This window comes from Pectinophora gossypiella, chromosome 14 (assembly GCF_024362695.1).
Source record: "Pectinophora gossypiella chromosome 14, ilPecGoss1.1, whole genome shotgun sequence".
NCBI classification, from domain to species: Eukaryota; Metazoa; Arthropoda; class Insecta; order Lepidoptera; family Gelechiidae; genus Pectinophora; species Pectinophora gossypiella.
The window spans coordinates 11,702,694-12,856,126 of NC_065417.1; the positions used below are offsets into that span (position 1 = coordinate 11,702,694).

At 37.9% G+C, this 1,153,433-nt stretch overlaps 17 protein-coding genes and 1 non-coding gene across 35 annotated transcripts; 8 read left to right on the plus strand and 10 right to left on the minus strand.

Annotated features, from left to right (window-relative positions):
- Positions 1-2,883: 2,883 nt before the first annotated feature.
- LOC126372717 (tyrosine-protein phosphatase Lar) lies at positions 2,884-587,175 on the minus strand. 4 transcript variants are annotated; one of them, XM_050018569.1, is made up of 26 exons: positions 586,982-587,175; positions 568,648-568,698; positions 422,915-422,965; positions 315,976-316,084; positions 153,426-153,557; positions 132,420-132,599; positions 73,733-73,927; positions 39,363-39,473; positions 28,668-28,793; positions 25,799-25,948; positions 23,552-23,685; positions 22,739-22,889; positions 21,805-21,828; positions 18,397-18,497; positions 17,088-17,150; positions 16,348-16,477; positions 15,582-15,732; positions 15,114-15,250; positions 13,773-14,069; positions 10,181-10,320; positions 9,579-9,781; positions 6,100-9,229; positions 5,910-6,020; positions 5,415-5,584; positions 4,451-4,586; positions 2,884-3,540 (listed from the first exon to the last, which is right to left on the minus strand). In XM_050018569.1, the coding sequence occupies exons 2-26, from the start codon at positions 568,666-568,668 to the stop codon at positions 3,472-3,474; spliced, it is 6,222 nt and encodes a 2,073-aa protein (XP_049874526.1). In that variant the 5' UTR covers positions 568,669-568,698; positions 586,982-587,175; the 3' UTR covers positions 2,884-3,471. The 4 variants fall into 4 exon arrangements, with proteins under 4 accessions (XP_049874526.1, XP_049874527.1, XP_049874528.1 ...); XM_050018570.1 differs by lacking the exon at positions 21,805-21,828; XM_050018571.1 differs by lacking the exon at positions 13,773-14,069.
- On the minus strand, positions 362,748-363,163 carry LOC126372825 (uncharacterized). Its single transcript, XM_050018735.1, has one exon. It carries the CDS (start codon positions 363,099-363,101, stop codon positions 362,769-362,771), a length of 333 nt encoding a protein of 110 aa, XP_049874692.1. The 5' UTR covers positions 363,102-363,163; the 3' UTR covers positions 362,748-362,768.
- A 14,535-nt stretch (positions 587,176-601,710) lies between the features above and the next one.
- LOC126372771 (opsin-3) lies at positions 601,711-634,130 on the plus strand. Of its 2 annotated transcripts, none has more exons than XM_050018649.1 (8): positions 601,711-601,809; positions 602,379-602,570; positions 608,088-608,303; positions 608,737-608,867; positions 613,224-613,363; positions 632,474-632,667; positions 633,200-633,301; positions 633,999-634,130. In XM_050018649.1, the coding sequence occupies exons 1-8, from the start codon at positions 601,754-601,756 to the stop codon at positions 634,111-634,113; spliced, it is 1,146 nt and encodes a 381-aa protein (XP_049874606.1). In that variant the 5' UTR covers positions 601,711-601,753; the 3' UTR covers positions 634,114-634,130. The 2 variants fall into 2 exon arrangements, with proteins under 2 accessions (XP_049874606.1, XP_049874607.1); XM_050018650.1 differs by lacking the exon at positions 601,711-601,809 and adding an exon at positions 602,203-602,262.
- Positions 634,131-643,179: 9,049 nt separating this feature from the next.
- Positions 643,180-648,293, minus strand: LOC126372824 (uncharacterized). Its single transcript, XM_050018733.1, has 3 exons — positions 647,960-648,293; positions 646,990-647,194; positions 643,180-645,739 (listed from the first exon to the last, which is right to left on the minus strand). Exons 1-3 carry the CDS (start codon positions 647,977-647,979, stop codon positions 645,584-645,586), a joined length of 381 nt encoding a protein of 126 aa, XP_049874690.1. The 5' UTR covers positions 647,980-648,293; the 3' UTR covers positions 643,180-645,583.
- On the plus strand, positions 647,725-658,915 carry LOC126372742 (THO complex subunit 1). 2 transcript variants are annotated; one of them, XM_050018613.1, is made up of 10 exons: positions 647,725-647,838; positions 649,164-649,841; positions 649,952-650,205; positions 650,682-650,854; positions 651,509-651,638; positions 651,908-651,993; positions 654,099-654,238; positions 655,583-655,675; positions 657,841-657,921; positions 658,526-658,915. In XM_050018613.1, exons 2-10 carry the CDS (start codon positions 649,254-649,256, stop codon positions 658,838-658,840), a joined length of 1,860 nt encoding a protein of 619 aa, XP_049874570.1. In that variant the 5' UTR covers positions 647,725-647,838; positions 649,164-649,253; the 3' UTR covers positions 658,841-658,915. The 2 variants fall into 2 exon arrangements, with proteins under 2 accessions (XP_049874570.1, XP_049874569.1); XM_050018612.1 differs by lacking the exon at positions 647,725-647,838 and adding an exon at positions 648,917-649,078.
- Positions 658,916-689,232: 30,317 nt separating this feature from the next.
- On the minus strand, positions 689,233-703,617 carry LOC126372743 (large subunit GTPase 1 homolog). Its single transcript, XM_050018614.1, has 10 exons — positions 703,409-703,617; positions 702,019-702,242; positions 701,059-701,280; positions 699,765-699,885; positions 698,865-699,434; positions 698,165-698,317; positions 697,117-697,252; positions 696,316-696,512; positions 695,879-695,967; positions 689,233-690,699 (listed from the first exon to the last, which is right to left on the minus strand). Exons 1-10 carry the CDS (start codon positions 703,502-703,504, stop codon positions 690,576-690,578), a joined length of 1,932 nt encoding a protein of 643 aa, XP_049874571.1. The 5' UTR covers positions 703,505-703,617; the 3' UTR covers positions 689,233-690,575.
- Positions 703,618-703,840: 223 nt separating this feature from the next.
- LOC126372729 (trimethylguanosine synthase) lies at positions 703,841-709,471 on the plus strand. Its single transcript, XM_050018594.1, has 10 exons — positions 703,841-703,894; positions 703,988-704,123; positions 704,505-704,658; positions 704,831-706,275; positions 706,343-706,547; positions 706,661-707,055; positions 707,188-707,348; positions 707,798-707,973; positions 708,244-708,366; positions 708,533-709,471. Exons 2-10 carry the CDS (start codon positions 703,990-703,992, stop codon positions 708,626-708,628), a joined length of 2,889 nt encoding a protein of 962 aa, XP_049874551.1. The 5' UTR covers positions 703,841-703,894; positions 703,988-703,989; the 3' UTR covers positions 708,629-709,471.
- Positions 709,472-709,898: 427 nt separating this feature from the next.
- On the minus strand, positions 709,899-710,818 carry LOC126372828 (small nuclear ribonucleoprotein F). Its single transcript, XM_050018738.1, has 3 exons — positions 710,724-710,818; positions 710,464-710,653; positions 709,899-710,221 (listed from the first exon to the last, which is right to left on the minus strand). The coding sequence occupies exons 2-3, from the start codon at positions 710,636-710,638 to the stop codon at positions 710,130-710,132; spliced, it is 267 nt and encodes an 88-aa protein (XP_049874695.1). The 5' UTR covers positions 710,639-710,653; positions 710,724-710,818; the 3' UTR covers positions 709,899-710,129.
- Positions 710,819-711,011: 193 nt separating this feature from the next.
- On the plus strand, positions 711,012-720,593 carry LOC126372728 (RAB6-interacting golgin). 3 transcript variants are annotated; one of them, XM_050018591.1, is made up of 5 exons: positions 711,012-711,267; positions 712,172-712,736; positions 713,425-713,565; positions 713,874-714,136; positions 720,219-720,593. In XM_050018591.1, exons 1-5 carry the CDS (start codon positions 711,192-711,194, stop codon positions 720,380-720,382), a joined length of 1,209 nt encoding a protein of 402 aa, XP_049874548.1. In that variant the 5' UTR covers positions 711,012-711,191; the 3' UTR covers positions 720,383-720,593. The 3 variants fall into 3 exon arrangements, with proteins under 3 accessions (XP_049874548.1, XP_049874550.1, XP_049874547.1); XM_050018593.1 differs by lacking the exon at positions 720,219-720,593 and adding an exon at positions 714,214-714,703; XM_050018590.1 differs by lacking the exons at positions 711,012-711,267; positions 712,172-712,736; positions 713,425-713,565; positions 713,874-714,136 and adding an exon at positions 716,662-719,593.
- An 86-nt stretch (positions 720,594-720,679) lies between these two features.
- On the minus strand, positions 720,680-752,530 carry LOC126372805 (protein FAM166B-like). Of its 2 annotated transcripts, XM_050018705.1 has the most exons (6): positions 752,292-752,530; positions 751,349-751,461; positions 724,758-724,859; positions 722,960-723,112; positions 721,893-722,089; positions 720,680-721,485 (listed from the first exon to the last, which is right to left on the minus strand). In XM_050018705.1, exons 2-6 carry the CDS (start codon positions 751,417-751,419, stop codon positions 721,253-721,255), a joined length of 756 nt encoding a protein of 251 aa, XP_049874662.1. In that variant the 5' UTR covers positions 751,420-751,461; positions 752,292-752,530; the 3' UTR covers positions 720,680-721,252. The 2 variants fall into 2 exon arrangements, with proteins under 2 accessions (XP_049874662.1, XP_049874661.1); XM_050018704.1 differs by lacking the exon at positions 751,349-751,461 and having other exon boundaries at positions 752,292-752,529.
- LOC126372826 (uncharacterized) lies at positions 726,989-728,216 on the minus strand. Its single transcript, XM_050018736.1, has 2 exons — positions 727,619-728,216; positions 726,989-727,258 (listed from the first exon to the last, which is right to left on the minus strand). The coding sequence occupies exons 1-2, from the start codon at positions 727,728-727,730 to the stop codon at positions 727,065-727,067; spliced, it is 306 nt and encodes a 101-aa protein (XP_049874693.1). The 5' UTR covers positions 727,731-728,216; the 3' UTR covers positions 726,989-727,064.
- A 1,148-nt stretch (positions 752,531-753,678) lies between the features above and the next one.
- On the plus strand, positions 753,679-769,518 carry LOC126372751 (drebrin-like protein B). Of its 9 annotated transcripts, XR_007567206.1 has the most exons (14): positions 753,679-753,880; positions 755,201-755,372; positions 756,666-756,903; positions 757,883-757,980; positions 758,350-758,429; positions 759,196-759,339; positions 760,174-760,787; positions 761,279-761,492; positions 761,566-761,772; positions 762,586-762,736; positions 762,901-762,960; positions 763,137-763,328; positions 763,550-763,609; positions 764,139-764,483. XR_007567206.1 is itself a non-coding variant. In XM_050018622.1 (9 exons), the coding sequence occupies exons 1-9, from the start codon at positions 753,798-753,800 to the stop codon at positions 769,212-769,214; spliced, it is 1,680 nt and encodes a 559-aa protein (XP_049874579.1). In that variant the 5' UTR covers positions 753,679-753,797; the 3' UTR covers positions 769,215-769,518. The 9 variants fall into 9 exon arrangements, 1 of the variants encoding a protein (XP_049874579.1); XR_007567205.1 differs by having other exon boundaries at positions 761,279-761,772; positions 762,898-762,960; positions 764,139-764,484; XR_007567204.1 differs by having other exon boundaries at positions 761,279-761,772; positions 763,547-763,609; positions 764,139-764,484.
- A 6,822-nt stretch (positions 769,519-776,340) lies between these two features.
- On the minus strand, positions 776,341-783,576 carry LOC126372834 (uncharacterized). The gene is made up of 7 exons (XM_050018743.1): positions 783,425-783,576; positions 783,041-783,288; positions 782,247-782,358; positions 778,951-781,948; positions 778,393-778,673; positions 777,489-777,693; positions 776,341-776,543 (listed from the first exon to the last, which is right to left on the minus strand). The coding sequence occupies exons 2-7, from the start codon at positions 783,270-783,272 to the stop codon at positions 776,475-776,477; spliced, it is 3,897 nt and encodes a 1,298-aa protein (XP_049874700.1). The 5' UTR covers positions 783,273-783,288; positions 783,425-783,576; the 3' UTR covers positions 776,341-776,474.
- Positions 783,577-787,509: 3,933 nt separating this feature from the next.
- LOC126372740 (peptide transporter family 1-like) lies at positions 787,510-806,346 on the plus strand. The gene is made up of 14 exons (XM_050018610.1): positions 787,510-787,590; positions 791,299-791,380; positions 792,160-792,301; positions 792,398-792,484; positions 792,719-792,993; positions 793,808-793,890; positions 796,265-796,438; positions 796,558-796,683; positions 797,722-797,844; positions 799,307-799,620; positions 803,726-803,936; positions 804,419-804,505; positions 804,909-805,058; positions 805,358-806,346. Exons 1-14 carry the CDS (start codon positions 787,543-787,545, stop codon positions 805,517-805,519), a joined length of 2,064 nt encoding a protein of 687 aa, XP_049874567.1. The 5' UTR covers positions 787,510-787,542; the 3' UTR covers positions 805,520-806,346.
- A 44,081-nt stretch (positions 806,347-850,427) lies between these two features.
- LOC126372765 (prolactin-releasing peptide receptor-like) lies at positions 850,428-852,269 on the plus strand. Its single transcript, XM_050018641.1, has 2 exons — positions 850,428-851,757; positions 852,152-852,269. Exon 1 carries the CDS (start codon positions 850,432-850,434, stop codon positions 851,740-851,742), a length of 1,311 nt encoding a protein of 436 aa, XP_049874598.1. The 5' UTR covers positions 850,428-850,431; the 3' UTR covers positions 851,743-851,757; positions 852,152-852,269.
- A 59,482-nt stretch (positions 852,270-911,751) lies between these two features.
- Positions 911,752-911,823, minus strand: Trnae-cuc (transfer RNA glutamic acid (anticodon CUC)). Its single transcript has one exon. It is a non-coding gene; the product is annotated as a tRNA-Glu (tRNA).
- Positions 911,824-1,017,431: 105,608 nt separating this feature from the next.
- On the minus strand, positions 1,017,432-1,151,200 carry LOC126372758 (prolactin-releasing peptide receptor-like). The gene is made up of 4 exons (XM_050018634.1): positions 1,150,847-1,151,200; positions 1,119,066-1,119,109; positions 1,019,599-1,021,041; positions 1,017,432-1,018,575 (listed from the first exon to the last, which is right to left on the minus strand). The coding sequence occupies exon 3, from the start codon at positions 1,020,987-1,020,989 to the stop codon at positions 1,019,601-1,019,603; it is 1,389 nt and encodes a 462-aa protein (XP_049874591.1). The 5' UTR covers positions 1,020,990-1,021,041; positions 1,119,066-1,119,109; positions 1,150,847-1,151,200; the 3' UTR covers positions 1,017,432-1,018,575; positions 1,019,599-1,019,600.
- On the plus strand, positions 1,028,875-1,030,334 carry LOC126372813 (uncharacterized). 2 transcript variants are annotated; one of them, XM_050018718.1, is made up of 3 exons: positions 1,028,875-1,029,355; positions 1,029,521-1,029,610; positions 1,029,890-1,030,334. In XM_050018718.1, coding segments are annotated over exons 1-3 (522 nt in total). In that variant the 5' UTR covers positions 1,028,875-1,029,353; the 3' UTR covers positions 1,030,320-1,030,334. The 2 variants fall into 2 exon arrangements, with proteins under 2 accessions (XP_049874675.1, XP_049874674.1); XM_050018717.1 differs by lacking the exon at positions 1,028,875-1,029,355 and having other exon boundaries at positions 1,029,451-1,029,610.
- Positions 1,151,201-1,153,433: the final 2,233 nt, after the last annotated feature.

Here is a 1,153,433-nt window from a genome sequence, read left to right on the forward strand (position 1 = left end):
GAAACTCTGTCTTTAATAATATTTATTTAAATGCATCTAAGTATACTTTCAACTGTTTATATGGACTTCAACATTAACTGTTCCAAATTTAGAGACAAAAATAGCACGAACAGCTGTTTAATTAGGTCTATCATAAGTACCTATGGGATAATAATATAACTAGTTATAATTATTACCCTTCCGCCTCACAATCATGGTATTTAGTGGTCACAATCGTAAATATACATCATAAGTAGCGTTCCTAGGCACTCATACATGTTTGCTTCGTATTATAAGTAACAACAATGAATGATCTATATGAGTACAGTACAGTCAGTCATTATCGCGAACTTCACTACGATAGGTTAATATAAGCGTTGCGTACACTGTAGAGGTTACTCTAACAGAGGAAGATAGGCGCGGAGACGAGCGTTGATAGACGATGAGGCATTAAGTGCTACTGCCATAAGACAAAAGCTTCCTTCTCTCTTTTATACTTCTATTTTGTTGCGCCCGAAAGGGTCTATGATGTGAAACTCATATGTAACTTACAAACTTGTACACCATCATAGTATGCAAATAAAGAATATTGAATATGAATGTTGACACCCGAGGTAAGACTGTGGTATTGACGTTGATGGTCAGCGTGTCTAAATGATGCAGACACGATCACAAGAAGTTAACACTTTCGGCTGAGCAACGTCATTATACGTCAAAATGAAAACACCCAAATTGACGCAACGTATATTCCCGTCAATGAAAAAATATATTTTATTCCCACTACGTGATAGAGCGCTGACAGCCGATACTAAATTCTATTAGCTACGTCATTGCGCCACAACACATTAGATTCCCAAATCTCTAGCGCCGCGCTGCATTCGTTTTTACCGTCATTTTATAGAGGTCACTCACACATACACATTTATTACGCATACAATCACAACGTTGTTGGACGTCATCCTGTAAGCTCCGCGCCATTGTAAATGTCTTATGTGTCAATTTTACGTGGTAGGAGCCGTACAACTTTACGTGATATCGTAATAAGCGGATTCTTCATCAACAGATGTATTGGGGGCTCGTCCTGGGTCCCCGCTGCGTGCAGAGATGGAAGTCTGCTCAGCGTCTCGCGTGTCACCGCCGCTTGCATATATCGAGGGTCCTTCATAAATGACTACGTTACCACTTTCACAGCAACAGACTTTTTGGCAACTGTTACATCACCTCTGTACCTGCTATATTGCTCGCGCCTACGGAGGGCCACTCGGTGCTTCCTGCATCGCCGCAGCTTGTAGATATTGTGGATAATTCTTAGTCATCGTCCTGCATCGCCACCACTTGTAGGCATAGAGAGTGACCGACATCTCTTGTATTGCCACTGTTTGCTGATATATAGAGGATAATTCAGCATCTCGTCAATCTCGAAGTTATTCAAGAGATGCTGAAGTGAATGAGAGGCGGCTGGCGGGACGCGGAACGGTGCCTCCAGTGGGAACGTTGCCCGTCTCGTGGCCGTTCTCGAGCCGTATAATCAAGTGAGAAACAACGACCAGGACGTCGAACATCGTCTTCAGTTACAGGTGCTCGGTAAGAAGTCTACAACGTGTGGGGGAAACATTTAATTGAATTTGAATACGTTATAACAGAAGTAGACGGACCAAATTCAAATTGAGCACCTGCAGAAACATTATCAAAATACAATGTTGGTACTATTATCTAATGTGGTTTTTCTCAATCACATGTAGCTTGAGGCGGTGTTTAGCGTCTTGGTACTCGTTGCCTGCTGGTTTGTATGTCGCGGGAGCGGCTTCGAAATGGGCGATGTTCTTATGAACTGTTTAGGTTCTTACTGAATATAATGTTCTGCGTTTTTCCGGGTGAGAGCCTTCAGCGCTCCCCATTTGTCCGGCCAAGTAGTTGATGCCATCTGCGGCAAATCTACAATATGTCACGTCAAAAAAAAGTGTTCTGCGTCTTGCTGGCTCCCTCTCGTTTACTTGAACACTCTTGAGAGCAATTATTGGTCAGCAAAAATTTAGCTTCGATCGCCATCGACTCGCAAAGAAGAAGAAGAGCTCTGGAATGACTACGAATTGTCGAGATGCTAGACTATTATCTATATCTGCAGATGTTGACGACGCAGAGGATCCTGGGTTGCCCTCTGTATCAGCAAGCGATGGTCAGGCAGGAGATGCTGAATTAGTCTCTATATCTGCAGGCAACGCAGAAGGTATTGGATAGTCCGCAGTGTCTGCAGGTTGCGGTGACGCGGCAGGTGTTGGGTGGTTTTCTGCAGGCGCCAACAATTCAGAAGGCAGAGGGTGGTCCACAGCAGGTTCAGGTAGTGTTAACTGCAGTAACGTGCCTATTTCTACCTTAGGAACCTTTCTATATCTGCAGGCGGCGGTGTCGCGCGAGATGTTAAGTGGACTCCCACTCCATCACTGTATGCAGCGGTGGACCGCGATGACCTTCTATTATATCTGTTGATGAAGTACCCACGGCGGCATCCTCACCTGGACTATGATTTGACGTGGTCTTTTGTCGTTTTGGACGGAAATCAGTAATTATGCTGATAGAGTTTCATTATATCTCTGAGAAGTAGAACCATCCAATACACGTATATTGAAAAAGTCGACTTGTTCTCTTGTTGCAAATAATATTTTTACTTACTCAGTGATCAAAATATAACTTTTTATACCGATTTTTATAATTAATATTCAGAAAAGCGTCTATTGACGGCGACGTTTATAAACGTTGTCAAAATAATAAATAATTATATTTGAGTATTGCGTGACAGAACGTATTCAAACGTCCTCGTCATTAGATGTTGTTAGTTAAACTGTAAACATTATGTTACCCACATGTGACGCAACTTCTATAAACGTTGACGTTGTTAGACGTTGTTCCTTTTACTGATGATCGTAGTATAACGGTTATGATAGAACGCTTATATACGACGACGTTTAGTAACGTTTGTGCCATATTTCACATTATTCTTGCTTATAACAAAATCAGAACGTCCTTCAGCGTCTCCTAATTTTATATGGAAAATTAATGTGTCATAATACATTTTTTTAAATAGCCGTCCGGTCAGCCGAAAGTGTTAACAGTAGGGTCGTTTTTGAAACGCAGAGGGAAATGTTTTAGAGGGATTGATTTCCATTTAGGATAATAGTGCAGTTTTCAACAACACAGGCTCGATTATAGACGGCGATACAGCTCCCCATTCACGTGGCTCGGGGAGGCGTGGGTACTTAGTTCATCTTGTGATGGATGTACCTCTGACCAACCAATTGAGTAGTCGTGAGCTTATAATAGTACTTGTGTAAGTGTAGTAGTTAATTGTTAGTTTAAGACAGGGAGTTCTATATAGTTATTTTTGCCCACAATTATCTATCAACACTATCGCCTCCGCTCTAGGAATCTATACGGTTAAGTATATACGTAGTGAGTCAAGCGTAAACAAGACGTTTAGACGAGCATGTCTCAGCGTCAGTTGGCGTAGTGGTCGAATGAGCCGAGGTACTCCAGAGCGGCGCGGTAGCAGAATTCGTACTGGTCCTATAACAAAAATATATGAACATTATTAAATCATAGAAACTAAATACATCGTGTTAGTGACATTTGAGTTTGCCGCTCTAGGATTGGCTTGCACAGCCATGAAAGAAAGTGCATTTCTTCGAGGCAATGACGTCATAAATCGAAACAGATGTATAAGGCCATTGATATTAAGACGAATTTTCCGTCGCAAATGTAGGTATGGAACTGAAAATATAAAGAAAACACTCTTCTAAGTTTTCACGAATTTTCCGGCAGGAAATTCCACTTGATATCAACTCAGAATCATGGTCTGAATCAACCACCTCAGTTTTGTTACGGTGTCACTAGCACCCATACGTACTCGTATAGCGTGTACGTGCTTGTATTGGGTGTAAGTGGGAGGGGGATGATTTAGCTCATTATTCTGAGTTAATATCAATTTTTACATCGCACTCGAACTTTCAGGATCATGAGCTGAATCATCCCCCTCAGTATTCGTTACGATGTCACATCCTGTATACAACGCGTGTATCTGTGCTAAATTAGGAGCGAATTTGAAATATAGTGTTAACATAACAGCATCTTGCCTATATTCCCAAAGGGGTAGGCAGAGGTGTGTACACGTCACTGGCTATGTTTCAGTCCCATGTAATAGGGGGGCGATTGTATTTATTAAATTACAATATAAAACGAGACGAATTGTCTGAAACGATTGATGAATGTGGATGAAGCAAGAGAAGTGTGTCGGGGTCGAAGCAAATGGAATTCCACATAGTATTTGCTTGTAACCCGGTGGGAAATAGGTGTGACTTTATGTATGTATGTAATTTACAATATTTTTCACTAATTAATCTCCTGAGGTCTAGATTTACAGCCGCAGTAGTTAAACTTTGGGGCTTGAGACCGTAATATAAAGGTCGTTATTATTCACCTCAGTTTGCACCATGGCGACGCGTTGCGTGCGAAGCGTGCGCACCGTCTGGAACACGTCGACGACTCCCTCGTACTGCATGCGCTCCAGCACCGTCGACAGTGTGATGAACACGCCCGTGCGGCCCACTCCCGCGCTGTGGGAATAACCAAAGGTAAAAAACATGTTTTTTTGTAATATTTGTATCTGTTACTGTAAAAGCCGATTCTAATTCCTCCCCTCCTCGTTGCGTCGTATTCCTCAGTGCTGAGGGTCGTGACCTCCCGTCTGCGCCACTAGTGGTTTCTAACTATTGGTATCACTTTTTGCCGCACAGTGTTGCTATATTCAAGCACAAAAATAAGGGTAAATCTTCAAGTGAGATGGTGGTATAAGCTCGTTAATTTCGACTTTTACCGACAGGCACCTAATGGTAAATGTTAGGAGATGTTCGATGAATGGTAAGTGTTAGGAGATGTTCTATTCCCGGTGGTGTGTGACAAAAAAAATAACACTTTCAAGAATGACGATTCGGGCTTTTACTACCATCACATGATTTATCAGAGATTTAACAGTAAATCTTTCGGGCATTTAGAGTAACATGTTGTTTTTTAAATTGTATTTTAGAGATTTCTATTTTGCTTCTTTAGGAGTTTCAATTTGCCTAAATTGCCTACCAACCTGTTCCATGTTTGACCATGGTTTAGAGATAACGTCATGACTTTCTATTCTTTTTTCAAATTCCGTTCTCATTTTGTTTAGTAAAAAAACTCATTAGACTAGGTTGTTGTGATGACTGCTAGATTACTGGGTCTATCAAAGTAAAAAGGCGGCGTCCCCTAGGTAGTCCGGTTACTGGGCCGACTAAAATAAGAAGGCTGCCTCCCCAAGGTACTCTTACGTTTTCCTGGGAGCTTTTTAGTGGAGACGGTATCCTCTGCTAGATGTGATATTTTATTGTAATAGCTACGAATCAAAAGCTCACCTGCAATGCACAGTGATCGGCCCATCCTGTCCAAATTGCTCCTTGGTCTTGTGCACCTGTCCTAGGAAGTCGATGAATCCTTCCCCACTTTTGGGAACTCCCTGCTCGGGCCAGTCCGTGAACTGGAACTGGCGGACCGTTCTGGATGCTCCGTCGCGGGCGTCTGTGACCTAGCAACAGAAATTAACATGCTTCAATGCAGGAACACTCACCACGGGCCTTCTACCTATTATAGGCTGTAGAACTCCAGGCTTAGCCAAGTTTTGCAAACGATTTCGATAAACTACTGTAAGTGCCATGTCAATAGTGACTGGTCACTTTTTGTAATCGTTTGCAAATTGGTCAAGGCCCCTGTTCCTGATCGTGTTAACACGGGCTTGTTAAGGTAGCCCTTTTTGTTCCTAGATAACTTCTATAAGCTATCATTATGTAGGCAGGAAGTAATAAAATAATATAAAATAGTAAATTTGTTAGATTATATTATGTGGCACTTACCTTGAATTCTCTCAAGATGTATTGAGGCATGTTATATTCTGCTATGGGATCGACCACGAAGCACGTGTAGCGCACAGAGCGGTCCGACGGCCAGTACTGGTGACATTTTTCCTAGAAGAACGAACACGATATTATTTCCTGGATAGGCATTTAAAATTATTTGAAGTAACTAAAGAAATTGAATCCTTACCCTGCCCATTTCTTTCAATTTGGTCAGCATCACAATGATGGTGGAGTTGTGCTCCCACAACATTCGCCAGAAGTCGTCAGTGGTGTCAGGCAGCGGACCTTGCGTCGCGATGTACGCCGCTCTGTATCTGTAGCCATCCACAAACGAAGCGTTGATGTAGTCGGAGCCGTCGCGGGGCGTCAAGCACACGCGCGTCGACTCATATGGCAAGATGTGAACCAATCTATTCTTATGCTTATTACAAGGCAAGCTGGCAGACACGAAGCGACTAGAATCAGCCTTCATGTTGGCAAGTTTCTTGAATTCTAATTCCATGCCAGTAATATTCTCAATAGCGTCAATACGCATTAGCTTCTGAATGTGTGCGTGCAGATTACGGGCCGGGACTTCGGTGTCTCCGCATACCACAGCCTCGAGCAAGGCGTCGTGGATGAAAATGTACTGGTCCTCAGTCTGCACCATGTAGTTGCGTTGAGCTCGCAGGCAGGTCACGTGCCCGTAGATGTCGACCGTGCGTTCATGTCTGGCCCTCTCGAGCATCGAGTCAATAACGATGAAGCAGCCAGTTCGGCCAACACCCGCTGAACAGTGTACGACTAGAGGTCCAGCATCAGGAGGATTCAAAGCACGGACGCGTCGCAAGAATTGTAAGAATGGAGCCGGGTGGTCAGGGACGCCGTGGTCAGGCCACGCTGTAAACTGCAGCTGCTTAATCTCTCGACGCTCAGCTCCTCCATTTCTAGTAACTTGGAAGGTTCGGATGCAATAAGTGGCAAGTTCTTGAACTTCCGCGATGGTTACCGTCATCATGCCATACGTTTCGCTTCCCCGGCTTGGCCAGTATTGGTCGCACTTGATCCTTGTTCGCTCCTCGAGTTTAGTCATCATCACGATTGTGCCTGTTCGCAGTTCCCAGCACATTCGCCAGAAATCGGTGAAGGTCTCTTGTAGTGGGCCTTGAGTTGCGACGTAGGCATTATGTTTTCGGTAGCCATCACAGTAGTTGGCGTTAATGTAGTCGCTTCCTAGTAAGCCGTCAATTGGTTGGAGGATTACTCTGCTGTGGTCGTAAGCGATTACATTGGCGTATCGGTTCTTAGGTTTATTCACCTCCATATTAGAGTGATCCCATGTGAATTGTTGTCCAGGTTCAATACTTTCGTACTCCTGAGAGAATTTAAGATTATCATTAGCCTTAAGTCTATCGATATGTTCTGCAAGTTCTGATATAGGAATAGGAGGGTGGGAGATCATAGCTGGAGTTTGGAAATTCAGTCTTCTCATTTCGACGGGATCAGATGGAGCGCCAAATCCAACATCAGCTGACATTAAAGGACGAGTTACTGCCGCTTGATCAGGAGTCTTGCATGGTTGCCTTCTTCTCTTCACAATGAACAACAACACTAAAAGTAAGGAAAGCATCAACGCCGCTATGCTTGGTCCAATTACCCAAACCATGCCGGCTTCTTTTCTGTTTTCCTCTATTCTTATTTCTGGGTTCTCGTTCATGTCCTTGGGGTCAGGTCTGCTTGGTTCTTCTCCAGGAGGCGCTTCACGCATATCCAAAGATAAGTACTCAGAAAACGGACTTGAAGTGTACAGATGTTTCTGAGGAGTATCTACAACAGCTCTTACAAATACTCTATATCTCTTCGTCGGGTTCAGTTTCCTATTCAGGAAACCTTCATACATTTCATCATTTCCTAAATGGAACGTGTATAAAATGTTTCGTTGCAAGAATTTAGCAGCAATGTATGGTGCATTTTCATCGTCCGTTCTCGCATTATTCTTTATCAAATCGTCGGTTAGGAACTGATCAGGATTCTTATGATTATGTGCCTTATCATCGGGAACTACAACTAGATAATAATGGGATATAGGGCCGTATTCTTCAGATGCTTGAGGTAGAATAACGAGTATTTCGTTTTCAACAACGCCGTAAAAATCGGGCTTCACCATGGGCTTAGGCGCTGCCATTTGTGTGGTAACTGTAATTTTAGTCGGAGGTCTGTACGAATCGTCATTCGGAATACAGCTCACGTTCACGTTGTAAGTCGTAAACGGAGACAGGTCATTTATTGAGTACGAAGTTCGATCGTGCTTTACAATTATTTCCCGCTTCGGAATTTCTTGTGTTTGCGTCATGCCAAGTGAATCCACGAATTCTTTAATAGCATTGTATGAAATCTTATAACTAATGGGGTTTAAGCGTAACGGAGGGGACCATGATAAAGTCATGGAGTGAGTTGATACGTCTTGAGCTCTGAGGTGTAAAGGCACTTCTTCAGGCCTTACTTTCACGGTAACCTTCTCGGATAACCTTCCTAAACCTTCGTTTGTCTTCGCAGCCACAGCAACAGCGTATTCTGCAAACTTTTCTAAATTTTCTATGTCTGCGGAATGCGTCATGTGAACAGTCTTTTGTTGCCATTCGTCTAAATCTTCAACTGGCGTCATAGTGTAGAAGATTACATAGCCAACAATTTTCCTTCTAGAGGGGACGGGTTCCCACCATACTTCTACACTCGATTCTGAAGTTGCAACGGCCTTCACTGCCATGGGAGCTCTACCTATGTCCCTTTCAGTGTGTGCCGTTATATCTTTACTGTACGGTCCTGGGCCTTGATCTGTGTACGCCCTTACTTTAAACACATAATGGGCATCTTCTTCTAAGCCCGTGAATACTGCTTTAGTTAATTCTGTAGTTTTCTCTATTTGAGACGACTGATCACCTCTCTTGTAAAACTGGACGTCATATTTCTTAATTTGGCCGCTTCGATCTGCTCTGATTGGTGGTTCCCAAGTAACACTAATAACGTCTGGCGTTTGGAAGTGATAAGAGACATTTGTTGGGGGTCCTTTAGGCGCTCCTTCAGGCGTTAACCAATACTTGATCGTCTCCTGTCCAATGCCAATATGATTTCTTCCAGCTACTCTGAATTCATATTGCACACCTCGTTCTAAATCATTTATCCTAAACGACGTAATTTTAGTTCCAGAGAAGTTTTCTTCGTCTAAAGGCTGATCTTTTATGCCGTATCTAAGACGATATCCCAGTAAATCACCATACGTTTGTGTAGGTTTCGTCCATTCTAATTCGATTGATACTATTGGTTCTCGTTCCAAGACCCTAGAACAAAAATATACATGTAAGTATTCAAAACATAGATATGATGAATAAATAAGAAAGTCACTATTACGAGTATATCAAGTTCTACTTTAAACAACAAACAGCATACATATAGTTCTGTGCACAGGCCAATTTTGTACTAGTCCTTGCGTGTCAGTAGTTATGTTAGGCGCAGTATGCCCAATTGCTAGTTTTCAAGTCGACTTCAAGGTGTGGTGTTAAAAATAACATAACATGTCACAGGCCTCTTCTCAATCAATTGTACTGTGTAAGGATCACATTTCGCCCCGCAGCTGTGATTCGGTGGAGGTAAAATTAAGATCATTGGGAAACCCGCAGTTCTACTCACTTGAGGTTGACGGTCGGCCGGTTTGGCACACCGCCGGGTGTCTTGACCGACTCCGGCGCACTGCGGTCGCCGTCCCCCTTCCTGGTGAGCGCGGCAACCTGCACACTGTACCGCGTGTCTGGCTGCAACCCTGAGATGTTCAGCTCCAGTGTCGTGTCGTCCATCACGTTGAAGCGCATTGGGTCGTTTAGGAGGCCCTTACCCTGAGAAGGATGGAGATTTTAGTGGAATGTTCTCCAAGTATGTTGGCCTATTTGAAACAAGGCGACTCTTCTGGTGATACATGTGACTCGTGCAAAAGCAAAAACGTATATGATCGTTGTTTTAGTCTATAAACAGCCCACTGATAGTGACATGATCCATAATTCTGAGTTGATATCAAGTGGAATTTTCCATCGCAAAAGTATGGCACTGAAATTAATTAAAAAAACATAAAAAAGTTCACGAATTTTCCGATAGGAAATTCCACTTGATATTAATTCAGAAACATGGTCTGGATCATCCCCCCGAGTATTCGTTACGATGTCGCTAACAACCTCTATAGATTTTTTTGAACCGCTTTAATGTTAATTATAATTAAAATTGAAAAATGTTGAACTTACCTCTTCTCTGACTTCTTGCACGTGCACATGGTAGCCGCGGATGATGCCGTTCTTCTCCTTCTCCTGAGGAGGCTTCCACGTCACGTGGATGGAAGTCGAGTTGATGGCCGTCACCTTCACGTCCTTCGGCTCTCCAGGCACTGTGAGCACACAAACACAGCATTACATACTGAACACGACCTCCTCTTCTCGACCTAAATGCCCTATCAGCATCTACGGGAGCGTGCTAGAACACTATCTAAAGCTTCTCAAAAATCAAGGGCCTATGTCGAAATGAAAGCATCCGCGTCAAAGGTACTTCTTAAAGCAAATTCGAAACTTCAAAGGTGGAAGTGTGGTCGGCAAACCCCGTCGCAATGCTGATAGAGCACTCCAGTCGCCGGCGAGTGTCTACACACGCCTCTCAGCATCTCGATCGGGCATTTGAATACCAACACACACTGAGACATTTACATTACGCCCTTTCACATCACCATAAACAATTAAAATAATTACCTTCCAATCCACATCGTTTAGAACTAAATTGTCAAGCTTTACAAAGAGTTCAACATTTAGTTAGTTATCTATTAGATCATTAAAAGCACAGCATTACTATTATCTAGACGTGTTGGTTTCACACACTGCAAGGGGTCATGCTTCGGGACGTCCGACTTGGGAGTACCACTCACTCGAATCAAGGGAACACCAAGTCTCAAATCAAACGATACGTCTACGAAGACATGCGTCGTAAGGTCACCACTTGCAGTTTGTTTCGTTAGACATATTATTGTGCTAGGAAGAACTACATGAAGCATAGGCACAAGCACAAACGCACATTGAAACAAGCACTATAGTAACTTATACTCACTCCTTACGGCTGTACGGGTTACCAGGCGGCCCATACAAAGTCAGTGACGAGAGAAAAAAGAGAAAAACGCATTCAAATACATTTAAGATAAATTGTGCGAACATTGCAGGGCGAACGGAACTACTAAGTGAGAGATTACGAGTAGAACGCTTGTCGGCAAAATAGGGGTACTCTTTATTTTACTTCCTCGTGTATTTTGAGCTCTTTAGGAGGCGCATTCGGGTTAAGCCGCTTGGGACGTCGGCGGGGCCTCGGTCTAGGTTCGCGTGCACTGCCTTTTTCTGTTCCCGGAACAAATGGGAATGGGGAAATTGTATTTTTCGAGTGAGGAGAGTGTCTCTAATGTAATGTATGAAGCTTTTACCTGTCATGCTGAATCGTCTTTCGCTTGCACAATTCAATTTAGTGGGACACTTCCGAAGTTTTTGGAAAGAAAAAGGCAAAGCACTTTAGGTGACCGACTCTGTCCTCGACGTATGCGCTAGGATCACTCACACGCACATGTATTGATTAATGCGACGGCGCCAGTCTTGTGTGTGTGCTTCTTTAGTCGTGTTTGGCTTGTGAAGTCGCGCCCGCTTTTCCCTTCTTTGCCTATGTATGTGTGTAATGCATCGTACCTTGTGTTGTAATCTTCTGTGATGTTTGTGACAGTGTCAGAGTGTCATTGTCCGTTTGCAGTGGTCCTCTATGGAACTGTTCTGTATAAAATCGCCGATGTACATTACAGGAGTGGATGCCGAATTATCTCGTTGCGTTCTTTGGGTTCCGCCTGTTCGTATGCATTAGCGAACTGCATAAATAGTATTTTGTATATGTCACAATATCTAGTGTGCATGCACGACGATAGTTGATAGAGAATACAGAAGAAGGAAGAAAGGCGAGAGAGAAACGCTACTGCAAGAAGTTGTAGCTTAGAGCGAGTGAGATAGATAGAGAGATAGAGATAGAGACAGAGGTAGCGCGTAGTCTAGACCGAGCTGAGCAATCGGGGTATACAGGCGCGGAGCCCGGGTCTGACCCCTCGGATCCTGGGGACCAATTATATTCAGGCAAATTTTGAAGGATCCTCGGGAGTCGAGGTTGTTTGGACCCGTAGTATTCCCGCTAATAGTAGAGAGTATAGTCAGAGAGTAGTGAGTAGAGAAGTTGTGAGTAGCATGCGCGCGTGTGGTGTGGGGAGGGTATTGGTATTCAAATGCGGCGCTCGGGCCGTGGTGCGTGTCGAGCGGAGGGCCGCGGGAAGCCACGCCCTCTGAGCTCCGATCCGCACTTCACTTGCAAGGTACGGATCACGGAGCTCAGAGACGAGCAGTGGCTCCTACGGCCAACCCATTTTGTGTTGTCACGCACTCGCTCTCTCACCTCGTGTCGTCGCTAGTGCTGAGTGCTTCCTAAAAGTGCCGTCTGTACTTTACGAAAACAACATTCAAAATAAAAGTGTGAAACTGTTTTCGTAAAGCAAGACTTGAACCTAACTGGTGCCCAGTGAAATCAACTGAACGAAAACGGTGCTGTGTCGGTAAAGAAATGCATGCAAAACTGTGTCCTTTGCTAAATACTGAACAACTGTGCGCCAAAATCAATATAATAACGGTGCCGTCGACACTATGTCGGGTGCAATATAAACTTTGCATTTCAGTGAGTGCCATCATTAGCTGATCAATGACGATTCGATAGAAACGTCAAGAAATCATTACATGTGACAGTGAGTGGAGATGGTCGCTTACGCGGCCTTACAACGAACTCAAATGATAACTGTGACATGATTATATAATACAAGGAAATTTATCGGCAAGCATAGTAATACTTTGTTACGAGAATTAACCTCCTTCATTAGAATCCTGCTATAATGCTCTCAAAAAAGGAAAAAAGAAAAGGAAAAATGACATTAGTAACGTTGGTAATATTATATCGAAAGTAGATTATTGTTATAATGACATGAATCGTTCCGTTACAGCATAAAACCATGATGATTGTCGTTATAAACCCACCACCAGCATTATTGAATAACATTTGCATATCCAGGATTAAAGTGAAAATGGAAGCAATTTGGACAACTGTTTTCACAATAATGACGCAAATGCTCGATAAAACTCGTGAAACTGATTATCTTTGCAAAGTGTTTCCATTTTGAATCCAATCCATTACGAGATAAAATCACCCATATCTATACAAAATGCGTCAAATGATATTTGGTTTCAATTGAATGAATCAGTAATCATTTCAAACTATGGATGATTTTACTCTTTTCACCTTTGTTATACCAACTTCCATACCAGTCCGGTTTTAATTAAGAATTCAATTAATTCATTAGATTTCTTAAATGTAAGTCATTTTAAATTGTTACAATATTAAAGAGGGCAACATCAGAGGATCTGAAGCGTATCAAACAATAAATCAAACATTTCAATTTAATCAAAAGGTATTCAAAGTATTCAGACAGCACTTCATTAACAAAAGTCCTCCGATATCACCGTGAAGCCAAAGACTTGTTAGTACGAATCCAATTTTCAATTTACTTTAATAATGTCTTCGGCTGAATCTCAATTTCGTAAAATTCAACGTATGTTCCATTTGTGCGTATCGACCATAATTGAATGAAGTATACTTAGTTTGAACGTTTAGACATTGTTTAGGGACATTTTAGTAATGAGATAAATTTTAGAAGACGTATGTTTACGAATTTGAGATTTTGGGAGTTAATAAATGAGTTTTAAGCGTATGAATGGGGGTGAAACGTACCGTCTTCGTGAGTGCGGACTGTGACGGGATAAGAGGCGGGGCCGTCGCCAACGCTGGTGCCGGCGAGCACCCAGATACGGTACTCGGTCCAGCGACGCAGCTCGTCCAGGACAAACGTGGTCTGGTTCAGCTTGACGACTGTCGCCTCAGAGTCGCCCCGCCCAGATTCCACGCAAAGCAGCTTGTAGTAAGCGATGCGGCCGTTGGCCCGCTCCGCCGGCGGCGGTTGCCACGACACACGGATTGCAGTAGGCGACACAGCAACAGCGGTCACATTCATCGGAGGCGCTCCCGGAACTAAACAAGCTCATTGGTAAGCACAGAAATGACCCATTTAACCACAGAGTCATTTCTGTGCATCATTCCTCTGACCTGCAACTGAAACGGACGCGCTGCGCGTGTCCAATTAAGGCCACAGAAACCGACCTAACCGATGCAATCACTGAATGCGATTGAAACAAAAATAAATCGGTGCCCAGAACATAAAATTGAAAGAGCGACCAAAGTCGCTAAATAAAAATCGAGCATGCACATTTTGTAGTGTGGTGTAAATGTAAGATCCGCTCGCCCTTACATCTCTAAGTCTCATCCGTCACACTTTCTTCTGTTGGAAAAGAAATCATTATTTTGTTCACGACACGAAAAACAATGAGCAACCCAAAAAATTGGCCCCAAATAACCGTTAATGAAAAAGCTTTCCCGTTTGATGATATAAAGTGACACCCATTATGAATATCATGGAATTGAATGCTCCAGAAATGTATTCGAGTTCTTCGTGTCGATTAATAATAAAAAATAAAACTCACACGAGGTGTTAACCTCAACTGACCTACGTACAACATAAAGCTACTACTCAGGTACCGTATACGCATTTAATTTAACAGAGTGCTTCTAGGTTTTACATTAGGGCCGCGGTTATTCATGTGCGTCGCGAGATGCGTACACGGTGCCGTTTCGACAAAATTACAATTACAAAACACATATCGTGATATATAAAACTTGGTGCTTGTGCTTGTATTACTGGCAGCGTGCCGGGCAGGTGCTTTTATGTGAAATATTACAGTAGGAGTTACCTGGAAAACCCACAATAGGCTTCATACTTTACTTTCACACGTTTTCTCTAAGCATTGACTGGTGTGGAGACTTGGTGACAGATAGACATTTCCATAACAACAAAAACCCCTCCCATTTATTAATATAATTTATCAATATCTTTCCCGTCCCCACCTTTCTCTATAGCTTCATTTCCACTGACTTTTTTACCATCTATGCATCACCAAGCCTCGTCCCCGCCAAGTGTCTCACATGACGTCACTCGCACTTCACCTCGCACCAACATACCGTATTGCTTGGTGCGCACTGCCACGGGCGGTGTGGTCGCGCCCTCGCCGCGTTGCGACCGCGCAGCTAACCAGATGTAGTACAACGTGTTGGGGTACAATCCGTTGAGCGTGTACGTCTCTGTTATGGGTATCCGTCTAGAAGAGAAACATTCATTAGTATTGCTTGCGGTATGCAAATCTTTTGAAGTCACTTTTTTATTTAATACCTATACTAATAAATATAATTTCACTTTTAGCGATTTTTTGTCGGCGTTTGAGACAATCATGCCGCAAACACGATGACAGGGGGCGGCGTCTATCCAAACTAATTCCCCAAATGGACTCCAGGTTTCACTCCCGCGCGCACCTTGCCCGTGCTGCTGTCATCATGTTCGCGGCCTTCAAAAAATTTACATTTGAACCAACCCCCTAAGGATGATGTGAGAGGATATTTTTTCGTTGGATTTCAACCATTTCCCCCACTTACTTCCTATGATGCTCCTTAGCGTAAGTGTCGTTCCAGTACAACTCGTAGGAGACGATGTTGTCTCCGGCATGAGCTGGTCTTCGCCAGGACAACGTCACCGATGTCTCCCCTGCTTCCACTGCTACCAGGTTTGACGGCTGAGATGGCACACCTGATGGGAGGATATTGTTAGTTGATCCATATTGTAAGAGATGTCTTAAAGCAGCGCTATGTAACGACTGCTAAAACAAGTTCCATTATGACGTTGGTGTCGTAGAACTTCCTAACAGTATGTAGTAGGGCTTGCGAGGTAGATACTCGACGACAAATGATAGAACTAAGTGCCACCAATGCCTAAATCATTTTAGTATTATATAACCGGATAGCTGACATATGAAATTGGCAGAAGTAGTAGTAATCTGGGAGAGGGGCTCCCAGAACAGCTGCATTTCTTTTGATGGAGTCCATTGTTCATGGATTCTGATCGATCATTACAATGGCGGAACGAACGTAAACCCGCCTTCTATTGAGACATTTAATAATTGGCGTAAAATGACAATCACATTTTTGTAAAGTTCCTATTAGAGTGAATACGATCTTCTTCTATCGTGTGGATTGTGAGGATTGCCAACCTCAACAGACCTGGTGTCAGGGTTATCTACTTACATCAGTAAGTAGTATCCGGGACTAACGACTTAACGTGCCTTCCTGTGAACCCGATTGTGAGTCTAAAGCTCAAACCACAGAGGCCGTTACGAATCCGGTAGGGAATAATAGCATTTCTCACCTTGCTGAGTTTTGACCTGCACGGGTGCTGATATAGGTCCAGGTCCGACTGACGTGAACGCTTGCACCCGTATTGTGTACACCGTGTGCGGGGTCAACTCGCTGATCGTTGTCAAGTGGCTGTTGTCCATCTGTGAGAAGAATTGTGTCAATTGGTTTCTTGGACAAGTGTTGAGTATTAATGTGGATGGATTGTGTGGGGAAGGATACGTGTGTATGTGAGTACTGAGTTGACGACTGACAGAACTGAGTGCAAGAAGACAACATGTAATGCTCAGTTAGATTGGGATAAGGGCAGGAGGATGATGTTTGGTTTCTTGGGAAATGTCATTCAGATTGGTACATAAAAGTAGTGCGGATGATAAAGGAATAACCTTAAGGTCAGCCATTCAACCGATATTTACGAGGGCACAAAGTGGTTTTAATTACAAGATTGGCTTGTTGGTGTATGATACATATCCAAACTATTCTGAAACCCAAAAATTAATAATGGTTGACAATATATAACTTTTATGCCAGGTGGGCTCGATCGCGGACATAGTAAGGTTATCTGCATCATATCGCACATCCGAGAAAAGAAAGTAGCAAAGTGACTTTGCTAGTTTTTTTTTCGTCTAGGCGTACGATATCGTGAAAGCTAAGATGGTGATATCTTTCATAGAAGATTTTTCTCTCGCAAAACATAGGAAATCTCGACTTTCTTCTAAACTCAGAAGTAAAACTTCCTAAAATTCCACTTACCATTTGCGAATGCCAGGACTGTAGCGGTTGAGACGGGTCTGTCGTGTAATAAATTTTGTACCCCTGTGGACAATCATTTCAAGGCCAGGTTACAATTGAGTTGGCTTTATTCAAGAATTCAAGAAGCGTTTCAATTTAGGTTTTCGTAAAGGGAATTTTGCGACAGTTGAAAACTTAGGAGCTTCGAGATTAAATCTCTTTTTGTACGTAGTTCCATTTTTAAAAGAGTACCTACCGAAAGTTAGAATTTATTTTTTTGGAAATATAATGGTTCATTAGTATTACAGTGGCCGCTAGAGGCTATACGTACAATTAAGAAAGAAATTCAAATGATTTCTTGAATTTAACAACATAACATAGCAATTAGCAGACGAAAACTCCTCGACACCTATGTTTGTATACATACAGACATACATAACACGCCTATTTCCCGTTTTGGTAGAAAGAAACCACGGAATTTCCACTTCTACGATCCTGACTCAACACTTTTGCCTAGCTTTGTTTGTCATAGGGCTAACATGTGCACCGTGATAAAATTTTGTCACGGTCATTTTATCGATTCTGATGATATAATTGTCGTTTTGTCGATTGGTGCTAAAATGTGAACCCAAATAAGTCATGTCGTTCTGTCAAAATACGAACAAAATCACGTGGTACGCATGTTAGGTAAAAAAAACAAAGTTATCGATTTCGACAAAACTGATTGAACCGATCGATAAAATTTTAATATGTTGCGCATATTAGCCCTGCTGGACACATTTTTTTTATACATAGCTAGAATAAATAGGTGGGCCAAGTACGTGCGGTCACGAGCATTAATATGTATACACTTTGGTACTATGTCACATTAACTTTTTTGACAAATTGAACTGTAAGTCTCACTAAATGTCAAATATGTTAGTGCGACAGAGTCCTAAAGTGGGTACATTATATTGCTCATGACTGTACATACAACACAGAAATGTTCTAAGCGGTAAGTGGCAAGATTGTAGCATAACATCACTTACTGCATCACGCATGTGTATCCCCAAAAGGTGGGTACTGACTGGTGTTACGAGGCGTTATGTAATGCGTTCACAGCGAGCGTTCGTGCTGTCAGTACAGGGAAATAAGGCGCTCGTAGCGAGCATCAACACTGATTTTAAGCACACGTAACATATCATGCTCGCTGCGAATGGTACAATACGCCTCGTAACACCGGTCAGTACCCACCTTAAGAGGTAGGCAGATCTGTATATACCTACACCCACTCCTCGCTATGTTGTTGAACATTAAAAAAAGATTTCCAGATGATAATGGTGTAACATACCGTGACTTGGCCGTTAGGAGTCTCAGGCTCATCCCACTGGATAACCATGGTGCTGGAGCTCAGAGGTCGCACTTGTACGTTCCTAGGCGCAGAGCCGGGTTCTGGGAAGAATATCGTTCATTTTACTAAATACATATTAGCAGATATAACATAAGCAGAGGCACAAATCGTTGCGCCTTTTGGTACAAAGTCATAATAAAAGATTCTACAGTTAAAAATCACGAGAAATGACAATTTTTTGACAGTTGTCAGACTCATAGCAAACGGAAGCCAGTGAAAATTAAACGTTGTAATTGTGAGGTTAAGAAAATGTCAAAAAGAAATTCTCCAGAATTATGACATTTCTCTCGTGATTTCTAGGACATTTTTGCGGGGACTCAAATGATATTGACTACCGGTGATTTGAAACTCATTCTAAGGGATACTGATGAACCGTATGATGACAGGTGCTTAGGGGGTTTAAAAAGGCGACATTGATGCAATTCATCTTAAAAAGCAATATTGCTATTTGACATTTGTTGACATTGCGCAAATGTCAAAAAGCAAATTGTGTTTTTGATGATTGTTTTAATGTGGCCTTTTTAACCCCCTAGCGCATCGTTCGTATGGTCCAACAGTAAGAAGTCTGTTGAATCTACACATGGATTGTTCACTATGTCGGCTTTTACGACATGCCCGGAAAGATAGCAGCTGATCGTGTTCGTTTTTATCCGTTCCCAGTCAAAAATAGAGTAACTTTCATTTTGTGGTTTGACAGTTCGAAAACTAGTTTTATCTCTGTCATGCACTTACTCATTTTTAGACAGAGTAAAATAAAATAAAGTTTCGACTGGCACAGAATCGGCACCCATTAATTAAGAAAGGCGTTTTTTTGCATAAAATGACCCAGGTTTTTCACGTAGTTTTCTACTACAGATACGCTTCTGAATTAATGTCATTATTCATTAACAATGCCAGGAAATTGTCATTAATGTAATGATGATGGATCATAATGAATCTTATTTCATAACATGTAAAATTCATTCGTGACCTTTGATAAGACTGTTTTAATGAAACTTTCAGTTTGTGATGAAAGTATAGGTTCCGGCAAACTTCTTGAGCATCGACTTTGACTGCGCACAACCGAATTTTAGATCTCTTTGGTGGTGCGGTACGGGGCGCGGGGGCGGGTGAGTCCCGCATCGACCGGCTATTGGTAGATCAGTCGATACTTCCCCCGCGCACTCTGTCTTCGTCCCTTTGACTCCCGAATACACTTGGTGCAGTGAAACTGTCACGTTTTTGTTATTGCTCTTTTGTTCGTTTTTTTTTGTTATTACTCATTTGTTTAAGTTTAAGAATTAGTTACTAGCGAGGTCTATGTCTACAGATCCAAAACCTAGCACTAGCTCTGGTATTGCTGGTTTCAACCTCATGGAAGGAACATCATACTTACGTGACGATTAGTTTTTTATTAAATATAATAATATAATATAAGTCTTAATAAACTATAATAATATAAGTTTAGTTTTATTTATAATAATTGTTTTTTTTAATGAAATTAAGAAAATAATCAAAAGTTCATTTTTTTGCACGGAAGTGTACGTGCGCGAACTTTCCCCCACTACGACACTCGATGCTCAAGAAGTTTGCCGGGAGTTATAATTCGAAAAACCTTTTACAAATGATGGACTTTCCAGCCTACAAAAAACATTATAGATGGCGCTGTCCGAATTTGCCTTCACTTCTAACTTCATGGCTAACAGACATATTATGCATCTTTAATCTTTGTTTTTGGGTATAAATGATGACCCTTTTTATTACATCCAGGCACAACACATCATCCACCCAATATTATTCTGATAAAGAGAAGCAATACGTATAGGTAGCAACATAATACTATTAAAATCTGATCCTTGATAGATCTTTGATCTGAAGCTTGCAAGCAATCAAGCAACAATTATTTCTATGTATGCCTCTGTCATTACAATATATTTTTTAATAATTATGTACCCGAGCAAAAAGAAAAAAGGTAATTATCACGTTAAATCTGGACAGTTCCAGCTATATTTTTTTGGGGAACTTGGAAAGACCCTTATTGCGAAGAGGTAGGTAGGTACCAATTGAGTTGAAAGCCCAATATAACATTTTTTATGGTTAGTTAAATAATAAAACTCTAGAAATAATATAAACTATAGTCTGCATACCGAGACGAAATGACGACCTTGCTCGTGATTGGTCGGTTACTCGTATATGACGCTTAGGTCGGTTTCACATTGCGTGTTTTTTAGTCTGTTCGTATTACTCGTGCTGGGTAGACGTCCCTACTCTACTGCGATCGATTTATTGATAAGATTTAATTAATTTCACAATAAAAACTGAAGTGTTCACTGAAGTAACCTTGTTGACAACCCCTTAAGGGTGTTCTGCCTTGTCGTTTTCTATGCCATTATTATTGTGTGATAGAGATGCTACAAGCGCTATAGCTGCTAGCTCGTCTCGATAAACAGACTACACAAAATTCAATACTTATAAATTACACTAACTTATGGTCTACATCACACGAAAAACCAGGAGTCCAAAAACGAGATATCATCGTAAAAGTTATAAAACACAAACAAAGCAATATCAAATTAAGAAGGGAGTTGCCTCATCTCAATTATGTACGAAATGAAAATAAAAACTCGACAATAAGCGTCGGGGGTACAATAGCACACTTAATAGGATTTGTAATCGTGGCCCTAACACGGAAAAGGGGCGTCACTCAATGAAAAATCTCTTTTCTGTTTATAATGCTTGGAAAGGACGAAACAATAAAAGTTTTTCGGGACTGTGCGATATTAAAATGCTATAATCTCATTTGGGAGCACAATTCGGGACGTCGGCGCGGGGCCAAACTTTTCCCTTTATTAGAAATGTAAAGAAAATAAAAATCTGTCAGCAATTTCGAAGCAACGTTTTCATTACCAACTCATTTGAGTTTTAGCTTTTTTATTTTGTTTCTTGACATCGTTCCGTGTAATTTGAGACGCTGTACTAAGGCGAGGATGCACGAGTCACGTTTAATATTTTGAGACCGTAAATTAGGTGCGATAGCGGCAATATGCAGGGGGAAATATGAGAAGGAAGAAATGAAATTCTAAATAGGCTTAAGAGCATTTGAGTGTAAGCCTTCCCGCCTCAATGGAAATAAACGAGATAAAATAAATAATATTGTTCGCTACCGTATTATTGGATTCGATTATTGAAGTTGAAATTAAACATTGAATGACATGCATTGGGGTTGAGGCAATAAGTATTAATTATGAAGGCACACCCGCGGTTTGACACAAAATACCATTCATGCTATGTATAATTAAATCCGTTGAAAACCCAAAATTAATAAGGAACGCCACTGTTAATCTCATAACATGACTTATATATACTTACTGGCACCTCCATATAGGGAATCCACTGGAAGCGAGCATGGGAAAAAAGATAATGTTAGTCAACAGAAAGACAGACATTAAATATAATGTAACACACAGTGCTGTAGCAGAAATAGGGAAATAGGTGATTGTAAAGTATCTAAATTCTCCTGTAGACCCTAACATTGATAATAAGAAAGAAATGGTGCATGGAATAACTGAAGTTGATTGCGCACTAGGTCTACTATCTATTGTAAATTAAAATACCAGTGCAAATGAAATAAACAAAATTGTACGAATCAAAGTTCTGTCATACTCAAAAGCGAACTTACATGAAGCAGCGGCGTCAGACGGCGTATTGCGCGTGGACATGAAAGACGACCAAAAGAACCTTAGACAACTGAATATTCAGCGCAAGAAAAAAACTAATAAATCAATGAAAAGAAAACGTTCGAAAGCGGTAAATGTAAATTATACAATCAAGCATATGGATGAATGCGTAGGAAATAATACGTCAAAATAAGTAGGTACTGGTATGAATACATAGAATGAACTGACAATCGATCGTCAGTTTAGTCGTCTCGCTGAAATGGTAATTAACATGACACAAAATTCCGCTACACTCCATTCAGTTTTAGGAGTAGAAGTCTAATTAGATTATGTAACAGAAATTAATTGCTCCAAGTTAAAGTTGTTTGTAATTAGTTCTATTTACAGTGCTATAAGAACCGTTTTGAGATTTAAGAGTTATACTTGGATAGAACGTGCCCTTTACCAGGAAATTGTTAGACACATTGATGAACACAGATAGTACACAAGAAGTGATAACCGTGACCAATGATCACGGGAAGTGACAGTTGTGATCAATGATCACGGGAAGTGACAGTTGTCATCACGTAAAGTGACAAAGGTGATCACGGAAAGTGACGAAAATGATCACGAAAAGTGATACGTACCGGTTTCTCCAGTGGTGATGACGGCAGGAGCGGACGGGGGTCCTCTTCCGATGTTGTTGACGGCTATGACGTACATCTCGTACTCTGTGTATGGTGACAGGTTGGTGACGGAGTAATACTGGGTGATGACGCCGGAGATTTCACTGAAGGCCTGTGATTGATAATGTTTCAGGGTAAGAAAAGGAAGGAAAGAGGCTGGAGCTTGTAGACATAAAAAATATATAAATAAAAATATTTATCAATATTACATTTTTTTCTTTCTTTTATAGTTTACAATCTACTATTACATTGATCTGGTAGTATAGAATTGAAGTCGCAAGCTGTCCTTTTTAACAGACTTCAAAAAAGGAAGAGATTCTCTTGTCTGTATGTATAATATTTTTTTTATGTATGTTCACCGTTTAGCAAAGGCCGGTCATGGGTGACCACAAAAGTTTTCATCTCGAGCTCCTCCGTGCTTCGGAAGGCATGTTAAGCCGTTGGTCCCGGCTGCATTAGCAGTCGTTAATAACCACCAATTCGCATTGGGCCCGGTGGTTTAAGTCCTGATCTCCCTATCCATCCATAGGGAAGGCCCGTGCCCCAGCAGTGGGGACGTTAATAGGCTGGTGATGGTAGGTATGTTCACCGATATTTCCGGCAATTATAGACGGATTTCAATTTTTTTTTTATTCCAAACCCCATTGTTAAACAATTGTGTCTGGAAATCTCGGCCTTAGGAGGTTAACCTTAAGGTTGCATGTATTGGCTCACACGTAACAAACAGTTCGATATTTTACTAGTTTATTTATTATTATTATGACTGTTACGTACCTGATTAGCATATTTGGGCTTGTATTGGATGACGTAGTATTGTGGTTCTTCTGGGCCGCTGTAGGTCCACGCCAAGCGGACGGTGGTGGCTGTGATCTCTGAAGCTCGCACCTCTGTCGGCGGTCCGGGCAACGCTGTAAATGAAATTGATGTCATCAAACAAAAGAAGTTTAAAACTAAAGTTTTATATAAACTTCATCACCCTTTTCTACCTCCTTAGGGATTGAATTTCGCAAAATTCCGTCTTTGTGAACACTTACATTCTAAATTTCCTAGCTCTTGTAGTTTCCGAAATTACGTGATACAAGATAGTAATTACAAAGTCGAAAAGGTCTCGAGCTGAGTTATTGGCAAGGTAGGAGGATTAAATGTGGACAACGGTATCAGAGCACGGGAAGGTGGTTCGGTAGATCACCTGTTCTTTTACTGGACCGTAGAGCGTTGCAAACCCAGGGAAAATAGGGAAACTGCAAGGCTAACATGCGAAACTACTAACAGGCTAAAATTTTGTCGAAATCGATAAGTTTGGTTTTTCCCCTAACATGCGTGGCACGTGATTTTTTGTTCGTATTCTGACAGAACGACATGACTTATTTAGGTTCACATATTAGCACCAATCGAAAAAACGACATAATTATATCGTCAGACTAGATAAAATGACCGTGACAAAATTTTATCACGTGGTGCATGCTAGCCCTGCAGATTGTTTTGTGACGTGAAACAGAAGCTGTGATGTGAGGTAAATCCGACAGCGGAGAGTTGCCGTTTACTATTTATTCCTTATTCTATGATAAAAGTGTCATTAGTTTGGTGTTGAATCCATGCAAGGGGTGTTTGTTATACTGAAAACGGAGCCGAAATTTATATTGATTAAGGTAGTTAGACGTAGTTAGAATTCGGTCAATTTGAAACACTTTCCAGGGCTACTACCCGCAAATAAGTTGCACTTCATCCTTTAATCTCGTCCGAATTAAATCGAGAAAACGGAGCACGAACAATAATTAATCATTAATCAACCTGACATCCGTTTGTCTCCCGGAGCGCACAACTTTGCAACCCTTTCAATTATGAATTATAACACTAATTCATAATGGATGTCGCAATTTATCAAATTGATTTTCCCAAATCCTTCCACCTCGACGAAGTTATTTCCATAAATTTGCAACAGTAAACTTATCTGAAGAAATTATGAGTGTAATTTGATTCAGTCAGTCAACTGGCCGGCAGCCGAAGTAGATGATGGATTAATTATGAAATACTGAACTCGTCGGGGGCTTAATTATTTGTGAAATAAAATATTAATGGTGACCATAATGACCAGAGGAACGATTCGTCGTTCGGTGATAGGGTGTAAGGGTGTTATTCCGGAATCCATCCCTCTTTTATCAATGTCAGTTTGCGATAACATCGTTGGCATATCAGTTAGTCTTCGAGAAAATTAAAGCTGTCACAATTTTGACGATTAATTACGATTTTGTGTGGTAAAATGCCTTGTCATGCACAAACATTTGTAGTAAATATTTTTGATCAACGAATTATGTCTATTTACAAGTAAAAAAGACGTTCAGACATCCAGAATGTTTCCATAACCATATACATATACTCGTATAGCAGAAAAACGATCACGATTGCATATTCCAAGGACATTCAGCCTTAAGACCAACTATTACAATATCTGTTAAAATTAAACGGGCTGTTCGCGAGCAGTTCCTAATATTTTTGGAGTTTCTGTTTTGTAATATAAGAATCCTGTCGTGTGATTGGTTGAAACTGTCAACCCATGCCAGTTTAGCCAATCACAGGATAGGAGGCTATTTGTCAGCGTATACTCTCAGTTTGAGTAACTGCTCGTGAGCATTCTAGATCTGTAGGTACCCAGAAAATTTTCAGGAATTCCCACTGGATAAAAATTTACTAGAACCAAACCAGAGACGAATCCAGGATTATAGTTTGGTGGTTGGTTTGTCGTCTGTAGCTCTACACGCTAGTTATGACTATGAAAAACTTTTATATGTTAATTTTAGTGGACTAAACAAAACCCACATAGACATATTATTATACGAATATTGTTCAACTTAAACAAAATTACATATGGTTCGAATTGATGACATTTATTGAAGTAAGTACCATTATTTTTAAGTTTTGTATTTGGAATGTGAATTTGTTTTTATTTTATTGACGTAATTTATTGTAGATTTGCCGCAAATGGGTGAAATTGAAATCAATGTAGAATAGAATAACACTTACATTGCACTTTCACCTCAGCAGTAGCCTCGATGACCCCGAGCACGCTGGCTGCCTCGCAGGTGTAGTTGGCAGACTCCCGGATGTCTTCCAGCTTCAACGTGTTCAAGCCCAGTGGCGGGTTGTCTTCAGGCGTCAGCCATTTTGTTAGACCTGGATGAATCGGGCAATTTAGTGATAGAAATAATAATCTTTATTGAACATAGACAAAGAGTTGAAGAAAAGAGAACCATATTGAAGACTATAGAGAACCGGTGAGGAAATATGATTGGCCACCTGATACGACACGATTCATTTATAACAAACATTATAGAAGGAAAAATTGAAGGGAAGAGAGGAAGGGGTAGACCTAGGATAACATTTATGAAACAAATAAAAGAGAAGGTGCAGGTCGTGTCGTATCGGGAGGTGAAGGTTTTGGCGGGAAGAAGAGAGGAATGGCGGTTACTCCACCGACAAGAGCGCAGCTCTTAAATAGAGAGAGAGAGAGAGAGATTGAACATAGACTTACAATTTTACATTAATAAAAATACAGACAACTATAATATGACCAATTACTCTAGATATGCGGCGGTCCCTGCACTAAGCTCAGCTTGTATCGCAGGGGCCAGAGTACGATTTCCTATGTTAGGATTTACAAAATGGACATACAGACATAATACTATGAACACTATGAAAAATTATAACTGCTTATAACAAAAGACACAATAATGAAACATAATAAAAATATTTAAAAGGATGTTAAAGGTTTGTTTCATCACTTATCATAAACGTTTCATTCCTGAACAGACCTCCCCTCAACCGGAGGAGTTACTTAGTATGGTACTCCGCCATGTAGCGCTGCTACGGGTTCATGGAGGTGTTTGGTAACCACACCTCCGTAATGAAGTTAAACTGAGAGGGAATGATGTGTGGGTGTATGTATGAGTTTAAATGAAGCTTGAGTACCTTATGTAACATACAGTCTGCTAGCGTGATTTCTAAAGGTCTAAATTCATCTTTGTTATAATTCTCTCATCATTAACAGCACAATCAACCGGAGGAGGTTTGGAGCATACTCCACCAAGCTGCCCCACTGCGGGTTCGTGGAGGTGTTTTTACGGCTAATAGCCGGGACCAACGGCTTAACGTGCCTTCTGAAGCGCGGAATTATCTTACTTTTTCGAACAATCAGGTGATTCAGACCTGCAAAGTCCTTACCAAACAAAGGACAGTCTCACAAAGTGAGTTCGTCAATGTCCCCATCGGGAATCTAACTAGATACCAGATACAGATCTTGAGGCTAACGCTAGAGCGTTAGAACCATTAAACCACCGAAGACAATTAATTTTCTATAAAACTCTAAAAGAATTAAGTGAATCATGAACGTAATCGTATAATTTGTTATTACAAATACATATCAAGAGTCAATGATCCGTTCATTAAACAAACAGTTTATAGATTCACGCAATCAGCCATTCTTTATTTGGGTAAAGCGTAAATGTGCTCTTTATTCACTCATTTGTGGTCATCAATTGGAGCCCGCATAGCATTTGTATTTACCAAGTCGACACTCGATGTGTTTCAATTTGAAACATGTTCCAAATCAAATGTATCAATAATGTTATTGAATTATTTGTTAACACTTTCACGGGCAGAGACCATGGGTTATTGATGGTTCATAATAAGTAATATACCACCTTGAAATCGGAACGTCATTAGACGTTCTGTTCTTGAAAGTGTTAACGAGTCCACGTTTGTGCCCACTTGGGCTTCAGGTAAGTTGTCCCAAATATTATTGTTGAGTGAGAGCCCTCAGACATGTTTGTACAGGTATCATAAGTTAGATATCATTCAGTAATAAAACATAACATAACATAAACAACTTATACGTCCCACTGCTGGGCACAGGCCTCCCCTCAATCAACCGGAGGGGGTGGTGGAGCATACTCCACCACGTTGCTCCAATGCGGGTTGGTGGAGGTGTTTTTTTACGGCTAATAGCCGGGACCAACGGCTTAACGTGCCCTCCGAAGCACGGAATCATCTTACTTTTTCGGACAATCAGGTGATTCAAGCCTGAAAAGTCCTTACCAAACGAAGGACAGTCTCACAAAGAACAATAAAAAAACAGAAGTAATAAAACATAGCACAGGTTTTTGAACCTGCTATTGTTTATCTATAGTAATACAAGTCAGGCAGTCAAATGTCAAATCTTCAGGTTAGGTAGTGTGAAAAACGCTGTGAAAAACGGGATAGCGCTAAGAAGATGATGACGATACGTTTGTCTGGAAGAAATTGCTTAACCGTGCATCCACACCGCAGTAACTTTTTGTAGATCAACGTTTTCAAATGTTACTCAGCAACAACCGACAGTAAAAAGTTATAGAAAAGTTACAGATAGTTACCTAATGTTACCGTGTTACCGTGGTGTATAGAGTTGGAGGAGGTCGGTGGCGCAGCGGTAAACGCGCTCAGTCTGCGATTGTTGAAGTTAAGCAACTTTCGCAAAGGCCGGTCATAGGATAGGTAACCACAAAAAAAAAGTTTTCATCTCGACATCCTCCGTGCTTCGGAAGGCACGTTAAGCCGTTGGTCCCGGCTGCATTAGCAGTCGTTAATAACCACCAATCCGCACTGGGCCCGCGTGGTGGTTTAAGGCCCGATCTCCCTATCCATCCATAGGGAAGGCACGGTAACATGCCCCAGCAGTGGGGACGTTAATGGGCTGGTGATGATGATGATGATGTTACCGTGTTGGATTGTGTTGTTCCACAAAAGTGGATGCACGGTAAGAGCGATAAGGCCGCCCAATTGTACTATATCCGTGTATTGTATAAGTCTATTTGGTAATGTTAATTGCAATGAAGTACTATTTGATATGATTGCTTACCTTTCCTCCATTTGACAGTAGGCATGGGCGATCCGAAGGCCACACACTTGAGGGTGAGGTTGCCGCCCAGCATCACCTCGGTCCGCGGCGGCGGCGGGATGGAGAACTGTGGAGATACGCGCCTCACTGTGGACAATATATTATGTTTAATATACAATGCAATAACCGTTTGAGGAGCTCGGTGGCGCAGCGGTAAACGCGCTCGGTCTGCGATTGTTGAAGTTAAGCAACTTTCGCAAAGGTCAGTCATAGGATGGGTGACCACAAAAAAAAAATCATCTCGAGCTCCTCCGTGCTTCGGAAGGCACGAGCCGTTGGTCCCGGCTGCATTAGCAGCCGTTAATAGCCACCAATCCGCACTGGGCCCGCGTGGTGGTTTAAGGCCCGATCTCCCTATCCATTCATAGGGAAGGCCCGTGCCCCAGCAGTGGGGACGTTAATGGGTTGGTGATGGATACAATAGCTTAACCACATCGTTACATCGTGAGGAAACCTACATTCCTGAGAAATGACCTGTATTGGTCTGGTTTTCCCTTCGCGGGTTGGGAGGTCAGACAGGCAGTCGCTTCTGTAAAACCGGACCTGTCAAATCTTCAGATTAGGTAAGCGGACCCTGTGAAAAACGGGATAATGCTAGGGGGATGATGATGATGATACAATACCTTATGATACCTTATGATACCTTATGATACCTTATGATACAATACCCTGTACCGCACACAAAAGAAACACATTACATAAACAGTAACAATTAAATATAGTAATTTAGGGTGGCTTGCGTAAGGGTCTTTAAACATGTTTAGTGGGCCACTAAACATGTTTAAAGACCCTTACGCAAGCCACCCTTAATATTCATGATTATAACATAAACGTATGGTCCTGTCGTTCACCGGTTTGCTTCTCAAACGGGGAGCGCCGGTTCGAGCACGCTTCCAGATTTGCACCAATGACTTATTAATTTATCTTAAACTGCATAGAACCAAAATTTAAAATAAAAAACGACAAATTAATAATGCACATAATTTAAATTACGCAAAGAAAATCCCTAGTAGTAGTAATCGATTTATTTTTTTCGTACCGGTGGTACTAACACAGGGTGTTAGGTATGCATGTAGGTACCTAGTTGTTCCAACAGTACGTTCGCTCTAGCCATACGCAACCATTTAATTACGAGTCTTATTACTTATTCCAAAGAACAGAGGCGGTAATTTCTTCAATAAACAAACGGTGGCCGGTCACAAATCTCATTAACATTTAATATTATTCTTAATGCGACGGGGGCGAAGTGCCTACTTTGTAACCGTCACAAAATGAGAGCTAGAAAAACATTAAATAGAGGTTCCATTATGTTAATTAATCTTGGGGACGAGCTTATTGTACTAGCACCTTTGTGCTTTAAAGGCTCTAAGCGTCTTCCGAAGGCAGTTTTCAATTTAAAAGTAATTTTGCTCGAGTTTAATTTGGCGGAGTTTAGAATTATAAAGTGACGATGACAGCGCGCGGTGCGACGCCGCGCGGCGTGGCTTGGCGTGGCGTGCAGTGGCGAGGCGTGGCGTGGCGTGGCGTTGATGTAGGAAGAGACGGTAGGTAGGTATGCATTATATTTTATTATGATGATTTATTTTATTTATTTATTTTATTTAAGTAGGTATTGTATTTTATTCTGTTAAATTATATTCTGATAGAGTGGTGTAATAAATGTCGTTCGACGTATACATAAAAGAAAATCGGAATGGAATTTCTGTATTGCAAAATATTGTTTTTGCAACAACTGTTCTGTACTTGGGACGTACGTTTATAATAATATAATATTTCATTTATTTAGTTATGAATTTCGGGATTTTGGTGGTGCTTTTATGTTTTTGTGTTTTTACCAGCTAGGTACAGGCGTATACAACACCTGCTTATTGTCTCAAGTATAAAAAAAAAACCCAGTTATGTTATTGTAAAAGTTTTGACATTATTGTGAAATACAGCGAATTTCTCTCGAAATTACATTTAAGTAATTGTAAAAAAGTAAAAACGTGTTCGCCCCGACTTGATAATTACGTGCACTCCGGACATTGTTTTTCTTTTATTCCGACTTTCCGGATCGCGTCCGGACGCTTTATTTTCCGGATTAATTAAAATATCTTGGAACCTGCCGGTCTTCTTGGAACAGTGCATTTTTTATACTGGTAAGTAATGGAAAACAACACAAACAAAACATGCTTATAGTTTTTAATCTTTCTTTCTGTGTCATTGTTTCCCGATACATATAATTTGTAAATGTTTGTCTCCTTTTGTTGGTTGCCTGGAAGAAATTGCTCTAGAGCAATAAGGCCGCCCAAATTGTACTGTATTCATGTGTTATGTCTGATTGTTGAAATTTTAGTTCTGTGCAATAAAGTAGGTATATTTGATTTGATTTGATTTGATAATTTGGGAATTTTCAAGGCAAGAGTGAATAGGCACTATATGAGTCCCGGTTTGTGTTTGAATTGGTCCCGGTTTATCATCATCATCAATTTAACAGCCACGCTCTTGTCGGTGCATCATTTTCCATGTTACTTTTTTAGGGAAAAATAGTGCAGTGGTTTCCCTCTTGCCTTCAGCTCCGCAGTACTCTGTCTGACGCAAGTGGGATGGCGCCCAGAGTAGTCTATTACAAAGCCATACTAGGACTCCTGTCCCCGGTCCCGGTTACTACTTACTAATGTAAATATGTAGTCGTTACATGAGTCAGGGGCCTTTGGCGGCTCAATAGTAACCCTGACACCAGGGTTGATGAGGTTGGTATTTCACCTCATAACCCACACGATAGAAGAAGACTATTTGAGTTTGCGTGCTCCACCTTTGACCACATCGCTGGATCGTAGTTCGTTTTGTTAAAAAAAAATACAACTATGCGTGTGTTTGTGTATATAATATATACGCATAATAAGACTGATATAATTCCATAAGATTCACTAACACAGAGGTAGGAAATAAAAAAAAATTAAGTATTAAAAGAAAATAATGGTACATCGTTTTCCTTGAACTAACTACCCAAGTATAACTATTTCTAAAAATAAAAGAAGCCATTTTAAAGGAAATCTTAATCAAAATGTCTTCTTGCTCATAATTAAACAGAAGACGAGAAAAAAGTATTAATTAATTATTCTTTAGATAAGTAAACTGTAATTTTATAGACGTGTAATGAACACGTCCGCTAACAGTATCTATATTAAAAGGAATATTTAGAAAGGAAAATAAAAAAAAAATGTTAGTGAAAATAAGAATTTGCCACTTTTGGAAATTCAGGCTCGTAATCCCTTATGAGGTGGGCAGAGGCATAGCAAAAATTTGTAAAAAAAATATTTGTCGTAGTTTACTTGCCTTGCCGCAGTCAATAACCTCTCAAGTTTAGCGCCTAAACCAAACAAACAAAGCCGAAATTAAAAGATAAACGTCTCTCCATGTGAAACGGAATGGAAATGAAATCTCGCGACACGCACACCTGCCCGCAAAAACAAGAATTCTGCGTGAAAAGGAGCGGAACGTTGTCCCACTCGTGACATTGACAGAGGTCCGAGTACGCCAATAATGTTAAACGAGTGGAAAAAAAAGAAAAAGGAAGAGTTTTTCACAAAGGTTTCCTACCCCTTTTACATGTAAAATTTTTGCGAGAGCTTACTATGCGGATTGGCTTTTAAATCACCAACTAACATGCGAGTTGACTACGGTTTCGACAGTCTGTAAGCTACAAGTACTTGTTACTGTCGTTTGGTAAAAAAAGTAACAGAAAAAAAAGCTTTGAATATTTTCATACTTTAAGCGATTAATAGGTGATCCTACGATAATAGGAGAAACGTGGTAAAAGTTTCATTCCGAATATTTTTCGTCAGCTTCGACTTGTTTTGTGAATACTTTTATTATAATTAAGTAATTATATTTATTCCTGCGCTGCCCGCATCCAACAGCTTCCCGCGACCTTCACCAGATCGTCGGTCCACCTTGTAGCGGGCCTACCCATTGAGCGTCGTCCGATCGTCGTGGAGATCCTTGGGGCAGGCCAATGCCCAACAGGGGGCGTCGTACGGCTGTTGATGATATTTATTCACCGAATAAGTACTACCGAACACCGAACACACATCACCACCGAACATAACACCGTACACGAAATACTCAGTTTTGGTGTCAAATATACCCAATGCCGAACACCAAGAAAATTCCAATTCAAAAATATGTATAAAGATTCAGTAGGTTAACATAGTTACACTTTGAATCTTATTTTTTTACATAATGAACGTTTCATCCGCCTAAAACTACAGTAGCTCCTCACAACCCGTATAGTCCGAGAAAAGAAGCTGCACGAAAAACCTCGGCACAGGGCCCTAGATGGTCTTTTTTAAAAACCCAATATTCGGCACATTTCTGTTAATAATAAACGTTATTGCCGAAGATTTTGCATAGAATTTTGTCAAATAGCAACATTAAAATCCATCGACTACTTTTGTGGCGCGGATTATTATTTATTTTATTTTGAGTTCTGTTTATTTGTTTTAGTTTTATTTTAATTTTATTTTTGTTTTGTTTCATATTTTTGTTCTGTAACTGTTTTGTTTATGGTGTAAATAAAGTTTTAAACCTTGTCTCCCTTTACTCATCGTTTTGTAATAACGTTAAGAGTCACTCGTGCCAAGTAGGTTCTCGATAATCTCCAACAATATCTGCCCAACATTACACTATTAAGTTGCACTTGAGTCAACTCGTTAGTCATTCGATTCCCGGCTTACATCCCTCCTTATCGGTCTGAACAGTTGCTAGAGTTAACCCTTTACTTAACCACATTACACTACCAACTGTCAAAGTGTATTCAAATTCAATAGTCATCAATAACAGGCCAAGTCTTGTATGTTAAATAGTTCAAGTTTCGTAATCTAATCAATCCAGAAGGATATCTTGTTGCGGGTTGTTACTTGAAGCTCTCTAGTTTTGTTGTGACAAGGTGCAATTGTAATAGGTAGGTGTTTTTGTTATAATGTTGTTTTAATTCGCTTCAACTAAGACAGGCAAAGTTCTAGGAACCATACAGCCTTGTCATTTTTACATACAGTGACATCGTATAAACTTTGAGGGATGATATAGATCATGATTCTGAGTTGATATCAAGTGGAATTTTCCGTCGAAAAGTGAAGTGTGAAGCGAAAAGGGGTGTAAGTGACATAGATAAACTCACGCCTATTTCCCACCGGGGAATAAAACTGGACCTGTCAAATCTTCAGGTTAAGTAACCGGCCCCATGACAGCGGGATAACGCTAGGGAGGTGACGGATGATTGTTTCCCGAAATAGAAGAATACTTCACACGCTTTTGTACAAAGTTTTGCGACAGCCTACGCGACAGCAAATATAATTTTCATCTTTAATAAAAAACAAATGTAAAAGAAACTTGGCCAAGAAGCAGGCGATATGTGACAAAGCCTAGTCTTTAATATAAAAACGGATGAAAGAAAAGAGTGGATACAACATTTTTTTTGGAAAACTCAAAGACGATTGGGAATTAATCGCGGTCGCTTTGTCGACTTGGCAACTAATTCAATAAGGCTAGATCTCGTACTTTCCATTCGATTTCTTTTATCGATATTCGATAGATAGGCAGTAAAAAGTGTTATGATTTATTAATACCTGTCGGAAAATTTACGAAAATTTTAGTGTTATATTAATTATTTTCAGTTCCATACTTTTGCGACGGAATATTCCACTAGATATTAACTCAAAATTATGGTCTGAATCATCCCCCTCACGTTACGATGTCACTAACACCCTGTATATTTCAATCAATCAATCAATAATACTTCATTGCACAACAACATATATATAAAAAAAATACTTTCGCATTGCGGAATCCTATGAAATTCTACTCTGAATCGGCGCGCGTGTATGAAACGATTCATGAATGTGGAGGAAGCAAGAGAAGTGTGTCAGGATCGAAGCAAATGGAATTCTATAGTCTCTACCTACCCCGGTGGGAAATAGGTGTGCGTTAATGTACGTATGTAATTATGTATCTAACGAAAAGTAATAATACTTTTTTGCCTATCACATTGTGGCGAACCCAACTAGTTGGCCAGCTAGTTCTGCCCACACGCAATAGATGGCGCCACATTCAAAAATGCAGTCTTCAACCGGTCGTGAAACGCGATATCGAAGTTTACACAGCAAGACGCATATATACAACTTCCAACATAACACCGTAGGATCGTCGATCCCTAGTCACACTACCAACTTGTGTCTAGCGGGGTACTATGCTCTGTTCGGTACCCCGAAAACATCCTTTGGCGGCAGCACACCCTCGCCGCTAAAACGTAAAATGTACATTGCCAGTAAAGTGGCTGTGGAATTTGAAAAGCAGTAGAGTTGTCTTAGTTATCTATTTGTAGGAGTAGTACAAGAGAGTGGCTTTGAACCACGGGTTTGAACCGACGACAGCGGTTCTCATAAAAAATGCGCGTTAGGGCCTTTCCATCCTCTTTCTTCTATTCTGTGGGTTTAACACAGTATCTTAAAAAAGAGAGAGAGAGACAAAATAGTACCTATGTAAAACAAGGTAAGACTATGCAATGTAGACACACAAACACTTTTCAAATAAGACACAGTCCCGCTGCCAAGACACTATCTAGAGCAAACATATTGAGAATATTATTCAGTTACACAGCGCATAATGTGCTCGTAGCGTCTGCACGTTCAATGTTTTCATGACTTTAAAGCAAATGCTATCAGAAGTGATATTTGTGTAGATATACTATACCATGGTGGCATGCTACGGTGGTGCTACGACGCTGCGCGAATACGCTACGAGCTGTTACGACGTAGGTTAGTTACTTGGAGTTTTTTGGAACTCCAATATAAAATAGATTATGAAAATCATCATCATCAGCCCATTAACGCCCCCACTGCTGGGGCACGGGGCTTCCCTATGGATGAATAGGGAGATCGGCCTTAAACCATCACGCGTGCCCAGTGCGGATTGATGGTTATTAATAACGACTGCTAATGCAGCCGGGACCAACGACTTAACGTGCCTTCCGAAGCACGGAGGAGCTCGAGATGAAAACTTTTTTTTTTGTTGTCACCCATCCTATGACCGGCCTTTGCGAAAGTTGCTTAATATCGACAATTGCACACCGAGCGCGTTAACCGCTGCGCCATCGATCTCCTCAATCGCTTATAAAATCAACACAAGAAAAAAACATAAGTTTTTAATCGTTCGGTATATTCTTAATGATTTAAATTTAAAAAATAAGACTGATAGTGATGGGATAATACCCTGAATTGGGAAAAGGGACACAAATAAATTGGAAAATGTAAAGGTAGGTAGATTGTAAAAGTCTAAATGTTCCTCATTCGAATGTAGTGGTAAAGAAACTTGATTTGCAAACAGTACACACATTAGTTGCAGCACAATACGAAGATCATTTGCGGCGCTCACGGGCTGGAGCGAATGCAACCACAACTTGAATGTAAGTATGCAACATAAATACTCACAAATTAATGTGAATCTTATAATAACGTCTTCACATTAAACAACAATGTTTCGTGGAAACTCAGCTCGGGCTAGACGTGATACCGCTATGGAGATGATGATAGAGTTAACTTTTTTCGCGCTTACGCTATAACATACATAAACATATAACATACGTAATCCCTAATGGGGTGGGCAGAGCCACAAGTAATCAAAGACAACTTGAAGCCATTGTTGATACGATGTCGTAAGCTGGATATGATAAACCTTATGGTAATAAGGGATCAAAGGGCGTAAAATCCGACAGAGGGATTGTGTCCTCTAACATGATGGACTAATGTTATGGGCGATAGGCTGATCCCTTATCACCATAAGGTTCATCATATCCATCTTTGGACTTCGTATCAACAGTGGCTGCAAGTTGTCTTTGATTACTTGTGGCTCTGCCCACCCCATTAGGGATTACGGGCGTGAGTTTATGTATGTATGTAATAAGGGATCAAACTATCGCCCATAACATTAGTCCATCATGTTAGAGGACACAATCCCTCTGTCGGATTTTACGACATTGCCGAGAAGACAAGCAGCTGAACGTGTTCTATGTTTTTTATTTGCACGCTGTTCCATCTATACTAATATTATAAACATGATAAGTTTTGGGCAGATACTATTTAGTTTGCCATCGACACGATAAGAAGATAAAGAAGAAAGATTTCTGTTTTTGTTTGTATTGAGTGTTCTGAATAACTACTGGACATATTTCAAAAATGCTACATTATCCCTGAGTAAAGTAGGCTACATTTATAATCAGAAAAAAGAAGAATCCCTACTAAAATTTACTCCAGCAGGGATAACATGCGCGTGATAAAATTATCCATCGATCTAATCAATTTTATGGACATGGTAAGTTTGGTTTTTTCCTTAACCCATTTTGATAGAAGAAGAGATGACTTATTTGGGTTCGCATATTAGCACCAATCGACAGAACGGCTAATCGATAAAATGATAGTGGCAAATTTTTTATCACGTTGCGCATTTTAGCCCTGTTAAACAATAAATGTCAATCCATGCGAAGCCGGAGCGGGCTGCTAATTTTAAATAAATTAGGTACGGTCACAAGCACTAGTATATACACTTTAAAACCATGTCATATTAACTTTTTTGACAAATGCTCATGACTGTAGATGCAAGGCATTCAAATATGTTTTTTGTTTTGTTATTCGAAAGCTGCTATATCCGGTAATAATTTTATATACGTAGTGCCCATATACGGATTAAGAGTGTTTATGAAATACGATTACGAACAGCCGTAATTCCCCAGCCAGGGTTGCCAGGTAATAGGCACGCCGACGCGGTCAATTTACTAGATCAGGCTCTCAAATTGCCTGAATTACGTTAGCCAATTTTTCAACGTTCCTCGTCTAATACTCCACAACTTTTTCTCAGTGAAAATGTTCACGCAACGTTCTTGTGAGGAAAGACTTCCACGCAATGATGGTTTATCTGTTTATCTCTTCTCACCTATACAGCGTGTTAGTGACATCGTAACGAAAACTTTGAAGGATGATTGAGACCATGATCCTGAGTTGACATCAATTGGAACACCGTAACGAATACTGAAGGGATCCCAAAAGTATAGAATTGAAAAAAAATAACAGAAAATATCACGCATTTTGCGACGGACAATGAATCATCCCCCCCGATTGCCTTATAGTGCAAAATCTTACGGACTTTGCTAACAAACCCTTGCAATTAGACACGCTACTTTCAATCCAGGTAATAATTTACCCAAAAAAATAATAGGTCCCATGTAGGTAGTAGGGGGCCAGCCTATTGCCATTTACCTGGCACAAGTCATAAACAGCACGTGGTAACAATCATCTATGTGAATTTAAAGTCGTAAAGTCGAATTCAGTGGTTTCGAGGCCGAACTAGGATTCCAATGACAATACGATTATAATGACACTATCTTCTCTGAACGGACAACGGAACGAAACGGATAACGGATTACAACAAATATAGTTATATAAATAGTCATGTATTCACTGTACAATAATTTGACTACCCTCACGCGTGATATTTAGTAATAATTCTGGTCTAAGTTTCGGAGGGAGGGTTATATCCTAAGGCTATATACAACAACGAACAAGTTAGGCGTCGGACTTACAACTCAGTGTTAAGCCCCCGATGATTAGAGCAGAAACTATGTAAAGGTATATTGGGTGGCCAACTTTTATGAAAAGGGATCACCCTTTAGTTAGGTTAGTTCTAGTAAGAAGTTTAAATTCTAGTATAGCTCAATTCTTCCGCATCGTACGCCATTTAAAACTGAAAATTCTGTTAGTGCGTTACGATGCAGAGAAAAATTGTTGTGCTTTAACTTTAGCGAGCATGATGCAGCACCGCTATTATAATTAGAAAGAAAATCATATTTTTTTTAATAATCTTTTTTTTTAATTCATGTTTGGGCTTCTTCTTCTATCGTGTGGGGTTGTGAGGTGGATTACCAACCTCATCAACCCTGGTGTCAGGGTTATTATTGAGCCGCCATCGGCCCCTGACATAACTCATGTAACGACTACGTACTTACATCACAGTAAGTAATAACCGGGACCAACGGATTAACGTGCCTTCCGAACCATGGATCATCTTACTTTTTAGACAATCAGGTGATCAGATCATGTAATGTCCTAACCAAACTAGGGATCACAAAGTTATTTTTGTGATTTGTCCCCACCGGGATTCGAACCCGGGACCTCCGGATCGTGAGCAACGCCCAACCATTGGACCACGGAGGCCGCATGTGTGGTATAAATAATTGATATCACGTATTAGAGAATATATGTTTTCAGAGTTATATGCCTAACTTGACCATCGGGTTCAAGGTCAGATGGTAGCCGCTAAGGAGAAAAATCAGACCTGTCAACGTCATCATGCAGACTTTGCTGGTTGGGTAAGTCACGGATAAACGCAAGGGAGATAGGAGATTTGTATATCATTTTATGTTGTACCCTCTTTTCCTTCCTTGGGCCAATTTCACCTCCACAGATCAAGTAATTCTCTTGACCATGACTTTCTGGACGTGGTGGCCTGGAGTTCTAAAACAGGGTATCCAGGCTTCAGCCTCTGCAAATACTACCTTGTATATTTTGATAGGAAATAAAGGTTTTACATACTTTAATTACTCTAACAAAAAAACTCAAGACTTACCTTTGACGTATAAGGAGGTGGGCTTGGAGAACTCAGTGCCGATGGAGTTTTCCGCGACACACTCGAACTTGCCCTGGTCCTCTTCCTCACTCTTCACTATTTGTAATGTACCTGAAAGAGACGGAACATTTCGTTACTTCAAGTAAAACAATATCTTGGAGCATCTGTGTGTGTTATATGAAATGACGTACGCGGATTGGCGTATTCATTCATCTGATTGCATTGCTTGGTTTACGGCGTTATGAAAAACCCGAAGCCTTCACCAACCTCCAGTGGACCAGGGTGGTGGAGTATTTTCCATACCCTTTCCTCTTGATCGAAGGGAGGCAAGGGAGGCCCAGCAGTGGGACGTATATAGGCTGTTTAAGTTATATTTATAGATAGATAGATACAATACTTCATTGAGCATAATGGACACAAAATACAGAGATAAGGACAACATATATACAGAGAAGCACAACAGGCGGTCTTATCGCTCATGCAGCAATTTCTTCCAGGCAACCTGTGGGTACAGGAAGTCAACCAACCTTTGGGTATTTATGTATGTTATTAAAGAATTAGAATCGTATTTGTAACGTAATTATCATGGATAAATTAACATTGAACTTGCTGTAGGTAAGTTTCACATTTTTGAATCTACAATAAACAAAGAAAAACGGACGGTAAGTGACGGTATTTTTACAGTAGGATTGCTACAAAGTGTTTCCGTCCAAATCTGAACCAGTAAGTTACCTTCTGAGACACAATAGTTAAATGATGGGGTTTGGAATTTAAAAGAACATTCGGGACTTTAAGGTGAGAAGGACCACAACAAGTGTAACGTTTTAAAAAAAACACAAGTATGTGTATGGATGGGTTACCAGCACACTTCAGTCCCAATCCCTCTAAAAATATTTATCAGACAACATTTAGGGCGGCAAACCTCAAACACAAAACCTCGACACTACACATTGACGTTATCGTACACGCGCATCTGTGTGTGTGACGTCTGACGCCCATACTATTGAAGACTAAAGTAAGACCGAGGGGGGTGAGGTTAACCTAGCTTAGCCGCTGGTGGGGAGCGGAGAGTTGCCGTTCTATACGTAGTATTATTCCTTATTCTATGATTAAGGTTAATGCAAGTTACTTCGTTCGAGGCTGTATATAAGCCGCTTAGCAGGTGTTCTTCACAAAATTTCGACTTGGACTTAATAACGTTAGAACCCCGTGGACTTAAGGTTCCGTAGAAGCGACGTTTGTTTCACTGCTAGCGATAAAGCAATATGATTTTCATACATTGGATTATTTGGTTCAGCGATGTGTGAAATTCTGCAATAATGCGCTTAGAATTAATATCAGGAATGATCTCGGACTGTCCTTCGGCCGTATTCAAGAATCTTATCTAATCATGGTTTTGGCTTACCTAAGTAACTGTAGATTACTTTTGACATTATATTATTATTTTGTAATATTTTGATAATATTATATCCTGCGCGGGACCTCGCGAGTGGCGGGTTCGGCGGCTGAGTTAGCGGCTAAGCTCAAGCATGCCAAGTACGCGGAACTGAAAACTGCATACATGTTTGTGCCCTTGGCTTTTGAGACTGCAGGTCCTTGGGGTAGCGAGGCGAGGGAATCGATCAGGGAGATCGGCCGGAGACTCAAAGTCAGAGGGGGTGACCCTAGGTCTGCGTATTACCTGGTCCAACGCCTGTCAGTGGCTGTGCAACGGGGCAATGCCGCTAGTGTAATGGGTTCGTTTCGACCAGGTCAGAATCAGAACACTTTTTAAACGCCTAGTTGGACGTGACGAAGTTACGTATGTTACTGATTATGTGACAAATTGTATTATTATAATAATATAATATTATATTTTGATATTAAATAACAATTAAAATATATACCAATACTTTGTCTGAAGATGATTGTTTGAAAATAGTTATACCTAAGTACTTAATGTTTATTTCTGAATATATTTTTAGCCCTACTAAAACAGCGCCCGGAGCGATGGCACCGTTCGCACCGCCCTAGGGCTGCCACTGATTATGAATGCAACGCAAATTATGTAGTGTAGTAAATAGTATTAAGTGTATCTTCATATCTGAGGTGATTACCTCAGATAGCTATCTATCAGTTATCTCTGGTAAGTAATTGAAACGGTCGTTAGTGATGACTTGTTTTGTGGCTCTGCCCATTTCGTTAGGAATTGCTAGAGTGACTTGTATTACGTATATGTGGGATTATTGTCTGTCGTTTACAAGCTTCTATTTGCATAGATTTTCATGTGCCTTGTGAGATTCGATTTTTATTTACAAATTCGTAAATTCGTAATTCCGGTCCGGGTTTTCGGTTATTCGTATTCGTAATTGGCAAATACGCTTCTCGCTGTCACTAAGCGGAACCCATAAGCTATGTAAGTCACTATAAGGCCACTTGTAGTACCCGGCATTTGGCCATCGTAATGGCTCTCGACGCCGTGTTATTAGCTCATAAATCTACTATATTTACTTCGCGAATAAAATGTTTCGCCGAAATTCGGACGACTTATTTCGAAGAAACCGTTTCGAGAAATGTTTAAACAGGCACGGTTCGTGTTTATTTTTTATAGTTTGAACCCACTCGAATTTTACTTCCGCGAGTTGTTATTTCACAGTGTGATGTGATTGCGACGCAATATAAAATTATCATATTTATACCTAAATCTAAATATATTTTCTATTTCACATCATATTTTGATCAGATTTTAATATAACAAAACGAAAACACAGTGGTGCCCGGCGTAGCTAAAGATTTTGGTGCCTCCTACGAGGAGGAGTGGCTCGTCAGAGGGCGCTGCCGTAGCGATAAAATTATAACGTCGTTAAAGTGCTGAAAAGAGTTGAAGAAAAGAGAACCATATCGAAGACTATAGAGAACCGGAGAAGAAATATGATTGGCCACCTGATACGACACGATTCATTTATAACAAACATTATAGAAGGAAAAATTGAAGGGAAGAGAGGAGGGGTAGACCTAGGATAACATTTATGAAACAAATAAAAGAGAAGGTGCAGGTCGTGTCGTATCGGGAGGTGAAGGTTTTGGCGGGAAGAAGAGAGGAATGGCGATTACTCCACCGACAAGAGCCCAGCTCTTAAATAGAGAGAGAGAGAGAGAAAAAATAATGCGATGACGTTCTTCTTCTATCGTGTGGGTGTGGTGTCAGGGTTACTATTGAGCCGCCAAAGGCCCCTGACATGGCTCATGTAACGACTACTTACTTACGTCAGTAAGTAGTAACCGGGACCAACGGCTTAACGTACAAATCATCTTACTTCTGAACAATCAGCTGATCACCAGGATTCGAACCCGGGACCTCCGGATCGTGAGCAGAACACTCAACCACTGGACCACGAAGGCCGTTTTGACGGCGAGGGTGTGCTGCCGCCAAAGGATGTTTACTAAGTTACATTATGTTAAGTCTTCTAACCTATCAAAATCGCTCTAAACACTTACATAAAAAGATCAAGTCTATATCCTAATGGGATGGTCAGAGTACATCCATCGCAAGATGAACTAAGTACCTACATCTCACCGAGCTTTCTGTTAGACCAAAGTGATAGGTGGTGAGCTGTATCGTCGTTTATAATGATCGAGCGAACTGTGTTAGTGAAACACGTCGCTTTATAAAACTACAAGAACTGAAGAAGCAACATGGTTCTGGCAACAATTTCTGTTCTACAACTTTTTGAACTCTCTGACAAGATGGCCGAAGGAATTTTTAATGTCCAGACAAGTTTCAAGTCCTACAGCGAACAAACTCTGGTGACTCGCGTAAACTGACTGAGAACCAAAGAGTGCTAAATGACTTTGAGGAAAAGAGGGATTTTATGTTGTGGAAAGTTCCGTATTAGATTTTATATTGTCGTAAGACCGAATGTCCTTTTAAAATCGAAACCCCATTGTTTTACTACAGTGTCTGGAAATTTTGGCCTTGGAGTCTTCTTATCCTATGGGTTGTGAGGTGGAATATCAACCTCATCACCCTGGTGTCAGGGTAATTATTGAGCCGCCAAGAGCCCCTGACATGGCTCATGTAACGATTACTCACTTACATCAGTAAGTAGTAACAGGGACCAACGGCTTAACGTGCCTTCCGAAGCACGGATCATCTTACTTTCAGACAATCAGGTGATCAGCTTGTAATGTCCTATCCTGTGTTACTGTGTAGGTACAATATACAAATGCTACATAACTTTTTATTATAATAGATATAGAGGTAGTTTATAATTAGAATCTACTGAGGAGGGTCGATAACAAATTGATGCAACTTGTTACGTTCCGTCTAGCCTCCGTGGTCTAGTGGTTAGAGCGTTAGGCTCACGATCTGGAGGTCCGGGTTCGATTCCCGATGGGGACATTGTCGAAATCACGTTGTGAGACTGTCCTTTGTTTGGTAAGGACTTTCAGGCTTGAATCACCTGATTGTCCGAAAAAGTAAGATGATTCCGTGCTTCGGAGGGCACTTTAAGCCGTTGGTCCCGGCTATTAGCCGTAAAAACACCTCCAGCAAACCCGCATTGGAGCAGTGTGGTGGAGTATGCTCCATACCCCCTCCAGTTGATTGAGGGGAGGCCTGTGCCCAGCAGTGGGACATATATAGGCTATTTTTGTTACGTTAAGAAACAAGAAACATTTATTGAGAAACTGTGTAGGTACATACGTTCGGTAGCTACATTTTATTTTTTTGTATTGACGATTCTTTTTTGTTTTTATCCCGGCGGCAGTTGTTGAAAACACAAACAACTTAAATTTTCGTGACTTTTGGCAACAATAATAAATCATAGCAAAATAAAACAGGTCACAAAAAGGAAACATGGAAGTCTGAAACGAGAACCTGTACTGGGGGGAATATAGCTAGTACTAAGCCTTGACTTTTTGTACAAGAAATTCTTCATCAAAAACGTAATTTCGTTTTTATTTCTCGTAGTTTTTGTCGCTGTGCGGAGATATTGCTGTCGAGATAGCGTAATTCGCAAAAAATATTCTGCAACATACAATATTAGTTATTGCCACGGTTCTAAAAACATCATAGAAGGAAAGAATGGAAGGGGAAGACCAAGAAGAGCTCACATGGAACAGATTAAAGGCGAACGTCGTGAACAAGAATGGAGAATGCTACACCGACAAGAACAAGGCTCTTAAATTCATGATGATGATCAGTATTCTGCTACACCGTTTTGGCTGTGTACTCTAAACCGGCGAGCATACTTGAAGTTCGGTACTTGGGTTCGAATCCCGGTGGGGACATATCACAAAAATAACTTTGTGATCCCCAGTTTGGTTAAGACATTACAGGCTGATCATCTGATTGTCCGAAAGTAAGACTGACACCAGGGTTGATGAGGTTAGTAACCCACCTCATAACTAGTGATGTTCCGAATATCCGTATCCGTATCCGCGGATATCCGAGATAAAAGAAAAATCCGTATCCGTATCCGTGTCCGTTACTTTTCACGCGGATCTTTTACGGATCTTTTTCAGGTGATTAAGTAGAATTATTAAATAAAAAACTATAAAATTCCACTCAGATTGTTTTTATTTCTTAAAATCAAATATTTGGCACCTTTATATTGCAAAAATTTAGATAGATAGATCTTTATAATGAAAGCAAGATAAAATATCACTTTTATAACAATGAAATAACTAAAATTTTAATCTTTTTTTTAAGAAAATAAAGATCCGTAACCGTATCCGCGGATCTTTACACTAAATATCCGTAATCAGATCCGTATCCGCGGATATACATTTTAAACGATCCGGCACATCACTACTCATAACCCACACGATAAGAAGAAGAAAAGACTTGAAGTCTTTGGTGAGAGTGGAGGAAGCTAAGGTGGTGTCAGGATCGTAGTAAGTGGAATTCCGTAGTCTTTTTGAGGAAAGTAGACTAGAAAGTCCCTCATTGTTTATTAAGCATATTTTTTTTTTAATTAATTTTGAGGAGCTCGTTGGCGCAGCGGTAAACGCGCTCGGTCTGCGATTGTTGAAGTTAAGCAACTTTCGCAAAGGCCGGTCATAGGATGGGTGACCACAAAAAACAAAGTTTTCATCTCGAGCTTCTCCGTGCTTCGGAAGGCACGTTAAGCCGTTGGTGCCGGCTGCATTAGCAGTCGTTAATAACCATCAATCCGCACTGGGCCCGCGTGATGGTTTAAGGTCCGATCTCCCTATCCATCCATAGGGAAGGCCCGTGCCCTAGCAGTGGGGACGTTAATGGGCTGATGATGATGATGGAAATTAATTTTCACTTTGTAATATATATCTCTCATATATACTACACATTAAAAGCAACGTACGGGTCGAATTATTTGGGGTACGAAGCCAAATTCGGAGCCAGTTTTCTAACGGCCCGAAGGTCTTTAACTAAGTTTCGGGACTATCGACATACGTCGAGATGTTAACGACACATAGTCGAGTAACGGATCAGGGGCTTTATTTTTGCTCAACTCGCGTGCGAAAATATATACCTATCTCATCTTGCAAATGACAAGTTCTGATGTGCTATGTGAAATGAGTATATATTTTCGAACGTGACTTGAAGGCGAGCGATTCAAAAATAAGGAACCAGTCCGTCTCCAACACGATGGATAATCTACATCTATGATTTATCATATTCACAAAACATAAACAATGCTGGGATCACGGGGGAATAAATTTAACTACTTGGCCGAACAAATGGGGACAGCTGAGGGCTCTCACCCGGTACTGGTAGGCACAGACCTACCCTCAATCAACTGGATGTGTGTAGAGGATATTTGTAGTTTTTCCCGCCTTCTATACAGGGTGTTAGTGACATCGTAACGAATACTGAGGGGGATGATTCCGAGTAATCGTTAAGTGGAGTATCAAGTGGAGTTTTCCGTCGCAAAACACCTGTATTTTTTAAGTTATATTCAATGCTATGCTTTTGCGATGAAAAATTCAACTTGATATTAACTCCGAATAATGAGCTGAATCACCCCTCTTAATACTCGTTACGATGTCACTAACACCCCGTACAAGTACATACAGGTAGCCATACAAGTAGGTATGTGTGTTAGTGACACCGTAACGAATATTGAGGGGGATGATTCAGACCATTATTCTGAGTCGATATAAAGTGGAATTTCCTGTCGGAAAATTGGTGATTTTTTTGTTTTTTTTTTTTTAATTATTTTCCGTTCAATACTTTTGCGAATCATGGCCTGAATCATCCCTCAAAGTTGTCGTTACGATGTCACTAATACACAGTCTGCCAAGATTACTATTCTCGTACACGAGATAGACGAGAGAAGACGTATCATCATAAGTATTCATAATACTGTTAAATCTGCAGCATTAGCATCTCTTAGCATCCCGCCCTTTATTCTTGAAGTTGCTTAGGTAATGGAGCCGGAATGTCTGCAATGAAAGCATCTTTGCCTGTAAACTTTTTTATCGTTATTCCAAAGCGGCACTAAACCTGTTTACTTGTAAAAGCATTTTTGTGTTGTTTTAAAGTCAAAGTAAGAGTCACCATCATATTATTTTTGCTATTTAAAAGATATGAGAAAAATCGGCGTGCAAATTTTTTTTGGATCTAAGTAGACTATTTTATATAGAAAGTTTCTACACGGTCGAATTATAGCGTTGACAGCGACTCCCCGAACGGCGATTCCCGCAACGGCGAGTGGTTAGACGTCGCGCGAATTTTTTTTATATAGTACAGTCATGGTAAAAACTGTTTCGATATCAACTTTTCATCAATTCGGAAATGTTTTTTGGGAATTATAACTGGGTTAAAAATGAAAAACTTACCGTCTCGTGCGTCTTACCAATAAGAGATAAACATAGTAATCGACAGCCAAGTAAAGTTTAGTCGAATTATTTATAATTGGATTCAATTTTGCTTGACTACAAAATATTCACTTGTTTAAAAGTGTGGCTAGAATGAAAGTAAGCATGACTAACTAATACGATGTTCAACAGTACCCACAACATTTTATAAAATAACCTTAACCATAGAACGATTTAGTAATAATATCAGATGCCTCTATCTTGCGCTCTACGAAATATAAAAATTGAAGTATAAATATTTATTTGAATTGAAATCTACAGTCATGAGCAATATAATGTACCCACTTTAGGACCCTGTCGCACTAACATATTTGACATTTAGTGAGACTTACAGTTCAGTTTGTTAAAAAAGTTAATGTGACATGGTAACAAAGTATATACACATTAATGCTCGTGACCGTACTTCATGCACACATATATAGCCTATATCGTCCCACTACTGGGCACAGGACTTCCTTGAATCAACCGAAGGCGGAGGGGGTATGGAGCACTGCACTATGTTCCTCCAGTGCGGTTTAGTGGAGGTATTTTGCGTTAGTAGCCCGGAAATCTACTAAAAATACTGTATTTTATTTAAACCTGAAGATATAAATCACAGGACCGCGCGGTCTATAAGCCTACCGAAACATTATATTATTATGAGTTATGACTATCAATATCTGGGCCAATATGATAGATTGGAAAATAATGCGCGAATTATACGCACTGTTTATGTACTGGAGGTGTCAGTTACAAAGCCTATGTGGTTTATGATATTTTGTAGTCTTATAAATACATTAACTTAAGAGCTATGCTCTTGTCGGTGTAGCATTCTCCTTTCTTGTCTACATAAACTGCCTATATACGTCCCACTGCTGGGCACAGGCCTCCCCTCAATCAACCGGAGGGGGTATGGAGCATACTCCACCACGCTGCTCCACTGCGGGTTGGTGGAGGTGTTTTTACGGCTAATAGCCGGGACCAACGGCTTAACGTGCCCTCTGAAGCACGGAATCATCTTACTTTTTCGGACAATCAGGTGATTCAAGCCTGAAAAGTCCTTACCAAACAAAGGACAGTCTCACAAATTGATTTCGACAATGTCCCCATCGGGAATCGAACCCGGACCTCCAGATCGTGAGCCTAACGCTCTAACCACTAGACCACGGAGGATGTCCTTTCTTGTCTATCAAAGGCCAATTCCTTGACTTCCTTATAAGACACGACGTTCATCTTCTCTTTCATTTGTTCCATATAAGCTCTTCTTGGTCTTCTCCTTCCTACCCACTACATTGTTACGATATACGTAAAGCTTGGTGAGGTGAGGGTACTCAGTTCATCATACAATGGATGTACTATTTGATTACCAAAATTCCTGAGCTTATGTTACGTTACATTAACGTCAACTGACGGCTGCAGAATCAACCAAGTGATAACGGTTACGTGTTGAGTTAGTAAATTATCCGTCATAAATTTTGATAGGACAAAGTTCTACATTTTAAATGCAGGAAAATAAATTAATTAAAAAAAAAAGACTAAAAGTAATACAAGAATTTCCCACTTCATAAAATGTTCTAGAAATATAACCACGAACGAAAAGGAAAACCGGCCAAAGTCATAGTTTCATAATCTCGTCGCCAATATGTCAGGCCCCATGCTGGGCGCCAAAAGTCTGCTCGACTCAAGCCCAAGGGATTTTTGGCGGTAATCAAATAAAACTAGCGGCTCTACGTGGTGGGACCGCGGCCCGACAGCCGACGATAGGTCAGTCGGAATGTGACGAAGGTTCGCCTTTGAATTTAAGACAATGGCATTTTAGTTCTCCGTGGACAATATTTTGTTAGATCAACCTCTTTGGGATGTAATCTTTGCCAGATCCAAATTTTGTAAAGAAATTAAAGATGATTCGGGTAATTGACTTTTGGTGACTCAAAAGTTCAAAAATAGAGCAGATAAGATTTTATTTAACAGTTATTTTGTTAATACATCTCAGGCGTTCTTTGAAGAAAAGTAAATGTCGACTAAGAAATAAATCAACTTATTGCGTTTATCTTTTCTTTTCTTTTTTCATAATATTCTTTATCCTGTAATGGCTGTGTGCTTATTTCTTCCGACAGGCATAATCTCCTACAGCCTATTTGCTCGTGTATTACGACAAATAGAAGGAATCAAACGTTATTTTCTGGTGAGCGATACTTTCTCGGGATGGAGGGGAATCCGTTTAAGGGTGTCGACTGGAACGCAATGAAATAAAAAAAGATCGAGCGTCCGACCACGGTGATCGGGTGATCCTTGGGCTTTCCGCCTTATAGCGTAGCGTCTGGTACAATTTATGAGAGTATTCTTACTTTTAACTTGCTGGAAACTGATTTGGGAATGGCTAATAAATACACCCCACCCCATAGGGATTACGGGCGTGAGTTTATGTATGTGTGTATGTATGTATGTATGTAATAAATACAAGTTTACAACTACTCGGGGTAATCTCCGATTAGGAATATAGTTTAAATAGACTATTATACTTTAAATAGACTAAAGTCTATTTATAAGTACACTAAAGCACGGAGCCGTGGTAGCCTAGTTGGTAGAACCGTACCATAGTAACCGGGACCAACGGCTTAACATGCCTAACGACAACGATTTGAATTACATATTTAAATTATTCTATTAAAAGGCTGTAAAACACAATAGTGGTGTACTAAAACGTTTTCCTATTTATAACCATAAAATACCCAAATTTAAATTCACAACAATTACAAAATGATTTACAATTATTAAGGTAATAATTTAAAATGAAATCCCTGGGTTTTATCCGTCATTATCGACTATAAGCCTTTACGAAATAGATTCAATTTAATTTAATCAAAACAGTGTACAATGAGGCATGCTTACCGATATTTCGCTAGGATTTAACCCGCTTGTAATTCCAGAGGGCGGTAGGTCAAATACACAGAGCACGGAATAAATTATGTTTAGTTGCTACTAGAGGGGATAAACAATAAATAAATAATAATAGTCTGTACGTCACTCGGAAACATGCTAACATGAGGGGGAAACCAAAACCAAAACTTTTTAAGGTGGATTTTTATTAAGTACATATGCATGCTTGTATATTATAATTTCAATAAAAAAAACATTTTTCAAATACAGGTATACCGGTATTGTTCTGGGGGCAATAATGAAAATACCGGGTTTTTAAAATTGGTCCGGAATTGCGATCCCCGATTGCCATCTCTACCGCTCGGATCCGAGCGGTAGGCGCCGCTACAATAGCCCCGCCCCACTCGGATCCGAGTGGGGAGCGAGAAATGTGTTAAAAAGCATACTCTACCACGCTGCTCCACTGCGGGTTAGTGGAGGCGTTTGGGTAAAGCCACCCAATTGCCAGAGCTTTCAAGCCACCCAAAGGCCTATTGTCGCCTAAAAGCATGAATATTAAGTTTATGTCAATTAATCTGAGATTGTCTGCACAACATATCTACGCAACATTTAACCAGTCGCTATTTTAATAAGAGATGTGCAGATAGAGCCGCCTCTAGTAGTGGGCGAGCGATATTTCATTCCGTGCTCTGTGGTCGGACCTTTTACCCTTCTCATGGTTGTTTTACTAATGTCTGTCTAGACAGAAACACGGGCTCAGGCGTTTTATTTATCATAAGCCTACAGCGGCCTTGCGTCTTTGTTTGAATGCAGGGGAGGTGCGAATATGAAAATCATATTGCTATTTAACCCAGTCAACTCAGTTTTTATTAGGTATTGAAGTTTTTAATAGGGGAGACGTATATTTCATAAGAATAAACGGTAAGAATTAACAGCCTCTGCGGTCAAGTGGTTGAGCGTTGGGCTCACGATCCGGAGGCCCTGGGTTCAAATCGCGGTGGGGACATATCACAAAAAATCGCTTTGTGATCCCTAGTTTGTTTACGACATAACAGGCTGATCACCTGATTGCCAGAAAGTAAGATGCTCCGTGCTTCGGGAGGCACGTTAAGCCGTTGGTCCCGGTTACTACTTGCTGATTTGTAACTCACAACCCACATGATAACAAGAGAAGATTTGGTATTGAGGTTTTTAATAGGGGACTCATAACTACGTTTATTTCATTAGAATAAACTAGTACCTGGTAAGGTAACGTATATAATCATTGGTTTAGGCCTGTACTGGATTCGAACCTGCGAGCTCAAATTGAGCGTTCCACCAACTGGGCTATCACGGCTCTCCTTAGTGGATTAAAAAGAATACATTGAATTAGTTTAGTGAAATAAATGGAACAATAAAAAGTGACAGTGATGTGTATACACGTGGAAGTGTCTTCCCCTTAAATATATATTAAACAAATTAAGTCGAAATACAATGTAATACATGTCAAAATAAACCCCCTTTAAATTAAGCTAAGATGGGTCAGTGGACAAACTCTTTGGAATAAATATTTTATATATAGTATAGTAATAGTATAGTATGTTCAGGTTAAAGACAAATTGCTTATTAGCTTGTAGGCTAGATTGTAATATTATGAAGCATATATTTAAATATTTTAATGCTTTATTTTAATTAAAAAAAAGAAATTATCGTCTTTCCCTTATCTCACTATAAGTGAGAGTGCTGGAGTGTAAGAGTGGGTGTTTTGAATAAATAAATATCTACTTAGTAAAGTCAAGTAGCACCCAAACAACAGGCGAAGGGAACAGAAGCATTTCAAATGAAAAATTCACATCAATTAAGGTCACTAATGAACCCAATTTCTTAAGAGTTGAACACTTTTCCCACCTTCCCGCGAGTGACGACAAAATGCGTCGGCGGACAGCAGGAGCGTAATTAAAAGAAAAATAAACGCTATTCATAAACGTCCAGCGAAATAGCAGGGACGTAGCGGCATTATATTACCAACCTAACGACCAGCACACCCTGAACCCTTCATCCCTCTGATATTAATACGACTGTCCCGCAGGAGTTGATTACGCTCCCGCAGCTCACCTTACGCTGGTCAAGGAAGCTTTATCGTGGAGCCCGTTTAATCTAGCCCTTAGGAAAGGGAGACATGGTCGGTTTATTTTACGCCCACAAAGGTTGATTAAGTGATATAAGATGATCTTATATTGCGCACACTTATACGCGGACGTTTAGTGTTGTCTTAATGAAAGTCTCATAAAGAATAACGGGGCGGCGATTTATCTTGATATAAGGGGGGTTAAAATGGCCACATCGAAGCAATTCATCTAAGAAAGCAATATTGCTATTTGACGTTTGTTTGCATTGCGCACTTACTTTTATATGCGCAAATGTCAAATTGCAATATTGCTTTCTTAGATGAATTGCTTCGATGTGGCCATTTTAACCCCCAAGGTATCTAGTGAAGTACCCTGAACGATAACAATGGTTGTCAATAGTCTAATTGAATACTTATAATTGATTGAACATTTTGTCGTTATACAATTTAGCGTTCAAGAAAGTCTCTGTGGTTCTGTGGTTCACCGGTTTGCTTGTCAAAAGGGGAGTGCCGGTTCGAACCCTGGTACCGGACTTTCACCAATGAGTTATTAATTTATCTTAACCCCTTACCGCATGCGAAGCCATTTATGGCCTCTAAACTTTATGATTTTTTTTCTATATAAAGTAAACATCGAAATAAAATAAAATAAACTTTATAATAATTAGTGTTCTATTGTGAAGCAAAACATATTTTTTTGTCTACGGTAAGTCATAAATGTTAAAAGTATTTGAAGTTATAATGCAAGGCGCCCGGCAAGTGAAATGCAACAAGTGCAGTGAAGTTTTGATCAATGAAAAATAATAGTTTATCGACGTTTCAGATCTTCAGTAAAAATAGTTATATGCTCATTGTATCTTCGACCATACCAACAGTAAGTTTTTTTGTATGTGCATTTATATTTATTTGATTTATGACCCTTTTTTTGTAAAATCCATATATGGCTTGGTATGCGTTCCCGCTAAATTGCTGTCTTGTCATATCTGGCTTTATATGCACTCAAAGGTATACAAATGCAAAAAAGCTTTTTATCATTTCTTCAGATATGGACTGTGCACGGTTTTATGATTCTTCAAAGGATGTAAATCCTATCCCTGGTGATGGTTTTTGAGTGAAGATGAGCTTATTTCCGATTCTGACCGGAGTACGAACTTACTACGTCACGTTCCCCAATAAAAAAAGCATGTTATGTAAACAGCGACAGTTACATGGCACTGTTTGATTTCAAGCTTGCAGTTTCAGAACATATGCGCAAGACAGGGACACCCAGCCAGCCTTCTTAGTACGCCGATAAAGTCAAGAGCCGGAACTCCATCTAGTCGAGCTGAAACTCCAAATAGCATGCCAATAAACCTCGAAAAGCACCAACCAGGTATCAAGATCTGCCATTGACTTCTGTACGCACTGATGGTGTCGATCATTTTTCTATTTGGGTAAAAAATCAACGTCAATTATATCAATTCTGCTCAAAGCTACGTGGATAATACAAAATGTGAAAAGTGCGTAGTTTTTTTATGCTACAATGACAAGCGCAATTGTTTTAGAGATTTCCACAAAATGAAAACGCTACGCATACGAAGCCATATATGGCCCATACGATTTTTGCTTAAACACATACGAAGCCAAATATGGCTCTTCAATTTATTTTTATAAATAATAACTATAAAAAATATTGTCTTGTATTTTTTTTCAAATAATAGATAAATAAACACATTTTCGCAAAAAAATATTTTTTTATTTACAATCTTCATAATTCATGCAATAAGGGGTTAAGTGTAGTTTTCTTTACACTGTTGGTTCGACGATTATAGACGGCGATACGGCTCACCACCTCAGTCAGTCTAACAGAAAGCTTGGTTAGGCGTGGTTACTCTCGGTGATTTCATCAATCAATCAATAATACTTTATTGCACAATAACATATACAAAGGGCATAAACGTACGAATAAAACATAAGCACAATAGGCGGCCTTGCAATGGATGTACCTCAGACTACCCCAATTGTGAGCTAGTTATGATCAAGAAAGCATTCTCCACTACCTACATTATGTACACTACGTACTCCGCCTATATGAATCCTACCAATCTACGAAACGATTCTGTATAGATTTACGAGTCCTTTTAACGCTCTCGCATAACGTTAAAGATTTGTATTGTGCATTTTAAATAAGTCCGTTTAACAAGGTATAGAAGATTGGAGAAGCAAGCGGTGGCACACAGGAGCACAGTTACTCGGTGTGATAAGCAGCTTAAAACATTTTAAGTTTATTTCCATCACAAATCACGAATGAAATATATACCATTTATTTTCATAGAACGTGTTCCTCCAAATCAAAATGCAAGAGAAATCATACCTGTAGCAGTATCCCGTTTTTCACAGGTTCTGCGTACCTAACCTGAAGATTTGACAGGTCCGGTTTTTTACAGAAGCGACTGCCTGTCTGACCTTTTAACCCGCGAAGAACAAACCAAAACAAAAAAAGAACAAAAAGAAAACCAACCTAATACAGGAAAAATGCAAGAGAAATGCTTCCTCTAAAAAGGCGATTCTATACTCAGAAGTAAGTTTTAACAATAAACTGAATTTTGAGCGCTGCTCCCGACAGTTGTATGTAAAACTGACACAAGTTGCCAACTAGAGAATTGAAGAGCTATGGAAATATCAACTTTAAAGGAAATAAATACAAATAATGAAATCGGTTGTTTTACAAATAAAATATATAAAGAGAAGACACAAGACTATGAAACGAATGAGAGAAGTACCTTTAATTAATATTATTATTCTTACAGGTTGGTTATTGATCACATAACCCACACAAAAGAAGGAAAAGAAGATGAAGGAATAGACCTTACTCTATTTCTTCATCTTCTTGTCTTTCTTTCCTTCTTTTAAACTGCCAAACTGTGTATACTTATACACACAGTTTATACACACATTTATACCCAAAAACAAGGATAAAAGATGCGTATGTTTCTTCCATGTAATTGGAAGGTTAAACGAAGGCAACTCTGTCACCGCCATCTATATTTATTTTGGAAACGTAGAGTGGAAAGTCTCTCATTCCTTATCATCTTTAAAGTGTCGTAAAAGTCGACTATAGGTTAAGATTTGGTATTTCTGTTGAACTGAGAGTAAATAAAAAAAACATTTCCGTTTATATACATACTGGTGCTAATTCCTGTAAATACCATCTAATTTTATTTTAAGTTATATCTGTCATTTTCTTATCCGCCGAAAAGGAAAGGGACGGGTAATTGACAAGCATAAAATTTATGGAACACACGTCAATTTTAAGCATAAATCTATACCAACCGTCTAAAAATTTTAGATCAGTCAATAACCCGACACATTCATTTACTCATTCTTCCTAAAATTAAGAGCTGTGAATCATCCGTCCCTTTCCTTTTCGACGGATATGAAAATGACGGATATAACTTAAAATAAAATTAGGCGGTGTTTGCAGGAATCGGGGCCACTGTCTGACCATATCACACAAGCAAAGAATTGTACTATATACATATTTTAAACTTAAAAAATGGCTTATTGAGCAGGCATTCTACAGTTTTGACGACCTGTAATTGATAATATATTTAATTGATATTGCAATTGATAATGTATTTGAATTCCGGAATAATATTTAATTTAACACTTTCAAGGACAGAACGTCTGCGGACGTTCCGATTCCATACTACCTATTATGAACCATCAATGACCCACGGTCTCTGTCCGTAAAAGGGTTAATTGAATTTTGTAATATCTGTGACGTGTAATTATTATCAATACACGACTATGACTATACTTACGTATGTACCTATATATGGCTATATGTATTGTGTCTATGATAAAGAGAACAAAGAAAAATTCAGCGAACTGCAAAACAAATGCGGCATCGGAACAACCGCGTAGAGTTTACAAGTCGCCTTTTTATGGGACGTAGTGTAAATCTGGAAGCTTAACTTTGAAATATACGTGCGTACCCGTCTCGTTAATCAAGGGCTGGCACGCCCACGGCTGTTATTGTTGTTCGAATTAAGTCCCGCTTTTTGCTAGAACAACAGTCAACCATAGCGTCCCATTCAAACTTGGAAGGTCCCGGCATTTGTATGTAAATGAATCGTAATCTGGCTCGGTAGGTCGCAATCACGGCGGTGTATCTCGTCCCTTAGGGTGTGGTGCGTGTTATAGCGGTAACACGTCGATGTAAATAGCTCGACAATTGGGCGTTTAAATAAGCTGTTTTGTGCAGAACGACATGACAGCAGATAGCATTTTGAAAATTTGTAAGGACAGAATCCCTCATTCGTCTTAATAAGACAGAGAGAGAGAGAGAGAGTTTGAGAATTGTTGTATGGGACTTGAACATATCTGGCGAGGAGGGCACCTGCCTACCTCTTTGAGGATACAAAGCGTAATGTTATGTTATGTTAGATATTGTCCGGATGACAAGCAGTTGAACGCATACTATGTAGGTATTTTCTTTAGTCGTGGTTAAGCAGAAAAGTGACAACGTAAATAGCTAGTAATTTGTAATTCGCGTATGTACGTACATTCATCATCATCATCAGCCCATTAACGTCCCCACTGCTGGGGCACGGGCCTTCCCTGTGGATGGGTAGGGAGATCGGGCCTTAAACCATCACGCGGGCCCAGTGCGGATTGATGGTTATTAACGACTGCTAATGCAGCCGGCTTAACGTGCCTTCCGAAGCACGGAGGAGCTCGAGATGAAAACTTTTTATTTTGTGGTCACCCATCCAATGACCGGCCTTTGCGAAAGTTGATTTACTTCAACAATCGCAGACTGAGCGCGTTAACCGCTGCGCCACCGAGCTCCTCACATTATTTGTATGTACATTATTTGGGTAGTTTTCAGCCTTTTTTACAAAATGGATATTACTCGTAAAAAAATACTACAAGTGAACATAACATAAGTTCACGCTCGATTAAGTATATTCCGATAAGGTAGTCAGTGGTACGTCCATCGCAAGATGAACTAAGTACCCACACCTCACTGATATTCACTATGATCTTGTGGTACACCAACTTGCTTCTCAATCCGAGTCGAACCCGCACTGGACTTGCAACAATGACTTACTAATTTACCTTAAGTGCAGTTTTCACTAATACAATTGGTCTGAACATTATAGACAGCGATACGGCTCACCACCTATCATGTTGGTCTAACATTATTATTGCGTATGGCAGACAAAAATAAAATATCCTGCGTGGATCATATATCCAGCTTAAGCTCCCCTAACCAAGTCTCTGCCGCATCCGTCACACATTGCAGCCCGGCTATGCCACCTGGGAACCGGTTCAGAGGGCACTCATTCACTATGTGAGATATGGTTTGATCCGGGTGACCACATTCACACTATGGCGACTTCTTTAAGCCCCATTTATGTAGGTGATGGTTTGACTTTCCATGGTTGGTCCTTTTCCGGTTTAGTCGGGTCCAGATTTTTCGTTTGGAGTCAAAGCCATGAACTCTCCGCGAGGGGTCCTGAATTAGGTCCCAATAAATCCAGATATATCCCGTTTATCTACCCGCTAGTACGCTACTATATGCTCCCCGCTAATCGCTACCAATCGCCCCATGACCTTAGGGTCTGGGTACACGGATGGTAATGATACTAGAATGGATATTAACCGCTTTACGTTTTACGTGTGCGTACGTTTTGCTTCGGTAATGATTAAGTCCTGTTTCGGTAAGGTAATGATGCATTAAAAGGTTTGGTTTTCTGCTAATTATTAAGTGCCTTTTCAATAATGTTATTTGATTATGTTATTGAACAAAATTAAGGCATAATAGAAGGACCAATGAAGAGGATTTTCATGTATAAATAAAGTGTTATTATATTAATATATTTTTTATTTAAAGAGTTGTATTAAAATAATTCGATGAATTTAGTTATCGTAAAGTAACACGAAAATAATAATGAATTTCTTTTAAATTTTAAAAACTTCGATGTAACATAACATTTTACTTAATGAAAGAAATCTCTTAAAAAATCTAAAGAAGTTTACCTAAGTAAATTATATTAAGAGATAAATAGTTTCATCGTATCATTCGCTCTCAGTTGATGCCACCTCGTGAAGACCGTAAAGCCTTTCCTGTTTCACAATAAAAATATATAACTCGTAAAAAAATAAGTGGTATAAACGCAGCATGGAGGTTTTAAGGTAAGTAGAAGCAAGAGATTTTAACGATGGTATTTAGGATTGCTAAGTATTACTTATCTACGGTAATGAATGAGAGAGAGAGAGAGAGAGAAGATAAAAAAGAAAAAATAAGATAATTATCTATACTAATATTATAAAAGGAATTTTTTATTTTTGTTTGAATTCAAACATTCTTTCACCATTATTTTTGAGTAACAAAGACTATTTATTACTAAAAAAATAGGGATCCCTACTAAAATTTACTGTTAAAAAATAATCGTCCACCCGTGCGAAGCCGGGACGGGCCGCTAGTAAATGATAATATTACGTGTTTAAACAATATCAGATATTGAGGCAAACTTCTCGAGTCTGTTGACCAAATATTGTTATTGCAGCGTAACTGCACGTTATCATTTAAAGTAACAAATTATTTAGTAATGGCCTCGATTCTAGAGAATTTTATGCCTGTCGATTACACGTCCCTTTCCTTTTCGGCGGACAAGAAAAAGACAGGTATAACTTGAAATAAAATTAGATGGTGTCTACAGGAATAAGCACCACTTTGTGTACCTATATATTACACTACTATATTTTAAAGTTAATATACATTCTATATAATCGGAGAAGGCCACGGAAAAGATGGCGCGACGAGTTAGACCGCTTCTCGAAACGGTGGCGCGAGCAAGCTGGGGACAGAGAAGAGTGGAAGGAGGGAAGAGAAGAGAGGCCTTTGCCCTGCAGTGGGACATTGAGGGCTATTAATAATAATAATACATTCTATAGAGTACAACCTTTATTAAGTCCCTCTAAGAGCCCTTTATTTATCCCAAACATAAGTAATGAACATAAACAAGTATTGATAATCCCGCAAAGATTTCCCACCACAATATTCTGAACAGAACAAAGGCTGGGACGAAAACGTGTACCAATCTGATCCTTGATTACCGTCCTTTGGGAACACCGTACATGCACTTCAAAATGAATATGTAAATGTGAATATTCAATCTGTATTCTGCGGTAGTGATGTACTCATTTTCACAATCGCGTTTCGAGTTCTTCGCGGTTAGGTATCTGCCTTTAATTGACGTAATCTTGAAATATATTTGCCGTATATTTTTCAACAATGAGGATATGATGCAGAAACGATAAAGACAGATAGTTGAATATGAGTATGATGTATTTTACCAACCCGCAGTGGAGCAGCGTGGTGGAGTATGCTACATACCCCCTCCGGTTGATTGAGGGGAGGCCTGTGGCCAGCAGTGGGACGTATATAGGCGGTTTATGTATGATGTATTTTATAACTTAATTTACCTATTCTACCTAAGCCACATAAACTATGATATATGTAATATGGATATAAAGGTATGTCAGAATCGAAGGAAGTGGAATTTCGTAGTCTCTGCCTACCCCGACGTAAAATAGGCGAGAGAGATTTACATATACGTACATATTGGTAATATGCGTCCCGATACTAGATAAAAAGATTTTTCTTTCCATAATACTTGCGTTTCTCGGTGAAAAAAAAAACAAAATGGCGGAAAAACAAGATGGCCGCCATACAAAGTTTCGAACAAATACAGGACACGCGAGCTGCTTTAGCAACCACGCGAAAGCTAATCTATTATATATCTAGTCAATGGCTCCGATTCTTGCAGACACCTCCTAATTTTATTTTAAGTTATACCCGTAATTTTCTTATCTACCGAAAAAGAAAGAGACGGATGACTGACAACTGTTAATTTTAAAATGATTGAATCACCCAAACAAATAAAACAGGCGTCTCGCAGGTATGTAACTATTATGACGTGTGCTGTCAAAATAATTCTGTCGGGTTATTGGCCAATGTAAATATTTGGGAGGGTTTTTAAAATTCCTGCCTAAAATTTATGACTGTCGATTATTCGTCCCTTTCCCTTTCGGTGGATAAGAAAATGATAGGTATAATTTACAATAAAATTACATGGTGTCTACAGGAATCATAATAATCAGTTATTGTAAGTCACAATTTTACATACAATCAGCTCCAATAGCTTACTAGTAGTATTGTACTGAACAGGTCGTTTCGTTTAATAGTAGTCAATATTTTATAACATAGACAAATAATTATCATACACACATCATCACCAGCCCATTAACGTCCCCACTACTGGGGCACGGGCCTCCCCTATGGATGGATGGATAGGGAAATCGAGCCTTAAACCACCACGCGGGGCTCAGTGCGTATTCGTGGTTATTAACGACTGCTAATGCAGCCGGGACCAACGGCTTAACGTGCCTTCCGAAGCACGGAGGAGCTCGAGATGAATCGACTTTTTTTTGTGGTCACCCATCCTATGACCGCGGTTAACGCGCTCGGTCTGCGATTGTTGAAGTTAAACAACTTTCGCAAAGGCCAAAGTTGCTTAACTTCAACAATCGCAGACCGAGCGCCTTAACCTCTGCGCCACCGAGCTCCTCATCATCCATACAATCATACATACAAATAACATAATATTCACAAAGATAAAGAGTTGCTTTAAAGGAGTAACATAAGCAGTATCTAAGGTACAAGATATTTTTTATTGCTCTACAGCAATTTCTTCAACAAGCAAAAAGTGGTAGAAGAAATGTAGTGAGAAGTCGTGCAAAAGCGAACAAAATCTATTTTAAGTTGCATGGACGAAATTGCACCTAGCAATGAGGCTGAAGATCGCGCTGTTCTTGTCGTTTCTTTGTACTTAATTGTTTTTATGTTGTCTACAATAAAGAGTTTTGTATTGTATTATATTGTATTGTACCGGCTTGCTCAGTAGTGAAGCGCCAATTTTAATTTCGCGTTCGATAATATTTGCATTTTTATCGGAATATTGGATATGGGTTTAAGCACCGAGGTGAAGCAATTCAATTAATATAGTGAATGTTGTCACTGGAAATATCGTATTTTATTTCAACGTGTAGTCTCTACTTATTTTACCTTTCAAAAGACTTCTGTTTGACTTTTGCTATGAAATCAAAATGAAATGATATATATATATTTTAAGCCTTTGTTAGCATCTGAATGTTAATCATAGAGTTAAATAAACAACAAAATGCAACATTCGAGAGGTTCGTGAGCTTACTACAAAGTCATCCCTCTAGCATTATCCCGTTTTTCACAGGGTCCGCTTACATAACTTGAAGATGTGACAGGTCTGGTTTTTTATAGAAGCGACTGCCTGTCTGACCTTCCAACCCGCGAAGGGAAAGCCAGCCCAATACAGGTTAGGTCATACCTCCGAAAATGCATTTCTCGGGAATGTGGGTTTCCTCACGATGTTTTCCTTCACCGCTGAGCACGTGATAATCATTTATGATCCATACTTGAATTAGAAAACGAATTCGAAAATCATTGGTTTAGGCCTGTGCTAGGTTCGAAATGCGACCTCAAAGTGAGAGGCAAGCGTTGTACCAACTGGGCTACCACGGCTCTTGCTGTGCTGTGAGTTTACTGCAAAGTCATAAAATAATTATAGAAATATAAGCTCACGCCTATATTTGCGATTCCCATTGGGGTAGTCAGAGGTACGGCATTGTATGACGAACTAAGTATGCGTCTTACTGTTGTTTTAGTCCTTTGTTACAGTAAATGGTGATAGAATGTGTGTTTGTGTATTTTTTCAATACAATCACATCACCCACTTTATAACATTCTTTACACGTTACCAAACGGTAACGGGTACTAATATAATATAACAATTACAGCGGCTATTAATTAATAGCGCCCGTTAATTACTTAATTATACATAACATAAGTTAACGACTATATCCTAATTGGGGTAGTACATGCATCGCAAGATGAACTAAGAAAGTACCCACACGTCACCGAGCTTTCGCCGTATCGCCGTCTATAAGTGCTTAATGGTCGAGCCAACCGTATTACTGAAAACTGCACTTAACTTGTTAGAACCGGCGCTCCTCGTTTGAGAAGCATTTGAGGAACCACAGGACAACAGTGGGTAATTAATTATAATTATTGTTTACATTAGAAAAGCAAGAATACAAATAAAACAATCGGCTCGATCGGTTTAAATCACGAATAGAAGAAAGAGGTTGGAAAGGTTCTAACGTTGTCGCCGATTCGCTTTTACTACTACTCCTGCAAACAATCAACTATGACAGCTCTACTGCTTCTCAAATTCCACGGTCACTCAACCGGATAATATTTTATGTGATAGGCATAGGCGTATTTTATTAATACTTTTCGTATGATCATTATTCATCATCATTTTCAGCCGTACGACGCCCACTGTTGGGCATAGGCCTCCCCCAAGGATCTCCACGACGATCGGTCCTGCGCTGCCCGCATCCAGCGGCTTCCCGTGACCTTCACCAGATCGTTGGTCCACCCTGTAGCGGGCCTACCCACTGAGCGTTGTCCGACACGTGGTCGCCATTCGAGAAACTTTCCGCCCCAGCGGCCATCGGTTCTCCTCGCTATGTGTCCTGCCCACTGCCACTTCAGCTTGGCAATTCTTCGAGCTATGTCGGTGATTTTAGTATTCTTAAGATACTTCATTCAAAAGATTTTTTTGATAAATAGTCGATCATACCTAATAAATTAGCTCGGTGGCGCAGCGGTAAACGCGCTTGGTCTGCGATTGTTGAAGTTAAGCAACTTTCGCAAAGGCCGGTCATAGGATGGGTGGCCACAAAAAACTCCTCCGTGCTTCGGATGGCACGTTAAGCCGTTGGTCCCGGCTGCATTAGCAGTCGTTAATAACCACCAATCCGCACTGGGCCCGCGTGGTGGTTTAAGGCCCGATCTCCGTATCCATCCATAGGGAAGGCCCGTGCCCCAGCAGTGGAGACGTTAATGGGTTGGTGATGAATGGATGAATGAATACCTAATAAGGATTTTAGCTTTCCTGTGATAAGCAGGAATCTCCTAGCAGATACTTGAATTTTTGCCCTGCAGGTAATAATGCACAAGACGACCTTGTAATGTACTGTCGCGGAACTCCGCGCGTGGTAAAGTTTGGGGAGGAGTCGACTGCAAAGTTGAAGTATGAACTATTGGTCATACTTGTCATACTCACTTGGCCCTTTCAAATTGCATGGATTAACTGGCACTGTTTGTGATTGTTATTGTTTCTGTTATTGACGCATGTTTGAAATTTATTTTATTATCTAACGTTCTTTTTATGTTCATTTAATTAGCCTACTTGATAGAGTAACTATATTGAAACCTATAGGTGGAGATTTGTAATTAGTATATAGATACTAGTGATTTTATTTACTGTACTATTCAGCCGTTAATCTTCCTAAAAGTAAATAAATAAAAATCTTACTTCTACCCGTGGTTTAACTAGCTTTTGAATATAACATACTGTTCTCGCAGGGCTAAGACGCGCAATGTGATAAAACTTTACCACGGTTATTTTATCGATTTTGACGACATAATTATGTCGTTTTGTCGATCGGTAATATATGAACTCAAATAATGGTGCGCAGAGTGCGGGCCAGCTCCAATGTCATCCTGCAGACGATCGGCGATAGGCTGGACTGTCCTTATCTCCGGCATTGCTGCGACAGACATGTGCCTGGATCGATGCCGGTGAGAAGGTATTATTAATATTCCGTGATCATTGTTGTTTTGTATTTTAATTGATTTTATTTGTTATATTTTTTTTTTATTTATTCATTACAAAAGATATTATAAAATTCTTACATTACGAAACTGAAACCCATAATGGGTTTAAGATGTGTCAAATTCACGTCAGGCAGTACAGGTATAAATTAACACTTAAATATCTAATTCTATTTTATTTTATTTATTATTTTAAGTTACTTGAATGTTTTATTATGTAAATTATGAATCATTGTTATCTGAAATAAAGATTTTTTTTTAAATAAGTCATGTCGTTCTCAGTACGAACAAAATCACGTGGAACGCATGTTAGGGAAAAACAAACTTATCGAAAGTTTATTGAATCGATCGATTCCGTTTATCATGTTACGCATCTGGTAACTAATAATTCGTGAGTATATTCGCAAATGATCGTCAGATATTGGGAGCAGTATCGAGATGTATCTAACGACATTATCGGATGCACTGCATCGATTTTACGGTTTAGCTTCGATACTGATTAGCTTGCAACCGTCACTGATCAGCTAATGTTCGTTACGAGTACCTAATGGTAGGGGGGAGATGTCTGTCAAAGAGAATCTAGTGACAGATTGGATACCAATACAACATAAGGAGAGCCATAAAGTAAGTAGGTAAGTAAATACGACTCTGCTACCACCGAACTAATAAAGTATCATTCAAATTTGGGCTTTAAGTCTAGAATACTGGGCTGAAAAAATCTGAATGCCATCGAAACGACAAGAAGAAGAAGTCTAGAATACAAAAAGGTGGTAAAATAATTTACATAACAGTGTTGTGAGGCGTACAACAAAAAAGCAAAAGTATGGAACGAAAAATATTTAAAAAAATCACTAAAATTTTCGTGAATTTTTCGACAGGAAATTCCACTTGATATCAACTCAGAATTATGGTCTGAATCATCCCCCTCAGTATTCGTTACGGTGACACTAACACCCATACCTATTTGTATGGCTACGGGGTGTAAGTGACAACATAACGAATACTGAAGGGGATTATTCAGCTGATTATTCCAAGTTAATATAAAATAATAGAGTTAATGTAAATTCCACTTGATATTAACTTAGAATCTTGGTCTGAATCCCCCTTAGTATTGTATACTATACACTTCAGCCTACCCCCTCGGGATACAGGCGTGATGCTGAATTTGGACATTTTAGCACGCAGCGACCAATCACCGTGGAAATGCCGAGCGAGAGGTTATTACCGTGATAGTAACAGGAAACAGGGGGGTTAACATGGCCACATCTAGTACTAAGTTCAAGATAAATTATGAAATTATGTTTATTAAATAAAGACAGATCTAAAACTAAGGAAAAACATTATATATTTTCTATTTAACTTATTTCTGAATTTTAATCAAGGGATTGCGTCCTCTAACATGATGGACTAATGTTATAGGCGATAGGCTGATCCCTTATCACCATAAGGTTCATCATATACATCTTAGGACTTCGTATCAACAGTGGCTGCCAGTTGTCTTTGATTACTTGTGGCTCTGCCCAACCCATTTGGGATTACGGGCGTGAGTTTATGTATGTATGATGTATGTTAATCAAGAAAAACATAATAAATTGTCCGTCATTTTATCACGTTTTTCTATGACGTCACAGTGTGCTTTTTCATACAAATTCCATAGTAATTTCGTGTTTTGACGTTTAATAAAAAGTAAATGATTTGACTAGTTGGAAACTAGCCTATTCATCCAAGTAAGTGCGCAATGGAAACAAATAAATATTGCTTTCTTAGATGCATTTAACTCCCCAATAAACAGTAAATTTTGTACTAAGTGATTTATCTGTTACCTAATCTGTGCTCGAACTCTAGACGATGGCTATAGGGTAGTTGGTGCGTACAAGATTCATCTACTGTTCTAAATAAAGATAAAAGTTTAAACACTAAAACCGGACTGCGGAGAAATCACGCTGTAAAAAGTATGAAACAAGAAAATAGGTAAAACACATAATAACGGGTTCTTACCGCGTTTAAATGGGGATATGAGACCCCCGATATTAATAACGGGTAAGAACCCGTTATTATGTGTTTTAATTATGATAATAACCGCGTAAACTTAAAACAATGTAAGAAAATAGGTGTATTTCTCTCAAATTTCTTCCAAATAGCGTGGTTGTATGCCAGTCTATCCTAAGAGTTTGCTTACACGGCATACGACCACGGGTATCCTGTAAACATCACTCGGAAAGGTATATTATCTGAAAGGTATATTTCAGAGAAATACCCTTATATTTAAATTTGGATATTTTCGCACGCAGCGATCACCGCAGAAATGCCGAGAGAGAGGTTATAATCATGGTAGGTACAGGAAATTTTGTACCGAGTGATTTATCTGAGGAGGTCGGTGGCGCAGCGGTAAACGCGCTCGGTCTGCGATTGTTGAGTTAACCAACTTTCGCAAAGGCCGGTCATAGGATGGGTGACCACAAAAAAAAAAAGTTTTCATCTCGAGCTCCTCCGTGCTTCGGAAGGCACGTTAAGCTGTTGGTCCCGGCTGCATTAGCAGTCGTTAATAACCACCAATCCGCACTGGGCCCGCGTGGTGGTTTAAGGCCCGATCTCCCTATCCATCCGTAGGGAAGGCCCGTGCCCCTGCAGTGGAGACGTTAATGGGCTGGTGATGATGATGATGATGATTTATGTGTTACTTAATCTGTGCTAAAACTCTGGACGATGGTGATAAGGTAGTTGGTGCGAACAAGATTTACCTACTGTTCTTGAACAAGGCACCTGTATCAACTACCATATTTGTTTGCAAACGCTCGCAAACTTTGCCAAACTTAGAACAGTGGGTATACGTGCATTGTGATTTTAGATAGTTTTCGGATAATTTCCACGAACACGGGTATCCTAATTTTAGGTAACTTGATATATTTTGGAGTTAGGAACTAAACTGATTGAGGTAATTATTTTAATTCCGTTATTATGAATGTTTCATTAATACTGAAAGCATTTACTGATTCTTCCGTCCCGACGACCCGATTACTCTAGCCATAGGGGCAGCCCATCAGCTCGCGACACCAAACACTTCAGGACCCCGATACCGACCCCGCCGGCGTGGTCGACGACTTCCCTCAATCAGCGCTTATCGCTATCGACCCACTAGGGTCGGTTAATTCTTTCAAATATTTTTCCTCTCTGACGACGCCGTGAGCTGAGGTTCGCGCTCAACTGGGCACCCTCAGGCCAGTTGTTTTAAACGCCTATATCGGGTGGGAGCCTTCAGCGCTCCCCATTTGTCCGGCCAAGTAGTTAATGCCATCTGCGGCAAATCTACAATAAGTCACGTCAAAAAAAAAACGGATTCTTCCGTTATCGTACGTGTTGTCAGCATTTTTAGGTTTGTGTAAAACATATAAGGTCAAATTTTGTATAGAATTTTCAGAAAAAGTCGTATTACACACAGGGTGTGTTTGGCTCGCCCTTATCTGTTCCGTAATACACGTTATAATTCCATACAGAACAAAAAGAGAGTGACTACTCCTCAACCTACATAAGCTACAACAACAATAACTTGAAAGCTTGGAACTATGCAAACTAACGTCTAAGGAGCTACGAAACAGTGTGCGACCAAGGAGAAATAATCCACAAGAATAAATTAAAATTAATGAGATTAAAACAGCCGACCGCGGGGTCTTACTCTAACTGAATTTAAATTACTTTCTCACCTCTTATGAAGTGCATAATGGCATTAAAATTGAAATTATTAACATTCCTCCGAGACAAACGCGCGACAATTTTGTGTTGGGGCGGAGTTTGTTTTATTAAGTGGGTTGCTTCTTTGAGCAACGTTCCTTATACAATAAAATATATTAGTCATATTTACTTAAAAATAATAAAACAAAAGTACCTAATAGGCATATTACTGCAATCAGTCGTGAGTGCCTCCATCTGGTAGTAGAGTGTGTGAATTGATTACCTACTATACATCGCCACAGATTATCACATAACAAATAAATAATAACAGCCTCCGTGGTCTAGTGGCTAGAGCGTTAGGCTCACGATCTGGCAGTCCGGGTTCGATTCCCGACGGGGACATTGTCGAAATCACTTTGTGAGACCGTCTTTTGTTTGGTAAGGACTTTTCAGGTTTGAATCACCTGATTGTCCAAAAAAGTACGATGATTCCGTGCATCGGAGGGCACGTTAAGCCGTTGGTCCCGGCTATTAGCCGTAAAACACACCTCCATCAACCCGCAGTGGAGCAGCTTGGTGGAGTATGCTCCATACCCCCTCCGGTTGATTGAGGGGAGGCCTGTGCCCAGCAGTGGGACGTATATAGGCTGTTTATGTATGTATGTAGATAAATAATAGACAACACACAGACAGACAGATAACGGGCCGCCGATTGTACTTCTTTTGTCACATTTGTAATTGTTTTTAGTGTTGTGTTTATATGTGCAATAAAGCGTTGTTGTATTGTATTGTATAAATCACTCAGTAAAAAAACATCCTGCCACTATAATAATAATAACCTACATCGTCTTGTCGATCCCATACCGGGTGAGAACCTTCAGCGCTCCCCATTTGTCCGGCCAAGTAGTTAATGCCATCTGCGGCAAATCTACAACAGGTCACGTCAAAAAAAAAATGTCGATCCCATCGGTGACCGCTGCGTGCAAAAATGTGTCCTAACCAAACTAGAAATCATAATGTTGTTTTTGTGATATATCCCCACCGAGATTCGACACCGGGACCTCTGGATTGTGAGCCCAACGCTCAACCACTGGATCACGGAGCCCGTTATACTTCGATGAACAAATGAAGTAGAATACCGAAAGCAGCGATAAGATGTCATCTGATAACAAAACTCTGCCTACCCCGCTATCGATTACAATCCTACATATAAGTAGTTGTAGATATAATCAATTTATTGTACTAAACATACCAGCGACTGCACAAAAGTCGGTAAAATCGCGCGACTAATCGTCGACCAATCGTAAAGTTGCCCGTCTGTTCGTGGTATCTGATAAAATTAACATTTCGTGGCCTCAGTCAGCTTATCAAGCCGCTCAAACTTGCCAAGCCGAACTCCCATTAAGATGTGCAAATTCATTCCACGGATTTCACCCAACGTTTTTACACGTTTCTTTAATTATCCTCCTTACCTTTACGTTAATTAATTGAAGGGAATTACTTTTTTAGGGAAGTAAGTAAAAGACTTAAAGACAACGAGGGACTTTCCAGCTCTGTATTAATGAGAAAAAGGTAATTTTTTATTACGTTTGTATGAAATATAATGGAGGGGGGTTGCGACAGTGGAAGAATTAGGAAAAAACTTACAGTTTGTCTAGCCAATGTTAAATCCAATATTGTTTTCACTTCACAAACACTCACAATCGTCGGGAATGCATTCCATGTAGGTTTTATTTAGGTTTTTGAGGTTTTCTTTAATATTTGATGCGAGGTACTTGCGTCGTCCGCGCGGCGATCGGAAGAAGTGGTTTCTTTTTAAATATGGCGGTTGTTCCGTCTGTCCTTGTCAAATGGCAAAGGGAAAGGGCGGGAATTTCAAATGCGTGGGAAATGTTTAAATAACGAACAACGTTTAAACTGAACAACGCCATCTATATTGTTTTTGGTGTACGTAGCCTGGAAAGTCCCTCCCCTCATTATTTAATTGATCGTTTATCAGAATTTGAATTTAGAACTAAGTAGTTACTTTATTCTTGTTGTGTTTTTTTTCCCGCGTGAACAAAACAACAATAAAGTTGGTTCTGAATTCAAATTATGACGCCTACACGATAAATCTAATAATTGATGAACATGGAAATTAGCATTCGTTTGAATTCGGAACAACGATGATTGCCGAGGGATATGAAAATAGAAGCATTTTAAACTTAGCAGGCTCAAAATATTAAAACAAAAATCTCGATGAAGTGTGAATTCTCTGAGGGGTTAAAATGGCCACATCGAAGCACTAAGAAAGCAATATTGCAATTTGACATTTGCGCATATAAAAGTAAGTGCGCAATTCAAACAGTTCATCTAAACTAGCCGAATTGGGAATATACATATAGTCATGAGGGTATGTTCCTTACGTTGTAAAATATTAATTGGTAATCTCTGCCGAAAGTGGATGCAATTATTTTAAGACAACTTGTGACTATGCACGCCAGAGGTAACGAACGTACGTGTATGTAGGCATGGTATAAGAAAACCAGGTCTGCTCAATCCTATGACAAGCCGCCTTTGCTAGCCCTTTGATGACGTCAAGTGTTACCACATTGTCACCATTAAATTGATATCTCCAACATTCCAAGGATATAAATATTATTGAAAATTAAGTGAATTACTGACTAATGTATTTAATTACTTGTCACGTATATACAATACATTAAAACTTTAAGTAACTCTTTTACTAAAAGTTAAAATAAAAATAAAAACATTGGATAATTTATTTTTTACGAAATGGCAACGCAGGGTTGTATGACATCTGCTGGACTAACCTTGAAATATTAGCTGTCACTTTTAAGCATACCAGCCGGGTCTGTATGACAACCGCGCTGCGCTCGGCGCGAATTATATTGAGCGCTTCGACCAATAAACGATAGGAATGCTATCTACATGGATATTCATCAAACGGCTATTGGTCGAAGGCCTCGATATAACTCGCGCCGCGCTCGGCGTGGTTGCCGTGCAGAGCCTACTGGTTTTCTTTTAAATGACAATATAATAAAAACAGTATAAAGTACAAATTGCGTGTGAATCCAACCATATTGTTTTTATTGTGGTAATTTATTAATTTAAGTTGTTTTCTTCAACAACATGTTATTTAGCGCGTGGAACACGATGATGACTATCGATATTCTAGTCATAGTTAAGTATGTACCATGTGTGAAAAAATACCTAGAAATAAATATAAGGAGATACGGCGATTCACTCACCACCTATCACGTTGGTTTAACAGTAAGCTTGTTGTAGGTACTTAGTTCATTTTGCGATGGATGTACCTTTGACTACCCCAATTGGGATTTAGTTGCTTATGTAAAATATATATAGCTTGAAAAGTACACGAAGTTTGTTTCTAGGTCCGGTCGCGAACATTAAAATATACACTTCGTACCTACGATGACACAAACTTTTTGACAAATTGAACTGTAAGTTTGTTTGTACAGCACATACGAGTACCCGTGCTTAGGGAAACTCACTAACAGAAAATATATAAGGCAGAATATATTTTTTCGATTAAAATTTTCTCTTTGCGAGTCACACTAAATGTCAAATATGTTAATGCGCCAGGGTTCTAAAGTAAGTACATATACATACATAAACTCATGCCTATTTCCCACCGGGGTAAGGTCACACTATGGAATTTTAATTTTTTAGACTATATTTAATTAGACTATGGAATTCCATTGCTTCGATCCTGACACACTTCCTTTGCTTCCTCCACAATCATCAATCGTTTCATACACACAGGCCGGTTCAGAGTAGATCGTACTGAACCTTTTCTAAGGACATCTCCAATTTGGTCTAAAAAAAAGTAAAGTAAGTATATGACCGTCACTGGCTTATACGTTATCCGTGTGTGCCAATTTTCATTCAATACAGCCTTGCACTTTGGTTGTGAGAAGTGACAGAGAGACGGATATACTTTCGCATTTATAACATTACTATGAAGTATAAGGAACATGTCGATTGCAAATTTGTCGTGAAAACTTCTCATAACAAGCTCATCTATCTTTTTAATGGCATTTATTTTAACACAGTCAAAAGCGATAATCCTTTATCGAACTTACATCCACACAAATCACTCACTGATTTCCTTCTAATCCTAATTAATTTATCAAAAGGCCACAATATAACCGATACAAGCGAGAATCTATTACTCTTTGAGCGAATACATCTTCCAAATACTCGCAAGTATACCTATGTATATATTTGTCTCGGCTTAAGATAAGCGTTGTTAGTGGGATCAGCTTAACAGATAGCTAAGTTGTACCTAAGTATGTTTAAGTACGACTAAGCACAACTAACACCGTAATTACGGTACCAAATCGAGTGCGAAGATTTTTATCGCGCTCGGTAATGTAGCGGAAAAATTACGGGACGCGACAACAGACAGTATTAGCTCGGGGATCGAAAAAAGGCTATACGGTACTCAAAATAATGTTTGTACCTATATCGATAATATTAACTGGCAAGTTGAAAAGCAAGATATCCATAATATCAATGTATTTTTATGCTAAAGGTAGATAGTACAGTGTAGTCCGTGTAGTACAACTTCGCATTTAACAACCGACCGTCTATAGCGACGTCAGTATAGGCAGCATTCGTTTGGTTTTGTTATGATCAACCATGGATTTACATCCGTTTATTGCGACTCCGCTTACGGCGACCGACCGTTTTCAACGACGGAATTTGACAAATTATTGTTCTGTTACAACGACGAGTGTTGACATGTGCACAAATAAATCATAGGTAAGAAGCCAACTTCGTCCCGCGCAATCCCCCCACAGCCCTGAATTGAATGCGTTATGTTATTGTTTATTTAACAGTGCTTAATTTGAGGGCATTTTTGAAAGCGCGTACAAAAATGGCTTCTACAAGGTATCCATAATATCAATGTATTTTTATGCTAAATGCTAAAAAAATTGTATGTATATATACTTCTTTATGACGACAATATAGCGATGTAATTTGTATAATGTTATGATTTTATTGTGATGTAATATTGTAAAGTAATTTATAGTTATAATGTGTACCTACTCATCGAAATATTTGTTGACGTGTAATGTTTATTATGAATAAAGAATTGAATTGAATTGAATTTGAGAGTAACAATAAGGGCGATACGAGTTGACAAAAGAGTAAGCAGGTATTCTATATTTCAGTACCGAATGATTTAGTCGTGCGATGCATTTTGAAAATCTGTAAAGGTTGTTATCCTTTCAGGCATACCCTAAGCAATAACTTCGCGCTCAACTGTGAAAGTCTAACTAGTAATCGAACTTCCCAATGCCGCGTTCGGATATTGCACGGACGTGCGATTTTAGGGTAAAGTGTTTAGTAATAACATACATGAAATTAAAAAACCCCCGACCAAAAAAAGTACTCAATCATTATGACAAAAGGTTAAAAATGCTAAACCCTATAAAAGCAAAAAACTTGTCCCACATAATATATGCTTGCAAGCAAACTGAGCTTGTAACATTCCTATCACACTTAACAAACGACCTGATGACCTTGAAGATCTGAACCGATTTCCACCAAACACAGCTAAAAACACTGTCTCTCGACTGATATACCTTTCAAACAAAAAAAAACCGCATTCAAATCGGATCATCCGTTTGGGAGCTACGTTGCCACAGACAGACACATACACATTTACACACAGACACGTCAAACTTATAACTGATTTGACTAGTTAGAAACTAGCCTATAATAGTTTGTCAATTTGTAAAAAAAATATCTAGGTTGTCAAATCGTCATTTGTTCGGATACTGTACGAATTAAATCGCGGCGTGAGGAAGCTTATTGTAGAGAAACACTGTCAGTAGGTATCACACTTTTTCCTTCAATCAGCGCTTATCGCTATCGACCCACTAGGGTCGATTAATTCTTTAATATATTTTTCATCTAAGACGAAGCCCTGAGCCGAGGTTCGCGCCCAAGTGGGCACCCTCAGGCGTTGTTTTAAATGTTGTACCGGGTGAGACCCTTCAGCGCTCCCCATTTGTCCGACCAAGTAGATAATGCCTGCGGCAAACCTACAATAAGTCACACCAAAAAAAGTAGTACAAAAAATCCACTTACCATGCATTTTGTCGTTAAGAAGCGCGTATCGCGGGTTGGCGGCGACATCCAGCGGCAGTGAGTTCCACAGCCACTTGATCCTGGGCGTAGGGTTGCCAGTAGCCTGGCACGGCAGTGTGGCAGTGTGGCCAACCTCCACCACCATCGTGGTAGGAGGCAGAGCGATGTTCGGGAAGCCTGGTGGTACTTTGTCCGCTGCGAAAGAAAAAAAAAGTTTAGTTTAGGTTTAAAAATGGTATAAGAGAGATCAGTGAGGCTTAGGTTCTCAGTTCATTTTGTGATGGATGTACCTCTGACTACCCCAATTGGGATACAGTCGTGAGCTTATATAAAACAAAATATTTAGAAACCAAATAAAATGATTCTAATGGTTATAAGATGTCTTAAATAGTCTATAATGGCCCGTGTCAGGGGCCTTTGGCCAATCATAACCCTGGCACCCGGGTTGCTAGGTCCTGGGTTCGATTCCCGGTGGGGACATATCACAAAAATTACTTTATGGTCCCTAGTTTGGTTAGGACATTACAGGCTGATCACCTGATTCTCCGAAAGTAAGACGATTCGTGCTTCGGAAGGCACGTTAAGCCGTTGGTCCCGGTAATGCTTATTGATGTAAGTGCATAGTCGTTACATGAGTCATGTTAGGGGCCTTTGGCGGCTCAATAGTCACCCTGACACCAGGGTTGATAAGGTTGGTACTACACCTCACAACCCACACGATAGAAGAAGAGAATAGGTATGTATATAGATTATAATGTAGACACAGCATAAGTCTTCTAGCTACCTACTTAAAGAGAGTTCACAATTACATCGCAATACTTGTTAGACGCGAAGAATAGATCGACTTGAAAAAAAAAAACAACTACCGTAATTTTTTCAAACATCACTTTCATAACACAATAAAACCTAAAAGTTTTAAAGACTACCTACTTTGCCAACAATTTCAAATACATATTATACAAGGACAAAATTTCAACCCTTTGTAGGCTAATTCGGCCTGATTCGCAGGAATATCTGCTGGAAATCTTAAAACGTAACGTTTAATGAAGATAGTGAATTAATTTCCTAAATGAAATTTCCTTCGTCTTACGATCCGACTGAACGAAATTTGATTAAGTAAAGACTGACGTTATAGCGATTCAAAGTTTTGACCAGCGTTTCTGAAAGTTTGCTCTGCGGAGCCCTAGGGCTGTGGTATTGCGGCACGATGGGTGGTGGAGTCCCGACGTGCGGGCAGAGTAGTGGGGTGATTGGTAATAACGACGACAAAATAACGTATTAAATTCAGCAGGAATATCCACTTCATTAACAACACTCCACAAACAAATTATAACGATGTTTAGATATGAGATCAAATCCAAAATTAGAGGGCACGGCCAGAGCTAAACAGTATAATATTTATGTTGTTCTTATGAAGGTCGGGGATGCAATGAGTCAGTGTAAAATGACGGTTAGAACGAAAGGCCAGTATGTGCAGAGTTTGTACTACAGTATCGTCCCGCCGACAGCCGTCATGAAATAACTGCTATCACATTGTTACCGATTCAAAATTCAAATTCAAAAAAATACCTTTATTCAGTAGGTAACATAGTTACACTTTGAATCGTCAATTTTTACATAACGAACGTCTCATCCGCCTAAAACTACTGCAGTTGCAATCATACAGTTACGATAAAAAAGTACTAACAAGAAATACCTACTCGTAGGATTTATTTATTTTATTATATCTCATTCATGTAAAACGACCTCCGCGGTCCAGTGGTTGAGCGTTCGGCTCACGATCCCAGAGGTCCCGGGTTCGAATCCCGGTGGTGACATATCACAAAAATTACTTTGTGGTCCCTAGTTTGGTTAGAACATTACTGGCTGATCACCAGAATGATCGAAAGAAAGAAGATCCGTGCTTCGGAAGGCACGTTAAGCCGTTGGTTCCGGTTACTACGTTACATGAGCCATGTCAGGGGCCATAGGCGGCTCAATAGTAACCCTGACACCAGGGGTGATGCGGTTGGTACTCCCAACCCACACGTCAGAAGAATGTAAAATGTGATATATAGATATATAATGTGATTATTATTAATAAATGATTAACATAAAATCCGGATTTGCCTATTTTACATTAGTTCCTTTACATTTTTAGAATCCTATCAGAAAGAAAAAAAATACTCGTTCGCGTTCTACCTACATTCGTTGTTACACTTATTTTGTATTTATTTAATCTTTTTTTAACAGCCTCCGTAGTCTAGTGGTTAGAGCGTTATGCTAGGTGCGGGTTCGATTTCCGATGGGGACATTGTCGAAATCATTTTGTGAGGCAAAAAAGTTTGAGACCCGCTGGCTTAGATGGTTCCAGTAATTTTCTGTAGAGATTTTAGAAACATTGGGATTACAAGTGTGTCCTGTTCTATAGTTGTTTCATATGTTGTTCTGTTTTATATTTAAGCTGGGAAAAAGTTTTAGAAGGATTTGAGTACGTACCTTATAAGTAGAAACACGTGTCGAAACAAAGCAGCCTTCACAGTTAGAACACGTGACAATTGTTAATATATAAAATTAGACTCCCTTATAAGAGAGTAATAACTATTAAATATTCACAAATTTTACAATAAATTATAATTTTCCGACGTTTTCGGACGTGTTGCAACGACTGTGGTCACGGTATAAATGACGCGGCGCGGCGAGTGCTCGCTACTATGAAGATTAAATTTCCGTGCGTAACTACCCTCACTTCACTTTGGCCGGTCACATACATTCGGAATTCCGTTTCGGAATTTCGATTCGAAATATCGATTCGTAATATCGAACGCATTAAATCCATACAACATCTATGAATCAACCACATACTTACAGTTTTTTTCCGTTCGAAATTTAATCTGATTGGGAATTCCGTATGATGGCCTATGCATGGCCCAGTAACGGCGACGTATTTTTTTTTCCTTGATAGGTATAGCAACAGTGCTATCGCGATAAGAAAATCGTCGTCCATAATGCCAAATGTCTGAACTCAAGTTCTAGCGTCGCTCAACTGAGCCTTGTTATTCCGAACGGAAATAAACGTATGTGTGTGATATATTAACGGAATCCCGAAACAGTATTTCGAATCGAAATTCCGAAACGGAATTCCGAATGTATGTGACCGGCCTTTTACTTGTCGGTGATAAATACGAAGTCATTATCAAAACTTACAAGTCTACACGTTCACAAGTTACAAGTACAGTCATAAGCAATATCATGTACCCACATTAGGACACTGTCGCACTATCATACATACATACATACATAAACTCACGCCCGTAATCCCTAATGGGGTGGGCAGAGTCACAAGTAATCAAAGACAACTTGCAGCCACTGCTGATACGATGTCGTAAGCTGGATAAATCTTATGGTGATAAGGGGTCAACCTATCGCCCATAACATTAGTTTATCATGTTGGAGGACACAATCCCTCTGTTGGTTTTTACAACATGCCCGGGAAGACAAGCAGCTGAACGTTTTCTATGTTTTTTGTTTTTTCGCACTATCATATTTGGTTTAATTTCTCAAAAATGTTAATGTGACATGGTTTCAAAGTGTATACATATTAGTACAAGTGACCGTACGTGTAAATTACGTTTATCAAAATAAGTAGAAGGATTGTAAAAAATACTTATGAAATAAATATTGTAACATGTTATATACAAATGTAGTATTGATTATTACAAGAATGTGTTTACATTAATGACAATTTTTACAACAACATTTCTTGTAATACAGGGCTTGTAAGTTTTGATAAACATGGCACCGATATTATAGAACTAATCGCCGATACTAGTTTTCTGTTGTTAAAGTACGGGTTTAAATAATGACACTGCTGGCTGCCCTTTTCTTTGAAGTCATATTCGATCAATTTTATGAGTTTAATGAAATGTACGTAGTTAGATCTGATAAGAAACTAAGTAATTGCCTGGACTAGTTTTGTATACTTATAGTACGTAATAAAATACATCACTGGGTAACGATTACGGTTGAAGCCAATTTTTAATAATAAACAAATGCAGTACAACTTATACAATGTATTTCGGCAGAGTTTTAGAACTAATAATTATGGTTATATACTGTTCGGCGCGTCCTTACCCCGGGGTGGGCGCTTCTTACTTCAGTAGGCCAGAGTGAGATGGTGGCTGAGTTCGGATAGGGAGCCGGACCTACGGGGTATAACGTAGTACCCTTGTTCAAGATACGGGTGAAGACTTCAACGGTTGCAGAGGCGGAGATGGGCGCCATCGGTACGGCAGTGCTGGTCAGGACAGACGAGTCACAGGGACCGTAACCTGGAACCTGACAGAGGGCAGCAGTAACTGTCAGTAATATTCAGCTTTGAACTAGACTACTTTGGGCGCCATCAGGCAGAGTACTGCGGGGCGGAAGGCAAGAAGGAAACCACTGCCCTATTTTTCCCTAAAAAAGTAGCATGGAGAATGTTACACCGACAAGAGCGTGGCTCTTAAGTTAGGTAGTGATGTTCAGGTACCTACAGCTACAAACATAACTAGACACACACGTATAACCGAGGCAAACCTCGGACACTACTCATTGCCGTTATCATACAAGCGCGTGACGGCTGACGCCCATACGATTGAAGACTAAAATAAGACCGAAGGGGTGAGGTAAACCTAGCTCAGCCGCTGGAGGGGAGCGGAGAGTTGCCGTTCTATACGTAGTGTTATTCCTTATTCTATGACAGGTCGAAATGTTATGTTGTCAGAGTTTACGTCTGCGGACCCCGATTCAAATAGACATTCATATTAATTACAGACTTACGACCGCTCGAATTATCTCTTAATGTATGTGTGCTGTCTACATTCTCGAGGGATTCCTAATTAAACATAATTTGGTATACTTGTGGAGTTAATAATACGTATGGTTTTGTTATTCAGATATATTGACGTTGTCGTAAATAATTTGTTCGTTTAAGCATCATCGCGTAAAAAAGCGTAGCCTGAGAAACGGATAACATAAAATGCATTCAGCTATAACAATGCTACTTATCCTTAAGATGAACGCGCCGCGGATCCCTACGCGCCGAAGTCATCGCATTTTGCGCCAAAATAAGGGTCATGCAGCGCGAATAGGTGTGCGATATTGCATAGGATTTCCTACAAAGATTTACAAAATGCGATTACTGGGGCGCGTGCGGTTCCTGCGGCGCGTTTAGGTGCGCGTTCAGCTTTGGAATATGGTACCAGTCAACCGAGAAAAAACTCCTACCGCCTCACTATAAAACGAAGACTGAAGATAATAAAAAGGTTTAAAATAGCTATAGCCCGAGCCACGAAAAATCTGCAACACGTCCCGCGGCCGCCATGCATCGCAGATTCTACATATAATTATTATGACTTGTTAATTAGTGGACTTTTCCTCATGCCACGCTAAGACCACGCTAGTCCGCACTAACATTTTAAATGCGAAAGTAACTCGTGTCTGTCTTTAACCTTTTCACGCATAAATGTAAGGTACGGAGATGGTTTGAGACATAGGGAAGAAACCAAAGAATGGGAAGGGTGGGAAAAACATGCCATTTGCGATAATCGCGGGCAGAGAGCTAGTAATGAATACGTATATTTCATATTCAAATTCAAAAATATCTTTATTCAGTAGATAGGTAACATAGTTATAGAATCGTCATTTTTTTACATAACGAACGTCTCATCCGCCTAAAACTACTGCAGCTTCTCACAACCTGTATAGACGGGGAAAAGAAGCTGCAAGAAATACCTCGGAACAGGGCCGTAGACGTTCTATTAAAAATAAATTTTGTAATTTGGCTGCCTAATATCAGTTTCCAGATATAATTGAATTGATTGGTTTCGGGAAGCCAGCAAGAAATGTCGCATGGTTACAGAAAACTGTATAAAGGTAGGGCACACATAGTCGAGTTTATGGTTCGAGCAATTCGATTATTGTAGATTGTTTTTGCTGTTGGTAGATCTTGTGAGATTCCTGCCCTTGTAAGACATAGACGTAAGCGGGATATGACAGGTATAAATAGAATTTTCTGCACCGAAAGAAAAAATACAGAAAATATAACATAACACTCGCTCACGACTACATCCCGAAGGACGTAATATACGATCCCAACGACCCGATTACTCTAGCCATAGAGGCAGCCAATCAGCTCGCGACTCCAAACACTTCAGGACCCGATACCGACCCTGCCGGCGTGGTCGACGATTTCCCTCATTCAGCGCTTATCGCTATCGACCCACTAGGGTCGATTAATTCTTTCAAATATTTTTCCTCTCAGACGACACCCTGAGCCGAGGTTCGCGCCCAACTGGGCACCCTCAGGCCTGTTGTCTTAAACGTTGTACCGGGTGAGAGCCTTCAGCGCTTCCCATTTGTCCGGCCAAGTAGTTAATGCCATCTGCGGCAAATCTACAATAAGTCACGTGAAAAAAAAGACTACATCCCGATTGGGGTAGTAAAAATTACATCCATCGCAAGAAGAACTAAGTACCGACATCTCACCGAGCTTTCTGTTAGACCAACGTGATAGGTGGTGAGCCGCATCGCCGTCTATATGGTCGATCGATAGCTTCAGTGCGCGTTACGAGTTACAACTGTCAAAGTACAAAAGCCAATCTTGTGACGTTCATTAGCATAGTTAGTCGAGATTAGGCTGTTCAATTCTATTATATTTAACAGTATGCATATAATAATAAACGTTGCTGGTGGAAAAAACAAGAACCTACCAACACTTCAGAACCTCGATACCGACCCCGCCGGCGTGAACGAGGATTTCCCTCATTCAGCGCTTATCGCTATCGACCCACTAGGGTCGATTAATTCTTTCAAATATTCTTCAACACAAACAAACAGATAAATAATCTAAAGATAGGATAGGAAACATAAGAAATTCAACGAAACATCTACAAAAGCCGAAACACAATCAGATTAAAAATAGCAAAAACAAAAAACAAAAACAGAAAGAGTTCATTCTCTCACCTCGAAGTTTTAAAATGCAATCTCAAAGCTGTTAATGTTGCTGTAATTCCGAACCTTATAACATTGGAGGAAGGTCGGGAATCGTGGGGAGCAGTGGCATTGCGTCATAAATTTATGGCAAACTTGATATTAATTACGTTCTGTGCAAGCTACCCGCAAATTGTAATATATGCCGTCGCTACGTGCATTCTAGATCGTTTGAACTCTGCTCCTATTCCTTTCTGGTAGTTTTGTGGTTTGCCTTTATAATGTCATTCTGTGTTTTATGAATCGTTGCCTTTTCTGTTTCCTTAGTTGTATTGAGATCCCGTAGATACACATACATGCACATAAACACACACGTACACACACACACACACACATACACAAACACATGCACACACACACACACAAACACACTCACGTAAGCAAACACACACAAACACACGCGCGCAGACACTCACACACACACATACATACACACACACACACAGACGCGCGCGCTCGTTCCCGTATTGATAGTAGGTATACCTACTTACATATAAAAATGGTTCTTAGCCAAATTACTGAAACCTTTAATAAAATGTAATAACGTGATATTGAATGATATGAAGAGGCTTTCATATGATGTTAAATAAAAGAGCTCGCTGACATGATAGGAATTAATTGAATAATCCTGTGTCGCCATCTCATTCGGTTTTTTTATGGAATGATTTAAAAAGCAAGTGAAAAGGAGTGTGATATATAATTGACGACTTTCGATTTGTGACTCGGTCCGGCCAAGTAGTTAATGCCATCTGCGGCAAATCTACAATAAGTCACGTCAAAAAAAAAAAAAAAAACGATTTGTGGCTTTTTAATAACATAACATAAGCTCACGACTATATACCAATTGGAGTATCAGAGGTGCTATAAGGTGCCTAAGTCCAATCAGTTTCTTGCAAAGCAATAAATTAACTGGTTGCACTTAAAACCTCCTGGTTACATGTCGTTTCTGTAATAGACCAAAAACACCTACAAAAATATAAATTTTATAATTATGACAACTAATGGTTCATAACTGCCTCCGTGGTCTAGTGGTTAGAGCGTTAGGCTCACGGTATGGAGGTCCGGGTTCGATTCCCGATGGGGACATTGTCGAAATCACTTTGTGAGACTGTCCTTTGTTTGGTAAGGACTTTTCAGGCTTGAATCACCTGATTGTCCGAAAAAGTAAGATGATTCCGTGCTTCGGAGGGCACGTTAAGCCGTTGGTCCCGGCTATTAGCCGTAAAAACACCTCCACCAACCCGCATTGGAGCAGCGTGGTGGAGTATGCTCCATACCCCCTCCGGTTGATTGAGAGGCCTGTGCCCAGCAGTGGGACGTATATAGGCAGTTTATGTTAATGGTTCATAATTTTACCACTGTTTACAAACATTTCGCCGGGCTCTGTGGCTGAACTTTTGCTCTTTGATTGTACACCCATCGCAAGGTGTACTAAGTAACCACGCCTCACCGAGCTTTCTGTTAGACCAATGTGATAGGAAGTGGTGGTGGCTTTTTAATGCTAGCAATGTTACATAGGCTAGAAAATTCCACTTGATATCAACTCAGAATCATGGTCTGAATCATCCCCTTCAGTATTCGTTACGATGTCACTAACGCCCTGTATATGTAACTGTCGATTGTCATAATCGTTTGTAATTTTAAGGCTCCTGGTAACCGCGCGAATTCGGACTAACTTATACAGAATTGTTCGCGCGCGTAGACACACACAACGCGCGTGTGTTTGTGTGTGTGTTTGCGTACGTGGGTGTATTTGTGGGTTCTCTATTTTTACGCATATTTTTTATGTAATAATTTACCATGGCATAATGTTACTTGTCCTATTGTTAGTTACGCGTAGTATTAATTTGTCATAACTTTTTAAGCATAATTTTGAAACTCATAACTACCATAATCATAATAATTAACGACAATAATGACATATAAGCATAAGTATTATAAGCATAAAAACTATACTCCGAATAAGAAAAGTTTTGGCTTAACTTTGAACATTTCCGAAACTTATTTTTCCTTGGTTGCATTTGGTTCATGATTGTGACTTTTTATATTTTTTGACTCTATTTCATGCTGTTAGTGATCATTCAGTATACTTTTCGTGTGTAAGATAAACATACTGGCGGCGTAGGGGTGGCCCAGGGGCCACCCCCGCCGCACCCTAACCTACTGTTATGCCTTGTAAAAAATATGACAAAACACTTTTATTCTAAAAAAGAATTATGGATACCTATTTATATGCGAATCAAATTTATACCTACAAATATTAGTCCAAAAATAAGTTATACCTAACAAACCAGTATTCTTAGATGTTATTATGGGAAAGTACTATTATGCTTAAAAACGGTATGCGAAAAGGATTATGATAATTAAAATTATGACAAAACCATTTATGCATTTTAAGAGAATCCCGTGTGTGTGTGTGTGAGTGTGTGTTAGTGTGTGTTAGTGTGTGTGTTTCTGTATGTATGTGTGTGTACGTGTGTGTATATGTGCGTGTGTGTGTATCTACGGGATCTCAATACAACTAAGGAAACAGAAAAGGCAACGATTCAGTGGTTTAGATTCCGAGTCGGGATTCGAACCCGTGACATTAAGACGTGAATGTCCTTTTTAAAATGGTGGACCATTATTATGGACAATTGGCTGGCCACCTGTCACCGTTATGTAATAAAGTTTATTTTACATACGTTTTGTGTCTTTTTACTGCCGGGAACGGACCCCGATACCGACCCCGCCGGCGTGTTATCTACGATTTCCCTCATTCAGCGCTTATCGCTATCGACCCACTAGGGTCGATTAATTCTTTCAAATATTTTTCCTCTCAGACGACGCCCTGAGCCGAGGTTCGCGCCCAACTGGGCACCCTCAGGCCTGTTGTCTTAAACGTTGTACCGGGTGAGAGCCATAGTTTATGCCATCTGCGGCAAATCTACAATAAGTCACGTCAAAAAAAAAAAAAAACTGCCGGGAACATTCCAAAAGTGGAAACATTTTCGGGAACGTCATATCACTGGTTGTGTTACAGTGAATTAAGAAGCTCACTCTTTGGAATAGCTACCCTATACAAACGTATATTTATATTGTGCGTTTCGGTTATAAGATAATTGCGTTTCGTTTCCCCAACAATAATATTATTGTTGATCTTTCCACAAAATGTACTTTATGTTGTTCTTGTGGATTATGTAAAGAGATTCTAATACTGAATATGCGAGGGTGGACTCCTTTTTTGTTGATAATACACATAATTTTTGATCCGTTTTGATTCATTGTAAAAACATTTGGTCGTATTGATAATCGCAAGATTTTGAAACACATTTTGATGTTTTATACTTTAATTTGTATAAATCTCAACAACCGCGATAGTAGACTGTTGAAATTATCACAAATTATGCATTTCTGTTGACGCTATACATAACAACAATACTAAAATCAAAATAAATACATATTTAAGGGGGGCTTCCATATAACAAACGCGACTGTTTTTGCCCTTTTTTGCTCAATATCAGTACATAGGTACTGTTATTTAATTAAGCAATGGTATAGAACCCTTCGTTCGAGTCCAATCCGACTTGGCCGGTTTTTATTTCACATTCAACTATTTGTTCAGCAACACCTTGTGGTAAGTAATATCATAATATTTCGTTTTCCCAACTGCATAATATTAAACCAGTTTGCGTTCGCAACCGCGCAGCTTACAAAGGCTCAGCTTTTATATGAGTCGAGAAAAAGTTATTGTTTTCCCAGTGCTTAGCTACAATAACATCCCGGATTTCCCTGGGACCGGCAATTATTTTCTCTTCGCTTCTTGCCGGGAGAAAAAGCGCAATAAGGACGCAAAACACTTCCATGCTATATTATAAATTCACACTAAAATAATAATTGCTCAGCACGCATCCACACTAATATTATACACTCACAATAAAATAATAATTCCTCAGCACGCTTCCACGCTAATATTATAGACTCACACTAATATTATAATTTTACACTAAAATAATAATTGCTCAGCACGCATCCACACTAATATTATAAATTTACACTAAAATAATAATTCCTCAGCACGCTTCCACGCTAATATTATAGACTCACACTAAAATAATAATTGCTCAGCACGCATCCACACTAATATTATAAATTCACACTAAAATAATAATTGCTCAGCACGCATCCACACTAATATTATAAATTCACACTAAAATAATAATTGCTCAGCATACATCCACACTAATATTACGTGAAAGCAACTATGGCTGAATAATTGAAACATAGGTATTCCATCATGTACTCCTCTATTTAGAAATGCAAGTACATACCTACAAAAAAATCTAATCCCTTATGGGGTGGGCAGCCACAATTAATCAGAAGACAAACTACAGCATCTTTTGAGAGTGAATGGGCAGCTACTAAGATTCTGGCTCTCAGCGCAGCCCATTTGTCCGGCCAACTAGTTAAAGCAATTTGCGGCAAATCTACAATAAGTCACGCCAACAATCTACAATTACTTACGCGCGCAAGTGTAAGCGCGTAAGCGTGTATCTTAGATCAGATCTTTACTCCCCATCAAGTTATATTGTGGCTATTAAAAATTAAAAAAAAATACGATTCAGGTCAGCCTTACAGAAATCCACTAGCTATATATCTTTGTATTTCATTTCAGCATTATTTCGACGTCTGCGGAATATTGTATGAAGAATTAATGATACCAGATTGCATAGCGAATGGATTGAAAATAAATGACAAAAAATCCAAGCAAAAATTGGACAACAATTGACATTGGCGCTTGTGCAAAAATCATGCGCTTTTGTGATTGATTTGTTAAAAATAGACTTTATATATCTAGCAAATAAAGTTTTTTTTTAAAATACGGTATTTTACTGAGTCTATTATATTTGAATTATAAAATGTAGAAATAAAAGTTATTTTTATTTATTTTCGAATTAAGTAACAATGAGTACGATGTTAATCGGTTTTATTTATGACGTCAGACGGAAAGTGTTTTCATAAGAAAACTATTTATACAAAAAAATATTTCATTTGGCTAAGTTGTAGAACTGTAAATTGTTTTTGCAATTGCAAATGCGCTCAACCATTTTGTGGTACGATCCTTGTTATTTAGTAGAGCACACTAGTTTCTTTATGATAGTAATCTCAAACGTCTAGCCAATCAGGAGCGTCGTCTATCACGGGTGATTACCCCACCGCTTACGCGATTAGCCAATCAGGAAGCAGATATTAGATATCAATATACATACATACATACATAAACTCACGCCTATTTTCCACCGGGGTAAGCAGAGACTATAGAATTCCATTTGCTTCGATACTGACACACTTCTCTTGCTTCCTCCACATTCATCAATCGCTTCATACACGCACGCCGGTTCAGAGTTGATCGTGTTGAACCTTTTCTAAGGACATCTCCAATTTGGTCATCGTAAGTCCTTCTCGGTCTTCCTCTGCCAGCCCTACCATCAACTTTCGCTTTATATACCGCTTTTGCAATTCTATTATCCTTCATCCGCTCTACGTGTCCAAACCAACCTAATATTCCCTTCTCAATCCTAGTCACTATATCGTCTTTTATACCACATCTCTGTCTTATCACACTGTTTCTCACTCTATCACTCAACTTCACACCACAGATGCTACGCAAAGAACTCATTTCTACGGCATTGATCAAACTTTCATGCTTCTTCTGCCATACCCAACATTCACTACCGTACTTCAGCTTTAGATATCAATATACTTCGTTAATAACCAATCACGTGCGCTCCTCATCACGTCATGATTTTCACCATTGGCTGGTAGTCTGAAGTTTTATAAAAGTTGCCATTGGTTGGTGAGAGGGTTAAGTATTTTTAACCCGACACCGAAAGAAAACGAAATCAAAAGCGTATTGTTAGGTCCATTAAGCAAGTTAATTAAACCAACGGAATTGAAAACCATTTTTGTACATAAATAATAACAGTATTGTTAACAATGGGAGTTGAAAATTTGCGCCAAGCAAAGAGCTTTTGGAAATTTTAATTAAAGACGAACGCACTCCTTTATAGGTGGAAGCAATTAAAACATGCTGTATAAATACCGAAGTTCAGCGTTTAAGCGTTCGGGCGAAAATTTAACTGACGGTATATATATACGAGAGTGGTGTAAACCGCGCCTTTCTGAATTAATTACCTTAAATTGAATTCCGCGTTCAATTCAATTTAGGGCTAGTATAAACTTTAAGTCTGTAAACAACTACTCAAACGGTTTTTTAAACTCACACTTTACGGACACGAATTTCTTACGCGCAGTTTATAAAACACTTTTTTGATATCTATATTGTCATTTAGATTAGTCAATTAGAGTGTCAAAAACGTTGGTACAACTTCCCCCATGCCACTCTTCCCGCAATAACAATACATACTTATTAAGTGGAAGTAGAATACATTTCAAGGAGGTACTTCTGTTGCGTTCAATAATCTTCCAGGAACCAAAATTTTGACAAGGAGCGGCACATTAATTTCATTTCATCGAATTCTCATATTACTTCGAATCCTTATATTGGCATACCCGAATCTAATACCGGAGTGGAAATTTTGGCAGAACATCGTGTAAGCCGTTGTCAGGATTCACATTGTCATAAACCTATTGCTGCGTGTCGAATATCGTTGTAAGAAGAGCAGTCCTTCAGAGGTAAGCAGACTCCTTTTGAAGACGAAAAGTCCTCCTTGGGATTCGGAAAACGTTAATCAGGTTTAGTAAGGGCGAACGGAGATCACATTTTGAATGGAAATAACACGAGAATGTAAGAAGAGATAGTCTGTATTTCTTAGCGAGAGGTTTGTGTATCTAATGACAAAGAAAAAAGATCAATTTATTTTCTTACGATATTTTTAAATTATCGTTTTTGTATTATTAATCAAGTTTACTAGTCTGTACAATGTGTGAGGCAATTTTGATGTTTGATATAGATTATATGTTTGATTTTGATGATAGATTAGAATTAGAAAACGTTATTCACTATTTATATAATGTATCCACTTAAGGACTCTATCACACTAACATATTTGACATTTAGTGAAACTTACGTAGTTCAATTTGTCAAAAAACATCATGTGACATGGTACCAAAAGTGTATGCATATTCATGCTCGTGACCATACTAGGTATACATAATATAATATAAATACTCTTTTGGTTTGTATTGATGCTTCATAGTTTTAGGTACATCATAAATACTAAATCTCCTATCGGGTGGGCTACTCGTATAAGGTAGATTACCAACTTCATCAACGCTGGTGTCAGGGTTATTATTGAGCCAAAGGCTGACATGACTCATGTAACAACTACGTACTGTATACGTACTTTAAGTAATCGATAAATACTAATAAGCATAGACATATCTAGGTAGATATCAAAGTATATTTTCAAATAAAATGTCCATATATTTGTATGCACAAATCATTGCATTGCGTACAAGTAATCATTTGTTAAGCATGAAAACTCACAGTTAGAAAGATAAATAAGAGTAAAATCAAAAGTCTAAAGACTACGTGTAACGGGACCCTAAAATAATGTAAGAGAAGTAGTTTCTTGAAATCCTCACATTCACAAATGGCCGACAATATAAAGGTGTCAAAAAGAGCAAAACTTGTTGGCATTTCAACAAAAGATTCACGAAGCGCCCATTAGAGTACGGTGAAGGATGTGTCCAAAATGTCTTGATACGTGTAATTTTGCTCAGAAATCCGAGCATTTTGCTGTCGTCTCACCTTACAGAGGCGCGTTTAGATGTTCAGTTTTACTAGCATAGTTTCAACGGGCTAGTAGTTTTATATTTGCAAGATAAGCTTCTGGAGACAGCTAGAAAGAAAGTTATCCTATCATGTCGGATCAAGGCGGGTTTATTGATTATTAAAATTTTCTCTAGAGGTTTCTCCAGAAGAAGAAGCTTGTCCGCTTTTTCAAGAACCCCCATAATATAGCGCAAAAGAAACACTTTAGGAGTACGCCCTTAATATTTTCATATTCGGAACTCCATTGCAAATCGACGTCGTGATTCACAATATCACTTTACGTTTTGACAGTTTTCGATGAAAAGTCAAAGAATGGCGCACATTGGATGAATTGCGTTATGTCAAACAAATATCGATTAGCCAAACTGCAAGTGAAAATTCCTTGGTCGACAGTAAATAGATAGACCGCCTATTGTACGGTCACGAGTCCTAATATGTATACACTTTGAAACCATGTCACAGTAAGTTTTTTGACAAATTAAAAAGTCTCATTAAATGTCAAATATGATAGTGCGACAGGGTTCTGAAGTGGGTACATGATATTGCTCATGACTGCACTCTTTCTATTTCTCTTTTTTTTATGTTCCCTGTGTGTGCCATAAAGTATTAGTTACGTTATGTACCTACAATCAAAGAGCAAAAGTTCACTCACTGAGCCCAGCGAATTACTTGTAAGTAGTGGTGAAATTATGAACCATTAGTTGTCATAATTACAAAATTTATGTTTTTTTGTAGGTGTTTTTGGTTTTATTACAGAAACGACATGTAAGCAGGAGGTCTTAAAATTTATTACTTTGTAAGAAACTGATTGGACTTTTGCACCTTATCGTACCTCTGAATACTCCAATTGGTGTATAGTTGTGAACTTATGTTATTAAAAAGCCACAAATCAAAAGTCGTTATTGTAGGTATATACGCCAACTTCTATTTTATTGTGCCCGAAGAGTCTGTGATGTGAAACTCATGTGTGACTTACAAATTTCTACACTATCATAGTATGCAAATGAAGAATATTGAACATGAATATTAAATGTAAACGCTCCTCCCAACGCACTGGGCACTGTCTCGTCCAAATCTCAACAATAACTGCCTCGCGTGTCACAAATTTGGACTCACTTCAGGATTACTTGACGTCACGTGGCATACATTTCAACGCGAGTCGTTATTTCATATCCTGACATTTTTCATCTGTGTCACAGGATTACGAGGTTGAAAGTGCTCTTGTAAGGAATAAACCTCCGGTTTGTTAGGCAGTTGCGGAGGAGGTTTATTATGTCTCTCCATCATATTTATTGTATGAGTACGGCATTACTTGGCTTGGCTTAGAGTTGGCTTCGCAAGAATTTATGGAGGTGATTAAATTATGTTGTTGAAAGGTACGTTTTTCTTTAAGGTTTTGTTAAATCTTTTTTTAGGCCCTGAAGTGCTCTTCATTTTTTACACACTTTATATTACACAAGCCCACGGCTATAATTCTAATTGGGTTAGTCAGTACTTAATTTTTTTGAGGGCATTTTGTTATTGTCATATTTTTGTTATCATCAAGACTAATTTGACCTGTGATCCTGGGTCCGGATTATAAAATCGTAAGTAAAAACATCGATGGTCGATACTAAGCACGTTCGCTGTAGTGACCTTTCGGTGCAAAGTGTTCGATTTTACGACCATCGATGTTTTTACTTACGATTTTATAATCCGGACCCGTGATTCCTTAAGTCTAAAAACAATAACAAGCTAAACAAACGACCAGCAGACTAGACGTACACATTAAGGCTGGTGAAATAGGTCATCGACCTCGATGTAAGAAGGACATTTTAAGAATACATAGAACAAAAAACATACTACATAACACCTCTAACTTGCAAAGTTAAAAGTCCTGCTTAGCATAATTAATTCGTATTACGATTGTGTTCAGAACATCTTCACTTTATGCACATTCATACATTCCTAGATTAAATACATACGGCAATATCCGGGCTTCTGGGAAAACCGAGCTTATTTCACGCATACGAAATGCATAATTAACTTTATATTAACATACAGAAGCGTATGGAAGTAGGGTTGTCTCGAAAAAAATCTCGAAAAAATCCAATTTTCTCTCCGCGAAAGAGATAAGGGACTTTTGATGACGACTTCGTTAAAGCCGGAACGTATTTTGAGCTTAATAGGAAATTTTTCGCAAATAAGAAAACTTAAGTTTATTTTATATTTTACTTTATATTTATAATATTATTTATATTTTGAATGGAACTGTATAAGTTGACTTAACAATGGTTAATGAATGAGTAGTGTTATTGGTAATGCCCGCAGGCTTTTAAGCTTCAATTTTACTTTTGTACAGATATAATACATAACTACGCCCCTAGTTTTTATAGGGGTGAGTAGAGACAGTATTAAAGGGCCAAGATGATCATGAAGTCGAATGGTAACAGGTTACCAGACCAGCATATGTATGTCTATGTAAAATTTGACTAGGTTTATTATTATTTTATTTTACTTTTTTGCGCGTTTCACTCCAGCCGTACAAGTGTACTATATCATCTACCGAAGATTGTCTGAAAGAGATCGCTCTTAGCGATAAGGCCCCCTTTGCACACCTTAGAATAAGTTTATCCTGTAAATGGTGCTAATTCCTGCAGACGCCATCTAAAATTATTTTAAGTTATACCTGTCGTTTTCTTATCCCCCGAAAAGGAAAGGGACGGGTAATCGACAGGCGTAAAATGTATGGAACATACGTCAATTTTAAGCAGAAATCTAAAACAACCATCTAAACATTTTACATCGGCCAATAACCCGACAGAATTATGTTAACAGCACACGTCAAACGGTTTGCATACCAGCGAGATACTTTTTGATTCGCCCGGGTTATTCATTCATTTACTCATTCTTCCTAAAATTTACGACTGTCAATCATCCGTCTCTTTCCTTTTCGGCGAATAAGAAGAGGACAGGTATAACTTAAAGTAAAATTAGGAGGTGTCTGCAGGAATCGGGCCATTGTCTTATTATTATTTTTATTTATTCCATGTTATAACTATCACTACAGGTTATATCTAATGCGACAGTGTATCATATATTATGTATAACGTAACGTGTAACGTAACGTATAACGTAACGTATAACGTAATATGATCTTAATATTATACTTTTAAAATCATAATTTATCTACACCAGCCCTAGGGTAAGGCTTAAGCGCATCGTGACACGACGTCTGCCGAGATTAGATGAGATTCCGTCGAGCTTTTTGTATATCGTCACATAACACTTCGCACCTTACATTGCTTAATAACACAGTCTACATAAAATACCCCGATACCGACCCCGCCGGCGTGGTCGACGATTTCTCTCAATCAGCGCTTATCGCTATCGACCCGCTAGGGTCGATTAATTCTTTGAAATATTTTTATTTTTCTCAGACGACGCCCTGAGCCGACGTTCGCGGCCAACTGGGAACCCTCAAGCCTGTTGTCTTAAACGTTGTACCGGGTGAGAGCCTTCAGCGCTCCCCATTTATCCGGCCGAGTAGTTAATGCCATCTGCGGCAAATCTACATACAATAAGTCACGCCAAAAAAAAAAAAAAATGCGGTTTTAACCATTAGTCGTAGCAACTTTTTCTGTCACATAGGTTGTTAAGTGGATGACCCGACCTAAGCGACCCAGGTGTCAGGGTTACTATTGAGCCACCGTAGGCCCATGACATGGTTCATGTAACGACTACGTACTTAGAATACTTGTATCAGTTACCGGGCCTTTCGAAGATCATCATCACTAAGAGACAAGCCCTTGTCGTTATAGCGTTCCTCATTTTTTACGAAAAAATAGGGCACTGGTTTTCCTCTTGCCTTCCACCCCGCAGTATTCTGTCTGACGCGAGTGGGATGGCGTCCAGAGTAGTCTATTTTAAAGTCGTACTAGGACTTCGATTTCGAAAATACTCGGTGTAAAAAATATCAAGCTTCACTCCCAATATCAAGCAGTTTCAGGCCAAATAGTTACTGCCATTTGCTGCCACCTGCAAATTTCGTTAACTAATTGGCGGGACAAATGAGGAGTACTGAGGGGTCTGACCCGGTACAAAATTTAAGATAACAGGCCCGAGGGTGCCCTGTTGGGCGCGAACCACGGCTCAAGGCGTCGTCTAAAAGCGGGTCGATAGCGACAAGTGCTGAATGAGAGAAATCGTCAACCACGCCGGCGGGGTCGGTGTCGGGGTTTTGAAGTATTTGTTGTCGCGAGCTGTTCGGCCGCCTCTATGGATAGAGTAATCGCCATAAGTCAAATCTACAATAAGTCACTTAAAAAAAGGTATACAGCAGAACAGGTATTGTGAATAGGTATTTGCTGGGTAAGCGTGATCCACCTTAGACCACATCGTCACTTACCATCGTGAGATTGTGGTCAAACGTGAGGCACTCAGCCAATAAGTCGTAAAAACCATTATGCCTTCTTAATTCTGTACCAACCCGCGTCTTGAAAACTTTACGACATTTTCCTGTACTTTGTAGTAAATAAGTTACCGTTAGCTTGCATAGTGTTAGGGTCAGCGCAGACCAAGAGCAGTGGTGAGACGATCAATGAAATCTCTGAACAAATAACTTCATTGCTATTTACATAAAGTACACTGTTGTTTGACGGTAAACCTCTTTCTACCAATATCTCTTTCTCGTGTCAGGTAGAAGAGGTTTCTAGAAGGAATAAGCTGAACCGAATAAGCTGGCGGCAAGCTTCTATCGGAGTATGAAACAGAGCATAGCACCCCGCTAGCCACAGGTTGGTTGTCTGACTAGGGATCGACGATCCACTTAAACTGACCAGCTAACTCCGCCCGCAATGGTATAAGTTCTTTACCGTGTACAATCCCTGTCTTTCTCTCTTCTTCGCACTTTTACTGTTGTGACGGACCCAACTAGTTGGCCAGCTAGTTGGATCCTCCACGTCACTTCATTAACAATTCTAAATATATTTGGGGTGCATCGGAAATCACCTTTCTTGGCTATCATGTCTCAGCAAATGGTACCAGACCGCTTCCGGAAAAGGTTCAGGCCATAAAAAATATACCTTACCTAAAAGAGCAAACGAACTCAAACGATTTGTGGGAATGCTGAACTATTCCAGAAGGTTTATTTCTGCCTCGCGTGGCGAGCATTCAGGTGACCTCTTAATGAAGCTTTAACTGGAAATTCCAAGGTATCTACTTCTATATCGTTCACTACGGTCTGAGGGGAGGAGTGATGTGGCGGATCCAACTAGTTGGCCAGCTAGTTGGGTCTGCCACACTGAGCACAATAGACTGTTATATAATATATAAATAAACAAATCAACAGCGCAAAGAACAGCATTATCAAAAACAAAAAAAAAATATTGGTAGACGATTGCATTTTATCCAAATAGCAATAAGTTATTTTTCCAGCGCTCACCTCGTTTAGCTCTTGGTCTCCATAGACCCTTATGTCACGGTTCGTGTAGCTTCGTATGACCTTCGGTAATGTGGTTTGAGAATCGCGGATTGACGGCAAACACATTTATTCGACTCTAAGATACCACAGAGGAAATTAATTTAGCAGACCACGCTTTCCTGGAAGATAGACGTAAAACAGAGTGGCTGGTTCATCATCACTAATTTAAGAGCCACGCTCTTGTCGATGTAGCATTCTCCATGCTACTTTTTTAGGGAAAAATAGGGTAGTGGAATTCCTCTTGCCTTCCGCCCCGCAGTACTCTTTCTGACCCCAGTGGGATGGCGCCCAGAGTAGTCTATTTTAAAGCGGTACTAGGAATCCTGTCCTCCGCCTCAGTGGCTGGTTAGTCAGATTAATTATAGACGGGAGATGTCTTTGGGCTAGCTTTATAGTACATTTTTTCTGCCACGGTTCGTAACAAGGTACGTAACTTCTTCTTCGTAATTATTCTTCTTCTTTGTGACTCTGCCCTCCCCAGTAGAGGGGCGTGAGTTTATGTTTGTATTTACTCTTCGACTTTCATAATTCATTTTTTTGAAGTATGGCTTCTGTCATCTTTGACAATTCTGCCAGTGACACCGACTTTTATAAAAGCGCTGCGGTTTCAATCTATCTTATTCTCAGTTTCTCACTCCTTGTCTGAGACAAGGAAATTCGTTTACAACACGATGTTTTCTCAAAACCCCAACTCGATTTGACGACATCAATAACCAGATCATGGCTTTGTACATTTGTGACGTAAATTTGATAATGTTGGCATTTTCCTGATGTTCTTGGTACGGCAAAGAGTATTATACGATACTATTATTGGTAACAAATGGGCGTAACTTGATATGTTGGGTACAATGAAATTATTTCGTCTGTGTGTGTCTCCCGTATTGTTTTTGTTTGTGAGAAGGCACTTGGTCCTTTGCTGGAATATGTTGCTTCTTTACACAGATATTTATTCATGTAAATATGTTTAAAGCTTCTTAGCTCAGTTATAGACTAAAGAATAATACTAGTTACGTACACTACACACACTAATTAGTTTTGGTGCTGAGCTAGATTTACGTCACTATATTTCACTATAGTCTGTCTCATTATAGTCTATGGTCATAAGGAATAAGGGAGCACCTGAAGACTGTCACTATACGGGACTATCTATTTCGTTCGCACTTACGCGTCAAATGTCACACACACACACACACACACACACACACACACACACACACACACAAATACACATGTTACATATAAATGAATATTTTTTTTTTCTTTGTAGATTTTTGTATCGAGTGTCCGAGCTGTATACTTTATCACCGTTGTCTGTCATCCGGAGTCTGTCCTGGAGTTTATAAAAGTGTACCTACTGTTTGTGCAAATTTTAATATTTCTAGTCTTAGGCTCGGGCTCCACCAAAACGGAGGAGAGAGGACTTGTTTTATATTAAGTAGAGTTTTTTATATTAGTAAAACACATCTCCTATCCCCTCCGTTCTGGTAGACCCTCGCCCTTAGTGATTTAAGCTGTGTGTCGTTAAGTTCTATTTGATAGGAGCTTTCTAAAAAGGTAAAATTTACTTTCAAAACTCAAATACAAAAATGATTTATACTCTACATTCTTAAATCGAGAAAATGGACATCGAGTTATTAATTCAATGTAAAAACACATCATTTAATATTTTAATAGCGACACACGTACTCGTCGAAAGTACAGGCGAAACCAACATACCGTTTTATAATACCAGTACAGTCACACATAGAAGTGAGTTGTCTAAAAGCGTTGGTGTGTATCCAAATAGGTTTAGCATTAGCCTACATTAGCCAGCGACGTGGAAAATACGCGTGAAATATTAATGTGTGAAAAATCGTACGTGAGTTTCAGAACGAACTCGTGAAAAAAAGAGGAAAATCGTTGGTATCCTGTATTACCCCTGTGTGACACTAGATGGCGTTCTATGGTTTTTAATGAAGTTGTAGTGTGGGTTGTACGGCCTGTGTGGTCCTGTGGTTGAGCGTTGGACACACGATCCGGAGGCCCCGGGTTCGAATCCCGTTGGGGACATATCACAAAAATCACATTGTGATCCCTAGTTTGGTTAGGACATTACTGGCTGATCACCTGATTGTCCGAAACTAAGATGATTCGTTCTTCGGAAGGCACGTTAAGCCGTTGGTCCCGGTTACTACTTACTGATGCAAGTATGTAGTCGTTACATGAGCCATGTCGGGGCCTTTGGCGGCTCAATAGTAATTCTGACAACAGGGTTGATGAGGTTCGTACTCCACCTCACAACCCACACGAAAGAAGAAGAAGTATTATTACAATTAACAGTGGCAAGTTTTCTATCGACTTCTATATCCTACTCATAAACTAAGGATATAAGTACTTCCGTGTAGGTATGTATTTATTAAGTGCCTTTATTAAGTATTATAATAGTTATGGCCATAAAACTTGTACCATGTGTCAGATAAACTTTATAGAGACATCAATTGCAATCGTTTATACGAAATACACCTTTATCTGAAGCAGTTTAGAATTTATGGACACACTTATGATTTTCTTGGAATTGACTATCTACGTGAAATTTTTTCCACATAATCCTTGCCCAAGGATACGGGTGAAGACCTCAACAGTTGCAGACGCGGAGGTGGGAGTCATCGGTACGGAAATGTAGGACGGAAGTGGCAAGTCACAGGGACTGTAACCTGGAACCTGACAGAGGGCAGCAGTACTATTCAGAGGCGGAGGATAGGAGTCCTAGTACGGCTTTCGCGTCAGACAGAGTACTGCGGGGCGGAATGCAAGAGGGAAACCACTGCCCTATTGTTCCCTATAAAGTAGCATGGACAATGATACGCAGACAAGAGCGTGGCTCTTAAATTAGTGATGTGAGGACATTTTTACCCCTTGTCATAGTTAATGCCATCTGCGACACATCTACAATATGTCACGTCAAAAAAAAGACCTCTTGTCGTACAAACAAACAAACTTGACCTACCTTTGCAGTAGGAGACACCATCGCATCGTTTATAGATAGCGATTTTTGTACTTTAAAAATGAACGAATGAAGTATCACTAAAATGTTTTTATGTTTAAAAAGTCTTTCTCCTAAATAAATGCCATGTCCAAAGTATATTGTATGCCATTGGTTCGCATCACATAGTATGATAATGCTCGTAATGAGTAATCGGTGAAAAGTACTTAAAACGAAAAGCTTATTATTACCAAAAATATTATAACCTACCTTTTAAAACCGTTTCAACGAATTTTAATTTCGGAATGAAACGATGGTTTTACCTTACAAATTTTTGAAGCCAAAGTAATTTTGGCAGCCCGAAGATTTCCCAAACGTATTTAATTTCCACTCTTTTCAGTGAACTAAAGCGGGAAGGTAATACAAGCTACAGAGGACACTTCTTTTCATTACCCAAGGGACTGACATTGCACTGTACCGGGATCGCCGGGCACAGAAGTTGTAAAGTGTTTCATTTGAAAAAGTGTTGCCGTATTTAAATTTTACTTACCTGTTCATTTGCTTTTTTGTCTCGCTTCGAAGGTTCGGAGATGTTTTGGGTGAAAGGTTTGTTACAACTGGAAAGATGTTTGTAATAGGCTAGCCAGAGGTACATCTATCGCAAGATGAACTAAGTAAACTAATCCACGATTCATCGAGTTTTCTGTTAGACCAACATGATAGGCGATGAGTCATATCGAATTGCCTGTGTTCGTGAACATACATATACATAAACTCACGCCTACTTCCCACCGGGGTAAGCAGAGACTAAAGAATTCCATTTGCTTCGATCCTGACACACTTCTCTTGCTTCCTGCACATTCATCAATCGCTTCATACACGCACGCCCTTTCAGAGTAGATCGTATTAAACCTTTTCTAAGGACATCTCCTATTTGGTCAATGTAAGTCCTTCTCGGTCTTCCTCTGCCAGCCCTACCATCAACTTTCGCTTTATATACCGCTTTTGCAATTCTATTTATTCTGTGTTCGTGAAAATTGCGCTTAACTGAAATTAGTAACTCATCGGTGCCTGTCCGGTACCGAGCATCGAATCGACGCCTCCTGTTTGAGAAACAAGCCAATGACACACGAGACAACAGTGATAATATGAAATAATTACTTATTACTTTGGCATAGAATAAACAATAATATATGGGAAAACAATAATGTTTGGATTACGCTAACTTATAAATATAAACATAATATTTATTAAAGCATTTTGTTTTTAATCTAGCCCGTGCTTAGGGAAATTCACAAAGGGAAAATGAAATCGAAAAAGTCAAACGGGTTGCATAACTTAGCAAGATGCCTATTTTATTCCCTCGGGTTATTCATTCATTCACTCATTCGTTTTAAAATGAACTGTAGTCAATCGTCCATCCCTTTGGATAAGAAAATGACGGGTATAACTTAAAATCAAATTAGGAGGTGTCTGCAAGAATCGCGGCCTAAATATTTTATTTAATGTAATTTTATTTAAAGGCACATACCATTTATTATTTTAAATATTTTTTATGTGTGGAATGATGAATGATAAGCTATGGAATTATGTAATGGCTATTATGGAATTCTGAAAAATATTTTTTTTTTTATTATTCATATGCAGTCATGGATGTTTCTTTAATAACCAGCACAATCTTAACCTCTCATATGCCGAGATACCAGACACAATAGATTTTACATTGTGTCTGGTCGAGATCCGCGTTCCGGCGTTCGAAAGATTAATGGTTGTTTATGTTTATGTTTTACTAAGGAGCGCAGGTATTTTAAAACCAGTCAGAAGTGATATAACATAAGCTAGGATTAATAGCTAGGACTAGCACTAATAGCATAGGATAGGACTAAAGGTACATCCATAATAAGATGATGATGAAGTGACATAATATGAATAACTTATTTCCCCGACTTAACAGCGATCGACCGTTAATTATTTTTCTTTCCAGTTTTGTAAAGGGTTAAGTAAATTTCTCGTTTTTCTTTTTAATTTATTTCCGAATTACGTTTGTGCGCGACTGTATCACTTGTCCGCGTGAGATAGTGTTAACTAGCGCCGTCGCCGGCAAACACTATTGAACCCGACTGTACCAGACGACAGCGAGGTTAATTTAGAACTGTTGTCTTACTGTTTTGCTCCTGTTTTCATTTAGAAAAGGTTCCAATCGTAATACTGTTTTGTATTTGATTCCAAAGTAGTATTTTGCTTGATTGAAATAACAATGGCTCTTGTTGTTGACTGACTGTGGATAGGAGGACAACTCAAATTAATGTTTGAATACGTTTTTGTATTACAAAGGTTCAAAACAAATTTTACAGAATGACAGTCGACAATCTAGTCTTCTTCTATCGTGTGGGTTGTGAGGTACCAACCAACCTCATCAACCCTGGTGTCAGGGTTACTGTTCCGCCAAACGCCCCTGACATGGCTCACGTAACGACTACTTACTTACATCACTATGTAGTAATCGGGACCAACGGCTTAACGTGCCTTCCGAAGCACGGATCATCTTACTTTCGGACAATCCGGTGATCAGCCAGTAATGTCCTAACCAAACTAGGGACCACACAGTAACTTGTGATACGTCCCCACAGGGAATCGAACCCGGGACCTCCGGATCTTGAGCCCAACGCTCAACCACTGGACCACGGAGACCGTTGGTCGACAATCTAGTGAAATGAAGATACTTTTTGATGAGGGAAACGTCGTCGTCGGATTTATATTGTTGATTTTAAGCTAGCTATTAGTTTTTTTTTGTTTTATCTTGCGATTAGTTTCATTGACTATAATTAAAGCACATAGTAACGGGTTCTTACCGCGTTTAAATGGAGATATGAGACTCCCGATATTTCGACACTGTTGCAAGTGCCATGATCACGGGATGACTGAACCCGTTACTGTGTGCTTTAATTATGATAATAACCGCGTAAACTTAAAACAATGTCACTGACTATAAGCAGATGAGTTGGATTTATATGGCATGGAGGACGCTACTCCCAGCCAAGTCAGTCCTTTCTTTGACGTAGTCATTCGTCCTAACTGTCCTTATCGATAATGTCTCGTTTCTCTTTTAGGTGACGTATGGTTTCGTCGTGTCTTATAGGGAAGTCAAGGAATTGGCCTTTGATAGACTGGAATGGAAAATGCTACACCGACAAGAGCGTGGCTCTTAAATTGATGATGATGATGGTTTCTGGAATGGTTAGTTGCCCCGCAAGCTGATAAAAAAAGGCCGCCTGTTGTGCTTTTCTGTATATGCTGTCCTTATCTCTGTATTTTGTGCCCATTGTGCTCAATAAAGTATTTTATCTATCTATCTGATTTGGGTGCATTTGTAATCTTTTTTGTACTGGGTTCCACAATTGCATATTTCTTCTTTGACCGCGCTATTAATTATTTTTAATATTTAATATTCACACACTACATGGTTGAGTGGAGGACTTTTATTGTGAAATGCAATACATTATTTAATTACATCTGTATTTACCACTACAGAACGAATAAATATATTTCATTTAATTTCAAAAGATTCATTACGGTGAATACAAATTATGACGTCATTAATAAACATAGTGAAACGACGTACTCATTGTTACGTTATCATCCCCACTGCTGGGGTACGGGCCTTCCCTATGGATAAGGAGACCGGGCCTTAAACCATCACGCGGGCCCAGTGCGAATTGGTGGTTATTAACGACTGCTAATGCAGCCGGGACCAACGGCTTAACGTGCCTTCCGAAGCACTGAGGAGCTCGAAATGAAAACTTTTTTTTGTGGTCACCCATCCTATGACCGGCCTTTGCGAAAGTTGCTACTTCAACAATCGCAGACCGAGCGCGTTTACCGCTGCGCCACCGAGCTCCTCGAGATTGGTTTCTAATCATCTTAAATCGACTTCTAGATTAGGATATTATAATTTATCTATTTAGTCATCAGAAATATATACATGTAGAAATCCAAAATGGCTTCACCCTTCACGTAGGTATTCACAAGCTAATCTTCTCCCTAAAAAGAAATAAGAAAGGTAAAAGTAATCAATATGAGGACCAAGACGACATCAAAGGGCTGTTAATAAAGAAAAATACATAGAAAGGCCCCTAATCAATAGGGGCCGTATTAAGGAAGCCTTTTTAAAGCCAATCTTGATTCGGCCCTGACCCAAATACGTTTTGAAGAAAACGAATCTAACTCACATAATGTTTAGGTGAGGTAGTGTTGCCAGGAATCGTATAAATAAAAACCACAAAATAAGAGTTTTGATTAGTAAAATTGCCAGGTATTTCAACGAGAGCTATGATTTTAGGGGGTGAGATGAGGGGGGCCGCACGCGCGTTTTGAACTTCGCGCGCTTTCTTTTGACGTCAGCGCTTTATACTCGTACGCCATAGTAAAAAAAGGGGCTATAGTTGAGTATGAAAATTAAATTACGAAAAGACGTAATTTTGGGATTTTTTTCTGTGAGTGAACTGTGAAATTTATGCTGTCGTGTAACTAAATATGACTTTGGCTAGAGTAGGTCCTTAACTAAAATATATCTTGTTTACAGAACCTAAGACATTATAATATTTTATGTCTTACATGGTTTTGAAAAAATCAAAAACGCGGCCTTGTGTTGCTGGAATACCTCGCGTTAATCAGACTATAGTTACCACGTTGTTTGTTTTTTGACGTGACCTACGTATTGTAGATTTGTCGCAATTGGCATAACTACTTGGCCGGAACACATTTATTGAAACCAACCCGTTAATATGTGTTTTTAGTGTAACAAAAATGGCATACTTTTGTGGAAAAGTGACTTTGACTGACTCGAACAGTGTCGTTGACCTTTGTAACCAAACTAGCGAAAGGGATTCGCATCATTCACGCTTAGCAATGACATTTTTTTTAATATATTAAAGATTTTTTTTGTTAAGAGATGGGAATGAAAAGAAAAGGGAAAAACTAGAGTTATCTACTTACTGCCCATGTGAGATATCGACAATACAATACAATACAAATACACTTTATTGCACCAAAATAAAAATAAATAATTACAAAAAGTCTCGACCAAAGAAAACATTAAAGAAAATTTGAGATCGAAACACTTTAGCATCCACGCTACACAAGATAGGTATCTAAAATTGACAGATCTCGCATAAATCGCAACACCTGGCAACACTGAGAGTTACAGGTAAAATGAAAGGGGGGACACCAACAGAAAATTGGCTTGCCACCTGATTTTTATACGGCTGATTCTTGACGTGCACCGAAATGGGATTCTATAGGAGTTCGTTTGCATTGGGCGACACAAATAAATAGCTTTCCAAAATTAAATTGGATATGTTTGCGAATACTTGATCCTTGTTAGCGGAGCTCATTCAATTTATGACGTGAAATTATTTTATCTTTCCGATGGTACTTTAACCCAAGAAACGGGCAAAACAATTTATTTCAGGTTGTTGTTTGGAGTTATTAGGACAGACAGGCAGTCGCTTCTGTAAAAAACCAGACGTGTCAAAATTTTCAAGTTAGGTAAGCGGATCCTGTGAAAAACGGGACAATGCTACTCTGCCGACTCTTTGTTACAGATAAGCTTGCCTATACATTTTTTTTTATGTAGGGACACATATAATCATAATTCTCTTGAATCGGGCGCATATCATTGACTTGAGTCGAAAATATATACATACATACATAAATCTTCTTCTTCTTCAAATACATAACCTTCCTTTTTGCCTCACCGCAATCGAGTAAAAAAAAATTGAAACCCACTTTCTTTTTATCATTTTTTTTTTTTTTACTTTTGTTTTCCTTTCACGTTTGATGGTAATATTGTGACCTAAAATTGTAAAATTACTTATGACTACTTATTCTGTGGCATTTTTATCTTATATTCTTTTAAATTTTTATTATGTTAAGTTCATTTATTTTTTGATTGCTTGTTAAACTTATTTTGTACCATTCTATTTCAGTATTTCGAACACAATTCTTGTAATTGTTATGCGAATAAATACTCATACTCATACTTATGTATAGGTCAAAGAGCCGTGAGTTTGTGTATGTATGTAAGTCAAAAAAAAATAGATAGATTGTTGATCATTCCTGTCTGAAGACAGGCTTTTGTTTTATGGTGAGCATTTTTGTAAACACTTTTTTTGCATGCGGTGCTCACATGTTAGTTACGCAATAGGCTACTTGACAACCTAGTCAAATGAGATACTTTTTACGAAACGTCAAAACGAAAGTTTTCTTTAGAGTATGGAAATACTGTAGAATATCGTACACATTGTTACATCCATAAATAAAATTCGAAAATAAATCGAAAAGTAAAATGATATTGATTTTTGATCATATTAGACTGGCTTCTATTTCTAGATTAGCAATTTATAACTTATCTTTCACCCAGTCAAATACTTTAATAGACTAAATCATTTAAATGTTGAAAGTGGGAAACGACTGCCGTATTTTTCTCTAAAAAAAGTAGCATGGAGAATGCTACACCGACAAGAGCGTGGCACTTAAATTAGTGATGATGGATGAATGAGTATATTGTAGGTCTGCCAAATAAATAAAAAAAAAAAACAAAATAGAAAATAAACCGGTGATCTAATTTCATTTCTGTGGCACGTCTCAAAAATTACCAAATCACCGCATAGACGGAGTGACGAGTGTTGAAGTCGCGACACCAGTGTCTCTCCAGTGGAGAGCTCTCCGACACCGGCACAGCTCTAATTCGGATCAAATGTGCTTGATTTTTTAATGAACGCGAGGGTCGTTGAGGGTTTATTCACGGGGCTCCGCCATTGCTACCGTCAGTGTCGTGCCTTTGACTGTACACTGATTACGACGGTTATAATGAGACGATTGACTCGAGCAGTTTCTGAGACAAGTATTTTTGGGGCTGGGTTTCGGGTGTCAAAGAAATATTATGTGTGCTGGGATTTACGTAAATTGAAATGTATAACGAATATAGCTACTCATACATAGTTCGATAGGTATTTGTATATATTAATACTAATACTATTACACTACTACACTACACTATTACTACACTACAATACTTATACTATCTTTCCCTAAAAAAGTAGCATGGAAAATGCTGCACCGACAAGAGCGTGGCTCTTAAATTGATGATGAATACTAATACTACTACTTCTTTATATATTTTTTTATATTTTATATGTTATTTAATGAATAATAAAGTGACAATATTTAATAAAAAATAAGAAAACTAGGCATCCGCCATTGGCTTCGTTATAATCGTATTTTTTTTTGTCCGATTAATGGCCTCGCCTTACATGGGAGTAAATATAGCAGGTGAGTATTGGGTGTATATACTATACACGACTGCCTAACCCGTCGGGTATACAGGCGTGGTACTATATTACATAGTAATAATATACACACTACATACAGATATCATATAATACAATACATATATTCTCCCTCAAGTTTAACCTTTAACATGAAATGTTGAAGTAACATATTTTAATAATAGATACTTTGGAGTATTTTATACTTAGTAAATGTTCAGACTATATTTTCTAAGAATTCACTAAGTTTTAAACATCGAACAGTATTAAATGAATATTCTACGAAACTTTAAAGTTTAAGGGAGTCTTTTATTTTGTGGGTTTTCGTTTAAGGGAGTCTGGAGAGGTTGTTTGTATGAGGTGGATTACCAACCTCATCAACCTTGGTGTCACGGTTACTAATGAGCCGCCAAAGGCCCCTGACATGGCTCATGTAACGACTACTAACTTACATCGGCAACCGGGACCAACGGTTTAACGTGACTTCGGAAGCACGGATCATCTTACTTTCAGACAATCAGGTGATCAGCCTGTAATGTCCTAACCAAACTGGGGATCACAGAGTGATTTTTGTGTATGTCCCCACCGGGATTTGAAACCGGGACCTCCAGATCGTAAGTCCAACGCTAAACCACTGGACCACGGAGGCCGGTTCATAAGATTTAATTATGGCTATAGCCTCCTAAGGCCCGGATTTCCAGACACAATAGTTAAACAATGGGATTAGTACTACTAGTAGGGCCGTGGGCCTTAGGAGGATAGAGAAAATTAAAAAAATAAAAAGAAAAAGTCTGTCTCGGATGGGATTTGAACCAATAGCTTTCGTCAAGCCGGGACGAGCGTTTCAACTATTACACCACTAGGGGTGTTAACATGGCCACATTGGAGCAATTCACCTAAAAAAGCAATATTGCTATTTGTCATTTGTTGACATTGTGCACTTACTTTATAATGCGCAAACTTCAAATTGCAGTATTGCTTTTTAGACGAATTGAACCGCCAGGTCATCCCTTCATCGCTTCTTATGCCTTCATTACTTTTTCAGCTACATAAGAGCAACTAGAAAACTCTGAATAAGACCATAAACATTAAAGACACAAACACAACATCTATTTCAGTACATTCCAATAACAACTCTATAACTAAGTACAGAAAGTGTGTCACGCCTCACAAAGCACGTTAAGGAATCAGCGGGCGAGTTAGAAGTGGATAAGTTAAATCAGAGACCGTCGGACAGTTGGAAACTTCGGTTGACCACTAAACTCTGAAGTACCCAACTGTACTGGAACATCCGAGTTTGGAGATAAAGATACGCAAAATGTACCAAAAGGAACGTTGTTGTGTTAGAGAATTTACAGTTGGACAGGACTTGTTGCGAGAGTTCTTATTTTAGGTATGCAAATACAAATATACTTCCATCACACCACTAATTTAAGAGCCACGCTCTTGTCGGTGTAGCATTTTCCACTCTTGTCTATCAAAGATCAATTCCGTCACCTCCTTATAAGACACGACGTTCGCCTTCTCTTTAATCTGTTCCATTTAAGCTCTTTTAAAAATAAACAAATATACTTTATTGCATCAAAATAAAAGGAAATATTTATGGTTGAAGAGGTTGGAAATCCACCTCACAACCCACACGATAGAAGAAGAAGAATCTTGTAATAATAACTAATGGTGTGAAAATGATTGTAGGAAATGTAAAAAAAGGAAATGTGTGAATATATATATATATATATATATATATATATATATATATATATATATATATATATATATATATGTGTGTGTGTGTGTGTGTGGAAGTATATATCACTTATATCGCCCACCACATTCAGCCATATCCATACTGATATATAGTCTATTGTATTAGATTTTTACTTCTACAATAAAGTATTAAATAGAACTCTCTATCTATATTTCAAGTGGGACAGTAGGTATCTGGCATTCGCGACGTGACAGACCGAGATTGACAAATACGCCACCCGGGAATCGAATGCAGGTCAATGCAATCGGAAGGACGTATCACACTCTTGAGAATACCGCGGCACTGTTGCTGCTACGTGGAGTAATACCATTGTGATTTCTGTAAGGTATATATATCTACATTAGATATATAGATAGATAAAATTCTTTATTGAGCACAATGGACACGAGATACAGAGATAAGGACACTTATACAGAAAAGCACAACGGGCGGCCTTATTGCTCATGCACCCTTTCTTCACACAATTTCTTCCAGGCACCCTTTGGGTACAGGAAAATTTTGTACAAAGATAATAGTAGCGGGCTAGTGCATTCTTCAACGGCCTCCGTGGTCCAGTGGTTTGGGCGTTCGGGTCACGATCCGAAGGTCCCGGGTTCAACTCCCGGTGGGGACATATCACGAAAATCACTTTGTGATCCCTAGTTTCGTAAGGACATAACAGGCTGATCACCTGATTGCCCGAAAGTAAGATGATCCGTGCTTCGCAGAGCACGTGAAACAGCCGGTCCCGGCTACTATTTACTTAAGTAAGTATGTAGTCGTTACATGAGCCATGTCTGGAGATTTTGGCGGATCAATAACCCTGACACCAGGGTTGATATAAAGTTACGTACATTTAGGTATTTTAAGAAAATGTATCTGCTACATAACATAAATAATAGTCACTTAACATAGTTATTTGTTTAAAGAAGGTGTTCACTAGTGGTACAATTACAAGTAACAATTACAGCTGTAATCATGGACAATTTCACAGAAGGAAGATGGCGCCGATTCGCAGTATTGTTAGGAGGATTTGTGATGTAAACTGTAAGCGGTTAGAATTAAGTCTACCTTTCGACGTTATCTGTTACAGATTCGCTTCGGATGACATTAACAATTTTGACAGATTTCAACAAATATTAGATTTATCGTGATCATTATTTGAATTCAGAATTATTTTGGCGGTGAACAAAATAATAAAGTACACAATTCTAAATTCAAATTCTGATCACAATAAATCTGATAATTGATGAACATGGAAATTAGGACTTATTATTTATTCGTAGGAAATTGGCATTCGATTTTGTTCGGAAATATGATTACGAGGGGCATTAAGAAAATAAAAACGTACAATGGATTAGAACGGATTACAATAGATTACAAGTATGCAAGGTATAAGAAATCCAGGTATGCTCAATCTTATGAAAAGCCGCCATTGCTAGCCGTTTGATGACGTAAGTGTTACCATTGGTATCTTCAACATACCAAGGACGTAAGTTTTATTATTGAAAATTAAGTGAATTACTGACTAATGTATTTAATTACTATTACTTGTCACATATTTAAAAAGACATTAAAACTGTAAGTAACTATTTTAGTAAAAGTTCAAAATTGTCTTGGAAAGTAAATTAAAAAATATGGTCGTGGGTAATTTATTTTTAACGAAATGGCAACACAGTCTTTTGACGTCAGCTGGACTAACCTTGAAATGTTAGCTGTCTAGCGGTTTTCTTAAACTATGCTTGTACCTATGTATCTCGAGATATACACATGTCATCAAATCACTAATTTAAGAGCCATGCTCTTGTTGGTGTAGCATTCTCCATTCTTGTCTATCAAAGACCAATTCCTTCACTTCCTTATAAGACACGACGTTCGCCTCTTTAATCTGTTCCATGTAAGCTCTTATTGGTCTTCCCCTTCCTCTCTTTCCTTGTAGCTTCCCTTCTATGATGCTTTTAATAAATTCGTCGTGTCTTATTGAGTGTCCAATCATCTTGCCTCTTCTGTCCTCAATAACTCTCTATATTTGCCTCTTTTCCCTTATTCTTACAAGCACTTCCTCATTAGTAACTCCTTCAGTCCAACTTATTCTTTCCATCCTCCTCCAACACCACATTTCAAAGGCCTCGAGTCTCTCTCTGTCTTACACATATGTAAGCACTATAAATTGTTTTGATCGAGCGATAGTTACTTAAGGACATCTATTTGGCCGGCCAAGTGTTGAATGCCATCAGAGGTGGTCTTTAAAAGGGACACGCTAACCTCTCGCCGCTCACTCCGCTTATTTCCCAAGACGGCTTATGAGCAAATGAAAGGATATTTAAGTGAAAACACAGATTGCGAGTCGCGATCTGGCGTCTGACGTCATTTGGGGAACAAACGCCGTGATGAGGTCACGTGGCGTCTTGTTAACGGGAATGTGGGTAGGTGGTAATATCTAATTACGAGAATGTTCTAGAACCGACTGCAGGATTCGCTGAACTAAACGTTCTTGGGAGTACGTATGGCAGGTAATAACACGGCCCGGACACTTCATACAAAAACACCTCGTTATACACAGACACTACACAAAGACGTCATGGAATAAGGAATAATACTACGACGACTTGAGGAGCTCGGTGGCGCAGCGGTAAAGGCGCTCGGTCTGCGATTGTTGAAGTTAAGCAAGTTTCGCAAAGGCCGGTCATAGGATGGGTGACCACAAAAAAAAAGTTTTCATCTCGAGCTCCTCCGTGCCGGAAAGCACGTTAAGCCGTTGGTCCCGGCTACATTAGCAGTCGTTAATAACCATCAATCCGCACTGGGCCCGCGTGATGGTTTCAGGCCCGATCTCCCTATCCATCCATAGGGAAGGCCCGTGTCCCAGCAATGGGGACGTGAAATGAAATGAAATGAAATTTATTCTGTGCATGGTATTTAGGTTACAAACAGCTGTTATTTTTCATTGAGTATCACCAAATACAGCTGCCTTTTCAGGCATACACACAGATTATTTAAAAACAATAACAAATAATAATATAAATTTTACAAATAATCTACACACTTAATACATGCTTTCAATTATACACATAAAACCTGTTATTTGTAATCTAAATATTCTTTTACGCTGTAAAAGCATCTATCCGCAAGCCGGAGTTTAACTGCTACGCGAAACTTATTGAGTTTGCAGTCTTTGAAAGTATCCGGTAATTTATTAAATATTTTTATTTAGGAGTTTACACTTAGCTCAGACGCTGTTGGGGAGCGGAGAGTTGCTGTTCTATACGTAGTATTATTCCTTATTCTATGGTAATATAGTAAATATATTTAAGCTAAACGGGTCGTGTTTTGTTTATTTTTAGTTAAATCGTATAAGTTTTCTCGTTTTAGCTGGGTAATAGTGTTGAGCTAGGTCAACGACCTCATCGGTGGAGGGGGAGGCGCTTGACGCGCTCCCATGGGCGCTGGGCCCTAAAGGGCATCCGCCGGCGGGGACGCGGTTGTGTGCAATTGCGTTCCCGTATCCCCGCCACAGGGCGGCAAGGAGGAACACCGTTGGGTTTTAGTGGGTATACCGGGTGGCGACACCCGGGGAGTCCCACATAACCACGTCGTCCCCCCGGGCGGCGTGGTATGCGTAACGCATTTCCCAACGTCAAAAAAAAAAAAAAGGTCAACGACCTCACAATCCACACGTGAGAAGAACAAGTAATGGGGTCGTACTAAGTTCAAGATTTTTTTTTGTAGTAGGTTTGCCGCTGATGGCTTTAACTACTTGGCCGGAGAAATGGGGAGCGCTGAAGGCTCTCACCCGGTACAACATTTAAGACAACACGCCTGAGGGTGCGCAGTTGGCCGCGAACCTCGGCTCGGGGCGTCGTCTGAGAGGAAAAATATTTTAAAGAATTAATCGACCCTAGCGGGTCGATAGCGATAAGCGTTTTTTGAGGGAAATCGTCAACCACGACGATGTAATGACTACGTACTTACATCAGTAAGTAGTAACCGGGACCAACAGGCCCCCGGGCTTTGTTATCCCTAGTGTGGTTAGCACATTACAGGCTGATCACCTGATTGTGCAAAAGTAAGATGATCTGTGCTTCAGAAGGCACGTTAAGCAACAGTAATAATAATAAAACACTTTATTGCACACAAATTTACAAAACATTTACAGAAACTTATTCTAAGGTGGGCAAAGGTAGCTTCGGCAATCATAGCAATAATAATAAAAAGACATACAATAATAATAATAATAAATAGGCCCGAGATATGAAAAAGACATAGTAATAATAAAAATACAATACAAAAACTCTTTATTGCACTTGAATCACATTAAAAATACATTAGTATTATAATTAAATTGGTAGTACAACAGGCGGCCTTATTGCTAAGGTAGCAATCTCTTCCAGGCAACCTAAAATAATACATGTATATCCTTTTTTTTTTTGACGTGACTTATTGTAGATTTATTGTGTTTGGTGTCGCGAGCTGATTGGCTGCCTCTATGGCTAGAGTAATAGGGTCGTCGGGATCGTATATTACGTCCTTCGCCATGTATATCCGTGAACAAACACTCTTTATAGGAATCGCAGGTTTATACCACCTGGTACTGACATCTTCATTGTACACACGGCGACACAGCTACGTCTATCAACAACCATCCGCCGGTATAGAATACGGATCCTGTAGAGCACACTGTGCTGTAGTGTGTACAAATGACAGTATACGCTGTTGGGTATGTTTGGGACACACACGGACTGGTGGAATAGAGAATACATTACATGAGAAATGGGGCGTGGCGGGGGTCTCGGTCATGTTCGCGGAAGCACGGATAGCTTGTTTTCACAGCACTATGCGAGTGCGTGCGGCGGCACTGGTACGGCGACTGCGTGCTAGCAACAACGCCGTCCTGGCGGTGATCGCGGACAGATTAGACTGTCCTTACATCATGCACTGCTGCGACAGGCATGAAAAAACTTATTTATTTTATTTCATTTTAATTTTATTTAAGTTTATTTTCATTGTATTTTATTTCATTTAATTGTCATTTCATTTTGTTTTTATTTTATTGTATGGTGTCAAAAGTATTGTATATGAGCCTTATGTTGCTTAAAATAAATTTATTTTATTTTTATTTTGTTTTATTATCCATTTCCATAAACACTGTAGGGTTGTCCATTTTGGTTCGAAACCCTAATAACATTAAACGTTGTGCTTGTCTTCTCGGACATGTCGTAAAATCCGACATAGGGATTATGTCCTTACTAACACGATGGATAATTATGGACGGTTTGCGGGGTGACATCGCGATGGATTCCTTCAACGCTGAGTACGTGATAATCATTAAGAGCCAAACATGAATTCGATAATCATTGGTTTAGGCCTGTGCTGGATTGAACCTGCGACCTCACAATGAGTTTTAAGTTTTTTTCCAACTAGGCTACCATTGCTCTCATTACAAAACCATAGATATAATAAATAATGCCTACAGTTTTTATCTTAAGAAAACTTTGATAGAAAAGTGTGGAGGGGACCGCTGAGGGCTTAAGAATCTAATTACAGCGAATCTTGTAATAAACAGAGTACTAAGAAGGAGATTTTTATTTATTAATAATGTTTTAAAGTTAATTTTAGTCTGTAATCTTATTAAGGCTTGACTTTCTATTTTATAATAAATGCTACTATATTTCTAGTTGTAAAGATCTGAAGACAGATATTAATAGAATAGATGTTCAATGAAGATAATGGATGAAGGATAACCTCTTGCAGTCGAGGCATATAAAAGTAAGTGCGGAATGTAAACAAATGTCAAATTGCAATATTGCTTTTTTTAGATGAATTGCTTCGTTGTGGGCTTTTTAACCCCCCAGGGCAATAATGGGGAATGGATTTATAAAAGGTCATTTGATCTTACGACTTTAAAGTACTTATGATAAATTATTTATGACGATGATTGTAGCCGTGTTCTGAAAATAACTAATCTGATCTATTAGATACCACTGCTGAGCAAAGGCCTCGCTTTCCTCTGTTCATTCTCAAAAAAAAAAAAACTCAAAAGACATGGCGTGACGACTTGGACGTTTACCGGAAGGACTGGCCTGAATGCGCACGAGACCGCGAATATTACAATTCGGTTTTTTTCATCTAATAGGTTAGGTTATCGAAAAGACTGGATAGAGCTCGCACAGAACCGGGATACTTAGAAAGATATGGGGGAGGCCTTTGCTCAGAAGTGGGATCATACAGGCTAATAATAATAATATAGGTTCGGATTGTAAACGAAACGTTCAACCACTGGTCCACGAAAGACGTGGGAATTTAAGCCCACTAGTGGGACGTAAATATCAATTTAAGTTTCACAAAGCCAACAACAGTGTGTAGTGTGTCGCGGAGCGTTTGCGGGGCTAGCTAAACACGGCAAGGTAAACAGACGTACAGTTTCTAGCGTTCTCCGTAAACTCGCAAATAAAGCGCGAATTTTGCGTTTTAATGACGTCACATAGTCAACAATTGTGAAATACAAATGTTCTTGTGCGAGTGTTCCTAATTCGATTGTTGGTTTAAGGTAAGTGCAAGGTAAGGACGACAAACGGGGAATTTATTTAAGTCGAACTTTTTTGCTGAATGATGTTCTATCTGCCAGGATAGCGGCCAGTAGTACGGTCACGAGTACTAATATGTATATACTTTGATACCATGTCACATTAACTTTTATGACAAGTTAAACCGTAAGTCTCATTAAATGTCAAATATATAGTACGACAGGGTTCTAACATAACATAACAAATACTTTATTGCACAAACAGGAAAAAACCAAAATACAATACAAAAGAGAAATAAAATGAGTACAATAGGCGGCCTTATTGCTAAGTAGCAAAAGTGTGTGTTCTAAAGTGGGTACATGATATTACTCGTGACTGTACAACATATCATAACCTCAATGGCCATCCATCGCAAGATGAACTAAGTACCCACACCTGACTGAGCTTGCTGTTAGACCAACGACAAAAAAAAAAACAAAAAGATTTTCAGTAGCAAAATGAAAATATATACCTACGTACGTAATCATAGGAACTAAGTAATCTTCAATCTCAATTACTCATTAAATTCTAGTCAATCAGTTAAATAAAAATTGCGCCTTGTTCTACAAAAAGTTTTTTAACCGATATCAAAGACAAAGTCGTCATAAGTTTAAGCTAGGTATTTGTTCATTGAATGTTATTTTATTGTACAAAAAAGAACTTTAAAAGCAGTAAGTACTATTCATTTTTCAAAGTAAAAGTACACAGTAAGAAGATTTGCGAATATAGTTGTAACCGCGCAATGCGTTTTAAACCCACATTTATTTTAAGAAATAGAGAGAAGTTCTCAGTGTATTTCATTTCCAAAGTCAAAGAAGATAATTTTAAAGACGTCTCTAGACTTTACGAACGAAATAAAGTAGAACTATGTACAATGCACATTCTTCAAGAGATAGAATTGTCATGCGCATTCCGTATTGTATTTTTAAAGCGACTTGTAAACTTATATCTTTTTATTGCATTGTATTGACTTGCAAATTTCGCTGTTGGTGGAATTTTGAAGACATATTTCACTAGCTGTTGCCTCGAAAATATCATTTGTTACTGAAATGTTCTACAATTTACGCTGTTCGAATGTAAAATACGTTTATCTATACTTATAATAAATCTGTAGAGAGGTCAATTCTGTACATTAAATATTTTTTCAAAATAACTATCAGGGGGTGATAAGTGATCGATACTGATGCCAAAAATGCAATCAGTAAAATTTTTGTCTGTCTGTCTGTCTGTCTGTCTGTCTGTCTGTCTGTCTGTATGTTCTTTATAGAAACAAAAACTACTGGACGGATTTTAATGAAACTTGGTACAATTATTCTTCACACTCCTGGACAGGTCATAGTATACTTTTCATCACGCTACAATCAATAGGAGCAGAGTAGTGAAGGGAAATCCTTTTGTATGAAAAATCTAAACCACTCAAGTTAGACGTTTGAAATTTGGCATGCAGGTACCTTAGATACCGTAGAGGTGCACTAAGAAAGGAATTCCCGAAATTCCTACGGGAACGGGAATTAGCGGGAAAATCCTTTTGTATGAAAAATCTAAACCACTCAAGTTAGACTTTTGAAATTTGGCATGCAGGTACCTTAGATAACGTAGAGGTGCACTAAGAAAGGAATTCCCGAAATTCCCACGGGAACGGGAATTAGCGGCAAATATTTTTGTATGAAAAATCTAAACCATTCAAGTTAGATGTTTGAAATTTGTCATGCAGGTACCTTAGATACCGTAGAGGTGTACTAAGAAAGGAATTCCCGAAATTCCCACGGGAACGGGAATTAGCGGGAAAATCCTTTTGTATGAAAAATCTAAACCACTCAAGTTAGACGTTTGAAATTTGGCATGCAGGTACCATAGGTACCGTAGAGGTGCACTAAGAAAGGAATTCCCAAAATTCTCACGGGAACGGGAATTAGCGGGAAATACCTTTTGTATGAAAAATCTAAACCACTCAAGTTAGACATTTGAAATTTAGCATGCAGATACCTTAGGTACCGTGGAGGTGCACTAAGAAAGGAATTCCCGAAATTCTCACGAGAACGGGAATTAGCGGGAAAATCCTTTTGTATGAAAAATCTAAACCATTCAAGTTAGACGTTCGAAATTTGTCATGCAGGTACCTTAGGTACCGTGGAGGTGCACTAAGAAAGGAATTCCCGAAATTCCCACGGGAACGGGAATTAACGGGAAAATCCTTTTGTATGAAAAATCTAAACCATTCAAGTAAGATGTTTAAAATTTGGCACGCAGGTACCTTAGACACCGTAGAGGTGTACTAAGAAAGGAATTCCCGAAATTCCCACGGGAACGGGAATTAGCGGGAAAATCCTTTTGTATGAAAAATCTAAACCACTCAAGTTAGACGTTTGAAATTTGGCATGCAGGTACTTTAGTAAACTTAAAGCTTAGTTGCAACAGGATATTACAAAATTCCCACGGGAACGGTAGTTAGCGGGAAAAAACATTTGTATGAAAAAATCAAATCTAAATAAAAGGAGAAACTGACTGACTCAGTGACTGACATATCAACGCATAGCCTGAACGGCTAAATGTAGGCATTTGAAATTTGGAAGGGACATAGCTTAGGTACCGTAGAGGTGCACTAAGAAAGGAATTCCCGGAATTCCCACGGGAACGGAAATTAGCGGGAAAATCCTTTTGTATGAAAAATCTAAACCGCTTAAGTTAGACGCTTGAAATTTGGCATGCAGGTACCTTAGTTAACTTAAACCTTAGTTGCAACAGGATATTGCAAAATTCCCACGGAAACGGGAGTTAGCGGGAAAAAAACATTTGTATGAAAAAATCGAAACCGCGTAAGATAGATGTTTTCAATTCGATTCAATTAAATTATTTATTGCATTCCATGTAGTACAATGGGGTGTTACATAGGCATAGGAACTAAAACATGGACCCTGTAGGGCACAGCAACGTTGAAGGGAAGAGAGGAAGTGTGTATTAAAATTAAAACTCAATGAACAATCAATTAAAAAAAAATCAATTCAATCAATTGATTCAATCTAGCATGCATGCATACCTTAGTAAATATAAAGTTTATTTTTGGCTGTATTTTGAAAAATGGGAGTTATTGGGAAAAAAATTGTATGAAAAAATCTAAACTGCATAAGTTAGATGCTTGAAATTTGATATGCACTCCCACACACACAAAGATCTCTCTCTTATATAACACGCCACGCGGACGAAGTCGCGGGCAAAAGCTAGTATTTCATATATTGTTAGTGAGTGGAATTCGATGCAATATCGTTTTACTGTTCGATATTCAATTTGGAGATGCTACGGAATTCCACGAATTTTAGTGTATTAATTAAAATAATGGGTTACCTACATTAGGTACCGACCTACTTCTAAGCTGGGTTGCGAGTAAAGAGTAGTTATGAATTGTCTTCACGTTGTTTTCTGATAAATTGTCTTTTTACCCATCAAGACAGGTGCATTAAATTCCAACTCACGCAAACAAATTAATGCAAAACTTATCAAAATTATTGCGCATCGTTCGCGCTGTCATATCATTGGCTTGTAACATACAAAATTATTGTATTATATGATTGTCCCGGTCTAATATAAAATCAAAATAGAGAAGGTACATTTTTGTTTTAATAATTTGAAAATTAAGGATTGGCCATCCATTAAAAACAACCTTATATATTATGTATGTGAGATTATAATTACATATAAAACTGAAAATTCAGACAAACCGTACGATGCTGGAGAATTTTGGTTTACTTTCAGCTTAAGACAGAACATTCTAGAACGTTCTAGAACCATCTCTTTTATTCCACAGAGTCTGTCAAGCAAACAACTCGGTCCGGCAAACTTAAGAATTGACGTAAATAAATATGAAACTGCGGTGAAGAAGTTCAGGAGTTGGTATATTTGTTAAAACAGATCGAGTAGGACCCTCTGCACAGTGCTCCGGTTTTTAGAAATACATAACATAGCATCACGCCTGTATCCCCGAAGGGGTAGGCAGAGATGTAAAGTATATACACACTCCTTGCCAGGTATGTTTACCTCCCATGTAATAGGGGACGAGTCTATTGCCATTAACCGGGAACGAATCATGGAAACCACGTGATATCAGTTGTCTTTGATCCAAACATGAATTCGAAAACAAATTCAAAAATCATTGGTTTAGGCTTGTTCTGGATTCGAACCTGTGACCTCAAAGTAAGAGGCAAGCGTTCTACCAACTGGAGTACCACGGCTCTCACTGTTCACCACTAGAAATCTAGGTGAAACGTGGGTTCATACTTAGTTCATCTTGCGATGGACGTACCTCTGACTACCCCAATTGGGATATAATCGTGACCTTACATTATGTTGTAAGTTGTATTCGAACCTGCGACCTCAAAGTGCGAGTGCCTGTCTGACCTTCAAAAGAAAACCAACCCAATACAGGTTAGGTCACATTACTCCGAAACGTATTTCTCGGGTATGTGGGATCGAAACATGAATCTAAACTCATAAAGTCAAATTCAATGGTTTAGAGCATGAGCAGGGATACCAACCAGAGACACTACTATTAAAATCACGCGTTTTCCAAACTGGGCTATCACGAATTACTTATAAATACATAATGGTGCTAATTCCTGTAAATACCATCTAAATTTATTTTAAGTTATATCTGTCATTTTCTTATCCGCCGAAAAGGAAAGGGACGGGTAATCGACAAGCATAAAATTTATGGAACACACGTCAATTTTAAGCACAAATCTAAAACAACCGTCTAAACATTTTACATCAGTCAATAACCCGACACAGTTAGTAGACAGCACGTCAAACGGATTGCATACCAGTGACGTATCTTTTTGATTCGCCCGGGTTATTCATTCATTTACTCATTCTTCCTAAAATTAAGAGCTGTGAATCATCCGTCCCTTTCCTTTTCGACGGATATGAAACTGACGGATATAACTTAAAATAAAATTAGGCGGTGTCTGCAGGAATCGGGGCCAATACTTACTTTATTGCTCATAAAATAAACAATTACACAAAGCATTATACTAGGTAAGTTAGAAGTAATGTATTTTGGGAAAAACAATAATAATACTTCACGTACTAACGAGAAAAAAAAAGATTTATGGCTGTACAGCATCATATTCTATTCGCCTAGTACTATAAAACAAAAAAAGTACACAAAAATACAATACACAACCAGAATAAATAACAAATACTGTTAACAATAACTGTCGAAATAACTTCAAATCCCCATACAGCTGGAGTGTACAAAAATATATTTTTAAATCGACAGACTAGCGGAAAAAGCGCTTCAGGATGTTATAGCTGTTACGAGTACACCGATCTATCCAATCATAAAGAAACATAAGCCAAACTATCAATATCATTCCATCTATATTCCATCCCATTCATAAACCAAACGGTAAGCCTAAGTGAAACCCTTTGTGGTATAAACCGGCCGAATAGTTAGATCGTTCCAGAACGTCCAAAGCCATGGTAAGCGGTGGTCTCCCGAATTTACTAGAATTACCCACAAAAGCTTGTGTAAAAAATATGGCGCCGTTTGAGCTCGCATTACAAGGGCTCACAAAGATATGGATAGCGGGAGTTGTGGGCAACAGCGGAGCGGAAAGCGGGAAATAATTAAATTATTACTCGATATAATGAGGAGCTCGGTGGCGCAGCTGTTAATGCGCTAGGTCTGCGATTGTTGAAGTTAAGCAACTTTCGCAAAGGCCGGTCATAGGATGGGTGACCACAAAAAAAGTTTTCATCTCGAGCTCCTCCATGTTTCGGAAGGCACGTTAAGCCGTTGGTGCCGGCTGCATTAGCAGTCGTTAATAACCATCAATCCGCACTGGGCCCGCGTGATGGTTTAAGGCCCGATCTCCCTATTCATCCATAGGAAAGGCCCGTGCCCCAGCAGCGGGGACGTTAATGGGCTGATGATGATGATAATAACGGCTAAAGTACTGTTAGATAGAACAGAATCGATCGGCCTAATCTCGACTGATACATAACTATGCTAATGAACGTCACAACACTGGCTTCTACTCGCCCGCATTGAATCTGTTTTACTCGTATAACATTATCGACCACAGAGTAATTTTTGTGATATGTCCCCACCGGGAATCGAACCCGGGACCTCCGGATCGTGAGCCCAGCGCTTAACCACTGGACCACGGAAGTCGTTCATGAACTTAGGTTCATGGTCACCACATACCCGCTTCATCCCCCTTCCGCTCGCAATTGGCACCATACCTCACGGCTTTGTTTCAAGTGGTCGCATTTATTCCGCCGGTGTCCGAGGCCCTTTAATTATGGATAATTTATATTCAGATTAAGCTGGCAGGTGGGCGGGGTGTCGCCGGATTGTACAAGCACGTGACTTCAGTGCAGCCCAGTTATCCGATTGTGAATTGGCTTATTGTAGTTCGAATACAGATACTTTAGTGTCTTAGTGTATTGGTGGTGTAATAGTTAGACAGTCTCCGTGGTCTAGTTGTTAGAGCTTTGGGCTCACAATCTGGAGGACCGGGTTCGATTCCCGATGCGGAAATTGTCAAAATCTCTCTGTGAGTTGGTAAGAACATTGCAGGCTTGAATCATCTGATTCTCTGAAAAAGTAAGATGATTCCGTGCTTCGCAGGGCAGGTTAAGCCGGAGCTGGCTACATTACATAAACCGCTAGGAGTAGCTAAAAAGCTGAAAAAACACGCATAATGGGCCATCTTAGAGTCTAAATGCGGAAAACAGAGCCCACTAACATAAACAAAGCTGAAATTATGAACAAAGATTTCATTTATAGGTACACATTTACGCGATCACTATGAAGGGCTCTTTGGAGAACCCCTAAAATACAGCTAGTACTTCGTATATCACGAAATTTGACTATATTTGTCCAATAAACTGCACTGTACAGTAAATAAAAACAAAACTGTGATGAAAATTCCAATAAACTTTGCTACTTCAGCAAAATAGAAAAGAAATTCAGGTAGGCATTTCCAATTCAAGCGAATAGTGTTATCGCGTAATAAAAATAGGCGAAATAATCGTGGCTTTAGCACGCTACCGGGGTACCTGGAAAATATGAAAGTAACAATTGTGTTCTGGGGCAAGTCAGCCTATAATTGGTGACAAGCGTGGCGAATTTGACAGCCGGACCGCGAGTTGCGAGTCGGCCACGAATTGTGGTTAGGTACAGTCATGAGCAATATAATGGACCCACTTTAGGACTCTGGCACACTAATATATTTTACATTTAGTGAGACTAACAGTTCAATTTGTCAAAGAAGGTAATGTGACATGGTACCAAAGTGTATACATATTAATGCTCGTGACCGTACTTATGTTAGGCACAATCAAAGAACAAAAGCGCAATCACTGAGCCCAGCGAATTATTTGTAAACAGTGGTGAAATTATAAACCTTTAGTTGTCATAATTATAAAATTTAACGGCCTCCGTGGTCCAGTGTTTGAGCGTTAAGCTCACGATTCGGAGGCCCCGGGTTCGAAATCCGGTGGGAACATATTACAAAAATCACTTTGTGATCCCTAGTTTGGTTAGGACAATACAGGCTGATCACCTGATTGTCCGAAAGTAAGATGATCCGTGCTTCAGAAGGCACGTTAACCCGTTGGTCCCGGTTACTGCTGACTGATGTAAGTATGAAGGAATGGTTCAGACCATGATTCTGAGTTGATATCAAGTGGATTTTCCTGTCGGAAAATTCATGAAAATTGTTGTTTTTTTTTAATTATTTTCAGTTCCATACTTTTGCGACGGAAAATTCCACTTGATATCTACTCAGAATCATGATCTGAATTATCCGAGTTTTCGTTACGATATCACTAACACCCTATATAAATAAAATTTACCAAATTTATCCTTAGTAATTACACCCCGTAACCGTAGCGAGAGTTTATTACTGTAGACCAATATTACTGTATGTTTGCTTCCGATGGAATTTACTAGTGGGGAAAAAATAAATTCGCAATACCTCGTAACTTCAATCGGATGCGGAACCAATACTAGGAACCCATAAACCCAATCCATCGACGGATACAATTGGGTCGAGCCGACTCGTACCAAATCCTCATCGCATGATCTATGACAGTCAATAAGGATTAGTTCGGAAGCCAAACCGCTAATGCCTATTGTTGTAACTCACCATTATGAATATCACTCCGGACTTAGAGATATGAATCTGATTTAGGGTTGAACCACATTTGGAGCACGGAATCGCACTTTCCTATACTTCTATCTTTTTTCTGTCCCTCAGAGCCATTTGCTATGTTACGAGTATGTTTTAGTAAAGTAGAAGATGCTATACCGACCAAAGCGTGGCTCTTAAGTTCTTAAGCAACAGAAGAAGAATTAATTCCCTACCAAAACATTTACGAACTTAAAGCATCTCAAATCGACTTTAGCCTATAGTGGGGTGTTCTTATAAGTCGGCCATTGGCGTGGCTGAGCCGATTGTCATTATAACTTGGCCTATAATCGGATTAAGCCGCCTTGCCGCGATCACACCCAATCAAAACTTGCGGTGCGCCCGTTAAAGGGAGGCAAGCTTATTGCATGCGTTCCCAAAATGGTAGCCTTATTTTGTAAGAACATAATGTAATCTCACGATTATATCCCAATTGGGGTAGTCAGAGGTACGTCTATCGCAAGATGAACTAAGTATGAACCCACGTTTCACCTAGATTTCTAGTGGTGAATAGTGAGAGCCGTGGTACTCCAGTTGGTAGAACGCTTGCCTCTTACTTTGAGGTCACAGGTTCGAATCCAGAACAGGCCTAAACCAATGATAGCCGAATTAGTTTTCGAATTCGTGTTTCGATCATAAATGGTTATCCCGTGCTCAGCGGTGAAGCTCACATTCCCGAAAAATGCATTTTCGGAGGTATCTGACCTAACCTGTATTGGGCTGGTTTTCCCTTCGCGGGTTTGGAAGGTTGGACGCCTGTCGCTTCTGTGAAAAATCGGACCTGTCAAATCTTCAGGTTAGGTAAGCGGACCCTGTGAAAAACGGGGCAATGCTAGGTGGTGAACCGTATCGCCGTCTATAACAGCCGAGCCAACTGTGTTAGATAAATTAATAATAATCACTCATTAAACGCAAACTAAGTTAGAATACCTCGACAGTAAAACACTCCGGACTTGGAACACCCGCTTTTGATTTGCATCGACACACCTAGTTATACAAGCTGAGACCACAACCACCAAAGTTAGAGAGTTAACAAGCACACAGCAGGTAAACAACGAAAGTATCGGCAATTCTGCGTCAGTTTTGTACTTGCTTCCCCGTTGATAATATAGTTTTACGCAGACAGGCTTTGTAATTATTCATAGGGAACTTGTTGAACATGGTCAGTGAACACGATGTCGACGGGCAGGTATGTACAGTCATGAGCAATATAATGTACCTACTTTAGGACTCTGTCGCACTAACATATTTGAGATTTAGTGAGACTTACAGTTCAATTTGTCAAAAAAGTTAATGTGACATGGTACCAAAATGTATACATATTAATGCTCGTGACCGTACCACCAGCATAGAATAAAGAATAAATAGTACGTAAAGAGCGGGAGGAGTGCGCTGTGGTAAACGCGCTCGGTCTGCGAATGTTGAAGTTAAGCAACTTCCGCAAAGGCCGGTAATAATAGGATGGGTGAGTACAAAAAAAAGTTTTCATCTCGGGCTCCTTCGTGCTTCGGAAGGCACGTTAATAACCATCAATCCGCACTGGGCTCGCGTGATGGTTTAAGGCCCGATCTCCCTATCCATCCATAGGGAAGGCCCGTGCCCCAGCAGTGGGGACGTTAATGGGCTGGTGATGATGATGATGATGAAAGAGCGGTAACTCTCCGCCCCGCACCAATTCGTATCTGGCGCTATCCTCGCGCCTTCTGAATCTTACTTTAGTCAAGTCCCGGACACTTCGTACAAAACATCTCGTTTTACACAGACACTACACATTGACGTTATCGTACACATATAACTGCTTGTGACGTCTGACGCCTCGATTGAAGCATACTAAAGTAAGACCGAAGAGGGGGTGAGGTAAACCTAGCTAAGCCGCTGGTGGGGAGCGGAGAGTTGCCTGCAGTTTTATAACGTACGTAGTAGTCTTAAATGTTCGTAATCTATTAAGCACGGATGGTCTGTCTCGCTCATACTTACGCGTTAAGCGAAAGTGTGAACGAGATTTTTGTATGGTGTGTCTGGACTGTGCCTGTAGGTAAGTATGTTATCATCATCATCAGCCGGAAAGCGTCCACTGCTGGACATAGGCCTCCCCGAAGACTCGCTACAACGACCGATCCCCTGCTGCGCGAATTTAGCGGTTTCCCGCGACCTTCAGGAGGTCAAATATGTAACAAAATCTTTTTAACATTTCGTATTTCATTAAAAGCTACGCATAAAAGCCTGTAAATTACTCCAGTGATGACTCAGACACTGGTTAAATACGTCTCATTTACCAAACTGAAAGCCCCATATATCATTTTTAAAACTTCAATTTAAATAAAACACCGATTTCAGACGAGCTCATAAACGTACGTAGGTATAATATCAACGACTGGTAGTACGTAGTACGTAAATTACGCCGAACGCCGATTTCGCGTACAATTTTAAATTCAACAATGTGATCTGTTGACAGAGTGATTGATGTAAATAAAAACGTTCAGAATTTACGGCGAGTGAAAATATCTCCATTCGTTGTGTGTCTTCATTTGTTTGAACTAATTTATTGCAATGGCCTAATGTGGGGGTGATGGATAGGTTGGCGGTGCATCGTTTGGTGCGAATGTTTGGAGGCTGTTGTGGTGGCTTGTATGGGAGTCCGTGCTGTGAAGTCCCGTTTACAATGACACATAGACGACAATACTCACGCACATTGTCCCCGTCGTAGTGGGAAGAGCCATAAGTTATCAGACGATGGATATGATGAAAACTCAGTCAAATTGTTAATAATAATATAATATACATTGAAAGAGGGTAAACAGATATGTTTGCCCCTAGAAAATTATGGATCTATCAGTCATCCCGTGATCATGGCACTTGCAACAGTGTTGAAATATCGGGGAGTCTCATATTCCTGATTTTAACGCGGTAAGAACACGGTGTTAAAAGTTATAACATGTTTAAAATAGAGTCCTGTGTGAAGAATGTGAAGCTAACTAAGCTTCACTGCAGTGATTTCACGTACTTTCCACTGCTTTTTATCATGCAGGAGTCAGTCATGTCATGCGGGATACCGAACAGAGCATAGTACCCCGCTAGCCACAAGTTGGTAGTGTGACTAGGGATCGACTATCCAATGGTGTCATGTTGGAAGTTGTAATATGCGTCGCGCTGTGTAAACTTTGCTTGCGCGTTTCAGGACTGCATTATTGAATGGTGGCGCCATCTGTTGTATGTGGGCGGAACTAGCTGGCCAACTAGTTGGGTCCGCTCCATTAGTAGGCGCGACAGACCTTTGTTATTAAAGCGCCAAAGGGTCTTATTATTGAGACGCTAAAGACCCTTCTTATTGAGGCGCGACATGCCTGTGACATGGCTAATGTAACAATAGCGTACTAACTTGAGTAAGCGCCAAGTTGTATCATAATTGTGTTTTTATTAGCAGAAACTAATACAACGGTGTATCACTGTATTCCATAAACACGAGTAACTCAGTTTACTAATTATAATCAATGAAGATCAGATAGCACGGCATTGGTTGCTATATAATTATTATTAATGCAGCCATTTGACTCTGCTTTAGCTTAATATAGGCACGATATAGGCCAAGTTATTAGCATAAGCCCGCATAATTTTGGCTACAGAGATACATCTAGAACAGAAGCAAAGTTATGGATACTAGGTCAGGACTAAAATATAGACGTTCTGTGAAAACGCCTGTGCAATTTCAGATAGCAGAAGTGGAACAGAGCGGTGAAATGGGATTGTTTCGAAGTAGTTATAAGTGTCTATGCTGCTCTGGAGCAGATAAAAATCACAAGACGTTCAGCTGATTAACCACGTAAGCGCCATTTTGTTACCATTTTGTTAAGAATTATACATTAATGCAGTATAAATAAACTCACGCCCGTAACTGCTAATGGGGTAGACAGAGCTACAAATAATTAGAAGACAACTTGCTGAAGGCGGTTAAAAGGAACGGTATGATGACCAACAATTGATTACTGCTTACTTGTAGCTCTGTCTACCCCATTAGGAGTTACGGGCGTGAGCTTCATTGATGTATAATAATTATGTTACTATAGTAATGATGTTGATGTAGTAATGATGTCTAGGAGCTCGGTGGCGTAGCGGTAAACGCGCTCGGTCTGCGATTATTGAAGTAAGCAAGCTTCGTAAGGGCCGGTCATCGGATGGGTGACCACAAAAAAAAGTTTTCATCTCGAGCTCCTCCGTGCTTCGGAAGGCACGTTAAGCCGTTGGTCCCGGCTGCATTAGCAGTCGTTAATAACCACCAATCCACACTGGGCCCGTGCGGTGGTTTAAGGCCCGATCTCCCTATCCATCCATAGGGAAGGCCCGTGCCCCTGCAGTGGGGACGTTAATGGGCTGGTGATGATGAGTAATGATGTTAGCTGATATTTTATGTATAAATAAAAATAACTTGTTATAATAAACGTTAAAAATCTTTCATAATAGGTAAGTTTCAAACTATACTTAGCTTCAGTGAAAACAAATAGGTGGGCTAAGGGCTCGTCGGTTTGTTTGTCTTGCTCAATAGTTTCAAACTGCCGTTACCTTAGTTTACTTTAACTTGTTCCCAACTCCTAAGGTAGGTTATTACACACCTAATGACGTCACTTTAAAAATAATACTGAGATTCTTTTCATATTTCCTTACGTGTTGCTTTTGTAGTAGCTTCTATGCTAGGTTAAGAATTAATGAAGTCTTCCTCTTTTCTTCTTCTATCATGTGGGTTGTGAGGTGAGTTACCAACCTCATCAACCCTGGTGTCAGGGTCATTATTGAGCCGCCAAAGGCTCCTGACATGGCTCATGTAACAACTACTTACTTACATCAGTAAAGTAGTAACCGGGACCAATGGCTTAACGTGCCTTCCGAAGCACGGGTAATCTTACTTTTTGGACAATCAGGTGATCTGCCTGTAATGTCCTAACCAAACTAGGGATCACAAAGTAATTTTTGTGATATGCCCCCACCGGGATTCGAACCCGGGACCTCCGGATCGTGAGCCCAACGCTCAACAACTGGACCACGGAGGCCGTTATATGTATCAATGAAGTAATAATAAATAACTTCATTCTTTTTTAAATAAAGAATATAGAACGCGCTACTTATCTTCCCCGGCGGGGTTGCCAGATACGAATCTTGGAATTTCCCAATTAGTTAAAAAAAAACGCAATGTTTCAGATTTCTTTCTTCAAAACTCTTTTGAGTAGTAAATATGATAGATATAAGTTTGTCATTTCAACTCACAATAACATAACATAAGCTCACGACCATATCTCCATTGGGGTAGTCAGAGGTACATACATCGCAAGATGAACTAAGTACCCACACCTCACCGAGCTTCACTTCATAATATTACACCACATACCTGGAATGTCATATGTCAAGGTGATTTAACGAATGTCCCCATCGGGAATCGAACCTGGAACTCCATATGAGCCCAACGCTCTAACTACTAGACCCAGGAGACTGAATAATAATAATGATTAATTAATTATACTCCTTTTCGTCTAGCATCCATCATCACGTCTCCTTTGCCCACACCAGTAGCGATGTTGCGTGACGATAGGAATATAGATGTACAAGTGTCTTCTCGTTAATCATTTTCTCTGGCTACCTCCAAAAAAATAAGTATTTGTTCATTGTTTTTCTCCATTACAGTGTCGGAAATGATATTAAATAACATAATATATTTTTCTAATTCGACTAGATGAACTAAATACCCTATACGCAACGCACGCTTCACCAATCTTTCTATTAGGCCAGGCGCGCACTACGAGTTATTCGCCGCGCGGCAGAAAAAAGCAGCGGCATAATGTCGCACTGTAATTCTGTACCAAACAGTTTTAAATTGTATTGCGCGCACTTGACGGCAGTGTTGGGCAAAAAGTAATTAGATTATTGATTGTTGATTACGACTACTTTTTGTAATCTGCAATCATGATTACAGATTACAAACGTAATAATCTGTAATCATAATTACAAAATAAGAAATTAAATCAAGAGTTTAATCTTGACATTGATTACAGATTAATAAATCTAAATTGTTATTTAGATTAATTGATTACATAATTTTACTTAGGTTTCAAATTAAAGAACATAATTATTTGATATCCATATTTTCTTAATCAAATTAATTGAACAAAAACACAGATCATACTTTAGCATTGATTATTATAATTAAAGAAAGACGCAAAAATAAAAAAATAATAATAAAATAATGAATTAAATAATTTGTGTGTAATAAAGTCAATTAATTAATAATTAATTATTAATGATGAAATTTATGTTTATATCCAATTATGTGTACCCTTGCACTGTGGCTGTATAAAAAAATCTTTTGACATTTTAGACTGTCACGCTATAGGTAAGAATTTTAATAAAAATATTACTTAATTGGCAAATAAATAATATTTATCAATATATTTTTAATATTTAATAAATCACGTAATCATTGATTAATAGGTCTCTGTTACAAGAAGTACATAAGTTCTGTTGAAGAAGCCATAGCCAAAAACCCCAAACAGTTTTGGTCTTACCTTAAAAGTAAGCGCAATAGTAGTTCGTATCCAGCCGCTATGATGTATGGTCCCATTACCAGTAACAATGGTGAAGGTATTAGTGAGCTGTTCTCTTCATACTTTTCTTCTACATTTCAATGTAACAGCCCACGCTTAGTGTCAGCCATAGCCGTGACCAATAACGATATTCCAGGCACTCCTTGTGACATCCACACAATTGAAGTTACCGAGTCACAAGTACATGGTCTTCTCAAGCGTCTGGACGTTAACAAGTCCGCAGGGCCTGATAATATCCCAGCTATTTTTCTTGCCCGCTGCGCCGAACCGCTGTCAGTGCCGATCTCCATTCTATTCGAGCGATCACTTAGGGAGGGAATTTTGCCTGCTGTTTGGAAGTCAGCTTTTATAACGCCTATTCACAAAAAAGGCGCCAAGAACCAGGTTCAAAATTATCGGCCTATATCGAAATTGTGTGCTATTGCCAAAGTGTTCGAACGTTTAGTCTATAATCAGCTCTATTGCAGCATCAAACACACATTTATAGCCCAACAGCACGGGTTTTTAAAGGGCAGGTCGACGGTCTCTAACCTTGTCGTGCTGAATGAGTACATCACGACCAATATGGAAAATGGAAACCAAATAGATGCAATATACACAGACTTTGCTAAAGCGTTTGACCGTATTGACCATGATGTACTCTTGCGTAAACTCAATGCATTAGGTATCAGAGGTGATCTGTTCAGATGGTTCACCTCCTACGTCACCAATAGAACGCAGGCTGTGGTACTGGGTGGTTATACATCGCATTGGGTTGACATACCTTCTGGGGTGCCACAAGGTTCTTTGCTCGGTCCCCTACTTTTCGTCATCTTTATTAACGACATTGGTTCATGTTTCCCTAATTCAAACTTTCTTTTATTTGCGGATGATGCGAAAATATTTAGGGTTGTGAACAATTCTGATGATGCAAAGCTTCTTCAGGAGGACTTGCTGAGACTAGACACCTATTGCGAAGCAAACAAGCTTGATTTGAATGTCTCAAAATGCTTTGTAGTAAGTTTTACGAGAAAGAAGAAGGTATTTAACCATACATTTTCTCTTAAGGGCCAGTGCTTGCTTGTATGTAACTCTGCCAAAGACTTGGGTGTCATTCTGGACAACAAACTTCAATTTGACCAGCATGTCGAAACCTGCGCGGATAAGGCTTACAGGGCTCTAGGGTTTGTCAAGCGTATCTCGGGTGACTTCAAGCGAATGAAAACTATAAAGACCATTTACTGTGCCTATGTTCGAAGTCACCTTGAGTATGCTTGCCAGATCTGGAATCCCTGTTATGATATCCACGTGAACAGAATTGAAGCTATCCAAAAGAAATTCATACAATTTTTATGTAAAAAGTTTATCCCGTCTTTATCTGGCTGTGGTTATGATCATTTATGCTCTAGGTTCCACCTTTTACCACTGCACTTTCGCAGAAAGATAGCTGATATCTGTTTTTTGGCTAAAATTGCTCAATCCAAATTAGATTGTCCGGATCTCCTCTACGCTATTAAGCTACAGGTTCCAATCAGACAATTGCGTCACAATCGTTTGCTTCATGTTCCTCGTTGCCGCACCAAATATAGAAGCAATAGTTATTTACCTCGTTCCCTTAAACAATTTAACGAGGTTAATGCCTCTCAATGTGATTTGTTTAGCAGTACTATTAATTCGCTGAAGAGTCAGCTTATTAGAGGTAATTGGTAATAGTTGTTAATTATTGTTAGTGTTTTAATGTGTATTCTTGCTATTATTTTTCATCCAATTTTTTTTTTCTTATATTTTTTCTATATCTCCGCTCTCTTGTCTTGTTGTATAACTCTTTTTCATTTATTTGTGGTAGCTTGTAATTGGCCTTTATTTACTACTAAGTGTAACATTGTGTGAATTAAGCTGTAAGCTCCCCAAACAAAATAAAATAAAATAAAATAAAAATAACTACTGTAATCATGATTAAATATTACATGTAATTAAGATTGATAGTAGTCAAAGATACAAAGTAATGACGATTGATGTAATTATGATTACATTAAATCAGATTACTAATCTGATTACAAAAGTAATCGATTACGCCCAACTCTGCTTGACGGCAGAGCCACCGCAGCGGCGCAGTATTACAGTGCGACGTTATGCCGCTGCTCTTTTCTGCCGCGCGGCGAAAAACTTGTAGTGCGCGCCTGGCATTAGACCAACGAGATGGGTGGTTAGTCATATCGCTGTCTATAATTGCGTAGTTTCCTAAGTCAAAGATAAATTATGAAATTCTGATTACAAAATAAAGCCAACCAAAAAACGTTTCCTTTTTCCCCTTTAACTTATTTATTAATTTTAATAAAGAAAAATGTAATAATAAGTGCGACATTTTCACTTTTTTCTATGACGTCACAGGTTACTTTTTCATACAAATTCCATAGTAATTTCGTGTTTTGACGTTTAGTGAAAAGTAGAGATGGGACGGTTACCCGGTTTGGATCCGGTAAGGATACGGAAAGGATGGCGTGAAAGAGAGGACGCTACAGACCGAGTAGATATTAAGATTTTATATTATACTTACAAAATAGTTTATTTAAGAAACGCAAACGGAACAAAATTATGAAAGACTTTGTGGCGCTTTCGAATACGAGTAACTGCAATATAACATAAGCTTTGAAATAGGATTTGTAATTCGAACAAGTTATACCACGCTTCCTTAAAACATAGTCCGACTTCAAAGGTCTAGTTTACAGAAAAATAATAAGACATTTACAACGTAATAAAATCCTTTGGCTGCTCGCCGCAGACATCTTATACTCTCGAACTTTCTAGAAACTTTCAGAAGCGTGTACAACAGTGGTGTTTGGAATTTTATTATAACTCTTTCTTGAAAATACGAGTACGTATTGAGAAAATAATGTATATTTTACGAAATCTTTTAAAGTTTGGAGACACTCTTTCTGTTCTCAAACTCTTTGAGAGTTGAGGGGAATCTTTATTACTGAACTTTATAATATATTATAGAAGTTTATATACGTACTTTTACATATAGGAAGAGCTACTTACATGGAAAATTAGAGGGCTTGCAATATTATCTATTTTTTATCCTTATTGTACAAAACGAACATACGTACGACAACAAAAAAACAATAAAAGGGATAGTTCAAAAAGCAGCCTTATTGCTAAGGTAGCAATTTCTATTGTGAATCTAAATATTATACTCTCTCAAAAGAAGTAGGTCATCATTATCACAAATGCGATGTTATATTTCACGCTCAACGTAAAGTACAAAGCAAAACCAACAATAAAATGATTACGAAATAATTTATTTAAGAAACGCAAATGGTACGAAATAATTAACATCTTAATTTCTTGTTGCGAGATCCTTCCGCAATGCTTTAATTCCCACAAATATATGCGAAGAAGCTAAACGTGTCTCGCGGGGAGTTGAAATATGACATAATTATCACGATTTAGTCGTCAATTACCAACGCTTGTACCCGTAAATCGAGACTTAAGCTATCACGATAATAATTCCGCTCATTTACAACAGAAATTGTGACGCAGGATCGAAACCAGATGGTGCTGAGGGGGTCGGAAGGGGGATATTGACACAAACACGACTCGGATTTAAACATCAAACAACAAATACACTAACCAAACGAGCATTATAGTAAGTAATCAGCCCTCGCGGCACGGCAGCCACCCGCGCGATTTGTATCGAGGGCTTTGACCAGTAGACGTAGCTAATTCTGATAGACGGTAGATTGACGTCGTACTGCTATTGGTCGAAGCCCTTGACTAGCGCCGCGTGCGGATTTTTTTAAGTTTACAAACTTATCTTCAGTCACTGTTTTTGCGTTATAGCTTTTTGCACACTATTAATATCGGAAAACTCGCACAATAATATCATTTATTTCATGACATTACATGCAGAAAACAGAAAATCGCATGCAGTTTACGCTAAACTACTCGTATAGTTTTATAGGCATCGTTGCGCGAAGCATTGCTGAGAGACATTTTCGACTGTAACTTCACAATACACTACCGAAGACTGTGGTTGGTCTGTGGGTGCCAAACCTCCTGGCTCCGTTTCTGCCCGCGTATTATTTCGCTGCTGGGACGTCGTTAGTCGCAATTTAGAGGCTCCTCGTTATCGGGCCACTGTCGGTTTTAATGCTTATTTATTGAAAGGCCACTGTCTTCGCTTGGCCGAGTTATTTTCTGGGATCACAGTGTCGCCGCCACTTGCTTTATTTCAGCTCGTTCCATTGAGCCGGACTTGCGAAAGGATTGCAGGGACCACTTCGCTGCGATAATTTCTAAGTAACCCCCCCTAATTTGCTGTTATATCTAAGTTATAATTTCTTGAAGACTTCGGAGTGTTTATAGGCGAGGTGTTTGGAAAGTAAGGTTTGCGCTCCGCAAATTATCGTTAATTTTAAGTTTAATGTTTGTTGTTGATGATTAATATATATATAAATTTAGCAGCTTGAGTCAAAAATATCTTAAAATTTGCGATCATTTCCAAGTTTCCGGGATAAAAGCTATCTTACGATCTTCCTTGGGTCTTGAGAAAGGCAGAAACTTTGTAAAAAGTTTATTTACGGTAAGTGATTATTTAGAAGATATAGATCTTATTGTCTGTAACCGATATTAGGCAGCCAAAATAAATAACTGAATTGTATTACAATATTAAATGATTATTTTAAGAAGGTCATGTGGCAAAGATTTTCCTGCAGCTACTTTTCCTCGGCTATACAGATTGTGAGAAACTGCAGTTTTCGGCGGACGAGACTTTCGTTACGAAATCATGGCGATTCAATGTGTAATTTAAGACAAAATTGTATAAATGACTCAATGAAAAAAAATATTATAAAAATTGAAGAATTTATAAGATAAAACTGTTCAAGATTATCCGTCCAATATTGCAGGCCTATTTTTATAAGCAAAACATGACGTACTTATTTACACTTGTTACCATGTTAAGCAAATAAATAATTATGATTAACTTTGTTACCAACTGAATAAAGATATTTTTAGATTTGAACTTGAAATATCTGCTACTGTTTTATTATTCTGTAAATAAATGATATAGGCTGACCTTCAAACACGGTGAGTGTAGCCACAGCAGTTACAGCATCACCAACTCCGTTCTCTGCAACACACTCGTACGTGGCGTCGTCTCGCTGGGCGCGGACCGGTTCTATACGCAGCACAGCACCGTTGGCGCCGAGTCCTGCTGCCGACTCCATGCCTGACACTTGGTACCGCGATTGCATGCCTGCGGGAGGAAACACCTGGTTAGTCGACGATCCTTTTAAAATTTAAATACACAAATGTTTAGTGCGATCTCTTTTCTGAGATAAGACTATTTTTGAAAGTGTTTATGTATATTTTTGGTGAGTCATCATCATCAATTTAAGAGCCACGCTCTTGTCGGTGCAGCATTTTCCAAGCTACTTTTTAGGGAAAAATAGGGCAGTGGTTTCCCTCTTGCCTTCCGCCCCGCAGTACTCTGTCTGATGCAAGTGGGATGGCGCCCAGAGTAGTCTATTACAAAGCCATATTAGGACTCCTGTCCTCCGCCTCTGAATAGTACTGACAGTTACTGCTGCCCTCTGTCAGGTTCCAGGTTACAGTCCCTGCGACTTGCCCCTTCCGTCCTGCATTGCCGTACCGATTTACCGTATTTTTGGTGAGTATGGTTGTAAATTGTCGTAGCAATCTATGTGTAGTGTAGGATCATCAGAGAGCACTTAAAATAGTGAAATCTATATAGGTTAGCCATATTAAATAATCTGCTGTTCTCAGTACTATTCTTTTCGCATCAGCCACGAATAGATGAGAAATTATCATTTTCTTAGGTTTTTATTGCGCATAACAAACAGAAATAAAGACAAAATATACTGAAAGATGGAACAGGCGTCCTTATTGCTCATGTAGCAGTTTCTTCCAGACAACCTTTGGGGAACTGTTGTAATTGTATGTTAATGTTTACTTTTCCTATCACAGAAGTAAAACTGTAAAGGTCATATCGACACAAAGAGCAACACGGGGTCTCCCCTTTACGAACCTATATAGTATATATCCCCAGGACAGGTTGTTCTATAAAAAAACTAGTTGCTGTCGGCCTGCGCACTAGACCGAATCTAGGTGCGTAGCTGAAACGACGTCCTTGAAAAATGGCTAATTGCTCGGTATTTAGTTACTAAAAGGGATCTGGCTAGTCAAATTTATATAAAAATAGCGTTGACTCCATATTTTAGTAATGTTATTGACAACCTAATGCCATGGCTACTCCCCTCCAATCCGCCAAGGACCGTGTTGCTCTAAGTCGGACTATTAAAAGATACTCAAAAACAAACAACAAGAATCAACAAGTAAATCAAAGTCTCTAAAACTCGATTATTCGCACGGCAGTAAAAGGCATTAGGATACTGAGGTCTTACCAAAGCTTATGTGAACTACGATAGTCGGATCCGATTAAAGTTAGCTAAAGATAAGGGTAACTGCGCATTGGAGTCACACAGACGTTCGAGAGTAGCTACTCTTTCAGCGTAAGTTAGTGCACAAGTTAGTCGCACTTGCTTTGGGGCTCACGTACAAACGTCGCCAAACGAGGGGGCAATTTAAAAATTTGAACACGACGATGAAAATGTAAGGTGGCTCGCGGAAACTTCTGACAAATAGAGCCATTTCTAGTCGGTCATTCTTGGAATAGGGTAGTTTCCAACTAGTCAAATCGGTTACTTTTTACTAAACGCCAAAACGCAAAATCAACATGAAAAAACAACCTGTGACGTCATAGAAAAAAGTGACAAAATGACGCACTTACTATTTCATTTTTCTTAATAATTAAGTTAGATATAGAAAAAAGAAAACGTTTATTGTCACCTTCAGATTTGTCCTGATTTAGTAATTAGAATTTCATAATTTATCTTCGACATATGAGACTGCCCAATTATTAAATCTTCATAATTAAATCACATAAGTAGTAAATTTTATTTATCACACTAAAATCTTGAAAAGTAGGATGACTATATTCAGAAGCTAAGAATACGACACGCAATAACAATATTCAATATCTGGAGGGTTAAAGACGCCACATCGAAGCGATTCATCTAAAAAAGCAATATTGCTATTTGACATTTGCACATATAAAAATAAGTGCGCAATGAACACAAATGTCAAATAGCAATATTGACAGCAGTATTTTAAACGAATTGCTGCGATGTGGCTTTTTAACCTCCCAGCTGTCTTTCTAGTTTTCACAGATGAAAACGGGAAAGTTCTTCCCAAACAACTTTCTATTATTTCCCAGAGAAAACTAAAACCATTCGGATTAATGTTCTACTTTTTGTGACGTATCTTGCAATTTGCATTTTACCCGTCCAAGATTGCAGCACAAAAGAACGACACGGAAAGTGCACCTCGCGTGATTCTTTACATCGAAGGAATAAAGTTTAAATTGCATTGCAGCAGCTGCATGTAGATGTCTGCAAAAGTTGTTTGGGTGCATAGAGCTCAGAAGAGACTTTCAGAGGAAGTGTTATTCCAATTTTTAAATATGAATGTCTGCGATGAGTGACATGGTATTTTAGTAACTTTTTATTTTACTGGTGAGGTCATTTTTACTCAGTTGAATTTTTTAACGTTGATTTCAGATTTACATTGAATTAGACGACGTGATTATCTCAATTATTTTGAACAACATAGAATTGTATCTCAAAGTTTTGGATTTTCTTTTCTCCGTCCATAGAAAACTTGCATGGTCAGGCGTATTGCCACTTTCAGTAACTTCTTCTGGAATATGGCATACAATAACAATCGCTGACTCCTCAGCGTCTGCGATTGCGTCGTCTACGCCCGAATGTGGCTTGGTGGAGAACGACAGAGCTAAATCGCCACTCGTGGTAAGTGCCAAGGAAATGTATTTCACAACAAGTGAGAATAATCGTTGTCTCTCCGACCACAGCTTTTAAAAAGATAATAGTTTTTGCCGGGTTTGCTCGTCGCTCGGTTTTGTCGTGCCTTTTTTAGTGCCGCCTTTACAACGGTGTAAAGCATCCTGAACTAAAATGGAAGTTAATGGGCACAGATATTTTTCCTCACTTTGCATGTGAGAAGGAATTTGCTTTCTTAAGGCCATGATATTGTTGAACGGCGTCACGAAGGGGTTAAATGCTTGTGTGACTTGACAAGGTATTAGGTAAGTATTCGAGTATATTCGTACAAACTTGCGGCCGTAATCCAGTAGACAGATTCATGTCATTTTTGATAGTAGTGACGAATAATAACAGCTGTGAATATAGTTATTTATAGATATTTATTGTAATCGGAAGATATTTTGGAGGAACTCGGTGGCGCAGCGGTAAACGTGCTCGGTCTGCGATTGTTAAACTTAAGCAACTTCGCAAAGGCCGGTCATAGGATGGGTGACCACAAAAAAAGTTTTCATCTCGAGCTCCTCCGTGCTTCGGAAGGCACGTTAAGCCGTTGGTCCCGGCTGCATTAGCAGTCGTTAATAACCATCAATCCGCACTGAGCCCGCGTGATGGTTTAAGGCCCGATTTCCCTATCCATCCATAGGGAAGGCCCGTGCCCCAGCAGTGGGGACGTTAATGGGCTGATGATGATGATTTATTGAAATAACAATACTTTGTAACATATATAAATGGAAATAAATAGAAATTAACACAACGACCGCCACGGGCGTACGCTTCCAATTCAATTGTGCAGAATATTTAGTACAAGCGCTGCATACCATTATTAAGACACTTTGCGGTTTCAAAACGATATTTATCTAAATAATACTCAACTTCACATGAAAAATAAATTTATTATTCGCAAAAAATATTACCGTGATATTGTATGTATTGTGTGTACGTATTTGTTATGTTATGTTAATGTACCCTGGTAGGTAATTATCATGGGCATTATTATTGGCCGTTATCTATTATTTTGTTTTGGTTTTCCCCGAAGGGTAAGGCAAAGGGAACTATGCCTATACAGCCATGTCTTATGTATTTTTTTTTTTGATTGTTAATGAAATGATGAAAGATGATGACGATGAATTATGAATTATGCGCCCACCATCGGAGCAGACTCCTACTCCGAACCCCAAACGAATTAACTCAAAAGTTCGCATAAACTTTCGAGTTATGAAGCGGCTTGTTGGCACGAAGCGAAGATAGATAGGTTCCCTTTGTTTATTGAATATTCCGATATAATAACACTGTCGCGAATGTTTTCCGACAAACTTAATGCGATCATTAACCACAAAACACCACTTCATATTAATTATTTAGGTTAGTCAATGAAAAAAGCAACCGTCCCGTTCCCGCCAAAAAGTCTATATAGCGACCATGTTACTATGTCCTACATTATGTCTGTCAGAAGTACATAAAACGATATGTAATCTTTTCATCTCTTGACCAATAACAACCAACGAAAGAGTCATTAGAAAAACATGGGTTTTTTCTGTTTTTGGTTAATAAAATAAGTATTTTTTTTAATATCTCCATGAGTTTGATTATTACGACCTCTATGTGAAACTATGTACCCCTTAGAAACTATTACTTACACTTATCATACCTCTTGATTTGTAAACACGACGTACTTAGTTTTACTTAATTACTGTAGCCTAGTTAAATAATAATGTAAATCTAGTTATAGAAGAGCGGAGTTTCCTATCACAAGCAAATCGTTGCTTAAATGGAGCCTCCGTGCACCTGATAATTTAAATATAAAGAAATAAACATTTTTTTTTTGATTCCTCAATGCCCTGCGCAAAGCACCGCGTTTCTATAAACGAAGTCTAAGTCTTAACCCATCAAATTGATCTGCCATTATGAATTCCCAGTGACACGTGTATCATTGGATATACAGGGTGTAAGTGACATCGTAACGAAAACTTTGAGGGATGATTCAGGCCATCGGAATTGTCCGTCGCAAAAGTATGGAACGGAAAATAATTTAAAAAAAAAACACCAAAATTTTTTCATGAATTTTCCGACAGGAAAATCCAATTGATATCAACACAGAATCATGGTCTGAATCGTCCCCTTCAGTATTTGTTACGATGTCACTAACACCCATACGTACTTGAATGGCTACCTGTATGTACTTGTATAGGGTGTAAGTAACATGGTAACAAATACTAAGAAGTTTGATTCAGACCATGATTATGAGTTAATATCAAGTGGAATTTTTCATCGCAAAACTATAGAAATGAAAATAATTTTAAAATAAACATTAATTTTCCAACGGAAAATTCATCTTGGTATCAACTCAGAATCATGTTTTGAATCATTCATGTATATATACCCTATTTACTGTCTTCAGCCAATATTTTCTCTTAATATAAACCCACAACGATGCTTCTTCCTATAATTTAATATTACGAGCCACAGACACAAATATTAAACCTGTTAAGTATACGTATCTTACATAATTTATTGCTACGGAATTCTCATATATCTGCAAAGATGAACGGTAATTTATGTTGTTTATTATTGTTGTAGAAAAACAGGTATTTCGTGGTATCCGCTCGTAAAATAAAACCTTATTATTACTGAGCGAGCTTTCAGTGTACGCGGAGGGATCCGGTGTGTTTCCATTCCGCTGCTTCAGTTGTTCTGATTATTATAAATATACATTGGCTCCGATTCCTGCAGATACATCCTAATTTTACTTTCAGTTACACCTGTCATTTTCTTATCCGCCGAAAAGGAAAGGGACAGGTGATCGACAGCACTTAATTTTAGAAAGAATGAGTAAATGAATGAATAACGCGGGCGAATCAAAAAGGTATCTCGCTGGTATGCAAACCTTTTAACGTGTGCTGTCAACTTAATTCTGTCGGGTTATTGGCCAATGCAATTTTTTTATAGGGTTAACGTGTGTTCCATAAATTTTATGCTTGTCGATTACCCGTCCCTTTCCTTTTTGACGGATAAGAAAATGACAGATATAACTTAAAATAAAATTAGATGGTGTTTACAGAAATTAGCACCATTAACTTTTTAGCGTTAACCTACTTCCTAGCGTTATGGCTTTTTTCGCGTATTGCTCTACCTTTTTTTTTGACGTGACTTATTGTGGATTTGCACCGATGGCATTAACTACGTGGCCGGAAAATTGCTCTATTGTAACAGCTCCTTGGTACTTCACATCCCTATTAAATAAGTTGAAATTAATTTGTAACATATTCCTTTTATAGTAATTGGGTCATGTACTAGGTTAAAGATAAATTATGAAATTCTGATTACTAAACAAAGACAGATCTAAAACTAACAAAAACATTTTCCTTTTTCTATATAATTTATTTATGATTTTTAATAAAGAAAATCGTAATAATAAGTCTGACATTTGATCAAGTTTTTCTATGACATCACAGTGTGTTTTTTCGTACAAATTCCATAGTAATTTCGTGTTTTGACATTAAGTAAAAAGTACCTAACTGATTTGACTGGTTGGAAAATAGCCTATTCCTTAAAACGAATTCTTATTACGAGGAAGGTGATGAGTATACTTGTGGGTGGCTATAGAGGTTGGGAACGACCCATGAAAGTGTGGACGGCTTGTGTGTAGAAGGATATGTGTGTGAATACTGAGATGACGCTTGACAGAGAATGGAAGATGAATACATGTTATGTCAGTCTTCTTCTATCGTGTGGGTTGTGAGGTGGAGTACCAACCTCATCAACCCTGGTGTCAGGGTTACTATTGAGCCGCCAAAGGTCTCTGACAAGGCTCATGGTAACGACTACTTATTTACATGAGTAAGTAGTAACCGGGACCAACGACTTAACATGCCTTCCGAAGCACGGATCATCTTACTTTCAGACAATCTGGTGATCAGCCAGTAATGTCCTAACCAAACCAGGACTCTAACCTAACTAGTATTTTTATGTCAGTAATTGCTTGAAACAGACAATTTTATTAGATGACGTATCGTAAAGTGTTATGGGCACACGCAATCGGACACCAAGTGGAACGATTGGCTTCAATCCTGTAATATAACGCAATCATATATTTTGTGCGTCGACGTAGTGGTTGACTTGTTATTTTGATCTATCAGTTGAAAAAATCTTATTTGCCCGAAAGCGTTTCATGGTAGACAACTATCAGAGAGATAAAGTTATGTAAATAGGTTCCTTTGATTTTAATGCGAAGAAATAACATGGTTTTGTGGCATTGGTATTTTGTACACAGGGTGTTAGTTATATAAGGAAAATTTTTCGAGATGAATTCTTCATGATTCCGAGTTAATATCAAGTGGAGTTGTCCATTGCAAAAGTATATAATTGAAAATACATACATACATAAACTCACGCCTATTTCCCAATGGGGTAAGCAGAGACTCCATTTGCTGCCGGCGTGCGCGTATGAAACGATTGATGAATATAGAGAAACCAAGAGAAGTGTGTCAGGATGGAAGCAAATGGAATTCCATAGTCTCTGCTTATCCCGGTGGGAAATAGGCGTATGTATGTATGTGTATTCATGACTTATTTTACCTCGAACAACATGAGCTTAGATACTCTAGGTCGTATCGAATAGCAAATTTTCCATTTTGAAAAATATCACGGAAGCAGCATAATGGTTGACACATATCATATCCAGGGCCCTCAATTTGTTGAAATTCAACTCCCGGTATCCCGGTGTGAGCAGCAAAGGATATCAGTGAGCTGTTATCAAAACTGCATGTGTGAAAACGGATTTTTTGTTTTATATCACTTACTCACTAGACTGAGGGCAGGATGACCGAGTGTAACAATGGTAGTTTGAATGAAACGTAACGCAAAGGTGTGTGAAAGAGAGAGCGACGAGTGAACAAGAGAGAAGAGAGGATTGCGGAATGACAGGGAAACTCACAGAGAAAATAAAATCGAAAAAGTTTTGAACCCAATGAATTGCGTCGTGTACTAGGTTCTAGATAAATTATGAAATTCTGATTACTAATTAAAGTCGATTCATTTATAACAAACATTATAACAAAAAATTGAAGGGAAGAGAGGAAGGGGTAGACGTAGGATAACATTTATGAAACAAATAAAAGAGAAGATGCAGGTCGTGTCGTATCGGGAGGTGAAGGTTTTGGCGGGAAGAAGAGAGGAATGGCGGTTACTCCACCGACAAGAGCGCAGCTCTCAAATAGAGAGAGAGAGAGAGAATTAAAGTCAGAACTAAAACTAACGAACGACATTTTATCTTTTCTATTACATTTTTTATGATTTTTAATCAAGCAAAACGTAATAATAAGTCCGACATTTTATCACGTTTTTCGATGACGTCACAGTGTGCTTTTTCACACAAATTCCAAAGTAATTTCGTTTTTTAAAAAGTAACTGATTTGACTAGTTGGAAACTACCCTATTGGGATTATCCAATAAATAATAATGATGTGGTAGGTATCACATAACAAACATAATATGATACTGTAAAAATATTTTTTAGTTCCGTCTACAGTCAAAATCAAAATTAAATGAAATTTATTGTACTAAATGTGGTATAAATTGTGTTGGAAGTATATTCTGACGTACAATAATAATTATTTTATCAGATAACTTACTCTAACTGATTATATTTAAATAATTCGAGGATGGCTGACGCTGAAGCGTAGAGTAAGGAATAGTACTACGGCTGAAGTACGGTAGTTAATGTTGGGTATGGCTGAAGAAGCGGAGAATCTATTGAAGAAGAAGTAGAGGAGTTCGGTGGCGCAGCGGTTAATGCGCTCGGTATGCGATTGTTGAAGTTAAGCAACTTTCGCAAAGGCCGGTCATAGGATGGGTGACCATAAAAAAAAAGTTTTTATCTCGTGCTCCTCCGTGCTTCAGAAGGCACGTTAAGCCGTTGGTCCCGGCTGCATTAGCAGTCGTTAATAACTATCAATCCGCACTGGGCCCGTGTGATGGTTTAAGGCCCGATTTCCCTATCCATCCATAGGGAAGGCCCGTGCCCCAGCAGTGGGGACGTTAATGGGTTGATGATGATGGCTGAAGAAGCATGTAAGGACAGGCGCGCACTACGAGTTTTTCGCCGCGCGGCAGAAAAAAAGCAGCGGCATAATGTCGCACTGTAATACTGTACCAAACAGTTTTAAATTGTATTGCGCGGACTTGACGGCAGAGCCACCGCAGCGGCGCAGTATTACAGTGCGACATTATGTCGCGGCTCTTATCTGCCGCGCGGCGAAAAACTCGTAGTGCGCGCCTAGCCTAAATAGGATTAATGCCTTTAATGTTGTTGCGTAGCATCTGCGGTATTAAATTGAGTGATAGAGTGAGAAACAGTATGATAAGATGTGGTGTAAAAGACTATATAGTGAAGAATATTGAGAAGGGAATGTTAAGATAGAAGAAGACTAATCCGTCGTTCACAAATGATGTTCAATACAAATACACTTTTTTGCTTAAAACAAAGAAACAATTACAATAAAGACTTTGGATATCTTGTTAGGGAGAATGTTATTACTAAAGTTTACGAGGTATCCGCTATAAAAAGTATCATACGTAGTGGGATTTTATACGTTTTGTCAAGATTTATTATTATAGATTAGTTGACATGCCGTGACTAATTAATAAATGAAGATTTGTCTTTAACGATCATCAATACACGCCATTTCCAATATAGCCGGATACAGACATTGCGAGGCACGTGCCCCGAACGGGATTCTCTTAAAATGCATAAATGTTTTTGTCATAATTTTAATTATCATAATCCTTTTTGGCATAACGTTTCTTAGCATAATAGTACTTTCCCATAATAATATCTAGGAATACTGATTTGTTAGTTATAACTTATTACGCCATACGCCGCACACCTCAATATGTATAGATACAATCAAGGAGCAAAAGTGCAGCCACTGAGCCCAGCGAATTATTTGTAAACAGTGGTGAAATTATGAACCATTAGTTGTCATACACACACACACACACACACACACAAGTGTAGTTGTTAGTGGAAGCTGCTGTCATGGCAGCTCCCGATCCCAAGACACTTCGCGTCGTAGGGCTAAAACACACACACACACACACACACACCATTAGCTATAATTTTAAAGAGTCTATTTCTATAACAATGCCTTGCCATGTACTATGAAAATAGGGAGGAAGAGAGCCTGGTGATCCGTAACACAGGCATTCCGTCTAGTATGGACACCAGTCTCTCTCACAATATAAACATGTTCACTGTGAGTAGTACTGAGTTAAGTTTTTACTGTAATTGTGCGTCAAAAATAAACTTATTACGAACATAATGATAAGCGTCGCTCGGGTACTGCCCATTGGAGTCATCGCAATGGCGACGTGAGTCTATACATTTTTTTGTGTTAAGCGCAACCAGTTACTTTATTACTTTGTAAGAAACTGATTGGACTTTTGCACCGTATCGTACATGTCCTGTGTTTGTTTTTGTGCATTAAAGAGTCATTGAATTGAAATGAAAAACAAAACACTGAAATTTTCATGCAATTTCCGCTGGAAATTTCACTTAATATCAGCTCAGAATCAAACCCCCAAGTTTTTGTTACGGTGTCGTCTGTAATTTGTAATATTACGTTTTTAATATATTATGTATACCTATCTTGTAGGTACATTATTTGTGAAGCGTATGAGAAACTTCCGGCGATCTCTTTACGTAGTTCAATGTTTATTTCTCATAGGACCCGGAAAGATTTCTCTCAACTGTCTACAACATCTTTGCAAATTGATTCTCTTTGTCCGCTCGCAGGGAACTTTAGTTTTGAGTCTCAACTTCAACTTGCCATTTTATTTGCAACTTAATATCGTAAATAAAACAGCTCCTGGTTTGATATAGAAGTTCGGTTTCAGTGCGATTGTAGCCTCTATTGAGACGATCCACAAAGTTAAGCAACCACGCGGCACTGTGAGTACCAGGGTGATGAGCTTAGAATCCACGAGAGAGAGAAAGTAGAAGACGATGCAGTAATGGACATGTTATCTACACAAAACTTAGCGATAAGGCCGCCATTTGCCATGTGCTTAGTTAAGAGTCTTTTTGTAATTATTTCTTTTTATTTTGTTGCAATAAAGTGTATTTGTATTGTATTGTATTGTATTGTAAAACTTAGTTAGGTATATTAAGTCAGATTTGTGATTATACCTGTCATTTTCTTATCCGTGGAAATGGAAAGGGATGGATAATCGACAGGCATATATTGAACACACGTCAATTTTAGTCAGAAATCTAAAACAACCCTCTAAAAATTTTACATTGACCTATATAAGGTCAATACTGTCAGGCTATTGTTGTTGCACACATCAAACGGGTTGCATACCAGCGAGATACCTATTTGATTCGTCCGTGTCATGTATTCATTCAATAACAAAACATTTTAAAATTAACAGCTGTCAGTCTTCCGTCCCTTTTCTTTTCGGCGGATAAGAAAGTGACAGGTGTAACTTAAAATAAAATAACATGGCACCATTATAAAGATAAACTTATTAAAAAAGGTACAACAACTACCTAATATTAACGCGAAAAATTGCATACTTTACTCTGCACTTTCGGGCTAAAATCTATACGTAGAAATGTTTATAAAGAAATTCTTAGATTGTTCTATGTACAAAATACGAGTAGGTCGGGGTTCCGGATCCGGTTTGTGACCCCTGGTACAGATTATAAAGGAGCAAATAGTACAGAGAAATTCCTAATCCTAGAGTAGCGAGGATCGTCAGGGATCATCCATCTTGTACAGTCGACGATTCAGCGTTCCTAACTGTCAATCTAGGTCTTACAACTCACGTTCCATGCTGAAAGTGTTAGCTACGCAGATTTAAAGAACTGCTTCGTAAGATAAAATGTATAATAAAGGGAGGATAAACAACATAAGCTCACGACTATAACCCAATTGAGGTAGACAGAAGTATCCATCGCAAGGTGAACTAAGTACCCAAACCACACCAAGTTTTATGTTAGACCAACGTGATAGGAACAACGTGAAAGGAGTTCATGTTATATTTGAACTCCTTTCACGTTGTGAGTATTTAAATATTAAAAATAAAATGAGGATAGCCCTTATACGTCCCTCTTCTGGGAACAGCCCTTCCTTTAATCAACCGGAGGGTGTATGGAGCATACTCTACCACGCTGCTCCAGTGCAGGTTGATGGAGGCGTTTGGGCTAGTAACCCGGGACCAACGGCTTAACGTGCATTTCGAAGTACGGAATCATCTTACTTTTTCGGACAATCAAGTGATTTATCGTGTTATGTCCTAGCCGAACAAAGTGTGTATAAAAATGTTATTTGATTTGATTTGACACTCTCACAAAGTGAGTTTGGATATTGTCCTCATCGGGAATCGAAACCGGACTTCTAGATCGTAAGCCCAACGCTCTAACAACCATACTATAATCAATAATAAGACTTAAAATCATTTGATATCCTTATGAAATATTGAGGAAAAGTTTCAAAATAATAATATATATAATAATAATAATAATAGACATTTATTTCAGACACAAGATCCATCGAGTTACAAATAAATAAATAATACAATACAATAATAAAAGATAAAGAATAATAAAGATAAATAACAAAATTGCTTTAAAATAAAATATAAATATTCTAAAATAAACAATCCTTTATAAATATAAATAAGTAAAACTTTAGGTCGCAACATTTATATAGGAGGTAAAGAAGTTAAAAGGACAAAGTGGGGACAATTTTCCTCGACGTCACGAGTATGACAGTGTCATTCATCTTCTGTAGACTCAGCAAGATTCCTGTCAATCTGAGCTTGTCGTCGGATTTAGTCTTCTATTTGCTGTTTTCTTCAAGATAAATGATAGTGTTTTCTTCAAGAAAAACGTGCTCTGTGGTCCAGTGGTTGAGCGTTGAGCTCACGATCCGGAGATCCCGGGTTCGAATCCCGGTGGGGACTTATCTAAAAAAATCATCTTTGTGATCCCTAGTTTGGTTAGGACATTACAGGCTGATCACCTGATTGTCTGAAAGTCAGGCGATCCGTGCTTCGGAAGGCACGTTAAGTCGGTGGTCCCGGTTACTACTTACTGATTTAAGTGAGTAATCGTTACATGAGCCATGTTAGGGGCCTTTGGCGGCTCAATAATAACCCTGACACCAGGGTTGATAAGGTTGTTAATTCACCTCACAACCCACACGATAGAAGAAGATAGTGTTTCCACCGCAAATAGCCTTTCCAAAATGATGAAACAAAAAAGTTTAACTAGGTACTAGGTAGATTTTGACGAAACTATTTCGTACATACATACATACATAAACTCACGTCCGTAATCCGTAATGGGGTGGGCAGAGCCACAAGTAATCAAAGACAACTTGCAGCCACTGTTGTTGTTGTATTTCGTAAGTTAAATGATAATTAATTCAATAAATAACGCTGCTTATTATAAAGATACAAAAGAAAAAATATATTCTAATATATTTTATATATATATATAAATTACATAATTCCTGAGTTGTGGTTTCAGTGGCTCGACCATTATAGACGCACAACCTATTACGCTGGTCTAACAGAAAGCTCGGTGAAGTCTGGGTACTTAGTTCATCTTGCGATGAATGTACCTCCGACAACCCCAATTAGGATATAATCGTCAGCTTATTGTGTGTTATATCGTTCAAAATGTGTAAATGTGGTTGCTGGGGGGTTAAAATGGCCACATCTAAGCAATTCATCTAAGAAAGCAATATTGCTGTTTTACAGTTGTTTGGATTGCGCACTTACTTTTATATGCGCAAATGTCAAATTGTAATATTGCTTTGTTAGATGAATTGCTTCGATGTGGCCATTTGAACTCAACTGTAAGCGTTCCATAAATAAACAAGTGAAGTTCGTCTCCGGATACGCAACTAAAATTTCATCTGCCGAAAACCGGCGAAGTTTCCTATCAATTTTTCAGAAGCAACTAACCAAAATCCTATATACCTACGTAACATAACATAAACAAACTACATACAGTGACATTGCAAAAGGATTTAGCGTCCATGTATTTCGCGTACAAAATACGGTGACGTGGCTCCATTTTACTTTTTTTTTCGCCTCCCGTTCTAATCTGGCTGACAAAAAGCGCGACGCCCGCGGTGGCTTTCTGAACTATCGCTGAATTTGGTTTACCAAGAATAGATGTTCCAGTTAAAACGAGGCTGTGCTCAATATTAAAACGCTTACATAGACCGCTTGTTCCATCCCAGGCGTTTATAATTGGAACAGTTTTGAAAATTTAATATCGGCACGACTACAATTACACATGAGACCGAAGAAGTACAATCGGCGCCATTATTGTAAAGTAGAAAATTCTTCCCAGTATCTAAATATTCCAAGTTAGCAGTCTAAACGAGACTTATATATATGCAAGTACCTAAGTAAGCATGAAAAAATAAGGAAAAGAAATAAAGTCAGTGTTTTAAGATTTTCCATTTAATTTTTGGTACCGTGAATGGATATGTACAGTTATGATCAATATAATGTACCCACTTTAGGACTCTGTCGCACTAACATATTTGACATTTAGTGAGACTTACAGTTCAATTTGTCAAAAAAGTTAATGTGACATGGTACCAAAGTGTATACATATTAATGCTCGTGACCGTACCTACGCATATGTATACATTCAGAGAAGTCGTGAAATGCGACAGAAAAGGATTATTCAACCATCTTTATCTAATTAGTCATCAGAGCGTGATGGATCACGTAACGAAGTTGATTGATATCATAACATTCTATGTATGACAATTATTGAACTAATCACAATTGGGTAATTTCCTAGGTCTTAAATAAGTTATGAAATTCTGTTTACAAAAGAAAGACAAATGTAAATAAAGGTGACAAAAATCGTTTCCTTTTTTCTATTTAACTTATTTATGAATTTGAAAAAAGAACAATGTAATAATAAGTGCAACATTTGTCTCGTTTTTCTATGACGTCACAGGTTGCTTTTACATACAAATTCCATAGGAGTTTCTTGTTTTGACGTTTAGTAAAAAGTAACTGATTTGACTAGTTGGAAGCTACCCTACTGAATATAGCCGCCAATGTAGAACAATTAAATGTACGGTTACAATTAAACACTGTGTATGTACTTGAGAATCATGTCACAACTTATAATTAACTTATTTCGCTAATTGAAATAAAGTTTTACTAAAACCATAGAATTAAGATATGTATAGAATGGTAATTCTCCGCCCCGTACTAATTCGTATATCGCAAGCACTCCCTACTCCTTAGCGTTGTACGGCCATTCAAAACTAAAAGTGCTTATTTCACCTACCCATCCGACAGGTTAAATGCGTTAAGGGCACGGTGGTTGCCATGGTTACTACCCACCAACTCCCGTTTCCCGATCAGATCGTGCTGTCTATTAGCAAATTCGCGGGGCGTAACCATGGAAACCTCGATCTGGAGCGAGTTGGTGGGGTGTAGTAACCATGGAAACCTCGATTTGGAGCGAGTTGGTGGGGAGAAGTAACCATGGTAACCACCCGTAACCTTGACGCATTTAACTTATCGGATGGGTCGGTGAAATAAGCACTTTTAGTTTTAAATGGCCGTAAGCCGTTAAGGAGTAGGGAGAGCTTGCGAAATACGAATTGGTGCGGGGCGAAGAGTTACCGTTCTATACGTGGTGTTATGCTTTATTCTATGACCGTATTCGTATAACTACTACAAACACAATCAAGATACAGCACGACTCTAAGCTAAAAGAAAACAATTCCAATTGAAAAAGATTCCATCTGCAGGAACTAAACAGACGTAACGAAATGGACTTGTCAACATATACTTCTCTTTGGAACGAATGCTCAGTCTTCGTAGTCCCATCTGCAGGAGAGACGTAAAAAGAAGTCTTATACTGCACTATCTGGGAATAAGTGTATCGTTTAGCCAGTTTACTATCTATAAAGCTAGATGAGACAGATACAAAACGGAGGTTTAATGTTATTCATCGAACTGTGCCCTCTCATAAATCATCTCCTCAATATCGTTGGACTCAGTTTCGGATTGTCAATATTATATCAAACAAAAGTTATAACACAAGTGATATAAATTCCGAGGCGACTGTCTAACAAACTCGGTTGCACGTGCTAACTGTCAAACTATCAAAAACAATAGGCGATAATTCAAAAAAGTCGCGTAAAAAGTTTAGGTGGGATTTTTTGCGAGACTCAAAGTTCGTTCATCGCGAATTTTTGATAGGCGGGAGATTGTATTTTTTATCGGATACGAGAGTGGATATAAGGAGGATCTTCACGGTAACGAAATAGGAAGCGAGGAACACTTTGGAAAATTAACCGTGTTTGTGTGATAAAGGGGGAAAATTCGCACACGCTAGAGGCAATTTTATTTTTAACATAATCTGAACAGGGAAGGCGCAGCAAAGGAAAACTCAGCGTACGGAACACGAAAGATACACTTAAGGAAATTGGGAACAAAGATTAAATTAATAGAAACAAAAACAGCGGAATTTAAATTATTACACATTGCTCAAAACACAAAAACAAACCAGGAGCAATAAAACCTAATAGAAGTGACTACAGCATTTGTTACTGCCCAACAATCTATCCCGAAAAAGAAAAATCCCCACGCACATTTACGAGTCAGGACGCAATTTGATGGATGGCCCACCGCGACGACATTCGGACAAATCGGGAATAAGGTTGATAAAGCAGACGGAATATGGAATGAGATCGGGAGGTGTGATGGTAGCCATTATTCTTTTATGGTCCACGCTCACTCGGATGATAGACGTGATTATATTTTTCATGGGACGCGATGAAACTATTTAGAGGGGGAGTTGGGTGGGATCAATTGAGTGAAGTCAGTGGGAAATGGAGAGCGGTGGGTAGGTGGTGACAAATATGACTTCTTATTTGGTGGTAAGGTGGAATAAATATTTTTACTTAATTAAGACGACATGAATTGTTTAGAATTAGTCTGTAAGTCTAACTTATAAATATTAAGAACAAATTAAGTAAAGAATTTACCTGAGTATGTACCATACTTATACTCTTCGTTTGATTGAGACGTGTGCCTGTAGTAGATATGTCTACTTCTGTTGTAGTAAGTAAAGTATAACACTTTAAAAATCTCTTACAATATTCAGAAAAACAATTTTCAATATTTAGAAAAAGATTACACGTATTAAGCTCTACACATTAATCAAATCCAGATTCCAAGTCGGCCAATCAAAGCGGTTGGCCATTCAGCTCGCTCCAATAAGTCCCTATCTAGCTGCACGTACGGGCGGTTTTCGCGTGCGTAGGCGATAACCGATACGTTTTTTAGCTCATTGCCCGGGGCTTATAGACGTCATTACCGGACCAGATATTTATGGCGAAAAACGAGGGTTTTACATTTCAATCACGGATGAAAATAGTTCCGTAATCGACGGACTGGTTTGCTCTTTCAAAAGAACATTTTCCGCGGTTTTTTTTGTTTTTATGTCGGGCGTGGAAGTGAACATGGTAGTTTTAACTTTTGGTGATCAAGAGTACGATACGACTTCTAATAATGTTTATCTACTTTTATTTTTTGGACGAACTGAGAACGCTTAAGGTGAGCAATACCTATTCGTCTTTAAAGGTAGCACTAGAATTACGCTTACCTAGAAATATGCAGACGCTAAAATCACTTCAGAATCTTAAAGTAGATTCAGAAACCGCAAATTGGGTACAATCAATTATCCCTTATTTGATTTCTCTATCTTATTCTATATAATTAAAACATTTAATACGGGGTTCTTACCGCGTTATTCTATTTTACCTACATTTTCCTCGACTCAGTAGTTTCGTCATAACTTATCTTACTCGTATCTTATCCAGCCCTTCATCCCACTGCTGGTCTGGCCATGCCCTTGATTTTTCCACTCAAAATAAAAAAAAAATTGAAAAATATTTATTACAAAGTTAGCGCTTTTTGAACGTCAAAAATTAAATTACATATTATGTAACTAGCTGTAAAACGCTGAGGAAAAAACGTGGCCAGAAAACCTCCCAGCAAATGGCCCTAGTCTTAATGTTTCATGTCTTCCTTTCTTTTAAAAAAAATCCAGTTTGTATTACATAATTTATAAACTTAAATACAATGGTATTCCAATTGCAGTCGGTGGAAGGAAAGTGAAAAATAAAGAGTTTATTATACTCCTCTCGACTTTAAGCGATCTCTAGCCTTTTACGCGGTTTGCCTCGACTTCTAAACCCGCCGTGAGGTGTCCAGTGGGTAACGACTCGTGCCCATCGCTCAGGATGCATCCGACACACGTATCCGGTCCAGTCATTTCAATTTATTTTAAACTGGGAGTTTAGAACACTGTCTATGAACACGCAAGCGGACCCGCGGGAAAGAGCAAGTAGTTTTACTACAGACATTCACCTCTTTCAATTAGAGTACATTTTGCTTTTACAACATTTGGATGCGTCGCGGTTCTACAGTGTTGCTTTAGTTTGTGGCTATAAAAATAGTTGTAAGCGGAAAGTGGGAGCGGGTGATACATGCAGCGGTTTTTTACAGAAGCAACTGCATGTCTGACCTTCCAACCCGCAAAGGGAAAGCCAGCCTAGTACGGGTTAGGTCACATATTTATCTCCGAAACTCATTTCAAGGGAATGTGGGTTGATGAAATATATAAATAATAGTATAGAGAGATAGTAGGAGTAACTAACTTGACTTGCATTGTGAAGACCCAGGTCCAAATCCAGATTTTCAAATTTGTTTACGAATTCATGTTTGGATCTAAAAATATTATCACATGCAACTGGGCTGGTTTTTCTCTTTAGGGTAAGATAAAGTAATTTAATTTGATCACAACATATCTATAAGTTGTCTAGAATAAGCCAAGAATTTTCTTTGCTAGGCAGCACAGAAATTTCTTGTCATCTGGTAAAGCTGAACGCAGATCAACATTCTTCCGCGCCGTTTGCGCTGGCATCTTAAGTCATAAGAAGTGTACATTCTATGACTTGATATAATAGGCATCAGCGATAGGATAGGGTCTTGTCATCATAAATAAATGAATAAACCATACGGTTCATCATAATCATTGTCTTTCTGGTGGCTTGCTCTCTGCTCACGACTATGTCTTTATAACGACAATGACAACTATCTTCCAGGTGGTGATGGTGCCGATACGGGCAACCACCAGCTTAATATTAACTTTATTTGAATTTTCATTTATTATTATTTATTTATTTATTAAAAATAAGTACAGTACTTAATACACTTTTTTACAATTGACGGTGCAACAAAAACCAACTTTGGTTTGTCCGTACACCGACATTCACCATCGTCGCTTCCAATTTGCAATATAATATCATGCTCGAACAAATAATAAAGAACATGTAGGTAGGAATCTATACACTTGCAAGCGAAGTACACAAAAACTAGTTCGCTGCATCAGCTTCACCCCGCGCGTCACACGCAACTACCGGACAGCGCGACACACAGGAGGTTTTTGCGGTTTCTCTAATATTTTTCCTGATTAAAGAAATGGTGCTTTAGTTATTTTAATTATTACTGACTAGTAAAGTGAAATTTTCTTAATTTGTCAGGACTAAATCTAGCTATATCTCTTTCTTGCACTTATTGTAAGTGAAGGACAACATTAGTTTAAGGGCTGTCAAATTTTAATATCGTTTTTGAAAGTGTGATGATGAGCTTGTATGAGGGAAAGGAGTCCTCACATTCCCCGCTTCCGCTCCCAATCCGCGACACTATACGCCGTTTGCAAAGCCACAGTATAAGTAGTGTCGTGCCGCTCCTCATTTCAAAAGTTGCCGTGTAAAAGCAGCTATCGACATGCGACGCTACTTTGAGGCTAGCGAAGCACTCACCTCTTCTGGTTTACTGTAAAATTTTATGCTATGTCGCCGGCGTAAGCTCGCTCATTTGAGTACTTAGAACTGAGCTAAAACTTGAGGCATGGCAAGATTCACGGAACATGTTACTACTAAGCATTAATTTACAGTAAGTTTACTGATATTTGCAATGGAGCAAAACGAGGGGGTTTTATTAATGGAGCAAGGTGCAGTTGTTTCTCGCAGCGACAATGCCGTTACAAAAAGATTCAAACAAAACCAAAAGGATTCAAATAAAACTTAATGAACAAGTTCTTATGACTTCTTTCACCCTAAGGTTGCCTGCAGGAAATTGCTGTTATGCAATAAACATGCGGATTGTACCTTTTCTGTCTGTTATGTATTTTTTGTCCTATTTATTACGTTTATCTTTGTTCAATAAAGTGTTTTTGATTTTGTGCAACTGTATAACAGCCTCCGTGGTCTAGTGATTAGAGCGTTAGGCTCACGATCCGGAGGTCCGGGTTCGATTCCCGATGGGGACATTGTCGAAATCACTTTGTGAGACTGTCCTTTGTTTGGTAAGGACTTTTCAGGCTTGAATCACCTGATTGTCCGAAAAGTTAAGATGATTCCGTGCTTCGGAGGGCACGTTAAGCTGTTGGTCCCGGCTATTAGCCGTAAAAACAACTCCACCAACCCGCAGTGGAGCAGCGTGGTGGAGTATGCTCCATACCCCCTCCGGTTGATTGGGGGGAGGCCTGTGCCCAGCAGTGGGACGTATATAGGCTGTTTATGTTATGTGTTATGTTATGTGTTATGTTATGTGTGTATGTATACCTATATGTTGAGCTAGCGAACAGTGATGTGCCGTGCCCAAAGTGGGAATATTCCCGTTACAAAAACGCTTTAATACTAAGGCCACTGGCTGTTTTGGCTTTTTTGTAGGACCATTTCAGATAAAAAAATCCATTTTAATATCATACATTACATATCATTATATATCATACATTACATAACATTACGTAACGGTTTTGTCAGTGCACCCCAAAATTGCTCGCAGATGGTACATTTTTTCTATTTAATTGACACTTATAGTCACATTTTTGACAATTCACACAATATCTTTATAAATTGTAGCCTATGTGTTATTCGGATGTATAAGTTATATTATTGTAAAGTTTCATTAAAATACATTCAGTAGTTTTTGCGTGAAAGAGTAACAAACATCCAAACATCCATACTCACAAACTTTCACATTTATTCGTATAATATTAGTAAGAAGTGACGTTTAGTGGATACAATACGTACTTGATACTCGTTTGCCGTTCTTGCGCCACTGTATGTTGGGGATAGGGTCTCCACGAGCCGCGCAGTAGAACGCTGCGATGCCGTTGGCTCGGACCTGCAGGTTACGCGGCCGAATTGTGATCTCCGGGGGATCTGCACACACAAACAAAACACACTAATTAGTATATTTAAACACAAAATTTATTTATACACAATATAAACAAAAAACATAAACTTCGCATCACCCAAATCCATAATTTCTCACCGTTTAAACATTCCCTGGACTACGACAAACATTTAAAAACCAAAGTCAGCCAAATCGGCCCAGCCGTTCTTGAGTTTTAGCGAAACAAACGAACATCAATTGATTTTTATACATATTGAAGAAAATAGAAGATTTATAACGCGACGTTGTCGATTGACCTATATAACGCGATGTTGTCAGAAATCATTATCCCAGTAACATCTTTAAAGGGTCTTTATGTTCTTTTAAACAGCATGCATTATAGAAGGTATGGGGCCCGACACAGAAGTAAAAGTTGCTTCTGGGGATGCTCAAAACTATTACAAAGAACTAGGATAATGTATTGGGTGCGATCACGGGAAGTTGAGACAAACTTAAGCTGTGGACCCATCTAACAAGTTTGTCTGTTAGGAAACTTTTGAGTTGTCGACTCCGTGGTAGCACAGAGTACACAGAAGTCGACACAGTAGAGTTCCTAATACGAAACCAAATAAACAATAAAACAGTTGAATTTGGGTAATAGCAATTTCAATGTAGTGCCATAGGTAGGCAATAAACAACCGTTATGGTAACTAGCCGGACGTTAGTACTGTTACTGACATTACCATATCATAACGACTCATAAACGTCATCCGGCACAGCAACAGTTAATTTAATAAAAAAACTTCCACTCTCTGAATATGCATATGTAAATGTTGGTGTCCCTTACCCGTATGTAACTAAGCCCGAACAGACGGACAAAGTTTCTGTTATGAATTATGTATACGAACCTCCATAGATGGACTTTTACGACCACTAGACCACTCGTTACTGCACGCTCCGTCCATTCCGATCCAATTTTCGACTATGAATAAATTAAGGACGTCTTGAGGCCGCTCCCAACTGAATTATCCCCGCGCACTCGACGAACCTAAGCCTACTACATTATGTAGAGACGAGTACCGCTCACAAGTGGATTTAATTTCTTACTTGAAAAGTCACATCGGGAAAGTTGCGGTAACTCGGGCGCAAGTTCCCGTGACGTAAAATTCGGTACCGGCATTACTTCCCACCGCCGTACATTTTCATTACGCTAGCGAGATTAATGGCATTATCTTGCGGAAAAATGCGCACTCAGGCACGAAACAATTATGTCTGCGGAGCGCGCAAGGAACGCGTTCCCGACGCGACTCCCGAACCCGCCAAACGAACCGGAACAAAAATAGGAACCTCTCAAAAAGAACATTGGACGCATGCCGCGGGGAGCGTTTGATTTCTGAACTAGAAAATGAAATCCCATTTAGTTCTTTATACGTACTGGGCCTCACTGGGCCTCCCGCGGTCGCGATCGATGCGACATTAATAAACGAACGCGAGTAACGTATTTTCGGAGACTGTCACACAGGAGTTAAAATATTCATGGAGCGGCCACCGCAGAGGTCGAGCCCAGATTAGAGATATCTGAAAAAAGGTGCGCCGCATCCATTGGAGCCGGCGAGCGTGAAACAATTCATATCGAGAGCCCCGGCGGACACTGGATTTGAACAAATTATAGCCGAGCGCTCCCCGACCGCGTATAAAAATGCCATCTAAATTCTCGTGCTATCGACCGCCGTAATGACCGCAGGTGCCCAATTACACCTCATTGCTGTCTGATCTTGCTAACTATCCGATTGTGGAGCGCATTTGCTTTAAACTCACGTCTGGCAAAAAAGCTGTGACGGATATGTTTATTCCTCAGCGGACGAGAATGTGAATGGTCACGTTTTATATGTGCGCGGGATTGAAACGGGCGTCAGGACGTGCTTTCGCACGCATTCAAATAAAAAGTAGCAATTTTTTTTCCCGTCGCCGGCTCAAACTGGCTGGATTAAATTAGGTACGGAAAGCCTAGACGCCGCGTATAACATTAAATTGCTAGATTGAAACGATTTCGGGGCTCGAAATTCGTCCTTTGCGTCTAAAAGAGGATTAGGTAATTTTGTGGATTTTGTGTTTATAAAGCGAAATATGAGACAAAGGGAGTAGTTGTACAATGGATTTGACTTTCAATTATCTGTTCGGCTTCGCAGATCTTGTTACCGAGTTGTTATAATTTCTTGTTGGCTACTGTCGCCGAGACCTTTGTTCGGGCGATTGAATAGGAGGAAGTTTGTTTGAATTTATTCGGACCTTTTAAGTATTTTTTTTTTAGTCTGGGTAGTGGCTCATTACAATACGGTTTCTCTTCTTTGTGCTACGATATCTCAATTTAATCTAATCCATCATAGCCTCAAAATCAATATTACAAAAAATATTCCAATTTAAAATAAAGTTGGTACCTTTATAAAAATATATTCACCGAATAAAAATCAGTAAAATCGCGACAAAAATATTCCAATCAATTATCGCACAGTATTCGTTATGCAGTGATGCGGAATCGTTGCGTTATCGACTCAGCTATTACCGATTCGGCTATAAAACAACCGGTCATGAAATAACCGATTTTAAGTACTGTATAGACCGGTTGATTCGGTATTTGCGGTTTTGTATTGTAAAATTGACTTTTGCCGAAAAACAAAGAGATTTCTGTTTATTAGATTCGGAATATGATATATTTTCAACAAAAAGACTTTGTTCAGCGGACATTATGCATTCCAAGTAGATTTTTGTATCAAATCATACGAAGCAATTTGTGTAACAAACCATAAATGGGATGAAAATATTTACATTTTGAATTTACCGATTTCCTTTTTTGACTCGATTACATAAAGATACGTTGAGACCGAATCTCCTCGTATACAATTTCAAACACGGTACCCTCATCGGAGCCAGCCTGTCCAGTGTGTCCAATCGTTTATAAAACAACAAGGTAGGTAAAAAACATCCAGGTAAATAGTGCTGAGTGGGCACAGAGCTTCCATTTCAGCAGTTCGCTTGTTTGGTGATAACTTAACGATTTTAATACGCCGGCTATTCAATTCAGGGTCTTTTATATTATTTAAACTCTCAACCGTAATACCTATTGACGTAGTACAGATAAACAGAAGGATAAGAATTAATATCTGGCCTGCGGGCCTAGCACCGTAAGCACGCGACTCTTTCTCGCCGCGAGAGAGATCATCTGTCTCTTTCTGTGCAGTACTGTGAGAGAGTGAAGGGTGACGTCTGTCGAGGTGAGAAAGAGTCTCGCGCTTACGGTGCTAAGGCCGCTGCGGGGGATTTAACGATTTTTTAGTTTTCTACTCGCCTGAATAGTCTTATGAGACTGGGCTACTTTACTTCAAATTATATTTTAGGACCACATTTATAATATGCCCGGGCAGGTAAGTATAACATAACAAAAAGCCGCGCCTATAGCCCAATTGGGGTAATTTAATTAAAAATAATATATCATTACCGTTTTGTCGTTAATAACCATCAATCCGCACTGGGCCCGCGTGATGGTTTAAGGCCCGATCTCCCTATCCATCCATAGGGAAGGCCCGTGCCCCAGCAGTGGGGACGTTAATGGGCTGATTGATGATGATGATGACCGTTTTGCAAAATTATTTTTAATTGTTTATCGTAAAACGTAATATAGGAATTCGTGTGTCTTATTAACATGAAAAGGAATAAGAATATTGCAAAAAGAGCCTATATTATAACATTAAAACGCTGTTTATGCGCAATTAACCGCTTTCACGCAATTAAATTCAGAACGCGAGCGAATTATTCCAAAATAGAACAACGTCCACACTAACCAATGATTGATTAGTTCGAATTTTAAATTTTAATGCCACCTGCGGATGCAATATGTAAATGGAATGCGCATTTAAACGGGCATACGATAAATTACGATTCGGTTAAATGGCAATACACTTCTATTCGACCCCTGAAACCGGTTTTGGGCGGATACTTCCAGATTATTGTCATAAATTGCGTATGCGGCTGTATCCGATTGGTAACGTATGGACGAATCGATTAACGGCTAGCCCGTAATCGAATGCGACCTGTGCAATAAAATTAATTCAGTCGTATCGACTTTTACTTAATCGGCAGTTGCACAGATAAGGGTTGGTTTATGGTCTAAAGGCTAGGGACACCATAAAATACATATGTTACCTACGTAAAATAATATTCAGTACTAGAATGCATTATTAAAATTTAGATTTTTATTGCCATTAGATATTCTTGATCTATTAGGGTACTACGTAGGTACTTTCGATATTCAACAACAAAAGAAATGGAAATCAAATACTATTAAAATGGAATGGAAATCAATTATGATTATTTCGATTTTAGTACCGGTATTTCAAAATAGAGTCGACGTTTCAAGAATCATCAGAAACATCTTTAAAAGAAACATTACACGACAGAATTCAAAACATCAAATCGTCGTTCCAACTCCTTTCATCACCAGGCTTCTGAAACACAAACGGTGTAATATAATGTCATCAAAAACCGATCCAACTTACGTGTGAGGTAACGTATAAATATGTTTCCAGTATCGTTGACCGGTATAACGGGTATTACCGGAACAATCGGTATTTCTGGCGGTCTTTCTTCGGTCACAAGTTCTGGCGTCACGGTTTCTTCAATCTCGTTTTCTTCAATTTCGTCTGTTTGACAGAGGTTAGGTTTTAGACGCGAGCGGTTGTCGTATTTTTGTGGGTTTTGGTTATTTTTCGGTATTTTATCGGTAATTTTTCGGTTATTTTAGGAATTTGTTGTGACATGTTTTTTATTTATTTACATAACGTTGTTTTACTGCTACAGTTTTAAACTTAGTATTACTATTCTAGAGTACTGTATTCCAATAGAACATATTCTAATCTAGTAATGGTACAATATACATAAGTATAAGTATACCTACGGAATAGAAGAAAGAGGTTGGAAAGGCCTTTTTTGACGTTACTTATTGTAGGTGTGCTGCAAATAGCATTCACTACTTGGCTGGAAATAGTTGGAAAAGCCCTAGCGCGCATTTCGTATGAGAACCGCTGTCGCCGATTCAACTCCACTCTCTTTTACTGCTACTCCTGCAAACAGGTAATCAACCACAATAGCTCTATTGCTTCACAAATTCCATAGCCACTTTGCCGGCAATGTATATTTTATGTGATAGGCTGCAATTTTATCATTACTTTTCGTAAGACACTGCATTCAAAAGTATTTTTTTGATAAATAGCTTTCCTGTTTTTAGCTTTCCAGCGATAAGAATGGATCTTCTTGGTTATAATGCACGAGACGACCTTTTAATACTGGTATACTATCGAGGAGTTCATAAAGTTTGCGGACGAGTGGAGAGCAAAGTTGAAGTGTGAACTATTCACATACTTGTATGGCGCGCGTTTCTCACTCACTTGGCCCTTTCAACCACTTTCTTCCATTCCGTTGGTGTACCAATACAGAGAGTTGATGATTTGACAATGTATGTGAAAAATTCTATAAGAATAGAGTACGGGTCCCATAGAATTAATTCTAATACAAATATTATTATTAATTACACTACATCCACAAATATTAAACAGAAATGAATCAATCGGTTAATAGTTGTGAATTTACAAACGTTGAAAATATCTTAATATATAAAACACGTAATAAAATAGTTATTATAAACGCGGTAAGAACCGGTTATTATATTTATTAATTATGATAATAACCGCGTAAACTTAAAACAATGTATCTTAATATTATTTGTAGGCACTTATTTCTATATTTCGAAGGCATTATGCTCTACCTAGTTATCGTTATAAGTTATAAACTCTCATTATGTCTTTCTCACACAAAATAAAGAGAAAAGAAACGCAACACTTAGACGAAAAGGGTAAGCAAGTATGAAGAAAGTAAATATTCATAAATAATGTTTAGTTCAATAGATCTGCGGGACGGTTCATCGTAGCTTACCTCTATAAATCAAATCATTGTTATGTTGAGAAAAAGCTGGCGAGATCTCGATACAACGGTGTCGGAAGGGTACGGATATGTGAGGAGAGTGAGCGTTGCACATGGAATACGTTCGGTTCTTTTATATGAATTATGGCGTTGTCACGGACAAGCGCCATCTAGCGCTCATTTTGTAAACCAGTTCGCTTATAATGTCAATGATATTTGAAATTGTAACGTAATAATCAAAAAACTCGACAGATGTCGCTAATAACCAAAGCCAACAATAAAAAAAATATGGTGCATAGGTATCTACCGGTGATACCTGCTTATATGTCGGCGCTTCATGCGTCAGTAATAAACCGGCTCGCAAATCACTCTGCTAACCTAACCTAACCTAACGTACATAACAGAATACCAAGATGGACTGAACGACACCACGGCTTTTATTTTTTGCTCCCGATTATTATACACAACAAACTAATTTCATTAGCTCCTTCTGCCTGTTTGACCTTCACAGTTAGGTCACATACCTCCAAAAATGCATTTCTCGGGAATGTGGGACTGAATCCCAACAAAATACCCTTTAAAATAAAAATATTCATACCAAAGCGCGATCCCCACACTACGCTCACCTCTCGCCTTTTCGATGCAATAAATAAACATCGGAGCAACATCGATTATTGAAAGATTTATATCTTAGTTGGCTGACGTGCAGTGTAGCTACACCATTATTCATATCCCAACTTCTTTTATTCGAGCGATATGAAGATAATGGGATCCCCTTTACGTTTCTGAAGATTTCTTTGTACGTATGGGATGAGTGAGTATTTGAAAGTGGAAGGGTAATGATATACGGATAAATAAGTTTTCAATAGAATGCATAACGGTCTGCGTAGGCCATTGGTTGAGTGTTGGGCTCACTAGCCGGAGGTCCCGGGTTCAAATCCCGGTGGGGACAAATGACTATGTGATCTTTTAGGACGTTTAAGATGAGTAAGATGATCTGTGCTTCGGGGCAGCCGGCCCCGGCGACTATCACGTAACAATTACATGCTTACTGAGGTAAATAGAGGAGCTCAGTGGCGCAGCGGTAAACGCGCTCGGTCTGCGATTGTTAAAGTTAAGCAACTTTCGCAAAGGCCGGTCATAGGATGGGTGACCATAAAAAAAAAAGTTTTCATCTCGAGCTCCTCCGTGCTTCGGATGGCACGTTAAGCCGTTGATCCCGGCTGCATTAGCAGTCGTTAATAACCACCAATCCGCACTGGGCCCGCGTGGTGGTTTAAGGCCCGATCTCCCTATCGTTGTCGTGTCCTATAGAGAAGGCCCGTGCCCCAGCATTGGGGACGTTAATGGGCTGGTGATGATGATGATGAGGTAAATAGTAGCCTTAGCTTAACGACGTCTGTGTCCTCGAAGGGGTAGTCAGACGTGCAAAGTAGATACACCCATTTCTCGTCAGCTAGGTTAAAGCAAATAGCAACAAAGTAAAATATAGTTCAACTGTAAATATGTTTCTACGTTATAATGTCGTACGATTTGATATTTCTAAGGCGTCTTCGTTGCTTATATCTTCCACTGAAGTCTATCGAACACTCAAACGTACCTCTGCGAGTGGAAAAGTGTAGTAACTTTCTTATTATGTAAAATGAGTTATAGAAACTTCGAGGCTTCTATGCGTTCAAACTGGGATACCGAGAAACTTGGCCTTTTTGGGTTTAATACGTTTATTGAATGGATTATTAGGGATGACTTTGGTGAAATTGATAAGTTAGTGAGAGAAATATGTAGCCGAAAAACGGTATATAAAAATATTGGGTCAACATACATACATAGATAAACTCACGCCTATTTTGTATAGGTATAGGTAGGAATATGTTGGTGGTAGGGGTGGCAGAGGAAGACCTAGAAGGACGTGCATTGACTGCCTACCCCAACAGGAAATAAGCGTGGTCTCATGTGTGTATATTTTTTATGTAACTGACTAAGGACCCTATCTCACTTGTATCTACTTTGTTAGTTGTATAAAATACAAGTTATATTTTTTATTGTTGTTGTGTACGACTATATTCTAATTAGGGTTGTGGTACATCCATTGCAAGATGGACTAAGTATCCACACCTCACCTTTCTGTTAGGCCAACGTGATAGATGGTGAGCCGTGCCATTTACAATGGTTGAGCCAACTGTGTTACTGAATATACAACTCACGAACTATACTTGGACAATATTTTGATCGATATATAGATCATCATCAAGCTTCATCGAACTTAGTGTTGTTTCTGTTATGGTTCTTCTAATCTAATCTAGCCTACAAGATCCCACTGCTGGGCAAAGGCCACCTCTTTCCATTTTTCGCGGTCCTGTGCGTACTCCGGCCAATCCCTCCAGCAAGCGTCCAAGTCGTCGCGCCATCTCTTTCAAGGTCTACCACGACGCAAACACACGCACGTTTAAAAATCTGGGTCAAAAAATCTGTCCACGTATTTCAGTCTGAACCCGGACAACATGTACACGAACACCAGAGTTGCCCGTAATTTGTACGGAGAGAGCCTTGGACCAAATTGGGAGAGATGGGGCATATCCTGAGAATTATAAGGGAAGGAGCCCACTGATTTTTCCACTTTGTCTTGTCAGTGTCTTTATTAAAGCTTGGGAAATTGGATGAACTACACTTTGTTGGGTTTGCGCTGGAAAATTGATATAAGTTACCGTGTTTTTTTGCCTTGAACACGTACTTATGTCTTGGTGAAACGTATATTATGTGCCTATCACTACATAGTATAAAATATATATCCCTATGTACGCTTAAATCTTTAAAACTACGTAACGGATTTGGATGCGGTTTTTTTTTAATAGATAGTAATTCAAGAGGAAGGTTTGTATATATAATAACAGTCATTAAATAGTGGAGAAATAATGTTATTTTTGAGGTTTATAACGTGATGTTGTAAATAGTTTTTTCCTCAGCATTGCACCCGGGGCGGGTTAATAAGGATTAACTAAAGACTTAAGTCGCCAGCGCAAACAGAAACAATGACTCGCGCCTGTAATTGATCTAACAGAAAGCTCATTGACGGGTACTTAGTTCATCTTACGATGGATGTACTGTTTACCATAACTGGGCATATACTTAGTCGTGAGCTTAGGTTCTGTTATGTGACATCGTCGAACACTATTTTCACTCCAACTTGTGGCTTTTGAGGTACTATGCACTTTTCGGGACCTTGAAACCACATTTGGCAGTACACCATTGCCGTCAAAACCTTATAACCCAAAAACCCAGTGCATCAAATACTATAGTTTATAGTCAGAATAATCAGGATAGCTCCCCACCAGCGGCAGGTTTACCTCACCCCCCCTCGAACATAGTTTACACTTGAATCGTATGGTGTCAGACGTCACACACACAGACGCGCTTGTACGATAATGTCAATGTGTGGTGTCTGTGTAAAATGAGGTTGTTTGTATGAAGTGTCCGGGGTGTGGTCATAGCAAGATTCCCTTGCAACATAATATCTAACCTCGTCTTCAGTCTGGGTATACCTCACCTGCATTTCAAGCCGGGTACCTTGCAACTTTGTATAGGTTGAAATCAATCTGAGGTTGTTTGTATGAAGTGTCCGGGGTGTGGTCATAGCAAGATTCCCTTGCAACATAATATCTAACCTCGTCTTCAGTCTCGGTATACCTCACCTGCATTTCAAGCCGGGTACTTTGCAACTTTGTATAGGTTGAAATCAATCTGAGGTTGTTTGTATGAAGTGTCCGGGGTGTGGTCATAGCAAGATTCCCTTGCAACATAATATCTAACCTCGTCTTCAGTCTCGGTATACCTCACCTGCATTTCAAGCCGGGTACCTTGCAACTTTGTATAGGTTGAAATCAATCTAAGTTTAGGATACGGTGGTATACAACGTTCTAAGTTCCGCAACGCTTTATGTCAAAACGTATTATGTTTGCTGACATAACATTTTTATTATACATGGATACATATATTGTGTAAACACACGCACACACACACACACACATACATATCGTCGCCTTATAGTAAAACAAGGTAAGCGCATTTTGATTGTGATTTGTGATTTTTATTATTAAAACCTCACGATGAGCTCATTGGCGCAGCGGTAAACGCGCTCGGTCTGCGATTGTTGAAGTTAAGCAACTTTCGCAAAGGCTGGTCATAGGATGGGTGACAACAAAAAAAATCATCTCGAGATCCTCCGTGCTTCGGAACGCACGTCAAGCCTTTGGTCCCGGCTGCATTAGCAGTAGTTAATAACCACTAATCCGCAATGGGCCCGCGTGATGGTTTAAGGCCCGATCTCCCTATCCATCCATAGGGAAGGCCCGTGCCCCAACAGTGGGGAAGTTAATGTGCTGATGATGACGAATAGACAGACACTAAGGTAGTAAATAAAAAAAGACAAATAGGGGGGGGGGGGGGGTTAGGGGGGGTAGGTGGTAAATTAATTGATGTAGTAAAAAACGGAACAAACAACAATAAGTCACGGACAAAAATACGAGTCAATCAGCTAATGAACTAACAGCATAACATAAACAGCCTATATACGTACCACTGCTCAGCACAGGCCTACCCTCAATCAAGCGGAGGCGGTATGGAGCATACTCCACCACGCTGCTCCACTGCGGGTTGGTAGAGGTGTTTTTTTACAGCTAATAGCCTTGACCAACGGCTTAACGTAACGTGAAGAACGGAACCATCTTACGTTTACGGACAATCAGATGATTCAAGCCAGCAATGTCCTTGTCAAACAAAGGATATTCTCACAAAGTGATTTCGAACCCGCACCCCTAGATTGTGAGCCCAACACTCTAACCACTATACCACAGAGGTTGTAATGAATTAACTAATGAAAGTAATCTTTCAAAAAAACAAAGCAAACACTCACTGCCATCCGGAACCCAGCATTCTAACCGTTTCAACCGTAACAAAAAGCCCGTCAAATTAAACCATCATTAACCTAATGCTAGCCTAACGTCTAACCACTTACAATTTCGTGAACACTTCACCACTAATGAATACTAGTCGTACTGTCAAACAAAAAGGTTAAAAAAAAAACACAAGCCAGGAACAATGGCTACAAAACAAAGCCGCGCTACCGTCAAAGGAAAAAAGAAAGGAAAAATCCTAACCGGTAGAAACCAACAATAACCGTTATAACGTTGTAACGTTACGGTTGTTTAACCGTTAGATGACAATGAGCCAGTCGGTTTTGTTTGCGAAATTCGTTACGTTTGAAGTACGAATGGATGTATTAGGAATATTTTAGCGAGTTTACCGAATTTTGAAGCTTAAAGCGTGATGTAAACAAGTGTTAGTGGCACCGTAATGAAAACTTTGAGGGATGATGCAGACCATGATTCCGAGTTGATTTCTAGTGAAATTCCATTGCAAAAGTGTGGGAATGATTAAAAAAACACTGAAACTTTCATGCATTTTCAATCATGATATATTGAATCATCCCCCTCAGAATTTGTTAGGCTGTCACTAACACCCGTATGTACTTGTCATTTTTTTTTTATTGCAAAGAAATTCATGAATATAATACCTTAAACGCTAAGAAGCATTGTTAAACCCGACATGGGTTTGTCTCAACGCAAAATATAATCTAAACATCAGTTATCAGTCATGGAATCGCGAAGGAAAATTCCACTTGATATTAACTCCGAATCATGGTCTGAATCATACCTCTCAGTATTCGTTACGGTGTCACTAACATCCCGTATAAAGTTTTATATTGGAAACTTAATCACTATTATTATATATAGAAGTAAGTAACCAGGTGGCGTAGTTTATTTGGGATAATGGTGCTAATTCCTGTAAATACCATCTAATTTTATTTTAAGTTATATCTGTCATTTTCTTATCCGCCGAAAAGGAAAAGGACGGGTAATCGACAAGCATAAAATTTATGGAACACACGTCAATTTTAAGCACAAATCTAAACCAACCTATCTAAGTAGACAGCACGTCAAACGGATTGCATACCAGCGACGTACCTTTTGATTCGCCCGGGTTATTCATTCATTTACTCATTTTTACTAAAATTAAGAGCTGTGAATCATCCGTCCCTTTCCTTTTCGACGGATATGAAAATGACGGATATAACTTAAAATAAAATTAGGCGGTGTCTGCAGGAATCGGGGCCATTGCAGGCTTGAATCACCTGATTGTCCGAAAAACTAAGATGATTCCGCGCTGCGGAAGACGCGGTTTGTCCCCGTTATTAGTCGTAAAAACACTTCCAACCCTCACTGGAGCAGCGTCGTGGAGTATACTCCATCCCCCCCTCCCCGCTCCTAGTTGATAGAGGCGAGGCCACCTAGCAGTTTATGTTTTTAATTTAATTTAGTTTAGACCACCGACCTTCGAAAATATTATCGGCTCATGGAATTTTCACAAAATATTTTCTTTCATCGTTAACCACGCGACATCAATCATCAGATAAAACAGTCCAAAGCCGGAATCAAAGATCACGTAAAAAAAGATTTCAACTCGAAAGTAGAACTCGAAGTAATATGCACGCGCGGGCTATGAATCAAAAATTCTTTACAATTTCGATCAGCTCAGGAAATTGGCTGAAGAAAGTCCATCGTTTGTGCTTAATGGCGCCTGAGGAAGGCTCTATTAGCTCTATCCGAAGCCTCTAGATTTATAGCCCAATCTCTCTTCCCTTGTACAGAACATTTTATGGCAACTTGTTGTTGGAAGATTTAACAAAGTATTGGAAATATTGTATGTAGGTCAAAACTGGGAAATTTCATGAGATTCTTTATTCAAAAATAAACGTACTTTTTTCGTCATACTATCGACTTTTGAGTTTGCATGTAAGTGAATTTTATAACGTAACATTATATAACAAATACTGTATTGCACACACAGGAAATACAAAAATACGTAACAAAATAGAAAGAGTGTAATTAGGTGGCCTTATTATTCTTATTCCCATTTAAATTAAACCATAAAATAATATTTATAAATATTGTATTTTTTAAACCTGGCCACACCCTGGACACTTCATATGAAACCTCTTTTTACACAAAAACAACACAATGACACATTATTATACTCACACATCTGTTGTGTGACCTTTGACGCAACACACAGATGCGTGGGGGTGAGGTAAACCTAGCTCAGCCGCTGGTGGGGAGCGGAGAGTTGCTGTTCTAAATGTAGTATTATTGCTTATTCTATAACCTGGGTTAAGAAAAATGCAAATAACCGTAAAGTCCCTTATTACGCGGTATAAAACTACAAAGTACTGGCATTTAACAGGATCGGTGTTATGAGCTGTTTCGCTGATAATGTTCTGGCTTTGTGGCTTATTACAGCGTTTTACTGCTGTAAATCTTTCAGGGAAGCTAGATTGTCTTGATGTACAGTTAAGTCAGTGGCCGTTTGCATGCGACCCATTGCTTGCTGTCGTGTGTGTCTACAAAATCGGCGATTACAAGCGAGCACGATCATGAAGACTCTATACTCGACTGTTTTCGATCGTGGTCTAAGAACGAATTTGATCGTATTTCGCATGGAATTGGACCCCGATACTAACCCCGCCGGCGTCGACGATTTCCCCTAATCAGCGCTTATCACTATCGACCCACTAGGGTCGATTAATTCAAATATTTTTCCTCTCAGACGACGCCCTGAGCCGAAGTTCGCGCCCTACTGGGCACCCTCAGGCCTGTTGTCTTAAACGTTGTACCGGGTGAGAGCTTTCAGCGCTCCCCATTTGTCCGGCCAAGTAGTTAATGCCATATGCGGCAAATCTACAATAAGTCACAATTATAGTCGCTATATCACAATAGGTCGATGTTTTATATGATGACGTCATCAAAATTCGGCGCGTATGAAATTATTCCAATTAACAAAAAAAAAAACGACCTTATCTGTTCTACAATAGAAACTGCAACAGGCACACACAAATGGTTATAGTATATACAGTGGGTTGTAGTATGTAAGCCGTTTCGTACAATCAAGTGCTGTTCAACAGTAATTAAATTACGCACCCTGTAACCCGGCAACTTGTTACTCTAATTTAACATAGCATAGCATCACGCGTGTATCCTCAAAGGGGTAGGCAGAGATGTATAGTATGCACCCACTCCTCACCATCTATGTCTAAGTTTCTTGTAATAAAGGGACAAGCCTATCGCCATTAACCGGACACAAAATCTGGAAACCACGTGATATCAATTATCTATCCAAACATGAATTCAAATTCATAAAGTCGAATTCAATGGTTTAGAGTCCAAACCCGAGTTCGAATCCCGGTGGGGACATATCACAAAAATAACTTTCTGATCCCTAGTTTGGTTAGGACATTACAGGCTGATCACCTGATTGTCCGAAAGTAAGATGATCCGTGTTTCGGAAGGCCCGTTAAGCCGTTGGTCCCGGTTAATATTTACTGATGTAAGTGAGTAATACAGTATAGTGAGTAGTAGTGTATATGATTGGCCACCTGATACGACACGATTCATTTATAACAAACATTATAGAAGGAAAAATTGAAGGGAAGAGAGGAAGGGGTAGACCTAGGATAACATTTATGAAACAAATAAAAGAGAAGGTGCAGGTCGTGTCGTATCGGGAGGTGAAGGTTTTGGCGGGAAGAAGAGAGGAATGGCGGTTACTTCACCGACAAGAGCGCAGCTCTTAAATAGAGAGAGAGAAGTGAGTAATCGTTACATGAGCCATGAGGGGCCTTGGTGGCTCAATCACTACTCGGACACCAGAGTTGATGAGGCTACCTCACAACCCACACGATAAGAAGAAGAAGAGTCCGAACCGGGATTCAAACCCGTGATACTACGATGCAAGTACGCGTTCTCCGAACTGGGCTATCACGGATTTTACGAAGAGGAACCTAATGAATCGTAATTCACAAACTCCCGCAAAGCAAAGCTTGCAATTTTGAATTGTTGCACTGTTGGTGTTCATATTAACATCAGCTATTAACCAAAACGTTGGATAAATCCCTCGGGCGATGGGGCGATTTGTTGATATCGACCCAGCAGTGATGCATCGCTCCAGCGTGCCCCTACCGTGGTTTATGTGCCGCCCATCATTCACCTTGTATGCATAAGGCACATGACTGATAGATAGCGTTTTTCTAAAATTATTACTGTGTTTTTTCGTACACGTTTTTGTTTATTGTGTAATCAAGTTTTAGAGCGACAGCTGGTATGGAAGCCATTTTGTTTTGTGGAATGTGTTGTTTTGACTTATTGATATGAAGCCTAGCCAATCGGTAGACTTAGATCAGAACCCCGATACCGACCCAGCTGGCGTGGTCGACGATTTCCCTCATTCAGCGCTTATCCCTATCGCTATCGATTATCTGGTATTTTATTGTAAAAACGTATACATAACCCCAAAAAAGATGAATTTAATTTACTTATTGAGGAGCTCGGTGGCGCAGCGGTAAACGCGCTCGGTCTGCGATTGTTGAAGTTAAGCAACTTTCGCAGAGGCCGGTCATAGGATGGGTGACCACAAAAAAAAAGTTTTCATCTCGAGCTCCTCCGTGCTTCGGAAGGCACGGTAAGCCCTTGGTCCCGGCTGCATTAGCAGTCGTTAATAACCATCAATCCGCACTGGGCCCGCGTGATGGTTTAAGGCCCGATCTCCCTATCCATCCATAGGGAAGGCCCGTGCCCCAGCAGTGTGGACGTTAATGGGCTGATGATGATGAGTTTACTTATTACTATGTTTACAATCAGGCATAGTTGAGCCAACATACTTAGCTCGTATAAAAAAAAAGATGTAATAGATTCTATACGACCATTTACGTTTTTGTTGTTGCGTGTTCATTTTATTCGTGGAAAAATAAATCTTACAATGATCTGGGGGGTAAAATGGCCACATCAAAGCAATTCATCTAAGAAAGCAATATTGCAATTTGACATTTACGCATATAAAATCAAGTGCGATTATTAGATGAATTCTTTGATGTGGCCATTTTAACCCTCCTGGCGAATTAATCAGAATATGGGATATACTATACATCTCTGCCTACCCCTTTGAGGACACAGGCGTGATGATATGTTATGATATGTTAAAATAAATCTACACAGAGAAACTACAAGTGAAGAAAGCATTCATACGAACGACCTCTAAGATTTGAATGCATTCAACAATGAACCTCAGTAGTTCAGTGCAACATATATGTGGAATGGCAGCAAGTTACATCTGAACTAAGATGGTGGAGTGTACAGTTTGTGATGCATAAACATGATGAGAACATGTGAGATTGCTTGTGTGGAGCAAATCTGCAGTGAAACATTGTTTCGTGACAGCTTTTGAAACTTTCTTGTCGAAATATAAAAAAAAAACATAAAAATCATCCTTGGGCCTTAGCCGAGTTGCAAACGATTGTGAAAAACGACAGTATGATTGAATAATCGATTGAATTGCGTAATCTCTGCTTACCCCAACAGGAAATAAGCGTGACCTCATATAAAGTAAAGTAAAGTTTATTAGAACCCACAAAAAGACAAATACAGTAACAATTAACTTATAGTTAAGAGTACAGCATCTCTTTGTGGAGGGCCGATGCCTATACTAGGTGGAAACCTGTATTATAGGTCCCATGTATAACATAACATAGCATAAATACTTTATTGTACACACAAGAAATAGAAAAATACAATACGAAAGAGAAATAGAAGGAATACAATAGGCGGTCTTATGCCTTACTATGTATGTTGTACTTTACGCCAATAGAAAAAAAAATCAGTTTCTATTTCCCATTTCCAATTTAATATGTTACTTATAGACAAAGAAAATTAATGATTAAACGAACTTACCTAAGTGAAGTTCTATCACGTGGTATACACTAGAATACTAAGCGCGTAAAACTTTAACGTTTTTACTTTTGAATTCGTCGTGTAAGTATTGTCGTGTGGTCGAGCACTAGAAAGCGAATGACGACCGCCTGACGCGACGATCGAGCCAGCGGCATGGAGAGAGAAATACCCTCAAACAAATTATAAAAATGTGGAAATGTAAACAACATTCCATTCCGAAAATTCCATCGTGCTAACGTTCTGTCATGCTGTCGTTTGTCGAGCTGATGTCATGTCGAAATCCTGATGGTCGATACACGATCGTTCTCGATAAACGCGCTTGGTATGCAAATGTTGAAGTTAAGCAACTTTCGCAAAGGCCGGTCAGAGGATGGGTGACCACAAAAAAAAAAGTTGTCAGCTCCTCCGTGCTTCGGAAGGCACGGTAAGCCGTTGGTCCCGGCTGCAGTAGCAATCGTTAATAACCATCAATCCGCACTGGGCCCGCGTGATGGTTTAAGGCCCGATCTCCCTATCCATCCATAGGGAAGGCCCGTGCCCCAGCAGTCGGGACGTTAATGGGCTGATGATGATGAATTCCGATGCCAGCTAGAATGTCCCATATCAGGTATGGGATACAGAGCCAGGATAGAGACCGGATACAAAAACACATTCAGATCTTGAACAGACGAACATCTGCTCTATAGGAACTGTATTCCCAGTGGATAATCTACCAGGGGATTTCCAACAACAGTCGCATGTACAGTTTCTTACTCCATCTGGTTGAAATGTTTCAAACCGAAGTACGATGCATGAGAATTCTGGTGCGTTTAAAAAAGGCAATATTGCTATTGATTTTATTTGTAATCAAGTCGATACAATATTCGAAAAAAATCCCTATGTCGATTTGTATGTCAATGCCCGGGAAGAACGAGTTAATATATATTTTCCATTCTCTCGAAACAGTTTTATAAAAATGGCGGAATGTTCCATACAAACTTCCACACCCCCATTCTAGAGAAATGGGGGGGGGGGGGGTTAGAAAGAGACAAAAAGTAGCCTATGTCACTCTCCATTCGTCCCAACTATCTCCACTTGAAAAATCACGTCAATTTGTTGCTCCGTTTTGCCGTGAACGACGGCCAAACAAACAGACACATACACTTTCACATATATTATATTAGTATAGATAACTTACATATCAATAGTACAGAAATAGTAGAAATGGTATAAATGGTAAGTTCATTAAGGAGGTATATACATTATTTGAATATATAAATTCATTAAAGTCATAAAATATGTTCCTGAATAACCACTCCTTTGTGAGCTATTTAACAGTTTGGGTGGACGCGGCATCCACTATTTCCAGTGTGGTAGGCATATACGCTCACTCTTTTTTTAATTTGTGTTGTGGTGTAAATCCTTAAAAATCCGTCCTGAGATAAACCTAACAAAGTTATTAGCAAGGTAAAGGCAAACATAAACCAAAGTGCACCAAGATGATGACGTATTAAAAATTTTACAACACGCCACAGCTTCATACAATATGTGGGTAGTTAAACATAAACATGGCCATCTCCGCGAGAACATTAGAGTACATTGAAAACTTATGCAGAGTTTATTATCGCGAAGATAAGTAGAGGAAGACATTAATTGATACAATGTCCTGAGATGGGTATACTGTCCGTTATTTGCCAGTTTAAAGTTATATATGTATAAACAAGTCAATAGTGCCGTGGTTGCCAGCAAGAAAAACTCACTGTGAGGTCGCAAATTCGAAACCCAGCACGAGCCTTTCGAATTCGTGTTCGGATCATAAACGAAGGAAAATGGTGAAGAAACCCACATTCCCGAGAGCGTTTCGGAGGTCTGTGATGTGATCTAACCAGTTTCGCGGATTGTAAGGTCAGACAGGCAGTCGCTTCTGTAAAAAACTGGACCTGTCAAATCTTCAGGTTACGTAAGCGGACCCTGTGAAAACTGACTGTATAGTGATGAATTCCAAGACTCGGCTGCTATAAGAAAAATCTGATAAGAAGAATTCGAAAAAATAATTCGGAAGATTCAGCTTCTATGGCACGAGTAGTGGACAAGCAGTATGGGACATCTATTAAAAAAAACACACGATGACGTAGACGTAGAACGTAAATACGTAGTACATAATTGCCTTCGAAATATTCATAACTTACATTTAAGTATTACAAATAAGCCTTAAAACTATTAAACAGACTGACGATGGAGGCGTACGTACCGAATTAAATCTACATTAATGTTTTTTCAAGTCCATACTTGATTAAGAAAAGTAAAAAAACTAAGCTCAAAACATTTTATTAATTAAAAATAAATCAAGAATATTTCATTTGTAATTTTCTATATTGCTTTTTCCTAACAATATCCGTTGAGAACCAATAATACCAGAGCTAAGCTCCTAAAGGCGCGCGCCATGTTTTTTTAAATTTCAATTCACATAGCTGCATAGGTATTCCGCATAATATCCTACCAATCCACATACAATGATTTCCTAGGAAAGCCAACTATAAGGCTTACGGCGATAATAAAAACAAAACATTCTCCTATGATGGTTCCGCAGGTAGACTCGAGACATACGGTCACGCAAACTATCGTGCAGTTCGTGCTCATATTATGTCATTTCAGATTACATGTATATTTTGTTTACAAAAACTTCTAATTCGCCCTTAAGGTGCTCTTAAAATGGTGGCGTTTCCACACTGGATTACCAGCGAAATATGCTGTACTAGGTACGATTAGGCCCGGGGTCACCCTAAAAATTGCAATTACAAACTTGCTTGATAAAATATAAATTAATGTTTCTCTATTATTTAATACTATAGGTATTATTACCGTTGGCGCTAAAACAACAAATGTTTTGTTGTCTGTTTTGTTTGAATTTAAGCTTATAGTAAATTAAATCAATATTAATAGATTTTTTAATTATTTCAGAAGTTCTAGAGATTTCCGTACATAACTGCAATAAATAAATGTGTTGACTAAATAATCAAGTGATATCTAAGACGGAAGTTTTTCTTTCTGAGGGGTTAGCCAAGTAGCCAGATATCAATCGATTTCGAAAAGCGATAGTGCAGCGATAAAAATGTACCTATGGGACTGACATTAAAGTGACAATCTCATATCTTTTTATCACTGTCACTCGCTAATTGAAATCGTTTGCAACTTGGCTAAGGTCACTGGTCATCTGGAAGAGCTATATTCTAAGAATAAGCTGAACCGTTTGTCTGTCTTGTGAATAATCTGCTCTGTGTACAAAGTAAACTGTTGTTACATTGCTGTCTGTCTTTCCAGACACTGTGTATCAAGTTAAGCTCTCCTAGCACGGTCTATGAATGTGTATTATGTCGTGGCGTACAGATACGTGTTGGTATGAAGTTGTGACAAGATTTTCTGCTTACCATAAACAATATTACTTTGAAGGCACGCTTGTGATGGTATACTTGTAAGAGAAAATGGTTTGTAGTTAGTCGTGTCAATGTTGTGTTGTGTAAACAGGTTTTGTCCTCTTAGCAAATATGTTGATATCGTCATAAGGGTTTAAATGGAACAGAATTTACAGTATATAGTATTTTTTTTATAAAGTTTAAAAAATAGCCGATTGGCCTAATCTCGACTGTTACATTAATATAATGTACGTCACATCAATGTTATTGTAAAATATTACCTATCTAAATTGCAATATATTAAATAATTAAAACACATAATAACGGGTTCTTACCGCGTTTAAAGCAGGGATATGAGACTCCCGATGTTTAACCGCGTAAACTTAAAACAATGTATATTAAATTAATGTACTGAACGAGTCGTTCTGTCTAATGTTAGGTATTCCTGTATGGTTAAACATACCTCATTACATATTTAATCGGTATATACGTATATGTACCTACTGGTATACAATATCATAATTAATAATACTTCGGGTTCAATCATGCAAAGAATGACGGATACAGTAATACACAGGTTGTTAGTGACATATCGTAACGAAATCTTTGAGGGATGATTCAGATCATGATTCTGAGTTAATATAAAGTGGAATTTTCCGTCGCAAAAGTATGGGACTGAATATAATTAAAAAAATATATATGAATTTTGCGACGGAAATTTTCACTTGATATCAACTCAGAATCATGGTCTGAATCATCCCTCAAAGTTTTCGTTACGATGTCACTAACACCCAGTATTCTTTCTTTCTAAAGATTTGATGACCAAAAAATGCCCCATGATTTTCGATCATCTAAAAGCAAACAACCGGAACAAAAAATCGGATACAGACCATTCTCGAGTCTGTTTTTAAATCAACTCACACGGCACACCGAAAGGGTTCTTTTTATTCTGGTGGCATTTTCCTGAAGTTATGGTGGGGTGGGGTGGCTTGATTCCCACCAATTACGGGGGTGGGGCGGGGGGAGGGGTACCGTGTGTCTTTGGGGGGGGCATTACCATGCATATTGCATGAGAGGCAATAAGGTGTCAAAGTTAGGCGCCACTGGAAAAATACGGAGTGGTATATTGACGGCGATTTCAAATACATAGTCGGCGGAGCGATTTGATGGGTCGGCGCGAATATTTAAATTGATCGCTTTATTTTTGTCATTTTCAACTGGAATTGGAATAATGTAGTAAATAAATCGTTACAGAAGAACGTATCTATACAGAAGCCTAGGTATAAATGAGTAGTTTCCTAGGTCAAAGAAAATGTAATTCTGATTTCCTCGCCTTATGGTTGTCTGAAAGAAATCGCTTTAAGCGATAAGGCCGCCATTTGCCATGTACCTAGTTAAGTCTCTTTTGTAATTATTCTGGTGCAAATATATTTTAATATATTTAACAGCCTCCGTGGTCTAGTGATTAGCGCGTTAGGCTCACGATCTGGAGGTCCGGGTTCGATTCCCTATGGGGACATTGTCGAAATCACTTTGTGAGACTGTCCTTTGTTTGGTAAGGACTTTTCAGGCTTGAATCACCTGATTGTCCGAAAAAGTAAGATGATTCCGTGCTTCGGAGGGCACGTGAAGCCGTTGGTCCCGGCTATTAGCCGTAAAAACACCTCCACCAATCTCCATTGGAGCAGCGTGGTGGAGTATGCTCCATAACCCCTCCAGTTGTATGAGGGGAGGCCTGTGCCCAGCAGTGGGACGTGTATGGGCTGTTTATGATGATATTTGTATTTGTAGATATTTTATAGTGATAGGAAATACTATATTTACTATGCTTTATATTCCGAAGTAGTTCATAGAATGCTATTTTTCTATACACGATATGAACACTAATTACTCACAATTTTCCTCAGCTAATTCTTTCCTTAAAAGAATAAAAATAATAGAAGATTCTTCATCTGGGCGGGAGTAAAATGATGAAAAATGATTTATGGTCCCCACACGTTCGGGAGGGTTCAAACTAGGGCTGTGCTTAGTGATGTTACTTTGTGAGCGAAAAACCGAAAATAAACCGAATTAATAAATATAATTAACGATTAAATTTTAATTTAGTCTTATTAAGAAGATGCTTATATTATTTCGAGTACTGTGGGCGTGAAGCCTTTAAAATAGGTATCTAAATTGAGTCCATTTTCAAATAAATAATCGCTTAAAATATAAAGAAAATGCTTTTAAGAAATTAATTTGAATAGCCGTAAAATATTCCTTGTATATTCCTAGCCGTAAAAATTATAGATGGCCATGTACAGATTTGCCTTCGTTTAAACCTTTAATTTCGTCTGTAAAGTCCCTCATTTTGAGCGCGCCTCAAAGTGATATATAGAAACATTGCTGCGAGTTAACTCACAAACGGAGTCAACTCACAAACCACATATTTTCCCATTTTTTCCCAGCCCTATAAAATATAATTAGATTTCCTCAGCGTCACGGCGGAAGAGTAAACACCTAGCAGGCATCAGGTGGCGATATAACCTCGCTACATTCTTAAGACAGCGCAAAATATAATGTAAAATAATACACCACATAGCCTCGGAGGATTTTTCGTCCTCCCATAATTTGAGGAAGTGACGTGTAGGTATCGCTCTAGGGAGCGACTCTGGCTTTTTAATCCCCTGTTTGTTATCAAAGGCCCGTAAAATGTTAATTTCGGAAATTAATTATGTTAAAAGCTTCCTACAATATCTGTACAAATGCGATTATTTATTTATACAAAAGTAAGGAAAGACAATATATTGAATTTATTGATTGGACGGCTGTGCGAATTTTGATAGGGAAGTTTTTTTAATTATTATGTTGGTTTAAATAATAATTCCTACGAAATAGACTATTCTGGGCGCCATCCTACTCGCGTCAGACAGAGTACTGCGGGGCGGAAGGCAAGAGGGAAACCACTGCCCTATTTTTCCCTAAAAAAGTAGCATGGAGTACTACACCCACAAGAGCTTGGCTCTGAAATTAGTGAGTGAAATTACAATTGCACTAAGACATATTATACAACACAAATATTTTACAATCATATTAGAGAACTCAAAAACATAAAACCAATAAAAATTACTTAAACTTAGTTGGTGAGGAGTTGGTGTATACACTATCTACCTCAGCCTATCCCTTTAGAGATATAGGTATGATGTTATGTACGTGTAAAAATAAAGATTTACAGTGTTCCTACAAAACACAAACTAAAAATAAACTAGGTTTGAAATAGTATTTCGCGGCACGAAAGAAGTCGGCGGATTTTAATGAAACTAACTTGACAAGTCATAATAATTCTATGCAGAATCTGCGACAGTAGCGCCGCGGCCTTCGGGACTTCTTTCGTCTACGGATTATATATTTTAAACAGTTTATCTTTTAGTCTTTGTTTTATAGTAACACTGTTAAGGTTTAACATACTTTAAAAATAATATATTTGATTCGGTTAATGAGAAACAATCACTTTCATATGAGTAGTTTTAAACAACATTGGAGTTGGACTAATTGAACTAAAAAAAGAAGTAGGTAGGTAGGTACTTAAATAACTTATTTTAATTTTATTTTATTTACTAATAATAAATTAAAAGAAACCTGCTTATTAGTTACACATCTCAATTTCGATACATTATTATTTAAGTATACTTCAGCCTGAGCAAACATGGAACACTTTACGTTGATTGGCATATAAGTAGGTAAGTGTTCTATATGCGTTGTGTTTTATTAAAGCGTTGAGTCCAAACCAAGCGAAACAAATATGCACACGATCCCACTTATGCTAAGTATGAAGTATAACCACTCGACCCATAACTCCCGAGTTATTATCAAGCCGTCTCTATTAAACTCTCATAAAGATACTCGTATATCAAAAATGTTGAACAAAGAGCCCCTATTGTTTCCCTTCCACAAAAAGGTGCAAGATTTATGTCCGAGAAGACATTTTAATATCACCTAGCTGGACCGGGAAAGGAGTATAATCAAATCAAACGGCGCTCCTTTCGGCGGGGCGGTAAATAAAAAATGTGCCAAGAATCAACTGGCGAGGCTTTAGGTTCCGAAGATATCTATTTTCAAAAGCCGCAGATAAAAAAAAGAAAGGAAATAATGAAACAGTAGGACTAGGGCCCTGTGCTGGGAGGTTTTCTGGCCACGTCTTTCCCTCAGCGTTACAGATTCCGATGTGGTAGTAGTTTTACAGCTAGTTACATAATATCGGCTAAATCCTTGCGCTGCAACAAAAGCTGAGCTCCAAACGGCTAAGTCCACCCTACAGCGAGTAAGTCGCCAGTGCGCAAATGACTTTTGGCTGAATCTGTGCGAGAACATCCAAAGCTGCGCAGCCGTTGGAAACTTGGCGGGTGTTTTTGCTGGCATAAAAAAAGCCATCGGACCTCTGCCGAAGAAAACAGCTCCTTTAAAAGAACTTGACGGTTCAATTATAACAGACGGCGACCGCCAATTGGACCGTTGGGTGGAGCATTATACTCACCTCTACTCGTGCCCAGTCAGTATCGAGCCCGAAGCTGTGGATGCTATCCCTGAACTGGAAACTTGGGACGAGTTAGATGAGCTTCCTACCCCGAGAGAGCTGCACAAAGCCGTCAAATTGCTGAAAAACGGTAAGAGTCCCGGTGATGACGGAATTTCTGCGGAACTACTTAAGATTGAGTGCCTGCATCCCATACTGCACAATTTCTTAGGAAAATGTTGGGAGCACGAACGTTTTCCACAGGACATGCGTGATGCAAATATTATCACGTTGTACAAGGGAAAAGGAGACCGCGGTGATTGCAATAACTACCGCGGCATTTCCCTTCTCAGCATCGTCGGCAAGTTGTTTGCGAGGGTCATACTGGCTAGACTCCAGCAACTTGCTGAGCGCGTGTACCCTGAGGCGCAGTGTGGATTCCGTTCCGGAAGATCTACGACGGATATGATATTTACTTTACGCCAGCTGCAGGAAAAGTCTCGTGAACAGAATAGCCCCCTGGTGATAGCTTTTGTAGATCTGAACAAAGCCTTTGATACTGTTAGTCGGGAGGGTCTTTACACGGTACTCAGTAAGATAGGATGTCCCCCGAAACTTTTGAATCTGATCAGGTCCTTTCACGATGGCATGCAAGGTGCCGTTGTTTACGACGGCAAGACATCTGCTTTGTTTGACATGCGGAGGGGTGTGCGGCAGGGTTGCGTTTTGGCACCGACACTTTTTGGTATCTTTTTCTCCCTGCTTCTGAAAGTAGCTTTTGGGGATTTAGTCCAGGGTGTACACCTACATACGAGAGCAGACGGGAAACTTTTTAACTCCTCCCTACTAAGGTCTCGTACTAAACGCGAAGACTTACATATCGACTCACTGCTCTTTGCCGACGATGCCGCTTTTATTGCCAAGACTCCGCAAGAATTGCAGGTTCTTATGGACAAATTCGCGCGTGCCTGTTCCCTCTTTTCCATGTCCATTAATGCCAAAAAGACAGTCGTTCTGGCACAGGGCTACAACCAGAAACCGACAATCCTGTTGGATGGTGCGCCTCTTGATGTAGTCGACCAATTTTGTTACCTCGGCTCGACTATATCAAGCAATCTGTCGCTGGATTTGGAAATTGGTAGTCGACTGGGAAGGGCGGCTACGACGTTCGGGAGGCTTAATGCACGAGTGTGGAGTAACAACCATCTTACAACGAGGACCAAGATATTAGTTTATCAAACTTGTGTCTTAAGCACACTCTTGTATGGAGCTGAAACCTGGACATCGTATGCAAAGCAGGAAAGACGGTTGAACGGTTTCCATATGCGCTGTCTTCGCAGCATATTAAACATCACTTGGCAAGACAGGGTTACGAACGAGAGAGTGTTGCAAATTGCACAGCTTCCCAGTATCACCGCGATGCTTAAACAGCGAAGATTGCGGTGGCTGGGGCATGTGCATCGAATGGACGCCACTCGCTTACCACGACGTACCCTGTTGAGCGAAGTTGCCTTTGCAAAAAGAAAGGTGGGAAGGCCGTTGTTGCGATTTAAAGACTGCACAAAGCGTGACATGCTTGCTTTTAAGATCAGCCCCGATAAATGGGAGGACCTGGCCAGTGACCGGAATAAGTGGAGGACGTCTTTGGCCGATGGGTGCAAAGCACACGATAAAACCTGGTTCCAGATTCTGGCCGACAAGCGCGAGAGGCGACACAGAAATGAAAGGGCTGATTTACCACCTGTGCCGTCTAATAACCCTCAACTACAATGCCAGTCGTGCGGCCGCTACTGTCGCTCTCGCATCGGACTTTACAGCCATTTTAAAAGCTGCCACAGAAACGCTGTTTGAATCATCTGATAAAGATGTAAAGGCCTGTGATGACATAATATGTAATTTAATTTTTGACGTTCAAAAAGCGCCAATCTTGAAATAAAATATTTTTGTTTTTTTTTTTTTGATAAAAAATAACTCATCTTCATCCTCCTGCCCTTATCTCACTCTAGGTGAAGTCACCATAATATGTTTTCCTCTTTCATTCACTTCTGTCAGTCGTCATATCGGTACTGACACCTGTCACACACATATCCAAAGTTTTTAAAATAACATGACGCCTATATCTCTAGGCGGAGATGTACACCTGCTCCTCGTCAGCTAAGTTTAAGCCCCGTTTAATAGGGGGCGAGCATATAGCCAGAAACAAATCTTGGAAATCACGTGATATCAATTATATCTATGTTCCAAACTTGAATTCAAACCTATAAAGTCAAATTTTGTGAAATACAGGCCGGCCTCACGCATCACGCGTTTTGCTGATAGGGATATAGCGATTTTTCCAGATGGTTGTCTAAGGGGAGAAGTTAAAATTATCTTAAAGATGACTACTTTTGTACAAGTATTTCCATTTCTTGGCTTCAACTTTCACTTGTTGTCAAATGTCCCATACTAGTAATTTTCCTTTGTTATACTTGTAGTGGAATTTATGATTATAAATGTTAATATTTAATTCATACGTGGTAAAGGTCAATTTATACCATCCGTTTCGACAGTCCCACTCACATTTAAAAAAACAAACATTATTTATTCATAAATACATACGATAACCCACACCGAGAAGGACTTACGATGACCAAATTGGAGATGTCCTTAGAAAAGGTTTTATAATCTACTCTGAACCGGCGCGCGTGTATGAACCGATTGATGAATGTGGAGGAAGCAAGAGAAGTGTGTCAGGATCGAAGTAAATTGAATTCTATAGTCTCTGCTTACCCCGGTGGGAAATAGGCGTGAGTTTATGTATGTATGTGCATACGATCACGCCCATTTCTTGTTGGGGTTTGCAGAGACCACGGAATCCATACTATAATTACAACACACCACTTTTTCTTCTTCCACTTTTATCATCTTCATGCATGCTCGCCCGTTTAGTTTACCTACACAAAACGCTGTAACAATATGTCTCGTATTGTTAAACATACATACATAAACAGCCTATATACGTCCCACAGCTGGGCACAGGCCTCCCCTCAATCAACCGGAGGGTGTATGGAGCATACTCCACCACGCTGTTCCAATGCGGGTTGGTGGAGGTTTTTTTACGGCTAATAGCCGGGACCAACGGCTTAACGTGCCCTCCGAAGCACGGAATCATCTTACTTTTTCGGACAATCAGGTGATTAAGCCTGAAAAGTCCTTACCAAACAAAGGACAGTCTCACAAAGTGATTTCGACAATGTCCCCATCGGGAATCGAACCCGGACGTCCACATCGTGAGCCTTATGCTCTAACCACTAGACCACGGAGGCTGTTGTTCGTATTGTTTATTAACCCTTTTATGAACGGGTCCCTAAAACAGACGATAAATAACTTTAAGCTGTGACTGAAAGTCTAATGAGTAAGCGGGGAGGGTAAAATTGAAAGCAGTTCCTTCAATACACCATTTGAATTCAAACGAGCAGCCGTCCAGCCGCATTTTAATTTACTTACTTGAATTAAAAGTGCGCGTGATGAGAATTCGATCCTTTTTACTTCAGACACTTTATTTTTATCGTTGATTGAAGATGCTGCTCGGTTATTATGGAGGTTTTAAGTATTTGTTACGTAGAGTTGAGATACCGAACTATATACTAGATAGTAAAAAGGAAAGTAACATAGCGACAGTCGATATGAGTTTCGTAGGGAACCTGCATAGACAGTAAAAGCAGTGAGGGTTTATAAACGTAAACCTACGTTTTAGATACTGATTATTGTAAATGTACGTATTTTTTTTTTAAACTTAATCTTTATTATTTATATTCTTGGTTTTCTGTTTTCATTGTGTATAATTTTAAGTTGTTGTTGCAGTGCCCTTCTTTACCTGAAGATGCAGGTGAAGATAAGACGTTTCGGAGGCCGTGACGTAACCTGTATTGGGCTGGCATTCCCTTCGCGGGTTGGAAGGTAAGACAGGCGGTCGCTTCTTAAAAAACCAGACCTGTCAAATATTCAGGTTAAGCGGACCCTGTGAAAAATGAGATAACGCTAGGAAGATGATGATGAGGCCAAATGGTGTCCAGGTTGGTGCCTACGACAGAAACGTCCCGCAATACATACATATATATGTAAACTCACCTCTTTTTCCCACCGGGGTAAGCAGAGACTATAGAATTCTATTTGCTTCTATCCTGACATACTTCTCTTGCTTCCTTTACTTTCATCAATCGTTTCGCACACGCACGCCGGTTCAGAGTAGATCGTACTAAACCTTTTCTAAGGACACCTCCTATTTAGTCAATATACGTCCTTCTAGGTCTTCCTATGCCAGCCTTAACAACCTTGGCTTTATATACCGCTTTCGTAATCCTATCTTTCATCCGAACTCGAGTCATGCAATAACTCTTTAAAACGAGACAAAATATGTCACTGAAGGAGCTAGTACAAACAGCTCTATTATACTACGTCACGACCCTACCACTTGGCATTCAATTGGCTCTCGAATGGTCCCGGCATATTTCCTGCGCCGTTCTAAGGCATATTTTATAAATTGACTGTAACTTTTCCATGATGGACGCTCAATTGTCTCAAATCGTTTGTTCTTTCAATTTACTTATTGAATGTTTGTCGTACAAATTCGGGTGCTCGATATAAGAGGGTCTTTTTAAAGTACTGTTGTTGATTTAAAGTTGAATTTTGAAGATTGAACGCAGATAGGGGCAAACGAGAGTATAGTTCTATAACGTTTGATAGTAAAACCCGTCATCTTCATACCCTTATCCCACTTTAAGCGGAGTCTACACGACGTGTATTCGAGAAATTTCTTCCTAAACCCCTTCTAGAAGTTACGAATCTTCAAAGACGTTATTAGAAGTAATTATGCCATTTAATATCCGTCATCAAAGTCCACGTTCATACTGTTTCGAAACGAATTAATTCTGCTAATTGGACAGCTGCCTTCGCAGTTAATAAAATTTACGGCAAAATCTTATGAGTATGACATCTTTGGCATACGAGTCGTAGATTTTAATGCAGTGGGGTTACTTATTTATAAATGAGAAAATAAACCCAAGAATTTCATCGCTATTACTAGGAAGTTCCCAAACTTTTTGGATTCCATTTCTACGTATTAGAAAATATAAGGAGGTATTTTTTTAATCAGCGCCGGTGTGAATGTGGGTTTCCTCACGATGTTTTCCTTCACCACTGAGCACGTGATAATCATTAATGATCCAAACATGAATTCGAAAACACACTCGACAATCATCGGTTTAGGCCTGTGCTGGATTCGAACCTGCGACCTCGAAGTGAGAGTCAAGCGTTATACCAACTGGGTTACCACGGCTTCAAAAATTCTAACTTACCTGTCAGAAAGAGACAGACCGTGAAGAAACTAGACCTAACCGGACCACGTTTCGCTGTGTACGTTAGTATTTGCACAACAATCGTGCACTGTGCTGAAAGCGTTTTGTTGTGGTAATTCTATTAGACGTGGTACCGGGTTCGTGAATATTAATTGCAAGTTTGCTTGCACTTTTGCTCTTAGTTGCATAGCTTTTTATTTCACCAGAACTGTAGGACGAGCGTATTGTTTTCTGAACCTGACAGGTGATACCAGTTTCTCATACATAGGATTAGATTTTCAAATACATCTGCCGGTTATATTCTTCATGGGTTAGTAGAAACATACAGAACGCTTTCAGTTGATGCAAACAAGTTTTTTTTTCTGAACTATACAAGGTGTTAGTGACATCGTTACGAATATTAAGAGGGATGATTGAGACCACGATTCTGAGTAAATATCTAGTGGAATTTTCCGTCGTATTGCGTATCGTATTAAGGTAAACAGTAGCGGAGACCGACTGCTTAGCCTTCCGAAGCACGGACCATCTTACTTTTAAACAATCGGGAGATATATAGAAAAAAAACTAAGTATATCATGGTCGGCCTGGCCTGCCTACCCTTATACACAGATAGCACGAGCCACGTGTGACCTCGGCAAGTTCGCTCACACCATTTGTTCTCCATTTTTTATGCAGCCCTGGCGGTTGTCAGCTAATTAGATCGATTTGATGCTGAAATTTTTTTCGTGTTTTGATTGATGATTCCAATTCTGCCCCGAACAGTCCGTGTAGTGCCGATGTTTATTGAAAGAACGCGCTTAATTCGTTCCAACAATGTTTTTTGTACTTTTGCCTTAGTATAAAAGTTTTTGTTCACGGTTTAGTATTGGGAGTTTAGAACTAATATACTTTCATTCAGCTTTACAGTGAAATACGACCAGGAAGACCCTATATACAGGTTGTTGTTTGTGTCTGGAAATCTGGGTCGCATAAGGATATAGGCAAAGGACACAACTCCCCAAAAACATGAAGGTTAAGCCTATTTGAAAGAATTCCATAGATTAAAATTTGAAAACATGTGAGCATCATGTGACGGGATCCCACTTTCAAAATTAGAATAACAGATAAAACAATTTTCAATTTAGAACAATGACACCATAGTTGTGGTTTTCGGTAAATAACCGTTATAATAATAATAACAGATTCGCTTAGTGCTAACGTTATCGTGCCATATATCACTCTAGTTTAAATTAACCGTTAGTTAGCTAATTATATTGCCGCCTCAATGCATATCGCTACATGCTATCACGTGACTACGCTCGTTAGAACGTGTATTTTTTTAAATACCTAATAAGTTTGTTTAATTTACAAAGGCACCTAGTACATTTTTTGTGTGTTTTTTAAGTTAAAATACATAGAGATTGGGGTCTTTTCTAACACTATATAGCGTTATTATAGGCGACGGGTAGGTCTAAAACGGCCATATTAAAGCATTTCCCCACATCGCTGCTTGAGACCATAAGACCAGGCGGAATCGTGGTCTAACGTACTCAAGTACATACATACATACATAAACTCACGTCTACTTCACATCGGGGTAAGCAGAGACTATGGAATTCCATTTGCTTCGATCCTTACACACTTTTTTTGCTTCCTTTATATACCGCTTTCGTAATCTTACTATCATTCATCCGCACTCAAGTCAAATCATTTAATAAAAAAAGAAACATTTTAAAAAACAAAGTCCTAATTTGACATATGCGAACTACTGTTGAATACCAATATTTTTTCAGATGATATGTTACAATGTACTTTTAGGCTTCAAAGGAAAGAGACGAATTTGCGCAGCCGCAGTTGCCCGCATCTCCAAATGTCATAATAATATGAATGTATCCATATTACTGGTACGTACGTATAATTGTTAATATAACCTTAATTGCCGTCGCTTTATCAATTACAGTAAAACTGCATTTTCCAGTAAAGAGAATTGAAATTCAATTCATGTACAAGGGAATTGAATTTCAAGCGTTCAATATTGCTTTGAAATGAAATTTAAATTCGGGCAATTAGATTGAAATTATACGTATGACGTAATAAATATGGGCTTCCAAATTACCAGGCAGTTTTCGTTGATCAAAGGTGGTTGTAATATGTTATAGTTTGATATAATTGCCAAATATGCCATTTGAAAAGGGCTTATTAAAATTGATGAATTAGGTAACTATAGGAGTATTTTTTCTTTCGTGCACTATTTGGTCGAACAAGCGAAATTATATAAATTAAATGTTGTATTAATTATTATTAGTACAGCTAAGAAAGTGCTACGTGCTACGATCAACTACGATTTGCTACTGCGTAACACTTGGCTACGACATGAACAATATTTAGTTTAGAGCCAATTTGCAAACATTATGACAAGTGTCAGTGACCGCGATAAAAGTACATGTCACCTTATGTCAATCCCATATATTTTTATCACTGTCATTTGATTATTGTTTGCAACTTGGCTAATTATCCTCTTGTTAATATAAATCATAGTAGCCATGTGTTACGCAGTAGAAAATCGTAGTTGATCGTAATTGAATTTCTTAATAATAATAATTAAAATGACTCTTTAATTTCGTAAATACAAATGATTTAAATTGACAACTCTTTCTTTGAAGTCTGCTAAAAATCAGTTTTGAAGTCTTAACATAATTATATTCGAGAACATATCACGTGGATTTAAGTGGATTCCCGATATATTTTTGAAATACGAATGTTATTCAATGCGACTGTAACACATGATGTCTCCTTTGAAGGCAGTTCTTTGACAGAACAAGAGTATAACGATTTCAGATGTTGAAACGAGTTTTTCACATACAAATACGTTTAGTGTAAAGTACGAAGATTATTAAATCGTTTTGATACTTGACGCTTTTGTTTAATGAAGACGTCAAACTGTCATGCGATTGTATCATTTTGATACTTTTGAACATACAATACTTTGTGTTCTAGGATTTTTATTGAAACGTAAATAATGTAAAAAATGAAAATGTATATAGGAATAACATAAAATAAAAAGTTAACAAAAGTATGTAACCACACATATATACAAAAACTCACGTTCGCAATACCTAATAGAGTGAGCAGATCCGCAGGTAATTAGAAGTAAAGAGAAATAATATCAGGCCATGTTTGATAGTGAGTGGTAGTTGTAAGATAGTGAACCTTACAGGAATCGCTCATTAAAATGCACAAAAAATCCTCTATTTGTGATTGCGATTGATTGGCTGTGATTCCTACTTCCTACATCGCATCCAACGAGATGGCCTAATTGTAAATAATGAGCGAGCATCTGTCATTATGACCACCAAGAAATCGGTGTCTAGAAATTCTGTGATTGTTGGGCTCTGCCCAAAGATTTTATACAAGTACAAAATTCGTCTCGATTCAATCACTTAAAATTCAAATCTTGTACAAAACGGTGCACAAATAACTCTTCATTTATTAAAAGCAGTCTTCTAAACATGGCGTTTTGTTACTCCAACTCCGGAGTTTCGTTTAATTTGTGTAATAGCTACAAGGGAAGGTCGCATGAATGGTTCTCCGATCAACCATTTATTCATTACTTGCTGTACCTCATTACCATTCATTAGTGCCGAGTAGTTCGACACACTGTCTGGAAGGACGAGAAGGGGAGCCGACAAGGATACTTTTGGCTTAAGGGTGTTCTTAATTTGAATTTCTTATTTTGACAGTTTATTACAACGGCCTCCGTGGTCCAGTGGTTGAACGTTGTGCTGACGATCTGGACCCGGGTTCGAATCCCGGTGGGGACAAATTACAAAAATCACTTTGTGATCCCTAGTTTGCTTAGGACATTACAGGCTGATCACCTGATTGTCCAAAAGTAAGATGATCCGTGCCTCGGAAGGCACGTTAAGCCGTTGGTCCCGGTTACTACTTACTGATGTAAGTACGTAGTCGTTACATGAGTCATGTCAGGGGCCTATGGCGGCGAAGTAATAACCCAGACACCAGGATTTATAGAGTTGGTAATCCACCTCACAACCCAACGATAGAAAGAACAGTTCATTACGAAAGGAAGTAATATGGGCGCACTTAAAGAGGATTTGCGTAATTTATATCAAGCAAATGTCAAAATAAATACTATTTTTAGATAAAATGCCCAAAAGTGGTGTTTCTCAATTGTCAGGCAGAGGACGTGCAAACAGTGCAACCATTGTCGCACCACCAACAAAATGCAGTTGTGTAAACTGTACCTCAACTTCAAAACTGCATTATTTTTTGGCCTTAGATGACATGCAGCTGAATACATTCTATAACTTCCATTCCAACAGGGAAAGTCACTGAAATACAAAATTATATTCAAATATTTGCTAAAAACTCATTATGGTACAAACTTGTCTCTACCCGCCTCCACGACCTACTTTTGAACGAATGCGTCCCGTCCTTTTTCACTTCGAAACTGGAACATATAAACCCTTTGGCTTCGACAACAATAATAAAAGTGTTTTACCTCTAACTTGTTCGCGTTTCGCTTTGTCCGTGAATCACCGCATTCTCGCAAAGGCGACCCGACAACCAGTTGTCAACATTTACTTGCCAACTTCCAAAGTAACTTTGAAGGGAACTTTTTCAACGAACTTCGGATGCCTCTAATTAATTCTCTCGTTCGTTAATCGCGAACTTTTAATCCGGGACCGTAGCCGGTTTTAACCAGCACAATCTGAATTTTAGTATTCAAAACCGCCTCACTTCTAGGCGGATCAGGTTTTTTGTTTTGCAGATTAATTATGAAAGTCTCAAGGGATAAGGATTAGAAGAGATAATGTAGTCGAGATTAAAATATACAAAATTTTAAGTGCTTACTCAAATTGCTTTTTCATTTATAAAACTAAGAGTTTTATGTAAACGTCTTCCGTTATGTGGGTTGCCAGGTCAACGTACGACCTCACCAACCCTGGTGTTAGATACAATTTTCTTTCAACTCGAGAAGATAAATAGCCTATAGGGGCAATAAAATACACAGTTACAAGAAAACCTACTTTATAAAGCACCGTCTCCACATCTACTATCATTACTGGAACAATTTATATTCTAGCAAATCTCCCTCCCCTAATTCTTTAACAAAGAGCAGAACTCATGGTTCGCCCATTCTTTTCAATTCAAAATCCCTTTTAATTTCCCTTTTATATTCCAAAATGGCGTTTTAAAAGTCTTAAATGAATTGTTCTGACTTTACTCACTCCATCCCCCGTTGACAATCCCTTGACGTGTTTTATGTTCTAGTTTAAATTGCTTTCGTCCCGGACACGGCTGTTACGCGGTCCTTAGGAAGGCCGCGAGATCCCGTTTTTCATTTGGAAACACCAAAATTGCCCGCTTTTTGGTGTAATTGCTTTCTTAGAGTTAATACGGTGTAAAGTGCCAAGGCTGGAGTGGGGACGTTGTGACGCTCAAAGGAAACAGGCCGCTTTTGTCTGTTGGCATTTAGTACCTTTTTAATTACTTAAGTAAAAATGTACGAATCTCAAGTGGACGGACATTAGGCTAGACGTGAGGATGGTCGGCGGACAAAGGCCGTCATAGAATGGTGGCCACGGGAAGGGAATCGCCAGCGCCGCTACCAGCGACCTGGTGCAGTGTTCAAGTGACATCGTTGCAACGGCGGGAAAGTCATAGCTGAGGTTAGCGGAGGACCGGAAAGAATGATGCAAATGGAGGGCGGTGATGCGGGCTGATTGATGATAATGATGAAATACACAATGTAAGCGTCGATCGGTAACCGTAGTTTCTTCTTATTATTATATATTATAAGGTTTGAACTTTGATCTATTTTCATACGTCAACCGACGAATTCTGACGTCAGTCTTCCAATATTTATGGATTTATTCCTGTTTGTTTGTTCAGGTAAGTTCATTCGAAACAGGCATAATGTTTGTTTGCGCCCGATTCCAATTCGATATAAGATCAATTCCATTTATTCTGCAATACGCGTTCTATTCTAGACGTCAACGTAAATAAAGTTTTACGTTCGCAATTCTTTGCTCAAGTGAAATTCCGTATATAGGAGCGTATATTCATCTTGCTCCACCAATATGCGGAATGACGGGGCTGGATCCTCGCTGCGGTTAAAATAAAAACAAACGCTAACGTCAAATTGTATTCTCTATCTTCGCTTTCGAAATTTGAATATCCGATATAGTGCAATGAATTGACAAATATTCGATTGGCCGTATTGGTTCACGAAATATACTTTGTATTTGAAAACTGCGCTAGGAAATTCAACATACCTCTTGGAAGTCTAACCAATTTGTACTAGGTTGTTTCGGTATTTCCCCGGCTGCAATTTCTAGCAGTTTGCTTGGCAGATAAATGGGCAAGCTAGAACCATTGTAGCAACACTAACAATGCTTGATTTTATTTTGTGCGGTTTGAGTTCCCACTCGTCAAGTCGGAACATTGAAGCTAAAATAGGAGTATAAATAACATATGTGCGGTAACAATGAGAATTCCAAAGAATAAAGCTGAACCAGTACAGTAATAATGAAAAGATTTAAACAGAGTTTTATCATAGTACATACACTTCATACTCATTACCCCAGGAACACTTATATAAAAGCGTAAAAACAAAATGATGATTACACACTTAGCAAAAAGGTTGTTTGGGAAAGTTTCCACTTACATACTTAAATTATCTATGTAGCTTATGCTTTACGTAGCTTGAAGTGTGTACAGTAAATCTACAAATAGATTTTGATTCCAAAACGATAGGGAGAATCTCGCCGTGTTAAAACGTATTTGAATAGACAGCCATTGAAATCCAGTCGAAATTGACTTGTGCATGACAAAACACATAAAAAATGGCACGTTTCCTTTCCCAAAAGCAGAAACATCTCCGAAAATATCACGGTACGAGATTCATAAGTGTGTATAGAGTAAAAACAGTTCCACACTCGAGCTGTAATGAAGTACTTTCTTTATTCACGCTTGGGCGGGTTTCTTTAGCGTTGCCTTTCCGCCCGTGTTTCTTACATTCTGTAAGGCTTTCAAAGGAGAATATTTGCAACGGATAAATAACCGATCCGTTCGTGGCAACGTCTCAGATGCGCCTTATGTCTTTTGAGCGTCGGATTTATGTTTGGGAATATAAAAATATAATGTTTTTCTGTTAGAAGCTGCGTAGTAGGTACGGTCGTGGTTTCAATTGAGCTGAGACGTGTTTGATATGGATAAGAAGTTTAAACGTTTAATACTTTTAGAGGCATATCGTCATCATCATCATCAACCCATTAACGTCCCCACTGCTGGGACACGGGCCTTCCCTATGGATGGATAGGGAGATCGGGCCTTAAACCATCACGCGGGTCCAGTGTGGATTGATGGTTATTAACGACTGCTAATGCAGCCGGGACCAACGGCTTAACGTGCCTTCCGAAGCACGGAGGAGCTCGAGATGAAAACTTTTTTTTTGTGGTCACCTGATCCTATGACCGGCCTTTGTGAAAGTTGCTTAACTTCAACAACCGCAGACCGAGCGCGTTAACCGCTGCATTAGTGGTACTTCTCATAATTATTACATATTACATGGCTCACAATGTCAGAGGTCTTCGGTTCAATGACACCAGAATTGGCGTGGCTGGTCATTGACCTACTAGAAAAAAGATGCTATTATTAAAACAAGACCGACGAACAAAAGAGGCGGGTACGTCAATAAAGCTTGTTTTCGTCTTGTATTTTTTACGCCCGAGGAAAAAAATTACATTGCTTTTAATTATTTCCATAAAGTAATCTCAAAGTAATTATTGGTATAATTGCATGTATTTAACAAGATTGTTACCATTGGCTGATTAGGGTGTCCAGGACAATTAGTATTATTTCAAACACGAATTACTGACAGTATAAGAAACTGACGGTACAATTATGACGAAATGATTTTGAAGAAATTAAAGAAGTTTTATGCTTTAAAATATCTTGTTGAACGACTTTTATTAATAAAATATCTGATATAAGCAGTAGGATAACCTATCTGTTGGATAAGTGTCTGAGAGCAGGACTACAAATAGCCAGTTAAATTCGTGGAGAAATTAGAGTGGGCAACACGCTACTGATCTTTCATACGGAATTATCAAGTAGAGTGACTAATTTGAAAGCGCTCTAAGAGTCTTAGCTGCAAATCGGGATGTCTCATTAATACGGGACGTTTGGTCAACCCAGTTGTCTGTGTCATTAAAGTCAAGGACGCCGATGTGGCCGGAGGCCGCTTCTGAATAATAATGCTTTCCTTGCCTTCGAGTGAGGCATTATTTAAGTTATGCCTTCGTTATAAGTTTTGTCGGTGCCTTTCTTTATGTTTTCTTTTTATTCCGCTTTAAAGACTCCGGAAATACGGGCTCCAGATGGCTTTCTTTTATTTTGACGGCAATTATTTTACTTTTAAAAACACCTTCTATGCTTCTTAGCTTCTACGCTATTCTGAGAATTCAGCACTCAGCTGCTTACTTGCCGGGGTATGTCGTAAAAACCGACTTAGGAATTGTGTGCTTTCTAATTGTTATGGGCCATAGGGTGATCCTTGTCACCATAAGGTCATCATATCCATCTTAAGTATCAACAGTAGCTGCAGGTTATCTTTCATTATTTATGGCTCTGCCCACTTTATTAGGGATTGCGGGCGTGTGTTTGTGTATGTTAAAACACCTCTACTTCGATTATAGTTACTTTAGGGTAGGTACTTCTCATCTTTACTATAATTGTGCGCGACGACTACAGCGAAATTGTCGAAAATATAGTCTTTAAAATACAAGTCGCGCCATCTCTTGGCGGGATGCGTAATTACGTTCCAGACGCGCCAATACAAATCCGCACCGCGCCATCTCTTGGCCAACATCGGAACTATTACGACGCCCACCAAACGTCATACTAGAACTTTCGCGCCTAGAACTCCGTTTCGATAGAACATACGAGGCTGTTCTAGATATGAGTGACAGAGACAAAACACCAAAGTGTGAATAAGACAGCGATACTCGCGCGGACTATATAAGCGCGCAATGTCCGCCGAACAAAAAGTTCTGTTTATACGAAAGAAAAGTTCGTTTATTTAATCGGTGCAAAGTAAGAAGAAGAAATACGGCTACAGTGAGTGAATATAGTGAAACAGTGTGATATAGTGAATCCGTGACAGTTATTTCGTTCGGTGGCAAATCGTGAGTACAGTCTATTTTTCCGTATCCGTAATATTATAGTGAGTGTTCCGTACAGTTCGTGAAGATTATTGCCGTAACAGGGCAGACAGTGTTTCGTATAGTTACAGTTCGTGAAGATTATTGCCATAACAGGGCAGACAGTTATAGTGTTCGTGAAGATTATTGCCATAACAGGGCAGACAGTGTATAGCGTTCGCAATATAGTGCCATAACAGGGCCGACAGAGACAGTTTATACAGAATACCGTGTTCGCAGTTTATAGTATCGGGAACAGTGAAATTTCGAGAAGTATTCGTATCGTGATAAGTGATAACAGTGACAGTGAAGTCTCGAGAACCGTGATAGTGTTGTACCACGTACAGTGTATCCGTAACCGTATCTTCGATCCGTAAGTAAGGAGACGGAGTAATATAGTTTGTAACAGTTATTTTAGTACAATAGTGTAGCGCAGGCGTAGTATCCGTAAGTAGCAGATATCCGTATTTTCCCGTAACAGTGTTAATAGTTAATTTTGTATACTGTAATAGTTCTGCATAATAGTGCTGTGCTCGTATAGTATTTAACAGTAACAGATATCTGATACTTACAATAACAGTTAATTCATATCGGCGGACAAATTATATAATTGTGACTCAGTATAGTTGTGTAAATAATTATGTTTTCTAATAGTGGTAGTGTTAAGTTCATAGTTGTGTATATAGTTTTATGTTCGTATAGTTTTAAGTTTGTATAAATGTTACTGTAAATAAATAGTCATAAGTAAACTGATTGCCTTATCACTGCTCACACGCGGAGCCACACAGTGTATGTGCCCAAGGGGCTTGTCAGATCGGTCCTACGACCATCCCGTGTCCCGCACATAATGGTCCTTCGAGCCGGATCTTCGTGTGAGCCTGTGATGAAGCATCTACAGTGTCCGCAACCGCCGATACCATCAGAACCTGCACAACAACCGAAGTGTGATATTCCGAAACCTCCGTCTCCGCGAAAATTATCTCGTGCTACGCGCCTCGCCAAAGCCTGGGAAGATGTGTTACGCGCCAAACATGAGTGGGATTTGGCGCGCCTCCGTGTTATAGAAGAACTGGGAGTTGAAAATGACTCGCGCACAGGATATTCCGTTGCACCGCCCGCCCGAGTCCCGCCGAAGCTGGAGCAACAGCAGAATATGAAACCGCAGGACTCTGTCACACCCTTCCGTATCTGCGACGCCCTTCCGTATCCGTATCCGTCCGTTGGCGCCGCGGCCATTTTCCGTAGTGTGACAGAACCGAAAGTCCTGCGGACCGTCACGTCCCCTCGCGACATCACACCGATAGAATGTACCGACGATGTCGCGAACACCTTCCGTAGCGTGACGGTACCGAACAGCTACCAGCACACCGCCGCACCCCACGACGTTCCTTCGACAGTCCACGAAGTCGTGCCGAATGACAGTGAAGCGGCGTCACCGAACTCCTCCCAGTCAACCACCGCACTCCGCAACGCACACCTCCGACAGCCAACAGTGCACACCGACAGCGTCGCGCCACCGATCGACAGTACCGCGGTGGTATCGTACAGTCTTCCTCCTACCACACCCCATGATGTCTCTCTCCGTCCGTGCCTCCGTCGAGACATCACGCCGTTGAACCGTAAAGTGGTAGAGTCTTCCCAGCAATCCGCCGACTCTCGCGACGATAAACATCGACAGTTATCGAGTGTCGTCACACTGATAGATAGTTACGCGGCGGAACCGTACCGGCGAGAACAAACAGTGCAGACCGAAAGTCTGAAAGATACCGAACAGAATGCAGCCGTATTTCAGCAGAACTCCGCCACGCTCCGCAACGTCTCATCCCGATACACCGTACTGACCGACAACGTTGCGGCGAATTATAGTGACGTGGCGTTACCGACCGAAGTGTCACAGACCACCACAGCTCACGACGCCTATCCGCTACCGACAATACTGACCGTTGGCGCCGTGTACATCGACAGTGAAGTGGTGGTACAGGAAGACGTTTCAGCGAATTATGGTAAAATAATGGTACAACGCACAGAACAGAAGAACGTCCTCCCTCCGAGAACGCTCCGCGATGCACATCTCCGTCCGTTCGCATCGAGCATCGCGGTGAGCAACAGTTATGTGGCTTCCGATAAGCACCGAATCCGACAGTTATCGACTGCAACCCCGCCGGATACAGTTTACAGTTCCGAAGTTGACAGCCAACAACAGAAGCATCGTCATCGTTCCGAAGATAGTTACCGAATAGCACCGTATCGTCCGTGGCGTCAACACCGGCGGGAGAATTCGTCGAAAGATGGCATGAAGAAGCCTACACCGATAATCGAATATCGTACAGCACCGCAACCGAGAAGAAATTCGCACCGTAAGACAGTACGACGCCGCAGTCAGCGTTGTGGTTCTACACCGGCGGGAGCCGAACAGTCGCAGGCTACAATTTCGCGTCTGAACCTGCATCAGCGACGACACGCTGCACGACCAATACTCCGTAATCATAACAGAAACAGAATCCGTGAGTCGTGCAGCAACATCGATAGAAGAAGGGCTTCCAGTAACTGTTCACACCTTACAGTGTTTCCGAAAGTGGACAGTACCACCGACACTTCCGTGCCCCTTCGCAGCCGCCCGAACAGATACCGTCGTCGCTGCACCGGAGTTTATGCGGCGCCGCGTCCGCCGCCGCACGGCGGGAGTATGTGCGCGACGACTACAGCGAAATTGTCGAAAATATAGTCTTTAAAATACAAGTCGCGCCATCTCTTGGCGGGATGCGTAATTACGTTCCAGACGCGCCAATACAAATCCGCACCGCGCCATCTCTTGGCCAACATCGGAACTATTACGACGCCCACCAAACGTCATACTAGAACTTTCGCGCCTAGAACTCCGTTTCGATAGAACATACGAGGCTGTTCTAGATATGAGTGACAGAGACAAAACACCAAAGTGTGAATAAGACAGCGATACTCGCGCGGACTATATAAGCGCGCAATGTCCGCCGAACAAAAAGTTCTGTTTATACGAAAGAAAAGTTCGTTTATTTAATCGGTGCAAAGTAAGAAGAAGAAATACGGCTACAGTGAGTGAATATAGTGAAACAGTGTGATATAGTGAATCCGTGACAGTTATTTCGTTCGGTGGCAAATCGTGAGTACAGTCTATTTTTCCGTATCCGTAATATTATAGTGAGTGTTCCGTACAGTTCGTGAAGATTATTGCCGTAACAGGGCAGACAGTGTTTCGTATAGTTACAGTTCGTGAAGATTATTGCCATAACAGGGCAGACAGTTATAGTGTTCGTGAAGATTATTGCCATAACAGGGCAGACAGTGTATAGCGTTCGCAATATAGTGCCATAACAGGGCCGACAGAGACAGTTTATACAGAATACCGTGTTCGCAGTTTATAGTATCGGGAACAGTGAAATTTCGAGAAGTATTCGTATCGTGATAAGTGATAACAGTGACAGTGAAGTCTCGAGAACCGTGATAGTGTTGTACCACGTACAGTGTATCCGTAACCGTATCTTCGATCCGTAAGTAAGGAGACGGAGTAATATAGTTTGTAACAGTTATTTTAGTACAATAGTGTAGCGCAGGCGTAGTATCCGTAAGTAGCAGATATCCGTATTTTCCCGTAACAGTGTTAATAGTTAATTTTGTATACTGTAATAGTTCTGCATAATAGTGCTGTGCTCGTATAGTATTTAACAGTAACAGATATCTGATACTTACAATAACAGTTAATTCATATCGGCGGACAAATTATATAATTGTGACTCAGTATAGTTGTGTAAATAATTATGTTTTCTAATAGTGGTAGTGTTAAGTTCATAGTTGTGTATATAGTTTTATGTTCGTATAGTTTTAAGTTTGTATAAATATTACTGTAAATAAATAGTCATAAGTAAACTGATTGCCTTATCACTGCTCACACGCGGAGCCACACAGTGTATGTGCCCAAGGGGCTTGTCAGATCGGTCCTACGACCATCCCGTGTCCCGCACAATAATCCTGTAGTCGTTACATGAATCATGTCAGGGGCCTTTGGCGGCTCAATAGTAACCCTGACGCCTCTCGATAGAATCCTGAATCACATCCTACAGGACAATAAGTGAAAACGTCCCCCTCTACCAAAAGATTCCAGACATATGCCATTCGAAGCTTCTTAAGAATTGATATTTTTATTCTATGGTGACTATTTCGAAATACGCGGGGTTTAGCCGCTTTTTTTTCGGGTTTTTAAGTACGATTTTGGGTACCTCCTGGTACATCATTGTTCCAACAAACAGATTCCAGACATTTCGTTCGAAGTTTCTTATTTAATAACATAATAAAATACCAGTGACCATTTAACAAGTTTGGCGAGAATCGACTTATATATATATATAATATATATATATATATAACGAAATAAGTCGATTTTCGCCAAACGTTTTATCTTCTAAACCCTTGGATTTTGAAGTTAAAACTCGTTGGTAATCTCTATACAGATAATATTAAAACCACTAGCACGTATAAAGTACCTGTTGGAAGGGGGGACGGGTCTCATTATCTCATATAGTTACGTTACGGTCATTGTCCTTTGGTCACTTTATTGAAACAACTAAGTCTTAACGCTTTTGTATGTTTGTCTAGGTTAGATATTACATACCTAATTCACCTATTGTTTCATCAAGGCAAGTTAAGCATTATTCTTAAGTTTCTGCTCTCCACAACTCTGAGATGGAGAACAATTCGTGAGTACATGAGTCCATACTCGCAATTGAATCCCTTGTACGTAAGTCCCTCGCAACTGAAAAGTACTGTCGGTATCAAAATGTTCATGTATATCATGACCAGGTTCCCAAGACACAAGGTCCTTAATTTGGGTTCCTTTTTATCCTTTTTTGATTGTACATTTGGGGCAGGAGGCAAGTGGGTGACTGCCTTATTTTTGCCTAAAATGTAGCATGGAGAGGAATGCTTCACCGACAAGAGCGTGGCTCTTAAATTAGTGATGGATGATGATTGTACATTTGCCGCATATGGCTTTAACTGCTTCCCGAGTTCCATACAGTTCCGATTAACCGAATCGGTGTTGATTGGTATTTGGTAGCTTAGTAAGATTAATAAGCTGAGCCTTTTGTTTGTTTTGTGTGTAATCAACTCGTTTGTATTTTTATGTTCAAATTTAGAACAAATAAATAAATATGTTTTCTTTACTTTTGTCTACAACAATATTTTTACATAATTATGTCAAAAAAACGCAATGTGTTTTCTACAGGATACAGCTGGATACGTCATTCCATAAATCGTGATGTTGGTAAAATCCAGAGACGCCGGTATCATATTTGTGTCTGTTCTACTGTACAGGTTATCATATGTGAAAATGTTTTATATTTACATAAAATTATTAAATAGCACGGAATAGATAACCAATTTATAAATAAATTGACTTGATTATAAATAAATTGGATACTTATCTATTCCATATTTAAAAAGTTTTCGTTTTACTTATAAAGTAATGAACCAATGAACTGGATGTGGAAGGAGGCGGAATGGAAAGAGGTCGCTCAGGAAACGAAACTCAAAAGGGAGACCTTTGCCCAGCAGCGTGATGTATAGTCATCTTTGGCGGTTTACATGTTCTAACCCCGACTGTACAATGTCAGTGGTTCATGAATATGTGATCAAATGTAGCAAAGTCGAAACTTGCTTGCCCTAATTACGGTGCCAGAGTAAGCACCACCAACAATTTAAGTTTTTGACTTCAATTACAGCTGTGCTTAAGTGGAGTTGTTCATTAGACTAATTGTGCTGGAGGCGGTACCGAATCAAGAACAACACAAATGTAAAGAAGTTTGTTTTGATTTGTTTTTTTAATTGAAAATGACAATTACATCCAGTGATGTGCCATTGCCGGGAATGTTCCCAAAGTGGAGAAATTCCCGGCTGTAAAAAGGCGTATCAGTTATATAAAAAGAGATTTTAGGCAAATAGGATCAGAGTACAAGAGTCAACAATTTGAAAAACAAAACAAAAAAAAAACAGCCAGACTCTTTACTATTATTAAACAGTTTTAACAAAAGGAACATTCCAACTTCGGGTACATTTCCGAGAACGGCGTATCACTAATTACATTTCATGGAATAGCATTATTTGTCGTGTACAATGAATGTATCAATGCCTAATGATTATTTGGAAACACCACCGATTTTATTGGAAATAGAAATGTTTTATTGCGACCATAAGTTCGTACAAAATGAGGTGTTATAAAATACAGTAGTAAGTATTACAGTATTAAATGGATCCGGTAAGGGCACAACGACTGGTAGAGACAACAATATACCGAATTATGTTAGTCAGTAATAAAATTTATATACGTATATCATTATTATATTTTAACAATATAATTGCACTTTTTGTATTGTTTTATAAGTTTATTACGTAATTTTAAAATATTATTAAAAATATTCATTTTAATTTATCATTTATATATTCATTAACTGTTAATAGCTTTTAGTGATGAGTAGTACATACATACATAAACTGACGCCCGTATTCTCCGAAGGGGTGGGCAGAACTACAAATAAGCGATGATGAGTGGGTGTGTGGGTGGGTGGGTGAGTGGTGGGTAATTTGACTCTAATTAATAGGTATGCCTTGAACTGATAAGTAAATACTTAACGTTTTGAATAGATGGCGCCGGCTTCGGAATTATGACTTTATAGATCGAAAAACTCTCATGGACAGTATGAGTATTCGCTTGTGTAATGGCTAACACGCTCGTTCCGCCTTGACAGTGTAGAGCTGCGCGTTCAAATCCAGTCCGAATCTAACACAATTCCATTTATCTCTTTGATCTTTTCTGTTCTATGGTCTCTGTGACGTAAGGCGATTCTCACACTGCCCCGCATGATGCAGCGTAGCGCGTGGATGCGTGTTCTTCCGTTGCTTGTAAGTATCTCGGTTTGTATAGAAAACACGCACGGTCTAACACAGTCTAACACATCCACGCGCGTTCATGCAGATCACGCGCATACAAGCGGAGAAACATGCACCGCTCGCGTAGTTGCTGGGCGAGACGCAAGGTATGGCACACCGAAATCCGCTTTGCCGCGCGTGATTTAGGAACGACTTTGAATGAAATGAGAGCCGCCGTGCGTTAATCTACAAAACGCCCCTAACGCGCGTGAGTGCGTAAAAAACCCGCACGATGATGCAGATCTGCACACTCGCAGGTACGCGCGTAGGTGCGTTGACACGCAAAATGCAGCATGATGCGGGGCAGTGTGAGAATCGCCTAACTCCCGTGAACAGAACGACAGTAACAGCATCACAATGTAAGGTCTAAGACATATTGTCGGAAGATGGTAATTCGTAAGAGAACGGGGACATGGCGACTGCTCCGTACATAATGTAACTTAGACAAAGGGCTACAACTATCCGATTTAATTAAACTTGGAACTGTACCACGCCGCAGATTTTAAAGTTTACTCCACTTGGTGCTAATGTGGGTTACAGTTTTAACTGATCTTTAAGAAGCGAATATATCCGCTCGCATAGCTTACATGGACGTACTTATTCAGATTAGCTTCGTATGAAAATGTCACACAAACAAAATAGGTACGTCATTAGGTAGTTTCCTCGAGATAAGTTACGAAATTCTAATCACTAAATAAATGTAGACCTAAAGGCGAAAAAAATCGTTTTATTTTTCTATTCAAATTATTTATGAATTTTAATAAAGAGAAATGTAATCATAAGTGCGACATTTTGTCACGTTTTTCGATGACGTAACAGGTTGCTGTTTCATACAAATTCTATAGTAATTTCGTGTTTTGACGTTTAGTATAAAGTGGAAAATGGAAAAAACGGAACCCTTATGGATTCGTCATGTCTGTCTGTCCGTCCGTTTGTTACAGCCACTTTTTTCTGAAACTATAAAAGCTATACTGTTCTATGAACCGCATTAATATTTTCGAAACAAAAATAGAAAAAAAAATAATAAATTTCGGGGGCTGCCCATACTTAGAACTGAAACTAAAAACAAAAACCATACGTGTGGGGTTTATGTGTTTATGGATAGCTCTTCAAAAATGATATTGAGATTTCTAATATCATATAAAGTCAGAATCATGGTCTGAATCATCCCTCTCAGAATTCGTTACGATGTCACTAACACCCTGTATTTGCCTTGGTAGTTCACTATTTGGCCTGGCTTAGTGGCTAGAGGTGTAATTGTGAGAAGCCGTGTGCTGTCATTCGTATGACTGTTTGCACGTGCATTTTAGGGTCAAAGCCTGTGATTGAACAATTTGGTAACTATTGGTCTTCCCAAGTTTGATTGCGGTTTCGCACCACCGTAACCGTCCGTTCGATTTTTAAAATTCTTGTCCATCTTCCGTTCGATTTTTAAAATTCTTGAGTTAAAAAGAAATAAAGACAGTCGTTTCTTATATAGCTGATTTTATTTCTCCACTTCGTTTACGATTTCTGTTGAATATTTTCAAATGAGGAACAACAGTCGAGTGCTCTGCGGCACCCATCAAATTCCGGAACCAACTCGGCATACCGTATTTACGACACCAACTAAAATTAGTCGCTTTTAATACCGCTGCAATTCAACTATTCATCATTTGCCGTAGAGGGATTTTTAAGATATTCCGTGTTTTTAGGGTTGTTGTAAAAAGGGGGATTTTGTCAATTCTAAAATAACGAACCGTATGGCCAGGTTATAAGTATTAATTAAGTACTTCGCGATTCATCATTATGCATCTTCGAAATAGGCGAGCAATTTTGCGAGTGTTAGTGGCTTTGCTAACTTGAATCTCGTGTGTGTGAGTTTACACGTGCATGTACGTATAAGGTGTTTTTGATATAATTACTTTGTCTACCTTGAAATAAGGGCTATATCTCACTGGGACACCAAAGTGGCACCACCACCGCCGCGCCATCAACAAAATGCGGTTACCATCATTCATTCACAGGCCTTTACATCTTTATCAGATGATTCAAACAGCGTTTCTGTGGCAGCTTTTAAAATGGCTGTAAAGTCCAATGCGAGAACGACAGTAGCGGCCGCACGACTGGCATTGCTAACAAATGTCAAATGTCATCGTGTCGGTTGCGCAACCAAGTGAGATAGCGTTTGTATATTTAATTGGTCGCGCCACCATGGTGTTGTAGTGAGATAGGGTCCTAATTCTATCAATCTGTCCTATTTGTCATTCTTACTTGCCTTTTAAAAAAGTTTTTTTTTATTGCATGGCTGCAATAACAACAAGCCTCGATAAAAAAAAAACATAACGTCTAAAAAAGTTTTATGTCAAAAAGTAGTGTTAAGAGTTCAACCATGACATTAGTACTAATTCCTGTACACACCATCTAATTTTACTCTAAATTATACCTATAATTTACTAATCTGCTGAAAAAGAAAGGGACGGGTAATCGACAGGCATAAAATTTAACGAACACGTCAATTTCAGGCAGAAATTTAAAACAACCCTCTAAATTTTTTACATCGGCCAAAAACCCGACAGAATTAAGTTGACAGCACGCGTCAAACGGGTTGCTTACCAGCGGGATACCTATTTGACTCGCCCGGGTTATACAATCATCCACTCATACATTTTAAAATTGACTGCCGTCAATCATCCGTCACTTTCCTTTTACGGCGGATAAGAAAATGTCTGGTATAACTTAAAATAAAATTAGAAGGTGTCTACAGGAATTAGCACCATTATTTATTGTGACGCTCTTAAGAATTACCGGATACGAATTTATTATAATTAAATTTATTCAATACACAATAAATTCAATGCAAGCTTACTCTCATATACATTCGACCATCTTGGAATTCATTCACAGATTTCTATACAGACGCCAAATTTAATTTGGCAAAGCGTTAGCGCTGTGTTGCTTTTATTTGTCGCGCATTGTCGACATCGTTTAGCCAAATTAAAGGTAAACTAATTCGCGAAATGGAGGCTTGAAAGGAGATCTGACAGTCCTTAGATAGACATTTAATTAATAAATTGACGCCTCTTCGTGGTGGATAGGTAAGTACGTAGCTAAGCTTTTTATTTTGCCGTTTTCTCTTACAAAAGTTTATTTAAAAAAAATAAGATAAGATAACGACCTCCTTGGTCCAGTGGTTGAGCGTTGAGCTCACGATCCGGAGGTCCCGGGTTCGATTCCCGATGGGGACATATCACAAAAATTACTTTGTGGTCCCTAGTTTGGTTAGGACATTACTGGCTGATCACCAGATTGTCCGTGTTAAGATGATCCGTGCTTCGGAAGGCACGTTAAGCCGTTGGTCCCCGTTACTACTTACTGATGTAAGTAAGTAGTCGTTACCAGGAGCCATGTCAGGGGCCTTTGGCGGCTCAATAATAACCCTGACACCAGGGGTGATGAGGTTGGTACTCCACCTCACAACCCACACGATAGAAGAAGATAAGATTACGTATAAACAAATATACCTACATTTATTAAATTTAAACAAATTTGATTCTTTAATAATAACGCACTAAAGTTTAAAAAGATCCATAGAAAAATCTCATTCTTACCATGTGCCGTGTAAGTGTGAGCGAGACAGATATTCCACGCGCGCTCTTTTAGTCATTAAAGGCTCAACGCCATTTGAGCTCAAGTGAGACTCAGGGGTGAGGTAAGTCCATCGCGGTATCGATACAAAATGGTAGGGGGGGACAGTTACCGTTTTAGAATAATAAATACTACGGTATTTATTATTCTTTTTTCTATGCTTTCTATCTTAATTTTGTCTTAATTTCGGCTGATCACCTGATCGAAATTCAAAAATATCTTTATTCTGTAGGTAACATAGTTACACTTTGAATCGTCAATTTTTACATAACGAACGTCTTATCCGCCTAAAACTACTGCAGCTTCTCACAACCTGTATAACCGGGGAAAAGAAGCTGCAAGAAAAACCTCGGCACAGTGCCCTAGACTTTTTTTTAAAAAAACCCTAAAATATTGTTATTCAATACGAAGAAGATAAGAAGAAGACACACGATAAGAAGAAAAATTATGAAGTTTAAAATGCATGAAAAAGAAAACGTGATAGAGGCAATTTTAATAACAAGAAGTACGTTGATAGGTTACATTTTTTTACGTCTTTCCCTTAGGCGATTACTACTCACCAGGCAAAAGGTTCTCAAACAAAAGTTTTAAAAGCAAAAAATACAAGTTTTGACTATACAGCACTTGATATCGAAATTCACGTGTCATCCAACGGACATAATATTCAGCCTATAATAATGTCAAAACAAATGAAACTTATACAACAAAGACCTATATTGAAAAGGGCCTAAAACTTTGCACGGATGCTATTTATTTCTTTCCTATTGTTCAATGAAAGTTTGTTACAATGGCACAAACAAAATAGAGAGTTATCTTCAGCACAATGGGGTCAAATATTTATTATTGACTGTAAAATAAATGTAACAGTGAAAGGGAAAATGAGTTTTTTGACGTCAGTTAACAGTAATGGAAATAATAAAAGAATGGTCAGACACTGATGCTCATACTGAAGTTGAAATAAAAGAAAAAAAAATATAACTCACGCCTATTTCCCACCGGGGTAAGCAGGGACTATAGTCCATTTGCTTCGATCCTGACATACTTTTCTTGCTTCTTGATGAAAATAAAAATATGTTGCGGAGTTTTATTTAAAAAAAAATAGTAAGTAGGTACATCATCTCGTAAAACATCATCTCCCTAGCGCTATCCCGTTTTTCACAGGGTCCTCTTACCTAACCTGAAGATTTGACCTCGTAAAACGATGCACGAAAAGTACATATTACTTATTAAAATCTGAGCATATTGTCTGTTATCAGAAAAACCAACTAAAATTTTAAGAAACGAACTTTACGGTCTCGAGTACTAATATGTAAACACTTTGAAACCATGTCGCACTAACTTTTTTGACAGATTAAACCGTAAGTCTCATTAAATGTCAAATATGAAAGTGCGACATGATAAAGTGGGTACATGATATTGTTCATGACTGTACGTGATAAATTTAATAATCTTAAAGTTATAATAAAATAATAAATAATAAATAATAAAAATATTTATTTGACCATAATAACAACAAACTTAGGACAATAGATTTAAAACTAAAAACATAAGCTTCAAAACTTGAACCCTGCTCCTTAAACTAGGTTAGCCTGTATCTTAAGGAGCAGTGATCGGTGCATGCGAGATGACAGTACAGTACCAGTGTTATAACAGCTTGTTCGGATTTAAAATACATACTTAATATAGTGTTCATATTTTGTTAGAGTGTATGTGTTTGTGTGTGTGAGTGTGAGTGTATGTGTTTGTGTGTGTGAGTGTGTGTGTTTGTGGGGTGTGTGGTGTGAGTGTGTATGGAAACATCAGGCAACAAACTTTATTAGGTCTTCCGTTTTTTCGTAGTCCATTTCCAATAGCCACTTTTGAATTTTAAACTTAAGCTCATACCGACAGCAGTTACTGATGTTTAAAATTTTATTAAGTTTTTTGTAAAGCAGTGAACTCAAGACGTAAAATTGGTGCTTGGAGAATACAGTCCTGTGTGTAACACCAGCGGGGTCATTTCTGCGACTGTCGGGTCTGGATGGTATTGTATCTCGGTGCTTTCTTAAGATCGAATTCAGCACATAGAGCTGTCTGACGGTAAGTACCTTGCACTCCTTATGTAGTTGAGCAGTCGGAAAAAGACGAGGTTTTTTATGTATTACCTTCAGTACCGCTCTCTGCGCTCTCTCAATCTTTATCATGTGGGTTTTAGCAGCTCCACCCCAGACAGGTACACAGTAGGACAAGATAGATTGACACAACGCAAGGTAGGTTAATTTTAAAACTTCAGAGAAAGCTGAGTATCGCAAAGACTTAAAGATACTTATAAGTCGAATGACCCTATTTGAAAGTTCATTAATGTGAGCAGACCAATTGAGTCTACAATCAATATTTATACCCAGATATTTAACTCTATCAACTTTAGCAATAACAGGGCAACTACAGTTGTAATCATCCATCTGTTTGCAAAGATGAGCTTTGATTGCAAAGTTACTTGTTGGTTGCGTACTGCTACGAATCGAAAATGGAACATGATACGTTTTTGCTAAATTGATAGTAAGCAGATTTTGATTAAGCCAATTTATAACTTTATGCATTGATTGCTCCGCCGTATTATAAACTGAATTCCAGTCCCTGCCGTAAACCAAAATTGCTGTGTCGTCAGCGTATGTGAAAACACTACAGTTAGGGAGTCGCAAAGTACAGAGATCATTAATGTAAACCTGAAACAGAGTTGGGCCAAGTATGCTTCCTTGCGGAACACCATAAGTTACATCCTCTGTTTCGCTTATGTATTCATCAATTTTCACTGCCTGCTTTCTCCCTGCGAGGTAGTCCTTGAAAATTTCCAGTCCAATGCCCCGAACACCGATTCCTTCCAATTTGTGAATTAGTAAAGGAACAGACACAGTATCAAACGCTTTGGCGAGGTCCAAAAATAGACCTAAGCATTTGGTTTTGACATCAAGATGTTTTGCTATGGTTTGAGTTAAGTCTATTACTGCGTCTTCTGTGGATATTCCAGAGCGAAAGCCATATTAGTTTGCTGCTATTAAGCCATTTTTGTCCAAAAATTTGCAAAGTCTTTTGTTAAGGGCCTTTTCTAGAATTTTGGACAAAACAGGAAGGACTGAGATTGGTCGATAGTTATTGACACTGTGCCTGCTCCCCCCCTTATGAATTGGATGAATAACGGCAAGCTTAAAGGCGCTAGGAAAAACGCCGGTGCTAATAGCGAGATTACAAATATGCGTAATAGCAGGAACGAGAACATGGCGGGATTCTTTAAGAAGGGTGGTTGGGATCCCATCCCACCCAGCAGCACAATCACTGCGAAGCTGTAAGATAATAGATTCAATTTCACAATCATCCACTTCTAAGACTACAAAAGAATTTGAAGGACTATTGTGGGTTTTTGTTTGAGATAGGGGGAATTGACCAGGGTTCGATGATAAACTAGGATTATTAATTTTTGAAGCTAATTTTTTTCCTATATTAGTGAAAAATCTGCAAACTTCGTTAATTGATTGTTTAGGGTTATTGCATATTTCTAACAACTCTGTAGGCTGGGTAGCTATTTTGTTAGTATTGGTAATGTTCTTAATGGTCTTCCACAGCATTTTTTGGTTCTTTCCTGCCCTTAAAAGTTCATTTTGATCATGTACTCTCTTTAATTGTCGAAGTATACGATTACAAAAATTGCGGTATCGCTTATAGGTTAAATTTAGAACTACGTTATCGGGTGAAGTTTTTGCTTTATAGTGTAATCTATCTCTATTTTTGATGCAGCGCAGCAAACCTGAAGTTATCCAAGGTTTGATTGTGCGAGCCCTTCTAGGAACTTTGGATACATTTGTGTGTTTATCAATAATGTTCTTCAGAATTGTTATAAAAATATTTGTCGCAGCATCAACGTCATTGGAAGATAATATTTCATTAAAATCAGTTTGTTCCAGTTCACGAACCACTGCAGGTTGATCTATTGTACTTAAGATTTTAGTATTTTTGCGATATGGGGCAACATTGTTAAATACTAACATTAATGGTGCGTGATCGGTAATTGATGACTGGATTACAAGAGAAGTATTTTTTAGTTTGCTTTTTACAAGGATGTGATCTAAACAATTATTTAGTCTAGTGGGATAAGTATGAGTAGGTAAGAGTCCATGAGAGGCATTTTGAATAAGATAGTCCATGCTATGTTCATCAATGGTATTTGGTTTTATATCAATATTGATGTCTCCCATTAGTGCAACACTGTTAAAAGATGACAAATTTGTATAGACGTCAGTTAAACTTTTTAAGAAGTTATCTAAGTGCTGTTTGGTGTTATAGGATGGAGATCTGTAAATGGCAACAAAAGCAATTTTATTTTCCACTGCACAAGTAAGACAACTACCATCCTGGAAACAAGGTTCAAGTATCTTACATTTTAGCCCCACCCTGGTATAAATCACTATTCCATCGTTCTGATTTTTGTTAACTTTAGTAAAAAATGAGCTATAACCATCCAAATAAGGAAGTCTCACGACTTTACTTAGCCAGCATTCAGTTAGAATTATGATATCAATTTTGACCTTAATTAATTCTAGAAGCAATCGTAATTGATCAAAATTTTTATTGATGCTGCGAATATTTATATGTAGTGCACTTATATTTTTATCTTTGACCGTAATGTGATCGATACATTTCTCAGGAAAACACACGAAAGAGTTTGTTAAGTTTAGGGAGTCTAAATCATTACAAATGTTATTTAAGTTAGCCATTGATTAATAAGAGAAAAAAGGAGACCAAAAGAAACACAGAAACGGTTAGAGACGCTACGCAGCTATAGAAAAAATAAAAATAAAGGGGGACTCTGATTATAAACACTAGTGTGCTGGAATAAATATTAGTTCTGTAAGTTAGTGTAAGTTTGTGAGTGTGACAGAAAGGGATGAGTGTGTTGAGTTTGAGTGTGATATAGGTGAAATAAGTAATTGAGTAACAAGTGAAAATGTAGGTTATAAGGCGTAATACAAAATTATAAAAGTTGTTACATTTATACTTAAAAAATAGTCATTTATCTTTAGAAAAATTTTGTAGGCATTTTTCAGAAGAGATCAGCACATGCCTGTCGCCTTCGTTCTTACGCAAGAAAATCTTTCCATTAGAAATCCAACAGAACTGGTATCCATTATCTTTAGCGAACATCTTTGCAGAATGAAACAGCTTCTTAAGACTGCCAGGCAGATGTTCCGAGATAAAGACAGGTTGCTTCTTGCCAGGGAGTCCAAACTGATGAGTATTCAACTTGTCTTCAGATGATTTACATCGTTTATTAAAATCGCGAACTGCCATCAGAAGCTGTTGTTTCTTCTGTACGTTAGAGAACTCTGCGACAAAGTTACATCCAAGAAACTATTTCAAATGGACTTCCTAAGCTAAGACTAAGAGAGTTAAATCAGGAATAAATCTAAAGGTCTACCCGAATCGTATGACGGCAATCGCCGGTCGAGACAAATGGACTAGAAGTGAACTTAGCACCCACACTACCATTCCGTCCACAAATTCAGGTAAAACTCTTACTTATTTTCCTATATACTCATGTATTTTGTTGACAAAAAGTAAATTAAAATATGTTTATTATAACAGCCTCCGCGGTCTAGTGGTTAGAGCGTTAGGCTCACAATCTGGAGGTCCGGGTTCGATTCCCGATGGGGACATACAGTAAAATACAGTGAATATTAACTCAGAATAATGAGCTAAAGCATCCCCCTCAGTATTCGTAACGATGTCACTTACACCCTGTCAGTTAGCCTTTCAAGTACATATGGGTGTTAGTGATACTGTAACGAATACTGAGGGAGATGATTCAGACCATTATTCTGAGTTGATAACGAGTGGAATTTCTTCTCGGAAAATTCATGAAAACTATTTTCAGTTCCATACTTTTGCTACGGAAAATTCCATGGTCTGATTTACCCATCAAAGTTTTCGTTACGATGTCACCAACACCTGTATAATATTTCATGTTAACATCTACATTTGCAGGTATTTGTGCTAATTCCTGCAGACGCCATCTAATTTTATTTTTTGAGTCATACCTTGAGGTAAATCTACAGGCATAAATTTATGGAATACACGTCAATTTTAAGCAGAAATCTAAAACAACCATTTAAAAAATTTACATCAGCCAATAACCCGACAGAGTTAAGTAGAGAGCACGTCAAACGGATTACAATACCAGCGATCTCGCCTATTTTATTCGCTCGGGTTATTCATTTCTTTCAAAATTAACTTGTTGACAATCATCCGTCCCTTTCCTTTTCGGCGGATAAGAAAATGATGGGTATAACTTAAAATAAAGTTAGGGGGTGTCTGCAGGAATCGGGGCCGCTATGTAACTATTTACCTTCCTTTAAGCGCTTTATATAAACTTAAAGAACAAGCGACCGTGTAGTTGTTAGTAACCTGGTCTATTCTATATGAAAGTTGCAACGTGTTATTGGATAAAGAGCAGAAACTGCTCACTAGTACCTGAAGAAAGTTCCAGTAAAAGTGTGAGTTAATGTTGTTACAGCAAAGTTCTACTGTACATATCGCTGGCGCAGAAAGGTTCTCCGCTTTCCTGAGATTCTACATAACATAACATCACTCCTATACGCCCGGGTAGGCAGAGATGTACGGTACACACCGAATCCTCGCCAGTTATGTTTAAAAAATAACACTCTTCTTCTATCGTGTGGGTTGTGAGGTGGAGTACCAACCTCATCAACCCTGACAGGGTTACTATTGACCCGCCAAAGTCATGACATGGCTCATGTAACGACTACTTACTTACATCCGTAAGTAGTAACCGGGACCAACGGCTTAACGTGCCTTCTGAAGCACGGATCATCGTACTTTCGGACAATCCGGTGATTAGCCTGTAATGTTCTAACCAAACTAGAGACCACAAAGTAATTATTGAGATATGTCCCTACCGGGAATTGAGCCCAGGATCTCCGGATTGTGAGCACAACGCTCAACCACTGGACCACAGAGTTCGTTTAAAATCCCTTTATTTTTTTAAATTTTGCCCTAAGTTCATTGAACGGCACATTATTGGATATTATAATGTATGTTTGTGTACTATTCCAATAACCTGTCAAAATTTCGGTACATTAAATAAATGACACACTCTTTCATAAGTTTCCCCGTGTATTTATTCCGCTTGATAGATTCTCATTCTCAGAAATAACTTATTTTTATTGCTCATAATAAGAAAAACAATTACATTTTTGTGCACCTTATCCAATAGAAGTTGAAATTATCAAAGGGATTTCCTTATAAAGTGAGAAATCGAAAATAAAACCGAAATGATTGCGATTCTTTTGCGTGTTTTGCTTATCGTCGTCGCGTGTATAAACGAAGATCTATTTATAGCAGAGTTTTTCCAAGCTTATGTCTTATCTGGCCCTAATACCCATAAGGCTTAAAATATCAATGTTCCTGAAAATCCGACCCAGTATCGATATTTTTAAAATTATTACAACCTTGCGTTAGACCCGTTTAATATGGATATCCCTACGGCAAAGACCTGGAGAAATCCAGAATAGAATGCATGTATTTGTCTATTATGTTTTACTTCTTTGTATTTTGTTTTATTTTTAGTTGTCATTATAATTTTACTTATGTCAGCCGCTCATTTCGTCCTTTCAAATTTTCCTTATTTTATTATTAGCTGTCGAAGGCTTAATCGCACCGCTTACAATTTTATAGGGATAAAAACATATAACGCTCCCTTTTGCTTCGCCGCAGTCGGACAAAAATATAACAACTTTTATGTCGCAAAAAAATTCATTCCGCGAGGAGGCAAAAGAATCACAACCGAAAACGCTCGGAACGCACATTAACCAGACTCTGAAAGACAAGCGGGAATTTCATTTCAATTACGAACTCGACTTAGGAATGAATTTAAATAGGGCACGGGTACGACGATGTACCCATTTGATGTAACCATTTCAAGTACCTATTCCCTTAATCCGCGTTTTCTTTCTTGAGAAAATCTCTTGGTAATCCGATTGGGAACGATCTCAGTATAACTCTGTGCGTACTTTGTTACGCAAACAGAACCGATCACCCTTAATGGCGGCCTCAATAATAAATACAGAATTTAAAAATCTAATGTTTCGTTCCATTTTGTTTTTAAAGTGTGCTAATGCTTTCAATGTTTTTGCCAATCGACAAAGGAATCGGGTTAAAAAGGACACATAGGGTACCTACATATGTCGTAGTATTTAAACAATAAATCCATATTGGAAAATAACGATATGGATTCGATACGATAAAAATGGTGAATTCTGACAGATGATTAACCCATCTCCTGTATAAAAGCAAATCAAGTAAGAAACGATATAATCTCTTAGTCGGTTTTTACGAGTTTTACGACAAAAATAAACAATACACGTGTATCCTATATCCATAAACGAGCTATGTACAAAACAAAACCATTGACTAAAGATTTGGGCGCGATTCCAAATCCAAACCAACGGCAAATATTGGTTCAAGAGTAACCAATTAAATTTAAATAACTTCGGATCCCGAAAATCTGCGAGTTAACCAATTTTCTGTTCGGCAGGATTATGGGTATGTCTTCACTACAAGCGAAATATTAGACTAGTGTGATTCGTCAGGACACTTTTATAATAAAAAAATAAAGTGGTGTGGGTATTCATGAGTAATTGAGATACAGTCGTGAGCTTAAATATATGTAAAAAAATACATACACATACAAACATAAACTCATGCCTATTTCCCACCGGGGTAAGCAGAGACTATATAATTCCATTTGCTTCAATCCTGACACACTTCTCTTGCTTCCTCCACATTCACCAATCGCTTAATACACGCACGCCGGTTCAGGGTAGATCGTAGTAAACCTTTTAAAAAATCTTCGTTCTATTATCATAAGTTTTGACAAATTAAAGCAGGACTTCACTAATTTGGGATTTTGCGAAATTCGACCCCTGAGGGGGTAAAAAAAGATACCGATACCGACCCCGCCGGAGTGGTCGACGATTTCCCTCATTCAGCGCTTATCGCTATCGACCCACTCGATTAATTCTTTCAAATATTTTTCCACTCAGACGACGCCCTGAGCCGAGGTTCGCGCCCAACTGGGCACCCTCAGGCCTGTTGTCTTAAACGTTGTAACGGGTGAGAGCCTTCAGCGCTCCCCATTCGTCCGGCCAAGTAGTTAATGCCATCTGCGGCAAATCTACAAAAAGTCACGTCAAAAAAAAAAAAAAAGAATGCCAAAGTTTGTATGAAAATTCTATAGTTTTAATAGTAGTCTCTGCAACTTACTAGAAAATACGCTAAATTAAAAAAAAAGTATAACAATAGAGACCACGGAATTCCACTTCTACGATCCTCACACCACTAATGTATGTATGAATAATAAAATCATCATCATTAGGTAATTATATACGTCCCAGCAGTGAGTACACATTACAGAATATAAAGATTAACCGCCTTATTCTTCTTCTATCCTGTGGGTTGGTAATAACTGACAAGTTGTGACTGCGATGTACATATAATATAAGGGTGTATTTCTGTGGCTGATAATAAACATAAAAACATAACATAAAACAGCCTATATACATCCCACGGCTGGGCACAGCCTCAATCAACAGGAGGGGGTATGGAGCATACTTCACCATGCTACTCCACTGCGTACTGTGTATGTGTTTATACATATATAAAAAAAAATGTTTCTTGGTTCTTCGCTAGCAGTGGGACGAGTACAACGGGAAGTAGGAAGTATTATTCGGTTTCCAGAACTACGAGAAAACGAGAATGGGCAAGTGGAGAGTTGGTATTGCAAGTGCTTGAAACGCTCATTAAGCATAGGGCTTATGTAAACGCCGGTCAGCCTGCAAATAAGTACCTACGGAATATGCTCTATATTATTATTTTTTTGTTTACTGACATTTAAATATTATTGTGTTGGGAGATATGCCTGTAATAATAATATTTTGGTCTGTGTAAATAAATAAATATATAAATTATTACAAATATAATATAACATAAGCTCACATAACACTACTCCTGTGATTATTTTGTAATTGTTTTGTATTATGTGTTTATGTGCAATAGAATGTATTGTATTGGAAAGCTTGTGTTTTGTTGAAGTGATCGTAGAAAATGTAGTTTTCCTTCTAATTTTTATACAAAGGAGGTACACAAAGTGCTTAGTTTTATTATTATAATGTCTTGGGAGCACAAGCAAAAGTGTAGGTACAGAGTTTCTTGCTTAACATTGGTGCTAATTCCTGTAAATACCATCTAATTTTATTTTAAGTTATATCTGTCCTTTTCTTATCCGCCGAAAAGGAAAGGGACGGGTAATCGACAAGCATAAAATTTATGGAACACACGTCAATTTTAAGCACAAATCTAAACCAACCGTCTAAAAATTTTACGTCAGTCAATAACCCGACACATTAATTTACTCATTCTTCCTAAAATTAAGAGCTGTGAATCATCCGTCCCTTTCCTTTTCGACGGATACGAAAATGACGGATATAACCTAAAATAAAATTAGGCGGTGTCTGCAGGAATCGGGGCCAATATTGTAATAAAATACATTATTTTATACCACGATTCTAATTGTATTAATAAGAAATATGACTACAGACAAGTAAGGCCATACAAAGTTACAAACAACTTAAATGAACGTCAAAGACCAAACACTTCAGAACTATATTTTTTAGACTTCCTTTGTCTTTCTAAGTTACTTCTTTAGCCGCTAGCTTAGCATACAAAAATATTACTTTAATGCTGCTACGCGACAGGGCATGTGCAAAAACTACGGAACAAAAGCTTCAGGAAAATTATCCCCGGCCAAGGCATAGGGGTGAATAAATAACTTATCTGCCCAAACACATTGCCCAATTAGCACGAGCCATTAGCAGTTTACAATTTTCTTTTGGCAGTACATTAGACCACTGTATATCTTCATTAAGGTGCGTCGCTTAATCTGGGAAACCTTTTACGATACGTCAAAGTGTGAAATGAATAATAAATAAATGGACTGGCAGGTTAGATTTAAGATCGTTATTTTGGTTTGAATTTCGAATGGGAGGAGACAGAATTAATGAATGGAAATAGTATGTAGTGTAACAATAAACTTCAGTAGATTAAAGTGGCAAGAATTTTTTTTATTGAATCGTTCTATTTTTGACTTACGAAAGAGGAAATCTAGGTTTATACCTATTGATAGGTGCATATACACATTCACATGTTTATTAAATTTAGTACTTAATTGTTTCCTTAAATATATTAAAAAAGTAACTACATAATTATATAAAATTCTCAGAATAAATATTGCGTAAAACATTTAAAAATCGAATCTCGAAATCCAAACTACTCGATTCGAAATCTTAATTCAAAAAGTCACAAGAAACAAAAACAATTCATAACCGAATATAGTATTTTAGACACAAATCGACTTATTCAATTCTAAAATTGAAAAACTCATAAAAATAATTAATAAAAAATAAATTAATAAATAACAGATACGATAACCACATACAAGATCCAAGGACGACGTTTTGAACTAGAAAATTCATTCCTGCGATATTTACGTTCGGCCGGGGCCTTCGGAAACTCCCGGTAGATTCCCAAGGGTTGGAGCTAACGAGTGCTGGGGCCAGGCGATTTGGGCCCAGTAATTACCGTAATAGAGGCCCCAACCGCCCAAACCTCAGGTATGATGGGTTGTGTGAATTTGATTCGCAATTTGTTTTGTTTGCCACCTACGTTTATGGTGATGATAAATTAAAGCGTTTGGGTACAAAATTGCTACTTTAATTTATTTTATGAGGATGCTACAGCGTGTTCTTGGTTTGCGTTTCTCTTCCTCAATTTGACAGTACATGAAGCTGTGTTTTGGTAGGATTACGTGGACTTAGAGGGCCAACTGACACAGTTTTCTTGGTTTGTTAGTGCAAGTCCAATACCGGGGATCGAACCAGCGCTCTCCGTTTGAGCAGTAAGTCGGCGACACACAGGTCTTCAGTGACTTAATACTATTTTTTCTTTATTATAGAAAGAATAAGTCGGAGTGAAAGAGTACTAATGAGGAAGTGCTAATCAGAGTAAGGGAAAAGAGGCAAATATTGATAGTTATTAAGGACAGAAGAGGCAGTACGATTGGACACTTAATAAGACACGACGAATTTATTAAAAACATCGTAGAAGGGAAGCTACAAGGAAAGAGAAGAAGGGAAAGACCAAGAAGAGCTTACATGGAACAGATTAAAGAGAAGGCGAACGTCGTGTCTTATAAGGAAGTGAAAGAAATGGTCTTTGATAGACAAGAATGGAGAATGCTACACCGACAAGAGCGTTGCTCTTAAATTAGTGATGGGTGATGAATACTAAGTGTTATAACACAAATTACGCAGGTCTATTAAGCCTATGCTCAAACGTCTAACAGCATTTTATGCGCCGAAGCATACACAGGTGAGTTTATCGCATTTCTCGCCTCGTTCTAACAAACAACGTTGCACTGAGGTGACATTTTGTTATAAAACACGTTTACAACTTGCGACATGTTCAGTATTCGAGGCAGTAGCTTCTCAGCTTGCTACTGTCATATTTCTTTTTACACCTGCACTGAAATTTGTGGCACTCAAAATGTAACTTGTTGGGATGTGGGAGAAATGTACTGGCGATTCTTGAAGTAACAATAAGATAATTAAAACTCATAATAACGGGTTCTTACCGCGTTTGAAATAGGGATATGAGACTCCCGATATTTTGACACTGTTGCAAGTGCCATGATAACGGGATGACTGATGAGATTGGAGTGGAGTAGGTAGTCATAATCAGCCCATTAACGTCCCCACTGCTGGGGCACGGGCCTTCCCTATGGATGGGTAGGGAGATCGGGCCTTAAACCACCACGCGGGCCCAGTGCGGATTGGTGGTTATTAACGACTGCTAATGCAGCCGGGACCAACAGCTTAACGTGCCTTCCGAAGCACGGAGGAGCTCAAGATGAAAACTTTTTTTGTGGTCACCCATCCTATGACCGGCCTTTGCGAAAGTTGCTTAACTTTAACAATCGCAGACCGAGCGCGTTTACCGCTGCGCCACCGAGCTCCTCGAGTAGGTAGATCCATAATTTAATATTGGGAGTCTTATATCCCTATTTCAAACGCGGTAAGAACCCGTTATAATGTATTTAAATTATGATAATAACCGCGTAAACTTAAAACAATGTATTAACAATAAGATGAATTTACATTTATAAAATAGCAATATAGCTCTTAGTCTGTAAGCCTGAGGGGTGTAAAGTATACACACCCACTCCTCACCAGCTATGTTTAAGTCCTATTTAATAGAGGACGTGCTTCTGCTTATTATCATTAACCGGGCTTGGAATATATTTACAACAAATATATTTTATGCAGGGCAGCAGTACTATTCAGAGGCAGAGGACAGGAGTTCTAATACGGCTTCGGAATTAACTACTCTGGGCGCCATTTCACTCGCGGCGAAAGGCAATAGGGATACCACTGCCCTATATTTCCTTAAAAAAGTAGCACGGAGAATGCTACACTGTCAAGAGCGTGGCTCTTAAATTAGTAATGATGACATTTTTTCGTAGAATATAGACAATCGTTAATGTTATAACTTCACATCTTGTGAAAAGTGATATGAACTACCTATTTATTTTCTCTCTTTCTCTATCTAAAAAGACTTTTTATTAAAGTACTACCATCAAAATCTTTGTGTATTTTAAATAGTATATATTATACACCTTTGCCTACCGCTTCGGGGATACGAGCATGTTCTATGTTTCTCGTATGTAGTAAATATAGAGTCAACATATCTCATTCCCTATCAGATTTCGACCGCCATTGTCCCTCGTAGCCGAGCGTCAAAAGTAAATAAACAATTAAATCGCCCACTTGTTAAGGGCCTAACAAATTAAAATGAATGAATACGTTAATGAGCACCAAAAAACAATTCGGCACAGAAATTCATTTTACAGTTGCGCGTAACGGAATCCCTTACTGGGGTCCGTTGAATTCATATTGGATTACCCCATTAATTTGGTGTAATCGCCGGCCTAATTAATATACCACTCCATACACACGGATTGAAATTTAATAGTTTACATTCAACATGCGTGTTCGACGAGGATTTAAATCGTGAAATGCGCCGGGCCTGATATGGTTTAGTGATCGAGAATTTTCGTCTTCGGAAAATGTATGAAGTGTGTAGGTATTTTTATTAATACCTTAATGGTTGGGCGGGTGTTAAAAAAAATATTAATGTGGTTACGATAAATTCGAAATTCAACTAGTATGTCACGCTGGGTGGACTAGTACAAACTGCTGCGGATATGGAACAAAATAAATACAGTTTGCAAGGGTAAGGAAAGGCACAGTACCTGGTGGCGGCGCGTCTGACCTCAGCCAGCGGGTTCATAAAACACTGATTGATGATGATACACTTCGATCAAGCACACAAACAACACAATGCGGCGAGGTAAACCTTATAACAGCGAATTTGTCGAATTAATCACCAGGACATGTCCTTTTACGCGAAATTTGAGTTTTATTTTTACCAGCGCGTGCGTGTTGACAAGAGATTTTTCGCCATCTTCTTTTTCTTGATTAGCGCCTCCAAGCGACGAAACGCGGAACTATCGCGTTATCTTCCTTCTCGTTCGCGCAGAGACGATAGGTATGTGCGGGAAAAGAATGGGAACAGGAAGTGGCGCGAACATACCAATCAAAAATCAAATTTCAAACATATAATAATTATGGCGCAACCACTTAATAAGTAGCAATAAGGCCGCAGGTAATTTTTATTTTTAATCTTTTATTTACTTAAGGGCTTTTTACAAAGTTTGTTATGCCAGCCCCATCGATCAAGACTGACTAACGGGACGGGACCTCCGGATCGTGAGCCCAACGCTCAACCACTGGACCACGCAGGGTTTGCGTCGGGAACTTTTACTACAAGCCTGGGTTGCCAACCAACTGAAATTCTTTTTTGACGTGACTTATTATTGAATTGCCGCATATACAAATGGGGAGCGGTTCTCACCTGGTTAGAAATTTAAGACAATAGGCCTGATGAAGGACAAAATCGTGAGGAAACTCACATTCCCAAGAAATGCATTTCCGGAGGTAGGTGACCAAATTTGTATTGGGCTGGTTTTCCCTTCGCGGGTTGGTCGCTTTTGTAAAAAACTGGACCTGTCAAATCTTCAGGTCCGGTTAGGTAGGCGGACGCTGTGAAAAACGGGATAATGCTAGGGAGATGATGATGATGAGGTCAGAGCGTGCCTAGTTGGGCAAGCAGCTGAACGCTTCTCTTAAAGTATTTACTCCAAGTTCTTTCTGGTATCAAGGAGTATCCATCACGTTAAGTCTTTGGAATTTTATATTACAGTCGAATCGTTCACGGGCTACGTATAATAGCCCTGTTATTAATCTGATATAATAATATGTAATATCTTCCTTTGTTTGCTTTCCACGTTTGTTTGATTTCCTTGTTGAAATAGGTATCGCGAGTCAGAACATAAATTAGTTCCGAATTTATATTAATGTTATGTATATAGAGATATTATGCGGCCAAATTACTTAATTGTATATTTTTTTTTTTTTTTTTGGAGAACGTCTAGTGTCCTATGCCGATGTTTTTCTTGCAGCTTCTTTTCCCCGGCTATACAAGTTTTGTGAAGCTGCAGTAGTTTTAGGCGGATGAGACGTTCGTTATGTAAAAAAATACGATTCAAAGTGTAAATTTTCGGAGTGACATCACAAACCAGTAAATGTAAAAAAAAAAACAAGATTAATCACACACCAGTCACGTCATAAAAAAAAGATTTACAATGAGACTAGTTTTAAAAAAATAATTTGTGTTTTTGTGTTTTTTTTTAAATTCTATTTCTCTTTTGTTTTGTATTTTGTTTTTTCCTGTTTGTACAATAAAGTATTTGTTATGTTATGTTATGTTGTGTTTGTTTTTACCATAAAATAAACGTTAACTTTATCGCATTTAAAGATCGTTTGAAAAGCAATTAAATAAATAAATAAAATCATTTTGTAAGTTTCTATACATCTTTTCAATAGACGAATACACCAAGTCGAGACTAAGCTATCCGGCCAAATAGTTAATGGCATCTGCGGCAAATCTACAATAAGTCACGTCAAAAATACCCAAAAATCTAAGCGTTGAAGTTAAGAAAATCTATTCCACTTTACCGCCGCTAAAAGAATCCATATACAAACTAAAATCGCGCCTTATTTTCGTATGCACTTTAGCTCGGAGACAATGTATGTGAATACGTCACTATGGTCTCAAAGTGCAAGACTCTGTGCTCAATATTCACAAGACTGCACTACACACGAAAATAGACTTTGTTTCACACAAGCTTTATACCATTTTTGAACAGCAAACATACCCAGTTCACTGCTAAATAGTTAAAGAATAGTGCACCGTTCCAGTTTTGAATGCTGAAACATGTCCCATGGATGTTTGGGAGATTTGAAAGCTTGATAACGTTATCTATTTTAAGAATATTGTCTTTTACACATAAAAATATGATTTAAGTATATAACTGTATAAAAATATCGATGTCTGGCCATTTGTCATTAACTTCGTCGTCATCAGTTATATACTATACAGTTATATAACATAACATAAACTGCTTATTTACGTCCCACTGCTGGGCACAGGCCTCCCCTCAATCAACCGGAGGGGGTATGGAGTATACTCCACCACGCTGCTCCACTGCGGGTTAGTGGAGGTGTTTTTACGGCTAATAGCACGGAATCATCTTACTTTTTCGGACAATCAGGTGATTCAAGCCTGAAAAGTCCTTACCAAACAAAGGACAGTCTCACAAAGTGATTTCGACAATGTCCCCATCGGGAATCGAACCCGGACCTCCAGATCGTGAGCCTAACGCTCTAACCACTAGACCACGGAGGCTGTTTAATATACTTACTTAGATGATAAAGCTAAAGAATGCAAATCACAATCGTTTCCGAGAAATCAATACTTAGAAAGTTCTTTCCATTTTTACAACAAACCAGACAATTGTTTTAACAAATTAACTCATTTACAAATGAACCTCTAACAGAAGAAAATAGATCGAAACGAGAGAGCTACCAAGCCACAACCAACAGGCGCCGCGGCGGTCGGTGCGAATTGAAACAAATCGCATCAAAGCAGGGGAAGTCGGGGTATTAATCTACCAACCGGGAAAGCGATGCCACACCGCTACGTCACTATTACCAACAGGAACGTTTTCATTTCAATCCTTTCCAAAGGTTTATTTAGGGAAATGCATGTTGATATCAAATATCTGTAGAATAGTACTTTGGCGGCGAGGGTGTGCTGCCGCCAAAGGATGTTTTCGGGGTACCGAACAGAGCATAGTACCCCGCTAGCCACAAGTTGGTAGTGTGACTAGGGATCGACGATCCAACAGTGTTGTGTTGGAAGTTGTATATATGCGTCTTGCTGTGTAAACTTCGATACCGCGTTTCACGACCGCTTGAAGACTGCATTATTGAATGTGGCGCCATCTGTTGCATGTGAGCGGAACTAGGTGGTCAACTAGTTGGGTCCGCTACAGTACTAGTAAAAATATGAGTACAGAAATTCTACGGCGAATTTCTGTATCGATTTCTACAGGCACTCTTTTTTCAATTCTGTAGAAACGGCCTACGGCCTCCGTAGTCCAGTGGTTTGAGCGTTGGGCTCACGATCCGGAGGTCCCGGGTTCAAATCCCGGTGGGGACATATCACAAAAATCACTGTGATCCCTAGTTTGGTTAGGACGTTACAGGCGAATCACCTGATTGTACGAAAGTAAGATGATCCGTGCTTCGGAAAGCACGTTAAGTCGTTGGTCTCGGTTACTACTTACTGATGTAAGTTAGTAGTCGTTACATGAGCCATGTCAGAGGCCTTTGGCGGCTCAATCGTAACCCTGACACCAGGGTTGATGGGGTTGGTAATCCACATGATACAAGAAGAATGTAAAATATCAATACATATAATGTTTAATAACATAACATGGCATTACCCCTGGACCATCATCATCATCATCATCATCAGCCGTACGACGCCCACTGCTGGGCATAGGCCTCCCCCAAGGATCTTCACGACGATCGGTCTTGCGCTGCCCGCATCCAGCGGCTTCCCGCGACCTTCACCAGATCGTCGGTCCACCTTGTAGCGGGCCTACCCACTGAGCGTCGTCCCACACGTGGTCGCCATTCCAGAACCCTTCCGCCCCAGCGGCCATCGGTTCTCCTCGCTATGTGTCCTGCCCACTGCCACTTCAGCTTTGCAATTTGCGATTAACAGGGCACAAATCATGGAAACCACGTGATATCAATTATGTACGATCCAAACATGAATTAAAACTTATAAAGTCGATTTAAGTTGTATAGAGCCACAACCAGGATTCGAACCCGTGAGATTACGATGTAACGGGTTTTATGTTAGTCATGCCATATATAACGATTATCAAGCTATCCAGTCCCGCCATGCAGGATGTTTGAAAAAGTGTAAAGTCTGACTAGAAGCAAGAGTTGGTAATAACGTCGACGGGTATATAGTGATAGGTGATCAAAATTATTGCTATTTGAAAAAGGTAATGCGGTTATCGGTAACGTCAACTCCACATTATGGACAACCGTCAAGTTTCAGTAGGTATGCCGCCGTATTTCCGACCTAAAGTTATAAATAAAAGATCAAATTATTATCATAGACCTCAAAGCTACATAAAATATTCAACACGAAACTTGTTAACTTCAATCTTTATTTAGGAACTGCCAATAACTTGGTAAACTCGTAAGATGAAAGGCCACATTAATTCATTATGTTATACCTATTTGGCACATTAATGCAGCTTACAGGTAAACTAAATAATTCAGACCCGAGACCAAAGGAGCCGAGTGGTAGTAGCAAATAAACATTATTTAGCTACGTATGTACCCACGCAAGACGATATCTAACTTCGAGACGCTGTTATGAATTATTTACTACTTCGCTACTATCTGATCTGTAGTTTCTCGATCGTAAATTAAAAAGTTTAACCCGCGCCGCATACCGCAACAAGAAATCACAAATTAGAATCATTTATTCAACGTAATTACTATGGATAAACTTGTAGAAGGTCAATGTAACATTCCAAACACGTTAAGCCGTTGGTCCTGGTTACTATTTACTGATGTAAGTGAGTAATCGTTACATGAGCCATGTCAGAGGCCTTTGGCGGCTCAATCATAATCTGACTCCAGGGTTGATGAGCCTGGTATTCCACCTCACAACCCACACGATAAGAAGAATGTAACATTTTTGAATCAACGTCATTTCGCAAGATGTTAATATGTTATGGCTGAGGAGAAGAAATGACAAGAAACTGCAACAGCAACACATCTTTTAAACCAATGAGAGTATACATTACAAGTTATTTAATAACTAGAGGAACACATTTAATACCAGAAATTTTAATCATTTAGGTAATCATTAATCTTATGATAAGGTTTTTTACATAAAGTAAGCTTCACATGAGCTTTAAATTTGTTTTCTGACAAATTTAAAATATTATCTGGTATTTTATTGTAAAAACGTATACATAACCGCAAAGAAGATGAATCTTATATATACTTAATCTAGAATTTTGAATAGCAATTTTATTTTATTCAAGTACAACGGTACAGCCCTATGGCTGTGCACGAAAACTTTTATTTCCAAAATTACACGACGCTAGATCAAATTTGTTTAATACAGATTAATTACCGCGACGCGCATCACCTCTCGAAATTAATTAATTATTCGGATTTGGTTAATGACCACGCGGTGTGATTCCGGCAAAATTATTAGGGCGCCTATCTCAATATCAATTAACGGTATCCGCAAACAATTTTAACGATTACGCATCAAATTCAACAAATAACAGTCTGGTAAATGCCGTTCAAATATTTACGCGCTCGGTTGCCTGTTGTGGGCCTGTGTAAATAAATACACAGCGAATGCTGAACCGGTGTAGGCCGTGAATAAAGGAGAAATCTGAAAAGTAGTATCCTTATTTATTCAGGAGATCATAAATCACATCGGCACGTGCATACGGCACGGATAGCGAGTGATGTGTGCGCTATAAAAATGACTCGGTATAAAAACAAACTTTTTATACTATTTACCCGGTTAGATATTACGCTTCCCGGGGTGCAAAGTTACGGTGCGGCTAAGAAATATGAGTCACAGCATAATATAAACTAGAGATGATATATCGCGGCTATATAAGTGGAGACAATTTTCTGTGTTATTTATAGGAGTGAGCGTGTATCGGCGAGAGCGGCGGCGCGGCGAGCGTCCCGCAGGGCGCGGTATCAATAACAGCGGCCGATGAGCAAGTTGCTCCGGTCAGTTCAAACTTTGTTACGGCCGGGTTTCGCACAGTTTGTCAATAAAAGTTCGCAAAGTAATTTTACCTTGGGACCATCTCGTGTCTTTTATAAACTTAAGAGGGATCAGAGTTTTATTGCCGGCTTTTCTACGCAAAATGAAAAATAATATTCCCATGTGAATGTGGTACTCGGTAATATGAGGGATCGATTGCCGAAGTAGTTTCGGATGGACCGAACGCAAAGTTGGTCAACTAACGATAACAAACGCCGACTAAATCCACTAAACGAAACTGCTGGAATTGTCTGAAAAATATGCTGCCGCGTAAGCTTGAACTCTGCAACAAAGTAAATCGAGAATTTAGCGGCGCCACAGCGGGATTAGTCGACGGAAAGTTTCGCGGACCCTGGTAAAGTTTTCATCTCTTGTTGATGTTGAAAAATAAAAAAATACGGAACTAGAATCCTGGGGCGTACCGCGTAAGGGATGGGGGATTAGCACAGAGCCGCGCGCGCCACAATGAATAATCGAGGTCGAGGCAAGACTATTAAAACTAATACTTTGTGAAGACAGCGATATATTGCTAGACGTAACGTCTAATAAAAGAATAAACGGAACGGAGCAGACGAGCTATATAATTTGCAGTATTCCCTATTGTGCCTGTCAAATATCAAGTGTACGAAACGCTCGGTTGGTACTGAGTGTTCGGCGTTCCAACTGCGTCTCAGGGGATGTAGATTTTATGAAAGTTTAAAAGAAAGTGCAATGTTTCAGTCAATACGAAATTTAAAGAAAGAAAGAAACATTTATTATTTAGGACACCACAGACACGGATTACATATATATACATTATAATGACATCACATCAGAAGTCAACGCACACACGAAATATTTACTATATAGAAAACGAATACAGAAACTTATACCTAAATTAAATGTGACGTCATGTCGGCTTACCCATGTGTAGTGGATGGTGTCCCGTATAAAAGGTCCTCACTCAGCTTATGCCGCGGCGTGAGCCACGACCCTGGTATTCTGTGAGACCTGAATAATCAGTGAAGTACGTATCGCGCCACCATACGTACATATACTTACTTACTATTATAGGATACTTAGATAATTATCATAATATAACTACAAATGGAAGATTGAAGAGAATTTTATACTCCTTGTTTCTATGACCTGTGAGTATCTCGACAACACAAAACGTATTACAATCGCGCATTGTAGCGTGACCATATAATGAACCCGGGCAACTGTTGGGCAATGTTTGTTAAGCAGTGTACTCGGACATTTTCAAAAACAATTCCAAACTACATGCTAATGTTGTCGTGTTGGTGCATGTGTAGGCGGTGGCGCAAGTTCAAAGTTCCAAACAAGTCCTGCTACAGAGAGAGAATCTTAAATCTGCTGCTAATCGTCCCGCGTGTATTGTCGTTTAGTTTTTTTTTCGTCTTTTAAGAAAACCTCGTACGCGCAGTCGAAGATCACATTTCGATGTGATCTACAAAATAAAACGTCAAACCTTAGAAAGACACACACTAGTTTGATTCCAAATAAAAAAATTGAATACAATTTTTTTCCTGGATCGAAAGGTGCGTGTTTATTGCGTGGTTGAAAAGAATCACTTAATATGTGGTTTAAAAAAAAATTGCGAGGAAAGTGCATGGCACAAAGGGAAAAAGAGAAAAGAGAGAGATCATATAGTCACGCCCGTATCCCTTTCAGGGTGAACAGAGCTACAAGTCATCTTCCAAGATGATGACTCTATCCGCTCATGTGGGTAGAGGTTGCCTTAACCAAATTGCATACGATGACGAAAAACGAGTGACATTGAGGTCTTTTAGGTATTACATCAACGTGATACTCGTAGGTGGTGAACTGCATCACTGTCTGTATGGTCGATAGCAATATGTTCAACTGCGTTTGTTTACACGTGTTTGTGTTAGCTGTTGCACTGTTGGTAAATATTCATAGTAGCAACAATAACTGGCGTAGTTTTGAAGATCAAACGATGCGAGTGCGCGCGTAATAGTGTTTGCCAACTAGCAAAGCTACAAGCAACCTAGTTGTCAACGAATAGAGGACATTAGTCATATGAGAAACGTTTTACGAAACGTCAACTTAGTCGGACATATACGTTTGAGGGATGGCGGAAATAAAACTTAGGTAGGTCGTAAATAATCGTCTTCTTCTATTTAAAAAAAAATATAATCTGACCCCGCACGCACATTCATCTTCAACCGCCATCACACTCCCTGTCCCTCTCGCACACACCTCTCTTTCTTACACGTTCCATTCATTTACGTTCCATTCCCACACGTATGTCAGACAAAGTAGTTAATAACATATTTATTTATTCATGGGATAACTCAAATTCAAAAATATCTTTATTCAGTTAGGTAACATAGATACTTTGATAACGAACGTCTCATCCGCCTAAAACTACTGCAATTATGCGCGATATTATGTTTACAATAGGTAAGATCAAGTTCAATTTTATTAACCACATTATTCACGTATAAATGACAATAATAAATCCAAGTAAAAAATATATATAAACATATATGACGTCATTATTAAACGTGACTTGGTCAAGCGTACTCTTAATTATGTAATTCTAAATTTAAATTTGGAAATTGGAGGCCTTCGACCAATAGCCGTTTGACGTCCATCTACGTAGATAGCAATCGTATCGTTTATTTGTCGAAGCGCTCAATATGATACACGCCGCGCGCGGCGCGGTTGTCATGCAGGCCCGGCTGGACATTTTAGTTTGGCTACCATTTCTAAATTGGTATTTTATAATTTATTTTTGTATTGAAGAATAATGATACGAAATTATAATGAAAAAAAAAAATGCGTCACTGAAATGACGTACAGAAAAAAAAAACAAACATAATAAAAATAATATTCATAGAATATAAGGTATTGAATGACAAGCGTCCTTTCCAATTTCGGTCAAATATTGGATGAGTTGATCCTTATATTCGTTTGACTCTTCAGTAACGGTAGCAATGCAAACAGAGCATAACAGGTTAAGGGTACTTGTCAAAATTGAAATTAAGCCGGGATAATCCGGGAAAGGTGAACGAGACGGCCAAATTCAAAAGTTGTTTCAACACTCTTATGACAGCAATATGAATACGAGTAACTGGTTGTGTTTTAAGAGACCCCCCACACTAGCGTCTTTCGAGGGTCGGCGTTGTGCCAGCGTCTGCGTGACGTCTACGCGACGTCGACGCCGCGGCGGCGCGACGCCAGCGCTGGCATGCTGCCGAACGCCGAGCGTTTTTAGAACCCATTTAATTATCAAATAACATAAGAGAAATTGCGATTCCGGTTCAAACCCGTAAGAAATACCTCTATCACAAGCATCATCATCACCAGCCCATTAACGTCCCCACTGCTGGGGCACGGGCCTTCCCTATGGATGGATAGGGAGATCGGGCCTTAAACCATCACGCGGGCCCAGTGCGAATTGATGGTTATTAACGTCTGCAAATGCAGCCGGGACCAACGGCTTAACGTGCCTTCCGAAGCACGGAGGAGCTCGAGATATATTTTTTTGTGGTCACCCATCCTATGACCGGCCTTTGCGAAAGTTGCTTAACTTCAACAATCGCAGACCGAGCGCGTTTACCGCTGCGCCACCGAGCTCCTAAGCTTTTGCTATCACAAGCAAAAGCAGCGAAATCACATTAAACTGACCGACCCCTTAAATTATTACTAATACGAAATACACAATCATAAACACATAAATGCAATTTCAACCTTATCTCACTATTTCACGGTCCCCTCCTCCATCTATGGTTTATGTCAGAGGTTCCTAAACTTTTAAGATAAAGGAACACCCACCAAATACATTGTATTTTATGGAATTCGAAATTAAATGATAACAAATTAAAGATAATTTATGAAACAAAAACTTAGTCTTAAAGAGAAACAAAAGATTTTTATTAGAAGTATATTAAAAATGAGAATTTTAATTGTTTACTTTAAATTGTTTCACTGTGTATCGATATTTTTCATACAGATCAGACACAGTTATACTTGAAAGTGAGATAAGTATGTAAAGACATAAGCAAATAGATTTCCATAGTCTCTGCTACTCCGGTCGGCTTATTTTCGAGTGATGATGATGATGATCTCTCCAAACGATTTCGCCCACTTCTACTCCTAGTCGGCCTTAACGTTATCGGAGTCGAGTAAACGGAAGCGGTCAGGTACGCAAGATATACTAAGGTGCGCAGACGTTCGAGCAAAACGCAGGCGCACCCCTCCTTGCTTCAGTGGAACGGAAAACGGATACGACTGAAGAATAATACACACATAACATAAGTAACATAAACAGCCTATAAACATCTTACTGGCACAGGCCTCCCTTAATTAGCTGGGTTGCATAATACGTAGACACATGTTATACTCGGAAAAAAAAAGATCTTATCGTGGCGCGGAACTTTGGTGACTTTTATACGAAACCTGTAGGTCTCGCGAATCCCAGTTTAGGAACCGCTGGTGTATGTCATGGGATTGTTTCATAAAGTTTGTTTTTCCGCTACGCACTTTCATATTGAAGCGTGTTTTCCTCAAGCTTTTATTTTGACTTTCCGCACGAAGATCCAAATCACGTAGCAACGTTGGGAAACATAATATCTGTAGTATACCTATAAGTATTATGCACAGAACCGGAGAAAATAAGGTCGATTTTGTTCTATAATCAAGTGTAGTCATTTGTTACGCGACCATGTTATTGACTTCTCAGCTAGTAATGAAAACACGTAGAAAATGACTAATGGATAAAGCGATTATGTCCATACGTGGCTGATGAAGTGGACGTTCGGTGAAAAGGTGATAAGTATCTGTCTACAAGGAACTTGGGACTAATGTCACAACATTCACAGCCCAGACGCATACATACATATATAACATAAATAGCCTATATACGTCCCACTGCTGGGCACAGGCCTCCCCTCAATCAACCGGAGGGGGTATGGAGCATACTCCACCACGCTGCTCCAATGCGGGTTGGTGGAGGTATTTTTACGGCTAATAGCCGGGACCCACGGCTTAACGTGCCCTCCGAAGCACGGAATCAATTTATTTTTTCAGACAATCAGGTGATTCAAGCCTGTAAAGTCCTTACCAAACAAAGGACAGTCTCACAAAGTGATTTCGACAATGTCCCCATCGGGAATCGAACCCGGACCTCCAGATCGTACGCCTAACGCTCTAATCACTAGACCACGGAGGCATATTGACCTAGAAATCCTACTCCAGTTTGTCACCATCTGGGACGTATTGGAGTAGGATTTAAGCGCGTTTATCGCTTGGAAATCCTACTCCAGTTCGTTTCGTCGGCGCGGACGTATTGAACTAGCATTTCTATGCAGCATGCAAACGAGATAGACAATTCGCGTGTGCTCTCTTACTGCAACAACTGTTTACGGCTTAAATAGACCTAATTAGAGTGGTCCAAAACCTAGCTTGCTCAAAGCTCGCAAGCAAGAGTGACCCTTCTGTACGTATTATTTATTCTATGAGCGCATATAGGACCGCTACAAGACACTTACTCTGATAGGTAGGTATTATCACCAAGCAGTGATAATACCCTAAATCAATAAAATATAAAAAATTAAACCGACTTCTTAATCTGTCAAGTACATATAGGGTCAAATTGCTAACCTCCATATTTTTTTAAGTCGATCAAAATTGAACATTAGATAAATACATACCTACAACACCCTACATACCTACCACATCCTCACACATACATAAACACATATACACATACACACGATAACATACGAACAAGCACAGAAACAGACATTCATGGTTTAATAAGTTAGGGTTTTAGACATTGGTTGGTAGTCTTGTTATTGGCTTTTAGACATTTTATAGTTATTTTAAATGATACCTTTTTCTTTTTGTTTTTTTTTTTTGTTTATTCTTTATTTATTTTTGCTTTGCATGTCAACTATTTAGTGTTAGCAACTAGGGTAAAAGCGAGATATCCCCAACTCAAGCATTAACCTTGCTTCCTGGGGTTGCTTCATAACTTTATGCTGCTTGAAAACAAGAAATAAACACTTTTTTATTTTATTTATTTTTATTTATAAATTCTGCGTATCTGGATTTCAAGTCAAAATTTATATGAAGGCGGAGTAGCTTCTGAGTGGAAATTTGATTCCGTAGCTGGCTGGGTGTCAACCGGCATTCTTCGCGGACCAAAAATATTGTGCAGTGAATTTAAAGTTTATAGAGTCTTCTTCCATGTATAAGGTTTTAAAATAAGCCATAAAATGCAATAGTACCGGATACCGAAAATCTAGTATAAACCTTTATCATTCCACGGATACATCATACGCATGAATATTTAAACAATTTCGTCACTTAATTCAGCGTAACAATGCTATTTAATCCATAATGGGATTTCGAACAATTCGAAAGTATTGAACGTTGTTCTGGACAATAACTTCAGTCGGCATAATCGACTTTGATGAGACAGTCGAATAAATATTTTACCTTTAACATCAGTTTATCGTTTATTTTCCGGAAATGTCTGATCGATTTACTCATTTATTAACTGAAAATTCCATTTGTGAACGGTAGGTATTTCCAAAAGTAAGTTTTTTTTTAAATACATGTGATATTCTCCATAAATATCCAGCACAGGACTAAACTAATGATTGCCGAATTTATTTTCGAATTCATGTTTGGATCATAAAAAAGATTATAGGTATCACGTGCTCAGCGGTCAAGGAAAACGTCGTGAGGAAACCTACATTCCCGAGAAATGCATTTTTCGGAGGTAGGTGTGTGACCTAACCTGTATTGGGCTGGTTTTCCCTTCGCGGGTTGGAAGGTCAGACAGGCAGTCGCATCTGTAAATAATCGGACCTGTCAAATCTTCAGGTTAGATAAGCGGGCCCAGTGAAAAACTGGATAATGCTAGGGAAATGATGACAAATGATAAATCTTGCCTCCTCAACTCGATTCCAAAATGTAGTAATCAAAATTGTATTAATGCATTCAACATCCAGCCTACGTAAAAATCTTTTCCAGTTTCTAAATTTAAATTAATTCTAGCCACAAACTAAAGGCACTCAAATGAATTTTAGCCACAGACTAGAGGTATTCCTTGAAAACCGCGAAGAGAATTGGGAGAAAGTAAATTAAAAAATGTGTTTTAATTTTCGAAGCACCGTTGTCTGCGGTGCGTTCGGACGAGATTGTTTCAGCAGCTAATTAGAAGTTATGGAACATCACGGGATTTACTTCTTACCGCTCTTTTGTTTTAAGAAACAAAATACAACAAAACGTAGCGGTTAACTGCAATTTTTGCTGGAAATTATTTGTAGTTGTATCATTATTATTATTATTTGTAAATCAAAAGGGCTCGAACTAATGCAACCCGAATGGCCACTGCGACCTAGTCAAATCTATTGTGGCCAAGTCCTTACATATATATTTAAAAGTCCTCCTTTAGACCGATCCGTTCGATTAGATCGAGCGTCTTTTTGGGAGGAAGCTCTATGACCTCCTGGGGATCCATTATGTGGCCCTCCAGGGTACGGCTTCTACTGTGTATGAGAGCCTCACAGCTGCTAGTTGTATCATACTCCGATACCAAAATCTCATTCGCGTACACATGTAAGTGCGAGCGAGAAGTTCCATGCGCTGTCCGTCTTACTCCTAAGCTGCTAACAGCTTTTAAGACTAAAGTAAGACCCAGAAGGGGTGAGGTCAGCGCCCGATACGAATTGACGCGGGGCGGAGAATTACCGTTCTATACGTAGAATTGGGTCATGTTAGTACATGTACCTAGTGGTACATCGAAATTTACAATATTTAGAAGATTAGGAAGTAATCGATTATTAATCGATATACAGACGATTATCGGGCAACACTATATGCGAGTATTCACAACAGCTTGGACATCTTATCTCCCCTTTGACCACTATGACCTCATTTCACAACAAGGGTAAAAAATGCGTGTTGTATCACCGCTTACTTTGCCATCAAAACACAAAACGCTTGCGTAAGAACTCGTGCAGACTCATGACTGCATATAAAACACTCATGACAGCGTCATGAGTAGCACCCAAGCAACAGCTAAAAGGACGAAGTATTAGACGATGTAAGATAAGATATTTATTGCATTCCTGATGTTTCTACAGAGGTCTTAAAAGTAGACGAAAGTACAAACAGGAAACCTGTAAGTGCACAACAACAACTTAAAATTATACACTATGAAAACAGAAAACCTAGAATAAAAATAATAAAGATTAAGTTAAAAAAAGTTCATTTACAATAATCAGTATCTAAAAGATTCGTTAAAAAAACTTCTGCAGCGAATGGAATGATTTTTCAATTACATTTTGAAAAGACGTATTCTGTCTATTTCAGTTATGAATTTAGGTAATTTTATTGTATATTCTAACAGACATAGAGTGAGGCCCGGAGTCTACAAATTTTAGATGGGAAGGGAGTTTGGCCAGTGCGTTGTAGTCTCTTCTTCTACAGTGAGGGTTATGAGGTGAATACCAACCTCATCAACTTTGGTGTCAGGGTCATTATTGAGCCGCCACAGGCAGACATGACTCAAGAAACGACTATATCCTAACATCAAAAGTCAAGCCGTTGGTCTCGGTTACTACTCACTGATTATTTATTTATCATAGATACAATTTATTGCTACATTTTAAATAGTACTGGGCCCGCGTGGTGGTAGTCATTGTATCTATGATAAATAATCAGTGAGTAGTAACCGAGACCAACGGCTTAACGTGCCTTCTATTATTTTTTGTACACAGGATAACACAGAATTACAGTGTGACAACAAAGACAAAAAAGAAGAGAGATAAAAGGCACAACTTATCACTAACAGGGAGGATAAAAAGGTGCTACGGTGTGGTAGCAATTCATTTAAAAATAGCAATATTGCTATTTGACATTTGTTTGCATTGCGCACTTACTTTATATGCGTTTAAGAGTGTATAAAAACCAGAAAATAAGGCAACAGTCGCTCCCAAAGCCCGTGTAACCAGCCCCATGTTTAGAAGGCATGAGCCGTACGTCGGAACGAGTTATGAATTCAAGAGTGCCGTGAAAAATAGAGCAAGAGGCGGTGGGCGCATTCGCGTTCTCCGACCGCCACGATAATAATGTGAACCCGTGATAACGCTACGCATTGAAAATTATTATCCCTTTACAATATACTTCAAAAAATAAGGAGATTGTCATTGCACATGCACAAATAATCAAGATGATAAACACATTATACACACACACATTGTATTTAGTATTTAGATTTACATATCATCATCATCAATTTAAGAGCCTCGCTCTCGTCGGTGCAGCATTTTCCATGCTACTTTTTAGGGAAAAATAGGGCAGTGGTTTCCCTCTTGCTTTCAGCCCCGCAGTACTCTGTCTGACGCAAGTGGGACGGCGCCCAGAGTAGTCTATTACAAAGCCACACTAGGACTCCTGTCCTCCGTCTAAATAAAAAATACATTAGATCTATATTATAATTAAGAAATAATACACGATACATACGAATTCTCACACCCACATAAGCACACCCACCCACACACATATACTAGAGGGTGTATACAGTGTGTATACACCCTCAGGCTGATACAGATACACACACACACACACCCTCTCTCACACCATCAACCATAAAGTTGCCATGCATTGGATGCCTTAGAGAATCACACTAATTTGTACCCGCAGCGACATAATTCTAGTAAATGACTTTTATAGTGTCTCCCAAGATATAGGTTTATTCCTAGTTTGGGAACCACAGCCTAGGTGGTATTCTATACGAACTAGTAATGTTACTGTCTGTACCTTCTAATATAATATAATAATATTGTTAGAATTGCACAACTTTCCTATATGTTACTATGTGGGTTTCTACATACATGTGACAAACACAGGTGTATGTTTGTATGTATGTTGAGCGACGCATTTCTCAGTAATTACAAATTTTATTGCAGTAAGTATTCTATTGAGAAAATGAAATCCACCCTAAATCTATTGACAAAAGTGTGCCGAGCCGCAAGTAACCGCATGCCAAGCTAGAAATTAGCTAGCTACATTAATAACTTTATTTTTTGTTCTAACCTTAAGTATTTATGTATACCTACATCTTTGCGATAATATTTGTTTATGTACACTATTTCTATTAAAGTAATTTGGTATTATATTATAATGTATTTACACCATTAACACATGTTTATGGAACGCGATGTTCGTCCGTCACCTAATAGGGTCCACATAATATCAGCGACGTGGTTCGCGCCGCGACTTGTGCTGAGTGAGGCCCTTTTATCTCAGGACGTCCACCACCACCTTATGATCATTTCGACTAACATCCTTCTTGCTTTTTTGTAATTGTTTTAGTGGAAATAAGATATGATATTGTTGTCTTTCTTTTTGTGTGTGGCGTCCTTTCATAATAAACTATTTCTATTCTATTCTATTCTAAATTGCATACATTTTATTGGTGGGGCCATCATGGTGTCCTAGTGAGATGCGGCCCTAATATAAAAAGAAACATAACATAAACAGCCTATATGCCTCCCACTGCTGATCACAGGTACCTAATATAGGTAAAAAAATCATTATCCCAGACATGTAACACAGAAAGGTATTAAAAACCAATAGGAACCGAACCGGACAAGTGCAGTTTTCACTAACACAGTTGACTCGACCATTATAGACGGCGGTACGGTGATGGTGTTGGTCTAACAGAAAACTCGGTGAGGTGTGGGTGCTTAGTTCATATCGCGATGGACGTATTATGTGACTACCCCAATGGGCTTATGTTAAAAATATATTAAAACGCTTAATGTATTGCTTCTTTTGTACCAATATAGACACTCGACGCGTTTTTGTCGGAAAAAACGTTTTTATATGTGCAATATTACGAACGACGTTTAGACAGACAAATAGCAATGGTCCCTTGGATCTTATATTGAAAAATTTCTTACAACTTTCCTATAGACAACTTCGATATCATTAATGTCCAAATGCGTTGAGTTCAAGTGACCAATATTTTATATATATTTTTTTCTTTCTTCAATGTTACGTCGGATACAAAGGAAAATAACAAAAGTTTTTCCTGCCATTTCGCCGTCTCTTATCGGAGATTCGACTTGGAATAAAATATTCCCAGCGTCTATATTTTATTCAGTTGCATTGGACTTGCGGGGAAGATTTTTTGATAATGTTAAGATAATCTCGTATTTACAGCAACAAACTTACATTACAGTTTCGATAACGGAAATTTAGGTATTTCAGTTTGTAGTTGAACTTTCTTATTTAACACCACCGTTGCTTCACGCCCGTAACCCCGCAGGAGTGTATAGAGTACTCACTAACTACTTACTACACTAACGGCCTCCGTGGTCCAGTGGTTGAGCGTTGGGCTCACGATCCGGAGGTCCTGGGTTCGAATCCCGGTGGAGACATATCACAAAAATCACTTTGTAATCCCTAGTTTGGTTAGGACATTATAGATAGATCATCCGTGCTTCGGAAAGCAAGTTAAGCCATTGGTCCCGGTTACAACTTAATGATGTAAGTAGTCGTTACATGAGCCATGCCAGGGGCCTTTGGCGGCTCAATAGTAACCCTGACACTAGGGTTGATGAGGTTGGTAGTTCACGTCACAACTAACACGATAGAAGAGTTGATATCAAATGGAATTTTCCGACGCAAAATCATAAAACTGAAATATTTTAATAAAACAGTAAAATTTTCTTAATTTTTCCAACAGAAAATTCCACTAAGTACGTACGTTATACATACGTTATTATATGGCTACCTAAGTGACATCGTAACGAATACTGAGAGGGATGATTTCAGACCATGATTCTGAGTTAATATCAAGTGGTATTTTCCATCGCAAAACTATAGACTTGAAAATAATTTAAAATAACTTAAAAAAAAATCATGAATTTTGCGACGGAAAATTCCACTTGATATTAACTCAGAATCATGGTCTGAATCATCTCTCTGAGTATTCGTTACGATGTCGCTAACACCCCGTATATTAGAAATCTCCCTCAAAATTAAAGAGCCCGGCGCGCAAACAAGGAAAAATACAACGAGATCACGGAAACATCTTAAATCACATCAAAAGGAGCAACAGACAACAATAAAGCAATATGAAACGATCATTTCACGGGAACGTCAAAAAGTTTATTCCAAAAACATTTTATATACTCGAAGCTTATGCAAAAGACCTATAAACGTTAAAAATATTACTTGAGAGCAAACGTTGGCAGCTAAACATTCCTAATGTATTCGGAAACTTATTTTATGAACCGCCTATAAAAATATAACTGCCTCTTAAACGTTGAAATTCGGGTGGTATCGATGTAAAGGCCGCATAAAGAGGGACGCCCCTCCATAGTTTAATTCGCGAAGCAATTTTTTGGCCCATTTACGAATACAAGTCCGAAATTTGAACGACTGCGCAACAGGGCAATGCGTCCGCTTACCCGCTTTTGTCCATCCCAACTTTTACTATTCAGAGTTTTTAATACACTGAAAACAGAGTTCCTTTTTTGCCAGTTTCTGTTTTTAAACAAACGTTTTTAGGGGTGAAGCAAAGCTCGTGTTTGTGTGTTTACAGTCGGTAGAACTTGTCAGCAGCGCAGTCGTAATCAAATTGACCCGGCCTTGTGTTATTGGAAATGGTTCCTCCACTGCAATAACATAACATAAATAGCCTATACAGGGTGTTAGTGGCATCGTAACGAAAACTTTGATGGATGATTCAGGTCATAATTCTGAGTTAATATCAAGTGGAATTTTTCGTCGCAAAAGTATGGAATGGAAATAATAAAAAAAAAAACACACTAAAAGTTTCATGTTATTTTCATTTTTTTGGAGTGAAAACCTGTCTCGACTCGAGCCTTACATCCCAACAGGGTATAAAAGGATTAGAAGAGAGAAAATTTTCATGAATTTTTCGACAGGAAACTCCACTCGATATCAACCTTGAATCTAGTCTAAAACCATCCCCCTCAGTATTTGTTACGGTGTCACTAACACCCATACCTACTTGTGTAGCAACCTGTATGTACTTGAACGGGGTGTTAGTAACATCGTAACGAACACTGAGAGGGACGATTCAGTTCATTCTACTGAGTTAATATCAAGTCGAATTTTCTATCGCAAAAATATAGAATAAAATAATTAAAAAAAAAATCATGAATTTTGCGACAGAAAATTCCACTTGATATTAATGAGCTGAATCATCAATCTCAGCATTCGTTACGATATCACTAACACCCTGTTTTTTAGTCTCGCTGCTGGGCAAACTTCCTTTAATCAACCGTATAAGGAGGTATGGAGTATACTCCGCTGTGGATTGGTGGAGACATTTGGGCCAGCCAGGGACAAGACATCATCTTAATTTTTGGGACAATTACACAAAGGTCAATATCACAAAATGATTTTCGACAGTGTCCCCATCGGGAATTATACTCGGACCTCCAGATCGTGAGTCCAATGCTCTAACTACTAGATCACAAAGGTTGTTTATACATTTTATACCACTGCAATACATTTTGTATTTATTCAATCTTCATTGTATAAGATGCAAACAGAAAATGTTGAAATTACCTATCTACCTACATAATGACGGAATATTAGCTTAACTGTACTGTCTGTTTTCATTGTATGTTTCTTATCTATGATTATATTGTATGATCTGTTGTGTAAAAATAAAATAACAAATTAAAATAAGAAGAACTTAACTAGTTGTATAAGAATATTGAAACATTAATTCATAAAAGTCAATAACTCAATTTATTTTTCCAGTTTAACAAATATAATCTACCAACTTAAACCAAAACAGTCGCTAAGAAAAAGATATTATATTACTTAGGCAATTTTTTAGGGCATAATCCTGCTGATTCTAATAACTTCAGCAATGTAGTTTGACTCTCACGGAAAATATCAAATTACCTAAATAATTATTTTATTCTTAGGTTAGGTTAGATTACAATAAAATTATCTGTTTTTTGCGGACGTATTGAAGAAGCGTTTTTCTGTGAATGTTGTTAGTTCATTATGCGATGAATGGACATATATACCTCTGCCAATTGGCACTATACACGTGAGCTCATGTTATATGCGTTATCTAATATAAAATAGATAAGAAAATGACAGATATAACTTAAAATAAAATTTGATGGAGTGTACAGAGATAGTGTGACCTTTCAAACATTATCATAAGAACCATTATAAAGGTGACGAGCGGATCACCTGCCTCCAAATGGTTTATTAAGGACTTCGAATTAAAAGTGGCGTCTAATTGTCTTCTCATTACTTGTAACTCACATTAAGGACTACAGACGTGACTTTATGTATGTATTATATGTAAAATCTAATAACACAAAACAATACGCAATGTGCAAAACACTTTATAGAGACTCCGTCCATTTCCCAAAGAGAAAATAAAACCGAAAATTTTATTGCAAGTCCAATAGTAGAAAAGATTTTTATGTCCGTCCATCGGTCGGGTAGGTCATAGATGAAAAACTTCATAACTTTTAAGAGTCCGCATAAGTATTTGAGTTTGTGGGCACTAAATAGGAAGCAATTATTGGCTCATAAATATTATCATCTCTTGGCGTCTATAGCCATAAACACACCGAGTGACCGGCCATCCTGATGTCAGGACCGCCGGTTACCTTTAAATGTCATTTTATTGCTAAAATACGTTGGAAGCAATTCTCTAGTGACAGGCACTATGCGGCAGAAATTATTGGGCAGCAATTATTGAGCACCATTTCAACTTAAAATACTGCGACAAAATACGAGTTGACCGGTGATTCTAACGGACACAAATGATGCCTTCCAAACTCATGTTTTTTCATGGCGTGACTAATTCTTTTGTATTTTAAAATCATACTTTTATGGATTATTACTTATTCAGACTGTTTATATTTCATGTATTTATTTACATAACGCATGAGTTCCGTCGTCTCTTTCTATATTGAGAGTGTGTGAATGGGGTTATAAATCAATTTTCCATTTTAAGTGCAACATTATTGATATTGTGATATGGTTCATAACTTAAGCACACATATTTTGTAATAAAATGGCGATATTGATGTAGTTTCGACCTGAATTGAACATTATACCAACATAAAATTTATTGAGAAATAATTCAAAAACATTAATAATATTACACGCTTAAAAAGTATATTTAATTAATTCTTATGTCGGTCGGTATAAAAAAAGAGAAAGCTTAAGAATAAAGAAACAGCAAAATTAAAATTAGTAATTGCTGTCGGCATCATTATTGAACTTACAAAGAAAAAATTAAATCGAATAAATATCTGAGTAATATTAGTAAGTACTCAATATTCTAGATAGATGGCTCCGGTGTCGACCTAATGACGATACATAGATATATATATATATATTTTTTGAGTTTTCTTAAGCACGAGTGAGTGCCATAAAAAAAAATATAATTTAACTTCCTACAAAATCTGCTATGCTTTCTCCTATAGCGTCTTTCCAAGTAAAAAGTGTAGAATGGCTTCAGCTAACAGTCGTAAATCCCTACATGCTCTGATCCGCAATTCAGTTTAATAAAAAAAGACGGAACACCACCGCCGCAGCCATTATTGCTGTTGGTTACAGTTTTATTTCAATATACAGACCCCTCATGACATCTTTGGAGGATAACATCGGTTTCTTCCTACGGGCGAAGGAGCTATGCACAAAGGTGGAAAACTGGCCTCACTTCCAAAGGGTGAAGTGATGATCAAATAGTAACTTATTTGGAATTTTAAAATCAGAACACTCGAACACTTATTTTAATAATACAACGACCTAAAAATAACTTATAAAAATATTGTTTTTCAATCAACATCATGACTCGTTGACGTCATCGTACGATCCAATCCGTAATTTAATTTTAATATGCTGCTATCCTTTTAGTCCATAACCCTTCCAAAAAAATATTAAAACCGAGCGTAAACGTTTTTGTCCAAAAACCATTCTCGAACTGAATTATCGCTAAATGAGCTCGCATAACGTCAATTCACGTCACATTGGGCTTTATAAAACAAAGATGCGAATTAATGGCTCTCATTCGGGAAGGTCTATTGTGAAAGCCCGTCCCCAGGGTGTACCCTTCCATTTCCGAGAATTGGACGTGTACAAATACCAATATAACCTGACCTGTCCCGGCAACCTAAACTGGTACTGACAGCACCTAATCAAACAGAAACGATGAAAGGTTTAGAGCTCCTGATTGAGTGGATGTGTTGCAACAAACGGAATGGATACGGACCCCGTTTATTAGATTCGTCGCTTTCTTTCTTTACCTTTGACTGAGAGGTTAGTATTGTCTTTGAGAAAGCGGCAGAGTTTGACGCCTACTATTTCCGGCCTGAAGATGTGATAATCGAAAATCTCATATTAGTTCCCAAATCGAAGGCAAGATCGAAATAAGCTTTTATCGCATGAAAGGAAAATCATGATGAGGGTAATAATCCGATATAGCTTATTCTAGCAGCGAAATACCATGAAAGACATTAATCTTTCACGTTTTCACCATTTTCAAAGGTAAAATATGTTTTCAGTTTAGTTACGTATCTTTTGAAACATAAATTGTGTAGGTAGTATAAAATATTTCCTACATATAAGTCTCGTAGACTTAAGTAAACGAGTGGATAAACTGCTATTGAATAGTTTCGGGAATTGCTTCATAAAACGTAGAAGCATAAAATAAGCAATAGTCGCAAGAAATGAGGTGAACACAAGAATACGGAACAGTGACAGGAACAGTTCTATAACATATTTCAGGAGTAGTTTTACGATAAAACGTGAAGCATAAATATTACAGCCAATCGTAAAACGTAAAATTTTGACCGAGATCGGGTACGATTTAGTTTGTTTCAGGGATTTGAATCGGTGTAGGTCGATCATAGAATACTAAACATGCAAAAACGAAATCGAGTACTTCATGTACTTACCTTACTATACATTTTTTCGTCGCCAATGAATTAATTGGCGCCCAAACTGGGACCACGAATTAGTCACACAAATGTGTACGCTCTTTGTTGACCTTTTCTGCTGCGTAGCGCGTTAGTTTTAGCAGAACTTAGCTTATTCTGTCCTCATACATGTTGATTGACATCAGTTATTTACGTGCCATTAATGTCAGAAGCTAATTATCTTTAAGCATCGTATGATGTTTGCGAAGTGAATATTATGTCCAGTCCAGTGTTTGGACGTACAAAGTAAACCGCTTCGCGACCACAATTCATTAAGATAATTGGCAATCGAACGCGAACATTAACTGGGCTCTCATGATGGGTGGCATAGGATACTGCTAGCGGTTTTGACAAAGGCATATACCTACAAATGTTCACCTTGTATAAGAGATCTGAGTTACATAATGTAAAAAAAGTTTATTATAATATTAATGATTACCTAAATGATAAAAATGTCTGGTATTGAATGAGTTCCTCTAGTTATTAAATAACTTGTAATGTACCCTCATTGATTTAAAAGATGTGTTGCTGTTGCAGTTTCTTGTTATTTCTTCTGAGGAGAAGAAATAACAAGAAACTTCGCAAGGTGTTATGACTGAGGAGTCATAACACCTTGCGAAATGACGTAAATTCAAAAATGTTACATTGACCTTCAACAAGTTTATCCATGATAATTACATTGAATAAATGATTCTGATTTCTGTATAGAGCGGCATAAAAATACTTAAGACTAGAATAATACATCCAACTGAATGTTCCCACAATTAACAAATAATTGTTTAATACAATGTAACAGTTTTAATTTCATAATCATGTTGCCTATATAACTATCGATAATATACGAGTAATGTTCAGGTATATTAACCATTGAACGGTCACGAAGAGGGTTGATAGGATTACGTATTGGTTGAATGGAAGAGTGACACATGAAAGGGATATTTGGAGGCAAGACCTTGGTATAAATAAAGTTACTATAAGAGGTTTATGTACCGTAATAGAAAGATTTCCTTAATATACTTACGTAATAGAGTTTTTGTTGCTTTCTGTAACTTCTTTATGAAAATATCAAATGTAAAATCATATGCATGCTTTGGGAATGTGAAATTAATCATAGATTACGTATAACTTAAAAAAATGTGGCTAATAACTTTTTGATTTGTGTAAAGCTCGGTGAGGTGTGGGTACTTAGTTCATCTTGCAATGGATGTAACTTTGACTACCTTATTTGGGATATAGTCGTGAGCTTAATGCTTATGTGTGTTACGTTATGTTATTTTTGGTATCCTAACCTATTGCGATAGGGCCTTTGCGCTGCAAGAACACAAATATACATGTGTTTTTTTTATATATCATCTATTTAAAAGTTTTGTTTAAATACCATAAAACAAGTCAATATAAATTTTATCTAAAGAATTTCCTTGTTCAATTTCTTTAGCCCTTTATCGTCTTCTTCAGATATATTACATGTAGCATTAAAGAGGCAAGTAATACTTTAATATTTCAAGTCAACTACACTAATGCGAGTGTTATTAAAAAAGGTTGGGCCGTTGGGATCGAGACCTTTCACCGATCCTTTTACGATGTAATAGATGATCTATCAAAAACAAAAAGGTACAATCAAATGGGTACCAAACTTAATAGTACATAAGAAGTATGGAGCACATAGAGGGAGATAGGGTCTCGTGGGCATCGCTCGTTTCTCGCAAATTGATATGGGGGCATTGACCGAGCATCTAATTCACCGGGAAGTTGTACGTTTTCAAGTTGTTACGTAATAAACATCAATCTTCGTTAGGAAAAAAAAACTGTTTTTTACCTTTACGTAATTCGTTTTTCAATAGAAGGAAAATGCGAATGCTTAAAAGTGAGTTTATGGAGTCGTAGAAGGTATCTTTGATGTTGTGATGTTGCTTTATTATTTACAATAAGTTCGCCTTTGACCGCAATCTCATTTGGTGGTACTGCCTAAGTACCCTAAGTAGTATCTGCTTAAGTCTAAGCTGGAACACGTTCAGGTAGTAAATGGCAAAATTACTCTAATTATATATTTATTCTTGTTTTGTGTATTTTTTGACAGTATCGAAGGAAATATAATTTCGTAGTCTCTCCCTACTCCAGTAGGTATTACGCGTGAGCGTATGTACCTAAGTATGAACTTAAATTTTAAAACAAAAACTCGAAAAAATGTCTGATAAAAAAGTAATCTGTGTATAACTCTCATTTTTGTGGCGCCGTTTAGCAATTTTCTGTATGACAGACAGTTAAATAGCAAGAAACTGTATGGAACAAAAAAAAAAGTTTTCATCTCGAGCTCCTTCGTGCTTTGGAAGGCACGTTAAGCCGTTGGTCCCGGCTGCATTAGCAGTCGTTAATAACCACCAATCCGCACTGGGCCCGCGTGGTGGTTTAAGGCCCGATCTCCCTATCCATCCATAGGGAAGGCCCGTGCCCCAGCAGTGGGGACGTTAATGGGCTGGTGATGATGTATGGAACCGCTCCATTGTACTATGCAATAAATATGGATTTGATTCATTAACCGAAAAAATAAAGCAAATTCATTCAGAGTTGAAAACGTGCTTTTACACCATGGCGGCTTCTGGAAAGAAACGGCAACAACTTCTACAATTCAAAGTAACAATTGTCAACATTGTAGACTTTTTTGTTGATAATCCAACAGGCAATTGTTTTTACAGGAACCCATTCTCGATAAGAGGACGTATAAAACTTTCCAAGAATGTGTGATTAAAATCGTGATAAAACCTAGCATGTTACGGTTACAATAAAAATGTTTGAAGTACTGATGTGAGTTATTCGACTTACTTCTTTTTTTCACTGCGTCATTTCTACTACTAGTCACTAGGTACAGTCATCAGCATATAATGTACCCACTTTAGGACTCTGTCGCACTAACATATTTGACATTTAGTGAGACTTACAGTTCAATTTGTCAAAAAAGTAAATGTGACATGGTACCAAAATGTATACATATTCATGCTCGTGACCGTACTTGTGTAAGTTGGCAGGAAAAGTTTTTTTTACATAACTTATTGTAGATTTGCCGCAAATGATAACTACTTGGCCAGACAAATGGGGAGTGCAGAGGGCCCTCACCCGGTAGATTTAGATAACAGACCTGAGGGGGCCCAGTTGCGCGCGAACCTCGGCTCAGGGCGTCGTCTGAGAAGATTTGAAAGAATTAATAAAGCGATAAGCGCTGAATGATGGAAATCGTCGACCACGCGTGTCTGAAGTGTTTGTTGTCGCGAGCTGATTGGCTGCCTCTATGGCTAGAGTAAAAAAGATTATCTTCGTAAATGGATAAAAGTTTTTTCAACAAATACCTAAATGGTTACCTACAGACAAGTACTGCAAAAGTTTACCCACCTTATTTCTGTAGTACTTTCAAAGCCCTAAAACCAATAAAAGTTTTTTTTCATGTGAAGAGATAAAGTGACTTATGTAGTCTCAGCGCAAGTCCTTGTCGGCGCCTGAGGTAGGTGAGCGAGAGGGGGGAGGGGTGATTGACTCTGATTGGCGGACTGAGTGTCAAACTGGCTCAATCTGCCAATCGGCGTTCGTCTACCTCTCCCCTCCTGCCGCTCACGTACCTCAGGCGGTGACAAGAACTTACAATACTCATAGAGTATAGTGACCGTAACGATTTTGTTCTACCAGTTTGATATATTAAAGAGTACTCTAAACCGGCGAGCATGCATAATCTTTAATGAGAGAGAAATAAGCGAGTGTGGCGTGTCAGGATCTAGTAATTAGAATTCCGTGGTCACTACCTTACCTATACAGGAAATAGGCGTCATCTGATGTATGTTAAACAAAAACAAAGGTAGCACTTTCAAAATAGGTTAAAATATGGTGAGTGACGAATCTTACTATTTAAATATACACTAAATATTTCTCGATTAAATATATAAAAAATACATTGTTTTAAGTTTACGCGGTTATTATCATAATTAAAACACATAATAACGGGTTCTATAATATCGGGAGCCTCATATCCCTACTTTAAACGCGGTTAGAACCCGTTATTATGTATTGTTTTAAGTTTACGCGGTTATTATCATAATTAAAACACATAATAACGGGTTCTTACCGCGTTTAAATGGGGATATGAGACTCCCATCCCCATTTGGAGTCTCATATCCCCATTTAAACGCGGTAAGAACCCGTTATTATCCGTTATTATGTGTTTTAATTAAAAAAATACAATTATAAACGATCAATGTGATCTCTTTCAAGCATGAAGTATCAAAGATAAAGGTTATGTAACTAAGAAAGCACACATTATTCTTGCTTCCTTACTCTTTCTCAAGACGCAAACAAGACAGCGACGAAACAAAAAAAAACTACTTAACCTAAACTACTAAGTATAAAACAAAATTTTCTAAGTTACACCGTTTCGTCGTGACATGTTGCAGTAAAAAGTGGAGGGACTTTTTTCCGACAAACGTCCAAGTGAGTTATGTTCGTATAACGCCATTCACGGGGCTTTGCCGACCATGTAAGCGTGCCACTCGAAAACTAATGGTGGTCTTAGTAAGTACTTATTCAAAAAGATTGGCGAAAATAGATGGTTCTTAATTTAACATGCCTTCTCCATTAAAATGGACTGGAGTTTATCCATATACAGATAGTAACCTAAAACTGTGTGGTTCATAACATCTATCTATAATTTCCATTCATTTCGAGCCAATTAATCATGTATATAAACTGAAAAATTATGATTGAAAGTATTTTTTTTTTTTTTCAGTTTTTATAACATTTACTCGTGCTTACGGAATTCACAAAGAGAAAATGGAATCGATAACTTATTAAAAAGGGACGAGTGTGTGGTTTTTAAGTTTATTCATTTTCTAAGATACTTAGAGCATAAATATTATTTATTGTCGTGTGTCGTGTTGTTGGGGACTCAATAATAACCCTGACACCGACTGAGCCGTCGAACCAACAACACACAATAATTAAAAAACCTACAGAAGATAAAAAAATAAAACGTAATTATAAATAAACACAGTAATAAAAACGCATTAAAACACCACGATAAGATTTATTGTATTCGACGATATTCCGCTTACTAAAACGAGCAAACACAATACACCCATTTGAATAAGCTCTCAAAACAAAGAGACCATACAAGCACAATGAAAAGAAAGCCAAATTAATTTCGCGTTTATTTACTGAAGTACAAAAGGTTATAAAATGCTGTGGGAGGTGGAGTAATACAGTGATGACAAGTTTGTTATTAAATAATAATAAAATATATAAAATAAATATATTAATATTATTATTATTAATAGCCCTCAATGTAGCCCTCAAATAAATATAAATAAATATATAAATAATAAGTAAAATAAGTTTATTTTGACGTTTATCCGCTCATCAAGTTTAATATTAATTTAAAATTATATTGATGGAGCGAATTGCTGTACTTTATTATGTCAAAACGGATAAAGCAATATGAGAGGACCTGGGGGGTTAAAATGGCCACGTCGAAGCAATTCATCTAAGAAAGCAATATTGCTATTTAACATTTGTTTGCATTGCGCACTTACTTTTATACGCCCTATTATTCTTTACACAGAATTTAAGTACTTGTTTGGACATTAAGTAAGATATTAGACATAATGAGGAATGTTAGGGTGATTTTTCAGAAGACATACTTTCTCATTTTTCTATCTAAGAAAAACGTGAATTTATTTCCTGCTCACATAACATAATATTAATATGCACCGGCCTAAACCAATGACTTTCAAATTTGTTTTCGAATTCATGTTTAGATCATAAATAATTATCACGTGCTCAGCGGTAAAGGAAAACATCGCGAAAACCCACATTACCAAGAAATGCATTTTCGGAGGTATGCGACCTAACCTGTATTGGGTTGGTTTTCCCTTCGCGGGTTGGAAGGTCAGACAGGCAGTCGCTTCTGTAAAAAAGTATATTTGATTTGATTAAAATTGTAGTTAAACGAACATGTGTGTTTTAGGTTTATCCTGTGTTCGCTTTTTGTTGTATGATGTGATATTATTGCAATGTGCCTTTCTGTATCTGTGGTGTCCTAAAGTTAAAAATGTATGTATCTTTATTTCTTTCTAATCTATACATATGTGTCATTATTATCAAAACCTTCGTTTTTTAAGTAATTTTATTCTTCAAATAGCAACCGTTTGTCGCCTCACCGCCATCAATCGGCCAAATACCTTAAGAATTTCCAAAAACAAACAGCACGCGATACAATATTTAGAGAATCAATTACGTCACGGTGGAGGTATAAAATTCGTATTTGCACGAAACTCCTCGCATCAAATTGATGGTGGTGTTTGATTGAAACGAAACAGTCGGTTGGGACGCACGCCGGGACTAAACACGTTATGATTTTCTCGAAAATGGTAACACTGTACATTTTGTTTAGAGAATGTGGTTTGATTTATAAATGGAACACCACAAAGTAATTATAATAAGCAAGTAAAATTATGAATTCTATGGATATTGGAAAAGTTTTTTTTTTAAAAAACGCCTTTATAATTTTGAACGCGTTCTGTTTTAAGGTATTTTTGATAGTGTATACAAAAAAAATTGCTTTGAAGATTTTTAGGTTAATGATAGTTTTGTGACATTTATATAACTATTATGGATGTTTCCAATTTTTAAATTGTAGTTTGGATATTTAATAAAACAAGATTGCTCATTTACTAAACTTTGTTTATTTTGAAATTCATAAAATAATCACCTAATTTAAGAGTACATCTTTTCTAAGAACAGAATAAAAACCTTTTGAATGTCAAAAAAAAACTGGAACTGGAATTCGTACTGAAAAAAATTAAGGAGCTTTAATGAAAATTTCTAAGCAACTGTACGTGCCAGACTTTTTTTTTATCTGACCGCTGGATAATAATAAATTTCCCTGATTTGCATTTCATTTTGGGCGTAATTTCTCGGTCGGCTACTGTACCCCAATAGGGTAATACCCTAATTTTCGACTCGTGTTCGCCTTCGCCTTTGCTCCCTACAGTCATAATGAGTTTGCAAAAATTCGTGTGCGATACTCGCTCGCGATATGAATACACTTTATTATTCTTGTTTATATAAGCTTGAAGTGAAGTTTATTTCACTTCGTATACAAATAAACAAGAGATTTCAGAACTTATTTTGTTTTGTTTTTTTCTTTGGGCTGATGTGTATTTTATCAATTTGTTTTAGAACGTTGATTAGATTCTACAGATCAAAATAATGATTATTATGATCGTGAGTTTACCAAATATACTTTATTGCACAGAACTAAATTTCAACAATCAGACATAACACATGAATACAGTACAAAGTCTGTCTGTAGTATACCTAATTGAACACATAATATTGGGTTCTTACCGCGTTTAAATATCAAAACAAAAAAAAAACAAAGTTCTTTACGGCCGTTTTCAAATCTATTTTTCCATGGGCTTCGCTTCTTTCGACACTTATTTTAATACACAATACGTGTGAAAATAAGTATGAAATGTTACTTTTGTAAGCAAAAGCCGTGGATAGTTAGATATAACTTCTGCTACGAGTGCATGTGTATGGTTCACCAAACACAACAAACAATCATGGAACAAATACCAATCTGCTTTCTCAACATTCCAAACCAACTGAAGATCGCAAGAGAAAGTAATACACTTTACACAACCGAGCAAAACGAATATTTCCGTCCGAGTTCAAGTGAAATTCTCTCAGAACTCTAATACGAAGGTATTAGGTAAGTATATTAGTGCATATAGCCGCAATAACATTTTTCTCTTCCGTTTGGAAACGTCTCAGTTCGGGCGATATAGATATAAGCGGATAGTGCAGTTTTAGAGAAATCTACTTTAACGAAGTTGGTTCTAAATTTAAACCAACAAAACCTGTATTTATTTCAATTAATTTTAATCCGGGTAAAAATTAGGACTTCGAATTTTTTACCAGGTTATAAATAGAATTTTTTACCGGGTTATAAAGTTGCTTTACTTCAACAATCGCAGACCGAGCGCGTTTACCGCTGCGCCACCGAGCTCCTCAACATCGTCGGTATACCGTGTGTGAATAGGCCGTATTGGCATTTTTATACCAGCGCAGGAACGGTGACAACATTTCTCGCTCCTCGCTTGCATTGAGACAGGTGGCCAGGACCACAGCAAGAACTGAGTGCTGATCTAACTTTTCTACAAGCCGAGAATTTACACCGATTACATTTGTTCACTGAAGAAATCGCAGCTTAGAGAAAAATAAGCCAAGGAACGGACGTAGAACCGGATCATTTGAGTAACAGTTATAAGGACGTTGGAACTATTAATACTAGTATTGAGTGACGACTTGTGAAAATGAGATTAGGTTTGTAGATATAATCTTCACTATATATATAATCTTCACTATATACCAGACTGCTCTTTATGCGTTCAACAATAGAGAGTTGTACAGTTGCAGAGGTGACAGACGAGAACACGATGCTCGGCACGCGTATAGGCTTCGGAGGAGCGCGAAAACTGTGCATGTCATGGCCCCGGGAGTGTACAACAAACTGCCTGACCATATCATACAAGCAAAGATTGTACTATATTTAAACTTAAACTTAAAAAAAAATGGCTTATTGAGCAGGCATTCTATAGTTTTGACGACCTGTAATTAATAATATATTTTAATGTAATTGAATTCCGTAATAATATTTAATTTCATTGAATTTTGTAATATCTGTGACGTGTAATTATTATTATCAATAAATGACTATGACTATATATCCGTGTTAGCATAACCACACAGCCCGTGCGCGGCGCGAATTATTTCAATGGCTTCGACCAATAGCCCTACGACATTTAACTGCGTAGATAGCATTCGATGTATCTATTATTAAAAGCCCTCGACATAATTCGCGCAGTGCGCGGTGGTAATAATGTCCATATAAAAGTGACAAATGATAGACCTTAACGTATGGTAATAGATTACCAGCTCATCCCCTCTATATTTAGCCCATCATGTTGAAAAGGACATCATGTTTAGTATTCTTTATGACATGCCCGGAATACAGCTGAAGGTATTCTATGTTTTTTTGTTTTTAAGGCTGAATATATTTGGCCAGGTACATAAAAATGCAATGTCTATCATTAAGGTAACAACTATATTCAGAACAAACAAAATACTATCTTATTTTACTCCTAGTCCAGAGGGAGCAAAATCGATCGATTTGAAACATCACAAATTTGAAGGCACTATAATGTCACATCACTAGTCTTCTCGTTTGACAATTGGGTCGTGTACTAGGTTCAAGATAAATTATGAAATTCTGATTACTAAATAAAGACACATCTAAAACTAACGAAAAACATTTTCTTTTTTCTATTAAACTTATTTATGAATTTTAATCAAGAAAAACGTAATAATAAGTCCGACATTTTGTCACGTTTTTCTATGACGTCACAGAGTGCTTTTTCATACAAATTCCATAGTAATTTCGTGTTTTGAAGTTTAGTAAAAAGTAACTGATTTGACTAGTTGGAAACTAGCCTATTCTAATTCGCGCCGTAAATTGACGTTTGAAAGTTAATCTGTATTGTGATACTTTTGGACGAACTTATATGGACATTCTCTATGGACAAATGTGGTTCCTGTACTTGACATTGGCAGTAATGGTTGTCTCTACTCTATGATGACCGGTTGCCATACAACCATAAAGTTGAAGTTGAAATTATAATCGTTTATTTATTTATTTATTTAATATTACACTTACATTTGCAACATTACAGATATATATCCATTGCGTTACAAACAATATTCATATCACAAGAACTTAAAACTACTACACATTAATATTTATATTATTATATATTATTGGACAGTACTAACAGGCATCAAAGGTTCAAATACTTTTACACATTCACTCAACAAACATACAATCGCACTTCCAAACAAGTCGCAATGTGGTGCGGACGCAAGAACAGAGTTGTTTATTGTGGCCAAACCGCGTTTTTTACCTTATAATAGTGAGTACTAATCAAATACTAGCCAACCAAATTTCCCATTCTCAATCCATCCCTAAAATCCCGTAATGCCGGTCAGCGGATCGATCTCATCAATCATTAGCCCCACTGATAGATGTAGCACGAGATTGCGCCTCCTTGACGTATCAATTTATAAGACAAAGAATGAACTGTCAATCCATGATCGGATTAGTCTAAGGCTGCGAATAAGGGACAGCGTGTTGCCGTCTCGACGCGTCATGGCAACGCTAAGATATAATAATAGTGCATACAGGGATAATCGCCGGTTGATATCACACAACATTTAGAGTAAATTGTCTTAAGAGGCCTCTACGTGCTGACTTCGGTCCCACGCAAGCCTTCCCAAAGTCCGGGACTCCATAGACCCGAGATATGGAAACGTTATATTAACAATAATATATTTATTTGCACCATATAAGCCTTAAATATATGACAATATTCGTTAACATTTATAAGTGTGTTAAACATTTTCAAGAACACAGATCACGGGTCATTGACCTTTTATTCATAATTGAGACATCGTCTGTATTTTTTTTCTTTTTCTCTTCTAAAAATGTTAATAATCGCTGCCGCTACCGTGTCGCTGCCCGCTGTCTTCTACTACGCGGCCTTAAACATTCGCAGCTCTAGCGATGACGTGGCAGATTCTGATTGGCTGATTTTGGTTAATGGAGTTAGTTGAGATCGATGTCTGGATGTCTAATCGATTGAGAAGTAATAAAACAAATGGTGCAATAGTTAATTTCTTACGAAAGGCGTAAATAACAATAACTACTTCATTAAAAAAGTTTTTAGCGAACAACAAACTAGCAATAAACGGCTCCGATTTTGTCCAAGCAAAGTATATTAAAAATGCGCCTATTATAATGTACTTACGTTATTATTTTCCCTATCTCTCTACCAACACCTCTTACGTAAGCCCATTAATCTCAAAAGACGTGTCATTTAAAACGAAACTCAAATCCTATCTCCCTGGAATCTAAATCTCATTAACAGAATAATTCAATGCTTTAAAACAATGCCGTAAGAAATGTGTCCAAATGTTCCCGAATCAGGACTGAGGTATGTCCTGCGTGGGCACCAAATTCCCGAAGGTGCGACGTCCCGACAAATTGCCAGATTCCGGGACATCCGGGACGTCTCACCGATTACGGGACCCATTGTTTACGAGACAATGAGAATGCGGCCGCGATATTAAAATGTATAAGTAATCATTACCCCATTGTTGAGGAACTAAAGGGTTGAATAACTTTGTTATTTTTAACTGCGCCTACTGTTGTCACAGGATTTAATGAAAAAGGCTTTTTCTTCCTACAATTTTAATTTGAATTGAATACATTTCAATTGAGAAAGCCAGCTATTAAGTCCATTTCGGTTTTTATTCCATCTTACGTTTTTAAATGTCTATTTAATGTGTTCTATTTTCAATGCTCAAATAAAACTACAACACACATACGTCATATAAACACACTTTAATAATATCTAATTGCGTGTGTGAGCCTAGAGATACAAATTACACTGATCAGTCAATTCGCAGCCACTTTTGATACAAAGTTCTAGTAATTATATGATTAAGGGTTGCCTTTATGTCTTGTTCTGTGTAAAATAGATAAATAAATAAATGATTAGCATAGTGATCAGCTGATGGGGATGGGTGATGACCCAGGTAATGGTTATCATCAGTGATCATTTAAGAAACCGCTTCCATACTTTCATAGCATTTATGATTTTTTGTGCCAAAAGCGGCCAAATATCCGACTGCTCGTTATCATAACAAGGTCTATTGAAACATTTAACACAACTAACGTAACAAAACAAGGCAACACGATAAATAAATCAAACCACTTGGTGGATAAACTAACTGCAAGGTCCGAGTTCCAGCAAATCTAGCATGAAATCGATGAGTGTGCACTCAAAATATGCTCGGTGCCCAATTTGGACCTTTGCCCGTTAGTGGGCCAATTAGAACAGTTTGGGTGGACGAGCTTACCGGGGTCTGAGATTATGAATCAACAGTTTTGCAGACGATGCATGGAATTTAAGATATAGACTGCTACTTTTTGCAATCAGATCCGTGACTTACATCGGAGAACGCGTGACTTACATCGGAGAACGCATGAGTTACACCGGAGAAACCGTGACTTACATCGGAGAACGCATGAGTTACACCGGAGAAACCGTGACTTACATCGGAGAACGCATGAGTTACACCGGAGAAACCGTGACTTACATCGGAGAACGCATGAGTTACACCGGAGAAACCGTGACTTACATCGGAGAACGCATGAGTTACACTGGAGAAACCATGACTTACACCGGAGAACGCATGAGTTACACCGGAGAAACCGTGACTTACATCGGAGAACGCATGAGTTACACCGGAGAAACCGTGACTTACATCGGAGAACGCACGGGTTTAATTCCGGCTGAGGCTCTAAACGACTAGATTCGACTTTATTAATTTTAATTCACGTTTAAATTGTATATAATATACCACGCGGTTTCCAGGGTCTGTGCCCGGTTAATAGCAATAAGCTCGCCCCCTATTACATAGGATTTAAACATAGTGGGGAGTGGGGGTATATACTATGCACCTGTCTATCCCTTCGGAGATACACGCCTGTTGCTAAATTAAGTAAAAAGCAACGTTTCACTTTTGAAATGCAAACGCGCATTAGACAGCTGCGCGACAACATCGCTACAATAGCAGCATCGAAGCTGGTTCGCGTTTGCATCGATGCAGACGCGCATAAGTATTGACGCAGACGCGGTGTTACTAAAATAGTGATAGACGAGTTCTTACCGCTTCCTCGTTCATATTATTTGAACTGAGTGTTAAGCTAGATTATGTTAAGATTTACATAAATCTAGACAATGTTTACCATAATATTGTAGTTAGAAACTGTTACAACACCGTTAACTAGTGTGTAACAATAACACAATTAATATCACAGCTGTCTTGTAATAATAGGGCTATCATATGCTAGACTTGACAGAAGACAAGCCAGCAAAGTGGAAACTTGTACCGTCTTAACATAAAGACATCTTTTAGCCACAATCAGTATTGAACTATTGACTCCTGAGATATGATGAATTACACAAAAGAATAATAATTAATGCCAGATTCCTATTATGAATTGAATTGGAAATCGACGTCATGATATATGACACGCATTCCTTAACTTAAATTCGTCGTAAATGAGAACTTTTGAAAAATACTCCTGACCAACCCGTACAAGAAACCTTCATTCCGACATTAAATACATAGAAAAATCATACTGGTCCAAAATTCACAGAGGTACCTGTAATTGGAGATTAAATATTCCATTTAACGTAAATATATATTATAATTAGTGCAACTATGGTACCGGGGATCGAAATACCACTCCACCACATTTGAAGTAGGCCAAAAAACCACAGAGACACTACATAACCTACTTATTTCCAATTATGACGACTTGTGTCTCTGCTTCAATGTTGCCTGTTTTATTTTCTTTTTATGTTATACATACTTACTGCTATACATAATTAAAGTTTTAATTTAAGATCAAAAATTAAGACTATCAATCAAAATAACTTACAAACAACAACAACAAATTGCAATAAAGATTGCACACACACTTTTTTATTACTTAATAATTACCCTTAAAAGCAGAATCCGCTTTATTTAACTTATAAGAATAGGAGGCAAAGTGTCTATTGGGTAGACGTTTAGCAACCCTCCCCTTCCTCAAAGCAGACATGTAAAACAGACTTTAAATTCTGAACCTGACCTCACCAGAGAATCCCACCAAACATCGCATCGGTCAAACTTCATCGACGTTAGTTTTAAATGTTGCTTGTTTGTGCAAACTATGCACAGGTAGTACCCGCGTTTATGAGTTGCTTGTTCCATAACTTAGTTTCTAGAAGCTTCGATAACGTTGGAAAACATTGCACAAACACTAATATCAGCCTCTAAAGTTTACGTACTGGTTTTAAGTTTTTGATTGGTGGATTGGAGGTTAGTATGTAGTTTATGTAAAATGTTTATGTGGTCCTGTGGTTTTTCACCTTTTTACCTAGAAAACGGACAAGTTGCGGTTCGATCCCCGGTACCGGACTTGCGCCAATTAATATAATAATAAATAAAAAAATAATAATAAAAAATAATAATGTAAATAATAATATTTAATATATTTACGTTAAGTGCAATATGTAATCTTCAACTACAAACAGAGTTCATTATCGACTATTACAGATTGTACCTCTGTGAATCTTGCATCACTGTGATCTTTCTGTGTACCTATTAAAACTTTTAAAGCTTTAAGATTTTGAACATAAATCCTTATGTTCTTTGTGCTCATTAGAGTATATTTTAACTTATAAATGTCACACTATCACACCCTCTAGCATTATCTCGTTTTCACAGGGTCCGCTTACCTAACCCGCAGAATTGACAGGTCCGGTTTTTCTTACAGAAGCGACTGCCTGTCTGACCTTTCAACCAGCGAAGGGAAAACCAGCCCAATACAGGTTAGGTCACATACCTGCGAAAATGTATTTCTCGGAACGTGGGTTCCCTCACGATATTTTCCTTCATCGCTGGGCACGTGATAATAATTTATGATCTAAACAAAATCGACAATTATTTGTTTAGGCCTGTGCTGCATTCGAACCTGCGACCTCAAAGTGAGAGGCAGGCGTTCTACCAACTGGGCTACCAGAGCTCCACTGAAAGATCTATTTATTAAGTACCTAACTACGAAAAGAAAAAAATGAAAAGAAGTTCTCCTAGGATGTATTTTTTAAATCTGCTTAAAAAATTAAATACTTTCTCATCATCTCGAAAAAGAAAACAAACAGAAAATGCTACGCGTTCCAATTATACGGAATTAGGGGTTCGTAAACAATGCAACTGCAAACAAGAAATTTAAAAAACAAAGCTGTATAAAAAATGAATATAGGGAAGAGAGGAATAATTGTTTTGTTGATTAATTCAGAGTGGAAGCGGGTCCCGACTCGCTTCTTTAAATGACTCTATAATTATGCATTTTGCTATTCGCCCTACGCTTCGTAATAAACAGTGAGAAACACAAAGTGATTGTCGAATCTGTATTTATTATAAACGTAGTTCTATATATATATATATATATATATATACGCAACGCACACACACAGCGCAATGCTGAAAAAGAAACATACACATACATATATGCATGTATCGCAAGGTGAACTAAGTACCCGTATTTCACCGAGCTTCATTAAAGCAACGTGTTAGGACATTACACAATATTAAGTATATTGGCATATTCGGACAAGTGATTACTAAAACTAGTTCTATTTAAAAAAATACGGGAGATTAGTACTGACATTTAGCGGATGCCATCTACGCCGAATTCTTTTAATGACGTCATCGGAATTCAAATGAACGATTAAAATCGATGTTATTGGTTGGGCGGGTGTAAAAACAAAATATTAATGGACTGTATATGCGGTTACGATAAATTCGAAATTCAACTGGTATGTCACGCTGGGTGGACTAGTGCAAACTGCTGCGGATATGGAACAAATGAAATACAGTTTGCAAGGGTAAGGAAAGGCACAGTACCTGGTGGCGGCGCGTCTGACCTCAGCCGGCGGGTTCATAAAACACTGATTGATGATGATACACTTCGATCAAGCACACAAACAACACAGTGCGGCGAGGTAAACCTTATAGCAGCGAATTTGTCGAATTAATCACCAGGACATGTCCTTTTACGCGAAATTTTAATTTTATTTTACCAGCGCGTGCGTGTTGACAAGGGATTTTTCGCCATCTTCTTTTTCTTGACTAGCGCCTCCAAGCGACGAAACGCGGAACTATCGCGTTATCTTCCTTCTCGTTCGCGCAGAGACGATAGGTATGTGCGGGAAAAGGATGGGAACAGGAAGTGGCGCGAACATACCAATCAAAATCAAATTACAAACATAATATAATAATTATGGCGCAACCATTTCCCCCCGGCTTGAAGGGTTCCCTTCAAAAAAAAAAAAAAATGAACCTAAACCAAATAAACTAAACTAACCTTAACCTAAACGCGAAACCGAAGCTATAACTACTGATTAGGTAAGGGGCAAAGACGTACCACTGGGCGTAAATACGAACCCGTAGCAGTCTTGACACGAACGATACGCGTTATATTGTCATTACCGGGAAATACCTCTTGAACAATACCAAGAGGCCAGTGAAGCGGAGGAGAATTCTCAGTGGTAAGTATCACGACGGTACCAACAGTAATCGGATTAACAGGAGTATTCCACTTTTCGCGGGACTGCAACGTATGCAGGTAATCCGTTCTCCAACGTTTCCAAAACGATTGAACGAGTTTATCTAACAACTTGTGGCGCGACAGAAGCTGAAGTCTATCTTCATCGATAGCGTTCGCGGGCAAGTATTTTAGAGGAGTAAGATTTAAAAAGTGGGCCGGAGTTAACGCGATCGGCTCTGAGGGGTCGCTAGAGAGCATTCGACATAGAGGACGCGTATTCATCACCGCCTCAACTTGCGTGAGAACAGTGGTTAACTCTTCGAAAGACAAAACCTGTTCACCGACGACACGGAACAAGTGCGTTTTGAGACTTTTTATATTAGCCTCCCAATTTCCCCCAAAATGGCTCGCTGCCGGAGTATTAAGCGACCAAGTAATACGATTTTCGGCCAAAACATGAGCGAATTCAGCGTTAAAAATTTTAGAACCTAATACTCCGTGAAGCTCCGAGATTATGCGTTTGGCACCCACATAATTAGTACCGTTATCAGAATACATTCGACTCACGGGTCCGCGACGAGATAAAAAGCGTTTGAAAGCTGACATAAAACTAGCGGTGCTCAAATCACCAGCCAGCTCGATGTGCACGGCACGAGTTGTCATGCACACGAAAAGGCACACGTAAGCCTTTGTGGATCGAATTCCACGTCCACGCGAAACAGTGACCTTGAAAGGACCTGCGTAGTCAGTACCCGTATGTACGAAAGGTTTAGCGGATTGAACGACACGACAAGATTTGTGATCGGACATTTCCGGGAAAGTAGGTTTAGGACGAAGTCGAAAACAAGGGATACATTTATGCACCCTGTTACGTATCAAATTACGTGCAGATAATATCCAATAGTTTTGGCGTAAAATCGACATAAGCAGATCTGGACCTGCGTGGCAATTCACCTTGTGATGATAGTCAACCAACAAATTAAGAATGTGATCCCTTTTCGGGAGAACAATCGGGTGTTTCTGATCAAAACTCAAATCTGAATATATCAGACGACCACCGACTCGAATCAAACCTTCGTGCAAGAACGGCTTGAGGCGTTGGAAAGTGCGAGAACAGGGTTTGCCAGCTCGCAGGTTGGCGATTTCGTTCGAGAAATGTAAAGCCTGTAGTTCACGAAGAACTAGATGTTCAGCAAAATTCAAATCTGCGGCGGACACGTATTCACGTGACGGTAATTTTTTCATGAATCTACACATGTAAACGACGCAACGCAGAAGCTTCGACCAAGACGAAACGCGATTAGCGAGAACGATAATAGGAGATTCCTCTGGCGGAGCTGATACTATCAAAGTATGTTTCTTCTCTTCCGGTGGCTGTGACACGGTCGACGGATTGAAAGCTACGACAGGCCAATCGGAAGGGCGTAAATTGGTCCAGGAAGGTCCATGGAACCAAAGCGGATGATCAATAATTTGCGACGGAGTAAGTCCCCGCGATAAACAGTCAGCAGGATTGCTTGAACCGGGAATATGATAAAAGTTTTGCGGTGACAACAAAGACTGAATTTTGGAAACTCTATTAGCCACGAATGTAGTCCACCTGTGGGGCGAAGAGTGAATCCAACAAAGAGCTACGGTTGAATCCGAGAATGCAAAAATATTGTCGATTGGATGACGGTTGTTGCAAGCATCGACAATGGTATCGATGAGAGTAGCTAGCACTAGGGCAGCGCAAAGCTCGAGCCTAGCCAAGGAAACGACCTTACTAGGTGACACCTTTGATTTGGCGCTAATGAGATTCACAGTGATATTATCACCGTTTTGAACGTGAAAATAGACAACTGCCCCGTAAGCCTTTTCGCTGGCATCAGCGAAACCAATAATGTTCACAACACTATCCCGTGTAATACCCACATGGCGCGGTATTTTAATCTGCTCAAGAATAGGCAGTTCCTCTCGGAATCGAATCCACAGTTTAACAATACTGTCAGGAGGGGTGTCATCCCAATCGCAATCACTAAGCCAAAGTTCCTTTATAAGAAGCTTGGCATACAAAACCACAGGAGCAACGAAGCCCATCAAATCCCATATTCTTGCTACGCAAGACAATATGGTGCGTTTGGTACATCTTTCTGCGGGAGTACAAATTTTAAGACTAAACACGTCAGTAGTAGGTGACCAACACAAACCGAGAATCTTATGTACGTCACTTTCATCGAATTCCTTAACGGAAGAAAGACGGTGCGATAGCGGAATGGAATCTAGAACTCTTTGCGAGTTACTAGTCCATTTGACGAGATCGAATTGGCCAGCCTTCATAAGTCCTATAACTTCTGAAGTGGTGTCTACGGCTTCATCTTCATTATCGACACAATAGACGAAGTCGTCCATATACAAGCCGGTCTCTACGGTTTCCTTCGCCTTGGGAAAGGAATCGCCGTCATCAGCTGCGAGCTGTTTGATAGTGTGTAAAGCATGAAAGGGGCTTGACTTCAAACCAAAACAAACACGATTAAACTGATAGATCTTAAGAGGTTCTTCAGGCGTGAAACGATACAAAATGCGCTGAAATCTGTGATCACAATCGCGAATGCCAATGCACAAAAACATTTGTCTGATATCAGCGGAGAGCGCTATAAGAAATAGCCGAAAATTTATTAAAATCTTGTACAAGTTCCCTTGCAAGTTTGTACCACCGTACAATATATCATTGAGGGACACAGACGTGCTAGTCTTAGCGCTAGCATCTAGCACGACGCGAAGTTTGGAAGTAACCTTATCTTCCCGAATGACCCCATGATGCGGAATAAAATAAGACGGTGCGTCATTACCGTTATCTGTTTCAGGCGGTGCTTCTGATATGTAACCCTTATCCAGGTATTCATAAATCACATCGTCGTAAGCTTTCCTTAACTTTGGTAGGGATTGCATCTTGCGCTCCAGGCACATAAAGCGCCTTTCAGCCATGAGACGCGAGTCACCGAGCGAAGAAACATCACCCTTGAAGGGGAGCGCGACAACATATCGACCGTCTTTCTCACGGACGGTGGTGCGAGTATAGATTTCTTCACATTCCCTATCGTCAGGACTGAGAATAGGGGGTACGTTGACCTCCTCCATTTCCCAGAATTTACGAACGACGGATTCCATCGAATCAGCGGCGCAACAGTACGAAACGGTAGCGTAATTTTCAATTAAAGCGGGTGCGAAACCAACGATGACATAACCGAGTACGGTTTCCAGGGCGCACGGGGTAGTATGACCGTGTTGACCTTGAACCTTGTTGGGCAACAAAAGATGCGGGAAAATTGAAGCCCCGATCAACATCTCAATCTCTCCAGGGACTGCGTAAGTATCATCAGCCAAAGGTAGGTTTCTTAAGTAAGAAAGTGCGGAAACATCAACTGCGACAGTAGGCAGGCGTTCAGTTACTTTATCCACCACCAAGGACTCCATAACGAAACTGACGTTTCGATCAAAGCGTGAAGAAAACGAAATATTCACGGAACCCTGGATCGACTTACTAGAGCCTCCAATTCCCTTTACAACGGAACATGCAGCTCGCTTAGCATCCAGTTGTAAGCGGTTACAACAATCACGCGTAATAAAATTACTTTGGGAAGCGCTATCCAATAAAACCCGAACATTATGTTCATTCCCATAAGCATCGACAACTATAACACGAGCGGTAGCAAGCAACACGGTAGTAGGTACACGCGCAGCACTGTTACCCGACAATGAGCAAAGCGCGACGTCTTCAGCGCGCGTATCCGCAGGTGCGGGAAAAGATACATCGACGGCGGCGGGGGCGCGAGCGGGCGCGGCGGGGGCGCAAGCGGGCGCATCGGGCGCGGACGCATGCGAGTTCCGCGACACGGCGGGAGGAACGATAACCGCGAGCGAAGAAGGTGCGCTCACCGTGGATGCGGCATTTCTATTTTCAAAATGAAGCATAGTATGATGCTTGCTATGACACTTGTGGCATTGCGTGGGCGAATTACATGCGGAAGCGTGATGATTTTTGCTAAGGCAGTTGATACAACAATTGATAGCTTTAACGAATTTAAAACGATCAAAAGGCGTTAATTTTTGAAAACCAGGACATTTAAATAAATGGTCGTGGTGCGTTTTGCATAAAGAGCACTCAGACTGCGTTTGCGGTTGTGAGGGAGCGGATGCGGTATTTACGTACGTATGTGTGGACTTAGCCTTCGATGGAACATCCATTCGACGATCGAAAGTTTTCTTATTAACTTCTTGTTTTACCGGTACGGTGCGTTGTAATATTTTAATATGATCGCGAACAAATGTCACTAAATCTTTAAACGATGGAATGTCGGAGCCACGATTGTCCAACTCGAAACTGCGTGCGGTTTCCGGGTCTAACTTCTTCAAAGCGATGTACAAAAACAAAAAATCGTCAAGATTATCGAGCTTGAGATTTTGCAAAGCGGACACTGATGTAGCGAATTTATCAAGAAACTGTTCCAAATTATGAGAACTCGCGTTTGCTAGCGGTTTCAAATCGAATATTTGGTCTAAGTACGAAGTAGCAAGAAGCCGCTTGTCCTCATACTTCTCTATCAGCGTATTGAAAATAAGCGAATAATTTTCGGCGCATGGTGTTATGCCAGCGCATGCGGATTGAGCCTTGCCCGTCAATTTACCGATTAAATAGTACAATTTCTCCGAATCGGTTAGCGAGTCATTACTATGAACCGTGTGTTTAAAACTGGCGTAAAACAACGGCCATGATTTAATATCACCATTAAACTCGGGTAGCTGAATGGGCGGTAACCTAGGCCTGTCGGTTCTAGGCTGCACAATGACAGGTTTTGCGTCAGAAGTTACTTTCGGCACTAAAGAACGAGCGATGCGCTTAATTTTACTAAATAAATCATCAAATGCGTTTAGAGCTTGATACGATAAAATGAATTTAGGATTTAACGATAATTCCAATGAATTTATATTGTCCAGCACACTTTCGAAATCAGTACGTAATTTATCAACTGTTTCAATGTCACACAAAAACAATTCCCTAATGTTTTCATTTGAAACATTTTCACCGCGTTCAGATATAGCTTGTATACGAGAAAATAACGAATCCCTCTTAGCGTATAAAATTTTCAATTTATTCTCAGAGGCCTCCATATCGAGACTTTAACAGAACAATAAAGAAAGCGACAATAACAAAAATAAACTTTATTGCGTTATAATAATAACGTACCTATAATAATGCGTTATAACGATGGAGAACAGATAAGTACCTACGCAGGTTACGTCTGTGCGGAGCAGAAAAAACGACGAAAAATAACTAAACAGATGTACCTACGTGGACCCGACACTATTCTACAATCGGTAATAAATGCCTACACGGATTTGCGTTGCGGGGAAAACACTAATTTTGTTTTAAACAAGACGACACGATAAAATCGGTTAAATATTCATTACCGCGCGAGTATAGCGAAATAACATTGCGAGCGATAGACAACGAGCAATATGCTAGGTAACTACAATTACGTCCGAATGCGTAAGCAGTTATGTGAATAGCACGAAAAACGAAATAATTCCGAGCGAGAAATTAATACCTACGAAATATTCATAACCAAATTATGCTTGCGTTTAGCGAAAATACAACGATTATGTATTGTTTACGAGTAATTAACAAAGTACATATTATTTAGAGTAGTTTGTACTGTGGTTTTGTTAGAATTTAATATTCTAACGCGAAAACAAATGGCGAAACTAACAAGATTCTAATACGAATGCGTTTTGTATTTGGAAATTACGAATACTAAGGAATTTAATTACAGATTTGTAAACTAAATAGTATTTAGGTGAAATTTATATCAAATAACTAATTGATTACAAACTGGGTCGTAAGAAACAATGGTTGTAATCCGGGTCGTAAGGACCAAAAATGGTTGGGCGGGTGTAAAAACAAAATATTAAGGTGATTCGTTTTCCATACAAAAGTTGATGCAGTGCTACAGGAAAACGGATAGAGGAATATTGTTATAAAACCGATAAATAGTAATATTTTGGTGTATTATTTTCGCAAACTAACAAAAATTTTGGATCCGAATACGAGAAGTACCATATTTCAGACCCTCAATTTTGATCAATTCTACATTTGTAGTGGTGCAGATTACAGTGTATTTGCTGAGCGTGTAGTGGTGTCAATGTTAGTTTGTGTGCGTGATAGTTTTTTTTCTCTAAAGGCTTTGACTACTTGACAAGTGTAATTAGAATGTCAGTGACAATTTATAAAGAGATTTGGTATGAATAAATAAAAACTAAAAATACTACAATCTGAGAAAAGGAATATTGGAAAAATATTTTTGTTTTAACGCATATTATTTAAACATTTTTAAATAATGGGTAAGTACCGTGTTTTAAAAGAGGACATATATATTATAATAAAAAATCAATACATAAAATGAAATGGCTGTATGGGCATAGTTTATTTTGCCTTACCCTTCGGGGAAAACCAAATAAAAAAAAAGTTGTTGCATTTGCCGGCCTAAATAGTAGTCATTTATAATTAATTGTTTTTCCATCCAACATACAGATTTATTTATATTCTCTTTGCCGCGGACTTTTTGGTGGGACCGGGAATGGGAAGGTTGCTTTCTTCATTGAATAATCTAAATAATCAATACGAAGTGGTGTTTTGTGGTTAATGATCACATTAAGTTAGTCGGAAAACATTCCCGATAGTATTATTAAATCGGAATATTCAATAAACAAAGTGTACCTATCTATTTTCGCTTTGCGCCAACAAGCCGCTTACTTCGTTTGGGGTTCGGAGTAGGAGTCTGTGTGGGGGCTTAGGTTTCATCATTTCATTAATCATCATCAAGAAAAAAAAAACACAAGACATGGCTGTATGGGCATAGTTGCCTTTGCCTTGCCCTTTGGGAAGAAAAAATAAGATAAATTTTGAAATTCTTATGTATAATAAACAAACATCACAGACATCATGACAGATCTAAAACTAACGAAAATCTTTTTTCTATTTGACTTATTTATGAATTTTAATCAAGAAAACGTGATAATAAGTTCGACAGCAACCAGTTCAGGTCCCCGAAACAGCCCATTTCAGGCCGCGTATATATGGAAATACTACTTCAATACGTCCCAGCCTCGTCTTTTTTTAACGTCCTCGTTAAAAAAAGACGTCCTAACCTGAACTAACTAACCTAACAATAAACACCACGCGTAAATATAAGTCCAGAAATGCGCTGCAAGTCGTCTGGACTGGGCGCGAAAACAACATAGAATTCGATTAGCTGCTAAGTGTCCCGCATGCTATAACCAGCTGTCACTGACATACGTATGAAGTCCCGCGGATTTTATTGGAACTAAATGACAAGTCATAATAATTATATGCGGATACTGCGACATCAGCGCCGTGCTTGCGGGACGTCCTGAAGCGCTATTACATCTTTCAAACGCGATGCGTCAAAGTTTGAACCGACGCAATTTAGGAAAAATCTACCTTATTATTACTGTACTGTGATCGTTATTTGTAAAATCATACAATACATATACACAATTCTTTATACACAATATAATTATTATGACATATTGTGGACTTTTCGGTAGACCTACAAAAAAGGAACAATTCAATCATACATTGTTTTGTTATATCTCAATGGGCTCAGGCAGCGTTTTCTCCGAAAGCTCCAAGTCGGCTATATTTGTAACGATAATTATGTTTGACATTCATCATCATTTTTGAACCATTTTATACAAAAAAAAAATACTTGTATAAATTATATACCCTAAAGCACGCCCATGAATCACTCTACTCATTGGTGAAAACCGTATGAAAATCGGTTCAGTAGTTTTTTAGTTAGCCGCATGTTCACTGATGCGATTAATGCCTGTTAGAATTTTACAAAATAAAAAATACGGAAATTACGGAAGGTACTTTAGTGCAAAGTACATTATTGTATAATTATAATATTATTGGTAAAAGTGATACTTTTTGAAAATTCCGTAATAAATAGACGGGTTCGCCAAATTCAATTGTAAAAAAAAATACAAAAAGTAAAAACAATTAAAACATGCACTTGGGTTTGAACCGTGAAACTTAAGAATGGCGGCGACTGCTTTACCAAATGCGCCATTTAGAAGTTAGAAGTAGACTTCAAATTATGCATCTCTTTTAATAGCTAACCTAGTTCGCATGTGTGTGTGACAGCTTCGTGTTTGTACACAAATTGAAATGACACCAACTTTTGATGCAATGTTTTAATATGATATCTGCAGTAAATACTTTAAAATTGTAGCTTAACTTAAAGATAATGTATGTAAGATTTCGCCACCTAACATTTCACTGGGTCAGAACTCAACACTAAACGAATAAATGGAAAAAAATACGAAAACTGCAGAAGTAACGCCATCTGCTGACGCAGCGTTACCTAGCTGACTGAAATGCATCACCTTAATGGACTGTATATGCGGTTACGATAAATTCGAAATTCAACTGGTATGTCACGCTGGGTGGACTAGTGCAAACTGCTGCGGATATGGAACAAATGAAATACAGTTTGCAAGGGTAAGGAAAGGCACAGTACCTGGTGGCGGCGCGTCTGACCTCAGCCGGCGGGTTCATAAAACACTGATTGATGATGATACACTTCGATCAAGCACACAAACAACACAGTGCGGCGAGGTAAACCTTATAGCAGCGAATTTGTCGAATTAATCACCAGGACATGTCCTTTTACGCGAAATTTTAATTTTATTTTACCAGCGCGTGCGTGTTGACAAGGGATTTTTCGCCATCTTCTTTTTCTTGACTAGCGCCTCCAAGCGACGAAACGCGGAACTATCGCGTTATCTTCCTTCTCGTTCGCGCAGAGACGATAGGTATGTGCGGGAAAAGGATGGGAACAGGAAGTGGCGCGAACATACCAATCAAAATCAAATTACAAACATAATATAATAATTATGGCGCAACCAGTTATCTTTTATCTGTAATAGTAAATAGTAACTGGAATTATATAAAATATATATTTAAAGTATATTTTATTATGTAATATACCTGTCTGTCTGCGTCTGTGGTGTCCGGGAGTAATAAATATTTCTTTCTTTCTTTATATAAATTGAATATTCGGACAGCGCATGCGATGCCGAAGAATATTGGTCTACTTTCATCCTTAAAGGCCGGTTTAATATGAAAGGCGCAGTCCCGCCAGCACATTCAACTATCTAGCTACAATCTGTAATAGATCATATCCGTCTTGAACCCTATTTTTCATCTCAGTGCAGATTTAATAAAGTTAAGTGCTCTGTCCGTTTTTGTACGTCCCAAGTTTCGTATTTCCTCGTATGAGTATGTACTTTTATTTACTTAGCTTTTCTTGAAACGTCCTGGAAATATTTGGAAATAGTGAATTATTTGCTTTTCGTCCCGAATTTTTATGGACACTCAAAAGATTTACGTATACTAAAATCTTTAGAAAATAAATGGAATTCATCACAAATACATCAAGTATGAAACACGTAGTACAATGCTACGGTTGTAGTCGAGTGCTACGATAGGCTACGGACGTAGCAAATTTATTATTTTCTGGTATAATCAATCTATTGTTTTAATGATTTCCCCATATATAATACTAAACAAAATACGTTAATACTTGCCTGTATTCACCCATAGACATGTCAGTCATATCAAATCACCTTATTTATCATAACAAAATATTATTCGCAAACTCCCAAAATTCTATTGACACGGAGTGTTAAAAGAAATATGGGATATGATAAAGACGTTTGGTAAAGGTCCTGTATTATTTTCCATTCCATTGTCTCGCAATATCTTTGGAGTTTGAACATTTGTGGGCGGACGGAGAAAAGTTTATTTTTTCATTAATCTTGGTATGGGCCGGCGTAAGCGGCTTATACACAGCTTCCTAGCTATTACACATTTTTATCTTTGTAAATACGACCTCCGTGGTCCAGTGGTTAAGCGTTTGGCTCACGATCCGGAGGTCCTGGGTTCAATTTCCGGTGGGGATATATCACAAAAAATACTTTGTGGTCCCTAGTTTGGTTAGGATTATTATAGGCTGATCAGCTGATTGTCCAAAAGTAAGATGATCCGTGCTTCGGAAGGCACGTTAAGCCGTTGGTCCCGGTACTTACTGATGTAAGTAAGTAGTCGTTACGTGAGCCATGTCAGGGGCATTTGGTGGCTCAATAGTGACCCTGACACCAGGTTTGATGAGGTTGGTACTCCACCTCATAACCCACACGATAGAAGATCTTGGTAAGTTTCGGTTGTAGTTAAAACTTTCTTGTTGTTTTCCGTTTTAGGAAATTCAAAAACAAAACAAATCGAGTATGCATTATTGCACACACAATAATTTCAATTTAAATTCAATGAATGCAATACAACAGGCTTTATTGCTGTGCAACAATTTCTTCCAGGCAACCAGTGATAGGAAGTCAATAAAGTGCAGGACGGTGCAACAACATGGACGTTAAAGATGAATTCAGCAGTGGTTAAGAGCCCAAGCCAGGATTCGCGTAACCCATCATCATCATCATTACCAGACGTACGACGCCCACTGCTGAGCATAGGCCTCCCTCAAGGATCTCCACGACAATCGGTCCTGCGCTGCCCGCATCCAGCGGCTTCCCGCGACCTTCACCAGATGGTCGGTTCACCTTGAAGCGGACCTACCCAACGCGTGGCCCAATATAAAGGTTAGGTTACACAGTGCGAGCAGCTGATGTGACAATAGAAAGCTACTGTGCCTTTTACTCACGTACTTACTTACTCGTATGACAGTAGCTCGAATCGCCTAGCACGGTCACACTATGCAAACTGCTGGCGTCGCAGAAGACAGCTACTGTACCAGTGTACTGGTATAATTCGTTTGTATCATGTCGCCCAAACAAGAAACACTGTACCCGTCGTGGGCCCGAGCGTATGAGCTATTGTCATGTCGCAAAATCGTGCGAGTTGACAACCGAGCGTCGTGCGAGTGGTGTGGTGGGGGAAGGCAAAGTAGCGAGTAAAAACAAAAAATGTTGAAGTAACTCGAACGAGAGCAACTGTCCCACTCGCACATGACAGTAACTCGTATGATGCGGTCACACGTGCGTAGTAGCTGCACCTCAATAACTGACTCGGTCAGCTCGCTTTTTAGCTCGCACTGTGTAACCTAGACTTAAGACTTAATAATTTCCTATAATAATGTTTAACCTATAGAGAGAAACTATGTCACGGTCTTTCTATAAATAAAATGTATGCGAATCGCACGAACCATACGTTTTTGCTGTATTGTGTTCGCATGGTCATGAATTAGAAATGGACTGCTCCATTCAAATGTAAAAGAACAATTCTTGAGGTCCCGGTTTTATATTACGAGAGTAGGTATAATACATAACATAGCATAACATAAACAGCCTAAACTTTCCTATTCAGCGGATAAAAATATGTCAGGAATAACTTAAAAAAAAATTAGGAGGTGTGTGCAGGAATCGGGGCTATTATTAAAATCTATATAAACACTGTCTAAATCTCCTTTACAATGTATACAACATGATATGTATATATACACTTTCCCCGTTTCAACACCTACATTAAAAAGTTGCTCGATTCGATATTTTTTACGTAGGTAATGTTTTGGGTCATCATCATCATCATCAGCCCATTAACGTCCCCACTGCTGGGGCACGGGCCTTCCCTATGGATGGATAGGGAGATCGGGCCTTAAACCATCACGCGGGCCCAATGCGGATTGATAGTTATTAACGACTGCAGCCGGGACCAACTGCTTAACGTGCCTTCCGAAGCACGGAGGAGCTCGAGATGAAAACTTTTATTTTTGTAGTCACCTTTTGGCCTTTGCGAAAGTTGCTTAACTTCAACAATCGCAGACCGAGCGCGTTAACCGCTGCGCCACCGAGCTCCTCAATGTTTTGGGTACCTTGCCCTGAACCGTAGAATAAAGACTACTTACAGAAAGGTAACTCTTCACCCCGCATCAATTTGAATTGGGCGCGGACTTCACTTCCTCTGCATATAATTTATTTTGAGTAATGGGGATAACGCATGCACTGTATCTTACTCGCACTAAAGCGTTAGACGGCACACAGTAGGAATTAAATTTTTGATGGAGTGTTAGGGGTGCGCCTGAACATCCTCGATACCGACCTCCTCAATCAGCGCTCATCGCTATCGACCCACTCGGGTTGATTAATTCTTTCAAATAGTTTTCCTCTCAGATGACACCCTGAGCCGAGGTTCGCGCCCAACTGGGCACCCTCAGGCCTGTTGTCTTAAACGTTGTACCGGGTGAGAGTCTTAAGCGCTCCCCATTTGTCCGGCCAAGTAGTTAATGCCAAAAAAAACCTGAACATCGATACATTTTTCTTTTACTATTTCTAACCTATCATTTTTAAACATTATCCTTTCAAAGGTTTGTTTCTTTTTTAAGCTGCCAAAATTTCACGAAGGGCAAACGGCAAAATAACAAAAACAGACATTATAATTCTTTAAGGTTTGTGAAAGGTTCGCCTTACAAATCTTTTTTACGTAAAAGATTTTGAAATGTTAAGAATGATTCCTAAGAAATAAATTGTGTATATTGTCCCTCTTCTAGTTATCCAACTGTGTTTTGAGAAGTCTTGTGTTAAATTACATTATTAAACTCCCTAATAGTCCAGTTCGGAGAACGCGAGACTTGTAACACGCTTAAACCACTGAATACGACTTTATGACTTTGAATTCGTGTTTGGATCATAGATAATTGAAATCACGTGATTTCCAGGTTTTGTGCCCGGTTATTGGAAATAGGCTCGATCCAGCGAGGAGCGGGTGAATCGAAGATACAGGCATGATGCTCTGTTTTATAAAAATACATAGTTAAAACACATAATAACGGGTTCTTACCACGTTTAAAGTAGGGATATGAGACTCGCGAACAGCGGCGGTAAGAACCCGTTATTATATGTTTTAATTATGATAATAACCGCGTAAACTTAAAACAATGTAAAATACGTTTGCTATCGCGAGTAGACACTGCACTTTACATAAGTACTACATACCCGTTTTGTACTCGAAATCTCTTATTTAAAGTTTTAAACAATTTTCATGAAATTCGTTTCGTACATGGGTAGTGAGTCGTGTTCCGATGTTTATCTACGAACAGCAATTCGGTTGATCAGCAACAATTTCGTTGAGTGCTGTCTGAATTGCGTATTTCGTACAACTACATCGAATGGAGTACGGAATACTTCTGACTATGAGTATTTTATTGTATTGTCGCTACCTAGTAACTGCGGGTAAAATTTGTAGAATTCTTTTCTGTATTTATTTCATTTTTTATTGGAATATTTTTTTATTATATCATATAAAATGAAAGATATTCTTACTAACCCGAAAATTTAATTCCGTGCATTACAAATATACGTACGTACTTATTATATAATACGCTTCACTCTCACTTTAAGGTCGCAGTTTCTTATGATTTTAGAAATCGTTTATCGAATTCATGTTTGGATCATAAATGATTAACACGTGCTCAGCAGTGTAGGAAAACATCGTGAGGAAACCCTGTATTGGGCTGGTTTTCCCTTCGCGGGTTGGAAGGTCAGACAGGCAGTCGCTTCTGTAAAAAACCGGACCTGTCAAATCTTCAGGTTAGGTAAGCGGACCCTGTGAAGCGGGATAACGCTGGAGAGATGAAATATACGTACTTTGTTGCATTCAAATAAGAGTAACTCATCTATGTACGAGACAATTAGTGGCCTTATCGCTTAAACTGAGTTCTTCCAGACAACCATAAGGTAACACAACTATCCGTGATAGGTACCTACTCGTCACATACCGTAAATATACTATAAAATATTATACATTGTTTTAAGTTTACGCGGTTATTATCATAATTAAAACACATAATAACGGGTTATTAGCGCGTGGGTTCTTCATCAGTCACCCCGTGATCATGGCACTTGCAACAGTGTCGAAATATCGGGAGTCTCCTATCCCTGCTTTAAACGCGGTAAGAACCCGTTATTATGTGTTTTAATTACTATAAAATAATATCGAGGATATCATGTCTTCTTCTATCTTACTTGTGCTCAGCTTATACGAGTATAAGGACCCTATCAGTATGCAGTTGCATAAAAGGTGTGTCACCTGGTTGGGCAACCGATTTGTCAACAATTTCCCGCTGGTGGCGCAACCGTGGTTACACTAAGCCGCTAGACAACCATAGAAACTGCCCTGTTCCAAATGGATTGATTACTGAACCTAATGTGATTACGAGTGAGCCATTACCTCTTATCCGACTAATCAAACTGTCGTGTCTCACATAAAGGGTGTTGTTTGGACATGGATTACCAACTTGTTTGTTTGGTGAATTAGACTGGGGTCCGTGTCCGATTGTACCGTACAGGGAGCGTACAAATGAGCCGGAATTGTCTGAATTCCGGACGATTGGGCGCCCAGAACAATATAGGGACGACATGGTTTTGTTTTCCATACGAGGCCCGGTGGTGTGGTTTGTAGCGAAACTAGCGTAAGCTGTACTTAATACATTACATCGCGTCTGTATCCTCGAAGGGGTAGTCAGAGGTGTATAGGTATAGTATAATGCAACCACGTATAATTCGTAGCTGATTTTGAAAACTGACGTATCTGCAATATTTTGCTAAAATTTGTGTTATTGACCATAGCAAAAGGTGCAAATCAGATTCGCCAAATATATCAGATAAGACTATCGTCCACTTATCTTGATACCCGCTAAATGCTTTTCAGTTGCGTAACTCTATCGTGTTTGTATTCACCGAAATGATTAGGCTCTACTATCTTTGACTATCAGTATACCCATTTTGTATGTAATTTGTGCCTTTATTTGCCTCAATAGCCGGCTCATTTTTATGTTCGAGTCTGTAGTTACCGTTCTGTACAAACTTGTATTATCTTTTATCTATTGTTCTTGTATGGAATTTGGTAATTTTGGGTCTGAATAGAGCCCAATTTACCCTTGTTTAGCTTGTAAAGGTTTTATAATTATAAGGTATTTTGTAAACTGGATAGCAAGGGTATTGTGTGCGGGTTGATTTTATGATTATGTTATCGATACGACACGGTGATATCTATATTGTATTGTTGTAAATATAGTTAACAAGCAAATTGTTTATTTAAGGTTTCATAACGTCGAGGTCTGGGGAAAATCCTGTTCGAAGCGTCCTTGCTGCGGGGGTGGGCGCTTCTTGCTTCAGTAGGTCGGAGTGAGATGATGGCTGAGTTCGGATAGGGATCCAGACTTACACAGTATAACGTAGAAGATCTCAACGGTTGCAGAGGCGGAGATGGGAGCCATCGGTACGGCAATGTAGGACGGGCGCAAATCACAGGACTGTAACCTGGAACCTGACAGAGGGCAGCAGTATCTGTCAGTACTATTCAGAGGCGGAGGACAGGAGTCCTAGTACGGCTTTGAAATAGACTACTCTGGGTGCCATCCCACTCACGTCAAACAGAGTAATGCGGGGCGGAAGACAAGAAACCACTGCCCTATTTTTCCCTAAAAAGAAGCATGGAGAATGCTACATCGACAAGAACGTGGCTCTTATATTAATAATGATGAACGTGGTTTTAGTTTTTAGAGACTTGTCAGTTAAAATAAACTGCCACGATTTTCCTACAGTTCACGTAAATAGAATTTATTTTCCCTAAAATTCTTACGAAAATCAAATTTCTTTCTTCAAAATTAAGGCTGAATTTCCAAACATTGCCTCGACTCTAGTTTGACTGGCTATTTCCTTCGCTACAATTTGGCCTACATTACCGGAAATTATAGACTTATTTACACTCACAAAGTAAATTTCCTTCCGATTTAGGTTTTTAACGCTAGTAGAATGAATTTCGCGTAGATGACTGTAATCTAACGGGTACATGGTCGGTATAAAGCCAAATGTGTACTCACTCTACCAGGGTTTCGTTCAGGTACTAAGGTTATATTATAAGAAAAATAATCATCACCTAGCATTATCCCGTTTTTCACAGGGTCCGCTTACCTAACTTGAATATTCGACAAGTCCGGTTTTTTACAGAAGCGACTGCCTGTCTAACCTTCCAACACGCGAAGGGAAAAGCAGCCCAATACAGGTTAGGTCACATACCTTCCTTCTTTCCTTCATCAATTAAGATAAGGTCTACATTTTGACAATTATTAAAATTATAAGTTTCAATAAACTCCAATTGTATCTATGATCTATCCTCATTGGGGTAGCCAAAGGTACATCCATCGCAAAATGAACTAAGCACCCACACCCCACTGAGCTTTTTGTAACACCAACGTGGTAGCTTTCATATTAATTCCAACAAAAGTACATACAATGTAATAAACCGTAGTTTCTATTTGCTTTCGGAAAGTTACCGAAAATTTCAACTAATTGCGTGATTCGTTAACCACGTGCCGAGTTCATTGAACTCATAGTCAAGGTAATATGATTGGCCGCGTTTAGAACAAACTGCTATTGGCTAAAGCAGTCGCTGTTCTGTTGACTTTTAAAAACTTCTAAATTCAAATTCAGCGTTCTATTCTCATTACAAAACCGAACAATAAAGGACCTAAATCCGAACTGTATAGTTCATTGTTATAATCACAGTGAATTTAAGAGCAGAAAAGGTGAGTAGTTCTGAATTTAAATTTACCGTTTTTTAATCCGGCGTTACCGAAGCGGATATTATTAACATATGCAGAGCGAACCGGGCTCTCGAGTGGATTTTTCGCAGAATACACTGCCCCTTACGATTGCCCATAAAAGCGAACTGCCGGTCAATAGATGCTAACATTGCCAACTAGACGTTCCGATTCAGCAGGGAAAGAGTTCTTTTTTGCAAAATCGACGTTTAAAATTGGTGTTATGAGAGCGTTTAATGGAACGTCTGGGTTTAAATGTTTGCGCTAGGCTGATACGTATTTTGTATTTTATTTGAGATTTACAATTTCCACGCAAAGATATGCCGAGGTTCAGCGCTCCCCATTTGTCCGGCCAAGTAGTTAATGCCATCTGCGGCAAATCTACAATAAGTCACGTCAAAAAAAAAAAGATATAAATAAAATGGTTTAAAATGTCAATCATGTTTAGGCGAAATAGGTACGTAAATTGAACCAATTCGTTTTTAGTCGTCGAATAAAATAAATTGGGAAAGCTGCTTTTTTACTTAGTTTCTTTATATATTTTCATATAACAGCACCACGCTGTGGTAGCCCAGTTGGTAGAACGATTGCCTTTCACTTTGAGGTCGCAGGTTCGAATCCAACATACACCTAAACCAATGATTTTTGAATTTGTTTTCGAATTCATGTTTGGATCATAAATGATTATCACGTGCTCAGCGGTGAGGGAAAACATCGTGAGGAAACCCACATTTTCGAGAATTGCATTATCGGAGGTATGTGACCTAACCTGTATTGGGCTGGTTTTCCCTTCGCAGGTTGGAAGGTCAGACAGGCAGTCGCTGCTGTAAAAAACCGAACCTGTCAAATCTTCAGGTTAGGTAAGCGGACCCTGTGAAAATCGCGATAATGCTAGGGGGATGATAACATTTTATATTTTCAAACGATTACAAGTGTGATTAATTAGAGCTATAAGATTATGCTCTATTCTTGATAAAGCTTCACGTCGCTTTGTAGAAGAGGATAAAAAATAGCATTGTGTCATACTAACATACCACCCTCCTCATTAAAAACCCCAAAATACATCTAAAGATCCCAATAAAAACTTTTTACTAGTACAGAATTTTCTTTGTGTACGTAAATATAGAATGGCGGCCTTTTTAATGAAACAATGCGATCAGCCATTACGATTCATTTCACTTCGGAATTGTACTTTTTTTCTCCAGTGACCATTACGACGGCCGTAAACCGAATGGGCACCGGAATGGTCGAGGAAAGTTACCTTACGGACTTTCGATGAAGCCGATGTTTCCGGACTTTTTCCGGGAAAACTCTGCTAGATGTTAAGTACCGTAATGTGGTGTAGTAAGTGGCTTTATGTGTTTGTATATTATATTTGTTATTCCTTGAATATTTTGCAAGAGGGAGTATGCTCTACAATTACTGTACCCACTATTGTTTTTTTTTTTCATTTATTCTGGCATAAACAGTATTTTTTCCAATTATGTAGAGAATACATAAGAATAATTGATTGATTTCCGTGTGGTTTCTATCCTGTGTTGAATGTAATGTACCTGTCTGTCTGTGTCTGTAGTGTCCGGAAGTAAAAAAAGTTTCTTTATTTCTTTCTTTCTTTCTTTATAACCGATGTCGAAAAAGTTATTACATATTAATACAATTTAAATCTTATTGAGATATAATTCGACTGATAATGTAAATACGTTCTCAATAAGCTCTGTTAAGGTCAAATCTTCCCCTCCGGTTGATTGAGGGGAGGCCTGTGCCCAGCAGTGGGACGTATATAGGCAGTTTATGTTATGTTAAGGTCAAATCTAAAAATATATAGGTATTACTTTAAAACTTTATCGCATTAAAATATCTGACAGTTACTGAGACTTAAAATCAGTTTGTTAAATAATTTACCAATGCGACATAGTTCTAAAATACATATAGTCTACTCCATAGTTTTGTTCCAAATATTCGAACACGGAAAACTGAGTCCATAAAACCGGCATCATCCAAAAGCGAAGTTGCGGAAAATTCATTTCCATTCGGCTGCCTACAGAAATCTGACATTCCAATAAGCTAATACCTCAGAAAAATGAATATCACATTCCGATACCGCATTCGATGTCATCGGTACGAATGAAAAAGTACAATTGAATACACATCACGGAATATCAGCTGGCCAGCGAACCGTAAGGTATATGAAACAGTGGGGGACCTTGTCATAAAAACTGGAGGGTCGAATATAGTGGGTATTGAATGGATAAATTGTTGTACGAAAAAAAAAACACAAGACATCTGCCAACAAAAGATCGATAAAATTCTTAAATACCTACCTAAACTCACGCCTGTAATCCTTAATGGGGTGAGCAGAACCACAAGTAATCTGAAGTAGTCTGATGTGCTTAAACGTCACATAAAAAAAATAATATGTGGCCCCATCAGAGGAGTGCTGACGAGCAGTGAATGTGGCTGTAACTTTACAGCCAAGATCTGTTATGTCAGCCATATTGCCATATAAAAACGCATTTTAGGCGCTCCTAGATTGAAGTCAAATTGTGGGATATAGAAATAACACGGGATATTTTAAATATCTCTACTCCTTATATTTAAAAAAAATCCTTTAACCCGACCAACATCGCACAATAGACTCGCCTTTCTTACTTTTTAAAACTGCCTTACATCCCATTCATTAACCATCCTCCATTCACACCATAAACAATCAAATTCCCATTCTTTATCCTTCCATAGTATTCTCACTTTCCTAGTCATGGCCGAATACGGCTGGAAGGATATATATACGTATATATAATCAGAACTCCACTTGCAGTCAATTTTAATAACACAACAATAACGGAAATGCCTCGGCTTCATTAATGGGACTTCAATGTAGCAGGCGAGAAGTCTCTCTCCTTACCTCTCCAGAGATACAAGCGTTAAGTAAAAAACAATTTTTTACTTTTATTTCTCTTAAGTGCAATTTTCACTAACCCAGTTGACGCGACCGTTATAGACGGTGGTGAGCCGTACACCACCTATCACGTTGGTACCTTTAATCCACGTTCGTAACTGACCTTTGGTAACCAGATACGAACATGGATTTTTTTTCTTGCTTGATAATCAACAGAAAGCTAAGTAAGGTGTGGGTACTTAGTTTATTTTGCGATGGATGTGCCCTACCTACCCCATCTACCCCAATTGGGATATAGTCGTGAGCGGTGATGTGCCCACGACATTATTCCAATTGGGGGTTTCCAAAGTGAAAATGTTCCTGTGGTAAAAAATAAAAACTCGTTAATAGTAAGGACACTGGCCACTTTTCTTTTTCAAATTGTTATATTTCTACTTACTGCAGCTTCTCACAACCTGTATAGCCGGGGAAAAGAAGCTGCAAGGAAAACCTCGGCACAGTGCCCAAAAAAAAACACTGATCGTTACCTTAAGTTCCTATTATGTCGTTCACTTTTATATAACAGTAGTTGAACTATAAATAGCCACGCGCGGCACTGCGGTGTATAAACAGCTTTCGGTCAATTTCGTCCATACAAAAGAAAACTGGACCACTTGAAAAATGACCAGTGGTCACGCTCCGGGGACTTTATGACTCCGACGCATCGGATCCAGTATACAATCCCAAAAATATTTCTCGTGTATTTTCAGAGGATACGTTTTTCTGATCGCTTGCTTTGATATTTTACTAGGGTACGGTGAATGACCTAAAAAGTGTTTAAGTAAAAAAACAATAGGTTCGAAATTCCAAAATTCTTAACATCACGCCTGTATCCTCGAAGGGGTAGGCAGAAGTATATAGTATACACATTATACATCCGCTCCTCGCCTCAAACGACGTGAAATCAATCATTTATGATCCAAACATAAATTCAAACTCATACGGTGGTTTAGAGCCTGAACTGTGACTCAAAGAAGAGATACTACGATGTGTTTTCCAGACTCTCACTTCAAAATACGGTTTTTAACCTACTATAATTGTAAATTCATATTGTGTGTCCTGATAAATCATCAGTAAAATCTGCATTAAAAAAACGACGATACATTTCGAGGAAAGTTACATTTCTAGGTAAGTAAACCTGTGAGGAGCTCGGTGGCGCAGCGGTAAACGCGCTCGGTCTGCGATTGTTGAAGTTAAGCAACTTTCGCAAAGGCCGGTCATAGGATGGGTGACCACAAAAAAAAGTTTTCATCTCGAGCTCCTCCGTGCTTCGGAAAGCACGTTAAGCCGTTGGTCCCGGCTGCATTAGCAGTCGTTAATAACCATCAATCCGCACTGGGCCCGCGTGATGGTTTAAAGCCCGATCTCCCTATCCATCCATAGGGAAGGCCCGTGCCCCAGCAGTGGGGACGTTAATGGGCTAATGATGAAACCTGTGTTATGAGAGTCAGTGTTGTAGTACTACAACTTATAACGAATGTTATTAAATAAATTATCTTAAAACATATTACAGCTGTTAATAAGGTAATACACAGCATCACAGTATTCCACCTCACAACCCACACGATAAGAAGAAGAAGTGCCAAAAATAAATAATTCACACAAAAATAAATAACAAATGACCTACAAGAGGCTTATCACGTTTCTTATTAGGTCAGGTAAATCGATAGTCGTGACCTTTGCTAAATACTTTTGAGGTCAACATGGAATGACCTATTAAATATTAAAACATCTCAGGTTTATTAACTTTGGAACGTGTTTGAAACAAAGCAGGGCGGAATTGGTGATAAAATTACCTGACGTTTTGTTGGTATCTTTGGCGAGACGCTAAATGTAATAATAAAATACACATAATATAGCTTCACGCTTGCATCGTGCTCAGCGGTGAAGGAAAACATCGTGAGGAAACCCACATACATACATAAATAAACTCACACCTATTTCCCACCGGAGTAAGCAGAGACACACTTCTCTTGCTTCCTCCACATTCATCAATCGCTTCATAGACGCACGCCAGCTCAGAATAGATCGTACTAAACCTTTTCTAAGGACATCTCCAATTTTATCAATGTAAGTCCTTCTAGGTCTTCCTCTGCCAGCCCTACTATCAATTTTCGCTTTATATACAGCTTTCGCAATCGCACATTCCAGAGAAATGCATTTTCGGAAGTATGTGACCTAGCTAGATTTCCCTTCGCGGGTTGGAAAGCCAGACAGGCAGTCGCTTCTATAAAAACCGGACCTGTCAAATCTTCAGGTTAGGTAAGCGGACCCTGTGAAAAACGGGATAACGCTAGGGAGATGATAGCATCACGCTTGAATCCCCGAAGGGGTACGCAAAGGTGTATGTTATAAACACGACTCCTCGCCAGCTATGTTTTAGTTCCATCCTGGAAACCAAATGATATTAATTATCTACGATCCATATATAAAGTCGAATTCAGTGGAATTTTAAATCACTTATTCAAAAATAATTATAGGGTTTTTTTAGTGACACGGTAAAGAATAATGAGGGGGATGATTCAGACCATGATTCTGAGTTGATAGCAAGTGGAATTTTCTGTCGGAAAATTTACGAAAATTTTATTTATAAGGTAAACGAAGTTATTTATGTTTAAAGAACGTCTAGGGCCCTGTGCCGAGATTTTTCTTGCAGCTTCTTTTCCCCGGCTATACAGGTCGTGAGAAGCTGCAGTAAGTAGTTTTAGGCGGATGAGACGTTCGTTATGTAAAAATTTACGATTCAAAGTGTAACTATGTTACCTACTGAATAAAGATATTTTTGAATTTGAATATGTTACATTATAACATGTAGGTATGTAAGGATGTGAACCTATGCTAAGACGCGGCACCGTTTATTAGGTTACTGGATACCTTGATAATCTAGTTCAGACGGCTAGCGTCTTAACTTAGTTACAACATAACATAAATTCACGACTATAACTCAATTGGGGTAGTCTGAAATATATCCATCGAAAGTTGAACTAAGTACCCGCACCTCACTGAGCTTTCTGTTAAACCAGCGTATTAGGTGGCCGTATCGTCTATAATGGTCGTGCACAATTAAACACTTAAACTCACTTCACACTTATTTATTATACTCACAAGCATATCCACTAGAAACAAAAAAAATCTTATAAGAAACTAGATGAACAAGCCAATACTGTGTTCTAATTATGAACAGCGACATCTAGTGGTGAATCGGTGGAACCAAAGTCCTTTAACAAATAAATCAAAACAAACAGGTCGAGCTTACTGTGTTAGTGAAAACTGCGCGTAAGGTAAATTAAAAACTCCGGCAAGTCCGGTACCTGGGTTCGAACCGACGACGGTCATGTTTGAGAAGCAAACTGGTGATAGACAGGACCACAGTGATGTAACTATATAAGTCTTCTTCGGTAAATAAATTCATTCTATGCTTCAGAAACTGTTGGTCCCGATTATTATTTATACGTACGTACGTACATGTCTGTAGTCGTCTCTAATGCTATATAATATCTGACACTGGACAACCCAGACTACACTATACTACTACTAGAACAGAAGAAAATCGTAAATATTTTCTTATAAAATATCTTGTTAATAAAAGGGGGTCTAAAAAGGCCAAATTCAAGCGAATCATTTACAAAAGCAATATTGCTATTTGACATTTGTTGACATACCGCACTTATTTTTATATGTGCAAATATCAAATAGCGATATTACTGAAATGAGAAAGAAAGATGAGAAAGGGTTTTGTCAAATTTCTAGTTAGTAAGATTTCGCGGCATTAACTACTTGGCTGGAGAAATGGTGAGCGCTGAGGGCTCTCACCTGGTAACAGACCTACATGAGAGGTGTGAAAACGATGAAATTGTTATTTTCATAAAAGAGTGAGTAATGGGCTTATATCAATGGCGTAGAAGCGGTCATAAACACATATGTCATCAGTGTGAACTTAAAAAGCACTCAACCCCCATATCAATAGACTAAATCCGACAAAAACAAAGCTAAAACATTATTTATTACTCCACCCCTGTGATAGCAATGTAAATTACAACAACATTAACAAAAAAATTCTTATCGAGGCGGTCGGAAAATTTTATCGCCCGTAAAGAATATTACGTTCGTGGCAGTAAAGCACTTACTTCCGAGGTGCCTCGCCGTGTGTCATAATTTGAGCCTACTTCAGTGTACCACTGTATTGGTGTACAGGATACTAAGGAGGGGAATAAACGTGTTCCTTTAGTAACAAATGAGCGATAAATTGAAGCCAAAAGGGAAGAATTAAGGTGGAAGATTATGCCGCTTTTCCCTGACATCACAGGGTGTGAGCCTATAGCCATTAACTGGACAAAATTCCTGGAAACCGCGTGATATCTTTTTTTATTTTTGCTGGGTTTGCTCTTGGCCCCAGAATTGGGTCGTGTACTAGGTTCAAGATAAATTATGAAATACTGATTACTAAATAAAGACACATCTAAAACTAACGAAAAACATTTTCTTTTTTCTATTAAATTTATTTATGAATTTTAATCAAGAAAAACGTAATAATAAGTCCGACATTTTGTCACGTTTTTCTATGACGTCACAGAGTGCTTTTTCATACAAATTCCATAGTAATTTCGTGTTTTGACGTTTAGTAAAAAGTAACTGATTTGACTAGTTGGAAACTAGCCTATTGCCTAAAGGCATTGACGAGGCCTAAGATGGAACGAGCTCGCCCAGAAGGTGCCTGTTCACTCTGACTTTGAAAGCACCCGGGTTATATGCATTCAATCAATCTAAAGTAAATTCTATAACAATACTTTGTTTTTTTTTTTAAGAAAATTTTTCTTGCAGCTTCTTATCCCCGGCTATACCAGTTGTGAGAAGCTGCAGAAGTTTTAGACGGATGAGAAGTTCGTTGTGTTAAAAATGACGATTCAAAGTATTGAATAAAGATATTTTTGAATTTGAAATTGCTTACGTCATGAACTCGTACTAGAAGGTAAGTTCGAGCCCACGGAATAGAGAAACAAGGCTGGAAGGGCCAAGTGAGCGAGAAACGGGCGCCAAGCAAGTATGAGCAAATAGTTCACACTTTAACTTTGCACTCCACTCATCAGCAAATATTACGGACGGAGCTCCGCGATTGTATATTAAAAGGTCATCTTGTGCATTATAAAACTGCAGAACAAAAAAAATTGGCTATCATGCAAGGAGATCACGCCTCAACACAGGAAAACCAAAAACCTTAGTATGATTGAATATTTCTCAAACAAAAAAATACTTTGTATGCAGTACTTTACGAAAAGTAATGGTAAAATTGCAGCCTATCACATAAAATATACATTGCCAGTAAAGTGGCATTTGAGAAGCAGTAGAGCCATCGTAGTTATCTGTTTGCAGGAGAAGCAGTAAAAGAGAGTGCAGCTTCTTTTCCCCGACTATACAGGTTGTGAGAAGTTTTAGGCGGATGTTCGTTATGTAAAAATTTACGATTCAAAGTGTAACTATGTTACCAACTGAATAAAGATATTTTTGAATTTGAATGTGAAAACTTATACAAAATGCGCGTTAGGGCCTCCATCCTCCTTCTTCTATTCCGTGTTCGAGCCCCACCAACAGTATGCCTTGTTAAAGCCGTTGACGTGAGTGGCGAAAATACCGAGAATAATCCCCTCAGGCATTGTTTTGTTTCGTAAATACTCCACGTACACCGCAATTCGTATTTGCGGAAAGACTTTTGAGGATGTCTTAAGACGAAACGTAGTAAACATACGTGACTTTTTTATTTTAAGTTTTATTGTGCAACGCAAGCTACCTTTCTTCGGATACAAGTTATGGAAACGCCTAAAAATTCGTGAGATATATTTTCTTGTTTTTTTTTTTTGGCATGACTTATTGCCGCAGATGGCACTAACTACTTGGCCGGACAAATGGGGAGCGCTGAGGGCTCTTCCCGGAACAAAATTTAAGACAACAGGCCTGCCCAGTTGGCCGCGAACCTCGGCTCAGGGCGTCGTCTAAGAGGAAATATTTGAAAGAATTAATCAACCCTAGTTAGTCGATAGCGATAAGCACGGAATGAGGGAAATCGCCGACCACGCCGGCGGGGTCGGTATCGGGGTTCGTGAGATAACATTCCTAATAAGAGAGAGAAATCTATGGGCGTTAGATACCACTGAATGCGGCGCCGCAATGCTGTAACTTTAAAGTATCTTTACCACGACGCCGCAACGCATCGTCTGACATTAATAGTGTATAGCTTTCTATTAATACATAGGAGTAGCAAATACCATAACTAATCACGAACCTTTTGCAACAAGAATCATTCGCAGTAACAAATACATACATACATAAACTCACGTCTATTTCCCACTAGGGTAAGCAGATACTATCGAATTCCATTTGCTTCGATCCTGAGGTACTTCAGAAACAAATCTACTTGTGAATATAATTAAATACAACATTTTCATTCCTTCTATAGCTAGATACACGTGGGTATAACAAAGTACCTACTTAACAACCGTAATTAAACTTGGATATATTTTATAATAAAACCCTCCAGTTGATTTGTTCTAACCTTACTAAACGCGTATTTAATATAGGCAAGTACCTCTTACGAAATTAAATTTTGTTCAATCAACTGCTCGATCCAAATTATAGATTGATTACGACAGCCCCTACACTCGGGGGCTAAAGTCAATAAACACAATTGTTTTCAATTTAACAAGTCGTCTTTCTCTTTTTCACTCCTTTTAGAGAGACAGGTCTCTATCGCCCTCTCAACCGTAAGGGGCGAAGAAAGAGATATTATTTTAGTTTTTTTTGAATTTTTTCGGTTTTGTCTAACCTTAACTACATTTTATTTTACCAGTGATCGGATATTCGTGCCCTTATTTACCCATAATTCGCGTGTTGATTAATATGGATAGAACGAAAAAACCCGCGAAACCAAGATTGTCAAAAACGAATAGCTTAAATTAGTCATTTGTTTAAAAAATAAACATTTTTTTTTCAACCATCACGTTTTATTCTATCCCAGGATTTTTATTATCGAAATAAATTGTTTTAAGATGTCGCTTCCACACTTTTCATATCATTTCGTGGGATTTTATGAAGTTTAGGTACCTTAATAAACGCCTGAATATTCGATCACTAATCGTTTCTTACGTACTAATATTTATCACTATTGGCTTTCATGATGGATAAGTTTTTTCCTCATATATATTCAATCATATTATTCTCATTTTGGAGCCGCTGTAGCGCAGTTGGAAGAACGCTTGACTCTCACATTAAGGTCGCAAGTTCGAATCCCAGCGCAGGTAAAAACCAATGATTTTCGAACTTGTTTTCGAATTCATGTTTGGACCATAAATGATTATCACGTACTCAGCGGTGAAGGAAAACATGATAATGTATCAAAATATTTTCTTAATTATGTTTCCGCTTTTCACTTTTAGCACCGTCTATACACGAAAATACGTCAGTCTAATTACATTTCATTACATAAGCGCCTACCTATAAGCCAATTATAAAGTTCCGTCCTAAACTCAGGAGTCTTTGTTCCAGAAGTTTGCTTTTAAATTCAGGTTAGGCTTTCGGTTCGACTCGTAAGTAGCGTTATAATTTGTAATATTCAAAACGGAGAGAGTAAAATATTTCAAGCTTTATTTTAAGTTGAATAAGGCAAGAGGACGACACGGCTCTCTATCATACTTTTTGTTGGTGGCGCGACCGTCGCTTCTAGTCTTAATGAGATAAGGCGCTAAACCGCTCATCTGCAGTCAATCTATTGCAAACACGAACCTAACTCTATTATTACATTTTTTATTATAAACAATATTTTTATGAGTCACCCCCCCACCACCCCCCTCTCCCACCCCGCCTATTTTTAGTGGCGTGACCGTGGTGTCTTCTAGTCCTAATGTGATAAGGCGCTAAACCGCTCATCTGAAGCCAATCTATTGCAAACACGATCCTAACTGTATTGTTACATTTTTTATAAACAATTATGATTTTTATGAGACACCCCTCCACCTTCCCCCTTCCCTCCCTCCGCGCCTAGCACGTGACTCTAACACGAAGCAATAATATCTGCCCCTCGTCAAAGAAGGCGCAGGTGTGTTAGGATTAATTAAAAAAACGGCAGTACTTTTTGTGTCCACTGTCGCTAGGCTAATCTACGGGCCACTCGTACTTTACATGGGTTTTACGGTTTATTTAAGGACCTCGTATTTAACAATCAGGTCCACCATCTATTACGTTTTCTACGAGTAATAAAAGGAAACATGTTTTAGGGAAAAGGTTTTATTTAGTGTGTTTCGTGTACCCGTATTACAACTAGTTGTATATCGTCGCCTTATGGAGAAAATAACTTTATTTTCACAACACAGGTATATACCTAGTAATGCGTTTAGGAGGTATGTGACCTAACTTGTATTGAGCTGGTTTTTCAAGTGGCAAGTGATTATTGGATCAGTCGGTTAAAAGTAAACTCACTCCCATAATGGATATTGAATTAGGTCCTACGTCGGGATATAAACTTGTAGTCACTTTAAAGGTAGTATTCCGAAAGCTACAGACTGCAGTGGCAAACTGCATTCGGCGCTACTGGCATAGATTACTAAATAGTTGCTACGTTACGTACTAGTGGTTGCTATGACTACTTTCTACACAGTGACAGTCGCTGTATTATGACCTAACCTGTATTAGGCTGGTTTTCCCTTCGCGGGTCGGAGGGTCAGACAGGTAGTCGCTTCTGTAAAAAACCGGACCCGTGAAATCTTCAGGTTAAGTAAGCGGACCCTGTAAACACGGTATTAGCGTAATCCCGTGTTTACATAGATATATAGGTCCATAACTAGTAAAATGAATGTTATCTAGTAAATGAAGATATCAATCAATGTTCAATGCAGGTTACATGGCGGTTAGATTTCCCCCGACATCGAAACATTCTATCGGAAATTTTATACTGACAACACGAATCCAAACTACAGTTTCAATTAATAAACAATTTCTAATTAGTCGCGTGCGCTGGAATTGTTTTACCGCAAACAACTCGTTGTGCTGTGTAATTATACGATCCAACGTACACACGAGTATGTTTGTACCAGGTCCTGATCCCTATTGGGTTATCGCCAGAAGGAAGCCTGTACCTAGCAATTTGGGTATTCCAAATTCAAATTTATATACCCATCGTAATTATCAAAGACAAAGATGGCCTCCATGGTCCAGTGGTTGAGCGTTGGACTCACGATCCGGAGGCCCCGGGTTCGAATCGGCGGAGACATATCACAAAAATCACTTTGTGATCCCTAGTTTGGTTAGGACATTACAGGCTGATCACCTGATTGTCCGGAAGTAAGACGATCCGTGCTTCGGAAGGCACGTTAAGCCGTTTGTCCCGGTTACTATTTACTGATGTAAGTGAGTAAGCGTTAAATGAGCCATGTCAGGGGCCTTTGGCGGCTCAATCATAACCCTGACACTAGGGTTGATAAGGTTGGTGTTCCACAACCCACACGATAAGAAGAAGAAAGAAAAACGTTGGTCAATATTATAATGAATTAATGAAAAAGAAAACCACTTTGTTGCACACAGAAACACAGAACAGGGAGGTCAAAAAGGCCACTAGTCTAGGCTGCTAGTCGTCTTCTGATTACTTATTTCTCTGCCCACTCCTTTAAGGTCTATGGTCGTGTGATTTTTACTTTTTTATTTATTTTACTCGGGCAACTGACGCCTTTACAATAAGTGACTTATCCTAAGAATATATACAATAGTTATATTAACTTAAATTATATACCAAACTATTTAGGGGTTTTGTGCGTAAGTATACTACACACACAGCCTCCGTGGTCTAGTGGTTAGAGCGTTAGGCTCACGATCTGGAGGTCCGGGTTCGATTCCCGATGGGGACATTGTCGAAATCACTTTGTGAGACTGTCCTTTGTTTGGTAAAGACTTTTCAGGCTCGAATCACCTGATTGTCCGAAAAAGTAAGATGATTCTGTGCTTCGCAGGGCACGTCAAGCCGTTGGTTCCGGCTATTAGCCGTAAAAACACCTCCACCAACCCGCATTGGAGCAGCGTAAAGGAATTTGCTCCATACCCCCGGTATAGAACACTCCGGTTGATTGAGGGGCCTGTGCCCAGCAGTGGGACGTATATAGGCTGTTTATGTATGTATACTATACACCTCTGCCTATCCCAACGGGAATATAGGCGTGATGCTATATGTTGTTGTGTTAAGGGAATTTTATTGATTGTTTTCACCTCCCTGAAACGTCGAACACCACTCCCTTTCGTCAAAATTCCACATAAAGCAGCTTAGCTAGGAGTTCAGTTTACATTACGTATATTTGCAAAATATCGACTATTTCATTCGTAGAGGATCGTAATAGAGTTCGCGGTAGGCCTCCTATGCCCAGTAGTGGGCTATAAAATGCTGTTCATGTAATAAACAATTCGTAATTAGTCGCGTGCAAAACGGAATTGTTTTACCGCAAACAAACTGTACTATGCAATTACACTGCTTTCAACCAAGAAGTAGAGCAAAAACTGGGCTAGTTGGTAGCAACAGTCTTTCTAGCTGCGCATGTCACATTGTAAATACGATTGCTTTTCAATTGTTTGTTTAGGTTAGGTCCTACAAAAATGTAAGTATATCTAACTCTGAGAATGATGTTGAAATTTCCTGACTATTAAAATCAATCAATCAATCATTCTTCATTGAACAAAGACATAAGTGTAGGACATGTACAAGCGAATAAAATAAGCACAACAGGCGGCCTTAAAAAAAGTTCTTTTTTTATTGAAATCGTCAAATTCATGATCGAAAAAGTTGTGGAAGGGATGGCTTTTGGCAAGACAGAGATGAAATAATAAAGGCAACGTACCGAAAGGCCAATGGTTACCATGGTGTCCTAGTGAGATAGGATAGGACCTTAAAAGTTACCATGGAATGAAAATATCTCTAACCCTTGTTAACAATTACTTCCGTACAATATTCGCCCAACTGAGCACCCTCAGGCCTGTTGTCTTAAATTTTGTACCGGGTGAGAGCCCTCAGCGCTCTCCATTTGTCCGGCCAAGTAGTTTATGCTATCTGCGGCAAATCTACAATAAGTCACGTCAAATAAAAAAACACAATATCCCAGGAAGAGAAAATGACTGAAAACCAGCACTGGATGGCGCCATAGCATGGCTCAATCACAGCACAAGCTGAGCTATTTCCTTTTGCCCGTATTCGTAATATGCATAATTATAAAGTTCGAAAAATGAAAATTGTTACTGGCAATAAATTTATTTTATCCTTACTTCTTATTATTAATATATTCCACCTAAATCGGAATAAAACTAAGTACCTACATAATTGCATGACAATGACTTAATTATTCAAACCATGATGACATCGTGGTTCTCATCATGACATCTCTACTCGACGAGCAGTGTAAATGGACTATGCAATTTAAATTTTGAATTACACGACCGTTACTTAAAAACGCGTAAAAAAATTACAAAACGGAGTAGACTGTGACATATTGGCTACTAAGCCGAATTTATGCTTAAAAAACGTATAAAGTAAGCAAAATCAATCGCGTGCCCGACGCATTATTCAAAACTCGTGGAGCAAACACGATATTTGTCAGAAACAAGGCAGAGCTGTTGGTGTGATACATGGCCGTCAAAGTGTTAACATTGAACGATGGAGCGCGTGTGGCACAGATAAGCTTTTGTAAATACGCACTAAGTTCCAGCGCTTACGAGTTTAGTACTTGGTGTTAACGACCTCCTTGGTCTTATTAAGTTTCTTTTTATACATGTCAATTTTATTATGTTCCACTGTTATTTCAATGTCTTTTTGTTACGGTGTCACTAGCACCCATACGTACTCGTATAGCGTACGTACGTACTTGTACTGGGTATAAAAAACGTCGTAACGAATACTGAGAGGGATGATTTTGCTCAATATACTGAGTTAATGTCAAGTGGAATTTTCCATCGCGAAAGTATAGATTTAAAAATAACTTTTAAATAAAGTCGACAAGCCTGAACAGGCCTCAAGAAGTCTTGGATTCTAACCTGCGACCTCAAAGTGAAAGGCAAGTGTTGTACCAACTGGGCTATCAGAGTTTCCGTTTTGTACGCAGTATTATTCTTTATTCAATGGTATATATAGTTAAACTTTTCCAAACACCACTCAATTTCGTCGTAAAACCTCATGATATATATAAAAGCTATCTGCAGTATACCCCGGAGTGCACTATGGTATGATAACAGGTTTATCATGGCTCCTGCATCATTTATCGCATCCGAGCGGTCCATATTCATAAACCGAGCGATAAACGCGCAAGTACTTACTACTTGTGATATAAATGCCACCTCGGCTTGTTAAGGTGACTTCACACTGTTTAGTTACGTAAGTAAGATGGAAAATTAGACAGGAACAGTACACAATTCGTAATTTTCTTAATTCCAGATCAAGAGTACTCTAAACCGGCGATGATGAGAATGAAAGATCTAAAAGTGGCACGTGAAGCTTACTTTATGTAAAAAGCTTATTATAAGATTAATGACTACTTAAATGATAAAAATGTCTGGTATCTAATGTGTTCCTCTAGTTATTAAATAACTTGTAATGTATACCCTCATTGATTTAAAAGATGTGTTGCTGTTGCAGTTTCTTTTCATTTCTTCTCCTCAACCATAACCTTGCCAAATGACGTAAATTCAAAAATGTTACATTAACCTTCAACAAGTTTATCCATGAATAAATGATTCTGATTTCTAATTTCTGGCGTCTCTGGATCGTAGTAATTGGAATTCCGTTGTCTCTGCCTGAAGGGGACCTCGGTGGCGCAGCGGTAAACGCGCTCGGTCTGCGATTGTTGAAGTTAAGCAACTTTCGCAAAGGCCAAAAGGTGACCACAAAAAAAAAAGTTTTCATCTCGAGCTCCTCCGTGCTTCGGAAGGCACGTTAAGCAGTTGGTCCCGGCTGCATTAGTAGTCGTTAATAACCATCAATCCGCACTGGGCCCGCGTGATGGTTTAAAGCCCGATTTCCCTATCCATCCATAGGGAAGGCCCGTGCCCCAGCAGTGGGGACGTTAATGGGCTGATGATGATGTCTCTGCCTATCCCAAAGGGAATGAGCTTGATTTTATAGATGTAATTGTCTAGAACGTTTCTAGGTACATAAGTACCTAGAAATGTTCTAGTGTTTCTCTAAATGTCGTAAGGAGAAATTACAAGAAATGTTAGTATATTGAAGTGTGCCGTCGCCTTGCTTGGTGTCATGCGATGTAAAACCCCTCGCAATCGTAAAAGTTCGCAGCTGAGAATAGAAGCGAAGTGTGAAATATCTTCAACGCTTCTTGGAAATTATAATAAGTGCTCGGTAACTGTTCATAACTATACTGGGTAAATTGCTAATATCCAAGTAAAAGGAGATAGGAACCCGATGGTGGTTATAAAAGAAAATGAATGTGCGTTTTCTAGAGGGATTTTATTAGTTTCATCTTTCGCGCGAATCGTGGTGTTGAAATAGATTGTGTTAGACAACTTCTGCGCTGTAATTTTCCAGAAAAAAATGTCATGCTTTCCGTATAAAAAACGTATACTGTTAACCTCTCATCTGCTGAGATACCAGACACAATAAATTTTATACTGTGCTTGGTCGAGATCTGCGTTCCGGCAGTCAAAAAAGCGGTGTGGCCACTCAACCAAGGGTCCTAAAAATCCGCTAGATGTCGCTTTCCGAATCCGATTACTGCATTTTCTACATCGGGGTGTCAAGATTCTCCGGCAATATAATGACCTTCCGTTTCTATTGTAATATTTTTGGGATCAGCTTGTTCTTGAGCCGAAGATGGTAGCCATCGGTACGGCAATGCAGGACGGAAGGGGTAAGTCACAGGGACTGTAACCTGGAACCTGACAGAGGGCAGCAGTAACTGTCAGTACCTGGAACCTGACAGAGGCGGAGGACAGGAGGCCTAGTATGGCTTTGTAATAGACTATTCTGAGCGCCATCCCACTTGCGTCAAATAGAGTACTGCGGGGCGGAAGGCAAGAGGGAAACCACTGCCCTATTATTAGGTAAAAAAGTAGGATGGAAAATGCTGCACCGACAAAAGCGTGGTTCTTAAATTGATGATGATGAGCTTGTTCTTTATAACCTGGACACTCCATATGAAAATATCAATTCTTACCGTGTCCTACCTAAGGCGTAAGTGAGAGAGACACAGTCCGCGCGCGCTCCCCCTTACTCCTTTTATGGCCATTTAAGACTAAAGTAAGACTCAGAGGGGGTGAAGTTAGCGCCCGGTACGAATTGACGCGGGGCGAAGAGTTGCCGTTCTATATGTAGTACTTATACAAGTATTATGTTCTTTATTTATTATGTTTTTGGGCATAGATTATATCCGTTAATCTATGCCCAAAAAAAAAAAACTTTTTTTTTAAAGTAAAACATAAAAGCAAAGAAGAAAATGAGATTCAAAATAAACACAAAACGGGACGGAAGAGCTTGTAAATTCAATTGTGGATTGTCCAATCAACTTAACAAAGATACTATCAATCGGTTTTACGTGACGGGCCTTAAAAGGCTGGCTTGCCGGCGGTGTAAGGATAACGTTCACTAAAATACTTTCGCATTTTATATGGAATTATAATCACTATTACAGACAAGATAAGGTCGATTTTTCTATTGTTAATTTGATAAAAACCCAGTGGTTTTACGCGCCTCAGTCTTCTGATGACGTCATCAGAATTTTTCAAGTTAACAACAATAAAAATCGACCTTACCTGTACTGCGATAGTGAATAGGATTCTTTGCAAAATGAAAGTTCAACCGTTCTGATTTTTAAGAATCTTTGGCGTTATTGGCTGTAACGCGGGTAATATAGACTTAGGGGACATCTCGTAATCGTCCCAACAACTGAATCATAGTGGGCCCAGTTACCCACTATCAAATTAGAAAAGGGCAAACTCGTCCCTAGGCCCAGTTTACGCCTAGGACGAGATGTCCCCTAAGTCGTCGTAGCTAGGTATAGAGCAGAGCAACACGGGACTCGCGGAAGTTTGTGTTACTCTAAGTTGCCTATAAAGTATGTGGCTCTAAGTAGTTAAAGGATGCCTGGAAGAGATAGCTACTTATTGTACTCTTTCTGTTTCTCTTTTGTTTTCTATTTCCTGTCTGAGCAATAAAGTATTTGTTGTTATGTTGTTGTCGATTTAACATAATATAGTATATACGCCCACTTCTCTTTAGTTATGTTTTAGCTAGGCTTATTTTATGTATGTTTTTCTTAATTGAAATAATAAACAATTGAATAAAACACTCGAACATAATTCAAGCCCGTAACAATATGGTTCGTTAGAATTACAAGTACATTTAGTATTGAATTACTAAAGTGCACATAATGGATCATTTGGTCGCAGGTTACTGACTCATGACCCATATAGATAGATCATTAATACAGTGTACCTATTATCGTGTTAGCTTAGAGAAGACATAATTCCCGCAGTCGAATTTTACAATTACACACTTGTATACATACCGAATACGATAACCGAATTACATACTTGTATTAATAATACAGTTTTTCTCTTATGGGTTCATAGGTTCAATCTCATAAGATCAATGACCAACCTCATCAACCTGGTAAGGGTTACTATTGAGACGTCAATGGGTGACATGACTCACATGGTTAAATAGGTTAGATTTAGTTGGCGACTAACTCGTCAGAATGTGTTCTTTTTTCAAAAAGGCGCTCACGTGTTTTCGTTAAGGCGACGATATGCGCAACATAAGTACTTATATTTTCATAACAAAACTTCGCAAAAACACTCTTTGTAATCAGGCCAAAAATTCCAAAAAAAAAAAAGATTGTGTTGACGAATATTACAACAGAATGTGTTCTTTTTTCAAAAAGGCGCTGACGTGTTTTCATTAAGGCAACATAAGTACTTAAATTTAACATCTTCTATATTAATATAGTAGGCGTATTATACGGCCGAAAGAGGCCCGCACATAAACAGTGGATGCTGCGACATAAATAATTACATGGGCCGTAGAACACGGGGCGAGTTATTAGCCCGGCTACCTGTGTTTTGTCTACATGCCCTCAACTTACCCAGAGGTTGAGATTTAAACAGAACAGAACATTAGTCTGAAGCTGAACTTTGTGTGACGTCGGTACGAGTTGAAGGGCGTTTGTAGGACGAAATTTGGAGTTTAATGTATTTATTTCTTAGTTTGTTTGATAGTCACTATGGTCGGGTCCACCGGCTTGCTTCTTAAACGAGGAGCTCCGATTTGAACCTCGGTACCAGAAATACCCCTGTGTTATTAATTTATCGTAAGTGCAGTTTTCAGTTAGCTCGTCTAGTAGAAAACTTGGTGAGGTGTGGGTACTTAGTTCATCTTGCGATGTATGTACCTGTGGCTACACCAATCGGGATATAGTCGTGACTTAATGTATGTATGTAGAAGATCAGTAGAACAAAATTTTGTTTTTGAATTACCTTTGCGTAGCCATAACTCTCCCGTGACATGCAGCGTAAAGCCACAGACTTCTGTCACTTATACGAATATTGTTTTAAAACTGTATTTCGGGTTTTCGGTAAATAAATGATAACATTCGTTGAAACACGCATCAATCAATGTAACACCTGGAATCATTGGGCGATACTTTTTTGTTAATTGGTTTTCTGTTTAATAAACGGGTGTACGGTTTTGTTACCAACATAACAACGTAACCCAGAATGCTATGCTATGTTATGTTGGTAACAAAACACAACCGCTAAGGATATGATTTGTTTAAGCATTATTAGTCGATATGTCATTACGGAGATGTTAAGCAACACAATCTTCGTATACCCTTAATAGATGCTAATTTAAAACAACACGACACACAAACACAAGACAATAATATCACTTAAAATTTTCATAGAACAATTACAAAAATACAGAGAGGATGTTCATTAGATTCATAAGGTGGTGGTGGACGTCCTGAGATAAAAGGGCCTCACTCAGCACAAGTCGCGGCGTGAGCCACGACGCTGGTAAGTTGAATTGGACTTTATGAGTTTTCATGTTTGGATCAGGATAATTGGTATTACGAGTAAGTACGTGGTTTCCAGGTTTTTTGCTCGGTTGATGACAATGAGTTCGCCCCATATTACAAGGGATTTAACCATAGCTGGCGAGGGTTGGGTATAAATACTATGCACTTCTGCCTACCCCTTTGGAGATACAGGCGTAATGCTATTTTGTTGTTATGTTGCTATTGCTATTATTGTTGCTATATATTATTGCTATTTTACTATTATGTTGTTATCTTTAGAAAGTTATTATAAAATAACGAAAATATCTAAAGCAATGAAGTAGCTATAATGGCCGGTAATATTTCAGTATTTTATTGACCCTAAGTTATAGCGACTAGGACCCTAAATCTATTGCTGAGGCTTTGAAAAGTATGCTACAAGGAACTCACATTAGAGAGAGCAATTTATAAAGTCGAACGCGAAATCGGAACACAATTTTTAGCACGACACTTGCGCCTTATCGCCTTCAGTAACGTCCAATAAAATGCTACATTTAACAACCTTGTTATAAAAATATAAGAATTTCAAGGATTTTAGTTTGTTTAGTTCTTTTGTCCTTACTAACATAAACATAGAACCTATATACGTCCCACTGCTGGGTACAGGCCTGCTCTCAATAAGCCGCAGGTTATGTCATATGGGGCGTACTCCACCACACTGCTCCAGTACGGGTTGGTGGAAGTGTTTGGGCTAGTAACCCGGAACCAACGGCTCAACCTTTTTTTTCTGGGTAAATGGGCGTTTAACCTTTGTATTTGCGTGTTATATTTCTTCTCCATCAATTAAGAGTAACGGCTTCCGTGGTCCAATGGTTGAGTTTTAGGCTCACGATCCGGAGGTCCCGGGTTCAAATCTCGGTGGGAAAACATCACAAAAATTACTTTGTGATCCCTAGGTTGATTAGGATATTATATAAGATGATTCGTGCCTCGGAAAGCCCGTTAAGCCGTTGGTCCCGGTTACTACTTACTAATGTAAGTAAGTAGTCGTTACACAAGCCATGTCAGGGGCGTTTCGCGGCTGAACAATAACCATGACACCAGGGTTGATGGGGTTGGTAATCCACCTCACAACCCACACGATAGAAAAAGATTTGTGAGTAATCCAAACTGCTTTACTTTATCCACTATGCACTTTTCTTTTCCAATCACGACAAAAACTCTTCAAAAATACTTGGAAAGGGCCCCGACATAAAATATACTTCGGTCAGCAAGTTAAATTCGACCCAAAATCATTGGACATAACTGCGACCCCTCAGTAATAACATCGCCCTATATATGTGACTTAATAAAAAAGCTATGCTAGGGTCGGATGGTTGTGGCACTCAAATGTTTTTAGGGTTCCCTACCTCTTGGTCATGATGATCATCTCCTGTTATCTCCTAGCGTTGTCACGGGCTCCGCTATCCTAACCTGAATTTTTGACAGATGTGGTGTTTTACAGAAGCGACTGCATCTCTAAGGGTCCAACCCGCGAAGATAAACTTAAAAATGTTCTAAAATTCCTCAATCAATCAAACTAACCTCGAAAACTCTAAATTATAATGAATCCACCACACCGTAAAATCATAAATCTTTTAGTTGATTTCCAATGTAAGTACGTTTTCTTATTGGATTTAAAATAGGATACATAAGTATTTAGGCATCACACAGTAATATATAGAATGTTAGTGACATCGTAACGAAAGCTTTGAGCGATGATTCAGACTATGATCCTGAGTGGAATTTTGGTCTGAGTCATATTGGTGATATATAAGTGAGTGTCACTAAGGGGACAGGTAGGTATATTATTTTGAAATTATCATTTTGTAATGTGTAAGCACTAACACCTATCATGTGAATCATTCCTATATTCATCAACTAAAGAGATGAAAACCCACATACATACATAAACTCAACCTTTCCCACCGGGGTAAGCGGAGACTATAGAATTCCATTTGTTTCGATCCTGACACACTTCTCTAGCTTCCTCCATATTCATCAATCGTTTCATACACGCACGCCGGTTCAGAGTAGATGTTACTGAACATTTTCTAAGGACATCTCCAATCTAGGTCTCCTTCTGGCACCAACCTTCGCTTTAATATACAACCAAACAAATAAAAAACCAACGTTTTTTGAAACAGAACTCTTTTTTTTTTGTTTAAGCTACGGGACCCCCAACATACAACACTGTCTCGTACATACCTCTTTCATTTAATAAGGGGTGAGTGGCACTTACTGGCTGAGCACTCGAAATGGTTTATTAATTACTTTATTTCTCGATTTGCATGTTGTCAAACACAGGGGGAGATTTTATCGACGCTTTTGTTATTACAGGTGTCTCTTTAATATATTCCATTGTCGTATATCAATTGAAATCGTCGTTGTATTTCGATATACAGAAAACATCTCCCTAAAATGTATGTACTTTTATTAGGTATACCTATATCGCTCCAGCGAAGTGTAAACAACGACTGAGTGTGATATTTCATATGCGAGAATTATAATTAAAATTGTTTTAATCAAATGAAGACCTTTGTAAGCTTCGGAATAATATTAAAATCATTTTTGATGTGAGGTAAAAATAATATGGTTATGCTTATTTTCGTTTCGGCTACATTTCTTCTGAAGTTAAATTGAGTTTTGCAAGTAAATAAAATTATTCGTAACGTATCGCATGAAACAAACGGAACTTGACTTATAAATCGTGGATAGAAAGTCCTCAAAATTATACATTGGTTAGTGTCAAGAATTACGAATACGAGATATATAATATCCTGAATATTAACAAGATATCACAATGCACAGGAGTAAATATCTGGGAACTGATATTAGGCAGTCAAATTACTAAATTGTAAAAGAATATTTTTTTGTTTTTTTTTTTTTAAAGAGTGCCGAGGTTTTCCTTGCAGCTGCTTTTCCCCGGCTATAAAGGTCGTGAGAAGCTTAGTAGTTTTATTGTTATATAAAAAATGATGATTCAAAGTGTAATAATCGTTTCATAGACGCACGCCTTTTATATATACTGATAAACTATGTAAATTTGATTTCTGTAATGTAATAAATCAAGATTACTTCGTGAAGTACGGCTTTTATCAATAGCTCCTCAAAGTGTCCGAAAAGTCTCTGGCATTTTAAAACTTGTCTCATAAGCCTGTCAAGACGTGATTAACTCCTAAGATGACGATGGAGGGACCAAAATATTTAAGCCTCAAATTACGCCACTGACGCACGCCTAAGTGCGTCATCTACTGTTTCCTTCGATGTAAGGCTCTAGTCCTAGCGAGTTAACAAACCTATATACATATATATACATAAAATAAAATTGATCGGACGAATCTCGCCTGATACATCACTATGCTAGTGAATGTCACGGCTTTTGCGCTTTGACAGATCTAACTCATACCACGCGAACTGTATTGCTGAATACAATGTTTATTTCAAAAGCTCATATTTCACTGACAAAAATGTGCTAAATGGTTTGGCTTTACACGATAGATTGAAGCTATTGGAAAACTTTATCTATATTGAAAATATGATCTCACTTGAAATACGTTAGGGCAACTAACGATAAAAATTCTCGTTTATTTTTCGAGTTTGTGTTACAAATTATCCATCGCTTTGCACGAAAAAATATTTGCGAGTAAGTGCAAATATCTTATATGATATTTTTCTTATATTATTCTAAATTAAACTTAGAACCGCTGCAAAGTTCGCCGCGCCCTGCGTGTTTCGACCGAGGGTAAATCGCGAGGAAGTATAAAGTAAGTAAGGGTATACCAAGAGTAATCTCAACGATATTTCACGATGATCCATACCCTCTATTAAGGAAGAATGTTCAACGCAACTTAAGACGTTATATGATATTGTTTAATCTCCACGCCAGTTTAATAAATATATCGTTTCATAGAGTTCTAAAGTGTCGAACTTTGCACATTCTTTCAATACATGCCTTTGTAATAATTCTTTAATGCTCACTACCCTCCAGAAGAAGCATTATGGACAACTTACGTATTGACTAAGTATGCCAAGTTAAATAAGAGGGGAAGTTTTTAACGGAACTCCCTTATTTTGTTGGGTAACAAGTTTAGTAACTTTCTTTATTGCTGTTGAACAGAAATGGCAAGTGGAGATTTGGCTTTAGGGCGAATACGCACTGAGTAGTACTCGTATTAGACAGAATGACTACAGTTGGTGATTATATTTCGATATAGATAACATTTTATAATAGCTTCAATGGGCTGTACGAATTGGATCTTTCAGTTTTATTTTATTTTGTTTATTAGGTACACAAATAGATAACACATAACAGAATTATTATATACAGAGTCCAAATGTAATCTAATATCTACAATAGTGCAAACAACATAACTAAATAACAACAAACAACTATTTCAACATTGTACTAAAATATATAAAATATGAAACACAATTTTTGAGATCGCAGCCAATGTTGATAGATTAGATCGATCGATTCTTTTCTATCTAATATTGTCTTAGGATTCAAAGAGTGTCTAACACGCACAGGTATAATTGGGTCGTGTACTAGGTTCAAAATAAATCATAAAATTCAGATTACTGAGTTAAGACAGATCTGAAACTAACGAAAAACTTTTATTTAATTCTATTTCACTTATTTATAAATTTTAATCAAGAAAAAGTAAGTAAGTTTTAAGTTCAAGATTTTATCACGTTTTTCTATGACGTCACAATGTGCTTTTTATACAAATTCCATGTTATTTTCTACGTTCAATCTTCACCATTGAACTATCCACCGATTATTTTAATGTAACCGATCAAAATTATATTTTAATGTTAAGTATTTTCTCTTGAACCTTGACGTTGGTAGAATCATCGTTTCTGATCGATGCAGCAACAAACAAGAAAATAGAATAGAATAGTAATTTCATGATTCGACATGTAGAAAAAAGTAACCGAATTGGCTTGTAGGAAACTAACCAATTGCATGTGGATTACAAAGTAATTTATTTTAATTACGTCTTAGAGAATTATACTTTACAACTCCAGGATTTGGAGGGACTTTTCAGAGCCAGGGTAAGTTACCAGTGTAATTTATATGCATTCCTTTATATGCACGACATAAACACGTCATTACTTCTACATTCTATAGTAAAATATACAAGAGCCGTATCGCATAGGTCCTGTACTCGTAAAAGCAACGTGAGCTAAGTGCTAAGTCAAATCGTTTCTAGTAGTAAAGTCTAGAAGTCTTGAAGTAAACATCTTGAAACTTGGACATTCCTAGTGCTACTATTTGGTCATGTAAGCGTTAGTGTCTTCTGATAGTCTTTTGTTTAACAAACATACATACATAAACACACGCCCGTAATCTCTAATGGGGTGGGCAGAGCCACAAGTAATCAAAGACAACTTGCAGCCACTGTTGATACGATGTCGTTATAATATGATGAACCTTATGGTGATAAGGGATCAGCCTATCGCCCATAACATTAGTCCATCATGTTAGAGGACACAATCCCTTTGTCGTTTTTACGACATGCCGGGGAAGACAAGCAGCTGAACGTGTTCTATGTTTTTTATTTGCTCCCAGAACAGCATAGAAGTGACTTTCTTTTGTTTAACTGACTTTTCAAATGAGGGATTTTCCAGGCTACGTTCCCGAAAAACAACATAGATGGCGCTGTACAGACTTTCCGTTTAACCTTCTAATTTCATGTATAACAAGACATATGCATCTTTCAACATTTTTGGGTATATGTGATGACACTTGTAATTACGTACGGGCACAATACACCTTCCACCCATTATAATTATGCATTGTTTTAAGTTTACGCGGTTATTATCATAATTAAAACATATAATAACGGGTTCTTACCGCGTTTAAATGGGGATATGAGACTCCCGATACACTAACTTATACTACTTGATACTTGTAACAGTGTCAAAATATCTGGAGGTCCGGGTTCGATTCCCGATGGGGACATTGTCGAAATCACTTTGTGAGACTGTCCTTTGTTTGGTAAGGACTTTTCAGGCTTGAATCACCTGATTGTCCGAAAAAGTAAGATGATTCCGTGCTTCGGAGGGCACGTTAAGCCGTTGGTCCCGGCTATTAGCCGTAAAAACACCTCCACCAATCCGCATTGGAGCAGCGTGGTGGAGTATGCTCCATACCCCCTCCGGTTGATTGAGGGGAGGCCTGTGCCCAGCAGTGGGACGAATATAGGCTGTTTATGTATGTATATTATTAATTATTATTCTGTATGCATCTGCCATTATATTATTTTATTATTATTTATTTATTTATTAAAGGTTAAAACTAAATATACAATTTGTCAATGCCCTGCAAAACTGTTTAAACAGTTTGTCTGCAGGAAAGAGTCTCTACTAATAATATGAACTTATATTTAATAGTAATTTGTAAGTAGGAGAGCAGTGAATGTATCACATTATTTTAAAAAAAATAACAATTAATAACATAAATTAGCTAGGACACGAGTCTAAAAGGTATTGTTTAAGTATTTTTTTTATATTTACTTTTATTTGGTTCTATACGGATGTTCTCAGGCATACTATTCGGTACTATTATGTACCCGAGCAATAAGAAAATAGGTATTTATCACGGTAAATCTGAACAACGCCATCTACATTGTTTGTGGGGAAAGCAAGGACTGCAATACAACTTTGTCGTAGTGAGTTTGGTGCGAGTTCAGATGGTTCCGAACATTCCGATATCAAAACATAAACAAGCGGCAAAGAAAGAGGGTAGACAGATATGTCTGCCCGTAGAAAATTATGGATCTACCTACTCCACTGCAATCTCATCAGTCATCCCGTGATCATGGCACTTGCAACAGTGTCGAAATATCGGGAGTCTCATATCCCCATTTAAACGCGGTAAGAACCCGTTATTATGTGTTTTAATTAAGGACTGCAAGTTAGTGAAACAGCCACATGTCGTTTCGATCACGGAAAATGTGCTGCCATTTTGCTTTTTTAAATCCAGAATGTTCGCAACGACGACAGACGAAAGCAAAATATTTTTTTACAATATTTTCTTTTTTGGTTTCATGTGGCAAAGGGCCCGTTTACATTTTGTAGATTTAAAAAATTAAATAAATATGTCAAAGTATTTATTTTTGAAAATATGAAATTCGAACGCATTTTTATGTGATGACGTTCACTTTGGTTACTGAGTTTTAATGATAAATTCAATTTAAGGTAATAATAAAATAATAAATAAAAAAACGAAAAAAATTAAGGAGGCCGCCAGGGGGGTTACAAAGGCGATACATTTGTCGATATTGCGCATTTAATTTTATACGCGCAAATGTCAAATTGCAATATTAATTATTGCTTTGATGTGGCTTTTTAGACCCAGTTGTGCATTTCTGTATTTTTGTTTTAATAATTCTGCAACTTTTGGCACTGGTTAACGAACAATGCTGAAGACTTTAAAAGCCATTACTTACAAGCAACGTCTGACGCACCAAAACAAGAGTTACAAACTAAACTAAGACTACTTAACATGTATTTAAAATTCTCTATTGTCTGCTTTAAAAAGCGTCTTACACTCAGGTTGCTCTGACGGGAGCGTTGTATAAGACTTGCCTCTTTTACAAGTCCCATTAACTTTGGCAAAGCAAGCACGGTAAACTATGCAGTATCATGTGTACATCTTTTATCTCTTTTCATCTTAAAACGCGTATCATGTTTACATCTCTTTTCATCGCAGCTGGCCACAGTTCACACTAGTTAACATACGCGGGTATGAAAGCGGATCTCAAAGAAAGTCTGCCAACACCAGACGGGCTTTTGAGGGCTGTTCCGATACTTGACGGCGAATACATTATGTTTTTGTTTCTTTGTTTTATGTAGTAGTCTGGTAGGTGACATAATAAAAAGTGATAAAAAAATGTCGGTTGAATTATTTTGTTTTTCAAGCCACTCACTATTTAAAATGTAATGAAGACCCTAATTGGTTTTTAACCGAAAAATAAAATTATGTTACGGTCGTTTCGTGTCCCAAAGCGAGACAATTAAAATTAGGAAACAGAACAAAAAATATTACAAACGTCGTAACGTCGATGTTCAAGAGGCGTAATAAAATAAATTGCTTTCAGAATGGACCTAAAATTACAACATCCCATATTACCATTACAAAGGTCCTCTTTCGAGGCGGGTCATTCTGTAACCCTATCGTCGTCCATTAGTTAGTGGGGGGTTAATAAGGTCCTTTGTTGGGAGCTCTCAACGCTTTCACAATTCTGGCTTGAATGCGGCTTATCTTGAAGCTTGTTTGCTTACGCCCAGCAAAAGACCCTGCAACGCTGGGCAATTTTTGTAGCGTTAGTTGGAAATTATGAGCTACACGAGATAACCTTTGACGAAACCCCTTCGTAAGGACTGAAATTGTTTTACACTTTTACAAACTTCTTTACGGGAGACAGCACTTTATGATAATAAAAGTCTATCACTGGAATAGTCTTGTAATAAGTTATCGCGAGTCTTCGCTCAAAATCCTTCGGCTCAGCCTCTCAATAGGCGATTTCGGAGCGAAATGGAAAATTAATGGTACGGAAGTAAAATTGTGATGATAAAAGCGAGACAATAGACGGGGACCGCCGCACTAAAGGGCTTTAGAGTAATCTAGAGAGTCTATATTTTTTCTTGTGTTAAATTCAGTTATGAAATGGAAAAAGAGATACTGTTATTCTGTTTTTAAATACTTAGGTATCTACGCGTGCTTAGGGGAAACGAATAATCGGTATAATGAATGAGAATGGTATCGGTATAATGGACAGCATGAGGATCCGGTGGTGTAATGGATAATATGCCCACTCCAGCTTGACAAGAGCTGCCGGGTCTAATCCTTTCCGAGTCCAAAAACATTTCATCTTTTCTATGAATGTCAAAGTTGTTATGTTCAGGCAGCAACACTCCTATGGTAAATATTAGATTCTTATTTCTGATAAAAACCAAACGTATAATTTTGTACTACGAAAATACTGGTAGGTTAGGCCCTAAGAAATATTTATAGGACAGCAAAATGTCACAGCACAAAGAAACTGGACAAATATTTACTTTATGTCAAGGCCGTAAGTACTATGTTATTTATTGTTTTGCTTTTAGTTACACGTGGTTTAATGAAAAAAATCTAACGTAGAATAAAACGGAACGGTAATAATGATCATAAATACATAGCATAAAACTCCATCCACACGTACCTACTTAAGCGGTATCAAAAGGGTTTCGTTTTATCATAACTTTTTAATCCAATTAGATGAGTAAAACACATAATAACGGGTTCTTACCGCGTTTAAATCAGGGATATGAGACTCCCGATATTAAACTGATTTAAACGACCCCGAACCCTAGGGGCAGAAGGCAAGAGGGAAACCACTGCTCTGTTTTCCCTAAAAAGTAGCATGGAGAATGCTACACCGACAAGAGCGTGGGTTTTAAATTAGTGATGAAGAACCCGTTATTATGTGTTGTAACTATGAAAATAACTTAAAACAATGTATCAATTAGATGACGTCAACGTAAAATTTCATTTTTTAATTGTCTGTGTCTAGCAATACACAATATATTATCATAACATGGACTGCAGGACTGTGCATTTTGGCGATTAAGGCAAAATTACCTTTACAGCTGTCGGAGTTGAAGCATATAGATGGATATGTGTAAAAAGTAATTATAAAGTTCCATTCTTATTAGCCAGTAAGTACTAGCATTCTCCTTAATGAAAGTTATCAGACGTCATCTTGTAAACGGGTGGAATTCACTTTGCTCATGAAGTTTACGACCCCGTCTAATTTGGGGTTCGTTTTACAGGCCGTATAAACGGGCCAGGTATTATGATTTCTAACGGATCCGTCGAATTAAGGGCCATATCTCACTAGGACACCATGGTAGCGCAACCATTGTGGCGCCACCTACAAAATGTATGCAGTAGGCTAGTTTCCAACTAGTCAAATCAGTTATTTTTTACTAAACGTCAAAACACGAAATTACTATTGAATTTGTATAGAAAACCACACTGTGACGTCGTAGAAAAACGTGATAAAATGTCGGACTTATTATTCATAAATACGTTACATAGAAAAAAGAAAATGTTTATCGTTAGTTTTAGATCTGACTTGACTTTACTTAGTTATCAGAATTTTATAATGTATCTTGAACCTAGATCTAGATAGACACGATCTAGTTGTAAAATGTATATTATCTACTACGGCTTTCGCGTAAATGTCTAATACATTTTTATCACTATCGCTTTATAAAATTTGGTTAAGGCCCCTGATGTCTTGATGGTTGCGCAACCAACAAGACACCGAATGTTAACAAAGCGACTGTGGTGGCGTCACCTTGGTGTCCTAATGAGATATGGGGCCTTACAGTAATCCGTAATGAGTAGGCTGCATGTAGTCGCTTGTTACCAACAGGGTCAGGTGGATCGCAGGAGTTTTAATGTTGTAGATTAAAAAAAAATAAAGGTCACAAAAATTTTAAAAAAGAAGTGCAAATATGGAGTCTACTTAAATGTGCAAAGACTTTTATCAATTCTCAGAAATACGCAATTTGAACCGTTTCGACAATCAGAAATGGTATACATGTAGTACAAGAATCTTGAACTTCAGATTCTGACGGAACGAAGACTTAATTAAAACACATAATAACGGGTTCTTACCGCGTTTAAATGGGGATATGAGACTCCCGATATTTCGACACTGTTGCAAGTGCCATGATCACGGGATGACTGATGAGATTGGAGTGGAGTAGGTAGATCCATAATTTTCTACGGGCAGACATATCTGTCTACCCTCTTTCTTTGCCGCTTGTTTATGTTTTTGATATCGGAATGTTTGTTTTGTTTTGGTTTTAATTATGATAATAACCGCGTAAACTTGGAACGAAGACTTGTTCAGTATAGTCTACTTTATTGTATATAAGTTAGTGTTTGATCGAAACAATTGCATTGCGATCACGTGCTCTGGGTTAAAAAGATATGAAGGCGTGAACTGGACGATAGCGGGAAGTGGGGCTATTGCGGCGGCGACTACGAAACAAACGGAGCGACGCCATGATAGCGTGTTAGCGTTTCAAAACTCTTAAAGCTCAAACAAGGGGGTTTAAAATGGCCACATCGAAGCAGTTCACCTGCAGTGCTATTTGACAATTGTTTGCATTGCCCACTTCATTTTATAAATGTCAAATTGCAGTATTTCTTTTTTACATGAATTACTTCGATGTGGCCTTTTTAACCCCCAAGGGATGAGGATAATGAGTCTCAAAAAAGTTCACTACGCATTCCTATATTTCATTATCATAAAGACCTGACACGTTCACACGTCGGTTATTATTCCGTGCAATGTTTTTTTTCTTTAACTGTCAATCATCACCTTTCTTTTTTAAAAGCGTTCTGGTGGGCGTGGCATTCTCCATTATTGTAATTTTTCTGTTCTTTTCACGTTTCTGTTAAAATTTCATTTGGTGTAATTTTATTTATTTTTTCTACTGTTTTTGTATTGTTACTGTAGCGTCCTCTAATAATAAATACTTTCTTTCTTTCTTTCTTTCTTTCAAACGTTCGCCTTCTCTTTTATTTGTTCCATATAAGCTCTTCTTGGTCTCTATCTACCCTTCTATGATGATTTTAATAGGTACCCTAAACTAGTGTCCGATAATCTTGCCTCTTCTGTCCTCAATAACACTCAATATTTAATAATCACTCACACGTTCATTTATTCATACGTACATTGACCAAATTGGAGATGTCCTTGGAATAGGTTCAGTAGTATCTACTCTGTTCGTGCGTGTATGAAACGACTGATGAATTCATCAAGAAGTAGGTACGTCAGTGTTGAAGCAAATGGAATTATGTAGTCACTGCTTAGTTATGTAATAATCACTGACCAACACAACACACATAACACAATATACTACACACAACACACTACTACACATGACTGAACATTGTCCTTGGGGTGTCTCAACGCTAATAAACGTCTGTTCACTTCTTTAACATAGTCAAGATTTCGTTGACGCTTACCGTGATTCCGGGTGACGTCTCTCCTATATACCAGTACATTACAACTCTACATTTCAGTACATTACAACTAGAGAATCCGCGCTGACGTCACGCTAACCGCGAGACACGCGATATCCGCAAAAGCACGTATGTATCTTTTACAGTTGCTTCTTATGTTCTAAAGTCGCTGTCGCTGTCGCCCAGTCCGCGGCTTTAAACTTAAATGGCGAGTTCGTCGATGCAGAAACATCCTATTACTGGGGATCGAAAGGAAATCTCTTATCAGAAGCGATTATTGGGCCGGGATTAATATCTATCCATCCGGAGCTCACTAGATGGGATTTTTACGCGGTAGAACCTTTGTGGGGGATTCTTTTGTTTTTTATGGCGACGCGTTGGGTTTGCAGAATTTTTCCATATAAATTGCGTGTTTAAGACAAATCTAGTCCGGTGAGAGTCTTCAACAACCTCTATCTGTCCGTACCTTAAAATTGCATAACAATTCATGTTTATAATCCTTAAAGGCCTTTGGCGGCTCAATCATAACCCTGACACCAGGGTTGATGAGGCTGGTATTCCGCCTCACAACCTACACGTTAAGAAGAAGAAGATCCTTAAAGAGCTGAGCAGAGCCACAAGTAAATAATCAGAAGACGAGTCAGTTTTGGTACACAATCCCATTATAGATATAAGAAACAATGAAAGAATATAATCCTGCTGCTATTAAGCAGCTGAAAACATTCACTGTCCGGCCAAGTAGTTAATGCCATATACGTCAATCTACAATAAGTTACGTAAAAAAAAGAAAACGTTTAATTTTATTCGCTCATAGTTCAGCATAGAAGAAAATTAATTCCGTCCACAAACAAAACAATAGACAAATCACAAAACTAATTACGCCGACGATTGTGCCTTACATCTAAATATTCTCGAGTCTTACCATAATTTCCTGAGATACGATTTTCAGTCGCTGCTATATTATAAAATGCGATCGATAAGATTCAAAACAACAATAACACTTAACTTAGAAATCCAAGATATCCATATTCATAAGACGAATCGTCCGTCTACGCCCGAGGCTGGCCCGAGTTATATTTTGATGATGAATTCATTTGAATTCAATGTGAAAATGTTTAGAATTTGCGGTCGACCGTCCCTTTTGTTAGATCAATCTCTTATTTAATGAATAGGAATTTAGTAAGGAACGGACAGATATCATCATTGTTTGCTTGGAACCTTGTACCGTGATGCTACCCTATCGCATTGAACGCCGTTTCATTAAGTGCCGACAATGGAAGGTACTCACGTGCTAAAATACTCCAATTTATTTTTTGATTGATTGCTCGTAGACTATGTTTTTCCAATTGGATTCCTATGCATAATAACCTCGACCTACTTAAGTTAACATATATTTTTCTATTTCCATACGACACCAAAAAATACTATGCATTTTATTGGGTCGTTATTAAATAAAATTGTGACTTTAGTCTGTAATATATCTATGTATAAAACTGCCAGAAATTTACGATGTCAATAGCACTGCCTAACTTGATTGAGACTGGACTGAACATACGTTAATCTATGCAGCGTGGGCTGGTAACCTAAGCATCAAAATCTTGGCTCCCAAACGCATTCAAATAAATTTCTTAAAGGACAAATAGGACTTAAACATAGCCGGCGAGGAATGAGTGCACTAGCTACCCCTTCGGGAAAACAGGCGTGATGTAAATGTTATGTTTTAAAAGAAGTCGTTTAATAATCTAAAAGAAGTCTTTAAAGAAGTCTTTTTTATTTAGTCTACCATCGCGCACCGTAAAGATTACGATAAAACGTGTTCTTTGTTGAGGTAATTTTAATACTAGGTGCATTGTTAGAATAGTCGTACAGTCATGAGCAATATAATGTACCAACTAACATATTTGACATTTACTGAGACTTACAGTTCAATTTGTCAAAAAAGTTAATGTGACATGGTACCAAAGTGTATACATATTAATGCTCGTGACCGTACATAGACAGTTTACCTACCCTTCTATCCATGTAACTATAGCTAACCCGTCGATAGGGGCGCGAAACGTCGCGTCAAAATCCGCCTCCGTGACGTAGATATATTAGCATTTAGATTATCTATCCCAGAGACGACATGTGGCCGGCGGGATTCATACCTACAGGGAACGTCTGCATCTATTATCTTGTCATTAACGAGTTATTCTCTTTATATAAGAACGTATACAGGGTGTTAGTGACATCGTCACGAATACTCAGGGGGATGATTCAGACCATGATTCTGAGTTAATATCAAGTGGAATTTTTCGTCGTAAAATTCATGGTTTTTTTAGTTTTTTTTAAATTATTTTCAATTCTATAATTTTGCGATGAAAAATTCCACTTGATATTAACTCAGAATAATCAGCTGAATCATCCCCCTCAGTATTCCTTACGATGTCACTTACACCCCACACAAGTACATACGGTAGCCATACAAGTAGGTATGGGTGTTAGTGACACCGTAACGAATACTGAGGGGGATGGTTCAGACCATGATTCTGAGTTGATATCAAGTGGAATTTTCAGTCTGAATATTCCTGAAATTTTTTGTGTTTTTTTTAATTATTTTCAATTCCATACTTTTGCGACGGAAAATTCCACTTGATATCATCTCAAAATCATGGCCTCAATCAACCCTCAAAGTTTTCGTTACGATGTCACTAACACCTTGTATATATAGGTGATGTCTATTTCCCGTTGGGATAGGCAGAGATCACGGAATTCCACCTGCTAAGATCCTGGCACAGCCTTCGCTAAATAATAATAAATAAATAAACAAAAAAAATACTAGGACACACTCATTAAGCTGCCGCTGTACTGTACATAAAAACGTGGAAAAATTTTGTTTAAAAAATCTCGTACTAAAACAGGCTCTACGGTATCTTATCTGCCTTCCTTTTACATGATGAAACTTTTATCCAAATATACAGGTAGATAGGCAAAAAAAAGCAGGAAAAATCATCAAATAATACCGTCACATTCTCTCCCTATCCAACATTCTCATCACCCATAATCTGTAAGCCACTTAATTCCTTATGAGCAATTTTATCACGCGCGCGGAAAGGCGTACAAAATGTTTTTATCCTCACATATTGGAATAAGTAAAAAAGATTTCGTATTAGACGCCTTTACGACGTCAGAGATATATATTACAAACGTGACTGTAGTTAGGTTTGGAGTATCGATTGGGGAACAACTCGACTTTGATTTGCATTTTAATATGCACGGGGGGGTTGTCAAAAAAAAAAACCGTTCCGAAGGTCGTGGTTCTGAATACCGTTGGATTTGATTTTAGAGTCATGCATGAACTGAATGTAGTGATGTATAAAGTTACGGCTATTATTTCTTATTTGCAGTACTTTCTTACTATTTTGCAGAGATTATATTTTACAAAAATTACAGGATGTTAGTGACACTGTAACAAAAAAAGTCTACTTGATAGTACTAAAAGCGATAAAAGGTATTAATTGTCGGAAATTTATAATTACGATTTTGCACCGCACCGCAATGTAAATCAAACAAAGCGAACAGTCTTTAACGTTGTTAGATTTACGTTGATGGCTTTTAACTTTTAACTTTTGGGTTCTATGCAGCTTAAAGCACGATATGGGACTGTAAATAATTTAAAAAAAAAACCATGAATTTTCCGACAGGAAATTCCACTTGAATTGCAATCAACTCGGAATCATCTTGAATATTCCTAAAGTTTTCGTTACGGCGTCACTAACAGCCCGTATAGTTTGTACAGACTCTAATTGGCAGAGATTCTAATTTGCAAGTAAGTTAAGATGATAAAACGCTGAAAGTAGTCTGGGCTAGACATACATATTTAGCTACTTGTGTAATTAAGATTAAGTATGCAGCCTGAGCTTGACTGTAAAGTTATTTAAACGGTGGCGTGGGACGTGTAAATTACACTCTGGTTTTGACATCGCTTGTTGTAGATTTGCCTACGATGGCTATCACTAGTATATCGACAAAAATAAAACAGTATATCTTTTGCATATCACATAATAGATTAAAAAAAAGATGAAAAAGTAAAAAGATGGAAGAAAGAAAGAATGGAATGGAATGGTGGATGGAAGTAAGATGATCGGTGCTTCGGAAGTCACGTTATACCGTTGGTTCCGGTTACTACTTACTGATGTAAGTAAGTAGTCGTTACATGAGCCATGTCAGAGGCCTTTGGCGGTTAAATAGTAACCCTGACACCAGGGTTGATGAGATTGGTAGTTGGTACTCCTCCTCACAACCCACACGATAGAAGAAGATATAATAGATTTTATAAATGTACTGCGCGCCGTATTTGACCAAATTGTGCATATCCTTAGAAGATATGACCTGAACCGGCGCTGAATTGATGAATGTGGAGGAAGTAGATATGTCGAAGGATCGACCATATAAAATACCATAGTTTCTGCTTACCCCGGTTGGAAATAATCGTGAGTTTATGCATGCATAGGTACCTATACATACTACGCAGCGTTATAAAATAAACCCTCTGAAATTTCCATTCCGATATAAATCCCGTTTGCCACATGTCTTCAGTCTGAGAGATAATCTAAATGCTAATATGTGTCGACGTCACTATTCAATAGAGTTCCAATTCCAATCTTTGCTGTTTTTTAAAACCAATGATTTTGTATACTTTGATTTGATTGATATATTATAATATCTGTGCATATTTGTTTTCCATTTTTGAACTTTAAGTTTAATGGAATAATCGTTTTAAATCCGTAACGCAAAATTACTATTTTACTACGAAAAAAATATGATGATCCAGCCGATTTCGGCTACGGCGACTGCTTTAACTCCGACGTTCTTGTGCTCGCGTGTGGCTTATATGACTAAGCTTATGGTTGGATACAAATAAGCAAGTAAGAGAATAAGGCAATAGTAGGCATCTTAGGATCGAAGAAAATGTAATTACATAGTCTCTCTGCTTACCCCGGTCGGAAATAGTCGTAAATGTGTAGGGTACACTTAAATACCTATTAGGTAATGAATGGCTTATAAGAGAACAAGATTCATAACAAGAAAAAAATCATTCCAAAATGATATACCATTACCAACCAAACAAAAATATCTGCTTTTGAATTTCGAACTCTCACAAAAAAGCGTACCTAGTAGCATTCCGTTCTCAGCGTTCCGTTTTTGTTTTTTGCGGCCAGATACAAATATTAATCCGCGGAGGCGCGTGTTTTACTTCTTAAATTGCCATAATGCCAACATTACAGACACGTGGTACGAGTGATTAGCATAAGCGGCGGCTGGTACGGCGATAAAACCGCGTATCTTGTGGCCTCGATTAATGAACCCGTGATGTAAGCTGCCCTTTTGTAAACCCTTTTACTGGAAGGACGTTCGTGGTCACGGTAGCTAGGTGTATTAAAACACAGCTATAATGCTAAAAGCTGTATAGAAGAGGTAAAAGCGACTTGGGAGCAATATTGGTGAAATAATGAGCTATTTATATAGCGCGCAAGAAGGTTTATTTGAATGAAGTAATATAGAGAGAGAAGTCACAAATGTATTTTTTATATTCCTAAGGTGCTTTCAAATGAACATATATGATGATTCAAGTGAAAATAAATAGTTTTTAAGCGATTCTAAAACAACCAGGTACAGCTTAATTATGTCTAAACGTACCTATAGCTACCTATTATTTTAAGCGTCACTAGAAAAGCCAAACCTTTACATTAACCGCAACAAAATTCCAAATCACGTACCCAAAGACTCAACATTAAAACATTCAAGCCATTTTTGCCCAGAATTTTCATAAAACAGTGGAAACATAATTATTCGGGAAGGGTAGAAGAGGGAGTGCGATTTTTGGTACAATTTTATGCTAATGCCGTGAGCCGACGCCATATGTTAATAGATTAATATAAGGGAGGGTTCGTGCGTAAGTAAGTACCTAGTACTTAACCCTAATCATTGAATAAAGAATAATACTGTGTATAGAACGGTCATTCTCCGCCCCTCACCAATTCGTATCGGGCGCCGAACTAGATTTATGTCACCCGCTCGCAGTCTTACTTTAGTCCAAATGTCTCCCCCGCACGAACATGTTAGGCAGCAAATGGTAACAATGAGATTTTTGTACGGAGTGTCCAGGTTGTGCCTAACGTAGCCTTAAACGCATTCTGTGTCTTTATGATGCACTTGTAAGTACACCTCACCGAGCTTTCTTTTAGACCAACGTGATAGGTTAGCCTTATCGCCGTCTATTATCGACCATTAGGTCCAGCCAAAACAATAAACAGCCTCCGTGGTCTAGTGGTTAGAGCGTTAGGCTCACGATCTGGAGGTCCGGGTTCGATTCCCGATGGGGACATTGTCGAAATCACTTTGTGAGACTGTTCTTTGTTTGGTAAGGACTTTTCAGGCTTGAATCACCTGATTGTCCGAAAAAAGTAAGATGATTCCGTGCTTCGGAGGGCACGTTAAGCCGTTGGTCCCGGCTATTAGCCGTAAAAAAACACCTCCACCCGCATTGGAGCAGCGTGGTAGAGTATGCTCCATATCCCCTCCGGTTGATTGAGGGGAGGCCTGTGCCCAGCAGTGGGACGTATATAGGCTGTTTATGTAGGTCCAGCCAACTGTGTTAGTAAAAAGTGCACTTAAGATAAATTAAACTCATTGGTGCAAGTTCGGTTCGAACCGGCACTCCACGAAGATACTTTGCGTTTTGTTGATTTATCATTCACTGAGGAAACTATTCCATACACAGAATAATGTTGACCTGGTCGTTGGTCTGTACGGTCGTCTGTATAATTATGAGCAGTGTGCGCAAATGCTAATTATGTTTGTGAATCACAGCGCAGTCGTGACTTGGTAAGCGATATTTTTTTATGGAAATCATCATTTTAACTAAAGGGAAACTGAACTTTGACTAGGTGCCGTCACGAGTACTGATATCTTACTAATATTATAAATGTGATTTGTGAGTATGGATGTTTGTTACTCTTTCACGCAAAAACTAATGAATGGATTTTAATGAAACTTTACAATAATGTAGCTTATAAAAGCATACATCAGAATAATACATAGCCTACAATTTATAGATATTGAGTGATGGTAAGTGTCAAGTAAGTTGGAAAAAATCTACCATCTGCGAGCAATTCTGGCGTGCGCTGACAAAACCGTTACACATATAATATATAAGTATACACATGTAATGTATGATAATATAAAGGAAATGTTTACCTGAAATAGTTCTACAAAACAGCCAGGCCTATGAATAGGGCTGTGTAGTGATTGAACTATATACGATTTTTTAACCATTTAAAACATCGGAAATTCTTACCGCGGTAACCGAAATCCAGGCGGACGAAGGGGCGATAGGAATACGGGGGGGATAGAATCGCGGGAGGCCGCCAGTTTATAATATGTGTGCCATGGCACTAAAGTGTCATGTTACATTTACTTTTTTGACAAATTAAACTGCAAGCACATCCCGCACAACGCCTAGTAGGTAAGTGCGAACGAGACAGATTCCACTCCTCCATACTCCTAAGCGTCTTACGGCCATTTAAGACTAAAGTAACACCCAGAGGGGGTGCGGATGGCATCCGATACGAACAGGCGCGGGGAGGTTCTATACGTAGTATTATTCTCATTGGTCCTATTAATAGGATAGTCTAGTAGGACCATCAAGAAACGGAGATTATTTACTCTATGCTGTAGGTCATACTAAATTAATGTTATATATGTTGGTGCGCTGGAATTCTGTGGGTACGTAGTCGGTACATGAATGGTAGTATCATTTAGAATGGTCAAAACCATTTCGCATGTCGGAAGAACGATGATTACTATCCATGGTCCAAAGAGTCTGAATCTAATCTAATCTAGCCTACAAAATCCCACTGCTAAAGGCCTCCCGTTCCTCTTTCTAGTTTTCGCGGTCCTGTGCGTATTTCGGCCAGTCCCTCCGGCAAGCGTCCAAGTCGTCACGACATCTCTTTCGAGGTCTGAATAATTAATAATAAGTTTGGACTTCACAATGCACTTTCTCTAATGGTATTGTTTTGAATTTCTAATTAAATATTGTTTTAATAAAGAAAGGAAATATACAGTCTCGGCAGTAACGTCACTGATATCGGGAATTAACGTATCTGCAATTTTTGCCGAAACTGATTTGCACCTTTAGCAATTGTCAATAAGACGCAAATTACTGTAGCAAAAAACTACAGATACGTCAGTTAGGAAAGTCAGCCACGATATTTTTGTGTGGTGAGCACCTTATATCGAACATGGAAAACAAGTACTTTTATTAAATCAATCTAATGACTCCAACCCAATTTCCCGCCAGTTCGACCGTTTAGCCGTGAAACTTTCAACACATGGCAGGTTAAATTAAAGGATAATTTACCTATTTAGAATTATAAAATGAAACTTAGTATGCCTAATGACCCAGCACTAATTCATTGCGTGGCGATACCATCAGAAACGGTCGGTTTTAATTATTTGAACAGCTTCGTACAGTCACGAACAAAGATAACATCCGCTTGATGTATCAGTATGGGTATTTTGTGGACACAACGTTGATGGACGATTGTACTGAATTTAGTGAAGTTACTCTGCTGTGTTAGCTTTTGAGAGTAAAATAAAGAATTACATAGCTAAGAATGTAGGTTTTGAATGATGAAAATTTTGATTAATCACAACATGTGACTATTATAGAATGTTCAATTCATATTCAGTTTTTAATTTGAATATCGCCGTTGCCAATTTAAAAGCTCTAACGTGTCGCCCTCACCAAATTTATTTTTTGTCAGGATCGAATAGTATTTTGCTCCTAAAACATTCGGTACAAACTGTTATGTACGTAAATATCAATTATCTTCACACGCAGTCCACACTCGGTCGGTTCTATTTACTAAGTAAGTAGTCGTTACATGAGCCATGTCAGGGGCGTTTGGCGGCTCAATAATAACCCTGACACCAGGGTTGATGAGGTTGGTAATTCACCTTACAACCCACATGACAGAAGAAGAAGAACACACAGTAATACAAAAGGAAGGTTTTTTTTTTAATTTCTGTAAAATTGACCCGATTGCACTTAAAGGTTGGGTACTGACCGGTGTTACAGGCGTATTGTACCATTCGCAGCGAGCATGATGTTACGTCATGTGCTTAAAATCAGTGTTGATGCTCGCTACGAGCGCCTTATTTCCCAGACAGCACGAACCCTCGCTGTGTAACACATTACACTACGCCTCGTAACACCAGTTAGTTAGTACCCACCTTTATATATTTTAAATTGGCAACGACGATATAATACTGGTTTCATACGAAGGTCACTTCAATAAAATTCTTCAAAAGGAAAATGGTCATGCTACAATTGTGACCGTTTCCACGAAATCAACTCAATTACACTATTATTAAGTACTTTGCCTATGAAATTACATTGAATTCGGTATGCCGTTACCTACATCGTCAGTCCGTTTTCACAATTTCTCCAGAAATATTTAAACGTAGGTATATTTAGTTCTAGCATGCAAGTTTGTAACTCTCATTCGTTTTGTTTTCTGAGAACTGGGGGTTAAAATGGCCACATAGAAGCAATTCACCTAAAAGCAATATTGCAATTTGACATTTGCGCATATAAAAGTAAGTGCGCAATGTCAAGAAATGACAAATAGCAAAATTGCTTTTTTAAATGAATTACTTTGGTGTGACCTTTTGAATTAATGCAATGCATAGGTCGTGAAGGTAGAATAGTCGAATATATACTTGAACTAGGACTGTGACTACAATGTACCACATCTGCAGCTCTTATATCCGTATGCTCACGATGGCAAGAGACCTCAAAAAGATTAGCCCCATTCCATACACCCGATGCGAGATCATGAAGTTTTAACATTATTTCAACATATTCAAGCAAAGGAATATATTCCTCACATCTACTTCAGCTTTTCTGCCGTGAGTGCCAAAATTTACGACTTTACAATGTTTCCGTTTGGCACCCCGCCAATTGCCGTAAAAGACACCTTTTCCGGAACATTGAAGAAGCTTATTAAATATGAATTTTACGATGAAATTTGGTAAGTGCTCATTTTGTGTGGAAATTAAAATTAGTGGCTCTCGAGCGTGATTCTTGTGGGGATCAACACGCGACCATACTACCTTCACGTAGAGCTTTACGTTCTGAACCGTGAGGGTTCGTAGATACAGAAAGAATGAGAGTTAGCTTAGCTAAAAATGAATAGAACTTACCAGAGGCGTCGACTTGAGAGGCGAGGAAGAGGAGGCAGGCAAACAGCAGAGCGGCGGTGCGGTGGAGCGAGCGGCGCCCCTCTCGCATTTTACCGGCGCCGCGCCGCGCCTGCGCCAAAAACCACGTGACAGCTCTGAACACGCCCCCCGCACCCCGCACCCACCATCACCGCGCGGCTTGCGCGCGCGATCCCAAAATGGTGCCTCCACACGAAATGGCGGCCCCCAAACAAAGTGGCGCGAACGCCACGACTTTACTTACGATAAGCCTTACACACTATACACATCACAACCGAGTTTTGCCACTTTAAAAAGATATAATTTGAAAAACCTTTTAGGACTAGATAAAAACGATTTTATCACAAAAATACGACAACCGCTTCGATGATTAAAAATTTCGAAATATTTTCATTTATTAGCTAATATAGTTGTAAAGATAACACGTAGACAACGACGACGATTTAAATTTATAATTATATTATGTACAATGATTTATTTTTATTTTTTATATTAGATTGTTTTTTCTTCGTTGAGTTTCTCTATGATTAGTTAAGCGTTATTTTTACTGCGCGATAGCATTTTTAGGAAGCACAGTTTTTCTTTCATCCATATTCCATTGTTATTCACTGTTTCCTTCGTCTCAACTGTATTGTTTTAAGTTTTCACTGCACTGACGCGTTCGTCTTATTACACTGACACTGGTTATCTCAATCAAACACATTTTTTATTGTTTGTAGCCAGAACATGTACTCTCCGTTGTTCGCACCTGAAATCAAATTGAGAATGTTGTCTGTCCGCACTAGTACTAGTGCGAACGAACAACATTAACGAAGAAACCGGGGTTGGAATGCGCATCACTTTATGTTGATCATCACAGCATGTCTTACAGAAGTAACCTTTCAAATCGTACTGAATAAAGGCGATCAAGATTCGAATAAAACTAAATCTTATAGATAGGTACGCTGTTCCGCACACACACAGTGGGCTCGACCATTATTGACAGCGATACGGCACACCACCCATCACGTTGGCCTAACAGAAAGCCCGGTGAGGGATGGGTACTTAGTTCATCTTACGATGAATGCAACGCTGAATACCTCAATGGAAATTGATATGGACCTGAGCTTGTTATGTTATAGATACAACAGACTCAGTACAACAGTCATTTCCTAAAGGCAATACAAGTATTGAGTTCCACAAATATCGGACAGCAAACAATTTAGACATCTATCCAATATGAAATCAGACCCAACATTCGCAGACTCTAAATGACGTGATCACATACGCTTCTGATTGGTCAACGCCCACACGTCCCAGCGAATCAACATCGGTTTCAGCTAAAAAAGTTACAAACAGATGTCTCTACAACCCTAAAACTTTGAAACCGGAACTTGGAAAAGAACAGACCTGACGCTTGGAAATTCAATAAACGGTGAATTCTCGCCAATAGAAAGAGATAGCTGCAGTTATAAGTAAACGTCCGATGATAGAGAGAGGGACAGTTGGTAGCAGTTTGCACAACTTATAACTTCAATAAGGCTGGACCAGGTGTGACCGTTGCCTCGAATAAAGTCATTTGCATGAACCTCCTCGAATTGGCCCAGTATTATATAACTAGTGCTGGTATTGGATCTTCTAAGTATCTACTAGCAAGGAAATTTGAATTGGTTTTATATAACGTTTCCTTCATTGTTCAGTCGATCAATCTAACGTGTATCTATTTAACATCGTATTTTAAATAGCAACCATACTAATATTATAAATGGGAAAGTGAGTCTTTCTGTTTGTTTGTCCCTCTTTCACGGCAAAACGGAGCGACGAATTGACGTGATTTTTTAAATGGAGATAGTTGAAGGGATAGAGAGTGATATAGGCTACTTTTTGTCTCTTTCTAACGCCCCCACTACCCTGAAATGGGGGGTGGAAGTTTGTATGGAGCAACCCGCAATTTTCGAGGTAGAAAGCTAAAAATTGGTACATTAGGAAAGCGAAGCCGCTCGCACAAGCTAATAGAATATAAAACAAGTGTAAATACTAATAAAAATCCTGCCAAGTGCAAATCCAACGCTATAAATTTACCGTTGAAAAACTATTGTCTCCATACATCGACATAGGTCGCGATTGGTTTAACACTGTGTGAGAACCCTCAGCGCTCCCCATTTGTCCGGCCAAGTAGTTAATGCCATCTGCGGCAAACCAACAATAAGTCACGTCAAAAAAAAGAAAAGTTCACCTTTTTCGATTTTTTCCATTACTTAAGTACACAGGTTTTGATTCCCCTACGAAATGTACGAAATTAAAGTTAAAATGGCCGTAAAGATTGCGTTTCTAAAGAAGCTTGATTTTGTTACAGCTTCAAGGGATCGCAGATATAAGTTTTAGATGTTAATTTAATTACAAATCTTATCAGATTTGAGAAATAAAATTAAAAAACATTTTGAGCTAAGTAAACTATAAGGCAGACAAATTGCAATTTAATCCTAAACGAAATCTGTTGACTTATTATGAGATTGATAGAAGAAAATACAAAGTAGATTATGAAACTTAGATAAAGTAAATTAGAAATCTGATCGAAGACACTATTTATGAGACATCGCCTTTTAGCTAGTACTTAATGAAATAGCCAGATGATACTGTTGATGAACACGATCGTAATAACATCAAAGATAACATTAAAATAGCATATTTACCCCAAAAACATGTTGGCATACTTATTATTTTTGTACTATAATCTTGAAATGGTATTGATGATGAAGCAATACGATTATCCGCTTATTATCCCTAGTATGCCGCGAAAGTTGAAAGTATTTACCAATGTCATAGAATAAAGAATAAGTACATACGGAACGGTAACTCCATTTCCCGCTCCAATAAATTCATATAAGGCGTCCATCTCCCTTTTGAGTCTTACTTTAGTCTTAAATATTGTGTGGGGGGAAATTGCGTCTCGCTCGCACTTACGCGGTAAGCGGCACAAGGTAACAGTGAGAGTTTTATGGAGTACTTATCCGGTGTGTGCTAATCTCTTGTCCATCATAATGGAGTAATAGTTGTATGCAATGGAGTGGTAACCCGTGACCTGATTATCATGTATGAAGAAGAAGACAAGAGTGTCTATACGTTATCCTGAAGACTAGTAACTTTGCGTTGCTTATCTAATTAGTGCACCGTGGTTGCGCCACAAGCAGGATCATTCTGGATTCGGTAATTTTATTGCGCACCCAGGTTGGGTACTTTTATACAACTGTATACCTACATAATTTTTGTCCTAGTGAGTTAGGGCTTTTAGGCATTGGGGCGTGAGGTAATACGTTCTATGTTTTAGGTGGAATTGTCGTAATATACTCGCCGCAATACAGTCGTAACTGAAAACAACGGCTGGAGTTGAATCCAATCTTCAACAAGACATGAATAAACATGAATTTATGCACAAGTCGGTGTGCAATAATTTATCGCCGTCCATGTTATAAGTCGTCTTGTCATAATAAACTCGATCTTATTTGAAAATTAATTATTACCTTATTGGTAAACTGCTTTTAACTAGATTTTTTCGGTTTGTGTAAAATTTGTTGTCAGGGGAATATTAATCGTTTAGTAATAAAAGAGACAGAAAAGTTGTATACCCATAAAATCAACATTAAACAGAAATTACTGTAAAATTACGGCCTCTGTGGTCCAGTGGTTGAGGGTTGGGCTTACGATCCGTAGGTCCCGGGTTCGAATCCCAGTGGGCACATATCACAAAAATCACTTTGTGATCCCTAGTTTGGTTAGGACATTATAGGCTGATCACCTGATTGACGATCCGTGTTTCGGAAGGCACGTTAAGCCGTTGGTCCCGGTTACTACTTACTGATGTAAGTACGTAGTCATTACATGAGTCATGTTGGAGGCTTTTGGCGGCTCAATAGTAACCCTGACACCAGGGTTGATGAGGTAGGTAATTCACCTCACAACCCATACGATTAAATAAGAAGACGGAAAAATAAAACTAATCATCATCTCCCTAGCGTTATCTGAAGCTTCGACAGGTCGGGGATTTTACAGAAGCGACTGCCTGGTTTCTAAACGTCAAAAGGAAAACCAAAAAAATAATAAAATACATAAATATAAAACATTCCTATAATAAAATTGATATACTAAAACTCATTTTTCGTAACGCTATTAGCCTTCTACTTGACTCACTTTTGCGTATATGTATAAAATAACACATACTTAATAGCTAAACAACACATCTTGAATAAATGAGAAGGTAAGCGCAAACAAAAAATACTCAAAAAAATTTCAATTAGGGTCGTATTCCGGAATGCTCTGTGTTGCTGTAGGCGTGACATTTTCACGCTGGCAACACACAGCAATATAATACTGTAGAGAAGCTGGGATTAACCGCGTTGTGACGGCACCTAACATTTGTTTTCGAGCGAAACAAATTTAGTTTTGTCCCAAACTGACGTAGTCGAGAATTTGCCCTCTATCACTGTGCAAACTTCGCAGGCGTATGAGGATGTTTTATGAATAAATGTCAAGGAAAAGAAAATTGAATTTAGGTCTTTTTGAAATGAAAAGAGTTTATACTATATTATACAGCTGATAAGCACATCATCAGCGGACCTAAAAAGGCCATATTGAAGAAATTCATTTAGGTATAATAGAAATAGGTTATCAATGTCAACAAATGACGGCCTCCGTGGTCCAGTGGTTGAGCGTTGGGCTCACGATCCTGAGGTCCCGGGTTCAAATCCCGGTGGGGACATATCACAAAAATCACTTTGAGATCCCTAGTCTAGTTAGGACATTACAGGCTGATCACCTGATTGTCCAAAAGTAAGACGATCCGTGCTCGGAAGGCACGTTAAGCCGTTGGTCCCGGTTACTGCTTACTGATGTAAGTGCATAGTCGTTACATGAGTCATGTCAGGGGCCTTAGGCGTCTCAATAGTAACCCTGACATCAGGGTTGATGGGGTTGGTGATCTACCTCACAACCCACACGATAGAAGAAGAAGAATGTCAACAAATGTCAAATAGCATCAATGTGGCGTTTTTAAGCCGCGGTGTTGTATATCATCGTAATCTTAGGACTTCGTATCAAAAGTTTATTATCACAAGTAATCAGAAGACAACTTGCATGCAAGTTTTTACTTTTTTTTGGGCTCAGTCGGCCCCATTAGGGACTTGAGCCGCAAATTTATGTATGTACTGACAAAAAATTTTGCAATGTCCTTACAATTTTCACGTGAAACATCAACAAAAGATTGAGCGATAAAATTTTGATATGTCGTTAATGCGCATGAAAGCGTACTAGGAAGCTTAAATAATAATATCTGGAAAAGCCAATTTCAAAGTAATTTTGGACCATCCATGTGTTAAAGTACACAAATACCGAGCTAATGCGGCCTGTTAAATTTTATGCACCATTATAGCATCGACGTTTTCGGTATTTTCCGATGTTAGAAAACCATCCCTGTAAGCAAATTAAGCTTCTTTTTTCAAAATTAGACGTGAATATTGAGCTTTTTTTATTTGAATGTGGCATTACAGGAAAAAAGTTACAATAGGAATAACACTTTTCAATATCAACTTGAAAATAGAAGACAATAAAAGAAATTTTTGAAACACTTTTAAGGCTGTGGTTATTAAAAAAAACTTAAATATTTAATTTTGTAGCATGATTTTATCGAAATAGTCGAAATTATTTATTCTCCCTATTACAATAAAACATTTAAAATAATCCTAAGCTTAAAATCTGTTATACAAACCTACCAACGTAGCCGTACTAGAAAATGGTAATCTATATTCTACGTTGGCATCACTGTAACGCGCGTTCCCGCCAATTCCGCGCGATGATTCGCTGACGCGGCGGTGGCAGAATCAACGGTTGATTTACGAACGTGGCCATTTAGCCGATACTCGTTTTCCCGCCATAGGCAATGTTTGACACGGTTTTTTTTTCTCGCTTCATAGGGTGGGGTAATGGGATAGCAAGTCTTTTATGCTAGATTAAGCTTTAGACGATGAAATGGAATAGATGATGGTGTTAGGTTTTGACTAAAATGCGGACTTTTTTTCATTTTGAGTTGTCTCAGATGCCTCTCACTATTTGGCAAGAAACTGATAAGATGATAGACGAAATTATCTCCTTGATAGTTATCTCCTTGTAAAGGTGCTAGCAAATAAAAAATCTTCTGCATTGTACGCGCTGTTAGAATTTTCAGTTTTAGGTACCTTTATGGAATTCTAATCACTACAGTGAGTGTACCTATCACAACAGAGCAGGACGATTATTGTTATGTTTATTTTGAGTAAGAGTCTGTTTTAAGAGTGTTAGTATATGGACGCACTCGTTGTAAATATTAGCATACTAGCAACTGATTTATTTATGTCCGGAAGAGAAAAAGCAATCCAATAGTGTCAATATTTCCAAAAAACCTACACAAAAAGTGTCACCCGTGTAAAATGTGCCCTTTGACAAGCGCCCTCAATGTGTCGGGTTCAAACCAGACGGAATCACAGGGTGTTTGAGAGCTGTCGTGTCGAGTCAGCATTCCATAACGCATACATTTCACGAACCATCCAAAAGGCTATATTTGTGTCACGCACTTGCATGTTCCACATTTTTTCGGCAACTATAGTTGCTGTTTATGTTGTAAGAACACGCCGTTATTGTGTGATTTCAACGGCGAGACGAAAGTGAAGCTATATACTTGATACTAGATGGCGCTGAAATCGTTGATCCAACTACTTTATTTAATGTAATTTTAATTTTAGTTCATTAACTACTCTGTGGTTATCTACATATATATTACTGTATTATTTTACCTATCCATACTAATATTGTAAATGGGAAAGTGTGTGTGACTGTCTGTTGTTTTGTCTGTTTTTCACGGCAAAACGGAACGACGAATAGACGTGATTTTTAACCTCTCATATGCCGAGATACCAGACACAATAGATTTTACATTGTGTCTGGTCGAGATCCGCGTTCCGGCGTTTAAGGGGTTAAGTGCAGGTAGTTGAAAGGATGGAGAGTGACATAGGCTACTTTTATCTCTTTCTAACCCCCTCACTACCCTAAAATTGGGGGTGGAAGTTTGTATGGAGCATTCCGCAATTTTCAAGGTAGAAAGCTAGAAAATGGTATGCGAATTATTTGTGACTAACATCTTTTTTTTGGAATTCTGCTCCCAACCCCTTGAAAGAGGGGGTGAAATTTTATATTGGACTTTCCGCAGTTTTTAAGATAGGAAGCTAATCATTGGTACATTAGGAAATGAGAACGGTGTTACCCCGAATTTAAAGCGAGCGAAGCCGCGGGCAAAAGCTAGTTTTTAAATGAGGATTGTATATGCGTATCGTATTACCTACGTAATCTATCAATATTTTCTCTAATCTATTATTATTGATTGATTCGAACCTGTGACCTCACTGTGAGAGGCAAGCGATCTGCCAACTGGGCTACCACCTCTCCATGATCCTTCAGTCCATCATTAACATCTATATTACCATTAATAAGCAATAATCTCACGCAATGATTCACCCCAATAGAAGTTTCAAAAACCGCTCATCATTTATTCAAAGCAGTAACATTTTGGATACAAAGGACATAGGTTTCAAATGTATAATCAAATATCATTTTCCAAATTCTAAGTATCACATCACTAATTTAAGAGCCACGCTCTTGTCGGTGTAGCATTATCCATTCTTGTCTATCAACGGCCGATTATTTCGCTTCCTTATAAGACACGACGTTTACTTTCTCTTTAATCTGTTCCATGTAAGCTCTTCTTGGTCTTCCCCTTTCCTCTCTTTCCTTGTAGCTTCCCTTCTATGATGTTTTAATAAATTCGCCGTATCGTATTAAGTGTCCAATCATCGTGCCTCTTCTGTCCTCAATAACTCTCAATATTTGCCTCTAACTACATACCTACACACCATAGCTATACTAATATGTACTGGCTTACTAGTTTCGGTGTCAGGTAAACTACCTAAAATTAATTCGTCCGAAGCAAAATACGATGTATCAAGATCGACTAAATTTGACATCTGAATCTAAAATTTTACCGTTTTCCGATAACCAATGTAATGGAAATCCTGAATAACATGTTACTATTACCGTATATTGAAATGCATGTATTCGTATAATTACCGAATGTGAAAGCGACGGTCCATGCATTGTAGGGACCAAAATAAATAAACAATTGACACATAGAATGTATCGTAATATGTTCGTTCCAAATTCAAATTCAAAAATATGAAAAATATCAGCTTGGGATTGTCATTTTTTTACAAAACGAACGTCTTATTTGCCTAAAAAAGTCTGCAGTTTCTCATCCGAGGAAAAGTAGCGGCAAAATGTTCCAACATTAAGGATTATTATATGGGCCGTGACTTGTCTGTGTTCATCATATCTATGACGGCTTCTGTGGTCCAGTGTTAGTGCATTGAGCTCAAGATCCAGAGGTCCTGGGTATCTTGGGGGACATACCACAAAAATCACTTTGTTGTCTTTGAAAATGTCTTTGAAAATCACAATCCCTAGTTTGGTGAGACCATTGCAGGTTGGTCACCCGATTATCCGAAATTAAAACTATGCGTGCTTCGGAAGGCACGTTAACCAATTACCTAGTCCGTCCGGGTTAGTATTTAGTTCTTACATGTGCTGTATCAGAGGCCTCAATAGCAATCTTTAATGACAATAGTAACCCTGACACCAAGGTTGATGAGGTCAGTTATTGATCCCACAATTACACGAAAGAAGAAGTCTTATTTCAGGTACTTCTCTAAGTGAAATGAAAGATAAAAAATGTCACCAGGAAAAAAAAACAACTTGCAGAAGTTTAGCACAGCTGCTGCAGGTGAAGAAAGTCGTTGCATTTATTAAAGACTAGACTAACAATAGACTAGACTGGACGAAAAAGGTCATTGAACTCTCTGAATTAAATGAAGTTCGAACCCCGGTAATTACCAGACTTGCATCAATGAGTTTTTAATTTATCTTAAGTGCAGTTTTCACTAACACAGTTGGCTCGACCATTATATATGGCGATACGGCTCACCACGTTGATCTAACAAATAGCTCGGTCAGGTGTGAGTACTTAGTTCATATTGCGATGAATACACCTCTGACTACCCCAATTGAGATATAGTCGTGAGCTTATGGTATGCTAGCTAGGTATATTCTCTTAATAAGACTAATTTCCTAAGACAAAGTTCTAACTGTAAAAAGATCTTATGCGTAAAAGTTATCATTTGCTGCTAACCAAAACGCATAAAAATGTCCAGTATAGCTTTATCGGGAATTCTTCTTCTTATCGTGTGGGTTGCGAGGTTGACTACCAACCTCATCAACCCTGGTGTCAGGGTTATTATTGAACCGCCAAAATCGGAAATCAAAATGAACAACATTTTGCATATGCTTTTTTTTCAGCCTTATAACAAGAGCTGCATTTTGCCTAGATAGAGAAAGCTAAATTCACAAGAAAGCTAAATTAAATAGAAAGCTAAATCTAAATTAATAGAAAGCTAAATTCACAATACATAAAACAAATAACACAAACACCTTTTGAACAAGACTAAAAAGTAATGACTACTCGAAATAAAAATACACATCACATCATCAGCCCATTAACGTCCCCACTGCTGGGCACGTGCCTTCACTATGGATGGATAGGGAGATCGGGCCTTAAACCATCACGCGGGCCCAGTGCGGATTGATGGTTATTAACGACTGCTAATGCAGCCGGGACCAACGGCTTAACGTGCCTTCCGAAGCACGGAGGAGCTCGAGATGAAAACTTTTTTTTTGTGGTCACCCATCCTATGACCGGCTTTTGCGAAAGTTGCTTAACTTCAACAATCGCAGACCGAGCGCGTTTACCGCTGCGCCACCGAGCTCCTCAAATAAAAATACAATAAAAACTAAAATAAAAATACACATTAAACAAAAAGAAAACAAACATACACAAAAAAAGTAAAACAAATTAAAAAAAGAACGGAGCGTTCGCGCAATAAATATTCGATTTCGACGATATCGATGCGTCGTTATTCTAAAAACATGGATCAGTTCAACAGATTCGTACATTCGTAGATACGTTCAGATATTCGTATATCTATGTTCTTGTTAATGCAAATCGAATCAACCAATGCATTAATTTCCTGGACGAGTTGCTGTCGATAAATAAAAATGGGACTTGCAATAACAAACGATCTGTATGAAAATTCAATATCCGCAAAGACCCAATGCAGCGAGAATACAATTCAATGAATTGAGATTTATTTTAGAGTCACTCCGATGGGGATGAAACTGGAAATATTGTGAACATATTTTTCTTAACGAACCTTTTGGGGTCATGAGTGAGAATTTATGTGCGTATATAGAATGTGTCATATCTACGGGTTTTTATGGAATTGTGCCCAATATTTAAGAATTGACGAAAGGCACCTATACTGAGAGTGCGAATGAGGTGCCTAAACCATATGTCGTAAAGAAACCAATTTAATAAATAATTAGTATTTGATAAAGTTCGTGCTCTGTCTCTTAAATTTTGACGTTACATGTAGATAAAAAAGTATTATTGGTAAAAGTATTAAAAAAACATATAAAAAATAAATAAATTATATACGTATATGTTTTTTTTTGTTTTTATTTGTTTTTACTTAATTTATTTAACTTATTTTAGCCTATCTACAGGACACAAAGAAAAAAAAATACTTTATATATATTGAATTCCAAAACCAGACAGGTCTGTAGCTGTCTTTTGACTGTTCAAAGTTAGCTTCCAAATATGACAACACTTGCCTTACTAGCATATTAGTTGACTAAGTAAAGAGAGAATTCGAAGTACTCCTTCCCGGAAAACTGATAGGGATTCAGTCAAATTTCTAGTGAAGTAACTAATAACTTAATGCAAGTGAAGTTCGTTGACGAAAGATGAAACTTGCGAGTTTGCGACGCCGGCATTCATTTAACTCTGCTACTCTTAAAAGGACGGCCTGTTTCATTAATTAGTAACTCAAATATAAAAGAACGGTTTTTTTTATGTTTCCGACTGCTCTTCTACACTAGAAAACTTAGTCTGGAGATAGACGAAGAATAATAAGTAACAGTAAGTAAATGTTTATTTTTAATAAAAACTAAAATTTGTTGATACTAAAATTCTTCGGTTATCACTACATAGTATAAAACTAAGTCGCTTTTTCTGTCCCTATATCCCTATGTACGCTTAAATCTTTAAAACTACGCAACGGATTTTGATGCGTTTTTTTATAATAGATAGAGTGATTCAAGAGGAAGGTTTATATGTGTAATAACATCCATTAAATAGTGGAGAAATACTGTTATTTTTGAGGTTTTTAATGTGATGGCGTAAATAATTTTTCCTCAGCATTGCACCCGAGCGAAGCCGGGGCGGGTCGCTAGTAAAAATATAAATTTTGAAAACTAAAACCCGTCTACGGAAAAATCGCGCTTTAGGGGAGCTGACGTACAGTAAAAATTGAATCAGAACATGATTTTATTTTATGAATTTAACACACCAACGGTTCATCATGATCTCCCTAGCTTTATCCCGTTTTCACAGGGTCCGCTTACCTAACGTGAAGATTTGACAGATCCGGTTTTTTACAAATTGCGCGAACGCCTGTATGACCCTTCAACCCACGAAGGGAAAACCTGTCCAATACATGTTTACGCATTTCTTACCTACTTTTTTTTACCGCTGAGCTCATTTACTACGATCATCCATGCAATATATTGAGAGTGCCACTCTCGACTTTTGAATTTTTCAGCATGGAAACACTGGCATGGAAAAGAATGCTTGAAGGAGATTGCTACTTTAGCAATAAAGCCAATTTATTGTGCTCGTAATAGTGCAGTGAAGTATTTTTGAACAGTACTGTAATAAAGAACAATACTCTGGACTTTTAAACATTTTCTAGCTGTTTTGTTTTTCTACTTCCCAACAAAAAACATCGTCACTTAATCACTCGAAATATTTCACAAACCCGTACCCAACCCTTCCGTGACTCGAGTCGTGGCAGAAAATCACATCGCCCCGGGATATGAGCATAACAAATAACAGCGCACTTGTAAAATTACTCACGCGACACGAAACACGGGACCACTTGGGACCACGGCCAACTGGGACCAACAAGAGCCGCGTAGGACCAACGAGGACGAATTGGGACCAAAACAGCACTCATTTGCCAAACAGACGTTTGCATATGAACGGTTCAGGGCACATTATAATGACAAAGATCCGCCAGCTGACTTAATTAATCATTGTTGGCTGATTTACATCGGAACTCGGCTAGTTAGCGAATTTACATCGTGATGGAATAGTTAAGTTGTTGATCTGGGAGTTTGAAGTGAAAGGAGATGATCTTATTGAAGATATACGAGTTCAGACGTTGCGGTCGCGTTTAATTGAGGTGCGGTTACTGCTGTACGAATTCCCATGTTCTGTTCTCTCTTGTGTTATTTTATGTCTGTTGGTTAGTTAATAGGTTATTTATTTTGTTTTGTCAAGGCATCTTCCTGCCTTTCCTGCTTTCCTGCATTTTGCTTAATCTATTATGGAGCGTGGAAGGTCTTACCTCAAAGCATAGAACGTAATCATGCACTGAGCATCATATAAATAAGGTGATTAGTAAATAATATTAAATTAATATTATTAATTCTGGATTATCCGATAGTTTCGGATAGTTTTCGTCATTATGAATGAAAAAGTGTACTGTAACTAATTCCACGGGAGCAATAATCAGTTATAACGTGTCTCAATTAAACTTTACCCCAATCCGAAATTATCCGAAACTTTGGTATCGGTTACGGTTGCGGATAGTTTATTATTTCTGTTATCCAATAGTTTCGGTTTCGGTTACGAAGCTCCGTAACATCCCAGATATAAATATTATGTATCTCAGTAAAGGCACACGGCACAATAGTACGTCAGTTCACTGTGACGTTGTATGTCATACACTACCGGCCTGTGAGAGCAAACAACGGGATGTTGCAACGGTGACGTACTAGTTATCTCGTCTCTCGTTAGATTATTGTTGAGTATAGCGATGGAAGGAATAAATTACAAAGTTGTATAATGTACGACAAGATCCTATTTAGAAGACAGCAATGCAGTCCTGTCATGCTAAAGCTAAAAGCAATACAAATACACTTTATTGCACCAAAATAAAAAGAAATAATTACAAAAAGTCTCTTAACTAAGTACATGGCAAATGGCGGCCTTATCGCTTAAAGCGATTTCTTCCAGGCAAGCATAAGGTGAGGAAAAATGTAAAAAAAATATTGAAAGATTGCGGGTACAAAATATAAGTACAACTTATTACCAATAAATACATGCAAATAAATATATAACATACTAACAAATATAATATATACCTAACCTATATACATAACCTAACATAATATACCTACTTATATAAATAGTACACACAAATACCTAATAATAAGCAACTCAAGAGCTTCAGAATATGAGCATTTATCTTTAGAGATAACAAGCTTTTATATTTTTTTACGTTCTACTCTAATAGACTATAAAAAAAATGTTTGTTCGTCACTTTAGCATGATAAGGAATACTACGTATAGAACGGCAACTCTCCGCTCCCAACCAGCGGCTGAGCTAGGTTTACCTGACAGGTCTTACTTTAGTCTTCAACCGTATAGCGTTAGACGCCACACACAGAAATGCGCGTGTTCGCTAACGTCAATGTGTAGTGTCTGTGCGAAACGTTTTTCTAGAACATCGATCCATGACGCCGAAGTTTAGCGAGCCATACAAAACAATTTTTCCTCATCAATATTCATACCGTCAAAATTATATCGAAATATTAATTTAAAGCAACTTACGAAACACTAATAATGATGACTAGGCAGAATGTAGGCGGAATTAAAAGTTCTGTGTCGAACGGAACGTCTAGCGAAAGCAATTAGCAATATAAACGAACAGACCCTTATTCAGCAAAAACAAGAGTACACCTACAAAACTACCAACTATAATTGAATTACAGGTAGAACTTTTTGCAACAACGAAGGTGGATGTTTGCAACCAATAAGTGACAAGGAAATATAAACGTCATTTATAAAGACAAACTGTCCCTTTTAAGGGTGAGAAGAACGTCTTACTGCTGGGCACTCAATCTACTGAGGGGGTATGGAGCGTACTACAGGTAGTAGTAGGTGTTTTTTTGGCTAATATCCGGGATGAACGACTTAATGTGCCCTCCAAAGAACGGAGTCATCTTACTTTTTCGGTCAATCAGGTGATTCAAGCCTGCAATGTCCTTACCAAACAAAGGACAGTCTCACAAAGTGATTTCGTCAATGTCCCTATTGGGAATCGCTCTAACGACTAAATCACGGAGGCTAGGATTAACCAAATTAATATAATATTTGAATATCCTCTGATGTAAAAGTGTAGACATCTTTTTTTTTTTTTTTTTTTTTTTGACGTGACTTATTGTAGATTTGCCGCAGATGGCATTAACTACTTGGCCGGACAAATGGGGAGCGCTGAAGGCTCTCACCCGGTACAACGTTTAAGACAACAGGCCTGAGGGTGCCCAGTTGGGCGCGAACCTCGGCTCAGGGCGTCGTCTGAGAGGAAAAATATTTGAAAGAATTAATCGACCCTAGTGGGTCGATAGCGATAAGCGCTGAATGAGGGAAATCGTCGACCACGCCGGCGGGGTCGGTATCGGGGTCCTGAAGTGTTTGGTGTCGCGAGCTGATTGGCTGCCTCTATGGCTAGGGTAATCGGGTCGTCGGGATCGTATATTACGTCCTTCGGACGCCGATACTTTTCAGTACCGTCCCTAAGCGGGATGTATTCGGAAGCCGCAACTACCAGGGGATTTGGGTGGTGCGGAGCAGAATCGAAAAAACGTTTGGAAGCTAATTTGAGCCATTGGGCAATGGTTGGCAGACCTAGGTCAATGTGCAGATTTTCATTGCGAAGGAACCACGGAGCTCCCGTGGCTTTCCGCATGAAACGATTTTGTATTACCTGTAGACGGTGAATTTGAGAGGGGCTCGCGTGAGCGAAGTGTAGACATCATGATAGATAAGTTACCATGAGAGTAGAGACGATAGATACGTGACTCGCAACGCTTGTCTGTACACTTTTATTGGATATCCTGAAACATATACCTAATACCTATATCAGCAACATGAATTGAACTGAACTCTTGTCATAGAATAAGAAATAATACTACATACAGAACGGCGACTCTCTGCTACCCAACAGCATCTGAGCTAGATTTACCTCACCCCCTCGGTCTTACTTAAGTCTTCAATCGTATGGCGTCAGACGTCACACACACAGATGCGCGTGTACGATATCGTCAATGTGTCGTGTGTCTGTGAAAACGAGGATTTTTTGTATGAAGTGTGCCCTTGCTAAGGTTCGTCCTAACAACTTATTCTATAGTAGCTAATATGTCAAAATTAAAATACCCAATCTGAAATAATTTTGAACATTGATGTATAATATGTGAACCATCCATTAGATTTATTGAAGACTATTTATGGGCCCATTGACTATTATAATAGAAAAAAGATATCCTCAACGTCGTGTTAGTACAACTACTTAAATACGTAAATAATGCAAGACATATTATTCTCAGAACAAGTTTTCAAACAGAATGCATTATTATTAATATCCAGTTTAAATTCATATTGTTGTATGTGATATAATGTGACACAGGGAAGAGAAACGTACAAAGACCATACTATTTCCGTATTTGTCGAGAAGTTATATCCTCTAGGGACCAGCCGAGCTCTAAGCGTACTTGAAAGCGCACTTAATGGATAAAAATGTGGTGGAAACATCTGGCGGCTTCTAGAATATTCTATGTCATAAAAGCTAGTTATGAAACCCGGGTTGGGTAGCGTTTCGAATTTAGTACATTGTTTATATTGGATTTTGAAGAGATTAGAATGAAGAAACAGACAGAGTCGTAAGGGAAGGGTTTGGAATTTAATATTTTTTAAATCAGTTTTTGAAAAGAAAGAAATGCCGGATATAATTTATTGAAAGAAAAAAGACATTCACTATTTTTAGCAAATTGATTATTTTAATATTGATACTATCACATTAAAAAAAATTGAAACACTTCCGAATTTTTCGTTCAATAGAACACAATTTAAACGTGGAACATAATTGTTGTTCTACAGAACACGTTTTTATTTTTTTAAATTTGAATTTGGAACATTAAGAATTAAAACGCGTACAATAATACTCACGCTAAAAATACATTTACTTTTTATTCCTAAAAGACGCTATTTATTATTTTTGATTTAATACTTTTCTAAAATTCTTCGCATAACATACACTTGTGAGGTCTTTCGATATTTTTGGTCGAACTTGATGTTGTCTTCATAATTGTCGAAGGCATTTTGATTATTATGAGATTTGTCAAAACTTGTTCTACAGACAGCACTAAAAGCGGCATAAAGTATGTTCTTTAATTACAATGGTAATTTCAAATAGTTGTTCTGCAATTTCTAGGGGAATAGTCTTATTTTCATTACGTACAGGACGTCGGCTTTGCTTTGCCGTGTTGGTAACTAGTAGGGTAAGGTTGCTTAAGTCGTACCACGGCCTAAGTCGTACCACGGCTATATCTTGTCTGACACTTATAAATTGCGCCATCTAATGTTGCCCGCCTGAACTATTTAGTCGCCCGAGCAAACGTAAACAAATGGTCCGCTGGCCGGCTTCGTGCAGCAGAAATAATTCAAAGAAGTAACTTTTTTCGCAATTTTCATTAAAATTTTTGTCTCATTCGTAAGCTTTTTATGCCAAGAATATGATCCTTACATTATTTCTTTGTTTACGCTTATTTGTAATACTTAATTGGCAATCGTTTAGACATACTCAAACGTTCGAACTTTTTTAGGTTATGCCAGTGATTTTAATTTTAAACTTAGAAACCCCGCTGCTTAAGTCGTACCTTTGCAAAATTCCTTACTCGTACCGGTACGACTTATAATTTTCTACGCAATAACTAGTACTTTGTTTTTAAAAGTTTATAATTTTTACAGTTGTTTTACTAATTAAGTGCGACTATGTTCCTAATAACCAAAGAGAAATTGATCTCAGACTGATTTTTTAGGTATTCATATTTTGATCTCTGATAAGTAAGTGTTTTTCTATATAGTTTATAATATGATTTCTCAAATTTATTGTCTAAGTACGACTTAGGCTATAAGTAGTACGAATTAGGCAACCAGGCGCCTTAATCGTACCGAAGCTATATTTTGGAAAAAACGTTATAATACCTGTTTTGATAAAAGATTTTAAGTTTCTGTGATTATTAATTAAAAAGCAAATAAATAAAGATTTCTTTAGATGCAGATGTTTTTGTATTATTTCTATTGCACTGAATTTTACAGCATTACTTCCTTAGGGGGTACGACTTAAGCAACCTTACCCTACAATTAGTAGAATTAAGCTAAAAAGCCGGTTTAACTAGCCTTGTATATTAGATAAATTAGTAGGTATATGTTTGCGGGATAAAGTGGGAAAAATATTGTTTCGAGTGTCTAACTTGCGGTAATTAAAGTATTTTCCAAATATGATTCATTTACTATTTATTACAGACTTATAAAATAACATTGTAGTAGGGAACGCTAAATAGACAGGGTGTCAGTGACATCGTTACGAAAAATTTGATGTTCATTCAATGATATGTATATATAAGTATAAATACGCGTATATATATAACCTAATTTCAATTATTATTGCTTTTCACTGCGTTATTTATTTTATTATGTAATTTACAAGCGATCAACGTATTGCATTGTCCATGTTTCCAGCCTTACTTTTTCTAATCATCATCAAAACATTTTCTATTCGAGCAAGAAAACTGCCGAAGAATTTTCCACACAAAAGCATAAAACTACATTTAAAACCCGTCGAAATAATCCCGCTTCAGTGTCGAAAACAAATCACTTAGTAATAGCGAAATAAGTGGCTTCCACTCGAATAATTCTGAACACTTTTATCCCCATATTCTGGGTATAATCGGGGAGTGTCGGGAATTTGGCTCGAGTCCATGGCCAGGGGCGTCGGGGTTATTGCTTTATGCCATAATGAGAACAGGTAGCACCGCAGGAATTTCATATAGAAACTACTTGATATATAACACTGAAGTTTTATAGATGAAGAGGGTTTCTAGTTTGTATAAAATGTTGTTAGAATAGAATGTTTATTTTTTTTAAATACACGTCATAATTCATTACGATCGCTCAAACTAATGTCTTGATTTGCCCATGTACTTGTTGTCTGTGTGGCCATTGAAAAGAGAACAGATTTTAAGAGATTAATAAAATAATCTAATAAAGTGCTTGATAGAAGATATTTCGGTGCATGATGACGACGATATGGGAAAAGTAAAGTTTATTAAGTGGACGCATTCGTTTATAGAAATAATAGAATATAAATTGTTTATTATAAAAGGATGCCACACAAAAAAACAAGACAACATCACTTAAAATGTTTACAGAGCAATTACAAAAAAGCGTAGAGGATGCTCATTACAATGATCATAAAGTGGTGGTGGACGTTCTGAGATAAACGGGCCTCACTCAGCACAAGTCGCGGCGTGAACCACGACGCTGGTATTATAAATACGTAATACGTTTCGCAAATAGTTTCTTATCCAACGTTAACTACGCTATCAATAGCAAAGTTTAAGCAAGAATATTACACAGACAAGATCACGCCTATTTGAGTTGAGGTAGGCAACGACCACGGAATTCCATTTACTATAAAATAAAATCACTCAAAAAACACTAAACAAGATAGACAGGTAAAAAGACCGCCACAAAAAAAGGCAATCCATTCGGCTTTAAGTCAAACCCGAAATAGAAACTACAATAGTCGGCCTAAATATTACTAAATTGACTGGAAGGCGTTGAAAGCAAAAGAGCGTAACGAATGATATGCACAATTGCACATAAAGATTTATTCAGCGAGAGAAAAAGGATAAAGGGAGATTAATAGGGATATTATTGAGTATAACGGTCGGGCTCGATGTTGACTGCGTCAGTGTTTGTTGATTTTCAGAATAGATGGCGCTGATCAATTTCTGATGTTGTTTGTCAGCGCCATAATTATTTTTTTATAAATAATTATTACAGCTAAGTGCAGTTAGTACTTGGTTTTGCAGGGCAGAGTATTTAGAATTAATAAAGACATTTTGAAAACAATATGGATGAAAGTTAACATAGGTAGATGTCTACATTAAAACTAAATATATCTAGGCGCAGTAAAAAAAAATACGTTTAGTAATATGTTTGAATTTTGCATAGGTACTATGAATAAAACAAACTTAGCCAATGACACAAAAAGATAGAGAGAGACTCGAGGCCTTTGAAATGTGTGTTTCAGAAGGATAGAAAGAAGAAGTTAGACAGAAAGGGTTACTAATGAGGAAGTGCTAGGGAGAGTTTGGGAAAAGAGGCAAATATTGAGAGTCATTGAGGACAGAAGAGGCAAGATGATTGGATACTTAATAAGACACGACGAATATATCAAAAACACCACAGAAGTGAAGCTACAAGGAAAGAGAGGAAGGGGAAGACCAAGAAGAGCTTACATGGAACAGATTAAAAGCAAATTTTGTGTCTTGATGAAGGAAATGAAAGAATTGGCCTTTGATAGACAAGAATGGAGAATGCTACATCGACAAAAGCGTGGCTCTTTAATCATGTAGCTATACATACAAGGCACTCAAATCCGACCAATCCGTGAATGGTACCTTTTGGGGCAAATCCACAAACAATCAGGTCAAAGTAAAGCCAGCTGTCCAAATATAAAGGTGACAAAAAAAAACTACATTATGACGCAGCGGTGACAAGGCAACAATAGTCCGTAATCCATAGCATTTGACGTTTGGCTTACGAGAGCTTAGCCCTCGTCACTTTGATAAAATAAGGACATTTTATAGGAAGATATTTTTATTTTCAGGGTTCCGAACTCCAATAGGATAAGAATATGATCACTTTGATGTACGTCCGTCTGTTTTTTGCAGTTGGAATATTAATCCCGACCTATTTCGATGTATGGAGACAATAGTTTTTCAACAGCACAGTCAAAGGCTAGGAATCCTCGGCGCGCGAGTTGGACTCGCATTTGGCCGGCTTTTTTAATTTTGTATGCCCATGAAACAGCCTCCGTGGTCTAGTGGTTAGAGCGTTAGGCTCACGATCTGGAGGTCCGCGTTCGATTCCCGATGGGGACATTGTCGAAATCACTTTGTGAGACTGTCCTTTGTTTGGTAAGGACTTTTCAGGCTTGAATCACCTGATTGTCCGAAAAAGCAAGATGATTCCGTGCTTCGGAGGGCACGTTAAGCCGTTGGTCCCGGCTATTAGCCGTAAAAACACCTCCACCAACCCGCAGTGGAGCAGCGTGGTGGAGTATGCTCCACACCCCCTCCGGTTGATTGAGGGGAGGCCTGTGCCCAGCAGTGGGACGTATATAGGCAGTTTATGTATGCCCATGATGAACTATCGGTTTGGGCGATACGGATTGATATCCTACCACTGCCGCCATACAATTCAAATTCAAATATATCTTTATTCAGTAGGTAACATAGTTACACTTTGAATCGTCAATTTTTACATAACTAACGTCTCATCCGCCTAAAACTACTGCAGCTTCTCACAACCTGTATAGCCGTCTTCTTATTATTCTTTTTCTTAGTATTCTTCGCCGATGCGGTTCGATACGACTCAGCATGGCTTAATGATCGGATTGGCAGGTCACGCTGTTTCGCCATCCACTTAGTAATATTCTGACTCGGACAGGGCTTGAACCCGCAGCTCTAGTCAAGCTGAGACGGGTAAGTAATATCGTCTAAAGTCATATTTTATTATATTGTCCTGCCAAAGACTCGTGTGAACTACGGTAGGCGAATGCTTACTTTTGAAGGAACACAACTTTATAACCGCCCACCGTCTCAAATAAAACAGATTAGCTCACATCGATCATTTAAGGTCAAACTTGCCGATTATATAATGCAGAATGTTGAAATTTTGCAATAATTGATAAGGTACTTCTGGTTCTGTATAGCATCATACAATGTTTGCACTTTGTTATTGAATAAGCTTTTTCTTATGTAAGTGACGAAGTCAAAGTGACGAAGTCTAAGTGACGAAGTCTAAGTGACGAAGTCTAAGTGACGAAGTCTAAGTGACGAAGTCTAAGTGACGAAGTCTTAAATAAGAAATAAAGATTCTATAAACTTAATATTAGCACTCAATATTCTAGAAAGATGGCACCGGCGTCGGTTAAATGACGATACATTGATCGAAAGGATTTCGCATGGACAGGAGGACCCGATGATGGTGTAATGGTTAACACGCTCGTCCCGGCTTGACAGCTGCGAGTTCAAGTCCCGTCCGAGTCAGATATTTTCGATTTATATTTCCTCTTTGTTAGTTTCCCTAAGCACGGGTAATACAAATGAAATAATAATATACCTACTCAAAGCACCATGCCCGATGAATCGCATTATGCAATAGAGTCTAAACTGCAGTGTATCTTTCACATTCCCACAATAACGTACAACTTAATCCAACAGCAATGTCTCATGCGCCACACATATGACTCGGTAATTCCAAGCATTCTACTCCAATCGTTGGGGTTCTTGATTTATGAGCAGGATTTGGACTCCTAATCGTGTTAGTCTGATGATGTATACTCCAGATTGTTCGTTTTAATTACTTTGTTCTTACTACTCCGTTCTGTTGTATTGAGTCGAGTACAAATAGAACTTTTGGCTAGAATTACTTGTGTGAATCAGTGACTGTTTTGAGTGTGATTTGAAAGTTTTAGAGTGTCTTTCTGCTTGTTGTTTTTTTTTTATGACGTGACTTATTGTAGATTTGCCGCAGATGGCATTAACTACTTGGCCGGACAAATGGGGAGCGCTGAAGGCTCTCACCCGGTACAACGTTTAAGACAACAGGCCTGAGGGTGCCCAGTTGGGCGCGAACCTCGGCTCAGGGCGTCGTCTGAGAGGAAAAATATTTGAAAGAATTAATCGACCCTAGGGGGTCGATAGCGATAAGCGCTGAATAAGGGAAATCATCAACCACGCCGGCAGGGTTGGTATCGGGGTCCTGAAGTGTTTGGTGTCGCGAGCTGATTGGCTGCCTCTATGGCTAGAGTGCTTGTTGATCAAACCCCGGTCTTGCACCAATGAGTTATTAATTTATCTTAAATGCAGTTTTGACTAACACAGTTGGCTCGACCATTATATACGGCCATACGGCTCACCACCTTTCATATTCGTCTACCAGTAAGCTTGATAAGGTGTGCGTACTTAGTTCATATTGTGATGAATGTACCTCTGATTACCCCAATTGCGATATAGTAGTCATGAGTGTATTTTATGTTACGTTATGTACAGTATCACTTGTAGATGACCGAAAATATAATATATGTTTAGATATGAATGAATTCTGAACAGATACAAATAAAGATAACTAAAAGAAGACAGATGTTATACAAAAATTACAAGATGAGAAGTTTATACATTGTTTTAAGTTTACGTGGTTATTATCATAATTAAAGCACATAATAACGGGTTCTTACCGCGTTTAAATGGGGACATGAGACTCCCGATATTTCGACACTGTTGCAAGTGCCATGATCACGGGATGACTGATGAGATTGGAGTGGAGGAGTCTCATATCCCCATTTAAACGCGGTAAGAACCCGTTATTATGTGCTTTAATTATGAGAAGTTTATGTTTGGACGTGTTTATTAATATTCCGTACCTAAATAACAAAAGTGGGTTTCATTACAAAATACGTTTGCGTTTCACCACATAATATGTACATATACATACACATATTTACATATTATGTAATGTGATACGGTGATACACGCTGACCTAGTCAATGCCTATTCGCTCTGGTTTTGAAGGTTCCAACTTTCCAAGAAGATTATAGTGAGAAGGAAACATACTAAGGCAGGACTTTAGATGCCTTAACCGTTCTTATAAGGAACGAAGATACGAAACGTTTCGTGCTTAAGTTTTATACAAAAATAACAGTTTTAAATTTTAATAGTGGGGATCATAAAATGTACTCCACATAACCAAGTTAACTAGACGACTAATTCTGAGTCAGACCTCGCACCACGCGACCCATTAATTGTGGAACTTGTACGTATAGATCCCCCGGGCGCAAGATATCACGTGTGTTAAAATAAACTTCCAAACTCCATGTTAAGAATAGAGCAAGGACAATGCTTCGATTCGTGTGCCGTGTTTATCTTTTATTTGACAAATAGAACGTGTTTTGTTCTTACGGTGAAATAAAAACTTTATAAAGACATGATTTTTTTTTTAGAGCGATAATTGGTTGTAAACCGGCTTTTTTGTCGCTTTGATACGTCAAGAAGGATAGATGAGTTATTAAATGCAATATAATAATGTGTACACAGCAATCATGTCGACCATAATATTTGTATTTCTGGTTGATTAATCTTTTTCTTACCTCATAATTTTCAAACATATCCCAGAGAGTAAAAGTTACTACTTATAGGTACTACAAAAATGTATGTCGGAGTTCATGCAAAACATATACAGCCTATACAGGGTGTTAGTGACATCGTAACGAAAACTTTGAGGGATGATTCAGACCATGATTCTGAGTAGATATCAAGTGGAATTTCCTGTCAAAAAATCATGATGTTTTTTTGGGTTTTTAATTGTTTTCCTATCCATACTTTCGCGACGGAAAATTCCACTTGATATCAACTCAGAATCATGGTCTAAATCATCCCTCAAAGTTTTCGTTACGATGTCACTAACACCCTGTATACGTCCCACTGCTGAGCACAGGCCTGTCCTTGATCAACCGGAGGGGGTATGGAGCATACTTCGCTCCTCGTCTAGTCGAGAACGCTGCTCCACTGCGGATTGGTGGAGGTGGTTTTTACAGTTAAAAGCGGAGTTTATATCCCTGTAAAATGTAGATTTGCAATCACGGAACAGAGAAAACGGTAAATACGACTTCAGTAAATTCCAGAGCACATTCTATTTTCGACTTCATTTACGCAAGTGTAATTTACAAAACTTGTTCATATATTACCAACTATTTCCACGGCGCCAAAATATACCGTTTTACTGGTGAAAGTTGGTGCATCTGAATGCTCCAAAAAGCGTTTCTCCGTCTTCCTAGAAACTCCTGGAACCAGTTGAACAAAGTTTTTGCAAGTTTTAATACGGTTTCCCATTCCAACGCCATTATGTTTGCGGCCCGAGTTATGATCCTGTGGAAATGCGGAGAACAAGCCTTTGCTGCATTTAGACTAAAGTTCATACGTAATAGTTGCTTATTTATATTCGCTTCATAATACCTAAATTTACCGCAATTTACAGTAATCCCTGAAATAGTATTGCCCATACAGCGATATGGCCAACACGGGTGTCTGACGGACCGGGTATTGGTGCTCTATTAAGTGTTGCCATACCTCGGTTACTTCGTAAAAAATCTCTTCTTCTCTCTCTCTTATCACGTAAGTGCGAACGAGACACGCGTCCACTACCCTTTCTCTTTAGCGGCTTACGGGCATTAAGATCCAAAAGGTTACATTATCATCATCTCCCTAGCATTGTCCCGTTTTTTTCACAGGGTCCGCTTACCCAAGCTGAAGATTTGACAGGTGCGGTTTTTACAGAAGCGACTGTCTGTCTGACTTCCAACCCGCGAAGGGAAAACCAGCCCAATTCAGTTCAGGTCACATACCTCCAAAAATACATTTCTCGGGTATGTGGGTTTCCTCGCGATGTGTTCCTTCACAGCTGAGCACGTGATAGGTAATCATTTATGATCCAAACGTGAATTCGAAAATAAATTCGACAATCATTGGTTTAGACCTGTGCTGGATTCGAACCTGCGACCTTAAAGTGTATAATAAGTGTTCGGACTACCATGGCTCCTTAAGAAAGATCTACATATTATACATAATGAATCGCTGGTATCTATTGTTTTTGGTACATGTATAGTGAGTGACTGAGTCAAAGCATCACTTACAAACATAGAATCACAAACATTTAACAAAAACCTAAAAGACTATTTGTGTGTAAAAGGGTACTATGCGATAAATGAATTTATAAATGATAAAAAATTATAACATGCATGAAATATAAAATAACAGAATAACAATTTTAATAATAAAATGACGAAAACGAGACAATAACAAATAAAATAATAAAAATAAAATATGATCCCACTAATAATATACCATAATATTACAGCATGATCAAATAAAATTATTCTTATAATAAAATCACAAATATGATAAATATAGCATGATCCAATACCACTAATTGATTGTGACCATCACGCAGTCCGCTCAAATTTTGCAACACCCTTCCAGGGTCATGTACTTACCTCATTAATCATTATAACATCTTGTATAATTATGTACATGAAGCAATAAATAAAAATAAACAAATAAACAAAAATAAACAAATAAGTCCGTCCTTTTTACTCATTCACGTTCTACAACGCAAAACGAAAGTACCTAGTATTTTCTATTCTTCCCTAATAAATGGAAACCTTTTTCCCAAAACAATTTAAAAGTTCCAAATAAATAAAACTTCTCTTAAAAATCAAATAATACAATGTATTATTTCGACTTTGTAAGTATAGATTGAACCAGTAGCGCAACTTTGGTATCCGAACACGGAAAGAAAAACGATACAAACCAGGTTGCCCCTATAAATTCTAAGTTAACCTACTCCCAGCAACTTTTGCCATGAACAAAACATTTGATAAAAAACGACCGAGGAAAAGAATCGCGGATTCCAGGTACACGGAATGGAAATGCTCGCCGCAAATAAGTATCAACAATTCACAATAGGCACATAGAACAAGTAAGAAGGAAGCTTTATGTAATCTCAGGGAACTACTGACTACTGAGTAGATTCGTTGCGCTCTGCATTTATCTAAGCAGACTGAATAGTCTGATTTGCCTATGCGCACCCGGACGCTACCTATATACAATAATCTCATACCGCTGCCGTCCGCGTGCGTTTCTACCCAGGTATGGAAGAATGAGAGTTTTTTGACGTGACTTATTGTAGATTTGCCGCAGATAGCATTAACTACATGGCCGGACAAATTATGGGGAGCGCTGAAGGCTCTCACCCAGTACAACGTTTAAGACAACAGGCCTGAGGGTGCCCAGTTGGGCGTGAACCTCGGCTCAGGGCGACGTCCGAGAGGAAAAACATTTGAAAGAATTAATCGACCCTAGTGGGTTGATAGCGATAGACGCTGATTGAGGGAAGGGTCGATAGTGATAAGCGCTGAATGAGGGAAAAATGAGACAGAGATAACGATGTGCCAACTATAAATTAAAGCTTGGCCAGTCTTGATCATGAAAGTTGGTGCAAGATAAAAAGAAAACAATCCAGTCTAGATAAATGCAAAGAATCCAAGTAATCAAATAACTGAAACGTCCACGAGACTATTTCCCAGATTAATCTGAGTGACGCTAGGACGCCCATGATTTTACGACCGCCTCGGATAGTGCGACATTAACCACACGACCACTGAACTCTCGGACAAAAACTCTTTCGTCTTTCAAGAGTTCTGCAGTAGAGAGGCCATGTGTTCTTAATTAGGAGTACGCTTCAAGTGAGAACGGAAAAGGATTATTATAGGTACATCTATCTATAGAGAAATTTTCTGAGAAACGGCTGTAAAATACGTCTGATAGAGAAAAGATTTGCTAAAATATTAGATGGGCGAAGAAAAAAATATATTTGGATAAAATTATCGCGGCGCAACAAATTACGGCGTTTGTTGATTATGACAAAATCTTTATTGTTTATGCAATAAACACCTTAGGACAACTGTTTTAAGACTTCTCTGGAATTTCTGACTTAGGACTTTTTATTTTCTTTAGGTTAGACAATCTTGTCTATGAACGTACCTATACCTGAACCTATATAGATATTGTATACCTTGATGTAAATTAACGTAACCCTTAATGAACTGCAGGACACTATCTCCAAAACAGAATATTTATGCCATCGCACAGACGTACGAGCTAAAACAGATAGCCATATCGTTATTGTAACCACAAGTCCTGACAGACGGTAATGATAAATAATAAAGTTTCGCAATTTACGTCGAGGGTAAGTGAGCTGAGGAAAATTATAAATGTCTCCATAATTAAATTAAAACATAAGTTATGGAGTTTAAAAGAAATTGCGATTCCGGCTTAGCACGGCTTGTCACCCGCAAAACTTGACGCGATTTAATTAAGGTTCGGATAAGCCGAGGATGCAGCTTAAGCCGTTTGTTTGCGAAACGATGGAATGAAAATGTTACTTGGTTTTGAAGGGTTTTTTGTGCTATCGTGGTGGAAATTATACTCCTGGTTCGTCTCATCTTTTGTGTAATTTTAGGTACCTACAGGGTTTACTTTGGGGTCAACATTATAAACCTTTTACATACCTACATAAAAAGATTTCAAGTTATTTTCAAAAGGTAACCTTGAAGAATATAAAATGCCTTCAAATTTTAAAAAAAATAATATTTCATGTGATAAACTTCGTCCTTCATCTATCCTTGCAAACATTTTTTTTACACAGACCAAATAACATGCTTGAATCATTGCAACGCAAAAATCAAACGTAACGTAGTAAGTAAAATACGAAATTTCAATAAAAATATCGACATCCGATTACATTCCCAAAAAACCTCCATACAACGTAACGAACCACAAGCCACCAGCATGAAATTAAAAGTCTTTTAAAATAGTTACAGGTACTTCATACTGCTTTTTCGTACGGAAATTGAGCATGAGAGAGCCAAAACAAATTTTATTTTCAATTTACAATATTGCAAATTGCTGATGGTAGAGTAAATCGCTTTACCTATTTCAATTAAAAAAAGTTTATTATTGCATAAATTTATTTAAAATGTAATCTGTTGAAAACATTTAGTATACGGTTTTAATAAGGAAGTAAGCGTTTCTACAGGTAGGTAGTTAAATATTAGGTACCTTACATAAACAGCTTATATACGTCCCACAGCTGGGCACAGGCCTCCCCTCAATCAGCCGGAGGGGATATGGAGCATACTCCACCACGCTGCTCCACTGCGGGTTGGTGAAGATGTTTTTACGGCTAATAGCCGGGACCAACAGCCCGAATAGTTCGTAAAGTGCCCTCCGAAGCACGGAATCATCTTACTTTTTCAGACAATCAGGTGATTCAAGCCTGAAAAGTCCTTACCAAACAAAGGACAGTCTCACAAAGTGATTTCGACAATGTCCATCGGGAACCGAACCCGGACCTCCAGATCGTGAGCCTGATGCTCTAACCACTAGACCACGGAGGCTGTTGTTAGGTACCTATTACTATACAATAAATATCACAAACATTAACTTCCCTTTTGCGTTCATTCTCATAATTTATAAAGTTTCAGCATTTATTTTATGCTAAAACTACTCCAGATATGTCATTCCCCCATATCTTAGTAACAACTTGTCAAAATCCTAACAAGTTTTCTCACACATTCCCGATGTTCAGATTGCAATTCTACTGAATCCGAGTGAGTGAATCGAAGCGCAGAATCAAGTCTGTCGATAGAATGGCTTCGTTCATGCTTCGTTCTGACATCACGTCACAATTCTGCGATCTGATTGGCGGAAAACACTTTACTAGTCTGTTTTATGTTCCATTTTTAAAAAGGTAGTTTCGAGCAGAATTTAATAAGCCTCGACACAGGATTTTGCTAATTTAATTTTCAAGTTTGCAATAATGGATTTAATTATTCACGATTGAGAAAGCATTTATACCGTATTTATGAAAGTTTGTATGGCACCGGTAATTAAACGAGTGTTCTTAGTAATTTATAGGGATAAATCACTTTGCCTTATTAAAAATACAACACAAACGTAGAGCCGGATGATAAAATAATTAATTTGGAAGATATTTTAAATAAAGGGGGAAAAAAGAAGTAATTTGAACATGAACATAAAGCTTTTTTTTCATTGCACAATCTTACCAACTTCAATTAATTATTGTCTCTCGGTAATTGTCTGTCTGTAGATAATTCTCAGCCGATTCTAACAATTGCTTTGTAAGTATCATAACATAACATAAACAGCCTATATACGTCCCACTGCTGGGCACAGGCCTCCCCTTAATCATCCGTAGGGGGTATGGAGCATACTCCACCACGCTGCGTTTTTCCGGCAAATAGCCGGGACCAACGGCTTAACGTGCCCTCCGAAACACACAAAGTGATTTCGACAATGTCCCCATCGGGAATCGAACCCGGACCTCCAGATCGTGGGCCTAACGCTCTAAACACTAGACCTCGGAGGCTGTTAAGTATCAACAGGATATAAACACAACATAAAAGGCGGTCTAGTAAGGTTCTGTTTTAGATAAAGCCATTGAACGCACGCCGACCGTCTCGTGCTATTGGGGCAACCTTTGTTCCATGCTCCGTATTGCCTTGCATAGAGAAGTGCCTGCTGAATTCTACATACGACCGCCTTGTGGTAAACGGGGCTGCGATCGAGTCAGACAGTATAATAAGCGGCCAAGATTTATCTAAACAATGTAAAATGGAGAATATAATTGCAATTCTAGTAAAGTTGTGAATAACTTGTAATGTATACCCTCATTGATTGAAAACAAAACCTCCTCGGCCATAACATCTTACGAAATGACGTAAATTCAAAAATGTTACATTGACCTTCAATAAGTTTATCCATGATAATTACGTTGAATAAATGATTCTGATTTCCCCCTAGCGTTAGTCTAACTTGAAGATTTTGACATGTCCGGATAATTACAGAAGCGCCTGTCTGTCAAACTTTCCATCCCGCGAAGGGAAACCTAGCCCAGCCCAGGTTAAGTAACAAACCTCCGAAACGCATTTCTCGGAAATGTGGAAATCCACATGTTTTTCTAATAAAAATATATAATTTTCTAATAATTCAGTTCCTCTTTGCGAGTCGATAACGATCGATACTATATTTTTGCTGACCAAAATAGTTGGCCACGCTTACGGCATTGTTAGTGGCTTCGTGAGATCTTTACTAGCGTTCTTCTAACTTACAAAAAATCCACGCCTACATTTTTATACACCTACCCTCAACTTTAGAAGCGTTTTTGTGACTTATAGAAGGTCCATGGGCAGCGTTACAATTGATATTTGAACCTCTTCCCGAACGGCGGTTTATTAAAACAAATACTGCCATAAAATTCAGTAACACACACCTCCTGTACTGACCGGAATGCTAATAGCGTGGAGCAGGGAATCTGCGATAGAGAGGGGTTTAGTACGGGAAGTATGGAGTTTTAACTAGTACCGTAGCTAGTACCTACCTTGTACCTGTAAAAACTTAATAGGTACCTAACTGATTGGATTTGACGCTTCCTAAAACTGAAAGCAAACCAAAATTCTTCGCATCGTTCGCGCTGTCAGAATTTTCAGTTTTATATAAAATTATAATCACTATTGTAGAACAGATATTGTAGACCCGTGGTAGCCCAGTTGGTATAGAGCTTGCCTCTCACTTTGAGGTCTGAACGAATGATTTTCGAATTCATGTTCGCCCCATAAATGATTATCATGTGCTCAGCGGTAAAGGAAAACATCGTGAGGAAACCCACATTCCCGAGAAATGCATTTTCGGAGGTATGTGACCTAACCTGTATTGGGCTGGTTTTCCCTTCGCGGGTTGGAAGGTCGGACAGGCAGTCACTTCTGTAAAAAACCGACCCTGACCAAGGATGATGATTATAGAATAGATATGGTCGATATTTGTTATGTTAATTTGAAAAATTCTGATGAAATCATCAGAAGGACATTGAATGTGTTTATACTCGGGCAAATAAATATGTGTAAATTCGTAAGTCATTTTATATTTATAACGCGAGCGTTGTGTAATAATAATAATAAATTAATAAATAAATGTAGTACTTTTTACGGATGTAGTAAAATATTTATTAAATACGAATAAATAGATACATTTTACAAGTCACAGTTATTGTAACAGCGGGCACAGCTCTATTCTACTTTCTTATTCTATCGGCTTTTCACTAGCCGACCGATAGCGCCGATGGCTGTTATATTTTCCACATACGAGCACCTTTCTGACACTCAATAATATTGCCGCAAAAACTCCGACGAGACAGCCTTTTGAATTCTTTTTTTAACCTTTGCTTTTTAAAACCGTGTACTGCTTGTGTCTAATGGTTTCGTGAATTCTGTTGCTCCCAGATACACATATAGAGCAAAACGAATACGCCCTAACATGCCGCTATTATGAATGGAATTTTGCCGAAGTTTAAATAAATAATGTGTATTCCGATTTTGAAAAATAAATGTTTTTTTTTCTATTACTCTTTTGTTTTTGTATCTTGTATTTTCTAAGTGTGCATTAAGGTACCTTATTGTTTTTTTTTTCTCTTTTTTTTTATTTATTTTCATTATATCCTTAATCTAAATACATGGTTTGAATGATGCCGTTAAACCACAGAGGTTTGTCTCGGCACCCATTCGATTCCATTCTTCTTCTATCGTGTGGGTTACGAAGTGGATTATCAACTCCATCAATTCTGATTACGTTATAATTGTGCCGAAAACAAACGACGAATTTCATAGACAGTTGCTACTGCAGACAGCAGGTGATACAACTGTTTTAATGACTGTCTATGAAATACAGTGACTGTCATCATCACCTCCCTATAATTATCCCGTTTTTCATAGGGTCCGCTTACCTAACCTGAACATTTTACAGGTCCAGTTTTTCACAGAAGCGACTACCTATCTAACCCAACCCGCGAAGGGAAAATCAGCCTAATACAGGTTAGGTCACAATACAGCGACTGTCACTGTGTAGAAAGTAGTCATAGCAACCACTAGTACGTAACGTAGCAACTATTTAGTAATCTATGCCAGTAGCGCCGAATGCAGTTTGCCACTGCAGTCTGTAGCTGTAGCTTTCGGAATACTACCTTTAATGTGACTACAAGTTGGACCTAATTCAATATCCATTATGGGAGTGAGTTTACTTTTAACCGACTGATCCAACATGCAAGCTCACTATCTTTTAAACCGATCCTAGTTTGTACTTTAATTATATAAGCAAATACTGGGAGTAAGTGTCCTTAGCCGAGAGATAGTGCAAACATTTGCTCTCACGTCAAAGCCATAAGATACACACCAGTCCGAGGTCGATTGAATCTCTTTGTGAGCGGTCCTTAACGACCCAACACTGGGGTGGGCCCCCACAACCCCGCGGGCCCAAACACAGGTTGAATTCAAATGGCAAATATCAATTATTGGACATACATCGAACTGCCAAGAGGCAGTTTTTAAGTGATTTTCGTACGTTTTGCTTTTGGAATTTCGCGCTTGAGTGTTGGGACATTTAGCGAGAATTTTTAGTGTACTTTAAATGAAGTAAAATGAATGTATGTATTCGTGTTTGGAAATAGGAGGGTAGGGTAATTTTGAAGTAGCTCGTTTTCGTTCTTTTAATACATAAGTACATACCTTATAAGGAAGTCAAAGAATTGGCCCTTGAGAGACAAGTTTGGAAAATGCTACACCGACAAGAGCGTGGCTCTTAAATTGATGATGATGTAGTTTATATCTATAAACATATTGGTGTCATAAGAAAAGCAAAGTATCCCAGGCCTTAAGCAGCACATTGTCATAATGAAGACTACCATGACAAATATTTCGTCTTATTACGTATTTATATCACGCAGGGTTGGCCGGAAGTGAAAACTTTTAGACACAAGCCCGACTTTTGTTAAATATTAATATGTGTACGATGAAGAATATATAAAATAAAGTATTCTTAAATTGAAAGATAGTTATTGGAAAGCCTGAGCAAAAGAGAGGCGAAGTGTGGGTTCTCAGTTCATTTTGCGATGGATGTACCTCTGTCTAGCCCAATTGGGAACATAGTCGTGAGCTTGTGATACATATTAAATCAAAATCTCGAGAGCCACCACCGAAATCCGTTCCAAATTCAACATGTCAGAACACAACTCACGATTTGTCAAATCCTAATTCACCTTAATGTGACCGACAGTGGACGGTTGTCGAATTGCCCGGTGATCCGGCGATCCGGTGCAGTCCGGTCGTAAAGTCCGATGTCCGGTGGCGTCCGGTCGTGCATTAGCAGATTACGCCGATACGTGATGCTGCACTGTTTAAACACTAGAATAGCAAACATACTGATCTGACGAGACACACTGAAAGTCTTGCATATGTTGCGTGTGCGCATAAATTATTAATAAACATACATATAAGACACACACATAAACCAATTCCGGTAATCTTTGACATGAGAGCTAGTCATGAGCGTCTTTGAAATACCTGTTAGTTAGAAAAAATAATATTTTTTTTTTGACGTGACGTTTGAAATCTACAATAGATTTGCCGCAGATGGCATTAACTACTTGGCCGGACAAATGAAAAAATAATATATTCTTCCGCAATAGTATGATTATAAAAAAAAATAGTTTTCGAACATTTAGCGTACCCCGGACACTTCATACAAAAATTTCATTTTAACCATGTATCCCATAAACCGTAAATGCGACTGAGACAGACAGTTCGCGTGCTTTTCTTTACTCCTTAGCGGTATACGGCCACTTCGGACTAAAGTAAGACCCAGAGGGGGTGAAGTCGACACTCGATTCGAATTGTTGCGGGGCGGAAAAATACCGTTCTGTAAAGTATTATTCTTTATTGTATGATTTTAGTTTGAGTTCCCTATAGTTTCTTACATTCTAGTTCAATTTATATAAAACCTTGTAGGTATAAAGCATATGGTATTATTGGCGCATAAAACATTATACAAATACAAAACATAATGTAAAGTGCCAAGAATATTCGAAATACAGAGAAAGAGTCTTCATGAGCTTAAGTTTGTAGTCTCAGTTTTTCGTCCTCACCATGACTTGACTCAAGATTTTATTTCCGCAGTACATCGTGAGGGGTTTATTCATGAAACTTTGAATTTCCCGTCTCACTTTCCTGTAGAAAATTTTATGTTTCCACGTGATCTTTATGGACGTGCCTTTCGTGTTCCATTTCTAGTTTTGAAACTGGAATACTCGTAGATGTGTAATTTATTTCCGGAAGTAGAGAGTATCTTGATATAACTTAAAATCTTAGTAGATCATAACAAATGTGAATCAGATTGTACATAATAATATGTATGTAAACGCGGCGTGTTTGGCGTAGCGTCGAGGGGCGCTTCATTGCATATATATCTACCTAATAAATGTGTTTGATTTTGCTTCTGCGTGAACGGTCGCCTACTTCGCAATATGTTTGAATGCAACGCGCGGTACGCCGCACATCGTCCCCTGGCTTCACAATGGTTTTGATGATAATAATAACAGAAAGTACCATTCACTTCACAACGATACCTTTCAGATTATTATATGGGTACTTCATAACTTTTCAACGCAAGTTTTTTTTTTCATATATACATAAATTCTCCGATGAAGTTATACGAAGGCTTATACATTTAATTTATTACACCCTGAGGTCTGAGAACGAGCTCAGTTCAGCCAACTTTGTTTATATCTTTAATTTGTTTATACTGCTATAAAATACATAACATAGGTATAAAGTTTACATACGTCCCAATGTCTGGGCACAGACATCTCAACAATCAACGGGAGGGGTATATAAAATTGCATAGTAAAATATTATTTACAGTTATGTCTTACGGTGCGCATTCATTTCATGAGAAGAACCTCGTGATATGCTTAATGGATTTACGTCGGAGAATATCCTGCATACCCCACTTGAGCTGTCAGTGGACGCCATGTGCTGTAACATGAGCCCCTAAGCTCAAATTGTAAATACAACGTTCTCTTACATAAATACCAGCCAACAAAAACCAAAGGGATCACAAACAAAAACAGAATTAACATGTAAACAAGCTCCTTTCCGTTTGAGAACTATTCCGAAAATAAAAACCGACGAAAATAATCGAGTTTAATTAACATATTCATACGCTTTCCAAACTTAAGCCAAAGAACACTTTGTGAAATACAAAAGAATACTAATAGAGTTCATAAGGACATTATTATTCATGGAATGCAACTAGATAGGTACGTTCAGAAATATTAATGCAAAGGAAACTCAAACCTCTTTAATGTTCAGGATTTGTTTTTGAACGGCCCGGTGATTATGTAGAACGTACGTACATACATAATTAGCCTTATGAATTATGATTGCGGTACGAAAATAAAGCTCTCACGCTTACGCAGAAATAACGTTTTCTTAATGGGAATGTAGGCCGTAGCAAAATGCAAAACAGAAAGAAATTGTCTATGGAATATGATGAATATTGATTGAGGAAATATTAAATCAAATTTGGAATTGTTACAGTTGGCTCGTGTATTAGGTCCAAGAAAAAATATGTAATTCTTATTAACACAGATCTTAAAGTAACGAAAAACATTTTATTTTTTCTATTTAACTTATTTATGAATATTAATCAAGAAAAACGTAATGATAAGTGCGCCATTTTATCACGTTTTTCTACGACGTCACAGTGTGCTTTTTCATACAAATTCCATAGTAATTTTGTGTTATGACGTTTAGTAAAAAGTAACTGATTTGACTATACATTGTTTTAATATTGGGAGTCTCATATATCTGCTTTAAATGCGGTAAGAACCCGTTATTATGTGTTTTAATTACTGATTTGACTAGTTGGAAATTAGCCTATTATGCAATGAAGACCATATTGTCTTAAAAAATATTTCCCCCTTATAAAAGCTCCGTATACCTTACGATCGATGAAGGGAGGGCTTTGTTCAGCAGTGGGATGTATCTTATGGCTTGTTTTTGTTTAACACTGTCAGGGACACTGATCACCATAGACCTTTCATTCATAGTAGTACTCGTATGACACTTGGGATCATGACGTCACACGAAGACGTTGTGTCCGTCCGTATGTATGTCCGACATATAAAAAAAAATAAAAAATAAAAAATGTTTATTTACTTTAAAAGTAGATTTTTACAATACAAGGGCTCGGGGTCTCCTTTTAAGCAAGAAGTTGCTTGTAGTAGGAGGCTCCGCTCTTCCATAACTATTTTATACATATGTAAACTATATAAGTTATGATCTAAAAAAAAAATCTGAAATCAGTTATGATCTTCATGTTAATATAACATAAAACCAAGTCGAGTTAATTACATTATGATCTCACGTCGGCAGCTACATCTTTCCAATATAGAATTTATAAATAACATTTATAACATAGGTACCAGTACATACATTACAACTTTCATGATACCTATTTGCTTTTTTGAATTTGTCTACGTCCCGAAAAGCTAACTAACTAAATAACTGTCGAAATATCGGAAATAAAAATGTGAAAAAGAATACTAAAACGGTCTACTTTTGTTTTTTCCTGTTTGTGCAATAAGTTAGTTATGTTACTCAAATCTGTGTTACTCAAATTTTCAATGACTTTCCACAAGCAAATTCCTCATTTGCCTCATTCCGATTTCACGGGGTCCGCTTATATAACCTGAAGATTTGACAGGTCCGGTTTTACACATAACTGAATGTCTGTCTGCCTTTCCAACATGCAAAGGGAAATCTAGCCGCAGGTTAGGTCACAGGATTACAGGGTTTAGAATTTCCCACAAGCCCAAATCCCTCAAAATATCGAATCACACAATACGCCGCGGCCTAGTCTCTGACAATCAATACAGCAGCTTGAGTGTTGATTGGCGGATCAGTGTTTGGATTGCGTTTAACCTATCGCCAATTAGCCGGTCCCCAAACACGGGTGGGTTAGTGCAGCTGCAGTCAACATTATAGCTTTGGTCGCGTATGTACCGGCATAAGGAATTAAGGGATTCAAGTTGACAAATGAACGCTGATTTCGGACTGAATGGTAAAAGTGGGGGAGTAGCTATCTACACACTTCACTTGTACCCACACTTCACTTTATACACACACATAAAAAAATGGAATGCTAAACTGACAAAAGCACATGAATGAAAAAGTGAGAACAATAAATATTAGCAACCTAAACTTTATAAATTTCCACCTCACAACCCACACTATAGAAAAAGGAGTAGATTAATCGAACATGCCCGGTAAAATAAGCAGCTGAACGTGTTCTATATTTTTATTTTCTCCAAATTCAAATTCAAAAATATCTTTATTCAGTTGGTAACATAGTTACACAATCCAGCGTAGAAGAAACATAACAATAGATATTCCTATGCACACGGTAGGGTAACAGGCGTGCATCAATTAGTGAAATCCTATGTCACTGTCAGTCGTATCGTTTGAATAATATTCTCGTAGTTCCACGATAGCACGCCCTATCTCGACACGCGGTGGAGATTTATGGGCGGAAAAATTTACCATCGAATTTAGACTTTTTCTGATTAGACATGTGATTTGTTTCGTTTTTGATTTAATGGTAATTGGGATTAAAAGAAGATTTATGCGTTGTGATTTGTTTTTAGGGCTGTCAAAAGTTATTTTTATTGTTTTTGGGTTGTTCTATTTTCTAAAAACGTGCGAATTTTTTTGTCAGTATTAGAATTTATGGGTTATCCACTCTTCCACGCTGAAATAGTTATCAGTTGCATTTATTTCTATACTAATAAAATACAAAAAAATAAAAAATAAATAAATAATAAATTTTGTGTGTCAGGATCGAAGTAAATGGAATTCTATAGTTTCTGCTTACCCCGGTGGGAAATAGGCGTGAGTTTATGTATGTATGTAATAAAATTCCGTACATTTTTTTTTTCGACTAACATAGTTGGCTCGGCTATTATAGACGACGATGCGGCTTACACTTTACGGATATAATGTTATTAAAAAAAATGTTGTGGTTTTCATCTTAGAGCATCTAAGTTCCTAATAGGGTAAATGACTGGGGAAAATATAGATATTTTAATAAGTAAATGCTAAACTAGAATTGGCACGTTAAGCTGTTGGTCTCGACTATTGTAATACATCCACCAAGCCGCAGTGGGGCAGCATGGTGGAGTATGCTCCATACCCCCTCCGGTTGATTGAGGGGAGGCCTGTGCTTAGTAGTGGTACGGTCACGAGCATTAATTATGTATACACTTTGGTACCATGTCACATTAACTTTTTTGACAAATTTAACACTGTAAGTCTCACTAAATGTCAAATATGTTATTGCGACCTAAAGTGGGTACATTATATTGCTTATAACTGTACGTATTTGTAACGATTTACGTATTTTAATGATGAATTACAAATTAATTAATACGACGTTTGACCATGTTTATTGATGACGCCACCATTTGGTATTCTTAAACAAACATCAAATAAATGAACCGTTTTGTCGTTGCGAAAAAAGTCATCATCATCAGCCCATTAACGTCCCCATTGGTGGGGCACGGGCCATCCCTATGGATGGATAGGGAGATTGGGCCTTAAACCATTACGCGGGCCCAGTGCGGATTGATGGTTATTAACGACTGCTAATGCAGCCGGGACCAACGGCTTAACGTGCCTTCCGAAGCACGGAGGAGCTCGAGGTGAAAACTTTTTTTTTGTGGTCACCCATCCTATGACCGGCCTTTGCGAAAGTTGCTTAACTTCGACAATCGCAGACCGAGCGCGTTTACCGCTACCCCACCGAGCTCCTCAAAAAGAAAAGCGAAAAAAGTATGTAATTTGAATAATAGGTCATCTAGCCTATTGGTGGGCACTGAATGTGGACCTCACCGCATTATCGGAAACTAGCCGTCTTCTAAAACTATACTGACTGAAAACAAACCTCATTAGAACCATGAACTTCCGTCGCAACTTCAATATTTTAATTAACAGCTGTTTGAAAACAAAAGTTGGTAAAAACGTACAATCGGCAAACTAATTTACAATACAATGCTACGGCGCCCGTGCCGCATCGCTGAGCGACCCTCAAATACGCGTCGATGTACGGCATTTAATCTAACTTTGCTTGGAAAGTGGTCTCTTACGATACGACAAGTTGGACTGCCTTGCATTAATTATTACCCCCCCCCCCCCCCTTCAGGCCTCTTCATCCCCCCGCCTAAGGCCCCCAAAGCCCCCGCTTCTACGTAGTTCCGCGTTCAGAAATTAATATAGCGGTGCTAAGAACCCTGATTCCAGCATTCACATGATCGAAACGCCTTTTGACCGAAATGAATAGTTATGCTTTTCATATTACCTAACCTAACCTGCCTATACATTTTGTTTAATGGAATATTTGGATTATTTTTATATAAATTCTATACAAATTCAAAAATATCTTTATTCAGTAGGTCAATCGTCAATTTTTACATAACGAACGTCTCATCCGCCTAAAACTACTGCAGCTTCTCACAACCTGTCTAGCCGTGGAAAAGAAGCTGTAAGAAAAACCTCGGCACAGGGCCCTAGACGTTCTTAATAAAAAATAAAAATGAACATAAAATGGTGCTAATTCCTGTAAATACCATCTAATTTTATTTTAAGTTATATCTGTCATTTTCTTATCCGCCGAAAAGGAAAGGGACGGGTAATCGACAAGCATAAAATTTATGGAACACACGTCAATTTTAAGCACAAATCTAAAACAACCGTCTAAAAATTTTACATCAGTCAATAACCCGACACAGTTAGTAGACAGCATGTCAAACGGATTGCATACCAGTGACGTACCTTTTTGATTCGCTCGGGTTATTCATTCATTTACTCATTCTTCCTAAAATTAAGAGCTGTGAATCATCCGTCCCTTTCCTTTTCGACGGATATGAAACTGACGGATATAACTTAAAATAAAATTAGGCGGTGTCTGCAGGAATCGGGGCCAATATTGGTATACAATTGAGTAATTTAGCTGCCTAATATCAGTTCTCAGAAAGTTAATACCATGCATTCATAAATAATCACTAAATTTATAATTACCTTTTTTGTAAAGTTTTTGTTTAACTACTGTCTTAAAACAGTTGAGACAGTATTCAAACACGAGTTTTGCCATTAAGTTTTACCGAGATAACCCTCGAAGTTCCCCATTTGCGCGGCCAAGCAGTAAATGTCATCCGTGGCAAATCTTCAATAAGTCAAAAAAAGAGAGATTTAAGTTTCCTGACAATTTGCTGCTCTGCCTACCTTGATATCTTCTGAACGTTGGTCTATTTACATTAACATCATTCTTGTGACTTCGTGTACTAAATGAATGAATTAAAAGTTAAAAAATCGCCTAAAATTGAAACCAAAAGTAGCATGATATTTTTATATACGCACAAATAAAGGACACAAAAGGGACAAACAGACCTACATAAATACTTTGTGCATAATGCATTAACAAAAGCAACGCTACCACAAAGATTAAAAAAAATGCGAAATATAATAAAAACATCCCACATCCGAAAGCCTTTACTAAGAAATGAGAGAGCTCCTGGGGCGGCTTAAAACTTAAAATGTGGCTCCCCGTTTCAGTACAAGGCATAATGAAAATGTTTTTAATTAATTCTTAATTCTCAACTTTTTACTTAACATTGCGTTTGGAACTAATTAACTAGTTGGGGTAAGTCCGTGATAACGATGATCAGGCAATATCTAGAGTTCAGGGCAAGCTATCGAGTGGTGGTACGAGGAATCGATTTCGGATATCCTTCTACATGGTTTGTTTTCAATAGAAGACTTTAATAGTGCAATGCAGTACGTATTTTATTTAAGTTGATCAATTTATCTAAGCGACTTTTTGAGTGACATTTCGGCGCGTCTCATTGAGGCAACTGGCGATCCGAGAGCTGGCAGTTATTTTGCGCAGAGGATAGGCCTGGCAGTTCAGAGGGGGAATGCTGCCAGCGTTTTGGGCGCTCTGCCTCAGTGCGGCGCGCTGGAGGAGATCTTCTATTTATAATAAGTTCGTATTGTTAATATTGTTATTTTTAGATCATAAACTAAGAGAATGGCTTGTTAAATGTGCCTTTTATAACATGGATGAGTTATGTAATGGATAGATAATATGTTGACATCACTGATATTATTATAATGATTTAATTTATAAAATATTTTCTAAGCGATATTTCTATTTGACATTTGTTTGCATTGCGCAATTGTCCAATTTAAAAAAAAAAAAATGGATTTGGTTTCATTTGTACGTAAAAAAGGTTTCGATGTACCTTTATAAGTAGCTACCCATTATACAGGGTGTTAGTGACATCGTAACGAAAACTTTGAGGGGTGATTCAAACCATAATTAGGTATAAGTTGTTATCAAGCGGAATTTTCCGTCCCAAAATTCATGACACTAACACCTGTAGACGTAGGTATGTTTAGTTTTTTATGTACTTAATGTCTTGTATACTTTCGCAGCGTATTGTGTATATGTTACACTAGTGACCGCCCCGGCTTCGCACGGGTAGTGTATTATTATATGATTCTTCTTCTATCGTGGGGGTTGTGAGGTGGATTACAAACCGCATCAACCCTGGTGTCAGGGTTATTATTGAGCCGCCATAGGCCCCTGACATGACTCATGTGGCGACTACGTACTTACATCAGTAAGTAGTAACCGGGACCAACGGCTTAACGTGCCTTCCGAAGCACGGATCATCTTACTTTTTGGACAATCAGGTGATCAGCCTGTAATGTCCTAACCAAACTAGGGATCACAAAGTGATTTTTGTGATTTGTCCCCACCGGGATTCGAACCCGGGACCTCCGGATCGTGAGCACAACGCTCAACCACTGGACCACGGAGGCCGTTATCGTCATCCATTATATGATTTTGGAGTCGACAGTTATAGAAATAAAATATTTGCCATACAGCCCTACTTCATTTTAAGGGTTGTTTAAAAAAGTAAAATACATTTTAAAATACATCAAAATTAGTATTTTCTAGTAATTTGGAAACCCTTCTATTAGGTATAACTAAGTCCAACCAGGGTTGATGAGGTTGGTCATCCGCCTCACAACCCACACGATAGAAGAAGATAACAAACTTTGCCATCCCTTCACTACCTTAGGAGTTAAATTTCACAAAATCCAATGCAAAATTTGAGACTTCTAACACTTATAGTTTCTGTGATTTCGTTATGAGTGATTCAGTCAGTCAGCTTGTGACCTTTCATTTTTAAATGTGATCTATAAGTATGATCTACGTATAATCATACTGACACCTCATGCTGTATGCTTTCAATACTTGTACAATTAACAGTCAGCTTTACTAGTTAACCCCACCCGCACCGGCATTGGAGCAGCGTGGTGGAGTATGCTCCATACCCCCTCCGGTTGATTGAGGGGAGGCCTGTGCCCAGCAGTGGGACGTGTATATACTGTTTACGTACGTACGTTTACTAGTTAAAATAAAATGTATATCAACTTAACAACGACAACAATCCAAGAACCAACTTAGTTAACAAGTTAACAAGTACTTTTTACAAAAAACTCGGAAATAAGTAGGTAGATACCATTTGCTAAATGACAACACGTTATTATGATACATGGGACTTAAACATAGCTGACGGAGTGGGTGAATATGTATAGGTACTATCATCTGACTATCCCTTCAGAGATGCTTAACGGAAACGGGGTAGATGGGCGGAAGAAACTGTTTAAAAGAAATATTTGCAGTTTAACAATCGAGTTTTAATGAGGCTAAATATGAAAATATCGTAAGTTTACGCTCGCTGGGAGTTTCATTTTTAATAAAAAACAAAATAAATTCCTTCAACTCTCGGCGCGTGCATTGGCCACTGTAATCAAAATTTACTTCAAAACTCGCGGCAACTTTTTTTAGATGCTCATGAATAAGTTACGGGGCACGACACGCCTCACTTGTTATGTTAAAAACTTTTTTTATTTTCTTCTCCATTAAAAGGCGGGCAGGCTGACGATTTAGCGACGGCCCCAATGAATAATTACAGAGTATTTCTTGCCTGTCACGTTGCTAATGAATATTAGAACAGTTCTTCACTCTCAAGGAAATTGTAAAAAAACTTAGAAAAAATCTGCGGTCAAAGAGAGGAATCCCGTTAATTACCGTTTCGTAGATAAATAAGTCACTACGCACAAATTTGTCCATCCATCGTGTTTTTGCCGTGGGGTTTTCCATTGAGTTACTTAGTTGCTAGAGATGGTTGAATTATGTTCGCCACATTGAGTCACTCAGTAGTTTTAATAGAGCGAACTCAGTCACAGAAAATTAAATTCATCACAAAGTCAACAGATAAAAAATCAATGCGTAAACAGTGACCAATTATTGACTAGTTTCCAACAAGTAAAATCAATTACTTTTTACTAAATGTGAAAACACGAAATTACTATGGGATTTGTATGAAAGAGCGTCAAAGAAAAACGTAATAAAATGACGGACGTTTTTCTTCATTAAAATTCATAAACAAGTTAATGTTCTTCGTCAGTTTTAGATTTGTCGTTATTTAGTAAACAGAATTTAATCATTTATCTTTGACCTAGGATAGGTATCTAATTCAAAAATAGTCATAAAAAGCATAAACATTTCTAAATTCGAAACACGACGCCATCGCTTCTCAGAGTTACGAACTATATCGTTGATGTAACTCAACGTGGAATGAGCCAATCTCTATTGTTTATTCTCTGACCCTAATAGTTATTGGGCAATTTTTTCGGCGGCTGGATGAATTACCGGCAGTCTTAGTCGTGCGTGGATACCAACGAAATGGCCTATTTGTTTCTGGGTCAAACTTGGACATAGACAATAGACTTTATGTACCTACTTAAGCAAATAAATGAAGGTAGCCTATACTTTTTATTTTTGAATTTATTCAAGAATAATTGTACAAGCTATTTTATCACGATCGCAATGCGTCATAACCGCAAGTGATTCGGAGTAATTGACATCATTGTAATGTCTGCTTATTAGGTCGTTGTCAGTCAAAATTGTTTGCTAAGAATAAATGTGTTTTCCGCTTTTTCTGATAATCAAGCATATTATTTTAATAATAATAAGGTTTGAAGGTCTATTTAAAGTACCAGTTCAAGGAACTTCAAAAGATATCAAATTTAGTTTAACAGCCGACTTTTCTTACACGAGATACTGCTTTTCTGACAACGAGTAGGTAAAAAAGGTTAGGTACTTTAACTTAATTAAAACAAGGTTAGGGTTCAATTTCCATTGAAATTGGATAGTACTTATTTTAAGACTACAGCTCTTTTTAAAGGACGTCAAAAAAATCCACATAGCAGTGACACTGTTCTCAATAGACAAGCGAATACTTTCTTTATTATTATTATTTATTTGTACACAATAAACAGACACAAGGAATATACAAAGAAAACAGACAGATTTCTTTGTTTATTTCTTTTTTTTTAATTAATATATTATTATATAATATTTAAAAAGATATCCCCGACATCACACTAGACGAGGTACACCTGGCGCTAAGCCAGATGAAAAACCGCAAAGCCCCTGGTGAGGACGGAGTTATTCCAGAGATGATAAAGAGCACAACGGACACTTTCAAATCTGCTCTTGCCTCACTATTCACAAAGTGTTTAATGGAAGCAACAGTACCACAGTCCTGGAATGATGCTGTCATTACCCTACTACATAAGAAAGGTGATATACGACGGCTTGAGAACTACAGACCGATCAGCCTGCTATCGCACGTCTACAAGCTCTTCACGCGGATAGTAGTGAACAGGTTAAAAAACAAACTAGATGGCTATCAACCGAGAGAACAGGCTGGTTTTCGAAGTGGCTACAGTACATGCGATCATCTCCAAGCTCTTAAAACAATGATTGAAAAGTGTAATGAGTACCAGATCCCGATCATCATTGCATTCATCGACTACGAAAAGGCATTCGACTCTGTCGAACCTTGGGCGGTCGAAAAAGCCCTTGCGGATTGTAGAATCGATGAACAATACATTTCCCTAATGAAACATCTACAGAGCAACGCTACAGCATGTGTGAGTCTGCACAAGAAGACCCAACAGTTCAGGCTGGGTAGAGGAGTACGCCAAGGGGACACTATCTCCCCAAAACTGTTTAATGCCGCACTTGAAAACGTCTTCAAAAATCTAGCCTGGGACAATATGGGCATAAACGTGGATGGAGAAAACCTTACCAATTTACGCTTCGCAGATGATTTGGTGATATTCTCAAGTAATATACCAGATATGTTGGTCATGCTCAATTCTTTGCAAAAGGAATCAGCTAAAGTTGGGCTAAAAATCAATGAGAGCAAAACTAAAATCATGACCAATATCCTTACCCACCAGTATTGTCTACCGGTTGAGGTCACGTCGGAGTATATCTACCTGGGGCATAAGATCACGCTAGGCAGCGAAAACCAAACCGCAGAAGTGGAGAAACGAGTCGCTCGGGCGTGGGCATCCTTCGGCGCCAACGCAAGTATATTACGTAGCAAGATGTCAATGCACTTAAAACGAAGAGTCTTTGAGCAATGTGTTCTGCCAGTATTCGTATACGGAGCCGAGACCATGACCCTAACTGAGAAATCCGCAGAGAATCTCCGTGTTGCTCAAAGAGCAATGGAAAGAGCTATGCTCGGCATTTCCTTACGGGACCGGAAGAGAAATACTTGGGTTCGATCTAAAACCAGGGTTAGGGATGTGGTAAAAGTAATTGCCGAACGCAAGTGGAGATGGGCGGGACACATTGCTCGAATGAGCAAGGAAAGATGGACCCGGAGATTGTTAGAGTGGCGCCCACGAGCATTCACAAGACCGAGAGGAAGACCACCAATGAGATGGAAGGACGACATTGTCCGGCACGCAGGATATGGCTGGATGTCGATAGCCCAGGATCGTCGGAAATGGAAAAACATGGAAGAGGCCTACGTCCAAAATTGGATATAAATTTAGGCTGATATAGATAGATAGATAGATTTAAAAATATTTTTCAATAATCTTTGATCTGTTTTTATTCAGTAATCTGCATCTTTAATGTTTATCTTTGACCTTGGAATCATCCATATTGTTTGTTCTTTATTGTTTCTTATTGTACTTTTTTTATTTTTTTTTTTTATTTAAGTAAACTACCTTAGATAAATTAAAATGGAAGTAGTATCCAACCGACATACCAATTTAAGTTACAGACCACATTGTTGTTAATTATAATTAATTATGAAAACTATAGGTCTAAGCTAATTACCATAATGTAACACTTTCGTATAAATGACCGTTTGTTTCTTAATAAACATAAAATAAAAAATAAATATGTCCGACTAAAGTAACAAAGCGTTCGGAAGAAGAATCACATTGTGTGTGTACGTGTGTGCCGGGTTTAGCAAAAACTGCACCCCATAATGGCATACCGATGACCTCCCCGACGTGACCTCACAAACATCCAATGCACACAGGGTAGGGGACAAATCCCTTCGTGTTTACGAAGGGGCCGTAACAAAAGGCAGGGTATTGATACCCTGGACAATGGCGAACAAATATAGGGTAACCGGCAAACACTCGCCACTTTGAATGGGCTTCAGATTATAAAAGGTAGTTTATTCTCGAGTAAGATGTGATACAGTAAATAAATATAAAATTATTGTCTATTTTATATTAGTTTATTATTCAAGGTGATTCAATAGGGGCGAACGTTTGTGTTGAGATTGTTTAATAAGATAAATTTTGAGGTGAACAATAAAGTGCAAATTCTAAAATAAATTAACTCATGCCTGACCCAATCTAATGACCTGTCAAATAGTCAGCTGATTTACGCATTTTATTCCTTTTTATCACTCTTCTTCTTCTTCTAGTGCCTGTCCATTACTGGACGTTGGCCGTCAGCTTTGAGAACTCTTCTCTGTCAGAAGCAAGACGAAACAGCTGTTCTACGGTTGTAACGCCGGTCCATTCGCGGATGTTCCGCAGCCATGACTTCTTCCTCCTCCCTCGACGTCTTTTCCCTTCAATTTTGCCCATCATAATTAATTGAAGCAGCTGGTATCTTTCATTCCTAAGAATATGCCCCAAATACGCTACTTTCCGTTTTTTGACAGTTTGCATCAATTTCCGGGACATACCGACGCGTTGGAGAACCTTCATATTGGTGACTTTCTGGGTCCAGCTTAGTCGCAGCATGCGACGGTAGCACCACATCTCGAAGGCATCGAGACGCCGTCTAGTGTCTTCCTTAATTGTCCATGCTTCACAACCGTAAAGCACCACGGGCCATATGTAACAACATAAGATTCGGACACGTAGTTTTATCACTAAGTAAAATTATAAAAAGAGATACAATATTTGAAACAAAACAGTTACTTATAGAACAAAAATAGACGTATTAAATAAAACAAAAAAAAAATAAAAATAAAACTAAAACAAATAAACAAAACTTGATATTAGATACTAGTAGTACCAAAATAAATTAAAAAAACTAGTACTAGTAACAGGTAGAGGGTCTAAATATGAAAATTAAAAGGGTTAAAGACGTATTTACTCGTATTTCTTCACCTTCCTGTCTTCTACCTGTCTTCTTAGATATTAATTAATTGACTAGACAGGTTGATATTTATTTTGCGTAGACACTAGTAGGACATATACGCGTGTTTAAAAGAGCAAGTCGAATCGATTGTATGGAATTGGCGCCCTGTAACTATGCGGTTCATCATATCCATCTAAGCGCTTAGTATCAAAAGTGGCTGGGCCCAAATATCCACTGATTACTTGTAGTTCTGCGTGGGATAACAAGCGAGTTATGTACGGATGTAGATGATGAATTGCTTCAATGTGACCTTTTTAACCCCCCAGATAAGTTAGGAATACAAAGATTTCCAATTTAAGATTTTATTTAGTTTCTTGTCACATTTGACACGAATCAAATTTTGAAACAAGGCACGTGGTACAATCAAACCATATACCTACATACGCAAACCGGTATTATTTCGTAGCTGATTTTGTATATGAATTATTTTGCTAAAATAATTTGGCAATAGGCAAATAATTTGTGTCTTATAGAACAGCACCCGTGGTCTAGTGGTTAGAGCGTTGGGCTCACGATCTGGAGGTCCGGGTTCGATTCCCGATGGGAACATTGTCGAAATCACTTTGCGAGACTGTCCTTTGTTTGTTAAAGACATTGCAGCTTTGAATCACCTGATTGTCCAAAAAAGTAAGATGATTCCGTGCTTCGGAAGGCACGCTAAGCTGTTGGTCCCGGACTACCCGCAGTGAAGCAGCGTGGTGGAGAATGCTCCATCAGGCCCCCTCCGTTTGATTGAGGGGAAGCCTGTGCCCAGCAGTGGGACGTGTATAGGCTGTTTAAGTTGTATATTATGCTGGCAATAGCAAAAGGTGCAAATCGCCAAAAATTCAGATACGTCAGTTAGCGACTACAGTGACGATTTACCCGCCGAAGCCGACAAGCGTTTCAATTCTACAAGATGTTCCGAACTCCCTACTTTCTGCGGTTGGAATGTTCACCGAAATTGAGAGGGTGGGAACTAAATAAAGAGCTATTCATCACTCATCACCCTTGAAATTAGAAACTCGGAACTTGGATAGAAGGGATAAGAAGGGCTTTTGGAATTTGACCCCAGACCCTTTCCAAATACTCCTTCTCTTTCCCTCTCGCTGTGAAATTGTTCAAAGTATCCGTAGGATGTAAACTGAGAATTTTCTCATTGAAATGTTATGTTACTTATAAATCGATGGGATACGGAAAGGTTTCACCGGTATCATACATATAAATACATAAACTTACGACCGTAATGCCTGATGGGGTGGACAGAGCCTCAAGCAATCAATAACAACTTGTTGATATGAAGTCCTAAGATGGATATGATAAACCTTATGGTGACAATACACTTTTAAAAAGAAAACGTGTAATAGGCGATTCATAAAGACAAAGTAAATAATGTTCGTTTACAAAAAAAACTTATATCTTTTAGGTATACAAACAAGTGATTTTTGATTGATTTCAAAAGTCTTTATTACACATTAATAAATTACAGTATTACAGACACAGTCTAACAATACTTACAAGAATTAATTTAGTACAAATATTTCGCCAGCTATGAAGCCATACGGAAATTTATGACACATACATTAAGAACTATTTTAAAAGTTAACTATGTTGGTATTATCAACAACAATAAATTGGTATTACAACAATACAAACAAGTAAGTTAATTTCAAGTAGGTAAAGAACATTCATCAACAGTTTAAGTAAGGTACTTCTCTACACTTGTGAGACATTAACGGTTGCCATAAACCTTTGAGTTCCGCCATAAACTTTTATGACGTCATACGAGACACAATATTTTATTTCTTACGAAGATCCACGCTGGAAGAACCGATAGATTCCGAATTGTAATATCGTAAAGAACTCTCAACACTTCAATAATTCGACAGCAAAAAATACGGGTTTTAACCCTCAGTACATATTTCAAATCCCTTTGGAATCGAACGGATACATCCTGGTACAGTGTTTGTCTCATTGTAAGCGTTTCGCGTATCTATTAAAGATTTATTTTCTTCAGAAAATAAAATTGAACAAAACTTTCAACTTCTCTGTTCTTTGTATGTTTTTTGTTTTTATATTGGCCAAGTATGTTGGCTCAACTATGCCTGATGGTACTCATAGAGAAGCCCTATTTGCAGTAGCAACTGAAAAGCAACGCCATGAGTCAGTTTTGAATCAGTTGCGACTACCATACTGGCCTACGAGGTGTTTCTTCACGCTTCGCTTAAAGGACCCATGTTGTAAGAAGGAGGTTTCTTTTGTTGATGTTTCTTTTCTCTGTCCTATTTAGTGTGTACAAATAAATAAATCTAAATCGGAGTAGGGCAGCGTTATTCCGATAACACCTTAACTACTTACATAGATTTTTAATTATATGTATAAATCAGTGAGCACGCGTTTGCAGCATCGTTTTCTATAAAAAATAGTGCTCATTTTTCTCGTTAGATACGAGCGGACGTCGAACTAATAGTTAGCAGTTTTGTCTATTCAAACATAGACATAATTGGCTTGAGGACCAGATTTGAAGTTTGGCGACCTGTCCACTAAGGTATACGCGCAAACACTAGAATCAGATACCTACGAAGAACAGTGTTCTTGCATTTTGATCTAGGGGCGTTGAAGCTAATATCTGACGGATCATTGTGCAAATTGGGTAGTTTCCAATAAAGACAGATCTACATACATACATATATAAACTCACGCCTATTTCCCACCGGGGTAAGCAGAGACTATAGAATTCCATTTGCCTTGATCCTGACACACTTCTCTTGCTTCCTCCACATTCATCAATCGCTTCATACACGCACGCCGGTTCAGAGTAGATCGTATTAAACCTTTTCTAAGGACATCTCCAATTTGGTCATCGTAAGACAGAAAGACAGATCTAAAGGCGACAAAAACGTTTTCTTTTTAACTTATTTATGAATTTTAATAAAAAAGAATGTAATAAAATATGCGATATTTTGTCACGTTTCTCTATGACGTCATGGGTTGATTTTTCATACAAATTCCGTAGTAATTTCGTGTTTTGACGTTTAGTAAAAAGTAACTGGTTTGACTAGTTGGAAACTAGCCTATTGCAAGTATTATAGATTTTCTGTGAGACCGTGACGCTATGTTGACGATGAATGAAAGGGAACACAATGCGCTGAGCGATAAATAATGAATCATCAATGTAACCGGTTGTCACGTCTCCTCGCTAGCAGTAGCCACATACCCTAAAGGCCAGTGAGTGGACCCACAAAAGAATAATGTAAGCAATCCTTCGCACTCGACCCACCGCTCAATTTGCTGGTGCCCACTGATCGGCCCCTTTACCCCATATTAATCTATGGCTTCGGCGAGAATATTTTTACAAGACTTTCGCGTTTATTGTTTCATTATTTAGCCTCTTGTTATGTCGTGGAATACCTATGCCAGCAGGTCAACGCCCGTGGACTCGCAGCGGAAACGTGTGCATTATGCAATATCAGCGAGATGCAGTCCGTGTCCCTTTACTTCTTAGCAGCTTACGGCTATTTAAGACTAAAGTAAGACCCAGAGGAGGTGAGGTAGCGCCCGATGCGAATTGGTGCGGGGCGGACGACAATATGCAAAATAACAAGAAATGTATCAATTAATAAACAATACGTCAGCGTTGTGCTGTAACTGACCGTTGACCTCCTAATTCAATAGTAATGTAGATTAGGCAGAGCAATCAGATTAGGTCCATTGTATGAACAGACATCGTTTGACGACAAAGCAACGTATCGCTGAAATGTGCAGCGCAATCGGCAAGAGGTATGCACCGGAAACAATGTAATCGCTACGCTTGTATCTGAAATAAGGGCTTTCGAAAAAGAATTGTTTAAAAACAACCCCATTAGCGAATGAACTTTTCATTTCTCTACTGTTAATAAACGGTCTCCGTGGTCTAATGTTAACAACACTGGTCCGAGTTCGATTCCCGAAATCACTTTGTGAAAGTGCCCTAATTGTCCGAAAAGTAAGATGATTCCCTGCTTCGAAAGGCACGTCTAGCCGTTGGCCCCGGGCTACTAGCCTTGCTCCACCAATTCACACTGGAGCAGCGTGGTGGAGAATGCTCCATACCCTGCCTCGTCCGTCTGACGTGTATAGGCTACCTATTTGTTTGTATAATCAAAAAGAAAATTTTAAGTCAGAGAGGCTGTCGTTTCTTTAAAACCGGACCGGTCAGAAGGGTTCAAAAATTTTCTTATTCTTAAGTTTATTTGCCATTCTCTAGTTTAAATGACAACAAAAGAGGAATAAAGTTAACAATTGCAACTGTATACCACATCCGACAATGAAACTCGGAAACAGCGTACATTTCACTCATACTACATTTTGTACCACTCCAGCCTGGCCCTGCTTTTAATGTACTCTATGCCAAGGGTTTCCAAACTGTGCGCTGCGGGGTCGAGCTCTGACCGTTTGGCAACCGCGCTGCACGGGGTGCGAATTATATCGAGGGCTTTGACCAATAGCCGTCTGACGTCTACCTGTAGACTGTAAATCGAAACCGAAAACAGATATGTAGTCGCGGGTATTATAAACTATTTAAATCGTCCGCTCTGCATGCATTGCCGTATTGGAGACAAGATAGGTAAAGTCATGTCTAAAAATATGTACTTATGAAGATCTGACGACACGAAAGAATTCCCGCGGCCAGGGCTTTGGACTCCCAGTATATGCATAGAATTATTATGACTTTTCAATTCTTTCTTTCGTGGCGCGTACTCTTACTTTAGAACCCTGTCACATTAATATATTGTACATGTAGTGAGACTTTGTTTTAATTTGTCAAGTAAGTAAATACGACATGGTTCTATTGTATAATTAGAGACCCCCCACACTAGCGTCTTTCGAGCGTCGCCGCGGCGTCGACGTCGCGTGGACGTTCCGCGGACGCTGGCACGACGACGACGCTCGAAAGACGCTAGTGTGGGGGGTCTCTTATCTTTTTTGACGTAAACATACCACATGATCCGCGTATGGAGTTTGAAAGAAAATATTACCCATTTTCCTAATATCTTTCTACCCTATTTTGACAAGACTAGGGACCGAAATAAAACACTAAACCTTTAGTTGTCTGCGAATTAAAAAACTTTGGGAACCCCTGTACTATGCAATTGCATCCATTCGGCACACTCGACGATATCCCGGGATATTTGCGGTAAAAATCTCGGGCGAGGCAGGAACATCATTTGGGAATGGCTTAGCTTACTTTAGACCCGCTATCAGACTCGATTTGGTATCTGTGGACGGTATGACGTCACTGGCGGTAGAGGAAATTCTAGAAAATTCCCTAAGCTCGCCGGGTCTGCACGTGTAACGGTGAATTTAAACATTTGAGGCTAACCTGGCTTGTATGTAACTAACTGTGGAGGAAGTTATTCTTTTATATTATATACACCTATTATATATATAACCTATTTTGAAGTCGGTTAATAAACTGACTTTGTTTGATACGGACTATCTAAATATATAATCTCACGCCTATATTCCGTTGGGGTAGGCAGAGACTGCGGAGTTCCGCTTACTGCGATCCTGACACGGACTCTACCTAAGGGTATATTTTTCCATTTATAAACTATCTGATAGCCAATGTAAACATCCACTTGATATTAACTCAGAATCATGGTCTGATTCATTCATTCCCCTCAGTATTCCTTACGATGCCATCGTTCTAAGTATCATTAGTATAGATTTACATCTGTAATTTCTGGTTTGCAAGAAAACAAGACCTGGTAGTATATAATCCACTCAGATAAGACGAATTAGTTCAGCGATTTGAAATAGGATTGAATTTGAATTAGGAACGAATGAGGTAGCGCGTACTGATTGGCTATTGAGATTGGGGTTCGCGATACTTGATTGGTTGTGACTGCAATTTTCTAGATTACCCTTTTCAAGAAGGGACTGTTATCGGTTTGTGATTAAAATACTATTTTGAACTTAGAATTAGTTGGTTATCTTCCTTTAATATCTTTGTTATAATTATATTGTTTAAAGTGAAAGTAAAGTACGAACTAATCGTATATTTCTATAATTCTTAGGTTATAACTTGTACACTTCACTGCAATAAAATTCTGCAGTGTAATATAATACCGGCTGTTTTGAATACCTACTTAAAAAGTTATTTAGAAGTAAATACATTCCGTAAACAGGAGAACTAAAGTCACCGACATAGCTCGGAGACTTGCAAAGCTGAAGTTGCAGTGGGCAGGACACATAGCGAGGAGAACCGATGGCCGCTGGGGCGGAAGGGTTCTGGAATGGCGACCACGTGTCGGACGACGCTCAGTGGGTAGGCCCGCTACAAGGTGGACCGACGATCTGGTGAAGGTCGCGGGAAGCCGCTGGATGCGGGCAGCGCAGGACCGATCGTCGTGGAGATCCTTGGGGGTGGCCTATGCCCAGCAGTGGGCGTCGTACGGCTGATGATGATGATGATGACATTCCGTAAGATAATAATGACAATTAACTCCTTCCATATTACAGAATCTTCGAGGTAGAGTAAATGGACATTTATTGCCTAAAATTGTTCTAGTTTTTATCATCATAATTATATGAAAGAAAGAAAGAAAGTTTATTCAGTACAACAAACATAGTAGTATATGAAATAGTGATCAGTGTCTTTGTTTTTTGGACGTGACTTATTGTAGATTTGCCGCAGATGGCATTAACTACTTGGCCGGACAAATGGGAAGCGCTGAGGGTTCTCACCCGGTACAAAATTTAAGAAAACGGGCCTGAGGGTGCCCAGTTGGGCGCGTACTTCGACTGAGAGGAAGAATATTTGAAAGAATTAATCGACCCTAGTGGATCGATAGCGATAAGCGCTGAATGGGGGAAATCGTTGACCACGTCGGCGGAGTCGGTATCGGAGACAGATTAAAGTGCAAAACGAGACTATTTGAAAAAAAAAAGAAAAAAACGTCACTAAAATACAACTCAGAGAACTTTCCAGAGAATTAGTGACGCTAACAAAGAACGCGTGAAGTGACGTAAACAAAACAAACGATTGGTTTCAAATTTTCAAAGCCGAGCAATGAAGCGCGATGAGTCAATGCACTGAGTAATAGGATGTTTTAGTCCCGGTTTCAGACCCTCCTGTTCATCGTTTAGTTAGGGTTCAAACTAATTCGTTTGAAAGTAGGTAACCAGGGCCGGATTAGCAGTGTTAACCGCCATAACCCGTGTAGTGTCAGCTTTTATAACAACGAACTGAAAAGTACAAGAAAACAGCAGAACAGTTTTTACCATACTTGTACTATAACATCAAAATTCGCTCGATGTAGAGGAAAAATAAAGCCACTCGCCGTAGGGGGAGTTGCTGTTCGGGGAGTCCAAGTCCAAGTCAGGGAGTCGCTGTCAATGCCATAACTCCTTTATATTCTTCTCCTCGAAGAAGAAGAAATAATTACACTATCTTATTTCATCGTGTGGATTGTTAAGCCGACATCACCAACAATGGTCTCAGGTTTACTATTGAGTCGCCAAAGGCCCCTGTAACGACTACGTGCTTACATCAGTAAGTAGTAACCAGGACCAACGGCTTAACGTGCCGTCCGAAGCACGGATCGTCTTACTTTCGGACAATCAAGTGATCAGTCTGTAATGTCTCAATCACAAACACAAAGTGATATTTGCGATATGTCCCCAGCGGGATTTGAACCCAGAACCTCCGGATCGTGCGCCCAACGCTCAACCACTGGACCACGGAGGCCATTGTATTAGTCGCCCCTAAAATTTGGACTGGTCGGAGAAATCCGCCTCTGTGGGTGACTGTGGGAGGCACAAGTTTGAGCGCTTAAACGGTTTTTTGGTGTTACAGGCCACGATTTAGGTCAACGGAGTAAATTAAAGTTTAGCCGTTTTTAGGTGTGAAGTAGGTATTGTTTTGTTTTCGCGTTTTGCCTTAACAAATTAGACTGCTGTTATGCGTTTGAGTAGTTTATTGTTTTAGGTTTTACTTTTGTCGATTAAATAGTGTTTTAAAATGACGGACTATAATCGTAAATTGGTAAATAAGTTACTTATCTTAAACTTGTTTTTGTATACTACCTATTTACTGCTCGTAACATACGTAAATGCTATATAAGTGCGTATGGCATTCCTAACACTGGATGGATATTTTTTTGTGTGAAACAAAATATATTTTTTAATAATATTTTAACCAGTTATGGTTAATAAATATAATCATTTTTGAACGAATCACGTGACATGTCAGGGGACTTTGGCGGCTCTATAAACCCTGACACCAGGGTTTCAAATATCAACTCCAATCGAGCCAATAAAACACGTCCAAAAAAACAAAACTTGAGAATAATTTCCACGATCCCAAGCCGAAACATGTAACACATTCTCGCTTCACGCCTCTACCTAAACCGCATAGAATCCCCGGATAATAAAGTGATACCGATACCTATTCCAATGCCGACGAGATGTATCGAAACGTGAAATCTCCTGCTTGGGACCCGGCACGTTCCCGATAAATACATTCCCGGCTTACCGGTAAAATTATTCCCGGCACATACTCCCGGCCTATCCCGGCACATCCGAATAGTGAGGCGAAGAGTTTGCTTTGATTTGCCTTCGTTAATGTTGTCTTCACTTCTGCTCGTTTTGGGATAAAGTCGTAAGACCGAATGTTCTTTGAAAATCCAAATCCTATTGTTTATCCAATGCATCTGCTGCAAGAAGATAGTACTCATCATCACTCATTTAAGAGCCACGCTCTTGTCGGTGCAGCATTCTCCATTCTTGCCTATCAAAGCCCAATTCTTTCACTTCCTTATAAGACACGACGTTCATGTTCACGTCACTGTTCCATGTAAGCTCTTCTTGGTCTTCCCCTTCCTCTCTTTCCTTGTAGCTTCCCTTCTATGATGTTTTTCGTCGTGTCTTATTGAGTGTCCAAACATCTTGCCTCTTCTGTCCTCAATAAGAGTAATACCACTTGAACACATCGATTCAATAAAAAGAAAACGGTCTGAAATTGATTGTAGATAGGTACAATTAGTGTTTGATTTTATGGAATAAATTCAACATTTTAATACCAAATATAAAAGATGCCTATGTCTGGTATCCATGAAATAAGAAGCTGGTCTCTGTGATAGTGTCATATCAATAGTAAACACACTCCTTTCAACTGCAAACGGCAGTCCTGGTTAGTGATTAGGGGATCGTTGTGGAGGCAATATTCGAGCACTGCCTACGTCGGCTGGCCCTTCATTAGTGGCGAGTCTTTCAGTCCGTTTCAAAAGCGTTCTTCAGGGATATCTAATTTGTTTCTCTTCAGGCATTCGGGTCTGTTACATTATTCTGTGTTTATTTATGAGGTTAGGTTAGTACTATGTTTCTGAAATGTTTAGTTTGGTTGTTTGTTGAATTACTTGTTCCCTTTTATTGCCATATAGTGATATACGTATTCATTTATCATAAGTGCAGTTTACACTAACACAGTTGCCTCAACTAATTATACACGGCCATATGGCACACCACTTTACACGTTGGTCTAACATAAAACTCGGTGAGGTGCATACTTAGTTTATCTTGCGATGGATTTGCCTCTGGCTACCCTAATTGGGATATAGTCGTGACCTTATATTATTGTAATCGAGGCTAAAGTTACCTTTGCAAATTTCAATTTATAGCGGCTTCTTGCACATCATACCACACATGAAAATAAGCTACTACGAAACGATTCACAACATCTAGAGAACTTCGAAAACAGTTTCCAGCTTTCCAGCGCTTTACCCGTTTAGGTGTCTAATGAAGCGACTTTTTCGTCTCATAGCATCCAAAAGACAATGCCTATACGCGATGATATTTCCGCAGTAATCCCATTTGCACCCGTGCCGCTGTTAAAACCTCATTAAAAAGGCAAAGCGGCTTTATTGCTTTGCTATTCTGTGTGAAGCATCCAGCACATGACGTTGGTTAGAAGCAACCACGGTAAATGTAACGGCTTTGTTCGGGAAAATGCGTCTAACGAGGTGGCTCTTGGCTTATAAAGCGGTAGGGCTGGGACGTTCCTGTTACTCACTGCAGCTGTGGTCTTACTCAAATTGCCTGTACGCGAGAAGAACATTGTGAACATACAAAGGCATCGCTAATGGCTTTAGAATAACGTTTTTCTTATGGAAGATTCACCATGTGCATATTTTAAAGTGTGACGTAAATGATAATCCCTAATAGAAGTCAGCTCCAAAATCTTTGAAATATCTTAAGTGTAACGGATATACAGGGTGTTAGTGACATCGTAACGAAAACTTTGAGGGATGATTCAAATCGTGTTTCTGAGTTAATATCTAGTGAAATTTTCCGTCGCATCGCATTTGTCGGTCGTGTATTTCTTGTGTTTTTTTAAATTATATTGCATTTTCAGTTCCCTACTTTTGCAACGGAAAATTCCACTTGATATCCACTCAGAATCATGGTCTAAATCATCCCCCTCAGTATTAGTTACGATGTTCCTAACAACTATGGCTGTTATAAAATGATAAGATCGTAAAAACAAAAAGAGTCAACTAAATTCAAGTACGAAAAAGTAGAGCCATACCTATTATAATACTGAAGGAACTACTTACTCGGTATCAGGTAATAGTAACAACACGTCCCTAAACGAGCTAGATGAAGGGTTACAACCAGAAGAGGTTCTTGCTCCTCTATATGGTAATAACGCACCACCAAGCAAGATTTGCAGCTGCGTTGCATAGAAAATTTTAACACCAGTATTGAAAATAAATGTTTGAAAATTCAATTTTCTGTAAGTGGTGCTGCGAGTTGAAATGCCAGTAGTAATATAATGTTTATTATTTGTTAGCGTTCCACTCGGACTTAAGGAATTTAGAGGAAACGGGTTGGGGTAAACTGTTAGTGGTAAACGTTTATGAATCATTCAAACAATGTGTTTGCAATGTTCGTTGTGGAAGTACATTTTAGTTTAAGGAGAGCTTTAAAATATTGACTTCAGAGAATTTTAAAGATACGGAACATGGGAACAAAGGAATAGACGTAAGTGTGTGAAAGGAGGAAAAACAGTGAACTTAACAGATGTCCAATGAGTTTTAAAATTTATCACACACAGATGCGCGTGTACGATAACATCAATGTGTAGTGTCTGTGTAAAACGAGATGTTTTGTATGATGTGTCCTGGGTGTGCTTGTACGTCCCGAATAGCTTCGTCGTTATTCTCAATACTCGTTTCACTCTTTTAAGGACCCTTACGAAGAAATAGAACGATTATGAGCTACTTAACCATATTTTACAAGGTCTACGCGTTATTCCCCCACAAAAGGCCTGTTATCTGAAAATTTATCAAGTAACATTTACGAAAACAATTTGGCAGTATACGAAGGAGTGTGGCTGAGGACGTAAACCTTTATGGGGGTAATAAGAGAGAGTTTACGCGACGCTTAGTAGCGCCGAGTCGCATCATTGGTTGAGATGTTGAGTCTGATTTTGGGAAGTTTACAAATGCGACTCAATATCATCTTGTCTGTAATAATACTCCGCGATTTAGGGAAGCTTTTATTTACATACTGTCGTTATCATTGTGTGTTATCTGGATGTCTTCTTTTACAAAGTATAGTTTCACAAATACCTATCATCACTCTAGCATTATCCCGTTTTTCACAGGGTCCGCTTACCTAACCTGAAGATTTGACAGGTCCGGTTTTTTATAGAAACGACTGCCTGTCTGACCTTTAACCCGAGAAGGGAAAACCAGCCCAATACAGGTTAGGTCAAATACCCCCAAAAATGCATTTCTTGGGAACGTGGGTTTCCTCAAGATGTTTTCCTTCACCGCTGAGAGCACGTGATAATAATTTATGATTCAAACGACGATTCGAACCTGCGACCTCAAAGTGAGAGGCAAGCGTTCTACCAACTGGGTTACCACGGCTTCCACAAATATCCATATAATCCTTAAAGCTCACAAGCGTAAGCCATATGTAGGCTAAAATGATTAAATGATATATGAATTAGGTTAGTTAGAGGTACTAACATCGCAAGATGAACTGAGTACCCACACCTCACCGAGCTTTCTGTTCGACCAACGTGGTAGGCGGTGAGCCGTATCGCCGCCTATAATGGTCGAGCCAACTGTGTTAATAAAAACTGCACTTAAGAAACTTTAAAATATTCTATTATGTTATTATAATTTTGTACAAATCATTTTTTCAAACTTTTCACAGATAACATTTTATTTACCGTCAACATTCCAATACTCTGGAGCCTCAAGCATGATTTCGTCTAAGCAATTATGTGAAGAGTTATTAAAATTCAAAGAAGAATATTGTTCGTGTTTCTTTCGAGTCTGCTACAGACGCTTAGAACGTTGTTTGACCTAAAATGTCTACAAGATGAAATTGTCTGACGGGGTGATAACACTTACTACAATGTTTTTGCTCTCGATTTTTTTCTGACGAGAAAACCGCTGAATGTTATAATGATGAAAGACAACTTGAAGAACACTGAAGTAACGAAATTATCAAACAAACAAGGAACTTTATAATGAAAACGAGAGAATCAAACTTGAAGTATTTCAGAGATTATTAGCATACTATTTATGGATACGAAAATCAGTAAAAATAGAAAATTAACTTCGAACGTACATTTTCCTTTTAGTACTCTTAATTTTACAGAGAAGTTGAAATTTCAAAAGGACAGCAGCAGTCGACTGTTTACAGTAAACAGTCTTTAAACTACAGATACAGCACCAGTATACCAGTAAAAACTAAAGTTTTTCCTTTTGTCTTTAGACATGCATGAGACTGAAACCTAATCTCTAAACTCTAAATGGCGAGACAAGCAAAATACAAAACGTAGCAAACACAACTGCTGCTAATAGGGCCACGTTAATTAAGCCCACAAGAACAATAGTAGGTAAGGACATAAGTGGCCGGAGCTGGCGTGTGTCACACTAATTTCACTTTTTAACTACTTCAGCTGTACAACCGCGTAATGACACATTTTAAGGCGGCGCTGTTTCGTAGGACGCTTGTTTTTAAACACCTACATGTACAAATGACCTTAGTTTTGAAGTTTGAAGTAGTTTCAGATGATTAACACGAATGATTTCATATAAAAAACACTTCACATCAAACAAAATTCAAGCATGAAAACATTGTATGTACCGTGTTTTACTAAAACGACTACCAATATCAATCATTAATTTGCAAGAATACAAAGTTAAAAATCTTATTCTAAGTAAAACAGTGCATTTATTATGTGTTCTAGAAAACTGATTTAAATATAAGTAGTTTACATCACGTACCTCCGAAAACAAATTTCATATCAATTCATTTGTTTCGTATCAGATCGGAGTTTAGAAACGGTTATCTTATTAAAAAGCTATCACTCCATATATACAGAAAACATTATCAGATTTATCCAAGGATTTCCCCTATACAAAATGACAAGATTCAAAACTATTCAAGCATTTAAGTTGCGTATACGCGGTAAAGGGATCTATTAGCCACGCCATTCAGCTCAATGATGTAATATCTTAGTTCAACCAAACGGAGAAAGGCCTAAGATTCTATAATATACATGTGATATGTATGATGCCTACTGTACAACCATTCTTATTCAAACTATTCCTCGGTCTATACAGGCTGTTAGTGACACCGTAACGAAAACTTTGAGGGATGATTCAGACCATGATTCTAAGTTGATATCAAGTGAATTTTTCCGTCGCAAAAGTATGACAGAAAAATCCAGTTGATATTAACTCAGAATAATGAGCTGAATCATCCTCCTCAGTATTTGTTACGATGTCACTTACACCCTGTACAAGTACATATACAAGTACGTATAGATAGGGTATTAGTGACATCGTAACAAATACTGAGGGGGATGATTCAGACCATGATTCTGAGTTGATATCAAGTAGATTTTCCTGTCAGAAAATTCATGAAAATTTTAGTGTTTTTTAAAATTATTGTCAATTCCATACTTTTGCGACGGAAAATTCCACTTGATGTCAAGTTAGAATCATGGTCTGAATCATCTATCAAAGTTTTCGTTATGATGTCACTAACACTACTGTATGTGTAAAATAATGACGTGTCCATGCCTACTCAGGGATATTGACATATAATATATATTGCATTGCACTGATATTAGGCAGCTAAATTACTCAATCGTATATCAATATTTTGTTTATTTTTTTTTTTTTTAAAGAACGTCTAGGGCCCTGTGCCGAGGTTTTTCTTGCAGCTTCTTTTCCCCGGCTATACAGGTTGTGAGAAGCTGCAGTAGTTTTAGGCGGATGAGACGTTCGTTATGTAAAAATTGACGATTCAAAGTGTAACTATGTTACCTACTGAATAAAGATACTTTTGAATTTGAATTTGAATTGATATTGTTGACTTATAATATTCGTATTGTGTGTATTATGTGGGCTTCTAAACACGTATGTGAAATTTCACAGGTATACATATATATATGTAGTAGGTATGTACCTATGTTTACCCACGCATTCTCACAATACTATTATGACGGAAAGCTAAGTGACCGGTGATCGATGTCCGTGAAAGTGTTAAGTACTCAGGTTATCTCCCAAAAAAGATAGTAGTCGTTAGCTGTACTTGGGCTGCAGCGTATTCTTCGTTGGACACTTTTCACAGAATGTACAATTAAGAGTTCCTACAGCATCTCTTTGTCCAGCATGGCAGATAGAGCCTTAAGTTTACGGTACTTAAACTTAGTGCTCCCAAAGTACAAGACATAGTCGTTTCGCCACTGTAACGCCTGTTCGTACTACTTAGCAAGTTGCAACTAATTACCGGAGCTAAATACGGATTTTCTTAGTTTTCCCAAGGCCCGAAAGTAATTTGCAAGTTATGTAAGATTCGACGGTCCTCAATTTCGCCGGTTTGGCTTGGGCCTACTTTTAGTTTGAAAATTACGAGGTTATGGAAAATATATTTTAAATACAAACTGTTTAGTTTTTCGGATTTATTGAGAAGTGTCAGTCGGATAGGTAAATCACATAACAGAGCTTCACGCCTGCATCCTTGAAGGTGTAGGCAGAGGTGTATGCTAGTCAATTCCTGGAGGAATTTTAAAGCACCAATTCTACCTATACCTGAACACAAATTAAAGAATTATTTCTAAATACAACACCACAGTAGCTCATGTATGAAATAGACTACTCTGGGTGTCATCCCACTCGCGTTAGATAGAGTACTGCGGGGCGGAAGGCAAGAGAGAAACCACTGCCTTATTTTCCCCTAAAAAAAGTAGCATGGAGAATGCTATACCGACAAGAGCGTGGCTCTTAAATAAGTGTTGACAATGTCTAAAGAAATTAAAACATCAAACAAACAGTTCTTTGACGAAGGAAAAACTACAAGTCAACTGTAGACCGCAGCGCAAAAGGGATTCGGAGAAACTATAATTTCTTTCCTTGGAAAACTCTACTGGCCTAGCGTGAAGGAGCCAGAAGTACTATGGCAAAGAAAAAAACTTCTATGAATGTTTATTCATTCTCGTAATAGCTTGAAGAAATGTAACAGAATTCCTGTGTTATAAACTATTTCTAAAGTTCATCTATCTTAAAGCTTCTGTGGACTAGCAATAAGAGAACGTTGTGCTCAAGATCTGGATCTCCAGGTTTGATCTTCTTCTATCGTGTGGGTTGTGAGGTGGATTACTAACCTCATCAACCCGGGTGTCAGGGGTAACCCTGACCTCGTAATATTGGTTCAGGTTCCATTGTCGATGGGGACTTTTTTGAAATCACTACCTCACAACCCACACGATAGAAGAACCAAGTATTTTGTATGTTATCTGAATCTTCTATTCACTATACTTTGTTCCGCGAATAATGAATTACCACCCCGAGAATATTAATAAAGCCAATTATTAGAATAATTAGGCGTCTATTCGAAGCCACGTTAACCCGTTAAAAAAAACGCCTTGTCACTCGATACGAAAATGGGCGAAATTTAAGGTTGGATTTTTTAACCCTAAGCAAGCAAGGGGTGGCCTAATTTGTAGTCGATTATTCGCTGCCAATCGCCCATTATCACTCTTCATGGACAAAGTACAAGCAGGAATCAATTAGCCTCTGCACACAGACCCTTAGCCGAACAATTTATGTGTGTGCCGAACAGATTATGTGTGTGCCCAACTGATTATGTATGTGTTGAGCTGATTATGTGTGAGCGAAACTGATTGTGTGAGTCTGTTGACACTACGGCGCTTAAATTTGCACGCCATACATTTTTGTCTAGTACGTTAATGCAATAAGCCTGGTCTTTTAAAAAGTTTTTATTAGCTAGGTACGTGTCAAATATCGTACGTTATACATAGAGGGTGTTAATGATATCGTAACGAATACTTAGGGGTATGATTCAGACCAAGATTCTGAGTTAATATAGAAACAAATGGAATTCCAGTGTTTGCTTACCCCAGTGGGAGAGAGGCGTTAGCATAAAAATACGATGGTAAAAATTGAGAGTTCATTAAATGAAACATGTCTGACTATGAAGAGATTACGATCTGATGAAAAATAAATTAAACCTTTTCCGGATCTTTAGCAAGGGATGCTTTCGGATATTATCAAGTATTTTCATTGAGAAGTACGAGTATGTTCGCCTCTGTTTTTATTTTAGGGGTCTGTAGGTAAGAAGGGTGATTAACGCTGTTTTTTTACTGCAATTATCGTTCGGTAACTATTATATTTCAAACCCGATTCTTGCACTGATTGTTGTCAATTATTTTGTCTCGTAATTTGAGCCGAAAGAGGTTAATGTAATTAACTACCGCTTATTTTGTCCTCATCACGTAGTAATCAAACTCCATGTGAGGGCAATCACGATACTCTTACCATAAATGTCCTACCAGGTTCATAAAAAAAATAAAGTTAGAATGGCTGAAAATGATAAAAGCTGCTTGTTATAGTGAGGTTAATTATAACAAAATATTTTTTGAAAGAGAAAAAAAAATACGTTTTCTTAAGAAATTTGCATAACCAAAACAAAAAGTATAACTTAAGGACATTCGCCCAGTCCCGTCAATCTCTAATGGGATCTCGTCATATTATGCTTCGGGATTGATATCGAAAATTAGGCGAAATCTCGCGAGATCGATCTAAATGTGCACTTTCTAGGTACAAATATGTATTGAGTCAACTCGACGTGTCAACTAAGTCTTTTTGGCTTTCAGCTATTCTTTTATATTTTTTTATTTCCATAATATCAAGACAGTTCAATGCCCTTATTAGTTTATACTATGCAAAAGCAAACAGAGAAAGCACTCTCCATAAAATGTTGAAATTGATACCTCAACAAAATGTAAGAAATATACGGATCCCGCCGCCAGCTACGAGTTTTTATATATTATTAGACGTAATAACGGTGGTGCATTCTTCTCGGAAGTTTATGACTTTTCTATTACCACAACAAGTACACGAGTTTATGAGGGTAGCTGCCGACTTTATGACTTAACGGCGGGAAAGTAAAAATGTAAATTATAATTTGTATGCAATTACACTGTTTAGATGTGCTCTTCACAGGTCGGGAGTTAGAAATTTATTGTAGACATGAACTGGGTTGATTCAGACATGGATAAACACAATTCTAAAAAAAATAATAACAAAAGCAAATCCCGTCTATAATTTATCAGAGGTTACAGAATACAACCTATGAATGCATGTTATAATGTGGATATATAAACATGTCGACGCACGTGCTCTAATCGCCATGCGCCGCACGGTTTACTAAGAACGGTAAGTATATGTTGCGTGGACATGCCTCGTCAAGGGCGTGCGGCGCATGGCGTGCGGGGCACATGCTTTTCAATGTTTTTTCCTGTCTCTATGAGCATAATCCTCAGTCGTTTTGGGAGAGTGGTCATTTTGGGAGTTGCCGTTTTGGAAAGTAGATTTGGGAAGTATACCTTTTGGACCGAAAGTGTCGTCCGGCATGATAAACGTATTTTAATACCCCCCCTACAAAGGAGAAATAGCTATTCAACGTATGGCGAACCAAACACTCCGTTGTCACATTTCATATGCTGTCATTACCTTTGAATACCTATTCTCGGTGCCGTTTCAATTCTATCTGGTGTATTTCAACGGCAATCGAACCGCATGCTTGCATAGGATGCTATCGATAACGGCTGTGTTCCAATTTAGATTCGACACAGATTGCCACCTCTATCTTCGCAGGTGGATATATACATGCATTTACATTCCGAACGGATAAGCCGTTTCTGTGTGAATCTGTGGGTAATGCGTCTTGTGGTTGTGGGAAGGTATGTGAGCCACAAACAATCGGAAGAGACCTTACAGTCATTTTTGATACGGAGTCCTACGATGGATTTGGTAAAACGTATGGTAAGCAATAGGTCATCAGCCCATCGTGTCCTTGTCCTTGTCGTGTCGTGTGTGTGTTTCCGTGTGGTTTCTGTCCTGTGTTAAATGTAATGTACCTGCCTGTCTGTGTCTGTGGTGTCCGGAAGTAATAAATGTTTCTTTCTTTCTTTCCATCGTCCATATTACGCTGCATCACGTTGAAAAGGACATGATTCCTCTGTCGATTTACGATGTGACTGGAAATAATTTTGTATGATCCCAGCCCAGCATAGAACCATACAAATAGTGTATTGGAATAGGAACTTTGTATTAGCATAGAATAAGGAATAATACTACGTATAGAACGCTAAACGCATGTCTCCCTATCCATCCATAGGGAAGGCCCGTGCCCCAGCAGTGGGGACGTTAATCGGCTAATGATGATAGAACGCTAAATCTCCGCTCCCCACCGACGATTGAGCTAGGTTTACCTCACCCTCCCTCGGTCTTCAATCGTATGGGCGTTAGACATTAATGTGTTGTTTGTATAAAACGAGGTATTTTGTATGAAATGTCCGGGTGTGATATAAGTAGTCAAAAACGTGTTTTTTTTTCGTTCAAATGGGTTTTTCTTGACACCGTCCTCCGGCCAAGTAGTTGATTCCATTTGCGGCATATCAACAATAAATCACGTATTAAAAAAAAAAAACAAAAATTACTTGCGAAAACATTCTCAATTTAAAAATCTTGAAACCATTCTGTCTCTTAAACGCCGCTGTTTTTCATGACGTTCTTTTTAGGGTCCCATAGCCAAATGGCAAAAACGGAATCCTTATAGATTCGGCATTTGTCTGTCAGTCCGTATGTCACAGCCACTTTTTTGGGGTTTGTACTTTTGAATCTGTTACTATAGCAACATATTGTACATGGATGCTGTTCCGTTGACCCTTTTCCCGAACTGTTCACATACATCTGTTATATGTACGTATGTATTATGAACCTGGCTGGAATAATTTGAAGGGCAAGATAGTGGTTTAGTTTAGGCGTCGCACACAGATGTTTGCGTAACAACAACAGACCGACGACGCTTGATTTGCGGTTATACCTCCTGATAGTCCTTCCAGTGACGTATTTAACGTTAGAGCCTTTGAATTTATTGTATACTTGCTTATCTGAGCTTATGTAGATAATGCTATACATAGAGATCAAAATACACACCATAAAGATAAGTTTTACATTGTACAATAATAATAATACAGTTGAACATTACTTATAGTACAATTAGGGTCCTTTGAACCTATAAAAAGCCTGTTCAACAAACCCTTTTGGAGCACATAATAACGGGTTCTTACCGCGTTTAAAGTAGGGATATGAGACTCCCGATATTTCGACACTGTCCCTACTTTAAACGCGGTAAGAACCCGTTATTGTGTGTTTTAATTATGATAATAACCGCGTAAACATAAAACAATGTATAAACCCTTTTGGTCTTCTTTTAAAGGTCTTTAAAATCATCGCTCCCTGCCTAATATCGTCAAATATTTCATTTATACTCACAGGCTTTGATATGTATGGTCTTAGAGCTCTTTTGGAGTCTTCGAGGCACCTAGTATAGAATATTATGCTGCATCGTACCACAAGAAATTAGATAGTGTTGCGGACACCGTGCTAGAGCGACACGGCACTATTTTTATTTTATATAATATTTTATAGTACACAGGATAACACAGAAACACAATATGACAGAATCCGGTATTGTGTGTTTTAATTACAAGTAACCCTGACACCAGGGATGATGAGGTTGGTACTTCACCTCACAACCCACACAATAGAAGAGAATATGACAACGCGAAGAGAGACAAAGGCACAACTTATTTCTAACTGAAATTTCTTCCAGTAGGCGAAAGAGTGGTAAATTAACGAAGAGATGGCAGATGGCGTGTATAAGCATACATAATTAAAAAATAAAAATACCTATTATTAAATGTAGCATAAAATAAAAAGAAACACTTTCTTAGAGATAAATTTACCTGTACTGTTGGTTTTTTGTACCTATGTCTCTTTTGTCTGTTCTACTATATACAAATAAATAAATGAATAAAATATAGCATTACTCCTGTAGCAGCGTTGGTATATTCATTCACATCATCACATCATCAATTTAAGAGCCACGCTCTTGTCGGTGCAGCATTCTACATGCTACTTTTTAGGGAAAAATAGGGCAATGGTTTCCCTCTTGCCTTCCGCCCCGCAGTGCTCTGTCTGACGCGAGTGGGATGACGCCCAGAGTAGTCTATTACAAAGCCATAGTAGGACTCCTGTCCTCCGCTTCTGAATAGAACTGATAGTTACTGCTGCCCTCCTGTGTATATCCATTAGTAAAGTATTAATGTAAAAAATACGATTCAAAGTGTAACTGTGTTACCTAAGAAATAAATATATTTTTGAATTTGAATTTAATATACCCACGCCTAGCCAGCTATGTTTAAGTCCTTTGTGTTTTAGGGTGAGCCAATTGCCAATAACCGGGCACAAATCTTGGAAACTACGTGATACCAATTATCTTTGATCCAAACATGAATTCAAACTCATAAATTCGAATTCAGTTGAATTATGAAATACCCGTCAAAGACATCATATAAAAGACAAGCGTAAACATCAAAATTAGAACTACTTCCTATCGAAACCCGGAACCAACCCAGTCGCCGAAGTAATAAATTATGCACAAATGGGTTAAAAGGTCTTAAGATCTCAAAAGCATGTTTACTGCGTCCCAACAGAGGATACGGCCTGCGTAAGGCCTTTTTATCGTAACCCCCTACGGCTGCACGGTCTAATTCCTCAGTAAGGTTTCCTTCAACTTTCCTAACACTATCAATAACTTTAAAGTTAATAAACAAAGTTTGAATTAGGGTATAGACTCGAGGGACAGGCTTCTAGTATTGGTCAATAAATTAATGAAACACAAACCGATACGGGCCCCTGTGCTTGGGTAAATGAGAACCCTACCAAACATCACAAAGCTTTGACTGCCCAAGGGATAAACAAAGAGACTCGTTATTTATTAAAACTAGCAGTTTATATCAATACAAGATACAGGGTGTTAGTGACTTCGTAACGAATACTCAGAAGGATGATTCAGACCATGATTCTGAGTTAATATAAAGTGGAATTTTCCGTCGCAAAATTCATGTTATTTTTTAAATTATTTTCAATTCTATACTTTTGCGATGGAAAATTCCACTTGATATTAACTCAGAATAATCAGCTGAATCATCCCTCTCAGTATTCGTTACGATGTCACTTACACCCCATACAAGTACATACAGTAGACATACAAGTAGGTATGGGTGTTAGTGACTTTGTAACGAATACTGAAGGGAATGATTCAGACCATGATTCTGAGTCGATATCAAGTGGAATTGCCTGTCGGAGAAGTCATGAAAATTTTAGAGCTTATTTAAATTATTTTCCGTTCCATACTTTTGCGACGGAAAATTCCACTTGATATCAACTCAGAATCATGGCCTGAATCATCCCTCAAAGTTTTCGTTACGATGTCACTAACACCCTGTATATATATATATAATATGTCGTGCCCAGAACTTAAAATTGATCATTTCATGATGTGTTCGACCATTTCAGTCCTTGCAATTGTCAGAAGGGATACTATCGATAGTATTGACTATGTGACGAGTATGGATAAGCTAACTATTGTTCGACAACAGTAGGTATTACATAAACATGTCATATCATAGTCACAGTTAGCGCATTCAAATAGGGATCCTACTAAAATTTACTTTAAAAAAATTAATGTCTACCTGAACGAAGGGACGGGCCGCTAGTATTGTATAAAGTTCTGGTGGTTGCTTACGTCAAAATATTCCAAACAATATTGAATATAACTCAAGTATGCTAAAGTTGCTAAAGAGGAGCTCGGTGGCGCAGCGGTTAACGCGCTCGGTCTGGGATTGTTGAAGTTAAGCAACTTCAACAATGGCCGGTCATAGGATGGGTGACCACAAAAAAAAAGTTTTCATCTCGAACTCCTCCGTGCTTCGGAAGGCACGTTAAGCCGTTGGTCCCGGCTGCATTAGCAGTCGTTAATAACCACCAATCCGCACTGGGCCCGCGTGGTGGTTTAAGGCCCGATCTCCCTATACATCCATAGGGAAGGCCCATGCCCCAGCAGTGGGGACGTTAATGGGCTGGTGATGATGATGCTAAAGTTAATAGAGGAACCATACCATGTTTATTTATGGAATATTACATACGACCTTCAATGTTACCGCTTATAGATGAATTGAGCACATGATGTTTATACGTACACGTTTAATAGAAGAGCTTTGAGGATAATATTCAACCTTGTATTTTAGTTATTTGGGCATATTAATGTTTGTTACAATGTGATACCATGGTTTACGGTGGATTTGATGATGTAACGATGTTGAGACGGCATCCAAACCATTATGTTCCATTTTAAAAAGAGACATTTTTCTCCTCTGCTGGACTGGGAATAAAGAAAAAACATGGAATGCGTTCAGCTGCCTATCTTCCCGTGCATGTCGTAAAAGGCGACAAAGGGACAGCGTCCTGTCGAACATGATGGGTCATCTGTAACAGCGATAGGCTGATCCCCTATCCCCTATCATAAAAAAACCTCTAAACCCCTAAACCCCTATCATCATACGGTTTATCATTATCCACCTTAGGACTAGTATCAAAAGTGGCTGCAAATAGTTTTTTGATTATTTGTAGTTCTGCCCACCCCTTCGGGGAATACGGGCGTGAGTTTATGTATGTATACATGTCAATTTTTAAGTATTTGAAATAATTTGATAGGTATTTTAAACTCCAGCATTCTCTTAAATTAAGCAATCATATTTAAGAGGACAAACTCGTTATAACTCTTCTTCAAGGCTAAAGTGAATAGGCATTTGCTAGGTAAGCGTAATCCACCCTAAACCACATCGTCACTTACTATCAGCAGGGCTAACATGCGCAACGTAATAAAATTATCGATCGATTCAATAAATTTTGTCGAAATCCATAAGTTTGTTTATTGCCACGCACGCACGCACGCACGCACGCACGCACGCACGCACGCTCGCACGCACGCACACACACACACACACTCACACACACACACACTCACACACACACAATACTACGAATTTGTGGGCGAAACGTTCATTGGAGAATCATTAAGTGATGGAATGCTTACGGGCGAAACGTTCATTGATAAATAATTAATTTGCTGAAAAAATAATGGGTCATACTTTCTGTGGGCTGAAAGGTGACTGTCAAACGATTATGTTGATGAATCTTTGATTGATCTACTGTTTTGTTGACGAAAAATTCATGGATTGAACGGTTGTGGGCTTTCAGTTTCAGATTCTATATTGGGTTTACATTTATTAGCACCAATCCACAAAACGATATAATTAGGTATATCGTCACGTTGTACATGTTAGCCTTATAGGTGAGATTATGCTGAAATGTGAGCCTTTATTATGAAAAAAAAAACTATTCAATATTGAACCCTTCTCTTCGACCTAACATGCGGGGTACACCAAAATAAAATAAACATAACTTGTTTCGTGTTACATTATATCCAGCTGGTTTCATGCTCTACTGGTTTGTCTATGGGAAGTTGATTTTCATAACATAATGTAACTTTTCACGCGTCTATGATTATAGGTATCAAGTAGGTTGTGTAGGTGGTGGTAGATGGTGTAGGTAGGTTAGGCGTAAAGTTTCCGAGAGATACAGAGATATGGTTCTTTTATGCTGGTCTAGGAGCAAACACAAAATTAGGAACGAGGAGTTAAAAATTATTTAAAATTTCTTCAAATTGCGAACATAATAGATTGCGATGGAAAATAATAAAGATGTATTTATTCATTTTATTGAAAAGAACTTACATATTTTAGTTTTAAATCTAAGGATAACGGGTGTTAAATGTCCGGGTTAGAGCCTTCAGTACTCCCCATTTGTCCGACCAAGTAGTCAATAAGTCACTGGGTACGGTTGTCAAAACAATTTTGTTCGCCAATAAGTAAAAATGATCTATTCTTGTAATTGACAAGAAAAGTCAGAAAATTCTCAGTAGATATTTATTATAATATGAAGACTGATATACGAATAATTCTGGCAGTCTGGGGATAAGCTTAGTTCATAAGCACGTTTGGGAATAGAATAGGTCTATTTAGGAGAAATATCACAATGATATGACTATATTACTGGAGATGTCCTTAGAAAAGGTTTAATACGATCTACTCTGAACCGGCGTGCGTGTATGAAGCGATTGATGAATGTGGAGGAAGCAAGAGAAGTGTGTCAGGATCGAAGCAAATGGAATTCTATAGTCTCTGTTTACCCCGGTGGGAAATAGGCGTGAGTTTATGTATGTATCACTTTATTCCACTCCTTAGGCAGGGGCCTGGTGTCATCCCTGACACCAGGGTTGATGAGGTTGGTATTCCACCTCACAACCCACACCATAAAATCACTGTATTATTCCTGTTACAAGTTCAATTAGGTTGGTGAATCACTTTAGCACTGACTTGCAGTTACGTGCTTTTTAAGTAACTATAAAGTATGAAGTATACTATCTCCAAAACGATAGTCTATCTATCTATAACATGACAAGCTCACGCCTATATAGGCGTATTCCTTATTACATCCATCGCATGAGGAACCAAGTCCTCAGTCGATCTATAAACTTTACTATTTCATAATTTAATTTGCCGTAGAAATGTGTTCACTGGTTGGCTGGTTGGTTGGTTGGTTTGTATATGTCGTTGTGCAATAAAGTATTATTGATTGATTGATTGATTGATAAGATAATTGACGAATTATTTTTGTTTTACCGATCATTTATTTCATTATTTTATAGCTAGTTACAATACATAACGTAAGAAATACTTAATTGTACACACATAAAATAAAGAAATACAACACACAAGGGAAATGGAAAGAGTACGAGTAGGCGAGGAGTATCACAATCCATTTACACGTCTTCTACCTTTTCAATCGTATCAAAACCCAAGAATACAGCCAGTATCAAAGTAATCTTATCAGCTTAAGTGCCAGACTAACTAGAAAGAATACTGATTGGGAAGGCAATCGGATGTGGTATCTCGTCAATTACCGGCGGGCGAGACTCGGTCGTGGCAGGTGGTTCGTAGCACGGACACGCAGTTACGTGCGATTCCGTGCAAATGGGGGGTGTAATACGTGCTTTATAATGTATTTTATAACTTAAAGGATTTTAGTATAGTAACTATGATCGGCTATTTATCAAAATATTATTTTTGTACGGTCACGAGCATTAATATACACTTTGGTACCATGTCACATTAACTTTTTTGACAAATTGAACTATAAGTTTCACTAAATGTCAAATATGTTAGTGTGACAGAGTCCTAAAGTGGGTACATTATATTGCTCATGACTGTATGTGGCATCTTACGAAAACAATAATAAAATTGCAGCCTATCCTAACCTAACTGCCTCCGTGGGCCAGTGGTTTGAGCGTTCGGCTCACGATCCGGAGGTCTCGGATTCAAATCTCGGTGGGGACATATCACGAAAATCACTTTGTGATCCCTAGTTTGGTTAGGACATTACAGGCTGATCACCTGATTGTCCGAAAGTAAGATGATCCGTGCTTCCGAAGGCACGTTAAGCCGTTGGTCCCGGTTACTACTTACTGAAGTTAGTAGTCGTTGCATGAGCCATGACAGGGGCCTTTGGCGGTTCAATAGTAACTCTGACATCAGGGTTGATGGAGTTAGTAATTCACCTCACAACCCACACGATAGAAGAAGAGACAAAACATATACATTGCCGGTAAAGTGGCTATGGAATTTGAGAAGATGTACAGCTATCGTAGATATCTGTTTGCAGGAGTAGTAGTAAAAGAGAGCGGGGTTGAACGGGCGACAGCGGTTCTCATACAAAATGCGCGATAGGGCCTTTCCAACCTCTTTCTGCTATTCCGTGGTTGTAACTTACAAAGTAATCCTATACAACTCCTTTATAATCCCAAACAACCGACGAAAATCGTCGCCAAAATATCTGTGTCAATCAAAAGGCCGCCGGTACAAAGTAAACAAGCTCGATCCGTTTAGCCACGAGCGGCTCTAAACGTGGGCCGTTTGTATGGCGAGCACGTGCGATCATCCGTAACCGACAAAGGACGAAGCTTAACGTGGGCTGAGGGAAGCCAGGGGGACTTATGACTGGCTGTTGTTGTACTACTGGCGATGAAGCGGGAATGAATTCACTATTATTATTCATGTAAAATTTTAAAATTTTATGAATAAATGAGCATGAGTATTTTCTTTCTTACAACATTTCCTGCACAAAAACATGTTCATTATGAGACAAGTTATACAAAACAGATACTATTTACTAGCTTACAAAATTTCTTGCTCAAAAAAATGATCATAAGGAGGCAATAACTACAGAACAGATACTATATTCTTGCTTACAAAAATTTCTTGCTTAAAAAATGATCATAAAGAGTCAAGAATTAAAGAACAGATACTATTTTCTTGGTCAAAAAATGGTCATAAAAAGGCAAGTAACAAGTAGGTACAGAACAAATACTATTTTCTTGCTTACAAAATTTCTTGCTCAAAAAATTTTTAATAAAGAGACAAGTAATACAAAACATAAGTACTATTTTCTTGCTTACAAAATTTCTTGCTCAAAAATTTTTCATAAAACAACGTTCCAAATCTAACGTATCAACATTGCCAAATCCTATTGTATCCTTTTCAACATGATGGACAATTCTTTAATATCCCTCGTGTCTAAAAGGTTCATAAAATCCATGTTAGAACTTCGTAATAACAATGTCTGCAAGTTGTCCTTGACTGCTTGTGGCTCTGCCTACCCAAAGTTATCAAGAAAAATATGTTATGAACGCACATGATGTCATGTGTAAAGTATGTCGAATGCTTACCTCTCTTTCTCTCTAACAGAATTATAATTGAAACTATCGATTTCGATATTCGCTACTCGCTAACAGAGGCACAATACATAAACTTTTGGCTACGGAAAATGCGAACCGCGAAGGGGATCTTATGACCAATGGTAAGAACGAACGAAGTGCATTAGGCGATCATTTTTGGAATCGATATTAGAGAATTGTCGACGGGTTTTTAATATAGCGAATCCGAGTTGTACGTGCGTTTTGAAATAAATGGTGCAAAGCAAAATTGTGGTAAACCAGAAAGGGGGTAAGTGGCTCTACAACAGTCTTTTTTACTTTAAATAATAATCAAAACGGGTAAACAGAAACATTGCTATATTTATTCAGCGGATCAGCTGTGAGACAGTTTATCAACTAATAGTGAAACTGGCCTAAAGGTAGGCTTATTAAGACTAACATAGGGTCTATGTCTAGGTTCTAAAAAAGAAAAACACAAGAATAGCAGCGTGGCGCCTTAAATCTACTTGAGTATACCTAAAATCTAAATCTAAAACTACGATAACTTTACCAAGTAATTTTAACGAGCTCCGTGGTTGAGCGTTAGGCTCATGATCCGGAGGTCCCTGGTTCTAATCCGAAATATCAGAAAAAATACTTTGTGATCACTAGTTTCGTTAGGACATTACAGGCTGATTACCTGATTGTCCGAAAATAAGATAATCCGTGCTTCGAAAGGCACGTTAAGCCGTTGGTCCCGGTCACTACTTACTAATGTAAGTAAGTAATCGTTACATGAGACATGTCAGAACCTTTGGCGGCTCAATAATAACCCTGAAAACCCATACGATAGAAGACCAAGTCATTCAGGTAATGAGGAACACGAAGAAATTATGAAAAATGAAAATACTACCACTATCATAATATTTTTAAAAACAATTCCATCTAATATTACTTACCAGTACATCGTGCGGTACTAAACAAAGCCTAGCATGCTGAACATTTTTCAAACAAGGAACACAGTCTATGATGCCACATTGTTATTGTGCATTGTCGTCCTCTGGGACTGACAACCAACAAGATAACCATTAGCTTAATAGAGAATTACTAATTAGCAATATTACATCCAATCTAGATTTAAACTAATGCTAAAAACCGCGCGGTGTTAGCGCAGCAACATACGTTATGCGATTTGTTGAAATGGTCGGTTCGCAAATGGCGATACCATTATCGACCAATCGTAAGCATTAATGGTGACGTGATATGTCGCACTCGTGATAGTCGCGGCGCGTGATTGGTTGAATGGATTAAGGAATCACGCGTGTGTGATAAAATACTGTAACAGGTTGTATATTTCTATTGACATAAAGAATATAATGTTTCCGTCGTTTGAACGCTCAAGATAATAATATTAATGTTTAATTACCAATTGTTGATTTAGAAAGATTCAGTACGATCTACTCTGAACCGGCGTGCGTGTATGAATGAAACGATTGATGAATGTGGAAGAAACTCCATGCTCTCTGCTTACCCCGGTGGGAAATTGGTGTGTGTTTATGTATGTATGTATTGATTTAGACCGTAGGCTTAATGCGTCTTGGATCACTAATTACAGCGAATTTTCATTAAACAAGTTGCTAAAGTACTTTCGAATAAACCCCATAGAAAGTATTCTATGGGTTGCTTCTTGTATGGGTTGTGACGTCAATAATAGATTTCATCAACCCTGATGTCAGGGTTACTATTCAGCCGAAATAGGCTCGTGACATGACTCATATGATGATGATGACATAGCCATTTAAGTAAATAGTAACCGGGTACCGACCACTTTAACCAGGTACATGCCATCTTAATTTTGTGACCTTTTGTGATTCTGTGATGTTACTGTGTAAAGCCAAAGCACTGTATTGCTGAAAATTGTTTTTTTTTTTTTAAATGCAATAATCACGAAAAAATACTTAGGTGTTTGATGCAGGCATTTCACTTTTTACCTTAAATCTTTCTATGACAGTATTGTATACATATTGCAAGGGTAAGGAATTGTTGTTTTTTTATTGTGATAAATGTTGTGTTCACTTGTAGATCTTGTAATTGACTTAAATATTAGTACTGTCTCTACTTTAGTTTATTTATGTCACGACCCGGACACTTCACACAAAACGCCTCGTTTTCACATACACTACATAGTGACGTTATCGTACACGCGTATCTGCGTGTGTGACGTCTGACGGTATTATGATTGAATACTAAAGTAAGACCGAGGGGGTGGGGGGGTTAAACTTAGCTCAGCCACTGCTGGTGGGGAGCTGTTATTCTTTATTCTATGCTTATGTTATTATATGCTGTATACCTATTATTATATATTTTTTTAGCTAATTTGAGTCAAAATTATGTATATTGAAATGTAAGATTAATTGGGTATTTATAACGCCAAGGGCAACTGTAATGTTGGAAACAATAAACGAATAAATAAACAATAAATAGGTAAGTAGACTTTCTGAAGGCGACTAATCGGCGGCTAAGACCGGTGTCTGCACATCTCATCCACCTTTCAAGTAGAACTACTTCCTCATCCGAGCAATGGTGTTGTCTCTCGATTAAGACGTGAAACGATAATGTTTGAGAAGAGCTATTGCTCTTACCATAGCCCTGAGTAGGTGCCACTTGTAGGGAATTGAATTTGGTTTCTTAGCAATTATACGGTTAGAGCCTCGTTTGTTTTGCTGTCGGAACAAATTGAGACCAATATTTGAAGGCACTTGACTTATGTGATTCTTTTTAAAATTTTATGCATTCAAGTTAATTAACTGGCTGCGAGCGAGTACGGTCATGAGCATTAATATGTATACACTTTGGTACCATGTCACATTAACGTTTTTGACAAATTGAACTGAAAGTCTCACTAAATGTCAAATATGTTAGTGGGACAGAGTCCTAAAGTGGGTACATTATATTGCTTATGACTGTACCCACTGTCAATGTGTGATTTCTATATACTACATGCTTCTACTATAAGAAAACAAAACTCAAAAATACCGAACAGTTTGAAATAAAAATAAGCTGTAACACAACGTAGTAAGCGTGTCAGACTTTCGAAATACGTGGAAATTCTAAAGATTTTTCACAAAATCGACATGGAGGCAAGCAAATTGAAAACAGTCGAGTTCGGCTCGTTACGGCCGCCTCCATTTATCTTCATTCGGTCTTTCAATGGAATTGCTCGCGACGTTTTCCGCAACTCAAACGTAGAACTACTTATTAGGGATGGGTTTGAGGAACTGCTATCTCGTGCGGTTTTGGTTAGTTAGTACTAGTATGGGTGACGCGAAAACAGTTTAAACTGTAAAGGGAGAAACTGTCATATTATCTGATTTATAGACAATCAAAAAACGCGCATCAGCGCGCAGCCCAATCGCAACACAGTCATGATTAAAATATAACAAGAAAATGTCAATTCATCATTCTAATTAAGTTCATATCTGGATTATAAAAAATACAATTGTGAAATTCACTAAATTTCTATTTCAAAATTAAACGTTCTTTTTCCTACTTATTTAAATTAAGAATTCCAACTTACAAGTTCTTATTTTGAAAATAGACAATTCCAATTTCGAATCTTGAGTTTATTTTTCGTTGAAATCATATATTATAAGGATCTCCAAAACAAGTTGGTACATCTCTACCGTCTCGAGGTAGACCTACTTATTATTTCGAGCAGTTCAAGCTTAACGATTTGGCTTGAAGACAGCGCACCTGTCTTGCTGTCGAGCGTGTGCACACGCCTTTATATCGTCGTTTATAACTATTATATATTTGAGTGTCTTGAGTGAGAGTAAGACGCATGGAAAATTATCAACAAACAAATTATGCTTACAATGTAAACGTATCTATAAGGAACATTTCCCAGATGATAACTCCAACCAAGCATGACTTAGGTACTGGCAGAATATCAGTGTTGCTAAGAGTGGTATTTCTACTATTCTTCGCAACAACATGCTGAGTCAGTCCCTTTTCCCTGGCAGTGTATTTTTGATTTGTATACTTATCTTTATCTTCTCTACTATTGTACTGCACTGTTTTGGGAATAAAGTTATTCTATTCTATTCTATTCTACAAATCCAACGTAATATTATGAATTTCGCCCGCGCTATTTCAGGGTGGCCATGTCAATCAATTTCAATTTTCTACATTTGACTAATTGATGAGATTTAATTCACTGCAGTTGATTAAATAATGAGAATGTCACCTCTGAACCCACAAATCTTCTTCTATCGTGTGCGTTGTGAGGTCAATGACCGAGCTCATCAACCCTGGTATTAGGGTTATTATTGAGCCGCCTAAGGGCGCGTTCCCACTTTGTCGTGACGACAGATAATCGTGTAGTTTTGAGTGTCGTGGTTTATGTGTTTAAATGGAGGTCACATATAGAACGACACGATTTACTGTCGTCTACGACATTTTTTTGCAGTGACAACAGATTGTCATGACAGTGGGAACGGCTAGCACGACAGCTGTAAAACGATAAAAAAGTCATTACGACTAAATAGTGACGTGAGGTTTTTTTTGGCGTGACTTAGGTATCTTTAGATTATTTATTTTGTTAGAATGCACTAACCCGCTATTATTACATTTGTACAAAATTTTCCTGTACCCAAAGGTTGCCTGGAAGAAATTGCTGCATGAGCAATAAGGCCGCCTGTTGTGCTTTTCTGTAATGTTGTCCTTATCTTTGTATTTTGTGTCCATTGCGCTCACTAAAGTATTTTATCTATCTATCTATCTCTTGTAGATTTGCCGCAGATGGCATTACCTACTTGGCCGGATAAATGGGGAGCGCTGAGAACTGAGAACAGCCAGATACGATAGCAGCAAAACGATAAAAAAATTACGTCAAACAATTATATTAATGGGAACAGCTAGAGACGACAGTCGTCCAACGATAAATTAATCGTTACGACGTGGCGGGAACGGGAAAGGGCTATGACATGGCTCATGTAAAGACTACGTCCTTACAACAGTAAGTAGTAACCGAGGCCAACGACTTAACGTGCCTTCCGAGGCACGGATCATTTTACTCACCCACAAATATGAAGATAACTTGCAGCCACTTTGGAAACGAAGTCCTAAAAGGGATATTATTTTCATTTCATTATGGTCCATAACACTGTGGGCCATTATTTATTGACCCAACATGTTAGAAATAACATTAGCATTTAAATGACATGCGCAAAAAGATAAGCAGTCGACATACTAGTACAGCACAAAAGTTAATACGTCAACTATCTAGCGTTATTCCGTACTCACAGGGTCCGCTTACCTAACCTGAAAATTTGACCGGTCCGGTTTTCTACAGAAGCGACTGCCTGTTTGACCTTCCCACCCGCGAAGCGAAAACAGTCTAATATAGGTATAAAACCTACCGCCGAAACACATTGAAGCAATTACAAATCCAAAAAAAGCATATAAAGGAAATCTTATAAAAGTAAAACGCTTGGTCGCCCTATCAAGGATCAATCATTATTCCGGCGCATTTCATACTAACGGAACTCGCTAACGAGGTATCTTTTTTAATTTCTTTCTTTGTTAAGACTACGGCTCTGGCTTCGTACAGTCGCGCCAACAAGTCGAGTTTTATTGTAGGGTTCCTTCACTGAATCACGATTTTATATTTATGTTTGAATATTATTATTACTAATAAAAATAAGAATTTTGTATTTTTTATTTTTGTCTATCTTTCCGTTGCGATGTATTTTTTTTATTGGCGATTTATTAATATCACCTAGCTATTCTCTAGCTAACAACAACTCAATAGATAATATGTAACTCTTATATATTTCCACATTGTCATAATTTATTAAAAAATAGCCCACAATAAACCTACATTCCCGAGAAATGCATTTTCGGAGGTATGTGACCTAACCTGTATTGGGCTGGTTTTCCCTTCGCGGGTTGGAAGGTTAGACAGGCAGTCGCTTTTGTAAAAAACCGGACCTGTCAGATCTTCAGGTTAGGTAAGCCGTCCGTGAGAAAAACGGGATAAAGCTAGGGAGATGATTATGCTTGCAGTTTAAGTTGTGAAACCATATAGAAACAGCACCGAACTTTAAACCACAAGTTTATGTCAACCGCTGTCAACATAAACAGCTATGCAAAACCCCAGTCGGTCCACAGGCAACCCTATTTAAACAAGCATTCGTAACAATTCTTAATTCGCCCTCCGATTCTTTGAGACCTGTTGCATTGTAAGCGCGTACAATTCGCTTGGGTTGGCGTAGTTAACAAAAGGAATCTTTCTCAAGAATTATGGATCGCCTCTGGGCTTCCAACCGCAATTCTTCTGGTCCCCATCTTGACAGATTCTGGTTGACATCAAAAATGGCTTAATTTATTATAAGAGAGATGTTTCATAAAGTTACATAAAGTTTTATAAAAACCTACACGGGTGTTTTCCAAGTCTCAGAATGTAATCCAAGATGTTAAAAGACAGGCCAGGTCAAGAGTACTAGTACTCCAAACCGGCGAGCCAGCATGAAGACTTTGGTGAGTGACATTAACTTGTTTTCAAACTTCTGTGGACTACCACAGAAGTTAGTACTCGTATATTACATACATACATAAACTCACGCCCGTAATCCCTAATGAGGTGGGCAGAGCCACAAGTAATCAAAGACAACTTGCAGCCACTGTTGATACGATGTTGTAAGCTGGATATGATGAACCTTATGATAATAAGGGATCAGCCTATCGCCCATAACATTAGTCCATCATGTTAGAGGACACAATCCCTCTGTCGGTTTTTACGACATGCCCGGGAAGACCAGCAGCTGAACGTTTTCTATGTTTTTTATTTGCTCCCAGAACAGCATAGAAGGAAACTCGTATATTCTGTTGTATTATTCCAATGAAATCAGATATCAGAAACATTTACTCAACGTAATTATCATGGATAAACTTGTTGAAGGTCAATGTAACATTTTCGAATTTACGTCATTTCGCAAGGTGTTAAGGCTGAGGAGAAGAAATGACAAGAAACTACAACAGCCACACAACTTTTAAAGCAGAGAGAGGGTATACATTACAAATTATTTAATAACTAGAGGAACACATTCAATACCTATCATTTTTATCATTTAGGTAATCATTAATCTTATAATAAGCTTTTTTACATAAATTAAGCTTCACATGAGCTTTAAATTTATTTTCTGACAAATTTAATATATTATCTGGTATTTTATTGTAAAAACGTATACATAACCCCAAAAACGATGAATTTCATTTCCTTCGTCTAGAATTTTGAATGACAATTTTATTTTTAGTCCTTGTATTGTAAGTGTGCCTTTCACAGTTTAGAAAATAGAACAAGTGTGTTTTAACGCAATCGTATTTTGTTTCAAGGGTGTGGGTTTTCGCCAGTGCTAGTCTATATCAGTTAACAAAATTAAAATAACACATGACATACAAACCCGTGGACCATTATAAAACACACAAAACCTCAACGCATTCAACGTCTTATTGTAGTGAAAAATGTGACTTAAATAGCCTTCGAAAGATATCGTTTTGCCTCGCTTCATTGACGGCGGAAGCGAGAGATCGCATGTAATCTATCGCTTCAAAGGCTTGACGTTGGGTCAGTCACTCGGATAAAGGAAAACATGAGGGAAAACTAATGTTTACTAACCCCGTTTCGGCATTATTGCTTCCAGTAGAAAATACCTTGATACATCACTTTAAGGTTCCTATTTCAATACATTTATCTACTATTGTCAATACAAGGAAGATGGTCTATGTATGTCCCGGTTAATCTTGAGAACAATGAAATGGATTTAGACGCGGTTTTAAATGTTAATGTACCCTTTGTTCTGTGTACAAATGCAAACCCGAAACCGAATCGAGGCCCTAGTTGGAAGTGAAAACAAAAGAAATATCGAATAAACCACGAAACCATTTCCTTTTTGACTGTACAGCACTGAGAAAGTAGTAAAGCCATTGAAAGAAATTCTCGAGACTCAACAATAAGTACAATAAGTTTACCTTTCAATATCTGCACTTGCTAAGGTTTGTTCCGTTTGGCATAAAATTAACAATGTAATTTACCAACCCTCCATCAAGGTTGTATTTTGGTTGAAAAAAAAACAGGAATTGATTTTATATTTCTATCTTTTGGGTGTGAATATGAATAACAGAATGCGTTCAGGAGGTTAGTCAAGAAGACGATTTCGAAAAGCAACATTGACAGTGACTTAAAAGGAAGGGATTAAATTCAGTTTTCACTAACACGGTTGGCTCGACCATTACAGGCGGCGATACGGCTCACTACCTATCACTTGGTCTAACAAAAAGCTCGGTCAGGTGTGAGTACTTAGTTCATCTTCTATCCGTATAAGGTAACATGTTAATCCCATATATTTATATCACAATCAGTGTTCGTTTTCCCCTGCTGTTTATCATTGCAGGCATAAAATCGACGAAAAGTGGAAAGATTAGAACGAATGCTCATGATACAAAATTATATATCTGCCAGACACACAGCAGCCTCCGTGGTCTAGTGGCTAGAGCGTTAGGCCCACGATCTGGAGGTCCGGGTTCGATTCCCGATGGGGATATTGTCCACTTCGTGAGACTGTCCTTTGTTTGGTAAGGACTTTTCAGGCTTGAATCACCTGATTGTCCGAAAAAGTAAGATGATTCCGTGCTTCGGAGGCACGCCGTTGGTCCGGGCTATTAGACGTAAAAACACCTCCACCACCCCGCATTGGAGCAGCGTGGTGGAGTATGCTCTATACCCCCTCCGGTTGATTGAGGGGAGGTCTGTGCCCAGCAGTGGGACGTATATAGGCTGTTTAAGTTTATATTATATAGACGTCAAAATATAGAGAAGGATTTTCGCGACTTTTTAAGAATCCCTGTATTGTAATAATCGTAACACTGGCCGCATTCAATTTCACTCAATTGGTCTTTGGATACTGTTCGATAGAAAATAATTCATCGGCCTAATCTCAACCGATACATCACTATGCTAATGAAAGTCACAACACTGGCTTCTGCACTTTGACAGATCTAATTCGTGCCGCGCATTGGGTCCGCGGAGGTCCGTGTTGATCTATAATTGAGGCTATTTAAACTTATTAGAAATAATGAAGAGCTTAAAAAATCAAAGAGAAAGAGAGTAATGTATGTTTCAGGGGAAACCTACATTCCCGAGAAATACATTTTCGGAGGTATGTGACCTAACCTGTATTGAGCTGGTTATCCATTCGCGGGTTGGAAGGTCAGACAGGCAGTCGCTTCTGTAAAAAACCGGACCTGTCAAATTTTCAGTTTAGGTAAGCGGACCCCGTGAAAACCGGAATAATGCTGGGGTGATGATGATGTACGTTTCAAGGGAAAATCATAATAACGTAAATAAAGCCAAATGGATTTTAGCATTAAGATATTTTAAATAATAAAAAGCAATAAATACTTAGAAATGGGATTTACTTATCAAGAAGCGGCACTTTTAGGTGGGAAACCGCTTACAAGCTGGATCAAAAACTTCTATGTGAAACAGTGTTAAGTAAACAGTAAAACTCAAATCAATTATCCAGGATAAAACTGTCTGATCCGCTGAAAATAAGAAGAAAAAAGAACGTGTAAATAAAACAGCCATTCTACGTGGCACGTTGCGTGGGATGAGCACGCCTTTTCCTCATTGGGGCAGGCAGAGACGATGTAGTAAACAACTACAATTCTAACTTTATATAAAATGAAATCGTAAAATACGCGATTGAACAAAAACGACAATGTTCAAAAGAGTTCATTCTAACATGATATTATGATCCCTGATAATTACTGTTGAAATGTTGTTGCTCCATTCAAAATAGACATGGTTCTTAAATTATTATTACAAGAAAATTCATTTTTTATAGCTCGGTGAAGCGTGGGTTCTCAGTTCATCTTTCAACGAATGCGCCACTGACCAACCTAATTGAAAATATAGCCGTGTACTTATATTACTTATATTATTATTATATTATATTATACTTATAGTATACAATAAATAAAATTGTATACTTAATTGAGCCACGTGTTGGACGACGCTCAGTGGGTGGGCCCGCTACAAGGTGGCCCGACGATCTGGTGAAGGTCGCGGGAAGCCGCTGGATGCGGGCAGCGCAGGACCGATCGTCGTGGAGATCCTTGGGGGAGGCCTATGCCCAGCAGTGGGCGTCGTACGGCTGATAATGATGATGATGACTTTATTGAGCACGCAATACTCGAAAAATTACAATACGACTTGTACAACAGACAAGCGCAACAAGCGGTCTTATTACTAAAACAGCAATTCAGACAACCTTTGGGTACACGAAAAAAAACATTAATTATTGAACCCGGTTATTATTATTAACCAATTAGAACTCTATATCACTTCATTTCAACATCAATTACTTTATCATCGGATACCTAGGCGAGGACACGTAAAATTAAACGCCCTTCAAATTACAGTTCAAATTATCTTATTCCCTATTGGCTGGTGAAATTGTAAGGCGTCGTTAATACGATGTTATTATGAGTTTGGAATTGATACTAACTAGCCAGCTTTATAGTGTTTGATGTCACGTCGGAAGGTCATTTGGTAAACACGATATATTGCTAAACTATTTACGCAAAGTCATATATTCTTACCACCTTACAAATAAAAAATAAACCAGGGATGAACGTGGGTTTAAGTATTTGACAGCCAAGCAAAATTGAATCCAATTATCATACAATTCGGCTGAACTTTGCTTGGCTGTCAAATACTTTCATCTTGTCAAAAACCCACGTTCATCCCTGGTTTATTTTTTATTTGTAAAGAGGTTAGTATATAATTTAATCCCATTTTTAATTGGCTTTTGCCCAGCTGTGGGGCGTATATAGGCTGTTTATGATTTTATGATAATTTAATCAAATCAGAAGAGAAGGCATCGTCGTGACTAATAAGGAGGTATAAGGTGTTTTATGGCTCATAGCCGGGACCAACGCGCCCTCCAAAGCGCGGAATCATTCTCCTTACCAAACAAATGACTGTCTCACGAAGTCATTTCGACAATGTCCCCATTGGAACCGGACACGGACCTCCAGAGCTCTAACTAATAGACACGGAGGCTGTTGGCTGCGGCTGTTGACCACGGAGGCTGGCAAATTATGGAATATTAGCAATCAAATAAGTAATATTGATGTTTGGAAGGTTCGAATGGAATACTTTCATAGTGCAACCTACTATTTTTATATAATTTTACAGTGTTCTTAGGTAAATTATGATGTTCGTAGAGGTAATATATAATGCCCAAAAATACTTACTTGTCTTACTAATATTATAAGTGTGAAAGTTTGTGAGTATCTTTGCATATTTGTTGCTCTTTCACGCAAAAACTACTGAATGGATTTTAATAAATCTTTACAATAAAGTAGCTTATGCATCAGAATAACACACAGGCTTTAACAATTGAACACAACATAACACATTCTTAACATGATGGACTAATGTTATGGGCGATAGGTTTATCATATCCAGCTTACGACATCGTATCAACAGTGGCTGCAAGTTGTCTTTGATAACTTGTAGCTCTGCCCACCCCATTAGGGATTACGGGCGTGAGTTTATGTATGTATGTTTAACAATTGAAAAAATCAGAAATTCTTACCGCGGAAATCGAAAACCACGCGGACGAAGTCGCGGGCGTAAATCCATAGTTTAATCAAACATGAGAATAAATTATGAATAAGCCACTGAGGACAGTGGACTCAGGGCTTTATTGGAATATTCGAAGCAAGAAGGGGCCTATTTATGGACGCTATGAATTCTGGAGCCAAAGGGCCCAATCTGCGGAATTAATGACGTGTAAAAGACCCCGTTGAATTGACTCATTTTTCCCCTTCCGAATCCCTTTCGTATTTTTTTTTAAATCTGTATAGGATGACGTCTGCGATTTTTAACGAGATCCTATAGGTTTACGTTAGTGACGTAAGGGTGGGTTATTCTTAGTTGTATTACCGCCTTATTCGTTTGGATTTATGTTCTTCTTTTATATTTTTTTATAGTTATTTTTTCCAAAGTAAGGTAGATATGGTGACTTTATTGCTAAATAGCATTATTTTAACGAAAAATATTAAAAGAATGGGTTATTCTTAATTGCATTACCGCCTTATGGGTTTGGAATTTTTTTCTGGTGTAAGGGTTACTATTGAGCCGCCAAAGGCACCTGACATGACACGAAACCAACGGCTTAACGTGTCTTCGGAAGCACGGATCATCTTACTTTTTGGACAATCAGGTGATCAGCCTGTAATGTCCTAACCAAACTAAGGATCACAAAGTGGTTTTTGTGATATATCCCCACCGGGATTCGAACCCGGGACCTCTGGATCGTGAGCTTACGCTCAATCACTGGACCACGGAAGCCGCATAACATGTAACATTACTTTTCTTGTACTCGTATGTCCCTGTGTGCGGATGCTCCAACTTTAATTTTAGACATACGACATGACATGACACTCATGCTAAGTGAAAGACGTGAAAATAGTGTAGGGCCCTGATTAAGGAGGCAAACAAGATGATACCGTGTAACTATGACAACCCTTCTGGTTGAAGCTTGCTACGGCGTTGTTTGTATAGGACAACTGGTAAACACACTGGGGGCACACGGGCCCGTAAAAACGAGGCTTAAAGTGTTGCCAACGGACGTGCACGTATATATATTTTATTAATCAAAAAAAATCAAAATCAAAAATAATTTATACGGACAACATAAGATCCATATGGTTAGTAACAAAAACTTACATACTAAGTTTACAAAATAAGGTGGACGATATTTGGATTTAAATCCGCCCGCCATCCCAATCAGGTGGCACATTGACACTATGACAATCAGGGGGTTAAAAAGGCCACATTGAAGCAATTTTTTTTCTAATAAATTATATTAAGATATAAATCTCTATATACGGTTCAATGACTAGCACAAGAAATTACTTTATTATGTTTTTATTTATTATTGCTAAGTTGTACTTAATTTGCACCCGCAATTTTTGAATTTTCACGTATTTCCTCGCCTTATCTGGCCTTATCATTAAGGCCGCCATTTGCCAGGTACAAGTCTCTTTTGTGAATATTTTCTTTTATTTTGGTGCAATAAAGTATATTTGTATTTGCTTTCCTACATTTTATTTCAACTCTTCAATTCTTAAACAAAAGTCAAACCACTCCCGTGTTCTGAAGAAGAAGATTCTTCCACTCTGTTCAACTCTATAATTAGAAGGAGCAAATTAAAATAGAGCAAGAAATAAAACGCAAGGTACAGAGCCCGGCAGCGCAAACTACAACTTTTTAAGTAAAAAATTTAAAGTTCTGCTAAAATTAAACCAAGTTCCTTCTTGCACTACAAGTTCTACTAAAAACTTTGACATGCCGACATTTTGAGTTCATTTACATTTAAGGTTCGTAAGGCAAGCAATTTTGTAATTGACATAATATTTCTGCTTAAAATAACATTAAGAGGCATGACTCCAGTGGGACGTAACGTGTTAATTATACATAATGATTTATGTATACGTAGAAAGATAAGTCGTGAAAGTGTTAAGGCTTAAAAGTCATGAGAGAGCGTAAATTTTGGCTATGGAGAATGGACATAAATATTTTACATGAATTTTTGTGAGTTAGGCACATACTCAATTAGACCCTTCCGCGTGAACGAAGAAAATTAATATAACTAAAATAATTCCTAAACTGTTAAAAAGTTTGATCCATTTAATTACAATTTTGGAACGTAAGTACATAGAAAGGAGTACTTACCTAAATAAATAGGAACGTAAATGAAATGACTTACAAATACAAATTACTTTATTTGTAGAAAATCAATACACTATTATAGGTGATTGGAGCCTCCTTTATTTTTTTATCAGGCGCCTGCCTCAGGAGGCTTCTCGAGAAAACACATTGTACTACAAATAAGTAAAATAAACAACCAAAAGTAACTCACATACTATAGGTAACAAATGCGTGAAAAAATTATAGGTGATTACACAATCACCTATAATTTTTCACACACGTGTGTGTGTGTTTGTGTGTGCTTGAAATAATCCTACCCTTTTATTCTATTATTTTTAAGAAAGCCTCTATCTGTTCGTAATTTTTAGATTTCGACTTACTTATAACTTTCCTCTGGCAATAACAATTTGGTTTTTAATAGGTAAAATGCGGTCGTCAGGGCCGAGTACATCTGACACACGTCAAAAGTTACGGTTTACGGTGATAATAAATATAATTTGTAGTGTTATCGCTATAAATGTCGGCGAACCATCGGGATGGGGTCAGGGGGCGGCAGACACGCGAGTTCGGCCGAGTTGGGGTGTTGGTCCATTGCAAGCGAGTACAAAGTATTTGACTAAATGCTACGCAGTAATATAACATAAATAGCCTATATACATCCCACTACTGGTCACAGGCCTCCCCTCAATCAACCGGAGGGGGTGTCGAGCATACTCCACCACGCTGCCCCACTACGGGTTGATGGAAGTTCCGTCAACTGGTATTCCCGAGGCACGGAATCTTTCTCATGCTTTTTCCGACAATCAGATGATTCTAGCCTGCAATGACCTTACCAACGAAAGAACACAAAGTAATTTCGATAATGTCCCTATCAGGAACCAAACTCGGACCGCTGCTCGGCTATGCTGTATACCACATAATTCAGAATAAATACTAAGATGAAATAACCGACAGAGGGATTGCGTCCTCTAACATGATGGACTAATGTTATGGGCGATAGGCTGATCCCTTATTACCATAAGGTTCATCATATCCATCTTAGGACTTCGTATCAACAGTGGCTGCAAGTTGTCTTTGATTACTTGTGGCTCTGCCCACCCCATTTGGGATTACGGGCGTAAGTTTATGTATGTTTGTATGTACTAAGATGAAATGATATCTTAGCCACTTTACGATTACGATTAATATTTTAATGAAGCTAGGCATATTGCTATCTAGACTGTGTTCGACATAATAAGCGAATATTGTAAGATATTAACATAAACTATAGCATGACATAAGATTACGAAACGTGTGGGTTTTTTTTTACCTTTGATGGGTTTGCTCTTGGCCCGAAACTTGCCCGAAGGCATTGACGAGGCATAAGATGGAGCGAGCTTGCCCAGAAGGTGCCTGTTAACTCTGTTCTTGAAAGCACCTGGGTTATATGCATTCGGAAATACAGGAGAAGCCAGAGAATTCCACTCCCTAGCAGTGCGCATAATGAAGGATAATGCGAAGCGCTTTTTGCGAATGTTTGGTATATCCACCAACTAGGGATGGAACCCGGCCCTCCCTGGATCCAGACGTACTGGAAGTCCGAAGATAGAAGGAGGATGGTGGAATGAGCCCGTGTAGATCGCGGGCACACTCCCCGAAATGCGGTCTGCAGAATACCAAAATACTGGCTACTTTTACTACTTAAGCTAAGCTTAGCTGTTACCCGCGTGTTGTTGATCACCCTCTTAGCTCTGCGCTCCACTGAGTTCAAAACAGCAAGTTAGTATTTAGCTGAGCCGTCCCACAAATGGCTGGAACACTCAGACACCTCACCGAGCTGTTCACAAGAAAACATCGCTTTATCGCCAACACTGACTCTGTCTCTTAACGGCGCATTTTGCCACACGCGATTCGGCTTCGGTCTGCTTTCGGCACTGTGACATTGGACTGTGTTATAGTGGCACTGTATTATTGGTAGCGTGAACATACGGCTACAATGATCGATGTAGGAAGCAAAGTAAGTCGGTAAATATTTCGATACAATTTCTAGAATAAAGGAGGTTAACTGGGAAGGCGGAGACCAGATTAATGAGAGGGACTTAAACATAGCTGGCGAGGTGTGCGTGTCCTGTTCGGGGATACAGGCGGCAGAAAAGGCGTTTTAAAGAAAGCCAAGGGCCTTGTGCTTTTTTTTTTTGACGTGACTTATTGTAGATTTGCCGCAGATGGCATTAACTACTTGGCCGGACAAATGGGGAGCGCTAAAGGCTCTCACCCGGTACAACTTTTAAGACAACAGGCCTGAGGGTGCCCAGTTGGGCGCGAACCTCGGCTCAGGGCGTCGTCTGAGAGGAAAAATATTTGAAAGAATTAATCGACCCTAGTGGGTCGAGCGTATTTGGGGCATATTCTTAGGAATGAAAAATACCAGCTGCTTCAATTAATTATGATGGGCAAAATTGAAGGGAAAAGACGTCGAGGGAGGAGGAAGAAGTCGTGGCTGCGGAACATCCGCGAATGGACCGGCGTTACAACCGTAGAACAGCTGTTTCGTCTTGCTCCTGACAGAGACGAGTTCTCAAAGCTGACGGCCAACGTCCAGTAATGGACAGGCACTGGAAGAAGAAGAAGAAGTGGGTCGATAGCGATAAGCGCTGAATGAGGGAAATCGTCGACCACGCCGGCGGGGTCGGTATCGGGGCCCTGAAGTGTTTGGTGTCGCGAGCTGATTGGCTGCCTGGAGCTGGAGGCCGAGGTTTTTCATGCAGTTTCTATTCCCCGGCTATACAGGTTGTGAGAAGCTGCTGTAGTTTTAGACGAATGAGATGTTCGTTGTGTAAAAAATGACGATTCAGAATGTAACTATGTTACCTACTGAATAAAGATATTTTTGAGTTTGATACTACTTATGGCCTTACTACCAGAACTTACTTTAATTCAACAGTATTAAAGCGACACTTTTCAATAACTTTGCTAACTATTGATTTAATAGATACTTGTAAAAATATCAGTTCATTAACGCCATTTGTAGTTTACCCACCAATTTGAATACGAGAAATGTTTTAAACATACTTCTTACTCTTCACCGCTGAGCACGTGATAATAATTTATGATCTAGATATGAATTCGAAAAACAACTTCGAAAATCATTGGTTTAGGCCCGTGCTGGATTCGAACTTGCGACCTTACAGTGAGAGTCAAGCGTTATTCCAACTAGGCTACCACAGCTAATCAATATATCCCTAATAAGTATTCGAAATCTCAAAGCCCACATAAACCACGAGTGAAGGCTATCTCTAAAGAACATTACATAAACTGCCTATATACGTCCCACTGCTGGGCACAGGCCTCCCCTCAATCAACCGGAAGGGGGTATGGAGCATACTCCACCACGCTGCTCCACTGCGGGTTGGTGGAGGTGTTTTTACGGCTAATAGCCGGGACCAACGGCTTAACGTGCCTTCCGAAGCACGGAATCATCTTACTTTTTCGGACAATCAGGTGATTCAAGCCCGAAAAGCCCTTACCAAACAAAGGACAGTCTCACAAAGTGATTTCGACAATGTCCCCATCGGGAATCGGGAATACGATGTTCGTGCGTCACCAAAAGGGTCCACATAAAACCAGCGTCGTGGTTCACGCCGCGACTTGTGCTGAGTGAGGCCCTTTTATCTCAGGACGTCCACCACCACCTTATGGTCATTTCGACAAACATCCGTCTTGCTTTTTTGTAATTGTTTTAGTGGAAATTTGATGATGTTGTTGACTTTTTTTTGTGTGTGGCGTCCTTTTATAATAAACTTTTTCTATTCTATTCTATTCTATTCTAATCGAACCCGGACCTCCAGATCGTGAGCCTAACGCTCTAACCACTAGACCACGGAGGCTGTTTAACATCTAAAGAACATTACTGACGCATTTTACCTTTACAGGGTAAGTACAGTGCGTTTTATTTTACCGTTGCACCATTAACTCTTATCAAGAGGAAACCTTTATAAAGTTTCACAAAGCACGAGCTGCAACTCGCTGCAGTTTATCAAGTTCGCAACATGTCTTGTGCATTTAGTGCATTTAACAGGTGCAATTTAAAGTGTGCGGTTTGTAGACACAGTTATGTGAAGGTGTTGAATTTAAATAAAGTCATTTACGTAAGTATATAGTTATAACAAACATCACAATCATAAAACAATACTCTGAAGATTAGAGATTTGACAGGTCCGGTTTTCTATAGAAGCGACTGCCTGTCTTATCTTCCAACCCGCGAAGGGAAAACCAGCCCAATGCAGGCTAGGTCACATACCGACAACGGGAAGACCACCTATATACACAATAGCACTGATTCGTGCAGACACCTCCTGATTTCATTTTAAGTTATACCTTTCATTTTCATCTCCGCTGAAAAGAAAAGGGACAGGTGATTGACAGCTGTTAATTATAAAATGACACATAGCGATCACATAGCGAAGAGAACCGATGGCCGATGAGGCGGAAAGGTTCTGGAGTGGCGACCACGTGTCGAACGACGCTCAGTGGGTAGGCCCACTACAAGGTGGACCGACGATCTGGTGAAGGTCGCGGGAAGCCGCTGGATGCGGGCAGCGCAGGACCGATCGTTCGATTCGTGGAGATCCTTGGGGGAGGCCTATGCCCAGCAGTGGGCGTCATACGGCTGATGATGATGATGAATTATAAAATGAATGAGTGTATGAATATTCATTCATACCTAGAATATACGTACAACCCGGGAAATAGGCATCTCGCTGATATGCAAGCCGATTGTCGTGTGCTGTCAACTTAATTCCGTGTATAAAATTTTGAGATGATAGTTTTTTCTGTCTATATTTGACGGGTGTTCCATAAATTTTATGCCTGTCGATTAACCGTCTCTTTTCTTTTCGGCGGATAAGAAAATGACAGGTATAACTTAAAATAAAATTAGATGGTGTGAACGGGAATCAGCACCATTAGCCCAGTAACACGTGTGTAGCACCATGAACCCAGTGGTGGGACATAATATACAGATATAGTGTCTGTAATTCTGCTTTATGCTTTTTAAGAAAGACCATATATCTATGTATGTGCTATATCATAAGCTAAAATAGATAGAAATATCAAAATACTTTATTGAGCACAATGGACACAAGATACAGAAAGGCACAACAGGCGGTCTTATTGCTCATGCAGAAAAAAAAAATTTCCTAATTAAAAAGTAAAAAAAAAATATGTTAGCAATTTACAACAACAGGTCCTTTACTTACACGGATATTAAACAAAGTAAACCTAAAGTCGAGCAAAACAATACCTATTTCAAATGTCAAATTAAAAGAAATCAAATAAATCTACACTAACCACGACGAAACCTCCTTATCGGAGTCAATGATTGAAGGGTTTTAAAACGAGAACTAAAAAAGTACAGTTAGTAGAGAAATTAAGTAACGAAATGAATTTTAGCCTATTTGAGTATAAAATAGATCTTCATTTATAGCCTATTAGACATAGACATCGACATCATATATTGATAAAAAATTCTTTTTACACGTCATATTACATAAACAATTAATAAATAGGTATACAATACGTAAAAAAGTATCGTAATATCATTGATATAAAAAATAATAATAATAGTACTTCAATTAAATGATTCAAATAATAACGTAATTAGAAATTCATGAAAAGTATAGAAAGCTTTCTCGTCAAGCCACTTTTTAAATTTAATTTTAAATTTGAGTATAGCCACCACTTTTAACCTATTTGAGTATCACTTTTAGCCTATTTGAGTAAAACTCTTTTTTACCAAGATTTAATCATTAGCGTCTTCATGTCTTCTCTCGTGAGTAGACAAAGTAAGATTCTTCTTGTCTCATGTAGTTTGTGAGATCATTAACGGACCTCATTGACTCTGGTGTCAGGATTATTACTATAGAACTGCCAAAGCCCCCTGACATGGTACATATACGAATTATCTTACTTTCGGACAATCGGGTGATCAGCCTGCAATAACCTAACCAAACACAAATTGTTTTTTGGGGTAGGTGCTCACCGGGAATTGGACCTCCAGATCAAGAGACCAACACTTTAACCATTACACCACTGAGGTCCGAGTATGACGTGCCGTTTTGAGTAAGCGTTCTTAATTTTCTCTACTTGCTCTGAGCAACTAAATCCGATTCCGTATATTAATACGTTTGTTTTTTCTCAGTATTTGTAATTATAATACAAATCATTACAAAATAAGTAAAGTGTAGGTAGTAGTAGTGGAGGACAAGTATGTTCACTTCTCCTGCACCATTTTAATCCACTATTGATCACAGACCTTAAATTGTTTCATCAACAATGTTCATAATTCCATTTTTGTTTTGTTTCTTTGAACGGCTGTTGGAGCGACAAAAAATACTCAGCAAAAAATTAGTAATTGTCAAGTACTGGAAATGTCGTAAGTAGAAAATAATATACGGTACGGTTAGCATAAGGACAAAATAAACCATAAATTCGGCCAAAATCAATGACACACATACATAAACTCACGCTTGTAATTTCTAATGGTGTGGGCAGAGCAACAAGTAATCAAGGACAACTTGCAGCCACTGATACGAAGTCATACGATGGACGAAACATTTTTTTGTATGCTACTTTAAGCGAAATGTGTGGAACTATAATTTTTATTACTTTTACTACAATATATTATGTACCACATTTTTTTGCAAAAAATTGAATTTTGATATGATGAACTTTCAGGTGATCACAATGAAGAAAGAAAAAGTAAAAAAAAATGATAGCATAACGGTTTATCCTTTTTCTTCTATTCCGTGAACTATACCTTCTTACTAAACCTTCTTGCTAAATGTAGGTATAAATTAAAAAATAATTTTAAATATGGAATACAAATACAAATATGGAAATGGAATATATTTGTTTTTAAAACAGTCACAACTCATACAGGCTCAAATATAAAATTGTAGACGGAAAAAACTCAAACATGCCATTAACGGGGACAATATCACAGAGCAATACCAACTTTTCAAACAGAGATCCTTTCCACATTCTTTAACATGAAAATTAAACCTGACCGCTGGTTCTGTCGGTACGGCGGGTCGATACTCCGGCACGCAACAACCCACTAACTGTAAATCTAGAGAAATGATGGTTTTCTCCATGCTTATTTTTAGCCGGTAATAATGTTTCTGTATTCCCTGTTCTCTGTACGATACGATGTTTTGTTTTCAATGAGAAAACGACCTTGGAATTTTTAAAGAATAATCCGCCTTATTCCAAAACGAAGATAAAAGATAAAATAGGCTTAGAATAATAATCCGCACCAAGAAAGAAGTCGACGGATTTTAATGAAACCAATTGACAATCCTCCGTGGTGTAGTGATTAGAGCGTTAGGCTCACGATCTGGAGGTCCGGGTTCGATTCCCGATGTCACTTTGTGAAATCAAAAGATGATCAAAAATCAACCTGCCTTATTTACGAATTTTTACTACGAATTACGTACGTAATTCAAGCCTGTACGTTTTAGTACGAGGTTTGGGTATTTAAAAATAAATCCTTGTTTCGACAGTTCTAGAAATTATTCCATAAATACATTCAAATAAATACCTTTTTGTGGTATAACTGTTGTTTGAAATTACACATTCCTTCAGGTGTGTAGGAAAAAACGGATTTTATTTCTTTATTACAAACCAAACGCCCCTTAGCCTAGTAACCCAAAAAAATAATAGTAACCATGTTTTTTTTTGTTTTCTTACAAATATTTTTAGTAAACTTTATTTTTTATACGGTAATTGTGGTCCTGTTGTAGATGGTATAATTTTCCTTTAAATTATATGAATAAGAATGTTTCAAATATATATTATTCAAATTATTTCTTTTCATTACTTATTACTAGCGTCTTGAGCTGGCTTCGCTTGGTTAAGTTTTTGCCCAATCTGATTCGAAAATATAAAAAAGCATAAGGCTATATCCCAATTGGGGTAGTCAGAGGTACATCCTCAATAATTTATGTAAAAGAGTAAATCTACCGACGAATCTAAACCTACCGGGATTCGTTTGTAATTCAGTAATTAAAATTTTATTTGACAGAAAACGCGGCGTCTTTTTTGCTATATGCACTGTTTGCCAGATTTTTAATTAAAAGATTTTGAGAAGGTGAGTTTAGACTATAATAATGTCAGACTCGCGCTGATCATCTCCATCAGGGTGCCACCAGAGACTCACCAGAAGACAACTTGCCTTTGGTGTTAAAGTCCTGAGACGGACAAGGTAAGCTTTACGGTAATATCTCACTAGGACACCGTTGCGCCACCAGTGGGAAATTAACCGAGATTCAGTTGCCGACTGCTCAACCACGTGACGTGTTTTTTATATAACTGCATACATTTGGTTAGTATCGTTACGTCAATTGGATCCTGTACTAGGTTCAAGATAAATTATGAAATTCTGATTACTAAATAAAGACAGATCTAAAACTAATGAAAAAAAAAAAATATTTTTTCCATTTAACATATTAACAAATAATCAAGAATAACGTAAAAATAAGTCCGACATTTTAATACGTTTATCTATGACGTCACAGTGAGTTTTTCATACAAATTCCATAGTAATTAGAAGTAGAAATAGTTCTTTATAAAAGGGTGCCACACACTAAAAAAACAAAACAAAAACATCATGTCAAATTTCCACAAAACAATTACAAAAAAGCAAGACAGATATTCGTCGAAATGATCATAAGGTGGTGGTGGACGTCCTGAGATGAGCCTAACTCAGCACAAGTCGCGGCGTGAACCACGTCGCTTTATTTTCGTGTTTTGACGTTTAGTAAACAGTAACTGATTTGATTAGTTGGAAACTATTACTATTTTATAGTATTATTTTTTTATTTATTACTGTTTTTGTTAGCCTTGAGCTAAAAGGCTATCAAGTCAATTCAATAATAGATAGAGCGTTTGGCGGCTCAATAGTACCTAACCCTGCCACAAAGGTTGCTAGCTTGGTCACTAACCTCACAACTCACACGAGAAAAGAAGAAGAATCAAGAAGATGGTCATTTTAATATGATGCTTACACAAACATTTTACTTTATGCATCGTGCCAATGAAAAACAACAAACTTCGTAACATCATATTTCACAGAAGACCCCGAAAAACCGAAAATCCAGCGACAAAATATTATCAATATCGGCAAAATAAGGTTCAATTCAGGGAATGAACTTGTCTACTGGGCCCTGACATAATGTAAACACGGACCCAGCGCAAATCCTTTTTATAGTAGCGATATAAAAATCGTAAAAAGTGTCAAGTGTTCCTACAACAGACTCGACAGCCCAGTTCGTATTATTTTGAATACTTTTTACAGCGCAATAAAAATTAAGGAAAGACTGGGTAATTAGGGCTTTGAGGATTACAGAATATTTTTTTTGCCGCTGCGTTCTAGCTGCGTAAAGGACATTGCATTGGTAGATACAGAGTCTGCTGTGAAACTTTTCCATTTATATATATATATATACTTGTGATCTGAGACAGCCTCCGTGGTCTAGTGGTTAGAGCGTTAGGCTTATGATCTGGAGGTCCGGGTTCGATTCCCGATGGGGACATTGTCGAAATCACTTTGTGAGACTGTCCTTTGTTTGGTAAGGACTTTTCAGGCTTGAATCACCTGATTGTCCGAAAAAGAAAGATGATTCCGTGCTTCGGAGGGCACGTTAAGCCGTTGGTCCCGGCTATTAGCCGTAAAAACACCTCCACCAACCCGCATTGGAGCAGCGTGGTGGAGTATGCTCCACACCCTCCGGTTGATTGAGGGAAGGCCTGTGCCCAGCAGTGGGACGTATATAGGCTGTTTATGTATGATCTAAGACTAATTCCGTTGTTGTTATTAAACATTCAATGACATAAGAATAAAGAACGAGATAGAAAGTTCAGGTGATACGTGGATACTTAGCTCAGCTTGCGATGTACCCCTGAGTACTCCATTTGGGAATATACCTCTATACACTTGGGTTGTTGTTCTTGTTATGACGTCACTAATTTGTGATTCAGTCATTTTGTAGCTTATTCAGTTTGCAATAACAACTGATGCCAAAATTTTATTCAATCGATTATAAAAACTCGATTTCAAATTAAAAATGTTTTTGGGGTCTGTATATTCCCAAATTAAAAAGGATAACAAAATGTTCGAGAAAATTTGATATTAGAATAGATCAAATGTCCCAAACATTTGATTTCAATGGTTTTGAAAAGTCCAAGAAATACAAGGTCATAATACAAATTGAAAAAAAATATTTACATACACACACATAGATTCACGTATAAATATACGAGAATCTATGTAAGCAGACCCCGAGGTAAGCAGAGAATATGGAATTCCATTTGCTTTGATCCTAACAATCTTCTTGCTTCCTCCACATTCATCAATCGTTTCATACACGCACGCCTGTTCAGAGTAGATCGTACTGAACCTTAGGACATCTCCAAATTGGTCAATGTACGTCCTTCTATGTCTATGTTATTCACAATCTCTATAAACGCTTTCTTTACTATTCAAGAATGTAACTCAAATCTTCGTACATTTCTAAACAACATGAATTTTCGATGTCTAAATTCCACCAAATTATGCCATTAATATTCATTCGTATAGGTAGGTTATAAACGACGTGAAGATTTATAAACCCGTCGGAATGTACACTTATATATTTAAAATGTATATAATTTAGATAACACAACATCACGCCTGTATCGCTGAAGGGGTGAATAGTATATACCCATTAAAATCCCATGTAATAGGACGAGCCTACTGCTATTTACCGGGCACAAATCCTAAACTTTTCGATTATATCATAATTTACGTAATATACAATATAAAAAATTGTTTTGGAACTTATGGCAATAATATATAATAAATATAAGCCGATAACATGTTGCGAAAATCGCTCATACAGTTTTCCTCAATAGTATATTTTTATCCACTCCAAGCTCCAACACATCAAGTTAAGATGACATCAAGATAAAATCGAGGTCACCCACTTCACAGGAATTATAAGAGGATTTACTAAAATATAGATACTTAAATTAATGACGACGAAACATCAAAGACTTCTCTGATATACACAGAAAACCACGACAATAAGGGTACCAACTAACAGACAACTTAGAAACAAATTTAGTAATTTTCTCGACAAATTATACCTATTTACCACGGTCTGACTATACCGTGAATAAATAAGTACGGCATAAGTACTGTGGTCAGGCGCTGTTCGAAAAAAAATGCACAAGTTCTATAATTAATTTACCGACAGATGCGCATTCCAATCCCGTCAAAGTGAGCACAAAAAGCACAGCACAAAAATTAGAGCACAAAAAATTACATATAACACTCGTTCCACTGGGCACTGCACGGAGCTACGCCGTAGCCGTTCGCTACGGGCGGGCGGTCTACACGACGCGCAACGTAGCACTGCCGCGCCGAGCGTAGACCGCGCTACGAGTCGCGCTCTCAGTGTTTCAATTAAGAGCTTTGTTGCTTTCCTGTCACAAAGGGCCCGATTTTGTATATTACACACTTCATAGAAGCCCAGTGAAGCCTCAACAACATAAGCCAAATGCCTTTGAACAAATATTGCGCTAGTTAGCGTCGCGTGACGCCTGAAGTGTAGTAATGAACGAACCAGAAAGTTCATTTTGCACTTAAAGTGCAATGCAATTAGGTAACACTTGGCTTAGATGATTGCTGTAACTAGAATTTTAGTTTAAGAAAATAATTATTACTAGGTTCATAATCAGAAGTCAATCGTAAGCCGCGCGTACGTTTTTGAAACGATTTTGAAAATTTGAAATGAAACATATGTTGCTATACGTTGAAACGATATGGTAATATAATTTTATACCAAGTACTTCATATCAAAAGGTAACTTTGCTACTTTTAATAAAAATCATTATCCATGAATTACGGAAACGGTGCTACAAATTACTGCGATTAAAATTATACATTACGAGTTGAGTTCTTGAAATCGACATAAACTTAAATTAATGCGTTATTATTATAATTCTCATCTCAATCATGATAATATCTACACGCAAGTATGTTAGGTATGACATAAAATGTTCAACTAATACTATAACTACATTACTTGGCCGGACAAAACGTGCCTGAAGGCTCTTACCCGAACAAAAATATTGAAAATTAGAGCGCGGTAACTTAAACGAGGAGCTCGGTGGCGCAGCGGTTAACGCGCTCGGTCTACGATTGTTGAAGTTAAGCAACTTTCGCAAAGGCCGGTCATATTTCATCTCGAGCTCCTCCGTGTTTCGGAAGGCACGTTAAGCCGTTGGTCCCGGCTGCATTAGCACTCGTTAATAACCATCAATCCGCACTGGGCTCGCAGCTCGCGTGATGGTTTAAGGCCCTATCTCCCTACCCATCCATAGGGAAGGCCCGTGCCTCAGCAGTGGGGACGTTTATGGGCTGATGATGATGAACTTATATTTAGGGACCACATCATAATAATCGTAGGTATAATTCATAAAATTATGTAAATGTCAAGCATGATCTTTGTTTTTATAGGTCTCACCAGTACTAAGGTAAACTCATGTTCTCGGTTTAATGACGGTACATAGATCGAAAAAATTTCGCATGGACAGGAGGACCCGGTGGTGTAATGGTAAACAAGCTTCCCGGGTTGACAAGAGCTACTACGGGTTCAAGTCCCGTTCGAGTGATCTAAATACCTACACAAATATAATATATATTTTTATTCTATTCTCATCATCATCTCTCTAGTGATATCCTGTTCACAGGGTCCGCTTACCTAAGCTGAAGATTTGACAGGTCCGGTCTTTTACAGAAGCGACTGCCTGTCTTACCCTCCAACCCGCGAAAGACACACCATACCAATACAGGTTAGGTCACATACCTCCGAAACTTTCTCGGGAATGTGGGTTTCCTTCCGATGTGTTCCTTTACCGCTTTCTGATCCAAACATGCATTCGAAAACATATTCGAAAATCATTGTTTAGGCCCTTGTTAAGATGCAAACCTGTCACAGACACAAGCGTTCTTCAAACTGATCTACTACGGCTCCATATTATATCCTAACAAAGAATAAAAACATATAGCGTTTCAGTACAACAGACCCTTAATCTGTCCGAAATGAAATATCTCCGCCGTGACAGAATAAGATCCATAGCGGACGAACCGATCCCCTCAGCAATAAATTAAAAACCCAATTTTAATCCCAGCCCGCCTTCAAGACTCGATTACTTGGCATAATCTTATTGTCAATTAGGACAACATTTTATGTAACCGAGTCGAATTTACAGTCATTAGACCTATTTTTAGTACGCATAATTTGAATCGCTTAAAAGACTATGATGAAAAAAATTTGTTGACTGGCAACGGTTTAGGGTACTTTAATACTTGAGTTATTTTTTCGTTTTTATCAGTTTCCATTATTATACTTTCCGTTATTCTGTATACGTTTCAAAATTACAGAAAATATCTAGTAGTGTTCATAGATTCAGCCTCCATGATATAGTGGTTCGAGCGTTGGGCTCACGATCTGGAGGCCCGGGTTCGATTACCGATGGGGACATTGTCGAGATCACTTTGTGAGACTATCCTTTGTTTGATAAGGATATTGCAGGCTTGAATCATCTGATTGTCCGAAAATGTAAGATGATTTCGTGCTTCGGAAGGCACGCTAAGCCGTTGGTCCCGGGCTACTAGCCCAAGCATCTCCACCAACCCGCATTGGAGCAGCGTGGTGGAGTATGCTCCATACCCCCTCAGGCTGATTGAGGGGAGGCGTGTGCCCGGCAGTGAGACGTGTATAGGCTGTTTATGTTTATATTATGTTCGTAGTTTAACATAAATTATGACCACTGCGTTGTGGCCACAAATAACAGACCACAAATAAAACCATCGTCACTACAAGTGAGATTGTGGTCAATAAGAACCTATAAAAATAGAAATTATGCAATGTCGAAAGACAGAATTAGCGTTTAGCTTACACTATAGTATGATTCTTGTAATGGCCTTTCTAAAATGATGAACTGTCTCTTGTCGTTTTGTATTGTAATGTACTCTTTTGATTTCTCTTTTCAAAGACAAAATGTAATCGAAAAATATCTGACCCGGACGGGACTTGAACCCACAACTCTTGTCAAGCCGGGACGTGTTTGTTAACAATAAGGCCAGGCGCGCACTACGAGATTTTCGCCGCGCGGCATAATGTCGCACTGTAATTCTGTACCAAACAGTTTTAAACTGTATTGCGCGCACTTGACGGCAGAGCCACCGCAGCGCAGTATTACAGTGCAACAATCATTATGCCGCTGCTCTTTTCTGCCGCGCGGCGAAAAACTCGTAGTGCGCGCCTAGCCTTACACTACCGGGTCCTTCTCCTGTCCAGGACAGGACAGGGTTCAAGTCCCGTCCGCGTCACATTTTTCTTTGTCGATAAAATTTTCTCTTTGTGAGTTTTCCTAAGCGCGAATGAGTGCTATAAAACAAAAAACATTTACTTCTTTTTTGTTTTTTTTTTATCATTTTTGCATTACCTGTTTTCATATTTGTTATGTTATGTTATGATGAGCTGCTCCTATCACCATGCTGCTCATTAAATCCATCTTGAGATGAATTTCATCGGGCAGTTCAATCATCATATGAGGTTATTTAGCATTTAAAAAAATACATATGATATCTCACTAACCTTAACCCATTGTGATATTTCGTGTTTATTTCTGAATTCCTTCTCCCCCTTTCGTGATTAATGGACGATCCCTAATAGCTGTGGGTTACCTCATAGATGACTTGTGGCCAACCCGAAATCCGTATGGGCGTCAATTTATGTGTGCCCTAAAGAAGTCGTTCACAATCGAAGTTCAATACAAGACAATAACGTCTAGATTCCAATTTCAAATCAACTTCCCTAACAACACGATAAGCCCTTTCCAGACCTGCCTTATTAACTGCAAAACTTGTTCAATTTATTTACGAAATAAATAAGCGTTTATATTTAACGCTTAGCAGTAATGCTGTTTATAATGATTTATTAAAGAGGTCCTTACGTCACGGGTTTTCCTCGACAGACGCGGATTTAGGAAAGAGCTTTGCCGAAAACAGATACAAGAACAAAACAAATAAGGAGGAAGCGAACCGCAAAATTTTTTGTCCCCAAATCCGTATAAAAATTAAATCGCCCGTTTCATTTACAAAGAGCCCTTGATGATATTAACGGAATTGGGTCGTTTAGATTTTTCGCTGAGCTGAGATTGGTTTCCAGTTTAAAAGATAATAACATTGGTACCTTCTCGACTACAATATTATTTATTTAACAGTTTATCGTACACAGGACAGGGTATAAAAACAATTAGACTTACACAAGATAGACAAACGGTTCACCTTATTTCTAGTAGGAATCTCTATTATCTTATCTACAAAAATAATCTAAATTGAACAAATTCTACCACAGATATTACAAGGTAATTTTTGTTCTGAGACTAATACTAACAAAAACTTCTTGCGATAAGCTCACTGTATCACAGACATCTTCACGATTTGAGGTAGCTAAAGGTTAGAATAAATAATGTTGCATAAAAAATATAGAAAATAGGAAATTAAATTAAAGGAAATTGTACTAATTTATTCTTCAGTACCTAATTAATAAATGTATTCTTCTTCTGATTACTTGTGGCTCTGTCTAACCCGTTAGGTATAAGGAGCGTGAGTTTATGTATATGTCGTGGCCAGATCGTAAAATTGATCATTTCATGATGTGTTCGACCATTTCATGAAATAGACATTTTTCATGAAATGGCCAACGTAAGAGTTGACCATATCGTTGAAACGTCAACGTTTATGGATATTATCAATCAATGTTTAGCCATATCGTTAATGTAGGCGTGTCCATGCTATGTGGTGTCATAAAAATGCGAATAGTCGATTAATTTCTTAGGTTCAAAATAATGAACCTATTCGATATGGAAAATTGTACAATAACATTGATTCATCGATTATAATATCAATCAAGTTTTAAATATAATCGACACCAGCGCCACTATCGGTGGATAATGTTACTAATTTTACGATATAATTGCCAACGTTTGGCCATATCATGAAGTAATCATGCATTTAGTTGCTCATATCGTTAAACGTTTTGTGTTCATTGATCTGGCCAAACTACATCATGATGTGGCCAACGTGTGATACTCTATTTCATGAAATATGAGCATTACATGAAATGATCAAGCACATCATGAAATGATCAATTCTATGATCTGGCCACGACATATATATACATACATATATATATATAATATACTGTAAAACTCTACATTACTCAGTGAGCTATTGTTTACTTGTAAAACACGACACTTGTTTAAAGACATTCCAGGCTGAATCACTTGATTGACCAAAAAAGTAAAATGATTCAGTGCTCCATAAGGCACGTTAAACTATTGGAGGCTACGAATCCTGAAACATCTCTACCAACCCGCAATAAAGTAGCATGGTGGAGTATGCTTCATATCCCATTCGGTTGATAGAGGCCTGTGCTCAACAGTGGGACGTATATACGCTTTATATGACTGTATGTTATCATAATACCAATTGTGGTTGCTAGTTGTCTTCTGGTGACGTTTACTTCTGCCTACCCCGATAGGATGCAGACGTGAGTTGTGTATGATAAACGTGTGAGTTGCAGCGAGCGCGCTGTTTGCATTCAAAAGTTGTAAGCGGTAGTTGAGTTGGAAGTACATTCGAACCCAGATGTCGCGAGTTCGATCCTACTTCGTATCGATAAATTCTTCAGAGTTTGGGTACGAGTTTATAAATTACAACAAACTTTGCCGAGTTTGAATACCAATGAATTCTTCGGTTATATAATACAATACAAAATATTGTACATGAACAAAACAAGGGAAGCCTTATTGTGTGGGTATATATATCCTTCTTCATCTTCTTATTGTGTGGGTTGAGATGTGGATGACCAACCTCATCACCCGTGGCGTCAGGATTATTATTGAGCCGCCAAAGGCCCCTGACGTGATTCAAGTAACGACTGCGTACTTATCAGTAAGTAGTAACCGGGACCAACGGCTTAACGTGCCTTCCGAAGCACGGATCATCTTTTTGGACAATCAGGTGATCAGCCTGCAATGTTCTAACCAGCCTACGGATCACAAAGAGATTTTTGTGATTTGCCCCACCGGGATTCGAACCCGGGACCTCCGGATCGTGAGCCATACGCTCAACCACTTAATCACGGAGGCCGTCAGACCCACCAAGTTCTTGTTATAGATAAATGCCGCGGAAGCATGTCTAATGTGACCAAATATGCACAGAACAGTAATATTGTATGAGACAGTGAATCCCGCAACCACATTTATCACGTTAAATCTGTACAACGCCATCTATATTGTTTTTGGGCAACCTAGCCAGGACAGTTATCAACCTCCTGCCCTTATCCCACTCTACATAGGGTTGGCACAACATGTATTTCTCTTCCATTTATTTCTGACAGTACTCACACAATCCATCCACATCTTTCATGGGTCGTCACTTACCCATATATCCCGCTAAACAGCTTTATTTTTTAATATAATAGACACAAATTCATTCTGAAGAAAGTTTAGATCTATTGTTAAGTTACCACCCTAAGACCAGGGTTGATATTGGTAATCCACCTCACAACCCACACGATAAGAAGTAGAAAGTACTTCACGTAAGTCACTTTGGTTGACTAAGGTACGAATGTACCCACCAGGAAGACAGCAAAACGCTATAATATGCTATTTATATCGGCAATTGTATGTATGTAGGTATGTCTCTCTCTCTCTATTTAAGAGCTGCGCTCTTGTCGGTGGAGTAATCACCCCATTTTCATTACTCCATAAATAGGGCGTGTAGAACGGTGGTTGCCCCAATCGCCTTCCGTTCCGCAGTACAAAGACCAATTTGTATGTATGTAAAAATACATAAACTTAAACACTATCCGCTTTGCGAACACAAAAATAAACAATCGGTGAGAATGTAATAAAGTATTTCACAGCCAAGCAAAATTAAATCCAAACATAAAATAATTCGATTGAACTTTGCTTGGCTGTCAAATACTTTTACACACATATATTTACCGTTTGTGTATTTTGTATTAGAAGAAAGGTAAACCCAATGTAACTACTTTTTAAATTTGTACTATACTGTATTAAATATAAAAATGTACTTTGCATTTTTTATAATTTAAAAAAACTGTGCTCTTTCCTGGAATTTGAAAATAGAACCTATATTTTAATCACCTTTATCGTCGTTGTTTGGATATAAGCTATATTTTTATTTTATTTAATCCGGTTGTGATGTGTAAAGCAGTAGGTCTACATCGTTATGACTTTAATAATTATTATGGCAATTTTTTTTATAATATCTAAAGTACTCACGGGTGTGGAATCGGCGGTCATATTGCAGAACCCGTCAGCGAAACTAAAAGCCTGTAACAAACAAAATATTATTAGTAAACAAAACACTAAACAAAAGTGGTTAATTTTTCATGTAAAGAATACTTAATGAAGTACAAAATTATTTTTATGTCCAACAGTAAAAATTTGCGATTGCTTTTCGATTTATGACATGTCATTAAAAAACATTACATCTTGACAGCGCCATCTATACTATCTTTGGGAAACGCAGCATAGAAAGTCCCTCATGGGGATATAGTTCTTCTTCTATCAATCCCATCAACCCTGGTGTCAGGGTTACTATTGAGCCGCCAAAAGCCCCTGACATGGCTCATGTAACGACTACATACTTAGATCAGTAAGTAGTAACCGGGACCAACGGCTTAACGTGCCTACGAAGCACGGATCATCTTAGTATCGGACAATCTACTTACTGATGTAACTGTGGTCACTACTTACTGATGTAGGTATGTAGCCGTTACATGAGCCATGTCAGGGGCCTATGGCGGCTCAATAATAACCCTGACACCAGGGTTGATGAGGTTGGTATTCCACTTCACAACCCACACGATAGAAGACGATTTGATAAATAAATAATAGGACGTAGATAAATATGTAAGTATCTCATGAATGTCGCGAACTAGAATTTAAAGTGATCCATAAAACTCCAGCTTAACACAGGCAACTCGAAAAAAAAAGATTCATACAGGGTGTTAGTAACATTGTAACGAAAACTTTGAGGGATGAATGAGACCATGATTCTGAGTTGATATCAAGTGGAACTTTCCGTCGCAAAAATATGGAATTGAAAATAATTTAAAAAACACAAAATTTTTCATGAATTTTCCGACTGAAAATTCCACTTGATATCAACTCAGAATCATGGTCTGAACCATCCCCCTCAGTATTCGTTATGGTATCACTAACACCATACCTACTTGTATGGCTACCTGTAAGTACTAGTATGGGTTGTTAGTGACATCGTAACGAATACTGAAACGGATGATTCAGCTCATTATTCTGAGTTAATATCAAGTGGATTTTTCTATCGCAAAAGTATAGAATAGAAAATAATTTAAAAAAAACTAAAAAAAAACTTTAATTATGCGACGGAAAATTCCACTTGATATTAACTCAGAATCATGGTTTGAATCATCCCCCTCAGTATTCGTTACGATGTTACTAACATCCTATATAAATCGTTGCTTTATGTTATGAGGAAGTGTTACCGCAGAGGTTCTGTTTTTCTTTCACACTTTATTTACTTTTTCCTCAACAATTTTCCTTCACGTAAGCACTATCTATAACCACACGGTATCCACCTTATTTTCCCACGCACCGGTTTGTCCCAGAAGGCAAATTACCGAATCTGTAAAGCATGTAATGTATTACCGCAATTTATAATTAGCTGGACTTTGGTGGGTAATTAATTTCGAACAGGTGTACCGTTATCCACGCAAACGACGGGATCAGGACGTCTTCCATGATGGAATGACGACTTAAAAACTTATTTGTTAATGTTGTTCCATTAATTTGATTTAAGATTGAATTCTACTAACAGATGGAGAGTGGAATAAGGGTTTATGTTCGAAATTGTGTTCTGCTTGTAATTATTCAAGGCTTGTTTTCGAAGCTTTGTTACTGTTAGTAATTTTCTTGTCTAATTATTCGAGACCACGGTCTACGGTTAAAAAATATACGTTTTTAGTACCCAGCAGGGTTTTAATTTCTTACATCGATTATTATTAGTATACGTTTTTGTAATTACATTTCACTATATTTTATCGTCATCAGCCCATTAACGTCCCCACTGCTGGGGCACGGGCCTTGGTTAGGGAGATCGGGCCTTAAACCATCACGCGGGCCCACTGCGGATTGATGGTTATTAACGACTGCTAATGCAGCCGGGACCAACGGCTTAACGTGCCTTCCGAAGCACGGAGGAGCTCGACATGAAAACTTTTTTTTGTGGTCACCCATCCTATGACCGGCCCTTGCGAAAGTTGCTTAACTTCAACAATCGCAGACCGAGCGCGTTTACCGCCGCGCCACCGAGCTCATCAATCATATTTTATAATAGAAATAATTTGTAAATCTCAGGTTCATTACTAGGTTAGTACATAAACCCACGTTAATTTCGCATATGGGAATAATTTTCTATATGGGTATACATATTATTTACAGCCTTCGTGGTGTAGTGGTTAAAGCGTTGGGCTCACAATTCGGAGGTCCGGGTTCGATTCCCGACGACATTGTCGGATTAAGTTTGTGAGACTGGCCTTTGTTTGGTAAGGACTTTGCAGGCTTGAATCACCTTATTGTCCGAAAAAGTAAGATGATTCCGTGCTTCGGAGGGCACGTTAAGCCGTTGGTACCGGTTATTAGCCGTAAAAATACCACCAACCCGCAGTGTAAATAATTCATGTCTTATTAAATGTCCAATCATCTTGCCTCTTCTGTCCCCAATAACTCTCAGTATATGCCTACTATCGCATCCTATTTATTACACACATACATAAACTCACGCCTATTTCCCAACTGGGTAAGCAGAGACTAAAGAATTCCATTTGCTTCGATCCTGACACACTTCTCTTGCTTCTTCCGCATTCATCAATCGCTTCATACATGCACGCCGGTTCAGAGTAGATCGTACTAAACCTTTTGTAAGGACATCTCTAATTTGGTCAATGTAAGTCCTTCTAGGTCTTCCTTTGCCAGCCTTCCATTACGTGCATTAAATTTTTATTACATGGTAATAAAACTTAGAAAAATAGAAATATAATAACACACATTTGCCTATCTATCATCATCATCATAACATATCATTATTTTCTATCATCTATCTGCTAGAATATCACCGATTGAGAAATTGGTCGGTGTATTGCGGAACGGAAGGCGATTGGGGCAACCACCGTTCTATACGCCCAATCTATGGAGTAATGGCGATTACTCCACCGACAAGAGCGCAGCTCTTAAATAAAGAGAGAGAGGCATCTGTTTATTTTATTATATTTTATTATATTATATATTTTATTTTATTGGGAAGAATAACAAGTATTATTTGTATTTTTTTAATAATTTTCAATATTTTTCTATTCAATGTACCATTTCTTTATTATAAATATTTTTTTATGTATTATGTATACGCCCGCATGCAGGCCGAACACACAACATTATTATTTGAATAATTTTACCACCTTTTTGTATTTTATGTGTTCTCGCAAATAAATTGATTTGATTTGATATAAGAAATCTCCACATATAGTCTATAATTTTACATAGCCCATAATATTAGACTCTTTATACACATGTCTGCGCACACATATGTACATTCAATGAAAGAACAGTAAATACTGTGGCGCATACAAACGTAGAACACAAAAGGGTTACAATATTTAATCAGTGCGCGATATGTGGATCCATTCGTCATTGTCCAGCGCCAGGGGACTGTATACAAAGGCCCACCCAAGATTATCATCTCCGGTAATAAGTCCACGAATGGAACACCAACAAAATCTTAATTAGGTTCGCTGTATCACGTGAGCGTGAAGAGTCCGTTTTTATAAAGGATTCGTTTGGTTCGATAACGTTTTGGAATATCTTGCGAAATATATCTTGATCGTAATTAAGGTTTTAACAAGCCTTACTCTCTGGTGATTTGAAGATTAAATATCAGTTTGGAATAACAGACTTTATTCGACTTTATGAGTTCATATTTGGATCAGTGGTTCACAGGATTTGTGCCCGGTTAATGGCAATAGACTCCGGTATTCCATGGGACCTAAACATGGGTAGCTGGCGCGGAATGAGGTTGTATACACTACAGGAGCGGTGCTATGTTATATTCTTTTTCTTCAGGTGCCTCTCCAACTAGTGGAGGTTAGCCATCAGCTCCGAAAATGTATTCTTATCTCCCGCGAGGCGGAACAGTTCGATCGCACTCTTGATCCCGGTCCACTCCCTGATATTACGCTACCAGGACTTCTTCCTCCGACCCACTTTTCTTTTTCCAGCGACTTTGCCCATCATTATGAGATGCAGCAGCTCGTACCTTTCGTGTCTTAGCACATACCCTAAATATACGACTATTCTCTTTCTGACGGTCTGCAAAATATTAATATATGTTCGAAGAACAAAATGCGGCGTATTTGCTTTTTTATTTACATAAGTGCTAGAATAATGGAAAATTAATACGGCCACGGTAAGTGTGGTATTTTGATAGAATTTTTCACATTCATTAGATTTCGTTTTTAAAATCAATATACTTAGTACTACTTGGGTTGTACTGGATAAAATAAAGAATTACCGTCAGATTGTTATAGGTTGTTATAGACTGAACGTTTTTCTGCAATAGGATGCACTTTTTCTAATTAGCAAACTGAATTTTATCAACGCAGAATGACGCACAAGATTGACTTTATCTAGTTTAAATGAGTAAATAAGCGATACAAAAAAAAGCAAAAAGCACCTATATTTTTCTTACTACTACTCTCCGACTATTTACTTGAAACAAAGGATATTACCGCTTTACAAATTCACGTACAAAGCGAAAACATTTTTGGAACAGGCCGTGTAGGAAATTAATGAAAAACGCTTGATAAACACTGCTATGCTTGAATTGACAAGCATTGTGGCTGCCTTATTCAGAATGCCCGCTTCAAAAATTATAGAACTATTACTCTTCGTCGGCGGCAAACACGTGCGCTATTTCGAAAGTTAAAACGGTTAAAATGGTTTTAAGCCATCAAAGAAACAGATGGAATCGTTGTGTGGAGCCAGTGGCAATAATTGATCAGCAAATCGAGGCAAACGGCCACCTGGCCGACTCATGATTGCCTTCAATAATGCATTGTTCGCGCACGAAACGTATTACTCGCCGTGCGGATTTCCAACGGTACCTACGTCTGGGGTGTTCCCGATTCGTACTAAAAAAAAACGATAAAAAATATTGTTATAAAGTAAATACTATTATTCGGTTAAAAAAAATTAATAAACAAATTGAGTTAATATCTGATATATTACTTCTAATGTAGCTTTTGTTAATACATATTTTTTTAAATATATATATTATTATGTAAAATTCAAAAATTTTCTGCCTTTCCAGGGCGTCTTAAGTTAACTTTGATTAATTATTTGACATGTAACTATTCAATGTAATATGAATAAATAAAACAAGATACAAATAAATAAAATGACTCTACTGTAAAAAGTAACTGATTTGACTTACTAGTCAAACTAGCCTATTTCTGTGCAGCTAAGTCTCGACTGTTCAAATGGTTTCAACTTTCACATTATAATGACATATAGGAATCTAAAGCACATAGTTCCGACACAATTGAACAGTGGGTCAAACCCTTAGTGTGAAATGTTAGTAGGTCGTGGTTTGGCGGGACATCTTGTAGACTGGCGACTGACCCCGGCTTCGCCTAAGTACATATTTTACCCTATATCATACCTCAGACATGTTTATGCATAAAATAATCATCATTTTCCTAGCGTTATCCCGTTTCTCACGGGGTCTGCTTACATACAGCGGACAATTTCACAGGTCCAGTTTTTACAGAAGCGACTGCCTGTCTGACCTTCAAACCCGGGAAGGGACAACCAGCCCAATACAAGTTAGGTCACATACCTCCGAAACGCATTCCTCGGGAATGTGGGTTTCATCACCATGTTGTCCTAACCGCCGAGCACGTGATAATTTTATTTATAATCCAAACATGAATTCTAAAATAAATTCTAAGTCATTGGTTTAGGCCCATGCTAGGATTCGAACCGGCGACCTCAAAATGAGAGTCAAGAATTCTTCCAACTGGGCTACCGGGGCTCACATCCATAAAATAATAAAGAACTCATTTTTGCCGTGGGCCGCCTAACGCGTGAGTGCGAGCGAGACACAGTCCGCTCTCTCTCTCTCTCTCTCTGTACCTCTCTCTCTTTTACTTCTTTAGACCCAGAGGTGGTGAGTTCGGCGCTCGACACGAATTATTGCGGGGCTGAGAATTACCGTTCGTAAATAGAATAATTCTTTATTCTATGCCAATAGTTTTCTTAGAGAAATGCATATCGTAACAGTAAGCACCGCAAGTATAAAAACTCTGTTAATATCGTAACTGTAAGTATAGTAACTCAGTTAATGAATATTTAGGGTGTTAGTGACATCGTAACGAATACCGAAAAGTATAGAATTGATAATATTAAACAAAAAAAAACAAAGAAACTTCCACTTGATATCAACTCAGAATCATGGTCTGAATCATCCCTTAACGTTTTCGTTACGATGTCACTAACACCCTGTGCATTTAAAATATATAAATATATTTCGTCAATACTAGTAAAGTAGTTAAGTTGGTACAATATTTTTTATACTTATCATTGTTGCAAGTCAGTTTTTTTGTTAAAAAGTTTAAACATGATGACTAGATATTATAGAGGTATTGCCTTGCGGTCGTAACAGGAGTAATCCGGGAGTGGCTATTCGATTCGGCCCATAATAACCGTGCGGACGGACCAGCAAACAAGCCTGCGCACGCCATTAAGATATACAGCGCGATATTACGTCACGTGCTGAGTTTAATTATAATTTGCTATTAATTATGTTTGCGTCACGAAAATGTTTGCTTGTCTGGTAGCTATAATTGTCTGTTTAAGGCTATTATACGGTTGATAGCTGTTTTATATTAAAGTCGTTTCATAGAAAAATATCGTTTAACACATAACATAAATTCAGGCATATGTATGTCCCACTCGACAAAAGCCTCTCCTCAATCAACTAGCATTCTCCACCACGTTGCTTCAGCGGGGATTGGTGGAGGCGTTTGAGCAGTAGACCGGAACCAACGGCTTAACGTGCCTTCCGAAGCACGGATCACCTTATTAACATAATCATCTTACTTTTTGGGACAGTCAGGTTTTCATGCATAGCTTTAGGTGGATGAGAAGTTCGTAATGTAAAACATGATGATTCAAAGTGAAACTATGTTACCTACTGAACAAAGATATTTTTAAAATTGAATTTGAACAAACAAATAGTCCTTTGGGCCAAGTCTTCGTTTTATGTCTTTTCAGTTTAAAGAACTTTATTCTCATAAAAAAACTATACATAGTCACTTAACATGAGAACTAAATGTTTTAACAAAAAATAGAGACAGTGCCGTTGAGCGGGCAGAGAGGGTATGTATATAAACACTTACCAAAAACAAGAAAGACATCGCTTTGATACATTGTTTACGAGTGTGAGTGAAGTATGGTGTGATGCTCTGTCGCGGAGCCACCACCTCCAATTCAGTTGAAAACGATATAGATTACTGTACGTACCATGTACATAGTGTACGTGAAAAGATTTTATGTGTACGTGCTATAATTAGAAAGAAAACAACAAATTAAAGTGGCTTCGCTGGAGCGCATACTCCCCAGCGGAGCCACTCAGTTTGCATACTTCGAGATGTTTTCTTCCTGTAAATTGTAGTATAGTTTGATGTACGTACTACGTACATAGTGTACGTGAAAACATTTTATGTGTACGTGCTATAATTAGAAAGAAAACAACAAATTAAAGTGGCTTCGCTGGAGAGCATACTCCCCAGCGGAGCCACTCAGTTTGCATACTTCGAGATGTTTTCTTCCTGTAAATTGTAGTATAGTTTGATGTACGTACTACCTACATAGTGTACGTGAAAAGATTTTATGTGTACGTGCTATAATTAGAAATAAAACAACAAATTAAAGTGTATATGACGGCATGAACAAAACGTGAAGCGCTGAAGATTTTAAGAAACAATCTCCTTGCGAGAACTTTTTATCTATGCACAAACTACTAAGAGAACCTATTTCAGACGAACGTCTCTCATACAAAACAAAGAGCCTCAGAATTTAGAGTATGACACTTGATTTGACATATAAAATTATATTGCCACACGCAAAAATAATTGTGGGGTTGCCATAGTAATGATATGGCACGGCGTGGCAGTAGTGATAGCTTTAAATTATTTAGATTACTTTAAATTTTGATGACAAGGTTTGGTGACGGATCGGTACGGCACTGACAATTTATGTAAAATCTGTCATAGATACACGGCCGGAAATGTTCATACAAAAAAATTGTACCATAGCGCAAATGTACCGAGTTTAGAAAATGACAGCTACTTCACCCCTCTCCTACTTCATTTCACCCCTCTGCGATCTTTCGCCATCTTGGGACAATCTTAGGTTAGGATATAAACATAGACACAAGGGCAAGCGCTGCCCGCCCGGCGTCCTAACCAAACAAAATCCAAAATCAATCATTGTTTCATTGTAGTTTTATAAATGTAAGTGATCGAGTGAAATTTGCGTTGAATAAATTCCGTAGTTAGCCTCTCAACTAGAAAACTGTGATATCCATACAGTATGAGTGTAAGATAAGTAAGCGAAAAGACGAAAAGACGCTATATTTCACCAGTTTCCTAAAAGTGAGCTAGGAAGAACTCTAGAAGTGCAGAAGTTACAGTGTTTGTGTGATGACAATTTGCGAAGGCTTAGGACTACTGGGAACAATTGTGTTTGCCATGCGGATTGCACAAAGACATTTTTATTAAAAACTTTCCGGGTCTCTCAAGATTAGCAGTGTTATTATAAACAAAATATTAAAGGGTACAGATGTCTCTAGATTAGAGAGTTTAGAAGAAAGTTTGCCATTAATGCAAAAAGGCATATTTAAAATAATAATAATAAAGCTCTATTTCAGAAAATAAATCCATAAAATATAAAACAAAATTAATGTATTAATGTATGTTGTTGTAGATTATTGTATTGTCCAATGAATTAAACAAAATTAAAAATAAAATGTTATACAAGTAAACTGCTGACTTTTTTTTATAAACTATGTCATCAAAGTTTAAAGTAATCTAAATAATTTAAAGCTATCACTACTGCCACGCCGTGCCATATCATTACTATGGCAACCCCACAATTATTTTTGCGTGTGGCAATATAATTTTATATGTCAAATCAAGTGTCATACTCTAAATTCTGAGGCTCTTTGTTTTGTATGAGAGACGTTCGTCTGAAATAGGTTCTCTTAGTAGTTTGTGCATAGATAAAAAGTTCTCGCAAGGAGATTGTTTCTTAAAATCTTCAGCGCTTCACGTTTTGTTCATGCCGTCATATACACTTTAATTTGTTGTTTTCTTTCTAATTATAGCACGTACACATAAAATCTTTTCACGTACACTATGTAGGTAGTACGTACATCAAACTATACTACAATTTACAGGAAGAAAACATCTCGAAGTATGCAAACTGAGTGGCTCCGCTGGGGAGTATGCTCTCCAGCGAAGCCACTTTAATTTGTTGTTTTCTTTCTAATTATAGCACGTACACATAAAATCTTTTCACGTACACTATGTACATGGTACGTACAGTAATCTATATCGTTTTCAACTGAATTGGAGGTGGTGGCTCCGCGACAGAGCATCACATCACTACCTATCGCTCATCGACAAACTAGTTAAAGGAAGGGATTAGCGTTCATAGATACAGGTTGTTCATTTAGTTACTTAAAGTTTTAGAAGATTATTCTATGGTACACATGATTATGTTTACGCAGCTGGAATTTGAGATATTTAGTGACGTAGTATTTTTTATGTAGGATGGTAGCGTATTATAAAGATGAGCTCGCTCAAAACGTACAGTTTTTTTCTTTTAAATATTGTCACCCTGCAGTATTACCATTTATAAAACAAATAAAATGACTTGGTACGAACTAAGTAGGTGAACGCTTGTAAAATATATTGAAATAACCATTCGGTCTATTCAATGTTTATTTTACCGTTATGGGTCCAAAGTGGTCCGAATATGAAAATTATTCGGCACACGCGACACGAAAGCTTATCGAAACCATCGTTGTAGACATGTGCGACCGAAATTATACATCGACCTTACTGTACGTTGCATACAGCCGTATTAACCTTTTTTACATTAGCCTCAAAATGGCGAGACCACAGTTTAATGTATACAGAGTGTTAGTGACATCGTAACGAATACTGAGGGGGATGATTGAGACCATGATTCTAAGTTAATATCAAGTGCTCGAACAGAGGAAAATGGGAATGACTAAAGCAAGCTATTCCAAGGGGTCTAAAAAGGCAACATTGTTGCAATTCATCTAAGAAAGCAATATTGCTATTTGACATTTGTTTTCATTGCGCAATTTCTTTTATAATGTCAAATTGCAATATTGCTATTTTAGATGAATTGCTTCTATGTGGCCTTTTTAACCGGTGGTGGCCAGTGTAGCGCCTGGTACAACTAAGGACCTTATTTTTGAATCGCACACCTTTACGCACGCGAGTGTGTAAAGTGTTAGTGATATTGTAACGAATACTGAGGGGGATGATTCAGACCATAATTCTAAGTTAAAATCAAGTGGATATTTCCGTCGCAAAATTCATGATTTTTTTTTTGGTTTTGCGATGGAAAATTCCACTTGATATTAACTCAGAGTAATGAGCTGAATCATCTCTTTCAGTATTCGTTATGATGTCACTAACAACCCTTACAAGTACATACAGGCAGCCATACTTACAAGTTGGTATGGGTGTTAGTGACACCGTAACGAATACTGAGGGGGATGATTATGAGTTGATATCAAGTGGATTTACCTGTCAAAAAATTCATGAAAATTTTAGTGATTTTTTAAATAATATTCCGTTCCATACTTTTGCTACGGAAAATTCTACTTGATATCAGTTCCGCTGGATTTGAACCTGAGACGTCACAATAAGAAACAAGCGTTCTTCCAACTAGGCTACCACGGCTTTCATTATTTTTAATGTAATTAATAAATTCCGGCTTCGCATTGGGATAACACATTAATTTTAATTTGTACACATTTTCTCTCTAAGGTATGTAAATAGGTATATATTAACGTCTTTAAATTAACATACATATTATATAAAAAACAAAATATTAATTCATTCTTTTATTAATATATTGTTTATATTTTGGTATTAATACCTGCAGCTTGAAGGAAATACAAATGATAAAACAAATCATTAAAAGTTTTTAACAAACCAACTCTGTATTTTGCTCAGTTGAACAACATTTCATATTATATTTAGTACTTATATAAGTAGAAATAGCGGTAGATACCACGTGGACTAAAATATTTTGCAGTTTATTGTTTTGGATACCTTATTGAGTCTTTTGGTAACAGACATATAAGTATTAGCATCGGCATAAATTGCGAAATAATTATCCCCGCTTCTTTTCACGGGCTATACAGGTCGTGAGAAACTGCAGTAGTTTTAGGCGGATGACACGTTCGTTATGTAAAAAATGACGATTCAAAGTGTAACTATGTTACGTATTGAATAAAGATATTTTTGAATTTGAATTACATAAGACAATTACAAATACACAAGAAACATTGTACAATACAATTGGCAGCCTTAATGATCTACAGCAATTACTTCCAGGCTACCAGGGGCCTTAGTTAAGTTGCACACGATATATGACAATCGACAGTGACAATGATGACAATATATGTGATTGTCAAAACATAAGTTCACAGCTACATCCCAATGAGGCACTTTCAGGCTTTTTTTTCCTCAAAAACAGTATAGATGGCGCTGTACAGTTTTCCTTCGTTTAACCTTATTAAGTAACCTAACCTAACCTAACCTTTGTTTATTAAGTAATTTCTAAATAATTTGTACGCGTATGTATGTCTATCTATATAATATTATACGTTGAAAGTCTCTCTAGTCACGTAGGTAAGCTGGAAGAAATCTCTTTGTTTAGAGATAAGCCTGCCTGTACTATCTGTTTTCTTTGTATGTTTCTTGTGTCTGTTTCATTGTGTACTAATAAATAAATAAAGGTAAAGGTATAACCTTCTAATTTCATGGCTAACAGACATGCATCCTTTATCTTTGTTTTTGGGTATAAATGATGACCCTTTTAATTACAACCAGGGATAATTACATCTTCCACCCATTATTATTCTGATCTAAATAAAGAGTTGCAATATAGGTAGCAACGTAATTCTATACTGGGTGTTAGTGACATCGTAACGAATACTGAGGGGGTTGATTCAGACCATGATTCTGAGTTAAAATCAAGTGGAATTTTACGTCGAAAAATTCATGATTTTTTTTAGTTTTTTAAATTATTTTCAATTCTATACTTTTGCGATGGAAAATTCCACTTGATATTAACTCAGAATAATCAGATGAATCATCTCTCAGTATTCGTTACGATGACACTTACACCCCGTACAAGTACATACGGTAGCCATATAAGTAGGTATGGGTGTTAGTGACACCGTAACGAATACTGAGGGGGATGGTTCAGACCATGATTCTGAGTTGATATCAAGTGGAATTTCGTGTCGGAAAATTCATGAAAAATTTTTCTTTTCTTTTTAATTATTTTCCAATCCATACTTTTGCGACGGAAATTTCTACTTGATATCAACTCAGAATCATGGCCCGAACCACCCCTCAAAGTTTTCGTTACGATGTCACTAACACCCTGTATAATACAAATATCAAGCAACAATTATTTTTATATTATTATGCTTCTGCCATTACAATCTATTTTGGAATAATTATGTACCCGAGTAATGAGTAAATAGGTAATTACCACGTTGAAGCTGTACAACGCTATCTATATTGTAGTCTGGAAGTAACGTAGCCTGGAAAGTGCCTCATTGGGATCATCAGAGGTACATCCATCGCAAGATGAACTAAGTACCCAAGTCTCACCAAATTTTCTCATCGTCTTCCTAGCATTAGGTATCCCGTTTTTAACAGGGACTGCTTATCTAACCTGAAGATTTGACAGGTCCGGTTTTTTATAGAAGCGACTGCCTGTCTGACGTTCCAACTCGCGAAGTGAAAACCAGCCCAATACTGATTAGGTCACATACCTCCGAAAATGCATTTCTCGGGAATGTGGGTTTCATCACGATGTTTTCCTTCACCTCTGAGCACATGATAGTCATTAATGATTCAAACATGAATTCGAAATCAAATTCGATAATCATTGATTTAGGCCTGTGCTGGATACGAACCAGCGACCTCAAAGTGAGAGGCAAGCGTTCTACCAACTGGGCTAGCAAGGCTATTGTCACCAAACTTCCTGTTAGACTGTTATGGGATTGACATGTCACATTATGCCAATTTCATACATTTGTATCACTGTCACTGTCGAGGATCATAATCGCAACTGGACTAAGTATTGTGTCCATAAGTTACGTGTCCATTCCAAAGGTTCAGTAACGAAATCTAATAGCAAATTAAAACACATAATAACGGGTTCTTACCGCGTTTACATCAGAGATATGAGACTCCCGATATTTCGACACTGTTTCTAGTGCAATGATCTATGGACGACTGATGAGATTAGAGTGGAGTAGGTAGATCCATAATTTTCTACGGGCAGACATATCTGTCTACCCTCTTTCTTTGCCGCTTTTTTATGTATGCAAATTCAATTAGGAAAGTCAGTAAGTACTTACTATTACTGCAGGAGTTATACGTAATGTAATTTGAAGACAGACGCTATAACTATGAGTCGAAAAGTTTGCCTACGAATTGAATCTTCAATTTAACGCTAAAGCGGACCGCCTCCTGCTCGACTCCTTCCTATTTCAAAGGATAATTATCAGAAACGATACTCCACACTTTATATTAGTGCTATAGGTTATCGACTTGCGAGTTTTCAATTGGAATCTGCGCTTTTGAATTTCTTTCCCAATTTAACGTTGGCTGGTGCCAGTTCATATTATATTTCAGTTTATTTTTATCTGTGCGTAGTTACTATTTTCGATAAACAAGAGTCAGGAAAAAGTTTAGAGAAAGTAGAGTGGAGAACCGTGGTAGCCCAGTTCGTAAAACGCTTGCCTCTCCCTTTGACGTCGCAGGTTCGAATCCAGCACAGGTCTAAACCATCATCGATTTTGTTTTCAAATTCATGTTTGGATCATAAATGATTATCACGTGCTAAGTGGTGAAGGGAAAACATTGAGAGGAAACCAAAATTCTGGAGAGTCCTCGGAGGTATGTGACCTAACCTGTATTGGGCTAGTTCTCCCTTTGCGGGTTGGAAGGTCAGACAGGCAGTCGCTTCTGTAAAAAACCGGACCTGTCAAATCTTCAGGTTTGGTAAACGGACTCTGTGAAAAACGGGATAATGCTAGGAAGATGATGATGAAGAGTTAGGAGGAAGTCTATTACAAACTCGGTTGTACTATATGTTAACATACTCTACCTTATATACACTCTCTCTCAATACCCAATGAAGAGGGCAGAGCGACATACAATAGTCTATTTTGTTAGAAAGGATACATAACTCTGTTTTACAAAATTCCCGGGAAATTAGGCCAATGAACGTGTTCTGTATATTTAAAGTGTAATTATCTCCCAGAGAAACGCATTATGTGTGGATGTAATCGCAAATATAACACATTATTATTGTGTTTTCCTCAACGAAATGTGACGGAATAAGCCGGAAGGCAACAGGAAACTGACGTAAGTAAGTAAGTACGACTGTCGTAACCGTCAGTAATACTTCAGTAATACTCGTGGTGACCTGTCTACTAGGATGCCATTTATTTATACATTATAATACAAATACACTCTATTGCACCAAAAAAAAAGAACTAATTACAAAAAATCTATAGTATTTATTAATTTATCAAAACGTAAAACTATCATCACAGAACCACCCTAATACGATAGTGAAGCACTTATATCTACTTATTGCAAATAACACAATACATACAAGATAGCTTTTACAAATTCGCTCACACTACAAACAAATATGTCGATCCAGTAGGGCTAACATGCGCATAGTAATAAAATTTTGTCACGGTCATTTATTGGATTTCTTGTCTGAAAGTAAGACGATCCGTGCTTCGGAAGGCACGTTAAGTCGTTGGACCCGGTTACTACTTTTATAGTTAGTCGTTATTATGAGTCATGTCAGGGGCCTTTGGCGGCTCAATAGTAACCCTGACACCAGGGTTGATGAGGTTGGTAATTCACCTCACAACCCACACGATAGAAGAAGAAGATTGGACTCTGACGACATAATTATGACGTTTTATCGATTGGCAACCCAAATAAGTCATCATCATCAATTTAACAGCCACGCTTTTGTCGGTGTAGCATTTTCCATTCCAGTCTATCAAAGGCCAATTCCTTGACTTCCCTATAAGGCACGACGTTAACCTTTTCTTTAATCTGTTCCATGTAAGCTCTTCTTGGTCTTCCCCTTCCTCTCTTTCCTTCTAGCTTTCTTTCTATGATGTTTTTATTAAATTTGTCGTGTCTTATTAGATGTCCAATCATCTTTTCTCTTCTGTCCTCAATAATTCACAGCATTTGTCTTTTTTCCCGTACTCTTACCAGCACTTCCTCATTTGCAACCCTTTCTGTCCAACTTATTCTTTCCATGCTCCTCCAACACCACATTTCAAAGGCCTCGAGTTTCTCTCTGTCCAAATAAGTCATGACGTTTTATTAAAAAACAAAGTTATCGATGTCGCCAAAATGTATGGAATCGATCGATAATTTCATTCATTGAGTGTGTGTGTAAACCTCAGTGCGCGGATCAATGGCAATTTTGCGGCACCGCCAGCAAATGTGGTTGCCGCCGTCACTGCACGTAGTTATTCGGCACACAAAAACAAAGCTGTTACAATATCACAAGAATTAATAAGTTTACTTCGGAATATCCTAACCCCCGGAGCGGAGGTAGCCCAGTTGGTAAAACGCTTGCCTCTGACTTTGAGGTCGCCGGTTCGAATCCAGCACAGACCTAAAGCAATGATTGTCGAATTTGTTTTCGAATTCACGTTTGGATCATAAATGATTATCACGTGCTAAATAGTGAAGGAAAAATATTGTGAGGAAACTTACATTCCCCGAGTCCTCGGAGGTAGGTATGTGACCTAACCTACGTTAAACATCAATATTAAGTCTTTCGGTTTATTCACAGAAACCCGAGAACTTTCTTTATTATATGTGTAAATGTATTTATTTCATAATAAAGTATGTGCATGACTGTCCTTTTTTTTCAAATAAAATCAAATATTTTTTATTGCTTGTAAAACAATTTAAGTATACCGAAATAAAGCACATGTGTTGGTTTTACATTCCTTTGTATAAATATATTATGTCGTATATGCCAATTTCACAACCCTGCCTCATTAAAATAAATTAATACGACATGGCTCAAAAGTTTTTAGACGTAACCCTACTACATGTACTTCGTAATTATCTTGTCTATACTCTGCACACACATACCTATTAATTACTTACCCAGAAACTATTATACAACATAACTAGACTAAGCCATCACGGGTAGCGTGCCAGTGGTTAGCCGAACCGAAACACTTCTCACGATGACTCGTCACGAACCTTGTTCCGACAAATCTGAACAAACTGACTTGTTACCCTCGGATATGATTGTTGGATTGACATTATGACCTTAGGGGTGTTAGTTTGTTAGAAGGTTACTCCCTGCCCCGCACAAAGTATTTCATGTGTTAATATAGTAATAATGTAAACGTGGATCATCTGTAACTCGAGCTTTTTTTTTGACATAACTTATTGTAGATTTGCCGCAGATGGCATTAACTACTTAGCCGGACAAATGGGGAGCGCTGAAGGCTCTCACCCGGTACAACGTTTAAGACAACAGGCCTGAGGGCGCGAAGTTGGGCGCGAACCTCGGCTCAAGGCGTCGTCTGAGAGGAAAAATATTTGAAAGAATTAATCGACCCTAGTGGGTCGATAGCGATAAGCGCTGAATGAGGGAAACGCCGGCGGGGTCGGTATCGGGATCCTGAAGTGTTTGGTGTCGCGAGTTGATTGGCTGCCTCTATGGCTAGAGTAATCGGGTCGTCGGGATCGTATATTACGTCCTTCGGACGCCGATACTTTTCAGTACCGTCCCTAAGCGGTGTAACTCGAGCGAGATTCTAAAACTGTGGTCCGCACGCAGTGGCGGCTCTAGCAAAATATTTAGATGGTGCGAGACCTGAAAGTGGCACCCCTGAGCCCCTGAGCCACCCGAATTTACTTACTTAAATCTTTTAAAAATGTTGTTTACCCGGTATGAGTTTTATGTGGCCGCAATCTAACCCGATGAAGTTTTAGTTTCCGGGTGGACCAGTCTTGGTTGATTTTGGAAATTAGTATGTTAATTTTAGAAGACCAACTTTACATCCATGTCTTATACATTCTTACTAAACAAACAAACACAATACTAATTGGCTGAGCAGGTCCCTACGGCTCATCAAATCCATTTTAGGACTTAGTATCAAAAATAGTAGCAAGTTGTCTGATTACTTGAGACTCTGTCTGTGCCAGCGAGGTTACGGGCGTAAGTTTATACATATATGTATTTTAGTATATACAGAGTGTTATTGACATCGTAACGAATACTGAGGGGGATGATTCAGACGACGACGAGGATTTTGCGGCGGACAATTCCACTTGATATCAACTCAGAATCATGGTCTGAATCGTCCTTCTAAATTTTCTTTATGTTAACACTAACACCCGGTATAAGAAAAACTTAAATAGGTACTGATACTCATTAGTATGCGGATTCTAACCCAAATAAAAACAATAGTGATCCCATAGGCATTAAGGAAACATGAGTCTAAACCATTCTAACCCTAAAGACGTGACTACAAAAGTCATATTATATTACTCCACCAACACGAAATGCACTTCTTCACGGCTCATTAGCTTTTAAACAACGCGAGTAAAAGCCCGAACTCGATCGAAGTTCCGTCTTCTTGAAAAGTGTTCATATCAAATTCGTGGCGTGTACAAACATTGGCCGTTTACCTTATGGCTGAGCTGCCGTGACGGACACGATTTACATTGAACCGGATCTAACTGGCTCCCACTGGATGGATGTAGATGAAACGACGCAACAACACGCGGCAAGATTATTGAGGTAAGTAAAGCAGTAATTCATCGTCGAAAAAACCTGCAGCTAATTTTGCATTTTGTATCATATGATGTATGACCCACGTGATAATCTGTCTTGTGGGAAATACAGTAAGTACACATATATCTTTATTAAAAATAAGAAATTGACTTGTTTTAGGTTGATAAATGATCGTAAACCCAAAGGCCGGACAAATGATTATTCTCCCTATATTTTTCCAATTACTATAAATAAAGTAAAAAAAATATAATAAAGCCCTCGATTCTAAGGTCAATATTAAACGATCAGATAAAAACCGGTGGTTCGGAATATGCCCAAAATAATGTTCACTCAAGCCCTTACATTAGTTTTCAAAGAACCTTTTGGGTACGAATATGATAAAAAACATTACCCTCTATTTGAGCCAGTTGGGTAAAAAGCAATATCTGCCCATTTCTCGCTTATAACTTTACCCTTGAATGGATTTTAATGATACAATAAGTTGGTGTTCAGTCGGTGTTATATTTAATAAGCGTTTGATACAGCAACCAGTGACTGTCCTGGCTAGGTTGCCCAAAAACAATATAGATCGCGTTGTACAGATTTAACGTGATAAATGTGGTTGCGCGATTCACTGTCTCATACAATATTACTGTTCTGTGCATATTTGGTCACATTAGACATGCTTCCGCGGCATTTCTCTATAACAAGAACTTGGTGGGTCTGACGGCCTCCATGATCAAGTGGTTGAGCGTATGGCTCACGAATCGGAGGTCCAGGTTCGAATCAAGGTGGGGCCATATCACAAAAGTCACTTGGTGAGGCCTGGTTTGGCTAGGACATTGCAGGCTGATCACCTGATTGTCTGAAAATAAAGTATCCGTGCTTCGGATGGCACATTAAGCCGTTGGTCCCGGCTTCTATAATATTAAATCTAGACGCAGATCGGAATCGAACCCGGGATCTCCGGATCGCAAGCCTAACGCCCTACTACTGAACCATAGAGGCCGATAGGGTTAATAATGTGGCTTACAATTAAAACACATAATAACGGGTTCTTACCGCGTTTAAATCAGGGATATGATATGTCTGCCCATAGAAAATTATGGATCTATCTACTCCACACCAATCTCATCAGTCATCCCGTGATCATGGCACTTGCAACAGTGTCGAAATATCGGGAGTCTCATATCCCTGATTTAAACGCGGTAAGAACCCGTTATTATGTGTTTTAATTATGATAATAACCGCGTTAACTTAAAACAATGTATAATGTGACTTGTGTCTGACCGTCCCTTCATAACTACTCAAACAGTCTGAGGGTGGCTCTTGTGTCGACATGAGACGCTGCCAATACCAATAACATTTATGGCCGTGCATTTATTAATGTTTGTAGTACATAAAACAACCATGTACACATACGGTCACGATTACTAATATGTATACAGTTTGAAACCATGTCGCATTAACTTTTTTGACAAATTTAACCATAAGTCTAATTAAATGTAAAATATGATAGAGCGACAGAGTTCTAAAGTGGGTACACGATATTGCTCATGACTGTACATAAATAAAGTCACATCTATTTCCCACCGGGGTAAGCAGAGATTATGGAATTCCACTTGCTTCGATCCTGACATACTTTGCTACCCCTACATTTTTCTTATCGTGTGGGTTATGAGATTACCAACCTCATCAGCCCTGGTGTCAGGGTTATTAGACCCCCAAAGGCCCCTGACATGGCTCATGTAACGACTACATACTTACATCAGTAACTAGTAACCGGGACCAACAGCTTAACGTGCCTTCAGAAGCACGGATCATCTTACTGTCGGGCAATCATGTGATCAGCCTGTAATGTCCTAATCAAACTAGGGATCACAAAGTGATTTTTGTGATATGTCTATAATTTATAGATTTCATTTTATTTCACTTCTCACCAGCTATGTTTAAGCCCTCTCTGTAGACGCGGTTACAGCGTTAGGCTCACGATCTGGAGGTCCGGGTTCGATTTCCGATGGGGACATTGTCGAAATCACTTCGTGAGACTGTCCTTTGTCTGGTAAGGACTTTTCAGGATTGAATCACTTGATTGTCCGAAAAAGTAAGATGATTCCGTGCTTCGGAGGGCACGTTAAGCCGTTGGTCCCGGCTCTTAGCCGTAAAAAAGAACACCTCCACCAACCCGCATTGGAGCAGCGTGGTGGAGTATGCTCCATACCCCCTCCGGTTGATTGAGGGGACGCCTGTGCCCAGCAGTGGGACGTATATAGGCTGTTTATGTATGTATGTAATCCAAACACGAATTCAAACTCACAAAGTCGAATTCGGTGCTTTACAGCCCGAGCCGGGATTCAAACCCGTAATACAACGATGTAAGTCACACGTTCTCCGAATAGACCTATCACGTCCTTTTTAGTAAGGAAATAGTATTTTATGCAACAGTTGTATAAGAAGGGTCAAAAAATGCGAGTGGCGTGAGTTGCGATGTGAGCCTTGGCGAACATCGCAATAAGAGACGCCACGAGCATTTTTTGACCTAGTTATACAACGTTGCATACAATACTTTTTCTACGACGACGTAATTTTAAATGAAACAAAAATTATACAAAGAAAAATTTTTTTTAGCGGGAAAATGGCGGCAAATGTATACTTTTTTTTATAGTATATCTATGGCACCAAACAAAGTAAAGGTGCCAGTTTCCAGGTCAAAAAAAAAAAAAAAAACAACAACAATGCTTTTTTGGCGACATTATAGTACAGTTACACTTTGTAAACAATGCTTTTATAGGCCATAGAGCGTACACTTTTTCAAAGAGTTTAATTATGTATGTACTTATATTAGACTTTTTGGTTATTTAAATGCCAGATTAAAGTAGAGGAGTAGAAAAACTCCTTAAGCGCCTTTTTCAATACTTTCATACAAATAAAATGCAATTTAATTCAATAAAGCGGCTGTTGAGCCAAGTATAGGTTTGTATCGACAGGTGTATAATTTTTCATAGACTTATCGACAAGTCACGGTAGCTAATACACGAGTAATATGACCTACAATCACGGCTCATGTTGAATATAATTGAGGCATTTTAATGGTGGAATGAAAATGGGTTTTAAATACGAATTGTCTTAGGAAACGGTAATATTTTTTATTCCATTCTAATTATTTCACAATTTTATTTCAAGAAAGATATCTCTATTTGTATTTTTTTTTATTTTAATTATTCTTACATACTATAACATAACACAAGCTCATCCGATCCAGAGGTCCCAGGTTCAAATCCCGGTGGGGACATAGGTATCACAAAAATCACTTTGTGATCCCTAGTTTGGTTAGGACATTACAGGCTGATCACCTGATTGTCCGAAAGTAAGATTATCCGTGCTTGGGAAGGCACGTTAAGCCGTTGATCCCGGCTACTTTTTATATGTAAGTTAGTCGTTACATGAGCCATGTTAGGGGCCTTTGGCGGCTCAATAATAACCCTGACACCAGGGTTGATGGGGTTGGTAATCCACCTCACAACCCACACGATGGAAGAAGAAGAAGCTCACGACTATATCCCAATAGGGATAGTATGAGGTACTACATCCATCGCAAGATGAACTAAGTACTCACACCATACCGAGCAAAATAATGTTCATTCTTCTACTCTCGTGTGAGCTGGTGTCAGGGTTGTTATTGAGCCGCCATAGGCCCCTGACATGGCGCATGTAACGACTACGTACTTACATCAGTAAGTAGTAACCGGGACCAACGGCTTAACGTGCCTTCCGAAGCACAGATCACCTTTCTTCGGACAATCAGGTGAACCTATAATCCTAACCAAACAAGGTATCACAAAGTATTTTTTTGTGGTAAGCTCAACCACTGGACCACGGAGATCGTTATGTTCATTCATTCGTTCTATTTGCTTACTTTTTAAGAAATGTACAAATATTATAACATCCAAGTTATGATTGGAAATAGATAATTCTGAGGGTGGTCTGATTCTATAGTCTCTGCTTACCCCGGTGGGAAATAGGCGTGAGTTTATGTATGTATGTATGGTCTGAGGTCTGTTGTAACAACTAGACACAAAACTATATCTCCTTGTAAACGTGTGTACAACAATATTCATTCATTCATTCTTTCTACTTACAATACTTGTTAAGAAATGTACAATGCGGCATCGTCATAACATCCAGATATGATTGGCAATATAGGTATAGTTAAGTCTGAGGCCTGTCTACGATAAATACGATAGAACAGGGAAGGTTCTAGGCAGACTTAAATAAAGGACACATATTCCCCGTTATTCTTTCGGCCAAGCAGTTAATGCCGTCTTAGGCAAACTTACAATAACACAAAAAAATCAAATACGCAGATGTTGCCCTTTTGTACACATAAGAAAATTAAATCAAATCAAAATCAGATCTGTCTCTCTCTCTCTCATTCTTCAAGAGCTGCGCTTTAGTCGGTAGAGAAATCGATATTCCTCTCTTCTCTCCACCAAATTCTTCACCTCCTGGTACGACACGACCAGCACCTTCTCTTTTATTTGTTTCATTAATGTTTTCCTAGCTCTAACCTTTCTCTCTTTCCTTAAAATTCTCCTTCTATGATGTTCTTTATAAATAAATCGTGTCGTATTTCCTCACCGGTTCTCTACAATCAAATCAAATACAGTTCATTGCACAGAACTTAATTCTAACAAACATACATTACACATGAATACAGTACAACTTGGGCGGCCTTATTGCTCTAGAGCAATTTCTGCCAGGCAACCACTACCAGGAAACAAACATTTACAAGACTTAGATGCGGGATGGTGCAACAAGAAATAAATAAAAGTATGCCTTATCTATAAAGTGCGGATTGATGGTTATTAACGACTGCTAATGCAGCCGGCACCAACGGCTTAACCTGCCTTCCGAAGCACGGAGGAGCTCGAGATGAAATTTTTTTTATTTTTGTGGTCGCCCATCCTATGACCGGCCTTTGCGAAAGTTTCTTAACTTCAACAACCGCAGCGTTTACCGCTGCGCCACCGAGCTCCTCAAAAACAAATGCCCCAAAAACAAGATTACTCTAGTTACTGTCGCCAAATCCAGCCCTGCTTACCAGACGAGGTTCGGCCATCAATACGTAATGTGGCGTAATGGAACGCGAAGCAGAATCCAGTAATATCTGATTCCAGTCTACTGTATAACCAGCCTTAAGGTCTTGAGTGTATCGGTGATTTGGAAATGCTTACCAGAGAATTGCCATCGAAAATACTCGTAGGTATTGGATTTGCATAACTTGTACAATCGTATTGTGTTATTCAAATTCAACTATATCTTTATTCAGTAGGCAACATAGTTACACTTTCAATCGTCAATTTTTACGTAACGAACGTCTCATCCGGTTAAAACTACTGCGGATTCTCACAACCCGTATAGCCGAAGAAAAGTAGCTGCAAGAGAAATCACTATTGGAGTTATTTCATTATATTATAGATGGTCTTTATTTCGAGGAGCTCGGTGGCGCAGCGGTAAACGCGCTCGGTCTGTGATTGTTGAAGTTAAGCAAATTCCGCAAATGCCGGTCATAGGATGGGTGACCACAAAAAACAAAAAAGTTTTCATCTCGAGCTCCTCCGTGCTTCGGAAGCCACGTTAAGCCGTTGGTCCCGGCTGCATTAGCAGTCGTTAATAACCACCAATCCGCACTGGGCCCGCGTGGTGGTTTAAGGCCCGATCTCCCTATCCATCCATAGGGAAGGCCCGTGCCCCAGCAGTGGCCACGCAGTGGGCGGCAGTGGGGACGTTAATGGGCTGGTGATGGTGGTCATTATTAGCTACAGACTGGTAATATTCGGCGTAAAGTGCATATTCTACAAAGAAAATATACCTTATTACAAAAGAACAATTTGCAATTCATTTTTGGATCAAAGATAAATAGATATCACGTGGTTTTCAGGACAAATGGCTCGTTAACGGCAATGGGCTTGTACCATAAAAGGTAAATGGGATTCTAAACACCTCTGCCTATAACTTCAGCGCGGGCGTAATGTTATGTTATATCAATTTCTCACAAACAGTTCTGAAGATAATGAATATACTTGAAATTGTATTATGAAGGGCGATGTGAGGTTACAGACTCTCTTCCTCTTGATACAACCTAAATTTATAGGCATGTGAATATGTAACCGATCTAATTATCAAATTTCTTTTCTTTTTTTTGTCGTGACTTATTGTAGATTTGCCGCAGATGGCATTAACTACTTGGCCGGACAAATGGGGAGCGCTGAAGGCTCTCACCCGGTACAACGATTAAGACAACAAGCCTGAGCGTGCCCAGTTGGGTGCGAACCTCGGCTCAGGGCGTCGTCTGAGAGGAAAAATATTTGAAAGAATTAATCGACCCTAGCGGGTCGATAGCGATAAGCGCTGACTGAGGGAAATCGTCTACCATGCCGGCGGGGTCCGTATCGAGATCCTGAAGTATTTGGTGTCGCGAGCTGATTGGCTGCCTTTATGGCTAGAGTAATCGGGTCGTCGGGATCGTATATTACGTCCTTCGGACGCCGATAAATCTACGTTATTTTGCGTTAGTCAACAGAAACGCATCTACAAGCTAACGTAATATAGAAATCAGTACATATATTGTAACAATCCTATGCGAGGTATGTACCCACGGAATTAGGTAATAAATTAGACAGTTCCTCAGTTTTCAAGGTGCGTCAGTATAAGTCTGAGCCCTTGCCTACCACCGCGAGCGCTCGGAATACAAATGCCCCAAAAAGAAGATCCTTTCAAAAAAGAAAATATTTGCCAACCAAAAAAGTAAAAAAGTGTCGGAACGAAATTATTTATCTGTGGAACGTTCGTTTTTAATATTACGCCTGGCGGGAAATATCGAATGCGTTCGAATTAGGAACATTTTTATTTTAAAATATTCAGACGGTATTTGTTTTATTTTTTCTATTCGGGTAATTGATGGAAATCAAATTTGCTTTTTTGACGTGTGACTTACAATAGATTTTCCTGGGATGGCATTCACTACTTCTGAGAAAAGCGACCGGGGTGGCCCGATAGCTAATAAGCGCTAAAAGAGGGAAATCGAAAACCACATCAACGGACTCAGTACAGGGCTTCAAAAGGTAATGGTGATTTTTGGGTTATTTCTTCAAATTGCGTGACTATAAGGTATTAATTGCGTTGATCTGCAGTCATGAAGAAGAAGATTACAATATCTTCTCATTTCCTGCCATATATACAGGTTGTTAGTGACATCGTAACGAGAACTTTGAGGGATGATACAGATATCAATTTTAATTTTCCGTTGCAAAAGTATGGAACTGGAAATAATTAGAAAAAGCACTAACTTTTTCATGAATTTTATGTAGAAAACTAACCGAGAATTTTATCAGGAATTCTGAGAATTTTGTGCGATCCAATACGCAATACGAATATCAATGCGCGATATTTTATTTTATTTTTCTGATATTCTTGAACTCCAAAAAGTACGATATTCCCAGTTCATTTCAAGATTACTAGTTATGAGTATAATCAGTGTAGTATAATGCATATACAAAGTTCATTATTGTATTATTAATTATCTCTGATTACACAGACTACACCCTATTATTGCCTGCTGCACTTTAGGAGTACCTACCTAAGTAAATAACTAGTTAAATGCAATTAGACTCGCACATCGAGCGTCACGAAATAATTAGTACATATTTTTTTTAATTTTTTTTTTTTTTTCAGATGATATCTACAGCCCATTTGCGATTATGGACCTGAAGTTTCTATTTCTTAATTCAATACTATTTGACATATTTTGTTTGCATTGCGCACTTACTTTTATATGCGCAAATGTCAAATTCCAATATTGCTTTCTTAGATGAATTGCTTCGATGTGGCCATTTTACCCCCAGTTCAGTAGAACTAGTTTTTACAATCCTCTCAATACGCGGTAAAAATAGATCTGTCAAAGTGCGTAAGCTAGTGTTGTGACGTTCATTATTATAGTGATGTATCAGTCGATATAAGGTCGATCGATTCTTTTCTATCTAACAATTCCGCTAAGACAAATGAGTCTCTAAATATACATATTTACTTATAAAAAATAATAATTATTCAGTAACACGTCAATAAATACATTTTATTATTTAATAGCATCTGTAGACAAGCGAAAACAGTGTAGTAGCGATATCATTTATATACATTGAATAGGTTCATAATTAGAACGGGTCATCCATTATGGATGGCTCAACTTGTAACTAAGTTGGCCACCAATTAAACGCTGACTTATAACCCGAACATCGATGAACGAAACGCGGTACTTGGATAACCCGGGTTAAAAGTTACGGTTGTTAGAAGCGCATGTTTGCTCCTTTAACGTAGTTATTAATTAATGCGAAACTTGATGAGCGAGCCAATTGTCTAAGCGGCCATTATGCGTGCTGCTAGTTTACTCAAATGAGATACTTTTTACGAAACGTCAAATTGAAAATTTTGTTCTGTGTTTTGTATGGAAATGCAGGCGTCTGACGTCATTAAAAAAAGCGGGAAACACCGTCATTTGAAATTCGAAAATAAGTCAAATTAAAAATGCGATACATTTTTGATCACCTTTGATTGACTTCTGTTTCTAGATTAGCATTTAATATATTTATCTTTGACCCAGTCAAATATACTATTTAAGTATTTTACTGCAATGCTCTACCTCAAACAATTTTTTTTTTTTGTTATATGTCAGCACCGGGATTCGAACCCGGGCTCTTTGTATCGAGAGGCCAAAGCTCAACCATGATGCCTTTTCCTATCTGTTCCGCCGGGTTGATGTATATTTTTGAACAATTTTGTAGTATGTACTTCTACAATCATTCATGTATAATATTTTACTATAGCCTACAATCAACGAGAACTGGCCGGTAACGGGAAGTACGGTCGCGAGCATTAATATTTATACACTTTGGTACCATGTCACATTATCTTTTTTGACAAATTGAACTGTAAGTCTCACTAAATGTCAAATATGTTAGTGCGACAGAGTCCTAAAGTGGGTACATTATATTGCTAATACTGTACAGGTAAACTCACGACCATGTCCCAATTGGGGTAGTCCTCTGACTACCCTCTACCCTATACATCCATCACAAGATGAACTAAGTACCCAAACGACATCGAGTTTTCTGTTAGACCAACGTGATAGGTAAGCCGTATCGCCATCTATAATGCCCCCTTTGTTACTACATGAAATCGCGACGAGAAACGAAGGAAAATACTAAGTGATACTCGCAATTTGTTCTTCCCACATCTGGAGTACGCGTGTAAGTATTCAGTTGGTTTGTCGGAAAGTTTCGCCTAGTGATGCCCGCAATTCGTTCCTCGTCCATTCATCGCATTGATTCCGCAGGCACTGCGGACTCTTAATGCTGGGGCTAGAGAAACAGCGATAAGTGTTAGCACCAAAACAATGAGATGTTCGTCTAACTTGTGGGTTGAACAGTCATGAGCAATATCATGTACCCACTTTAGAACCTTGTCGCATTATCATATTTGACATTTTATAAGACTTACGGTTTAATTTGTCAAAAAAGTTAATGTGACATGGTGTCAAAGTATTTGCATATGAGTACTCCTGAATGTACACATACATTTATAAGATCACGACTATTTCCCGTTAGGGCAGGCAGAGAACACGGAATTACATTTACTACAATCCTGACTCAGCTCTTGTCCTTGAGGGTTGTGAGTTGGATTATCAACCTCAGCAACCGTAGTGTTAAGGTTATTGAGCCGCTAAAGCCCTGAGATTACTCATGGAACGACTACGTACATCACCGGTAACCGGGCCTAACGGCACTTCGAGGCACTGATCATCTGTCGGGCAATCAGGTCAGCAGTATCCTAACCAAACCAGGGCTCAGAAAGTGACCTCCGGATAGTGATCCTAACGCGTAAACACTGGCCGTTTTGCATAAACATACGAGAGCTATGTTTAATGTGTGTTTTAAAACTCACTCCGATCAGCCCTAACACGCTCCTCTACCCACACCTTTTCTAGCCGTACGCAAAGAATAGTCGGGTGTCTGGAACTAACTCAATTACGCCATCCGGCATCATGAGTACCGATTCAAAAGATTTCTCCCGCTGAGTACCTGGATACTGATTCACTGCTTGTTACGCGGATCTTCTTTTTTTGGAAACAAAAGTTCGATGATGTTTTGGTAAGGTGGTTGCTTGAGGCTTGGTACGTGATCACATCCCGCACACTTCATACAAACAACCTCGTTTTACACAGACACTACACATTGACATTATCGTACAAGCGCACCTGTGTGTGTGACGTCTGACACCATACGATTCAAGTCTAAACTATGTCCGAGGGGGTGATGTAAACCTTTTTTTTTTACGTTGGGAAATGCGTTATCCACGCCGCCCCGTGGGACGACGTGGTTATGTGGGACTCGCCGGTGTCGCCACCCGGTATACCCACTAAAACCCAACGGTGTTCCATCTTGTCCACTGTGTTGCCAGGACCCGGGAATCGCCAAAGCATACTTCCGCGACCCGGCAGTGGGGTGAGGTAAACCTATCCCAGCCGCTGGTGGGGAGCGGAGAGTTGCCGTTCTATATACGTATGTATTCCTTATTCTATGCCGTAATTTTCACATCATCCTGGCTGGCGCGTTATTCGAAAAGTATTTTTTTTGCTTTTATGATCCAAATTCAAACTTATAAAGTCGAATTCAGAGGTTCAATGGAAATATCCCACTAAATAGTCAAACAATGTTTGGATGTTTTGTTTGTTTGCAATAAAGTATAATATTTGATTTGAAACAAGAAGTTTAGATAACGTGGATGAAAGTAACGAAGGATTCCGTAGTCGTAGCAATAGTAGACCATCGCATCGCATCGTCAAGGAAGACAAGGGAAAACACAAACATTGGTAACTATTTCAAAAGAGTCTCACTTTGATAAATAAAAACAAATATCTTAAAATAATCGCTGTTAAAGTCGTTTCAAAAGCGTTAAACCTACATCTTTACTTTTAACAAAAATGTAGCAAGGAAACGAAATAAAATCTTCGAGACAAAGCTGGCGTATATAACATTTTTTGCAGTCCCGTTGAAACTCACAGAGACATTATTCCTTTATAAAATCTCACCGGGTGTGACTTTTAAATAAGATCGTGTTAGAGGGGATATTTTCGAGCGAAGAGCGCCCTCTAGTGGCCGATGCTACGTTTTCGTATGCAAATCGAATCCCGCGAGTCTCTTTGCAGTTGTTTTCGTCGGCAAGTACCGTCCTATGTTACGCTACAGGTTTTTGTTTGGTAATGAGCTTTTTGTCGTACGTATGACGTGGATTTTTCACAGATTTTACGTTTATTTGGAACGCGTTTATGTATGGCGCTTTGAAGCGAATCTAATTTAAATCGTGCTTTGATGCTGTCCACTAAAGTACACAGAAAGTAGAGAGAAGTTTCAGTTTTCTAGGTACAAAAAAATATATAGAAAATATATATTTTATGTACCTTTATACGATATTTATGTAAGCTATTATAATGCTGCCCTATCACTACATAGAATAAAACAAAGTCGCTTTTTCTGTCCCTATATCCCTATGCACGCTTAAATTTTTAAAACTACGCAACGGATTTTGATGCAGTTATTTTTAATAGATATAGTGATTCAAGAGGAAGGTTTATATGTATAATAACATCCATTAAATAGTGGAAAAATACTGTTATTTTTGGGGTTTTAATGTGATGTCGTAAATAATTTAATTTTTTCGTCTGCATTGCACCCGAGCGAAGCCGGGGCGGGTCGCTAGTATTTAATATATATATGGATTCATGTTATATCCTGTACATGTAATAACATATTACATATATAGAACCACATCACGGCTGTATCGCCAAAGGGGTAGGGAGAGGTGTATAGCATATACACCCACTCGCCAGCTATAGGAGACGAGCCTATTGTCACGGATTCCTGTGGTCATTAAAAAAGCAAAGCCGAATTAACGTCCCTTCCACCTTCACCGATGACAAAAAAATTAAAACTTCCTTCCCGTTTCACCAAGATCAGGGTTCTGTTATGTTTTAATCTCCGATAAATATCCCTCTATCATTCGACGGGATCTCCATCGGCATTAAGACGATGAGCAGGTGCTTAAGTTGTCATTTCTCGCGTCGGTTCGTGTACCATGTAATCCACCTAATGCTTACTCCCTTACCACTGGTCTGTGAAGAGTTGAGATAATGGTGAGAAACGAGTGAGTCAACGAAAACCGTGTCATCATCATAAAATATACCACGCTTTTGACGATGTAGCATTCACCATTCCTGTCTTTGAAAGGCTAATTCTTTGACTTCTTTATAAAACACCTCGCTCGCCTTTTCTTTTATATATTCCATGTAAGTCTTGGTCTTTGACAAAGGCTCAAAGGTTCAAACTTCAGGTCTGCCAGTGAGCAATGGAGCGCAACATGATGGGTGTGAAACGGACTGATCGTGTCAGAAACACATGCTGCGTTCTAAGACTCAAATTGCGGACGTGGTCCACGCAGGCGCTAAGTTGAAGTGGGATTGCGAAGGTCACGTCTATCGGATGCCTAGCGACCTGTGGGCTAAGATCACCACAGAATGGTCTCCGAATAGAGACAGATGCAGGCGTGGCAGACCGAGGCGGAGATGGCGCGACGACTTGGATATTTTCCTGGAAGACTGGCCGGAACACTGGAGAGAGAGTCCTGAAAGAAATTGACGGAGGAATTTTCAGCAGTGGGACACTTTAAGCTACATAAGATAAGCTCTTCTTGGTCCTGACCTTCTTCTCTTTCCTTTTATCCTCCCTTCCATGATGGTTTTGATAAATTCGTTGGTCTTGTTAAGTGTCGAATCATCTTGCCTTTACTCCTCCATAACTTTCTATACCTATCTTTTCCTAGCACTTCCTAGCACTTAGTTCCTTTCTGTCCTATATATTCTTAAATTTCATTACTGTTACTTTCGATTATCGTAATCGTTTGCATCCTGGATTACCTTGAAGCAGTAAATCTGAAAAAACTAGATAAGACTAAAATTTTATTTAAAAAATCTTATATGAATTACCTACATCATCACGTTGGTATAACAGAAAGATCGGTGAGGTGTGGATACTTAGTTCATCTTACGATGGATGTACTTACTATCCCAATTTGGACGCCGTCGCTTATGTTATGTTAAAGTTATCTACTTTTCTTTATAATTTACAAACCAGTTAGAGACTGGCGCGACTGTTGTTGAAACCATTTATATAGGGAACACTAGTAAGGGTAGTACTTAGTTGGTAGTGTAAGGCTAGATGCACACGAAAATGGGAGTCTTCGTTGTAGTAATGCGTCGGAGTGAGAGAGTGGATTTTAAACATCCCCTGTTTATAGCCTGCACAGGGCACAAATAATCAACAAAATGTTTCCTCAGCATTCTGCGAGGAAACTTATATGGTGCGGGTAGTTTTTTAAAGGTTCTCTAAGGGGAGATTCTACATTTCAGGTTTTTAAAGATTTCTGTACACCACTTCTTTCATGTATACAGGGTGTTAATGACATCGTAACGAAAACTCTGAGGGATGATTCAGACCATGATTCTGATTTAATAACAAATTGAATTTTCCGCCGAAAAAATCATGTATTTTTGTGTTTCCTTTTTTTTTTATTTTGGGCGCCTCCATTGTGTATTTAATGTTTGTATTATTTGTCTTTTTGTCTTTGTTTTTTTTTACTATTTTTTTTATTTCTGTAATGTAAGTTTGTAAATGTGGCGTCCAATATGGAAATAAATATTTTCTTTTCTTTCTGTTTTTTAAATTATTTTCAATCCTATACTTTTGCGATGGAAAATTCCACTTGATATTAACTCAGAATAATGAGCTAAATCTAAATCATCCCTCTCAGTATTCGTTAAGATGTCACTTACATCCCGTACAAGTACATGCAGGTATACAAGTACCTATTTCCTGTTAGAAAATTCATTCAAATAGTGTTTTCTTTTTACTTTTTTTAGTTACATGCTTTTACAACGGAAAATGCCACTTGATATCAACTCAGAATCCTGGTCTGCACCATCCCCCTCAGTATTCGTTACGATGTGAACCATCTGTATATGTAGAAACAGAGGTTGCAAAAGATCGTGAGTGGAAATCTTTTGTTCTAGTCCTACATCCCAGCAGGGGATAATGGAATTAGAAGAAGAAGACCTTCTTTCACTTGGGTTGTGAGATCAATGACCGACCTCATCATGGTCTCATGGTGTCTTTGTACACATCTAGACACGCGGGAGCGTGTCAAGCCAAGTTCAAGTAACAGAACTAGCGAGCAGCACCCTGTGTAATTACACGTACCATTTGGAGCCACTTTTGACCCCCTCATAATTCAAAAACTATATCACATAAAGGTGTCAAATTTGGCTCTTGTATTGAGACTTGTATTGTATTACATAATATGTGCTCACTTCTTTTGTCGTTGACGTCAACAACCAAGGCATAGGTATAACATAACATTGAACTTGGCTTTTACATTTATGTTTTTGTTGGGATAGATACATACATAAAGTCACGCTCGTAATACTTTATAGGGCCGAGCCGCAAGTAATCACAACATAGCATCACGCCGAAGCCGAAGCCGAAGGGTCAGGCAGAGGTATACATCTTACTCCTCGTCACAAGTAATCAGTCAAATAATAAAGCTGTATGTAAATTGAACTACTAAAAATTGAAATAGGCTCATTAATTATATGCCAAATCAACTGCGAATGTCTTTATAAATGTATAGTGCGGTCTACTCTAACTCGCGTGCGTATTTTTGGAGAAAGCAAGAAGTATGTCAGGATCGAAGCAAATGTAATTCCATAGTTTCTACTTCATCATCACAAATTTAAGAACCACGCTCTTGTCGGTGTAGCATTCTCCATGCTACTTTTTAGGGTGCATGTACATGCTACAAATGAGGCAGTGGTTTTCCCTCTTGCCTTCCGCCCAAGTTTCTACTTACCCCGGTGGAAAAAAGGTATGAGTTTATGTATGTGTATGTATGAAATGGAACTTATATGAAAAAAAGAAATTAGAAAAAATTATTTTCAGGCCAATATCTACTATTTATTTGTACTAACGACATTAGTATTAGTGACAATTTATAAAGTAATAGTTACGGTGAAAAAAAAATGGAATGGAATTCCATAGCCTCTGCTTAAGGCGTGAGTTTATGTGTGTATGCATATGCGGACCCTAGCACTAGGCTGGAAAAGCAAGAAGAGAAAATAATAACCTACGTTCCTAGCACTCTATAAAAAGCATTTATGTTAACGGATCGTGCTGCATAGCCCACAACTTTCTACTCTCAAACCAAACGAAAAAACTAAAAAAACAAAACCGGCGATATTCCCTAACAAGAAAGTAGGAACAAATCGAAACTAGGTATACCTTTTATCTGTCTGCCTACTTTTTTTACTTGGATCCTTTATTTCACTGCCCGGGGTGAACCCGGGTATAAACTGTCTAGTGGGTTCACGAAATTGCCCGTCACTCCAATACTCAGCGGCGCGAAGTGCACCGCTCCGAACGGTCCTAACCGGGTATACCCAGATATATCCGGGAATATACCCGGGTATCCGGATGGTATTAGCGTTGCAGTAATCTAGGCGCCGTTTAAATAAATAAATGAAGATGTGTGAATTAAATAGGTCTATGTAAATTAAGCCTCCACCAACCCGCATTGGAGCAGCGTGGTGGAGTATGCTCCATACCCCCTCCGGTTGATTGAGGGGAGGCCTGTGCCCAGCAGTGGGACGTATATAGGCTGTTTACGTATGTATATTAAAAGCTAGGTTCTCAACACGAAATGTCAGAAACTACAATTGTTAAGATGTAATACCACCTTCTTTTTTGAAGTCGGTTAACATAGTTCAGATGCTATCGGCTCTATAACGAATGATACCTCAACAATTCCTTATTAAACTCGAACCGGTTGAACAGAACAATAACGAAAAACAACCGGAATGGCTTTCGATCATGAAACTGAAATACGACCACTTTTAAAACAATAACTGTTAGCAGTCTGCCCGAAACGATAGTTCCAACGGATTGTTGTTACAACTACAAACCATAAACGTACAGACAACCGCACAGTTTTACTTGTCCAACTGAGATATAAAGCACCCGCGCACGAACTTGCCTGGTGCACTGTAAACGTAAAATGTTCATATTGATTTTAGTGGAGCATACTCTAGACCGTCGATTGTTTTTTGTTTCCTAATATAAAGATAAAATCTTAGTAAATTGCCTATGTACAGGAGGTCTAAAGAGGTCGCACTGAAACAATTCATCCAATTTGAGTTCAGCTGTTTAGAGCCCTTAGGAACTAAAGCTACAAATTTTACGAATTGATTGGATAGCTTCTACCAAAAACAAATATAGTCACATATTCGTGATCTTATGTTATGCTTATCCCAAATGACGAACAAAAACGCAACAACTCGTTACTTACCCTCGAGATAACAGAATCAGAATCATTTCAGAATCAGAATCATTTATTCAACGTAATTATCATGGATAAACTTGTTGAAGGTCAATGTAACATTTTTGAATTTACGTCATTTCGCAAGGTGTTATGGCTGAGGAGAAGAAACAAGAATGAGAAACAAGTTTTCTTTGAATACACCTAATTTACCAACCAAAGATTGCTTCCGGGTTGCATTATAAACCCGACATCCGTAAATATCCGCCAAATACACTTCTCATCAAAAAAATCGAAACACTTCCGTTTTCATTGTTTCTGTCCGAATTTAACACAAAAAAGAATTCATACGATGAAAAAAAATACATAAAAGTATAGCTGGCAGTTTGGCCATTACAGTAATAAGCGAAAATTCTAAATTCAAAATTAGAATTTCATTTGTTTATCTTATAAACGAAATGAGTCACTGTTTTGAGACAAATGTGTGTTTAGGGTTGGAGTACATTTAGCGTTTAAAAACTAAAAATTGGCGCCTATCCTTAAACTTTTTGTTTTTTATTTCAATACTGTGACTTTGGGACGTCTGAAAAAAGGTTTTTTTTCTAAAACGTATGGATACTTCGCCCACAGAAGCCGCCCAAGTTGTGGCATTGCTGGATTCTGGCCTTAGTCAGCGTGTTGTGGCTGCAAGACTGCATCTAAGCCTGTCATCTGTTCATAGAGTCTGTAAACGTTATAGGGAGACTGGTTTGTTCACGCGCCGTTCAGGATCTGGCAGGAATCGGGTCACTTCTGAGCGAGATGATCGATTTATTGTAACAACTTCTTTAAGTCGACGCCTTAACGCTTTTCAACTGCAGCAGCGGCTTCGTGTTGTACGAAGGGTGGCTGTAAGTGACTCTACAATTAGAAGAAGGTTGAAGGATCGTGGACTGGTACCGCATAAGCCAGCAAATGGGCCGAAATTAACTGCAGACCATCGAAGAGCGCGCCTTAACTTTGCACGTGAGCACCTAAATTGGTCATACCTACAGTGGAGCAAAGTTCTCTTTTCTGATGAGTGTAAAATTATGCTGTATGGTAACGACGGAAGGAACAAGGTCTCCAGAAGAGACGGAGAACGCTATGCACAATGCTGCATTGAAGAAAAGGTCAGCTATGGTGGCGGTTCGTGGACGGTTTGGGGAGGAATCAGCGCCGACGGTAAGACAGAGCTTGCTTTCGTGTCTGGGCCACGTCTGCCTGCACTAAACTGTCATCGGTACGTCGAAGAGTGTCTCGAGCCTCATGTGATGCCCTATGCACATTTTATTGGCAACGGCTTCATATTCATGCACGACAATGCTAGGGCTCACACCGCGGGCGTCGTACGAGATTATCTTAACGAAGTCGATATCTCTATTATGGAATGGCCAGCAAGAAGCCCGGACATGAATCCCATTGAACATCTGTGGGATGAATTAAAGAGACGAATTCGAGCAAGAGATCCTGCCCCAGAAACACTTAGCCAGCTGCAAGATGCAATCCAAGAGGAATGGGACAATATACCACAGCATGTGATCGTGACTCTCATCCGATCGATGAAGAACCGTATGGAAGCAGTAATTAGAGCTCGGGGAGGGAATACAAGTTATTAAATAAACGTTTTTTAGCTTTTTTTTTCATTTACGTGTGTTGTTTTATCCATTTCCTTTATACTCCATACGGAATAAAAATGACTCATTTAACAAAATACGAAACCTATGAAAAATTCATTTAAATTTAGAACATTAACATTAAGATTTGATAAGCTCATATTACTCACTATTAAACGACATTTAACATTTATTCCTAAATGTACACATTTTTCTGATAATCCTGACAAAACGTAAACTTGCAAGGTGTTTCGATTTTTTTGATGAGAAGTGTATAAGCAAAACAAGTTCCACAGACCAACTTTTCCTTACTAAAGATACTACCTTATACAGGGAGTAATTGACACCGTGAAGAATACTGAAAAAAATCCACTTGATATTAACTCTGAATCATGAGCTGAATCCTCAGTATTCGTTACGACGTCACTTGCACGGTTACACCCCGTACAAGTACGTACGGTCACGAGCATTAATATTTATACACTTTGGTACCATTTCACATTAACTATTTTTGACAAATTGAACTGTAAGCCTCATTAAATGTCAGATATGATAGTGCGACAGGGTTCTTAAGTGGGTACATGATATTGCTCATGACTGTACGTGTTCGCACGGGTGTTATTGACACCGTGCCGAAAACTGAGAGGGATGATTTAGACCGTGACCGTGAATTATCCTATCTCTCTCCTCTTCTTTATAATGTTTTTCTTTTTCTACTCCATTCTTCTTACATCTTCTTCTTTATAAAGTAGGTATTGTAGTGCTGTCATGGTTTCCTTTCTTCCATAGTAATGTATGTATGTATTTACGTATTTATATATCATTCTTCTATGTATTGTTTTTAATATAGTTTATCTAGTTATAAGTACTTATATTTTCAACATTTTATTTTATTATTTTGCACTGTCTATCCCGCTACACTTTTCATTAAATTCATATCCTATACCTAAAGGTTGCCTGGAAGAGATTGCTACCTTAGCAATAAGGCCGCCTGTTGTACTACCAATTTAATTATAATACTACTCGTAACGTATTTTTAATGTGATTTAAGTGCAATAGAGAGTTTTTGTATTATATTATATTGTAATAACATGAAAAAGTTAATGTTTTTTTAAATTATTTTCGACGGAAAATTCCATTTGATATTAACTCTGAATCATGAGCTGAATCACCCCCCTCAGTATTCGTTGCGGTGTCAATTACATCCCGTGTTTTTACACCCAATGAAGACGCGCTAGTACTCTGAACTCTGAGTATGCTCATATAAAATGCAGTGCCAGGAATAGCATAAATTCGGGACGTGGCGAGAGCCAGGAATAGTTGAGGTCGATACCGTCAGTGATGCCCGTTTTAGAGGCCTTTCATTTGTAATGTACTGGCGATGAGATCTCGGAATCTGGATCCGGATTTCTCTGGTTTAAAGGAGTTAAGCGTTTGATTTGACCATGTGTAGGTAGGTACAGTCATGAGCAATATAATGTACCCACTTTAGGACTCTGTCGCACTAACATATTTGACATTTAGTGAGACTTACAGTTCAATTTGTCAAAAAAGTTAATGTGACATGGTACCAAAGTGTATACATATTAATGCTCGTGACCGTACGGACTCGGCTACGTTTTATTTTTCAATGGATAGGAAAACATACAAACTGAGTTTTTCAATGGTGTCCGCCAGCATCATCACTCAACGGCCTCCGTGGTCCAGTGGTTGAGCGTTGGGCTCACGATCAGGAGGCCCCGGGTTCGAATCCCGGCGGAGACCTATCACAAAAATCACTTTGTGATCCCTAGTTTCATTAGCACATTACATGCTGATCACCTGATTGTCCGAAACTAAGATGATCCGTGCTTCGAATGGCACGTTAAGCCTGTTGGTCCCGGTTACTACTTACTGATGTAAGTAAGTAGTTGTTACGTAAGCCATGTTAGGGGCCTTTGGCGGCTGAATAATAACTCTAACACCAGGGTTGATAAGGTTGGTAATTCACCACACAACTCACACGATAGATATAATAAAATATATTTATACAGTAGGTAACATAGTTAACTCTTTTTTATCGTCATTTTTTACATAACGAACGTCTCATCTATCTAAAACCACTTTAGCTTCTCACAACCTGTATACCTGAGGAAAAGACGCTGCATAAAAAACCTCGGCACATGGCTCTCGAAATCCTCTCAAACGACGCCCTGAGCTGAGGTTCGCGGCCAACTGGGCACCCTCAGGCCTTTTGAATAAAATTTTGTACCTATTGTCTTCAACTAGTGTTAGGATGATCTGTACGCATGTAATTAGCAAGCATATATACCAAAGTACACTTTTTATAATTCTGCGTGTAAAAATGGCATAGTGCATATTGGTGTGTTGAATAAATTAGTTAATGTTATAAATGAGGCAAACAAATAAGACACAATTTCCCACCAAAATATTTCAAAGCAACTTATGATTACCACATACAAAATCGAACAATATGCAAACCTCACCGCACCGATCATAATCGTTACCAAATGGTCGAGCAAAAGTCAACAAACATTTCCTGTATTTAATTGGTAGTGGTGCTCTATTGATGCGGGCAGACCGCAGGCCACATTGTTACCAGCAAATTAAAGCTCATTGTGTCAACGATACAGTGAATAGCGCAGTATCGCGATGGTACTATCTCGTTCAGCTTTTTTGTTGTGCATTATTATATGACGGCGGGTCCTCAGGGGCGCTTTGTACACAGCCAGGTTCTAGCTTTTCCATCGGGTGAAATAAAACCGTAAGCACGTAGGTTGACAGCACTTTATTCCATCTCCAAGTTAACTTTAAGTATCTTAAACATAATAACATTAAGCGAACTCCACTCCCACAGACAAACCGAGGAATTGGTTTTGTGGGGTTTTTATTGTACCAATATTTTCTGTATTTCTTATGAAAAATAAACATTTTTACAATTTTTACAATTACAATCAGTGACCGAAATATGATGAGATGGGCGTGATTTCTTCGGATAGAACCTTACACGTCAACTCCCACCAACTGAATGCCGTCCATGACGGCAAAACCCCTGGAACCGGTACTACTTGACAGTCCATCAGTGTTGCCAATTTAAGAAAACCAAATTATACTAACCTTCTGTACAATGAAGTAAGAACGAATAAAAAAGAAATTAAGTTGTCACTAGTTTGACGTTTAGAATCCAAACTGCTATTGTAGACATAACGACAGCGGACGATCTCTGATGCATATTAGTAATATGGTGTTGGAAGAGGATGGAAAGAATAAGATGGACTGAAAGGGTTATTAATGAGGAAGTGCTAGTAAGAGTAACGGAAAAGAGGCAAATATTAAGAGTTATTGAGAACAGAAGAGACAAGATGATTGATATTAAGTAATAAGACAAGACGAATTTATTAAAATTTCATAGAAGGAAAGCTACAAGGAAAGAGAGGTAGGGGAAGACCAAGAAGAGCTTACATGGAACAGATTAAAGAGAAGGTGAACGTCGTGTCTTATAAGGAAGGGAAATAATTGCCATTCGATAGACAAGAGCGTGGCTCTTAAATCAGTGATGATGATTATTTTATTACAGACACTACTCCGCCCTCTGTTAACAGGCAATCAAAATGCAGCCAAATTTTAATAAGATCGAAAGCGATCCGTCTAGAAATCAATAGGTATTCGAACCCACGATATTTTATTTGGTATTTCAGTGGAATCCCACATTTTAAAAATGGGTTCCAACTAACTGTGTTCCAACGCTAAAAATTGAATCTAAGTCGTATGCACGGCAGTTCCCTTTTATTGGTTACTTTAGCGCCATAAAGCCTCACTTTATATTTGTTTTATGATAGTTTTTAAATTCTATTTTTGTGGAATGAAGTGTTTTGCGTAATTTTATTAAAATATTTTATTTGGTTATTCTGAAAATAAAATAAATTAAAACGAATTGAACTCTTTCAAATTAACTTTCCGTGAATGACTACTTAATGCTTGCATGAAAATCTATAATACCTCCTTTATGTACTTGGTTTATGTTACAAATTAACATTTATTTCGGTCAATTCAATTCACATATTTCTTACATTTCTAAAGCCACTTAATTGTCGACGGCCACGAAACTGCATACCGACAATAAAACCAAGTTGAAGTTTCGAAAATAAACCGCGGACTCGATTCCGTAACGTGTAGTTAGAGCCATATTGATCGAGACAAAAATGTCTGACGGGGCTCCCAATTAGAGTGGCTTTGATCCGCCTGCAGCCGTCCCGGAATAACCGTGGCCGACGAGATCGATCCTCTACAATATTCATGATGCCCTGGTACCATCAGTCTTTAAAAACGTAATAATTGGCTACTCGACAACCTAGTCCAATGAGACACTGAGAAACGTGAAAACGAAAGTTTTCTTCGGAGTTTCTATGGAAAGACTGTCCTGTGACGTCATCAATTAAAGCGGTCAAATGTACTCATTGTTACTTCATTCATAAACACAAATCGAAAATAAGTCGAAAAGTAAAATGAGATTATTTTTTTGATATCTCAGACTGGCTTATATTTCTAGATGAGCATTTTATAATTTATCTTTGACACAGTCAAATACCCTATTGTTTGTGTGGAATTTACTAGGTAAGAACTAACATGGAACAGATTAAAGAGAAGGTGAACGTCGTGTCTTATAAGGAAGGGAAAGAATTGCCATTTGATAGACAAGAGCGACCACCTTAAGCCACATCTTGACTTACCTTCTCAGGTGAGATTGTGATAAAATGTCCATCCACCTTCTTATTTGTGATAAAAAAGTTTATATTAAGAATTCGCTGGGATTTCAATTACAAGACCAACACATCCATAGTCACGCAAGTCCTGTCAAGGTGAGCAGAGCCGTAAGTTAATCAATAGGACAACCTGCAGCCAGTCTTCTGTTCTCATTACACGATGATGGACAGACGGGGCTCCCAATTAAAGTGGCATTGGTTCGCCTGCAGCCGCCCCAGAATAGCCGCGGCCGACGAGATCGATCCTCTACAATATTCATGATACCCTGGTACCTGCAATCTTAAAACGTAACAATAATTTGCGTGCAAGGTTTGTTTTGCGGATTGCATGATAAAAAAATAACACAACACATACACATATAGTCGCGCCCGTATCTTTAAAGGGGTAGGCAGACACAAAATCGTGAATAATATTCAGACCTCGCGTCTTGCTGTGATGACAGGTGACAGCGTGTCACGGACAGCGCCATCTAGCGCGCATTTTTTGAACCTTCATTTCATTTAGTATGTCATATAAATGTCAAAGATTTTAAAATTGTAACAGTAAATACTTTAGATTTGTTCTAAAATTGGATATCAAGCCAATCAGCCACATATACATGAATCAAGATAGAAAGGACACAGTAATTGTCTATTTTTCCGACATGCCCCGGGCATAGCATTCCTGGCTTTTCCTTTACTTCATTGTCATTATTTTAAGAGCCACGCTCTTGTAGCATTCTGCATATTAACTATCCAAGGTCGATTCGACTTCCTTATAAGGTACGGCGTTTGTCTTTAGTTTGTCCCATACTTCTTGGCCTACTATATTTCCTCATCATTATCATCAATTTATTCAAGAGCCACGCTCTTGCGCACGCTTTTAGGGAAAAATAGAGCAGTGGTTTCCTTCTTGTGCCTTGTGCCCCGCAGTACTCTGTCTGACGCGAGCGGGATGGCGCCCAGAGTTTTTTAATTCAAAGCCGTACTAGGACTCCTGTCCTCCCCCTCTGAATAGTACTAACAGTTACTGCTGCCCTCTGTCAGGTTTACACATATAGCTCCTGTGACTCGCCTCTTCTGATGACTCTCATCATTATATTTCTTCATCGAGTCTAATTTCGGAATCATTTTTATACTGCATTCAGCAATCGATACCTACTGTTTGGCCACCCAACTTCGGTTAGAGTAAACTTCCGAGTTATTCTAAACTTGGCCGAAATTTCCAGAACACATACAAAACCGCCTTTGCATTCAAACAGCCATCAAACTTTGGGGGAAGTTTTAAAACGTGTGTTTTAGCCACTACGTTCTTCATTTTGAGAGAAGGAAGCCGTTTATTTTGTATCTATCTTTAAAAGAGCGTTGGAGATGTCGCATACGTAGCCTAAGTTATGACATTTGACCACATTGATAAACCGTCTCATAGTCTAAGAGATACGCGTCTGTTAATAATGCTTATCTGTCAAGCTATGAGAAACTCACCCTGCTAGCTATGTTTAAGTACCATGTAATAGGGGGCAACACACACTCCACGTTAAGTGTTAAATGTTCTTGTTTTTCTTTTTTGTATTCTGTTATTATTTTGTTTCTTTTTCTTTGTGTTTTGTTTAAGTATGTAATGTGGCGTCAAACGTATTAATAAATCTGTTTATTTTTTTTTTTATTTATTTATTTATTTTTTTTTTTTTTTTTTTTTTTTTTTTTCAGAAAATGTTGAGAAATAGTTGCCATAACCACCAGAAACCAACTTGCGTTCGCACTTGGTATTAGAATGGTTAGAATGCTAACATTACAATGAACAACACACTACCATCTCATTGCCGATTACATCTGTTAAAAGAACTGTTCAATTATTGATATTAGGTTGATGTAAAACTGTAATACTAGGTAATGAAGCTGTTTACTCGAACTAAGGAGCAAGTGAACAAAAACTATACGCTAAACTAACCCGCTAGGAATAATAATAATATATATAATAAATAAATAGTGCATGCCTGGCGCGTCATATTCGCAAATCATCACAAAATTATTCCAGTGTAAATATGATGCAAACACTACCGTTATTCTTTTAGTAGGCAATAGTACAGGGCTCACAAAAGAGCAATTGACTAGGTATCATAGGTCACTAATGACTGTTGAGTGTGGAAACTTAATTATTTGTTCTTTTCCATACTCAAATACATTAGCTAGTGAGGAAAATAATTATATATTTTCTCTCAACCAACACCTTTATAACAGAACCTGTCATCATAGTAATATTATTTATTTAGATTTGAATAAGTTTATTCGAAATTGTATAATAACGACAGATAGAATATATCTATCTAAGTACTTTAAAAAAATTATATGTTCAGTACTAGTTTTTTATATTACAGACACTTCTGCCAGACCAGGCAGTAAACTTATTGACTGTACTGTCTTTTACAGTACAAAACTTTTTATTGACGGTAGTCAGCCATGTACCACGAATGGTACTTCATCTTTAAACTAGACAATAAGACAAAAGAGAAGCTTGGAATATTAAAACTAGTTCACCAAAATATTCAAGGCTTCTCTGGCAAAGAATTAGACGTAGAATTATTTTTAGAGACATTTTTTATTGACATTTTATGTATTACAGAGCATTGGTTGAAGGATTATGAATTGTTATTCGGTTTTAAAAATTATCATTTCGCTAGCGCTTTCTGTCGAAAGATCAAATTACGTGGTGGCTCCCTTATTTTTATCAGAAATAGTTTAAAATATAAAGAACGCAAAGATATTACTGGACTTTCGATAGAGGGCACTATGGAGATTTCATGTATAGAAACAGAGAAACATATTGTTGTAGCCGTATACAGACCCCCATACAGTGCTAACTTCACAGTTTTTGAATCAGTGATGGAAAATGTACTGAAGGTCATATCTAAAAGTAATAAAGCCATTATAGTGTGTGGAGATTTTAACGTTGATTTATATGAAGTAGATTCAATTACAACTAGATTTCTAAGTTTGTTTACATCTTTTAACCTTGTTAATATATTTATGGAGCCAACTAGAATTACAGAAACAACTGCCTCATGTTTAGATAACGTTTTTTGCAATTGTGACTTTCAAGACAACAGTATCCTTAACTGTTTTAAGTCAGATCACAGTGGGCAGCTGGTCAGTTTTCCAGTACTTAAAAATGTTCAGAAAATTAAATTTCGTACACGACCCATCACTGATACTCGGATAGAGAAATATCGAAATAGTCTTATAAGTAACTTACCTTGTCCAAACTTTGATACAGACAATCCTGACGATTTTTACAGGGATTTCTTTACTATTATCCATAAAGAATTTGAAAATAATTTTCCTCAAAAGGTAGTTACCAACAGTCAATCATTCAAGTTCAGTGACTGGGCTACCGTAGGCATTCGCAAAAGTAGAAATACTCTTTATTCTTTATATGAGGAAAAAACGTATACACACACTGATAGTTTTAAAAGCTACGTCAAAAATTATTCTAAAATATTTCGAAGAGTGTGTTATACAGCCAAACAGATGCATATTAGTAGTAAAATAAAGACCGCGGATAATAAAATAAAGGCAGTTTGGCAAGTAATAAATAGCGAAACAAAGGCTTCGAAACCGCGTGAATTAGAATATAATATAGAATCGAGCACTGGGTTAGTTAAACAAGATAAAGATGTAGCTGAAGTTTTTGATAAATTCTTTACGAACATCCCTGTAAAAACTACAGAATCTCTCAGGTCCTCTCCTGTTCAAGCTGATATATTGTTGAAAAGTAATGTTACTGCTTGCACTGAATTATTTGATTTTAAACGCGTTGATCCGAGTAGTATTGTTAAAGTATTCAAACAGCTGAAACTTAAAACCTCGAAAGATTTATGGGGATTGTCTGTCAAATTGATGAGCTCTGTTATTGATATCTTAGCACCATATCTAGCTTACATTTTTAATATGAGTGTTGAAAATAGCACTTTTCCAAATTTAATGAAAATCAGTAAAGTTATACCTCTTTTTAAATCGGGCACAAAATCAGACCCCACGAATTATAGACCGGTTTTTATTCTACCAGTACTTAGTAAAATTTTCGAGAAAATTATTCTCGACCAACTGCTATGTCATTTTAATTTAAATAACTTACTTCACAGCCAGCAGTTTGGTTTTACTAAGGGTCGGTCTACAACAGACGCGAGTGTCACATTTGTTCGACACATTTTCGATGCTTGGGAGAAGTCGCAGAATGCCGTAGGAGTATTCTGTGACTTGTCTAAGGCATTCGACTGCGTGGATCACGAGACCTTGCTTTTGAAATTGAGGCACTATGGATTAAATAATGGAGCTCTCAGTTTGTTAAATTCATATCTAGGTGATAGGATACAAAAGGTACAAATCAATAGTACGACTTCTTCGGGCTCTCATGTTCAAATGGGAGTTCCTCAAGGATCCATTTTGGGGCCGTTCCTTTTTTTAGTGTATATAAATGATTTACCTTATGTAGTACAGAACCAAGCTGACATTGTACTGTTCGCGGATGATACTTCTCTTATATTTAAAATCGATAGAAAGTTAGAGGAACTTGACGAAGCAAACAGCGCTGTGTCGCAGGTTCTAAGCTGGTTTACAGTAAATAACCTAGTTCTAAATGCTAAGAAAACGAAGTGTATTAAATTTGTTCTACCAAACGTAAAGAAAGTAAATAATAACATTAAAATTAACGACGAGAAACTAGATTTTGTTGAACACACCGTTTTCTTAGGAATTACTGTAGATTCAAAACTTCAATGGGGCCCACATATTGTATCACTAGCGGGCAAGCTAAGTTCAGCAGCATATGCCGTCAGAAGAATCCGACAACTCACAGATGTACCCACTGCTAGACTTGTCTACTTCAGCTACTTCCACAGCATAATGTCTTACGGTATTTTATTGTGGGGTCGAGCCGCTGATGTAGAAACTATTTTCATTATTCAAAAAAGGGCAGTTCGCGCTATTTATAATCTGCGTTGTCGGGACTCTTTAAGGGAGCTGTTTAAAGAAATAAATATACTGACGGTCGCAAGTCAATATATTTATGAAAACATTATGTATGTGCGTAAAAATGTATCTCTCCTTCCGAGAAACTGTGAAAGGCATACTTACAATACAAGGAATAAAAATAAAATTGTTGTTCAAAATTCTAGATTAAGTAAATTAAATTCATCTTTTTTGGGGTTATGTATACGTTTTTACAATAAAATACCAGATAATATTTTAAATTTGTCAGAGAACAAATTTAAAGCTCACGTGAAGCTTACTTTATGTAAAAAAGCCTATTATAAGATTAATGATTACCTAAATGATAAAAATGTCTGGTATTGAATGTGTTCCTCTAGTTATTAAATAACTTGTAATGTACCCTCATTGATTTAAAAGATGTGTTGCTGTTGCAGTTTCTTGTCATTTCTTCTCCTCAGCCATAACACCTTGCGAAATGACGTAAATTCAAAAATGTTACATTGACCTTCAACAAGTTTATCCATGATAATTACGTTGAATAAATGATTCTGATTCTGATTCTGATTCTGATAAAAACAAATGCTGGAACTCTAAGGAAAAGAATAGAATCTCCAACGAGCTATATAGATTTGCATATCGGGTTTAGAGCCATTCTTGCATACGACAACGAGTGTTTGAGCGGCTATGAAGCTAGTACAAGTCTCTTAAACCCAAAACAGGCTGTAGAAGGAAACCTTAGTTGCTTTGTGCTGTTTACAACTGCAGCAAAAAAATACATCCAATAGTCGTTCAGTATTTGACTTTATTACGTAAGCGTTCGTCGACGGGATTGGGCGAGTCGAGTCATTACAAATCACGTGATATACACGAGTTGTGATTGGCTGCACAGGCCTTTAAGTAAGTTTAAAAGGTAAAATACATTGTTGGTACGCTGCATAGTAGCATCAATTTAAAAATTCTCCTTGTTCCCATTTCAAAAAATAAGTTAAGCATATTTAAATACTACTGGTACTTCATTCGAATTTGAACCAAAAAAGGTAGCATAATTTTCCCAACAATTCAGCACGGCGACCGAGGTACAGCGATACAAATAGTTCGATTTATCTCCCAAACAAAAGAAACATACCCCAGACCCCACGTTGTGCAACTTAACAAAGTACTTTTATCTCAGTTTAAACATTCTCCTAAGTTGGTGTGACGGCAGGCAATCTGCATACTGCAACAGTGCAACTGTTCACAGTGGAATACCTTTGAATGAGAGATGGGGATTTACGAAACAGAAATCTGGTTTCCAGGTTCCAGGATTTGCTTATTTAAACGCAGTTTAGCCAAAACTTTCTGGACATCGTTTGGAATGTCTGCTCTGTAAGCTTTTAATGTGTTATGGAACTGAAATAGCAGAGATGCTAATTGGAAACTGAAACTAACTTAGTATATATGAACATTGTCTTCATAATGCTCTGGCGATTTTAATAATATCTATGTCGTGGCCAGATCATAGAATTGACCATTTCATGAAATGATCGACCATTTCATGAAATGGTCGTATTTCATGAAATGGCCAACTTCAACTGACCATATCGTTTAAACGTCAGCGTTTAATGATATTTCCATCCACGTTTGGCCATATCATTAATGTAGGGTGTCCATGATAAGTGGTGTAATAAAAACGCGAAATAAGGTAGGAAATAATGTATTACTCTAGTACAAAGTACAAAAATGTTTAAAAGTGAAATAAAAATTAAAAAGTCATTTTCGATTAACGGAGTGTTGATGTAGTTGACATATGCGCCGTAACTGCATCTCGCTTTGAAGTCGTCGTCATATTTTTTGACACTATTTCATGCCATTGGTCATCATTCAGTATACTTTTCGTGTGTAAGATAAACATACTGGCGGCTTTGGGGTGGCCCAAGGGCCACCCCCGCCGCACCCTAACCTACCGTTATGCCTTGTAAAAATTATAAAAAATGGATTATGATAATTTAAATTATGACAAAAACATTTATGCGTTTTAATAGAATCCCGTTTCAAGTAGTTAATGCCATCTGCGGCAAATCTACAATAAGTCACGTCAAAAAAAGAAACTTTACGGACAGTAGGATCGTCTATATTTTTCTTTTTTAAAATTAATATCTCTTCATTCGCAGTTTTAATTATATCATATTTTGAAATCCAATAATAGTCCATTGATTTACGTAGCGTGGTCACTCGACCTTCATTATTTGCCATATAACCTAAAAATAAAAATAAAGTTGCTGTCTACTGTTAATACGAGTTTTTCTTTTCACCTTAGTGTCAAAACATTGGTTCACTGCACTTTTATCTTGTATTTGCTCATTATTATTCGTATTATTCGCGTTCACACAAGAATAATTATTGTCCGCCGCCATTATGCAAAACAAAAACAAAGCGACACCAGCGCCACTACCGGTGGATAATGTTACTATTTTACGATATGATCGCTAACGTTTGGCCATATCATGAAGTAATCATGCATTTAGTTGGTCATATCGTTAAACGTTTTGTGTTCATTGATCTGGCCAAACCACATCATGATGTGGCCAACGAATGTTGTTCTATTTCATGAAATACGACCATTTCATGAAATGGTCGATCATTTCATGAAATGATCAATTTTATGATATGGCCACGATATCTACACTATTTGCAAACTGCAACTGACTTAATATATACGTCTACATAATGCTCTAGTTATTCAATAACATCTACACTACTTGCATACCGAAACTGACTTAATATATGTATATGAAAAATTTCTTCATAATGCTCTAGCTTTTTAATAATATCTACACTATTTGTGCTTATATGGAGTAATTACTCATTAAAAAGGTATTCTTTTTAAATACATATTATTTAATGCGTAATCATTCGATACAGAAAACCAGCCCAATCTATGAATATATGTATTATTCAGCATGTGAATATCAAGTATAGTACAACATATATGTAAAAGTTATCGTTTTATTTACAAATCATTTAAGTACCGCCTTTAAAAATAAAAAGTACCTCAACCACAATTTTTGAGCCTTACTTTTTTGGAGTTGGCGGAGGTGTATTTTGGGCTCATAAACAGTACGCTAGGTCTAAAACATAACAGTTTCATTATAAAGTTATTTATGTATTTTTTACGCCACTATCTCATCTAGGTTTCCTCAAGACGTCCTTGTACAAAACCAACAAACCCAATTTCCTTTCCACGAAATACCTACGTAAAGAAACGAAAACAAGTCTGGGAGTCCATTTCACCTTAGCCCACGCAGAGTAATGTTCGGACTATAGTTCTCGTCCCATCTCGCGTTATTGACTAAACGATCCGTAAACCTGCTCCGAAAACTCACATTACTCTGTATATGGCTTCGGTTGGGATGTAAAGCTCGTGGAAGTGGTCTAGATTTATTCTGAGCCAGGTTAAACAGATTGGATTGGACGGAATATTCGCTTGTTCGTGATACGTAAAGATTTTATAAGTGACGAAAGATTTCGTACAATTAAAGTTGATATGGAGGCGTGAAAAAGCCCCTTTATACTTGAAAATTAAATGAGTAATTCATTTGTTTTCAAAATTCTGACAATTGGCGAGTATTAGCATCAATATAGTACACAATGGTGCTAATTCCTGTAAATACCATCTAATTTTATTTAAGTTATATCTGTCATTTTCTTATCCGCCGAAAAGGAAAGGGACGGGTAATCGACAAGCATAAAATTTATGGAACACACGTCAATTTTAAGCACAAATCTAAAACAATCGTCTAAAAATTTTACATCAGTCAATAACCCGACACAGTTAGTAGACAGCACGTCAAACGGATTGCATACCAGTGACGTACCTTTTTGATTCGCCCGGGTTATTCATTCATTTACTCATTCTTCCTAAAATTAAAAGCTGTGAATCATCCGTCCCTTTCCGTTTCGACGGATATGAAACTGACGGATATAACTTAAAATAAAATTAGGCGGTGTCTGCAGGAATCGGGGCAATTGTTGAGACAAAAAACAAACCTAAAATATTCCATGCTGCACAGATTTTCACGAATGACAATTAACATACCTATTAATATGATCTTCGTTTAAAAACTACAATTTAAAATAACTTTGCAACTACTTGCGATTAAAAGTAGCTTTTGTAAGTACCCCAGATACAAAATCATCATTTTTAATCTAAAAATCTGACAAGTCCGGTTATTTTCTCTGGTCTACCTGTCTGACCATCCATCCCGAAAAACCAGCGCAATATAGATTAGGTCACATTTCTCATTGCTTCGATGTGGCCCTTTTAACCCCCCTTAAAACTTTCAGCACCAATAGTCCAAGCGCAAACAAACGACTGCTTAGTCTAATCTAGTTCGCTGGCAATCCATGTTTCCGCAGAAGTTGGTAATTTTTCAGCAGTGGGGGCCAGTGTTGGCACCTAATTTATGGCAGAACGGGCACTAGGAAGGAAGCTAAATTACCATACGACGTCCGCGGCAACAAAGAAACTAGTGGAAAGTGCCTGCTTCCTACTAGATACTGGTAGTGACGCATGGCAGGCAGCTGACGCATTCTGCACTTGTAGACATTCCTAAGGCCCTTGGTGCATCGATAATAACCTTGAGAGTCGGTGAGGGCTGAGGACGGGCGTGAAATGACGTAGATTCAAAAATGTTAAATTGACCTTTAACAAGTTTATCTATGATAAATACGTAGAATAAATGATTCTGATTCAGAATTGATTCTGATCAGATTTAGATTCTGATTCTGATCAGAATCAATTATTCAATGTAATTATCATAGATAAACTTGTTGAAGGTCAATATAACATATTTGATTCAACGTCATTTCGCAAGGTGTTATGGCTGAGGAGAAAAAATGTCAAGAAACTGCAACAGCAACACACCGTTTAAATCAATGTTGGTATACATTACAAGTTACTTAATAACTAGAGAAACACATTTAATACCAGGGATTTTTATCATATAGGTCATTAATCATTAATCTTATAACAAGTTTTTTTGCATAAAGTAAGCTTCACATGAGCTTTAAATGTATTTTCTGACAAATTCAAAATACAGTCTGGTATGTTATTGTAAAAACGTATACATAACTCCAAAAAAGATGAATTTTATTTACTTAGCCTAGAATTTTGGATAGCCATTTTATTTTTGTTCCTTGTCTTGTATGTATGTCTTTCACAGTTTCTCGGAGAGATCATCGACTTTCTATTTTCACAATACGAAAGAAGCGTTTTCACATTCCGTACATACAATTACGCAACATACAAACATACTTAAACTCATGCATTGACAAACGATTGAATGTGAAGGAAGCAAGAGAAGTGTGTCAGTAGAAACAAGCGTTCTATTAGGTGCTAGTGACGCATGGTACAGCGAGCCTACGCATTGTAGAAGCTTAAGGATTATGATGGAACAGTTTATTTAAAGGTGCAAACTTATCATGTCACAGAACACCGTACAGAAAGTTATAACACAAATATTAACACGTTGCTAATTCGTGAAGGATTCCTTAATTTGAAAAAGCAATAAGATGCAAATATACTTTTTAACCAGAAACTAGACATTGGTGGTTACAAAGAAGACATACTTCATTCTCTACATCGAATATAAAATTCTAGAACATTCCTTATTGAAAGCTTTCAAAGAATGTAACTGCGAGTTATCGCAGGAGCAATTTCAAAAAGAGCAGAAATCTTACATCAGTTTTCATAAGTATAATAAATTCCGTAGCGTATGAAAGATTCCAGAATGCTAGTAACAGAAAGGTTTTAATAAACGGTGCGCGTGATGGAAGATTTTAATATTCATAGCTGCAACATGTCTGAGTGTATATCAGAGGTTCCCAACCTGTGGTCCGAGGATCAACAGGGGTTCGTGGAACAAAGTTATTATCACCCTTTACTAAATAGAAGTAAAACCATTCAAATTAGATCATTTTTATTTTATTTAAACCTTAGCGCCCCGACTACGAACTAAAACTAATAATCTCTAGTGAGGAAGGTTGGGAACCACTGCTATATAGTTAAGCTTCTCATGCCGGAAAGTGTTTCCCAGTGGAGCCAATGCAAACTAACTATGCAGTGCCAGAAATTCAAAATAATTTGTATGTATCCTTTTTCTTCTGTTAACAATGAAAAGAGAAAAAAAATTTTGAAGATTATTTAAAATTGGGTTTCGTTTCTCTAAAAAGAAGTTGTCCAAATTGTCAGGCTTCAGGTTATTCTTTGCTAGACAAAAAGTGCACGCATCGTGTTTCAAAGTCAACCTGAAAATGAAGCAAACAATCACGACAAACGCGCAAATTCTTGACCCTTCACGACTGTTCGCAGCACGTTTAATACAAAGCATGTGGTAGTCAATAGTGCGCACTTAAATACCGACAATTTCCTAACAGACACTTCAGTGGTTGCACGAAAACAAAAGGCGACTTGAAGTGTCACCTCTTTACAAGACGGAATTGCTTTCTGCGAAACTATTATACCGACTTAATTCAACGAGCTTCTGTTTACATCCTGTTGTCGAGTAGAACAACTAGTTACAAAACTTGTCATCAAAAAATATGGAGTCGTAAAGAAAGTTTTTGTTTTCGTTCCTTACACTGCATATAATGTGGGTGTGGATCAAGATGAGTCAATGAATGTTGAGAAAACATTTGATAAAACAAATGATGTGCAGGACTCTTTGTGGGTAAGAACGGATCCGGTTATAATCCAAAACTTTGTGCCTAGAAAGCTTGGTTTATTTTCACTTTGCAATAACAACCCTCATACTGTTGATTGCTTTGATTCGAATACTCGTATTTTTGTAACGTAACAAACCGTCAGTAGCGAATGTAAATAAAATATATTATCAGAGAATAAATTCAGCAATTCAACGTAAAACTGGAATAAAACATTTTAACGTTTTAACGACTTTTCTCCAATGTTTTTCTGTGGCCACCACGCGCGCAACTTTTACCTACAGCGAGACAAAAAACGCGAGATTCCATGGAACATTTTTATTCAATAAAGCGAAAGCATAACAGATCCGTATAAGTACGAGGGGCGACCTCTAGAATAACGACAATATTATTTCAGTTAAAAGTTTCGCGCTTATCCGATCCATTTCCTTCCTCGCAGAGATATTCAAATAAGATATTTTCAGTCGACTCGACAATATCAACTGAATTTTATATGAATGACTGAAACCTTTACTCGCTGAGTATTTTTAAACGTTGTACAAAGTTCATCGGGTTTGATAATGTTATTACATTCAAGTGTACTTAAGTTACTGGTAATTTAATCACAATATTAAATGGTTAGACATTTATAAAAAAAAAAACGAAAATTCAGGAAATTCAGATTCCGCAACCCATATTTCAAACCGCGGCTCAAGTTCTCTAACAAATAAACGAGGCAGTTTCAAGCCAAGATGGCTGATTTATAAACTGGCGCCAGTAAACAATTCCCGCTAAGAGTAACAATTCAATACTTTTGATGTTACATAAGTTGCTAGTTCGAACTGGCGATAAGTTTCAGATTTAAATTTAGTGGCTGAATTTCATGCTTTGTCCTAGTTTGGGCGCCAAATTTAAGGCAGTTACGTGGCCATATTATGTGGAGGTGAACTTCGTCAATAATTTGTTTGTATTGTTCGTTTCTGTTGTTATTAGCTTCGTACGGGTTAGAGATAGCAGTGTTATTTACTTGTTGCTATTTTATCTCGTGACGTATGTTATTGTAGGGGAACGGAGGTAGTAAATGTTCTTCATCATAATGAATACAAGATCATATCACGATATTTTGTCAACTCAATTTCATAGCATACTTTTATAGGGCTTATTTAATTTAAAGTTTTTTTTTAGCAAAGGACTCAAAGAAATTATAGACGGGAGTTGCCAAGCTAACGCCCCTCTCCCCTCTGCAATGAATTGTCGGTTTTGTTTTTGTATGCGTTTAAAAATAGAGTCGATGTTTTTTTTTTTAAGAGTTTGCGGCAGTGAGCGGTTGTGTGATGTACGTGAATACCTCCTGCCCTAGAAAGTAGCAAAGACAGTGTAGTCCAAAGCCAGTCCAAAGCATAGAATAAGGAATAATACTGCGGCACGCTGAGAGGTGAGGGTATGGTATCCCGACGTGCCGGCAGAGTAGGGGAAGGATTGGTGATGACGATGATAAAGTAGAAGCAACAGCAACAGGAATATATATATACAGTTTATTAAAAACACTTCACAAACAGGATAGGAATATACATAGTTCACAATATTACACACTTCACAAAAGAATCAAGACTTAGGAATTAGAGGGCACGGCCCTAAATAGTATAATATACTTGTTGTTTTAATGAAGGTCGGGGATGCAGTGAGTCAAAAGTGAGTAAAATAAAAGGAAATGCGAATGGAATGGAATGAGGATTTCGTAATTTAAAATGATGATGGTCCGAACAAAAGGCCAGTATGTGCAGAGTTTGTACTCTTCTACAATACTACGTACAGAACGGCAACTCTCCGCTCCGCACCAGCGGCTGAGCTAGGTTTACCTCACCCCCTCGAACATAGTTTAGACTCAGACGTCACACACACAGATGCGCGTATACTATAATGTCAATGTGTAGTGTCTGTGTAAAACGAGGTTCATTGTATGAAGTGTCCGGGGTGTGCCCAAAAGTAAATCCATTCCGTGTAATTTGTCCGAGGCAAAAGAAGTTGGATTTGCTTAAGTAGTACGGTCACGAGTACCAATATGTATACACTTTGAAACCATGTCACATTAACTTTTGACAAATTAAACCGTAAGTCTCATCAAAATATCAAATATGATAGTGCAACAGGGTTCTAAAGTGGGTACATGATATTGCTCATGACTGTACACGTGCTTACCCAGGTTTCTGAATATCCATATTTAGTGTATGATTTTACTGCTTTTACCTGAAACAAAGAATAAATAATTAGACATCAAAAATGTTATATATCTACAGTTATGTGATAAGTTTATATCTAAAACTAAAACTAACGATAACAAATAGCAAATAGATTAAATAGAGGCCTAACAACATTTCAAAAGGCCTGAAGCTACAATTCAGTGAGTCTGATAGGTTTACTAAAAGCATAGTTTGAAATCTACCAAAACTACATTCGTAAATCCAATGCAAATCGCCGAAACAACAGTATTCAATTCAAAACCTGATATTAACTGATGTTATGTAATATTTTTGCACGATATTAATGCACTAACCCGCTACTACTGTTATATTTCTACAACTTTTTCCTGTACCCAAAGGTTGCCTTTAAGAAGTTGCTGCATGAGCAATAAGGCCACCTGTTGTGGGTTTCTATGTCTGTTGTCCTTATTTCTGTATCTAGCGTCCATTGTGCTCAATAAAGTATTCTATCTATCTATTCTTATCCGGGTAGATTTTTCAACTGGATTTTTGTAGAATCTCTTTTAGTTTTAATTAAAAGTTAGTGGCGCTGAAGCGAATCATATTCAGTGGTTCAAAGTGCCTTAACGTGTCCCGTGTGCGTCGTACCACTGTTTTTGCAATGAACACTAGAGTTTTATGCTTTAAGAAATTGCCTACTGAGTTCCTATTAATAATTCACCTCAGTCCAACCGGAGAATGTTCACTGTAAAAGGCCCTTTTTTAAATATATATTAACGGACGTTGCCTCTTAACGCTAAATTCGTCGTATAAAAATAAGAAGGTAAATAAAAATGTCTGTCACCCGTCCATTAGGAACGTTTTAACTTTTATTTTTATTCACTTTTTTATACGTATATTTCTGTCCTGGGACAAAAATGTTACTTTATCTTCAGTTTTCGACATAAATAAATGGCATTAAGACTTTTGTAATGTATCTTTAATCGATTTCAACAACATAATGTAAATTGTATAATGTTAGATAGAAAAGCATAGATCGACCTAATTGTAGGAAGCGCTGGTAATTGTAATAAAATCCCACACAAATAATTGAATGAACTGTATTACTTAGGATATTAAATTAAATTACAAGATCCAAATTGCTCGCGCTAGAGATGTGACTGACCATAAATGGTAGACTATGAGGTATGTCCCATACACTAATATCGACTGATTCATCACTGTACTAATGAACGTCACAACATTAGCTTATGTCCTTTGACACAACTATTACTCCATAAACTTACTATAATACATTGTCTGACTCACGGAATAGAAGTAAGAGGTTGGAAAGGCCTTAACGCGCATTTTGTATGAGAACCGCTGTGGCCGGTTCAACCCCACTCTCTTTTAATACTACTCCCGCAAACAGATAACTACGATAGCTCTACTGTTTCTCGAATTCCATAGCCACTTTACCGGCAATGTATATTTTATATGAAAGGCTACTGCATACAAAAGTTTTTTTTTTGAGAAATAGCCGATCATACTACGATTCTGCCTGCTTGATTGCTTTCCTGTGATAAGGATCTCCTTGCATGATAGCCGATATTTGATTGTTTGCCCTGCAGGTTACAATGCACAAGTCGACCTTTTAATATACTATCGCGGAGCTCCTTGCGTCGTAATGTTTGCGGACGAAGTGTAAAGTTGATATATGAACTATTTGCTCCTCGCGTTCACTTGGCGCTTCCAACCTCTTTCTTCTATTCCGTGGTCGACTAATCCTTGCTTCTTCTATCGTGTGGGTTGTAAGGTGGAGTACCAACCTCATCAACCTTGGTGTCAGGGTTACTATTGAGCCGCCAAAGGCCCCTGAAATGGCTCATGTAACGACTACTTACTTACATCAGTAAGTAGTAACCGGGACCAACGGCTTAACGTGCCTTCTGAAGCACGGATCATCTTAATTTCGGACAATCTGGTGATCAGCCAGTAATGTCCTTGCCAAACTAGGGACCACGAAATATTTTTTGTGGTATGTCTTCACCGGGAATCGAACCCGGGTCCTCCGGATCGTTAGCCCAACGCTCAACCACTGGACCACAAAGCATTTTAACAAAATTTGATCTTATTCCGATAATGAAACGGGTCGCGGCGCTTCGACGGTAAACTAGCCGCATACCAACACTATCAGAGGAATACAAATACCGATAGAATACATTCCGAAATAACAATAAAGGAATAGTGGTCCTCCGTTTATCTGAGAGTTGGAACAATGAGAGGTCGGTGTGCAAATGAAGGGACCGGTCGACGGTAGGCTCGCTTATGGGATCTACTATAGCTGAAACTACTTTATATATGTTTCTTTTTTGACGTGACTTATTGTAAATCTGCCGCAAATGGCACTCACCCGGTACAAAATTGAACACAACAGGGGGTTTAAAATGGCCACATCGAAGCAATTCATCTAAGAAAGCAATATTGCAATTTGACATTTGCGCATAAAAAAGTAAGTGCGCAATGCAAACAATATTGCAATATTGCTGTCTTAGAAGAATTGCATCGGTGTGGCCATTTTAACCCCTAGGCCTGAAGGCCTGAGGGTGCCCAGTTGGGCGCGGACCACGGCTCAGGGCGTCGACGGAGAGGATAATGGTTAAAGTTGAAGTAGTGCTTAAGAAAACGTAATCAAAAGTTCATTTTATTGACATGTTATCAAGTTTTCCTATGACGTCACATTTCAATTTTCACATTCACTATGGCTTTTTCAAATAAATTCGATTGTGAGTTTATATAAGTTACTTAAATTAGACCCTGTGAAGTCTTAAAAGTGTTTATTTCATCGTTTTATATGTATTGTTTTGTAAGTATTATTGTATTTCTTTCATGTATTTGTAGATACACTGCACACACACACACGCTTTTAATATATGTTTTTGTAAACTACTTTGTTTTCATAGTATAAGTAAATATTATTATGTATCCATTCAAGTTGTATTTGTGGGAGACACGGCTTCCGTGCCTCACTTAGCAGGGTTCACAGAATACCAGCGCCGTGGCTCGCGCCGCGGCTTATGCTGAGTGAGGCCCTTTTATAAAGGACACCACCACCATCGTTGACCAGTCCATACACTCAATTATTTGTATTTCTCGTGTATGTTGTTTTTATTATGTGTTTTGTTTGATTGTAAGTTGTGTGTTACTCCGTGTTTTAAATTATATATTTGTTTTATATTTGTAACTGTGGTGTCCCTTTATAATAAACGTTTCTTTCTTTCTTTCTAAATAAAGAACATAATTAAATTGTTCAAATCATAATCCTGTCTAAAAATATGATATTTATTTGGAATTGTTATATTTACGATACGGGTAAAATTTTAAAATAACTCTGTTTAGTTGTGTTTATATTACAAATTGTATAATTTCATAGAGGTTGCATGAATTATATGTGGAAACTGTTTTGTTGTTACGCTGCTATATGCTCGTACTTATTTACATCTGTAATAAAGCACAACTGTTTGTTTCCCAAATAAACTAAAATAACATAAAATAGCATTATTATTACATGAAGGAGAAGCCAGTGGTAGTCCAGTTGGTAGAACGCTTGCTTCCCACTTTGAGGTCGCAGGTTCGAATCCAGCACGCCTGTGCCGAACCTAAACCAATGATTGTCGAATTTGTTTTCGAATTCATGTTTGGATTACGTGCTCAACGGTGAAGTAACCCACATTCCCGAGATATGCATTTGCGGTGTTATGTGACGTAACCTGTATTGGGCTGGTTTTCCCTTCGCAGGTTGGAAGGTCCGACAGGCAGTCGCTTCTGTAAAAAACCGAACCTGTGAAATCTTCAGATTAGGTAAGCGGACCCTGTGGAAAACGGGATAATGCCAGGGAGATGATGATTAAATACATGAAGGACTTGCTAAAATCAGGCCCGCTTAAAAATTTTAATAACAAAGTTTTGAACATAATTTCTAAACAAGTGTATGATTGATAGGTCACTTTGTTAAAGCAAGTTGTTTTTTCAACAAATTCATTTCGTAAATTGTCGTCATTTTTAAACGTCACAACTTTCAAAGAGGCACTTTGTCATAAAAAGCTTTACGTTGAATGTTTAATCTGGGGACAAAATAACACGTTACTTTTAAAAGAGGAGTAAATATAATAAAACATAAAACTTACGTCTAAACATCCACTTCTTTTTTAAATATTTTTACCGTTTTCAAAAAAGGAGGAGGAGGAGTTCTCAATTCGGCCGTATATTTTTTTATGTTCTATTGATCTTGAATTGGCTCGGATGTGGTTAGGTTAACGAACAGATTAAATCATATCAAATCAAATGAAATATACTTTATTGCACGAACAAAACATACAAACATTTTTCAAACATTAAGCAACAGCGCAAATGAGCAGCCTTATTGCTCTGAAGCAATTCCTTCCAGGTAACCACTATCGGGAATCAGCCGTTGAAAACTGAACTGAACCGAAAAATAAATTGAATATAACTAACCGGAGTTACCTACATTTTTTTAACGAAAATAATATTTTTCTCTTTTAAATGATTTTATTCCGATATTCGAATTGTATATTTTTACATAGCTGGCGAGGAGTACCCACTTCTGTGTATGTACACACAGTATGTACTCACAGAAGATACACAATACATTCACCCATATATACTAAACACTTCTTTACGTTTACTCATAAATCACCCACACGTTTCGGGTTATCGTATTTAGCATGATGCTCCACTTCGGGTCAGTGGAGAATGGAAAAACGTCCAAACGTGAGCTAATACAGAAAAGTTTGTTTTCCAAATTAACCCGACTGGAAATCAAAACCCGAGCTAGCTTTTAGCTCAAGGCAATTTCTTCCAGGCAACCGGCATTATGGGATCGAAATATTTGAAGAAAGCGGATTTGTCCACGGATTTCTGCCCCAGGTTACCTAAGACAGAGTTTTAGCGTTTATGTTATGTAACGGCCCAATGGTACAGCGGTTGAGGATAGGGCTGACAATCCGAACGTCCCGGGTTCGATTCCCGGTGAGTATAGATCCCAAAAATCACTTTGACGAGACTTTTAACAAAAAAAGAATATGTTTCAAATATGTAAATGACTATTCAAAGCGTATGATATTTTTGAGTTTAAATACAATATAATATAATGGATAAAAAAAGGATAATAAACAACTAAGCGCATACTTCACACATTTAATACAAAATACCTCCTTTTACACAGACACTAGGACGTAATATACGATCCCGACGACCCGATTACTCTAGCCATAGAGGCAGCCAATCAGCTCGCGACACCAACCACTTCAGGGCCCCGATACCGACCCCGCCGGCGTGGTCGACGATTTCCCTCATTCAACGCTTATCGCTACCGACCCACTAGGGTCGATTAATTCTTTCAAATATTTTCCTCTCAGACGACGCCCTGAGCCGAGGTTCGCGCCCAACTGGGCACCCTCAGGCCTGTTGTTTTAAACGTTGTACCGGGTGAGAGCCTTCAGCGCTCCCCATTTGTCCGGCCAAGTAGTTAATGCCATCTGCGGCAAATCTACAATAAGTCAATCCAAAAAAAAAACCACAGACACTATACATTGACGTTATCGTACGCGCGCATCTGTGTGTGTGACGTCTGATGCCAATACGATTGAAATGTATAGGAAAGGCACAGGGAGGGAGAGGTAAATTTTTCAGCCGCTGGTGGAGAGCGGAGAGTTGCCGTTCTATACGTAGTATTATTCCTTATTCTATGGCAATGCTCGCTCCAAGATCTCCAATATTCCCCCGTCCACGTCGTCGGGTCTACGCCAACTAATTTATTGTGTCCCAATTGAATCTTCATTTGACAACAATTGGGCAGGCCTTTAAAGCGCCCGTTCGGATTTCAAGTTTGCGATCCGGTTCATTATGCGACGCTCGCGCCGCAAACGACCGGCGAAAGATTTCAATTTGATTTGATTAAAAGTACCCACAGTCGTTCTATTGTATAGGTATGCGGTACAAATTTAAACTTGCTTAAGTACATATTTACTTGTTTTCAGTTTTGTTTTGAGAATTTTTGGTACAGATTTTGATTATTCTTGGTACGACGCGTACCTAATGACTTAAATCCAATATTGGGACCTCGGGATAGTGGGCCCAACCCTCAACCACTGGTCCAAGGAGTCCGCACATTGTGATAAATGAATGCCATCTTTTTTATAAAATTAGAGAAATGCCTAAGTATTTAAATCGCTTGGCATTTTCTTATCCGCTGAAAAGGAAAGGGACGGGTAATCCACAGCCATAAAATTTATGGAACACACGTCAAAATTTAGGCAGACATTTAAAAAGCCCTTCCAAAAATTTTATATTGACCGACCGACAAAATTAAGTTGACAGCATACGTCAAACGGTTTGCACACCAGCGAGATACCTATTTGATTCGCCCGGACGATTCATTTACTCATTGATTTTAAAATTAACATTTGTCAATCAGGGGACGCCTTTCCTTTTCGGCGTTTAAGAAAATGACAGGGTTAAATTAAAATAAAATTATGAGGTATCTGCAGGAATCGGGGCCATTATGCATCTAACGTTAAGGTATTTATGTGTTTAGGGCATTAGCGTTTAAGCAAGATGAACTAAGTATCTACACCACAAGGAGCTTTCTGTTAGACCAACGTGACAAGTGGTGAGCCGTATCGCCGTCTATAATGTTCAATCCAACTGTGTTTGGGGGGGTATTAATAAACTATTCTCGGCTTCCAGACTGCCTTTAAGCATGTCAATGTGACAGTTCTTATATAAAAACAGTATAGTATAAAACAAATAGTAGAGGAGCTCAGTAGCGCAGCGGTAAACGCGCTCGGTCTGCGATTGTTGTAGTTAAGCAACTTTCGCAAAGGCCGGTTATAGGATGGGTGACCACAAAAAAAAAAGTTTCATCTCGAGCTCCTCTGTGCTTCGGAAGGTACGTTAAGCCGTTGGTCCCGGCTGCATTAGCAGTCGTTAATAACCATCAATCCGCACTGGGCCCGCGTGATGGTTTAAGGCCCGATCTCCCTATCCATCCATAGGGAAGGCCCGTGCCCCAGCAGTGGGGACGTTAATGGGCTGATGATGATGATAAAACAAAACTTTTGTGAGCCTGTACAAATTGTAGTGTACATAGACGTATTATTTAAATTTAAATAGTTTTTCTGTGTAGTTTTCATTTTACGTGTTATGAAACCACAACATAAGCAATGCATTTCAACAGAATTACAAAGAAGTGAATAAATTTTCGCAGAGCAAATAAACGGATTCCATTTGTCATATTCAAAACGGTATTCGCCGGCTCGACTAAGCGTTTTCAATAAAAACACCTCGGCGATGCGCGGGCATTTGAAATATTTCATAACTAATAGTTCTAGACGCTCGCATACATTTATTATGAAAGAAGGATTTTTATTTAGACATTAAAGTGTTTCTGGCGTGTTCAAAACAGAAAAACGCGCACTATGTTTCAGAGAAATAAACAGTATGCGTAAGTTAATTAGATTCCCGCTTCTGCAATTATATTTTAAATACTTTCTTGATATGATTTCGTTTGAATAGTGTGAATGAAAGTCGGAAAATCAAAACTAATTTCATTTCTACTCAGCCAGGAACTGATTCCGCCTTGATACAAAACAAAGACTAAATAAAGATAGTACCAGGTTTACAATACAGGGTGTTAGTGACATCGTGCCGAATACTGGGGGGGGAGGGGTGATTTAGACCGTGATTCTAAATTAACATAATTTTAGTATTTTTTAAATTATTTTCAGTTCCATACTTTTGCTACGGAAACTTCCACTTTATATCAACTCAGAATAATGGTCTGAATCATACCTCACTGTTTTTGTTACACCCTCTATAGTCCAACGAATGAAGACTACGGATTTTAATAGAACTAATTGACAAGTCATAAATAATTCTATGCAGAAACTGCAACACTAGCGCCGCAGACGCACGTATTTCTTTCGTGGCGCGAACTACATTTTAGATCCTGTATCTTTATTTTCTTTTTGTAATAAGGCGGAATCGGTGTCCGGTTATAAGTAAAAATGTAATCAGTTTGGATTTTACCCCCTTCATTCACACTACCCAAAATTACGATACCATTTCAAGTCGATAATTATTTTACATATAATTGCTAATAAACCCTTTAAACTGCAGACATTAAAACCCTAAACCTCAGAAGCTTGAAGTAGACATCTCTTGTCTTCTTTAAAAGAACTATAAAAAAATATAACTTCCTTTGTCTTGTCGTCAAAACGAAATAAAAATATCTGAAAGCTACTTAGCCATTTAACATATTTTCCTGAGAGAAAATGTCGCTACCACCCAGACTGGAGTGCATTAAAGACTACATTTGTAGCAGACTAAACGATAATTAAATAGCAAACAAGGATCCTTCAAGGAACTTAAATAAAATAAAGCAAGGGGAACTAAGAGCGACACCTTGAACTAATTAGTGGTATACACGACTTACGTGTACAACTAAGAGAGATTTTCATGAAAGCAAGCCAAGAATAACCTAAAGTGCCAGCCAATCTCGTCATACAATAGTGCCTTCAGCCATAGCAATATATTTTTATTCAAATAAATACTTTGTTTAACAGTTACATACCCACGTCTGTCCTCCCAATTGAAATAATTTCGAATATAGAATTCACAAAAACCCTTAATAACCAATCAACAAATTACATTTGGTATGAACATCCCTGAACGCCAGTCGGAGTGAAGTTGCAGCGCATATACTCTGCAAGTTGTGGCCCTCTTGTGACTCCCTGCTAAGTTCACACCACTCGTATCGAATGTTTATGGAGTTTGAATTTCGAACTCGATTACTTTTCTTGGTATTCATTTTTGTTTTTCTTTTGAATTTAAATTGGTCTATTTCGTTTGTTAGGAGTACTGGAACAAAGTACGATTGCCTACATAATCTGATTGTAGTTCAGTGCTTTTTTAGCAAAATTAGTATCATGATCGGAGAATCAGATTTTAAAAGCCTTTAAAAAAAATACTAGCAACCGGTTACTAATTCATTCAAAAGCCATGCCGTACTTAACGTATTTTGTTGTCAATTTTTAACGCCAAAAGCAAATAGGCCAAGATCTTTTATCGGAACATTTTATAAAAAAATATCCTACTAAAACGGCTGAAGGAATTCGAGCCATACAGTAAGTGTTTTTTCTTCGCATTTCGATAAGTACCACTAAAAGCAAAAAGTAACGTTACCCGATAGCTAATGTGGCCATATTTTAAGGTTGAAAGACACACCGTAAAAGTCATGTGCGAACATTTAGAGTGATACCACGTCAAATATCAATTTAAGATATTGGCTTCAGACGCGCACGCGTACTGAGTGATGTTTCTTTAAACGATTAATATATATTTTTTAAAGTTACCATATGACACTGAACAATGATCCGGTATTTCTTTCAGGAAACGAATGTACCTAAACGAATTTACACGGCGAATGTAAATAACAGAGTCAGAAAGGAACGCCTAATACACTGATCAAATTAACGACATGAAAGACACACCTGGGGGGTTAAAAAGACCATATAGAAGCAATTAATCTAAAGTAAAATAAAAGTAAAATTTTATTTATTTTATTTATTTATTTTGAACTTATAAATTAAAAACAATAAATCCCATCAATAAACCCCAATGCACAATGCAAACAAATGTCAAATAGCAATATTGCATTTTAGATGAATTGTTTCAATGTGGCCTTTTTTACCCCTTAGGAGTAGAATACTCTATACCGATGAACATCTTCGATTTCATCGATTGGTCGTGTTACTGCACTGCTGCACCCGCGCGACAGTCGCTCTATAAGATAAACCGGCAACGTGACAAAGTGCTCTTATGAAGACTTTGATGATAGTAAATAAAAGAGATTTAATCCACTCTCTCAGCTTAAAAGTTGCTTTTCAGTAAAGTTTTCCTCTCCCAATTGACAGTCTATCTTAAACAACGATCAACCTTTCTGTTTCCTCCCGTACCTATCCTCAAACTACATAATACATTATGGTCATGTTTAGCCTGTAGATCGAGCGCAGGTGTCCAATACAAGCATTTAAGGCACGTGACCGTTAGCCAAAGTGCCCAGATGAGTATAGTGGACAAATGACCTGGCCACTTTAATCTTTGCCCGTTTAGATGCTGCCAAATTGAGGATAAGTCGCTCTTGTTTCTTTCTCCTGTGTAATTTAGAGGGAAGTCACGATGTTTCGGGAACGTTTATGGTAGAACACTACATACATATATAAACTCGCACCTCTAATTGGTGAAGCCACAAGTAATGAAAAACAATGCTGATGTTGATACGAAATTTGGAACATGGACTTTTCTTTGCTGTTGTTAGGGGACGCATAGCTTCCTTTTGGGACCTCTCTCTCTCTTTATTTAAGAGCTGCACTCTTGGAGTAATCGCCATTCCTCTCTTCTTCCCGCCAAAACCTTCACCTCCTGCACCTTCACTTTTATTTGTCTCATAAATGTTCTCCTAGGTCTACCCCTTCCTCTCTTCCCTTAAATTTTTCCTTCTATGATATTTGTTATGAATGAATCGTGTCGTATCAGGCGGCCAATCATATTTCCTCCATATTATATTTCATATTTTGCCTTTTGGGATAGATTGCGTCAATCTAACAACGGCATATTAACAGCCGTCTGTAAGGACCTTACTAGCCCTATTATAAAACATTGGCGTAAGGTACACCGGAGCCCGACCCAGAAATGAGTCGAAATTTACAATAATATTATTATTTACAACTACGCATATCTTATTATTTTACGCTTTATGTTTTACCATTTTTTTCTGTGTTGTGTTTTGTTTTGGGTTTATTGCCTTTAATAAAGAATTATTATAATCCGTGGCAAATAATCAGCCTATCGCCCACAACAATTGGCTATCATGTTAGTCAATCAACAATCCTCAAACACAGTCTTTCTCTCGGATTTTTCAAGATAAGTATTTTTAAGGCATGACCTTTTCAATTTATCAGGGTAAGACAAGTATGTTCTGTATGAAACACATGAAACACAACATAGTTAGAGAACCGTGTAATCGATATAATTTTAAAGTTATGCTAAGAAGCCAACGACGGAAATAGGTCAACCTAATTAAGATACACGTACGGCACAGTTTACAGTCCATTATGTTGTTATACTTCCGATATTAGACGTATAAATATAGAACTATTATTATATAACAACTTTATACCTATAGAGAAACTTGTAGTATCGAATATTCATATAATTACTGGAATTCATTGCGCTTCGATTTTGACATACTTCTCCTGCATCTTTATTTTATTTATCTATTTTATCCACATTCGTCAATTCCGACACTCTTTCGAAGACAACTTGCAGCTAGTTTGCTTGTTATTGTGTTTAATATTGATAATTGAGTGATACGTACACACATATCATGCGCGTAGCGATAAATAAACCAATTCTATTCTCATTTTATCGGCGCAGTAAGCGGTTGCCATGGTACGGCTGCTGGAAGTTTACTACTACTTTCTACTTACTTACCTTCCACGGCCTTTTGTATTAGATTAGGTGAATTTATCCGTTGAACGGCAAACATATGCCACGGTAATGGATGTCTGTTTCTGTACATTACAGCTCATGGTCTCTTAGTAGACTATGGGACATACCTTAGTTAGGTATGTATGTACAACAACAATATAACAGTAGGTATGGCTTCGATGGATTTGCAAGAAGACTTGCTCAATCTTAAAAAAAAAGAAAAAAAAATAAAAAAAAAAGAAATTAAATTTCATTTCATTTCTTGATTTTAAGTGACCGATGTCCTATAACATCGTTTATATTTTTGTTCATTAAATGATTTTTGTTTTGACAGCACTTCCCGTGCTTAGGAACGTGCGTACGTAGAATCCTTGCCCAAGCGTTGCCAGGGATAGGGGTGAATACCTCAACGGTTGCAAAGGCGGAGATGGGAGCCATCGGTACGGCAACGCAAGACGGAAGGGGCAAGTCACAGGGACCATAACCTAGAAAAGAAAGACTTTTATGTCAATGAGATATGCAAGTTTATCTCAGGTATAAAATAGTTTAATATGATGAAAATAATTACAAAAATCACCAGTAACTCGGTTTAGTACTAATGTTCCAATGTAGTCTGTTTATCCCGAACAGTAAAAAATAAAATAATAATTCCGTCGGAAGAACTACAAAGAGTGCTTACCTAGAGAAAGCAGCTAAAACAATGCAAAAAAGATTTTCGATAACAGCTCAATTTTATTAGAGAACTGTGAAGTTAGACAACGTGTGGCACAATAAAATGTGCAACGCTGCACTTTTCCAACTATGCAACTAATAACAGAGTATTTACGACCCGCGCCGCGGGTCATTGCAACTTATGATGATTTGTTGCCGCCGCGTCTTAAAGTTTCCCCTACGAGATATACGTCTTATGTGTGTGTGTGTGTGTGTGTGTAGATATATGTCGTGTGTAACGAGACATTATGCTTTACGTGTGTGTCATGTTTAACGCCTTAGTGTAAAATTTTGTGTAGCCGTGTCTGTAAAACTCACCGTCATGTTTTTATTTTTTATCATAAAATGTATAACACGTTATTATGGCCGTTTTGACACAAATTACAATAATTCGCTTCGTCAATATACAATTATTAATTAATACGAAACTTGATGAATACACGAAAGTTGGTTTGGACACGTAAAGCGGATAAAGGATAATAGAATTACATAAGCAGTATAAAAAGCGAATGCTGGTGGTAGGGCAGAGGTAGACCTAGAAGGACGTACATTGACCAAATTGGAGATGTCCTTAGAAAAGGTTCAGTACGATTTACTCTAAACCGGCGAGCGTGTATGAAACGATTGTGAAGGAAGCAAGAGAAGTGTGTCAGGATCAAAGCAAATGGAATTCCATAATTTGCGCCGCGCTTCGATCAATAAACGCAGCGAGTACTATACCTATAGGATGTTAGTACTATACCGACAGGAAATACCACTTGATATCAACTCAGAATCATGATCTGAATCATCCCCCTTAGTATTCGTTACGGTGTCACTAGCACCCATACCTACTTGTATGGCTACCTGTATGGACTTGGACGGGGTGTAAGTGACATCTTAACGAATACTGAGAGGGATATTTCAGCTCATTATTCTGAGTTAATATCAAGTGGAATTTTTCACCGCAAATGTATAGAATTGAAAATAATTATAAAAGAAATCATGAATATTGCGACGGAAAATTCCACATGATATTAACTCAAAATCATGGTCTGAATCATCCCTCAAAGTTTTCGTTACGATGTCTGTGTATATGTAGGTAGATGTCGAACGGCTATTAGTCGAAGTCCTCGATATAATTCGCGCCGAGCGCGACGCGTTTGCCATGTTGCGAGGGCTGGTGGTGTCTTGTATGTTGCGCAACTCAACAACTGCATAAAGTTTGTTGGTGGCGCGACTTTAGTGGCACAGTGACCATGACGTTTTCGAAAGATATAATCGCTCTTAAATCGTAAACAATTCAAGCGAACCGATAAGTTAACACGCGCAAGCTATTCAGCAAGACCTGGTCTTAAATATAATATATATTACTTGTTTAGAACTCAGAGGGGGCTTTCAATTTCAATTAACAATTAGATAAGACAAACTATAGGATAAATAGGGTCTGCCGAGCGTCTCGCTTTCATCACTAGAGATCTATTGTAATCCACTAAGGTTCATGAACTTTGACGAGGTACAGTCGCTTTTGATAGTAAATGAGGATCAAATACCAGTAGCCAGAGACAAAAGTAATCAGAAGACAACCTATAGCAACACTTGAAAAAAACCACAGTCAAAACATAAAATGCAAAATTGAGCGTGTTTCATGTTTTTTATTCACTACGAATCTGAATAATTTGTAAGTCTACAATTTTAAAGAGAAGGAAAACTAACTAAGAAATAACAAAGCAACATCATTAAAAAGAAACTAACAAAACGGAATAACCAACTGGCAACCAATAACAATAACAGTAAAACCCAGTATTAAAGCATTAACCGTTAAAGATCCCGTAGATCCCCTGTCACCGCACCGTCCCTTATAAAACACCTCATCCAGATACGATCTCGATGCGCCCTCCACTCAACTAAATAATACTGTATTGTTCCGTTGTAATTGTTTCCTTCCTTCTGTGTTAATGTTTGCCGAGGGAAAGTGGAACCCTACCTTTGTAAATACTGTAGCGAGAGTGATTTCACTTTAAGTAGATACCTATATTAAGACTTAGTAAACATTTGTAGCTTAGTGTTTCTACGCTGGACCTACAAAGGCTTAGTATTTATAAGTTAGTGCGTCTATGTTGGACCTACAAAGACTAAGTATTTATAGCTTAATATTTCTATATATGACCTACAAAGACTAAGTATTTATAGCTCAGTGTTTCTATGCTGGACCTACAAAGACTAAGTATTTATAGCTTAGTGTTTCTACACTGGACCTACGAAGACTAAGTATTTATAGCTTAGTGTTTCTTCACTGGACCTACAAAGACTAAGTAATTTATAGCTTAGTGTTTCTTCACTGGACCTACGAAGACTAAGTATTTATAGCTTAGTGTTTCTTCACTGGACCTACGAAGACTAAGTATTTATAGCTTAGTATTTCTCTGCTGGACTGGGGAAAAACAAGACGCTAGTCCCTTATCTTTTCGGGCATGTCGTAAAATCTTACGCAGGGCACAAACACACTGCAGCACTGGGCAGGGGGCACTTCCTAATAGGATAGATCTGTGTCGGTGATGACAATGGTGCTAATTCCAGCAGACACCTCTTATATTTTAGTTTGCACATAATCATTTATAAGTTGGACAGAAAGGGTTACAAATGAGGAAGTGCTAGTAAGAGTAAGGGAAAAGAGACAAATACTGAGAATTATTGAGGACAGAAGAGGCAAGATGATTGGACACCTAATAAGACACGACGAATTCATTAAAAACATCATAGAAGGAAAGCTAGAAGGAAAGAGAGGAAGGGGAAGACCAAGAAGAGCTTACATGGAACAGATTAAAGAAAAGGTTAACGTCGTGTCTTATAGGGAAGTCAAGGAATTGGCCTTTGATAGACTGGAATGGAAAATGCTACACCGACAAGAGCGTGGCTCTTAAATTGATGATGATAATCATTTAATGTAACGGCACCATAATAATAAGGCGAATACCAGCAAAGTTAAACAGCAAAACGTTGTCGTAAAGTCCGGAAAATTTGTCTGGAACAAATTAGTGCACGAAGAAAGATGTCTAGAGTTGGACTTGGACCTAGGTTCGGGGTGGTCCGGGCGCACAATTCGCGCGGTCGCCCCCTTAATTCTCGCCTTCCGCACTAACTCACTGTGCTAAAACACCGGAATTAATTCCGAACTAAAGTTCTTGCCTGTATTAAATTGGTGACAGGACACTTAAATACCGAGAACGATGCTGGACCAAATAGGTATTGAAATTTTGAAGTAATGAGAGGAATTACTTGACGGTCCGGTGATAGTGTCGGTTATGCCGGATGGTAGTGGATGAGACTTGCACAGGGCTAGAAATCCATCTGTTTGTTTGGCATTCGTTTTGCTCCCTTGTAAATATTTGTGAAAATTTTAAATGATGTTATTGTCTCGTTTTTGTGAGTGGCGTCCTTTTATAATAAACAATTTCTATTCTATTCTAAAATAATGCCATGAGATAGTGAACACCCAACAGCGCGTGCATACCTGTGATGGACACAGGCTAAGTCACAGATCGAGGGGTAAAAATGGCCACATTAAAGCAATTCATCTATAAAAAAGCAATATTGCTATTTGACATTTTATTTGTTTTCTATACGTAGTATTATTACTGATTCTATGGTATAACATAATATATTGTGCTTATTTTATTCGTTTGTACATGTCCTATACTTATATCTTTGTGCAATAAAGAGTTATTGATTGATTGATTGATTAATAACACACTGATCCAAGTCCAGTTATGAGGGTTCAAACCGGCGCTCACCGTGAGAGCCTTCAGCGCTCCCCATTTGTCCGGCCAAGTAGTTAATGCCATCTGCGGCAAATCTACAATAAGTCACGTGAAAAAAAAAAGGCGCTCACCGTTTAAGAAGCAACCGGCTTGATTGTCAAACGGTGAGCGCTTAGTAATGCGTTTACTTCGAGTGACTTTATCAAACGGCAAAAATAATCGCCATGAGTGTTCGGCGTTGTTCAAAACTACGAGATAGCACGTACAATGTGAACCCAAAACAAAAATACGAAACCAATCGATTTCCAAACGAATTCTACGCTCTCTATTTATGCTAGCTCTATGGTTCTATTTTTGCTAATATACCAATATTTTTTTTAATAAAAAAGTATTTTTCTTTGTTCTGAAAGCTCGCGGTTATTTTTATCACGTACTTTTAATTTTATTTGCTATTTTCAAACGTTTTCAATTGAAGTGTACATAACATTTACGCTGAACACGAGTATGAGGCTGCGTTTCCATTGACGCGGAGCTGTGCGGAGATGGGCGGAGATGTGCAGGAATTGACCAATCACCGCGAGGGAGAGAGTGACAGAGCGTCTTCGTTTTTCGCTCTCTCGAACGCTGTGATTGGTCAATTACGCACATCTCCGCTCTTCTCCGCCCATCTCCGCGTCAGTGGAAATCCGGCCGGAGAGAATACACTTTCAACAAAGAGACAATTGTTCGTTCAATGTACTGTACCAGGAGTTCCAAGCAACTGTTGTCATTCTGTGTGTTCGAGACATACCTGAAACAAATAAAAGTAAGAAATAAGCAGGTGTAAGTACCTAATTTAAATTATTATTTTATTTTAATTTTCCTTTATGTATCTATTATAAAAGTATTTTTTACTTCGTTGGTCATGTGGGAATAACGCAATAGAGAGAGGGAATGTTTATTTTTTTGTTAAAACGCCTTAAGTACATTGGTACACTTAGTCCTGTAAACCTTTTAAGTACCCTTTACAACGTGTGTGAAAAAAAATATCGGTTGATTAGTTAGGGCCAAATGATATAAACCAATGATTTTAGAATTTATTTTTAATTCATGTTTGGATCATAAATGATTACCACGTACTAACTCAGCGGTGAAGAAAAACATCGTGGGAAACCCACATTCCCGAGAAATTCGTCTCGGAGGTATGTGACCTAACATGTATGGAGCTGGTTTTTCCTTTGCGGGCTGGAAGGTCAGACGCTTCTGTAAAAAACCGGACCTGCCTAATCTGCAGGTTAAGTAAGCCCTGTGAAAATGAGATATAGCTAGGGAGATGATGATTTTAGATGGTCGATTAGTTAAGGCATGAAAGCATATAAAAAAAAACCATTTATATGTTGGTTATAATTCCAAAATTGAGTTGGCAATTTTTGTGCCGCATCAGTCGTGTAACACTAATCGGCTAGACGAATACAAAACAATGACGTCAGTGACTGCACTTCTCACTCGAAAATTTAAACCGCCAAGCTAAACTGAAATAGAGTGCCAAATCGACAGAGGCGACTGTTGCTTGAACGCTTCTACGCCAGTCGAGTTACACGTGACTGAGACGCAATTACCTCCGAATATTCGCACTATAATCTCATTTCCATACATCCTAAACAAACCAAAAACTACCTTACCTCCTTCACTGTACCACATTCTAAAACGCACGGAAAATCTGGTACGAATCATACGCAACAACTTACGCTTTCAACCACAACAAGCAATATTCAACTTTGTGTAAATGTAGTACGAAATATGGAGAAAGCCTACAGGAGTGAGCATACGATGTGTTGTCAAGATGTACGAAAGCGTTCCAAAACGTCCGTGTCTTTAGTCGCGGTCGGCCTTCCGGACTCCAATTTGTCACCTAGATTTATGTACTCTATTACTGGACGCGAAAAGCAGAACCTACCATCGAAAATTGTTGTTAGTAGCATAATACATATTATATTGTAGTTACACACTTACCTACCACCATTAATAAGAGAGAGCCTTTACAGAGTAGTGTAACATAGGTTGCCGGACTTAGCCGCGAAAATTTTTGCAGACCAAAAACAAGGCAAAAGGGTTTCAAAAGGAAAAAGTATGATATACTAATATCTAAGAAATTCAAAATTTAATAGCAATACCATTCGTATACAAATGTCTTAAAAGCAGTAAACTAGCAAATCTAAAGTAATATTAATTGGAGATTACTAAAATTATATTTACGTAATACTTGAATGGCCCTTATACAACTATGGCCCTTATAAAATCTAACAGTGCTAAATATTAAATATAATAGGGTATGTCACTGGGTCAAAGATAAATTATAAAATGCTAATTTAGAAAAAGATGATCAAAAAACAATCATTCATATTGACTTATTTTGGAAATTTAATTACGAATCTAGTAAGAATGAGTACGATAGTCGACCGATTTCATTAATAACGTGTCGCGGACAGTATTTCCATACAAATTCAACAGATTTCAGTTTGGACGTTTCGTAAAAAAATCGTCGTAAAAAATCGCATTTGTGACTTAGTTTTAAAATAGCCTGTTTCAATAAACATTAACCCACATCGGTTTTTTTCTTCACACACATGTCGGCACTCTTCTGTTTGAAAATATATCTAGGTTCAATAAGAGCGTTGCAGCGCTTGAGAACATTCATCACGCTACGAAGCAAGCAATTTGAACAGACGTCACGTCGGTAAAGCTGCCTCTAGAATACATTGCCTCTACTAGTACATTAGTGCAGTTATGAACTAGTAATACACACGCATTGTTAAGGACTAACATAAAACATAAGAATAGGTTACGGGCGAGATCTTATGTCAACAGGAGTGGAACAACCTGCCGCAGTGAGTCCAAGCGCCTGATGCTTTCATAACGCAAACCCGCCGCAAGTCGCTAATATTTTTATTTGTTACAAGGAGCACGGTCCCCTTTTTCACATTCACAAATTAAGCACTGTAAGATGTACTTGGTTACATAGCTTGCCGTATTGTTTCGATTTAAAATCCATTTCAAGATTCCCAAAACACAGTGTTACCTAAACATTATGGTCCTGGACTTTTCAAGGCTAGAGAGAATAGGCATATGCTAAGTAAACGTGTCTCACTCCCAACTCACGCCGCATTGTCAACAAATCTCCTCTCGAGTGAGTTGTGAGACAAATGATCGGCGTCTGATCGGTGTTAGGGTTTACTATTGAGTCGCCATAGGACCGTAACATGACGTATTCACATCATTAATGTCACCGAGAGGTGGAGGTGTTGCTTTAGTCTTCAATCGTATGGAGGTCATGTTTACAGCTAATAGCCCGAACTAATGGCTTAAAAAAGCCTTCCAAAGTACGCAAAAAATATAGAAAATGGTCAAAGATAAAGTATGAAGCTGAAAATATCGAAAATGTCTATGATGTAACCTATTGTAACTTACCAACTTGAATCACATCATCCATCCATCTCCCTAGCATTATCCCGTTTTTCACGGGTTCCGCTTAACTAACCCGTAGATTTAACAGGTCCGGGTTTATACAGAAGCGACTGCCTGTCTGACCTTTCAACCTGCGAAGAGAAAACCAGCCCAATTCAGGTTAGGTCGCAACTCACATACCTCCGACAATGAATTTCATGATGTTTTCCTTCACCCGCTGAACACGTGAAAATCATTTATGATCCAAACATGAATTCGAAAAGAAATTCGACAATCAAATCATTGGCTTAGGCCTGTGCTGGATTCGAACCTGAAACCTCAAAATAAGAGGCAAGCGTTCTACCAACTGGGCTACCAGGGCTTGAAACACATCAAAATATGCAAATAAAGAATATTGACGCGATAGAAGAAGGTCGCTGTAATTGTAATACCTACATTTTTTTTGACGTGACTTATTGTAGATTTGCCGCAGATGGCATTAACTACTTGGCCGGATAAAATAATACCTACAGAATACTAGTAAACATACGTAGTACCGTAGAATCAGGGCGTCAATCTCCGTACGTGCCACGAAGCCCACTTACACTTATCCACTGTTATTATCAAAGTTTCTTGCTACCAACACTCGGAACTTCGCACGATCGACTTATAAATCTCAAGGGAAAATAATAGTCGAACGAACACGTATTGTTGAAGGAAAAAGTGTTTCACGCGCGTGTTTCAACGGAGTGGAATTGTAGGATATATAAGACTTGGACTTTAGTGTGCCTTAACATAACTATTGAACCGCCCAAGGCCCCTGACATAGCTCAAATTCAAAAATATATTAACAATGTGCCGGTCACTATTTTTTCCAAACAATCCCGTGTCACATATGTATATTAAAGTTTTATATATTGTGAAGCCAAAGTTAAAATACTAATTTCTTTAAAATTTCTAAGTGAAGTCTTGGGTCCCAATTTATAAATCGCCCGAATGGCTCGCTTTTGCAGAACAAAAATGCTGTTGACATCTGCAGCATGACCCCACAGCAAGATACCGTACTCATGTAACGACTTCGTAGTTACATCACTAAGGGAGGTGATGAAGATACTTTTACGGCTAATAGCCAGAACCTATTCCGAAGCACGGAAAATATACAGAAACGAATACAGAAAAAATATGAAATTAACATTGATATAGAGGCTAGTGTTCGTACTCCCTAAGCGACACATTGCCATAACAAAAAAAAAAAAAAAGAACAAAAGATGCTAGTCCAGATTATGTCAAAACAATGCTATTTGCTATAATATATGCGATTTGCTATTTTACTTATTAACTTAAGTTAAGTTCGACTTTAAACCATGTTTATTGGTGACATCGTACTATTTATTATATTTGCATACAAATAGGCTAGTTCACAACAAGTCAAATCAGTTACTTTTTACTAAACGTCAAAACACAAATTTACTATGGAATTTGTACGTAAATACACACTGTAGCGTCATAAGAAAACGTAACAAAATGTCGGACTTATTATTACGTTTTTCTTGATTAAAATTCATAAATAAGACAAATAGAAAAAAGAAAATGCTTTTTGTTAGTTTTAGATCTGTTTTGATTTAGTAATCAGTATTTCATAATTTATCTTTAACCTAGTACATGACCCAATTCCTCATCGTTATGACCTGACATTCAACCGGAGGGGATATGGAGCATACTCCACCACGCTGCTCCACTGCGGGTTGGTGAAGGTGTTTTACGGCTAATAGCCGGGACCAACAGCTTAACGTGCCCTCCGAAGCACGGAATCATCTTACTTTTTCAGACAATCAGGTGATTCAAGCCTGAAAAGTCCTTACCAAACAAAGGACAGTCTCACAAAGTGATTTCGACAATGTCCCCATCGGGAATCGAACCCAGACCTCCAGATCGTGAGCCTGACGCTCTAACCACTAGACGACTTTGACGCTCTATCCCCTCCGGTTGATTGAGGGGAGGCCTGTGCCCAGCAGTGGGACGTATATAGGCTGTTTATGTATGACCTGAGATTATGACGTTATGAGAGAAGTTTTTTTTTTCTGAGGTGTCATTAACTCTATTCATAGCTCCATTGAATTCATTGTTATAATAGCAAGTAAGCAAATGAGGAATGTGATATCGGAGGTTTTTGTGTGTCCTGTAATGTTGTAATGGTTTGGTTAGGTCATCTAAGCAATCGCTTCTTAAAAAACCGGACCTGCCAAATCTTCAAGATATAGGATTATTTGCAAAAAATAGCGATCAGCACATTGTTAATACCAGGAATAAAAATAAACTTGCTTTACAAGTCAGTCGATTACATAAGATTACTAAATCTTTTAAGGGGCAATGTATACGTTTTTACAATAAGATTCCCATTGACATTCAGAATTTACCTTTCAACTGTTTTAAGACAGTAGTTAAACAAAAACTTTACAAAAAAGGTTATTATAAAGTTAGTGATTATTTAGAAGATATGAATGCATGGGATTAACTGTCTGAGAACTGATATTAGGCAGCTAAATTACTCAATTGTATACCAATATTTTATGTTTATTTTATTTTTTTAAAGAACGTCTAGGGCCCTGTGCCGAGGTTTTTCTTGCAGCTTCTTTTCCCCAGCTATACAGGTTGTGAGACGCTGCAGTAGTTTTAGGCGGATGAGACGTTCGTTAAATAAAAATTGACGATTCAAAGTGTAACTATGTTACCAACTGAATAAAGATATTTTTGAATTTTGAATTTTTGAAGATAGGTAAGTGGACCTTGCGAATAAGGAATAACGAATACGATGATTTGATGACGTCATACTTTCGTACAAATTCCGTGTCGTATACGTTTTCTAAAGAGTGTCTTTTGTGACTAAGTTATATCATGATCCTTTTTCATTGTATCCATTGAATTGCTGTTGTAATAGCGCGTGGGTCGACGCTACACGGCAACTAGAGGCCCCCAGGTGGCGGCTGTGACGAAACTAGCTGTATTATCTGCTTAAGGTTTTATGTAAAGATGTATGACTGCTGGAAGAGACTAAATACTCCCGCATGCCCTACAAATACAAATACACGGTATTTCACCAAAATAAAAGGAAATATTTACAAAAGACTCTTAACTAGGTCCATTGGAAATGGCGGCCTTATCGCTTAAAGCAATTTCTTCCAGACAACCATAAGGCGAGGAAATACGTTATGTTGTACACGTTTTATCCGTACTTCTCAAAATGTATTATATTATTGTAATAACGCACCTCGTGTCGCCTCTTTTACATTGCCATGGCCTTGGGGCGTCGCACGTACTTTGTAACTAATTTCCACTTTAATTTATATTTGTGACATGCAATAAATGAATATGTATTTTCAGGCACATCTAGTGCTTGTAACGCGTTAATTGTTTATGTGCCGTCGGTAAGCGACGCCCTCCGGGGCACTGAAAACATCTACGTAAAGTTTAAATGTCAGCCCCAGAGTCATTACGGTCACGCACGCTACTTTACTGAGACGAGAAACGACTCAGTGGGACGCGATTTTTTGACGTACAGTCATAAGTAATATCATGTACCCACTTTAGAACACTGTCGCACTATCATACTTGTCAAAAAAATGACATCTGTTTGGTTTTTTGTTTTGGTTTTCCCCGAAGGGTAAGGCAAAGGGAACTATGCCCATACAGCCATGTCTTACGTATTTTTTTTTCTTGATGATTAATGAAATGATGAAAGGTGATGCTGATGAAACCTAAGCCCCCACCCTCGGAGTAGAATCCTACTTCGAACCCCAAACGAATTAACTCAAAAGTCCGCATAAACTTTCGAGTTATTATGAAGCGGCTTCCTGGCACGAAGCGAAAATAGGCAGATACACTTTGTTTATTGAATACTCCGACATAATAACACTCGCGAATGTCTTCCGACTAACTTAATGCGATCATTAACCACAAAACACCACTTCGTATTAATTATTTAGATTATTCAATGAAGAAAGCAACTGTCCCGTTCCCGTTTCCCGCCAAAAAGCCTGACATCTGTTTGTTAAACCACTGTCATTTTGTTATCTTAGAGTGTTCATTGAAAACATTCGTTTTTATCCGACTTCAAAAAAGAAGGTTACATTACATTACCAATTAACAGTATTCAAATATACCTGCTAAAACTACCTCAAAATCTCAGGTTCATATATTTCTAAAATACCGTTCTAGCAATCCCACGGTGGCTATATTCACGCTTATTTACATAGAGACGCGGGCAGCGCGGCGCATTATACGCGGTAATGCTCGGGACATTATGATAATGTGCTCTGTGGCATTATGCGTCAATTATACATGCGCAGACGACCTTTCTGATTGATATTTTAGGCAAACGCTAAATGATCGGCATGCTGTGATAGCTAGACTGTTATTTTGTTTCATTTAATATTGTACTTTATATAAAGTCATCATCTTCTCCACAGCATATTATTTACTTCCTTTCTCGCTTTGTACTTTATATCTTCTTCTATCGTGCGGGTTGTGAGGTGGATTACTAACTCCATCAACCCTGGTGTCAGGGTTATTATTGAGCCGCCAAAGGCCCCTGACATGACTCATGTAACGACTACTTAATACTAGCTGAGACCAACGGCTTAACGTGCCTACCGAAACACGGATCATCTTACTTTCGGACAATCAGGTGATCAGCCTGTAATGTGTAAATAAGCGAGTGTACTTTTTATAAAGTAATGATTCAAAATTACAATTAGTGGAGCCGTGGTAGCCCAGTTAGTAGAATGCTTGCCTCTCACTTTGAGGTCGCAGGTTCGAATCCAGCACGGTCCTATACCAATGATTGCCGAATTTGTTTTCGAATTCATGTTTGGATCATAAATTATCACGTGCTCAGCGGTGAAGGAATACATCTTAAGGAAGCTCACATTCCCGAAAAATGCATTTTCGGAGGTATGTGACCTAATCTGTATTGGGCTGGTTTTTCCCTTCGGGTCGGAAGGTCAGAGAGGCGTTGCTTCTGTAAAAAAGCGGACCTGTCAAATCTTCAGGTTAAGTAAGCGGGACCCTGTGAAAAACGATATAATACTAGGGAAATGAATTATTCAAAATTACAGTGCGCGCAGGCCGTCTGAAAACAACATGCTGCCTAGTATGTTCTTTTCATGGCTCGATACTTTCCAGGATTCTTTCGAAAGAGGATAAAAACTAGAAGCCCAATGTAAGCAGCAGCACAGTTCAATGTTCCTAAATTGTGACCGTTCCCCATACTGTCCAGCTCACGTATCAGGAGGTGAAGGTTTTGGCAGGAAGAAGAGAGGAATGGCGATTACTCCACCGACAAGAGCGCAGCTCTTAAATAAGGAGAGAGACACAAATGCTAGACAAATGAATTCAAAGAACCTCAAATACAAATTAAACAACATAAAGACGTCCAAACCTGAAATTTGTTCGTAAACATGTTAACAGCGTTATTAGGAATCATTAAGCTCTAAAACAGTAGTGTACCCGCGATGATTGAGCAATCAGCGAGAGTGCGAATCATAGGAAAACACCCCTAATACCGTTTATGACACCAATATGTTTCGTGCTACATTGTAAACTCCTTCGTAATACAGCCACGGAAACCGCGGTGAAGATTTAAAACTGAAAAATAGTAAAGACAGGAGAGGCGCGAGTTACACTTTGTTTTTAGTTATAATATTTAAACGCTGCCAACTAATTATTTGTAACAAAACAGTTAGTCGCTCTTTAAGTTCTTAGTCGCCTCGAAAATAATAAGCCGTTATTATTTGCGTTTGAAAGGGCTCGAACTGATACAACCCAAATAGCCACTGCGACCTCGCTAGATCTATTGTGACCAAATCCCTACATACATTTAAAACTCCTCTAGACCAATCCGTTCGATTAGATCGAGCGTCTTTCTGGGAGGAAGCTCCATGACCTCCTGGAGATCCATTATGTGGCCCCCCAGTGCTCGGCTTCTACTGTATATGAGAGCCTCACAGCTGCACAGCAGGTGTAATGGTGTGTCATCCTCCTTTAAACAGAATCTGCATAAAGGGAACTCGGTCAGCTCCATTTTATGCAGGTGCTTGTTGAGTCGGCAATGCCCCGTGAGGGCCCTTATTAAGATCCTTACCCGCCCCCTCGTAAGAGTAAGATACCTTTATTTAGTTGCAAAATAGTTCCAAACTTGAAAACTATCCCCCCTTCGAGAATACAAGTTTTAGGTTCACTTTGGTGCTAATTCTTGCAGCAGCGTCTAATTTTATTTTAAGTTATACCGTCGTTTTCTTTTTCCACCGAAAAGGAAAGGGACAAGTAATCGACAGGCATAAAATTTAAGGAGCACAGGTCAAGTTTATGTAGAAATCTAAAACAACCACTAAAAAATTACATTGGCCAGTAACACGACAGAACTAAATTGAGAGCACAGTCTAACGGGTTGCATACCAGCGAGATCCCTTTTTGATCCGCCCGGGTTATTCATTCATTCATTTACAGCTGTAATTCATCCGTCTTTCCTCATATCTTTCCTTTTCGGCAGATAGATAAATGACAGGTATAACTTAAAATAAAATTAGATGGTGTCTTCAGGAATTAGAGCAGTTATATTATAGTTTTATTTCTTCAAACCGCTGCCTGCCTAGCCCCAATCTCAACATATGACTCACGTCATTCAACCCGTGCACGGGGCGATGTTGTGCAGTAAACATCAATACTATGATAAGGACATTTGCCACGCATAAAACTGCATACAAAGTTTTGTTTTACGATACCAAACGTACGACTGCAACTGGCTTGAATATCTATGAAATTTATTTGTTCAGTTTGTAGTTCATTCTGTATTTTTAATAATGTAGTGACGTAGACGCAGTATGGAATAAGTTTGCTTAGAATATTGTTTCAAGCACACACTGTGGCAATATAATGTCCATCATATATATTTTAAAGACAAAGCTGCAACTTATCTTCTGGAGGTTTATAGCTTCGCTCACCTTGATGGGAATTACGTGAATTTTGTCTGTCTCTCTGTCGAAACAAGCAGTATAACAAACAAATAAACAGTAACAGTTCCCTGTGGGAAATAGGGGCGTGAGTTTATGTATCTATGTGTTAAACAGAACAAATACATCAGCACAATTACTAATTGTACTTCAATATAGATGGTTTTATAATGCGCGGTCAAAGTACATAAATCAGTCTTGTGACGTTCATTAGCATAGTGATGTACCAGTCGAGATTCTGTTGTAACTAACATTAGGTACCTCTACCCTCAATGAGGTACTTTCCAGGCTACTTTAAAAAAAATGTAGATGGCGCTGTACAGATTTGCCTTCGATTAATCGATTCGATTAAATGCATCTTTTATCTTTGTTTTTGGGTATAAATGGTGTACCTTGTTATTACACTTAGGCTTACACAACACATCTTCCACCCATTATTCTGATCCAAATAAATGGAAGCAATATAGGTAGGTAGCGATATAATTCTATACATATCTGCCGGGTCTGCATGACAACCGCGCCGCGCGCGGCGCGAATTATTTCGAGCGCTTGGACCAATAAACGATGCGAATGCTATCTACGTAGATGGACATCGAACGGCTATTGGTCGAAGCGCTCAATATAATACGCGCCACGCAGCGCGGTTGTCATACAGACCCGGTTGATCCAAATAATATAAATAATAAGCAACAATTATTTTTATATATGCCTCTTCCATTAGATTATATTTATGAATCAATGAAAAAATAGGTAAATCTGAACAACATAATCTATGTATTTTTTGGGAAACGTAGCCAAGAATGTCCCACGTTTCGTGTAAAAATACATCGCACTGTTTATGAAGACTAGTCCTACTTAAAGTACCCACATTTAACACAAAGAATCAACAGTGTGTATCGGATGCAAAGTACACAAACCGCCGTGTCCCAAGTACATAACGCTCAGAGCATATATTTACTGCAAACATACCCGCGATATGGAGCATTAACGAGCGGCTAGGAGTGCGAATGTGTCACTGCTATTATGTATTAGTTTGCAATACCACATTAATAGCTCCTGGTAAAGTAGTTAATGTCATATGCGCCAAATATAAATAATCATCATCATCTCCCTAGCATTATCCCGTGTCGCAAAATATAAATAATAATAAAAAGTAATTGATTAATTTTGAATGTTGTTTGAAGTCATATTTGGATGACAGATAATTGATATCACGTGGTTTACAAGATTTGTGCCCAGTTAATGGAAATAGCCTCGCCCCTTATTACATGAGACTTAAACGTATCTAGCGAGGAGTAGGTGTGTATCACTGTAAACCTCTGCCTACCCCTGGTACAGGCGTGATACTATATTATGTCAATAACAAAATGGTAGGGTAGTTTAGTAAAAGGTTTGCTCTAAAACCTTTTCGGTTGGAAAATGTTCGGAATTTCATTTCGTCTATTCAAAATCAAACATCCATGATTTTAACCGTACAAAGCATAAATTACGTGAATTTTGACAGTTAAATAGATTATTTGAGATTCACCCAGATATTGTCATAATTGAAACACATTATACCGGGTTCAATCAATCAATAATACTTTATTGCACGACATATACAAAGGACATAAACATACGAATAAAAAAATAAGCACAACAGGCGGCGTTATTGCTAAACAGCAATTTCTGCCAGGCAACCTTAGGGTGAAAGAAGTTTACCGCGTACGCGGGTTGGTACCGCGTTTAACCGCGCGGTGTCTTATATTCTTTATTTTACTAGATTTGAGCGTTTGATAGATTAAACAAAAGTCAAAGTGTATTGTAGTTTTTAGGAACCCATTGAAAATGAAAGTACAAAACAGATTTCTACCTGTCTCTCGAGACAGGTCAGTGCATTATGATTAAGAAGATTAAGTAAGTATGTTAATATAAATCAGAATAAAAGTAACAAGAAGTATTTTCTGATATTTTCATGACAACCCTATTATTAAAAATAAGTACACACAGTAATACGTCCCGATTACATTTAGGTAGAAAAAACCCATTAGCATGAAAAAACACGTCGCATTGCCTCGAATAAGCCTGTCTTAGAAAAGAGAGTGGCTGAAAAATGAACTGAGTTCATGCAAATTCCATTACAGAAATTCCAATATAACATGTAACTGTTATTAAATATCAGTTACATTTATGTAACAGTTTGAAAGGTAAACTGGAAATCTCTACAGCCAGAATTATAAGAAGGAAGTGTTTGTGGTGAAACGTTTAATGCTGATACAAAAGATTTTGTAACGTTATAAAAAACAAGTAAAAGGTCTGAATTTAAGAATAACATAACATAAGCTCATGGGGCCGTTAACGCCCTGCGTGGTCCAGTGGTTGAGCGGTTGACTCACGATCCGAAGGTTCCGGGTTCCATTCCCGGTGGGGACATATCACAAAAATCACTTTGTGATCCTTAGTTTGGTTAAGACATTACAGGCTGATTACCTGATTGTCCAAAAAGTAAGATGATCCGTGCTGTGGAAGGCACGATAAGCCGTTGGTCCCGGTTACTACTTACTGATGTAAGTAAGTAGTCGTTACATGAGTCATGTCAGGGGCCTTTGGTGGCTCAATAATAACCCTGACACATGACAAGGGTTACTATTGAGACGCCAAGGCTTATGTAAGACTACGCACGCATACTACAGTGGCTACACTTTAATACCAGCATGTCATATCAACTTTTTTGAATAACTAAACTTGATGTCTCACTAATGTCAAATATGTATAGACCGACAGGGTTCTAAAGTATGGCTGTAAATATGCTCTGACAAGTATGTAACCTACTCAGGAAAGGAGATTAATCGCGTTAATGTAAATCAATATCCTTCAAATCGCATACGTTATAGTCAGTCAACATAAGCTTTATTGGAGCGAGAAATGGATTTCAAATTGGCTCTCCCCTCAGTTTCGCCGTAACCCAATAAAAAGAGGGGCGGATGAAAAACAAAACAGCTATCAAATGATGTGAGCACTCCGGCTGGAGTGCCCTCGTTACTCCATTAATAACGCACGTGTTATGGTTGATGGGAGGGGGACCTGTGACCAATATTGCGACGTTCTAGGCTGTTATCACTTTGTGAGACTGTCCTTTGTTTGATAAGGACTTTTCAGGCTTGAATCACCTGATTGTCCGAAAAAGTAAAACGATTCCGTGCTTCGGAGGGCACGTTAAGCCGTTGGTCCCGGCTATTAGCCGTAAAAACACCTCCACCAACATGCATTGGAGCAGCGTGGTGGAGTATGCTCCATACCCCCTCCGGTTGGTTGAGGGGAGGCCTGTGCCCAGGAGTGGGACGTATATAGGCTGTTTATGTTATGTTATGTTATTGACATTAGTTACATACTGAAGTATGCAAGCGTTCCCCAGATAATAGGTATTTTCAAAACGTCAAGCCAGCGGGATCAAAGAACTGCCTTTATAACTTTGGAACCGTTGAAGTACTAATTTCGGTATTTTGCAGGGGGTGAGTACTATTTCGGTACTATTTTTTGGCGTTTAAATCAAAGCGAAAGACCTTGTCGTTAACTCTCGCCAAATTTCGCTCACCGTCAAGCTAGCAAGTGCAATAAATCATGGCTATAAATCCAGAACCGTGATGGTACTAATTTTTTTACAACAGGTACTATTTTTTTCAATAAGAGTACAAATTTTTGGTATGGTCAAATTATTTTTTCGTGCCCATTTTTTTTTTTTGAGGCCGCTAGCTTGACGCACACGTAAGGGACTCCATTTGCTTCGATCCTGACACACTTTTCTTGTTTCCTCTACATTCATCAATCGTTGAAAGCTCACCACTATATCACAATTGGGGACTATCAGAGGTACATCCGTCGCAAGATGAACTAAGTACCCTCACCTCAGCGAGCTTTCTGTTAGACCGACGCAATAGGCGCATCGCCGTATTTAATGGTCGAGCCAACTGTGTTACTGAAAACTGCACTTAAGATAGGTACCGAGGCTCCAACCGGCGCTCCACAGTGGCTATCCAAGTTTTCACAGAGTCTATCTCAGTCTCACATACACATAAGACCACAAATACAATACAATACAAATACACTTTATTGCACCAAAATAAAAAGAAATAATTACAAAAAGTCTCTTAACTAAGTACATGGCAAATGGCGGCCTTATCGCTTAAAGCGATTTCTTCCAGACAACCATAAGGTGAGGAAAAAGGTAAAAAAAAATTGAAAGATTGCGGGTACAAACTATACATACAACTTAACAACAAATACATGCAAATAAATATATAACATACTTACAAATATAATATACAGGGTGTTAGTGACATCGTAACGAAAATTTTGAGGGGTGGTTCAGGCCATGATTCTGAGTTGATATCAAGTAGAAATTTCCGTCGCAAAAGTATGGATTGGAAAATAATTAAAAAGAAAAGAAAAATTTTCATGAATTTTTTGACACGAAATTCCACTTGATATCAACTCAGAATCATGGTCTGAACCATCCCCCTCAGTATTCGTTACGGTGTCACTAACACCCATACCTACTTATATGGCTACCGTATGTACTTGTACGGGGTGTAAGTGTCATCGTAACGAATACTGAGAGGGATGATTCATCTGATTATTCTGAGTTAATATCAAGTGGAATTTTCCATCGCAAAAGTATAGAATTGAAAATAATTTTAAAAAACTAAAAAAAAATCATGAATTTTGCGACGGAAAATTCCACTTGATTTTAACTCAGAATCATGGTCTGAATCAACCCCCTCAGTATTCGTTACGATGTCACTAACACCCAGTATACCTAACCTACGAGGGCTGATTGATAAGTATCCGAAATGAAAATGATAACTTCTAATATTATACACAAAAATGATTTATTTTTCAACATAGCTTCCTTCTACCTCTACACACTTATTCCAGCGCTTCTCTAAAGCTTTTATACCATTTTGGTAGAAGATCCTGTGCAACCCCTCAAAATAGCCGTCTACGGTGGCAATGACTTCATTATTTGAAGAAAATCTTTGGCCACCTAGCCACTTTTTTAAATTTGGGAACAGATGGAAGTCGCACGGAGCCAGGTCTAGCGAGTAAGGTGGATACGGCAGCAATTCAAGTTTCAAGATCACGTATAATTCCCGTTGAGGTAGGCAGACATACGATCCTGACACCACTTTCACTTCTTCCACTCTCATCGAAGACTTGCATGCTCGCCGGTTTAGAGTACTCTTCACCTGACTTCTTTAAAACATCCTGGATCTAATCGCGGTATGTTCAATTATATCCCCGTGTGTATATCGTCTCCGAGCCGCAGCAATAAACTCGATAACTGCATTTGCGACTGGCTAGTGTAATTCAATGCAAACAGTGGAATTCCGCCCGCCACGGCAACGGAACGGAGCCTTTATGCTAAATTCCGTTGAATCGGACAGTGGGTCTGTCTCCGTTCGGTAAATCAACGCTCCTACTACTAAACTGTGCAGGCTATTTTTAACCGACTTCAAAACAGAAGGAGGTTATAGCAGATTTCATTTCAAAGGAGGTTATAACAGCATCCGTGGTCGAGTGGTAACAGCGTTGAGGTATGGGTTCGATTTCCGATGGGGACACCGTTAAGCTCACGACTATATCCCAATTGGGGTTGTCAGAGATACATTCATCGCAAGATGAACTAAGTATCCACAACTCACCGAGCTTTCTGTTAGACCAACGTAATAAGTAGCGAGCCGTATCATCGTTTAAAAAAGGAATTGCCGTGAAAAAGTTTTGTAACAAAAATATAATCTAAAGTCGAGTTCATATGGCTCCGTTCGCGGCGTTTTATTCAGTGTAGGGAAATGTGAATTGGCTCTGTGCAGTTGGGGTCGTGACGAGAATGTGACGTCATATGTTTGTGGCACACCCTGGACATTTCATACAAAAAACCTCGTTTTACGCAGACACTGTACGCAGCCCATACGATTGAAGAGAGGCAGCACTGGGGTGGGAGTGTAAACGACTCACCAACATTTTTATATGGATTTTATTCTTTTTATAAATTTTATATACAATCTCCTTAGTTTATAAGAATTTCTATGTTTTATTCTTCTATATGGCGTGATTGTCTTTTGTTCTTTTCTGTAAGACCCAAAAGGGGTGAGGTAAACTTAGCTCAGCTGCTGGTCGGGGTAGAGAGTTGCCGCTCTATACGTAGTAATTATTATTCCTTATTCTATGCCGGTGGGCTACTGGCTATGCACGTTCACCGATAGGGAGTCGGTTGAAATTGGTCTGAATGAAGAAATAGATAATCGGTTTGGATATATTTGGTTGAATAATGAATATAAGGAGCGGGAAAATAAAACGGCGTCGTTCTTGCTACTCCATTTTGTTTCTATTCTTTTATGATAAAATATGTGGCCAGCTAGCTAAATTGTTACATCCCGTTTTCGCTAGATGGCGCTTGTCTGTGACATGCTGCCACCACCTAGGAGTCCTACAGCAAGTATCAGTTATCTGAATTCCAGACCCGGAATTGTTACAAATTAGTCACAATCATTTGTTAAATAGGTAAGTAAATCAATACTAATTTAAAGTATTTATACAGAAATGAATTTAAAATTGATTTAGGCAAGCAAGTACTTATGTAGAACTCAACTTGGTTACATTATAAACATTTCTTACTAAATTATATCAATAGGTAGTAATTTAAATAGTTAAGGTAAGTAGTTACTTAGAAATAATTAAAAATAGCTTAAGGTAAATATTAAGAAAATATTCTTGGTTACAAACAAACATTTGTAAGACTGTTAATTAGGATAAACATTCAGGGTATAACCATAGGGTTTTTCGCAAGTAGGTATATTTTATTCTGGGGTATAGGTGTTTGTGCCAACCCACACAGAAGTAGCGCGACATTATCATCTCCACAGCTTTAACCCGTTTTCAGAGAGTCAATTATAATTATTTATGATCCATACATGAAATCGAAAACAAATTCGAAAAGCATTGGTTTAGGCCCATGCGGAGATTTGAACCTGCGACCTCACAGTGAGCATCTAGCCATCTTCCAACTGGGCTACTGGTTCCTAGAGGAGCAGCGTGATTGACTTATGAGGCGAGACCTGTCTCCAGGCGCAGTATGGCGTTTAAATAGGTGTATTAACTGCCTGCCTGTCTGTGTCTGTGGTGTCCGGAAGTAATAAATGTTTTTTTCTTTCTTTATGTTTGTTCATGTAAAACTACGTTTTATGCAAGTAAAAACTTTTGAGGTACATTCAGATGTTCTCTATAAAATTCAACATATTATCCAACAAACCACATCCATTCACAGAACATTATTCGTTCAAGCAAAACAAGCAAGTATTCACCAAAATAACGCCGAAATAATTTCCTTTGGCACATAAATTTACAAGCGATCTCAAGCAAACAGTTCGCTACAGAAAGCCAACAATAAAAATAATATCAGATTTATTATAAACGTTTTTGAACGTTCCCACCGGGTGTACCAAACGGTTTTTGGCGGTAAAATTGATAACGCACGGCGTCCTACACGCCTTCAAAATGGCGGAGGCGGCAAGTAAATTAGAATTTTCGGGCTATGAATTATAATTTACCCTTATTATGCGGAATAAAACATAACGGTAATGTTGCAAAGTTTTGAAATTGATCAAATCTGAGATCTTGTTTATTGTACTCGGCGGGTGAGGTAGTGCAATGTTTGGTGTTCGTAAATTATAAATTTTATGGCGTTTTGTATACAGGGTGTTAGTGGCATCGCAACGAAAACTGAGGGATGATCCATTCCATAATTCTGAGTTGATATCAAGTGGAATTTTCCGTCGCAAAGTATAGATCTCAAAATATTTTAATAAAACATTCAAAGTTTCATGAATTTTCCGACTGGCAATCCCTTAGATATTACTATTCAATGTTGGTATATTCCGTGTTTTCCGTCGTGCTTCTTAATGCAGGCTCGCTGCAAGATCACACATTAAGCGACATATAACTACACCTCATCGCTCTTTTTACTCCTTAATGGTCCAAATATACCGGTAAATTAGCGGTAAAAACCGGTAAATACCGGTAACTATCGGAATTTACGAGAATTCTCACTTTAAAACGGCTTTATATCTGCTGCTTACTTTTAATTTACGCTAAGTTAGCTTAGCCTGAGGGAAACGATATTTTTTCAAAACGACGCCTTTAATACTCACCCACTCTGTGCTTCCGAAATCGTTCTCTATTTTTTACCTTATATATATTTTTTTACTTTATTGTGTTTGTATTACTCGCTTTTGTTTAATTTATAGCCGTCGATTTTTAATTTGTATTTTTTATGTGTTTACTGTTTATTATTTAGGACGCTATTTTCGTTAAACTGGTGTACGATAATGCAACAAAAATATCATCAATATTCAAAATTGTTTTCGATGTTCACTATTAAAACAATCAAATTATAACGTTTACAAATTGTTGTTTTTGAAACTATTAAATAGGGCTAATGATAACCCTAAAATCAAATCAAATCAAATCAAATATACTTTATTGCACAGAACTAAAAATTCAACAATCAGACAAAACACATGAATACAGTACAATTTGAATTTTTTTATTTTAAAATAAACAAATAATCTAGTTTAAAAGGGTGCAACTATCTATTTACTTACTCCCCATTTGCAAATCGACCTTATCTTTTGTGGCCACTGTCCAACTTCATCATCACTAGCCCATTACCGTCCCCACTACTGGGGCACGGGCCTTCCCTATGGATGGATGGATAGGGAGATCGGGCCATAAACCACCACGCGGGCCCAGTGCAGATTGGTGGTTATTAACGACTGCTACCGGGACCAACGGCTTAACGCGCCTTCCGAAGCACGGAGGAGCTCGAGATGAAAACTTTTTTTTTGTGGTCACCCATCCTATGACCGGCTTTTGCGAAAGTTGCTTAACTTCAACAAACGCAGACCGAGCGCGTTTACCGCTGCGCCACCGAGCTCCTCAATACAAATAAATTGATAAGTTGGACACAACTTATCAATTTATTTTATATCAATGAATTTGGGGTTGTATTGTTGCTTTATTTTTGGAACTAATTATTATTAATTTTATTCCATACCATATTCAAATAGTGTCTAAATTAGGTGACAGGACCAGCCCGAGGTTCAGCGAAGCGTCCACCTCACTTCACTCCCGAATAGTTGTTGTTACAGCTTTGTAAATGAAAGTTCTGTCTGTACTGGAAATTAACGTTTAAACGGAGGATTTCAAAACTTCCAATACACGCGAATATGTTGCGGATAGGGTTTATGCCAAAATTAATCCGATAAAAAGGCCGCATCGAAGGAATTCATTTAAAAAGCATATAAAAATAAATGCGTACAAATGTATGTCTACAAATGTCAAATAACCATATTGCTTTTTTTAGATGAATTGTTTCAATATGGCGTTTTTAAAGAAAACAGATACAGAACAAACAGCGTTGCGGACCGCGCACGCGCGCATGTTAGTAATGCCAACAGTAGGTCTCTAGAAACATTATCAAACACATAGGTACTTTTTAAACGATTCAAATCATCAACATAATAAAGACGAAAAAGTAGAGGTACGGAACCTTCTCCGAACCAGACTGTTTCGATGAAGCGAACACATATAACGACAAATAACGTCTTAACTCAGAGAGACACTGTAACAGAAATCTGGCAGGCAAGTAGTGATTGCAATCCAGTGTCATTTTCAGTCCGGCCGGATACGACCGGATTTCCATCAATAAGCTTTAAAGTACAAAATAAGTGAGTTAATCAAGTGGCACTGTACTTATATGTAGGTAGTTTATAAAAAATATACACAAATATATAAAATCGACTTTATTTCCTAACCAATGCTAAGACAAATCGACAACAAGAAAACAATTTAGTAATGTAGGTAACTAGTAATAATATTACGACGTAACGAGTAGCGCAGTCTTTCTAGATTTCACTTTCACAGATAGATCAATTTATAAGTAACAATATTAATTATCAAGTATTTAAAGTGCCTACTCATGCAACAGCTAAATTATTTTCCCACAAACTGCTAGCACCGGATCCGGTCTTCGGATCCGGTATATTGGTACCGGATCCGGTAACCATTAAATGATGCCGGATCCGCCGGATTACCGGATCCGTTTTTCCGGATTGCAATCCCTACAGGCAAGTAGTAAACAAACATCAGCTTCATAAAGCTTAGACAAACGAAACATATATATGTACAATAACAGAGAAACATGAAAGGCTCACACATCTTGGCTGAGTGAAAACTCCTTTTATCAGGACACGCCTCAGGCTACATGTCCCTCCCAGATAAGCTTTGAACCGCCCAATGTGAAAGTACCCGAATATTCAATAAGAGATATCAAAAAATGTCCTTGACGCAAAGCGACTGGTCTTTTTGCTAAAATACTTTTCATGATAATATTTTATTACTTACTTACCTAACTTATGTAAACAGCCTTTATGCGAACGCTACTGGAAACAAGCCTTCGTTCTTCGTGAAACTCAGATTCTACAGGACATCGTTAGTGACATCGTAACGAATACTAAGGAGGATGATTCAGACCATTCTTCTTCTATCGTGTGGATTGTAAGGTGGATTACCAACCCCATCAAACCTGGTCAGGGTTATTACTAAGCCGCCATAGGCCCCTGACATGACTCATTTAACGACTACGTACTTACATCAGGAAGTAATAACCGGGACCAACAAAAAAAATCTATGGTACTTGTATGGAAATACTGTCCTGTGTTATCAGTAAAAAAGTTAAAAGTCGTACTTATTGTTTCTTAATTCAAAATTAAATTTCGAAAATAAGTCAAAAAGAAAAAATATGTTGATTTTAAATCAAATATGCTTTATTGCACAGAACTACATTTAAACAATCAGACATAACACATGAATACAGTACAATTTGGGCGGCCTTATTGCTCTAGAGCAATTTCTTCCAGGCAACCACCAAAAGGAAATAAACATTTGCAAACTTGGATGCGGGATGGTGCAACAAAAAATAAATACCTAAAAGTAAAACTAAAGTTAACATAATAAATACTTCATGCTATACGTACATACTATATTAATAAATACTCAATATAATATAATCCTTATTATTATTTTTTTTCAATTATTATATTCATTTATTCGTAATAAACATTACAGTCAAAACAAAAATACACATTATATAAAATAGACAATAACAATCTATTTAGTCAAATAAGCCCCCGCGGGTGGATCCGGGCGCAAAGGTCCCCATCGCGCTTGCCGCGTTACCACGTTGTATGGCGATGGACAACCTTTGCGCCAGGAAACAACCCGCACGAGCATCCGACCCCCTGTCACTTATCCTTCGCCCCACCTCCCTAACGAAGGCTATATCTTCCTTAAATTGGTTTCTATTTCTAGATTAGCGTTTTATGATTTATCTTTGACCCAAATATCCTTATTGAAGTACAAGATTCGTTTTTGTAATGTTAGAAACCGTGCATTACAGTTGACATAAAAATCGTCTAAACAATAAAGTAGGTAAGATAGTACAATGTAGCTCAATTAAGTGTCAAGTTTCTTATTAAAACGGCTTCTAATGATATCATTAACGATTTTGGTGAGTCCACGGGAAAGAGATAGTTGTTTTAACGAGTACATTGTGGAGAACCAGAAGTCTCAACGATTATTGCGACGGAGAGATTTGGATCTTGCTTAAGTTTCAACACTTCATGTTATCTTGTAAGAGTTAAGTCGGGGAATAAAGAACAACGGTACATAATAAAAAGAACTCAACAAACAAATGGAATTCCATAGTCCCTGCTTACCATCTCATCTCCGTAGCATTATACCGTTTTTCACAGGGTCCGCTTACCTAACCTGAAGATTTAACAGGTCCGGTTTTTTACAGAAGCGACTGCCTGTTTGACCTTCCAACCCGCGAAGGGAAAACCAGCCCAATACAGGTCACATACAACCGAAAATTCATTTCTCGGGAATGTGGGTTTCCTCACGATGTTTTCCTTCACCGCAGAACACGTGACATTAATTTCTGACCCAAACTAGAATTTGAAAATAAATTCGATAATAATTGGTTTAGACCTGTGCTGGATTCGAACCTGCGACCTAAAAAGTGAGAGGCAAGCGTTCTACTTACTGGGCTACCAGGGCTCCATAGTCTCTGATTATACTGGTGGGAAACAGGCGTGAGTTCATGGTTAAAAAGGCCACATCAAAGCAATTAATCTAAAAATATATATTGCTATTTGACATTTGTTTGAATTGCACACTTATCTTTATGTCAAATTGCAATATTGCTTTTTAGATGAATTGCCTCGAAGTGGCCTTTTTAACCCCACTAGTCTGTCTAACTCAGATAAAGCGAGATACCTGTTGTATTTAGTCTCATTTGCTCTAAGTACGGTCACGATTTCATTTATATATGAGGTCATTAATATGTATACACTTTGGTACCATGTCACATTAACTTTTTTGTCAAATTGAACTGTAAGTCTCACTAAATGTCCACTATGTTAGTGCGACAGAGTCCTAAAGTGGGTACATTATATTGCTCATGACTGTACTAACTGTCTAATGTAATCTAATCTAGCCTACAAGATCCCACTGCTGGGCAAAGGCCAGCCCTTTCTCTGCCAGTTCCTCCGTCAAGCAACAAGTTATAAAGCAGTTAGGTTATAGGTATTAGGTCAAGATGGAACTGGCATGTACAGTCATGAGCAATATCATATACCCACTTTAGTACCCTGTCGCACTATCATATTTGTCATTTAATGAGGCTTACGGTTTAATTTGTCAAAAAAGTTAATGTGACATGGTTTCAAAGTGTATACATATTAGTAATCGTGACCGTACAATTACATTAGTTCCTAAAACAATAAAGTTAAAAAAAAAATATTTATTTTTATTAAGATTTTTGTCCATCGCAGGCCGTCACCCCCATCTGTTACCCGATATGACTGACGGCGACTTTCCCATCACTTTCAATTCCATTTCTAATTAAAATTGACTTCTGACTCGTGAAATCGATCCGATAATGCATAAAAACTCGATATGGCTTATGAAAAGGGGCTACGGTTTACTTTGGCGGAAGTGTATTGTCAAATTGAATTCTTTCTCAGGAAAATATAATTTTAAAAATGTTGTAAAGTAAGGACATTAGGTAGGTACTACTTGTAGGTAGTAGAGTTAGACATGGTGAATAATGGGATTAAATAATTGGGACAATAAAAACAGGTAAACGTTTAACACACAATCGCAGTACTAGATTATCAATCCAAAAACAAAAGACATTCACGTTAGAACATCATCGCATTCAATTTCAACCAATGACGATTGTTGATAACAAGATTGAAAGCATACAAAGTTCATTGACACGAGCGACAAAGTAATGAATGCCAGTAGTACTATCGGCTGCCGATCGGCGTGCACGCACGGTTTATGAACTAACACTAAGCTTTATAGCGTCATCTACATTTTATTACGAACTAGCTTTCTGCCAGCGAATTCGTCCGTGTGTACCGTGGCTATCGGGCTAGTCCTCTACGTACTGTTATTTTCCCAGGGAACTACAACGTAAACATAATTCATTTTAATAAAACTCTTTTGCATCGGTACAATCAGTTAGTCAGCCTTTAACCGCGCGCGAATAGAGTCGTCAAAAATCAGAGATTGCTTCCTATTATTCTTTGTTTTATCTATAATAAAGTGTTTTTTCGTAGCATATTAAAAAATATGTTTTTTATAAAAAAGACTGATACCAGCCGCCCCTAATAGTACGGTCACGAGCATTAATATGTATACACTTTGGTACCATGTCACATTAACTTTTTTGACAAATTGAACTGTAAGTCTCACTAGATGTCAAATATGTTAGTGTGACAAGAGTCCTAAAGTAGCATTATCCTTTTTTTCACAGGGTCCGCTTACCTAACCTAAATATTTGACAGGTGCGGCTTTTTACAGAAGCGACTACCAGACAGACAGTTTCAGTGACTATGGTATTAAAATATTAACATCAATAGATAGAGTTTAATAAATAGCGTTGTTCCTCTATTAAAGTTTAAAGAATGAATATTGGGAGCGTAATGCGGTCGTTTCAGAGCGCCATCATGTTTGTTATGTCAGTCGTGACTATTCAAGAGCTGTTCTAGAATTGGAAGAGGTTTAAAAATGCAGGAATATTAAGTATAAAGATAATCATAGTACGTACCTACTTATATACGTTAGTGTGTTGCCTTTAGAGTCAATGTGGATGAACAGTAAGTACATAAGTACATCGGGAATGCTGAAAATCTAATTCAACGATACTAAATGTTATACCAAATAAATACCAAACCTGTGCTAGGATTCGAACCTGCGACCTCAAATTGAAAGTCAAGCGTTCTATCAACCTGGCTACTACTGCTGTTTTATCTACCTTACCTTACCTTATAATATATTAGGTATATTATTTTGTTTAGGTTTGCTTATGTTTTGTTTTATAATTTTTATTTTGTTTATATAATTATTATGTAGTGTTCTCACTTCCGTAAACTTTTTTTACTACCTGTGGTAGTTTGTAATTAGCCTTTATTTATTATTAAGATTCTGATTGTGTAAACAGCCCGCTGTAAGCTCCCCGAACAAAATAAAATAAATGAAATATTATTTTTGGTACAACTACGACGTATATTGCATTTGTATTAAAATAATATATAAGGTATCACAAGTGATAAGACTCCAGCTTCTGCTTGCCTTCTTACAAAACGAAGGCTAAAGATAATAATAGGTTCAAAATTAGTCAGCGCCACGACAAAAAAACGGGGCCCCGGCATTGTGGTGCAGATTCTGCATAGTATGATTATGACTGGTCAATTAATTCCATTAAAATCCATGGAGTTCTTTCGTGGCGCGAACTATGTTGATACCTGGGGTTGTCAATTAATTCCATTATGATCCATGGAGTTCTTTCATGACGCGAACTATATTTTAAACCTGTTTTTTTTAGTTTTCGTTTTGTAATAACTAACAAGACGATGTAAATATGTCCCTGTTCTAACTTTTGTAAAGTTTTGTAATTGTCGTACTTGTGGAAGAAATAATTTAATAACTTACTAATTCGCCCCGATTGCTGCAGACACATCCTAATTTTATTTTAAATTATACCTGTCATTTTCTTATCAGTAGAAAAGGAAAAGGACGGATGATTGGCAATTGTCAATTTTAAAATGAATAAGTAACTGAACGAATAACTGCTGCTGGCAACTTAATTCTGTCAGGTCATTGGCCAATGCAAAATTTTAAGTGTTGTTTAAAATTCCGCCTAAAATTGACGTGTGTTCCATAAATTTTATGACTGTCAATTACGCATCCCTTTCATTTTCGACGGATAAGAAAGAGACAGGTATAATTTAAAATAAAATTAGGAGGTGTCTGCCGGCATCGGGGCCATAATAGACGTAAATGAGTTGATACTTCTAAAGCGTACCAGGTAACCGCGATTTGACGGAGAAAATGAAGCTAGCTAACGGAACAATACATCGTAGGATTGGCAGCTAACTAGCGGTACAATGTGCAGCCTTCAAGCAGTGCACGCATGCTAACTGTCACGCCGATCATCTGTCAAACATACTGAAGACTACCAATGGTTATAGCGAACTCGATGTGAAGTCACTTAACGCATTCTTCATCTTCTTTTCTAATCAATGGCAGACCTAAATAGCACCCTTGCAGAATTTAGCTACCAAAATGACATTATCAGTAGCCAGCCTCAAGTCCTCAGGGTGCAGGTGGCAGGACAAGAAGGGTAAGACTTATGGAAAGAGTTATGAAGAGACTTATGAACATCTCATAAAAAGGCTAAAGAGTTGTTCCATCTTTTGAGGAACTGTACACACTCACACTCCAAGCTGGAATCTCCTATGAAACAATACTTTCAAAAATTATCTTATTTGACGAGGTTGCGATTGTGATCTAGCCTATGTATAACAATATAAGCTCACGACTATATCCTAATTAGGGTAGTCAGAGGCACATCCATCGCCAAACTTTGAAATCGTAACAAAAACTTTGAGGGATGATTCAGCCCATGATTCTGAGTTGATATCAAGTGGAATTTGCCGTCTGAAAATGATAAAAAACAGTACAATTTTCATGAATTTTGCGACGGAAAATTCCACTTGATATTAACTCAGAATCATGGTCGATGTCACTAACACTGTCTATAGTTCATGCACATATTTGTTGTTGAAGTGACAACCACTTTCACAAGCAGAAGGAAAAAGATTGAAATAAAAATATAAATTTAAAAAAGCAACTTGGCTTTAGTTAGTACCACATAATAATATTTTACGGCAACGGTAAAATCCGTTTAACTGCAAATTAATACTGCCTTACACGCGATAGTTCTTATTAAAAGTTCATTTAAAGGTTTGATTGTCCAACTGTAGTGGAAATAAAGAAGCCAATATAAACGGCATTCGTTCAATTGGCTTGGCGCTGTAAAATCTTAATTTTCTATTTTATGTTTAGGACTGGTAAGTAGAAAATGTACTGGAGCACCAACTGAACTAGTTCAGTATGCGGCATTAGGACGCAATTACATTGGTCAATATTAGAACGCAATGCAGGTTTATATTTATGAATGTAGATACCTAGAAGGCAACAGTCACTGTGAACCCACATTCGCGAGAAATGCATTTTCGGAGGTATGTGAGCTATTAAACTATGGAGCTCAGACTTGATCTTTGACAAAGGCTCAAGGGTCCAAACTTCAGGTCTGCCAGCGAGCAATGGAACGCAGCATGTTGGGTGTGAAACGGACTGATCGTGTCAGAAACACCGTGCTGCGTTCTAAGACTCAAATTGCGGACGTGGTCCACGCAGGCGCCAAGTTGAAGTGGGATTGGGCAGGTCACGTCTGTCGGATGCCTAACGACCTGTGGGCTAAGATCACCACAGAATGGTCTGAATAGAGACAGACGCAGGCGCGGCAGACCAAGGCGGAGATGGCGCGACGACTTGGATGCTTTCCTGGAGGGCTGGCCGGAGGAAGCACTGGAGAGAGCGTCCTGGAAGAAATGGAGGGAGGCCTTTGCCCAGCAGTGGGACACTTTAGGCTAGATAAGATAAGATAAGAAGATGTGACCTAACCTGTTATCATCACCAATTTAAGACCCACGCTCTTGTCGGTGTAGTATTTTCCATTCCAGTCTATCAAAGGCCAATTCCTTGACTTTCCTATAAGACACGACGTTAACCTTTTCTTTAATCTGTTCCATGTTAGCTTTTCTTGGTCTTCCCCTTCCTCTCTTTCCTTCAAGCTTTTCTTCTATGATGTTTTTAATTAATTCGTCGTGTCATTAGGTGTCCAATCATCTTTCCTCTTCTGTCCTCAATAATTCTCAGTATTTGTCTCTTTTCCCTTACTCTTACTAGCACTTCCTCATTTATAACCCTACCCTGACCTAACCTGTATTAGGCTGGTTTTAACTTCGCGGGTTAGACGGTCAGACAGCCGCTTCTGTAAAAAACCGGACCTGTCAAATCTGCAGGTTAGGTAAGCGGACCCTGTGGAAAACTGTATAATGCTAAAGAGATGATGATATAGTATAGGAATGGTGAACCCAGAAAGAAGTCATATGACGTGATCATCATCATGTCGTCTAAACCGTATCCAGGCAACCAGGCACATTATTATTCATTTCACCCATTATCATCATTAAGAAAATCAATACAGGTAGCAACATAATTCTATACCATATCTGATCCAAATATAAAGCAAGAATTATTTTGATATGTGCCTCTCCCAATAAATTATGTTATTGAATAATTATGTACCCAAGCAATGAGAAAATTGCCCCGATTCCTGCAGACACCGCCTAATTTTATTTTAAGTTATATCCGTCATTTTCATATCCGTCGAAAAGGAAAGGGACGGATGATTCACAGCTCTTAATTTTAGGAAGAATGAGTAAATGAATGAATAACCCGGGCGAATCAAAAGGTACGTCTCTGGTATGCAATCCGTTTGACGTGCTGTCTACTTAACTGTGTCGGGTTATTGACGGATGTAAAATTTTTAGACCGTTGGTTTAGATTTGTGCTTAAAATTGACGTGTGTTCCATAAATTTTATGCTTGTCGATTACCCGTCCCTTTCCTTTTCGGCGGATAAGAAAATGACAGATAGAACTTAAAATAAAATTAGATGGTATTTACAGGAATTAGCACCAATATGTAATTATTACGTTATCTGTACAACGCCATCTATATTGTTTCTGGGGAAATTAGCCTGGAAAGTCCCTCATTGAAATATGAGTAATTTAATATTGAACTTGTAAAATTGATGTGTGTTCCCTTAGTAGTCGCAGGTCAATTACAATTTATGTCAATGGTATTTACAGCCAATTACTGTTGACGACATTATAGACGTTTAAAGCCTATTTCCTGGCAGAGAACGTTCCAAATTGGAACCTTAATCTCCTAATTGGATAATAGGAATTTGAAATCAAATAATAACGGGAAAATTTAGGTGCTTATATACATATAGTATAGGAATACATAATTGATTATATAAATAAATAAATGATTATCAAACAAGAAAACATCGTGAGGAAACCCACATTCCCGAGAAATGCATTTTCGGAGGTATGTGACCTAACCTGCATTGGGCTGGTTTTCCCTTCGCGGGTTGGAAGGTTAGACAGGCAGTCGCGTCTGTAAAAAACCGGACTTGTCAAATCTTCAGGTTAGGTAAGCGGTCCCTATGAAAAACGGGATTAATAAATAAATAAAATAGGAATAGTGAACCCAGAAAGAAGTCATATGACGTCATCATCATCATAGCGTCCAAACCATATCCGGCGACGCCGTGTCCTAAATATCTATCCCGGAAAGTATCTATCGAGCCCATATGACATAAACTTCACGACTTCTCTCGTGCGGGTTGTCAGACCAATGATCGACTTCAACAACCCTGATTAGGGTTACTATTGAGCCACCAAAGGTCCCTAGCGTGGTTCATGCGTCGACTACAAACCTACTTAATCAACTTTACTGTATCACCAAATTTTGTTTTTTTAGTAGAAAATAAGATTTACTTACTTAAGTAAATATTAGGCGGGGACAACTGGCCTCCGCAGCAGGGTTCATCTTATGTTCGCACGTCTGTCTACTGGGCACAGACCAGATTTTCCTCATCGACCGAGGGGTGGACATAAAGTCGAATGCAGTGGTTTAGAACCGTTTTTGTTACTTTAATTATTAAATGTTATTATTAGTACACCACAGAGGTCGAAATACCTGTTCTAATCTAAACTCAAATGTTCTATTCGACACAACTGACTCCTCCGTTCAGCGGTTTTAAGGAGAAGTCAGAAAGCTAAAGGCCACGTACTCGTAAATTGATGAGTATAATTATTTTGACATTGTCTGTCTAACAATAGAAGGCATTATCCCCAGACAACAAGATAGGCCGTAATGTAATTTCAAAGACGTATTCTTGTCAAAAAACAAAAGTTTCCAACTCTACTCGAGTAGACAATGAAGGCACGTCAAATTGGATCCCGCCTTGGTAGTTAAAGCACGAGTGACATTTCAATAAGTATAAAAACGGACTCTTAATAAGATGAAAGAAAAACTTGCAATTGTTTCCGCTTTTAAGAGTGCCCGAGAAACAAATAAGAACGGGAAAAGAATTGTTTCATTTCAATAAGACGGTCTAAAGGAAATTAGACATTTTACAAAGTTCAACGCAGATAAACTTGCCTAACAAATGAGTTCCACTAATTTTATTTCGTATTTCAATTTTGCTTTGGACCTAAGCTGATTTAATTGTAAACGGATTGTCGAAGTTTTCAAACTCTTTGTGAAGTTTGACATCATTTAAGACAAAGGTTTTGCCTTGTTCGTTTCCCGTCAGACAGACCGCGAACAAACTGCATACTTGAATTTCCCTTAACAATGAAATCAAGAAGTGCCTTTATTTTAACATACCCATCGCTTCTTATCTCATCTAGCCTAAGGTGACCCACTGCTGGGTAAAAGCCTCCATTTCTTCCAGGATTTTTCTCCGGTGCAACAGTGTGATCAGAGAGAGATGTAGTGTAAAAGACGATGTAGTGACTAAGATTGAGCAGGGAATGCTAAGTTGGTATGGACACGTAGAGCGGATGAAGGATAATAGGATTACGAAAGCAGTATTTAAAGCGGAGATTGGTGTTAGGGCGGGCAGAGGAAGACCTAAAAAGACTTACAATGTCAAAATAAGAGATTTTCTTAGAAAAGGTTCAGTGCGATCTACTCTGAACCAGCGTGCATGCATAAAACGATTAATAAATGTGGAAGAAACAAGAGAAGAGTGTCAGAATCCAAGCAAATTGAATACCATAGCCCCTGCTTACCCCGGTGGGAAATTGGTGTGAGTTTATGAATCTACTATTAAACAGAACGACCAGTTCAGGCCAATTATTGATTATATTTCAATAAGATAACATTTTACAATGGTCTCAATGCGCGGTAAGCATTAGATCTATCAAAGTACGTAAGCTAGTGTTGTAACATTTATGAGCATAGTGATGTATCATTCGATATTAGGTCGATCGATTATTTTTTATCGAACCACATTCCCGAGATATGCATTTTCGGAAGTATGTGACCTGACCTGTATTGGGCTGGATTTCCCTTCGCGGGTTGGGCAGTCGATTCTGTCAAAAACCGGACCTTTAAGTAAGCGGACCTTGTGAAAAACGGGATAATGCTAGGGGGATGATGATTCTTTTCTATGTAACAGCATGTATGTTTTCTCCAGTGCTCGGTAGCACATCCAAATCAACACACAGCCAGTATCAGAATCAGAATCATTTATTCAATGTATTTATCATGGATAAACTTCTTGAAGGTCAATGTTACATTTTTGAATTTACGTCATTTCGCAAGGTGTTATGGCTGAGGAGAAGAAATGACAAGAAACTGCAACAGCAACACATCTTTTAAATCAATGAGGGTATACATTACAAGTTATTTAATGACTAGAGGAACACATTCAATACCAGACAATCTTGCATTAAAGCGGCCATGTCGTCGCGCCATCTCTGTCTACGCCAGCGACGCCTGCGTCTGTCTCTACTCTGGAGTATTACCACTAAAATAACTAAATACCTTTTCTCATCGCACTGGTAGAAACGGAGACTTACCTGAAATGAAAAGAAAACATTAATATCAGTCACCAACTCGAATACTACGGCGCTGGCATCACTCACTTCACATATTTTATGACATAGAAAGCTCGTTGAGGTGTGGGTATTTAGTTCATGCGATGGATGTACCTCTGACTACCCCAATTCGGATAAAGTCGTGAGTTTTTGTTGTCATGTAAACCAAACATCCACCAAAATTATGGTTATGATAATTATCATAAAATAATTAGCTATGGAACTATCAACGTAGCTAATAGCTACGAAATGTAGCAGGAAACTACGACGTAACACACGTAGCAATGACCAAAATTAATTACACTTAATTGTAATAAATAAAAAAGTAATTCATTCTAGTGGAATTTATTGACTAGTCTTTTTTAATCTATTTCTTTTAGAAGTAGAGTCACACGTGTATGGATTCTCAATAGAATTTATTAGAATTGTAAAGCACACACTGATTACTCTAATTACGCTTTTTTTTAATATTAAATACTATATGTTTTGTCTCTTCTTTCTAGTACATTATTAAGGTTGTCTTCTGAATCCTACATGGTCCAGTGGTTAAGCGTTAGGCTGACGATCCAGATATCCAGGGTTCGATTCCTGATCGGGACACGCCTAGCAAAAAATCACTCGATAGTCTGATAATTCTATGCTTTGAAGGCCATGTTAAGCCGTTACTCCTTACTGAGGGGTTAAAACGCCACTTCGAAGCAATTCATCTAAAAAAGCAACACTGCAATTTGACATTTGCCCATATACAAGTAAGTGCGCAATGCAAACTAATGTCAAATCGCATTATTCTTTTTTTAAAATTGCTTCGATGTAGCCTGTTTAACCCCCTGATCTACGTAGGTACGTAGTCGTTACATGAGACATGTCAAAGGCGTCTGATGGCTCAATAATAAACCTGGTAGGTTACTGGGGATGGTCTTGAACGTCACAATTGAAATAAATTTGTCGCTAGATAACTATAAAATCGTGTAATTACAGTGCAGTGCGTTAAGCAGTTGGTCCCGGTTACTACTTACTGATGTAAAAAATAACAAAAAATAAATAAATAAATAAATTTGTTTTGTATGTTGTGTGCAATAAAGTATATTTGATTTGATTTGATGTAAGTGAGTAATCGTTACATGAGCCATGTCAGGGGCCTTTGGCGGTTCAATAATAACCCTAACACCAGGGTTTATGAGGCTGGTATTTCACCTCACAACCCACACGGTAAAAAGATTACAGTGCAGAATAAAAAAGTAAAGAAAATTAAGAATGCAGGTAAGTAAGCATTTAAGTAGTAGTTCTGTTTTTTGTACTGTTAAGTTGAAAGTATCTTTTCTTTAAAAATTAAGTAAAGTTCAAAACCTCCGCAGTATTAAAATTTCCGCTTTAACACCCCTCAATGACATACTATAACATTGAGTGCAGTTCCTTAAATATTAAATATCGCGAAATTTAACCCACAGCGCACACTGTGCAATTTGTGAACGAATGCACCACAGTGGTTCCGTTTACATAGTAATTTTATTATTCCATAACATTTTTATGACGGCACTCCAAAAACTTTGTATCCTAAAAGACTGTTTGATGAACAATGAAAACATTGATGCCTTAACATTATTATTGTATTAAAATAAATTGTAAAAAGAATGGGTTATGAATTTTAAAAGTACTCGCCAAACTTTTATGTCCGAGTCGGTGTTTTTAGGGAATCTCTTGTATACACACTAGAGGATGAAGGTTTCAAAGTTAGTTTTTAACCGACTTCAAACAATAATTTGATCCGTATCATACGGATCATAGAAATTAGATTTCAGGAATCGGGGCCATTGTTCAATTCAGGGATGTTAGGGAGCTCCGTAACCGTAACCGAAACTATCAGATATCCGAAATAAAAAAACATCCGTAACCGTAACCGAATCAGAAATAAAAGTTTCGTATAATACCGGATAGGGGCAGAGCCTAATTGAGACACGTTATGACAAGTTGTTTTGATCCGCTGGCACTGCCGACACACAAGCCGCGCGATGTTTTTTCTTCTTTTGTCGTCATAACATAATATAAAGCTCTAGAGCGAATAAATTTCATTCCGTTTCATTTTTTTTTCATTTCATTTCATTTAACTTGTCGTTATAAATAAAACTACTTTTAAAAAATAAAAAAAAGAAATTCTTTAAAGAAATAATATTCGTAACCGAAATTAACCGAAACTAACGGATAGTCAGAAATAATTTATTATCCGTATCCGTAACCGTATCCGGTACAATAATCATTCTTACATCCGTATCCGAAATTTCATATACATAACATCCCTGTCCGTATGTATATAACATTGTTTGAATTGAACAATGGGACTTATTCCTGCCAAATACCACTTGATATCAACTCGAGAATCATGGTCTGAATCATCGACAAGTAATTGTAAAATTGTAAAATTGTAAAAATGTTTATTTTTACAATGTTTTTTGTTTGTTTGTTTTTTGTTTGTTTTGTAGTTACGATGTCTCTAAAAACTTGTATATTTTATCCTTTCGTATATACTCGTAAAATACCTATTTATTACCATTACTATACACCCGCCATTCTAACCCACACGTAGGTACATTTGCCGCTCCGAACAGTATGCATCATATGCATTAATCTAAAAGCAGCCTAGCACTTATCATATCATATAAAACCAAAACCACAGTCCATACAGGTAGGCCTCTATTCAGACTAACTACTCGTACTATTGTGACGTCACAGGCAGGACACAGATAACCGCACCGGATATTGGTAATATCCGGAGTCCCGATCGCATCAACACTTCAATTTATTACGCGAAAACGAGTTAGGTTCACTTTATTTTAAAACTGTAATGTAAATAATTGGGGCAAAGATAAATTATAAAATGGCAATCTAGAAATAGAAGCCAGTCTATGATATTCAAATATCAATCTCATTTTACTTTTTGACTTATTTTCGAATTTTTATTACGAATTAAGAAACAATGAGTACGACGTTAGATCGTTTTTACTGATAACGTCACAGGATGGTATTTCTATACAAACTCCAAAGAAAACTTCCGTTTTCACGTTTCGTTAAAAGTATCTCATTTGACTAGGGTGTCATGTAGCCTTTTGTGAATCCATTTATGACCAATGACATACGCACAAAATGTAGATTTTATACTCAATCATATCATTAGAACAACCTCTGTTATCTAGTGGTTAGAAATCACTTCAATCACTGTGAGACTGTCCTGTGTTTGGTAAGGACTTAACAGGCTTGTCTGAAAAAATAAGATGATTCCGTGCTTCGAAGGCCACATTAAGCCGTTGGTCCCAGCTAATAGCCGTAAAAACACCTCCACCAACCCGCAGTGGAGTACGCTCCATAAACCCTCCGGTTGATTGTGGGGAGGCCTGTGCCCAGCAGTGGGACGTATACAGGCTGTTCATATTATGTTATGTATATCATTAGAGGACAACCCTTTAACCAATTTTGACATTTCAAGATTCTGTTTTAAGAACGATTCGACAAATAGTGATAGAAGCTCAAACAATAATAAATAACAACAAATACAATAAATAAATACAACAAACAAAAAACAACAATAATAAAATATAATAAATTTTCATTTCATTTTTAATTTAATGTGTGTGTGACTTCTGACACTACGACTTAAGTCTAAACTATGTTCGAGGGGGGTGAGGTAAATCTAGCTCAGACGCTGGCGGGGAGCAGAGAGTTGTCGATCTATACGTAGTGTTAAGGCTCGCCTCGACCGCTCTGCCGACGCTCTCCTCTCGCTCCAGTCCCGCAGGGAGACAGGTGTTTTAGGGATCTTCATGAAGGAAAACCGCCAGTAACAACTTCACATAGTTATATAATGTATTACTAAGAAAGAGATTACAAAATAATTATAAATGTCGTCATTTTGACGTTAGAAGGAACGCGCCCTTGACGCGCGTGCGTTATTGCGGTCTAATCTCGAATGGCGGCGCTGGAGTCTCCCTCGCCTCCCGCTGCCCCTTTGTAGTGACGTTCCACGACCCATAAATGACATATGTCACGATCATTAACACGTAGTATTATTCCTTATTCTATGGTTGTGTGATAAGACATTGCATTACGAACCTTTATTTACTTAAAATGACGACAACGGTATGGTGGGTTAGTAACATCAAAACTTAATCTAAGAGTTAGTGCTTATTAACTAACGTGGATTTGTTCCTTTGTGCGAGAACCCACATAATTGGGCTCTCTAGCTTATACCGACGGTCTCAGGACTACATTAGGGCTGCCACGCGATCTCATTACCAATGATACAATACAAATATAAATATTGCACCAAAATAAAAAAAATATTTGCAAAAGACTCTTAACTAGGTACAATCAAAGAGCAAAAGTGCAGTCACTTAGCCCAGCGAATTATCTGTAAACTGCAGTGAAATTATGAACCATTAGTTGGCATAATTATAAAATGTATGTTTTTGTAGGTGTTTTGGTCTATTACAGAAACGACATGTAACCAGGTCTTAAGTGCAAACAGTTAATTTATTACTTTGCAAGAAACTGATTGGACTTTTGCAGCTTATCGGACATAGCAAATACCGGCCTTATCGCTTAAAGCGATTTCTTCCAGACAACCATAAGGCGAGGAAACATGTAAAAATTAAGAGATAGCGGGTACAAACTGTAAGTATAACTATTATAACGATGTTGTTTTCTTGTACCATAGAATATTCTTATGTCCTTAGAAAAGGTTTAGTACGATCTACTCTGAACCGGCGTACTGCGTGTATGAGACGATTGATGAATGGAGAAAGTACGAGAAGTATGTCCGGATGAAAGTCCGAATAGAATTCCAAAGTCTGCTTACCCCGGCGGGAAGTGAGTTTATATCTGGTGTCAAAGCCGTCCACGGCCGCCATCATGAATCGCCAGATAGAAAGATCAGAAACGATTCCGTGATTCAGAAGACATGTTAAGCCGTTCGTCTCGGTTACTATTTACTTAAGTAAATACTAAATACGTGGTCGTTTTATGGGCCATAGCCATATCAGGGACATTTGACGGAATAACCTTACTTCGACTTCGATGAATTCACATTGACTCACAACAAGACTGAAATAGTGAAGCCGCTGAGATTGAAGAAGTAACTCATCCACTTCGCATCAACCCAGAAGATGAAACAGGCCATAAGCCGATCCGGCGTTCGGCGCGATTTTGACCAACTTATTCTGGATAATTCTACAAACTTGTTTATCGCCCAGTGTACGTTGGTCCGACCCAGGCACACGCGCGGTGGTCTACGCGTGCGATCAACTTACACTGGTAGATGAGCAAATTTGTGTGGACATCCAGCATAAGTAGGTCTGACCCGAACCGTGCCCGCCCGTAGCGTACGCTCAATATCTTTAAGCCTAAATATATATCGCCTATTTTCCCATCCACTGCAACTATTAATACTAACATCCGTATCCTCGTTCAGCTAGCCAGCTGCCGGGTGTCTAGTGTCACGTAGTCCCGGAATATTGTCGTATTGACACCCCCTGCACGGAGTTAACTTTATTAGCTCCTAGCTATAATTGGCTGCTACGACGTGTCTTATTTCATATAGGTACCTACTTTATATATCATAGTTTAGTTTTATATAGCTTTCCCGCCGCGACTTCTTACGCTTGGTTTTCATTCAACTGATAATTATAAAAATCCAAATAAAATTAGGCTTTAATTAATTGTGGCTTAAGTAGATTGAACAAATTAAAGAGAAGGCGATTGTTGAGTCTCATAAAGAATCAAAGAATTGGCCTTTGATAGACGAGAATAGAGAATGCTACGCTGACAAGAGCGTGGCTCAATAATTGTAGAACCGATTAGGAAATTCTTAATTTAAAAAGATAATAAAAAAACAATTGATTGTGGTGTTTTTATTGCAAGTATCTACAGTCATGAGCAATATTATGTACACGCTTTATAACTCCGTCGCAAGAACACATTTGACATTTGATAAGACTTCCCGCATCCAGCGGCTTCCCGCGACCTTCACCAGATCGTCGGTTTAAGTGTTGAGGTCATATCGCTGGTCACGCTGGATGCGGGCAGCGCAGGACCGATCGTCGTGGAGATCCTTGGGGGAGGCCTATGTCCAGCAGTGGGCGTCGTACGGCTGATGATGATAAGACTTCCAAATCAATGAGGATAAGAACTAGAAGCTCAAATGTAGACGGCATCACCGTTGTCTTTCCTAAATTTTGAGTTCTCCTTACTGCAAAGGGAAAATTTAAATCGAAAAATTGACTGACTGGAACGGGACTTGAACCCGCAGCTGTCAAGCCTGGACGAGCGTGTTAACCATTACACAACCGGGTCCTCCTCCTGTCCATGCGAAATTCTTTCGATGTATATCGTCATTAAGCCGACGCCATACTCCATGCTCTCCAGATAAAATTCGTGATAAATTGCTATTAAATGTGGAGCAACGTGAAGTGTTATAACACCAATATTACTTTTCTTTAGATGTGTTGCTTTGATGTGGCCTTTTTAACCCCCCTAATCAGCTTTCCAGTATTCAACTCAAAAACGCTTTATCAAAAGTTTTTTAACCAAAACCATCATCATCCTCCCGCCCTTACCCCATTTTAAGTGCTATCCAAAACCATATTAAAAAAAGAAGTGCCAATTCGCAAAATATTTCACAGCGGCTTTTTCGATTTAAATTCGGCAAGGTACAATTCATTCGCAAATGAGCGCAAATTTAAAAAACCGACAAATCGTTGAGTTATTAAAAACCTGTCGATATTTTCAGGGAGGGATCGCGACCCGTGAAATCAAGATCGGGAATAAAAAGGAGGACCGGAAAATGAGACAAACTTTGCAATAATTCCTAATTAAAATATTATAACGCCGGTATAATTAGCAAATTCAGTATACATAGGTAACTTTACTGTACATTAAAAATCGAACGAAATAAAAAAATAAATGCAAATCTATTTTCAAACGCGATATTTCATTTACGGATTTATTTTATAGAACAAAAACAAAACAATTCCCGTTACATCAATCCATTATTCTTTTGTTTTTTACATGTGCCCTCCGACATACCGGCCGGTATTAAAAAAAACATCTCACTCGATTACGGTTATCTCCCTAAATGTGTCCAAAACGTTCGTAATCATCAGGTCAGGCGTGAACCTCACCCTCTTGATAAACTTAATTAATTTTTGACACGACTCGTAATGTGGGGCGGGCAGTGACCTTCTAATTTGGTTCACGATTGACTGCCGATGAAGACTACACCTGCGGCCCGCAGCCTAGTATAAAACATCAATATATAGTATACAGGCTTTTCGCTCGCTACTCCGTCCGAGTGCACTTCTGTTATCACGCGCTAAACGATTTTTCCATCCATTTTTCACCCCTTAGGGGATGATTTACGGGACAAAAACTATCCTACGTTCTGCCTTAGGTCTCAAACTATCTCTATACTAAATTTCATCTGATTCGGTTGAACGGTTTAAGCGTTAAAGTAACAGACAGATTTACTTGAATGTGGATGTCAGTCGGGAATAACGAGGCTTTCCACAGATAAAAGATTTTTCGAAATTGGTTCAGTACCTACTACTAGAAATTACTTACTTCAAGTAGAATTCTCCCTTGCAAAAGTATAGAACTAAAAATATTAAAACAAAAACACTAAAATTTCACTTGATATTAAATCAGAATCACGGTCTGAATCGTCCCCCTTAGTATTCATTACGATGTCACTAACACCCTATATACGTCTCAGGTCCCCTCAATAAACCGTAGGGGGTATCAAGAGTTTTTGTTTCTATGATATAGGTAATAATTATGCTTAAGACAGCGCAAAGACATAGTTTCGAAATTGGTTCAATAATACTAGAAATTACTTACTTTTAGTATTTTGCGTCAAGCTTATTACTTTTATTATTTTGTGAAACGTGACTGCAAAAACCAACATTAATTCGTTTGATGGAACTTGCACTTATTTGATGACGAGTGAGTAATTTGTTCGCTAATGACTTATAGCGTCTATTGTATTATTACTTGATGTGCTAAAATTACAAAAATTACTCTAGTAAAGCGCGAGTTCACATTTAGGAATAAATTTTAGTATTCCAATACATTCAAGTATAAAAGGAGCAAGGAAAAAGTTTCTATAAGTACGTCCTACATAATATAACACGACTTCACAACAAAAGGACTTCAAAGCTTCAATAATATCGGGAAAACACACAACCAATGACAAATAGATAAAGAAACTTAAGGCCCCAAAACACTCAACAATCTGGATCTAAACGGCGCCTGTACGTGGCACCGAGTCCAGTGCAAACAGCCAGATAGTTAAGAGCAATTGTCAAAAGAACATTCAACAGAGACCGACAAAAACTTTATTAGGAATGGGCGGGGCTTGGAACAAATGTCAAGCCAAGCCACCGGCCGCTGGCCGCAAAACACCGACCGCAACCCCTCATCTAGACACCGCTTTAAGCCGCCGCCATTTTGAAATTTTAATGCCGCGTTCTAAATTTGAAATTTTAATTATTTTTTAACGTCAAACCGACCTTTTTATCACCAGTACTGTAATATTGAGCATATTTATTTTACCTATCTAGTTTGTTTGTATTGCCCTAAACAAAAGCATGGCAGGCTTTCCGGGGCGTATTTTTAAGTGTTTTACATATTTGAATATACATTATGTTCGTTTGTTTTGCTTACATTTAAAAACAATTGTGTGCTAGGTACACTAGGTTTGATAGCATGACAACGTTGAAAATACGTGGGAAGCGCAAACGGGAAAACCTAAGCCAGATTAATAAACACTAGTTCACAAATAGAATTGGAATATATAATAAACTGCCTACTAGTCGATTAAGAAGCGTTCGTCTCAGTCTATACCGAGCAGTCTCAACCATATCTCAACATTACCCCGCTTGGCTGGACCCGTGTCTGGTACAAAACATTTTTTCTGCAAGCGGTCCCGCAAGACAATAGCCACACGCCCAGTTTACGAATCATAAATCACACGTGATTAATGAAGTGGACACGACAAGGGATGCTCAACTAATCATATCATGGGGCTAAGGTGTCCGATTCAAGAGGGCGGGGCTGGATGCGATAGGCGGATGGATGTTTCGAGGTCGGAAGGAATGGCTTTCAAGACACCTAAAGGTACCAGCAATGTCTTCTTATTGCTTTTTGAAAAAATGCAAAGATATCGCAAGTCTAGAGGCAGATTGGTGTGAAGAGCAAACCCATTTGATTTAAAAAAAGTCAAGAAAGTACATCGGATCCTAACTTAATGTCTTCTTTGGGAATTTGATACGTTTTTTTGTTATTATTATCAATTAGTTATTTTTCTTGTAACTTTTTCAAGAGAATATTTTTACAAGACGAAGTTATTAAAAACATCATAGAAGGGAAGCTAAAGGAAAGACAGGAAGGGGATGACCAAGAAGAGCCTACATGGAACAGATTAAAGAGAAGGTAAACGTCGTGTCTTATAAGGAAGTGAAAGATTTGCCCTTTGATAGACAAGAATGGAGAAATATATCGACAAGAGCGTGGCTCTTACATTAATGATGATGATTATTATCAAGTGGAAAAGTTTTTGAAGCAATAATTCATAAAACAACACCAAAACAGTGTAGCCAAAATTATGGAAAAATCACATACTGTATGAAAATTTTACCTTTATAGGCATAAAAATATTGAAATTATTAGGTAGATAAGTAAGTACTTAAAGTTCTTTATAGTAGAAAATAAGAGGTTCTGTAGTGGAGTAATTAGAGTTTAGAGTTGAAGGTAAGTACTTATAAAGTTTGTCACGATTCTTCACTACATTTAATTGTTTTCTCGCTTACACTGACACCTGATCGTTCATTTAGTTCGCATCAAAACCCATATATCTAATTCAAATTCACAAATATCTTTATTCAGTTGGTAACATACTTAGTTACACTTTGAATCGTAATTTTTTTTACAAAACAACGTCTCATCCGCCTAAAACTACCCGGGGAAAAGAAGCTGCAGGAAACCCCTGAACGTTATGAAACTGTCCTGGACGTTCTTTCATCATATTATTGTTTGTTATATATACAATTTAGTAATTTGGCTGCCTAATGTCAGTTCCCAGACAGTTAATTCCATGCAATCATATCCCGTAGATAATAATCACTATTCTTATAATAACCTTCTACCCTTCTTTCCTTCTTTTTATATTTAATAGTAATTAAACAGAAACTTGTTTATAAAAAAATAATGCGCAGAGGTGATGACAGTTTAGAGAAACTGATTGTGGTTGGGAACACTGAAGGCAAAAGATCGCGTGGTCGTTCACCAACTAGATGGACTGATCAAGTGAAAGACTCGTCGTCATCCAAGTTCTACACAGTATTAAGGGAAGCGCTGGACAGGAACCGGTGGAGGCAGAGCATACGCTCCAGGTGCAACCCTGATGCTGACCACGATCCTCAGATATGAGGGACCGACCAAGAGAGAGAATTTGGCTGCCAAATGTCAGTTCCCAGACAGTTAATTCTATGCAATCATATCCCGTAGATAATGACTAATATTATAATAACCTTGTACCCTTCTTTCCTTCTTCTTTTTATATTTAATAGTAATTAAACAGAAACTTGTAAATATAAAAATAATTAAACAGTTTTAAGACAGTAGTCTTAAAACAGTTTTAAGACTAGTTTTGACTATAATTGTCTGTTCAAAGGTGACTAGAGGGTAAGGAACTAGATTTACAAGAGTGATTAAAAGGGTGATGGGCCCTTTGGTAGTCCATTGTCCTTGATTTTAAAGACACGACGAAGGAATTGCCCGTGACTACCGGTCCTCGAACAACGATCAAATAAATTAATCATCAATATTTAATACCACAAAATCAATATGGACTGTCTTATTAGGGTTCGGTTAGTAGGTACTTAGAAAATTAGGTTTGACAAAGGAGTTTTAAGGCCGTAAAATATACAGGGTGTTAGTGACATCGTAACGAAAACACATTTTTTTTACAAATTTTCCAACAAGAAATTATATTTGATATCAACTCAGAATCATGGTCTGAATCATCTTCCTCAGAATTCGTTACAGTGTTACTAACGTCCATACTTACTCCTATGGCTGTACGTACTTGTACGTGATGTGAGTGAAATCGCGTAACGAAAACTTTGAGAAATGATTCAGACCATGATTCCGAGTTGATATCAAGTGGAATTTTCCGTCGCAAATGTATAGAACTGAAAATAATTTAAAAAACCCCTAATTTTTTTATAAGTTTTCGACGGAAGATTCCACGTGATATTAACCCGGAATCATGGTGTGAATCATCCCCCTTAGTATTCGTTACGATGTTACTAATGTATACGTCCTACAGCTGGGAACAGGCATCCCCTCAATCAATCGGAGGGAGTGTAATTATGCTGTAAAATTTTCCAAATACGGCTTACTGTGTTTCAATTTTGAGCAGCCGAATAAAGATACGTATTATCCCAAGTTGATCATCAAGTTTTCGCAGAACGGCGTCAAGTCGACCGCCTAGTGCGATTATATGCGTTATCTCCCCGATTACAACAATGGCCACTAAAACAAACGACTGTGCAATATGTTGGGACAGCCCGCATTGTTCTTTTGTTGGCCAAAGTTTGTAGGGATAGCTTCTGTGTTGACGGCAAACGTACAGTTTGTAGAGTTGAGGGCGTAATGTTGTCTTTCTTTTTTGGGTTTTGTATGTGTAGAGTAAGGGAAAAAAGGCAAATATTGAGAGTTATTGAGGAAAGATGTGGCAAGATGATTGGACACTTAATAAGACACGGCGAATTTATTAAAAACATCATAGAAGGGAACTACAAGGAAAGAGAGGAAGGGTATGACCAAGAAGAGCTTACATGGAACAGATTAAAGAGAAGGCGAACGTCGTGTCTTATAAGGAAGTGAAGGAATTGCTCTTTGATAGATAAGAACGGAGAATGCTACACCTGCAAGAGCGTGGCTCTTAAATTTGTGATGTGATGATGTATACCGACCCTATGAATATATCGTTTACTCGGATATTAATGTTATTTAAGTTGACGTTTATTCGACTTTACGAGTTTAATTTCAGGATTTGTGCCCGTTTAAAGGCAATAGGCTCGCTCCCTATAACATGGGACTTAAACATAGCTGGCGAGGAGTGGGTGTACTAGACAACTCTGCCTACCCCTTCAGGGAACAAGGCGTGATGCTATGTTAAGTTGACGTTTAAACTTGTTATTTGAAAATTAATCGGAAAACTCACGCCCGTCATCTTAAATCGGTAGTGTAGTCAAAATTAATCAGAACACGAGTATTGCAGATACTTTTGAGATTAACCTTAAAGATCGATTAATTCACCTGGACAGGTTGAAGACCCAGTAGAGCACTTGATAACACTTTATTCCCAACTTAACAAGTCACGGGCTCGAATCTCGAAGATTTCGAATTCGAAGATTCGAATTCTTTGTTTTTAAAATAAGTATTTCAAGCTTAAACAAATATTCAGTTCGTTTAAATTCTGTTGTTCTTTGTCAGTTATTCTATAGTCAACGAACAGTAAACCAAGCCTGCAAACTGGTTACACTGAAACTAGCTGAAACCGGCTGAAAGTTTGCCAGACGCCTGTATATCACGAAGTATTTAAATATATTTTTCAGGGTAACATAAATTGTAAATGAGCATCAACTTTGCTCATTCGTTCTGCCAGGAGGGAGATACTTTCGTAGTCAAGTCGGTCAGACTATGTATTACTCACATTTACCTGCATGTTTTCATTGTAAACTTATGGAATCTTCGATATTTATTGGATTTTATCGACGCAACTTCTCGTTTCCACATCGCAATAATGGCCCCCTTTTTTCCAGGACAGTAGTTGCAGCGAATTATTGTCCTAATATTTGAATAATGGAGTGCATTTCAGTGTTTCAATATTTCAAACTGTTTATAACTTACGATGAAAAAAATGAAAACTATCATCAAAACTTGGATCTACGTTGTCACAGCATCAGATAAGCGCATCCCAAGATCCAAGGCAGGGATGATACGTAGATCTATGAGTAACAGGTGAACTACGCTCATAGTAAGTAACATACCTATTCTACATAAATGCTACGCTCAAAATCACGGTCCTCCAGAAAATTTACTTAAAATATTCTCTGCATAGTCGAATGACGCGCGATTCTTCAATAATGAGCTCGGCTTTAATGGTTACTAGAAATCCAAGATAACATGTACTAGAGAACTCATATACTTTGATTGAAGAGATTATAATGAAATATGATAAGATTAAAGAGATACCTAAGAAATGGTAACCATTTCCCGACATATCCTCTCAACCTACTCCAAAAAAAATCATGAAAATTGTTTTTCTCTTTTACTTCTATTTATTACACTTCTGGTTCTTTTCGCGCCTAACAAATGCGTGGGTAGTCGTAAAAGTTGCGGAAGTTGGTTAATTATGCAAATGCGGCAGCCGCTGAAATGTGTGCTGGATTCGCTAGCGCTGTCCGGTCGACTTATTGGGCCTAACGCTCCTGTCCACTTGTTTACCTGAAAAACGCTCTACACTTTATAAAGATAAACAAATTGAGATAAATGTGGCACTCAGAAATAACCATCAGAACTCGCATACCTAACACTTCCCCGTCGCTAAAAGCACAAGCCAACAAAGCCCTCTTTTAGAAACTTATTCTTTGCAAAAACGAGCAAAAAAACTAAACCATGAAAGTCCGGGCCTCAGAAATATTTAATCGATGGATTCCGTTAAGAGCTCCTAGTTTCTGTACAGTTCTTTATTTCGCCGCAGTCGGGGCATGAATCTTGTTCCTGCAAACCGGAGGAAATTGCTTGCTAAAAGTTCCCCGATTTATAGCGTATTTGGACGCAAGCTCTGTTAGGATTACATTCTATTGTGCTATTTCTAACATATGCTATAAGTGCCACTGAATTCCGTGTGATGTTTAAATATATTTTTAAAGTATTAGAGATACAATTTGTCACTTAAAATTAAAATTACGAATAATTAAAACATTTCATTTTTTTAAGTTCTCATTTAGAATCCTTTGAAAGTTATTAAAATCCGTACCGGGGTGGAACCGTTATAAGTTATGTTCGTTATTTAAATATGTCCCACGCATTCCAAATCCCTCTCTTTCTCTTTGACATTTGACAAGGACACACCGAACGACCTTTAAAAAGAAAACACTTCTCATTCTCGCACAGACGACGCAAGTACCTCAAAAAACAGTGAAAACCCAACTAACAGTCTGGCTACGAATGCGATACTCATTGGCGCTTGCGTTTACGTTGAGAAGTTCACACGGACAAACTGGTTTCTCGTACACGAGACGCACGCGGGGGCAGGCAGCCGCCAGTCGTGTTCGGAACGTCGTTTGCTAAGGTCGTTTGTTATGATGGAGGACGGATTGCCGATTACGATCGAGTCATTTATCACGCATATAGAGGATCGACCCATAATATGGGATAAATCATTGTCACGTGTACGGGATGACCGTATACGAGAAAAAACCGTGGGCCTCGCACCGTGTGAACAGCCGTCCCGTATACGGTACTCCCGTAAGCGAGAAAATATCGAATCGAATAGTCGCCGTGTGAACGTAGCCTAAATGGAACGCATTCTCCACGATTGTAGGCGCTTGTGAAGTAAAAACAATACTGGACTGTTGATTGGCGACACAAACTGTAGGCTTTCCTAATTTATACACTACTAGCTTTTGCCCGCGGTTTCGCTTGTGTTGAATTCGGGGTAATGTACAATTTTTTTATTTGTCACAAATACTTAGCCCGCATACCAATTTTTAGCTTTCTACCTTGAAAATTGCGGAATGTTCCATACAAACTTTCACCACACATTTGATAGTGAAGAAAGACACAAAAGAAGAGTACAATAAACAAACACATCTTCCTTACCAACAAAATCAGTACCGGATTTATAAAATTACGAGGTATTATGAATTGTTTCCGCTAAACAAAGTGCATTATATCAATTATAGCGTTCACCTGGGACCAAGCGTTGCCGTCATTCCGCGGCGCCACGATTTAATCTCTCCTAAACTGCAATCCATAAAGGAATCAAGTTGACGCGTCCAAAAAGATAACAACGTGGTAGTGAGGTGCGATAGAGGCGAAATAAATTAAAAAAGTAACGATTAAAATAAATTAATAAGTTGTGACACGGTAATTACTATAACCTTGTAGAATTTTCATAAGGTATATACATATGTGTTGAGTGTGTATGTGTTACGTAACTTTAAAAACCTGCACCTGTTCTTGTACCTTTATACAAACAATATATGTATAACAACAGGTGTAGGTATTTTAGGAAGCTAGAAAGAAAGAGAGGAAGGGGAAGACCAAGAGCTTACATGGAACAGATTGAAGAAACGGTTAACGTCGTGTCTTATAGGGAAGTCAAGGAATTGGCTTTTGATTGACTGGAATGGAAAATGCTACACCGACAAGAGCGTGGCTCTTAAATTGATGATGATGATGAGGTATTTAAGGCTACGTAAGATATTAAATAAAAACAATATAAAAAATATGGTTCAGGTTTAGCGCAATTTGTAAGTCAATAGTAACTGTAGTGTTTACATAAGTACATAAAGACATGTTATTGTAATACACGTAGGTATGATTAAATATATAAATAAATATGTAATTATTATTATTATTAGTAGTAGTAGCCCTCGATGTCCCACTGCAGGCATATGTAATATTTAATTTAATAAAATACTTGAATCGATATAATCGATTCACGTATATATTCTGTCGTCTCGGGCAATGCACTACGCGGTGGCCACAATTAAAAAGTAAACTGTACGGGTATGTACGGGGGTGGGGTGAAGACGTAGTGTGTGGCAACGAGCCGATATTTATTTATATAATTATATTGAGGCGAATACACTACAGAAACGTCATGTAAACCAAACGACAAGGGGATTACGTCCTGTCTAATGTAGCCTGTCAAACTACAGGTTACGATATCCGCGGAGGTCCGTGTTGCTTTATGTTACGAATAAGATTTCCGCCAAAGAGAATATAATTGACTTCCGCCCCAACAGAAATAACGCGGCACATAATAAATTAACTTATTAGGTATAATTACGTATACTAATATGCGCGTAGGTTTATTAAACACTTACTACTATAATACTAAGTAAGTATTGGTGCTAATTCCTGTAAATACCATCTAATTTTATTTTAAGTTATATCTGTCATTTTCTTATCCGCCGAAAAGGAAAGGGACGGGTAATCGACAAGCATAAAATTTATGGAACACACGTCAATTTTATGCACAAATCTGAAACAACCGTCTAAATATTTTACATTGGCCAATAACCCGACAGAATTATGGTGACAGCACACGTCAAACGGTACATACCAGCGGATACCTTTTTGATTTGCCCGGGTTATTCATTAATTTACTCATTCTTCTTAAAATTAAGAGCTGTCTATCATCCGTTCCTTTCCTTTTCGGCGGATAAGAAAATTACAGGTATAAATTAAATTAAAAAAAAAAATCGGGGCCACTATCACGACAAATGAGCCCTTTGAAATATTACAAAATTTTAAATAAAATATAGTAACAAAGAAAAGTGCGAAATCCTCTCCTCTAGCAGTTTCCCTTGTCCATACCAGCATCAGATCTCATCGATGATTAACGGCGGGGCACCCATCCGTTTATTCATATTGCGAGCGCAGCCGGGGGCAGACGCACTCTCTTTAATGGTACACGCCTGGGGGAGCGAGCCAATTTAAAATACCTAGCCGGCTGAAAATTTGAGGCTAGCATTTTAAGATTAAACCAAGGTGGTTGCTCCTGACGTGGCTTCAGTTATGAGGATTCCGGATTTAAGCTTGATTGTAATTTATGTTACATATTCAAACTCACGCCGAAATTCCTAATGAAGTGGACAAAGCTATAAATAATCAAGACTTTCGGTGACGGTTCGAAGAGAACGAATATTACATTAGTAATTGTATGTACAATAAAAATTGACCAACAATCAGGGGGGTTCAAAGCGCTAGATCGAAGTAATTCATAATATATAAAAAACAATAATGCTATTTGAAATTTGTTTGCTTTTTTAGATGAATTGCTTCGATGTGGCCGTTTTAACACCCAGATATGCTTTCTTTAAAATATTTTTAAATTCAAATGACATTTTCAAATCTGCTCATTGTATACCCAGAAAATAACGCGCATTAGTTGCTAAAAAAAATAATTTTATTTCAAGATTTCAGTTAAAAATACTTATTTCGTAAGTTACCGTTAACAGATTGAGATAACGGCCTCCGTGGTCCAGTGGTTGAGCGTTGGGCTCACGATCCGGAGGCCCCGGGTTCGATTCCCGGAGGGGACATCACAAAAATCACTTTGTGACCCCTAGTTTGGTTAGGACATTACAGGCTGATCACCTGATTGTCCGAAAGTAAGATGATCCGTGCTTCGGAAGGCATGTTAAGCCGTTGGTCCCGGTTACTACTTACTGATGTAAGTATGTAGTCGTTACATGAGCCATGTCAGGGGCCTTTGGCGGCTCAGTAATTACCCTGACACCAGGGTTGATGAGATTGATATTCCACCTCACAACCCACACGATAAGAAGACAGATTGAGATTATGAACGTCGTATAATTAACATCCGTAATAATAATCATAACCTCTAACGAGGAGACACTAGATGCTAGCGGTAACCAACAATAGCCATCTCAATTACCATCTCCTAGGATAGTGATGTCATTAACGTAATGAGCGGTCAGAATGACTTATGCCACCATGACGTTATGCCATAAACGTCAATGAGACATAACTGTCAGTTTGACATAAGTGTCACTGTGATACTAAGAGACCCTCCTGAGGCTTTTTGGCGGGAAACGGAAACGGGACAGTTGCTTTCTTCATTGAATAATCTAAATAATTAATACGAAGTGGTGTTTTGTGGTTAATGATCGCATTAAGTTAGTCGGAAGACATTCGCGAGTGTTATTATATCGGAGTATTCAATAAACAAAGTGTATCTGCCTGTTTTCGCTTCGTGGCAGGAAGCCGCTTCATAACTCGAAAGTTTATGCGGACTTTTCAGTTAATTCGTTTGGGGTTCAGAGTAGGAGTCTACTCCGAGGGTGGGGGCTTAGGTTTCATCATCATCATCACCTTTCATCATTTCATTAATCATCAAGAAAAAAATACGTAAGACATGGCTGTATGGGCATAGTTCCCTTTGCCTTACCCTTCAGGGAAAACAAAAAAAAAAAGAGACCCTCCTGATGGCGCGATCAGATATAGCATTGCGCAATTTTAGGGTAAGATTACCACTATTCGACCACATTCAAGAGTTTAGGGTAGTTCTTCGAACATCGGAAGTCAATATGAATGCCGTGAACGCAAAAATATCCTAGAATATTCTGTTTATTTTTCAATGTCCAGTTACAACTTATGTCGCCAACTTACGCAATGCGGGTTAAAAATTCCACATCGGAAAAATTCATCTAAAAAAGCAATATTGCTATTTGACATTTGTGTGCATTGCGCACTTACTTTTATATTCGCAAATGTCAAATTGCATTATTGCTTCGATGTGGCCTTTTTAACACCCGAGTCCTAACTGGATATTTGCAAAAAAACTAAACATTCTAGGATATATTTGTATTAATGGTAATGAGACTGACCACAGCGTTCGAAAATCTAAACTTTGGTGATAGACCATTTTTTGATGACGTCATTATTTTTGATGTTCTCTCGGTATTTAGACGTTCCGTAAAATGACTTACGTTATATTTACTAAATGTTCTCATAATAGACTTCCGCAAAATAAGACCTGGGGGGTTAAAATGGCCACATCGAAGCAATTCATTTATTGCTTTCTTAGATGAATTGCTTCGATGTGGCTATTTTAACCCCCCTGATTCTATTAAGGGTTATTTTAACTTGATTACACTTAGTACCTTCGCAAGGTATTTTTTGGGGATTGGCCTTTTTCATCAAACAAAAAACATCGATCTACAACTATGTAGCTCGTAATTGGATTCGCCTGCAGTGGTCAGCTGCGCGGCGAAAAGTATAACAATTACGAAATAAGTTAGCGTGCGCGCAGGCCGTTAAGCGACAATACGCGACACTCTAAGCTGATTGCCGGCTGAATAATTAACACGTTTTCCATCTCAAGTTGTATTTTAGACAAATTAAAGGCTCGGTTTGGTGGGTGATTCTACGCTTAAGGAGTAAAATAAGTTAATACAAACTTTGAGGGATTATACAGACCATAATTCTGAGTTGATATCAAGTGGAATTTTCCGTAGCAAAAGTATAGAACTGAAAATAATTAAAAAGCACACACATGAATTTTGAAGCGGAAAATTCCACTTGGTATTAACTCAGAATCATCTCCCTCAGTATTCGATACGATGTCACTAGCACCTTTTATATTGCGAGCTTTTGTTGGAGAAGGTAAATAAATATAAATAAATAAATTAAATCAGAATTTGATTTGGAAAAGATGTGCTTATGATGTATGCGCTCACGGTATTACTAAACGAGAGGATCTAAAAGGACCACATTGAAGCAGTCATAAAAAACCAGTATTGCTATTTGTCATTGACATTGCGCACTTACTTTTATATGCGCAAATGTCATATATGAACGCACAAGCCTCCTCAACTCCACCACGTTGCTCCACTGCGAGTTGGTTATTTAGACTAATAGCGCGGGAAGGACATCAAGGAAAATGTCAACTTGCAATATTATTTTTAGATGAGTTGCTTTATGCGGCCAACACAGCCTCTAACAACTCTCATGTAAAGTCTGTTTTTGTTGAATTTAAGGAAGTATGCTACAAAAACCCAATCGACAATTCCAAAGGTGTTAGTTTCGCCTATCTAGGGAAAGTCGTTATTCTCGAACACATCCTCAACCTTATTGACACTTGCGCTCTCATATTCTCGGAAGCAAACCAAGTGTACCTACCTAACAGGAAACAAGCAAGTTTCACACTACTAATTGAAACTGACATTGACCTTGTAAATAAGTTACAACTAACTTCTCTACCTCCACAAATAACTAAACAAACGTAAAATCACGCCGTTAATCTTAAAGGAGTAATCGAATTCATAAGTAATCAAAACAACTTTTGATATGCAACGAAATACATATTAGGAACTTTTGATATGCAACAAAATATGTGTTATGATGGATATTCTGATAAGTAACTATGGTGACTGGTACTGGCGGTGGTAATACGTTTCGGACGTATATGACCTAACCTGTATTGGACTGGTTTACCCTTCGCGTTGGAAGGTCAGCCAGGCAGTCGCATCTATAAAAAAATCAGACCTGTCAAATCTTCAGGTTCGGTAAGCGGACCCCGTGAAAAATGGGATAACTAAGATGGCTGGTGAACAGCCCATTGACATTCCTAATTTCCTAACGGAATGACACACCTGGGAACATAAGCAGCTGAACGCGTTATATATTTTTTATTTGCGCCCAGTCCATCCTAGAAACCACTGAATATTCTAACTTTACTACTCGTCTGACTATATAACTTTCCCACCTGAAGCGTATAAACTCTGTACCTAATCCTAAACTCCAGAAAACTAATCTCCTGAATGACTCACAAAATCCACTCCCCCACACACCGTCGACATCTCAACACGCGTCTCCGCCTGCTAACAGCAAAACAAATGTCTGTGATAATTGAAGCACATCCCTTCACGCAGTGGCACTCAAAAAGTACGTAACATCGTTACTACTTGTTCTGTTTGCCGTCGGACGCGATTGGGCTCGTCAGCGGAATCGATCGAATCGGAAACATTGTTATAACTCCTATTAGGTAGGAATGTTTGGGTTTTCCTACGCGCGTTTAGGTTATGGCTTTTTTCTTCGGTATATTCGGCTTTTAAGCTCAGGTGAAGCGGGGTGTTTAGTACATCTAGCGATGGATGCGCGACCTTATGTTATGCTTGTTTGTTAAGCGTTTGTTTAACGCTGTTTATTTACCTACTTGATGTAAAAAAGTTTTTTCTTATAAAGCGATAATTTTATAGTATCTGATCCAGAAACATGATTAAATTCAAGAAAATCTCCATACAATATTCATTTTGAAATAGGTGTGTCTACAGATAAATCATTTTATCTGTATCTTTAGAAGCATAGATTGTCAGCATCATTATTTGCTAGTACTTCCTTATCATCAGGAAACGAATACTTCAATGTATGCAGCTTTTTTACACCGTATTTTTCAGTACAGTAAATATGCAGTTTCATTATTTTCTCACAAGGATAAAGGTAGGGAGCCTTAAACAAAATAACATTATCATTAAAACATACAAGAGCCTGCAGACTCTTTCCAAAACAGAAGCAAATAATAACGAAAAATTGTCACGTTTGCAAAACAAACATGGCGCTCAACTAGTTATTCTTTTGAGGATAAACAGGAGAAGTCGGCGAATTAAAGCAGAGACCACGGCGCCATGTGGCGAGCACTTACATATTTATGTGCTGCCCCAGCTCATATCGTTGACGGCGTGATGTTAGCACAGACGCAGTCAAAACAGGACAGTGGGTTAACTTCATTTAAGCACGGCGCCCACGCGACAAACGTGCTCCGAACGCTGAATTCCAACGTCAACATCTTTTTTGTTTCAATTTTTTAGTCACTTTGTGTAATTATGTTATTGTGGCGTATTTTTATAATAAACAAGTTTACCGCCTGCGGCTTTGTCCGTATGTATTTTGGTTGTCGCGCGCGACACGTTTATTCGTTTTCTTAGGGGGTGATTTACGGGAGATCCTAGGTCACAAATTATCTCCAACATTTAATCCAAATCAGTTTAGCTCTTTAAGCTTGAAAAGAACAGACAGACAGAGTTACTTTCGCTTTTATAATTATAATTGTAGATGATTTCTGTTATATTCAATTTTCTATGAATTTATATAGAATTTTGTAGATATATTAAGATTGATCGTTTCGGCGAGATATTACAATACTGCTAAAAAAATAGGAACGTGTTTGTATCAAGATAGTGTACCTACCGTTCTCTTTTTACTATGGCACACCTCAACACTCTTGCTTCTCACTGCACCATGTTTTACAGTTTTTCTAGTGTGTAAATAACAGTTTGTGTTATGCATGGGAATGTGTTCATTCATCGGGCACTTTTAGTGGATTGAATGGGCTGAGTAGTATACTTAACGATCTTTGTACTTATTTGTTATTTACTAACGGGAAGACGGATTTTATACTATTCTCATCAATGTAGGCAGAAAATTAGTTCACCCTTGCACCGATCGTCTTTAGTAGTTTTATGAACATTCTTCATTTAACTTATGAAATGAATGATTACGTAGAATAAAAATATAAGTTTAAAAACTAAAACCCGACTACGAAAAATGACAGTCTAAAAGGTATGAAACAAGAAAATAAGTATATTTCTCTGAAATTCTTCCGTATAGTGATGTTTAGAAGATATACGTGCATATGGACGTCAAACACGTAACTCTCCTTCTTGCTTCGCTTCAGTAGGGTAACTATTGTTTCCCCAAAGTGGTAGTCAGAGGTATAAAACACCTATATGCAATACACACCCTACTCGCTAGCTATGTTTAAGTACATGGGGTATTGCCATTATCCTGAAAACCACGTGACGTCAGTTATCTATGATTCAAACACATGCATCTCTTACTGTTTATCATGCAGTCTCTAAGGGTATAGCTAGATATAATGTAGATATATATTCCCAAAATACCCTCTGAACAGTAGCAACCCTCAGGCATGCTGATTAGCAGTGTTGGTAAATGCGTGATCGCAACTCCGCTCGTGCACGCAAATGTGCGTCGGCTTCACGCTAACTTTGTACGCAAAGACAGTAATGAGCTGACATCAAGTGACGCAATAAACATGTATCAGAAAGACGGAGGAGCTCAGAAAGTTACTTCGAGAATCATGTTTTGAAATATCTAAGGATAAAATGTCTAATAGGGTAGTTTCCAACTAGTCAAATCAGTTACTTTTTCTTAAACGTCAAAACACGAAATCACTATGGAATTTGTATCAAAAAGCAACCTGTGACGTCTTAGAAAAACCTGACAAAATGTCGCAGTTATTATTACATTTTACGTTATTAAAATTCATAAATAACTTAAATAGAAAAAAGAAAACGTTTTTTGTCACTTTTAGTTGTTACGATGTCACTTACACCCCGTAAAAGTATGTACAGGTGCGTATATGTGTTAGTGACACCGTAACAAATAGGTACTGAGGGGGATGATTCAGCTCATTATTCCGAGTTAATATCAAGTGGAATTTTCCATCGCCAAAGTAAAGAATTGAAAATAATTTAAAACAACACAAAAAAAAATATGAATTTTGAGACGGAAAATTCCACTTGATGTTAACTCAGAATCATGGTTTGAATCATCTCCCTCAGTATTTGTTACGATGTCACTAACACCCTGTATACCTACCATCGATCGTCGATCGTTACAATGTACCTTTAATCTCAAGAAGGGTTTTAAGAATACAGTTTTGTAAACGACTTTCATACCATAGTTTCACAGTTGGCGGTCGCCGCCATTGCATTGTATAAAAACAAAGAGTGAGACTCACTTTTAAAACTTAAAAAATGTATAAATAATATGTTTTTCTTTAAATAAAGTCTCAAATTATGAAAAAAAGTACTATATATTTTACAATAAGTATTTTACAAATACTTTTAGTAATTACTCGCGTCGGCGTGTTTCCGCGTTGCGGTGAAGTAGCGTGGAGCCGTCCACGCCTTAATATTTTGTAAAATATTTCTTTTTTCTTAATAAATATACAGCCTATATACGTCCCACTGCTGGGCACAAGCCTCCCCTCAATCAACCGGTGGGGATATGGAGCATACTCCACCACGCTTCTCCACTGCGGGTTGGTGAAGGTGTTTTCACGGCTAATAACCTGGACCAACAGCTTAACGTGCACGGAATCACGAAATCATCTTATTTTTTTCGGAATTATCTTCTTTTCTTAATCAATAAAAAGATGCTCGATTTCCATAGCAAACGAACTAAATAATCAGTAATTACTCAAGTCTTATCCCAGACCTTCATAGAACAAGAGTTAACATGGTTATAAAAAATAAACATATTTATGAAGAGAACGTCACTACGACACACAAAAATACTTAAACAAGCTTTATTCGACAAACAGTCGGTACAATAATGCCTGCACACAAGTTATTTTTATACGGAAACTCGACTCAATTAGCTAAACAGGGCACGTTACCCTCACAGTAGGAGAATACAGCTGCGCACTTACCTTAAAAGTACCAACATAAACATAGACTTTCACATTTTTATGTTGTAACGCGAATGAGCGACTCATCACGATAATGGAGACTTCAATACATTCCTGACAGAAGGGACGAGGTACCTTAAAGCTTTAGATTGGAGTGTCACGTTCAACAAATGCTACGTGTAGGGAAAGGGGCCTAGGAATCGTATCTGAGGACTCGCGTTTTGATTGTTCCGTCTGTCGGTAGAGAGTATCGTATCGTAAAAGAAAGATAAAGTTCGACTGTATTTAGACGTAAAATTACTTTGTAATAGGGGTGTAACTTTACAGTTATAGACATAGTTATGTTATTATAATTTAATTTGACTATGTTATTTATTTTATTAACATTCTAAATATTATATGTTCTTGCATAAACCATAAGTAAATGAAATCTTTATTTCTTCTACCAAATAAATGGCAGGTAATATTTGTACAAGCTGGAGCCTAAACTAGGATGAATACCCTAGGCCTCCACCTTCAGAAAGTTATGGTCTAGAAAAAAAAAGTAGTAATAACCCTGTATAGCTAAGGAAAAGAAGCTGCAAGAAAAACTTCGGCACAGACTTTAAAAATGCTCTAGGGTAAGTTTTTTTTTTATTGCAGGATTAGTTGCTTTGTTACAAAAAGCGTTTAGGAAAACAGTGAGATAAATAAGTAAAAAAATAAGATAAAGATATTCTTAAAATAATAAAATATTCTTTATCCTTCGTTTCAAGATAATCATTTGGTATAAAATACTTCAAATCTCTCTCCATCAATTCGTATATCATTTTAACTTCTCTAGGTTAGATTAGTTGTTAGTACCTAATGAAAATAAACAGCTGTAAGGGTTGAAAATGCACAATTCATAATAGTTTTGCAATTTAGGTACACAACTAACGTGTACTATGTTTGGAGTGATAGAGTAGAGAGGCTCGAAAACTGTACCTAGTAGGTACACTAATATGCATAAGTGGACACTAACTGTTTGTCTCAAACAATCACAAATATTATGATGTAAACTGAAAAGTTGCAAGTAATTAATTTAAAACCTATACACACAACGCCTGAAATAAGTAAAATGTTCAACAAACTTTCATCATAACCACGAAGTTAATCAGAATTCCTAACACTTGGGCTTTGAAAGTTTAAAATTAAAGTTGGTTGAAAGAAAAGTTGTATAGTTATAAGAATATTTAACAGGTACTATACTAGGTGAAATGGGAAGAAAAAGAACAGGATGAAGTTAGTAGAGCCTCGGACTAATGGACGAGTGAATAATCGAGAGGTACGCAACTAGTGGGGAATGTACAAAGCACGGTGTTGATTCACCAAGGCGATCGCCAGCAACACATATTGACGTGGTTTATCTATTGCTATAAAAACGAGGCACCAACTGCGCCCTACGCCCATTGTCCAATTCAAATCACTTGTATGAAAGAACGCTGTTAATAAAGATCGAGTCGAATTACCGGAATTCTTTTTGTATACATTTTGTTAACATCAGGTAAGCGGATCCTTTGAAATGACGTACAGTCATGAGCAATATAATGTACCCACTTTAGGACTCTGTCGCACTAACATATTTGACATTTAGTGAGACTTACGGTTCAGTTTCTCAAAAAAGTTAATGTGACATGGTACCAAAGTGTATACATATTAATGCTCGTGACCGTACATCACAGTCACAGACATGTACTTACACATACACAAAATAAAATACACATGAACAAAATAAAATTTTACATAGGCGTAAGTATTAAATACTAAGGTATTTAATTGCTACATAGCAATAAGGCCGCCGATTGTTCTTCTGCTGTCTCTGATGTAGTTTTGTAAATCTTTTTCAATAATAAAAAGCATTTATTGGTCCAAATAAATTGTCCTCTAAGTTGTGTTTACGTGGAATAAAATGTTTTGAATTGAATTAATTTTAACATGTAATTGTAACTTTTTTTTGAGTTTGTGAATTGTCCGAAATAAATTAGGTATTGAACTGCATTAAAACGAACTTTATATAATAATCATGATGATTACTTTCCATGAAATAATGTCATTTTAAGTAATTTTCATATTAGTCCCAACCACCTTGGTTGTAATAACATAATCGACTCACTTATCATAATTAGTTTTGGCTTTTTGTCATAATTATCTTTCACCAATTAAGTACCTAGAAACTTGTTCAGATTGTAATCATATTGTCTTTGTGCCTAATATACTTATTATGGTTAAAATATATTGGTAAATTGTATCAGAAATCAGAATCATCTATTCAACGTAATTATCATAGATAATCTTTTTGAAGGTCAATTTAACATTTTCGAATGTACGTCATTTCGCAAGGTGTTATGGCTGAGGAAAGAAATGACAGGAAACTGCAACAGCAACACTTCTCTTATATCAATATAGGTATTCACAAGTTATTTAATAACTAGCGGAAGACATTTAATACTTATCAGGCATTTTTATCATTTAGATAATAATAAGCATTTTTACGTATATAAGTAGGTACACTGTAAAAAAGTATATAAGTACTACTAATGCTTTGGCGTTGGATTCGCGATGCAAAATAAGCCACTTTAACCTCCTTATAAACCTAAATGTTTAGTATTCAATTTAATACGAGTATGAAGAAATAATATTCGTAATGTTATATTATACTACAGAAGGTGGCAAAATTCCAGGAAAGCGGTGTTTTTTGTTTATCAAAATTGTTTAATTAACTTGGGCCAGTCAACGGCGGTCCGGCACGCAATGACGTCTTTCGATTTTCGATTGCGCAACGCAAAATATTGTTTTTTTTTCTCTCTACAAAGGTTTTGAATATTATTATGATTTTATTGTGATTGTCGGAAGAGAAAAAACAAGATATAGTAATTAATTAAAACAGGAAATAAGAAGAACGTCACTGCAAAATGCGATAATTTTTCATTTAACTTAAAAGCGAAAACAATTTGGCCGCCTACTGTACCTCTTTTGTCCTATTCATAAGTGTTATTTCCCTTATGTTTTTGTGCCATAAAGAGTTATTGTACTGTAATTTGGCTGGGCCTTAAAACGATAATTACAGAGCAAGATACGAATACTTATACTTTAATTGTCATTGTGTATATTAATATAGTAACAAATGTAATTTAATTAGGATCAATCGCTACATGTTAGTGAACCGCTGTCAGTTAATGGTCCCACCTCATACATAATGAGCTTATCGTTAAAGTTTAATCAGATCATACTTATCTAATTGACACTATATTGACGGATGCTACGAGCTACGTCACATGTCCACAACAACTAAGCAAATATCTATTGTAATAGTAACTCAGTTAATTAGGTTAGGTTGGCTAATTAGTAAGGCTAATTTATAATGAATGAATGAATGGCCTAAGTGGTCTAGTGGCTAGAGTGTTGAGCTCACAATCTGGAGGACCGAATTCGATTCCCGTTGGGACATTGTCAAAATCACTTTGCGAGGCTGTACTTTGTTCGGTAAGGACATTGCAGGATTAAATCACTGATGATGATTCCGTGCTTCGGAGGACACGTTAAGCCGTTGGTCCCGGCTATTAGGCGACTTAGCCGTAAAACATCTCCACCAACACCTCCGACTGATTGAGGACCTCCTCAACATAAAGTCACACATAACAGGCCTCCCGCTCTTATGTAAATGAATGAAAACTAACATTCATAAGGTTATTCTCTTTTTGATTCCCAATGATGAATCTTTGATTCCCAACTATGTAATGTCAATGGTGATGTGATCTTCTTCTATCGTGTGGGTTCTGAGGTGAATTACCAACCTCATCACCCTGGTGTCAGGGTTATTATTGAGCCACCAAAGGCCCCTGACATGGCTCAAGTAACGACTACTTACTTACATCAGTAAGTAGTAACCGGAACCAACGGCTTAAAATGCCTTCCGAAGCACGGATCATCTTACTTTTTGGACAATCAGGTGATCAGCCTGTAATGTCCTAACCAAACTGGGGATAACAAAGTGATTTTTGTGATATGTCCCCACCGGGATTCAAACCCTGGACCTCCGGATCGTGAGCCCAACGCTCAACCACTGGACCACGGAGGCCGTTTATGGTGATGTGATAACACTGACATTAGGGCTTTATATTTGTTATAAAAAAAATCAGATAGTAACCAGCGTCGAAATAAATTGTGCTAGGTACGCGTTTTATAGTCGGCCAGAAGCCATTTCTGAAATCTCCATTCATAGCAGATTATTGAGTCATAAATTGCTTTTATAGCTGAACCTTCAGGTGTAATCTCACATATACCTACTTGAAAATTAAATCACAAATCTTAAAGGTCAACCCCTCAGTCAGAGATAAGAGCATGTTTAGATATTGGCATTGCCTTATAATAAAACGTTTTACTCTGAAGTATATTAGCTTATGTCATATTTGATTTAGTGTTTCATTTATATATTATCAAATTTCCTAATCATAAAAGGGATTGGTTATGATACTTATTGTCACAGAAGTTGCTCTAAATGAAATATATACCAACTAATTTGACAGTTTAAACTTTTAAAAGAATATTTGATAGTCGTAATAAACTAAAAATCCCATGAGGGTAGACAATAATGCCTCTACATTTATTACCCACTGTAAAGTCCGGCCATTTTATCGTTAAAACGGGTACAAAGGTTGTGTGGTTATCCACGGAACACTCAATAACACAAGGTAGTTTTTATCTATGATCATAATCATAGAACAAATTACCTATAGTCCCAAGGCAGAATGACCAAGTGAAAGTAATAAGTTTTTGCATTAAAAAGTCTTCAAATATGAGGTTTTTTCCTGTGGTATCATTACAAACGTCCTTGAAATTGGCAACCCTGTACATTTCCTAAACATGGCGCGGACAGCAATTGTCATAGCTCGCGTGCCTACCGCCACTTGAAACCGCAGCATTAATTAATTGGAAGTTTTCCCTTCATGTCCCAACTTTCGGTGTTAATTGCGCTTTCGACGCCCATTATTTTGTACTACTTCCTCGATATGACGTAGTTAGTTAAATATGAAGCTTCAGCTTTGACGCTCTTGACAACTTTTTTGAAACCGCGTGTTTTTATTATTCATTCATGTATTATTTTTGTCTACCTACTATACTTTACGCTCTGACGCTACATTCTACAAAATGGGTAATAGGTGAGATCTTTTTTCATGTATGTACACAAAATGGCACCCATTGTGTGCTCGTAACTTGTATAGAAGGTAGACGCGAAAACATGCTATGTATACCAATTTTTCAGTTCCTAAATCAAGCCGAACAAACCCCTAACTACGTGACACATAACCGTACGAAACAAAAGGGTGAGCTCAGCCTCTAACAGTCGTTGCGGCGCGGGTATTATTTATTTTGTGCGAGTAATAGACAACGCAGTCGCTCGTCCGGATAATGGGCTCGGAAAAAACAGCGTCGAAAGCCAACCGGTGCAACACCTGTCGCCCTCGACAACACGCGACGTAGGTACGTAGCTGCCTCGAGTAAATAAAATTATCACGGCCTCTCAATAAATAATCCCTCACTATTTCTTTTAATACTTCATTAGTCGCGAAAAGATAGCGCCTGAAGTGAATACCATGCAGGTAGGATGTGATATGAATGTAGTAATTTTGTCCCATTTTGGGCTCCAAGTCAAATCAAATACGAAGCAACGTGCATTTTTATGTTTGTCAAAAATTTTAATTATAGTGAATTAAAGTATGTCATTGCGTGGGTTGATAGCTATTTATTAGAAGCGTTTACTGGAAACGACATTCACGTAAAAAAGGACGAGGATCAAATTTAAAACGGTTAAACGGAGCGTTTCTATATAAATTCAAAAGTAACCGGTCGTCTCCGAGAAATATCCGGTAATAACAGTTTCCTACCACACGCGGAACACCCGCTGGCACTTAAGGTCCCTCGCGATGCAGATTGGATGACGCCTCATGATTTACGCTTCGTACGCCACCCATACACTCACCTACCTACTGGCTTCCGATAAAATGTCGCACGAGAGAATTGACGAAATAACTCCGTCACTTTGTCGCGAATTTTCTTTCACGCTTTATGACGCGCAGCCGCTTAGGTTTTAAATTAGTTTTCGTCAATGTCTCCTTCGCTGAGAGGTTCGATGAAAATGGCAAATTTCGGCATTTTAAATTGTGTTCTTTTTGTGATTTTTTAAGGGTTTCTTAGTAAACAAGGAACGTATATTTTATTTGTAAGTATTCGTTTCAAATTATGAATTTGTTATAAGTAAAACAATTGAAAATATCATTATACTATACGCGTAGACGTGATGCTATGTTGTTACGTTGTATCCTAATTCTGAATTCACCTACTAACGGGCCTGCGACACTTCCCATCTAAGTATCGAACACATACATTATGCAAGTCCTCGTTAAGCGTGCCCGTTTACTCATTAGCTAAAGGTCCCAAGAGCGTAAATTTCAACAACAATTCCTTTATTGAATCGTAAGCCGAAAACAATATTTATTCTCGTCCCGAGTGTACCGGGCTGCCACATAATTTTATGCTGAACTTATTAATGCCTCTTGAATTTTGTGAACTTCGTAATATTAATCGATGGAAGTTGCCAACTTTTGTATTAGCTGAACGAGAAGCAATAAAGTACGCGTTGATTTGTTATCAAATTTGGTTCGAGTTAGAGCTGAATTCATGATTAGACTGACTGATGTTCTGAATACAGGAACAATCAGAATATTCGAGTTAGATGAGTTATTGATTCGGCATTCTCGAACTAAATATAGATTGCTGATATTCTACAAACTGATATTCCTAGAAATAGTGCTGTTTAAAAATATTGCTGACCACATGCAAAACAGAATTAGTTTCCAAATAAATTCTCCACTGTCTATTCATAACTTTGGAACGAAACTATTATTGCTTTTAGCCAAAGTTTTATATATGCAATAGCAAATGGGACCGTTGGGAGGCATGACGTAGAAGTGACCTGACAATATACTCAGAATTCGAGAACTTCTCAGGATTATTGTCGTCAGTATTCACGACAGTGCAAAGTGCATTCGTCATAAAAACAGACCAAGTCTCGTAAAGTTGGAAATAAAACTTTTACACGTGAGTCTTGCAATTTAGGTACTCAAAAGTTAAGGTATTGTCTAGCAAATAGATACGACGTTTATATACTGATATATTACTTGCAGAGAATAGATGAACGAAGATTTTATTCATGATTTTGAGTTATGTTGAATACTTGAAAGTTTAAATAATAAGGATACATTTTAAAAACCATAATGTACAGTTGACTTCAGAATTCAGATATTCTAATATGCAGGCTACTGCTTCGCAATCTGCAATAGAAATACAGAACAAAAATAGATAATCCACGTAATATAGAAACTAATAAGCCAATCTCAAAGGACAGCAGCTAAACAAACTCTGTAAAATATAAAAGGCAATCAACGCAGAGCTTTATAGTTCGCAACGCTAGAATAATACACCAAACCGGATTACACAGGCCAACTATCAGTCCCGCGCCGGCGATTATCAAGCGGACAATTTAATTAAAAAGTTGGAAGTCACTGCAACGGCCCGCGACGGCGATAAATAAAATTATTTCAGCGGAAAAACTGCGCAAATCCAACTGCATGCGGTTTGCGGACCAACTTGCTTTGGAGTCTGTTGGTTTCGAGTTCAAACGCGCGTATGATTGCCCAGACTCTGTAAAGGCTTGACGTAGGTAAAGCACTTAACCTCAAATGTCGCGTCAGATCGTGATTCTGCACATCTAATTCTTCGCAAATGGGCCAGGCGCTTCAGATTCCAGCTCACCTGACACCTGTCAGGGCTACGTGAACAAGCGCCGAGCGCGCCAGACAGCGCTTTGCATGACCTGATTTCCCTGACGCATCAATCAGGTAAGACTGGCAAAGCGTAAGTATCTACTTACTCTGTCTTAATAGGTTTCCAGGAACCGAGCATCTACAACTATTGTTCAAGTTAATAAATTGCTCTCATCTCAAGATATCCGCAACACGCTCGAGATTGCAAACCAACTTATCTCTCATATCTTATTCGAGCGACAAAGAAAGTTATTGTTTCATTGTAACCGCTGGAGCTGTAACCGTTAATAGGTGCGGTTATGCACTATCCCGTAACGGTTGAGACAGCAGCTGTAAGCGACGCAAGGCGCAATTAATACTAAACAAGCGCTGAGGACGCGGTAAGTCGGCCATGCCGTTCTTGTGTTACAATGGCAGCTGCGAGGAAGCTAAAGCTATACAGTAAGTCTGTTGTCTCCTAGGATCTTAAAGCTAGGTCATCGTTCAATTGACTGTCAAATTATACAAAATTAATATTACCGAAACTGTGAAACATGTAATTAATAAAATGTAAGTATGTAACAAACCTCGGTGTGGTGTGGGCACTTAATTCATCTTGCGAAGGATGTACCTTTGACTACCCCAATTTTACTTCCGGTGAGCTAATATTATATAAATTTCTACTTTTGTTAGAAAATACTTTTTATTTCTTACAAATGGTAACGATATGTCTTGCATTTTGGGACATCAATCAGTTCTTTTCCTTATCTCTTGATAAGTACTATTGAATTTACACAGGCAAAAAAGCAAGATTTCTATGTTGAATAGCGCACAAAGTTTATCAACAGGGAAGATCTTATTTTTTATTTAGCTCGTCTGGCAGTGTAAAGCAGGCTTCGTTCATCCATTAGCAAGCCGGGTAAAAACGTTGCGCCCTACAGCGAAACAATTTACCAGCAATCTAGTTTTGGCCGTGTTAAAACGTGTCTGATTAAACTCCATTTTTCCCTCCAAAAAATCTATGCAGTTTATCTAACCCCGTATAACGTGATTTTATCGGCTCACTGTTTGGAAAACGGGGAACCAATCAACAAACGAAAACAAAGGATTTTTTTAAGCTTATTGGAAATATTATTAATAATTGTTTTTTTTTTAATTCTAGATAACCCTTAAAAATACGATATTTTGTAGATACCTAACGTAAAGATAATCTCATGACTATACTCCCAATTGGACTAGTCAGAAACACATTCGTCGCAAGATAAACCAAGTACTCACAGTACACTGAGATTTCTATATATTTTTGAGACAACGTCATAGGTGGTGTAATTATACAAATGTTGAGTGTTACAAAAAAAGTCCTCTTTTTGTACAAAACTGATCCTTTTCAACGTAAAAACAAAAGAGGTAAAACTTGTGTTGGTTGGGAAGATTTCTTTTTTCCTGTCACCCCTTCACACAAACAGACCACGATGACAAGAGCTCAGCGTATGCGGGTTCAGGAAAATCCAACAAAGAATTATGCAAACCATAGTATTTCAACGAGCCTTTGAAACGAACTTTCAGCGTGATATCAAAGAGTAGCGGAAAATTTACTACTCATAGAAATATTTTAATAGCCCCGTACTGTGCAATTTTAAAAGCATTGCATTATGGCGGATGAAAATGGCGCCTCAATAAGTTTGAAGCGCGCTCCGTCTGCGGTACACGTCAGCTGTTATTTATGTATCGACTGGAGACCTCCTAGGAATTGAGTCGCTAATGGATAGAGATCTTATAGTATTAATGTCTCTGTAGGTTTCTTCAAAATTGACTTACAAAATGCGCAATATTTTATTAGGATGCTATCCTACGTCTTGTGACGGTTGATCTTGAATGAATTGTTGACTGATTGATTGATTAACATTTTGATAAATAATATAATGCTATAACTATTTTATTTTACGTAGATAGGTACCGTAACTTCACTGAGGTTCCGTTTGAAGTGCATTATGCTAATTAAATTACGCTAAAATTATGATAATGTCTATAGTTATACAAAAGCTATAATAATATTGTAGATTCTAATTCGCCAACATTACAGTATAATATATATTATTGGTTAATACATTAATAGTTCAATATTGTGTATGTCGGTATAGACGTGATCACGTAAATAATGCCGGCTACATAGTAATGAGAAACAAGTCGACAACATTCAATTCCAAATGCAGGCGTATTTAATTAATTGTAGTGCAAACCAGCACAGAATTAACACAAACGCTCTATTGATTGTGTAGTTCAGACGCCGTTGGCCGTCTAACCGTATTTATTTTGAATGTAAACGATAAGTTAATTGTCAAATTTAAATTTACTACCACAAAAGCTGTCAATTTTGACAATTCTACCGAGAAATTGGTAAGTGTCCGTATCGTAACTAATATTTTAGATATTTATATATAACAAAATAGTGTTTAAGTTGCAGATGCAACTAGTAAAATTTGTCCTCAACAGATAAATAAATATATCGATATCAACTTTGATTTATATGAAACAAAAAATACTATTTTATACCTACCTAATACTAAGTTATCTTACTTAGGTAATTCACAAAATATAGCTTGGGCAAGGAAATTATGATTGTAGGATATAGGTTATGTAATAAATGTCTCCAGACAAATATTTAAATTTACGGTAATTTTCACTTACACAGTTGGATCGCCTATAATGGTCGCGATATAGAACGCGGAGTCAAGTGTTGCCCTATATATAGAACAGAAAGCTCGATGAAGCGTGAGTAGGTAGGTACTCAGTTCATCTTGCGATGGATGTATCGCTGACTAGCCCGATTGGGATTTGGAATATAGTCATGTGCTCATGTTACTTGCGGTTATAAGGAGGACCGAACAATGATAATGGAGAATCCTCTCTCAAATCGCAATAACTAGTATTTAAATAGGGAAACTTCCCATTTACCTTATTGATGTATATATCGTGGCCAGAACTTAGAATTGATCATTTAATGATGTAATTGATCATTTCATGAAATAGAATGTCACTTGTTGACCATATCATGATGTAGTTTGGCCAGATCAATGAACACAAAACGTTTAACGACATGAGTAACTAAATGCATGATTACTTCATTATATGGCCAAACGTTGGCAATCATATCGTAAAATTAGTAAAATTATCCACCGGTAGTGGCGCTGGATTATAATCGAAGAATCAATGTAATTGTACTTATAATTTTCCATAGATAGTATTGATTAGGTAAATAAATTTGAACGTAAGAAATTAATCGACTATTCGCCTCACATAGCATGGACACCGCTTACATTAATGATATGGCCAAACGTTTTTTGAAATTTCATTAAACGGTGACGTGTCAACGATAATATTATGGTTACTTTAATGAAATGGTCGAACACATCATGAAATTATCAATTACGACATATATATCTTCATCATCATCATCAGCCCATTAACGTCCCCACTGCTGGGGCACGGACCTTTCCTATGGATGGATAGGGAGAACGGGCCTTAAACCATCACGCGGGCCCAGTGCGGATTGATGGTTATTAACGACAGCCGGGACCAACGGCTTAACGTGCCTTCCGAAGCACGGAGGAGCTCGAGATAAAAACTTTTTTTTTGTGGTCACCCATCCTACGACCGGCCTTTACGCAAGTTGCTGAACTTCAACAATCGCAGACCGAGCGCGTTACCGCCATTGCGGACCCACCATACCACTAGCCCTACCCCTGGTGGTAGGGTGGGTCCCAAACCATACCACCATAATGATGTGACAAAGTACTCGTATGGTTATATTTTATTGACGGCACCTTTTATAGTTGTCCAGCACCCTTCTCTCAATTATATAATATTCATGGTGATATGAGGAGTACCACGGGAACAACTAAAGTCGTGCCGTTAGTATTTGCACTTATGTCAGACCGGAAAGAAAAGAGTTATGTAATTTTGTTTAATATGATTCTGTCCCAAATACCTGGATGGAAACCATATAAAGTTCACAGTGATTATGAAATAGCGGCAATGAACGCAATTTTAAAAGTATTCCCTAACGTTACTTTAAAAGGTTGTTATTATCATTGGGTGCGCAATATTTGGAAAAAGGCGAAATCCCTGAAGAATACGCAAAATAAACCTGAAAGGAGAATAGTAGCTCTCACTGCCGCCTTACCACTACTACCTCTTGATGAGGTGTTACCAGGATTTCATTATATAAAATCAGAATGTCACAGTTTGAAACGAATGGAAAAGTTTATAAACTACATCGAAACGTTTTGGTTGAAAATACATTCCCCTGTAGTATTTAGCGTTTTCGGTGAGCGCCATCGAACAACCAACGTTTTAGAATCATTTCATTCGAAAATAAATAAATTACTTAACAAGAATACTGTGACATTAATGCGTTTACTGAATGTATTACATAAGATTCATGATGCAAATATGGTACCTAAAAAACGGCGAATAAACCAAATTATCAACGACGATTTTATAATTGATGTACAAATGCAATTAGTCAACAAAGAAATTACCATTGGTCATGCATTGGACAAATTGCGTACATAATATTTTTTTTATTCTGTTCCTTTTTAATTTTTAATGTGTATTAATAGCGGTGTATCCATTTTAGTTTATTTGCTGTAAATAATAATAAGTGTATGTATATGTCAAAACTTTTGTTTTAATAATGTTTTAATTTTTAATAACAACACTATTACTTGATGGCATGATTGTGGTATGGTTTGGGACCCACCCTACTACCAGGGGTAGGGCTAGTGGTATGGTGGGTCCGCAATGGTTACCGCTGCGCCACCGAGCTCCTCCATACAATATATCATGTGACTATATATTTACCGCGTGATGAACGTGTATCCGAACACGTAAATACGTCACAGGACTCACAAGTAACATCATAAGTCTTATTGAATTTGCGGAGCATAACGTCTTACGCCACGTCACCCGCCAGTTTCCAGTACCTACTTGATCGTCAAAGAAATGTAATTATCCACTTACCAAAGAAAGTATCCCTTTTATACGACTTGGGAAACTATTCAAATGGCTAAACTTAGTTTTAGTCTAGTTCTATATGAGTTAGTTTCCAACTTTAATCTCCGTAATTTTTCCTCCACATTAAAGTGTCGTGGCGTGTAGGTTGACTCCACTATTTAGTCAGCAGCCGTGTTAAAAATTGTACAGTTAGAATTGCGTGCCTATCATCATTTTAGCCGGTCTTTACTTAGTCCATTACCGTATTACCTTTCATTATCCGCTCACTAAATCAAACAGATAGTAATAAAAGTTTTTGTTTTGATGTAACTTTCGCATTAGGTACCCTCACATTCAGGGAAGTCTTGTTTCCTTTGACACAAAGTAAGAGTTTTTTTATTTCAGATTTATTGATAAATGGAATCAGTCTTTTTTCTTTCAGCACTACTTACTCAAAAAATATCCCAAGTCAACAAAACTTGTACAATAAGGACACACACATCTAGGTAGTTGAATTTATTGAAGTACGTACCACTGGTGCTGAATAAATTATGAAGCTCACTTTTGTTTTTGAACTACATACGACGGCAAAAAATTACCCGGTGCGTATGTATCTACAAAAGACTTTCTGACTTGACAAGGGTTGCCATCATTTCGCGCAATTTGCGAAAATAAAATATAGATCGATAACATTTGCCGTCGGGCTCACAACGATATTCCATTACCGGGGGGTGGACACCGAATATCAAATGAGAGTGACCCTCGCATCCTATCTCGGCAACCAGACGAGATAATTGGATGACATTATAACGATTTACGGTCCAGGTTGGTAACAGGTTGGGTAATAGTTACCTTTACTCAGTCGGGCTTACGTAACTAATGGTCTGGATACAAATTAACTTTATTTTACAAGGTTTTAGTTAGACTTACGAGGGTAGATAATTTAAAAACCTACATTTAAACGGATCTTACTTAAGAAATAATGTCTTTTTTTTATTATATTATTATTTCGAACATAATTCCAGTGCCAGTAAGTACGTAATTAGTAGCCTCGTTAACCCGTTTGAATTTATTTAAGGTTATCACTGTGCTATTTTTACTACCTCGCGGGCTGTTTGACGTCGTTTTGAAAATATTTTCTATAACATTTCTAAGAAACTTCTTGTAATTACCTACTAAACGAGGGATCAAAAATCTTGTAGCCATTATTTTTGTATTACACCAGTTTATTCCAGGAATTAACGATATCGTCGGTTTCAACCATCCATTACATCAAAACATTGCTAATTAGGCTGGTTAATACCATTAACGCAGCAAGGTAATACGACAAAATGAATAGAGGTAATCCAGCGGATATCTCACTGGCGGACCACCACACGCGGTCTGTCCGCACGCGGCACAAATACCTAAATTGAATATCTAGTACTCCTCACCACCAATTTGACATCCATCAATATCTATCTATTACCCAGAACACACATTACCTATTTATTGAACGCGCCAGGGACCAAAATTAACCCAAACCGCAGTAGTAGTTGCTGTTTTTTGACGAAACCGTGACCGCATCCCTTCGCCATGGTTCAATGATCAAAGGGCTCATCGAGTTTGCTTAGCGCCGTCCTTATTCAACTTGCGGACCGTGCGTATTGCCAGCTCATTCCGTGATGTGTCCACATCTTAACGATTCAATTCGGTCGAAGTAACCGCAGACAAGAGTCGGCAGGTCGGCAAATAAATCTGACCGCGCTCGAGCCACTGAGCACAATCGCGGTCGTCGAAGCGACGTTAATAACGTGTGTATTCATATTTCATACGATATTTACGATCACGTCGTGTGAACTTGATTAACTATTCAGTAAATCTTCCCGGCGGGAAATGACTTACGATACTCGTGTCGTCATAACAACAAGAAGACAGCGATACATGTTTAACGCCCACCAACGATTTATTGCGTTAACTCGAAAGCGATATCTTTGTCTATAAACCTGAAATGAACAATTCGAAACGAGCGCAACTTCCTTTGCTAATGCTCTAATACCGAACTAAATGGCTGGCACTTTATCAGTATCGGTATCTTAGCATTTATCCGGAGAGTGGTCGGCGATACTAATCCCGGACATTTCCGGACTTTCCCGGATCAGGGCGCAGGTGGGCCGGAGCCCAACGGCTCGGAACCGATCATTTTGCTCTACACTTTATAGTTTGACCGGATCTCCCTTAAGGCTTGTAAGAAAGGTTAAGGGTTAACTTGGAGCCCAAGTTGTTGTAACTTGTAAGGAGGGATCTGCGTTGACTTCATGGACACTACAAAAGGATCCTGTTTGAATAACGATCGACTATGCTTCGCTGCGAATACTCGAAGTTAGATAACAATATTCCAACGTAGATCTATTCATACAATAACTACCGTTGATTAGTCATACCTACAACGAGTCATTTGATTTAGTAGTTACTATGGGTAGGTCTTTTTAACCTGTGCGCTCAAATTTACTATTTACGCCGCCAACAAAAGCCAGGTATCAATAAAAGCGAGGCACTCATTGCACTATAAATAGGTTATGCTCACAGCAAGCTGCCTGGCAGACAGTTTTTAAATAAAACTTGCCTCCCTCGTGAATCGCGTGAGCCATTAAATGTTGTTGGATCGATCGCTGCACTGACCGTTATAATAACGAACGTTTTACGACCCTCAATTCGGATCGCATTGCAAATGCTTAACAACCAGTAACGGTCATTGTTCCTTTTTTATACAAGCCTTATTGTTGTGCTGGTACCGCTACTATTTACCTGAAATCCTTACTCTTTGTACCGGTTTTAGCTTTGATGACGACGAAAGTGTACTCATGTTTGAGGGAAATAAATTAGCACATACGCTTTACAACCACATATTCTGAATCTTGCGCCTGAAACGTGTAGCACTGCTATTTGTCTGTGCGAGAACCGACTTGGTCAGTGTAAACGTGAGAATAGGTCTGATAGTGTCGGGGAGAAATAAAAATCTTTGGCAAAAATATTTTATTCTAAAACTGGAGAGTGGCTTGGCGAGGCGTTACCGCGCCGCGCCGCTAGCGCGGGTAGATTGATAAATGCGCGGAAGCACTCGCCGGCTAATGAATGGGGTGTGGCACGCACGCCGCATGCCATTGCAGTATCTGCAATCCTTGCTAACTGCGCCGCCATACCATAACGCCAAGATATTTACGGTCTAAACGCTATGCAGCGAACTGTTGCAATTGCCTAAGGAACGGCCAAGAACCGATGCAATAGTACACCAACAAGTACTAAGTAAACTACATCATTAAAAATAAGGACAATGTAATCTGGTATAGGAAAGGATTTAGGTTTAGAGGCTTCAGTTCTTCAAAGTTCCGTCTTGTAATACAGGAAAGGAGAGGATGGAACGGGATCTGAAAAAGATAAACACTGTTGAGTCGAGGAAAAGGAAAACAGGAAATGTACATCTCCGGCTCGTTTTTAAATACCGCGGATATAAATAATAAAGAGTGAACAATCAGCGCGAAAACACTGCATCCCTTGATACCGCGGGCATTTAAACGGAAAGCAATTTCGCACGAGAACACTCGGCCGCTGCCATTGGACCCGCCGCGTCCGACCGTCCGAACGGACGGCAGGCGATTCATTTCCCTGATGGCCACCCATTACACCGGTCAAGATGGATGGATAACAAACCAGCAATTACACTATAAACACAATGACAATCGAATGTTTTCACTAATTGAAAAAGCCACACGTGGATCGATTCATTTGAGAGCACTATATGAAATGAAAGTAGTGGCGTGCCGTGACGTGACCGTTGATATATTAACTCCATTGACTTTACGAGCGGAGGTGACATTTATTAATCTAACAGGTCACTTCATGTATGCGTAGGTACGTGAATAAATTAATGGAATTGTTTATGAGTGAGCAGAATTAAGGGGAAACTGATTAAGTTTTGATTAGAGCCAAAATTAGAAAGGGACGATGAATGCGGAAGTGCTTTAGCTTGATAAATGCAGCTTAATGAATGTCGATTTTCAGTAAACTGCAAATTGAGCAAAACTTAAACGATAATGAAAGAATTAGCGAGCTCGCGTCACTTGGCAAAGAATCCTAATCATAATAACTCAAGATCGTATCGCGGGTGGTAGCGATGAACAAAAGGCGGTGGCGCTACAATGGCGCCCGACGCGGGCCCGGGAGGCGCGCTAACAAATTACCAACCCGCAGATAACTAAGCAATATTAAATCATAGTAATTTGTGGTTGCAAGACGCAGCCCCTTTCCTAACGAGTTATCTTGGCGGTATTATTGTTGCTTTTTCTTTCGGAATTTCGGCGATAAGCTTCATCACACGGGATCGTTATCATTAGGTCAGTTTGTACACTATGTGCTGAGATAAATGTGTCGTGATATTGTCTTGGTCCAGATCGTTTATCTTTGTTGCACTAGGTGGAAGAGAGATAGAGTTACAAGTGTATAACAAATATCAAACATTTCTCTTGATTTTCATTCCGCGAGTGACAGCTACAGATAGGGAACCGCTATCTAAATCATCGGAAACATAACATCCGTTCAACTAAACGTGGCAACTAAGCGTGAAACTGCTATTTCTCCGCTCATATAACAGGAAACCAGGCAGCGAGCGTGTTCCTTGCAATCGGATCTTTTCACTCGCTCCTTCTGCGGCGCATTAGCAATTCTAACCGCTATAGTTGCTCGGAAATTGTAATATTTAGTCTTAATAAAGCCATTCGTAACGTTGAATATCCGGAACGGCGGCCGCGCGCCGAGACGCGCCCGAGGCGGAGCCCGCTCCACTGAATTTACGAGAAAGCTTTATTCACAGCTACACCTACTTTTTATTACTACACACTGAGTAAGTTTCGTTAATTGAAACGTTAAATGAAGAATTCGCCAACGAATATTATAAATTTTAACCACTATTCTCCCACCCGAACGGTTTCGAAACACTCTGTGACTATTGTATTGTGGAGCGGCAACAGGGAGTTTATTAATGAACCGATATGGAACAATATGACCGCACCGCTTTCTATAAATTCGAACAATATCACCCCGCGGACAATGGATAGGCGCAATAGCAGCTCTGGCTGTAGGCGCGTCGTATGCAATCTTTTTAACATATTTTAAAAGCAGAATTCCGTGCCAAAATGTTTTAATTCGGCACTTATGTAACGGGCCTGAATGTATCCTGCCTCGTGAAATTGTGCGAAAAATAAAACGCGCGCAGTCCATATGGAGCATTAAATTAAGCCACCCTGTACGACGCCTTTTAAGTGACACAGATTTTTTAACCCCAACGCTCTGTTACCCTTGCCTAATGCAGTATGCGTTGTTGGCATTTTAACAAGGAAAACACTGGGTAATTGTATTTAACAGTAATCCTGCCGCAAAACAATGTAACATGTCCGGCTTTTTTGGGCGATTGCAGGTAACGGGTGAATTCAGTGTTTTTTACTAATCATGAAAAAATAATGGTGTATAGTGACATCTTAATGAAAACTGTGAACGATGATTCAAACCATGATTCTGAGTTGATATCAAGAGGAATTTTCCGTCGCAATAGTATGGAACTGAAAATAATTAAATAACTATATCACCTCGGAATCGTGGTCTGAATCATCCCTCTCAGTATTCGTTACGGTGTCACTAACACCCATACGTACTTGTATGGCTACCTGTACGTACCTACTAGTATGGCTACCTATACGCACTTGTACGAGGTGTAAGTGACATCGTAACGAATACTGACGGGGATGATTCGGCTCATTATTCTGAGTATCAAGTGAAAATTTTTGTTGAAATATAAAATTGAAAATAGTTTAATAAATACGATCTCACTAACACGCTGTATTTTTTCATGATTATTAAAAAACACTGAATTCAGGTTGCAGTTTTATTATTATTGCAGTTATAAACCTACCCCGTAAATTTGATTCACACAGCATCTTTTAAAACTTGTATTCTTCGAAAGGAAATTACTTTAATGATCCTACTAAAGCCATCTAGCGGAGGGTGGCTGAAGCACAGCGAGCTTAAGATTTCGTAACCACGTTGGTTCGCAACAATCCACCACGGTACCATCTCCTAGTTCCAACCAATGAACACATCAACGCCATCTAGAATGACATCCTGAAACTACGCTGGCATAAACGAACCACAAGAGGAACGGTGTCCAGTTTCAGTTAAGTAGGGTGTTGTTGTGTTTGTGTTCACATTCGTTAGATGGCGCTGTGTTAAAATTGCATAAAGGGATAAAGTAGATAAGATTTTTTTTTCATATTGTAAGTACCTTACCTGTTTCAGATGGTCCCGCATCGTGTGGAGCCGGACACTGGAACTAAACGTCTGCAACAAAAAAAAGTAGCTACAAAAAAGTTTTGCATACCAGCGCTTAGGTACTGTAATGGAGGCGTAGAAGTAAGGGAGCGAATGAATTACCATACACTTTTTATTTTAATTAAAAGTGAATCTAGTTAAATACTTAAGGGAAATAAAAAACTATTTATGAGTCATTTGTCTGGATTCTGCTGAATTTATGAAAATTGCACTCTTATCTTTTAGATTACCACTGCCCACTGCCCTATTTTTCCCTAAAAAGTAGCATTGAGAATGCTACACCGACAAATGGAAATACAAATAGAACTACAATTATTAATTGCCATACAGAAATATATTATGAAATAATATAAGCTTTTCGCACTTGTTTATCCACCCTGAAATAATATAAAAACTACTTAACCCGTGTTCTTTCGCAAGGTCTATACCAAATTTTATTAAAATCGGTTTCGTAATTTAGAAGTTTTCGCGTGAAAACATAACAAAGATTCATCCAGAGTTACTTTCGCATCGGATCCTGGCAGGGGATGGTCTAACAAAATATCAGTTTGTTAGACTGTTTGGTCAGGACATTGGTGAAATCACCTGATTGATCACAAATAAGGGGATTCCCTACTTCAGAGGGAATGTTAAGCAGTCGGTCACGGGTACTATTTAGTACTCAAATATGTAGGTTGCCTGGAAGAGATTGCTACTTAGCAATAAGGCCGCCTATTGTACTCATTCTATTTCTCTTTTGTTTTGTATTTTGTTGTGTTATGTTTAATAAAGTATTTGTTATGTTATGTAGTCATTACATGACTCATGTCAGAGGCTTTTGCGGCTCAATAATATATAACAGGGTTGATCAGGTCCGTCATAAATCTTCCAACCCACACAAAATAAGAAGATTCGCTGGGTCCAAGACAAAAATTCACATGCAAGTCTAATATCTAATGACCTTCTTTTTCCACCGTTAGATGTAAATATTTAAGTTTATAAAACATATATAAATACTAATCGTTCATCTGAGTCAATTGATCACTGAGCTAGAAATTGCCAGGTATATCATTTCTCATCGGGCAGTTATTTCAACATTAAGTCCGCGTATTTATTATGAAACGAGTTCGCCTACCGATACACGACTAGCTTGCTCCAGCGGGTCTGCTCGAACTAATGACGATAGACAGCAGAAAAATGTCGTTCTTATACCATAACATACATACATACATAAACTCACGCCCGTAATCCCAAATGGGGTGGGCAGAGCCACAAGTAATCAAAGACAACTTGCAGCCACTGTTGATACGAAGTCCTAAGATAGATATGATGAACCTTATGGTGATAAGGGATCAGCCTATCGCCCATAACATTAGTCCATCATGTTAGAGGACGCAATCCCTCTGTCGGTTTTTACGACATGCCCGGGAAGACAAGCAGCTGAACGTGTTCTATGTTTTTTATTTGCTCCCAGAACAGCATAGAAACACCCAGAACAGCATAGAAACAACCTTATACCATAATATTATGGATAACATAATATTATGTTCATAACATAACATCGTATCACGCCTGTAACCCCAAAAAGCTGGTGTTACTTATCCTGGTATTGCCAGCATAACGGATTGGGATTCAGACTACACTGAAAAAATGTCGAAATTTGACGCCAAATATCAAAATTTGGGTCTACCCTTAAAAAGTTACAAGAATTTTTTGGTGACAGTGCTTTTGTGTTTACTTTCCCCAGCATCACTTTTTTGTTACAGCACTTAGTGAAGATCTGATTTCACCATGAAAATGTCTATAATTTGTCGCCAAATCAGAATCAGAACTCCTTGACACGCCGTTCGAAAGTTATTAGAGTTTTCTTGGTGACGGCGCCTACAAAATCCTTATTCCAGCTTCATTTTCTTTGCATCTCGATTACTACAGCAAGTAGCGAATCTGAATCTGATTTCACCCAAAACATTTCGAGAATTTGTCGAAATCTGTCGCCAAATATCAGAATTTATCGTCACGCCGTTTAAAACTTCAAAGCATTTTTGGTGGTATTGCCAGGATAAGCCTTTCCCCAACATCACTTGTTTTTCTTAGCACTTAGCGAAAATCTGATTTCACCTAAAATTTGTCGCCAAATATCAGAATATGGGGATGAATAAGTAAAAAGACACAATTAAAGCACATAATAACGGGTTCTTACCGCGTTTAAATGGGGATATGCGTTATTATGTGCTTTAATTATAATAATAACCGCGTAAACTTAAAATAATGTATAAGTAAAAAGACATTCGACATTTATATTGATATATGAAGTATTCCAGGAGCCAATTCAGTCAATGTTAACTTTACTCACTAGTTTCTTTTTATCAGATTATTTTAAGGTTTCCCCTCCGGTTGATTGAGGGGAGGCCTGTGCCCAGCAGTGGGACGTATATAGGCAGTTTATGTTATGTTATTTTAAGGTTTAGGTTTTGTTTATTTAACGTAGGTATACATATTCATACTATTGTTTCAATAGGTATTGTTCGTTCGAAATGCGTAATGTTTTAAATGTTTAAGCCCCGTGTAATAGGGGGCGAGCCTATTGCCATTAACTGGGAACAAGTCCTGGAAACCACGTGATATCAATTATTTATAATCCAAACATGAATTCAAAGTCACAAAGTCGAATTCAGGATTTTAACCTTTGACACTTCTTCTTCTATCGTGTAGGTTGTGAGGTGGAGTACCAACCTTATCAACCCTGGTGTCAGTGTTATTATTGAGCTACCAAAGGCCCCTGACATGGCTCATGTAACGACTACTTACTTACATCAGTAAGTAGTAACCGGGACCAACAGCTTTACGTGCTTTTGACACTAAAAGTAAATTATGCGATCTATCAGTGCTATCACGGATTCACGGTTCTTATTTGTTTTTATAACATTAGATTAGATCTAATATGCGTCAAGGACAAACAGAAGAACCGTTTCGCTGTGCTGCTTAATGATGGAGTCATTGTAGAAATTGACCTATGACTATTATCATTAATATTTACAACCACATACATTTTATGATTGTGCGTACTTTCCAGTTGATTGGCGGGAGGCTTGTGGCCAGCAGTGGAAAGTATACAGACTATTTATGTTATATTATGTACTTACTTAAATAATTAAAGTCCACGAAAATTCAATAATTTAATTCGGAAAATTTACAAATCAATAATTACAAAACATTAAGATTAAACAAACAAACCGAAAGAAATTAGTAACGTAATTACATAGAAATCATTGAATATATTTAGGGTTTGAATTTTATCATCATGCATCACCCTGGGCGTGTCATAGACTAAAGAAGCGCGTCTTGGTAAGCGTGGGCGATGGACTAATTATAGAAGACGATAACCAGCTTGTCACTAGTTACAGCCCAGTCAGTGATATTATCTAAAGACACGAATAGGCTGCAACTACACCTAACCGTGTGCCGAATTATGTGCGAGAGAGACACTCCACGCGTTCCCTCTTTCTCCTTAGCGACTAGGGATGCACATTACGATTCGATTTTTGTGAAGATCGATTCAAGTTAATACGATCTAGCGATTTTTTGAATCGATTCACTTCAATGCGATCTTAATTCGATTCGATTCATAAGTAAGATGAATCGCATCCTTCAAATCGCATTCACAGACAATCAACTTGTTATCTTAAGAAAGATCAAATACATACAAACGAATACCGACACTAAGTATATTTAAAATTAAAACACTCGGTCGCACGCAATGTTCCTGAAGGCTCTCACCCGGTACAACGTTTAAGACAACAGGCCTGAGGGTGCCCAGTTGGGCGCGAACCTCGGCTCAGGGCGTCGTCTGAGAGGAAAAATATTTGAAAGAATTAATCGACCCTAGTGGGTCGATAGCGATAAGCGCTGAATGAGGGAAATAAGTAGTTATGGTTAAGTATTTATTTTTCAATGTGATTTATTTTATGAAATCTTTGCAAAATTAGATTACGATTTAAAAAATTGTGCATCCCTATTAGCGACTTGCGGCCAACTAATACTAAAATATGACCCATAGGGGGTGAGGTCAGCGCCGGAGCGGGTAGTTCCCTTCTACGCGTAATATTATTCTCTATTCTACGCTTTTGCTCTACTCGTTTATTGAAAGATCAGTTTATGTACTTATACGTGTACCATTTCCCCTTTCAGTGATTATTTTGAAAGTGCACTTTTGTCTGTAAAAGTTGTCCTATTTTTATCTCTGATCAGTCAATATTTAGACAGATATTTTTGGTGTTTGCGTTTGTTCGTCTATGTGGGTACCCGCACAGTGGGTCACCGAAACCGTGGCAAGTTTTGACAACAAGCCAAGAAAAGCGTTCAAAAATATCAGGTAGACTTCATGGGCTTAGATAACATCATAATAATTACGTTGGTACAACTAGTGACTCCTCTAAATTAAAAATTATATTATGTTAAAGATTTCCGATCTTATACCTATATATATTCATATTTACGATTTCGAATCCCGGTTGGGACATATCACAAAATCGGTTTGAGATCCCTAGTTAAGACATTGCAAGCTAATCAACCGATTGTCCGAAAGTAAAATAATCCGTGCTTCGGAGAGCACGTTAGGTAAATAACTAAGTAAGTATGTAGTCGTTACATGAGCATGAGATGTCAGGAGCATATGGCAGCTCAATAATAACCCTGACACCAGGATTGATCAGGTCGGTCATTAGTCTCACTACCCACGCGAGAGAAGATTTACTATGTAAGAATTCTGTAATGACTTCGTTCAACTTTAAACTTATCGACTTTCGCGTTAGAAGAACATAAGGAAAATATGATTTGTACTAATGCTCTGTACCCGGGAACTGCTGGGAAGTAAATCTGAGACGTCCGATCCCTTTATTTATGGTACATGGATTACAAGGATAAATTATACAGAAGCATCGAACCGTTTTCCATTCCAAACTAGTCTCGCATTTTTCTTCGCCAAAGGTCTTTGACTCGATAGCACATATTTACAGGACGTGCGTTATTGTCGACGAATGAAGTCTGTTCCGTTGTTTGTTTAGAGTTGGTCCTGAGTACGGATATTTTTGGATTCGTTTCGGTAGTTCTGATACATCCCTTGTGATCTTGGTGTTATTGATTTAGGTCTAAACATCGAACCTTTCCACTATCTAGATTCATCTCACTTTTTTAAAGGCATTTGACTCGATAACACGTATTTACAGTATGTGCGTTATTGTAGACAGCAAAACGCTCTCACTGTTGCTTATTTAGTGTTGGTCCGCGGGGTCCGAATATTTTTAGTTCCGATTTGTTGCTTACATCCTGTTATTGAAATATACATATTAGGAAATATTATATTACAGAGTTAGTATTCGTAAATCACTTAAGAAATATTTCTTGTTATTTTATTCGATATCTTACAAAGAGTTACTGACTATATTTTTTGATAAAACGAAGATAACTTTCCTTACATTGTTATTCGCGTTCCTAGTTTGGATATTTAGGTATCAGACCTTTTTCGGAGTAGTCTATGTTATTGTCCACGTCAGTAATACTTTTGGCTCTCAAATTTTAACAAAAGTATTAGGGACTGATAAATCCGGATATTAAGTTCCGATCACATGTTAACCAATAGTATAATGACACCAATGAGCACTCGAAAATATTTCCTAAAGCTTTGTATTTTTACACAGAATATTTGGTTTTTATTAATTTATTTAAAAGCTTGTTAAACTTGAAATAGATTATCGACAATTAAACATTAAACGTCCGACTCTTTTTCTTTGTATTTGGATTTCATCTTCTAATTTCGAAATTTGAATATTTAGCATTGTATTCCGTCTTTTTTTATTAAATTACGAGAGTAAAATATGGATAGCAAAAATATAGAATTCGAAATTATGAACAATTTGTCTTGACCGAAATTGAAATTCTCGTAACTCACAGGAGTCACAGGTACAATTATTTCAAGAAGGAAATATTATGAGCGATAATTAAATATTATGGCTAGTCTTCTAAAAACATCTGACTCTCATCACTGAAAAAAATATTTAGCAAAACTTTGGTTATTGTTTACAAAACAGAGTGACCACATAACTACTACTAGGTAATATAACGAAGTTTTTTGTTGGATATTTGGATCAGATATGGTATAGAATTATGTTGCTACCTAAATTGCTTCTTTTTATTTTGATCAGAATAATAATGGGTGGAAGATGAGTGTTGGTTGTGCCTAAGTGTAATAACAAGGGTTATCAGTTATATTATACCCATGATACATACATAAACTCCCGCCTATTTCCCACCGGGGTAAGTAGAGACTGGAAATCCATTTGTGCGATCCTGACATACTTCTCTTGCTTCTTCCACATACATCAATCGTTTCATACACGCAGATTGCATTCTCATTTTTTTTTTGCATTTATACCCAAAAACAAAGATAAAAGATGCATGTCTACTATCCATGAAATTTGAACGTTAACACTTTCGTGGACAGTACGCCTGTTTACGTGATTTAACGATCTCACAATTCGACACAACGTCTATTTCCGTTGAAATATTTTTTTTCCCTTATTTGCCTCTAAGTATATGAATAGTCCCCACATTCCAATACAGGTATAATAGAGAACTATCTCTACTGTAGTATCACAAATAATTACAAGCTTGTTTTGTCATAAAAAAAAAGCTGAAGTAATTTTTGACGTTTGTGTCAAATTAATTTTCATGGAAAATTTGAGTGTCAATTTCGAAATTTCATCCAGTAACCACCGTCCATGAACGTGCTAAACGAAGGAAACTCTTTCCAGCGCCATCTATGTTGTTATAGGGGAACGTAGCGTGGAAATTCTCTCATTGGATTGCTTTACATTTTTCGTATACGAGCTCCCCTCTATTTGATATCGCATGCCGTCTTATCGGCGGAGTAGCTCCGAATGGGGAAATCTGTCTGTTTATTGAATCCGTCTGTCATGTCGGCATATCTTATTGTATCATCTGTCTTGCTGTCAAAATCGTCACTGTCAGCCACAAGACAGGAACGAAAGGGAATCAGGTGGCAACGGCAAAGCAACGACATAATGACGGTGAACGGTAATCAAAACATCATGTGACAAGTACAAGCAAATAAATTGACTAGACAGACCTTGTGGACTAGAGCAATATTGTACCATCTACTTCTTCTATCGTGTGGGTTGTGCGATGGATTATCAACCTCATCAACCCTGGTGTCAGAGTTACTATTGACCCGCCAAAGGCCCCTGACATGGCTCATGTAACGACTACTAACTTACATCAGGAAGTAGTAACCGGGACCAACGGCCCAGACTCGAAATAAGTTACATAACTTAGTTTCCTCAACTGACCCCACCGGGAGTCGAATTCAGTGATCGAGCTGTGTTATTGGAGACCACAGATGATGCCAACATTTCGCGACTGTTCAAATCAGGGATGCTATACCGCTACTTGTTTACTTTCCGTACCGTAGTTTATTCTTCTCGTTTAAAATGAAGAAGCATCTCCCTAGCGTTATCCCGTTTCGCAGGATCCGCTTACCTAACCTTAAGATTTGACAGGTTCGGTCTTTTACAGAAGCGACTGAATTGCATAATGCTTGTCTGATTTTCCAACCCGCGAACGAAAGGTCATATATGTCACCTATCCACCTCCGAAACACTTTTCGGGAATGTGGGTTTTCCTTCACTATTAAGCACGTGATAATTAATAAATTATGGTCCAAACATGAATTCGAAAAGCATTGGGATTCAAACCTGCGACCTCAATGTGAGGGTCAAGCGTTCTTTCAACTGGCCTACCACGGTTCTTTCGTTTTTGTTTAAAATGAGGAGAAGAACGAGCCATGGGATTTATAACAGTCGTTTATTTTCAGCCGGCCACGTTTTCCCAAACAGAAACAGGTTGCACGTCCAACAAAAAAAATAAACGTTCCTCGCGGGAGTAGGGATATGCCTCTGAAAAGCTGGACTCACAAGTGAAATAGTGTTCAGATTCAACCTACGCCTAGAATGTTACCTACAGGGACACCCCGGACAAAAACCTAGTTTTACACAGACACTATGGGAATAGTGTATGGGGACCCCCCCCCCCTCCTCCCTGAGTTGGTAAACAAATATTTTGACATGTCGTTTGAAGGGAACCGGCATGGCGTAACGAATAATATATAATTAAAAATAAAACAAAAATATCACGCAAAAATGGAAAGAGGAGGGGGATGCCGTTGCCCACCATTGGGATCTTGTAGGCTAGACTAGAATAGAAAATAAAAATAAAATATGATATAACAGGCACATAGCATCATACTATGCAATTTGCAGGGTCACTTATAAATACTTATAATTAACATCATTAACTTATCATCTATTTAGTTTTTAATCATTTCTTACCAATAAAGACATGACCCAAGAACACTTGAATGAAGATAAAAAGTATATCAACCCAGTTCACCAAATTGTATAGCTAAATGAGTATCATTAGTCCTAAGAAGAAAAAATATTTCTGGAGATAACAAGAAGCCTAACGACGATATATATCAAAAACCACAGTAAATTATTGTAGTACATTTCTGAAGAAAACTATAATATAAAAAGTCGATGTGAGGCTCAAAGGTCTTATGCTCATTAGTGTACGGTCTATAAAACTAACAAAATATAAAATAAGCTTTTTAGAATCTAGGCCGATTTTTCTCAAAGGAGGGAGCGAAGTGAAACCCATCCTTTACTTAATTTCGCGTAATAAATTCCGAAATCTATGTTCTCGGAATTTGTAGTTTATTTGAGCTAAGCTCTAGAAGAGATACGGCTAGTTAAAATATAGAGGAGCTGTCCTTTTTCTTTAAAATATCTTACATAATCCGATAAATTCTAAGACGTAAATGCTTAGTAAAATAAAAAGCTTAAAGTCCTTTCAGTAACCCAAGTAAATTAAAATAATAAAAACGATTGAAGACTATAGAGATAATATAAATTACAGTTCAGGAGCACGGATTTGATGACGGAGTTAAATGAAGTTGTAGAAACGTTTCGCCATCTGAGTTTGAGCCTCTTAGTTCGCGCGAAGAATATTGATGACAAAACGAAATTACAGGGTTACACAACGCTGAAACTAAATAATCAATAAGTAGGACGTTCTAGTAAATAGAACGTTCACAAGGAAACTACAGGAAGCGAGCATATTAAATTCCTATCATCGTACACTGTCATAGCAGAACTAGAGTTTAATAAGCCAACCCGGTAATTGGGTTAAAATGCATTGTATAGAGCAACCCGGCTCGCTAGTCGCTACACAATGCACCCGCGATCATATTTTATGTGAGAAGATTAGAGCGAGGCTCTCCCTGTATAGTTCACCTCAGGACAATAGACGCTGCAAAAATAGGTTAGGCTTGTATGCAAAGTACAAATTGGGCGCAAAGTGCAAAATTAACATGTAGCTAACAATACAGGTTCACAGTTACAGTGTTTTGAACAGGCGCAAGTAAACCTTACGGCATTTTATAGGTTGTTTTTTTGAAGCATTTGAAAGTTCACCCTGTGTGTGATACAGCTTCACATTTCCACCTGCTGGTTTATTATAATTTTTCTTGATTATCAATGCAACCGTATTTACATTTTGATTGTAGAACGCATTTGTATTTAACTTAAACTACTCTTCGAAAGAGTCTCGAATACTGGCGATTTATTCAAGAATAAAACTCTCTCTTGGACGAATCCACCCTAAGTAAGTTAATCTGGACTTCTTCTAGGTTACAGTGAATTTGCATTTTCGAGCTAGGATGTCCGATCTTTTACAGCATCGTCACTTAGCATTAGAGAAGATTGCGGTCGACGCAGAACTATTTGGAATAAAACATCGCCGCAGCTACAAATGCTGCCAGTAACTGGCTTGGAAACATACATTCTGACATAGATACGACAGAAGAAGAATATTGGCGCAACATTTCAACACATTTGTGGGAAATGGACCGCCTTGCAGGAAGTACGTTCGTGGTCTACAACCGGTTTTGTGTACAGTATATATGTAAAATAAGATACAACTTTTGAGAATTATGATTTCATTTCCGCGCACACAAATCCACAGGTAAGGTCGCAGATTTAAATCCCACCCTGGCTCAAGTGGGGATCAAAAGTGATATAATTGTATAAGTATTTTAAATATCTTGACGGGTATGGTAGCTCGACGAATTTTTAGTAGAAACGCGTGGTGAAGAAACATTCTCTCCGGTTGATTGAGGGGAACGCTGTAATAGCAGGGCGTATTATATAGGCAGCTTATGTTTATGTTAGCTTCAAGTATTGATTTGCAAGTTAAGTGATGTTCGTTTATCCAGAATCTGAATCATAATGATGAATTATGGCTATCTGTGACTAGGCACAACTCGAGTGAATGGACTATCGACATTTCGCCTTGAAGTAATCATGCTCTATTGTTATATTGCGCACTACTGTTTTCATATTTATTGTTATTATTATTTATTTATCTCTACGTTTAGATAAGAAATCGTAGTAGCTCAGTTGAAAGTGGAAATTGTCAATGGAAAGTGTCAAGTGGAAGCTTACTCCACCAAAAATTGGTATAGCAATATTAAGAAATAATAAATCTTATGATCTCCAAGTCCCAAGTCTGCAGTAACTAAGGAATGAGGACATGTCTGATCCTAACAAATTTCTAGGTTTAACTATATTGTACGTGAGATATTTCATTCGGAATGGCTGAGAAAAGTGCATTCTATTGTACATAGAGTCATTCTAGAGGATTATGATGCTATCCCTCACATTGTAAAGAGCGTTGGAGGGATAACTCTCAAGCTGAATAGCTCTAATAAATATTAATTTGTATTGTTGAGATATCATTTACCGGTTTTTGGGGGTTAAATCAACTCACGTATCATCCGCTAAAGGTTTACGCTCATAAGGTTTGTAGCTGTAACTAGTAAGTAAGCTGAAAGCTACTTTGCTACGTCCTAAGATAGCATGATGATGGTAACGGATAATCAGCCCGTGGCCCATATGATGATGGTGCATCATGTTAGAAAGGACACAATCCCTCTGTTACGACAAGCAGGTGGATGTGCCCTATGTTTTTTTATTGACTCTCTTTTTGCGACTGGGATCTTTGATCTATGCTGATCAATACACGCTGACCTTAGACCTCTCTTTCAGACGATTTGATCATTGTCTCGTAGAAAATAAAGCCATGCAGTTTTCACATACACTTCATGACTGTACATCCCGATTTTAGTGCAGCAGAATCTACCGCACACTCTGCAGAAGAATTGTAATTGTTTTGTGAAATTGTCTTGTTTTTGTGTGTGGCGTCCTTTTATAATAAACTATTTATATTCTATTCTAAGAATTTTCCGACTGTTGTATTTGGTTGTGTGTTAGTGACGTTTCGTTCGCCTATTCGCCAGTTGCTAGTAGGAGTCACAAAATGAGATGTCAAGACACAAATACGCTGACAGTGATCGGCCGCAGTCATATTTCGACAACTTATAACTTATCCTACCCAATAAGAACCAAGATCATAAGTTCATTATATATCCTAAGCAATGTCTAAGTAACATAAAGATATTAGATTAAATACCCCATACCATATCCGGTTGATTTAGGATAGCCATAATGGGCTGATCATGTTTCTGTTGTACTAAAATAAATACGAGCATACCAACTATGACGAATCCTTATAATCACATAATATAAGGAACTCATTAGCAAGTCACGGGCTGAATTTATTTATCTAAAAAATAATTTATCGTGCGGGAAAAGCTTTCAAACGTGGTCATTGAAAATTCGGTCTGGCACCTTTAAAAGGTTATTGTATAAAAATAGATTCACTCCGGCACTGAATGTGCATTTTTAACGTGTTTATAGTACAACCAGGGCTGGCTAAATTGCGAGGTATTGGTGACCCGATGTTTGAAGAGTAAACTTTGTATCGGGTGGAGTGTCTGCCCAGTTTTTACCCAACTGCGGCGAAGCAAAATGAAGGGTAATGTGTTTGACCGCTATGTGACTCCCTTCAAGGAATTGGTTATTGCTCCTTCTTGACACATTGGCATGCATGCTAGTTCCTTGCATGCAATTGCTACTTTCATTGTGTACACGGTATACTAAATTTGATTTTCGAACGTAGCTACCTGTTTACAAGTTTCAATTGCAAAGGAGCCACGTGGCAGCAGCTGGCATCCAAGCTTTACTGGCACGTGTAACCCCGCCTTAAAGCTCTAATTTGATTTATTTCATCAATCAACTTACATTAACTATTCAGATATGAAACTTTCTGTATGTATGTAAGTGATATTCAACTATCACACGGAAACAACATTAAAATAACTTTAAAATACTTAAAGTTAGGCATATCATTTCGTAACCAAGCACTCTAGTATTATCAAAGTTAGTGCCTTAGTGCCTGTACAACCTAATTTAGTCGCGTCTGCATTGTTCACATAAATCTGATTAGGGCTGACATATTTTCCCAAGTACTTACATGTAGGTTGATGACATCAGATAGAGGTCAAGAAGGGTATTAGGCTGGCAACCCGAAAGAAATTGGCTGGGGTGTAAAGCGTGACTGGATTGAAAGGGGCGGGCTCTATACCACGTGCTCTTGGTAATGATAATGGTGGCCTTGTCTGCCGCGATGAATCCGAAACTATGATAAATGTATCAACGGTTACGTATTTAAATATCGAAAGTTACAAAACCTAACGTCAAATCACCTAGGTTTCAAATACCTAAAATCTCATCATCACCAGCCTATTAACGTCCCCACTGCTGGGGCACGGGCCTTCCCTATAGATGGATAGGGAGATTGGGCCTTAAACCATCACGCGGGCCCAGTGCGGATTGATGGTTATTAACGACTACTAATGCAGCCGGGACCAACGGCTTAACGTGGCTTCCGAAGCACGGAGGAGCTCGAGATGAAAACTTTTTTTTTTTGTGGTTACCCATCCTATGACCGGCCTTTGCGAAAGTTGCTTAACTTCAACAATCGCAGGCCGAGCGCGTTTACCGCAGCGCCACCGAGCTCCTAAAATCTAAATAGCCTTTATACACAACACAACACCTACCACCACGATAAGAAGAACACAACTCACTACAATACCAGCTGAAGACAACGGATCTACTACTTCTAAGAAACAGCTGTTATTTTAGGAATTTTGACCATTTGGTAAGTATTTAAAATATCAAACTTTGGTGTTATTAACTATAAACATTTTAAAGATTACATGTATTTAGCCCAAAGGGTACCTTAATCTTGGATATATCGTATTAGTTGGTTAGGTATAGGTATTTAGGTTTATTTTTGATGGACTAATGTTATGGGCGATAGGCTGATCCCTTATCACCATAAGGTTCATCATATCCATCTTTGGACTTCGTATCAACAGTGGCTGAAAGTTGTCTTTGATTACTTGTGGCTCTGCCCACCCCATTAGGGATTACGGGCGTGAGTTTATGTATGTATGTATGTATTTAAACCTCACCTGATCGTCCGAAAGTAAGACGATCCGTGCTTCGTAAAGCACGTTAAGCCGTTGGTCCCGGTTACTACTTACTGACGTAAGTACGTAGTCGTCACATGAGTCATGTCAGGGGCCTTTGGCGGCTCAATAGTAACCCTGACACCAGGGTTGATGAGGTTGGTAATCCACCTCACAACCTACATGATAAAAAATATAAATAATAGAATTACAAATACACGAAATAGGCAATCATTTTTGTAGTTTATTCTATTATACTTAATAAAACCTGTGCTTGAAGTATTTAAATACCTCGGTCGCCAAATGAATAACATAATAGGTAATATTGTTTATTTTTCCGATAAACTGTAGTATGTTTATTGATACAATCATTACAAGAACGTTTTCATGATTGATAAGGGGTAGCCTAAATTCGCGAAAATTATGCCAATAATGTATTTTCTTTTTTTCCTAGTTGTATTAAAGTTGTCAAGGCAGTAATGATAATGAAATTAAACATTCACAGGCAAGTATTAAACAACTGTCAAGTTACCTAACCTATTTCTTAATGGTTCTGTTCCGCGTCACTGAAGTTTGAACCTTAACTTACGGACTTAAATGATAATGTTCGTCTATAATACATCGTGATTTTAAACATTGAATTATTAGGTGATAGATTACATCGTCAACTTATGTGTTTACAAATTGGAATTGACAATGAAATTACTAGGTAAGTGAGGAGTAGGTATTGTTTGGCTTTCTAGGGGGCTATTCGAATCACGGTGGGGACATATCATAAAGATCACTTCGCGTGCCGTGGTTTGGTTAGGACATTAAAGGCTGATCAAGTGTCCAATATTTCTTAATTGATGCGTGCTCCGGAAGACACGTTAAGCCGTTGGTCCTGGTCACTACTTACTGATGTAACTGTCAATTTCTCTAGTTCTTAAACAAACGTAAGGTGAATTAGCAGATATAACCCTTTGTTTCCCTAGGTACTACTTCTTGTGTGAGACAGAGTACTGCGGGGCGGAAGCAAGAGGGAAACCACTGCCCTATTTTTCCCTAAAAAAGTAGCATGAAAAAAGCTGCACCGACAAGAGCGTGGCTCTTAAATTGATGATGATGATGACTACTTCTTGGCACTACCAGTCAAGTCGTGGGTCATCTTCCAAAGAAGGACATTTAAGTAACAATATCAGTCCTGTACGCCATACTGTTCATAATTTATTTATTTCACAATACTAACTTCTGTTTCATGTCTTATTTAGATAATGTAATACAACGTAAATAACCTCCCGAGAGCCCTTTGTGAGCTGCAAAGGCCTCAGACATTGCTAAATTAGGCAAGTTAAATGATAATGTAAACAGACTGTCCTAACCTAAGGAATGGACTACGGTTCATTAGTCATATAACCGTGTTTTTGTTCTTGTGTCCAGATTAGGTATACTCAACGCCTTGCCAATAAAAAATAAACCTTTTTTTGTATGTTCCTTGTATATGTTTTATTGTGTACAAATAAATAAATAATAAACAATTGATGAACATTTGTACACTTCTGATGGATTTCTATTTTTCTAGCACTCAACGATGCTTAGGCAAACTCACAAACAGAAAAATTAGTTGAAAAAGTTCAGACCCGGATGGGACTCGATCCCGCACCTCTTGTCAAGCCGAAACTAGCGTGTTAACCAATACACCATCGTGTCGTCTGTCGTAAATTAGTATCGTAGAAAGACTCGCCTAACACGAGCTTTAGATACATACAGCTCACATTTGTTTCCAACGTGATTAATCTCATACATTATACAAACAATAATACATACATGGCATACATAAACATATCGCTAATCATCCAAGACATGTCGTAGAAGTCGACGGAGCGTATCACGTGATGTCGGACAAAATTATATATATAGGTATATATATATTAACCTACAGGGGATGCACTAGCAGCATATCAGTTCGCTGTGCGTAATAGGCTAATTTCCAACTAGTCAAATCGGTTACTTTTTACTAAATGTCAAAACACGAAATGACTATGGAATTTGTATGAAAAAGCACACTGTGACGTCATAGAAAAACGTGATAAAATATCGGACTTATTCTTGATTAAAGTTCATAAATAAGTTAAATTGGAAAAAGAAAATGTTTTCCGTTAGTTTTCGGTTTTAGATGTCTTTATTTTGTAATCAGAATTTCATAATTTATCTTGACACGACCCAATTGAGGGGTTGGAGTCACTCACGTCCGTAGGTTTACCCTCGAGACCCTACACGTGACCCCTGGGTGATAATCGTAGACTTCGGCCGTGTCTGGTTACCACCCTCCAGACAAAACTTTGCCGCCAAGCGACGAAACTCGTCTTCCGGCATGATGTCTGGAGAAGCTGCTAAGGGAGAGAGGTCTGGGCAGTTGTACTATGCATGTGCCGATCACAGTGCCCTGGTATACGCACTGCTGGGCCGATAACGTTGTACCTCGCCCTACCGCTTTCTCCTTGCCTATTCACTATTCCTCAAAACTAGAGTGAATAGGGAATTATTAGGTAAGCGTGTACCAACTTAGATCACATCTTCACTTACCACCAGGTGAGATTGTGGTCAAACGCAAACCTATTTTTACTCGACTACAGCGAAGCAAAAAGTAGGGTTATGTGTTTATGTATTATAATATGACTACGGCTATCTCCTAAACATCACGCCCTGTTCGAAAGACTTTCTTGTTTCATACGTTTTAGAGCGCGATTTTTCCGTAGTCGGGTTTTAGTTTTTAAACTTATATTTTTATGAATAAAAAACTATTTTTTTTACTTACTAAGTAATCTACGTATTCCTTCAATGCTGGAGTCTGGGAAGGTACGAAATGCGGAACGCTTTCAGCTGCTTATCTTCCCGGGCATATTATCGTGAATAGCGATCGAGGGATTGTGCTCTTTCCAACATGATGGACCACTATATGGGTGATGGGTTGATCAGCTGTCACTATTACAGCTCATTATGCCCTCCTTAGGTCTGAATATCAAATGTGGCTGGCAGCTGTCTTCTGATCACTTGTGGCTCTGCCCACCCCATAAAGGATTTCAGTGGTGAGAGTAGAGGGGATACCAATAAGCCATAAACATTTCTCACGATAAGCACATTTAGTACGTAGTCCACTGAAACTCAGAGGATGTATGTGTTGATATTAATGATCATCCTGCCAGAGAGAGCTATAAATTACCCGAAGTAAGTCCGTAAAACAAAGTGCACTGCACTCGGTTTAAGTGCAACTAATATGATAAGACTACGGATTTGTATTAAGTCAATTGACACTTAAAACATATATATTTTATGATTAATTTATTTAATTAATATTTAAACATTATAATGAATCTTATTAACTAATCAATGATATGGACACTGTAGTATTAAAAATAATGTACTAAATCTTTTCAAGTTGCTGTTATGGTATTTAAATACATCAAAAGAATGATGTTAATAAAGAAAACCTGTGGGTGTATTCTAAATGAGGTAAATGGATAAATATCCAAGAGAATAGTCTTTCACAAGGCTTTTGTGTTTTTCTGTATTTAATATGCAACTTGCATAGACTAGTCTGCCTAGTGTAATATTTGTTTTAGTAAGAAAAATATTTTATTTTGGATGCCAACTCTCTTCCCACAAACAATTAAGTTTTATCGTAAGAAAAATCTCTCTGGTTAATGAGAAAAAGTTTCTGCTTTTTTTAATACTGGCTACTTTTTTTGTCCATCTCAGTTTTCATAACAACTTTTTTCCTTACTCATCCCAATGTTTTATAAAAAGAACCTAATAACAAAAAACTTACTCATGTAAAAACTATTCATATCACTTCCGAATGTTGAGATTTATTTTAAACTATAGTAGGTGTATTATTAATGTCATCCGCTAGGAATTACAACAAGATTGTTTGTGAGTGGCCACATATGGCTTGTGAATCATGTCTGAGACGGTACATGTGTTCATATGGCTCTTCATAAACATGATAACATTCTCATCCTTAAGGAGTTGCTACATAAATAAAAGTATTGTTTTATTTATTTTTCATACCCTACTTTTTTAGATACTTTGTTGTGAGAGTTTTTAAAATGTGTTCTGAAAGTCTATTAATGTGGATTAATTATGGTATCGATTATTTAGATATATTTTTGGAAATATTTTGACACTACCTATGTTTTTATTAATGTAATTTAAGTATCTACTTAACTACTTACTTTTTTAGTCTTGGGTATACTATTTTAAGGTAAATGAACCTACTTATTTATGTGTTGTTAAATATCAATGTTTTGTAAATACAACTTTCGAGATTTTATTATTGATAGAATTTACAAAAAACTATTTAGGAAAAGATGTAATCTGTGCAGAGTTTCGGTATGAAAATATTGATAAATGCGAAAAAATACTCAATCGTAGATAAGTAGGTACTACATTATTTCGAGAGTACCTAATTCGTAAAATAATCATTAGGATTACATGCTTTCAAGTGCTTCAATTTGCGTCAATATAATTACCAAATGAATGATTATAACTCAAAGTAACTCTCAATTGATACATTTACTGCCGAATATTAATATTAAACAGAAATTCGCTGGGGTATTGAGAAAATACAGTCACTAAATTACAAAAGGTTATCACCTGGCGATAACCTAAGGCAAAGGGAATATTGTTTAATGCAATTTCGCAGTGTCGATATGTCCTTCGTACTGTAGATTCTCAAGGAACGTTTCTCAGGATATTCTAGCATCCCTATCACCTTAAACCGTATCTATAAACCCTAAAATACGACAGAGAAACATATGAAATACGTACCCTTATAAATACACTGAAGATATCAAATCGTCCAAACGTCCAGGGAAAAAATCCATTGTCACAGAAAATATACACAAATCACAGGTTCCACAAGCACGTCACCATTTATAAATTATTAAATCCACACCCGCGCAAATGATAAAAATCAGTTTCTTATTGACATAAACACAAACTCAGCGTCCGCCATATGCGGTACGTTCCGCGCATACGAACACCATAGATTTTTGTATTCGCTCTTAGATTACCGGCATGTTTGACACGTGATTTTTCGGTCAAAATGCAGCATCTTTGTGACGATCCGATTATAGATATTGAATGTTCTATTTAATTTCTGTAATGTTGATTGAAAATTACTACCCTTTTACTAGTTAAAATATTTTAAATAATAAATAGCTCAAAGTTGATTTTAGGGAATGACTTCGCGTACGTGAGTATTCCGAACGCACTTCTATATTTGCCTGACTTCAGGGAGATGCGACAACTGCACGAACTTCATTGTGCTCCAATCCCGACGAGCTTTGATTTCGATTTACGGAAGAGTGTAGCTGCAAGTGTGAAAGGGAGGAAAGATGTTGTACTTTTCAAGTCAACGGCCTCAGTGGTGATACTGTACGAATTTGACCGATATTCGCTAGGCTATGGCATCTTCTCGTAGACATTTTTCGTAGCTTGTAGTGGTTGGAAAATTTGCTCTACTTTGTTTATTTGTTATAGTTAGGTACTACGAAAATAATAGACTTTTGGAGAAAACTCTAGCGCTCTGCTCATTGGTACTTGTAGATACTTTCATGAATAGGAAAACTTACGAAACGGCTGAAAACAACTTGAACATTGCTTCGGCCCAGTTTAACTTCAAATTCAAAGAAACGTTCTTGGCCTGAAGAAGTTACCTAATTGAACATAACTAGTTAAATGTTGTAAAGTTTCTCAAATTATTTACTTGGTATTAAAAGTTTTATAAGAAATTAAACAATAAGTTAGTTCGAAAATAATATTCATACTTACTTGTCCAAATCAAGTTTAGGATTCATAGACCAAGATTTGTTTAAATACTTTTAGTATTCTATAACACTACTTTCAAAATATTTTAAGTAATTATCACCAGAGGCTTAAGACCATAAACCCACTCTTTATAGTCTACACTTACACTTTTCACATTACGAAGACATGATGAACCGTACAGTAACAAAAGTGTCTATATAATGGTCTAAATTGTTACGAAGGATACAATTCCTCTGTCGGTTTTTAAGACATATCAACAAACTCAATCAACAAAAGCTCTAAAGACTAATATCCGAATGGGGTTAGGTGTTCAGAGGTAAGTATATCCATGACACGCTCAGCACATAAGCAGTGTTTTAAGGCATGCCCGGGAAGATAAGCTAAGGTTGCCTGGCAGAAATTGCTATTTAGCAATAAGGCCGCCTATTGTACTTATGTTTTTATTCGTATGTTTATGTCCTTTGTATATGTCGTTGTGCAATAAAGTATTATTGATTGATTGATTGATTGATTGATAAGCTTCTTCTTCTTCTTATCGTGTGGGTTGTGAGGATACCAACCTCATCAACCCCGGTGTCAGGGTTTACTGAGCCGCCAAAGGCCCCTGACATGGCTCATGTAACGACTACTTACTTGCGTCAGTAAGTAGTAAAGTAACCAGGACCAACGGCTTAACGTGCCTTCCGAAGCACGGATCATCTTAATTTCGGACAATCAGGTGATTAGCCTGTAATATCCTAACCAAACTAGGGACCACAAAGTATTTTTTGTGTTGTTTCGGGATTCGAACCCGGGACCTCCGGATCGTGAGCCTAACGCTCAACCACTGGACCACGAACGCCCTTAAAATGCAATTTTATTTCACTTTTCTACTTATTTTCGAATTTTATTTATGAATTACGTACGATGTTTGACCGCTTTTATTGATGACGTCACAGTACAGTATTTCCATACACACTCCATAGAAAACTATTTTGACGTTTCGTAAAAAGTATCTCATTTGACTAGATTGTCAAGTAGCCTATTAGGTAGCTAGTACAAGTAGCTGACACGAGCCAGTTATTGCTGTAAACATCCGCGCTGACACATGCTTCCTTTTCAATTTACACCCCATTAGGGATTAAAGACATGAGTACATGTACTGTAGATACCTAGTACCTAGATCTGCGTCCGAATGAACTTACTTATACGTAATATTTTTGACAAGCGCACAGGAGTCCAGTAACTTTATTTTCGAAATTTGAATTCTTACTTACTTTTCTAGAAGTTGCATTATATTATATTGCTTGCAGATACACCCCACGCATTCTGCACCTATGACGTATAAATATGGGCAATTCATCGCGAGCAGACATCCCCGTCTATTGTGTTACAGGGCTCATGGGAAATACGCCGAGTACTTTAACAAGGGGGTCGTAACTTGCAAGTTGCAAGGTGTTGTATAGGGTTGTGTGTGAACGTTATGAACTCTGACTTGAATTTGACAAGGTTTTGTTCAGTATGGCCACACCATGCATTGACGTTAAACGATAAAAACTAAGTAGTATGTTAAATTAATGACAGGCTTAAAAGGCTACTAGGCCAGAGCCGTTAAACCCTTTCAAAAAAAAAAGTTTATTGCGATGTCTGAGCGGTAACAATTGCTGTTACGTCGTTCTACCACATCCCGGACACTATATACAAACAAGCTCGTTTTACAAACCACACAAATCACAAACAAAAAGAAATTAACAATAAAAATTCACAATAGGTATAAATAAATAGGCTTTACACTTGACTAAAAAAAAACACCGAACTAATTAATTGCGTTCACATTATTTTTACATTATTAAGTACTTAAGCCTAGATTTAATTTTATTGCAAATGATTAGCTTATTTTGGTAAACAATCACCATAAAGTATGTACAGGCGCCACACAGGCGCCTTAGCGCGGGCAATTACTGTGATATCAAATATTAAAAGAACGTCAGCGTCCAATTTCAAAATTCGAACATATAAACGAAACTGATAAAAAACAAAAACAATGGCCCGCGCGCTGCCTTCACGATTCAAGACTAAATTATGTTCGAGGGGGGTGAGGTAAACCTAACTCAGACGCTGGTGGGGAGCGGAGAGTTGCCGTTCTATACGTAGTATTATTCCTTATTCTATGGTTCTGTATATAAATCACAGGGGATGCCTCAAGTCGTAGCGACAACACAACAGTCAGCCCATCTCGCCTCTCCCTGCTGCTGTCTAATATTTGCAATAAAGCACAGGAAGCAACCAGTCCGTTTAGAGTCCTTATGACCTAACCTATTTATAAAACATTCAGAAAAAAGTTGTCTACTAAATTATGTACTTATCCAATATATTTTTTACACGTAGTACATTCCGTGAAAGACGAACAGTAAACCTACATTGATCAAATGGAAGTAGGTACCTACTCTAAAACTTAGTTGGAGTTACAAACACAATGCCCGCAGCACTGAACTAAATATGAACTGAACTAATAGATGCTGTAAGTGGTTGCCAAGTACACATCAAATAATAGTAAGTACCTATGATCGAACGGGTAGCGTTATAACGCGAATATGCTTGTATGCTGGATGGGGAGCAAATATTGGTGCTAATTCCTGTAAATACCATCTAATTTTATTTTAAGTTATATCTGTCCTTTTCTTATCCGCCGAAAAGGAAAGGGACGGGTAATCGACAAGCATAAAATTTATGGAACACACGTCAATTTTAAGCACAAATCTAAACCAACCGTCTAAAAATTTTACGTCAGTCAATAACCCGACACATTCATTTACTCATTCTTCCTAAAATTAAGAGCTGTGAATCATCCGTCCCTTTCCTTTTCGACGGATACGAAAATGACGGATATAACCTAAAATAAAATTAGGCGGTGTCTGCAGGAATCGGGGCCATTACAAACTTAAAAAGCAATATTACTCTTTTTTATTTGCACATATAAAAGTAAATCATTCCGGTCTCCTATGGTACACCGGCTTGCTTCTCAAACTGGGAGCGCCGTCTAGGACTGGAGCGAATATACTCATGAGCTTAAGTTGTGTTAAAAGTAGATGCGCAATATTAACAAATAACCAATAGCAATATTGCTTTTTTAGACGAATTGTTTCAATTGGCCGTTTTAACCCCCATGTTGCTTGAAGTTGCAATGGACAACTACTCAAGCAGAATACATGCCTCCATCAGAATTAATACTCAAATATCATAATGCCTCTAGCTTAATTACCCGACAGCGGCGAAGAAAAAAGGAAGGTTATGTGTATGATCGCTATGTATGTATTTTCCTTAAAGTTATACACCAAAGCTTGCTCTTGGGCCAATTTGCAACGTCATCGTCACTGAGACACTTATCCCTCTTGTCAACCAAGCTTTTCTTCCAAGTAATTTAACAAGGAAGTAGACGAGACGTTGTTATGTAATAATGGGAAAAAATAATGAAATCTCCAGCACAACAGGGAGTACCAATAGTCCCCTGGGACCGGCGTACGTACGACGCACTGCCCCATAATTGCATCTGCGCCCATATTGCAGCCATTAGGTACTATGCACTTGTACTACACTCCTCTATCAACTGCATTGTTGGAGGCAATAATATCTGTGCTCTGTGTCCGTAATAGAAACTCTTTCCTGTAGAAACTATGAATATGAGCAAAGAGATTTTTACTTTTTTTTAAGAACGCGTTTAACACTGGCAGATTTTTCTGAAAGAAATGATCAATTTAGCCTTTAAATAGAAAAATAAATAAATTAGAAATCTTTTTAAATGAAATTAATATTAATGGCGAGCACAAATATATTTTATGAAATAATGGCCAGCGTTAGCGTGCGTGAAAGAGATTCATTACAATACAAGTTCATTGGCACATTTTCTTTTATTCTATTCTAAATACTAAATTGTATTTTATTTCAATAAAAAGAAAATAAGTACTTAATAAACTTAGGATTTTAATGGTATTTTATTACAACTGGTACTTACTTTCGCGTAAATATAAATAACTTATTTACGCTCCATTCCCCTTACAGTTTATTAAGGGGAGGTCTGTGCCCAGCAGTGGTACGTTATAGGCTATTTATAATATTAAATTATGAACATATTTACGAAAGTTTGGCCATATTTATCGAAGTCGTCATACCATAGAAAATGTACGGAAAGTATATTTTCGCTGAAAAGTACATTATTATACTAAGTTGTCAACTAGCCTATATAAATAAGACGAGTAAAGTCTAGCAGCTAGATTTATTTTCCCATGTATTTACTTGGCCTATAATGGCGACGGAGACAAATAGAGCGTGAGATGTGGATAACGATTTATGTTGTTTGTTGAGGTTTATATTTCAGTCGACATCGCTCGTGTGATTGTGAGACTGAAGATCGACCTCATCAACCCTGACGTCAGGGTAACTATTGAGCTGCCAAAGGCCTCTGACAGAACTCATGTAATTTTGAATGCGTACCGCCCCGGTGTAAGTAGGTAACTAATGAATTTATCCGCTCAGATTTGAAATACATACTATAAGTACTTAACTTAGTTACTAAAACACAAGATTTCTTTTTATTTTTCCACGTTAACTTATGAATATATAATATGTGATAGTTGCTCGAAATTTTGCGAAGTTATGAAAGCGCCATTTTCAATTTGAATTAACAGCTGTCTTTACGTACTTACGCATGCAAACTTTACTGTGTAACTAAGTTTTTAAAGTAAATATACTTTAATATTCGATTTATGCGGGTCAGAAATATGTTCGTCTATTCTTCTCAATAACTATAGTCCAATTGAATTAACTTAGCACAACAAAAATAAAGCCAATAGTACAACAGTAATAAGGCGAAATTCACAAGCCTCGTTCAAACCTTAACAAGTAATACCTACTTAAGGCTTTTAGTTCTAAAATAATTGTAATGAGTTGTTTGATATACTTACTCACTTTGCTTTTTTTTATTTTGACGTGACTTAAGTATTGTACATTTGCTGAAATTACTTGGCTGGAGAAATGGAGAGCGTTGAGCGCTTTTACACGGTACAAAATTGAAGGCAACAGCTCTGAAGGCGCGAACCGCGACCAGGTTATCGTCGTTTCAGAAGATGAAGAAGAAGAAACGTAAGTAAATACCTAGAGAATGAATAATTAAGTAAATATCAACGAAGAATGAATAATTTTCCACGAGTTTTAGAGGATTTTAAAGAAGATTTTCAAGGCCATTAAAGCTATCATCAGGGGTCTGTAATGTTCCATAAAACCGCTCAGCCGCTAACTTGATCGGGCGACCGTCTCGTGTAATGGCGACCTAAGTCGCTAATCCACGGTTTACGGGCGAACGCGCTTGCTACCAGACTAATTCTGATACCAATTAGCTGTTAAATAAACCACTTAACACAAAGTCGATTTATACAAATCTACCGGTTTAACTTCGTGCCAGTGGCTTTCAAAGTTGCCTTTCAAATGACGGCTTTCTGTCTTGTAAGGAGGAAATGTTGTAAGGAAACCACATCTGAGGGAACTTTTGAGTAGGTAGGACTCAACCCTTAAGTACCTACTTAAGGGTTGAGTCTTCCGTACAACAGAATATCAATGAGTGATGTAGAAAGTCTGGTTTGTCTAAGTACTTATATACATAATTATAATAATATATATCTCCTCCCTCTACTATGTCTTAATTTAAACATTTTATATCAAAACCATCAACCAACCAACCAGCTCTGGATGCAAAACTAAACTAAATACTTAATGCAAAATCTATCAAAAGCTTGACCGAAATAAAATCCCGATACACTCATTTTGCAAAATCCAATACCTCTACATCCGGGCACCGCATGCCAAACCGCGCCAAACCGCATTGGAAACAAAATGGCGTCATGACATCAGCTGTAACCGCTTCGCGCGCTTTTCACATTTCCCGCCAAATGGGGGCATTACGGCCGCATTCGTGTCATTGTCATTCGGAACCGCTCTGGAATTGATTCACGTCGTCGAGGATGATGGAACAATGCAGATGCGTTTAGCTAAAGTACGCTTTACACTCTGCCTGGTGCGACACGTAACCATCAGTTATGTTTACATTGTTTACACGTATATTACAATACTAAATAATTCATAGATACCTTACCTATCAACAAAGTTTATGTTTATTAGTTGTAAACTTAACTTCTTAATAAGATTGTATTCGCGACAATATAACCAACAACAATCCCCCTCCTTCATTGGTGAAATAATTAGTACGACGCGGTACGGCGTCATTGTCAAGATGCTCCATATTTCAAAACCAAGTTGTCTGTATTTGAACAAGATGTAACACTTTGTACATGAGTGTAAGTAGTTCGCATTCGCATTAGTTGTCGGGGTGATATGACGCGACATGTCACAACTCCAACAGAATAGGCTGTCGCGCCCGCGGCGTCGCGTCGCGTGTGTCGTCGTGTCGGGATGTCACCCGCCTCGCGACCCGTCACTCGGGACGCTTTTAAGGAGTGCCCTTGTGTTAAGACCACAAACACCCTATAACAATATCACACCGCGAATCCAACATTACAATGCAATCTTCAGCCCTTAAACCCCTTAACTACCGTATTTGTCAAGATTTAGTTCCAAACCATTTATTTAATGAAAAAAAAAAGAAGCGGACCCCCTCGAATCCTCTTATCGGTAAACCATTCAAATTAAATATCCACTGTAATGACGTTCGCTTTCAATCTAAACGAACGAAAATGGGTGGGAGAACTCCTAATAACATTAAATCGTCAGACAATAACATCCTTGAATCATTTCGGAGACGAAAGCGGAGTAAATTACATGTCAAATGGTTGGAAATCCAGAAATATTCCTCGATAATTTTCTGAGCGCCTCCCGCCGCGCGGTGCCCTGGCGCTACCCCCTCGACCCCGATGACAAGGATATCTAAATGTCATTATAAGTTTGAGCAGAGCGCGGGAATTCCGAGCTGAGGGCTGTTTTCAACGGTTTTCCTGCAAATACCATTTGTTAAAACTCAAATCCGCAATTACTTTAATATGCCTGTAATCGGTTCCGAACTTCCCAATTCCTACAGCTTTTGGACCTATTTGATTCGATAGAAGCCCATGAAAACCACTAATACTTAATGGCTTTATTTTTTTTTGAAAAATATTTTAATGACCCAGTCGCCAGGATTCTTTGTGTTGTGAAAGTTCTTTCGCCTCAACTCTCGCAACTAGACATTCAATCTTTTCACATTCATCCTAAAGCGGAACAAGAAAGGAGGATATTATAGCGCGAATTGTTTTGGTTACATACTTATTTAAATATATTGAATATTTCGTTCACTTTGTCTGAATTATGATACTTACAAAACATACCAACATACATCCTACTTTGATAGACATACGCCCATAATTCCTACTCGCACCCTACTAATGTAAACAGAGCGTCAAATAATCAAAATACAACTTGCAATAATGACCCCCATTCTCTGTATGGTTTTGTGATTTGGGTCATGTACTAAGTATTCCTAATTATACATTCATTTATTCAAATTTGCTTCCAAAAAGAAAGAAAGAAAAGAAAAGAAAAAAGACGATGATTAGATAGTAATTACGTAATCGGAAATTCGTGGTTTTTGCCTATCCGAACGGCCAATACGTGGGATAGTAAGTATGTATGTATGTTTCTTCTTCTTCAAGTGCCATCGTCTCCATCCTAACAGTCGTGTATGAGAAGAAAAAAACAAGAGTTTGAGAGATTTATTTTTGTTTTGACTTGGCCTGTGCCCAGCCAGTGGGGCGTATGTAGGCTGTTTATGTTATGTCAGCTTGTTTTTTATACGAATCCAGCATAGCAAAACGGAGGGTTATTTTATTTCAGTCTCTCCAGAGACTCTTCTAGACGGTATTCTAGACAAAATGTTCGTTAAATCGCGGTGTCTGCGCTTCGTTTTATTCCAGTCTGTATATGATCTCTCTTATGAAAAATGCAGGGCGTCCGAACAAAGCCCCCGCGCTCTCGTCATTTATTCAAATTTATTCAGCTCCAGGTCCATCGAGCGTGGTCGCGGCAATTTGTAAATGGATAGAAACGAATATGCGGAGAGGCTGGTGGCCTGTCACCGTTATGATTCATCATATACAGTGAAAACCTCGTCAGTGCATTTGGCAATGCACAATTGCACACACTACGAGTAAGTATTTCATTCCGGGTAAAAATTTAGATCTACTAGGAGTGAAACTAACATGTGCGTAGCGAGGTTTTGGTTGTTAATTGTTACCAGCCTTTATAGATCTAACAGTTGCCTGAATTTACTTATTTTTTAAATGTTTTTTACCATGTGTTTTACCAAGAATGCACTCACGAAGTTGTCACTATAAGGCAACTATATGCTAGGATTGCAACCGTGTGGCCGCAATATCCTTTCAAGAAATGACAAGCTTGGATTATCAATCTGTCACCGTACGGTTCATCATAATAATCTATTTCGGGACTAATGTCTTATTGATTACTTGAGGCTCTGCCCAGTCCGATAGTGATACGAGTGTAGTCTACCACGAAAGAAGTCCCGCGTATCGTGCAATATCTACATTGAATAATTATGACTTGTCAATTAGTTTCTGTAAAATCCGCGGGACTTCATTCCTGGCGCGTAGTCTACGCGTATATTATGTAGAAAAGAATGATTCACCGCCCCATTATGACGTGTGTTTGCTGTATGTAAGTACCCCAGGATAGCGAGGATAGTGGGGACACAGACGCCCCTTTTACTCACCCTACGAGAAAGGTTGAAAAAGAAAAACTAAAGCTTTTGAAGTGTGCAGTAAAAGTTACAGAAATGAGTAGGATTTATACCATTAAATTGTTTGAATTTGGAATACTTAATTTACGTTCAAAGTAAATTTTAAACTACGTAGTATCATTCCTTATTCTATGATTTAAACTTAACATAACTTACGCCTTTTTCCCACCAGGGTAAGCAGGAACTATGGAACTAAACTAAAACTAAATTAAACTTATTTTTTTTCCTAGTATAAAGTACGAATACAAAAATGCTTGGTACAGTTAATCGGAAAAGGAGAGCGTAGTTCTTAGACTGCCAATAATAGCGCATTTTATTCAAAAATGCCTTTCCATTTTCAAACTGTTCCATTTCTACAAAAACCGGAATTAACAGTTATTTTCTAGACACATTGACTAAACATCCGGATATGGTTATCCGGTAGTACTTTATAAGTACACAATATATGGTACACAACGTAGGTATATTACGTGAGGTACGTATGCGTCATATACGTTTTCTCGTTCAACATTTAAGAATGCCCCTCGAGCGAACTTTGAACAAATGCCTGGCTTTTAATATAACGCCTAATCATCCCCTTGTGCTTCATAACAGCAGCTTAACAAGAGCCATAAATTCTTTTCATCACTCTTATTCATTATACATTGCAGTGTTCGTATGAGGCAAGCTGTGAGCATAATTGGTTTTGGACGGGACGACGTATGGGCACGTATGGGCCAACGTTTGGCCAAGTGTTGGCGACGTTTGGGCTCATAAGTTTTATGCCAGATTTCCTTAATAGTCTAGTTGATAGTTTCAAGCTGTTATGGGGTGCGACGGTTGGTGTCTTATGAGTTATATCGGCTTTTATTGCTATACTTAAGTGTACCTACTTTGATTATAGAACTATGTTGTGTAATTTTTTTGCTTATTTCAGTAGGGTTCTATTTTTTTTTTTTTAAATAAGCCCAGTTAATGTAAAAGTTGCTTTGTCACTGTTTTAATTCCTCTTTAGGGACGTTCTACTTTGTATAAAACCCCTCGGTTGTTCGTAGGGTTGTGTCTACTTACGCGTAGAATTCGGACTATCCAGGCTTCGTTCTCTAAAAAAAGTATAGGTGGCGCTGTACGGATTTAACCTTCCAATTTCAAAGATAATAGACATACCTAAGCAAGTTTTATCTTTGTTTTTGTGTACAAATGCTGACTTTTGTTATTACACCCATTTATTACACATCTTAAATCCAATATTTTCTAATCTTAATAAAGTGAAACAATATAGGTAGCAACATTCTAAACGTATCTGATCCAAAATATCAAGCAACAATTATTTTTATATAATATATTTTTGCTTCTGATATTACATTCTATTTTTGAACAATTATGTAAAAAAAACATCTTCTACATTTATTAAGTAGGTCTATGTTTTTGACAAATATTGAAGTTTGAAAAAGACAAAACGTGTTAATTTGTTAGTAAAATTTAGCGAAATCCTCGTGACCCCTCCTTTCGATCATACCGGCTGTTGTTTCTACAAACAAACACCAAACTGAACATTTAACAAGTCCAGAGTTACGCATTCTAATTTTTCATTTTGGACGGGCCATCCTGTATAAAGTAGGCACCTTTACCTACCTAAATGAAATAACTTGTTGACTTGCGGCTGTGCCCACTTCAGGACCCCGATACCGACCCCGCCGGCGTGGTCAACGATTTCTCTCAATCAGCGCTTATCGCTATCAACCCACTAGGGTCGATTAATTATTATTCTTTCAAATATTTTTCCTCTCAGACGACGCCCTGACCCGAGGTTCGCGCCCAACTGGGCACCCTCAGGCCTGTTGTCTTAAACGTCGTACCAGGTGAGAGCCTTCAGCGCTCCCCATTTGTCCGGCCAAGTAGTTAACGCCGTCTGCGGCAAATCTACAATAAGTCACGTCAAAAAAAAATGGCTGTGCCCATCTCATTAGAGATTACAGACGCAACATTCTGTACTATGTCAGATGTGTCTTAATATTTGGTGAATTGTAAATTGGCAAGTTACCAATGTCATAAAAAAATAAATGTTATTATTATTCGATTAAATATTTTTATAATTTTATTATTATTATTAGAGCTGCGGGTTCAAATCAGAGCCACACTTTTTCGATTTAATGTTCTCTTCGTGAGTGTAATTAAAACAAAATCCTTCACCAATATTATGCCCTTCGTGTGTGGCACGAATTGTCCCATTATTCGAGTTTTGCCTTAAGGGTGATATACAATGTCAACTAAGGGCGTATTTCACCATAATGCACCAAGGTTGGTTGAAGTGCGTCCTTCACCGATTTCTATTAATTGAGGACACGCGTATACCCAAAATGTTTACATAGCTTACCCATTCATGGATAGACCCAAGACGTACCATTAGGTGTAGAGTACATTTTACGGCAATTTTCTAAGCCTTTCGAAGGACGTAATATACGATCCCGACGATACGATTACTCTAGCCATAGAGGCAGCCAATCAGCTCGCGACACCAAACACTTCAGGACCCCGATACCGACCCCGCCGGCGTGGTCGACGATTTCCCTCAATCAGCGCTTATCGCTATCGACCCACTAGGGTCGATTAATTCTTTCAAATATTTTTCCTCTCAGACGACGCTCTGAGCCGAGGTTCGCGCCCAACTGGGTACACTCGGGCCTGCTGTCTTAAACGTTGTACCGGGTGAGAGCCTTCAGCGCTCCCCATTTGTCCGGCCAAGTAGTTAATGCTATCTGACAAAAAAAAATCTAAGCCACTTACTTGACTATCCTTTACGGATAAAGGGTCAATCCAAAACTTATTTTCCAAACTACAGTTTTATTCCCGACCTCATCCATACTCCTCAAACCAGAGACCGGATCGGGGGCAAGAATCTGACGACGTGTCCTGCATACAACAGCACTACTAACTACTTATTCGCACTACACAATCACACTTTACATAAAGACCGACCCTCGTGGTCCAGTGGTTGAGCGTTGGGGTTCCGGAAGTCCTGGGTTCGATTCTCGGTGGGGATATGTCACAAAAATTACGGTTAGGACGTTACAGGCTGATCACCTGATTGTCCGAAAGCAAGATGATCCGTGCTTCGGAAGGCACGTTAAGCCATTGATCCCGGTTACTGATGTAAGTAAGTAGTCGTTACATGAGCCACGTCTGGGGCCTTTGGCCGCTCAATAGTAACCCTGACACCAGAGTTGATGAAGTCGGTACTCCTACTTACAACCCCCACGATTGAAGAAGAAGAAGAAGGTAAAGAACAATGATATGGCAAAATGACTATTATTTCTTTCCATGCATGACATTAAAATCCATAGAGATTGTGTCCTTTATAATATGATAAGTTAAAAAAATCTTAGGACTTCGTATCAACAGTGGCTGCAAATTGTCTTTGATTACTTGTGGCTCTGCCCACCCCATTTGGGATTACGGGCGTGAGTTTATGTATGTATGTATGTAAAAAAATCATCTTTTATTGTCATAAATAAATAAGTGTTACAAAAAACACGTGTCATTGCTTAAAAACTAGATATTAATTACATTTAAAATTCCCCAAAAAAAAAATCATCATCATCATTTAAAATCAAATTCAAAAATATCTTTATTCAGAACAGTTAGTTACACTTTGAATCGTCGTCAATAGATAAAAACATCGCAGATTGAATGCTACTCCGACCTGAATGAAGCTGTAAAAAAAACTAGGACTGAGTTACCATGGGTTGTCAATTTAAAAAGTTGGCTGCAAACATTTCATTATTAATTCTAGATAAGTACTTAACCACTACGTACTTAATGAAGATAAGTACCTAATAAAAATTAAATGCTGTTTGTTGCTAAGTGCATCACTAAGAACGGCGGAACCGAATTGGGTTGTGTACTAGATTCAAGATAAATTATGAAATTCTAATACCAAAATAAAGACATCTAAATCTAACGAAAAACATTTCCTTTTTTAGTTTCAACTTATTTATGAATTTAAATCAAGAAAAATGTAATATAATTTAAAATAAGTACGATATTTTATCACGTTTTTCTATGACGTCACAGTGTGCTTTTTCATACAAATTCCATAATTTTTCGTGTTTTGACATTTAGTAAAAAGTAGCTCATTTGACTAGTTGGAAACTAGCCTATTATCCATTTAGTCAGAACTTGAAAACTTTTCGAAAAAAATATGTAGCCTAAAAATTTAGAAGATTCGCGGGAAATACCAAAAGAGTTTATTTTCCTTAAAGAATTGTCAGGACAAAGTGTGTCGGGTGAGGTACTAAGTTATTACTGGTTAGTTAAGTGAATAAGTATTAGTACTCACCTACATGTATGTTCCAGGTCTGTGATATCAACCCTTATATCGCGTCTGCCATCCTGGCGTCAGTTATGACTAAAGGAAACGTTTTATTCTTTCTAAGAAAAAAAGTCCAAAATGCGAATGTATGTGTCTTGTCTGTAAGGCAACTTTTCTCTCCTGGTCTCTCTCTCTGATTGTGTATTTATTTTATAAATTTTATTTCTATTACCTTAAATAATACTTATTATAAGAATTTAAAAAAATCCCGCGATTCATTTTCATTTCATTTAAGTACTTACCTGTATTACACGTGTAAGGTTTTTCTTTTGTACCTCTATAAAATATGATAGATAAATACGTCCTTTATTTGAAAATATAACTTCAAGTTTTCTTAACTGTTTGTGTAAAGTTTGAGAACCAATCGACGTCCCTGTTCACGCTTGACCAAATAAACAAAGGCTTTACTTTTATATTTAATTAAGGAATTAAGAAGCACGCACTTTACGGCCGATATAAAACGCGTGCTACCACTATACAAATCACAAGTGAGAAGCGACTCATGTCGGACTACTCACTTCGTCAATAAAATAACATTTAATTATAGTTTATTTTCATTATTTTAGTTCAAACAAATGTTATATTATTTATGTGACAAATCGCAGTAGAGATATCCGCCATTTTGTTGAGATAAACGCACAAAATGGCGTCGAATTTAACGGATTTCAACATTGGCCCCATGGCGTACCCTTTGAAAATGTTAGTTTCCAATTGTAAATTTATCTAAGTGTATACTTACATTCTTACCTATTTACATTTTGTACAAATCCCCATTTACATATCCCAAAACCCTTTCAAAAGAAACAGATAAAAACTTTCTAAGGTTCTTTATAAAATCGTTCAAATATATATCCTGAACAAGTATCATAATCCTAGAGCAACATGTCTTACAGTGATGCCAAACGATGCGTTGTGGCGTCTGAGCTGTGACATACGTTCTACATACGAGTATAAATCACAACGACATATCACACATTTCGCTAAGCACGTTCAAATCAGCCTCGCGACGACCCAATACAAGGAAGAGGCAACGTATTTGTGGTCTCTCTTGAAATTGATTCGCAGGAGTTACGTATAATCTCCTGTTACAGAACTTAGAAGAGTTTCTTGTGTCACTTCTTCTCCTCAGCCATAGCACGTTCTAAAGTGGTGGTAAATTATAGTAAGATAGAAAATAGAATTACGAATTTCCTTAATGTATTCTCTGATGCTTCTACCTGGAACTGTCTGATTTTAAGTAAGTCAATTTGGATTCTTTTGATTCTCAGGGTATCGCAGGAGGTTGTGGAGCACATGCTAGGATGGAACATTCCAGAAGAACACCAGGAAATGGTGCACGAGCACTGGAGGAACTTCCCGGCGGTGAGCAAGTACTGGCATTATTGTCTGGCGCTCATTTACACTATGCTGATGACCATGTCCATTACTGGGAATGGTATCGTAATCTGGATATTTAGCACGTGAGTACAATGTTTGAGCCGGCAGTAATTTGGACGCATTTTTCATACGAATTCGTCGAACAGTAGTCCCAACCTTCCAAGTACTGAGAGAGCGCACACACTGGATGTGTGATAGTCCTTGTACACAAGTGTACATTTACGTACGATGCAAATCCGTACGAAAACGCGTTCAAATTGCGAGTAATATCTACTACTTACCACTATTTTCGACTATCTTGAATTTTGGTTATTACGCGATAGCCTATAGAGATTAGGAGGTGTTAGTTCCTGAATAGTGCCTTTGTTAAGTTTACTCACGTTTTTAACAATATTAGTGGGGATTTCTCTTTTGATTAGTTTCTCTAATTCTACATTTAGAGTAAATAATTTGGTAGAAAACCACGCATTCTATATTCGTTAATCAGCAGTTTGTTCAAGGAAAATGTTACATAATATATAAATACGTACTACTTACCTACTTATTTGACAATAAACTTGATTTAAACCTTGTTTGCCATCCCAATTAGGCGGCTACAAAAGTAGGTCATGACAGTCATGGTTTGGGGCGAATTAAGTGAAATTACATGGAATTTACCTCATTCGTTGTATGGAGTTTTAGAACAAAAGAACAAGCACTTAAAACTTTTTAAAACTCCTAAAATGATGCTCTCGGTTCAGCGGGCATCGAATCGGGATCGCAAACAAAAGGAAGATAAATATCGGTATAAAAATGCGCGGGAACATCGGAAACGTTTTGCGAACTCGCGAACTGGGAGGCGGTTTACAACTTCGGCGGTGACACTCGTTGAGATCTCCACACAGATGTACGAAGATTTTGGGCTGCTGAAATTAAATCGTGGAGTAGGCCGTTTGTATTTGCCCGACGATAATAATCTTGGAGTTTTCAAGACCTTGATCGTGATCTAAGTACCTTAGGTCACATCAATAGGTGCTTACCATCAGCAGTGACTATTTTGAATAAATAAAGAACTGTACTTTTATGTGATTTTTATAGCACACACGATCAGCACAGCAGATATTTGTTCCTTTCTTTTTACCCCGTTCACCACCGCTAATCATTCTTTAAACAAAAAGTCCTTATGGTATCTTTTCACCTAAAAATCCGAAGTAGCTTTTCGAAGATGCCTCATCCAAAATTTCTACTTCCTCGCCAGCACTCAAGCCGTGGAGCTGGTGCGTTTAGAGACTTAATTAAATCACGTCGACGTCGGCCGACGCTCTCGATCCCATCAAATTGTTCCACATTATTAGCTCCGCCAGCTTGTGTCAAATAGTGACGAAATACCAAATCTGATTCCGGGAGATGCAAAAATATGGCCGATTCAGTTTTGAGTTTTTTACTTTTATGCCATCGATGATGATTAAGCCCCATTAAAAGGCAATTTTATACACAAACCCTTTAAAATTGTGGCGGAAAACAGTGGATGAGACTTTCCCAGAACCTCAAAAGAATAACGAGACATGGAGGTCTCGTCAGTACAGATATAGACAGTCAGAGCGACAAAATCTTGGGGAAGCAAGATAGTGTTAATGACTAAGGGAAAACCAGGCCAACACGGTTTAAGTCACATACCTCCGAAATGCATTTCTCGGGAATACGGGCTTCCTCGCGATGTTTTCCTTCACCGCTAAGCACGTAATAATCCTTTATGATCCAAACATGAACCTGAAAACGAAACTCTACAACTGGAACGAAATATAAACAACACGAACAACACTGGATGAACTCAGTTCCGTGAAGGAAAGTCACAAACCAAATCCAACTGTTAGCGGTTAACAAACTGTTTCCCGTGCAATAAAACTTGAATGCAGTTCGCAACTCCCTGATTGTGAGGCGCTCAAAGATTTAAAGCGGTAGATGTGAGTATAGCGGAAGGTGGAGAAAAAATAATGTGGAAGTTTCAGTAAGGTCACTGGGTTCTTTGTCTTGCAGGTTTGTTTCCCAAACGGGGAGCGCTGGTTCGATCCCCGGACCGGACTTTTACCAACGACTTATTAATTTACCTTTAGTGCAATTTTAAATACTTCTTCTTCTATCGTGTGGGTTCTGAGGTGGAGTACCAACCTCATCAACCCTGGTGTCAGGGTTACTATTGAGCCGCCAGAGGCCCCTGACATGGTTCATGTAACGACTACTTACTTACATCAGTAAGTAGTCACCGGGACCAACGGCTTAACGTGCCTTCCGAAGCACGGATCATCTTACTTTTTGGACAATCAGGTGATCAGCCTGTAATGTCCTAACCGAACTAGGGATCACAAAGTGATTTTTGTGATAATGTCCCCACCGGGATTCGAACCCGGGACTTCCGGATCGTGAGCCCAACGCTCAACCACTACACCACGGAGGCCGTTTATTATTTTAAATTATTTTTAATACTGGGCTGAAAACATCTGAATGCCATCGAAATGACATGAAGAAGAAGTGCAATTTTCACCAACTATCACGTTTGACTCACAGAAAGCTCTGATGAAACGTGGGTAAGACTTAGTTCATCTTGCGACTAATGTACCTAGATCGTGAGCTATTTCCTTACTCTGGATTATCATGTCGCAAGGACACGTTTAATAATTTGTTTGGCTTTTGCTTAATATACAGGGCTCCGCTCTTCATCGTTCAGAAACACAGCTCTATGATTTAAAAACCTTCTATACATTTTGTACGCTCAGTTCGATATAGAAACAAGAAGTTGACATATTTCGAGGGTTTTGTAGCTAATGTAAACCCTTGATCGCATAAAATCGTACGTTTGTGTCTCAAAATTAGATATAAGTTGTAGATTCAGTACTTTCCAATAATCTGGAATTTCTGGTTCACTTAAATACCTATAGCCCTATGAATAAACTCGTTTTTTTTTAAGTATTCGATGAGTGTACCTACTTACAAAAAGCAAATGTTATAAAATAGTCAATAAGATGTGTTTGCGTTTAATATTGTTAACTAATACAAAACCTACTTTAAAGTTTTTTTATTCGACATAAAATGTTAGCTTCTTTTTTTATAATTATTTTCTTTCCTTGAATAGGTATACCTTACATCTTTGTAGAATCTACTTAGATTCCACAACTTGAACAAACTTAGAATAAATTTCCATGCAAGAAACTTACTTAGTTCATCTTAAAGTAAGACTTCCAGTGCACTAAGTCAGTAAAGAGTTCAGACTCGTTTATCTAGGTTTTTAAGATTCTAAAGCTAAATTAAAAAGGGCTTTATCACTGAAACATAAGGTCACTACTATATCCCAGTTGGTGTAGTCGGAGGTAAGTACATCCATCACAAGATGAACTAAGTACCCACACTTCATCGGGCTTTCTGATGGACCAACGCTACAACACTGGCATTATCACTTCTTCTTTAGTATACCACCTCTCTTTTGCTTACTCGATGATACCGACCCCGCTGGCATTGTCGACGATTTCGGCCCACTGTGATCAATTGATTGTTTTAAATATTATCCTCTCAGACGACGACTTGAGCCGAGGTTTGCTCTGAACTGGGCAGCATCAGGCCTTTTAGGTTTAATTTTTTGTACCGGATGAGAACCCTCAGCGCTCCGCATTTGTCCGGCCAAATAGTTAATGCCATCCGAAGAGTTTTAACATTAAATTAAAGAAACAGAGCACCGATAGTTGGTATCTCAAAAAGCTTACACCCCACCCTAGCTCCAGGCCTCATTTAAGATAAACAGAAAGAATTGACAGCTGCCATTCAGCAGGTATAAACTCGCAATATTGTATACCTATATTACCATCCTACATTGTTAACAAACTCATATCGTCGTTTACGGTAAGTACATATAGCGAGATGTGCGGTGGCGCAGTTGCCTAAACAATTATTTAGAGTTTACTTATTTTGTTTCACTGCAATATCAGGCTGTTCTTTTTCTTCTATCGTGTGGGTTGTGATGTGGATTGCCCTGATGTCAAGGTTACTGTTGAGCCGCCAAAGGCCCCTGACTTGGCTCATGTGACAGCTTAACGTGCCCTCCGAAGCACGAATCATCTTACTTTTCGGACAATCAGCCTGTAATGTCGTAACCAAACTTGGGATTACAAAGTGATTTTTGTGATATGTCATTTATTAGTTATTATTTTTGGCCAAAATGAACCTTATTAGATTAGAGTTTACTCCACCAGACCACCACAGTTCGGTACTCGGAGTACAGCAATAAATCACAACCTAAAACTTGCTTACGGCGGAAATTAAACGCCTCAGAACGTCAAGGAGCGAAATAAAAATAAAATTCAACAAGAAACCGTTCCGCTGTAACTTTGTTGAATGGAATTTTAACGAATCTTTTATTGGTTTCCATCAATGGATTCAATCGCTTTGGACATTGAAGACTGACAAAGTTGGGTGCTTGGAATTGCGATTATTATTCTATCCTTTCTTATCTTTCCGCTATTAATTTCCAGTGGAAGGAGAGAATGGAACTCCGAACATTCTTGGTTGTGATATTTAACGGATGGGTGATTTTCCTTCGTCTCTTCTCAACTCTTTTATGCTGTTCTGGGAGCAAATAAAAAACATGGAACACGTTCAGCTGCTTGTCTTCCCGGACATGTCGTAAAATCCGACTAGGGATTGTGTCTTTTCTAATATAATGGACTGATCCCTTATCACCATAAGGTTCATCATATACAGCTTACGACATCGTATCAACAGTGGTTGCAAGTTGTCTTTAATTACTTGTGGCTCTGCCCACCCCATTTGGGATTATGGGTGTGAGTTTATGTGTGGGTGTGGGTGTGGGATTATGGGTGTGGGTGTGGTTTGTTTTTTTATGTTCTCTTTTTTATTATTTTCTACTAGCAAACCATGGAAACAAATCAGGGGTTTGGAAACCAAATTGGAAACAAAGCGACAATCACAGTGATAAATAAGGTATTGACATAAAGGGGCAAAGCCCCAAAAAAAAAAACATAACATAAGCTCACAACTCAATCTATGGGGTAGTTAGAGGTACATCCATCGCAAGAGTAACTAAGTACCCACACGACCTGGTGAGCCGTATCGTCTTCTATAATGGTCGAACCAACTGCGTTAGTGAAAATTGCACTTAAACTTAAGATAAATCAATAACTCTTTGGTGCAAGTCCGGTACGGGGTTGGAACCGGCGTTTCCCCGTTTGCGGAGCAAACTGGTGAACTAAAGGACAAGTGCTTAAGTAACTAAAACATTTTTTTAGTTCTTCCGAAAGGACTGTCTCCTTATTAAGGACTCCTGCCTCCTCGTCAGCTTAGTTCCATGTAAAAGGGGCTAGCCTATTGCCATTAACCGGACACAAATTCTGGAAACCAAGTGGTATATAGCCCAATCCGGGATTCGAACTCGTAATACTACTTACGATGTAATTAACGCGTTCGAGATTTTGTTGAAGTAAATCACAGACATTACTTTTCAAACAGGCGATTACGTGGTTTTCACTATAGAAAGAAAGAATAAAGAAAGAAAGCAACAAGGTGACGCACACGCGTGTTTATAATCTATTAAATATTATCGCTTCCAATTCCAGATCAAAATCGCTCCGGAGCGCGAGTAACATGTTCGTGATCAACCTAGCCATCTTTGACATGATGATGATGATGGAGATGCCACTACTGATCGTCAACTCCTTCTACCAGCGGTTGGTGGGCTACCAACTGGGATGTGACATCTACGCCGTGCTGGGCTCGCTGTCTGGCATCGGCGGCGCTATCACCAATGCTGTCATCGCTTTTGACAGATATAAGTAAGTCTTTTATAATCTGCTACACAAACTTAAGGCCTAGCAGGGTCTACACGGTTACGCTATCGCGCGCGGCGCGATTGCTGTCATAGGTTTCGACAGATAGATGCAGCCACAGATCAAAGAAACAAGGGAGATATACCCTCAACACTAAATTACGACTCTGCATGTCGCCTGTTAACTCAGTCGTAGTCGGCGTGTGAAGCGGCCGCATCAAGACATTTTCGACTGAACCGTTATATCAATTTACTCGTCGTTCATTACGCAATAACACAAGCTATAGTTGTGGTTGTGCGATTCCAAAGAAGCAATAAATAACGTCATATGGCTATTGGTCGAAGCTCGCTATAATCACGCTGCGTGCGACAGTGTCACCGTGCAGACCCAAGTGTGTCGTGTATATGTCTTATAACAATACTTACCATGTTGCTTACAGAACGATCTCCTCTCCACTGGATGGTAGAATCAACAAAGTTCAAGCGTCTCTCCTGATTGTCTTTACATGGCTGTGGGCGCTACCATTCACCATCCTACCAGCCTTGAAGATATGGGGGCGATTCGTACCAGGTTAGTACACTTTTAAATAATAAAAAAAGAACACCTACTTCCTGCCTTTTCTATGTCAGTTAAAAAAGTGACATAGAACGGATCAATAATGCCAATGTTTATTCAGAAACAATAGGAATAGGTATTAGTCTAAATCATAATAAAAGGAAAGGATGTTGCCGCTGTCTTGTGTCTTGGCAAACTATGAAGACATTCCATGTAGTCTGGTGAAACATTTTACCACTGTGACAAGACCAATAAAATAAAAATAAAAATGATAAATATTTCCTGAGTGAATAATCAAGGCAGGTACCGTTCCACCGTTTAAAAGAAACGGTTAAGTACATTTCTAAACAACGTACTCGCTCAAACTATTTATAATGTTAATCAGCTCGCATCTCAACCATCACTTATAACGCTAAGGAGACCAAGTTACCTTATAACAACTACTTTATTGTTCCAAACTACTTCAGCTCAGGAAACTTCATCCAGCTCAGACGATCAAATCCGTTTAACTCAAAGTTTTGAACTCCCACAAAAACTGGACTCTAGTTATTTATAAGCGAGCACTAATTTAAATTAATAGCCCATTTTAAAGTGAGATATTGCTTTTGAAAAACTATAAATTGCTTAAGTACGTTCAACGATGTATCTGGAAAAGGAAGCGTTTAAAGCTCTAAGCCGTAAAGTTGATAATCACTCATAACTTTGACAGAAAATTGTCCTTAATTGTGATATATGAAAAACTATAATTTCGTGGCAAGAATTATGAATGGGAGAAATAATATCCTGTTATTTACGGGTGTCGTTTTGGACACCGAAATTGGTTTAGTTTTAAAACAGGACAGATTTCCTGAGTGGAAATACTGGGAGTTCGTTAAGAGAAAACTCAAGCAAAACTTTAGCATTTTTAGCGTTCCCCCGTGTACCATTTTGCGAAAGAACTGCCGTGCTTGCATCTTGAATCTAATTCACTTGCAAATTGCAAATTGAGTTGGATGAACCTACCTACTTAAAAAAAAAAATACATTGTATTCACCAGTTTTTAGAAAAAACCTGGAAAATCATTTAAAAATAAATACCTACTTCTGGCACGAACATGGCAAAATACATGATGCTATTTTCAGTGAGAATAACCAATAGTAACAGATACATCAATGCTTATTTTGCCCAGATGCGTGCTTAACAGCCAATAATTGTGTGGGACAGAATCGATGTTATGTTTCAATTATGGATGAAGCAATGAAACCAATCCCGAGGAACTACCTAACTCAATCATATCAATTTACCCTACCGAATTGTAATATCTAAAATTATTTTGCTATTCCCACCCACTCGCGAATGACTTCAGTGAGTCACTCGTCACATTTCACATGATCGGTTTATCTCGATGTAATTGACCTATGCAAACAACGCGACAGCCGCCAGTCACAGTCACAGCTTAACAAATTTGCACCAGTTGCAAAATACCGTAGCCGATTAACTGCATCAATTGAGAGACAAATTGTTCTCATCCGGTGAGGAGGCATTGTCTTCGCAAATGTTATTGTGCTTTCACACTATGCCAGTAAAACACGTTCTTTAGCCACCCACACACTAGTATTAAGATTCATTTGTTCTAGCTGTGAAATACTCTTCTCTACATAATAATATATATGGTATTTATAAGTATACTCTATACCCCCTCCGGTTGATTGAAGGGAGGCCTGTATCCAGCAGTGGGACGTATATAGGCTGTTTATGTTATGTTAAGTAATACCTACCAACTTATTTAGAAATAACTGTAGCACAATATTAAAAGAAACTTTTTTTGATAACTTAAACTTTAATAGGATAATACATCTGATATTAAAGCACAGTAGATCCCAGCCACAGACAGACGATTGATGAATGTGGAGGAAGCTAGAGAAATTTGTCAGAATCGAAGCAAATGGAATTGCACAGTCAATTACATATATATGTACTTATATATATATATCTGTGTGTGTGTGTTTACATGTAGATCCCAGCCAGCAAATTTCACAGCACTATGTAAAGCAACTAAACAGCTTTATTTGCCCCAGCTACTAGCCTCGTGTGAAATACCATGGATGTCGCGATGAGATGAGTAATCGACCAATCTCATTCACTGGCATTACCGCTTGTTACCGTCACGCTGACGGTTATTGATGAGCCATCGGGTCCTTCGTCTCATTTACGTTTTTTTAATGGAAGGAACGTTTTGAACTTGCAAGTCATGCTTGCATGGACTGTGAAGGACTAGGATTCCTTTTTTTACCTTTGATGGGTTTGCTCTTGGCCTCAGACTTGCCCGAAGGCATTGACGAGGCCTGAGATGGAGCGAGCTCGCCCAGAAGGTGCCTGTTCACTTTGGCCTTGAAAGCACCCAGGTTATATGCATTCGGAAATACAGAAGACGGCACAGAATTCCACTCCATAGCAGTGCGCATAATGAAGGATGATGCGAAGCGCTTTGTGCGAATAGTTGGGATATCCACCAAATAGAAGGAACCCGGCCTTACGTCCTTTTTCGATTCATATTTTATGTACCTACTAAACTTCAAAAGTCCAATCAGATTCTTACGATTCTACGAACAAGTACAATGCACAACGCAATCAATTGTAATAGTTCGTCAAATATTCGTTTTGGCATCCGTAAATATCATAAGTGTTTTTTTTTTATAATGTTGACAGTACAATAGGAAATAATCGCTTTCCTGAACTCTAACACTACACAGAAGATGTTCCCAATGTTGACGTGGGGGGATTCTAAGACCCTGTGATTACTTGTTGTTATGAACACCTACAAAAATATCGATTTTATGACGACTTTAAATTAGTTCATAAATTCACCATTGTGCGTTCTGCCCGGCTATACGATTCTTCGGCTGTGACTAATCTTTTGCTCTTTGATTGTACATTCCAGATAATGTAGGTCCATTGTACTTCTTTTGTCTGTTTTTAACTATTTTATAATAAATTGTTGTATTTTAGCACAATTGGGGTAGTCAGAGGTACGGTCATCGCAAGATGAACTAAGTAGGTACTCAGTACCCACACCTCTCAACAGCCTCCGTGGTCTAGCGGTTAGATCGTTAGGCTCATGATCTGGAGGTCCGAGTTCGATTCCCGATGGGGACATTGTCGAAATCACTTTGTGAGACTGTCCTTTGTTTGGTAAGGACTTTTCAGGCTTGAATCACCTGATTGTCCGAAAAATTAAGATGATTCCGTGCTTCGGAGGGCACGTTAAGCCGTTGGTCCCGGCTATTAGCCGTAAAAACACATCCACCAACCCGCAGTGGAGCAGCGTGGTGGAGTATGCTCAATACCCCCTCCGATTGATTGAGGGGAGGCCTGTGCCCAGCAGTGGGGCTTATATAGGCAGTTTATGTATGTGTGGGTACACCACACCTAACCGAGCATTCTGTTAGACCAACGCAATAAAAGATCGTGAGCCGTATCGCCGTCTATAATGGTCGAGACAACTTGTATTTTATATGCAATAAAGAATTTTTGTATTGTATTCCAACAGTAAGCGTAGAGATTGAGTCTTTTCTAATACATCATCATCAATTTAAGAGCCACGCTCTTGTCGGTGTAGCATTTTCCATTCCAGTCTATCAAAGGCCAATTCCTTGACTTCTTTTTTTTTAATTCCTTTTATAATAAGATAAGCAATACGTAAGTAACGGGTTGATCTCCTATCTCATTGTTAATATGGTTCGTTACGTCCATTTCAAAAGTTATCTTGTTTTCTAATTTCTCTTAGTGTTGCCCACCCCAATAGGGACTAGGGCGTGAGTTTAATATACATATACAGGATGTTAGTAACATCGTAACGAATACTGAGGGGGATGATTCAGACAATGATTCTGAGTTGATATCAAGTGGAATTTTCAGTCGCAAAAGTATGGAACGAATTTATTTTTTAAAAAAGACTAACATTTTCATAAATTTTCCGATAGGAAAATCCACTTGATATCAACTCTGAATCATCTCCCTCAGTATTCGTAACGATGTCACTAACACCCTGTAGGTATGTTATTTACATAAACAGCTTACTTAAATACGTTTGACCGCTTCGCACAGGCCTCCCTTCAATCTACCGGAGGGAGTATCACTGCGGTTTGGTGGAGTGCTATGTATTAGCGGAGGTAACGTGCCTTCAGAATCACGGAATCATCTTACTTTTCCGAATATTCTGGTGAATTAATCTGCAATGTTGTTGATAAACAAAGAATAGTATCACAAAGTGATTTCGACAATCGGGAATCAAATCCGGACCTGCAGATCGTGAGCTTGCGCCCTAACCAGTAGACCACTGTGGCTGTTTGCAGCTGTGTATGTGTGAACTAACCAATAGTATATGTGTAGAGGGTTTCCTGACGACGTGCTCCTTCGACTACTTCACCGATGACCAGGACACGAAGGTGTTTGTGGCCTGCATCTTCGTCTGGAGCTACGCCATCCCCATGGCGCTCATATGCTACTTCTACTCGCAGCTCTTCGGTGCCGTAAGTACTACCATGTTCTATAATATAACCGTAGAATAAGGAATAATACTGACGTAAGTGAGTAATCCTTACATGAGCCATGTCAGGGGCCTTTGGCGGCTCAACAATAACCCTGACACCAGGGTTTTTTTAAAAAGTAAAAAGATCCGTGCTTCGGAATGCACGTTACGCTGTTGGTCCCAGTTATTACTTACTGATGTAAGTACGTAGCCGTTACATGAGTCATGTCAGGGGTTTATGGTGGCACAGTAATAACCCTAACACCAGGGTTGATGGGGTTGGTAATTCACCTAACAATCCACACGATAGAAGACCAGGGTTGCTGAGTTTGGTATTCCACTTCACAACCCACACGATAGAAGAAAACTGTGAAAATGTTTGGCTTGATTGACCCTTTTAAACGGTCATCGAAAACCGCGATTTAGAAAATGTAGCAAACGGTAGAGTGAAGTCCAATCATGCTTCGAAGTTTTCAAAGTTTGAAAGCGTACAGTTTATAAACCGAGCGACGACCCCCGGCTGATAAAGGAAGGGGGAGCACAGCCCCAGATGTCGATTTCAATGTTTATTCGTTGGTTGTATATATAATCCAAGACCACTAGCCATTTAAATTGCTCTCAGTTTATGAAGTTCTACAGATATAAATGACAAAATCTTTTTTTTTTCTAGCCTAAAAAACGCACATATCCCAATTAGCGTAGTCTAGTCAGAGGTACATCCATCGCAAGGATTACGTACCCACACCTGACTGAGCTTTCTGTTATAAGTACCTACCAAAACACAATACAAAAGGCTAGTCTACAAGATCCCACTCCTGGGCAAAGGCCTCTCCTTCCTCTGTCCATTTTACTCGGTCCTCTGCGTACTCGGCCCAGTCTCTCCGGCAAGCGGCCAATTTGTGACGCTGTCTCTTTCGAGGTCTACCAGGACGCCTGAAATGACCTATATATCAAAGGATAAAAACTCTCAGCGCTCTCCATTTGTCTGGCCAAGACGTTAATGCTAAGACATCATCACGTCAAAAAAATATAGTGCTCCACCCGCATGTGAAACCAGCCCACCACATTACCAAAACACGACTAAGTGCCTACAAGGCTTCGCACATTTTTCACAACTTACAAGCCCATTCAAATGGCCCACGTACTATCGATTTCCTTTACATTTATGCACGACAAATCGTATCGGCTATTATACGCGAGCGTTTGCTAGTTCTAAGGGATTGAAGGAAAGCTTTTCCCCGTTTGAGTAGTTGGAACCTACCTAACCTACTTTATAAGCCCTCAAAGGATATATTCTTATAATATATTGTAACCGTTCCATGTGAACGCGGTTCTGAATACATTATTATGTTTTATTCCTGCGCTTTTGTGTGCTGTAGGTTTATACTCGTATTTATAAGGTTTCTACCTACCAAACCTACTATTTGATGAAAGTTGTGCTACTTCTATTTTGAACTGGAAGCGATTAAAAAACATAGACACAAATTCAGCTACTTGACTTCCCGGGCATGATTGTCGTTTCTAACATGATGGACAGTTCTTAAGGGCGATCCCTTGTCACCACAAGCTTCATCATATCCATCTTAGGACTTCAACAGAACAGTGATAAGTGACAAGAACAGTGGTAAGTTCTCTTTGATTACTTGTGGCTCGGTCCACTCCATTAGGGGTTATTGCCGTGAATTTATCTACATGTTAATATAGTTTTAAGGTAGAATGTTGTGTCAAAGACTTGGAGTAGGTTAGAAGAACGGAAAATATGTTCAGGTACCAAGACGAGATATCGATCGCAATGTCAAAAAGTTATCACCTGAAGTCGGCCTTGGTCTTACTTGGTCTACTCAAATAATGATTATAATCTAAATATATAAAAGGAGAAACTGACTGACTGACATATCAACGTACAGCCTAAACGGCTAAACGTAGGCACTTGAAATTTGGAAGGGACGTAGCTTAGGTACCGCAGAGGTGCACTAAGAAAGGAATTCCCGAAATTCCTACGGAAACGGGAATTAGCGGGAAAATCCTTTTGTATGAAAAATCTAAACCGCGTAAGACAGATATACGCCACGCGGACGAAGTCGCGGGCAAAAGCTAGTATATTCTATGATTTTTCAAAAAGCGCATAAAGGGCGAAGATTTCGAAACTAATCTGTTTCCAATTTCTACGATAAGCTAGGGGTGATAAGCGCATGAATCAGTTCCGCCGGGAAGAAACAGAATTTCCTATAATACAGTACACAGCGCCGAATTCCCTATTTTTCTTTTTAAATCCTTCAAGCGAGCTACTGAGAAACAACAAAACCTTCCCTTCAGGATTGAATTAAGGGAATTTCTGAGTTAGCTAAAACGTATTAATATTCAAGTAGTTCAATCAATGACAGCATCCATGGTCTAGTGGTTAGAGCATTGTGGGCTTACGATTTGGAAGGTCTGGGTTGGATTACTGTCGAAAATCACTTTGTGAGACATTACAGACTGAATCACCTGATTGTCCGGAATCAGTAAAATTATCCGTGCTTCGGAAGGCACGTTAACGTCTCAACTGATAATTTTAACCCAGGTAAAGTACCTAATGCATAAGTTGTACATTGGAATAAAGAACTTAGAAAAAAAAATACTACATATTTATAATATTATCGGGCGCTGACCGCTTCCCTTCTGGCTCTCACTTTACTCTTAAGGGCTTATTACACTTACCTGTCAGACAGGCAAGATGAGTCAAGGTCACGGGCAGTTACCATGGTTACTCCCCACCAACTCGCTCGAGACCATGTTTTCCATGGTTACCCGCCGATATGTTATTAGACTGTAGTCTAATACGATCTGATCGGGAAAGGGGACTTGGTGGGGAGTAACCATGGCAACCACAGTGACCTTGACGCATCTAGCCTGTCGGACAGGTAGGCGTAATCATGGTATAAGAAGACCAGGTATGCTCAAAAGTGACAGCTAACATTTCCAGGTTTGCCCAGCTGACGTCACTGCGTTGCTATTTCGAAAAAATAAATTGTTTTTATATTTACTTTGCCAAGAAGTTTTGAACATTTAGGAAAAGAGTTACTTGCAGTTTTAATGATTTTTACAATGTGACAAGTAATAATAATTAAATAAGTACATTACTCAGTAATTCACTTAATTTTCAATAATAAAATTTACGTCCTTGTTGGAGATACCAATTTAATGGTAACGCTGTGGTAACACATACGTCATCAAAGGGCTAGCAATGGCGGCTTGTCATAGGATTCAGCATACAAGGTTTTCTTTTACCATGGGTGTAATAAGCCGTTTAAATGGCCGTAAGGAGTAAGGGGGAGAGCGCGCGGACTTTCTATCTCGCTCGCACTTACGGCGTTAGGCGTCACATGGTAAGAATAACATTTTATTTGGTAGAATGTATCCGGGGTGTGTTTCTGACCTAAATACGGACCCGTGCGGGACTTTATCTCGGCTCTCCTCGGCACAAGGCATTAAAAATTCGTTTTATTACACCGCCGCTGACAATGACGTTATCACACTCAGTAGTTTTTGTCCCAGCTTTGTTCCCGCAGTATAAATAAACCTTGCATTTCAAAGCATATAATAGCTAAATAGGTACTTAGATCCTAATTAATACTTATTCCGTATTTGACTTACCATAGCGCGGAGAAAGTACTGCGTGGCCCATACCTGTAACCATTTAGAATTTTCCAATCTTTAGACACGTCAGAAATTACTATAGTACATTTTGCCGTCGATTTTACTTATCTATTTAATTGCTATTAAAGTACTGTACCAACAATAAGCATTATGCTCCAAGTTAAATCTTAAATATAAAGCAATCGCGTTAAAAAAGAATAAGCATCCATTAATTTCATTCTATGACCGATTCTATCGCATCAATTCTATATTCGAATTCGATTTTTTTTATGGAATAATTCACTACGCTCATCATCAAGCGGAAGTTCTCGTGAAACAAAAATGAGTGACTGAGTAGGCACTCCTTGCTTAAGAACTTGACCGATTTCGGTTGATGCACCACCACACTTTTAGAGGTGTAGTCTCTAAAACAAGAATATCCCTGGGGGATTAAAAAACCAAATAGAAGCAATTCATCTAAAAAGTAATATTGCAATTTGACATTTGCGCATACAAAAGTAAGTGCGTATTATCAAGAAAAGTCAAATAGCAATTGTAAGGGCCAAAGCTGGGTTCCGGCTTCAGCGCTCCATCTGCAGTTGTAGTTGTAGGAGTTGATCGTTAACTCAAAGATTCGTTAAGTAGGTTAAATTGTTTATTACGTGTTTATTAGCGCTCGTGGCTAGTACGTATCGTTTACGTTGAGTGACCGTTTCACACTGACCCACTAATATAATCGACTGCGCATCGCTACCAAAAGCAGGGCACAACGTTAGCAAATTATGTTCGGTTGAAGATCGTACAGCAATATTGCTTTTTAGATGATATGCTTTGATGTGGCCTTTTTAACCCCCCTGATGCTGAGTGTCATACCTCCGATAGGATAGGAACAGGAAGAATTCACTACGCATTAGCAAAGTACAGGGCACTAGTCCGTCAGACCTTCAGACGACTGAAAATAATAGACCAAAATAGAAAAAATGTATGTTTTCAGCCTCGCGCGTCGGCTTCAACCTGTCAGCAAAAACAATCGACTTCTCTCAAAGAATTCAATACATATACGAAAATTCAAATAAGCCGCTCACGGCCTTTTTTTGACGTGTTTGCCGCAAATGACACTAACTACTTGAGATCTCTCACCCGGTACAAAATTTAAGACAACAAACATGGGGGTTCCCAATTGGCCGCGAACGCCTCTGAGAGGATAATATTTGAAAGAATTAATCGACCCTAGTGGGTCGATAGCGGTAGACGCTGAATGATGGGAAATCATTGTTCCTTCGGTTCCGGGTTCTGATAAAAAAATACTCACCTAGAATACTCACGACATACTAAAGTACCTACGTTCGAATTTCGAGCAATGCCTATAGTTATTACCTAACCACCCGTCTAGAAACTTCGCCCATCCACAGTCCACAGTTGAACAGTGTAATGGAGTGTGCTTTGTTTCTAGCCTGTGAGTCTGTATACCACTCATCCGGTCATTGAAAGGAAACCGACGTCCGGCTGGATATGTTTGTTGTATAGGCTGTTTCGCTTGGAATCCTTGCGAACTCATGGATCGCTTAAAAGGAATATCCGCACTTTTAGTCCGTTAAATGTTGGATTATCAACTTGACAGTTGTCAGCTGACAGAGCAATATAATTTCTCTATAAGTATGTCCTTTTCGCATTAGATTGATACATCATCTTTTTATCGTGTTGTCAAACAAATTATCATTATAAATAATAAAAATGTGACAAATTGTAATTAAATTAAACGATTCTAAAGTCACTATTTAGGTACCTTCAAACCCATTTCATCATTATAATTATTTGATAAATTCCGATTTTGGCTCTATCAAACGATTAAAGTAGTTTTGTGGTTTAATTAATTGAAATGCGAAATCTATTCTTAATTGACATGCGAATGTGCAACTTGTCCCGCAAATGCAGTTTGGAAGGAAAACCGAATTTATAAATGCTTTGATAATCTGTGGTAGACATTTAAATTCATGAAAATAATTATAATTAATAAGTATCCTACATGCCTTGAAAACATAAGTCATAAAGTTCCAATCTAACACAGCCCGGATACTCCATTCAAAAATCTCTTGTACATACCGTGTTCTACCTAACGAGTAAGTATAAGCGAGAGGTTGTCCGCGCACTCCCTTACTCTTTAACGGCTTAGGGCCATTAAGGCTAAAGTATTACGAGGCAAATCTCACTCGGCATCGATATGAATTGGTATGTTCTATGCGTAATAGGTAATATGTACCTACTACTTGTTAGTCTATGCCACCGACAGTCTACGGGCATAATCTCTTCCTCTCCATACCCACTCTAGACATGAAATAAAATTCGGTCTAGATATCCAGATCCTTTATTCAATGATATACGATGCCGTATGGCGTGCTAATATTTTAAATCGTTATGGCGGCTCCGAGGATTTGGTCGAATCAAGGGATCATAGGATCTAGGGCGACTTTATTTGGCCACTGGTTATGCTTACGAAAGATGACAGCTTACTGAATACCGGCACTATATTGAGGATTTGATACCTTTTGGCATGTTATTGAAGTTTGGGAAAGAAATGAAATACGTTGGAGTTATCATTCGTTTTCAACTGTATAAGTAGGTACATACTCAGTAAATTTTATATAGAGTGCCATAATTATAAACATAAAATCATTTCTCTATATAAGCAAATGGTAGGTAAGTAGTAGATAGTCCTAAATACATACTCGTATTATTCAGTTTTACTGATTTTTTTTAAATAGGTGCATAATGGTGTGTACTCCTGTACACATCTAATTTTAATTTATACCTGTAATTTTCTTATCCGCTGAAAAAGAAAGGTACGGATAATGGACAGGCATAAAATTTTTGGAACACACGTTAATTTTAGGCAGAAATTTAAAAAGCCCTGCGAAAGTTTATATGTTTTTTTGGCAAATAATCTGACAGAATTAAGTTGACAGCACACCTCGAGCTAGATGCCTTATTTTATTCGCCCGGGTTATTCACTTTTAATACATTTACAAAAATAAGCTTTTTTCAAACTAATACCTACCTACTTCTTTTATAACTTTGATTTTACCCCTGCCTCACTGAAATGGCCTTTAAAATTGTTCTTTGACTACTTTCGATTCGACCCCGTAATCGGTGTGGCGAAACGGTTTAAATCAGCACTTCATAAATTGGAATTCTTTGTGAGAGCTTCAAAGACTAACTGAATAGACTGTTCAGTACTGCTGTTCAGTACTGACTGTTCAGTGTGACTGTTCTGTTGTGTGTTTGCGTCACATTTTGTTTTGTTATTTTGTACCTATCTTCTTTTAATCTTCTTTTATTTTTTTGAAAGTCTGAGCTTAAGTAATTAGTAGATGTGAAACAGGTACCTTATTATGCCATAACTCGTAAAAAAGTAGACTTATTTATTTATTTATAAAGTACAGCGACATCACATACATTAAAACATTTTTTACTCATTTCATTCAATACGTTTTTTTTTCTTTTTTTTACTTTACGTTACGATTAACCTCTCATATGCCGAGATACCAGACACAATAGATTTTACATTGTGTCTGGTCGAGATCCGCGTTCCGGCGTTTAAGGGGTTAAGCGTGACACTGCCCACCCCACAAAGAATAACAGACTTCAGTGTATGTAGATGTGTACATATTATTAAAATCTTTCTAGAATAGTAAATAGTAAATAGTAATAATAACTAATGATATGATTTCTTACTTAATGTGAACTTACTCGATGAAAATATTTTTTACTTATTAATAACAAATAAGAAATAACTACCTAGGTACCTACTTAAATATTTTTCAACTTCTTATTAAGTATATTATAGCGCAGGATTCAAAAACAAAAGTATAATTTAAAACTTAATTACTTACCTATTGTTACTCTACTTTGTTAGAAAATGTTGTTAAAATAACAAAGCTATTTAAAATGTTAGGGCTGTCACGCTAACTAACCCGCCGAAAGGCAACTATGTAGGCAACAGCAGACAGTTTTAATGCCTTTAACAATACCTGTCCGTTATAATGATAAATTGTTAATAAAAAATATATAAAAGAAGGCTTTAAATGTGGTGTTAGTTACGGACTAAATCACTTTTTAATTAATTAACCTACATCATTGTTTTGCGTACATTGTTAGATATAAATTTCCGGCCGCGACTTCACTTAAACATAACATATAACCGGTATCCCCGAAGGGGTAAGCAGAGTCGTCACTACATAGTATACAAAAGTCGCTTTCATAATTCATAATCATTTATTTATTCGCAATAAAAATGGTATTACAGTTTGGTTTGGTTTGGTTGGTTGTTTTCCTGTACCTACATCCTACGCAACGGATTTTGATGCGCTTTTTTTAATAGACAGAGTAATTCAAGAGGAAGGTTTATATATATATAACAACATCCATTAAATAGCGGAGAAATACTGTTATTTTTGAGGTTTTTAATGTGATGTAAATAATTTCATTTTTTCCTCAGAATTGCACCCAAGCGAAGCCGGGGCGGGTCGCTAGTATAATATAAACCTACAACCAGTCCTCGCCATCTACGTTTATATCTCATGTAATTTGAGCGAACCTATTGCCATCAACCAGGCCATATCCTAGAAGCCACGTGATATGAATGATCTATGATCCAAACATGAATTCAAACTCAAGAAGCGACTGCCTGTTTGACCTTCCAACCCGCAGGATAAAACCATCCCAATACAGGTTAGGTCACATACCTCCGAAACGTATTTCTCGGGAATGTGGATTTCGTCGGGATTTCCTTCGCCGCTGAGCACGTGATCATCATTTAATTTTATCGAATCTATAAAAAATCCCTCCATCCCCTTCTACTACATCAACCCTCTGCATCAATACATAGTCTACACAGCAGCAACTGCGCGTAATATTCCCCGCAGGAGAGTTTCCGTACGATTGTCCCCGCCTCCTCCAGAGGTCCTTCCGCGCTATTTGATACCGGCCACCGACCGGTCATTCTATTACAGTAATAAGTAATATAATGTACCCACTTTAGGACTCTGTCACACTAACATATTTGACATTTAGTGAGACTTACAGTTCAATTAGTCAAAAAAGTTAATGTGACATGGTACCAAAGTGTATACATATTAATGCTCGTGACCGTACCTCTCCTGCCTTACAAATATCATAGGATACGAGTTACGTAGCTTTCGCTGTCGCTATGAACGTAGACAGGGTCACGAAGAATAAGAAATTGCAGTCACACTTCTATCGTCATCCTAAACTGTTCGGAAATCGCGTGACTTACATCGTAGTGTGACAGGTTCGAATCCTGGCTCCGACTCGAAACCACTTATTGAATTCGACTTTATCAGTTTTTATAATGTTTGGCTCATAGGTAATAGATCACATATCACATGCTTTCCAGGATTTGTGCCCGGAACTTAAAAATAGCTGACGAGGAGTAAGTAGATGTATAATATTACCCTTACAAGGATATAATTCTAGATTAAGTAAATTAAATTCATCGTTTTTGGCGTTATGTATACGTTTTTACAATAAAATACTTACCAGATAATATTTTAAATTTGTCAGAATATAAATTTAAAGCTCATGTGAAGCTTACTTTATGTAAAAAAGCTTATTATAAGATTAATGACTACCTAAATGATAAAAATGTCTGGTATCTAATGTGTTCCTCTAGTTATTAAATAACTTGTAATGTATACCCTCATTGATTTAAAAGATGTGTTGCTGTTGCAGTTTCTTGTCATTTCTTCTCTGCAGCCATAACACCTTGCGAATTGACGTAAATTCAAAATTGCTACATTGACCTTTAACAAGTTTATCCATGATAATTACGTTGAATAAATGATTCTGATTTCTGATTTTTAATAGACGTGTTGCTATTTTATGACATACTAAACTGTCGATTATATTCCTACCTAAGTTTAAAAACTACATTTGCTATAAGGTTTTTACTATAAGGCGACCACCAGTAATATGTAGAACCACGTCTTATTAACTTTTTTAACAAACTGGAACCAAGTCTGACTAAATGACAAATACCTGTGTTGATGTGACAGGGTTCTAAGGGTCGCACAGAGGGTTACCTTTCCTTCACCCCATTTAACACCGACCACGTCGGTTACCCGTATTGCTATTACCGTAATTACCTTACATGGATCATAGAAATTATGCAAATCCTTCAAAACAAAGGGTTTTATTTCAGGGTTAAGTAATCGTGGCCATTTCTTTCCTTCGTAATCGGTGTTCCCCTCGGAATTAAAGCGATTTGTTATGACCTCTGGCCTTTTTGGACAGAATTTGGATGATGAAAATTTCTAATTACAGTTAGACTTGAAGAATTAACGCATGTACTTGATTACTCTGGATATTTTTGGAACTTATTCGTAATATTGAAAAAACTGAGTTCAAAAACTAAAGGTTTGTGTCCTTTCCAACATGATCGATTATTATTATGGGCAATGGACTGGTCACAGGCATTCAATAAAAATCGGTCAGAATACCTACTTTAGAACTGAAGTAGGAAAGTCCCCAAACACGATTACATAATTCGCAACATTCTACATAAGTCATTGATTCCCATCCGCACGAGCATCCGTATGAACAGAAACCATATATTTGTGTTAAAAAAACATACATCACACCTATTTTCCACCGGGGTGAGCAGAGACTATGGGATTCCATTTGCTTCGATCCTAACACATTTCTCTTGCGTCCTTCACATTCATCAGTCGTTAAAAAAACATAATTTGGAAAATTAATCAAGAATCCAAGTGGTGTTAGATAGAATAGAATCGATCGACTTAATCACAACACTGGCTAACACGTACCACGCATTGAAGCTATTGTAAAACTATCTATATTGAAACATATTCACTAATTGTACTGAACTAGACATTCTTCGCGAAACCGTAGGTTGTACCTATTGCTGCTAAAAATGGATACCTGATTCCAAAAGTTTTTACCTCCCAAAATTTCCAATGCCGACAGCAACATTAAATAACAGTCACTGTCGACGAATTGAAAACTCTAGCGGCATACCATCAAAGTTGCCATCAAACTTTTTTACGATAGGCATTCCGCAAATACTTGTATAATCAAGGTAAACTTATTACCGAAACAAAATGGAATTCGTCGTGTTGAGAATTTTGTTGAATTCCCAATATTTCGTGGAAAGTTTTGTGAACATCGCTGCTCGACCGCCTGGTAACAGTTCGGTTATAATACTTATGCCAAAAGGCCGTAGATTTACAAAATACACAAATTACCTTCTTATCTCTCACTGTTTTAACGTTTTATCTACTACTACCACCACCTGCTACCTGCTGCTACTATCTTTGTCTTCTGTCTTGTCTTGTTTTATCTACTATTTTCTTCGACATTAATAATACTAAGTATGTGTAAAAAAAAGAAAAGAAAGGAAAACATGAAACAGTAAGACTAGGGCCCTGTGCTGGGAGGTTTTCTGGCCACGTCTTTCCCTCAGCGTTACAGATTCCGATGTGGTAGTAGTTTTACAGCTAGTTACATAATGGCCCCGATTCCTGCAAACACCGCCTAATTTTATTTTAAGTTATATCCGTCATTTTCATATCCGTCGAAAAGGAAAGGGACGGATGATTCACAGCTCTTAATTTTAGGAAGAATGAGTAAATGAATGTGTCGGGTTATTGACTGATGTAAAATTTTTAGACGGTTGGTTTAGATTTGTGCTTAAAATTGACGTGTGTTCCATAAATTTTATGCTTGTCAATTACCCGTCCCTTTCCTTTTCGGCGGATAAGAAAATGACAGATATAACTTAAAATAAAATTAGATGGTATTTACAGGAATTAGCACCATTATGTAAGTAATTTAATTTTTTGACGTTCAAAAAGCGCTAACTTTGTAAGCCAATTTTGAAAAATAAATATTTTTGAATTGTTTTGAATTTTGAGTTGTTAGGAAACAACCTTCAACCACCCTTGTACTTGTACCATTGAAATGAAATAAAAATTGTAGTCAATGTGGTTATAGGTACTTTATGATGGAAGTAAGCATAACGGCTAAGCACATTCAGTCATTTTCTAAGATACAATAATTATTATAAATCTTACTCTTATTAAGTAGTTAGGTAGGTACCTAACACACGGGGTGTACAGACGGGGTGTTAGTGACACCGTAACGAATACTGAGGGGGATAATACAGACCATGATTCCCAGTTGATTTCAAGAATAATGAGCTGAACCTTTCCCCTCGGTATTCGTTACGATGTCACTTACACCCCGTCTGTACAAGTAACATACTACCATACTAAGTAGTAGCCATACGAGTACGTATGGATGTTAGTGAATGATGTAATTCCACTTGATATCAACTAAGAATCATGGTCTGAATCATTCCTAAAAGTTTTCCTTACGATGTCACTAACACCTTGGACTTTTTTTCTTTTTTACTCTCGCGTTCTACATTTTTCATTCGCTGCTATCCCAGCATAGAAACTAAACGTTAGTCGTTTATTTCGACCGATTTTTCATAATAGGTGGTAATGAGTAGGTATAGCTTGGTACAGCCCATTGTACATTGTATATAGGCTATAGCTACAAGTATTGATCTTCGCGTGATCGGTTGCGTTGCAGACGATTTTATCGGAAAACTGCAGTGAACAGTAAACTAGCTATAAAAGACCTTTCTCACTGCGACCCGATATCGCCTCGAATGATAATTCGAACTGGGGGTTTAAAATGGCCACATCGAATTAGTTATTTGTTGTGTAATAGTTATTTGACAGACTCCACCAACCCGCATTGGAGCAGCGTGGGGAGTATGCTCCATACCCCCTCCGGTTGATTCACGGGAGGCCTGTGCCCAGCGGTGGGACGTACATAGGCTGTTTATGTAGTTATTTGACATTTATTTGCATTGCGCACTTACTTTTATATGCGCAAATGTCAAATTGCAATATTGCTTTCTTAGATGAATTGCTTCGATGTGGCCGTTTTAACCCACCTGAACTAATCATGATCTCCCCGTGCAACGCGCAACGCGCGCAGCCCGCAACTATGCCAACAACAACGACGCTATGATGATCACCCGACAACATTCGGTTAACGGGACAACAACGTGAAAACTAAACATTAATTATAATAGGTAATAAGCCTTATAATTTTATTGGTGCTAATTCCTATAGACACCATCTAATTTTATTATAAGTTATACCGGTCGTTTTCTTATCCGCCGAAAAGGAAAGGGACCGATGACTGACAGCTGTTAATTTTAAAATGATTGAGTGAATTAATTAATAACCCGGGAATCAGCATCATTCACGGCCTCCGTCCAGTGGTTGAGCGTTGGGCTCACGATCCGGAGGTCCCAGGTTAAAATCCCGGTGGGGACATATCACAAAAATCACTTTGTGATCCCTAGTTTCGTTAGGACATGTAAGTAAGTAGTCGTTACATGAGCCATGTCAGGGGCCTTTGGCGGCTCAATAATAACCCTGACACCAGGGTTGATGAGGTTGGCAATTCACCTCACAACCCACACGATAGAAAAAGAAGAAGCACCATTGTCTTACCTTATTATTTTATACATACTTACTACATAATATATGATTGATCAATTCGACCATATAGCATAATTATATGACTGCAAAAATGATGTTGCTATGAGCGTCGGTCATGTCAGGAGAATTTAGCCGTTCAGTAGTGACCTTGACACCAGAGTTGATGTGTTTGGTCATCCATTTTAGTACCCATACGAGGGGAGAAGAGCTTTCTGTTACGGGATAGGTGATGAGCCGTATCGCCGCGCCGTCATAATGGTCGAGCCAACCAAGTTACTGTGTGTCTTAGGCAACGTTACAAGAAACACTTATACAAGTAGCAAGTAGACAAACCCGTGAACCCGGGCGGCGTATATCCTAATTACCTGGTAACAAGCTGTGAACAAGTACGGGAACTCGGTGCTAATTAGCACTCATTACGAAGTATTAAAAAGGAATGCTTTATAACACGCGACAGCATTTAGGTCACAACTACCCCTGCTCTTTACATAGTCCTGGAGGAAATTATGTAAAAAATAAAGTTTAAGAACTAAAATCCGACTAACGAAAATCACGCTCTAAAAATTATGAAACAAATAAATAGGTATATTTCTCTGAATTTCTTCCGAATAGTGATGTTTCGGAGATAGCCGTGGTCGTTTGCCAATTTAGTACACTGGGGATAGACTAGGTGATAAAATATTCCATTTTTGTAAATAGAGGTAGAAAAATTTTCTTACTCACTAGCCATAGACTAACCAAAAACTATACCTAGTATTGCTATAGCTTAAAAATAATTATTTATGGTTGACTTGGTTATAAACAATTATTATTATTGATAGACACTTAAATAAAATCTTTTCTTACCTATTAAGATTTAAAATGTTACATGAATTCTTAATTAAATGTAGGTACTTAATTAAAATAAAATGTAGGTAAGACTTCATTTCAAAAGGGTACTAGCTCGACCAATATCGTATCGACCCACTTGGAAGACGATACAATTGCCCAGATTGTTAGAAAATGGCAGATTTCCATGAAAGCTGCGTTCGTTATTTACGTCCGAAATTTCGAATCCGGATGCCGGATCGCTCCGGAATGGCGCAGGAATGTTATAAAAGAAGAAAACGTCGAGTCTAAGCCTGTATTGACTCGGGTTGCAGGCACACCTAACCATTAGAGTTTATACTTTAACTAAGGGTGGTATTAATAAACGAATCTCAGCTGAGACTGCCCTCAAGATCATGCTGAAGTCTCTGTTTAGTTTTTATATGAGAACTGTCACATTACCATGATCTTGAGGGCAGTCTCGAAGCTGAGTTTAGTTTATTAATACCACCCTAAGTAGGTATCATGCAATACAAAATATAATACGTACAATTGACATGGCCACAAAAACCTCACAAAGTTATGCTTGTAAGTACGTTTTACTACAAGTACTCTACCATATCTAACGTAAAAAGATTAGGTTGACATATAATATCTCTAATCTCCTTTGTAGTAAGTTATGTGCTTTAAAGATGTGGTGGATTTGGCGTAAAAGACGATATGGTGACTAAGATTTAAATGGACAGGAGCGGATGAAGATTACGAAAGCATATAAAGCAAAGGTTGGTGGTAGCGCTGGCAGAGGAAGACCTAGAAGGACGTACATTGACCAACTTGGAACTTGGAGGTTCAGTACGATCTGCTCTGAACCGGCGTGCGTGTATGAAACGATTGATGAATGTGGAGGAAGCAACAGAAGTATGTCTGGATGGAGGCTTTAATTCCATAGTATATGCTTACCCCGGTGGGAAATAGGCGTTAGTTTATGTATGTATGCATTACTATATGTTGCTACCTATGTTGCTTCTCTTTATTTTTATCGGAATAATAATGGGTGGAAGATGTAATTGTGCCTGGGTGTAATAAAAAGGGTCATCATTTATACCCAAAAACAAAGATGAAAGATGAATGTCTATTATCCATGAAATTAGAAGTTTAAACGGAGGAAAATCTTTACAGCGCCATATATTATTGATTTTGAGGAAGTAGTCGCTCATTAATTTTAATCCGGATAAAAATTTATACCTCAAATTTTACCTGAGTTACCTGAATTGTCTATTACGAGATTTTGTTGGTAAAAAACACACCCGGATGTGATTTTTCAAAAAGGCGCTTACGTGGTTTTTACTATTATGCGACTATACATACATATAGTATCGTCACTTTTTATCTTCTTGTCACAGATTTCAGTACTTTGGTACTTAATGAAGGGTCCGTAACTTAATTTCGAGAGACATATATGTTCGATTAACGATTGTGCGAATAATGGAATATCAACTAAACGATTGTGCGAAAAATTATAAGAGAAAATTGACCTAAGAAAAGCACACTGTGCCGCCAACCTAACTACGCTACCCGCCCACTTTGTGTACAGTCTTGAAAATCGGGTTACCAATTCTCGTAAAGTAAAAACTGGACCCAAACTAGCTTTTATTATGTGTCTGAAATACATTTATCTTAGTACCAAGCTTCTAAGATGCGAATGTTGCGTAAATATGTTTAGTAGAATGGCACCCGCAAAAGGCGCGCGACGCGATAATCGTATAATAGAATTAGTTTATCTTGTAAAGTTGGGTAATGTATCGCATGTGTAGTGCATTTCTTTAAGGCAATGACGTCATAAATCGTCTGAAACAGACCCATAAGGCCAATGATGATGATGTATCGATCTCGCCCGAGGTGCGGACGCTACGCTATTGCACGCCATGCTGTTTACTCCTTACTGTGATTCTGTATAGCACCAGCTTGTTTCTCAAACGCAGTGCGCAGGTTCGAACACCGGTACCGGACGTGCATCAATGAGTTATTAATTTATCTTAAGTACAGTTTTCACTAACACAGTTGGCTCGACCTTTATAGACGGCGATACGGCTCACCACCTATCACGGGTCTAACAGAAAACTCGATGAGGTGTGGGTACTTAGTTCATCTTTTTTCAAAGACACGAAAAAGCATGAATTTATTAACTCAGAATCGTTGTCTGAATCATCCCTCTTAGTATTCGTTACGAAGTCACTAACACCCTGTATAACTCTTATTCCAATAATTCAGCTTCATCTGTACATCATGTAAATAGAGCAAATTCCTAACTTTTCATGGAATGTAAATCTGTATTTGATTTTGAACAAACTCGCGGATCCAATTTAACTTTACGGATGTATAAGTCGAGTTGTGATAACGAGACGACTGGACTTGTTATGTAGTTTTCACGATGTTAATACCTATCGATACAATATAATCTAATACATTCCTGGGGGGTTAAAAAGACCAGCCACATCCGAAGCAATTCATCTAAAAAGCTATATATTGCAATTTGACAAAATAGCAATATTGTTTTTTAGGTTGAATTGCTATGATGTGGCGTTTTTAACCTCCAGCCGGCTTAGCACCAAGCGCGCGACTCTTTCTCGCCTCGACATACGTCACCCGTCACTCACTCACAGTACTGCACAGAAAGAGACAGATGATCTCTGTCGCAGCGAGAAAGAGTCGCGTACTTACGGTGCTAAGCCCGCAGGAGGTAATATACGACCCGGACGACCCGAGTAGGTACTGAGAACATATAGGCGACCAATCAGCGCGAGAATAAGTATACACACACACACAAGTAAGTATAAGTATACACTTCGACTTGGACTACGCATCAGTCTTTGGTATTTCACTAAGTCATCAATGCTTACCTACATAGTTATGTACATACGTAAACTCACGCCCGTAATCCCTAATGGGGTGGGCAGAGCCACAAGTAATCAAAGACAACTTGCAGCCACTGTTGATACGATGTCGTAAGCTGTACCTACATAGTTAACTAAAGTTTAAGGTCCTTTATTAAATTCTTAAGTGAAATTAGATACTTACCTACTATGTTTTTAATCCAGTAATTCATGCTAATGAAAATGGGAAGTAAAGCCACGTGTTTTAGAAATGAATTCTGGCCCTTTGAACATTTGAGGTTTCACTCGAAATTAATTTATTTCGAAACGCTACATCAAAGAGGATTAGACCAACAAATAGGTACTTACATCGACATACAATGCTACAATCCTTAATATAATTATATACTTTTACATTGTAAATAATTAAGATCGAAAAATGTAGGTAAGTAGTCAAAGTAAATGTGCGTATGGGAACTGACTTCCTATTTTAGCAGCTTAATGCCCGCGATTTCGGCCGCATAGATGTTTATAATTCTTGTTTTTTTTTCAAATTAAAATACATACTACTATACTTAACATTATTTGTTCAGAAAAATTACATTCTACTTTCTACGTCTGACACAACAAAAACCCACAGTCAAAGTAAAACAGCAAAATAATTTTGCTACAAACAAGCACAGAATAAAAATAACAGTGGTCATAAAAGATTCAGCATTTGCGTAGAATTTCATGTCCATGGTAATTTTCATAAGCAGGAGCCAAATAAACTTGGGGAAGACTTTATTTTTCTCAACGTTGATTGCTAAAGTTGTTAAAGCCGGAACTCGGAAGTGTCAGAGAGGCCGGAAGACATTGTTTCGCGGCTCTCGAATATTCTTCAAACCAATTTTCAATTTCCTTCGCGTTCAGGGCGATACGTTTTTTTTTCTAAAATATCCTTATCTTATAACTCTGTTCGATAGAATATGATAAGGTTTGCGGACTAGTATTTACTGACTCCTAAACTAGTGGAGTAAAAATATGAATTAAATCTGCATCACGTGAATAAAATCGCTAAATTGATCTAGTTTCCTTCTAAACTGAGTCTTCAATTTTACTCCGCACGACTCTAATCCTATGTTAGTTGCGACACACCTCAGACAGTTGTATCTAAGACGGTAAGAATCCTCATTCTTACCGCGTATGTTAGTGCGGGGAGACAGATAGTCCGCGCGTTCCCCCTTACTCCTTAGTTGCTCGGAGAATTGCAAAGCTGAAGTGGCAGTGGGCAGGACACATAGCGAGGAGAACCGATGGCCGCTGGGGCGGAAAGGTTCTGGAGTGGCGACCACGTGTCGGACGAAGCTCAGTGGGTAGGCCCGCTACAAGGTGGTCTGGTGAAGGTCGCGGGAAGCCGCTGGATGCGGGCAGCGCAGGACCGATCGTCGTGGAGATCCTTGGGGGAGGCCTATGCCCAGCAGTGGGCGTCGTACGGCTGATGATGATGATGAAGACCCAAAAGGGGTGAGGTCAGCGCCCGATCGAATTGGTGCGGGGCGGAGAGTTACCATTCTAAGATACTTATGGTTGCGGCTTCCGAATACATCCCGATGAGTATCCCGCTGAGGGACGGTACCACACCCTACCTATATGGACCACAATCGATAGACTAAGATCAACACAACACTAATTTAGCCACGACAATGTCAAATCACGAATTTTCACGCTTGACAGTTCTATCACCCGCCGTTGAAGGCCGCCAATACTCGTAAGGATGCCTATTGTACTCTTTCCACTTCTCTTTTGTTTTGTAATTCCTGTGTGTGCAATGGAGTATTTGTTTGTTAGTGTTGAAGTTGCTATCAAAGTTATACCTACTGCATTAGAATAGGTCGGTACCACAGACTTCGCGAAAGAATACATCGCCCAAGACTCACCGAGAAATGCATTTTCGAAAGTAAGTATGTAACGTAACCTGTATTAGGCTATTTTTCCCTTCGCGGGTTGGTAGTTCAAACCGGACCTGTCAAATCTTCAGGTTAGGTAAGCAGACCCTGTGAAAAACGGGATAATGCTAGCATTATCCCTAGCTAGCATTATCTCCCTAGGGAGATGATGATGGTACGATAAGACTTTGCGCTTACGATATCCTAAATCTATGGTCGGTGCTACAACCGTTCACTGTGCTGAACTGTGCTTAACTGGAGAGGAGTGGATGAATACAATAAATCTATAGGGACATACAGGCATTAAGTAATGTTACTTTGTGTTCAGGTCCGTCTCCACGAGCGCATGCTATCTGACCAAGCAAAGAAGATGAACGTTAAGTCGCTAGCAGCCAACAAAGAGGACGCTAGCAAGTCCGTAGAGATCCGCATCGCCAAGGTCGCGTTCACCATCTTCTTCCTATTCGTGTGCGGGTGGACACCGTATGCCTTCGTCGCCATGACCGGGGCTTTCGGAGACAGGTACCTACATATTAGACGTAGAATTATTCCTTATTCTATGGTAATGTCTAGAGTTACTTCATCAAAAGAGTATTTTCTAATGTGACGAATGACAACAACAGCATTTTAGTGGCAGTTGTAGTTAGTGTGATACAGGATCATCGTCATTACCTGGTCCTTGTCGACTTTTGTAGTTTAGGCAAACATTTTGACATGACAAAAGGTAGACTCACCTTTGGTAAGAAATTTAAGACTACTCTTACCTGAATGTGCTCAAGTGAGCGCGAATACCGACACATTTAGTGCCTTGCCGTTCCCCTGTTGTTGGGCCGAATCGTTCGTTGTTCCTTCAAGCAGTCAACAAGGAGGACGCCAGCAAATCCGTGAAGATCCGCATCGCCAAGATCGCATTCACCATATTCTTCATGTTCGTGTGTGGATGAATGCCATATGCCTTCGTCGCGATGACCAGCACTTTTGGGGACTGGTACATAACAGCTAGCTACTTCATCCAAAGAGTCTCTCTAACCACAATATTATGACTATTTGGCAGGAATATACTGACGCCAGTAGCGACGATGATCCCGGCTGTCTGCTGCAAGATCGTCTCCTGCATAGACCCCTGGGTGTACGCCATCAACCACCCTAGATACAGGTACGTAACCAGCAGGTAACCTCACGTAAACAAGCTGGGCACTGGGCACACCTCAATCAAGCACAGGGGGCATGGAGCAGACTCTACCTCGATGTGCTGCTCTATTAGTTCCTTTAGATCTTAGAGGAGTTTGAGGTAAAATCCAACCTTTCCAATCCAACCAACTTTTTGGGCTCAAAATCCAAAAGTTACTCCAGCTGCCCAAAATCCTCAGGAGTAACAAATGTCTAATGTCAATTTGTATTAAATAAATAATAAGTATCATTTTATTCATTCCAAACAACAATTTGTTATAGTTAATTTACGACGAATTTTATTAAAAACATCATAGAATAGCTACAAGGAAAGAGAGGAAGGGGAAGACCACGAAGAGCTTATATGGAACAGATTAATGAAAAGATCAACGTCGTGTCTTATAAGGAAGTGAAAGAATTTGCCTTTGATAGACAAGAATGGAGAATGCTACACCGACAAGAGCGTGGCTCTTAAATTAGTGATGATATGAGTAATGTAGGTGTAGTGGGATCTTTCTGAACTGGCGTGCTTGTATGAAACGATGATAAATGTGGAGGATTCAAGAGAAGTGTTAGGATGGAAGCAAATGGAACTCCATAGTCTCTATTGGATATTAGATATAGTTATTTTGGTGGGAAATAGGCGTGCTTTTATGTATGATGAAAATGATTTATCTTTGCAGGGCGGAACTGCAGAGGCGTCTTCCGTGGATGGGTGTCCGCGAGGCCGATCCTGACTCCGTCTCCAACAACACCAGCATGGTCACTGCGCAGACGCAGCCATCGGCTGAAGCTTGAACTACGTTCGAGTTGTACTTAATACGTTCATGGGTTATTGGAACTGATGCTTTTAAAGTAAATTCCTGCCAAGTAGTTAATGCTATTTGCGGCAAATCTACAACAAGTCTCATAAAAAAGTAAAACTTTAGTAAGTAGGCACCTGAATGGTACGTTAAATTAAGTACCAGCTCAGACTATCAATTTGCCGCTCATACCGAGAAAAACAAAACTTTTGTAGTTAATTTACATTATATACTTCTGCCATAGAATTAAGAAATAGAACGGTAACTCCCCCCCCCCCCCCCCTTCCCGCACCAATCGTATCGGGCACCGACCTCACCCCCTCTAGATATTACTTTACTCTTAAATGGCCGTCAGTCGCTAAGGAGTAAGAAGGAGGACTGTGTCTCGCTCGTCCTTACGCGTTAAAAAAAAAAGATTTTTGTATAGTGTCCGACGTGTAAGTACCTCAGCCTACCCCTTCGGAAGGTCCCGGTTATTACTTACTGATGTAAGTACGTAGTCGTTACATGAGTCATGTCAGGAGCCTATGGCGGCTCAGTAATAACCTTGACACCAGGGTTGATGGGGTTGGTAATTCACCTCATAATTCACACGATAGAAGAAGAAGCCTACCCCTTCGAATGTTATAATTATGTTATGATATTTACATAGACATAAGATGCGTTCCCGACTCTTTCTTAAGTGATCTGACCTATTTTTTATATGTGGTGTCTACGACATCAATTAAAACGTCGTCTAATTTTAATGGCAGAGTGACGCAATATTTTAACAACTATTCAATTGAAGCTTTTGTGTATGACTTTGGTCTAATTTTATAAGATGTGTAGTCTGTTTGACAACTTGCTGACATCTGATAAGTGTCTGATAGCCAGAACTTAACCAGCTGATAGTAGCACTACTATATGACACTTATCAGACAGACAAACGTCCTTACCAGTTTCCCCTTTACACATACCTACAGTTGAATATTATCAATTGAATTATTTTATATTTCACTGGTTCTTACACGTGTCCAAATTTTGTCTTCGCCGGAAGATCGGCAAAAGCTCTTCCTAAACAGAATCTCTGTACAGAAGTACTCTTTAAGTGTTATTGTTTAATTGTTCGGTCCCATTTCGCTCCCATCAGATTAAAACCATTGTGTAGTAATAATAATTGTTTGGTAACAAGATAATATTATTGGTTTCTTTGTAATCCGACTCGGCATCAACCTTTGAATGGAGTAGGGACCTGCTTCATTACCCTCCTAATAGGTACCTATTTTATTAGTATCAGTTCAAAAACTCTTCTTCAAACGACGACAAGTGCTTGCAAAATGGACGACGAGGAATACTTATACTTTATTTTTATATGAGAAGCAAGTTATTAAAAAAATACAAAAAAAAATACCGACCGATCCCGACGACTTATGGCTTTGTAATTTTTGAGCAAAATAAAATAACAATGGCAAGTTTAAAATCGTTTTATTTTCTTACTACCTACCTGCCTAAATTCTATTAGTAAATAATTATAATTTCCCTTTTCTTAGCAAAAAAAATGAGTTGTAACTGTTCCGCGTAAAACACCTAGGTAATTAACATCAGAGGAAACGCGCACTCATAAAATACCTAAGTACATTAACAAGCAAAGAGATTTTATTATTTTATGTTTGGCGCCAAGAAAGAAAAAAGTGGAGCAAGTATAACCTCGAAAGGAATAAAAAAACGGGAAATCGTCGGGCCGAAAGCTCCGAGCATTTATCGGGCTGTTCGTAGACTCTAATGAACAGTAAAGAGCCAGATAGACGTTTTTATGACTGCATCTCGCTCAACGCTTCAGATGGACGACTAATAATTCGAGAGATTACCTTTGTTCTTCAAATGGAAATTTGCGCTCAACTTGCTGTTTTAGCGAAATTTTTAGGGATAACGAAATTAAGGAAATCTCGAAATTTTAGCTAGCCATACTTAATGGATTTGGTTGTTTTTCCTACATAGGTAGGTACATAAACCCACGGCCGTAATTTATACGCTCCCGGTATAGAAACAGGTTTGTCACCTACATGATATAACATAACATAGCATTACGCCTGCTAAGTAAACCATAAGTCTCATTAAATGTCAAATATGATAGTGCGACAGGGTTCTAAAGTGGGTACATGATATTGCTCATGACAGTACATAATATAACATTACGATATTAAAGTTGATACTTGTATCTATCTCCACCATCATGTTATGTCAAATATTCTCGTCTCAAAAGTCGCCTGCTTGCACAAATATGCGAAAAGGAATCCGCTCTCATGAATGCACGGTGAATTTCTGCTTTTGACAGTGATATAGTAAACAAATATGACCACTAGTCGTTTACGAGTCTGAATTATGACACTAGCTAATATTAAACAGAACGACTTGTTCAGCACAACAAGTGATTAAGTATATTTCAGTAAGATAACATTTTACAAGTCTCAATGCGCGGTAAGAATTATATCTGTCAAAGTAGTTACGTCAGCTGGTGCTGTCACGTTCATTAGCATAGTGACGTATCAGTCGAGATTAGATCGATCGATTCTTTTCTATTTAAAACTTAATACCGGGTTTTTACCGCGTTATTATCGGGGATATGAGTCTTTTTTATTTAACACCATTACATATACTTATACATAAACTCACGTCTGTGATGTTCATTAGGGACCCCATGGATGTAAACCTTATATTACATAATCAGAAGGTAACTTGCAGCCACTTTGAATGATTTGTCTCTCTTATGTGTAATGCAAAAAACCTGACAAAAATCTGCACTCTTCAGATTGCAGTTTTTAATATTTTAAGATGATAAAAACATCATAACCACTTGGATAAATAAGTACTAAGTAAATTGGCAATCTCTCCCAACGACCTAACCTAACCTTAGTAATCTACCTAACCTTAGCATAAAGCAAGAATAACCTAACTCGTTACCATAAAAGCTTTTACATCCAAAATGAAACTCCAATTCGCCGCACATACATACCCTGTTCCCAATTGACCCAAAAATTAAATCCATAATGAAAAATGGTTTGAATTTCCTTTCCAAAAGCAAGGACAATCAATTAGGGTCGTGACCGCCGATCCGTCACGTCGGCCTGTTCGCACTTTGTTAACAGTTAATTAAATTTTAACCCGCTAAGAATACTGGCGTAAAGATTGCGACCATCAATGATGTAACCAAATAGACACCTAACGTTATAGCTCACTTCTCTCGTGAGTAGGTGCGTTACGTGAGTACGATAGGTACGTGAGCTCACTCAAAAGAGGAAAGAGGAGAACAAGAAGAGAACATGGAACAGAAAGAGAAGGCGAACGTCATGTCTTATAAGGAAGTTAAATATTTGGTCTTTGATAGACAAGTATGGAGAATGCTACAAGTCAAGACGCTATTGATTGAACGTTGCCGGGCGGCATCTTGTATTTGATCTAAGTATTAGCTTAGATTAAGGAATAATAAGTAGTATGTATAGAACAGCAACTCTCCGCTCCCCCATCAGCGCCTGAGCCAGGTTTACCTCACCCCCTTCCGTCTTACTTTAGTCTTCAATGGTATGGGCGTTAGACGTCAAACTTTCAGATGCGTAAAACGTGCCTGTGCAAAACGAGGTTTTTTGTATAAGTGTCCGGGGGGTGGTTTTAGTCAGATGTGTTAACAGAACCCGTTCGGAGTCTAGAGGTTGTGTCCTCGATGATTACGGCTAATCGGCCCATGACAAAGCAGTGAAACGCAGGAAGTCGCGCAGACAAAATAAAATAAAACTTTCGCGACATTAACTAGAAATAAAAATTAGGTAAGTACCGTAAGAAAACGCCAACTGAAGTTAATTTTCTTGAAACTTCGGAGGTTTTGTGTAGGTAAGTAACTGATGTAATGCCTGAGGGAAAATATCTTATAGCTTATTCGGCTGCTGATGTTAAATTTTTAACAAAACCCGCGAGGGCTAACTTAAAGTATGTAGGTAAGTACCTAAGTAGGTAAGCAAAAGAACTAAAAGTTTTTATATTTTTGCCTAAGCCGACGTAATTTTTAGGTAAGTGGGCACTTTTTTGCTATTAGTTTGCACATTTCTTTTCCAACGGAATATTAAAATAAACAAATTACTTAAAATATTAATTCAACTTAGAAATGAAATACGATTTGTAAGCCGCTTTATTCAAGTTAAGAGGTATCATTAAATCTTAATCTCTTGAGAGGGCAATGAAAACGTACCGTAGTAATTAAAGACCGCCAAAACAAAGCATAAACAAACAAACGTTATAATTTTACCGCCAAAAAACAAAGAAGTTGGTGTTGCCACATAATCGCCTTGTACGTGAGTTCGCATGGAATTTGCACGAAGTTTTTCGAAAGCCACGCTCAAAGTTGCGCGGTTAAACGTGTGTACAAAATGATTTAAAAGATTAATTGTGGAAGGGAGCGGGTAATCCGCTTACGTTCATTCAATGTGTTCTTTCATGCTGAAGTTGTAGCCCGCTTCGTTTTTTTATGTTGCTTAGGTACTTACAGAATTATCACAACATAAGTAATAGACATTTATAAGTAAGTAAATAAATTAAAAGCGGGCTTAGGTACTAAGTTACTACAATACATAAACTCAGGTAGGTATATTGCCCGGACAAAAGTTTTGAGGGCTTTTGATTGAACTATCGACATGCTGACGTCAATAAGCGGTAGTGTAGGTAGGTACCTACATCGAACCCGGTGTGAATGAACTAAAAACGAAAGACCTAACCTAAACCTAATTTAGGTAGGTAAGAATAATAAACAGATAAGTACCTAGTTGCATTTATATCAGACACAAATACTCGTATGAACTATCAAACACACAATACGAGTACCATCCCGGTTTTGTTCTAATGCGAATTTCCGCCAAGCAAAAAACAAAGTTCCGGAAACAAGCATTTGAACAAAAACACGTAGTATTATTCCTTATTCTATGCAAAAACGTTAATACAGGGTGTTAGTGACATCGTAACGAAAACTTTGAGGGATGATTCAGACCATGATTCTGAGTTGATATCAAGTGGAATTTTCCGTCGCAAAAGTATGGATAGGGAAATAATTAAAAAAAACACAATAAAATCATGAATTTTTTGACAGGAAATTCCACTTGATATCAACTCAGAATCATGGTCTGAATCATCCCCCTCAATATTCGTTACGGTGTCACTAACACCCATACCTACATGTATGGCTACCGTATGTACTTGTACGGGGTGTAAGTGACATCGTAACGAATACTGAGAGGGATGATTCAGCTGATTATTCTGAGTTAATATCAAGTGGAATTTTCCATCGCAAAAGTATAGAATTGAAAATAATTTAAAAAAACTAAAAAAAAAATACATGATTTTTGCGACGGAAAAATCCACTTGATATCGACTCAGAATCATGGTCTGAATCATCCCTCAAAGTTTTCGTTACGATGTCACTAACACCCTGTATAATTCTAAAATTTCCATCGATCAAGATGTCACAGTGAGCGGGGAGTGCAAAAAGAGACCGCAGGCCTCGGAACGCGGTCACACGAGATGTGGCTCAGTGAAGACTTCTTGATAACATAAGCTAGTCAACTAAGTAGCCAGAGGTACATCATCGCAAGATGAACCAAGTACCCACACCCCACCCAGCTTTCTGTTAGACCAACGTGATAGGTGCTACTTCGTGACACTCATTACGAAATTACCAATGAGTAAATATGTAGTGTGTCGAAGCAAATGGAATTCCACAGTCTCTGCTTATCCTGGTGGGAAATAGGCGTGAGTTTATGTATGTATTTATGTAGCTGTTCGTACCTCATCAGCCGTATTAATCCCACAGAGCCCCAAACGTGTTCAATCATCACTCAATCCAGGTTCTCCCAACGTTTTTTTTCTTTTTTGAAGTTTACTTATTGTAGGTTTGCCGCACACGATATTAACTACATGCAAATGGGGTGTGCAGCCCGTCTAAGACAAGCCACGCCACTGGTTCAAGCCTCATGGCACAATTAAGACACTAATTAAGACACAATTAAGACAAACTGTTTTAAGACAGTAGTTAAACAAAAACTTTACAAAAAAGGTTATTATAAAGTTAGTGATTAATTAGAAGATATGAATGCATAGGATTAACTGTCTGAGAACTGATATTAGGCAGCTAAATTACTCAATTGTATACCAATATTTTATGTTTATTTTTTTTTAAAGAACGTCTAGGGCCCTGTGCCGAGGTTTTTCTTGCAGCTTCTTTTCCCCGGCTATACAGGTTGTGAGAAGCTGCAGTAGTTTTAGGCGGATGAGACGTTCGTTATGTAAAATTGACGATTCAAAGTGTAACTATGTTACCTACTGAACAAAGATATTTTTGAATTTGAATTCCGTTAACATGGTTGGTAGACTTGGTAGCTGCCTGTGGAAGCATTTAGCTGTTGACTCTCAAATCATCCTATAAGTACTTAGGTTTCTTTATTACGGACTCACGCTTACTATTTGTCAGGCGAAATATTCGATTATATCCGAATCAGAACTGCAATAAGGAGGTGTTAAATATTGTATTTACCTATCTAATTATTTTTACCATAGGTAGAAAGAACACTTTTGGAATCTAGGTCAACTACAACAACTTCGTACGTGCTTGCTTTTCCATTTTCCAATCATATCCTGACAATCTGTACCGTATCACTACCTACTCTATGCTTATAAAATAACTGCTACACCTCTATACGCACGACAGTACTAAGTACTTATTTCAGGGTTCATCTGAATCTGGTCGAGTAATAACATTGCTTTGAGGCAACGTCGTGTTTGACATACGACCGAAGGACGCGTTATGAATCCCTGAAACTAACTCTAACTACGAGATGACGTGGAAATTCAAATATGTGTTCCGCAGCGCCCGAGGCTCAGTACTTAAAGGGTTTTCATATTATAAATGGTAAGGATTTGTCATTCTTCTGTGTACAAATATTAACGAAATTGAGTTAGGTTTTGTTATATTTGATGAAAGAAATAAGGTTTATTAATACGTCGAACACTACAGTAAGCACTTAAACTTAAGATTTAAACGAAAACATTTATATATCTACTTAGGTTTACCGTAAAAAACACCTCCACCAATCGGCAATGGTGCAGCGTACCCCCTCCGGATGATAGAAGTGAGGCCTGTACGGTCACGATCATTAATATGTATACACTTTGATACCATGTCACATTAACTTTTTTGACAAATTGCACTGTAAGTCTCACTAAATGTCAAATATGATAGTGCGACAGAGTCCTAAAGTGGGTACATTATATTGCTCATGACAGTACCTGTTTTCTTAATTTATCATACATACATGAATGGCTTATGTTATACCTTGGTAGGTAGCACTTACTTGTAAAGACTTCATGCATGAAAAGGCGAATAGAAAGATGACTGACCTTCAATGATCCTATTGCAGTAAAGCCATTGTTCAAGCGAGCAAGCTGGGCATCCATCCATATCTGCTTTTCATCCCGGACGTTGTAAAAGTCACCTTAACGACTGAGTGGTCTTCAAACTGACGAAGTGACCTGTCACACACATGCATCTACAATGTATTGGGTGATATTTGGTTATCAATCCAATGCGGTTAGAAGTTAGAACAATAAGTATGTTTTAATGTAATGATATACGACGAAAATGAAAATGACCTACCTTATTGTACCTAAGTAAAAAAATACCTCCCAACATTCGCAGTCGCAGTGTCGCAACGACTGTGTTCACGGGACAACTGTGAAGAAGTCGTAGGTGTAACTACCCTCACTACGCTATTATTTTTACTTTTTTAATCAAATGGTTTTGCTCTTGACACCATTCTGCCTCTTAAAGATGTTAAGAAAGTGATCACCTATAACGTAATTACATAAAAACAATTTTTATGCACACGACTATATCCCAATTGGAGTAGTCAGAGGTGATTACTCCAGTTGCGATATATTCGTATCTACATCCATTGCAAGATGAACTAAGTACCCACGCATCACCAAGCTTTCTGTTAGACCATCGTGTTAGGTGGTGAGCCGTAACTCCATCTAGTAATGATCGAGCCAACAGTGTTATAAGAAAATGCAAGACATGCTGGAAAGAGAGAGCGCTAGATCGGAAGGAGTGGAAGAAAGGGAGAGAGAACTTTGCCCTGTAGTAGGATGGTGCAGGCTAAAACCGAAGGGGAAATAATAAGTACTTATTTACTGAGGCATAGTGTAATGAAAATCAACCTCAGTACAAAGTTACCGAACCTAGGTATACTCCGAGAAATTACTTAGCAAATATATTATTTCCTATCTATCTAGAAATATTTTTTCTGGGTAAAGTAAGTAGTCTTCTACCTTGGCAAAAAAAATCATTCAGTTTCAGCAACTGTAACACGCTGAAAAAATTTTTTAAAGTGTCATTTTATCATTTCGGTAGCTTGTCCGTAACCCATTATCGCTTATAAAATGTCTTGCTCTACAATTATTTTCTATTATTGGGATTTAAATTGATAGAATTTCGTTAAATTATTAAATAATCTAACAACAAAAACTATTTCTGTCTGTTTACCTTCCTTCTCATACATTTGACAGGCAGTTAAATTTTGTCCGAAAAAACGTTATCATTTCAGAGGACAGTAAGTTTTGGTAGAATAACTCCGTCAACATTGCGTCTATGACACCTCCTTACCTGCCAACACCTTGCATTGGTTCGGCTCGACCGCTAGACGTGAACATACCCGTCACAGCGTGTAATGGTTTCCCGCCAAAAAAATAAATTTATCATTTCGGTGATAGGGGGACAAAAAAAAATCAGTAAAAAATCATTTCGGTAGCCATTATAACTCGTGTTAGATTAGTTAAATTTATTTCATATTGATGTGTTAAATCGGCTGCAAGTACTGTTTTGTTTGAGAAGTGTCTATCTATCATCATTTCCTAGCGTTATTCCGTTTTTCACGACGTCCGCTTGTATAACCTGAAGTTTTGACAGGTCCTGGTTTTTATGGAAGTGACTGTCTGTCTGTTATTAAAAGCTAGATGACAGGGCAAATAACTAAGAAATCACAAAAACTATTTTTATAAAAATGTTTTATTCAAATCCGTAATCCATAGTCTGGCAGCACTGCATCACTTAAAACCTATTTACAATAGTTCCAAATGCTAAGTACAGGCGATGTGGAATGTATTTGATTTATTTGAAACTTGAAAGATTAGGCGTTGCTGACCACTAAGCAAACACAAGGCTTTGGCAAGGCCACATTGAAGCGATTCATCTAAAAAGCAATATTGCATTTTGACATTCATTTACGCATTTGCGCAATGTCAACGAATTACAAATAGCAATATTGCTTTTTGCATGAATTGTTTCATATGGCTTTTATAGACCCGCAGTTTCTCAACATAAAAAAAGATTTGACACAATATAATTTATTGGGCAAAGTTTATCACAACCGATTCCGGATTACTTCTTTATGGCGACCAACTGAAATGCAATTCTCCATGTGGTATGTACCTTTGGTTTCTCTGGTATTAAAATTCCTTTAAAACGGGGTGAGTCTGATGTATGACAATATTTGTTTATTGATTTTAGAACTCTAGGTACAGAAAATTAATTTCAATGCATTATATATTATAAACATTTGTGATACATTCATATCACAGAATATTGAAATGGAATTGAAAATGGGTAATTGACAGTTTTCGGACTTTTATACGTCTTAAATTATTAAATCTCCTCTTAAATTTGAAAAAAATTCGCGCGAAAACGGTTGGTCTCGTGACATTTTACTCAATACGCAAGGAAACTATCAAACAGTATAACTTGAACCCTGACAGATAGGTAGTTTTTTGTTTATTTTGTGAAATGTGACGTCACGTGTTTCGGGTCTTGTAATATACAGATAAAAAAACTATTGGTAATTATCGTTAAATGATAATCTATTATATCCGAAATATTCCATATTTTATTGTTACGACTGTCAAGTAGTCAATTCTGGAAAAATACTGATCTACTTATATGTTGTATAATAATAGAACAGGGAATGTAAACAGCATATTATTCAGATAAGCACTATTTACTTGTCCTCTATATCTATTATTGCTATATTGTCACAGTGTTACTTCCAGTTTGTGGCCGGCAGTCAGAAACGCCATGTCAAAACCCAACTCTAAATGTTACACAAGTCCCGGTAAAAAATACACAATACCTAGCTGATTCTAATTGGGCATCGACACAAAACATCATTCTCTTACAAAATATTAAATAAAATAGAATTCACACTAACTTATTTACACAGTAATGTTCCTCGTGAAAATATTAAAAAAATATTCTTTCCCGATATAGGATGTCAACAGATCATTACTTGCGAATTGGTGTGTTGTTAAAAATTATTTACTTATATCACAATCTCATGTTCAATGTCAATGTACTTCTTTACTTAAATACTGCCTGTACTTCAATACGTAATACGAAATATAAAATGATCAGTTTTTAAGTAAAAATTACACTACTCCTTTCAATGAAACTTAAGTTTTCATGAAAAATTACTATAAATGTTGTAGTTCATAATTTAAATCAAATACTTACATCAATATAACTACTAGTACTGTATATTTAAATTACATAATATGTTGTTGAGTGTAAGTTTTATCATCAAAGCATAAGGCGGGTTTAGAATTTTACATGCCATTTAACTTCTATTGGAGTAGCGTTTAAAAACGTAAAATGACCCCACAAGGAGAACTTTATAGATCTCACACATTCAATTCATTTTAGCGGTCCTCCTGCGGGTAACTAAAATTTAGGGCCATCAAGTAAAAATATATACCATCGGGAAACAAAGACACTACAGAGCCGAATGAGAGATATCATCCAACACAGTTTGCAACCAAGGATGTGCATCTTTTATTTCATTATCAATTAATATAAACTGTCTTTCTAATTATGTGGTTAAAATTTACACAACTACTGCATTACTCATAGTCTCCGTAAAAAGGAGATATCCTCACTAGCTTTAAGCTACTGATACTCTTTGAGTCTGCATTTATCTACGGTTTGGTGGCGAAATGACTCTATTCAATAACAATTTAAAATCAACTACCTTTTAAACATACAAACCTTTTGTAAACAGCAAGCATATAATGAACAATTCTTAACTCAACCAAATGACAAAAATTACAAGTTGAATTTAAATTATCATATCATAATCACTTCGCAATAACCGTAGATGCGCTGACTGTTAAACATGTGACAACCACAGTTTTAAGTATCCCCATAAAATTAATTACACTGAATCAGATTCAGACTGACTTACGTTCAGGTAACTTCATTGTAGGTGGCTTCCATGCTACTACGTCTCAAAGAATAGTGAGAGCCAAGTGGCTCCATAGTCTGAGTTGGTTGCTAGGAAGTAGACGACGACGCAGCAGGTGATGAACGCGAGGAGTCGCACGGGCAGCCACCCGCGGCGGGGGAACTAAGAGCGGTGCTTGTTGCGGTTAATGCTGTGCAGCACGCGCCGTCCCCACCACTCCTCCAGGTTGAAGGGCCGGAAGTTGGCAAGCTGCCGCGGCGCCACCACCTCCTGGTAGTACTTCGCGTCCTCGCTGCCGCGCTCCAGTTCTCTAGTCACCTGAAAGTTGACGGTACACTGTATAGTTAAATCAAATATAGTTATAAAAAACATTCTACCCATCTTTCTTATTTTGGTTTTTCATCTTTCTGAACTCACATCAAATTTTTTTTTTTTTTTCATTTTTGTGCCCAAACATGCGATCGGTCGATTGACCATAAGCAGTTTTGATGGTTTGGTTTTATTAACATGCAGGACAGGCCCCCTCATTAGAAGGCTGCCTTCATTAAGGTGCTACTGTATGTTATCCCATATGTGCGTCCTTTTGAGGCGTCTCATATAGTGGTTGTCACTTAAACTCCGGGCCAGTTTGTTTTGGTGATGAGTAATTCGATCTCTGTATAGCGTTGTAGAGGTGGCAATTTCTTGCTTAACTGTCCTCATTCCAAGGTACTCGTGAAGTTCGTCCATGCGAGTGAACCAATCACATCAAATATAGCAATTAACATTTTCAGACTACAAAGATTCTACATTGTGAAAACAAATTAATGAGGGACTTTCCAGGCTACGTTCCCCAAAAATAATACAGATAACGCATTACAGATTAACATGATAATTACCTATTAATGGCAGCACCATATATAAAAATCTTCTTCTATCGTGTGGGTTGTGAGGTGATTACTAACCCCATCAACCCTGGTGTCAGGGTTATTATTTAGCCGCCATAGGCCCCTGACATGACTCATGTAACGACTACGTACTTACATCAGTAAGAAGTAACCGGGACCAACGGCTTAACGTGCCTTCCGAAGCACGGATCGTCTTACTTTTTGGACAATCAGGTGATCAGCCTGTAATGTCCTAACCAAACTAGGGATCACAAAGTGATTTTTGTGATTTGTCCCCACCGGGAATCGAACCCGAGACCTCCGGGATCGTGAACACACCGCTCAACCACTGGACCACAGAGGCCGTATATAAAAATAATTGTTGTTTGATATTTGGATCAGATTATTGTATAGAACTATGTCGCTACCTATGTTTATTTTGATCAGGGGTGGGTAAGGGGGTGTTATAACAAGGGTCATCATTTATAGGCAAAAATAAAGATAAAAGATACATTTTGTATACTATGCAATTGCTCTAGTGTGAAGAAGGACCCCCTGTTTTACATACTATATTTGTTACCCCATGATGAATAGAATTTGGAAAAAAAATGTATTAGTTTCCGAAGTTAGCCAATAAGAAATAAGGCTTTTGGTTCAATTTAAATGCATTGCCTAAATTTAAAACAAAAATATAACACACACCTTATTCCAAGAATCATAGATGTAGTTGATGAGATCGTCATGCTGATTGTTATTGTTGTTTGCCGGTGGCGCACTGTGGACCGGGTGAGTGTTGTGTCCGGGATGTGCTGGGGGGCTGAGACGGGCCGCGTGCCCGTTGCCATTGTGACGCTTGCTACTGCCCATGTGTGGCAGTGAGCGGGGGCCGCTGTTTACATAGCTTGATCTGCAATTATTATTTTGGATCATATTAACTAACTATTATATTGTGTTTAATAACAAGCAACCGTGCATAAGATCATGTCTTTAAACATAAATTTAAAAGGGGTATAGGATAATTTAGTACCTATGCAACAAGACCAGGTGTTTGCAGACCCTATAATTTAATCCCAGCCTTTTGTCATCAAAACCTGTTACTTTTAATAACAGCTTTGAAAATACTGGTTTGCAAAATAAACACGGTATGAGGGAATTTTGCATAATAGAATGCTGTAATATTTAATACCATAAAATTTAAGGCATAGAACTAAATATAAAATTAAAGAAGAAAAACAACATAAAAAATCTTTATTTTTATCTTGTAACAAAGACTTCATATAAAAAAATATGTATAAATCTGCGCCACGTCGTAAAACTGCGGTTTCTATCAATATTGTTGATAACATTTCATTTAAAGATAAGAAATAAGAAGCGTGGCGTGATAACAACATAAATAACGCACGTTGTTTCTATGTAAACATATGTGAGTCGACGCGCGTGTCAGCACGTAAACTATTGTAACTACCACGCTAATAGGTACTAGACTTGCCAACCATTATCATATAACGGAACTCAACATCAATCGACCAAAGCGCCTTATCTCCTCAACAGGTTGTACTTTGTTCTTATTATATTAAACAAGCTGCGAACCACGAGATTGTTTACAATCGCCAATGCGCCTCAAGCCACGAAACAAACGTGAAAGTAAAGCGAAAGGATAAAGAAAACTCACCTCATATTGTTTCTGTCCATTCTTCAATACTACACACACACACTAACTTCGCTGCTAATATATCTTACGATTAATTCAACGTACAAACTAACTTATCCTAAGTAATTTACCTTATTTCATTTCAAATAAATTACAATAAATCTTATAAAATAAATAAAGATAAATACACAGGACGCCACAAAGCACGGTAGATAGACAGCTGTCAAAATTGCCAGCTGCACAACTTCCTACTTTCGCACATTGAACCGAAGTGTGATTGATTGGTCAGAGGAAAATGCAGTCAGCTATTTCAACCAATAGGTGTCGCTAATATGGATTGCGTCAGCAGTTTTTTTTAATAAACAGCCAATAAAAACACAGTGTAAGAAAGAGAAAATATCTTTCATTGTATTCTTGCTTGTCATATTCTTGCAAGAATCTTGCGCGCGCATATAATGCGCAAACAAGGTGCGCGAATAAGCCCCTTGCAAAGACCAGCCCCTTGAATAAGCCATTCCGTTTATTTTTTAAAAATTATTCTCGATGGATAAAAGTATATTTTTTTATACATCCTCTTTTAATTTTGGTCTATTCTATACAAGGTCTTTGTTCCTGACCAAGGAGGTCCGTGTTGCTCTCTGGAAGGGTCTCATCATAACAGAAAACCATATAGCACTAATACTCTTTCTTACCACAATATTTTCCAAAGCTCGAATCGAACCTTAGAGTGAACCTAGAGTGCTTGGTCCTTGCTAGTGTCATGAACATGAATAACCATACTTAGTCTTTGTGAATAACAGTCTTTCTAAATGTAACGATAAATGTCATTTGGTGCGTTTATTTGTACAGTTTTATTTACTATTGCAAAAATAAAAGAGGAAAGAAACTTAGTTTGGAACAATGTACTTTTGTTCATATATATTTTTTGATTTAACCAGTTTTATTAAAATAAAACATGAAAACATCTCAATCTTTCTAAAAAATCTGCGTTCGGCTGTGTCCGATTTGTTTACGCAAGAATTTTTGCTTTTTATACAATTAAAGTGGATAATTTCCAAGGAAATGTGTTAGAATTACTTTAAGAAAACATTAGAAATGTCGGGCAAGTTAGGATTTGAGGAGCTTCGAGCAAAATACAAGGTAAGTTTTATAACCTCAATGTAAACAATAATTGTTATGTTCAATGTTATTCGTAGTTTCAATGTCGTATTTATTGTTATTTCAGGATGTGTTGTCCAAAGCATTCGCTACAAACAACATAGATTTGTTGGACTCATTTTCAAAGACCACCAATGAGGTCGATAGAAAGGCGGCGATGGACCAGGCATTTCGGGACAAACTTCTCGATCTCCTGGTCGAAGACCCAGACACCTTGGAGAACTACGTCTGTTTCTGCATAGAGTCATGTAGACGGCATATGGTGACTCCCACAATGCCCGTAGTCTTACTAGGGGACATTTTCGACGCGCTGACACTGAATAAATGTGAGAAAATGTTTACTTATGTTGAAAACGGCGTAAACATATGGAAAGAGGAACTATTCTTCGGAGCTTGTAAGAACAATCTGCTCAGGATGTGCAACGATTTACTGCGACGCCTATCCAGATCACAGAACACCGTGTTCTGTGGACGGATACTGCTGTTTCTTGCTAAATTCTTCCCCTTCTCTGAACGTTCTGGGCTCAATATTGTATCAGAATTCAATTTAGAAAATGTAACAGAATTTGGAGGTGATATATCAAGTACATTAAGAGATTCTCTTGATGAAGAGATGGTGGTAGACAGTGATAAAGGGAAGCTGTCAATAGATTACAACCTGTACTGCAAATTTTGGAGCCTGCAGGACTTTTTTAGGAGTCCAAATACTTGTTATAACAAGTTACAGTGGAAGACTTTCGTTGCAGTAAGTACCTTTTATTTTGTACTTTTTTCTAGTATTGTGTATAACCACAATCTGACATGATGCTTCTACTTACTGCACCAGAATATGTAACTTACACCTTAACCTTTCAGCATTCAGGCAGTGTACTGTCAGCATTCTCCTCGTACAAGCTGGAGGCTGTCGAACTACAGAAGTCTAAGCTGAACAGACTGAAGACCGTATCCGCTGAACTGACAGAGTCCAAAGAACAGCATTACTTTGCTAAATTTCTCACCAACCAGAAGCTTCTAGAACTCCAACTGTCAGACTCAAACTTCCGTAGATGTGTGCTCATACAGTTCTTGATACTGTTCCAGTATTTGACGTCCACTGTGAAATTTAAAATGTAAGTTCTTAGTGGTAGTTGCTCTAAGTTAATTTACTGTTATTTAAGGGCTTTTTTATTTCTATGCATAATAGTTAAGCAATGTTATTTTAAAAGGACTGGACCTTATGATCATATATAGAATTTCAGTATAAATATATTTTTTTTTAAACTGGATATATACAGACAGGGCTTTGATATTATCTGGCAACTTGTTATATGACACATTTTAGCTATTCTTTGTGAAACAAGTGGTAGTAAGGGCAGCGCCAGCTATTTCGAGGGGTTGACAAGGAAGTTTCCTGTAATCTCAAGAAAGTCTAAAGTTCTTTGTGTATTATTTAGTTATTTATTTACTTTTCGGAAGATTTACAGCTGAGTAGTACAGTAAATGAAAAATGTATGGTGATGAAGTGTCTTAATAAAAACTAACTTGTTAAAGTATTATGACATGTCCTTACAATCCGTCAAAAAGTAATCACTAAATATATTCCCAGGGAATCTCAAGAACTAAAATCCGACCAAATGGAGTGGGTAAAAGACACTACCTCCATGATATACAAACTGCTTGGAGAGACACCTCCTGATGGCAAGCGTTTTGCCGAGTGTGTCAAGCATATCCTGAAGCGGGAGGAGCATTGGAACAGCTGGAAGAATGATGGTTGTCCAGGTATTAAGGACCATTAACCTGTTTAAGGTTTCACTTCTCTTACTGTATGGCGTAAGCAATTAATTATGCATTTAGCTGTCATCAGAGGCCTATCGTAAATGTCAAAAATAGATTATGTCCTTTCCAACATGAGATGGGCTGCCACCTGTCTACTGACATGGGGTAACTAATATACTACGTAAGACAGATAAGTCCCTCGCCATGGTCAAAAACGCGCATAAATGGAGCGCCAGTGGCGAGCATCTGTACTAATTGTCAAAGTGTTCAAATGATACGACACACTATCACTAGATGGCGCTTCTATCCATATGTAAGCTTAGTTAGAGTCTAAGCTTTAGACGGTTAGCGACATCTAGTTACTCCACTGTGTAACAAAGAGTAACAATGTACTATCCTGAGAATTAGTACAATGTATGGAAGAGACCGGAAATACGCGGATCACCATATCCATCTGAAGACTTCAATACCACTACGCCGCTTTTGATTCTGTACACGTCTTAAATGCGTGATTTGTGTCTGTCTATCTCTGTTTTCATACGTAAGAGACCACGCAGTATGTTCCCTATAAACCCGTAGGCAGAGAATCTTACTTAGTATGACCTTGACTCACCGCTTTCTGTCTCTGTCAAATTATTTATCTCATGACTTTCACAGAGTTCCAGAAACCGAAGCCGCCGCCTCAAACAGAGCCATCGGAAGACGTAAGAAAGGCCAAGAAACGTCGCCGGCCTGTCGGCGACATCGTCAAGGAGTACGAGGCTCAAGAGAAGGTGTTTATGGGGAAGTAAGTGAACACCTCTATATCGTTTATATACAGGGTGTTAATGGCACCGTACCGAATACTGAGGGGTATAATTCAGCTCATCAAAATTCATTACTTTTTTATTGTTTTTGAAAATAATTTTCAATTGACACCCTGTATTCACTAAACTCACGCCAGAGATCTGTAATGAGATGGGCACTAGCCCATACCTGTGATAAAAGAGCTACAAACATGCACACATTGTCACGAACTTTCGTGTTAAAACACTTGATCATTAATATTATTTCCAGCAATGAACTGACGAAGCTGTGGAACCTCTGTCCTGACAACCTGGCGGCGTGCAGGACCAAGGAGAGGGACTTCATGCCCTCATTAGGTCAGTACACGCGTGTTTTATGTCATTGAATGTACACGCAATGATATACTTAAAAAAAGATGCCATAGTGTCATCTCTTTTTATTGGTCATCCTATGTAATATTTTATAAATGCGAAATTGAGCTTGTCATTGGCCCCGATTCCTGCAGACACCTAATTTTACTTTAAGTTATACCTGTCATCTTCTTATCCGCCGAAAAGGAAAGGGACGGATAATTGTGTGCGTCAAGCTAGCGGCCTCAAAAAAAAAATGGGCACGAAAAAATAATTTGACCATACCAAAAAATAGTACTCTTATTGAAAAAAATAGTACCTGTTGTAAAAAAAATAGTACCATCACGGTTCTGGATTTATAGCCATGTTTTATTGCACTTGCTAGCTTGACGGTGAGCGAAATTTGGCGAGAGTTAACGACAAGGTCTTTCGCTTTGATTTAAACGCCAAAAAATAGTACCGAAATAGTACTCACCCCCTGCAAAATACCGAAATGAGTACTTCAACGGTTCCAAAGTTATAAAGGCAGTTCTTTGATCCCGCTGGCTTGACGTTTTGAAAATACCTATTATCTGGGGAACGCTTGCATACTTCAGTTTGTAATTAATGTCAATAAACTCGTATGAAATAGTACTCCCTACCATCATAATTTGGACCTGATTCTCTTTGTAGAAATATGTCAAAAAGTCATTATAACCTATGTCATACATTTATCAAGACAGGTACCGTCGCGAACAAAATTATTACACATGCTCAAGAAGGATGTTGTCAGATTTTAGTATTTTTTTCCCATTTTTGGGTAAAAAATGGTGAAGTGCCCGGGTTGTCAAATGAAAGTAATATCATTGTTGAAACTCTTTGAGTTATTCTACAAATACTGCAAATTGTTTATTAACAAACACTTCGATCCGTAACAAATTGAACATGAAGGTATAAATTATAAAATAAAACAGTAGATTAAAAATGAATTATGATGTATTAAAATCACAGATTGTTTTCAATAAGAACTAGACCCATGCAGCCATTTTCTATTAAAATTAGTGCATATGGGTGTATGAAATAGCATTTTTTTGTAATAGAAACACTCTGAAGTGCAAAGAAATGGTAGGGTAGACCTCCAAAATGGCAATACTTACGAATAAATTGTGAGGTTATGTAATTGTCTACGTGACTGTATCAACAACAAATGTATGGCATAGGTTATGATGTTTTTTTAACATATTTCTACAAAGAGAATCGGATCAAAATTATGATGGTAGGAAGTACTATTTCATACGAGTTTATTGATATTAGTTACATACTGAAGTATGCAAGCGTTCCCCAGATAATAGGTATTTTCAAAACGTCAAGCTAGCGGGATCAAAGAACTGCCTTTATAACTTTGGAACCGTTGAAGTACTCATTTCGGTATTTTGCAGGGGGTGAGTACTATTTCGGTACTATTTTTTGGCGTTTAAATCAAAGCGAAAGACCTTGTCGTTAACTCTCGCCAAATTTCGCTCACCGTCAAGCTAGCAAGTGCAATAAAACATGGCTATAAATCCAGAACCGTGATGGTACTAATTTTTTTACAACAGGTACTATTTTTTTCAATAAGAGTACAATTTTTTGGTATGGTCAAATTATTTTTTCGTGCACATTTTTTTTTTGAGGCCGCTAGCTTGACGCACACGGATAATTGACAGCTCTTAATTTTAGGAAGAATGAGTAAATGAATGAATAACCCGGGCGAATTAAAAAGGTATCTCGCTGGTATGCAAACCGTTTGACGTGTGCTGTCAACATAATTCTGTCGGGTTATTGGCCAATGTAAAATTTTTAGACGGTTGTTTTAGTTTTGTGCTTAAAATAGACGTGTGTTCCATGAATTTTATGCTTGTCGATTACCCGTCCCTTTCCTTTTCGGCAGATAAGAAAATGACAGATTTAACTTAAAATAAAATTAGATGGTGTTTACAGGAATTAGCACCAGTGTGTCAGTACTCAACCGACCATCGTGAAATTTTGTATACACGTCGTGTGTGTTGTGTAACGCGTGCAGTATGAACCCTTGCGTCTTAGATTAGTGATGATGTGAGTTTAGTTTTGTGTAACATGGCGCGTGTCCGTAGAGTCGTACATGGCGGGCGCGCAGCAGCGCTCGGGCGGCTGGGGCTGGCGCGCGCTGCGGCTGCTGGCGCGGCGCTCGCCGCACTTCTTCGTGCACACCAACAACCCCATCGGCCGCCTGCCCGACTACCTGGACGACATGGTGAGTGGACGGCACTCCCAGCCCGCAAACGCCAGCGTGTTTCGAGCGTGGTCAACACGACGCATGCTTGCTGGACGGCTGATCGTTTGCCTTACGCGGCATCAGCGCGTTTTGTACGAAAGTTGAAAAAATTGGACAATTACCATAAAACAGAGAAAGGAAAACACAACTACTGAATAGTCGAATACAGGCACTTATCAGTGAAAAACTTCCTGCCTGAGTCAATAATAATAAATATCCTAGTCTTTTAAAATACAGTTAGAACAGACTTAAATTACGTATATATGTTCTGAGTGGATATTTGCAAAAAGACAAAAGATCGTCCAGTGCTCTGAAACTCGGCCGTAAACGGTACGGTACCACAGCGTAAAGCTGCATTTCCGTCAAAGATGAGCGATCATCGAGGCGAGGGCTGTGTTTATTAAGAATCAATAGAATCGATTCATGGGAGCTGCGCTGAGGGAGGTTCTTAGTAAACACATCCCTCGCTACGCAGCCTTGCACATCTTTGGAGGAAAATCAGTCTAAACCGGATGTTCGGTAGCCGGTCGATCCTGGAGTCGCCTCGATACTGGACAGGCGCTAACGTGATGACGTTACGCTTCGAAGACGCTAGTGTGACCCTTATAAAGGCCTGTTTCCTTTATTGCTGATAAACTGAATGAATAGAGTGCTCAATAGGAAAAATAATTTAAAATTAAAATAATTAAAAAATAAGTTTTAGCCTCATTTTAATACAACATATCTAAGATTTCACAAACATAAATAGCTCATATACGTCCTACTACTGGGCACAGGCTACCCCTTAATAAACCGGAGGGGCTATGGAGCGTGGTAGAGTATTCTACCACGCTGCTCCACTGAGGGTTCATGTTTATTAATATTTTTGAGGTGACTTCATAAAACCTCAAAAAATATTCAGTAAAAACCTTTATGTAATAAAATTAGCTAAAGGATACCTATGTTATTTTAAAGATGGGATATTTGTTAAAAAGAAACTTTACAGAAAAGGTTATTATAAAGTTAGTGATTATTTAGAAGATATGAATGCATGGGATTAACTGTCTGAGAACCGATATTAGGCAGCTAAATTACTCAATTGCATAACAATATTTTATGTTTAATTATTTTTTTAAAGAACGTCTAGGGCCCTGTGCCGAGGTTTTTCTTGCAGCTTCTTTTCCCCGGCTATACAGGATGTGATAAGTTGCAGTAGTTTTAGGCGGATGAGACGTTCGTTATGTAAAAATTGACGATTCAAAGTGTAACTATGTTACCTATTGAATAAAGATATTTTTGAATTTGAATTGTGAAGTTTAGGTAGTAATGTATATTTATGTTCAGGTGAAGCGTGTAACTCGTGAAGTGGCTGTGAAGGCGGAAGCGAATAACACGAATGGAGATTCTGCCAACTCAAACGACAAATCCATCAAACAGGTAAACAAACATCCGCTTTTATCGGTATAGGAACGGTTAATTTCTAATATCTATCTATGTAATAATTAATAGGAAAATTCCACTTGATATTAACTGAGAATAATGAGTATTTCCCTTTTATTTTTTCCCTCAGTATTTGGTACGATGTCAAGTACACCTCGTACAAGTACGTACGCTGTTAGTGACACCGTAACGAATACTGAGGGGGATGATTCAGACCATGATTCTGAGTTGATATCTAGTGGAATTTACTGTCGGAAAATTAATGAAAATTGTAGTGTTTTTAATTTATAGTTCCATACTTTTGCGACGCAAAATTCCACTTGATATCAACTCAGAATCGTAGTCTGATTCGTCGCGTCATCCATCAAAGTTTTCGTTACGATGTCACTAACACCCTGTATACATGTAAATGCGAAATGTCACTGACTCCCTCATCTACTACTACAAGTGTTAGGAGTCCTAAAATTTCCATAGGGGTTCCTTTTAGAACGTAAGTGCTCACTAACGCGGGATTTTACGTGATTCAACCCCTAAGGGGGTGAAAAGGGGGTGGCAAATGTATCAAAACTTCTATAGGTATTTTTAATAGTAGGGTTCAGAAAATACTAATTATTAAAATATATAGCTATTGTTCTAACCTTACTAAGGGGTGAAATATATGGTGTAAATACGGAAAATATTTTCCTCCAAACTCACATAACACTACTGTGTTACTAGTGTGTGGTAGTTCCGTGCGAAACCGGGGAAAGTGGATATTTCCTCTCTCTTAATAATAGCAGTAGTTTTTTACGATTTCCCTGGTTTTACACTTTTCCGCAACAGTTTTATCAATGTTTTTTTTACATTTTCCCGCCATAGCTTTTTACCTTTTCAGACGCATGGGCCCTGGAATACCGTAATGTATTACCTACTTCCATTATGGTAGTCTTTCATTCACAAATCATACGTTACCGTTCCATCACATTTCATGTACCTAATGTATTATTTTGTTTCAATAGTCGGGAGATTCAAATCATTTAGGAATGGCATCGATCATGTAGATTATCGGTACTACCCGTAATTCGTATCGGTTAAATAATAGCAAGTTTTGTAATTGTATTGTTTTGAATATAGATTTTAGCATCGACTGCGACGAAAAATCACATTCCCCATATGATTATTGATAACACAACCTCGCAAAAAACAAGCTTGTTTTAAACCGGGTAAAAAAAAATAGTCAATTTTTTTATCTGGAACATTCTAATCTAGCCTACAAAATCGCAAAGCCGGGCAAAGACCTCCTTTTCGGATATGTTTTACGCATGCGCGGTGGACACCGATTGTCACTCAATGGGTGCCTCACAACGGATACTGGCGTCGTGGTAGACCTCGAAAGAGATGCCGCGACTACTTGGACGCTTTCCGGACGGACTGACCGGAATACGGACAGGACCGCGAAAATTGGAAAGAGGAGTGAAATATTAAAATGTGATTTTTCAAAAATGCACCTTTTTAGTATAATGCGACGATATGCGATATATATATAAAAAGTAAGGGCGCGTCGTTCGTGCGTCCTCACTGAAACGGTTGACCAAAGACCAAAGATCTCTCCGCTCGATTAGATTAGTTAATTGCACAGGTCTCCGCTCCGCTCTGTGGGAGTGCCGATTCTTGCAGACACTAACTTATTTTAACTCAATTTGACAATTCTAAAACTCGCTCCTTCTCTTTCTTGCGAGAAGAATGGTCTGTTAGTTTGCCCCCTATTTTACATTAAAAAAAAATAAAGCTGTCAAACAAAAATTAAATTACGTTTTGTCCAAATCGTCACTATTGGTGAACTACCAATAATAAAAACGGTTCTCGTGCAAACAGAAATATAATATATTTTTACAAGAAGAACAAAAGAACCAGTCATTATCAAAAGCAAAGACATTTTTTTTTTTTTTTTTGACGTGACTTATTGTAGATTTGCCGCAGATGGCATTAACTACTTGGCCGGACAAATGGGGAGCGCTGAAGGCTCTCACCCGGTACAAATGGGGAGCGCTGAAGGCTCAAGCAAAGACAATATAGGAAAGAACTATATAGAAAACGTAAAACTCTTGTGCTATCTTGCACAGTCACCATTATGTATGTAGCGGAAGACAAAATAATACATTAACCATAATGTTTTATCGCAGGAACCCGCCGAGGAAGAAATTACTGAGGACCAGATGGAAGCTGACCTTATAAAGGAAGGCGACACCAACGACATTGAACAGGTACTACGAGAGTCCTTATTACAGGAGGATGCCGCGGGAGCATAGCCAAATATGCAAAATACGATCTTATTAGGTACATAACGCAACGGTGTGTTAACAGGCGACATGCGGATTCATGTAATTTAGTGCTATCTCCCTTGTTTATATGATCTGTGGTACTCAACATGAATTATAAAGGATATACCGTAAATAATGGTTCAAACGAAGTAGAAGCAGATAACTCATTTAATTATCTAATTCTAATTACAATGTCCTTTCTTACTTTTTTATCGCCATACGATTGAAGACCGGGAGAAAGTAAGACCGAGGGGGTGAAGTAAACTTAGCTCAACCGCTGGTGGGGAGCGGAGAGTTGTCGTTCTGTGCGTGTACGTGTGTGGTGTGTGGTGGCTCCGGAAGGCATGTTTAGCCGCTGGTCCGGGTTACTAGGCCAAACGCCTCCACTTTCATAATAGCGCTTTATTTTTTGTATAACCCTACGATGATACGGTTCAACACATCCAACTTACTTGTCTGATTAGGAAGTTACTTCTCGCGTGTGTATGTGTATTTTTGTAGGGGTTACCTGCCTGTCTACAAGTCTGTTTCCATTTCTCATGTCCAGGTTCCAGACTCAACGCACGTCGGCGACGACGACTATGACAAGGCCGCTCGATCGCGCGTCACAATGCTATCTCCCGCGCAATTAGACGCGGTTGCCGCCAAATTGTCAGATTGGAAGAAACTCGCCACAAAACTCGGATACAAGCCCGACGAGATACAACACTTTGAAACTGAAAACGCAACAGACCATCTAAGAGCCAAGAACATGCTGCAACTGTGGTGTGACGACGACGAAGATGCATCCGTTGAGAATCTACTGTACATTCTAGAAGGACTGCAGATGATGGAAGCTTGTGAAGCCTTGAAACCCATGTGACGAAGGATTTACCTTTAAGATTATGTTAACGTTAAGTCTGCGACTATGATAATAAAACTGTACTATGGTAAGATATATTTTTTGTTTTATTTCTGATTGTCCGAAAAATAAAATTATTCCGCGCTTTGTAAGGCGTGACTATCCTTTTTCTCATAAGCATATCCCGGACTCTTTATACAAAACACCTCGTTTTAAAGACATTACACATTGACGTTATCGTACACGCGCATCTGTGTGTGTGACGTCTGACGCCCATACTATTGAAGACTAAAGTATGATAGAGGTTAGGTAAACCTAGCTCGTAGAGTTGCCGTTCTATACGTAGTATTATTACTTATTCCATGTCGTAATTGTAAGCAGAGACCATGTATTTCCATTTGTTATTTATTGATTGCTATACGAGCTCAGTCGTTCGCTTTCTATCATATTCTCTCTTCTAATGAATAGGTAGAGTTCCATAAATGCTGTGTTGTCAATCTTCCTGCTTCCATTCTTTCTCTTTGCATGTAGGTATCATCATCACCAGCCCATTAACGTCCCCACTTCTGGGGCACGGGCCTTCCCTATGGATGGATAGGGAGATCGGGCCTTAAAACCACCACGCGGGCCCAGTGCGGATTGATGGTTATTAACGACTGCTAATGCAGCCGGGACCAACGGCTTAACGTGCTTTCCGAAGCACGGAGGATTTCGAGATGAAAACATTTTTTTTTTGGTCACCCATCCTATGACCGGCCTTTGCGAAAGTTGCTTAACTTCAACAATCGCAGACCGAGCGCGTTTACCGCTGCGCCACCGAGCTCCTCAATAATGCATGCATGTAGGTATAATAAATAATATTCTGAGCTATCGTGTATTCCACTAGGTAGGTATATCCATTACTAATTGGATCGTTCTTCACATATTTTCTCTGAGATAAAATATTCCACTGAAATTCTAAAGAACGCAACGATTGCAGGCCGCACTTTGTCTTCGAAGTCGTTCTAGCGAAAATAAATTGGAAGTGGGACATTTAAATCGGAGTTCTTGAGTAGATTTAGTATTTTATACTCGGGAGGTGGGGAAAGGTGGCACAACAGATCCCGGGCTACCGCGAGATTTATACAATCATCTAACAATGTCGGCCGTGCCGAAATTATAACTTGCACGCATTTCCTCATCGCTGACTCACTCTGTGCCTAAAACAGAACTTATTACGTACAACTCTTAAACACGTCGTTCACCCGTACAACTTTAACCCTTACGACCACTCGCTACAGTCTACTGGTTCCGCTCACATAAAGTAGCTAAACTGTCTTGTAACTAGTATTTGCTGAGCTGTGACATTTCTTCCCGTTGGTGAACGAGAGAAGATGATTTCAAAGTGGTGGAGTCCTGGTTTATCTGGTCGGCAGCCGCGGCGCTCTGTGTTTACAGAATCGCGGAATACCTAGTCGCTGCACCGAAATTAGTTCGAAACGAATGCGTCAATGAGTAGTCGGGGCGTGAGGTGCGCGCGCGCGGTTCTCCCGGCATATTTATATTTTTATGATTCGACACGCGCGAGATTTTTATATTAAAAATATAACAGGGAAGCGTTGGCTGAGGTTGTCTGCGGCCTGCGTCTACGCATGGAGCTTTGTGGACAGGATATAGTGCTTGCGGGATACCTGGTGCGAGTGAGTAAGTAAACTATACTATTGTGTTCAGTGAATGAAAGCTTTGTTTGTAACGGGCAATATCGGATACCTACTTAAAAAGGAATCATAATCTAGACAAGACTTCGTTATTAAAAAAGCACAAAATAAAAAATATAAAGTCGCTTTTTTAATCTTAGTTACATAGGTATGTGAAAATGAGAGTAATTAAAAAATGTTAAACAAAGCATGCACATAAACGTTGTTAGAGAAAGCTAGTTGATATAACAAAGCTAAGTTATTTTTACACGTTTCTCCATTTCGGAATGCCCACACCGCCTATAAACTTTTATGATGATATGACTTGGTACTAACACGAATACCGTACGTTAGATCTACACTATATATCGATGTCTTCATTTAACTTCCCGTTTATATTTTGATGTGTACGGAACGTACCTATGTATACTCACTTTTAATGATTCTTTTCACTTTTTTCTTATTTTAGGTACTTACTTAGTAAGTGTTAGTTAGAGGTTTTTTGAGTAAGAACTTGCGCCTGTTCACCCTAGCGGACAGAATATACTTACTTAAGTACTTTTGATCGCGGGTGTGTCCGCGGAGGTAGGTATAAATCTTCGTTCCCGCCCATCACTTTCCAGAGGTAGCCAAACCTATGTTAAACCATCTATACAAAGGTGTACTTAATAAAGAAGAGCGTGCGTGGTTGGTTGCGTTGGTTTCCAGGATTTGTGCCCGGTTAATGGCAATAGGCGCACCTCGTATACATGGGACTGACGAGGAGGGGGTGCACTTATAAGTACCCAGGGTAAGTCAGGTATGTTTAAGTCCCATGTAATACGAAAATATACTATACACTATTCGGGCATGCAGACGTGATGACTGTTATGTGAACATGTGTTATATAAATGGCGAAAGTAGTCACCCCTATAGATAGGTTGCCTAGGGAGGAACCTAGCTCAGCCGCTTGTGGGGAGCGAAGAGTCACTCGGTACGTAGAATTATTCCTTATTCTATGACCGGGTCCACGCGACGAAGAGACCGCCAAAATATACCGCTATATGTTACGACCATTAATTCGCGTTAACGCTGACATAACAGTTAAGTTAATTAGGCGTGTAAACTGAATAATTGAAGCGGTCTAAATAAAATCAGATGTAATAACATAGCATCACGCCTCTGTCCCCGAAGAGGTAGGCAGAGGTGTATAGTATACACACCTGGTCCTCGCCAGCATGTTTAAGTCCACTTGGATACAAATCCTGGAAATCACGTGATATCAATTATTTAAGGAGATTAGGGGGGTTAAAATGGCCACATCGAAGCAATTCATCTAAGAAAGCAATATTGCAATTTGACATTTGCGCATATAAAAGTAAGTGCGCAATGCACACTAATGTCAAATAGCAATATTGCTTTTTTAGACGAATTGCTTTCATGTAGCCTTATTAACTCCCCAGATTATTTTAAGTAATGTACGCCGCGACTTCCTAGAAGTTTTTGAGTGGTAGCACCAAATTACACCTGTTAGTGTTGCTAACTAAGTAAGAACCCTCGACCTCTCACTATCTACAATACTACACCCTACAGTCTACAGAACATCCCAACACGTCCATTGTAACAAACCTACCTACCTCCGTTCCTACTTCCTACCTACCTACCCTTCCGTTCCCTAATACACGTGACGGGGCCCGCGGGTGATAAGTAACATTTCATGCTTTTTCTTGGGATACTCTTAGCTGAGCAAAGACGCAAAACCTACATGTGGCAAAAACGAACTGCCCTAACAGTTTAAACAAATAAATAGGTAGGTAAGTAGATGCCTAACTACGTACTTACGTTTTCAAAGGTATTTTTAAAGGCAATCTGCATTCGCCATTATTGAAACAGAATCGTTTAACACAGAAGGATGGCATATCTATGAGCAGATCACGATTTCGCAGTAAAGTTTATAGGTGAGGGACGTATCCGCGATAAGCTATGTGGAGCGTTACTCGTGGCATAAATAATCTTCTGAGTACATTTCTGAGCCGTCGGGAAATATGTGCCTAGATTTTGGATAGAAAAATGTTTAAGTAGGAAGGTTGCTACCGCTGCTCTGTTCTATACATAGCTATATGCAGATACGTACAATTCCTTGCAACTCAAAGTTCTTTTTATTCAGAAGGTATCCTCATACTTTGTCAAATACCTATTAGCGGTCTAAGAAGGCCAAATTGAAGCAATTCATCTACAAAAAGCTATATTGCTATTTGACATATGTGGTCATTGCGCACTTACTTTTATTAACTATTATTATAATAGCAATTGCTTTTTTAGATGAATTGCTTCAATGTCGCCTTTTTAGCCTCCTAGTCAACCTCGAATTTCAGGCAGTTCGTTCTAAATAATACAGGTTTTTGATAGGTTAACACTAGTTTGTTCCCCGGTTGTGCAAATATGTTCTTGTCTGGAGAAGGAGAAGCTGTTAGGGGAGAGAAGTCTGGGCAGTTGTACCGTGCATGTGTCCCGATCAGTGTCCTGGGGGTTAAAGAGGCCACATCGAAGCAATTCATCTAAAAAGCAATATTGCTAATTGACATTTGCGCATATAAAAATAAGTGCGATGCCAAAAAATTGCGGAATGACAGGAAAAAGATGGGCGGTTGTTTTTAAAATGGAAAATGAATTAAATTAATAAAACATTTTTAATAAACAAGGATTAAAGAAATATAATCGTTTTCATCATGCCCCATCCCAAATTTTTTGGGGATAGTTAATAAAAGTAAGTGCGCAATACCCACAAATATCAAATATTAATCTAAAAAGCAATATTGCTTTTTAGATGAATTGCTTCGATGTGTCCTTTTAACACCCCGAGTGTACTCACTGCCGATTGCGTAGTACATAGTATCTCGCCCCACTGCTTTCTCCCAGTCTAATCACACTTTTTCAAAACTAGAATGTATACACATTAACTAGGTAAGCGATATGAGATGCGAATCTAATGGTGACTTAGTAGATTTTACTACGTGGTCAGTACCTATCTGCTGAAGGAACGCTCACACTCATGCTTTTCTTTACGAGAGATGTAAAACTGTTTATGTTTACACTCAAAGCAGATCTTAAATTATTGTACAATGTGTAAATCACCTGTAAATTGGTATATTACATTCCCTGGAACGTAATTTGGTTTCGCTCCGCGGTTTTAATACAGGGAGCTGTTGTAAACCTAAGCTAATTCCGTATATTTATGTTTTAGGTAGGTAGGTCATTTTGTTTTATTTGCTTCAGTGTAGTCTTTCTAGGAACGATTTATCTCTTTCCTGTGTGAATTGTTTATGTGCAAAATATATAGCTAGCTACCAATGTGTACTTACTTAGAAAGTAGAATAACAACTTTGTGTTACAAGTTTACAAGTAGATAGGTATTGTAATGATGTGACCTCTTCTAGGCATGATACTGGCTGGCAGGCGCGTTATTTTAAAAGTTAATCATTAAACATTAAGAGATAGAAAAAAAACAATTATATTCTCTTTGGACAGTTACTTCTAAAACGTAGTGAATTGTATACGTATTCTCTTTGGTTCTCTCCAACTGCCTCGGATGGCTGTGTTCATTTTCATAGAATTTCGATTCTGTTTTCACTTTTGGTTGTCAATTTGTGTGTATTTTGCAACTATAATGAAATACCTACGCATAATTTTTGATAAGTACTTAGTAAGCTACCTAGATAAATCACCCGGGGTGAGAGGACTGTTTTTAAAAAGACAATTTAATTGAATTTAAAACTATTTATTTAGAATAAGACACACGTATTGTCTAAAAGAAGTTCAGCTTAAGACTACTTTAAAAACTAATGGGAAGGGACCAAGCGTCTGATCTCATCATGGCTTATCTTATGCAACGTAGCGCATTCTCTAGGCAGTCTAGACGCTTCATGAGCTTATCTTGGTGAATGTGCAACGTGGCGCATTCTCCAGGCAGTCTGGACGCTTAACTCCTCCCTCCATAACTTCGAAATTCTCAGGGGATGATTTTTGAGACTGAGAATTTCGACGTCTTCTTAAAGTTATGAAGATACCGATAAAAACTGTTAAGACTAAGATTATATATAAAAATAGAGTTCCTATACTAATGCTATTTATATTTACCGCACTTACACTTTTATCACTTTCACTTAGCACAACACTGTCAGCTTTTTTTAGGGCGTACGACAACACTTGGAGATGTCGCAGGTCGACCTCATCCAAGTTGATAGGCTTCCAGGGCGATGCTGCTGCTGAGGTTGGGATTTCCGGAAAATTTATAAGAGGTAACTTGGGATATAGTATTGGAGATGCTTCGGAACTATGATGCCTCAGTGTGACGTCATCGATTTTTAGTTCGCAGTTATCATCGATCACAGCCAGGTAAGTACCTCTGATGTAGATTCTGCTCATCTCATTTCCACAGCGTGTCTTCAAAAGGATGTTGGCTTTAGAATAGAGAATCCATCGATTAGGTTGTATGGGCTCTACTTTAATTGTCTTCACTTCCACCAGGACAGGATAACAGGTGGTAATATTCATAATAAACTTCATTAAGTCCGCCACACAGGTATCCTCCATGGATCTTGGGGCGATGTGTTCTTCGTAGCAAATAAAGAAGCCTCTCTCCAACTCTTTGCAGCGTTTGGTGAGTGAGAATGTGTTCGAACCATTCGCAATAAGGTAAGGTTGTTTTGGGATAATTAGGACAGATTGATTTAGGTTGTTTGTAATAGGTAGAGGAAAGACGTGATAATAGTCGTATATTCCCTTTTTGACCAAGGGAACTTCGATGATAAAGACTATCTGATTTTCTTTGATATATGCCTTAATCTCTACACACTGCTCTATTTTAATTAAATTTACATAATTTACGGGATATGCAAGGCTCTCTTTACGTTCAATTTTTCCTAAAACAGTTACAAATTCGTCAGTGTCTAATATTGACTGGTGGAGAGTTCCCATTTTGCTAAATGCTATTGCTGTTTCTATTTCATCCAATCTGATATACAACATTTGGAAGTTATGTAAAAATAAATTGTAAATATGAATTAATCTATTGTTTGTAAAATTTGTCATTGACTCATTCAGTATTTTTCTAATGTCCCAAATTTCCCTATCCAATTGGATGAAATTATTTTTTGTTACATTGCTGTTATTCGTAAATGTCCCCAACATTTCAGTGACCAGACTCATTTTCTTTAATTCTGAAATTTGTCGAGTTTTGAGTTCATTTAACATTTTATCATACTTCACAGCATCCTCATTGTCCAAGTTGCCAGTTATTACTTTTATAAGTGACCCTAAAGGGTTTAGTAGTCCACGTTTTATTCTTTTTGATGGATTTAATTGTCTGAGTTTAGTGAAAGTTATGTGTTTTAGGTGATCAGTTTGACTTTTGACATTCGCGAGTTCGAAATTAAAAACATTCTTGCCAAAATGGTTTAGGACGTGTTTGTTGAGGTTCGCATAGCGGTTGAAATTAAACTCTATATCATCGTATACTAAACTTAAATCTAGATTCTTAATTATTATCCACTTATCGTAACTTATAATAGCAGTTCCCTCTTTTACAGGAAGTATCCCGGGATTGTGTTCAATCCGTTGTAGCTTGGCCTCCTCCTGGCTCTGGCTCAACTGGACCACCAGCAGGAGCACGACCCTGTGGAGGACGACGAATGTCCTTAATAGGTACATTGGTATTACGGTTCCTAACATCGACAGGTACTACATTCCTACTTATCTCTCCAACCACTTCTGCTTTTTGAAACCGGGGCTTATCTTTACCGGGGACACCGTAAAATGAAAAGTATTTTATCAGAGCTCTTACTACTTCCGGTGTAGAGCGATTAGGAATTTCGAAAGCCTGTCCTAGTTTACTAAACGCATCAATGATGGTCAGGAAGTATTTCCCTTCTATTGAGAACAAATCCATAAACAATTCTTGGAAAGGTTTTGTCTGCGTCTGTGTCAACTGCAATTCAGGTTTGTATGGTTTGCGGTCGTACTTCATTGCTTTACAAATTTCACACGCGTTTATCACGCTACTGACTGTTATGTTCATATTGTTCCAGTAGTATACGCGTTTCAGCTTCATGAGAGTTTCGTTGATTCCTCGATGACATGTCTTACTCTCGTGGTATTTTAAAACAATTTGTCGTTGCTCTTCTTCGTCCTCTACATGTATAACTCTTTTAGTGCATTCAAATAGTTTGACTGTCCCTTTTCTAAAAAGTTTTATAGCCGCTTGTGTAAACTGTTTACGGTGAATTTCATTTTCAAAATATATGAAATGCTTAGTTTTCGGTTTTACATATTCTTTTAGGAATTGAGTGACCAAATCTGGCCTATTTGTTGGTAAATGTGCTTCTAATATCTTTTGATTGTTACTAGAGATATTCTTTACAGCCGTTTCGTTTCTGTTCCATGTATAAATTAACATCTGATTAGGTTTAGAGTCTATGGCTTCGTTTAGAATAGGTATGCCATTTGTGTCCATGTCTGGTGCCGAATGAACAGTTTGTGATAGAGACATGTTACTCATCGTTCCTTCTGGTATTGTAATGGTGCTTTCAGAAGGCGATAATATAGGGTACTCAGTTTCTAACTCATGCTTTGTTGTTTCTTCTTTCTCTCCACTGCTTATTGATATTACTTCGTCTTTCCGATTTGGTTGCGCGTTACTTAACCTTTCAATTTCAGAAACCACATCATCCAAGTAAGAATGTAATCGTCTTTCAGATTCGTCTACATTCACCTGCATGGATTCAGTATCGTCTTTACCTAAAGCATTTAGCCTTATATGGGATAACGCGTCCGCGTTGATATTTTGCTTGCCATTCTTGTATGTCACTATTGCGCTCGGCATACGCACGTCTTTACCGAAATCTACGAAATTAATAATCGCCTCTCCATCTTTCAGGTCCGCAGGAATCGTCACGCGTGTTTCAGTACGTGGTTGAAGCTGCACTTCGTATGGTGGGTTATATATTATTGGTATTTCTACATTTTTCGTTCGGAGAACTTGATTCTGCATATCGATTGTGGCGCCTAGTTGTTTTAGAAGGTCGGAACCGATCAAGCCATCGTAGCGATTATCGACGTCATAAACATAAAATTTATGTTGTAACATGCTCTTAAAAGTTTTCAGAAGGGGTATGACGATGACTTCGTCGTGTCTGCTACGAGCGTGAGTGCTTACAACCTCGAAGGGTTCGAAGAACTTATAGTTGGCGAAGAACTCGTCAACTTTCCTTGGGCTGATAAACGATCGAGTGCTTCCCGTGTCTATCATAAAACGAGCATTTATCTCAGGTAAGTTGATGTGTGGTAATTTTAATAAGCTATCACAATTAAGATTTACTATCTCGGGTTGTTGGGTGCGGCCGGCTCGTGAAAATCCGGGGTAGTTTTTGGTTGTTTCCGAGCTGGTCGGCTCTTCATACAGATCGTAATATGCTTCATAATCTCCTTCATTTGGATGACAGTAAGTTTCCGCAAGTTCGTAGTTATAGAAAAGGTTATTATTACCTTCAGGTTCATCTAACATGTACTGTCTTGTTGCTGTTCGCATAGAGACATCAGTGTCCAATGGTTTGGAGTTGTTTACAGGGGGTCTGTATCCCTGAGGCTGGGGTGGAATCCCGAACCGATACTGATTGGGAATCCCGAATTTGAAACCCTGTGTGTTTTGATTGAAGTTGGGTCTAAAACCTTGAGGTTGGGGAATACCGAATTTAAATTGAGGGTTTGGTTTAAAATTATTTTGGTTTTGGGTCAGGTTTGGCTTATAGCCCATCTGCTGTGGAATCCCAAATTTAAATTGAGGATTTCCAGGTAATGGCATCCGGAACTGTTGTAAAGCACTTGGTCGAAAGACAGGTGTATTTTGTGGAATATTAAATTTAAAATTCTGGGGTTGAACATTTTGAGAATTTTGTGGTTGTACATTATGTGTTGAAGTTAACTGTTTGTGTTTAGAGTTATATTGGTGCTGGAAATTCACCTCTTCAGTTACGATGCCTAACGCATTTTCGAGAGTGGAGCAACCTTTTAGGCGAACAATACGTATTAGGTTTTCCGGAAGGTTATATAGAAAAACATTGAGCGCGCTGTTATTGTAAATGATCATTTTGGCTGCTTTTACGCCTTCGTCGGTCAACCGGTTTACTTTAGCAAATAAGGCGCTGCGAACATGTTGAATGCGGTTACAGAACTCATTGTAGGACTCCCCCGACTTTATTTTCATGCTCTCGAGTTCAATACTAATGCACTCCTCTGAGCGTGGGTCACCGAAATGCTGAAGTAACACAGATTTCAATGCATCCCAGGACGTTATGTCTTGTCTCTCACTGATAAGGGTAGCTGCTCTATCTACAAGCCTACTACTTATACAATGGAAAAGGTATGTGCTCTGAGCAAGGTTACCCTGTATCGTGTAACTATCTAGTACATATTGAGCTTTAGATAAGAATAAATTAAGCTGTTCAGGTTGACCACTAAACTTCGGTATCAAACACAGCATTTCTTTGGGAACTAACGTTACTTGAGCCATATTTAGTTTTATAACGAAACACACACAAAATAAAATAAATGTAACAAACAAAAGTAATAAAAATACTTAAAAGTTCACTTATCACCTATTTTAGTGCGATATGTGAAAATCAGATATTCTTTATCTCAGTGAAGTTAACCGAAACAAACTATATAGAGCTATAGAGTTCACTTATTAATAATTGAGCCCGCAACTAACAGGAATAGATAAGCATAAGAAGTGGAATGCGAATTAGTCACTCACAATCTGCTCACTGCCATATCCTCCACGATAAAGCTGCACTGAACTTCGTAGAATTATGTGTCTCTCGTATTATGTGAAAACGATTTTCACTCTGTCCGCTCACTCACTTGTGTTTAACTTATTTATTTGGTTCGTGGATATCTGCGACTTTTTTGACCCGACGACCGATTTTCTAGTCCTCAGGTGCAGCCTTAATGCAAATATCCTACCGGCTGCGCCAGATAAATCACCCGGGGTGAGAGGACTGTTTTTAAAAAGACAATTTAATTGAATTTAAAACTATTTATTTAGAATAAGACACACGTATTGTCTAAAAGAAGTTCAGCTTAAGACTACTTTAAAAACTAATGGGAAGGGACCAAGCGTCTGATCTCATCATGGCTTATCTTATGCAACGTAGCGCATTCTCTAGGCAGTCTAGACGCTTCATGAGCTTATCTTGGTGAATGTGCAACGTGGCGCATTCTCCAGGCAGTCTGGACGCTTAACTACCTACCTTCTTGCTTGTCAACTATCGTATGATTACAAAGAGTGAGTTTGTACCTAAGTGTCTTAACACAGTAGTAGGTCGTCACGATCCTTCGTTGCTGTCGTCCAACTTCGGAAATCGTTAAAACTTCTGAATACGGAAATCGTTAAAACGACGGAGTCAACGAAACAGATCCGTAGGTGTTCGTGCGGTGTGGTGTTAACACTGTTGGCGAGTACTTTAATGCAAACCTTATTTAAGTGTAGGTAAAGTTTGAACCACAGAAAATCTTGTAGAGTCGGAAAAAAAGTAAAGTTGTTGTCACAGAACCTACCTAAAGGACATAAAGTTACCTACCTACTTTATTTCAACTAAACGTTGCTAATAAAAGGAAAGTAGGTAAACTGAAACTTATACTTAATAAGTAGGTTTTCATTTTTCAAGCACCTATCGGTAGGTCTCTATATATTTCTTTGCTCTACTTATTATTAAGATCGGCGTCGTGGCCGACCGAAAAATAAGATGGCGTGACGAGTTGGATGCGTACCTACTTGACATGTTGAGGAGTGGAAGAAAGGGAGATAGGACTTAGCCCTGCTGTGGGATGGTGTAGGCTATACCTAGTAGTAATTATTAAAATGTAAGAGTTAAGTTACCTACGCATAGACCTTACTACCTACCTATTATAATACTAAAAATATTACGAAGAATTCAGTTAGTGTAAAAATGTAGTAATTTAAAGCGTTGATTAAATTAGGTCGCAATACAGGTGCCGTCAGTGGCGACGTGGAAATTGAGGAAGCGCAGGCGCCACAACGACGTAAACACGCATGCGCGGTGAAAGATTAATATCTTCAACGTGCACAGAACTGGACCGACTATGGCTTTAAAAAAGCATTCACTTTTCATATTTATTGTGAAATATTGAGCCAATTAGATGAAAATTAAAAAAAAATAACGTTGCTTCTGCCAAACTCAAGAAGCGTCAGGCCTACCTGTCAAACCGCGAACGAATGTTCTCATCGCCGCGCCGAGACTGACACAATGTTTAGATTTCCTACATTCAGATGCGCGTGAAAGTAACATGTTTAAAGGCTATTTATTGCGCGTACCGCTTTCTTTACATACGATATGTAGCTATATATATTTTTTTTAAGCCATACACAAACATCTGTCGGTCGGGTTTGCAGACTGGATTTCAGCAGCTCATTTTTCAGCTGATTTTCAACGTGTATTTTAGTAAAGTGGAGCGTTGGTTGTAAACATTTCTGAGAGCTATGCTATGAGTTTACTCCTCTACTTTTGTGCATAAATCCGTAAGCACCATTACATCCGATCGAACCGCGAAAATGGTGGATTAAAATTTTTAAATATAGAACGAAAGCTGTGAGCCGGCCTGTGATTGGCGACTGGCCACGTTAAAAAGTGACGTTTGGGATTGGTCATCCATCATATCGATTTTGGGTCACGTTTTATTGGTTGTTATGTCTACATCGAGTGCCTGGAACGCCTTTTCCGCCTCTTTCTGTTTCGTTCGAATGAAAATTATCTGTGGATTTTTCTGTAATGCATTTTGACTTATTGTACGATTGGCTAGGATGGCATTCAGCTGGGTACCTACTTGGCTGGACAAATAGGGAGTGCTAAGAGCTCTCACCCAGTACAATATTTAAAACAACAGAAGTAAGGATGCCCAGATTGCCCGTCTTGGCAGAACCGGCTCGTAATGGACCGAAAGCAATAAACGCTGAAAGACGAAAATTGTCGTACACCCAGAAAGGTTGGTAGCGGCGTGAATGCCAAGTAGGGAATACAATCCCGATCTCGCGAGATCTCGTCTAATTTTTCGGAATCAATCCCGAAGCATATACGTGATATGACGAGATTCCGTTCGAGATTGACGGGATTGGGCGGCAGTAGTCTTTTTACGTAGATAGCTGTGTTTTTTTACGTAGCCACTTTCAAAATCATCCGTAACTACTTTCTAATCTCCATGAGTTATACTTTTTTTGGTTATGCTGATTTCGAAAGAAAACTTAGATAACTATGTAGTTAATAACACTGAAGAATAAAGGTTTTTCTTTTCTTTCAAAAACGATTTTGTTTAAGTAACCTCTTATATTTTATTTATATTTCCAATCCCGCGGGATCGGATTTGCGATCTCGAGTCGGGATTGCATTCCCTAATGCCGCGGCTATAAGAGAAAAATCGTCTCATTAAAACTGTATATGATTGAAAAAAGAAAATACTTAGATATTTGCCATAGGTGAAGCATCTAACACGTTGCAACATTATGAATAAAAGTCACTAAAAACGAGGTATCCGATGCTTTCGTTCCACATTTCACGTTAACCTCACGAACACGGGCTGTAAATCATTCTCGTTCCTCTAATTAGATGTTTCCGAAAGATTTGTTGACTGCATGCTTCGCTGTACCTAAACTTAATACTGATTGATTAACTCTGCCAGCTTTGGACGATTCTGTAATTTTAAACTAAATAGTTACTAAATGTAAGTGGTGGAAGTTCCACGACAAAATCTTTGGGCTAGTGGGCAGCGGCAGGATTGTCACTATAACATTTTTGGTTTCTTTTCAATAATTTATTAAATCATGCACTCATGTTCCATTATTTTATTGATGACCACGAGTCCTCAAAACACAATTTTCCTACTTGGATTTAGGTGTATGATTGTATGCAGCCCAATCTCTATGATCATCATAGGTACGACTGTGAGAAGTCATTGATGTACCTAAGTCGTGAGATTATATCTATAGCCCCGACAACACGTTTAAAATAAAAATATTTTATTTAAAAAAAATGATTTTCAATGTTACAGCCAGTTGTAATTTCAATACCATATGAAAAAGAAAAAAGTTTCTACCGTGGTAAAATGTAAAATAATATTTATCGTTTTTATAGAAGGATGATTATACCCACTCATTTTTATTCTAGAATTTTACTAATGTAATCCATCATTCTATCATTCAATTGAGTGTTTTCATAATCCCCTGTCCAAAATGTAAAGAAGAACGTCATATTTCCACTTACACGGTCCATTAACGTCACATTCAGAATGAAATAGCAAACAAAAAAAAAGCAAAAAAGAGTAAAGTAGTAAAATATGTTACGACTTTTACAACAAAATGTCGCTTTTGTACGACAGAAACAAACAATTGAAGAGATTTCAGATGAAAAATACGAGCTAAGTTTATTGGTTGTTGACTTCACACAGTGATATAAGAACGTAAAATAAGTTTAAAAACCCGATTGCGGAAAAATCGCGCTCTAAAAAGTATGAAGCAAGAAAATATTTATCTGACATTCTTCCGATTAGTGATGTTTAGGAGGGACCCGTGGTCGTATGCCGTGGTTATCAAACTCTTAACGCAGATTTGCTATCCCCTAAACATCATCATTTATATATCATATATCATAATAATTTTATAATCCAAGCATGAATTTGAAAACAATTTTGAAAATCATTGGTTTAGGCCGGTTCTGGGATTTGAACCTCTCAGAGTCAAGCGTTCTACCAACGGGGCTACCACAGCTGCTAGTTTAATAATAGATATAAAGTTGAATGGGATCAGCCCACCGGTGGGCGTAATAGCTTGGGCCGCCGCTGACAACACCACGAGGTCGGACAAACATGTTTTCATAGTTCCACGTGTACATACCTACCTACATGTGTTGTGGAGATTCTAAATGTGATTGTTCGAGTTATATTTCTGATAACCGACTTTCCGGGAAAATTCCGGGGTGGATTTATAATGTTCGCATTTGTACGATTAGGAACCTAGTAGTGCTAGTTACTGTTGTATCGCGTTTGTGTAGGTAGTGACTATCTATTTAGCTTATGAGTGAGGTCTCATATCCATTTGGGACTTCCATACTAATAGAGGTCTAAGAACACCCTTTCACAGCAATTCAAACTCTATTTCCCATGACAAGACATCTAAACGAAAAATACTAAAGCCGCATTTTTACTTGGCAACATTTGGCGTGCGACACAAGATGGGCGGATGTGGTCAAAAAGGACCTGTGTATGTGCAATGTCTCCGAGAACGACACGTCCGATAGAGCGAAGTGGAAGAGAAGTACGAAGAAGGCAGACCCCACCATCAGATGGGAATAATAAATGCCAAGGAGAGAGAGAGAGAACATTTGACGTGCGACATGTTGCCCAACATGTTGAAAGTCAGCGCGGAACTGTTGTTTAACCAAGTCGTCGCCAACATGTCGCCAGAGGAACTAGTGTTGTTGCGCGTCACGTCTCCACTCGACGACAGTTGATGCACAACTAACGATGATCTCTAAACAAACAACAAACCGCGCGACATGTTGCCGAAGGACGTAATATACGATCCCGACGACCCGATTACTCTAGCCATAGAGGCAGCCAATCAGCTCGCGACACCAAACAACTCGCGACGCGAAATCGGCGTGGTCGACGATTTCCCTCATTCAGCGCTTATCGCTACCGACCCACTAGGGTCGATTAATTCTTTCAAATATTTTTCCTCTCAGACGACGCCCTGAGCCGAGGTTCGCGCCCAACTGGGCACCCTCAGGCCTGTTGTCTTAAACGTTGTACCGGGTGAGAGCCTTCAGCGCTCTCCATTTGTCCGGCCAAGTAGTTAATGCCATTTGCGGCAAATCTACAATAAGTCACGTCAAAAAAAAAAAAAAACAAAAGCGACATGTTGCGCTTCAGCTGGCAACGTCGCGCGCTGTTGTGCAACGTTGTCGTACATGTTGAGCATTACGTGGTGCGCGTTGATTGTTGCCCATTGGATACGAGGTTTAAGTGTGAATATTCTCTAAGTTGGTATACGGTAATTAAGTAAAGTACCTAAGTGACAGAAATAAAAAAATGTTAATAGCTAAAGACCACTCACAAATAAACTCTGCCTACCTCTGGATAGGGATTATACAGGTGTAACTTTAAAAAATGTAATAATATACCTACATATTAATAGCACGATTACGCGACTACAAAAGCCAGCCCAAGAAGATCTCTGTCAGTAACATTAGCTCACCTACATTCCCTTTTGGGCGTTGGGCGAGTCAGTGGGTTCACCCTGAGCTTGCTGTTAGACCAACAGTAAATAAGTAGGTACAAAAGTAAACGTGTCAGAGTACCTACTGTCTACACTCCATCCTTAGTCTTGGATCTCGGATAACGCCGTCCGTCCCACATAGTTAGTTTCAGCCCCTCTTTGATCACTCTCAAACGGAGTATATTCTTAATCCATGTCTTTTCTTTTATACTTTTCAGAACTATATTTAGAAGTCTATTAATTATAGGCGACGAAGTTCTTAATCATTAGATTTAGAAATATAGAAAAGAATAATAGTTGCCTACTTTTAAGATTAACTTCTTTACATTAGCAGGATACCTAATAATAATTTTGTGGGTATGATTTCACGTCAAGTGATATTTCACCTACTGCTCGGTCTTTTCTATCGTGTGGGTTGTGAGGTGGATTACCAACCTCATCAACCCTGGAGTCAGGGTTACTATTGAGCCGCCAAAGGCCCCTGACATGGCTCATGTAACGACTACGTACTTACATCAGTAAGTAGTAACCGGGACCTAAATGAACGTGAAATGAATTAAATGACCTATTTCCTCTACATTTATATATAAACAGACACCAGATACTTAAGTATTTCGAGTTCTTTTTGTACGAGTGTGTTCCCTTTTTTCCATTAGCGATATAATTATGAGATTAAACGAACTTACCTGTAAGTGAAGTTATATCTCAATTATATGAAGCTCCTTGTTCGAGAGGGGACTACACTGTTTAACCTCTCGAACAAGGAGCGAGTATAATCAATCCTAAAATAAAGTCATGTGAACATCATAATATACCCATTTAACGTCGGCATAACTATTTAAATGTAGGTATTAACATTTAACCAATGAGTCGTAAGTGCAGTTTTCACTAAGACAATTGGTTCAACCATTATATATGGCGATACGTAACGTTGGTCTAACAGAAAGCTCGGTGAGGTGTAGGTACTTAGTTCATCTTGCGATGGATGACCTCTGACTACCCCAATTAGGATATAGTCGTGAGCTTACGTTTATACAGGGTGTTAGTGACATCGTAACGAATACTGAGGGGGATTATTGAGGCCATGATTTTGAGTTGATATCAAGTGGAATTTTCCGTCCCTATATTAGGTTAGGCAGATAACTAAATGTAATTAACATTTAACCAGTTCCGCCATTCATTAAGCCGTCGCAGGGCAGGGCCCGGCAAACTCGAAGCTTGTTGATTAATAACATTAAAACAAATAGTTTAATTAGCCACAGTTCCTCCATTTTGGCATCAGTGCAACGGAAACAGTGTGTGGCGTCATTCGGTTCATGCAATGTTTTAAATAGAATTTGTTTAAAATATTTCGTTAGTTATATTTTTGAGCACACGTGGGCGCAGACGTCGAACTCTGTACACGTTCTAGAATTCAGGGGGTGGATGCGTAGGGCCTAGTACTATAATACTCATGACAAAACATAAATTAGTAAATATATCGGGTATCGTTCTGCCATTGAAGATTTGGGTAGTTTCCTAGGTCAAAGATAAATTATGAAATTCTGATTACTAAACAAAGAAAGGTAACAAAAAACGTTATCTTTTTTTATTTAACTTATTTTTATTTAACTTATTGCGACATTTCGTCACTATTTCTATGACGTCACATGTTGCTTTTTCATACAAATTCCATAGTAATTCGTGTTTTGATGTTTAGTAAAAGATATCTCTTCTATGGTGGTCTCTCGATCTATGGTAAAAAGTAACTGATTTCACTAAGGAATTGGAAACTACCCTATTAGGTATCTATTTCGAATTACACAATATCAGTTAGTGTGTGTGTACTCCTCAGAACAGAAAATAAACGTGTACTCACACTAACTGAAATATGTTTTGACTTAAATAGTTTCATTCATTTTGTATGTCGGGCCTCATAATGACACACAAAGTAGATAAATTTACGTGAAGAAACGACGAGAGATTCGCTGCCAAGCTGCCAAGTAAAAAAAAAACTTACCTGTCTAATCAGTTGCAACAAAAAGCTTTCTATTGTTTCGTACCTACTCTGGCCGCGATTCCTGCAGGCACATTCTAATTTTATTTTAAGTTATACCTGTAATTTTCTTATCCGCCGAAAAGGAAATTTAAAATGAATGAATAACCCGGGGAATAAAATAGGCATCTCGCTCATATGCAACTCGTTTGACGTGTGCTGTCAAGTTAATTCTGTCGGGTTATTGACCAACATAAAAATTTGGAAGGGTTGTTTTTTAAATTCTGCCCTAAAATGACGTGTGTTCGATAAATTTTATGCGTGTCAGTTACCCGTCCCTTTCTTTTTTAGCGGATAAGAAAATGATAAAATTAGATAGTGTGTACAGGAATCAGGACCTCTGTGTATTTATATATAAATCCAACATAGGGATAACAGACATAAGTATAATCCTACGCCCGGTACAAACCTACCTACATACATAACTCCAAGGGTGGTATTAATAAACGAATCTCAGCTTCGAGACTGCCCTCAAGATCATGTCAATGTGACAGTTGTTATATAAAAACAGAGACTTGAGCATGATCTTGAGGGCAGTCTCAGCTGAGATTAGTTTATTAATACCACCCTTAGTTCCAAAATAAAGTGTTAATCCGTTTCAAACTCTAATATAAACATCGCTCCGTCTCCTCCACTGGTGTAACGCACCTCCCTGACGCTTTCAATCCGCTGACACTTACTTAACGGTAAGCGTATTCCCAGAAGTGGGAAGCTTAAAATAAGGGCGTTACCCTACGCCTCGAATGGTCTCGAATTAGCCCAAGTTTACACACGGGCCACGCAAATAGCATTATGTTTCCTCTTCCGCTTATGTTTCGATACGAAAGTTTATTGGGTTATGAAAACCTTTGATTCCAGTTTGTTTTAATAGAACATGAAAAGAAAAAGAGCACGCGTCTATCGAAACGAATCAGGTTAATTTTATAGGCTGTTATGTGAGAGAAACCACACAGTGATCCTAAACAAATACATGCCTGGTTGCGAGCGGCGAGATGCTTTATATATTCTAGAAATAAATATACAAAATACCTACTTCTTAGATTTAAATTAACACGGCCTCTGTGGTCCAGTGGTTGAGCGTTGGACTCACGATCCGGAGGCCCCGGGTTCGAATCCCGGTGGGGAGATATTACAAAAATCACTTAGTGATCCCTAATTTCTTTAGATTGTCCGAAAGTAAGATGGTCCAAGCTTCGAAAGGCACGTTAAGCCGTTGGTCCTGGTTACTATTTACTGATGTGAGTAATCGTTACATGAGCCATGTCAGGGGCCTTTGGCGGCTCAATCATAACTCTGATACCACATGTTAAGAAGAAGAATTAAAAGATAAAATTAAATCGATAATTCTGACTAGGACAGGATATATGAACCCTCTTGGTCTTGGGTGGGTGCTATAAAGACAAAATACTTACTTTAATTTTAATTATCTAAAGCATGTCGTGATTTAGGACAATAATAAGAAACACTTTGTATATAGGTATGGAGTGTGTTCAATGTATGTACGCTGGTCATGAGCGATGTAATGTACCCACTTTAGGACTCTGTCGCGCTAACATATTTGACATATAGTGACCTTTACAGTTCAATTTGTCAAAAAAGTTAATGTGACATGGTACCAAAGTGTATACATACGAGTATGTGTTGTACTTACTCCATAATCAAGTAGCGTATACACATTCCACTAAAGACAAAGCCATTCATCTTTCTGTTGGAGTATGGAAGAGACACTGCTACGATTGTTACTGTATATCTGCCAAAATATTAGAGATGGGACGGGTACCCGGTTTGGATCCGGTATCCGGCGGATCCGGTACTTTTTTAAGGATCCGGCCGGGAATACAACATGACATAGACAGGACATGTCTATGTTAGTTTAAGATCGTAAAGGCAGAAGTAAGTAGCCATTATAAATGCAATTTTCATTTTTTTTATTTGCAGTTGGGTCGACCTTTAGTGGACGATACGAGTCACCATTTAGCACATTGGTCTAACAGAAAGCTGGATGAAGTGTGTGTATTCAATTCAGTTTATCTAGCGATGGCTTTAGGTAGGTATTAAAAGATTAGAAGAGATTTTACAAGAATTTTGTGAGCGTCAAAGAATTCTAAAATCTTAAGAATCAAAACAACGAAACTTATATTTAGAAACTACTAAATTATGCCCCTATTCAGATAGAAATAAATAAAAAAAACTGGCGCCCAACAAACCGACTGAAACATTTTATACCTTCTTCAATACTTATATAAAATATTTTCGGAAATGCCAGTAATTCGATAGCGAAACCCGTAGGCCTGTACAAATTTTAGACATTCCTACCTCCTACATCCCGAAAGGTCATTGACTTTAGGTAAAAAACATCTCGGGCCTGTCTGTGGGAGGCGGCACGTGCTGAAGTGTCTGTACCATCGCTAGACGTTGTCGAAAACATTATTATGTAATTACAGACTGAAAAACAATGTAGAAAGTAGGTGATTTATTTATGCCATTCCTTCGTGCCTACCACAGTACTCCATTCGTGGATTTATGTTTAATAGACTAGACATTGGATAAACAGTTATTACGATGTTTTGCCTTTAAACTAAAAGATACTAGAGACTTCGGCGGCTCCTCATAACCCTGACACCAGGGTCCCTGAAGGGGGAAGCAGAGTTATATAGTACACCCATTCCTCGTCGGCTATGTTTTTAAGTTCCATGTAATAGGAGGCCAGCCTATTGCTATTAACCGGGCACAAATACTGGAAACCACGTGATATCAATTACCACCATATGATTAAAACATGAATTTTAACTAAAGTCGGATTTAATGGCTTAGAGCCCGATTGGAACCAGTCTCTGAAAAGGGCTATCACGGATTTTAGTTTAATAGCAGTAGTTTTGAGATTGGCTAGTTTTGTGGTTGAAGAGCCGTGGTAACCCAGTTGGTAGAGCGCTTGACTCTCAATTTGAGATCGTAGGTTCGAATCCCAGCATAGGGATTGTTTTCCCCAACCAATGATTTTCGAATTTGTTTTCGAATTCATGTCTGGACCATAAATGATTATCACGTGCTCAGCGGCGAAGGAAAACATTGTGCGGAAACCCATATTCCCGAGAAATGCCTTTCGGAGAATTGTGACCTAATCTATATTGGGCTGGTTTTCCCATCGCGGATTGGAAGGTCAGACAGGCAGTCGCTTCTGTAAAAAACCGGACCTGTCAAATCGTCAGGATAGGTAAGCGGACCCCGTGAAAAACGGGATGATGCTAGGGAGATATGAGTTTTGAGGTTGGTAATCCAGCTCTTAACCCAAATTTAAATTCTGTCCGTATTAAAATGTGCACTTACCTAACTTGTCGTTGGTAGATTTGGTCGAATAGGCCTCCAAGGCATGATGTACACTTTCGGCCTCCAGTAGAAGCGCCAAGTCTTCCTGTTTGGCAGATGTCCTGTAACATGTCTAGCCAATTACGCCAAACAATAAACTAATAAGTGACCAACCCACATTCACATAGGTAGGTAATTCACGGCTAATCTTTACAAACAGACCAGCTAAGTTTGGCAAACAAACGTTTCTGTGTTTCTATGATTTGGGTTTGACTATGATTTCAGGCCTCTATGACATTCATTATCAAATGACATTACCGGCCTCCGTGGTCCAGTGGTTTGAGCGTTGGGCCCACGATCCGGAGGTCCCGGGTTCAAATCCCGGTCACATCACGAAGATAACTTTGTGGTCCCTAGTTTGGTTATAGGACATTACAGACTAATCACCTGATTATCCGAAAGAAAGATGATCCGTGGTTCGAAAGGCACGTTAAGCCGTTGGTCCTGGTTACTATTTACTGAGGCCTACTATTTACCGAAGCCATGTCAGGGGCCTTTGGCGGCTCAATAGTAACCCTGACACCAGGGTTGATGGGGCTGGTAATCCACCTCACAACCCACACGATAGAAGATAGAAGAAGACCGGATAGCAGATGTTTCATAGCCTTAGCGTTATCCCGTTTTCATAGAGTTCGGTTTTTTACAGAAGCGACTGCCTATCTGACCTACTAACCAGAAGCGAAAACCAGCCCAATATGGGCTTTTTTTCTAAGGAATGTGGGTTTCCCGTCGATCTTTTATTCTCCCCTTACAACTGAGCGCATGATAATCATTTATGATCTAAATATGAATTCAAAAACAATTTCTGTCTGCCGGATTCGAGCAGACGTCACATCGTGAGTCAAGCGTTCTTGAAACTGGGCTACTATGGCTTATCACCCTGAATCCCAAGCTTTAATGCATTGCATGCAGCAAGGACTACTCTACACGATTGATGTATAATTATGTTACTTGGTTTTAACCTCATTGCTCTACAACTCAGTTCAAAAAAAGAACGCAAGTTTTTTTTTGTCATCGGCGGTATTAACCCTAACTCACATGCTGTGACAATGTTGGTACCTATCCGTGTCACACGTGTCGTTACTGTAATTTATGTCGTATTTTATACCCAGCCGCGACACACAAGTCTGCGGTCGTCATATAAATTTGTCTGTACACTCCGAGCCTACGCTTTCCTTCGAATCCGATGATTATTTCCAGATCGACCTTGTTCTATTTCGACCTCCAGACCTACGCGTGCAAAAATACATTTGGATTTTAAAATGAACGAATAAAATTGTCGAAATTGGTCTTGTGCACCTGTAACGTATGGCGCTCGTTGGCTTGGGGCCAGTCTGATAACGGTTGCGGAGGAATTTGCTGAAATAACAGTTGTTGGAATTGATTCCGCGTTGCCAGTGCGCTTGGGGTGATTTTCCAATAGGATAATGACGTCAAATGTTTACCTTAGCTCGGGGAAAAGATTACGCAAAAGACTAGTGGCCTACGAAATTAGCTGAGAGAGGACAAGCGCTAGTTTTTTTTTTAATTTCCTTCACTTGTTTGTAATATTCTTGCACTGATAATTGCTTTATCTAGACAGAATATCCAGTGCTAAACTCTCACTTCATTTTAACGATTAATGAAATATTCCACGGTCGTCAACAGAGCAAATACCTACTGTTAAAATTCTCGTCATATCTGCTAGTAACTTTCACTAATTGCCCACTGAGCTATTGCCAAGGGGATGTTGTGCTAAATCTTATTCAATCTCTAGGTTTAATTCAGCGTACTGTATTTGTTGGTAGTAATAATTTTATGTGTTTTGCTGGTGTGAAAATTGTCTAGTGTTATGATATTTATTCTAAATCTGTGGTTGTAAGTGGTGGTGTGGTAAACTGTAGTAGGACTCAGTGTCTCGAGTTCGACTATAGCCATAGAATAAAGAATAATACTAATACGTACCTACCTATACAACGATAAATTCTCCGTCCCGCACCAATTCGTACCAGGCGCCGATTACCTCACCCCCTCTGGATCTAAGTGACCGTAAGCCGCTAAAGAAACGTGGGTGGACTGTCTGCGTCGCTCGCTCTTACGCGGTAATGCGGTACATGGTAAGAATGAGATTATTGTATGAAGTGTCCGGGTTGTGATCCCGGCTTGCAGCGGGTGAGAGCCTTCACCATTTGTCCGGCCAAGTAGTTAATGCCATATGCGGCAAATCTACAATAAGTCACGTCAAAAAAAAAAGAAAAGAAAGGTCACGGCTTGCTTGCTTGTCCCGGCTTGTTTGTTCGGGCTTGTTTGTCCCGTATTCCCGGCTCTGCGTGTGCAATCTTCAAGCGTTGGTGAAGAAATCACAGTCATAAGAAATATTCAAATATATAAACTGTTAATAGTTGGTAAAACAACCAAATAACCTGCTCTATCGGTTACCCCACATTTCCGTCCACATTTTCTAAGACAAATAGCATAATTAGTAGGTAAGCCGTGAAAACGCGATTTTTCTTCACACAACCATGCGATTTCCGTTCCATTTCCGTTATCCGAAATTATAATTTTAGTGTCTAATAAAACTGTCGGGTGACCAATCCACATGATGAAGAAAGAGATAAAATATGCTAATCTGTGTCATGCGGTGTGTTTCAACTCCTGTGTGGTCGGTCGTCGGCTGACAATCTTTTTTATTCCCCGACAGTAACATCTCATTTTATAGTCCAATGTTTACTCTTACTTGTCTGTATTAACGTTTTGTTGGAATTAATTTACTGTTTATCGTGTTTGTATTGGAAAATTTCACTTTTCTTTGATTCTGCGTAAGAGTTTATTTCGGCAATGCAGGACGGAAGGGGCAAGTCACAAGGACTGTAACCTGAAACCTGACAGAGGGAAGCAGTAACTGTCAGTACTATTCAGAGGCGGGGGACAGGAGTCCTAGTATGGCTTTGTAATAGACTACTCTGGGCGCCCTCCCACTCGCGTCAGACAGAGTACCTACTGCGGGGCGGAAGGCAAGAGGGAAACCACTGCCTTATTTTTTCCTAAAACAGTAGCATGGAAAATGCTGCACCGACAAGAGCGTGGCTCTTAAATTGATGATGATGAAGAGTTCTAATGATTCGCAAGTCTTAGATACCTACATTAGCAGCGCGTGCTCAGTCATATTTAGAATAATTTTGTCCTAGTACTGTTCTTAAAACAAATATTATATTGTTTGAGGTCTACGCGGTAATTATCATAATTAAAACACATTATACCGGGTTCTTACCGCGGATACTATATTATCAGGGATACGAGACCCATGATCACGGAACTACTGACTGGCACTTGCAACAGTGTTGAAATATCAAGAGTCTCATATCCCTGTTAATAACGCGGTAAGAACCCGGTATTATGTGTTTTAAATATTAGAATTAATCACAGGGTAAATATTATTGCCTATAATTACGTACCCAAAGATAAACATCTTGCAAATGCTATATCTGTAACGTAACAGCATTCGTCTGCATGTATTTGCCTAAACACACAAAATGTTTACATACCGTCGACGCTTCCAGCCACACTTATACCTAGGATACCTACCACTGCCAAAAGCTATTTTCTGTTTAATTTAATACTAATATTTTATGAGTTTATTTGTAGGTACTCGTTTAATTCGCGTAGAGCCATAGAGCAACACGGGCCTCCAGCGAACCGGAGCCAAACCCCAGACACTTCATACAACCAACCTCGTTTTACACTGACACTACACATTGACGATATTGTACACGTCCATCTGTGTGTGTGACGTCTGACGTGTACGAGTCAAGACTAAACTATGTTCGAGGGGGGTGAGGTAAACCTAGCTCAGACGCTGGTGGGGAGCGTAGAGTTGCCGTTCTATACGTAGTATTATTCCTTATTCTATGCCAGAGCCGTAGCGCAGACATAGTGAACTTACGTATAGGCACTTCACTCTTGCTTTTTATATTCACATGATGCAAGGGATTATGTCCAAATTTATGAAAACATACTTTCATAAACTCACGCCCGTAATCCTTAATGGGGTGGGCAGAGCCACAAATAACTAAAGCAAAACTACTAACTAGTAAATATAAAACAAACGAGCATTTTAAATTGAGCCTTTACTATATAGTTAGGTATGTACCTACACTTTGTTTAGTTTTAATTATTTGTAATTGTTAAGTTTAATAATATTCAATTGTTGTTTAAGAAATAATAGGTACGCTTTCTATCTATATCTTTGTTTTATTTATGTTTACAATGTCCGTTTTGTAATTTTAATAAAATTTTGTGATTCTATCGATATTCCGTTCGAACAGAGCTTTACAATTCCATCCAATTTCAGCATCACTTTTGAAGAATCGAACGAAAAAGAACACGAGAAACATAGAAGAAACTATTGAAGAAACATGAAATAAGAAGCAAAAGTTCTCCATAAACTTGTCTTTTTCCGCTTTGCTGCTGATCACTTTGATTTAGTCAACAGCAAAGTGAAAAGGTCTCCTTTATGAGAACTTGCTCCGTAACCACTGACTTCGGGAAGAACACTTGAAGATTTCGCTTTATAACTTCGCTTTACAGCTTCGATTTATACTCGTAACTTGATTATTATTTTACAATGTTATATTGTAATACCTACTGTGGTGTATCTATGTTTTTATTTATGGTTTTATGTCATGTCAGATATATTATGATTGATAGAAATGCAAATGCCCGAAACTCATCATCATCAGCCGTACGACGCCCACTGCTGGGCATAGGCCTCCCCCAAGGATCTCCACGACGATCGGTCCTGCGCTGCCCGCATCCAGCGGCTTCCCGCGACCTTCACCAGATCGTCGGTCCACCTTGTAGCGGGCCTACCCACTGAGCGTCGTCCGACACGTGGTCGCCATTCTAGAACCTTTCCGCCTCATCGGCCATCGGTTCTCCTCGCTATGTGTCCTGCCCACTGCCACTTCAGCTTTGCAATTCTCCGAGCTATGTCGGTGACTTTAGTTCTCCTGCGGATCTCCTCATTTCTGATTCGATCGAGCAGGGAAATACCGAGCATAGCTCTCTCCATTGCCCGCTGAGCGACACCGAGCCTCCTCACGAGACCCATAGTAAGCGGCCACGTCTCACTGCCGTAGGTCATCACTGGCAACACGCACTGGTCAAAGACTTTCGTCTTGAGACACTGAGGTATTTTGGACGAGAAGATATTCCGCAGCTTCCCGAACGCTGCCCATCCGAGTTGGATCCGACGAGAGATCTCTTTCTCGAAGTTGGACTTACCTAACTGGATTATTTGTCCTAGGTAAATGTATGTACTGGTCTACAACTTCGACTAGAAATAGTGGGATACACCCGACTTAAGGGGGAGACTTGTGGTATATCTATGTTTTTATGTCATGTCAGATATGATTGATAAAAATGCAATTACACCTACCTTATTTAAAGGTTTAGGCATCGGACTGCCAAAATGGTTTGAAGATTTAGCCTCTTCACTCTCCGGCATCCTGAAAAAACCTATCTCAAAAAAGTGTTTTTTTTTTATACTGTACCTTACACCTATCACGTTGGTCTAACAGAAAGCTCGGGGAGGCGTGGGTACTTAGTTCATCTTGCGATGGACGTACAGTCATGAGCAATATGATGTACCCACTTTAGGACTCTGTCGCACTAACATATTTGACATTTAGCGAGACTTACAGTTCAATTTGTCAAAAAGTTAATGTGACATGGTACCAAAGTGTATACATATTAATGCTCGTGACCGTCCCTCTCACAACCCAATTGGGATATAGTCTTAAGCTTATGTTGTGGTTTATGTGTATATTTCTACTTCCTCTGTGTGTTATAAAGTATTTGTTATGTTATTACTTACGTAATAGCGATCCATCCAAGGTCGTTGATAGTCGAGCTATATCTTGTTTATAGTCTTCAGTTGAATAGTTTCCACCATGTTTACAATTTTGGCACACTATCGAAGATATACAAGATATACACACAATGGTATACAACTCACATAACAGTTAAGAATAGCTCCTCTATTACCAAGGCTGTGGATAATCGGCGGAGAAAACAAAAAATAAAAATACGCTATGAGACATCAACCTGACTGTCCGAAAGTAAGATGATCCGTGCTTCGGAAGGCTCGCTAAGCCGTTGGTCCCGGTTATTACTTACTGATGTAAATATGTAGTCGTTACTTGAGCCATGTCAGGGGCCTTTGGCGGCTCAGTAATAACCCTGACACTAGGGTTGATGAGGTTGGTATTTCACCTCACAACCCACACGATAAGAAGAAGAAGACTTATTCCATGTTTGTACCTATTTGCCAAACCTGTCATATCGGCGGCTGTTCACCCGTCACCATACATCAAAAAGGGCCTCGGGCGAATCAGAGCCTGACAGCGCACGGTTCATCATATCCATCTTAAGGACTTCGTATCAAAGGTGGATTTGCATTGCAAGTTGGCAAGTATAGTCTCCTTATTACAGGGTTTACAGGGGTGAGATTACGTAGGTATTTATGTGAATCTATAATAATGAATTGTTCACCATTCATCGAGAATCGTGCATCATCGTCATCAACGAGAATTCGTCCACTATAGGACATAGCCGCCCCCAAAATTCCCGACTAATGACATATCATTCCAATATCCTTTGCGATATGGTTTATATTGACAACCTAAAATAGTAGGTGTTAGCACGAGATCTCGTCGAATTTTCGGAATCAATCCCGAAGCATAATAGGACGACATCCCGTTCGAGATTGACGGGATTGGGCGACAGTAGTCTTTTTACGTAGGTAGCTTTGTTTTTTACGTAGCTACTTTCAAAATCACCCGTAACTACTACTACTTTCTAAACTCCTTTTTGTTTAGATTTTGCTGATTTCGAAAGAGAATTTAATTAACCTCACTATAACAAACACGCAGTTTTCATCGTTTCTAGCCATCCTATGAACTAGACGTGATCCCGAAAGTTTCGGGATTGACCGGGATTGAATTTCTGAGTCGGGTTTGCATTCCCCAGTTAGCAAGTTTCCCACCATCAGACTGCTCGGTACTTGACCGTCAGCAGTCGTTTTAGCTTAGGGTGGTGTTGGGTGGAAGCGGTCTTGCAGCACTCATGTAAGTGGGCTGTGACCTTTTTCCGTTTTAAGAGTATGTTTTGGAATGTTTTCAACATGTTTTCGTTACACACTGCACGTCCACTCAGATCAAACCAACTCAACACTCCCCGTCTTCCGTAGACAGTTACTTTCACGACCTATCAGTGCGCACGCGCGTAACATCGGGCACTTGTCTTAAATTAGCGAGAGCCGTAAATCAAGGGATTTGGGCCAACATTGCGCCATAAGAACTCCACATACAGCCCGCCTAAAGAAAACATTTGCGTTTTATTTTATTATGTGTTTGTATTGGCCTAATATATTTATTGATGATTTAATGTGGTATTGACGAGTTGAATACGAAGGTTGGTATTTCAAACATTGATCACTAATAATAATACGGCCGAATATATTATATACACAAAAGAAAACATACATATATCCACGCCAGTAATCAAAAGACAACTAACTTGTAGAGGAAGTCTTAATATGTCGCCCATGTAATCATTCTTGTCCAACAAAAGGTGTCTGATTTCGAAGAAAAAGGAAGGTCAGATCTGCACAGAAAACGTGATGTTCTGAAAGCCCGACCACCTGCGGCAATCACCTATAATAGGCTACTTGACAACCTAGTCAAATTAGATACTTTTTACGAAACGTCAAAACGAACGTTTTCTTCGGAGTTTGTATGGCAATACTGTCCTGTGACATCATCAATAAAAGCGGTCAAACGTCGTACTCATTGTTACTTGATTCATAAATAAAATTCGAAAATAAGTCTAATCGTAAAATGAGATTGATTTTTGGTCATCTCAGACTGGCTTCTATTTCTAGATTAGCATTTTATAATTTATCTTTGACCCAGTCAAATGCTCTGTTACGTAGGCGGTGTGCTGACGTGCCCAAAATGTGGGCGTACGTTTTCGCATAAAATTGGCTGTAAGAGCCGTCCCAGAGCACACCAGGACTTTCCAAGCTCTTGAATGACAACCGTCGATGAGTCCACCAGCCGCTGTCGCTGTAGTCGAAATCGACTGTGAACCATCGTCATTCATCATGTTAAAAACAATCGCTCTTTCAGTTTTTACAACACGTCTTGGTAGAGAAGCAACGGAACGCGTTACATACAGCATTTCTCCCTTTTTTTTGGGGGGGTCTAAAACAGCCACATTGAAACAATAGGCTACTTTCCGACTAGTCAAAACAATTACTTTTTACTAAACGTCAAAACACGAAATTACTATGGAATTTGTATGAAAAAGCAACCTGTGACGTCATAGAAAAACGTGGCAAAATATCGCACTTAGGTATTATTACATTTTCCTTGATTAAAATTCATAAATAGAAAAAAAGAAAACGTTTTTTGTCACCTTCAAATCTGTCTTTATTTAGTAAACAGAATTTCATAATTTATCTTTGAGCTAGGAAACTACCCAATTCGTGTAAAAAACAATATTGCTATTTGTCATTTGTAGACATTGCGCACTTACTTTTACATGCGCAAATGCCAAATTGCAATATTGGTTTCTTACATGAAAATCAGAATTTTAGGGCGGAAGGCAAGAGGGAAACCACTGCCCTATTTTTCCCTAAAAAGTACAATGGAGAATGCTACACCGACAAGAGCGTGGCTCTTAAATTAGAGATGATGATGACGTGAAATTCAGTGTGACCTTTTCAGTCTCCTGGGCATCTTTAAAGCAAGAGTGAATAGGCACTTTTAAAGTGTGAAGTGTGTCACGATCGAAGCAAATGTAATTCCATAGTCTCTGATTACACCGGTATTTAGTAGCACTTTCTAGGCAAATGTAACCCATCAACGATCACATCGTGAAATTATGATCAAATGCCTATCATCATTAAAAAAACACAGAAGCAAACTAAAAAGTTTCTCTAAAACATTTCCCAATCGTCCGAAAATAAAAACCATTTTAAACTCGAGCGAAATATTTATTGTGGTGTAAACTGAGTTTTAAATATACATTATATATGTCAAACCAACGCTCTCAAGTACCAATCCATTCTGTTGTCGCGTACATCCATCCAATCACACCTCGCTGACAGAATAAATTACTTACTTTGTTCTGTGCGTGATCTTTCGTATCAAAATGTTTGAAGTTAAGCAACAAGTTGGAGTGAGTGTTTGACAGTATTGGAGTTATTCATAAATTATGAAGGAAAAAGCAAGTAAAGGTCACCGTAAAGACCATCAGCCTCAGGTAGAAGACGGCACCGAAAGAAAAAGATAAATGAAGACTTAACGATCAACAATAGGCTACTTGGCAACCCAGTCAAATGAGATACTTTTTAAACGAAACGTCAAAACGAAAGTTTTCTTCGGAGGTTGTATGGCAATACTGTCCTGTGACGTCATCAATAAAAGCTGTCAAACGTCGTACTCATTTTTACTTAATTCATAAATAAAATTCGAAAATAAGTCGAAAGGTAACAGATTGATTTTTGATCATCTTAGACTGGCTTCTATTTCTAGATTAGAATTTTATCATTTATTTTATTTTTAGTATTTATTGTTATAACAACAACAGAAATCTTTGAAAATTTTAACTATTTGACTATCACGGTTCATGAGAAACAGCCTGGTGACAGAGGGACGGACGGACAGCGGAGTCTTAGTGACAAGGTCCCGTTTTTTAGGTTAGGTACTTTGGGTACGGAACCCTAGAAATAATTGTTTTTTATTTTAACAGCCAGTATTGTACCATATAAAAACTTAATTATCCATACATTTTCAGATGAATCACGAATTACTTCAGCGAACATTATTTTTCATTAAAGGCTCATTTACAGTCACTGGCTCTAACGAGGAGTCAGTAAGCTGTTAAGATCGAGTGACAGAGTCTGAATACGAGTAGTCACGTAAGTCAGGGTGGGTTAAAAATGGTACATTGAAGCAATTCGTCTAAAAAGCAATATTGCTATTCCAAAATTGCGCATATAAAAACAACTGCTCAATGCCATCAAATGTCAAAAAAACCAAATTGCTTTTTAGATGAATTTTTTCGATGTGGCTTTTTAGCCCTCTAGTCAGCCTCGAATTTCAGGCAGTTCTAAATAATACAGTTTCTTGATAGGCTGGTTTGTTTCACGTTTTTTACAAATCTGTTTTTATCTGGAGAAGGAGAAGTTGTTAGGGGAGAGTTTCGGCAGTTGCATGAATGCATATTTAGCCCCCCAGTTCTTGGCGCCAGCACTCACAACTTACTAAACGAGCCCTTACAATTTGAAGTATAAAATGTAAGGGGATATAAATACTAGTGTTCGTCGAGGTGTGCGTAGACCCTCCGGAGCTTCTCGCGTTTGTTCTTGTTGGCGTGACGTTTCTCCAGCTTCCAGGGTTTGGTGTACGGGTGATCGGCTGGCTGCGCGCCTGATACCCTGCGAACAAGTACAAAATATTAAATAAATCTTCATCGTTGACACTACAAACATCACTGTAATTGTCAGTGGGGAGCAGACAGTTGCCGATCTATACGTACCTAGTCATCTCTCTAGCATTATCCCGTTTTTCACAGGGTCCCGCTTACCTAACCTGAAGATTTGACATGTCCGGTTTTTTACAGAAGCGACTGCCTGTCTGACCTTCCAACCCGCGAAGGTAAAACCAGCCCAATACAGGTTAGGTCACATACCTCCGAAAATTGCATTTCTCGGGAATGTGCGATGGAAAATTCCACTTGATATTAACTCAGGATAATGAGCTGAATTATTCCCCTCATTACTCGTTATGATGTCACTTTCACCCCGTACAAGTATGTTGAGGTAGGCCTACGAGTACGTATAGGTGTTAGTGACACCGTAACAAATACTGAGGGGGATGATTGAGACCATTACTCTGAGTTGATATCTAGTATAATTTCATGAATATTTTAGTGTTTTTTATTATTATTTTCAACTCCATACTTTTGAGACGGAAAATTCCACTTGGTATCAACTGAGAATCATGGTCTCAATCACCCCTATTTTTCGTTACGATGTCACTAATACCTAGTATAGCGGGCGAGGAGTGGGTGTTTAAACTATAAACCTACCCCTTCGTGGATACAGGCGTGATGCCGCAAGTACTTAAAGAGTAACTAAAAATATTTGTTACAAGCATCTAGAATTTGTTTGCCAGTATTACTTGCCCGATCTTTGAAATTCCTACGACATGACTAACTCCGTTCTAAAATGAGAGCAACCATCAAACTTTTAGGTAATAAGAAATTTGATGAATAAGGAATTTAAATATATCCCGCGTTACTGTGGCAACACGGGATTGAGTCAGCTTTTAGTGTTGCCATGTTGAACGCGTTTTATAGCTTCCAGCATTCCGGGATTCGCATCCCAATCAATGTAACCTAGCATTACTGAACGCATTCGCATTTATCCAGGGTTACCAGATTAGAGGCAAATCACAGGGACTGTAACCTGGAACCTGTCAGAGGGCAACAGTAACTGCCAGTACTATTCAGAAACGGAGGACAGGAGTCCTAGTACGGCTTTGAAATATACTACTCTCTGCGCCATCCCACTCGCGCCAGACAGAGTACTGCGGAGCGGAAGGCAAGAGGGAAACCACTGCTCAATTTTTCCCTATAAAAGTAGCATGGAGAATGCTACACAGACAAGAGCGTGGCTCTTAAATTAGTGATGGTGACCAGGTTACGGTATAGGAAGCAGTCACAATAATAACCCAATGCTTGAAAACAGCAAGAATCTCATCTTTTTTATTACACAAGGCTCACCACCTACCACGTTAGTCCAACAGAAAGCTCGGTACTTATAGTTTATCTTGCGATGGATGTACCTCTGTCTACCCCAATTGGGAGAGTTGTGAGCTTATGTGTTGTTATGTTGATTAGGAGGTGCAGTCCAAACCAGTGATGTGCCGTCCCCGGAATGAAAGATTTGCCGCAGATGGCATTAACTACTTGGCCGGACAAATGGGGAGCGTTGAAGGCTCTCACCCGGTACAAAGTTTAAGACAACAGGCCTCTGAGGGTGCCCAGTTGGGTGCGAACCTCGGCTCAGGGCGTCGCCAGAGGAAAAATATTTGAAAGAATTAATCGACCCTAGCGGGTCAATAGCGATAAGCGCTGATTGAGGGAAATCGTCGACCACGCCGGCGGGGACGGTATCAGGGTCCTAAAGTGTTTGGTGTCGCGAGCTGATTGGCCGCCTCTATGGCTACAGTAATCGGCTCCTCGGGATCGTATATTACGTCCTTCTGTTCCTGGCAGTAAAAAGGCGCAAAACTTATGTAAAAAGTAAACGCTTTTTTAAAAAATCACATTCATCGTGGAACACACGGTTCCATAAAATTTATGCCTGTAGATTACCCGTCTCTTTCTTTTGTAGCGGATTGAAAAGTGACAGGTATAACTTAAAATAAAATTAGGTGGTGTGTACAGGAATCAGCACCATTGTGGTCTTTTTAGACCCCCAGAATTTTTCTAAAAAGCGCTTAGAAGGTTTTCACTAATATAAGGCGACGCTACGGTTTACATTTAAGCGACTAACTTGACATTTCGTTAACTTATGTTAATCCCATACTGTATTTTTCTACTGTATGGCGTTAACAGAAACGACTTAACTTTTTCTGCAGCGGAAACGTTACGCTGACTGACGGACAAAAAAAAACAGTAACTAGTTGGAATTAAAGGAACCCGCTCACATTTTTGAGACGCCATTTTAGTGGCATCGTGGCAACCCTACTTGAGGCCAATTTTCACGATCGTTAACCCCCCAGCCGGTCATAAAGTAGTTAAACTTTATGAATTAACACTTGGCTTGCATCCAGGGTGGCTATTTCGTCTTCACAAAGTTTATTTAGGTTTCCCTTAACTCTAATTGACAATATGAGATCTCTTTCATCTCGAGCGGGTGTGAATGTGTATTTTTGTATGCATTTTTAAGCTTCGGGTTGCCGAAAGATGTTTTTAAAAACAGAATCAAAAATATCATGTCTTTAACGCTTATGTGAAATGAACCGTCATGCAAGTGGTATAAATTATGTTTGGATTAGTTTTGATGTCGCTAACAGTGAAAAAAATCTTGATGAACCCTAATTTTATGTGTGATAGAATTTAATTCTGCCTGCAAGAGAAAACGTTCTGATAGAAAGTGAGAGCGAAGAAGCGTACATCAGATCTCTTCTTTCGTGTGGGTTGTGAGGTGGATTACCAACCTCATCAATCCTGGTGTCAGGGTCACTATTGAGCCGCCAAAGGCTCCTGACACGGATCATGTAACGACTACGTACATACATGCCTACGTGCCTTCCGAAACACGGATCGTTTTACTTTCGGACAATCAGGTGATCAGCCTGTAATGTCCTAACCAAACTAGAGATCACAAAGTGATATTTGTGATATGTCCCCACCGGGATTCGAACCCAGGACCTCCGGATCGTGAGCTCAACGATCAACCACTGGACCACCGTTACTCGTTACACATCATATACACCTTCGTGAATACTAAGGGTTAAACTACATCTGGCCGCACCGCGTCGCACTTTCTCGTGTTTCTATCCCTTTCTGTCACCCAGAACCTTCATTGATTAGAGCTAGATAAAGAGAGAGGGTGCACCGCACGTTGTGCGGTCGCATTATCTCGCTCTAGCCCTAACAGTGCCTAAATAGGCTACTTGAGAACCTGGTCAAATGAGATACTTTTTACGAAACGTCTAAACGAAAGGTTTCTTTATACCTGTTTCTGTTGTGTGTTTTTCTGTTTTGTTTTGTTTTAGTTTTCTTTTGTTTGTATGGAAATACTGTCCTCTGACGTCACCAATAAAAGCAATCAAACGTCGTACTCATTGTTACTTAATTCGTTATTATATTCGAAAATAAGTCGAAAAGTAATATGAGATGGCTTTAATTATAAACTCAAACTGTAATGTAAAATTTAGTGGTTTTTTTTAATAATAGGTAGTGGTATAATAAATAAAGATTTTATCTATTTGCATAGAATCTCCTCTACGGAACCGCACGAACATTCAGCGTATACTACGAGCGAAGAAATTCCCCGCCCGCTACCGCACTTGAACGGGACCTTAGTATTCATTTGATGCGACATAAATGGTCGATAAAATAACAATATTTATCGAGCCCTCTCGCTTTTACTCCGAAAGCTCGCCTTCCAAAGTTATAACGGGCAACATGTTAATTATAATATAATTTATGGCGTGTTAACACTTTGTAGATAGTCTAATGGCCTAGCTAGAACTCATTAACTGTTTCGAGGAAACGTTTTTCTTAGTCTTACCACACCCCGGACACTTCATACAAAACACCTTTTCACAGGCACTACAACATATTGACGTTATCGTACACGCACATCTGTGTGTGTGACGTCTGACGCCCATACGATTGAAAACTAAAGTATGACCGAGGGGCGGCGGGCGGGGGGGGGCTTAAACCTAGCTCAGCCGCTTGTGCAGAGCGGAGAGTTCTATTTTAGATCAACATTTTATAATATTCATTAAGGTTCATCATATCCATCTTAGGACTTCGTATCAACAGTGGCTGCAAGTTGTCTTTGATTACTTGTGGCTCTGCCCACCCCATTTGGGATTACGGGCGTGAGTTTATGTATGTGTATGTATTTTATAATATTTGTCTTTGGCCCAGCCATCTAACCTTTATGTGTGGTTGTTTGTGTGTACATTTTGAACTTTAGAATTTTCTGTAAGACCATAGAATAAGTAATTACTACGTATAGACCATTCTATACGTCAACCGACATAATACCATACATAATAGGCTAGATGGCTGGGCCAAAGATAAATTCTGTTATAAAATGTTGAACTAAAAATAGAAGCCAGTCTTAGATAATTAAATCAATCTCAATTTTCTTATTGACTGATTTACGAATTTGAATTGAGAATTACATGACAAAGAGCGCGACGTTTGACTACGTGTATTTCTTTACAAATTCCACAGAAATATCGTTTTGATATTTTGTTAAAGTACAAAAAGAGACTGACGTACTTGCTAGAGACGTGGCCTTTGAAATGTGGTGTTGGAGGAGGATGGAAAGAATAAGTTGGAGTTACTAATAAGGAAGTGCTAGTAAGAGTAAGGGATAAGAGGCACATATTGAGAGTTATTGAGGACAGAAGAGGCAAGATGATTGGACACTTAATAAGACACGAGGAATTTATTAAAAACATCATAGAAGGGAAGCTACAAGGAAAGAGAGGAAGGGGAAGACCAAGAAGAGCTTACATGGAACAGATTAAAGAGAAGGCGAACGTCGTGTCTTATAAGGAAGTGAAGGAATTGGTCTTTGATAGACAAGAATGGAGAATGCTACACCGACAAGAGCGTGGCTCTTAAATTAGTGATGATGATTTCGTTACAGTATCATATTTATTCATTTATTGCAAAGTCACAAACAGTTTTGACTAGGTTGTCCTCTTAGCTATTTACGTCCGTTACTTCTGTTATCATCCTTAAATTAGTTAAATCATCAACAAGACAACTCGCAGCCACTCCTGATGCGCAACATTTTGACGCCAATCCCAAAAACCATTCCAAATTACGCCATACGTAAATATATTTTCTGTACATACCCCATAATAGGTTTTCCTTTAACGTGCACCGTCGCCCTCTGGTTGGCGAAGAAAGCTTTGTCTATTTCAGCTGCCTTGCTCAACCAACCCTGTGTCAAACAAATAGTAAACTGTTACTTTTATTTTACAGATTCCCATCACTGGAGAACATGATGGACGCAGAAATAAATAAATTCAAATAGCAAGTTGTTTCATTTAATCAAATATCAAATCGTGGTCGGCTTAGTTGGATAAGTATTTTTTTTATTTTATTAATTCATAACATAAGCTGACGACTATATCCGAATTGAGGTAGCCACAGGCACATCGCAAGATGAACTACCCACACCTCACCGAGTTTTCTGTTAGACCAACGTGATAGGTGAGCCGTATCGCCGTCTATATTCGTGGAGTAATGCCATCTGAGGCAGACATACAATAAGTCTCGCAAAAATTACCTCAACCATCCTAGCCTCTCGCGGTGTGGGCTTCCTCTTCTGTCGTCGTTCAGCCAGCATGTCCTCTATAGGCGCCGGCGCACACCCTGGAGGCAGCTGCTCCCATTGAAGCTTGCCGCTGGCTGCATCCTTGAGCAGCAAGCGAGCTGATCTGGACTGATCCGGTTGGCCGGCCGCCGTCATAAACCCTCGGTTGACTGCGATAGAATAAGATTTTGTAAGTATACTTCTTCTTCTTCTTCCATCGTGAGGGTTATGAGGGTTGCCAACCTCATCGAGGCTTAACTTGCCTTCCGAAGCACGGACCATCTTATTTTCAGACAATCGGGTGATCAGCCTGCAATGTCCTAACCATACCAGGGCTCAGAAAGTGTATTTTTACAGAAGAGACTGCCTGTCTGACCTTCTTACCCGCGAAGGGAAAACCAGCCCAATACAGGTTAAATACCTCCAACACGCATTTCACGGGAATGTGGGTTTCCTTACGATGTTTACCTTCAGCATGTGTTAAACATTTAAACACTCCTTTCATCAGCACCAGATTGTGATCTGTTTGTGAGTGAGTGGACGTATGTGTGTCGCGAGTGTCTGAGGTTCTGCGAGATGAAGAATGATGTGTGGAAATTAAATATGTTATTATATTTTTTACACTTAAGTTTCATATATCTAATTATATTATTATTTACAATGAAAGTTTCACGGCGCATTGGCGCTTCTGCACTGTAAAGTCGTGAAATGTAAATAATAAATAAATTTAAGATCAAAACTTGAATTCGGAAACAAATTCGAAAGAAAACTCACAGGCATGCGCGGTAAGTATCTGCTTGTAGTCGACGTCTGTGTGCTCCTGTGGCAGTAGCAGTCCGTACTTCTGCTCGAACGTGTGCTTGCTGACCAGCTGGCAGAGACGCGCCATCGCCGCATCGTGAGACCGCATCTGATAGTTCACGACATGACATTTCATCATCCCCATAACAATATCCCGTTTTTCACAGGGTCCGCTTACCTAACCCGAAGATTTTACAGGTCCGGTTTTTTACAGAAGCGACTGCCTGTCTGACCTTCCAACCCGCGAATGGAAAACCAGCCCGGTACATTTCATATCTAATTACCTATGCTCCAAAAATGAATTGGGTAGTTTCCTAAATCAAAGATAAATTATGAAATTCTGATTACTAAATAAAGACAGATCTAAAGGTGACAAATAACGATTATTTTTTTTCTAATCAACTTATATATGAATTTTAATAAGGAAAAATGTAATAAATAATAAGCGCGACTAATTGTCACGTATTTCTATGACGTCACAGGTTGCTTTTCATACATATTCTATAGTAATTTCGTGTTTTGACGTATAGTAAAAAGTAACTGATTTGACTAGTACCCGAACCGGGATTTGACCCGTGACACTACGATGCAAGTAAGACATTCTCTGAACAGGGCTATTACGGATTTATTTAATAATAATAAATAATAGTAGATTATGAATAAATTGACGAATTATACAGGGTGTTAGTGACATCGTACCGAATACTGAGGGGGATGAGTCAGACCATGATTCTGAGTTAATATCAAGTGGAATTTTCCATCGCAAAATTCATGGTTCCTTTTTTAAATTCTTTTAAATTATTTTCATACTATTGCTATGCAAAATTAACTCAGAATAATCAGCTGAACCCTCAGCATTCGTTACAATGTCACTTACACCCCATACAAGTACGTACGAGTAGCCATACAAGTATGTATGGATATCAACTCAAAATCATGGTCTGAATCATCCCTCAAAGTTTCGTTACGATGTCACTAACGCCCTGTATAGCTTGTGTATGGTATTTTATTTAATTCTTACCTGATCAATAGGCAGCACAGCGGTTAGTAATAAGTCTGGTGCGACGGCGTACGCTGGCAACACCAGCCCGGGGCAGTCCAACAGCTCTATACCCTCGTCCAGGATCAGAGACTGGATGTGTCGTGTGTGACCCGGCATCGAACTCACACTCACCTGGGACGTTCAAATATTTAGACATTTAACTGTTAAGACACGTAAGTATGTGTAGCAAAGACTGATTTTACAATCATCATTAATTTAAAAGCCACGCTCTTGTCGGTGTAGCATTCTCCATGCTACTTTTTTAGGGAAAAATAGGGCAGTGATATCCCTCTTGCCTTCCGCCCAAACATGTGATTTTACAATAATTTATTTATCAAATGGAATAGCAAAACTTTGTATAAACAATTCTGGAATACTTTATTCTACGAATGGTCGCAATCTGGCTATTGACAAATAATGGCCTCGATTCCTGCAGCTCGTAATTTTAAGTTATACCTACCCGTCATTTTCTTATCCGCCGAAAAGGAAAGAGCACATTTTTCAACAACAACACGGCACATTTTAAATTTTTCGAGACATACCCGCATGTTATAGAGACATAAAATGCGAATATATCTCGAAAAAGATGAGTTTCGATACAATTTTAATGTTGCCATTGTATGGCCTTGAGTCTACGGTTTAATTGCGATAATGAATTACGTCAAAAAAGTTCACTTACTTTCTTAGTCTGCATTAGAACATTGACAGTACTGGATTTCCCAACATTGGGGTAGCCAATCATACCCACTGTCACTCTAGGAGGGTTCTTCAAATTCTCTAACTTTAGTTCTTTCAACACTCCTACTAGCCTATCCCTATCAAATATTTCATGTGAGTTCTTCACTTCTGTGTTTTCATCAGTTTTTTCTTCGGAACCTGCAGCAGCGCCTTCCTCGTTTTTGTTTTCAGAAACTGTATTACTCTGCAAAAGTTCCACAGGTTTACCAAGCCTAAAGTTTTCTAGAACCTTATCTAACGTATTTTGTATGTTATCAATTTTGTTAGCAGTATTTGCTACAGCTTCATTAAGATCCCCTAGTTGTTTTTTAAACAATTCTATGTCTTCTTCACTACCCTTTAAGGCTTCTTTATCAAAGTCACTATCTTCATTGTCTGCGTCAGTGTTATCAGTTTCTGAGTCTTCTGGGTCAATTTCAGATATAATTTTCTCTTCTGATTTGTCACTTTCTTCAGATATCTTCCTTTCTTTTGTAGGTTTTGCAGCCGAGAAGAAAACAATGGGCACTTTCTGAAAGATAATGAATTATTATTAAAATCAATAAAACCTTTCTCATTTTTAAATATGTATACATAATGCGGCGCACTTCGGTTAATTTGCGACAACCTTTCTACTTGTAAATCTTTACGCCAATACCAAAATATTTATACTAGTCGTCAATATAAAGAACAATTTCATGACTCCTTGATGAGAGTGGAATAAGTGAAAGTCAGTGGTATCTGCTTACCCCGATGGGAAATAGGTGTGATCTTATGTATGTGTGATAAATAAATAAAAAAAAATAAAAAAAATGATTCTAATGATTCTTTTTTTTGTGTGTAAATAAGAAATGATTCTTACCTCTTTATCAAAATATTCTGCCCAACATTTACGTTGATATTCACTGATCAAATCAGCCTTGTTCAACAACAGAATACATTTGCACTGTTGTTCTGCAGCATACTTCTCCAAATCCGCACACCTGGAATGATTAACTATTAATAAAGATTTGCAGTAAAATTCACCATTCAGTTGCATAGTCCTTAAATTTCAAAAATATCAAATTATTGGTTTGTGTGTTATTTAAATTCTGCTTTTATCTATCGCAAAAAATGACAGAAATCAGAAATTAGAATCATTTATTCAACGTAATTATCATGGATAAACTTGTTGAAGGTCAATGTAACATTTTTGAATTAACGTCATTTCGCAAGGTGTTATGCCTGAGGAGAAGAAATGACAAGAAACTGCAACAGCAACACATCTCAATGACAATTGCAATGATTTCAGCACAAGTTGAAATTTGAGTCGCTATGGTACACTGACTTGCTTTTCAAACAGGGAGCGGCGTTACGAACCCCAGTACCGAACTTGCACCAATGCGTTTTTAATTTATCTTAAGTGCAGCGTTCACTAACACAGTTCATGGTTCGACGTTCATAGACGGCGATACGGCTCATCCCCTATCATGTTGGTCTTACAGAAAGTTAGGTGAGGGTACTTAGTTCCTCTTGCAATGGATGTACAATCAAAGAGCAATAGCTCAGTCGCTGAACCCAGCGAATTGTTTGTAAACAGTGGTGAAATTATGAAACATTAGTTATCATAATTATAAAACTAATGTTTTTGTAGGTCTTGTTTGTTTGTATACTCTTTATTGCTTTAGAATACAAAGAAAATTTACATATAATTTATCGTTAGATAAAGCATAGGCGAGCTTATCCCTAATTGGGATTTCTTCCAGCTAACCTTGGACAGCCTGAAAGAAACTCATTGGGCCGGTGTTATCACGCAATAAATGAGTTAACATGAATAGCAAGTAAACTAAATGTATCTATACTTATTACTAATATTACTAAATACGTATATAGACTACTTATTGATAATTACATAAATAAGTATATTACAAGATAAGTATATACATACATAAAACAGATATAATATAATATAATATATTATAGTATAGTTTAGCTCAAAGTCAATGTCTTTCTAAGGTCTTTGGTCTATTACAGAAACAACATGTAACCAGGAGGTCTTAAGTGCAACCAGTTAATTTATTACTTTGCAAGAAATTGATTGGACTACCCCAATCGGGATATAGTCGTATGTTATGTTTTAATTAAAAAAACTCCAACATCTTTAAATCGTCAACTACCTGAACAGCAAAGGGTTCCTAGCATCCAACAGTAGAAGAACAACGTCAGACTTCTCCAAAGTTCTCCACAATTGCTTCCAGAGCTCCGGATTCCGTTCATAGGGTGTCAAGGCAGCCCCCAGTTTAGCTTGCAGCTCGTTTAGGTTACGACGCCACTCTAGGAAAGCTTCTCGCTCCCTGTCACTCTGTTCCTCGGCTGTTATACCTGGTTTCCATGGCGGCCTGCAAATACAAATTAAAAGAAAAAAGAAATGTAAGATATGTTTCACGCATAATGGGCCACCTTAGAGTCTAAATGCGGAAAACAGAGCCCACTTACTAAGATATGTTTATTATTATGTAAGGACACCAGTGACAATAATGAAACACAATATAAAATAAAAATGAAAATACCTGCATTAAGTGACATCTACGAAATGGATGCATATAAAATGTAAAAAATTACAAAACAAAGGTGTGGTAGCAGATTTCTGAAATCAACATCACTACACTAGTTAAATTAGGTTAGGCAAATAAACCTTCAGTAACAGAATATATGTAACGAAAATAAAGCAGTATTTATTGACTCTTCTCTTCTATCGACTGATAAAGCAGTTTAATATGACTGGATTTTTTCTTATGACTTGTTATTGTAGGTTTGCCTCAGGTGGCATTAACTACTTCGTCGGACAAATAGGGAGCACAGAGGACCATGATAAGACTGGATGCAACAGTCAAGTTACCCATTATCAAATTAGAAAAGGGCAAACTCGCCCCTGGGCCCAGTTTAAGACTGGGACAAGATGTCCCCTAAGTCTATGCAACATACATGCAGCATACAGAACTCAGCACAGAAGATAAGGAAGTAGAAAAGTGTTTATATAAATTAAAATATTAGTTCAATCATTTCTTTTTCGAATTATTCTTCACTGTTGATATGACATTCTTCACCAAACATGCAAAAAGTATGAAAATCTTTACCTCCTTGGTACAGTTAAAGGCTCATCAAAGTTTGGCTGGGACGTAGCAGCTTCGACCTCACTGGGTACTGAAGAAACATATTTTAAGTTCAGTTTCTCAGCAGTAAATTCTCTTTGAGCTAGTTCTGCTGTTGATAGGAACTCTTGTAGTGATGACTCCGCTGTTACAGATTGTAAATTAAGACGGCCCCAGTCGTAGCCATCATTTACTTCAGTTGTATGGAGCTGAAAATAGAATAATAAACAATTTTATTAAAAATTACGTTTAAGTACAAAGAAAACAAGACATATACCACATGCTTTGTTTTTATTAATATTTCAATATAAAATAAAGTTAGTGTTGATTTGTGATTTTTTTAAATATAAAATATATACTCTACAATCTACTCTGTGTATGAAATAATTGAGGTATTTTGAGGAACCAAGAGAATTGAGTCAGGATCAAAGCAAATGGAATTCCATAGTCTCTGCTTACCCTAGTGGGAAATAGGCGTAAGTTTATGTATGTAAACAAAATATCTTTTGTGTTTACAATTGCTAGTCTTTTACAATATTGTAATGTCCCTTTAAAAGGCAATATTATCAGAAATATTACTACTGAAAAAGCAATAAAACACCACATTCAAATTAATTTATTGCTTACCTACATTGAATCCTGTAATTCTTCATATTACAGGTCTTTGATTTATTATAATTAAATTATTGCACAATGTTGTGCTATTATTATTATTAACAATATGAATTACAGTTAACAGGGGGGTTAAAAAGGCCACATTGAAGCAATTCATCTAAAAAAGATACCTTGCAGTTTGACATTTGCACATATGGTTGTAAGGCCCAAAGTCCTTTTAAAATCCAAATCCCATTGTTTAACTATTGTGTCTGGAAATCCGGGCCTTGCGAGGATATAAAAGTAAGGGCGCCATGCAAACAAATCTCAATTAGCAATATTGCTTTTTTAGATGAATTGATTTGATGTGGCCTTTGAACGCCCCAGGTCTGTTTGATTTTTAATGACTACCTTAATCTTAGGTTTGTCTACTAGCCATCATCACTAACTTAACATACAAAACACTTGACTCTCACTGTAACATTGCAGGTTCGAATCCTAGCATGGTCCTCAACCAATGATTTTGAATTAATGTTTGTATCATAAAACATGATTAGGAAAGCCACATTTCCGAGAGTAGAAGTAGAGGTAAAGAATTTCAAACCTTTTGACACCTTATATCTTGGTAAATACATGGGTATTTACTTGTATGTTGAACATAAATAATTACATAATTTCTCAGTACTAAATTCTATTATAAAACGCAAATACACAAAGTATGCACGTTAGAATAGAAAACCTCAAGAATTCTTCAAATATAAACAAGAAACAGGTTACATACCATAGTGTTGTCTTCAACATGTTTTCGGTGCCGATTCTTAGAGAATCTGTCCTTGATGAGTGCTCGCCCGAGAGAATCTTTATTCTTTTTACCCATCTTTTCATATGAGGACCAAAATTTCGTAGATATAAACACAAAATTAGGACAATTTTAACAATTTCTTGAATTCCGGTAGGAAACGTGAACTTTGTCAAAAACACATGTTTTTTCATGAAATGAACTGTCAAAAATGCAAGAATTTCTGTTCGAATACACGCAAAAACTGACGTTTTGTCTTCATATCGTATCTCTTTTATGGATATCCGAACAAAATATTGAGTTGACGTTCCATATCATGCAGCACACGTTCTACTTTTTGTAAAATTTTCACAAACGTTGCATAGAAATCGCGTTAATGATTTTTCTGTTATTGAAATACATTGTAATGAAACGTTTTTCGGGTAGCGAGATTAGCGAAGCGAGGGTTTAGATTTTATTATTGTGAAGGTTTTAATTTCTGCTATTTTATATCGGTCTTTGATTGCTTAGCGTTGTCAACAAATAAAGGTTTAACGGTGTATTGTGCTGGTGTTATTTCAGTGATGATGTCGGAGTATTATGATCACTATCATCGTTGGGAACCTCTCGCTGAATTTCATTTCAATATCAACGACGATGAGGACTTGTACGACGATGATAACTATATATACTGCCTATGCAGCAGAGTTTTTATAAGGTGAGTCTAGTAGTTATTTTCAAAAAATCAATATAAGTAACAAAACTTGTATCTCGGGCACTATGTAGCTTCTCTAAAGTTCCCTCCTTTACTCGACTTTTTATGTCCCAATAAAAGCGTTCTCGTGTCTTCACTTCAAGGATACATCATGTACACTTACCTTTTACGTGTTAACTTTATCTGAATAAATGCATAATGCTTTGTCTTCTGTCCAGTAGGTTTATCCAATTTTACTTTTTAGTTTACACTAAGATAGATGTAGAAAATAATAATAACTTTTTACTAATGAAGACGCTAGGTGATTTCTATCTTCAAATGATTCTGTGTTTAAAAGCAATAAAAAAATATTTGTTTGATAATGTTTGTGTTTGTTATTGCCAGAGATGTAGTAAAAACTTACTATGCTGAGAGAGAAGATGGCAGTGAGAGTGATGTCGAGGTGGCAAAAGAGTCCTGTCTCCAGGAGTGCCAGGAATGGGATGATCAGTCTCATGTACACTTCTCTGTGGACACCTCTTACAAAGTTAAATGTGAGGTAAGGAGATTTTATTTATTTTGAATTAAATGTTGGTCTAACCGAAAATCTCAATAAAGGGTGGGTACTCATTTCATCTTACAATGGATAGTGAGCTCATGTTAAGTTAATTAAACTGCTTCATTTGTTGTTTTAAAAATGTCTATTTTTAAATGTGTAAATAATATTGCAGAAAGATGAGGGTGCAAGTTGCTACTGTAGTGCATCACATACAGAAAACTATTGCTCAACTGACGAGCATGATCCAGCACAAATCCATGGGAACATGTCCCATGCACTCCAACCCAGCGACAGTGGGGCAGATCTCACCTACCCTGACTACCAGTCAGACATCACAAATCATGACAAACTTGAAAAAATGGATCAAGATCTCCCAGTACAGATTTACTTAGACACCAATGAAGATTACCTATCTGAAGACACTTGGGAGAAATTCTGGGCAATCAATGGCGAAAGAATAATTTGGGCTTCATGGATTAAAAGATACAGTGATTATATAAACCCACAATACTTGGATGACAATAAGGAACTGGTTATAGATGATAATAATATACAAAAGCAGCATTCAGCTGATGAGATTTTTAACAAAAAAGCAGAAAATGCAAACCAACAAGCTGATGAAGCAGATGAAAGTATAAGAGAAAGAAAATTCTCTTATGATTCTAAAGTTAATCCTTTTAAAAAAGGCCGGTCTCAAGATTCAACAGAAAAAATTGCACGACTCATTGAGTTAAATTCCAATAAAGATGGAACATGGACTCCCATAGGTAGGAGGAGGTCATGTTCTGAACATGACAGGATGCTCAGTCCCAGGACCCTTGCTGGAACTGATTCTATGACCAATGTCACTAAAATTACACTATCAAGTTATGATGTAACATCCAGCCATGTTACATCAGAGTCTTCTCCAACTGATGACTACAGTGTGTCATCATCAAGTTCTGATGATCAAAATGATCAAACTAGAATAGCTAACATTGACGAAAACCCAGAAACTACCTCAGAAGCTTTGGATGTGTCCAACACAGATGAATATTGGCAGTTTCTATGGAAAAAACATTTTGGAGAACTCTACGCTTTACATTACGCTACTTACATTGAAAGTCACGACGCACTCACGAAAAACTTACCTGGGGATAATGTTGAAGTTGTTACTGAAGTTAAAATGGAAGAGAAGCCTTCTGTAGAATGTAAAGCAGAAGTTGAATGTGAAAATAGTGATGGTAACTCACAAGAAGTATCTTCAGTTATAGAAGTTCAAACACAAGTTGAAGACATGAAAATAGAGGACAAAGTTGAAGTCAGACAAGAAGATAATGTAACAAAACCTAAGAAAAAGAGTAAGAAATTAAATAGTAGTAAATATTTGGGGTCTGTAGGTGTATTGCTGCAAACTTTGCTGAAAGAAGAACAGAAAAAGAAGGTAGAAGGCGGAGTTGTAGAGGCAGGAGAAGAGAGCAATAATAAAAATGAATCAGTCACACAGGATACTGTAGACGCTCCAACAGATATGCCAACTATTCAACAAACTAAAAGCAACAGTACCTTTAGTTCATATAGATATAATGACGGAGAAGATGACCCACCTGAAGAAAAGCCTGTGACATTAAAAAGAAGGTAAGTATTTCCACTTCACTATATCTGTTAATGAGCTATGCTTTAACTTCTCTCTATTGATTTTCAGCCATGAGTTAGATGAAGAAGAAACAGCAGAGAAAATCAAATCAACTTTTGAAATAATGGGTTTGTGTGTACACCCAGACAACATTCCTAAAGGTCTGGTTGTATATAGGAAGCGCAACACGAGACTTCGCCCACCACGTTCAAAAAAATTTGGTGCTTCCAAGAAAACTTACTTTGATGATAATGGGACTCCTTACAAAAATCAGGCAAGGAAACTTATATCTTTTACAATGAGGTTATTAGCTGATATTGTAAAATTTATAATAATTTGGTAAAGTTTATGATACTGATATTGATAATTAATATGAAATCATTTCAGACACATGATTCTCAAGATGAAAGAGAAATGCAAACAGATGAAGACTGCTCACTTGTCAAATCGGATAATGAACACACAACAGATGCTCCTATGGAAATTACTAGATCAGAATGTGGTCCTGATAAAGACCCAGATGTTGACAATAGTGAAGCTAGAGATGTTACTTTGGAAGCTTCTAAGGTTCCTTTCCCTCCTGATTTGGACACGACATTTAGTGACATTCAGGACGATGATAACGAACAGAAAGAAGATGTTGGATTGGTAACAGCAATAAAACGCAAAAGGCGGCAGAAACGTTATAAATTGGACAGCGATATTTCCGAAATGCCACCTGAATTAGCTGGAGACCCGAAGATGATTAAGTATTGGAAAAAACGGCATTCATTGTTTCATAGGTAAGATTTCGATTACGCATTTGAGACGGTCTCCTCGTATGTTTAAATACTTGAACATATTTGATTTGGCATGAATCATTTGTGCCACAGGGCTCTTATCTAGGCACTATATAAATTATATTTTGATTTCAGATTCGATGAAGGGATTAAGTTGGATAGAGAAAGTTGGTTCAGCGTTACGCCTGAAAACGTAGCGCGACATATAGCCAACAAGTATATCTACGACGTGGTCCTAGATGCCTTTTGCGGCGCCGGTGGCAATACTATTCAATTTGCAATGGTTAGTGAGAAAGGTGAGTGTAATGTAACTTGATTTGTATGTATAGCTAAGTCCTGTAAATAGGCTTGCTAAACAACATTGTATTGAAAGAAAATTTACACTAAGCTACTTTGTACTGTTTAGCATTCTGTGGCTAAACTTGAATTTCCAGAGGGCCAGCCTAGCTAAGTTGCAATGTCTGTAACAAATCATGTGACATGCGTGATTAACTTATGTCAATTCATACACTCTCATTTATTTTACTTCGTTTTCATTCAGATAAGCGTCAAGAGCAGATCCAGCTTTTTCAGGGGGGGTCACCAGGTCGCAGACAGCCTATCTCCGTAGAGAATTAGATAAAATTACACGACCCCCCAATGGATCCGCCCTTGATAAGCGTAGCGTTAAAGCGCTAAGCCCTCGGTTACTTTTATATCTCATAAGCTCATCAAGCCGCTCATTCTCACGCTAATTCCCTTCCAGTGATAGCAATAGACATAGATCCCGTGAAGATTGAGATGGCGCGCCACAATGCGACAGTGTACGGTGTAGCTGACCGTATAGACTTTATTGTCGGAGATTTCTTCGAATTAGCGCCCAGGATGAAAGCTGATATGGTGTTCCTGAGCCCGCCGTGGGGTGGGCCCAAATACTCAGAGGTAAGAGTACATTTCTCTGTTTATGGCTTTTGGTTTATCTCCAACTTGATGAACTATTATATATGAGTAACTTATCATCATATTGTCTTCCATATTGACTCCAATACCCAGTTGTCTTCTGGTAACTGGTGGATTTGCCACATAGGGATGATAGGCGTCAGTTGTGTCTATCCTGACTACTACATAGCTGGATGTATTGCCACTGCGACCTATTCAATCATGTTAATATTTTTGAAGGATTTTCTAAGCATATTCCTTGTGTTGTTTCAGAATTACAAATACGACATCGAGACAATGCTGGAACCTAGACCAGCGTCGGAGTTGATGAGAGCCGCGCGCGATATAAACCCCAACATTGCCTTGTATTTACCCAGAAACACAAGAACTGATCAGGTACATTTTACTTTCATACTTTGTGAGGTTTGTGTAATCATCACTTATTGGTTCCTCAGAAAAAGTCTTTATATTTATATCTTCGCCTCACCATTTTATAACAAGTTGTAAAGAATTTACATTCTTTACATTGCTAATGCATATAATTCCTTTTTCTACTGCACAGATTGTGGATTTGGCCAAAGAAGCTGGATGTTCCGTGGAGGTCGAGCAGAGTTACCTAGACAGAAGATTCGTCGCAATTACCGCGTATTTCTACTAAGTTTACCTTACTCAATAACTTTTTAAAAATCTCAATATTTTAAATAACTACAAGTTATTGCAATTTATTATCTTTGAAGAATCATGAAGCATATTGAAATTATTCGAAGTATTCGGTAATAATAGTAATCCTAATAAAATAATCAACGTTACATAAACGAGTAAGTCATTACATTGCATTACACATTTTGAAAAACGCTTTGTAGTGATCGCGTAATGAAGACCACTAGAATTCACATAGTAATATAATTACAACAATGTTTCAAAATACTACTGTTTGTATTTACAGCAATAACACTAACAATTATGAGACTCGCTCAAAGTACTTTATTTTGTAGATGTTTTAAATGCTATAGTTATAAATATTACATAAATATAAAAAAATAGAAGAATGCTAGACTAGATTTGCCTCAAATATAATAAAAAACCTTCAGGCTACCTTCAACAGTGCCAATCATTTGGTATTACTGATTATACTTTTTTTTTCTAAAATACTTATTAGAATTCATAAATATTTATGAAAGAATAGATACATTAAATATCCTTTTATTTTATTGAAATGATATACTAGAAAATCTGATGATACATATTTTGTGACTCAACTATTAGAGTAATAATTGTAAGCATTTTTCTGCATTTGCTCAATGCACACTAATTCATACCTTTTTATAAAACTTCTTATATTATTCTCACATAATTTGGAAATATTTCACTGTGTGAGTTTCTTTCCAAATGTGGTATGTTATTTGCTAAAATGAGTGATTTGTAGGCCTTGTATTGTGATTGTTATAAATGTTGTGATGTATGTAAATATATGTTCATAAGAATAAATGATTAATCACTACAGTTGTTTATTTGACATAGAAGGCATTTTCGAGTTCTCTTCTTGGGGGTGGGGGCTTTGTAAGCCTTGACTGTCAACATGGCAACCAATAAAATCTATTGTGATTGCCACCTTCTGCTACGGTTTACCTCTAAGCCCCCAGTATTTACTTAGGGGTGAGAATTTTGCACCTCTGGAGTTAAACCTTACAGTTAACTTTATTACACAATAGTAAAGTTAACCCTTACTAGTTCTGATAATTAATTGTACTTCTGAACTAGAATTCTTTATAGGAATATGCTGTAATTGGTATGGATAAGACAGTAGCTACTGGTTGAAAAGGCTCAGTGTTAATAAGTGAATTGAATAGCACAGGAACTCAATATATGAATTAGAATTCAGAAACAAATACATTGAACAGGGGCAGGTCTAAAGGGAAATAAAAACCTTTTTAGATTGGTTGCTTATATTCTAAGGAATCACATTTTCAAGAATGATGCAGACAATGGTGTAGAAATTATTAAAAATGTAGATGCAATATTTCATTTTACAGTTCCTTATGTTGTCTTATATTTTAGACTAGGTACAATACATTTTGTACCCATAATACCTCAGTGTCTAATGCAACAGTCACACCATGAAATGCTTAACATAACTTAAATCTAAATTACTCCTTTAGCTATTCTTTCATTTCTCCTTCTTCATCTTCCTCTTCTGCTCCTCGTACATACAAAACATTGTTACATCTGATCAGTACTTCCCCAAGGTTGCCTAGAATTAAAAAAATAAATTAGTACCTACCAGAAGATATGCTTACTATTTACCAACAGACATCAATATGATATGAGCCTATGAGGACAAAATAATATTATTAACTCAATAAAGTCTACAAATTCTAAGCGACTATCTATTTTTTTCTGATAACTTATAGTTGCAGGTAACACTATGATAATTTACTAAAATGTATAATCTTTATCATATTAAGATTTACTGGTGTTTCTCTGAAAACTAACCTGTGGCATTTCCATCAACCATTTCTTCAGTGTTTGCAAGCTGTATATTCATGTATCCATCTGCAGATACAAGAATACCTTTGTATTCATGTCCCCATTTTAGTTTTACAAGAACAGCTTTACCAGTGAGATTGTTCAGGAAAGGTTTAGGGTTTATTGGCATAGCGGCCGCCATTTTTCAGTTTTATTCCTGAAAGTGGAATAAATGTTAGAATATTGTACAACTAGGAGCAAATAAAAGAAAAACTTAAGTTTACTACCTTTTCTAGGTTTAAAAAAGAAGAATTCCAATATTGTTTGGTTTATAACCTAACAATTGAACGCCGTTGTCGCCGCTTGCCGCTAGATTTTTTTTTATATACTTAATGCAGTGCAATTGCTCACTTTTGTAGTTTTGTTGTTTGATAAATTTATTTGAAAAATCGGTTTTTAATAAGAATCGATTTCGATTGAAAACCGGTACACGGTCTACTCGATGTCACTATTTATTTTCAGGTGGTAACTTTTTAAGTGTCAAACAAAGACCTGTCAAATGAACGTTGACCGATGACGGTGACACTGTCACACGTCAACAACGAAATGTAAACGTATCCGCAACGTAGGTACCTATTCGAATTTTCGTATATTTGACAAAGTTTTAACAAGAATTTTGAAAGTGAAATGAATGTAGTAATTACTATGTTACTATACTAGGGCTTAGGTAACTTTTAATATCTAACACATACAGCATGGCATCTACTTTCACCGGTTTTAGTGAGGAAGACTTGAAGAGGATAAAGCTGGGCGAATCTGGCTCAATGAGCGGTAAATACTTACACTCTTATTTATTTAACACATGTTCTGTGTAAAATTATCAAGTTGTTCTGTCAGCTCAGTTTCCATGTGATAAAGTCAGGAATAGTGTATAAAATTATAAACGAAGCAGCATACCTATTTGAAAGCAAACATACATTTGCATTTGGGTCGTGGGAATCAACCTCTAATGATTTAATCAGATAATAAAACTGTAATTAACATAACTGAAACCAGCAATCACAATGCAAATTGTAAAAATAGTGTAAGATCATCATAATTTGATGTAATTTAAAATACAAATGTAATTATTATGAAATCTCTAGATGGGAATGCATTTTTGCCTGCTATGATCATGGTCTGTGACCTCATCACTCTAAAAACCTTTGTTTAGCCTAACTTAAACAATGCATGTTTGCCATACAACAGAAGTCAATAAAAACATTACTGCTATTATTAATTTAATATTTCATTTGACACTGCCATAGTTTAAAATGCTATTGTGAATTGATATTAATAAATTCTTTTGATATTTCTTGTTCTAAAAACTTTACCACTATTCTCTCACTAAACAGAATATGGTGAGAAGGAAACATGTTTTTTTTTGTGACTTGTTATCACCAGATATGATAACTAGTTTTACATTTAGTAGCCAAGTTTAATGCCTAGGTATCTACTGTGTTAATTTATTTCACATTTATAATCTAGTGTTTGTGCCTAATTTGTTTTCAGATCAGTTTTAATTTATTTTTATTGTTTTGTTGAGAAAATATAAAAATTATGAGTGAATTTATTCTAATAATTCAATGGTCACCATAGAAAAAAATATTTTGTAGAATACACAGTTTAATTTAATAATTAACATTTACCAATCTGTTTTATTTCATCAGTTAATCATTATCATTATCTTTCACAGCACAAGAAATAAATTCAACAAACATAAAAAAGATAGATAGAATTGGTTCTAAACCAAAGAGAGTAATAAACCAGTATAAACTACCAATCTTACAAAAACAAGACTCTGATGACAACTTGGACATCATGTTTGACAAATGTAAGCTCAGTATTAAGACTCCCACTTCACCTAATGATGTTTTTTCTAATAACAATGAGAAAATTGAGGATAAAAATGAACTAGCATCTGTTGATATTGACACTGGTGGTAGCAATGAATGGAGTACAGAGACTCCTGAACTTGATAAAGATGCAGAAGAGGAAAGCAAAGGTAATAATACTCATAAGGAAGAAAACAACCATCACATAATTGAAAGAAAGGAAAGTACTGCAAGTACTATTACTTTAGAAATCAGAAAGAAGAGTTCAGATACAGCACCAGATCTAGTGAGAGGTGTGGACAATTATTCAGAAGATGACCTAGCAGCACACAGAGTGAAGTTGCAAGAACTACAGCTGCAACAGAAGCTAATGGAAGAACAGAATAAGAAGAGAAAAGAAATGCTGGCCAAAGCCTTAGCTGATAGGTAACTCACTATTCCATTATCATAACAAAACCTTAACAGGATGATAAATGATATATTTTGTTTTTATTTTATATCTGAGTTTACAAGATATTCTCTCATATTAACTTAACCAGAAAGTTGTGGAAAAGTTTGTCACCTTAATGTTTCAAGTAAAATTATTGCATTAGCAACTTTATCTCAAGAGGTTTAGAGATTAGTTCGGAGCCAATCAATATCAAGATCCTTATCACTCACACCAGATCTTTTATCATGTATGTCAATATCTACCATTTCAGCTTCTCTTACAGTTTGTTTGGTTTGCCATAACCTAGGTACATTATATTTCATAGTAAAATGTGTTCAAAAAATGATACATCAGAAGTTTTTCAAGCTGATTACTAAAACTATATGGTAATATTACTCTACGTTTTATAAATGTTGGTGTTGCAGCAATTCAAAGTTGTCTTTCTTCATACATCTATTTATTATACAAAAAAATATTTTTGATTTCCGACTCCACTTATTTGATATACCTGTGTTATATGCTATTTGTTAACCCTTCCCATCTCGTTAATATCTGTTTTAACTTTGTCCTTCTTTTTCTTTTTCAACATGCAGACCTTATATTTCAACTTGGAAGACCTGGATTCAAGCCAATTTCAGCTATTGTTTTAACTGTGACTTTAAAGGCTCCAAATGTGTATTTCAGGACGAAGCAGACTGAAGAAGAAGTCCAAAGACTCGAGAAGATTAAGAAAGAGCTTCAAGTATTAGATGGTCAGTTTTCACAAGACGTTTCGGTTCTTAGGAAGAAGATTGACCAGGCGTGCCTGAGTTACGCGGAAGCAGAGTAAGTTTGGAAAAAAAAACAATTATTTTGCACTAAAAAGTTATTTATTGTGACACAAAACATTATTATCTTGATAAATTGGATTCCTTGCTCCTTCATTATGTAGTATTTATTATCTGCAGTATCATGGTATGGTATAATCATGATTGGTTCATATTCAATTGAGTCATTTGCAACCATGACCCATTGCAATCGCAACACGACTAAAACGTCAAGCAAAATATATTTTTTAATTATTCGTGATTAAACGGTGTTCTGTAGACTTTTCAATGATTATGTTTGCTAAAATTTATTCTTTTTCATTACAGAAAACACTACTTGAAAGTAGAAAAAGAGTTCCTACATGCTAAAATACAGCTACAGAAAGAGAAGGAGAAGAAAGAATTACTAACAGAGCACTTGTGTGCTCTAATCACGCACAACGAAACTCGTAAAGCTCAGAAACTAGAAACATTGATGCTAGAACTTGCCACGGAGAAGAAAATTGACGTCACCGACTCAACTGTCAACAATTCAACGGCAGATGACGAAGACAAACCCGTTGTTGTTGATGGCGTAGACCAGAAGACCGGTAAGATGGTTGAATTTACTAATAGTTAATTGTCTTGTTAAAGTGATGTTGATGATTTTAAATTTTCTTCTTAAAAGGATAATGGACTTTTAATGGAAGAAAACCCGGTCTACAAATGGATTTTCTATAAGAATTCTCTCAGATTTGTACTCGCTATCTCAACATGACAAAATTTACGTGTAATCCTTTGCAATTGGACCAAGTGCTCAAGGGAACTATCATCGAATTATGATAATGTAACTAATTCCAAAAATGTGTGGTGCAACCCAATAGTGTTATTTTTACTAAGAGATTGATTATATGTGCCTTAACTATAATGTGCCCTAATATTGACAACATAATAATTTATTATAAGAAAAAACATATGTATAATGTATTTTGATAGTTATAAGTTACTTTAATGTTTGTAGTCGTGTTAAACGTGACAATACAAAAAAGGTCAGTTGTGATGGTACAAAACGAAAAGCGACTGATAAATGCACTAAATGCTATTTATTTTTTATCTTCTTAATTATTCAATAATAATATTAAATAATACTATAGATTTAACTACAAAAATACTATATTCTTAGCAAGTCTCTGCTCACCCCAACCTAGCTGCAGCCGTGATGCATAAATAGCAGCGCAAACGAACGCTCGGGCTCACTTTTTTGTCGGCGCTCGTGGAGTACGGACGGTTATAGGATCAATTTATATTGTTTTGATTGTCATGGGCTATTTTTGTCGGTATTAGTGTTAATTTGATAATTAGGTTGTAAAATCAGTTAAGGAGTATAAAATAATTTGTTTACTGAAATCTTATTTGTTAAATAAAATTATTAGGTCAATTCGTGCGTTATTTTTTAAAAACTTAACCTCACTTCTGGTTCGTAAAATCAGAAGTGGGATCACCGCGTGTTTTTAAGTGCCACGTGTTTCTGATCACCACGTGTTCCTTGCTGCTTTTGTCATCCTCACTAAAATTTTGTGTACTGTGCTTATTTGTTGAGTAAGTTTTATCTTAATTTTGTTATTCTTTTGCTACCTACATTCTTAACTGATTTTCTTAAGATGTCGGGACGATCATCTAGATCACGAATGGTTGATAGATCTCGTAGAAGCAGGCGCTTGCGTTCCCGGACGCCCAGTGACTGGTTGCGTCGTTATAGAGGCGATTCTGCCGCATCGCGTTATACGCCGCCGGTTTATCGGTCCCGTGGCTCATCGGATGACCGACAAAACATTTCGTCTAGGCACCGCAATAGGTCACGTAGCCCACGTCATGCAAATAGGCGTCGTGAAGGTTCACACGGTTGTCGTGATGGCCCCCGTAACGAGGCCTTAGATCAGATTCTTGGTAGACTGAGTGCGATAGAGAGTAGGTTAGAAACTCCGTCCTCACGAGCCGCCGATGCATCATCTCACCCGGTCAGCAAGTGTCACGCGCCGCCGCCCCCTCGGATGATGTCGACTCCAGTGGAAACACCGAGCATGGATGCTGGCACTGACAGCGAGAAGGGCATAGCAGACAGGATTGTTGGAGCACTGTCTTCTCTAGTACAAGTAAGATCGAACCATTTTTATATATCACCCTTCGATCCTAATGTGCATGATTTTGACGTGTGGTGCGCGGAGGTTGACCACGCCAGACAATTGAATAATTGGGATGATCGCGAGTGCCTCGGGCGTATAGGTGGTTCTTTACGTGGTGATGCGAGGACATGGCTTAACGACTGGGTCACGTCGGATCGTTCATGGACGAACTTCAAAACTGACTTTCGTACGTTATGCCCTCGTGATATTGACTTTGCCACTATATTGTTTGAAGTTATGAACACCGATTCGAGTAAATTCCCTACTTATGCCGAGTACGCCCGTAGGTCACTCTTGCGACTCAATATCATTAAGGGCTTAGGTGACGAGCTAAAGACCTCTATAGTCTTGCGAGGAATTTGTGACCCCCAAGTCAAAGCGGCGGCAACCAATGCGAAACTACTGTCAAAAGAACTGGTACATTTCTTGTCCGTGTATGTCAAACCTAAGTTGGATACGCGTGCGTCCAACAATTCTGTGCGCTCAAACAATAATGTTGCCTCGATGAGTTCGCGCAAACGTGTATCATCTCAGAGCGATAATGTTACCGATGGCTTTTGTTTCTATTGTAAGAAACCCGGCCACAAAAAGTGGCAATGCTCAAAGAAGCCAAAATTAGACACATCTGGGGCACCTTCAGCTCCCACCACTAACGCGACAGCCTCTATGTCCAATAATAACAAATCCACTAGGCTTTGCACCTTCTGTAAACGAAATGGTCATTCTATTGAGGCATGTTTCCAAAAACAACGTATGGATAATGAGGGTAGTCAGAAAAAAGCGACGAATGTAAATTTTTGCTCAGAGCCCAATCAGGACAAAACAATGTGATACGTGCCGATATTAAGAATATACCCGTAGACGTGTTGATTGATAGTGGGTCTGATATTTCGTTGATTTCCGAGTCAGTTCTTAATTCTTTTGATTTTAACCGGATACCCACATACCGTTTGATGCGCGGCCTAGGTGGCCATGAGATCGAATCAATTTCTTACGTCACAACAATCATACAATTTCCTGAGGTATCGGTAGAAGTGGATTTATACGTTGTCCCCAGTGGTTGCATTACTGCTCCTATTTTGATAGGTACTGACGTGCTTAATAGAAGCGGAATGACATACGTTCGGACTAATGAGACCCAACGTTTGAGGAGGTTAGAAAATATACCGTCCGTGCTGCCAGTGTCTACATTGGGGTTTGATGATAATTACATTAATACACCCCTATTAGGCGAGGATAGAAATTGTTTGTTACGCGTCATCAATGACTTTTCGAGTACTTTTGTCACCGGAACCGCAACCTCTACGGTAAATACAGGTAGCATGGACATAAAACTAACTTCTACCGCGCCAATAGTTCATCGACCTTATAAACTTTCGATTGACGAGAAAATTAGAGTGCGCGACATAATTAATGACTTGATGGAGAAGGGCATCGTTCGAGAATCACAATCAGAGTACGCGAGTCCTATCATTCTCGTCAAGAAAAAGGACGGGAGTGATAGGATGTGCGTTGATTACCGCGCGCTTAACGCTGTCACGGTTAAAGAACGGTTCCCTTTACCCCTTATCGATGACCACGTTGATAAGCTTGGTGGCTTTAAATACTTTACAAGCCTCGATATGGCGACGGGCTTCCACCAAATACCCATGAAAGATGACGAGTCAATAAGCAAAACTGCCTTTGTTACGCCCGAAGGGCACTTCGAATATTTAAAAATGCCTTATGGTCTAGCTAACGCCCCAATAGTGTACCAAAGGATCATATCAAAGACACTTAAGCCGTTCATAGATTCTGGTAGGGTGTTGACCTATATTGATGACGTGTTGATTTTATCTAACACAGTGCAGGAGGGTATTGATCTGTTACGGCAGGTTCTACAAGTGCTTACTCAAGCAGGGTTCTCAGTTAACTTAAAAAAATGTTCTTTTCTGTCCACTGAAGTTGAATATTTAGGACGGTTAGTGAGCAATGGTCAGGTACGACCGAGCCCTAAAAAGGTGGAAGCGCTGGTAAAGTCTCCCAGACCTACCAATGTTAGGGAGGTTCGCCAATTCCTAGGCCTCGGCGGTTATTTTCGCCGGTACATTGCGGGATATTCATCTAAGACTGCTCCTATTGCGAAGCTTCTGCGAAAAGGTGAACCTTTCTCTTGGGGTCCAGAACAGGACAAGTCTCGCGATTACGTTATACACTGTTTGACGCACGAACCTGTTTTAGCGATCTTTGACCCAGCTTTGCCAACAGAACTGCACACTGACGCCAGTTCAGTAGGGTTAGGTGCGATACTAATGCAGGAGCATCCCGATAAGAAGAAAAGGGTCGTTGGTTATTACAGTAGATCCACTCAGGGGGCTGAATCACGATACCACAGTTATGAACTGGAGACGTTGGCAATGGTTCGAGCACTCCAGCATTTCCGTCATTACTTGATAGGTATACATTTTAAAATTGTGACGGACTGTAACTCACTGAAGTTAACAGAACGGAAAAAAGACCTATTGCCCCGTGTCGCCCGCTGGTGGGTCTATCTCCAAGATTTTAATTTCACTTTAGAGTACAGAAAAGGCTTATTTATGCAGCATGCCGATTATCTTAGTCGGAATCCTCCTGCAAATGTATCTTATATCCGGAATCATAACAACTGGGCAAAGATCGCTCAAACCGCGGACGATGAGACACAAGGTCTTATCACTAAGCTAAGAGAGAGTCAGTTAGATCCCTCTAGGTATGTTGTAAAAAATGACCTGTTATATTATAAGTACGTACCGACTGGCGAGGAACCGCGTTTTCTATGCTACATACCTAAGGGTCACCGGCTTAGCCTTTTAAGGATATTTCACGATAATCACGATCACATCGGTGCCGACAGAACGACGGATTTAATTTTACGTCATTTTTGGTTTCCGGGCTTACGCCAATTTGTTAGGAAATATGTTAAGCACTGTCTGGTTTGTTTGGCACATAAGAAAGTCCCCAGAGCGCCACTACAACCAATTGAATCCTGGACCAAACCTGATATTCCCTTTTCCACTGTCCATACTGACGTACTGGGACCACTGCCGGAATCAAACGGGTATAAGTTCGTGCTGCTCGTTATTGACTCGTTTACGAAATTCTGTCTGTTATATGGTATTTACAGGCAAGACACTGATGAATTAAAACGAGTGTTCAGAAACGCAGTTTCGCTTTTTGGAGCCCCGTCTATGATAGTCTGTGATCGCGGTCGAATGTACGATAGTACTGACTTTCAAAACTGGGTTAATAAAATCGGAAGTTCTCTTCACTACATTACACCCGGTATGCACAGGGAGAACGGACAGGTGGAGAGATATTGCCGTACCGTACTCAACATGCTGCGAGTTGAAGTGGGGAATAGAGGGGTACAATGGTCTGACGTACTCTGGAGGGTACAGTTAACCCTCAATATCACCCGACAGTCTACCACCCAGGCATCGCCACTACAGCTGCTCATTGGTATCGATGCAGCAACTCCTGCGATACGATCCCTTGTGAGGGATACTGCTTTGCATGACTCTGGTACTAATCGAGAGGCGTTAATGACACTAAGGCGTCAACGCGCTGCTGAAAATCTGACGGCTAATCAACGGCGTCAAGACGCGTACGTCAACGAGGATAGACGTCAACCTCGTGTGTACTCTGTAGGTGACTTTGTGTTTGTGTCTAAGAGTTCACAGAGCACCGGTAAACTGGACGCGGGCATGCGCGGCCCCTATAAGGTGGTGAGCGCGTTGCCACATCATCGTTACGAGCTGGAACTCCTGGCCGGGTCATATGGCAAAAGAACCCAGGCTGCCGCGGAAAACATGGTGTTGTGGCATGGCGAATGGACGCCGGAGACTTGCGCAGCTTTCTTTCGGAGCGGTGAGTTATTATGTGAACGTTACAGCTAACGCCTTCATGGCAGTGCCTCTGACGTCCATATTAGTTGAGTGTTAATGCTAACGCCTCACGGCATTGCCTCTGACACTAAGGTTTCGTGTTATCGCTAACGCCTATACGGCAGCGCCTCTGACACCCAGGTATATGAGTGTTATAGCCAACGCCTTTATGGCAGCGCCTCTGACATTCAGGTTTTTCAGATGTTATAGCCAACGCCTTATGGCATTGCCTCTGACATCCACACTTGTTGTTTGCTGCCTTGCGGATTAGTGCGGATGTAAACTATTGCTTCCCCATGTGTTCGCGAGGAGAGTAAGCAATTATTTGGTGGCACTGCGCCCGACGGTAATCCGGAACGTCGTCGGACGGAGTGTTATGCAGTAGATAAGTCATTTGTCTATAGCAGACGTAACTTTAAATTTTCTTTCGCGAGACTGTGAGAGCGAGAGTGCACGCTTGCTGTCATAGTTAAAAGTTTCATATGAAATCCGTTAGTTTAACTCAATTAGTCCTTACAAGTGTCTAATTTTTCACCGATCAAGACAAATGACTTAGTGCAGTTGCACGGACTAAACATAAACTTTAATGAGGAATGTGCGCTTTTCAGACGACCATGATGAACCTGGCGATGGCCCGAATGATGATGGTTCGGGAGATGACGGTGATACTCAACCCGCAGCTATACACGCGGGCGAGGACGCGCCGCGGTCAGGAACGGCCGTCTTAGCAAGTCTCTGCTCACCCCAACCTAGCTGCAGCCGTGATGCATAAATAGCAGCGCAAACGAACGCTCGGGCTCACTTTTTTGTCGGCGCTCGTGGAGTACGGACGGTTATAGGATCAATTTATATTGTTTTGATTGTCATGGGCTATTTTTGTCGGTATTAGTGTTAATTTGATAATTAGGTTGTAAAATCAGTTAAGGAGTATAAAATAATTTGTTTACTGAAATCTTATTTGTTAAATAAAATTATTAGGTCAATTCGTGCGTTATTTTTTAAAAACTTAACCTCACTTCTGGTTCGTAAAAATATTATGTTAATAGAGTAAGAAATAAAAAAGCAATACTTATCCAGTTACACTTACTTTTTATTTTCTATACTTAAAATATATATAAGAACAAAATATATTACTCTAATATCTTACGTGTCACGTTTCAATGCAGTATTTACAATTACGTAAATATACATTTAATATTGAACTGTTGGAGGTATGGCATTACTAAATTGGGAATATATCCAGTATATTCTCTGAATACCTTTTTTTAAAATAACTTTATACAATACTTATATATCTTGACTAAAAAATACACATATTGATGTATAGTGTGTTCATTTAACATTTATAATAATCTATGAATCACTTTATATTTAAAGAACCTTTGCGTTATTGTATTGTGCCTCAAAATTGCGGTGAAAATCTTGCATATTAACAAGTGTACATATGAATAATATATTTAGCTAGCTTTCTGTTAAATTCAATTATTACCTAGTTTCATTTTCACGTTTGCCTAGATAATGGACCGCTGTCCGTAATACTTTGCAATGAGTCAATTCCGTATGAATACTGCTTTTTCTTGATGTATCTTTTCCAGAAAGATGTTCACCTACATTTGTTAAAGAACATCTTTCTGCCTGTATGCTATCCCCAGTTGCAATACGAATATTTCTTCTCCTTGTCTCTTAATACTGTTTTGACGTTGATGTCGGCATTCAACAGCTCGTCCCGTCTATCTCGTTCCATCCTTATAAGCTCCAAACCTCGTTTAGCAGCGCAGTGGTAACGCTGACTCAGTGATGCTTCAGACCCCTTGATGCGAGGAATGTGACCGGTGTACCCTGCTATTGGCGGAAATTCCGGTGAGATTGTGTTTTCTGGAAATTGAAATAGATATTTTGTAAAAGAGCGGATATAGGATCGCACCCTGTGGTACTCGTGCAATTATTTACTTGAGATATACTTATTGTACCTAGATTACAATATGTTTTGAATAATAAAGTTTATAAAAGTTTCTTATGTATACAAAACTGTACCTTCTGCTTTAAAATACAGTACCTTCTTGTACATTTTAAAATGTAGATTATGTCGAAGGCTTTCTTTAAATTCATTGTAATTATACGCACTATGTCAGTCTACAACAAACATAAGCGTCTAACACTCCCTCTTATTACGTTTTAAATAGAAAATCCATACCTATATACGCCCGCTATCCTCAACGAGTTAGACAGATACAAAAAAGAAACAACCTTTGCCTTTCGTATAAAACACAAGTTTCGCATACCTTTGTACTTGTTGATCTCTCTAAACCTACTGAGATCTCTTCGTATCTCGTCCCGGGAGTGTATGGTCTCCATCTTGGGCGCGCTCCTAGACCGTATGTAGCTCTTATTCAAGTCAGCCTTGCGACGCAGTTCCCGCTGATGCTCTGAGAAGTCTGCCATGCAATCGTCTGCTGCTCGCCCGTAGGATTTTCCGTACCTGTAAAGTATTAGAACCTCTTTTTATACTTGTTCAGATATTATTTAGTTCCTAACTTAAATTCTAGTTATTATTTTAGTTTTGCTTGTACTACCCATTCTGTGTTTGTGTGTACTATAAAGTGTTTATTTATTCATTCTAATAGCTAGTTTTCAAGGTTCTCTCCGTGATCCGTTTATTTTTTTATACACAATTCCATGATGTTTTATATTTATACGTAATAGTATATAACCGAAGGGAAAAGTTTTTTGAAGAGTTGTTAGTTACTATATGTATTGAAAGCGTGATTATTGTCTGGTCTGCTGTAGGTATTCTATATCCCTTCATCACCCATTGTTTATGATGGCTTTACACGGCATAATACATCTATTAATAACATTTGACGTTAAACGACCTGGACGAATGCGGTTTTTAGGTTGATTATTATTATTATTTTTGATTTTATCCAAAGATGACTATCTATGCTTCCTTCTTGCTTCTATGCTGTTCTGGGAGCATATAAAAAACATAGAACACGTTCAGCTGCTTCTCTTCCCGGGCATGTCGTAAAAACCGACAGAGGGATTGTGTCCTCTAACATGATGGACTAATGTTATGGGCGATAGGCTGATCCCTTATCACCATAAGGTTCATCATATCCATCTTTGGACTTCGTATCAACAGTGGCTGCAAGTTGTCTTTGATTACTTGTGGCTCTGCCCACCCCATTAGGGATTACGGGCGTGAGTTTATGTATGTGTATGTATGTATGACTATCTATAAAGTTATTAGTGTAGAGTGTGACGTTAGCAGAACACAAGTTCACTGTAATAGAATATAGAAAAGACGTCACACTGTGGGTGCTTGCCGTCGAAATCACCTCTATCTCACCTGAAGTTCATACCAGGCACGTATCCAGTGTAGCCAGTCATGTAGACCGGCTGCCGGTGCCGTGTCCCCTCATATACGTCCCGCTGAGGCGCGTCGTACCTTGGCATGTTGTCCAGCTCGTAATTATCCCGCGGACGGTACTCTAGTGGTTTACTGAGGATAAAGGGTTTTTTTTATAATGGCCAAGTATGTTGGCTCGACTAAACATAGAGAAGCCCTAACTGACAAACAACGCAATACTGGCATACTGTTTGTGTGTTATTAAGAATGTCACACCAATAAGTTTGGAATTCATGTTTGGATCATTTTTTATCACGTGCTCAGTGGTGAAGGAAAACATCGTAAGGATATACATTCCCGAGAAACGCATCTGTATTGGGCTGGTATTTCCCTTTAGTGACCTTAGGGTTGGAAGATCAGACAGGCAGTTGCTTCTGTTAAAAACCGGACCTGTCAATTCTTCAGGTCAAGGTAAGCGGATCCCGTGAAAACGGGATAACGCTAGGGAAATGATGATTAAGAATGTCTTTGTCTGTTCTATTGTAGTTTATATTATCCCACTGTTAGGCACTTAGGCAGTGGAACCCCAGTAACTTGTCTTACATTATCGAATTTTGGCTTCTAGAAGATTCTAGATTTAGTTTCCTTTGAAACAAAATTATCTTCACCCCATATTTAATTCAAATTCTATTAACTATGCAAATTACAACTGCAATATGTTCAAATAGTACTTTTTCTATATTTTTCACCACCCAACACAATTACAACTTACAATATCCTCTTTACTAGACTCTTGAGATGATAATTCAATGAATGACGCACATGTAGACAAACAAATTACGTGCAGTTTGTAAGAAACTAGGAAATTATAACTGCAATTAGATATCTGTCTGAAACAGCTGTTGACGGGTGTGATAGGTGGCAGATATACCACTTCGTTACAATCGAGGAAGCTAGATCCGTAGTATCTACGTTCATTACAATTATGAGGTAATTCCTCATAGCTTTCTCACGACGCTACGTAACACCATCGTTCATAACTTCTAACACTTTTACTTGGGATAATGGGCCCTTTAGTGGTTTGTTTCTCGTGTATTATCTGCCGTTTATATCATTCTAGTGTTTCTTCCGGAGTTATAAAACTGTTTTACTAGATGAATGATCACCATTGCTTGAGTCATGAGTAGGTAAGTTCTCAGTAAATTCATTTGCTTCTTCTGGTATATAGACAATCAAACAGCAAAAGTTCAGTCACCGAGCCCAGCGAATTATTTGTAAACAGTGGTGAAATTATGAACCATTAGTTGTCATAATTATAAAATTTATGTTTTTTGTAGGAGTTTTTGGTGTATTACAGAAACGACATGTAACCAGGAGGTCTTTGCAACCAGTTAATATTACTTTGCAAGAAACTGATTGGACTTTTGCAGCTTATCGTAAATCCATCGCAAGATGGGCTAAGTACTCATACCTAATCGAGCTTTCTTTAAAGCAACTTGATAGGTGATGCACCCTTAACGCCGAGTAAAAAATAAAAATGAAAAGGCTATTTTGCACATATTATCTTAGAAAGCGATTCTGCATTTGACCTTTGCGCATGTAAAAGTACCTAAGTGCGCAATGTCAACGAATGATATCAAACTTTATTTCACAGAGTACCTACAGGTAGGTAGTCGATCCTATTGTTATGTTGTAAAACGTACCAGATCTACGTTAATTATCAAAGTTTTTAGTAGCTGATGATTAGATATTGCGATACTTAGGTCCCTTTTGAATTTTTACCTGTTTTTTTACTTACTTGAACAATCCCTTCGAGCGTATCTCTCTCAATATCTGCCTCGTGTTGTCTCCGTAACATTTGCCATAACGAAACTTCAGCAGGGGGCAGTGACCAGTGTACCTTAAACAATAAAATATATTACATCACCAGCCCATTAACGTCCCCACTGCTGGGGCACGGGCATCCCTATGGATAAACCACCGCGCGGGCCCAGTACGGATTGGCGGCTATCAACGACTGCTAATGCAGCCGGGACCAACGGCTTAACGTGCCATCCGAAGCACGGAGGAGCTCGACATGAACTTTTTTAATAACGCTATAAATATAACGCTAGAGAAATGCTGATTACATTAAGATTGTAAGCCACTAAGAGAGCATTCTATGTTTCGGATGCGACAGAGACTTGGTTGAGGGAGTATAAATGACATAAATGATCCACTCAGGATATTTTTTTGCCGTACGCAATAATAATAGTAATAAGGTTGTAAGTTATAAGGCAAAAATCATGGCGTCCAAGCCGTGTCTGGCGACGGCGACTCCTAAATGTCTATCTCAGGTCGTCGTTATGATAGGCTCTAATGTGGCTAGTAAAACCGAACTTCGATTTGATGGTTCGGCCACATGGCGCACAGAAAAACTGGCCAGCAGAATTAAACGTACCTATAAGTTGTAGGAGGGCTTCTGTCGAGTCTTCCGTTTCCCATTCATCCATCCATTCATTCAGTCATTCATTCGTCTAGAAATCCCTTACGAGGTTAAACAACTGTGCAAGTTACGACAACTAAATAATTCGGATTTGACCGCTGTCACTATAAACAATTTCATAAGCTCACGACTGTATTCCTATTTACGATAATCAGAGGTACATCCATGGTAAAAATACCTCTTGTCCGTCCCTGAGTCTTAGTCTATTAATTCGTCCAAATTCGTAGTCTGTTCAGGAGTGAAAAGGATAACAGACAAAGTTACTTTCCCATTATAATGTTAATATTACGTGCCTACTAATCCTACAGTTGGCTTGGTTACCCAGTTTCACTTAGAGTTATTCGTCAACTCGTCCCATATGCCTACGGCCCATTTGGGACGAGTTGAAGAAAACAGAAAAAAATGTCATTTTTATTGTGCAACTCGTCCCATTTATTTTCTGTGTGGAACTTTAAACCTTATCAACGTTGAGTACTGTCAGCAAGACAAGTGTTAATATAAAATGTATTCCTTTAAACTGTTGTCTTCTTAAGATTTTTTTATCAACATTGTTTTGATTATATTAATATTATAAAATTTAAAGATTTAAAGATTTTCTGCGAAAATAGTTCATTGTTTCATTTTTGACTTTATGTATAATTGTTGATTATTATTACTTTGTGTGTTTAAATGGTGTAAACTCTGTGATGAAAATCTTTTTTAACTGTTTATTGCTTTATAATTATTACTTTTGTAATTTTTTATTATTATGTTCATTCAGTGACAAATCGGTATGATTAAATAATTTGTAACAAACACATAGTTGTTTATTATTTCTATCCTTACACTTTTGCTTCTGATTGTACATTTTATCATGTCGATACTAACGTGGGCCGAGTTGCAGAATGAAATTTTTGTTTATTTTGATTTTCTGCAACTCGTCCCAAATGGGCCGTAGGCATATGGGACGAGTTGACGAATAACTCTTCACTTAATGTCCGCGTAATTTATTGTGGTGGACGACACAAAGCAAGAACGATGGGCTCTCAAGATAATTAGCGGAACAGGAAAAACAGGGAGAGATAAATAAGACAAATTAGCATCGGCAAATAGGGTTTGTTTGGGCAAATACAAAATGAATCTTTTGGTTTTCCACTTAACTATTATTTTGAAACTAATCAGACGGTTTAAAAAGGACACATTGTTGCAATTCATCTAAAATATCAATATTGTAATTTGACATTCGAGCATAATAGTAATTGCGCCATGTCAAATATCAAATAGCAATATTGCTTTTTGAGATGCATTGATTTAATGTGGCCTTTTTAACCCGGCTAATTAATATTTATAGAGTTACTCGTATCGACACTGACAGTATAGGTAACTGGTTTCCTAGTTAATATAATGCTTACCTACTTCTTATTGTGACCCCAAGCCTAACACGGGACTTAAATACTCTTACATACACACTGACATTAAATTCAGTCTCATAAACCTGATACCTCAGCTTAAAAAGATATCACAACTCCCCGCGTCATCCTACAAACAAAAATAAAACAACAAGCCAATCTAAAATCAAAACCATTTAATTAAAAAAAAAATACATTCGACATTTATCTGCAAAATTTTAAAAATAAACCATCAAGGGCAGTCTTCATATAGGAAGCAGTACCCTGAAGCCGGATGGAGGACCAGAGGGAAGTCACAGTCGCATCTCGCCCAGTCACAGATCATGCCCATAGACACGGCTACTGGCTCGTCGCAGGTCCTCTGAGAGGGCGTGGGCCGACACTCGCTGTCTAGACGGTGCATGTTCTCTGGGCATTCGTCTACGCCTGGAATTCAAAAGATAAACCTATAAAAGCAACATAAACTCAGCATTAGGTCGCATACGACCTGCCTCCACACATTGGCTGCTTTCTTCGTAAATTGGTATATATTGGCTGGATATAAAGGCCACATCGAAGCAATTAATTTAAAAAAGGAATATTGCTATTTGACATGTGTTGACACTGCGCACTTACTTTTATATGCGCAAATGTTAAATTGCAATGATTTTTAGATTAATGGTTTCAATGTGGCCTTTTAAATGCCGTGATCATAAAAAAATACTCCACGAAGAAACGCTTCGGGGTTCAAAATGTTTCTGATCCTATTCTTTATTAAAACACTGAAAATTTTCTTAAAATACTTACAAGTTCCGTTGAACGATAAACAATTTGCGGCGCTTACTTTTCCATAGTAGAAAGGATTAACTGCTTTTATAAATAGTAGTGACAGTAGAACTACGAATAAACAGAACTGCATTGCGTAATTATTTTCAGCAGTTAAGAATTAAAAGATCCGTCAATGTGCGTCAATTTTTAAGTTGGACTTCAGTGGGTAAGCGATCCTTTTGTCCGACGCTGTACCTACCCTGTCTCCGAATGCTGTCTTAAGGAACTATTGAACCAGAATTGTTGACGCATACTACTTCCCTGTAATTGACTCTTCATACACAAGTGATAGGATCACTCAATTGTTCTTATTGTCGCGATTCAGATGATCCTTTTCAAAACAGATCACTATAAAGAACGACATAGTGATTTACCTGTAAGTACATCCCGTTTTCCATAAATCACTTTGTGTAGAGAATTTGATACTCAATGATTGTTATTCACGGATATAAGGAGTTGTAATGAATGACCTAAGAAGGCGGACTGTTGTATTTAATTGTCGACAGTACCCGAGGTTAGCACTTCATCAGGGGTCTAATGGTAATAGTAGGACCGAGACGGATCATCGACAAGACGACACGTGAACGTGATACGATTGCGCGCAACTTTGCAACGTTTCCATACTCATCAAGTCGAATTCAGTAGTTTAGAGCTTGAGCTAGGATTGGAATCCGTGGCATTATAATGTGATTCACACGTGCAGAACGCGTGAACAAGGCTATCACGGATTTCATTGTATAATACTCCGGTTCAAAAGAGGTAGGCCCAAAGCATAGAATAAGGAATAATACTATGTATAGAACGGCAACTCGCCGCTCCCCACCAGCGTCTTAGCTAGGTTTACCTCACCCCCCTCGAACATGGTTTAAACTTGAAGCATATGGCGTCAGACGTCACACATACATGCGCGTGTACGATAATGTTAATGTGTAGCGTCTGTCTAAAACGAGGTTGTTTGTATGAAGTGTTCGGGGTGTGCCATAAGTCATGCAGGTGTCGAGATGGTTGCTGGGTTCGGTTACGTGCTTTTTAGCATATAAAGGGCCCGGATTATGGTTAAGGCTGAAGCCGTGTGTTGAAGAGCTAAGTCGGAACGTTTCCTTGTACAGACTTGGGGTCTTCTGGCTGACAGAATAGAGGCGAAGAATTCAGAAAACTGTCTCTCTCCCTCGTTCTTGAGACCACGGATCGAATTCCGTTCAATGTCCAGTTCTTACACTGCCACAGAACATTCTCGGGTGTCTTTGGGTTCATGAGGTTTGGAAAGTCGATATGTTGCGTTTGACTGAGACATAGTCTAAAGCATAAAATATCTGATATGATGGCTTGTCGATAGTTTAGTAAATACCTAGATATACTTGGAGTGGCGGCAAATTTTCCTTATATTGTTTAATCTATGTCGTTATTAAAATTGCGTCTCAGTCTTCGATACTAGTAGGAGTTATGGAAATGAGTTTATGAACTCTACTGGATGTTGTACAAACATGGAAAATAAAACAAGTAGGTTATTGATTTCAATTTATTCATAAATAGAACATTGTGCTTGTCTAGCTTACCTAGCTACTTCGGTGCTATGTTTGTACAAATATTGGACCTCCTAAATAATCTAAATATCGATAAGCCTATCGATAGTATTGATATTGAAAATTCGGTCAAGATACTATTGTTGCTTAAAGATGTCCTGCCAGGTTATGCAACAATAGTACTTTAACGAATACCTCTATATAATCGATTATCACAATATAAGTATCGATTTTCTTGAAGATTTTCTTCTCCTCAGCCGTGCGTAAGACGTCGAAAGTGGTGGTCCTTGCATGTATTACTCCCATAAATTAATCTGATCGGGTTTGCCTTCGTTTGAATTCCGTGGTCTTTGCCTATCCCAACGGGATATAGGGTATGTTATATGTATTAATATCTCTTCCATTATCGGAGACATTGCACAAGCACAGGTTCTTCCTGACCACATCCGCCCAACTTGTTTTTGATCGTCCTCTTGGATTGTGGATATAGAGGTATAATATGTAAAATAGAATTTGACTTTCAAAAAGTGTTCTCTGGTGACCTTACGATGTTTGATTGGGGGGGCGCTGGAAAAGGGACTTATTCCACAGGAGACTCCAAAAGCTTTTGATAGGTGTTATCTGGCAGGTTTATTTTCCCTCCCACCTCCGGGTCCCTCACATGGACCCGCGGGCTCTTCGTCCTCCTCTTCCTAAGCGGTGGTTTCCACGCAGGACGCCGCTTCAGGACCGGACAGTCCTTAGGCTCTACGCAGTAGAAGTCTTCTGTCATCAACTGTCCTGAGTTACAGTCGCATCGAGACCAGCCACATGTGAAGCCTGGAAAGTGTTTCATTGTACTTAAGTAGGGTTGTCGTATCTAAATTATGTTGACGAGGACAAGAACTGTGAAAATCCGGGATTTTGGAGCTTACAACCCGGACATTTGAACACACGGTACGTCGGCACTGGTGATTTCAAAACTTTAGAACCCGGTCTACAAAAACCCCGCCCGAACGCATTCTACACTAGGACAAACCCGGGGAAACCCGGACGGATAGCAACCCTATACATAGGTACATAACCTCACGACCTTAATAACTAATGGGGTAGGCAGAACCACGGAAGTAGGAGAAAGCTTGAAGCCACATTTGTAAATGGTATTTTACAAGCTTCAATAAAGAAAATAAATAGATTACCCAAGTTGTAAACTTCAGGATTCGTGCAGGTCCTCTGCGATAAGGTATCTACGTCGCACCTCGTGTGGTACGCGTGCATGTCTTTAGGACAGTACTCAATACCTGTAGGTACACAGTGTATTAATACATATTTTATTATTATAGTTCGGTTGTAGTTTGGCGATAGTATTAAAATGTATATGTATGTAATTTTGTTTATAAAAAAATAAAAAAAAAATACTCGTGGTCTATTATCAAGTAATAAAAGTTACTCAGCTAATCGCTTTACTCTGAAAGAAATGACAAAGAAATTCTAACTTATAATATGGATTTTAAGTTAGAATTTCTTTATCATTCAAATTTAACAGCCTCTGTGGTCTAGTGGTTAGAGCGTTAGGCGCACGATCTGGAGGTCCGGGTTCGATTCCCGATGGGGACATTGTCGAAATCACTTTGTGAGACTGTCCTTTGTTTGGCAAGGACTTTTCAGGCTTGAATCACCTGATTGTCCGAAAAAGTAAGATGATTCCGTGCTTCGGAGGACACGTTAAGCCGTTGGTCCCAGCTATTAGCCGTAAAAACACCTCCACCAACCCGCATTGGAGCAGCGTGGTGGAGTATGTTCCATACCTCCTCCTGTTGATTGAGGAGAGGCCTGTGCCCAGCAGTGGGACGTATATAGGCTGTTTATGTTTATGTAATATGGATTTAAACCTGCGACCTCATTGAGTCAAGCGTTCTTCCAACTAGGCTACCACCGCTCTCAGTATATAGAGTAAGTAGACTTATGATTTAAGATACGTACCACATCTAATAGCTTAATACAAAATGTACTGACGTGACTTATGGTAGACTGGCATTAAGTATTTGGCTGGACAAATGGTGAGCGCTGAGGGCTCTCCCGGTACAAAATTTAATATAACGGGCAGAGGGTGCGATAAGCGCTGAATGAGGGAAAACATCGACCACGCGGGCGTGGTCGGTATCGGGGTCCTGAAGTGTTTGTTCTCGCGAGAATATTTTATGTAAAGTTCTTACTATATTAATTGGGGCCCAATTTCCACACTTAAATACCTATAAGTGTAGCGTGCTCTACATTTTAAAATATTTGACTTGGTAAGTACTTTGCATAAAGCCTTGAAGTTGTTTAAAATATTTACCTTTTAACTAAATTTTTGGCACAGGGAAATGAATTTACAACAGTTTTTGCACGATCTTCATGTAGCGAACTAGGGGTAAACTAAAAGTAAGTGAGTAGTTATCTCTTCTATTCATCGAGGTATACAGGGTGTTAGTTACATCGTAACGAATACTAAGGGGGATGATTCAGACCATGATTCTGAGTTAATATCAAGTGGAATTTTCCGTCGCAAAATTCACGACATTTTTTTTATATTTTTTAAATTATTTTCAATTCTATACTTTTGCGATGGAAAATTCCACTTGATATTAACTCAGAATCATGGTCTGAATGATCAGTCATTCGTTACGGTGTCATTAATAGCCTGTATTTTGTTAGGCCAGCAAAGAGATTTCTGGGTAGACACGTAGGCCACGGAGGTATCGTCTCACGTGCAGGAGGCAGGGTTGGAGATAAATCGAGCTACATTATGTAGGCAGGGTACTTGGTTACTTACATTGCCTTTTATATAATAAACATCGCCTCCCTTCCTGAGCAGTTGCAGAAGTGAACCAAACAAACAGAACCACGAACATCATCGTATTGTGTTATCCAACCAGCTTCAACGCAGAATGAAATTTTCTCACGAGCCGACCGCGGAACTATGGTTTCTCGTTTCTCGATAATGTTTTGGAAATATTTGTTTGTTTAACAACTTTGGTGTGCGCCAATGACTATTCATTCTATTCAAATAAAAGAGTGAATAGTGAGTGAGCTGCTTACTTAGAAGAAGAGAGGAAGTTTGATATGACTTACTTATTGTCATTTTATTGGTGTCTTTCGCGGGGCTCCATCAACCGTTCGATTAGTAGAATTCATGGTAAGTACAATAAATAGAACCCAGGAGGGAACTATTTAGTAGGTTGACCAACAGTTTTTTAATAGGAAAATGTGTAATATAATTACGGTGTAACATCTAATGTTTGGCGCGACGATGGAAATACAGACGCTACGTAAGTTACAAATATCGACATCCAGTTGTTTTCTTTATGAAATCAGCTTAAAGGACAAAGAATTTTTAAAGTCATCATTAATTTAAGAGCCACGCTCTTGTCGGTGTAGCATTCTCTACATTATCTATTCTTGTCTTGATAGCAAAGGCCAATTTCTTGACACAACGTTCGCCTTCTCTTTTTTTTTGTTGCAGCTCTTGGTCTTCCCGTTCCTCTTTTTCCTTCTAACTTCCCTTATTTTGTTGTTAATAAATTCGTCGTGTCTTATTAAGTGTTCAATCATCTTGCCTCTGTCCTCAATAACTCTTAATATTAATTGTCTCTTTTCCCTTACTCTTTCAAGCACTTCTTCATTAGTCCCTTTCAGTCCAACTTATTCTTTCTATCCTCCGATACCACATTTCAAAGGCCTCGAGTCTCTCTCTGTTTAATAATTGTTTAAGTATTCTATCAAATAAGTAGGTGAGTTATACGAGTAAGTACGGCCAGGTCAAGAATACGCTAAACCGGGGAGCATGCATGAAGGCTTTGATATGAGTAGAAGAAGCGAAAGTGGTGTATCAGGATCGTAATAAATGGAATGTCATGGTCTGTGCCCCTCCACACGGGAAATAGGCGTGATCTTACGTATGTGTATTATGGCGTATGAGTATGACACACAAGGAAATTCAAATTCGAAAATATCTTTATTCAATAGTATTACATAACGAACATCTCATCCGCCTAAAACTATTGCAGCTTCTCACAACCTGTATAGCCGGGGAAAAGAAGCTGCAAGAAAAACCTCGGCACAGGGCCCTAGATGTTCTGTTTTAAAAAAAAAAAATACAATTACCTAAGTAATTTAGCTGCCTAATATCAGTTCTCAGACAGTTAATCCCGTGCATTCATATCTTCTAAATAATCACTAACCTAACTTACTTCTAAATAAAAACCATCGTAAAGTTAGTCCATAAAAAATATCTTATTTTATCTTATCAAGCCTATTCGATCCCACTGCTGGGCAAAGGCCTCCCCTTGATTTCATAACAATATAATAAATATTTGTACTATCCGCCCTGTTGTACTATCTAACTGATTATCATTTTTTATTTTTAATATTTATTATAAGTGCAATAAAGACTTTTTGCATTGTATTGTATTGTAATATTTATTAATACAATAAAGTTATCCTCGTTTGTCATAACGAGTTTGCAAAACTCTCGTTAAGTAAAATCAATGAACGGTTAGTGCTGAACGAACGGCCTATGATCACGAAAGGCGTTTGCTCGTAATCTGTAATCGTTTCGATTATTTGGTAAGTTTCTAAATACTAAGTAGTACTCTATTGGTGACGACATCGTAACTTTGGTATGATTATACCATTATGCAACATGCGAATGTATTAATTCTACCTCTATCTACAATAATATATTATTTCAGGTACTTACAGTCATGAGCAATATTTTTAGGACTCTGGCGCACTAACATATTTGACATTTAGTGAGACTTACAGTTCAATTTGTCAAAAAAGTTAATATGACATGGTACCAAAGTGTATACATATTTTAAAAAAAATAAAAAGGAAGGGGTATGGAGCATAATTTTATTGCCGGTAAGTAAGTGAAATAGCTTACCCGTATTGCGTAGATTACTAGTAGATCTATTGCATTGAAATCGCCACTTATTAACATCAATCTATACTCGTATGCCAAATGGGGTGGCCAAAACGAACTAACTACCCACACGGCACCGAGCTCAAAATCAAGGTAAGTTAGGAAGGAGTTGGTGTAGGATATTATACAACCAATACTGAGGGGAATGATTCAGAATTTTCTCTCGGAAAACTCATGAAAATGTTTGTGTTTTATTAAATTATTTTCAGTTTCATACATTTGCGGCAGTAAAATCCGCTTGATATCAACTCAGAATCATGGTCTGAATCAAATCCCATCAAAGTTTTCGTTACGATGTCACTAACACCCTGTATACTGTGCTCAGCTTACCCCTTCGGAGTGATGCTATGTTTTGCTGTTGTGTTTAGGTACAGGAAGAAAGTCGGGTGTATCGACTAGTAGTATAAGCGTAGCATCTAATTATGTAGTTGTTTGCTTAAGTATATGTATAGCTGAGGTATGTAGGCCCAGATAGCGCATGTGCCTGGTACGGACCTCCCTGTGGCTCGTTTGAATGTCAAGATAGCTATAATGGGGCCTACAGTTCATTATTTACCATACCAACCACCATGGATTCGCGATAACGCTTATCTAATTATGCAACTTGCGAAAGTAAGTCAGTAGGTTATAGTAGTTTTAAAGGTAATCGTTCATTCAAATATAGTTGGGAACCCGCATTCCCGAGAAATGCGATTGACGTATGATCAGACTTATGGATAGAGTTATGAACCCCGTTACTGTGGTGTAAACCACGTGGCAGTACTTAATATAAATAAATAAATGCGTTTCGGAAATATGTGACCTAACCTGTATTGAGCTGGTTTTCCCTTCGTGGGTTGCAAGTGGTTTGCAGACAGGCAATCACTTCTGTAAATAACCGGACCTGTCGTCTTCAGGTTAGGTAAGCGGGCCCTGTGAAAAACGGGATAACGCTAGGGAGATGATGAAGGTACCTAATCGTTCATTCCTTCGTCTGTGGGGACTTTTGGGAATGGGTGGAAGATGTAATTGTGCGTGGGTGTAATGAAGTGTCATCATTTATACCCAAAAACAAAGATAAAAGATATGCATATTATTTATTTATTTATATATAGATATTTGCAACATTACAGTAAAAACCATTGCGTTACAAACAAGATTCTTATGGGCCTAAAGCTAATTTACAATATTACAATCATGAATTGAACAACAATAAAGATAGGATACACAAAATAATAACAAAACAATTCAATTAATAATAATGAGGCAATACATAACAATAAAATAAAAAATATTTAACTTATGCTACTGACAGACATCAATTTCTCAAATGTTTTTGCACATTCACTCAACAAACATCCACATTATATCTGTTATCCACCGAATTAGATGGTTAAACGAAGAAAATATGTACAGCACCATCTAAATTGTTTTCGAGGAACGTAGCCTGGAAAGACATATATACTTACATACATAAATAGCCTATACAGGGTGTTAGTGACATCGTAACGAAAACTTTGAGGGGTGATTGAGGCCATGATTCTGAGTTGATATCAAGTGGAATTTTCCGTCGCAAAAGTATGGAACTGAAAATAATTTAAAAAACACAAAAATTTTCATGAACATTCAGACTGAAAATTCCACTTGATATCAACTCAGAATCATGGTCTGAACCATCCCCCTCAGTATTTGTTACGGTGTCACTAACACCCATACCTACTTGTATGGCTACCGTATGTACTTATGCGGGGTGTAAGTGTCATCGTAACGAATACTGAGGGGGATGATTCAGCTGAGTTAAGTAATGTCAAGTGGAATTTTTCATCGCAAAAGTATAGAATTGAAAATAATTTAAAAAAGCTTAAAAAATATCATGAATTTTACGACGACAAATTCCAATTAATATTAACTCAGAATCATGGTCTGAATCATCCCCCTGAGTATTCGTTACGATGTCACTAACACCCTTTATACGTCCCACTGCTGGGCACAGGCCTCCCTTCAATCAACCGGAGGGGGATGGAGCATACTCCACAACGCTGCTCCACTGCGGGTTGGTGGAGGTATTTTTACGGCTAATAGCCGGGACCAACGGAATGTCTCTCATTAAGTTAATTTGCAAAGGCAGCATTGGTAATCGGTGGTGTAATCGATTATCGATTGAAGGTAGGACATAAGTTACCTCCAAGCCTTTTGTTGGCAAGTCGCCATATATTTTTGATTACTTTGATGGATTCGCCCCACATGCTAGAGTCGTTAGCGTTAAACTCCATTTCCTGTACAAGAGGTTTATTTCTTATTTGTAACTCGGAAGTGCATTCAGTGCTCTTGATTCCACCCCGGTCAAACCAAAGGTTGACCGAATTCAAAAACGAATTTATTAACTAGGTACATAGGTACTGCGGAAATTGAGTAATACCGTATATTGACATGGAACGGAAGTAAAATAGAGTTCTTTAAAGTACAAACATGCTGATATTATGTAATAGGGGATTTGACTGGGTCAAAGATACATTTTAAAATGCTAATCTAGAATAGAAGTCAGTCTAAGACGATCAAAAATCAATCTCATTTAACTTTTCGAATTATTTTAAAATTTTAATTATGAATTAAGTAGCAATGAGTACGACGCACAGTGTGAAATTTAGGGTCGATTGCGGACATGTATATTTTATTCATCCATCGTATAGATCCAGTGACGACCTTCAACTTCTGGAAAGAAACTACATCTCTATTAATTTTAGTTTTGAAGTTATTTTAAAACTCGAGAAAACTCCATAGAAACCATAGAAATGCGCTATTTCGTTTAAAATACATGATTTTGCAATGTTATAAATGGAAACGTAAAAGGGTACGTTATTTCTATTATTTCAGTCGAAAAAGAAACGAAAAAATTCATAAACGAAAAGAAGAACCGCGATTTTCCGGAAAACTAAAATATTTTTTTTTCGGTTCATTTTACTGAATTAGCATTTTTTTTAAACTTGAATAGTTTTATAGCATAATGGGACATACTACAAAAAAGAATCAGACGTGAATAATGCAGGACTTCGGAAATATTGTATTTTTATTTTTGTGATTAGGGCTGTCACTTACTCGTCGATAACTTTTGACTGCCAATTTGTAATTTTTCTAATATGAGAATAAAAATGTAGTTTATCTCTTTAATTAATAATACGTTTTAAAATTATTATATTAGATAATAATTAAGGTTATGGTTTCGTACTGTGGTCAAACCCAAGGCCTCAGTCTTATAGATTTTGCCGTCCACTTAAAATACAATATCGTACAGAGTCCACAGCTTTAATATTCGACGAAAAAAATAGAGTTGAGGGGGAAATAAAGGATCTCACTACCATTTACGCCGAAATAAGTGTAGGAAATAATGTATTTGGTGATCCAAAATTATATTTAACTCTTATTGATGGAAAAGTATTTAATGTCATTACTGAAACCAGTTCGCAGTTACGATACGCATGTTGTGGTGCTACATGCACGGAATTTAACAACCTTGACAATATTTCCCGTAAACCAGTTAACCCAGAAACGTTGCTTCACGGACTGAGCCCCTTGCATGCATGGATTAGGATATTTGAGTTCTTACTTCATTTAGGGTATAAAAACGATCCCGCAGTACAAACATGGAGAGTACCAAAAAAATCTATTAAAAGTAAGATTGTAGAAGAGCGGAAGAAAAATATCCAAAATGAAATAAGAACACAAATGGGTTTGTTAGTAGATGTTGTTCGTCCAAATTCTGGAACAACTAACGATGGCAATACAGCTCGTAAGGCGCTATCTGATTCACATCGTAAAACCTTAGCAAACATCCTAGGTATAGAGCAATGGCTAGTAGATGATTTGCACACAATATTGGTAGTGTTATCATGTGGCTTAGATATCGATGCCGATAAATTCCACGAATTCTGTGCAACACTAGCTGCAAAATACGTGGAAAAATACAGTTGGTGTTATATGTCGGTCACATTGCATAAGATATTAGCTCACGGGAGCGAAATTATAAAAGCAAATACCTTACCAATAGTATGCTTTCTGAGCAGGCTGGAGAATCCCGCAAAAAGTTAATCCCGCAACAAATAGCGATCGGCACATTGTTAATACCAGGAATAAAAATAAACTTGCTTTACAAGTCAGTCGATTACATAAGATTACTAAATATTTTAAGGGGCAATGTATACGTTTTTACAATAAGATTCCCATTGTCATTCAGAATTTACCTTTCAACTGTTTTAAGACAGTAGTTAAACAAAAACTTTACAAAAAAGGTTATTATAAAGTTAGTGATTATTTAGAAGATATGAATGCATGGGATTAACTGTCTGAGAACTGATATTAGGCAGCTAAATTACTCAATTGTATACCAATATTTTGTTTATTTTTATTTTTTAAAGAACGTCTAGGGCCCTGTGCCGAGGTTTTTCTTGCAGCTTCTTTTCCCCGGCTATACAGGTTGTGAGAAGCTGCAGTAGTTTTAGGCGGTTGAGACGTTCGTTATGTAAAATTGACGATTCAAAGTGTAACTATGTTACCTACTGAATAAAGATATTTTTGAATTTGAATTTGAATTTGAGTTCTGGCGGTATGACCGTGAACATCACACAAGAAAAATGGACCGAAAATCAACAATTATTGACCTTTTCCACCGCGCTTTAGAATCGTCCGATCCGTTTCTTTCAATAAGCTCGCTGAATATACATAACAAAAAACACAAACCTTTATTTCTTTCTGATAAAGTTGTTAATCTTTTAAAACCAACAGAAAATACACGGATTGATGACGACCTACAAAATGCTTTAGCAGAAACCATTAACCTTGATAATAGTGTACAAAATGTAAATTTAAAGACTAAAATGAAATTATATTCCTTATATTCCTTTAAAATGAAGTTGCAATTATATTAAAATGGCTTATATTGTTATAGAACTATTAAACCTATGCCAATCGATAGAAAATATTAATATAAACAACAAATGTTCTTTGACAAAATGTCGTAAATGTTATACTTTCTGAGTTATTTCCGTTTGAAACACTAAACAATTTTTTTTCTTCATTTATACATTGCAAGTTTAGGTATGAGTAGCTTCACACAAAAAAGGTCGACGTCTTTTATTTAATAAGTAATAGACAAACTACGACATTTAATACATTTAAGTAGGTAGCTTTATATTTTTAGTTACTTAATATGTGTCAACCCTATTTCCATAGAAAATTAAGAAATCCTTAGAAACGTAATATCTCCGAAGTCTAACTAGTTAGGTGAGCATTTTTTTGTGATATTATTAAGATATATTTTCTTAATGTTTGAAGCATTAAATTAACTGCTAAATCGAAGACACTCAAGAGAAATAACGGTTTTTCTGAAAAACACTTAAACTGCAATATTTATTTCTATGTAGTACGTACAAAGCTGTAATTTTGTGCATAGGTATATTTCAGGGTATTACATTATAAAAAAATTACAATGTGTAAATAACATTATTAGTTTTGAAGTAATTAACAATACCTATTTTTGATGACGTCAGCAAATATTTATATACCTCTATAACTGATACACATAGCCCCATGGTTACTTCCCCGAAGTTTTAGTCCTATCCTAGACCTATCGATTAGAAATCTTAGATAAACATGTCCGCAATCGACCCTAAATTTCACACTGTGCGACGTTTGACCGCTTTTACTGATGACGTCAAAGGTCAGTATTTCCATACAAACTCCAAAGAAAACTTTCCTTTTGACGTTTCGCAAAAAGTATCTCATTTGACTAGGTTGTCAAGTAGCCTATTGTATTTTGTTATGCTTACTTAACACAAAAAAATATAGTCACCACAAGAAAAGGTATCGAAGACATAAACCATCCCAATACCCCATATAAGTACTTAAGTACATAAATATCGTTACGTCAGAAAACGCTTTCTAGGCTTTCTAAGTAAAAGGCTTGGTAAGTAGCTCATTACTTAAGTATTTATTATTTCCAGGACGATAAAAAGTCTACTTAATACTTAATTCTAAATATATTATGATGGTAAATAGGTGCAAGTGTGTGTGTGTGAGTTACATGGTAGGTGGCACTCTTTATTGATACTACTTAGCTATGTACTTATTCACATTCAGAACAATTCGATATTTTATAACCATGTATCTAAGTCAAGGTCAGACAGGCAGCCGCTTCTGTAAAATACCGGACTAAGTTACTGAGGACAGAAGAGGCAAGATGATTGGACACTTAATAAGACACGACGAATTTATTAAGAACATCATAGAAGGGAGGCTACAAGGAAAGAGAGGAAGGGGAAGACCAAGAAGAGCTTACATGGAACAGATTAAAGAGAAGGCGAACGTCGTGTGAATTGGTCTTTGATAGACAAGAATGGAGAATGCTACACCGACATGAGCGTGGCTTTTAAATTAGTGATGATGATGTACGATAAAATATGTTTTAAAACACCCATCTTAGGTTAGGGAAACGCACAAAGAGAAAATTAAATCGAAGGAGTCTGACTCGGAATGGACTTGATCTCGCAGCCCATAACTAATACACATAATCAATCAATAATTCTTTATTGCACCAATAACATATAGAACAGGAATAAACTGATAAAATAAGCACAATAGGTGGCATACATACTTACTTACGTAATATTATGTCTCACATGTGCGCTTCGTTCTATAAGTTCACATTTATAACATACTAGCGACCCGCCCCGGCTTCGCTCGGGTGCAATGCTGGGAAAACAATGAAATTATTTACGACATCACATTAAAAACCTCAAAAATAACAGTATTTCTCCACTATTTAATGGATGTTATTATAGATATAAACCTTCCTCTTGAATCACTCTATCTATTGAAAAAACCGCATCAAAATCCGTTGCGTAGTTTTAAAGATTTAATCGTATATAGGGACAGAAAAAGCGACTTTTTATACCATGTAGTGATAATGATACTTACCTATGAAATGTTCTTAATCAAGAACGTGTTAGACATCCTAATTAAGTAAGTACTAATTTTTGTCCATGCCTAAGCGTAGAATTTATCGTAAAATGGGAATGAAGTCACACCGCGCAGCATAAAGTAGTAGAAACTCTACGATTAAATGTGCGATAAAATATGAAAGACCATTGATTTATGATACGTAGGTCATGTAATACTAGATTCATAATAGACTGATACTAAAAAATATACTAATATAGGTACACCTAGGTAGCTTGTGTTACTGTAGCAAGTATTAATAAACCCTATTGCGGGATTATGCTCATGTTAACCAATATTTTGTGGGACTAACTAAGTATGCGATGGGCTAATCATCCTTTACGGTTCATTATCCATATCAAACTTTGTATCAAAGTTTTTGCTTGAGAATATGCCCACTGTCCAATGCATATTCGAACAGAAGTAAAAATATAAATGTATAAATAAATATAATTATGTAAGTACCTATCCGAATGTTTCGGGGACTACCTATCCACATTTTCAGCGATGGCAGCAAGGATTGAAACGTATATTTTTTTAAAATATTGTTGGTAAAAATAACGATAAATAGCTAGACCCACTACTAACTGAGTTATTCTTTTGTAAAGCACACCCACCCTGTTAAGCTAAGTTATTTTTACGTACCTAATTATAACAAACTGTGTCATTAGATTAAAATTTCACGACCTCAAAGCGATTGAGCGTTGGGCTCACAATCCGGAGTTCCTGGGTTCGATTCCCGGTGGGGACATGTTACAAAAAAGTGGTCCCTAGTTTGGTTAGGACATTACAGGCTGATCACCTGATTGTACGAAAGTAAGATGATCCGTGCTTCGGAAGGCACGTTAAGCCGTTGGTCCCGGTTACTACTTATTGATCAAATCAAATCAAATATACTTTATTGCACACAACATACAAAACAAATTAACACAGATGATGATAGATACAGTACAATCTGGCAGCCTTATTGCTAAGCAGCAATTTCTTTTTAGCAATTGATGTAAGTAAGCAGTCGTTACATGAGCCATGTCAGGGGTTTTTGGCGGCTCAATAGTAACCCTGGTTAGTACTCCACATCACAACCCAAACGATAGAAGAAGAAGATTAAAATTTTCATGTCGATCCAAAGAACCACAGTATTAAAACTGCTGAATCAACGCCGTGAACGTGAAAGGTGCGTGTGAGGTGAAACAGGCTATTGCCGGAAGTTGATATTTATGTGAGTACGAATGCTGTAGGGTTAATCGATTGGATTGCCTCGTCAAGGTTAGCAGTTCTTTATGAAAAAAAAAATATATTGGAAAATGATTCCGGTGTAAGTAATCTAATCGATGGTTTGATGGAGTAACTACAGAGTGACTTTATTATCCACACAAAAACGTTTTAAGTAATTCGAGCGATATCCCGACATTTCGATTCCGAAGCTATTATGCTGCTGTAGAGCAGGTATTTAAGTAGAAGGTACCTACTTACGTTACGTGTCTTTATCCGACATAATTCTTTCGCATCGATAAACTTGGGGATTCCCTTACGCTTAGTTGAAGACAGAAAGTCTAGATATAGAATATAGAATTCACAAAAAACCTCTAAACGTACGTGGAAGAATCCCTTAAGGTTGTTGTGGTGAACTTGAAGTTTATAGCTATTATGCTGCATAAAAGGTGTACGATTGAAGAGCTCCTAGAAACCCATACACGATCTTAGCACTACACTCATACTCACCACATGGACATACCTAGTACCTACTTATGATATACTTTCTGAAGTAACGAGATTGGCCTACGATGGAATTCACTGCTTGATCGGACAAATGGGGAGCACTGAAGGTTCTCCACCCGGTACAAGAAGACACGGTACAGGCTAGAAGGCCGTAAACTGAAAACCATGTAAGCGCCTTTTTGAAAAATCACATTAGGTATGATGATGATTCTTCAACGAACCTCGATTTTTTACAATTAATTTTAATCCGGGTGAAAATTGACACCACATTTTTTTACTTGGATTGAAACCAGCTTGTTTACTTATTGCGTGGTTTTGTGAACAAAAATCACATCGGAATGATATTACGAAACCTTTAAAATAAATGCATACTTAATTAATTAAATAATTGACCGCAGATTGTATAAAAAGCAAGGTTACTTAATATAAAATCTAGACTTGGTCGCAGATAGGCTGACGACCATCATCTAATTGTTCAATGAAGCTTGACTGACCCGACGTAAAACTATAACTCTATACTCCACACGGCCATAATAGGTTATAGGCACCATCCATATTTTATGATTATTACCCTATAGTTATTTTATTACGCCAATTTAAGGAAATAAAACAACATACATACATACATAAACTCACGCCCATAATCCCTAATGCGATAGGCAGAGCCACAAGAAATCAAAAGCAACTTGTAGCCACTGTTGATACGATATCGTTACTGGATATAATAAACCTTATGGTGATAAGGGATCAGCCTGTCGCCCATAACAATAGTCCATCATGTTAGAGGATACAATCCCTCTGTCAGTTTTTAACGCATGCCCGGGAAGATAAGCTGAAGTGGTCTATGTTTTTTATTTGCTCGCAGAACAGCATAGAAGCATACAAAACATGATATAAAAATACTACTTATAAGTACGGTCACGAGCATTAATATGTATACACTTTGGTACCATGTCACATTAACTTTTTTGAGAAATTGAACTGAAAGTGTCACTAAATGTCAAATATGTTAGTGCGACAGAGTCCTAAAGTGGGTACATTATATTGCTCATGACTGCACAGAGTGTTAGTGGCGCCGCGCCGTACCCAATACTCCTCAGTATTGTTGATTATGATTCTGAGCTAATATCAAGTGGAATTTTCCGACGCAAAATTCATGCGTTTTAATATCCTAAAAACTTTTCTACATAATACAGAATCATTTATTCAACGTAATTATTATGGATAAACTTGTTGAAGGTCAATGTAACATTTTTGAATTTACGCCATTTCGCAAGGTGTTAAATGGCTGAGGAAAAGAAATGACAAGAAACTGCAACAGCAACACATCTTTTAAATCAAGAGGGTACATTACAAGTTATTTAATAACTAGAGGAACACATTCAATACCAGACATTTTTATCATTTAGGTAATCATTAATCTTATAATAAGCTTTTTTACATAAAGTAAGACATAAGTACATAAAGTCACGCCTATTTTCTATAGAACGAAAGACTATAGAATTCCATTTTTTTCGATCCTGACACACTTCTCTTGCTTCCTCCACATTCATCAATCGCTTCATACACGCACGCCGGTTCAGAGTAGATCGTACTAAACCTTTTCTAAGGACATCTTCAATTTGGTCAATGTAAGTCCGTCTAGGTCTTCCTCTGCCAGCCGTACCATCAACTTTCGCTTTATATACCGCTTTCGCAATTCTATTATCCTTCATCCGTTCTACGTGTCCAAACCAACCTAACATTCCCTTCTCAATTTTAGTCACTATATCGTCTTTTTTAGAAACTTTTGTCTTCTTGCAAATATCCAGTTAAAACTTACGTAAGTTCTAACTGGATATTTCCGGTTTGCCATTGACCACAAGAGCAGTATTGAATTTGAAGATCCGTCCTGAATAGAGTATTTGTTATGACTATGACTTACACTTAGAAACAGAAATACAAAGTTGTAAGTAGGTAAATGCTTCTTGCCAATGCTGGCCCGCGATAAAAGTATCGTCCTGTTACATCATAAACTATTCTAGGCGATGAGCTAGATAGATAAATTCCTAGATCTATCACTTTATAGTGCATCTTGTTAATCTGAACACGTAAATTGTTGCAAGGTCCCCCCACCTACTCCAATAATACTCTATTACATTATATTGTTATTATAAGTGTCTGTATTTACCCGACTGCGGTGAAGCAAAAAGAGAATTTGCAATTCCACGGCATTTGACTAAACATGACTATTCGGAGGAATTTCAGAGAAATATTTTCTTGTTTCATACTTATTCTAATAAGCGCTATTTTTACGCAGTAGTCGGGTTTTACTTTTTAAACTTATATTTTTTATGTTGGTACTTACTTATCTAGAAAGGTAAGACCTAACTTGATAACGCAGGCACGTTCAGCGTAACTACACTACTTATTACTCTAGTATCTAAAAAGCGTCTGAAAGTACTTTTTATAAAATCATAAATTTACGAGCCGAAATAATCTCAAACATCTAGAATCTTCTGCATTGCGGTGTCTATTGTTACGTTCTTTCAATTGCTACTTTTTCAAACTTATACCTATAATTTCATTACTTTTGACTATAATGGATGGTCAAAGACTTGTTTATAGACAATCGGCTCGAATCGTGAGAACAATCGAGCGATTTAGTTTTCACTATCGATGGCGAATCGCATTGTTTGTTTGTGTCTGCCACTGCGCAACTTTCTCTCAATCTCTCTGAAGTTAGTCGTGTAGAATATCAAGCAGATTGATAAATCAGGCGTTTTTAAATGCCTGCCTTATACAACTGATAATTTTAGTGGTTTTTCCACCTATCACGTCGGTCTAACAGAAAGCTCAGTGAGTTCATCTTGCTATGGATAAGTAGCTCGGTGAGGTGTGGGTACTTAGTTCATCTTGCGATGGACGCATGTACCTACAGCTCGGTGAGGTGTGGGTACTTAGTTCACCTTGCGATAGACCTAAGTACCTACAGCTCAGTGAGGTTTTGGTACTTAGTTCATCTTGCGTTTACCTCTGACTACCTCAATTGGGATATAGTGGTGAGCTTAGGTTTGTTATGTTATGATTTTAGAGACCACGTTTTTTTTTTTGTTGTTAGAGATTATTATGTTCTTGTGCAATAAAGTATTATTGATTGATTGATTGATTTTAGTGGTTTATTCGGTGAGTACTTATTAAAATAATATATATACAGGGTGTTAGTGACATCGTAACGAATACTGGGGGGATGATTTAGACCATGATCCTGAGTTAATATCAAGTAGAATTTTGCGTCGCAAAATTCATGTATTTTTTAATAATTTTCATTTTTTTGACGTGACTTATTGTAGATTTACCGTAGATGGCATTAACTAAGTACTTGTCTGGACAAATGGGGAGCGTTGAGGGCTCTCACCCGATACAAAATTTAAGATAATAGGCCTGAGGGTGCCCAGTTAATAATATTCAATTCTATACTTTTGCAATGGTAATTCCATTTAATATTTACTCAAAATAATAGGCTGAATGTCGCGCTCAGAATACATCTGAGGCATTTTGTTCATATACTTAAGTACTATCAATATTATACGTATATACCTACCTATCTACAATTGCCTTAGCTACCCATCCGTAATTGGTTTACACATATAATATTGCGATGCGCCATGTAGTTTCCCGCAAATCATTTTCCCACGTCTTGAACTTTTCATCGGCACCTCAATCGATCTATGAAATCAGCCGTCGGCAATATCACGCCATCGCATATTGCTGTCGGACGTCTTATCATGTTTTCCGAGCCACTGCATAAACATTCCCCATTTCCGCAAATAGCTTTTAGCGACGGGTCAGCATTTCGTAACAACATCGCCGACCGATTTGCAAACATTGTAGACCAACCTCGGGGTTTCTACAATACAACACACTTTATTGCCGATAAACACAGCATAATGGACAATCACAAATTGACAACATAACATGGCCTTATTGCTAAACAGAAATTCCTCCCAGGGAATCTGAAGGAGTTTTCGCGCTATTTAATAATACCTGCTTAATAACTTTTCTCATGGATTAGAAGAAAGAGAAGAGCCAAGTGAGTGTGAAACGCGCGCCATACAAGTATGAGCAAATAGTTCACACTTCCAGTTTGCACTCCACTCATCCGCAAACTTTACGACACACGGAGCATATCATGGTCGGAAATCCCTCCTTATCACATGAAAGCCAAAAAACTTAGATATGATCAGCTATTTATCACAAAATTACTTTTGTATGCTGTATCTTACGAAATTTACTAAAGTAAAGTGGCTTTGAAATTTGAGAAGCAGTAGAGCTATCGTAGTTATCTGTTTGCAGGAGTAGTAGTAAAAAAGAGTGGGGTTGAACCGCCGACAGCGGTTCTCATACAAAATGCGCGCTCGGGCTTGTATCCTCTTTCTTCAAGTTTCTTCTATTCCGTGGAACCTAATAAGTCATTGAAATAGGACTACTAAGAAGCGTGGTAGGTATTGTATGGGGTTAATGCCTAAGAGTAGTTAGTACTGTACCAGCAGGTATAAGTAAGTACTTTATTATTAACATCGACAAGATTGTCCGCCAAAATAATGAAATACGGCACCGGTGTTTTACAACTACTGTTTTATGACTTCAGTGATTTGCATAAAAAAACTTGCTTCATTGCAGAAGTCGTAACTTTAGAGCTATTATCTTCATTTAGGTCGTTTGTTTATAGCCACATGTCACACTAACTGTATAGCTCGTGTTTTGTGTAACAGTAGACTCGTTTTACTACTTACTTACTTGTATACTCGAACACTACGAGATTATCTAACGTTTTTAATGTTTTATACACAATATAAGCTCACGAGTAAATCCCAATTTGGATAGTCCAAGGTACGGTCACGAGCATTAATATGTATACAATTTAGTACCATGTCACATTAACTTTTTTGACAAACTGAACTGTAAGTCTCACTAAATGTCAAATATATTAGTGCGACAGAGTCCTAAAGTGGGTACATTATATTGCTCACGACTGTATATCCATCGCAAGATGAACGTACCCACACCTCACCAAGTTTTCTGTTAGACCAATGTGATTGGTGGCTGGCACATGTGCCAGTTGACACTTACACTGGAGATATGTGGTCGACTCGCCCGACTATCTCAATAAACACCTAGGCAATTCGTGCGCGTTGACTACTGTAATATAATAAGGAATCCTACTGTGCAGAATTAAGTAGAAGTAGTAAGTAGCTGAAATTCATTTTTTATGTATAGGTACTTCCTAAATCCGGAAGTTACGATATATTTTATAGAATTTGATAAAAATCTGACCCAAGCTGAGACGATCATTTTGGCCATCAGCGGAATTAATTAGTCCATGAAAGAATTACAGTAGCAAGGTACCTATTTATCTTAACTCTATGATGTATCACGGTCAAATACAGCTTTGTCCCTGGCAATGTAGAAATTAAAAGCCCGTCATTGGCTCCACTAAAACAAAGTTATCTGTTAGGTACTAAATGTACTTACTATGTATTTTAATGAGAAATAGAATTACTGAGGTAGACCTATAGATAAATGTCACAGCCAGCCTGTCGACTGCATTAGACTTAACACTAATTATTTATTTTTATTGACATAAAGTACCTACTTCTCTGCTATAAAATCTGACACACCTAATTAAATCTTTTTAAAGAATGTGCCTACCTTTTATTGCAGAATGGAACTCGATAGATATAAAAATTGCCAGTTACATAGGTACCTACATTTAAGCTGTGCGTTTGAATTTTATGGTCACACGCCTCGTCGAGTTTTTGACAACAAATAAATCCCTCTTTACAATACGAACTACTATGTTATGATAATAAACTGGTATACTATCAGTGGCCTATTTCATAAAACATACAATTGTAAATTACATTGAAGAGTGTGTGATTAGAAATATTTTGCAGCTTCACACATTACGCAATGAACACCAAATTGTCATAGCAATTTACAAAAAAAATACTTGTTTATGAAATAGAAGAAAGAAGAAAAAGAAGAAAAGATGAGAAAAATGGTGGTGATGATGATAAGATGATTCCGTGCTTCGGAGGGCATGTTAAGCCGTTGGTCCCGGCTATTAGCCGTAAAAACATCTCCACCATCCCGCAGTGGAGCAGCGTGGTGGAGTATGCTCCATACTCCCTCCGGTTGATTGAGGGGAGGCCTGTGCCCAGGAGTGGGACGTATATAGGCTGTTTATGTTATGTATGTATGTATGAAATAGAATACGGCTCTAGTATAATCATAAACTGCCTAAAAAACATCGTGCTAATGGGCACAGCATAGGCTTCTCCTCAATCAACCGTAGGGCATATTATGGAGTATACTCTACCACGCTGCCTCAGTGTGGGTTGGTGGAGGTATTTTGGCCATGACTAACGCCTTTAAATGCCTTCTGAATCATCTTACTTTTTCAGACAATCAGTAGCTTCAGCCTGTGATGTCCTAACCAAACTAAAGACAGTCTCTCACGAAGTTATTTTTTACAATTCCCCCCTTCAGGAATCGAACCAGGACCTCCAGATCATTATTCCAACGCTCTAACCACTATACCATGGAGGCTGTTATATACCTATTTAAAAAAGAATGCATAATGCGTGTGAATTTTGCATAGAATGCCCACAAACAAGTCATCTTCTCATTCACAAGCATTAATTCGTAACTTTCCTTCTTGTACATAAACATAGCGGTTGTAAACGTATTTTAGCATAATTAACAGTTTTATATTCACTGTGTTAATGTGTTACTGTGTAGACTCTTAAATGTTTCATCTGTGAATCTCGCACTGAAATTAATTATACTCTTTGGCACTGAATGCCACCTTCCGGAGATCCTGGGTACCGGGCTGCGACGGCAGCGTGGCTTTACAATCATTTCACTAAACTTAATCTAGTGTTATGATCATATTACTAAATTGTGTAATTGTGTGTTCTCGCAAATAAATTGATTTGATTTGATTTGATTTGTATCCGTGTTATCGTCATATTCCGGTACATGACCTTTTTCTTTTTTGACGTGACTTATTGTAGTACTACTTGGCCGGAGGTACATGATTATATTCCGATTATAATCATCTTACTAAAACACCTACTTCTCGCCACCTATATTTAAGTCCCATAAGGGAATAGGGTTAGACACAAATCCTGGAAACCACGTGATATCAATTATTTATGATCCAAGCATTAATTCATACTCATCAAGTCGAATTCAGTGGTCTAGAGCCCAAGCCGCGATTCGAACCGGTAACACTATGATATATGTCACGTTACGCGTTTTCCGACTATTACGGATTTTAAGGCCATTTTATGGATTTAGATACTGATGTGTACAGTCACGAGAACTAATATGTATACACTTTGATACCATGTCACATTAACTTTTTTGACAAATTAAACCCTAACTCTCATTAAATGTCAAATATGATAATGCGACAGGGTTCTAAAGTGGGTACATGATATTACTCATGACTTTACTTGTGTAGTAACTTAGCTTCTCATGGAAATTGTCGAAAACATACCAATGGAAAACAGATCCACCGTATTAGATTAGAATGGTACGGTTTTTACAAGGTTAGCCGATAATGTAGAACATAATAGATTTCAGTTAGTAATTGAATTGAGGCCTTGATGCAACAATGAATAGACCTCCAAATGTCTGACCATAACATAATATGTTGCATAAAAGCGATAGCCCGAAAGGACACGGCGCCAAAAATATAAAGGGAGAAATAAAAAGACCTTACTCAACTGTGAATGTAGGCTAAAAAGGCGTATAAATAGCGCCCTGTAATATATATCATGCCTTTACGTTGTCGGGGATGCCACCTTTTGTCCACAAAATTAATTAAAACGAAACCTTGATGTCATGAAGTTAAAAGTCACTGTGAACAAGTTCTTACATAATTAAAGCAGTGTTGTTGTTAGAAATGCTATAGCTTTTAACTTTTATTTGGTATGCCCTTCAAAACGTAACGTAACGCGGGCCTGCGGCCGATATTCCGTGTTGCTCTAAGATGTAGAAACATGTATTTTATAACTTATAACCTTCTAGTTGTACATCTGTCTATTTTATAACTTATAACCTTCTAGTTATACATCTGTCTGTTTTATACTAGTTTATAAGCTTCTAGTTACACATCTGTCTATTTAGATGTATTGTTATCGTCAGCTGATTAACATAATTGGTAGAATGCCAATTGTAAGTAGTCGCTGCTAGTGTTACTGATTTAACTTTTTAGTTAGTTCACATATTTTAATCTCTAGGATGAGTTAGGCTAAATATTTTTGTCACGTGTTCGCAGGTAACGTACAACCAGTATAGCCATTTCAGCAATAACCGCGAAGAAACATTCGGCTTGCATATATAAAGGTTCCAACTTTGAATTCTGTGCTAGATAGGAACTTTCTGCCGTTGTCGTTTGAGAAGAGATTATAGGATATTTAAATAGGTAGATAAGTATTTGTATTTAGTTGAATTACCTATCAGTTAAAAGAAAAAGTAATGAAATGGTAGGTAGGTACTTACCTGCTTGATTTGGAATAATGGAGCGTTGTCATCGGCAAAAGAGAAATCTTAGTAATTAAGTATATAGACATAGTCCGCACTAGGTTAGTCGCTTGGTATCCTACGCCACACACCTAAAATAGATTATAAGTAAATTTAGCTAATCCTCTAGCTGTAGTATGGCAACCGTATAAAGGCCGCGACGCGATATTTGAACCAACAAAATTGTTTATCGCGTAGCCAATAGCATTTCTTCATATCGCAATGCGATATGCGTGTAGCATGCTACGGGGGGGTGGCTTATTAGCTTCTTGTCACTACAAATAGGAGCTCACTTATTCCACTCAATCTACTTAAGTTTTTTTTTGACGTCTCTTGTAGATCTTTTTGTGGATTTGCCTCAGATGGATGGATTCTTTAACTACTTGGCCGGACAGTCCAATCAAGCGCCCTAACCCACTCTAGTATTGCTTTCTATAAAGGCTCCTAGATAAATGGCTGGAAATCAACCAATCTAGATAAAGTAACAAACTAGTTAGCTGCCAAGCTACCTACTTGCTTACTTAAATGAGAAAAATATTTTCGCAGACTTTATTTGCTCAAATAGTTTCGGCCAATCTAGCAGAAAATAATTATGTTTTAGGTAAGAACGCAAGAAAAGCAAAAATAACTAGTTGGTTGTAGATAAGGGAAGTAGGTAAGCTACCTTACTTTCCTACATCATCATCGTCAAATGGTATGGTTATAGGTAAGTATTTGAACTTCATTTTGATTGTAGACTTAGGTAAATACTTAATCAAACAAAAAAAAGTTTGCAAAGTCTGTATACCTACGTGTACGCCTAAATTCAGAAACGTCGCTATAAATATTGGTTTGTGTCACAATACACAAGATTTAAACCACCCCATGGCATTCACCCTATATTTCGCCCTACTTTCCACAAGTTTACCATAAAAACACTTACCCGGGTATGAAAGATCCGTTGGTTTGCGTCATATAGCCGTGTCTTTCCCGCCCACTAACGTCAACCCACATTCTCTGTCAAAATTAACTTTTTAAACTTTATTTTTTTTATGGACGTAAACAAACCATGGCGCGGGGAATGCGCAGCGTTTAGCCGCCGCGAGATTTGTTTTGTAACTAGCGACGAAAGTACCTATTTGTGGTAAGGGCACGCGGCGTTGCTTCTAGGGGACTGCGCGCGCAAGGAGGGAAAATAAGAGTCAGCGGAACAAAGCTGAATGGTTAAGGGACCTTGTATTATTTTGTAAAACACTTGAATACTTACACTTGAAAATATAAAAATCTAGGTGCTTATGTAGGTATGTCATCTAATAAATAAGTGATGCATAGGTGTAAGTATGATCATTAAACAGGTTAAATCTAGCAGGGTTGATTGAGTGTGTTTTATCTGCTGCTAAACATAAATAACTGAGATTTAAAATGATAAATTACAACAAGTTTAACAAATTGGCCGCCATTTTAAACAAACGAGACGGCGAGGAAAAAAAATACATCGTGCGCCTGTACATAATTGATAAGCAACAACTATTATTACGACGTTGTTAAAAGTACATATAGATTGCTATTTTGATTTCAAAGGAGATCAATATAAAATATTTTTATAAACTTATTTACTTATACTATCATATCTTATACCTATATCATTGACAAGTTTATAATTTACAAATTATACCAAAAGCTTAGTGGAACAACTCCTGACGAACCGCTTCCCGTCCAAAAGTCTCCAAAATTCAGGCGGCGGCGTTTATAGAGAAAAGTATTGTAAAAATACATTTCATTCATTAATAAATACATAGACCAGGTAAATCCGGTTCACTCATGGGTTCACTGTATTGAAAGACAAATTGAACTGCTTATTGTAGAGATTTTCGTAGATAGGCTTCCGTTCGATGTATCCGCGATTCAATATAGGTACCTACCTTTATAACAAATAAAAGAATATAAATGTGAAATGAAAAAAGCAAAGAAATTATATTCATAACAAAGACCACTTGGTCTTTGATTCATAATAATGGTAAAAAAAATAAAAGCAGACAGGCCATTTAGATATGGAAAAATTGTTTTATTGCCATAAAATTAAATAAGTAAATAATCTTTCGTTTTAATATTAAAGGGCATCTGATACCTAAAAATTTTTTTTACAGTAATGGCCATTATTCTCTATGTTTTGTATTTTACATAATAAAATCTCTTTGTATAAAAATATAACTAATCGATATTATAACTAACAATCGATTATTAACAGAAAACCGAACTCGAACCGAAAAGTATTATTTTGCTTTTGTGCTATAGTAATCGTGATTTAACTGTCAGTCAACAATGTCGATTTTTTGTGTCTGTGGTTGAAAAATACTGTGTGAGTCAAGTTGTACGTCGGTGTTTTATTGCATTTTTAACAAAATTTAGCTGTTTTATGGCACCAAAGATTTGTTACAAATAATGTAAAATGGCTATAAACTTGGAAAAACATAAGAGTTCTTTGATCGCCGCGTGGAAGGACGTATTAGACGAGAAAACCGACACCGATTGGTACGTACACAAGCTTTCGTTGAGCGACCTACTTGCTGGAGAAAATTAAATAAACAGCCGGGTTGATTATTATAATGATCTGCTTATTGTGCGTGGCGACTGCACGGCCATAATCGCGACAAAAATGCTCACCCGGATGATTAGTCTGTTTGAAACATACTTTTTCATCGACTGTTGTTTTACGAATTGCACTCATTCGCTTACAAAGTGATCCCGTTCAACTTGAGCAGTACTAAATTGGTATAATTACCGTAATAGAATGACAGAAAAAACCTTTCATAGTGGTTATTGACCATATCTGGTTTATGTTGTTCTTGATTGCTAATTGACCCCATTTAGTTTAAATACCATTTTTTTATAGTCTAAACAAGGATTCATTGTAATGCAAACAAGACCTGTTTTGTATTTCTTTGATCTAGCAATATGAATATCAGAAATATTTAATGGAATGTTTTTTAATTGGCAAATATTTGTCCTCTAAAACTATTTCATTAATATTCATGCAATTTTCAGTCTAATATATAGGTATGTTATTTATTCCTTGCCTATATAGGCTTCATAATTCTCATGGTGCTGGGACCTTTGTTTAGTAAAAAAAAAAGAATTTTTATCTTCTTTCAAAGAAGGAATTAGCCAAAATATGTATACAAGCTGAGACTAAAGAGAAAATAAAAAAAATAGTACATTTTCCTCATGCTGTTGTACAAACTATAGTTTATATCATTATTTTCATATTGTCAAAGAACAATGGATGTGTTATTGTCACTTCATAATGTCATCTTATTATTTACGTCCTTGTTTGTATTATCTTAAGACAAATATATTAAAGTTAAGAATAAACTTTTATTGATAACATCCTTAATGTGTTTGCTAGTGATTTACAGTTATAGTAATTTATGCATTTGTATGATACAAGTCGATGATAAATGACTCTGCAGTAGAGTAGAAGAAAAAAAGGTAGAGACTGAAAAGTTCTAAGCTTCTAAGCATCAAATCAAATTATACTCTATTGCACATATACACAAATACTTATGCAAACAACATGAAAAAAGAAAATGCCCAAAAGTTGCCTACTTAGCAAGAAGGGTGCATATTGTACTCTGTCTATTTCTCTTTTGTTCTGTATTTCTGTTTTTACTGTGTGTTATGTTGTGAATTAAAGTATAATGAGTGACGTTATTGCCCTTTTTCTTCCAGACTATGTGCTACGTAATGAAAAGAAAAATTATCTTGTTTCATTGTCAATATCTAAAGTTAAATAATTGTCTTATTATACTGATTTGCTTACTCTCAAAAATTATGATTTGCGTCTCTTTTCAGGGCGTTATTTGGCTACGATGGCATGACAAATGATCTCAAATTCGTCAGCAAGGGCAACGGTGGCCTTTTGGAACTTATTGACGACTTCAACAGTGGTAAAATACAGTATGCATTCTTGAAAGTCGACGTCCCCAACGGAAACATATCAAAATATGTTCTTATCAACTGGCAGGTATGTTTTAGATAAGATTATGTAGAATGAATGAGATAATAGTTTTTGTAAGCTGGTGACTAATTCTATAGATATGAACTACAATAACAATATTATTATTACTAACTTATGATTGCTTAAACAAAATTCATTTGTTGGTAATTATTGTACAGCATTTATGTGCATAATATATTATATTATAGGTTTATTACAGTTTAATACTGAATATTCTGATTGATTTCTTCCTTATTAGAAATTGTTTTAATAATCTCTAAATATATATTTATGTATTAATAATAACACAATACAAGGAAAACATTTACAATGTGGTTCGGTTTGTACTAATTGTTACACACTTCTCATAAAAAAATCGAAGCATTTTGCAAGTTCATGTTTCGTAAGGATTATCAGAAAAATATTCAAACTAGCATTTTATAATTTATTTTTGACCCAGTCAAATACCCTATCTAAAATTGGGTAACGGAATAGGTTTAAGATAAATTATAAAATGCTAATCTATAAATAGAAGCCAGTCTAAGATGATCAAAAGTCAATCTCATTTTACTTTTCAACTTATTTCCAAATTTTATTCATAAATTAAGTAACAATGAGTACGAAGTTTGACCGCTTTTGACACAGGATAGTATTTCCATACAAACTCTAAAGAAAACTTTCGTTTTGACGTTTAGTAAAAAGTATCTCATTTGACTAGGTTGTCAAGTAGCCTATTTTGCAGGTGATGGACTGGTCACAATGTCCATGATGGAATGTTCATAATGTCCATGTTGCAACTTTGTACGAAAAGTGGTTTCAAGATGACCAAAAATCAGGCCCTTCTTTATTTTTAATTTGTTTTTTACATTCAATTATGAATGAAGTAACAATGAGTAAGACATTTGACTACTTTTATATTGATGACACAATGCAGTAGTATCTCATTTGACTAAGTTATTAAGTAGCTTATTGTATGCAGGCATCGTAGGGCACTGTTTGTGTGACTGATTGTGTATGTTAGACCAGTGACTGCACATTTCTTTTTCTGGCTAAATCTGCAATCAGTATCTTTTTTTTTCTGTTTACTATGAGCAGATTTGTTATAAGTATCAGGTTGTGTCTCCCAGTGAGGACAGCTACTCATAATTAACTAGTCTATGACCTGAGTGGTTGTTCTTCTGAATGCTCTAGTATATCTTTTCTCGTGAGTCGCTTCCTATAAGTTTGATTGGTAAGTTGGATTGCCAATTCAATGGGATGTTTTTTCAGCCTTGGCTGCACATTTAAGTTTATTAGTAATAAAATATCTTCTCTACCCAGGGCGAAGGCGCGCCGACTGTCCGGAAGGGCACATGCGCGAACCACGTGAAGCATGTGATGCAGTTCTTCAGTGGGTTCCACCTCACCATGCACGCTCGTACTGAGGACGACCTGGATGAAAAGTTGATACTCGACAAGCTGTCTAAGGCTGGGTCTTCTGTGGGGTTCAAGTCCACAAAGTCAGAGGAACTGCCCCCCAGTGGCCCCATCGGGACGGCCTACCAGAAAGTTAATCCAGGTATACTTTTTAGATGATGTTATATATTACGATCAGTGATGTCCTGTTCGTTGGAATTTTCCCAAAGTGGGAATGTTCCTGATGTACAAACCCTTTAATAGTAATAATAGGGCTGCTATTTCTTTTTTCAAATTGTTCTATCTTGTACTCCGATCCTAGCCTAAAGGCTGGGTAGTAAAGCTCTCTTTACATAACTTTTGCGGTTTTTCTTATGTTCCCACTTTGGGACATACTTGCTAAGCAGCTAAACACATTCTGGCTTCTTTACATCCAATTCAACAGAGCAGAGGAAACGGTTCTTATATGACACTCAGATTGTTTACACCAATGACATACCTACAACCTCTATTTGTTTATATTGTGTGACATCCAGCCAATACAAACAACGTTTCACTGCCGCAGAGAGAATCCTCTCGCAAGGTCGCGTTTCAATGGAATTTTATTATAATTACAATAAGGTCTACGTAAAATGCCTAGTTTACTAGCGCATCAAGATGTAAATATTTTACCGGAAAACGTGTTGGAGGAAATCAAAATGCGACGCGAGGCTTTGCGTAGAGGTATTTTTGGAATTTTACGTTTGTATAGGGATGTGATTACGTGTGATTAATAATAATAATAATATTTATTAAAGACAACACAGATCCATTTATTTGTTAATGAATGATGAAACATTAATTAGTGCTGCAGTTGTTGCTCCTAAAATTTAGATGTGGTGTAAAGTTTGTTGTTCAAACTTGGTTAATAAAAGTACTCAAAACCGATATGATGTATGAAGACTGGTGATGAGTATATCGGCAATTCGGTGGCTTAAGACTATACAGACCTAAACTTGTCGGTAATTCATAATATAGAATTGATAATACCACTCGGCCTGGCGTAACCTTGGTGCTAATTCCTTGGTACTATTTTAAGTTATACATGTAATGGGTTGGGAAATAAACATCAAGAAACATAAAGTGAAACACATTTGTTCTAGTCCAAGAAATAAACTCCAAAGAACGGGATCAGTTCTGGATGAAGGAAGAACAAGAAGAGAAGAAACGCGTAGAAGCCGAGAGGAAAAGGAGAGAAGAGGTAAGATAGGGGTTTATAACTTTTATCTTCCAACAAAGTTCGAGATACACAGGCGTAAATGGAAGGGGTCTGGGACGGGAGTTTGTATGAAAACGTGGCGCGTCGTGCCCATGTCTCTCCCTAAACTAAACTGGATTTTATATGAGATCCCGCCCATAAAACGTCTATTTAAAAAAGTTGACAGGTACGTAACTTTTGAACACTTCAGCCGGCGGGAATTATTCAACCAATAGCCGTTTGACGTCCATCTACGTATTGGTCCAAGCGCTCGATATGAATCGCGTCGCGCGCGGCGCGTTTGTCATGCAGACCCGGCACGATAGTTCACAGCATAAACCTGTTACGATGCAAAGAATTATATTATTTCAGGAAAAGAGAAAAGCAGAGGAGGATGTCAGGAGGAGAGATGAATTGGAAGCGGAGAGGAGAGCGAAGGCAGAAAGCGTTAAGTAAGACACTTTGTTTCTATTTTTCAACAATTTGAGGGGTTGAAGTAACGCTGTAGTGGCGCTGTGGACTGATTGTTCACAAAGTGGCTATCATTTTTTTAATACTACCCGACTTCTGTAAAATGGAGGGTTGTGTTTGATCGCCATGTATGTATGTACGTACGTCTGTTCCCTCGTAACTTCTAAACCACTTATCAGAATTTAACAAATGAGGGGTCCTTAGAAGCGTCTTGATTGACCGCTGGTTATAGGCTGTGTTGTGACAGCAAGTTCAATGTGGCGCCATCTAGAGGACATAAACTGATGAAGACATATTTTTTTCCCAAGAGTTTTGTATTGGGTATCAAATAAATGCTTAATTTTATATGTAGGTTATAAACCTCGTATAACAAATAGACAACCAATCTCTGTAAAAAAGTGTCCGCGGCAAATCTTGTCACAAGCGACGGGGTGTATCGACACAGTTGCACTTTATTTGAACAGCCATAACATCTTAGAGGGAACGAACTTACAGTATCTACATAACTTAATGAATGCGTATTCTCTTCTTGTCGTGTCGATGGCAAACTAAATAGTGTATCGGCCCAAAACTTGGCGCTATCTGCAGCACTCATCAGATCCTGCGTGCAGGTGTTCGGGTACGCACGACACGATGTAAGATTTATGTGGATGGATCTTCATAGCGAATGTGAGTCTATTTATAGGATGTTAGTGTTGTATGTAAGCTGTTTTGGATGTTTGAAAAATATGATGATAATGATATCAGGAGCGAGGCGTCCGCGGCGGGCGTGGTGAGCGCGGGCGAGGCGCAGCGGCGGCAACGCTCGCAGGAGGCGCGCCAGCTCATCGGCTCCACGGCCGCCGCGCGGGCCATGTTCGAGCAGCACACTGCGCAGGGGCAGATGGCGCGGTAAACATAAAAATCATTCATCAAAACGACATATTTATTACTTATTTATTTCATCATCATCACTAATTTGTGAGCCACGCATTTTTTTTGACGTGACTTATTTTAGATTAGCCGCAGATGGCATTAACTACTTGGCCGGACAAATGGCTGAAGGCTCTCACCCGGTGCCACGATTAAGACAACAGGTCTGAGGGTGCCCAGTTGGGATCGAACCTCGGCTCAGGACGTCTGAGAGGAAAAATATTTGAAAGAATTAATCGACCCTAGCGGGTCGATAGTGATAAGCGCTGATTGAGGGAAGTCGTCGACCACGTCGGCGGGGTCGGTATCGGGGTCTGAGCTGATTGGCTGCCTCTATGGCTAGAGTAATTGGGTCGTGGGGAAGTGGAAGCCCGGTTGGTCACTAATACTACATAACATCGGCAGCATAGTACACGGCCACTTCTCGCCAGCTACGTTTATGTACCATGTGATAGGGGGCGAGTCTATTGCCATTAACCGGGCACAAATCCTGGAAACTCGAATTCACTGGTTTAAAACTCGAGCCAGGATTCGAACCAAGCACTCCACGATATAAGTCACGCTTTCTCCTAACACAGCTGGCACGGATTCATCTCAATTAACATTTGCAAAGACCTTTTCAGCAAAATTTTTGTGACGACTATCAGCGTGGTAACAGCGCGAGCGCAGGGTTACGGGTAGCTTAGCACCGGTCGGGTACCTCCCGCGGGTCTTTATTAAGTGGTCGATTTTCTGTTGTGCTGAATAAGATGTAGTATTATGATTGTATCTACCTTATAAATAGTTTGAATATATAAAAACCTTACATTCTAGGTCAAACTCCAACGTACCAGAGAAGCCAGTCCGCAGTTCAGTGATAGCGCAGCGCATCAACGCATTCAGCCAACAAGCGAACAACACACCACCCCAGACATCCCCCATCAAATCTCCCTTAAAGTCCCCCCTCCAACCCAAAGCCACCCTCGACGACCAACCCCCCGAACAACCAAAGACAAGTCCTTTGAAAAACATTGACAAGATCAAAATGAGTTTGGAGAGTCCTTCGCAGATACAATACGAGCCAATTATAGACCCCGCAGACTTAAGTCCTAGTACGGAAAACGTACCGGACTCCTTCAGTGCCATTAGCTACGCGGAACATAAAGACTCTTACAGAGACATAGAGAACATTAACGACTTGAAGCAAAGCGAGCCTATGATAAAACAGAACATTCTAGAAAACGACATGTTTGATGCGTCGTATTCTAGTTCTAACGAGAATGATGACGATGATAGTGATAACAAGTTCAGTACGATAAAGCGATCTCCTTATAGTAAGAACAATATTGCTGAAGAGACTGGCAGGTCGGCGGAGCTCAGTAGACAGAACACAGTCATTGAGAACGTCAACTACAAGAAGGACCAGAATGGAACTGCTACGTTAGACGGTAACTATGTTATGACTTATATGGACTGGTTATTGAGCTGTCAAAGGCCCTTTAATACGGCTCATTTACGACCCATCATCTTTCTAGCATTATCCCGTTTTTCACAGGGTCCGCTTACCTAACCTGAAGATTTGACAGGTCCGGTTTTTTACAGAAGCGACTGCCTATCTGACCTTCCAACCCGCGAAGGGAAAACCAGCCCAGGGGGCCTACCGGCTAATTCGCCGAACTTCGGCGACTTGATCACGATTCAGATAAATCGAAGTTCGGCGTTTGGTACCGGGTAATTTCCGATGTTCATTGCAATCTGGATGAAAATCAATCCATAGATAATAATAGACATATTAGAGGGGTGCATGATGGAACGAATGACTTTTGGTCTTGCGTTTCGTTGAGACATTTGGTAAACATTTAATATTTTATATCATTATGAAATTAAAAAATACACACTAATTTTGTATGTTATTTTTATTAATTGATAATATTTTTAGTTAATCACTTTGTAAAGTCTTACAAATGTTTAAAACAAGAGAAAAATGCAACGACGGATAAAGCAACGACGGATAAAGCAACGAAACGCAAAAAAAAAAGTTATATCAGCTGACATATTTGAATTCGCGCCGAAAGGACTTGCTTGAACTTCTACTTAGAAGTTGAAGAGTTTTGCTGCTTTATTATCTTTTTTTGGATCTACACGAAAGAAATGTAAGTACATTATTGTTATCTAAATAGTGAATTTAGTGTTCTAGCAGCTTCGTTATGACAGTGATATTTTCAGATGCCTGCTTCCAAGCAAGTATCCGACGCCCAAGAACGGGTTCTCCTGCAGCTTATGGAGGAGAATCCCGAAATAGCCACCGGTCGCGTGAACAGCCAAGCTCCGGCCTTGGCTAAGCAGACGGTGGCTGCGTTCTGGGAGTCGTTGGCGTCCCGGCTCAACTCTATGGGCTCGGGCACCTCCAAACCGCCTTTGAAGTGGCGAGACGTAAGTATTATTATACATTAATATTATTGTAATGTGCTAAACCTATCAACAAACCTTAATAAAGAAGTTAAAATAACCTTTATTTGCCGACACCAACATTTGCCTTAATCTTTTGAGCCATCATCTTCCTTCACATCTTTCTCACAAACCTCAGCTAACTAAAATAAACTGCATATAGAAATACAAGCTCACAGTATCTTAAGTGTACATTAATTTTACACTTAAGTGCTTGTAAGGAACATATTAACCTTTAACAAATGTTTCCAAATAAATTATCATAAGGTGTTTTTGTTTCGTTAGTACTGGACTGAAAGAAAGTACAGTGTGAGGAAGAAGGCCGCGAAATTGCGATCACATGCAACTGGCACTGGTGGTGGGCCTTCTAAGATGGCGAAATTATCAGATGTGGAGGAAGTCATTTTACAGATTATTGGGAAGGTGGCAGTTTTTGGGAACCCAGAAGTGCAAATCCCGTTTGATGTTGGTTTTTCTTAATGCTTTTTAATACTTCTTCTAATGCATGTTCGTACTAATATTTTTTGCATGTATTTTTCAGTTAATGGATTAATATATAAGTAGTAGTAGTAATAATTAAGTGAGTACCTACCATTGAATCGATTCAGTAAGTAATAATAGTAGGGTGTAATTATGCAGTGGTAAATAGTGGTGACAAGTATTTATACTATTGTAGTGGCGATTTCCCAGAGCTCACAGTCCTATCTATATATAAATTACAATACAGTAAATCTTATATTAGTGTAGATTTATGTAAGTGTTCCAGAAAGAGGACTTATTAACAAGACTTATTTATAGGAACCCTCCACATCTCAAGAAATGCCAGATGTGAGTGGGCCACTTATCGCCCCGTCACAACCTTCACCTCCACTGCCTGCTATCGCGCAGCCACAATCGCCATCACCACCACAGGCCACATCCAGTCAAGCCACACCTGAGCTTTTGACAGGTAAATAATAAATCACTACATATCATAAAACAAGTCTGGCTCCGTGGTCCTCTGATTGAACATTGGACTAAAGAGCCCAGTTGGGATCCGAAAGTATTTTTATGATATGTCTCCTAAATTAGTAGAATGATTTTAAACATTTATTTTTTTTTCTATTTAAGCAGAGCAACTACAGACACCACGTGTCCGGCCTCGACTCTCCGACTCAAACCGGCAGAGGATAGGTTTGTATATTTTGGATTTGCTCAAACTTTGTTCCTACTACTTACATTGTAATACAATGAAGTATGGGTGTTGTAGAAATAAGCAGTAAAAAGAATAATCACGTAATATATTAATTGTTGTACAACTTAAATAGTTTGTTAAAAACTTATTGTAAATGTTCTCTTTGTTTTTCTAGATCACCGACTTACTACTCATGCTCCCGCATGGGCGGTAGAATTAGAGAATCGGAGGCTGGCAATAGAGGAGCGACTTATTTCAGCAGTCGACAGGCTGGCTGCAGCTGCTGAAGCTAATAACAGGGCTGCCAATATGCAAACGGAGTTGCTTCGGCTGCTGCTAGAGGAAGTTAGGCGGAGATCAACATAAGGTAATATACTGAAACTAATTTTAAATTGCATGAATTTGGTGCAAATGGTAGAAGTTTATGACACTTGGTGGTTTGTCCTCACTGCCTACGTCGCCTGCGATGTAGCATAAAGATATTATGTATGTATGTTAAATACCCAAATGTACCTGCTTGATCAGCATATTTTTTACTCTATAGTCATGAGAATGATTTTAAACTTATTTTTTTTTCTATTTAAGCAGAGCAACTACAGACACCACGTGTCCGGCCTCGAATCTTCAACTCAAACCGGCAGAAGATAGGTTTGTATATTTTGGATTTGCTCAAACTTTATTCCTACTACCTACTTACATTGTAATACAATGAAGTATGGGTGTTGTAGAAATAAGCAGTAAAAAGAATAATCACGTAATATATTAATTGTTAACAGCCTCCATGGTCTAGTGGTTAGAGCGTTAGGCTCACGATCTGGACGTCCGGGTTCGATTCCCGATGGGGACATTGTCGAAATCACTTTGTGAGACTGTCCTTTGTCTGGTAAGGACTTTTCAGGCTTGAATCACCTGATTGTCCGAAAAAGTAAGATGATTCTGTGCTTCGGAGGGCACGTTAAGCCGTTGGTCCCGGCTATTAGCCGTAAAAACACCTCCACCAACCCGCAGTGGAGCAGCGTGGTGGAGTATACTCCATACCCCCTCCGGTTGATTGAGGGGAGGCCTGTGCCCAGCAGTGGGACGTATATAGGCAGTTTATGTTATGTTATATTAATTGTTGTACAACTTAAATAGTTTGTTAGAAACTTATTGTAAATGTTTCTCTTTGTTTTTCTAGATCACCGACTTACTACTCATGGGCGGTAGAACTAGTGAACGGAGGCTGGATCACTCACCCGAGCTTAGGGAAACTCACAAAGAGAAAATTTAATCGAAAAAATCTGACTCGGATGGGACTTCAACCCGCAGCTCTCGTCAAGCCGGGACGAGTGGTAACCATTATATGCCTGATGGCGTCGCTGAATTATAAGTAGACTTGTATCAACAATCTACACAGTATAAAAGTTTTGGACTTGTATTACTTTTCACCGACGGTACAGAAATTTTCTCTTTGTGAGCTTGAACGTAAATATTTAAGAGAGAGGGGTGCAATAAAACAAATTATGTAATACTATAAAACAATTAAATCTGAATGATGAAAATAGTTTATTTTATGCCAATAAAAAAATGTTTTGTTTAAATGACGTATTATTGAAAAAAAATCCGCCCTATTCGATTACACCACACTGAGAAGAACGGGCAAGAAACTCAGGCGGGACTTTATAATTTACATGTCAAGGACTATACGAATCCACTTAAGTAACATGACTGAACTTAAACATATCTAAATTAAATATTTTACATATCAAGGACCATACGAATCCACTTAAGTAACATGACTGAACTTAAACGTATCTAAATTAAATATTTTACATGTCAAGGACTATACGAGTCCACTTAAGTAACATGACTGAACTTAAACATATCTAAATTAAATATTTTACATGTCAAGGACTATACGAGTCCACTTAAGTAACATGACTGAACTTAAACATATCTAAATTAAATATTTTACATATCAAGGACCATACGAATCCACTTAAGTAACATGACTGAACTTAAACGTATCTAAATTAAATATTTTACATGTCAAGGACTATACGAGTCCACTTAAGTAACATGACTGAACTTAAACATATCTAAATTAAATATTTTACATATCAAGGACCATACGAATCCACTTAAGTAACATGACTGAACTTAAACGTATCTAAATTAAATATTTTATATGTCAAGGACTATACGAGTCCACTTAAGTAACATGACTGAACTTAAACATATCTAAATTAAATATTTTACATGTCAAGGACTATACGAGTCCACTTAAGTAACATGACTGAACTTAAACATATCTAAATTAAATATTTTACATATCAAGGACCATACGAATCCACTTAAGTAACATGACTGAACTTAAACGTATCTAAATTAAATATTTTACATGTCAAGGACTATACGAGTCCACTTAAGTAACATGACTGAACTTAAACATATCTAAATTAAATATTTTACATGTCAAGGACTATACGAATCCACTTAAGTAACATGACTGAACTTAAACGTATCTAAATTAAATATTTTACATGTCAAGGACTATACGAGTCCACTTAAGTAACATGACTGAACTTAAACATATCTAAATTAAATATTTTACATGTCAAGGACTATACGAATCCACTTAAGTAACATGACTGAACTTAAACGTATCTAAATTAAATATTTTACATATCAAGGACCATACGAGTCCACTTAAATAACATAAATGAACAGAAGTACTTATGTTACTATAAATATTTAGGCTAAAGTACTTTAGCTTGAATATTTATTTACAATATTAATACATTACTAAATGCATACATTTTTACTTAAGTATTTCAACTTAGTATCTCTAATGTCTTCGTCCTTGAGACTCTTCAACCTGTAATAAAAAATATTTCATATAAAATACATGTTCAATGCAAATAGTCATTAATTATAGAATTATAGACGATAGTAATCCAGTGGTTCTTAACGGTTCTTCATGACTATGGAGTAAAAATATGCTGATCAAGGAGGTATAATGTCTTCATGCTACATCCCTAACGGGGTAGACAGTGAGTGTAAATTAGATGTAAAAAAATCTTTAGGGGCTATTATAGTAGTTAATTATAAGAATATAAATAAAAGTAATGAAGACTCACGTGTTCTATTTCTCCACAATCTTTGGACCACATTTGTCCTTCCTCCATCAGAATTGTCTCTTGACACTGCATCACGAGGAGGCTGGCGTCTGTTGTCCCGTTCTATCTCATCATTCGCAATAGGAAATGATGGATTATTAATTAAGTTGTGCAGTACCGCACAAGCATTAAAAATTTTTCCAGCCTTTATTGGGTCGTAATGCATAACTCTGTGTGCCAAAAGACAGCGAAAACGGGACTTCAAAATTCCAAAACATCGTTCCACGACATTCCGGGTGCGCACATGGCGTCTCGTGTAGTATTCCTCAGGGGAATTTGGAACAGCATGCAGGATAGGTGTCATCATCCAATGGCGTTGGGCATAACCAGAGTCTCCCAAAAGCCAGTATGAGTTGTCCAGGGAATGGAGGTGTTCCATTTCCCGTTTCAGAGGGCTGCTGTTCCAAATATGGCTATCATGGCTAGCACCCCCGAAAGATGCATCACAATATGTGATGCGCATATTTGCATCGCAAACCTGAAAATTAAAATATTTTTAACCACACTATCAAAAGAATTAAAACAAATTTAGTTAGTTAAAGGCATGCTTCTTACCACCATCACATTCAATGAATGGTAATACTTCCTATTGAAGAAGGCCTCTTCGGACTCGTGTGGTCGGATAATGGCAATGTGTGTGCCATCGATGCATCCAAGTACTCCAGGAAATCCAAATTTATCATTGAAACCTCTGGAGACTTCTACACGCTCAGTTTCTGTTCGAGGAAACTTAATATATTTCCTCAAGATTGTGGGCTGATTGAGGGCATTTGTCACCTCTGTCAGACAATCTGAAACAGTCTGTTGTGCAATCCCAAGCTTGTAGTCGTTGCCTACAGTGCGTTGGTATCCACCAAACGCATAGTACTGCAGAGCAGCCAATACCTGTAATTTATGACATATAGGTATTATATTGGATTCATGCAATGTTGTAGTATAACTAAATTTATCGAAATATAAGATAATATTTCGCAATGTATAACTAAGATAGTAACCTAGGTACTACCTACCTTAATCTCGGGTTGCACAGCTGTAGACCGTTGAACCACCTTCAAATATGGTCCTAAATCATGACACAAAGTCCGAAAGTCATCCTTTGATAATCTAAAATTATCAATGAAGCTACTCTCTGAAACAAAACAAAAAAGCTATGTATGAAATGATCAAAATACGCTTCTAGTAGGTTCAGTAACATTTTCCTCTGTGAGCATTGAGCCACTTGTAAGATATAATGTTAGAAATAGGTTTACCTGTGAGAAGCATAGGCTGGCTATTGTCTCGAAGTATCCTGCGATCAATTCGCTCGAGATTCCGAAGACGTTCTTCGTCCGCAGCAGCCCACAATACGACTCTCTCCATGGCACTGTATTTTGATATGTAAACACCAAAATCCAGCGCGATATCAATTCTATATTGATAAAGATGTTCCTAAAATTACTCGCCCACCGTAAATAGCGTCTAATATCGTTGAAAAACAATGAAAATTAGAAAATAAAATTGATAACGGTTACTAAAAAGTGCCCGGCATCAACTGACATTTCCAATGGGAATCGGCTTCAGGCGCCGAACTTCGATTTTTTAGCCGGTACCGATTTTAGTATCAAAAGTACTGAAATCATTCGTTCAATCGGCTTGCCGAAGTTCATGTGACGTCACGAATCGGGGATCGCCATCTTGGCTGCTTACGCGGTACGACAGGATCAAATCGATGTTCGATTTGCTCCAATCTGAATCGGCTTCGTCTTAGCCGGTAGGCCCCCAGCATATGAGCCAATAATTGATCGTGTTGTAATTTCAGACGTATCTCCTGAGGGTATGGAGGAAGAGGGCACGATATACGAAGACCTAGATGATGATCCGGGGCTCACCGCAAGGGCGCTCTACGACTACCAAGCAGGTAACATATATCACGACTGTATCCCAATAAGGGTAGTCAGTGGTACACCTATCGCAAGATGAACCAAGCTAGATTTTCACTTTATTGCACACAAAACAAGACATATACAGGAGAAACTTTTTCTAAGGTGGGCAAAGGCCTTATCGCTAAGAGCGATTTCTTTCACACAACCTTGGGCAGAGGATATAATACACTTGTACAAGTGCTGTGTAGCGCGAAAAAAACTTGTTTTAAATAAGTAGTCGTTACGTAAGCTATGTCATAGGCATCTGATTGCTCAAAATAACGCCGACACCAGCCGCGGCGCTAATTATATTGAGCGCTTCGATGAATAAACGATACGAATGCTATCTACGTAGATGGACGTGAAACGGCTATTGGTCGAAGGCCTCGATATAATTCGCGTCGCGCGCGGCGCGGTTACCGTGCAGAGCCTAAGGGTTGGTGATGGAATGTTAAAGTGTTTATGCGTGTTTTGCGTCTCCTCTCCGCGATGTTGGAATCGACACCACAATGTGATGTGTTCGCTGATAGATGGTGGAATGTATGGAGAGAGTGTTTGACTTTTTGCGAGACGATTTATTAATGATTTACTGTTTTTTTTCTATTATTATTTTTATTTTTGTGTGATAGTTTACTTTTTAATTTTGAAATTGTATTTTCTTTTCTTTTTTTTGTTTTCATCTCGAGCTCCTCCGTGCTTCGGAAGGCACGTTAACCCCGTTGGTCCCGGCTGCATTAGCAGTCGTTAATAACCATCAATCCGCACTGGGCCCGCGTGATGGTTTAAAGCCCGATCTCCCTACCCATCTAGGGAAAGCCCGTGCCCCAGCAGTGGGGACGTTAATGGGCTGATGATGATGATGAATTTCTTTTAGTGTTTTTAATGTTATTTAGTCTTATTTTTCGTTTCTTTTTTTTCATTCAATGTTTATTTTTGTTGAATTAGTTTGTATATTGTTTTCTCGTCATACAGCGCATTGGGCCGTACTGTAATGTTGTATGTACCTTAATAAAATAAATTATTCATTGTTTGTCCCCGTTAGCGGACGAGTCGGAGATAACGTTCGACCCGGGCGACATAATCACGCACATTGAGCAGATCGACGCGGGCTGGTGGCAGGGGCTCGGCCCGCACGGCACCTTCGGCCTGTTCCCCGCCAACTACGTGGAGCTACTGCCTTGCACCCCGCGCTGAACACAACCAAAACGATACGCCTAATATTATGATGACGATTGGTGTGTAAGTAGTATGGCAACGCTTTAAGATACAAACAACCTGTACTTTTCACCATTGGTATTTATTTATTAGGTTTGCCAACAGACAAAAACACTTTTACACGTAACTTAACCTATATACAAATACTGGACTAGTGCTCGTCCAATTATAGGCAAACACAACATGCTACTTTATTAACGCTACAAAGGACGACGGTATAATTATGCACACCCGGACACTCCATTCAAAAGTCTCATTCTTACTATATAAACAGCCTATATACGTCCCACTGCTGGGCACAGGCCTCCTCTCAATCAACCGGAGGGGATATGGAGCATGCTCCACCACGCTGCTCCAATGCGGGTTGGTGGAGGCGTTTTTATGGCTAATAGCGTAGCTCTATGGGGTTGCCATACCACTTATTTATCCCATAAAAAACTGCGCGACGCAAATACAAAGTTCCGTCTGGTAAGATTGTCAGACTTCAGATCATAATATACAATACGAAATAATTTATTCGTGAATGTTGCGTGTTACAAGATATTACAGTGTCGGTCTCAGCACATTCAGCCAAGAATTGGCATATGAATTTAAAAAAATATATACTCGTTATAAAATAACACAAGCTCGTGACTATATTCCAAATTGGGCTAGTCAGAGGAACATCCGTCGTAAGATGCACTGAGTTCCAATGTCGCGGAAAATAAAAGTAAAACATTAAATGTGAAAATGTAAATGTATTATTTTTCATGATTGAAGGCCTTTCTGACTTTTTATTTTAACATATTTTGGCGGCGAGGAAGTGCTGCCAAAGGATGTGTTTCGGGGTACCGAACAGAGCATAGTACCCCGCTAGCCACAAGTTGGTAGTTAGATTAGCGGGGCATGCGCATTGTTGAATGTGGCGCCATCTGTTGCATGTGCGCGGAACTAGCTGGCCAATTAGTTGGGTCCGCCACATTATTTTTATTTTCTATGTATTGCCTTTTTCTAGAAGGAGCTCGGTGGCGCAGCGGTTAACTTGCTCGGTCTGCGATTGTTGAAGTAAAGCAACTTTCGCAAAGGCCGGTCATAGGATGGGTGACCACAAAAAAAGTTTTCATCTCGAGCTCCTCCGTGCTTCGGAAAGCACGTTAAGCCGTTGGTCCCGGCTGCATTAGCAGTCGTTAATAACCATCAATCCGCACTGGGCCCGCGTGATGGTTTAAGGCCCGATCTCCCTATCCATCCATAGGGAAGGCCCGTGCCCCAGCAGTGGGGACGTTAATAGGCTGATGATGATGATGCCTTTTTCTAACATTCACGTTACATTCGACAATCTTAGCTGACGGAACTTGTGTTGCAAGGTAGTGTTATACTATCAATATTTATTGTAATAAAATTGTTTAAAACAAGTTATTTCAACGCTTCGAACTGGTGAGAAATAAGACAGTTAAAAAATTAACTCATTGCTACGAATTGTTGTCTGAACCACAATAATTTATCACAGATAACATTATAACATCATCTATACAGGCTGTAGTGACATCGTAACGAAAACTTTGGGGATGATTCGGACATCGGACCATGATTCTAAGTTGATGTCAAGTGGGATTTTCCGTCGCAAAAGTATGAAACTGAAAATAATTTAAAAAAACACTAAAGTTTTCACGAATTTGCCGACAGGAAATCGCCCTCAGTATTCGTTATGGTGTCACTAACATCCATACGTATTCGTATGGCTCCCTGTACGTAGTTGTACTTGAGGGATAATTCAGACTATGATTCTGAGTTGATGTCAAGTGGAAAAGTATGAAACATAAATCGCGCCCTCAACCTTATAGCCGACGAGATGGATCTGTTTATCTGCAGCCTGAGTGAATTCACAAAAATGACTTTATATATAATATATAGATTGTAAAAATAATAATAATCCAAGCCTTGTTTTGTATTACCACACTATCGCATTGGGATAAACCTGTAATGGTAGATGTAAAAGAGGAAATAAATAAATAAATAAAATAATTTAAAAAATCTTCCACTTGGCATAACTTACAATCATGAGTTGAATCATCTCCCTCAGTATTCGTTACGACGTCACTGACACTATGTATACTTATGTGGAACGATCCTTAGTATAGAGTTAAATGCCATGTTTCAGTATTCGAATTTATACTTTATACAAGTGCACATAACATCTTTAACCCTTAAACAGGCCCCGAAGAACTGCTGTAAGAAATAAAGTGTTATATATGGATTTAGGCTTTGAATAGCGGCCTGTATGATTCCTTATCAACACATTCAGAAAAAAAACACTGAAAGTCCTGAAAAAAAATGTGGGAAAACATAATCCCATTGCCTGGATAGAGACTATCCTTTATGTGATAGCTATATATAAATGTCGAATGTTTGTCTGTTCATAATTCTGTGTTTGATTACTAGATCATTATTATTTTAAATTGTAATTGCTATTACTTATTTAATTATTTATTTATAATTAATTTAATTTAAAAATAATTGTATTAATTTTTTATATTTATAGAGGTTATTATGTGGTAAGTAAATCAAATACTTTTTATTATAAATCCCATTTATTTCACATTTTATTATGAATCCCGAATTTAGTATAATTTGTGTATAACATAATCATAATAAATTTGTGTGTAATCGAAATGATGCGTAGTTTTTAGTAAAACAAATATGTTTAAAAAAACACAAGTAACGTCGGGTGCAAAGGCTAGTATAAAAAAAATGGTGATTTGAACAGGCAAAGGATATATAGCTCCCACAAATAAGTTCGACTCAACAGGCTTTGGTCACATGTTCCCCACATTATTATTTGCCTTGTTTTAGACAATTTAGCAAGAAATCAACTAGAAATAATGCAAATCCTGTTAGGAAAATTCAAAATCTCTAACATATCAAAAAATTGCACGACTTATCTTTCTTTGTTTCGCCATAATCTGTATAAAACCACCACAGTCACTCAAAAACACGTCTCTAACGGACAGACGAAACTCGAATGGCTGTCAGTGTCACTTACGTTCGGATACACAAAGTTTGAAAATTCGGAACCATAGAGTATATATTTACGATTAAATTTTGACAGATTGTGGACTCTTTATTGCCAAAACCTGGCTACAGTATCGAAAAATCAATGTGGGACACATATGTCCGCGGCCTGCTTAAGGGTTAACACTCCTTAATGTTTTACATTATAGTGTTCGTTTAAAATACTATATTACTTTGATTTTGCTTGGATTTAATAAACACTTATAGTTAAAAATTGCCATAGCTCTAGGTTTGCATTCTTCTGTTCGTGCTACGTGCGTGCGCGGCGCGAATTGTATTGAGCGTTTCCACCAATAGATGAAGCGAATGCTATCTACGTAGATAGACGTCGTACGGCTATTGGTCGAAGCCTTTGTTGCCATGCCGCGAGCGCTGCACAAAAAAAAAATTAATAAAAAATGCCATCGGTCTATGTTTGCATTCTTCTGTTGTGCAGCGCTCGCGGCATGGCAACAAAGGCTTCGACCAATAGCCGTACGACGTCTATCTACGTAGATATCATTCGCTTCATCTATTGGTCGAAACCCTTAACCCCTTAAATGCCGAAACGCGGATCTCGACCAGACACAATGTAAAATCTATTGTGTCTGGTATCTCGGCATATGAGAGGTTAATACAATTCGCGCCGCGCACGCACGTAGCACGAATTATGTACGATACGATTATGTACGTTCACAAATAAATTATTAGGGGGAGGGTCTATACTATGGAGCTTTTGGGAAGACCACGCGTGAATCAGTATTTAAGTTCCTTAAAAGATATGTATTCCATGATGCAGGAAAACATCGGAAGGAATCCCACATATCCGAGAAATGTTTTTCTAAGCTATGTGACCTATAACTGGCTGATTTTCCCCTTCGGGTTGGAAGGTCAGATTGACAGTCGCTTCTGTAAAAAACCGGACCTGGAACATTTTCAGGTTAGGTAAGCGGACTCTGTGAAAACGGAGTAACTTTTGGGTGATGATGAATGATATTCCATGAGAGAGTTTAGTCGTAAGTGTAGATGGAAGTCTGATCTATAAGATAGGATGGTGTGGACATTTTCTGATCAGTCATTTTAGAATGATAGTTGTGACATAGTAACTTAGAGTAGGTTTATAATCTTTATTATTATTTACATCGATTTATTTATTTATTAAGAAATAAATTTCCATTTGTGTAATAATTAGCAACATATAATTTTAATGAGTTGTGATTTGACTAAGTAACTTTTTTGGTATTTGTATAATCGCGTTAACCTATTAAGAGGGAAAATCGGCATAAAAATCATACGAAGTGGTGTATCTTGTTTTTTTTGTTGATGTTTGTAGTGTTGCCATGCATCGTAAATAATTTACTTATTACACGTACCACTTATGAATATCAGACGTTTCCCTTGTAATAGTCTACATTTTGCGTGTTGAAAATGTTAATAGCAATAACAGGTCGATTTTAATGTTATTTTATGCTGTTATAGATCTTATATTTATGCATTTACAGGTTCCTTGTGAAGTAGTCCATTTATTAATTTTTAAAGCACGGGCGACTTAGATTACAGTTTATTAGACTGCGTTGTTTAAACTTTTGCATTTTATTGATGCTTTTAGCTGTACTTAGTTCACTTGAGCTTCATAAAACAACTCTTATATTACGCGATATTTATTCAATTTTAGACCAAGATTTGTAGATAATTTTATTATTTATATAATAAGAATCCTAGTTTGTAAACTTTGTAAGAAATTTGGAACTTATTACCTTCAAAATTGTGTCTTAGTAGTGCCAAAATTTTTACCCCAATACAATTTTGTACTATTTTTTAATCACTTTGTAAGACGTAAGTTCTATTGCCTTTGCTGTTTCTCAATAGTGTTGCCAATTAATCTGCTGTAGCTCACGAACTGGTGAATGAAGAACTTTATATCTGTTACTCTCGCTATAAATAGCGATGTTGTCGAAAATCTTACTCTACATACCTATATTAACCGAGTTGGGCGTAATCGATTACATTTTTAATCAGATTAGTAATCTAATTGAAAATAATCATGATTACATCAATCGTAATTATTTTTTATCTTTGACTACTATCAATCTTAACTACTTGTAATCATGATTACAGTAGTTTTTAATCAACGATTGTAAAAGAGGTTTACAATCTAATTACTTTTAACCCCAACCCTACACTGCCTTATTGATAGTGCGAGTAACATTGGTACTTATTATCGAAAGACTGGTTATTTTGTTATCAAAAACAAGTGATGGTCAGTTTTTTGGCAACACAATCTATCTGTATTTCTTTCTTATCTTGAAATCCTATAACTAATTTCCCAATATCTAAAAGCTTCATTCATAATATCAATAAAACCTTTTGTGTCCCGTTCAAAAGGTTATTTTATATTTTTGGTTATACCCCTTAGAATCTAGCATGATTAGAGTGACAAATCTTTCACCTCTTTCATGCTAAGCTGTATACCGTAAGTGCGAAAGAGACGTATCTCTCATCTCTTTCCCGCAAGGCGATGTACGGTCACGAGTACTAATATGTATATACTTTGAAACCATGTCACCTTAAATTTATTGACAAATTAAACCGTAAGTCTCATTAAATGTCAAAAATGAAAGTGCGACAGGGTTCTAAAGTGGGTACATGATATTGCTCATGACTGTACTATATCTCTGTCCCGTTGTGTCCTGTGTTAGAATATATAAATCGTGCTACGTTTTAAGGAGTATATTGGTGCTAATTCCTGTAAATACCATCTAATTTTATTTTAAGTTATATCTGTCATTTTCTTATCCGCCGAAAAGGAAAGGGACGGGTAATCGACAAGCATAAAATTTATGGAACACACGTCAATTTTAAGCACAAATCTAAACCAACCGTCTAAAAATTTTACATCCGTCAATAACCCGACACAGTTAAGTAGACAGCACGTCAAACGGATTGCATACCAGCGACGTACCTTTTGATTCGCCCGGGTTATTCATTCATTTACTCATTCTTCCTAAAATGAAGAGCTGTGAATCATCCGTCCCTTTCCTTTTCGACGGATATGAAAATGACGGTTATAACTTAAAATAAAATTAGGCGGTGTCTGCAGGAATCGGGGCCAGTGAAGCTTGATTTACATTCTTTGTATAGGTACATTTGGCAAGTTTATTAGCACGAAAACGTCCACGATATAGAGGTATTTAGTTCCTCAAATCACTTATTTTTCTAACTAGACACGTCACAAATCACAATAGATGAAATATTACTTATTTATCTATCACATAGTTAATCAACAATGTTAGCAAATATTTGTAGGCTTCGACGTTTCATGTACAGCATTTTATGTATTTCGTAGGTGTTAATAGTTTATACTTCCGAACAAATTAAAGTAATACATTTCCATTTAATGTGTATACTCTAATAATACACCAAAATACTGAGAAATAATTTGGAAACTGACAAAGACTAAAGCTTTGCCTTTATTATACCCTTCTATACATATAGATGTAAGTTAGTGAGATGTATTTTTCGTATTCAGTTTGATGTGTACTTCTCCATGTAACTGTATGTATTATTGCAATATAATTTGTATGTGTATGGTGCTCCATTGTATTGTATAACATAGGTTTACATTTGTACCCTACTATTTTCAAAATAAACAAGTCCTAGATATTACATAATTGGTTTTATTTGAATGTATAGTAAGTTTTGTTTTTAATAGAAATTTAATACTATGAGTTATCGAAATCTAGGATTAGTTAATATAAACTAATCTCAGCTTTGAGACTGCCCTCAAGATCGTCAATGTGACAGTTCTTATATAAAAACTGGGACTTGAGCGTGATTTTGAGGGCAGTCTCAGGTGAGATTAGTTTATTAATACCACCCTTATTAGTGCCTATTTCTATCAAGAGCAGCCGTCAACGATTTCTTTAAATTATTTTGATATACTGATTATTATCTATTACGAATTTTATGCCTTACCTATTATAGGTATTATAGTCTGTGTCTTTTTATTGCCTATATTTATATTTTTTACAAATTATGACAAAATAAGAATTAAATTAAGAAAATTAAAACAATATTCAAAACACATTTTTTATTACACAGTCATTCATCGAAATGCAAAAATTATTAAAATACTTCATGATTCAGATTAATATCAATAATTACATTATCGAGCCACAATAAGTCCTGCTTTATGTACCACTTCTGCAGCTATACCAGAATGGGCGCGAACACGCCTTCTCTAGGCAGTGGTATGTCGTTTACTATGTCTGGTACCACCTGGAACAGAATAAAAGAGCCTTTAACCACGTTACATGAGCAATAGGCCTATAGCGGCTCAATAATAACCCAACAGGTTTGCTGAGGTTGGTCATTCACCTCACAACCCACACGATAGAAGAACGATAGTAATTGGGTGGTTTCCTAGTTCAAATATAAATTATTAAATTCGATAGTTACTAAATAAAGACAGATCTAAAAGTGACAAAAAACGTTTTCTTTTTTCTATTTAACTTATTCATGAATTTGACATTTTGAAAGTGCGACATTTTGTCACGTTTTTCTATGACGTCACAGGTTGCTTTTTCATACGAATTCGATAGTAATTTCGTGTTTTTATGTTAAGTAAAAAGTAACTGATTTGACTAGTTGGAAACTACCCAATTGCCTTTACCATAGAAATAATAATATCTATTGGACTTCTTATACTCGTATAACTAACTGCTTAAAAGACGAAGAAGACATTGCGACATTAGCAACATAATACCACACCCCAGCCACTTATAAGTGCGAGTGAGACAGACAGTCCGCGCCCTCTCCTTTACTCTTTAGCGGCTTACGGACATTTACGACTAAAGTAAGGCAAGACCTCGAGGGTGTGAGTTCGGCGCCCGATACGCAGAGGGAGAGAGAGAGAGAGAGAGCTACCGTTTTTTATCCTATGACAATTACTTCTCATCAAAAAAGTCGTAACACTTCCAAATGTTTGTTCAACCAAACACGAGTTAAAGTATTTGAATTTGGAACATGAAAGTGACATTTATTTATTTTTTTATTATCTGATAATCTTTGCGAAACTAGGCTAGACGAGGCGGCGGGGAAGTCATGGATGACGTCAGCACAGATTGAGGAAGGATGGTGCAAAATGGACGCCTATATAACCAACACTATCCCAATGACACAGGCTCGTTGCATGGATGAATATTAAATGTTGTTCCCACTAACCTTAACTTTAATCTCGACAGGCAAGTAATCGTTGAAGAAGTTATAAAACTCGAAGTGTGTATTGGTGACGTCTAGACGCGCCATCTCCCTCTTGAGCTCGGTGACCGCGTGCGGCGGCGCCACGCGGTGTCTGCGCACGTCGCGTACGAAGTTGTAGATCGTTTCGACTAGCTTCTCTGCGCGGACGCGGGCTTTGTAGTCGTATCTGGGGAGAAAATAAATCAATACATAGTATCACAAAGTATATACAAAAATCACTTATTGATCCCTGGTGTGATTAGGACACTGCAGCTTGATCACTTGATTGTCCGAATCTACGATGATCCGTGCTTCGGAGGGCACGTTAATCAGTTGGCACCGGCTACTATTTAACTTAGTATGTTGTCGTTACATTAGCCATGTCAGGGGCCTTTGGCGGCTCAATATTAATCCTGACAGAAGAAGTCGGTTCTTGACTTCACAACTCACACGAGAGAAAAAGAAGACCGAATTGTAAACCTCCCTGTTTTGAAGTCTTACATTATCCTTCGCAAAAAAAGCAGGGGAAGACCTTTGCGCTCTGGGAGGATGAAATTGTCAGAGTAGCCGAGTGACCTGGACGAGAGTGGCTCTATGGCTATGCAAAAACAAGTGGAAAAGATTGGGAGAAGTCTTTGCCAATAGGCACACAGATACCTAAATGTTAATGCAAGTTCATCTTTTATGTAAAATATGTAATTGTATGACGGCGATACGGCATCATGTTGATGTAACAGAAGGCTCGGTAATGTGTGGGACCACCCCAATTGGGATACAGTCGTGAAAACTCACGACTGTATCCCAATATATCCCACATATAAACATATGTCATGTATATAAAATTTGGGTAATATATAAATTATTGATATAAGCAACAATTACTTACTTGGGCTCTAGTTTGGTTTCTAAGAACTTATACAGCCTCTTTGTGATCCAAGACGCGTTACTGGGCCGGAACCGCTTCGGAGGCCTATACTTCATGTCCTCAACCAATTCCTGTGGCAAATCTTCCAGTGGAATCACTGATGGTTTCAGCCGCTTCACTTTTTGAGCGGTTTGTAATGAAGATTTCATTGCGCGACGTATCGTCGGCTTCGCTGGCACTTTGAAGTTCAGTACGTCCAGACGAACTGGGTTGGATTTTAAGGAGTTTCGTACTTGCTCTTCCTGAAAAATAAAAGAAAAATGTTGAACAAGAGTTTTGTATAATAATTTGGACGGAAATGTAAGTGAATCAAGAAACAACAGAATCTGTCAGTTATGCCAGTTTACAAATGTATAATAGTTGATTACAATTTGCTTAAAGCAAAATAAGCATATCCGGAATGAGTCTCTCTTACATTAAAATGAACGAAATTAATATGATTATTTAGAATAGATAATACGCTTCCGATTAAAACGTTTTTTAGAACGTTTAAAACATATATATTAATATCATACTTACAATTTTCAGTTTCCTATCCATGTTCTCTTTCTTAATCTTCTGCAGGTACATTTCTAATGTAGTTTGACGAGTTCGCCTCGATATCTCGTGGTCTGATTCAAGTGGGTCCACATTCTCGTCATAATCCATCTCCACATCTTGATTGTAATCTTGTAATTCTGTAGAGTTAGCTTGCGGTAGTTTTAATTCAGCATTAGCTTCGTTTATTGCTGTTTGTCGTTTTGCTGACTTCTCCATAACCAATGCTCTTAGCGATTTCCTAGGCGTGAATTCTTTTCCAAAAGTTTGCCTCAACGTTTTACGTGTTGTTCTGTGCGAGTCCCATCCTGAACCTTCTGCGCTGGAATTCTTAGTTCCGTCACTGAACCCTGTGCTTTCTCTTGGTGGCGCTAAACTAGGTCTGATAGTAAAGTTTTTAAGAATACTTTTCGTTTTTCTAATGCTAGTATTTCGTCCTTTAGCCGTGAAGGAATCCATTTCGTTAGATACATTGTGTAAAATTGCTTCTGGGGAATTTGTTTCCCGTTTTTTCCTGTTGCTGCCTGTAGTGTCGTGTGTTATGTTAGCGTCTTCATGTGAGGACTGCTGTGGTTCTGTTTCTTGGTTATTAGTGTGTTCTTCGCTTTGTTCAGGTTCTTCACTGTCATTTATTTCTTCATTCTCTTCCTCTACTTCTTCAGTCTCATTGTCAGCAGTCTCCATTTGTTCTTGGCTCTCATTTATTTCTTCATGACCAATTTCTTGACTGTCATTTTGTACTTCTTCTTCATTATCTGAAGGATCTTCCTCGTCATCTTCGTGTTCTTCTTGATCATCATCCTGATCGTCAATGTTTTGACTTACTTCATGATCCTTTTGATCATTTTCAGTAGCTTGAACCTCTTCATTGTCACTCGTTTCGATGTTTTGCTCACTTTGTTCTTGGTCTTCTTCTTCATCAGCATCTAATTCCTGCTCTGCTTCTGTTTTTTCTTCGCTTGTGTCGGCTTCTTGATCACTCGCTTCGGCTTCTTGGTCACTCACTTCAGCTTCTTGGTCACTCGCTTCGGCTTCTTGGTCACTCGCTTCGGCTTCTTGGTCACTCGCTTCGGCTTCTTGGTCACTCACTTCAGCTTCTTGGTCACTCGCTTCGGCTTCTTGGTCACTCGCTTCGGCTTCTTGGTCACTCCCTTCGGCTTCTTGGTCACTCACTTCTACTTCTTGATCACTCACTTCAACTTCTTGATCACTTGCTTCAGCTACTTCATCACCTGCTTCGACTTCTTGTTCACTTACTTCTGCTTCTTCGTCGCTTTCTACTTCTTCTAGAACGTTTTGTTCTACTTTTTGGTTACTCGCTTCCATCTCTTCAGCGTCTTCATTATTCGCTTCTATTTGTTCTTGTTCCATTCCTTCCTGTTGGTCTAGTTCTTTATCTTTCAACTTATTAACTTCAAAAATCTTTGTTTCTTGTCCTACCTCAATTTCTTGTCTGACTGTTTTATTTTGAGGTTTTACTTGTACTTCAGTTGTAAGTGCTGTAGACTCGTGTTGGTCGTTCATCTCAGATGCTTCCATTTTTTCATCATTTTCCAACTTTCTACTTGCATTAACGCCTGTAGCTTCTTTTTGTGGAATTGCATTTTGGATAAGTTTTTCTGTAAACGTCTGTGTGTCAGGAGTCTCTTCAACAACTTTCTTATTCATGTGGCTTGACTTTTCATGTATGGGCGTTTCGGTCTGTATAATGTTTTCAGCCGCTTCTCCAACTATACTAGCTAATTCTTTCTCTAATTGATCAGGGACTTCAGAGTCTTTTGGAAGTGTATTATTGGAAGACATATTTTTAGTTTTATTTTCAACAGCAGCATGTGTTTCACTTTTTTCTTGATGTTCTTCATTGTCCTCATAAGTTAAAGCAATTTCTTCATCATCTTCTATTTGCTCTTCTGGCATCTCTGCATCACAAGCTGGTTCATCTTCATAATGTCTTTTGGCATCTACTACATCTGCTTGTTCTGTTTCTTCCAAATTTTGAGTTGAAAAATGAGTGTTTGCATTCTTATGGATGACTCTTGTTCTGTTTTTTAAATTACTTGTTTCAGTCATATCTCCGACAGCAACATTTGAATTATTTTGTGCGAGGGAAGTGTTCGTAGGCTTACTGCTGTCCAGTTTACTCTTATTGCGGGTCGAATTACGCGTTTTAGGTCTCGAATCTTCGAGTACATCATTCGTAGGCGATGTTTGATGTTTTACAATTTTTTCAGTTTGTTCTTCTTTGGGACTTGTCAATGTTTTGGATTTATTTTTGGAAGACCCAGATTTAATTGATTGCTTTGTGGAATCAGTGGCAGTAGATTCTTTAGCTTCAGACAGCTTACTCAGCCTAGCTCTCTTTCCAGGAGTAGTAAGATTTGCTTCGAGCTGATGTTCAACCATGGTAGACGAAGGCAGAAGCTTCCAATCATCCATTTCTATGTCAGTAGTGATACTAGAGGTGGGTGAAGGATCTCGCATGCCCCTAGAAGTGGCGCTACTGCGCCTAGAAGGTTCAGATTGCTTATGAAATGCAAAAAGCTTAGGCTGTATATCTGGGATCTCATCCTCACTTTCAGACACAACAAAATCTGCAAACATGTTCTTTCTTTTGGTACCCAGACGATTACCAAACAGATTTCTAGGTTGGCCTTTTACTTCTGTTGCTAAATCATTGGTTTTATTAGCGAGGGTTTTATCTGCTGTTATATTAAGTAGCCCAGAGGGAAACACTGGTTTAGATTGTTTGGAAAAGAGGTTTTTTGTACCAACGTTAGCAGTTTTTTCATCTTCCAGTTTTGTTTTGTTGTGTTTGGCCATAGTTTCTCTGTTTCCAATAACTTGACCAAACTTTTTTTGGGGCACATTTTCTTTTTGGGTGAATAATCTGCGTTGTGGTACTACTATGCTGCTAATAGATTCACTGTCACTGCTTTCTGGTAAATCTAAAGTGTAATCTTTTACTTCCTTTTTTTCTTGGCTGAAAATATAATGGAATGGTATTAACATCAAGCTGGACATGAATACTCAATTATTTATTGCATTCCATTATACTACAATATTATTACATTACAAATCATTATCTTATTTTAAGGACATTGCTGTTTTTTTTCAATAGACAACAAAAGATAGAATTGTAATTTATAAGATTTTTACTTGCTATTTAAATATTTACTACATTAAATAATTTACCACAGAAGTGACATAATAATATACAATATACCTACACCTTTAGTAAATTCAACCAGATGATAAAAGAGGTAATTATAGGAACTTACCTTAAAATTTCAACATCAAATTCCTCCAACACATTAGGGTTTGCTGGTTTGTCATTGTCCAGTATTTCTATCACATCTCTTGAATTTTCCACTTTCTTCCACCAGCTTTTACCTATAAATGTTTATATAATTATGGTTAAAACCGATTCTGACAGACACAAACTTAATTTTAATTTAGTTTATTGTGCTTTAAAATTGTCCCTCTCTTTTCATGTTTACCAGTTGAAGATAAACCCACTATAAACAACAAATAAAATTGAGATCTTTCTTATTATCTTCTTAGGGGGATTACCAACCTCATTAATGCTGACATGACTCATATAACAACTATGTACTTACATCAATAAGTAGTAAGTAACCGGGACCAACTTTATTGGCTTAGTGTTTTCATTATAAATAAAATTATATTTATTTCAGAGAATAGTATTTTAGGTGACAAATAGCGGACATATAAAGAATCGAGTACAACCAAATATACACACTTAGCAGATGTTTTGAAAACAATAAATAATTGCAAGAATACTAAGTAGGTACAATCAAGCAATAAAAAGTGCAATAGGTACCTACAGGATCATAAGTGATATAAATCTAATCTTAAATTGACAATACAGATCTATATGTGATACAATAAAATCTGCTTTCTTGGTGGACTAGAGGTTAATAAAGAACAACACAATATGGTGACGGTAATAATGATGGCATGGTGACGGTATGGTGGGTGGTAATTTCACGGTGACGGAAAGGTCAATAGATTAATATGAATATAAGTAAGTCAAAACTACATTACTACTCACGTCTAGGTATTTCAATATCCGTATTGTCACTCAAAACAGTCTTGCTCAAGGGAGAAAGGGCGAAGGAGTCCTTGTTGTGCTCTTTGAACTGGTCCACGATGGAACTAAGGCGTCCTGAGGTCGTTGAGCGCGCCGGAGAACCCACGCTGCGAGTACTACGCAGCCGGTTTCGACGGGGCGTCACCGGAGCCCCTTGAGAACGTGCCGGCGACGGAATCCGAGACTTCGGCATTGTTTTTTAAATGGCACTGAAATTCAACGATTGACTTATTAAAACAAAAGCAATTTAAATTTAAGCTTTACTGTTATTTTTAAGTTTAACACCATGAAAACATTGTTTTCCTTTAACATTCCTGCACATCGAACGCCAAATCGTAATTTTACCTTTTCATTCAAAAATGCACTATGTATTGCCAGAAACGTCAACGTATCAATAAAAACACTTATTTTTGAGACGGGGATAGTTTAGAAAGCTTTTAATATCATATTTTTAAACAAAATTGCAAGCGAAAACAACACAACGACTCGCACGAAAACCGTTGTCAACAAACTTTTTAAATTTGACAGTTACGTTCCATTACGCGTCATGCCTTTCCTTTCTTAGAGAAAGGATCTTTCCCTTACATACAACATAATTTTAACGGTATGGTATAATATAATATAAGAAATAGTACGAATTGTAAATGAAAAATTTATTCTAATCTACTTAAATAATTTATTCTAAATAAGTATAATCTATTCTTACTGTCTGTTATTTCATTAAACATTACATTACTTATAGTGATGAAAAAGAAGCTGCGTGAAACAGAGCATATCCAGTGTTTATAGTTTTCTTTTGAGACGAAACAAAGATAATATTTTAAACAGCCTCATGTACTAAAAATAATAAAGGCTACTAAAGAGAGACTGCAAGCGCTTAAAAAATGTTACAACACTTTATCCAGTTTTTGTACCTTTCGTGTATTTTTTTTCTATAATGAATTTCTTTTTGTGATTTTAATATTTCATCTGATACAGTATCCATCCATACATCTGATAATAATAGTGATGTGTTATGTTAGTATTTGTTTGTCGATTGTGTCCATAAATCATTTAACGACCTTAATATAAAAATAATAATAAAATCGACCCTGTCGCCAGTAGATATTTAAAACGGGATTGCCTAAACTTATTATAAGAACACTCAATGTGAGGTCACAGGTTTAAATCCAATTGGGCTTAGAAATTTAGTCGGGTCTAAATTTCAAAGCCCAATAAATTTATAATTTCTTTTCGAATTCATGTTTGGATCCTAAGTAATTTATGAAGGAAAGCATTGTAAGGAAGACCGCAGCAGCCGCTTCTGTAAAAAACCGGACCTGTCAAGGTTATGTAAGGCGCCCCATACACCTACAATAATATTGTACAATCCTTTAATTGTGCAATAATATTGAATAACCCCTTTGATTCCAAACGTTCAATAAATTCTCTCCATAAAATTGACAAACCGGTCTGAACAATATTTTCGCGCGAGCAACATGTTTGACGACGAACTTTTGGCGGCAGCCGCGCTGGTAATTTTGTTGAATAGAAAAAAAAACGTATATGGATTAAAGAATGGTTGAAAAGAAGGCCAGTTTACACTCATGAAAGGCTTTTAAACGATTTAGCCTTAAATGAGAAGAAGAGAAATATAAAAAAATAATACCGTGACTGATCTGATTGTAGGTGTATGGGGCGCCTAAGCCATCCCCATAAAAACGGGATAAACAAGGAGATAATAATTATCTCATAAATTATTTATGATGACGTTGTGTTATTTTTACTTAGGACTTCACATCAAAATTGGCTGCAAGTTCACTTATAATTACGTCTTGTGACTCTGTTCAGGATCCTTACTTACGGGTCCAAGTTAATATAGGCAGATATATTATGTATGCATACATACACATACATACATAAACTCACGCCTATTTCCCGACGGGGTAAGCAGAGACTATAGAATTTGCTATTATGTATGCATATATTTTATTATTTGGATTAGTTCACATTTGTGCCATATTATTTATAATGGGATGTGGGAACAAATAATTGGGTCGTTATCTTGTGTGCGTATGATTTCTATTTGTATAGTGGCGTGGAAGTTTAGTACACAAATGGGGTAAAATGTTTGCGCAAGCTACTAGGCAATCACGCCCAGCCCACACCTTCCACCGTCATAGTTAATGTGTGATAGCGTGACTTTCGCTATTATTATCATTACTTGCAGAGATATAAAGAATTTAAAAATAAGTTTATGGCACTATAAGTTATTTCTCTTAAGTTTATGACATAAAAATAGATTATCAAAATGATAAATAATGTAAATACCGTCATAAGTAACGTCACGTCTCTCCTCATTCAACTGGATGGGGTTTAAAGCGTACAGTCATGAGCAATATAATGTACCCACTTTAGGACTCTGTCGCACTAACATATTTGACATTTAGTGAGACTTACAGTTCAATTTGTCAAAAAAGTTAATGTGACATGGTACCAAAGTGTATATATATTAATGCTCGTGACCGTACCTACTTTAACATGTATGCTGCTTTATATCGAGCCAGTCGGTAGATGTACAAAACATACTTTTCTTGTGTGGGTTGTGAGATCAATGACCGGCATCATCATCCCTGATTTCAGGATTATTATTGAGCCGCTAAAGGTTTCAACATACTTATCATGAATTGCGAGAGTTTTGAAGGATTAAGACTAGGGTAACGACTACTGAAATGTAGCAGTAAGATCTGTCAACAGATAGATCGTTTAGAAACTTTTATTTATTTGTTTTCCACATTTTTAAAAACTCTGGCAATTTGAAAGAAAGAAACATTTATTACTTCCGGACACCACAGACACAGACAGACAGGTACATTACATTTAACACAGGACAGAAACCACACGGAAATCAATAAGTACACAGACAAAAAAAATATCCAAACCAAAAAGAAAAACAAACCAAAATCATAAAAACAATAATAATAAAACCAAGTATTCTAAATGCAACGCACTGACGGCCCGATCATCTGCGGTGGAGTCCGGAATAAAAGGACCTCGCTCAGCATAAGTCGCGGCGTGAGCCACGACGCTGGTATTCTGCGGGCCCTGCCGATTTGCCTCACTTCTATGTCTTTTCCAGTTACTCATTTATATCAGTGGGTAAACACAAATATTGTTAGGACGTAACCCACCTTATCATTAGGAAACCACCAGAAGATAAGGCTATTATTATATCAATGACTTATTTGATGCGAAAATAGATGGAATCCGTGTAACCTTTGTTGATATTTTCATTCTCTCTTTTCTCGTGTGGGTTGTGAGTACTTGTAAGATCAATGACCGACCTCATTAATTTGGTTGTCAGGGTTATAAAGTCACCAAGGGCTCTCGAGATTCTTCACGTAGCGACTACGTAGCTACTTACTTAAGTAAATAATAGCTGGGACCAACAGCTAAACAAACCTTCAGAAGCATGAAGAAGTATTCATTTTTATATGATTTAGACATTTATTAGGGAATGTTCACCTTAGGTCTGATAGTTTGTTTGTTACTTATTAGCTACCTATACGTTGAACACTAGTTAACCACAAGTTTAATCTTAGAAGTGACTGTTTAGAAAACTTCATTACTAGTTTCATTTACAAAACTACTGGGTCGTTTGGAGTGAAACAAAAATTAGTATGCTTCTACCATGTAGGTAAGCACTTCTAATGAGTAAGCTCTGCTACAAAAAAAAAGTCAGCCGGTTTTATTAGGTATTCTCCATACATTGAACTTCAGTAATAAAAGTAAAGCCATTTTGTTAGAAAATAGCCCCACTGTTTGCTGGGTAATGAAGATAAATTACTCTTATTTCAGATACCCTGCCGTTCAATCTATTCAATACCTCGCAAGATCAGTAACCTGGTATCTGCCAAAGCTAATATTGAATTACAGGTACAGGTATTTACTTAAAATCGATACGTTTAATTTTGTTCGGGATAAAATGTAAGCACAATGCCCTTGATCACGTTTGGGACCTGTCAATATTGTGGTATAATACAGATATATTTTATTGAAAATATACCAAAATAAAAGAAAATATTGCTAAATAGTAGTTAATACTTCTACCTCTAGGTACAGATAATTTGTATCTATATAGTCTCGAAGTACATTTTCACCACCAATAATAAAAGCTAGCTAATCTATTATAGACCCTCTTCAACGTGTATGTATGTAATGATTACTGTCGTCTTTTATATATTTGTATTATACTAATTTATAAAGAAAAACATTAAAAGTACAGGAAAAGTTTTATGGAAAATAAAATAAACTGACTATTGTTGACTTGTCCCTCCAAAGTTTAGCTGTTCAGATTGGTTAAGCCATGCTGTGATAGGATTGTTTGCTGAGAAAACACGTCTAACTACGTAACATTATAAAATAGGAATGTAAAATTGCATCCGATCATTCTTTGTTGTATTTACGTGTTGTGAGGTGCTACAATGTCGAAGGAAGTGGAAAAGGATGCCGAACATCCTTCTGGACCGCTGGTATATATTTCTAAAGGAATATATTATTTTATAGAAAAAATACCTTTAATAGTTGAATAGTAATATCGTAAAATCGGGATGCAAAAAAATTGCCTTCTAGACCAAGGGTACTAATAGAATGGGCAATCTGCAAAAACACTCACGCAGAGAGACGAAACCTTTCACTATTTCTAGCACACGGATATATATCGTCACTGGAAAGGCAAAATTACGTAAGCGCCAAAAGGCCATTTCGAGAAAAAGCCGTTTAAAGTTTCATTTTTTCGTTTTTTTATCATAACTTTTTACCCAATTATCCAATTTAGATGATGTCAAAGTAAGGTTACATTGTTTTTTAATTTTCTATGTCCAGCAATACATATTATAACTGTTGGATTGCTATTTTAGGATATAGTGGCGCTTACGTAAAAATGACTTCAGTTTACAGTAAAGCAAATTTACTTAACCGCCATCTGGTTAAAATATTATTTGGAAGCAAAATTACTTACAGCTCTTACGACAATGCATACGAGAACGACAATATTTCTTTAAATATAATAATACTGTAATGTTAGCGGAGTAAAAGTTACTGTAACGACTTTTACACATCTGCTCTCATTATGTAAAAATTGCCTACAAAGTGATCGATTGATTATGTCAGTTCACCAAAAATTCTTTAAAGTAAGTTTTTGTAATATCTTACATGGGTAAAAAGACGTAAGAGACAAATAATTATTCTTAATACCTCTTTAAACTACTTATTACTTCAATTGATTTATAAAATGGCTATTAAAATACTGAAGTGCCAGAAATAAAGTTTCATAAAATATAAATAATAGCGTACAACCCGTTATCTGTTTGTAAAAGTTTATTTTTAACACTTTCAAAGACAGAACGTATACGGACGTTCCGATTCCAAGGTGCCATACTACCTATTATGAACCACCAATGACCCATGGTCTCTGTCCGTGAAAGGGTTAAACGGTTTTATTTAGCTAAACCCGTACGGTATATTTGTATCAAAATTAGATATTGCAGTACCTTCCTGTTGTCAGATTGATCTGAAATTTGGTACGCACCTTTAATTCCGATGGCAATACAATATAGTAAAATCAATAACATTATAAATCTAAGATGGCAGCCGGTACATAATGGGGGATTACATATTTTTCCACAACCCCCTCAATATGGGTATCAAAGATAGGACTACACTAGTAGAATACTGTCATTATGTCAAAATTTCAAATCCAAGATGGACGATATTACAAAATGACTGAAAGAAAGATGTTGCCCTTAATTTTGTCATTGTCATCCACCGTCCATAATATGCAGGGCAGCACAGTGGATCGCTGGGTGGGGTCGCTCCGCGAAGCCTGTGAAATCCCCAGGAGGCTTCTGAGCTTCTGGAAGGAGATAGGTTGGCTTACGTAGTCAACAATTACACGCATAATGGGCCACCTTAGAGTCTAAATGCGGAAAACAGAGCCCACTAACAAAACATAACATATGCAGGGCAGCACAGTCGACCATGCAGTAGTATATTTGGGCTCAAAATTGTTTGAATTAGGACAAGCATACGTGGCTCTAAGTCGAGTCAAGTCTCTGGAAGGGTCAAGTCTTTTTAATTCCTCAATAATTCCCCTTATTGTTTTTAAGAGTATTTACCACGAAGTTTAATACACTTTTCCATTCGCTCGAACCAGGTATTATTTAACATTTATTCCACTCCAAAGTAGAAGTGTTCAAAATGGCTGACTTGAAAGCGTTGGCCGCTTCTTCACCGCACTGGAACCTTCGACCGCGAAGAGTTTCTTTTTTAATTTTAGGAAATGTAAAGAAATCATTGGAGCTTAGGTCAGGACTGTATGGAGGATGGTCAAGAATTTCTACGTTTTCCTGCTTCAAATAATCGTTTGACGAGCGGTGTGTGAGCTTGCGTTGTCATGGTGCAGCATCCTGCACTCCTGCGCATCATCATGCGTCGCTTTGGGTTAGATTTTCGAAGTTCGGCGATGACTTGTGGTAAACAAATTGTGGTATACCAATCTGCATTAACCGTCCTACGATCTTCAAGTGCAATTGTCGTAACATGACCGATTTTCTCCACGAAGGTAGCCACCATCTTCTTTGAAGTGCTTCGAGAGCGAACAACTTTAGTCGGCTTTGACTCTTTTTGGAAGACCCAAACTGTGGATTGTTGTTTGGAATCAGGATAATAGCATAAATCCAAGATTCGTCACCACTGATGATGTCGTACACGTGATTTGACTCTCCTCGGTTGAACCTCTGAAGAGTTTTCTTACACCATCTGACGCGGGCTACCTTATGATCGTCAGAAAATGCGGGATGCAACGGCAAACTAGTTTTCTCACACCAAGTGCCTCATTCAATATCGTTTAAATGGTTGTCCCTGAAATGCCTAATAACGCCTCTATTCTCGGTATGTCACATGACGATTTTTGAGGATTAGTTGTCTCACAGCAACGATATTATCTTCAGTGAAGGCGGATATCCACGCTCGAATTCTAAATACCAGCGTTCGATGGCTCGCAGACATGGCACTTCATCGTGGAATAGAGATTTTAACTGTTTGAAACACTGAAGTCGCAGTAGGCCTCTTCGAAAGTTATAGAAAATTTTTCTTTGTAAGATTCATTTTCGGACATCTGACAGATTCAAACCAACGCTGTGACTAAACAATTGCATTAATCCTAATGCTTTCAATTGTTTTGATATTCGAAATTCCAACAAATTTGAATTTAGAGTTCTCAATTCAAAATTGGCGCTAAATATGCAAACGACAGAACTTAAAAAGTATTACAAAGTCGCTTTTTCTGTCCCTATATCCCTATGTACGCTTAAATCTTTAAAATTGCGCAACGGATTTTGATGCAATTTTCTTTAGTAGATAGAGTGATTCAAGAGGAAAGTTTATAGGTATGTATAATAACATCCAATAAATAGTGTAGAAATACTGTTATTTTTGAGGATTTTAATGTGATGTCGTAAATAATTTCATTTTTCCTTAGCATTGCATCCGAGCGAAGCCGGGTCGCTAATAAATTATAAAATCAATTCTAAAATAGTTTTACTTTTAGATCTATTGTTAAAAAATAACTTCCTGGGAAACTTACTGCTAGCCCACAAACTTGCTTAATAACAGCATAAAAATGCGAAGGCAAATTTACGTACACGCCTTACTTATTCTAAATACTGTAAGTCAAAATTACTTATTCGCCATTCACTGCATAAACATGCTAAGACATTTTTTTCTTATACGCCTTACTTATTTTAAAAGCTGTAAATAAAAATGACTTATACATAGTCTATTTTTTATTTTCAGTAGTCCAAAATTACTAATAAAATGATACTTTTCAAACTATAGAATGCCAAATTTACTTAAAGTTAATATGTAGTTATTATATAGGACCACAATATTACTTATACACCAGTCACGAAAAAAACACCAAAATCTTGTCGTTTAAGAAACTGGAATTGAAAAAAGTCGACTATTTTCAAATTTACGTAAGCGCCAAAAAAGTGCTCGTATCGCAATGCTACCCAGACAGATCGACGCAGAATGAAACGCTGATTCCGAATATATAAAAAACCCAAAATACCTATTTTGGCGCTTACGTAATTTTGCCTTTCCAGTGACGATATGTACAGTATATATAATTTGTCAAGTGTTTTAATTACAAGTGACTCATTTCAAAATATTGTTTTTAGGCTCATGGCCGATTTCCAAGATTAGTGATTGTCATTATATTGGCGGAGTTTTGTGAACGTTTCTCTTTTTCTGGAATGCGAGGTAAGTAAAATAAATATTCATTTCACATTACACAAGTACCTACCTAAAAATCATGAAAATATTGTATGAATGAATGAATGAATGAATGAATGAATGAATGAATGAAATATTTATTTCAGATATTTATCCATATTTTGTTAGTAATAGAAGATTATATCTAAGTTAGTAAAATTTATAATTTTCATTGGATGTCACATGCATGTACATCCAGTGAGTGAGGATGGGACTGTCCATCCTTTGTGAGACCACCTTCAGGAGACTGTTGCTGCTGCCCCGCACTCGCTCCCACAGAGAAGCCACACGCTTGCGTAGAACAGCCTGGAAGCCATCAGTGCTCCAGGAGGCGAACATCCCCGAGGCACTGCAGCGCCAGGGCAGCCCCAACAACCCCCTGAAGGCGTTATTATATTGAACGCGCAGAGCACTGAAGGTCTTTTTGGTGTAATTGCTCCAAAGGTTGCACGTGTATAAACTATGACATGGGTTTTAGGAAAGTTATTGGTTGGGAGAAATTCAAAGAATAACTTTGTTCTTTACCCTCTTATAAAGGAAAGTTTCCGAAGTTTTCACAGTTGGGGTAAAAAAAAACTTTCCCTAACCACAATAGTAATAAAAAGTATAGAATCGTGATTTGTTGCCTACCAAGCTCAAAATTATACTAGCGTGTTGTCATAAAAATATATGTAAGTATGTATAGAAAATTTTGTGTCTAATTTTGATTATTATTTATGCTGTAACTCTGTGATAACGCATTTCCTATGTGAGGTTGTTGTTTGCAGCATTCCTGACATTATATTGCCGAAGTAAATTAGGGTTTACTGATGATGGTGCTACGGAAATGTATCATATATTCAGCACGCTTATTTACTTTTTCCCTATTCTTGGAGGTATCATAGCCGACAATTACCTTGGTAAATACAGGTGATTATATTACTTTTCTAAGAAAACTAACAAATGTAAACTTGTAAATAATTATAAATATGCAGCACCTTTTCTAACACATAAAATATTTTTCAGGACTATATTGTACTTAATGTTTGTATACGCAGCAGGAAACTCGTTAGTTGCTATTACCGCTATACCCCAATTGGGTCTACCAGCAAGGCAAGTAATACAAAAAAAAAAACTCCATTTAAGTACCATTTTTCAGCATTATAATTATCGATTTCTACGGGCAAGTTTCTATTACTCTTATCGATTTAATTTTAAAATTATAGACATAAATATAATTATTGTGCTACAACACTATTAATATCTCTTTTAAAAAAATAAAATTCGAAAGTTTTTAAGCGAAGTTATGGCGCGATCGCCCGAATTACAATGAATTAATGTTTTCAGGTTATGCACAATGATTGGATTATTTATGATCACAGTTGGTACTGGAGGAATAAAACCTTGCGTGGCTGCGTTTGGTGGAGATCAGTTCAAGTTGCCTCAGCAGGAGAAGCATTTGGCGGCATATTTCAATATATTGTACTTTACGTTATGTGTGGGATCGTTGATTGCTAAGACAGTGTCGCCTATATTGCGGTCCGAAATACATTGTTTCGGGGATAAAGATTGCTATTCCGTTGCGTTTGGTGCCCCGGGTTTGATTGTACTCGTGTCTATAGGTAAGACCTTAGTTGTAACAATTACGTTAACTATCAGAAAAACAATCTTATTCATTTAGGCTTAGGCTTTATTCCACCAACCCATAGCGGCAGTGTAGCGCAAGTACCTAATTTAGAGTGTGTTCTATTCTAGACATGGTGTGGTGAATCTCAAAATTTCAAGTTTGGTGGCGAAATTTCATATTATTTTTTCGTGAAAAATTGGGTTCCGACATGAAAAAGATCCAAAAGGATCCTCGGTTCCGACATGAAAAAGGAATTTTTCAATTCCCAATTTTCCCAATTTCACAAAAAATTATATGACAGTCGCCACCAAAGTTGTTTTGATATTCACCCGTGTAGGTCTTATACCATGGTTCTAGAGGTGTGCCTTTGTCCCTCCTTTGAGTATTTAGGCAATTACACGATTGTGATTGCCTAAAGACTCAAAGGAGGAACAAAGGCACACACATAATAATCGTATTATAATCCGACTTCAAAAAAGAAGGGATGAAAAGTTAGAGAGAGATTGTAAGACCAACGTGATGAGCCGTACCAACGTTAATCTATTTCTCTTTCAATAAAAAATCTATCTACTTATTATTTTAATTTATTTCAAGAATTGAATTGTTAATTTATAATTGTATTGATATTTAATTTGTAATTATAATATAAGTGCCTATTTAGAGTATTATACGGGTATATTGTAATTTGATTAGATATTTTTTGTAATTTGATGAAATGTTATTTTTATTGCTTTTAATAAATTATATTTTATTTTAATATTAGAATATAAACCTTCCATCTTCATTTATTTCGTATTTTTTCTTTTCAGTGATATTCGTGAGCGCGAGGAATCATTATGTAATGAAGAAACCAGAAGGCAATATAGTTCTGGACTTTGTAAAGTGCGTGTCGGTAAGGGATCTTAGCACTCCACCCATTAACCTTAGGTATTTTCAGCGTTGCGGAACGGAAAGCGGGGATCTAAAAGCGATACATTTAAGTAGGAAAGTATTGAAACTACAAATAGCAATATTGCTTTTTAAGATGAATTGCTTCTTTTTCTTCTTATCGTGTGGGTTCTGAGGTGGAACACCAACCTCATCAACCCTGGTGTCAGGTTTATTACTGACTGAGCCGCCAAAGGCCCCTGACATGGCTCATGTAACGACTACAATATTTACATCAATAAGTAGTAACCGGGAACAACGACTTAACGTGCCTTCCGAAGCACGGATCATCTTACTTTCGAACGATAGGTATGCAATTGCTTCAATATGGCGTTTTTATACCCCCCGCTTACCGTACTAGTAGTTAATTCGTCTTAAAAAGCAATATTGCTATGTGAAGTTGCAATACTTATTGCTTTTTAGATGAATTGCTACAATGTGGTTTTTTCGACCGCCAGGACTTTTCACTGTTTTGGTCAAGATTGCGCATAAAACCTCGAAAAATAGGTAGCTCATTTCGTTTTACGTAGTACCATAGAATATGGAATAGTTAGGTAACAAAAAAAGGTAAAGTTAGGTAAGTATCGATACTACTTGTGTATTGATCTTTATAAGTCGTCGAGTTGATTAAAATATATACCTATAGATATTAATATCTATAGGTACTGTGCACTATGCGGTTAACCTACACGCCTGTCACATTAGCCGGGGTTCGTAGTAAAGTCGCTCTATTATAAAACCACTTCCACCTAAAATATACTAGAGGAGTATCGTACATTTTAATTTTCAATTTCCCTCCTCGACGGGTGAAGTTCGCTGATATTAAAATTCACTTACTTAGTGCAACTCACGAAAACTTATTCAACATTTTCTTTCCCCTCTTTGCAGAATAAAATGTCCATCTTGGTTTTTTTTTCTAGTTATGCGTAGGTATGTATACGAAGAAGATTTTTGTGAGTTCTTTTTTTAATATAAGTACCTACTTCAAAAATGGTTTGCTTTTGGCACACCCCGGACACTTGATACGGAACACCTCGTTTTACACACACACTACACATTGACGTTATCGCACAAGTGCACCTGTGTGTGTGACTCTGACGCCATAATAATATATTGGTTTAGGCCTGTGCTGGATTCGAATCTGCGACTTCGAAGCGAGGCAAGCGTTCTACCAACTGCGCTACCACGACTCACGGGTGGCTACCATTAATGCTCATAATACCTAATTTTTCCACAAGAACTGCTTCAAGATAAATAGGTATTTCTCTTCATCCATTATTATCGGACAGTCGATTAATTCCAGCGGATTTGTAGGATTCTACCTGAACACGTTTGTTTGAGGACACGTATTGATCTTGCTTAGTCCAGACAGTGAATTCCCTATTTGCGATGTAATGAAGATATTTGATGACCGTAACGTAACAAGCTCACGACTTTATCACAATTGGGGTAGTCAGGGGTCAACGTGAAGTTGAAGTTTTGAAGTGACATTTTGAAATTAACACTTGTAGCTGTTACAGCTATTGAAAATGAAATGACTGTACTACTGTGTTGACTGTTTATAATTACATTTTTTACGACTGCGGTGGATGTCTAGAATGTTTGTTTTTTATTTTTTTATTTTTTTTGCTGTGACAGCTTAAATGTAGTAGTTTATATTCTAGAAGATACACTGAAAATTGTTTCTGTTTTCTCTAGTGTGGGTTGTTTTCTGTTAAAAACTTAAGTAACATACAAAAAATCGCTTCCCATGGATAGAGGCACACAAATAATCAAAAGACAACTTGCACCTTATGAATAATAATAAACATGTCACACATATGTACACACTTCTCATTAAAAAAAAAATCGAAACACCTCGTAAGTTTATGTCGTAAGAGTTATGTATCATATCAGTCAGAAACAAGAAAGTATATTAGGATAAAAAATAAATATTGTCACTTTACAATAGGCAAGTAAGAGTATTTGTTAATGTTCCAAATCCAAATTTAAAATTTATTTAAAGTGTTTTGTAGCACAAGAAATCTATAGTGTTTCGATTTTTAAACGGTTTTATTCAGCTTGTTTTGATGAGAAGTAGGCATAAGGTATACATTATTTGATGGTACTTACTTACATAATTTTAGAGAAAAGATAATATTTATACGTTGTTGAGGTTTACGCGGTAATTATCATAATTGAAACACATAATACCGGGTTCTTCCGTTCTTCCGGGTTCTAATGATCACGGCTCTTGCGACAGTGTTCAAATATCGGGAGTTTCAAATCCCTGATAATAACGCGGCTTAAAACATTAATTAAGATAAACTTTGTTGAATAATGTTTATGTTATTTCGCAGCTAGGTCTGAAGAACGCACTGTTAAAACGAAACAGGGGCGAAAAGGATTCCCATTGGTTGGACAGCACGCAACACGAATACGACCAAAGGTTCATCAGGGATATTAAGAAAACTTTGAACATCTTGGTGCTGTTCACTGTACTACCCGTGTTCTGGGCCCTGCTTGATCAGATGGTAAATATAATAGCATGAAATAGATTATGCGCTCTAAGATAAGATAGATTTATGACGCAGGTTTAAGTGGTTAGTGGTTATTCATCATAAATCCATGTCAAGTACCTTTTATATTGCAGGGATCACGTTGGACCCTTCAAGCAACTAAAATGAACGGAAAGTTTTGGTTCTTCACAGTAAAGCCAGACCAGTTACAAGTCATCGCGCCGATTTCAATCCTCATTTTGATTCCTTTAACACATAAGGTACGTTATAACAAATTATTACCATGGGTAAAATTCAGGGTTGCTTCGTCCTTTTGTATCTGATTTCAGTTGGTATTTCATTGTCATGTAGTGAAATTCAACCGGCTTTATAAACTTTTTTTTAAATAATGTAAGTGCTCGCGTTTGACCACAGTCTCACCTGATGGTGAGTGACGATGTGGTCTACTGTGGATCACGCTTACCCAGCAAATGCCAATTCACTGCAGCTTTGAAGACTTCCAGATTATAACGAATGGAAAAACACACGACGGCAGGCAGATCCAATCCTTCGCTGTTCGCATCAAAAAGGAATAGGCAAACTTTGCTGAAATAAGTCTTGTCCATCCAAGTAGTCAATGCCATCTGATGTATCTGCATCTTTTTCTTGCACGTATTGTAAGTAAAGAACGGCACTAATTTAAGGGCTGCCAAACTGCCCGAATAGGCTCCATTATTACATTTATTTAGTTTTATATTATACTCTCTCTCTCTATTTAAGAGCTGCGCTCTTGTCGGTGGAGTAACCGCCATTCCTCTCTTCTTCCCGCCAAAACCTTCACCTCCCGATATGACACGACCTGCACCTTCTCTTTGTGTTTTATATTATTATAAAGTTTTATATCCGGCTTTGGCTGAAATAAAATTATAAGTACTTACTTATAGTAACTGTTGAGATCTTCGATCCCGCCGGCGGGATCAGTATTGGTATCTAGGGTTATTCGACATTCAATTACCGCGGTTGACAGGGTTTGTCTAATGTGCGAGTGTGGGTTCGAATTTCGGCTGGACAAACATTTTGGTCTAGGTCTGTGTACAATATAAACAAACACATTACACGTTTGCATACGCATGTCTTTGGTTAGAAGCCGATGCACGGGACAAGATAACATACAGTAGTTTCTGGTATCGTTATAACATAACACAACAAATACTTTATTGTACAAACAGGAAATACAAAATACAAAACAAAAGAGAAATAGAAAGAGTACATAAGAAAAAAAGATTATTAATTTATAAAAATGTGTTCTTTAATTTCAGTACATATACCCGTTTTTAGAAAAACGTAACATACTGAAGAACCCGCTTCATAAGCTAACTTTAGGCGGATACCTGGCCGGAATAGCGTTTATTGCCTCGGCTTTGGTGGAGATTTATTTAAAGGTAAGTAAGTGAAGTTTGTAATACCCTTTAGTGCTCTCAGGCATGTGTGGTCTTTATTTTAATGTTGGTAGGTTCATACCCTACCCTCATACCCTTCATACCCTTTTGTCGCTTACAATGATAACATAAAATAACCTAACGTTTATATTCCTAGTTCATTTAGTCCGAGTACATCCATCGCAAGATGAACTGAATACCCAACTACCTACGCTTCACCGATCTTTCTGTTAGACCAACGTGATAGGTGGTGAGCCGTATCATCTAGGCTAGGTATAATGGTCGAGCCAACTGATAAAAAATCTTCCAATGATATTGCATTGTTTTCGCTGCAGGATGTCTCTTATCCAAAACGTCCCTTAGTCGCGAAAGGTTCCTTTCTTTTTGCAAAACAAAGGACTCGGGTGCAATTCCTGATCAGGTTCAGCTATGAAACTGAACTTTTCAAAAATTGAATTTAGAAAACGAACGCAGGCTAAAAAATACAATTAGGCTGTTCGCAATAAATTCTGCATATCGAAACCATCTGTACGAATGATTTGTAGCTGACACGCGACAAATTCGTTCGATACTGATGAATTTACGAATAGCAAAAAATCGAACAGCGTGTTGTTTGTATACTTTGTAACAATATCTACAGATTGGTAGGTATATTTTAAAAAGTAGCGAATGGATAACAAAATAAAATATTTGTCAAAATGGAGTACCTATATGAGTTAATTCTATTTTTAATTGTCTCCCAAACTTGACAACTCTAATAATTGTCGAAAACTAGAACAAAGACTCTACTAAAGATCACCTCTATTTCTTTTGGGTGATGCAGACCATGATTCTGAGTTAATATCAAGTAGAATTTTCCGTCGCAAAAGTATGGAACTGAAAATAATTAAAAAAAGACTGAATCTTCCCTCAAAGTTTTCATTACGATGTTACTAACACCCTGTCATTATATGGGAGATGGACCTATAACCTGTCACAGTTCACTATGTTCACTCGAAGACTTAGTATCGAAAGTGGCTGCAAAGTTGTTTTCTAATTATCTACTGCTCATTCCATTGGAGATAACAGGCGTGAGATTATATATATATACACAAATAAATAATTAAATAAATAAATAAATAATTACGTAAATAGTACTTTATTACTTATTATACTTATGAAATTCTAAGGCTACGTCCACACGGTGACTATTCGATTCGAACTTTTTACGGACCTATTCTGGACAGGCGCGGCGAAATATATCTCAAACACGGATTTTTCCCGCGTAGTCTCTGTGTGAACGATTAGTTTTTATATTGCCGCTGCTAAATTCGATAAAATCTCTTAGAAGTCGTACGAAAAAAATATTGCCGTGTTAACGTAGCCTAACCTCTTAACACTTTCAGGCACTTTCACAAACTCACACGTTCTAAACTTTAGAATCTAAAGTAACCCTTGAAATAATACCGATATTTTTCTTCCTTAGACGACGTATCCCCAACTCCCGCAACCAGGGTTATCCCAACTGAGAATATTCAACGGCAACCCGTGTCCCGTCACTATAACCGACCAGAACTCAACCCACGTCATCCCCATTCTCTCACACTACACTAGAAAGGACTACCAAGTAACCGGCACTAGAAGTGTAAGGTTCCTAGTAAACGGAACGTGTATAGAAAACAGGAGAAAAACATTTTTGCTTGAAGAAAATCGGGCCGCGTCGTTTTTGTTGGAAGGCAATGCTTTGTATAGTTTCAAGGATAAAGTTGATAAAAGTAAAGCGGGATTTCCTGTTGTAAGGTAAGTTAATTTATACTTATTATATTTTGTGATGTGCGACGATATCTTTGGCACAGAATACATGTTAGTACTACGTCACGCCCCGGACACTTCATACAAACGACCTCGTTTTACACAGACACCACACATTGACGTTATCGTACACCCGCGTCTGTGTGTGACATCTGACGCCATACGATTCAAGTTTAACACTTTCAAGGACAGAACGTCTAATGACGTTCCGATTCTAATGTGTCATACTATCTATAATAATGAACCATCAATGTCCCATGGTCTCCGCACGTGAAAGGGTTAAACTATGTCCCCGAGGGGGGGGGGGGGAACTTAGCTCAGCCGCTGGTGGGGGGCGGGGAGTTGCCGTTCTATACGTAGTATTATTGTTTATTCTATGACTACGCCTCTTCCAGCGCCTCCTCCATTTAACAGCCTCCGTGGTCTAGTGGTTAGAGCGTTAGGCTCACGATCTGGAGGTCCGGGTTCGATTCCCGATGGGGACATTGTCGAAATCACTTTGTGAGACTGTCCTTTGTTTGGTAAGGACTTTTCAGGCTTGAATCACCTGATTGTCTGAAAAAGTAAGATGATTCCGTGCTTCGGAGGGCACGTTAAGCCGTTGGTCCCGGATATTAGCCGTAAAAACACCTCCACCAACCCGCACTGGAGCAGCGTGGTGGAGTATGCTCCATACCCCCTCCGGTTGATTGAGGGGAGGCCTGTGCCCAGCAGTGGGACGTATATAGGCAGTTTATGTTATATGTATCTATGACTACGTACAGAGAGGATACTCATCTTCACCCACCGAAACTAGATACCCCAACAGTCCCTGCACGTTAACCACCCTTCTACCCTCTCATTTGCCTTGGAGGTATTGCGAGTAAATTGTATTATCTATTTGTCTTTTTTTTTTTAAATAACATTATGGTTATATCATCTATGTATCAGAGTGTTTAGGCATTAAATTAAACAAGAATAAAGACGTTTATATAAACATAATAAAAAAAATTAAAAATATTAATAAATTAAATTTGAATTCAAAAATATCTTTATTTAGTAGGTAACATAGTGTCGTAGTGTCGTAGTGTCATAGTTACACTTTAATCGTCATTATTTACATAACGAACGTCTCATCCGCCTAAAACTACTGCAGCTTCCCACAACCTGTATAGCTGGGGAAAAGAAGGTGCAAGAAAAACCTATAATAGTTCGAGTATTGTATTTTTAATGTCATCTTACAAATCTGCCAATAAATCTATTGGGGCGAGTTTACGTGAGTTATAACTTTGATCGTTGTTATGACCTCTAAAATATTATATAATTATGATATAAATATGTATTACTTATGTTATAGTATATTTTTAAAATGCTTAAGTATGTTGTTGCTCTTGTCCAGTTTAAGGCATACAAACACATTTTTCAATAATCTTTAGTACTTTGCATGAACTATTATGTTGATATTTAGTAAACCCTTCAATAACCCGAATCAGTTCTAAATATAGTTTCGCTATCTATTAATCCGTTATCCATATAAAGTGTGTACACTTTAGTTAATACATCCCCCTACGCAATATTGATGGGAAATCCTTTGAGCTTTACAGTTAAAAGTATGTTAATTTCAAAGTTTTCCGCTTTGTGACATTTCAAAGTTTTCCACTTTGCTATAGAGTACCTACCATGGTCGCATTCTATTACTGTCCTATTTCTAAAATTAGCCCTTTACGTATTACCAATATAGGTAATTAAACAGCTCCTTAAAATAGACTATTAATCTTTCTTGATACTGGTGATTGATACTACATGTTAACATTATGCCGATATTAATATTAAGTACGTATTTAAAACTAGGAGTAGGAGGTAGGACTAAAAAGAGGAGCTCGGTGGCGCAGCGGTTAACGCGCTCGGTCTGCGATTGTTGAAGTTAAGCAACTTTCGCAAAGGCCGGTCATAAGATGGGTGACCACAAAAAAAGAAAAAAGTTTTCATCTCGAGCTTCTCCGTGCTTCGGAAGGCACGTTAAGCCGTTGGTCCCGGCTGCATTAGCAGTCGTTAATAACCACCAATCCGCACTGGGCCCGCGTGGTGGTTTAAGGCCCGATCTCCCTATCCATCCATAGGGAAGGCTCGTGCCCCAGCAGTGGGGTCGTTAATGGGCTGGTGATGGTGATGATGACGTATTAAAACCAAAACTTCGACCGATAGCGTTCGCTTCGTTAAAATGATGAAGTAGAGTTGGAATGTTTGCCTCTTCTTAATATTTTTATAGTCTTTTTAAAGTGAATTAAACAGAATCAATGGAGTAATGGGACTGGACACCTTCAGGTCTGTTGTCTTAGAACATTTGTCCGGCCAAGTAGTTTATGCCATCTGAGACAAACATACAATAAGTCACGCAAAAAATAATAATGACATGGGTAATGCCCGGATCTGTCGTCCAATACGTCCTTTCTTTTGAACTTCCTTGTTCTTCAACCTTACGAGCACATCAGGCGTTCATTAGCTAATTCAGGCCTTCATTATTGAACCGGAGTACCGGGTGAGAGTCGTCAGCGCTCCCTGTTTGTCCGATCAAGTAGTTTATGCCATCGGAACAAATGTTTTTTTTTTAACGTTGGGAAATGCTTTACGCATACCACGCCGCCCGGGGAGGCGACGTGGTTATGTGGGACTCCCCGGGTGTCGCCACCCGGTATACCCACTAAAACCCAAGGGTGTTCCACCTTGACGCCATCGGAACAAACCTACAATAACTCACGTCAATAAAATAGTAGTATTGGATCGGCCAAGAACAGTATGTCATTCGAAGCAAATATACAATGCTTAAGTCACGAATAAAGTCATAAAAATAAGTATGGTATATTAATTCTCTCTTACTTCCGAAAATCCGCTACATCACTATAAGATACGGTATTGAGGAGTAGATCCAAGATTGGCTCGTGCTAATCTTTCCCGGTAAACGAACCTAAAGAAACAACGGTCTGGTGGTTTTCTCGTTAAATTGTTGTTTATTTTCTTCATTGTGATATTTCATTTTGATGGAAACTGGCGAGATTGGCTTATTGAAAAATGTTTTACACTGCACCTACTTGAAAAATAAAAAAGGAATTTGTTAATTGGTTTCTTTTTGATAAGATATTACTGGTATACAAATACGACTCACCGCCGATCACGTTGGTCTAACAGAAAGCTCGCTGAGGTGTACGGTCACGAGCATTAATATGTATACACTTTGGTACCATGTCACATTAACTTTTTTGACAAATTGAACTGTAAGTCTCACTAAATGTCAAATATGTTAGTGCGACAGAGTCCTAAAGTGGGTACATTATATTGATCATGACTGTACTTAGGTCTGTACCTAGGTTCTGACTATCCCAATTGGAATATACTTAGTCCTGAGCATTATGTTTGTCATAAAAATATGATAGTAGTCGGTGGGCTCTGTTTTCCGCATTTAAACTCTAAAATGGCCCATTAAGCGTAAAAAAATATATTATAGTAATACCTTATCAAAAGTAGGTTTGCTTCAAATGGCATTAATTACTTCGCCTTACCACCAAAGGTCCGTGTTGTTCTATGCCTGAAACATTTTGTAAGTTTCAGCATTCAACACACACTGTCAGTGTTGTATATCTGTAAAAAAATATATTTATTGCGTGATACCATAGAATAAGGAATAATATTACGTATTGAACGGCAACCTCCGCTCCCCACCAGCGGCTGAGCAAGGTTTACCTCACCCCCTCGGTCTTACTTTAGTCTTCAATCCTATAGCGTCAGACGTCACACACACAGATGCGCGTGTATAATATCGTCAATGTGTAGTGTCTGTGTAAAACGAGTGTTTTGTAATCTAAAGTATTCTTATAAAGTAACTAAATGTAGTACTAAGCATTGGTAGTCATTTGTAAACGTCTCTATTCTTTCCATACTCAGAGAATAACGATCTGAGCTCTTAGCCAAAACATGATCTGTCAGTCTGATTCGTAATAATTTGTAGAGATAATTTATAATACTCCTAAAGGCACTCAGCATTCTTTTATGCTCTAAGCACTTATTTATCAACGACATTCTTCATTCAACATATTTATACAAAACCTTTTATTTTCAGATTCATTGTGTCGAGTACTTCCAATCTGACACTATTCAACGACAGACGTAATGAAGTAGAAATGTTCGTTGATAGCAAAGTAATGCCTCAAGTGGAAGTGTTCACGTCCACTTACTCTTTGAGAGAAGGGAATGATGTCATAAAAAGTGGTATTGAGTTAGAAATGGGTGGGGTGTATACTATTATGGTGAAGGAGGTCAACGGTGAATATGTGAGTATGATTTTGTCTTTACTTTTTTGCTGTTGAGTTTATTACCTGGGGGGGGGGGGGGGGGGGGGCGGGAGTTAAAAAGGCTACAACAATTCATCTAAACACGCAATATTAGAATATGACATTTGCGAATATAAAAGTAAGTGCGCAATGGAAAACAAATGACAAATAGCAATATTGCTTTTTTAGATGTATTGCTTCGATTTACCCCATTTTAACCTCATATTTCTCTCTTTAACTTCGCGTACTAAATGCTTAATAGCAGTACGCAGTAAGTCATCAGTCAGGGCCGTTAACCAATTTGAGGCTCCGGGCACATTACAATGAAGAAGCCCCTAGACCTAGATACAGGAGTAATTATGTAATAATGGGCAAAAGGGCAAAGTCGGCTATCATAGATTAGGCCTGTGCTATATTATAGTGCTGTATTATACCACTCCTAAATCCTGTAACAATTCTGCATTGTACACATTTTTTTTCAGAATGTCAATGTGATTGTAATAACAGAACCAAATTCAATAACTATGGCGTGGTTGTTACCGCAATTTTTCATCATGTCGACCGCAGAGGTAACAATTTTAATGTTATTATGTTCATACAATCCTTAGAGGGGCAGCTAGTAAACTTGTACCTTGTAATAGTAATCTTGACACCAGGGTTGATAAGGTCGGTTATTGACTTCACAATCCACATAATAGAAGAAGAAGGCCGCCGATTGTACTTCTCTTGTCACTTTTGTAATTGTTTTTAGTGTTGTGTTTATAACTGCAATAAAGCGTTTTTGTGTTGTCTGTTGTATTGTATTGTAAGCAGTCACATACATAAACAACCTATATACGTCCCACTGCTGGGCATAGGCCTGCCCTCAACCGGAATGGGTATGGAGCATACTCTACGCTGTTCCACTACGGGTTGGTGGAGGTGTTTAGGCAGAGAAAGCATATTTGTTTAAAATCTTGGAGTCTTCGCCAGGTGTTATTCGCCGTGACCGGCAATGAGTTCGCGTTCAAGGAATCTCCGGAGAGCATGAAAGCAGTGATGACGGCGGTGTGGCTTCTGACCGAGGCTGCTGGCAACGTCATCATCATCGTTATCACCAGGCTCTTTGCTGACTATCCACAGGTAATCATCGTCATCCTAGCGTTATCCCGTTTTCACAGGATCCGCTTACCTAACCTGAAGATTTGACTGTCTGTCTGACCTTCCAACCCACGAAGGGAAAACCAGTCCAATACTAGTTAGGTCACATACCTTTGAAAATGCATTTCTCGGGAATGCGGGGTTTCCTCACGATGTCTTCCTTCACTGCTGAGAACATGATAATCATTTATGATCCAAACATGAGTTCGAAAATAAATTCTACAATTATTGATTTTACATACATAAAGTTTTTCTAAAATACTTTTTCTATCTATTTGCAGGAAACCCAAACATTCATTTATATGGGATTGATGTTTGTGTCAATCACGATATTCCACTTCCTGGCCAAAGGCTATCGGTTCGAAACGGAGAAGAAATGCAGAAGTAACAGCGAGGTTCTGTACCTGCAAGTGAAGCAAACTGAAGACTGTTTAGAACATTAGTGTGCTTATAATGACAAGTACTTCGAATATTGTTGTGTATAGTATTGTAATGTGTAAGTGTATATACAGGTTGTTAGTTAAAATGACATCAGAATGTGATTTGTCAAAAAAGTGTAAAAAGCACCAACTGTGTGCAACAATCAGGAAAGTATTCTATAGGTGGTCGATATAGTTATACCTACAATAATTTGATATTTGCATGCTAATAATAATTAGCAGCATAGAGACTCAGTAACACTGATGTATACCATAATATAATGGTGACTCTGTAAATACCTATCCTAAACGAATAAATCATTTCTGATTTCTGATATTATCTACGTTGAAAGAACGATGATGCAGTGGACACCATCATCGTTGGTCTGTAACAGCGTTGCCAGACATCCCGATTTTTAAATCAAAATTTAATGTCCCGCACGGGACAGGCTCAGTCCCGCTTTTCGGGAATAACTCGACCGTGCGTGCAACGTACTGAGAAAGCGCGGACGGATGGCACAGACAAGCGTGGACTGGCCGCCTGGCCGGCGCGTAATGAAGGAAATCAGTGAGCACGTAGTGAGTTGCGTTACGTGCGTAATTACAATTAAAATACATTTTCTATGGATATTTTTGCTATCTATTGTCACGTAAACGTAATTTGCACTCAAATTAGAAGATAAATATTCAAAACCTTTTTATTATATACGTTTTTTTTACTATGTCCCGCTTTCGACAAAGACGTTCCAAAATCCCGACTTGGCAAAAAAAATTTGGCAACCTTGGTCAGTAAGCGCCCTTAGACGCATTTTTTTTGACTGCATCGTCGACACCATCATAGTTGGTAAGCGCACTAGGATGTATTAAGTATTAATAAGTAAATATTTATGTACTTATTGTAAATGTACTTAATTGTAATGTAAAATTGATTTCTTTTTCTAACACGGTTTTTTTTATTAGACCTAATTCATTTAGAGTATATAATACTATCAACACACGCATCAGCCTCCGTGGTCCAGTGGTTAAGCGTTGGGCTCACGATCCGGAGGTCCCGGGTTCGAATCCCGGTGAGAAAACATCACAAAAATCACTTTGTAATACAGGCTGATCACGTGATTGTCCGAAAGTAAGACGATCCGTGCTTCGGTAGGCATGTTAAGCCGTTGGTCCCGGGTAAGTACGTAGTTGTTACGTGTTTTAAGTCAGGGGCCTTTGGCGGCTCAATAGTAACCCTGACACCGGGGTTGATGAAGTTTGGTAATCCACCTCACAACCCACACGATAGAAGAACACACGCATGCGAATTTTTCCTCATTTATACCGGAAAGCCTGACGATATATTTTTAGTACAAATATTCCACCTACGCTACGATGTAACATTTTTCATGGTGTTATATGCGTAAGATAAACAAATGGTTTAATGTACGCTGCGCTTTTCTTACGTGACTTATTGTGGATTTTCCGCAAATGGCATTAACTACTTGAGCGGACAAATGAGGAGCGGTGAGGGCTCTTCCCGGTACAAAATTTAAGACAATTAGGGGTGCCCAGTCGGGCGCGAACCTCGGTTCTTTCGGAGGTATGTGACCTAAGCTGTATTGGGCTGGTTTTCCCTTCGAGGGTTGGAAGGTCAGACAGGCAGTCGCTTCCGTATAATATACGATCCTGACGACCCGATTACTCTAGCCATAGAAGCAGCCAATCAGCTCGCGACACCAAACACTTCAGGACCCCGATACTGACCCCGCCGGCGTGGTCGACGATTTCCCTCATTCAGCGCTTATCGCTATCGACTCACTAGGGTAAATTAATTCTTTCAAATATTTTTCCTCTCAGACGACGCCCTGAGCCGAGGTTCGCGCCCAACTGGGCACCCTCAGGCCTGTTGTCTTAAACGTTGTACCGGGTGAGAGCCTTCAGCGCTCCCCATTTGTCCGGCTAAGTAGTTAATGCCATCTGCGGCAAATCTACAATAAGTTACGTCAAAAAAAAACAAAAGGTTCCGTAAAAAACAGCACCTGTAAATTGGTGAGCTACTAAGAATAATTCTACGTATTTACGTATAGAACGGTAACTCGTCGCCTCGCACCAATTTGTATCGAGCGCCAACCTCACCCCCTCTGGGTCTTACTTTATTCTTAAATGGCTGTCGGTCAATGACCTCAGAGCTTTCATGAGAGAAAAAGGATTTTAATACCAAATGTGGGTGCAAATTATCTTCTGGTGTCTTGTGACTTGTAAGTATGCCGTGTAGTAATAACACCTTCCACTGCATTTCCAAGGCTTTCAATTAATTGAATTTCTTGTTTATGCGTGTTTATGGTAAAATTAAAACGTAATTTTATATTAAATTAAACTTTATAACCATCAGCGTTCGTATAAATAACGGCGAGAAGCGAGTGTACATAGACAGGTATTTTTGACGGAACTTATTGTATATTTGCTGGACAAATGGGGAGTACTGAGGGTTCTCACCCGGTACAAAATTCAAGGCAACAGGCTTGAGAGTGTTCAATTGGTGTCGATGGAGAGGCAAGAATAACAAAGTTAACGATAAACAGCAAACGTTATGAATTGGGGCCCTGTGGACGAACCTCATTACTTCCTTTCTATAATAATATTACCATTAAAAATTTAATTTCTTTTTTTAACACGATGACGCCACATCAGTACAATTCATCTAAAAACGCAAAATTACAACATGACATATGCGCATATAAAATGTAAGTGCGCAATGCAAACAAAATGTCAAATAGCAATATTGCTTTTTTAGATGAATTGCTTTGATGTGGCCTTTTTAACCCCCCTGATAAGTGCGTATATGCCTACCTGTGAGACTAAGGCCATATCGAAGGAAATCATCGAAATAGGCATTATATTGCATATAAAAATAAGTGTGTAATATCAACAAAGACCCTGGTGGTCTAAAAAGCTTTTTTAGATGACTTCAATGTAGAATGCTAGAATAAAGAATAATACTGCGTATAGAACGGTAACTCTCCGCCCCGTACCAATTCGCATCGGGCGCTGAGGTGGATTTTCCTCACCCCCTGTGAGTCTTACTTTAGTCTAAATGGTTGTAAGGTGATAAGGAGTAAGAAGGAGCGCGGGCGGATTCATTGTCTCGTTCGCACTTACGCGGTAAGGCGTCACACAGAGAGAGATATTTTAGATGCTCTTATTTATCATATACCCACAAAATGCTTTTCTACGTATACTTACTTTTCTGCGTTAGTTAATTTTCCATTAACTTGTCTTTGCCTGTTCTAGAAGTGGATGGCGGGTGACGGCTATCTGTTGGGTACCAGCAATAATAGCCCAAAAGAACACACACACACACACACACTTGCGTATCTCGAAGGTTCCTGTCAGTTTTTCCCTTATTTAATATCTTCCTTTATTTCTGTTTTTTTTTTTTTTGATATATTTTTTGGATTATATAATTATACATTTCTCTAATATTTGTAGCTACTTAGTAACACATTAGAATATATTAAATAATTACCAAGGGTTGGGGCCTGGTGACCTGTAGTACAAGGGAAATCCTTTTACAAGCACCAGCTCCCTTAAAATACAATTGTATCACAATGTTAGCCAACTAAGAAAATTTTTTGTTTTGTTTTGTGTTTTAAGTGGAGAAATAAACATTTTTATTATTTTTATTTATTTTTATTACTTAGTTTTTAAGTTCTCAAGTAAGTGAATTTGTATTTTTATTGAGAATAAAGATTTCTTTAAACCTATATTTTTCGCAGTGGCTCGGTCCTTAAGTATATCGCTACCCGCTTAAAGTCAGCTGTTCCACAAACAATCTCCGCCGTCTCTTGTGATTTGAACGTTGATAAATTACAATTTGTATTGTGTTAGCCCAAAGTATTTGTCTACTGTTTAAAATTTAATTACTTTATAATTTCGTTTCACGGTTGTTGGCCTGGAACTCAAGACAATTGTGTAAACGATTGAATGTTTGGAAAACATGATCATAAATTAATTGTAAGAAAATTAAATCAACAACAACGTATCAACAGTGGCTGCAAGTTGTCTTTGATTACTTGTGGCTCTGCCCACCCCATTAGGGATTACGGGCGTGAGTTTATGTATGTATGTATGTAAGAAAATTAAATTAGACAATTAGAGTGAAAACAATTAATTGCTTTTCTTATTTAAAGGAAAGCGATGTTCAAATAGTTTTTAAACGCGTAAACCTCAAAATGTAAAATCATTTTAATCACTCTTTCATTGGGAGAGGATACTGATAGCATTACAGTCCTGGCAAACATCCAAGTGCCACCACAGCGTAACTAATAACAGCTTACGAGCAAATCTGAAATATTGCCATAAGTTACTCGTGCGTTAATATAGGAGGAAATCTATTGAACTCGACGAACCCGGTTTGATTTCCGGTACCGACAATTAGGTCGTATACTAGGTTCAAGATAAAAAGATTATAGAATTCAGATCACTAAATAAAGACAGACCTAAAACTAACGAATAACGATTTCTTTTTTCTATTTAACTTATTTATGAATTTTAATCAAGAAAAACGTAACAATAAGTCAGACATTTTATCACGTTTTTCTGTGACGTCACAATGTGCTTTTTATACAACTTCCATAGTGATTTCGTGTTTTGACGTTTAGTAAAAAGTAACTGATTTGACTAGTAGAGAACTAGCCTATTCATAAAACCCACGATTACATTACGGTAAAATAAAATTCGTCATGTCCAGATACACGACAGAGACACAGAGAAATACACAGACACAAACAGAGAATTACAGAGTTTACATGGAATAAATTAAAGAGAAGGCGAATTTCGTGTCTTATAAAGAAAGCAAAGAATTTGTCTTTGATAGGCGAGAATGGAGAATGCTACAGCGTGACTCTTGCAAATATCCATCTTAGCACCTTGTATGAAATGTGGCTGCAACTTCAGTACAAAGGTACTCACGGCTCTGCCCACTCTATAAGAAATTACTGGCATGAATCTGGGATCTACATGCCTGTATTTGTATTCCACTTAGTACTTCGAAGTATATTTCCAAAATAGTTTTTTGGGGTTTTGATGTGACGCCAGTTATTATTACAATACAGATTTCCTTCTGATGGCATTCACCAACATCGTTCACACATCAGGGTCAAGAGGCGGCCGCCCCATTTGTCCAGCGATTCAGAGAATTTCTCACCAGGTAAGAACGGAAACTACTGTGAAACAAGTCCTTGATAAGCAGTACATTGCAATAACACTTACCTATAAGTATCTAAATAAAATCCCAAACTATGCGATTCTATCTAGCTGCCAACATAACCATTGGATAACGGGAATCCGCCTTGCATATCTCTATATTTCTTATTTTTCATTCCGCTAGTAATATTTCTTATATTTTGAGCCTTATTCGGAATAATATTGGCTCCTTGCCTTCCAACACGCAGAGTTATTGGATGAATTTTTTGCATATAGTATGTACAGGTATGCCTAGGTAAGTACCTATATCTTATGTAGCAATGTTTTTAGGAATTTATGTAAATCATGCAAAAATTCACGTTCGAGTTAAATATCGATTTAATTTTCTCTTTATGTTTATTCTACTCTGGGATTGGAGTAAAGAAAAGAAAATAAAGAATGCATTTAGGTGAGGAGCTCGGGATTTAGGTGATGATGGGTGACCACAAAAAGTTGGGCGAACACCTCCGTGCTTCGGAAGGCACGTTAAGCCGTTGGTCCCGGCTGCATTAGCAGTCGTTAATAACCACCAATCCGCACTGGGCCCGCGTGGTGGTTTAAGGCCCGATCTCCCTACCTATCCATAGGGAAGGCCCGTGCCCCAGCAGTGGGGACGTTAATGGGCTGGTGATGATGATGATGATGCATTTAGGTCTAGGCATGTCGTAAAATTCTGTTGTTTGTCTATTGTCTCTTTTTTAACGTCACTTATTGTTCCCACTTACACTCGACGTATCTAGCATAATTACTTGGCCGGAGTTATGGTGTCCGACGACATCACGACTATGAAGAAACCCACACCCCAGAAATGCATTTTCAGAGGTATATGACTTAACCTGTATTGGGCTGGTTTTCCCTTCGCGGGTTGGAAGGTCCTACAGTTAGTCACTTCAGTAAAAACCGGACCTGTCAAATATTCAGGTGTGAGTTACTGTATTTACTTAGGTACTTTATAAGTTGTAAATGATATAGAAGTTTAAATTAGATGGGTAGCGGGACTGCACAGCAATCGCGCCGCGCGCTACGCGAATTATATCGAGGGCTCGACCAATGGCCTTACGACGTTTATCTGCGTAGATAACGTTCGCTGCGTCTATTGGTCGAAGATCTCAATATAATTCGCGCCGCAGACCCCGATAGAGTCGTGACGACAACTACAGGAGCCGATAGAATATACGAGTATGTGAGTGCATCATTAGTAATACATTTTCTTTCCAAAGTAGGTCGTTCTATCATCAACTCACGGATATATAGAAATCTCTATAAACAAATTACCTTTTACAATTCAATTACCTGATGGCAACTGCATGCGTGCCTTTGAGTTAGGGTTATTATAATTTCTATCCGACCTCGGCAAAAAGGACGGTCAGGTATATTTTTGCTGCATTGGCCGCATCTTTTCCTTTGTCGGAGAAAGAAGCCAATGCTAGCTTATTTGAATTGGGAAAGAGGTAACTTACATCGTATCAGGATATTCTAAAGTCTCTTTTGCATAAAACTTAATAGAATTAAAACTTAATAGCGTTATTATTTCTTAGTATTTACTTTGTTAGTTTTTACAAAATGCAAATGGAAGGATGTTTGACGTTTCTAGAACGACACATATACATATATATAAACTCACGCCTATTTCCCACCGGGGTAAGCAGAGACTATGGAATTCCTTTTGCTTCGATCCTGACATACTTCTCTAGCTTCATCCACATTCATCAATCGTTTCATACACGCACGCCGGTTCAGAGTAGATCTTACTGAACCTTTTCTAAGGACATATCCAATTTTTTTTCTAGAACGAAAAAAGAACATACTTTTTCATTTCCATTATTACATTTAAATGTTAATTAAACTAGGTATATTTTAATTTACAGGTATTAATACCTTAGAATAAGTTATTTTTATTCTATAGGTAGGTATTATACACTAACTCAAATTCTAGAAGTTTCGAAAAGGATTTAAATAATACTGTTCTCCATTCTGGATTCATTTTATCTGGGGCTCGATACCCGGAATTGAATCTGGTAGATCTATTACACATTCTGTTATGTACCTAACTATGTCGTTTTATTTTAAAGAAAAGAAACTACATTTTCTTTTAGGAAAAGGACTTTTAGTGACAGTTAAACTGGTTCTGTTCGTGTGTGGACCAATGTTGTTAAGCTCAGCAGCATTTGCGGGCATTTCTCTTTAGGAAAATCCTAATGTTTTTTGACGTGACTTATCGTATTTGCTTCTTTTGGCATTGACTACTTGGCTGAACAAATGGGAAGCGGTAAATCGAAGACAGCATGCCTGGTGCCTGGTGGTGCTGTCGTCTGAGGGAATGGGTCCGAGTGGGCCGATTGCGACAGATGTTGAATGGAGGAATACGTTAGCCACGTCGCCGGGATCGAAATGCTCCTACAAATGTTATAATTTATATGCACAAGATTAAATTATGCCTGTATCAATTTAATGTTAAGCCTCCTTGCTAGATTATACTAACTATATTCCACCAAGGAGTATTATTCTGATTGTTAAATAAAATAATTGCGTAATAATAAATAACAGCTCAGCTCAGCTTAGCATCGGCACAGCACACCACAGGTATATAAACATAGCGATCTCTGCTTACCTACAAATGTTATAATTTATATGCACGAGTTCACACAGAAATCACCGCGGTGCGGTGTCATGCAAAATCCCGCTTTCTGTCTCGCAACGCTAAGGATACGGACTCTGTGTCGAAGGGGGCTTAAATACATAGCATAACAACATTACATAGCATCGCGCCTATATCCGCGAAAGGGATAGGCAGATGTGTATGTATAAACCCAAGATGTCACTTAGAAATAAATTTAAAGAAATTAATATTTTAACTTTGGCATCACAATATATCTTTGAAAACTTAATATATGTAAAAAAACATATAGGATTATTTGCAAAAAATAGCGATCGGCACATTGTTAATACCAGGAATAAAAATAAACTTGCTTTACAAGTCAGTCGATTACATAAGATTACTAAATCTTTTAAGGGGCAATGTATACGTTTTTACAATAAGATTCCCATTGACATTCAGAATTTGCCTTTCAACTGTTTTAAGACAGTACTTAAACAAAAACTTTACAAAAAAGGTTATTATAAAGTTAGTGATTATTTAGAAGATATGAATGCATGGGATTAACTGTCTGAGAACTGATATTAGGCAGCTAAATTACTCAATTGTATACCAATATTTTATGTTTTATGTTTATTTTTATTTTTTTAAAGAACGTCTAGGGCCCTGTGCCGAGGTTTTTCTTGCAGCTTCTTTTCCCCGGCTATACAGGTTGTGAGAAGCTGCAGTAGTTTTAGGCGGATGAGACGTTCGTTATGTAAAATTGACGATTCAAAGTGTAACTATGTTACCTACTGAATAAAGATATTTTTGAATTTGAATTTGAATTTAAACCTACTCCTCACCAGCTCTGTTTAAGTCCCATGTAAATAGGTGGCGAGCCTATTGCCATTAACCGGGCACAAATCCTGCAAACTCCGTACATACATAAACTTTCGGCCAAGTAGTTAATGCCACCTGCGGTAAATCTACAATAAGTCACGTCAAAAAAAAACAACAACATAAAGTCACACCCGTAATCCCTAATGGGGTGGGCAGAGCCTCAAGTAATCAAAAACAATTTGCAACCACTGTTGATACGATGTTGTAAGCTGGATATGATGAAACTTATGATGAATAGGGAATCAGCCTATCGCTCATAACATTAGTCCATCATGTTAGAGGACACAATCCCTCTGTCGGATTTTACGACATGACCGTGAAGACGAGCAGCTGAACGTGTTCTATGTTTTATGTTTATGTTTTATGCTTAACTAAACGTTAAATACATTTGAGGGATGATGGTGTCAGTAGTCCACATTTCGTAAAAAAAAAACGTATTGAGGAAGGGGAATAGTACCATAAACATCTCTATACTTCTATCCAAAATTAGCAGTATAGGTAGATGGATCCACTCATGACAATTTGGTGATTGATGACGTGCGCGGACTATCATTAATCTCAATATTGCTGAGTGGTGGTGGCCGAATGAGCCAGGGCAGGATTTAGATTGCCCCATGTACCATAATCATTGTTTTTGACAACTTTAGTCGCAATTGGTATATCCTCTTAAGACCGAGATTTCCAGACACAATAGTTAAACAATGGGGTTTGGATTTATAAAGAACATTCGGTCTTAGGCGGATATACGAGTAAGTACCTACCAATTTAACTAATTATTTAGTTTTTTTATTTATTTATTTCTTTCAGTAAGAGCCATGGTAGCCCAGTTGGTAGAACGCTTGCCTCTCACTTCTGAATCCATTGTACTTACATTCATATTTTGTTACACATATAGCATCATCCCCCTGGCATTATCCGGTTGTTCACGGGGTCCGCTTACCTAACCTGTAGATTTGTCAGGTCCGGTTTTTTAACTGTCTGAGCTTTCAACCATCGAAGGGAAAACCAGCCAGGTTTAGGTCACATACCTCCTAATGGGAATGGGGTTTTCTCACGATGTTTTCCTTGACCGCTGAGCACGTGATAATCATTTATGATCCAAATATGAATTCGAAAACAAATTCTACAATCATTGCTTTAGGCCTGTGCTGGATTCAAACCTGCGACCTCAAAGTGAAAGGCAAGCGTTCTACTATCTCATTCTCACTTTTCTCATTTGTGGTAAGTAAATGCTGTGTACGCATGTCATTGGCAAGCATACCTATATAACAATTTAATATTTTTACTGCTGTGTAATTTTATATTATGTATTGCTGTAGGTATTATGTTACAAACATGAATGTACAATTCATCGCCTAAGAGTACTACCAAACTGATTGTGAATTTGTGACTGTTCCCATCTACGTTGCCCCGTTCCGTATGTGCAATCAGAAGTAACGTAGCTATGCCTCAGGAAAAACTGTGCATTCACGAAACTTTACAACGTCAAACTGGGCTAAAAATCTCTGCCTAAATTGGTAGCGACTGGCTGGCACTAGTCCAAAATTGTGTCGGGCCTGTGACAGCGTGAGAAAGAAAATAGCTTTATACAACAGGGAGTAAACAGGGAGTGGCAGACTTGAAACGCCTACATACAATCTACTAGACATGTCATCAGATGACAAAAATATCTTTATTTAGTAGGTAACATAGTTACACTTTGAATCGTCATTTTTTACATAATGAACGTCGCATCCGCCTAAAACTACTGCAGCTTCTCACAACCTGTATAGCCGGGGAAAAGAAGCTACAAGAAAAACCTTTGCACAGGGAGCCATACAAGTAAGTATGGGTGTTAGTGACACCGTAACGAATACTGTGGGGGATGATTCAGAGTTGATATCAAGTCGAATTTCCTGTCGGAAAATTCATGAAAATTTGAATGTTTTTTTAATGAATTTTGCGACGGAAAATTCCACTTGATATCAACTCAGAATCATGGCATGAATCATCCCACAAAGTTTTCGTTACGATGTCAATAACACCCTGTAATATTCATTCATTTTGGGCCTTCGAGTCCCCCCGACGTCCGACCGATTCCATAATCCGACCCTGTCAAGTGTCCATGCGTCCCATTCGGGCAATCACCCACACGACGGATAGGTAATTTGTTACACTTACCTATATGCTTGCGCAATATTTTTTTGCAATACCTTCTGTACTGTATCGGTCTATAAAGCCACTTTTCGCCAGCTATGATCGACCCCGCCGGCGTGGTCGACGATTTCTCTCATTCAGCGCTTATCGCTATCGACCCACTAGGGTCGATTAATTCTTTCAAATATTTTTCCTCTCAGACGACGCCTTGAGCCGAGGTTCGCGCCCAACTAAGCACCCTCAGGCCTGTTGTCTTAAACGTTGTACCGGGTGAGAGCCTTCAGCGTTCCCCATTTGTCCGGCCAAGTAGTTAATGCCATCTGCGGCAAATCTACAATAAAAAAAAGCCAGCTATGTTTAAGTCCCATGTAATAGGGGATGAGCCTATCCTGCGGTCCACGTGATATCGATTATTTATAACCCAAACATTGATTCAATCTCATACTAGCTTATTAAAAAACGCAGGCTAAAGATAGTACCAGGTTTGGCATTAGGTTTGAATCCGGAGTATTGAATGAGTATTATAAAACGAGGTAAAGTCGAATTCAAAGTCCGAGACGGAATTCAGAATTTGTATTGTTACGGACAAGCGCCATCTAGCGCATATTTTAGGAATCAATTAGTTTGCTTCGTTCGTTCGTTTTTATTTCCATGTTTCAATATTTGAAAATGTAATATAATAACCAAAAAAATACACAGATTTCGGTAATATTAACTTAAGATTACCAAGATCGAGTGAACGACGAAGCACGGCTTTTATTTTCATAACAAACCAATTTATACCAAAATCTACTAATTTCTCATCTCTATTTCTTCAAAATTCATGTTTTGATCATAAGCACTAAAGTGAAATCACGTGGCTTCCCGAATTTGTGCGTCGGTACTGTATTACATGGCACTTAAACATAATATAAATAACAATATTGCGTTTTTAAACAAATCGCTTCAATGTGGCCACATTTTTTCACCCCTGATGTCTTAAAACCCAGAGGAAGATTTAGAAGGACGTACATTGACCAAATTGGAAACATCCTTGCAAAAAGTTTAGTAAGTACGATCTACTCTGAACCTGAGTTGGAAGAATCTATCAGCAAGTTACACTGGGATGTCATCGGGTTGTCTGAAGTCCGAAGAAAGGGCGAGGACACGATAACTCTGGGCTCCGGTAACTTGCTGTACTTCCGGGAGGGCGAACAACTGTCCATGGGTGGTGTCGGGTTTATCGTCCACAAGTCCCTAGTCAACAACGTGTTGACCATCGGTAGTGTTTCGAGCAGGGTAGCGTACCTGGTACTCAGAATATCATCGCGATATTCGCTGACTGTCATCCAGGTATACGCTCCGACCTCGGGACACCATGATGAAGAAGTGGAGACTATGTATGAGGAGATTTCTAAAGCCATGCATAGCCATAAAAGCCACTACACGATTGTGATGGGGGACTTTAATGCACAGTTGGGGAAACGTTGCGGTAACGAGCTGAGAGTGGGGCAATTTGGATTTGGGGTCCGGAACACCAGAGGCGGGATGCTTGCGGACTTTATGGAGAAGGAGAACCTCTATATGATGAACTCCTTCTTCAGGAAGCCCGCGACCCGCAAATGGACCTGGATAAGTCCCAATGGCAGGTATAAAAATGAGATCGATTTTATCATGTCGACGAAAAAGCACATATTCAATGATGTCTCTGTGATCAATGCCGTTAAGACGGGAAGCGATCACCGCATGGTAAGAGGCACATTGAATATCAATATCAAGCTAGAAAGATCGCGACTGATAAAATCCACGCTCCGACCGGCGCCAGCCCAGATCCAAAACCCCGAGCGCTTTCAGCTCGAGCTTCAAAACCGCTTCGAGTACCTTGAGAACTGCGCAGACGTGGACGATATAAACGACCTGATGGTGGATGCTGTCCGTACGGTAGGTTCTAAACACTTTAGAACCCGCCGTACCAAAACGCAGAAACTCTCCGCACACACACTCGAACTCATGGATAAGAGACACGAAATGAGGCTGCAGGACTCAGCGGATGTCGTACGTTATAGACAACTTAATAGACAGATCTCGAAGTCTTTGACGAGCGACCTTCGCCAATTTAATACTAAACGTATTAAAGAGGCTATAGAGCGGAACAAGGGCTCCAAGGTGTTCGCAAAAGATCTGTCTATTGGGCAAAGTCAACTAGCGAGACTGAAAACTGAGGACGGCAGAATCATTTCGTCGACTCCCGAAATCCTGAGAGAGATTGAGAGTTTCTATAGACAGCTATATTCCACGAAAACATCAGGCGAAAGCATGGCTCGAGACCCTCGAGCCAAGCTTACCCGACACTACACTGAAGATATCCCGGACGTCAGCCTGTACGAGATTAGGATGGCCCTCAAACAACTCAAAAACAACAAAGCGGCAGGAGATGACGGAATCACAGCAGAACTTCTGAGAGCGGGCGGAACGCCAATACTTAAAGTCCTCCAGAGGCTCTTCAATTCCGTCATATTTCAGGGCAAAACGCCGAGGGCATGGAGCGGAAGCGAGGTGATCTTGTTCTTCAAGAAAGGGGATAAAGCCCTACTGAAGAACTACAGACCTATCTCGCTTCTGAGCCATGTCTACAAGTTGTTTTCGAGGGTCATTACGAATCGTCTCGCTTGCAGGTTTGACGAATTCCAGCCTCCCGAACAAGCCGGTTTCCGAAAAGGCTTTAGCACCATAGACCACATCCATACGCTGCGGCAGGTTATACAGAAGACCGAAGAGTATAATTTGCCACTTTGCTTGGCGTTTGTGGACTATGAGAAAGCCTTTGATTCGATCGAGACCTGGGCTGTGTTGCAGTCTCTTCAGAGGTGCCAAGTGGACCATAGGTACATCGAGGTGCTAAGGGACCTCTACCAAAATGCCACTATGTCAGTTCGAGTACAGAACCAGAGCTCTAATCCGATCCAACTGCAGCGAGGAGTGAGACAGGGAGATGTCATCTCTCCGAAACTGTTCACTGCTGCATTGGAGGATATTTTTAAGCTTCTGGACTGGAAAGGATTTGGCATCAACATCAACGGCGAGTACCTGACGCACCTTCGATTTGCCGATGATATAGTCCTAATGGCTGAGACCCTGGAAGACCTGAACACCATGCTCGAGCATCTCAGTAACGCATCCCAACGAGTGGGTCTTAGCATGAACATGGCAAAGACAAAAATTATGGCCAACGACCATGTCGCACCCACTCCAGTTCAGGTTGGGAACGTTACACTCGAAGTTGTAGACCAGTACATTTACCTAGGACAAATAATCCAGTTAGGTAAGTCCAACTTCGAGAAAGAGATCTCTCGTCGGATCCAACTCGGATGGGCAGCGTTCGGGAAGCTGCGGAATATCTTCTCGTCCAGAATACCTCAGTGTCTCAAGACGAAAGTCTTTGACCAGTGCGTGTTGCCAGTGATGACCTACGGCAGTGAGACGTGGCCGCTTACTATGGGTCTCGTGAGGAGGCTCGGTGTCGCTCAGCGGGCAATGGAGAGAGCTATGCTCGGTATTTCCCTGCTGGATCGAATCAGAAATGAGGAGATCCGCAGGAGAACTAAAGTCACCGACATAGCTCGGAGAATTGCAAAGTTGAAGTGGCAGTGGGCAGGACACATAGCGAGGAGAACCGATGGCCGATGGGGCGGAAAGGTTCTGGAGTGGCGACCACGTGTCGGACGACGCTCAGTGGGTAGGCCCGCTACAAGGTGGACCGACGATCTGGTGAAGGTCGCGGGAAGCCGCTGGATGCGGGCAGCGCAGGACCGATCGTCGTGGAGATCCTTGGGGGAGGCCTATGCCCAGCAGTGGGCGTCATACGGCTGATGATGATGATGATGACTCTGAACCGGCGTGCGTGTATGAAGCGATTGATGAAGGAAGCAAGAGAAGTGTGTCAGGTTCGAAGCAAATGGAATTCAATAATCTCTGCTTACCCCGGTGGGAAATAGGCGAGAGTTTATGTACGTATGATGTCTTAAAGATTATTTAGCAGGACATTTTTTTATCGAATGGAAAATACTGCTATGGATAAAGATTCCATTCAAACTGTGTATACTATCAACAGTGTATCCGCCATCTCTTTATAGTTCATACCTAATTGTAATTCATATTCATTGATATACTATTACCGTATTCATGCAAAAATGCGACAAAAACTCGGCAGTTGTACAATCGTAAACAGCGGTATACAGCATAGACTCAATAATATAGTGTCAAATGAAGTAGTACTGTACGAGTATATCAATGTTCATATATAAAACTCTAGGCTATTATAATTATGATAACAATCCAATAATCGTTAAAATCTTTCAAGCAAACAACAAAGTATTATTATTATGAAAGGCACTATTACATAGTCGACTGTAAGTTAGATAAATAGTTTACATAACATACGGCACTGTATACAGTAACTGCGTAACGACTGTGATCCAACTAAATACGGGTATATTGGAGTCACTTTGCAGTTGCGACCTTAAATATATACGCTCATTGCGCAAAAAAATATTTTTAACCCTCATCGAGTGTAACATTACCCTAAAAAAATAAAAAAAACTGTGAAAATGTTTTAATGGAAATGTTATCGATTATTTAACTAATACTTAGTTACTTAAATGGAAATACAGTATTTTTGCCAAGGAGTGTAATCATTTAGAAAAATACCGATATAAAAAAATAAACGGAAGAAATAAGAAAAAAAGATGTTCGGGCAACTGAAATAAACTGTTAGTAAAAACAATAGACTGAAATGTGTGCGAATACGAATAATAGTTGATGTACTGAATAATAATTCAAGTAAGATTTAAAAACTTAAGTATTTTATGAGAACGTAAGTGAAATATATATTGGTAATCATGAATCCTCGACATGTCGTGGACACTGAGTTCGGAGAACGCATTTCTCGTTTGATAATCTATGAAAGATATTGTATCAGAATGAACTATAAGTTATCCGTAGCAGCCTTTGTGGTAGGTGTACTATCTTGGCTGTTTCTCAAGAAATGGGGATGTTTTAAGAACCTGATACTTATCAACTTGTCCTTCTCATACATGGTACAGTTCCAAAGATTCGAAATCCTTAACGAAGCTGTGATGTATTTGAGGAACCAAGTCAAGGACATAGTTATGTCAGCCATGTCAATTTGGTTGCTCATGTTGGCAATACTGTCGTATTCCGAAAATATCAACCACTTCAGATTCAAAATGTCAAGGTCTATTTTCGAATACAACCTTTATATTTGGGGAGTTCCTTTGATAGTGGAAGTTATAAAAGCCTTCTTAAGGATTATAGACCCTCTTTGCAAGATGTACATAATGTTTTTTCTCAAAATGGTATTTTCTGTTGCGGGGTTTCTCGTGAATATTGCGATTTACGCTAGGATTGTTATTTTTATATTCCCTAATAAATCGAACACGGGTGACCAATATCGCCAATTATTGGTGGCAACTTTATTATGTATATTTTACAGTTCTGTGTTCATAATTCAAAGTTCTATCCAGATATTGGTTTGGCTGCGTTTTTTCTTAGACGCAACGGATTCAATTGAGTACTACTATGATATATTTTTGTTATTTCACATTGTCTATCTGTGGCAAGGAATGGTGTTTAATATTTGGTCTATGAAAATAGGTCTTAGTGCCTGGGGTGAAATTATCACTACAAAATATATAGCTCGAGTAAATCGTGCAAAGGAATGTGAAAAATACCATGAGCAATTTGTATGACTGTATTCATTACTTACGTATTACGTAAAAGTTATTTTTATTATTCCATAGTCTCTGCTTACTCCGGTGGGAAATAGGCGTGAGTTTATGTATAATATATGTACGTGTCACAGTGTACACTCAGACTAGATTATATTATAATAATAATGTTATGATTACCTGTTTTAACATCGTATTCTTGGGGGTTAAAAAGGCCACATCGAAGCAATTCATCTAAAAAAGCAATATTGCTATTTGACATTTGTTTGCATTGCGCACTCACTTTTTTAGATGAATTGCTTCGATGTAGCATTTTTAACCCCTTGTCTGTGTTATCACTGTACCTATAAAACGATATAGGATGTTATGTTAATATCGGATAATCTGATTCCTTTTTGTTATGTAAATATAATTAATTACGTTACGTGTACTAACTGCATTTACTTTTATTATTGGTTATACCCAAATCGTTCCCCTAAAGGTTTCCGTTGTGTACGGTCACGAGTACTAATAAAGATACACTTTGATACCATGTCAAATTAACTTTTTTGACAAATTAAACCGTAAGTCTCATTAAATGTCAAATATGATAGTGCGACAGGGTTCTACCTATGGCAACTACATTAACATTTCGTGGTCGTAAAACTATGTCTGTTATCTATACTGTTTGTTTGTCATCTCGAAGAGGCTGCATCTCATCTCCGGGGAAATCCGGCAATATACACTGCAGACTTTGAATAATGATTACAAAGAGACAGATAGCAACCACTCCATTCACTGTTGATACTAACAGGAATAGCGGTGTTGTTGTTGGCTTAAGATGTACGATAAGGTGCAAAAACTATTTTAGGCTAGAGTCTAAACTAGGATACCCTGTGTTATAGGTTTCCAGGGCTCCACCTCCAGGATTACGGTCAATAATATAACATTATACAAAGGAAGTACTTAAATAAAAAAATAACTTAAGCAATACGACAAAAATAAAATAAAAATTCTTCTACTAAATAATAGGGTGTGAGTGTGTGCGTGTGTGTGCGTGTGTATGTGTGTGCGTGTGTGTGTGTTGAGTGTATGTGTGAGTGTGAGTGGGTCTGTTTGATTATGGGATTGAAAGAGAGTTGCGAATGAGCAGGCGTATGAGTGAATATGCGATAGTGAGCGGCTAATACGCACCAGATACCTTAGTCCATAATAGGTTTGGGTTCGGAATTAGTTTAGCTATTTTCCACTATTCTACTTACTTATAAACTAACTAACTACCTGAGTCGTTAGATCATAAACAACACTAATAAAATTACTTCAAATGATAGTAGGCAATCGAGGCTTTCTCATATTAGGTACTGTAATATAAATGTTAATTCCATGATTGTGGTTCCAACAAGTCCAACTATTTGCTTCTATCCGCGGTTAGCTGTTTGATGTATGGTAAGCTTAGTTTTCCAGACGTTGCAAACATTTCTTTGGAGTTTATTTACAAAATGCGATAACATTTTTTTAATGACTGTTACCACGCGATGGTTGCATGCTACTTTTGTTAAACCTAATAGTAAGCCTGGTTCGTCTAGATCCTTTATAGATAGTTTATAATGATGGTGAATAACTGCAGTTTAGTAAAAGATAATAAATCCGCTTACCTAACCTGAAGATTTAACAGTTCCAGTTTTTTACAGAAGCGAATCTGCGAAGAGAAAACCAGCCCAAGCCCAACCTCCAGCCCAGGTTAATTTCACATACTTCCAAAAATGCACTTATCGGGAATGTGGGTTTCCTCACGATGTTTTCCTTCAAACGAAAAACAAAACTTCAAAAGATGTTTGGTGGTTATTAAAAGTTAATAAAAAAGCATGCATGCATGTTAATAAAAAGCTTGGGTCATTGATGGTTCATAATAGGGATAAAAGGTAATATGACACCTTGGAATCGGAACATCATTAGACGTTCTGTCCTTGAAAGTGTTAATTTGTCATTTCAGTAGGTAATACTTATTTTCAGATAAAACACTTAATTACACTTATCTATCTTAGGAGTTCGTATCAAAAGTGTCCGCAAGTTATCTGGCACTAGAATTTACAAATATTCCCCTAAACCGTGTACGGTCACGAGCATTAATATGTATACACTTTGGTACCATGTCACATTAACTTTTTTGACAAATTGAACTGTAAGTCTTACTAAATGTCAAATATGTTAGTGCGACAGAGTCCTAAAGTGGGTACATTATATTGCTCAAGACTGTACGAGTAAAACACGATAAGTATTTCCTTACAAGTAGAAGACACGCGATGTCTCCGCATACAGTACATGTCCGCTACATTTACGCCGTTTATACAGGGTGTTAGTGACATCGCAACGAAAACTTTGAGGGATGATTCAGTCCATGATTCTGAGTTGATATGAGGTGGGTTTTGCCGTCGCAAAAGTATGGAAGATCGTATTGAACCTTTTCTAAGAACATCTCCAATTTGGTCATCGTAAGTCCTTCTCGATACGATCTACTCTGAACCGGCGTGCGTGTATGAAGCGATTGATGAATGTGGAGGAAGCAAGAGAAGTGTGTCAGGATCGAAGCAAATGGAATTCTATAGTCTCTGCTTACCCCGGTGGGAAATAGGCGTGAGTTTATGTATGTATGTATGTAAAAATATGGAACTGTAAATAATTAAAAAAAAGTAAAATTTTTATGACTTTTTCGACAGGAAATTCCACTTGATATCAACTCAGAATCATGGTCTGATTTACCCCCCTCAGTATTCGTTACGGTGTCACTAACATCAATAGGTACTCGTATGGCTACCTGTACGTACTTGTACGGGGTGTTAGTGACATCGTAATGAATACTGAGGGGGTGATTCAGCTCATTATTCTGAATTAGTTTGAAGTAGAATTATCCATCGCCAAAGTAAAGATTTGAAAGTAATTTAAAAAAATATACGACAGAAAATTCCACTTGATATTAATTCAGGTTCATGAGCTGAATCATGCCCCTCAGTATTCGTTACGATGTCACTAACACCCTGTATAGCTTATCGCGGCTGCATACCGACTGTGGTATTCAAGAGGTATTCTGTAACCACCAACCGTCTAGAAACATAGAGTACCTATAATTAAAGACCCTAGTAACAATATTATTTTGGGTTTCTGTTTTATAGTGAGTGACCAAGGTTAGGCTTTAGGAATACAAATACCGACTATAGAAAGGGACAGCGATATGGTGTTGACGCCCATCACTGATGGCAGTCACAGTACAGGGGGGACAAAAAGGCCGCATCAAATCCATTCACCTAAAAAAGCAATATTGCTATTTGACATTTGTTGGCATTGCGCACTTACTTTTATATTCCCAAGCGATAATGTTTCAAACTACGAACTATTCCCGCTATCAAATACGTCCGCTTGTCTATAAAAAGCTGACATTTTTAAATCCTCTTTGGCAAACTGCGCGAACTCTATCAAGTTTCTAACGTTTGGTGCGAGACATAAGACAAACGCTTTTGTGCTATATGTGTCACTGGTTCGATACTAAATAGTGATGTTATGTTAACTTAGCGATGATGATGATGAATTGATACCGCGTGGATTTGTGTCCGGTTAATGGTAATATGCTCGCACATGCGCCTGAAACACAGCTGTGAGGAGTGGGTTGTATAAAATGGTGGGGGGGTTGATAGCGACATCGTGACGAAAACTTTGAGGCATCATCATCAAGTGTAGTTCTTCGTCGCAAAAGTATAGAACTGAAAGTAATTAAAAAATACACGAATTCCTGAATATTTACTGAAACTCCACTTGATATCAATCCAGAAATATGGTCTGAATCATCCCCCTCAGTATTCGTTACGATGTCCCTTTCACCACGTGTAAATTATGGGCACTCTTTGTCTTCACTTATCACTATGTAACATAATTATAAATGCTGTATTATGACTGTCTGTTGTCCAAAATAAAATAAAATAAAATAAGTACGTACCAGTGTACGTATGGGTGTTAGCGACATCATAACGAATGCTGAGGGGGCTGATTCAAACCATGATTAATATACTACGTATAGATCGGTAACTTTCCGCTTCACATCAGTGTCTGAGCTAGGTTTAGCTCATCTCCCTCCGTCTTACCTCTACTTAAGTCTTCAATCTTTTTCACTTTGTGAGACTGTCCTTTGTTTGGTAAGGACTTTTCAGGCTTGAATCACCTGATTGTCCGAAAAAGTAAGATGATTCCGTGCTTCGGAGGGCACGTTAAGCCGTTGGTCCCGGCTATTAGCCGTAAAAACACCTCCACCAACCCGCAGTGGAGCAGCGTGGTGGATTATGCTCCATACACCCTCCGGTTGATTGAGGGGAGGCCTGTGCCCAGCAGTGGGACGTATATAGGCAGTTTATGTAAGTCTTCAATCGTATGGGCTTCAGACGTCACACACACAGATGCGCGTGTGCGATAACGTCAATGTGTAGTGTCTGTGGAAAACGAGGCGTGTTGTATGAAGTGTCCGGGGTGAGCCACAATGTTGTGTTTCTGTATCCTTCGAATCTGACTTTGAAATCATACTGTAAATAACTTACGATCTCATTTACAAAACTTTGTTCATCATGATGGGTGAAAACGAAGAGTTACATTCTTCAAATGTATTTAAGTTGTTTTGCTGTAACTACTCTGTTTGTTTACAGAACCTGAATCTCAGTGCATCTCAGGTTTATGTTACAAGTTTTACTAGTTAACACGGTACTTTCTCTGAAAACTTATGTTGTTACCCTTTGATAATACTCTCACTTTTTCTTAACTTACAGTTTTCCAATTCAGCTTCGTGCTGAGGGCACTCGAATCATGGGCTTTGCTGTTGTCACATTAATGGTCGATATGGCAGAGAGGTCTTCGAGCGGCTGGAAAATTCTGCCGAACGGTTTGGCTACTACCCAAAACCATTAGCCGTGAGGTCTGAGGTTCGAATCCTGGCACAAGTCTAAACAATTTTTTTTTAATTGATTAATGGTGGTCCAGTGGTTGAGCGTTGGACTCACGATCCGGAGGTCCTGGGTGCCTAGTTTGGTTAGGACATACAGGCTGATCACCTGATTGTCCGAAAGTAAGATGATCACGTTAAGCCGTTGGTCCCTTCCTTCTTACTGATGGAAGTAAGTAGTCGTTACATGAGCTATATCTCAGGGGCCTTTGGCGGCTCAATAACAACCCTGACACTACGGTTGATGAGGTTGGTATCACCACAGAACCCATACGATAGAAGAAGAATTGATGAATGATTATAACGTTCTCTGTATACATATAGGTTATGTTATGAGCGAAAAAAACAAACTATCCACACGAAAAAGACAGCTGAACTCGCCGTTTCATATATCATTGTACCACTTGATTTATGTTAAAACTTTTTAACACGATACGTCTTCGGAGAAAATTGTCGAGACGGGCTTATCACGAAGACTTTTATTGGATACATCGATATACAATTTAACACGTCTCAAGTTGACCACTTGCTGAGTATGGGAAAGATGTGTATTAGAATTTCTTTACTTCCATGGATTTATAAATTTAAAGGTTATTTTAAGTAAAATTCAAGGTTGTCGAGGGCCTGCTCAATGTTCCATGAGTCAATACATACATGTACCGTCACGAGTACTAATATGTATACACTTTGAAACCATATCACATTAACTTTTTTGACAAATTAAACCGTAAGTCTCATTAAATGTCAAATATGATAGTGCGACAGGGTTCTAAAGTGGGTACATGATATTGTTCATGACTGTACTCACACCCGTCGTTCCAATGAAGTGCGCAGTGTCACAAGTAATCAGAGGGCAATATCCAGGCACTTTTCATACGAAGTCCTAAGATGGATATCCCTGGATTATACTGAAAACCAAGTAAGCGCCTTTTTGAAAAAATCGATTTTTATAAATTAATTTCATTATAACGGCTAAAAATTAAGACCACAAGTTTTGACTTGGACTGAAACAAGTTTGTCTACTTATTGCGAAATTTTATTAACATCCGAATGTGATTTTACAAAAAGGCGCCGATAATGAAGAATAATAAATTATATAATGAAGAAAAAACAACATAATGTTTGTTCCAAACGTGTTCGATCATAACACCTATCGTAACTGTGATTCTTTTAATATTTATTTTTTAAAGATAAATTTTTTGAGGAGCTCGGTGGCGCGAGGAGCTCGGTGGCGCAGCGGTAAACGCGCTCGGTCTGCGATTGTTGAAGTTAAGCAACTTTCGCATAGGCTGGTCATAGGATGGGTGACCACAAAAAAAGAAAAGTTTTCATCTCGAGCTCCTCCGTGCTTCGGAAGGCACGTTAAGCCGTTGGTCCCGGCTGCATTAGCAGTCGTTAATAACCACCAATCCGCACTGGGCCCGCGTGGTGGTTTAAGGCCCGATCTCCCTATCCATCCATAGAGAAGGCCCGTGCCCCAGCAGTGGGGACGTTAATGGGCTGGTGATGATGATGATGATGAATTTTTTTTAATATTTATGTCCTGGAGGAGGCATAATTTTAATTTTTTACATTATCTGTATAATTGTGTTTGTATAATTTAGTTATCTACCTAAACGATTACGTTGTTTTACACTGAAAATGTTGTGTGCACCTATAATAAAATTATGTAACAGTCCAATTCCTAACGTAACTTTCATTTTAGTCAATGGTTTATTATTATAAGCTGTTGGTGTAGCTTTTATAAATAAATAAATATCGAGGAATAAACAAAAAGAAGAAGATTTTTATTGCTGTTGTCACAAACAAGGCAATGAGTCTAAGTGCATACAAGTTAGAAGGAAAAGGAATCAAACTTAGACCATTGACCTTATTGGCGTAGTTCCGGTGATTTCAACTTGGTATCTCGAGCATGAAGGCACGAATCACGACCTAGTTCGTGACTGTTTCTATAATCAGCAGATAGAGGAAAGTTTTTAAGATGAAGGTAGTTAAGTACATAATACACAAGCTGTATGATCTGTAGAGGAGCTCGGTGGCGCAGTGGTAAACGTGCTCGATCTGCGATTGTTGAAGTTAAGCAACTTTATGGTTTATCATATAGGATGGGTGACCACAAAAAAAAAAAGTTTTCATCTCGAGCTCCTCCGTGCTTTGGAAGGCACGTTAAGCCGTTGGTCCCGGCTGCATTAGCAGTCGTTAATATGCTATGGAGTAATGGCGATTACTCCACCGACAAGAGCGCAGCTCTTAAATAAAGTGAGAGAACTTAAAATAAAATTAGATGGTGCGTACTGGAATAAACACCTACGTATAGTTTACCTATAACTAAGGGATGTGTGCCAACAAATGGATTTGATATTTCTTTCTACCTTGGTGGATAAATATTTAGCGGCAAGATAGCTGAGGTTCCTTCTGCATTTATCTTTTATTTTTCATTGGATTATATTTCTGTGTACTCGAAGACTACAGTCACGATGATGAACAACTTTTTAAAGAGATTCACAAAGTTCATAAAATATTCTTAAGTGCTGTTGCCCCGAACAAATGTATCGCAAACATTAGACTATTTTCAAGATACCCTTTGAATGAAGATATATTCCCAATTTCGTGTGATGTACATATCCAATTTGTTCCCTATAAACTTTGAACGTGCCTTCTGACCGCATCACGTTCCCAAGCCCTTTGAGCCTGTTTGGTACTTTTATTTGATTCCGTGACATTCACTTTTGGACGTGCCCAAAACTTCACACCTATTTGGGAGTATTAAGAAAATCACAGTTGTATCTGAGAAAAAGGTAACACAATTACGCGGAATACTCAGAAGATTCGCTAAGGACGATTGAATTACAAAGGTTATTGGGTAGGGTTGTAATTTTATATCAGGTTTCTTATTAGCATGTGATGTTGTTCACATCAAAAATCGTATAAGTATTATCAATATAACGTAAACGATGAAACGATGAAACTGTGAACGATGGAAGAACATTTTGTTGAAAGTTAACCTATCTTCTTCTTTGCGAGTCGATGGCGATCGAAACTAAATTTTTGCTGACCAATAATTGGCCACGCTTACGGCATTGTCAGTGGCTTCGTACAGGTCTTTAATAGTGCAGATGTTAGGGCACTTAGGACAGCACAACAGGTGAGCCATAGTTTGTGGTGATACTCCACACTCGCAATCATCGCAACCATCAACCAGGTATCCCCACCTGCATAGATTATCCTTGCAGCGGCCAACCTGTGTCCGGAGCCTATTTAAAGACTTCCATGTGGGCCACGCTAGATTACTTCCAGGCGGAAGACCCTCCGATGGCGCGATAAAAGGGGTGGACTATGCATTTATTTTAATGTGAGCATTATGTTATATTTAGATTTATAATTGTATGTCTACTCTGAACTGGCGTGAACGAAACGACTAGGTTATACCCGCGGGTTTGCTTGCTTTAAAAAAATGATGCACGATTTTTTTGTTAGTCTCAAATAGTCCACACTCCGTGTACCAAGTTTTAGCTTTCTACCTTGAAAATTGTGGAATTCTTCATGCAAACTTCCACCCCCCACTTTAGGGAGGTGGGCGGTTAGAAAGAGACAAAAAGTAGCCTATGTCACTCTCCATCCCTCCAACTATTTCTATTTCAAAAATCACGTTAATTCGTTGCTCCGTTTTGCCGTGACAGACGGCCAAACAATCAGACACACACACTTTCCCATTTATAATATTAGTATTGATTGATGAGTGTGGAAGCAAGAGAAGTATGTCAGGATCGAAGCAAATGGAATTCCATAGTCTCTGCTTACCCCGGTGGGAAACAGGTGTGAGTTTATGTATGTATGTATGTATAATTGTATATTTTGTGAAAAAATAAATACATGTATCGATTGATATATAATAATCGTGCAAAAGCTATTTCCAGGATTCCAGAATTTGTGCCTAGCTAATGGCAACAGACTCATCCGCTATTATATGGGCGTGAACACAGCTGCACTGTTCTATTTTTCCCTAAAAAAGTGGAGAATGCTACACCGACAAGAGCGTGGCTCTTAAATTAGTGATGATGAACATAAATGGCGAGGATTGTTATGTATCAAAACAAATTTCACAAAAGTTTTTTTTTGCACCGTTGCAACGAGCCCAATCCCAGCAACAGTCGCTGCGATCCTTTAGAATGAAAACCTCGCTCCATTAGCAAATAACCGAAAAATATCGTGACACATTCGTCATTCCGCCCGCAAAGGTAAGTGAAAGGGAATCCACATTCCTTCTAGCATTCTATCCGCGTAGAGATTTATGGATGTGGCAAGCGTACAGAATGATTGATGACGCAGAGGCGTAACAAAAGATGAGTGATACGATACGGACCTACCGTAACGGACTGGAATAGTCGTAAAATGGAATAAAATTTGCAGATGGTATAAGTATATTTCCGTTGGCCCCGGCTATTAGCCGTAAAACACCCCTCTCCAACTAGCAGGGCAGCAGCGTAGTGGAGCATGCTCCAACCCCCCCTCCCCCCGGTTACTAAGGGGAGTCCTGTGCCTGTTTTATGATGAAATGAATATACGTTTACTTAAACATGATGTAAACAGCCCATATACCCTTAACAGCCCATAGGCCTTAGGACTCCCCTCAATCAACCGGAGGGAATATGGATCATAATCCACCACGCTGCTCCACTGCGGTATGATGGAGGTATTTATTATTCAGATTTTTATTTGTACCAAAATAGGCAACGTCGGCCTACTTTTTAATTATAAAGGAAAAATGCGACGATTTCATTCAATACTGAAAATTAAAATAGCTACTAATAGAATGTTTTGAGGCGGATGACCTCCTTGCATTGTGTTCGAGCTGGTTTTAATTAGCTACGAATCAAAGCCTGCTCCTTTTTGGAAATCAGCCACACAATAATAAATAATACAAGTGAAGATTAATAAAGTTTTTGTTGAATTTGGAACTTATTATGGTACAAACAGGCATTATTTTTAGGGTTGCGAAAATGAAAACGGAACCCTTATAAGATCACTTTATTGTCTGTCCGTCTGTCCATCTGTGTGTCAAGACCCTTATCCTCATGTAATAAAAGGAGAGACATAGAAAGAAAGATTCTTGAAATAAATCTACTTTATTTCAAGACAATTGTGATTTTTTTCTTATTGTGTTAGTGACATCGTAACGAACACTTTGAGAGATTATTTAGACCATAATTCTGAGTTAATATCAAGTGGAATTTTCCGTCGCAAAAGTATGGAACAGAAAATAATTTAAAAAGACACAAAAAATTCCCTCGAAGTTTTCGTTACCTAACATCCTGTTTTTTTTTTGGGAATGTATCCTGGAGACTCCCTCATTGTTTGCAACGCGACTAAGGCCCCCGGATATTTTTAAAAAAGTAAGTAATATTTATTAACGTAACAGGAAAATTTACTTGCGTCCACATTATTAGAAGTACATAAATAATAGGATTGATTTCACAAGGGAGCAGTTCATTCTAAGCTAAGGTTTATTAAATATATTTACTTTTACCCGACACTGGGATCTGACCCTAATACTTTCGAGTATGAATGCTCAAACTCAGTACTTAGGTATTTTAAATAAAATAATGATTATTCCCGCGTCCCAACCATTTGAACCAAAGCCAAAATGTGATAAGACGGGATGTAAAACCAACCATTTATTGGAATTGCAAAGATCAGAGAACAGAGAAGGTTGATTTTTGTTTTGTTGGATGCCATCCAGTGACAGTAAGCGCCGAATTTCTGATAACTTAAACAGAATTTTTCAAATTATACATATACATACATACATAAACTCACACCTATTTCTTATCTGCGTAAGCAGACACCGGAATACTTTATACCTACTGAGTACATGTTACGCTGAAAGCATACCAAATTGCATCCTCGTCGAACGCGCTATCACAATTTTTAGTTTTATATGGATGTAATTCACAAAACAAAAAACGACTTCGTCGGTTTTGTAATAGAATTTATACATAAATATTTTAAGAATAAGAATATAATAAATTTAATTTGATAACTATTACAAAACATATGAAGTCGATTTTTATTTTCTTAATTAAGTACTTCCATTTAAAACTAAAGATTCTGATGGCGCGTTCGACGTGGAAGCAATTTGATCTGCTTTCAGTTTAACATGTACTAAGTAGGTATGTGTGGTGTGGAGGTATGTAGGTATGTGTAAAAGTTTTTGTATTGTATTGTAGGTATGTAGTTATGTACTGACTACTGAGGGCCTAGCTAAGATGCGTTCGCTTTACTGTTAAAGTTTTATACAATGTTTATCTGAAGTTGGAGGAAAGGAAACGTACCTATCGAATTTATATAATTATTATAAGCCAACCAAGTGACACATGTCCATTGCATACATTTTTATTCGTTTAATTTCATTTTAGTTCGGCTACGATGTACCAACGTGAGTAAGCGAGAAGGATGTATGCGCAGTTTAAATTTGAGCAAAGCGATCGAACGCTTGATTAGCTTTTAGATGTTACGCCACTAACAGAAAAATTGTTTACCCTGAACAGTAAACAACAGACAACTCCATAGCTTGAGCTCAGGCTTTCACTATCCAAATTATAATTGCATCCACGAGTCACATAAGCCATGCAAATGAGAAGAGTCGAGTCGCTGAATGCAGATTTTTCTCATTAGCCTGTAAAGCGCGAATGAAGGAAGGATTTAATTTGGATTTTCACATTTTTTTACTTATTTAACTCTTATCTCGTTGTGCCAGAATTCCGTTAGTTTTTTTTTATTTTGACGTGACTTATTGTTGGTACTTTCACTGCAGATGGCATGAACTACTTGGCTGGATGTCTGTTTGTTCAGTGAGTGAAGGTAATGTTTTACAACAGCTTTTGTATTGTAAATTAGTAAGATACAACATAAAAGGGCTTATATACCTACCATCCCGCTGCTGGGCACAGAACTAAATGCTGGGAAGGAGGAATTGCTTTAGAGCAATAAGGCCGCCCATTAGTACTGTTGCTAAATGTTTTGATTGTGTGCAATAAAATATATTTGATTTGATTTTGATTTGACTCCTTTCAATCAACTAGATGAGGTAGGTATTCATAATTCATATTTTTATTGGTAATGTACATTACACGTCATTTAGGTAGAGATCATTAAGAAGAAAGAAAGGAATATTGTGTATACAGTACAATAGTACTAAGTAAAATATTAACATTAAGTACAATTCAATTTCATTTCAATGAATTCGCTGTAACTCGACTAACCATTTTTTAGTTTAAATTTAAAAATATTGGTATTGGATATTATATTTTTATTATTCCACCGCGTTGCTCCACTGCGGGTTAAAATTTAGTAAGACAATTAAAATTCTTCTATGCAGGACTGGGAGCAAATGAAAAATATATACTTAACACATAAAAAAAGTTAAAGTGACATGGTTTCAAAGTATATATTAATAGTACATATTCGTGACCGTAGATTGGCCAAATTGGAGATGTCCTTAGAAAAGGTTCAGTACGATTTACACTGAACCGGCGTAGTATGAAACGATTGATGAATCAAATCAAATCAAATCAAATATACTTTATTGCACAGAACTAGAATTTCAACAATCAGACATAACACATGAATACAGTACAATTTGGGCGGCCTTATTGCTCTAGAGCAATTTCTTCCAGGCAACCAACAAAAGGAAACAAACATTTACAACTTGGATGCGGGATGGTGCAACAAAAAATAAATAAATAAATACCTAAAAGTAAAACTAAAGTTAATATAATAAATACTCTATACTATACGTACATATATTAATAAATACTCAATTTAATATAATCCATATATACTAAAAATATACCTAACCATAATCTAAAGAAAACTATAATAATAAATAATAGACTATACACACACATACAGGTATTGAAATAAATAAAATACATCATACATAATAGTAATATATATATATGAATGTGGAGGAAGCAAGAGAAACGTGCCAGGATTAAAACAAATGGAATTCCATAATCTCTGCTTACCCGGCAATAGGCTTGTGTTTATGTATGCATGTGTGTTTGGTTGACATTAGCTAGGGGTGTCATCATTAGTATAGATTCTGCTTCAGATTTCTTTAAGCTGCTCAACCAGAAACCATTTAAATGTCATTAGTTTGATGACCCTCTTATAACTCTGAGATGGCCGCATTAGAGAAACGTGGCGTTATCTTAATGCATAATTTGTTTTTATTTTCCTTTCCGGGTAAGTGACGCTATGTAAAAACTTTGAGAAGAGTAATATTTTAATAAAACTTCTACAGTATTTAAATTTACCAACTCGGGTTTTATTTATAGCATGATGTTTAGAAAGTATTTAAGCCTACTTAGTTAATATGTTTATTAATATGCGTCCTACTGGGCACTGAGATTAAAGACCAAACTCATCAACCATGGTGTCCGATATAGCTCATATAACGATTATATGTAATAATTAGATAACCAGCTGGGATCGGCTGCTTAGCGTGTTTTCCGAAGCATGGAATACCTATATTTCGAACAAACTAGTGATCAGTCTGCAATGTCCTAACCGAACATACCACAAAGTGATTTTTGTGATATATTCCCTCCGGGATTCGAATTTGATATCTCCGGATCGCGAGCCCAACGCTCAGCTACTTAGTTTTGTAGTTATTAATAGAATTTTAGTAGAATTAGAAGTTTAAATATACTCTGTCGTTTTGGCAATTATGTATATTGGCGTTAAGATATGTTCTCGGTTGGCAAGTACCTACCAAAGTTCTTTGAACAATCAACAGTTTATGAAGTAGTATGCTCCCAGTTGAAGAATTTTCAGTAACACACGTAAAGCGCGCGAAATTACAGAACTCCGTAAAAAGTTCGGGTTCCACAGACGTTCCATGGAAAAGCAATATCGCAACAAGGAAAATAGTTTGTCGCGATTTCCCGCCATTTCCGAGGGCGTACAATGACGGCGCGCCTCGGTAATTATCGGTGCGAGGGCTGCCATTTTGCAAATTCCACATTCAAAATATTCCAAATTTGATTTTTTGTTTTGTTTTTTATTGGACTAATTAATGTTTTATTTACATTTTCGGTCAGTATAAGTACGATTTTTGAATATTTTAATGAAGAATAAATTATGCTTCGAATAACTCGTGCACACCATCTCCATACCATTACATTTAACATTAAGTACCTACCAAAAATACATCTTGATAGAACGCGGCGTTATCTGATTATGGCCACGTACCAAAATATCCTTAGCTACATACTTACATATTTTGTTAATTTACGTTACATTTAGTTTTTGTAACAATTTGAATTTCGAATTACAAGTAGGTACCTACTTAAAGCATCATAGCTGAATTTTCGGAAATTCTCTTTGTTCCTTATTATTAACAGTTACTTAGAGTCCTAGAACAGCAGTAGTATTACTTTTAATATTATGCTAATGTATAATTTGAACCTTTGACTGCACTCTTCTTTCAGCTTTTGCAAAATTACTGTTTTAAATTTTTCACCACATCGTCAAAATTGTAGCCTTTGTCAATAAAAAAGTTAAAAAGTGACTTTCTTTTTTCTTGGATGTACATATCCTGGAAACCATGATGTATCAATTAATTATTATCCAAATATGAATTCAAATTCATAAAATCTAATTCAGGGGTTAGAGCTCAAGTCGGAATTCGTACCAATGACACTCCGATGTAAGTCACTTCACTATCTATGGAGGATATGCTTGATGACCCGAGGAAAAATAAAAAAAAACTTTTACTTTTGTTTTTTTGGATTACTGATGCCCAGATCCTGAAGACAAGAGGGTAGTTATATGGCTGTGCAATCACTTATGCACCTAAAATATTTTCACGCGTAGTTGACCTTGGCTGTTCCCTTTATTCTGCCTCCAATGTGACCGGGTTTTCAGAACAAAGTTTGGCTTTGCCAGTCACATTCGAGCGCACGAGAGAAGAGACTGAGGTCGCCGTTGTCGGATACGACAAGGAGGACTATATATCAAGAACCGCATCATTTAACTACTAAATATTCATAACATAACGAAGGGTGTCTCCATACGTCGTTTAGGCTCCAGCCTCTTCATATACATAATAATATTATAAATGGGAAGTATATGTGTGTATCTGTCTCGTTTGTTTGTCCGTCTTTCACGGCAAAACGGAGCGATGAATTGACGTGATTTTTAAGTGGAAGTGGTTGAAAGGAGTGGAGAGTGTCAAAAACTACTTTTTGTCTTTTTTTAACCCCCCACTTCCCTAAAACGGGGGGGGGGGGGGGGAGTGGAAGTTGTATGGCGCATTCCGCAATTTTTAAGGTAGGCTAAAAATTGGTACGAGGACTATTTGTGACTAACAAAATAATCGTGCCGGATTTAACGCGAGTGAAGCCGCGGGCGATAGCTAGTAGTGGGATACAACTAGCGACAAGCTCTCGCGCCCATTTAGGAGCGTAAGTGCCAGTTTGTTGTACTAACTGCGTCGCCGTGGTTGTTAAACCTACAGCTACTCATGACCTTTTGACAGGACGTGAAAAAAAAGAAAAAATGAGTTTTTTTCATCACAAATGAAGGCAGTTCCCCCCATACTAGGCCGAGCCTGTATCTTGAGAAACCGTAAAAAAATGCAGTACAAATACAAAAAAGGTTGGCGCACAGTTTCCCAAAAAAAAAACTAAGAGCAATTAGAAAACTTTAGCTTTAAGTTTACATCTAAGTATGGTATTAATAAACTAAACTCAGATGAGACTGCTCTCAAGATCATGCTCTAGTCCCTGTTTTTATATGAGAACTGTCACATTGACATTATCTTGAGGGCAGTTTCGAAGTTGAGATTAGTGTATTAATACCACCCTAAGTGTTCGAGTGAAAGGTGTGTGAGTTGAGTAGGTATATGGTGAAACATATGTTTTCCACTATGCTGGACGGAGAGAAAATAAAAACATAGAAAACGTTCAGCTGCTTGTCTTCTTGGATGTGTCGTAAAAATGTTGTTTTTAACTTAACTAATTAATGGATAGGCGATAGACTAGACCCTTGTCACAAGGTTCATAACTAAAACACATAATAACGGGTTCTTACAGCGTTTAAATCAGAGATATGAGACTCCCGGTATTGTTATTTTGTGTTTTAATTATAATAATAACCGCGTAAACCTAAAACAAGGTTTATAATATCCAGCGTAGGTCCATGTATCAATGGTGGCTGTAATTTGTCTTTGATTTAATAAAAAAAAAAATCTGGAACCTAGTAACGATCCGTGTACATCGCTCTAGATGCATCCGAGAAATTGACCCGGCGGCGTCTGATTTTATACCGCGGCTTTTGAACATTGCAGTACATTTTCCTGATTTTTTCTTCTCATTTCCGCACTAAGCTGTATATTATAATCTATATCCTGTTGCCACTAAATCCACCGTAAGCACGCGACTCTTTCTCACCGCGACAGAGTTCGTCTGTCTCTCTCTGTGCAGTACTGTGAGAGAAAGAGTCGCGCGCTTACGGTGCTAAGTCCGTTGCTGTATTTAATGAGGGACTAGCATTTTATACTATTTAATTTCGGAATTTTATTGCCGTCTCGTTTCAGTCCAATAGGCTAGTTTCTAACTAGTCAAATCAGGTATTTTTTACCAAACATCAAAACACGAAATTACTTTGGAATTTTTACGAAAAAGCACGCTGTGACGTCATAGAAAAACGTGATAAAATGTCGGAGTTATTATTACGTTTTTCTTAATTAAAATTTATAAATAAGTTTAATAAAGAAAGAAAACGTTTTTCGTTACTTTTAGATTTGTCTTTATTTAGTAATCAGAATTTCATAATTTATCTTGAACTTAGTACTTACACGACCTACTTCAAGTGGACAGTCAACTTTATAGTCATAAAACTTAGTACACGTGTCGATCATGCGATATATATGTGGCCTTAAAGTCATAAAATACACTTTTAGGATAAATTGCTTTTACCTTCGTAAATACATTTCCCTATAAGTAATTATATGTCATGGGCATAATAGAGCGCGTTATTACTTTGTTACTTATAGTTTCCGAAAAACTAATAGAGAAATTCTCTTGCTAACTTATAATTACTTGTTTGATAGGCTTTACCGGCGATAATTATAAGTATCTATTTATAATTTGTTATATAGTGTGTAAATAATAAGGCGTAATATTCAAATTATTCTTAGGCAGCTATATCAATCATTTTATTAAAGAAAGTCTATCAAAACAACATAATTAAAAATAATCACTGGCATAAAAATAACCCAAACCGCGTTCCAAAATTAAATTTCATGGCCGTCCGCATCCGATAAAAGGTCACTTATTTGTTAAAAAATAAAGTCACGATTACCCGTCAAAATGTTTTTGACGCGACTGAAACAGGCCGAGCCCTAAAAATTTCCGATACGGCCCAGTGAGACGGAAATTTCACGGAAATAATTGCTTGCCAGCACCGCAAAGGGGCCGACTGCGCATGAGCGAGACACTCCGCGCATGTCATTCCACCACATTGGCTCGCAACCTAAAAACAAATGCCTTTAAAAAGTGTTTTCTGTTCGAATTTCGAGTTTTAAATTAGTTTTCAGTTGCTGCAGTTTGATTGGTTTTGTGGTTTTGTGGACGTTATAATCTTCGCTTCGTTTTAACGTAAGTTTTTGAAAGGTTTTAGCGTTTTACTTGAGCGACACTGAATCATAACCTAAAAATTCAGTCAGAAATTCTAGCTTAATTGATTTTACTATGATTTGCTTAGAAAACCCTATCCTTTTCTCATTATACCTACTTAAGTACATCCAATTTTTTTATCCTTTGATTCCGTGTTACATACTCGTAATTTCTTGCATATCTTTTTTACTTTTCTTTCAGAACACTTTTTCTGGTCGAGTACGCTTTGCACGTGTGTAGTTCTCATCTTATCTTTACAAATATCATTATCTCTAAACACCCACATATTAAATTGTAGTATTTACTTCAAAACTTAGCAATGTTGTAATGAAATATGGTCAAAATTGTTACTCTTTTTCGTGTTTTTTTTCTCTCTAGTATAAGTAGGTATAACAATAGAAGAATAACAGTAGCGATTCTTAGCGTCCTCCATTTGAGTATTTTCGCAAGATTGCTCGATCATAAAAGCCTTTAAAAGATATCGAAATTAAATTGTCTTACCCGCTTCACGAGCCGAGGGTAAAATAAGCATTAACTCGGGCAACTTTTGGGGTTCTTTAAGCTGCTATTTTCTGCCTCCGTAATTTGGAAAATACCTGAAAATGAACATTTCTTGTCCCTATTGAATTAAAAGTTATTTATGTATTGTCCTATTTTGTTTGTTTGTAGCTTTGAGAAACAAACGGAATTTTCTGATTAAGATGGTATTTTAGGATTCTGTTCTACAAACGATATTTAATTTATTCATGAAAATTATGAACAATAATAATACGGGTCCAATGGAGTTAGTCAAGTTGCAAACGATTTCGAAAAACGACGGTGATAAAAAAATATAGGACGACACAAGGTCATCATGTCTCTAGCATTGTCCCGTTTCTTCACTGTTTATCTAACCTGAAGATTTGACAGGTCCGGTTTCTTACAGAAGCGACTGCCTGTCTGACCTTCCAGCCCGCGAAAGGAAACCCAACCCAATACTGGTTAGGCCACATACCTCCGAAAATGCATTTTTTGGGAATGTGGGTTTCCTCGCGATGTTTTCCTTCACCGCACGTGATAATCATTATGATCCAAACATGAATTCGAAAACAAATTCGAAATACATTGGTTCGACATATTAAGGTGGCATATCAAATCTATAGCCACTGTCGTTTGGTTAAGGCCACAAGTTTCCGACTGTATACTTGCCACTTTACTGTTTATTATATTATTATATCTTAAGTTATCTAATCAAATGTGTCTGATGGCCATTTCTGATTACTTGCCACCCTATAAGGGACAACGGGCGTGACTTTATATGTTTAGTGTTACTTACTAATGTAAGTACGTAGTCGTTACATGAGTCGTGTCAGGGACGCGGCTCAGTGATGGGGTTGATAATCCACCTCACAATCCACACGATAGAAGAGTGTTATTGTAAAGACAGTGTCTGCGCAACAATCACAACTATACCGTTCAACTTATAACATAAATATTTGTACTGCCCAGTAACTTCGAGAGTTATACGACCTGAATAAAGAGGCATCTGTTTTGTTTCGCAACTCCATTTAAATATTCCCTCTGACCGGTTAGAGTTTAGGTATTATCCTCACTAAATCGATACAGAGCGACCCCACGTGGACTTTAAAATAAGTTTTGTTTGGTTTTAGAACGTTATATACGCCTCTCACCTATAAAAATAGGTATCTGTATAGGTCATATATTATAACCTTTTAAAGGCGGGATTTCTAGACAGAAGAATAGATTTTAAAAGAACCTCGGGTCGACTTCTATGAGGAATATAATAAATATGTCTTCTAAGAAGAATATGTCTTTTAAGGAGTAAGTAAAGGTAAAACCATAACAATATGTTCCATTAAAGGTACATACTATACAATAACATATATAACTTTACTACAGCAAAAAAACCAAAGAGGAAACAATACTAATTTGTAAGTAGGAGACAATATTGTCATCATAAACTCCACCCGCAACCATATCCAATTTTTTCCCGCAAGTAGGTTAAGATAGCGATATATTTATATCGGCTGTCGTAAAGCTGACGCAGATGCTTTTGTAGGATTTGAAAACAGATGCTGATGGACTGGTATTGATGAACTCTCATCACTATTACACACATTCAAATTAGCTATCGATTTGGATGAATAGAAATACATAAATTACGAACTAGAAATAACCGTCTTGTGCTTGTGACAATTGGTTTTAAAAGAAGTACGGAACATGCCGCCGACCATAAAATAATGCTTATTTTATTAAGAAACTATGCTAAACTTAGAATACTACAACATGCAATGAAATAGTAAAAGAAATACCTAATCAATAGGCAACGGGCAAACCTTAACGACAGGTCGCTTGGTTACGGTATTACCGGTGCGCACAGTCACGACGCGAGTAACACCGTCAGAGCCCGGGTGCAGCTGCTGCACGCGCGCCAGGCGCCACTGCAGCGGCGGCAGCGTGTTGTCGATCAACACAACTACAGATCCCTCACGGAGGGGTGTGTTAGGGTCATCGTGAAACCATTTACCACGCTGTTGAAGCTGGTGGAGGTATTCGACACTCCAGCGCTTCCAAAAATGTTGTACAGCTTGTTGAATCACTTGCCACCAGACGAGGAGCTTCAGGTCAGTCCAATTTTCTCTCTTTAGCTATCGAAGTCAAACTCCCTAACATTTATTCGAATAAATAAATGTTAGGGAGTTTGACTTCGATAGCTAAAGAGAGAAAATTGGACTGACCTGAAGCTCCTCGTCTGCTGGATTTCGGGGCGCCCCGGTCTCGTTCACCACAGGCAGTGTATATAGTCCTTGTGTGTAAGATTGCACTTGTCTTGTGTCGATAATTTGGAGTAATTGAGCACTTTTGGGAAATAGAAAAGCCTAGAAGGCGTATGAGCTCGTTGAGCCGTTGTGATTCGACTTGCTGTACAACATTTTTGGAAGCGCTGGAGTGTCGAATACCTCCACCAGCTTCAACAGCGTGGTAAATGGTTTCACGATGACCCTAACACACCCCTCCTTAATACTCATTAAAGAAACAACATGGAATGCCTATAGCTGGTAATTATGTTAAGTACTTAATAAGGCGTAGCGCTCACACGTAAAAGAGTCGAGACGGCGGCGTCGAAGCAGGGGCACATAAGCAGAGCGCGGCGGCGGCGCCTAGGTTTTCTTTACGAATAAAAAACAGTGCGCTCACTAATACCGTACATAACGACATGCTGCCGGTCAATATACAGACGTATTGCAATAGAATTAAATTCAGTAAATCTTTTTTTTAATAATATACTCTCGCGTTTGATTACAATCTCACGTGATGGTAAGTGACAATATTTGTCTAGGTTTGAATCACGCCCACCTAGCAAATGCCTATTCTAGCCTTGAAGACTCAGCTTACACCGAGCTGGAAAAACAGACGATGGCAGACAGTTCCGATACATGCACAAGATCTCTTAGCTATAAGTTAACTGTATTTTGAAACGAATTTCACTCCCGTAAACAAACAGAGGAATTGGTTTTGTGGTGTTTTTACTGTATCAATATTTTTTTGTATTTTCATGAAAAATAATATTTTTACTTAGGTACTAACTTATTTAGTAAGTCGAGGCAGCGTCGCGGCAGAGTCGGGGCGGAGCATTTTGTTATTTCGTTTCATACATAGTGAGTCAGCTTCGTACATAGAGACCAAACATCGACTTTCGTATGAGCACGTGCCTAGAAGTGGACTGAGGTTACGTCTCGTCTGCTACGATAGACATTATATGAAAAATTTTGTTCAAGATAATGAAGAGTTTTGTTCATTGAATCCAATTTGTCAAATAGGTTAATATGACATGTTGCTAATGGCCGTGTCGTCTGAAGCAAACCTACAATATCTCAAGTCATAAAAATAAGTCATGACTGGTGTCTAGCTTCCATCGGCGATACTTATACCAACAAATTGCGAACAGTGAAGGATTGGAACTGTACCGTCGCCTGTTTTTCCAGCTCGTTATAATCTGAATCTTCTAGGCTAGAATAGGCACTTGCTAGGTGGGCGTGACCCAACCTAGACAACATCGTCACTTACCATTAGGTGAAATTGTGGCCAAACGCGAGCCTATATTACTAAAAATACACAAAAAAGGCTTATAACGAATACCTTTTTTCAATTGTTTACTTACCGTACTTTTTGAGAATTCATATAAGGCCTTATTGATTGATGCTCTTGTAGCCTATCAACGAGCACATCCTTATATAATACACACTAAATACCGACGGATTCTGGAATAATTTAGAGGGTCAATCTCGACAAAGTTGAAAGCAGCGATCAAAGTACAACAGTTGCTAAGGCCTTTTGCTAATCAACTGGATCGGTGTTGAACTGATGCGGGTTGGTAAATTATTGCGAATTACAGAAAAACAGTCGTAAGCAGTGGCGGCCAGGGGGTGGGGTGGGCAAAATCAACCAAGACTGGTTCACCCTGGCCGCAAACTAACTTCATCGGGTTAGATTGTTCGTACCGGTTGGTCGTAAATCATATTTTTTTAAGAGGTTGAGGGGTGCCACTATGAGATCTCGCACCACCTAAATATTTTGCTAAGGCCGCCATTGTCGTAAGCCTTATGATGATAAGGAGCGACTAAAATCCCTAAGTCGGTTTTTATGAGACTTTTTGTTGGCGGGACCTATGAAACACAGTCCGCCTTATTAGTCAGTGTTGTGTGCGTCTATAATTGGCAGGCATACCGGAACTTTTCCTATGTGTATTTTATGTTGTGTGTTTGTGAATGTATTGCTGTTGATGCACCATAATAAATAAATAAAGGCTTCGTCACACCAGAAGCAGTAGCATCATATGCGGGCGCAGTTACAGTTTAAGCGCAAACCTGCGCGATGTTATCGCAGTTCAGCGTGCGCTATGCATTTAGACGAAAATATAATCCAATTACTACATAAAATACTTAAATATTTTTTGATAATATTACAAAGACAAATATTACAAAAACACAACGTTGTGGGAGAACATAGCCCGCGAAATATGACAACTGAACGAGGTTGTAACGTGGATTCGCGTTAGAACTGTCCCGGTTTTGGAGTGCCGAAGCGTTAAAGCTTGTGTTGTCTATAGGGGTGCTCATAACCACAGGCCACAAGAGATAACTTGTTTGACAGGTACACCCGGTATTGGAGGCCTAAGATGGATTAGGACCAATATGGTGAAGGCTCTGTTCTTATTAAAGACGACACAATATATGTTGTAAAGGGAAATATCTTCTAACATATTTCCCCGTTTAGTATGCAATGTTTAGGTTTATAAAAATATAAGTTAAAACACCAAAATTCGACTACGGGTAAATCACGCTCTGGAAAGTATGAAATAAGAAAATAGGTAGGTATTTCTTTGCAGATAGCCCTGGTCGAATGCCGTGGTAAGCGAACTCTTAAGTCAAATTGGCATATTACGACGGCTATCTATTAAACATCACTATTCAGAAGAATATCAGACATGCATGTATACATACATACATAGCGGTGAAACGCAAAAAATTAAGGTCACGTAAACATCTATCCCCTTACCATTAAAGATAATGAATGTTATATGAGTCATGTCAGGGGCCTTTGGCGGCTCAATAGTAACCCTGACACCAGGGTTGATGAGGTTGGTAATTCACCTTACAACCTACACGATAGAAGAAGATTAAAGATAATGAAACGGTGAAGGTGTGTATATAAGTATTTAACAGCTAAGTAAAGTTCAATCGAAATATTTGATTATATTATTTTTAGGAATCAGAAGCAGGTTTGATTTTTTAAAAAGAGGATTTAATTACCTAAATGAAAATTAACAAAAATAGTTTAGACTCTAAATATTACAAATAACTATACACAGCAAATAAATACACAGAGAAATTTAAATAAAGCAAACTCACGACCTCTTCGCACGACCGATGTTGACAGAGTGAGAGCGCGCCTCTGCTCGCCCCTACTTTTATAACGTCGGTCGCCCTACCACCTCCTTAACCCTAGGGAATACCTAACATTACGTATATATATATACCGACTCTACCGCCTACCTACTAGGTAGGTGGTAGGGTAGGTAGGTAGGTTAGGGGGGGTTTTTTTTTTGGTATGACGGATACTTAATATGTATAAAAACACAAGTTTACTCGCCGTGTACAACCCACATCATAAGTAATTCAGAGGTACCTGGAGAGTAATACGCCTACTTAGCTAACGACTTTAGTGGCGACCTGTACATGTAGCGACTAGGGGCAGAGATGGTGGTATAATGAATTTTTAATTAGCCCTGTTGTTCTTGTTAGATTCTTGTTAGCGGTTGAGCACATTTACGTGATGAGAAAAAGGGTTTATTTCTGTAACATTCCATTAACAGTAAAATAATATTTAAGTAGATGTGAAATACTTCAACAATATTGCTGTTTTTTTTTATCTGCCAAGACAAGACAAGACGATAGACTTTATTTTTAAATAAGATGCTGTATTTTTGTTCACTGAATCTGGTGACATTTGGCTCTGTTTAACCTGCGCAAATAATGGTAATGCGAACTTTTGTATGTCTATCTTCTTCTATCGTGTGGGTTGTGAGTAGGATGACCAACCCCATCAACCCTGGTGTCAGGGTTATTATTGAGCCGCCAATGGCCCCTGGCGAGACGTCTATAAAAAGCGTAATAAATTGTGGTATGTGTTTAGCTACGCCGTAGACCTATCTACGGCGTAGCCGCTACGCCCTGATTCATAATTCGTAGCTTTACCCTAGCTTTACCGTTCCCCGTTCGTTCTACAGGGCAGCATTATATTTGAATAGCGTTTTTGTTTCTTTATATTACATTACATCCAAGTACAGTTACATAATAGTGAGTTACATATTTAAGTTAAACGTCTTAGTTGCCCAGTCATTACGCACAATATACTACAATTTGTCTGTGTCCAAGGTACGATATTAAAAATAAATAAAGCAAATAAAAAAACAAAAAATAGGGGTATTTTTATGCAAAGCGAGGTAATAGTAGTATGGCATAATATAAACAGTCTATATACGTCCCACTGCTGATCACAGGCCTCCATACTCCACCACGTGCAGTGAATAGTAGTATGATACAATTTTATTTTTATTTATATTAAACTTAGTGCATAAAAGTTTCCGAAGCAACTTCAACACATCGTTTAGGAACTTTGTGTTCAAGTTGTGACTTGAACACTCAATGACAAAAACAGCATTTGTCTTTGTAAGTAAAATAAACCTGAGACGTAGGGAACATGTGATCTTTACATTGTAGTGCAAAGAATGTTCGGAGAGTTCGGAGACGTCACGATGTTTGACTTGGCCTTACTTAGGCGGGATCCACATTCCGAATAAAAGTGATTCCCACACGACGCGGATTTGTAGCGCTGCACCGCGAGTTGTACCGGTGTTCGAGTGTTAGGTCGTGTAGAAGTCAATAAGACTTTGACAACTGTTTCACTGCCCTTCGCAGTCGGTGTATGGTGTCGTGAGCATTGCCAAAGCTATGATTTGCGGTTTAGTAAAGCTATCTTATCTATCATACAAGCGTAAAAAAAACATGCCTAGTATAAGTACGGAAAAAAATGTTTAAACGTTTTTTTTAATTGGAAATATCTATTCAATCGTTATACATTATAATGAATTCGAAACATTATCTTTAAAATATTGTATTAACTTAACGACCTCCTAGCGGAGGTCCCGGATTCAAATCTCGGTGGGGACATACCACACAAATTAATTTGTGATCCCTAGTTTGGTTAGGACATTACAGGCTCATCTTCGGTTTAGAACGGGATCATTTAAAACGGGTCCATACCGATGCCTCATTGTTGTCACAATCTCATTTTGTCCCATTCTTAGAATTATCAATCCATGAATAGTTAGGGATGCGGGCTGAATAGTTCTATACCATACTCCCTTACTTAACGATCTCTCATCCAAATGCTCACGCTGTGGGACGGTAAAACCATTATGTTCATGCCAGTGCGCAGCGTTGCTCCGTGGGATATCACCCTTATTTACGCGACTACCTTCTTGGAACCCCGCCAATTGAAAGCATCGCAAAATTAACATTCACATATGTAAATTTGTTCCTTCTTCCCTCATTTCCATAGAGATAACGATTATATATACGTACATACTTAGGTTATATAAAAATTATTTCATCAAGGGCGTTGAAGCGATTATTTGTGATAAGAAGCTAGTTTTTTTTTACAAGAACAAGGTTTAGTGTACTTAATGAGATGAGATGTAGAAATTCTTGGACAGAAAAGTTGTTGTCCCTTTGTATAGGACTACTATGTGACGGAACAGGTGTCGCCGAAAATGTTACTATACAAAATGTCAAAAGCATAGAGGTACAAACATAAAAAGATAAAAAGCATAAAAAGGTAGTAAAATTCCGTGTTATTTCGACTAAATGCTGTGTAAGTAGCTGAAGTAGACAAGTCACGCTCTGTTACGTACCCGTCTGTGAGTTATCGAATCCTTCTAACGGCATCTTCTTATCTTATCTAGCATATTTACTTACTAGGAAAAGGTCTCCCTTCATTTCTTCCAGGACTCTCTCATCCGTGCTTCCCCCGGCCAGCCTTTCAGGAAAACATCCAAGTGGTCGCGCCATCTCTGCCTCGGTCTGCCACGCCTGCGTCTGTCTCCACTCGGAGACCATTATGTGGTGATCTTAGTCCACAGGGCGTTAGGCATCCGTCAGACGTGACCTAACGGCATATACTGCAGAAATTAGCTTAGCGATACAATATGTGAACCAATTAAAGGTTTGAATTTACAGTAATTCTTAAGAAAACATTGTAGTCAACAAAACATTTCTCATAGTTAGGTAATTGTTCGTATTTACTTTCCGTACATTTGGCAAAACAAATTTAATACACTCCGTTTTTTTAGCATTCAGAACTAGGTTATATACATTTTGCTGTAAACCAATTTAGAACCTGCGACACGGCGCTGTTTGCTGCGTCAAGTTCCTTTAGCTTTCTGACAATTTTAAATATAGAAGAATGCGATCAGGCATGTCGAGCAGGTATCCAAAGGAAGTCCTTCGTATACCATATTATTTACATCTATCTCCGTCCTGTTGAACCCAGGGTATAGAGCAGAGGTACTCTTATATGATTAATATTAATTATAATATAATTACTAAAGCTTTTAGTCGATGTAACAGCCGTGGTATTATGTAACAATGTTTGCTGCGTGATAGTTACCGTTGAAAATATAACTAAGTTATTTTTTTAGCTGCACATTTTTTGAGGATTATTCATTTTAGAAACAATTAATAAAATAGATATAATAGTTCGAACGTAGGTGTTTGGTGAAAATATGTTAATATTTTAAATTCTACATTTCTTGAATATTGTTTGTACTCTACATATTTATTTATAATGTTTGATAACATTTTCATCCCCATTTTGAATCTTAATCACAATTCGAGTTCGTAGAAATTCGATTATCGATTCCCATCCCAGTTCGTGGTCTAAACCACTGAATTTGACTTTATGACCTTGAATTCATATTTGGATAATTATTATGACGTCGTTTCCAAGATTTGTGCCCGATTAATGATCAGTCCACCAGGGTTGGGGTTGGATTGCAAGAGGGCAGAGGTTGGTATCCACCTCATAACCCAGAAGAAAAAAAAAAGCAATAGACTCGCCCCCTATTACAGCCGACAAGGAGTAGGTGTATGTACTGTACCTATTTCTCTGCCTACCCTTATGTTATGAAAGTGACGATGAATTTGAAAATGGATATCGCATGTCTCGTGTCATGGTATCCCAAATTCGCATAATACGGTACGCTGGATCGAGCGTAATCCTTCACATTTATGTAAATCCATGAGAACAAATCCCTGAGGTACGTCTAAACATATGTAGTGAGGAATATTAAAGCCAAACATTAAACTCTCTTGCATATTAAGTTATGCATAAGTACTCAAGATGTGAAAACGGAAGTATTAATAATACTTTATTATTTGAGATTATTTGTCGTACAAGTAGGTAAACGAACAAAGAAGTTTTCTCCATTCCATTTTTAAAGAACAAACTTTTCCAAAATGGCATAATAAATTTGCGTGACGCGGCATCGTCGAAATCTCATCAAAAATATTCCGTCAAATCACAAAGTTGTCTCCGCAAATATTATGTTACAAACCGAAAACTTCGGGGGAATCCACAAAATGTGGCCTTATTAAACTTTACCATTGAGCTAATGAAAAACTTTGCTGACGTCATTCCCTCGAGGGCGGTTATAGGCAACTTAATGTTTTGTTTGTACTTACCAGAAAAAATGAAGAAGATCGATCGACGTGTATCCAGGGAAACGGGGGAATATCTCGAATATCACGTGACCTTACGTAGGTCTGATATTCGACTACACACATACACCTGTTATTCGCTTAACTCAAATTTAACCCGAATGGAATTTTACGAATTCGTTTGACCTTCACAAAATTTACCCGAAATTTCTAGTTGTTTACTGCCCACTTAAGTTAATAACACAGCCTGTTAAACTGAGTAACAAATTTCAGCTTAAGCACCCACATAAACCCTTCTCTAAATATCTGGAAATATTATCAGCGTAAAACGGAGATGTTAAATTGTCTACTTTGTTTCAGACAGGAGCCGTCGCTTCCTCCCGCTCGTAAAACGGACATTTAAACCCTCGGATATTTATATACTCTATAAAGGAAGAAACCATGTCCGATGTGATGAATGAAACTACTCTCACGTACAATGCCCTGAGTAACGGCTCGGAGAGGAACGCGACACCCGATACTCTGCTACCTTCCGCACACAATATCATAGACAACAAATGGGTTCAAGCTGCGTTTTGTGTCATCTACACGATCATATTCGTGCTTGGCTTGCTGGGCAACTGCCTCGTCTGCTTCGTCGTCGTCAGAAACAAGGCCATGCAGACCGTCACTAATTTATTCATTTCCAATTTGGCTCTGTCCGACATTCTATTATGTATCTTCGCCGTCCCTTTCACACCTCTATATTCGTTCCGCGGCTCGTGGAGTTGGGGCTCCCTCTTATGTCACATAATGCCTTTTGCACAAGGGTGCAGTGTATACATATCTACTTTAACTCTTATGTCTATTGCTATCGATAGGTTTTTTGTAATAATTTACCCTTTCCGACCGAGGATGAAGATTGAGACGTGTATTTCCGTAATAATAATGATATGGACATTTTCCGTCACTGTGACGATGCCGTACGCCATATTTATGACATATTACGATTTAGAAATTGGGAAGTTTTGTGAGGAGACATGGCCATCAGAAAAACTGCGGCGCGTGTTTGGTTCGGTGACATCAATTCTGCAGTTTGTTTTACCTTTCATGGTAATTGCTTTTTGCTACACATGTGTCAGTTTCAAGTTGAACGACAGGGCAAAAGCGAAGGCCGCCAGCAAAAATTCTCGCAAAGAGGAGATTGATAAAAATAGGAAGCGACGAACCAATCAAATGTTGATAGCTATGGTGACAATTTTCGGCCTGTCGTGGCTTCCTCTGAACGTGATCAACCTCTGCAACGACTATTATATGTACGCTATACACTACAAGTACTACTTCTTGATATTTTTCACTGTACACGTGATAGCGATGTCGTCCACTTGCTACAATCCCTTCATATACGCGTGGATGAACGAAAACTTTAGGAAGGAGTTTAAGCAGTTGATTCCTTGTATTGACTCTTCTGCGCCTTTGAGGGGCAATATACCTTTGGATCAGCTGGGGATCGGGCCTTCGGAGAAGACGTTTAATGGGAATACTACCACAGACAGTTATTTAGGATCTAGTTCTCAGCGTTCGACGTCGTTTCGGCACAAGAGGAAGCCGAGTGCTGCTGCAGATGTGGAGAAGAGTGGGGTGGAGTTGAATGAAGACCTGTTGACGGTGGACGTGAAGCACTGCCACATATCGACGAGCTACAACCTGCGCCGGGAGTCTGTTAAGCTGCGCTTGATTAACGAGGAGTCATTCGACGGCACCCCAACGCAGAGTCAATTCTAACGGTTGATGTCCCGGGTAAGATTTGTTTCTGTTTCATACATACGTACATTTCCCCCTATCCATCCATAGGGAAGGCCCGTGCCCCAGCAGTGGGGATGTTAATGGGCTGATGATGATGACATACGTAAATTTATGGCCAAAACCCCTAAAGGGGCGGGCAGACCACAAGTAATCAAAAATAACTTGCAGCCCCTGTTACTACGAAGTTCTAAAATGAATATGATAAACTTTATCGTGACAAGGACGATTCCTTGTCACGGTAAAGAATATATATAGGCTGATGCCTATCCCCATAACAAATGTCGTTTTTGGTGAACGTAGTCTGGAAAGGCTTTCAATATGAATATATTTTATAATTACGATATTCGAACTGGAATGTTTTTCCCAAAGAAATTAATTATGATTTCAGGTGCGGCAATGGCGACGTTCCCAACTTTGAAAACCAAATGATAGACTTTAGGGTTACCCAATATTTTTGGAGTGTATTTTTTGTACTGACATCGTCTTTACTATTCACAATTCGACTATAGAACTTAAATACGCTTATGAAATTACTAACCTTTAGGTAAGTGTTTTTATTTAAGTAAATTCTTAACAAATGTTTTTATACAAAGCACAAAGTTCATAGTAACATAGCCGAATTGTAACTTATCATGTCCAGATAGATAATCTAATAAAATCTTTCGGTGGTTGCGCATCATGACTAAAGTCCAAGCATACTAGACTGTGAAGTGTTGTTCCCGGAAATATTTTCAAAGTGAGAATGTTTTTGTTGTAAAAACTCTTTCTTTCTTGTACTCTGATGCTATCTGCCAAAAGGCTAGTCTAACCTTTGCGCCTTTTAACTGGTGAACGGCATATTACTGATGATTAGACGCATGCGTAGATATAAACTTTTTCTGCCTTATTAAGTAGTTACAAAATGCAGACTACAGAAAGCACCGGAGACTTCTTTCGTGGCGCGGATTATATTTTTAGTCTTTGTTTTATAAAGGCGGTTTAAAATTAGTAAAACATTGAAGTACAATTTATCTAATTTTTATCTTACGGTATTGACCATGGTACCGAAGAGGCATTTCCAGTCAGTCATATCATATCATAGCATAATCATTCATTGTGTCTGGTGGGCGATAAATTTACTTAGTTAAGTAATTATTATAACGTCCAGTAATATTGGTCTTTATTTGCATTGTGCGTGGGCGCAACCACCCATATTAATAAATTTTATTCAGAATTCTATTCCGTTCACAAAAGCTTATGATTTTAAAACAATTTTATCCTTTTCTAAAACTTTATATATATAGTATAAAATTATTGATCGAATAGAAACTTATGAACTAAATAGATTTTAAGTACTTACTTACTAAAAATTATTGTGACTAAAAAATCTTCAATGATTTTTTATAAAAGTCGTAGGAGGAATTAATGAAATTTACTAAAAGCAATGTCCTATATTAAGTAGGAATAAAAAAGGGAAGAAATTAATAAGAAAGGGAAACAGGGAGACTACGAAAAAAATATTTGGAATTTGTATAGAAAGTGTAGTTCGTATGGTCATGTACGATTGTATGGTGTGTATGTAAAAAAATGTGTTATGTGATAATGGTGTTGTATTAATTAAATTAGTTACTAGAACTACACGCATCATAATTCTAATAATACACATTTTTTTGCTGATAAAAAATACACAAGCCTTGAACATGTGTGTGTATTTAACAGCTAAGCAGAATTAAATCCAATTTTAAAATTCAAAAATTCAAATTCATAATTATTTATTTGCTCATAAAACATGGTATAATAAAGGTTAAAAAATTAATAAAGAAATTAATTTGAATTTTGCATGTCGATCAAATACTTTTTTCAGCGCTTATGTAATTTTTATTAGTAAAGCGGTCATTCTATTGAATTTGAATATGAGTAATGTAGTTCTACCTAAAGTGTCAAATTTCAATGTGAGTCAATGGTAAGCAATATGATGTTCTTAGTTTATAAATGCCGTTTGTAAGTAGTGCAATGCTTGTTATTCTGTTGCATTATGTATCGTCTATTTCGGGGTCTACTTTACCTGAAGAATATAAGAAACAATAATACTACGCATATAAGGTAGGTCTCCGCCTCGCACCAACTCTAATCGGGCGCCGAACTACTTACTTGATTTACCTCACCACCTCTAAGTCCTACCTCACCCCGGACACTTCATACAAACGACCTCGTTTTACACAGACACTACACATTGACATTATCAACACGTGCAACTGTGTGTGTGACGTCTTAGGGCTGCCGATTACAATACCTAATTTAACCGTTATTACTTGCTTAGGTAGGTAGTACTAATATTCATTTACCACACAAATCACAAACAAGATATTTTGTACAATGAAGGTTCACAATTTAAATAAAGGCTTTACACTTGACTTAAAAAATCACTGAACTAATTAATTTAATTCACTTATTTTTACATTAAGCACTTAGCCTAGGTTTAATTTTATTGCAAATTATTAGCATGTTTTGAAACAATCACCATGAAAAATAAATATTTATAGGCGCCGCGCAGGCGTACCCAGCACGGGCAATTACTGTGAGATCAAATATTCGAAGCAGAAAGAACATCGGCGTCCAATTTCAAAATTCGAACTACTTAAACTAATAAAAAATAAAACCAACGATCCGCGCTCCCTTCATGATTAAATACTAAACTATGTTCGCGGGGATCAGGTAAACCTAGCTCAGATGCTGGTGGGGAGCGGAGAGCTGCCGTTCTATACGTAGTATTATTCCTTATTCTATGGTCTTACTTTAGTCTAAATGGCCGTAAGCTGCTTAAAAGCAAAGAGGCACACGCGCACGAACTGTCTAGCTCACACATATAAGCGGTAACGTGGTACACGCTAGTGATATTTTTGTATCGAGTGTCCGTGCTGTGCCTGAAGTTAACGTGGTACTTTTCTTTGACGTAGATTTGCGGCGAATGGCATTAATTACTTGCCCGGACAAATGGAGAGCGCTGAGAGCTCTCACCCGTTACAAAGTTTAAGACAATAAGCCCAAGGCTACCCGAGGGCGTCGTCTGAGAGGATAATATTTGAAAGATTTAATCGACCCTAGTGGTAGTGATAAGCGCTGAATGAGGGAAATCGTCGACCACGCCGGCAGGGTCGGTATCGAGGTTCTGAAGTGTTTGAAAGTTTGTCGCGAGCTGATTGGCTATTAACGTGGCCTACGTGTTTATAGAAGCTACTGCTAATGCCACCTTCAAATTTCAAACGAAAAATTAGCCCAAATACATAATATAGTCGTAATCTCTGTGACTTAAAATTATAAGTGATACGCGTCCAAACATATCTATCTCAAGCGTATGGGTTTCCTTACGACGCGATGTCAATTTCGCCATGCCAAAATTTTGCCATGAAAGAAAGTGCATTTCTTCGAAGCAATGACGCCATAAATCGTCTGAAACAAACGTATAAGGCCAATGATGATGATGATGATGTCAATTTCGAAAGGACATTCCGATTGAATCTGAAACGTTTTGCAACCAACCTGGAGTCTTAAGATTAGTACAGTGACACTACAATACAATACAAATACACTTTATTGCACCAAAATAAAAAGAAATAATTACAAAAAGACTCTTAACTAAGTAAATGGAAAATGGCGGCCGATCACACACACACACACACACACACACACACACACACTAATGGGGCATCTGTTATACAGCCAATAGTATTTGTCTTTTGTCGCAAACACATTTTAACAATAATTATTGGATTACCAACCTTATTCACCCTGGAAGATGATTGTATTGTTAAATGGCCGCATATTTTGCAAGCATTGTACCGGTTGACCACCGTTTGACGAAGATTATTAAAGCATAATTAATGTAATGAATACCGAATACTTATTATAGAATTTGTGATCAAAATTTTTGAGGCTTTTAAAAAGTACGAAAAAAAGTAGTTTTGATCGCATGTTTTATTCTATGTTTATTGTAAGACAAAATTATTAAAAGTATGTTGATGACTATTTTAGGATTTGTGATCGAATCGATGTCTGAGATGATAGTGTTAAGTCCATTATAGATGTTTGTATATATGTAAGCCCCTGCACAAATATTATTAAAAACTATTAGTTTTAAGACTCCTCTAAGAATGTTTTTGATTAAGAGAAATTTAGTATTTACTTAAGTAATATAAATAGGAATGATTGAAATATAGAATTTGACCACAATGAGAGCAATATATTTACAGGTTTTCATGTATTTGCACAGATAGAAAGTTTATGCACATATTGATGCCTCAATTATTGTTATTGAGTTTTAATAATTATAATTCTTTTAGAGGTTTTATTTCAGACATATTTATTAATACACTTTCCAATGTGAGAAACTACTTTTCTCTGAATGATTATTACAGTATAATATATTTTGCGAATTTTAAGACAAGTTTGTATGTGTGACTTTTCTCAAGAAATTTGTTTAAAAATATTTCTAAAAATCTGCCCGTTTTGTAAATTGTATCGACGATTTTGATGCGGTATCATAATTCAATATTTTTATTTCTTGGTTTTATAAAAAAATACATAAAACGGCATTGAATGCGAAAACAGTCTGTAAAATAACTTTATTAAAATTAAGCAAAATCTAGGTATTTAATAAGCAAAATATGTACCTATGTATTTTTTTTCTTTTAGGAGAATATAATAAAATAAAATTTGTTAAGGGATGAATTCTGATAATCTATTACTGAGATGTGGGCTGATGGTTACAAACACTAATTAAGTTTTTGAAGTACACAAATCTGTACCTTATCAATAGGCTATTTCCGTCTACTGAAAATGATTTAAGCGGGTAAGTATAAAGTTATTATGTTTTTGACCTTTTGTCGACCATCTTTGGAAATATTCTCAAAGTTCATTTTATTTTTTCTTATGGTAATCCATTAAAACTACAAACAACGGGAAATCTTAATGTGTTTTAAGTAGTTATTTGTATAAAAAATATTTATAAAAAATGAAAGTTTTTAATAGTAAGTAATTAAAGGTAAAATAAGACGACATAGTAATATTTTGTTGTAGATATTTTTTAAAGTTTATGATTAAAATAATTTTGTAAGTATTTATTGAATAATTTATGAATTTTAATATGAAATTATTTAATGTCGAGCAAATGTCTTATTTATTTATGGAGGTATGAATGAAATGTACTTTAAGTTTTTGTAGACATAATTAATTATTTTTTTTTAAAGAAGTGTGTTTCAATTAACAGCGTATTAATTATTTTTTAATTTGATTATTATGGCATGTTATTAAAACACAGAATGCAATAGATTTTATGGTACGTACAGAAATAATTTTGTCTTGTATTAAATACAATTTAGATTAAAGATTTAAAGGCATTTTCTTTTAGACTTTTATTTGTATCTGAATGGAGTCCTTGAATATGGAGTAGCGTATGGGGACACGTTAACAGCCCACTTGTCTGTCCACTTGAGTGTCATAAAATAACCGAAACACTTCCGAATGTTGGTCCAACAAAACACGAGGTGAATTTTAAATTTGGAACATTAATATTAAGGATTACAAACGTCAAACAACACTTTCAACTAAGGTCCGTGTTGCTCTATGCTTTCAACGTATAATATTTCTCTGATGATGTTTCTGTATTCATGTGTTATGTCTGATTGTTTAAATGTAGTTCTGTGCAATAAAGTATATTTGATTTGATGATTTTTACAAAGCAAAAACTGCAAGGAGTTCAGTGATATCTTTTATGTCATAGGTACTTTAGACCATTGATATACAATATCTTATTGCTTGATGGTAACGTGCTGCTGTCACTGCTTTGACCCTTGTTAGCTCTGTTTGGAGAGCGTGTGACTAACGTCGTAGTAGTCGGGCTTGGGCTTTAGAGCCCTTTTAGGGCTTTAGAGGTTTAGACCATTGAACCCAGCAGAGATGTAAAGGTATATTTTCTGTAAATTATAATAATATATTTATATATGAGTTTATACTCACGCCCGTGATCCTTAATGGGGTGGGCAGAGCCACAAGTAATAAAAGTCAAGCAATTTGTCTTTGATCTTGGCTGAAGTTCTAAAATGGATATGATGAACGTGATGGTGACAAGGGATAATAATAATAATAAATAAAAATATGTTTATTACTCTCACATCAACACGATAACTGGTAATTAACAATAAAACAAGATTATGATACAGTGGTTGGTGAGAGAGACTGGGGTCTGTGAGAAGCGTTAGCTTGTAGTACAGAACCCCAGGCTCCCCCCTCGGATGATTAGTGTCTATAGCTACTTATTTTATGTTTATATAACACAAATTAGCAGAGATGAGATTTGATGATACATAAGACAAAAATTTTTTTTAAATTGTTTGTGAGTGTATGCGCGTGCGTGCGTGCGTGCGTGTGTGTGTGTGTGTGTGTGTGTGTGTGTGTGTGTGTGTGTGTGTGTGTGTGTGTGGGCGTATAATAGTTTAATTATTTATTTATAATAATATATTTAGCTTCTACATTATTAATAGACTTTTACTATTGCACTGGTATAAGTAATGCTTCAGTACAATCATAGTTCAGTGACATGAGCCATGTCTTCACAATTTCTTTGCATTCATACATAGAGACTGGGTAAATTGTAATGTATTTGCTAATCCGGTTATAAAGATAGGGGCCAATTGCGTAACATTGTCTTGCGGCTAGAGCAGTCCTGACCGGGATTGTCTGAATAATTCTGTCTTTCCTACGCAAAGATGAAAACTTACGGGGATCAAATTTGGACGATGTATGGGTTCGTAAGATTACTTGTAAAATGAATAACTGCCTCACCGTCAAAACTTGACACTCAGAATATAGCAGAGTTGTTGGGTATCTGAAGTTTTTCCCACTCATTACCTTTATGATAGCCCTTTGTGACCTTTCCAGAGTTAGAAGAGTGGTTTTGTGTGTACCACCCCAGGCAGCAATGCAGTAGCTGAGAATTGACTGTGTTAGTGAATAGTATACCATTTTTAATACAGTATCTGTCGCAGCATTTCTCAACTTCTTAAATATAAAAATTAATTTCCTAGTTCGGGCACTTAGCGCCTGTATGTGTGACTTCCAAGAAAGCGTTTGGTCAATGAGAACACCAAGATACTTAACACTCTCAGTATGGATTAAAATTGGACATGAGCACATGCAGCCTTGCCGGAGGTCACACTGATGAGCCTTAATTTGAAGATTTTGCTGAGTAGGTATGTCAGTGCTAGCACCAGAAAAAGTAACGTAAGTAGTTTTATCAACATTAAGTGTAAGTAGATTCAAAGACAACCAATGCATTACCCTATTTAAAGCCACTTCTGCGCGATTTTGAACCTCTGTCCAAGAAGACCCTTCCACAATAAGTGCTGTGTCGTCTGCGTAGGTGACTGTAGAACAGTGCGGGATAGAGAGCAAGCATAGTCTATTTATATAAACTAAAAACAATGTTGGACCCAGGACACTGCCCTGTGGGACACCATATTTCAGAGAAACTGAATCACTCAGCTGACTCCCGATTTTGACACACTGACTTCGATTCGATAAATAGTCATGAAATAAATTCAAAGTGGAGCCACGGATACCAATCTCTTCCAATTTTTTTAGAAGAATGGGAACAGAGACAGCGTCAAAGGCCTTTTTCAGATCTAAGAAGATAGTGATACATTTTTTTCTTGAGTCAATATGCTTGGCTATGGTTTCCGTAAGATGTAAAACAGCATCTTCAGTGGATTTTCCTTTACAGAAGCCAAATTGATTATTGGCAATTATGTGATGTTTTTCAAGATAATTTATTAATCTGTAGTTCAGTAATTTCTCAAGAACCTTTGATAGAGTAGTAAGCACTGAAATCGGTCTATAATTGTTGACGCTGCCTCTGTTTCCAGTTTTGTAGATGGGGTGGACAATAGCCCTTTTAAAAGCATTGGGGAAAATCCCTTGTACAAAACACAAGTTAAATAAATGAGCGAGCAAAGGGACAAGAACTTGGCTAGAAGATTTTAAAGTACGACAGGAAATACCATCCCAGCCGACCGCACAATCATTACGTAGGTGCATAATAGTTCTTTCGATTTCAGCACAGTCAGTTGGTATAATGGCAAATGAGTTTTGGAAAGATGTCTGTGATGTAAATCCGTCGAGGGGAACCACAGGAGTAGCAACAAGTTGGATATTGTTGGCCAAAGATTCACCAACATTTCCAAAGAAAATATTAACAAGATTAGCAGAGTCCCGAGGGCTGTCACAGAGTTTTAGAAGTTCTGTAGGTGGGAGCTTACTTTATTAATGTGTGTTATTTTTTTTATCACTTTCCAGGTTTCTTTAGGATTTGATTTAGTCCTGTTGAATTCATTTTCCTCATATGTCTTTTTAAGTTGTTTACCTAATTTTGAGCAGTAATTTCTATACCGAGTATATTCTGTTTTTTTTATCAGATTATCGGGATCAAGTTTAAATCTTTTATGCAATTTGTCCCTATGGCGCATACACCTAAGGAGTCCTGATGTTATCCAGGGCTTAATTATTCGTTGTCGATTTGGAATTTTTTTTGTCGTTGTATGTTTAGAAACTAGTGTAGAAATTGTAGAAATTAGTGTGTCTGCTACATGGTTAGGATTTTGAGATGCATAAAGATCAGAAAAGTCTGTACTTTCTACTTCTCTAGCAATTTCGGCATAGTTATACTGAGAACGGTATTTATATTCTTGCGATCTATTTAAGTGTAGTTCTATGGACAGAATGGTCGAGTAGTGGTCGGTTGTTGTCGATGTCAGAACTAATGACTGAGACTTATTGTCAGACTTAATTATAATGTGGTCATAGCAGGTAAGACCGTGTGTAGGAAAGTAATGTGTCGAGAGGAAGCCGTTTGAAGCAAGCATGTTTAGGTAGACGTCCTTCTCGTTTGAACCATTATTACGACTTATATCTATGTTAATGTCACCTAAGATAGCTACTGACTTTGTATAGGTCATGTTCGTTAGAAGATTATTCATTGTTAGAAGATCAGCCTACCCTCCATAATAATTGTCTACCATGTTAGAACGACGCTCGATCACGACACGATCGGTCTATCTATGTGTGTGCGTGTTGGGGGTGTGTGTGTGTGCGAGTGTCTGTGTGTGTGCGTGTTATAACTTCTTATGTCATATTTAAGCGGTTGAAAGATTGCAGTTTCTACTATTAAGATTTATAGCGACGATTAAGTTAAATAATTGCACTTACAGGTTTTATGAGTAGACATTTGAAGTGTAGTTAATATATAACGTAAATATTTCAGTTTGCAACGTTTGGTAATAGAAATTACGTTTAAGGTGTACTATTACAGGTCCCGGGTTCAATCCCCGGTCGGAGAAATTAGATTAAGACCATTTTCAAACTAAAGTATTTCTCCACCTTTTTTTTCCTTTATAACTTTGCACCAAACAATTAAAAAAAAATTAAAGGAATTTTAGATGGGAAAGGCTTTAATGTCCAATCTGGCCAAAAGGAGTTGTGTTCCGGCACTTCAGGGAGGCAAACAGCTTTATTCCCTAAACAGTTTCATTAATTTAAAAAGTTTATGTTCCAGGTAAAAATGAATTATTTTCAGCTTTTTTTTTGACGTGACTTATTGTAGATTTGCCGCAAATTGCATTAACTACTTGGCCGGAGATTTAGTCAGTATAGTCCTTTTTGGCTTGAAATAAACATTTATTCATATAGTTTATGCTCTAGAGCAATAAGGCCGCCCAAATTGTACTGTATTCATGTGTTATGTCTGATTGTTGAAATTCTAGTTCTGTGCAATAAAGTATATTTGATTTGATTTGATTTGATTTGATTTATAAACATAGCTACGTTCTTGTGCTATAGACAAACTACTCATCCACGCTGCTCCATTACGGGTTGGTGGAGGTGTTTGGTTTATAGTTTATACTCGTTAAAACGCAGCATGATTAGAGTAACATAATATTAGTAAGTATAACTCACGCCTATTACCCACCAAGGTAAGCAGAGACTATGGAATTCCATTTGCTTCGATCCTGACACACTTCTCTTGCTTCCTCCACATTCATCAATAGTTTCATACACGCACGCCAGTTCCGAGTAGATCGTACTAAAGCTTTTCTAAGGATATCTCCAATTTGGTCAATGTACGTCTTTATAGGTCTTCCTCTGCCAGCCCTACCATCAATCTTCGCTTTATATACCGCTTTCGTAATCCTATTATCGTTCGTCCACTTTACGTGTCCAAACCAACTTAATAAATAAATAATAAATAATTCGCTCTCATCTTTTTTGCTCAAGGCGATGAACTAAGTATATCTTTATCCTCCTATCAATTTTACGTAGGGTATATTAGTCAATCTAACCCATTTGCCAGAGTAAGTAGACATAATTTAAACGGAACAGAAAAGTTTACATTATTTCGGTTTGTAACAAATATTTAACACAGCGATTGACGAAATGTTAAGTCGATGTGAATGAAACCACGGGTAAACCCACAATACATAAACATCTAATTGTAAGTCTCGATGTATTCAAAATCAAAGTAAAATAGAACAGTACTATCATCTCTCTACCATTATCCCGTTTTTCACAGGGTCCGCTTACCTAAAGATTTGACAGGTCCGTTTTTTTAAAGAAGCGTCTGCCTGTCTGGCCTAACCAACTCGCCAAGGGAAAACCAGCCCAATACAGGTTAGGTCACATACATCTGAAAATGCATTTTTTGGGAATGTGGTTTTGCTGGCGATGTTTTCCTTCACCGCTAAGTGATTAATCCTTTATGATCCAAACATGAATTCGAAAACAAATTCGACAGTCATTCAAAAATAGAACAGTAGGTACTATAAAGGGTTAAAATTGGAAAGTACGGGAACAGTTTTGACGTAAATCAATAGTGTTGGAACAATGGAGTCTGCTGTCTAGGGCACGTAACCGCTGAATATTATTTTTTTAACCCGTTGTTGGCATGTGCTTTGTGCGCGAACCTAAAATATAGACGGGCGATTTTCGTTATATTTTTATATTTCTGTTCTGTTTTGATGTCACACAATATATATTTATAAGAATCAACCGCGACCACACTTTTGTTTTGCTGGTCAAGGTAGTAAAGTCATGAAGCTTAATGCATACTAGCATCTCCTTTTGATTTTTTTGCATCTTGTTTTGGGAGCCGTCGGTACGGTAATATAGGGCCGTAGTAACTATCAGTACTATTCAGAGGCGGAGGACAGGAGTCCCAGTACGGCTTTGAAATATACTACCCACCCCACTCGCGTCAGACAGAGTCCTGCGGGGCGGAAGGCAAGAGGGAAACTACTGCCCTATTTTTCCCTTTAAAGGTGGCATATAGACGTGGCTCTTAAATTAACGGTGATGAGCAACTTCTTGCATAGTTATCGCAGTAGGCGGACGAATATACGATCCCGACGACCCGATTACTCTAGCCATAGAGGTAGCCAATCAGCTCGCGACACCAAACACTTCAGGACCCTGATACTGACCCCGCCGGCGTGGTCGACGATTTCCCTCAATCAGCGCTTATGATCACTAGGGTCGAGTAATTCTTTCAAATATTTTTCCTCTCAGACGACGCCCTGAGCCGAGGTCCGCGACCAACTGGGCACCCTCATGCCTGTTGTTTTAAACGTCGTACCGGCTGAGAGCCTTCAGTGGTCTCCATTTGTCCGGGCAAGTAGTTAATGCCATTTGCGGCAAATTTACTATTAATAGGGGGCGAGTATATTGCCATTAAACGGACACAAGTCCTGGAAACTATACATTGATTATAATCGTAAAACTATAGAGGTTGTCATCATCGAGGCGATGAAGTAAATATCAAACATAAAGAAGTCATTATGGATAAAAACTTCAAACCTTGAAGGAAACCTCAAGAAGTCTAAGATTCTAAAAATAATCGTGACTCATTTAGGTAGACCCAACTTGTTTGCAAGAGGAGGCATTTTAATTTGTTTCTTAAGTTTCCTAGAGTTCTGTTGACGTGGGAAGCTGTATAAAATTAATACTCCGCGTGGGCGCCAGTCCCCGTGACTACATACATACATATATATTTTTTATTGATTTTGCTTTTTGGCAAAACATAACATAATCTCACGCTATATCCCAATTGGAGTGGTCAGAGGTACATCCATTGCAAGATGTACTAATTACCCACATCTCACCGAGCTTTCTGTTAGAGCACCGTGATAGGTGGTGAGCTGTATCGGTGCAAGTCCGGTACTAGCTCAAACCGGCGCTCCCCGATGAATTATGTGTTTTTTTTTGTGAATAGGGAATAATAGTAATACTACGTATAGAAAGGCAATTCTCCGCTCCCCACCAGCGGCTGAGCTAGGTTTACCACACCCCCTCGGTCTTACTTCAGTCTTCACTCGTATGGCCATCAGACGTCACACACAGTCTGTGCAAAACGAGTTTTTTTGCATGCGTTTGAACCGCTCGTATGCGCGCGCGCTCGTCACGGCCATCAATCATAGAGCGGGGAATTGGAGATGCAATGACTGGCGCGATGGGGGTTTATTTTTCACTCGTCTCTTTGTCGGCGCCCATTCGAACAATGGCCGTCATCAAATATAAACGTAATACGGGTCAGGGTTCGTAGCCTAGATAGGTTTTCCGATGGAAATGGTATGTTAAGCTAGATTCATTTCGGTTCGATACCCAGACTGCTGAATATCGAAATACATTTTTCGGTGTATCTCTACTAACCCCAATGATGATTGATTGCCGAGGGGTTGTAACCCAAAAATAAAACTGTAATATTATTGAAACCAGCCTAAAGCACGTCGAGCAAGCATTTTAACCTGCAGCCAAGTAACTTGACAATTCAGCGCTATCGCTACCAGCCGATTAGGGTCGATTATTTTTTTAAATTAATCCTCTCAAACCAACCTTTATGTTACCACACCCTCAAATGGCTCTCTCAGGCGTATTGTCTTAATTTTTTGTATCGGTCGCTCCCAATTTGACCGGCCAAGTAGTTAATGCATTAATGTGATGATATTTAATATAAAAAATAATAAAAACACTACAACTATTGGATCACTTACTACTAGAATTATGTGCTCATACTAATGAAATAATTAATTATATTATGTGTAATAACTAAAAATTGGACAGGGGTTCCCAAACTAGGCGGGTGCCTGTTTCTTGGGGAACCAGTTAACAATTTGAAGCCTTATGTATTTTTATTTATATATATTTTTTTGTTTTTTTAGCAGTCCAATGCAATCAGAGGCAAACGTACAATATGTCACGTCAGAAAAATAGAGTTGTACGCATAAGGAACAGTTATAAAATGGAAATTAAAACGTCGTTACCGTTTATTGGAGCATAATACGATTCAGCCATTTCCATAAGACTTTACGGAGGGTAGTTAAGTGAATACCAATTGTCTGATGGCCAATTGAGGAGGTACAGGAATACTTAAGGCAAGGTATGAGGTTTAATGATAATATGTAGGGAGACAGAACGTGAATAACACACACACACACACACACACACACCAGTCACAGGTACATCCACCGCAAGATGAATTAAGTACCCACGCTTCACTGAGATTTCTAGATAGTAGGATATATGATAAATAGTGATTTTACTACCGTAACGGCCCGTGTTATATGCTATAACAGCAGATGATCGGGCCGTCAGTGTGTTGCATTTATGTACACTTACTGTTTTATTGTTTTTTATGATTTTGGTTTGTTTTTTTTATTTTTGATCTTGGTGTTTTTTTTTGTGTGGTTTCTGTCCTGTGTTGAATGTAATGTTTGTGTATCCGGGAGTAATAAATGTTTTTTGTTTCTTTATTTTTATAGATAAGATAATCTATAATTAGGAAGGACACTAACAACTGCCTACTTTTATTTAGTAGACAATCCAGGAAAGGAGATCATCGGCTCTCCATACTTTGGCCGGCCCAAATTTGAAAGTGCCGGCCAGAGAAAAAAAATGTGTCGAACCTTTCGAGTAGATTGCTCTGAACATTTTTTACTATGACACCAAATGTGTATGACCATTAGTTTGGCTTTAATTGGATTTTAAAAATCACGATTTTTCATACATTTTATAAAAAAAAATATTATGTCCGTTTGGAAAAAAAGGAATACAGGCGTATTACAAAGGACCGTTAGAACATTTATTAGTATGGCGCCAAACTTCTATGACCATTATTTTGACGTTTATTGGACTTTCCGTTTTGGTTAATATGTTAAAATGCCGGCAATCGAAAAGAATACGTCGAATCTGTCTAATAGTTGCTTCTCAATATTTTTTAATATGACACCAAACATCTATGACCATTATTTTGACTTTTATTGGAATTTACGTTTTAGTTCAAATGTGAAAAGTGCCGACCAGCAAAAATACCATGTAGAGAGTATCGAGTAGATGCCTATTAACATTTTTTTCTATAGCACCAAACGTGTACGATCATTAGTTTGGCTTTTATTTTATTTTAAAAATCTTGATTTCTTATTTATTTTGTTTAAAAATTAAGTGCTTTGGGCAAAATTTGCGATACGGCGGATTACAAAGGACCTTTAATACAACTTTGAACATTTAATAATCTGGCGCAAAACATTTTTGACCATTATTTTGACTTTGGCTTTTATTGGACTTTTTAAAAATCTTTATTTTTTTATACATTTTAACAATGCAACAAGCAGAGCTTTCCCAATGACTAGTTATTAGTCAGATAAATACTTTGTGTTTTTGTTTTGTGTGTTGTTAGGTGAACTTCTATATTAATACTATCTAATCTTAGATATGACGTTGGCTGTAGTTTTTGCATTCCACTCAACGTTACGGCCTAAGTTTAGGTTGAATTATTATGTCCGTAGATGGTTACCACCCTCCAAAGATAAGCTTGCCATCTAGTGACGAAACTCGTATTTTGGTATGACGTCTGAAGTAGCTGTTAGGGAAGACAGGAGTCGGGCAGTTGTACTTTTCATGTATGCCGATCACAATGTCCTGGTGCTACTCGGCCAATAACGTAGTACCTCTATCACCCCACTGTATTTTCCTTGTATACACACTTTTCTTAAAAAAAAAGTAGCTTCTAAAGCGTAAACGCAAACCTATTTTTAATTTATAAAAATGTGTCAAAAAGACGACTATATTACGCCTTTAGCAAGATAGTTCCATTATCACCAGATAAAAGTTTTTTTCGTCAAAGTGTAGGTATCTATGAAAACACCAGATTTTAGAAAAATCGAATTAAGTTCAAAATAGTGGTCATAGACGTTTAATTCCATTTAAATAACGGGCCTGTTACGTTTTGTTTTTTTACAAAATGAATCAAAAATCAAGATTTTTTTAAATCCAACAAAAGCCAAACTAATGGTCATACACGTTTTTGTCATAGTGAATAATGTTTACAGGTATCTTCTCGATAGATTTGACATGTGGTTTTTGCTGCCCGGCACTTTTCACACAGAAACTATAACGTAAAGTCCAACAAAAGTCAAAATAATGGTCATAGACGTTTGGTGCCCTAAGAATAAATGGTCAAACGGATAAGTTATAACGGAGTATACCAATATTGTTTCTTGGCCGGCACTTCACATTTTCACCAAAAATGTATGAAAATTCTTGTTTTTTTAATTCGAATAAAACCGAAAATATTGACCCTACAGCTTTGGTGCCATAGTAATAAATGCTCAGACGGATAAGTTCTAAGGATATATACCATTATTGTTACTTGGCCGGCACTTTACATTTTGACCAAAATTGTATGAAAAATACAGTTTTTCTAATTCGAATAAAATCGAAGATATTGACCCTACAGCTTTGGTGCCATAGTAATAAATGCTCAGATGGATAAGATCTAACGGAATATAGCAAAATTATTTTTTGGCCGGCACTTTGACTTCTGGGCCGAAATCCGATGATCTCCTTTGAAAATTACAACGTAGAAGTTGCTCGATCTTATTCACTCGTGTCGCTACGAATGAATACGAATGAGATACAAAAAGAAGAAAGCCAACTTAGCAACGGTGCTGAAATTGAAAGACGCCGAGACGTCGTGCGCGAACAATAATCCCACGAAGAATCGTCTTAAGAAAACCAGTGACTACGACTGACCTGGATCAGCTGTAGTCACTGGTTTAAAAAAAATGCTTTATTTCAGATTACAATGATCCATAATTCATCATCACCAGCCCATTAACGTCTCCACTGCTGGGGCACGGGCTTTCCCTATGGATGAATAGGGAGATCGGGCCTTAAACCACTACGCGGGCCCAGTGACGAGCGGATTGGTGGTTATTAACGACTGCTAATGCAGCCGGGACCAACGGCTTAACGTGCCTATATCGTGATCCATAATTAACATTCAAATTAATAGAAAAAAAAGTAAATAAATGAAAATAAAATTGCCAGCTGATTTTTTTATAAAATAAGAATGGTTGTGTACAATTGTGCGAAATTTAAACTAGTTGTGAAATGAAGGCTAAAGGAATGCATATGTCGCAGTCGGATTGTATAATCCGCTGTATTACATTACGGCTAGTTGTTTTCAAAAACAGGGTCGTTTTGTAATGCGGCGGTTCAACGATTAGCCGATTGTCATTACGATACGTTCTCCAATAAAGCGGTCCACGTTTAGCCGCATTGTACTACTACTTAAATTGTAGGGTGACCACAATTACAAAATAAAACAATATTTAAAGTGAAAATTAATTTTGATAATCATAAACAGCTAACATTAATTATAATGTTTCCGCTTGTGTTATCCGCTGTATTACTAATGTAATACAGCCAGCTAGATAGTATAAGAATACTATCTATATAACTTAATGTATTCGTATTTACCACAAGATTCGGGCGCTATTTTAGAAAAACTTTTTAGCGAATGTGAGTCTATTTGATTTATAGGGTGTCAGTGGCTACTATGCAGGCCTACCTTAGTGTAGAGAAAAGGTAATTCTGTTTAGAAATATATTTTATTATGTCCTTAGTGTTTAGTGCGTGTGTTTGTTTGGGCGAAAGGCCTAAACCACTGCCCTATTTTTCCCTAAAAGTAGCATGGAGAATGCTACACCGACAAGAGCGTGGCTCTTAAATTAGTCATGATGAGTGTATTCAACCTGCTTGCAGGCGTGTAAATATTCATTTACAATAAAAATATAAACATAACCCAAACAAATTGGCATGCATTCAAAACATAAAACATTCTAAAATACAATCAAGAAGGGTGCTTATTGCCTTCTAGAATGTTATTTCTTTCATAAGAATATTAACGTACGTGTGGGGAAGACCGGCAAACTGTTCTGATTTTTTTTTGTATACTTAATGTACAGCAGTCTCCGTGGTCTAGTGGTTAGAGCGTTAGGCTCACGATCTGGACGTCCGGGTTCGATTCCCGACGGAGACATTGTCGAAATCACTTTGTGAGACTGTCCTTTGTTTGGTAAGGACTTTACAGGCTTGAATCACCTGATAGTCTGAATATAAGTTGATTCCGTGCTTCGGACGGCACGTTAAGCCGTTGGTCCCAGCTATTAGCCGTAAAAATACCTCCTCCAACCCGGAGTGGAGCAGCGTGGTGGATCATGCTCCATACCCTCTCTAGTTGATTGAGGGAAGGCCTGTGCCCAGCAGTGGGACGTATATAGGCTATTTATGTTATGAGTACTTAATGTAGAGCAATGTGATCATGTGATTGAATAAATAAAAAAAAAATCATTTATTTCTGAAAGTACACACTTAACAGTTGTTCGTGGACAGGACTTCCCAGTAATTAATGAGGATACTTGAGTTATAATAGATAATTTACTTGACTATCTTAATAAGCCTATAAATAAGAGAAAGCACCGTAAAATTTTGATATACAATCTTTTTTTGTATTGTAAAATGTATAGTTCAAATGAATTCGTTTCGTTTTTGGGATGACCTCGGCTTTGACCACGGATACGCCCAGTTGTTTACTGTGGAGCCTAATTGAATTTTGTTTGGGTTTCTAATGCTGCAGCCAGCAGACAATATAGCTACTAAATTGGGGTTGTAGCACGTGTAAGCTTGTACTTATAAAATACAATACTAAAAACAACAGTTGCGTAAGTAACTGGCGTAAGTTATTGTTGAGTTGAAAGCACCTATTTCTTTTTTACAAGCTTTTATTTAACTTGCAATGTATGTATGTATGTTTGTGTGTTCGGGTGGAATTTTATAACTCAATTTTAAGGCACTTGCCCTCAACCGATTGAGCTGAAATTTTGCATGCACGTGTATATCCGATGACAATGCAATATTATTATGACATGGAGCTGATCTGATGATGAAGTCGGAAGATAGCCATAGCAACTCAGTAATTAAATAACATAACCACATCGAGTTTGGGCTCATTTCATTCGACTAGATGAGTACTTTGGTGCTAGATAGTAACCAAGGTCTGATGATGGAGCCGGAAGACAGCCAAAGGAACTCAGTACTTAAACGACACAACCAAATCGAGTTTGGGCTCGTTTGATTCGCCTAGATGAGTACTTAGATGCTAGATGGTAACCAGGGTCTGATGATGGAGCCGGAAGACAGCCAAAGGAACTCAGTACTTAAACGACACAACCCCATCGAGTTTGGGCTCGTTTGATTCGCCTAGATGAGTACTTAGATGCTAGATGGTAACCAGGGTCTGATGATGGAGCCGGAAGACAGCCAAAGGAACTCAGTACTTAAACGACACAACCCCATCGAGTTTGGGCTCGTTTGATTCGCCTAGATGAGTACTTTGGAGCTAGATGGTAACCAGGGTTCGATGGTGGAGCCGGAAGATAGCCAAACGAACTCAGTACTTAAACGACACAACCCCATCGAGTTTGATAACTATCAACAAAATAAGAGCACAGGATAGTCTAGTAGATAGTTCTCGAAATAATGACAACGTGGATTAAAATAATATTATACCATCTGATATAAATAAGACTGGAGGGCTCCCTAAGGAGTTAGAAATATTTGTTGGGGCCAAGGTAATGTTACGGTACAATGTAGATATATCCAAGGGTCTTGTGAATGGTGCAATCGGATACATAACGGAAATATTATGGCCTTGCTTCCGGAGAGCTCAAATGTATGATACTGACATACCTTCCGTCCGTATAGACTTCGGTAAAGACGGTGTTCATCTCATTCAACCCAAGACTGTGCAATTTCCAGCAAAATTTAGTCGCGGCACTGCAGAAAGGAGAATGTTACCAATTATATTATGTTGGGCTTGTACGGTACACAAAATGCAGGGTAGTACTGTTGACCATGCCGTTGTATACTTGGGCTCGAAGCTCTTTGCCGCTGGTCAAGCATATGTGGCCTTAAGTAGGGTGAAATCGTTAGAAGGGCTCCTAATTGAAGAGTTGGATTGTTCAAAATTAACTGGCAAACGACCTTGCAATAATGATGCGTTGAATGAGATGAACAGACTTAGGAACTTACAAGGTGAAAACTAAAAAGTATAAAATAAATTAAGGTAAAAAAATCTTTAAAAACAAGCTTTTATTTAAATGCGCTAAAAAGAAAAAAATAAACTTTTACACTATAACTTTACTGTCAACTTATAACATTTCAAATTCAACATATTTGACACAATTTATATGTTTTAAAAGCTTGTCGCGAGATTTAAGTACTCGTATTTACTTTCTTAGTTTAAAATTTTTAATAGGCAGGTATTTTAAAACTTGCTTTTAAAATTACGAGTAGGTACTTAAATCTCGCGACAAGCTTTTAAAACATATAAATTGTGTCAAATATGTTGAATTTGAAATGTTATAAGTTGACAGTAAAGTTATAGTGTAAAAGTTTATTTTTTTTCTTTTTAGCGCATTTAAATAAAAGCTTGTTTTTAAAGATTTTTTTACCTTAATTTTAATTCAAGACTTTTAAGTCACCTATCACTTTGCTCTAACAGAAAGCTTGGTGAGGTGTGGGTACTTAGTTCATCTTGCGATGAATGTACCTCTGACAACCCCAAGAACGGCCACGGAAAGCACTGGATCACAGATGGTCCAGTGGTTGAGCGATCTGCTCACGATCCGGAGGTCCCGGGTTCGATTCCCGGTGCGGACAAATCACAAAAATCACTTTGTGATCCCAAGTTTGGTTAGGACATTACAGGCTGATCACCTGATTGTCCAAAAGTAAGATGATCCGTGCTTCGGAAGATACATTAAGCCGTTAGTCCCGGTTACTACTTACTGATGTAAGTACGTAGTCGTTACATGAGTCCTATCAGGGGCCTATGAGGGTTCAATAGTAACCCTGATACCAGGGTTGATTGGGGTTGGTAATCACCTCACAACCCACACGATAGAAGAAGAACCCCAATTAGGGTATAGTTGTGAGCTTATGTGTATGTATGAGTTTTAAGTTCGTATTTGTGGTACGGTCACGAGTACTAATATGTATATAAGTACTTTGAAACCATGTCACAGTAACTTTTTTGACAAATGAAACCGTAAGTCTCATTAAATATCAAATATGATAATGCGACAGGGTTCCAAAGTGTGTACATGATATTGCTCATGACTGTACAATAATACTGTTTCTCCTAACATGCTGTATTTATTCTTATTATGAAAAGTACCAAAATAATTAAAATAGTAAAAACATATATATAGAGGTCTATAGGTACGGGGTTCGTATTTGCGACGTCAGAATGGGTGGCGTGTGTTTTATCACTGGGCCATCACATGTACAGTTTGATTTAGTACTTAAATTTATTTCGTGTTGAAATACCAAAGAGAACGATAACTCGACGGGTTTAACTTCAGTAAACTCGGCTATTACAAACAGTTCTGCTTCCAGCACCTCCCGATAGATGGAGCTGCTTTATTAAATGGGTAGTAATCCCGCCCGTACTGCCCATGCCATAAGAAGACCACGTACACATTCCTATGACAAGCCGCCATTGCTAGCCCATTGATGACGTAAGTGTTACCATTCAATTGGTATCTCCAACATTTCAAGGACTTTTTTTTATTGAAATCTAAGTGAATTACTGACTAATGTATTTAATTACTATTATTTGTCACATATAAAAAAATCAAAAACAAAACATCAAAAACAACAACACATCATAAAAACATCATAGAAGGAAAGCTAGAAGGAACGAGAGGAAGGGGAAGACCAAGAAGAGCTTACATGGAACAGATTAAAGAAAAGGTTAACGTCGTGTCTTATAGGGAAGTCAAGGAATTGGCCTTTGATAGACTGGAGTGGAAAATGCTACACCGGCAAGAGCGTGGCTCTTAAATTGTAACCTAATAAACGTAAATCTTTTACTAAAAGTACAAAATTTCTTTGCAAATTAAATTAATTAAGTTAATTAATTCGGGCTAGCTGGTCATTTAGGCCTGCAATGGACCAAACAAGGAACAGTCTTTTAAAGTGATTTCGATAATGTCAACAGCCCTCTGTTCAGCCAATCGAACCCGGACTTCTAGATCGTGTGCCAAACGAGATAATATTAAACTTAAATAGTTCTAGTATTATTTTGCACTGACGCGCAGTATACTGTCTTGGAAACTATCTAAGTATATTTGTATTAGATTGAATAACGGATTAAGCCGTAATCCATTCTATTTGATTAGTTACAGATTTGATTAATTTTGATCTGAATTAATTTACCTAATTAAGTCAAGATTAATGAAATTAGTTTCCATGGAATTGTATTTTTATTAGAGCTAAGTGTTTTTATAAGAGCCACTCAGCTGCGATGTCTTCGTTGCCTAGGCGCAGATATAAAATCTACAGCTCAAATAACGTAGGTTTAGGTTAATAAGTAGGTTTGCTACCCCTAGCAGGTAAGCGGGTGGTAGGTTTTCCCGACGACCCGATTACTCTAGCCATAGAGGTAGCCAATCAGCTCGCGACACCAAACACTTCAGGACCCCGATACCGACCCCGCCGGCGTGGTCGACGATTTCCCTCAATCAGCGCTTATCGCTATCGACCCACCACTCGATTAATTCTTTTAATTATTTTCCCTCTCAGACGACGCCGAGGTTCACGCCCAACTGAGCACCCTCAGACCAGTTATCTTAAACGTTGTACCGGGTGAGAGCCTTCAGCGCTTCCCATTTGTCCGGCCAGGTAGTTAATGCCATCTGCGGCAAATATACAACAAGTCAAAAAAAGTGATAGGTTTGCTGGTTTGTTTGGTTTGTAGTAAACCTGACACCAGGGTTGATGAGGTTGGTACTCCACTTCACAACCCACACGATAGAAGAAGAAGAGTAGGTTTGCTTTAGACTTACAGGAAGTATATTACGTATCTTGAATAATGTTGTTTAATTTCAATTGCAGCTACTTTTTGTGTTTCTGCTGACAAAAAAATAAATGAATATAAATTATAGGCGTAACTCACGTACTTTCACAATCGAAGCCATTTTCATTTTACTATCACTTTGAAGTGTATGTCTCGCAAGTTCTCCGTACAGACATTAGTTACTCAGTGCTAGTGAACCAACAATATTGATGTTGTAAGGCGATTCACACACGCTATGAATGTGTAATTCAATTAATATGAAATATGTTATTATTATGTCAATCGACCAATTTAATTTGTCCCAATGTCCTTTTAGAAATCCAATTTCCAGAGTTTAACTATTGTGTCAGGAAAACCAAATTCCGGAAGAAATAAAATGAAATTTCTTACAAAACAGTAAGAACGCTTCATTGGAAGTATATTATAATATCTATGTCCAAGATATTTCAATTGGAAATATTCCAAACAATGTCGAACATCCTTCACAGCTTTACCGTTCGTTGTTATTGGAACAACTTGGCACGTGTAAGTATACTTTTACAACCTAGTTACTTCGCTTACTTATTTGATATTTAAGTCAATGAATTTTATTAAAATTTATAGATCCAAAAACTCACCCATTACAATACCCAAAATTTCACTTGGCCTGTGCTTGATACAAGCCGTAGCGTATTTGCTACGATCCGTAGCCTATTTGCTACGAGCCGTAGCAAGTTGCTACGCAACGTAGCAAATTTGTTTCGATTTCCATTTTAGACAATAATTTTATAGACGTTAAAAAAGTTATTTACGTAAATGTAAAGGACGGTGAATATCACTCCAATATATGTAATAATGTTAAACACGTTAGTTTTTGGCAGACGGAAAAAGATTTCTATACCTATTTTAGGGTTGAACGGTATTTCGCACCACATCATTATTCTATCTTTTTCTGTCATTCAGAACCGTAATTTGCTAGAACGAGATAAAAACTGAGAGTGCGATTGCACTCCGACCGCCTCGTATCCGCCGCGTGTGGTCGCATTTTACTATTTGCGTCGTTTAGTTTACATTGATGGTTTTTAATAATTAATTATTTTAATTTTAAGTGTTATATCCAGTTAAAAGCACAATATGGGACTGAAGCTACTTTAAAAACTTCTAACATCCTGAATTTTCCGTCAGGAACTTCCACTTGATATTAGAAACGTGATCTGAATTTGCTCAAAGTTTTCGGTACGGTGCGGTGTCACTAACAAACACCCTGTATAACATGTCAAAAATAATCACTCCTACGCACTAACTAAAACCCGCCGTATATTATGTTACTGTAAAGGCTCGAACTGCAGTAAATTCTAAGATATTCCTTTTTTTTCTTTTTTGGCGTGATTTATTGTACGTATAGATTTGCCGCAGATGGCATTAACTACTTGGCCGGACAAATGGGGAGCGCTGAAGGCTCTCACCCGGTACAACGTTTAAGACAACAGGCCTGAGGGTGCCCAGGCGCGAACCTCGGGTCAGGGCGTCGTCTGAGAGGAAAAATATTTGAAAGAATTAATCGAACCTAGTGGGTCGATAGCGATAAGCGCTGAATGAGGGAAGTCGTCGACCACGCCGGCGGGGTCGGTATCGGGGAACTAAGATATTCCAGTAAAACCTAAGATCTACCAATTCCTAATGGTAAATGTCCCAAAAGGTTTGCGAATCCAACTTTTACCACCATTCCGTTGGTAAATCTTGTGAGAGCCTTCAGCGCTCCCCATTTGTCCGGCCAAGTAGTTAATGCCATCTGCGGCAAATCTACAGTAAGTCACGTCAAAAAAAAAAAAAGTTGGTAAATCTTAGGATTTATATTAATGGCACGGTAAATGTTGAAAAACAAAACATGCTCTGAAGATTTTATAAAGATAGAAGAAGTTGTTACGGATAAAGAATTGAGTCGTCGAAAAGTTGTCGGAAAATTGTCGTTAACTGGAGGACTAGGATTCAAAAAATGTAATTGTCAAAAAAAATGCTCGACGAAAAAATGCACCTACAGATAATCAGGATCACTTTGTAATTTTAAATGCCACAATAGCAATCCGTGTTTTAACAGGTGAAATGTTTTTTAGGTACCTTACCTATTAATCAATTTCATTTGATAGTATTTTTTACTTTTAAACCAAATAATAAGAAAAATAATTATTAAGTTAGACTAGCTTATGTAAGCATTATGTTTGTATTTCGTTGTTAAATTCCAAATAAGTACTAATTCGGTTAAATATAATATAATATAATATATATATATATATATATATATATATAACATGTATATAATTTTAGTCTAGAGACCTTGAAGATAACGTGGTTTGAATGTGTTTAACAAAAAAATGTAGACACTCGTCTCACTCGTAAAGTTTTCGCGTCGTGTTTTATTTCTTAGGCAATAAAACGTTGTTGAAATATAACTTAATTTGGAATATTATCACGTTTCTTTAACTGCGGTACGAATTTATTTCTTGTAGAGTTTATTGGTTGAAAAGTTTACAGTTATGAGTGGTGTGGGGGAGACATTAATTTAATTTAAGTACTTACTTTTAATTTAATGTTTTTTTTTTGTTATGAGACGTGTCTCCTCATAACTGATAATTTTATTAACATTTTTATTTTATTAATATACGTGAGTGTTTGTTCATAATGTTTAGTGGAAATTCCAGAAACCCCTTTTTTATTGCAGTAATTATTTAATTATTTAAGAATTATTATTATAGTACTTTCCCAAGTTACAAATACCGTGGCAGCCCAGTTTATTATTGTATATTGCTTACACTTCTATAAGCCAAGAAAAAGAAAAATAGATACCTATAATCTAGAAACTATTTTTTTTTCATAAGAAATGAAAAAAAAAATAGTTTCATCTTTTGTTTTGTTTTTACTCGCGCCCTTAGCGTGCTAGGCCTGCAATCATCGAAAGTAAATCTAAAGTAAAGTAATTATGACTTACAAGAAAACAAATCAAATGTAATTACGCCATATTATTCTTTATGTCACAAGAATCTAAATCCCTTACGCTATGACTGTATGTGTTCTTTGTTTTTACGCCAAGCGTTATGAGCACGAGGTCATCTTGTCAAGCGAGAGTTCATCTATTCTGCCCCATAAACACGAGGATTGGGAGACATAACGCCATTACCATGTCATAAAAACCCATGCATGTCCGGGCATGTCGTAAAAACCGACAGAGGGATTGCGTCCTCAACATGATGGACTAATGTTATGGGCGATAGGCTGATCCCTTATCACCATAAGGTTCATCATATCCATCTTAGGACTTCGTATCAACAGTGGCTGCAAGTTGTCTTTGATTACTTGTGGCTCTGCCCACCCCATTTGGGATTACGGGCGTGAGTTTATGTATGTATGTATGTAACGCCATTACCCTACATTAGGAAGTATACCTCAAAGGAGATTGCTATGCTTGTTATGAATTGAGTAGAGAAAAACGTAAAAGATAGCGTTCAGATGTTTTCTTACACATTAAGCAAAAGGACAAATATAACAAAACATATACCGATCGTCCGAAAGCAAAATCTATAATTGGTGAACGACTTACAAGATTTCTGTTATTTTTTCATTAGTTACGACCAAGTCAAGCGTTCTCGATTTACTTTTTAATTTCAAACCTTACAACTGGGTTGAAATAACATGCAAGGATTTTATTTCTTTTTCGTTGCAAAACAAAAGAAACTTTTCTTTGTTTAAGTAAATGTAGTCACGTTTCAAGGCATTTTATTAAGCGGTTTTTTAGCTCTACATTTAGTAAGTAGGTACTTACTTTGAAATTTTATAGGTACTTAAACCTATTTACATTATGTTTTGTTAGGCTCGTTTTAGAGCAATGCGGATCGAATACGCTTTAACGCGAGAGTTCAGTAAACGAATACTGTTGATATCGACTCCGCGGGCGTGGTCGAAGTTTTCCCTCTTGCAGCGTTTATCGCGATCAGCCCACTAGGATCGATTATTTATTTTTCATTTAATTTAATTAATATCACTTGCGGCAAATTTACCATTAATCACGTTAGAATAAAAAAAAAGGAAAAATACACGCTTATTTTGTAACTTTTAACAGCTTCAGTGATCAACTGAGATCTGTCAAAAATTTAAATCAATTTCATTTATTCAAAATATGAACGTAGACACTGACAAATAGAGTCATACTCGTCCGAACCGTGTTGTAAATAATGTACTTAGATAGTGTACGTTCGTTCCCTCAATGTCGCTTTTGACAAGATGCGCCACGGACATTTTTTTACTGATTGGTCGTCTATTTATTGTAAGTGGCCTATGGCGGTTTTCATTGTAAACTAGCCCTTCGTCAAGTTTATCTTTGAAGTTGAACAAATTTATTTGATTTTGTTTTCTGGCGATTGTTGACTGAAGCTGAGAACATGACAAAGTAGGCCTCTTAATGTCTTACGTGTGTTACCGCTAAGGTTAGCCAAGATGTAAACGATTTTGAAAAGCGATAAAAATGTATGAACATTAAACTGACATAAGATTTCTTGTCAATCTATATACAGGGTATTAGTGGCATCGTAACGAATACTGAAAGGAACGATTCAGACCATGATTCTGAGTTCATATCAAGTGGAATTTCTCGTCGTAGAAGTGTCACTAACTATATGTCGTAGAAGCATGGTGTGTGTCAGAAGGGTGGGCGTTAGAAGACAATAATGGCCGTCATTAGTATCACAATCATTTTATTTACTTCCACATAGTTCTTGTATCACGATTAGATAAAGTCACAGCATAAGGTTCACACTTTCTTGACGTCCCTACAAGTTATAGGTGAGCGACTATAGCACTCCACGTTCCGATCGTAATTATTCGACACGTCCGTTCATGACGAAGGTTAGCGGTAGACTGCCCGACTAGAACGGCAGTACACGTCCGCTCGACACGACGACTCTGTAGTGACTCCCCACTTCACCCCGCTCTGCTCGTACGCCACCTGCCGTCGGAGCGTTGCAACTTCATTACAGAAGTGTTGCCACTTCATTTTATTTTCCGATGTGGTCAATTTCTCTTCTTAATTCATAACCAACTCCGACACGGCCATCCTGCGTTACACACGTCCTCGTGTGTTAATCTGAAACAATATACCACAGCACAGTATCCAAGTTCGCTCGGTCATTCCTGACCTAACATGAGACTCTATATAGGACTCTGCCCAAGCTATTTAGTGACTCTACGTAAGCTCTACTTGCACCTCTACATGAGGTCTACTTGTGACTCTACATGAGCTCTACTTGTGACTCTACATGAGCTCTACTTGTGACTCTACATGAGCTCTACTTGTGACTCTACATGAGCTCTACTTATGACTCTACATTGAAACATCCAAACTTTAAATTAAATTGCTCAACCCAGCTGATATTTCTAGGCCTAATTAAGGTTTTACATTAATAATCATTAATTTCAGCAAAATACAGGAAATATTGCTACCTACATCCCGAAGAACAAGTACCCATAAACATTTGAATGGTAGTCTCTACACGTGTGTATGCTCCGATGCTCTTCGTTCCGTTACTCTTGTAATCAGCCCAGTGATTACAGTCTCAGTAGTCATCCCACTTCTGATGTCGTAGAAGCATGGTGTGTGTCAGAAGGGTGGGCGTTAGAAGACAATAATGGCCGTCATTAGTATCACAATCATTTTATTTACTTCCACATAGTTCTTGTATCACGATTAGATAAAGTCACAGCATAAGGTTCACACTTTCTTGACGTCCCTACAAGTTATAGGTGAGCGACTATAGCACTCCACGTTCCGATCGTAATTATTCGACACGTCCGTTCATGACGAAGGTTAGCGGTAGACTGCCCGACTAGAACGGCAGTACACGTCCGCTCGACACGACGACTCTGTAGTGACTCCCCACTTCACCCCGCTCTGCTCGTACGCCACCTGCCGTCGGAGCGTTGCAACTTCATTACAGAAGTGTTGCCACTTCATTTTATTTTCCGATGTGGTCAATTTCTCTTCTTAATTCATAACCAACTCCGACATATATATAAAAGCGAAATAACACTCATTGATTACTCAGAAACTGCAAGTGCTAGGATTCTCAAACTTTGTATATGGGTTCCTTTTCGGACATAGATGTTCACTAAGACATCTGATGTCAAAAAGAGGAGGTTAAAAAGAGGTTAAATATTTGTATGAAATTTTGACGTTTTTAAAGTTACACACAAAGTTAGTTAAAGTTACAGTTAAAGTTAGTTACAGTTAGAATCGTGACACGGACGAAGTCGCGGACGAACAGCTAGTCCCATATAGTTTTTTGACTTTCACTGTCATGTTTGGTTATCGTTTATTACTTGTTTAAAGCCCCAGGAGGACAGAGCGTATACGCAGGTGGTCCGCGCAGAATATAATCTTACAAGTTAAATTATTGGTCTGCAACCAACTTTAGGTAAGTACAGACGTTTTTATTATTGTTTCTGTTCAATTGCCGTGATAAACGCGACGTGTCAGTCGAAGCAGGACGTAATTGACACGAACAGTGTCGTATCGCCTTTTCCTCGTAAATATATTATGGGAATTTACCTACAACTTTCCCTATATTTTTCGTAATAGACGTATTATGTGGCGACAAATATGTAATATTGTTAAAGATAAGGTATCTCCCACATTACTTATTAGAAAAAAAAATACTCAGTACACTTTATTTGTGTACGTTTGGAAATAGATTAACAGTTTTAAAGATTTTGCAAGTACTTTCTAGATAAGAAAATAACAGGAATAATGTTTTTTCTTCCTTTTTTGTTTCGATAACCTCACCAACTCTGGTGTACGGGTTATGATTGAGCCTCCAAAGGTCCCTGACGTGGTTCATATATCAAACACGCATTTAGATAAGTATTTTGGCTATGCTCTGAAGTCGCAAACAAGGCACAACTAGCATCAAATGTCAGGTTAAGAGATGGGTAAGAGAGTTATTTTGAGAAGATCATGTAGAAATGGTATTGTGATATCTTATTTAAGAGGTTTGGGTGAACTGGATTGTTTACCGCTTCATCGACTTCCTCAATACAAAAGGGAAAGAACCTTTAATATATTTTTCCTGCTTTTTACGTTGTTATAAGAACAAAAGTATTGTGTGACTAAATAAAAATATCTGTTTGATAAAAAAAAATACTCATTAAAAAACGATTGGAAGTATTTTTCATAATTTTAAATATAAAAATAATTTGTATGTTATATGGCAAAAAATAATAATAAATATATTAATTAATAAATTCTACTTAATTTGAACGCGTAAAATAGGTATTAAAGAGATGTGGATAGACGTTTTACTGGAAATATAGAGGCAATTTACTTCGATAAAATAACGTGCGCGGTTACGAGTACTAATGTGTAGTATACACTTTGAAACCATGTCACGTTAACTTTTTTGACAAATTAAACCGTAAGTCTCATTAAATGTCAAATATGATAGTGTGACAGGGTTCTAAAGTGGGAACATGATATTGCTCATGACTCTACGTGGTACGTATTTATATTAAACAGCCAAAGTCAAGGGAGATCGTTATTTCTTTGTAATTTGAACAAAAATCTGTTTTAATTAAAAGTGTTCAAATTGGAAAAAAAATTGGCAATTAATTTAATAAACTTTTCAATTATACTTACAGATGATAAAAAATTGTTTTACTTTTCCAATCACCCAAAACTAGAAAGGAAAATAACGCTTTAATTTATATTTACACATTTTCTTATACTCGAAATTGTAAATTATTGCTATAACGCACTCTGGCCCTGATTCCTGCAGACACCTCCTAATTTTAGTTTAAATTATACCTGTCATTTTCTTATCCGCCGAAAAGGAAAGGGACGGATGAGTGACAGCTCTTATGAATGAATAACCCGGACGAGTCAAAAAGGTATCTCTCTGGCATGCATATCGTTTGACGTGTGCTGTCAACATAATTTTGGCGGGTTATTAGCCAATGTAAAATTTCTAGACGGTCGTTTTAGATTTGTGCTTGAATTGACGTGTTTTTATACATTTTACTCTTGTCGATTACCCGTCCCTTTCCTTTTCGGCGGATAAGAAAATGACAGATATAACTTAAAATAATATTAGATGGTGTTTACAGGAATTAGCACCAATGTATGCCTAAAAATACTTATAACCTAGCCAAAATACTCTCGTATAAAATTTCAGCCTTACACCTAGTTGCGGAGGATCTCGTAAAAGGCCTATTTGAATAGGCAGTAAAACTAATGAAAGTCTCAGCTTTAGCTAGAGCACGTAATGAAAAAATAAGTCGCCACAAAATCGGTGGGGCGCAATTCTGGTGATCCCAGTGATTTGACCTCGTTAAGGCCCCTTATAAATTAGCCGTGAAATTACGTCGTATATTCAATTTTTATGACGGCTTTATACGTCAGTTGGCTGGGTAAATGTAAGAATTAGTTATTTTACATGCAAAAACTAAGTTGTAGTTAAAATTCTGTGTTTCTTTTTGCAACGTTTTCAACATAACAAATACTTTATTGCACAAACAGGAAAAAATAAAATACAAAACAAACGAGAAATAGAATGAGTACAATAGGCGGCCTTATTGCTAAGTAGCAATGTCTTCCAGGCAACCTTCAAGTGTTAGTGAACAAAATCCGGGTGGAAAATCTTGTTGATTGGTGTTCAATGAAGAACAACAATTGCATACTAGGGGACTATCACACGACGCAGTAGAACGCGCGGTGAAACGGCGCTTGTTTGGTAAGAATCGACGATCTATCGTATGCAATCCAATACCCGCATTAGTTGTAAAAGTTCGCTCAGATAGGACAAAATTTTAACGGAACTGTACAACATACCTACTAGGAGTAAAGTAATATTTATCATGTTGCCCAAAAGACACTGAAGCACTATCTACTGGGACATACGCTGTATAGTAAGTGGACTACGAATATTAATTCTACAGACCGGACACAAATTTCCCTCCCTTGTATGGAAATTGCAGAACCAGGCTTATTGCAACAAAGCGTAGCTACCAAATTGCACTACTCGGACTTAGCAGTTTTATGAGCTGGACGTGGTATTATAGCAGGTACCAGTAGGTACTAATATATACAAGATTCTAATATTATTTATACACGATTTTTACAGCACTATTTTTCTGTAACTATGCAATATTTTTCTATAAATAGTTGCAAGTCAGTAAGGCGTCAACTCACAAAGTATCTTTGTAAAAAAAAGCAATAAAAAATTTTACATAATAGTTGTTTTTTAAATTTAACTTCTATTGTGCGTGCGGGACTCGATCTTCTACAACGTTGCTTACTGTCAAGACTCAACGCTTTTTTTTGTAACTAATTATGCTAATTCTATTTGTGAGAACCTTTAATTGGTTCTGATATTGTTATTTCAGTCTTTAATTTGTTTTTGATAACTGTTCTCCTAGAATTAAAAAATAAAATTATATTTTATTAATTTTATTTTTGGAGATGTGGTAGCCCTGTTGTCACAATGCTTGATTCTCATTGTGTACCGGGACGTAAATCAATGATTTTAGAATTTGTTTTCGATTGCAATATTGGATCTTGAATTATTATCACGTGCTCAGCGGCGAATGAAAACATCGCGAAGAAACCTGTGAACGTCAGATCCGCTATGTAGTATCACATATCTTAAAAAAATATATGCAGAAAGATTGTACGAATTTTGTGCTAAAATATACTAGGCCTATGAACATTTGTACTTAAAAGCTTTGAACGTAAAATGGTATGTCTCATACGGTCACGAATACTAATATGTATACACTTTGATACCATGTCACATTAACTTTTTTGACAAATTAAACCGTAAGTCTCATTAAATGTCAATTATGATAGTGCGACAGGGTCCTAAAGTGCGTACATGATATTACTCATGACTGTCCACCGGCCATCCTGACGTCAGAAGTTCTGCTGGTAATTGTAGTTGAATGGAATGTACTCGTTTATGTATTTTTAATTTATACAAGATTAAACGGTATTTTACAGGTCTTTTGTACTTAGTTCATTTAGCGATGGATGTATCTCTGACTACCCCAAGTGGGATAAAGTCGTGATGTTATGTCTTAATTAAAGCACATAATAACGGGTTCTTACCGCGTTTAAATGGGGATATGAGACTCCCGATATTTCGATACTGTTGCAAGTGCCATGATCACGGGATGATGACGGGATTATGTTATGTCTGTTTTCAAATGAATTTAAACAACATTGTACCTTCTAAATACGGATGTAGGTACAAATTAAACATGTTAAGTAACTTAACCATGTGTTAACATTGTAACGAGAATGTTCGAGCCAAACTGTTGGCAAGCTTCGGAAGTTTAATAGCTATTAGCACAACTAATGTTGCTAACAATTTTGTACTCGAGTCCATTTGCACTGACACTAATTTACTTAAGTTCATTACAACATAAATAGCGTCACGCCTGTATCCTTGAAGGGGTAGGCAGAAGGACAGGGGAGGCTATCACTTAACGTATCTGATTTCTTATAAAGCTGCTTAAATAAGGCACGCATGGTGTATATACATACATACATAAACTCAAAATTATATCCCACCGGGGTAAGCAGAATAAGGAATTACATTTTCTTCGATCCTGACATACTTGTTTTCTCCATATGCTATATTATGCTGTTCTGGGAGCAAATAAAAAACATAGAAGACGTTCAGCTGCTTGTCTTTCCGGGCATGTCGTAAAAACCGACAGTGGGATTGTGTCCTCTAACATGATGGACTAATGTTATGGGCTGTAGTCTGATCCCTTATCACCATAAGGTTTATCATATCCAACTTACGACATCGAATCAACAGTGGCTGCAAGTTGTCTTTGATTACTTGTGGCTCTGCCCACCCCATTAGGCATTACGGGCGTTTAGTTTATGTATGTATGTTGTATTCTCCACATATAGGATATATAATAATGATACTATTATATCATACATACATATCTACACATGTGTCAGGGTTATTATTGAGCCGCTAAACACCCCTGAAATTACTCTTGTTCCGACTATACTTGATTCAAAAAATAGTTGCCAGAATCGACTGATTAAAGTGCCTTTCGAAGCACGGATCATCTTATTATCAGACAATCGAGAGATCAGTCTGTAATGTCAATTTCAAAACTATCTATATTCAGCAGGTAACATAGTTATACTTTGAATCATCGTTCTTTACATAACGAACGTCTCATCCGCCTAAACCTACTGCAGCTTCTCACAACCTTTATAAGTAGTTGGGGAAAAGAAGCTGCAAGTAAAACTTCGGCACAGAGCCCAAGACGTTCTTTTCTTTTTTTTTAAAAAAAGAAACATATTTATATATTTGACAACTTAGTAATTTGGCTGCCTAATATCAGTTCCCAGACAGTTAATCCCGTGCATTCATATTTTTATGATACGGTCGGAAATAAAACCCGGGACCTCCAGGTAGAGAGACCAACGCTATACAGGGTGTTAGTGACATCGTAACGAAAACTTTGAGGGATGATTCAGGCCATGATTCTGAGTTGATATCAAGTGGAATTTTCCGTCGCAAAAGTATGGAACGGAAAATAATTTAAACAAGCTCTAAAATTTTCATGACTTCTCCGACAGGAAATTCCACTTGATATCGACTCAGAATCATGGTCTGAATCATCCCCTTCAGTATTTGTTACAGTGTCACTAACACCCATACCTACTTGTATGGCTACTGTATGTACTTGTATGGGGTGTAAGTGACATCGTAACGAATACTGAGAGGGATGATTAAGCTGATTATTCTGAGTTAATATCAAGTGGAATTTTCTATCGCAAAAGTATAGAATTGAAAATAATTTAAAAAAACTAAAAAAATAACATGAATTTTGCGACGGAAAATTCCACTTGATATTAACTCAGAATCATAGTCTGAATCATCCCTCTGAGTATTCGTTACGATGTCACTAACACCCTGTATAACCACTAAACCGAGGAGGGCGCTTTTTTAACAGTATTCATTGTTTATAGTTTATTGTAACTTTATAAAGTCCCAGAAAAGTTCTGAACTTCTGAAATGTTTTGCTTTTCGAACTTATTCGCCAATGTTTGTGATGTGCTTCCACCGGGAATCGAATCCAACGCTACACCACTAAACCGCGGCCGCCGCTTTTTTAACTGCAGTAATTGTTTAGAGGGTTTTTTGTAACTTTATAAAGTTTCAGAAAGTCACAAAGTTCGTTCCGTTCCGCAACTGTTCTACGTACTTCTGAAATGTTTTGCTTTTCGAAATTATTCGCCAATTTTCGCAAATATGTTCTAGTCAGTTGTGTAACAAGTTTGGTAGTTCGACATCGCCTCTCAAAGTTTATAAAGTGGACAAAATGGCGAACTCCTGCTAGATCGAATGCAACTTCGATTGGCTACGCTCTTATGTGATGCTTCCTGGCCAGACCACTATTCAGTACACAAGTTCTAATCATATCAATAAATTCTTGTTCACTAGTTTGGATATATAGGCTGTTAGTGAAATCTCAACGAAAAATTTGAGGGATCAGACCATGATTCTGAGTTGATATCAAGTGGAATTTTCCATCGCAAAAGTATAGAAATGAAAATAATTAAAGTACTTAACACTAACATTTTCATGAATTTTTCTGACAGGAAATTCCACTACGTTAAAGATAAATTTTAAAATTCTGATTACTAAATATAGACAGATCTTTTTTTATATTTAACGTATTTATGGATTTTCATTATGAAAAGTGTAATAATAAATGCGATATTTTATCACGTTTTTCTATGACGTCACAGGTTGCTTTTTCATACAAATTCCATAGTCATGTCGTGTTTTGACGTTTGGTGAAAAGTAACTGATGTGACTAGTTGGAAACTAGCCTATTGGGTTATAGTCGTGAGCTTATGTTATGCTCTATTTTTATCCGGATTGAAATTAATTAAAAGAATGTGTTTTTTTTTAAAATGGCACTTGCGTGGTTGCTTCGTAAACTAGACGATATGTAGGCTAATTCATTTAATTTAGTCTAGGTACTTAGTGTAAATTTGACGTTCGTATATTGTTTATGTTGTTGTTATTTTCGCATTAATTAAACATATATAAGCATAAACAACATGTTGTATTCGTATTGTCTAGACACTGGCCTTGAGCATTGTTATTTATGAGTAGCAACTGCGTATTACCATAGAATAAGTACTAATACTACGTATAGAACGGCAACTCGCTCCCCACCAGCGTCTGAGCTAGGTTTACCTCGAACCTCCCCAAACATTTAAGACTTGAATCGTGAAGGCTGCGCGCGGACCGTTATTTTTTTTTCAGTTTAGATTATATCGAATTTTGAAATTGGACGTCGACGTTCTTTCGTCTGATTCGAATATTTGATCTCACAGTAATTGCCCGCGCTGATTTTTCATGGTGATTGTTCATCAAAACGTGCTAATAATTTGCAATAAATTTGAACCTAGGCTAAGTGTTAAAAGTAAAAATAATGTGAAGGAAAATAAATAAGTTCAGTGTTTTTTAAGTCAAGTGTAAAGCTTATTCATTAATTATTGTGAACCTTCATTGTTTAAAATTTCTTATTTGAGATTTGTGTGGTAAATAAATAAATATTAACCGATTATTATAAAAGCATCTTTCGTAACTAGTACTAACCTACCTAAGTAAGTAAGAACGGTTAAATTCGGTATTGTAATTGGCAGCCCTCAGACGTCACACACACAGCATGTGTTGATACTAATGTCAATGTGTAGTGTCTGTGTAAAACGAGGTTGTTTGTATGAAGTGTCCGGGGTGTGGTATTATCGTTAAGCTTCATACAAAAACTGAGAATAAATAATATATTTACAGAATATTTTGATAGTGTTCCTAATTTCAGCAGAAACCTCCTAAGTTTATTTAACTTATACCTGTCATTTTCTTATCTGGCGAAAAGGAAAGGGACGGAAAATCCTTGTTTAATATCTGTTTCTACGCTGATATGGGAGCGAATTAAAAAAAAATCACGTTACTCTGCTTGTCTTCCCGGGCATGTCGTAAAATCCGAAAGAGGGATTATGTCCTTTCTAACAAGATGGATATTTGGCTGATCCCTTGACACCATAAGGACACATTCGTCGTAGTATCAACACAGGATGAAAGAAGTTTTTTTTTGGTTATTTGTGACTCTGCCCGACTCCTTAGGAGTAACGGGCGTTAGTTTATGTATGTATGTTGTTAAACTATTTTCCGTGACATAATTTGAAATTTCGAACAGATTTACCTACCTTTAGTCACATAATAAACTGTAAAGATAAATATTGGACCTTTCTGTGACCACGAGCCAAAGGGTCCCAAAGGTCAACTTGTGTTGTTTGACCTGTCAAGCCTTTGATGAATTTTGCGTCCTTTTTGGGAATATACGTTTATTTTTATTAGGTTTCGTAACCACGGCCAGGGCCAAAGACAATTTTCTAAATATAAATCCTTTAAGTGGATTTTCCTACATTAATTAACTTTCCACACGGCGCGGAGCAACACAATTCACCCGATATAAACAATTGATGAATAGACAGTCATCATATTTTTACGATACATGTTTATAATGGGTATAAATAAATTATGACGTCATAAACGTCGTGGGTATTATACTATGTATATTTAAATATATATTTTTACACTTGTATTTAAATATATGTATGTTTTTTTATTTTGTACACTTTGTGCCTTCCCACTTTTATTGACCTCTCACACCATACGGGGTTGGCTGGAAGAGAACTCTTTTAGAGATAAGTCCACCTTTTGTACCTATTTTTGCTTTTTTTTCATTAATTAATTATTGTGTACAATAAAGAGTTCAATAATATACAATGATCGTCATTTGTTACATGTGGTCCAATGCTGGCAACCTTACCCTACTCTCACAGATCAATGCGCGATATGGAATGTGGGACTTTCCAGGCTAAATTCCTCAAAAGCATTATAGATGGCGCTGTACAGATTTTCCTTAGATTAACCTTCTGATTTAATGGATAACAGACATATGCATTTTTTATCTTTGTTTTTTGTTGATCATTTTTATTACGCCCAGGTACAAATACATTTTCCACTCATTATTATTCTGGTTAAAATAAAGAGAAGCAATATATATAGAGATAATATAGAGAAGCAATATGTAAAGAATCATGTTGGTACATAAGTACCAATCATGGTACATAAGTACCAACATGATTCATGAAACATGAGTAGTATAATGTGATACAAATATCAATCGACAATTATTCTTATATATGCTTCTGCCATTACATTGTATTTTGAAATAATTATGTACCCGAGTAACGAGAAAATAGGTAGTTATCACGTTGAAGCTGTACAACGCCATCTATATTGTTTTTGGTGAACGTAGCCTGGAAACTCCCTTATTACGTCGCGTGGTGGCGAAGGAACTTAAAAATAAATAAAAATAAAAAAAAACACGTACGTAAGCACCTTTTTGAGGATGCTGTTGAGAAGCTCGGTGGCGCAGCGGTTAACGCGCTCGGTCTGCGATTGTTGAAGTTAAGCGACTTTCGCAAAGGCCGGTCATTGGATGGGTGACCACAAAAAAAAAAGTTTTCATTTCGAGCTCCTCCGTGCTTCGGAAGGCACGTTAAGCCGTTGGTCCCGGCTGCATTAGCAGTCGTTAATAACCATCAATCCGCACTGGGCCCGCGTGATGGTTTAAGGCCCGATCTCCCTACCCATCCATAGGGAAGGCCCGTGCCCCAGCAGTGGGGACGTTAATGGGTTGATGATGATGAAGCACCTTTTTGAAAAAAAAAAATACATTTCTTCAACAAAACCTCGACTTCTTTTAATTAATCTCAATCCAATTAAAATTCATCAGCATACATCTTCTCCGCGTTATCTTGCTTTTCATGGGGTCTGCTTACCTAACCTAAAGTTTTCACAGGTCCGGTTTTTTACAGAGGTTTGACATGTTTGACCTAATTCTAATCCGATTAAGAGACCACAATTTTTTACGCGGACTGAATATTCTCAAACAAAAATTACATTCGAATGTGATTTTGCAAATACTTATGCGCTTTTCTGCGGACGGTTTAGTCGGTAACGCAGACTGGCCGATCCTTTCACCACGATGGCGATCCAATGTGATTGATTTCATCAGGACCAAACATTTTTATCGATCGCCATCGACTCGCAAAGAAGAAGACTATTAGGCGACTAAATTTAGGTGCTTGGTGTCGTGTGAGAATCGCATTAGTCGTTACTCTTATTATCATAACTTCATAAGTCAAAACCGTTAACAGAGTACGTGTACATAGAACAAATTTTACATACAAACGGCGCCGCTTCCTTCCGTATCCAACTTCCTTATCTTACAAAATAATATGACCTTTTATTTTACGGTTTGTTAGAAGCAAAATAAGGGTGAATTTTCGTTACCTACGTGCGTGTAAGAAGGCGTAATGTCTGCAGCTTTATTTATGGAACGCAACAAAATTGATCTTGGCGTCAATTTATTTATTTAAGTATGCTTTAGTTGATAGCGATTAGACATGATTTCGCATGGGAACATTTTTATTCATATTTACAGTCGTTTTAGAAAAATGCATCATACATAAATCATAACAGTAAAACCGCATCTAAATTCAGTTGTTCTTGAGATTAACGCGAACATACAAAGACTTCAATGTATAAGTATAATCGTATTGATTAGATTTTTATTGTAAAGTTTACAACGTGTCTTTTAATAATTGGATTGCTTTTATTTATTTTTAATTTGAGATATCCTTAGAAAAGGTTCAGTACGATCTACTCTGAACCGGCGTGCGTGTATGAAACGATTGATGAATGTGGAGGAAGCAAGAGAAGTACGTCAGGATCGAAAGAAATGGAATTACATAGTCTCTGCTTGCCCCGGTGGGAAATAGGCGCGAGTTTATATATATGTATGTATGTATGTCTAAAAAAATGTTTACTGCACTAAAACACGAAACTTACACACTTACAGCAAAATAAAAACCTTATTACTGGGAGGTGACATAGTTTTCGCATTGCTCAAGCGAATGACCATGATTCTCTACACTAGGCTAGCCCAAATGATTGTCAGAATGAAAAATAATTAAATTCATATTTTTTTTGTTTATTCTACTTTACTTTCATATTTTATTCATATTTAAATAAATAGAGACTGCTGTGTTAATTTTATTACTAATTTGTAGATGCTATGTACACTGTAATTGTCATATATATAAGTCTTAATTTTAGTAATTGTATTACTTGTGAATGTTTATATAATATATGATGTAGTTGTACTCAATAAATAAATAAAAATAAGAATGAGATAATGCTTCGACCGTATATCTAAATAGTACGGAAATACATTATTTTATATTAGTTTTTAACTATTTATATCAATATAAATGTAACTTAAATTGAGGGACTTAATTAATATTCATATTACACGGATGAAGTGAGTGAGTGAGTGTGTAGTGTATGTGAATTGTGTGACTATAGTGAATGTGGGTGTGAATGTAAGTGTAAAAATGTGAGTGTATCCGTTCCTTTGCCTTCATTTCTTAAAATATTTTCTATTCAATCAGCAATTATTTATGTGGTCATGTTATTTTTACAAGATTCCATATGTCTGATGTAGACTTATTTTTCAATTCTATTGGGCAGTATAAAGATAAATTTTATAAATATTAATGTCCTCCAGCATAATTTTAATTTTTTAGACCTAATAAGGTAAGGTATTTAGTTAACCTTTGTAATTGTATTTGTATAATTTAGTTATCTACCTAAACGATTACATTGTTTTACACTGCAAAAGTTGTGTGCATCTATAATTGCCTTATGTAACAGTCCAATTGCTGATGTAACTTTTATTTTATTTAATGTTTTATTAGTATAAGCTTTTGGTGTAAGTACCTTTTATAAATAAATAAGATTCAATCCTCACGCTAACGTATCCCAATTACACGGCCGTAAAGCCTTAAAACAAAGGGTTCCCGATATGGTTGTATTTACCACCATCATGCTACATTTACCTCAACCCGGTAATTATGTTTTGAATATTCACAAAAGGTAATTTTCCAGCAAAGTTCTGAGAATAGGCAATCGATGAATTTCCATTAATTCATGGAGATTGAGATTGGCTGGTAATTTCTCGTTAAGCGCGAGGAAGACGGGATCAGACCAGCTGTTGCGGTAATGCTGGGTCATAATTACCATTCTGCGATGAAGGAAAACATCGTGGGGAAACTCACTTACCCGAGAAATGCGTTTCGCAAGTACGAGTATCTTTTGTAATTGGGCTGGTATCCCTTCTGGTTGAAAGGTCAGACAACTGACAGACGCAACGGAGAGACAACAACCGCGGGCCGGTCTTTAAGACAAAATAATAGTCACAAGGAGTAGTAACTTACTAGGTTTTATTTTATTCGCAATTAGTAGCAATTTACAATTAATATTTTGAATGTGTCAGAAAATAAATTTAAAGAATCTTATGTGAAAAAGATTACCTAAATGAAAAAAATGCCTGGTAATAAATGTGTTCCTCTAATTATTAAATCACTTGCAATGTGTATACTAGCTACATTGATTTAAAAGATGTATTCCAGTTGGAGTTTCTTGTCATTTCTTCTCCTCAGCCATAATATTGAATAATTAATGATTCTGTTTTCTGATCCAATAGGGAACATGGATTTTATAAATATTTTTTTTTTGTGTAATAGTGTGTAGTAGATGGCTTACACTACTTAACCCGGACGAAGTGAAGTGAGCGCTGAAGACCCTTGGGATGAGAAACGGTAGCGTCAAGTGTAGGAGTGTGCCGACGACAAAAATGGCAGTTGCTTTTCTATTAACATTGTCTTATTTTGGAAACAGTTGTTCAACATGAACATACATGTCGCGGACACCGTGCTAGAACAAGACGGCGCCGCTAGAAAGGGACGGAGCGAGGCAAACTATTAGAGCGAGACGGCACTAGTGTTAGAGTAGGATAGCAAATGTAGATAGCGCGCACTGACTAGCTAGTTGCGTACTCAAATAAAGTACTTAAGGTGGGCGATTTGAGTTTTACAATTGATCCAAGATCCTGATCCTGGATATACAGTCCACAACAATGCATATAAAATAGTTTCGTGGATTAGTACCTTCGCGCTCAACTGTGCACCCTCAGGCCTGTTGTCTTAAATTTTGTACCGGGTGAGAGCCCTCAGTTAGTTAATGCCATTTGCGGCTAATCTACAATAAGTAAAAAAAAAGTGGAGTAGTAAAATAATATAATGTTATACAACAATTTTGTCGTTTCTTCACTATAGCACAGAATAAAGAATACTTTATGACTATACATAATAAATAGGTAGATCTTACAGCTATCAGAACAATTTAAGTTAAGTAGATAACTGGTTAAAGCTTATTGTATGAATGTAAATACTGACCACTTAACAAATGTTATACTTAAGTTGCTGTACCCCAGCGGGGCGTCGTCACAGTGTACCTACCATATCCACCACCACCACAATGTACCACCTATGTAAAACTGTGACTTGCAATAAATGAAATGATGATGATTTATTTTCCTGATTTGTCTCTTTCACACTAAGCAGTATACTTTATTCGTGTCCTGCTGTCAAATTAATCAAGCCCATATTCAACGGAGTATTTATAGTTTGATAAACTTACAAAAAGAAAATTAAATGTTAATAAAAAAAAAATATAATCTAACAACTAACACTTAATAATAATTAAAGCACATAATAACGGGTTCTTACCGCGTTTAATGGGGATATGAGACTTCCGATATTTCGACACTGTTGCAAGTGCCATGATCACGTGATGACAGTCAGCCCGAAGAACCCGAAAAACCCGTTATTATGTGCTTTAATTATGATAATAACCGCGTAAACTTAAAACAATGTATAACACTTAATAATGTTTTTATAATTTTATCTTAATTTTTCTTAATCTTTTTTTTATTGTCTGTAACTTTGCATGTGCAGAGTGTAGCTTGTAAGTTGTCCATAATAAATAAATAAATTACTTAAATCTAAAAATCTGCTTCTATGCTGTTCTGGGAGCATATAAAAAACATAGAACACGTTCAGCTGCTTCTCTTCCCGGGCATGTCGTAAAAACCGACAGAGGGATTGTGTCCTCTAAAATGATGGACTAATGTTATGGGCGATAGGCTGATCCCTTATCACCATAAGGTTCGTCATATCCATCTTTGGACTTCGTATCAACAGTGGCTGCAAGTTGTCTTTGATTACTTGTGGCTCTGCCCACCTCATTAGGGATTACGGGCGTGAGTTTATGTATGTGTATGTGTAAAAATCTGAATCGGCCGGTACTTGAACCGCAGCTCTTGTCAAGCTGGGACGAGCTCAGTGGATGGATAGGATGAGAACCCGGTGGTGTAATGGTTAACACGGTCGTCCCGGCTTGACAAGAGAGTTTCAAAGCCCGCCCAAGTCAGATTTTTTCGATATAATTTTCTCTTCGTGCGTTTCCAACGCACGGTTACTGCTATAAAAACAAAAATCTTTAGTTAGACTTATTGCAAACTTTCAACAAATTAATGGTTTTATGTCATAGTTAAGGAATAATCTGAAACTTGGTCTAAGTATGATTGATGATAAAATAAAGAGGAGGTCGGGTTATAATAATTATACATACTAACTTTTGCCCGCGGCTTCGCTCGCGTTAAATTCGAAGTAACACGGTTCCTTTCCTAATGTACCAAAATTTAGCTTCCTACCTTGAAAACTGTGAAAAGTCCCATATGAAAATTTCATCTGGGTTGGAGGCATATTTCCACAAAAAATTGATGTACGATTTTTTGTTAGTCACAAATAGTCCGCATACCAATTTTTAGCTTTCTATTTTGTAAATTGTGGAATCCTCCGTATAAACTTTTACCCCCCATTTTAGGGAAGTGGGGAGTTAGAAAGTAGCCTATGTCAGTCTCTATCTCTTCAATTATCTCAATTAAAAAAAATCACGTTAATTCGTCGCTCCGTTTTGCTTTGAAAGACAAATAAATAGACACACACACACACACACTTTCCCAATTATAATAGAGGTATGAGTATGGACAAGTTCGGTTTCAAAATTTCGTCCCAGCTTTTTTTGACGTGACTTATCTATACTACTTGGTCGGACAAATGGGGAGCGCTGAGGGTTCTCATCCGGTACAAAATTTAACAACAAGGGTGCCGAGTTGTTCGCGAATCTCGGTTCATGAGATCTTCTGAGAAGATTATATTTGAAAGAATTAATCGACTCTAGTAGACCGATAGCTATAAACGCTGAATGAGACAAATCGGGATTGGTATCGAAGCGTTGCAGCTCTAGCCGTGCCCTCTAATATTGGATTTCTTTGTGAACTGTTATTAATAAACTATATTTGTCCCTGCTGAAGTTTATAAGTTATTTTGTCATCGTTTATCACCAATCATTCCTCTACTTTGCCGGCACGTCGGGATACCATCCTCACCCCCCAGCGTGCCGCAGCGTGTTTCTGAACTGGATACTTGATATTATTATTTACGTCGCCGGTCGATCACGCGTCGGTCACTCGGGAGGAATTGGAAGGAGCAATTTTTCCGGATCGGACACACGGATATCCGGCGGTATGTACCACGACATCACGTAAATAATGAGGATAATATTCAACTAGACTCAGGGAAAATATACCAAATGACACATAAATAAAGAACAACCGACGGGCCTTACTGCTTTAACACTTTCAAGGACAGAACGTCTACGGACGTTCCGATTCCAACACCGGGGTCTCTGTCCGTGAAAGGGTTAAAGAAATTTCTTCTTGGTGGATGCGGGATGATGCATCAAAAAATACATAGATAAACTCACGCCCGTAATCCCTAATGGGGTGGGCAGAGCCACAAGCAATCAGAGACAACTTGCATCAAAAAATAAATGAAAATAAAGGTATACTAATGTAATCCATAACTATTATCCAGATTTCATAGAAATAACCTTACCATAGACTCTTTCTTTAACACATATTACTACTTTCTCTCCTGACACTCATTCATACTTCTTTTCCTGACATTCATTCTTACTTCTTCTCCTGATATCCTTACTTCCTCTACTGGCACTCGTCCTTACTTCTTCTCCTTTTTTTTTTCTTCTATGACATTATCACACGCAGTATTACATCTAGATACGGCATATATGATGAGATATTAGGCAATTAACTCCTACGACCCAATTCACACAACGTTATCTGTGGCAAACATGTATTCGGATACGAACGAATAAGCAAACTTCTAACAACAAGCCTGTCTATGTTTACCAAGTGGAAGTGATAACGGACCACATTCGCTACAGTGAGAGAATTAGTTTTAGCAGTAACGATGTAGAAGTGAGAAGGGAAATGAATCGACCGTAAATAGTTGTCTGAATCGATATTACGAAGAAGTCAAGAAATAAATATATATGTTTACTTTCGGTATTGCGAAACTGTAGGTAATAGTTTCCGATTATATTAATGAGATTCTATTTCTAAGTAGTGTTAGATAGAAAAGAATCGATCGAATTAATATCGACTGATACTTCACTATGCTCATAAACGTTTGGACGTTACGTAGTACGTCTGTCAAAGTAGGTAAGCTAGTGTTGGCACTAGCTTACCTACTTTGACAGATCTTATACTTACCGTGCATTAAGGCGGTTGTAAAATGTTATTTTATTGAAATATACTAATTCATTAACACTTTCAAGGACAGAACGTCTGATGACGTTCAGCTTTCAAGGTGTCATACTGTCTATTATGAACCATCAATGTCCCATGATATCTGCCCGTGAAAGGGTTAACTGTACAGAACTGTGGGGTTAAATGGCTACATCAAAACAATTCATCTAAGAGAGCAATATTGCAATTTGTCATTTGCGCATATAAAATCAAGTGCGCAATGCAAACAAAATATGTCAAATAGCCATATTGCTTTCTTAGATGAATTGCTTCGATTTTAACCCCCCTGGTCGTTCTGTTTAATAGTAGATATTAGTAGGTAAATAACAAATTAAGCTCACGACTACATTCACTTTGGGCTAATCAGAGGTACATCCATCGCAGGATTGAGTACCCATAATATTGAAGGAAGCGAGAGAAGTGTGTCAGGATCTAGCAAATGTATTCCATAGTCTCTGCTTACCCCGGTGGAAAATAACATACACATACATACATAAACTATCGCCCGTTATCCCTAATGGGGTGGGCAGAGCCACAAGTAATCAAAGACAACTTGCAGCCACTGTTGATACGATGTCGTAAGCTGGATATGATGAACCGTATGGTGATTAGGGATCAGCCTGTCGCCCATAACATTAGTCCATCATGTTAGAGGACACAATCCCTACAAAAAAAAAAAATAAAATAAAAAAAAAAATGAAAAAAAATAAGCGTGAGTTTTTATATTTATTTATGTATGTACTTAATAATGTTTAATTATTAACTAATTATAACTGCATTGATGCTTTTGTTTAACTATAAGTTAACAAAAGCAGGTCTTACCCTAATCTAAATATATAAAAGGAGAAACTGACTGACTCACTGACTGACATATCTACGCAAAGCCTAAACGGCTAAATGTAGGCACTTGAAATTTGGAAGGGACGTAGTTTAGATACCGTAGAGGTGCACTAAGAAAGAAATTCCCACGGGAACGGGAAAAATCCGCGGACGAAGTCGCGGGCAAAAGCTAGTAGTATATATATAGGTACATACATCCTCTATAGTGTAAGTGTTAACTAATATAGTAACCCTGACACCAGGGTTGATGAGGTTGGTAATTCACCTCACAACCCACACGATAGAAGAAGAGAAGAATATAATAATTAATAGATTTGATTTGATTTTGATTTAAATGGTAATAATAGCGCCAATGGCCGATTTCCAATTGACTTGGTAGATGCATCGATAAATTTAATGTCAATATCAGATTGGTGAAATTAGCAAATCCAGCCAAATGCTACATCATTTTGTATGCTTAGTTCGTTAGTGTGAAATAGGCTAGTTTTCAACTAATCAAATCAGTTACTTTTTACTAAACTTCAAAACACGAAATTGCTATGGAATTTGTATGAAAAAACAACCTGTGACGTTATAGAAAAAGGTAATAAAATGTCACACTTATTATTACATAACATAAAACATAAACTGCTTATATACGTCCAAGTGCTGGGCACAGGCCTCCCCTCAATCAACCGGAGGGGGTATGGAGCATACTCCACCACGCTGTTCCACTGCGTGTTGGTGGAGGTGTTTTTACGGCTAATAGCCGGGACCAACGGCTTAACTTGCCCTCCGAAGCACGGAATCATCTTACTTTTTCGGACAATCAGATGATTCAAGCCTGAAAAGTCCTTACCAAACAAAGGACAGTCTCACAAAGTGATTTCGTCAATGTCCCCATCGGGAATCGAACCCGGACTTCCAGATCGTGAGCCTAACGCTCTAACCACTAGACCGCGAAGGCTGTTACTAGACCACGGAGGCTGTTAACCCCTTATTATTCTGATCAAAATAAAGAGAACCAATATAGGTCGCAAATGATCCAAATGTCAATTACTAATTTACTTTTAAACAATTAGTTTTATATATGCCTCTACCACATTTTTGTGTTGTAATAAACTAAATAATAGCATTCCCTGCGTTTATACACTTATTATTATATTTTTTTTATTAAAATTCATAAATAAGTTAAATAAAAACAAGAAAACGTTTTTTGTCACCTTTAGATCTGTGTTTATTTATTAATCAGATTTTCATCATTAATTTATCTTTAACCTAGAAAACTATTCAATTGTGTTAGAGATCGATAATAGTACATTTGCCGTAACAAGTAATATCGAGTGACGCCTGTGCATTGACTAATAATCGTAACTAATAGGGAATTAGTATGAATAGGAAAGCGAGTTTGTTTGAGTAGTAATTTATTTTATTTAGGTGTTTATTCACCAGTTTTAGCCATAGATTCTTCTGCTTTTTGGGTCCCTTTCTGTACAACACTCTTTAACGTTAAATAATAAAAATAATAATAATAAAAACGTTTATTCAGGTAAAACTTACGACACACATATACATTTATAACATTAAAATATACACACATAACGTACGTAATCTTTCCATTCACTCCCAATCAAGACTACTTTGCAAAAAGGCTGTTACTAATTGGTTACAAGGATTATCAAGCCGGAACGAGCGTGTTAACCGATACACTCCTGTCCATGCGAAATTCTTCGATCGACATTAAGCCTTCGCCCGCGCCGACACCATTTAAGTATCTAGAAAATTAAGTACTAATATTTCTTAGATATATTTACATTTTTTTGTACTTATTCTTGTTTGTTTCTTACGGAAATAAACAAAAAATAATCCAGTAACTCTGTGCGAAAAGATTAGCAGTTCCTTTTACCACGATAATATACCATATCTAATTTCTGTTAAAAGCACTCAAAAAATATTTCATATTACGCAAATTTTCCAACATAGAAAATCCTTTCAGTACATGCACCTTACCGCCACCGCTTCTAAGTGATTTCATTCGTTTGTTTTTTCAGTAAATATTTTCTCGCGATAAAAGAAATAATGCTAATTTAGAATGTTCCTTATACTTACGAGGCAATTTAAAAATCAACAGAACCGGAGTGGAATAAGTTCTTGAGTTTGAGAAGCGTATTTAGATTTGTTTAACCGCTTTCAACCGGTTAGAAATGGTAGAGAGCTTTGTATTATTATTATTATCATTGAAATAAACGGCCTTAATAGTCCAGTGCTTGAGCGTTGGGCTCACGATCCGGAGGTCCCGGGTTCGAATTCCGATCCGATTTGTGATCCCTCACAAAGTGATTTTGTGGTATGTCGCCTCCGGAATTCGAACCCGGGACCTCCGGAATGTGAGCCCAACGTTCAACCACTGGAGCATGGAATATATTAAACTACGGATAGTTTAATATGTAACATAAATATTATGTAATTTTAAGAAAGGTGGGAAGGCCGTTATTACGATTTAAAGACTGCACAAAGCGTGACATGCTTACTTTTGAGATCAGCCCCGATAAATGGGAGAACCTGGCCAGTGACCAGAATAAGTGGAGGACGTCTTTGGCAGATGGGTGCAAAGCACACGATAAAACCTGGTTCCAGGTTCTAGCCGACAAGCGCGAGAAGCGACACAGAAATGAAAGGGCCGATTTACCACCTAATAACCCTCAACTACAATGCCAGTCGTGCGGCCGCTACTGTCGCTCTCGCATTGGACTTTACAGCCATTTTAAAAGCTGCCACAAACGCTGTTTGAATCATCTGATAAAGATGTAAAGGCCAATCATGATGATGATTATGTAATTTTAAGACTGATACGGTTTATATTATTTATTCATTCATTATGCTGTATAATTTTAATCTCTTTATTCATTAAACGATTTGAAAATGACTAAACTTATAGACCCAACGAAATGTTTAAAAAAATATTTTTCTTGGGATTTGCATGATGATTAGTAAACAATGTTATGGAGTATATAGGTTATGCATCAGAATACTCCTTTCCCAGGCCGCAGTAACCTTCGGGAGCTCGTAACCAAAATCCAATTTTCGCCTACTCGCGATCTTTGTTACCATGAGTTTTCGCATTGTCGATTGTCTTTTGTCAATATAAATTGGGTGCGATATATCTTGAGGTCGTAATTTTTTCGAGACATTTCGATTGGATACATCTAGATTTTATGTTAGGCGGTGTTCAGGCATTACATGTATACTGTAAAACAGAACATCTAGTTCGGTCCAATTAGTAATTATTATTATGCTTAGAATGTTTTACAATATGCGAAACGAGAGACGTTCACTTTGTGACGGTACAGAGGCCAGTGTTGTGACGTTCATTGCCATAGTGATGTATATCAGTCGAGATAAGACTTATCGATTCTGTTCTATCTAACAATAATAAGCTTAGACTCGTAACCCCTAATGCGGGGCCGAGCCAAAAAAAATAGAAGATAACCTGCAGTTGCAATAGGGTCCCATACAAAACAAGGACTTTGAAAAGATTTTAGCGAAAATGAATTCCGGTACTCGTCGAATGCCGCGCGACACGGCATTTGTCTAGCTCTTCGATGACATCCGTGGGCTGTAGCTTTTTGAGGGCAAAGATTGTAGAAGTGCAAACTCCAGTTTTGTGCTATAAGTAAATCTCTATTTATTTGTTGCTTTTAAACTCACGTAATTCGTGTGACGAGATTGCCATCTATTCTCTAAGATTGCCATAGACAAAAATATAACTTAATACTTGTGTTGCTAGCAACACTATTGACTGACAAACTTTACTTATTAATTTTTAAGTTTGTGACTATCTTGCGATTAGTCTCATTTACTATAATAATAATAATAAAATCTTTATTTCAGGTAACGACACATAGCATAATACATATCATACTTAATACAAAGAAATATAAAATAAAATTTAAATAAAAACAATAAAATAGAGCAGCTTACATCTAATGACAATTAAAAAAATTAATTTCTCACACCGATGCAATTTCACCCAATACTTCGCAAAGGGGTTGGCGAAGTCATCTGCAACAGTTGTCAGAATTTCTTATGCGATACCAAAAGCAGCAGAACCGCGGCAGATGAGTTCAGTCTTCTTCTATCGTGTGGGTTTGTGAGATGGATTACCAACCTCATCAACCCTGGTGTCAGGGTTACTATTGAGCCGCCAAAGGCCCCTGACATGGCTCAAATAACAACTAGTTACTTACATCAGTAAGTAGTAATCGGAACCAACGGCTTAACGTGCCTTCTGAATCATGGACCATCTTACTTTCGGAAAATCAGGTGATCAGCCTGTAATGTCCTAACCAAACTAGGAATCACAGAGTGATTTTTGTGATATATCCCACCGGGAATTATATGAGTTGTATGATGGATGGGCTGATGAAACTAATCATCACAGAAGAGAGATAAAAAAGACCATTCTTATTTGATTGATAATCATCTATCTGTCTGAAATCTCTCCAGATTGACAGACAGCACTGATGAAATGCTGATAGATGACCTAGTTCTTACGGATCTCGTCATTAAGAATCTCATATATCAATCTATCAACAAGTTTCTAACGAGATATATTCTAGAACTGGTAGTAACGCTTTGTTTATCTTGTATCTGTGTTGCGTGAGACATAAAACAGGAGACAATGGCTCATCCACTCGCATTGTTACGCGAACATTTTAAATTGTCATCCCTTGTCCTTTATTGATGTACAATTTCGGCACACTCCATTATGTCGCGTTATTATTTAGAACTGACTATTTACATGTTACTTTTTATCAAATATCCGTTATTTTTTTGTTTTACTTGGGTTAAATTTAAAAGGCAAGGCCGTACCAAAAAACCGGGTACAAGAAAGAAACAAAAAATGAAATGAAATGAAAATTTATTATAATAAATGTGGTAATAATATAGACGGAAGTAATGCTTTTAGCGTTAAGCACATTAGTCATATTGTGACATTCAATAACAATTACATAAGGTACTTACAAATGGTAAAGGTACTTAAAAAAGAAAAAAAGATCAAAAGTGGTGTGTCAAGATCTGTCAGAATAGTAGTCAAGAAGAATTATAAAGTCTCGAGACGTGATGTGTTGGTTATGTATGTAAGTGAGTTTATATGAACTGCATGGTAACATTTTTGTAGAATTGGGAGGAAGAAAGAAACATGGTACTTATGACTAGAATTATTTTATTTACTGAGAATGACACCTTAACCGTCGTAGTTGAACTTTCATCGTAGTAGTAACTTTATTGCAACATTTCACGGCAAAAACGTTTCTGTATAATACAATATTTTCGGTTTATCACAAACATTCACGTTTTAGTTTAAATTCTCAACACTAAAAGCTTAAAAGCCCAATTTTGGGGCGGTAAAAATAACCTTAAAAATACTGGTGCCTGAGCTAACATCTGTGCTTTGATAAGCCGGTCACGTAGCTACCAGGCACAGGAATTATTTCACCTGGCCATTGAAAACATTTGGCGACTACTAATGGGTAAATTAAATATTTTGTACCAGTTTATGTTTAATGTTTAAATTATCATTTCAGGACATTATGGAAACTTACAAAGAGAAATGGTCGTGAAGTTCGGAACATAATCATTTTGTAACACAACTTAAGTACTTGAATTGCGAAGGTCTGTGTGTAAATTTTAGCCTAAACCGCTGGAATGATTTTAATGAGAATTGGCGCGCAGATTGATATTAACAAAGGATATACCTAGAGTACCTCTCCGGTTAACGTCAGCAGGTCCTGCACGGAAACCGCGACGCGCGCGACGCGTTTTACATCGTGGGTTTCGACCAAGAGCCATACGACGACTATCTAATGTAGTATTCCCTGCGTTTATTGGTTGAGACCCTCAATATAAGGTAATTAGCGCCGCGCGTGGGGCGCGGTTGTCATGCAGACCCTACAAGACTGGTTAACGAGATATAGAAATACTCCGGCGGTCTTGAGGTCAGGATGGCCGGTGTATGAGACTTGCAATTAAACACAAGCTTTTAAGTACTTATTTTGTTTGCTCAAGTACATAATCCGTATTTTTTTTATGCATGTATTGCATTATGATATGCGATACTAAATAGGCGGTCCTTACGTTCATCTTTTCCACGAAAGTATGTGTTCTTAAAATAAAACTATAATCGAGTCCATAAGGTGGGAAAGATAGAATATGATATTAAAGGGAGGTTTAAGGTGGATGTCATTAAAGTCATTCACATTTTAAGTTAATTCACAAAGTCAAGTCACATTTTGATAGCATTGTTTATATACTGAATATAAATTGATTTTGGTTTTCAAACCGATAAAACGTTTAGAAAGTGAAATCATTACCGAAGCAAAATAATTTTGTTTCCACTGAAAACCAATCGAAGTTTTCTACCAAAGATAAATATCAAAGTTTTAGGGAGGGACCCTCTTTTCGAGTTTGTTTGTCGTTAGAATTTATTTTTAAAGTTGTGGTCTCGCCATAGCTTGGATACCCCATGCGTGGAAGGGAGACAGACAATGAGCGTGCTCCCTTATTTCTTAACAGCTTGAAAGCTTCCCATCGGATGTGGTAAGTCAAGCTTTGAAACTAGTATCGGTGCGGGGCGGAGTATGCCTTCTGCATTTACTTGGTGTTATTGTTTAGTCTATGACCTACCACTACTTCGATATATTAATTGTACTTATACTTCTGATACAGATTGTAGGATTATTTACTTCTAATAAAAATAATAATATTTAATTCAGAAAAAAGATACATTTACATAATCAGCATTACATTATTAGTGTAAGTTTACAATTTTTAATGAGTTTACGTTTTCGGAGACAATATCTATGATTCTTACACTAGGCAAAGCCTGTATCGTAAGAATCATGTTCATTACGTTTAATTAACAAAAGTACACACTATCTAAGTCTCCGTTCAGGACAACAAATGTTAAAACTAAATTGAAATGCACAAAATATAATTAATCTAAATGACAGGTTACCAACCTATCGCTTATAATTATACCACAACGTCAATAAGTAAGTACATACCACAATAATTAATAAATTACTTGAACCATGCGATCGATTACCCAAACGTAATTCTTTCTATTTGTGAATCCCATACAATAAACACACCTTCTTAGAACGGCAATCTAATAAACTTTTCACAGCGACCACAAAAATCCCGAAAATACAAACACACCACTTTTTTACAAAGTCAAAAAGTCACGCACACGCAAATCGCTTTCAATTTCGTTCCACCAACCTCAATGATATCCAGTTTGTATAAGTACAACCGATTAATTAATTGTTATTGAGTCCGCTTTCCCAGCCAGTATCTGAAATGCTAGTAAGCCGCCGAAAATCCAATAAAATTCGATCAAAGGTCTGCGGTCGGACGAAAATAGGGTATCCATGGTTTTGAAACTTTTTAACGGGAAACATTTCCAATATTTTTAGTTATGATTTATTATGAAAATCTGACAGACTATCTGATAGACTGTGAGAAACATGATGAACCAAAACTATGAGTGATGAGCGATTATTTATTCATTCTTGCTTTAGGACTTGGAATTTAAAAAAATATATGCACGTTAAGCTCCCAAAGTAAGTACCTAAAAGGTAAAACTAAAACTAATTTATTTATTATGTATCTAAAAACAATGATAATTAAAAAGAGCTATTTTACACTTTGTTAAATAGTAAGTTTTAATTTTAATACACATATTTTCTTCTCTTCCCTTCAACGCTGCTGTGCCCTACAGGGTACATGTTTTAGTTCCTATGCCTATGTAAAACCCTATTGTACTACATGGAATGCAATAAATAGTTGAGTATTCAGTGTTATCCACTGGTTACTTGTGGCTCTGCCTACTCCAGAAGTAGTTACGGGAGAGTTAAAGTACTTATAAAAAAAAAAATATACGCAATTCGCTGGTGGCGCCACCAGCAAGTAATTGGTTGCGCAATTAGGTGAGGTACTGTTTACACAACTACATACAGTTAGTGTGTTACGCAAGGCAACCACATGGAAAATGCTGATGAAGAACCACATTGCACACGGCACCGATGCATTCGAATTGCGTCATGACCCACATATTTGTAAAAATCATCGATTCCGGTGAACTGCTGATCTAGCGCCTCGTGCCGCGTTGCAAGCGGCCCGGACATGGAAACCTCGTGTCGCACTTTTGATTCTCACATCGATCAAGTCGCACTCTTTTAGTAATAAGAAATAATTGTAATCGTTTTAATAACAGTTTCAAATAAGAAAAGAAATTTATTATATATTATACAATTTGTCACATATACAATTTAACAATAAAATTATTAAAGAAAACTTAGTCCATAAATAACCCGCCCCTGACTGTTCCCGGTGCAAAGGTGCCCATAACGCTCGCCGCATTGCCGCGCTGAATAGCAATGGCCAACCTTTGCTCCAAGAACGAACCGGAGCGAGAGTCACCCGTTTTTTCCCTGAGCCTGCGACCTAAATCTGAAATAAAGATTCTGGTGTCTGCCCCCCAGCAGCCAAAGGTCTCCACAGCAACGGGTACAAAATCATACAGTGGCGCCAGTGCTACGTATTTTTCCCTTTTTTGGGGAAAAATACGTAGCACTGTCGTTTTAATTAAATTTATTATAAAAAGTTTTGGTTTTTTTTGAGTCCTTCGGCTGTAGCCTTCGTAATTAGTGTCACAACTATGGTTTCCTAGTGTGATAGGGTCCCAACCCAACAACAAAAACAAAACAATGGCGATATATTATTCATCTCACGTAAAAATTACGGAAACAAATAAAAAGTTAATCTGGTTGATGTGCCATAACGGGATATGCAGAGCTTTTATAAGGCCTCGTAAATAGTATGTAAACGCGCGGGTACTTCATCTGAAGGTTTTTTTCCTAGTATATGTAAAAATATCCAAATCATTTATGTAGTATTTTGATCATGAAAGAAAGATACAAAATAATAAGAACATGAAACATAAACAGCCTATATACGTCTGTGGGCACAGGCCTCCCCTCAATCAACCGGAGGGGGTATGGAGCATACTCCACCGCGCTGCTCCACTCTTAAATACAGAGAGAGACGATGACGGTCGCCCTTTTTTTTAACGTTGGGAAATGCTTTACGCATGCCACGCCGTCCGGGGGAACGACGTGGTTATGTGGGACTACCCGGGAAACCCGGTATACCCACTAAAACCCAACGGTATTCCTCCTTGCCGCCGTGTAACGGAGTACGGGAACGCAATTGCACACAACCGCGTTAATGATGATGGTCACCCTAGTCAGCTCAATTTGTGAATATCTCCTAAAAAGGTCAGGTACACCGATTGACTCGCCTCGCTTCAGCGAGCAAACTTCAAGACTCCTTCAATTTTATCGAGTCGCAGTCTGGTTTTAATTACACAAAATTAGTTTTGCTTCAAACTGATTGCTTCTATTTTCTGGGAAATACTTAACCTAGACTTTGACTCTATAGAAAACTTATTACGAAGTAAATAAACAGAAGTCATGTCTGCAATCCTAGTTGCAATAGACTGATCTAACGGTCACCAGCAATGCTAAGGTAAAATTATCGATCGATTAAATTTTTGTCGAAATCGATAAGTTCGTTTTTCCCCTAACATACGTGTCACGTGTTTTTGTTCGTATTTTGAAAGAACGACATGACTTACTCGTATTTGGGTTCATATATTAGCACCAATCGACGAACGACATACTTATATGGTCAGAATCGTTAAATGACCGTGACAGAATTTTATCACGTTGCGCATGACAGCTCTATAGAAGGCAACTAACAGGCGCGCCTAAAATGGTAAATATATAGGGTGTTAGTGACATCGTAACGAATACTCAGGGGGATGATTCAGACCATGATTCTGAGTTAATATCAAATGGAATTTTTCGTCGCAAAATTCATGATTTTTTTATATTTTTTTTTTAATTATTTTCAATTCTATACTTTTGCGATGAAAAATTCCACTTGATATTAACTCAGAATAATCAGCTGAATCATCCCCCTCAGTATTCGTTACGATGTCACTTACACCCCACACAAGTACATACGGTAGCCATACAAGTAGGTATGGGTGTTAGTGATACCGTAACGAATACTGAGAGGGATGGTTCAGACCATGATTCTGAGTTGATATCAAGTGGAATTTTCAGTCTGAATATTCCTGAAAATTTTTGTGTTTTTTTTAATTATTTTCAATTCCATACTTTTGCGACGGAAAATTCCACTTGATATCATCTCAGAATCATGGCCTCAATCACCTCTTAAAGTTTTCGTTACGATGTCACTAACACCCTGTATAGCGTAATATAATAACTAAAGAAGAAAAAATAATTCATCATCTCCCTAGCGCTATCCCGTTTTTTCACCGGACCTTTCAAATCTGAGCTAACCTGAATATTTGACAGGTCCGGTTTTTGTACAGGTAGTCACCTGTCTGTTACAGCCCAATATAGGTTAGGTCACTTATCTCCAAAACGTATTTCTCGGGAATGTGGGTTTCCTCGTGATGGTTTTTATCACATCTGAGTACACGACAATCATTTATGAAATTATGACCCAAACATGGACGCGAAAACAAATAAAAAATAGGGTCAGGCCCGTGCTGGGGTTAGAATCTGTGACCTCACAGAGTCACGTTCTTTGGCGTTTACGCGATTTTCACTATAAGTAGGTACGTAGTATTGTTCCTTATTGTATGCTATAAGGCCACGATAAGCAAGTACGGTCACGAGCATTAATATGTATACACTTTGGTACCATGTCACATTAACTTTTTTGACAAATTGAACTGTAAGTCTCACTAAATGTCAAATATGTTAATGCGACAGAGTCCTAAAGTGGGTACATTATATTGCTCATGACTGTACGAGTGCATCGCAGTCGTAAAGTTTCTACAATCTACTCAGCCTGTATCCACCCATTGCTGGGTATAGGCCTCCTCTCTTTCACGCCCTTCGTAAACTTAATTCACCTGAGCTAATTCACCTAGGTGTATTAAACAAACTTTTAGTAATCTTTAATCACTTGCATCGCTCGTGGTAAAACAAAAGACATCTAATATAAATAAATAGTAAACTCCAGTCATAGTAACGGTTCTAAGGTCTAACGTACCATTTCCAGAAAATGACCTACAGTAATATTTTCATGTAATAGGCTTAATTGGGCCTCAAGTATAAATTCGTTTGTTATAATGCTACACCTACGTCGCTTTGGTGTGCGCTTGGTATCTGCGTCTATTTTGGTCCTGTACAAGTCTCATCCATTACTTTCCGACCTCACAATGTCAACCGACCACCGGGCTCGTGGTCTGCCTCGATATCGCATATCATTCCTTGGTCACCTTTCTTAGAGTATGAAATAAAATACAATTAGCAGTGTTGGTAAAACTGTTTGTTATGGTAAAGCCACCTAGACTTCACGCCCCGGTTAAGTCACACCTTTAGATGGGTGTAGTGTCACTGCGAGCGTGGGGTATTTTTACTACATACCTGTATAAACCTACCTACCTACCTACCCGTTATCCCTAATGTATAAGCATAGCTACTAGTACCTAATCAGGGACAATCGTGTATATTATCGCGTGGGTTGTGAGGTGAAATACCAGCCTCATCAACCCTGGTGTCAGGCTTATGATTGAGCCGCCAAAGGCCCTTCACTTGGCTACGATTACTCAATTACTCACATCAGTAAATAGTAAACGGGACCAACGGTTTAACGTGCCTTCCGAAGCACAGATCATCTTACTTTCGGACAATCAGGTGATCAGCCTGTAATGTCCTAACCAAACTAGGGATCACAAAGTGATTTTTTGTGATATGTCTCCGGATCGTGAGTCCAACGCTCAACCAGTGGACCACAGAGGTCGTCGCTCAATAATGGTCCATAGCTTTGGAAAGGACTCTGTATCTATATATTCATGTCCGATTTATAATATATATATATATTTTTAACACTACAGGCCTGTGGGTTCCCAGTTGAATGGGAATCTTGGCTCAGTGCGTCGTCTGAGAAGATTATGTTTGAAGGAATTAATTGACAGGGGCTTTGGCCAAGTTGCCAACGATTATGACAATCGACAGTGATAAAAATGTATGGGATTGACATAAGGTGACAGGTCAGTCTCATACATTTTTATCACTGTCACGGTTGATTGTCATATAATCGTTTGTAACTTAAGCCAAGCCAAAGAAGGCCCAAGGCGCGTTCTATTTTTCATTCGCTCCTATTCCAAGTTAAAGCAGTCAGGTCTATGTAGGAGGTGATCGTACAGGCTCTCTTCTCTCGACTTGGCGGCTGCGTCGAAGACTAGGCGCACTTTCCCTGGCTTGTACCATGACTCACTCTCTCGTTTCCGTTAGCTACTGCAGCGTATCCCCTGATGAGTTGGTTCTCTATTTGGTTCATGTATGCTGCCTGGCGTTCGGGGACCGTTCCTTTCCTTTATATAGTCCGCAGTCTCCTGAACGCCATTTCGTAACTGGGCTGCATAAGTACTCGCTCCTAGTCACATGGATAAGTGCGATAAACAGTTTTAAAATTAATATTTTCGTATTAAGTGAATGTAATTTTTGTTATGCAGTTGAGATAAAGACAATAAAATCTCTTCTTCTTCTATCGTGTAGGTTGTGAGGCTGAGTACCAACCCCATCAACCCTGGCGTCAGGGTTACTATTGAGCCGCCAAAGGCCCCTGACATGGCTCATGTAACGACTACTTACTTACATCTGTAAGTAGTAACCGGGACCAACGGCTTAACGTGCCTTCCGAAGCACGGATCATTATACTTTCGGACAATCAGGTGATCAGCCTCTAATGTCCTAACCAAACTAATGACCACAAAGTAATTTTAGTGATATGTCCCCACCGGGAATTGAACCCAGGACCTCCGGATTATGAGCCCAACGCTCAACCTCTGGTCCATGGAGGTCGTTAATAAATAAAAAAACTTAAAAAATCCCTCGCTGTGAATGGAGCGTCATACAAAATCTGTGCGCCCATTAGCACCCACCGCTGTGTCAACCAACAGGCGGGTCGGCAAATACTGAATGTTGATGTACTATAATGTGTGTTAGATACAACTGCTAGGTACATTACGGCAGCCATCGATTGTGGATCACAGTCACATAAAATTTCATGTCCCTAAAGCCAACAAAAAAATAAATAAAAAAAACTGGGGGTTTAAAAAGGCCACATCAAAGTAATTCATCTAAAAAAGCAACATTACTATTTGACATTTGTGTGCTTTGCGCACTTATTTTTATTTGCACAAATGACAAATTGTCATAATGTTTTTTTTTAGATGAATTGCTCGCTATGGCCTTTTAACTCCCCTGTTCACATTAAAAAGAAAGACGCAAAATCTTTTGTGCAAATAAGTTGTCGAAAGGAGTTAAAAGGTCATCATCATCATCATCATCATCAGCCGTATGACGCCCACTGCTGGGCATAGGTCTCCCCCAAGGATCTCCACGACGATCGGTCCTGCGCTGCCCGCATCCAGCGGCTTCCTGCGACCTTCACCAGATCGTCGGTCCACCTTGTAGCGGGCCTACCCACTGAGCGTCGTCCGACACGTGGTCGCCATTTCAGAACCCTTCCGCCCCAGCGGCCATCGGTTCTCCTCGCTATGTGTCCTGCCCACTGCCACTTCAGCTTTGCAATTCTCCGAGTTATGTCGGTGACTTTAGTTCTCGGAAATAACGAGCATAGCTCTCTCCATTGCCCGCTGAGCGACACCGAGCCTCCTCACGAGACCCATAGTAAGCGGCCACGTCTCACTGCCGTAGGTCATCACTGGCAACACGCAAAAGGTCACATTGAATCAATTCATCTAAAAAAGGAATATTTATTTTTGACATTTGTCGACATTGCGCACTTACTATTCTTCTATCGTGTGGGTTGTGAGGTGGAGTGCCAACCTCATCAACCCTAGTGTCAGGGTTACTATTGAGCCGCCAAAGGCCTCTGACATGGCTCATGTAACGACTACTTACTTACATCAGTAAGTAGTAACCGGGACCAACGGCTTAACGTGCCTTCCGAAGCACGGATCATCTTACTTTTTGGACAATCAGGTAATCAGCCTGTAATGTCCTAACCAAACTAGGGATCACAAAGTGATTTTTGTGATATGTCCCCACCGGGATTCGAACCCGGGACCTCCGGATCGAGAGCCCAACGCTCAACCACTGGACCACGGAGGCCGTTACTTACTAATAAAAAACTGCTACTATACTACTTACTACTATGTTACTTATTATAGGCGCAAATGTCAAATTGCAATATTGCTTTTTAGATGAATTACTTTGTTGTGGCTACTTTAACCCACCCGGGTATCTACAAAGGTTGAAGTGCTGACGTCTGGTTGTCCGCAGATGGAATGATGAGGGTTAAAATAATTCGTGTAACCGAAGTGTAATCGATTAAATGAGGCACGGGCCTTCCCTATGGATGGATAGGGAGATCGGGCCTTAAACCATCACGCGGGGCCAGTGCGGATTGATGGTTATTAACGACTGCTAATGCAACCGGGACCAACGGCTTAACGTGCCTTCCGAAGCAAGGAGGAGCTCGAGATTAAAACTTTCTTTTTTTTTGTGGTCACCCATCCTATGACCGGCCAACAATCGCAGACCGAGCGCGTTAACCGCTGCGCCACCGAGCTCCTCAATTTATTAAATACCTATTGGCAAGATTTCGCCAATGTTCAACGCTTTGGAATCGAGTCCACCGATAAATCGTTATCAATGAGTTTTATTGCTTGTCGCTCCACGGAGTCGAGAACAATAAAGGATATTATTCTATAGGTATCAACGCTAAATGTTTGTTAGTTGTTTTCTAAATGGCCTTTAGTTAACCCTATATACGACCACCCGTGGCTTCTTGCGCGTGGACTGTCAAAAGGTATTGTGTCATGTTACCTACATGTTTCACCAACAAAATCTTGCTACAGACTCGCTAAATTCGTATACAATAGCGACGCAACGAATCGACAATGCTCGTGAGGTGCCTCTAACTATTAAAATTAGTTCGAGTTGTTCCTGAAATTTATAGTTAATATACAGGGTGTCATTGACACCGTAACGAATACTGAGGGAGATGATTCTGATCACGATTCTGAGTTAATATCAAGTAAAATTTTCTGTTGCAAAATTAATCTTCTTCTTTGCGAGTCGATGGCGATCGAAGCTAAATTTTTGCTAACCAATAATTAGCCACGCTTAAAAAAAAAAGCGTGCTAAATTAATGATATTTTTGTGTTTTTTATAGTCCATTACAAGTTAATATCAAGTGGAATTTTTCGATGGAAAATTCCACTTGATATTAACTCAGAATCATGATCTGAATCATCCCCCTTAGTAGTCGTTATGATGTCACTTACACCTCGAACAAGTGCGTACAGCTGGCCGTATGGGTACGACTTAGTGTCACCGCGTGCCGAAAGCAGAGAGGGACGATCCAGACCGTGATTCTGAGTTAATATCAAGTGGAATTTTCCGTCGCTAAACTCATGAAAAAGTTAGTGTTTTTAAAAAATATTTTCAGTTCCATACTTTTGCGACGGAAAGTGCCATTTGATATCAAGTAACTCAGAATCATAAGTTGAATCATTGCCCTCAGTATTCGGTATGGTCTCACTAACATCCTGTATAACCTACTTTGTTGTACCATCTTCGTAGGGAAACAGCTTCCTTGTTTGAGATAAAACTTTCGCAATATTTTACTCTTTGTATCCTAAATCTTTATAAGACACGCGGTGTTTGGTTTTGTGCTTACAAATCCCTTCTTATCTTAAGCATTATAGGTTTGATTACAGTTCAGTACAAGAAGAAAATATTTTCATCACTTCGGGAATATTTTATTTATAGTAGTTTAGTAGTTTATGACGAGAGTACGTGGCAGCGCCAACAGTCTTCTAAGAATCGTAGCAGAGAGGATGGATGGCCCATTCTGGAAACGCTGGGTTATGACTCACGTGTTACCCATACGCCGTGTGGCCAAGTAATGTCATTTAATTTAATTTAATATACTAACATAGTTCGTAAGTCTCTATTGTTTTACTAACATAATTATGGATGCAGAATCTGAAATAAATATTCTATTATTATTATTGTATGTCTTTTTCATATCTCGGGCCTATGGAGGCCCGGACTTTTGGAAGGCGTGTGTGGGGCCGAAACCAACACGTAGAGGCCCCTTAAGACAGTTTAATCTAAATGTGATTATTATTAGGTTAAAGATAAATTGTGTAATTAGCTAGTAGGCTAGATTTTAATATTCATCATCATTTATTTATTAAGTACTACTACGTATACATTATACATATAAAACATTAACAACTAAGACATTTACTTACTAAAATTAAGACTTGTATATATATGACAATTACAGTGTACATAGCATCTACAAATTAGTAATTAAATTAACAAAGCTGTCTCTATTTACCCTTAACTGACAAATATGATATATCATCTAGCGTCCTCTAACATGATGGACTAATGTTATGGGCGATAGGCTGATCCCTTATCACCATAAGGTTCATCATATCCATCTTAGGACTTCGTATCAACAGTGGCTGCAAGTTGTCTTTGATTACTTGTGGCTCTGCCCACCCCATTTGGGATTACGGGCGTGAGTTTATGTATGTATGTATGTATGATATATCATCACTAATTCATTAGCCACACTTTTGTCGGTGTAGCATTTCCAATGCTACTTTTTTACGGAAAAATAGAGCAGTGGTTTTCCCAATTTAATATGCCTTCCGCCCAATTTAATATTATGATGCCTCTATTTTAATTTTATGAAGCATATATTTAAGTATTTGAATGCTTTATTAAATACTTCGGGCATGTCGCAGAAATAATAAAAAGAAATCTTTTTACATTAATCACCAATTAAAATGTTTAGTAAGTTGATAGCACACGACAAACAGGTTGAATATCAGCGGGAAGCCTTTAGTCATTTTATTCGCCCGGCTTATTCATTCATTCATTTTAAAATTAACATTTTTTAATCATCCGTCCCTTTCCTTTTCAGCGGATAAGAGAATGACGGGTATAACTTAAAATAAAATTAGGAGGTGTCTGCAGGAATCGGGGCCTTTTTTATTTTTATTTTTTGACGTGACTTATTGTAGATTTGCCGCAGATGGCATTAAATACTTGGCCGGACAAATAATAGGGAGCGCTGAAAGCTCTCACCCGGTACAACGTTTAAGACAACAGGCCTGAGGGTGCCCAGTTGGGCGCGAACCTCAGTTGGAATCGGGGCCAATGACTTAATAGTTACATCAAGCATGTTTTGTGTTTCCAATAGCACAGGTTATATTGTTTGACGTTAAAATAAAATTTGTTATCCTAAGCCTTATAAATGAATGAGATATGATTACCAAATAAATAAAATATAACAGTTAATTGACGTTCCACTCCAAATATTATCCTACCTAAATGCGTAGTTTGCAGTATTTATCTCATTTTATGTCCAACGGTAAACATCGCACAGTAAATGTAATCAATTTAAATTGAAATCGTTTCAATCTGGTGTTTATAGGAATTGTCCAGCACAGGGTTACTCTATCAATTTATTTGCTATTATCGCTCAGTAATTGGATTGCTCTTAATAAATATTGTTTTATCGCGCTTCCTCGAGTCATTCATTCAAATGTTTATATACAGCCTCTGTTGAGAGATGAGCTCACGAACAAGAGGTCCCAGGTGCGAATCTTGTTGTGGACACTTTCATAAAAAACACTTTGCGATCCCTAGTTTGCTTAGGACATTGCAGGCTGACCAAATTATCCGAAAGTAACATGATAATTGCTCCAGATAACGGCCTCCGTGGTCTAGTGGTTGAGCGTTGGGTTCACGATCCGGAGGACCCGGGTTCGATTCCCGGTGGGGACATATCACGAAAATTAATTTGTGGTCCCTAGTTTGGTTAGGACATTCGGTCCGAAAGTAAGATGATCCGTGCTTCGGAAGGCACGTTAAGCCGTTGATCCCGGTTACTACTTACTGATGTAAGTAAGTAGTCGTCACATGTGCCATGTCAGGGGCCTTTGGCGGCTCAATAGTAACCCTGACACCAGGTTTGATGAGGTTGGTACTCCACCTGACAACCCACACGATAGAAGAAGATTGCTCCAGAGGCCTCATTAGTCGTTGTTATCGGCTATATTGTAAAGATTGTAAGCATATGCCTACACACACGCCCATTCCTCAGTCTGGCTGTCAATGATAACACTAAAATCAGGTTCGATGATGTTATTGACTTCACTTTGGACTCATGAGAAATATATAATGTACTCTGACAGGTGGATTTAGGTTCGAAGATCCAAATATACGTAGAAAAGGTGAAACTTGCTGATTGACACATGAACGCACAGGCTATACCTCTGGGCCTACAAAGTTGAAATTCTGCAGAAAGCTTCCTTTTATAATGCCTCCGCAACTTGCTCAAGCCACCCCAACAGGGATTACTGGCATAGATTGCGTCTGTCTGTCTTAATTTGTAACGAAAAACGACTAGATACAACAAAAAAGAAAAAAATATATATTTATACACCGACAGACAGGTACTTATATTTACGCAGAACGGAATCCACACAAAAAAAAACAAATCAAATCCAAACTAAAAAATAAATAATACTAGCGACCCCGGCTTCGCTAGGGTGCAATGCCGAGGAAAAAATTAAAAAATAATTTGTAAATAATTTTATTTACGACATCACATTAATAACCTGAAAAATAACAGTATTAATACATCATACATAGTAAGGCCTGTAAAATTTACCCGATTTTGACCATTTGACCCAATTTGACCGATTACCCGTCCCTTTTCTTTTCAGCGGATAAGAAAATTACAAGTATAACTTAAAATAAAATTAGATGGTGTGTACAGGGGGGTTAAAAAAGCCACATCTAAGCAATTCATCTAAAATAGCAATATTGCAATTTGACATTAAAATTTTTGCATACAAATTAACTGCGCAATGCAAACATATGTCAAATAGCAATATTGGTTTTTTAGATGACTTGCTTCAATGCGGCCTTTTCTAACCTTATAATTAGAAGAAGAAAGAAAGAAAAATTTATTAGTTCCGGACACCACTATCGTTACATAGCATAGATGATTTTCAAGATCAACAATCGATATTGTAACTAGGCACCGATTTTTCGGCAACAACTACTCTGTCTACCCCAACTGGGAATATTGTCGTGAGTTTATGTTATGAATTTTAAGTTATCTATAATTCTATTTGTATTTTTTTTTTGTATTGAATAAAGTCAATAACTGCTGGACCGATTTCAAAAATTCATTCACTATTAATAAAAATATAAGTTTACAAACTAAAACTCATCAGTTTCCCTAACGTTATAACTGTTTGTCACAGGGTCCGCTTACCTAACCGGAAGGTTTGACTGGTCCGCTTTTTTACAAAATCAACTGCCTATCTGACCTTCCAAACCGCGAAGGGAAAACCTGCTCAAAATAGGTTAGGTTAGGTCACATACCTCCGAAACAAATAAATGTTTTTATCTATCTATCTATCTAAACACATTTCTCAGGAATGTGGGTTTCCTCACGATGTTTTCCTTCACCGCAAGTTTATAAAATAAAACCCGAATACGTAAAAATCATGCTATAAAAAGTACCTATTTTCATGTTTCATATTTTTTTGAGCGTGATTTTTACATATATACAGGGTGTTAGTGACATCGTAACAAATACTTGGGGGGATGATTCGGACCATGATTTTGGGTTGATGTCAGGTGGAAGTTCCTGTGGGAAAATTCGTGAAAATTTTCTATAAGTACTTTGCGTCGGCAAATTCCACTTGATATCAACTCAGAATCGTGGTCTGCATCATCCCTCAAACTTTTCGTTTGTATACATATGTTTACAAACATAGTGGTCAAACACATAACCTTCCTTTTTGCTTCGCATATGTCGGGTAAAAAATAAATGTCCACCCGTGCGAATCCGACCAACCCGCTAGTGTTATATAAACTCAGAATGGCATAGGTAATATTAGTTAGACTCGCAAGTAAGGAAACAGGTTGCATACGAGTACATTCGAGTCACGTAGTATCGGAAAGACGCAATCACACAGATGGTACCAGTGGGTGAATTTCAAACGTGTTCTTACGTGAAACTACATTATTAGACTTACTATGCCTAAAAGATTTAAAAAAAAACCTATACTGCTTTCTGGAATTTGGGACTCTCCGTTGCGTTTCGAAAAAAAATATAATATACTTACATAGATGGCGATGTACAGAATTGCCTTCGTTTAACTTTATAATTCCATGGAACAGAATCTCTGTTTTTGGGTATAAATTATGACTCTTGATAATATACACCTAGGCACAATTACATCTTCCACCTCTTATTATTCTAATCAAAATAAAAAGAACCAATATATGTCGCAAATGATCCAAATATCAGTCAACAATTACTTTAATCGGTTCGGTTGTATCGGTTGATTGAGGTGAGTCCTGTGCCCAGCAGTGGGACGTATATAGGCTGTTTATGTTTATGTTATGTAATTACTTATATATGCTTCTGCCGTTACATTATAACATAACATAAAATATAAACAGCCTATACACGTCCTACCGCTGGGCACAGGCCTCCCCTCAACCAACCGGAGGGGGTATGGAGCATACTCCACTACGCTGCTCCACTGCGGCTAATAGCCGGGACCAACGGCTTAACGTGCACTCCGAAGCACGGAATCATCTTACTTTTTCGGACAATCAGGTGATTCAAGCCTGAAAATTCCTTACCAAACAAAGGACACAAAGTGATTTCTACAATGTCCCCATCGGGAATCGAACCAGGACCTCCAGATCGTGAGCCTAACGCTCTAACCACTAGACCACGGAGGCTGTTAAGATGAATTCTTAATATTAAGGTAGAATTTGGTGCTGTCCAAATGACGCGAAGTGACTTTCCATGTTATGTCACACACATTGACATTACGTGACGGCTTCCGTGGTTCAGTGGTTGAGCGTTGGGCTCACGATCCGGAGGCCCCGGGTTCAAATCTCGGTGGTGACATAATCACACTATGTGATCCCTAGTTTGGTTAGGACTTTGCAAGCTGATCGATTGTCCAAAAGTAAGATGATCCGTGCTTCAATTCAAAGGGCACGTTAAGCCGTAAGTCTTGGCTACTTTTTACTTATGTAAGTTTGTAGTCGTTACATGAGCCTTTGGCGGCTCATTGGTGAACCTGACACCAGGGCTGATAAGGTCGGTCATTGATCTCACAACCCACACGACAGATAAGAGAAGATTGATATGTAGATGTGGACAAACCCTTACTTAATAAGTAACCTAAGTGCTTAGTGGGTTGTTTAACTCATAAGCATAACAAAGGAAAGGAATACTTATTTTTCAATTTAAAAAAATGTTATTTGATATGTTTGTGACGTACTTACAATCAAAGAGCAAAAGTTCAGTCACTGAGCCCAGCGAATTATTTGTAAACAGTGGTGAAATTATGAACCATTATTTGCCATAATTATTAAATTTATGTTTTTGTAGGTGTTGTTGGTCTATTACAGAAACGACATGTAACCAGGAGGTCTTAAGTGCAACCAGTTAATTTATTACTATGCAAGAAACTGATTGGACTTTTGCCGCTTATCGTACATTCACCAAGATAGAGATGTTCTTAGAAAAGTTTCAGTTCGATCTACTCTGAACCGGCGTGCGTGTAGAAGGCAATTGATGAATGCGGAGGAAGCAAGAGAAGTGTGTCAGGATCGAATGCTATTCCATAGTCTCTGCTTACCCCGGTGGGAAATAGGCGTGAGTTTATGTATTGTTGTTTTAATTATTTCATTTCGTCTGTTAGTGAATGTTGTGTTTCATTTAGTCTCTGTAGTGTCCTCACATAATTTACACATCTTTTTATTCTTTCAAATCTAAAGGATATACAATAAGAGGTATAACCCACTAAGACAATACACTTTGAAGGAGTAGTTTCAACTCATTATCTCCCAGTTACTCGTTGGGGACACAGAACAAAGAACATCTGGTGGAATACGAGTACTCACGTAACAGATCATGGAGCGATGATGAAAAAGAATACAAATACAGGGTCTTAGTAACATCGTACCGAATACTAAGGGGGACGATTTTGTCCGGCTATGTAGTTAATTCCATCTGCGGCAAATCTACAATAAGTCACGTCAAAAAAAAAAAAAAGATGGGGATGATTCAGCTGGTGATTCTGAGTTGTGTCGTGTGAAATGTTGGAAAATTAAGAAAAAAAATTTGAGTTTTTGTTAATTATTTTCAGTTCCACATTTTTGTGACGGAAAATTCCACTTGACATCACCTCAGAATCATGGTCTGAATCATCCCTCAGAGTTTTCGTTACGATGTCACTAACACCCTAAATAATTTATCTTAACACTAGGCCGCCTTTGCCCACCTTAGAATAAATTTATCCTGTAAGAAATGTTTTGTTTTGTGTGCAATAAAGTGATTTATTATTATTATTATTTAGTATATATCTGGATTGAATCCATCTCGGCTCTTTGAGGCCGGTACCTTTAAGTGATCACGGGCCTAAACCAAGTGATCACTCATTTAATAAATTGGGTTAAGTTGCATGTCGGTCTGTCTGTAAGAATTTTCGGACTATTCGCCATGTGTTTAATATTGTGGCTTTTTGTAGAACACTATAGATTTGTCGGGGTAGGTCAAGGAGTTGGATATTGTAAAGTAACTGTTTGAGTATTACGCCAGTAGTAGAAATGACTATGGGAACTATTGTTACTGTATGAAGGTTCCACATCCGTGCTATTTCGTATTTTAGATCGGTGTATGTGTTCAGTTTTTCGGATATTGTAGACTGTAAATTATGTGTATTGAATGTGTAGTGCTGTTCGTTTTTCTTTGTTAATTATTACTAGGCCCTCAGGTAGAATTGTTCATGTCTAGGCTTTAAAACGCCAACTCCTATTTCTTATTGCTCCGTGTGACAGACAAATGAAGTTGAACGTTAATTACCTCCGACGGGGACTGTTCATTAAAAGAGGTTTGAACGAAAAATGGAAGTTCTGTAGATGGTGAAAGGGGATACCAGTATCTTTTGTGTTTCAACATACATAAATAAACACGTGTGCTTAAACATACTGTTAGATAGAAAAGAATCGATCGACCTAATATCGACTGATACATCACTATGCTAATGAACGTAACAAAAGTAGCTTCCGTACTTTGACAGATCTTATACTTACCTTGTATTAAGACGATTGTAAAATGGTATCTAAATATATAAAAGGAGAAACTGACTGACTGACATATCAACGCACAGCCTTAACGGCTAAACGTAGGTACTTGTGGAAGGGACGTAGCTCAGGTACCGTAGAGGTGCACTAAGAAACGAATTCCCGAAAGTTTCACGGGAACGGGAATTAGCGGGAAAATCTTTTTGTATGAAAAATCTAAACCGCATGCAGGTACCTTAGTTAACTTAAAGCTTAGTTGCAACAGGATATTGCAAAATTCCCACGGAAACGGGAGTTAGCGGGAAAAAACATTTGTATGAAAAAATCGAAACCGCGTAAGATAGATGTTTTCAATCTAGCATGCATGCATACCTTAGTAAATATAAAGTTTAGTTATGGCTGTATTTTGAAAAATGGGAGTTAGCGGGAAGAAAAAAAATATCTAAACTGCATAAGTTAGATGCTTGAAATTTGATATGCACTCCCACACACACAAAGATCTCTCTTTTATAACACGCCACGCGGACGAAGTCGCGGGCAAAAGCTAGTACATACATAAACATGTATGACGGGACTGTTTTTTTATTTATTTGACAGGCGCGCCTAGGCGGTATGAAATCCCAATAGTTTGTCTAGAAAATGTATGTTTAGTTTGACGTCCGAAAAAGGTAGAAGAAACGCAAATATATTCGGTACGCAAGGATATTACAAAAATAGTATATAAAGAAAATATAGAACGATAACCATAACACTATCGAAGCTAAACTATTCTATATTGGACATATCGGAGAGTATCCGAGCGATATTAGTACTTTGAGAATACTTATATGGTCAAATTAGGTACATAAAGTCTATCGTAACTGTTATGAAACGTACAGTTAGTAACATTAGACTGTCTTCACTTCATAACCTAATATCAGCTCGAAACTGAATACTGCCATATGGAATAGTAAGAGGTACAATCAAAGAGCAAAAGTTCAGTCACTGAGCCCAGCGAATTATTTATAAACAGTGGTGAAATTATAAACTATTAGTCGTCATAATTATAAACTTTATGTTTCTGTAGGTGTATGTGGTCTATTACAGAAACGACATGTAACCAGGAGGTCTTAAGTGGAATCAGTTAATTTATCACTGCAAAAAACTGATTGGACTTATGCAGCTTATCGTACATTTGTCACGTGATGAACTAAGTATCGGAAACTCACTGAGCACATCACACACACTCACACACTTTCACACTTTGTTCCATCACTTTTTTTCTTCACTTCATAAACACTACATATTATAAATAAAAGTCGCTTTTTCTGTCCCTATATCCCCTATGTACGCTTAAATCTTTAAAACTAAGCAACGGATTTTGAAGCGGTTTTTTTTCATCGATAGAGTGATTCAAGAGGAAGGTTTATATGTATAATAACATCCATTAAATAGTGAAGAAATACTGTTATTTTTGAGATTTTTAATGTGATGTCGTAAATAATTTCATTTTTTCCTCAGCATTGCACCCGAACGAAGCCGGGGCGGGCTGCTAGTAATTAAATAATCTTAAGTTTATATTTATGTATGTAAGTTAGTGTTTTATATTTATGCATTATGTTAGCTTGGACTTTAAACCATTGAATTCGACTGTTTGAATTCTTGTTGGGATCATAGGTAAATGTTATCACGTGGTTTCCAGAAATTATGGCCAGTTAATTGGCTCGCCCCCGAAACTTCTATAAACATAGCTGGCAATAATTTGGTAGTATACACCTCTGCATACCCTTTCGAGGATACAGGCGTCTGTTGTGTTATGCTGTTTATTTCCGGGAAGTCCCATATTAAATGTACTCCGTCTGGGGACTTCGTAGTATTGTGGCGCGGAACATAATAATGTCTCGTCTATTTTGGTAGCAGAAATGCATGATAACGATTGGGAATATTACCTCCCAAAGGCAGACTTCAATAAGTTTGACTCCTGATAAATTGGACAAAGGTCACGACATACGGAGATAGCGGAAGAGTTCTACGATAAGTTTTTTGTAATGTACCAGGTGTCTCTCTCTCTATTTAAGAGCTGCGCTCTTGTCGGTGGAGTAACCGCCATTCCTCTCTTCTTCCCGCCAAAACCTTCACCTCCCGATACGACACGACCTGCACCTTCTCTTTTATTTGTTTCATAAATGTTCTCCTAGGTCTACCCCTTTTTCTCTTCCTGTTCAATTTTTCCTTCTATAATGTTTGTTATAAATGAATCGTGTCGTATCAGGTGGCCAATCATATTTCCGCTCCGGTTCTCTATAGTCTTCAATATGGTTCTCTTTTCTTCAACTCTTTCCAGCACTTTTTCATTTGACACTATTTCAGTCCAGCTTATACCCTCCATCCTTCGCCAACACCGCATATCAAACGCTTCCAACCTGTCTCTGTCTCTGGTCTCTGTACCAGGTGTAAATTTTATTATATTTTATTTTACGCTGTCACGTTGGCCTAACAGAAAGCTTGGTGAGGTGTAAGTTCTTAATTCATCTTGCTATGGATCCACTTCTGACTACCCCTTTGCGATAAAGTGGTGAGCTTAAGTGTATGTTATGTTCAAATCCATGAACCTCTGCAGATGTTAGTTTTTATAGGTGTACTACGTAATGGAATTGTTATTTTTGGTTTTTAATTGTGATAAGACTATGTCGGACTCACTGACCCCCAAGACACAGATACACCTAGTTTGGGGGCCAGAGAATCAATTCATTGTATACTACATTAACCAATAACAACAATGTATCAACAATTATATTGTGGCAGTTTATACAAAAAAAATATATTTTAAAGCTGTGTAAGCATTTATAAATAATTTTCTTACGTTGCATGGCAAAAAGTTTCGTTACATATATTCTCGTTTGTTAACAAACAACTTTCTTGTTTGATAAAATTATCAATCGATTCAATAAATTTTGTCGAAATCGATATGTTTGTTTTTATTTATTTTATTTTATTTCGGGAGCTTACAGCAAAATTTACAATGTTACATATTAACTTAATATATAAAAGCCATTAACAAGCTTCCACGGATTGTAAAAAAAAACACAAAATTTTACAATATGGTTCTAAGACCTTATGCAAATGGAGAAAATCCTTTAAAATAAGAATATCTAAACAATAGAGGAAACGAAGTCTCTATCAAGTGTTTTTTAGCACCTCGAATGCTGCCAGCAATTAATTTTTTTACGTGACTTATTGTAGATTTACCGCAGATGGCATTAACTACTTGGCCGGACAAATGGGGAGCGCTGAAGGCTCGCACCCGGTACAACGTTTAAGACAACAGCCCTGAGGGTGCCCAGTTGGGCGCGAACCTCGACTCAGGGCGTCGTCTGAGAGGAAAAATATTTGAAAGAATTAATCGACCCTAGTGGGTCGATAGCGATAAGCGCTGAATGAGGGAAATCGTCGACCACGCCGGCGGGGTCGGTATCGGGGTCCTGAATTGCTTAGTGTCGCGAGCTGATTGGCTGCATCTATGGCTAGAGTAATCGGGTCGTCGGGATCGTATATTACTTTCTTCATGCTGCCAGCAAATAGGTCCAAATTCAAGTCATGACTAAGTTTATTAAATAATATGGAACATCTCAGTCAAAAGCTGTTCTTTATAAAGTTCGTGTGATAGTAAGAGATGTGAAGCAATGAAGGATTTCTAAGCCTACGACGAGGAACTGCAACCATAATCCTACCGAGGGGCTGTGGATTATCGAATAAGCCCTGAGCTATTTTTTCCCTATCATACGTTTTGTTCGTATTTTGACAGAATCACATGACTTATTTGGGTTCACATATTAGCACCAATCGACAAAACGACATAACTATATCGTGAGCATCGATAAAATGACCGTGACAAAATTTTATCAAGTTGCGCATGATATCCCTTCCTAACGTAACCAGGTACAACATAGCCTTTACAGTTTCCCTTTAAGCCATAAAGCGAGAGAGGTTATTACCTGTAATCGTTATGTATATTAAATTGCCCGCACGTTAGCATACATTAAAGGTACTTAGGTTCTTCGACTTCCCGCTCAAACGATTTCAATTTTCTAAGCGATAAGCAAGTGCTTATGTAAGCTTACAGTCGACTGCAATTTAATACTTACAAAGCTTCCTTGAAGGGTTTTAACTGGATAAACTAGCAAATCAAAACAAAATCATTTATATTATAATTAAAACACATAATAACGGGTTCTTACTGCGTTTCAATAAGAGATATGAGACTCCCGATATTTCGACACTGTTGCAAGTGCCATGATCACGTAATGACTGAGACACATGATATGACAGTCATCCCGTGATCATGGCACTTGCAACAGTGTCGAAATATCGGGAGTTTCATATCCCTGATTTAAACGAATTGTAGCGTGGACAGCGATTCCCGGAACGGCGACTGCTTGACATCACATCTGTCATTTACATGTACAGTTCAAAACACAATTTTAATCACGCTACATACAATATTTTTTTTCCACTGAAATAATTGCATTTTTGGTTCATTTTTGTTTCATAATATTGAAAACCTTCCAGCCTGTTTTATAAATGCAGTAATCTTATGGGATTAAATATGTGATACAAAGCTACTAGGTATATATACTTACATCTTATCTCGATATTTTTTTTAATATATACTTATATCTTTTCGGATGGCTGGTTACTGGCACCTACTCTCAATTATCAATACAATCTTGTCTAATCTAGCCTACAAGATCCGACTGCTGAGCAAAGGCCTCCTCTTCCTCTTCCCATCATCGCGATCCTGAGCGCATTCCAGCCAGTCCCTCCGGCAAGCGTCCATGTCGTTGCGCCATCATAAGACACAACGTGTGACGATCCGTGCGTACCGCTCAGCGTGCATGCGACAAGCATGTCCGGCCCAACCTCATTTAAGTCTGTCATCAATACAATACAAAGTGCTTATTGGATACTGAAGAAACACATTATTTAAACAATCTCAGAGTAATAGTTGTTACAAAAGCGGCCTTATTGCGTAGCTAGAACTTTATGCTGTTAGGTATAGGATATAATTAAGTTTATCAATTAATATATAAATGATAGTTTTAGTAGCAGCAATGATGGATGATGATGTGATAACTTTTAAGAACCGATGTGGAGAGGTTTAAATTAATAAAACACATTGTCATCAATAGACTCTTATTTATATATATAACGTTTATATTTTTAAAATTCTAGAACAGGCGCACACACATAAGCTTCGACGTCCTTTCGTGTTCTTCTCGTACACTGTGTGGCGTATTCTCATTATCTCTCTAGTACTCGAAGAACCTATGAACTCTGCAGCGGGTTCGCTGGGAGAGCATCACCTCGTCAATTACTTATAAACGTAAAAATAGATGAATCCCACCTGATGTACTTTCAAGCAGCCGTAGCTTTACCGTACTTGTTAGGCGCTTGCTGCTATAGGTCCACTCCGGCCTGCTATCGCTTCAACATCATCCTGCGCCCACGTGGTTACTCTCAGGCATTGCCTAAATTCTTATCCCGGACTAAGACTTTTCACCTCATCACCTCAGCATACAAGTAAGTTCGCACTCAGTTGGATCATGAGCAATCTTGGTGGCTTTTAACAGATCAATAGCAACTTCTGTTCCCAGGGAAGAGTGACACTCTTTATGATACATAACGATGATAAGCAGCAATGATTCGATTATTTCGATTATTCGAGTATTTTTATGTAAAAATAAATAAACTGGATACCTAGGTATTTACATATATTTTAATAGCAAAGGTAAGTATAGCCGAATTACCTTATTGACAAACCTTTCCTTCAACTCTGAAATTGGTAAACGGATGCATTCGTTGTCTTCCAACTTTTTGAAAAACTGGTGACTTTCACATCAGAGAGTAACGTTCAATGAATTTCGTCCAACCTTAGCATATAGGTAACTCGACCAGTCCAGTATCGACCATTCTTTTTCTTGATTATTTGGCAAAATTTATCAACGAATAATTCCAAACACTGATAACCACACAATAGGAGTACTTTGTTTCATCCTTGTTTCACAATTTTTTGATACTTTTATTGAATTTTTACAATGAAATTGAAATTTATTCTATAAAAATAACAATAGACATGACAAATGCTTGACATGACAGGAACATTATTTATTATTTGTAATTTTATTACTTATAATATACTAAACAGTCAAAACATACATACCAAAAACTGTAAATTAGATTGAAAGAGATTACGTATGCTATGATAATTTATTAAAATTGTTCAATTTTATTTGATCCTAACTAATAAATAGAACAGAATAAATTCGAATGTGAGTTTGATTGTGTGTTACGTTACAGCACAGCAATAACTAATAAAATAGTACTACCTATAGAAAACACTCTCCACGCGTTTGGAGCCAGGGACAAATATTTTAGGTACTTATTAGGTATTACTTATCTAAATCAAAATTCATTTTATATTATTCAGGCAACGGGTTTAATGATTATAATCATGGTACCTACTTAAACATAATAGTTATGTTTGGTATTCTTGTAACACCTGTTTTTAGACTTCCGACAAGGCTGAATCGCATGCGAGTTTTTTTTTTTGACGTGACTTATTGTAGATTTGCCGCAGATGGCATTAACTACATGGCCGGACAAATGGGGAGCGCTGAAGGCTCTCACCCGGTAATCGCATGCGAGTGTGTGCCTCCGCGCTTGGAAAAAGTTGTGTCAAATTAACATTTATCGAATGACGATGGCAACTTAAAAAAGATTAAGATGACCAAAGACTAGGCTGTATGGGTTAAGCTCCCTTTGCATGCCTTATTTTTAAAGTGGTGTGCCACGTCAATGATGTTGAAATGATGTTAAAATCTTTTGGTGAGTTTTTTTGTGATTATTATCTCTGAACTTTGGCTAAAATAAGTTCCACATGTCCATGACAATGGCTTAATCTCACTATCTTTCTTTCAGTGTAAAACCCTCAGAATAATAATAACTGTAAAACCACCTAAAAATCATTGGCTTAGTACATTGACTATCGATTATGCTGTTATACCGTCACACGTAATGTGGTTTACCTATGTTTCCGCGTCTTAACGGGGTAGGCAGACCTGTAATATGTCGTTTTGTTGCAGGGTTCAAAGTCCAACTTGGATGTCTATCTTCAAGGGCTACCTGGGGAGTTCCCCATTAAGATAATGTTGTGCTTACACTCGGAGTAATTGTCTTCTACATCTACATCATGCTTTTCGTATAGGACCTGCTATCCAGCGGTTTGCTTCATGATTTTGCCTAAGACCTGCCGTCCAGGCACTTAATATATCACTTTTTGGCTGAAACTTTAGCGTTTAAGTGGTTTGACTAAGCTTTGCTTGATTGTAATAACAGGATTATTCCTAAATTTGTGTTATCATGAAATAACCTAGACATGCTAAACTCTTTGCTGTATAAGAAGAAGTAATGTTAATATACATTTTTTAAAAGTGAAATTTTTAATTCCATCCTCTTTGCTTTGCTTGCAATAGGAGAGTATCATGTTCAAGGCGCCCAATCCTACTCTCTATTTTTTTGCACTCTATTAAGATCCCTTTTATTCTCTGAGTTCGGCAACTAACACCTATGCCCTGGGACCAACCCTTTCTCAATGCCCTGCCGACGGCGTCCTAGAGGTAGGGTGGGCTCATCCCCACACAGAGGCTACGCAGGAAGTTTCATCCTTCGAAATATCCATTACAAGATTTTTAAAGCAGAATTTAACTTAACGAGGCCTATGTTTGCGCCAGCCTGTATTTACATGATAAATGTACTTAATTATTTTTTTTCAATATTCTACCCCTTCGAGGATACAGACGTGATGCTATGTTATGTCCTTTATTCCCTGTAGTTCTAACTGATCAGTTCTACCGTAGAACTATTGTATTATTTCACAATATAAAGAAGGTATAGGTCTTTTTAAAACAATGTTTATAAAAATATATTATTATATCAAAATGGAGTTTCATTAGTTGCAGCCATTTTCTCCACATAAGTACCTATAATTATTATGTTTCTTAAAAGGTAAGTAGCTAGGAAAATAATACGAGGAAAATTAATTGTAAGTATTTGTCTATTTAAACCAAATCATAAATAAAAAGAATAGGTCTAATACTACTACTTATATAAAAACAACGAACTGAAAAGTATAAGAAAACAGCAAAACAGTTTTTACCATAACTGTACAATAACGTCAAAACTCGCTCGACGTAAAGGGAAAATAAGGCCACTCGCCGTAAAGAGAGTCGCCGTAGCGCGGGTCGCCGTTCGGAAAGTCGCTGTCAACGCTACAATTCATTTAACGCGGTAAGAAACCGTTATTATGTGTTATAATTATGATAATAACCGCGTAAACCTTAAACAATGTCATAATCATCAGCCCATTAACGTCCCCACTGCTGGGGCACGGGCCTTCCCTATGGATGGATAGGGAGATCGGGCCTTAAACCATCACGCGGGCCCAGTGCGGATTGATGGTTATTAACGACTGCTAATGCAGCCGGGACCAACGGCTTAACGTGCCTTCCGAAGCACGGAGGAGCACGAGATGAAAACTTTTTTTTAGTAGTCACCCTATGACCGGCCTTTGCGAAAGTTGCTTAACTTCAACAATCGCAGACCGAGCACGTTTACCGCTGCGCCACCGAGCTCCTTAAACAATGTAAAAATAATTTATTTACATCAAATATGGTTAAACCATACCATTTCGACGAACATCCGTCTTGCTTTTCTGTAATTGTTTTGTGAAAATTTTATATGATGTTATTGTCTTGTTTTTGGGTGTGGCGTCCTTTTATAATAAATTATTTCTGTTCTTTTCTATTCTATATTTAATTTAAATAAATGGTATCGCAGTTAAAATAGGTATCACTTAGTCGCGTTATGAGATGTAAGTACCCATAAGTGAGTCTAAAATGCAGTTACAAATGATTACAGTCTGTATAAAATTCATCTGTTGAATAGTAACACTCTTCAAAGCCACTTATACCTCCGTGGTCCAGTAAATGATTTGCACACGTTGAGCTCACGATAAGACCGGTGGGACCAGGTTCGAATTCTGGTGGGAATATCACAATTTTTTTTTGTGATCCCTACTCTGGTTAGCAATAACTCCAGGCTATTATTTATTTAAGTAAGTATGTAGTTGTTACATCCCTCAGTGAAAAGAGAAAAAATAAATGGAGGACATGTTATTTACGCTGATAAAAGTTTGATGCGTTCATCGCAAAATCCACATAGTTCAATTTACCCGTACAGGACACACAAAATTGAAAAACAAAGGAATCGCGCCCAACTGGGCACCCTCAGGCCTGTTGTCTTAAACGTTGTACCGGGTGAGAGCCTTCAGCGCTCCCCATTTGTCCGGCCAAGTAGTTAATGCCATCTGCGACAAATCTACAATAAGACGTAAAAAAAAAAGAAATACAAAAGAGAATATTGGAAGACTTCACCACCGTATGCAACTCGCACATACGAAAACTGGCATATGTGCCAGTTGACACTTACACTGGAGTAGTAATATAACATTGAGGTTGAGGTTTATACGTAGTATATATACTACATATAAATCGTTTACGGTGCGAGCTATCCGGCTATGGAATCTGCTACCTGAGTGTATCAGGCGGGCACCATCGCTGGAGTCATTTAAAGGACAAGTAAAGGCGCACTTTGTGAACTCTGGCTCCTCCTCTTTTATGTAAACCATCCTTCCTTTTTCCATAGTGTTATTATATGTATGTATAATTATTTAGTTATGTATAATAGTCATATATATATATATGGTTTATATATTTATGTATAGTTTACATATTTATGTATAATATATATATATATGTAGTTAAATATACTTATTTTATGTAGGTTGTTCTTTTAATTATTTATTTTGTTAGAATGCACTAACCCGCTATTATTATACTTGTACAAAATTTTCCTGTACCCAAAGGTTGCCTGGAAGAAATTGCTGCATGAGCAATAAGGCCGCCTGTTGTGCTTTTCTGTATATGTTGTCCTTATCTCTGTATTTTGTGTCCATTGTGCTCAATAAAGTATTTTATCTATCTATCTATCTATCTATCTATCTACACCCATTACTCCTCGCCAGCTGTGTTTAAGTCGCATGTAACTGGAGGCGAGGCTATTTCCATCAATCGGGCACAGAAATCAGAATCATTTATTCAACGTGATCATCATAGATATCATAGGTTAATATTTTGTTTTATATTAATATAAGTAATTTCTGCTTCTATGCTGTTCTGGGAGCATATAAAAACATAGAACACGTTCAGCTGCTTCTCTTCCCGGGCATGTCGTAAAAACCGACAGAGGGATTGTGTCCTCTAACATGATGGACTAATGTTATGGGCGATAGGCTGATCCCTTATCACCATAAGGTTCATCATATCCATCTTTGGACTTCGTATCAACAGTGGCTGCAAGTTGTCTTTGATTACTTGTGGCTCTGCCCACCCCATTAGGGATTACGGGCGTGAGTTTATGTATGTATGTATGTATGTAATTTCTAAATGATTTGTACGCGTATGTATGTCTATCTATATAATATTATACGTTGAATGTCTCTCTTGTCACGTAGGTCAGCTGGAAGAAATCTCTTTGATTAGAGATAAGCTTGCCTGTACTATTCGTTTTCTTTGTATGTTTCTTGTGTCTGTTTTATTGTGTACAAATAGATAAATAAATAATAATAAACTTCTTATTGCGCATGTTTTAATCTACGTTATTTCGCAAGGTGTTATGGCTGAGGAGAAATGACAAGAAACTGCAACAGCAACATCACCTTCACATGACCTGGAAACCACGTGTTATCAATTATTCATGCTAGAGTTATGTTCATCATCATCACTAATTTAAGAGCCACGCTCTTGTCGGTGTAGCATTCTCCATGCTACTATTTAGGGAAAAATATGGCAGTGGTTGGTAGAGTTATGTTATGAGAATAATTTCACTGCTGAAATGAAATGAAATGAAATGAAATGAAATGAAATGAAATGAAATGAAATGAAATGAAATTTATTCGCTCTAGAGTGGTACAAAAGATCTTAAATATAAATTATATCAATAAAAGTCCATCACTCAACCATACAGCGTGCGAATATTAATATTAAATTATTTATATTTAAAGGAACATTTAATAAATCTGTCTAAAATAGTGTCTAAAATTGAACTATCATCAGATCGAATCTCAAATTGCGAACTGACAGGGAAGTTAGGAAATTCGATATTACTGCTGCGGCGTGCCTAGACCAATACCACTCAGTTGCTTGCTAAGTGACTGTGGATACGAATGGTGGACTGGCAGTATGGTAGGTTAATATTAGCTACACCAAAGCGGTAAGAAGTAATTTGAGTAAATTTGAAAAGTGTGTGCTCAGTTTTTTAAATCACAGAACAGAAAACTGCCAATAATAACATAAGCTCACAAGTGTACCCTTATCCAGAGCATGTGCATCCTATAACGATTTGAACGCGAAATCTCTTCAACTAGATATATTTTCTGATTCACAGCGAGCTCTGAAGAGCAAACTGACAAGACACTATCTCCATCAAAAATTTGTTAAAATAGTATAGTTTATTTGTTTTTTGTACCATCTAGTGCAATAATATCATATATTAGTCTTATTAATAGTGAGATTTTAGCTGTTGAGAAGTTAGTCTCAACAGACTAGATGTTGTTTTCTTTTTATGGTGAATGTTGTGTTCACTTGTAATAGGCTTACACATAAGTACTGTTTTACTTTGTTTAATTATGTTCTAACTAAATGTTATAATGTGCATAGCTGTAAGTGATCCATAAATAAATAAATAAATAATAATAAATAAGTGTATATTATCAATTGTGCTAGTCAGAGGTACATCAAGATGAGTATGTACCCACATTTCTTGTTAGACCAACGTGATAGGTGGTGAGCCGTATCGCCATCTACAATGGTCAAGCCAGCTGTATTAGGGATAATTAGACTTAAAAAGCGCACCCCGGATGCCGGGCAGCAGCGGTATCAGTACTGGTTGGAGGCTGAGGAAATGGATTCTGGTTGGGCTCTAGCTAGAACATCACCGATTGAGAAATTGGTCGGTGTACTGCGGAACAGAAGGCGATTGGGGCAACCACCGTTCTACACGCACTATCTGTCGTGAACCATACATAATCACGTAAGGTCACGAATTATCTGAATTCTGAATCACATTCCAAAACTGAAATGTGTCATAGTTATATGAAATACCTATGGGGCAAAATACCCACAAATGGGCAACGTGCCCATAGCTGTCTAAATATAGGGTAAAAAACCAACGATGTTAGAATATGTGATTAGAATGTTTCATAGTTATATGAATACCTATGGGGCAAAATACCCACAAATGGACAACGTGCCCATAGCCATCTGAATATAGGGTAAAAAGCCCACGATGTTTGAATATGGGGTGAAACCCCGCGAATGTTTCATAGTTATATGAATACCTATGGGGCAAAATACCCACAAATGGACAACGTGCCCATAGCCATCTGAATATAGGGTAAAAAGCCCACGATGTTTGAATATGGGGTGAAACCCCGCGAATGGCCTCCAACCGCCCCTTACAGCCATCCCTGTCCACCTGATTGCCTTGATAAATTCATCTGATTACCTGATAAATCACCACAACGATATTACCTACTGCAATGTTTTACTATTTGTTTTACTATCCGTTTTACTGTTTACTGTCTGTTGTTCTCTTTATCGATTTGTATCGGATAATACAAATATAGCATAACTGATATCTAAGTAATTAGGAAAATATATAAGTATTATAAGACTTAACTGAATATTCTTCCTGCACATCGACAGGAAGTCTGATAAAACTGTTGTTGATTGTTATACCTGAAAACACACTGTTTCTTCTCTAATCTGTTTCTGAATAATCTGAATATTCTTTGATTTCTGTTCTCTCCTCTTAATGCAATTTCATTAGTTCCTTTGTCGATTTATACCAAATAATACAAGTACCTATAGCATAACTGATATCTAAGTAATTAGGAAAATATATAAGTATTATTAGACTTAACTTGGGGGAGACCTATGCCCAGCAGTGGGCGTTGTACGGCTGATGATGATGATAAGACTTAACTGAATATTCTTCCTGCGCATCGACAGGAAGTCTGATAAAACTGTTGTTGATTGTTATATCTGAAAATACACTGTTATTTCTGCTCTGATCTGTTTCTGAATAATCTGAATGTTCACTGATTTCTGTTCTCTGTTCTAATGCACCTTCTTTTGTTCTCTGAAAATTATTTAGTTTTTTCGTAATGACAGCCCGCCAAAAAGCATCAACTTTTTTCTGGCCAGTGTTATTATGACATATATAACCTACAAATCGATTACTCACTCGAGTAAAAATAAAATCGATATGATGCATTTTAATATTATTATGAATTTGATTATTTAAATTCGAGAACTGATTACAGTTCGAGACACTGCCCCGACGCAAGAATTATGAAATACACATGTGTTATGATTAAGTTCAGCATTCTAAACCCTGCTGTAGATTTTGAGTAGACTGTTCAATTTGCTGCACTATGTTCTGAACAGCTTGATAAGCAGTTTGTTGACTTAGACTCAAACTCTGTTTCATTGCTATGTCCTGTTAATTTAGCTGAAGCTGTTGTTGATTATGAAACAACGCACTGAATCAAAATTTTGCTGATGTTTTCAATAAACGTAAGCAGATACGTCTATTCTGGATAACTGAAAAGTATCAGTAATATAACAACTTAATATATCTAATATCACAACTTTCTCCAGATGATGTTAGCATGTTTGGTTTGTGCTGACAAATAACGACTGAAAAAGGACTAAAAATTTGAGCTATTCCAATTTGTTGCTACTAGAGGTACAGCTTAATAGAGGGCAATTAGGCTCTCACCTGAATATCCTGATCTGCGACTGAAGAGGTCGAGGCTGCTGATATCATCGACAGCTCCCTGATATGCGTCAGCGTATAGTTTACCTCTTTGAACTCTTGATTAATGTTCTCCAACTCCCGAAGCTCGTCAACAAGGAAGAACTCTTAATTGTACTGAATAATAACCTGGAAGGCATCCACTAGCTGTGGATAATGACGCCTGGATTGCTTCTGCGCCACTGATAGCACGATTGTTGATTTATGTTCTATAACTGTTGCATATGAATTGGTTAATATACGATATTTATTTGAAAACTTGGTCTTAACTTTTAGCAAATGGTTGGTATTCATTCTAATAACAATACTTACTGACTATTTCGAATATGTTTACACTGAATTTTTGCAATATAAATTGAAGTAAAACATAATAAAATTTGTACCCCAAAAACATAAAATCAATGAATTAATACTTTTCGAAACTCTTAAATGAACTGACTTACAACAAACTTAACAACTCAATTCAACTGATCTGATTTCTGATTTGTTGATAACTGGTATAGTCAATCTGATTTAATGTTGATAACTGGTATACTCAATCTGATTTAATGTTGATAACTGGTATAGTCGATCTGATTTAATGTTGATAACTAACATGGTCAATCCAATTTGATGTTCATAACTGTTATGGTCAACAGTTACATGGTCTATCCGATTTGATGTCGATAACATTAACAACTGGCTTCGTCCTTCTGATTTATCAACTGATTTGGTTGATCTGATTCGCAAATAATCTGGTCAATCTGCTTTGACAACTGATTTGGTCCATCTCATTTAACTACTTATTATTGGCCCATCTGATTTGAGTCAACTGATTTAACAACTGTTATTGGCCCATCTGATTTAAGTCAACATTATTGGCCCATCTGATTTGAGTCAATTGATTTAACAACTGAATTGGTCCATCTAATTCGGTCCATCTGATTTGATGTCAACTATTCTGTATCTACTGATTTCGTACTGAGTATCATAACACTAAATTACATGTTCAAGATGTTCCAGCTCCTCCACCATGTCGTGAACCATACATAATCACGTAAGGTCACGAATTATCTGAATTCTGAATCACATTCCAAAACTCAAATGTGTCATAGTTATATGAAATACCTATGGGGCAAAATACCCACAAATGGGCAACGTGCCCATAGCTGTCTAAATATAGGGTAAAAAACCAACGATGTTAGAATATGTGATTAGAATGTTTCATAGTTATATGAATACCTATGGGGCAAAATACCCACAAATGGACAACGTGCCCATAGCCATCTGAATATAGGGTAAAAAGCCCACGATGTTTGAATATGGGGTGAAACCCCGCGAATGTTTCATAGTTATATGAATACCTATGGGGCAAAATACCCACAAATGGACAACGTGCCCATAGCCATCTGAATATAGGGTAAAAAGCCCACGATGTTTGAATATGGGGTGAAACCCCGCGAATGGCCTCCAACCGCCCCTTACAGCCATCCCTGTCCACCTGATTGCCTTGATAAATTCATCTGATTACCTGATAAATCACCACAACGATATTACCTACTGCAATGTTTTACTATTTGTTTTACTATCCGTTTTACTGTTTACTGTCTGTTGTTCTCTTTATCGATTTGTATCGGATAATACAAATATAGCATAACTGATATCTAAGTAATTAGGAAAATATATAAGTATTATAAGACTTAACTGAATATTCTTCCTGCACATCGACAGGAAGTCTGATAAAACTGTTGTTGATTGTTATACCTGAAAACACACTGTTTCTTCTCTAATCTGTTTCTGAATAATCTGAATATTCTTTGATTTCTGTTCTCTCCTCTTAATGCAATTTCATTAGTTCCTTTGTCGATTTATACCAAATAATACAAGTACCTATAGCATAACTGATATCTAAGTAATTAGGAAAATATATAAGTATTATTAGACTTAACTTGGGGGAGACCTATGCCCAGCAGTGGGCGTTGTACGGCTGATGATGATGATAAGACTTAACTGAATATTCTTCCTGCGCATCGACAGGAAGTCTGATAAAACTGTTGTTGATTGTTATATCTGAAAATACACTGTTATTTCTGCTCTGATCTGTTTCTGAATAATCTGAATGTTCACTGATTTCTGTTCTCTGTTCTAATGCACCTTCTTTTGTTCTCTGAAAATTATTTAGTTTTTTCGTAATGACAGCCCGCCAAAAAGCATCAACTTTTTTCTGGCCAGTGTTATTATGACATATATAACCTACAAATCGATTACTCACTCGAGTAAAAATAAAATCGATATGATGCATTTTAATATTATTATGAATTTGATTATTTAAATTCGAGAACTGATTACAGTTCGAGACACTGCCCCGACGCAAGAATTATGAAATACACATGTGTTATGATTAAGTTCAGCATTCTAAACCCTGCTGTAGATTTTGAGTAGACTGTTCAATTTGCTGCACTATGTTCTGAACAGCTTGATAAGCAGTTTGTTGACTTAGACTCAAACTCTGTTTCATTGCTATGTCCTGTTAATTTAGCTGAAGCTGTTGTTGATTATGAAACAACGCACTGAATCAAAATTTTGCTGATGTTTTCAATAAACGTAAGCAGATACGTCTATTCTGGATAACTGAAAAGTATCAGTAATATAACAACTTAATATATCTAATATCACAACTTTCTCCAGATGATGTTAGCATGTTTGGTTTGTGCTGACAAATAACGACTGAAAAAGGACTAAAAATTTGAGCTATTCCAATTTGTTGCTACTAGAGGTACAGCTTAATAGAGGGCAATTAGGCTCTCACCTGAATATCCTGATCTGCGACTGAAGAGGTCGAGGCTGCTGATATCATCGACAGCTCCCTGATATGCGTCAGCGTATAGTTTACCTCTTTGAACTCTTGATTAATGTTCTCCAACTCCCGAAGCTCGTCAACAAGGAAGAACTCTTAATTGTACTGAATAATAACCTGGAAGGCATCCACTAGCTGTGGATAATGACGCCTGGATTGCTTCTGCGCCACTGATAGCACGATTGTTGATTTATGTTCTATAACTGTTGCATATGAATTGGTTAATATACGATATTTATTTGAAAACTTGGTCTTAACTTTTAGCAAATGGTTGGTATTCATTCTAATAACAATACTTACTGACTATTTCGAATATGTTTACACTGAATTTTTGCAATATAAATTGAAGTAAAACATAATAAAATTTGTACCCCAAAAACATAAAATCAATGAATTAATACTTTTCGAAACTCTTAAATGAACTGACTTACAACAAACTTAACAACTCAATTCAACTGATCTGATTTCTGATTTGTTGATAACTGGTATAGTCAATCTGATTTAATGTTGATAACTGGTATACTCAATCTGATTTAATGTTGATAACTGGTATAGTCGATCTGATTTAATGTTGATAACTAACATGGTCAATCCAATTTGATGTTCATAACTGTTATGGTCAACAGTTACATGGTCTATCCGATTTGATGTCGATAACATTAACAACTGGCTTCGTCCTTCTGATTTATCAACTGATTTGGTTGATCTGATTCGCAAATAATCTGGTCAATCTGCTTTGACAACTGATTTGGTCCATCTCATTTAACTACTTATTATTGGCCCATCTGATTTGAGTCAACTGATTTAACAACTGTTATTGGCCCATCTGATTTAAGTCAACATTATTGGCCCATCTGATTTGAGTCAATTGATTTAACAACTGAATTGGTCCATCTAATTCGGTCCATCTGATTTGATGTCAACTATTCTGTATCTACTGATTTCGTACTGAGTATCATAACACTAAATTACATGTTCAAGATGTTCCAGCTCCTCCACCATGTCGTGAACCATACATAATCACGTAAGGTCACGAATTATCTGAATTCTGAATCACATTCCAAAACTCAAATGTGTCATAGTTATATGAAATACCTATGGGGCAAAATACCCACAAATGGGCAACGTGCCCATAGCTGTCTAAATATAGGGTAAAAAACCAACGATGTTAGAATATGTGATTAGAATGTTTCATAGTTATATGAATACCTATGGGGCAAAATACCCACAAATGGACAACGTGCCCATAGCCATCTGAATATAGGGTAAAAAGCCCACGATGTTTGAATATGGGGTGAAACCCCGCGAATGTTTCATAGTTATATGAATACCTATGGGGCAAAATACCCACAAATGGACAACGTGCCCATAGCCATCTGAATATAGGGTAAAAAGCCCACGATGTTTGAATATGGGGTGAAACCCCGCGAATGGCCTCCAACCGCCCCTTACAGCCATCCCTGTCCACCTGATTGCCTTGATAAATTCATCTGATTACCTGATAAATCACCACAACGATATTACCTACTGCAATGTTTTACTATTTGTTTTACTATCCGTTTTACTGTTTACTGTCTGTTGTTCTCTTTATCGATTTGTATCGGATAATACAAATATAGCATAACTGATATCTAAGTAATTAGGAAAATATATAAGTATTATAAGACTTAACTGAATATTCTTCCTGCACATCGACAGGAAGTCTGATAAAACTGTTGTTGATTGTTATACCTGAAAACACACTGTTTCTTCTCTAATCTGTTTCTGAATAATCTGAATATTCTTTGATTTCTGTTCTCTCCTCTTAATGCAATTTCATTTGTTCCTTTGTCGATTTATACCAAATAATACAAGTACCTATAGCATAACTGATATCTAAGTAATTAGGAAAATATATAAGTATTATTAGACTTAACTTGGGGGAGACCTATGCCCAGCAGTGGGCGTTGTACGGCTGATGATGATGATAAGACTTAACTGAATATTCTTCCTGCGCATCGACAGGAAGTCTGATAAAACTGTTGTTGATTGTTATATCTGAAAATACACTGTTATTTCTGCTCTGATCTGTTTCTGAATAATCTGAATGTTCACTGATTTCTGTTCTCTGTTCTAATGCACCTTCTTTTGTTCTCTGAAAATTATTTAGTTTTTTCGTAATGACAGCCCGCCAAAAAGCATCAACTTTTTTCTGGCCAGTGTTATTATGACATATATAACCTACAAATCGATTACTCACTCGAGTAAAAATAAAATCGATATGATGCATTTTAATATTATTATGAATTTGATTATTTAAATTCGAGAACTGATTACAGTTCGAGACACTATCTATGGAGTTACGAAGGCGATTACTCCATCGACAAGAGCGCAGCTCTTAAATAAAGAGAGAGAGAGAGAGACTTAAGATGTATTAATAACTCATTAAGTTCTGCAAATATTATGATAATACCTACGACAATACCTGTAAATAAAAAAGGCGCGTCAGATTTCGTCGAGTGAGCGCTATTTGACTTTTATAATTATATTTTTCCAATTATGGAAACAAAAATCGACGTTATCCTGTTGTGTAATAGTGATTATAATCCCATTCGCCACTGATAAATGCTGACAGCGCGTACGATTCTGCAGAATCTGTATCTGCTTTCAACATTATGTGGCCAAATAGCAGAGTGGCAATAGCTGTAGTAAAGTGAGTTAGGCGCGTGACCTCCAATATTCGGTCACCTAGCGGCGATATTGGCCGCACGGCTCCGGTACAGCATTCCATCGGTACGGACTATGTTGCGGCTTATTCTGGTCTAGTATTACCATTTGAAAGTTATTCCAATTTACCTACGACACCTTATATTATGAGATTTTATTGACACCTTCACTGACACAGTTGGCTTGACCAATATTGCCGACGATACGGTTCACGATCTATCGGCGGCCTCCGTGGTCCAGTGGTGTGAGCGTTGGGCTCATGAATTGGAGGTCCCGGGTTCAAATCCCGGTGGGAACTTATCACAAAAGTCACTTCACACTCACCACACACCACTCACCACTCATACCAGTTACTACTTACTGATGTAGCTAAGTCGTTACATGAGTCATGTCAGTTGATGTGGTTGGTACTCCAGCTCACAACCCACACGATTGAAGAAGACGATCTATCATGTTGGTTTAACAGAAAGGTCGGTGAGATATGGGGAGTTCATCTTGCGATGGATGTACCACTGACAACCCTAATTGGAATAAAGTCGTGAGCTTATGTTATGTACTAATATCGATCAATTATTTCAAATACAAGTTATCCATGTCTTAAGCAGAGAGCCGCGCCCGACTAGCCTGTTGTCTTAAATTTAGTATCGCGTCAGTTAACATCCTACAACTTCATTGTTACGTCATAACTTTGCGCTCTCCATGTAATCTCTATATTGTAACAATAGTTCCAATCCACGTCCTTTGGATATTACGGTATAATCCCAGATTGAATCACACATTCCGTCAGATGTCACAAATATCGATCGTTTCATAATCTCATATACTTAATATTAGTATACGTACATAATCTCAAGCCTGTTATTCATAATAGAACCGAATAGAAATACATGCGTTTAGAAGACAACTTGCAGCCACTTTTGATACGAAGTTTCAAAATAAACGTCATTTAATTGTGTGTATTATAAGGTTTTTTGAATTGTTCATCATCTCCCTAGGGAGACATTAACCCGGGTTTCACAAGGTCCGGTTACCTAACCTGAAAATTTTGACGTCCAGTTTTTTACAGAATCGACTGCCTGTTTGACCTTCCAACCCGCAAAAAACCACCAACCGCGAAGGTGAATGTTAATGTTCCAAATTCAAAATTTAATTTTATGTATTTGTACTTAAAAGTGTTTCGATTTTATTGACGAGAGTCGGTTTTTACTGACGCCCTGAGCCGAGGTTCGCGCCCAACTGGGCACCCTCAGGCCTGTTGTCTTAAACGTTGAACCGGGTGAGAGCCATCAGCGCTCCCCATTTGTCCGGCCAAGTAGTTAATGCCATCTGCGGCAAATCTACAATAAGTCACGCCAAAAAAAAAGACGTACGACGTACCCGGGGAAGATAAATAATAGGATAGGTCCATTTATCGCGTCACACGCACTATCTTGGCGCCGCCAGCTGGTATTAGAATTATTATGCGATATCGCTACTCTATCGCACTTAATACGCCCTCGGCGAATTCCCAAAACGCCACACGCGCAGCGTACAAAGACCTCATTATTGTACCAGGCATCTGAATTGCAAATTGGCAAGATCATTAATATCGTTGTTTACGCCAAGTAATCGCCAATAATGGTTGCTTTTACTGATTTTAATTAAATAATGTGGTCTGTGATTTTACTATGATTTTAACAGTAAATCATTGTAGGCGAAAGGGAAGCGTATGTCATTTAAAGATGTTACAAAGAATACACAAAAAAGAACACAATCACAATATATTGGGTGTTAGATGTTAGTGTGGGTTGGGTGCGTGTGTTTTAATTATAATAATGGCCCCAATTCCTGCAGACACCGCCTAATTTTATTTCTGTTAAACGTGCTGTCTACTTAACTGTGTCGGGTTATTGACTGATGTAAAATTTTTAGACTGCTGTTTTAGATTTGTGCATAAAATTGACGTGTGTTCCATAAATTTTATGCTTGTCGATTACCCGTCCCTTTCCTTCTCGGCGGATAAGAAAATGACAGATATAACTTAAAATAAAATTAGATGGTATTTACAGGAATTAGCACCAATAACCTCGTAAACTTAAAACAATGTAGATGTTAGATGTTGCATACATAAATAGTCTTAATGTAGTTTATATTCTTATTGTCCTACGACGATTGGCACAGACAAAACATGTATGGAAAGTTTTGCCTGTACAAAATTGGATATGGCATAGTACTTAAACCTAGACATAAGCAATAGTTAATGCCATCTGCAACAAAACTACAAAAAGTCCCGTCAAAAAAAATGTTCGCTAGTAGGTTATTTATTATATCAATCTATACCTGGCCCACTAAGTGACTGTGGTCCTGTGATACACTGTCTTGTGTCTCAAACGAGGAGGGGCGGTTCGATCCCAGGTACCGGACTTGCACCTACTTTTCATTAACATGGTTGGCTCGACCATTATAGACGGCGATACGGCTCACCACCTATCACGCTGGTCTAACAGAAAGCTCGGTGAGGTGTGGGTAGGGGACTTAATACATCTTGCGATGGATGTACCTCTGACTACCCCATTGGGATACAGTCGTGCGCTCATGTACCTCAGCCAGGTATGCAACTGATTATATGCACGTCGGGTAGGAGGGAGGTGCTTTGTGTTTGCAAAGGCTCCGATTCTTACAGACACCTCCTAATTCATCTGCCTCTGCCAAAAAGGAAAGGGATGGATGATTGACGACTGTTCACTTTAAAATGAATGAGTGAATGAATGAATAACTCGGAGGAATAAAATAGGCATCTCTGTGATATGTAACCCGTTAGAAGTGTGCCGTCAAAGTAATTTTGTCGGGTTTATTTTATTTTTATTGATATTATGGACAACTTACAAGCTACACTCTGCACATGCAAAGTTACAGACAATAAAAAAAAAAGATTAAGAGCTAGCTCAATTACAAGTAGTCACAAAATGCACAATCAAGTGAACAAGAAAAACAAGGTATTTTTTAAATCATCATTATCATCGGCCTATTAACGTCCCCACTGCTGGGGCACGGGCCTTCCCTATGGATGGATAGGGAGATCGGGCCTTAAACCATCACGCGGGCCCAGTGCGGATTGATGGTTATTAACGACTGCTAATGCAGCCGGGACCAACGGCTTAATGTGCCTTCCGAAGCACGGAGGAGCTCGAGATGAAAACTATTTTTTTTGTGGTCACCCATCCTATGACCGGCCTTTGCGAAATTTGCTTAACTTCAACAATCGCAGACCGAGCGCGTTTACCGCTGCGCCACCGAGCTCCTCAAACAATGTGAAAATCATTTATTTTTTAAATATCTGCTTAAAATTGACGTGTGTTACATAAAATAAATATGTCTTCGATTATCCGTCTCTTTCTTTTTCGGTGGATTAGAAAATGGGTACAAGTAAAGTAAACTTAGATGGTGTCTGGAATCAGCACCGTAGTTTCCAATTTGAGGGTTGTGTGCTCTGCTGTGGAACGTGTACAGGCTGACGCGTTATGTCATAATTGCACGAGTAAGGGTAACTACTGCAATATGCCTAGCACGTGTATCCTTATAATAAAGTAGGTATTTCTATACTAAAATGATTTAATATATTAGTGAACTAAATGTCAATCCTAAAATAGATTACTTCAAGGATATTGAGAGCACTCCTAACAGTGCTGGTTGAGTTTTTTTTGTATACACTTTGCAACTATGTCACATTAACTTTTCTGACAAATTAAACCATAAGCCTCATTAAATCTCAAATATGATAGTGCGACAGGGTTCTAAAGTGGGTACATGATATTGCTCATGACTGTACTGTATTCTATGCTTAATTTAAACGGCCGTAAAGGAGTACGAGCCTGTCCAGATGAGGCGTTTTACAAGCGTTGTCATGCCACAGAGTACTTAACAACTTACGGATACATACGCACATCTCCAAGCATGCAGGAATCTATAAAGTAATCAAATTACTCTATGGTATGAAAACGTGAGTAAATTGTTTTTTTTTGACGTGACTTATTGTAGATGGCATTAACTACTTAGCCAGACAAATGGGGAGCGCTGAGGGCTCTCACCCGGTAAAACGTTTAAGACAACAGGCCTGAGGGTGCCCAGTTGGGCGCGAACCTCGGCTCAGGGCGTCGTTTGAGAGGAAAAATATTTGAAAGAATTAAATGACCCTAGAGAGTCGATAGCGATAAGTGCTGATTGAGGGAAGTCGTCGACCACGCGGGGTCGGTATCGGGGTCTTGAAGTGTTTGGTGTCGCGAGCTGAGTGGCTGCCTCTATGGCTAGAGTCGAGTAAACCGCGCCTTCTGAACAAGGTCTAAGAGAGCGTATGCGGACTGTCTGTCTCGCATGACCTTACGCGTTAGGTACATGACATTCTTGTATGGAGTGTCCAGGCTGTGTTCCCAGTGCAGCTCAGCGATTCTCTAAAAGCCATATCAACTTGTCACGTCACGGACTCGTTGGCATCTGTCAGCGCTGTACGGAAGACAGTTTACTGACGTGAGTTACTCGACGAAAATGCATGGTAAAGTACCGAAATTACGTTTTCCAGCATAATACAAAGCACGGACAAACATTCTCGAAAGACAAGCAACAATAGGAAAGCTCGTGGAGGCGTGGGTACTTAGTTTATCTTACGATGGATGTACCTCTGACTACCCCATTGGGATATATTCATGAGCTTATGTTAACATCAAGACCATAAACAATAATCTTAGTCAAACATAGAAGCGCCTACATCCAATAGTTCTTTTACAAAGAATTAAAAAATCTCACGTCATCCGACCCAAGCGAATTCAAAGGTTTCCATCTACCTCTAGAAGGATCTTTGCAGTAAAAGGATGTAATTCGCACATGATTCAAGATTTCAGTTCAATGGAAGAGCTAACAAACAGATGATTGGAGTATTCTCCTCAGAGCTGTGGTGCAGGTTGCTGCAGCTAAAGCAATAGAATAAGCGGAACTTGCAATCCAAGTGTAGCATATGGCAAATATGTTTTTTATAATGATTAACTATTATTCAGAAATCAGAATCATTTATTCAGCGTAATTATCATGGATAAACTTGTTGAAGGTCAATGTAACATTTATGAATTTCATGTCATTTCGCAAGGTGTTATGGCTGAGTTGAACAAATGACAAGAAACTGCAACAGCAACAAATCTTTTAAAAACCAATGAGGGTATTCATTACAAGTTATTTAATAACTAAATGAACACATTCAATACCAGACATTTTTATCATTTAGGTAGTCATTAATCTAATAATGAGCTTTTAATTTCTAATAGTAAGCTTCACATGAGCTTTAAGTTTAAAATATTATCTGGTATTTTATTGTAAAAAAGTATACATAACCCCAAAAAACATGAATTGAATTTACTTAATCTAGAATTTTGAATAGCAATTTTATTTTTATTTATTGTATTGTAAGTATGCCTTTCACAGTTTCTCGGAAGGAGAGATACATTTTTACGTAAGTACATATATAATGTTTTCATAAATATATTGAATTGCGACCGTTCCGACAGCTCCCTTAAAGAATCACGACGACGCAGATTATAAAAACTATACATTATCAATCGAATCTTATAAAATAGACATTCATAAACCCACCCCCATAATTTTATTCCTACCATCAGCTACTCAAGACATTTATTTCCGGCCATGTATTTAAAACCATATGCCAAGTCACGTCAAAAACAAAATAAAAAATAGGTATTTGTTTATTAGCGACAAAATAGCGGGACCAATTGCATAATGTTCAAATTGCATTTTTTTAATTTATACATTTATTGTTACAAACGTCGACGTCGTTAAACCCCTCTTAGGGTTTGTTCTACACTATACCCACAACACTTATTAACGTTGTATTGTGACATACAACGAAAGGGCCCACCCGATATAGACCGGCTGGTTCTATGAGACGGTTCCAAGAAGGTAGAACAAAGGGAACAATCTACACCGAACTACACTTCCGTTTGATATCACTCACACATTAAATAGTACATTATTATTAGCATATTGTTATATATAGTACCCATCCAGTTCTATTCAGTTACTATTAATATCTCTGAGTTCATGTTAATATTCCTGATATTTTAATGTAATAACAACCAGATTACAGTTTTAGATGGTACTGAATAGGTACTAAATATGTATGTAACAATTGACGTCAAGATGGCACGGCCTATGTGGTCCAGTGGTTGAGCGTTGGACTCACGATCCGGAGGCCCCGGGTTCGAATCCCGGTGGGGGTATATCACAAAAATCACTTTGTGATCTCTAGTTTGGTTAGGATATTACAGGCTGATCACCTGATTGTCCGAAAGTAAGATGATCCGTGCTTCGGAAGGCACGTTAACGAAGGCACGGCCGGTTACTATTATTTACTGATGTAAGTGAGTAATCGTTACATGTCAGGGGCCTTTGGCGGTTCAATTATAACCCTGACACCAGGGTTGATGAGGTTGGTATTCTACCTCACAACCCACACGATAAGAAGAAGAATGTGTAAAATCTTTTGAATGAGAAAGGTACTAGATTTCTTAGTTTAGATACCAAATAGTACTCGATGGGTACTATATCTAATAATATGCATTTTCAACATTAAGCATCTGGTCCCGTCATTTTGACGCTAATTTTTTTCTAATTTCTGTCTGTTGGAAGATTTCGTGGCCACTAGAATATCGCCTGTCTCCGTAGACGGCCACGCCCGGGAACCTCTCTAGGGACATGCGATCCTGCGCTAACAGTTTGGATGACATTTACTCTTCCGTTGAAGGTAAATAATACAATAAATGGCGACAGCTGTGGATGGCCAAGGAGCGTGGTTTGCATTCTAAATTAGGACGATTCCCGCTGAGCGAGTACTGGACCCATAAGTACTGTGCCCATACTTTTTCTTTTCGGGTTCATGTTTGAAAGCATCGTGTGAAAGCCTTCCAAGATGTGTTATGTAGTTGTTTGGCTTCTCTGCTGGCATGGAAAAAACAGTAATAATACGAAAAGAAACGATACTCTGTATCGCACAAAACGTGCTTGGAGTGAACTTAAACCTTGAGTTTTACGTCACCCCGCGTTGGAAGACACTTTAGTAAATTCAAAAATATCTTTATTCAGTAGCTAATATAGTTAAACTTTGAATCGTCAGTTTTTAAATAACGAACGTCTCATCGCCCTAAAACTATGCAGCTTCTCACAACCTGTATAGCCGGGGAAAAGAAGCTGCAAGAAAAGCCTCGTCACAGGGCCTTAGATGTTCTTTAAAAAAAAACATGAAATTCTGTTCTACAATTTAGTAATTTGGCTGCCTAATGTCAGTTCCCAGACAGCTAATCCCATGCATTCATATCTTCTAGATAATGAATAATCTTATAATAACCTCATTTACAAAGTTTCTATTTAATTACTGTCTTAAAACTGTTCAATTGTAAATTCTGAATGTCTTCTTCTATCGTGTGGGTTGTGAAGTCTTTAGGTTGAGTAGGACCCTGTTAAAAACAGGATAATGCTAGGGAGAAGATGATGAATAGAAAAAATATTTTTAATTCAATTACAGTAAACAAGGCAGATATATCTCACCACGTAGAAACATGAGTGAAAAATTAGAAGTGAGTAGGTCGTACCTTCAAAATATAGGCGTCCTGAGACCGGAGATGTTTTCAAAGTAAACTAGGGGCCTTATATTGTGAATCGTTCGCTTTCAACTCGCGTGCGTTACTAGAAGTCACCTGTCTCATCTTGCAAATGACAACTTCTGATATGCTACGTGAAATGGGTATATATTTTCGAACGTGACTTGAAGGCGACCGATTCAAAAATAAGACCCTAGATCTTTTGCAGCATACATATAGCATTATCGAGGATTTAGGGCCTATCCACACAACGTTATTTAGACATGCCGACTATCCGCGTCGTAAACACGGAGAAGCATATTTTGCCTATATATCGATGCATATAGATACCTTTTTAATATGATACAGACATACGAGTGTAAGGATGCCTTTCTACCAGAGATGTGCTATGCAGCTATGCTGCGAAGATATATAAGCTGCGCTACGAAACTATGTCACCCTTTCCACCCAATACTAAGCTATGTAGCTCTGCGAGGAAGATGTGCTGCGAAGATGCGCCTCCGCAAAGTAGCCGTGCTACGAGCTATGCTACGTATCGATAGTACTCTGCTCGGAACATAGCACGCATCCATAGCACGCATCTATAGCACACAACTATAGCACGCATCCTTCCATATAAAAAAAAAAGTATCTTAGTTGAATCCGTTTCTACCGGTGCTACGCTTTGTGCACTAATGAATATGATTGGTGGATATCAAACGCATCCGTAGCATCGTAGCATAGCACATCTCTGGTGCAAAGGCACCCTAAAGGTGGGTATGTATATATATTTGTATATTGCTAGGCGTGCGTTGTATTACGTGCGAAGTACATGCATAATCTTGACGAGGCACTGTATTTGGCGAATATGACCACCTTCGCGTGCTCTTACAACCCTACATTGTGAGCCTACATTGCGAGGCATGTCATTGTCACTGGCGATTGGTATAATTTCTGATTGACATGACAATCCCATATACTTACGGAATGTTAGTGACATCGTAACGAAAACTTCAGGTCAGACAGGTAGTCGCTTCTGTGGATAACCAGACCTGTGAAATCTTCAGCTTATGTGAGTGGATCCTGTTCAAACGGGATAACGCTAGGGAGATGAAGATGCTACTTGGCCGGAACTCCAGCCTGAAGTTCGAACTCAATTTAGTTGTCATTTTTCCTCAATCTGCGGACTTAGTGGCATTCCTTTGATCAAGCAACTTCCTTCGTTAACTATCACTTAGTCAGAATTTACGCGGCGATAGCTTTGCGCGTCAAGTGACACTTTCAAAGTTCAAAGTTGTGTGAGAAAGTGTGATTTTTCTTAGATACGGGATAAGTGACAAAGTTTGATGGCGTAACAGTGGTTTTTGTAGTAAATAATGTAAAAGTTTCGTTAAGTTTGTGAGACGGAAGAATTTAGAGACAAGTTATTTACACTTATGTCGTTAGAAAAGGTTCAGTACGATCTACTCTGAATCGGCGTGCGTGTATGCAACGATTGATGAATGTGAAGGAAGCAAGATAAGTGTGTCAGCATCGAATCAAATGGAATTCCATAGTCTCTGCCTACCCCGGTGGGGAATATACAGTTTATGTATGTTGCTATTCACACGTACCATCAATACAAAGAAAACTATCGCTCTTTGATGTAACACAAAAGACAAATAGAAAGTACAATACGCGACTTTGTTGCTAATTAGCAATCTGTTTCAGGCAAACTTTTGCAAAGGGGCAAACTTTTTAGTAGTTAATGTCAGATATCTGAGGCAAATAAGTCACATCACTAGGCCATTATAGAGCCTACAGATTTTTCTTGACTTATTTCATGTCCATTATAACATTATTGAAGGCTCTTAACTGACTACAATAACTCAACGGGGAACTCACCCTCCCTAAAATACTCGACAGATTTCTGAAAATGTTTCAATTCCCGTGCAGGTGTCGTTCTTCCAGTATGGGGGTTTTCAATCCCAAGTTAGACCCTTCCAGGAGCGGACTCAGGGTTAAGGGGTTCGAGCTTTAAAGTTGACTGAAACTCTGACAAATGTTAAACTTTTTGTAGGTTTCGCTTTTGAACTAGTCGTATAACCTCTCTTGTACATTTTGCTTATCGCATAAAATTATGTTTGCATTGTTAGAAACAGCACCATTTCCTACTTTGTTTGTGCATACTTAAAACGTACAATAAGGAATAATACTATACTTACAGTACCTACATAAATAGAGTCAACGATAAATTTTAAAATAATACTAAAATGAAAATGAAAAAAACAAACCCGATTTTCATTTGGGTGTATTTACTGATCTTATACACACAACACATACAACATACATATAACATGAGCATACGACTATATTCCTGATTGGCGAAGAGGTACACCCATCGCATGTACAACTAAGTACCTACTTATACATTTTATAAAAATATATTTAATTCTGAGTGCAGTAAATAGCACATTGTCGTGTAAGTTCATTGTGCAAATTGTTTATAAGTATATTGTATTGTTCATTTTGTTTATTACTAAATAAATATTGTTAATTAAATATTTTACAACCATTCTGAGTACAATCTTAAGCCGCTTGAATAGGTCATAACTTAGTATTTTCATAAGTATAAAGTTTTTGGTAAATCTATCTAGTATATTTGCAGCCAGACTTCTTACCCTTTTACAAACCAAAATCCTGTCCCCGCTACAAGAACCTTCTAAAGCCAATCGTCCAGGATATAGTCCTATATCCTTCAACGATCTGAATCCTGATGAGGTTTAGGCCATGACCGTACCCTTACCCAATTTATTGTGACGGAAAATTTACTCGATGTAAATTTTCCGAATTGTAGGTAACTTGTGTGTTTTATTTCAGTTCCTTATTAGTTGTTTTTACGATTACGACGAAAGGCCGTGATAGGTCATTCAAGAGCCCGTGGCCTACATTGTAAGGTCCGGGTAAAATACCGGTCCAATATTTTCAGCAGAGTTTATAGAAAAATGTCATATTATTATGATAATAGGGTAGTTTCCAACGAGTCAAATCAGTTACTTTTTACTAAACGTCAAAACACAAAATTACTATGGAATTTGTATGAAAAGCAACCTTTGACGTCATAGAATAACTTACTGATGTGAGTACGTAGTCGTTACATGAGTCATGTCAGGGGCCTTTGGCAGCTCAATAGTAACCCTGACACCAGGGTTGATGAGGTTGGTACTTCACCTCACAACCCACACGAAGAACATATTCCTACTTTGGGAACATTCGGGAACGCCACATCACTGATGCTGACGTCATAATACATAGTTATTTATTCACTAGTAGTGAGCAAGCGCCCGTGTTATTGCAGGAACTACACTACACTAGTTCATGTAAATAAAACACAAACAATACATGCAAACCTGTAGTAACAAGCTGTGAATACCTAACAATCTGACAGGTTATGGTACGGTTGAACAATGCTTGTGTCAAGTTGACGGCCTGTCAGGGTTGTCAATAGAGTGATATTACGGACAATTCATGTTTAGTTCAGTTGTCGATCGGAAACGATTAACATTAAATTACTAACAAGAACTTAGAGCAGTGGTGCCTAAAGTGGGTCCCATGAAACCTAACTAAAACCGCAGGAAAGCTAAAGTGAAAAATAAAATCACCTTTTAGGTGATAATTTTGAAAAACCCTACCTTTGAAATATTATAATGTCTATGATTTGATATGTGGTTTCAATAAATGAAGGGTTTTCGGTGGGGGTTCCGGTAACTTAAAAGTTCGGGTATCCCTGACTTAAAGGGACTGGAGACGATTCTAGCGAATATAACTTTATTTCATTTTAGTCTGACAACTCGGTGAAGCGTGGGTACTCAGTTCATCTAGCGATGTACCACCTGACAAACTTAAGTAGTGACTTCTTTATTTATTCTTTTTCTGACAGCTCTAAAACAGTGTCATTCTTCACTTACTATAACTGCACGAAAGGGATAGAGCTATTTTTAGAATTATCAAGCTAATAATATTAAAATTACGTTTCTAGAGTCAGAATTAGCAGCACTAACTATTTATAAACACACCTTTGTATATATTTACATTATAGTAGATACATCAAAGTATACGAGTAAGTCATTATTTTCTTGATAATGTTAATAAACCTCTATGTTAATGGAACCGTTACAATATACAGGGTGTAAGTGACATCGTAACGAATACTCAGGGGGATGATTCTGAGTTATATATCAAGTGGAATTTCCTATCAAAAAAAAAATATGAAAATTTTTGTTTTTTGAAATTATTTTCCGTTCCATACTTTTACAATGGAAAATGCCATTTGATATCAACTTAGAATCATGGTCTGAATCATCCCTCAAATTTTTCGTTACGATGTTTATCAAAATCAAATCAAATCAAATCAAATATACTTTATTGCACACAACATACAAAACAAATTCACACAGATGAAGATAGATACAGTACAATCTGGCGGCCTTATTGCTAAGCAGCAATTTCTTCCAGGCAACCAGTGGATAGGAAACATTATTACAATTTGGTGCGGGACAGTGCAACATCTAGTATAAAATAATAAATACTATAAATAAAAAAAAAACAAATAAAAGTAAAATAAATAAATAAAAATAAAATAGAAATATATAAATATAAATACATACATACATATACCCATTTATATCAGACGTATATATACGTGTTTATCCTGAATACTTCCTTACTTAAACAGAAATGGGTCATTTATTTATACCAACGATTACCACGAACGAGTACCCTATGATGATATTGAAGTATGAATGTTACTAAATATTGCATAATGGCCCGGATTCCTGCAGACACCTAAATTTATTTTAAGTTATAAGTACCCGTAATTTTCATATCCGTCGAAAAGGAAAGGGTTGGATGATTGACAGCGGGTTGCACGTTGTTGTAATTTTATTTTTAAAATGCCCCAGGCTTTTGCCCGGGGCGAGTAAAATAGGGCACTTATATTCAACTGAATTCTGTCGGGTTATTGGCAATTATAACATTTTGGGAGGGTTTTTTAAATATCTGCCTAAAATTGACGTGTGTTTCATAAATTTTATCGATAGGCTGTCCCTTTGTTTTTCAGTGGATCAGAAAATGACAGGAATAAGTAACTTAAAATTAAATTAGATGGTGTCTACTGGAATCAACACCAATAGTTTAAATCCTCCACCAACCCGCATTGGAGCAGTGTGGTGGAGTATGCTCCATACCCCCTCCGGTTGATTAAGGGCAGGCCTGTGCCCAGCAGTGGGACGTATATAGGCTGTTTATGTTAGTTTTAATCCATACTAATATTATAAATTCTACAGTAACTCTGTCTGTCCGCTATCTTTTCACAGATAAATTGGCTAAACCGATATAAATGAAATTCGGTATAGCAATAGTTTGAGATACAGAAAGGAACATGGGATAGTTTTTATGTCCAAAATCATCCCTCAAGGGTTTGAAAAGCGGGTGGAAAATAACGTACCGCGTGCGAAAACCAAAGTACACGCGGATAGACTTAAATGACAGATTAAATGACAGACAACCCGTATAATTCGGGTGACAATACCACCAGGCCATTACAATACCATCTCGATTGGCGGGCGGGGGTAACAATTCATGTTATATGGCATCAATGGCCCTTTCTGTCATCCGCAGGTTACGGGATTCAGGATACTCGGTTTGCCGTCTGTATATTTAATACTATCATTTCATTTATTTATTTGTTTCTTTTTTAATTAAATTTTTTCTATTGAAATGGACGATAGGCCCTTATCACAATAAGGTTTATCATATTCATCTTAGGACTTCGCACCACCAGTGGCTCCAAGTAGGTTTTGATTACTTGTGGCCGCAAAGTCTTTGGGGATTATTCGTGTGAGTTTATGTGTATGTATGTATGTATGTATTTAGCATTTTATGAAGTGGTTTGACTATTATTATGTATGTCGTCGTCCATATCTCGGACCTATGAAGTCCCGGACTTTTGGAAGGAGTGCGTGGGGCCGAAGCCAACACGCAGAGGCCCCTTAAGACAATTTCATCTAAATGTTGTGTGATACCAAGCGGCGATTATCCCTATATGCACTATGGGAGTGCACCCAAAGACAATCCCCGGTTCGTGTAGGACTATTGCAGATTTTAGGGACAAAGGGAATTGGGGTATTGGGTTGAGGGTTAGTGGACCGGGATACTGGGGCTATGTGGGACTATGGCGCCTGCTCGACCAATCTTGGTGGATAAAATGAGCAGGCGGTGACTCGCCACTCACTGAATGGGCCACCTATTATTATTATTATTTTATTAAAGGTAAATGTATACCTAGCCTAGTTAGTAGATACATATTATTTCATACTTGCATTATGATGGACCTGTAGCCAATGTCTAAAAAAAGGATTGGACAAGACATCGCAAATCACTTGCAAAATTAAAAACTTATAGCTTAACAATAAAATTATTTGAATTTGAATTTGAATTGCATTTCCGGTGACGTGAAGTCGATTTCAAAAGGAAGCAATGTGAGACCAAGATAAGATAAGTTAGTTATAGATTCCCTTTATTTATTTTTTGTTGCCCTATTGTTTGCTGTGCCCTAGCAGGGCGTCACATGTGCGTATATTAACTACAACACCTTGTATAACTTGTGACCTGCAATAAACTTCTATTCTATTCTAAAGACCTCACTACAGCAAAGAAATCGGGCACTCCCGCCTCGGCAAACATGCTAGATGCACTACGAACACGCGGCTTTGCCATGAGGATACGAAACGCGTCATTGTACTTAACCCTATGGCCTTTGCCACACTAGACGGTAATTCCGTCGCCAAACTTCCGCAGCGGAATGCCTTCTATCCGATCCATTACCACACCGTATAAGCGCAGGCAGCCGACTGGTGATCTGCCATTGAATATTCAGTGTGGCTGCCACCGTATAGAACGATTGACCGCCGCGGAAGTTCGGCGACAGAATTTCCGTCTAGTGCGGCAAAGGCCTAATGGTACTTAAGTTTCTTCTTGTGAATTAATCCACAGGTGGTATATAACTTTATTTCGTCTGAAAGGATAATTTAGGAAGCGGAAGCGGCGACGAGGAGTATGAAACCGCGCCGCGTGTCGCCCGGATGTGTGTCTTCTGTATACATCTACAAACTCGAAAATTACAAAAGTTCACAGCCCCGGAACGCTACCGGCACGATCAAGGCGTGTACAGACACGAAGTGCGCGTGTGTGTGTGATCGTATGGTTCAGACATTAGTATTGTGTGGGTATGGTATAGTATGCTATGACGTATTCGACTAGTTAGTCAAATGAGATACTTTTTACGGAACGTCAAAACAAAGAGGGACTTACCACCGAAAACAATATAGATGGCGTCGTACAGCTTTAACGTGATAATTACCTATTTCCTCATTACTCGGGTACGGTCACGAGTACTAATATTCAATATTTCCTATACTTAAAGGTTGCCTGGAAGAGATTGCTACTTAGCAATAAGGCCGCCTATTGTACTAATTCTATTTCTCTTTTGTTTTGTATTTTGTTTTTTTCCTGTTTGTGCAATAAAGTATTTGTTATGTTATGTTATGTTAATATGTATACACTTTGAAACCATGTCACAAAGTATCTCATTTGACTAACTAATGTGATGTTATTGTCTTGTCTTTGTGTGTGGCGTCCTTTTATAATAAACAATTTCTATTCTATTCTATTCTATTCTATTCTATTCTATTCTATTCTATTCTATTCTATTCTATTCTATTCTATTCTATTCTATTCTATTCTATTCTATTCTATTCTATTCTATTCTATTCTATTCTATTCTATTCTATTCTATTCTATTCTATTCTATTCTATTCTATTCTATTCTATTCTATTCTATTCTATTCTATTCTATTCTATTCTATTCTATTCTATTCTATTCTATTCTATTCTATTCTATTCTATTCTATTCTATTCTATTCTATTCTATTCTATTCTATTCTATTCTATTCTATTCTATTCTATTCTATTCTATTCTATTCTATTCTATTCTATTCTATTCTATTCTATTCTATTCTATTCTATTCTATTCTATTCTATTCTATTCTATTCTATTCTATTCTATTCTATTCTATTCTATTCTATTCTATTCTATTCTATTCTATTCTATTCTATTCTATTCTATTCTATTCTATTCTATTCTATTCTATTCTATTCTATTCTATTCTATTCTATGCTATTCTATGCTATTCTATGCTATTCTATGCTATTCTATTCTATTCTATTCTATTCTATTCTATTCTATTCTATTCTATTCTATTCTATTCTATTCTATTCTATTCTATTCTATTCTATTCTATTCTATTCTATTCTATTCTATTCTATTCTATTCTATTCTATTCTATTCTATTCTATTCTATTCTATTCTATTCTATTCTATTCTATTCTATTCTATTCTATTCTATTCTATTCTATTCTATTCTATTCTATTCTATTCTATTCTATTCTATTCTATTCTATTCTATTCTATTCTATTCTATTCTATTCTATTCTATTCTATTCTATTCTATTCTATTCTATTCTATTAGTGGGTCCGTATATCCTCGTGTACCTAAGCAAAGTACTAAACGAACGTAGGCCAGGGCCGACCACATTGCGGGCTAACCTCAAGAACATCAGATCTCTGGGGGTCAAAAGAGCCATATTGAAGAAATTCACCTAAAACCGCAATATTGCAATTAGACATTTGAGCTTATATAAAAGTAAGTGCGTTATATTAACAAATGTGAAATAGTTATAAAGCTTTAGACACTCTATTGATGTAAACAAAAGTCTTGATTCAGTATCGAACGACTCATCTATACCGAGAGTGTGTAGACATTTAAAACGACAGGATATTAGTTTCCTTCATTCGCACAATGTCGTGTAAACAGATACAAGAACTAAAATAATTAGGTTTCTAGAATAAATATATTGAATAAATGTAACTAACACACTATTGTTCATCATCATCAATTTAAGAGCCACGCTCTTGTCAGTGCAGCATTTTCCATGCTACTTTTTTAAGGAAAAATAGGGCAGTGGTTTCCCTCTTGCCTTCCGCCCCGCAGTACACTGTCTGACGCAAGTGGGATGGCGCCCAGAGTAGTCTATTACAAAGCCATACTAGGACTCCTGTCGTCCGCCTCTGAATAGTACTGACAGTTACTGCTGCCCTCTATCAGGTTCCAGGTTACAGTTCCTGTGACTTGCCCCTTCCGTCCTGCATTGCCGTACCGATGGCTTCCATCTTCGTCTCTGCAACCGTTGAGGTCTTCACCCGTATGATACGGGTGAAGACCGGGATATGGGCCGTATCCCTGGGCAAGGGTTCAACGTTATACCCCGTAGGTCACACTACTATTATTAATTCGTATTCGATTCGATTCGAATAATTTATTTATTATTATTATCTGTGAGTGAGAATACATATGGCAGAGATGTGAAAGCTATGATGGATGTTTAGTGTGACCAGAATGGTCAAGATTAGAAATAAATATATAAGAGGAAGTCTGAAAGCAGCGCCGATTAGTGAGAAATTGAGGAGCAACAGGTTACCATGGTATGGGCATGAAAGGCATATAACGAGGAAAGTTATGAGTATAATGTGGATGGTTATAGGTGTAGGGGACGATCCAAGAAAGTGTGAACATGGATTGTTTAAAGATGTTATAATAACTGATTCGAGCGAATGGAAAAGTGTATTAAACTTCATGGTGAATACTTTGAAATACAATAAAAGGTACTATAAGGTTATAGTTCGGCTTTTTGGCGGGAAACGGGAACGGGACAGTTGCTTTCTTCATTGAATAATCTAAATAATTAATACGAAGTGGTGTTTTGTGGTTAATGATCGCATTAAGTTAGTCGGAAAACATTCGCGACAGTGTTATTATATCGGAGTATTCGGTGGACAAAGTGTATACTATTTTCGCTTCCTGCCAACAAGCCGCTTCATAACTCAAAAGTTTATGCGGACTTTTGAGTTAATTCGTTTGGGGTTCGGAGTAGGAGTCTGCTCCGAGGGTGGGGGCTTAGGTTTCATCATCATCACCCTTCATCATTTCATTAATCATCAAGAAAAAAAAAAGACATGGCTGTATGGGCATAGTTTCCTTTGCCTTACCCTTCGGGGAAAACCAAAACAAAAAAAAAAGTTATAGTTGCTTTTTTTTTCTGCAAACGACAAAACTTAAAAGCCATGCCACATATTTGTGTGAAAGGTGTAGTACTCAGTAATAAGAAATGACGACTGACAGAAATGAATGGAAGAGGAATGCATGTTGTGCCGATCACACCTAGAGTAGGATGAGGGCAGGAGGATGGGATTAAGTATTACCTGGTTAAGTGTAAAATAGAGATTTTTTTTTAAATTTATCTTCTTCTATCGTGTGGGTTGTGAGGTGGAGTACCTCATCTATCCTGGTGGCAGGGTTACTACTGAGCCCCCAAAGGCCCCTGACATGGCTCATGTAACGACTACTTACTTACATCAGTAAGTAGTAACCGGGACCAACGGCTTAACGTGCCTTCCGAAGCACGGATCATCTTATTTTCGGACAATCTGGTGGTCAGCCAGTAATGTCCTAACCAAACTAGGGACCACAAAGTAATTTTTGTGATATGTACCCACGGGAAATCGAACTCGGGACCTCCGGATCGTGAGCCCAACGCTCAACCACTGGACCACGAAGGTCGTTAAAAATGAAAATAGTGATAGATATTGGGTAAAGGCATGACAGGTATAAAAATGACTAACAATCTTATCAATTTATTAGTTGAATAAATGATTCTGACATTTCTGACTGAAATGTAAATAATTAACACGCGGCAATATTACAAACAACGTATTTTCCAATTGAGGCTTTCGGGGTAATTCTATACTATCCAAATTCTGTCATGCGGTTATGAACGCGTCGATGCATTCACGTAGAATAATTTAATTGAAATGTCTTTGACCTGCAAATACTGCCTTATAGTAAAAACCACGCAAGCGTCATTTAAAAAAAAAACACATTATGACGTTATTATATATCTTTAATAAAACCTCAATTTCCTTCAACAAGGATAAAAAGTGCCTATTTCTCCCATCAAATGTCGCTACTATTGAGTGTTCTTAAATTTTGACAGTTCCCCATACTATTTGAGTTAACAAACATATTTCTTTAGTTACATTTTTTCACTATAACCCATTGCGCATAAGTGCAAAATCATAGTCATATATTCATTCCCTAACGATCGGAATGAAGGAACCTCAGAAAGACTTATTTTCAATCAAAATCTTCTTCTTCTATCGTGTGGCTGGTGTCAGGGTTACTATTGAGCCGCCAAAGGACCCTGACATGGCTCATGTCATGACTACGTACTTACATCAGTAAGTAGTAACCGGGACCAATGGCTTAACGTGCCTTCCGACACACGGATCATCTTACTTTCGCCTATAATATCCTAACTAAATTAGGGACCACAAAATATTTTTTGTGTCCCCACCGGGAAACGAACCCAGGACCTCCAGATCGTGAGCCCAACGCTCAATAACTGGACCACGGAGGTCGTTTAATCAAAATAACATTACAACAAACCAATTTATACCAACCTCATACCCTGTTTCTTCAAACTCATAAACTCGTAACGTAATATCCCTCGTTCTTTTTGGTGGTCACAAAGGAATGCCTAATAATGTAACTGCTTTGGATCTCAGGTAAACCCTTATTCAATATTGGCTAATCCTCCTTTATTAAAATCCCTTGAATTTCATTATCTTTTGCTTTCCACTAAAATAGATTAAAACATTCTGAGTCTGTTTGTCTGAAGGCTAGTAAAAGGACAGTTGGCAGTTTGTATTTTGGCCTTATTTTCCCAGACAGGATAAAATCTTTCAAACGGTAGAAGATAATTGTAGCTTCTTAGGTAAAAAATAAATTATGGATTTCTGATTACTTACTAAATAAAGACAGATCTAAAAGTGACAAAAACTTTCTTCTTTTACCTTTTACCAATAAATGCACCTCACTCAATATAAATCGCGGTGTGAGCCACGACCCTAACATTCAGCAAATCCAAGTACTCCAAGGTTCAAAATGATTCGAAATCTAATGTCTGTGAGAGAAAAACAATTTTCCTTTATGTTCGAGCGAACTCAGAAAACTACTTTAGTTCTTTTCAAAATTGGCTGTGTTTCAAACTTTTAATTAAAACACAATTTCAAAGGATGTCACTGCGTTTGAAAGAAAAGAAAAATATATAATTATACATTTCATGTTTCTTTAATTTTTATTAGGAAAAAAATTGCCTACAAAAGACTGACAAACCAACTAAAGGTGGTTCTAATGCCACCTACCTATATACTGAAATATTTATATATCATCATCACCAGCCCATTAACGTCCCCACTGCTGGGGCACGGGCCTTCCCTATGGATGGATAGGGAGATCGGGCCTTAAACCATCACGCGGGCCCAGTGCGGATTGGTGGTTATTAACGATTGCTAATACAGCCGGGACCAACGGCTTAACGTGCCTTCCGAAGCACGGAGGAGCTCGAGATGAAAACTTTTTTTTGTGGTCACCCATCCTATGACCGGCCTTTGCGAAAGTTGCTTAACTTCAACAATCGCAGACCGAGCGCGTTAACCATTGCGCCACCGAGCTCCTATAGCCGAGCTTTATATATATAACATTACAGAATTGTCTTTAAAGAAGATGAATTCCAAATATACGTTTACTTATCTTATTTATGAAGAGAGCAATTTGAGCCTTTCAAACGACATTTTAAAGGAAAAGCAATTGGAATAATATTTGAAATAAATTGAAACTCTCCTAATAAACATTAAATTGAGTAATAAACAACCCTTAATCGTTTTTCAAGTAGCAATTTTGAGAGATAAACGTTAAAAATAGGTTTGTAATTAAATTATAAAATGTATTCGAAAAGTCGCAATATACCTTAGCTTTTGAACTTTATAGATTGGTGGACGATAAAGATGGCGTAACGACCTTGAAGATTACCAGAAGGAAAATGGAAAGAAGAGGTCTGTTGTTCGCCCTGAGCCGAGGTTGGCGCCCAACTGGGCACCCTCAGGCCTGTTGTCTTAAATTTTGACTGGGTAAGAGCCCTCAGCGATCCCCATAATTTGTCCGAAGATTTGTAAGAAAAGAAAAAAAGGTCTGTTGTTCAACAGTTTACATTTGAAGGTAACACGATTTACAAAATAGTCCATCAATAGTCAAATAGGCCGCCTAGTTGTACTGCTTTTATTTTTTTATAAATATTTCTATGTTCTGTTTTTGAATAATAAAGTATATTCGGTAATATTTAAAGAAAAATATAAATCAGGCGAATAATCCTGTCGGTGTAGCATTCTCCATTCTGGCCTTTGATAGACTGGAATGGAGAATGCTACACCGACAAGAGCGTGGCTCTTAAATTGATGATGATGCGCTGCATGCGTTGGGCACACGACGTGCAATACCTAATTAAAACTGTTTAGTGCGCTTTTTTTCAGCAAACAATAAACTTTTTTTTTAATAGGAAGTGAAAGGCCTCGGCGTACATGCGATCAAATCAGAAGTACTCTAAACCGGTTCTCGCATGAAGAAGGAATGTATCAGTGAGTAAAGGTATTTTTTTGTATTACTTACAATAAAATTCTCAGTGTATTTATGCAAATTGGAAGAATGAACCATACATTTCATTTCTAATTTAATTCTGTCATTGTCTTTATCACACTGTATATCTATACATATAATACCATCATCTCCCTGGCGTTATATACTCCGTTTTTCACGGGGCAAGCACCTAACATGATGATTTGACAGGTTCAGTTTTTTTTACAGAAGCCACTGCCTGTAACCTAATATAAATTTTACTAAACAAAACATTACATAATAAAACATTTCACACATTGATTGTACGTGTAACAGAATCCGGTTAGATGTCTCAGAAAATTTAATGCTCACGAAATGGCGTAACTAAGAGAAGCTTAACAGCTTAAGCTGTTAGGTTTTAGCTTAAGTAAGTTTAAGTGTAAACTTCCTAATTCTCAGACGAGAATACTGCTTATAAAAGATGTTTTGTTTGATTTTCATTTAAGTAAAAGGACTGATGTAAACTGCGTTAATTTTGGTTTTAATTGCGTAAATATTTAAGACACCTCCATCAACCCGCAGTGGAGTAGCGTCGTGGAGTATGCTGCTTACCTCCTCTGTTTAGTTGAGAGTTGCGACTGTTGGCACCCTATCCTTCCGCATCGTATTTGAATAACAGTTTCATATTGAATTATAATCACAATTAAGAACAAAGAATGTGTAGACTTTATCGTATACACGCATCTTCTTTTGTGACGTCGGACGCTCATACGGTTGAAGACTGTAAGGCCAAGGCGGGGTAAGGTAAACCAAGCTCAGCCGATGGTGGGGAGTGGAGAGTCGTCCGAAGGACATAATTTACGATCCCGACGACCCGGTTACTCTAGACATAGAGGCAGCCAATCAGCTCGCGACACCAAACACTTCAGGACCCCGATACTGACCCCGCCGGCGCGGTCGACGACTTCCCTCAATCAGCGCTTATCGCTATCGACCCACTAGGGTCGATTAATTCTTTCAAATATTTTTCCTCTCCGACGACGTCCTGAGCCGAGGTTCGTGTCCAACTGGGCACCCTCAGGCCAGTTGTCTTAAACGTTGTACCGGGTGAGAGCCTTTAGCGCTCCCCATTTGTCCGGCCAAGTAGTTAATGCCATCTGCGGCAAATCTACAATAAGTCACGCCAAAAAAGGATTGGAGAGTTGCCGTTGTACACCTAGTATTATTCCTTATTCTATGTTTATTAATAATAATAGAACCTAATACCTAGTATCATGACCTAATTAAATCAAAGTCAAGCAGACGAGCTACTCTCAACAGTCCCTGCAAGTTTTATTAAAATACTAAAATATGCAACTATTTAAATAATTTTTAGGTAAGTACTTACGCATTGAGTCAGGCGCTAGAAGTAATTTTCTATTAAAACTTTATTCGACGGGAGAAGCAGCTGTCGCGAAATGATTAACGTAATTAGGATCTTTAATCTTAGTTTGGAAATAACAACCTGAGACTATCCATCTTAATTTTTTTCATGGTCTTTTTTCTTTTGTTGTCTAAGTTTAAAATAGCAAAAACATATTTTTTTGCTGATGAAAAACTGTTGATTTCATACATCGACATACGTCGCGATTAGATTACCCGCGCCCAACTGGGCACCCTCAGGCCTGTTGTCTTAAACGTTGTACCGGGTGAGAGCCTTCAGCGCTCCCTATTTGTCCGGCCAAGTAGTTAATGCCATCTGCGGCAAATCTACAATAAGTCACGTTAAAAAAAAAGATTAGATTACCAACTGCAAATAATTTTATGATAGAGCAACAAATTGAATTATTATTATTGTACTGTATTCATGTGTTATGTCTGATTGTTGAAATTTTAGTTCCGTGCAATAAAGTATATTTGATTTGATTTGATTTGATTATTCATTTACTGTAAGACCTCTCATTTTGCTAAATTTCATGATTCTAGATTAATGGAAAGTACCCCATAGGTTTATTCATTTTGAACCTCGATTTTTTACAGCTGCAAGGGGCCGCTGACATGAGTACATAAAACATAAAACAGCCTATATACGTCCCACTGCTGGGCACAGGCCTCCCCTCGACCAACCGGAGGGGGTATAGAGCATACTCCACCACGCTGCTCCAATGCTGACATGAGTATTCGACGATAATTTCAACGTAATATCTCCACGCCTTCCCGAGAAAAGGAACATGACAGACAGATAGGCAATAAAGAGATCCTAGATGGGTACTGTTTTTTGTAATGAGGTTCGGAACCCAAAAAAGCCTGCCTGTCTAGCTAGTATCGTGTAACCTATTAACCCCTTCTTCTTCTCTCGTGTGGGTTGTGAGGTGGATTACTAACCTCATCAACCCTGGTAACAGGGTTTCTATTGAGCCGCCAAAGGCTCATGACTCATGTAACGACTACTTACATCATCATCATCACCAGCCCATCAACGTCCCTACTGCTGGGGCACGGGCCTTCTCTTTGGATGAATAGGGAGATCGGGCCTTAAACCACCACGCGGGGCCAGTGCGGATTGGTGGTTATTTAACGACCGCTAATGCAGCCGGGACCAACGGCTTAACGTGCCTTCCGAAGCACGGAGGAGCTCGAGATGAAAACTTTTTTTTAGTCACCCATCCTATGACCGGCCTTTGCGAAAGTTGCTTAACTTCAACAATCGCAGACCGAGCGCGTTTACCGCTGCGCCACCGAGCTCCTCAACGGTTACTACTTACATAAGTAAGTAGTGCCTTCCGAAGCACGGATCATCTTACTTTCGGACAATCAGGTGATCAGCCTGCAATGTCCTAACCAAACTAGGGATCACAAAGTAATTTTTGTGATATTTCCCCACCAGGATTCGAACCCGGGACCTCCGGAACCAAACTCCTCAACCCCTCAATAACCTCTTTGAGGTTGAATAAAATATATACATATATTGACGATTCAAAGTGTAACTATGTTACCTACTGAATAAAGATATTTTTGAATTTGAATTTGAATTTGAATTGGAAAATGTGAGTACTAGGTGACACTGTTTTCAGATACATTTACATATAAGTACATTAACATGTTTCTAAAGTAAAAGGTAGCACTTTATCGCCCCCTTGACACTTGATAATGTCTTATACGTGTTGTCTATTTTCCTTACTTCATGCATATATGAACTCGCGCCCTTAATCCCTAAAGTGGGCAAAACCACATGTAGTTATGAGTCAACAAGCGGAAACTTTTGATACGAAGTCCTAAGATGATAAAGGTGTCCGTCAGAATCGGCGGTCACTCGTATTTTGTCGACGTACTTTAAGTAGACATGATGCTCAATAATTGCTGCCCACTTAGTGCTTATCACTAGACAATAAAATTGCTGCATAAGCCATCTTCGGGCGCATCAGAGTCGTGCCAACTAGGAGTCGAAGTGGTCGCCATGGCCGAAATTGGTCGCAGAGATCATCATCATCTAGTGAGGCACTAGGCGGCACTGGTGGGCAGCAATTATTGAGCACAATTTGAAAATACAAGTGACCGGTGATTCTGAATCACATTGGTCTAACAGAAACCTTTGATCCTCGTTACTACTGATGTAAGTAAGTACTATTGTCAATGTCTGGATTCCGAAAAACTCTGTGTAATAAATACCATTTAGTAAAATTTCCCGGTTCCAAAGTCTGAGGATTTGCGTCTCCTTGGTTTTCTGATTTTGTTGATCACAGTATTTTATACGTGAGCTTGGATTTTGCACGGTGGCTATTTTATTCCAATATCGGTGCTTTGGCGTTTTTAAAATGCATTACTTTTCAATTCTAGAGCGATATTTTATAACGGAAAATATGATGTTACGCGGGTAGTCTCGTAATTGGCAGGCAGGTACCTTGCACTGTCTATTGTTTGCCTTGATGTCTGTCGTGTTCTGTGGAAATTCACTTACCTCCCTGCAAACACTTACTTTAACTCAAGTCCGTGATATCTAATGGGCAGGAAACGAATTGAAGCCACTTTTTTCTTAAGATGGATAATATTATTACAACCTTAGTGACATAAAAAATAATAAGCTATATACGGAAAATTCCACTTGATATCAATCATGGTTTGGTATCCCTCAAAGTTTTCGTTACGATATCACTAACACCCTGTATTCCCAATTGGGTCAGAGGTATATCTATCGCATGGTGAACTGAGTATCCACGCTTCACCAAGTTTTCTGCTAGACAAACGTGATAAAAATAAAAAGCTCTTATAAAGTCATTTTGTTTAAAACGATTAATAATTATGTACCTCTCATTTTGTTAAACGGTCACAAAAACCTCGATAAAAGCAATATGAATTTATTCACTGTGAAAATAATAATTTTCATACTAGGTATTGCCTGCGGCATCGTCCACACAAACGTGCAGAATTGCGGATTAATAAACAAAAACACACAAATAAACACATATAGTGTGTTAATTTGTTTATTTCATTTATTTATCTGTCGCATTGCATCAGGTGGATTACCAATCTCGGATACCTAGCGTTATTATTGATCCGCCAAACGTGCCCCTAAAATGCTTGTGGACTACTTACTTAAGTAAATCGTAACCGGGACTATAACACAACATAAGCAGCATCACGCATGTCTTTAAGTATTTCTTCAATCCCACTTTTTAGTCTTAATAGCGTCTTTTGTGTAGGACTCTTTATAATATGTTTTTGTTCAATTATCCTTGAAAACTCCAAGGTACAATTTGTGTACAATTGATCGAGAAGGTAATGTTCAATTGGTTTGAATACATAAAGCGGATGTAAGATAATAGGATTATCAAAGCAGTATATAAAGCAAAGGTTGGTGGTGGTGCTAGCAGAGGAAGGAGGACCTAGAAGAAGATGTCCTTAGAAAAGGTTCAGTAAGGTCTACTCTGAACCGGCGTGCTATTGATGAATGTGGAGGCAGCAAGAGAAGTTTATTAGGATTGAAGAAAATGGAATTCCATAGTCTCTGCTTATCCCAGTGGGTAATAAGCGTGAGTTTATGTACGTACGTTGTGTACAATTCTACTGCATTTATTCGGTAGATACATTTAATGAAATGCGTACCTACACATATTTTGTATTTAATAAACATTGCTTCAGAAAACTTTTATAAAGTTGCACCGAGCTTATTCACAGTGAATAAATTAAAGGCTGTTGACAATCTCGCTCCATAATTCCATATTGAATATTGAAATTGCTGCAGAGTTTCGAAAGGTGAGCGTTTATTATTCAAGTCGTTAACGTCAATACTTATACGGCCTTATCTTACTGGGACACTATGATAAAGGTTGCATTACCTAGTTGCGCAAACGTATGATTTCCCACTACTGGCGCAAACATGGTAACGTTGTGTTCAGGACCCCGATACCGACCCCGCCGGCGTGGTCGACGATTTCCCTCATTCAGCGCTTATCGCTATCGACCCACTAGAGTCGATTAATTCTTTCGAATATTTTTCCTCTCAGACGACGCCCTGAACCGAGGTTCGCGCCCAACTGGGCACCCTCAGGCCTGTTGTCTTAAACGTTGTACCGGATGAGAGCCTTCAGCGCTCCCCATTTGTCCGGCCAAGTAGTTAATGCCATCATGTAGATTTGTATCTACAATAAGTCACGTCAAAAAAAAAAAGGTAACGTTGTGAGATAAAGCCCTAAGTGTAAAGAGTATTCTAGAAAATAATTCAAAGGCTTCAATTATTTTTAGCGCGAGATAGTTTAATGTATTTGGTGGTGAAGAAAACAACTTTTGCCCATCATATTAAGCACACGCCTGCTGAAGAAGTTTAGCGGCTTATGCTGAGTGAGGCCCTTTTATAAAGGACACCACCACCATCGTTGACCAGTCCATACACACAATTATTTGTATTTCTCGTGTATGTTGTCTTTTAATTTTTTAATTTTTTTTTTTATTATGTGTTTGATTGTAAGTTATGTGTTACTCCGTGTTTTATATTATATATTTGTTATTTATTTTATACTTGTTACTGTGGTGTCCCTTTATAATAAACGTATCTTTCTTTCTTTCTTTCTTTCTAAGTTGCAGTAGTTTTAGACGTTTTAGGATTTTGTTAATGATAAATAGTTTTCTTTTACTTTTATGTCTTAATTATTATGTAGGTATACTTGTTCTCATTTCTTATGTTTAAGCCTAAATAATATGCTGTAACTCTCCTTTAAATTGCTGTGCCCATTCCGGGTCCATATGTGTTACTCACCTTATATTACCACCCTCCTACCATGTGGAACGCAATAAATGATATGATTATGATTACGTATAGTGGTGCTAATTCCTGTAGACATTATGTAATTATGTAAGTTAAACCTGTCATTTTTTATCCCCCTAAAGGAAAGGGACGGGTAATCGACAGGCATACAATTTATGGAACACACGCCAATTTTAGGCAGAAATCTAAAAAGGCCCACCCAAATTTATATCGGCCTCGGCTTCTGCAAAAAACTCGATATGTGAAATCTTCAGGTTAGGTAAGCGGACCCTGTGAAAAACGGGATAATGCTAGGAGAGGATTAGTAACTGTTACCAACTGAATATAGATATTTTTACATTTTGAATTTGAATTTCGAATCCCTCTGTCCGTTATAACACCTATCACGGCATACCCGGAAAGAAAAGCAGCTGGACGTGTTCTGTGTTATATATATATATATTCATTCCTTGGCTTCCATTTAATAGAAGAAACAGACTTTAGAACTTGTAAATTGGGTTTAAATGTGAGCCCGAATAAGTCCCCAGTTCTAAGTTCAGTTTGCCAGCCCTTGACCCAAGTCATTGTTTCCACATAAGCCTCTCTCCACTCCACTCGAGGAGGCTACTGACATTTAGCTAGCGGCTTCTAGACGTTTTTAAGCTTAATGCACATAGAGGAGCCCGTAGGCTTCTCGGTAATGTATCATAACCCTTCCGGAATTAGCTACTTGATAGTTGTAACAATAAAATATGAAATATTTCGGATATGGTAGTTTATCATTTAACGATAATTAAAAAGAGACACAAAATAAAAAAATAAAAAAAATAAAGTAAAAAAATATATTATATTAAAAATAAAAAAAAAAAATGAACCAAAACCATCCAACCACCACCAGGTGGTTGGTTGGATGGTTTTGGTTTTAAATATTTTATTTTTACTAAATTAGAATACAATTTTTTATCTGTGTGTAAGACCCAAAACACGGGCGGCCATGCTCGAACATCGTGTATCACAATATAAACAAAAGCTATCTGTCAGGTTACAAGTTATACTGTTTGTCAGTCTGATGATTTATTAAAATGTGACGTCACGGAGCAAACTGTAAGGTGACCGACCGTTTTCGCGCGATATTTGAAATTAAAGAGGAAAAATATTTTTGCACCTTTGGCTGCTCAATAATAACTCTGACACCAGGGTTTATGAGTTGGTACTCCACCTCACAACCCACATGATAGAAGAATATAAACTCCCACTTTCTCCCCACAACCCTCGCGCTTTGTGTACATTGGCCTTGATAAAGAATCTTTAGAATCCTTTACTAATGCCGTTTATTGGAAACGTAAGACCTCCTACGCGTTAACGACTCGGCTTCGCTTCTCGTATTCAAACGGAACACGTGTTACCTACAGCATTCATTAGAACTAGCTGTTGCGGGCGACTTCATCTGTGAAGTAAATAACTTTCAAGGAAGGAACGTCTATGTGCGATGTCCCGATTCCAAGTGTAGATACTAATACGAATAAAAGGACAATGCATCGTGGTCTGTGTCCGTGAAAGTGTTAAGGTCGTCCCGGAAAAGCACTGTAAATAACGTCCTTGTCAACGTGTGCTTAAGGAAAATTTCTTCTTGACGACCTCTGTGGTCCAATTGAGTTGAGTGATGTGCTCACGATCCGGAGGTCCCAGGTTCGAATCCCGGTGGAGACAAATCACAAAAATCACTTTGTTTAGTTAGATTGTCCAAAAGTAAGATGCATGCTTCGGAAGGCATGTTAAGCTTTGGTCCCGGCTACTATTTACTTACTGATGTAAGTAGGTACGAAGTCGTTACATGAGTCAGGTCAGGGGCCTTTTGCGGCGCAATAGCAACCCTGACACCAGGGTTGATGAGGTTGGTAATCCACCTCACAACCCACACGATAAAAGAAGAGTAAAATTTCATGATGATCTGTTGAGTAGGTATTTTTTCATGACCAGTCAGTACCTTTCTCAATGATCGATTTATACGAAACATCATGTCCACAATGAGAACAAAACAATCAAACATCAAATAAAATCTTTGGTTTTTTTGTTTACAATACTTAAACTTGGTTTAACTTTCAACAGTTGACATTGTTGACGGTCGTTTCAACAAATCACAAGTGAATTGTGAACGAACAAATAGAAAACTTTGTTCGACGAAACGCGCTCACCTCACAAAATAAATGTTAAAATTCAAATTGTTTTTGAAACGTCAAGGCGTCTTTTAGGATATTGTTTTTTCTTCTCTTTATTAGTGTACTTTGATTAGTCACTTAAATTGTGTTTTTGGGATAACATAAGAAATCAGAAGCATTTATTCAAGGTCAAGAAGATCAATGTAACATTTTTGAATTTACATCATTTCGCAAGGTGTTATGGCTGAGGAGAAGAAATGAAAAGAAACTGCAACAGCAACACGTCTTTTATATCAATTAGGGTACATTACAAGTTATTTAATAACTACAGGAACACATTCAATACCATTAACATTTTTATCATTTAGGTAGTCATTAATCTTATAATAAGCTTTGTTACATAAATTAAGCTTCATGAGATGAGCTTTAAATTTATTTTCTGACAAATTTAATATATTATCTGGTATTTTATTGTAAAAACTTTTACATAACCCCAAAATTTAATTTACTTAATCTAATTATAATAACGGATATTATAGATGGATTAAAATGTAGTATTATTTGACAGATATAAAAAAAATCATTAAAACTCTACGTACTTAAATATTTTTCTAAAAGTACAAAATTTCCTTGCAAAGTAAATTAAAATCATTGGACGTGGGTAATTTATTTTTTTTACAAAATGGCAACGTCGGGTCGGATGACGTCAGTCGGGCTAACCTTAAAATGCTAGCTGTCAGTTTTGAGCATACCTACCCGGGCCATTTTGGCGGGATCGGGAACGGGACAGTTGCTTTCTTCATTTAATAATCCAAATAATTAATACGAAGTGATGTTTTGTGGTTAATGATCGCATTAAATTAGTCGGAAAACATTCGCGATAGTGTTATTCTATCGGAATATTCAACAAACAAAGTGTACTTACCTAACTATTTTCGCTTCGTGCCAACAAGCCGCTACATAACTCGAAAGTTTATGCGGACTTTTGAATTAATTCGTTTGGGGTTCGCAATAGGAGTCGACTCCAAGGGTGGGGGCTTAGGTTTCATCATTCATCGTCATCACCTTTCAGTATTTCATTAATCATCATCAAGAAAAAAATAGATAAGACATGGCTGTATGGGCATGGTTCCCTTTGCGTTGCCCTTCGGGGAAAACCAAAACAAATAATAATGAGCACAATGTTCTTATACCACGATCCTGATTCATCACTTTTGCTTCTTCCCCTCTAATCAAAGCAACGCGTGTGTTTGTCGCGGAACACGCGCCGAGCGCGCTGTTACTTAAATGCTAAAAGACTTAAAAACTGATTTAAAAACACTCGTTCGTTGTAATATCTGCTAATCCAACGTGACCTAACAAGTACAAAGTGTCGCAAGCCGAGTCGCACAGAAGTTAAACAATCGCCCGGTTAACTAGCACGAAGTTGGCCTTTGAAAACCGAACCGATTGTTCTCTCCTCCTCCGCCATGTTGAGAATTATTCCTGCATACAGTGCGCTTCAATCAATTTCCAATGAAAATTAATAAGCTGCTCTATTGTGAGATCGAAGTCTGTAGAAAATGTAACGCATAAGCTGCCAGACAGAAAGTAAGGTATTTGAATAAAAATAAAAGTTTAAAAACTAAAACCCTATTACGGAAGAATCACGCTTTAAAAAGTATGAAACAAGAAAATACGTATATGTTGTGTAATGCTTCCGAATAGTCTAAGAGATAGCCGCGGTCGTATGCCGTGGTTAGCGAACTTTTAGGACAGATTTTTTTTTACTTTTTCCGATTTTTTTTTTTTATTTGCCTCAACTTAACTACTTCGCCGGACAAATGGGAAGCGCAGAGTGATCTCACCCGGTATAGACTTTAGAACCACAGGCGCCATTACTATAGATAGATAAAATACTTTATTGAGCACAATGGACACAAGATACAGAAATAAGGACAACAGATACGGAAAGGCACAACAGGCGACCTTATTGCTCATGCAGAAATTTCTTCCAGGCAACCTGTGGATACAGGAAAATTTATTATGTATTAGTATGAAAGGTCGAATGGTTGATTAGCACTGAATTGTGGTTAACGGGTGGCGGGATAATATCCCGACATTTTGGTTGTCAACCATACAGTTTGGTTGTCAGTCAATTAAATTAGGTACCTAATCCCACACACGTGCCGATACTACCAATCACAGATTATAGTTTGACAAGATTAATATTACGATACCTTTAGTATTTGCCCAACGGTCTTGTGGTACAGTCACGAGTACTAATATTATGTATACACTTTGAAACCATGTCACATTAACTTTTTTGACAAATTAAACCGTAAGTCTCATTAAATGTCAAATAATAATTATGATAGTGCGACAGGGTTCTAAAGTGGGTACATGATATTGCTCATGACTGTACAGTGGTTGAGCGCTGGGCTCAGGAATCGGAGGTAAGAGGTACGAAATTAAAAAAAAAGTTATTGTTCGTGAAACGATATAATTATTTGCATAATTTTAAGTGCTTTGGACGTCTGTAGGCGGCAAGGACTAATTACTATGGAGTAATCCATAGTAAACAATTTTTAACGGGTCCCTGATAAAATGTTAAATGGGGCCCGATTCCTGCAGACTCCTTATTTTATTTAAAGTTACACCTGTTATTTTCTTATTTGCCGAAAAGAAAAGGGACGGATGATTTACAACTGAAAATTTTAGAATGAATGAATAACCCGTGTAAATAAAATAAGCATTTCGCTGATATGCAACCCGTTTGACGTGTGCTGTCAACACAATTCTGTCGGGTTAGACAATATAAAATTTTGGAAAGGCTTTTTTAATTTATACTAAAATTAACGTGTGTTACATTTAACGGCTGTCGATTACCCGTCCCTTTCTTTTTCAGCAGGTAAGAAAATGACAGGTATAACTTAAAATTAGATGGTTTGTAAAGGAATCAGAACCATGACCTTATTATTCTTAGGTATAAGGCCTATATCGTTTCTATTGAACAGAGGAAAGTGAAGTAAAATTTTACGATAGTCTCAGAAATGCTGACCCGTTTCCATCACTATTTCCCATTCACCTATTCCGAAAGCAGTTTGTCATTTATGGGATCTCTATATTTCTTGTTTTTATGGGGCTGTAAAATATAATAGACTTGAAGAATTAGAAACTCGAGCGAATATTTGTTTTATACACATATATTATTATAAGTACCTACCTATAAACTTTTTAGCCAGTCTCGGTGGTCTAGTGGTTAGAACGTTGGGCTGGCGATCTGGAGGCCCAGGTTCAATTCCCGCTGGGGCCTGGTCGAAGATCACTTTGTGAGACTGTCCTTTGTTTGGCTAGGATATTGCAGACTAAATCGCCTGGTTGTCTAAAAAAGTAGGATGATTTCGTGTTTCGGAAGGCACGTGAAGCCGTTGGTTACGGGCTACTAGCAAATGATCCATCCACCCTTTATGATTTCAGCGTCATGCCTATTTTATTCGCCCAGGTTATTCCTTCATTTTAAAATTATCAATTGTCAATCATCCGTCCCTTTCCTTTTTGGCGGATAACAAAATGACAGGTATAGCTTAAAATAAAATTAGATGGTGTGTACAGGAATTAACACTAATATAACATAAAGAGTAACAAGAAAAACTAAAGGTATGTAAAATGATTCGAAAAAATAAACCTTGTTTTCCAGAATAATATTTAATGTTTCCATAACATAAACACTAAACAGCCTATGCCGGTAACGTCCCATTACTGGGCACAGGCCTCCATTTATTCAACTGGAGTGGGTATGGAGCATGATCCAGCACGCTGCTCCACTGCCGGTTGGAGGAGGTATTTTTACGGCTAATAGCCGGGACCAACGGCTTAACGTGCCCTCCGAAGCACGGAATCAACTTATTTTCAGACTATCAGGCGATTCAAGTCTGTAAACTCCTTACAAATCAAAGGACAGTCTCACAAAGTGAATTCTACAATGTCCCCATTGGGAATCGAACCCAGACCTCCATCCAGTACGTGAGCCTAACGCTCTAACCACCACCACTAGACCACCGAGGCTGTTGTACATTAAGTATACTAAAATTTTATTTTTTTAGAACTTTTTAGAATCTTACTTTTCGGACAATCAGGTGACATAAAATGATTTCGAGTCGGAAATCGAATTCGGACCTCCAGATCGTGAGCCCAACGCTGTACGCACTAGACCACGAAGGCTGTAGGCTGTATGTGGTTATGTCTAAATAGGTATAATACGTCGTGGAAAAACCCCGCATCAGATTTCAGAGCAAACTCATTAATTAAATGGATTCAAATGTCCCTATTAGTTTAAAATAAAGCCTGAATACTGCGATATACGTATTAAATCCGTACTAACGATGTTTATCCCTCAGATCCGTTTAAATAAAGAGCCGTATTTCAACTTTGAGTTAATTTCGTTTCAGGTTTTAGATGTGTGTTTAAAATTCGCGCAGAAGATTTTAGCTACTGGTTTACTAGGTGTTGACCAATGAGTGTAGTTGATGGCGAATAATGAGGCGCGAATGACAACATTCGGCTTCTCAACCACCAAACCAGGCTAGTAAGTTTCATTCCGGAGAAAAGTTGAGACCATATTTTTTTACCTAGGCATATAATTAGCATAGAATAAGGAATAATGATGATGATCAATAAAAAATAACTGTTAAAAAATGTAATGTTGTCAATTGTGTAAATATTACGCAATATATCTTCCTTCTCTGTGTAAGTCATATGGGTATTGTGTGTGTATGTGTCATTGTGTGTATAGCGCTTAGTATCTGTGGTGTTAGTTGTTATTGGTACAGTCTCTACTGAATATTCTACAGAATTGTCAATTCACATACGTATTTCATACCCATTCGGTGAATATCCACGAATAGTATTTCTCTGCATAAATTCCGACCAATGTGTCCGAGTGCTAATGAAGACTGACGAACCACTCAGACTTTCTTGTTTATTTTCGAATTCGGCGAAACGCAATAAAAAAGGCATTAGTTGCGTTCAATTTGCCCCTTGTTCCCCGTACGCTAATGTGTTTCATTTAACCCCGACTCGAGGGGAAATTGCCATGATTGTCGCATTTAGAACGATTTACTTGGCGTGTAGGCCGGTGTAAAGGCAACAGGCTGATTTGAAAGAAAGAAAGAAAACATTTATTTCCATATTGGACGCCACATTAACAAACTTACATTATTAAGAAAAAAAATCATACTAACCTAATATAAATACGTAGATTGGTTTGTGTGTTCTCGTGTTGCTTTTTATTGCTTATTTGATGACTCGGTTAACTCCGAACACCCTTTTTGATATTATCACCGTTTAAACCTTTCCTGACCTTCCACGAATATTTTAAGACTAATATTTCTTTCTTTTTAGCCAATTTTAGTGAGACTAACGAACAGCAAAGAGAAAGAGGAAGACCAAGAAGAGCTTACATGGAACAGATTAAAGAGAAGACGAACGTCGTGTCTTATAAGGAGGTGAAGGAATTGGCCTTTGATAGACAAGAATGGAGAATATTACACTGACTCTTAAATTAGTGATGAACGAACAGATATTCATTCACTCTATTATTAACATGACATAACATACGGCTGACAATGTTAGCTGACTTATCTGTAATTGGTGTCTTTTTGACAATAATAAAAGGTGCAAATTAGTTACGCCAAAAATTGCAGATACGTCAGTTTGCGATGACGCCAGTAGGATGCACGCATGACTTTCATTGCGAGGTCGCAGGTTTAAATCCCAGCACGGCCCTGAACTGAATTTATAATTTGTTTTCTAATTCATGTTTGGTTTATAAGTCATCACGTGCTCAGCGGTGAAGGAAAACATCGTGTGGAAACTGACAATCTCGAGAAATGCGCTTCGGTGGTATATGTATAACGTTTTAGGCTGATACTCCCTTCCTGGGTTGAGGTCAGACAGGCAGTCGCTCCTGTATAAAACTGGACCTGTGAAATCTTCAGTTTACTCCATGATTAAACAAAATGTCTTGTGTGCACCTATAATTGGCTTATGTAACAGTTTAATTCCTTATGTAACTTTTATTTTATTTAATATTTTGTTGTATAAGCTGTAGGTACCTTTTTATAAATAAATAAATAAACCGACTTCAAAATCTGTCTGAACATTTTTGACTTTTTGATTTTGTTTCTTTTTTTATCTTTGAAGGACTTGGCCTTATAGACAGATTCAAAAACTTTGTAAATATTTGTCCATAAAAAGCTATGTCAAGTACATTAACACAAGTGGTTACAGCGTAAAATGGAGCGGAGACATTTGCGTATACTGGAACGTAAGAACAGTTAGATTTACGGTCACGAGCATTAATATGTATACACTTTGGTACCATCTCACATTAACTTTTTTGGCAAATTGAACTGTAAGTCTCACTAAATGTCAAATATGTTAGTGCGACAGAAACCTAAAGCGGGTACATTATGCTCATGACTGTACAGGCGATACGCCATGTTAGGCTAATTGAACAACCTGTGGCAATAGCTACCTGTCCGTCTAGGCACTCTAGAATACTAATCGTAACCTAGAAGTGTTGTAGTGCATTTCAGGTCTCCATAAACTCGATAAATGGCGCTTATCAACTACGATCAACAACAACAGTGGCTGCAAGTTGTCTTTGATTATTTGTGGCTCTGCCCACCCCATTAGGGATTACGGGCGTGAGTTTATGTATATATGCATCAACTACGATAGTGAGCCATTGCCAAGATGCCAATGATAGTAAATAAATTTTAATTTATGAAATAAACGAGACAAAGACTTCTCTTCTTATTTTCATTCTCTCGGGACAATCTTATAAGATTCTGTTTTATTTCTTAATCAATTATTTATTTAAAAACATGTACGTTTCATTTTATGATTTCAAAAAGGAATACACGTAATATAACGTTCCGTTCCATGCAGTAACTTACCAAGTTTAGCGCCATCTATCCAGCAGATAGGATAAAATAAAATAAAATAAAAAGAAAATCACTCATTAACCACGTAAAAAGGACGACGATAAAGAAGTAAGTAGTCGTAGTGGATACGATTTTAAAGTTTGAAGCAAAACGTCGTTTTGGTAGATTTTACTACCAGTGACTGAAAGGTCACCGACCCCGCCGGCGTGGTCGACGATTTCCCTCATTCAGCGTTTATCGCTATCGACCCACTAGGGTCGATTAATTCTTTCAAATATTTTCCTCTCAGATGACGCCCTGAGCCGAGGTTCGCGCCCAACTGGGCACCCTCAGGCCTGTTGTCTTAAACGTTGTACCGGGTGAGATGCCTTCAGCACTCCCCATTTGTCCGGTCAAGTAGTTAATGCCATCTGCGTTAAATCTACAATAAGTCACATCAAAAAAAAACACTGAAAGGTCGATAAGAATACTTATTCTTTCAAATGACAAGTCCATTTGCCTATACTTTAGTTATAACAAGGCTACAGATCTCAATTGCTTATAACATTTTGTTACAAATTTTGGAGTTTTGTCTATATCTTTTCTCCATTATCAGGGATTGGTTTGACAGCTGGCAGATGTCTTTGATAACGGCATGATATGACGCATCTATCGTGGTGCGCTCGAGATCACAAAACGTGGGTAGATTAGGCCCATAGCATACGGCATTTTAAACGCGCAGACAACGCGCAGATTACGCGCGTATACGCGATTCAAACGCCATTCGATCGCAACTCTGTCACCTAAGTCCTTGTTCAGATGACGCGATTTACACGCGTTGTCATACCACAGAGTACTTAACATCGTACGCATACAGACGCACATCTCCAAGCATGCAGGAATGTATAAAGTCACCACTAAGATCGCTAACTGGCGTGTCTAAAATTTTTGGCGAATCTGATTTGCACATAAATCGCGCCTTCTGAACAAGGTCTAAGCACACGGGGCGATCGTGAAACGCCCGCCTACTGCGCGTATACGCGCTACGATACCAACGCGCTGTAGTCGCTCGTAGCCCTGTCCCTACTGTACCCCTTTGTACGCGTGTATTGACAGTCACAAGTACTAATAATGTATACACTTTAAAACCATGTAACATTAACTTTTTCGACAAATTAAACCGTGAGTCTCATTAAATGTCAAATATGATAGTGCGAAAGGGTTCTAAAGTGGATACATGATATTGCTCATGACTGTATCACTTCAAATGCGCGTACACGCGCTCCAAATGCCGAATACACTTGTATCATCAATGTAAACACAACAATACACTTGTACACTTGCACGAATACACTTGTAAACACAACAATCCGCAACTAATAAAAATAATAATAAAAAAGTACCAAGGTACTAGTAGTAGTAAGTAGTAGTAGTAACTACGGCGCCGAAGACGCGCGTTCCTGAAATGCGCGTCTTCTGCGCGTTTTAAATACGCCGTGTGCTATGGGCCTTGGAAAAGAGGGAAAAATGAGGCTGGTATTGTGTGGACTACGGATAATGTATTTAAAACTTTTTTATTGTAAAGGTTTTGTCATCCAGGCAGCTCTTTATTACCTTGTTCAAGTACCTGATTGGTCTAAAAAGTATCGACGTAAAGCGGTTTATCGCGCCTGCCAATTTTTTTTTAATAAGTAAGTACGTTGACGTTTAAATTGGCAGGCGCTTCTGTAAAAAACAGGATTGGTGAAATCATGTAGGCGGGTAAGCATATCTTACTAGATTCATTTTGGTTAGTTTTTTACAGAAGCGACTGTCTGTCTGACCTTTCAATCCGCAAAGGGAAAACCAGCCTAATACAGGATAGGTCACATACTTCCGAAAAAATGCGGGTTTCCTCACGATGTTTTCCTTCACTGCTGAGCACGTGATAAAAATTTATGATCCAAACATGAATTCGAAAACAAATTCGACAATCATTGGTTTGGGTCTGTGCTGGATTTGAACCTGCGACCTCAAAGTGAGAGGCAAGCGTTCTACCAACTGGGCTACCACGGCTCTAGGAAGGTATATAAATATCGTGCCTAAATATTAGGCAATAGTCCGCACGTGTATCATTTGTTATTGTAATGAAATCAACCTTAATTTATTTATTTAAGTAGCGGTCGTGTAACGAAGTGACAAGGAACGTGCTAAATGTTTAGACAAGGTATCAGTAACGAAGGCACGTCAATCCGTTTATTTATTAATTTATTTATTTAGATACACATACAGCAATACATATGAAACTTTTACTGACAGCGAAATACTTGGTATATATGCTTGACAATTACATGCGTACACAGCATTCACCGTAAATGAAAACAATTATATAAATTATAATCTATAAATATAATTATATATTATTAACACATTTTTTATGAACAATTTTAACAACATTTTTTTTTTTGCTCCATCTTAGGACTTCGTATCAACAGTGGCTGCAAGTTGTCTTTGATTACTTGTGGCTCTGCCCACCCCATTTGGGATTACGGGCGTGAGTTTATGTATGTATGTATGTATGTAATTTTAACAAAATCCGTTGATCCAGGATACTACTATTTGCTTACTTAAGTAAATCAATACTTACTACTTGAGGTGTCACTGGACACCCCACGACAGTAAGCCACATTTCTGGACATCGCCTTTTGAACAATCATCATCAATTTAAGAGACACTCTCTTGTCGGTGTAGCATTTTCCATTCCAGTCTATCAAAGGCCAATTCCTTGACTTCCCTATAAGACACGACGTTAACCTTTTCTTTGATCTGTTCCATGTAAGCTCTTCTTGGTCTTCCCCTTCCTCTCTTTCCTTCTAGCTTTCCTTCTACGATGTTTTTAATAAATTCTTTGTGTCTTATTAGGTGTCCAATCATTTTGCCTCATCTGTCCTCAATAATTCTCAGTATTTGTCTCTTTTCCCTTACTCTTACTAGCACTTCCTTATTCGTAACTCTTTCTGTCAAACTTATTCTTTCCATCCTCCAATTTGAACAACGAACAACAAAAAAACCTGCGAAAAAATATGGTCCGGGTTCAATTCCCGATGGGGACATCGTCGAAATCACTTTGTGAGACTGTCCTTTGTTTGGTAAGGACTTTTCACGCTTGAATCACTTGATTGTTCGAAAAAGTAAGATGATTCCGTGCTTCGGAGGGCACGTTAAGCCGTTGGTCCCGGCTATTAGCCGTAAAAACACCTCCACCAACCCGCAGTGGAGCAGCGTGATGGAACATGCAAATTTAAATGAACCGTGTTAGCGTGTGTGTGTGTGTGTGTGTGTGTGTGTGTGTGTGTGTGTGTGTGTGTGTGTTTTTGTGTGTGTGTGTGTGTGTGTGTGTGTGTGTGTGTGTGTGTGTGTGTGTGTGTAGTACTTAATGTCGTTCTGGCAATAGACTCGCTCCTTATTACAGTGGCTCAAACATAGCTGGCGAGAGGTTTACTAACGCCTCTGCCTACCTCTTCGCGGATACGGGCGTAGTGCTATGTTAAATTATTATTTTAAAGAGAAAGTGCTCGAGCTGACAACCCTAATGGTCACTGCGACCTTGAAAGATCTATTGGGACCAAATCCCTAATTTAACTATCCTTGCCTAGACTAATCCGCTTCATTATAATTTAGGGTGTTTTAGGAAGGTCTATGACATAACGACATACATACATCATAAGATGAACTAAGTACTCACACATCATTTCTGTTAGACCAACGTGATAGGCGGTGAGCCGTATCGCCGTCTATAAAGGTCGAGCTAATTGTGTTAGTTAAAACTGCACTTAAGATAAATTAACTTATTGGTACAAGTCCGGTATCAGTGGTCTTTCTGATACACATCCTAACGCGTATTAGGAAGAGACCGGACTACCAGACTTACGCGAACAGAACGCGTATTTTAATAAAAGTTATCGATAAAATACAACTGGGAATATTTACTTACCTTATTTATGGTCTCGGGTTCTCCGAAGCAACGTACTTACCTATATTATTTCTCTTCAAAAATTACGTCTCAATATTAAACGTCAACGCAAAGAAAAGGTAAAAGGAATGTTTTTGTAAAAGCTCAGAAATATCACGTACCTACGACTTTGCAATGTTGATATTGAAATTCGCAAGCAGGTTATAAGGGGAAAATAAGTTATAACAAAATGTTACGCACAATCCTAGACAAAGGTTGTTCTCGGAGAACCGGACGCCAATAGAAAGAAGAAAGAAAACATTAATTTCAATATAATAACACAAGGAAAAAACACACATCCATCACAAGATGAATTAAATAGCCACACCTTACCAAGCTTTTGTGCACCTAACGTGGTGGTGAGCCGTATCGCCGTCTAATAATGGTCCACTAATTATCGACTCGAGCGGCTCGAGCCAATTGTGTTAGTGAAAATTGCACTTGAGATAAATTAATATCTCATTGGTGCAAGTTCGTTTACGGGGTTCGATCGCGCGCTCCCCGAATGAGAAGCAAGCCACAGGACCACAGACTAACGATAAAAGATTATAGGATATTTTCACGGTGAACAAAAGTCACCGTCCCGACCTATGAAAATCACCCACAAACACGTTGTTAAGTACAATGTTAACAAATTCTAATTTTATGGTACAAAAATAAGTATCTAATTACATATGATAAACATCAAAAACACAAAACAGACGTCTATAACGTAGGTATTTATTACGCTTCAAAAATATTATAAAGATTTATACTATAATTTAAGCTATTTACTGGAATCCAAAAGACGAGCCTCGTTGAGTGACGTACCGTATTAATATACTTCCGTATATTACATCCGACATACTGGATATCTGAAAACATTGTTTCCTCTGTTTTAAATGAAAGATTATACGCCACTGTTAGTACCTATTTATAAAAAAAGCAGGTCAAGTGCCAGTCCGACTCGCGCATCGGGGGTTCCGTCGATTTGATGTCGAAAAACTTCTGTTTCCATCTATCGAAATAGGTCGTGATTAGTTTGCCAACTATAAAAATATTTGTAATCGCAAAAACATTTATTTGCAGTTGAAAAAAAATTGTCTCCATACATCGACATAGGTAGGTAGGTAGGAAGCTGGGTAGCCCAGTTGGTAGAACGCTTGCCTCTCACTTTTAGGTCGCAGGTTCGAAACCAGCACAGGCCTAAACTGAATTTGTTTTCGAATTCATGATTGGATCATAAATGCTTATCACGTGAACAGAGATGAAAGAAAACATCGTGAGGAAACCCACAGTCCCGAGAAATGCATTTTCGGAGGTACGTGACCTAACTTGTTTTGGGCTTTCCCTTCGCGGGTTGGAAGGTCAGACAGGCAGTCGTTTCTGTGAAAAACCGGGCCTGTCAAATGTCCAGGTTACTGGTTAGGTAAGCAGACCCTGTGAAAAATGAGATAATGCTAGGGGGATGATGACATCGACATAGGTGGCGATTATTTTACCAACAGCAAAAAAGTTTGACGGACTGACGAACAACAATGTGATTCTGTAAGGGTTCCTTTTTTCCATTTACGGAATACTAAAATGACATAGCAATTTATGCTCTAAAAAGCGTATCGTACGAAGCGTAGCTATATGTCTCAGTGGGTAATTCCACTTACATTTTCATCAAAGCGAAGCCGAATATAAAAAAAATTACATAGCGCGGCCGTACGCACCTTAATGTTACCGTTCTAATTGTACAGAATTTACTTTTTTAATTGGCCATTTTGTGGTGGCATTATGGCTATTAACAATCCTATCTACATCCACAGATGGTAGGTAGATATGAACCTTATTGCAAGGGTGAATATTAATGCTGAAAGTTATTATCCGTTCGAATTGCCGGTATTATCAAGTTAGCTACACCGACCTTCCACCAAATTCGGTTACTTTGGACACGTAAAATGTCACTCCAAAATATATGGAATGATTTCGTGTAAGTAACGAAAGGAAAATCGTGATAAGGAAGTTTAGCACTCTTTTTGAAGGTGAAGCGAAGCAGAACTTTCTCATTCTATTCATTTTGGGTGCCCTCGCCATGACGAGCATAGCGAAGCGTAAGGGCTTTTATCGAAACGTTTCGCTGATTTTACGAAGCCACATAACTCAGGTTTGCATTATACCAGATGAATCAAAGATTCAAGTGCATGCTATTAAATACTTACTTTAGATTTTATTGATATGTAACCCGATTTCGACACTGACTGACTCATAAAGATCATCGTAATTATAAGGTACTTACTTCCAGACGTCTTACAAGGCTGACATTTGGGATGTAAGCTAGTATTAGTACAAAAAAACAAGAAAATTTTAATATAGGTTGGTTGATAAGTTTATCAAATATTGATTTAAAGGGTGCGCAGTCTAGAAAAATCGCCTGTCCCGCAAGCTTTAGCGTTTAGAGGGTGCGCGATCGAACATTTGCATGCGGGCCAATCGCATTCTTTCTAAGATTTAGGGTGCTAGGGAAACCGTAGCCTATTTTAGCTGTATTTATTCATTTTGTTACTGCGTGAATAAGGATTGTGAAATAGTTTCACATTGTGTAACGGTTCATAATATTATGCTGGGAGGATTTCCTGCCTCTTCCATTCTGAAATTCAGTATTTGGTACGACATTTATCTGCTTAGATAGGATACGCTTCGTCTTTTGGTCAACATTCGATATGCTTCACGCTGCGCATCTAACAAAAATAATTGAAATCGCAATATAAACATTTTTATGTAAAATGATGCCAAGTAGAGATAATATCGATTGAAATGTCAAAAAGTTATCAGATCTCTCGTATTGCGTAAAAAATAGACTCAAAAATGGTACAGGTTCCTAACGAGCACCGGAAATTAATGTCAAATTGATCCAACTACGAATAAATTGATCAGAGAGTAAGTAAGCAAACATGTTCACGTGATCTTTTACATTAAACGATTTTTATCACGCAAACTTGTTTGATGGTTATGACAACATGATCAACACTTATTCGGACTACAAAATATAATATATTTTTTTCTTAGGACTTCATATCAACAGTAGCTGCAAGTTGTCTTTGATTACTTGTGGCTTCGCCCACCCCATTAGGGATTACGGGCGTAAGTTTATGCGCGTGTCTTTTTAAAAATAAAATATTACAAATATTTTAAAACCGGACCTGTCTAATTTTCAGGTAAGGTAAGCGGACCCTGTGAAAAACGAGATGATGCTAGGGAGATGATGATGATAATATAATCTAGCCTACAAGCTATTAATCATGTTCTCTGTAACCTAAACTAAAAAAAAATAGGTTATCTAAGTATCATTCTTTTTTTAATTTATACAGCGTATTAGTGACATCGTAACGAAAACTTTGAGGGATGATTCTGAGTTGATATCAAGTGGAATTTTCCGTCGCAAAAGTATGGAACGGAGAATAATTTAAAAAAAACATAAAAAAAATCATAAATTTTCCGGCAGGAAATTCTACTTAATATCAAATCAGAATCATGGTCTGAATCATCCCCTTCAGTATTCATTACGGTGTCACTAACACCCATACCTACTTGTATGGCTACCTGTATGTACTGGTAAGGGGTGTAAGTGACATCGTAACGAATACTGTGGGGGCTGATTTACCTCATTATTCTGAGTTAATATCAAAAGGAATTTTCAATCGCAAAAGTATAGAATTGAAGATAATTAAAAAAACTAAAAAAAAACATGAATTTTGCGACGGAAAATTCCACTTGATATTAACTCAGAATCATGGTCTGAATCATCCCCCTCAGTATTCGTTACGATGTCACTAACACCCTGTATAGTCAGCTCAATCATAAAAGTTTATCAAAGCAATTTCAGTAGTAGTCTATTCACTTAAAATCCTTTCTATACACAAAGCTCTTAAAATATTACTTACTTACTTAATCAAATTAATAACATTTTCCTATGCAAATTAAAATTTGATCCATCAGCAGATAAAATTTTAATAACTGGTCAAACAACTTGAAAGCATTTTTGTGAAATTGGATGGAAACGAAATGGATTATGCAAAAACGACTGCTTAAATATTTTTATTTATAAAGTTGTAGTTTCTTATCCTGAGTTAGCCAAGTTGCAAACGATTTAGAAAAGCTACAATGACAGTGATAAAAATGTATGGCGTTGACATTAGGCGACATGTCAATCTCATACATTTTTATCACTGTCACTTTGAATTAACTTGACGCCACACGTCAAACAGGTCATGTCAATCGTCCGTCCCTTTTCTTTTCAAAAGATAAGAATAAGATAAGTACAACTTAAAATAGAATTAGGAGGTGTCTGCAAGAATTGGGGTTTTATTAGAATCTCATATTTATTTTTTATCCCATTTACCTGATACTATTTGTATGTAAATTTAATACTTGACATTGGCACAAATCAGCACTAGTGCCATTACAAAAAAATAAAATAAAATTGGGGCCAATGTTGAATATGTGAGCTTGATCAGGGGCCTTAGCTTTTTTTTATTTATTTATTTCTCTCTTTATAAAGGATCACTTAATAACTAATGGGTACATTTAATGTTTTGACAGAATACCTTTGAGAGAGCTGGAGTCTGTTCTGGGCTCAAAACCCGTATTACAATTCACCAGCCCCCCCCCCCCCCCTCTGAACTATGTACGTTACACATGTTACATAACAACTCAAAACTCGTACGTTAGCTAAGTTGCAAATGGTTATAACAATCGACAGTGACAGTGTAAGGGATAAAAGTGTATGGGATTGACATGAGGTGACAGTGTTAATTTTTGTATGGATTCTGTCCTGTGTTAAATGTAATGTACCTGTCTGTGTCTGTGGTATCCGAAAAAATAATAATTCAAATTCAAAAATAGAAGACGAACATTGTTCTAAAAGGATGTATATTGACCAAATTGGAGATGTCCTTAGAAAAAGGTTTAGTACGATCTACTCTGAACCGGGGCGTGCATTTATGACACGCCGTGTAATCTGCGTGTGTTGTCAATAGGCGCCATATTTTTTAATGATGTATGACAATTGTGCTGGCATGTGATGGGTTAGCGGTGACAGCCATCTTTATCGGCCATCTTTATCGGCGTCCTGCCAAAAATGTGACAAACTGTGTGATCGAGTGTAGTGTATTTGTGCTTATCTTCTCCACTTCATCTTGTAATACAAAGCCCAGTCAATCTTTTCGCATGTATTTTCTTTCGAAAATGTATCGCGAGATCCGTGTTTGAAAAAATTCGTGACAAGGCGCTGTTTTACAATATTTTCCATGCACTGAGAAAAGACAGAACTGACTGATTTTAGTTCTGTGCAATAAAGTATATTTGATTTGATTTGACTGAATAAGTGGCTGAAGTTTCTCGAAAACCCAGTTAATTTAAAAGATACACCAAGAAGTGAACTTTTGAAGCTCTTAGCGTGTAAATCGCATGTTAAAATGCACGGATTTATCCCGTCTAAATCTAAAGAAGTGTTTGCCTTCGATGTAAGAACCATTTCAAACATGTACATATTGTACATATTGCTAGCTTTTAATTGCGGATTTCCTTGTATTTACTGTATAATTATGTTGAATTGTTAACATAATTGCTCAGACATGTTCCGAATAGGTTTTATTATCTCTAAATCTAACATAAAACACGCATTGGAAGCGTGATGTTAATAAATAAGCGCCCAAAATAATATAATAAAAATATAAGTTTAAATACTAAAATCCGGAAAGATAAACAGTTGAAACTCTTCGTTAAGTAGTCATTTTATCCATGCTGCGGGGGGTGGGGTTAGCCTCACCCCCCGCCGCATTCCAGCTATGAAGTACAAATTGTGCTTGCAATTGTAATGTATTTCAAGAATGCAGCAATAGCAATACAGTATATTATTGTGCTATATACAATTTATTTTTCTCCATCTACTATCGCTTTACTTTTACAATATTTCATTGTGTAAAACGCGCTACAAAATAATAAATAGACGCGCCACGTTCGAGCTTCATGGGTTAAAATTTATTAAGTCGGTCGCTCACTGCAGCGAACACCTCATAAGCATATTTACGCATAGCGGTACAATATGTATCACATGTTAAATTATCTAAAGATATACTTACTTTTTTATGACATTCAATATCTCTCATATCTCGTTGTTAAATAAAAAAATATATTTCTGGGAGGTTAAAATGGTCACATCGAAGCAATTCATCTAAAAAAGCAATATTGCAATTTGACATTTGCGCATATAAAAGTAAGTGCGCAATGCAAACAATTGTCAAATTGCAATAATGCTTTTTTAGATGAATTGCTTCGATGTGGCCTTTTTAACCCCACTGTTCTCTTTTGATTCCCACTTGAACAAAGCAATAATGAAGTGCTTAGTCCTGAATTCAAATTCTGAAATTAGCATTCGTTTGTATTCGGACATGCTATGATTGCCGAAAGACATTATGAAAAAGCAATATAGATCATTATTGATTGAACGATGGGTTGGTCGCCTGTTACAATAGAAATTAGAATCATTTATTCAACATAATTATCATGGATGAACTTGTCATTGTAACATTTTTTAATTTACTTACGTCATTTCGCAAGGTGTTATGGCTGAAGAGAAGAAATGACAAGAAACTGCAACGGCAACACATCTTTTAAATCAATGAGGGTACATTACAAGTTATTTAATAACTAGAGGAACAAATTTAATCTTATTATAGCTTTTCTTACATAAAGTAAGCTTCACATGAACCTTAAATTAATTTTCTTACAAATTCAAAATATGATATGGTATTTTATTGTAAAAACATACCCAAAAAATGACCCCAAAAAGGTGAATTTAGTTTACGTAATCTAGTATTCTGAATAGAAATTTTATTTTTATTCCTTGTATTAAGTATGCCTTTCACAGTTTCTCGGAAGGAGAGATACGGTCGCAAATTGTTTTGTGATTATAACTTTATGGACTATGCGCGTGAGTTTATCTAAGAGAGAGAAATAAAATGTTTATTTCGCAAAACTGCTCACACAAAAACCATGCAAGGCAACACAGGAGAAAACAGTGAGATATTAAACTAAACAATTGAACATATAAAAAAATGTGTGCAGTCAGAAAAAGCATAGGTTAACGGCTATATTATTGTCAATTGGGCTAGTCAGAGGTACATCAATTGCAAGATGAACTATAGTCATATGGTGGTGTTACTAGGTTGGGGTTTTATACAATAAAGTTACGTCAAAAAAAAAAAAAACTAGGTATATGGTCGCATTATAAGCCCAGTGCTCACACACAGCTGTCTCAAGACAATAATAGATTCATGATTCAAAATCTACTTAACATAATGTATATTTTTTTTATATTCTAACATCATAAATAAGAAATCTTCCAGTCAAGAGAATGTATACCAATTCAAATTCAAAAATATCTTTATTCATTAGGTAAAAAAGCCCGGTAAATTGTGGATACTGTGATGATGCGACCTCTTCTAGATACTTAACTATAGGTACACTTTGAATTGTAACTATAGTTACACTTTGAATTGTAACTATAGTTACACTTTGAATTGTCATTAAGTATCTAGAAGACGTCGCATCATGACAGTATCCACAATTTACCGGGCTTTTTGTGTGATTTGAACATGTGTTTCGATGGGTCGTCGGCCTTAGAATTTCATACATTGTAGCGTCTACCTAGCAGCTATAAATATGAGAAAGATAAACGTCGGAGCAGATTTTAGTGGGCACTGCAACGTAATAACAATTTATGGCCAGATTTCCATGATTTACGATTTTTTGTAATAAACTTCCTGTCTTGGCGCATTATTTTCATTATACTCGTAATCCAGCGGTCTACTTTTTTGTAAGTACATGCCAGATTTGTATGATGAAATGCTTATGTAATATTTTATCTTAAATCCTTTGACAAGCCAAGGACAACCACTGTGCTAATGATGTTTTTTTAATATATTTGCTATAAACTTTAAGAATGTATATGATAAACATGTTTCTAGTGCCCGCCTAGAGATTGTCATAAAAAACAAAATGTGGGAAACGTGTCGGAAACTGACAAAACTTCATCATAGGGGTATTACTTCCTTATTCTACGATGTTGGTCAACAAATCCGCAAACTACAGGACGATTGTAATTTATATTTTTAAAGTTTACGAGAATCTTCTTCTTATCGTGTGGGTTGTGAGGTGAAATACCAACCTCATCAACCCTGGTGTCAGGGTTACTATTGAGCCGCCAAAGGCCCCTGACATGGCTCATGTAACGACTAAGTTACTTACATCAGTAAGTAGTAACCGGGACCAACGGCTTAACGATTGCCTTCCGATGCACGGATCATCTTACCTTCGGACAATCAGGTGATCAGCGTGTAATGTGCTAACCAAACTAGGGATCAAATTTCCCCACCGGGATTCGAACCCGGAGCCTCCGGATCTTGAAACCAACGCTCACCCACTTACAAGAATGAAATGGTAATAATGTAATATAACATTACTAAAATATGTGGCCGACGCTTTCTTTTATATAAATTTCACTAGCCAGATCCCTTTTAGCAACCAAATACTAAATAATTAAGTAGGCATTTTTCAAGGACGTCGTTTCAACTACGCACCTAGATTCAGTCTAGCACGCAGGCCGACTGCAACTAGTTTTAAAATAACTACCTGTCCTGGGTACATATAGGTAGAACAACTGCGTACGTCTACTCCCTCCCGTGTTGCTTATTGTCATGTAAAACTGTTATAAATAAATTGATTGACCACTGTTAAAATGTGCGTGGATTGATTATTTTATGATAATTATTGGAAATGTTTCTGTAACAATATTTGCATGCTATTGTTGATAGCTGATAAGGAGGGACTTTTATGAGCATCCATCTATTAATGTACCCTTTTCAAAAACAAATAAAGAGTATTTCTATTTCTATTTCTATTTCTATTTCACCACTCGTAGACTGTAGTAAAGAAACGCTGATTGTTTTGCCACTTCGCATATATAATACACATTAAGTAGGTAATTAGAAAGGTTACAAACACGTCCAACGATAAGCGATAGAACGATAAATATATAATTAATTAAAAAAAGTAAATAATAATAATAATAAGAAACTAAACTGTCTTAAGGGGCCTCTACGTGTTGGCTTCGGCCCCACGCACGCCTTCCAAAAGTCCGGGCCTCCATAGGCCCGAGATATGAAAAAGACATACAATAATAATAATAAACGTTTATTGCATGAATTCAGGTTAGATACATTGCAGATTACAGTGAAGTAAAGATTTTTTTTAATACCTTTAAAATTAAATTAATTAAATTAACCTTTTAATTTTTTTAAATACCTTCTTAAATGTATTTTTATGTTGCAATAATTATCAACAACCACCTCCACCACAATTAAGCGCGTTTTAACCAATTTATTGTATCGACACCTTGAATTGACGACGAATTAAATTGCCAACATGTTTTGTCTATCTGCATGATATATTTATATTTGGTTAGGTTAGAATTTGCCTTTCAACTGTTTTAAGACAGTAGTTAAACAAAAACTTTACAAAAAAGGTTATTATAAAGTTAGTGATTATTTAGAAGATATGAATGCATGGGATTAACTGTCTGTGTGCACGCAAACTATACTCATGGCTGAAATTTGAATCTGCCGCCTCGACTTACGCGAGCCGCGGCATTCCACGCTATTGGTCGAAACCAATATGGCGTAACTCTGTTCGCGCCGACCACGGGGTTCACCACGGATAATTTGTTTGCTGTGAATTTATTGTGAAGAAACTGTTTAATCTATCGGAAATTGCGTTATTAATGTTGGACAATACCTAATTCAACTCAGCTGAGTGTTAAGTTGGTGAATACAACAAGGAACTGTCGGCGGTATAGGTATCTCGGTCCCGTGGTTTGGAGCCCGGCGCAGCAGCAGTCAGGTTGGTGGCTTTCTTATTTCATGCTGTGATTATGTATAGATTTGTGTTGCACTGACCACCTTACCAGCCATGGATTTAGTCTCTAGCTCTGGTTATCGAAGGAATTAACGAACAGTCTGAGAACTGATATTAGGCAGCTAAATTACTCAATTGTATACCAATATTTTATGTTTTTTTTTTTTTTTAAAGAACGTCTAGGGCCCTGTGCCGAGGTTTTTCTTGCAGCTTCTTTTCCCCGGCTATACAGGTTGTGAGAAGCTGCAGTAGTTTTAGGCGGATGAGACGTTCGTTATGTAAAAATTGACGATTCAAAGTGTAACTATGTTACCTACTGAATAAAGATATTTTTGAATTTGAATTTGAATTTGTTAATAAAAAAAGATCTGGAATGACGTCCATTGGCCAAATTGGAGATGTCCATAGAAAAGCTTTAGTACCTACGATCTTGAACCGGCGTGCGTGTATGAAACGATTTAGGAATGTGGAGGATGCAAGAGATATGTGTCAGGATTGAAACAAATGGAATTCCATAGTCTTTGCGTACCCCGGTGGAATGTTGGCGTGAATTTATCAATGTCTGTCCTTAATGAGGGACTACTCAGGTTTTTTTTTCTTTTTTTTTGACGTGACTTATTGTTGATTTCCCGCAGATGGCATTAACTACTTGGCCGGACAAATGGGGAGCGCTGAAGGCTCTCACCCGATACAAAGTTTAAGACAACAGGCCTGAGGGTGCCCAGTTGGGCACCCAGGCTACGTACCTCACAAACAAAGTAGATGGCGCTGTAAAGATCTTCCCTCGTTAAACCTTCTAATCTTCTTCTATCGTGTGGGTTGTGAGGTGGATTACCAACCTCAGCAACCCTGGTGTCAGGGTTATTATTGAGCCACTACAGGCCCCTGACATGGCTCATGTAACGACTATATACTTACATCACTAAGTAGTAACCGGGACCAACGGCTTAACGTGCCATCTAAAGCACGGATCATTACTTTCGGACAATCAGGTGAGCCTGTAATGTGTTCAACTTTCTAATTTCATGGATGACAGACATAATAATTATGCAACTTTTACCTTTGTTTTTGGGTAAAAATGATGACTCTTTTTACTACACTGACTCACGATTACGTCTCCCACAAATTATTATTCTGAACAAAATAAAGAGGAGCATAATACATATAGGTAGCAACATAATAATATTATTATACATTATGTGATCCAAATATCAAGCAACAATTATTTTTATATATGCTTTTGCCATTAAAATTGTATTTTTTAATAATTATGTACCCGAGTTAAATCTCGACAACGTCATCTATATTATTTTTGGGGAACGAAACTTGGAAAGTCTCTCATTGAATTATGCTTTATCGCCCACATTTCACATCATAAGATACCCAAGGTAAGAGTCGTAGATTGAATTTTACCACGTTATTATAACACTTGTTCGTATATTATCGTGTCGTAAGAGTAATTCTTACTGTCATATATTATACAGCCGGCTATATTTGGATTTGCTTCGTAAGGGATGATATTGTTTCCTTTTTTTTGACGTGACTTATTGTAGATTTGCCGCAGATGCCATTAACTACTTGGTCGGACAAATGGGGAGCGCTGAAGGCTCTCACCCGGTACAACGTTTAAGACAACCTCGGTCAGGGCGTCGTCTGAGAGGAAGAATATTTGAAAGAATTAATCGACCGTAGTGGGTCGATAGCGATAAGCGCTGAATGAGGGAAATCGTCGACCTCTCCGGCGGGCTGTTGATATTGTACATTTTAGGTTTGTAGGCGAATTGTTCGAAACCAGACAGTTAAGCAGTTGATCTTGGCTGCTATTTATGTGCACGTAGTCGTATGAGCTATATCGAGGACTTCGGGCCGCTCAATAATAACCATTATAACCGTCTTCACAAACCTTCATTAGAGAAGAAGTATTTATACAACAGTATCTGTTATGTTAGAAAGGACACACAATTCCTCTGTCGGTTTTCATGGCATACCCGAGAACATAAGCGACTGAATGCATTGTATTCGTGCTCACGATGGAAACCACGGAAAACGGAAACAGACTTAATTTCCATCAAAGTGTCGACAATAAATAAATAATTTGTTAAATTTTAATTTGATGTTTCGTTTTAATTTTCTTACTTAATTTTATGTGTCACCTACTTTTTTTGACGTGACTTATTGTAGATTTCCCGCAGATGGTATTAAATACTTGGCCGGACAAATGGGGAGCGCTGAAGGCTCTCACCCGGTACAACGTTTAAGACAACAGGCTTGAGGTGTGATGCTCTGTCGCGGGGCCACCACCTCCAATTCTGTTGAAGACGATATAGATTACTGTACGTACCATGTACATAGTGTATGTGAAAAGATTTTATGTGTACGTGCTATAATTAGAAAGAAAACAACAAATTAAAGTGGCTTCGCTGGAGAGCATACTACCCAGCGGAGCCACTCAGTTTGCATACTTCGAGATGTTTTCTTCCTGTAAATTGTAGTATAGTTTGATGTACGTACTACGTACATAGTGTACGTGAAAAGATTTTATGTGTACGTGCTACGTAGTACGTACATCAAACTATACTACAATTTACAGGAAGAAAACATCTCGAAGTATGCAAACTGAGTGGCTCCGCTGGGGAGTATGCTCTCCAGCGAAGCCACTTTAATTTGTTGTTTTCTTTCTAATTATAGCACGTACACATAAAATCTTTTCACGTACACTATGTACGTAGTACGTACATCAAAATATACTTCAATTTACAAGAAGAAAACATCTCGAAGTATGCAAACTGAGTGGCTCCGCTGGAGAGTATGCTCTCCAGCGAAGCCACTTTAATTTGTTGTTTTCTTTCTAATTATAGCACGTACACATAAAATCTTTTCACGTACACTATGTACATGGTACGTACAGTAATCTATATCGATTTCAACAGAATTGGAGGTGGTGGCCCCGCGACAGAGCATTACACGGCTTGAGGGTGCCCAGTTGGGAACTCTGTTTGTAATATGGACGTTTTGTACCTAACTATAAGGTTGTTATTTTTGCTTCAGAAAATCTTTGAAATGTTCTTTATTGTGATTGCTGAAATAAAAAACTTTAGTAATAATACTCACTCACTCACTCATTAATTTAATTAATTATCACATCATCATTAATTTAGAGCCACGCTCTTGTCGGTGTAGCATTCTCCATTCTTATTTATCAACGACCAATTCCTTCACTTCCTTGTAAGACACGACGTTCGCCTTCTCTTTAATCTGTTCCAAATAAGCTCTTCTTGGTCTTCCCCTTCCTCTCTTTCCTTGTAGCTTCCCTTCTATGATGTTTTTTAATAAACCGTCGTGTCTTATTAAGTGTCCAATCATCTTGCCTCTTCTGTCCTCAATAAATCAAATATTGATTGCCTCTTTTCCCTTAGAGAGAATGTTATTATTCCCATTAATAAACTAAATTCAACGATGAAATAATACTTCGTGCATAAATACCCAATGAAGCCCACTTTATAATTTCTGCTCTTTTAGTGAATATTCGTATGTTATGTAATACTAATGATAATAGGTACATAAAATTATGCTCTAACAAATTAAATCTATATATACAATGTAATACATGTCAAAATTTCAAAATACATGTCGACCATAATAGGTGGGTCTAGTCAAAAAAAAAAAGCGCCGAATGGCACCCGGTGGGAAAGTGTTCATTACGCTGGCGGCGTTTCCGCGATGGACAAATTCCTACTAAGAAATTGAGATGTGCTTTAAAAACAGTATTAGAATGCGCTCAGAATGCATAATAGGTAATTAATTTACATCGCAAGATAATTAATGACTCATTGCTACTGTTGAATATTTATTCTGTATGATTATTTTTAAGATTAGAGGATTAAATTATAAGTAACCTGAATTATATTAGTCATCAATTGACAATTGATCAAAAGAGTTAGTAATTGCATTGTACTTCAGTATTGATAGATAAACTTTTCCTGTTTATTACCAGTTGTTGTTCCATAGATACATTTAAATTTCCCGGTAGTACAAGTAGTTTGACCAAGGAAGAACAACTCACTCTAGTTGAGCCAGTGGTTATGTGGGACTCCCCGGGTGTCGCGGTATATCCACTAAAACCCAACAGTGTTCCTCCTTGCCGCCGTGTGGCGGGGATACAGGAACGCAATTGCACACAACCGCGTCCCCGCCGGCGGATGCCCTTGCGGACCCAGCGCCCATGGGAGCGCGTCAAGCGCCTCCCCCTCCGCCGAGGGCTGCCCGGAACACTTTGGGAGCCCCACGGCATGGGACCTATGTTGTGGACGGCGGTCCCCCGACCACCGCCCACAGGTCTCCGTCAAGGCGGCGCTCGGTCGATCGCGACCAAGTGCGCCCGTCGCCGCCTTCCCGGTCGCCAAAGATATTTCCCCATAGAACAACCAGTTGGACATTGCAGTTGTACCACGGATCGGGAGGGAATAATACAACATGCGTCATGCGGAGGTCCGTGTTGCTCCATGTTACAAAATAAGTACGAGCCATGATTGTAAATGTAGACTCTTTTTCTTTGACATTTCTGTCGATAACTAACTACAAAGTGACGCAATATCAGTCTAGGATACAAACAAATCACGTGAATAAAATATTGTCTCCAATAATCCGCTCAGTTCTAAATTTTGATGCAGATGTCATTTGTTTCCTCTTGTGAATAACCCCGAACACGTATGTCAATGAGAGTCTCTACCAAATCCCTGAGGATATGTTCACATGACAGTAAGCTCAAGACAGGTAAGACAGAATTAGGTAGGTGGTTCACTCGACAGCATTGTGGTTTGGAACAAATCCACAACTACTGGATTAGGAACTACAACTCTAACTTCTAATCTATGGAATAGATCGAGTTATCATCCGAATTCAAAATGTCAGTAGTAGCAACGGCCTCTGTGGTCCAGTGGTTGAGCATTGGGCTCACGATCCGGAGGACCCGGGTTCGAATCCCGGTGGGGATATATCACAAAAATCACTTTATGATCCCTAGTTTGGTTAGGACATTACAGGCTGATCATTTGATTGTCCGAAAGTAAGATGTTCCGTGCTTCGGAAGGCACGTTAAGCTGTTGGTCTCGGTTATTACTTACTGATGTAAGTGAGTAATCTTTACATGAGCCATGTCAGGGGCCTTTGGTGGCTCAATAATAACCCTGATTAGAGGGTTACTGAGGTTGGTAATCCACCTCACAACCCATACGATAGAAGAATGTCAGTAGTTGCATGTAGTACCTATTAGTGTGTGATTTAAATTTGACTAAAGCTGTGGATACACGCGTCATAATTACTTTAAACTCATTTACAATTCCATTTAGCCGACAACACTGTATATAATATTACATTTAACGACCACGCAGCGTAAATCGTCATTTTGATACACAAAACATAGCATAAGCATGAGCTTATAATCATGAAACTATATTCCAATTGGGGTAGTGGTAGTCAGGTATATCCATCGTAAGATGAACTAAGTACCCACAGTTCACCGAGCTTTCTGTTAGACCTACGTGGTAGATGGTGAGCCGTTCTGTTTCTCAACGAAAAATTAACGTCTCTTCTAACCCAGTTGAGTTTCAATCAATCAATCAATAATATTTTATTGCACAACAACAAAACAAAGGACATAAACAAAAAATCACATAAGGTGATTGAGTTTCGTACTTCGGAAGGCACGTTAAGCCGTTGGTCCCGCTTACCGCTTAGTAGTTATATGAGCCATGTCAGGGGCCTTTGGCGGCTCAATAGTAACCCTGACACTAGGGTTGATGAGGTTGGTACTCCACCTCACAACCCGCACGATAGAAGAAGAAGACCCAGTTGAGAACATTGTCGTTAGCGACACTTAAGTCAGGTTAAAAAATAAAGTTTCGTAAATATAACAACAATTTAGTAAAAGTGCCAAAACTGTTCACAGCACAACAGCACCTAACTAAACTTTGCATGATAGTACCTCAAATGCATTTAATGCCTTGATCTAAACTAACACCAACTTAATTTGGTGCCGAGTTGTGCGCTGCTGTTATATCTAGGTCTTAACCGGGTTTTGATAAGATTAAAGCGATTAGACTTCGACAACGGACAGATACTTGATGAAACTCGCTTGATGGACTGAAAACGGATTGTGTGGTTCCTTAATAGTATACGGATTTAACATATATTATGCTATTAAGAATCCTCCGGCCTCCGTGGCCTCCGTGGTCTAGTGGTTGAGCGTTAGGCTCACGATCCGGAGGTCCTAAGAATTCCGACGGGGAAATATCACTGAAAATACTTTGTGATCCTAGTTTGCTCAGGACATTACAGGCTGATCACCTGATTGTCCAAAAGTAAGACGATCCGTGCTTCGAAAGGCACGTTAAGCCGTTGGTCCTGGTTATTACTTACCGATGTAAGTACGTAGTCGTTACATGAGTCATGTCAGGGGCCTAAGGCGGCTCAATAATAACCCTGATACCAGGGTTGATCAGGTTGGTAATCCACCTCGCAACCCACACGATAGAAGAGAGAGATTAAGAAACCTAAGGTAACTTTGGAACAGCCTCCGTGATCTACCTGAAGATAAGACGGGTACGGTTTTTTACAGAAGCCACTGCCTGTCTGACTTTCCAACCCGCGAAGGAAAAACCAGCCCAATACAGGTTAGGTCACTTACCCCCGAAACGCGTATCTCAGGTATGTGGGTTTCCTCACGATGTTTTCCTTCACTGCTAAGTACGTGATAATCATTTATGATGCAAACATGAACTCGGCCCGTGCTGGATTCGAACCTGCGACCTCTTAGTGAGAGTCAAGTTCCAACTGGGCTACCACGGCTGTTTTGTACATAAACATAAACATAACATCACGCGTGTATGAAGGGGTAAGAAGAGGTATTTAGTATAATATAATACTCACTCCTCTCCAGCTATGACCGGGTGAGAGCCTTCAGCGCTCTCCATTCGTCCGGCCCAGTAGTTAATGTCACCTGCGGTAAATCTACAATAAATCACCTCAAAAAAAAATCTCCAGCTATGTCTAATTCCCATGTAATAGGAGGCGAGCCTATTGCTATTAGCCGACACAAAATCTGAAAACCACGTGATATCAATTATTTATGATCGAAAAATGAATTCACAAAAGTCGAATTCACTTTTTTTCTTATGTGGCTTTAATTTTCTTTGCTCTGTAACAATATGACAATGAACTTGCCAATAATATCATCATCTTCAGCCCAATAACGTCCCCACTGCTGGGGTACGGGCCTTCCCTATGGATGGATAGGGAGATCGGGCCTTACACCATCACGCGGGCCCAGTGCGTGTTGATAGTTATTAACGACTGCTAATGCAGCCGGGACTAACGGCTTAACGTGCCTTCCGAAGCACGGAGGAGCTCGAGATGAAAGCTTTTTTTGTGGGCACCCATTCTAGGACTAGCCTTTGCGAAAGTTGCTTAACTTCAACAATCGCAGACCGAGCGTGTTTACCACTACGCCACCGAACTCCTCAACAATAAATTATAATAATAATAAATATTTTTTTTTGTGTATTTTTAATTTATTAACGTAATATTCGTAATCAAATAATTAACAATAAACAAATTTGGCGATGAAAAAACATAAAAATGGAAAATACAAAGAAAAATAAAAATAATTAACAATAAACAAATTTGGCGATGAAAAAACATAAAAATGGAAAATACAAAGAAAAATAAAAATAAACAGAAAATACCTTAACGAAACATTGTAGCAGGGATCCCTGCTTAGTCAAACAGGCCCCTAAAACGTTTCTAAGGAACACTGGTGATCTTCGATAATTTTCTGATACATCACGGATGCTCATTATTGCAACTGACTCTACAGGATTGGACTTATCTCTAACAGGATACTTTGGGACATCGACGATACAATCAAATAGACGCATTCCGCTTCATTGCAAAACGTGTAAAAGAAATCTCCGGATTTTAATGAAGATTATCAATAAGTAAATCAAAATAATTGGGTCGTGTACTAGGTTCAAGATAAATTATTAAATTCCGATTACTAAATAAAGACAGATCTAATACTAACGAAAAACATTTTCTTTTTTCAATTTAACTTATTTATGAATTTTAATCATGAAAAACGTAATAATACGTCCGTCATTTTACCACGTTTTTCTATGACATCACAGTGTGTTTTTTAGTAATTATGTTATTTTAATTTTATTGTATTTTCATTTTTGTTTCAATTTTGATTTTAATTTTATTTTATTTTATTTTTTAAGTGTGTAATTAATTAATGTAATATGGACCATCATGTCTGAAATAAATGATTTTTGATTTATTTATGTTTTCATACAAAGAGAATAGTAATTTCGTGTTTTTTAGTTTAGTAAAAAGGAACTGATTTTACTAGTTGGCAACCAGCCTATTCTATGCTGAATCAGCGATACTAGCGCTAGCGCGGTTGCGTACTTCTTTTATAGCCCGAATTAAATTTAAAATCTGGATTATCTTTTGTCTTCGTTTTGTAGAATTTATTCTGCCTATTAGCTGAAGCGGGTGAAGACCTCAACGATTGCAGAGGCAGATATGGGGGCCATCGGTACGGCACTGCAGGACGAAAGGGGCACGTCACAGGGACTGTAACCTAGAAACTGACAGGGGGCAGCAGTAACTGCCAGTATTATTCAGAGGCGGCGGACAGGATTCCTAGTGCGGCTTTGTAATAGACTACTCTGGGCGCCGTCCCACTCACGTCAGAGGATTGCGGAGCGGAAGGCAAGAGGGAAACCACTGCCCTATTTTTTCCTAATAAAGCAGCATAGATAATGCTATACCGACAAGAGTATGGCTCTTAAATTAGTGATGATGACTAGCTGAAGCACGAGGGGGAGAAGGAATGAGGGAAATGGGACACATTGTTGTGATTAGCTCACTTAAGGTACTAAACACGTGATTGCGTCATACGTCACGCCACACAACCGGATACGTGACAGAGGTGAGCGCCGTTCGTTTACATCGCCTTTATTGTCAGATCTTATACTTGGGGGGTTAAAATGGCCACATCGAAGCAATTCATGTATGAAAACATTATTGCAATTTGACATTTGCGCATATAAAAGTAAGCAAACACGTCAAATAGCAATATTGCGTTCCTAGATGAATTGCTCCGGCCAAGTAGTTAATGGCATCTGCGGAAAATCTACGATAAGTCACGCCAAAAAAAATATTGACGTGGCCATTTTAACCCTCTTGATCTATTAGCCACATATGTTGACAGAACTCGTTCATCTGTTATTAGGAGTCTAGAGGTTGTATCGTCAGTGACTTTGAAGATGAAAATGGTACAATTAATCCTATGAAAGAAAGGGTCAGGTATGAATCAACACTGATTGACTAGAACCTTCTTTAGGCGGAATATTTTCTGGAACTTTCCAGGTATCTATAATGAACCTGCGGGCTGGCCGCAATCAGTAATATTATTGTGTTTATTTATTGGTTACATGAAAAAAAGCTTACCAAACAAGTTAGAGACTATTACGTGGTATCGATTATTATGTCATGTCTATAACTGAAAACATTATCTAATGTTCTACGCATAAACGTTTCGTGAAAAGAATTCAATGTTCTGTAACTTTGAACTGTGGGGTAAACCGAAAGAGGTTTGCGAAAATTACTTAACAAGTTTTCTATTATTTAACAATAACATGAAATACGGTAGTAATATTATATAGTTTCTATCTTCTTTCTCAATATCAAACCACCGAAAAGCCATAGCAACACGGACCTCCACTTTACATACATACCGCTGTTTACGGGCACAGGTCTCCCCTCAATCAATCGCAGGGGCTATGGAGCATACTCCACCACGCTGCTCCAATGCGGGTTGGACACACACACACACACACACGAATCGAGTGGAAGAAAAGTCGAGTCTTCTTCCTCTTCTAACTTGAAGCTAGACCTAAGGCGACACGAATGAGCATTACGTGCAAAACATAATTTTATGTGCAATAAAAAGCCTTTTACTAGACGTGTCGTAAACTCTTTCAGACTTCGAAATAATGAGTGGCTCTCCAGGCTACGTTCCCCAAAAAAAAGATGGCGTTCAGGTTTAATGTGATAATTAGGTACCAATTTTCTTCGTTGCTCGGGGCACATAATTATACAAAAATATAATCTAATGGCAGAGACATCCATAAAAATAATAAAATTGTTGCTTTTTATGTGGTTCAGATACGATCAGAGACGTTATGTTGGTACCTATATTTTTTCTTTATTTTGATCAGAATACTAATGGGTAGAAGATGTGTTGTGCCTGGGTGTAACAAGGGTCATCATTTATACCTAAAAACGAAGATAGAAGATGCATATGGCTGACATCTGGATCATTATGGAGGAGCTCGGTGGCGCAGCGGTAAACGCGCTCGGTCTGCGATTGTTGAAGTTAAGCAACTTTCGCAGAGGCCGGTCATAGGATGGGTGACCACAAAAAAAAAATTTTTCATCTCGAGCTCCTCCGTGCTTCGGAAGGCACATTAAGGCGTTGATCCCGGCTGCATTAGCAGTCGTTAATAACCATCAATCCGCACTGGGCCCGCGTGATGGTTTAAGGCCCGATCTCCCTATCCATCCATAGGAAAGGCCCGTGCCCCAGCAGTGGGGACGTTAATGGGCTGATGATGATGGCTGACACCCCTGAAATTGCTAGGTTAAACGAAGACAAAACTGTACAGCGCCATCTACAGTATTTTTGGGGAACGTAGTAAGTTTTGGAATTTCATTACTTCTGTTATTTAGTAAAAAGTTTTTACGATGGCGCGAATTATTGTACTGACAACGAAAATACATTTAACTTGTGGTATTTTGAGATAATGTGCCGTAAGTCTGCGTTGAGAAGATAATGCTCTCTGAAAGCTCAGGTAAGTTTATTTATACAACAACTTAAAGTACTTACTTATAATCTTATAAATTTATTAGAATGGGTATTTTGTTATCGGTATTAATGTCGTAATGAGCGTTTGCCAACTTATCTTAGGGCCTTATCATACTAGCGGTTGGAAAGTGGCTGCGGAGCGGAGCGGGCACGCAGCGAATGCGTTGCGGACGCGTTACGAAGTCGCCGCGCATACGCAGCGAATTCGTCGCGGACGCGCAACTTAACCGCTGTGAATAGCAACGTGGACGCCATTTTGTACAGTCTCGTTCAAACGTCAGTCCGTAATGCATGGTTCATGTCTCATCTCAGATTCTACCAAATGCAAGAAATCATAAAATGTAGGTCTTGACCTGTGTGTGTGTAGGTATTTTACCTTGTATGTAGTACCTTGAATGTAGGTATTTTATTTTTTATATGCAAACCTTTGCCTTTGGTTTTGCTTTCATACAACACCATTAACCTAGCTCCAGGGGAACAGAGTCATTTCTCTGCCCTCCACTGGGGTAATTCTGTTCGGCGTGCCCTTGCTGCCGGAGTGGGCGTCTCTTACTTCAGTAGGCAAGTAGGGGGTAGGTAGGTAGGTAAGTAGTAGGGGATGGTGGCTGACTTCTGTCTTTGGATAGGGACCCAGACCTACGAGTATAACGTGGAACCCTTTCCCAGGGATACGGGTGAAAACCTCAACGGTTGCAGAGGCGGAAATGGGAGCCATCGGTACGGCAATGCAGGACGGAAGGGGCAAGTCACAAAGAATGTAACCTGGAACCTGACAGAGGGCAGCATTAACTATCAGTACTATTTAAAGACGGCGGAAACGGGTCCTAGTACGGCTTTGAAATAGACTGCTCTGGGCACCATCTAACTGCGGGGCGGAAGACAAGAAGGAAACCACTGCTCTATTTTTCCCTAAAAAGTAGCATGGAGAATGCTACACCGACAAGAGTGTGGCTCTTAAGTTAATAAATAAAGCAAACCTATTTATGAAGAAAAAGGTTATCGACAGTACTCTGTATTTACAGAAACAATTACCATCTGGCTCTTTAACCAAAAATCTGCATAATTATTGAGTAAAGTAAGTCCTTCAATAGGTAACAAGATATCATAATACCTATTATAGAACATTAATCACACGATACTCGTATCCTTCCATGTTCACTTAAGAGCTTGTTAGATAATCTGTGATTTAATTTGCATATTATCTAATTTGATTATGTCTATCAAAAGTTATATTAGTTTTGAGACTTTGAATTGAGAACTCTGTCTCCACATGCGCAGTCTAGTTGAAAATATCAATAATAGATTTTATTGCCAAGTGGTTGAGTGTTATGCTCTCGATCCGGAGGCCCCGGGTTTGAATCCCGGTGGGGACATATCAGAAAAATCACTTTGTAATCCCTAGTTTGGTTGAGACATTACAGGCTGATCACCTGATTGTCCAAAAGTAAGATGATCCGAGCTTCGGAAGGCACGTTAAGCCGTTGTTCCCGGTTACTTCTTACTGATGTAAGTGCGTAGTTGTTATAATGAGTCATGTCAGGCGCCTTTGGCGGCTCAATAATTACCCCTGGCTAGTGCCAGTGGGTTGTGAGGTGGATTACCAACCTCAGCAGGAATAGTATAGTAGCAATCCACCAGGATTGCTGAGGTTGGTAATCCACCTCACAACTCACACGATAGAAGAAGAAAATTTCCAAGGATAGGTGAGGAAAACCACCGCTTGTTCTTTACTAGGCTACGTTTATATCCTAATTGGGGTAGCCAGAGGTACATCCATCGTAAGATGAACTAAATTCCCACACCTCACTGTAAGCCAGCGGGTAGGTGGATTTGGTGTATTGCTCTTAAAATGGATATGCCAAATCGTGTGGTGACAGATTTCCAAGATATATATAAGTATATCCATCATGTTAGAGAGGACGTTGCAGAACGTAGCAGCAGCTAAATCCAAAAATCGTGGACAGAGGACGATATCGTAGTTGGTAATACACATTCATAAAGGTACCTTATATAGTCCAGATTATTGCGACGTTTTTTTCTTAGTGCGCGGCTTCAGTTCGTTACGTCATTGCAACGCTATAACGTCAGCTGAGTACGTACATCTAAGGAATTATATCAAGACTTTTTTTAAATTATTTATACTAGTGCTACGTTGCGGCGTCGCAACGCGCCATGTGGCATGATGTGGCCACGTAGTTAGTGCCATTCGTTAGTGCATGATGAAAACATTGTGTATGTACTGTCAAAGGCATACTTACAATCAAATTGCTATTCAAAATTCTCTCTCTCTTTGTTTAAGAGCTGCGCTCTTGTCGGTGGAGTAATCGCCATTCCTCTCTTCTTCCCGCCAAATCCAACACCTCCAAAAAAACCCCAAAACCCAAAAAAGCTTTAAAATTCTAGATAAAGTAATTTTTTTTGGGGTTATGTATACGTTTTTACAATAAAATACCAGATAATATTTTGAATTTGGCAGAAAACAAATTGAAAGCTCATGTGAAGCTTACTTTATGTAAAAAACTTATTATAATATTAATGATTACCTAAATGATAAAAATGTCTGGTATTAAATGTGTTCCCTTAGTTATTAAATGTCTTATAATGTATACCCTCATTGATTTAAAAGATGTGTTGCAGTTTCTTGTCATTTCTTATCCTCAGCCATATGACCTTCAACATGTTTATCCATGATAATTACGTTGAGTAAATGATTCTGATTTCATATGAGGTAAATCTACACAGCCGCTGGATGCCGGCAGCGCAGGACCGATCGTCGTGGAGATCCTTGGGGGAGGCCTATACCCAGCAGTGCGTCTTACGGCTGATGATGATGATGAAATCTACATTAAGTCACGTCAAAAAAAGTACAGCACTAAAACGTATCGTGTGACCTCACTCTTACTGACGCAATTAACAGCTACAGTAAAATTCTTTACCGCGAATCTGACACTGCGCCATTAAAAGCCAGAAATAAAATGTAATGAGACAAAACATTTTATGATAATGGCCAGCAAAGGACGCAGAGTATCCCGTTTCGGCCACACCGCTCCCCCGTCGAATTTCAAATTTAATTTCAGGTGTTGTTTACAATTATTCCGCAATTGCTTTTAGGCTATTTGAAGCGATGGTGTAACATTACTTTGTTGTGCTATAAAAACAGCGATTCTCTTATTAATCAAATCATGTGAGAACATAAAATCTTAATCCGTGGATAGCATTTTAATAGGACACCATGGTGGCCAACTACGGTCGCGCCTGTTGGTTACGCAACCATCATCATCACTAATTAGCCACGCTCTTATCAGTGTAGCAATCTCCAAGCTACTTTTTAGGGAAAAATAGGGCAGTGGGTTCGCTCTTGCCTTCCGCCCCGCAGTACTCTGTCTGACGCGAGTGGGATGGCGCCCAGAGTAGTCTATTACGCAACCAATTAACAAAAAATATAATTATTGTTGATCCCCAGTTTGTTTAGGACACTGCTGGCTAATCAGGTGATAGGGATCAATTATTGTCCGAAGTATGATGATCCGTGGGCACGCTATGCGGTCGGTCTTGAGTACTATTTATTTAAGTAACTATGTAATCATTCATGAACCATGTCTTAGGGTCTTTGACAACTCAATAGTAACCCTGACATCAGGGTTGATGAGGTCGGTTATTCATCTCACAACCTACACGAGAGAAGGGCATGTCGATAATGGTACTAATTCCTGTAGACACCATCTTATTTAATTTTAATTTATACCTATAATTTTCTGATAAGTCGAAGAGGAAAGGGACGGATGATTGACAGCTGTTTATTTTAAAATGAACAAGCGAATGAATGAATAACACGTCTGGTATGCAACCCATTTGACGTGTCCTGTCAACTTAATTTTGTCGGGTTATTGGCCGATGTAAAATTTTTACAGGGCGGCTTTAGTTTCCTGCCTAAAATTGACGTATGTTCTATAAACTTTATGGCTGTCGATTATCCGTCTCTTTCCTCTTCGACTTATCAGAAAATTATAGGTATAAATTAAAATTAAATAAGATGGTGTCTACAGGAATTAGTACCATTATCGACATGCCCATGCATGAAAGGAAAATGACAGGTACTTATAACTTAAAATGAAATTTGATGAAGTCTACGGAAATTAGCACCAATATATCGTAATTAGCATTCTTAATATTATAATATCCTAATACCTATTAGAATAAATGGGCGTATAGCGACAGCTTACCAGCATCGTCTTAATCGGCGTTAGGCATGACGTAATATCCCTCTCTCGAGTACTACGTCACGCGCGGACGATAAACGGTACATGCATTTGACGGGGAACATCTTTGTTTGCAGTCGCCATTGAAACGAATGGAATGTACCTACTACCTACGAATAAATAATACCGACATCGCACCATAGACTCCCCTTTCTTACTTTTTAAAACTGTCTTACGTCCCATTCATTAACCATCCTCCTTTCATACCATAAACAATCAAATTCCCATTCATTGTTCTTACATAGCATTCTCACTTTCCTACATAAATAAAACTTTATTTCGGACTTTTGTGCATCCATAATGGTTAGTAAGGGACTATGTTAGTAAGCACATATTAAATTCACATGACAAACCTAGAGTGAGACATGGATGCCAATGCGTCACCACAAAAAAAAAGTTTTCATCTCGAGCTCCTCCGTGCTTCGGAAGGCACGTTAAGCCGTTGGTCCCGGTTGCATTAGCAGTCGTTAATAACCATCAATCCGCACTGGGCCCGCGTGATGGTTTAAGGCCCGATCTCCCTATCCATGCATAGGGAAGGCCCGTGCCCCAGCAGTGGGGACGTTAATGGGCTGATGATGATGATGAAGAAACTGTGTGTTCAGATTGTGTGATATATTTATTTTTATTTATTTATTTTCTTATGACTGAAAGGCAATTTAATGAATATATAAATGATAAATTAAAAATGAATAATTTTTAGTAACATTTTATCAATTAACTCATAATAAACATAATATGAAAAGCACTTAAAATATAAGTGCAATAATATTGTTAAAATATAGTAAGTATGATAAACATAAATTTTATCACTAACTAATAATTGAGTACGTTGTCCTCTCTACCATTTGCAGTGCCCTTACCGGGTCCATGTTGATACATTAATACTTACTTCTGTATGTTTATAACACCACAATTTGTACGAACATATGGTCACAATAAAAGATTTATATTTCTATTTTAGATACAATGAGAATAAAAACTGCTCGCGACAGTGCCGCCGCCTACATTTGAGCTTCTAGTTCTATGGGCCATGTCGGACCTTATTTGGCGGCGAAATATTATTAACCTTGACGCCGGGTGTGGTAAGGTCGGTCATTCACCAATGTCCCCGCCGGGAATTGAACCCGAACTTCGAGATCGTGAGCCTAACGCTTTAGCCACTAAACCTCGGCGGCTGTTACGTCAACATCAATCATACAGTCATAACATACATTATTACATCAATCACAGTCATCAGTCATTAGATTGCGCATATTTGCGAGTTAACTTGTACCGTTAGTTCAATACCGATGAGTGATTAATATAATTTATGAAATATTTCTCAGGATTATTGCGTACCAACTGAGTCTGAAACTTTTTGTACGTTTTATTCATCCACTGATTTCAGAATCGTTATTTTTTTAATTTTAGCTGTTGCCAACAACGGAGAAATAGTAATCTTACATTTCATATTATAAATTTTAATATCGAAGATTCTCGCAAGTTTATAATTGATACTTAGGGATTATTAAAAAAAATATGAAAAAAGTATTAAGAGTAAAAAATAAATATAATTTTAGAGTGGGTTTATTATGAGGTTTTTAATTTTTATATGAATGTTCCAAATTTAAATTGTAAATGTAATTGAAAGCGTTGTTGAACGGAAGTTCGGAGTATTTTGATATTTTAGATTTCTTATAAATATATTTTTACATAGCACCACTAATTTTTGTGGTTATTCCTCTTATAAAATAAGTTTAAATCCATAATGCTCCAAAAACATCTTTTGAAACACACACGTATTGAGTTCCTATTAACGTAATATTTTTTTTATTTTAACATACAAACACATCCACTTGTAAGATCACGCCTATTTCTTGTTGGGGTAGACAAAAACCCCGGAATTCTACCTATTACGATCCTGACAAAATTTTCGCTTTATAAAGTTTACCTATTTATTTATCATAACAACGATCCAACGACAGTGATCAAAATGTCTCTCTTTATTTAAGAACTGCGCTCTTGTCGGTGGAGTAATCGCCTTCATTACTCCATAGATAAAAATGTATGGGATTGATATACCTATATAAACTGGCATAAGCTTAACAAACATTATAAACATACTCTTTCTATTTCAAACAAAATTGATATAGAAAGTTTACAATAGACGGCCTTATTGCTAAGTAGCAATCTTTTCCAGGCAACCTAGGTGTATAAGAAAATATTTAATATATAGAAAGATAGATACACTCACGAGTACATAAACTACATAATAATACACATACATATATTATAATTGTTTTAATAAATAAATGACAATACTTAAACTACTACATTTACTTTGGAAGAAAAGGAGTAGGTAGATTATGAAGATGAAATAGAAGTAAGGAAATGCGCCTTGACTTGCCCTTTAAAGGACTCCAATGACGAAGCTCTCCTAATGCTTTCAGGCAGAGAATTCCACAGACGGACAGCATGCACCGTGAAAGACTTGGAGCAGAAAATTGAAAATGGCAAGGCCGCCATGTTAATCTCATACATTTTTATCACCGTCACTGTTGACGGTCATAATCGTTTGCAACTTCTAGGGTCCCTTATCATGAAGGGACTTGGAGGACAGCTGGCGAGGAGCGGGTTTGTATAGGACTCAGCCTCCCCTTAGGGGATATAAGCGTTAATGTTGTTAACTTGGACGATTTTGATCAATATTAATCTTTTCGAAAGTATCTGAACTCTGTTTTAAACGCCTAATTCAACACTAGAACACAAGTTTGTACTGATTATGAATTGTTCCTCAAATTATCTTGTTTACTGATTGTTCTTTGACAGCAGCAATGTTGTTTAGTTTGGAAGTAAAATTACTTCCTTAGCTATGGTGGTGTTATTCTGATTGGTAGTAGGTATTATTAAAATTATTTTTATTAGTAATAAGTAACACCCGTGGTTGCCCATTTGGCCAACTTGACTCTCACTGTGAGTTTACAGGTTAATAACACAATACAACTTGCAATAATTTAACTGAAAATAATATAATTATATGCGTAGGCGTCTTTTGAAAATCGTCGGTCCCTTTGGAAGAATTATAATTATGTTACGTGATTGTATAAAGTCATTTAAAAAAAGCCGTGGTAGCCTAGTTGGTAGAACGCTTGCCTCTCACTTTGAGGTAGCAGGTTCGAATCCAGCACAGGCCTAAACCAATGATTGTCGAATTTGTTCCGAATTCATGTTTGGATCATAAATGATTATCACGTGCTCAGCGGTGAAGATAAACACCGTGAGGAAACCCATATTCCCGAGAAATGCATTTTTGGAGGTATGTTACTGTATTGGGCTGGTTTTCCTTTCGCAGGTTGGAAGGTCAGACAGGCAGTCGCTTCTGTAAAAAAACGGAGCTGTCAAATCTGCAGGTTAGGTAAGCGGACCCTGTGAAAAAATGGGATAATACTATGGAAATGATGATGATGATTAGTTTCCGTCCGCGACTCTTTTTTTTTTAGAATTTTTTTTTGTAGTTTGATTTACTCGTCCTAAGGATTTACCTATCCAGCCTTTTGTTGTGAATCTCCGTCTGTATAAAATAAACAAAAGGCTCTTTTTCGGGAATGATTTTAGAACAACACGCCTGCGGGTACCATCTTGGCAAATCTTCGGAGTGGAATAATAACAGGATAACGTTACCCTGTCGGCAGCGGGACCTTTAAGGTTTTTGTGTCAGATATTAAAAAAAATACAATGGTTACTTATATAGGTAACAAGTATGAAAATTAAGATAATAGTCTCTGTTTGAAATAACTTTATACAATTATCATCATCTCCCTAGCATTATCCCGTTTCTCACAGGGTCCGCTTATCTAACCACAGAAGATTTCACAGGTCCGGTTTTTTACAGAAGCGACCGCCTGTCTGACCTTAACCCGCGAAGTGAAAACCAGCCCAATACAGGCTAAGTCACATACCTACGAGAATGTATTTCCCGGGAATATGAGTTTCCCACTGAGCATGTGATAATCACTTATGATCCAAACGTGAATTCGGAAACAAATTGGACAATCATTGGTTTAGGCCTGTGCTGGATTCGAACCTGCGACCTCAAAGTGAGAGGTAAGCGTTCTATCAACTGGGCAACCACCGCTTTTTTTTAAATGACTCACGTAACATAATCATAATTCTTCCAAAGGGACCGATGTTTTTCAAAAGACCCCTACGCATATATTATTATCATTTAAATATGTCCAGTTGTATGTCCTTATTTATGTTTCAGCAGAAAATTTGAGTTCCTTTTCGAATTCAATGATGAAAAAATGAGATAGTATAAAAAGTCAGTACGAATAGCGAGTGCATTTCTGTTTCTACAATTTGATAAAAATATAACAGAAATACCTAATAAACTTCTTATCGTGTGTGTTATGAGATGGATTACCAACCTCATCAACCCTGGTGTCAAGGTTATTATTGAGCCGCCAAAGGCCCCTGACATGGCTCATGTAACGACTACATACTTACATCAGTAACCAGGGCCAACAGCCTAACGTGTCTTTCGAAGTACGGATCATCTTACTGTCGGACAATCAGGTGATCAGCCTGTACTGTCCTAAGCAAAAGAAGGATCACAAAGTGATTTTTGGGATATGTCCCCACCGGGATTCGAACCCGGGGCCTCCGGATCGTGAGACCAACGCTCAACCACTGCACCACAGAAGCCGTTACTTAATAAACTTACAAAACTACAGAATAGGACTGCCGCCGCACCGGCGTCAGTTGTCCCAAATTGCGAATAAATACTTAGTACCTATTGAATTAAACCTTCTACCGACTTGTCTGCGGTCTACAGTGGGGTTTAAATGAAGACGAAAGTTGAATACGACTCGGGAACCAAGTTTGTACGTAGCTTTGGAAAATTTTGTTGAAAGTGGGAAGCTATTCAATTATTTCGGCACAATTCAATTAATTCAAGAACAAATTAGAATAACGCCTACCTACCTTCTTCTGTCGTGTGGGTTGTGAGGTGAATTACCAACATCATCAACCATCAGGGTTATTAACGACCTCCGTGGTGGACCACGGAGCCACCACTGGCGCAACCACTGGAGTGGTTGAGCGTTGTGCTTAAGATCCGGAGGGCCCGGGTTCGAATCCCGGTGGGGAAAAATCACAAAAAATCACTTTGAGATACCTAGTTTGGTTAGGACATTACAGGCTGATCACCTGATTGTCCAAAAGTAAGATGATCCGCGGAAGGCACGTTAAGCTGTTTGTCCCGGTTATTACTTACTGGTGTAAGTACGTAGTCGTTACATGAGTCACGTCAGTGGTCTATGGCGGCTCACTAATAAGCCTGATGGGTTGATGGGATTGGTAATCCACCACACAACCCATAGAAGAAGACTGAGCTATCACGCCATCATAGAAATGTAATAAATTAGTCTCTCTCTACCTAAAGTCATTGACCGACTAGGAAAATCCAGTCAACCTTGACCAAAATTCTTCATTAAGTACACAGCAAGGCTTCGCAATTAATCATACTTGTGCATGCCACTCATGTACGAGCAATCTCGGAGACTTGATTAACGACACACTTATTTGGTGGAGTTGGTTGACCTCATTAAGCATCATATAGGTCACCAGCCCCTTAACATCCCCACTGCTGGGGCACGGGCCTTCCCTATGAATGGATATGGAGATCGGGCCTTAAACCACCACGCGGGCCCAGTGTGGATTGGTGGTTATTAACGACTGCTAATGCAGCCGGGACCAACGGCTTACCGTGCCTTCCGATGCACGTAGGAGCTCAAGATGATTTTTTTTTTTGTGGTCACCCATCCTATGACCGGCCAAACCTGCCGGGTATATATTTAGTAGTAAGTAAGTATTAAATGTATATTATAATACAACCGCAGCCCACCAAAATAAGTAACTACTTTTTCAAGCGTCCAACTGAAAGCTTTTTCTATTTTCAGTCATATGTAGAATAACGTTGTAAACACCGTAGACAAATGAAAATAAATGTTCAAATAAATCCTGATTACTCTATACAAAACAAACCCCCCCGCTGGCTAGTATCAGAATCAATTCAAGAAAACATTTCACTTAATACAACACTAACATTTTTATCTATCGACAGGGATCTTCTAAATTTTTGCAAAGGTCAATGCTCGAACAACCCGAGCCGGCGTAAAAGAATTGTACTTAAGTATTTCAAATTAAACTTAGGCAAAAATCAGTGTGGGGTTTATTTCTTCCATTCTTTCGATATAAGATATAAATAAATACGATCACGGGGTAGTCAGAGCGTCCGAATGACGTAATATACGATCCCGACGACCCGATTACACTAGCCATAGAGGCAGCCAATCAGCTCGCGACACCCAACACTTCAGGACCCCGATACCGACCCTGCCGGCGTGGTCGACGATTTCCCTCAATCAGCGCTTATCGCTATCGACCCACCAGAGTCGATTAATTCTTTCAAATATTTTTCCTCTCAGACGACGCCCTGGGCCGAGGTTCGTGCCCAGCTGGGCACCCTCAGGCCTGTTGTCTTAAACGTTATACCGGGTGAGAGCCTTCAGTGCTCCCCATTTGTCCGTCCAAGTAGTTAATACCATCTGCAGCAAATCTACAATAAGTCACGAAAAAAGGGGTAGTCAGAGTTAAGTACAAATTTCTCCTTTACCGTGTAAAATTTCAAGTAGCAATTTCATACAGTTAGCCATCGTTTCGATAATGTCACCTATGCTGGCAGTATACAGGTTAGTGACATCGTAACGAATACTGACACAGACCACTTGATATCAACTCAGAATCATGGTCTAAATCATCCCTCAATTTTTTCGTTACGATGTCATTACTTAACCCTGTTTGTATGTTGTTTTGTGTTGTTGTTTGTGTTTGTTTCCTTGTTTCTTTCTTTCTTTCTTTTATTACTCATTTTTACTTAGTTAAGTATTACATTTAGTTTGAGCCTGTCCTGGGTATATTTTTCATACTTCATGAGCATTGTCCTATGATAACACTATTACTATCCTAGGGTTGTAATGTACTTATCAGAAAAAGAAAAGACCAAACCTATAAAATGATACCTAATATATAAATGATTTTATAATCATTATTATATAAAGTGTTAATACCTAATATATAACACAATAATTATAATAAATATTTTAGGTAGGTCATCATAATATATTAGGTATTAACACTAATATATAAATGATTATAAAATCACTTATATATTAGGTATCATTAACTATTTCTATTCTATTCTATAACAAAAAAATATTGAAGGTCTTCTCTCGTTAGTACACCATTGTAGCGCCACCTAGGGGATTTTATTTGCGATCCGGTTGCCAGGCCTAAATTGGTTGCGAAACCAGGTTCGGTTTATGCATACATGTTTTGGTGGCCTAACCTTTGTGCGGCCAACACGGCGTCCTAGTGAGATAGGACCGCAAGCCAAGTCATAACCAAGCGCAATGCGTTGTAAGGAAAGTCTTCATCTTAAAATCATCATCATTGGTCACTACATCTTGACAGATGAGAGTGACAGTGGCTGTGCAGCTGTCACGTTTTGCTGCAGGATCTCCTGTGACTTATCAAGCCAATAGCAGCACGGCACCTTTTGCCGCATTTCACACAAATAAAACGTGAGTAGGGGAAGAACAGTGGTGTGAAGACGAAGCCTTTTCTGCTTCAGCTTGTCCAGCTAGGCTTCGTCATGTCTTGTTAAATATACTTAAAATATCTGTTTATTGAAGATATTCTGAATTATTTATTAAACACAAAACAACAATAACATACAGTTATCTACAAATAGAAAAACTCCTCCAAAGCATCACACCGAGGCCAAGTGCCGAAAAGTCTGGCAGCATTTCCCCTTTGAACAGCTAAACCAATCCCTGGACAAAAGTAGCTGCCAGCTTTCTCTTGACATTCTTACTTCTTCTCCTGACACCCTCGGGTCGTTTGTTGCCCCGACGAGACGTAGACACTGATTTAACCTTCAATTTTGTCATTGCCACCCTTTGCTGGACACATCTGGCTCGCAGTCCTTAATGACTCTCGACATTGTAAAGGTTTTGTCCTAATCAATCAGCCTGCTAATGACAGGGATGTTGATCGCTAGAGCTTTAAGCTCAGAGCATTAGTCTGACTAACGGGCGGTTTCGGTCTAATTATCACCGAAATATATTATCGCTAAAGCTTACCGCAAGGACGAAAAGACTTGTCTTAAAAATTGTACAAAACTACTCTCATTTTTATAAGTACATAGTTTGAAGGGAAAACAAGTTTTCCGCGTACGATACGTTAGTAGTTTTGTATTTTTTTAGTAACTTTTAACAATTTTACTTTAGTAACTTACGGGTAAAATTCAGTTTATTTTGTTCTGAATGTTTAAGTGTTTTATATCATACTGGGAAAATTATCGTAAGAAAAAGAAAAGTTTTAGACAGCTTGTCCAAAACATAAACATAGGTGGCTGCGAAAAACCATTTAAGTAAGTCTAAAGTAAAAGAAATTTCGCGAATAATATAAATAAGCTCACGACTATACCCCACTTGGGGTAGTCAGAGGTGGATGAACTAAGTACCTACAGCTCACCAAGCTCACTGTTAGACCAACGTGATGGTGCCGTATGTCGACCCAACTGTATCAGTGAAAACTGTACTTAAGACAAATCAACAAGTCATTGGTACAAGTTCGGTACCGAGTTTTGAACCGGCACTCCCCGTTTGAGAAGTAAGCCAATTCTAATGCCGACTTGTTCCCTAATTTCCATGGTTGATAATTTGGAAGCCATTATCCGGGAAATAAGCCATTAAACTAGGAATGTGAGAACTGGTGAGCTATACATATAGTGTGTACTATTATTCGAACATTCGAGATCGCGAAGTTACGATTATTGCGTCGTTTGAGATGAACAGAATGGTGCATGCAGAATGTGTTGCATGTATTTTAAAGGGAACATTTATAAGATGGTCATAAGACCTCTCGTGCTGTATGGTTCTGAATGTTAGGTAACAAAGGAGACGGATGAAAGAAGAGTACATATAAACTGCCTATATACGTCCCACTGCTGGGCACAGGCTTCCCCTCAATCAACCGGAGGGGGTATGGAGCATACTCCACCACGCTGCTCTACTGCGGGTTGGTGGAGGTATTTTTTTGTTTACGGCTAATAGCCGGGACCAACGGCTTAACGTGCCCTCCGAAGCACGGAATCATCTTACTTTTTCGGACAATCAGGTGATTCAAGCCTGAAAAGTCGTTACCAAACAAAGGACAGTCTCACAAAGTGATTTCGACAATGTCCCCATCGGGAATCGAACCCAGACGTCCAGATCGTGAGCCTAACGCTCTAACCACTAGACCACGGAGGCTGTTGTGAAAGAAGAGTACACGTGGCAGAAATGCGAATGTTAATTAAGAATGTGAATGTGTGTGTGTGGGTGTGTGAATGTGTTGTGTTGATGTTTGTTGGATGTATGGTGTGACTAGAATGGACAAGATTAGGAATGAATATGTAAGAGGCAGTCTGAAAGTAGCGCCGCTTAGTGAGAAATTGAGTAGCGACAGGTTAGCATGGTAATAGAGGCGTATAATATAACCGACAGAGGGATTGTGTCCTCTAACATGATGGACTAATGTTATGGGCGATAGGCTGATCCCTTATCACCATAAGGTTCATCATATCCATCTTTGGACTTCGTATCAACAGTGGCTGCAAGTTGTCTTTGATTACTTGTGGCTCTGCCCACCCCATTAGGGATTACGGGCGTGAGTTTATGTATGTATGTATGTATGTATAATATAACGAGGAAAGTTATGTGTATGAATGTGAATGGATATAGGGGTAGAGGACGACCCAAGAAAGTGTGGATGTGTGGATAGTCGAATTTGTTTTTGAATTCTTGTTTGGATTATAAGTGATTATCACAATACATGCTCAGCTGTGAAGGAAAACATCATGAGGAAACCCACATTCCCGAGAAATGAATTTTCGGAGGTATGGCACCTAACCTGTATTGGGCTGGTTTTCCCTTCGCGGGTTGGAAGGTCAGACAGGCAGTCGCTTCTGTAAAAAACTGGACCTGTGAAATCTTCAGGTTAGGTAAGCGGACCCTGTGAAAAACGGGATTATGCTAGGGAGATGATGATGATAGTAATAGTAGTAGTAATTATAGTGATTTTATTAATTATATCATCTTGCAATATCGGTGATTGGTGTCTTGTCGGTTGCGCAACAAACCTGCATACATTTTGCTGGTAGCGCCACCGTAGTCCCGCCGATGCGCGATGGTGTCCAAGTGAGATATGGCCCTAAGTTTAAAAGAGTTAATAATCTGTCTCTCGGACGTTTTTTTAAGTAATTTTATTACAGAATGAAATAACAATTTGTTTTCAGGGAAATTTTTCATTGTACGTGACGTGACTTTCCTTTCGGTACATTATTTCTTAAGGTATTTTAATTTTGTCGTAGTAGTACATCTGAGTACGCTATCGACTGATTCCATGACTGAGAACTCGCAAAGGGAAAGCCGGCCTAACACAGATTATGTGACATACTTACTTCCGAAACGCATTTCTCGGGATTGTGGATTTCCCCACAATATTTTCCTTCACTGCTTCCATTTTCATAGAATATAAATATTAAGTAAAGCATACGTAGTACATACATAAACTCACGCATATTTCCCACCTGAATAAGCAGTTTTTTTTTTGATGTGACTTATTGTAGATTTCTGCAGCTGCAGCTGAAGGCTCTCACCCGGTACAACGTTTAAGACAACAGGCCTGAGGGTGCCTAGTTGGGCGCGAACTTCGGTTCAGGGCGTCGTCTGAGAGAAAAAATATTTGAAAGAATTAATCGACTCTAGTGGGTCGATAGCGATAAGCGCTGATTGAGGGAAATCGTCGACCACGCCAGCAGGGTCGGTATCGGGGTCCTGAAGTGTTTGGTGTCGCGAGCTGATTGGCTGCCTCTATGGCTAGAGTAATCGGGTCGTCGGAAAGAATAAGCAGAGAGTAAGGTAGTAAGTACTCGTTATATTTTGTTAACTAGAATTCAATGTTCTACAGATTTTGGCGCTCATTTAAATCAATGGAAAAATACAAACTGTTAACAGGAGATAGGAAAAGTTCTTAGTTATAAGCAGAAACAACTTTGATGAATATACCTACCAAAACAAGGCTAAACTGTTTTGAAATCTATCCTAAGAGTTTGCTTATCACGGCATGCGATCACGGCTATATTGGGAAGAATTTCAGACACAAGAATTGACAGGTTGGGTCATGGGTGACCCCTGCAATTTTATCTAATTCTCCATGGAGATAGGTTGTCTGCAACCTAGGGACACCAATCCTAACCTAACCAACCTAGGTTTAGGCGATTTTTATACTAAAGGGATTTTAGGTTGTGTTTTGAATCAAAAACGCAAGTACAAATCAACCAGCCTCATTTATACCTTCACACATCCAACAAATAACACGTAATCTACTAACATAATTATACTATATAATAACTATAAATAAGTTACAAGCTTTGTAAACTATTAATTAACTATTCATATTGACCGTTTCATATTACGTATTTACAACAAAAAATATACTTCTAAGACAATCTAATTTTTTTACAGGTGCTTCAGTGTTTTATATGTAAGCTTACTTACACTTAAGGATAATTACGTTTTTGATTAATGTTCGCTGATAGTAAACGTAATCTCAGACTATTTCTAGTATTTATAGCTTATTATAACATCAAACAAAATGTATCTAGAAGATTAAAATGTATGTTAAATATTAGAATTATTAATAAGCTATTTGTACATAGAATTTAACTTCGTCTTATTGGCAAATAACATGAAAGTAATAAAGGTAATATAAACGTAGAATGGAGCGTGATGGAAACAATTACATTTTCTTCACAAACTAGATTTTCTAGTTTTATAAATTTTACACCTTCGACTCAAAAGCAACCGACCGCCATTCACTGTTATTTTTCAATCCACTCTTCTGTCTCGCTCACTCATCACTCTTTCTTTCACACACCTTAACGTTCCGTTTCATTCTGCCTACCATTCCTGCGTAAAAGGATAATTAATACTCCAAAATAATTATGAAGTCTACTAATAAGACAAAGTTCGCAGTCTGAAATGGGCTCAAACGCTTACTCAGAAAACACTAATCAAAACTATCACACATATTATATTACTAATTTATGAGAACTTTAGCTAAATAAAAATAAATTGACATCTAATGAAAGTTTCAAACAATATTTCGTCGAATGTTACAATTAGGCCCTTTGGATACTTGCAATAAAAGCTATTTACATTATATTTTTACTGACTAGTTTCATTATTTGAATATATCTATGTGAGAATTTAATTTCAACATTAAATATTATCTATTATTTACATTAAATTGTACGTAATAAATTTAGGTTACAAACCATCACAGTAAGCAAAGCAAAATATTTAATGCGAATATAATTATAATAATTTAAATCGATACATTGATTTGTAACAAAATAATTAAAATTACTCGTAAAAATGTCGTTTTCTTCTCGTTGTGAATTCACGTTAATCTGAAACAATGAAAATGAGAGGAGTAGGTATTTATGTTCATCTTGCGATGGATGTACCTATGACTAGCCCAGTTGGGAGTATTGTCTTGAGCTTATGATGTTATGTTATATAACTATTTATATTTTCTTACTTGCTAAAGGAGAAATTGAGCAGAGTTGGCGGCCAAACTGGGATCTTTTATTTCAGTGGTTTTTCTCTTCCCAAGATAAAAGTGCTCAAATAAGTACATAATTTATAAAATAGTATTATTTAAACATTCAAATATACGTAGGTAATGGAAGGGGAGTGGATATGGCTGTAGGACTTAGCATTAGCATTTCTCTGTGAGAGTGTTTGTACGATTTAACAGACAAGTGCTTCTGCACTGCACCGTAAGTGCTTCTAATTATTTATTAGCACTTCTAGTCGACGAGGACATAGAAAATGCACTTTGAGAGATGACTCGTCACAGAAACTTGGACATCAAAATGTAAATACATTACGAAATAACGCTACTTATTGCCCGTGATTTTGTAACCAGTCATAAACAGTTAGATTAAAACCTTGGGACTGAGATTACAAAACTGATAGCTCGAAACACGAAACTGCAGAGACATAAGAGGCGATAACGGCGAATATAGGAGAAACTTTATTCCGGAAGGATCGAGTAAATAAACTGAATACAACGTTGCTCGGGTAAGCAATGTTTGTTACTCGATGCTTCGGCGACAGTCCTGAGGATTTGTTGAGCTATAAACGAACAAAAAGTACCTATTTGGTCGTGAACGATACACAATCGTATCGTATATTATACTGGTGCTTCACAAGCTTGCAAAGTTTTAAAACATTATATAGATTTTTAGCGAGGGTTGTTTACACTTTCGCATAAATGGTATTCATGTGCCGCTTGAAACTCGCGACAGGAAATGAGAAATGTAAGCACAAAGTGTAATGTACTACGCTCCCGTTAGTTAATGCTCGAGTGTAGTTTTAGAATTAATTAAGGGGAATGGATACAAATAAACAATGTTACGTTTACTTACAATTAGATCGGTGGAAGTTTGCTGTCTTTAGGCTCTGAAAACTGAGATTCCTCATCAATCAGTTGCAGATTCAAACTCTCGCTTTTCGGATGAAAACTTGCTGAGATTGTTTTGTCCTCCAGTAGAATATTCTCCACTTCTACACCATCTTTCTTGCCGTTGCCTTCTAAAGGCTGTTTTAGAGACGGGCCTCGGTTAAAGGAGGAAGCCAGTAGAGTCTCCTGGATGGTTTCGTTACCATTGCAGATCTTATCCGTCTTATGTGTCGGCATGCGTCCTGAATGGTAGCTGTTCCTGACTCCTCCTGTTGACTCGAAAAAAGGAAGGACTTGTTTGAACTCTTTCCTAAAATTCTCATTCAACCAGGCGTATAGAAATGGATTGTAACACGTTGACGCCATTGCCATCGAGTGAGCCAAAAAGAACGAGATTAGATAATAACTGCACTCTGTCATCGAAGCGTAAAAATCATTGAATATGTTAATCAGATTAATTGGAAGCCACGAGATACCGAATATCGCGACCATTGATATCAACATTCTATTTGTGCGTTTTTTCCTATCTCTATCTGCTTCTTCTCGTCTGGTTGTTTTAGCACCTGGTTTCGACCGTGCCCGGTCATTCAATCTTATACTAACGCATGTATAACAAATGGCTATCACTAAGAAAGGTACGAGGAATTGGAGTACGAATGTCGACACTCCGAAGATTCTCCTAGACTTGTCTGATGGCCAGCTTTCCTCGCAATAAGTTTGAGATTGGTTTGTGATCTGTATGCCCATGAAAAGTCCATAAGGGCATGTGACGACTAAAGAAAATACCCATATAAATATAATAATGAATACGCATGTGTTCAACTTCATGCGTGGATGAAACGGGTAGATTATTACGAAGAATCTATCTATAGCGATGGAAGTGAGAGTCAGAGTAGATATGTAGATGCTGGTGCCTTGCGCGTACGGCATGAGATGACAGAGTAGCCTTCCAAAGACCCATCTTCCGAGGAAGGTGTACATTGGCGTCAAGGGCACCGCTAGTAGACATAGCAGGATATCGGATAACGCTAAGTTGGTTATGAACAGGTTGGTGACCGTTTGCATAGCACGGTTCCGAAAGACGACGTAACAGACGAGGACATTGCCAAACACTCCCAAGATGAAGATGATGGCATATAGTATGCTGAAGGCGATTTGGACGATCTTGAGGTCGATGATGTCTGAGGTCCTGTTGACTTTGTCGTCGATAATCTCATAGGATTCGCCAGTCAGAGTCTTGGTGAGGATGATGACTCCTCCGCCAAGGTATGCAGTCCCGTTGTGAGACATAGCACTCGGGTCATACTCGTATTTGGTGGCCACAGTCGCCTCGAAGTTGGAGTCGGTAGACAACATGTTAGCGCCATGTGCCCGTCTTGAGACACGATGTACCTCGTTGCCAATCCATCTGTGAACAAGGGGTTTATAATTTATATTGATTATAAAGATCAATTTATTCACTTTTTGGAAGATTTACAGCTTTATATATCGAATGGATGAACCGTAAACGTCAATTACAAATAAGTACCCATAAAAATAGACATAATTAATAGGCATAAAAAATATTTACAATATTTTGTATCGAGTTTCTATTTATTATAATAAGCTACCTACAGGTTCATTCTATAAAAAGAAACCCAATAAGATGTAAAAGGTCACAGTTCACTTCGTGTGATGGGTATTTGAATTCTATAACAATATTCGATTTCAATCTAGTGGATTCGATGTTTATTATTTTCGTACGCTTTTACTTTGTACATGAATTTATTCGCCCACGCTAAAGTTACTTAATTATTTATTCGAAACTGCTTTATTCCTGAATTATAAAGGGTGTTAGTGACATCGTAACGAATACTAAGGGCCATATCAGACCATGATTCTGAGTTTATATCAAGTGCAATTTCCTGTCGATAAATGCATGAAAATTTTAGAGGTTTTTAAATAATATTCATTTCCATACTTTTGCGACGCAAAATTCCATTTGTTATCAACTCAGAATCACGGTCTGAATCATCCCTCAAAGTTTTCGTTACAACATCACTAATACCCTTTCCCATCTGCCCCCTTTAGGCTTGCCACCGGAGTGGTGGTTGGCACTAATTAGGTGCCGTTTACCACCATGGTGGTCGATGGCACTTAATTAGTTTCATCTGCCCCCTTTACAGTTATAGTACGGGGGTTCATTCTCATGTCGTACTGGACATTAAATAAAAAAACGTTCAAAATGATAATACTTTCAAAAAAATATATAATGTAAATTTACAATAATGGACTAGTTTAATACTTACATCTATACTTATAATAAATCTGTAGAGAGGTCAATTCTGTACATTAAATATATTTTCAAAATAACTATCAGGGGGTGATTAGTGATCGATACTGATGCCAAAAATGCAATCAGTAAAATTTATTTTATTTTATTTTATCCAATAAAGAAACGGAAAATTTTAAATTAATATTGCTAAATTTTCATTTTTTTTATTTTATGTCCAGTACGACATGAAAATAAACCCCCGTACTATAACTGTAAAGGGGGCAGATGAAACTAATTAAGTGCCATCGACCACCGGGGTGGTAAACGGCACCTAATTAGTGCCAACCAGAACCCCGGTGGCAAGCCTAAAGGGGGCAGATGGGAATAAAGGTATTATTATATACCTATTTGGAAACACATGTCTTGGATTTTCACAGATAATCTGTTCATAGAATAAAGAAGAATACTAACTACGTATAGAGCGGCAACTCTCCGCCCCTCACCAATTCGTATCGGACGCGAACCTCACGCCCTCTGCGTTTTACTTTAGTCATAGAATAAGGAATAATAGTAGTATTAGTAGTATAGAACAGAAAGTCTCCGTTTCCCACTAACGGCTGAGCTCGGTTTTCCTCACCCGTCGGTGTTACTTTAGTCTTCAATCATATGGCGTCAGACGTCACACAGACAGATGCGCGTTTACGATAACGTCAATGTGCAGTGTCTGTGTAAGATGAGGTTTTTTTGGTATGAAGTTTCTGGGATGTACATAAACAGCCTACATTACGTCCCACTGCCGGGCACAGGCCTCCCCTCAATCAACCGGAGGGGGTATGGACCATACTCCGCCACGCTGCTCCACTGCGGGTTGGTGGAGGTGTTTTAACGGTTGGGTTTTCTGGGATGTGTTTAGTTTTAAATAGCTATAAGTTGCTAAGGCAGAGCGCCCGGGCTGCGGACTGTCAGTCAATCTAGCCCTGACGCGTGACACGGTAAAATGTCATTTTTGTATAGAATGTTCGGGGAGTATATATTCGCCAATGGCGTTGAAATATTTAAGTAAATGTTTTTTTGATTTTGTGCATTAGTACATAGCGCACTAAGTCTAAGACGAACAGTAACTGTAAAGTTAATTAAAACCAGTTGCACACAAAAACAAAAACAAATTTATTTATTTTATTCGAAATGAACATGGTAAGTATATAGTTGAACCAACATTGTTAAGTTGATTAGTAAGTTGCTGAAACTACGTTTGAGATATCCAATTCTCCATCTAAAAGTCAGACAAACTTCTGTGAATGTACGAAAACTTTTAGGAAATCTTGAAAGCATTTTTATGTTCGCAATTTGTCTTCTAAATATGTAGGTACTCATTCGACTTTCAGAATAGTTGAGTAGCAAATATTTGAAGTCTTAGCATTGAACGATTATATTTGTTAGTATAAATGATTGAACACATTCTGTATAAGTACCTTTTCTTTCCTGTCAGTGCCAATCCAGAGGGCTCAGGCAATGTGCAATTAAAAGCGAAGTATAACAATAATTCAAATGTATGTAATTAGGTATCAGCTATCGACATAACATGTGGTTTGCTTATGTCAATCCCATCCTTACATTTTAATTCACTTAAGTATCGGCTAAGTAAAGTAATGTAAAAAAATATTAAGTTCTGACAGACATTTAAAACAGACTATATTAAGAAGAGAACAACAAATTTTTGATCTTATAAAGTACAACTTCATCAAAAAAACATCATAGAACGAAAGCTAGAAGGATAGAAAGGAAGGCGAAGACCAAGAAGAGCTTACATCTCTCAAGTCAAGGATTTGGCCTTTGATAGACTGGAATGGAAAATGCTACACCGACAAGAGCGTGGCTCTTAAATTGATCATGATGAAAATACAACTGGTACGTTAAATATAATAAAATATAAATGTAATATTTATTGAATCTTAATAGGTACTAAATAGAATACAGGCTGATCACCTGATTGTCCGAAAGTAAGATGATCCGCGCTTCGGAAGGCACGTTAAGCTGTTGGTCCCGGTTACTACTTACGTAGTCGTTACATGAGCCATGTCTTTGGCGACTCAGTAATAACTCTGACACCAGGGTTGATGAGGTTGGTATTCCACCTCACATCCCACACGATAAAAAACTAAATAAAATGTAATATATATCAAAATTTCAAAATACATGTCGATCTTAACAGGTAGGTCTAGCCGAGGTGGCATATAAGTGTTTCTTCAATATGGTCGTTCTATGTTTAAACTGCAACGTGATGTATCGCACTTTATAGGTTTTACAAAATGCGCGCATATCCGCACTCAAACGACGCTGTTTCTACCCTGCCTTTGGTGAGCCCAAACCTAAGGCTGGTTTTCCACCAGAGCTGAGCGAGATTGCGAAGCGAGGAATGTGTTTAATAAAAACCAATATAAATCCTTTAAGAATCTATTTATAGGACCCGAATTAAGCGAGATTAGGATAAACAAAGAATAAAGAGAGGAAGGGGAAGACCAAGAGCTTACATGGAACAGATTAAAGAGAAGGTGAACGTCGTGTCTTATAAGGATGTGAAAGGCCTTTGATAGACAAGAATGGAGATTGCTACACCGACAATAGCGTGGCTCCTAAATTAGTGATGATGAGCTATCGGCTAACAAACACGTCTCTCGTTACGCGTACTCGCTCCTTTTGTGGTGGATACCTTAAGCGGTTGCAAGTTGGCTAGAGCCTTTGTAGAAAAGCTAAGGTACACAGTTCACGTGCATAGCACAATTGCGCGTACTCATTTAGCGGAATGGCTTCTTGAGGAATCGTGTTGGAAAAGTCACGTGACTTGGCGTGGTTTCGACTAGACGCTTGTAATTACAAGCTAATTAGTCGTGGTCGAAGCCAACCATCGGCAAAATGTAGGTAATCTTGCGTGGTAAACACGTGCGAGTCAACTTCATACGTCGAGATGCATACATATTAACTAAAAGTGTAATGTCACAAGTAATGTACAGTCACGAGTACTAATATGTATACACTTTGAAACCATGTCACATTAAGTTTTTTGACAAATAAAACCGTAAGTCTCAATATAATGTCAAATATGATAATGTGACAGGATTCTAAAGCGGGTACATGATATCGCTTATGAGTGTACAACCTTATGATACCTACCATATCTATTGTTAGTATATTATTTACTTACTATTTTAACCTTATCTTAGATCATCTTGCGATTAATGTACGTACCCCTCTGAAAACGCAAAATAAATAAATAAAAAAGTTATACACGCAGAGACAGTTGTAACTAACAATTACCGACTTCTTATACAACCAACTTTCATATCGCAATTTTAAAATATCATCGATAACAATATATATAATATTTCCGCTTTTTTCAATGTTTCTGTTGAAAATGTTGAAGGTTTTTTATCTTCTAACGAACAGCGTTTGAAAGTTTAAAAGATTTCTTACCTATAACCTTAAGTAAAGAGATATTTTAAACTGCTTTTTTTAATTAAAGGTCACTAAAGGTATTTTACTGAAGAATATCAGGAATTTTAAGTTATGCTAAGTAAAGACTATTATATTGTTAGAATATTGTCAATTTGTCATCAATATTACTTACATTTTGAAGTGCTTAAGTCGCTTAGAACTAAAAGTAAGTAAGTGACGTACTATGGTCGTTGTGCTTAGGGAAAGCGGATCAGAGTAAGCCGATAGAAAGTGTCGAAGAAAGACAACGTTGAACTCAGTGGGTAACTAAATCGAATAAGTAGTGAGTACTATTCCAGGCTAATCCACGTTACTGAAAAGGTAACCTAAACTAAACTTACCCTTTTTTTTGGGGGTGGGGGGGATGCTGACCTCTCTTCCCGCGGGGGTAACGAGACAGTTACATCGGGCTCGCTGTCGTATTTTCCCACAAACTACCCTAACTAAAAGATGCACTTATTATCGGAAGTTTTAAAAATATTTTTGCCCCTATCATATTTATGTTTTTGTCTTTTCGGGTTCCTACGGCAATGCCGTGACTACATAATGTAGTCGGCAACGAATGAACCCGTTATTTTTGGACAATCAGTTGATCCGAAAATGAAGACGTAGATTTGTTTTTTCTTTTTTGACGTGACTTATTGTAGATTTGCCGCAGATGGCATTAACTACTTGGCCGGACAAATGGGGAGCGCTGAAGACTCGGTACAACGTTTAAGACAACAGGCCTGAGGGTGCCCAGTTGGGCGCGAACCTCGGTTCAGGGCGCGGCGTCGTCTGAGAGGAATAATATTTGAAAGAATTAATCGACCCTAGTGGGTCGATAGCGATAAGCGCTGAATGAGGGAAATCGTCGACCACGCCGGCAGGGTCGGTATCGGGGTCCTGAAGTGTTTGGTGTCGCAAGCTGATTGGCTGCCTATGACGTAGATTTGTGTGTATGTAATATCGTATCTAGAATAGCTGTTAGAAAACGACACAAAATAGTAGTAGGTAGTTATTGGGCATTCTAAATCATCTTTTTTTCTCAATTTCACTCACAGCTCGCTCGCCCGACGAGCGAGCTGTTTCGCTTCATTTCGAAAAAAGATGATTTAGAATGCCCAATAACTGATTCGAAATTGTGGAGACCGATTGCAATTGAAAATCAACTAACCTGGTTCCAAGCTACTTTGACACTAATCTCACTATTGTATTTGAAACATAATTTTTATAACATCCAAATCACATGCTTTTGTCTAGGCCGGAGGCTCGTACCTTCCAGATTCAGATCTACTAAGCTTTGACATTATCTAGGCCGATTGCTCATGCTTCCTACAGCATCCAGATATGTCGTGGCTGTTCTGTTCTGTCTCTGTACTTGGTATCTAGACAAATTGTCCTTAGGTTTAACCTACTAAACAAATTTTCTGTATCTAGGCCGGTTGCTCGTACTTTTCCAGGTTTACAAAGCTTTGATGTGTACTGTGCTGGTTGCTCATGCCTGTAAGAATGCTATGTAGGCATACAGATACATCGAGGCTATCCCTGTACTTAGTACCTAGACACAGATTTTCTGCCTAGACCGGTAAGTAACCTTCCAGCAGGTACTGTTCCACATCGTGTACTTAAGTACCGCAACGGACAACAAGGATATATCTAAAACTCTTGTGCACTGTTTGAACACTATGAACCAAATGATCGCAAATTGCTATCTGAACTTATGAACCTGGTAGATCAAAAAGTCTTATTCTGAACAGGAATCACGAACTAAAACATTGTCATACGATTTGATTGAACGGTATCGTTTTTATGTCGCATTGTCATCTGTAGTCCTTACCGAAACAAAACGACATCATAAACTTGTAGGTAAAGAATAAGTGTCCAAGTTTTTGCTTTAACTAACAAGCGCAACGTGTTTAGAAAGTGAAGGTTCTGAATATGAATAAAGTAAATTTTCAAAATAAGAAGTAAGTATATGGATTAGACATTTTTGTAAGATATGATTTTGATTATGATATTTCCTCCTTGTTCAGCGGAGAAATGAAGTAATGATACCGCCACAATTTGAATTATAATGTAGACAGTATTCTTAAATTATATTTATATTATATATTACTATATTTAATTATTAGTATTTTAAATTTATAAGGAAACTATTATAAAAGGTGGGTTCAGATTATTATGAACATTTGTTTGGAAACAAGGTTATAACAATGCAGCAGACTCTCGAAATTGGTAGTGTGTTGGAAGTGAGAATTATCGCCCGTGGATGGATTTTGTGCGAGTTTTATGATGTTAAAATAATTGGATATGAGGAATACACTTCTATACTCCTCCCTGCTTGGCCTTTAAGGAGAAAGTTGCGTCATCTCGGTCAAATAATAAAGGCAACCGTGCTCAGAATTGACACTGACAAAAAATATGTTGACATGGTTGATAACTGCGATCGATAAGAAAGGCTATTATGATTCTTTTTATATGGTAAAAGAAAATATATGGTACTTCATGGCTTCGAAAGGTACGTTATTCATCGACGATTCATAAATAACTTTTGACTTGCAGATCCCTAATAATTATTCTCATGCAGCGACCGTTCATTTTTGCTGACAAGTTAAATGTGCTTTGTTTGTGTGTATACGTATTATCTATCTGTTTTGCTGATTGTGTTAGATGTTTGTTATGTGTGTATGTGTACAGTTGACAAAATATTTCGAAGCAGTTTACGTAACTACTTACAAAAGTCGCAAATGATAATGACTTAAATGAAGTACATGTCGTAAAATCCGACATAGGGATTGTGTCCTTTCTAACATGATGAATAATTGTTATGGGCTACATGCTGATCCCCTGTCACTGTAAGGTTCACCATATCCATCTTAGGACTTCGTATCAACAGTAGCTGCAAGTTGTCTTTGATTACTTGTGGCTCTGCCCATTCCATTAGGGATTATGGGCGTGAGTTTATGTATGTATGTAGTTATACGTATAATTGGTATAAAATATTATATTCAATATAGTTAGTTAGGTACATACACGACGTTGCTCACCTCACTATAATCTTTTGTTAAGTCCAAAAATAATCTTTAAAAATATTAGAGTAAAAAATCTGCTGTTGTTTGATTTGAAAAATACAAATGAACTATTCTGTGAACTGTACTCGGTTCCCATCAGCGGCGGTTTTATTGAATTAATGCGGTCCTATTGAAGTGTATCGTTTCAAATTACTTAGCAATAATAATTATCAAATGAAAAATGATATTTTTGTTTTCCACACTTTGCAAATTTTGCTGTGTAAGAATCAGAAATAACAAACATTTTAAATAAGTATAAAATTGTCATCACGTATGTATCCCGAAGGGGTATGCAGAGGTGGTTATAGATACCCACTTCTCGCTAGATATGTTTAATTATTGGTTACAAATAAAAAATAAATTATATCCTAAACAACAAACATATTATTATCTCTAGACACACTAAACTTTTAAAAGGATTAAATACAACGTACATACCTGACGAGAATAAAAAATACTAGGCATTTTGTCTGATGTTAAATCTTACTATTCTGCCCTAAGTTATAACCCGAAGGGTAGGTTAATGTAATAGGACGAACCTATTACCATTAACCGGGCACAAATCCTAGAAACCACGCTATATCGACTATTAATGATTAAGTCAAATCAAAATCAACATTAATGCAAACACATAAATTCTAATTTAGTGTTTTTTCTCTTATCTAGAGGTAAGTAATTAAGGTTAGAAAAATGTTGTCAACTCCTGGTGGCTGTTGTGCAACTTGCAACATTAAAAACCCTGAACTTACTCAGACCACAATATTTTTTTGACGTGATTGAATCGCTCGCGAGTGCTAAGTACTTATCTGCGTGCTCATCTACGCTCGACATCCTCAAAGTTCAGCCCTTTGCAACTCGTTGCCTACATAGCTGCAAAGACTTCACACACGCTTCACAACGAGGATTCACTGCGTTGAAATAATGTTCGTAAGTTTTACTTTCTTCCTTATTTTAAGTTTATTTTTACTTTAACTTAGACCTAATGAAAATTCAAATTTCAATTGCAGTTTTTCTTTAGTGTTCCAGTGCATTTTTAGTGTTTAAAAAAATATGATATTGAAATTAAAACTAGTTTGTTCTCTTGATAGGTCGGACTCTGAGTATGAGAAGCGGGCTAGAAGGAGCAACCCGGACATCAAACATCTGGATTCGGACGACGACACAACTGCTTCAGTGAGGTGAATATTTTATCTTAGTAATTTCAATATGAGTTAGAGAGTTCTGGGCTATTGCTATAGGAATTATAATTTTGTTAAGGTGGATCATTTTCTATACCAAACTTACACGTATAGGTTTGCACAATTCACGTTTTGTTGATTATTTCAAAAGTACTTAGAAATATATTTTTTTTCTCATTTTGCGAAAGCTGCAAATTTAATTTTTATCTGCTTTTAAGTAAGAAACAAAACATTTTGTAGTTTGAGATAAGCATTTAAACCTTTCTTTTATTTCTTTAGTTCCAAGAAGAAAAAGCAGCCGAAATCAACGGCATCAAAGCGCAAGCCTTCGAGCAGCAGAGCTGCTTCGCCACCAAAAAAAGCCTTAAAGAAGACTTCTGGCTGGTGCTTGGAAAGCGACAGCGACGACGACGTGGCTCGCTACAAGAACGCTACCGAGCAGATCAAGTCGGCCTTCACCAAGCGAGTAGCCGACGGAGTTGTGCGCCGTACAGCCGATCTCACCGGCGACTTATTTGTAGAGCTAAGGCTCTACAATATCAAAGACATACGTAAGGTACAGCCGAAGGACCGGTGGGAGAAAGCGACTTTAAGCTTAAAGTATCAAGCAGATAACGACGCGCCGGAGCTGGTGCCGTTACGAGAATTTGTCCGATGCTGTAAGAAGCAATTTACAGAAGAAGGTGTTTTTTTCGCAGATAAGAAATGAAATTCGCTTTCTCACGGTTATTCACGTACCCGTACATTTAAATGCCATCTTACTTACTACTTTAATTTTAAACTTTCATGTTTTATTTTTCTAAAATTGTCTTAATTTGCTTTAGTGACTTAATGCTAGATATCGCACCCTTAAAAATAAACTGACGTAATCCAAAAAAATGCAACTTTAGGGAAAACGCCAAACACTGTACTGAAACATTGCATTACAACTTTAGAGATCTACTATTTTTTTAAATATTGGAAATTATCAAAATAAATTGTTTGAATATTGTAATTTTCTTCATAAAGTATATAAAAACACCTAAAGTAGATTGTAAATTGATTATTTTAGTACGTTTTTTCTTTTTTTAAAAGATCAGTTCGAAATTGAGTCACTTTATTGCTAAAACACTTTTTACTTCATTAGACAGAATATATGTTAGGTCAGTTTAGTATCAAAACTACGTATAAGAACTATGTATTTTTTAAGTTCGGGACACTTTATTATTTTTGGGTAGTAGGAGATTATCGACTTAATACAAAACAACGAATAATCATTAATCAGTCTTTATTATCTCAGTCACATTTTAGTAATAATTTGTAGAAAATCTTAAAATCTAGCAACAAAATTAAAGTTTCTTCTGAAAAAGTAATATCAAAACTTAAGTTTTACTTAACTAGGTAAATAAAAAATTCTAGGAACAAAATTAGAGTATCTTCTGAAAAAGTAATATCAAAACATTTTTTATATGTAAATTCTTATACAAACTAGGCTTTTTAGCTTATAACTAGTCTAAAATATTAAGAAAATAATTGGAAGAGTATGGCGGTATTATTTTTTTATTAATGAGATCTTTGAGATCCTTCTATTTATTGGCGCTCAGTCCCACCCAACTGTTGGGAATAGGCTTTTCCAACCTCCACGTCTTCCAGACTTCTCATCTTTTTCCTCTTATTACGAAGCGAATTTTTTTTGTATTCAGTTTCTAATTAGAAAGTTCTGTAATATACTGCAAATGGTACGTAGGTCAGCTGGAAGAAATCTCTTTGTTTAGAGATAAGCTTGCCTGTACTATCTGTTTTCTTTGTATGTTTCTGTGTCTGTTTCATTGTGTACAAATAAATAAATAAATGGTTCGTCTTCTAAATATTTTAAACATTTTATGTCACACCAGGTAACGTGTTCCTTGTTTTCGTTTTCGTTAAAGTTATAGCCCCATTGGTACTGTAAGTCTTTTAAATCAAGAAAGAAAGTATAATCGATTTCGTGCACTTTAAAAGGAGTTCCTGTTTTCTTTGCACTTTTTATTAGAGTCGCATACTGCGATGGATTATAAATTGGACCAGATCTTAGGTTTCGTTTTACTTCCTTTTCTATCAAACTATGGGCATTATCGCCTTCGTTCTGTGTATGGCCTTGTATCAGAAATTTGTGAGTTATTGATTTAATGTTTTGAAAGTAAATAACTGCAAAAGAGAGTAAGCTGGCTATATACTTGTTTTTATTCTGTCCTCCGCAATTATCTGAGTATAATATTACATCAACTTATATATTCTGGAGAACGAGAATGATTTCTTAATGTGCGCTGCGTTGGTAGTTTTTTGGAGGGTATCTTAACGGAAATGTCTAACGGCGAGCTGTCTTCTACTTCGCCAATATTTGGGCATGTATTTTCTTTATTGCCTAAATATTCCATTGGAGTTAATATATTTTGTTTATCAGGAATTTTATTTAATATGTTATTTAAGGTTGTTGACATCAAACTTGGTACTGCCGAAGAAAATTTCGTTGCGGGAACCGATCCTGTAAATTGCACTGAAGCAGAAAGCATAGATGACAGGTGACCTGAGGTAGGAGATATAGGAGAGACATTTGCATGCTTATGAGAGATCTGTTCTTGGGGATGAGTTATTTCTGCAGGATCACTATAAGATTTAGGCGTGTTAGTAGGAAGCGAATGCGTCGAAGATTTCAGCTCACTCATTATCAGCGGATGGTCAGAGGCAAGCTTTGAAAAAGCTTTGAGTGGTAAACGATCGGGTCGTAAAGCTGTTACATTCAAAGAGCATTTCATGGAGTTCCCACGTGCAACAGGCGTTTCTTGTTTCATAGAAGTTGACGTTGTCGTATGCTTTGTAGCTAGTACTGAATCTGAGATATTTGTGTTTGATGCAGGTTGCTGGAGGTCTAAAGAAACGAGAGAAGCGGGTTCCAGTCTTTCGTCAAAGTCGGCTTTTTCAGGATAAGGAGCAATTGTTTTAGTTGCACGATGTACTGTTATGTTATTTGGTAATGGACGAAGAGGAGGAGGCTCAGGTTCGGTTTAACACTTGGTGGTGATAAGTGCATGGCTTTGAATATTTTATTCGCTCGTACAAATTTCTTCGACATCTTTTTGACTTAACCTAAAACAGAATAATAACGGACGGTAAGAGTTTGAATAAAATCAAAAAGAAGTTAAGAATTGACACGCGTTGATAAACATATTTTTATAAAAAATTGCCACAATCAAAAAACGGCTACAAAACATAACGATATATTTTATAAAATAACGACGCATCACTAAAAACTCCTTTATACGATTCCAAAATTTAAGACATAAAGTGGCTCAAACCGATAAAGTTTCACTTTACGACTAAAACATACTTAATGAAACTTACCTTTTCTTTTTGCAATAAAGTGACGCATCTCAAAATCCGCCAGCTTAACACACGCGTGCACTCACTCACGGTCGGCGGACAACTGAATTGGTCGGTTTTGATTTGAAGCGACGAAAGTAATTTGCGACGAAATAAAGAGACCGAACTAGCGTCTCTTTACTCACACTATGAAATACGACATTTTAATCTTGTAGGGTTATGAATTATGCTTTAAAATGTCGTTTTAATGCAAAAACACATATACTATAAATTTTGAGTTAAGCCAGTTTAGTTCTAAAGGTGCGATATGTGTTTTAGGGTTCTATGAAATATAATATAAATAGTTTTGAATTCTATTAGCGCATTATAATTTACTTAATAAAAGTTAGATATCCCACGACGGAAAATATATCAATACACACACACTTCTTCTAATATTTACATAACTATCTAACAAACTAACTGAGCTGCGACTCTGCCGTTCGAATGTTCGACAAGCAAATATCTTGAACTTTAAAGGAGAAACATCTCTTTAGTTACATCTCTTTGGTTTAGTTTTAACTTTTAAATTATATTGTAATAGCTCCTTATTGTCCTCAAGATGTCTAAAGTTACCAGGTCCGTTTATTGTTCAGTTTGCGATTTATCTATAAAAAGTAAAGCTTTTTCCGCTCATTTGCGAAGTATTTTGCATAAAAATAACAGCTCTATTATAGAATGTGAAGGTATAGAAAAGATAGCCAGCGCATTTCGCAGTCGTATCGCGTCATACCGGGTTCATTGCGAGAATGAAGAAAAGTATAGAGCCAGGCCACCGATTGCGTATCTGCGCGCACTGCGCCGACGCCTGCGCGCCCTGTTAGATGCGCGTCGCGAAGCCTTTGATACTATCAAAACTAACTTTGACTTTTTTGCAGAATTCTCTTTGCCTAAAGATAATACAACCGAAACAAAGTCTTTCGCTACAGAAAACATAGTTTTGCATAAAAACTATGATTTCGATGAATTGTTTTCTAAAATTAGTCATATAATTTCTACAAAAATTGATGAATTTCAAGAGCGTGACAGCGGGTGGTCTTTCGTAGGGAATTTATATTTGGAAGTTAACATCAACAAATATAATCCATTAAGAGGTTCTGCATTTATTGATTTACCTAAAAGCATTAAATTTAGACGCGCTTGCCTTAACATACAAAATCGAGATAGCTTTTGTTTCTTGTGGTGCATTATGGCAGCGCTATTTCCTGTTAAAAATAATGCAAACAGAACATCATCTTATCCTCACTTTGATACTGTGCTTAACACCAGCAATATGTCTTTCCCGGTCGGTTTATACGACATAAAAATATTTCAAAAGAATAATCCAAAGATCAGTGTCAATATTTACGGTCTCCAAACTACTCTAAAAAACAAAACCGAAGTAGTTGGTCCGCTCTACAAGACTGAACGAAAAAGAAAATATCATGTTAATCTTCTATTACTAGAAAACGGAACTCAGTCCCACTATTGTTTGATAAGACATTTAAGTCGATTGCTCAGAACGCAGATAACAAAACATCACGGTAAAATATTTTTTTGTGATGAGTGTATGATCTTCTTTAGCAACCAAGATAAACTTGACAAACACGTATGTAGTGGGGTCAAAACCATTTTACCAGACCAAGGCTCTATCATACAGTTCAAACATTTTGAAAGAATGCAGGATATGCCATTTGTCATTTACGCAGATTTCGAGTCTTTATTACAGCCAAATAATAATATAGAACAGGACAAGTGCACACGAAATCTACAAAAGCATGTGCCTTCCGCATTTGGTTACTATGTTGTTTACTCTTACGATAACTCTTTAAATCGGTATGTATCCTATCGCGGTAAGGATTGCGTCGACAAATTTCTCGAATACCTTAGAAGAGATGTATTAAAAATTTATGATATTCTTAACAATCCTGTTAAAATGCTGCCCTTGACCGATGAAGAAAAGCAAAGTTTTTCTAAGTCCCATTATTGCTACTTGTGTAACAAACTGTTATTTGAAGACAAAGTTAGGGACCACTGTCATTTAACAGGTCGCTATCGCGGTGCTGCACATTCTTACTGTAATATTCGTTTTCGTTTGCCGAAATTCATCCCCATTTTTTTTCATAATTTATCAGGCTATGACAGTCATCTGTTTATACGTGAATTAGCAGACATTGCTGGTGACATTAAAGTGATAGCCAAAACCAAAGAGAATTATATTTCTTTTACTAAATTCTTTACAATAAATCACCAAGGTCAGCAAGAGTACGTACCTGTCCGTTTTGTGGATTCTTTCAAATTTTTGGGCACCAGTTTAGAGAAATTAGCAGAAAATATAAATAAAGACGGTTTTACACACTTGGCACACTTTTATCCTGAAAATCGACAATTTAATTTATTAAGACGTAAAGGTGTTTATCCTTATGAATACATGACTAACTGGGAATCTTACGCGGAAGATAAGTTACCACCGAGAGAGTGCTTCTATAGCAGTATAAGCGACGAAGTCGTTTCTAAGTCTGATTATAATCACGCATTAAGTGTTTGGCAAACATTTAATTTGAAAAATCTAGGTGAATATACCGACATATATCTAAAAACTGATGTACTGTTATTAGCCGATATTTTCGAAAACTTTCGCGCAACGTGCAAAAATAACTATAGGTTAGATCCAGCGTTTTATATGACTGCTCCAAGTTTAAGTTTTGATGCTATGTTACTGAAGACTGAAGTTAAATTACAACTTATAGAAGATTTAGAAATAATTCGTATGATTCAAAAAGGTATTCGCGGAGGAGTTTGTTTGTGTTCTACTAGGTACGCGAAAGCTAATAATAGGTACCTGTCAGATTATGATTCTAAAATTGCAGAGAGCTATTTATTATACATAGATTGTAACAATCTATATGGATTCGCAATGTGTGGTTTTTTGCCACACTCAAATTTTGAATTAATTTCCAAAACCGAAATCGATTCTCTTGATATACTTAACATTCCAGATAATTCGAGTTACGGTTATATCTTTGAAGTAGACTTAGAATATCCTGATCATCTGCATGACTTACACAACGACCTTCCATTTTGTCCTCAAAAATTTAAACCCCCCGGATCAAAAACTTCGAAATTAATTCCTAATTTATACGACAAATTTAGGTACGTTATTCACTATTTGCATCTAAAAACATGCTTAAAACATGGTTTAAAATTAAAGACAATTCATAGAGCTATCAAATTTCAACAAAGTCCGTTCTTAAAACAGTATATCGATTTAAATACAGAGTTGCGTAAAAAAGCAAAATCTCAATTTGAACAGGACTTCTTCAAATTACTAAATAATAGCATTTTTGGTAAAACTTTAGAGGACACTGAGAAAAGGTTAAATGTAAAATTAGTAAATCAGTGGTCGGATTCAAGAAATAAGACCAAGAAGCAATTAACAGCGGAGCATTTAATATCAAGGCCCAACTATAATAGTTCAACTATTTTTACAGATAATTTTATTGCAATTCAGATGAAACCAGAAACAATAACTTTAGATAAACCTATTTATATAGGTTTTACGGTTTTAGAGATTTCTAAAAGCCATATGTACGATTTTCACTATTCTGTAATGAAACCAGTTTACGGACCTGATATTAATATTTGTTATACAGATACTGACAGTTTCTTGTATTATATAAAAACCAAAGATATATACAAAGACCTAAAACTGAGCTTTGAATCGTATTTCGATACGAGTAATTATGATGAAAACAATGTATATGAGATTATTTGTCGTAATAAAAAGATACCTGGCTTGTTTAAAGACGAGTTAGGCGGCAAACTTATTGTTGAATTTGTAGGCTTAAGATCTAAACTGTATTCTATCAAGATCGAAGAAATAGAATTAAAAAAGGCTAAGGGAACAAAAAAGTCTGTGATTAAAAAGATGCATTTTAAGGATTATAACAAAGTTTTGATGGAAAATGATGTGATCCGAAAAAAGAATATTATATTTAAATCTCTTAGACACGAAATTTTTACACAATCTGTTAATAAGGTAGCACTATCGTCAAATGACGATAAACGTGTTATATTACGAGATCAGATTTCAACTCTGTCGTGGGGTCATAAAAAAATATTTTGAGTTTTATATATCAACAGATTAAATTTATTTAGCTTTTAATTAGTATTAAGAACCAATATATGTTGCAGTGCTTCGGAAGGCACGTTAAGCCGTTGAGGGCTACTAGCAAAACGCTTGCACAAATTGCAGTGGAGTATATGCTCCATTCCCCTCCGGTTGATTGAGGGGAGGTCTATACCCAGAATTTTATGTTTATGTTTTTACTGTAATAAAGTATTAAAATTAATGTTTGTTTTTATTTTTCTGGAAGCAAAACTTAAACTGAAGACCATCAAATTCTCGAAATATCTTTTGACATTCATACAAGTTTATAACAAAAAAATATAATATTCATACAAGATTTATAGCTGGAATTGCAATTTCACGTGGTATTTCTTGGATTTGATGGGTTATAGATATTATTTTTTAACAAAAGTCATTCCTTGATAAGATAACTGCTTACGCCTGCTTTAAACAAGTAGAGACATGTTTTTAAAAAAATACTGCAGGTAGATCACGTGGCAGTCCAACTAACTCATATTTGTAACATGAGCTATAAGGCAAACCCTATATGACAGAATGAATAAGTTATACTATTTCCTATTCACTAGCTTAGGTTGCAATTTGCAAGCTCAACAGTTCATACAACTGCCTTTATCTTTAGACTCAGCAGTTTTATTTTATTTTGAAGAAATAATTCATTCTGTTGTCTACTTTCATAGCAAACAGTTCTGAGTTACCTAAACACGTATATCCTCCCTGATTATCAATTTTGATCATGTCGAGACAGCAGCTACAACTATCTTCGGCAGAAGCCTCGTTTATCATAAATATGAGTCCCGATATTCCTAAATATATAATCAAACTCGAAATTTTGCATACGGAGGAGACAGATAGTGAAGTAAGCGTGAAACTGAATTCTAGAGCCCAGTACGTGGTACATAACAATCGTGATAACGTTCTATACAAGGCACTTCAACTTATGTACCAAATGGGTTCTGAAGTGGCGGCAAGAAATGAAAGTTTAGACAATATAGTGCAGTCTCATCACCAGTCGTACTCAGGTAAGCATTACTAGTTTTTATTTAGTGAGTAATTAGCGCCTCTTAGTCTACAACGTGTCATCAATTTTGATTGCTTGATTTAAAATAAGTGCCAGTGAGTTTTAAGTTTAATATTAATGTGTTTTCTAACTCTCAAATATCTAAGTATTAATATATTATTTATTTTGTTTCAGATAACCTATGATTGCGAAAAATTGTAATTTATCATGAAATCTTCAAGAACAGGCGAAAACCCTGGTACAAACAGTAGTCTCAAAATTAAAAGAAAGTCAAATAAAACGAAACCTCTTCAATCTTTCGTAATTAGAAAGGAGCCAAGAAAGGGAATTCGTCTTATCAAAATAACCATCCAGGACTTGATCGAAGAAGCATCGTCATCACCCCAGACAGCAGATAGTGACAGTGTTGTGTTAAATGCGCAGTATGTTGTTAAAGACGCTGTTGATGACATTTTCGACCAAACCGAAAACATAGTTAACAAAATATCAAAAAAGTTAAGTAGTGATGATATATTTTACAACTTTTAAAGGAATATTTTGTATTTTTGTAATAAGTATTCACAAAAAAAATGTTAATTTATTGTTATGAAAGTAGACAACATTATCGTTAATGTGAAATAAATAGTGAATGAAAATTTAATTAATAGGTGTTTAATTTCATGCCTTCCTTAACATCAAAAAATAAAATAAAACAAATCAAATCAGTCACATTTATCTTTATTATTATAAAAATGTTTGAAAAGGTACACATTATTGTCTATATACCATTTTTTTAAACATATAACGTTCTGAAGTGCACACTGTTTCAAATGATGAACACATCTTAAGTTTTTAATAATACAGTATTTTTCATGCAATTTAATCAAACTTGGACAACCTTCCTCTCCTATGTCAACAATATTACAATCTACACACAAGTTTTTAATCCACTCAATTTTTTCACTACCTTTAACAAATACATTTTTATTTTTTAAGTAAACTGGTATTAAACGTAGAAATTCACGATAGTCTACGAAACCTTCACTCCAAAATAGTCCTCGATACCTTTCTAACCACCTCACTTGTTTTCTTTCTTCAGCTGACAAAGTAGAGTATGCAAAGGGTGGTTTCACTAAAAAATTTTGAGTAGACGCCTTTGTTGCTATTGCACACTCCTTCACAATAAAGTTATTATTAATATCTTTAAATCCTTGAAGATCAACGAAGATGATATTTGTGTTCATGATATTTTTTTTACTATGCTGCTTAAAGGTTTGTACTCAAAAATACAATCGTTTAATATTAAACAATAAGCTGCAGTCTGATCAGGTATATCTTGGTCAGCTTCTATTTCAACTCTGACATCTACTGAGCCTTTTAAAGTTTCTTGTTGTCGACAGCAGTCAATGACAAAAAGGGGGGCAATATCTTTAAATTCTTTCAGACTTAACAACGGCTCAGCACGTCGTCCGTAATACGACTGTTGGAATCTTGTATATAACTCGTATAATAAAGATATTTTATTGTCAGAAAAACTTACATTCAAATTTTCATATGGATAATATATTTGATTCAAGAACACTTTAACACCAGTTACATTACAATGGTCAAACTCTGACATAGAACTCTTTACATTTTGTTTTCTATTCGTTTGTAATCCAATTATTATAAAGCGTGGTTTTTCTATTTGAGAAGACGTTTTGATTGACCAAGTATGTTTTTGCGTTTTAGGAAGCAAAGGATACTCATAAACATCCCAATTTCTAAAAGCTAAGGTGATAGAACGGTCTCTCTCTAAATGTTTCAGTAGGTTAACTCTCTCGCGATCAGAAACTTTAATGTGAGGTACACGCCAAACTATTTTGGTGATAATAATATCATCTACTACTTCTCCAGTGCTCAGTCGTAAAGCATTTAAGTTAGTATTACTTCTTAATAAAACCAACTCGTGTTTACAGTTTATTATGATTTTTTTATAATCCTCTGCAAAACCTAATATTTTATTTAAAGGTATAGATACAGAAAATATTCCACTATTGATATTCTTAGAACCATTAATTGACCAACCCCATATTTTTGCTGATTTTGATTCATTTTCATTCATAGACAAATATGATTTCATAGTTGTTGTTATACCTGCATTTTTAATTTTATCAATTTCTATTCCATTTAATTCGTAACGAATATCTTGGAACAAAAATAAGATAGCATTATTGATAAAATGTATGTCTGTAACCGTTGCTTTATCATCATTTTTGTATACGTTTACTTTACCCTCTATGAATAAAGTACTCATGGAAGGCAACACATACAAATCTTGCTGATTAATAGGGATCCGGATTTCATCGTTCTTGTTGAAACTTGTTACATATGGTTTGTAGGAATGAAATTCGAAACTTTCAATGCTGTTATCAGACACTGGGGACTCTAACACGTTTAAAATATTCATTTTAATAAACCAATTAATTTAAGAAATTGTTTATTTTCTTTAGATATTTTTTTAAGCCTTTTCGTAGGTGTTATTTTTCGCGAAGCGCTTTGTAAACTAACAGTATTTTGAATTGTTGTCGTGGTTTTATTGTAAACTAACATTTTTTCCTGAGATGTAAATACAACTGTATTTCCTCACCGCGTAAATTAACTAAATTGTTTTTTGCGTCGAGCAGTCTTATATTTATTTGGCTCACTGAGTTTTGATTAACAGGAAAATAAATTAAGTTTTTAGGTATTTCTATAATGCGATAGCCTGGTGGTACATTAGGCACAAATTCATAAATTATATGACTGGGTACTCCATTAACGAAGGAGCCACTAACAATATCACACTCTATTCGCACAATAGTTGTAGCTATAATATTAACTGGAAAGTGCGACTCATGTAAGGTTTCTGATTTTAATATTTCTTTATTAAAACCAAATAGGTCACCAAACGAATTGTCCTTTTCAAAGTGTATGTCTTTTGAACTATAAAGTTTAGTTTTCAATGTGTTATTATTAGATGATAATCTTAATACACAATCTTTAACGTTTTTTTTTAAATAATCAAATATATCTTGGAGTTCATACGAACCCTCCGGTAGTTGAAGAATTCCATTTTCTCCGTAAAAGAACATATTATTTTCTGAATCGATGTTAGGTATTGAATTAAATGTCGAAAAATATAACAATGCACACTCATATTCTCCCTTCAAATCCAGAGCTGGTGAATAATATGTCGTCAACGTAGATTCGCATCCAGTTATAGACAGAGTGAAAGCCATTGTTGAAATGAATACTAATACGTGTTGTGTATCATTTTATTTTATACTCTTTCCAAAAGTTTTTTAAGAATTTAATACATAAGTGACCACAATTGGTGGTACCGAATGTTTGAAATTGACAGTAATTATAATTAATCAAAGTGTCCTTCAAGTAGTGAATTAGCTCTAGAGGAGGTTTCAGGTTACCGAAACTATCAAAATATTGGCAGTAATTATTTACTTTAGCGTAAGCTACCCAATGAGTACCAGAATTTTTAGAACTATCTAGGTTCAAAACAGCGCATTCAATTTTTCTGGGCTTTCTTGGCAGACTATCTCTCATAAAAACACCACGAAAATAAGGCAAGTTTTGAGTATGTTCTAATATGTCGATATTGGTTAGAGCTCGTGTGGGTAGCCGCTTTTTCAGTTTTTTGGATGGGTTAGATATAATCCACTCCCTTTCTTGTAGGGTTTTACATAAAGCCCTTTTCCAATAGCAATAGATTCCATCATCTTATTGTGTCGTTCAGATTCTTTAAGATTTTGTTGTGCTGATTTGTAATCGTTTACTGCTTTAGCAATACCAGCCGCACCACCAGCTAGAGTGCCAAGTGCTGATAATCCAGCAAATATAGGTATCAATGGTAATATTCCACCAGTCTTTTTTGGAATGGGAATTAAGCGCGGTAAATGTACTCCTTTTTTCTTGTTGAAGATCTTTTTTGCTGCTAGGTAAGCAATCTTTATTGCCGTTTTGTTGTCCTTGCATTTTATTTTTTTCAAATGTGTACGTATTTTACTAACGCCATTCTTAAATGCATTAATACCAGCACCGGCTTTTAATTTGGCCTTCATAGCATTCTTTACTAACCATGAAGCCATTTTCTCACCCTTTCCTGCATCCTTCGATCTCAATCTTTGACGCGCAATTTTCATTAGTTCAAAATCTGCTTTATGTCTAATATCTAAATTCTTGTTAGTGTAAGCTATGTCGTGATGCATGCAAGCTTCATCTAACTTATTTATTCCTCTATCACCTCTCAATAATCTTTTCTTTAGTTTTGTTCCTGGGCCGCAGAATTGATAACCTGGTAAATGTAACTCGACTGGCAAATTACTTATTATGTTATTTAGAAGACCACTTCCTTTCATTGATAGAAATTTAATGAGACAATATAACGGTTATCTTTCTTTTATACATCCTATTTCAAATCATTTATGCTAATCCAGCTATTCTCATTTTTATTTAATCCCAACCATTTTACAAAAAGTTTATTACCTTTTCTTTTAATAACCTTTTCAATCAAGTACACATCTGGAAATTTTGTTTTTTGTAATTCATATTCGTAAAATGAACCAAGAATATTTTCTTTATTTTTGTCTTGTAAATGATAGGTTATGGGATTAGTGTTGTTAACTTTCACTATATTAAATATTTCTGTAGACCAGTTCGGTGTGTACCCTTTATAAAAGTCACTTTTGTGCTTGCTAATGCGTACTTGGTCACCAATTTGGTATTTTGCTTTTGTTTTTTTTCTTTTAACTTGTGAACTGAGGATGTTTTCTTTTATAATGTGTTCATTTTCCTTATTTACATCTATCGGTTTAAATTTAGTAGTACGATGCACACTATTGTTATACGATGTAACAGCTAAATCTAAAATTTTCGGCACCCATTTATATTTGCCTTCTAAGCTAAAATATTTATACAGTTTACTTTTTAACGTTCTGATCAATCGCTCCACTATTGAGGCCTTTTTTGTAGAAAATGTTGAATAATGTTTAATACCATACTGCTTCATCAAATTTTGGAAAGAAGCGTTAAAAAACTCCTTTCCTTGATCTGTTTGTAAAAAAGAAGGAGTGCGTGCAGAACTATCTAAAATATTTAGCATAGCTTGCACAATCATATTTTTTGCTTTTGATTTTAATGGTATAGCCCAAGAAAACTTAGAAAAAGTATCAATTACAACCAGTATGTACTTAAAACCACTATTATAATGAGAAAATTTTTGCATGTCAATAAGGTCTGCTTGCCATAAATCATCGATTCCTTTAATAACTGTTGGTCGACGAGGAAAATTCCGTCTCGCAGGTTTATGTAGTTCTTCCACGATACTCTGTTTACTCATGCTGCTTTTTTAGAGGTATTTTTGTTTGATATAGTTGCAATTATTTTATCGATTTCAGGCTTATTATAATAGCTAGCTGACAAAGCTACATATAATTGTTCTTTAAACTGTTTTAAATAAGAGTCTATTTCACTTTTAACTTTCTGTTCAAATTCTTTGGTAGAATATATTTGTTTCAGTTTCGTTTCAATGTATTGTTTATTAACTGCTTCATCATTAAATGACGGAGAAGGTAGTCCTCGTAAGCGTGTGAGCTTTAAATCAAAGTCTCCTGTATCTGATTTCACTAAAGTATCATTTAATGCTTCGAAATAATCTGATAGACGTAAACGTTTATGTACGTGATGACCAAATTTATCTATGTTCATTTTTGTGTTAACAAATGCACAAATAGAAGTCAACTGTACAAATTTTGTCATTATATCTTATTTTATTTAATAATATTAGCTTCACGCAATTCTTCTATAATTGAAATAATTTCATTATCCAACCCAGTGTTGCCAGCGTCACGGGATGCAACAAGCAATTTTAACCTTTCTACCAATTCGTTAGGATCATCCCAATAAACGAAATCTGTATTTTGATTTACTTTCTTTAACAGGGGAAGACCTCTTCCTTGTGTAAGATTTTCGGTACTTGAAAAATCTCTTTCTTTTGAATGTCTGAACAGCGGTTTTATAATACGTAAATACTTTAAACCCTTATTGCTCTTTATTGGTTTCTTTTGATCATAGTCTCTACGATGCGCGTTGGTTTCAAGTAACGCAACCTTATACGCTTGTTTATCCTGTTCTGTAACTAATGACAGATTAGGTGTCTTTTTTGTTAATAATTCCATAAAACCTGGAGTTTTTTCGAAATTAAGATTACCAATATGTAGACCATCTTCTTCATCTGACACTCGTGTAATACCCATCATAAGCTTTCCACGATCATATCTTAATCCAAAAGGAACATCTTTTATAACATCAGATGATAAAGACCACGATGATACATTTTTAAGTGGACTTGAATCCGACTCCAATGTTTTGAATGATTCATTACTAAAATTATTACTGCCGTATGAGTCGTTGACTGGAGTACTTAGGAGTGGGGGCTTAGGAGTAGCTTCATTTAAATCATCTTCGCTCGAACAATCGTAACTACTATCGCTTTCGACTGATTCTTCTTTTTCAGTTTTAAAACTATTTTCAAAATCGTTTATATGGTCTTTCGCAGGCTTAGCTGCGATTTCCTTCAATGGTTTGGATATTGGTTCGAAAATAGTTTCTAAAATTTGTTCATTATTATTTTTAATATTCCTCATCATCTTCACTTTTTTCTTCACTGCAGATGCAGATTTTATGATTCGTTGTTTAAGGTCTTTTTCCATTTGGGATTGACTTCGGTGCTGTTCAGTTTACAAATGAAAGCTAAGATCCAATGATGTATTTAATATACCAGTTCAATCGAGAACAATAAATGTATCAAATTTCATCCTATAACACCCATTATTTTTTTCACAATCTTTATTAATCACAACATAACTGTATTGTTTTTTCCATACTTTAGAACACATTTTACGAAATTGTATCCACGACATATCAGACCCAACATGTTCGTCATATATGTGTCTTAAATTTATATCATCTTGTTTAAATAGCACAATCAGATTTGCATTGTCTCTAATAAGTTGCTTTGGGACTTTGGTATATGTTTGATTTAAGTAAAAGCAATCAATATTTTTGTGTCTTCCCATAGAAAAGTAATCTCGAATATTGTTTTGATTTTCACAGGCTACGTCGTCAAAAATTATTATGGAATTAGGCTTGGCGTGATGAGGACTCAAAATTTCTTCACTTTCAGTATAGTTTTCAAATGTTACGTTTGGTACCAATTTTAATACCTTTTCTAAGAAGATATATTTTGGTTGGTAAAGAGATTTTGAATAAATATATAAGTTATCAAAACGTAAACCGTCTTCATGTAATAAAAGTCCTATTACTAAATTTGTCTTTCCACAGTTTGACGGACCACAAACTATGCATCGAATTGAATTTGGTAATAGTTTACCGTGACGGTGTACTTTAGAACCATTCGTAACAGGACAAACGTTATTTAGGTTCAAGGATTGTTTTTGTTTCATAAATTTCATCACTCGTGTGTATCTCCGGAGCCGTCTGTCATGTACTAAAATCTTAAGTTGTTGACCTAAGTATATATGTTAAAATGATTCACAGTACGAAACAACACAATAAGCAAAGGTTAGTTGATTTTCAATTGCAATCGGTCTCCACAATTTCGAATCAGTTATTGGGCAAATCAGTTACAGCTCGCTCGCCCGACGAGCGAGCTGTTTCGCTTCATTTCGAAAAAAAGATGATTTAGAATGCCCAATAACTACCTACTAATAGTACTGTCACTATCTAGCAAGCAACAATAAATAAACGTTTACGTCTAAAATAATCGAAAACACAATAATTTGTCTCAATTTACACTCGATGACAATTGACAAATGACAATCGTTTAACCAAAGTCCCTCGATTTGGATCGAGTTCCTCCTCGACTCGAGAGCGCTTCGCATTCGATTTAGTAGCGAAAACATACCTCCATCGAGGCGTGTGTTTATCGACGTCACATATGTTCAAAAGTACACGAAGCTTCGAAATATGAAAAATAAAAGTGCTTAGAGAAAGTCGTGTTAGTGATATGCCCGTAATGATTAGGATAAATGTATTTTATGATATAATGTATTATTTAGGCAGTCAGAGAGAGTTGAATTTTGAATATAATGATGGTGGTTTTATTTGGAGCTCCATAATTCCCGACATAACAATTGGCGACGAGGATCATTTGCGACTGGAAGTGTAGCGGTGCAGAAGGAACGATAAGAAAAAAAAACGTCAGTGGGAAGACGGGTTCTCTGCATTTTTGTGTTCATTGTGCTCAATAAAGTATTTTATCTATCTATCTATCTATCTAAGACGGGGAGAATTTGATGTGAAGTCCGGGAACTGGACGGCATACGTAGAGCGCAATATATATTTAAGAAACAGCCCCAACAGTATCCTGAAGACATTAGCTGATCGATACACATCGCCGATTTGGAGATGTTTTGTGCGTAGGGTGACGATCACGGGAACTTACCCGTTCTCGTGATGGTCATAAATGCGCGCAAAAAATATAATTTCATTACTAATAATAGTTTCATAAGTCACTTCTTACTAACAAAATATGGATGTATTTTTTTTGATCCGGAATAAACAATTTTATTATTATTTATTATTATTTTCATGTTTTATTGATGCATTGTTTGTGTAATGCAACAGGTAATGCACCTGGTACATTTAGGTTTTATGTATTTTGTAAAACTAGATGTTGGCGTCAGATCTGGCAACTCCCGTTGCCTAGGTATTGTTGATTATATGGCGCTTAGCAACGGGGATGTAAGTTAGGTTTTTTACATTATTATAATTTTGTGATCTTTTACTCTTTATTATACATTAATACTGAGTTGGTCATCTTTCATTTCGCTCGCTAATACTAGATGCCGCAACAAACATTCCGTACAAGCTTCGTAACATTTGTGTACGCTGAGCACACATGTGGGATCTAGTTCAAAACAATTATTTTGTACCTATTTTTAGTCTTTTAATCCCAACCTGTTTTGTGAGCCAAATAAATAAAATAATATGCAAAGACTGAGTTGAGCTGTTGTGTATAGTATTCGAAGTGTGCTGACGTGAGCCTGGTTAGCCTTCAGCGCTACCTAGTACCCCGGCCAAGTAGTTATTATTATTTTTTTATTATTATTTAAAAATTGTGAGGGCCGGACTGAAAAACAACCCGCGAGATCACCGCGACCTTGTCAGATCTATTGTGACCTAAATCCCTACATTTAAAATTCCTCCTCTAGACCGATCCATTCGAAGAGATCCAACATCTTTTTGGGAGAAAGCTCCGTGACTACCTGGGGGTCCATTATATGGCCCCCAAGTGTACGGCTTCTACTATGTATGAGAGCCTCACAGCTGCACAGCAGATGTAGTGGCGTCTCATCTGCCCCTAAGCATAATCTGCATAAAGGAGACTCGGTCGGCTCCATTCTATGTAGGTGTTTATTGAGTCTGCAATGCCCCTTGAGGGCTCTTATTAAAAAGCCCCAGTAGTTAATGCCATATACGGCAAATCTACAATAAGGCACGTCAAAAAAGCTAAGCATTTCGCCTGATCGCCGGTCACTCGTCAAGCCATGTCAGTCAATCTTTTTTTATTTATACAAATGGTCAAACGCGACGTTCCACAGAGGTACCGACGATTGTAACTCTCGAATGACGTTCGTAAATGGACCGATCAACGATTCGCTTTTAGCGGTTAGGTGTCGAGTTTAGTATCGATGATAGCATTCAATTTCTCCTAATCGACGTCACAAATGCGAATGGAAACTGACAACGGCTTTTAGTAAGCGTCGAAGAAAATGCTACGTCATTATTTATATTTCGTTTTAGTTTTGGGTTTTTTACATTATATAGGGCCGATAGCGATAAGCACTTAATGGGGGAAATCGTCGATCACGTCAGCGGGGTCGCCGGTCGGTATCAAGGTCCTGTCATCATAAACGCTTCGTGCTGGTTAAACCCGAAAACACCCATACTCAATGTATTATTCGTGTGAGAAATAAATTTAATAATCACCCAAAATTCCAAAACAAATATCTTAGAAAACTCTGAATAGGTGCTACTAATGAGAAAGGGGTAGACAAATAATGTTTACCACGCCATTTACTCAGAAATTTCCTTCCAATTTCTATTTGTTGTCAGCAAACACTTTAAGACGTAAATAAAACGGAGCCCGCACAGTGGGCCAATTTTATGTGGTTTCTGGGGGTAAAACAAGTGGGTTGAGTTATAAGGCGTCAATAAGTATTTTCTCGTTTTTTACCATACTTGTACAGCTGTCTTGTATGTCGTGAATTCCAACAGAGGGATTGTACCCTTTTTGATGAACCATCATAAAGCGCTTTTTTCTGATTGCTTGTAGGTTACCTTCAATGGTATGTTGTAAAATCCAACAGACGGATGCCCGTTCTAACATAATTAATCATTACAAGCATAACCGTAGCAGATTGTCCCATACAGCAAGTTAACGATTATGTTTATTTTGGACATTGTCTATTTTTTGTCCGAGGCTCACAGTTAAAAGAGATCGCTAAGCGAATCCAACCGGGATGGGGCGCATTTGGGAAACAGCAGATTTTTTCGCCTCAAAAATTCCAAAAATTTCTCAAAAACCAATGTGATCTGCCCATACTCACTTATGGCGCCGAAATACGGACTCTCACGAAAGAGCACATTTATAAAATTAGAGCGGCACAACGGGCTATAGAGCGCGCCATGATAGGCATCCAGGTAGATCGTATACCAAACGTCGAAATTCGGCAACGCACTAAAGTTGAAGGTGTAGGTATACGAATCGCTAGGCTTAAGTGGGCAGAGCATAGACATAGTGACGTCATGAAAGGTTATAGTGACTGGTTGTATCGAAAAACCATAGTCCGTTCACCCATCATGGCATACGAGTATCGACTAAAAGATTTTGTCCCCTTCAACAGACTGGTAACTAATTTCCATATAGGTAAGTACGTAAATAAATATGTATCAAAATATTAATTACAAATGTTTCAGTTTCTGTCATATCTTATCACTTGTACTACATCAAGGATCTTAATCGCAACACGAAAACATTCAGATCGTTAAAGAAGAATTAATGTCGTCACAAAATAAATGAAACACTCCATTCCTTTAGGGAATTAAATTACTTGCGAAGATTATGTCCAAAGAGCTGCTTCTTATTTTATTTTATTATTTTAATTAATATTTTACTTGTTAGTTGCTATGAACATTGATTATTATTATCATGGAGGGACATAGTGACGTCATGCAGGGACATAGTGACGTCATGGAGGGACACCAGCCAGCAAATCAAAACTCTTCCGCGTTGTACGCACTGCCGGAAATTCCGGTTTGCCCTCCAATCGACTGCTTAACAACGAACAATGGGGTGATAAGCCTGTAATATCCTTTACAAAATAGGGATCGCAAAGTGACTTTTTGTGATATTTTCCGAACAAGGAAGCCGTTAATCCCCTTATTAAGAAGAAAAGATAAAAATATCATAGCTCTAGGTCGCTTCCGTTACCGTCTTTGTTAATAGTTAGTAAAATAAAACCAATAGCATTGCTTGATTCACAATTCTCTTTAGGCAATCCCTGAAGGTTCGTAATCTACAATCTGCACTGTTCCGCTTAACTCACTCTAGTGAAAAGGTAAAAGCTTTTCCAAAGTAAATCCAGCGCACAGTGTTTTATAAACCCAGATTTTGGTTCATCTTGATTTTTCTCCAAAATAATATAGATAATGGCCCCGATTCCTGCAGACACCGCCTAATTTTATTTTAAGTTATATCCGCAAAGGAAAGGGACGGATGATACAGATCTAAATTTTAGGAAGAATGAGTAAATGAATGAATAACCCGGGCGAATCAAAAGGTACGTCGCGGGTATGCAATCCGTTTGACGTGCTGTCTACTTAACTATGTCGGGTCATTGACGGGTGTAAAATTTTTAGACGGTTGGTTTAGATTTGTGCTTAAAATTGAAGTGTGTTCCATAAATTTTATGCTTGTCGATTCTTTCCTTTTCGGCGGATAAGAAAATGACAGATATAACTTAAAATAAAATTAGATGGTATTTACAGGAATTAGCACCATTATGATAACAAACATTAGAGTAGAATACTATGGCAGTATCTCGTGATTTTAATACTGTTGATTAAGGTTTTCATTATTAAATACTAAGTAAAGAGTAGCGTTTTAAATCTGTCAGGTTAAATTATTCGCGTTCCGTAGAAATATTTTTATTCTGTACAACTAGGAGATGATATCAGTAAAACAAATTGTTTCCCACCTGTTTTACATAAGCCTTCCTTACTGCCGTGTCGTAGCAATGTGTGGGCGTATTCGCTGTATTGCAGTGGTACTGAGTGTTTATAGTGTTTAGAAATCAGGAAAAACGACGCTATTAAACACGCTTTTTTAAAATTTACTATTAAACTATAAGATTCCGATCGCCGAGCCCGTCTTCTTCTTATCGTGTGGGTTGTGAGGAGGCATACCAACCTCATCAGCCCTGGCGTCAGGGGTATTATTGAACCGCCAAATGCCCCTCACATGACTCATGTAACGACTACGTACATACATCAGTAAGTAGTAACCGGGACCAACGGCTTAACGTGCCTTCCGAAGCACGGATCATCTTACCTTCGGACAATCAGGTGATCAGCCTGTAATGTCCTAACCAAACTAGGGATCATATAGTGATTTTTGTGATATATCCCCACCGGGATTCGAAACCAGGCCTCCGGATCGTGAGTTCAACGCTCAATACCTTGGCCCATTGGGCAGAATGGATTGGGTAGTTTAATAACCGCTTAGTCTATTAAATAAAATGACAATGAGGCATTTCATCTAAGCCGTTCGCTCACACACGCGATCGAATTAGCACACGCCGGTACCGCGTGTCTGTGCTCTCCTCAACTCTGTTGTCGCGTCCACGTCACATTGCGACTTGTTTGGAAGTGCGATTGTATGTTTGTGAGTGAAAGCGTACAGCGAACCATCGATGCATGTTAGTCTCTTCAACGATTTCGAGCTAGTGTAATAGCGTCGATAACTCATATAATATATAACCGTTTAAAATGTAAATCTAAGCAGTTTTAAGTTTTCGTGAAAATAATCTTGTTTGTAAAAGAAAGAGTCACATTATCGCGGGTCGCCCTGCACTTCATTGAATGATAATGGTCTTTTATTAAATGATCAGCGAATGACCAGGGGCCTGTTAATAAAACTTACAACTGTTAATTACAATGACAATTTGATGTACATTGCCGAGTGTGATCACAAATATTTTGCAGTTTCATATTAGCTACGTAATGAACACTAAATTGAGTTAACCAGGGACAGCTGGACACGGCTTGAAGCCTAGGGAGGCAAAGACTATAAATCCACCATTCAAGTAATACTTGGGAATCTAAAAAGAGAATATTAGATATCTGATAGAATTTGTTTTGATTGACTACCTTTAGAATAAAATATCCCTCAAGTTACCTTTAAGAAACTCGTAGTGGTGCGTGGTGCAGACCCAAGTGACACTGGAGAATCTAAAAAGGGGATATTAGATATCTGATAGAATTTGATTTGATTGACTAAGTACCTTTAGAATAAAATATCCCTCAAGTTATCTTTAAGAAACTCGTAGTGGTGCGGGGTGGAGACCCAAGTAACACTGGCGAATCTAAAAAGGGGATATTAGATATCTGATAGAATTTGATTTAATTGACTACCTTTAGAATAAAATATCCCTCAAGTTATCTTTAAGAAACTCGTAGTGGTGCGGGGTGCAGACCCAAGTGACACTGGAGAATCTAAAAAGGGGATATTAGATATCTGATTGAATTTGATTTAATTGACTAAGTACCTTTAGAATAAAATATCCCTCAAGTTATCTTTAAGAAACTCGTAGTGGTGCGGGGTGGAGACCCAAGTAACACTGGCGAATCTAAAAAGGGGATATTAGATATCTGATAGAATTTGATTTGATTGACTACCTTTAGAATAAAATATCCCTCAAGTTATCTTTAAGAAACTCGTAGTGGTACGAGGTGGAGACCCTGGCGAATCTAAAAAGGGGATATTAGATATCTGATAGAATTTGATTTGATTGACTACCTTTAGAATAAAATTTTAATATCCCTCAAGTTATCTTTAAGAAACTCGTAGTGAAACGAGATGGAGACCCTGGCGAATCTAAAAAGGGGATATTAGATATCTGATAGAATTTGATTTGATTGACTACCTTTAGAATAAAATATCCCTCAAGTTATCTTTAAGAAACTCTAGTGATGCGGGGTGAAGAAAATGTCCTTTTTATACTTAGTATTTTTGCTATTCTATGCCGGGTAGGCCATAAAGTTAGTAATTCATAGTGATTAAAGAATAGAAGGCGCGTCTTGCTATAAAATGTTGTAATTTATTGTGCAATCATTCCGATGGCTATTAGCAAGGTCGCCAGGTCCAAATTATAATTAAAAAGATGGGTCTACGGATCACAAAGACTTGTGACTAGAACTGACACACAAACTCACGCTCATGACGTCTAATGGGATAGACAGCGCTACAAGAAATTAAAATACAACTTTAAACAGTTAAGAAGATGATATTTATGCATTTACTTTAAAAAATGTATTCATAATATTGTTCCCGTTTAAAAATTACTAAGTATAGCTTTATACATTTTAACATTAAGAGCAGGTCTTGTTACTACTCTTAAAGAAGCATAATTAATTTAGACTTCAATAATAATACTCTAGTTAAGTTTAGTAAAACCTTCATTTTGTAAATATTGTGTTAAATATTTGAAATTACGATGTTGTTTTTAAAGTTCCTCGGCTTTAATTAAACGGTTTTCTAAGATAAACAAATTATTTATCCTAATAAAATAACGGCCTCCGTGGTTCAGTGGTTCGAGCGTTCGGCTCACGATCCGGAGGACTCGGGTTTAAATCCCGGTTGGGACGTATCACGAAAATCACTTTGTGATCCCTAGTTTGGTCATTACAGGCTGATCATCTGATTGTCCGAAAGTAAGATGATCCGTGCTTCGGAAGGCACGTTAAGCCGTTGGGCTCGGTTACTTACTGATGCAAGTTAGTAGTCGTTACATGATGGTGGTAATCCTCCTTACAACCCACACAAGAAGAAGATAAAATTATTTTTTAATACTTAATAATTATATTCTGAATTTGAATCTCTTAGCTAAAAATAATTGCATTTTCATACATAATATTTTTAAGCAAACTCCACTCCCATAGACAAACCGAGGTCTTGGTGTTGTGGGTTTTTATTGTAACAATAATTCTTGTGTCCGTATGAAAAATAAACATTTTACTTTTTACTCACTTATTTACTTCTGTAAGAAACCAGACTTCAGCTTTGGGTTAGGTAAGCGAACTCTGTGAAAACGTTTATTTTTATATCCCTATATCCTATAATGTCCGGCTTATATAGGTGGTCCACGCCACAAAAGTAGTCTAAAAATTTTAATGGAACTATTTGATAATTCAAAATTGCGAGGAGTGGAAATTTGTTATTCGAGCCAGCCTACATCCCAGCAGGAGATAAAATGGTTAGAAGAAGAGAGTTGACAACTCATAATGATTCTATGCTAGATCTGTTGCACCGCGGCCGCGAAACTTTTTCATGGTGCGGACTAATATAATTTTAAACCTAAGTACTATTATTTTAAGTCTTCGAGCGATCTGAAAATCCTTCTACTCAGTTTATTTCAAGGCCACGATCCGCCGCTAGAAATATGCGAAGACTCGAACACAACAACACTTTTTACGACTGTATCGTAAAAGTCGACAGTTGTTTACAAAAAACGACACTTGCTTGTGATAACTTGGGATCCACTTAGGGTCTCGTAAAAACTTCCATTTAAATTCGTCTTTGAACACGCCTTAATTATTTTACGACTTGGAACCTTGAGCTTTCAAATCTCTGGTAAGTTGACCAACATTTTTTTTATTTTTATTTATTATACCTACTTATATGTGGTAAAAAATCGGCTTCAATGGCTTTGTTAGGTAAAATATTTGGATTATTGCTTTTTCGTGTACATTTATTTATTTATGTACTTACCTAGTTTTCTGCGTGTCTTTGACATTGTGCCGTTTGTAGTGTGGCGTCCTTCAATAATAAACTTTTCATTCTTTCTTTCAAATATTTTTGTAACCGTTACCTTATTTGAGTGCAAAAAAGTATACACCACTGTTTTAAGTTTACGCGGTTGTTATCATAATTACATACATACATACATAAACTCACGCCCGTAATCCCAAATGGGGTGGGCAGAGCCACAAGTAATCAAAGACAACTTGCAGCCACTGTTGATACGAAGTCCTAAGATGGATATGATGAACCTTATGGTGATAAGGGATCAGCCTATCGCCCATAACATTAGTCCATCATGTTAGAGGACGCAATCCCTCTGTCGGTTTTTACGACATGCCCGGGAAGACAAGCAGCTGAACGTATTCTATGTTTTTTATTTGCTCCCAGAACAGCATAGAAGCAATAATGTTATCATAATTAAAACACATAATAACGGGTGGGAGTCTCACATCCCTACTTTAAACGCGGTAAGAACCCGTTATTAGGTGTTTTTCGAAAAAGTATAGTTGTTATTGTTGTTGTCAGTTATATAAAAAAGGACTATTCAAACTTAAGCCAACGGCAGCGCGCGACGTTGCCAGCTGAAGCGCAACAAGTTGCGCGGCTTGTTATTTGTTTAAAGATTTATCGTTAGTTGAGCATCAATTGTTGTCGAGAGGAGACGTGACGCGCAACAACACTAGCTCCTCTGGCGACATGTTGTCGATGACAGACGTGTATTAGATGCGTAGGTAGACAAAAGATGTTGTTAAACAAAAAATATTGGGCAACGGTTAAGTTGCACGTATCTTAATATTTTTTTCGGTCTTACAAATAGAAGGATTCCAAAATACAAAAGGAACATTATTTTTAAATATTGGCATTAAAATTATTTAATCGTGAATAAAAAATAACGCTGAAGAGTTTATCATAATTATTATTTTACTTTGAATTAAACAGGAAGTAATTATACAAAGTACAAGCCTTTAGTTACAATATCCTTTCGCGGTGGGCGTCCTGGCTAGCACAGACAATGTAAACGATGGCTCGGAGGCATTCCCGTAAATTCCGGAGATTACAAAATGAGTACCTCTGAATTGTTAGTCTAGCTTGCTTCTGACAAAGTACATCTCGCTTCAGCCCCCGCGGCGTGACGTAGGGAATGTCAACGTCATAACGATATAATAATAGCGAAGACGAATTTTTGAGCTAACTGTCAAAAATCGTGCTATTTAACATTTGTTTGACATGACTTATACCGTAGAAAGTGATTATGGGATAAATGCAATGGACTTTTTGTATTATGATAATATTTACCTATGTCCTTATCTTCGCGGCACATCATAATATAACATAAGCTCACGACTATATTTCCAATTGGGGTTGTCAGAGGCAGATTCATCGCAGGGTGAACTAAGTACCACGCTGAACTGAGCTTTCTATTAGACCAACGTGATTGGTGATGAGCCGTATCGCCGTTTATAATGGCCGAGCCAACTGGGTTAGTGAAAATTGCAAACACGATTTCATTATTTGGGAGTATGTAGTCGTTACATGAGCCGTGTTAGGGGCCTTTGGCGGCTCAGTAATAACCCTGACAGTAGGGTTGATGAGGTTGGTATTCCACCTCACAACCCACACGATAAGAAGAAGGGGATTTGGGAGTAGAGCTGCTCTCTTGTCACTGTATCATCATATCCATCTTAAAACTTCGGAGGTAGATATAGATTTTCGTCCAATTACTTGGGATTCTGCCCGTCCTATTAGTAAATATATCGTCTATGTACCCGTGTAAAAGTTACTGATTCTATCTATCTCGTCAGGGATTACAGACTTATGTCTTTGAGGGTCTTTGCATAAGACCCCAGTAAATCTTTCTCAAAATAAAAGGGTCAACTATTCACGCTGAACACACATTCGTACCCAAGAAATGTCCCGCCAATTTGCAGTCATCTTATTTTAAGACCTTAAGCCTAGCGACATAAAATAGAAAACGATTTGAGCTCGAAACGTTTATTACGTCTTTAATAAACCTTGTTGAAAATGATATGACTAGTGTACTTAAAAATATACTTAACTAATATTAGCTTTTAAGTGCATGCAAATAAAAAAATCATTTACGTGCATTTCTATAGCCAGTATTATAATTATTCTGAGTGTTCCCTTCCAGTTAATTGTTTGCTGTTAAAGTTTTAATTAATTTGTTTTCAAAACACGCGAGTGTAAAATTTAATTAACTTTTTTTTTAGTGAAATTACGGCTGAAAGAGAAATTTTAATCAAAAAAAATCTGACTCGAACGCGACATGAACCTGCAGCTCTTGTGAAGCTGGGACGAGCGTGTTAACCATTACACCTCCGGGTCCTCCTCCTGTCCATGAAGAATTCTTCGATCTATGTATCGTCATTTAGGCAACGCAAGCGCCATCTATCTAGTATATTGGGTACTAATATTTATTAGACCTCTAAACAGTCTTTGTGAGTTTCCTTAAGCACGGTGAGTGCTGTGAAAATAATAATCCTTTAGAAATTACTGCAGCTTAATTAGTCCGACTTTGCAACCTATAATTGCAACTTAAGTAGTTGTTACAGGAGCAAGTATTATAACTTGTCTTTATTACAGGATTGTATAGTCCATCATTCAACTTTCAATACACTTTATCTCAATCAATCAATCAATAACTTTATTGCACAACGACATATACAAAGGACATAAACATACAAATAAAAACATAAGTACAATAGGCGGCCTTATTGCTAAATAGCAATTTCTGCCAGGCAACCTTAGGGTGAAAGGAGTTAATGCATTGGAGCACGGGCTGGTGCAATAAACATATAATGACACGAACAATAATAAAACAAAATAAGAAAATAGTAATAATAAAATAATAAATTATATATATATACATACACATACATACATACACACACATACATATACATACATACAAATAGCCTATACAATATAATAATACATATAAGGAGAATAAGAAAAAAACACTTCCAAGTTATACCTGCAGGAAGAGCGCCATATCTGTCAGAGTTCATAAAAAATAACGAATAAATTCATCACCTATCACGTTGGTCTAATAAAATATAAAGCTCGGTGAGGTACTTAGTTCAGTTTGTGATGGATGTATCTCTGGCTACCTGAATAGGCTACTTCACAACCTGGTCAAATGAGATACTTTTTACGAAGCGTCAAAGCGAAAGTTTTCCTTCGATTTTGTATGAAAATACTGTACTGTGACGTTATTAATGTAAGCGCTCAAACATCTTCATAAATAAAATTCGAAAATAAGTCGAAAAGTGAAATTTTAATGAGATTGGTTTTTCATCATCTTAGACCTGCTTCTATTTTTAGATCAGCATTTTATAATTTCAATAAGGGACAAGATGATTGGACACTTAATAAGACACGACGAATTTATTAAAAACTTCTTAGAAGGGATGCTACAAGGAAAGAGAGGAAGGGGAAGACCAAGAAGAGCTTACATGGAACAGATTTAAGAGAAGGTGAATGTTGTGTGTAATAATGAAGTTAAAGAATTGGCCTTTGATAGATAAGAATGGAGAATGCTACGCCGACAAGAGCGTGGGTCTTAATTTTACAACCTTTGACCCCGTCAAATACCCTATTGTGATATAGTCATGAGCTTAAGTTAAATTCTCCATGATTCGATCGCATCATAATGTATTCATAGTTTGTAATGTTGGTATCACTTCATCACGCCATAGGGCAATCATACTTCGCACGCTATCACTCTTTACTAATCCATTGTAGATAAAAAAGAGAGATTATCATTGTGTTGGCAAGTTTTAACAGTATATTTGCTTTTTATTATTTATTTAAATTCTATGACAATATCTTTACAGATTATTACATTGTATAACTACATAGTGAATTGGGTATTAGACATTGTTTAAAATATGAATTAAGATAAACATGAAAAATTGACAATTTAAAAATTTTTGCCATAGCAATACGTAGACTATTTTTTGGCCAGGGTTATTAATTTGCACACCCGATTATGATTGAAAGTTTAAAAAGTAACTTTTTAGACACTCTTCATCCCTTCAACTATCTCCACTTAAAAAAACACACCAATTCGTCGCTCCGTTTTGCCGTGAAGGACGGGCAAACAAACAGACAGACGCACACATACACTTTCCAATTTATAATATAATTATGATGAATTATGATTATATATACCAAACGCGCCATTGTAATATAGATGTGATCAAACAGTAGGTAAATAATTAAGAAAATAATTTTAGTACCGTTTTTAGAGACAGTTCTGTGAATTTTGGTAACGTACATGTAATATAATACGACTTCGATCTGTCTAAATTACATAGTGTAAAAGACAAAGTTTACAATACAATACATCTCTCATCAAAAATGAACTAACATACATAAATAAACTCAAGCCTATTTTCCACCGGGATGAGTAGAAAGAATGAAGTTCAAGCTCCTCAAGTTGTTTCCTCCCAATTCATCAATTTTTTTTGACGGAACTTTTTGCAGGTTTTCATCAGATGGCACAAAATACCTGGCCGGACCAATAGCGAGCACTGAGGGCTTTCACCTCGCAGCCCTTTTCTTTTTCTTTTTTGTGTCATTCACACGCGCGTTTCAGGCGGAATATACAGCCAAAAAACTAGGCTTTATTGCATACCATTCACGTCTGTCGGATCGGACGACATAGTACCTTACTGATTGCTGTAAGAGAAAAAAAAAAACAATCCGCAGCCGTTGGACGATACTAACGACAACTCGTTAGGGTGATCTGGTGAATGAATGAAAAAAAAGTTATATTTGCCACGTTTTTTTTGTCAATCCCCTTACTATTAGGGATAGATACAGTCAGTTTGATATTGATCAATTACGCCGTCGTTACTCCAGTTGCTCGTATGTTTAAAGCACTGTAATATTATCCGAAGAGCTAACATGGAACAGATTAAAGAAAAGGTTAACGTCGTGTCTTATAGGGAAGTCAAGGAATTGGCCTTTGATAGACTGGAATGGAAAATGCTACACCGACAAGAGCGTGGCTCTTAAATTGATGATGATGAATATTATCCGCTCTCCCATAGTAATTTCATCATCAGCCGTACGACGCCCACTGCTGGGCATAGGCCTCAAGGATCTCCACGACGATAGTAATTTATGGAAAAAATATTAAATTATTTCTCCTCTCTCAAAATATAAATTAAATTATTTGATAAAAAAATACTAATATTAAATATTTTTTATTCTTTATTTATTTCTTTGATAGCGTAGCGAGTGCTAGCGATATCCCAAGTAAGTAATCAGAAGACAACATCCAGCCAATTTAGATACGCAGTTCTAAGATGAACCAATATGACATACCGGAAGGTGATCCCATCCGAACAACGCCGAACCACTCCTATAAACATATTCTATTTAAATACTTAACATAATATAGCATCATACCTGTGTCCCCAAAGGGGTAGGCAGAGGCTTATAGTTATTACACACACTCCTCCGGGGTGACCCGATTGCCACTAATCGGACACAAATCCTAGAAATAAATAAAAAGTGATATAAATTGCCTTATGTATTATAAAACCAAAAAAAAATAATTAAGCAATTAAACACCTCCATACATTTTATACGCCCCATTACCAGGCAATCAATAAACCGGAGGAGGTATAAAGCGCACTCAATATAAAAAAATATTTACTCAATAAAACAATAATATTACTACAGCAATATGACATAAATATCACTTTATTGCCGGTCTCAGGCGTCGTAGCACTTCGCTACGGCCCGTAGCAACCGTTACAAATATCTACAACTACGACATAAAACTGTATTTCTCAGAGCCGCCTCTATTTGAAGTCGAAGGAATTCTCTGAGGCATTTAATTGAAAAGGACTCTAGTGCATTACAGACCACCGTAATGGGTTGCAAACAATTTCTGAAGCAATCAGTTTCATGAAGTTAAACGAAAAAATATTTAGTCGCTGTGGTTCTGTGGTACACCGGCTTGCTCTTAATCGAGGAGCTCCAGTTATTCGAACGACCTCTGTGATCCAGTGGTTGAGCGTTGGGCACATGATCCGGAGGTCCTGGGTTCGATTCCCGGTGGGGACATATCACAAAAATTACTTTGTGGTCCCCAGTTTGCTTAGAAAATTACAGGTTGATCACCTGATTGTCCGAAAGTAAAATGATCCGTGCTTCTTAAGGCACATTAAGCCGTTGGTCCCGGTTACTACTTACTGATGTAAGTAGTCGTTACGTGAGGCACGTCAAAGGCCTTTGGCGGCCTGAGGTTGGTACTCCTCCTCACAACCCACATGATAGAAGAGAGAATGAGTTATTAATTTATCAAAGTGGAGTTTTCACTAAGACACTTGGCTCGACCATTGTAGATGGCGATACAGCCCACCACCTACCACGTTAGTCTAACATAAAACTTGGTGAGGTTTGGGCACTTAGTACATCTATGCGATGCGATGGATGTACCTCTGACTAGGCCGATTAGGATATAATCGTGAGCTTCTGTTATGATAGCTTATATAAAAAAATTATTGAATATAGTGAAACTGACACGTTTCTCACCATCATTCTAAAATACCCGGCTTGAGTTTTAACCATTGAATTATACTTCATCATCATCATCACCAGCCCATTAACGTCCCCACTGCTGGGGCACGGGCCTTACCTATGGATGGATAGGGAGATCGGGCCTTAAACCACCACGCGGGCCCAGTGCGGATTGGTGGTTATTGGTGTAGTGTCTATTTTCATCATTTAAATAAAAAACAAGTGAATTATAAAACTGACTTTTTGTTTTTAACGCCCCGCTGAGGGCTGAAATTAGAACATTCTCTTATCTATCAAAATAGTGAACATTTTTGTAATGCAGCCGAGACCAACGGCTTAACGTGCCTTCCGAAGCACGGAGGAGCTCGAGATGAAAACTTTTTTTTTTGTGGGCACCCTTCCTATGACCGGCCTTTGCGAAAGTTGCTTAACTTCAACAATCGCAGACCGAGCGCGTGAACCGCTGCGCCACCGAGCTCCTCAATTATACGTGGTTTCCAGGATTTCTGTCCGGTTAATGGTAATAGGCGCCCCCTATTTTATGGGACTTAAACACAGCTGGCGAAGAGTAGGTGTGTATGCTATATACCTCTACCTACTTCGGGGATATAGGCGTGAAGCTGCAATGTTGTTCTACAAATACACAACTCATTACGCATTTCCTGGTCTTGGGCTAACTCGGGCCAATTCATGCCATCTTTTTTTTTTTTTTTTTTCACGGGTTATATTTCTACTAATATTGTACAACGAAAGTAACTCTATATATTTATCTGTTCTTCCTCTTTTAAGCCGAAACTACTAATAGTTGCATAAAGTTACTTAAGCCAACTTGGATTAAAATTAACAAATTGAACGAGGAGAGGATATTATACGTCATATTCCGACAGGATCTGGCATTCACAAATTGCCATACTAAGTAATGAAAGCTTCACATGACTAATTTAAGACCCACGCTCTTGTCAGTGTAGCATTCTCCATTCTTGTATATTAAAGACCAATTCCAATTTCTTCACGTCCTTACAAGATACGACGTCCACCTTCTCTTTAATCTGTTCCATGTAAGCTCTTCTTGGTCTTCCCCTTCCTCTATTTCCTTGTAGCAGTTGTTGTTCCTTGCATGAAAGCCTAACTAATGTTTATTGTAATTCAATCATCAATTATGGGTTACCAGATTGTTAATTGCAATACGATATCAGAGGATACTAATTGGTGTTTTATAACGTTATCCTTTAGCCGTTTACTATATCATCATCTCCCTGGCATTATCCCGTTTTTCACAGGGTCTGCTTACCTAACCTGAAGATTTGACAGATCCGGTTTTTTACAGAAGCGACTGCCCGTCTGACCTCCAACCTGCGAAGGGTAAACCAGCACAATCAGGTTAAGTCACCGGTCGTAGATTCGAATCCAGCACAGGCCTAAACTAATGATTGACGAATTTGTTTGGGGTTGATGTTGAGGTTTCGAACCTGCGATCTCAAAGTGAGAGGCAAGTGTTCTAGCAACTACTATCACAGCTCGGTATCATATTAGTCGTTTACTACATCGTATATGAATATATATACAAAGAAAAAGTTTGTCTCTTTGTATATATAATTTTATGGCGTAGTTGTTTATTGAATTAGACAATTTAAAAGCAGGATCTTTTACGCCAGAGTTTTAGCATAACAATCTAGGGAAACAACGGCTAGCCGCGGTTACGAGAGTCAAATGTCCCCTGTTTTCAAATTGAATGCAAATGTACAACCTTGACTTTGTTCTCATTAGAATTAATTTTAGCCCTTATTAAACTGGGGAAAGAAAACAAGTTTTGCTCGCTTAGGATTTCGAGTTTTTGACCATAAATTATGAAGGATGTTAGGACCCTAGCTCGGCGACAATAGATGGCGTAAATGTAGCCATTAGCAAATTATTTTTGTCATAGATAAACTAAGTCAAATGACCTTTTTGCCACTACTTGAAGGCCTAGAGAACCTACAAACAATAAAAAATATTATAAATCCTTTCTATTTTCTTCAGGTTTACTCTGGGTCTTTAACTAACACAATTGGAAATATAGTTGTGAGCTTACGTATGTATTATTTGCTTATACCTATATTGCACCGTCTCCGACCCCGATATGTAGCAAGTTCTTTCGCCCTAAGGTTGCCTGTAAGAAATTGCTATTTAACAATAAGGCCGCCGATTGTGCATCTCTTGACACTTTAAAAACCTACACTACAATACGTCAAAATACACACACAAACATAAAAACCATACCAAACTTTTATGTATATAACCATATCAGGCGTCAAAAAGCCCTCCGGAAAGTGAACCCCGCCCGAACGTACCCATTATGCTTGCAGCGTTGCCTCTCTGGACCGCAAGTGAAATACGATGCGCGAGGAAAAAGCCAGCTCGAGGGTCTCCACCTGCAACCCTTATACGGCGACCAACATCACGCACCAAAGCTTTGGCCTCAACGCCCCAAGGTCCCGCTGTCTCCAACGCACTTGTCACTTTTGTAATTGTTTTTAGTGTTGTGTTCATATGTGCAATAATAACGCGTTTTTTGTATTGTAATATGTATATGTATGGGAGTAAAGAAAACAATATAAAATGCATCTATCTGTATTCAAAGTGGACTAAGGCATTGAGTCATCTCCAGTATGTTGGACATGGTTGATGGAGTGATCACCTGTCACAATAGGGTTCATGATTATTCATCTTAGGTCTTCGACTCCTTGTATTCAAAGTGGTTTTAAGTTGTGTCCTGATTACCCCATTAGGTATAACAGCGGTGTATAGTATATATATATATATATATATATATATATATATATATATATATATAATATGTGTGTGATACAAACAAACAAACATTATACACAATACAAAAAACAAATAAAAATGAAAAATAATAATAATGTTTGTGAGTAAGTATGTATTGAATCAATAAATATAATATTTAAAAATCTTTAACAAAACCTAAATCGAATGTTCATTGAAAATTAAATGTAATTTTGTTCCGGGTTTTGTGCGCGCTTTTCCTTATTTTAATGAATTTGTAAAGGATTCCGTCACATTGCTTGGTAGATTGCTTGGCTTTAATGTTGATCCGTTTTCCAATACTCGAGTATAAGACTCAGGCTCAAAGGATTCTTATCACTTCCTTAAAGCGGGGATACACATGCCAGTAGCTAGCATACTTGCATGACACGCCGGTCTGACAATAGTGTGGTTTCCAACAAGTCAAATCAGTTACTTTTTACTAAACGTCAAAACACGAAATGACTATGGAATTTGTATGAAAAAGCAACCCTGTGACGTCATAGAAAAACGTGACTAAATGTCGCAGTTATTTTTTCCCTTGTCTTTATTAAAAATCATAAATAAGTTAAATAGATAAAAGGACACGTTTTATGTCACGTTATATCTGTCTTTATTTAGTAATCTAAAATTCATAATTTAATTTGACGTAGGAAACTACTCAATTGTTACATAAGGAAATACGATAAAACGGAATAAGAAGTTGACATTTCTAAATTTTATTTCCTCTAGCAGCGTTATTACCGTGCGTGTAAGCAGCTGGCATGAAGTTATTTCACTGGCAATGGGCTTTTAAAAACAAACGAATCAAATAAATCACTTGGTGTGGTGATTACATGAATCTTAAGACATTTTAGACAGACTCAAACAATATACAATTACACAATCAAACAATATAACAAAACAATTACATATATTGTTTTGTTATTTTAGTATTAAAATAGGTATAAACAGTAAGTAAATAATATAATTCATAGAATCTATAAATAGGATATTTCCTTATAGATATTATAGATTCTATGAATTATATTATTTATTTACTGTTTATACCTATTGTAATACTAACATTATGTTATACATTTTTGTGAAAATATTAGTTTATATACACCTTAAATCTATTTAAGTAATTTGGTATTGTAGGAATAATCTATGTTCACTATTACCGCTTTATCATATACAAGGAGTGTCCCTTCACATAATTGCTTATTTTATCTTTCAAAGCACCCCACACATACTTCTCAGCGCTTTCATTTCAAATGCATTTGTTATAATACCTTTCACGTTTTAGTATTGCGCCATAGTTATAAAGAACTTTCTCGACACGTTTCTATAACTAGCTACAGTACAGTTGAACGTAACTTGCCTATTATTCTCTCCTCTACTATATTATCGAGAATTCGAGCCACGGTTGTTGGGTAATGAGGAAAACTCACTGAAATCTCAGCGGTGCTCATAGTGACGTCATGGCGAGCCTTATGACGTCATTATTGTTTATAAAATATGGCCTTTGTAACGGATAAATGTACAGTCATGAGCAATATCATGTCCCACTTTAGAACCCTGTCGCACTTTCATTTTTGACATTTAATGAGATTTACGGTGTAATTTGTCAAAAAAGTTAATGTGACATGGTTTCAAAGTATATACATATTAGTGCTCGTGACCGTGCGTATTTCATAGATTTGTACTTTAAGTTATGTTCTCACGTGTGAGTTGTGAAATCAATGACCGGTCGATCGATTAAACATAATAATTATTATGGTGCTGATACCAGCAAGCACCTCCGATTTTTATGTTTATTTATAAAAGAACGTCTAAGGCTACACAGGTTGTGAGAAGCTGCAGTAGTTTTAGGCGGATGAGACGTTCGTTATGTAAAAATGACTATTCAAAATGTAACTATGTTATCTACTGATTAAAGATTGAATTTAGAATTATTATTTTTTAATTTATATCGGCATTTTTTTATCACACAAAAAGGAATTTCATACAACATACATACATACATAAACTCACGCCCGTAATCTCTAATGGGGTGGGCAGAACTACAAGTAATCAAAGACAACTTGCAGCCACTGTTGATACGACGGCGTAAGCTGGATATGATAAACTTTATGGTGATAAGGGATCGTCCCATCGCCCATAAAATTAGTTCATCATGTTAGAGGACACAATCCTTCTGTCGTTTTTTACAAAAAGCCCGAGAAGACAAGCAGCTGAACGTGTTCTATGTTTTTTATTTGAAACAGCATAAAAGCAAATTCATACAAATTCCATAGTAATTTCGTGTTTTGACGCTTAGTAAAAAGTAACTGTCTTGACTGGTTGTAAACTACCTTGACGGACATACAAATACGAGTAAGCATTCGTTTGCATTCTGAAAAGCGATGATTGCAGAGGGGCATTAAAAAAATAGAAGCACTGTGTATTTACTAAGAAAAAAGTCGGTCATCATGTTCTTTTGCAAAACTTGTTTCTTATATTATCGCTACGTTGGCATAAAGTTGATTAAAAACTTGAAGAACACGTTTTTACCGTACACCTTTTTAATGCTTGGGTTTTAAATGTTAGCAGAAACTTATAAGTAAAGAAAAGCCACCATACGCGCCTTCACCTCTGCGGCTGGTAGAAGTTTCAAGGGAATAGATGCCCCACAAAATGTTTTCAAGAAAAATATACGGGTTTTAGAAGTCTCACTAACTTGTTAGACAAATTGATAGAAAGTCGCACTAAAATATCTAATAAATTAATGTGACATAGTTCTAAAGTATAATACTTAGGTACTTTTCTAGTACGTATATTTCTAGCCGTTACCATAAATATAATTAAAGTGCTTTTCCATAAACCTGACAACTGAATGTACTATCTATTTTGCTATATACTTAACAAATAATAGCCTCCGTCTAGTGGTTAGAGCGTTAGGCTCACGATCTGGAGGTCCGGGTTCGATTCCCGATGGGGACATAGTCGAAATCACTTTTTGAGACTGTCCTTTGTTTGGTAAGGACATTACAGGCTTGAATCACCTGATTGTCTGAAAAAAAAAGTTGATTCCGTGCTTCGGAGGGCACGTTAAGCCTTTAGGCTATTAGCCGTAAAAATACCTCCACCAACCCGCAATGGAGCAGCGTGGTTGAGTATGCTCCATACCCCCTTGATTGAGGGGAGGCCTGTGCCCAGCAGTGGGACTTATAATATAGGCTATTTATGTTATGTTTATGTACTTAACAAATAAACTCACGCCGGTAATCCCTAACGGGACGGGCAGAGCCTCAAATAATCAGGAACTTGCAGCCACTCGTGATAGGTTGGGTATCTTTCCTTTGATTTGACCACGGAATATAAGAAAATGGTTCGAAGGGCCCAATGAGCGCGAAACGCGCGCCATACAAATATGAGCAAATAGTTCATTGCACTTCACCTTCCGCAAACTTTACTACACACGGAGCCCCGCGATTGTATGTTAAAAAGTCATCTTGATTTGTGCCTAAATTTTCTCATGAAATTAAATAAAATGTATTCGCTCTAGAGTGGTACGAAAGATCTTCATATTCATATTCATATTCATTTGGGCATTTATTGCATGTCACAAACATAAATTAAGGTGGAACATAGTAAAATCTTAAATATATATTGTAACAAAAAAAGTCCATCACTCAACCATACAGCGTGCGAATATTAATATTAAATAATATATAATTAAAGGAACAAGAACATTAGATAGTGTCTACAAGAATTTGCGCCAACCCGCAATGGAGCAGCGTGGTTGAGTATGCTCCATACCCCCTTCATTGAGGGGAGGCCTGTGCCCAGCAGTGGGTCTTATAATATAGACTATTTATGTTATGTTTATGTACTTAACAAATAAACTCACGCCGGTACAATTACAATATAAGATATACGAAAGTTATTAATCCGAGGACCATGTAATAAGCTATAACCAAGGTATAATAAGCAATTATAAACGTTTATTTCGGTACACCATTTCGGAAACTAATATTTGGCTTTGACAAGCCAAACAAGTTGAGAAGGGTATTTTGTTAGAGTTTGAGGATTACTTTAGTCTGTTTTAAGTGGCGATACTGTGTCATAAGTCAGTTGTGTGTATAAAGCCTGACGTTATGTAATACACGCGTGAAAATTAACCTCTAATCTGCCGAGATACATTGTGTCAAGTCGAGATCCGTGTTCAAGCAGACACGATAATGAGTGCTTTTACTTAGACGTCTAAGCCAGTTAGGCCAGAGACGTCTAAGCCAGAGAGGCGACACAGAAGTGAGAGGGCTGATTTACCACCTGTACCATCTAATAACCCTCAACTACAATGCCAGTCGTGCGGCCGCTACTGTCGCTCTCGCATCGGACTTCACAGACATTTTAAAAGCTGCCACAGAAGCGGTGTTTGAATCATCTGATAAAGATGCAAAGGCCTGAGAGAGAAGCCAGTTAATAGGCAGCTTAGACACGGCCCATTATGGTTGAATTATTCTATTCTGGACGCACCGCATCGCACTTTATTATAATACATAATTATATGCACGAAAACTATGCTCATGGCTGGGATTTTAATCTGCCGCCTTGACGTATGCGAGCCGAAACCAATATGGCGTCACTCTGTTCGCGCCTACCGCGGATAATTTATTTGCTGTGAATTTATTGTGAAGAAACTGTTTGAGCTATCGAAAATTGTGTTTTTAATGTTGGACAATACATAATATTTAAAATCAGCTAAGTGTTAATTGGTGAACTTAACAAAGGTTTAAAATACTTTATTTCTCAAAAAGAATACATTTGATTCGCTTACTGAGAAGCAATCACTTTCATATGAGTAGTTTTTAAGCAACATTGGAATTGGACTAATTGAACTACAAAAAGAAGTAGGTAGGTAGGTAGGTACCTACTTAAATAACATTCGAGACTTACTATACTAATTACAATTTTAAAGAGACCTGCTTATTAGTTATTACACATCTCAATTTCATTAAAATCTATAAAATGTTTTATTATTTTGATTGGAATATAAGTAGGTACCTGTGTTCTTATGCGTTGACACTTTCATTGTTCTGTCCACTGCCAATACAAGATCCACACTACAAATTAACCATGAATAATGTTTAAGAATGTGGGCTTTTAATTACTTTTTTAAGACATTTAGAGTTTTAGCATTTTTAACCTCAGTGGGTAGATGGTTATAAAGCTGCACCCCTTCGTAAGCTACACTTTTTTTCCCATAATTTGTCCTGTCGGTACAATTCGGTCCCGTGGTTTGGAGCCCGGCGCAGCAGCAGTCAGGTTGGTGGCTTTTTTATTTCATGTTGTCCTTACAGCTTTGTGTTGCACTGACCACCTTACCGGCCAAGGATGAGTCCCTAGGTCTAGTTATCGAAGGAATTAACTTACCACTTCTATCCTTTTCTGTCACTCAGGAATTTATATAAGCGCGACTCGACACAAGATAAAACAAGGTTCTTCGTACACGCGTCTACCCGAATATCAGCGTCTTTATCAAGATATCGCACTCCAAAGGAAATAATTCTTATATATTCCTTACAGAGCCAACAAAAAGAAAACACAGATATCTATTTTCATAAGAAATGAGCAAATTGTATTGGTATACGAATCGCTAGGCTTAAGTGGAGATGGGCAGGACACTTGGCAAGACGGGAAGACAAAAGATGAACTAAGGCTGTTACTGAATGGTGGCCAAGGGATGGTATGCGACATCGAGGCAGACCACCAGCCCGGTGGTCGGATGACATTGTGGGCCGGAAAGCAATGGATGAGACTTGCACAGGACCGGAAAGGATGGCGTGAAAGAGAGAAGGCCTATACCCGGCAGTGGGTGGATACAGGCTGAGTAGATAGAGCAATTTTATAGTTTTTGACATCATTCGTGTGATACATGTATCATATTCAAGTAGCGATTACGTCGGTTCGTGGACGGAGAGCCTTAACTCGTCTGTCCAATTTACTCGCTTTTGCTAGCGCTTCATTTACTGTCGACTGACAGCGCGAGCGAGTTATCTCGCGCCCGAGTAACAAATGCGACACTGGCAGTGAATTTATTATCAATAACTATGGCGTCGTGTTTATGTGTGGCATCTCCATGTTACTTCTAAGTACATCGCCATTTTGTTCGAGTTAACGCGTCAATGCTTCAGCAGTAGATTCACCATATGCGAACACTATTTCATGGTAAATAAACACAATACCTTTGAGGCGTCTTATTCAATCGCATGGAAATCTGTGAATGGTTTTCGCCCGATTAAGTAGAACTTACAAAGCTTTGGATATGAATTGTTGAAAGAAAGTGGATGAGTAGTGAGGCGCAGAATTAAAGTACTTATAGATAGGTATAGATTCTAAAAATATAAACTGCATTACCGTTAAGAAAGCCACCAACAATTGGTGAATAACTTTTATAATAAGGCGGTAAAGGCTTGTTGGACCCCCACAACTTACCCGGACAAAAGTCTCCCATTTTACTCTAGCAGACTTCTTACTTACTTTGATGGAACAAAATTGCCTTAAATACAATTACTTACAACAATAACAGTAGCTAACTTCATACATTCCTACGTGACTTATTGTTACAAATAAAACCTTTTTAAATCTCAAATCTTTATAAAGAAAACCTCAATGTACTTACGATAATTTATTTTCTTTTTCCTTTCATTGGAAAAAAGGATGTGTAAGTTTGTTTGTAAAGGTTATACGACCGTGGGAATACATAAACATACCCACTGTAATGAGAATGTGCTTATAATAGAAGGAAAAGGAAATGCTTTTAATATAAAGGGACTATAAACCAGCGGGCTTGTATTAGAAGTGGTGTGTCAGGAATTCAGGATCGTTGAAAGTATTCTTATGTGACGCTAGATGACGTACCGAAACATTTTATAATACTATGTGGACGAATTGAGCAGCTCGGTGGCGCAGCGGTAAGCGCGCTCGGTCTGCGATTGTTGAAGTTAAGCAACTTTTGCAAAGGCCGGTCATAGTATGGGTGACCACAAAAAAAAGTTTTCATCTCGAGCTCCTCCGTGCTTCGGAAGGCACGTTAAGCCGTTGGTCCCGGTTGTATTAGCAGTCGTTAATAACCACCAATACGCACTGGGCCCGCGTGGTGGTTTAAGGCCCGATCTCCCTATCCATCCATAGGGAAGGCCCGTGCCCCAGCAGTGGGGACGTTAATGGGCTGGTGATGATGATGATGATGTGGATGAATTGATGAATGTAGAGTAAGCAAGAGAAGTGTGTAAGGATCCAAGCAAATGGATTTCCATAGTCTCTGCTTACCCCGGTGGGAAATAGAGCGTGAGTTTTTGTATGTCTCGCCTACACGGAATTTAAACATAGCTGGCGAAGAGTGGGTGTATATACTATACAACTCTGTGTACCCCTCCGAAGAGATAGGTGACTATCGGCTGCTTATCTTCTTAAGCATGTCGTGGGAATCGTTAGAAGGACTGTACAGTCATGAGCAATATCATGTACCCACTTTAGAACCCTGTCGCACTATCATATTTGACATTTAGTAAGACGTACGGTTTAATTTGTCAAAAAAGTTAATGTGACATGGTTTCAAAGTGTATATTAGTACTCGTGACCGTACAATATATTGCACAGGGTGTTAGTGTCACCGTAACGAATACTGGGGATGATTCAGACCATGTTGCTGAGTTGATATCAAATGGCATTTGCTGTCGGAAAATTCATGAAAATTTTAGTGTTTTTTAATGTTTTTTCCGTTCCATACTTTTGCGACGGAAAATTCCACTTGATATCAACTCAGAATCATGGTCTAAATCATCCGTCAAAACCTGTATACTATTCGTAATTATTATTGTTCCATTTTAATTTCACTTCTCTTTCATCCTTACACAACAAAGGTTGACAAGTATCTAGTCTAACCTAGGTACATAATTATTTCCATTGTTGGAAAAGTTGTCTAACCGACCTCGATTGAACAATGGAGCAAAGTGGACAACTGATTGTACTAAAGTAAGCTGATAGTTAGAATCTCATTTAGCAAAAGTACATTACAGGCTTTTAGGACGAAACAACACGAACAACAAGAAGTATAAGAGTAAAGAAACTTTACATTAGATAGGCAAAGTTAGAAATTGAAATTGTGTAATTTCCTAGGTCAAAGATAGATAGATAGATAAAATATTTTATTGAGAACTATATAAATAAAAAAGAAAAAGCCCTTGATAAATTATCAACTCCTGGTTATTAAATAAAGACATATTCAATTTTGAAAAATAAAATGTAAAATGAACTAAAATCTTGAATAAAGACAGGTCTTAAGGTAACATTTTCTTTTTATTTATTCTATTTAATTTATTTATGAATTTTAATAAAGAGAAATGACAATGTAATAATAATTATGACACTTTGTCTCATTTTCTATGACGTCACACGTCGCTTTTTCATACAAATCCCATAGTAATTTCATGTTTTGACGTTTAGTGTAAGTGATTTTACTTATTGGACACTACCCTATTGCAATTAAAAGTTAGATCAGTGGAGTAGATTGGGTATCGTTGTGTAATAACTCTTCGTGTCACGTGTGAGTTCTGAAATCAATGATCGACCTCAATTACTATGATGTCCAGGGTTACTATTGAGCAGCCAAGGACTGACATGACTCATGTAGGAGCTACATCGTGAATAGACGTTTTACTTGCTCTAAACATATCAGTGGCCGACGAGGTAAATTCTACCCACTTCGAGGAAGATGAGTGCCTTATTTGGGAATCTTGGAGTTTTTGACCATAATACCCAAGATTGGGAAATATTTCACGGTCGCATGCAACAATTCTTAATATTGAATGCGGCTAATATTAAGGAGGAGAGCAAGAGTGCCTTGTTGTAGACACACTTGGGGGATGATACCTATCGCCTAGCGCGTAATTTAGTACATCCGCAGGCACTGGAAAAGGCAAGTTACACGGAGCTGGTTACTGCTCTAAACGGTCATTTCAAGGCAAAAAGAAGTACGTTCGCCGATAGGGCGAAGTTTTATGGGGCCAGAAGATCGCCGGGAGAAAGCGTAGAAGAATGGTCAGCGCGGTTACGAGGACTAGCCATTCATTGCGATTTCAGCAGTGCGCTAGAGATGTTGCTAAAAGACAAGTTCGTGCTGGGCATGAACCCGGGACCCGAACGGGACCGGCTGTTTGAGCAAGACGCGACTACGCTCTCATTCGCGAAGGCCGTGGAGGTGGCGCAGCAGGCGGCGTGTGCGCGGCACGCCCGCGAGCAGTTACAGGTGAAGCCCGAGCCTGTGTTCCGAGTGACAACACGACCCGCGACAGGCGGCGCGCCGGCACAGGCGTCACGACACCATGATACCGCGTTACGTTGTGGAGTATGTGGAATGAAAAATCATGCTTCCGATAGTGTAAATATAAAAACTACCGTTGCCGTATATGTGGTGTAAAGGGCCACTTATCTAAAGTTTGTAAAAATAAAAATTCGATTCGCGTTAACAACATTGATGTGACCGCTGATTCGCCGATGTCACCACAGTCGTCGCCAGTGGAAGAAGCCGAACCGCACGACTGCGTCGAGTGCCAAATGTTTAACTTAAGGTCGGTAAATCAATCCCCTATTATAGTTCCGATTACTGTTAAAAACATAGATCTTAAGATGGAATTAGATTCGGGGTCAAGTGCTACTGTCATTTCTGATAAGTTATATAATGGCCCCGATTCCTGCAGACACCGCCTAATTTTATTTTAAGTTATATCCATCATTTTCATATCCGTCGAAAAGGAAAGGGACGGATGATTCACAGCTCTTAATTTTAGGAAGAATGAGTAAATGAATGAATAACCCGGCGAATCAAAAAGGTACGTCGCTGGTATGCAATCCGTTTGACATGCTGTCTACTTAACTGTGTCGAGTTATTGCCTGATGTAAAATTTTTAGACGGCTGTTTTAGATTTGTGCATAAAATTGACGTGTGTTCCATAAATTTTATGCTTGTCGATTACCCGTCCCTTTCCTTCTCGGCGGATAAGAAAATGACAGATATAACTTAAAATAAAATTAGATGGTATTTACAGGAATTAGCACCAATATGTATTTTGTTAAGGAACGATTGCAAATGAGCGATTTAAAGATGTGTATGTATACGGGTCATAAAATTATGCCGTTAGGATATTTTGAAGCAAACGTCACCTATTCAGGGTTAACAAAAACATTAAAAATATATGTTATTAAAAATGGTGGGCCGCCGTTGCTAGGGCGTGATTTTATGACCAAGTTCCAAATACAATTTTCTATTACAAATAACAATTACGTTAGCTCGGAGGTTCACATGAGAGAAGTGCAACAATTACAGGACGAATATTCGGAACTATTTATGGATGAGTTAGGTTGTTTTAATAAGTTTAAAGTTGAATTACATTTGAAGGAAGAAGCAACATCAATTTTTTTTAAGCCGAGAACTGTCCCATTTGCTTTGAAGAAACAAGTAGAAGGGGAGATTGACCGATTAGTGGGTTTAGGAATATTGCAACCGGTTAGTTATTCAAAGTATGCGACGCCTATTGTTCCTGTTATGAAGGAAAATGGAAAAATACGTATTGCGGGCGATTACTCAATTACGCTAAATAAAGATCTTAAAATAGATAAATATCCACTTCCGCGCATCGAAGAAGTTTTTGCCAAAATCGGAGGGGGTGAACGTTATACAAAACTAGATCTCAGTAATGCATATAATCAGTTCCAGTTATCCGAATCATCACAGGAGTTGACCACAATTAGCACTAGCAAAGGGTTATTCAAATATACTCGGCTAGTGTATGGTCTCGCAAACGCACCTGCAATATTCCAACGTTCAATGGAAACATTATTAATGGGGATCGAAGGAGTCAGCTGTTGGCTCGATGACGTATGCGTAACCGGTCCTAATAAACAAACTCATTTGGCGCGGCAGCGTGAAGTGTTATGTAGATTACGAGATGCGGGACTGAGACTCCAACGGCAAAAATGCGTTTTCTTCCAACCTTCCGTAACGTATTTAGGTTACGTGATTGACAGGTTGTAACGCACCCCCCCTTGCATAAATAACTATCCTGGTCACGGCACCAAATTGTAACGCACCCCCCCTTGCATAAATAACTATCCTGGTCACGGCACCAAAATGTAACACTCCCCCCTTCGCAAACCCCTTTAAACACCTGCCTAAATCTATATATCCCTACAATCATCTACTTTGACCGATAAGTACGTATAAAATACCTGTAAGGAAAATTCACACAGCACAGAAATCATATAAACAGACATATTTAAACGACTATGATAAAGCATAATATAATATAATCCACCTGAAATAAAAGTACACAGACACGAACAGATAAAAATATATATCAAATCAAGAAATCCTTAAAATATAACATGCAGCTGTAAAACGAATTCGTAAAATAATCAAAGTAGGTTTTAATTGGCCAATTAATAATAATGTGATCGTCTAGTATATTATGGTTAGGACTCTACGTTGTGTTTTTGTAATAACTCAGATTCTTTGAATGAAGGTATGTTGAGATCAGGATGAACGTACGAAAGGAGACGTTAAGAATGCCATACATATTATACATGTCATAAATAAATATAATACAATATAAAACAATATACAGTAAAATAAATAAAGTTGAATAAATACTTAAATATTAATATATATAAAGTAATTTTAAATATTATAGTTTTGTTGCAAGTCGATAAAGAGACTAAATAAAATTAGATTAATATGAGAATTTAGAGGAGTACTAGAATGGTATTTGTATTTGGTACAATGAGAGACATAAGTAATAAACTTGAATACGATATAGATTGAAATATTGAAGTTTTGTCAATTGAAATTAAATTGAGAGTGCTATAATAGTATCTAATATAAAAATAAATAATTATAAATATAGATAGGTTAAGTTAAATAAGGATGTATTTGTTTAGGAATTAGGGTTTATTATTGTGAAAGATTTTGGAACACAGGAAAAGGATTAGAATCCCATACCAACAATATAATGGTATAGAGTGCCTTTTCGAGCCCCGACCACGCTCTTCGGCGAATAAGGCCCTACCCTGATTTAGGCCCCTCTCCGAAAAGGATATATTTTGTAATGGTGAGCCATTCGGCCTTGTTGTAGAGATGAAATATCTCTGAAGTATAAAATAAAGTGTAAGGATTTGGGATGAGCAGCACTCAGCACCAATCAGCTTCATAGCTTACTTTATTCAATTAGTATTAGATTTGATGTATGGTCAGCCTCATATGCAAAACATGCAATATAATATTATTAGATTTGGTAAACAATATCAGTATTTCATCAAATGTCGGTCTACACCCTAGGACAAGTTAACTTGTGGTACGATAATGTCGTGACTACGTCCAGTATTGATATTATAAATGAGTAAGAGCATTAAAACAAGTAATATAAAAGATAATATTCGATGATAGTAACGTAGACATGCTTTTGTTAGTCCGTCACAAAGGACTGCAACTCGTCGATAATTTATTTATATAAATAGTAGTATGATGAAGTACGATCGAGCGCTAGGACAACGGCCTGGATAATATCGAGAATATTAGTAAATAACACAGGTATGACTGTATGATAGAGTAGCAATAGAATATTCAAATGGTTAAATGTATATAGAATAACATATTCTATTAATAATGTACACAAAAATATTCACTTGTCATTATGCAGAGTGCTCCCGTTCAGGATATTTCAACAAGATAGGTTTGTCAAGTTAAGGAACTTTCAATAGAAGGTTGTGATGGAAATAATAAAATTATTATCTTCAACATAGTCATAATATAAACGTAATTGATATACTTAATAAAATAATAATCATAAATATTATAATATTCATCTAGAAATATCCAGATTCATTTGTACCTATATGTCAATTTGGAACGGTTGTTGAAGAGAAATTTAGTGGGTAAATAATATAAGTAGATATGAATTAAGTACTTAGACGTTTAACCCTTGCAGTGGAATCAAAATTATAACTCAATCACAAAAGAAGCAATATAATTTTTAGAGTTAATCTACTGACTTATCCAACCTATACTTGTCACATTCCCAATGATCCTAACCAATCCTAATCTTACACCTATTCTTACTTGAGACCTGAAACCGATGTTTCAGATCGCTTTGTTCCTCTCAGCAACACCGTACGACTCCACCCTCTAGCTACCCGGCTCGTCTTTCTCAACTCCAGCGTCAACCTCTACAGTCTTTTCAACCCCTACAGTCTTTCCACTCACTACACTCACAACACTCCCGTCGGTCACGACCTGCTCCCGCGACGTACGATGGGCAAGTCCACTCACAACCCTCACAACGACCACGACCTGCTCCCGCGACGTCCGAATGGCAAGTCCTCGTCAACCCTCACAACGACCACGACCTGCTCCCGCGACGTCCGAATCGCAAGTCCACTCACAACCCTTACTTCGACCACGACCTGCTCCCGCGACGTCCGAATGGCAACCCTCGATCCTTGTGTTCTCTCAAACATTCTTCCCACACGTTCTCAAGTTGGTTTTTTCCCAAAAACCATTAAGCTTTCTACATCTGCATTGCATATGTTAAGTGCAATCATTCCTATACTTTATTGCCAACAATCGAGTCCTTTGTATTTGGTTGGAATGCCCATTGTGCTAGCCACTTAGACAAAAGTTACTTCACTGTTCTCGTATCATATATCACAAACTTTATGGCAAACATTTGTATATGTTATCGTCTAATATTTAAATTTATTGGACGTTTTGTTTTTGGCTTAGTATTTCTTATGAAATGGTTATAAAAACCTTTTCAAGTACCTACCCTACAGTATGAGATTCCCATGGCGTAAAGTTCTTCGGAATGCGTATAAAAAAGTAACACACTTAATAAAACAAACATAATATGCTCACACCCTCTTTCCCTATCGGGGTAGCCAGAAGCACTACCTTCACACATCGTACTAGTCACCCTTTGCTTTTCCGATCCTTACTCCGAATATTATGTTGGTTATTGGGGTTGGTTCCGTCACAATCGCCCCCTAAATTATTACGAAGTTTACCAGAGTGATAATTTATAAGAATAAAGGAACACCACAATAACCATTCCACAAATCCTTAATATCATGACGCGTTCTAGCTAAGTCAACTATACACATCCTTCCTGTACATCCACACATACATTATCTACATGTATTGTATTACGCCCCCAAGTACTATCAAACTGAGTGAAACTCCAAAAACTCTCAATGTTCTAAGGATACAGCATGTCCTAATAAGAACAAATTCAACTAATGCATGTTATTAAGGGCATGTAAATAAAGAATAATATACTACATATATACTTAATAACAATACAAATAGGTTATAATTATGTCACTATAATAATGAAAAAGACAAGTAGGTACCTAAGTAATGGAATGTAAGTTAGGTTATAAATATTTATAAGTTTAAAAGTAGTCAAGTCAACGCCAAGCAAACCTAAACTTAATGACACTGATTACAGCTTATAATGAAACAAGTAAAGACTTATAAAAAAGTAAGAAATAAGATAAAACTTAATGTATAATATAATTAACTGAATTATGATGGTTTAGTCTCTTAGACTAATTAAAACAGCAACTTAAAGCTTAAGAATAACATAGGTAATTGTAATTATAAATTTAAAGGTGATAATGAATCCCGTCTATTGCCCAAAACCAATGAGGTCCCATCTCTCTTTCGGCCCCCCTTATCAACAACAAATAGGTATATGGAATGATAAGCACATAAAATGTGGCATATCAGAAGCGTTAGGTAAAATAAATTGGTAGGTGAAGGTAAGAGCTTCCCAACACCAATTTCACATATGTAATAAAATTATTTAAGTTAAACAGATTTACATCCAATCTAACAACACAACTCATTGTGATGCATAGCTGACACCATAGCCATGGCGCTAAAAGGTAAGAAGGTAAATAAGTGAGCGACTTAGCAACCGGAAGCCAATACGCAGCTACTCATCACTGTCCTCCCCTCAATACACCTTAGTGCAAGAGGATCAACAGAAGCAGAGACTACCGAACTGGATTGACCCCGTGTATACTAAGCAAAAATGTCCCTAACGTCCCTACCATGGCTTCAGCGGCATTGCAATAACACCAGCCATAAGAATAAGTATGAGTGTGAGTGTGCGATGGATGGTCATGAATATGATACCAACCATGAATCACAAGAATATATGTGGTCAAACTGGATGTAATTGTTATGCATAAATGCATTATAAGTAGCAACAATATTGTATGTCAGTAAGCACACAAGTTGCATAGTGAAATCAGGCCAGGTAAACCCCCGGACAAGGTATAGTTTATAAGTTAGGTATGTCACTATCTGGCAGCAGTGACATTAAGGTATAATCAGGTAGATGAATAATAAAATAACACAAATAAATTGTGTTGAACTGGTTTATGTATATCAGTGTAATCAAGCCAGGCAAGCCCGGACAATACAGATAAGTATATAGAAGTCATGTTAAGTCACATAGGTGAAATAACAACACAGATTCAAAGTATATAAGTTTATTCAAAAGCCATTACCAATAATACCATTACCTTCATCTCATGGTATCCAGACTTTTATAAATCAATTCAAATTAGTAATTTAGTGTATTATTTACATGGCTTAATAAGCCACAATAAGCTGATAGGTCCAGAGAGGGTCATAATAAAATTACATCATAACACAAGAGGACAGAGTTGACCAATACCATACAATACTGATTATAAGGCATCGGCTAGAGTCTTCATACTCGAAAGCATCGCCACGCACAACCGCTCATCAGGAGGAGGCAATCCAACCTGACTATCCAAGTCGCAATGCTGGCTCGATACTGATTATCTAGCTTCATCTCATATTGGCGGATGGTCCTCCTGTCCCAATATCAGAAAGAAGGTCATGGATAATAATATCTCACCGCACCACTCCTGTAGATAGCTGTATCTCCCAAAGCACCACTATAGAACAATTCAGAACCATGTTACAGTGGTAACAACAACTGTTCCTACAATTATTCTACATTGACACAGTGAGGTAGCAGGCCGTAAACCATAAAGATTCACCCTGTGTAACGTCAGATTGGTTTTCGAATAGAATCCTCGGGGAATTCTAACTACAATAAAACACAGCAAGATTACAATCCAACCTGGACCATCAGTCTAGGTTGACAAAATATAAAGTAAAAATCTAAATCCATGAGGTTACCTCTAAAACCAGGATACCTCATTCTGCATACTGATCTCCCATCTCCAGGCAATAATTATATTACCTTGAAATGTAGGTCTCAACACACAGAACTACACGAAGAACATTTTTTTTTTAGTCTATGCGGCAATATGCACAATTTTCATTGTAAACATTGACACATAGCCAAACATAACCAATTAAGTAGATAATAAAGTCCAGTCAGAATATATCGCAAGCAGTCATTCCCTACGCGTCAGTAAAGTGTCAGTCAAAGTTAAATAGATAAACATAAATAAACTACATATAATAACATAAATAGTAACAAAACACAAACAAAGGTAAACAATCACAAGCTGCACATGGTCCTTACGTTCGCAAGTTTTCCTATGCACTTTTAGCACATCCTACTCCTATCAGATCCTATCTGCAGCGTAAAATTGTACCAGCCGTCTGAAATCTGATGATCCCAGACCTGTTTCCAACAATGTCTATAAAAAAAAGATAATTAGTTCACCACACTTCCTATTTTAAACCTAACAAGGTCCCTACCGCGCATTCCGTGAACTTTTGTCGGACAAAACCCTACATTTCACGCAATCTACGCCCGGAAGCTAATTCTAATTCCTCGCAACCTAACGCAGTAAACGACCAGTTACACCACGGAAGGTTCGGATAGCTGATTAAAGAACAAACTTACAAAATTTGACAAAAATAATAATCACACACTGCAATCCTGAGCTACGGAGCTCTCAAAAGTCGCGACAGCTGGTAACCCAACAAAACGAAGCCCTACCGACTTACAGAATCTTTCATCCGACTTGAAATTCCTAAATAGGAAAACACTAAATTCAAATTAAGAAATAAGTAGTTTCATAATGATATAAATACTAGAAAATCATTATCACTTCCATATAGGTTTGTAGATCTATGAATTTATGAAACCTAAGATGAAACAAAATTTACATGTACATGTTTCTCTGTTTTTTTTTTTAATCCTACTATTCCCGCTATTAGCATCTATGCCTAATAAGAATGTGTCCCAATAAGACCGCGATCAACACTCTCCGTTTCCTTTGCGTTGAACTTCTCACTAACATTCGACTCAATTATATTTTAAAGAGAACATGATTAAATAGATTCACATTTCATCATTCCTTTCATTAACTTCAAATATTTCCACTATCATGAGACCCTATAAAAATTATGTCATAGTAAGAACATGTCCAAAAATAATCATTTTGCCATTTCTGTTTCATTGTACCTAATGTTAGATAAAAAATAAATGTTCGCCCATCTCATTTGATACATCACTATCATTCCACAGCAACATATACACACACATACACGCCCCCAAGTTCTAACAAGACGGTTTAAACTTCAAGCACTTCCAATAAGTATTATGTCCTAAAAGAATGAATCGTCCTCGTTTTCCTTTTCATGTCCTGTTCATGCTATGCAAAAACTGAAAGCAAATTCCAATATCCTACTGTTGGCAAGTCACAAATACTTAAGTATACACAAGTTACGCTCTGAAAACTAGCTATTTATTTACCCCTGTTAATAATATCCATCATCCACTGCAAAACATAATTATAATACAACACTATACTATACTCTCTATGAAATAAAATTGTTAAATGAAAAACTCATCATGGCTAGTTATCTGATACTTATATGACAAACACACTTTTCAAAATTAATGTAGCTCAAATAAATATATCAAACAGAAAACACAGATTTATTATAACATTAATACATGCTTTCTAAAAGCTCATGACTTCATAGCTCCAAGATATGTAACCATTATATAAATAATAATAATAATAATAATAATCCTCCATGCGATGTTCAGCCACCATGTCTACTACTACATTGATTGCCCTAACACTACGTAATATCGATCTGAAAGAAATCAATTAAACCTGATACTACTGGGACTACTTCTAGCTGCGAGCTCTCACCTTTAATATTGCAACCCCTAAAGTAATAAACTGAATTTCTGTTCTTCTAAACCTAACTTCATAACATACATACATATCTGGTTTGCAATCCACTAAGATGACCAGAGTTACCTTACCAGACAACTTTGCACTTTCGTTGCTATCCTTATCCTATTCCGATTAACTAAATAATCATTGTGTTCACTGCTGGACATATAACAAAATTATTAATAACTACAAGTGTAATAATCATACAAGATCACTACTCTCCATTGAATAAACCAATTTGTTTGACTGCTGGGCATCACGCTTCATTGTTGGGTAACATACACACACGAGAGACATACACACACGAGAGACATACACACATAACTCACACCCATGTTCCCAATTCTGTAATAATCAGAAGTACAATCTCTACCAGGAAGTATTAAAGTCACCGAAGGATATTTTACAGTTATAAGACTGAATGTCCCTTTAGAGCCCAAACCCTATTGTCTAACAATTGCGTTTAGAAATTTCGTTCTCAAGAAATTAATTAAAATACCCATCATACACATCATTTACTCAAACATGAACTGTGTCGTAGTTAGAATTATTTTCAACATAACATACAAACAACAACATAACAACATACATACAAACACACAATCCTCTTCTTCTTCTATTGTTTTTATCCCCTGTTGGGTTGTAGGGCAGACACAACCAATATTTGTTCCACTGCTCAACTTATAATATATACATATATACTCAACAGTTTCATTAATAATTACTGCATCACATAATCTGTACATATTTCATCGTACTCTAACATTAGTGTGGGTAAAGGATAAACTGCTGGTGATGAACCATTACATGATTTATACTAAGGTCAACATAACATACAACCATACTTAATCAACTAGTATAATGTCTCACTGCTGGGTTTATATTTTAATGTTTATGACAATAAAATAACTAATGAGCATTATATTACGTCTGTCCACTGCTAGACTACATACTTTTTATTATAATTCTATATAATTGTTAAAATTAATCCTTATATTCTAAATGCTTGTTAAATTCTCAATTAAATCAAAATTTAATATGTTACTAAATAAATCTGAATAATTACGAACTGAATAAGTCCTGACAATGTAGCCAGTTACCTATCCGTATTGCTACCAAAGAGTATTTCATACTTTGCTAGGTGTTAGCAATAAAGATCAATACTACCATGTACCTAATATTTAACTAGAAAAAGCGTACGAAAGGAGAATTCACACATGTAACCACCCCTTTTGGAACAAAAGTAATTTTTAATGTCAAATGAATATCAATTGTATGCACATATCTGTGTTAACTACTGCTATATTAATTATTTCAATGTAAATATTCCTAAAATAAAATTTACATTATTCTACCAAGTTCATAACTAACCAATATCTAAGATAAGAAATTACCCCAAAAGCGTTGGAAGCTACTAATTATTTGCAATATATTCAAAATACCCATACTATAATACTAAAATAGAATCTAACCACACCTTTAATCTTTTTCATAAAGTAATAAAATAATAATAGTTAAGAATTTAATGTTGTGTTTTTTATGACGTTTAAATTATTTTCGTAAATATTTTGATAAAGAATTAATAATAAAATAATAATAATACAGTAATAATAATAGAGTAATATATTAATAAAATTATTGATAAATTAATTTTATTGGATTTTTTTTTTAAATATTCTGATATTTTGTTTTTTTTATAAGACCTAAATAAAATGTAAGGATAATGAACATATAAATCTATAAAGAAAACATACATACATAATAACATTTATAATAAAATTGATAATACTATAACTCCACGCCCCCAAGACATTCAACCATCACTCAACATTTGAGACCTCATATCCTGGTCACGGCACCAAATTGTAACGCACCCCCCCTTGCATAAATAACTATCCTGGTCACGGCACCAAATTGTAACGCACCCCCCCTTGCATAAATAACTATCCTGGTCACGGCACCAAAATGTAACACTCCCCCCTTCGCAAACCCCTTTAAACACCTGCCTAAATCTATATATCCCTACAATCATCTACTTTGACCGATAAGTACGTATAAAATACCTGTAAGGAAAATTCACACAGCACAGAAATCATATAAACAGACATATTTAAACGACTATGATAAAGCATAATATAATATAATCCACCTGAAATAAAAGTACACAGACACGAACAGATAAAAATATATATCAAATCAAGAAATCCTTAAAATATAACATGCAGCTGTAAAACGAATTCGTAAAATAATCAAAGTAGGTTTTAATTGGCCAATTAATAATAATGTGATCGTCTAGTATATTATGGTTAGGACTCTACGTTGTGTTTTTGTAATAACTCAGATTCTTTGAATGAAGGTATGTTGAGATCAGGATGAACGTACGAAAGGAGACGTTAAGAATGCCATACATATTATACATGTCATAAATAAATATAATACAATATAAAACAATATACAGTAAAATAAATAAAGTTGAATAAATACTTAAATATTAATATATATAAAGTAATTTTAAATATTATAGTTTTGTTGCAAGTCGATAAAGAGACTAAATTAAATTAGATTAATATGAGAATTTAGAGGAGTACTAGAATGGTATTTGTATTTGGTACAATGAGAGACATAAGTAATAAACTTGAATACGATATAGATTGAAATATTGAAGTTTTGTCAATTGAAATTAAATTGAGAGTGCTATAATAGTATCTAATATAAAAATAAATAATTATAAATATAGATAGGTTAAGTTAAATAAGGATGTATTTGTTTAGGAATTAGGGTTTATTATTGTGAAAGATTTTGGAACACAGGAAAAGGATTAGAATCCCATACCAACAATATAATGGTATAGAGTGCCTTTTCGAGCCCCGACCACGCTCTTCGGCGAATAAGGCCCTACCCTGATTTAGGCCCCTCTCCGAAAAGGATATATTTTGTAATGGTGAGCCATTCGGCCTTGTTGTAGAGATGAAATATCTCTGAAGTATAAAATAAAGTGTAAGGATTTGGGATGAGCAGCACTCAGCACCAATCAGCTTCATAGCTTACTTTATTCAATTAGTATTAGATTTGATGTATGGTCAGCCTCATATGCAAAACATGCAATATAATATTATTAGATTTGGTAAACAATATCAGTATTTCATCAAATGTCGGTCTACACCCTAGGACAAGTTAACTTGTGGTACGATAATGTCGTGACTACGTCCAGTATTGATATTATAAATGAGTAAGAGCATTAAAACAAGTAATATAAAAGATAATATTCGATGATAGTAACGTAGACATGCTTTTGTTAGTCCGTCACAAAGGACTGCAACTCGTCGATAATTTATTTATATAAATAGTAGTATGATGAAGTACGATCGAGCGCTAGGACAACGGCCTGGATAATATCGAGAATATTAGTAAATAACACAGGTATGACTGTATGATAGAGTAGCAATAGAATATTCAAATGGTTAAATGTATATAGAATAACATATTCTATTAATAATGTACACAAAAATATTCACTTGTCATTATGCAGAGTGCTCCCGTTCAGGATATTTCAACAAGATAGGTTTGTCAAGTTAAGGAACTTTCAATAGAAGGTTGTGATGGAAATAATAAAATTATTATCTTCAACATAGTCATAATATAAACGTAATTGATATACTTAATAAAATAATAATCATAAATATTATAATATTCATCTAGAAATATCCAGATTCATTTGTACCTATATGTCAATTTGGAACGGTTGTTGAAGAGAAATTTAGTGGGTAAATAATATAAGTAGATATGAATTAAGTACTTAGACGTTTAACCCTTGCAGTGGAATCAAAATTATAACTCAATCACAAAAGAAGCAATATAATTTTTAGAGTTAATCTACTGACTTATCCAACCTATACTTGTCACATTCCCAATGATCCTAACCAATCCTAATCTTACACCTATTCTTACTTGAGACCTGAAACCGATGTTTCAGATCGCTTTGTTCCTCTCAGCAACACCGTACGACTCCACCCTCTAGCTACCCGGCTCGTCTTTCTCAACTCCAGCGTCAACCTCTACAGTCTTTTCAACCCCTACAGTCTTTCCACTCACTACACTCACAACACTCCCGTCGGTCACGACCTGCTCCCGCGACGTACGATGGGCAAGTCCACTCACAACCCTCACAACGACCACGACCTGCTCCCGCGACGTCCGAATGGCAAGTCCTCGTCAACCCTCACAACGACCACGACCTGCTCCCGCGACGTCCGAATCGCAAGTCCACTCACAACCCTTACTTCGACCACGACCTGCTCCCGCGACGTCCGAATGGCAACCCTCGATCCTTGTGTTCTCTCAAACATTCTTCCCACACGTTCTCAAGTTGGTTTTTTCCCAAAAACCATTAAGCTTTCTACATCTGCATTGCATATGTTAAGTGCAATCATTCCTATACTTTATTGCCAACAATCGAGTCCTTTGTATTTGGTTGGAATGCCCATTGTGCTAGCCACTTAGACAAAAGTTACTTCACTGTTCTCGTATCATATATCACAAACTTTATGGCAAACATTTGTATATGTTATCGTCTAATATTTAAATTTATTGGACGTTTTGTTTTTGGCTTAGTATTTCTTATGAAATGGTTATAAAAACCTTTTCAAGTACCTACCCTACAGTATGAGATTCCCATGGCGTAAAGTTCTTCGGAATGCGTATAAAAAAGTAACACACTTAATAAAACAAACATAATATGCTCACACCCTCTTTCCCTATCGGGGTAGCCAGAAGCACTACCTTCACACATCGTACTAGTCACCCTTTGCTTTTCCGATCCTTACTCCGAATATTATGTTGGTTATTGGGGTTGGTTCCGTCACAAGGTTTGGTTTAAAAACATGCTCGAGTAAAATTGATGCTATAGTAAAAGCTCCGTGTCCTAGTAATGTATTAGAATTAAAAAGATTTCTTGGAGTAATAAATTACTACAGGAATTTCGTACCTAATGCATCTTCAATTTTACATCCCCTGCATGAACTATTAAAAGCGCGTGTACAGTGGCAATGGGGCGAAAGACAACAGAGTGCGTTTGATCGTATTAAAAGCGAATTGTCATCAGAGCGAGTGTTGAGTCATTTCGATCCGACCGCTCAGCTGATACTGTCGGTGGATGCAAGCCCAACCGGTTTGGGCGCCGTGCTGTCGCAGCGCGACCGTGATGACGTGGAGCGCCCGCTGGCGTTTGCTTCTAGATCGTTGTCCTCCAGTGAGCACAATTACAGCCAGATACATAAAGAGGCGACCGCTATTGTATTTGGGGTGAAACATTTTCACCAGTATCTTTATGGAAGACTCGAGCCTTTTATACTGAAGACAGATCACAAACCGTTGCTGTCAATATTCGGGAAAAAGTCTGGAATATCCGTTATGGCCGCATCTAGGTTACAAAGATATGCGTTAATTTTGTCTGCATATAACTACAATATTCAATACATATGTAGCAAAAATAATATTGTGGCTGATTATTTTTCGCGCGCGTCCATGCCATTAAATAAACATGATAATCATTGGGAAGATGTCGATACGTCAATGTTTATTAAGTTTTTAGATGAAAGTATTGAGCCGGTATCATTTGACAACATAAAAGATGCAACGCGTCGTGATTACATCTTACAGACGGTAATTAATTACGTAAAAAACGGTTGGCCGCGTAAAATAACGTGTCCTTCTATATTGCCTTACTTCCAATGCAAAACAGATCTTGAATTAAATAACGAATGTTTATTTAGGAGTCATAGGGTCATTATACCGGCAATATATCACGATAGAATGCTAAAAGAATTACATTCAGGGCATTTTGGAATTGTAAAGACTAAACATAATGCACGGAGTCGCATGTGGTGGCCGGGCATTGATAAAGACATTGAGCGATGTGTGAGTGCGTGTGCGACGTGCAGCCACACGCGCAGCGCACCGCCGCGTGCGCCGCCCGCGCCCTGGCCGCGCCCCGCCGCCGCCTGGCAGCGGCTGCACATTGATTATATGACTATAGGTTCCAAGATATATCTCATCGTCATTGATGCGTATAGCAAATGGGTAGAATGTTTAGTCATGAATTGCGGCACTTCGACTCGTTCATTAATAAATAAATTAAAATATTTATTCTCAAGGTACGGTATACCGACTACTATAGTGTCAGATAATGATGTCAAAATTAATTTGCTATACGCATCAATGACGATGAGATATTATCTTGGAACCTATAGTCATATAATCCAATGTGCTTTGCACGCGTGGGTTCGTATCCCATCCTCCTGATATAATGTTTAGAGCAAGTAAAACGTCTATTCACAGTAGGAACTGGTTTATTACTGGTCGCTGTACGTACAATCGACATGACTCGATACAATTCACAACAGGTTACGAACTTATACACCACATCGACTTCTTAACGTGTCGTCCTATGCTCGGATCATCTTACTTTCAGACACTCAGGTGATCAGCCTGCAGTGTCTTTAAAATATTATTACCTCGACTAATATTTATTTCTTGGTTTTACGTAGGTCGAATCATCCTGTCATCCTTTGAATAGCAACGAAAATAGATGGCCTTTCAAAACAAACAATAGCGGCTTTCATTATTTTCTTTAAGTTCTTCTTTGCGTCATTTGCCAAAAAACTGAAAAACTTTTTAACAATGAACCCTTACAATATTGTAAGTATATATGTCGCAGGGATATGATAAAAACGGGGATTTGATCAATTCCCTAAGGGATTTGATCAAATCACGGAGGATGTTAAAATAATAACACGATTTTATCTTTTCCCTAAACAAATCTAGTGAATTGAACAAATATCTAAATTGGTTCAGTGAAATGACAAAAAAATTTTGCTTTGGTATTTTAAAGGTTTATTTGGTAATTCTTCACAAAATTTAAAAGATTTGCTGATAAAATGAAAGACACTTCTTCTAAGAAATTCAAAGATATATTAGTTGGTTCCACCGTTTTGGTTGAGGTACCAAAAGTAGACAGGGGTCCACTAGATGCAAATAATATTACAGGGATTGTATTAGACACGATTTTTTTTAGTAATTCACGATGCCACAAATCAGCTACATGTTTAATAAGTGATTATTACAAATAGGCATATCATACGTACGCAACTAAAATATTTTTTAAAGAAATATTTGTTCATTCTTTCAAAATCAAAATTCATAATTATGTAGGTATATCTTACCAAATAAACCTTTAAAATACCAAAGCAAAATTATTTTTGTCATTTCACTGAACCAATTTAGGGATTTGTTCAATTCACTAGATTAGTTTAGGGAAAAGATAAAATCGTGTTGTTATTTTAACATCTTCCGAGATTTGATCAAATCCCTTAGGGAATTGATCAAATCCCCGTTTTTATCATATCCCTGCGACATATACACTTATAAATCTATTATATTCTCTGTAATCTACCTACAATTGGTCCTACTGTTGGTCTCGGCTATTAGCTGTAAAAAATACCCCCACCAACCCAATGGAGCATAACTTCAAGTCGGTAGTAGTCTAAAGTGAAATATGCATACATACAAACATAAACTCACGTCCATATTCCCTGAAGGGGTGGGCAGAACTACAAACAATCGACAAACTATTTGCAGCCACTTTTGATACGTATGATGATGATAGGGGATCAGCCTATCGCTCTTACAGATGATCCATCATGTTCGACCGGACGCTGTCCCTCTGTCGCCTTTTACGACATGCACGGGAAGATAGGCAGCTGAACACCTTCTATGTTTTTTCTTTCCTCCCAGTCCAGCAGAGGAGTTGGAGAGGAGTAAAATGGAATATCAGTAAAGAATATTTCAAAAGCTTCAGCAACTTGCTTATCATTTGTGAGTTTACCGTCAATTTGTAATTGAATCTCGAGAGCGCGTACTTTGACCTTTCCAGATTCGCTATTTATAACTTTCCAAGTCATTTTAGTAATATTTGAGCTACCTTTAATTTTACTGCTAACAAATATTGCCTAAGCGGTAACGTAAACAAGTTTGAAAACCTTTGAGTACATACATAACATACATACATTTTACATAATCGTGTCTACGGTTTTTCTCTCGTGTGGGTTGTGAGGTGGATTACCAACCTCATCAACCCAGATGTCAGGGTAACCATTGAGCCACCAAATGCCCCTGACATGACTCATGTAACGACTACATCCGTACATCAGTAAGTCGTAACCGGGACTTGCTTAACCTGCCTTCCGAAGCACGGATCATCTTACTTTCGGACAATCAGGTGACCAACCAAGCTACAGATAACAAAGTATTTTTTGTTATATTTCCCCACCGGGATTCGAACACGGATCCTCTGGATCGTGAGCCCAACACTCGACCACTGGACCACAGAGGCCGTTACGCGTACATTGCGCACATCGAACGCCTTGTGTAACAACGCATCTTCGGAAATGATCCTATACATCGCATTTTTATTCTTTGACAGGAATAAAATGAGGCCAAGTAAAAAAAATAATCTTTACAAAAGAAAACCAGTGGAAAAGTATATTATTCCTTACAAAAGTGAACTAAAAAAACCGTAATGGAATTTAGCACATAATAAAAAACCCTATTCACTCGCGAAATAAATTCAAGATATCTTGACTTTCGTGAGTTCAATGTATGAATCAAAATAATTTAACCTAATGACATTCCTTTATGAGACATCGTTCTTTGACATAATAATGTTACCCGACATATTCTAAATGGCAGGTTATAAGTATTGATCAGATCAGTGTTTTGACATTTTGTACAAAGAGTGGATTATATTGGTTGAAATAGGAATTTGATTTGAAATATCAAAGAGATGTATTCATGGTAATTTCACCGTACCTACATAACTTAAATTATGGTGAACCTTCAAATAAGTAGAGGGAAAGGGTGGGTTGGGCATCTAATTCGTATATTGCTTGAAGACTGCTATATAAAAAAAGCGGCCAATTGCAAGTCGGACTCGCCCATGAAGGGTTCCGTAACAGCAAGTAACATAATATAAAAGTTTTTTTTCGTTCCCATACTTGAGTTGATTGAATGAAAAGTAATTTACGGTTTACGATTTATGATGTATTAAAAAAAAAACTACTTACTAGATCTGGTTCAAACCAATTTTCGTTGGTAGTTTGCATGCTAATCTACATCATATATTTTTTTCAGTTTTATCCTCCTCTTATTTTAGAAGTTACAGAGGGGGAGGACACACATTTTACCACTTTGGAAGTGTCTCTCGCGCAAACTATTCAGTATAGAAAAAAATTATATTAGAAACCTCAATACCATTTTGGAAGACCTATCCATAGATACCCCACACGTTTGGGTTTGAGGAAAAAAATTTTTTGAGTTTCAGTTCTATGTAATGGGGACCCCCAAAATTTATTGTTTTTTTTTTTCAATTATTGCGTAAAAATCATAATGCGGTTCACAGAATACACATATTTATCAAGTTTCAACAGTATAGCTATTATAGTTTCGGAGAAAAGTGGCTGTGACATACGGACGGACGGACAGACATGACGAATCTAATCCGTTTTTTGCCATTAGGCTAAGTAAGGAACAATAAAAAAATATAAGTGCTTATAATATAAGTAAAAATAGGTAAAACGCAGGTTGTTAAATAAACATCGTTGATCACTAGAGCTTACATACAAATTCCATGTTACTAGTTTTAAGTTGGTTATTATTTTATTAGTTCTAGTTTTATTTTATTTTATTATTCTCCGATTGTGCCATCCAAAGGGAGGTTGCGAGTCATTCCCAACACAAGTACTACTGTTACTTACTGGGAAGTCTCGTCAGCGAACTTTGTTATGTTTTTTATGAATAAATATATTTTTTTAACTGATTTGACTATTTGGAAACTAGCCTACTAACTACGTACCTATATAACATTTAATAATGATCCATTTCACCCACAAACATAATAATTAGGTCGTATAAAGCCTCAAACTACATAAAGCCCTTAAATATTAATCATTTTACCCATTACTATCCCTTCTCATTACTACTTAAGTTAATTAAGTACCCAGTCAAGTGACACGGGATTTGATAGTTGGATTTATGCTTACTTAACCCCCCACCTTTTGTGTTGTCGTAATAAATACATTGATTGATTTATTATGTATTTACTTACATACGTCAATCTGAAGACTTTTGATTAAACTTATTGTTAGATAGAAAACAATCGATTGATCTAATATCGACTGATACATCACTATGCTCATAAACGTCACAACACTAGGCTTACGTACTTTGACAGATTTAATTCTTACCGCGCATTGAGACGATTGTAAAATGTTATTTTATTGAAATATAATCAGTAATTGTACGGAACAGGTCGTTTTGTTTAATATTATTTAGAAGGAATACTTTATAGAAATAAACTATGCTTTTTGTGCCTTAAAATAACATAAGCTCACGTCTATATTCCGAATACAAATACATACTTAACGCCCACGCTTCATCGAGCTTTCTGTTAGACCAACTTGATAGGTGAAGAGCCGTTTCGCCGTCTATGATCTTCAAGCCGGCTCATTGGCACAAGTCTGGTACTGCGCATCGATGTAAGCAGTTTGAGAAGCACATCAGTACTATAAGTAGAGGATTTTTTTGCCGTCTTCTGTGTTTCCGAATGCATATAACCCGGATGCTTTCAAGGCCAGAGTGAACAGGCACCTTCTGGGCGAGCTCGTTCCATCTTAGGCCTCGTCAGTGCCTTCGGGCAAGTCTGGAGCAAGAGCAAACCCAACAAAGGTAAAAAGAACCCACAGTGACTTTCCCATATGGTTCATCATATTCATCTTGGAACGTAAATCAGAAGCGGCTGCGATATATTTGGTATTGATATAATATGATTTCTTTGTGACACTGCCCATCCCCAAAGGGATACGAGCGTGACGTTATGTACCTGCACGTATTTGTTTTCAGCGTTTTAGTTATTACAAGCTATATTATACTATTTACACGGTGATTTTGATGCAAAGATATTTGGCCTATTCCTACCGCCTGCCAGTAAGATGATCCGTGCTTCGGAAGGCACGTTAAGCGTGTTGGTCCCGTGAGCCATGTTAGGGGCCTTTGGCGGCTCGATAATAACCCTGACACCAGGGTTGATGAGGTTGGTAATCCACCTCATAACCCACACGATAAAAAGACCGCCTGATTCTGTCAAGCGGCCGTTCCATACATATGTAACACTCTATTTTAGTTAAGGTTGATGGAAATCTCTACTCTAGGAGCTAATATAGTTGACAACGATTTAAGCCGTTACAAGCCAGTCATTAGGCTTAGCTAAAAGCTGCTGTCATACGTCTAACGGTAACCGAAACTAGCTGGTTTATCTTGTCAGTTTACGAACATACAGCAAGCCGAACCAACATGACAATGTATTTGACAATCTTAGCACACACACATATAATTCGGTATGTAAGGAAAAAATAAGTAACGCTAATTCTAAACCAAATATATATTATATTTCTCTATTTTTAGCTCTTAAATCAGTCGGAAAGTGTTTATTTTAGCAAAAATAGCGTATATATTTGACCTTAATTTGATCTCCAAAGAGATTTACCCAAATTGTCTTTGCCAAATGCCGTTTATAATAAATAAAATTTAATATAATCTGTGTCCATCACTAGGGTAAAATGTTCTTAATGAAATGACTCCGAAAATAACGACCACCACTAACCCTCATCATATTTATTAGAAGCATAAACTATTCAAACTTAATTTAAGAAATGAAAGGTAACAAAATCGTATTTATATCTGTCTTATTGGGCCTGAGTACACTTAGGACCGCCCACAGTTTGGACATGTTACCCTAACTAAACTTCAATATTAAAATTTGAATACGAACTAAGGAAAGGCAAAGGCATGAACGTAATTCAGTTTACTTTAGGTGACCGATTTTTTTTAAATACCGCATGAAAAGCAAAACTATTCAAATTAGTTTTTTAATAGCTTAATCTTTCATTTAAAAATACTTTAAATACCGATTTCACATTTTTGATCAGTTCGGAACAACAGCCTCTGCGATGTAATGGTTAGGCTCACGATTTGAAGGTCCGGTTTCGATTCCTATCGTCGAAATCACTCTATGAGACTCTATGAGACTGACAAGCTGCATCGTGCTTCGGAAGGCACATAAAAACTTAGATCTTATATAATGGGTATTATTACCAAAGCCACTTAATGTCTTCTTATTACTAGTGTCATTAGTTATTTCGAATGAAAGCATAATATATTCATACATTAATAATAGGACAATTTAAATAAAGTAAATACTTTAATAATTCTATTTTACGTTTTTTCTTTAACTGCATCCGTTGTATTTTAAAACGTATAAAGTCAATTATTCCGTTATTTATTTTAACAGAAAATGCTAAAGACAAATGGCAAAAAATGTCTAAGCAAGATATCTCATTTGAAATTCTGACTTTGCAGACCCCAGGGGTTTCAAATTAATAATTAAACTCAACACAAAGCTCCTTTAAAATCATTTAAAATTAAAAATGAAGCTGCGTTATCTTTTCGAGCATGCATTAAAAACCAACAGATTGTGTCCTTTCTAACATCTGCTCTCGTATGGATTGTGAGACCAATGACCAACCTCATCATCCCAGGTGTCGGATCCACCAAAGGCTAGCATTATCCCGTTTTTCACAGGGTCCGCTTACCTAACCTGAAGATATGACAGGTCCGGTTTTTTACAGCAACGACTGCCTGTCCGACCTTCCAACCCGCGATGGGAAAACCAACCCAATACACGTTAGGTCATGAACTCTCGGGAATGTGGGTTTCCTCGCGATGTTTCTTCATCGCTGAGCACGTGATAATATTTATGATCCAAACATGAATTCGATAACAAATTAGACAATCATTGGTTTAGGCCTGTGCTGGATTCGAACCTGACACCTCAAAGTGAGGAGCGACTTCTATCAACTGGTCTACCATCGGCTATCACTGACATGGCTCAAATTATAACGACTACATACTCGCTTAAGTAATTAACAGCCGGGATCGACTGTTATCGCGTCATCTGAAGCACGGATCTTATTTTTATTTTAAGTATTTAATTTTCGGACAATCGGATGATCAGACTGCAATGTCCTAGCCAAACTAAGGCTCCTAAAGTGTTTTTTTAAGGCCTCGAAATAAATCGCGCCGCGCGCACGATGCGGTTTCGCGAGAGATGACTCCGAACACGGGGCTTCCGGTGCCACTGGTCCACGTAAGTCCTTTTTTTTTGACGTGACTTGCCGCAGATGACACTTGGCCTTACAAATGGGGAGCGCTGAAGGATCTCACCCGGTACAACGTTTAAGACAACAGGCCTGAGGGTGCCCAGTTGGGCTCGAGGCTCGGCTCCGGGCGTCGTCTGAGAAGATAAATATTTGAAAGAATTAATCGACCCTAGTGGGTCGATAGCGATAAGCGCTGATTGAGGGAAGTCGTCGACCACGCCGGCGGGGTCGGTATCGGGGTCCTGAAGTGTTTGGTGTCGCGAGCTGATTGGCTGCCTCTATTGCTAGAGTAATCGAGTCATCGGGAGTAATCGGGGCGTCGGGAAGCCGTCCGTCCCCTTTCCAACATGATGTAAGTAAGTAACATCAACAATCATCCAGATGCAACATTGAGCCTTGTGATGAGGCGAGTCCACGAGTTCGAGAGAGTACGTCAGACCTCGACGCTAAACGTGATGAATTGAGGGTCTGTCCCTCTGACGCTATTCATTATAATTACCGAAACGGTGTGCTCACGTGCCCCTACTGTGCGGGGGAGTTCACTGTAAAGCTACATTTGACAAGGAGTCAAAGTGGTTGGTCGCCATGGGTAAAATCAGTCGGAGATCATCATAATCAAGTAAGTAAGCACTATTAATATGTAATAGGCTGAACACAGACTTGCCAAGTCTGACCGGCTCACCCACGTCATGGGTCCGGAGGTGTATAACAAACTATCAACACATATCACTGACGCACCGACATTGCCCTGTTTTAAATTTCGACTCAAATGCTGGTTTCTTGAGCATACGTTCTATAGTTATAACGAATTTATTTCATTTATTTCATAATTTTATTTTAATATTTAAGAATGACTTTTTATTACTGTATTGTATTCATTTTACAATATATATTTTTTTATTTTTTTTATGTGTAATGAATGCTACCTAATGAACTATTCTACTAGTAGAATGTAACCTAGATTATATACTATATATATGATATGTAATACGAACTATTATGAATAAATGAGTATGAAAAATATATAATGGGGCATCGCCTAACCTGTCATTCAGCGGTTCATAATATCCCGTAAAATATCTATTTCAGGATATCGTATCACAAGTGGCTGCTACTTGTCTTTTTATTATCTGTGGCTCTGTTTACTCCATTACGGATTAAGGAGCCTTTAGGTGTAGATACCTAGCTGCAAACAAGATTACACCATCGTTAAGGACAATCCAAAACAAACATTACAATCTTATGTAAACGACCCTAATGTTGACATTTAGTTACTACTGTACCCTATAAAGACATTGATATGGGATCTTAAGTGCTCGGCGATCGGTTATGGCGTTATGTCCCTCACGTGTCCGGATCAAATAACAGTGTCAAAGTGACAATGATGTAATGATTATGTTGTTATAGGTAACACACGTACCCACTACGATGTTATGTTACGATTTCGGATTACGGTTTTGTTATTTATGATTGCGATACGCCCATTCAAGCTCAATGAAACACAGGTCTTAGATCATCTTTTTTTTAAAAACTGCACTTCAGGGAAATTAATAGCTCATTGTTACAAGTCCGGTACCCAGTCGATTTCTTTTTCCGCCAGTGTATGTAATATCAAAGCCCTTCCAAAGTCCATTATGTCTATTTGATTAAGTACAGTAAAAACAAATGGACATCAGCTAACTTGAGAGACAGACTTCTACGAAGTTAGCAGGCAGAGGATCTGTTGTGTTTCTCTTTATACCGTGGCTGAATTATTCAAGTATTTAGCTATTAAATAACCGAGGCTGTGATTTTTTTGTTGTTCAGCCTTGCAAAGCGGTAATGAGTTCTCTCGAGACTTTACTGCTTCTTCTACATTTTTTGCTAACACTCAAACGTTCTGGCCTTTTAAATTGCTTGAATAATTAATTGCGATTCTAAGGTCTTTCTCTAATATTATCTCGTTTAGCCTATAAGACTACAAAAAAGTAAGGGAAAAAGTAAGGAAAAATTTCAAAACCATTGGTTACTTAATACTTAACATAAGTATCATACAAGTATGAGCAAATAGATCATACTTCGACGAGGAGCTCGGTGGCGCAGCGGTAAACGCGCTCGGTCTGCGATTGTTGAAGTTAAGCAACTTTCGCAAAGGCCGGTCATAGGATGGGTGACCACAAAAAAAAAGTTTTCATCTCGAGCTCCTCCGTGCTTCGGAAGGCACGTTAAGCCGTTGGTCCCGGCTGCATTAGCAGTCGCTAATAACCACTAATCCGCACTGGGCCCGCGTGGTGGTTTAAATTAAATAAAATAGGTAATTCTTCTTCTTATCGTGTGGATTGTGAGCCTCATCAACCCAGTCAGGGTTATAATTTAGCCGCCAAAGGCCCCTGACATGACTCATAATTAATAACGACTACATACTTACATCAGTAAGTTATAACCGTGAACAACGGCTTAACGTGCCTTCCGAAGCACGGATCGTCTAAGGTATCATCTGTAGGGAATTGAAATCACGTGGTTTCCAGGATTTGTGTCCAGCTTATCGCAATAGTCTCGCATGCTGTTATATGGGATTGAAACCATAGCTGACGAGAAGTGGGTGTATTATACAATTACACTTCTGCCTACCCTTTCGGGCATATAGGCGTGATGCTATGTCATGTTAAGTTATTCCATTCAAACAGTTTCCCAACTTGTCTCTCTATAAAATTCATTTGATGTCTCCTCGTAAATGAATTAGAGGGACCTAAGTTTAATCTTCCCTACTCTCTGATCAGGCAGGCGTAAGTACTCCGTCAAATTGCTCCTATTATTATTTGACAGGTAATTTACGTCAAACGATCTCCAATGAAAATTTACCCAAGTATTTTGGGTACTCATAAAGATTGAAAACGTTTTAAAATTAACTTGTCGACAATCATCCGTCCCTTTCATTTTCGGCGGATAAGAAAATGACGGGTATAACTTAAAATAAAATGAGGAGGTGTCTGCAGGAATCGGGGCCAGTAATTGTGTATAGGTGTTCAAAAAATTACCTAGGATATAAATTATGACTACGAGTGATACGAATATAAAAATAAATATAGAATTCTTGCAGTGAACAATATACGTGGGTGAGTCATAATTAAGATTTCACTCTTTAATATAATTAATTATCGTTACGAAGATTATTTCATCTAACGAGGCAGACGAGTTGAGGCCTCTCGGAAACGTTCAAATTATATTACTTAAATTAAACTCGCGTTTCGTGCGTACCCACACACGAAACACATACCTATGTGAATCCGTATTTTAGTCATGTTTACCATGTTCCAAAACGGTAGCTGAGATAATGAATAGAAATCTTAAGGCACGTTCAGCTGTTTACAGGCGTGGTGTAATTTTTTTTTTTCGGCCTGGTCGACGATTTTCCTCAATCAGCGCTTATCGCTATCGACCCACTAGGGTCGATTAATTCTTTAAAATATTTTTTCTCTCAGACGACGCCCTGAGTCGAGGTTCGCGCCCAACTGGGCACCCTCAGGCCTGTTGTCTTAAACGTTGTACCGGGTGAGAGCCTTCAGCGTTCCCCATTCGTCGGGCCAAGTAGTTAATGCCATCTGCGGCAAATCTACATTAAGTCACGTCAAAAAAAAAAAACTACTATTGAACACAACATCTACTTATGAGATATGGACTAATTTCCTGTCAACGTACGGTTCGTCATCGACGTAGGTGCTCACAAAGACGAGATTATGCGTAATTCAATCCCTAAGGGGGTAAAATGTAATAGCAAAGTTAGTATGAAACTACTATAGTTTTTATAGTAGCATTCCCAATTTACTAGAAAATACGCATTATTTTAAGGAATTAAAACGTATTAATTGATTTCTCCAAACAACCGTTACAAAGGTGTGAAAGGGAAAAATGAAAAAAAAAATAAAGCTATCGACTTTTAGATAGACTCTCTTGTATCGAATTTTCCTGTACCCAAAGGTTGCCTGGAAGAAATTGCTGCATGAGCAATAAGGCCGCCTGTTGTGTTTTTCTTTATATGCTGTCCTTATATCTGTATTTTGTGTCCATTGTGCTCAATAAAGTATTTTATCTATCTATCTATCTTTAGACGGGACGGTTAGCTTGTTGTAATATAACATAATATAATCAGCCTATATGTATACGTCCCAGTGCTAACATACCAGACGACGCTAGTCCACTGCGGATTAGTGGAGGAACTGTTACGGCTAATAGCCGGGACCGATGGCTAACGTACCCTCCGAAGCACGCAATCATTTTACTTTTTCGGACAATCAGGTGAGTCAAGCCAACAAAGTCCTTCCCAAACAAAGAACAATCTCACAAATTGATTTTGACAATATCTCCATCGGGAATCGAACCCGGACGTCCAAATCGTGAGCCTAACGTTCTTACCACTAGACGACTGAAGCTGTAATATAAGTTAGACAATTATATTTCACAATGCCATACAATGCTTGTATCTCCGCCTGCCTGGGCGCTGGCAATCAGTCTGCCCACTGTATTATCCAATTCGGATTGTATTAACCAAACGGACTGTTCAAATAGGGTACGTCTGAAACTTACATAATAACGAAGAGGGTTATTCAAGGATACATCTATCACAAGGTGAACTGTTACCCTACGTGATAGACGGTAAGCCGTACCGCCATCTATAATGCCCTTCTGACATGCGCAATTTGATTTTTTTTTTCGGAATCGATAAGTTTGTAATTTATTTATTTATGGACCACTTACAGCTATGCACATATTGTATAGTTTCTGTGTTCGTTTTCCATGTTTCTATATAAAATATTTCGTGTGTGCGTTGACTTCTGATGTGATGTCATTATAATGTATTTATATGTAATCCGTGTCTGTGGTGTCCTAAATAATAAATGTTTCTTTCTTTCTTTCTTTCACATTATAACATTTAGTTAGGTTAGGTTAGGTTAGGGTACTTATGTTTAAGCCAATTACAAGTGAACAGAACATTCATCATAAAAAGAAAACAACACCTAGTCTGTTGAAGCTAACTTCTCAGCAGCTAAAAACTCACTATTAATAACATTAACATAACATAAAATATTATTGCACTAGTTGGTACAAAAAAACAAATAACAAGTAAACTATACTAATTTAACTATTTTTTTATGGAGTGTCTTGTCAGTTTGCTCTTTAGAGCTCGCTGTGAATCGGAAAATATATCTAGTTGAAGAGATTTCGCGTTCAAATCGTTATAGGATGCACAAGCTCTGGATAAGTGTTGATGTAATCTTAAGTTGGTTCTATATCGTGGTAATGTGAACGTTTTTGTAAGGGTATGTCAGGGATATCTATAGGGGACAGTTATGTTGATAATTTTCCCTAACATGCCTATCACGTTCATTTAAATTACCGTCACAATAAAAGTTTTTCACGTCGAGAAGCCATTTCGTAAAAAAGAAAACATTTTTGTATTTGGCAACATGCATACTTTTATATTAGTATATAGTATTGAAACAAATCCACGTCAATTTAAGCTAAAAGACTGTAATCCCAGCTCATTTTTCCTCATTAAAAGATAAAAGGTATAGACTTATTACGTAGATGTGGACTTTTTGGCGGGAACGGAAACGGGACGGTTGCTTTCTTCATGGAATAATCTAAATAATCAATAAGAAGTGGTGTTTTGTGGTTAATGATCGCATTAAGTTAGTCGGAAAACATTCGCGATAGTGTTATTATAATCGGAATATTCAATTCAACAAAGGTACGTACACTGTACCTATCTATTTTCGCTTCGTGCCAACAGGCCGCTTTATAACTCGTGCGGACTTTTGAGTTAATTCGTTTGGGGTTCGTAGTAGGAGTCTGCTCCGAGGGGGCTTATATTTCATCATTCATCGTCATCACCTTTCATCATTTCGTTAATAATCATCAAGAAAAAAAATACATAAGACATGGCTGTATGGGCATAGTTCCCTTTGCCTTGCCCATCGGGGAAAAACAAGACAGAAAAAAAAACGTAGCTATGTCCACAGAATCTCATAAAAAAATGGTGCCATTTTAGTGTTCAACGAACGTAGCCATGGAATAAGAAAACCAGGTATGCAGAAAACTGACAGCTAACATTTCAAGGTTAGCCCAGCTGACGTCATCCCGCCCTGCATTGCCATTTCACTTTTTTTTTGATCAATGTACGTCCTTTTAGGTCTTCCTCTGCCAGCCCTACTAGCAAACTTTGCTTTCGATACTGCTTTTGTAATCGTATTATCCTTCATCAATCTCATTCATTTGGAGTCATGTTCTCAGGAACGAATCCTTTTTGCTCCCAGTCCAGCATCTAAATATATAAAAGGAGAAACTGACTGACTGACATATCAACACACAGCCTAAACGGCTAAACGTAGGCACTTGAAATTTGGAAGGGACGTAGCTTAGGTACCGTAGAGGTACCGTAGAGGTGCACTAAGAAACGAATTCCTGGAATTCCCACGGGAACGGGAATTAGCAGGAAAATCCTTTTGTATGAAAAATCTAAACCGCTTAAGTTAGACGCTTGAAATTTGGCATGCAGGTACCTTAGTTAACTTAAAGCTTAGTTGCAACAGGATATTGCAAAATTCCCACGGAAACGGGAGTCAGCGGGAAGACACATTTGTATGAAAAAAATCTAAACTGCATAAGTTAGATGCTTGAAACTTGATATGCACTCCCACACACACAAAGATCTCTCTTTTATAACACGCCACGCTGACGAAGTCGCGGGCAAAAGCTAGTCGTATATATGAAGCACCATACGTGCATTCTTGCAGGCACTACGCATGCATGCATCCAATGTACATGCGTGTATGCACTATGATTGCAGTATACTTTACAAGAACCGACTCCGTGGTCCGGTGGTTCAGCGTTGGACTCAAGATCCGGAGGCCCAGGTTTCGAATCCCGGTGGGGACATATCACAAAAATCACTTTGTGATCCTTAGTTTGGTTATGACATTACAGGCTGATCACCTGATTGTCCAAAAGTAAAATGATCCATGCTTAGGGCACGTTAAGCCGTTGGTCCCGGTTACTACTTACTGATGTAAGTATGTAGTCGTTACATGAGCCATGTCAGGGGCCTTTGGCGGCTGAGTAACAACACTGACACCAGGGTTGATGAGGTTGGTATTCCACCTCACAACCCACACGATAAGAAGAAGAAGAAGACTTTACAAACCGTAGGTAAGGTTAACTATTAGGCCTACTAGTTTAAACTATCACCCTTGTTCCCAATCTACGGCTTTGTTGCAGCCAGCTTAATAGGCCGAATAGGGGAACTAATTGCTTGTGGCAAGACTAGGCACGAACTAAGCGAAGGCAAATAAAGCACAAAGGAAGGATGTATGTTTGGCCAGTGGAGGTTAAATGCCGCCTTAGGGGATTTTCATCTAATTAAAGGATATCTCCGCGATAGCCCTATACGGAGAACGCGTGAAGCATCGTACTATCTAGGCTCTGTCTTTGAACCAATAAATTCGACTTTATGAGTTTGAATTGAACCATGAATTCAAACTCGTAAAATCTAATTCAACCATGAATTCAAACTTATATCCTAAGCTTTCTAGATTTTGAATTCAAACTCATATCGTAGATAATCGCTATCACGTGGTTTCCAAGTTTGTGCCCCGCCCCTATTACATGGAACTTAACGCGTTTATTGTGTATGTGCCACATATAAAACAAAAAAAAATGAAATTCATACTTGTATGTCTCAAATGTGGGGCACATGTGTATAGATAGGGAAAATGAGAAAATCCGTAGGCTTTTTAGATTGTTTTTTTCTTGCCATAGTGCGACTATGTACATAAATTCCAATGTTTGCACGTTAGGGGTTGATATCTAATTTTCCGTTACACAGTGAACGTGTAATACTATATATTATACTCGCTCCTTGTTCGAGAGGTATTTAACAGTGTAGTCTACGTCTTATGCTCCAGCATCGTCACAATTTTCAAAGCTCATATCCAAAGCTAAAAAAAAAAGTTAGTTTCCCGCTTCCGAGCGCACCTGTCAACTAATGTCATTACGGTTTTTGTGCACCGGCGCGTCACTTCGCCTCCGTAAATAAACTAATTGAAAACCAATATTTAATACAAAAACATGATTGATATAGTGCGAAAAATCTGTTACTTACATAATCAAGTGCTTTTTTCTGTAAAAAAGCTAGAAACAGTACCAAAGAAAAAATGTGGATGACGACGAGCGTAAGTTCTTTTTGATAAAACAAAATGTGGATTAAACTGGTAAGTCTTAACATTATCCATCTACTAAAACAAGAGAAGATATAATTATGCTCAATTCAATTTAATTCCTTTTATTGTCGAAAACAAATTACTTTTTTTGAGGTTATAATTTATAATCCTAACATTCGAAGAAGTAACTTAAGTTGGTACTTATTACTAATAAAAGTAACTAGTTTTATTAACATAAATAATAATATTAAAATTGTATCGTGTTATAACAGTGATTTAAAAGTTATACTTTATTCCGATGTTGATGTTGTTTAAATTCGCCTTATATAAGGCAGGCAAAGATCTGAGGACTATACAGTCTTGACTTTAGTAATTTAATATTCGAAAATCACCTTGTCTTCAGTCCCTGATTGCCGCGTTTTTATTTTCATCTGTCAAAAAAAAAAAAAATTTTTTTTTGTTTCTTTTTGTAATTTGTGTTCTTGGCTTATGTTGCGGTTGATAACTTAATATCAGCGAATGAAATGAGCAGTTTTATTATAAAACAAAGAGAACCAGTGAAATATAACCGCAGAATGGCATAGAAAAGTAAATAATTAACTCGGAAATAATTTGACAAGTTCAGATAATTAGATGACAGAAGCACTTCATGTTTACCCTGTTCATCAAGAAGTACCCATGACACAGTAGTACTCGATATCACAGAGGTCATCTACACCATTGGTAGACAAGATACATAACTTATTCAAGATAACACTTAAAACATTTAGAGAATTATAATTGGTTTACTACAGGATAACCATACTTAAAAATGATATTATATATATTATAACAGTACATAATCCCTTCTCACAGTCTCTGTTAAGTGGTGTTAATAATGTTATCTTCTCCGAATGATACTTACAATATAAGATGATGATAATATACCCTAACAATAAAAACAGAAAGAGTGTTAAGAGAGTACAGGCAAAAGATAGCCTTATTATAGTAAGCAATTTCTTCCAAATTACTCTAATCTTATTATAATTCAAGCTTCCAACGTATGGGTGATGATTATTGGTACCAACCTAACCAACAAGAGAACACCACTTGGAGAGTCACCTAGTTAAGCACTAGTAGTGAACTGTCTGACTAGAGAATAGACAGACTATTTGTTTCCTTTTAGAGCTATCACAATAGAGGATAGACAATGGACTTGATGTATCAACCCTATTAACATAAAAATCAACCACTAAGACTGTTGCAAAGCGTAAATATACCTATGCCTTATTTTAATACCTAGAGCTATCATTTAGCGGATGGACAGTGGACTTGATGGTACCAACTTAATGTACATAAGAGCTATCACTAGGAAGTTTGCCATTGCTAAGCGCTAATATACCTATTTTACATTTCCATACCTAGAGCTATCACTTAGAGGATAGACAATGGACTTAAAGGCACAATGCACATAAGAGCTACCATTAGGAAGGTCGCCATTGATAAGCGCTAATATACCTATTTGTCATTTCCATACCTAGAGCTATCACTTAGAGGATAGACAATATACTTGAAGGTATCAATGTAATGAACATAAGAGTTACCACTAGGAAGGTCGCCACTGACAAGCGCTAACATACCTATTTCTCATTTCCATACTTAGAGCTATCACTTAGAGGATAGACAATGGACTTGATGGTATCAACCTAATTAACAAAAGATCTAGCACCAGGAAGGTCGCCATTGCCAAGCGCTAATATACCTATTTATCATTTCCATGCCTAGAGCTATCACTTAGAGGATAGACAATGAACTTGAAGGTATCAACACAATGAATGTAAGAGCTACCATTAAGAAAGTCGCCATTGACAAGCGCTAACATACCTATTTCTCATTTCCATACTTAGAGCTATCACTTAGAGGATAGACAATGGACTTTATGGTATGAACCCTATTAACATAAGAGCTACCACGATTATGGTCGGCATTGGCAAGCGCTATATACCTATTTCTCATTTCCATACTTAGAGCTATCACTTAGAGGATAGACAATGGGCTTTATGGTATGAACCCTATTAATATAAGAGCTACCACGATTATGGTCGGCATTAGCAAGCGCTATATACCTATTTCTCATTTCCATACTTAGAGCTATCACTTAGAGGATAGACAATGGACTTTATGGTATGAACCCTATTAATATAAGAGCTACCACGATTATGGTCGGTATTAGCAAGCGCTATATACCTATTTCTCATTTCCATACCTAGAGCTATCACTTAGAGGATAGACAATGGACTTGATGGTATCAACTCAAATAACATAAAGCTACCACTACAAGTATCGCCTTTTGCTAAACGCTAGTAGATAGCAAGAACATAGACCAACTATTTTTATACTTTTATTTCCATGTTTGGTTTGTCACTTGAGGAATCGAAGATAAACCATTGAATTGTCGGGGCTTACCTACCCATGTTGAAACTCAAGATTAGACTAATGCTGAGAAACAATAGACTATTATGTCAAATTGATTATTATAAAATAATGAGAGTACAAATTCTGAAGAAATAACCGACAATTCAAAACCTAAAAGCCTCTGTTCTATTAATCAACCTCATCATCACAGGCCTTTACATCTTTATCAGATGATTCAACTGTGCTAGAAATCAAAGTATTAATAGTATGTTATGTCAGAGATTACTTTCAAAAGAGATAACTGTACACAAGACATGGTTAGAGAATACTGCTATTAAATTCTTTCAACCAACATCATAAAATTCAAATAGCACATAAATAATAATGAATAACATTGCCCGAAGAGTGAGTAAACGAGATAGCAACAGGATCTGTGGAACAGAGACAACAGTATCAGCAGGCAGCCCCACAGCCAACAGCATGAACAGAAAGCCCACAAGGAACAGTATCAGCAGGCCGCCCCACAGCCAGCAATAAAAGCAGTGATGCAACCAGTCATGATCAGCAGTGCCATAACCAGCAGTACCAGCAGCCCTACAGCCAGCAGTAGTAGCAGAGCTACAACCAGATGTATTAGCAGTCTCACAGCCATTAGTATCAACAGTGGCCCAGGCAGCAAGGCCGTTTAAGAATAGTACCTCATGAGGAGGAAGAATTCCCTATAAAGTTATAATGGGAAAATTTGCACAAGCAAATATACCTACCTTTATGATATTTACTTTTTCAAAATTCTGGTAAAATTAATTCCGAATGTCTATCACTAAAAGTTTTAGCATTATCATTAAGACATGGGATTCAAATCCTGTCTTTGTTAATCAGGAATAACAATACTAATCTCAGTATAAATTGAGGTACCTACCTGATAATATTATAACTTCAATGAAAATTTCCTTCAAGTATTACATTCGAAATTGTAAAATATTGATACCTAGTTCGGTTAGATAGAATAGTTCCCCTTTTTATTATTAACTCATAGGTGAAAAGGAAGGAAAAATAGTTCATTATTAACATATAACTTACATCACCATTAGCGTTTTCTCTAAATTATGTTGTTGTAGATTTATTATGTTGTTGCTGATCAGCCCAAAACACAGTTTACAATTAATATAAAAATTACAACAATAATGTCCCTCCACTTAATCAATCGGAACCAAACTGCAGTGGAGAAGTAACAATAATATTTTCATGATAAATATATGTTTATCCTATTTTTCCAGTAAATAATAGGACGTTACTATTACTGTCCTAAAAACAAATTCAATAATTATTACACTAAAGAGATAGCTGCGTAAACAATGTTATGTGTGTTAATGTGTTGTGTGTACGTTGTTCTATCATCTGATTGGTGGGTGAAAGGTTGCATAGAGGAATAGGAAAAAATTCCACAACAAGTTTTATTTATTATTACCACATAAAAAAATATACTAAATGTTATTACCAAGCCCATATGGTCGATATTAGGTAATACACAATAACGTGGGCTCAGGTAATCTATTTTAATAAAAACAAAATCTTAATTATTCCGAAGATAATTATCACACAAGTACATAATGTAAATGCACTTCCCCTCTTTATACTTTCAGCCTCATTTAACAATATCTTATAATAAAGAGGAAAGTTTAGTTCAGTGGTTCTGAATATTTTAATGAAAAAGGTCATTTGAATAAATGTATCGAAATTCTTACTTGCACTTATATTTGTATTTTCTCTAATCAATTTGACATGTTGTCTTAGGATTCATTTAACTGCTCAATGTCGACAACAATTGCCAACTTAGCACGGGATGTTACAATCAATCTTGTGTCTGGGTGCCCTCGTCATTATCCGTTCTGCTTTATGTATTTCTTCTTCTTTTATGTATGTAAACAAATAATGTGTAACTTTGATAATTATTGTAGTCCTTGGTGTGCCAATGAAAAATGAGTGTTATACTATATGATGAAGTCTCACAGTCCTTTCGACTATAACTATCGTTGTTGTTCAAGAGCTTCGGAAATGTGCTCTATGGTGAGGTCCCTGTGAGGCTCTTATAGCCAATCTTGATGTTGAGCTCCATCAGAAATTTATTCTTGTGTAGTTATTTTGTTGTGAAATTGATAGTAATGTGAAATAGGTATTTAATGTACTTGCTCAACTTCAACTTTATTATTTAGAACTATGTATCTATTTTAATACAGTATAGTATAACCATATATAACATACATAATATCGATTCCATTCTTGAGAACTGGTGAAACTTGTTTAGCGAACAGTTATTATTCTTATTGTTTTTTACATGATAATATCAAAACGTTTGGTGGAACGCCGCGCTGAGTTTATCAGGAGACGGCTGTGCCTCTGACTGCCTTTATTGGGATTAAAGTCATGGGCAGCTTAATTAGCTTTTGTGATAACAATGTATGTACTTTATTCATTAATGAATAATCATATTATTGGTACTCGTTTCAATTTAAATGTTTCATTCCCAACTAAACTTTGAACATCTACACTGTTAAAAACCTCTCGATAATTATGAGATTAAACGAACTTACCTGTAAGTGAAGTTCTATCTCAATTATACGAAGCTCCTTGTTCGAGAGGACTCCCTCCCTTCAATTTTAATATCCCGCCCTAAAGCTTCCACAGGTGATGGAGTTGTCCATGAAACATGCTTTAAACATAATGACATTAGTGGACAGGTGCGCTCGGAAGCGGGAAACTAACTTTTTTTTTTAGCTTTGGATATGAGCTTTGAAAATTGTGACGATACTGGAGCATAAGACGTAGACTACACTGTTAAAAACCTCTCGAACAAGGAGCTTCGTATAATTGAGATAGAACTTCACTTACAGGTAAGTTCGTTTAATCTCATAATTATATGTATATACCTTATATCGTAACGAATACTGAAGCGGATGATTCAGCTCTTTATTCTTAGTTAATATTATGTGGAATTTTCCATCGCAAACGTATAAAATTTAAAATAATTAAAAAAACACAATAACATCATGAAATTAGCGACGGAAAATTCCATTTCATATTAACTCAGAATCATGGTCTGAATCATCCCCCTTAGTATTCGTCACCGTGTTATGAACAGCCTGTATTTTATTTATCCCGTGGTGCAGTCTGGTAAAAGTAAATGAACACCAACGCTTATAAAAAAGAGCATGGATACAAGTATACACAGTATAACTACCTCTACTTATATGTTATTTCTCATCTCCCGCTTTTGTTGGCGTCGGACAAAAGTGGGGTTCATTACCTGTTAAAATTTTAAATATTTTAATACGTTTAGCACGAGGGATCGTAATTTCTCATTCCATTAAATTGTGAAATTAAAACAGTAACGTTTCGAAGTGAAATTCATATTTAAATTGGTAATTTATGGTTAGTAGTTGGTTCTTAAGTGTTGATCAGCGAAATTATAACAATTCTAGAATTAATGCATAATATTGTAGTCTTCGGAAGCGAGCGACATTCCAAATCAACAATAATTCTATAACAATTATAACACAGGGTTTTAGTAACATCGTAACGAATACTGAGGGGGATGATTCAGCTCATCATCCGTCGCAAAATTCATGTTTTTATACTCACCCTCTGGGTCTTATTTTAGTCTTCAATCGCGCCAGACGTCATACACACAGATTCGCGTATACGATAACGTCAATGTGTATTGTCTGCGTAAGACGAGGTGTTTTGAATGAAGTGTCCGGGGCGTGTTTTTGGTACAAAATAACACATAAAGAATAAAAAGAAGAATAAGTTTTCATTTTACTTTAAGAACTAAATAGGTATATTACGAATACCGATAAAATGGCTCAGCTCGTGTTGTGATAGAGCCTGCTATTCAGCCTTTTTTATTCCGGGAATATATATTAATAATATTAATATTATATTAAGTAATATTTGCAAATATTATCCATCTACGGGGTACTACGTATCCAATAACGACTTTGAATAAGATAATTAAATAATGTAGGTACTATAAATACATATAATACTTTTTAGTGCAATACACATTTATTTTACATGGTTGAGTATGCTCCAATTGTAGAGAGGGCAATAGCAATTGTAGAGAGGGCTGTGCGCAGCAGTGCGACGTATGTAGGGTATTTTATTTATCTAAGTATATATATATAGTTTAAAGTTTATGTATATTTAGATAGAAATAGAAATAATATAAAATATTTATTTAAAAAAAAGAGATTTACAAAAGTAATCTGTTACAAAAATTGGTTTTATGAGGTAGGTTCAGAAAATCTACATGTAGACAGATAAAACAGCGGACCCTGCACTAAGCATAAGAATAAAAAAAACGATTTAACATTGTTTGATTTTGTTCGGACTTATCCAGAAGCAACAGATGAAACATTTTTAAGGTACAAAAGAAACTGGTATGTGCAAAAATATAATATGTATATAATATATAGTATTTATAAGTTGGGAGGAGTGTCTATGTGGGTGTGATAAGTGAGATAATAAGACATTTTAGTAATAGATGTTTTTATAACACAACAATGCTTAGGGAAACTTACAAAGACAGAAAATCGAAAACTTGTGAACGACTTCGCAACACTGTCGGCATTGCAACTATGAGGTTATTTCTAACGAACTATGTACTAACTGGGTTTCACATTTTGGTCACACGTTCGCTATACTTTTTTTCTTTTATGCTATGAAAAAAAGAAAGCTTTGTGTTTTCATATATACTTACATATAATAACAGTTTCATTTTCTCTCTACAAGTTAGATAATTTCCGAATTTTTAAGTTACCATTTGTCATGTTTCACGGAAACGTGAAAATAAAAACGTTTAGTACGAAGATTTATCCGTCCAAATGTAATAAGTTTTTCCAGAACATCTTTCAAATTGTTTCACAAATTGAAAGTAAGTACATTTTATTATATTTTTGCTGTTCTGAAACAGCCATTTGTTGTTTTGAAGTATAATTAATTAAATAAAACGCATTTCTTTTGAATTAAGTATATAAGAAAGAACTTCGTTTTGAGACAATTTTAATTATGTTGCTTCTATTCCGACTTGGGAGCGAATAGAATTGTACAATAAATGTGTTCTAACTTTATAATATAGTCACTGTGGTCTTGTGGTACACCGGTTAGCCATAGATAAACCCAAGTACCGACCCCGCTAGCGTGGTCGACTTTTACCCCATACAGCGCTTATCTCTGTCGACCTACTAGGGTCGATTAATTTTTTTCCAATATTTTCCTCTCAGACGCCCTGAGTCAAGATTCACGCTTAACTGGGCACCCTCAGGCCTGTTGTCTTAAATTTTGAACAGGCTGGGAGAGCCTTCAGCGCTCCCCATTTGTCCGGCCAAGTAATAATGCCATTTGCGGCAAATCTGCAATAAGTCACGTCAAAAAAAAGGTAAGCTACACCGGTTCAAGCCCCGGTACTGAACTGGCACCAATGAGTTATGAATTTATTTGAACTGCAATTTTCACTAACGCAGTTGGATTGACCGTTATAGACGTCGATACGACTGATCTATCAAGCTCAAGGTCTAAAAGGAAGCTCGGTGAGGCATGGAAAGTTATTTCATCTTGCGATTGATATACTTCTGACTATTACCTCAATTGGAATATAGTCGTAAGATTATGTCATGTTATGTTTACATTTTGTATTTTATTTACCTATATGTTATGTAAACTCATATACATATGTAAGTACAACATCAGATTATGCAAATAAAGAATATGTTAATATTAAGAAATAGTCAATCATTCATTATTATAATATTTCTATTAATGTTGACTTGCCTATTTTGAACGTAACGCATAAACAGCGTATTCCCCACTGCTGGGTTCTTAATCCACTATAGGAAGTATGGAGCACCATGCTGTTCTATAGGAGGTTGCGGCTTATGACCTATACAAAAAATAAACCTTACGATATATTTTTTAATTATTTTGAATCCTAAAATATACACGAGCAACTAAACAGATCAAAATTAGCTTATTTTTATCTTGAAATTAATTTAATTTAAGTAGTACGGAATCAAATTAATTATTCAACAAAGAGCTTTCTGTTCAGGAGTTCTTAGGGCTTTAATTATATTTAAGGCCTTATTTAGATTAAGGCCCGAGTTTTCGAAACTACAAGGAAGCTGTGATTGACATTGATACTCGTAAGACGAAGTGTCACTGGGAAGGGTTTCGTGGCTTCTTAAACTTTTTAAATTACTTATTACACTGAATGAAATTTTGATCAAAGAGTTTTCATATTCAGACCAAAGATGACGAATTAATGAGTTTCTTGAAGCTTTTGGATGGGAAAATTAAAAACTGTTTAAACAGCTGCGGCTGATGCCAGACATGGCAGGGTCACCATATAAGGGGGTTTTCTACTCCATTTCGAAACTCTATTTATATAAAGACGTTTCCTCGATGACAATTCACCGATAGTATTATTGGTATTTAAAATATCAAGTGTTGGCAATTTCAAAAAAGGAACGTAACGTCACTTTTTAAGAGAAAAACGTTTTGGCGGGAGTTCCGTCTGGGACTACGAAGAAAAAAACAAGGGAAGACGATTATGGTCGAGAGAAGCGAAAACTGAAAGACTAATTGCTGTATTCTTTTGTATTAATATTTCTTATTATAATTTGTATTAGTAATAATAATATTTGGTTTCCGTAATAAGAGTTATATTTGTGCTTCTTAACATTTACTGATTAAAACTGGGTATGTTACTAATATTTAACACAAGTGTGTCATCTGAGCTGGATGGGGCTAAACTAGTAGCGTCTTGCACGTTAGGTAGTGACACCGGATACCAGGCCGGGAAAACTAATTTCCTGACGACCAACGTTGCAGCTACGTTGATATCAAACATTTCAAACGTATACAGGGTGTCATTGAGATCTAAACGAATACTTTCAAGGATGTTTCAGTCGATGATACTGAGTTGATATTGAATGGTACCGTCCGTCGCAATGCACGTGATACTAACTCAGAGTCATTAGCTAAATCATTCCTCTCAGTGTTTGGTACGGTATCACTTACACCAGAATCAGAATCATTTATTTAATTATTGTTATAATAGATAAAGTTGTTGAAGGTCAATTTTTTTTAAAACTACGTCTTCGATGGTATTATGACTGAGGAGAAGAAATGACAAGAAACTGCATCAGCAACACATATTTTTAAACTATGTATACATTACAAGTTATTTAATAACTAGAGAAACATATTCAATACAAGACATTTTTATCATTTAGGTAATCATGAATCTTATAATAAGCTTCTTTACACAAAATAAGCTTCAAATGAGCTTTAAATTTATTTTCTGACAAATTTAAAATATTATCTGGTATTTTATTGTAAAAACGTATACATAACCCCAAAAAAGATGAATTTAATTTACTTAATCTAGAATTTTGAATAGCAATTTTATTTTATTCCTTGTATAGTAAGTATGCCTTTCACGGTTTCTCGGAAGGTGAGATACATTTTTACGTACATACATAATGTTTTCATAAATATATTGCAAAGTAAAATCTAATTGCGACTTTTTTTATAGTTTTCAAGGCTAAAGTGACTATTCACTAATGTTTATTATGTGTACTTATGTTGTTTTGTTTGTTTGTTGTGCGTTTGCTAGGCAAGCATGAGATTATGCCACATCATCATCATTATCAGGCCTCATACATCTTTTCCAGGTGATTTCTTAGTCTAGAAGACCCTTTTTTGATGACTATATATATATATACTCGTAAGCCAATACTCGTAAGCCAATACGAGTACGGCAAGGTGTACCACACGCTCTGTAGATATAGTCAGAGTCAGGAGGTCTCATGACTATTTCGTGTCGCCTGGCCCTTTTCTTTGCCAACAGATCAAACCATGTATTGTCGTGGATCTTTCGCCACATCATCACTATTATTAATGTCAAGCTCAGACTTAGGTGTGTGACCTATCTCCCTGGTGTTGTCTTGTTTTCACAGGGTCCGCTTAAACTAACCTGGAAGTTTGACAAGTCGGGTTTTTTACGAAAGCGACTGCCTGTCTGACCTTCCAAGGCAAAGAGAAAACCAGTCCAATACACTAGGTCACATACTTTCGAAAGTCATTACCCATCTAGATATGTGATGTGTATGTATATTGGGATATAAAATACACATACATAAACTCACGCCTATTTCCCACCGGGGTAAACAGAGACTATGGAATTCCATTTGCTTCGATCCTGACACACTTCTCTTGCTTCCTCCACTTCTCTTACTTCCACCTCCACATTCATCAATCGTTTCACATGACATCTCCAATTAAAATAAAATAAAATGTATATGTGTGTGTGTATGTGTATGTTTGGGATATAAAATTATATTTATTTTTTAAATTCCTTATTCAAGACTGTACGTCGTAACTTCATAAGCCCCTCAATGGATCCTAAACAAAAGGTAGAACTAAGGGTTTGGGTGAACAAATCGACTTGTTTCATTACTTCCAATATCCTTTCAAGCTGAGATCAGAAGTGAGCAAACTCTGGCGCCGCTGGCTACGTTTAGTTTCCGCCGGATGTATGGTGGACATTGTCACTAACACAGCTACGTACTTACATCAAAAGATGCTACAAACAACATAAAATAACTTTTATGGGTGGTCTTGTCGCTAGCTCCTGCAATGTCCTTACCAAACAAAGGACAGTCTCACAAAGTGATTACGACAATGTCCCCATCGGGAATCGAACCCGAACCTCCAGATCGCGAGCCTTACGCTCTATCCACTAGACCACGGAGACAGTTACACACATTATACTTTTTTTTTAATATTTATTCACCTATATCAGACCATGTCCATAATTTGTTAGTAGAACTTAGTATCAAAACTTATACATAAAATCAACATTATTTGCATACTTAAAACAATAATCAAAGTGGAGCATTATGTTTATACGTTCAGATCGAGAGCATCAGGCCAGCAGCGCTTTCCGTTTGAGAAGTAAATCAGTGACAGCTCTACAGCGGACTTTTTTTCAATAATAACTTAAAATATCTGGCAGCTCCATTTAGCGCAAATAATTGAAAACAAATGTATTGTGAATTCGTTTTTAGGCGCGCATCCAACCACTAGACTTACTAATCGTGTTGTGAAGTGCGCGTGTGGCAAAACGGGTAGCGTTCCATGAATATTGGTAGTCAATTGTTTTAACAGACGGTTTATGGCGGCCATCATAAAAATATCAATATTTGCTCAGTTTTTTGTGTTAATTTATAGTATCGATTGCGATATTCTGTATGTTTTATAGATAGCTACATAGAAAAATCAACCTTGTACTCCTTATTCTGTCTTTTGTTTCGACATACGATAATAGGATTACGAAAGCAGCATATAAAGCGAAGGTTGGTGGTAGGGCTGGCAGAGAAAGACCTAGAAGGACGTGCATTGACCAAATTAGAGATTTCCTTAGAAAAGGTTCTGAATCGGTTACTCTGAATCGGCGTCCATTCATATACGATTGATGAATGTGGAGGAAGCAAGAGAAGTGTGTCAGGATCGAAGGAAATGGAATTCCATAGTCTCTGGTTATCCCGGTGGGAAATAGGCATGACTTTGTATAAATATATGTATGTATCATCAATATCATCATTAATTTAAGAGTCACACTCTTGTCGGTGTAGCCATGCTACTTTTTAAGGAAAAATAGGACAGTGGTTTCCCTCTTGCCTTCCGCCCCGCAGTACTCTGTCTGACACAAGTGGGATGGCGCCCAGAGTAGTCTATTACAAAGTCATACTAGGACGCCTGTTCTGTCTATGTGTATGTATTATATTTACGAATCAAAGGATGTCGCTGAAGCTTTAAAGAATCACGTAACTGTAGACAGATAAACGAGACAAAAGACGAAATATACCTAGGCATCTCGTTAACTAAACTGTCTTTTTCCACGATTACATGATCAAAGGAATTATTCTACATTTAATCCCCGACTGTAGGGTAGTACATAGAGTAACACATTATGTTGAATGAAAATACTGAACGACAAATATAAAGACGTAAAAGGGGTTGGAACCCGAATTACAGTTGATTTATCGAGGAAAATTATTAAGATTTTACTAGGGCATGTCATTAATCACATAACCACAATTGCTCAGCTTTTTAAAAGGCATACTTAGTACTTTTAATAGTAAAATCTTTGAAAGCCAGAGAAGTGTAATGACTGATGACTACAAGAACTTATACTCTGTTTTTATATAGATTAAAGTATATTTTAATCTGTTTTTTCCGTTCGTCTACGCGACATTTATCACTCTGAGTACCTAACAAATAAAGCTTTTTCTTTATCAACAAAATCTTAATGGTTGGTCATTCAATGCCTGAGACTACGTTGCTAATCCGTGATATAGTCTGTGGTACCTGGGGGACTAACATGGGCTAATCTCATGATATTTTGTTAGATTATGCCAATTCAATAGGTACGTCTTCATTCTATTTTATAACACTAACGACCCGCCCCGGCTTCGCTCGGGTGCAATGCTGAGGAAAAAATTAAATTATTTACGATATCACATTAAAAACCTCAAAAATAAAAGTATTTCTTCACTATTTAATGGATGTTAATTCAATTCAATTCAATTCTTTATTCATAATAAATATTACACGTCAACAAATATTTCGATGAGTAGGTACACATTAAATAGATTACATTAGATTAGATTTTGGTTATTATACATAATATAAACCTTCCTCTTGAATCACTCTATCTATTCAAAAAACCGCATCAAAATCCGTTCCGTAGTTTTAAAGATTTAAGCGTATATAGGGATATAGGGACAGAAAAAGCGACTTTGTTTTATACTATGTAGTGATACATACATAAACTGAATTATGGCATTGGCAGCGACTCCTCGACCAGCGACTCTCGCTATGGCGAGTGTCTTTACGGCGAGTGGCTTGACGTCGCGTTTCTAACATATTACCCATGAAATTACTGCATTTATAAAATAGGCTGTTTTTTTTTTTGACGTGACTTATTGTAGATTTGCCGCAGATGGCATTAACTACTTGGCCGGACAAATGGGGAGCGCTGAAGGCTCTCACCCGGTACAACGTTTACGACAACAGGCCTGAGGGTGCCCAGTTGGCCGCGAACCTCGGCTCAGGGCGTCGTCTGAGAGGAAAAATATTTGAAAGAATTAATCGACCCTAGTGGGTCGATAGCGATAAGCGCTGAATGAGGGAAATCGTCGACCACGCCGGCGGGGTCGGTATCGGGGACCTGAAATGTTTGGTGTCGCGAGCTGATTGGCTGCCTCTATGGCATATAAAATAGGCTGGAAATTAACCAAAAATGTAAAAAATTCATTCGTAAAGTTTATTGTATGTAGCGTGATTATAATTGTGTTTTGAACTGTACAAATAAATGATAGACGCGATGTGAGGCCACTAGCCATACAGAGACTTGCCGGAGCGGGAGTCAGGAGAATAACCTGGGCGAATCAAATAGGTATCTCGCTGATATGCAACTCGTTTGACGTGTGCTGTCAACTGAATTCTGTCGGGTAATAACCCTTTAGGACAATGCAAATGAGGGTTATCTTTTAATTTCTGTCGAAAATTGTCGTGTGTTGCATAAATTGTACGAAGCGACTATCAATCATCTGTTCCTTTTCTTCCCGGCGAATAAGAAACTGACAGGAATAACTTTTAAGTTTAGAAGATGGTGTCTACTGGAATCAGCACTAATGTGTATTTATTTTGTATGTATACATATACAAAATAAATGTATGTATATAATGTGTATATATAAATGTATGTATCATCATCATCAGCCCATAAACGTCCGCACTGCTGGGGCACGGGCCTTCCCTATGGATAGATCGGGCCTTAAACCACCACGCGGGCCCAGTGCGGATTGATGGTTATAAACGACTGCTAATGCAGCCGGGACCAACGGCTTAACGTGCCTTCCGAAGCACGGAGGAGCTCGAGATGAAAACTTTTTTTTATGGTCACCCATCCTATGACCGGCCTTTGCGAAAGTTGCTTAATTTTAACAATCGCAGACCGAGCGCCTTTACCGCTGTGCCACCGAGCTCCTCAATGTATGTATGTATATAATTTATGTATACACATACAAAATAAATACTATAGAGCATCGTCCAAATTAAGCGACATTATGTCGACCGATATGTGTCCTAGGAGATATCGAGCGATATCAAAAGACGTTTCCAGAATTCGCGCAACATCTAAGTCGCTAAATGTGGGTATTTTTCACAATTTTATATTATTACAAAGTCTAAGCTCATAATTTTTCCAAATCCCAATGTTTACTCGGTAAGAACGAAGGAATTTAAATGTAAATACTAATAAATACTATTAAACAAGCATACAAAATTTATGGCGGCCATTTTCAGCTGCGATAAATACATGGGAACTTTATTTACATAAACGCCGATGTTGTTTGATTTACGGTAGAACATGGCGGTTAGTGGTTTTTGAAAAGAGTATTGTAAAGACAATAATCGTTAACACAAAATGATACTTAGTAATAGGTAAACTTAATAATACATACATACATACATAAACTCACGCCCGCAATCCCTAATGGGGTGGGCAGAGCCACAAGTAATCAAAGACAACTTGCAGCCACTGTTGATACGATATCGTAAGCTGGATATGATGAACCTTATGGTGATAAGGGATCAGCCTATCGCCCATAACATTAGTCCATCATGTTAGATGACACAAACTTAATAATAATAATATGTTTATGAAAAAGGTTACACTAATCTATTCATTTTTAGAGGTAGATACGAGTACATATCAGAGCGAAAAATAATATTTTCTTGCTTTTTATTATTTCCTGATACTTGTATTTTACTGACAAAAATAATTGACGCCATGATTGTGTCTAATTAAAACTGAAATACCGTATAAAGTACTTCCAGTTTTGTATGGAATTATAATCACTAAAACATTGCGGGTTAGGTTGACTTTTTTATTTTGTTTATTTTGAAAAAATCGGTACGTGGTATCAAACAAACTTTTCGATCTTTTTGGAAGAATCCTAATTTACTTTCAGCTTATTATCATAATTAAAACACATAATAACGGGTTCTTACCGCGTTTAAATGGGGATATCTACCTACTCCACTCCAATCTCATCAGTCATCCCGTGATCATGGCACTTGCAACAGTGTCGAAATATCGGGAGTCTCATATCCCCATTTAAACGCGGTAAGAACCCGTTATTATGTGTTTTAATTCTAAGTACCTATGCCAATAACTATAGTTATATACTTTCACTATTAACAGAAAACTATAATCCAAAAATAAATTGCTTACCTTTAATTTGTTGCAGCCAAATCCAAATGTGTCGTTCAAATGATCTGAAATGATTGAACAATACATTATTTTCTTTAATACATGTATCGTTTATTTAAACAATTAATAAAATCATTTATCAATCGTAATTTAGAATATTTTTTAAATACACAGGTTTATTCACGTGAACAGCCGATCTCTTAATACAGGGTGTTAGTGACATCGTAACGAATACTGAAAGGGATGATTCAGACCATATCATATCTATAAGTGGAATTTTCCGTCGCAAAATTCATAATATATTTTTTTGTGTTTTTTTCAAATTATTTACAATTCTATAACTTTACGATGGAAAATTCTACGCGATATTACAAGATGGTCACAATTTTATGTATAAGGATCTCATGATCCACCAAGTATATGGCATGCAAAAACTTACGAGAAATGAAATAATCATAAATTATTACAATAATTATTACAATGAACGACATAATTAACAAAATAATGTCAAAGAAATTAATATACAATATTACAATTATTTAAATTGATAACATTCAGTGTCAATTATTACGGAATGTCAACGTGATTAAATAAATATATCAATTAATTATTATATTACATTTATAGTCAAAATAATTTTTAAGGCTATAAAAATTCATTTCTACAAATCAAATCAGAATCATGGTCTGAATCATCCCTGAAAGTTTTCGTTACGATGTCACTAACACCTGTATATGTAAACCAGGTAAGTACCTACGTTTATTTCGTTACACAAAGGTATAAAATCCATAACAATTTCAAACAACAATAGAAACGGAGTACAAAGTTATACCTTTGATCCCTTACAATTTAAGTAAAATATGAAAATTGATGCAACAACCCTCGTATTCCGAAGTTTATACCGAACCGCTTTCAAAACGGAATGTTAATACAATTTCATCGCAGTTTACGAATAACCTTGTTATCATAATAAAGTGTTTTTATTCTATCTATCTTTGTTATTGAAATTCTCGATAACAACTTGCGATAGCTCATTGGTATGCTTATTGCGATTATGAGAAGAAAGACGCGGTGCGTATCCAGGACAAGGGAACTTACAAGGACCCTTTTGAGACTCGAGCGCCAATAAGATGATATCTTTTGTATTAACGACGCCTAATTTATGCCGTGACACTGCTAAATTTAAACCGTCTGATCGGGTATAACGTTGGTGGAGAAAATTGTCTTTCCAATATCAAGAAGAAGTTTTTTTCGCTTATATCTGATTAATTATTACCCTTTGTTTTAGAACAGATGCTATCTGCCAAGTACACGATTTTGTATCTATTTTCGATTTGAAAAGCAGGTCTTCTTCTTCTATCGTGAAGGTTGTGACCAACCTCATCAACCCTGGTGTCAAGGTTACTATTGAGCCACCAAAGGCCTCTTGTAAAAGCAGGTGTAAATAGGCTTTCATGGACAAAGATTTTTTCACTTTATTTCTTTTTTGCGAAAAATCACTGCTAATCTACTAAACTGACTAAAAAATATATTTTTCAGTGAATATAAATCTCGATACCTATTGACTCTTGAGTAACATTAGTCAGTAATACGGGATATATTTTATTTAAAATACTCATAAACATGAACTTGAAAACAATTCCGAAATTCATTGGTTTAGGCCCGTGCTGGATCCTAAACTACGACCTTACAGTGAACTCTATCACGGCTCTATGAAAATAATTTCTTAGGTATAAAATACCATCATGTATATTGTACCTAAACAAGATACCTGTGCTGCGATAATTTTGATATTAATACCAATTAAAACGGCCTCTGTGGTCCAGTGGTTTGAGCGTTCGGCTCACGATACGGAGGTCCCAGGTTCAAAATCCGGTACGTCACGTCACTCTGTGATGTGATCCCTAGTTTTTTTAGGACATTACAGGCTGATCGCCAGATTGTCCGAAAGTAAGATGATCCGTGCTTCGAAAGCCAGGTTAAACCGTTGCTCCCGGTTACTACTTACTGATGCAAGTTAGTAGTCGTTACATGAGCCATGTCAGGGGCCTTTGGCTTCTCAATAGTAACCCTGACACAAGAGTTGATGGGGTTGTTAATCCACCTCACAACCCACACGATAGAAGACGAAGAATACCAATTCTTTCGTTTAAGACCTTGAGGTGCCTCAGTCAGCTACTGTCTGGGTTCAAGCAATTATTGACTCAGCACTTTAATACAAAAGTCCTTTGTAATTCAAAGGGTTTGTACGATACTGATGTTTATCTTCCAAATCGACGATCAGACCTAAATCTATACAGTGTTCAGACTTCTGGAAATGTACGATTCAAATCCAAGTTTTTGTATGATTTTCAGACTTTTGTGATTGAGTTACTAGACAATTGTAAGGACTAAGGTCGATTCCCAGTATTTGGTTAATTCAGAAAACAACTTACGACTATAAATCAATTTATTTATTTATTTGTACACAAAAGAACAGATAAAAGAAACATATGAAGAAAACAGATAGTACAGGTAAGCTTATCTCTAAGAAAGAGATTTCTTCCAGCTGACCTACGCGACTACGAGACATCCCCTATTACTTCGCCCTAAGGTTGCTTGGAAAAAATACTGTTTAGCAATAAGGCCGCTGCTCTTCTGTCTCTTATGTATTTGTCCGTTTTGTTATGTTTATGTTTGCAAAACAGTGTTTTGAATTGAATTGTACTTTTACTTATATTGAATTGGAGTAATTCCTCTAATTAGTGAGAGAAGGACTGCTGGGATAAGGAACTTAAGTCGTGTACGCTACTAATACGACTTTCGTCTTATTTTATTCTTTTAAATTAAAAAATAATCAGCCGGCCTCAAAACAAAACAAGATATTTCCTGCTAAGGCCTAACCTAAGCCCAAACCTAAGCTTTAGGCTATTCAGAGCCACTAATGACAGGCTTAGGCCCGAAGCCGACCTAGCCTTGATTAATAATTCAAGTGCTGTCAATACATCTGCCATTCTACTCATTTCTAGTTTCGTATGAAAATGAATCCATATAACAAACAATGCATCTATTTGAAATCCATATAACTAGTATATTGTATGCAAATATTGTATCCAATCGTCTCGTGCATTTGTCTTAGAAGTATGTTTACTAGCTACGCGGAGAGTATTATAGAATTAATTTATCGGAGTATCATCTGAGTTCTACAATTTGAACTCAATTGGGGTAAGTAATCAAGTTTAATTAATACTTTTTTTAAAAAATACTTTTAAGTAAACAGCTTTTTTAATAAAAAAATCAGTAAGACTAGGCAGTAGGCATCCACCACAGGCTTCGTGTAAAATGTAATTAAAAACAGTCAATGAAATCCACAAAAACTCCGTCAAAATTAATACTTCATTATTTTTCCTCTTTTGGTTCTGTATATGAGACAGTTGTATAGTCTTGTTTAGCTATGTTTGCTTTGACGAAAAATTGGACTTCTCGTATTGCTTAGCTTTGACGTATGTTGGTAGTTGCTTGATTGTGTTTAGTCTTTGTATTGAAATGTTTCTTTTGGTTCTTTAAAAGCGAGTAAATAGAGCTTTTCTAGGCTGACATGTGGACGGATAGCTCTTCATCTCTCGTAGCATACTGCACACTTATCCGTTAAGTATGGGTTAGGCGATAAAGAATTCACTTCTATTGGTTCAAATATTGCGTCGCGCGATATGCAGTTGCTGTTTTACAGCTACTGGTATTGCAAACGTTCGTAGGCATTTTCTTCTAAATATTCCGTTGTTGGTATCAACATCGTCTCAGACGACGCCCTGAGCTGAGGTTCGCGCCCGGGCACTCTCATGCCTGTTGTCTAAAATTTTATACCGAATGAGAGCCCTCAGCGCTCCGCATTTGTCCGGCCAAGTAGTGAATGCCATCTGCGGCAAATCTACAATAAGTAACGTCGAAAAAAAACTTCATCGTTCGGAGACTTAAAAACTTTGTATATTTTTGTACCGTCAGCTCGGTATAGAAACAGCTAAAGTAAATCCTTGATCGCATAAAATCGTACGTTCGTGTCTCAAATTTGGATATAAGTAGTAGATTCAGTACTCTCCAATAATCTGGAATTTCTGGTTCACTTATATTAAAAAAAAGGTATCAACGATCATCTCACATCAAGTGGACTTTTATTGTAAAAAAATCTGCCAAACTTCAAATCAACAGGGCATTAAAGTAAGAGGATGATTATGTCACAAATGGAACCGCATAAAAGCGGACAAATGCATTTTTTACATTATGTAAGTCCGGAGATTGAAGAAATAGTAAAAACTATTTTACTGAGTAATTGACAATACAATCGTGACGGTAAATAGTGTAATACAACATGAAATTGCTTTTCTATTCGCATTTCCTTCTCGTTGCGGAGAATGCACAAAATGAGTAAGTAATATTGAAATAACGTCGCCTTATGGTAAAAACCATTTAAGTTCCTTTTTGAAAAATCACATTCCAATGTAATTTTCTTTAACAAAACCTCGATTTCTTTCAATTGATTTCAATGTGGGTAAAGGTTCCCCGATACCGACCCCGCCGGCGTGGTTGACGATTTCCCCTCATTCAGCGCTTATCGCTATCGACCCACCAGGGTCGATTAATTCTTTCAAATATTCTACCTCTCAGACGATACCCTGAGCCGAGGTTCGAGCCCAACTGGTCACCCTCGGGCCTGTTGACTTAAATTTTGTATCGGGTGAGAGCCCTCAAGCGCTCCCCATTTGTCCGGCCAAGTAGTTAATGCCATCTGCGGAAAATCTACAATAAGACCCGTCAAAAAATAAACAAAACAAAGGGTAATAATTGAAACTACAATTTTTTATCTGGATTGAAACAAACAAAAAACTAAGATTTGTTTGTTCAAAAAGGTGCTTACTTTTGTGGGTTTCCAGATCTAGTTCTTTGATAATCACATACATATATGGCATTGTTCAGTTTAGAACGCTGACAGTACGGTTAGCGGACCAAAGTAAAAAACTAACTATGAAGTGTTGATATTCTATGGACTTTGAAGTTATGAACTATGTTTACCGCTCTAAATAAAGATCTGGCTGCTTTTTTACTATACTTAATTCATTTTTAAGCTATGGCTTACTGGCTGTACGGGCTGTGTTCCCGTTGCCTGTTCTACGGACACAATAACAAAAAAAGGCTATGGTTTATAACTATATAACTTTCTAAACTGCACCACGCCATCTATGTTAGTTTTAAAGATCGTAAGCTGGAAAGGCCCTCAAGAAAAGAGTATAATTATCTCGGGCCGCCTCATAGAATGGCCTCTCTAGACTACAGTTTTTCTCTTATATTCAATCAATCTAGAAAATCTAAGTAAAAAGTTTTATTGGAAAAAGTTTTGATGTTACGAATAGATACGACAGTTTCCGTGTTGATTAGTTGGTTGCGAACTTTAAACGGAAAAGCGGAATCTTCATAGGATCTCTTTGTTGTCCGTTCATTAGCCTGTCAAGACCCCTTTTTCTCGGAAATGCGTAAAAACTCCTTTTCTCGGGAATGCGTAAAGGCATTAAAATTAACACGTAATACTTATGTCTGGGGTTCTTTTTAACTGTTAAGTAAATATTCCATGCCGTAGTGTAAAAATAAACTAAAAATAATTGGTAGAGAGGTATTTCACTGTACATCTCTGTCTACCCCTTTGGGAATACGTGTTTGATGCTGTAATATTATTGTTATGGTAACAACTAAAATAACCTACAATTAGGGACTTTCTTTGGAATAATAAATATCATTTTCTCAATAATTACATACTTATCTACATAACGTACGAACGGATAATGTACGGTCACAAGTAATATCATGTACCCACTTTAAAACCCTGTCGCACTATCATATTTGACATTTAATGAGACTTACGGTTTAATTTATCGATATAGTTAATTTGACATGGTATCAAAGTGTATACATATACGTAAGTACTAGTGACCGTATCTACCAACAAACTCTTACCCTCCGACTCCACTAATTTACAAACTTCTTGGGGCAATTACGCCCGTGCCAATAGAGCTAATTACCAAAGACGGCCTTATGGCCTATAAATCTTTCTCGGCCGGCCATAGTTCACGTACCACTGAGTGGAAATCCCATTATCATTCCGCAATCCCCTTCCAGATTAAAGCGTCAAACATTGTACTGCTCGACCAGAGTTCCCAATTTTGTTACCTGTTTCAGGTGGCCTTTATAGGCTAAACGACACGTTTCGGACTTTTCTCGTGCCAAGGCCTTGGGGGTTAAAAAGGCCACATCAAAGGAGGCGGATAAGAAAATGACGGGTATAACTTAAAATAAAATTAGGAGGTGTCTGCAGGAATCGGGGCCATTATCTTTTTTAGATGAATTGTTTCGATGTGGCTTTTTAGCACTACTTTATGGTGTAATGACTAGACAACGTGGTAGCCAACGGTAGAACAATATTTAAATGATCAATTTTAAACAATAGCCTCGATTTCTGCGGACACCTCCTAATTCTATTTTAAGTTATACCCGTCATTTTCTTATCCGCCAAAAAGAAAAAGGACGAATGATTGAATGAATTAATGACCCGGATAAAATAGGGAAGACATTCAACCTGTTTGACGTGTATTATTAAGTTACTTCTGTCGGATTATTGGCCAATAAAACATTTTGGAAGGGTTTTATACATTTCTGCTTAAAATTTACGTGTGTTCCATAAATCTGAGGCGTACCGATTGCCCGTCCCTTTCCTTTTCAGTGGATAAGAAAAGATGGTGTGTAATCGTAATTTTGCAAACAGATTAAAATCAGATTTTGTTACATCTCAGAGATCCCTTAGCAATTATAACCTCCGTCATTCTTACGAGTATATGCCACGAGGGTATTAAAACACATTTTACACGCGTATAGAATAATAAATTTTATAAAAAGATAAGATATTTATTTACCTTTGATGGGCTTGCTCTTGGCCCCAGACTTGCCTGAAGGCATTGACGAGGCCTAAGATGGAGCGCGCTTGCCCAGAAGGGGTCTGTTCATTCAGCTTACCCCAATGGGAAATAGGCGTAAAACTAATGTAATAATGAAGAATATAAAAAGATTTATAATTATACTTACAAACAGGAAGTACTTAAGTACCTACTAAAGGAGAAACCTGCAGTCACTGATTTCACTTTCAGGTTTAAATTTAGTTACGTATTTGACAACAGCTTCCGTGGTCTAATGGCAACACGTTGGTATCACGATCTGGAGGTCCAAGTTCAATTCCCGATGGGTATTGGGCTTTGTCAAAATATCTTTGTGAGACTGTCCTTTATTTAGTTTGGACATTTCAAGCTTGAATCACCTGATTGTCCGAAAAGGTAAGATGATTTGCTTCGGAAGGCAGAAACCGTTGTTCCGGGCTATAAGCCAGAAACCTTCATCAGCGTGCGAGGATGCCCCAAACACCCTCCGGTTGGTTGAGGGGAGGACACCACTCGTCACCACGGACACCACTGTGCACAGACATCATTTTTATAAAATTTAAGTGTATTGATGAGACATAAAACACATTTTATGTTATGTAATGTAGTTGATATGATTACAGTCTTCTTCTTATCGTGTGGGTTGTGAGGTGGAATACTAATACCTTCATTAACCCTGGTGTCAGGGTTATGATTGAGCCACCAAAGGCCCCTGACATACTTACGTCAGTAACCGAGACCAATGGCTTAACGTGCCTTCCGAAGCACGGATTATCTTACTTTCGGGCAATCAGGTGATCAGCCTGTAATATCCTAACCAAATTAGGGATCACAAAGTGATATTTGTGATATGTCCCTACCGGGATTCGAACCCGGGGCCTCCGGATCGTGAGTCGAACGCTCAACCACTGGACCACAGAGACTGTTAAGATTTAAAGTGAGCCGACTTCGAGTTCGAGGCCTGTTGTTTTAAATTTTGTACCAAGTGAGTTTTGTACCCTCAGCACTCCCCATATGTCCGGTCAAGTAGGTAGTTAATGCAATCTGAGGCAAAACTACAAAAAGTCACGTCAAAAAGTTGTTGTTTCGTTGCTTCTACTTACAAATTTGAAAACACTGGGTTACGACCTGTGGTTATGAACCAAGTGTTACCTATACGCCGTTTGGCCAAGTAACATTTAATGCCTCTCTGTCTGTGTATCATGATTATGCATCCATATTTATATAATAAATAATTATGAAATAAATAATTTATCCATCATTTCCTAGCGTTGTCTCGTTTAGGGTCCGCTTACAAAATAAAAAAATAAATAAATGATTATTGACCAAAAAATAATGTTCCATTAATAATTCATGTTTCATTAACTTATGTATAGGTCTAGTAAAGTTACCTTTAGAAGTACGAACATCTACTGATCAAATTAGACCATCAGCCTTATTAATATTCGTAGAAACGACTCTTACCCAAGGGCCAAAAAGTAGGAGGAATAGCCTCATCTTTAATGATGACTAAGTCTCCACAATAAAAGTTTTTATGAACATTAAACCATTTATTTCTAGTTATTATTATAAAATCACAGGGACATACATAAGGATGTGGATGCATAAGGATGTGAGAGCTTTCAGCGTTCCCGATAAGTCCGGCCAAGAAGTTAATGCCATTTGCGGCAAATCTACAATAAATCACGTCAAAAAAAACCCAAACAATGATTTGCAACTACGTAGAACCTTTAAATAAAAAAGTTGCAACATAATGGAGCAACAAAGTACTAGTTACCTCTCTCTCTTGCTGGCAAACAGAACATCCAAAGTAATAATATAAAATCGATTTGCAACAAATTGCAAAACACGTTTTGATGTTAACCAGTTTAACTGTTTTCAGAATACTGATCACTTTTTCAACCAATTCATTGACGTCCTTACAACACCAATTCGTAAACTGTAATGGAAAAACTGGCAGATATAACACATAACATGACATAACATAAACTCACGATTGTATGCCAATTCTTCTGTTTTCTTCTTTTCCTCTTCTTTCTTTCTTTCTTCTTTAATTGGGGTAGTAAGAGTAAAGGAAAAGAGACAAATACTAAGAATTATTGAGGACAGAAAGGCAAGATGATTGGACATCTAATAAGACACGACGAATTCATTAAAACATCATAGAAGGAAAGCTAGAAGGAAAGAGAGGAAGGGGAAGACGAAGGAGAGCTTACATGGAACAGATTAAAGAAAGAGTTAACGTTGTGTCTTATAAGAAAGTCAAGGAATTGGCCTTTGATAGACTGAAATGGAAAATGCTGCACCGACAAGAGCATGGCTCTTAAAGTGATGATGATGATGGGGTAGTCAGAGGTACATCCATCGCAAGACGAACTAATTACCCCCGCCTCACCGAGCTTTCTGTTACACCAAAGTGATAGGTGGTGACTGGTGAGCCGTATCTTCTTCTGTGTTGTGCAAGTCCGGTACCTAGGTTCGAACCGGTGCTTCCCGAATAAGAAACAATCCAGTGTACTACAGGACTACAGAGATTCCGACAGATATGAATGATATAATTGGGAAAAGGAAAACATTGGGAGGATACCCAAATGCCTCAGAATGCGTTTCGGATGCATGTTACTTAAGTTGTATTGAACTGGAACCCGGAACCCCTGGAACTCTTCGCGGTTTGGAAGGTCAAAACTTCTGGAAATAAAAGACCGAACCTGACAAATCTTTAGGTTAGGTAAGCGGTCTGGATCATCAGAGGTCTGCATAACGCTAATGAGATGATAGAATAGAATATGTTTATTTATCAAAAAGCTTAAACATGTTTACATTACTGGCGGACCCCGCACTAGGGAAACCCTGTATCGCGGAGGTCCTGAACATTTGTAATTACCAAACACATTTAAATAAACCAGCGAGCTAGCCTTTCATAACAGTACTATTATAACATATTAATGTACAATTTAGAATAAACAAAAGTAAGTAATAAAAAACAATAAAAAAGATACATTTTATAATGGCACATTTGACGACAAATAAGAAGATAAAAATGCAATAAAAAAGAACTGAAACTTAAAAAACTAATTAATAGAACAAAATAGAAAATAGTAATTAATGTAAATGCCGTACTTTCTGCCTCTTTTCATGAAAGAAGCAGGCACTGTCTGAGTAGGTGTGGTATAAAAAAAAATTATTTACTATATTAAATAAGATAATCCGTGATTAGAATGGCACGTTAAGCATTCGGTCCTGGTTACTATTTACTTATGTAAGTATGTAGTCGTTACAGAGCTATTTGTATATATCAGAGGCCTTTGGTGATTCAACAGTAACCCTGATACCAGGGTTGATTAGGTCAATGAACCACGACTCTCTCGAGAGAAGAAGACCACACCATGATACTTGTTTATTTTCTAATGGTTGGCATAACGCCCACTGTGAAAAGTCCATAACTCAAAATGGCCACTCTAAAAGTTTTAATAGCACATTAAAGTTGTGAGGTTAAGGACCATTCCTTGCCGTGGGGTAAGACATAGTTTTAGCTACAGTTCATAGCGGTTCAGAATTTATCGCAAGAACTTACTATTTACGATAAGCGTTTTAAGATTTTCTTCTAAAACTTAATTCCTATCACTGTATAAAGACACAATGGTGCTAATCCCTGTAAATACCATCTAATTTTATTTTAAGTTATATCTGTCATTTTCTTATCCGTCGAAAAGGAAAGGGACGGGTAATCGACAAGCATAAAATTTATGGAACACACGTCAATTTTAAGCACAAATCTAAACCAACCGTCTAAAAATTTTACATCCGTCAATAACCCGACACAGTTAAGTAGACAGCACGTCAAACGGATTGCATACCAGCGACGTACCTTTTGATTCGCCCGGGTTATTCATTCATTTACTCATTCTTCCTAAAATTAAGAGCTGTGAATCATCCGTCCCTTTCCTTTTCGACGGATATGAAAATGACAGGTATAACTTAAAATAAAATTAGGCGGTGTCTGCAGGAATCGGGGCCAATATTACATTAAGAGTTACATTAACATCTACATGTCAATTATTATTTATTAATTTAAGTAACTCAGCAGCTTTCCGAGGAAAAAGTTGTTAATGACATCCTAACAAATACTTTGAGGGATGATTCAGATCATGATGCTGACTGGAATTTCTTATCAACAAGTTCATGAAAATATTAGTGTCTTTTTTATATTTTTTACATTCACGCACACACCTTTAAGCTGCATAGCTGAACTCAAATTTAAAATGATTAAAAAATGACAATGTGCCTACATGTGTGTAAGCATTGTGAAGTGTTTTTTTTTTTATTTTGAGACATTTCGCGCACAGTCGAGCACCGCACACTGGGCGACATCCGAATTTTTGCATTCAAAAAAATACTGGCAGCGCATCGTACAATTCGAAAGAATCTGTACTTGCTTACAGCTACTTGATATCATTGGCTTTAAAAGGATTAAAAGAACCGTCAGAAAGTGACACGATACTAGCCTACTGCCAATGTAAATAGTTAAAAAAATCCACTGTATATTAACTCAGAATCATGGTCTGAATCACCCCCCTCAGTATTCGTTGTGATGTCACTATCACCACACACACACACGCACACGCACACGCACACGCACACGCACACGCACACGCACACGCACACGCACACGCACACACATATATGTCAATTTGGGAAGACACTGGCTCCTGAAATACAGTTAAACTAGTTTAGGAGCCAGGGCCTTATTTATAACTGTTACTTGTTTGTTGTACTGAATAAACTTTCTTTCTTTCTAAACTTAACATTTGAATTTTAACACGATACACACGGTCATGTTGTTCGTTCGCTTTGAATCCAGTCTTGCCGCTGCCATACCTCTATCTTCTAAAGTGGGTGGATGACCCCCTCATGGACACTGGTGTCAGGATTATTGAGCCGCTGAAGGCTCCTGACATAACTCATGTAACGACGCCGTACATACATCAGTAAATAGTAATCGGGACCAACGGCCTAACTTACCTTTCGAAGCACGGATTATCTTACTTTCGGACTATCGGGTGATCAGCCTGCAATGTCGTAATCAAAAGACTCATAAAGTGATTTTTGTGATAAATACCCTCCGGGATTCGAACCCTAGATCTCCCGATCATGAGCTCAACGCCCCTCTGTACAATCTCCGAAGCCGTTTTGGCCGTTATGCCTAAGTAACCGTAAAGAGCACCATCGCAATCGAATAGATTGATCTAGCTTTGCCGATAATCTTGCTATCGACGGACGATACCGAAATGAAAATACAATACCAAGATTAGAAGATTATACCGCCAACAGAAAGGTTTTCACAAAGTAAATAGGGATTTTTCCCTTCAATTTCAGTTGCAGATAGATCTTACGATAATCGACGTCGTTTGGATTTGAGCGGTATATTTGCGGACGATATCGTTTCATATTATCGTAGTGGCTTACGCTTTCCTGTGCGGAATTTCAATTGATGAAAATAGGATTAAATGACTCGGGAGAACACTGGCGGACTTTCCATAGATACTACCGTTGATTGAACATCAACGCTCAAAAAGTGGGACGCAAAGTTACTGTTAATATAGCGACGTTGACAGTACTTTATCTCAGTGTGCGATTAGGCGCCGAACTGGCAACACGGAGAAGTGGATGGTAAAATCATGCAAAAATAGATTTTTTTATTATTATTTTTAGGAAGATTTACAGACAAATAACATTAGTGTATAAAACTGATTTCTTAACTATGTGCTAACAAAAAATCTCCACAGTTAATTAATATTAATTGTATGTAAATTAAACAGTTCATGCTTAAGCCACAAACTTAAATAATAATAAAACGAATGTACCTATTCGGTGGTTAAAAGCGGTATAGGTGCAATAGTGAGGAACCAATTAGTCACTAAAGTGATGCTGTGTTATATGTCCTCTTACAGTTGATGTGCTTGTACAGAATACCCGAAATATCATTAAATTGCTTGATGCTGCGTAACAAGAAAGAGTTGCGATGCGTCCTATTAATCGGGCACAAATCCTTTATCTATGATCCAAACATGAATTCAAACTCATAAAGTCGAATTTTGTGGTTTAGAGCCCGAACCAGGATTCGAACCCGTGATACTACGATGTAAGTCACGCGTTCTTCGACCAGAGCTATCACGGATTTAATTGCAAGAAAAATAGTGTTGTTTTATATAAATATTGGCGAGTCCTTGCACGATAGCAAGTCAAGTTCGAAACTGTCGTAGCGTTGTACTCGTAATTTATGATTGTTATACCGTTTTACTTCCTAGTTTCTGCTCAGTTTCTGTTCCCACATAGACTAAAATGTTTGTCGTCAACGTATCTCAGTCGTTTTAGGCCCCTATTGTCATGAGCCATTAAAGCTGAGGCACCAAGCACACATAACAACAGGGTTTCGCGGAGTGAGAGCGTTGGCGACAGAGAACCACGCCGACAAAATATGTATTTATATTTCTTTAAACCCTTTTGTAGAATAAATAGAAATCGGACTCATTACCTATGTATAAAACTTAACAGAATATTATTCTTCTCGTTTGATTAAAATTACAAACGTGTAGCCAGCTATAATTACACTTGCGAACATTTCCATATAAGTACTTATGTGTAGGATGTAATTCTCTAAGGTATTGACAAAAGTATATTAACGCTGCAGTTAACGCTAACAAAGTGACAAAATATGTCAGTTCAGAAGTTTAGCCAAGTTTAAAACGATTTAAATTAATGCAATCGACAGTAACAATGATAAAAATACATGGGATTTACACCCGTACCTGTACGCGAGAGGATCTTATGAATGTCGCCGAAAATGCAATATCGCTATTTGATATTTGTTTGCATTGCGTACATAGCTTTATATTATGCGCAAATGTCTAATTGCTATATTGCTTTTTTTTAACACCCCTGATCCGAGTTTTTCCATGCAGCTTCTTTTCCTCTGCTATACAGGTTGTATAGCCTCCGCTATACGTTCGTTATGTAAAAATTGACGATTCAAAGTGTAACTATATCACTTACTGAATAAAGTCATTATTGAATTTGAGTTCACTCCGCTGCTCGCTGCGATCAAAGCCACGACCTTAATGCCACATTACAACATGAGGTAGAAGATTCAGCCGTTCCCCCGCATAAGCGACGTCACAAACTTTTATTGTGTTAAAAGCTTTTTATCTACACTTATCTGGCGTTTCATACATACATACCTTTTAATGCATAACATCAGCTCACGACTTTGGCCCAATTGGGCTAGTGCGATGTACAGTCAATCCAAGATGGACTAAGTACCATAGAATAAGGAATGTAATGAACTGTCCGCCCCTCACCAGCGTCTGAGCCAGGTTTACTTCGACCCCCCCTCGAACATAGTTTAGACTTGAATCGTGAAGACTGCGCGCGGACCGTTGTTTTTACTTTTTATCAGTTTAGTTTATATATGTTCGAATTTTGAAATTGTACGCCGATGTTCTTTCGTCTGATTGGAATATTTGATCTCACAGTAATAGTACATTGTAATTGGCAACCCTCAGACGTCACACACACGGTTGCACGTGTTGATAATGTCAATGTGTAGTGTCTGTGTAAAACGAGGTTGTTTGTATGAAGTGTCCGGGGTGTGTAAGAACCCACGTCTCACCGAGCTTTTTGTTAGACCAGCGTGATAAGTGACGTGGTGGTGTGCTGTATGGCCGTCTGCGATGTTCAAGCCAACGTTTTAACGCAATGATGCAATACTCGTAATCGAAACTTTATAAAAACTTTATAGCCTGTGTGTACGAACGTAACGTGGTACGAACATAAATCGTACTCTATTTTTAAAATAACGTCCGCTATTCGTGTACGTCTTCGTTTATTTTTCCCACGTCAAAGAGAATTTATGATGCGGATCATTGGAGGAAGAAGAATGACGTAATAATAAACCAATGGTGTTTGGAAAGCTTGGCCGGTCACCAAAAACCATTGCTCTTTACTTTGCAACTGCCCTAGTTCAGCTAATGGTAATTGTCCCCATTCACATGAGGAAGGAATACGCACGCGTTGGCATATAAACTAGATACCTATGCATATTTTATAGAAGCGAAAATACGTACTCGGCGAATATTTCACTGGATCAAAACAAGTTTCTGAATATATATGGCATATCATCATGAGGAAGGAAGAGGGAATTTATACTGAGCAAGGTGGTCTAACTAAACTCTATTCACTATCGTATGATTGCGTATGATCAATTTACTCGGACATGTATGTATTATGTTATGGTTATTTTTGTATGGCAAAGGGGTTTTACTCATTTATTACAAAGAACGGTGTTACAATCATATTCTATAGCAGTCAATTTGCAGTTTCGATGCAGTTATGCCAACTGTTTAAAAGCTGCATCTTAGCTGCAAACTTGTAGTCATCATTATCCTCCTAGACTACACCGTTTCACGTTTCAAAGGAAAACCTTCCGAATACCGGTTAGGTTAGAAGACCGGTTTAGCAGAAGGCAAGAGGGAAACCACTGCCCTATTTTTCCCTAAAAAAGTAGCATGGAGAATGCTACACCGACAAGAGCGTGACTCTGAAATTAGTCATGATGATCGGTTAGGTCACATATCTCCGAAAATGCATTTCTTGGGAATGTGGGTTTCCTCACAATGTTTTCCTTCACCGCTGAACACATAACAATAATTCATGATTCAAATATCAATTCGACAACAAAGGACGATGAGTCAATACGTCCCCCTCCACCAACAGATTCCAGACATATCTCATTCGAAGTGTCTTATTGAGTTAATATTTTTGTTATATGGCGACTTTCTCGAAATACCGGAATTCGGGTTATTAAGTACGATTTTGGGTACGGCCTGGTACAACATTGTTTCAACCAATTTCGATTTTCGACAAACCGTTTTTTATTTTATTTCTAAACCCCATGGAATTTGAAATAAGAAATACTTGGTAATATTTTTAAAGATACTAATGAAATACAACAAATTACCTGTTGAAAGGGGGGGACGGGTATCATACAGTTACGGTCATGATCTTTTGGAAATGATTGGTTTAGACCCGTGCTGGGGGATTCGAAGCTACAACCTCACAATGAGAGTCAAACATTTTTCCAACTGGGCTATCGCAGCTCCATTTGAATTGGCCCTGGTATTGTTTATATTACAAAGTCAAACAAGTATTCATCATCTGCCTAGCGTTTGAATAGTCAATATTTACATAAATATGTATATTTTTGAACGTCTCATCCGCCTCTGCACTGCAGCTTTTCACAACCTGTATAGCCGAGGAAAAATAGGTGCAAGAAAAATACAGGACAACAGCACAGGGTCCTAAACGTTCTTAAAATATATAATAATTATAATATACATAGAATACAATTTTAGTAATTTGGCTGTCAAATATAACCAATGTTAGGTGGTTATTCCCATAAAATATAATTATCCTTTTCAAGTTTCATCCACGTTTTAAAAATTTCAGTTCGATGGTTCAGTGAACTACAGATCAATATTTATTTTTCGCTGATGGTGTGTTGAACGATTGTTTCCTCAGCGCTTGAAAGTGATAAATTGCGTGCATAAATAAAGATATATACATCGACATTGGCGTGCGAGAACACCTTGAAACAGAATAAAACTCATACGTGGCGTTGAAAAACAATGTTTGTGCAGGAATCGCGGATCACATCAATCACTTTGCAATCGAACCTTGCTGTCAATCAACCCACGTGGTACATAGTCACAGATTTTACACGCCTGTAGGTGAAGTTGTTACACTCACATAAAAGTCCCGGTACTTTTCTCGGATAGTAAGAGAGGAAGATGCTAGTATGTTCTTCGCTTTAGTAAAGTTTATAAAAACATTCATAAACTGGCGATAATAATGCCTACTAGTTACGTCCTCACATACTTTTCTTTTAAGTTACTTTTAAATGTCTAAAATATCAACTTATTCTTTTTTATTATGTTTATGTCTAAAGAATATGAAAATGTAACTCTTTTTAAAATTGCTCTACCCAATCTGGGTCCTTATGTGTTACTCACCTTATGGCCGTCAGACGTCTTACACAGGTTTACACAGGTGTCACTAACCTTCTACCATGTGGAACGCTTTAAAAGGTTATGATTATGTCCTTACACGTCCAAAAAACCACATAGTGAGTGTGGCCTTAGACATAGCAACGACGAAGCGAGGGCGCGGAAGACCCCCGCCACATGGTTAATGATGGTCCAAAATGACTTGAATCAAACGGATTTCAATGCTACAAGCGCTCAAAATTGCCCAGAATAGAAAAGCGGTTAAGAGAATAGCGGCCAAGAAGAGCCGATCCCATATGATGGGAAATGGCACAAACAGATAATAATCATGAAGATAAATGATGAAATTCTGACTACTAAATAAAGACAGATCTAAAGGTGACAAAAAAGTTTTCTTTTTTCTATTTAACTTATTTAAGAATTTTAACAATGAAAAATGTAAAAATAAGTTCGAGATTTTGTCACGTTTTTCCATAGTAATTTCGTGTTTTGACGTTTAGTAAAAAGTACCTGATTTGACTAGTTGGAAACTAGCCCATACTGCCTACTAGTTCAGATCACACAGATCATAATAGGCCTTGTACGTTTACTGAAGACGATTTACGCAGTGTCTGCGATTCGTGACTTCGTGACTATATTGCTAAGAAGATTTAGGTACGTGTGAAACCTCGTTTTTGACTGTATAGGTATTTTGTAACTTTATCCTCTCTAGTAGATACTTACATAACAACTGAGTGATTATCCCGTTTTTCACAGGGTCCGCTTACCTAACCTGAAGATTTGATAAGGCCGGTTTTTTACAGAAGCGACTGCCTGTTCTAACCCGCGAAGGGAAATCCAGCGCAATATAGGTAGGTCACATATACCTCCGAAAATTCATTTCTCGGCAATGTAGGTTCCCTCAGTATGTTTTCTTTCATCGCTGGGCACGTGATAATCATTTATGATCCAAACATGAATTCGAAAACAAATTCGATAATCATTGGTTTAGGCGTGTGCAGGATTGCTGCAATATCAAAGTGAGAGGCAAGCATTCTACCAACTGGACTACCACGGCTCAGAACAACTAATCAGTTGTTTAGGTAAATGTCTTGTTTGTATGTTACTCGCAGTACACAAGTATGAGTAATAAAGACACAGAAAAGTAATACATTGTTGACAAATATAACGATGAGACAAGATAAGATACCGAGAAGATAAAGCATTAGAGGATTAGTCTGTTATCACCAAAAATGGGTAGGTTCAGTAAAATCATCGCGGCCGTGCAAGATTAGGTATTTAAATCGCCTATTCATCCGATTAAGGGCATGTATAATAAATATGTCACTATAGTACAGTCATGAGCAATATAATGTACCCACTTTAGGACTCTGTCGCACTAACATATTTGACATTTAGTGAGACTTACAGTTCAATTTGTCAAAAAAGTTTATGTGACATGGTACCAAAGTGTATACATATTAATGCTCGTGACCGTACGAATGCACACCCCGGACACTTCATACAAACAACCTCATTTTAAACAGACACTACACATTGACATTATCGTACACGCGTATCTGTGTGTGACGTCTGAGCCCATACCATTCGAGTCTAAACTATGTTCGAGGGGGTGAGGTAAACCTAGCTCAGCTGCTGGTGGCTCAGAGTTGCCTTTCTATACGTAGTATTATTTCTTATTTTATGACAAAGGGACACAACAAGTAGTGTCATGGAGTTATCCAAAAATTAAAAGGATTTACTTAATAATTAAAAAAAGAACAATCAAATAATAAAACGGAAAATTTTGACAAATCACAGCAATCATCGAAAAACATTTATTATTTGGCTGATTAAAATGACGATCATCGAGCCAATAATAATTTCGAGACCGAATCTCGAAGATAAGACTTGTCTATAAATTGTCGTCTACATCATTATTCCGTTTCTCACAGGGTCCGCTTACTTAACCTGAAGATTTGACAGGTCCGGTATTTTTACAGAACTGACTGCCTGTCTGACCTTCCAACCCGCGAAAGGAAAACCAAGCCAATGTAGGCTAGGTCACATACCTCCGAAAATGTATTCCTCAGGAATGTGGGTTTCCTCACAATGTTTTCCTTCATCTCGAAAACAAATTCAAAAATCATTGGTATAGGAGGACTGTGCTGGATTCGAACCTGCTTCCTGAAATTCTCGTCTACAACTTGTGAAAATATTATTTCATGAAAAGTCCTTCGTTAACAGTTGTAGCTAGAAAAAACGGTGCTTAAGATCTAATAACATTGTCAATATTAATTTACAAAAAAAGTATAATTTTCACAGAAATAACGGACAAAATCATTGGAACATTGTACCAAAAGAATTCGAGCATTTCAGTTAAAAAGCATGCTCCCATTTCCCAAAACTCATAACGTTTTTTGACACCCCCAGGTCAAGCCTTAAGATGAACGACATTAAACGTGTTCTTACATTATTCAAGGAAGATAATGTCGACACGCAAAAACTCGAATTGTTAAGAGTATTAAGATATCAAACATACGTAATCTCACTTTTTTGTTGACTAACGTATCACAAAGATAAGAAGTGTAGGTATATGTTACTTTTGGTTAGGTTGGTATACGAGAAATACTGATTGGTTATGTTCTTCTATCACGTAGGTTGTGAGATCAATGACCGACCAAATCAACCCTGGTATCAGGGTTAATGTCGAGCTGCCAAAAGCCCCTGACATGGCTCATGTAACGACTATTTAGTTAAAGGATTTTCGTCTTTATAGTAACAAACAAAGTGAAAATTAAATCGAAAAATCTGATCCGGACGGGAATTGAACGCGCAGCTCTTGTCAAGCCGGGACGAGTGTTTTAACCATTACACCACCAGGAACTCATTTTAACCATGCGAAATTATATTAACGATTATATCGATATTATACTTACTTACTTTAAGACACTTACTTACAAAATCTTACGCAATCTTCTTCTATCGTGTGGATTGTGAGTTAGGTTTATTACTGAGCTGCCATAGGTCCCTGACATGGCTTATGTAACGATTACGTACTTACATTAGTAAGTAATAACCGGGACCAACGGCTTAACCTGCCTTCCGGATCATCTTACTTTTTGGACAATCAGGTGATCAGCCTGTAATGTCCTAACCAAACTAGGAATCACAAAGTGATTTTTGTGATTTGTCCCCACCGGGATTCGAACCCAGGACCTTTGGATCGTGAACACAACGTTCAACCACTGGACGACGGAGGCCGTTGTTACGCAGTAAATAGATTTATCTGCTCACTCCGTTAAGCATTACAAACTTGAATCAAATCAAATCAAATCAAATATACTTTATTGCACAGAACTAGAATTTCAACAATCAGACATAACACATGAATACAGTACAATTCACACCGTCACAACGTCACATTATCGTATTTTTTATTAAATATCTTCTTCTTTTAACGCTACATAGCACAGGAACGGTGTAAGTGATTAATTCCGAAGGCCACACCAGTTATCGACTCAATCTAAGTTTAACCTTCCTTCAAAGGAGTACAGTCGATAACGCAATTAATTAGTGCACCCGAAGCACAGCCTTTCTATGCAAGTCAGATGCATGCTGCTTGTAAAGGACGGTATATGAAACGGAAACGAGGTTCTGATGTTATATAATATCTACTGTTGGTATGTAAGTTGGCATAATTATAAAGTCGGTATGTAATTACTGCATGAGTGCCTATTTTATCTGTTATCACTATTTCTATATCTAGTGTCCATTGAGCTCAATAAATTGATTTGAGGAGCTCGGTGGCGCAGCGGTAAACGCGCTCGGTCTGCGATTGTTGAAGTTAAGCAACTTTCGCAAAGGCCGGTCATAAGATGGGTGACCACAAAAAAAGTTTTCATCTCGAGCTCCTCCGTGCTTCGGAAGACACGTTAAGCCGTTGGTCCCGGCTGCTTTAGCAGTCGTTAATAACCACTAATCCGCACTGGGCCCGCGTGGTGGTTTAAGGCTCGATCTCTCTGTCCATCCATAGGGAAGGCCCGTGCCCCAGCAGTGGGGACGTTAATGGGCTGGAGATGATGATCTATATATCTATCTATGTAGTGACCAGAAAGCTCGGTGAAGCGTGGGTGAACTAAGTTCCTCGTGCGATGGATGTACGTTTGACTGCTAGGGATTTTGGGAATATTCATCATCATCAACCAGCCCATTAACGTCCCCACTGCTGGGGCACGGGCCTTCCCTATGGATGGATAATATACTTAGGAGTATATACTCATGTATTACGTGTGTGTGAGTTCATTTTTTTATATTTTTAACCAATACCTATCTATGAAAACTTAGTTATTATCAATATTAACCTTGACACCAGGGTTGATGGGGTTGGTAATCTACTTCACAATCGTCACGATAAAAGAAGACATGTATTATACGTATAGGTAGGTTAAAGTGTTTTTACCCGACTTCGGCGAAGCAAAAAGGAGGGTTATGTGTGTGCCCGCTATATATGTATATATGGCATACAGTCGTATGCTAATTTGTCTATACCAATCTTCTAAACATTACTATTCGGAAGAATATCAGAGAAATATACCTACCTATTTTCTTGTTTCATATTTTTTAGAGTGTGTTTCCCGTAGTCGGGTTTTAGTTTTGAAACTTATATTTTTTTACATTATTTACTTATAACTGCATTATTTTACTCTAAGGATGTCTATAACTTAGAAGAAATGATTGAACCGCAATACACCTACTCCACGCCAGCATTCTTTGAGTGCCTGTCATTAATGTCATTAAATCCTGGAAATCACGCAATTTTATCCCAAGTTTTATTGCTGAAACTGTAAATCTACCTATAGGTAACTTTTTTAAAATCTCTGCCTGTAGTTTCAGCTAGAATGAAAGTTAGAATGACATTTAAAAGTTGCAAGCCCTGGTTGTGGTGTTGTAATTAAGAAACTATTCCACAGCAATCTTTCACGAAGCTACTCACCGTCATAGATAACAGTCAGAAGGTACAGCTTGTATTGAATTAATTGTAAGAAAAAGTCAGTTCGTGTGTGATGATGTGAATCTTTTCTAGGCACATCATCCTGCCTGGCGGGCGCGTTATTTTAAAAGTTAATATTTTAATTAATGTTGTTGGCAACAACCTCTTTGCTAATTCCTTTTGTTTTTTTTTCATCGTTGTATATATTTTGAATTGTTCTTTTTTGATGTTTTATATTTCTTTATATGTCACTTTCTTGCATTTCTTGATTGAACGAGTACTGATTAAAATATTAAAGACGAAGTGTGCGGCGGGCCTGTCTTCCCGTCGCCAACAAATTTGTTATGCTTATGACAGAGATCTACGACGCCGTGCAATATCAAGACACCAGGGGGTTAAAAAGGCCCCATCAAAGCAATTTATCTAAAAAAGCAATATTGCTATTTGAAATTTGCTTTTCACACATTGCGCACATTTTTTTGGTGGCGCCACTACGGAATCCTAATTATGAGATGCAATTAATAATGCTGACTGCCATATATCGCGTACAAAACATGCTGTGAAGTAGCTACCTTATCGTGCTTTTCGCATTTTATCCCTCATATTAATGTTGTTATCATGCCATAACTAAGTATATTGACCAAGTTTTTCGTGGAATTGGAATTGTGATAGATACGGTAGCCAGATTTTGGTTTGCGATGGCTAAATATAGGCAGGATGTTTCCGATAACGCCAAATCGAGACGAGACGGGCACTCTAGACGAGCAGTTTATAGACAGCTCGGAAAATAGAAGTATTTGATAAATCGCACTTCGATTCGTGCACCGGAGCGGTACAAAATGTATCACTTGGATATATTATTGAAACGAATTAAACCGGATTACAACCGTATTCATAGAACTTAAATCGGCCCGTTTGTGCCGCTTTCCCTGCTCTGTGTGCATCTAGCTTCAGAATAAGAATAATGACAACGACACAAAATTGAACGTAACAGTTAAAAAAACTATTAAGAACTGCTTGGTTGTGAAGCTGTTCACGTCAACGTGAACGCATCCCAAAATATTTACCGACGGCATTACCGACGACCTTTCTGTTCCGGAAGTCTATCTTGTCTATGACATTCACTCTGTCCTGTCTATTCTACTTTGACTACAATCGCGTACGCGCACGATATAAACACATCGCCTATCAAAAGTAATGTACGATAAATTTTAAACTCAAGCCTATTTCCCTCCGGGCTAAGCTGACTATGTAATTGTGCCTGGGTGTAATAAAAAGGGTCATCATTTATACCAAAAAAAAAAGATAAAAGATGCATATGTCTGTCATCCATGAAATTAGAAGGTTACACGAGGGAAAATCTTTACAGCGCCATCTACATTATTTGTGAGGAACGTAGCCTGAAAAGTCCCTCATTAAGGACAAACATTGATAGGTATGTTTTATAAAGGGTGTTAGTGACATCGTAACGAAAACTTTGAGGGATGAGTCAGACCATGATTCTGAGTCGATATCAAGTGGATTTTTCCGTCGCAAAAATCATGTAATTTTTTTTAGTTTTTTAAAATTATTTTCAATTCTATACATTTGCGATGGAAAATTCCACTTGATATTAACTCAGAATAATCAGCTGAATCATCCCCCTCAGTATTCGTTACGATGTCACTTACACCCCGTACAAGTACATACGGTAGCCATACAAGTAGGTATGGGTGTTAGTGAAACCGTAACGAATATTAAGGGAGATGATTCAGAATATCAATCAAGTGGAATTTCCTGTCAAAAAATTCATGAATTGTTTTGTGTCTTTTTTAATTATTTTCCTATCCATACTTTTGCGACGGAAAATTCCACTTGATATCAACTCAGAATCATGATCTGAATCATCCCTCAAAGTTTTCGTTACGATGTCACTAACACCCTGTATACAAATATTTCCCACCACGGTAAGCATAGACTAGAATCCCATTTGCTTCGATCCTGACACACTTCTCATGATTCTTCCACATTCATCAGTCGTTTCATAAGTGCACGCTGGTTAAGAGTAAATCGTACTGAACTTTTTCCAAAGAAATCTCCAATTTGGTCAAGTTACGTCCTTCTAGGTCTTCCTCCGCCAGCCCTACCATCAACCTTCAATGTAATCTAATATAATGTAGCCTACAAGATCCCACTGTTGGGCAAAGGACTCCCCTTCCTCTTTCCATTTTTCGCAATCTTGTGCGTACTTCAGCCAATCCCTCCGGCAAGCATCCAAATCGTCACGCCATCTCTTTCGAGATCTACCACGACGCCTGTCCCCGTCATGAGGCACCCAACGCGTAACGATCCGTGCCCATCGCTCGGGGTGCATGCGACAAACATGTCCGGCCCAATCCCATTTCAATGTAATGTACGTTAAAAATCAATTAACAAGGCTTCCACCCCCAAAGAATGAACCAGTTTCATTGAAGCAAACCTATCAACGAGCCACAATACTAAAAATTATAACCCACACAGCGCCTGCAACGCCGACATTTTGGCGACCGTGACAGAACTATAAAAAAAAATTAAAAGTTTTTTACGGTAAGTTCTACCAAGTCTACTCAGACTTTGGAAGAGAGTTTTAATTAATCAGCAGTCTTCAATTAGATTCGGAGTGCGAACCAATTAGTGTTAAAAGCCTGTAATGAATACCTCAGGGCGAACGTCAATCAAAAATGACACTTGTTATTCATAATTAATGATATTTTTCTTTAATAATATCGAAGGACGTAGTATAATATGATCCTGGTGACCCGATTATAAAAAAAATTAAAAATATTTATTCATTAACATACATAACATTGCTCCACTGCGGGTTTATTAACAAAGTCGGTATTATTCTACCATTACGTAACATAAGCGCACTATTATACTTCCAATTGAGGGCATCAGAGGTACAGCCGTCGCATAATGAATTAAGTAAATATATCACTGAGAATTAATAAACGTGGCGGTCCAAAACTGACTTGTTTGTGCGCATAGATGAAATTCTTCAATGTGGCCTTTTTAGTCCACCTAATCTGCTGAATGTATCTTTCCTCGAAGGGATTCGGTGTTTCCTGCATAAAGACGTTAAACAATTGGTTTTGCGAAGTTGCGATTGTAACGAATTTGGCGTCTTTGTTAAAATTAATAATTTATTATATTATTTTACACTGCCGGTACTATTCAGGGGCGGAGGACAGGAGTCCTAGTACGGCTTTGAAATAGACTACTCTGGGCGCCATCCCACTTGCGTCAGGCAGAGTACTGCTGGGTGGAAGGCAAAGGGGAAACCACTGTCCTATTTTCCCTAAAAAGTAGCAATGAGAATGCTACACCGACAAGAGCGTGTCCTAAATTAGTGAGTGATATTCTTTTGTACGCTATGCCATGTACCTTTGATTCGGATGATCCATTGAGGGAAAGTAATAGAAACCACTAAGCTTATACTATAATGTTTTTCAGCCACTAGACAAATTTGGAAATAAATATTACACAAAACTAGTATTCCTGAGAACTTCTACTGGAGTTACTATATGTAACTACGGATCCTTACCCATCCTTTTACCGCTAAAATAGGGTATCTTCTATCGTGCGTGCTGTGAGGCCGATGACCAACATCAACAACCATGGAGGAAACAATAGGGTAAACAATAGGTTTTTTTTTTTGACGTGACTTATTGTAGATTTGCCGCAGATGGCATTAACTACTTGGCCGGACAAATGGGAAGCGCTGAAGGCTCTCACCCGGTACAACGTTTAAGACAACAGGCCTGAGGGTGCCCAGTTGGGCGCGAACCTCGGCTCAGGGCGTCGTCTGAGAGGAAAAATATTTGAAAGAATTAATCGACCCTAGTGGGTCGATAGCGATAAGCGCTGAATAAGCGAAATCGTCGACCACGCCGGCGGGGTCGGTATCGGGGGGTAAACAATAGGATATATTAGTCATAATATTCACAATCGAACTTCAACTATTTACGATGGTGGCTCTTTTTGGTTTTTGTCAAACAAATCGATTTAATGGTCTAGTATGGTCTTAGTTCGTGAGTACGAATTATGTACAATTTGTTCGACTCTATATAGCTTTTATATTTATTATTCAAAATTCAAAAATATCTTTATTCAGTAGGTAACATAGTTACACTTTGAATCGACAATTTTTACATAATGAACGTCTCATCCGCCTAAAACTACTGCAGCTTCTCACAACCTACATAGCCGGGGAAAAGAAGCTGCAAGGAAACCTCGGCACAGGGCCCTAGACGTTGTTTAAAAAAAAATGAATAAACATAAAATATTTTTATACAATTGAGTAATTTAGCAGCCTAATATCAGTAAATGAATGAATTATAATACCTCCTTTACACAATAGGCGAGCACGGTCGTGTAGAGGGCATATTTGGTAGTACTCGCCGATCATCGTCTATGACCGCTTGCGAACGGGTTTGATGCAGTAGCAGTCACCGTTGGCAAACGCGACATTTTTTTTGGCGAGACTTATTACAGATTTTCCGCAAATGGTACTAACTACTTTACTGTCGAACACGGCAAATATAACGTTATTATTATGAAAATAGATCTGATAACTTAGGTATTATAAGCGAATAACCAAGCCCTTTTTCAACCCCCAAGGTATCTCCAATCCATTATAGTATTGTGTTAATCTAATTATCATTAAATATGCATATTGCATGCGTATTGCGTATATATTAAAGTATAAATAGGTATCAAATTACAATGCCCTACAGAGCCGACTGATAGGTCCTTTGGGACAGGCTAAACAATGAATTATGTACCCAAAAGCATTAATTACAATAAAAATAATATTGAGCGCGCAGGAAGATCTTGATCATAGTGGGCGAAGCTATAATGGTAGTATAATGGTAGCTATAATGGATCACCAGTAAATAGAATTCCATAGTTTGTGCTTGTCACATAAAATAATATAGCATCGCGCTTTTTTTCCCCGAAGCCAGCTATGTTTAAACCCCGTGCAATAGGCGGCGACCCTATTGCCATTAGATTAATTTATTTCAAATATTAAAATTCATCAACCAAATACAACATAATAATTATAAAATGTCGTAAGGAAACCCACATAACACAAAATGATGTGTTTTTGATGTATGTGTGTATGAGTATGTGACTTAAACTGTAATTTGGCTAGTTTTCCCTTCGAGGTTTTTTTTTGGAAACTTATTGTAGATTTTCCGCATATGGCACTCGCTACTTCGCCGGATAAATGAGTAGCGCTGAGGGCTCTCATCCGGTACAAAATTTAAGACAACAGGCTTGAGGGTACTCAATAGAGCGGGGGTGGGAAAATCAAATTGTCATAAGTAAACGGGCCCTATTAAAATAGGATAACGCTGTAAGAGCGATACTACACGATGCTTCGTGGTTCCGTTGCGATGCCTAAGTATCACCGCTGACACCTTTTCTACCTTTATTTGGGCTTTTACCTTTATGATTAGTATTAATATCACGAAAGGACTCAACTTGAATAATAATTACATGAAACTGCCCCAGGCTGACGGGTGTCACAGTTTTCTTATCAAAAATATAAGTTTGTAAAAGCCTACGCTTTCTGAACTACGCTAATAGATCTTAGTGAGTTTAAAATCTCGAACGCTACTGTAAAGTTTCTTTTAGAGAATGACATACGAGCAGAGAAGTAACTGGCTAGACAAACTTACGATCGACTACGAATGAAGTAATGGAAGTTAGTTCTGTGATCCTTGAAGATTTTATTTTTGTTTATTGAATGTCAAATTGCAATATTGCTTTTTTAGATGAATTGCTTCGATGTGGTCATTTTAACCCCCAGATAAACGCCCATCTGACGATAATCGTTTATTCATTTGCGCATATGAAAGTAAGTGCGCAATGCAAACAAATGTCAAACAGCACTATTGCTTTTTTAGATGAGTAACCTTTTTAACCCCCTTGGTCTCAGTCTTATCAGCAACTACCATGTCCAATTATGAATCTAACTAATCCATCCCACTTAAATACTCACAAAATATATCTCCCTAGCATTTTTTCTATTTTCACAGGGTCCGATTTTCTAACCTGAAGATTTGACAGGTCCGGTTTTTTAGAAAAGCGACTGCCTGTATGACCATAAAAATATTCCAAAACATTTTCGAGTTTTTAAGACACTAAATCTCGACAAAATGGAATAAGCACTTAAGCAGACTATTCTATTTGTTTTGATCCAGAAATACTACTCTTGAATGGTACATCAATCGTTTCATACACGCGCGGCGATAAAATCTTTATTTTATTATTATTGCAGTTGTTAAATAAACAATTATGAATCATTAATAATATATTTTTTTAAGTTTACTGTACAAAACGTAGGAATAGAAATGAACGAATATGCCATTACAGACAAACAATCAGTAGTACCTACCTACAACTTATTTCTAAAGCTTAATTTTGAACAAGTCTATGGAAGTGAAACACTTAATGACAAGAGTGCTGACTTTCATAACTTTACGATCTTCGTGGAAAAGAAAACAAAGATGATATTACAACAATACTAAACCTTATACTTGACGTACAAAATTCATTTTACATCGTGAGCAGTCAAGCGAAGAACATTTAAGCGGTTTTGACGCGTAATATGTTCGCCTTAAATTTTAGTCTGCTATTGTTATCTCTGCCCCTTCAAATGAATAACTCTGTATTTTGAGCTAACACGTATCACTCATTTGAATAAATATTACTACTAGAAATTTATGATGGTCCAAACGCAAACAACTACTTTTATTCCCGCGTCCCTAAACTGAAGAGTTGTGTCGTCTGTAATACGAAGGACCAGCAAAAAAAAATTAACATGAGAACCAGGTAACATAACATGAGTTCACGGCTATATTCCTCTATTATTATTCCTATTTTATTCTATATTTGTTTTCGTGGTAGCCCAGTTCGAAGGAACCGTAGTCGTCTTACAAAAACAGCAATATCGGTATTTTGTTTATATTTTAGTATTATTATTCCTGTTCTTTTTATGTTTCTGTTAATAAGTAACTTCGTGTAAGTTTTTTCCCCTACGGTTTTTGTATTTTAACTGTGGCGACCTCTAATAATAAATACTCTCTTTTTTTATTAAAATTACTGTCACGATAGAAGAAGACTGTCTTATTATTTTCACCTATTTCCTTATCCTACTGTGTACCCTGATGCTGTGGTATTTCAGTTGGAAAAATGCTCGAGTCTCACTGTGAGGTCACAGGTTCGAAAGCAGCACATGCCTAAACCAATGATTTTCGAAATAGTTTTCTTGTTCCTTTCGCGGATTGGAAGGACAGAGAGGCAGTCGCTTCTGTAAAAAGCCGGACCTGTCAATTTTTTAGGTTAGGTTAGCGGACCCTATGAATGCAGCACAGGCCTAAACCAATGATTTTCGAAAGTTTTCTTGTTGCTTTCGCGGATTGGAAGAACAGAGAGGCATTCGCTTCTGTAAAAAGCCGGACCTGTCAAATCTTTAGGTTAGGTTAGCGGACCCCGTGAAAACGGGACAACGCTAAGAGATCGATAAACGCCTGCCTTACAGATCACCAGGCTTCGTTAATTTTTTTGACAACATAATATACTGAATAAATATAAATGAATACATTCTCTATCTTCTTCTACTATCGTGTGGGTTGTGAGGTGGAGTACCAACCTCAACAAACCTGGTGTCAGGGTTACTATTGAGCCGCAGGCCCCTGACATGGCTCATGTAACGGCTACTTACTTACATCAGTAAGTAGTAACCGGGACCAACGGCTTAACGTGCCTTCCGAAGCACGGGCCATCTTACTTTCGGACAATCAGGTGATCAGCCTGTAATGTATAACCAAACTAGGTGCCACAAAGTAACTTTAGTGATATGTCCCCAACGGGAATCGAACCCAGGACTATCTATGTTAACTAGATTAGGTACATTGTAATAATCAAACACTTAATAAGTACCTGAAGTTATTGCATGATGCGTTTTAAACAATAAATCGATAACAGTAGTGTCATATCAGTACAACTACGCCACAGTTGTATGACCTGGATAGCAGTATCAATTGATAACAAAATACAAACCTTCAAAATATTAAGTCGCACCGAATAGAAAATGCCGATCTGCTATTTCAAGCCAGGGGGTTTGAAAAGGCCGAATTCAATCAATTCATCTAAGTATAAAAGCAATTACCTATTTGTTAATATCGCGCACTTACTTTCATATCTGCAAATTTCATATTGCAATTTTTTTTTAGACGAATTGCAGTCTTTTTCTGTCGCGTGGGTTGTGAGGTGGCTCACCAACCCAATCAACTCTGGTGTCAGGGTTACTATTGAGCCGTCAAAGGCCCCTGACATGGTTCGATTGCAATAATGAGGCTTGTTTTTGACATGACTTTTTGTAGATTGGCCGCAGATGGCATTAACTATTTGTCCGGACAAATGGGGAGCGCTGAGGGCTCTCACCCGGTACAAAATTTAAGACAACAGGCCTGAGGGTGCCCTGTTGGGCGCGAACCTCGGCTCAGGGCGTCGTCTGAGAGGAAAAATATTTGAAAGAATTAATCAACCCTAGTGGGTCGATAGCGATAAGCGCTGAATGAGGGAAATCGTCGATCACGCCGGCGAGGTCGGTACCGGGGTTCTGAAGTGTTTGGTGTCGCGAGCTGATTGGCCGCCTCTATGGCTAGAGTAATTGGGTCGTCGGGACAATAATGTGGTCTTATTAGACCCTGGATATTAAAAAATCTCAAAATAGTTCACGCTAAACCTCAGTTGTAGACAATTAAGTAATTAAGTCACGTTCTGTCTAAGAGTATTGTAGGCGACTATTATAATTTGCCTTGGTCACGTCCAGGCCTTCTTGCAAATGCTGGGAAGTAAGTAGTTCATAAATTACAAAAAAAAAATACGCATTTAATCTGTAATTTTCCTGGTTTCCCCCTCGGGTCGGAAGATCAGATGACAGTCTCTTCTGTTATAAACTACCTCCCTATTAATTCAGGTTAGGTAACAAAAACACAGAATAGGCGGGTCGGGATAAAGACTAGATAATATGTATTATTTTATGAACTGGGCAATATACGAATCATTTGAAGGCAATTTAGATATGACCATCAATGAGGAGCTCGGTGGCGCAGCGGTAAACGCGCTCGGTCTGCGATTGTTGAATTTAATATTTTCGCAAAGGCCAGTACCTAATAGGATGGGTGACCCCAAAAAAGAAACTTTTTTTTTCGTGGTCGCCCATGCTATGTCCGGCCTTTGCGAAAGTTGCTTAACTTCAACAATCGCAGACCGAGCGCGTTTACCGCTGCGCCACCGAGCACCAATGAATGTCTTAGTACTTACCATTAATTGGTTTTTCTTTTGTTGCCATAACCTACCCGTAAAATAAATCTAATTCCCAAAAGTTGTTCATTCAGTCATTTAATGCCTTCAAAAACTCAAGACGTTTCCTTATGGGATCCATTAACATAATGAACACAATTATCATCAATCAAATGCTTATTCCCTAAAATTGGTTAATTTATTGGTTGGTGTATCGGGCAAAAAAAATAAAAATAAATTGAACTTGATGGGACCTTTCATTCATTTCTATAAAAATAATCAACTTTGTAAAAAGCGTTACAGATTTTAAACAATAAACAAAAATATGTTAAAAATAATGGAGTTACCAAAACGTGTACCTATATGACATCATTATTACATTATGATTCGAATTCAGAAACTCTTCAATTTTTAAAATTATTAATTAAAGAACTATTTATTTCTAATCTATTAATGAACATTCAGATAAAAAATTCTTACCCCTTTTGTGGAAAATCGCCAAGAACTCGTGATGACACTTAAAGTATAAAAGTTAAGACCCCCAAGTTTTTAAATATTCACTTTTAAACCCGCTACTCACGTTGCATTATTAAAAATTCTCCAAAAACAAACTTCAGTTTCCCTCTAATACAAAACAAGAGTTCGAATTGCAGTTCACTTTTCAAACTTTCAACAAGATAAAAAAGAAAATTCCAGTTTTAAAGAAAAAGTTTGCTTAAGTTTTCGAAATATTATCTTATTAGTATTTTTGTCTGTGTTGTGAAAAGAGATTGTATAGCAAGAAGTTTTTCGCTAGTTATCCGCGTATGGGCGCGACTTTCCGTGCGCGTTGGACGCAAGCTATGAACAGACTGAGCGCCACTCTATAGGGGCGCGCCATGCCAGCTTACAGCCGACGTTCTTATTTTGAAAAACCGCCTTATAAGTTTGGTGTAATGCGCTGGCTGAAAAGAAAAATTCCTTAGCTACAATTGGATAGATAACTAGGGCAAAGTTTACAAAAAATATTAAGCAACCTAGAAATTGTGGAAAATCTAAATTACTATACACATGTATAGTAAGTAAACAATTATTTTTTGACAATTTTTCGAATTTAATTAAAATGATGAATACGACGTCTGTCTATGTTGAGACTCAGTTATAATCCAGTATTTCCATATATATTCTATAGAATATTCTCGGCTATTCGAAGGTTGGCACCTGCTGATTTTGTATAACTATCGTACTTAGGTATATAAAGTCTAAGATTCTAGACTAATACACGATTGTGTTTTGTTTGTGATTTTAAAAATAAATCGGGCATGGACCTTAATAAAACAATGTGCCATCGATTTTGCGTTTGGACATACTAGATTAGGTAACAGTTTTCAATTTCATCCTAAATAAACTATTGCTTAATGGAAAATAAAGGTAATTTTTAATAAAAATCACAAGAAATGTTATTACGGGTAAAAAATATAACGTAGCCTATGGATAGGCTTACAAAATATTGAAATATATAAATATAGTGCTTGGTAATTACTTCTAGGTATTGGCAGAAGTTACTTATTTCTTAACCAGCAAGAAACTTATATGTAAGAAACATAAACTATTGCGGTTAGGCGAAATACCAGACCCTTGCTAGCTACGGTTTGAATCAATATCATAATATGGGAAAAGTTCTTTTTTGAAACTAAGTTTCTGAAATATTAAATAAGTAGTTGATTTGTACAATCACAACTTTTTAAAAACAACGGATCTTAGCTACGTTATTAACAAGATTTCCAACTCATAGCATTACGCCTGTGTCCCCGAAGGGGTAGGCAGAGTTATAACAAGATTTCTATTGGTTAAAAATTTAAGAACATTTAAAAAACTCTCTGTTCCTCTTAGAATATCATCGAAAAGTAGCCTGGGAGAAATTTATAGATACCTCAGCTTTTTTTTGACGTGACTTATTGTAGATTTGCCGCAGATGGCATTAACTACTTGGCCGGACAAATGGGTAGCACTGAAGGCTCTCACCCGGTACAACGTTTAAGACAACAGCCCTGAGGGTGCCCAGTTGGGCGCGAACCTCGGCTCAGGGCGTCGTCTGAGAGGAAAATATTTGAAAGAATCCTAGTGGGTCGATAGCGATAAGCGCTGATTGAGGGAAATCGTCGACCACGCCGGCGGGGTCGGTATCGGGGTGTACCTAAGCAATAAGGCCGCTTTTGTATCAATTATTTATATCATGTGTTTCTCGTGTGTTCAATAAAGAGTTATTGTATTGTATTGAATGATTTGATTAATATTTAGCAATCATGAGGTCCTATTATTACAAACGTTAGATAAGTATTCCAATCTCCGAAAATTCGTCGCTGACGTCGCAAACTGACGTATCTCAAGTTTTTGGCGGATCTGATTTGCACCTTATGCTGTTGTCCATAAGACACAAATTATTTTAGCAGAAAATTGCAGATACGTCTGTTTGCGACGTCAGCGACGAATTAATGAAAGACAAACCAATGACCTCTACTAACTATGTGCTTAAGACGAAGGAAAATCTAGATAGCATTCATTCAGACGGCGCCTGCTAAATCCTAAGCACCTTAGCTGACTTAATCCAACATTTGTGGTTTCTTTAGTCATTTTATCAAAGTAGTTCTTTTTTTGCTTCTGAAATGGACTTGAAGCAAATAAAAAAAGCTGTTAGTACTCGTATTTATCCACAAAATAGGTTTTGTTTTTACTTTTAATAATATTTTTATATTCGTGCCGGGCAAAGGAAATAAATATTTTTGAAATATTAGATATTATAAAACCTTTTCTTTCATTTAAAAATAATTAAAATGAATGCTTCAAGAATACCTTCTTCTTAAGTTAAAAGAATACCCCCGAATCGGATTTCTAGGGCTTAAGTTTTCCTCACGATTTGGGCGAAATTTTCGACAGTATGGCGTCTTCATACAAACATAAATAACAGGTGTGTTGCTAATCCTTGTATACCTGAAGGATTATGCAGACGTGTGTAGTACACCCACTCCTATAGTTATTTAAGTCCCATGTAAATCTCAGAAACCACGTGAAATCAATTAATTATTTA

Bases quoted from the DNA above. Each gene is read 5' to 3' on its own strand.
- LOC126372751 (XM_050018622.1), top strand. From the start codon at position 753,798: ATGGCTATAAACTTGGAAAAACATAAGAGTTCTTTGATCGCCGCGTGG. The intron at 759,340-760,173 runs GTAAACATAAAA...CTTACATTCTAG, and splicing joins GCGCAGGGGCAGATGGCGCG to GTCAAACTCCAACGTACCAG. The intron at 760,788-767,917 runs GTAACTATGTTA...TTGTAATTTCAG, and splicing joins TGGAACTGCTACGTTAGACG to ACGTATCTCCTGAGGGTATG.
- LOC126372813 (XM_050018717.1), top strand. From the start codon at position 1,029,483: ATGATATTGAAATTAAAACTAGTTTGTTCTCTTGATAGGTCGGACTCT. The intron at 1,029,611-1,029,889 runs GTGAATATTTTA...TTATTTCTTTAG, and splicing joins GACACAACTGCTTCAGTGAG to TTCCAAGAAGAAAAAGCAGC.
- LOC126372826 (XM_050018736.1), bottom strand. From the start codon at position 727,730: ATGCAGTTCTGTTTATTCGTAGTTCTACTGTCACTACTATTTATAAAA. The intron at 727,259-727,618 runs GTAAGTATTTTA...TTTGAATTCCAG, and splicing joins TTTATCGTTCAACGGAACTT to GCGTAGACGAATGCCCAGAG.
- LOC126372834 (XM_050018743.1), bottom strand. From the start codon at position 783,272: ATGCCGAAGTCTCGGATTCCGTCGCCGGCACGTTCTCAAGGGGCTCCG. The intron at 777,694-778,392 runs GTAAGTAATTGT...TTTTCTCCCCAG, and splicing joins GAAACCAAACTAGAGCCCAA to ATACGACTACAAAGCCCGCG. The intron at 776,544-777,488 runs GTTAGTGGGAAC...ATTCTGTTCCAG, and splicing joins CTGTCGAGATTAAAGTTAAG to GTGGTACCAGACATAGTAAA.
- LOC126372765 (XM_050018641.1), top strand. From the start codon at position 850,432: ATGAATGAAACTACTCTCACGTACAATGCCCTGAGTAACGGCTCGGAG.
- LOC126372824 (XM_050018733.1), bottom strand. From the start codon at position 647,979: ATGGACAGAAACAATATGAG. The intron at 647,195-647,959 runs GTGAGTTTTCTT...TAATAATTGCAG, and splicing joins ATGGACAGAAACAATATGAG to ATCAAGCTATGTAAACAGCG. The intron at 645,740-646,989 runs GTGTGTGTTATA...GTCAACTTTCAG, and splicing joins TCTATGATTCTTGGAATAAG to GTGACTAGAGAACTGGAGCG.
- LOC126372728 (XM_050018590.1), top strand. From the start codon at position 716,662: ATGCGCGGCCTAGGTGGCCATGAGATCGAATCAATTTCTTACGTCACA. The intron at 719,594-720,218 runs GTGAGTTATTAT...TGCGCTTTTCAG, and splicing joins CGCAGCTTTCTTTCGGAGCG to ACGACCATGATGAACCTGGC.
- LOC126372758 (XM_050018634.1), bottom strand. From the start codon at position 1,020,989: ATGTTGTCTACCGACTCCAACTTCGAGGCGACTGTGGCCACCAAATAC.
- LOC126372729 (XM_050018594.1), top strand. From the start codon at position 703,990: ATGATGTCGGAGTATTATGATCACTATCATCGTTGGGAACCTCTCGCT. The intron at 707,056-707,187 runs GTAAGATTTCGA...TTTTGATTTCAG, and splicing joins CGGCATTCATTGTTTCATAG to ATTCGATGAAGGGATTAAGT. The intron at 708,367-708,532 runs GTACATTTTACT...TCTACTGCACAG, and splicing joins GAAACACAAGAACTGATCAG to ATTGTGGATTTGGCCAAAGA.
- LOC126372742 (XM_050018612.1), top strand. From the start codon at position 649,034: ATGTCGGGCAAGTTAGGATTTGAGGAGCTTCGAGCAAAATACAAG. The intron at 651,994-654,098 runs GTCAGTACACGC...GCGTGTCCGTAG, and splicing joins GGACTTCATGCCCTCATTAG to AGTCGTACATGGCGGGCGCG. The intron at 655,676-657,840 runs GTAAACAAACAT...GTTTTATCGCAG, and splicing joins ACGACAAATCCATCAAACAG to GAACCCGCCGAGGAAGAAAT.
- LOC126372771 (XM_050018649.1), top strand. From the start codon at position 601,754: ATGGCGTCGAATTTAACGGATTTCAACATTGGCCCCATGGCGTACCCT. The intron at 601,810-602,378 runs GTTAGTTTCCAA...TTTGATTCTCAG, and splicing joins ATGGCGTACCCTTTGAAAAT to GGTATCGCAGGAGGTTGTGG. The intron at 608,868-613,223 runs GTTAGTACACTT...GTATATGTGTAG, and splicing joins ATGGGGGCGATTCGTACCAG to AGGGTTTCCTGACGACGTGC.
- LOC126372805 (XM_050018705.1), bottom strand. From the start codon at position 751,419: ATGTCTATATACTTAATTACTAAGATTTCTCTTTTGCCGATGACAACG. The intron at 724,860-751,348 runs GTAAGTACCTAC...TTATTGTTTAAG, and splicing joins CATTATTCCAAATCAAGCAG to GTACACTGGTCACTGCCCCC. The intron at 721,486-721,892 runs GTATGCGAAACT...TTCAATTTCCAG, and splicing joins AGAGATCAACAAGTACAAAG to AAAACACAATCTCACCGGAA.
- LOC126372743 (XM_050018614.1), bottom strand. From the start codon at position 703,504: ATGGGTAAAAAGAATAAAGATTCTCTCGGGCGAGCACTCATCAAGGAC. The intron at 702,243-703,408 runs GTATGTAACCTG...TTCTATTTTCAG, and splicing joins ATGTTGAAGACAACACTATG to CTCCATACAACTGAAGTAAA. The intron at 697,253-698,164 runs GTAAGAATTAAA...GTGAACTATCAG, and splicing joins CTGTGCTGCCTATTGATCAG to ATGCGGTCTCACGATGCGGC.
- LOC126372828 (XM_050018738.1), bottom strand. From the start codon at position 710,638: ATGGCGGCCGCTATGCCAATAAACCCTAAACCTTTCCTGAACAATCTC. The intron at 710,222-710,463 runs GTTAGTTTTCAG...TTTTAATTCTAG, and splicing joins GGTTGATGGAAATGCCACAG to GCAACCTTGGGGAAGTACTG.
- LOC126372717 (XM_050018569.1), bottom strand. From the start codon at position 568,668: ATGCGGGACCATCTGAAACAG. The intron at 422,966-568,647 runs GTAAGGTACTTA...TGTTTGTTACAG, and splicing joins TGCGGGACCATCTGAAACAG to GCTTTTAGTTTCGCTGACGG. The intron at 28,794-39,362 runs GTAAGTCTTGAG...TATTGTCCACAG, and splicing joins CACCTCCTTATACGTCAAAG to TGAGGCGCGTATCTCCACAG.
- LOC126372740 (XM_050018610.1), top strand. From the start codon at position 787,543: ATGTCGAAGGAAGTGGAAAAGGATGCCGAACATCCTTCTGGACCGCTG. The intron at 792,994-793,807 runs GTAAGACCTTAG...TTTTCTTTTCAG, and splicing joins GATTGTACTCGTGTCTATAG to TGATATTCGTGAGCGCGAGG. The intron at 803,937-804,418 runs GTGAGTATGATT...ATTTTTTTTCAG, and splicing joins AGGAGGTCAACGGTGAATAT to AATGTCAATGTGATTGTAAT.
- LOC126372825 (XM_050018735.1), bottom strand. From the start codon at position 363,101: ATGTGGTGCTACCGTCGCATGCTGCGACTAAGCTGGACCCAGAAAGTC.